General features: G+C 37.4%; 9 protein-coding genes and 2 pseudogenes across 20 annotated transcripts; 5 read left to right on the top strand and 6 right to left on the bottom strand.

Moving 5' to 3' along the window:
* Positions 1–146875: 146875 nt before the first annotated feature.
* On the bottom strand, positions 146876–151999 carry SPRY1 (sprouty RTK signaling antagonist 1). 2 transcript variants are annotated; one of them, XM_043568913.1, is made up of 2 exons: positions 151887–151999; positions 146876–149095 (listed from the first exon to the last, which is right to left on the bottom strand). In XM_043568913.1, exon 2 carries the CDS (start codon positions 149038–149040, stop codon positions 148081–148083), a length of 960 nt encoding a protein of 319 aa, XP_043424848.1. In that variant the 5' UTR covers positions 149041–149095; positions 151887–151999; the 3' UTR covers positions 146876–148080. The 2 variants fall into 2 exon arrangements, with proteins under 2 accessions (XP_043424848.1, XP_043424856.1); XM_043568921.1 differs by lacking the exon at positions 151887–151999 and adding an exon at positions 150866–151688.
* Positions 152000–220151: 68152 nt separating this feature from the next.
* On the bottom strand, positions 220152–598839 carry SPATA5 (spermatogenesis associated 5). The gene is made up of 16 exons (XM_043568934.1): positions 598599–598839; positions 593789–593910; positions 592347–592504; positions 588823–588881; positions 587594–588232; positions 586516–586645; positions 586190–586246; positions 583392–583515; positions 580389–580644; positions 549252–549406; positions 522397–522606; positions 503418–503471; positions 501249–501328; positions 460994–461120; positions 296940–297104; positions 220152–223408 (listed from the first exon to the last, which is right to left on the bottom strand). Exons 1-16 carry the CDS (start codon positions 598756–598758, stop codon positions 223232–223234), a joined length of 2673 nt encoding a protein of 890 aa, XP_043424869.1. The 5' UTR covers positions 598759–598839; the 3' UTR covers positions 220152–223231.
* Positions 598840–598941: 102 nt separating this feature from the next.
* NUDT6 (nudix hydrolase 6) lies at positions 598942–634942 on the top strand. 4 transcript variants are annotated; one of them, XM_043568986.1, is made up of 5 exons: positions 598942–599161; positions 602738–602941; positions 607550–607605; positions 630023–630077; positions 634294–634942. In XM_043568986.1, exons 4-5 carry the CDS (start codon positions 630032–630034, stop codon positions 634689–634691), a joined length of 444 nt encoding a protein of 147 aa, XP_043424921.1. In that variant the 5' UTR covers positions 598942–599161; positions 602738–602941; positions 607550–607605; positions 630023–630031; the 3' UTR covers positions 634692–634942. The 4 variants fall into 4 exon arrangements, with proteins under 4 accessions (XP_043424921.1, XP_043424912.1, XP_043424937.1 ...); XM_043568977.1 differs by lacking the exon at positions 598942–599161 and adding an exon at positions 599229–599544; XM_043569002.1 differs by lacking the exon at positions 598942–599161 and adding an exon at positions 599282–599534.
* On the bottom strand, positions 629503–695994 carry FGF2 (fibroblast growth factor 2). Its single transcript, XM_043556073.1, is given in 6 exon segments — positions 629503–635313; positions 643103–643206; positions 695163–695540; positions 695543–695606; positions 695609–695795; positions 695870–695994. Coding segments are annotated over 6 exon segments (1044 nt in total). The 3' UTR covers positions 629503–635127.
* A 22370-nt stretch (positions 695995–718364) lies between these two features.
* BBS12 (Bardet-Biedl syndrome 12) lies at positions 718365–775591 on the bottom strand. Of its 5 annotated transcripts, XR_006295467.1 has the most exons (6): positions 775424–775591; positions 767647–767712; positions 725141–725196; positions 722628–722807; positions 721074–721750; positions 718365–719210 (listed from the first exon to the last, which is right to left on the bottom strand). XR_006295467.1 is itself a non-coding variant. In XM_043568945.1 (3 exons), the coding sequence occupies exon 3, from the start codon at positions 765355–765357 to the stop codon at positions 763216–763218; it is 2142 nt and encodes a 713-aa protein (XP_043424880.1). In that variant the 5' UTR covers positions 765358–765367; positions 767647–767712; positions 775424–775573; the 3' UTR covers positions 759178–763215. The 5 variants fall into 5 exon arrangements, 2 of the variants coding, with proteins under 2 accessions (XP_043424880.1, XP_043424889.1); XR_006295466.1 differs by having other exon boundaries at positions 721074–722807; positions 775424–775576; XM_043568945.1 differs by lacking the exons at positions 718365–719210; positions 721074–721750; positions 722628–722807; positions 725141–725196 and adding an exon at positions 759178–765367 and having other exon boundaries at positions 775424–775573.
* A 67-nt stretch (positions 775592–775658) lies between these two features.
* Positions 775659–779606, top strand: LOC122476394 (centrin-4). The gene is made up of 5 exons (XM_043569014.1): positions 775659–775879; positions 777140–777277; positions 777652–777780; positions 778387–778515; positions 778737–779606. The coding sequence occupies exons 1-5, from the start codon at positions 775877–775879 to the stop codon at positions 778824–778826; spliced, it is 489 nt and encodes a 162-aa protein (XP_043424949.1). The 5' UTR covers positions 775659–775876; the 3' UTR covers positions 778827–779606.
* A 27593-nt stretch (positions 779607–807199) lies between these two features.
* On the top strand, positions 807200–807298 carry LOC122479263 (annotated as a pseudogene).
* Positions 807299–868358: 61060 nt separating this feature from the next.
* IL21 (interleukin 21) lies at positions 868359–875761 on the top strand. The gene is made up of 5 exons (XM_043569036.1): positions 868359–868681; positions 868790–868825; positions 873380–873535; positions 875319–875396; positions 875493–875761. Exons 1-5 carry the CDS (start codon positions 868514–868516, stop codon positions 875514–875516), a joined length of 462 nt encoding a protein of 153 aa, XP_043424971.1. The 5' UTR covers positions 868359–868513; the 3' UTR covers positions 875517–875761.
* A 39133-nt stretch (positions 875762–914894) lies between these two features.
* LOC122476401 lies at positions 914895–915624 on the bottom strand (annotated as a pseudogene).
* Positions 915625–968177: 52553 nt separating this feature from the next.
* On the bottom strand, positions 968178–1089036 carry ADAD1 (adenosine deaminase domain containing 1). 4 transcript variants are annotated; one of them, XM_043569050.1, is made up of 13 exons: positions 1088931–1089035; positions 1088194–1088373; positions 1087276–1087464; positions 1084057–1084224; positions 1077381–1077449; positions 1073042–1073167; positions 1065266–1065389; positions 1062736–1062906; positions 1060720–1060949; positions 1047625–1047862; positions 1042317–1042449; positions 1032964–1033069; positions 968178–968519 (listed from the first exon to the last, which is right to left on the bottom strand). In XM_043569050.1, exons 1-13 carry the CDS (start codon positions 1088980–1088982, stop codon positions 968419–968421), a joined length of 1887 nt encoding a protein of 628 aa, XP_043424985.1. In that variant the 5' UTR covers positions 1088983–1089035; the 3' UTR covers positions 968178–968418. The 4 variants fall into 4 exon arrangements, with proteins under 4 accessions (XP_043424985.1, XP_043424992.1, XP_043425001.1 ...); XM_043569057.1 differs by lacking the exon at positions 1088931–1089035 and adding an exon at positions 1088718–1088895; XM_043569066.1 differs by lacking the exon at positions 1032964–1033069 and having other exon boundaries at positions 1088931–1089036.
* IL2 (interleukin 2) lies at positions 993997–998987 on the top strand. The gene is made up of 4 exons (XM_043569079.1): positions 993997–994315; positions 994406–994465; positions 996608–996754; positions 998602–998987. Exons 1-4 carry the CDS (start codon positions 994169–994171, stop codon positions 998710–998712), a joined length of 465 nt encoding a protein of 154 aa, XP_043425014.1. The 5' UTR covers positions 993997–994168; the 3' UTR covers positions 998713–998987.
* Positions 1089037–1126762: the final 37726 nt, after the last annotated feature.

The following is a 1126762-nucleotide window of genomic DNA, read 5'->3' on the forward strand; positions in this document are numbered from 1 at the left end:
TCACAGTTTGAACCCAGGCCTCATGCCTCCTTCAGTGTACCTTGCTTCTTAAAAGCACAACTCGTACCCTCAAGGAATGTACCATCTGGTAAATCTGGAAGCTTTGACAATAATAACACGTAAGGTGTACTGTAATGAAATGGCTTGATGGCAAAGTGCCATAAACAGAGGAACAGTACCTTAAATATAAAAGAAGGAGAAGAAGATAAAAACAAGTAGTATTTCAATCACACTGTCCATTAAAGAGAGTGGCCCTCTAGGGGAGCCTCGGTGGCTCAGTCAGTTGAGTGTCCGACCTCGGCTCAGGTCATGATCTCGCCCAGAAAGTAGCAAAGCTGGAAGAATATATACTTTTAAAACAATCCGTTGAAACTTACTCAAACCATATTTACCATATTTGCGTTTTAAGTCACATCCTCAAAGGGGACCGCACTGGCCAGCTAATGCAAGCATCTAATCCATCGAAAAGTTAGATTTTTGTACAGTGAAGTCATAAATTGGCCTATTAAAAAGTAATGTCTAATCTCTTAAAGATTATAAAAATAAGACTCATAAGCTCCTGCCCCATCATCTCTGGATGAAACAATAAAATCAAATATCCCAATCTGTTCAATGGTGGCCCCCGACCAAGGCTCAGAACTGTAAGTGCCACCACCAAAGGGCCAGCCTTCACCTTCATGCCTCCCTCAGCATTTTCAAGGTACTCTGTGGAATCTAATTCTCCTCCTATAAAGGAACACACATTTATGCACAAAAGGACAAGATCACTTTCCAATTAATATCCTAAGAAATTTGAGGAATGGATATGCTTTGCACAACACTCTCAATGAAGGAATAAGCTCGAGATCTTAGGGTTGTGATTTTTTAAAGCTTATTTATTTATTTATTTTTTTTTTTAGTAATTTCTCCACCCAACATGGAGACCGAACTCACAATGCTGAGATCAAGAGTGCATGTCCTCCAACTGAGCAAGCCAGGCACCCTGGGTTGGGGTTTATATCCGTATATTCTAATTTTCTTTTCCAGTCCAGTACATTTCCTCATCTGCTTGTAACAGCTTTATGCAACTGCATTTCCTCTTAGTTTCACACCCATAAGAGCTTGGATCCATTAATGCTAAGGATGGTTGCTGAACATATCTTTAAATTACAGAGGTTGAACCATATGATATGGCCATTAGTGAGCCATTTTTTATGTATTAAAATAACAATTTCATATATAAAAACTAATAGAATGAAAAATCCCAAGTTTTTGGTGTGCTAAGATGTCTCTAAGCTGAATATCTGCTTCCTCTGGGGGCCTTCAGTGTTTCTCTACAAGATGCCTCTAGGTTCCTTTCCACCCCATGGACGGCAAACGTCAATCCCCCAACTGCCTTGGGAAGCTTTGTTTCGGAGAAACTGTAAGGCAGAAAAATCCAGGCTTCTTTCAGGGGATAATGCCAAAACCATAGGAAATAATAAGAAAAAAAAAATAGGACCTTTTAACTTGTGGAGGTACTAAAAGCGAGTTCCAAAGTGTAAACAGTTTAAGACACTCTAATACCTGCTCCTCTGCCTCAGCAAAGGAGTTTCTTCCATCTCTGCTGAAGAAAATCTCTGGGAAGACATTATAGGTGATTTAGCTTCCAAACTAGTTTGGTCCTGTACGATCTGCACCAAATTGTATTTATGGACTTCCATAAAGTGAAAGCTTCAAAGACGCTTCACCTAGGTCCCCAGGCTGGGCTGGCACTGGGGCCAATGAAAGCAATGCCTGATCCCTTAATTCGCAGGGCTGCGCAGCTCCCCGGTCCCCCCTTTCTGCCGCCTCTCCCTGCCTCGTTGGGAAGTGTAAATGGAAGGATTTGGTTTTATCCCCCAGGAGGCACAGTACAAAAACACAGTATGAAAATAAAGTATACAGGATAATATGCTTACTCTCTAGGGGTGTAAATGTTTACCATACACGCCTGCTGCAGATCCTGCTTTTCCTCTTCGGGCTAGCGTCCAATGGTGCTGATTAAGGTCACCTAGGCCTTCTTTCTCCATAGCACAGAAATAACTCATCTTGACAAGGATATGGATGTGGGGATGCATGTATATGTAGACAGACATGTTCATAGGAATGTGTGCACATAATCCTTTTTCTCTAGGCCACACCCATTCTGGCCAAGATTATGAAGGTTTAGTTACTGTTCATAGAAGAGATAACAGCAAAGGGGGTAAGAGGTCTGGCTTTCTGCAAATAAAGGAATGATCATCAACGGCCACTAACATCACAAAAAGAGAGACCATAGTTACTAGTCATATCTTTTGAATTATTCTTGCTAAAAAATCTGATAATCTAGACTGAATTAGACCAATCTCTAAATCTAACTACCAGTTCACAGAAAATGGAAAGGGACAAAGGAACAAAAAGTAGAGTGCACAGGTCCAGATGTAGGTAAGTGAGTAGATTTGATGGTGGCAGTATATGGAAGTTCCTTTTAGCCTCTGGACAAACTAAATACCCAGCGCTTGGACCCATCTACAATATCCCTGCCACGTGGGCATTCCTTTACTATCTCTAGAAGTATTTCACACTTGGGCAGATTTAAAATCATCCCTGTATTTCTTCTTTTTATTGAGCAAAAGCCTGCCTCTTTTTGTGCCGGGTGTGTCACAGAAAACATGGTTGGTCTGGCAAGTATGCTTCCCAGAATTCCATTCCCCCTAGGATTCGGGTTAGAGTTGCCAGAAGAGAACCTTGAGCAAGATTTCAGAGGCAGAGTGAAGTCTCCAGTCAGACGTGGTGGCAGAAAGACACACAGGAGCCTGGAAGGTCCTGGTTGTCCTCACTCTCCTCTACTCTACATTTAGCTCTTCTTCCCAGATGTGAGCTCCAATGACCAAAAGTGTCTCACTCCTCAGTCACAGACCCTCTGTAGCTATCCAGAGGCAACAGCTTCCCAAAGACAGTCCACTGGCTCCCCCTTCACAGTCCTGCTTTAGTAGCTCTATGGGCTTGCCTTCTCAGATCTCCCTGCAAGCTCTGACTTGCCCACCTAGGTCAGTGCTTCACTCATTTCTTAAAGGAATGACTCCTTCTCTGATCCTCCAACTCCCCTTTCTGGACCTTTCTTTCCCCTGATCCTCCCACAATTGTGTCAACTTTAATTTCTATAATAAATACCTCAGCCCACACTCAAACTGGCACTGCTTCCCTGTGGAACACTGTATGATACACCTTTCTCATCTACTGGACCAGGTTCTGCATCCCAGAGCCTTTCACAATTGATAGGTCTAATCCTGCTAAGGAAAGCCCGCCCAAGACTGGAGGGTTGCCATGATTTTTCACTGTCGACCTCATTCCTTCCTGCTACCACACCTGGCACTTCAGTGTTCCTGCTGGGATACAGTTTCAACCCCTCACATTGGGTCACTCTCCTAAGACTGTGTGAAGCATTTAATCAGTGTCTATTGTTTAACTGGAGCTCATTTATTCCAGCTTCTTGAGTCATTATACTTAGTGCTTTATTCGACACATGCAGTCCTATTTGTAGAATGTAGAAATAGTCACATTTGACCAATATACTGTCATATATTTATCTAACCCACTGATCCACAGGTAGGGGCCAAGGATAAATTTCTTCTGATACAGATTTCTCTTAAGGAGTCTCTTTTGGATATGACTGTCATGTCCAAGTTTTCATATGACCCCAGGTAAATCAATACCTAATCCAGGAGACTTGGTCAAAGTAGATAGTACAATGTTTAAATAAATAGAGGTATGCCACCAGTAGATTTAAATCTATGAGAATAGTGCATCACTGAAAATAGGGACAGACAGTAGGGCACATGTTCTCACATTGTACGCAAGATATCCAAGATGATACATTTTATTTTGGAAAGACAGCCAAGCAGAAAATAGATATTTGCAAAGAAGTGATATATGAATACACAAGGGTAAATTTACTCTTTAAAAGACAATAGACAAATAGGTAGAGATAAAACAAGGGGAAGCCAAGAATAGTACATTAGTAAAGTCAGTGTCATATGAGCATATGATCTCCTAAAAGTTAGTAGCTGCTTCTAGCACATTACCATTTATGTGTGAAAAGTTAAGATAGGAGAACTATCCCAATTTAGATCTCCATTACCAGGAACCACCTGGATAGTTAAACCACATGACTCTGATGATTCTCCTACTATTATTTCCCTAAGCCCACTACTGAACAGAAAGTTTCTCTTACCTTTTATAGTAAAACCTTGGTTTGTGAGCATAATTCATTTTGGAAACATGCTTATAATCCAAAGCACTTGTATATCAAAGCAAATTTCCCCCTTAAGAAATCATGGAAACTCAGATGATTCATTCCACAACCCAAAAATATTCATATAAAAGTGATTACAATACTGTAATATAATACAAAATAATAAAGAAAATATAAAGAAAAAAAAAACAAATTAACCTGCACTTACCTTTAGAAACCTTTGTAGCTGGTGTGAAGGAGACAAGAAAGAAGAGGGTTATTGTGTAGGACAACTTTCACTATCACTATCAGAATCATTGTTATCTGTAGACTCAACCTTTTTCTGCATGGGGACCATTATATATGCTCGCATGGATGTTGTCTACAGTAGAGTATTAATAAACTCTTGTCATATATTGTATTTAATGCAACTGGCAACAAGGCAGCAGAGGAAATGGTCTATATCTGCAGGCAGCCTGACCTAGAATGAAGCAAAGCATTCCTAAGCTTACTCTTGAATGGAAAAGCAAAGGACTGTCCATAGGTGCTTTGAAGTGACAAAAAATACACTAGTGCCAGTTGTGGGCACCTTCCAACTTGCTGAAAAACCACTGATTTCTGCCAAACACAGCAGCCTGAGACTGAGCATCTGAGCATGGAAGAAGATCACCCACAATCTTGCAGCAAGACAGAAAGAGAAGAACCATTGGCTCAGTTGTGATCATGTGACATTCAGCATTACATACTAGTCGTATTGCAAGACATCACTCGTTTATCAAGTTTAAACTTATTAGAAATGTTTGCTCATCTTGTGAAACATTCACAAACCAAGTTATTCGCAATCCAAGGTTTTACTGTATATACTATGATAAATAGGAGAGTAACCCAAATTATAGAATACATTTCATCTAATTTTTCCCCTCTGGTTGAATAAGACTTCCCCCCCTCCACCCCCGCCAACATAAATGTCTTTAGATTTTGACCAACATATGGACAGACCTTTAAGTGAGATAGGAAACAATTCAAATGTCCCTCACTTGGGAACTGGTTGAATAAACGATGCAGCTTTCAAGGGGATGAGAAATAACCACATATTCTGCTAAGGAGTAACTGCTGAGATAAGGGGTATAAAATTGTTTTTAAAAAAAAGTAGAGGAAAATGCATATATTAAACAAACATATATCTAAGAAAGTGGGGGTGGGGGAGATACCAAGACCTACATATACTTGCTTCTATAAAAAAAATAGAAAGATAATGGGGTGCGTGGGTGGCTCGGTTGGTTAAACATCTGACTCTTGGTTTCAGCTCAGGTCAGGATCCCAGGGTCATGGAATTGAGCCCTGCACTGGGCTCCACACTCAGTGTGGAGCCTGATTGAGGTTCTCTCTCTCTCACCCTCTGCCCCTCTCCCGTGCTCATGCTTTCTCCCTCTCTCTAAAAACAAAAAACAACAAAACAAAACAAAATAAATAACAACAACAAAAAATTCCTTTTTAAAAAGTAGAAAGATAAGCAATGAAGTTTTTTTAAAAATTACTTATGGAGGAGGGGAAGACAGCAATGGAGGCCAGACTTCTCTGAATACACATTGTTTTACATGACCTCCAAACAAAATTAAATACAATTTAAGATACCTACACTACAACTCTAAAGCAAAATGAAACAAGTACATTTAAATATGTAGGAAGTTGGTAGATTGTACAGAGAAGAATTTACTTCACGTGATTAACAGACAAGTTTGACTATACATCCTAGTATCATATACTCTAAAGATGAAAAGGTGAAAAATAAATTTAAACTGTGTTTGATAATCATATTTTAATAATACTTCATATTGTTATTCTGAAATACTACTATTATAAATTTATCTAGAAAGACAAAAACAAGTATCAGTAAAAATTCATTATTTAGTTTCTCTTTTAAAAGAAAGAAAATAAGAGGTGTCTGGGTGGCGTGGTTGGTTAAGCATCTGACTCTTGATTTTGGCTCAGGTCATGATCTCATGGCTCATGGGTTTGAGCCCCACATCAGGATCTGTGCTGACAGTGCAAAGAATATCTTGTTGTACCAGAAAATAAGAAAGCTATTTATAACAATTGAAGAACTCATCAGCCCAACGTGAAGAGGCTCCCGTTGGCCAAAATGGGATAATTTGAGCATTGATAAGAAAATGCATCAAATAAATAACAAATATGTTTAAGCATCCATAAGTTCATTATGATACTTTAAACAAATTAAGTGACCAAGTTTGGCTGATGTTAAGAAACCAAGTCATTGAAACTAGTAAAAAAAAAAAAAAAAAAAAAAAAAAAAAAAAGAAGAAGAAGAAGAAGGGCAGAGGTGGTTGTAAATATAGCATCTATCTGGCCTTCCTTATGCAAACTATACATCAGGATAATCAAATTGTTGGTATAGGGAAAGAATTCTGGCAAATAAATTAAGAAGAAATTATAGAATTAGAATATCACAGAATATCACAGATCTAGACAATGCTGTTCAAAGCTGTCAATGTCACCAAAAAAAAAAAAAAAAGAAAAAAGAAGACAACAGGTACTATGCCCATCGTAGGAAAAAGAGTGTGTTTTTTAGGCCTTTTTTTTTTTTTAGCAAAACTTAAGTATTTATGGGTGATATAATGGGACAGCTATGCTTTCTTGAAAATAATCTAGAAAGGGGGCTGGGAGACCACTAAGCAGAGATACAGATAGAACAATATTGGCCATAAATTAATGATTGTTGTAGCTGGTAGATAGTAAATCGAGGTTCCCTGCACTATTCTCTCTATTTTTATGAGTGTTTGATATTTTCAATAATAAAATTTTGTTAACTGATGAGATTTTGAAACCAAACTGCCTGTGTTTGAATCCCAATTCAACTACTTAATAGCAATGTAATCTTGGGCAAACTATAGCAAGTTGTGTAATCTCTCCACAACTTGGCTTCCCCATCTATAAAATAGGAGTGATACAAACAGTCACCATCTCAATGGCTTTTGGGAGAAATCAATGAGATAACATATGTAAAGTGCCTAGAATAATTCCTAATATATAGTAAATGCTTAAATGCTAGCTATTATAATTTTTAGGGTCCACAAGATTTGATGAAGACCTGGCTTAGATCTGAGTCTTTAAACCCTTAAGATTGGCTTATGGGAGCGCCTGGGTGGCTCAGTCGGTGAAGCATCTGACTTCGGCTCAGGTCATGATCTTGCGGTCCGTGAGTTCGAGCCCCGCGTTGGGCTCTGTGCTGACAGCTCAGAGCCTGGAGCCTGTTTCAGATTCTGTGTCTCCCTCTCTCTCTGACCCTCCCCCGTTCATGCTCTGTCTCTCTCTGTCTCAAAAATAAATAAACGTTAAAAAAAAATTGTTTAAAAAAAAAAAAAGATTGGCTTATGAGAAATTGTTTTTCTTTCTTCTTAATGAGGACCACAACATAAATCCAACAATCTCCTTACCCCCCCCCACCACCACCCACAACAGCTAAATCAATGACAAAAATTGACCAATCTTTCAGTTTTCACCATTATGATACTCAATCTGGTGCTCCCAAAGGAAAGGCTTCAATGCCACATCCTTATCTCAACTCCCCAAGGGACTCCTCTCTCTCTCTCTCTCTCTCTCTCTCTCCCAACACCACCTCCAGGGCCAGCCCAGAAGTCATCACTGAGACGGCTAGTGGTAGTGTAGTTCACCAGAAAACACAGTGGAGTAGAGTCAAAAGCCATGGATCTTCATCAGCCTCTGCCCCTGAATAGCTGTCCAACCTTGGAATCTGGGTAACAAAATGTTCCCAGCATCTTTGGAATTCTTGTCTTAAAATACCCTTTGAAGGCTCTTAGAGAGGTCTTTTGAGTATCTCTTGTTAATAGCAAGTCTTCAGCCTTTGGGGGTAAAATCATAATCATACACAGTGAAGTAGATAATAAAGCTGTCTTTGATGTAAAAACAGACATAACTATTAATAAAGGAGATTAAATTTCTTTTAGGAAGTATATACTGACTTTTAAAAACATTTCTTCCCCGAAGTGGCAGGGAGAGAATTTTCAGGTTAAATGTAAATAGCTTCTTCACAACATGTCTGCCTTAGAAAATCTTCCCTGAGGTATATTTGCTAATTTGTCTTTAAACCAACTTAGGGGGCGCCTGGGTGGCTCAGTCGGTTGAGCAGCCGACTTTGGCTCAGGTCATGATCTCGCAGTCTTGTGAGTTCAAGCTCTGCGTCTGGCTCTGTGCTGACAGCTCAGAGCCTGGAGCCTGTTTCAGATTCTGTGTCTCCCTCTCTCTGACCCTCCCCCATTCATGCTGTGTCTCTCTCTGTCTCAAAAATAAACGTTAAAAAAAATTTTTTTTTAAAAACCAACTTATTACTTTCAAATCTCATCTCAAAAGGAATCATAGGAATAATGTCTACAAAGTACTTGAGTGTGTGAATATTGTCTTTTGTGCAGATATAGCCATATGGGTAAATTTACAAGTCAAAAATCATTAAATTCATATTTCAATTAAACAGTTTAAAGAAATTCAATACGAATAGGAACCAGATCAGCTGTGTCTGAGCCTCTGTAAAATGGCACTAATGACAGTATTGTAAGGATTAAATGAGTAAATGTATGTTAAGTATTTGGACAAACTAGTTCATAATAAAAGCTATTAAAGTGTTAGCTACTAATGTCCTTATTAATGTTTCAGGTTCCAGTTTTCAAAAACTAAATGTCTCTCGTTTAGTTTCATTTTTCATTCATCCTGCTTATGGCAAACGCAGATTCCTGTCACTGATTGCACACACATTTCTGAGTATATGAAAGGCTCTTAAAGTTGTTTTCTATGTTTGGGTAGGAATTTTGATCTAGATAGGCAAGCTTATATGTAAATAAATTACACATATCAATCAGCAAAAATTGACTGCATGCCAATAATAGCCACGTCAATGAATTAGGAACTGTGGAAATACAAGAAAGGAAAAGGCACAAGCCTCATCCACAAGGAGTTTCCCATTTGAATAAAGGAGAAAAATTAAAATATGACGTTGGATGATTGTTTAAGGAAGTACGCTATGAGCACTACATGACCAGAGTGGTGAAAGTAATGACATGATATATTCTGTGGAAGAACAGGGCAGAGAAGTCCCTGAGAACCAAAATAATTCAAAATCCTTTCAGGGAAGATGGACTTGAGCCATGGTTTAAGGGCTGAGTAAGATTCAAAAAAGGGAAAAGTAGGGAGAAGCATGAACAAGAGAAGGACACGTTTTAAGTGGGCATTGGAAGTGATGAGAGCAGAGAGACAAATGTAAAGAAATAGTGGAAGAGAAAGTTAGCAAAGAGATCGAGACTTTGAAGATCAGACTTAAGAATTTCAACCATACCTTATAAGTAGTACAAAGGTAATAGGCTTTTGAAACAAAGCTTTCATATGACTAAGGCAGTATTTTAAGAAAATTTCTAGATTTAGGGTCCATAGAGCCTGCTATGGTTGAATTATTTGCAGATATGGGCATTTGTGATTCCCTTCTCTCCTGTTTTCAAGAATTTTGTGGTCCATTTGCCTGTGTTTATAACACCTTTGGTTCACATAATCCCTCAGATTTGAGTTCACCTTTCCAAAACAGCAGAAGATTGAGGTAGCAGGCATGTAATTTGCCAAAAACTAAATCCATCTTGTACTCAGACCACGTGGCCAAGTACTCTTTCCAAACAGGGTACCGACAACTCCCTGGGCTCTGAAACCTCCAGAAGAGAGACCCATCCAACCAAACACTGTCCCTCTTCCTTTTGTAGAGAGTTATAGAAATAAAGAAATATTGCTTTTTTCTTTTCCCCTTATAGTAAAAAAGTTTTTGCTGCTTATATAAATAATGCATGCTTATTATCAAAAATGCAAATATATCCAGGGCACCTGGGTGGCTCAGTTGGTTGGGCGTCCAACTTCAGCTCAGGTCATGATCTCAGGGTTCGTGAGTTCAAGCCCTGTGTCAGGCTCTGTGCTGACCACTCGGAGCCTGGAGCCTGCTTCGGATTCTATGTCTTCCTCTCTCTGCTCCTCCCCCACACACACACTCTCTCTCTCTCTCTCTCTCTCTCAAAAATAAATAAAGCTTAAAAAAAATTTTTAATAAAAAAAATGCAAATATATCCAAGTATAAAGGAAGGAATTACCTGGAGTCTTTGAGACAACCACCATTAATATTTAGAGACTCACTTTTTAAGCATCTCATCACATATACATTCATACATACATCTATTGCATATATTCTGTAATTTTAATCATGGTATTGACAATGCATTGGTAATATGAATATATTATTACTTAGACATTTTGTTTTCTTTCAACTTTCCCTTCTCCTCTTTTCCATCCCTTAATCCTGCTCTTTCCAAACCCAGCTTTATATACCTAGTATATACATATTCTGTGCTTTTACACTCTTACAAGCATATGAAACATACATATATACCTATATATATATATATATGATTTTATCATTATTGTTAGACTTACAAAAACAGTGTCCATTACATATACTTCTTTGCATCATATTTTGCCCACTACACAGTACATCATGGAACTTCCTCCAAGTTAAATGACATTTAATTCATTTTCTTTAATATGTCATGAAATAAGAGCAATTCATATTTATTGAGCTCTTACTATGTACCAGGCACTGTTGCCATATAAATTACCTGTATTACTTAATTCTCACAAAAACCTTATGAGATTGGTATTGCTGTTGTCTTCATTTTATGCATAAGAAAACTGAGTCATAGAAACGTAACACCCTTCCCAAGGCTGATCATCACACATTTCAGATGAACATAGGGATTAAAGCCCAGGCAGCCTGATGCTAAAGCCATGCCATTAACTTCTACATGATATGGCTTAGCCAGGCGTGTTGGGGCTCCCAACCAGTCCCTCACTAATGGGCATTCTCTTGATGTCAGTTTTTTGCCACTACAATAATACTTCAATAAATATCGTTCAATATACGTTGTGATCTATGGGTATTTTATTCCTTTAATTCAACAGATTTTAATGAGGGCCTACTCTATGCCAGGGAATATTCCATTTGCTAGAGTTCCAGGAGTGAGGGAAACAGACACAGTCTTTGTTTTCATATAGTTCATATTGCAACGGGAGAAGAGAATGAATGAATGAATGAATGAATGAATAACAACAAAAATAGGAAATAATGACATGAAGTCATAAACAAAGAATTAAAAGAGAGTGATACAATAGAGAGCCACTTGGTGATGATATTTTTTATATGATACAGATCTTCATGTGTGAGATTGCTGGGTCAAAGGATATGTTGTCATTTTTTTTAACTTTGATTATCTATTGCTCCTTTGCTTCCCAAAAAGTATATTAACAATAATTCTCATTTCCACCAATAACAGTATACGTTTAAAAAATAAACTTTTGGGGCGCCTGGGTGGCTTAGTCGGTTGAGCGGCCGACTTCGGCTCAGGTCATGATCTCGTGGTCCGTGAGTTCAAGCCCCGCATCGGGCTCTGTGCTGACAGCTCAGGGCCTGGAGCCTGTTTCAGACTCTGTGTCTCCCTCTCTCTGACCCTCCCCATTCATGCTCTGTCTCTCTCTGTCTCAAAAATAAATAAACGCTAAAAAAAAAAATGTAAAAATAAACTTTTCTTGTCTTCCTTTTTAACTAGAAGTACTTTAAAAGATTTTTCCTTCTCTGCTATTTCAAATTATATATATGTACATCAGCTATAAGGTAAACATCAAAGATGACTTCATATCACCTTGTGTATTTTTTAAAACATATATATGGCTATTCCTATGAAATCCAGAATGTGCATCTCACAGACTCTCTCAAAGGACACATGTGCATGTTGGTGAGGTGGGGGTAGATAGTATCTTGTCTCATGTTCTTAAGACAGACAGTAGAAGAATTAATGCTTTAGGAAATACTTGAACACAACTGAGTTTTTTAATTTTTTTTAATGTTTTTATTTATTTTTGAAAGAGAGAGAGACAGAGCGTGAGCAGAGAAGTGACAGAATCTGAAGCAGGCTCCAGGCTCTGAGCTGTCATCACAGAGCCCCACGCGGGGCTCGAACCCATGAACCGCAAGATCATGACCTGAACTGAAGTCTTATACTTAACTAACTGAGGCACCCAGGTGCCCTGAACACAGCTGAGTTTTTAAAGATAGCAAGAAGGCAAGTTTAATAGGTTGAAAAGAGATCTCTATAAAGAAAAATCTTGATAAACATTAAAAAGCCATCCACCCTTGAGGGGCTGAGGTATTTTTGGAGTAGCAATCAAAAGAATACCACTGAATCTACCATCCATAGCATATGGAGCTAGACTTTCTCCCCACATCCCAGTTCCTCATTTATAGGCCTGCCTGGTTATCACAAGTTCTCCGTGGACTGTCATTGTGTGGAGGACGCATCCATATGCAACAGGTATTTCATGGGAGAAAATGCAACCGAGTAACTTCCAACCACCCTAAGATACAGAAAGGAGGAGAACCTGTCTTACTGGCTCTCACCAGTCCCAGGACCCCTTCCACCATGCGGAGGGAAAGTGGGCGGGCACTCCAATACAGGCTCTCTGCAAAATGCTCCGCCAAATCAGAGCGATACCTAAATCTAACCTCTCACTTAAAAAGACTGCACGCTTTATGTGTGCAGGAAAGCAGGGTTTTATTTTAACCGTGTTTCACAAGCAAAAGCAATGGAAAGAATTCCATGTCTAATCTTTTTTTTTTCCTTCCCTTGAAATTTGATCATACTCCTAACTTTAGTCATACTGCCTGGTTTCCTTTCCTTAATGGAGTGAAATTTATGTCTGTGATTAGAGAATTGGCTTGGGAAAACCATTTGAGTTTTAAAAGTTGTATGTTTTAACAATAACAGATATGGGAACCCTGGAAGAAAACCAGTGTGTTTTGGATGTTAATTCAGACATCATAATGACTTGCTATTTCAATCCACAGTTAGTAGGTAATGGTGGTATGAGACATATCTGAGGGGGGAAAAAGTTGACTTGAAGGTTTTCACAAGGATAGCATAGTGATAAATTTAAAATTATCGCCTAGATGTATAGCTTTTTGGCTAAGATGTCTAGGATTGTTTTGAAAATAAAGAATAAGGTGACATGCATGAAAAGAGTAGCTTTTCTGGGAGTGCATTCACCACAGGCATGACCTTGTGCTCTAGCATTCACTGACACAGAAAAAAAGGAATCAGATGCTCCTTGCTTTATACAATAGATATGTTCTTTAATTGAACCATATTTTTCAGTGTATCAGGGAAATTCACTGAGACCTTGAGGAGAAGAGGAGGAAGCCTATGAAATCCCCTTCACCCAACCACAAACAGGCCAATTCCTCCTTGTGGGAGGCTGGGGATGGGGATCCCAGGAGCTCAGTCCTCACAGCTGCACAGATCTGGATGGAAGTCACTCTACCTTCTTGCTGTGACACTTAGAGGAAGTTAATCTTTCTGAGTGTCATCTGCAAATGGGGTGTGATCAGTACCACACTTCAGAGGGTGTTGTGTGAATTAAATGAGATAATGTACATAAAACAGTGAAGACTTTTATTACATTTTTAGTTCCTTCCTCCTCCGCACCCACTTGTTATGCTGGCTTTGGAATAATTGAATTGGAAGAAAGGAGTCCAAAAGAAAAGAGGAGGCGGGTATGGGGGTGGAAAGGAAGAAGATGCTTGGGAGTGGTCTGTACTTAACTGGCAGAACAACCTCAATTAAAGAACCAAAGAAACACCACCCATACCTGACGCATAACCTGTAGCCAACCCTCTCTTACAGAGAGGAATTCTTTTGCAATATGAATAATTGCCTCCGAATGCTTTTTAATTTCTACGTTTTTCTAATCAAGGCTTATCCATTTACCTATGTAGCTGCTCCATGGCTTAGCGATGCTATGAATCTATTGTTTGTGTCATTCATCTCAATACCGTTCATTTAAATGTTATGGGCCTATGTCAGCGCTTGTCCCCAAACAAGTAATAAAAAATAACTTTAACAGCGTGATAATCTAGAAAATATTTTCCAGGATATCTTAAGCATAGCAAAAATGAAAAACCAAATCCATGACCCCAAAAAGGTTTTAACATACAAATTCTCTCATTCTTTTTTTTTTTTAATTTTAGAGAAATAAAGAGCACACAAGAGCAGTGGAGAGAGGTTGAGGGAGAGAGAGAGAGAGAGAGAGAGAATAAACAAGCAGGCTGCATGCTCAGCACAGAGCTTGATGAAGGGCTCAATCCCACAACCCTTGGGATCATGAGTTGGACACTCAACCCACTGAGCAACTGAGACACCCCTCAAATTCTCAAATATCACTATAGCATTTAACATCCATCATGACATGTAGGAAAGCACATTTGAGAAGTCTAAGTAACTCTTTTGGCTTCTTAATAAGTTAATGAAGTTTAAAATATAGGACTACAAATTCTGTGAAAATACTTCCTGGCTAACAACTTTCATTTCCTGGGGTGCCTGGGTGGCTCAGTCGGCTAAGCGTCCAACTCTTGATTTCAGCTCAGGTCTTGATCTCATGGTTTGCGAGTTGAGCCCAGCATCAGGCTCTGCACTGACAGTGTGGAGCCTGTTTGGGATTCTTTCTCTCTCCCTCTCTCTGCCCCTCCCCCACTCTCTCTCTTTCTCTCTCTCTCAAATAAATAAACTCAAAAAAAAAAAAAGAACTTTCATTTCCTTAAAACTTTACTTATCATTTCCATCAAACTATGACTTCCTCTACAGATCCATTTTCTCACAAGGAACAAAATGTTGAGCAGTTGACAAGCGTCATGGACTGTATCAACTGAGATCTGTGAAGAACAACAGAATCACACTGAGGTAGGGGGGCAGTTCATTCACTGCATAAGGAGCTTGCTCCCACACACAAGACAAAATTTCAGAGCCCTGGGACTGATGGAGACACAAATTATACATATCATGGGCTTTTAAGGACACCTCATGAATAGATGAAACTGGCAACGTTATCTCCATACATGCCAAAGGCCTAACATTATAGATATAGGAGGGATCATGCAGCTTATCATATGCCCCAATCATTAGCACAAGCAGGAACTGAGAGGAAGCAATAATACAGCTTGAAATCACCTTTAAAGCTCGTGTCTTCTGCAGGTGTCTGTCTTCTTTTAAACAGAGATGTGTAATCGTCAGATACGTGTTAGGAAATCCATGACCTTCCTTAAGAGAGCTGTTGGATGATGACAAAGCTGTCTTTACTTCATTCAAGAATAAATTACTCAATCTCATGACACCATGGTGTGAGAAGTCGCTTGGCAACAAGGTTTAAGTTCATCTCTTTCTTTGCTCTCCATCTCCCTGAGACTTACCTTCAGAGCTAGCTGGTGCCTGGTTTTATACACAATTTGCCACAAGGTTCGGGGTTTTTTTTTAATGATAACTAAAGACTGCTGAAATATATTCAAATAAGATTTCATAGGAGCATGGCTTTCTGCTAGCTAGTTTCTTAAACGAATACAGAAAAAAATCCATTGTAGTAAATTCTCTGCTCCCCACTTCCACCAACATCCACTCCATCACCACTGCCAGCCCTAAATTGCTTTATTGCAGTGGAATTATGTTATAATGTTAAATTGCTATAATTCAAGTTTCCAGGCTAGAGGAAAAGCAGCACATGTAGTCAGTCTTTCTGAGGCGAATTAGCAAATGAAAAGAAGTGCATTGTAGGAGAACTAAGGAAGTAGGGGAAGGAACTTTGTGGGGGAAAGAAGGAAGTAACTCCCTTTTGTGTATTCTGGGTTCTTGTCCAGTTTTGTTTTGTGGCTTTCATGATGTCAGAGGCAGTGACAGGATGCTTCAAAGGTGATTGCCACTTGATGCTAGGGCTAAAAAATCTTGAAGAGCTTGACCCTGGCCCCCACTATGTCTCTCTCCTCTGTTCCATTGCCTTCCAGGCTCAGCTGAGTCCTGTCAAGCAAAGAGTGGCTGGTACAGGCAGGCACTAGAGCAAACATTTTTGGAAGACAATTCCTCTTGTAGAAAATAAGTTGTAATAAAATCAATCAAGCACCATTCCTAGGAGCTTCTACCTGACATAGAAGTTACATTGTTCTACCAGATACTTCTTTGAAAGGAGATTCCACTGCTACCCACACCTTCGCTGAATGAGGATTCATTCAGAATTAGGTGCCAAGTCTTCTGACCAACCCAGGGGGAAGACACAAAGATGAACCAACAAGAAGATGGGCTCTGCCCTCCCCGTTCTGGGAAAGGGGTGGTGGAACGAATGAGAGGATGTAAAACCTAACTTCTCTCTGTAGCCCTTTCTCCCCTTTAATCAAGGCCACATGTTTAACACCAGAGAACCAAGTGTGGTGAGGAGAGAAGGATTATAAAAATGTTCACTTTCATCTCACAGATATGAGAAAACAAGAACATATTGCCATTACTCGACAACTTTACGGCTCCAAATAATGCTGGCATGCAGTAAATCAACGGAGGGTTCACTGGCTGCACCTCACATTTGCTCTGGGGTCGGGGGAGCTTGTGCCATTACAGCCCGGTGCCAGGCTGCCCATGGCCATGGATGAGACAAGGACAAAGGGCAGGGGAAGACAGGAGGCAGGGAAGGCCCATCTGATCTCAGAGTGAACAAGAGCCCTCCACCCCCCCCCCCCAAGTCCCTCTGCAACCTTCCCTCCCTTCTTAAGAAATGACAGAAATCAGGAAATATTACTTCGGCTTGCAGGCTTCTGTCCTGGCCTATCAAACCCACAGAGAAGTCCCAGCAAATTACTGGAAACTGCACTTTGAACTTAGCCTCTGGCAAAGAGCCCAGTCAAACAGAAATGTAAAAGTTCCTTTCCTCAGAGGGGCCCCTGCACCAGGGTGTCCCTATAGACACTCTAGAGCTGATTGCAACAGGTTGGAATGAGGCCCTGAGCCAGGAAAACAAGCCCTGACCAGTATGATTTCCTACTGCCTGTGTTGTTTCTTAAAAAAGGTTTTTTTTGGCTTGTTCTCCCTCGTTTTGTTGGACTGGGTTACAGGCTCAGGTCCCATCGAGGAAAAGACTGGCACCATTTTCACAAAATGTTTAATCCTTGTTTAGTTCAAAAACTGCTCCATCAGCCCCACCAGTAAGTGCAGTAATGTTGGGGGGCGGCAGGGGAAGGGGACTGGTCAGGCCAGTTGCTAAGCAAATTCTCTGAACTCCCAGGGAATCAAGAAGTAATTAGCTTGTAAAGCCTGCAGATATTTCTACCTCCGACAAGGGAGACGATATTTCTCTGCCCACCAGATTTAACTACGCCGTCTTAAAATAAACCAACCACAGGGACTGTCATAGCATGAACAGCCTCTGCAGTGCCTGGTCCCAGGGTGTTTCTCCTTCGTAAGAGGAAACAATCAAAACATTGGCCTCTTTCTAGCTCTGTTCTATTTCTCTCTAAGAAAACTCAATTTGCACAAGCAAATAAACTGACTCATTATAAAACCGAGAGGTCAACAAGAGACAGATAAAACTGAAGGTTAGACAGCTGGAGAAACAAACCCTGATTCCGATTCCAGCTGTAGTGGGGAGCTCCATGGAGGAAGTGGCAACCCCCCTGGGATCTATCAGCAACCTGTGCGGCGGAGGGGGCACGCTCAAAGTCCACTTTCTGTGGGTCAAGCATTCCTTTCGCAAGCACTAAAATGGATTCGAATCACCGCCCGATCTGGCCAGCAGTGACCTAATTCTTCTAACGTGCAATTATTCTAACTGCCTTCCCATAATGGGATTTTTTTCCTATGACGTTTGTATTGTTTCATATGCAGAGTGTGAACAGTGCAGTGATCTGCTCTTCAGATAATTTTATACAGAAAATTCCCCAAATGAGATTTTGAAACCCTGTGTTCTTTCTAGAGATCTTGCGCGGGTTGGTGGAACTGCATGTTCCATCTCTAAGCCCACAGCTTCCCCCTTCCCTGCCTTCCTGACCTCTGACTGACCCAGTTCTGCAATAATCAACAGTCAATGAGCACCATAAAAAAAAAAAAAAAAATTCCACCCAAAAAAAAATGTTATTGGATAAAGTCTCATTTTAGGACACTCCTAGCTAGCCCTGTCATATTCTCGGGAGGTTCCCACAGCTTTTCCACTTTGATTGCTAATGCTGAATTCTTGCACATAACTTACCATTTATTTCCCCCTCTCCTACCTCCCAGTGGTCCTAGTAGAAGTAACGCAAGAAAGAACAACAAATCCAGACTTTATTGAAAGTCCACAAAGATAGTGTGTACAAGGTGAATCATTCTCTCATCCGTGATTTCAATATGCATTTATTATGATTCTAACAAAACAAGTCCTACCATATATATCCCTCCCAGGCTGTGTGGCCTCACCTAGAAAATAACCTAGGAGAAAAATACCTAACTCCTGGGGATGCTGTGCCAATAGATGGCAAGTGTGAATGGTCACACCCAGCACAGAGAAGAGTCCCTATGAATAGATGGAAATAGAAGATTCAAGGCTAAATAAATGGTCAGAGCTAGAGTGGAGCCTCCGGTGCTCTGCAGGAGAGCAAAGCCCACCAGTGTATGAACTCCCCAAGAGAAAGGGCCAAAGACATGAAGCAGAGTCAGGAACTGAGCATGGTGGATATTGGGAATTTGAGTATCTTGAACTCCAGTGTGCAAGAGAATCCCCAGGAGTGCCTGACCAACAAGCAGCCCCCTCAGCCACCCTCACCCTACCCTTGGAGGTTCTGATCCAGGAGATCTGGTCAGGCCCCAGGTTATTCTAAACCTGGATATCCACAAACCACGCTTTCAAAAACACCAACTTAGAGAATGAGAGGAAGAAGAATCAAAAAGAGTAAAACAGAGAGGTGTGCAAGGCATCAAGAGATGGCCTAAAAATGGAAGAACCAAGATGGTGTAGCAGTATTATAGAATGTAAACAGAAAAGAGTTTGCTACAGGGCTGGAGAGGGGGCGGGGCAGGACATTGACAACTCTGGCAAGGCCTCGACTTCCTCCTATAGGACAGGTAGGTTCAATAGAGGGCAGAAGTAAAAGATTAGTTTCATTTATTCTGCTAAAGTACTCAAATGCTATTCAAAAAATACAAAAAACAAGCAAGCATTCTTAAATTTATATTATGCCAATATGATCTTCAAGTGAAGATTCTAAAACTAAGGTTAATCCAATTTGTCAGAAAAGCAGCTTCACTCAAGCAATACAGGTAGTTGGCTGCCTGAAGTCATTCGCCTAAATGACTAAAACCACTCTACGTATATTGATGACAATAGGCTGTTCAATGTAATCATCCACTTCTTCAATTCCTTAGTTACATTACTAACCTGAAGCATGAACCTATGTGCTAAGAAAGCTGGAAGAATTGAGGTTGCAAAGAAGGTCTCTGCTTCCATCAAGAAATCCAAGGAACCAATGAACTTCAGTTGTGAGAGCCATGTGGGTGATGACTAGCAGCAAATGAGGGGAAACTTCAGAACACCTTCCCACCAAACAAAGTACCAGTGCCAAAAAGCCTTCCCCAGCCCATCTCCATTCTGGACCATGATCACTCTTTGGACTATAATAGAAAAAGAACACTGTGTTCAATGTGCTATAAAGAAGGCAATACTGAGACCCACAGAATATAAAACAAAGGGACGAAAAATAAGAGAGAAAAGACGTTCAGGAGCTCTGACATGTGACTAATAGGATTTCCACAAAGAAAAAATAGGATAATTTCATGGAAGAAGTGATCAAAGAAATAATATGAGAAAATTCCTCATACCTGAAGGACACAAGTGAGGGCTCATTAAGGGAACAGCACACTGACTAATAAAAGATTTACAGCAAAGCACGTCAATGTCAAATTGAAAAGATACTAAAAGCATCTGGAAAAAGAAAAAGGTCACAAATAAAGGACTGGTAGTCAGAATTGCTATCCTCAACAGCAATATCCTCAGCCAGAAGACAATAGAACAATGCCTTCAAAATTCTGAAGGAAAGGGATATCCAATCTAGGTTTATGTAACAGGCATACTGGTAACTAACACTGCACACTCCATGCATGCTGGGTGAAGACTACCCTCTCTTCTCTCACTGAGCGTGTCTTTTTTAAGGCCCCCACTTGGAACTATCTCACCCAGGTTGCCTTTCAAGGAGTTGTTTTTATCCAGGTAAGATGAACATAATGCCTTTTGCTCAGGGGATTTAAGTTCTGCTAACTGAGCTCACAACCCCTTGCCTTAACCTGTTATCTCTCGATCACCTTTTCTATTAAAGTTGGGTTTTTTATATTAAATATAATTTATTATCAAATTGGTTTCCATACAACACCCAGTGCTCATCCCAACAGGTGCCCTCTTCAATGCCCATCACCCACTTTCCCCTCTCCCCCACCCCCCATCAACCCTCAGTTCGTTCTCAGTATTTAAGAGTCTCTTAAGGTTTGCCTCCCTCCCTCTCTGTAGTTTTTCCCCCTTACCCCTCCCCCATGGTCTTCTGTTAAGTTTCTCAGGATCCACATATGAGTGAAAACTCTATTAAACTCGTTGACTATTCCCACTCCCCATCCAACTTGGGCCCTCACCTCCACATTTTCATTGTCAGTTTTTCTCCTGGACTCCAGAGGTGGGATATGGCTCCTTATGTATATCCCTCCTGAATACAGGGGCGGCACCACTTAGTCTGTGCCCCCCCCCAACAATGAGCCTAAGATGGGGAAGGTCAAGTGAGGCCAGGTGAAGCCAGGCGGAAGCTGAGAGCAAAATGGAAATAAGGAAATCTGCTACTAAGAAATGCCTCTGGACTAAAATGTAAGGATTTTGTGTTTTGTCCAAATCTGAGCTCACTAGGGTTGAAGAACACATAGGGATTCTGAGCAGAGCCTTTTTAAGAAATGTGCATTTCCCTGGAACAACATCCCTGTCATAATTCTCAGGATCCTTAAGCCCAACAGTGGGAGAGAATCTCTATGGATCTTCGGTTCAGCAGAGAAGTAACCCCATTGCCTTACTCCATCACGATTTACAGAATGTCCTTAAGTAACAACTTATGAAGTCCAAAAGTGCATCTGAAACATTAGGCCATCCTAGATATTAGGAATTTAAAAAGTAGGTAGGTGTAATATTTACTTGGAAACACACGGGGCCAACCCCCCCTACCCCACCCAAATTCCAGTCCTGGTGTACCACCACCAGCACAAACTCAACATGTCCAAAATCTAATTCATGACCTCCTTTCCTAAAATTCCTCCTCCTCCAACTTCCTTATTTTGGGCACTGGCATCCCCAGCATCCCTTTCACATGGTTCCAAACCTGGGCACCTCCTTTGCATCCTCCCACTGGCTCCCTCCCAGCTGACAAAATTGCTGTAGGTCTTCTGCATTAGCTCCCCCTGCTTTCCCTACCAGTCTTCCTAGTTCAGCCCTCATTCCCTCGACCTGGTCCCAATTCTCCCATCTACTGCTGCCACATAAATGAATCCAGGGCACAATTCGTATCATTTGCTATAGCAGAGACTACACACAAGCTGCCTCCCAATATCTATTTTCTCTTCTCTCTTAGTAACAGAAGCCTGACGTTTAGCTAGTCACACTGCCGCCCGGAATAAATGGTACATTTCTCAGCCTCCCTTGAAACGAGGCGTGGCAATGAGACCAAGTTCTGACCAATGAAATGTAAAAAAATGGGTTATGAGGGACTGCTGAGAAGGCTGATTATAGCAAGCGAGCTGACTCAGCAGGGATGCACACCCCATGCACCATTCCCTCTTCTTCCTTCTAGCCTGCAAGGCAAGCATGGTGGGTGGAGTCCAGCAGCCAGCTCAGACCCTGAATGGACGATGAGGATGAAAGCCTGCTTCGCTAGAACTGAAGGGCAGAAAACTAGCAAGGACCTGGATCCCTAAAGACTGCATGGAGCTCACACACCTGCCCTAGACTGCCAATCTCCAGAGGCTTTTATATAAGAAAGCACAGCGGCTCTCTCACATAGTGGCTTGAGCCACTCTTTTTTAAGTCTCTGTTACTCACAGCTGCATGCAAATCATAACTGACAAAATTTTGCTCTCAAAAACCACTGGTGGCTCCTGACTTTCAACTAAGCAGTGCCCAGCCTCCTTGGCCCAGCACCCATGGCAATCCCAAATCTGGACTGAAACTTCACTTCCAGCCTTGTCTTCCACTCCTTTCCTTTACGCAATTTATAATCCAGCCAAAGGACACAACTGTGATTCCCAAGGAGCACAGCCATCACCAAATGCCTTTAAGAGAATTGTAGAACATTACAGCTAACCACCTCAGTGGGCCTCTGGAACAGTGAGTTTATAACAATTGTTATCAGTGAATCTCTCTTTCCATTTCTTAAATAAATATCTTACACAAAACTCCAATGCAGAAAAGACAAAAGCAGAGATGCTCTGATTTGAAAAACACTGGCCTGGTCCAAATTTTTATTTTGTGTTCCTTAAAGTTGAGGAAACTGAGACCCTATGGGTGGGAATTAGTATGCATTGGCCCAAGGCTGGTTAGTAGCAGGTCCAGAATTAGAACCTAGGTTTCCCTACACCTACTCACTCTTTCCATTACTTTTACCAATAAATGATGCAAATAGAAGTGCTCAATAAAAGCAAAAGTAAGAAAAGCAAATTTTCAGATACCTCTATTTCTGATTTAGAGAAGAGAGAATTATGCTAAATAAGGATTTTTAAGCCTTCTCAATCCCCATCACCTAGGGATACAACATTAAAAACAAACAAACAAACAAACAAACAGTAGACCCAGGGTTAATTCCCATCAATCTGGAATTTTCCAAACACTGAAATGTTTCCCATTCAGACCTATGCCCAAGGGAGCTGCTGTAATTAGCCCAGCATCCAGATATGTGGGATTATATACCAGGTCAAAGGATGTATCTCCCGCCCCCCGCACTCTGATCCTCATAAAATCCTATTGGCTAGTGTTTCAAATTATTAAAAAATATGAAGATGCTGGCTTATGTGGGAAACCACCTTCTGTTTGGCCCTTTAGTCATCATGAGTGGTAAACTGAGTTGAAGATGCTATCCCATCAGACCCACCTTTGGAGTACTGGTGAAATCCTGACTCCACCTGACTATGTTTAACAAAGATCACTGCTCTATGTAAAGCAGAGAGGGAACAAATCATCAAATGTTCGAGGAAAGGACTTAGGAGACCATCCAGTCCACTTCACTGAGGGGAAGTTCTGCTTTGAATGTTTTGTACATTTCACTGCTTTGAAGGAGGATCCTTCTCTACTTGGGCAATAAAATCACAGAAGACAGGACAAGGCGTATGCACAAGGTTAATGCTGCCTAAGGAGAAATTAACTGGGTTGACTGCTGAGTACAGACAAAGAGGAAGAAGACTTATGTCCGGTCCCAAAGGGCAGCGGTAGCTAAAATTTCCTCAGGGGTGACCCAAGGCGGTTTCCCTGCTCATCAGAGAGGGTGAAAACGGTCCTGGGGCCAGAGTGGAGAGGCTGAGGCCAAAAGCAACTGACCACTCACCTTCACAGGATGCTAAACAGATTTGGGCCTGCTGATGCAGCTCATCCCCTGGTGACCACCACACATGCACACACAGGCTGCCTGCCACACACTGTGCGACCTGGGGCCAGCAATCTCCCTAAAATGTGTCCAAAACAGAGATGATAATATAGTGGCTACTGGATGGGGTGTTATGCGGAATAAAGGAAAGTGCCACAGAGAGCCTGGCACGTGGGAAGTACTCAATAATATCAGCTATGATCACGTTTTATGCTCTTGTATCTCAACTCCTCAGCTAAATCATAAAAACCTTAAAAGCTGAGACCATGCCCTTACTTCTCCACAAGGCATAGAATCTACAGTACATGCTTCCAGTGTTGGTTGATTGATTAATGGGCACTGGAAGAGGAGACCCAGCTCATTAGATTATTACATGCGACAGCATGTTGCTTCCAGTTCTCAAAGAAACTCCCTACAAGCCCTTTATTTGGGGAGGAACCAGCAAATCCCCGAGCTTTTAAAGAATATCAAAGTGTCCCCTATTTTCTCCCATTTTACAGATCAAAGAAGAGAGCTGTCAAGGGCAGGTGAGGGACGGCAGAGCCGCCAGAGCTGAGGAAACGACGGAGGGATGCACTTCGCAGCCAAGGCCTGCAGCTTGGGGCTCCTGCCTGGGCGGCTCTGCGCTCCCCACGTGAAGCCTCCGCGTTCAGACTTGTGCCGAAGCTCCCATAAAACCAGCTCCGCCTTTTCCTCCCCGAGATTGAGCTGCCTTTGTCTTGCAGATCAGTTCACGCCAGGAAAACCCCACCACCAGCCTTGGCTTTTCATTTGTAATGATCAAAGTGAAAGCTGTCTGATGCAGAAGCAAACACCCTTTTAGTAAATACGTGTTTTTAAAATCCAGATTCAAAACAGTCCTTTGGGCTCACCTGTCCCCTAGTTTTCGGAGTAAGGTATGCATTTCCCTTGGCGGGCAGAAAAGGTCACGTGGCCGCGCCTTCCCAGCATCAGGCCCCCGCCTCTCCCGTCTGGGGAATCAGGTTACCTGGAATGTCGGGCCACTTCTCCAGTCTGGGTGGAGGCCGGAAGAACAGGGTGCAGGGAGTGAAGGACTGTGGGGAGACAGGGTGGAGAAACCAGAAACCGGGGTGGAGGGAAACAGGGTTCCTTTTTTAGGGCCCCCGCGCTGCAGGCACATAGGTTTGGGGGAAGAAAACTGCCAGTTACTTTTGTGTGTCTTAAAACAAAGAGGCATGGGGGGACTGGGCGGGGCGGGGCGGGAGAGGAATGCCTTTTTTTCTTTTTTTCTTTTTCTTTTGCCTGAAAATATATGTGAAATGCATACCTGAAGTTGTACTGGGTGGGGACTGAAGTCCTTGGCAACCATGCAATAGGACAAATCAGAAGTGTCCTTGTATAAGCAATGGCTACTGTGAATGGCTATATAATAGGCGTATTATGGAATGCACACCTGGCTCCTGCAAAGCCGGGGAGTGAAAAAAATTTCTTTTATAGAGCCATGGAGTGAGCAACAGGATGAGGGTCTTCCGCTGTGTAAGAACAAGATTGTGTGCAATATGCAATTTCAAGTATTGTGTGAGGTCTTCAAGGAGCCCCACCAAGGCACAAGGGCACCTATGCCAACCACGTGGGCTCCCGAATAGCCACACCATTTTCCTTAAGATAAAGGAGGAACAATTTCATTCTGCTCTACAACATTTGGGGAACTCGGAGTCTAACAGGCAAGTTCCTTCCTAGTTCTCTTCTGAGTTTACAGTCGGCAATGTGGAAGAGGAGGGAAGAGTTTACCTTCAGAAAGGCAGACACCTCTAGGGGGGAAATGGGGCACCTTCAAAATTAAAACTTAACTGGAAAAGGAAGAGAAATCAGATAATATCCTTTCTGCCGTCCCCTAATACCTTGAGGAGTTCAAAGGTTTTCCAAGCCTGCGGCACTTGGCAATTATAATTACACAGTAAAATACCTAAGGTTAATGAATAACCTCTAAAGGAAGTTACTTCACATAATGACAGCAATTTCTCTGAACTAAATGTTAATAATAAGGCCTGTAATACTATGAGAAGGAAATGGTGGCAATTGGCAAATGGAACTCTGTTGCCTGGTAACAAGACCTGAGGTATGAACATTCTCTTTACCTCACGGGAAAGGGGTGGGTGGGAAGATTGCAGCTCCAGCCTGCGCCATTTGAAAGGCAGGCAGCTTTATGAAGCCACCGGCTGTCCCGCAGTACATGAAGTGGAAGCATGTGTGGCAGATCACTCTGTTAGCAGAGAGAAGTTTGAGGGAGAGTAATTCCCTAAGAATTACTTAGCAGCGCGGTAAAGGAAATGGGGTGTAATCTATGAAGAGACTGAGGGCAACCTAGTTCACATGACCTGGTACGAATCACTGCTGCACAAATAGAACATTACAGCAAAATCCACCCAAGGGCTAAATCTTCTCCCAGCCTCTCTTACATCTGTTTGTTCCAGCACAGACATACACTTTGATCCTCTTGTTTGTGTTTTTCTGTTTTAGAGCAACCGTGGCACTGGAGAGATGAATTAGGAAAAGAAATGCAATTAAGGCAGTCTAGGAGTGCAGTGTTTCTTGTGGAGAAAACTGGACGCATTTAAACTGCAGGCATCTCTTTAGTTGGGTAATTATTGGCAGTCTGAATTGAAAGATCCTAGAGACAACTTCTTCCAACTGGTCATTAATCAACAGGAAATAGCCTACCACAAGGTCATTATTACCTTAGACCATTATAGGAGCACATTCGATGAGACGCTGAGATAAGACTGAGAATGTAAATCCCTGTTTGTTTTATGGCCGTGGTTCTAAAACCTGCCTGAATATCTGCATCACACGGACAGCTTTTTAAAAATACAGATTCCTGGGGCCCCACTCCTGGATGTTGATACAGAAGCTCTAGAATAGATTCCTGGGAATCTGTAATAAATGCTGTGGTGTTCTGATCATCAGCCAAGTGTGGGAACCGCTGCTGTAAGTTATGTTAGGAGTAGTTTGTTGTTGTTGTTGTTGTTGTTAAACAAAAGGTAGAAAGTGAGAGTGAATACTGTTTTTGCACTTGGAGTCTAATACAGTTCAATCATTTCCCCATGAGAAATGGTAAACATTTTTAAATGTTTGAGGAAAACATTTTTAAAAAGAAAACTATACTCATTCTAAGGGCATTGTTTTATCATGCTTTATTTTTTTAATATTACAAGTTTTATGACTGAATGTAATGCCAAAACCAATTGACTGTCTGACTATACCATCATTTAATTTGAGGGTACTTACTATAAATTTTGCATCTTCCTAAGAAGGCAAAGAAAATCATCTGCCCTAGGAATCTTAAAAGGCTCAGTCAATGCAAAACCACAAAACAGACAGTCTGTCTCCTAGTCCTGGTTATTTTTCATAGAGTTCCTTGTCAAGAGTTGGCCAATGCTTTCTAGAAGCCCTCAGTACACTTCCTTTTCCCAATTTTCGCTTTACCACATGCTCTCTCTGACATCTCCTCTTTTTGGCTCTCTAATTTCTTTAAAAGTAATAATAATCTTGGGGCGCCTGGGTGACTCAGTTCGTTAAGTGTCCAACTCTTAATTTCAGTTCAGGTCATGATCTCACAATTTGTGAGTTCAAGCCCCCATTCAGGCTCAACACTGACATTGTGGAGCCTGCCTGGGATTCTCTGTCTCCCTCTCTCTCTGCCCCTCCCTCCCTGTCTCTCTCAAAATAAATAAACATTTTAAAAATATTTTAAAATAATAATAATAGTCCTATATTATTTAGTTATGGGTCTTCATGAGCTAATGTTGTAATAGCCAAATCACACAAATAGACCTTTACAAGAAATGGTGGCATGAGGGGAGAGACTTAATTCAATGGAATGACTCTTGAATAGTAAGAACATGGTTTGGGCAGATTCAGCATCTGGCCCTGAAAAACGACAGTATCTTACACATGGATTGAGTCCCAAATCATTAAGATCTCTGCATTTACTCTGCAAAATGCAAGGAATTACATACTAATAAGACCTTCTAACTATGTTCAAAGAAATGAAAAGCTATTCACTAAATAATCAAGAGAAACACCATCAAGATAATTAAAAATAAACACCATCAGAATGTATGAATAGCCTGAACCACAAAAAATGGTCCCCTACAAAGGGTAGAACTGACAACCTGACAAAAGCTATTCCTATTTCCCCCAAATTCATGAATGTGAATTTCACGAACGTGAGTCTTCAGAAGCTAGAAACAGGTTCACCTTAACCCTCAATCCTAATTTATTATAGAAGTTTCTCAAAAAGAGATCACTACTCTACCCCTGCATCTTTACACTGGGTCTGGAAGGAATCTCTGGAAACTTCTACTGTGGTGCTGATGACTCTCTTGACATTTAGAACACCACCTCTCATCCCCACTCCTGTGCCCAAGGACGCACCCTGAAACATCACATGGACATGCTGATTCAACAGCCTCTTGAAGTGAGGTTGCAGCACACAGCCGAAAGCTGTGAGAGGTATTTGACCTTCACATCTCACAGTGGGAATAATGTCAGCCTTACTAATGTGATGTCTACCAAAAGGAAGCTACTGCTTCCCAGTAATACTGCTGCACACACACCCCCACACATTCCCTATGTGCTCTGAGCACCTGTGCATGACTCCAGTGATGCCTCTGCCATGAGACTCTTGCCTTGCCTGTCTCCTGTTTTGAAATGCAGGCTGCTTGGGGGGAAGAAGTGGATTCTGTTTCACTTTGCAAGGTGGAACAGTACTGCAGGTACTGTAGCAGGGCAGAAACCTAACCTCTACCCTCATAGGGTCTCTGGCTGGGCCTGAGAATTAAACTCACATAAGACAGACTGACAGGAGAAAAGCAGATTTGTTTAATGTAAGTTTTATAAGACACAGGAGCCTTCATAAGGAAATGAAAATGCAAAGAAGTAGCAAAACCTAAGTGCATATATATTAGGTTGAACAAAGAGAGGCAATTGCAGAAAAGTAACTGAAACATACGGGAGACCAAAGGAAGATAAGAGTTATTTTAACTAGGTCTGCTTGTACAGATGTCTCTCAGCCTTCACTCCCCATCTCCGGTGATAAGAATGTTCCTTTCCTCCTGCTAGAGGGAGGGCATCTTTCCCAGGGGAGTTTTATCTCCTGCTTTCAGGAAGAAAAGGGGAGATCAGAGGGCCCGTGATGCACCTGCTATCTTTTAGTGCCTTTAGCTCAAAATATTATTTATTTATTTTTGAAAGACAGAGAGCAAGCAGGTGAGGGGCAGAGAGAGAAGGACACACAGAAGCCAAAGCAGCTTTCGGCTCTGAGCTGTTTTTTAGCCCAGAGACCGAAGTGGGGTTTGAACTCATGAACTGCAAGATTATGACCTGAGCCAAAGTCAGACACCTAACCAACTGAGCCACCCAGGCACTCCTTGTTTAGCTCAAAATAATCTGTATGCCCAAATAGCATATTTTGGGGAGGCATATTCTGCCATCCTTCAAGTATATTAAAAAGATAGATGTTTATGACTAATGAGTGCCCAAAGATCCGTGCTGCTAATAGTTGCTTTCTCTGTGTTAGCCGCTGTCTTCCTCTGTTTTTTTTTTCTCTTTGAAAAGAAGACAAAATGTTTAGTGATGCACTTAGTCACTAAAACCTCAGTATGAACTATTACTGTTGGTGATTCTTGTCGAGATTAGAAGCACTATTGGACTTGAAAATATGGGTAAAGGAGAGGGACTAAAAGAGTAAAGAATAATAACTATGAAGAGACACCTTTTACCGATACCTCGCTCTGTCCACAGGATGAACCCGAATAGTGTTTTTTTCCTTCTCACCCAAAGGATAGATGGTGATGTAGTGCTTGATGATTTAGTTGAAAGGAGTTTGTCCCATGAGCTATACTAGGACACTGAAGGTATAGTTATGCATCCTAATGGAGGGCCTAAACTGGATAGTGATTATTTCCTTAGTGAATTATTTGTCCTGTGCTAAAGTGCACTCTTCAAAATAAACCCATGACAGAACGGGCACTAACTTGTAATAGATTCACACAGACAGTGAGAGAAGCAAGGGCAAGGTCCAGGGGTTTGATCACAGAATCTGAAATCAGAAGGATCCTTGTTAAATTTCCGTTTCAGTTATTTACCACTTGGATGACCTCGAGTGGGTTACCTAAGACCCAGATTTCTCATTTGTAAAATGGTAATAGCAATACCCTTACCTTCTTGTAGGATTGTTGAGAATTAGAGAGTACATAAAGCATCAGGCATACTGGCACATAACAACAGTAGGTATGATATGATTATCATGTGCTTAACAAAAGTTCATGAAATGGAACAGACTGTTCTAACATACTTTGGAATCTCCCTGGCTCAGACTCCATAACCCATGGTTAATACTCCTGAAACACACAACCTACTTGAGACTCTCCATTCTTAACACTCTTAACAAAGGAGTATTAGGTTTTGCTAAAGGTTGAGTCTTTATAACACCAGATGAATAACAGATTCAAATATTTTCCAGTTAATTTGATCAATAAACATGGTTAGACCACATAATTCAAATTATTTCTTGGTCTGCCTGACTGAATATGGTCAAAACTATAAATCTCCTTCTGTGGTGAGCATCAGGGGCATAGTTCTAAGAAACGTTATTCTTTAAATCATGGACCTTGAGGAACTGGGATTTTGGAAACCCTATCAGGGATTATACAAACAAAATGAAACAGCTTTAAGCTGAGTAGGTTAAAGCAGCCCAGCTTTGGTACAAGAGCCAATTCATATCATTCCCCAATTCTGTTAGAGCTAATAAAACGTTTTCTCCCTTCCTTTAGAACAAACCCTCTGACTCAGAAAAGTATAAATCCCGATCAAGCAATCCTCAAGTAAACCATGTTCCAATATTCCATCTCCCTTGCTAAACAAGATAAATTCAGCATTTTTTAAAACCTCAGAATTGATAGTCTTGTTATCTGAACAATAGTCCTTAAAGCTTCTGTGAAGAAGCCCTGATCTGAATGTCCACTGTTAGTTAACTTAATGCCATTATTACTCAAGAATTGGGGGTTTCTTCTCCAGAGACCATGTTCCTGAAATATTCTTTTTTTTTAAAGTTTATTTATTTATGCTGAGAGAAAGGGAGAGAGAGAGAAAGCAGGGGAGGGGAGTGACAGAGGGAGACAGAGATTCCCAAGCAGGCTCCTTGCTCTAGAGCCCTACTCAGAGCTGGAACTCATGAGCTGCAAGATCATGACCTGAGCTGAAACCAAGAGTCAGATGCTTACCCAACTGAGTCACCCAGACACCCCTTTCTAAAATATTCTTATTCCTATAGAGTATTCCTCCTGTCCTGTGTGCTCTAAAATATACCCATATGGTCACTGCTTAGAATAAACTCGGAACAATGAGGTGATATCAAAGGATACAAATTGGGTAATATCCAGGGACCTGGGCTTACTGAACTTGACCTAGATGGACACAGGATTTTAATGATCCTGTTTAAGTCCCACTTCTGGTTCACCTTCACATCTACTTCCTAAGGAGTAATAGTTTTGTCCATTTTCATGGCCTCAGGGTGGGGGGTGGGTAGGGAAAGGGTGAAGGAAAACTGTTCCTCAATTCCAGGTCCACCTCTTGATTCTTGATTGAAACCATCTTCCTTCCAGCCACCCAAATCACAATTCTGTGGATTCCGTGGATTCCACTCAGTTCCACTCCTTTATCTATTATTCTCACGACAGAGCTCCACATCAGACTGCCCATTCTCCATGGCTTCCTCATGCCATCTTTAAGCCCACCATGTTCTGTCAGGCTCCAAGTCCCCACCTGACTCTGTTCCCCATCCACCTTCCCATCATAACTTCCCTCTAAAGCCTTACCTAAGGTTTTAATCTTACCTTCTTTCTAACTTTTGGGAATCACCTCTTTTAAGCCCTATACTTCTCCCAAGTACCAACATCAGTATAAACGTTTCTACAACCAATCACATTTCATTACTCATCAAGGATGGGGTAACGATTTCCTCATGCTTTTATGAATTGCCAATGGGTATCAGTAGTTTCAGGTAGTATCCCAGATACAGGAAAAAAATGTATATATGTGTGTATACATATACACATATATATCAAAACCTAATCCATTTGCAGTGTGTGAATTATCTAATTTGACCATTTGTTTGCTAAAATTAGTATAAAATTTCCAGATTCCTACTTAGAACAGGCAGACAGAACTGGTATCAAGATAGATTAAATAAAACAATTTTTATATCTTTAAAAATAATATATGGAGGGGCGCCTGGGTAGCTCAGTCGGTTAAGCGGCCGACTTCGGCTCAGGTCACGATCTCGCGGTCCGTGAGTTCGAGCCCCGCGTCGGGCTCTGTGCTGACAGCGCAGAGCCTGGAGCCTGTTTCAGATTCTATGTCTCCCTCTTCCTCTGACCCTCCCCTGTTTATTTTTGAGACAGGGAGAGACAGAGCATGAACGGGGGAGGGTCAGAGAGAGGGAGACACAAAATCTGAAACAGGCTCCAAGCTCTGAGCTGTCAGCACAGAGCCCGACGCGGAGCTCGAACTCACGGACCGCGAGATCGTGACCTGAGCCGAAGTCGGCCGCTTAACCGACTGAGCCACCCAGGCGCCCCCCAAAAAATTTAAAAAAATAATAATATATGGAGCACATGCTGTAGCACACTGTGTGCTATGTGTAGGGGAGGGGGGAAAAACCTTTCCTCTACTGTCTTAGGTTCAGTGACTGGAATTTGTGAATTTAACTGACAAAAGACAGAATAGAAAAAAGGGATTATTTCCTATACACATTGGGGGGGTGGGGGGCGGGCAGCTTCAGCTTCACAGAAAAGAGACCCAGGTTCCAAAGAGGCCCAGGTTCTTGGGGCGCCTGGGTGGCTCAGTCGGCTAGATGTCTGACTTCGGCTCAGGTCATGATCTCGGGGTCCGTGGGTTCGAGCCCCACGTCAGGCTCTGTGCTGACAGCTAGGAGCCTGGAGCCTGCTTTGAATTCTGTGTCTCCCTCTCTCTCTGCCCCTCCCCCGCCTGTGCTCTGTCTCTCTCTGTCTCTCAAAAATGAATAAATGTAAAAAAAAAAATTTTAAACAAAGAGACCCAGGTTCTTATATACCATTTTAACAAAGGGTGATGAAGAGACCAGACAAAAAGGTAAGGTTTGGCATGTCTCAAGTCACCTGAGGTGATAAGAATTATCCAAGAGATTCAGAAGAGAAAACTAACTTTACAAAGGGAAACTTCCTTTACAAAAGAGACATGTATACTTTCTGCTTTTAGGCAGAAAGGGGGAGGGCAGGAGCTCCTTCTGTGTTTGCTCTTTCTTAATTGCCTTTAGCTCAAAATAATCCTTATACCACATGGCATTTTTGGGGTGGCATGTTCTGATCCCCTTCATATGCAAAGGTGAATAGCCTGCTGACCTTACCCTCCAAGAATTTATGCAAAAAGGAGTCATTAAATTCTCCTAGATTTTATTCTAGGAGAAAGAATGAGGGGGAGGGGTTACCCATAATGCACTATATTTCAGTTATGAGGCATTCACTGTGGTTTAATCAGAATAATATCCAAATTTAGTTTATACAGGAATGCCTCATTATCCCATCCTGAAAAATATGTTGCATAGTAAGCTTAAATCCTTTTACAAAAATGGGTTAGCTAATTTTTGGATGACAGGAACTATAAATCCATTATTTTTAATGGGAAGAATAATAAGGTGCTCCCAGTGTGTCTGAAAATCCCAACCAATATCCCCAAATACCACTGAAACACTCTTCGGTGTCTATAAAACAATGCATCAAGGATTCCTGCATAGTAAAACACACTTAAAACACCAATTACTTAATTATTTAATGAACTCATTGGTGGGCATATTTGTATGCAGCACTTGATATTGTACAGAATCAGATAGGAATAATGTTTTTCCTTCTGCACTGCCCTAAACCCGCACTCTAGCCTAAATAAGCAATGAAGTGATATGTTAAAGATACATGAAAGTTCAAAAAAGACCCAGCAAAATAAAATAAACAAGACGATTATTTTTGAATGGCTACTGCTTGAAGAATTGCCTGAGGGAGGTTTGGTGGCTAGAGGCAGAAGTCAGTCTGTGGTCACTGTTGCTTTTTGGAGGTGAGAGCAGGTAAGAACTGCATGCTTAATCATGTGAAGATCTTCTTCTAAGGCACCCTTCTTTCTAGACTTCTCAGGACCCCCCCCTCCCAATTTCCTCCTAGGCCTTTCATTACCTAAAAGACACTGTACTTAACAATATGGGGAAGTTGGGAGCAATACTGTGTACTATATTTCATCAATGTACAAATCTGATTCACTGAGAGAACAGATGAAAGGAGTCTTTCTCAGACCCCAGGACAACTTCAAGTTTTGCTGGCTCATATGTGGAATGCTTACAGCAAGTTGTAATTTAGGTAATGAACTTCTTAATGCAGGAAGTTCTTAATTCAGGAAACAGGAGTTGGTGAAATTGAAACCAATTTATGAAATAACAGGAAAAGCCAAGTACTTAGAAGCTAGAACACTCAATTTTTAAGAAGGCTTGGAATAAAATAGCACAGGAGCTATAATTCTTCAGTTTTTACTATGTAGCATCACTCTAATACTTTGTTTTAATCCCCTGAAGTTGTTTAGAACAAACGCAACAGATTTCTGGAGCAACCAACTTAACCTCTATTTTTAAACTTTTGCTCAAGATTTAACTATAAACATAAACATTTAATTGCATAAAGTGGTAACAGTTTACATAATGGACAAGGCTTATATTTGCCTGCAAAGCACCATATTTTGCAGTCCTCTTGGACCAGCCTCCCCTCACTCCCTATGAAGAAAAACTGTTCTCCCTCCTAATTTAGATGGTTCTATAAATCTCACACCTCTGGCTATCGCGCTGACCACAGGGAGGTCCGTGACTAAAGCCCAGGCAATTGGAGTAATTGGCTGGTTCTATAGCAATTGGTCCAGAAGTGAGCAACTACCCAAAGGTGAGCCTTTCTAGGCCTTTCTTTTCCAAAGGTTCCACAAACTGAAGGTGGGCGAAAGAGCTCCCTCTTCTTTGCCATTGCTAAGCCTTCCCCGGGGACTGTCCTATAACTCCAGAGCTCCTGTGGCTATGTCCATTCAAGAAGCCATCTGATGTGACAGAGAGTAGGCAGCAACAAAAGAAGCCAAGACTTACAGCAGAGAAATGGGAAGACGGTCCTGATACTTCCAGTTCTGGATCCAGGTGACTCTGAAGCCAACCCTATGTCAAGAGCCACCAAGTTCCCCTTTTTGGATAAGTATTTTTTGAGTGACTTAAGTAACTCATCCCAGAGGCATGAGATTTTTAGATCCATCCAAATTGGGAGGAGGAACAGGTTTTCATCAGTTTCTGTCACTCCAGCCAAATATATCAATTAGACAAACTGTAGTATATTCATAACCTCAAAACTGTGTGGTCATTACCATGATCTTACCAAAGATCATTTGGTGGTTAGATGGCTTTCTTTTTTTTTAATTTTTTTAATTTTTTTTTAATGTTTATTTATTTTTGACAGAGACAGAGACAGAATGCGAGTGGGTTAGGGGCAGAGAGAGAGGGAGACACAGAAGCAGAAGCAGGCTCCAGGCTCTGAGCTGTCAGTACAGAGCCTGACGCGGGGGCTCGAACTCACGAGCTGTGAGATCATGACCTGAGCCGAAGTCGGACGCTCAACCGACTGAGCCACCCAGGCGACCCCAGATGGCTTTCAATAAAAATTAATGAATGGATAGCACACAAAGATAATCTGATATACTAAGTTAAAAAAAAAAAAAAAACTAGGGGCGCCTGGGTGGCGCAGTCGGTTAAGCGTCCGACTTCAGCCAGGTCACGATCTCACAGTCTGTGGGTTCGAGTCCCGCGTCGGGCTCTGGGCTGATGGCTCAGAGCCTGGAGCCTGTTTCCGATTCTGTGTCTCCCTCTCTCTCTGCCCCTCCCCCGTTCATGCTCTGTCTCTCTCTGTCCCAAAAATAAATAAACGTTGAAAAAAAAAATTTAAAAAAAACTAGCTATAATATAATATTCATAGTGTCAACTAATTTTGTTAAAAATAGATGGATAGAGAAAACATTTAATGATGGCCTTTTTTTCTGAGTGTTGGGATGTATGATTTTTTTTTATTTTCCATATTTTATAATTTTTACTTTTATCAGAAAATGATACCAAAAACCAATCTTTTGGTCCAGTCTTTTTACAAGTCTATGTACAAATTAAAACTTAATCACCCACCAATACACTTTGAATTTTACCATCCCCTTTTATTTCAAAACAGGTCTCCTTGACACATCACCCGTTTTCTTTTTCAAGCATTGGGACTTTAAGAGATGACATTTGTAAGGATAAATAATCAGCACCTTCTGCCCGCAGTTTATGGCTTTTTGGCTAGTGTAGCAATGCACAAAAGAAACATTTTGATCTAAATGAAGTCACTCAGTAACTTTCTAATTATTTTTCTCCATAGTAACACATATAAAATATGAAAAATATGTTTATTCAAGTTTTTTTCTTCTTTTTCATAACTACTTCAAAGAGCCTTAAGTGTGTTTTATACCTCCTTAAAAATTTCACCCTGTAGATGGGGTTCATTTTAACACTGAAGTCTGGGGCTTTGCACCAATAACCTGACTCTATTACTGCATTCCTGATGAAAAGCACTAATAGCTTAAAATATTTCTGTCTTGATTTTTTTTTCTCATGAAAATGACTCTGAAAGCTTTGGAAGGTATTTTAAAATAATGTCATATGAAAAGTCAGTCCTTTATTAGACTTCAGACCACAGAAGAATCCCATAGAGTTTTTTTTTCTAATATAATTTAGCCCCTACATTCAAGAACTTTAGAACTGGAGCACGGTTTAGTAGGTAGATTTAGAGGCTTCTGTGCTTCCATAATCCTCCTTTCATCAAAACAATGGTTATAATTAATATTTATGATTTTGCCTTTCATCTCGCAGGACTTCACAAATTATTACCACAGGACTCATGACACTCACTAAGTAATGGTGAGTGGACCACTACTTGGTCCAGCAAAGAAATTTATAGTCACCTTAACTTTACTCCCTAATAATGTGGCTACAAAAGGGGTTTGGGTGGTGACTTGACCAATTCAACTCCCCATCACCCAGAGAATGACTCAGGAATGTAAAATCAGTCAGCCCACACTGATTCCTGAGAGCCTATATAGCAAACTCATGTGTTTTCATTAGGTACCATTGGGAGGTCATACAAGGTAGGCAAGTTACAGCCCTAGAGCCTCTGGCCTCAATTTTATCTACTACCTCTCTCCTACCACCTCCCCACTCCCTATCCCTGAGTGAATGATTTTTACATTGTTAAAAGATTATTTTTTAAAAAAGAAAGAAAGATGGGGTGCCTGGGTGGCTCAGTTGGTTGAGCGTCTGACTTTGGCTCAGGTCATGATCTCATGGCTCATGGGTTCAGGCCCCATATTGGGCTCTGTGCTGACAGCTCAGAGCCTGGAGCCTGTTGTGGATTCTGTGTCTCCCTCTCTCTCTGCCTCTCCCCTGCTCACTCTCTGTCTCCCTCTCTCTCAAAAATAAATAAAGATTAAAAAAATAATAAAAAAGAAAGAAAGAAAGAAAGAAAGAAAGAAAGAAAGAAAGAAAAAGAACATGCAACAGAGATTGTATATAGCCTGCAAAACCCAAAGTATTTATTATACTCTGTGGAAGCACACTTCAGGTATCACTGAACTTTTTTTAGAGTCAGCACATTGCTCTGGACTGAGGAGAAATAAACCACCAAAGACCAAGTTCATATACCAATATGCATATATGAACACTAAATACACACAGGATATTCATCAACAACTGGGATCATCAAGCTCTCCTCTTGGACTAGAGCACCATTAAATAGCACTGAAACAGAAAAATAAAAAATGAACAGAAACCCACCTGTTGGTTCACATTGAGGGACACCCACAGGCAAGATTGAGTCTATTCAAGTCATCAGTGAACCAAGTAGAAAGCCAACAATGTATCAGCATGCCTATCCAGCTGTACACTTTTTGTCTGCCCTCTAGCTAGTTTTATCAGCTATTTATCTGATAGTTACTCATAAGCCCTGCCTATCCTTACAACAGTGAAGACAACATTAGTTTCCTAATATATCGGCAACAAGGGTTGTTTTTGTGTAAGGCATTGTGCTAAGTGTTCTATGTGTATGTCTTTTAAGCCTCCAACAAGACAGGCGCTGCTATCTTCATTTTACAAAGACTTTTAGTGGCACATCCCACATAATGGAAACCATCTGAAATAAGTTTAGTGAGTCTCATGGGAACAGTCTCTGATTCACGTCAGTCTTCCTGCCGAATTCATTGGACATAGATCCCTTGTGACAGATTTTTCCACCAAGAATCTGGAATCCTTAGAACACTGAATCTGATAAAATTTAGAAATTGTTCCTCATTATCCCTAACTTTGGAAGGGACAGTTTAAAAAACTACTTAACCACAAAAATGCACCTCATGTGGTGAAGATGCTGTTTGCATCATGATTTAAAGGCCATCCTCCTCTAACCCGTCAGTGGAGACCAGAGTGGCTGACTAAAGGTGAATAGAAGTCAGAAAAACTAAATTAAACACAGTACCACAACCAAACTATTGAGGCTGCTCATACACTTTGACAAGGGACCTAAGACCAGTAGTTTATGGATGAGAATGAATACCCACTGAGTCTCCCAGTTTCTGTTGTTTCTCCTATACAGAAACACGACAACATTCATATACGTTTGTAAGGCATTTGAATAGCACTCAGCATTTTGAAAGGGTGGTCTGTTTCTTACTCTGACACATTCAGTCAGTCTTTTTATTTCTCCTGGCATGCAGTTTGCTACCCAAATATGACATCCACTATGGTGTTTGGCTTGTTTTAGCTCCTACTGGATAGCTTTTCAGTTCTGATAGAGAATTCATACAGAGATAAGAACCTCCTCAGTGAAATGGGACCATATATATATATATATATATATATATATATATATATATGTGTGTGTGTATATATATATACACACACATATATATACATATATATGTGTATATATAACTTATTATTTTTTATTTATTTATCTATTAATATAATTTATTGTCAAATTGGCTAACATACAGTGTGTAAAGTGTGCTCTTGGTTTTTGCAGTAGATTCCCGTGGTTCACTGCTTACATACAACACCCAGTGCTCATCCCAACAAGTGCCCTCCTCAACGCCCATCACCCATTTTAGACTTGGGACATTATAGAGTTAGCTCCCAAATTCCTGCTTACTCCATAGTCTAGCTGCCCAAGGATACTAAGAGTAATAGCATGAATTCTTGTAGAATTAAAGCTACATGACTCAAGAAAAAACAAATTTTAAAAGGAGAAGAGATTCTCCCCCTCCCTTTTTTCTGGACATGAAGCTGGTTCAAAGAAAAATTCTAAAACAGGCAAAGCTTGCTTTGACAGCCACACATCATTCTTTCCACAACCCTGTCCCACTTCCTGTATACTAGAGTAAGCCTCCTCACCCCATCACTGCTGTGAAACTGCTCTCCTAGTGTTGCATTCTCTCTCCCTCTAGCCCAAAGCTCCTTAAAAAATAAGAACCAAGTCTTATCAGCCTCAGCATCTCTAAAAACCTACCACACTTATTAGCACCTAATAAAATGTATTTCCATTTCTGCTCTCCACAATCAAACCTGCCATTCCTTTAATGCCACTATTCACCTAGCTATCATGGAAGGTGAAGAGGTTAAATTTATTAAGTCCATTGTGTACTAGAAATGGAGTTAACACTATAAATTCACTATCTTATTTGATCCTCTTTTATCTTTACATTTGGCTTTACATATTTTTAACACACACAAAAGTAAAGATAATAGCATAACGAACCCACCATACCTAATCCTCAACCTCTTCCAACCACCAACTTCTATCCAGTACCGTTTATCTCTATCTCTTACTCTTCCCCACTCTCCTTCACAGCAGCTTTTTTAAGACAAAATCATAGTTATTACATCATCTCACCAATATTTCATTATCTCCCTCATTTTTTTTACATTAAGCATATAAGTTAAGTGTGGAACTGGTTCTTTCATTCCAACTGTTGAATTTCTAAATATAATAGTACCTTCAGTTTTACTTCATTCATGCAGGATTAAGATATAAAATAAATACAATCAATTTATATGTAATCATCTAACATATGAGGGGATAAAGATTTTGCTTGTATGTAACTACTTAAATCTGAGATATTTCACATTACTTTCCTATTCCCACCTACCTTTACACAAGTTTTAAGGCTCTTACAAATTTGTGTATTTTCAAGAGATGGAAAGAAACAAATATAATAAAATGGATTATACTGTTTTATATACAAAGTGGTGATTTTATATTTGATGCTGTTTTTAAAATTTTTTTTTAATGTTTATTTTTGAGACAGACAGAGACACAGCATGAACGGGGGAGGGTCAGAGAGAGAGGTAGACACAGAATCTGAAACAGGCTCCAGGCTCTGAGCTGTCAGCACAGAGCCCGACGCGGGGCTCCAGCTCATGGTCCATGAGATCATGACCGGAGCATAAGCCAGACGCTTAACCTACTGAGCCACCCAGGCGCCCCTATTTGATGCTGTTTTTTAATCTTTCATTCCGATCATTTTGTGAAGAATCTGTCCATTGACTTATTAAGTTACATGATAAATACTCTATTCAACCCAAAGAGACAAAAATAAAATGGCACAGAGCAATAGTTTTTCCCAACATGAGAGATTTGAAAATACTTTTACATGTTTAATCAGAAGAAATTTAAGCCTAAATTAAATGCTTTTTATCTACATTTTTATATTAATTTTTTAAATTTTTTAATGTTTATTTATTTTTGAGAGAGAGTGAGAGAGAGAGACAGAGAGACAGAGAGAGAGAGAGAGAGAGAGCATGAGTGGGGGAAGAATAGAGAGAGAGGGAGACAGAATTTGAAGCAGGCTCCAGGCTCCAAGCTGTCAGCACAGAGCCCAACACAGGGCTTGAACTCACAAACAGTGAGATTATGACCTTGAGCAGAAGTCAGACACTTAACCGACTGAGCTACTCAGATGCCCCATTTTTATATCATTTTTATATGTCATTTTTATATCTAAATTTTCTTAAACTTTAAAAGTTTTTTTTTTTGTTTTTGTTTTTTTTGTTTTTTTTTTTTTTTTTGCCCCTGAACTGACAGTTTCAAGAGTAGGGCCGGTTCATGAGATTTGCACGTTTTTATTTATTTTTGGGACAGAGAGAGACAGAGCATGAACGGGGGAGGGGCAGAGAGAGAGGGAGACACAGAATCGGAAGCAGGCTCCAGGCTCCGAGCCATCAGCCCAGAGCCTGACGCGGGCTCGAACTCACGGACCGCGAGATCGTGACCTGGCTGAAGTCGGACGCTTAACCGACTGCGCCACCCAGGCGCCCCTAAAAGTTATTTTTAAAAGCCAACAGCTGAATATTATCAACATGCTATATTTCAAATCATAAATACCTCCTAACCACTTGCATTCACTCCCTAATTTCTTAGGAAAGGTTTTATCGTCCTGGTTTTGCAAAAGATGAAAGATTCTCAGATGGGTAAATCACTTATCATCATATAACCGTTAGGTGGTGGAAACAGATTTGGACCCAATTTGAATCAGGTAAAAATTCCATTTTTCTAGATAGTGATGACTCCCCAACTTTCCACAAGATAACTGCTTTCTTAAAATATGATATTTTCTCATCTAGGTAAGTCTCTAACTTAGTGGATCTACTTTCTCTCTCAAGTCAGTTCCTTTAACCCCACCCCCTTCTGAACCCATCAATTTTCCAGAAACTCCAAGTTTTTCACTGAGAACAGCAACTGTGGCAGGAGGAAAGAGTCCAGGCAATTGCAGCAGTGGCCATCCATTATGAGTGTTTCCTGTACGTACACAATTCCATAGGTAGGAAGGAAAAAAACCTTCATTGAACAGGTATAACTAAAGAAGATTCAATATAATAGGATTCACAGTCAAACCTATAATTTAAGCAAATTATCAAAGTTGAAAGCACTGGAGGAGAAAAACTAATCACAAAAGAATGAAGTCTTTTTTTTTTTTTAAGTTTATTTTGAGAGACCGAGAGCAAACGGGGGAGGGGCAGAGAGAGAGAGGGAAAGAGAGAGAATCCCAAGCAGGCTCCAAACTGTCAGTGGGATTTCCTGAGCCAAAATCAAGAGTCAGATGCTTAACCTACTGAGCTACCCAGGTACCCCAAGAACTAAGTCTTTTAAAGATTAGATTTATTTATTCATCTAATCTGAAGTGTATTACTTCAAAGTATTTGCTTCATGATTATGTCATGGACTGGCTTGAAGGCCAAAAATTGGTAACAACCCAAATCTATCAACAGTAGAATGGATTAAAATTTATAGCATGTTTATAATGTGGAATATTACACAACTACCCACAATAAAATGGATGAATCTTATATAATGTTGAGCAAAAACAACAAGTCAGAAGAATGAGTCATTATGATTTTCTTGATATAAAACTAAAAGCAGACAAAACTAAACAATAGTAGAACAAGAGAGGAAAGAAAAGAAATGATCACTACAGAGTTATAATGGTTACTCTTCTGGATTAGAACTCCATAAAGATACATGGGAAGGGAGAGGGTGATTTTCAGGTATTGATAATGTTCTGTTTCTTCAGTTGGATGGTAGTTACACAGAAATTCAGTTTTTAACCATTTATTAACCCGTGCATATGTATTTTTCTCTTTTCTGAAGGTACTTTATATTTCATGATGTAAAATGCTTAATGTTCTAAATTTCAGGACAGTTTTCCTGTGATGTGATTATATAGAGGAAATGAAAGAAGGAAGTTACTAAAAACACTCCCAAGGCAAAGATTAAGAATACTGCCTCTGTTCTCTCCTTCAGATTCTAAGTTGCACAGGGACCTCTGGTTGCAATTCTTAACCTATGGTGGATGTTAAATAAATATTTGATGATGTTGAGGGCTTAAGTAATAACTTATGTAAACATCAGGAGCTGTTGCACAGAACATATTCTCATGGCACAATTTAAATTGACCAGAGGAATCTCACTGTGGTGTGTCTGAGGCTAACTATAGAATATAAGAAAGTCTCGTTAATTTGTCAGGTTGACAGAGTTTGGGAGCTTGTCTGGTTGTGGCAAAACCAGTGTTTGCAACATAAGCATTCTTACATGAGATCAGTAGATCTGTAAATTAGCACAACATATAAGAAGGGCACTTTGGCAATATTCAGCAAAAGCCTTCAAAATAATACCTTTCTACTCAGCAATTCCACTTCTAAGAATTAATCTTAAAGAAGTAGTCGTGGAGTTTGTATGCAAATATCAAGCTATAAGGGTATTTGGGATGGCTTTGCTTGGAAAAGCAACAAAATGAGAAGCAAATTAAATGTCTAATGATATGGGAGTTATTAAACAGATTGCAGTCCCTGCCTCCCTTCAGGAGAATTGTACACAGCCATTAAAACTGATATTGTAGAGCACTAGTTTAAAATATGAACATATATCTATAATATACTGCTAGATTTTAAATCCAGTTACAAAGCCCTTGTATAAAATAGATAAGTAGATAGAACCAAACCACGCCCAAATTTAGCAGCTTAAAACAACTAGCTCGTTCTCTCTCTCTTTTCCATGAGTTGCCTGAGATGACTGGCTAAAACAAGCACTTCTTGTGTTAATCTCAGTTTGGAGACTACTGTAAGGTAACCACCTCATCCCACTCTGCCCCGGACTTAGTCAGTTTTAGCACCAAAAGTCCTATATCTGGGAAACTCTCCTCAGTCCTAGGCAAACTGGGGCAGTTAGGCTCAGATTAGCTGCCATAAATGTACACCCAAAATGACAACAATGACTCTAGGCGGTGGGATTATGGGTGAAATGTATTGTCTTTTATTTCACTTTTCTACATTTTCTACATTATGTCGTATCTTTTTTAAAAATGTTTATGTATTTATTTTTGAGAGAGAGAGAGAAAGGGGCAGAGAGAGAGGGAGACAGAGAATCCTAAACAGGCTCCATGCTGTCAGCACAGAGCCCTGTGCGGGTCTCAAACCCACAAACGGTGAGATTGTGACCTGAGCTGAAATCAAATCAGATGCTTAACTGACTGAGCCACCCAGGCAGGCCAATATTATATCATACCTATGCATGCTTCCAAAACAGAAAAAAGTTGTAACTAAAACTTCACTATCTATAGTTTCAATCAAGTGTAACCATTTGGTTCAGCAGCAGGCTGACACTTACTTTTGCACCACGTATAAAGAAATTGAATAGTATATATAAAATTGTCTGGAAGATGTTTAAGGCCTTACAGTCTGGGTCAGTAGTTCCCAATCTTGTTTCCTGTTCCACCCAACTACAGGTGTGACACCCCCCATTAGTAACCACCGTCCACCAGGCAGTGATTCTAAACCAGGTGTGCAGGATGGAGGACTCTTGGGTTAAAAAAGTAAGTCTGGGGTGCCTGGGTGGCTCAGTCAGTTAAGCGTCCAACTTCGGCTCAGGTCATGATCTCACGGTTCGTGAGATCAAGCCCCGCATCAGGCTCTGTGCTGACAGCTCGGAGCCTGGAGTCTGCTTCCCTTTCTGTGTCTCCTCCTCTCTCTGCCCCTCCCCTGCTCACGCTCTGTCTCTCTCTGTCTCTCAATAATAAATCAACGTTAAAAAAAATTTTTTTTAAAAGAAAAAAAAGTAAGTCTGATGTGTTTTGGCTCATGTCTGTTAAGGATGATCAAAACAGGGGCCCCTGGGTGGCTCAGTTAGTTAAGCATCCGACTTCAGCTCAGGTCATGATCTCACAGTTCATGAGTTCAAGCCCCGCATCGGGCTCCGTGCTGACAGCTCAGAGACTGGAGCCTGCTTCAGATTCTGTGTCTCCCTCTCTCTCTGACCCTCCCCCACTCACACCCTGTCTCTCTGTCTCAAAAAAATACATAAACACTAAAAAAAAATGTTTAAAGAATGATTAAAACGTTTTTTTTTTACAGTCAGGTTTATCATTTAACATATATTTTTAAATATCTTTCTAAAAATGTTTTACTATTCCATATTAAAGTTATTCTTCTTAGTTTAAATTTATGAAATTTTACTCTATTTAATATACTAGCACATTCACTCTAAGACTTCACGTCCTACAAAACAAGTCAATTAAAGAATAATAGAATGTTTTAGGTACATGGGCTGACTGTGGTAGGGACTTCAGATCTTTTATACAGTCTAGCATACTTGTTATATACATTCTTCTTTCACTAGCTTGAAATTATCCCATTTTCCCTATTCATTAGTTGAGCAACCACAGGCTAGACTTATTTCCTTTCTATAATGAGTGTTCTTATAAGTTTAATCAGTCCAACTCGTTGGTGACACAGTCAGGTGCAGAAATTAAGACAATAAACCCAGCTAACATAATCCTTTCTCAGCAAACAAACTTCAGCCTTGTTTTTCTCCTACCCCCTGAATTGTATGCATACACATAGCCAGGCATGGTTTTGTTTTCTAGGAACTTGACTTTCTGCATAAAAAATTTCTGCCATAAGACATTCCCTAATGCTTTAAGAGAAATGGCATAAAAAGTGAACAATAAACTGTAATGGAGAGGAGGGGATAAGTGGGCATAATATTCTGGTTCTACCTGTGAACTAATCATTTTGCAGTATGTAAACGATTTGATGTTAAAGCTGTGGTCTGTTTAGAATTTGACATCTCTCTTTCTATGCCACCAACCCCACATAAGTTACTTTAGGCCACTCATTTAAAAACCTAACAGTAATATTGTTTCTTACTGACAAGTTTGTGTAACTTACCCAGGTGGCAAAGACACCATTATAAAATGGGATATTCTCTTCCCCAAGATTCATGAAAGAATTTCATTCTTGATGCACACTGTTAGCTTCACTGGGGTAGTATCCTTATTGCCTGGGCAAAAGAAGGTGAAATTAGAAAAAAAAAAATATATTGCTCTAAGGAGCAAATAGAGGAACTATATCTCCTTCCATGTGGGCTTTGGCAGGACAGTCCGGATTGGCTCAGGCTTGGGCCCTCAGCCTCCTAAGGTCTCTGGGATTCAAATACCCTGCAGTCTGCTTAGGCTGTAACTAGGTCCAAGCAAGGGGACACCAAAACTTTCAAAAGCAAGGAGCACTCTCTCTTTGTTTGGCAAAACCCTTCTGATTAGCTATCAGTGGATTAGCCTCATCCTTTTTCAGGTGGTGGGTTGACACAATGGAGGGCTGGGGGGGTTGAGCCCTCAAAGTCTGAGCCATTTTATAAAGTTTATCTCATAGGCCTTAAACTTTGTGTAATGCCTGGGAATCACACATAAGTCAGACAAAGTCAGACTGTGAAAAGTGACACAGTGGGGAGTGGGGAGACAACCAGGAACAAAGAAGAATGAATAAAATATTGGTTTCCTTTATAAGAGACATGCAAAATAAGTTGGGTTTTTTTTGATTAAGCTTTGAGATCTTAAGATCTTTCAAGACACAAATATGCTTGTTTTATAAGCTTATATTGGGGCACATGGGTGGCTCAGTGGGTGAAGTGTCCAACTTCAGCTCAGGTCATGATCTCACGGTTCTTGAGTTCAAGCCCTGCATCGGGCTCTCTGCTGTCAGCACAGAGCTGGCTTCCATCCTCTGTCTCCCTCTCTTTTTGCTCCTACCCCGCTCTCTCTCTTTCAAAAACAAATAAACATTATAAGCTGCTATAACCTTGGAGTTGAAAAATATTGTATAGGCTGACAGACAACATTCATCATTGGCTCTAGCAAACAACTCCAAATAATGTGCAATATTGAACAGTTGGTAAATAATGGAAGTGGAGAAAATACCCTAATTTATAGAAAATGCCTTTCTTGCTATGTATATACCAAATGTCTGCATATGCCCTTCTTGATGACTAAATAAATAGAAAATTGTTATATAAATAAATAGGAAATGTATGAAGTGTTTTCAGTTTTACATCTATTTTCAAAACAAATCTGTTGTTATGTAAGAACTTCTTCCTTGATTAGGTTTGCTAAGCATGCCATACTTGGATAAATAATAAGATTTATGAAAATCATTTAGACTTTTACTTACCACATGCTTTTAATCAATCTGAGTATTCTAAGTTATGTAAATTACCCTAACAGAAGCTTAAACTATTTGATAATTTTCAATTATTCTTCCCACCGTGGATAATGTTAGCATTTGATCTTTAATTCTGATATAGATTTGTTATTCAACTGAATATAGTCTTTGACTATGCTAAGCCTTGTATGAATTCTGAAAATTATGAAAATCAAATTTTTGTTAGGTAAATGAGCAATCATTTATTTCAACAAATGTGACTTTAAACACATGAAACAATTATAGATGTTTTGTAGTTAGTACCCATTGATCGGACAACAGTTATTAGTCATTTCAGCAGAGAGCCCATCTGAATCTATGGGCTGAAAGTTTTCATTGCCATTTATGCTGTGTGGCTATGATTCACTAATTCTAAAACACCAGCAACCCCCCATCCCCCACAGTGGTAATACTGCTTTGCCAATCAACGTTCAGAAGCCACATATATACATTGAGAAGAACAAGCTTCTACAGTGCTGACAATTGGCTAACTCTTCTTTTGACAATCTACAAAAGATTCTTATTAATTTTTATTGCTTTAATTTGGAATAAATACAGGAGAAACCCACATGAGACCCGTGCCCGGCCTTTCCAGGGACTCAGTTATATTGCAGATCAAACCACATCCCCCAAGTACACAGTGGTGTAAAGTGAGCTCTCTCATTGTGACACTAGAAGCCAATAATATGGGTGTTTTCTCATCTCTGAACAACGGGTTACAATAGAATTTCACTATCTCAGCACGAATTGCCTTAACACTACAAGTCCTGGTTAAGCACAGGCTTAGAGCTAAAACTGATTTTCCTGACCATTAGCTCTTTGGGCTTACCTTTTTAGCTGTGAACCAGGAGATCCTAGATGCCTGCAAAAGGACAACACACTTTTTTCTAATATCCATATAGGACACAAAGTCTATTAGCACCAGCCACCTCAGATTTCTGCCACAGCCAGATCTTGCCTCTGTCAATCCATCACCTGTCCTCCAATGTAACCTACACAATAACAGCCAGGTTTGATCAGCTTAATTCTGCTAATAGCCAAGGAAAAGCCCAAATGGAATTTGCTTTCCCATAGTGGTGACTTGGCTTTCTAAATGTGACCTTCTAGAAATGATGCTTCAGCTTCTGGTGTCTTATGTGGAATACTGACACAAAACGTGGGCTCATGAGCTAAAGAGTAGGGAGAGAAGCACAGGGACAGGTCAGTGAGGGTATAAGGAAGATATGAATCATGCGGAGGTTTATAATAATCCTCAGTTATAACTCCTACCCTGGTGTTATACTTCATATCACCATAGCCAAAGATAGATATCTTTGGGGGTGGGGGGGAAGGTAACAACTAAATAATAAATCATTTAAATAAACATACTAGCCCTTGTCAGTGAGGGTATAAGGAAGACATGAATTAATCAGAGTTTTATAATAATCCTCAGTTACAACTCCTACCCTGGTGTTATACGTCATATCACCATGGCCAGAGATAGATATCTTTGGGGGGGAAAGGTAACAACTAAATAATGAGTCATTTAAGTAAACATACTAGCCCTTGTTTATGGATTCAAATGCTATCCTCCTTGGAGGGGGTATCTGGAGAAGTTATTTCACCACTGCTACTCTTGGCAAAACATCGTGCATCTCCTCCTTTAGAATGGCCTTCAAAGTTTGGCCAAAATAGTATTATCCAACCAGACAACCCTTGCTCACTGAATACTCTTAGCTCTTTTTAAAAACAAAATCCATTAACATAAGACAGAAATGTATTCTCATTTAGGATATTCATTCCTTCACTCAATTATTCGTTCATTCATTTATTTAATCAGCAACTATTTACTCTGAGCACCTACCAGTCACCACACATTGTACTGAGCACACATACATGAGAAACTCCTCCCATAAGAGGCTCACAGTGCAGTAGGAAGACAGACGTGTATACATCTAATTAAAATACAAGAAGATACATGCCATATTCAAGATATAAAATGAATGTTATTTATAGCAACACAAAAAAGGGAGCAATAATTCAGCTTGGGTGGTTAGTGAATGTTCACTGAGACGATAAATCTGAATGTAATCTTGACAGCATTAATTTGTAAGAGTCAATAGGAAGAGAAGAATGATATAAAACAATTCTAGGTCAAAGTAATAATATAAGCAATTAAACTATAAAAATGCACCGAGGTAGAGGGCCAAGAAAATTTCATGGGGGAAGCTTAGCCTTTTCAACATATGGTTTAGAACAACTGAAAATTCACATGCAAAATAAGATTTGGACCCCTAACTTAACACCACACACAAAAAGTAACTCAAAGTGGATCATATACCTAAATGAAAGATGTAAAATCATAAAACTCCTAGAAGAAAACTCAGAAGTAAATCTTTGTGACCTTGGATTAAGCAATGATTTCTTACATATGACCCCAAAAGCATAAGCTATCAAAGAGAAGATTGGCAAGTCAGACTAAATCAAAATTAAAAACATTTGTGGGGTGCCTAGGTGTCTCAGTCTGTTAAGTGTCTGACTCTTGATTTCAGCTCAGGTCATTATCCCATGGTCGTGAGATCGGTCATGAGATTGAGCCCCATATTGGGCTCCACGCTGACAGATGGGAGCTGGCTTAAGATTTTCTCTCTCCCTCTCCCTTTGCTCCTCCTCTCAAAAGCAAAACAAAACAAAAAGAAAACTAAATGAAAAACATTTGTGCTTTTCTTGACACCATCAAGAAAGTGAACCCTCAGACAAGGGAGAAAATATTTGCAAATCATATATCTGATAAAGGACTTGTACCCAGAATTTATAAAAAAAACTTACAACTCAACAACTCAAAAATTTAAAAACAAACGACCCAATTTAAAAACAGGCAAAGGATTTGAATAGCATTTCTCTAAAGAAGATAAGTGAATGGCTAATTAGCATGCGAAAGGATACTTATCATTACTTATTAGGAAAATGCAAATCAAAACCACACTGAGATAAGACTTCACATTAAGATGGCTATTGTCAAAAAAAAAAAAAACCCACACACAAACAATAACAAGTATTGGTGAAGATGTGAAAAAAATTAGAACCCTCATATATTACTAGTGGGAATATAAAATGCAGCTGCTTTTGAAAACAGTTTGAGGGGTGCCTGGGTGGCTCAGTTGGTTGGGCGTCCGACTTCAGCTCAGGTCATGATCTCACAGTTAGTGAGTTGGAGCCCTGCATCAGATTCTGTGCTGACAGCTCAGAGCCTGCATCCTGGTTCAGATTCTGCTTCCCTCTCTCTCTGCCCCTCCTCTCTCTCTCTCTTCTCTCTCTCTTACAATAATGGATAAACATTAAAAAAATATTTTTTTCAAAAAATGAAAACAGTTTGGCAATTCCTCAAAATGTTACACATGGAGTTACCATATGACAGCGCAATTCCACTCGTAGGTATATAATCAAGAGAAATGAAAACATGTATCCACACAAGGATTTTTACACTAATGTTCATAGCAGCATTATATATAACAGCCAAAATGTGGAAATAATCTGAATGTTCTTCAAATGATGAATGGGTACATAAAATTGGCATCTCCATACAGTGGAACATTCTTTGGTTTTAGAAGGAATGAAGTACTGATGCATGATACATGCTACATCAAATACATTATTCAGAGTTAAGGAAGCCAGACACATACATACAAAACCACATATTGTATAATATCTTTTATTTTACACATTCATAATAGGCAAGTTTGTAGAGAGACAAAGTAGATTAGTGGCTGCCTGAGGCTAGGAGGTTGGGGGGTGGGGGGGTGGGTAGATGAGAAGTGACTGTTAATGGATACAAAGTTTCTTTTTGGGGTGATGGAAATGTGCTAAACTCGCATTATGGTGATGGTATCACAGCAACACATATACTATAAATCACTAAATTCTACATGTTCAACAGGTGAACTTAATGGTACCTAATTATAGATCAATAAAGCTTTTAAAAAATACAAAGGAATAACCATATAACTAATCATACAAACTAGGATACTTTTTTTTAATGTTTATTTTTTTTTAATTTTTTTTAACGTTTATTTATTTTTGAGACAGAGAGAGACAGAGCATGAACGGGGAAGGGTCAGAGAGAGGGAGACACAGAATCTGAAACAGGCTCCAGGCTCTGAGCTGTCAGCACAAAGCCCGATGCGGGGCTTGAACTCATGGACCGTGAGATCATAACCTGAGCCGAAGTGGGACGCTTAACCGACTGAGCCACCCAGGTGCCCCTTTAATGTTTATTTTTGAAAGGGAGAGAGAGAGAAGAGGAAGCATGAGTGGGGGAGGGACAGAGAGAGATCCAAAGAAGGCTCCAGGCTCTGAGCTGTCAGCACAGAGCCCAATGACACCAGGCTGGAATTCTGTGAAATCATGACCTGAGTCAAAGTCGGAGGCTTAACCAACTGAGCCACCCAGGCACATCCCACCCCCACCCCCCACCTTTTTTTTTTAATGTTTATCAACTAGGACACTTTTGAAAGTGCTAAATATGTTAAAACAGATAGGACCTGAGGATAGCAGGTGTTAACCTAGACTGTTCAGGCAAATGGGGATGTAGGCTCTGTCTAGCTTTTAATAACTGCCTGAAAATAGAATGTATGAAGGCGATAAAGAGAAGGAAAGGCTAGAAAAGTAATGCAAGACCAGATTGTGGAAAACTTTGAATGCATGTAAGGGATATCAACAGGGAAAAAAGGTAATTCTAACAGCAGAATGGACAATTCACTGAAGGATTATAAAAACTGGGCATATAACTAGTAAGATGTTTCCACAGCCAAGATTAAGAGATAGTAGGCAAGGGCATCTGGGAAGCTCAGTCAGTTGAGCTTCAGATTCTTGATTTCAGCCCAGGTCATGATCTCACAGGTTCGGTTTGACCCCCTGCTTGGGATTCTCCCTCTCTCTCTCTGCCCCACCCCCATTTGCACACAAAAGCACTCACGGCACATAACTTCGAGTGCTCTTTCCTCTCTGTCTCAAAGTAAATCTTTTAAAAAGAGAGAGATGGTAAACTGCTAAGTTAGGACACAGACTGTAGAGATAACAATAAATTGACAGATTTAGGAAATATTTTGGGTTGGAAAGTCTACAGGCCTTTCTTCTTAAAGGAGAGTTCCAAAAACAAAAAACAAAAAAGACTCTTTGGTAATAGCAGCATCCCTGAATTAAGTATAGCGCTTCCCAAAGTCATCACTGGGGAAGAACACACTGTGTTCTCTTCTGTCTCCAACAGACCCTGCATATATTGCTGGACCAGACCTACGCAGCCCAGGGCGTACCTCCTACACGTACTCACTGCTTTATAAAGTTATTTTGTGTTTAAAATCTGACCTGCACTATTCGTATTTCCGCATAGGATGCTATATTTGCCTGTCAGAGAAATGGGGGGAAAGCAGGTAAACAGTGGTCCAAGTGGGTAAGCTGGGGCTGCTTGTTTTGTTTTTGTTTTTGATTGACAGTGGCTTGTAACTCAGTTGTCTCAAGAAATTTAAAAAATTCACTGCATGGAAGTATATATGGAAGTAGAAGTAGCCTTCCATTGCTATGGTGCTAGATAATTTAAAAAAAAAAAAAAAAAATATATATATATATATATATATATATATATATATATATATATATATTTTTTTTTTTTTGGTAAAATTAACCAGGTTTAAAAATTAAATGATTTCATGATAATGTAAACTAAGTTTTGTCATCACTAGAGTATCAATAACTTTACCTTAAATAAACTGTAGCTAGGGTCTCATGCATGCAGCTTGTACAAACTCAAGGCATGCCTTAAATCAAATCACCAGAGCACTTATTAATTGAAAACCAGAGGATATGAGAAAAAAATTATTAACTACTCCCATGGTAGATAGAGATCAGGGGCTAGAGAACTGGAAAGAAATGGACTCAGAAGAAAAACCAATGAACCAAATCATCTCCCTGCTTCTAACCTCAGGGCTATGGAATGAAATCTTTGCCCCAGGGGCTCATAAACCCATTTGCCTAAATAAGAAAGTTTAGATTCTATTCCCAGAAAAAAAAAATAGACATAGGAAGTTAAAATAAGCAAGGTAAAAAATAAAACAACTGTGATTTTAATCCCAAAATACAAACAAGGGGATGGGATAGACATGATGCAGTGAACATGATGCCCAGACTCCTTTAAGGTCATGGCCCTCTCTTATAACTGGAATTTCAGATAGTATACAGCATCTTGCATTAGATAAACAATAGGACATTAATCATGTAAAATGCTCAAATGGTTTGTGTAAAATTTATGGATGTTTAGAAGGTCCTACAAAACAAATTTTCAGACAAACCGAGTTAAAGATGTATTTCACTCTTACCAGTGGAAAGTATAAGAAGAGTCTGTGGAGATGGGATGGTGGCCAGCTGTTTTTCATCTCCACCAAGAAAATAGGCTGAATTTGTTTTTAAATACTAGGATTTGACCAAAAAAAAGAAAAGAAAAAGAAAAGAAGGAACTTTCTATCCATAATATGCCATCTAACACTGAAATGGTATGTGAAAGACATTGCCTCTCCCCATTAGAAATTCTGAAAAGACAAATATGTTAGCTTGCTGGGTGGGTCATCTCAGGAGGGAAGTCCATATGAAACATGTCTGCGTTTCTCATAAGGAACTAGAGTGGTTCACTTAATGGCTATTACTTGATGCCAGTTTTTGATGTGGTTTTCTATTATCTGGTTATCCTTAAACTAGCAAACAACCAGCTTCATGTTGAGAAAACAACAATTAGAAACAGTTCTGCTTTTCCAAGTTAATTTTTCAGATAATTACTCCAATTAAAACCCTAACTGGATTTTTCTATTAAAATCAGTAAAACAGGGGGTGCCTGGGTGGCACAGTCGGTTAAGCATCTTACTCTTGATCTCAGCTCAGGTCATGATCTCATGGTTTGTGAGTTCGAGCCCCGCATCGGGCTCTGCACTGATAGTGCTGAGCCTGCTTGAGATTCTGTCTGTCTCTCTCTCTCTCTGCCCCTTCCCCTAGTTGTGTTCCCTTTCTCTCTCTCCCTCAAAAAAAAAATAAACTTTAAAAAAGTAAAAACAAAATCAAAAAAACATTTGCGACCAAAATATATTTAGGAAAATAAAATTAGGCACAGCCTAAAGAACACTTTAGGAAAAAAAAAGGGGGGCTATGGGCGACTAGACTGATATGTTATTGATACAGGAATAGATATAAATCAAGACGATAAAAGAAAAACTGGAACTATACCCAACATAAGAATGTACTGTATGGCAAAGTTATCTCCTCACACAAGGGAGAATGGAAGGATTTTTTAAAATAGTGTTGGAATAAATAGATAGCAAGTAGTAAGGAGAAAGTCATTTAGATCCATACCTTATCCCACATAAAATAATCTTTTGGTGAATTTATACATTCATTCAACAAACATGGAGAGCCAACTCTATACTGGATATCCAAAAATGAAAGACCCAGTTCCTATCTTTAAGGCCCTCACAGCATAATGGGGGGACAGGCAACCAAACAGAAAATTATAAAATAACATGATAGGTAGAGGGAGTTCAAATTGCCCATTCCATTGAAGCTGAATGGATAGAGATTAGCCAGGCAATAATAAAGCAGCGTTTAAGAAGATAGAGGAGTCCAAAATTCCAGAGTCCTCCGGTGAGTGGAGCACAAAGTGTGTGCCTTGAGTAGAGGAGGGAAGGGTAGATAACAGGAGCAGGAAGAAAGGAGTGAGCATAGCAGGAAACTGAAATCAAGGAGAGAGCAGACAGATCACCAATGGTCTTTAATCCTGTCTTCAAACCTATGGGGCTACATACAAGGGTTTTAAGATAAGAAAGTGGCATGATCAGATATTACAGTTTAGAGAGTTCACTTCACAGCAATGTGGCAGAAATTTTCAGCACAGCACAAGCTATTTGCCATGAGATGTGTTGGAAAGTGATGGTAGTTTTTCCAGGAGGAAAGAAGGAGAGCCTGAATTAAAGCAGGACAGTAGGGAAGGAGATGGAGAAGGCAGGAGTTATCTAGGGAGTAAACTTGATAAGCCTGAATTACCACATCTCTAGCATTTTGATCTGAGCTGGATGGAGTTACAGTTCATCAGACAAGAGAATTCAGGTGGGAGGTAGTTTGGGGAGTGAAAAAGTGATAAATGCAATTTGGGGCATGCTGAATTTGAAAAGCTTGTGGGATAGACAGCCAAGGGGAGAGGTCCACTTACAAAACATGTTTTTGTGCATTTGAGAGTCATCAATAATGCAAGTGGTAGTGATTTAGACACTATATTCATTTAAGTATAAATATATAATGGAAACCTACTATGTTCTGAGTTTTGTTCTAGGCTCTGGGGATATAGCAAAACCAAAACAGACAGGGCGTTTGTTCCCACAGGTCCCACATTCTACTGGTGTGAGTGGGACAAGGGTGGGAAGACATACAATAATCAATTATATGTTAGTTGTGATAATATCTGTGAAGAAAAATAAATTCAGAGACTAGAGAGTAACTGAGTACAGGTATAGGACTAGGACAGGTAGGACTGGGACAGGTAAGGCAAGTGAAGTACTTAGGGGACCAAATTTAAAGAGGCACATATTCTCAGGTATTGACCCTGAACTTGCCTTCTTAAATTTTGTGTCCTGCATGCTTTGCTTGCTTCACCCTAGTCCCAGCCATAACTGGATATCTGCTATTTTCTATGGAAAACTGTACAAAGCTTTATTTGAAAGGTGACATTTGACTATGGAACTGAAAAAAGAAACAAGCCAGGTATCCCCATATCCGGGGAAATAACATTCTAAGCAGCAAAAACAGTATGTGCAAAGGTCCTGAGGCAAAGGAATACAGTATGTTCAAGAAAGATCTCCCCAGCTATCTCACCATGGGAGAATGTACAGAAGAGATGAGGACCAAAGACAGAAGCTCTAAGAGAGCCCAATAAGGGATAAGGAAAGGGGCAAAGAGCCTGTAAAGAAGACTAGGAGGAGGCCAGTGAGATAAGAGAAAAAACAGAAATATTTTACTGTTGGCAGTTAGGAATTTGTCCTGCCTTTGAGAAAAACAATTTCTGACTTGGGGAATTCTCCTAAACTAAGTCCACACCTGAATAGAAATTATGGCACACACTTCTAAATAATCCCCTTTCTGGTATTGAAGGTCACCATAATTATTTTCATTTTAGACAAACCTAAACAATGCCAAACTAACAATAACAGTTCAATTTAAATAACTTCAACCCAGACATGATAACCTTATAGGAACAGATTCATAATGAAAGGATCTGAATTCATGTCCCAACTGGACAAAATCCTCTCCCATAAACAGGGTCAGTTGCTACAGTGGCCTTTCCCTATGGGAATACATAGTCTTATTCTCTGATCTTTAATGGAGGGTCAGGTTGGCCCCTTATAACACATGGGCTTCAGGAGCATCCTGAGAATGTTTTACCCAATAGAATCCAGGTGCCCCAATCTTAACCTCCTGGGCTAGATGAATGGCTATCATTTATTAACTATGAGTAAGCATGAAGCTGCAGGCTCAACTGAAACCAAAACTCTTTGCTAGATGGAGTAGTTTTCTCTTACTGCATTCCAGTGCTTTAGGGAATTTGTGGCTGCACAGTCACATCACCAAAATTCACTTATGAACCAAAAGCAAATGACAAATATGAGTGAGTGTGTGGGGTTTCATGGTTTAATCAGAATCAGAAAGGGAGACCATCACTGTAATAAGGTCCAACAAAAAGGCTCATTATATAAAATCAAAAGAAAGCCAAGAACTTTAATATACTCAAGCTCACACCTGTCCATGGGATATTAATAATAATAATAATAATATATTCCCTTTTCATTTGGAAGGAAAACTTGTAAAATTTTGGAACTCCAAGCATAGCTCTTTCCTTTAACTTGAATATCTGAACAAACTTGTTTACTCAACAATGCTTAAGTGTGTAAAAATACTGATCTTCCCACACCTGCATTTTTAATTAATTTCTAACAAGATAAATCTAAGGTGGTTTCAAAAGAATATGGCTCTTTCCTGCTCAAAAGTGGCTGACTAAGAGGGAAATGTAGCAGGAATTCATAGTTAAGCAACAGTTCATAGACTCGGGCTGTGATGGACAAATGTACTTGGATAAGAAACAAAATCCTTGCACTTGGCCACTTGGAAAGCCTCTCAGTGATGGCCTAGATAGTAATTAAATCACAGATCCAGGTGTTGTATGTATGTTGTGTATGTTCTTAGAGAGAGCATGTCGGGACAACTTGAGAGCAGGAGTCTACAGCCACATGGCAGGTAAGAGTGCCTTTTAAGAAAAACAGCAACAGGGGCTCCTGGGTGGCTCAGTCTGTTGAGCATCTGACTTCGGCTCAGGTCATGATCTCGCGGTCCGTGAGTTCGTCGGGCTCTGTGCTGACAGCTCAGAGCCCGGAGCCTGTTTCAGATTCTGTGTCTCCTTCTCTCTCTGACCCTCCCCCGTTCATTTTCTGTCTCTCTCTGTCTCAAAAATAAATAAACGTTAAAAAAAATTTTTAAAAAAAAGAAAAAGAAAAACAGAAATGGACTGTGAGCATTTCACGCAAATGTTTGCATTAGAATTAAAGACCAAACAGACCTCTGTCTCTTCACATAAATGTATTAACATGCCCAAGACTTAAACACCTCAAGACTAAAATACTTCAACAATCTATTTTCTTTTTTTTTTTAATTTTTTTTTAACGTTTTATTTTATTTTTGAGACAGAGAGAGACAGAGTATGAACAGGGGAGGGGCAGAGAGAGAGGGAGACACAGAATCTGAAATGGACTCCAGGCTCTGAGCTGTCAGCAGAGAGCCCGATGTGGGGCTCGAACTCACGGACCGTGAGATCATGACCTGAGGTGAAGTCGGACGCTTAACTGACTGAGCCACCCAGGTGCCCCTCAACAATCTATTTTCTAATGTGTCACCTTTATCCTACCTTCAAAACCGCAAGACAAAAATCTGCTTCCTGTGTAATCTTGTTAAATAATGGGAAATTACTGTTTTTTACCATGCAGTTTTCCTTTCAGATTTTTCCTTTAACTGATTTGTATTGCTATGGCTAGAGGAGTCCAGCAGGACTATGACTGCCATGTTTTATACGAAAGCTGGGACAATAAACATAGGTCATGTGTGTGGATGGTTGGTTGACCTCATTTCTGACTGAGGTGGGTGTGTTCAGAAGTTCCCAAGGGCACCCCTAGCCCCACTGACTATGGAGTCCCTGATACTGTCAGAATAATCAGAAAACTCCATCTTGTGAGATGTCAACACGCTCAAAGGCTCTATGGGCAGAGTCTTCCACTTTTCTAAAATATTGCAAATGTGTGCGTACATTTCCACAGCCTGATGTTGAACATACTCTAAATTACAGCTGTGGAAGGAGAAACACGTGTGCGGCCTCGTGGAGCTGCACTGGTATCCTTCCAGCTCTGCGAACCCAAGGGGGCCGTCCTTCACTGTGCTTGATGGCCCAAGAGGTCACCGCAAAGCATCAGGAGACCCTGAAGACAGTAAATTCTCCTTCTATCCTTAGGGAAATCACGTTGTATGTGAAGCATCCTGACCTCTCTGAATTTGATGTTTGATGTGAAAAAGGAAATGGAGGGGGCCCCTGAAAAAGAGATCTTCCAAAACTTTTGAAGAGATTTCCTTCGGATGCTCTCTAAGCTCAGAAGACGCCAGAGGGGTACAAGGGGTCCCTACTGTAACGATGGTTTACCATACATAGCAGCCTCACTTCCAGCACTTACATTAAAAAGGTAAATAAAATAAAATAATACAATACAATACAATACAATACAATACAATACAATACAATACAAAATAGGGAGGCGCTTAGGCAGGGTTGACCAGACCTATTAGCATCTCTGGGTCTCTCGCTGACAATGCAACAAGGGGGAATAGCAACAGTTAAAAGAGCGGACTACCTTAAGTAAATGAAAAAGCGCATTTCCATATTTTTAAACAAAGGGGTTCTGCACCATCTGTCCCTGTCTGGGTACCCCCTGCTCCACACTGAGCGGATTTGCGAGGGATTCAAGTGCACCTTATAGATTAAATAGTCACTCGGCTGCTTAAGCCCAGTTGCCCAGACAATGGCCGCGCAGAGCACCCCTTCCTCCTTCCTTCCTGTCGAGTGTTCTGCCTGACTACACAAACTAAATGCGCGCGGCTCCCCCGTTGCAAGAAGTGGACTTGACCGGAGCTAAAACCAACAAAGGCAGATTCTGGTGGGAGCTGCGGAAGCGCCGGGCACTGAGTCAACAAGCGGGTCTCATTGAAATGCAAATAGCGCGGCCGCGGCCCCGGCGCGCCACCTCCCGCCCCTTAACTTCTCAACCCCCGCGCCGCGCCGGCCTGAATGGGCCCATTGACGCGCGCCGGCGGTCCCCACCGCGCCCGCGTCCGCGCCCGGCTGCCGCGGGGACGCCTGCAGACGCGGAGCCAGCCCGGCCGCCCGGGCGCTCGGGCCTTGCGGGCTCCGGGTGGCGTTTGGATTTGTGTAAATCATCACTTCCTCGTCATCATCACCACTGCTCTCCCTCCGGCGCTAAGAAGGCGTACACCGCCTCAAACGCAGATCTCCCTGAATCCTGGCCCGGGAACAGGAAAATTCACTCCGCTGCTGAGTTTTTAAAAAAAACAAACAAAAAGAAGTTCCAAAGTTCCACGGTGGCGGTTAGCTTTTTTTCCCCCCCGAAGTATTTACTCACTTAGCCTTAAGTATTTACTCACTTAAATCCTGTTCTCTTTTCTCCAGAAAGAACTAGACTTAAATATTTTTTCAGATGCTGAATACTTTTAGCTTACAAGGAAGTTCTCGCTGATGCTCTGTACATGCTTAAGTAAAAACAAATCCCATTTGGCGTTTGGTTACTGCCCGCCTTCTTTCCCCACTCCCCTACCCTTTGTTTTACTTTGGCTAGATAATATTATCAGCGTATTTATTTTGCGCTTTCCCTAAGGTTTGAAGTTAATTTACAGAACTTAAAAGGGGGAGTAAAGGTAAGTTTTTCCTGTACAGAAATACAAGGGTAATTCAATTTTTTTTCTTTTTTTTACTAAACTATGAGTTACTAGCCGTAATTTAAAATAAAGCTAAGCGGTAAAGCTCACCTGAAAACATAAGTTGACTTTCTACAGGATACATATTTGCTGAATCACACTCTAAGGAAGTGAGGATTGATATACCTATAACAAATATAATGAAGTAAATATTTATTTTTAAATCTCTTAATTTTGTAAATTTGCCAGAGTATCATTATATTTGAACATGTAATAGATGTGTAGTTCACTTAAATACACAAATTATTTGGCTAAAAAGCAACTAAGGGAAGATTTACATTCTACCATTTTTTAAATTATTTGGTAAAGCAAAGTAGAATTTCATTTAAAAAGAAAAAGAAATTTTATAGTTGACATAGTTTAAAGTTAGAATGTTTTGGGGTGCCTGGGTGGCTCAGTCGGTTGAGCGTCTGGCTTCGGCTCAGGTCATGATCTCTCAGTCTGTGAGTTCCAGGCCCGCGTCGGGCTCTGTGCTGATAGCTCAGAGCCTGGAACCTGCTTCAGATTCTGTGTCCCCCTCTCTCTCTGACCCTCCCCCACTCATGATCTGTCTCTCTGTGTCTCAGAAATAAATAAACATTAAAAAAAAATTAAAAAAAAGAAGTTAGAATGTTTTATGATTTCTAAGGAACAGGTCTCTTCTGCCCTTTTTCGTGTCTTTTCTGTTTTTTGTCTGTTTGGGGTAGTGCCTCCTTACCGGTAACACTTACCCAACACACACCCAAACACACACCAAACAAACATACTTTTTGGCCTATGATGAGTCAATATTGTTGGATTGGATAAGTTGGCCGAAGTAAATTTAAATTGGGTTGAGATGGATCTACAAGACAAGACATTCAGAATTACACTAATCACTATCTAAGTTCACTTAGATAAAGTTATACCACAAACTAAGTGAATTTCTCATTTGATAACCAATGTGATGGTTTGTTTTTTGTTCCCAGAAATATTCATGTGGATGATAGAAGATGAATCATTTGTCAGAAATGTAATAGAAAGAATTCTGCCTTGCAGTAAGAAGTTAGACTGTTTTAAGGTTCCTTTTAATTTCCATATCCTTCCTTATTTTTAGGATTCGAATTATTTAGATGTAGCAGATATGAACTTGTCCCCAAATTAATTACTGTCTTATCTGTTTTGAATGTTATCATCTCCCCACATCACTTATCATTCATTCACGATCATCACATTACTTTGAATTGTGCTCATTTGAACCTGAAAAAATTAAATCTTGTTTTCAGAAAAGTATAACCACCTGAATTGTTTCCAGTCTTTGCCCAAAGCTAAGTTCCTGTTGCTGTTTTTTATTTAAAAATCTAAGAACAGAGGATTTAGACATGAATGAAAATTAAGAGAAACTGCAATTCATTTTTTCTAGTTCCTGTTCTTTGTTATTCTTGGCTCTACCATTGTCATACCTTAGAAGACTGAGGGGGGAAAATGCCATTAGTTCTTTGTTTTGTAAATATTGACTTCTTTTCCTTCCTTGCTGTAATGTTTAACACATCTGCTTTCTATTTTTATATTATAATTCTAGTACCTTGTGGATAGCTCCACTCTTCCTGTAAAATTCCTTATTTTTAAGAAGAAATGACCCACAGCTAATTCAGCCTCCTTGACTCCTACCTGACCTGCCTATGCTATCTGCTGAGTTTAATCAGATGGAGGGAAGGGTCAGAGGTTTGACAGCTCCTTTAACAAGTGTGAAAGATAACTAAGTTGAGTACCTCAGCATTTATATAAACTCCCTGTAGCTTGACTTCCTGTATAATAGAAGCCAAAAGCAGAACTACCCACTTCCCAGACTCCCTTGCAGCTAAGGGGTCCTAATAAGATCTAGCTTCTGCCAACCAACCATAATCACTCAAAAGTCAAAGATGGAAGTGAACAACGTGAGCAGTGGACACATAGAGGAAGATTAGATCTCCTGGGAAGCAGAAACATGCAATTCTGCCAGAGCAGCTGTGGTCAAATTTCTAGAGTCCAGTTCCTATCACTATAGGTTCTAAATGACAAAGTAATACCAGGAATGTTTTCTTCAAAACACTTCTATGTTGGACTTACATATTTCTCAAGCTGCTCTGTTCCTTGCTGTGTAGCAATCACTCAAGCCTGGTTCTCTGGCTCTCCTAAAGACTCTTTAAACTACATAGTATCTGCTTAAACTGATTAGAGTGAATGCTGATGGATAAATTAATTGATTACAGAGGTGGCTTTTCATTCAGGTAAGGAAAATAGGAATCTGAGATTGGTTGTCTATCTTGGTTGGATTTGAAGGCAGTGAGGATCTTATGGTGAGCAGGGGATGGGCACAGTGGTTAAAGTTGCCTAAACATTTTACATGCAGTCACCAGAAGCACTGGAATGCTCATTGAAGGCTAGGTCTTAGAAGCCCAAGTGTCTGCTATTAGATAACAGAATGGAGGAACATAAGAAGTATAAAGGCTGTGTATGGACTAACTAGTTCTAATCATATTGGAGTTCTTAACGAAAGAAAAGGATAACATTTAGATTTTAAGTTCTTGGTTGAAGCCATAATTGGAGACCGAGGAGTTAATGTAATTGCCCCTAACATTTTTATTTCTTGTCAGCTACATTTTTTTTTTTTTTGTCTGACAGAGCCAGAAATGAGATGTAGAGTGTGATCCTATAAGTCTCTGAATTATGACATAGGTCAATTTAAATTCACATTAGGTCTCATGTGAAAATTTGGACGGCTTGGTGCTCTGCCTATAGTTATCCACCCATAACTAATGGGGATATTTGGGAGGATTTAACTATAATGTGTGTCTGAACTGCCAAGCCCCACTGAGCTACCCCCAGAAAAATCAGTCCTTCCTCTCGTATATCTTGAGATTGTAACTATCTTTTTTGAGTCTGTCATAATCTCACTTCAGGTAAATAACTTGCAGTAGATGCCAGTTCTCCTTATCTTCCTCCCTTATCACCACTCATTGCTTCCAGACTATAACTACAGCCATATTTAGCATTTGCTAGTTTATGAAGTTAAACTAAAAAGGGAAAGACAAACACAATTGCAACATTTTTCTTAGATCATCAAGAACCTGCATGATGTGCATAGGAGCAGATTCTAAGGTTTCTAGACTAGAGAAGGAGGTAAATAATTCCAGATCAGGCCGAATTAATCAACATGGCTGCCCTTATTAATGACTTTAGCTTAAGCAACTGGCAGTCCTGTTTATTCACTTGCTTTTTCTAAGACATGGACTCAGAGACTCAGAGGTATTCTATGTGAAATGAGGTTGAGATGCCAGATATTTCTGGAAACAATGTACAGGAAAGAACCTAAAGACTAAAGAAAATGGGTAGATTGAGACAAATTTTCATGCTCAATATGCTTGCCCACTCTCTAACTACTAAAAGGGCACAGAGAACACTTCTTGAACCTTGACATTAAGCAATGCACTGGCAAGGGACAAGTGCCAACATTTTTTTAACTGTAGTTAGTGGTGGCTATCCTCTGTAGGTCATAAGTGAAGGTGAAAAAAAACCTTATTGAAAATGGCTTTCTTATTCACTTAATATTTATTTATTTATTTATTTATTTATTTATTTATTTTAGAGAGAGAGAGTGAGCAGGGGAGGAGCAGAGAGAGAGGGAGAGAGAGAATCCTAAGCAGACTCTGCACTGCCAGCATGGAGCTTGACACAGAGCTCAAACTCACGAACCATGAGATCATGACCTGAACCAAAACCAAGAGTCTGACACTTAACCAACTGAGCCACCCAGGCATCCCATTGGCTTTCTTATTTAAATGAGGATAACTAAATCCTGGAATGGCAGAAGCCAAGTAGCAACTGCCAGAGGTGAGGTAAATATTCTCAAAATAGACATCAGAATCAAATTAATCATCAGAATCGTTTGAACAGGAAGAATCTTTAAGGGTAGCTAGTTGATCACAGGGCTTTTAAGATCAAAATAGATTGTCCACTTGTTTCCACATAGTTGTAATAGCTATTCCAGGCAATCAGAAGAATCCCCTACACTGGATTCTGACCTATGTAGCTGGGGGCTATCATGGAAAGGAAGGGATAAATGAAAGCTCTGGAACCTTTCCCTTACCTTCCAAAATGTAAACCAAAATGAATACTGTCATCACATGGGGGATCATAGAGTAACATCATTAAAGAATGAAGTTTAAGGGATAGTTATTCCTGTGATAACCTCCTATAAGTCATTTGCTTGACCTGTGTGAAAAAAAAAAATAGGTTTTTGAGAATAATAGTAGACTCACTACTAAGCTTTCTCAGTTGGTGACTCCATAGCCGGTTTGCTTCAGTTGTGATCTCACTATTGGAACAAATCAACACAATACCTGGTACCTGGAATGTGCCTACTAATCTTGAAAATGCCTCCTATCCTGCCTTTATGTCTACAGAAAGTTTGCTTTCACCTGCACAGTTTAGCATTATACATTTACCAACTTCTTTAAGGCTATGTCAACCTCATGGTCCCATGACATAATTTAGTCTGCTGCAAATTTGATCATCAACATCCCAAAGGGCATCCCTCTGGCCCTCTATGTTGATGATAATGTGCTAATAGGATTAGCGAATTGGAAGGAACAGGTACTCTAGATGTCTTGGAAAGTTGTGGACCTGACATAGGATAGGAGCTAATACCCAGGTAAATTCAGAATCTATTCTCCACGCAGTTTGTGGGGTTTCAGTGGTCCAAAAATGTCAGTATCTTAATTCCAAAGTGAAAAACAATTTGCTAAATATTGTATCCTCTCCCACAGTGTTTGGTAGCTTCTCTAGATTCAAGTGTTTTATTTTAACCCATTGACAAAATAACACCTAAGGCTTTGAGTGAGAGTCCAGGAGAGAAAATTTGGCAGCTCTTCCAGGCTAAATGGCAATTAATTCTGCTATTATCTCTTATGACCCTGTGGATCAAAACATTATATGGAGCCTGCAGCAATAGGATAATTACAACAAAAACTCCAAGAATTTTGGAGCAAATTCTCTTCAGCAAATAGCGACTTTCCTTTTGAGTCCAGCAGATGTTTCCAACTTCCAAAGTATTACTCCTGCCTCTCATCTATCCTTCCACCATCATATACTTAAGACCTCATTGGCAATTCCCTGTAACTAGTTAACTGAGAGAGAAATATTCAAGCCTTTTTACAGAAAGTTCTCTTAAGATATGCTGGCTCCAGCTATAAGTGTTCATTGCAATCTCACCCAATACTGACTTAAAAGGACAAGGAATGGAAAATGCTTACAACTGGGTGCAACTTTGGGAATACATCTTAATATCTACTTTGACTCCTAGGAGAGATAACTGGAGGTAGAAATCTCTTTAAATGGTAGACATTCGGTAATAGTTCAGTTGGATGTCTAGGTCTTGGAAAAAAACTAGCTTGAAGGTTTGGCAGCATGGGGATTTGGGAAAGAGTCATATTGATGGGCCATTCAGAATATACACCAAGAGAATGGAGATAATTGTGTTCAATGTCAATATTCAGTAGTAGATTCCTCTGCAAAGAAAGTGTTCAATAATCAGTCAAGTTACCTATTTAGTATATATCGGTTTGGTCCCTTTCACTCAGGCATGATTAGTTGGCTAATGAAATAAGAGGTTGTAGATATGGGATTATGTGTGGATGAAACATAGATTTTCCTCTGCCAAGGTTAAACTATCCCCTACTGTTACTAAATTGCCAATCTCCAAGCAACAGAAACCAATTCTGAGCCCCCAATTGGGCAACCTTAACATGAAGGAACCAGGTAGCCACCTGGCTCCCTTTCACTATGTCACTATCCCCATAGATGTTTATTTTAGATATGGATTTAGCCAGTCTGCCTCTTTGTACATTAATTTACATGTGCTAAATGAATGCTTTATTTACCAACATGGTATCCCACATACATCATTGCTTCTGACTAAGGAGGTACATTTACTGGGAAAAAAAATAATAAATAAGGCAATGGTCACATGCCCATAGGATTCACTGGTTTCACCATCTACTCTATGCCCCAATAGTTGACCTGACAAAAATAATTGTGGAATAGCTTATTAAAGACTTAGCTACTGTACTGGCTGGGAGATACTTTGTGCACATGGGGAACTGCCCTACAGGAAATACTTATGGTACTATTTCTTCAGTAGCCAGGACACATGGTTCCAGGAAAAAAGGGATGGAAAATGAGGTTGTCTCTGTTTATTTACAGCTAATGTTTCATTTGCAAAGTGTTTTCATTTTCAGTCTCCTTGACTTTATCTTTGTTAGATTAAAAATTGTATTAGCCAAAGATAGAATGTTTTGTTTTCTAGGGCTATATAACAATATCTCATCAAACTGGAAGTTGAGACTCCCACCTGGTCATTTGGGGCTCCTAAACCTTTGAATTAACAGACAAAATTTGATTACCACATTGGCTAAAGTGATTTTCCCAGAATCCAAAGGAGGAAAAAAAAATAGACTACACAATGGGCATAGAGAGAGAGTACATCTGAACCCAGGATATCCTCTATGGTTCTTTTTAGTTATGCTGTAAAAGTTAATGGAAGATGTTCAACATCCTTAGTTATTAGGAAAATACAAATCAAAACTATAATGTGTCACTTAACACCTACTATGATGGCTGTAATAAAAAAGGGGGGGATAACAAGTATTGGCAAGGATGTAGAGAAACTGTAACATTCATGCATTGGTGGTAGGAATGTAAAATTGTGCAGCCAATTGTGGAAAATAGCTTGACAATTCCTTAAAAGGTTGAACACAGAAGTACCATATGATCCAGCAATTCCACTCTTAGGTAGATACCCAAGAGAACTGAAAGCAGGGACTCAGATACTTGTATGACAATATTCATAGCAGTATATCTCAATAGCCAAAAGGTGAAAACAAACTAAATGTCCATCAACATATGAATGAATAAATAAAATGAGTATATACATACAATGAAATATTATTCAGCCATAAAAAGGAATGAAAATCTGATACTTGCTACAATATAGATAAATTTTGAAAACATTATGCTAAGTGCAATAAGTTAGACATCCTAGCTTTTGTCCGCCATTTTGAGGAGAGGGTGAGAGTGCATTTGTAAGAAGAATCATGGCCAGGAGCATGTTGTTCTTGCTATTATTGTTTGGATGTTTATGTGTGTGAAGATAAAGGGATTTTGAAGAGCATACGGAGCGACTGTGGTTAGATATTATAAGTTGTCTCACCAATTTATGCCCATTCAAACCCCCCTGTAGCCTAATTTCCTACACGATAGAGGCTGGAAAGCTAAGTACTAAATTTCCAAAGAATCCCTTTAACTACCATTCCTCCATGCAGTTACACCAACCTGAGATTTGGATGCAGAAGTGAGCAGTATGTGGTAGCCATACACACAGAGATCTGATCTTCTTGCAAGAACAGTGGCAGATCTGGTTGTTCTGGGCAGCTGCTAACATCTATATCTGTTTCAGGTTTCTCCCAGGAAGCATACTCTGAAATGGAGGTTAGGATGCAGAGAGTTTATTAGGGAGTGCTCTCAGGATTGAAATGTGTGGAGGAAGGGAAGGAAGCAGGATCGGGCAGAGGGCAAAGTAGGGTTGGCACTCAATGTCATCTAAGGCCTCAGCTGACCCTATAGGGAGGTTTTCACTGGGACGGTCCTTCAGAATTGTCCTGAGTTGAGGCAAGAGGGGGCGGGGGGGAAGGGGAGGCATCTTCACTCAGGGCAAGGGCTCTCTTCAGTCAAGGGCAATTCCCAGTCTGGCTGGCTAGGGGAGAGCACATCTGGCAACACTTAAAGCAAGTGGAGGAATAAGTCCTTCAGTACTGAAGGGAGATCTGGGTGGAACATCATAACATCCAGTAGAGTGTACCCCTTACATTGCTTATATGCACAGACTTCAGATAAGTTCTGGGAACAACTCCTCCATGACTGTGATGGCCTCTTTCCCTGGTGCTTAGTTATAAGAGGAACATTAGAGGGACAAACTAAAGTGCCATCACGGCAACCGGTCTCACTGCATGGCTCTTCTTTCTACAACTTATTCCAGATCTCTCCAACCTTTAGCTCATTCTTCTGGTTTAAATAAACTATTTGGTTGGATGACTAAGACCCTCATCCCTGAGAGATATGATTCCCTAGTCACAATACCCTTTTCAGGGGTGATAGATATTGGGCAAATAGAAACTGGACAAAGAGTACCAAGAGATGCACAAGTGGATCACCTGGATGCCAAACACATTCTCCCCTGTCTCCACTGTATAACAGCAGCTGTATCTTTTCCTGAAGACCATGGTCATTTACCCCTGCCAGGTTGGTGACTCTTCTTTTAATCTCCAAAATACCTGGGTGGCAGCCACAACTTAATGTTCAACAGGACTTTTGCTGTTCCCCCAAAGAAGCATCTCCCCTTTAGAAACCAGGACCTCTAAACAGTGAGACTAGAGTTACGGGGATGAGGGGCATAAATTTCAAAAAGTGGGGGTCACTTACAGTGATGATAACACAGTAACTCTCACTTCCAACCCTTGTTTCCTGACCCATGCATTTTTTACCTACTGGGGACATAGCACCATATAATGGCTGTTGATTAGAGTCCATACTACACCCTAGAAAATGGTGCCCCATTCTCACAGATGTCATCTATGAGATGATGCCTCAGCTATGCCTTCAACAGATATTTCATAGCTCAATCAGGCCAGCAGCTTCAGGGCAGCATGTAGATAGGACTAGAAGATTTTGTGGTCACATGGTCACACAATGGAAGTAGCTAATTAGTCCCACTAAGTGGGACCCAAGCTTTTAGGCCCGCACATGTCTTCCATCCATTCCACTATGGCTACTACTTTTTTCATGGGCCTAATGTGCCAGCACTGAAGTAGCTCATGTCCAAGGCTGGCTAACGTCAACTGACTGAATCAATTCTGACTGCTTGGTTGTTGTCTCCCTCCATAGTGGATGCTCTCATGCATACAAAGATCTTCACACTCAATCCTTCTAAAACCTATTCATATGCCTTTACTGCAGACCTGTTAGTCCCCAGTCTTCCAATTTTTCTCCTTTCAAACTTCTGACCAAGCTGTTTTCCACTATCTTGGAGTCCATGTATATTCTTATTTGGGCCACTTCTATTTCCACATAGAATGGATGTCTAGGTACGTCACCCAAAGCTCTGCTCATTAGGAGAATTTCCTTTCACCACTTGTTTTAAGGCTACTCTGTCATCAGTGATGTGCTGGTAAATGTTTTACAACCAAATTTCCAGAGACAAAAAGAACCCTGACTTATAATATTTACTGCTTTCTGCAGGGGAAATACTCCCACCATGGCCATTCCAAGCTCCCAATGTGATGTCTCTGAATGCAGAGTTTGGAAGAGATATGTACATGTGGCATATCTAGTATGAGCCACCACTGGTGTAACACTGACTATATTATAACTACAGTCCATTTTCAGCTTGTACCAAGCTGATATTTCAGCTTGAAATACCAAGCCTACCCAGTGTAAACTGAGCTTGAGTTCTAGCCTTATTCAGCTGTCATATGGATCCCCCCGTGTTCATAGGCACTTAGGTGTGAGCTGAGAAAGGGATACTAGTGCAACAGTGGTAAATGCCACAGGCTAGCTACTCTTACAGCTTACTTGTGGCCATCAGCTCTGTGTGTGCCTGATCCTGGACATATCACTTCCATCCAACAATAAATTGCTGCTGGTCCTGCCTGAGTCATAAGTCTTTTTTTTTTTTAAGTTTATTTATTTATGTTGATAGAGAAAGAGCACGGGAGAGGCAGAGAGAGCGAGAGAGAGAGAGAGAGAGAGAATCTCAAGCAAGCTTCACACTATCAGCACAGAGCCCAACATGGGCTCAAACTCACAAACTGTGAGATCATGACCTGAGCCAAAACCAAGGGTCAGATGCTTAACCGACTGAGCCACCCAGGCACCCCCCTGACTCAGAAGTCTTACAGAACCTGGCTCTGTCTGTATGATTCTGGCCTTAATGACTACTTGATGACCCATGGTCAGGTGTTCCATATCTACCAGTGCATGGTAGCCTGTCAGCAGCTGTTTTTCTAAACCTACGTGACCCTCTGCTGCAGATAACATGACCTGGTAGTTTATACTGTGAACTGTGGGAATTTACATTGTGATTCTTCTGTTGGGATTGCTGTCAACTCCTCACAGCATATTTTCCCACCACAGATTCCTCCAATATTATAGTATTTGCTGGACCATATGGTCCAAATGCAGCCTGGACCTCCTACAAAAGTTTTTCTACTCTAGATCCCACTCAAAGCTGGAAGTATTTTGGATTAACTAATAGATAGACAGAAGCAGCACTGCCAGATGTGGAATATGATGCCCTCAAACCCAATCAGGTTCCTAGTATTGTGCTTTCTTCTTTGGGATGGGAGATGTGAGACGCAAGAGTTTGTCCTTTGCTTTGAAGTTGGCACAACTATGAAGCTGTTTCAGCCTGTCTCAGACCAGTGGACTCATAAAAGTTTCACTAAGGCCAGCCTCTGAATCATTGCAGTATTTGTTTTCCATCTCTTAGAGGGAACTTTTCTTAGCAAGGTTCTTATCAACATACTTGCCACTTATTGATCATAACTTCATCAACTCATTAATAGAGTGAAATAGTATGATGTTCTGGAGGATGTCTAGTTCACTCAAGCCTCTCTGAGTTGTATTACTAAAGAGGGTGAGAAGTTAACATAGCCTTGGGGCAACACTATACTACTATCCATTTGAAGTGTGAACTATTTCTGATTCTTCTTTTTGATAAGGAAGGAAGGGAACACATCTACCAAATCAATGGCCACATACCAAGTATTTGAGGCAGTGTTCATTTGCTTTAGCAACCATACCATATCAGACACAGCAGCTGTCATTTAAGCTACTATGTGGTTTTGTGATCATCCACGGTTAGCCTTCAGTATCCATCTAGTTATTGTGAAAAGCAGACTGGTGAAATGAATGGAGATATACTGAGGACCACTCCCTTGCATTCTTTAGGTTTTAAGGGTGGACCTAATTCCTTCCATTTTTCCTGGGATGGTAAATTGTGGCTAAGGGGGAGGAGGTGGTAGTTTCAGAGGCTTCCACTTGTCCTTCCCTACTATAATAGCTTTTACCCCATAGACCAAGGAATCAATAGGGAGATTTTACCCACTACCAAGTATGTCCATTCAAATTATACATTTGGGGACCAGTAAAATAACCATTAGTTGGTCCATGGACCCACTGAACCCACTGGGAGTCAGATTTTGAGCTACCATCCCATATATTACCTGACCTCTAAAACCTCCCACCCTCAGAGGGGAACCATAATGACACTTCAAATCCCTGAATATCAAGATCAACTTGGATCCTGTATAAACAGCCCTTGGAAGGCTTAGATGTTCTCTTTTCTCAATGTATGGATTTCCAAGTAAGTGACTGTGGGCTAATGGGGAAGAACTGGAAGGAATCATTATATGTAGTCTTGACATCTTGCTGCACAATCCTTCCTCCTGGGGACCTGTCTTTTCCTATAGTTGTTGGGTTAGGTCAAAAATAAACTCAGGTATGGAAATTGGCAAAAGGACTGTGATTTTTATTGAAATGTTTCCCCTTAGCCTCATGATGATTCATCTTTAACTTCTTTTGTGTAAATGAAGCATATACTTATAGGCTTATCTATATTAAGATATTACCTATATTACCCCTAGGAATGCCTTGTTGTATTAACCATCTTCATTGCTCTTTGTAGGTGAAGGCCCCTGGCTACCACCCTAACCTTGTCACTCTCTGCCATACTTTTGCAATCACCTTGCTTTTGATTTGTTCAGCATCACCATCTGGACTCTATTACTTTAGATCTTGTCATCCTCATTGATCTAAAAGTAATCTATTATTAAGCCTTCCCTCCGGAAGACAGACATCATTAAGTTTCTTAGTAATGTTAGTGACCCCTCAGTCCCCTCACCAGGGTAATACCTAATTGCTTTGGTAAATGTAACATCCTCCAGGCTCTCCTAGGAGACATATTTGAGATGATCAGTTTTACGCATCAACTTGACTAGGCTTCAGTCCCCATTTATTCAAACACTAATCTTAGGTGTTGCTGTGAATATTGGATAGAAGAAGGGAACCACAGGCCGGAACAAGGTCGGGAGGCTACTACTTTGGAATTAAATAGTATCATTATGTTTGGAGGTTTAGGAAGAAGAGTCAAGCTACACTGTGATTGACCAATTGTAGTACCGCAATGGGCCATCCGGACACATTACTGTCCTTGGGCAGGCAGTATGAATGAGACCCTCTGCCTCCAGGTAGAAGCAGAATAGAGTGTGGAGGTTCGGTTGTAGGAGAAAAAAAAAAGAATAATAAAATTAGCTGGAAAAGTCTGAGTGGGCTAAAGAATCCACAAACTGGCAGATACCTTTTTATCTCAATCTAGACTCAAGATCTATCCTGGATATCAGTAACCATTGGCTAGAAATTGGGGTTTCACACATAGCTAGAAATTAAGAATTATATAATACCAACATAGTCTCAGAACCCCAAACCATAAAGTTAACACACAAGTTGACCATATGTCTCTATATCCCTGGAAACAATGGCAGGCAAATATAAACTCTATGGAGAAATACACCCTCAACTCAAGATGCACAAAATTCACATAGATAAAGCCTTACTAAAAATGATCCTACATAATTAATAATTATAAGATATATGAGGAATCGACCACATTTGGGAGTCAATAAACACAACAAAAATTAAGCAGCAAAATTAAAATAGTCAGAAATTCTAAATAAGATACTATTAAATAAATATATTTAAATAAATATGAAATAAATATACTTAAATAAATATAAAATAAAATAAATAAATATTAAAAAAATAAACAAATAAAAATATTAAAAGACCAAGACTGTATGGAAAACTATTCAGAATTCAACACAGAGAGAGAAAGAGATTTAAAAATATGGAAGAGAGTTTAAAACACATAGAATATGCAATGAGAAAACCCATCACAGGATTTTCAGAAATATAGAAGAGAATGAGGGAGCAATAAAATTTGAAGACCTAGTAGCTAAAGTTTTTCCAGAACAGATGAATGATATGAATTCTTACATTCAGAAAGCATCATGAGTGCTGAAGAGTACATAAATGTAAATATACATCTAGATAAAGGGGAGATCATAAAAGCAAGCAAAGTTTAAAAATAGGAGAATAATAGATTTATACCAGACTTCTTAACAGAAGACATGAGCTGACAATTGAATATACTTTCAACATTGAGAGAAAATAGCAGATAATTCAAGATTCTACTTTCAAGTAAATTTTTATTCAATAGTAAGGATGAAACAGACCTTTCTACATAAAGAATCAAAGTCTTCACTATTATCAGACTCTCACTGAGAAACTTCTAAAATATGTACTTCAGGAAAAAGAGATTGAACTCAGAATGAAGAAACAAGATGTAAAAGACAGTTTTATGCTAAGAAATGGTAAACATGGGCAAATCTTAAAAATAGTTTGCAGTATAGGAGGGGTGCCTGGATGGTTCTGTAGGTTAAGTGGCCAACTTTGACTCCGGTCATCATCTAACGATTTGTGAGATCAAGTCCCATGTCGGGCTCTGTGCTGACAGCTCAGAGCCTGGGGCCTCCTTTGGATTCTGTGTCTCCCTCTCTCTCTCTGTCCCTCCCCCACTCATTCTCTGTCTCTGTCTCTGTCTCTCTCTCTCTCAAAAATAAATAAAACATTTAAAAATTAAAAAAATAAAAATACTTTGCAGTATAGGAGTAAAAATCAAGATGAGACTAGGGGCGCCTGGGTGGCGCAGTCAGTTAAGCGTCCGACTTCAGCCAGGTCACGATCTCGCGGTCCGTGAGTTCGAGCCCCGCGTCGGGCTCTGGGCTGATGGCTCAGAGCCTGGAGCCTGTTTCCGATTCTGTGTCTCCCTCTCTCTCTGCCCCTCCCCCGTTCATGCTCTGTCTCTCTCTGTCCCAAAAATAAATAAACGTTGAAAAAAAAAATTAAAAAAAAAAAAAATCAAGATGAGACTAAAATGCTACAAGACAATAACTTTAAAGGTAAATATAGATTTGTCAAGGATTTTATACACACATACACACACACACATATATATATGCATACACACATACACATACAGGTATAAATATATATATATATCTATAGATAGATATAAATATATAGATATAGATATAGATATAGATATAAAAGGTAACTTCCAAACCAGAATTGGTAGAGAATTGGGGGAAAAAATTAGTCAACTAAAACAGGCAGAAAAGGAAATGGGGAGAGGAAAGGAAGAAAGGGAATGAAATGCATAGTAAGTAAAAGCCACCAAATAATATGTAGAAATTAAAGCAAATTATGCCAACAATCACATTGAATGTAAGTAGATTAACTCACCTGTTAAAAGACTGAGATTTTCAGATTAGATAGAAAGACTAAATCCAATTATCTCCTGATTCCAACAAACATACATATAATTTAAAGATACGAACATTTAAATTAATGTGATGGAAAAGATATACTGAGTAAATATTTATCCAAAGAAGGTTGTTGTAGTTAGATTAATATCAAACAAAATCAACCTTAAGACAAAAGGAATTTTTAGAGATAGATACTACATAATAATCAAATGAACAATTTGCCTAGAAAATATGATAATTTTAAACTTGTATGTACTTAATAAAAGAGCTATAAAATATATAAAGCAAAAATTTACAGTATTACAAAGAAAATTTGACAAAACCATGCCATAATCATACTTCTGTGAAACTGGTAGATCAAACATATGCAAGCCAATGAGGATGGGAACAGGAATTAAGGGCTGGAGAGATCTTTTTAAGATCTTTTTAAGATCTTTAACACCACTGTAGTGATGTTTACATAATTTTGTAAATTTATTAAGAATCATTATATTGTGCAATTTTAAATGGGTGAATTTTATGGTATATAAATCACACCTCACTAAAGCTGTTATAAATAAATTTAGAGGGTTATAGAAAATGTTATGAACCTATCTAGTATACTGCATCTGCAAATTAAGATACAAAAATTCTACTCAAGAGGCACCTGGCTGACTCGGTTGAGAATCTAACTCTTGGTTTTAACTCAGGTCATGATCTCAGGGTCGAGGGATTGAGCCCCACTTCAGGCTCCAAGCTCAATGTGGAGCCTGCTGAAGATTCTCTGTCTCTCCCTCTGCCCCTCTCCCCTGCTTAAGCATGCTCTCTCAAAAAAAAAAAAAAAATTCTACTCAAGCACAAATGGAATATTTAGAAAATTTCTCTTCCATGCATACACAAAATAAATCTCAGCTGGTAAGAAAGAATTAACATCTGGTAGATCATATTTCTTGAACATAATTAATTAAAATTAGAAGATTAGGAGCACCTGGGTGGCTCAGTTGGTTAAGTTTCCAACTCTTGATTTTGGCTCAGGTCTCACAGTTTGCCAGTTGGAGCCCTGCATCAGGCTCCACGCTGGCAGCGCGGAGCCTGCTTTGGATTCTCTCTTTCTCTCTCTCTCTCTCTCTCTCTCTCTCTCTCTCTCCCCTTCCCTGCTCGCTCTCACTCTCTCTTTCAGAATAAATAAATAAGCATTGTTTTAAAAATTAGATGATTAAATAAGTGATTTTTATTTTTTTTTAATTTTTTTTTTAACGTTTATTTATTTTTGAGACAGAGAGAGACAGAGCATGAACGGGGGAAGGTCAGAGAGAGAGGGAGACACAGAATCTAAAACAGGCTCCAGGCTCTGAGCGGTCAGCACAGAGCCTGGCGCGGGGCTCGAACTCACAGACCGCGACATCATGACCTGAGCCGAAGTCGGACGCTCAACCGACTGAGCCACCCAGGCACCCCAATAAGTGATTTTTAAAATTCATGTCTGAAATACTTTTAAGTCATGAACTTAAGAAATCACAATACAAATTAGAAAATATTGGGGCACCTGGGTGGCTCAGTCAGTTAAGCATTGGGCTTTGGCTCAGGTCATGATGTCATAGCTCGTGAGGTCAAGCCTTGTGCCAGGCTCTGTGCTAACAGCTCAGATTCTGTGTGTCCCTCTCTCTCTGCCCCTCCCCCACTCATGCCCTGTCTCTCTGTCTCTCAAAAATAAATAAATGTTTAAAAAAATTAGAAAATACTTTGAACTGAAAAAAAAAGCACTTTCACTGATGTCAAAGCATGTAGAATAAGCTAAAGTAGGTATTTAATAGGACATATAAGTCTGAACTGTTGATACTAGGAATACATGAAAAGGGGACATTACACATATGATGGGTTTTTTAATCTTAAGAGAAAAATATGAATAACTAAAATATGAACTAACTAAATAACTTAGACACGAGTTACATGGTCTTAACTTCAAAGAGATAGAAATGTGGAGGAGAACACATGAATGAATATTCAGAGGGTCATAAATGTTTCTGCCACATCTAGAAAGCAAAAAATAAATTGTTGTGGTTTGCAGATGATATGGCCAAGTGTAGAAAACTTAAGTAAATTTATAAACTATTAAACTGATATAGAGGGGTGCCTGGGTGGTTTGTTCAGTTAAGCATCAGATTCTTGATTTCAGTTCAGATCATGATCTCAGGGTGGTGAAATCCAGCCCAGAGTTGGATTCCGAGTTGAATGTAGAACTTTCTTACGATTCTCTCTCTCCCTCTTTCTCTGCCCCTCCCCTGCTCTTTCTTTCTCTCTCAAATAAATAAATAAATAAATACAATGATATAGAATATACTACTAGAACTAATGTGTTTGCAAAGTTACCTGCAACAACACACAAAAACCAATTTCACTGACATACACCAATAACAGATTGAAATGTAATTTTTAACAAAATTAAAGACATTTTTTAAAGTTTTATTTTATTTATTTAGAGAGGGGGTGGGAGGGGTAGAGAGAGAGGGAAAAAAAGAGAATCCCAAGCAGACTCCATGCTGTCAGTGCAGAGCCCAATGTGGGCTTGAAGTCATGAACCATGAGATCATGATCTGAGCCAAAACAAGAGTCAGACACTTAACTGACTGAGCCACCCAGATGCTCCTAAAGATACTTTGTAACAAATGCCACAAAGGGTGACCAAGATCTACATAAGACAATTTTAAAACTTCATTGAAAGACATGAAATAAGACCTGATTTAAAAATGTATCTAGGGATTCTCTGTCTCCCTCTCTCTCTGCCCCTCCCCTGCTCACACACTCTCTCAAAAATAAAGTTAAATAAATATATACATAATAAATATAAAATTATACATATAAAATATTCATAGATGGGAGTACTCAACATCAGAAATGCATTCATTTTCTCCAGATTAATCTCCAAATTCCATGCAATTCAAATTTAAAATCTCAATAGATTTCTTTCTTTCTTTCTTTCTTTCTTTCTTCTTTCTTTTCTTCTTGATGTACATATGTTTAACTTTTTAAGCTGGTCCTAAAATTCATATAGAAGAGGAGGGTAGCCTGGGTGGCTCAGTCAGCTAAGCATCTGACTTCAGCACAGGTCATGATCTCAAGGTTTGTGGGTTCAAGCCCCGCGTCAGGCTTTGTACTGACAGCTCAGAGCCTAGAGCCTCCTTCAGATTGTATGTCTCCCTCTCTCTCTGCCTCTCCTCCACTTGTACTCTGTCTCTCTCTCAAAAATAAATGAACATCAAAAGAAAAAATTAAAAATAAAATAAATAAAATAAAATTCATATAAAAGAGAAAAAATCAAATAGAAACAATTTTTGAGTCAAAGAATGAGAAATATTAAGATTATATCTGGCTGCAAAGTTACCAAAAACATATATATCTACAATAACTTAAATTAATTATCATTTGTATCACATAACAAATGGTCACATACCTATAGAGAGAAAAAATGAAAATACACTAACCAAAGAATTTGAATCTGGATCTCTCCCGCCAGTTATTTCTTAATCTATTATTTATTAATTTAAATTAATAAAGTGACATTGTGATTATACATCCGTCTGCACGAGCTTGATATATGAATCAGCTCCTATAAAAGGACTCATTTTCCACACAGTGATAAAGTCAAGTTTCTGATCCTACAAGTTCAGATCATTATAAATTCATGTAAGTAAATGCCATGCTGTAAGGCCATTTGATAGACAATCATCTGACTTCTTCAGGTAGCAGCTCTTCTACATTGCGACCCTCAAAGTCTTCCATTAGACACTAACTCCTTTTGTACCAATTTCATGTTTATTCACTATCCTTCTGGTTTCAAATACAGCTTCTCATATCAATCTTTATAAAGTAAGATTATTTCTCCATCTTGCATGACACTCTCCAATCAAAATTGCCTACAATGGGCTAGAGACTGCTCTAAACTGGAAGGAGGGATAGGTCTTTACACACATTACGGGAAAAAAATCTGCTACATAACTAAGTGATCATTGCCATTCCAGGGCATAATGTAGATTTCACAATAGCGTATGGCATTGTGCTTTGCTTAGAGTGGCACCCAATAAATATTTTGACTAATTGGTTGTCACAGCAAATAAAACCAACATAACAATCCATAATTTTTGGATATTAAAATTCCCCAGAAATGTTTCCTTACCATATAACTCCCATCATATGCCTAGTAGAGACAAATTAAGTCGAGCCAAATGAATAGGTTAAATGGTTCAACATGGATAAATGGGATATGCAGCATGGATACAAAGGCCTACTCAGGTAACAAAGCTCTTGAATCTAAGCTGATCTTTTTAGAAGAATTATCAGCATATCTTAACATGACACTGAGAAGTAATTAAATGCACTTTGGTCTGAAGTGAGGAGAAGGATGTGGGAGGGGGAATAAATTCTTGTTTTCTTTCACAGTCAAAAAATCAAAGAAGACTATGGTTTAATGCTCCAGGACATTACCTTGGAAGGGGGGGGGGTGGGGGGGTGTTTTTGTGGCTCTCCCAGAATATCTTTCTCTGCGTGTTGCTGCCAGACTTTCTTAAAGACACTACATAAATCACTACTGGAGAAATAATTTACAGCCACAGAGGAGGAAAGGGGTGGGGTGCGGGGAAGAACACTCTTTTGTAGATTACAATGAGAAGTCCTGAATTTTCAGCAGACGCTATGAAGACGGAAGCAGGAGGCAGCTGGATAGGAATATGAAACATATTGTGCCCAAACACACTTCCCATCTTCATGCTGTGGGCCGGGATCCATCTGTTTATCATTGGATGTAACACAGGCTGGAGCGAAATGTGCCATTAATAGTTTTGGGAAGTTGGGAAGCAGAAGGGGAAATGGTAATCCACACAAAGGTCCTCAGAATTGGCTGCCGTCTAACTAGCCACATCTAACAACGTGTTTACAGACAGCAGCAAAATTTGCAACCTGGTCTTCCCAATCAATCCCAGGTACAACACTGTTTCTTACCAGGGAGAATCAAACACAGGCAGAAGAGATGATTTGGGACATGTTTCTAATGGAGAGATAGCCAAAAAAGATGAGGAACTTAACCAGCAGCAGATTCTTCTTCCAGCTATCTCAATTTTGATGAAATACAAAAGAAGAGATTTATAGTCTTGTTTACATTTGTGAACAACAGGTAAGAAGAAGACATTGGCCTAATTCATTATATGATCTGCTTTTCAGGAAGATGTGGGCTTTCAACATTATCCCCAAAAGGTTCTTGAGCAAACCTACATTTATGCTATTTATAAGTTCCACCGCATGGATCATTCTCCATGAGAATGTCTACCTCATGAGAGGTAACACATGGATGAAATGTTTAGTTACTCCACTAACATATCAATTACTGCGATATAGACGTTTAATCTGAACAATTCAAACTAAAACATTTATTCTCCTGAATTTGTGATGGGCTTTCATTTTTCACTTGCTTCATTTTTGAAAAATATCGTGGTGCTCAGGGAAAAATGCTCTGAGAAGGAAACTTTTAAGTGGGGATCAGAAGGATGCCCCATGCAATGAACTCTGGTCTAATATATTAATTGGCATGTTTTATCTTCTGATAGTTTCTGCTACCTTTGACCCTGCCTGTCTTACACAGTTAACCTGGAGGAATCCACTCCCTCAAAGGAGGATTGTTTTATCAAAACTCTGAGAACCAGAGTTGTCAAGGCTTAGATGCCAACTATTCAACAAAAGAATCAGAGGAATATAAGACCAATCCCTACCATGTAGGTTCGTCTACGTCAGTATGTGAATCACACGCAAAACTAAAACATTTCATCCATCTGATTCACCCGGAACCACCTGACTCTGTATGGAATTCTGAACTGTGGCCTACATTTGTCCAACTTTTACTGGGTGCCTATTCTACTGCACAAGAATTGTAAGGAATAAAATTATAAGTAGGCTACCTTACCTGTCCTCCAAGAGCTTAAAACCTCATAGCATAGGTAAGAAATACATCCAGATAAGTCTAATACAAGGCACCATGTGAAAGTGCCACCAGAGAGGCGCCACTCAGTTTAACATGCCACTCCCCAAAACGACCTGTGCCTTTCATATCATCAAAAGCTATCATTATTTTTGGGGATTTACTTGTATGTTAATGGTCTGCCTGACTAGAATAAGCAGGTATTAGTCTGTCTCTATACAACAGTTTTCCTAGCACACAGCAATAGCCTGGCTATTCAAAGCATATTTTGTTGAATGAATGAAGGAAGGAAAGAAGGAAGGAACTCATGCCAATGTCTATTTTTTGTTTGGTGATTATATCAAATTTTATTTTTCAAGAATTTAGAAAAGTAGGCCTTGTGTGCTAGATTGGCTACTGCCAAGGTGACACCACCATCAACCCCTTCTAAGCCTGAGAACCGCACTGGAATCCTCTTGCAGAGTTATAGGAGAGGACTTGGAATAGATGTGGGAAGTGAAGCTAATTCTCTGTTTCTCTGGGGGCATTTGCACACATATGCACAGACCGGTTTTTGAGATCCACCCAATAGGCTGATAAAGTTAGTGAGACTTTCTCAGAGCTTCTCAAGAAGAGTGGCAGCTTGCAGACAAGCTTTTGAAAACTACTCCACCTGTTATCAGTGTCACCTCCTCTGATCTTTGGGGCAGCCTCTCTGACCTTCAGGGGCAGCACTGGTGAACCTCTCCTCCCCCGCCTCACAGCTCTTCCAAAAGTTGTACAAGTTCATAATTATCAATTAAACTCTTTATATCTAAAACACAAAGAATGGCTTCTATTTGCTTGACCAAAACTTGACTTGTCCATTCAGGAGTTTACTCTGCCCTCTCACATATGTCCACACTCACATGAATAGTGTCTATCTCTGGATCATTCCATCTCAATAATTTCAGATTAACTTTCCTTTTGCACAAAAAGAACCAGTCCACATAGAGAAAAAGACTACTGTCACATAAGACAAATGATTTTCAGTCAATTATTCTTTAAGATATCAACCTAGTTCTCCTCGTAAATATTCAATACTTCTGAATAATCATTTTAATTTCATGATGAGAGTTTTGTTGAGTCTCTCCACTAACTTAGAATGAATCCATACCTCTCAGCAGGTATGTGTTCTTTCCATTTATGGGTGGAAAAGCTGACACATGTAAGAGCCAATAGTAGCTCTGATAAAATATCACGTTTCTTACTTTGGAATAACATTAAAAGCGCAGTATCATTTTAAATAGAAAGTTTCAAAAATAATAGTAATTTTTTATAGCCAGCATCATCAATGTCATAAGAGGCCACATCTTGAAACTTAACTTTAAACTTAAGAATACAAGCCACACATATTCGATTGATTAATTTTAACTCTCAGGAACATTTCATTGTATTTTCCTAAAGATTTGTATTCAAATCTTCCACTTCCAGCATTTCCCGGCACAGGTTGGTCCCAACACCTGCCAAATCTGCTAAGATTGCTCACAGATAATGTCAAGGGTGCAGCGATAGAAACAATTAAAAAAAAATTTTTTCCCCAATTGAGGGCTGAGTGGCCTTTCCCTCCATGGATTTATGGGACAGGCTTCTCCAGAAGGAGTGTGGAGAATACCAGGATGTTACAAACACAGAGCAGTGCATGCTGAGAGCCTGGAGTTCACACTGGCCTCTTCCATTTGGGAGCTGCTGTACTGAGCACAGACAGCTCATGTCTGCCTCTCTCCTTGTCTTGGCTGGACTGGTGTCTTACTGTTCTTGGCTTCCCAGCACATGGTTCAGAGCTCCCCACTGAGCATCCTTGTGACAGGCAAATCTCCAACACTACTATATCATACATGTGTGCATTTTTTTTCTTCTACCTTCATTATCCTAAAGCAAAGCCTGCCCCAGCACCAATAGGTACTATGGGAAAGGAAAAAGGATATAACATTTAATGAGAGACACAGATTGATGTTCCTGAGTGTACTATACTTTAAAGAGCATCAAAGAGGTGCACCAAGTGACCAGATTCTGAATGTGAAGACCCTGGGTGATATGAGTCTCAGAATCCTCTTTTGCAGTAATTAATGCCAATTCCTGTGGTAGCAGTCACTATTCACTGAAATAACATGCATGAAGCACTAAGTTCAGTGACTGGCACATGGTAACCATGACCACAATAGTAGAAACAAGCACTGATGGAGCAAAAATGCTTTTAGGATGAAGAGGCTTCCTATGTCACTTGCTAGCTGCCTTTCACCAAACCCTTCACCTCTTGAGCCTGATGGCCTCACCTGCCAGATGAATCTAATACACAGGTGCTCTTAACTCATGGGCTGCCTTGAAAGGCAAACAGGAATACCTACATGAAGGTGAACTGTACGTTGTAAAACTTTAAGCCAAAGAGAGCCTGTGTAAGTCTTTTCCTTACCCATCAAGCTTGCTTTGGTGAACTGGAAATCTTAAGAGGTCACAGAAGAAGTACTAGGAAGCACGGGGTAGAATACTGATGATCAGAGAAATTGTGCTCATTCATACCACCTTAAACCAACTCGTATTGAAAACCTCTAAATAAAAATACATCAAAGCATAACCGATCAGCATTTTTGTCAAAAAAAAAAATGGGCAGGAAACAAAAGCTATACCAAATATAAGAAGTTCCACATGCTTTATTGAACTCCTTTACTGGAGGCAGGAAGTGTGTGAATGCAAATTCTCCAGATTCCTGAGCAGCAGTGTCCCCAGCTAGGCACACATCACAATATGTCCCAAAACTCCATTAGCTAAACTCCTACCTTGCAATTCTAGAGCCACACACATTTTACACACACACATCCAATTTAAGAACACATTGTAGAAATTGTTCAATCATAAGCTATCACTTTTTTTTAAGAGTTAAATAGAATTCCAAGAGGAAGAAGGAATGTCATTATGAAATCTGTGTGTATGGGAGGGCCAGAGAAGGACAGAGGGCAAACAGTAAGCTATGCTATCAGGAGGAATTTAAACAGGTAGTCAGGTTTCTGAGTATGGAAAGGAAAGAAGTTTCAATTGGACTACATTCAACAGGACATGAGCCCGGAAGGACTGCTTTAGTCTTATGATATAAAAAGAAGTTATATAAGTTGAACAAATGCTCCTCTCTTTCAGGAATGTCTTACACAAGTCGCACAAACTGTCAGAAGCCTTGGGGAAATAGCTGGTGGCAAAAATGTTTGTCCAGTGCTCAGCTGATAGGCATGCATTGCAAAACTCTCCCTGGTATTTATTAGCCTTACCCTGCCCCCCGCACACACACAAAACCACACAGCAGCGACTCCACATGAAAGTGGAGTCCTCACTACCCTTTCGCCCTTCTGAATTTCTGCCAGCAGATCAGCTCTGGTTCAGGGAGGAGTGCCTCTGAGAGCGTCTTCCTCGTTCCTCCCTGCGCCATACCTGTTCTGGACATAAACGGAGGCCTCCATCTCCCCAACTGTTTATCTAATAAAAGACACATTGTTCACAGCCACACTAGAAAACGCATCATAGATTGTACCTCGGGCACGTCTCCTCATCAGCAGAAAGATGGCTTCAATGACCTAATTATTCCTACCCCTAATTCTATGATCTTTTAGAATGTTTCAAAGGAAAAAAAATTCCAGTTGGGTAGAAGGAATGAGAGAAAAAAAGAGTAAAAATCTTTTCAAGTAACTTGACCTTATATATTTGGTATCCCCACCCTGAGAACTGGATCTTCATTTACTGAAAATTGTTCATGCTTCCTTCAAGTGAAATTCCAAATTTCCCTTTCCAGCGTGTATTAGGGTGAAAAGGCAAACATATTTGAATTTTTCATGTTATAAAAGTCAAGAAAGTACAACTTTTCCCTCCCAAGCATTTTCCAGGATCTATTTGCACAAGTGCTACTTAAAGATTGGGTTAAGTAGATTAATGGAGCAGACATCTCCACAATGGGATAGTACCGGAGGGCTTATTAATCTAATTTTAACTCCTCCTTCAAAGAAGCTACTCTTTCTGTCTTGTGTGCCTTACAGAAATGGACCACCTAAAGAGAATAACAACAACGATAATAAACCACCCAAACTGAGTCTTCACTATGTGCCAGGTGCCACACAAAGCACCCCGCATATATGAAGTTGCTTAATGCTCACAGCAACCCACAGAAGCCAGTGCTGTAGCTTGTCCTGTGCTTCCTTCCTGTGCACGTCCCACAGCTGGTGGGTGACACACAGTTCTTCCCCCTGCACTGTTCTCTCCTCGGCTGGCATCTGTGGCCATTGTTCACAGGGTCTTCCGCCACCACTTCTTGGCGTCACAGGATGCGGTCCCTCTGCTCCTTAAGTAAGGGCTCCACAACCACAAGGTTTCTTTTTTTTTCTATTTTTATAAATCAACACAGATGTGCCTTTGGGAATTGTTTTTCGGGGAATTTGTACCTCCTTTCTTTTCCTGGGCTGTTCTCATATTTTTGAGACTTTTGAACTAGTGGCTAACTGTGCTCCAGGGCAATACTTCATAAAGGTAGGGAGTGTGTGTGTGTGTGTGTGTGTGTGTGTGTTCTCCAAATGAAGCTATAACAGAGGCTGCTATAATATAAAACCATGGGCTTTGGAATCAAGCAAACCTGGGTTACAGCCCCAGCTTTATCCCTGGTTCCTCTGTGCCCTTCGAAAGATTACTTAATTTCCATAAGATTCAGTTTTCTTTTGGTAAAATGGGAATAATTATAATATCTACCTCAAATAGATGTTGTAAAAATAAATATAATTTTGTATAATATAGTTATCATCACTTCAGAAATACTAGCTGCCGTTAGTGCTATTTTTTTTTTCAAACTTTCACTGTGTCATTGTTGTCATTCATTTAATAATATTGTGTTATATGACCTAGCCATTCCTACTTAAGTGTATTCCCCTGTAAAACTTGCATTTATTTGTACAAGGAGACCTTTAAAAGAATGTCTTTGAAGCATTACCTATACTAGTTGCTAGGGGATGAATTGTGTCCCCTCAAATTCATATATTGAAGTCCTAACCCCCAGTACCTCAGGAGGTGACTATATTTAGATATAGGGTCTTCCAAGAGGTAATTAAGTTAAAATGAATCATAATCCTGTATGACTAGTGTCCTTATAAGAAAAAGATATTAGGAAACAGACATGCAGGGAAGACACAGGAAGAAGACAGCCAATAAGCCAATGAGAAGCCTCAGAAGAAGCCAGCTTTACCAACACCTTCATCTTGGACTTCTAGCCTCTATAATTGTGAGAAAATAAATTTCTGTTGTCTAAGACACCCAGTCTGTAGTACTTTGGTTGACAGCCTTAACAAACTAATGCAATTGTCATTTTTATTAGTAATCTGGTGTGCATTAATTGGATTAATCATGATCCTGGGTTCATGACACATTGTCATCATTGGGCTGTGAATGTTCAGTTAATATTTATTTATTTATTTATTTATTTATTTATTTATTTATTTATTTACTTATTTTTAGTCATATAATAAACATTTGCTGAACCCATCTCCCAAAACAAAAATAAGACTAGAAATAACTCACCTTTAACATCTAAACACACATTCCACCAACCCTTTCCTTGTCTCCTAAATGTCCATTAATTTGAAAGTAAATAAATTACAATATGTTCATATAGTGGGATACTACACATCAGTAAAAGTAAATGAATTAAAGCTATAATTATTAACATGCATAAATCTCAAACACATATTAAAGCTGGGAAAGAAGGAAGGTGGGGATACGATTGGAGTGGATACAGAAAGAGTTTCAATTGTATTTGTAATGTTTTATTTTTTTTTCTTAATGTTTGTTTATTTATTTTGAGAGACAGACAGAGAGAGAAAGCACACAGGCATGCAGTTGTACGCAGTGGAGAAGGGTAGAGAGAGAGGGAGAGAGAGAATCCCAAGCAATTAATGGTGGGGCTCGATCTCACAAACCAAAAGATCATGCATGGCCTGAGCTGAAATCAAGAGTCAGCCACCTAACCAACTGAGCCACCCAGGCACCCCGGTAATGCTTTATTTCTTAAGCAGAATGCTAGATGCAAATAAATATTGTATTATCTATGTTTTCTTATATGCCTATTTCATAAAAACATGTTTTACAAAATAATTTTAAAGTGTCATCCTCAGTTATTAGAGATAGGAAAGCAAGAGGTGCTATGGCCTGGGAGGGATCCCATCCTTCACTGTCATCCCCACCACCATGCCCCCCTTCCGAAAAATTAGGAGGATTCTATAGCTCTGTGATACCCCTGACCTTGAACTTCACCAACACTTTCCACATGTATCCACAGCCAAGCCATGCTAGCAGTCATATTTCAAATCCTAGGTTTGTCAGTAGTTTACCATTTGCCATAGAGGGTGACTGTAGGTAACTATGTGAACCTCAGGATTCTGCATAACCACCATGACGGACATATGGTAAAGTAAATAAAGTGGAAACTCTCACTGCTATAAGAGTTTTAACTCATTGTAAACCAAGTCAACAAAAAATATATTCTGCCTAATTGAAAGCCTTTAATGATGATATACTAAAAACGCTAATTTCAGCATTTCAAATCAAGTCAAAAGAACTAACTGAGCTTTTATTCTTTCAAAAAACTGCATTGTGTAGCAGCAAGAGCTCAGACAGACCTGAGGTTGAATCCAGTTTGACATAGATACACTGTTTGACTTTGACAAATTATCTAACCTTTGTAACTCTTGATGTCCTTTTCTTAATATAGGAACAATGATCACTACTCAGCAGGGGTTTTGTAGAAATGTACAAGGTAATACATGTAAAGCACCTTGCACAGTGCTGCCACATGGCATGTTTCCAACATATATAAATCCATCCCTTCCGCCCTCTGACAGTTAAATCATACAAGATAAACAAGAATTTTTTAAAAAAACATTGTTGTTACTACAACTATTTCTGGGATCTTCTTAAGGTCTTCAATGTCACACCAAAGGCAGAAAATAAATGTGAAGGAATAAGAAGGGAAAGGAGTTCATGACAAATATAGGATTTTCGTTTTGCTGCACATTCCTAATTTTTCTTAAGGTTTAAGCTACCAGTGAATTTACAGGATTGAAGCAGATTCAAGGAAGAAAGGCACAGTTAAAAAATGGCATAATGCTAATGAGAAAAAGATTACAAATAAGATATTTAATCTGATAAAGGAGATGGCTAATGTGGTTTTATTAGTATCTTTACATTTTCCTTTAAGGAGGAGAATGTTGAAAATGTTTACAACTTTGAAAACCAGAACAAGACATAGATTTAAATTAAATCAGGGAGATTTCAGTTAAAATTTTTCAGATTTCCGGGGAGCCTTGTTGGCTCAGTCATGACCCGACTTCGGCTCAGGTCATTATCTCACGGTTCGTGGGTTTGAGCCCCATGTTAGGCTCTATGCTGACAGCTCAGAGCCTGGAGCCCATTTCAGATTCTGTGTCTCCCTCTCTCTCTGCCCCTCCCCTGCTCATGCTCTGTCTCTGCCTCTCTCAAAAATAAAAAATAAGCATTAAAAAAACATTAAAATAAACATTAAAAACAATGAGCTGAAGTCGGGCGCTCAACCGACCAAGTCACCCAGACACCCTTAAAAAAATTTTAAAAAATTTTTTTTTCAAATTTCCAGAGTTAAAAAAAACACTAGGAATAGTTGTGGAATTTCTATCCCTGGAGATCCTCAAACAGATTATTGGTTGGCCTAGGATATTTTGGAGTTCTCTTTCCTAAGCAAGCAAACAAACCCTTTTTTTAATTCTATGATAGGGGCGCCTGGGTGGCGCAGTCGGTTAAGCGTCCGACTTCAGCCAGGTCACGATCTCGCGGTCCGTGAGTTCGAGCCCCACGTCGGGCTCTGGGCTGATGGCTCAGAGCCTGGAGCCTGCTTCCGATTCTGTGTCTCCCTCTCTCTCTGCCCCTCCCCCATTCATGCTCTGTCTCTCTCTGTCTCAAAAATAAATAAAACGTTAAAAAAAAAAAATTAAAAAAAAAAAAATTCTATGATAAAAAAATAGATAAATAGATATGCATGGTACACTTTACGATGATCTGTATATGACATAATATTCTAAAATGCCACTTTGAATTTTTATCAAAATTCTAATTCTAAATATCTAATTTTTAGATTGTTCTTGTGTTTTTACTCAATATTGTATCAAAAGCATTTTCCCATATTATTTAATATTCTGTGATAATATAATATTCCTTAATTACTTGCTTGTTTCAGATTTTTCTTTACTGTTAACAAATATGTGATGAAAATCCTTGATCATAAACAATTTTGAAACCCTTTTTGTCTACTGCCTTCCAGAAAATATGTACCAAGTTACACTCCACCAGGGCTACCTTTTCACTTCACCCTTAGTTGCTCCCTGATTAGCATTTAAATTTTTTTTTTAATGTTTATTTGTCTTTGAGAGAGAAAGAGGCCAAGCATGAGCAGGGGAGGGGCAGAGAGAGAGGGAGACACAGAATCCGAAGCAGGCTCCAGGCTATCAGCACAGAGCGCAATGCAGGGCTTGAATTCACAAGCTGTGAAACCATGGCATGAGCAGAAGTAGGATGCTCAGCCTACTGAGCCACCCAGGTGACCCAACTCTGAGATTAGCATTTAAAACTTCCTTGCCCTGGGGCACTTGGGTGGCTCAGTCAGTTGAATGTCCAACTCTTGGTTGGATTTCTAACTCAAGTCATGATCTCATGGTTTGTGAATTCAAGACCCACATCAGACTCTGAGCTGACAGCACAGAGCGTACTTGCAATTCTCTCTCTCTCCCCCTCTCACTTGCTCTCTCTGTCTCTGTCTCTCTCTCTCTCAAAATAAACTTAAATAAATAAAAAATATATAAATAAATAGATAAACAAACAAACAAACAAAACCTCTTTGCTCTTATGTTTAGCAGGGAAATCGTATCCCATTGTTAATTTAATATGCATATCTTTGATTACCAGTGAAGCTAAAGATTTTTTAATAAGTCCATTTAGAACAGGTTTGTCTTAGAAAAGCTCATCAAAAAGGCAGCTTTCTAAAGAATCCCCTATTCTTCTGTCTCTACAGAGACTCTTAGGCAATAGTCCTAGTTGTCAGAAATCAAAGTTAGGCAGTAATTTCTTGATTCAAAGACTCTTCATACTAGTTTATACCAGTTACTACACCAGCTTTTTCAGTTCTCCTTAGAAATACAGAAATGAGGGGGCGGAGGGCTGGTTTCCTAAACAGACCCATTTTCAGAGTGAGGCTGCAAATTTTCCCTGAAACAATGGGAAAATAATTCCATGAGAGGTTCTTAGAATAATTTGGCATCAGAAATCCTTTATCTTACCCAATTACAAAATATTATGCAATATATATATTCTACATGTATATATTCAATTATAGCACTCCTTATTCAGAAAAGAATTAACTTAGCCTTTATAGAACCATTGATCAAATTTTAAGGAAAAGCATATGCAAATTGCAAGCCATTCTCCCTATCCTCTAACAATACTCTATGAAAGTTCGTAAAAGGGTGGTGTTTTTCTTTGGTTTCAGAAAATCGAAACAGTCTTTTAATCAAAAAATTTAATTACTTTTTCTTTATTAAATAATATTTCTAAGACAATTAATGAGGACACCAACAAAAATAACCTAGATAGAACATTAGTTGTATTAGAACAACATGCTAAAAAAATAATTTCAAAAAGTTCCAATCCTAAATGGAATACAAATGTTTAATAATAGAAAATTATTATTATTAGTAGTAGTAGTATTAAACTCTAGGAATCAAACATGAGCTTTAATAAACAAAATTCTGCCATTTTTTTGTTACTCATCTTTTTTTTGTTGTTTATTTATTTATTTATTTATTGATTTATTTATTTTGAGAGAGAAGAGGGGCAGAGAGGAGAGAGAGTCCCAAGCAGGTTCCACACTGTCAGCACAGAGCCTGACATAGGGCTCAATCCCATGAACCATGAGATCATGACCTAAGCTGAAACCAAGAGTCAGATGTTTAACCGCCTGAGCCACGCAGACACCCCTACTCCTCCTTTAAATAAGCATCAAAGTAGGGAGTTTCTCTTTCTACTCCTTAATATAAAAAATTATAAAAGCTTCCATCCATGGAGTAACTGAAACCAAAATAGCTCTCCCGCCCCAGCTATAAGATTAAATAAAAGAAATGTTTTCAGGAAATGGTTAACAGGCAGTGAAAAGCAATAATCTCTGAGGGAATAGAAACCCACAATGCAAGTCCTAGTATCACCCAGTTCTCTGCTTTGGGAAAATTTCCTGACCAGCATAAAGAGAAAGGCAGTCCAAGCAGAGTATGGTATTTTGGCTAAGCTGAGCAGGCAGAGATCAGAATTCAGGGCAGCTAGCATGGCTGGAATTTTCAGGGCAAAACAACTGAAGAGGAAGGAGTTATTCAGAAAGAGGGCCCTGGGAGTCTATGTAGGAGTCTTCAGTGATGGTGAAGGTTGTGTTGTACACACAAAGGATATGACCATTCAAGGCTTTTAGCAGCTACTATCTATATATCTATATCTATATCCAAATATCTATATCTATATCCACATCTATCTATCTATCTATCTAGATAGATAGATAGATCCATATATATATATATATATATACATATATATATATATATATATATATATGGATAGATAGCAGCTGTGAAAGAGTTGAGAACAGAACAGAGATACTAGAAGTTAAAAACTGATGGAGGATGTTAAAGTTCCAGCCCTGACAGAGTGGGGAGATCTAATTAACACCCTATTAACAACTTTGGAATTCATCTGAGACGTGGGAGTCCATGTCTTAGTAAGAACTACTGTATACCTGCTCTAACAAAACTAAAATCTAGCCCAGACAAGATCTGTAGGGAAGACAGAACCTAGAGATTTTTTTCACCGAATTAGAGGAACTTGAGACATAACTTAAGCCTTCTAAAAATATCAGTTCAAGGTGACTGGCCAACACTGAACTACCTACTAATACAAGAATTAATGTTCTCTACAGGACGATAACAGAACTCAGAGTCTTTACAATCATGGCAATAATTATATTAAATATGCTATGTACAAAGACACATATAAAGAAACAGATAACTTGGACATAAAAGGAGATTAAAAACATACTATGTAAATAGTGAATATAAGAAAGCTAGAGTGGCTATATTGATATCAAACACAATAGATTTCAAGAAAAAAAGTATTATAATAAATAAAGAAAAAATCATATAATAAAAAGGAAGTTTGCCAAAAATCCCTCATACCAATCTTCAATATGTATGTATCTAATAACATAACATGAAAATTCATAAAGCAAAAACTAACTCAAAGGGGAAAATAGACCAACCCACAAAATCAGAGATTTTAATACTCTTATTTTTTTAAGTAATCTCTACATTCAACATGGGGCTCAAACTCACAATCCCAAGATTAAGACTGACATGCTTTACTGACTGAACCAGCTAGGTGCCCCTTAATATTATTCTTTTCTTTATTTATTTTTTTAGGTTTTTATTTTATTTTATTTTTTTTTTAATTTTTTTTTCAACGTTTATTTATTTTTGGGACAGAGAGAGACAGAGCATGAACGGGGGAGGGGCAGAGAGAGAGGGAGTCACAGAATCGGAAACAGGCTCCAGGCTCTGAGCCATCAGCCCAGAGCCCGACGCGGGGCTCGAACTCATGGACCGCGAGATCGTGACCTGGCTGAAGTCGGACGCTTAACCGACTGCGCCACCCAGGCGCCCCTAGGTTTTTATTTTTAAGTAATCTCTACACCCAACATGGGACTCAAATTCACAATCCCAAGATTAAGAGTCACATGCTCTTCTAATTTCTAACCAGCCAGGTACCCCAATACTCTTCTTTTAATGTACTTGATGGAACAAGTTGTTTTAAAAAAAAAAAAAACCCTGATGGATATAGGTTATCTAAATAACATAATGGGTCAAATTAACTTAATTAACATTTGCTGAGCTCTACACCAACAACTGATGAATATACATGTGTTTTCCAGAGCACATGGAATAGTCACACATATAGACCATATGCTAACCCATAGTATACAACTGAGTGAATTTCAAAGGGTTTAAATCCTACAGCATGTTTTTGACCACAATGGAAAAGAACATTGAGTCATTATGTGGCCAGGTAATGAAAAAAATATTCAAGATAATTGTTTCTAGGAAAAACACATCAAGATTAGGATGAGCAATAAAAACAATTCATGAGACAAAATAAAAGAATTAAAAAGATTGAGGACTCTTAGAAATGAAAAAAATAATCAGAAAGAAAAAGAGATCTATGAAGGAGATACAGCAACTACTATTTTTATTCTTCTTAAAGTGGTCATAGTAGTGAGACAGCAAATAGCAATATAGGTCACTGGATCCTTTAGATTTTTCAGGAATATCTTTTTAAAAATGTCTTTGAAGCTTTATCAGTGTTTCTCAACCTTTATGTGCATAGAGAAGACCTGGGACTCTTGTTAAACTGCAGATTTCTATCAAATACAACTGGGCTGGGGTCTGAGATTGTTTCTGCGTTTCTATAAAGGTCCCAGGTGATGCTGACACTGCTAATCTGTAGCATTTTGTACAACAAGTTTTAGAAGAGACTATATCATATGGTCTACCCATCCAATCATGTAAAAAAAATTAAATCACATGGTCAAAGCCAACAACGTTTTTCTACTCCACAGCTCTTTCATTATTAATTACAAGATGATTTTATACAATGCATAAAATATATTTTTAATGTATTTGAATTTTTAAGCAATTTTACCACAAACAAGAAGAAAATAAGAAAAAATGGGGAGCAGATAGCTGAGCATGGAAAATTGGGGAAACAAAAATAAAGCAGGAAGCTGATTAAGGTGGTTCTTTACCCCTGTATTATAATGGGGACAATATTGCCCAGCATATTTTCTAGGAGAAGAGAGTTGTGTGAAGAACTTTTGGTTTCCTCAGGTGGCAAGTCCAATGTAATTAAAAATACTTAAGGGACACCTGGCTGGTTCAGTCAGAAGAGCATGTGACTCTTGATCTCAGGGTCATGAGTTCAAGCCCCATACTGGGTGTAGAGATTACTTAAATAAATTTTTAAAAATACTTAAATTTGCTTTCATGAAATGTTATATGCAACCACTTTTTAATAAAATTGTAAAGAAAATGTGACCATAAGAAAAAGAATCTATACATATCTTCTGGAGAGAAATTTGAGGGTTACTGGACTCCTTTAGGACCTGGTGAACAGTAGGGTAAAACTACAAAAGAAAGATCTTCAGAACTTATGCCACAACAAAATGAGGTATACAGTATAATCTTGATTACTAAAGATTGAGTCAATGTCTCTACTTATTTTTCCATGTCAGTCACCACAGAATTTGAAATGAAAAGCTAAAGCAATTCATCCATGCTAATTGTATTCTTTCCTTTAGTCATGGATTTATTCAACCAATGTTTGATAACACCAGGTGATTTCAGGCATAGTATTTCCATAACATCATTTATCTGAAAATGGTTCATATTCTCCAGAAATTATCTTTTTTCAAGTAAGGTGATTTTTAGATTTTAACTTTTTTTTTTAAACTATTCATTCTTTTTTTTTTTTAACATTTATTTATTTTTGAGACAGAGAGAGACAAAGCATGAACAGGGGAGGGTCAGAGAGAGAGGGAGACACAGAATCTGAAACAGGCTCCAGGCTCTGAGCTGTCAGCACAGAGCCCGACGCGGGGCTCGAACTCACAGACCGTGAGATCATGACCTGAGCTGAAGTCAGCCGCTTTACCGGCTGAGCCACTCAGGTGCCCCTAGATTTTAACTTTTAACTTTTATTTGGAGATAAATCCAGACATGCAGAGAAGTTGCAATCGTATAAAGAGCACTCATATATCCTTTACCCAGATTCTCCTATTGTTAACATTTTACCCCACTTTCTTTATCATTCTGAACCACTTGAGACTAAGTTGCATATACCATAGCCCTTTACCCTAGATGCTTCAGTGCGTATTTCCTAAGAATAAAGATATTCTCTTACATAACCACAGTACAGTTATCAACTTCAATACATTTAACATTAATGCAATACTTCTAGCTAACCTACCGTTTGTATTCCAAATTTGTCACTTGCTTATTAAATAATCTTTCATAACATTTTTCCTTCAGAATTGAATGCAGTCAAAGTCAGGTGTTGTATTTAGTTGTCATGTCCCTTAAGTGTCTTTTACTTTTGAAAATTCCCTTAGCCTTTTCTTTGTCTTTCATGGCATTGATATTTTTGAAGAATTCATTCTCTCATTCTGTTTCTCATTTTTTAAATCAAATTTTCTTTATTTAAAGTTGTCGTGTTTTTCCTCATTATAAACTCGGATTATGTGCTGTTTTCTTTTTAAGTTCATTTACTTATTTTGAGAGAGAGAGAGAGAGCGCGCAAGCACGTGGGCGGGGAAGGGACAGAGAGAGAGCGAGAGAGAGAATCCCAAGCAGGCTCCACACTGTGCATAGCCTAACATGGGGCTTGCGCTCACACCAACTAAGCCACCTAGGTGTCCCTTAGATTACGCACTCTTGGCATGAATTCTATATAAGTAATGTTATATCCTTCCCAAGGTATCACATCCAGAAAGGATGATACTTTTTAAGTAAAACAAAGACAACTTTTTTTTAATAGTGCCTTAATAGATCATTTCATTTAAAAATTAAGCTCCTACTAACTTACCATGCTTTTCTAAATTAAGTAAAATGTGTTTATTACATAAAGAAAATTTTTATGTTTAAGACAAGAAAGTCACCCAACATTTTATGTATATATTTTCTTGGCTTCTCTATTCATTACCTTTGCTGTGATCTTTTGTATGAACAAACACTCAATAGCTATAGGCTATTCAATAGTCTACAATAGCTGTAGAACTATCTCTGTAATATTTATTAAATCACTTCAAATGATTTTTAAAACATCTTTTGCAATTAAGACCTCCAAAATGAAAATATTTGCATTTACCCCATGTCACTTGCTTATTTAATTTAATTATATTAAATGAAGCATTGAGGTCTTGTTGCAACAGACCTTAATACTTACATCTCTGAATTGACACTAAAACTACCATTGAATATGGCACAATTTCATGAGACTTAGGCTCTGGTTTACTACATGTCTGTATTACAGATGAATTCTAAAGGAAAAGTGCATCCTGACAGCTGGTTTCAGTTCATTGTACTTTTTCTTAAAGAACATTTGTTTTCAATTTGTCTATAAATAATGGAAGAAAACAGAGCTGAGGGGCCCCGTGTGATTTTTATAGAAGGTTCATTTTTGGAAATCTGATAAGCTTATAACCACATATGTTTAAAATCATTCTAGTATAAAACTCAGAAACTTGGGGTGGGAGAAATTCTACTTGTCAGAGAACTCAATGTTTATTTTATCTATGTATTACTTAGCACTATTTGTCAAACATTTTTTGCTTTAGAAATTTTAGGGAAAAAAATTAGGTACATGTTAAATTTGACAATGCTCATTATAAAACTTTAACGTGTAAGTGTTACTTATTGATTATACTTAACGATTACAAGTACATGGGCAAATAGAAATAAAAAATATATGTGTTAATGACATAGAATGAAAGGCTTATACATGCACTGGACCTATTGGAAGTACAGCAACACATTTGCACATGTGGGCGTATTGGATATTGGTATGCGTGTGTCATTAAACGATCTGTCTTCTTCTAGAAGGGTATGAACCCAGCAATACAAAACAAACAAGAAATTTTATAAGGTCTTGAAGATAAGATGTTTTTCTGCTGGGCAATGATCTGACCAACAGAATTTAATTTTATGTGTACTGTAAATTCTTTAGTAGATAACAGTAGATTAAATCTTCGTTTATGTTAGACATAACACTCTGCTTTGGAAACAGAACCAGCAAATTCCAATTATAAATAAGTTTCTTATATGTATTAGTCATTCTATAAGGTAATGTGAACAATTAAAATCAGTTTGTTTAAATTAGAATGAACTAAATTTCAAACACTGGATGTGGTGTTTAAGAGCCTTTGATAAGAATTTAAACTATAGCAGGGGTGCCTAGGTGGCTCAGTAGGTTAAGCTTCTGACTCTTGATTTCGGCTTGGGTCATGATCTAATGGTTTGTGAATTTGAACCCCACATTGGGCTCCGTGCTGACTGGACAGAGCCTGCTTGAGATTCTCTCTCTGTCCTTTGCTCTCTGCCCCTTCCCCATGCGTGCTCTCGCTCTTTCTCTCTTTCAAAATAAAGAAATAAACTTTTAAAAAAGTATTTAACTATAGCTTTAAACAGTTCTAGATAATTATTCTTTAACATAAATTTTTATTAATATAATGCTTCCTACATTCCAATCCACAAAGATAGACTTTGACAGACCACAATAACAAAATACAAACTTCACATTAATGTTCAAAACTGAATCTAATTTTCTCTTAATCATATCTGATTAATACATTTAGGACTGAAAAAAGCCAACAAGAGTCATTGCTTGGTCTCTACCTATTGTAAGAAGATAAAGATAGAAGTCCTCCTTCAGAACTACTACAGTATGTCTTCTGTTCTTTGGGCATACAAATGTAAAGATAATCCAACTGCATGATCTTTCCAAATAAAGCCCTATATAATAAACACCTCAGGCTTCACTCTTCTTTTGATAAAGAATTACTTTTTGGTCAAAGGGTACAAACTTCCAATTATAAGAGGAATAAGTACTGGGGATCTAATATTCAGCATGATGACTATAGTTAACAGTACTGTATTATATACTTGGAAGTTGCTAACAGAGTAGATCTTAAATGTTCTCACCACACACACACACACACACAAAACATATTTATGTGAGGAGATATATGTAGCTAACCTTATTGTGGAGATCATTTTGTAATATATATGTGTCTCACATCATTACATTGTATACCTTAAATTTATGCAATGTTATATATCAATTATCTCTCAAGAAAGCCAGAAAAATAAATACAGAAGAAGGAAGGGAGGAAGGAAGGAAGGGAGGAAGGAAAGATGGAAGGAAGGAAAGAAGGGAGGGAGGAAAGGAGGGAGGATTAGTTTCCAATGGTCGTCAGATTAAATGCCTTTTTTAAAGATTTCTCAAATTCCATTTCTAAAACAAACTGAACACCAACTGGTCAAAACTGAGAGAAGAGAAATCTGACAACTCACAGACTCAGCTTTGCTATTACTTATGGAAAGACAGAAGACATCTTTTGTCATAGTTTTCTTTAGGTTTTGAATGTTTTTGTCAAAGAACCCCTGAGATACAAATGTCACACGAATGAAAAAGAGGATCTCCTTCTGAACACAACTGACCCAGAACAGGTGCTGGATAAAAGGGAGTTTATCCAGCCACTAAGGAAGAGCACACTTCAAATGTGTTAAAGGTTACTCATATTCCTCACTGAACATGAAGAAGCTGCTTGGCCCATAAAATAGAAATGTCAGAATTGGGAGAATGGCAAACATCGAATGTAAATTCTAAATTTGTCACTGATTTGCTCTATTCTTGGGCACCTAACTTTTTTTAGGTGCAGTTTCTGCATCTGTGCAATGGGAATCATAATACTTAGCACTAGTCTCTTTAAAAGTTTTAAATAAACTAGTGCATGTGAAGTACTAAGAACACTGCCTACAACAAGTAAGTACTCAAAAATATCTGTTATTATTATCTTCTTTCCTAGAGCAACACAATATAAAGGTACACATCATCTTGTTTCCAAAGTTCCAAAGTCTTGTTTCACCAAATATTGGCTATTTGATTCCTTGTATTTAGTCTGATGCAGGCATGTCTATTCAGCCAGCTTTATCTTCACAAAGAGCTTTATTATAATTATCATTATAATAACAATAATTATTATTAATAAAATCACTATTTGGTTTAATAGCATCTTAATAGGCAAAGCACACAAGTCCAAAATAATGTTGGATTTAATTAGCATATATCTCCATTTTTATCTCAGTTTCCACAGTGTTTTATGTTGATCAGTCCACAAGTAGTTGTTGAGTGTTGAATCAGCCCTTAACACTTTTCAAGGCACAAGGAGGAATCATTTCAGAGGTTTTCAATCTCATTAAAGAGACTAGATTTAGTGACCTAAAATGAGTAATGAAGAACTCCTTCAACCCAGTCCTTGGTCATATCCTCCTCGCTTAGACTCCCTCTGCCATACCAGGCACAAAGCCTAGTTTCCACAGCTTTTTGCTTCTATATTTTTCAGTCATGGAACTTCACTGTCTTACCTTGAAGCAAGCTCAAGTTCACTCACCCTTAGTAGACCCTTACTGCTGCTCAAGAATATTTTTCTTCGTTTCCCCAAATATAGGTTTTGCAATCAAGAGATTTGGATTTTAATAGAAGCTTATAAGTAAGTGTATTGTTATTTAAGCCTTAATTTCCTTATCAGCAAAATTGGAATAATAAGGACTTTATGGTGCTGTTATGGAGTTTAAAAGAAAGTGTATGTAAAGTGTGTTCATAGTACCTCACTCAAGAAGACACTCAATGGCTTTCTTCAGGCCCTGCCACCTCTCCCACTCAGAAAATACTGGTGGATATGACTTTACTGAGGAAATTGAAACCATCATGCATTTATGCTCTCTTCCTTTGACTTAAGGTTTTTGTTTTAATGTTTATTTATTTTTGAGAGAGAGAGAGACAGAGTGCGAGCAGGGGAGGGGCAGACAGAGAGGGAGACACAGAATCTGAAGCAGGCTCCGGGCTCTGAGCTTTCAGCACAGAGCCCGACGCGGGCTTGAGCCTATGAACCGTGAGATCATGATCTGAGCCAAAATTGGACGCTTAACTGACTGAGCCACCCAGACGCCCCGACTTAAGCTTTTTAAATTATGTCTCTACATTCATTTCTTCTCCTTTCCCTCCTGCCTTGGGAGAAGACATATCTCTCCTATCCTGAACCTACCTCTCCGCTCCCTCCCTGCTTCACAGAGCAAGCATTATTTGCTGCTTATTTTGTGCCAGGACAATTGAAAGTGCTAGTGATTTGAAGATAAAAGACCTAGGCACTGCCCTTGAGAAGCTCAGAGTTAGGTGAGGAAGATGGACAAGCAAACATGATCACAAGACATACGGAGGTTTGGGAGCATATAAACCACCCTCCCAAAAAAAGAAAAAAGAAAAAAACCAGCTAGCAATATGATATGATTTTCTGTCCTTCCACCTTTTCACACCAAAAGACAAAACCACCTAAACATGAAACTTTTGCCTTCTAGGGTCCTCTCACTTGGATTGCGTTTGCAAGCCAAGAACACCTCAGATTCACCAGTGTCACAAGGCACCAGTAACTGGCATCTGTAGGTACCAATGAACCTTAGTCCTTCCATGCTTAGACAACCTGTTCTACCTACCACTGAACATTCCATTCTGATTTATTCAGCAGTGGTACCCATCCCCACCTCCATCCATGTCTCCTATACCTACAAACACACACATAAACACACACACACACCCTTGCAGGGGCAAACTTCAACACTCACCTCCAATATCACATTCATAACAGCGTGCTCATCTACAGGAACAGTCATTCATTCATATCTGCTTTCTCAACACCATGTTGCTTTCTCTGACACCTCCAGTCCTTCACTTCTTCTGGCTTTTGATTCCCTGACTTCAAACAACAACAAGTCTGTCCCATCTAATGTCCTTCTCTTGAGCTGGATGTCCTGTCCACTTCCATTCTTCTCTTTAATTTACCACCAAGGTTCATGAGTTTTTATGACTGCTGCTTCTGCGTTCACATAATACATTCCCTCCTGAATCATGTGCAATGTGGCTTCTGGTCCTGGACTTTCAAAAGTCAACTATGGTCTTCCAGTTTACAAAACCAGTCAGTGGTCTATTCTCGGGCTTCATATTCTTGCGGTGAACCTCTCCTGCAGTGTTGTGGTTTGTGCCATGCTCCTTTCTACCTATAAGACAATGTTCACCTGGGTCCCACATAGTTCTGATCTCTTTCCTTGCTTTCTTCTTTTCTTTCCCATCTCAGAAACATGAGTACTTCCTAGAGTCCAGTCCTTGTTGAATGAGCTTACTTATTTCCAAAGCTTCAACTATCACTCAGTATATTCCCAAATCTACATTTCTAGCAAGGACTCTCTCTCAAACCCAGACATTGAATCCCAAACCATTTACATGACATTTTCAATGAAATGTATTTCAGTTATTTCAAACATCACACTTAAAAGCTAATTATATACACACAAAATTCCAGATTCTTCTCCTGGCTGCTCCAGCTCTCCTAGTCATCAAACTTGAAATCTTAGAGTCCTCTTTTAATGTGCTGCCTCATGCCTATTTATTTTCCAAATCTTACACATATTTCCTTTCTAGGGTTTCTTGTATCTGTCTCCACTTTTTTCATTGCCTTCACTTACTCAAGGCCTTTACACATACCTAGATTACAGCCTCTGAGTCAGTTTCTCTGCCTCTAACATTCCATCCTCACCCAATCTGTCCTGTATATTTTCTGTGAGTCTTTATAGATAATAATATCACTACCATGCCCAAATACTTCCATGGCTTTCCAAAACACAAAGTAAAGATATCTACAAGCTGATAATCAGGGTCTACCATACTCTTCAGATTTCTCTCCCCACAACCTTCCTTGCCAGTCAAACTGCTGTACCACCTGTGCTCCAAAACACTTTTGTATCTTCAGTCACTGTTCCCTGAAGGAAGACAAATGCTCCCTTGTCACTTCTCTTTTAGTCAAACACTCCCTATTTCTTCAAGGCTTCTTTCAAGCCCTACCTCCTCCCAATTCTAGCATGATTCATACTTCCAGTGATCTCTGAACCATTCCAAACCCTAACACTTCCCATTTTTCCCACTTACCTTCTAACTAGTTTGGTTACTCCTTGTGAAATTGATTAAATCATTTTATGTGACTCTAGGGTTTGGAGGTACTTGAGGAAGAGTGGTATGTTATCCTTTAGAAAGATGATTCTTTTCTTTTTTTTAAGTTTATGTATTTTTGACAGGGAAACAGAGAGAGTGAGAGGGGGAGGGGCAGAGAGAGACAGGGAGACAGAGAATCCCAAGCAGGCTCCACACTGTCAGCACGGAGGCTGATATGGGGCTTGAAATCACGAACTGCAAGATCATGACCTGAACCAAAACCAAGAGTCAGATGCTTAACCAACTGAGCCACAGAGGCGCCCCAGGAAGATAATTTTTGTATCAGTAGAGAGGATGGAGTAGGTGGAGGTGGGAGGCTGCAGGTGAAGAAACCAGTTAGTAAACTACCTCAGGGTCAAGATATAAGGTGATGAGGGAAGAGTAGTGATATATTTACTGAAGAGCTACTTCCTAAATTGAGTTTGGGATCACGGTGCAAAATGAAAGATAAAATGCATTTGTATTACAAGCTTTGAGAACACCATCTAAGCTTCATTTCACAAGAAAAAGTAGACATTAGCATGAATTTTGGAAAATTGGTGAGAATATTAATATGATTCACTTAGGGATTTTGTGGTAAAGTTTTCTTTTAGGAAAAACTACTGATATTGAACTTTATGGCTTTAGCAGAATTTCAGCATGCTTTCAGCTTTTCCCCTCACAGCTTTAAAAACAAATATAATATAAAGACAAATTACATATTTAAATTTGGTTAGGATCCAAGAAGAAATTCTATGCTAACTCCTTAGTAATTCCTGTGATGGGAAATAATGATCCAACCCAAGTACTGGCAAAGAGATGATTTTTGCAGAACATTATTTTTAAATAAGCCTGAAGATAGGATCCTTTTTACCATTCAAATTGTCTACATTCATTTACTGTTTAGTTCAGCTCCTCTAAGCATAATTATTCAAAATTCTACTTCGGGAAACAGGAAAACCAATCCAGTCGCTATGGTAATTGTGACTTCCTCAGATATATTTCCCACAGTTCTTTTGTTGCTAATAATTTTTTCCCTCACAGGTAAAATGTCAATTACACTGATTTTAGCAGCCTGTATTTACAAGAGCTGATCTTTTGCAAGAGCGTCTATCTTGTCAGTTGAAAAGTTCAAGGGTATGTTAGCCCTGATATTTGTAGCAATGAAATGTAATGTTTCTGAGCCTTTTTCTTTCCTTCTTTTCAGGTTTGCTATTTTTGTGTTTATTTTCTCATGGTTTCAAAACTTTACCAAATTCCCAAGTCTGGAATTATTTTCCATCACTGCAGTCATTGAAGCATAGTATTGTTTTGTTTGCCGTCCGGAACATCCTCCAGTTCCACGCAGAGGGGAAGAAGAGGAGAAGAAAGGGGGAGCAGGTGCAGAAGTTCTATTCACAAGGGCACTGACCCTCAGCAGGGGCGTGACAGGGCTTTAAAATAGGATTAGACACCCAAACAAGAAAAAGGTCACACTTGACATTTCCACTGGAAATACCAATGCAAATAGAGCTGATCCTAGGAACATTTTTCACACACACACACACACACACACACACACACATACACACACACACACTTTTGGCTCAACAGAAAAATGTAATTTTCAATGAATTAATTCCCTAAAAGCTCAAAAAAGCAACTACTGGAAATGGGACCCAACGATAACAGCAAACATGAGTCAAAAGGCTCACTTGAGAAATTTCTCTTTTACTTATTTGCTATTTTTAAGGGTTTGTTCTTTGTTTTGTCATGGGAAGAAAAGTAAGGATGGAGTTGATGAGAAAAATGACATCAAGATTTGGAAACTTTGATTACATTACATTAAAATTCATTTATTTTTAAAAATTTAGCCTCTAATCATATCAACCCCATTCTTACCTGTAAATTGTCCCATTTGTTTCCTGCATAATTGATGATAGATTAATTAATAACATTTTTTCTCTCAATTTTCCATTTGCATATTCAAAAGTAGCTGACCAAAGAACCAATACCAAAGTAAGCTTTGGAAGCACCTAGAAGAGGAAATCTGTCTCAAGCTGCTTCAAGATCCACCAATACCTACTGAAGATTTCTAAACTGTTCACAAAAAGGAAGTTGCCCATTGATCTTGTTGTGTGATTCTGAGAACGCATGAAACTTCCAGTTCCAAAAATGAATGCCTTCATTGATACAACTGAGGCATGTATAGCTATTAACAGTGTCCCCAAAGTAAGTCAGACCAACATAGATTTATTCCTGATACAAGGAATTCTTGGAGGAATAAGTAAATTCCAGGGGCCTATATGTATACAATCACCCAAAGGCAGTCCAAGAGAAATGTATCTGCTGTGTACAGCCATATTTTAACATATTAGATATATATAAAGGGAGGTTCATCTATACACAAATTGTTAAGGTTCTTGAAAGATAAGTCAATTCTATCATAGAGAAAGTAAAACCCTTGAAGTGAAGAGCTTTCCTGACCTGGTACGGTAAGACACGGGGGAAGGGTTGAATCAGTGTGTCCAAACTCCACTTTCATTTAATGATCACAGGTTTGAAATTGTCTATCAAATTGAAATGATAAAATTTGTAGCCTTTTATTACTCAAAGTTATATAGAGCTCTCAAATTATCTAACTGGTATAAGATTACCTGGGTTAAAAAATTTAGTTTCAGATGGGGGGTGGGAGGGAGGAGAGGGTGGGTGATGGGTATTGAGGAGGGAACCTTTTGGGATGAGCACTGGGTGTTGTATGGAAACCAATTTGTCAATAAATTTCAGAAAAAAAAAAAAAAGTAAAACATCTGTTAAGTTTATACTGCAAAAAAAAAAAAAAAATTTCGTTTCAACCAAAAGAAGAAAGAGACAAAGAAAGAAAACTACCTTCCCATGAGAAAGTGTATGATTTCATTAAATTATTTGAAATTATAAAATAAATTCAAGGACTCTCATAAATACCTAATTTTGCTCCTAGGTATCTAGGGACACCATATCCCAACCTGAGAGAGCTTCTGTAAACTGCTGCTGAAGCAGCACCCACAGTTTTGGCTGAATTTAGCCTGGAAAATGCCTTACCACATTCTCATCTCACAAGTTATATGTAATGATCTAAATTGCCCCTTTAACCTTAATGAAATCCAAGAACCTATTATACAGGAAAACATTTTTTACTAAAGATCACCTTTAAGGTCATAGTTACAATCAAGATTTTTTTAAACCACATATGATATTCAGAATCTAGAGTTATTAACTGTAATGGAGGCCATGAAGAAAGTGAGAAAGAGACTAGATTAAGCTGAATTTTGGAAAGCTTCTTTGCTGCAATTTTTGGGACTTACTAGTCAAGAGAAAGAATTCATGTAAATTACCTTTAAAAATATTCTAAGAACAATATCTAATTTTACCTTTGGCTGTTTGCCAAAATAATCTCATCTAAGAATTTATGTGGCTATTACCACTGGGATCAATTAAGTGTTTAGCTGAAGACGCAATATTAAACTGAAATGCGAATTGGGAATTCTTGATGATCATATTACATAAAACAGTTAAAGCAAAAATTCATAGTTACAAGAAGATCATTTATTTGTCTTTTACTAAGGAGCTATAGGATTTTATGAGAAAATGTAAAATATGTCTTGAGAGATAAGGTGAGAGGCCAGAAAAAAAACAGATCAGATCACTTATTCACCGCTCTTAGATTATATGGAAATGGAAAATAATATTTCTACTTTTATATTTTTTCTGAGTTTATTTATTCATTTTGAGAGAGACAGAGTGTGAGCTGGGGAGGGGCAGAGAGAGGAGAGAGAGAATCCCAAGCATGATCAGCACAGAGTTGGACATAGGGCTTGAACCCACAAATCACGAGATCATGACCTGAGGCTAAACCAAGAAACTGAAACTCAACCAACTAAGTCACCTGGGCACCCCATGAATATTCTTACTTTTAAAGGTAATGTTTGGGGCACCTGGGTGGCTTAGCCAGTTGAGCATCTGACTTCGGCTCAGGTCACGTCAAGTCCCACGTTGGGCTTTGCACTGACAGCAAGGAATTTGCTTTGGATCCTCTCTTTCTGTCCCTCCCGTGCTCATGCTCTCTCTCTGAAAAACAAATAAACATTTAAAAATTAAAAACATAAAAAAAGATAATGTTCAATTGCTTTTCTAATTACAAAAGCAATACATGGTGAATTTATAAAATTCGAAAAATGTAAAACTTAAAATCTTAAAATCCATAAATAATCACTTGTTTAGGGCTTTTATTATGCAAATGTATACATAAATGTAAGTATATTAAAAAGGGATTATCATTGTTTCTATAAATCCATGTACTACTTTTCCAGTCTATCTCTAGTTACTTCTTGGGATCCATTTTTAGAGGAAAAATTGCTGAGTTAAAATACATAAACATTTGTAATCTTGCTACCAAAAACACAATTACTTTAAAATGATTATGTATACTCCCAAAATGAATGTATTTATCTTGTTAACATCAAATATTAAATATTTTGTATATATTTAGATATATAAATGTATAGATATATACATATATATTTTTAAATGTATCATCATTGCTTTAATCTGTATTTCTTTGATTACCAATGAGGTTGAAAGTTTTTATTAGTGGAGTAGTCATGGTTCCCATATTGATTTATAAAAATAGTCTTTTTTAATGTTTTTAACTTACTTATGGCAGCAAGGCTTCTTGCAAATATTTTTTCCATTTCATCATTTTACTTATGTTTTTTAAACAAATTTTCTTTTATAATTTATTCTACTGCATTTACTACATTGTTTTATGCTTAGAAAATTCATCTTCATCTCAAAATTTGTTCAATATATATATATTTCTTCTAGAATTTTTATAGTTTTAATGCATCTAATATGTATTATAATATATAGTAAAAGAATGAAACTCTAATTATTTTTTTTCTCCAAGTTATTGGTCTGATCTCCCAATCAAATCATCCTTTACCCAAGACTTTATTTTTAAATCATGAATTGTCACTTAAAACATGAGGAAATTTTCTATTCTATTATTGGGTTGTCTATTCTTGTTTTAATTCCATGTTTAATTTCTGTCATTTCTCTTAAGAGATATAGTGTCATTAATCACTCTTTTCAAAAAAAAATAAATCTTGAACATGTTCACATGCTTAAACTTTAGAATAATTTGTTCAAGTTCCTAAAGGCAACCATGTTGGTCTTGTGATAAGGAATGCATTAGCTCTGTAAGTTAATTTGGAAATAATTGCCAACTCTTTCATATTAAATCTTTACATCCAGAAGCAAAGTAAACTTTCATGTTTCTCTAATGCTCTCATGAAGATGTTTATTACTGTTACTGATTAACTCTTTTACCCATTGTATTTTCTTTGTTTTTTGGATTTTTGTTTTTCATTTGGGGTGGGATTTGTTTTGTTTTATTTGTTTTGTTTTGTTGTTTTGTTGTTGTTGTTGTTTTCTATCAAATAGGAAAACTAATTTGGGGACATTTCTCTTGCAAATTATTCATTATGTATCCATTACCTGGTCACTTTATGGAAATTTCCTGTACTAAATGTTTTAAAGTTGATTTCTTTATATTTCTCCAGATATACATCATCATATATAACAATGAATCTCCTTTTTTGTAAGTTGTACTTCCCATTTCTACTTCAAACAGAATAATATTAAGTAATGACTTATAGAAGCATCCTTGTCTTATTCCTGATTTGGCATCTAGTGTTTCATTGTTAAATTTTACCTTGAATTTTGGTTTGGGATATTAATTCTTTATCATTTAGGATTTCTATAGAATTAGAATGGAAACCTATGTAAGACAGCATGTAGTGTTAAGTAATATTCACTCCATGATAGTGTCTAGCTATATCATCTGATTGTTACCAGTTGTCATTATTTAAAAATCCAAATTTTTTATGTAATTGAGGTAACCATATAAAATATGCCTGAAGGATAGATTGGAAGGAGGAAAAGTTAACAACAGAAATCCAATTTCAAGGAAAGACAATGGGGCTCCTAAGATTAAAGAAACTCACAAAGAAATCTGACTTGATGACTACATTTAATATCAGTCTCCGAGGAAAGGAAATGGTGGTTCTGCTGCAAAATGAAACTATTCTTGAATAAAGTATTAGTTCATTTATTTTCTTTCTTCTTTGTCACAAAAGCATTTGAAGATTATGAATATGCCTCATTGTATAGCTTTGGTCCTATACCATAGTCATGTCAGTATTTTTGTTTCTTTGGCAAATTTTTCATTTTCTCTTTGACTTACAAGATAAAGCATTTCATCAATTGCAAAACACTTTTTTGCACATTTCAGAACGCTCAGGTTGAGATGTGTCTGCTAATCAAAAGTATGTTAATTTCACAAAAATGTGGTATTTAATTTCCAGGACAGTTGATCATTTTGTTTAATCTTTCATTATCAGTTTTTAGTTTTATGTCATTAAGATCAGACAGTCTAACCTATTCACTTTCTACATGGAAAGAATTTATTGAGATGTTCTTTATAGAACAATGTAATCAATTTCTGAAAATATTTCACATATATTTTTTTAAAAGTATATTCTTCGTTTGAATTGTGCAAAGTTCAATAATTAGCTATAAATTCCACTTCTATATTCTAATTTTCTATGTCTATATATTACCTACTTGATTTGTCAAAAGCTGGGAAGAAAGTGTATTATTCCACAATAATTAAGTTTTTGTCCATTGCTCTATGTATTTCCGGTATTTTTTACTTTATATACTGATTTTTATTATAGTACCTATGTAACTCAGTTTTTGAAGATTTATGACTTATTTTTCCAAAGTGTGGGTTGTGCTTTTTATCAATGTAAAATGACCCAGAACACCCATTTTGATTCTTTATCCTGCTGTATAGTTTTTATACTCTCTATAGATTCTGCCCGGATTCTGACAATATGATGGGTATTAGTCTTATTCATCAGTGTTGTTAAAGAGGTTTCATTTTATTTTGGGTTTCTAAATAGATGTTTTTTTCTTGGGCATTTAGAAGAAGCTAAGTCAGGTTTAATTTAAAACAGAAGCTATCCCAGAACAAAAAGACTTACTGAATGCCCACATTCTACAAATCTGTGCTGAGCACTTTACATGTATCGCTCATTTAAACGTCACAGTAACTTTATTAGATGGACAGGCCCACTTCTAATATTTGTTGGTGGGGTCCAGAGTATAAACCAAGGGATCTTTCTTTACCACACCCAGCTCTGTCCTATGTCAGAAGCATCTCACATATGCATATGGACACTGAAGCCCCTCATGTCCCAGTTCCATCTATTTCCATCCCCCCTCTGCCAACTCTTTCCCTTGGTAGCAGCATTATAGCCCCATTGTCTATCCTGAGAAGACAGCCCTGAGAAGGAGTCCTGTAATTGCCTGAAGGTAAGCCTTGCTATTTGGGTCCAGAACCCTGAGGTCGAGGGTACCCAGAATATGGGGAGGTATAGGTTCTGGGAGAATGGCCATATCCTGTTGGACCCACAAACTCTCAGCCACATGGGAGATGAGGTCAGAGGATGGCAGAGCAAGGTCTTCTGAGTGGGGAGGGGCAATGTGCCAAGATAGGACCTGGGTACTTGGGTCTGAGGATCGTATTAAAGAAGATACTGACTGGCCCCGGCAAGTGGCAGAGACTGGTCTTGAACCTGTATTTGTCCAAATCTAAGCCCATCCTTTCCATCTTTATCACTTATCTCTAACTTATGTGCATTATAAGGATGCAAAGATTTCAAACAATGTGCTATCGTGTTCTGGAAAGGACTTTGAACTTCTTGAAGTAAAAAAAAAAAAAAAGTTAAAGCAGAGAAAACTCCTCAGAATGGTTTGTATTATTTTGCTGAGGAAGAAAACAGAGCTACAGAATCTGCTTTTAACAGTGTTAGACTTTTTTAACCCCATTCAGATGTCCCCCAAGAACATAGATTTTAGGTGGACTCAGAAGTGTCCCATCACCTTCTGTGTCAGAAAACATGGAAAAAACTAGAAATAACTGCATCAGGGTGCTGTAGTACCATTTACACCTCCTTGTAAATCTCCAGGGTCCTCAAGAGAAGCAGGAATTCCTTGTCCCACATGGCCAATTTCTTACAGCGGGGGGGGGGGGGGGGGGGGATGGGGGGATGGGGGGGAGGTTTTAAATAGGTTTGCCTACTGCCTCTCACAAGGGAGTTGGCACAGAGCTAAGGGGCTCCGCCAGGACCTTCAGAGCCTGAAAGATGTACCATAATTTTTCTTTTGTGACTAACAGCAGTTCCCTGGTGCGTCACATGGCATTTTACATGTACCATGAATGGTTCATTAACTCATTCCTCATCCTCAAAGCTGTACATAAACTAGATTCCTTCTTTAGCCTGTGTTCACTTAACTTTTCCCCCCCTTTGCTTCAATAAGTCCATTTTTTCTTTCATTTTCATTCAGATTCCTTTAATTTAAAAAAAAAAAGTCGTTCTACATTTTTGCCATTCTAAAATCACCACAATCTCTTCATTCCCATTATTTAACAAAACCATTTTCCTTTTTTGTAGATCTTCCTTCTCAATTTATTCATGATATTCCTCACTTCTACTAACCTGTACAAAGGCAATGTTCGTCACTAGCAATTGACCTGACCTTTTCATTGCCGTTATCTTTTCCACTCCACCTAACTTATGACAGAAAAACACTTTCTAACACATCAAGTATGTTATAAATTTTAGCTGGAGACAAGTGAAGCTTGTGATAGAGGCTGGAAGTAGATTAGCTTAGAGGGTCAGGAGGAATGGATGAGCTCAGGGTGCATGTGCATAAATCAAGCATTCAATGATGCTGGCAAAGACTAAAATACCAGCTCCAGCAGACCAGCACACCTTTAAGGAGATTCAAAGAGAGGTTAAGGGGATCAGAGAGCATGGAGGAGAGTAAAAATATCAATGAGAGAGCTGCTTTTGTTTATGTCTACTTACCAGATATACAAATTACTAATGATGAGCAACACTACAAGCAAATCTTTTAATGATGCCTTTTTCTAACTACCAGTGATGACAGCAGCATTGGCAACCCTCCCGGAATGGCACATGTGTGGGTTCCTCAGTCTGATAGTGAGCAGTGGATATCGCCTACTATCTGATGTAGCAAAACTTTTTTTCAATTTAGGAAATTATCATTTAATCACACACAGTTTGTTCCATTCTGAATGGTTTAATTTTGCCACTGGTTGATTTAATGGATTCAAGTAACCCCAGGACATCAAAAACCCATGAGAAGGGTTAAAATTGTTTGCTTTTAAAGATCTTCAAAAGCCTCACTTAGAATTTACCTACTTTGAAGATTTAAAACAAAAAAAAAAAAATGAAAGTTAAGCTTACAAAGTAAATGTATGGAAATCATTTTGATTTCTGCAATTACTTTCATGTGAATTTTTGCATTTAACTATGCATGGATTCCTTAATAAATACTTTTTAATTTAAGAGAATTTAGTAATCATAGATTTGAAGTTTTTCCCTTTTTAAAAATGTCATTATAACCCAAAATAATCTGGGGAAAAAAACAACAAATAAAATTGAATTATTTTCTGAAAGATCAATTTACTTCTCTAACATGTTTAACAATTAATGTGACATATTTATGTTCAAATTAATTTATATTGGGCTGAGGATTTTGAATCTTTAAAAATTATTGTTTGGTCACTCTTACTAGAAAGGAACTGTCATTTTCTTCCCCAAATATCATTAGAGTTTAAAGTTCTTGGATTCAGACAGGTTTTTCTCCATTTGAGAAGTGATATTATATTCTTTATCATTTATCTTTAGTGCTACCTGGTTTGTCGTGAATGGTTCATAAGTGTTTTTTAAGTCAATAAAATTTAAAAAGGACTTTAAGCTCCCAAACTTTGCGACTTAGAAATATCAGATAAAGAAGCAAAAATAAAACCCCATTTTCCCTATGACCATGTAAATCTAGCTACCCAGTATCACCAAAATATATTTAACATCTTAAATGCCTAACTTATTGCTAAGGCATAATTCAGATACCAAGGGAACATAATGTGTGGCAAAAATAAAGTGTCATTAATATGTACCAATTAAGTTCCTGACCAGCTTGACTTAGTAAAATGACTGATTCTTTTATGTGGGTGATAGAAAGTACAGAGCTGAAGAATGATATCGGGATCAGAGGGGTAATCACAGAGAGATCTTGAACTGGACCTGCTAAAGGATGTCCCAGAACTTCAGAGACCCAGTTCGGTGATGGCAATGAAACTCAAATTTAGAGTGGCATGTGTGAAATTAAATAGTAAGAAATATTGGCAATTATAATAATTTAATAAATGCCTTGCTTATTTCATGATAAAAATAATGTCCAGCTAGTTGGCTGAAGGCAGCCATTTCTATATGATATTTTACCATGCCTTTATTTCTAATTTATCCTTTTATTTTCAATTAATTTTTTCAAATGGATTGTAATTTTCTTCCTACTCAAAAGAATCTACCTTGGCTTTTTATGGTTACATATATAATAATCAGTAAATCTGCTCTGTCGCCTTTATTACCAAGCCTTTGGGCACCTCATAAGGTCAACCTTATCAACAATTTGCTAGTACATCACTTTTTTCAGTGGAAGTATAATTTTATCTTTGCATTTACATGGCATTTACTATTAAAGTCAAAAGTAGATATTGATATGTTAATATGCAGAAAAATCATCTTTCTGGGTATGGCAACAAGAGAATATAGTCTACAGCTTTAACACAGATTTAAACTTTTTATGGCATTGCTATACTAACATACTAATATTAATATAATAAATGTTTGTTGGCTTGGACTCTATGACTATCCTGTTTTTTTGTTCGCTTATTTGTTTTTGTCTTTTTGTTGCTTTAATGGTGGTTGTCAGGAACAGCATATATATCTTGCTCACTACTTTAATGATAGTATAAATTAGGGGAATTTTTTAGTTTTTTTTAAGTTTTATTTATTTATTTTTGAGAGAGAGACAGCATGAGCAGGGGAGGGGCAGAGAGACAGTGAAAGAGAGAGAATCCTAAGCAGACTTCACACTACCACCACAGAGCCCAATGCAGGGCTCCAACCCACAAAACCGTGACATCAAGACCTGAGCCAAAACCAAGAGTTGGATGCTCAACCAACTGAGCCACCCAGGTGCCCATTTAGTCTTTTTAAAAGATGATCAACAGAAGAATCTTGGTCTCCTGAATCCTAGAGTCTACTCTTTTTGAAGTTCATATACAAGCTAAATTCCTCTCATAAAGAATTTATTATTCTAGTTATGAAACGATTCCACAATATCCCCATAAAATAAAGAGAAGTATCCTTATTTTAGACAGGAAGAGTTTAAAAGAAAATAAAATGCAATAAGCACTATTACAACCCAGTCTGCTATTGTCTGTAAACCACAATGATAAACACATAGCATTTCCCTTGTTACCCACCCAAAGGCCCTTAAGGAACATTCCAATATTCTTCCCTTTCATCCGTTGCAGTCTGAACAAGTCCCAGAATAGTACCAGAGTTGAGGATCCTCTTATTTGGAAAAAAAAAAAAGTGAAAGAACTCAGAACCATTTTCTGATCCTTTTTAAAAACTCAAATGTTACCATTCAAATCTACCATTACCCCTCTAGAAAAACACAGAGGTCTGCCTTTGCTAGTAGGCAGATGATTGAAAACAAAAGAGATCTACAAACACATGAATGTAGAGTTTTCATTTAACTCAATGATGCCTCAAATATCTATCTTTCCTCAGTCATTTCCCACTTTCTCAGGCTCAACCAAGAAACCTCCCAAATGGCAAGTTATCTGGCAAACTGTTCATCTTTTCTGCAAAGAAAATTAACCACAGCCATTGCTCTTTTAAAAACATGGGAGATATAAGGGCGCCCGAGTGGCTCAGGCATTGAACGTTGGACTCTTGATTTCAGCTCAGGTCATGATCCCAAGCCCCACATCGGGCTCCATGCTGGGTGTGAAGCCTGCTTGTGATTCTTTCTCTCTCCCTCTGCCCCTCTCCCCTGCTCACTCTCTGTCTCTCTCTCAAATAAAAAAAATGGATACACACACACACACACACACACACACACACATATGATACATATACACACAGAGATATGTACCACATCCTCAAAATTATTCATTGGTAAATTTTGCATGTTTCATGTTGATTTTTTGAGAGAAATAACAGGAAAGCACAAATAACAAAAACTGAAAATTGTTTTTCTTTGTGACCTCCCTATACACAATATTTATGAAAACAGTCATTCTTACAGCATAGAAACAAGGCAATTAGGAGGAACCTTAAGGTTGTTCTGGGTCCCTCTAGACATTGGCATGACTATGAAGGTTCCTGCTGCTTTGTCTATAAAATGGAACTGGTAATACTTACTCACTCAGCACTTTACATCTTTAACCTCCTTTGCAGTGAAGGCTGATGTACATATTTCTATACTGTGTAACAAAGATAGTTCCTCTATGGAAAACAGTCACAATAACTTCTTAGGAATAGCCCACCATTACAAATCTTTGAAACAAGAAATGGAACATACCACCTGAAATAAAGCAGAAAGGTGGCATTCATTTTAAGCCACCACAACTGGCAGGCCAAGAGTGAAGAAAGAGTATGGTCATTAGCATTAAGAACAGGGGGCGCTTGGGTGGCTCAGTTGGTTAAGCTTCCAACTTCGGCTCAAGGCATGATCTTGTGGTTCATGAGTTCCAGCCCCGTGTCAGCCTCTGTGCTGATAGCTCAGAGCCTGAAGCTTGCTTCAGATTCTGTCCCACTCTTTCTCTGCCCCTCCCCTACTCTCTCTCTCTTTCTTTCTCCCTCATGCATGCACACTCTCTCTCAAAAAATAAATAAACATTAAAAATTTTTAAAAAAGAATTGCCTATAATAAAAATTTAGGGTTGCATGGGTTGGAAGGTAGGACTGGGGGAAGAGAAGATATTTTCTCCTCAGGTTGAGGGCTAAGAAATTTCAAAATTTTAGATGTTAATAGATGAATAAGCTTCAAAAAAAAAATCTTAATTTTTTTCTATACTTGTATAGCATAGTATTCACCTCTAGAATGAAATTGGAAGTTTCAAAACAAAAATTTCAAACTAAGCCACTCTACAGTTCTAGCAGATATTCCTGGGAATTTGAAATCAAAAGAATTTGAGAACTGTTATGAAGGATTCAAAATCATAAATTCCTTCACTTAATCCAGGAAGCATGTAAAGTCATGGATATTTTCCCCAGTTTTTAAAATTTTTAAAAATGAGTTAGCTTTTAATGATTAAACACATTCCCTATTATATGGTTTATTACACTTGTTACTTAGAATAATTGGGTGCTTCTGGGAAATGGCCCTCTAAGAAATTTAACAGTCCACTTGATTAATATTTAATATAAGACTATACACTCAAGTCAGTTTAATAGTATATTAATATACTTAAACACTATTTACTAAAATCCTGAAGTAATCCCCTATTCCTCTGAAATGCATGGTTATTAAACAGGAGTGAGTTAAATATGTACAAATGAATTTTAAAATATATCATTTGTTTTTAAGTTTACTAAAGAAAAGATATTTTTGCAACCAGGATCCACTGGTCTGCTTTATATAACCCCCAATCTCCCCACCCCCACCTATTCCACCCAAGGCCTGAGCTATACTAAAATTTTGCAAAGCCTTGCATTGTTCTCCCTGACACCAGATCAACCAACACAAAAAAGCAACTGCCAGCTCAAAAGCAATCCGGTGATAGAGCCTGGTGCTATCTAATCAAGGGCAAAAGGTCACTTCCGAACAACTGGGCAATAAAAGATTATTTCTAGGGACAAAACAGAGAGGCCCAGAGGTGGGGGGTAGAAAGTGGGGAGGAGCTGGGAAGGAAGAAGGGCAAAAGGGCTCCCGTCTGTGGGAGGAAGTGCATTGACTCTAGGCAGCAGACGGGAACCATCTGGCTCCTTCCGAGGTCTGTTCTTAAGACAAGAGAGAAAGCCCCTTTAAAGGGGCCAGTGACTCTGGGCTGTGCAATTCAAATTTTTTGATAATATAAAACCAGCTTTCCCAGGCATAGAAAAATCAGAGAGAGAGAGAGAGAGAGAGAGAGAGAGAGAGAGAGAGAGAAAATAAGTCTTTTCCCAAATAGGAGATAGATCCACAAATGTTAACTGGAGGATGCATTGCTTTTCAGTAAACAAACTCTCTTGATAAGTACTAAGTAGATGATCCAGCAAATAGAGTTTAAGTATTATTTAAAGTTAACCTTAAGGTAAAACACACACAGAGACACACATAATTTTTAAAAGAATATGAAATCCTCTTTTAATGATACAGTGGTACTAACTTCTTCTTCCCTCCTCCTTCTACTTTACCACTCTCCTCCCCACCCTCCCCAGTCTTCTTCCTACAGTAGTAGTCTTCTCACTTGTTCTTATTGAAGCACCTTGGAATGGGTACAAGGTAAGTCAAGGGCCCTATTGCAGTCAGCCTAGATGCCTTGGTCTAGAGAAAGCCAGAATTACAGACAGTGTACCCTATTCCTCCCCCCAGCCCCCCCAAAAGAGTCAGTACCAAGTCAACTATGTCCTCAATTTTCTCATCTGTGATTGATTTTTTTTTTTTTAACCACTGAGTAATTACCAACTGAAATAGAAAGTACCCTGGCTGAGAGACTACTGCTGGCTGTGTGGCTGCAAACATGAGATCCTAATTACAGTAATTCAAAATCCACAGGACAGGAAGCCCAATCATTTTCAGACTTTTTTTTTTCTTTTTTCTTTTTTTTTTTTCTGGAGGAGTACAGCATAGCTAACAGGCCAGCTGATTGGAGACAGTTCAGGGTGGGCCACAGCATGATATTCATGTTTCTAAATACGAACATCTCTTAAAAATGGCTCTGTTCAAGAACTGGGATTTGGAATAAATGTCTGCCAACCATTCCAGCAGTACTGCTAGGAAGGAAATAGAGCTTTAAATGACTTCTCCTAGGACAACTAAACCTTTGTCCCAATAGAACACACTGAGAAATTATTCTACAGAGAAAATTTCATATAAGTAGGAAAGAGAAAGGTAGATAAAACTGAAACTTGCTTTTTGACATCCTCGTAATCATAAGAAAAAAATTATGAGAAAATATTCAAATAATGTCATAAGAAATTATAGCACAAAAATATGTTAAGATTTCCTCTCAAGAAGAATATTGTCATAGGTAAATGCCATACTGTACATAAATAAGTAATATGATAATGGTGGTCATGGTCAACTTTTATCAAATGTCAGTACATATCAACCACTGAACAGGAGATACAATGGGATTGCCACAGAAAGGTACCCAGAATCCATTTCTCCAAGGAGTTTATCATCTAAAAGTGGTGGAATAAACCCACCTGGAAAACATGCAAAAGAATATACAGATAAGCCCAAAACTAATAGTTTCTTAATGCTTAAGGGATACAGGAATACGCTGTACTCTGGATTAGGGGGTTCTTTTGGGAAGGACTTTAGTGATGAAACGAATTCAAACAGAATTTTAAAGAAGGGTAAACACATGCTTTGGCAGAGTAGAGAAGACATTGGTCTTTTCTAGCCAAGGAAGTTTAAAGGTGGGATGAGAATATCTGGTTAACTGGACTTGATGCTCTAAACTGAGGAGATACAATAGATGAGGACAGTCTAGGGAGCAAGGTCTACTGGAGAGCAGGACACACAGAAGGTTATAGGTTAAAAATCATGAGCTTCAAGTGCAAATCAAAATCACAAGACACTCATTAAGATGGATATTATTTTTTAAAAGTAACAAAATAACAAGTGTTGGTGAGGATGTGGAGAAATTGGAACCCTTATGTATTGTTTGTTCGTAGGAATGTAAAATGGTGCAGCCACTAAAACAAAACAAAACAAAACACAAAAAACAAAACAAAACAAAAAAAGTACAGTGGCTCCTCAAAAAATTTAACATAGAATGATCTTATGATCCAGTTTCTGGGTATACATCCAAAGGAATTGAAAGCACAGACTCAAATGGAACGTTGTATATCCATGTTTGAAGCAGCAATATTCACAATAGTCAAAAGATGGAAAACTACTCAAATGCCCATCAACAGAAAAATGAACAAACAAAATGTGGTATATACATACAATAAAATAATTCAGTCTTAAAAGGAAAGGAAATTCTGACACGTGCTACAACACTCTTGAACTTCGAAGACATTATGCTAAGTGAAATAAGTTAGACACAAAAGGGGATACATTGTATATGACATGCCAAATTTATAGAGACAAAAAATAGGATAATGTTTGCGAGGGGCTGCATAAGACTGGGGAATTATGATTTAATTGGCATAGGGTTTCAGTTTGAAATGAGGAAAAATTTCTGGAAATGGATAGTGGTGATGATTGCACAACCAAGTAAATGTACTTAGTGCCACTGGATGATACAGTTATTAAAAAATGGTTAAAATGTTAAGTTGTAAGTTATGTATGTTTTATCACAATAAAAAGAATGCACTAAGACAAACTTTAGAAAGAAAACAGAGGGAGCTTCAAAATCAACAAAGCTAGCTTTAAAACCATGTCTGCCACTTAATAGCCATATAACCATGGGCAAGGTACTTACTGTTTGAGGTCCAAATTCCTCAGCTATGGAATACAGAAAATGACCCTCACAATACAGGTTTATAAATACAAGAAATAATGTAAAGTCACCACTTAGAATAAGAATTAACCAGGATTCTTGGTTTCAAGAAATGGAACCAGAAATGAAGTACCTCAGGGAAGTTACTGACTTATTGAAGCAAAGAACAAGAGGGTGGGCAAGGCCAGATGCTGGCAAAAGGAACAACAGGAACTAAGCTGTTGTCTAATAATATCAAGTTCTTTTCATCTGACCTGCCATTTCTGCAGAGTAGTTTCTCCGACTGCTAGAGAATATGACTAATGGGATTTTATACATACGTTCCTATGCTTTCACAACTGGGCCAAAAGAGAGCTCTTCCTTTGGTCCCATTTGAAAAACTCCTGGGGAAGACTATAGATGCTGGCGAGGATGTGGAGAAACAGGAACCCTCTTGCACTGTTGGTGGGAATGCAAATTGGTGCAGCCACTCTGGAAAACAGTGTGGAGGTTCCTCAGAAAATTAAAAATAGACCTACCCTATGACCCAGCAATAGCACTGCTAGGAATTTACCCAAGGAATACAGGAGTACTGATGCATAGGGGCATTTGTACCCCAATGTTTATAGCAGCACTCTCAACAATAGCCAAATTATGGAAAGAGCCTAAATGTCCATCAACTGATGAACGGATAAAGAAATTGTGGTTTAAATACACAATGGAGTACTACGTGGCAATGAGAAAGAATGAAATATGGCCCTTTATAGCAACATGGATGGAACTGGAGAGTGTTATGCTAAGTGAAATAAGCCATACAGAGAAAGACAGATACCATATGGTTTCACTCTTATGTGGATCCTGAGAAACTAACAGAAACCCATGGGGGAGGGGAAAGAAAAAAAAAAAAGAGGTTAGAGTAGAAGAGAGCCAAAGCATAAGAGACTCTTAAAAACTGAGAACAAACTGAGGGTTGATGGGGGGTGGGAGGGAGGGGAGGGTGGGTGATGGGTATTGAGGAGGGCACGTTTTGGGATGAGCACTAGGTGTTGTATGGAAACCAATTTGACAATAAACTTCATATATTGAAAAAAAAAAGAAAAACTCCTGGGGAAAGACTGATTGGACCTGGTCACATGCTGAACCCCTAGCCCAATTACTGTGGCTGGGCCAGGAGGTGAGAAAACCCCATTAAAAGCCCAAGTTAAGGAGGGAGGATGGAGATAGCCACTGGGAGAGTAGATGTGAACCCAGCAGCTACCTTATTGGATGACTACTACAACCAGTTTGGGAAATAATCATCTAGATTTTATATACAAGATAAATCGGAGCCATCTTAGATACCTGAACAGAGAAATTATCATTTTATCTAAGAATTATGCATTTTGGAGCACCTGGGTGGTTCAGTTGGTTAAACCTCCATCCAATTCTTGATCTTGGCTCAGGTAATGATCTCATGGTTCATGAGTTCAAGCCCTGCGTTGGACTCTGTGCTGACAGCATGGAGCCTGCTTGGGATTCTGTCTTTCCCTCTCTCTGCCCCTCCCCTGCTTGCACTCTCTGTCACTCTCTCCAAATAAATAGATAAACTTTTTAAAAAATATGCATTTTATGTTGTTTTGAACTAATTAATTCAATCACTCATTATTAACACTATTTGAGATAAGTTACTACATACAGGATAATTTTCTGAATAACTGAAATTTGCTTCCCTAAGTATTAACTACCATTTTTATTTTGAACTTTATCTAAAATATATCATTTTATGGGGCACCTGGGTGGCTCAGTTGGTTAAGTGTCTGACCTCGGCTCAGGTCATGATCTCACGGTCTGTGGGTTTGAGCCCCGCGTCGGGCTCTGTGCTGACAGCTCAGAGCCTGGAGCCTGTTTCAGATTCTGTGTCTCCCTCTCTCTCTGACCTTCCCCTGTTCATGCTCTCTCTCTGTCTCAAAAATAAATAAACGTTAAAAAAAATTAAAATATATCATTTTATGATAAAATATAAAGACAATTTTTATATATTCAAGATAATTTATCATGAAAATAAAATATCATACTGCATTGCACTAAACCAATACTCTCAGGAAAAATTTTTGTGCTCAGAACTGCTCAAATCCTTCACTCCAAGACTCAAAGGGCATCTTTAGGTCATTTGTTACTTCTTTTGTTACTATTCTCATTTTTCTGCTGCAAAAAGCAAACAAAAAAACACAAACAAAACAAAACAAACACAACCCTTTCTTCCTATCATCTTTCATCCTGCTTCTAACTTCTGAGTATTGAACATCAGATAATTAATGACTATAAGTAAAATAAGACTTTCAGGGTACGTTTCATACGAAAAAAAGTGGACTGGCTTTGATCCAAAGAATTATTATAGGTGTTCAAGGATCCGTTCTTCAGGTTCACAAAAGTGTTTGGAAAACTGGAAGCCAACCTCTGCCTGAAATCCAGGTACTTCAAAATACTGAGTCAAGACATTAAATAGTATGGGGGAATCAAAGATCACTGACACACTGAAAGTTTCTAACCTAGTCATTAAAACATCAAATTAACTATATAGAGAATATCATCTAGCTTAAACTGCTTAGTTTGGAAATACAATAGAAATTCAAAAGAAACATGTTAGAATATTTGCAAGGCAAATTTATTTCACCCAAGATATACTGGTTATTTGAGTTTGTCAACTAGATTTTCAGAAGAAGTATTAACCAGATTAAGACAATCTTGACTCTAAAACAGATCATTAAAGTGACTGACAAAGTAGCTACTGAAACAAAGAACTCTCTCACAGTTAATACAGTAATCCTTATTGGTACTTAGTGATTTTCACAATTTCTCTTCAAGGTGAATTTGATTCTGCTCTTGACCAAAGCATTGATGGTTGTGGCAACAACAACGTGTTTAAGGGAAGAATGACCCAGAAGGAACATGGAGAACATGTGTGCTTCATGAATATGTCTCTTCAGAAAGGCTTGTGATATTATCATCTCTCACCCAAAAACATAAAGTACATGGCCTAGTATTCTCAACAGCAAATGCTCAAATACCCAAAGAATTTAATCAAATCTGTGGTTGCACATTCTTAAAAGAGGAACTGAGTGTTGAAGGAAAGATTAGGGAGGACAGGAGAAATCCAGAAGAGCTCTCTTCCTTGTTTTCTCTTTCAGAATGCCTAGTAGGCATAGAAAATATTATTTTTCTCATGTGATTAAAAGAAGAAATAAGTGATAAAATGTCAAGAGTAACCACAAGCAAAAAGAATACAGTTCCTACATAGGCTAACTGGCTCCCGTTCTAGGAGGGTAAATTCGCAGATAAAACCTGTGCCCCTGCCAAGGCCTGCCAAGGCGTTAAGTCTCTCCAGCTATGTAAACTGCAGAGAGTTTGCAAAGGAACAAATCCAGGACATAACCCCCTTGAAAACAACAAAAGGGATACTTGTCCAGACATTCACATTGCATCATGCCACTTCACAACTTATAATGAGTCTAGAAAAAGAGGCATGGTTTTGGCATGGCTAGTCCTGTAATTCTCATTCTATAAGACAAAACAAGCACATTGTTATTTTCTAGACTACATTTTATCTGCTTGAATCTACCTAGTGAGACATTGACAAAGCTCTTCAATCAAACTAAGCCAAATCAATGTGGGATTTTTTGCTATAAACTGCAAAACTTATTAGCAATCGATCAAGGCCTGATACACTTATTTTAGGGGTTTATTCAAGAGCCTTTTCCTTTCCTTCCCCTGTCTATCTCACTAATAATTGGCTCCAGTACTGAAAGTTTGAGGGAACTTTGTTATGTTTTCTGTGTATATGGGGTTTTTTTTTGTATGTTTTCTCTATACAGTTCACATTATTCTAGATACTCAAGTTGTAAACTATACTACTGCACAAATACTTAAACTCAAACCTTTCACAGTGAGGAAGAAGAATTTTGTAGATAAAAACACATACAGGGACAGATGGAAAGATAGAGAAACAGACAGGTAGCTAATCAATGTGCCTTTTACCACCATGAGATTTAGGGAAGACTTATACCCTAAGTCTTCCATCTTTATCCAACAGACCAGATATTTATAACCTGCACATTGAAAATAGCTACTATGTGGAAAGGGCCATATCTGACATTCACAAAGTTAATAAAGTAATATCGAAAGTGTCAAAACATGTCCATTTTATTAAAATTTTTTCCCCTAGCATTTTTGAGCTTGTCAAAATTTTTCCAGATTTAACACAATTTTAGTTTCAGGTTTGTATAAATTCAGACTCAAATTCTTCTGTTTTCAGTAAACTTGGGAAAACTTACCTCACTGCCAATATTTGCAATATAAAATAGTAAAGGTCACAGCGATTTACAAGAGTTTTTAAAACCCAGTCTGAGAGATTTATGATACGTTGTGTATTCTTATTTCTTGCAATCTGTTATTCAAAAGATTAGAGGAGAATTAAGAAGGCTAAAGTCACAACTTCTTGCCATAGGCTTATTTTTCCTGCTTTCATCTCTTTGGTCTCTCTACTTATTCATTGATGAAAGTATGGAAGGAAAAATATATTATTCCCTATCTTAGTACATCACCAATACAGAAAACATGCAGTTCAACAATCCTTCTCCTGCTGAATAGTGAAGAAGAGTGTTTAGCATGGTGAAGATTAGTTATATATGGCCCAGAGCCATTCCTGAGAAGCTTATTAACTAGTTAAAGAGTTGGAACTAACGTATAGTAAACATTACATTGCCAACTGAAGGCAATCCATTTGCTCTGGAAATCAGGAGCATTGGTAGGGCTGATAACCTCTTGTGAAAGTGGATGAGCTGCCTAATGGAGATTTGATATAGGGAAGAGCCAAGATGGCAGAATAGCATGGAAGTTGTTTTTGCATCTCGCGTCCGTGAAATACAGCCAGATCAACACTAAACCATCCTGCACACCTAGAATACTGATTTGAGGATTAGCACAATGGAGGTCTGATATAAAGACACTGGCTACCTCTGCATGCAGGTAAGTGACTGAAGTGCCTACAGATTGGAATCCTTATCCTAATGTTTGAAGGATTATCTTCTATCTAGAAGCCATACTATATTAGTCTGCTAGGCTGTCATTGCAAAATACCACAGACTGGGTGCCTTAAGCAAAAGAAATTTAGGTTCTCACAGTTTTAGAGGCTGGAAGTCCAAGATCAAGGTGCTGGCAGGATTGGTTTCTGGTGAGGCCTCTCTTCCTGGTTGATGGATAGTCACCTTCTCACTATGTCCTCACATGGCCTTTCCTCTGTGCTAACAGAGAAACAGAAAGAACACTCTCTTATGTCTCTTCCTCTTCACATAAGAACACAGGTTCTATTGGATTATAAGGCTCCATCCTTATGACTTCATTGAACTTTTATTGCCTCCTTATTGCCCTGTCTCCAAACACAGTCATACTGTGAGATCGAGCTTCAACATATGAATTTGGGGGGAATATAATTCAGTCCCTAATACATACCTTAAGTCGAGAGAGTTATGGAGGACTAAGACTACCAGAAGACTATGATACTTAGGCCACAAAATGTAGGCCCTTGTAAGTTTCCTTGGGGGAAAAAAAAATCAGTCTCCATTGAAATATGCTTTAGGTTTATGTCTCTAGCTTTAATAAAAGTTTGTCTCATGAACTATTCTCCCTTTTTTAGGGATATTGTCTATTCCCAATATTCAATTCCTTCTACATAAGTTCTGTGCGAGATTTGTCTTTTAGAATTTAGTGCCAGGGGCAAAATCTGTCTTCCCTGAGAACTTCCTGTAATTCCTTAAAATGCCAAGAAACTCATACTATAATATTTTCACTTTTTCTTCTAGTCTGGCAGGAAATTTTGGGTCATATTGGAAGTTCAAACATAGCAAACCTATTAACTGCTTATATTTGCAACCATCCTCTTACATGTTTTGCTTTTCATCCTGATTCACTTAGTACTTTTCTTAGTAAAAATTCTCTTAATATACTTTTTAGCGGCCTCAATAAAACACATTTTCATGAAAAAGATAACGTTTAAACAAATCCCTGGCACTACAAGTATCTTTATAAAATTAAATCAGATTTTTATTTTGGGGGATGGGGGAGAGAGACAGAGCACAAGTGGGGGAGGGGCAGAGAAAGAGGGAGACAAAGAACCTGAAGCAGGCTCTTAGCTGTCAGCACAGAGCCCAATGTGGAGCTGGAACCCACGAACCATAAGATCATGACCTGAGCTGAAGTCGGACGCTTAACCAACTGAGTCACCCAGGCGCCCCTACGCCAGATTTTTAAAAATAAGATGTCAGATACCAGTTTCTATGAAAATAACACGTATAAAAAAAAAAAAAAAAAGAGTGGCCACCAAAGAAGAGAATTCTAATTTATCTTTAAGTTTTCACTCTTGATACCCAGGAAAATGAATATCTGGCAATGAATATGAAAATAAAATTTCAAGAGTAGCAAACCCCATTTAAAAGTAGAAGATAAAGCTTCCAACAGAATCAATATATAATTTTAAGCCATTATATACAAATTCACTTTTATACTGGTTAGTAGTGTATCATCTTAGCTAGCAATAGTCGCTAGGAAATAAGCTCCACCCTTTTGCTGATGTGGGCGCTCTGTTCTGCATTGTACGTCTCTGGTCGTGGCTGACCACTGGACTGTGCAGGTTAAAGAGTAAACAAAAGGGGCGCCCAGGTGGCTCAGTCGGTTAAGTGTCCGACTTCGGCTCAGGTCACATCTCGCGGTCTGTGAGTTCCAGCCCCACGTCAGGCTCTGTGCTGACCCTCAGAGCCTGGAGCCCGTTTGGGATTCTGTGTCTCCCTCTCTCTCTGCCCCTCCCCCATTCATGCTCTGTCTCTCTGTGTCTCAAAAATAAATAAATGTTAAAAAAAAAATTTTAAAGAGTAAACAAAAGAAGCACCAGCAGCATGGCAGCCAGGAGGAAAAGGACAGATGCCCTTTCTGAGTCTCGGCATGTGCTAGGATGTGACTTCAAGGCCTCTCACTGATAAGATTCATGCCTGTGGAAAAGCTGAGTTTTTTAAGTTTTAGAAAGAAACTGTAGTTTCTAGAAAGGAAAGGTAAAAGAAATCATAAACTACAATATTTAGCTCTTTTTTACCATGGTACAAAATTAGTGCATTGGAATAACATGTCTCACTATGTTGTGCAAATGTTGTACACATATTGTGTAAAAGTCCAGAGGATGTGTTTACAAAATATCAGCAACATGTGTTGATAATATTTAGAATCTATCAATCATGTATGGATGTCAGAAAACAGTATGTTGTTGGATCTGCTGAACAAAGAAAAACTAACACAAAAAACTAGGTAAGGTCTTCCTGAAATTCTTCACAAATATGACAGACCTCCATAAAAACTCTGCCTTGTACTGTGGTTTCAACTAAATGAGGAAAAAATTAAGTAAAGCAACTTACATTCCCATAGGGGAGTGATAGGAAGTCTCTGGGAAAATAAGTTTTCACAAAGTAGGTAAGAAAGACTAAGCTAAACCTTGTATGGAAAATTAGGTCAAGATGAAGACTGAACATAAGCAATTACCTTCCCTATCTAAAACCTTCTAAAACAAATAGGAAAGATGACATGGGAGAGAATAATTCCTGAAGCATATTAGAAAACACAAAAGGGTTCAGTTAGCAGAATACCAAATGCTGGCAGGGATATAGAACAATAGGAATTCTCATTTATTGCTGGTGGGAATGCAAAAATTATGTAGCACTTTGGAAAAGTTTGGTAGTTTCTTATAAAGTTAAATACACACTTACTGCTGTGGATTGTTTGTATGCCCCCCCAATTCATATATTGAAGCTTATCTCCAACATGATGATAATTGGAAGTAAAGCCTTTGGAAGGTGACTAGGTCATGAGGGTTTAGCCTTCATGAATGGGATGAGTACCTTTCTATAAAAGAGACTTCAGAGAGATCCCTTAAGCCTCCCACCATGTGAGGACACAGTAGGAAGATGGCCTTCTATGAACCAGGAAGAAGGTCCTCAACTAGACACTGAATCTGTCAGCACCTTGATCTTGGACTTTATAACCTCTATAACTGTAAAAAATAAATTTCTATTGTGTATAAACCACTCAGTCTATGGTATTTTGTTAAACCAGTCCAAATGGACTAAGGAAATATATAAAATATACAAATTTATTTTTTCATATGTCATGACAGGAAAGCCAAGATCCTGCAAAAAAACCTACTGCTCATTTGTCTACTGTGCTCATATCTCATGCTCTATTTTCACTGCACAATGATGCTTATTATAACATACAGTGTGTCTGTTTATTATCATCTATGTCTCTTATTGGAGCATCAACTCTGTGAGGGAAAGGATTGTAGCTATCCTGTTCAATGCTGTATCACCAGAACTCTAGCAAAAATTTTATAAGTTTGTTAAATTGAATGACTCAATTCCAACTTAGATGATGAGAGAAATATCTAAAAAGAATGGCTGCAGCATCAGTACATCCCATGTTCATTTTGCCTCCATTCACTGTAGTAACCTAAGTGAACATGTTATAAGTACAGCACCTAGCTTAACATTTTTCAGAGAAAGTCAGTGATCCTATTTAATATAATGATTCAATACTAGGAGTAACAGAAATGTGCTAAATTAATCTACATATGTAAATTAATTTTGTAATAGCTTCCAAAGAAGAAATGGAACCTAGAAGAAAAAATCAAATTATATATACTCCGTATTTTACCAGGATTCCTTGATCTGGTAATATGGTAAACCCAAACTCAGTTAAGCAATTTCTGAGTATCATGCTATATGAAGTATATATCTATTTATATATCTATAATTACATCAAAAAGAATAAAATACCTAGGAATAAATTTAACCAAGGAGGTGAAAGACTTGAAAATTACAAGACACCAAAAAAGAAATTGAAGATAGCACAAATAAATGGAAAGACATATGATGCTCATGAAGTTGAAGAATTAATACTGTTAAAATGTCTATTCTACTCAAAGCAATCTACAGACTCAATGCAGTCCCCATCAAAATACCAATGGCATTTTTCACAGACTAAAACAAAAAATCCTAAAATCTGTATGGAACCACAAAAGACCCCAAATAGCCAAAGCAATCCTGAGAAAGAAAAAAACTGGAGGTATCATGCTCCCTGATTTTAACCTTTACAACAAAGCTATAGTACTGAAAACAGTATGGTGCTGGCAGGAAAACTGACACACAGATCAATGGAATAGAATAGAGAGTCCAGGGGTGCCTGGGTGGCTCAGTTGGTTAAGTATCTGACTCTTGATTTTGGTTCAGGTCATGATCTCACAGTTTGTGAGTTCAAGCCCCACACCAGGCTCCATGCTGTCAGTGCGGATCCTGATTGGGATTCTCTCTCCCTCTCTCTGTGCACTCTCCTCTCTCAAAAAAAATAAACTGAAAGAAAGAGAGAAAGAGAGGAAGGAAGGAAGGAAGGAAGGGAGGAAGGAAGGAAGGAAGGAAGGAAACAAATTTTAAAGCTTATACAATCCCTCACACCCCTCATTTTCATCCACAAACCAAGGAAGTAAGGTAGTACAGGCCAAAGTACAAAGCATGTTTACATTGTTTTAAGGTTGAAAAAAAGAAAAACAGTTAACCTATTCTTAAATAATAAAAGATATAATTATTCTCTTTTGCCTTGAGCATTGATCTCGGTTTCTTGGTGTCTTAGTCTGTCTGGACTAGTACAACAAAATACCATAGACTGGGTGGCTTATAAGCAACAAAAATTTACTTCTTATAGTTCTGGAATCTGGGAAGTCTAAAATCAAGACACCAGCAGATTTCAGTGTCCGGTCATTCCCTGCTTCCTAGTTCATAGATGGCCTTCCTCTTGCTGTATCCTCACATGGTAGAAGGGGCAATGGAGTGCTCTGGGGTCTCTTTTATAATAGCATTAATCCCACTCATGAGGGCTTTATCCTCATGACCTAATCCCTAATCATCTTCCAAAAGCCCTACTCCTAAATACTACCATGTTGGGCATTAGGATTTAAACATATGAATTTGGAAGGAACATAAACAGTCTATAGCACTTAGTTTTGATTCCTAAGGAAAAGTAGCAATGGTCACTCCTAGAAAACTATGGGTAAAACAATCAAAGATAGATCTTAAAGTCATACATGATGCACTGTCTTTGGAGTCAGATAACCAGAGTTCAAATTCTGATTCCCCAAGTTTTAGCTCTGGGGAACCTGGGCTACTTACTTTACCTCTCTGCACCTGGGTTTTCTCATCTTATATAAAAGAGGATAATAATGGTACCTACTTCATATAGTTGTTGAGAAGATAAAATAAATCATAAAAGAACAGTACCCAGCTACCCCAGCACACAGTAAGCAGTCAGTAAATTTGAGCCATGAAAATAATGAAAGGGTATAAAAAGAGAGGATCCCTTGGAGGAACTTACAGTACAGTGAGAAAAACAAACCATAAATGAAACAAATTATATGGGAATGAATATTAACATGCATAAGAATAAATATATACCTTACAAACTAAAACTTTAGGAAAAGGAGATTACAGGAACAATGATAAGTAGCCTTTTGTTGAGGAAACAATCACAAAATAAATGAGTTCAAATGTCATATTTGGTAATAAGAACTCAAATGATGGAAACCCCAGCCGATATCTCCACTACTCTGTGACCTGGGTTCCTGTATGGAAAAGACGAAACGGCTAGTCTTTTTGAATTTCATAGAAAAAAGAAATCTCAGAAGACAAATAGCACTTTCATCTCTTAAGGGTGGTGATATCTGGAATACAGAGCTAGGAAGGTACTAGTACTGAATTTATAAAGGTTTTTACAGAAAAAAAAAAAAAGTCTTTTTGCTTCTGTAATTAAGAGAAGAGACCAGACTGGAAGCAATAGGTGTATCTTGTTCACCAGCACAGCCTCAGAAGCTGGCCCATGTCCGCTCCCTCAGCTCTATCCCAGGAAATAATCGCTTATTTCTCCAAAATCTCAGTATTTCAGTTTTCTTCTCTTAGACAATTTAGTGCATTTGAATTCCTTATTATGGGTGTGTAGAGGTTGGGCTCCATTTGCAAGTGTTGAATCACTACTTAGTTAACACACAGTATAATAGTAGTTTGAGGTCTACATGTATGTTATGTTATGTTAACTAACTGAAATTTAAATAAAACTTTAAAAACCATTTTTGCCAAATTCCTCAATTATTTAAAATGATCATATTCCCCCTTTAAAAATGATCATACTTTATAACTTTAATTTATCACACATTAGAACCTGTCTAGAAATCTTAAGAAACCAATCGTTTACCCAGGTTTCAGAAGTGCCTCATTTTCTATAGAGCAATTTAGTTTGCTGCCTTTTAAAAAAATAAAATAATAAGTAAGCAGGCACAAGAGTAATACATAATGCCAAATATGTTTTTTACTCCCTACGGATTGCAGAAAAGATTCAATATTTTTTCTTTATTTACCACACTATTAAACACCTCAGTCCCGAAACCGCCATCAACACTAAATTCTAACTGCAAGTGATTTATTGAACCTAAAAGCTTAACTCTACTTTCAATTTCCCTGTCTCAATTGAGAACACAAAACAATTTTGCCAACATACAGGGTGCTAGGCTAGTTGTTATTAGGAAAAAGGAAAATAATAAAAACTGTGAGCCCTTACAAGTGAAAAGCTTAAATAATCATTTCTATCATTCAATCTCATATTTTAGGTTTTACCCTTCTTTTGGGGGACATCAGGAAGGAGGTTGGATATTTTTTCGTTCATCAGTATTGCAGTCTTAATTCTTTTTTACAATTTAAAAGAGCTACTGTGCTTCTGAAGCTTCTCTGGTCAGGGGCTTTTTATGCCTAAAGTTTCAAAACCTAGGGCAAATGGTTTTCTCCAACCCTGCTTAACTCAAATATGAAACAGGAAACTGTGATGTCGTGTCTAGTAAACCATCAAAAGCACTCTGTTTAAAATAGAGAAATTAAGTGAGCTCACTGCTACTTTCAAATACCTTAAGTTTTGGTAGAAGACTTACCTATCTAGGAGTCATTGTAAAAGGTTAATTAAATAAAATAAAAATAGGGTCGTCACTTCTTCCTAAGTGCATCCTAAGTTGTCTTAGCAAATGAGTTCCTTCGTCGGAAAAGATGAAAGATGTCAGCATTCTCCTGTGAGAATGATGTACACTTAAGAAGTTACTTAGCTCACAACTCAGAAAGTTCCTCTTATTTGTGGAACAAGAGAATAATAGAACTTGAACATTCAATAGTATCATAATGGTACTATTTTAATATCGACAACTTTGTGGCTATACATAGCTAATCACAACTGTAGGCAACTGAGCAGTCATTTAGAGCACTTAAGGAAAACAAAATAGTCCTCTGAGGCTTTGACATGATAAACATACAAGTTCACTATCTAAACATTAAGTCATCTTTTAAATGGATACTTTAAGTAATCACTTCCTGTACAACCGGAATGAAATATACACTGATTTTAATGACAGTGATAATAAAGTTGGTTACGTAATTCCAAGCCAGTCACCTTCAGGAAAACGATGAGCATTAGTCTTCAGAGACAAAGTTTCTTAAGAGAAATTACTAGCACTATTAATGTGGTTAACATAAAAAGTGGGGGGTTGGGGAAGAGAAGGAACCTAGCTCTCATAGCTGAGCTGCAGTTGACATTATTTTTTAAAGTCCTTTCTTTACAGGATTATTTTGCTATAACTATTGACAATATCAAATAATTTTAGTTTATTTTAAATAAAAATCATAGATTGTTATTACTGAGCCCTCAGTGATCCTAATTTTTAAGCTCTTTTTCTTATCAAGTGTCTTAGTTTTCCTCCAGGAAATGTGTTCAGCTGGGTTTAAGTACTGGGTTTACTACTGGAAAGCTGAAAAGGACAAACTCAGTTGTTTTCCCTTCACAACTCTCTGAAAGAGCTCCACTTTATTAAAAAGATAGAAAAGAAGGAAGTAAATGAAATAAAATACAAATTTTGGTTCTTTTCAGAATGACTATTTTCAGAAAGATTATTCTGGTCTATATCATATTTTGGAACCAATTCCTCTAGTCTAAAAGATTCAATGAGTAATAGAAAATAATAAAGGGAGGATAAAAATACAAGAGTGTTTTTACTTATAATTTTATTTTAGCTGGCAAAGAAACTAAGAGATAGGTAAAGAGTATCCAAATAATTGTTAAAATCTGTCTGTAACTAAGAAATGGGTAGTGGGATTTATGTGACTTTTGTTTTCTTCCTCATACTTTTTCTAAATTTTCAAAAACAGTGTTACAATAAACACATGTTACTTTTATCAGTAGAAAAGAGGATTTAAGTGCTTTTTCTATTTCTGGTTGCCAGGTCAGCCTCCTGATCCAGCTCTTAGTGAAGATATGGAGCTTATACTTTTTCCTTAAACTCACACTCCTGGCACAGCACTGAACACGTTCTGGGTATTCACCAAGTCTGGACTGTCTAATTGATGTAGCGTTCCTTCACTTTTACACACCTCTGTACTTAAAACACTGTTCTCAAGAGTATCTAAATACACTTTTAAATGGTATAGAAATTCTCCACTAAAGTAACTTCTTTATATTCATCAACTCTTAGGAGCAGATGAGTAAGGTGACATTTTCATGTTGTTGGTTCAAAGTTGTTCAGAACAAAAAGCCACTATCTTTTGGTTTAGAGTTAAGATTCACTCTAAAAGTAAGATGGTTGGGAGTTCTCAGACATGACCCAGTCTTTAGATTTTTATCAAGGATGCTGCCTCTACATTACAATTATAGATGTACAGTTTAAGTATTAAAATTGAGATTACTTTTTTTTCCCAAAGAGTGGTCTCCACTTCTGGCAACAGTGCTGGGAAAGAGATTGCCATAATCTCCTTAAAGCCAGGTTCCGCACCCCCCCCCCAACCCAGTCTTTCCATCTTTAATGCTTTGGCCAGTATGTGAGGCAGAGTAGGTATTTTATAACTGTTACAAATTGAAAAAGTCAATTAGTCTGCCAACATAGCTACAAACCTAGTTTGTCATGAAATCAATATAGTATGTTCAGGGAGGAGGATAGTCTAAAAAAATTTATTTATTTAGAGTTTTAAAACAAAAACCCTACCAAATATACAATGAAAGGGCAAAATATACTGTTTTCTACAACATGTTAGGCATTTAAGACCATTTCATAAGAATACATGTGGCTAATAATTAAATGTGATATCAAATAAAAACTTCTTAAGCTGGTATCCTCTTAACTAACAAATGGATTCTAGAGTTGAATTCATAGAACATAAAAAATTGTTTTGAATAAGGATCAAGTTATGAAAATTGTTCACCTCATAAAACAGATATAGATATAATAAATGCACCCTGAACCAAAACACATGACTTAAAGCGATACAGTTTCCTTAGCCTCTCTAAGGAGTGCTTTCTTGAAGTTACCCATCAGTGTTTCAATAATATTCTTGTTTCTTTTAATTTTTACAAGTTATGTGTTCAATCATATATGTGACCCAGATATTTAATGCCACCTTGCTAATGCTGAGACAGCTATTGTATCCATAAAACCACCGCACAGTGTCTAAATCAGGAGCTGAATATGTTCATCTACCTTTTATCGGCTCTAAAAATGCAGAGCAAACATTATCTATTGTTAATTACCTGTAAAGTAGGGCTTTAGCCACTTCCCCTGTTTCTAAGAGCCCTGAAGTGAAACCTAAAAGAAGTCACCCATTGTTTTCAATTGTGCAAGGGCCAGGAGCAAACAGGGCTCAAATTGCAGCTCTGAAAGGCCACAGGAAATTGGCATACCACTAATCTGCACTCAACTATTCAAAGAAACAAAGCCCGCATTCCTGCTGAAAAACTCACCAGCAGAAACCCAAGGCAGATCTGTTCAGTAAGGACCACAGAATAAATGTGTAGAAATAAAAGTTTTAATTAGAGGACCAGGAGACCTGGCTCTAGTTTCCTAGCTCTGAGAGTAACACGCATCATTTAGATTTCCACCTTCCCAATTTTCCCCAAAATGAGACTATACAATTAGAAGAATTTCCACTTAATAATTTGAGCAGGGATGGAGTTAGAGGGGACAACATAATAAAAGGCCAACTGTTCACTGCAGATAGCTGAGTTATAATCAACTAGTATGCTAAAATAATCAAAATCTAAAACAATTTTAATTGCTTTTGTGTATTTGGGCTATATACATTTCTTTTAAATGCAATAACATTGTTTCTAAACCATAGCAATGGCATGCAATTAAGAAATTGGTCAGTATCTTTCAGTCGAAACAACACAATTTAAATTTCAAGTAAAATTCAAGTATGAATATAAGGATAGTTTTTTCAACTAGATGCTCCATCACAGCATAAGTCATGGACAGAACACTGCTACATCACCAGCGGGCATGGCATACCCATTTGTTCTTACATAGTGGGCATCGAAGAGAGAGCAGAATTAATGAACAGAGCCAGGGAATTTAGGTTTTAGTCCTAACTTTACTAATAAATGGGAAAATCTTATTTCTTCCCTGTGTCAAACTTATCTATAAAACTAAGCTAATTATTTGACTCCTCCTTAACTCACAAGTTTGTTGAAATACCAAAACTTTATAAACCCAAGTACTAACAAAAATATTGTATGTAATATACAATTCAAGATATTACGGTATTTACTAAGAATAGTGTTCTGATTTGAGTAATAACTTGAATTATAGAATATTATTATAGCTCTACCCAAAGAGGATTCAAAAGCACTTATAGCCATTGTGCATTTGAAAAAGGTGATGTTTTGACGAGTTTTGTGACTATGCCAAGTTCAGCGAGAAAAGTAAACAGTAGTTTAGTATCTAGGAGAAAGAGCATTAGTACCTAAGAAGCTGAGAAGGGCTCTGGCATTCTCCAAGACTCCCAAATCAACTCAGTATTAATTACTCTTAAGGATATTTCTGACTCTTAATGAAAATATTATGAATATCTAAGAATATCTAGATTAGTAAAGTGAAGGAGTAATTCCAAGCACTTCCATGTCCGGCCTATTTGGGATGTTATAGAGAGGATGCATTAGTACAGTGGGTAAAAGGTAAGATGATTCAACGGCCTCTAATGTCTGTCTTCTCCAGTGCCAAAATTGTATTGCCCCAATTCTTAAAAAACTATTCTCTTCTGGAAACTTTAACATAATCAGTGATATTACAAAAATATTCTATAGCAAATAATCACAATATTTTTAGAACTCTATTTACTAGTATATGCAAGACTAAAATGGTTTAAAGTAGGTTACATATTGGGGTGCCTGGGTGGCTCCAACTCTTAATATTAGCTCAGGTCATAATCCCAGGGTCATGGGATTGAGCCCTATATAGGGCTCTGCGCTAAGCGTGGACTCTGATTAAAATTCTCTCTCTTCTGCTGCCCCCTCTCCCCTCCCAGGCTCGCACTCTCTCTAAAAAAAAAAAAAAAGTCAGAATGTATCATATCAGAATGTATATTACCATAGTCCCCCCCTAGTCAGAAAAACAAGATCCAAATATGGGCTTTTATACTCAATTGTAAAACGCAGGAAAAATTGTATTTATTGAATGCCTAGTATGAGCAAAGCACCTTTGGAGTGCCAACAGGTCTACAACATAATCTCAATCTCAAAGAATCGCAATATAAAAGGAGCAACAAGATATAAATGTTAAGCGTCAGAAAATGCCACCCCCAAATATGCTGCTTTAGCTTAAGTATTACTTTGAGCTAAAAGCACTAAAAAACAGCACTTGCATAAAAGGTGCTCTGATCTCCCTTTTTCTTCCTGAAAGCAGGAGATGAAACTCCCTTGGGAAAGATGCCTTCCCTGGACTAGGAGGAAGCGAATATTCTTAACACCAGGGATGGGAGTGGAGACCAGAGAAATCTATACAAATGGACCTTGTTAAGATAATTCAACTTCTTTTAGTCTCCCCATATGTCTCAGTTACTTTTCCACAATTGTCTCTCTTTGTTCAACCTAGTATATAAATACTTAGGCCTAGCCACTTCCGTAGGTGTTCATTTTCCTAAGGGGGCTTCCATGTACATTTAAAAATCTGTATGCTTTTCTCCTGTTGATCCATCTTATGCCAATTTAATTCTCAGGCCCAGCCAGAGATCTTAAGAGGGTAGTGGTGAAGTTTTGCCTCCTCTCCAACATTAAAAAGTAAACATGAAAATTAATGAGCAGTTTACACAATGCTGTCACTAAAAAAATTCTGGGAGAGATTATTTTGTCATGATTCAGTTGAAGTAGAATTTAGACCTAGCTATAAAAGAATAGAATTTAAAAGGTAAAGACTGGGGTGCCTGGGTAGCTCTGTTGGTTAAGTGTCCGACTTTGACTCAAGTCATGATCTCATGGTTCATGAGTTCGAGCCCTGCATCTGGCTCTGTGCTAACAGCTCAGAGCCTGGAGCCTGCTTTAGATTGTCTTTCTCTCTCTGCCCCTCCCCTGCTCACACTCTGTCTCCCTTCTCGAAAAATGAATAAATATTAAAAAAAAAATTGTTTAAGGTAAAGGCAGTCTCTGAGGTCAGGTTTTGAAGGTGTGTTTTAGGGACAGAGAGTGAACCAATTCCACTAGATAGAAGACTTAAGTTGCAGAAAAGCAGGAGAGAAGAGTGAACAGGCTGGTTGGGGTCTGACAGCACATCTATGAAAGCCTAGTACAGGAGTTTTCACTTAATCCTGTAGTTAACGCATAGGGTGACTGCAAGAACAGAGGATAGGGCAAGAGGGAAAGAGAAAACTCGGGGCTTCAGAAAGACATACAGTCTGATGAACTGGAAAAGATTAATTTTTAATATGGTTATTTGTTATGCAGTCATGCTGTAGGCCAGTAACATCATATGATAAATGACACAAATGTTTCCAAGTGTAAATCATCATATTCCAACTAGGCAGCCACCAACAGACACACATTTTCCATTGGGTCAAAGGGACCCAAAATTTTATTTGCACACAAAAATACAGTTGTGTGTTTTGTTCCCCATAGGCAACATCTGAACAGCCCCCATCGTGAAATCACCGCTGTATGCTCGGGGCTGCCTGTGGTTGAGTTAGTCATTTGTTGTGCCATAGGAAGGAGGTGACAGTTACTGCTTGGATATGTTTGTAGGGCATAACCTCAAAGGGACTTCCTCACCACACTCTATAGTAGAAAGAAATAAATGTTTGTTTTGAAAGATAAGCATAGGTAAGTAGGAAAAAATGCTCAAGGGCAAATACTTTTGAAAAAAAAAATGCTTTATGAAAGAATGTTGGGTTTTGTTGTTTTTTTTTTTTTTTTCAAGAAAGGCAAGTTCAAGCAGACCACTTTTTTTTTTTTGAAGAGTACTGCCTGCTTTTCTTCTTTCCAAAATTTGCCAGATTTTACAATCCATATGAAGCATATTTCCCTAAGGATTAAGAGACTCCCCTCCAATTAAAATTTTTAGTTAAGAAATTAAGGGACCACATGGTACATATTTCATTGCCAAGGAGAAAAGAAATCCTATTATCTACATAGAATGCAAGGAAATGTGAGCTTTCACACTTGACTTTTTTTTTTTACTAAACTCTTGAAATCAAGCAATGCCAGTTTCCCTCAAATTCAAGTTATTCTGCTTTATAATGATCACCTCTCAAAAAAGCATTTCCAAGTCTCTACATGTGCCACATACCACCTATAAAATGTAGAAAATTTTTAACTCCAATACTCTCACTTAAAAGCATTTCAAACTATAAAGAAAAAAATGACCAATTATAATCCCGAAATTATTTTGTCCTTCATTTTATATAGCTTCTGCAAGAATTTGGATTTTACTGCCTCCCCGATTGTTACGGTGAACTCTATTTAGGAACTGCGTATTAAACTCCCAGTCTTCAAGTAGAGACAAGGTCTATAGTACAGGTGTCTTAAAAGTACTTTTCATATATTCTGGGGCGCCTGGGTGGCTCAGTCGGTTAAGCGTCTGACTTCAGCTCAGGTCACGATCTCACGGTCTGGGAGTTCGAGCCCCACGTCAGGCTCTGTGCTGACGGCTCAGAGCCTGGAGCCCGTTTGGGATTCTGTGTCTCCCTCTCTCTCTGCCCCTCCCCCGTTCATGCTCTGTCTCTCTCTGTCTTAAAAATAAATAAAAACGTTAAAAAATTTTAAAAAAAAGTACTTTTCATATATTCTTCTCATTCTTCTGGTTCTCTTTCCTATTAGATATTTATTCTTGAGTAAGTCATTTTATCTCTCTGAAGTCAACTTTCTTTACTTTGAAATGAAGGAAGGGAAAACCAAGTAGTCTTTAAGGTTCATTCCAGGTTTGCTTTTGAGTGACTTCAAATTGTTCTGTAATCTTAATTCCCGACCACCTAATACATCCCAACCACTCTCCTTCCTTTGTCTACCATTGTCACCACCATTTTTGACTTTGACAAACAGGCAGAGAAAAAACACAGGGGAGAAGGAAAAACAGGACACTGAAGTTGCAAACACTGTTTTGTTTTTTTTTTTTTTTTTAATTTTTTTTTCAACGTTTATTTATTTTTGGGACAGAGAGAGACAGAGCATGAACGGGGGAGGGGCAGAGAGAGAGGGAGACACAGAATCGGAAACAGGCTCCAGGCTCTGAGCCATCAGCCCAGAGCCCAACGCGGGGCTCGAACTCCCGGACTGCGAGATCGTGACCTGGCTGAAGTCGGACGCTTAACCGACTGCGCCACCCAGGCGCCCCACAAACACTGTTTTTAAAGTCAGTGATTCAAAATGTAAGGCCTAGGGAAGAAGGAGGCAGAGTGCTGAGGAAATAGGGCTTAATGTTTTCAGAAAATCAGGAGAACATGGTTGGCTTGCTGAATTTTCTAGTTCTGGAATTTGGTATTTCTGACAACAAGTTCAAATAATTCACTTTTCTGAGTGATAGACCATGAACTCTGTCTAGGGAGCTGAGGTAGAAGAAATAATAATTTAGTTGCTGTTTGATTTTCATAGCGTTTGATTCTATTTTCTGCTTTATTGTTTCCTGCATTCAGTCTACTTCATTACTCATTAACTGTTCTGGGAGAGATGTGGTCTAGGGGAAAAAAGATTCTTAAATCTACACAATTAGTAGAATGTTCAGTGGAGAAAATCTTGGGTTTTTTTATACATTTCATTATACAAATGTTCTCTTTGCCTTATGTTACCAGAAATAAGTGGATCCAGTGCTGAGTCATCTAGATTCCTCCTCCCTCATCTCAACCTTTATCTGAAACCCATCCCTTCCTTTCAATCTCCATTGTCCTTATGACATTAATCATACCAATCATTATGTTAACCATCTAGCTGGTCTCCCCTTTCCACTCTAATTTATCCTCCACAGTGCTGCCTGAAGAATTGTTCTGAAACTCTAATCTGGTCATGTCACTCTCCTGTTTATAATCTGTGCTGTCCATGACTCCCTATCACCCATGGGATAGAGCTCAAACTCTTTAACGTGACATTCACTTTCCATAACTGGCTCCTATCCTTCCCACAGGCACCTTACATTCCAAACATACGAAATTACTTGCAATTTTCCCAGCATGCCATTTCCATTCCCACTTACATGCCTTACACTTATCTGAAATCTTTTCTCTCTCCTGTCTACCTGATGAATTACTACTCATCTTTTATGTCTTTTCTATGAAAACTTCCCTGACTTGCAAAGACAGATGTGGCTGCTTCCTCCCAGTGTTTCCACAGCCCCAGTCATCAACGGACATAATAGCACCAATCACATTGCTAAAAACTTATGAATTACTAGGCAAAGACTGGGATCCTTAGCACCTAACGTATTAGTGTCGGATAAATGGTTAAAAGGTCGACAGAGCCAAGCAACTCTTCTTTTCTCTCAAAACTGCCTATATTATTGACAATAGAAACAATCAAAAACTCTGTGAAAACAAAAATTCAATTTGGTTATTAATCGCCACACGTTTCCTTAATTTGAAGCTTTTAAGAATAAATCTAGCAAGGCAACCAACAAATATTTATTAAGCTTCTACTCTACTGCAACAGGCACTGTTCTAGGTATTGGATAGCAAGGGGTTAAGCTGATACATTTTGGTTTTCATCATTATTCTACTTTATCTTCCCTAATCGAATTGTATTCCTGGTATTAAAGAGCAAAAGCCAAAGAACGGAAAAAGACAGGTACAAAGAAGAAATGATAAGTAATTCCAAGAGCAGGTCTATAAACCACAAACTAACCAGTTAGAACTCCACATACTCAGTAGATAACTCTGACACCAGCAGTCTTCTTCAAGGAGATAAAACCCCTCTACATTTGGAGTACAAGGCAGATTCTGGGTGGCCCAGAAGAATAAAATGTCCTTCCATTGAGGAATCAAATTTACTCACAGCTTCTACTGCAAATCTGCAACATGCAAATTCTGTGAAGTTGACAGCACTAAGATCTTGGACCCAATTCCTCTGCTTTCTGAAGTGCCTCTGAAGTGCACAAAAGCTTAAAGAAGGGAATGTGAAAAGCAAAAGGTCTTTTGGCTCTGGGTATTATTTTGACTGACTTGACTAGTCAATCAATTTTCATGAAGATACTTTCTTTATTCAATAACTGACTTTGTTAACAATTTGGCTTACAAATGGAGGACATCCAATTTGAAATAAATTCTAGTCCACTAGTCCATTCCTTATTAAGAAATCTTACATTTTTATCAGATCTTAATTACTTAATTTATAATCCATTAGCCCAAAAGCAAGTTAAACGGTCTAAAATCATCCTTTCCAAACACAAACACCAGCCTCTAAATTTTCCTCACTACCTCTACCTCTGGCCTTTTAATACCTAAATGAACAACTCTTTTAATGCATTGGCTGTTTTCTTCTCTTCATCTTCAGCTTCAAAAATCTCCTCTCTACCTCAGCTACTCATCAGCACAAAGAAACCCCAGATTTCTTCAGGAATTAAAAACGGCCTACCTTCTAACGTTTTGACTTGAAAAGTCACCTCTGTTCTTAGCTGTCTACCTTTCCTATTTAGGTGCTCTCTGTAAACCCATATTTCATCCTCATTGGAAATTTCATTCAATTATTCTGGTCAGTCATTTCAGCAACTACTGCCCTAAAATTCCTAACCTCTTTCAAATTCACCATTTCTTATTGGCCACTTATTCTCTGGCTTAAGTGCCCCCTTAACCAGCTGCAAGCAATATCTAGATGAAACATGAAAATGCTTAGAAGGCCACAAAAACAGTCTCTGTTCAATCTGAGCTGAGCTCTGAGCATGTTCTTCACCTCATCGGTTCTGTTGACTGTGCAACAGCATCCCCATATCTAACCATTCTAGACCTCTACCCTCAAGAATCAATTTCAGTCCCAGATGGTCTTCACTACTGATTTATCAAAATTCCTTCCTTGTTCTCCCTCTTAAAATTCCATTCTATCTTTTTCTTTCTTCTTTTATTCTTTACTCTAGAACAACCATTCTTGCAGTGTTAAAGCACCCCTTTGTGCTCACTCTTCCTCCAGCTATTTCCCTCCATCGCTCTCTCAAATACCCTTCCTCTCTTTCTACAAAGGCTTAGGTTTTTGTTATTCTAAAAATCCTCCTCAGCTGTTACCTGCCTCTAGTTACTTTCTTATCATCTCAAAATTTCTAGAATGAATAGACTTAAAGCCTTACCTACCGTATTTCCACCCATTTGTTTCCTAATCCCTTGCAATCCTTTGATTACAATTTCACCTAGATACCACCCACCAAATTCAGTTTGGATTCTCCACAGCTTTTGACATCTAATTAACTAATTTCCATCTTGAAAGTCTCCTTTAGATTCTAAAACACATCAATCTCTTGGTGCCTATCCTTCTTTGACAACCCCTCTTACTGTTGGCTTTATTTCCTCCATCCCCTAAATTTTTGTCTCTAGCCATTTTGTCTCTAGCCATTCTTTTGTCTCCAGGTTTTGTCTCTAGCCATTCTTTCCTTAGGGATTTATGCTACAGATTCCCCATCAACCCCATGTGGATGACAGTGGATGACAGGCCATCACCCACTTCTATTAAACTCTAGACATTTTTTTTAACGTAGGTTCCATGCCCAATGTGGGGCTTGAACTCACAACCCTGAGATCAAGAGTCGCATGCTTTACAGACTGAGTCAGCCAAGCACCCCAAACTCTAGACTTTTTATTCAACAACCTGCTGGCAACTCACTCACACTTCAAGTTTATCCCAACATAACTCATAACTTTTCCCTCCCCACATACCTCCGAAACGAATTCCACCCATTTCTTTCCCTTCCTTCCTTTCCTTCTTTTTCTTTTCTTTCTTCCCTTTCTTTTATTTTACTTTTTCTTTCCTTTCCTTTTTTCCTTTTCTTCTTTCTTTGCTTTCTTTCCTTTCCTTTTCTTTGTTTCCTACCCTTCTTTTTCTTTTTTTTTCTTTTTTTCCTTTCTTTCCTTTCCTTTTTTATTTCTTCTTTTTTCTTTCTTTCTTTCTTTCCTTTCTTTCTATCTTCCCTTCCTTTCTTTTTGAGAGAGAGAGAGAGAGAGGAAGGGGCAGGAGAGAGAGAAGATCCCAAGCAAGGTCCACACTCAGCACAGAGCCCTATGGGGACTCCATCCCACGACCCTGGGATTGTGACTTAAGCCAATATCAAGAGTCAAACATTCAACTGACAGAGCCACTCAGGTGCCCCACCAACCATTTCTTTTAACAGAAATACCATTTGCCTATTCACCTTGGTCCAAAGCTTCAGAATCATTTTCAATTCTTTCCTCTATCCCAAACCCATGTTATAAATAACTGCAAAGTCCTACTATGGATTTAACATTTGTACTATTTTTCACATTGACCCCTTTTTCCATGCCTACTAACCTCCAAGCCACTTATGACTCTTAATACCTCTGGCTTTCTTTTTTCTAAACTGGCCTGCTTATATTAATACCTCCCATTTTAATCTCCCACAATTCCCCACATACCTATAATCGAATTCAGAAGTTTTGGACTGTGGACGTGCCTTAGAATCATCTCAATGCTTTTAAAAAAAACAAATGCCAAAGCCCTACCCCCAGAGATTCTGATTGAGCTGGCCTGAGATGGGATCTAGACACAGGTTTTGTTTGTTGTTGTTTTTACTCAGATGATTTTAAAGCACAGCTAAATTTGAGAACCACTGCTAGCCAGTCAAACTGGATCTCAGTTTTCTAACACCCACTTTGTTTTCTTACATCAAATCTATTCAGCAAGTTTTGTCTGACTCCCTCCTTATGGCATGTATTTCTCTGCCTTGGACTGACATTCGTCCATTATGCTTTAACACATTTGTTCAATTTTATAACTTATAAATTAACCTGAAACTTTTGTTCAAATTCCCCTTCCAACCAACCTCTCCTTCCTTCCAACCATTTACACATGGTCATATACAGTAAGTAGTTTTCTACAAAGTTTTTGTTTTTGGCTACTAGATCACGACTTTAGGTAACTAACATCTGAACAAGGCTTCTCATCTCTAAAGATGGATTAGGTGCCTGGGTAGCTCTGTCAGTTAGGCATCTGACTTCGGCTCAAGTCATGATCTCATGGTTCATGAGTTCAAGCCCCACATCTGCACTGACAGTGCAGAGCCTGTCTAGGATTCTCTCTCTGTCCCTCTTCCACTTATACATGCATACCCTCTCTCTCAAAACAAAATAAATGAACTTAAAAAAAAATAAAGATGGATTAGATAACCTCTAAGTTTCTTCCTAGCACTAAAATTATGATTTAGTTTATCAAAACTAACTCTTGGCTTACTAGTGAATGATAGAATCTTGTATATTTTCTCAAATATATACAATTCAAAAAAGTCCTAGGTTTTCTGGTAGTTTTTGCAATTAGAATTATTAACATATCTACTATGATTTGACTAACAACATCAATCTTTTTAATAGTGCAACATAGAGGGGTACCTGGATGGCTCAGTTGGGTAAGCATCTGACTCTTGATTTTGGCTCAGGTCATGATCTCATGTTTTCTTGAGTTTGAGCTCCACAACCTGCTCTGCATGGACCTTGCAGAGCCTGCTTGGTATTCTCGTCCTCTGCCCGTCCCCAGCTCACACTCTGTCTCTCTCAAAATGAACTTAAACAAAATTTTTTTTTAATAGTGCAAAATTGGGGCTCCTGGAAGGCTCAGTCGGTTGAGCGCCCGACTTGCTCAGGTCATGATCTCGCTTGTGGGTTCTAGCCCTGTGTGAGGCTCTAGGCTGACAGCTCAGAGCCTGGAGCCTGCTTCAGATTCTGTGTCTCCCTCTCTCTTTGCTCCTCCCCTGCTCACGCTCTCTCTCTCAAAATAAATAAACATTAAAAAAAATTTTTTTTAAATAGTGCAAAATAGAACATTTAAATTGACTTTGATTACTATAATCCTAATGCAAACAGAACAATGGTACGAAGTAACATCACATAAATCCTTTAATCTAGATGCCAAGTTACTATTACCTTTTACAAATGGATTAAATCAATTTGTCATATTATTACCATATAAACCTGGCCAGAGGAAGCACACATGTTCAGTTTTCAAGTGAAGTTGTTAACTTTAATATTAACATATAAAAAATAATCATGGTAATGAAGTCATTTGCTACTTATTCCTGATAGCTAAGGGCAAAGAATATATGCTGAAAAACATTCCACTTCCTAAATTATAGTCAAATACATTAATAATGAAGTAAAAACTTCCTAGTAGAGAATGGAACGGTAAAAGCTAATGTGCAGCATAAAGGTACTGGCTTGCTGCTAAGAAATGAGGAAAATCCTGTATCAGATAAGATTCCTGGCTATACCCTAGATATCATGAACAGTTTATCTTCCAAGCTGGGCTTATGTTTCTACATCCTCAAAATGAAGACATCAAGCTAAAAAAGCAGTTCCAAAATTGTCTGATAAAATCACTCAAGAAGCTTTTTAAAAATACAGAATACAAAGCTACTCCCCTGGAGATTTTCCTTATATAGTAGGTCTGAACTATTAAGAGACCTACAAATTTTTAACTTTTAACTAGTGACCTATTCGGCTTTATACATGGTTGAGAAGTATTAAGCAAGATACACTCAAACCTACTTCTAGCTCTAGAATTATTCTGCATATAGAATAATGTACATGGTAAATGTTCAATAAATAGAGCAAAATGGCTTGGTAATAGTCTGAGAGAATATTCTAAGAATCAGTAAGTTGTTTATTAAATACTTGGCTATTTTTATTATATCAAATCAGTGAAATAATGGGGAAAAAAATCCTCCAATTGTCAAAACCTCCAATTGGCCAAAAGGAGGATTTAAAGATTTGTTTTCCAGATGTTTAAAGACATGAAACTCTTGGGATTAAAAAAAAAAAAAAAAAAAAATATATATATATATATATATATATATAGGAGGTAGGGTAGGGTTTAAGATGAGAACTGTCTAGACCCCTCTGTTCTTTGTTTCACTATTTCAATGTTTCAAAAAGGGATCGTACTTTTTCGCGAAACAGCTATACGTAAAACTGCCATGAAATACATCATTCTGAAGATGGGGGAGAGTAGATTTAGGAAAAGGAGGCAATTTCAAAACTTAAATCAATCTTCTGTAACTGAATCCTCTGAGTTGGTTCCGACATCAATTTTAAGGTAAAAACATGACTAGTTTTTAACTCACTTCCTTTCACTTTAAAGAACATTGTTTTTTACATTTCACTTTTCTTAGTAATAATTGGAATATTCTATGGTTTGGATTTTGAAAACCATATAATCATTATTGCAGACTATAATTTAAGGTTTCACCTTAGGCCTTCACAAAAAGAAATCATACCTGCTTTTCACATTTCATTTTCCTGCTGGGTTATAAACTGTTGACAGGAAACTACTCAATTACAGAAATCCCATTTTGGTTTTATTCACAATTAAATTATCTAAATAAAACTCTGAAATGAAAAAATTGGCAGTCAGAAAATATGCTGGAAAGGAACTATTTCTGTCAAGCTGTAGTAGCTGAGGAAAGGGACAAAATCATGGAATAAGGAAAGAAAGCTAGCCCATCTATTTGGTATGTTAGTTTCATTTAAAATATCAAATAGGGGCACCTGGGTGGCTCTGGCTCAGTCTGTGTGTCATGATCCCACTGCTCATGGGATAGAACCCCTGCTTGGGATTCCCTCTCTGCCCCTCCCCCCACCCACGCACTGTCTCTCTCAAAATAAATAAACAAACATTAAAAAAGAAAGAAGTATCAAATAAATGGTAGTGGGCACTGTAAAAAATTTCAGCTTTGCTGGTGCTTTCAAAGACTTAGCACTTTAAAATGATGATCAGTATTAGGTTGGAAAGCCTAGAATTCATAAGCACTTATAAGGACACACCCTAATATTTTTTTCTTCTAGGTGTAAACCTTCACAAAGGAGGAAGTTTTGAATCAAAGTGTTTATGCTTTGCCATCTAACAAGCCTGTCAGACGTCTGAAACTCTAACATACTGCTACTTCCAAATCATGCAAGAGTGCACATAAAGCCCTAGCAGCAGCAGACCACCATCTTAATATTATAATTTTAATGTATTCTGCATATAGTCAGAAGTTAAAAATCCAAAACATACCGCATTCTCATTAACACTATTAATCTCTTTCAATACAAGCTACAGCTTCTTAGTCTGGGTATTATAGCTACAGACAGCTTTTACACCAGATCCTAATTATACCAAGAGTCTGAATAATAACAGAAAAAAATTATGCAGTATTTTGAGGGAGTCTGTGTTTATATACTTCATTAAGGAGCCAATCTTAAACAAAAACCCAATACTAAGGGACCACTGATAACATTACATAACTTGAGTATGAAAGAAAATAACTTCACATTTTGAAATACTATAGATTACGAAGTAGCCTCCAAAACAAATACTCATTTATAAAAATGCTCCTGCTTTCAGAGCATAGAGAAAATTTTTGATTACATCAAACGTCACAATGCCAACTAATAGGTTTACTGGCTTGAGGGAAAGGATTAAAACAAGTTTCTATCCCTTATGCCTTGTCCAATTAAAACAAAATCAAGGCTCGTTTACAAAGAAGTACTAAAACAAGTAGCCAAATCATCTAAAAGATAATGACCAAAACAAAAAAGCTGGTAAAAAAGAGTTTTGGTAGCCTAAATCACAGGTTCAAATTTTGTCAGCATCTTATTCTGAAATGCAGAGAATTATTCAGGTTTGACATAGCACTTAGGCATGGGGAGTTGGGTAAAACTGAGTTTGAAGATTCGCATAAACGAAATTTTATCAGATCAAAGATTCTAGCTATGAGTGGTTTCAGCAGATCAAAAAATAAAAATATTTATTTTGTCTATATAAAGTTTCAGGCCCTGAGATATCTTATTCCACAGAACATGACAAAATGTCATTTGATCAGGCCATATTAAACACTTATTAAAATAAAAAGGTAGGGACAGGAATGTTTTTAAAGCCTCTCTTTGATAATGTGAACTATTTCCCTTGGTACACTCTAACATCTAGCATGTTTTACTAAAGTGACACAGCTAGAGACTCCTAGCATGCATATAGAACTAAGTTCTTTAAGTTTTACTGATAAAGATTAATTTTTGACTAACCCAAGAAAATAAAACATTTTCATAAATTACAGATATGTTCCATTTTCCAAGAAATTATGATATACACAAAACCTCTTGCTTACAAAATAGCCAAAGTAGAGAGTGATTGTTAATATTAACTGCAAAAAAAAGTTCACTTTATAAAGTGATTCATTAGGGCATCCGTTGAAAGAGAATTTGGATCACAAAATTTTGATTAATGCATTTCCCAGGAAACATCTAAATCTGAGCTCACCTAAGAGATAAAATGGGTGTGCATGAAGAAAGAGTCAAAGCAAATGACAAAAATTACCATAATAGTACAGGTTAATAAATGAAGAAATCAAGAGACGGTTTCATTAATTAATATATTTTCTGCATTATAGTTAACATAGGTACTTTCTTCGTGTCACCTTACTTTCCGTTACGTATTGATATTTTGTTATATTCAGACATGAGTACATTTCAACAGTCTTTTGCAATAAATATCATAAAATAATAGATTCGCATAATAAATATTCTTTACAATAAAAAAGTTTAACAGACTTTTGTCTTAAAAATAGTCAGAATTCAACTTTGTGATTTATACATAAAATATACAAAAAAGCACCACAATTTGTGGTTAAGGCAATGAAAACACAGAAAAAATTAGAATTACCCAGCTGTTAGCTAACCAAAGGGCCAAAAGGACCATTAAAGGGCCAAGATCACTTTAGGCAGCATAGTTCTGTGACACCTATAGACTGATCAGCTGTAAATATCAACTTCAGTTATCCAAGTGCCCTCAATGACGAGAAATTTGGTAAAAAGTGTGGGGTGTGGCAGGAAGGTAGTTGAGTCCTTCACAAACATGAAAGCTAGAATAAAGATGAGCAAGAAACAACCAATTTATCTCCAATGTGAAGATTTATATTGTAAAGCAAATCTAAAATTACATAGGAAAAGAAAAATACCTGGCATCTCCAGAAAAAAAAAAAAAAACTGAGGGGAAAGAACTTTGAGGGGCAAGGAGAGGGCAGTGGTTAAACGAAAATTTTTATGTTATAACAAAAATATATCCCCCCATGCTTCTTAAGGGGCCAATGCTATGAAGACAGCCCTACTGGAGACAAACTTAACACATAGCTTAATTAAGCAATAAAAATGTTGTTTCTTTAAAAACCAGTTTCCCTGCTCCCAGAGTACCCAATCAAAAACAGCTCTAAATCACTGCAGATTGACTGGGTATGTGTGTGGGTATGTTCATTTATACAACAACTTTTTGAAAAGTTGCTTGCAGAACAAAACGGCTCCCCAAAGCCCACTGGCTCTCAATACCCTCCTGCGTGGATGGCAGAGGCTCTTGTCATAAGTGGGAGCCAGGTGCAGTTTCATAGTCCACTCTTACTGAAGATCATCCATTAGAGAAGAGTAAGATCCATGAGTCAAACCTTAGGAACAGGGGAAGAAAGGTGGGAAAATTGTAGAGAAAATAAAACCAGTATGCCATAGAATCTTTTTAACAGCCACAGCTTGAAAGCCAGAAGTTCAGGAGGTCCAACGCACTTCCAGAAATCATGATGGTTTACCCTGACCCCTGGAGGGGCAGCTCTCCAGCTTACAATAGACAGTGTTGGAGTTCTTACATCTGCATCCTGGGCGATGGATCCAGTCATAACACCCCCTGCAAAGCTTCAGGCATCCCTTAGCAGGAGGATAACAGAGTAAGCAAGGTAAAAATAGAGACATGGCTCCCATACACAGGTACCTAGAGCAGCAGTGGGACTGTGAACAGGAGCAAGGATTATCCGAATAAGAATCCCCTTCATCGTCATTGGAGCAGTGGTAGAAGATGCCCTTGACTAAGCACATGCAGGTTCCATATTCCACCATACTCTCGGCAGAGCAAAGGCACTGACGATTGCAGGCCAAACAGGATGGCAGGGTCCTGGGAGCTGTGCATTCTCCACACTTGCACTTCCCACACTGTTCACAAATAAACTTGTGCTGTGTCAGGTCCTCTTTCAAGGAACCCTTCAAGTCATCAACAATCAGTTGCTTAGGCTGGGTCCGGATTGCCCTTTCAGACCTATGGCCAGGCACTGGTCTGGTTGGTGGTGACCTTCCTAACAGTCCCTGCTCTGAAGAGGCACTGCTGTTGCTCCCAGAACTGGCTGCACTTCCAGTGCTGGTCGATCTGCTCAAAATGGGGCCTCGGGCATTATTTAAGAGTCCTGCATGTCCCAGGTGGCTTGTAGGTCTGTGTTCATAGTTGTTATTCACATTAATTGGTATGATTTCGTGAGTCCTTTCATGCTTTTCTTGTCTTGGTGCTGTTCGAGGCGCAGGTCTTTTCACCACTGATGGCCCTTCTGTGTATTCATTGCTGCCTCTGATGGCCTTGATCTGGTCTAAAGACAAAATAGCAGCAGGCTGAATTTCTCTCTCATAGTCTAACCTCTGACGGCTATCCAATGTAGGCTGCTGGATCACAACTAATGAACTGCCACTGCCATGCTGATTTTGGGGATCCATGTGTAGTGATCGCGAATTCTGGCAATCAGTGGAAACCTGGCATGCATCTGAAATCCTAAAAGGAAATCAAAGATGAAAAAATAAAAAATAAAAAAAAAACCAGAGAGAGAGAGAAAATAAATGACAGGAAGCATTTTGGGGGGGGGGGGAATCCTGTCAAGTCACAAATTGCCTAAACCACCTGGTAATGATCTCCTTCATCAGCGGATTACAATGATGCTGGGGTCCTGGCCAGAGTCCAATTCTAAGAGGCTGAGGACCACATCACAGATGAAGAATGCAGGCAAGAGACCCCATGCCATAAAAGTGAAAAGTTGTTTTCAACTTCTAAAAAGCGGAATCAAGAAGTAATGCCCTCCTGTTTGTCAATCTAACAAATAATTAAAATGGAGTATGCCCTTATAGGGAATATTGAGGATAAGCCCTGGAACAGCTCTCATCTAAAGAAAGCTTGTATCAGTTCATCAGTGTTTTCCTTACAGGAAAACATCCACTTTCTAAAAATTACGTATGGCCTTTCTGCTGTTTACTGTTATAAGCACTAGATTAACAATGAGAAATTAGTCAAGGTATACTTCATGCATTACAAAAAATCCAAGAGACATCAAACTAAAATGGAATCTCAAAGTAAGAGGGCATTATACTTAGAAACCAAGATTATAAAGGTAACCCATTATTTATCTACAAGATGTAAAGATGAGTATAGAGGAATACAACAGCTCTTGGTATTTTACAGCCACTACAACACACACACAAAACTCAATGCTGTGATGTTAAAAAGCATTCACATTTGAAATCATGAAAGGATTTTTTTTAAGTTTAAATTAAGGGGTCACTCACATAACAAGATAACTTTCATGTACAAATAAGTATTAGGCCTGTAAGGCAGTATGGAGAAATCTGGGCCATTTTAATTACCACATTTCCTCTAATTTAAAAATCTGTATTGACATGACAGATCTTGATTCTCAAGAGCACTGCCAACTCTGAATCAATGTGCTTCTTGAAATAAGATAAGTACAGTAATATCCCGATAAAAGTAAGCATTTGTATTTCCAGACTAATAGTAAGTTATTTCTAATTTATAATGCATTCTTCACACACACCAAAAAACCACCAAACGTAAGAACATTTCCAATTTCAATCAATGGAATCACACAAATTCCTTCTAAAGTCTACAGATCCCTTCCGAGTCAAGAATGAAAAGAAAAAAATGCCCATTCTCAACTGCCACCTTGAGCCAAAACACCAGCTGAAGGAATAAGGCAGACAGAAGTCCATTTCATTCTGTTAACTAAACTGATTGTCTTCTATGTTAACTTCTTGGAGTTGCCCTCCCTCATTCTCCCAACGAAGATCTCCCAAGTTGCTCCTTAACTCTGCCCTTCTCTGTACAACAGAAGAAACACATTCATGATCTGCCTGGTTTAGTCCTGGAATCCTTAAGGACTGTTCAAATACCCCTTCGATACTCTGCACACACAAGATCATTCCTCCTTGCAAAGAACTCTTAACCCAGTGCTTTAAAAGCAGAGTATCTCCAAGTCCTAAGTCAGATCCCACAGTTAAGAAAAAGGCGTGCAGGATTTGAAGAGTGTAGTAAAAACACCAGGCACATGCTTCATCTGCGTTTTAAATGATGGTCGTAACGAAGTTCAGGCTGCCTGGTAAATCAGATTAGCAGATAAAAAGAAAATTAGCCACCTCTGATCTGAAGCAAAGCCCCTTTTCTAGCACTGACAGTTCTCGGATCCAGCCCCGAACACGCTCGCACGCTCTCGGCAACCTGTCTTCCCCACCGAAAACAGGACTCCAAGTCCAATACCTTTTCGTACAGTCCCATCACATCCTAAGGATCACCGTGGATTTCCGACCCATTTTTGCGTATCTCGCCAAGATTTCTTACAGATCGCGGAGCGCCTTGAGAGCTAATGCAGGCGCCAAAAGCAAGCCCAAGGCATGGAGAGTCAGAAAGAAAGATCTGTCTACACTTTAAAGGAAAAGCCGGATTCCTAAAGAGCCGGGAAGAAATGAGCCGGGGGCAGGGGCAGCAGAGAAGCGTCGCCACACTGCAAGTTACGACGGTGGAGCTGCGCCCTCTGCAATCCGAGCTGGGAGAAGCGGTGAATAAATAGTTGACGGAGAGGAAGGAAAAGGAAAAAGTTATGAATGAAAACAAGTTTTCTCTCTCTCCCTCTCTTTGGGCAGGAGGAGGGGGAGGAGGCTGAGGTTACCATTACCTCAGGAGGGCGGACTTCCCATTTTTAAAGTGGCAGCGCCCTCTCCCCTCCCCTCGCCGTTCCACCGCTCTCAAAACAAGAATAAAGTCGAAGCTCGCTTTGGCGCAGACTAATTCCGTCCAGGGGGTTACCCGCGAATTCCGAGGTTTGCCTCCCCAAACGCGCGCCCGCGCGCGCGCGCACACACGCCCTTTCCCGGCCCCCGGCCTGAGGAAACTCCTTCACAGAAAGCCCGCCGTTGGCACAAGTCACGAAGTTCCTCAGAGTCCTCCGGGGAACACCCCAAAAGCCTCCCAGAATCCATCTTTCGCGTGGAGGGCTCCTTCCAGAGGACAACCCCGGCCACCGCGCCAGCACTGCAGGAAACTGGGGATGGGAGACCCTGCCTCACCGTCCTCGGCCGCGGCCGCAGGTCGCCCACCCGATTGCCCAGCCCCGAGCGCCCCGGGAGAGAGGCGGCCGGAGGGGCGGCGCCGCGCGCTGGGGTCGCCCCTCCACTTCCCCTCCCCCTCTCCGAGCCCCGGAGCCCGCACCTGCCGCGCAGAGCCAGCCGGGTGCGCACGCCCCCCCGCCCCCGCCGGCCGGGAGCGGCCGCCGGACACTCACCTAGGTCGAAGCGGTAGCTGGGGACCAAGCCGTGCGACCCGGCCCAGGTCCCGGTGCGGGCGGCAGCGTGCTCACGCCGCATCAACCGTGGCGGGGAGGACGAGGAGGCATTGCCCCTGCTGCGGCGAGTCCGCCCGCGGCCTCCCCCGCCCCCACCGGGCAGGAGCGCTCCCCGCGGCCCCCTTCCGGCTGCGGAGGACAATTCTCCGGAGTCTCCGCGCGCGGCCCGGCGCAGCAGACCTCTCACAGCTCGCGTTCGCCGCGCAGCTCAGTAACATCCACCTCTGGGGCTTTTCTCTTGCAGCCCCCTTCCACGAACCAGAAAAAAAAAATCCCTTCGGGGGGGCCCTCGAGTCTCCCAGAAAAGCAAGCTGGGGAGCGGTAGTGAGAAGAGTTCGTGACGGGCCCACAGGCTGGCACGCCGTGCTCCGCGTGAGTTCTTCTCCGGTTCCGAACGCTCCTCGCGCGAAAGGAAGGAGTGGCGGCCCCCTGACGACTGAAAATCCACGTCACGGACGTTCGAGGCTTTGCGGCGCCCGGGACGAGTCTCGAACCTGCGTCTGCGGGCTGGTCACGGAACCGCGCAGGCCCCGGCGGAGCCCGGGAGCGCACGCCTGCGAGGTGGAGGCTGCCGCTTCCCCGGGCGGGGGTGGGTGGGATTTTTTTTTTTTTACCCGCTTTTTTAGGGGTAGCGGTGGAAGGACTGAGGCTGGGGGGGTGGGGGGGGGGGTTCTTCTCAAGGGAAGAGGCGGGGCGTCGTCTCTTGGCCCCCGCGCAGGTCGAGGCACTTAACCGATCCTGCACGCTGGGCAAGTGGGGGGCACAGCGTCCCCCGGAACTCCGGTCCTAGCAGGTCAGCCTCTCCGGGGCAGCGCTCACTCCCAGTCCTCCGACCCTCCTGTTCCACGGCCGAAATGCCTGCTACAGAGGATTATCGATGGGAAAATAAAACAAAACAAAACATTAATTTCCTTTTCTTTCTAGGCACTTGGACGCGTAGCGCGCTCAGCCGCCCGGGCGGAGAGTAGAGCGGGGTGGGCCGCTCGCCAGCTCGCCCGCCGCCCGCAGCCCGCTGCCATGTGCTGGCTGTTGCTGCTTCCAGTGATTGACAGGCCGGCGCACAGTCGGCGTGTCAGCAGCGAACCAAAGTAACATGCAGTCTTGCACGTTTTGCCGAAGTGCTTTTGCCCCTTGGAATGCCTAGGAGTTCAAACAACGTTCAAGCAACGCCTCTGCGCATTGGAAATCAATACACAGAGACGGGAAATTCAGGTTTTAAACAATTGCTTCGCTCGGGGTTCGGTCGCCAACAATGCCTAAACAAACATGTATTTGGTCCACACACCGAGTGCCAGACCCTCTTCGGCATTAACCACTCTGTTTTTCACACAACCGACCGTTTCAGACTTTAAACTTGTTACCCTTCGGATAAGGAAAAAAAAAAAAATGAAAGGGACCCTGTTTTTTCTCTTAACAGTAGCATTTAAGAGCATTAGTTTTAGCAGTGGGAATACTACTGGTAATTTGAAATGCAACCAGTAATCTTACATCCAAAGCGAGTTCAAAGAAATGTTCAAGTCCTTGTTAAAAGCCAACATTTCTCACCTAATCTTTCCTAAAATATCTACGGAATGAAAGGAAGGAAACAGTTCTTACCTAACGCAAAGATTGGAAATTGCTTTTCAGGCACATTTACAGCGACTGTAGCAGTTCCTTATCCAGGGTAAGGAGCTCGGTCTGCTGCTATCACTCTGCAAACCACTGCGTGCCTTACAGAGCAATCCCACTCCGGCTCCGCAGAATTTCAGCAGCTCGCCTCCACCTCCACCTCCACTCCAGGACACGCCTCCAGTGATATCATGTGTCAATCACGCGGGCTGCCTGAAAACCTGGAACAGGATTTCTCCAACAGTCGTTTTCTCCTTCGTTTATGTGTACCAACTTGGAAATGTTGCCCTGTACTCTCTGTGATAAACATCCTCTGAAACTTTGAGATTACCTCTAAAATTCCTACAAATGCAGTTTGTCACAGAAGAATCCTTTAAGTTGAGTTATCAATCTCTGTGAAAGTATTGGTGAACACAACTTTCAAGGTTGAGTTAAAAAATACTTTTGAATAAAAGAAGATTAAAAAGTTGTATGCCAAGCCATCACTTCTGATCAGCTAGAGAGAAAACGTATATTGATATGTAAAAGATAATATAACATTACAGTTCGTAGTTGAAGCAATATTCACAATACGTGCAATCTGAAGGTTCAGAAGGTAGCACTCCTTACTGCAAACGTATATAACATTACCTCATAAAGGTGAAATTTCCTGCTGTAGATTTTATAACAAGTGCTCTGTCTTGGTTTGGGATATGATTTCCTAAAACTCAAAAACCCCAACTTTCTTCAATTTTGTAATTAATTTGTATCATTTTGCAAAAAAACCCCATCCACAACCAACTAATTTATTTTTAAAAATCAGTTAATTGGAAATCAATTAAAATAGATTACCAGGAAGTTTTATAATTCTTAATGATACATGTTTTGTTACTGGGAAAAAAAGATATTTTAATCAGTAGGAAACTCGCTTTGTTTCTTACAACCTATGGGATTTTAGACCTTTATTATCAAAATTGTGTACTTTATGCTTCAGCGAGGATAACTATATGTGAAATTTAAAATTCCACAGAGACTCTTAAAAGATACCTAAAAACCAAAAACATATAGTAAGTGGAGAGGAAGTAATTTTTCCAGGTACTAGATTTCAGAAGTAGCTTAAAGTCTTTGACAAAATACAGCAAACAAAACAAACCTCAGAATCTAGAACATGTATAAATTTGGATATGGAAATTTTCAGTTCTTAAGCTCCTTTACAATAACAAGTGATTCTGTTGAAGCTGTTTTTTTCTAGACTTTCAAATGTTTGAGCACTTAAAAAAATTAGAAGTTGTATTTGGAATTAACCTCTTTGGAACCTAGGGCATTGCTAAGACCATCAACAAGAAGGAAGGAAGCATCACTAGAAAATAATATAGAACAAGAATGAAGCCAAAAAGCTACATATTCACTCAATATAAACGGTATTAAAATGGGCTTTTAAAAAAGATAAAATCAACATTATTGTACATACTTTCTATTTTTTTTTTCTTAGATTTCATACTTTGGGATGTAATGAACTTTAACCAATGATGGATAGGTTTCTTGACCATTATGAATGGACTTGGAATAGTCAAATCAGAAATAGAATATCATATCAGAGTATCCTGTTTGGATCTTCAAAATTGTCTTCTCAGCTATTACCACAATTTTAGGATGAGCGGTCAGTTCACCAATATGATAAAACCAGGAGAGGGAGCACTGAACATTCTACTTCCATAAATCCTATAAAAATATATTTGAAAGATTTCTGTTACAAATAAGCTTCAAACTCAACCGCAGATGTATAAAATTATAATTTGCATGAGATTTAAGTATTTTTGAATTACAATAATAAGTTAAATCCATGAAATTTTAACTGTAACAGCATCATTATGGGTCATGTTCTATTTAGAAATCAAATATTAGGCTGCACAGGTTGACCAATGACCCTTTACATCATTTAGCGATAAAATACATCAGTATGTTTTTCTCTAACTATTACATTACAAATAAATATAGGTGTAGTCTTGCCACCTGATCTAGAAGACATTTAATAAAACCTGCCTCTCTTTTTGATTACCTACAACTCAAGAATTTGTAAACATTGTAAACTTTTAGTTTAAAATAGACATTGCTCTTTATTTAGTAAGTTTAATTTCTGTTTACCATACCTAGGAATGGATAGCTGAAGTATGAAATTTTCCTGGAAAGGAAAAACAATGTAAATATCCATGGGAAAGTCTTACGATAATATTCAGTTCACTATTAAGATATGTGTAAAAGAATAAAGTGGAATGGAGAGTGAGCCCGAATGTCTTGTTCACTTTCGTGTGGAAACAAGAGAAGCCATCTCTTCTGCTGATATGATTTTTGAAAGAAAGAGTAAAATAAAATGAAAAAACAATCTGATAACTCCTCACAACCGCTAGTAATTAAAAAAACAAAAAACAACGGTGTGCTACTCAGAAGCTTAACTTACTCATTTATCTACTTTATTTGCCAAAGTAGCAGAATCATAACGTGTTCCAAGCTTTTGAAAAATACCTTATTAATTCTTCCAAGAATTAATCATATTAATAAATATAATTTTTTATCTTGTTGAGAAATAAAATAACCCCATAAATTGGTAAGTTAGCCTATAAGTATCTAATAAATTAATGAAGAACCAGGAATGGAAACTAAGTCTCTACTTTCCTTTTAGGGCAATAGTCACTGTATTACTATACTTCCCAAGAAAAACTGGCAAGGATAGCCATTTTATTTTCAGTTTCCTTTTGTAAACAGTCTTTGTAGTTGACAGAAATAGACCAACCTATTCTGTAAATTTTCCATAAACATTCTCTTTATTTTCATAAGCTCAATTCTCATCCTTCTGCCCTATTTGAAACACAAATGTTCTGTATTGACTTCAAATTCTGGAAGTGGACAAATCAAACAATACATTGAGTAAATTATACTGAATGATTTGTAAAGTTTCTGTCCACTCTATAATTCTACAACTAATCATTTGTATACTTTGTCACAAGTGATTCTATTTTTCACAAGTTGTAAGAAGGAAAAAGAAATGCACATGGAAGGGCTCTGAATTGCCCTCTACTCCTTAAGTGTCATATTCCTTTACAGAGAATCAAAGTGACAAGAGTTCAGACAAACGGCATCACTACTATATATTAAAGATTTTAGTAACTAAATCCACATGGTAAGGTTGTATAAGGAAACATCTTTGCCCCAGTACAAAACAGTCTTCATTTCTTATCTAGTCAATTGAAGAATAAATCCTCTCTTCTTTCCTCCTCCATAATATTAAATGTTCACTTCTGAACCTTCCCTTGTTCTTCTTTCTCACAAGAAAAGAAAATCTGCCTCTTCTCCTGATTTGACTTCTGAATGCCTCCTATAGTGATCATCTGGTATCATCTTTGATTCTGGTCAGCAAAAGCTATTAATCTTTCATTTCCATAACTATTTACTGCTATCTTCATCTTCAGAGACAAATGCATAAGAACATAGGTTGATTTAAAACCTATAACTGTCCCCAGAGATGAAACAGCGAAACAGCAAAACAACAAAATCATGTTTTCATTAAAATAAAAACGACTTAAAACATCTCCTGGGGCTTGCCTACTTTAATCCTTATTTCCTATACTGAAAAAAGAAAATGCAAAAAAACTTACAAGAAAAATTTTTTGAACACTTTGGTTTTCTTTAAATTGCAATTCTCTTGGAGAATTTAAAAAATTCCATGTACAAATACATTTCACGTGGTAACAATAATTGATAGGCTACATGTGTTGAAAATCTGAGTTTTGGCTATATCATTCTTCTATATCATGATCTATAACTTTAGCTGATATGCCGTATTTGCCCATAATGTCCCTATGTCCAATACTCCAAGTGTGAAAATGGCATGATATTGAGAAAAGAATAACTGATGTAGCGTCAGATGATACGAAGTTCAGGTCTCGGCTTTGCCACTTTCTAGCTTGGTGACCTTCACTTAATTTCTCTTAGCCTGCTTTCTCATCATGCTCATTAACCTGAAGTTAATAACAATCCTTCACCTTCCCAAATTGTAGCACTACTGTAGTCTTAATGTATGTATATGGAGTACTTTGTAAAATTTATAGCTCGGTATAAATTCTGTAAGTTAGCTGTAAGTTAGCAGTCTCAGACACACTGTATGATGAAGAAATGTTTCAGGTTTCCTCTTTCTAGGTGCTTCATCCCTAAATAATGAATTTATTTATCTTATAATTGTTTCAATTCAGTTTGCTTTTGTTTTTCTAAGGCTGAACTCAGTTTTAAGTAATTGTATTTCTGCGTGTGTGCATGTGTATATGTGTATGTGTGTGAGTTTGTGTGTGTGTTTTAACTGAGATTTTGGAACAGCTATATGCTAATAATTTCAGATTAAGAAACTTTATGACCCTGATAACTTTAACATTTATCTGGAATGTTTAATCATTTACATTTTACTTTCAGTTAAGATAAAGTTCATTGCAAATAATAAAAACATCTTCTATGAAATTTGTAAGCTCTTTGTGATCATTTGGATTTAACAAAACAAATATATGTTTTAAAAAAGTAATTGGATAGCATTTTAAAAGTTGAAAATAAATAGAAAAGTAGAAAGCAGATAACCTTCTACATACTTTCATACTCTTGCTTCTTTCTGATAATCTCTTAGAATGTTTAATTTGATAATAAGTATGCCAGATATGGAAGCAGATAGTTTCTGCCAATTACCAAAGTACTATATGAATCTAATGTTTGTATTAATTTTTAAAATTGATAGCAGAGAGGTAGGTCATGGAACCAATGAATTTCAACTAACAAAAAACCTGTGAAGCGCCACCTATTGTTGAAAATAAGTCATTTCAAATTTCAATCAAAACTTGAATATTGCGCTTTAGTCTAGCAATTAGACCCATCAGTTTATACTGATCAGTGTTTTATAGTCTTTTTTACCTTAAGTTACAATATTATGTTATGATTTAAGGTGTTACTTTTCAATAAAACTGCAAAAAATGTACTATATACATTGGATGCTTTTTGAAGAATCTGAAAGATAAAAAATAACCTACTGTACCTGTATGAAGTTATAATATCAGTGGAGAAGCATAAAATAATGATATTGACTTTTAACCAACATATATCCAAAATTTGGACATATATCCAAAAAGATGTTTTCCCACTCAAAGTAGTTACTTAAAAAAGGTGTATACTTCTTCCAGCAATGCCACAATTGGATAAATCTTTCTTTAAAATCCTTGATTACAAATACCATCTGGACCTACACATCACATTCTTTTGAAGAAGCTCAATCTTGTATATCAATGCTGTATATGGTATAGTGCATATAGTGCATATATTATAAATAATATCAGTATTAGAAAAATATTTCCCTTTTGAAGATGGATTTGGATTTTGTTAACCCATAAATCTATAGGAGCCAGTATATGGAGTAGGATGAGTGCTCAAGCTGAGTAGAAGTCTCAGAAGAAAAACAACATACCAAAATAAAAATTACAAAACTGTTCAAAAATGTTAAAGGATCACTGGCTACCGTGGGAAGAATCAACAGTGAAAGTACGTAATTATTCCTTTGACACGTAACATGAAGTATATATTGCTATAAAATATAAGATATTAGTTATTATAGGAAGAAGAACTTGAATCTCATTCTAGAATAAATAGGATTCATAAGAGAGGCAAAGAAAAAGACAAATCGATCTTTAGGTCATGGCAGAAGGAAACACCAGAAGGAGAAAATAGGCAACAGGCACATCATGATCACAATTGTTTTACAAGACCGGCGTGACTGGAAAGCAAAGCTTCTTTTGTAAAATCATAATTGTCAAAATTGGAAAACTAAGGCAAGGACAAATTTCAGAGGGATTTTAATGCCACAGTGAGGATTTGGACTTGATCTCAAGGAAATCAAGAGCAAAGGAGTTACCTGATGAAAGAGTCTCTTCCTAAAAGATTTGACTGTGAGGATTGCAGCAAGAAAAGGCTAATGTCACATAACTGCCTTAGAGATGAGTACAGTAACCTAATGAGTGGTAAACAGAACTTGGACCAGAGTACCAGTGAGAAAAGAGGAGAGAGGACAAGATCTAACTTAATATGAAGGTTTATTACATGCCTAGTTATTAAATGATATGATAACAATAGATAGAAGTTTTGCCCACAAGGTTTTAAGAAAACCTTAAAGAATGGTAAAATACACCTAATTTGGTCAGTTATACTAAGGACACTTACTGAAAATAAACCAGTAATGGAGTGGCTGGCTGGCTCAGCGGGTGTGACTCTTGATCTTGGAGTCATGAGTTCAAACTCCACATTGGGCATAGAGCTTACTTACTTAATTAATTAAACCAGTTATATAAGGATATTTGAGCTCATAAAGTTTACACAATTCCTCCAATGTTATGAACCTTCAAGAGTGAGAGAAAGAATTCATAATTCATCAGAGAAGTTAGAAAGGTATTGTGTACTCTTTTCCATTTTCTTCTGTTCAATTTTGGAAAAAAAGGGAAGAGAAAGAATTTCAGGGACAGATATGTTCATAAGAGATCACTAATATTTATAACTATATCTGGCCAACCCAAGGAATGACAATTTGATTATATTATGCTCCTATCTCAGAGACATCAAGCAGTATATATGCTCCAGAATTAACCAATTCAGGCATAGAAAAGATTACTTGAAAAATTCTCCCATGTCAGGAGATTGTGTAAATATTAGAAAACAAAGCCATAAAAGATCTCAAATTCTATATAAAAAAATGGGATCAAAGATTTATAACAGCAAGTTAGTGATACTCTTGTGATTTTTTGAAAAAACATTTAAAACTTTACAATTCACTGTCAAACTGTATGCAATAAATAAGTCATGGACTTCCCTTTCTTGCAAGACCATTTTAGTTTATGCATTCATTTACCAAGTGTACATTAGTAGTGTGCTTGGTACGGTGCTAAGTGCTGGTGATGCAAATTCCTGCAGAAGCCCTAGTAGTGACATTCTCTACCATGAAACTATGCCTCACAGCTGATTGGATTATAGGTGGGCTCAGGACCTAAATATAGCTAAAAAAAAAAAAAAAAGAGAAAAGAAGAAGAAGAAGAAGAGCTGGGCTATTATAAGCCTGGTAGTTATGGAGAGAAGACAGTTATTTTATGAAATAGAGCTACGATGTCATGAGGCAAAAGGCAATGAAGGACTGTAAGTGAATAAAATTTAGGAGAAATGAGTATCGTTAGGTAATAAACAAAATACCACATCTAATCAAATCTAAGATGTCATTATTTGTATGGTACACTTTTATTTTATGGACTACTATGAAAGAAAAAATACTGCTGATTAATATAAGACACAATGCTTTCTTATCACTTAGAGTTTTGTTTTCTATTTATTGATAGGGCTTTAAATGCGCTTTTGTACATAGATTTTTATCATATGTCAGTCTTATACACACAGGAAAAGAAAAGATATGCAGAATAAGTTGACTAGGGCTCCTAAAACTTCTTCATAGTCTAATTCTTCTGAATCACTATAGATTGAGTCATCAGTGCTAGTGTTTTTCTATACAACATGTTCTGGCCATCAAGAACACTGGGCAGAAGTTCTTAAAAGATGCAACAGTTCTTCAAAGAACACTGCATCATTATTTTCAGAATTTCTTCCAAGCCACTAACACTTACTCTGCAAGTTTTGATACTGGAGCATTTTTTTATCTTATCACAAGTGCCAATAGAAGGTTTTCAGACAATAGTCAGAACTCATAGCTCTACCTCATATGGTCCTTAAATAGTTTCCCAAGTCAAACATGAAGAGGTTGTAGTTGTCTACTCATGCAGCCAGGAATAACACACGTTTGCCCATGGTCAGGCAATAACCACCTCATCACTTGTCTCGTGCCTGGTAGACAGTAATTGTACAATGCAACCCAATTTCAGAAGTATTAAAATGCGGTTGAAAATGTGCCTCTTGGATAAAAGTGGCTAGCATTTTATCTTTACAGGAATCTTAATGCTTTCCTTATCTAACCTTTGTACCTATGATGCACAAAGAGGTTTAGTATTTTGCCCAAGATTATACAGTTGACAAGTGGTGGTGCAAGGATCTGAACCCAGGTATATGGAGGGTGAGGGAGTTGGTTGGTAGAAAGAAAAGAAGACCAGAAAGGATGGGATAGCTGAATTGCTGTACTAACAGGGCGTGTGTCACTGAAGATCTGCCACCAGCCTACTGTTGATCCCAAAGCTCCTTGGCTCTTAAGGCAGCTCAGCTATACAGTGGCTTCTTTCTTTCTTTCTTTCTTTCTTTCTTTCTTTCTTTTTCTCATATTCATATTTCTTTTTTTTAATTTTTTTTAATGTTTATTTTTGAGAGAGAGAAAGACAGAGCACGAGTGGGGGAGGGGCAGAGAGAGAGGGAAACACAGAATCTGAAGCAGGCTCCAGGCTCTGAGCTGTCAGCACAGAGCCCAACGCGGGGCTCGAATTCACAGACCGTGAGATCATGACCTGTGCCCAAGTCGGACGCTTAGCCGACTGAGTCACCCAGATGCCCTCGTATTTCTCTTTCTACCATATTTTATTGGGGTGGCCTGACTTAGTATCTGCTCTTTACAACTAATAATCCTAATAAATATAAGCATGGATATATGCCTGGGAGAACTGGGAATGCTGCACAAAGAAGGGCACACTAAGCTTAAATTTGTTGGATAGGAAACAAAATTGGGGTGGGGGAGGGGAGGAAACAGAGGGAGGCCTTCTAGAAGAGCTAAATATGTGTGCAAAGATACAAAGGGTGAAATAATCAGGGAATATGTTCAGGAATTCAAAGTTGTCAAAGCAGAAAGTAAGGAGGTGGAAAAGATGAAGAGAAGTCTGGGTAGGAAAGCAGAAGTCAGAGCACACAGGGACTCTGTTGCCTTGTAAAGAAACTGCCTGCTATGCTGTGAGTGACTCTGAAACTTGCTTTAGCAGTGATCTATTTTTGAAACTCCGAAATATGTGAGAGATAAGGTGGCATTGCACTGAAGAAGCAAGGATGGAGTGGGGGAAGAGGACTCCCCAAAGACAGCTCATACAACATTGCTTTAATTCCATTTCTAGAGTTGAAAGTGCATGACCAGAGGAGTAACATGAGAAAGATCATCTTGTCAGTAGTGAAGAGGATGGAGAGGCAGAGTCGATCATCGCTCTCAGTCACTAGGAAGCCTCTGCCATCATCCAGGGGAGAGACTGAGAAGTGAGGAATGGCACATCTTATTCTGGATTAGACTGTGAGAGAAGTTTAAGTGAAGAGGAATTTCTTAAACAAGCACAGCAGATAACCACACATACCTGAAGACAGAAAACAAAGTACGGTTAGCTATACACAAAATGGAAGTGGAAAAACACAGAATGATGGCAGATGTCTTTTTTTCTCTGTGCAGATTTTCTGATGTGTCTACATAATGAGATGAAAATGGATGTAAAAGTTTGTTTCCTGCTGTTTTGTTATAAAACTATGATAGTCCATAATATTTATAGATTACATATGTGAGCTTATTGTGTAACAATCCCTTTGCTAAGAATTTTAGATGCATCATCTCTTTTAATCCATACAAAAACCATATAAGTATTATGATTTACAGAGGAAGACACTGGTGCTGTAAAATATTAAATAATGTACCCAAAACAAATACCCACCTTGCAAGTGGCACAGCTAAGGTTTGAAAATAGATTTGTTTGACTGCAGAACACCAGCTCTTTATTCTACTAGTTAAAAACTGTCCAAAAACACTAAATAAATACTAATATACCACTGTAAGAATATAGTATAATTTACTTAAATATCCCACTTCCAAATTTTAAGAAGAAAAAGGACAGATTTTCATGGCACTGGATCTCAACTCTGGTATCAAGATTTCATGAGGCTGATTTTCACTATCTTGCCTGATGCCACCCTCCAACCCTGCTTGCTAAGCCACGTGTAGTGGAAACAATGATGTCAGTGGTAACAGCAAATTTCTCACATCAAAGAACATGTATCTGAGGATTTGGCTCCTCTGGTTTTCCCTATATACCTATATCTTTTGCCTGGCCCATCATAGGGAATTTGTGCTTGTATGGCAGATCACAAGCACGACCCACACTTCCAAAGATACCTTATTCCTATTTAGGGTCCATTGTGCACACGTGCATGGTAGTGGTTAAAGTAATTTTCTTAAGATCCCAAATCTACCTTTAAATTCAATACTATTTTTGTGAGACCTAATACAGGAAACAATCAGAAGGTTTCAATCAAGAGACATGTAGAAGTAAAAAGAAAGGGGTTCTTCTTATTAACCTGCACCCCCAACACACACACACACACACACACACACACACACACACAAAGGTTAAGTGTAAGAAACAGGACAGCATTAATAATCAGATACAGGAAATATGGTTCCTAGGTAGTTGATAATGAAATGTACCTGAGTATGGCCTACAATTCCTAGAGTGACTTCTTTCCTCGGTAATTAATGTGCTAGCCTTCTTACCATTTAACAGATATAACCAAAAGAGCCTTATATATATATACACACAAACATAATAATTATGAACCGCTTTAAATTTTTTTTCCACATGGCACTAAAATGCATGCAAAATCTGTGTTTTTTTCTGACTAAAAAGTACATTGTATAAGCCCTCTCTCTTATGCCATGCCACTAGTTGTATCTTTATGAAAATGTGATCAAAAAATGGAATATTCAGCAACCACATAATATATAGATCTTTCCTCTCCCATCTCTCATTGCCAATGAGAGATTGGCATTCTTACCAAAGCAAAATTATTCAGCATTCAGAAGAACCATTGCATTGGCCTTGAAATGTTTTATATTATATGATTTGTCACACAAGAAGTATTTCCTACCTCTGAGGGATTTATGTTGAATAAAAAGACTATACCAAGTAAAATGTTTATTAAAAATGAGGAAAAAACAAATGTCAGAAGATGTTTTTTTAAATGAGTGTGGGGTTTCCTTTTTAAAATAAAGAATTTACATCTTATTCAAGCTTTGCCTTTAATTTTATACAGAAAGTCTCATTAATACAGTGAGAACTAGCCTCCTTGCCACATTAATTTTCTTTCTTTCTGATACATGTCAGTCTGTGTGGTCATATGCGGCCTGGAGCTTTGGGTTTGTGAATGAGGAAAGTGAGGGAGGGAAAGGAGAGACAAAAAGAAATGCAGGAAAAGGGAGAGAGGGGTGTCTTAACTAGTGAAAAAGCTGAACAGTAAATTATAATTAAGAATAAATTTGGGCTTATGTCTTGCACATTCCATATTAAAAACTAAAGATCGAAAAAGAGTAACAAACTCACAGTTGTTTTTTGTCCCATAATTATTTAATACAGTCATTCTGAGTTCTGCCTTCTATTTTTAACTGTGACCTTTCTACTGAATAAGAATCACATATACCAGGTCTGAATTATTACAAAGTAGGTTCTGAATTAATGAGATTAATGAGATTTTTTTATACTATACAGGGAATTCGATCCTGGAGTAAGAGTGTTATTAATGAGTGGTCCTGCACTCCATGACAATGTGCCATTTGATGGGTGTATTTTTATAAGGCCCTGTGCAAACATCACCAATTGGGCTCCCACTCAGTTCATTGTGACAGTAAAGATCATGAACATACATCACTGTAGCAATCCTTATTCATTAAAGGAGACTATGGGTTGAAACTGTTCATTATGTAGCAGTGCCATAGAAAGTTTATGCAGTTATGGTGGTTTAAAAGATGTTAGTTTCGTCTACATTGGAGTCCTAAGAGATATCCAGCACAAAACTGGGATTTTTGTGGACATTTATGGATAGTCTGTAATTTAAGCAACTTGTACACAGTTCACAACTTATCATTTCCTGATGCAGATTTATAATACAGTCTGATGTTTCAGGAAAGCTTTATGATCACTTTATACACTCATTCCAGTGTTATGAAGTAAACTGATTATACCATCACATTTTAGTTAAAAACTCAGATATAAGAATCAAGGTGAATTCAGTGAGCTTTAACTAATACAAAAGTTTAGAAAAAAACCACAATGATTGAGTTTCCAGTCTGTTGCTTATCTGCCCTGGCATGTTAATGTTGCTTCAAAGTGGATAAATTATACTTTATCAATATAAAGCCTACACCGTATTCAAAATGATACCAGAGTCTCTTTATAAGAGAATAGCATTTCTTTTTTTCATAAGGTCAACCGAATGGAGTGGGACTCAGTTGCACTTTTTAAATTATTAAAAATGTCTCCAATTCTAATTGTATCAAGATAGATATAAATATGAAAGCTAGCCTTATAAAGCTTCTAGAGGAAAGCATAGAATATCCTCATGATCTTGTGAAAAGCGATACTTTCATAGAAAGGACACAAAAACCACTATGCAAAAAAAAAAGTAGATTGGGCTTCGTCAAAATTAAAAAATTTTTCTCATCAAAGGACATTATTAAGAAAATAAAAAGGCAAGACACAGACTAGGATAAAGTATTTGAAATGCATAAATCTGACTTGTATTCAGAATATATAAAGAATTATAAATCTATAACAAAAAGACAAATGACCACATTTTCAAACAGTCAAAAGACTAAAATACATAGCAAAAGAATATATATGAATGGCCAACAAGCTCACAAGAAGCTGTTCGACATCATTTACTCATCAGGAAAATGGAGATAAAACCACAAAGAAATACAATTTCTTATCTGCTCGAATGGCTGGTTATAAAAGACTGACAATACCAAATGGTGGTAAAGAAGTGGAGCAACTAGAATGCTCATGCATTGCTGATGGAAACATAAAAATGGTACAATCACTTTTGAAAGCAGTTTGGCAGCTTTTTATACAGTCACACACACACACACACACACACACACACACTCACCCTATGACCCTACAAGTCAACAAGTCTCCTCCTAGGTGTTTTCTTAAAAAAATGAAACATATGTTCCCAAAATGATTTCTACAGGATTATTCATAACAATATATTATGATTATTCATAACGACTTTATTCATAGTAGCCCCAAACTGGAAGCCACCCAAATGTCCACCAACAAGAGAATGTATAAATAAATTGTGGCATATTCACACAGTGAAATTCTACTCAACAATAAAATTGAATGGAATACTGATACACACATCGAAATGGATCAATTTCACAAATATAATGCTAAATGAAATAAGCCAGACACACAAAAGTATACCATATGATTCCATTTTTATGAAGTTCTGAAAACAGGTAAAAACTAATCTATAAACAAATCAGAACACTGATTGCCTATGATAAGGAGTAGGGATTGACGGGGAATGTAGCACAGGGAAACCTTCTGGGATGACAGAAGTGGTCTATTTATTAGGATAGCAGTTACACTGAGTTACTTTTATGTAATCATCACACTTAATAATCACACATTTATGTAATCACACACAATCACACATTTAAAATCCATGCATTTCATTATATGTAAACCTTACCTCAATAAAAAGAAAATGATTCTGAGTTCTCTCCTACATTTTTTTAATGCAACATTTATTGAGTTTCTACTACATAGAAACCCTGTTTAGAGATCAAGGATACAAAGATAAATAAGAATAAGACACTGTCTCTGACTTTAAGGAATTTAAAGTCTAAGAATGAGTATTTATAATCTGGTAAAGAAGAGAGACAGATTTCACAGCAAAATAGCAGGAGCCTTAACAGAGCTATGGGCACTAGACCAGAGAAGGGAACCCACTCTCAGAGAACCGCCTCGGTAAGGAAGATCTCTGGAGAAGGTGACACCAGAACATTATCCTGAGAGTAAAGAAGAAGATGGAGGGGAAGGGATTCACAGGCTGGGTAAAAATCATAACAAACTCATGTGGATAAGAAATGGCATGGCTTGAGTGAGGAACTAGAAGCAGTTAAGTATTATTCCAGTTAACTGCTTTTAACATTCCTAATAGTCTCCCCAATATATTTGCCAAGATGAGAAAATTAGTTTGTACTTTTAGTGTCTAAGCCCTACACATTTTTTTCCAGTACCAGTGGCACTTATCTTGCTCCAGAACTGATCACCCCTGCCCCCATCTCTGCCTGAATTCCTGAACAAATATTTGTTCCACTCTATTATCCTATCAGAGCTTTTGGTTGTCATACAATTCCCTCAATTCCATCATCATGGAATCCAAGAGAAAACCCTGTACAATTCTATACGCAATATTTTTTGAGACACTGTCTTCCCTTGGCTTCAGCATCAGCATCATTTTCTCCTTTTGGCTTTTTTTTTTTTTTTTTTTTTGCTTTGCTTCACTCAAGCTTTATGTTGGCATTCCTCTGGTTCTGCTTTAAATAGAGTGACTATATATTTATTACCCAAACTGGGTCAACTTTTGAGAATGAAAAGGCTGCAATTAATAATTACCTTGGGGCAATGCGTGTTCACCGGAACCATCCCAGGCAAGCTGGGATTTATGGTCATCCTATTCCTGGGCCGGTCTTTTCTCACTCCACACTCTCTCCCCAAGTAATCTCAACCACTCCAATGGCTTCTTTATCATATTTATCCAAATGATGCCAAGTATCTCCAGCCTGGACTTCACTTTTGAGCACCAGACCCATAAAGATAAAGGTTTATCCCACTTGGATGTCTTACAGGCACTTTTAACTCATTAACTCAGAAAGAGAACCTACAATTATCCCCTTTACATTCTCATTCACATTCATTCCTAGCATTTCCTATCTCTGTAAAAAGCCAGCTCTATCCTTCCACTCACTCCAATCGAAAGTTTTTTCTGCCCACTCACATCCAATTAATCACCAAGCTCTGTCAGTTTTTTTCCTCTACCCAACTTGAACCCTCCACTTCCCTCCAGCGATACCATTGGCACCCCAGCACAAGTCATATCAACTCTTACTGGAACTAGCCTCTATGCTACCCCCTGTGTGATCTTCTTAAAACACAAATCTGATTACTTTTTTTTTTTTTTAACATAAAAGTATTTCAATTGTTTCTCCTTATCCACAGCCTCCAATCTCAACTTGTAACATGGTCTCAGGTTACTCTGTGAACTGGCCCCTGCCTCTCTCTTCAGCCACACCTTGGCCCTCTATGCTGTGGCCACATTGGAATTCCTTCAGTTCCTCGAAGGTGCCAGGGTTTCTCTAACCTCAGAAGCCTCGCATAATTTTTCTCCTTCAGTTATATGATGCTCCAATAATACAGTTGTAATTGTTTTTTATTTTGAATAATTTGTTTAAAATCTGTCTTTCTTTCTAGACTGTTAGGCTGCAGGATGTGCCTATTGTGTTCACCATTATATCCCCAGCATCCATATAGTGCCTGAGGCTCAGTCCATGTATTTGTGCAATTAAACAAAAGATCTCCCTCTCACAGGAAAAATCTAATTCATTGACTAAGGGGGAAAATTCAAATTACTTCTGTTTTTTATGACAATGAAATCAACAAAGTATTAACAAGAATTGTTTGTATATTTCTCCATTCAAATACATTTTGCATCTTCTGGGGGTGGGGCTCATTGTCCCATCAACAAAATAAGGAGTATATATATCTACTATATCCCCTTCTTTCTCATATTATTTGCTCATTTGAATAAAGTTAAAAACATAAAGGTAGAAAATGAGACAAACCACAATCTAAATTCCAGATTTGGGGTTTTCCCAAGTAGGAAGGATAAAATGTAACATGGTGATTTAATAAATCTGCTGTTTCCTTTCAGATTAGAGACAAATCACAAGGGTAAATGCTTAAGACAATTTTCCAATCAAACATTGCTAATCCTGTTGATTTCTACCATTCAAGAAACCCAGGAGAAATCTAACAGTGGAGTGCTTTGTGTTTCTTATTTAATGAGTATTTGGCAAAAACAATGAGGTGGGGGAAAACGTTCTTGAGGCCCAGAGTCCAGTGTCACTTGCTTACAAAGCAACCATTGGGACATGAGGTGATTGACCATCTGTTTTCAATCTTGGGTCAACATTTCTTTTAATCCAGGATGTAATTAAATCCCTAGTATGTGCAGAGATATCTATTTCATATATATAATTCCCTAGATGTTTAATTATAAAGTAGTTGCAATCATTTGCCCAAATCAGTTCATATTATGTTATTTTGACATCAGGTTTACATGTTTTGGATGGAGCTGTAAAGGACTCTGATGGGGAGAAACTGGTATAATACATAGGAGTTCATCCTGTCTCCTTCATTTCCATCTACCAACAAGGCTGGCTTCCTGTCTTGCCTCTTCTTCCAATATTAAGATAAGAAGAGGTAATTTTGTCAAATCTATGCATGGTGCATTTGTAGTTATCCTACCTGGGTCTGAGTTATAAGGGAATTTCTTAAATTCATATTTTGTTAAAATATGAAAGTCACTTTTTTTTTAACTATTAATTGTGCAGAAAAATACTTCCTTTAAAAATAAAAATCCTTTAACTCTAACACAGGAGACAATAATAGATGGTATTCTTGTTATAACAACTACGCCATGTAATTTCATCTTGGGTTACGTATCTTAGGGTATTTTGGGATGAAAAAAAATCGGAGACTGCTCTTCCTGATTTCATTTTCTCTAAATCTAAAGTCACATAAAGAGGTATACATCCTCTTTTAGTACTCACGTATTCCATAGTTATATCTTTGTATTCTACACAAAGTTATAGAATCAAACAATGTAACCGTGATTATAGTAAAACTAATAAGCTGACATCTTTCTGTTTGTGTTCAAGTAATAGGAAGAAGAAACGGGAATTGCATCAATTAAATTTTTTTTTTTTTGCAAAGACAGTATCATCTGAAAGTCTTATTACATTATATACATTATTCTCATATCTTGGTAGGACATCTAGAATATCAAATTAGCAGTGTATTCAGCAACACACTTTTTTCCTAAGTTTATTTATCTGTTTTGGAAGAGAGAAAGCATGAGCAGCAGAGGAGCAGAGAGACAGGGAAAGAGAATCCCAAGCAGAATCTGCGCGGTCAGCGCAGAGCCCAGTGCGAGTGTCAAACTGATAAACCACGAGATCATGACCTGAGCTGAAATGCAGAGTCACACACCTAACTGAGGGAGACACCCAGGCACCCCCACGATACACATTTCTAACTCCTGTCTCCATTGTACACACTGGATACTATTTCAAGAATCAACTTTTCTATTTTAATATTTTACAGTGATGTTACGTCACGCTATTTAGATATAGTAACTTCGTAAAAAGACCAAAACAAGAGAGAGTGATTTGTTGGTCTAGAAATGAGGAAACAAATCTTTAGATTCTAAGCTAAATCCAAAAGCCACAATAAAAAACTAGTAATCAAAACATTCAGTTTCCAAGAACCATGGAAAAGAGACCAAAGTTTTATTATTTTTCCTCTTTGTTCTTAAAAAAGTCTTCATCCCTTTTTAGTTTATAAATGCTATTTTTATTTTTCTCTCCCCAACATCTCTGCAAAATTCATATTTTCTTAGTACTCTGGGAAATAGATTTCTAAGCTAAGCCACTTACCTTTTTTGTTTGTTTTATCCTTTTCCTTTTTTCTTCTCAATCAATAATTAGTTTTAAAAGAATTTATGGAGTTTCTACTATGTGTTAAGTAGTGAGCATTAGCTCTTCCATTCTTTTTTTTTTTTTTTAAATGAACCTCAATTATCATAGACACAGGTTATCACTTGTTGGGTGGTTTATTTTCATTTTAGTTGAGAGGAAGTTTATTTTATTTATTTTTTTTTTTTTTTAATTTTTTTTTTCAACTTTTATTTATTTTTGGGACAGAGAGAGACAGAGAATGAATGGGGGAGGGGCAGAGAGAGAGGGAGACACAGAATCGGAAACAGGCTCCAGGCTCTGAGCCATCAGCCCAGAGCCTGACGCGGGGCTCGAACTCCCGGACTGAGAGATCGTGACCTGGCTGAAGTCGGACGCTTAACCGACTGCGCCACCCAGGCGCCCCTCTTCCATTCTTTACAAAGAGGTTTTTTTTTTTTTAATTCCCATTTTATCTGGCTGCTTCTCATGAAGGCCCTGGAATATCCTATTAAGTAGTCTGCATTTTCAAAGTAAGGAAGCCAAAGAAGGATTCCAATTAGGGGTGTGTAATAAAGAATTTGGCCCATCTTTGTTATCAGTTCTGGGGAGGTAACCTCCACATCCTTGGATTTCCTGAGTGATAGGAGTATCTTTGTTATTCATGGTGGTCCCCTCCAACCGACTGCTGTCTGATAGTTTTCTAATGAGGTGCCTCAGAGTGGGCATTTGATGACTAGATGATTTTATGCTGACTAGATGACTCAGTGTAGGGCAAGCCACACCCGTAGTCTTAGGACAGAGGGTGGGCCATGCCAGAAAGACCAATCATGTGATGAGAAGGTTGGAGCTTTGAGCCATGTGGCATCAATCTAATCTCAGAGGAGGAGAGGAAAGCAGGAAAGTGAGCTCAACCACAGGGGCAATGATTCAATCACATCTACTTGCATCGATAAAAACTCAGGTGAGCTTTATAGGTTGGCAGTACTCAAAGAATATATCGCCATACATGGATGCCAGGGAGATAATGTGTCCCTGGGGACATGGAAGCTTCACATTTGGAATCTTCCCAGTCCCAGAGTCCACCCTATGCATCTCTTTCTTTGACTCATTCTGAGTTGTATTTTTGTACTATAAAAACTGTAATCATTAAGTGCATTAAGTACAGCACTTTCGTGAGTTCTGTGAGTCATTCTAGCAAATCACTGAACCTGTGGAGGACTCTGGAGACCCTTGAATTTGTAGTCAGCTGGTCTGAAGTGAGGCCAGCTTCAGCCCAGTGAGCTCTGGGCTGCTGAATTTTTGACTGGTATTAGAAGCCTTGAGAAGACTTGGCAGTCCAGTGCGAGTGAGAACACAGATCTGCATCTTAGACAGTAATGTAAAGGCTGGGGTGGAGGTGACTAATTGGAGGTTATTGTAGTTGGCACAGTAGACAGCAATGTGTCTCTGAATGATGTGGCTCCAGGTCAGGTTCCAGGAAGGTTTCAGGGAAGACGCAGCAGCATTTGGATAAACCTTTAGGTAGATAGATTGAACAAATTTAAAAAATGAGAAAGAAGCATATTAAGTAACCTGAACAATATCACAGAGTGAGACAAGCAGGTAAATAATTGTATTAGTTTCCTATTGCTGCTGTAACAATTTACCACAAATTCAGTGGCTTAAAATAATACAAATTTATTATCTTACAGTTTTGGAGATCAGATGTCTGAAATGGGTCAGCAGGGTGACCTTCCGGCCACTCCTCATTCCTCGCCTTTTCTAGTTTCTAGAAGTTGCCTGCATTCCTTGATTCATGTCCCCACATGACCCCAACTCTGCTTTCATCATAACATCTCTTTCTCTGACTAGGATTCTTTTGTTTCCATCTTTAAAAGAACCCTGGTGATTATATCGGACCTACTTGGAATCTTCAGGATCATCTCCCCCATCTCAAATTCCTTAACATAATCACACCTGCAATATTCCTTTTGCCATGTAAGTTAGCAAATTCATGTGTTCCAGGGATTAGCTCATGGACGTTTTGAGGGTAGGGAGTCATGATTCTGCCTACACAGTAATCCCGTTTAAGTGGAAGGCAGGGATGTGTAAATACAGTAGGAAAGTAAATGAGGGTTATATTTAATGGAGAACCTAGGTCTACAGGGCAGAAGACAATAGGGAGGCAATCATAAGTTTATCAGCAAGATAATGGTTTGATTGCTGGTATGATTTTGGAAGCAGGTCTTGTAGTGTAGGCTGGATTAAAGGGGGAACAACCAGAGATTTGTTAGGCTGCTATTGGAATAGCCATGTATGTATGAGGTGCTGAAGCCAGAACCTCCAGAAGAAACAAAACAGAGGGGATTTGGGAAAGGGGCAATTCACGACACTTGGCAACAGATTGGACATGTGATCTGAGAGAAAGGCAGCGTAAAAGTTTTGAGCTAACAAGAGGTAGAAATGGCATTACACTAAATTTTAAAAACAGTTTATTTGGCAGGAAAACAATAAATTACATTCTGAACACGGTCAGCTTGAAATTATATGGAGAATTCTATGAGGGTGGAGCTTCATCTAAGCAGACACCAAAAACTTAGGAGAGCAGTAAAGCATGAACTTGGATATTTGAGTCTCATGCACAGAGCAGATAGTTAACCATATGGAGAGAATCCCTAAAGGAGAGTACAAAGAAAAGAACAGAAAAAGATGAACACAGAACTTTAGGATTTAAAGGTTGTTCATACGTTTAGTAAGAAATTATTATTATAGTGCTCACTTTGTTCCAGGCATTGTGCCCGACACTGGTGAAATAGAAAAAATAAAAAATCAGTCCCTGCTTTCACACACCTTAGAGGTCTAGTGGAGATGTTGGACAATAAAACAAAGATTACAGCAAAGAGTGGAAATGTTAAGTTATCAGTGTTCAAAGGGTACTAAGAATGATACAGTCATCTGCAATCTGAATCATGAGATCAGGGGGTTGGAGGAAAAAGAGGGAAGGAGAGACAGGCTCTCCTGATTAAGCAGAAGAAGGGGCCAGGAAGTGACATTCTAAGACAACTGAATATATTCCAAGTCATGCAAGTTTGGAAAAACCTGATAGATTTGCAGAACTCTGATAGCCCAGTACTCCTGGTGAAAGGAGTATAAGATTTACTGTCAAAAATGAAAAAGCTCTTGGAATGGAGCCAAGAGAAAACTTATTTGCAGCAGAGAAAACCTAGCTGAGGTCAGCATCTTGTATAGTACCTGGCACATAGTTGATGCTCAATAAATATTAAATGAATATATTAAAATTTGGAAAACACTCTTACATACATTGTTTTGGTAGGCAGATTAATGTCCTCCCAACAATGACCATGCCTTAATCCCTGGAATCTGTGAATATATTGTCTTACATGACAACGAGGAATTAGGGTTGCAGTCAGAATTAAGATTGGTAATCAGTTGACCTTAGCATAGGAAATTATCCTGGATTATTGGGGTGAACCCATTGTAATCAAAGTGTCTTTAATGTGAAATGGAAAAATAGCAGAGGAAGTCAGAGGGATGCAGTGTGAGAAAGACTCAACCAGTCATTGCTGGCTTTAAAGATGGAAAGAGCCAGGAGGCAGGGAATGTGCGAAGTCTCCAGAAGCTAAAAAAGGTAAGAAAAGAGATTCTCCCCTGGAGCCTTCAGGAATGAACACAGTCCTGCTGGCACCTTGATTCTAATGCAGCGAGATCTATTTTGGACTTCTGACCTCCAGAACTGTAAATTAATAAATCTGTGTTATTTGAAGTCACTAAGTTTATGCTAATTTACTACAGCAAGTGGAAAGTAATACAGTCATATTGTTATACAAATGATGCCAATTAAAGTGAAAAGAGGTATTCAAAAACTGAGGAAAAAAGAAAAGACATAAATCACCAATATTAGAAATTAAATAGAAGATATCACTACAAATCTTCAACAATTAAAATAAAAATAAGGGATTACTATGAATAGCTTTTTGTTTATAAATTAGACAACTTGAAAGAAACGGATCTATTACTCAAAAAGTGAAACTAATGAAATTCAACCAAGATAAATAAATAATATAAATTCTTTTATACCATCAAAGAAATTGATATTATAATTGAAAAGCTCCAGGAAAATAATTCCCTATACTCAGATATCCTCACTGGAGAATTCTATAAAATCTTCAAAGAAAAATTGACACCAATTTTATGGCATTTCTTCCAAAAAACACATTTTATGAGGCTAGTATCACTCTCAACCAAAACCGAAAAATCGTACAAAAAAAGAAAACTAGAGAGCAATAGCTCTCATAAACTCAGATCCTTTAAAAGGATTAGCAAATTCAATGTAGCAATGTATGAAAAGAATAATACTCCATGACCAAATAGGATTTATTCCAAGTTTGCAAGACTGGTTTAACATTTGAAAATCAATCAATATAATACAAGTTAAAGAAGAAAAATCACATTATTATATCAACTGATGCAGAAAAAGCATTTGACAAAATCCAGCACTCATTTATGATTACAACAAAACCAAACAACCTCTCAGCAAGTTAGAAATGAGAAGAACTAACCCAAATTGGTACAAAGCATCTACAAAAAACCTACAGTTAACATCATACTTAGTGGTAAAAAACTGAATGTTTTTCCTCTAAGATTGGTAACAAAGCAAGGATGGTCACTCTCACTACTCTTATACAACACAGTGCTGAAATTTCCAGCCACTCCCAAAGGCAAGAAAAAGAAAAAAAAAAAGCCATACAAAATGGAAAAGGGTAAATAAAACTCTCCCTATTTGAGATGACATGATTATCTACATAGAAAATCCCAAGAGATCTACAAATAAACTTCTAGAACTAACATTAGTTAAGCAGAGTTGCAGGACAGGACATGAGGTCAACAGACAAAATCAATTGTACTTTTGTATATTAACAATAACATGTGCAAAGCAAAATTAAAAACACAATGATATTTATGATTATTCTAAAGAAAATGAAAGATTTAAGTAAAACCTTAAAATATGTATAGAATTCATATGTTTAAAATTACAAAATACTGATGAAAGATATCAAATAATATCTAATTAAATGAAGACACATGCCATTTCATGGATTCACACACAAAAAATCTGTACAAAAGTGTTCAGAGAAACTATACTCATAGTAACCCAAAACAGGAAACAATCCAGCTGTCCTTTAACAAGGGAATGGTTAAACAAACTGTGGTACATATTTAACATGGAATATCACTTGGCAATAAAAAGAAACATACTATCACTACCCACAAATGACCTGAGAAGGGAATTATACAGAGAAAAAGGGGAGGAGGGTCTGTATTCAGAATCAGGGTTGAAGAGAAGTAGGAGTTCATCAATCTCTTGGTGTTTACAGATAAGGACACGTAATACCTGACAGTCCAGGTGGGATACTTTTAGAATCAGATCAAAGCAGGATTTGAAACCAATTCTGGCATCCACTGAGTTACCTTGACAAGTGACATATATTTTTTAGCCTTTGTGGCTTTTTTACAGAATGGAAAGAGTAATTATATCACTGTGTTATTCTCAGAATTAAATGAGATATATGTATGAATTGTCTGAAATATTATAGATGTTCAATCGGTTCCCTTCCCTCCTCAGCAGAAACAAACAAATAAAACCTTTCCCAAAATTATTCAGCTTTCAATACCCAAGCTCCAATAAGACTCCAAGTTCCTGACTCCCAGTGCAATGTTCTTTCCAGTCTTCTGAACCAGAATTCCTAAATTTGAGGCAGAAAAACAAAAAGTTACATCAGAATCATCATATATAAAATATATTAATGTGTACTGCTTTGCTAATTCGTGGACATAATTACTTGGTGATTTTTCCATATTCACTAACTACCTTAACAATTTCAGTCATTATATATAGAAATTAGAAGACTAAATTGTTGACATAAATGCTACCTCTTTTCTTTAAACTTAAACAGAAGGCCCCCCTTCTACTTCTTAGATATAGGAGTTTTCATGACCAGTAAAGTGACAGATGAAATAAATCTTTGCCTATTAGAATGGAATAGTTCATTCTACCCAATAGGAGCAACAAAAAAAAATTAATAACTTCTAGTTCCTTTTGTTTATTTGATTCAAGGACAAAGGATACTTTCATATTCCATTTTCTAGCCTTAATTAACTATCTCTCACAAATCTTCACTTTGCAATGAGTTTATTTAATGCATTTTTAAAAATAATGTCACAATGGGGTGCCAGGTGGCTCAATTAGTTGAGCATCCAACTCTTGATTTCAGGTCAGGTCACGATCCCAGGGTCGTGGGTTCGAGCCCCATGTCAGGCTCCGCCCGAGTGTCGAGCCTGCTTCAGATTCTTTCTCTCTTCTTCTGTCCCTCTACCTCACTCATGCTCTCTCTCTCTAATATAAAAAAGTAAAAAAAAATAATGTCACATTTACAAACATTGTCATTTCTGGCATTGTACCTCACTTTTGCCAAAAATTAAGACATTTAAAACATATGCTTAACTAAACTTAGACTAAATTACCTAAGGCTGCATGTACATTTTTGTTTCCATTGCTCAAGAACATGGAAACACTTAAATTTAGTTGGCCATTGCCTCCTTTTAAATGTAAGTTTCAGTACTAAAGAAATGTAGTTATTTATCTAAAGCTCTTTCGGGAAAATGCCACACACTTTTGAAAATGCCTGGCATAAACTGAGCTCTTGGTAAATTTTCACTGGGAGCCACTATTATTCTTAAAAATGTTAATATTAAATTTATCATCTCCAGCTTTCATAGGGCAGAGGTGATCTTATTCACAGATCCCACTCTAAGAGAGTATGATGATGAGGTGAGACACAAAAGTTTGCATTCCAAAAGCAACTTCTAGAACTTGGGTGCAGGTAGCCTATAGTCTACTTCCTGAGACAGAAAGGCAAGCCCATCTTAGAGCTGGTCCTTTCCCACCTTCTTATGCTGTAGGGCCAGATAGTCAACTGGGCATCTTGGTTTTGGAAGGCTCCTGTTCTCCAGTTCCTAGCTGTATACAAAGCCTAAAAACACAATGCATTTAATAGTGTCCAAACTCTACTCACATTTAATTTGAGACTCATCCTATTGATTTAGTTGATCTACTGTAGACCTTGGTGCTGACCATCTGTTTTATATATTTTTTACATATTTATATTTATATACTTTGTATATTTATATTCATATATTTATAAACAAACCATGGGGGTGGATGTCAACTTATTAAATTGTAGATGAATATAGGTATGCATAATGGATTTCACATAATGTTTATTCATTTATTCAAAATTCTCTTAAGACAAGGTTTAATCTTCACATTCCATCAACAGGTCCATAGCTATATTTAAAACTTCTAGTTATTTAAATTATTACTAAGAAGGGGCACCTAGGTGGCTCAGTTGGTTAAGTGTCCAAGTTTGGCTCAGGTCATGATCTCACAGTTCCCGTGTCCAGGCCCATGTCCGGCTCTGTGCTGACAGCTCAGAGCCTGGAGCCTGCGTCGGATTATGTGTCTCCCTCTCTCTTTGCCCCTCCCCTGCTCACACTCTGTCTCTCTCTCCTTCAAAAATAAACATTAAAAAACTTTTTTAATAAATAGATAAGTTATTACTAAGAAATAGTATCTCTGAGTCATAGAGACTCATCATGGAAGAAATAAATTGCAAAATAATGTGCTATGCAGATTTCCTTTGCCACAAAAAATATTGTTAATTGTACTTCAACCTGGAAGCACATATCAAATTTTAAAATTTTACAGTTTTTGAGGCATTATCTTTTAGAATGTTTGACCTAGAAGTATAAAAATGTTTACATTCTCCACCTACCTAGCTCCTAACCTTTCTGAACAAGTAACCACAACTATTAGTCTCTTGGGTATCCTTTTTAGAGTTTTTTTAATGATCACACAAAGAATTATGAATATTCATATTTTCTCATTTAGTCCACCAGTTTTAGATGGTAGAACATTCTATATTCTATATACTGTTCTTTATCTTGCCCCTTTCACTTCGTATTCTATTTTGGAGATCTTTTCATATAAGTATATAAATAACTTTCTTCCTCTTGTTTGCTGCTGCATAGTATACTATTACATAGATGATTTTAGTTTATTAAACCATGAGCATTTGGATTTTTGCTAAGCTCTTGCTTTGGCAAGCTGTGCTTCAATGAATAAACTTGTTCATCCTTGTATGAACACATCTGCAGGATAAAACCCTGGAAGTGGATCGTTGAGGTTTATGGACTTGTTGTTTGGCTACATATATCCAAATTCCCATCCAAGGGGATGGTACAATTTTTCACACCCATTAGAACTGTTAAAGAGAGTTTATTTCCTCAAGGCCTCTCCAACACTCTGTGTCATCAAGTGTTTGAATGTTTGCCAATCAGATAAGTAAGAAATGGTACCTAGGTGTGGTTTCATTTTGTATTTCTCTTATAGTAACAGTAGGGTTGAACAACTTTTCAGAGTATATTAAAGACTATGAATATTTCCTGTGAACTAATTATTCAGGTATCAATTCATCTATTGTATTTTTCAAAGACTTATTTTTAATATATTTATAATCGCTACTGGTTTTTTGTTTTCTAATTTATTAATTTCTGCTTTTATTTTTGTATTCCTTCATTTTGCATTTCTCAGAATATTATGTTGTTCTTCAGATGCTTAATTTGTTTTCACCCTTGTTTGTTGATATAACTATGTAGGCTATGAAACATCACTCTAAAAATTGCTTTAGCTCTGTCCTGTATGTTCTGATATATATGTTCTCTATGTCTTGTATTTTCTATATATTTTCTCCGTAAATTTCAGTTTGTATTCCTTCTTTGAGCCAACAGTTGAAGATTTTATGGATTTGTTTGTTTTGTTTTTTCATCTCTAGGTAGCAGGAAGTTTTGTTGTTATTAGTTTCTGGGTGGTTTTCATTGCAATCAGAGATTTTTGTCTATACTATTTAACTTTAGGGAATTTGTTGAGGTTTCCTTTGTGGGCTAATATAAGGTATTATTTCAGGGATACTTAAGATGAAGATACATGCTCTATTATTAGGAAAGAATGCTTGATATATATTATAGAGCTATTTACTTATCAATGATATTACTTAAGTTTTCTGTGTCTTTTCATATTTTTTTGCATCCTCGATCTCTTCTGAACTGAAAGAAAACAAATCCACTACTAGTGTTTTTCTGTCAATTTCTCATTGCCTGTTCTATTTCTGCTTTATGAATGTTGCCACCATGTTATTTGGCATATAAAAGTTATTACTATTATGGCTTTACTTTGAATTGTACTCTTCAAATTTTTATTTGCCTTAAATAATGTTTTTGTTTTAAATTTTACCTGGCAGGTCTGATGAATGTTTTATGTTTGGAGAATCATGCTGGGTCTTTTTAAATGAGTAGGACTTGTCATTACTTTCTCTTCCCCCACCCTCCTTCTTTTGTACAGTTGGGATATTTGTGATGGAACACTACCACTATTGTTCTATGATAGCTCTATAGCGATTTTGCAAAATACCCAAGAAAAATGATTGCCAGCATAAAGCCAGTCATTTGTCCCACTTTCTCTCAGTTCTTTTCTGTCTTCCTAGCTCCCCTGACCCAGCTTTGCTTAGTAATTGATGCCACTGGGTTTACACAATTCACCTGGACCATCATAACACCTGCATGTTTTTCATAACATCATCCTCACCACTCAATCTTGACTCCCAATATGCTCCAGGCTCGAAATCAACCTTCTAGATATTACTCGGATGTTCACTCCTTCATTCAATTAACAAATATGTATCTTGGGCCTAATTTCCTCAGCAACTACCTTTCTTCCACTAAAACCACAAATAGAAATTCAAAGAAAAAAAAAAACCTCTAATGTTGAATGAATGAATGAATTTTTATCTCCAGCTCATTGTCAAAGATAAACTTAAACTTTGGGGGCGCTTGGGTGGCTCAGTCAGTTAAGCATGGGACTCTCAATATCAGCTCAGGTCATGATACCAAGGTTGGGGGATAAAGCCCTGAGTCAGGCTCTGCACTGACAGCACAGAGCCTGCTTGGGATTCTCTCTCTCCGTCTCTCTCTCTGTCACTTCATGCACATGTGTACTCTCTCTCTCAAAATAAATTAAAACAGAACAAAAGACAAACAAAAAATAAATTTTGTAGGCCAGGAAAACTATAGATGGATTCAGATTTCTTTCTTGGTTTTAATTGCTTTGCAACAATAAGCTACATAAAAAGATCCTCAGGACATGAACAAACACATGGAAAATGGTGACTAGCAAATTGCGGTGCAGAAGTGACAAACAAGATGATTTGAGGCATCGGTCCCTCTTTCCTGCTCCCATACCATGCAGTGGGGACTCTCCACCTTTGCTAACTCACTTTTCACTGAGCTACACTGAAGGTGTCAACCTTTGAAAATTCAAATATGCTTCCTACTCTCAGATTTCAGATTTACCAACAGGAGGAAAGAATCTGTCCTACTCTTCTGATATGTAGGAACCACAGAATGCGTTAATTGACAAGCAATGACAATGAAGCATGCTTCTCAGGTGGAGAGGACAAGCGTGAAGAACAAGAAACTAGAGATGGCTGGCACAAGAAGTAAACATTTTGAAGGGCAACAATGTCATGAGGACATCTCAGGCTATAGGCCCCTGGCAGGTGGTGTGCATGTGTGAAGGGGGCCTGGTGGAAGAACACATGACCCCTCAGTCTACTCTCACTTTCTCTCTTTTCATAGAGATACGGGTACCAAGAACTTTTTTTACTCTAAGAAAACAACACAAACATTTTTTTTTTAATTTTTTTTTTCAACATTTATTTATTTTTGGGACAGAGAGAGACAGAGCATGAACGGGGGAGGGGCAGAGAGAGAGGGAGACACAGAATCGGAAACAGGCTCCAGGCTCCGAGCCATCAGCCCAGAGCCTGACGCGGGGCTCGAACTCATGGACCGCGAGATCGTGACCTGGCTGAAGTCGGACGCTTAACCGACTGCACCACCCAGGCGCCCCCAACACAAACATTTTGATAGATAACAACCCCACTCTGCCTCATGGTCAGTTACCTAATCTGAAGTCATAGGGCCTGTGATAAGCACCTTCTAGATTAAGCAGCTACTATTCAACTCCAGCCAAAGGCCACGCTGTGGAAACATGGGCTCAGCTTGGGCAGCTTTCCAAATTTTGCAGAAAAAGTCTAAATCAAGGTTCTTAACTCAAAGTCCTCTGATTTTTATTTTTTAATTTTTTAAAAATGTTTATTTATTGATTTTGAGAGAAAGAGAGAGAGAGCAAGAGTGAGGGAGAGAGAAGGGGAGACAGAATCCCAAGTAGGCCTCACACTGTAAGCACAGAGCCCAATGCAGGACTTAATCTCACAAACCATTGAGATCATAACCTGAGCTGAAATCAAGAGTTGGACTTAATTGACTGAGCCACTCAGGTGTCCCAGTCCTCTGATTTTCAAATGTTCATTTCATTTTTCAAATTACTAGACATGCCAAACCACAGTTTGACCCATGGGCCACATGTGTGTGACCTAGATACATAGAGAAACAGATAGGGTTTATATCAGTATATCCAATCATGCTAGCAATTTCAGAGACTTTGATCCTACTACTAGGAATATTGCCTAATAATGCCTCTGTGGATCCAGGCCCCTTTATAAGGAAAGTGCAATTCATTGGCTCTGGCTCTTGGTGGACAAATTGTGTAACTAGCTCCCTGAAGATCGCACACGGTAGTCCCCCTTATCTGCAGGGGATACATTCCAAGACCACCAGTGGATACCTGAGACTGTGGATAGGACTGAACCCCGTATATACTATTTTTTTTCTATACATATATGACTATGACAGTTTAATAATAAATCATGCACAATAAAAGCTTAACAACAATAACAAATAATACAATAGAATTGTAACAATATACTGTAATAAAAATTATGTAAATGTGGTCTCTCTCTCAAACTATCTTATTGTACTGTACTTAACCTTCTTGCGATGATGTGAGGTGATGAAAAGCCTACGTGATGAGATGAAGTGAGGCAAATGATGTAGGCACCGTGACATATTGTTAGGCTGCTATTGACCTTCTCATGACCTGTCAGAAGGAGAATCATCTGCTTCCAACCACAGTTGAGTGCAGGTAACTGAAACTGTGGATAAGGGGGCACTACTTAAGTACCTAGCACTAATTCCCCACTTGCAAACATACAGTTTACAACGGGGCAAAGGGTGGCTTTATTAAAAGAGAAGAAAACTCACCACTTTTGATTTTGAGCATCAGGCAAATAACAGCAGGCAAAACTGCTTTGTGCTCTGAGTGCCACTCATGGGCAGGGGGACAATGTTTAGTTCAAACAGCTTTGTGAACTTTAGGCCCTGAATGGAGAGGCTTCTCCATCAAAATGTACTGGACCATCTCCCAGGGTTGAGATAGGCTCTGCCCCAGTCTTCTGCTGGGTTTCTCTGTGGCCTCAGCGTTCACACTCAGCTCTTAGGACCTTTTGATCCACTGTTGCTGCCTTCAGATACCTTTTTTGGCTTGGCATTTTATAGAAGGTTTTGAGAGTTCTTCTTAAGCTGTGCAGCTGAGTGGGGATTACAGCCATCAGCAGAGGCTCCCCCCAACCCCCGTCTCTTTCCCTCACATTTATCAAAGACTGTTTTCTTTATATGATGCTGATAAAACCAGGCCTCCTGTAAGTCTATCCTCTCTACTTTTTGCAACTCTCTTCTTCATGTCTTCTGGTTTCTACCACCCTGGGGAGTCACATCCTTTCGGGTTTCCATACAAAGAAGCTGTCCACTTGTCCAGTGTCTTCCTCTGTCACAAACCCACACTCAGAATTCATAAAGTCCAACCAAGTCCTGGTGTCCCTCCACAATGGCTTTCAGTGATCTATTTGCAAAAAACACCGCTTAATTTTCCAGAAACTGTCAGAGTACTGTAGTTCTCTCCGATGTGAATTTCATGTTGCCTTACAAGGGTTAGCAACACAAGTCATCAAAGACTTTGTGATCCTCAGCCCTATGGAAGCTGGATTCTAAATATCCTTTAGGTATCTATGTCCTTGAGGACTCCATCCAACTCTTCCAAGTGCAGAGAGAGGTCAGAATTCTGGTCACACGTACTCCAGCTAATTGCAGTTATAAAGTATACACTTTGAAGCCACATAAAATCTATTTCAGAATCTCTTATAATCAGGAATGTAAATGCATAAATCATTGTGTCTTGCTGAGGCTTCATTTACTTTTTGATAATTTCTGATTATCAGATGTTTGTTTAGCCTCACACGAGATACATTAAAAATGGTGTATAATACCACCACTCTGTCGATTTCCATTCACAATTTTTCATGGGACCTACGGCTGTGGGAGCTCAGCATTCATAAGGAGACTGCCTGTGGTCTAGCCCAGATCCTTCATTGGAGGAGTTTACTCATTTATCCATTTGATCTTTAAATATTTACTGAGTGTTTACTATGTTCTATACACTGTCAGGAATACAAGAATGAGTAAGACATACGCCTTGCTTTTAAGATTATGACAAAGACTTTTGTGATAGTTGGAAAGTTTCTATTTAAAAAATGTATAGTGAGCTTTAGCTATCATTGAAATATTTATATTAAATAAAAATGCATAATTTAAATTTGTAATGCTTATTCATTTTCTGAGACAGAGACAGAGTATGAGTAGGGGAGGGGAAGAGAGAGAGGGAGACACAGAATCCCAAGCAGGCTCCAGGCTCTGAGCTGTCAGCACAGAGCCCGACGCGGGGCTTGAACGCACGAACCACAAGATCGTGACCTGAGTGAAGTCAGATGCTTAACCAACTGAGCCACCCAGGTGCCCCTAAAAATGCATAATTTAAAATAAAATCAGATTGATAGTTTCTAACTAACTTTATAGAAGTTTAAAATGTAACTGATGGGTGAGTTTATTTACAGAATAAGGTAAAGACACACTTCTCTGTCAGTTAGTCAATACTGATCCAGCTCCCAGCTGTGAAGGGATAATGCAGAAGTGAGCTGGTACTCCTGGGTCTGTATGAAGAATGCCCTGACAGAAGGACTCTTGGAGCCACAACTTGGTGGGAAGTGGGAGAGGAGCTTTGGGAGTTTCTCATCTTCTTCCCTCCCAAGTTCTGGAATTCAACAGGTTTGAAGAAAAGAGCTTCGATCAGCCTTGGGCATATTCAAAACAGACATTCAAGTTTGTTAAATAATGTGAGTTAGGTCGAGGGTTGAGGAATCCCAGGAAATAAGGGTTGGGGGAATTGTGCTCAAGGAGAGTTTGGGGTCCTTCCCATCCCCTGGATTTTTGTCAGCTGTGTTCTAACACACCGGTAGCATCTGGGACACATCTTGTCCTCTTTTCCATGTAAGAGCATGCAGGTTATAGACAGAGGATATTACGAGGTGGAAGGCAAAGAAAACATCTTTGCAATCGTCCTAAGGACCATGTTGATTCTATTTTATGTTTAGCGGCCAGGACAAAGTACATTCAATCATATTTGCCTTAAAAATTCTTCCAAACTACAACCATATCAGTCAAATAATTAGCGAGTCAACATACATTTAGGGAGTACCTAATATACACCAGGTAGTGAACTAGGCAAAGATGCAATTGTGAATGGGTCACAATTTTATTTAGCCAAAGCTTAGGTGAGAAAAACAGTGCTCTGAGAGCAGATACATTCCATCCTCTAGAACAGTAATTTTTAAAACTTGCTAAAATACAGATTCTAATTCAATAGCTCTGGAGTGGGGCCTGAGACTCAGCATTTTCAACAGGTTCCCAGATAGTGCTGATGCTGCTACTCTGAGGACCGTGTTGACTAAACAAGGCTCTAGAGCATGTGTTTAAAAATTAGCCCCGGCTAAGCTAGTTGTGTAGAATGTTGGTATGTGTACCTTGAACACTTTCTTCCTCGCCTCTCCACCCTGCCCTCCTCCTCAACACCCACACACCCTGGAGAGCTAACTGCTTCTTGAATATTTTGTAGGACACCCTTGACATGTAGTCAGAGGGCGGTATAAGAAAACCGGCCTATAAAACTCACTTTTGCATCTACTAATAATGTCTTCTAGAAGGCATTGCTTATTACCTCACTTGCTGCCTTCTTTATCAGCAACCGTAGAAAAAATTCTTCCTTGCTCTTTATCTCAAGAACAGTTCCACTTCAAGAAAAAAAAAAAAAAAAGAAAGAAAGAAAAAAGAACAGTTTCACTTTTTCTAAGCACTTCATGGATTTGGCTCACACACATTGTAAATTGCATAATTGCCTGGATTTTGCTTTTGCATAATAACTGATAGAAAGCTTCAATTTAATTTATCACTCATTGATAGCATCATTAAATGGACATGTTTGCTTTCATTTAACTCCTGGTTCTAACTCTGGGCCTCTTGGTTTCCTTCCCTTCCCTCTAAATGTATGTGCTTTAGATATTTCCTGCCACATTATAAGCTACTTATACTGTTCTGGGGGTAAATATATATAGATACGTATTAATAAAAATCATAATCTTATAGGAGAGTTTTCTATAGCTTTGAGTAACTTTCTGCCATCCCCCCTTGCTGGCCATTTTGACTTATCTCTAGGAGGAGATACGTTAGATTACCTTGTAGAGAGGAATCCCATCCCTGTCCTAAGCTAGCTTTTTACTGCTTCATGAAGCATGGAATTTTTACATAATGTCCACTTATTTAACTACACTGAGAACTCCATTAAGACAAGGATAGCTTAAACATTCTGTATATTAGATCATGTAGCACAATGCCTGAATCACAGTATCATTGAGTAGCACTGAATAGATTTTAGGGATGTTGCTTATTGTAGGAGTAATGGGGTATGTATGATTCTGATCATTCAGAATAGGATAGGATTGCAAAAAGCTAATGGAGACTTTCATAAAGAGATACTTCATTAATTAAAACCTAGTTTGGTAACATAGGGATAGATCTTAAGGTACCTAACTGTTCTTTTATCTATATTCTTACTGACTCTGATCGATGTGGTTGTTTGGAATTATACAAATTGACAATTCAAAGAAATAAAACCTTCAAATTTGTTTTCTGGATACCCTTCTTTTTTCCTTTCTGGACAATTCCTTTTTAGTTTTACACAATTTCCTGACTTTGGTACAGGATGATTAAGATAACATGTGTTTGGTGTTTGTTTATCGTGAGTCATGTACCATTATCTTCCTGTCTAATTCATTTTATTTTTTTTTAAGTAGAAAATGTTCAGACAGTTGGAACTCATAACTCCTATTTTTTTTTTCTTTTAGTCCAAGGAAACTCACACATTGAGGCAGTTTTTAGAACTACCCAAATGATTCCAAGTTGAGGAAAAAGCTGGTAACTCGCATTACTTGGCCAGGTTTGAGAAATCATATGTGGAATTTTGGGAGATTAAATGTCTACATGAGAAATTGCCAACTTCATGTTAAAAACATCTTGTGGGTCACCTGGCTGGTAGGGTATGGTTGCTGCCATGTTCCTTCATCAGGTCCATGAGGTGGTCTTTAAACTCTAGGTGTTTTAACAGTCAGAGTCTAACTAGCTGCCTACTTTCACACTTTCCTGGAATTCATTCTTGAAAAGTGGCCAACTCTGACAGAGATTTCAATAGGAAAAAAGAAGTCAAAAAGCCCCCTAGGCCATTATAGAAATTAGAAAGTCATCAGTGCCTCACGAACTCACCCCAAGGAGCCAAATGTCTAAGAAAGTGAGACATTTTTTCCCCAGATAGGCACAAAATCTTAGACGCCATTGATGGTGTTTAGAAAGGGGGAGTTTTGTCAAGAGTGTTGTCAGCAATATACATATTACCCACATGGATGGCTCACCTAACACTGACTAGATAAAATAAGGAGAGTAATAAAGCACTCTTATTTATATGCTGAGGTCTCTTTATGTTATGAGATCAAGAGTATATCAATGATACAATCTCGCTGATCTTTGCAGTATTAAAGCTAAGGTCCACTGTAGTCAGCTTAAGCCATCTTGTATTATTTGTTCTTTCATTTTAATAATGTCGGGGCTACAGACATTCCAGGGTATGTCTGAGCTTCCTAAGTAAGGAAGAAAACTAACATTATGTAGCATCTTCCAGCACCAGCCATCATACTAGGCATAGTTACTATTCTGGGTCTAGCCTAGGAGGCTCCCCAGAGTTGCTAAACTATGGCTTTCTGTTCATAGCCCAGAGAACCTGGCACCAGCCACATTTTTTTTAAGTTTATTTATTTATTTTGAGAGAGAGGGAAAGGGAGAGGAGAGGAGAGAGAAAATGAGAACCAGCGGGGGAGGGGCAGAGAGAGGAGACAGAGGATCTGAAGCAGGCTCTGTGCTAACAGCAGTGAGTACGATGCGAGGCTTGAGCCCACTAACTGTAAGATCATGACATGAGCTGAAGTCAGGCGCTTAACCAACTGAGCTACCCAGGCGCCCCATCAGCCACAATAATATGGGTAGGTGGAAACATTTTGATCTTGGTAGAAGGAAAGCTTGTTGCCGCCTTTCTGGCAGGATCAGGTTGTCATGGCGCTCCACCTGCTTAACTGGGTGGGCCTCACACTGTATGAACCTTCCATTTCCCACTCTGGGACTCCTTATTGCCACTGAGATCTGAGTTTCTGTGAGACCTCTTGGTGCCATGCTTTTGCGATAGCTCACTTGGCTGCCCCATCAGTCTGCAGAGTGAGGATAGGCAAGTGGGAGTCCTGATGACGTTTTGTGGCTCACATTTTGGGGTCTCCTGTGTCAGTTGCTACAGAGGGTGGGTCATACACCCTAGAAATGCAGGGAGCAGACACTCTGTGGGCAAACTTTGACCAATGGGAGTGGGAACCAGTACATGATTTCTTCTCCCTTCCTCCACCCAGAGATATTGTACCAGGACTTGCAGATGATTTGGAAGCAGAATCATGAGGATTAGGAAAATCTGGCAGATTTGTTTCCTTCCTTCCTGGCCTCTCTGCACTTTAACCTTCACTCATGCTTCCCTGGGATTGCATCCCCCATAAAAGTGTTACCATGTAAGCTTTTGCCTCAAGTTCTGTTTCCTAGGGAAACCAGGCTAAATCAGTTACATACATTACCTCAAAAAAATCTTCAGAAAATCCTGAGAAATAAGTGGTTATCATCTTCATTTATACTAATGATAAAAATGAGAATATTGGTGGTAAATAACTTAGCCAGGCCATTAAAAACGGAGCCAGGGGGCGCCTGGATGGCGCAGTCGGTTAAGCGTCCGACTTCAGCCAGGTCACGATCTCGCGGTCCGTGAGTTCGAGCCCCGCGTCAGGCTCTGGGCTGATGGCTCGGAGCCTGGAGCCTGTTTCCGATTCTGTGTCTCCCTCTCTCTCTGCCCCTCCCCCGTTCATGCTCTGTCTCTCTCTGTCCCCCCCAAAAAATAAATAAACGTTGAAAAAAAAAATTAAAAAAAAAAAAAAAAAAAAAAAAAAAAAAACAACGGAGCCAGAATCCACCCAGGTCCATTACCACTAAGGAACTCAGAAAGCTGAAACAAGCACCCACAAAACCAGACCTTGTATTTGCTTTCTCTGAGTTCAAAATCTCCCATATGGAGAACAGAACCATAAGAAGTACAGTCTATGGCATGCTTAAAACTTTCCTTTTGTGGGCACCTGTTGGTTGAGTCGGTTGAGTGTCCAACTCTTGATTTTGGCTCAGGTCATGATCCCAGGGTCATGGGATCAAGTCCTGCATCAGGCTCTGCACTGAGCGTGGAGCCTGCTTAAGATTCTATCTCTCTCTCCCTTTCCTCCATCTCTCTCTCCCCTACTTGTGCTCTCTCTCTCTCTTTCAAAACAACCACAACAAACAAACAAAAGTTGCCTTTTGTATTTATTTATTTTCTCTCCATCATTATTGCCATTGCTGTTCTCTTGTGTTTCTCATATAGATTAAACTGGATCACATAATCAGGAATTAGTATACTTTTTCATTGTAGTAATTCACTACTTACATAACAAGTGGGAGGAATACATTGTACCAAACTACCTGTCATTTAGAATATAGAACTCTAGGGGCGCCTGAGTAGCTCAGTCGGTCAAGCATCTGACTTCAGCTCAAGTCATGATCTCACTGCTTGTGGGATCGAGCCCCGTGTTGGGCTCTTTGCTGACAGGTCGCAGCCTGGAGCCTGCTTTGGATTCTGTGTCTCCCTCTCTCTCTGCCCCTCCCCCACTTGCACTCTGTCTCTCTCTCCCTCTCTCTCTCTCTCTCTCTCTCTCTCAAATAAACATTAAAAAAATAGAATAGAGAAGTCTATATACAACCAAATGCATATATTGGGATGAGAGTTGAAAAATATAAGGAAAATATGACATGAATTTCAAGTTGCCTGAGACAGAAATCTAACTCAAACCAACTAAAGCAAAAAGGGAAATTTATTGGAAGGGTAGCTTGTAGAATTGAAGGAAAAGCTAAAGGAACCCCAATTATGATGTCATGGGTCTTTATGAAACCTATCCCTTGACCATTGTCTGTGGTCAGAGGAATTGACCCAGCATAGGGTCCACCTCTGTAGAGTTGGGTGAAAATGGGGTTACATGTATATTTCTAGAACAAGAGGGAAAGGAAGGAGGTTGGACATATACAAACAAACATATGCAAATAATTCAACAACTCAGAGAAACAAAATAGGGCTCATAAAATAATTAAAGCTTGACTGGGTGCTAGAGAGACTGAATGTTTAGGTGTTTGCAGAAAAAAAAAAAGCAGTATGAGAGAAAACTTCATAGAACTAGTAGAATTTCATTTATTTTTAAAGTTTATTTATTTATTTTGAGAGAGAAAGGGGGTGGGAGGGGCAGAGAGAGAGGGAAATAATCCCAAGCAAGCTCCTCACAGAGCCTCTTGTGGGGCTTGAACTCACAGACCACAAGATCATGACCTGAGCCAAAATCAAGAATCAGACACTTAGCCGGCTGAGCCACCCAGGCATCTCAGAACTTCATTTATTAATTCAAATACATATTTAGTGCTTACTCTCTGCTGGACATTATTGTAGACCCCAGTGAATAAAAGAGCAAAAATGTCCCTGTCATCATGGAGCTTACATTCTACAGGGGGAAGAAAGACAATAAACAGGATAAGTAAGTGAAGTATATTATATGTTAGGTAATGGTAAGTGCTGAGGGAAAAATATGAAGCTAAAGATATTCTTTGAAGTTGTTCTTTAAGGACTGGTAACAAGAAGAAAGAAAGGCATTGGGTAGAGGAGAAATCAAAGAAGGAAAAAAAAGCTCTTGTTTCAAAAAACACAGTCTTATATTTTGTTAGTCCCTTCCAATTTGCAAAATATTTTTATACACATTATCTCATATTAATTCTGACAACATCTTGTGAGTTTTATTTTGTATTATTTTTATGCTGATTTTATAGACAAAGAAATCAAGTCAAATGGTGGTTAATAACATACCTGAAGATATGCATCTAGCAAGTAGCCAAGACTGATGTTAAGATGTAGACAATGTCTGCAATGTCATACTTCTTCACTAAAAAAAACCAAAAAAACAAAAAAAACAAAAAAAAACACCAAAAAACCAAAAAACAAACAAACAAAAAAAACACAAGCGCACTCTTTTTTCCTTTCTTGGTATCATAGCAGATCTTTCAGAAAATAGAGAGTATAGGGGAAGACCTTGGGAGCAAGAAAGCCAACATACAAAGCTTTGCGTTAGTAATTTTATCAACATCAGTACCTTCCTTAAACCTGCAAAAGCCAGGCCCCTCTCCCAGGCTACAAGCCTCAGGGGCCTCCACACTATGAAGTGGTTTTTTTGTGTTTTTTTTTTTTTTAATTTCTAAGTCTCCTTATGGCGCCTGGGACCACCCAGGGCCTGCAGATCCATTCAGAAAGAGAACCAAGCTGAGGCCAGGACCCACATTTCCCCATCCTTCTCCTTAGGCATTCTCAGATCGTCTACCTTGCTCTTGGGATTGACCAGGGGCCCCAAGGAACTCTGTGATCACATCTATGGCACCATTATGAGGCCCTGCAGCTGACATGGTATTTGGTTACGGAATCGTGCAAGACTGGTCCAGAAGAGTGGTATTAACACACTGATTTTATTTTATTTATTTATTTTTTAAATGTTTATTTTTGAGAGAGAGTGGGGGAGGGACACAGAGAGAGGTGGGGGGATAGAAGCGGGCTCTGTGTTGACAGCAGAGTGCCCAATGTGGGGCTCAAACCCATGAACTGTGAGATCATGACCTGAGCCAAAGTTAGAGGCTTAACTGACTGAGCCACCCAGGAGCCCTGACACACTGATTTTAGACAACGCTCACTCAGGTCAGATATGAGAAAAGTTTAGGACTTCAGCCTACTGGGGGTCAGCAATGGGTTCTTGGGCTTGAGCTGCATATTTGAGCCCGTTCATTGGTTCTCGCCCATCCATGTTCCAACTGTGGTAGTGCCTCTGATTTACAGCACCTGAAGTCAATGGGGTAGTAGCAGGCATCCTTTACTTCATGTACTGCTGATATGTAGGTCAATCTATACACCCCCTTTACCTGTTTGACAGTCCTCCAGAGGTGGCAACACTTAAATCATCCAAGGGCTTTTAAGATCCTTGCAGAGCAAAGCTAACAGATCCTTCTGATGAAGGTCTTCTCTTGCCTCCTATCGATGGGGTGACATTAATACTCTTTGGATCTATCTTAAACTGTGAAAGATGAGGCACAGACATTACCTCGAGAATGGAACCATTATTCTCTCTCTGAGCATGGGCACTTCACCCATCCTCCCTGCTAGTGGGCATGTAAAGAAAGCAGAAGTACAGTCAATACTGAAAGAAGTCACATTCTATAAATATGATGAATATGGCCTTAAATAGCTCAAGAAAGCATGATTGGAAGATGCATTGTTCTATGTGAATGTTGTAAAATTCCTAATGGCAAATTTAACATGACCAAGAAAGAAACCATCATGCACATTTTCCTGCATATTTTGGGTAAGACTTGAATTCCTAGGCATCTCAAAAAAGTACAGAATGTGGAGAGCACCACTGGAAGCCAGTTTTCAAGGATGGTATGATAAATGAGTCATCATGTAGCCAGAATTAAATAAAGAGAATTAGGAACAGGCAAGAAGAGTTATATTGTTTCATGGTTCAGAAGAGCCATGGCAGTTTGTGAGTAACGTCAGCATTGCTATCTTTTCTTGTGGTAGGAGATGTAAAATTAGCCAGAAACAAGGCATTTGACAGTAAAGAACAGGAAAAAAATGTTTCTTGGACCTGAAAAGGAATAAATTGTGCCTGGAGAGTACTGGCTATCCAGCTGCATCGATTGGACAATAAACAAACACACAAGTATTTCTCGTCCAACCATGATTATAAATCTTTATGAGAAATCACTATCCCTCACGTGGCACTATGAATCTTGTAGTATACTTTTTACTTAAATTGTCTGTAGACAGGGGCCTTGCAAAAAATGGATGCTCAGTCTCCAACATGCCCTAGGAGTGGCCCTGACCTCTACTAGATTTCAACGTCTGACTCAGTGATGCCCCCAAACATGCCCCTCAACTTCTCAACCTCTAGTTTAAAAACATGAAAAAGTTAGAGTTCTCCTAGACAATTATGGGAAAAACAATGAGAACTTTGATTTAGAATCAGAGAAGTAAAATGAAAACTTCTCCATGGAAGTATCAGTGGTCACATTTGAGGAAGAGTGGCGGGGGGGAGTCCCTGGGGGGAGCACATGAGACCTTCTGTAATGTTCTTCTTTTTGCCCCCATGGGTCCATTCACTTTGTGATAATTTATCAAGCTGTGTGTCTATGATTTGCGCACTTTTCCATAAGCATGTTACACTTAAAAGTTTACCACACAAAAATGAAAAACCACCCATAGGCATAATTAGATTCTGAAGGAAAATGATTTGACAACATGGAGTCCAGTGGTCTGGAAGATAGTCTGTGCCCCAGCATTGCCTAAGGATTAATATGGTGGGTTTCAGGATAAGATAAGCTCTTCCTTCTACTTCTCCCATAACAAGTCAACCTCACAATTAAACTCAGCTCTGCTCACAGCATTTCCCCACCCTGCTTCACAAAATGGAAATTCTTGTAGAGGTTGTGTTCAGACATGCACAATGGAGACTGACACACAGGGCTTGGAGAACTTCCCAGAGGTGGTTTAAGAGTGATTATATAACATGTTAAGTCTGTGTTCCTTTTTCAAGCATAACTGAAACTTTGCCAAAATAACTAATTGCCAGCCTTTTCCCACTGACCCAAATAAAAAAACACACGGTAAATAAATTACAGTTCTGAAGCATACTCTAAAAAAGAAGAGAAAGCAAGGAAGGAAGGAAAGAAGGAAGGAAGGAAGGAAGGAAGGAAGGAAGGAAGGAAGACACAGCCTGGTGTCCAAATGACATCACAGCCCTATGTGTTCAGACAGCACACTCAACTGAAGAGCTTGATGCTAAATTATGTCTTTTTAAGTCATACCACCTGTGGAGAGTTAAAGGGAGAAAATAAATGAATTTAATGAATAAAATAAACCAAAACAATGACAAAAGAACTACCTCTCTCTTGCCCACTGGTTTTGGTCAGAAAAAGCAAACAAAGAATTTTTAACAAGTTGACATGTTTTAGGGGAGCCACAAAAATAAGCATGTGTCCATGTGTCCAAAGGCCTAATGAGACACAAGCAGTAGACCTAAAAGAGATTTAATACATTGCTTCTTTCCCTTCCGATTCCCTTTATGCCTGACTTTTATAGAACTCTGGTTTTATGGAGAAACTCGGAGTGTTTGCACTAGACTGATGTGTGAGTTCTCTTGAATGATGTTTCTCAATAACATGGGAGCCTGTGGTCTGTGTGGGAGTGGAGTTGTGAGGAAGGAGGGGCAGGAGCCGGAGGAAGGCAGAGGTGTACTGGGGCCAGCTTTATGACAGTTAGCTTTCCCCATATCCATGTCCAGTGACTTCAGTTCGTAGCTTGAAATCAGCACTGGTGGGAGTATCTACACCACTGAAATGGCAAGCACTATAGATCATGGCTTTAGCAGGTGGGGAGTGAAGACAGCTGGTTATTCAATACTAATACCAAGCAAGTGTTTAGGCAAAATCTGAAGTGACTGTATAGATATGGTAGTTTTTTAACTCATTCAACCACCTCCCTTAACAAAAGTTAATTCTTGGGCCCCAGCATGGATAGAAAAGGGAGGAGACAATCCCACTGTATTCCATTCAAATTCAATCACACCTGGAGAGTTGTACTTTAAGGATGACACAGAAAAATTGCTATGTGCCAGAAGTACCACGGCATCTGAAGAATACTTGAAAGAACCAAGCACATTTCATCTGGGAGAAGAATGGATCCACTAAGGGTAACTTAATCTCTAGCCTCTCTCTCCACTCCTAGAGATCAGGGGGTGGGGCTAAAGGTCCTAACTCTCTAATCATATGGTTGGTTCCTCTGGCAGCCAACTCCCATTCTGAAGCTATCTAGGGGCCCATCAAGAGTCAGCCTATTAGCATTCATTCATTCATTCATTCAACAAATGTTCATGGAATGCTTTCTATGAGTAAAGTGGGGATTCAATGGTGTACAAGAAGACAGTCTCTGTCTTCTTGAGTATTTTTTTTTCTAAATTTTTTAATGATTTTTAAAAAAATTTATTCTTGAGAGAGAGAGAGACAGAACATGAGCGGGGGAGGAGCAGAGCAAGAGAGGGACACAAAATCCGAAGCAGGCTCCAGGCTCTGAGCCATCAGCACAGAGCCTGATGCGGGGCTCGAACTCACAGACCATGAGATCATGACCTGAGCCGAAGTCAGACGCTCAACCGACTGAGCCACCCAGGCGCGCCTTGAGTATTTTTTAAAATAGGGTTCACACCCAATGTGGTGCTGAACATGGAGCTTGAAGTCAGATCAAGACCTGAGCTGCATCCAAAAGTCAGATGCTTACCTGACTGAGCCACCCAGGTGCTCCCCGACTGTCTTCTTGAGTTTATATTCAGGTGGAACAGAATGATAAAAACAAGAAAGCAGATTGATGATGATGATGATGATGATGAAGTGAGCTTTAAAATCCCGTGTAGGAAATAAACATGAGATACAAAAGCCATAGGAGATAGAAAATGCTATCTCCTAGATAAGACCCCTCAGAGGATGTGATATTAATCTAAGACCTAAAAACAGAAAGAATGAGCATGTAAAGAGAGAGGTAAAGAAGATGCTAAGGACAGGGCCCAAGAATGTGAAAGTGGAAGGAGCTTGGTGTGTTTGGGATCCTAGAAAGGAATAGTATGGCTTCAGGGAAGCAAGAGACAAAGAGAGTGGCTCAGGCCTGGAATAGACAGATAGGCAGGGGATTTCACGCAGGTCTTAGGAACAACCATGGGAGGAATTTGACTTTTAGTTCAAGACCAGTGGTGAACCACTGACGAATTTTAAGTGGGAAGTGGTTTGACCAACTTATGTTTTGAGGAGCTCAAGAATCAGTGAGTGGGGTATGTGTGTGGACAGGGGAGCTGGACATGAGAAAGGGAAGGGCTGATGGTACTCTGGAGGATCTCAGAGGGCAAAGTCAGGGCCATTGGGTAGAAGTTACAAGGAGGTGGATGTCAGGGAGTCAGATCACTTTAAGGAGGAATTTTGGGGTCGAACCCCCATCTTTGCCACTGATTACCATGTGCCTACCCCAGTGGATGGTGCCAATGATCCATTATGGGAGGCACTGTGCTGCACAGGCTCAGGGCCACTATTCATGTCACAGTCCCTGCAAATGCAGTGCACTCCCTGTAAAGAATTCCTGGCCCAGCCCAGCCACATAGTAGGTGCTCAATAAATGTCAGCTGCTATTAGTAACAGTGGGCATTCTACTTCCCATCATGGGGCAAACTTGTACCAAGAAAAGGTGGCCACTTATCAGGATGGTTGTAGAGGATAGCAAAAATAGAGGGCTGATTTTAATAGCAGTCCTCACAATGATAATTTTACAATTCTTTATTCTATCCCTTACACTACCCATTCTGCCATAGTCCCTATCTTTAATTCATTCTCCCTCCTCCCTTTCTTGTTAAAACCTTTCTGCCCTTGAGCAAAACAGAGGCAAGTTCTCACTTGTCCTCCCTCTCTGCTCCATGTAAATCAAGGCCCACCTGTTTCTGCCAGTCCCTCACTTCCATGGGCTGAGTTGGCTCCCTTGGCCTTGGGAGAACATGGACTTTGAGCGTGTCTCATTTGACAGATCAGATAGCAACCCTTGCTACCCCCTGCTAGAAATGTGGGATGTGTACTCACTGCCTTTGTAGATAATCAGGTTCTGACTGAAGCTTTCAGATGTGGGGGTTACAAGACAAGTCTCACTGACTCACTCACTCTTTCCTACCCTGTGTATTGATTGACCTCCTACTGTGTACTAAAGCTGCTCTTGGGACTAGAGACACAGGAATTCCACAATAAATAAGAGACAATGAATGACTTTGCTTTCATGGAGCTTTTTCTAGATGGGGCAGACAGAGACCACCAATTAACAAATGCGTAAAATACTTTTTTTTTTTAATTTTTTAAATTTATTTTTGAGACAGAGAGAGAGCATGAACGGGGGAGGGTCAGAGATAGGTGGAGACACAGAATCGGAAGCAGGCTCTAGGCTCTGAGTCATCAGCCCAGAGCCCGACGCGGGGCTCGAACCCACGGACCGCGAGATCGCGACCCGAGCTGAAGTCGGACACTTAACTGACTGAGCCACCCAGGTGCCCTGGTAAAATACTTTTTGATAATGAGTGCTTCAAAAAGCAAAATAAAGATGGCAAGTGGTGGACCACCACTTTAGACAGGGTGGTTATAGAAGGTAATGGTACAAGTTTGAAGCATCCAGGTCTGGCAATGGGAGAGAAACAAAGCAAGAGTGGAATAATTAAGGTGACAGAGAAATAGAATGATACAGATGGGAGGAACTATTTTCAACTGCTCAGTGCAAATAGAATTTGTGCACACTCGGAGATGCTTTGACAACTATTTGCTAAGGTCAGTATGTGAGCAGAATCCTGGAACATAGGACAGAATTCCTGACTTTCTGTTTCCAGCTCCTCAACAGTGCTATTTAGACAAAATAGAAGTTTTGTGTCTTAGTCAGTTAGGGCTGCTGTGACAGAATAGCATAGACTGGGCGACTTAAACAACAAAGATTTATTCCATACCATTCTGGAAGCTGAGAAATCCAAGACCAAGGCATCAGTAGATACAGCGTCTGGTGGGAATTTGCCTCTTGATTTGCAGAGGGACATCTTCTCCTTGTATCCTCACATGGTAGAGAGCAGAGAGAGGGTTAGCTTTCTTCTACCTCTTATAAGAACACTAATCCCATCATGGGGGGCTCTGCCCTTATGACCTAATTATTTTCCAAAGGACCTTCCTCCTAATAACATCCTTATTGGAGTTAGGGTTTCAACATAAGAATTTCCAGGGGACAAAAAACCTTCAGTCAATAACACTTGGTAAACAATATTTGTTATATTTGTTGACCTAAATCGCCTTGAATTAACTCAAGAAGCATAACAAACCGGGAGAAAAAATTATTTGTATTGAGAAGTTCCTGAATGACAAATCTATAATCTACATTCTCCTGTCTCTGCTCATGCCTCTACCAAAGATAGACCAGTCCAGACAACCAGGCCACACTATAGAGTAGTCAGGACACATGGGATGAAATTAGGTAGCCCAAATATAAAAACAATCTTTGAAATGAGAGTGGTTTTGGGGACCAGCCATCTGCAGAAGATAACCATTTGGGAACTATTTGGAAATGTCAAGTAGAGATGTTCTAGAGAAGAACCAAGTGCAATTAGGACAACTAGAGCATGGGTACAAGTCAGTCCTGGGATCTAATTTGGAAACTTTCTTTCTCTACTCCTAATAGCTGTGGTCTTTAGTGCAGTAAAAGGGGGGTCTCTCATAGGAAGGATGTTTGTTTCAGTGAGCTCCAGGGGAGAGGTAAGTCTGGATCTGCCAGTGTAATTATACTTCTATTTGGCAAGTCAACCCCTTCCTAGAACATTACTATCCAATGAAAGTCCCTGGTTCAGATCTCAATGCAACATTATGACTATAATTTCTAGCTCCTGTGCATCTTTCCCACAGAAAGAGAGTGTACTGACCAGCTAATGTGACCATGTAGCAACCCTTGGCATTTCTGTTCTTACTGAACAGAAATCATCAGTATTCTGGTTTATACATCAATCTTGTGTGAAATTTCTTTTTTTGCCCCTTAGTTTCTTTAAGACAATTTTTTAGAGCAGTTTTAAGTTCATAGTAAAACTGAGAGGAAGATACAGAGATTTCCTAAATATCCCCTGCCCCCACTCATGCATAGCCTCCCCCGTTATCAGTATCTCCCACCAGAGCGGTACATTATGAGGAACGCACTTTGACACATCATCACCCAAAGGCCAAAGTTTACCTGAGGGTTCATTTTTGGTTTGTAAACCGTATGAGGACACCTATCCAACATTACAGTATCATATGGAATAAACTGGCCTAAAGATCACTCGTGCTCTGCCTATTCATCTTTCCACCCTGAACTCTGTTAACCACTGATCTTTTTACTGTCTCCACAGTTTTGCCTTTCCCAGAATGTCATATAGTTGGAATCATACCCAATGTAAACTTTTCAAAATGGGCTTCTTTCACTTAGTAATAAGCATTTAAGTATCTTCCATGGCTTTTCATAGCTTGAGAACTCATTTCTTTCTAGCACTGAGTGATATTTCATTGTCTAGATGTACCACAATGTATCCATCCACTTACTAAAGGACACCTGGGTTGCTTCCGAGTTTTGGCAATTTTGAATAAAGCTGTTATAGACATCTGCATGCAGGTTTTTGTGTGGATATACCTGAGGACCAGATCCGGTTGTTGTTTCCTTCAGAGGCCATTCTTGGGTCAGCTGGCCTTCATCTACAACATTTCAAGTTTGTCTATTTCTTCTTTTTTTAAAAAATTTTTTAATGTTTATTATTTTTGAGAGAGAGAGAGCACCAGGTAGATAGGGAAAGAGAGAGAGGGAGACAGAGGATCCATAGCAGGCTCCAGTGCTGTCAGCAAAGAATCTGATGTGGGGCTTGAACTCACAAAACACGAGGTCATGACCCGAGCCGAATTCAGGCATAACCAACTGAGCCACCCAAGCGCCCCTCAAGTTTGTCTATTTCTAGTCTGGCTGCTTAGATTTGTTCCAGCGTAGCAACTGCCTTTTCTCACATGCACCGGGCAGGATGGTCTCCACATAATGGGTCTTGGAGATTAAGGACCCAACTTCATTTCTAAGTGTCATCTATTTTAGGACGATGATGTTAAAGTTTAAAAGTAATCGAGATCACATGCAGCATCCTGGAACCTGATTAAACAGTTCTGCTAAATTGCAATGCCTCGTTGGGCCGAGAAGGTGATCGGGATGCTCTAGGAGAGGAATTCCCAAAGCCTGTTCTAGAAGCCACTGGTATCATGAAACAAATCATCTGGGAAATTCTGGAATAAACAAAGTTAAACCTCATTTGTTTTTACTACTGTTGGTTGGTTGGTCCATTATTTTTTAAGCACAGAACTCCTCCTAGGCTTATTTTAACCTTGACTAACAAGGCTGACCATCCAAAAGTAAGATCCGCAGGAAGCTTTCCCCGAAATGACCAGAAATCCCTTTTACCGAGAAGCATTGTTCAGAACTGGTGTCCCAAGGTAGACACTCTGGAAAACACGACTCTTTAATCCCCCCCACCCCCAAGTCTGTCATGAGGTTTGAGTCTCAGGGAAAGCTGCGCGGGGTGGGAAAGCCGAAGAGAGGGGACAAAAGAACTTCCCAGAGCATGGCAGCTCCTGAGGGAAGGGCATCAGGAAGAAAAGAAACTGCACGGGGAGTGGGGAGAAAGGCAATTGCTCCCGGGGCGCCTGGGTGGCGCAGTCGGTTAAGCGTCCGACTTCAGCCAGGTCACGATCTCGCGGTCCGTGAGTTTGAGCCCCGCGTCGGGCTCTGGGCTGATGGCTCAGAGCCTGGAGCCTGTTTCTGATTCTGTGTCTCCCTCTCTCTCTGCCCCTCCCCTGTTCATGCTCTGTCTCTGTCTGTCCCAAAAGTAAATAAACGTTGAAAAAAAAATTTAAAAAAAAAAAAAAAAAAAAAAAGAAAGGCAATTGCTCCCTTATACCAGCAGTTATCCCCCCCCCCCCACACCCCCCCCAGGGTGGCTGAACAGAGGCAGGGACACCAGCCTGTGGACCCAGAGGGAGTGCAGCTCCTGGAGTTGGCAATACAGTCACTCTGCAGAATGGACAAGAAGAGGGCCAAGGTAAACATTTGAGAAGAAGCAATAATGTAACTTTTTAGCAAAAAAAAAAAAAAAAAAAAATTATAAAAGGACTCTTCCATTCATTACCAAAGCGAATAATCCCTAATTGACAGACGGGATGGGGAAGTGTTGAGGGGGGAGGAGGGATTGGAGATGGGGGTTGGGGGGGGAACACTCCCTCCTACTATGGGTCACTCCAATTGTGTGTGCGTGTGGGGGGGCTCGCCTCCACCCCACCGCCGCCCCTGCATTGGGTCACTCTCCTTGTGAGGACCGGCTGGGCTGCTTCTGCCCCTGACCTGAGCTCCGTGACTTAAGAAGCAGAACATGTATCTATCTCCCTTTTCTTGGAGAGTAGAGCTCATCAAGAAGTGTGTCTCAATTTCTATAAATACACAAAGAAAAGCAGCGCAGCATTTGGCCGTGTCAATCAAAAGAGAAACTGGAGCAGAAACCCCCTCCTCCAAAGACACCCCCTGAAACCCTAAGAGAAATGTCTACGTGTGCAATAGAGGTTGGCCAGCACTTGATCTTTTTCAGAATACGATTCGTGAAATTCTGTAGAAGTTTTGTGAACTGGCACATACACTGCAGAAGTTTGTCCCGCACAAATGTTACTTCTTTCTGCCACCTTTCTGATAAAAAGAAGGAGGTGATCCTGGAGGAAGGTACTATTCAGCAATATGCTCTTTCTCATTTTGAAACCTTTCAAGTGCAAGTAAACATGTTCTCAGGCCCCAAACACTACTTTTACTCATTTACAGATCAATAATTTAGAAACCTTCTTAATTCCAGGGGGAAAAAATTATCTCCAGTTTGAGATTTAGCAGATCGACTTTCAGGCTAGTTAATTTTTATGTACTTGCTTGCTTCCTAGTAGTAGTTCTACAAGTCTTGAAAAGGCAGGACAAGATAACTGCGGATGCAGCCCAAGGACACCAGCCCCGCGCTCTTGCTTCCGACAATCCCTGCCTGAGCTTGGTCCCTACCTGGTGCGGAAGGCTGCACTCTTAGCGAGGCCCGCTTCCTGAACGCATTACCCGTCTTACAAAGTCCCACTGGGACGTTTGCAGCAGCATGTCCTAATCGCTTGCAGGGTGTGGAAGCACGGGCATACACACGTGTCCTGAAACCTAGGAGAGCAGAATCCAGTCCTGCCTGTCTCCTCTTACTGGGCACTCTCGGAGCTGGAGCTCAGCACAGCGGCACCGAAAAATCAATGTTCCTTTTTGCCCTCTGGCTTCTCTGTCTCCTTCACGTTCATGTTATGCATTTCCTGGTAAAGCCCAGGGGTGGGAAAGGCTCTGTGGATACAGGGGCTGTTGCTGGCTGCTGTTTTCTCAAATCTCCCTGGGAAGTGCTCAGGGGCCCACTCTGCTGGAAGGCGAGAAGACTCTGGAGGAAACTACACCTTGCCCACCTCAGCCTGACTCCAGAGAAGCCATTTATAGAAAATATACCGAGTAATAACTTTGGGGGAAAAAAAGCTAAACCTCGTCAAATGCACGCATTGGTTATAAGCTAGAATCTGTCTGCAGAGATGTGAAGAAAAGAAGCAGCCTCAGAGCAAGAGCGATGCGGTGGGGGCAGGAATAGGAGGGATACTTGGATTCTCCACAGCTGTGGCTGCTGTGCACCTGCTTACTAGAGAAGGAGCTTCCTGCTGCCCCAAACGTGATCTCATTTCATTTGGATATCAATCCCTGCGAAGTTGATATTCTTATTCTCATTTTTGCAAATAAGGAAATTGAGAGGCAGATATTAGGCAACTTTTTCCCAAAGTCCGGCAAAGGAGGGAGCTGGCGTTAGAATCCAAGTGTGACAAGCAGTAGAGACTGATGGTTCCAAGATAGGCTCTGGGGTTAGAATCCTGCCTGTCCTACTTGTAAGTGCAGCTGTAGGCAAATTACTTAAGCTCTTTGTGCTTCAGTCTCCATATCTGTAAAATGGGAACTAATAATAGCAGTTACCTTATAGTGTTGTTTTTCCTCCACATTTGAGGTATAATTGACAAAATTGTAAGATATTTAAAGTATACAGTGTGATGATCTGAGATACATACACATTCTGAAAGGATCCTCCCATCAAGTTTATTAACACATTCATCATCTCGCATATTTGTTTCTTTTTTTTTTTTTTGGATGAGAACGTTTAAGTTTTACTTTTGTAGCAAATCAATGATACAACACAGTGTTATCAGCTTAATCACCATGTTATACATTTGATCCTCAGATCCACCACATTATTCATCATATACCTGAAACTTTTTACCCTTTTACAAACCTCTCCCTATTTCCCTTACCCCCCAGCCCCTGGCAACCACTTTTCTACTCTCTGTGTTTACGAATTCAATTTTCTTAAAAAGATTTCACATATAAGCAATACCATACAGTATTTGTCTTTCTCTGTCTGGCTTATTTTACTTTGCATAATGCCCTCAAGTTCCATCCATATTGTTGCAAATGGCAGGATTCTCTTCTTTTCTTTTAAGATTTTATTTTTAACTAATCTCTACACCCAGCGTGGGGCTCCAATCCACAACCCTGAGATCAAGAGTCACATGCTCCACTGACTGAGCCAGCCAGGCACCCCTAGGATTCTCTTCTTTGGAAAATCTGTATAATATTCCGTATACTTGTTATATAATATTCAATGTACTTGTTGGATTGCTGTTAAGCTTAGAAAGCATGATGTGCTTAAAGTGCTTAGCAAGTGCCTGGTACACACATTGAAAATGCACTATAAATGTAAGCTATTACTGTTATTATTCTGAAGGTGATGGGGGAAAACGCTTTATCAATACTAGATAATAAACAGGCAACTTAGGTGATGATGGGGACCAGTTTCAAAGGTTCAGATTTTTCTAGAAGTCTTGTTCTGCTAAAAGTAAACCATGTAAATAGGCTTTGCCAGTCTTCCTAATACTCTCATCACCAGAAAGAGGAAACAACAAGGGAACTGCTATTCTTGACTTAATTCTGACGAAAAAGAACTTGATGGCTCTTGTGTAACTTCCAGGAACCTAGAGAAAAAATGACTACGTCATTCCGGGTCAAAGAGAGGAAAAGGATCATCAGGCTGAACTGACGTGAGTCCTGGAGTTTGGAAAACAGGCTTTAGAAAGTTCAGAAAAACGATAGCTATGTCATTGGCCTGAAATACCATTCACAAGAAAGGGAAATTCTGAAGAGGCAATAACAACAAAGAAGAAAAACTGTGTCAGGTCGAACACTCATAAATAAATCCTATGAAAAAGAACAGGTGATAGCTGCCACAGAAAAACTTCTCTGAATTGTTCCAATTTCCACAGGATGTGTATAAAGGGCAGAAGGATGTACACTCAGGGAGGCCATGCCCTGTGCTCAGAGCCCGTGCTGGGAGAGGTGGGAGGGACAGGCTGTCATTAAACATGAGGCCTGAGTCGTACTTTATACACATTATTTAATTTTATTCTTCACAATCTCAAAAGGTTGTGAGTTTCGTGTTTCAGAGTGTGATATCGTGATACAATAAGAAACATATATTCGGTCTCCGTTCCTCATTCCTGGCACAGTGCTTCTAAAACGCTTGTCATTTCCTAAGGGGTAGGGGTGAGAGGAGCACCTTTTGTTATTCATAATAAGCCCCCTCACACACACCTGAGTTTATGCTAATCGGGTGACTCCTGCTGAACCCCTGGGTAGCTTTTGGGGGCTGGTTGTCTAACCACTTGATTAGACACTTAGAACTTTCAGCCCCACCCCCAGTATTTGGGGAGTGGGGAGGGCCTGGAGATTGCATTACTCAACAATGGCCAATGGCTCAATGGTTTAACCAATTGTCTTTAGATAACAGAACCTCCAATAAACAATCCCTCTTTGAAACAACATGGTTCAGAGCACTTCAGGGCTGGTGACCATACAAAGGTGCTGGAGGGGTGGTCAGCCTGGAAGCGCTGTGCCCTTCCCTCCACAACTTGCCCTGTGCATCTCTTCCCTTTGGCTCTCCCTGAGCTATGTCCTTTTATAATAGACTGGCGACATTAAGCAGCCGCCTTCCTGAGTTCTGTGAGCTGTTCTAGCAAATTACTGAACCTGAGGAGGGGGTCATGGGAGTCTCTGATTTAGAGCCAGTTGGACAGAAATTGGCATCTGAAGTGCAATGAGCCCTTAGGCTGTAGGATTTGTGCTAGGTCCAGGTAGGTAGTCAGTGTCAGGATCTAATTGACTTCTGGGACAGCCTGTTGGCACCCATGGAGAGCTGCTTGGTCGGGAAAGCCCACACACCTGGGGTCAGAAGTGTCCAGAGGGTAAAAACCGGTCTTCCAAAGACAAAATAAGAAATTTGTGTTGGAGAGGTTGAGAGATTTCCTGGGGATCACATAGGAAGTGGACAGTAGAGCTGGGTTTGAAATCCAGAACTGTCTGAATGTGAAGTCTAAGCTCTTTACCACAGCTCTGCCTGCCTCTTCTGCCGCAGAATGACCTTGGTTCTGAATGTTTGGAGTAAGGGGCCAGGAGTGCTTTGGGCACTACACACACATTTTGGTTCCCCCTACTTGGATGAGTGTTTTCTTCACATTCTATCAACTTTCGAGGATGGGTTGGACAGTGGAGAAGGCCAAGAGTCAAGGTCACCAAAGTAAAGGCTGCCCAGGTAGGGTGTACCACCATCCTGATGCTGTAGGCTTGAAGCCGGGGCCTGGCATCTGCTCCCTTCTCAGCATTGCTGTCCCCATCAGTATGTCCCCAGGACCTAACTCTGATTATCTGCTCCGTGATAAAGCTAGCCAGCCTCTCTTTATCAAGAAAAGATATTATATAATCCTGAGGCTATAGACAGCAACATTTTGAAAATTGAAGCTCCAATAATCTTCTGCCATGAATCTCATACTAGGTATTAATTGAAGAGATAAGTCTATATAAGGAAAGGGTGCATGCATGGAATTTAAATGCCATTAACTAACCTAGGTTCAAACCTAGTCTAAAATCCAAGGAAAGGTCTAGGTACAAGCTCTCATAGATGTCCATCCAAATGGTGACACAGGAAATCTGCAGCTGGTGTGGGGCCTCAGCCATGAGAAGGGTTCAGTTCAGGGTTGGGAAAGCCAATCACTGAAGGATCAGAGTAACAAGCAGGAACTATGTCCATTGGAAAAGAGGGAGAAAGAGACCCAGTCACAGGAGAGAGCTAGGATATCAAAGGCAACATGTCAAACTGATTAGAGGTACTAACCCATGATTCTATCTGTTCCCTTTACTCAAAGGTTGGGGTGGGAACCTCAGTTAGATGAGGCATAAGGTTTAGAGGATTACAGGAATAGAAGCAAAGCAGACCATTATGTCATAAACCTATGCCAGGTCAATTTACTCTGGGGCAAAATTTATGCTTTATATCTTACCTTATGTAAGCTATTTATTATTTTGTTTATGGACAGTATCCATGAGGTTGCTATTTTTAAGCATAGCAACCTTAATTCGTTGACATTATTAAATATATATTTCTCGGACACTGGGTAGAGATACAGCACAGTGTTGAGCGGAACAGAGTTTCAAAAAAGGAAAAGAGGTGGCCATCTGCCTTCAGGAGCTACTATCCAACAAGAAAGAAAGCACAAATGAAACAGTAAAATAATAACATGAAGACAGTTGCAAAGTGCCAGGATGAACCGTGGTTATGGCATATGGCACGGGAGCTCACGGGGAGGAGAGGGGGCTGAAGGCTGGTGGGGGAGGGACAGTTTGCAGAGCAGAGGTCTTGTGCTGTGTGCTGAAGGCTTTCGCTCAGCAGAGAAGGGAAAAAGGGCATGGTGGCTGAGGGTACAAACAATGGAAGGATGCCCAGGTGGCAGGCATGTGGATGGGGAGGAGCAGGAACAAGATGAGGCTTCTTGGAGCAGTGCTGGTCACTGCGAGCCCTCGAGGAAAACAAGTCTGGACTATTAGGGGGTGGTCAGGTTGTTCCAGTCTGAAGGGTTGGACTTCCTCAGAAGGCAGGCGGTGACTATCAGATCCCAGGCTCATGCAGGATGTTTAGAGGAAAGCAGGGGCCAGGAGACTGGGGTGTGCACTAAGGGTGGGATTATGAAACCTGGATTTAACCAGGAGCAGTGGGAACAGACAGGGAGGAAGGAATGGGTTTGAGAGACACAAATTTGGTTTTTGGAAAAAGAAAAGAAAAACTTGTCCATAACCCATACTGCTTTAGAGTGAAACTGCCGTTCACACGTTGGTACACATTTTCCAAAACTTTTTCCCCCTCATTTATGTACTTCCTCGGTTTGAGTCGTGTTCTGCTAGGTTACTAGCTGTGCGATCTTGGGCAAATTACTTGGCCTCTCAAGTCTCTTGGTTTCCACTTTCCTCAACTGTACATGGGGCAAATCAGCCACCTTGTTGGGAATAAATCAGATAAGCTATGTAAGTTCACTTAGCAGAGGGGCTTGCACATAGAGAAAGCTCAATCATTACTTGGGTATTATTATTAATTCTATGTTGTTCATTTTTATACTTGCACAGCATGGCTATACCATGATTTATTCAACCATTCCCTTACTGGTACACGTTTAGGATGTTTCTAGTATTGGGGTTTTTTTTGTAATTGTTGTTAGTACAAACAATGTTGCCATAAACAAGCTTGTACGTCTAACTTTTAAAAACCTGTGTTATAAATTGATTCCAGAAAGGGAGAAGCTGACACATTTTAAATGTTGATACATATTGGAAAGGATACCTAGGAGTTAGCAGCTGTTTAAGGAGAATGAATCCAATATGCTTTTTTCCATTAACAACGTTTGAGCCAGCAGTGCCAAAATGGAAAAACAAACAAACAGACAAAAACAAAAGACACCCAAAACACTTTGAAAACTGCCTTGTAGGGGCACCTGGGTGGCTCAGTCAGTTAAGCATCTGACTTTGGCTCAGGTCATGATCTCTTAGTCTGTGAGTTCGAGCCCCATGACAGACTCTGTGCTGACAGCCTGGAGCCTGGAGCCTGCTTCCGAGTCTGTGTTTCCATCTCTTTCTGCCCCTCCCCTGCTCGCTCTCTGTCGCTCTCTGTCTCTCAAAAACAAATAAACATTAAAAAAAAAAAAGAAAAGAAAGAAAACTGCCTTGTTCATGCACAATTAAAATAACTATATTCTTTCCTTCCCAGTGTCATGGATCTTAACAAGTCAAGTATTACACATTGTTGTCATAGGTTGAATATGTCTTCCCGAAAATGATGCTGAACCCCAACCCCAGTAACCTCAGAATGTGATTCATTTGGACAAAGCATCTGGAGAGCTGTAATCATGTTTAAATTAAGGCAGGAGAGGGATTCTTAATCCAATATGAGCAGTGTCTTAAAAGGGGGAAAGTTGGACACAGAGACTGGAGAGTGAAGACGATGTGAAGACAAAGGGAGAAGACAGAGTCTACAAGACACAGAGAGAGGCCTGAGGCACATCCTTCCTTTGAGTCCTGGGAAGGAACCAACCCTTCATGTTGGGCTGCCAGCCTCCAGAAACGGGAGACACTGAGTTTCTGTTGTTAAACCACTCAATTTGCTGTAGTGTGTTATGGCAGCCCTGAAAAACTAATGAAATTGTCATAAAAATGACAGGAAAAAAAATTTTTTTTTAATTTGGTGTATGTCAACTGGATGAATCAAGATCCTTGATTCATGATACATTGTGATCATTGGGCTGTGAATGGTCAGCCTAAATTTATTTACGTATTATTTTAGAGTTTTTATTAATTTATTTTGAGAAAGAGAGAAAGAGAGTGCAGAAGCAGGGGAGAGACAGAGAGAGAGACAGAGAGAGGGGGGGTGAGAGAGAGAATCCCGAGCAGGCTCCGCACTGCCAGCATGAAGCCCAGTGCGGGGCTCGGACTCACAAATCGTGAGATCATGACCTGAGCTGAAATCAGGAGTCAGATGCTTAACCAAATGAGCCACCCAGATGCCCCTATTTACTTATTTAAAAAAACTTTTTTTAAATGTTTTATTTACTTTTGAGAGACCCAGAGAGACAGAGTGTGAGCAGGGGAGGGGCAAAGAGAGAGGAAGACACAGAATCCGAAGTAGGTTCCAGGCTCTGAGCTGTCAGCACAGAGCTCAGTGAGGGGCTCGAACCCATAAACTGGGAGATCATGACCTAAGCTGAAGTCGGAAACTTAACCAACCAAGCCACCCAGATACCCCTATTTACTTATTTTTAAATAAGTGTAATGAACATGTAATAAACATCGATGAAACCATCTCCCAAAACAAAAATTATGACAGAAAATAACTCACACCTAATCACACATTCCCGCACAAACATGGCCCCTGACCTCCCCACCACTATCCTGAATTCTGAACTCATTTCCTTGCTTTTCTTTCTACACAGTTTTATTGTATTCCTAAACTGCATGTATTTTTACAAATGTTAGTTGCTTTACACTATATAGAGGGTATCATGTAGCATATAATCTTTGAGACTTTTTTATTTAATATCATATTGCTAAGATTCATCCATCTTGTCGCATGTTGCTGTACATCATTTGTTATCCTACTTCGGTGTTTTGACATAAAATGTCCTGATGTCATAACTGGTTCTTTAGGAACATGCGTACATTCCCATTCTTCCTGACCCCATTGTTCCTACTATTTTAGCTTACAGGCCTGATGGGGACCTTGTATTTCAGGAAAGAGGAGTCTCTGGCTCACGTGCCATGAGGACTTTTGGGGCTCACAGCTGCAGGGACCTTCCTGCCTCATTATTCGTCGTATCTTTGTTCATTGTGACTCTCAGAAATTTATCCCCAACAGCTATGAGGACTTACTTCTTAATATGAAGCATTTCCCTTTGGTCATCAACCAAGAGGACAGAACAGTTCGGTGACTCATGTTGCTCAGATTTCAAAGGGTGAGTAAAGGGAAATGTTAATATGAGTCAGAATTTACCCAATGGTTTTGAGTAAATACCCCCAAAATAGTCTTCTTCCCTTGGGTTCCTGAGTGAGAGCAGCATGGTGATCCTTCCCATAGGGAAGCAGTGCGGTGAGGTAACAGCATGGCCCTGGCTGGCAGAAGACCTGGTGGCCATAATCCACCACACTGCCCCTACCTCTTACTTTGTGACCTTGGTTGGGCAAGTCGCTGAATTGAGTGGTTGTTAGAAATACTTTGGGCAATGCTCAACATCACTCCTCACCAGGAAAACACAAATCAAAACCACACTGAGATACAACCTCATGCCAGTCAGCATGGCTAAAATGAACAAATCAGGAGACTATAGATGCTGGAGAGGATGGGGAGAAACGGGAACTCTCTTGCACCGTTGGTGGGAACACAAACTGGTGTAGCTGCTCTGGAAAACAGTGTGGAGCTTCCTCAAAAAATTAAAAATAGATCTACCCTATGACCCAGCAATAGCACTGCTAGGAATTTACCCAAGGGATACAGGAGGGCTGATGCATAGGGGCACTTGTACCCCAATGTTTATAGCAGCACTCTCAACAATAGCCAAATTATGGAAAGAGCCTAAGTGCCCATCAACTGATGAACGGATAAAGAAATTGTGGTTTATATACCCAATGGAATACTATGTGGCAATGAGAAAGAATGAAATATGGTCTTTTGTAGCAACGTGGATGGAACTGGAGAGTGTGATGCTAAGTGAAATAAGTCATACAGAGAAAGACAGATACCATATGTTTTCACTCTTAAGCGGATCCTGAGAAACTTAACAGAAGACCATGGGGGAGGGGAAGGAAAAAAAAAAAAGGATAGAGAGGGAGGGAGCCAAACCATAAGAGACTCTTAAAAACTGAGAATAAACTGAGGGTTGATGGGGGGTGGGAGGGAGGGGAAAGGGGGTGATGGGCACTGAGGAGGCCACCTGTTGGGATGAGCACTGGGTGTTGTATGGAAATCAATTTGACAATAAATTTCATATTAAAAAAAAAAGAAATACCTTGAGCAGCTCTTTCTGGGTCCTATCTTTGTGCTTTAATAAAAACACCTTTTTGCACCAAAAAAAGAAAAAAGAGATACCTTTTAGTCCTAAGATCAGAGGCCACTTTGCTTGTTCTCTTTTTTATAAAACTTAACCCATTTTTAGTTCTTGAAACGTCTAAGTAGGGTTTATGGAACCAGCCCAGTTTTTCTTCACCAGTATAGCAAAATTTTGAGGAAACAAAGACTAAGGGATATCCAGTCCTCATGTCTGGCCATGAAGTTCAGGCTTCACACTCAGAACTCTACAGCCAGAGCCAGACAGAAGCTGCCTCAAGAGCTTCTGGAGATGGATCTTCTGAGCCGGTGGAAGGCAGTCCATGGTCCATGTTCTTTCACTCGTCTGCTTTCTTTGAGAAGCACAGGTTATTGTGTGTGCTCTTTGATGCTTTTCTGAATGCTATATGCAGTGTAAATATGAAAATGAAATGACCTCTGTGCCATAAATTAGGGGATTGGCAGAAATGGCTTATTATGAAGCTGAGGTATATGAAATGTAGAATTTGCTGGGTTGGCAGATTAATCCTATTTATGCTGGGGAAAGTATTCCATGATATTAAAGGATTTATTTGTTTACTAATCTGCTTCAGACTTCGGAGGCCTTGTTACAAAATAAGCAGGTGGAGGAGAAGGAAAGGGTCAGAAAGAAGAGGTTAAGTGAAAAGGAAACCGTTTTCATTCCCTTTTCTGCTCTAAATTTTGTTAACCCAACGCCTAATGAGGACTTCTAAAACACTGTAGAATCCATCCATAAATACAGCATGGATTACTTACAGTATGGACTAGGTAGAGGGGTTTTGTTTGTTTGTTTTGTTTTACACAGTTAATGTGATCATTCTCTGTAAACACACAAGCAAGAATATATTACTTCTGCTATTTCAAACTCAGGTTTAAAAGAGCTGTTTAAGAAAGAAGCAATGAAAAATGTATTTAGGTTTCTAACAAGCTTTAATCTTTATCACTAGATTTATTGGGAGCAATCATCAATAATTATTTCAATTTGGAGCAGTCTCTTAATTTTTAAAACCCCCCTCCCCTCAAATGCAAACAAACGTTTGCTTTACTGTTGCCTTTTTCCTCCTGGATGGACTGCACAGTGCAATAGCCAAACATCCTCTTAATCTCTTTTTCAAAGACTATAACCCTCTTTTGGGTAAAGCAGTCATTTTGTTTTGTTCCACTGCACCTTGACAATGCCGAGAAAACATAATCCTTTGCTTAGAATAGAACCTCAGATTTGCTGTTCCATTACCCGGTAGCCTAAGCATTTGTATTAAAAGACAGTTAAGCTTTTTTCAGTGAGGCATTTCCTTCCTTACCTTCCTCACAGAAAGTTCTACTTTATTTTTAGTAATATCCTGGCTCCTGGTATTGTATTTGTGCACATAATCCCTTCACAATCATGCTTAGCCCTCTGGTGGCACCTTCCCTCGAAGGAACTCAAAGGCCTTTACAAACATTAATTAGTTCTCCCAGCATCCCCGTGAAATGGGTGAGTATTCTATTCCGATCGGTATATTATTATCCACATTTTGTGATCTGGCCAAAATTCTTTTACTTTCTTCCCCAGTGTGCTTCCTAATGGAATTCACCTTTAGTCCGCTGGAGCTGGCCAGTTAAGTGCATGGTAAAGGAACGAACTGAAACAAAAGGAAACACAAAAGAAAGATGTGAAGTGTGGTGTACAGAAAGTTTGGTGGACCAGAATGTGGTGGGGAGTGAGAAGACCCTCCCCATACTTCACCTCCACTGATACACTAGGGAAGGAGAGAGGGGATAAGGGCACGAGGACCTTCTCTTCCCCAAGACCAGAGGAGAAACCTGACACAGGGAGACAATGACAGACAACTTCCGCCCAGAGCGATGGACAAGTTCCTGTGATTCAGAGCTATTGGACCATTTCCAGGGCTGGTGGGCTCCATGATGATGAACTTTAACCCAACCTAATAGGTGAAAAAGACAAGTTGCTCTCAGAAGCCACTGGAAAAATCCTTACTGTTCTTCGGGATTAGTACGATCTCGCTCTGTGCTAAAACTTCACTGTAATACTTTTTCACCAACTTTTTGTAAGAAAACTTACCAAAAATCTCAACATTTTACAAAAGTTTGGGTCTCCATGACTTACAAAATATCTGAAAATGTATGTTAACATGTCTATATCTACTTGAATGATTCCAAGTCCTAGCTTTTACTAGACATTTTGTTACTAAAATGGGAGCTGTGTGGAGGAATAAAGTGGCAAACTGTGAAAGGTGAACCCAGGAGACATAGGACCAGGTTTCTCTTGACTGAACCTGCGAAAGCTTAGTAGAAGCAGAAGAAATGGCTCGCCATTATGCTTTAACGCTCAGCCAATAAGCTCTTTCGCACTCATTCGATCACCCCCATCAAGCTTTCTAAGGAATTCCTACTGAGAAGTTATATGGAGGAGGCAAAGCACAGAAGCGCAATTTTTTTTGTGTGTGGAAATATGCAAAAAAAAAAAAAAAGGATTTTTTAAAACATTTGGTACAGAAGCCAAGTGATTTTCCTTAACTTATAATGGAAATTGGGGATTACATTTGGACTGGTTTTAGGCTGTTATATGCTAAAATAACATGGAGGAAAAAAGAGATAGAAGGAAATTATAAAAATGATACGAATTTAAGGTAAAATATATGAATATGATCAATGACAGGAAATTCTTTGTGCTTTAATTTCATGACCACTGACCCTCGTGGGAACTTAGCTCTGCCCTGCCATCTTACTAGACATTTATGGGCCATTTACTCTTTCTTCTCAAATCTCCAATGCTTCCTCCTCCATCCCCATACTCAGCTGAGAACAGAGCTACCGATTTCATTAAGAAAAATAGTCTAAGTTTCCATCAAATCTCTCCATTTACTGCCCAGTGACATCTACCCTGCTTTTCTTTCTGTAGCCATAGAGAACTTTGTGTGCTCCTGTTAGAGGCCAAGCCTACCCTGGGGCCTGGAACCTATCATCTTTCCTGGATCTGACACTTATTAGGTCAGGATCTAGGGCTAGATTTCTTCATCTTTATTATGCCAGGAAAAGTCTGGCATCTCAATCTTACGAAAGGTAGGCCACCGTTGAGACCATTTCAGACAACCAACCAAGTAAACTTCACAGCACTTACGATATTTCATGCAAATACCAAACTGTTGATGGGTATCATACAGAGAGAGAGAGAGAGAGACAGAGAGAGAGAGAGAGAGAGAGAGAGAGAGAGAGAGAGGAAAGAGATATTTTGGCTAAAATGATTCCAAGAGATTAGAAATGAGAGAAGCTCTATGGACCATCAAACTCGAAATAGAACATGGGCTTTCCATTGCAAACTAAATAAGATCTAAACTCACAATGTTTAACAAATATAGAAAGCATTGTTTGGGAATGGTGGAAAACAAAGTTGTATAATTATGGTGGAATCAGGCTCTATAACTTACTCCCAAATCTAAATATTGTTGAGGTTTTTATTTGTTTGTTTATGTCATGAGAATATGCAGAAAAGATTTTGACCATATGCATTTTAAAGACAATATTTGAACAACTGATGAAATTCAGGAAACAGTACTTTCTTACACAAAAAGAGCAGATACGTGATTACCATATGAAAGTCAGCACCAGTAAGAATTATTGCTGCCATATAGTTAACATAACATATATTTATTTGACAATCCTTTTCAGAAGTCCATAAAAAACCAAAAATGATTCTGACACCAATTCTGAGTGGGGGGGGGGGGGTGGTTTTCTTCCAAACATCAAGCTATTAACTCAATTCAGTTCAATTCTGACATTGGTGATATTGTCAGATCCCACAGGTTAAAAGCTCAGTTCTCTAAGACTGCTCCCCCTCCTTCTTCCAATGCAGCCACCCCCCAACCCCGCCTTCAGATGCCAATCACCATTGCAGGCTGTCACCTGTGCCTATGACTGTCTATAAATCGGAGGTTCTCATGACCCACTCCTTTGGGTTGATTAATTTGCTAGAGCTACTCATGGAACTCAGAGAAACATTTTACTTACTAGATCACTGGCTTATCGAAGATAAAACTCAGGAACAGCCAGATGTAAAGATGCATAGAGCAAGGTATGGGGAAAGGGTACTAAGGTTCCATGCTCTCTGAGCCACTTTTTAAAGATATGTAGCTAGTGAAAGGGGGTTGGCACTATATTAGTCAGAGTAGGGACTGGGAAAACTTCCTCTTTCTTTATGCTCTGAAACAATTTAAATAGTGTAATGATGATTGGGATTGAAAATCTGAATGACTTTTAGCCTATAAAACCATCTGAGCTTACAAATTTCTGAGAGGTAGCTATATGAAAATCAACAATTTCACCAGGGTTTTCACATTTATTGGCACAAGTATACAAAATTCTTAATTTTTTATTTCATTCATAAATATGGTTTCTGTTCCCCTCAATTTTGTGTTTGTGGATTTCTTGTCTTTTAAAGATCAAAACAGACAGCATATTAGTTTACTATTGCTGCTATAATATATTATTGCAAACAGTGGCTTAAAACAACACACATTTTCTGTAACAGTTTTGGAGGTCAGAAGTCTGCAGTAAGTCTATGAAATGGGACTAAAATCAAGGCATTGGCAGGGCTGGAGGCATTAGGGGCTATCCTTTTCCTTGTCTTTTTCCAGCTTCCAGAGGCTGCCTGCATTCCTGGGCTCCTGGACCCTTCCTCCATCTTCAAAGCCAGCAAACAGTGTAGCATCTTCAAATTTCTCTCTCTAACCTCTCCTCCGATTCAGATTCTCCTGCCTCCTTTTCCTATAAGGGACTTTATGTTCCTTGTAGGGACTCCTATAAGGGACTTCCTATAAGGGACTTAAAGTTCCTATAAGGGACTTTAGGATTACATTGGGCCTATGTAGAAAATCCAGGGTTCTCTCATTTCAAGATGTTTAATTTAATCATGTCTATAAAGTCCCTTTTGCCATTTAAGGTAATGTATTATATTCAGTTTCTAGGGACCAGAATGTGTAAGTCTTTGTGGGTACACGTGTGTGTGGGGTATATTCTGTCCACCACAAAAAGATTAATTTGGTGTGGATTTTTTTCTCCAAACAATAGCATTGGATCAATCATTTTTTGTTTTTTGTTAATTTTAGCTTTTACTGTTTTATTTTCCTGAGGTTAATTTTGGAGTTATTTATAATAACTTTTTGAGGAGAATGCTTAATTTAGTTAATCTTATTTTGTTAATGAAAATGTTTAGAATCCCATATTCTGATATATAGTATTTTCATTATTTTGGTTTTGATTTTGTTTTTGATTTTGGTTTTGATTTTCTCTTTGATCAAAGAATCATTTCAAGATGAATTCTGAACGTCTAAACAGTTGGGGTTTTTTGTTTCTACATTTCTCAGTTTTAGTTTTATTACATGGTGGTTATAAAGCATATTCTGCACCATTTCTGTGTTTGCAAATATTTGTGTGTGTGTGTGTGTGTGTGTATGTATGCACCCTATTACATAATTTATATAGATATATGAGAGAATAAAATGATATACATTCTGTTTGCAGGGTGTAGGCATATATCTAAGTTATTTAGATCTCTGTATCTTGAAGATAATTACTAGATCAATTTACAGAGTTTATTTCTTTCCTTTTTTTTTTTTTTTTACAGCACTATAATGTTCCACTGTATGGATATACCATAATAAAGCAGACCCTACTGATAGATACTTGAATTATTCTAATGTTTTGTTATTGTGGTACAATAAGGCTATAATGAATACTTCACCAAAAGGGGGGTGGAGAGGGAGAAAAAAATGGTAAATAATATGCCTTTTTGTAGCTGTGGGGGTATATTTGTGGAATAAATTATAAATAAATCCATTAGCTCTGTTCCTTTTAAATCTTACTCAAATGTTTTATTATACCCTGAATCACAATGCCTATATTTTAACATTTTTAAGACTTCAAAGATGTTGTATTCTAAACTTTTTTTCTCTTTCCCCAGAAAATGTCCCTCCTAATGTGCTCCAGCTTTATCTTTTGGTAATTTGTTTGTCCAGACTCCCAACCTTTCCCCCCAGATTTCTGGCGTCATTCCCCTGTTGCTATTTCCCTGTGGGATATTTCAAACTGTGATTATTCCTGGCCCCAAATAACCTGGGTCCCGTATCCTTGACTCTCCTTTTACCTGTCAACATTTCTATTATTTTTTATGATTATGTTGCTGCAAATAGTATTTTAATTGCTGTGGGTTTATGACAAATATATGAACATATTATTATTACATGTCAGTTCCCATCTCACTTAACTGTATTTGACTGATTTTAATATTTTTCACATTTGACAGTTTCTGAAATCAGGTTGTAATAATATTAATAGTGAAATCACAGTAATTTATTTATTTTCCAAAAAAGAATGTTTTTAAATTAATAATCTGACAACTGATGGTGTCTTGAAACCAAATATTTCCTATCATATGTGTTCTCAAGCAAAGTATATACTGAACTTCCTGGATTCTTTTTAAGTTGGTCCAAAATGTGTTGTACTTTCCGGATAGCCTTTGAAATACTTAACCCAGAGTTTATCTGTTCCCTGATTTCAGCACAGATGAACTATTTATCTTTTTTTTAATTTCCTTAAGTTCTGTTGTGTGTGGTGTGTTAAGTGCACCATTTTAACCATCTTCCCAGAAATGTTTATCACTTAAGTCTTGAAAGAGGAGTCTACAAATTTCCCAATGATTTTGTAAACCATTTAAAACCTTGCAACGTCTCTTTCTGCCTAAGTTTTCTAGAATGAATTCTTTTCCCCAAAATAAAGTCCTAAAAGATATAGGCTATTGGAGTATATTTGACATAGATATTAGGTAAAAAGTCTAAAAGTCTACCCATGCATACAACTATTATAATGAAAACTGAAGGAAGGAAGGCAAATCAATTTGGGGTATTAGAGTTTCTGTGTGGACCTGAGATACCTGGGTGGCTCATTTGGTTAAGCGTCTGACTTTGGCCCAGGTCATGATCTCACGGTTTGTGAGTTTGAGCCCTGCGTCAGGCTCTGTGCTGACAGCTCAGAGCCTGCAGCCTGCTTTGGATTCTGTGTTTCTCTCTCTGCCCCTCCCCTGCTCACACTCTGTCTCTCTTTCTCAAAAGTAAATAAACATTTTTTTTTAAAAAAGAATTTCTGTGTGGGCCATATTTGAAAATTACTGTTGATTCAACCCATATATAATTTCAAAGGGTGCTTTGGTATGTGCTCATCTTTAACAGAAAAACTCAGGGAAACATGACAAAACAAACCAACTCTAACGACCTTAAGTTCAGAAATTTAAGTAACAATAGGCTAGTGAAATAACTTCATTCTACCTTAATAGCAGCTTTCTGCAGCCTTTTCCTGATCAAGATAAATTAAACATATACTCAAGTTTGGTTTTTCTACAACTTCAATAATTATTTTTCCAAAGTGGAAAACCTATACATTATTTAAAAAACCTGTTTAATACATTAGAAATAACACAGAACTGAACATTTTTCAAGCAAAGTTAGGGCAGTCAGTAATAAGCTTACACACTTTCCTGGTCATAGAGGAGTAAAAGCTAGAAGCCATTCTTCTAAGTATTGTTGTTAGATAGAAACACTAATTTAATTATTTGAAATAAAACCTAAACACTGAAAAAAAACATGTCAATGTGAGTATCCCGAAATCCTGAAGAGAATCTGGATCAACAACAAACTTTTGACCAGATGCCAATAAAGTCTTGTTTTCTTAAGACAGGAAACTGGACATTTTCTTTTCTTGTTGAACTTAAATTTTCCATGAACTATACTGTGTAGTTCGATCACAAACAAACCCCAATAATAGGATCACACATTATTTTAAATCCATACATATGACACTCTGGAATCAGAAGTAAAAGCCTCATGCAGATGACACCAGGGTAAATCGTAATTAGTGACCCCAGACCTGCTCTTTTCTAGGACTCTTATTTTCTCCTGGTACTGTTATTAAGAGGGCACAAAATTCAAATAAAAACTATTTGCCTTTTCAATCGCAGTAGTTAGCTAGCTAAAGATATAAAAAATAACTGGTGGGGCGCCTGGGTGGCGCAGTCGGTTAAGCGTCCGACTTCAGCCAGGTCACGATCTCGCGGTCCGTGAGTTCGAGCCCCGCGTCGGGCTCTGGGCTGATGGCTCAGAGCCTGGAGCCTCTTTCCGATTCTGTGTCTCCCTCTCTCTCTGCCCCTCCCCTGTTCATGCTCTGTCTCTCTCTGTCCCAAAAATAAATAAACGTTGAAAAAAAAATTAAAAAAAAAAAATAACTGGTTTGTAATAGATTAAAGATGTAATGCTCTAAAATCTTTTAAAATTCTTAACTTCCTACTCCTGTGTGATCAGTGTCATGGAAACAGATGTCTGACTCCAGATTTAATTTCTCCCATCCCTGCCATAAGGCATATATCACCTAAACACAAACTCTCACCAACAAATTTCTCTAGTGTTTCTTGGGTCCTGAAAGCCTGATTTTTTTTTTTAATTTGGCCTTCTTGCATTTTATTCCATCATACTGGTACTTCTGATTTTCCAGACACACGGAATGGTAGGCACTGTGGATTGCGTTGGATGTCCAAGGATTGGGTGGAATGACAGGACTGTGATGTTGGTTAGGATGCAGAATACGGCTAGAGATACATCTTGCCCTTACACCATAATGTACCAATTTAAGGCTCATCTCTTAAGCATTATTATGAAACACTTAGGGATAAAAAAAGCATAGACTGTATTGCAATCAACACGTGTATTCACATCATGCAGTTTAAGATATGACATTTTAGCCTTTTCTCCCTTGAGGAATTTCCTCCCCCGTATTTGATGCTTTTCACTTCCATTCCATAGTTGTTTATTACACATGTCCCCATAAACAACGTATATTATTTTGCATGCCTTAAACTTAAAAAAAATTGCAAGTATTCTTCCAAAATGTTCTTTTTGAAATTCTTGTTTTCCATGTAGCTCGAATTACTTTTACTGCCATAAGTACAGCAATGTGTAGGTATTGGGTAGAAATCCATTCTCTGACTGATGGGATAGATTGTTTCTAGTTTCGTACTCCTTAGAAATAATGGTGCTATGATTTTCTTATTCGTTACCTCATTGTAAAAAACTTGCTCTGAGATATACACCAAAGAGAACACTTAATTTATAGAATCTTCAACATTACTAGATATGCTAGCTGGCTTTCCAAAGTAGCTGTACCAATTTATGCTCTACTAGCAGAGTGTGAGGCTCTAGGGATCCACAACCTTGGGGATTATACACTCTGCAAGCAGGGTTTTAGCTGTTGGAATCCTCTGTGGCCTGGGTGAGGATATGTTCCTCTGACTACTGCAACTGTTAGTCACTCCAAGGATATCTCCAAGGATGTTTTCATGTTAATTTTTAGGTGTCAAGTTTCCGTATCACAAAGGTGGTACGAATTCAAGCCTGGAACCTGTGGTCAGGTAAGCTTGTAGTCAGAATTCTCAGAGGAGCCTTTTTGTTTAATCCAAAGCACAGACTTAAGTCAAGAGGGCTCCCTGTGACCTCTCTTGCCAGCAGAAGAATTTCTTTTCTAGTCTGCCCTTACACTGAAGGTGTTGGTCTTTAATGACCTGGGCATTCTATATGAGGCTCAGTTATAACTTTGTATGTCACATGGGTTGAAGGGTCTAAGTGGCCATTAACATGTGAACTCCTTGTTGAGATCACCACCTTCCTCCCCACCACCCCACCACCCAGCTTCCAGCTTGAAAGCCCGTGTCAGGTGAAGCTTGCTGTTCTGATTTTTATTTTATTGGCAACAAGAATTTAAAATTTTTTCTGTTTAGGCCTTCTTTTATTTATTTTGCGCCCTTGGCACTTAGAGGGAAGAAGTTATGGTCCTCTAATAACTGAAGGGAAAATGGGAACCATAAAAGTAATTTCGAGGTCCTATTTATTTCATTGAGTAAGCCTTCTATTCTAAATCAGCAGAAACCAACAGAATGTTCTGAGTGAAGGAAGTGGTCTACAATTTATTCTGTCCACATGGCAGACATTTACCACACATGACTACTGAACACCTGAAATATGGTTAACGTGTCTGGTGAACTAAATTTTTAATATTATTTAATTTTAATTCATTAAAATTTAAATTTAAATAGTCATATGTGACTAGTGTCTATTTGACAACAGAGCTCTAAATAGTAGTAATATTCTTTGTCCCCTGGTGATTTCGTGTGTATACTAATAAACCAATGTAGTCTGGGAAAAAAACGCCTTGCAAATCTATTTTTGATAGTCAAAGGATAAGACAGTTGAGACATGACTTCAGAATATCTACCACCACAAAACTGTATAGTCCCATTATTTTGATAATCAGGTATTTCTTGCCTGACTTGTCTTTCTGGAAATTTTCAAAGATCTAGGGCACATTCTTTCCATTGCCAGTTTCTGAACTGGAAGTCAGGGAATCGATTTCCGACAGTTTTTCAAAGATATTTATAGAATATTAAAGTGTCAAGAAATTCCAAAGATAAAGAATTAAGAGCAAAAATAGATATATTTAAAATGCAACAAAAGAAAATATGACTAATAGTACAATTAATTTGGTTTATCTTTGAAATGAAAAAGTTTATTGGTAACCTGAAAATGTGTGCAACTCAAAACATGAGCATACAATTTATTTATAGTATCTTATGAAACAAAACAAAACAAGTCTATTGCTCTAGGCCTGAACTGGGCTTATGTTTCCAATTAAAAAAATTTTTTTTTAATGTTTGTTTATTTTTGAGAGAGAGAGAGAGAGACAGAGACAGAGACAGAGCACAAGTGGGGGAGGGGTAGAGAGAAAGGTAGACACAGAATCTGAAGCAGGTTCCAGGTTCTGAGCTGTCAGCACACAGCCTGACATGGGGTTCAAAATCACGAACCGTGAGATCACGATCTGAGCCGAAGTCAGACACTTAACCGACTGAGACACCCAGGCGCCCCTATGTTTCCAATTTTTTAAACTTGGCAAGGGGGATTACATGAAATAACTCTCAATTCTCTCTCTCTCTCTTTTTTTATTGCCATAAGTAATGATTAAGAAGGCCAAAGCAAACATGTAGGTGTGAATTATAATGAAAACAAATACATATCTAGAAACAGGCCACAAACGTTTGGTTTGTGCATTTGTCTATTCCACTGGCTAGCCTTTAAAAATAATGGTCTGTAAATATTTCTCACTATGGATTAATCCACACGCATTTTCTTTTACTTATTTATTTAGAGAGAGGAGCAAGTGGTGGGGGGAGAGTGAGAGAAAGAGAGAGAGGGAGGGAGAGAGAGAGAGAGAGAGAGGGAGAATGAATCCCAAGCAGGCTCCACGCTGGCAGTGCAGAGCCCTATGTGGGACTTGAACTCACAAACTGTGGGCTAAAATCAAGAGATGGACACTTAAATGACTGAACCACTTAGGTGCCCAACCACATGCATTTTCTATGTTCTTGTATAAAACTGAGGCTCACAGGCTGGGCATTTAGTAATGCAGTGAAACAGATTCTGGAGTGAGGAAAGCATTTCATGAGATGAATAAACTAGGTCAAAAATGAAAAAGCTGAAGTTTGCTCTTTAAAACAGCACACATTTCCAGATAAAACTGACTTAAAGTTGTGTCCAAAGATTTTCATGGACATTCTCATTGTATCCATATGATTTAAAATGTCTTTAAACACTGAAGCCTCTCAGTTTCAGACATTTTGCTTATGAGAGGTTTTTTTGGGACACTCTCAAGACAAAATTTTAAAAAGAAACAAGTTTTCTCTAGAAAGCATTTTTAGCATACTGAACATGCATACTTTCTCAGAGTGTATGTAGCCCGCTCTTCTCCTGATACTCTTCATAGAAACGTCTCAATGATTTAGGAATTCTGGGTGTCACAGTGCTCAAGGCTTGAGTAAAATGTCTTCTCATAATGTGGTTGGCTTGAATGTCTTCTTCCAGAGCCAGAAGAGCCGCCTCTCTACAGACAGCTATAATCTGAAGCAAAACATACAAAAACAAACATACAAAACAAAAAAGGGGAGAGAAAAGACAATCAATATTTCAATGGATTCAACTGAATATATTTCAAATATTCATCCGTGGTAACTGCTTCAACTATAAGCACCCGTGCCAACATTTATCTTCATGGTTATTCCACTTCAGTTTTCAAAAGGACAAAAAGTAGTCATCTTCATTCCAAAACCATGTAGTAAGTACTCAGAATCAGGAGCAGCAAAAAGATATATAAGATATGGCATTCGTTCTTAAGAAGCCCACAACTGATAAAAGGTGGAACAGACACACAGGCACATACTTCTAATACAAGATGACAAAAGATGAGTGTGTATGTGTGGTGGGGGCAGGTAAGTACCAAGTGGTAAGGGGGTGAGGGCAGAGGAGGGAGCTACTCCGATATACAGTGAAGTCCTGCGCATCAGCGCACCTTGTCATGGCATAGAATTTCCACATTACTTTCAACCTTTGATGTATTACCGACATGTAAAAGCATTTCTTTATGTGCATCTCTTGAACAAGTTCTTAAATCTTGGGAATATCAGATAGAGTTTTCTAAGTTTACTTTGGAGAGCTGCTTTAGAACAGAGAAGTGAATTTTGTTTACTCAGTGAGGAAAGCTGCAAGAATTGAAAAGAATCTGGGGAGGGGGTGGAATGGATGCAGAAGGAGGGAGGACAGAGTGGGCGGTAGGAAAACGGAAGGGGAGGAAGGTTCAAGTCTTGAATCCTGAAATGTGTTTTTAAGCTCTCTGGACTTCAGACAGCGGAAGCAGGCTGATGCCAGTGTCATTCTAAAGACACATTACTGTGGTGAAAAGAGCTTGTGGGATGAAAAGAGATATTGTGATTTTCAGGGCAACAGGGAAAACAGTGATTGATACTGACTGCACCTTTATATCGGTAAATGAAAGGGCCAGCTGAAACACATTTGTCCAGCCATTCAGCATATTTTCTCTGTTTGTTCACTTACTGAAAAGAGTTCCTCTGCTTATGCTGGGCTAATGGCTGCCAAAGCAGTTTAGTAGCTTTTTAGGGGATTTAGCAGCATGTTTAGGGAGCTTTCAAAAAACTTGCATAGATTTAGATGGCTTTGTCAAATTACGACAATGTAACTATTAGTTCTGGGCTTCATTAATGAGCACTGAAGTTGACTATAGTGCTTATGCATGTTAATGCTTTTCCAAAAAGAGTGGCTCCCAACTTGTTGAAGGAAAAAAACAAAACTTCCAGGGCTTAGTAAAATAACTTCATCACATATACTGGCGCAGAGAGAGTTATTTTGAAAACAAGATATAATAATTAATAAGCACAGTAAAAGCACATGAAATGCCTAGCATGGTAAACTGGCTATCCAATGGTTCCACTCTGTTCCAAAGGGACCTTGAGGACCTCCACGAAGGGAGGAAAAAGGAACAAAGTGGAGAAAAGCCTCAACTCCTTCCTTCCCTCCATCTCAGCAGCACTTCTGTTACCTGCAAGAATTTGAAGCAATAGCTGCAAGGCTGAAAAGTTTGAAGAATCAGTGGGAGAGGCAGAAAGGCCTGAATTTCCTACTGGCTGGTGGACTTCTAGCTCTTCGTCTGAGACAGTACAGGGAATGTTTCCATCATGTGGGTCCTTTCCCATGCTAAGTGGAGTACAGAAGTCACCAGTGCCATGTCTTGCACACTTCATAACTGAGACTTACCTCAGAGAATACTGGATCCAGTACATAATGGCTACAGACATTTACTGAGTACCTACCCCATGTGCTAGACAATGCTAATGGCAGTACTAATTAATTGCTATGTGAACACTCCCCGCCCCGCCCCTCGATATTGTATAATTCAGGGATCCCACTAATAGTGTACAATATCTGATGGGAGCATGGCAAACAGAGTGGCCAGATAAACGCAGTAAGCTGGTGGGGGGGAGGGGGTAGGGAGGTTGGGTGGAGGAAAGGGAGAGGTGACCACAAGGCTGTCTGGAACCTCTCCAAGTTCCTGGAATTTGGTTCACATGGCCAGATAGTGAGTAGCTCACACTGCTGGTACATCTGAGAAAGAGAACTAACAGTCTAGTAGGCTTCCTCTCTCAATATACAGTAATCAAACTGGGAGAAGAAATGGTTATACTCCTCTAATCATCGGAATCTCAGATAGCCTAACAAGGCATGGTAGAGAAATGTAGGTAATGGGAAGTGACAGGTCACTGAGGCCTTGAAGGCTGTCCTTAGGGTCAGCAACCCTGAGCAATTCCTCTTGCAGATCAACTTTCTTTCCTTCACATCTCTGTCTATAGATTTTCCTAAGCTATAAATTGCTTTTTGCTTTTATGTGGCAGCTTCCAGGACAGTGATGGGGGGGCACTGGTGGCGAGATGTGGTCAGAGCAGTAACAGCCACTTGAAAGCTGGATGTTTGTAGCTTAGAGCCTCCAGCATATGTTAACACTCAAGAGTTACTATATTTAGGACTGGCCTGACCCTTAATTATATTTAGGACTGGCCTGACCCTTAATTAACAATTCCATCCAATTTGGAGAACTACAAAATTGTGAGGTATAGAAAAGTTGGACAGAGTTTTGACGAGAGCACTAACAATGTCTGAGTTAGAAAGAGATGCCCTGTAGAACCTTTGAGAGACAATGACAAGGGAATCAGAGCAGCTGAATCCTGGTATTCAGATGCCACATAGAAAGGTGTCTTCCTCTGTACAGAAGACAGATCACAGTTGTTAGCACTTCCAGAGTGGCAGAAGGACTATCTGAATTCAACACTTGCTTCGATAAATGTTTTCCTGTTTTATATTATTTATCAGGGATGCTCTGAAGAACCAGTCAATTAGGCAATACTTTCTACCATTTTTATTTTGCTATCATATTTGCTTAGCAATACACAACTAGTAATTGAGAGGAAGTAAGACACTATAAATCATTAACCAGTCACTCTTTCATCAATCAACATCCACTGAATAACTACTCTGTATAACAACTAGATGAGGCCCAGTAGAGGATTCAGAGATGTCCAAGATGTGGTATCTGTCTTCTGGTACTCTCAAACCAGTAGGGAATGAACATCAATTGTCCAATGTGGCATGGTATTAGAGGTACTGTTAAGTAAGGCAAAAGGAAAAGTGCTTTGGTATGGAAAGAAGAGAGAAATTACTGCTTCATAAACCGAACTGGGAAGGACGGAATTTAGATATACGTATAGGGGAGAAAAGGGCATTCTGAGCAGGAGGGATAAAGTGAGCAAAGAAACAGCAAGGTGGGAAGAAAGAGACCAGAGATTGTACTCTTCCAGCCTCAGTAGCCAAAATGAAGAATTTAAAGAGAGAGAGAGAGAGAGAGAGAAGTTCTGTCATCAAAATGTCACTAAAAATAACAATGATAGTTTTCAGAAGTCATGTGGGCCATAATGACAGTGAAGGCTAGTCAATGGCAGTCGTCTCTAAATCTCTAAACCCAATTCACAAGCAGCTGATGCACAAGCAGCTGATAGAGAATAACTCCTAAAGGTTCCTTTGTTTTTATTTCTTCCTCATGAAAGAGCTTCTTAGAAATTCCAAAATGAAAGCATTAATTGGATTATTGATTCTCTCTTAACCCAAATAGAAAGGTAGGTGTGAAAATGGAAGTATTCTTAGGAGGCTCATTTCATGATGGGTGGTTTCTATTTGCTCTGGGGTCACTTACTTTAGCATGAGTTCCAAAGATACCATACTTCCCAAGAAAAGTGCAGCTTGCTCTCAGGGCCCCTGCCAGCATTTGCCCTGCCATATTAATGTCTTTTCAGAGGAACAAGTATTTCGTGATCAAGTTTTAGGTAACAGTACATATATTCTGTTTCCCACAATACACAGAATTGCCCTGGTTTTGGCAGAACACCTATAAGTGGCTATCTCTTGAATTACTGGTGATCTTCAGCAAACGTTCTCGAAGGTGTTAACCAGTACAAAACAATTCAATAAGGACACAATATGGCTTTTGCCTATTTCATAGCCTTTTTTTTTTTCTTTTGCTCTCTCCTATTCCAGAATGGAGAAAAGAGGGCAAGGGAGAAAAAAGATACTGGAGAAGGACCAGTCTGTTTAATGGGGTCAAAATGCAGCAGCCACAGCACACATTTGGGTTCTGGAGATACAAATGGCCAATGCATATTTGTTGAATCGAACTGAATAGTTCCTTAACTATAAACAAAGTTTCCAAAAAGTACACATTATATGTATCTTTTTCATATTTGGTCTATATCCTATAATATTTTAATCTATGTTTCATATAACCTACACTTTTGTCAGTTGTACTTTGTCAGTTACATTAGTAACAAAAATTGTTTAACACTGTGATATATGTTGTCTTAAGCAATGTTTTAGTCTGGGGACCTACTTTAAATCTAGTTCCTTCCTTAGAAGTAATAGAAATTAGAAATTTTATCAAGAATACAAGTATGTCTGTGTTATTTTGAGGGAAGCTTCCTGAGGTATCAAAATTTGTTACATAGGGACGGGAACGTTTTTGCTGTGTTGTCATGGGAAAAACTGTGCTGTAATGAAGAAACATGCCTGAAAATTTACTAATAATGCAGTAATTTATATTAGGTTTGGGGACTGAAATGGAAGCTTTGGTGGTGGGGGGGGAGAACCCCAAAATTGTGCAAATGGTGATCTTTTGTCCCATTTGATGAAAATAACCTGGTATCAATCAACTGTTGATGGATTTTCTTTTCTGTATTAAACTCTGAAAGAGTGAGGTCTTTTTTAGATTAAATTTGCCAATACATCTCTCTTTATTTGGGATTGGATACTACAGAAACTGACAAGGGCTTTTAACTTCAAGTGGGAGTTTTCTCATTACTATCTCTAAAGTTTGTAAGAAAACCTAATGAGATAAGTATAAGTATGCATATATATATATATATACATATATATGTGTATATATATATATATATATATATATATATATATATGGATGCCAGGAGAATGATGAGTTGTGTGGTCCCTGTATACACTGTATACACTGTGTGTGTGTGTGTGTGTGTATATATATATATATATATATATATATATACACATACATATATATGTATACAGTGTGTATATATATACACACATATATATATGTATACAGTGTATATATATATATATACACATATATATGTATACAGTGTATGTGTGTGTGTGTATATATATATATATGTATATATATGTATACAGTTTATACAGTGTATACAGGGACCACACAACTCATCATTCTCCTGGCATCGCATTCAAAACCACATGGAATCTGGGACTGTTCAGTGATGGGGGAATTCAGCTGAATTTCTTCCATGAGGCTACAGAAGAACCTCATGAGAAGATGTGTAGATGAATAGATGAATTTGAATCACAGACTGTCTGGAATGTGAAACCAACCCGTTTAGAAAGAAAACTCTTGGCACTCGAATGCATTAATATCTTTGGCAAAAAGGATTTTGGAAGCTTTCCCCTAATCCCTTCACCATGTCCTTCTCTTCCCCCATAGGCTGCAGACTAGATCATTTAAATGAATTATTAGCCAACTACCAGTAAGGTTGCTTTCGCCATTAGGCTGGAAAAGCAACACTGTTTTGGCTGGCTCTGTAAAACTGAGTGTCTGAAGTCTGTGTTCTTTTTTCAGTTTTGACTAAAAAATTTATTCCCAAACTTTTAAGATGTATATGTGCCTTGCTGCAAAAGTGAAAGTATTATTTGTTTGGGAAAATGAGAAAATGAGACAAAAGACAAGCAGAGTGGGCCTAAGATTTCATTGTCAGAGCTAAACTAAGACACGTTGTTTCGGTGGCCATGACACCCATTTCTTTGGTGCCAACATGCCACAAATTCTCTTTTCATGTATTCTACAATAGTAATAGAGCCAACAGATACCTTAAAGACAACATAAAAAGCAGGAACTCTCTATTAAGGTGTATCTGAAATGAGCTCCCGACAGGTAGGAAAGGAAAGAATTTTTAGTGAAAATATTTAGAAATCCTCAAAACAAAGTCACTGAGGAAAATAGTAATCATTTTCAAATGCAGGGAAAAAGTAACTCAGCAATGAAAGAGGACACATGAGTATGAATTTTTATGCTATATTTGCCTTCTGAAAAAGCAGTGCCTTTAGAAGAACAAAACAGCAATAACTGGATTACGTGAGACAACTCCACTCGGGAGGGTGTGGGGAAGCAACTTCCCAGGAGGAGAAGGCTCTTGACCATTGAACCTTGGGAAATCTAATTACCTCACTTTTAAATGCAAAAGGGCAAAAGAGGCAATTGTGCAGAATTCTGAATGCCATGAAGAATAAGAACAATGTCTTACTTCACTGTGGAAAAAAAATGAAACCTCTTATACACAGCCTAGGGTTCTTTCCCCCAATGCACGAGACAAGAAGAGTTTAAACAGGTGGCTCAGCTTAGTAAAAGAGAAACAGGGGTACTGCGAAAATGAAAACCCACACGGTTTCTAAGCAGGCAGTAGTTAAAAAAAAATGATGTGACAAATAATCAAGGCAAAGACTTTACCAAAACCTAGTCATTGGGTAGAAAAACCTGAAAATGCTGGGCGGTACTTTGGGTATCCTGTGCTATAGCCCTGCCTGTGTTCTTTCCAGTTTAACAGGAGCACCACCTTCTTTCCTGGGCACTGACAGATTAGAACCCAACATTAATTTACGTACAATTGCTTCGACTTCCAAATAAGGCCTGGGTAGTATGTGCCCTTTTCTGTTGGCTGTAACCAGATTATGAGAAGGACATCAGGAACACATCCCCATGAGTGGCATGTAAGGTTGGGAAAAAGGGATGCTGCCCCAAGTAGGCCTAATGGGGGAGCTAAGAACTGCTTGCGCACTTCCAACCGGCAGGTTGAAATGCTAACTTGACCGTCACCAAGTTCCTAACGACCTCGCAGAGATTATGTGTCCTCCAAGAGAGGCGGGAGGGTAACACAGCTGACGTTCTGTTTGGCTCCCATCACCCCACTCTGCAGGCAAAGGAAGGCCTCAGATCTGTGGAGAAAAAGTCGGGAATTTTAAACGTGCCGGAAGAGGAGGCTTATTCATACGGTGTCCTCGGACGGTGAGAACCGCGGCTCTGGAGAGCTGACCTCGTGTACCTAGTTTAATCAGTCCCTGGCAGTGCTGCTTCAAAGTTCTTAGGGAACCGGCCGCGGCAGCCTAGGGACTGCAGGGTATGAGTACAGGGATACAGCCAGGGGGCAGTTTCTAGCACGAGCAGGTGAACGGCACGGTACGCGGCAGAGTATCCGCAGGGATGGAACCGGAGAAGAGAGCCGCCCCAGCCCGGGCCCGGGCAGCTGCACAGAATCCACGCAGAGGCAGAGCGGTGTTCCCCGGGCCCTGCGGCGGCCGCGCTGCTGCTCCTGCTGTTTGGCAAGAAGAAAGGGCGCCTTCCAGCGAGGCCTAAATGTGCTTTTCAGCTTCTTTGTATTTCAAGTGTACTAAATAGCTTTAAAGAATCCACCAAAAGAAATGGGCTGCAGTGCTTTAAAAAGTCTTAGGTATTTTCAAGAAAGTGGTTTTGTTAAAAGCATCTTCTGTCTGGAACACCTGTGACCTGTTGAGCTTAATTGGGCTGCAGCTGGCGCTGATTGTGGCGCAGCCGCTGGCGGCCGCGGGCTGACAATGTGTGCGCTCCCGCCCTCCCGCCCCCTCGCCTTTCTTTTCTCTTTCACAGCCCGGCGACCTCCTTCCCCTGTGTGTCGGAGGGATTAGGAGCCCAGTAGAGAGTGGTGTCCTGCTGTTTGCGAACAGCGTGCACTGGAGGTGCTTCAAGGAGGAGGCTACCTGGGAGATTATGTGCTCATGTGGATGCCGAGGGCCCATTCTCCCCGGCCCATTGAGACGTGCTGAAAGGTGGCTGAATGGCCGGGCATGAAAGATGTGACTGAAGGGAGCGCAGCAGGCTCCTGGCCGCAGAGCAGCAGATGGAAGTCAGGCTGTCACACGCACAAACGGCGAGGGGCGCCCCAAACTGCCAAGAAAGCAGCTCACGGCGTAAAACAGGGCCCGAGAAGGGAATTCAGACGGGAAGAGAGTCGCGCTTGCTTTAGGGAACTTCACAGTGCCACCTCACCCAAAACTTTTTATGTGATGAGGCTAGAAGTGAGGATCGTGGGGGGCAAACTTCGGATTTAAGGAATTGCCTATTGCCCTTGGGCTAAATTCCTTAGATTGTCTGCAAAATAAGCTTTATGATAATTAATCCATCTGGGATTATGTTAAAGTCACTATCTAGAATGCCATGCCTGGTACTGAGTCAAAAGAAAAGAATTTCTGTAAAAACACACTAAAGCTTAATGACATTAAAGAAGGTGGAGGAGTCCATTGGTTGCTTAATTTTGCTGATCTGTACATAACACTTAAGTTTATGTACATCAAATGTGCAACCTTTCATCATTACCACCTGCTCGGAGAAGCCCATCCTAGTTTTCTTTTTTTTTTTTTTTTTTTACAATTTACAAACAAATCTATCATTCCACAGAGGAAAGAGCTGGGGAAAGAAAGACTTGGGAGTTTTCATTCTTACTGTTTCTACAACCATATGTACCTATGGGAATTTTAAATGTTTCTAACATTAATTAAACCATATAAGAAAAAAAGTATTTTTAGTTTTGAAAAAAAAATACACCAACTCGTATGGTAATGCAAAAAGCAGGAACCATGTAGTAGGGGAAGGGGTGAGAGGGCAAACAGATATTGGGAGCCCCTAATTCATTCCTTTACTCAAAAAGTCTTTATTGACCACCTGCACGGTACCAGGTACAACGTACCCACAGGAATAGAGCAGTGAAGAAAACAAAATGTTTTCATGGAACAAGATGTGCACAGTACTGGCTAACCTATTTACCCTTCAAAGTTCAGTATAAACATTTCCATTGGGAGGCATTCCTGGAGGCAAACTCACTATCTTCCCAGGTCTGATTGCTTCAGGATCACTTGTTTAATGGTCTGGTAGCAACTTGAACTATTCTATCATATCACAGTTTCCAGGAAGCATATAGAGTTATCTGTGGTAAATGTCTATCTCCCTCACTAGACTTGAAGTCCCATAAAGGGTCTCCAGCCTTTGCTCTGCTCTACTCCCCAACTAACAGGTTAGCATGTCCCTTGACCTTTGGGAGTCTGCAAAAAGGTCTCCTGCTGAGGTCATCTCTGAACAGTGATATAAATTAGTTTTTGCCTTAACCACACACACACACACACACACACACACACACACACACACACATACACACACACACACCTCTTGCTGTGACAACTGCAGCCAAGATAATTGTCTACTATGCATTAAAAAGGTAAAAACGTCTTGGGAACAATGATTCATCCTAAGTGGAGGTGTGTACTTGTGAATCTTGTAAGACTGCCGACCAAGCTATGGCCAGAAAGCTGGAAAAGGTACCAGTTCTTGGGTAAAAGCATCCATAAATGGGAGACCTTGAGGTTGGCTCCAGGCAAAGAGGAGAGAAGAGCAGGACAAGGAATGTTTTTGGGAGAGGAGACCCAGGAAAGGTCAGCTTGCTATAAGCCTCTCCTCTAAGTCTGGAGGGTTTGATCCTCTCTGCCAGTGTTGTGGGAGATAGGGAGGTGGTGGCTTTGGGGATGGGTAGGGAGAAGGTGTAGGCAGTGGTGTTAAACCACACCACATGTTTTCTCTCCTGTCAGCCATCTTCACAGCCAGTCCCCACATCTTGCCCTACTAACACACACACAAAAATGTTTCCTCTGAAACTCTGTAGCGTCACAGATGCCCTGGGTAGCTTTTTTTGCATTTTGTTCAGCTCAGGATCTTTGAGCTCTCACAGAGTAGAGTATTTGGGAGTTAGATCGTTTTCCCCCTTTACAGCCATTTTTTTTTTTTTTGAGCAATGATGGAATAGGACATTATATTACTTTCAGATATACAACATGATTCAGTATATATATATATTATGAAATGATCACCACAGTGTAACATCTATCATCACCACATAGTTACACACTTTTTTGTGTGTGTGATGAGAACTTTTAAGATCTACTCTCTTAGTGATTTTCAAATACACAACACACGATTATTAACTATAGTCACTATGCTGTACATTACATCTCCAAGACTTATTTCATAACTGGAAGTTTGTACCTTTTGGCCACCTTCACCCATTTCACCCACCCTAATGCTCAGTTTTAATCTATAGTGAGCTCCTTTCTCTTTTTCCATTCTCTGGGCGGCTGCATGCTGGTCCAGCCGATCAGCAGCCTTGCATGGCATCTCTAAAATCATTTTATAGAGTATGGCATGCTGTTTAATGGCTATCTGTGTTAAACAGAAAAAAAATGACTTGACAATTTGTAGCTAGCTAGGGGGCTTCTGAAGATAGGTCCTGGTGAGCAAACACTAAGCATACCATCAGCACATGACAGGGAGTGAAAAGATTACTTACAATTACTTATCTTATACTTTATGCACATCATATTATATGTAAAAACTTTACCAGTTTTGTGTGCTTATTGGCCATATAATAAAGATTTTTAACCTAGGGTCTATGGATATCCAAATGGATCTAAGAATATATTGAAACCCTTAAAAACTTACATATACATATATATTTTTTCTTTTTTTTTCTAGAAAGATGGTTCAAAGTGTTCATCATATTCTAAAAAAGAAACCATTATCCAAAAAGGGTTAAGAACCACTGTGCTATAGTTACTATATTTCAAATCTTTTAAAATCCTATGAATGCTTCATAATAATAGCTATCTTATTATTGTAAGAATGTAATTTGGCTAGAATTATCACAGTTGAGGAGTACAGGAGTTACAATGTGGAGTTAATCCCTGTAACGGGAAAGTAGTTTTTGCTTTCTTAGACCTTCCTCTTGTACCTTATAAACATTCAACAGCTGCCACCAGGTATAACTTACTTAGGTCTTTATTGACATGAAGAGGAACCTAAAGACCAATATCGTATTTCATTTATTAAAAAAAAAAGCTAAGGTAATACACAAAGACTGAAAATTTAAGCACACTAGTTAAGGAATTAAAAACCTAAGTATCCAAGATAAGATTAGGATTTACAAGTGACATATATTAACTATGTGCAATTTTAGTTAGCCCATAAGTGAATTTTCAGACTTAAATACCTAATGTAGACTTTGATGTTTGGTAATAACAGTACACATTGGGTATTTAGAAACTGATGGGGTTGTTTTCTTACCTGCAAAATTATACGGCTTATTGTCTTATACTGCATTTCCATTAAAAAGGGAAAAAAGGAAAATCTTTGTGTTTATTGATTTGAAAGACACATGAGATACAGCTCTTACGTTTTGATACTAAAATCATTATGTATGTGATACAACTTAGAAGAAGTTACAAGTACCTGTAAAAGCCACACAGGACAATCATTTTCATTAGTTACTCATAGTCCAAGTCAAGGTGGGGAATAAAGATAATTTGGTTTATGAAGACTAACTAAAACACATGTTTCTCTTCTGACCTTAAGTCCATTCTTAATGGATTATGGAATCTAACCATTCCTTCTTAACTCCTTTGCAAAACTGCTTATGAGAGAACAAGGTTTATGTCAAGTTCAGCAATGAAAAAGCCAGAAAGTTTCCTAAATAAAGACTTAAAAATGTCCAGTTGTAAAGACTAAACTAAAAACTATGAGAAAGGCCATTAGAGCAATCAACAGATGTAGAAGGTGTTGTGGGAAAGCAAGGTAGATGAAACTACTTATTGATAATAAAAAAATCATTAAAAATTTAATTTAAAAGGTGCCTTAAATTATCACTTAGTGGGATTGGCTTGGTTATCAGAAATGTGGCAGTTAGTACATTGAAGAGCTAATGGTGAATTTTTAAAGCACAAATTATTCATTAAGTTCTTAAAATCTAAAGACATAAAATTGAGTGAATTTGAGTATGTATATTTAATATATTTCAAGACTGTATCCATACTTTTACCTAATTGTTTTATACTAGGCAAACTTTGCTCAGATTCCTAACCATCAAAAAAATATATCATTGGAAAGAGACTGACAGACATTTCTCATGAAAAGAATTTTTCTTTTTCACAGAGATGAGTCAACTGAACACAAGGGGATTATGATACAGTGGAAGCTATTTTGCAACCTTAATGTATTTTCTATTATAAATGGTAAAAAACATACACATAAAAGCACTCTATAATGTTATAAAATGGAGAAAATTGAAGCAAGTGTCAAGACTTTCCTCTTAAGGGTGTACTTTTTCATTTGTAGATCTAATCACTAGATTTTAGATAGGGTACACCCTGGGAACAAGCACCTCCATTTTAGCATGCTGGTATCTAACTGGAAATAAACCCATATCACCTTTGCAACAGTGTGTTCAAGATATCCTTTGTACTCATTCCATAGTTACACTAAAGAATGGGAAAGCCAAGGGAAATTCTGAATTATTTTACAGGTCCATCTTGCTCTCTCCCCCCAGCTCTGTTCTCTTTGAAATAAACATATACATACATACATATGAAGGTAGACAATTGTGTTTACACACACACGTGCATACACGTGCACACTCATTTGCAGATGCAATGTAAGTTCACAAGATGTGGCATGAGTTTAAGCAGTTTTTAAAGTGCACAGTACATTTTACCATGTAGTTCTGAAACCCAGCATTTGCAAATCTTTTAAAATTAACCGAACTGTTAAAATCCCATCACTCTGGCAGTAACCCAGCATAGCTGTCTGTGCCTTTAACAAAAGAATTCTGTAATAAAACGAGATTTTACATGCTGAAACAGAATATTTTAAAACATCTTTCTGCCGGCTGCTCATTTTAGTAATATTTGTGGAATTTAAAACCACACACACATACACAAATGTTCCCATGGAAGATTAGGCTAAGTTTTTAGGTTAACCTCAGAATTATTAAATTTTTATATCAATCTTTTAATGAACACTTTTGATTTATTTACTTTAAGAAGAAACCCAAGTACTGAAAAGACTTTTAAGGCTATGTATTCTTTAATTGCCGTAACAAATGCGACCAGGCTAACTTTAATCAAAGGAGACTCATAAGTAGTTTTCACACTACATTTGTGAATGCCTCTGAGCAAGGTGGACTGAATTCTGCCTCAGCTTCTCTTGTGTCTGGAAATAGGTGCAATCAGCTGTGACATCTGCTGTATATTAGGGCTCAACTGCTAGGGACAGAAACCTAATTAGAATCAAAAGGAGGAATTTATTATAAGGATATTATTGAATCTAACAGAACCTAAGGACAAGAGTGAGGCTGGGCACAGCAGACCATCTGGAACCAGGGACTTGAATGCTATCAGGATTCTCTGCTTCTCTCTGTACTTTATTTGGTTTTATTCCTCTTTAACTACAGAGTGGTTTTCCCCACATAGTAGAAAACATGGCAATACGGTTTTTATGTTTTATATCTTACAGCTTCAGCCACTACCAAGTCCTCATTTTCTCAGTTTCAGTGATGAAAACTCCTGTGGAAAGTGTCTGAGTACCGTGGTCCAATCACTGTGGCTGGGGAGAAGGGTATGATGATGGGGCCATATTGAGGTAGGTCATTCCCCTGTACCAAATCAACTGTATGTGTGTGTGTGTGTGTGTGTGTGTGTGTGTGTGTGTGTGTATCTGTGGTCACACTGTGATGACATGGCAATTCTGTAATGTTTTTGGAGGCAGGAGGTGAAGATCCATGGAAGGGCTGGAAGTACAGGTGATTTAAGGCAGGCGTATGTTGGCGGGTGGAAGGAATCAAAGGGAGGATGTAAAAAGTGGCTTTCCTCTTTCTCTATGTGCAGGTAAACTTGTGTTGCTTATACAATGCTCTCAAATGTTCTCTTGGCAACATATTACCTCTAAATGTTCTGTGAGAAGATGCCACTCTGGAACTTGTGCCCAGTGGTGCAATGGCCTCCCTTGCTTCTAGCTGGCCATGCTTCCAAAAAAACACTGCTCAGCATGCTGCAGGGGGCTCCAGTTGTTTCTAGCTGCTGTTTTCTTAGACCATGCTGCTCATTAGGGGTTCAGGTAACATTCTGAGCTGTACAACTGATTTCCAGGCCACAGATATCCAAAATATGATAAAGTTGAAAAGCCTTAGGGGCCACCAGTCAATTTCTTTGGAAATGATTATGGAAGCTATAGGAAAAAAGTAAAGCTATTCTTTTGAATGATGATTCCAGAATAGGTTATGGTTAAAGTTATCTTTGTGTTAAATCCATTCTCTTTCTTATCAGTTGGAGAAGTCACAACGAAAATCAGAAAAGAAAGCAAACAAAAACTCAACTTTTTACGGGGGAAGGGCCATAAATAGCTAATACATACAAGGTTCAAGTCTGGAGCTGTTTAGTTTGGAAGTTATGGAAATTTTATTTGGAGACAGTCCCTAAATTCAATTGTAACTGGAAATGCATGTAACTGGAAATGTGTGTTGACAAGGCTTAAGGAACAGGGGAATGAAATGGACAGCATTTGAAGCCTGCAGTGCTCTGACTTCATTATATCAGCTGAGTGGCTGAAAGATGACTGGAAGTGTCTTTCATGACAGCACCACCATACTTTGTAAACCTGCCCAATTCTTGCCCCTGAGAAGAGAGGAGAAGGGGGAGATAGAGGAGACTAAAATCCTTAGTAAACATTTAGGGAGATAATAGTATCTCCCTCCCTTTATTTTTTTTTTTTAAACTAGAGAAAATGCAAATATACACAATAGTAGAGACAATAACGAACAGTGACCTCTCATTAATCTGTTGCTTAGCTTTAACAACAAGCAACTCATGGCCAACCTTATTTTGCCTACACTTCACCACAGCACTAAAGTTTTTAAAGCAAATCCCAGAATCACAGCATATTTAATATATTTAGTATTTAATCCATAAATATTTCAGCATGTATCTAAAAGAATGATTTTTCCTTAAAAAACCCACATTATTATTCCACATTAAAGTAGCAATAATTCCTTAGTATTATCAATATTTAGTCAGTATTACAATACTGCCATTTATTCATAAACGCATTCTATAGCTCTCTTGTTTGAACTGGGATCAAAATAAGACCTACGTATTGTATTCAGTTGATGTATCTCATTTCTAAAAAATCCTCTCCGTCTTCTCCTTACAATTTATGTTGATGAAACAAGATTATATGTCCTACACAGTTCTTTATTTTCTTGACAGCATCTCTGTGGTGTGATTTAACATGTTCCTCTGTCTCCTGTATTTCCTGTAAACTCATAATAAGATCTAGAGGCTTGAGTGGCTTGATGTTTTGGGAACAAATCCTTCATACATGATGTTGGGGTACATAAGGTTTAGTAGTTTTCTATGGTTTCATAGTTACTTGTGATTGTCTAAGTCCTTTACTTCATTAAATATTGTGAAATGGTGCTCTTACGTGTTATTGCTTCTCCATTTATTGGCTGGGATATATTTAAAAACTGAAGCTTTCCTACCTCCTCTTGCCATCCTCTTCTTTAAATGTTAGCATACTATTCACACTTTTCTCTGCCTTGCCTTTTTTTACTTAACAATTTATCCTAGAAACCACTTCTTATTGTTTACAACTGCATAGTTTATTCAACCAGGTCCCAAGTAATGTACATTTGAGTTGTTTCCAGTCTTTTGTTCCTTTTTAAAACTTATTTATATGTTGGTCAAAGTCTAAAATGGTCAAGTAGGACAAAAGTGAAAAGCAAAGAACCAGGTTAAGATGCTCCTATTCACTGTAGCATGGATATGATTACAGAATCTTGCTTTTCAACCATCGCTCATTCAAAATTTTTAAAAAGGTCTTTTTTTTTTTTTTTAATTTACATCCAAGTGCAATAATGATTTCAGGAGTAGAATCCAGTGATTTATTCCCTATGTATAACACCCTGTGCTCATCCCAACAAGTGTCTTCCTTTAATGCCCCTTGCCCATTTAGCCATCTCCCCACCCACAACCCCTCCAGCAACCCTCAGTTTGTCCTCTGTATTTAAGAGTCTGTTATGTTTGTCCCCCTCCCTGTTTTTATATTATTTTTGCTTCCTTTCCCCTATGTTCATCTGTTTTGTATCTTACATTCCACATATGTGTGAAATCATATGATATTTGTCTTTCTCTGACTAATCTCACTTAGCATAAAACCTCTAGTTCCATCCACATTGATGAGAATGGCAAGATTTCATTCTTTTTGATTGCCAAGTAATACTCCATTGTGTATATGTACCACATCTTCTTTATCCATTCATCTGTTGATAGACACTTGGGCTCTTTTCGTACTTTGGCTATTGTCGATAGTGCTGCTATAAACATGGGGGTCCATATGTCCCTCTGAAACAGCACACCTGTATCCCTTGGATAAATGCCTAGTAGTGCAACTGCTAGGTTGTAGGGCAGTTCTGTTTTTAATTTTTTGAGGAACCTCTATACTGTTTTCCAGAGTGGCTGCACCAGTTTCCATTCCCACCAGCAGTGCAAAAGAGATCCTTTTTCTTTGAATCCTCACCAACATCTGTTGTTGCCTGCGTTGTTAATGTTAGCCATTCTGACAGGTGTAAGGTGGTATCTCATTGTGGTTTTGATCTGTAGTTCCCTAATGATGAGTGATGTTGAGCATTTAAAAAAGGTGAGTCTTAAAAATCATATTTTCTGGCTCCTTTATTTGCCTCAGTTCTTCCAATTTTCTGCTTTGCTCAGCTCCAACCAACCTTTGAAGACCTCTAGCCTCTACCAGCTCTAGTCACCGCTGAACCTCTCCACATCTCCAAGTGGCATCATGCTACAGAACCTGCCTGCCTTTTCTCCAAAGCTTGGCTATTGAAGCTCACACTCAGTCACTACCTCCTGGTTACCACTACTGGGACTAGTAGGCTGCTGTAATGGTAAAGGCAGCAGTAGTGCTAATGGGGATACTAATGGGATTAAGGTCAGCTCAGATACGGCAGCATCATGGACTTAGGGAAGTGATAACAGGAAAATCGGGACTCTTCTTTATCCTGGTGATTCAAACCAGTGTGGTTCTCCTACATCAGTTTTTCATGTACATGATAATGTTCTAGGACTAGCTTCCAATTCTCAGAAGATCACATGCTTACACGCCATAGACATTTCCAATACAGATACATTATTCTTGGCCTTTGGTTTCTAGTTTTTTACCTGTCACTTCTTGAAAAATGAATCTCCTCTCATGTCTTCAATTATCACTCCTATGCAAATATCTTTGAAATATTCATCTTCAGCTCAGGCCTCTCTCTAGGGACCTACAACCCAAGGTATTCAACACCAGATGTATCACCTTGATCTGAAAACTGCCTGCCTCACCAACTCATTTTCAGGGATAGATACATCATTCTCCAAATCATCCAGGCTTAAATCCATTGGTAATATATTCTTTTCTCTTTGCCCCGTACCATTTAATCTGACCAAATTCTTCTGATTTACGTGGAGTCATGTGAAAACTTAGAACTGACAATCCTATCACAAGGGCCTAACTAGTGGATAAAGGTTGGATTGGAGGTGATTCTTTAATAGCTACGCTTTGTCTGGGGGATAAACATATCAGATAAAAATCTTGCTGGCATGCTAGTTGGGTATAAATAGAAACACTGAATATGTAGGAAAAAAACAAGCATAGGAGAAAAAAGACCCTAAAGTCCAGGACAAATGAGTCCTGATTAACAAATGAAACTGATAAAATAAGCCTGACTCCTCTCAGGAGAGAGAATAGATGCGAGAGGGGTTTATATCACATGCCAAAAGAAACACCAAGGATTAGGTAGGTAGCCAGAATGAATGAGGTCAGCAGTGAGAAATCAGGGAAACCCTCTAGTACTCAAAAGACTCCTGGAGAAGGACTGAAGCTGTCACCCCTGTGAGACTCTAGAAAGCATTAGTAGGATCAGTGCTGTAGAAGACAAGTTTTTGCTCAGTAAAAGGGGGGGAAAATATATGAATAATTTATAAGCTAGCCAAATTTGGAGATAGCTCTAGAGATAGTGAATAAATGAACATATGACAGGGATATTGTAGATTTTATTCAAACACTGCAAATGAACTTTGTTTACATGTCAGAAACGAACTTTCAATATGTTACCACCACTCAACCCACCCTAGTCCATTTACTTGTGCTTGCACACTTACTTTTCCTTCCTGTTTCAGTGGATGAACTATCTTGATTGTCAAGAGCAGTCCTTCCATTTATGCACTAGATTCCATTCTCTCTTTCCTAAGTCAAGATTTGCTGCTGTAATTGCTCCCCATATATAATTGCACAAAAATATGTTGCAATTACTCGTCTTAAAAGCATAATCCCTCCCTTGTCTCCATACCTGCTTCAATCTGCCACCAGTAAAAGTCCTTGGAAGAGCTGGCTTTATATGTTGTTCTCCAGTTCCTCTCCTCCCAATTCTCACTTACACCCACTCAAATGAGACTTTTGACTCTCTACTGACTGAACTGCTCTGTCAAGATCATAATCCGATGATAAGTCCTCAATTCTCAATATGTTTGATCCATCAGCAGCATTTGATACTAATCATGCCCTCCTGCCTTCTTCAATTGGACACTGGAAGACCTCCACACTCTCTTTACCCAGCCAGTGACACTGGCTTCTTGGCTGTCCTTAGCCATGAAAAGCTTAGTCTTGTTCAAATCATTTGCACTTGTTCCCTCTTTTGAAATGCCCTTTCCTCAGATAACTAACTTGCCTTAGGTCTTTACTCAAATGTCACCTTTTCAGACAAGTGAGGTTTTCCCTGGCCACCTTATTTAAAACTGCTCTGCTGCCTCTTCCCCACTTTATTTTGCTCCCTTCTCTGTTACTGCCATCCCATATATTGCATTTTTTGATGGTTTGTTTCCCCTCACAAAGATGAAGCACACACAGAATACAGACTTTTGTTTATTTTGTTCACTAACATATGCTAGTGCTAGAACCTTACCTGGCACATAATAGGTGCTCAATAAATATGTGTTGAATGAATGAATGAAGACAATGACAGAAACAAGGAGAATGTATGATGTGAATAAGGTCTGATGTTTGACACTGTTCAATGATGTTAGGACTTCTAACAATTTGTTTTTTGACTAAATGTAGCATTTATGCCTTAGAGTAGGTGCTGTACTTTACTTCAAATATACTGCTTTGGCAGAATATTAAGGCTTACCAAAAGCCAAAAAAACAACTATCCCACAAACTTCAGAACCACTAAACTTGTATGCTCATGTTCTAATCTAGATTCAGTAGAGCCAGCTTTGACTACTATTGATTTGAAGTGTGCTCTTGGCCAGCCTTGCACAATATGGCACTGCATTAAATACCTAGTAACCAAATAAAAATAGTAGAGATTAAGAAGAGATTAGAGCTAAATGGAATGTCAAACAAAACTCTCAGCTGGGATACTATTTTATATTCCTGAGTGGTTGCAAGTAATTCCTGAAATTATTCTGAGGGTGAATTCAGTCTGCCCTTGGCCACTGCTTCCCTTTCCTTACCCCATTACTACGCTAAGCACACTTTCCTGGAGCTCACTGCAGACGTATCCTAAACTCCGGTGAAGCACAGCTTGTTCAGAGCTCTGAGTATACCATCTGATACTGAGCTTTGCAAAACTGCTCCAAAAAGGCTTTGTGACTGATGAATGCCTGACCAGGGGAGACCTCAGTGACTGTGGGTCGCCGGTACTTCTAAAAAGTACTCCAAGTGGATTTGTGCTGTTTTCCCAAGGCCTCTCAGTGCTTGTCTGGTCTGTCACATCCACAAATCGCAGCAGTGCCCTGTCACAGAAGTTCAGACCAGTAATGGCATGATGGCTCTTTCCCTACTTCCTCCTTAAAAAACCACCAGCAGAACTTTAATCTACATTCCTGGTCCTCTGAACAACCAACAAAGAGCCACTTCTGAGAAGCATCAAATCTGCTTTCCAGAAATATATTCAGAGATAGAAAATAAGGATTTTATAAGAAAAAAAAAACATTGTGTAAAAAGAAAAATGGCTAGTTACTTAAGCTAAAAAACTGTGCAGTTGGCTTTGAATTTATAAATCAGAAAGTATAAAATCAAAGACAGCCACATTTTAATATAAGGAATTTAAATATGTCTTAATTTTCTTATTTAAAGTATACTTTACTGCTGATAGCACTTACATATAAAATACAAAGTAGTATTTTCAAAAATAAGAATTATTTCAGGCTATCTAAGATAGCGCTAACATATAGGTTCTAAGTCTCCGAGGAATTAAAATGCAATCATTTCAAAAGCCAGTTTCAAGATTCAGTATGACAAATCTAACAACGACTTTTTAGTATGCTAATATTTGATTAAAATGTGATGACAGAGCTACAAACAAAACAGCTCTGAATCCTAAAAAAATTTTTGAAGCCAGTATTTCTTCTAAGGAAGGAGAAGGGCTATTCTGTTGAACTCAATTCACATAGGACAGCCTACGTACAGGTCATTGTTCTATGCTCTTGGGAGTAAGGAATATAAAGACAGCCTCTAGGAGCCTAGAATTCAGAAGGGAGAGACAATTCTATAAATGCCTACTTAGAAAGAGAAGTCCCTGACATGAGAGGCATGAAATGTTGGGATGGAAGAATAATATTGATGAGGATGACGTTAGTTACCAACACAACCACCAGCACCACCACAAATGGTCTAGACGTTCACAGATCTAAGCTACCCAGCAAGCCCCTGAGGTAGGTTGCATTCCCCTTCCCTTCACCATTTATAAATGAAGAAACTGACATTTATAGCATCTAGGTAAATTTGCCCAACATTACACAGACAGGCAAGTGGTGGGTCCAGATTTAAATCCATTATCTGCCTGACTCCAGAACCTTTGCTCTATCTACCATATCAGGCTGTCTCACCGTAGTTCAGATGAGGAAGAGAAAATATCTCCTGGGAGCTCAGTAACACTGAGGAATCCTTCAGGAATGAGCTTTAAAGGAATGTGAGGATGAAGGTGGTGGCACTGGAGGCAAGGTGCTCCATGTGGGGGAACACTCCTGCAAGGCCCAGCAGCGGCACAGGGTGGGCTGAACTAAGGGACTCAGATGTAGTTGCCTGGGGTGATTTTCAAACTATGCTTCCTGCAGCCCTCTAAGTTCTCTTCAAGTGTCTCAGACACTGAGAAAGGATGAGACGGAAAAAGCTTAGAGTATAGGGAGGGAAGAGGTCCAAGAAACACAACTCTGGGAATACTTTCGCTTAGCTTGATACTAACAGAGGAGTGTGCACAGAAGGTGAAGAAATGGAAGAAGCTAAATCACCCCATATGAAAACTGGAAGAGGGTCTCAGGAAGGGGGTATGAATTCTGGCAGATGGGCAGAAAGGCCAGAGAGCAAAGGACTCAGAAGTGGCTACTGGATTGAAGATGAGGAAACAGTCAGTGACATCAGCTCAGCAGTGGTGGAGGGATGGAGAAGCCATCTGCCAGGGTTTGAGACGTGAGTGAGGAGTGAGGAAGCGGAGGCACTAGGTGTGCCAGACTTTTAAGAACTTTGGTGGTAAAAAGGAGACAGGTTGTAACCTAAGAGCAACAAAAGATCTAAGGAAGATTTAAAAAGGAATACACTACCCCAAAGTGGATGTAGAACATGAAATGTATTTCCAGAGTTAATTTTTAATTTCCTGAGTTCACTGCTGTAAGAATTTCAAGCCATTTTGGCATATATATCCTGGCATGTGCATGAACCTAACTGTGGAGATAAACGCAGTAGCAGCTCAGACAGAAACCAAAAATCCCCTGTAAAATTACTGGAATGGTCATATTAAGTCCTCCTCGAACTTCTAATCACCCCATAATTTCAACTATAACATAATGGTTAGAGGTCTCTCCTCCAATGGGTGAAGGCAGCTGCCCCAAAATGTAGCTCAGTAAAGTTTGTTGAATGAACACTAGCACTAGCACAAAAATACCTAACAACACATACAATAATGATTATTCAAAACTTCAGATCTTCTCCACTGTTAAATACTTTTCCTTTGTATTCATGTTTTATTTGTTTTACCTTAAGTCACCCCCAATCATGCTGACATCTACTACCGATGATTATATTAGACCTAAAAGTGTTCTTAAACAAATGAAAAATACTGACTTCCATTCCTGAAAGCCCTGCTTCCAATTTTCAGGAGGAAATTAAATAATGTATAAATCAAATACTGGGCCTAAGCCCAGACAGCTGAACATCGTTTTGTCCTTTCAAGGCAAAGAGGAAGTGTCTGCTGTGGCAGAGACATGCCAAGAGAAATAAAGCTTAACCTCAGCCCCATGTGAAAGTGATTTTAGATAATCGGGGGTGTCTGCAAATAGGTTAAAAATGGGACCACATACTAACAGGGAACTTTCCATGGAAGTTAAAAAATGTATCAAGATCTAACCTCCACCTTAAAAACAAAATATGTTGGGAAAATGGCATGGCCTTAGGAATTCTATATAAAGGCTGCAGAGGAAAGGGAAAGCTGCTGGGGAGGAAAGACTTGACAAGGCAAAGGGAAATTAAAACGTGTTTTTGCTTATCAATTACTATAGGCTCACAATTTGGTTTCTTTGTAATTATAATTGCCAAATTAAAAAAAAAAAAAAAAACGATGTCTGTGTGTGAAGAGGAAAAGAGGAAGGGGTAGGGGAATAAGGGATGGGGAGAGAAAGTGCAAAAAAATATGTGGGTAGAGTGGTAGATGGTGAAATTATTTAGGTCAGGGGCTAGCTAATTTATTCTCTAAAGGGCCAGATAGCAAATATTCTAGGCTTTGTGGAGAACGCAGTCCCTCCTGTAACTACTCAAATCCGTTCTTGTAGCGTGAAAGCAGCCACAGGCAATATGTAAATGAATGTACATAGCTGTGTGCTAATAAAACTTTATGGACACTGAAATTAGAATTTCATGTATTTTTCTTCTTTTGATTTTTCTTCAAAGACTTAAAAATGTAAAACTATTCTTATCTTATAGGTCTTAGAAAAACATATTGTGGGGGCAGATTGGACCTGGAGACTGCAGGCCATAGTTTGCTGACCTCCGACTTAGTTAACTCCCCATTACACAGAACATTCCTATGAAATTGGGCTTGAGTCAAATTTTGGATTCTGGATAAGAAAAACTAGTGTTCTTCCTTTCTTTTTTTTCTTCCAGGAGATAACCAAAAAGATGGTAATAATGGTAGGAAGCATTTATTTGAAAGATACAGATCTTCTCAGCCTATAAAAAAGACAAGCATCTCTACTTTTTTTCCAGTAGGACACTTACACTAGGTAGCATATCAAAGTTTATGTAGTAAAAAATTTGAAGCCAAATGCTATATAACCATTAATACGTAGCATTATTCAGAGATCAAGAATGATTTTAAAATATTATCCCCTTCATCAGAACTTAACATTTTATAAACATCCTTTGCAGCATAATGCTAGTCTGGAATTATTTGTAAGTTTCCATCATCACCTCTATGGAAACCAGAGGGCTGGTGACTAGAAGGATTTTCTGGTGGAACATATGCTTTACAGATCACATGGTGATAAAAACTTTATGGAGCATCTGACCTAGACTTCCAGAAACAAAGGGAATATAAAAGTACAAGGCATCTATGTTCATGGTTTTTGTGAGGAATAAGTTTTATATATTAAATGTACTGTTATGGAACAAACACAGACTTTCCTTTTCTGTATTGAAAGAGAAAGTCTTGTAAAACATCCTGGGAGGTGTCTCAGAACCTTGATCTGGGAAATACAACATTCTTTTTTTTCCCATCCCTGTCTCTCTCTTCTTCCTTTTATTTATTTATTTATTTTTGGAGGGGGAGGGGAATAATCCCAGTTAGTCTCCTTAGTTATCTGAGCAAATGAAGCCACCTTCTTTAGGGAACTGCTCCTCAAGTACTCCAACACTTTGATAAGCCAGTCATAGTGCCCTGTCCCTCAGGCCACCAGGGTAGCTGCATGATAGAGCTGGTACAGACAGGTTGTATCCCAAGGGTAACAACGATCCAAGGAAGATTTAAAAGGAATACACTATCCAAAAATGGTTATAAATTATGATTATTTCCAGACTCGTATTTTTATGGACTAATCACCCATAGTATACAGGATCCCAATCAATGTGTATTGTATACTCAAGCTCATTATACAGAACTTGGAGCATACCTTTTTATTTGATGGCAAGTTCTGGGCAGGAATGCAATCCTCCATTGTAATATTGTTTGTATAAGGAAATATAATTCTTTCAACAATGATCTGTTCTGTGATGGTCTCCTTTATGGCACAGTTTCTAGGAACTGACTGCAGGAGAAAAAGTTGCTTTAAACATCCACATAAAAGTGACTGAGGCTAGAGGAGAGGGATGGCCACAAAGAGTGGAAAGGCCAAGTGTATACAACAGGCAGTGGCAATGAGGGCACTCAGTGAATACCTTTTTTTATTTCCTCTCATCCTGTTTTTTTTTCTTAATAGACTTTATTTTTTGGGGGGAGTTTTAGGTTTACAATAAAACTGAGTGGTAAGTGCAGATACCTCCTGTGTACCTACATAAACACAGCATCCCCCATTATCAACATCCTCCAGAACTTTGGTACATTAGTCACAATTGATGAATCTACATTGGCACAGCATTATTACCAAAGATTAATAGTTTACATTAGAGTTCACTTTTGGTGGTGTACATTCTATGGGTTTAGATTAATGTATAACAATATGTATCCATCATTATAGTATCATACAGAATAGTTTCACTGCCCTAAAAATCCCCTGTGTTTTGCCTGTTCATCTCTCCCTCTTTCATAACCCCTGGCAACCACCGATCTCTTTACTGTTTCTATAATTTTGCCTTTTCCAGAATGTCATATAGTTAGAATCATGCAGTATGCAGCCTTTTCAGAATTCACTGCTTTCACTTAGTTATATGCATTTAAGTTATATGCATTTAAAGTTCCTCTATGTCTTTTTTTTATGGCTAGATAGTTCATTTCTTTTTAGTTCTGAATAATATTCCATTGTCTAGATGTACCAGTTTATTTATCCATTCACCTACTGAAGGACATCCTGGTTACTTCCACACTTGTTATAGTTATTCTTTTAATTTTTCTTTTGCTTTAGAGTCAAAGTATCAGGTTTCCAGTTATGAAATGAATAAGTTATGGAAATAAATGGTACAGCACAGGGAATGTAGTTAATAATATTGTAATAGTGTTGTATGCTGACAGATGGTAGCTACACTTGTGGTGAGCATAGCATAACATACAGAGTTGTCAAATCACTATGCTATATACCTGAAATTAATGTAACATTGTGTGCCAAGTATACTAAAAAAAAAAAAAAAAAGTATGCAGAATTAATCATGTCAAAAAAAAAAAAGTCAAAGTATCAAAAGTAGACAGGGACTTAATTAGAAACCACTATAATCCTCAATACAGGTATGAGGAAACAGACCCAGAAGGGACATAACTGGTCCATGGAGTTTTTCCCTTCCTGCCGCATTTGTTCGGGCCAACTGGCAGCCTGTGGGTTGAAAGATGTTGGTCTCTGTAGTAGGGTGTTCACTCCATGCTTAACACCCCAAATGTCATTTTTTAAAATAGTTTATTTTGATACATCCAGTTTTACAAAATACTATGACTCACACATCTCTAAAAAAATTTATTGGCTGTGTGCTTACTCAAATTAGAGATAAAATATTCAGGTAATAATTTAATCCTCACTATGACTCTGGGAAGTAGGTGCTTTTACTGTAACTACTACACATATGATGGCCATAAGGCTAGAAAATGTCAGAGATGGGATTCAAATCCAGGTCTGCCTAATTCCTTGAGACTGAGCTCCTTTTATCTCTGCAATACTGCCTGCCTATCTATCTATCTGTCTATCTATCTATCTATCTATCTATCTACCTAATTATATATACATTTTTTTCCAGTTGAAACTTTAAAAGAAACTGTCTTTTTAATCAGAGACAATAAGAACTCACAGTAAGGAAATAATAAGTTTCAGATTTCTTTACCATGGTCCTAAATCTTGAGGTCTATTTCAGCATCCACAAGATGCAAGGTGCCATTTATATAAGAAACATAGAGATTAAGATTTAAAACTGCCCCTTAAAACTTCAGCATACAAGCTACCCTAATTTGGAAATATAACCAATTTCTTGAATGTACATACCCAAGAAAAGGCATCATATTGTAATTATGCATTTATCACATACTTTATATTTTTAGTTTCAGAGACAAAAATTAAGACATAAGCCAGTTAAGTCAGTTAGCTAAGAATATAGGTCAGATTGCTACTGGACTTTCTGTCCTCTCCAGGTCATTTTCCTGGCCCCAAATAAAATAATGAAAAAACAATTGTAGGTAAGAACCATTTAAAAGAACAAATATAACAGAAGAGGCTACTAGAACTTTATTCAAACACTGCTAGCAAACTTATCTGCACCACCCCTAGGGAGTCTCATCATTTGGTTTCTGCAGGCTCCCAAAGTCATTTAGGAAATGTGAATGCCTGGACTCCAGGGTAGAAATGGGATATTTTTACAATGTGTTACTGTGGTTGTTTACATTGAACTGGAACACCATGGGGTTAAAAAAAAAAAAAAGTACTATGGAGAAAACTAAGGTGGATATAATTCAATTAAAATATAAACTGTTTCCCACACTCTTGGATGTGAAGGCTAATGCATCTGTACAACTCAAGAAACAACAGTAAATGTGCTTGTGCTTAATCACACAGCATATGAGTTGTTTTTATTCCAACCCTGGAACTTTGGGAATCTTCTTCTTAGTGAAAATATGACTCTCAGTAAACTTGACTTTGACCAAAACATTTCAGATAACTTTTGTGAGATCAATTGATGGTTCTTCATTCCCAATTCTTGCCTCAAGTTCTTTCATATAAGAGTGACACCCTGTCATTACCAGATGGTCTTTCAAATACATGAACTATTCTAATGGAGAGTCCTATGATTATTTCCAGATTTAATCAGTGCCTAAAGCACTTGTGCTAGAGAAATGGGTAACAGGATATGATAGGGGTTTTTAAAAAATGTATTCTTTTATGTAATTAATCTGAACCTTGCCCCAAACCAGCACTGATCCAAACTTGTTATCATCAAAAATCAAAATTCATACCCAATGTAAAAGGAAGTAAGCAAGGTCTCTTTATCTCCAGTGAGTGTTTTGGTGAGTGCCTGGGACTTGAAAGTATTTGTTACTAGACTCAATGGTTTCAGACAGTCCAAAAAGAACACGTACTACTTCTTTCCTGAGACAGAGAGTTTTTAATGTAGTAAATTTTTACAAAAGTGAAAACTGCATGCATTCAACCTTTCATTAATTAAACCTGTGAGCCAGACACTGTTAAATCTTCTCTGGTCAATCAATTCATTCTAAGATTCTGAAGCTTTAACACTATTACAGAGGCATTCTTTCTAGAGAGTGGAAATGGTTCTCAGATCATTGCAAAAGGGCAAGTATTAAAATAATTAAGAAAACCCTTTAAAACTACACTGAGCTAAAACTAACATATAGACTCACTCTTTGTGATAGTGAATATGAGACTAGATTATCAAGTAGGTCAGAATGTAAAAAAAAAAAAAAAAAAGCTATAGTAGAAGTTTCATTTGAGCGAAAATGTTAAATAGACAAGATCACTAATATGATCAGGTCGTGACCTAAACAAAGTATGTAAAACCATGAGACTAAAGGATAATTTGTCACATCAGTGTATTCAATCTGACTTTCTTATCTAGAAAGTAGTATTAAAGTATACTAAAAAATCCCATTTCTATAAGCATATGATCATCCACACATATAGAGCTTCTTCTTTCTCTTTATGTAATACATCTTATATTAATTAAATTTTTACATAATGGATCATATTTTCATTTGAGGAGAAATTCCAACAAAATGAAAACTAGTCTAGATAATCAACTCCATTAAGAGGATCCACAGATGCCTCAAACTCAGTATGTTTACATTTTTAAAATGTGAATTTATGTATATTATTTTTCAAAAAGAGGGACTGGGCTTTTCTATGTATTACACTACACATAGTAAAGGGTAAAAAAATCAATCTTATAATAGTTCATTATATATGGATTCAGTAATTCTATGGGTCAAGTAAAAGACTCATGAAATAGACTCAAGTTGACACTTGCAGATCAATAAACTCAATCCCCTTTTCAACTTTCCAGGCCCCCTACCTACAAAATCATCTATATCCACCCTATTCTCAACAATGTAAGAGGACAGGGCTCCCTTCCTTCAGCTAAGAGCCAAACCTTTCTTTGTGCTCATGATCCCAGTCCTCTGTGACCTTCCTTCATTAGTTACTCCTTTCCCCATTTTCTCTCTTGGATATTTTCACTCTCCCTCTGACTCTTCCTCCTCAGCCTGTAAACATGCCCATCTTTCTCATCCTAGTCCCTACCCCACCAATATTTCTCTAGATACCAATCTAATCTCTTTTCTCCTTTTGTTCAAATACCTTAAAGGAAATACCTACATCAATACCTCACATTCCATTTTCATTTCAATTCTCCACAATCTAGATTTTGCCCTCACTACTCCACTGATACTGCTCTCAGTGAAGTCACTAATTGACTTGCATATTGCTAAACTCAATAGACCTGAATCTTTTGGTTGCATTTGGTAATGTTTTTTATCCCACCAGTTTCCAGAAGCCATCTCTCTCTAATAATTTCTGTTATGTTTCTTATGTCTACCTTTTAGATTTTGGTGTTCCAGGTTCATTCTTGAACCTTTTACTATTCTCATTTTATATATTCTACAGCATGATCTTTATTCTCTTGGTCTCATCTCTTAGTTTGTATATTCAGCTACCACCTGCTGACATCTCTTCTTAGATGATTCAAAAGCCCTTGATATTGAACATGTCCCAAATTGGGTTTATTACTTTTATCCCCAAACTGACCTATATTTTTTCCTCTCACTTGATGGTCCTATCATCACCCAGGGTAGCTACCTGAGTTGATTCTTTTATCTTCTTGACTAATTAATCCTTCGTCTTACTTCCTAACTGCTTTATGAATATCCTTCATTTCACTATCTTTAACTAATACAAGTTTAGGCCCTAATATTTCTTCATCTGGGCCATTATATTTTTTTTAAAATTTTTATTTATTTATTTTTTTATTATATATATATTTTAATGTTTATTTATTTTTTTAGAGGGAGAGAGAGCATGAGCAGGGGAGGGGCAGAGAGAGAGGGAGTGAGAGAATCTCAAGCAGGGTCCCGACTATCAGCACAGAGTCCGATGCAGGGCTTGCTTGATCTTACAAACCATGAGATCATGACCTGAGCCGAAATTAAAAGCTGGACGCTTAAGTGATTGAGCCATCCAGGTGCCCCAGTCATGTCTATCTTAACTCTACTTTTCATACCACAACTAAGGATATTTAGTTAAACCTTCCAGGGGCGCCTGGGTGGCGCAGTCGGTTAAGCGTCCGACTTCAGCCAGGTCACGATCTCGCGGTCCCTGAGTTCGAGCCCCGCATCAGGCTCTGGGCTGATGGCTCAGAGCCTGGAGCTTGTTTCCGATTCTGTGTCTCCCTCTCTCTCTGCCCCTCCCCTGTTCATGCTTTGTCTCTCTCTGTCCCCCCCCAAAATAAATAAATGTTGAAAAAAAAATTAAAAAAAAAAAAAAAACCTTCCAGTAGAGAAACCAAGTGCCGTTTTGAGGCTCATTCGCAGGTCCAATCTCAGGATGGATGGGGGTAGTACTAGATATTGTAGCCAAAGAGGACAGAGCTGAGTTAATAATGAGTTGGTGTTGGATCCTGGTAACCTCTGAGGCAGAACATCTTGTACTACCATGACCATTGGTTAGGAATAATGGATGGTTACCACAATATTACACAAACAATTCCACTGAGCTCAGACTTTTTAGAAATGTAGGGGATTTGAGTCATGTCAATAATGTAAGAACTCTACTTTGATTTGATAAAATACTACTCAAAGGCAAAGAGGAACAGGAAGTGTCAGTGGAGAAAGTAAGTTATAAATACTATGGTCCCATTGTCAAGTACAGAAATCATGAGTGTAGCCTTTACCACTTTGTCTTTGATTACAACTCTTAGCTATAGTATCTAAAGAAAAATCCTACTCCCTTCCTTTTTATTTTCCTATTTTTAAACGACATTTTGTCATTAGTTTTTCTTCTGCCATCTTCCTTTCTCCAATTAATTGTATATAGAGGATACTAGTGACAGTTAAATTTACAATTTAATCCCTAAGTTATAGCCTTTTTTTTTTTTTTTTTTTTTTTTTGGCTGTCAAACAATCGTTTACTGAAATATTTTCCTTTGTAGTTCTTAACTAGCTGGGTATTCTACTGCACCACTACTTAAAATTTTTTTTTTCTTCTTTTAATGTTTATTTTTGAGAGAGAGAGACAGCACAATTCGGGGAGGGGCAGAGAGAAAGGGAGACACAGAATCCGAAGAGGCTCCAGGCTGTCAGCAGAGAACCCAACACAGGGCTCAAACCCACAACTGTGAGATCATGACCTGAGCCAAAGTTGGATGCCCAACTGACTGAGGCACCCAGGCACCCCTCTACCGCACCGCTATTGATGTCATCCATGATGTCACGAGGGTAGCGGCCACCAACATTGTAGCTCACATACTGGGTAGTCCCCAGGATCTAATGTTTCCAGAGAGATTTCTGGCTAAAGATTAGTGCTGCATCTGTTGGGCAATGTTGACAACCTCATCAAAAGTGGTATTTCCACTGTGTTAATGTTTTTCTGTTTCTTCTTTTCTCCTGACAGCTCCTTGAGGGCTTTGACAATCAGGGCAGAGGCAGAAGGTACTACTTTAGTCTGGGCCTGTCTGCTTTGAATGGTTAGTTTCACTGTAATCTTTCCAATCAGAACCTTCCAATCACCGGTTGCCTTGGAGATGCCATCACCAACCTTTTTTGGATAGAGACCCAATCTTTGGGGTCAGGGAAGACGCAGAACCAACTTCTGGTGCATGTCAGGTATATGACTTCCAGGCGCCTGGGTGGTTCAGTCGGTTAAGCGTCCACCCCTCCCCTGCTCACACTCTGTCTCTCAAAAATAAACAAACACTAAAAAAAAAAAAGATATATGACTTTGATTTTGCTGGGATTTAACTTAGGTAGCATGGTAGAGGCAAATGGTGTCAGATGAATCTGGATTCAGGATGACCAAAGAGAGTTGCACCTGAACCTCCACCAAGTTGAAAGCCAAAAGACCTAAGTTATAGTATCTTGCAAGGCCACAGGCAAGATGGAAACATGATCAAACCACAGAAAGAATGGGAATCACCCAGAAGACTATGCACTTGGAAGAACAATGGTCACATGGTATCACTTCTTCTTCCTCTTCTTCTTCTTCTTTTTTTTAATGTTCATTTATTTATTTTTGAGAGAGAGAGAGAGACAGAACACAAGTGGGAAATGGGCAGAAAGAGAAGGAGACACAGAATCTGAAGCAGGCTCCAGCCTCTTAGCTGTCAGCACACAGCCTGATGCGGGGCTTGAACCCACAAACCATGAGATCATGATCTGAGCCAAAGTCAGATGCTTAATCTACTGAGCCACTCAGGCGCCCCCACACAGTATCACTTCTGAATGCTATCTTTAGTTGAGGAGGGCACAGTACATTTATAGTTGTTTACAGAGAACAACAGTTTCACATATGGCAGTATGGGATAGTAAGTGTACCTAATCTGCGTATTCAAGAATAGAACATACACACTGATCAATTACATATGGCCTACTTCATATTTTTGCCTTCTCTGGGAAATACCCATGATATTAGTCTTCCAGCAGTCATATCAGAACAATTAGTTCAGGGGCAGTCACATGACTCAGAATGAGCCAATCAGATTCTTTCTCCAGGGACTTTGGAACTGAGAAAAACAAAGAAAAGCTGAGGGTAGCTGATTCATATTCACAGCTACAGAGCAGTTACAATTTCTGTTGTTGAAGATTGTGGAGTCTTTCTAGACCCTAACCTTCCAAAGATCTATTCCTTAAAAACTGAGAGATCTTCTAGTTTGGAAACATTGTTTTGTTTTGTTTTTGCTCAAGTCAGTTCTAGCTGGTATCTTTTACTTGCAACAAATAGAAACTTAACTACCATATTATACTTGTTGATATAGAAAAACCATTTCAGGTTTCAGGCTGAAAATGTTAGAAGTCAGTTTTGATGCTTGACTTTTAGTCCTTGTTATTCACCAATTACCAACTTTTACAATTGTTAACATTAACTCTCATTGTCCTCATTTTTCATTTACACTGTCTTCGTTCTACTTTATACTACCCTTACCTTCTAGTAGCTTCCTGACTAGCCATCTTGCTTCCAGACTAAGTTTCCAAAATCACAGCTCTGATATCACTTCAAAAATCTTTGAAAGTTCTTTAGTGTTTACCTGGTAAATACTAAGATTTATTCTTATCATTCTTATTCTGCCTACAGAATGTGCATATTCTAGGCCCCTTACAAAATAATCCTTACTGACCTTTAGAGCCTTACCTCCCAACACCGGACAGCCCATTTTTCAGTATATGTCTAGGCCCTACTGAATCACATATCCTTCTTTGTCTCTGCCTCTGCCTAAAATGCATTCTCTCCTGTGATTTTCTTACAAAACTATGCTTATCTTTTAAAGGTTCATCAAAATGTTAACTCTTCTGTGAAGAGTTTCTGATCTTGCCCCACTGGATGTGTTCTTTATTTCCTTTGACGTTTCATTGCATTTATTTCCCTTTCTGGACTTCCTACATAGCTCTTATAATTCCCTTCACCATTTACGTTAGAACTTTTGGGATCTTTTCCTTCTGTGAGGGTTAGATTTCATCCTGGAAACCTCTAGAGGCAAGCTCAATTTTTCCAACAGCTACTCACGATAAATTAATGGCTTGCCAACTTGAGGTCTGATTTGCTTTGCTTTAGTCAAGGTACTTCAGGTCATCCTAGAAATACATAAAGATGGCATGGAGAAGGTCCATAATTTGATACCATTTTTTCCTTTACTTTCCTTAAAATCAAAATTTATTTTTCTAAATTCAATTAATAGATGCACATGGCTAAAACAAACGAGTAAGGAATAGTTTATAAAAAAAAGCAATAGCCCCTTGCTCTCCCTTCCTTGTCCCCATTCCATTACCCAGACTAACAACTTCTAATATTTATTTATTTAAATACTTTTGTTATGTTTAATTCTTCTGGTGGTTGCCTGTCTTCAAATCTTGATTCACCAACTTCAGACACGACCTACTAATGCCCTATTATAGCACACATATATTTAGCTTATTTATCCCACCACTTTCTTCTTTTACTTTGTAACATTAAACAATATGCTTTAACCTCTATTTTTTTTATTCCATTAACTATAGACAGTATTTATCTTTCATTCCTTACTTTGTGAGATTAGGATATTAATATCATTTTCTTCAATGTACTTCTCTGTCCCCTTCCTTCTCTTAACTTTGTTATTGTTAGTGTTTATAACCTCTAATTTTTGTTCTATAACCAAAATTAAGCTTTATCTACAGATTGAAAATCAATAAAGAATGTTTAAGTAAATTATCTAATCACCCTTCTTAACCCAATAAGCACATTTAATATTGTTTTCCTCCTTTAAGATTTGGGTTCTTCTGGCATCTCAATCATTATATCTAGTCTATGGAGCCTACTCTATTTACCCTGACACCAGCCTCCTGGAACTCTACTTCCTCCTTTCCATACGGACTGACTGCCCTCTAGCCCTGCAGCACAGTGCTCATCCTAAGACTTTCCATTATTACTTTTTCCATGTCTTCCCATTTCTTGAGTTATTTCTTTGTTTAGCTGGCATACAACCTTAACTAAATTTGTAAAAACAAGTACATGTTGAATCCCTTCTAGAATATTATAAAATGACTTTATTCAATCCTCATGTTTCTAAAGTTGGGTTTGGCATATAATGCTAAGTTAAAAATCCTATTCCTCACGGTTGTGAAGGAAATCTTCCACTGTCAGTACCTTTGTCTTCTCCCAACTATCCCCGCCCCCCTCCCATTTACTGAAAGCATTCAAAATAATTCTAAAGAACAATGGACATCCAAGGAAGTTAGGATTTAAGGGCATAGACTTTGGAGTCACACTTGGGTTTAAATATTGATTTCACTACTTGTTAGCTGTGAGACCTTGAAAAGGGTGACTTTATAGTTTTCTCTTCTACAAAATGAGTATACTAATTTTGTACCTCAGAGGGTTGCTGTATTAAATTAGATACATGTACTTTATGTAAAGTACTTTTATGTAGTACTTTACGTAAAGTACTTATTATTACATCTAGCCCATAGTAAGTGCTCAACAAAACTGTGACAAATATTCCTAATATTATTAATATATTATTATTTCATTATTGAACATATAGTGAAGGCCAATAAAGAATCTGGTGGCTATGTACTTATCTACCATATTTTCCCCAACAAAAATGATTTATAACCTAATTCAAGTGGAAGTCACTGTGAGTGGCCTAGGAGGCTTATATCTCATGTATCCTTATAAACTTCTACAGGTAGATATGCTCCCTTCTGGTTGTAACTTGTCTCCAATTCCTGAAGTTCCAGCTCTTCTGGAGCATTTTCTAGAGAATAACTGAAGCTGATAAGTGAGGGTATGATGTGAGATGACTATCAGCAAAGCAATCCCAAACTAATGTTTAGCATCCAGCCATTTGGCACCCAGTGAAGACTGAAGAAGAATGATTTATGTGTATGTGTGTGTGTGTGTGTGTGTGTGTGTATTTTTTTTTAGAGAGAGAGAGAGAGAAAGAGAGAGAAACCATGTGAGTGAGGAGGGGCAGAGAGAGAGAGAGAGAGCGAGGTAGAGAGGATCCAAAGCAGGCTCTGTGCTGACAGCAGAGAGCCCAATGCAGGGCTTGAACCCACGAACGGTGAGATCATGACCTCGGCCGAAGCTGGACACTTAACCGACTGAGCCACCCAGGTGCCCCAGGAATGATATCGTTAAACAGCAAACCAACATGAGGGAATGTGGAAGAGAAGTTCATATATTCAAGACATAGTTGTGCATAGCCAAGTTTTGCAAACGGTAAAATCCTAGAGATGGACTTTGTGTGTATTTAGTCAGAAGAGGTCTACCAAAGTCACAGTGGTATTTTCATTACATCCATAGACGCAGAGAATGGGTTATCTCTCAACAGCCATCTTTGAAAATGGAAAACAAAACATTTTCTAGCAGACAGAAGCCCAACAGTGTCACCTTGACTACTGGTATTATCTGAGCATCAAGATTAAGTGATGAAATTCTGCACTGCCTTTGCTGACTGGTAGAAGCATTTATAAGCTGATAGGAAAGAACACTGTTGCCAACACCTCAAAGAATTTCATTATGTACTGTAGTGCATTCTTGTTAATGTGATCATGATTCTTAGCATTTGAAATACTGATTATCTAACCCTTTCAAAACTGGGTTTGGTAAGTAAGTCTTACTTATATTTTGGAGAGAAAACCAAAATTATCAATTTCATTTTGGAGCATGAAAAAAAAAACCAGTAACATATTAAAAATAATGTGCAGGGTAGAATTTTAACTGTAGGGCCCAGATGACTTTCTAGTGTAAGTTACAAATGGCAAACAGAAAGTTTCAATTTATTAAAATATATGTATGTGCATCACAGTTCCATCAAATACACAGTAAGTCTCAAGTACTCAGAGAATTTTGTGCTCAGGAGTAAGCAGCTAGAAACAAAAAAAGAGTAAGAAGAAAGCTTCACTCAGAGAGATCAGGACATCCTTCAAGCTATATAAAAAAATTTTTTTTAAATGTTTTTATTTACTTTTGAAGGAGAGAGAGAGAGAGAGAGAGAGAGAGAGACAGAGACAGAGCATGAGCAGTGGAGGAGCAGAGAGAGAGGCAGGCTCCAGGCCTCTCTCAGCAGAGAGAGAGGCAGAATCAGAAGCAGGCTCCAGGCTCTAAGCTGTCAGCACAGAGTCTGATGTGGGGCTCGAACCCACAAACTGTGAGATCATGACCTGAGCCGAAGCCAGCAGCTCAACCGACTGAGCCACCCAGGGGCCCCTTCTTGAAGCTATATAAAATGAGGCTTGCAGGCAAGGCCACAGTGACTTAGCAGTACCTAAGTCAAGGGGCGAAATTCACAGGGACCCACCCTGGAGCTATGCATTGCTGTGTTCCATTGGCAAGAATTCATTAGTGTCATAAACTTTTGATAACAAAAGGATCCCCATCTAATTTTTTAAGTTAAAAAAATTTAAATGAAAAAAAACCCCACAAAAGATGGATATTTTAAACTATTCCCACAGGTGGAAAGCCAGGAGATGGTAAAGAGAGCTGAAGATTCGTATCTTCAAGCCATTCCGACTATTTTCTTGCCAAGTTGGGAAGGATAATTTTCCTTAAAGGTGTATCTAAGTAATGCTTTGACCATGAAATAGCTCCTAAGTGAAGGTTTTTTTTCTGGAGTGCTACAGTCACTCTCCAGCATTGTGCTGCAGTAGATGATAAGGATATCATCAATCAATCATGCTAAATTTGGGCATATTCTATAACTTATGCGGACATAACTCCGTGGCTCTGCTTCTTCACAGGTGTCACAAAAAGTCTCCTCAGAGAATGACTGAGTGATAAAAATGATGGACTGCTCTGTTAATTTTTCACATGTAACTTAATTTCATAGTCTTCAAGATAAAAACCTACCCTCTGAGTTGAAATGGTAATCTGTGCATCCACTTTTTAGGTTGAGCATAAGAAGGTAATAATATCTCTAGCTATGATAGAGTATTCTTCTAAATGCACCTTGATCAAGCTTCAGGTTAAAATAATTTGCCTGCCAAGATATGCCCTTGATTAGGGTTTTAATCCTCAAAATTACAGGTGGAGTTTTTAAAATGTTATGTTCCTCTTTTAATTTAATAAGCTATGTTTTCTGCATTATTTAGTTGAAGAATCTAAAAGGAATAGATGAATGGGAAAGCAATATGAACTTAAATTCTTTGATACGCATGGCACAAAAGATTTATAGTTATATCTTCATTATATTTCTAAGCCTTACAAATAAATATTAAACATCAGCCAGTTCTCAAAATGTTTGGTTAGGGACTACTGTTCCTTACAGAGAGGATGCAGGTAATAAAGGCAATAAAGTTGGTTATTTTTAATACTCACCAATGATAAATCATTTTTCAGATGGAAAAGCTATTGCCATGCTCTACTAATGTGAGTTTTATATTTTCATGGTATGGAGGCAGATTCAAACCCCATGTCATGGGTATCTCATAATGACAACACTATACAAACACTCAAATTCTCATAGCATTAAGTTATGTTTTTATTCTTTAATCTCATCTTTTAGTTTTATTTACCAGAGGAGATTGTATCTGGAAAGCTATTTAAAACTATAAATCTGTTGACAGTTGCTTTTACAGGAGTGACATGGGAAAAAGAAAGGATAGTATTAGGAGGGACAAAGGATGCATGACAAGGAACACTTGAAATGCAGGACTTCCCACTCCAAATACAGTGTTATTTGGATGCTCTATGCCTTAGCTTGTGCGTACAAGGGAAAGGAAATATAAATTACAATTTTCAAACTTAAAAATGTCAGGAATGTAAAAATTGGAGGTTCCAAATTTTATCTGAAACTGAGGCAAAGGCATTTTATTAAAAACAAGACTGACAGGTGCACACTTGTCAAGATGGAATTTTAGTGGAACTTCTCATATACACAGATACACAAACTCGCTGTGTAAGCAACACCACATCTATGTTCTGCTTCTTGAGTTCATGAAACTAATGGGTGCTCAGGTTATAATTCTGGAAAAGAATAATAAAATCAGCCATGTGTTCAGTAGTTTTAGCTACAGCAATAGTTTTTAAACTGCTCTGCAGAATCTCTAAGGTGCTCCAGAGGTCATAGCAGGAGGAGGAGGGAAAGGTATGTAGGGGGGCCAGGCCCCAGCCAAAACAGACTCATTCTTATCTTTTTATATAATAGTCTTTCCTCAGAACATTTTATTTGAAGGAGGGGGAAAGGTTCTGCTATTAAAATCTTTTGGAAACTACTCATCTTTAGTTTCAAAACTGATAGAAAAAACTAACACTGAATTCTAAAATAAAGCTTTCATGGAGAAACACAGCTCTGAACTGGAGTGAGGAGGTGGAAAGAACATATGATCAATTTTTGAAACAATATTTTTCTTTCATAGTTTCCAAGTGTAGCTGATGTAATCTTCACATACTAGTCTTTCTTACTATTTATTCTCAATTAGAAAGCAAATTCAGCCAAATAGTGACAACTTGATAAGAATGCCTTTTCCTTGCCAGCTTATATAGAGAAGCTTAAAAGTGTGTGTGTGTGTGTGTGTGTGTGTGTGTGTGTGTGTGTGTGTGTGTGTTTCTGGAACTTCTCTTCAACATCACCATGGGAATTCCCTTCACCATTCTCCTGTGTTGAACTGCTTATTTCCTGGATCCCATGTCTTTTCTTTGTTTTTGGTGGAACACATCCACCAGTAGCTTTCCTAAAAACAAATTACATGGAGATGAATTTGTTTTAGATCATGCATGTCTGAAATGTAGTTATTTCATTTTCACATTTGACTTCACAGTTTGGCTAGCTATAGAACTCTAGGTTGGAAATCATTTCCCCTCAGAAATTCAGACGCATAGCTTTTCTGTCTTTTGGCTTCTGCTGCTGCTATAGAGAATCCAGTGGCAATCCAAATTCTTGGTCTTTTGTATGTGATGGGTTGGGGCTGGACACTTGGTAGAATTGATACAGAAACTTGTGTTCCTCAATTCTTGGAAGGAAATTATCATAGTTTTCTCTCCTCTGATTTTTCTGTTTTCTCTCCTCTGATTTTTCTGTTTGCTCTTTCTCAGACCACTATTAGTCATCTGTATCCATTGCTCCAGTTTTCATTTGTCTTTTTGTTTTATTTTCTGGGAGACTTACTCAACTTTTTCTTAAAATTCTTCTACTGCATAAAAAAAATTACCTGAACATTTACAGATTTCAATTAAAGATAAACTGAATATTCTTTTGTAGAGTCTGTGGTGCTTGTTTCATGGCTGTACTTTTTCTCATCTTTTAATCTGCTCCCTCACTGTCTCTATTTTCCCTGTGTTTTAGAGTGCCTTTCATACTGGAAGCTTTCTTCAAATATTAGTGATCCCTAGTTTTCCATTCATATTTAAGAATGAGGCATTAAAATTGGAAACTATGTGCATGATGAGGCTGGTCAGTTGTTAGTCCGCACAACTGCAATTTAAGTATCTGCAGAGCTGTTCTTTTAGACTTCAGAGAGTAATCTTCCAATCATTTGCTTGTCTGACAGCATGATAGGAGCAAAGCAGGGGAGGGGGCTTGGAAATCTTCGCATGAAGTATATAGATTTTCATTTAATACTCTATTTTTGGTTTGGCATGCTACTTTCCCTCCATCAACAGATGGGATTGTTAGCTTCATGTCTAGAACCTGTGTACTTCAACTTTTCTAAAAATAATAAAGAAAGAAAGAAAGAAAGAAAGAAAGAAAGAAAGAAAGAAAGAAAGAACGCAAGCAAGCAAGCTCTAGCTTTCTGTTAGGGGTCGTCTCCTGTCTATGAGGATCAGGGGAAAGAATCTAGCTATCTATTTCCTCTGTGTAAAGACTCGCAACAAACCCTGTTTTTGACCCTTTCCCCCTTTCTTCAAAGGTGCCCTATATTCTGATTTATTGGGTTCTGTTGTGACAATCAGCCTATATATATTGCCTATATGTTTCAGCATTCTCTAACCTGCTCATTTACTGTTCAGATTGAAAAACTGAGTTTATATTTTTATCTGCTGTCATCTTCTCCCTCATTCTCTTTGTCATTACTGGCTTATGCATTTCTTATTCTTTACTTTCATTTTAGTACAGTTTTAGGAGGGAAGAGATCTAAATGAGTGTGTTCAGGTTACTATGTTTAGTGAGAAGTTTAATGATGTTCAGACAGTTTCGACAGGTCACCCTATACATTCAATGTATCTGTGTCTCATTAAGTCAGCATTCAAGATGCAGAGCCACCTGCCAGTAAAACCATGCCAGCATTCTGTGTCCTGTGTCCTGGACATCGATACCTCAAGTTCTTAATGTTTTTCTAAATTTTCTAAACTAAGACATGTTTTTCTAAATTTTTAACATTTAAAATTAATATTTGTCATAAAATAGATATGCACATTAAGGGGAAGTCTCTATGCCTCCAACACACATGGTCACTGTGAAACTATTACGAATTTGATGATATCTCTTACACCTGATGGCATTTTAGAATCAAGGATACAAGGTAGTACCTATCTGACAGGGTTGCTGGAAGACACAAATGAGATAATGCTTATAAAATCTTAAGTAAGAACAGTGGCAGAGCAATACTATGTGTTTATATTTTAGTTGTTCTTACTAGTTTTTCCAATATGCTTCTGCATGATGAAATGTTTTCTACTATTCTGTTAAGATAGGTTATTATGTTAACATAAAGTATATAAAATCACCAGACAGACATAATGAGCTGCTGGCTTATTATTTTTTAAAAATGTGTAGATGTATAAATAATTGCTATTTTTTGAAAAATGTGAAATGAGAAAGAGTCAGCATGAAGTTCACAGTACTTGTACCCACGAAGCACTCAATATTTCCTTTAGTCATTTATTCTTTTATGTAAAAAAAGTTATAAAGCATCTCTTAAGTGCTTAGGTTCTGGAGACTCAAAGATATGACATAGATCTTCTCTTAGGGAAGCTTACAATTCAGCAGTTGCAGGTTACTATGATGCAGTCTGTTGAGTGGCCCATGCAACAGAAGTCATGAAGTTCTTGATGGCTGATTTGGATATACTGATTTTGGGAACCTACTTAATAGTATCCTACTGAAAGTTACAGATTTGCATATTTTAATAAAATAGGAGGATTTGACTTTAGTTTAGAGCCTATGAAAGAAGGAATTCTTTGCCAAAAGGCGTATAATAAACACTTTTCCTTTTGCCATAGCATCCAGATGAATGCTGGCCTGAAGGCAGGATGTGGCTACCAAAGAGAACAAAGATACAGACACAAGGTTTCGGTTGGAAGAGACAGAGCTGCATAGCACCACTGGGCATAACCAGCATTTTGATGCACAAATTAGAAAAATAAAGCCCTTTTTTGAAACTGATTTTTAAGGGCTCTATTCTAAAGGCTACATTGAGGAAGTACACATTCTAGGACTTTGCAATAACAGCCCTGGAACAACAACAACAAAAAAGAACTTGTGGACACAGTATGAGATAATAGCACCAAGACATGTGGTTGAGATGCAAAAGTGAACCAGAATATTTCCCACAGCCATACTGCAGAAATGAGAAATTATCAGGAACTATTACAAGAGAGATATGTCAGTAAAATCTGCTAGAGTTTTATTACACTGCATATGTTAAGATATTTTCAATAACTTTTCTCCATTATCACCAGGTGCTAAGTTGAGGAATCCATTTTAGCTTAAAACTACCAACCCCCTCCCCCCCAAAAAAAACAAACAAAAAAAAACTGGCCCAGGTGTATGCTAACTCATTGGTCAAGATTCTCAAAACCAATTACAGTTGCTTTTACTTATTCTGTCTTAACAAAGGTTTAAAAAAACAAAAATCTAGATATGAAAGAGAAATGTACAAAATATTATGGGATACAGAGTATAGGTATCTAATCTGGGCTGGAGGTAGTCATAAATGGCTTCCTGAACCTAAGCTGAGTGAGAGCAGAAGACTCAATTGAAAAGTTATATGAAGCTGCAGCTATACAACAAAATGTTCTAAATATCCTTGTATTCCTCATCCAATAAGATAAATTTATCCCCATGGAGGTGGGAGATGATAGCAGCTCTATACGTGATAGGCAGATGGGAAAAGCAAAGCATAATACTATAAAGACAAGATGTTGGGGCCTCTGGGTGGCTAAGAGTGTTAAGTGTCTGACTGTTGATTTAGGCTCAGGTCATGATCTCATGGTTCATGGGATCGCATTAGTGCAGAGCTTCCTTGGGATTCTCTCTGACCCCCCAACTCTCTCTCCCCCCCGCCCCCCCCAACTCACCTTGTCTCTGTCTCTCTCAAAATAAATAAATAAACTTTAAAAAAAGACAAGGTGTTACACAGGAAATTAAACTGACAGCAGGTGAATCTTCAATCTTTAATATGCTAATATAAGTTAATGTTGTAATAAGGTCTGCAAATAAAGCCCATGGGTCTCTCCAGAGAAATAAGGGAAGAAATTGAATAATCCTAAGCAAAGCCCAACAGTCTCCCCCAGAACAAAGAAACATTTCTCAGAGTTTTGCTTATGATTACCAGTCCTCAAACAAAGCTTCCAAATTACTCATTAAAAAATGCAAAAAGATAAATCTAGATAATAACTTATATTCTGCTCTACTACTAACTCCCATTTGGCATCTTTTAGTTTCTTTAAAAAAATCTTTTTTGGGGGGGAGGAGCCAAGATGGCGGAATAGCATGGAAGTTTTCTGTGAGTCTCCCGTCCATGAAATACAACTAGACCAACACTAAACCATCCTACACACCTAGAAAACTGACTGGAGGATTAACACAACAATCAGCACAACCTGAACCACAGAATTCAGCAGGTACGTGGTGCGGAGAGGTGAACTTGGGGAGAGAGAAGCCAGGGGCGGGCAAGGAGAGAGGATGGAGATTGGGGCGGGGGAGAATACAAGAAAAGCACCCCTCCCTAAAAGCAGCTGGAGAGAAAGTGGAAAATTGGAAACAGCCGCAGGGACTAAACTAAAAAGGGAGAAAGGAGAAAGGAGAAAGGAGAAAGGAGAGGGCTTAAATTCCATTAAGACTGTAAACAAGGGGAGCGCAAAGGCTGCAACTCCACAGCTCGATACCTGGCGGTGCTCTGATGGGAAGGGCGAATCCCCAGGAATAGAGTGGAGTCCGGGAGGTTCTCGGACCACACAGGGAAAAGTGGTTCCACTGCTGGAAGGACATTTGGTAGAGACTGTTGAAGCCACCTGGTCCCAGCAGACCCCAGAAAACGGCCACATTCGCTGGTGCTGGAACAATGTCATTAACGGTGAAGACTGGTGCCAGATGTGTGTTGTGATTTTCCATAATCCCTGAAAAGCTGCTGCTATACTATCTTGCAAACTTTTTCTGGGGCAGGCTGGCACCTGGCCACAGTCTTGGGGCACCGACAGCAGCAGGGTCCAGCAGGTGTTCCTGGGTGTAACCGACATTCGGCCATTGCTCAGTGAGACCCTCCCACAGAGGGGAGGAACGGGTCAAAGCTGCAGTCCTTCAGAAGTAAGAGGCCAGGGAAAACAGCCGCATCTGAGACAAAACTGAAGAGAGAAGTACTGCTTGGGGCTTGGTCACGGACAGTGAAGAAGTGAGGAGTGGATGAAAGCTGAAGACAGAGGATGGGTGCGCAAGTGCTGATGTGGGAGAACAGACTGGGTAGCTGGGTGACGCCATTTTCACCGCTCCCGCCCATGCGCATACACACCTAGGAGTCCTGCAACAATCAACCCCAGTAGGCTAGCAGCGCCATCTAGTGGAGAACGAGCTGTTACACTGAGCCCCGCCCAACTGGCTCAACCTCAATCTTCAAGAACACAAGTCTCACTGCCGGCTTAATTTATGGACTATAAAGCACTACATAGTCTGACTTCTAGGGGAAAATGAAGTAATTTCAGTCCTATTTCAGTCTGTTAGCAGGTCCATCTATTCAATTTTCTTTCTCTCTTTTTTTCCCCTCTTTTATACTATTCTTTTCCTTGAATACAGAAAGAGAAAAAATTCATTTTTATGAAAAATATTTTTCTTTAAATTTTTTACTATATTTATTACTTTTGTGAAAATTTTTTCAAAATCTATCTTCTTTCCATCATTCTATTTTAGTCTACTTCAGTGTATTCACCTTTTCAAATTTTCAAACGATTTTCTTGTTTTCTTCTCTCTTTTTCTTTTTTCTCTTCTTCATTTCTTTTCTTTTTCTTGAATGCAGAAAGTGGAAAACTTCATTTTTACTTTCAATTTCTATTAAAAATATTTTTATTTAATTTTTTTACTATATATTTTTTTGCTTTTATGTAAATTTTTTCAAATTCTATTTTACTTCCCATCATTTTATTTTAGTCTACTACAGTGTATTCACTTTTTCAAATTTTCAAACAATTTCGCTTTTCTCTTTTTCATTCCTTTTCTTTTTCTTGAATACAGAAAAAGAAAAAAATTCATTTTTATTTTTAATTTATATTAAAAATATTTTTTTCCTACTATATTCTTTACTTTTGTGTAAATTTTTTCAAATTCTATTTTACTTCCAACATCTCATTTTAGTCTACTTCAGTGTATTCATTTTTTTCAAACTCTCAAATGATTTCCTTCCCCCCCACTGCCTTTTTTTCCTCTAATCTGTCAAACCACTTTCAACACCCAGACCAAAACAAACCTAGGATCTAGCATCATTTATTGGATATTTTGTGTGTGTGTGTTTAATTTTTTAATTTTAATATTTTTTAAAATTTTAACTTTAATTTTAATTTTTCTACCTCATTAATTCCTTTTCTCCCTTCAAAATGACAAAATGAAGGAATTTACCCGAAAAAGAAAGAGCACGAAGAAACAACAGCCAGGGATTTAACCAACACAGACACAAGCAAGATGTCTGAAACAGAATTTAGAATCACGATAGTAAGAATACTAGTTGGGAGTCAAAAATAGATTAGAATCCCTTTCTGCAGAGATAAAAGAAGTAAAAAAATACAATGAAATTAAAAATGCTATAACTGGGGGTGCCTGGGTGGCGCAGTCGGTTAAGCGTCCGACTTCAGCCAGGTCACGATCTCGCGGTCCGTGAGTTCGAGCCCCGCATCAGGCTCTGGGCTGATGGCTCGGAGCTTGGAGCCTGTTTCCGATTCTGTGTCTCCCTCTCTCTCTGCCCCTCCCCTGTTCATGCTCTGTCTCTCTCTGTCCCAAAAATAAATAAACGTTGAAAAAAAAAAATTTAAAAATGCTATAACTGAGCTGCAATCACGGATGGATGCTGCGGCAGCAAAGATGGATGAGGCAGAAAAGAGAATCAGCGATACAGAAGACAAACTTATAGAGAATAATGAAGCAGAAAAAAAGAGGGAGATGAAGGCAAAAGAACACGATTTAAGAATTAGAGAAATCAATGACTCATTAAAAAGGAACAACATTTGGGGTGCCTGGGTGGCTCAGTTGGTTAAGCTACTGACTTTGGCTCAGGTCATGATCTCGCAGTTTCTGAGTTCAAGCCCCGCGTCGGGCTCTGTGCTGACAGCTCAGAGCCTGGAGCCTTCTTCGGATTCTATGTCTCCCCTTTCTCTATGCCTCCCCTGCTCACACTCTGCGTCTCTCTGTCTCTCAATAATAAATAAACATTAAAAAAAAAAAAAAGGAACAACATCAGAATCATAAGGGTCCCAGAAGAGGAAGAGAGAAAAATAGGGGTAGAAGGGTTATGTGAGCAAATCATAGCAGAAAACTTTCTGCACCTGGGGAAAGACACAGACATCAAAACCCAGGAAGCACAGAGGACACCCATTAGATTCAACAAAAACTGACAATCAAACAAGGCATATCATAGTCAAATTCACAAAAAACTCAGGCAAGGAGAGAATCCTGAAAGCAGCAAGGGAAAAAAAGTCCCTAACCTACAAGGGAAGACAGATCAGGTTTGCAGCAGACCTATGCACAGAAACTTGTCAGGCCAGAAAGGAGTGGCAGGATATATTCAGTGTGCGGAATCAGAAAAATATGCAGCCAAGAATTCTTTATCCAGCAAGGCTGTCATTCAAAATAGAAGGAGAGATAAAAAGTTTCCCAGACAAACAAAAATTAAAGGAGTTTGTGGCCACTAAACCAGTCCTGCAAGAAACTTTAAGGGGGACCCTCTGAGGGGAGAAAAGATGAAAAAAATAAATACATACACACATACATACACACATACATACATATCAAAAGCAACAAAAATTAGAAAGGACCAGAGAACACCACCGAAACTCCAACTCTACAAGCATCATAATGGCAATAAATTTGTATCTTTCAGTACTCACTCTAAGAAAACCACTTTAGACCTAAGACACCTTCAGATTGAAAATAAGGGGATGGAAAACCATCTATCATGCTAATGGTTAAAAAAAGAAAGCTGAGTAGCCATACTTATATCAGACTTTAAAATAAAGACTGTATCAAGAGATGCAGAAGGGCATTATATCATAATCAAGGGGTCTATCCACCAAGAAGGCCTAACAATTGTAAACATTTATGTGCCAAATGTGAGAGCACCCAAATGTATAAATCAATTAATCACAAATATAAAGAAACTCATCGATAGTAATACCATAATAGTAGAAGACTTCAACACCCCACTCACAGCAATGGACAGATCATCTAATCAAAAAATCAACAAGGAAACAATGGCTTTGAATGACACACTGGACCAGATGGACTTAACAGATATATTCAGAACATTTCATCCTAAAGAAGCAGAATATACATTCTTCTCCAGTGCACATGCAACGTTCTCTAGAATAGAACATATACTGGGACACAAATCAGCCCTAAGTAAGTACAAAAAGATCAAGATCATACTGTGCATATTTTCAGACCACAACGCTATGAAATTCGAAATCAACCACACGAAAAAATTTGGAAAGGTAACAAATACTTGGAGACTAAAGAACATCCTACTAAAGAATGAATGGGCTAACCAAGAAGTTAAAGAGGAAATTAAAAAGTATATGGAAGTCAATGAAAATGATAACACCACACCCCAAACCTCTGGGACACAGCAAAGGCGGTCATAAGAGGAAAGTATATAGCAATGCAGGCCTTCCTAAAGAAGGAAGAAACATCTCAGATACACAACCTAACCTTATGCCTTAAAGAGCTGGAAAAAGAACAGCAAATAAAACGCAAAACCAGCAGAAGACAGGAAATAATAAAGATTAGAGCACAAATCAATTCTATCAAAACCAAAAAAACAGATGAATGAAACCAGAAGCTGGTTCTTTGAAAGAATTAAAATTGATAAACCAGTAGCCAGTTTGATCAAAAAGAAAAAGGAAAGGACCCAAATAAATAAAATCAAGAATGAAAGAGGAGAGATCACAACCAACACAGCAGAAATACAAACAATAATAAGAGAATATTATGAGCAATTATATGTCAATAAAATGGGCAATCTGGAAGAAATGGACAAATTCCTAGACATATACACTACCAAAACTGAAACAGGAAGAAACAGAAAATTTGAACAGACCCATAACCAGTAAGGAAATCGAATTAGTAATCAAAAATCTCCCAAAAAACAAGAGTCCAAGGCCAGATGGCTTTCCAGGGGAATTCTACCAAACATTTAAGGAAGAGTTAACACCTATTCTCTTGAAACTGTTCCAAAAAATAGAAATGGAAGGAAAACTTCCAAACTCTTTCTATGAAGCCAGCATTACCTTGATTCCAAAACCAGACAGAGACTCCACTAAAAAGGAGAACTATAGACCAATTTCCCTGATGAACATGAATGCAAAAATCCTCAACAAGATATTAGCCAACTGGATCCAACAATACGTTAAAAAAATTATTCACCATGGCCAAGTGGGATTTATACCTGGGATGCAGGGCTGGTTCAATATCCACAAAACAATTAATGTGATTCATCACATCAATAAAAGAAAGGACATGAATCATACGATCCTCTCAATAGATGCAGAGAAAGCATTTGACAAAATACAGCATCCTTTCTTGGTAAAAACCCTCAAGAAAGTAGGGATAGAAGGAGTATACCTTGAGATCATAAAAGCCATACATGAATGACCCAATGCTAATATCATCCTCAATGGGGAAAAACTGAGAGCTTTCCCCCTAAGGTCAGGAACAAGACAGGGATGTCTACTCTCGCCACTGTTATCCAACATAGTATTGGAAGTCTTAGCCTCTACAATCAGACAACACAAAGTAATAAAAGGCATCCAAATTCAGCAAAGTCACAGGATACAAAATCAATGCACAGAAACTGGTTACATTCCTATACACCAACAATGAAGTGACAGAAAGAGAAATCAAGGAATTGATCCCATTTACAGTTGCACCAAAAACCATAAAATACTTAGGAATAAATCTAACCAAAGAGGTGAAAAATCTATACACTGAAAACTATAGAAAGCTTATGAATGAAATTGGAGAAGGCACAAAAAAATGGAAAAAGATTCCATGCTCTTGAATAGGAAGGACAAATATTGTTAAAATGTCAATACTACCCAAAGTAATCTACATATTCAATGCAATCCCTATCAAAATAACACCAGCATTCTTCACAGAGCTAGAACAAATAATCCTAAAATTTGTATGGAACCAGAAAAGACCCCAAATAGCCAAAGTGATCTTGAAAAAGACAACCAAAGCAGGAGGCATCACAATCCCAGACTTCAAGCTATACTACAAAGCTGTAATCATCAAGACAGTATGGTACTGACACAAGAACAGACACTCAGATCAATGGAACAGAAAAGAGAACCCAGAAATGGACCCACAAACGTATGGGCAACTAATCTTTGACAAAGCAGGAAAGAATATCCAATGGAATAAGGACAGTCTCTTCATCAAGTGGTGCTGGGAAAACTGGACAGTGACATGCAGAAGAATGAACCTGGACCACTTTCTTACACCATAACAAAAATAAACTCAAAATGGATGAAAGACATAAATGTAAGACAGGAAGCCATTAAAATCCTCAAGGAGAAAGCAGGCAAAAACATCTTTGATCTTGGCCACAGCAAATTCTTACTCAACACATCTCCAGAGGCAAGGGAAACGAAAGCAAAAATCAACTACTGGGACCTCATCAAAATAAAAAGCTTCTGCACAGCAAAGGAAACAATCAGCAAAACTAAAACGGAACCTATGGAATGGGAGAAGATATTTGCAAATGACATATCAGATAAAGGGTTAGTATCCAAAATCTATAAAGAACTTATCAGACTCAACACCCAAAAAACAAATAATCCAGTGAAGAAATGGGAAAAAGACATGAATAGACACTTCTCCAAAGAAGACATCCAGATGGCTACACATGAAAAATACTCAACATCACTCATCATCGGGCAAATACAAATTAAAACCACAATGAGATACTACCTTACATCTGTCAGAATGGCTAACATTAACAACTCAGGCAACAACAGATATTGGTGAGGATGCAGAGAAAGAGGATCTCTTCTGCATTGTTGGTGGGAATGCAAGCTGGTGCAGCCACTCTGGAAAACAGTATGGAGGTTCCTCAAAAAACTAAAAATAGAACTACCCTATGACCCAGCAATTGCACTACTAGGCATTTATCCAAGGGATACAGGTGTGCTGTTTTGAAGAGACACATGCACCCCCATGTTTATAGGAGTACTATCAACAATAGCCAAAGTATGGAAAGATCCCAAATGTCCATCGATGGATGAATGGATAAAGAAGATGTGGTATATATACACAATGGAGTATTACTCGGCAATCAAAAAGAATGAGATCTTGCCATTTGCAACTACATGGATGGAACTGGAGGGTATTATGCTAAGTGAAATTAGTCAGAGAAAGACAAAAATCATATGACCTCACTCATATGAGGACTTTAAGAGACAAAACAGACGAACATAAGGGAAGGGAAACAAAACTGACATAAAAACAGGGAGGGGGACAAAACAGAAGAGACTCATAAATATGGAGAACAAACTGAGGGTTACAAGAGGGGTTGTGTGAGGGGGGATGGGCTAAATGGGTAAGGGGCACTAAGGAATCTACTCATGAAATCATTGTTACACTATATGCTAACTAACTTGGATGTAAATTTAAAAAAATAAAAAATAAAACAAGTTAAAAAATTAAATAAAAAAATTTCTTTAACGTTTATTTATTTTTGAGAGAGACAGAGAGAGAGACGGGGTGTGTGTGAGAAGGGGAGGGGCAGAGAGAGGGAGACACAGAATCCGAAAACAGGCTCCAGGCTCTGAGGTGTCAGCATAGAGCCTGACATGGGGCTTGACCTCACAAACTGCGAGATCATGACTTGAGCCAAAGTTAGACACTTAACTGACTGAGCCACACAGGTGCCCCTGGCAGCTGCTAGTTTCTTAATGCAGGCAACAAGACTTGGCAAAGAAATACATCCATTTCTGGTCTGGTCTTTGGTTATCCCTTGCATGCTTGATATCACTAAAAGAATTTTGATTTTATACTATAAAAAGAAAAGCAGTTAGGAAGTCAACCAAGATGGCAACATAGGAGGTTCCAGAACTTCTCTGTTCCCACAGATACATCAAATGTATATACATGGAACAATCATCTATGAGGGACTCCTATACATTGGGCAAATGAGAAAATACACTGAAGTGGGTAGGAAAGGCTAAGATGTACTCTTACTAAAAACTCTACGCCTGGCACAGCATCATACAATCTGGAGAAAACCCCCAACTCTCAACTTGTCCTTGAGGAGTTAAGGGTTTGGATCACACATCTAGGGCCCCACCTGAAGATTGGGTTCCCCAAACATCCAGCTCTGAAAGCCAACAGGGCTGGCATACATGAGACTAATAAGACTACGGCAAACAAAGAAGCAGTGCTTCACGGGCAGATGAGCATTCACTGCAGCTATCCCCTTAGGGCTCAGCACAGAGGGAACCAACAAAACTATACATCTTCTAGTCTTTCCTGGAAGGGGGTCTGAATGCATACTTTACAAGCTGCTGCCTGAGGGCCTAGCTTCTTAATTATAGTGTGCATTTAGGGTTGGCTGCAATCCTTGGGGGAAGCCAGCAGACATTTCCCTGCCTTCTCTTTCTGGCTTGCTCAAACAATAAAATCAAGTCGCCAGTATCTCCCTAGAAGGACCTAGTGAATGTCTGGTGACCTAGCTCTGAACTATCAGAAAGAGAAACTAAGAAAACAGTATCATTTACAATAGCTTCAAAAATTAAAATGGTTAGGACTATATTGAAGGAGATAAAAAAAACATCTGTACATTGAAAACTATGACAATGATGAAAGGAATTAAAGAAGACCAAGTAAATGGAAACATATCCCATGTTTGTGGATTAAAAGAATTAATATTATTGAAATGTCCATTTCAAAAGTGATCTATAGATACAATGAAATCCCAACCAAAAAGCCAATGGCATTTTTCACAGAATACAACAATAATCCTATGATTTGTATAGAACCACAAAAGACCCTGAATAGTTAAAGAAATCTTGAGAAAGAAGAACAAAGCTAGAGGCATCACACTTCCTGATTTCAAAGAATATTACAGAGCTATCGTAATGAAAACAGTACAGCATTGGCATAAAAAGAGACACATAGACCAATGGAACATAATGGAGAGCCCAGAAATAAACCCATGCAAATGTGGTCAATTAATTTCAGTAAAGGAGCCCGAAACAGAGGAAACAATGGGGAAGACAGTGTCTTCAATAGACAGTGTTGGGAAAACTGGGTATTCTCATGCAAAAGAATGAAACCGAACCCCTGTATTATACTACACACAAAAATCAACTTGAAATGGATTAAACACTTGAACATAAGACCTTAAAGTATAAACTCTCTAGAAGAAAACATAGGGAGTAAACTCCTTGACACTGGTCTTGGTGATGATATTTTAGATTTGACATCAAAGGCAAATAAAAGCAAAAATAAGAACTGGGACTATATCAAACTGCAAGGCAAAGAAAACCATCAAACAACGAAATAGCAATCCATGGAATGGGGGAAAACATTTGCAAACCATATTTCCAAAAAGGGGTTAATATCCAAAATATATATGGTATTCACATAACTCAACAGCAAAAAAACCTAAATAACTCAATTTAAAAAATGGGCAAAGGATCTGAATAGACACTTTTCCAAAGAATCCATGCAAACAGTCAACAGGTAAATTAAAAGGTACTCAAAGTCACTAATCAAGAAAATGTAAACTGAACCACAATGAGACATTATGTCATACCTGTTAGGACAGCTATTATAAAAAAGACAAGAAATAGCAAATACTGGTGGAGATGTGGAGAAAAGGGAACCCTTGTATATTACTGGTGGGAATGTCAACTGGTACAGCATTATGGAAAACAGCATGAAGGTTTCTCAAAAAATTAAAAACAGAACTACCTTATGATCCACGAATCCCACTTCTGGGTACATATCCAAAGAAAATGAAAGCATATCTTGAAGAGATATCTGTACTCCCCTGTTCACTGCAGCATTAATTATGATGGCCAAGGTATAAAAACAACCTAAGTGTCCATCAACATGAATAGATAAATACAATGTGGTGTGTCTGTGTAAATACAGAAACGTCCTTATGCACACAATGGAGTATAATATAGCTTTAGAAAAGGAAATCCTGCCATTTTCAACATCATGGGTGAACATAGAGGGCATTAATCTAAGTGAAATATGCCAAAGACAGATATGGCATGGTATCACTTATATGTGGAGCCTAATAAAAAAAATATAATAAATAAAACGTAAGTTGAATTCAGAAACAGAGAGTAGAAAAGTGGTTGCCTAGGAATGGAGAATTTGAGAAATCAAAAGAAGTTAGTAAAAGGGTACAAATTTTCAGAAGATTTATAAAAGTTCTGAGGATCTAATGTATATATAACATGATGACTAGAGTTGATGACACTACTGTATAACTGAAATTTGCTAAGAGAGTAGAAGCTAAATTTTTGCACATATACACAAAAAAAGTAAATATGGGGGGTAATGGATATGTTAATTAACTTGAAGAGGGAGCCTCACAATATATATCAAACCATCATCCTGTACACTTTAAATATCTTACAATGTTGTCAATTATACATCAATAAAGCTGAAAAAAAGGAAAGCAGGAGAGAGTAGAAAAAGCAAAGGTGAATGTTTATTGTCTATATTAAATTCCAAATGATAGCTTGTCTGTTATTGCCACTCAACATGTAACTGTATATTTAGTTCTCCTGCCAGGCTTTCATTCTCCGGAGTTGTTGTAACATGCAGGGCTTGACCTATTCTATGGGCATTTTTAGCAATGTAATAAAAGGCACTAGTTTACTCTATGACTCCTATAAGGTAGCTTTGTTAATTTTTGGGAAACTTGCAAGATATGAACGATAATTTGGTTTCAGCTAAATTTGAAGTTTTAATTTCTATCATCTGTTTATGACCTGGGTGGATCTAAACATGCATACATGTGCTGTGGTAACAGAACACTCCACAAAATACACGTAAAGGTAAGTCAATGTAACACAAAAAATTATCTTAGATTGCTCTGTAGTACTTTAGTATATAGTATTTTGTTAAGGTATTTTTTTTTATTGTGTCACCAAAAAGAGATTGCTGAATAAAGGGATCCACCGATACTCATTTAGAAACAGAAATCTTCAGATTAGCATTTGACTTTATCTGAGACAATTTAAAAAAAGCAATTTTCATTTTCATACTAATTCATTTTTTTTTAAATAAAATGACTATTTCAAATCTTTATCTTTACAAGTCCTTTCTTCCTTAAGAGTATGGTCTTAACTAATGTTCATTCATCTAATTTCATTCCTTTTTAATCTCATATTAATTATACAGTTCACCTACAGAAAAATTTTACCAACGAGGGTCATAAAAGATGTGTCAGTTACTGAAACAGGAAGAGAAAGTGAATCAACCACACACCCTGTCACTCCACATCTTTGGAGTTATTCTCAGCAGACTCTGCTCCTCTGCTGCTTTTTTCCTTCCTAGTCCCAGGTATTTTCACAAGAAAGATACTATCAGCCTGGGAAAAAACTTTTGGGGGAAAAATGGGTTTTGGTGGGCTCAGTATAAATTAATTAGTAATGGGGCAGAATTTCATATTGAGAGATGAGCAAGTCTAAAGATGGACACTGTCTTCAAAGTCTAAAGCGCGTGTCTGAAGTTCTAAACTTCCCTCACAAACTATAAAGTTTTATGTACAGATTTTTGAATTTTTTTGTCATTTTGATGACTTATGAATCTCTTCTAGAATTTTTTTAGTGATTTAGCTTACTTGGAAGATTCAGAATTTAAAACACACATTGTTTAAAGAGGAGCAATGTAAATTCTTATTAAGATACTGGAAAATATTTCAGATAGCCAGGTATAGGAGTACTGCTGATACAAATCTGCCCTTGGTTTACTGAGACAGTAACTTAGGGTTCCATAAGAGGTGGCAGTTGACCCACTGCATATAACTGCTAGGTGAACTTGAGTCCTAATAACAAAAATATTAAGAATATTATTCTAGTTAAAATCAGATAAAGAACAAAGTAGGACATAAAAACATTAAGCCAAAAGAATCCCAAAATTTTAGGGCACTATTTCTATGTAACTTGGATGCCATTTAGTAATGGTTCCTCAGTTTTTATTATCTGCCTTCCCTCTGCTTTCTTCATAGGGGCAAGCAGAAAGAATCGTAGTCTATAAATGTTATGCTTTAAGCTTTTCTAATATGAATAGAATTACCAAGGAATGACAGTGTTTTGCTGCTCTGTACCTACTGGGATATATTCCAAATAGATGCATGTCCAAAAGCCGTGTCAGCTTGTTATCATTTAAAAATCCTCAATTAATTTTGAATGAGATTAAAAAATTAGAAAATACCGTATGTGAAACAAAATTTCTTGCTTTAAATTTCTCTCTTACTATTTTATAATGTGGGCAATATTTGTATTTTTTATAGACAATTTCCCTTAACATTAGATCTAATACTCTTTGAAAATAACAGGTAGTATAGTGCAAAGTAAGAGTCATAAAGATATGTAAAGATAGGCTCTCAGGAATTATTTCCTTCAGCATAAAGATACAGAAATACAAAGAAAGTAAGACTTGTTTGAGGTCATAAAGTGACTTAGCAGAACTTAGAGAATGAGACTTTATTACATCACTACCAATATGTGATGTGACAAGGTTTTTGTATCACAGAAATCTTAAAAAATATAAAAACTTCTTTCTATAATGTACTTCCTCATTTAAAATGTCCCTCTCCTAGGGTCGCCTGGGTGGCGCAGTCGGTTAAGCGTCCGACTTCAGCCAGGTCACGATCTCGCGGTCCGTGAGTTCGAGCCCCGTGTCGGGCTCTGGGCTGATGGCTCAGAGCCTGGAGCCTGTTTCCGATTCTGTGTCTCCCTCTCTCTCTGCCCCTCCCCCGTTCATGCTCTGTCTCTCTCTGTCCCAAAAATAAATAAACGTTGAAAAAAAAAATTAAAATGTCCCTCTCCTCATCTATCATCTCCTAGTACACCTCTGTGTTTTGAAACACGACTGTATAGTACTGCCATTGTGTAGTGTGTGATCTACATATAAATACTGCATGTGCCCAAGTTAAAACTACTCCCATTGAGTAGGGAGTCCCAGTTTCTAAGGAGAATGTTTTTCTATTCATGCAGGCAGAATATCTGACTCAAATACAGTAGCATAATGTTCAAAAGAAAAGAGAATGGTTTTCTTCATGGTTAACAGTTCTTTGAGGGAATAATTCTCCCTTGCCATTAAAAGTTATAAATCACCACAGCTATAAAATGAGGACAAAAATAAACCAGTGAGCAAATTTGGTGATTTTTTTATCCATAAACATTTACAAAGCATAAACTGATTCCAAATAGATCTCTTTTTCTAGAAATAATACATTTAATCCCTTACTAAATATATTTTGAAAGAAAAAATTAGTAATTCATTGAAATTAAAAATTTCTGGGGTGCCTGGGTGGCTTAGTTGGTTAAGCATCTGACTTCAGCTCAGGTCATGATCTTATAGTTTGGGATTTTGAGACCTGTGTTGGGCTCTGTGCTGACAGCTCAGAGCCTGAGGCCTACTTCGGATTCTGTGTTTCCCTCTCTCTCTCTGCCCCTCCCCCATTCATGCTCTGTCTCTCTCTCAAAAATAAATAAACATTAAGAAATTTGTTTTTTAGGGGCGCCTGGGTGGCGCAGTCGGTTAAGCGTCCGACTTCAGCCAGGTCACGATCTCGCGGTCCGTGAGTTCGAGCCCCGCGTCAGGCTCTGGGCTGATGGCTCGGAGCCTGGAGCCTGTTTCCAATTCTGTGTCTCCCTCTCTCTCTGCCCCTCCCCCATTCATGCTCTGTCTCTCTCTGTCCCAAAAAATAAACGTTGGAAAAAAAAAAAAATTAAAAAAAAAAAAAAAAGAAATTTGTTTTTAAATTTCTGCTCTATGAAAGATATTGGAGTGAAAACATAAGCCACAGACTAGGAGAAAATTTTTAGAAAACAATGTAATAAACGAGTGACATCTAAAATATACAAAGAACTCTTAAAATTCAGATAAGAAAACAAATGACCTAATTAAAAAATGGGCAAAAGATCTGAATAGACAGTTTACCAAAGAAGATATACAGACAGCAAATAAGCGTATGAAAATATGCTAAACATCATGTCATTAAGGAACTGCAAATTAACAATGAGATACCATTATACACGTATTAGAATGCCTACGATCTAAGATACTGACAATATCAAATGCTGATGAGGATATGTAGCAATAAGAACTTTCACTCACTGTTGGTGAAAATGCAAATAGAACAGCCACATTGGAAGACAGTTTGTCAGTTTCTTATAAAAGTAAACATATTCTTACCATATGATCCAGCAATCACACTCCTAAGTATTTACCCCAAAGGGTTAAAATCTTAAGTCCAGGGGCACCTGGGTGGCTCACTCATCCGACTCTTGGTTTCAGCTCAGGTCATGAACTCTCAGTTTGTGACTTTGAGCCTCGCATTGGGTGCTGTGCTGACAGTGCATAGCCTGCCTGGAAGTCTTTCTCTCCCTCTCTTTCTGCCCCTCGCCCATTCACTCTCTCTCAAAATAAGAAATAAACTTAAAAACAATTAAAAAAATAAAATAAAATCTTAAATCCATAAAAAAACTTGCACATAATGGTTATAGAAGCTTTATCACCCAAATTTGTAAGCAACCAAGATGTTCTTCAGTAGGTGTATGGATAAACAAACTACAGTACACGCAGACAATGAAGTATTATTCAATAGTAAAAAGAAATAAGCTATCAAACCACAAAAAGACATGAAGGAAACATGTGAAAGATTCCAATAATATTTTACTCTGGAAAAGGCTAACCTATGTAGACAGTAAAAATATCAGGGGTTTGGGATGAGGGAGGTAGGGATGAATACAGAACCACAGGGGACTTTTAGGAAAGTGAAATTATTCTATATGATATAGTACTCTTGTATACAAATGTCATTACACATTTGTCAAAATCCATAGAAAGTACACCATCAAGAGTGAACCATAACGTAAACTGTGGACTTTAGTTAATAATATATTGGGGTGCCTGGGTGGCTCAGTCAGTTAAGCATCCAACTTCAGCTCAAGTCATGATCTCATGGTTCAGGAGTTCAAGCCCTGTGTCAGGCTCTGTGCTGACAGCTCAGAGACTGGAGCCTTCTTTGGATTCTGTATCTCCTTCTCTCTTTGCCCCTCCTCTATTCACTCTCTCTTTCTCTCTCTCAACAATAAGTAAAACATTAAAATATACATATATCAATATTGGCTCAACAATTTTAGCAAACATATCACAATAGTGCAAGAGATTAATAATAAGGGAAACTGGGAGGAGGAGATGAGAGGGTAAATAAGAACTCTGTATCTTCCACTTCTTTTTCTTTTTTCTTATTTTAGAGAAAGAGTGAGGGAGAGCACACACATGTGGGAGGGGGCAGAAAGAGAGCGAGGGAGAGAGAGAGAGAGAGAGAGAGAGAGAGAGAGAGAGAGAGAGAATCCCAAGGAGGATGTGAGATCATGACTGGAGCTGAAATCAAGAGTTGGATGCGTAACCGACTGGACCACCCAGGCTCCCCTTCTACTTATTTTTCTGTAAGCCCAAAATTGCTCAAAACTAAAATCTATTAATAAAACATATACATATTATTAAAAATGACATTTATGAGATAATTCTAGCTATTCAAAGCATATCTTTTAGTATGGTAGGAGAAACATTCCTAATTTTTCTAGTGAGATAAATGTTTGGAGAGGAGATTCCCATATATAACTTGCATCACTGAAAAAGAAAAAAAAATTGATCTTTTGACAATAGAAAATACTACTTTTCAGAATTTGTACACAAATACTACAGAAATATGGTGTGAAGCATATATAGTCTAGTTTTAGGGGTCATGCTGAAGGATTGGTGATGAAATATTTATAAATATATCTTCTTTAGAAGTTCTTTTTTTTTTTAAATTTTTAAAAATGCTTTATTTACGTGTGCCTGGATGGCTCAGTCAGTTAAACATCTGACTTCGGCTCAGGTCATGATCTCACAGTTCCTGAGTTCCAGCCCCACATCAGGCTCTGTGCTGACAGCTCAGAGCCTAGAGCCTGCTTTCAGAGTCTGTGTCTCACTCTCTCTCTGCCCCTCCCCTGCTCACACTCTGTCTCTGTCTCTCAAAAATAAAAATAAAACATTGAAAAAAAATTTAATGTTTTATTTTTGAGAGATAGAGAGAGAGGGAGAGAATGAGCAGGGGAGGGGCAGGGAGAGAAGGAAACAGAATCCAAAGTAGGCTCCAGGCTCTGAGTTGTCAGCACAGAGCCCAATGAGGGGCTCGAACTCATGAACTGCAAAATCATGACCTGAGCAGAACGAAGTTGGTCGCTTAACCGACTGAGCCACCCAGGTGCCTCTCTTTAGAAGTTCTTTAATTGATTACTTCTACATCTAATATATTTCCAAAAATTTTACATAAAAATGTTTAATAAAGAAAGCTTCTTACAAAGGGCAGGAATTGGTTATTAATTTTATTCTTTATCTCAGCTGTCTTTTTGGTCCTTGTGTGGAAAACTGAATTTTCTGCATTTTAAACTATGAATTTCATCTTAAACTGGGGCCTTCAAACCAAAATTCTTTTAGGAACAAATCCTTGTCACCAAACAAAATCTTACAGATTAAAATTGAGCTCCCCCAACTGAAGCCTGGGTGAGGGGCTCTAAGATCCTTTCCCTTCTGTGCTTCTATTCTAGTCCTGAAATAACTCCAAAGAACTCTAATGCTTTCAGAGACAATGTTTTAAACTATCCTCTAAAATATAAGGATTTCCCAAGTATAAAATCACTTACCACAGTATCTTCTATTACCACTATCTTCCTTTTAACTTCTTCCTGAAAGTCCCCTAATAAGGCTCAGTAAAATATAATAGCAGTGTTTAGGATGAGTTAGACTAATACCATAGAGTCAATAAAATGTATTATGCAATTTGATTATAACCATGTAAAAATGTAATTGCATACAATAGAAAGGATTGGGAAGTCCTTTCAACAAACTGTAAACACTTTTATTTATGTTCATTGAATGCTTTTTAATGTAAAAATTGTTAGTGTGGAATAAACCTTTTTTACAAGGAAACTTGAGCCCTTCAACTATCTTGAAAGTCAGCAGAAGGGGGAAAGCAAGAGTTAAGAACAAGAAAAGCTACAGAAAGCACAGTCGAATACTCTGGAATTCTTTTTTATTCACTTGTTTTTATACAACTGGAAAAGTAACCAGTTAGAGGTTTATTTGGGAGAGAAAAATTTTTAAAAATGCAGATGCCCTTGTAGTAATACTGACTGATGATTTGATTTGATTCAGTCAGATGTTGTTCTGAGACCATTGATTGGGACTGTCAAAAAAAAGCACTTAGAAAAGCAGGTCTAGAGGATATGGGCTGGGGCGGGGTGGGGGGGGTGCTACAGAAAACTTGGAAGGTGAAGGGTGAAAAGTGAAGACAAACTTTGTCTAATCTAATCTTCCACGGAACTCACTCTGTGCCTGAACAAGAAAATAAAATCTTTTTTCCTTTGGTTGGCTTTAATAATGCATGTTCTGCTCTGGGAGCTACAACTTGTTTGCAACTTTCAGATTAGTTATACTAGTGGTGAAATATATTTTGGGGGACTACCATGGGAAACTATCCATTCTAGAAGCACTGCTTCTAGAAATAAGTATATTCTGAATTCTCAAAAGGCAACTTACTGTAAATTTTTGGTAAACTAGGAACTGCCTATAATCATCTGATTCTCAAAGACAATTAAGGCTGAAATTAATGACTATAAATTAACAGAAATAATCTTCATTAGTTACAAAGAAAGAACCTCAAAATATAACATAACCAGTGCTATAAAGATGCAAACTATAATGGACTCAGCCTGCTCAGGCTGCAATAACAAAATACTGAAGACTGGGTGATGGAAGCATAGAAATTTATTTACTATCACATCTGGAGGCTAAACATCTGAGGTCAGGTGCCCCTATGGTCAATTCCTGGTGAGGGCTCTCTTCCTATCTTGCAGACAGCCACCTTCTCATTGTATTTTCACATGGCCTTTCTTTTGTGCATACAGGAGGTCTTATTAGGGTCCCACATATGAATTTATTATGAATTTATGAATTTATTTAATCGTAATTACCTCCTTATGAGCTCTACCTATAAATATAATCACATCAAGGGTACGGTTTCAACATAGGAATTTTGTGGAAACAAAATTCAGTCCATTGCAGACTACTTAAAAATTATAAGCAATTACCATTAGGAAAAAAGGAAAGAAAGCTTGAAACTTATTAGACACTGACATCTCCCTCCCCCGCCCTCCAAGGCTGTGGCTTTCCCTGTGAAGCACATAAAATGGTAGCAATATTCTCTTTTGCTTTATTCTACATTTTGTCTATTATATGACTATAAACATGAATTATACCTTGATCACCAAAAGTATTGGCTATCAAAGAAGAGAATATACTATCTTCATGAATGGTTAGCTTACAGAACATGCTCAATTTATACAGAGAGCTATATTTAAACAGCTTTACAGATGAAGGTGGTTCAGGCAGCAGGTCAACTGATTCTTTAAATACCTATGCAGTTATGTTTAGGCCCCTTGGAGGTTCTTAGGATGTATCACTACTTGAATATCAAAAATAATTCAAAATAATACAGAACATAGTTATATACTATTTTATGCTATATTATTATGGAAAAAATTATTATTATGAGGTCTCTTGGTACTAACTGCAAAAAACCACTTGGGGTAGGATCCAAGTTATGTCCACATTAAACCAAATTTTATACTAAGCTAGGTCATGTTAAAGTTGAACTTCAATGTGTTTTAATTTTTACATAATTTAAAATGTATAATAGCAACCAAGTCTTGTCCTTACTTGAGTTATTTTATTATGTCCCTAAAATTCAATTATTGCTTTTTAGTTGTATGTACAAGTACAAAATGAATGAAAATATTAATGTAACTTACTTTACATAATTCTCTAAAATTTTGTAAACAAATATTTTTTAAAAATGCATAATTTAGGGGTGTCTGGGTGACTCAGTCAGTTAAGTGTCCAACGCTCAGGTCATGATCTCACGGCCCATCAGTTCCAGCTATGTGTCGGGCTCTGTGCTGACAGCTCAGAGCCTGGTGCCTGCTTGGATTCTGTCTCCACTCTCTGCACCACTCCTGCTCGCACTCTTTCTGTCTCTCTCCCTCTCTCTCAAAAATAAATAAACATTAAAAATTTTTTTAATGGATTAATTAAAGCACTGAAGGTATTAATGTATCCATGAAAATATCCCATAGGGTTTAAAATTAAAGTGGACCAGCCATGGCAGGAGGTTTTTGATGTGTGGCACAAAGCAGATGTACAATACTAATTTCATAAATGAATGACAGATGAAGTCACAGCATAAGTGTCTTTCATTAAACTATAAGGAAGCCATTAATGAACCATCAGACCAGCTTTTGTGAACCTGTGCATGTGTGAATATTTCATGTCAATTATGACCAACTCAGTGGTATACCAAGAAATTTCATTTTGCATTGACAACTTTTAGAATTAAATGATTCCCCACCCCAATCTCCAGTTCTAGTATAGGCTTAGGGCACACAACAACGACAACAACAACAACAACAACAACAACAACAACAACAACAACAAAATACGAAATGCTGGGGGACTACTATTTTTATATCTGAGAGTATTTGTTTGACCTTTTATATTTTTAAGGATTCTGGCAAGAAGTTAATGCTAGGCAAACTAAATAAAATTCTTGGTTTTAAATATAAAACCACTCCTTAAGGATTCTTTTGAAGTGAATAAAAAAATATGCCAAGGGGCTACTTTTGCTACTACTGAAAGAATGTCTTGTTCTAATGCCAAAAACAGTTTAAGTGAATTTTTTTTTAATTCTGAAGAAAAAGAGAAAATAATTAGTTTATAATTTGAAACTTCCACAATGGTAAATACAGCATGTGCATTACACATAATGTCTTGAATAAGGAAACCTTCCTAAAATATAAAAGCAAAAAAAAAAATCAATTTTCCAGATTTTTTTTTTAATAAATTTTTTTTTTTCAACATTTATTTATTTTTGGGACAGAGAGAGACAGAGCATGAATGGGGGAGGGTCAGAGAGAGAGGGAGACACAGAATCGGAAACACGCTCCAGGCTCCGAGCCATCAGCCCAGAGCCTGACGCGGGGCTCGAACTCACGGACCGCGAGATCGTGACCTGGCTGAAGTCGGACGCTTAACCGACTGCGCCACCCAGGCGCCCCTCAATTTTCCAGATTTTAATAGCAAAAAGAGAGGTAATTATTGTTAAAGAACTCCAGCAATAATATTTGGAGGTTGAAAACATAGATTAAACAAAAAAAGAGAGCTCTGAAGATCTCAATAAGGCTACTTTTCTTTCTAGTTTAAGGAAAGGTTAGATTCTGTTTTTAAATTTCCAAAACATGGTGAAGGTTATATATATTTAAGAACAATATAATGACTGCACTGCAACTCTGAACAACCATTTTAGAGAGTTTAAGTAGCATTTTAATAGAATGACACCTTTGAGAGCTCAGAAATTGCCATTTGGGGATGAAGAATGAGAACATCCTTATGTCACCATCATACAGCAAATGACATGTAGTGCTTTTGTCATTAGTGTTAGCTTTCTGGGATTTACCTAAATACCTGGGTTTAAACCTAACCAAGGGCACAGTAATTAGGAATGCTTATTTCCTAAGTGATTATTCTAGTAGAAACAGAAACCCTCAACTTTCTGAAGTTGCTAGGTTCACTTTTTTCAACCAACAAAATTTATGTTAAAAAAAGTTAGAATTAAGTTGTATACTAGTAACTAGGATTACCTTGAAGAATATGCTGATACAGGGATATTATGTAAGCAGTTTGTAAGGAAACATTAGCTTTACACACTTGAGAGTAAAAAACAGTATACATGTTTAACAAGAAAAAATAAAAATAGGGATAACAATGTTTATAAATATAAACTAGCTTAAATAAATACTGCATGTAACAATGAAACATAATTTGAGTTTAAAGAACACACTATTAAGACTAAAAATATGACATACATATGAAACACTCATTATGAGTGCTCATAAAATCTAAGGCAATGAAATATAAAAAATAAGCAGATTGTGGATTTTTTTTATGTTAAACATCACTTAGATTGAGTTTGCTGATTTAAAAAAAATATAATGAAAATGACTTATTTGGCACTTGCTGTTACTGACAAGGATAAGTACCTTACAGGAATTTCATCTATTCTGGACAATAGATCTATGAAATAGAGATTTTTCTTAACCTTATTTACATATAGGGAAACTGATCACAAGGTAGGAAATATTAGGCATTTGGATTTAGATCTGTCTCATTCCATAAGCCATTTGCTTAACTAAAATGCAATTTTGCATAGTTTAAAATATTCTTTTTAAAAAAAAAATTTTTTTTTAACGTTTATTTATTTTTGAGACAGAGAGAGACAGAGCGTGAACAGGGGAGGGGCAGAGAGAGAGGGAGACACAGAATCTGAAACAGGCTCCAGGCTCTGAGCTGTCAGCACAGAGCCTGACGCGGGGCTCGAACTCACAGACCGTGAGATCATGACCTGAGCCAAAGTCGGATGCTTAACCAACTGAGCCACCCAGGCGCCCCTAGTTTAAAATATTCTTGAAAAACAGTTTTCACATATGTTTTTGGCATTCTTTTCATATATAGAATCAAATTATTAGAAATTAACCTTCTATCACCTCAAATAACCAAGCAAAAATATCCAACTCTATCAGAATCTATAAAATAGAATTAATAGCACGCTTTATACAACTTTTTAAAAATGTGTTCCTCTCAAGTTCGTAGAACCCTTAAATTTTATAACTCTTCTGAAAATGAAGAAGCATAGATTAAATGTGCAAAAATTCTAGGGAGCCAACATGTGTTAATAGAAACTAAGGATCTGGAAAAGGAAAAACAAAGCAGAACATTAAAATGCTTAAATCAGCACTACTGTTGGCTTGCGTAATTCTTCATAGCTACAGATTCAGCCTGGGCCGATGTTTGAGGACTAGATCATAAGGTCTTGACAAATTGGTTGCCTTGATATACTGCTTCCTTATAAAGAAGTTTCAGTATTTGGTTATAAAATGCTCTATTAAGTTTGTTGCTAGCCAGGCTCTCATTCTATGTCCATTTCCTTTCTGACTAATGCTTCTTGTAAGCTGACAGCAGCTTTAAACATCTGGCAAGGAGTCAGTAATACAGGTATTGCAGCACAAGGTGTTCTGGAAAATGATTTGCTTCGGTGTAAACATCTTATCTAAAATATAAAATAGCCTTCAGGTAAGCTGAATTAAGGTTCTTGTATTGCCAATTTGAGTAGAAGCTAAAGTTTACAGATACAGAGGATGTTTATATCTCCAAACACTGGACATTTTAAAAACTGTACATTAAAATGAACATTATAACTTTGTAACTTACACTTACTTTCATAACAAAGAGTTTAGGGGAAAAGTGAGCTGGTGTTTATTTCCATTTTACAACACATTTTATCATAATGCCTCCAGAAACACACACACACACACACACACACACACACACACACACACAATCACTGGGCATCTCTGAGCAGATAAAACTTTCATTTTCATTCAGTGGAAAATTGCTAAGGAGAATTTTATTAAATTCTGAATTCTATGCACTGTCACTCTTTCAATGTTCCTCTTCCTCTGGTGCTATGATTAGAATCTCTAGGCCACAGTAGCAAATGTTTAGAGACATTGACTAAGACCCTAAGATCCCAGGTTTCTAGAAGCATTGTAAAGGAAACAAAACCACGTTATATATCCCTAGAAATCCAATCCCTAAGTGATTCCTTATACAATTAATTTAATCTATGACAGGTATATAACCACATAGATTTTTAACACAAGAAAGAATCACAGAGACCATATTCCCACCTCCCCTGTTAAAATATGAAAACTGAGTTCTAGAGATGATAACTGATTTAGCCAAACCAATAGTGTAATACATGGCCAAAATAGGATTAAAGTCTAGATCTTGGCTTTTACCGAACTTCTTCTGTAAGTATGTAGATTGTAAAATTGTGGGGAACGGGGAAGAATAGGGGTGTAGTGGGCTGCCTTAAAAGTTACAGCCTGACTATCTGCTTTCAGTATATGCTGATTTTTGCTCTAGAGATTCTATCAATTCATTTGCAAGAGTAGGCACATTTTAGCAACCGAAAAGTGCTGTGGAGATAAGGTGCTGGCCCTAGGAGCTTATATTTAGTATTATATGTGATAAGACGGCTCAGAAGATATAACACACCTTACTTTCAACACTTTGGCCATTCATACCAGGTGCTGCACCTCATGGCTGGTTTAACGCTGCACAAAAGACATCTTTGTTGTTGTTCTAAAGCAAGGCAGACCTCATTTGGATGTGTGTCGAATCTTAAGACTACCCTATGTTCTCCTACAAATGGTACTTGAGAGCCTGTCTGGATGTTCTGGCAGGGCAGTGCAGCTACTTGTACACCCTCCATCAAAAAATGGTCCTCTTCAACTGTACACATAGCTTTGGGAGGTATGCACGTGGAGCCATGAGGGAGGAAGAGGACACCAGTCTAGCCAGCCAGATCAGCTGAATAAACCCTAACAATCAATGGGGTGACAGATGTTGCAGCCAGATCACTCTCGCATCCAAAAAAGACACTGCATAAAGACATCTTTAATATTCCCATCTCCCTCCATAATGGATAATAAATAACAAATTCTCATAATTTATCCCATTCACAAAATATGTTCGTCCAAGGGTTTATGAGGCAAATCTTAAAGTCACAGAAAATAGTTTATCTACTTGGGCTGTAAAAATCTAAATTTCTTTATTCAATGACTACATATGAACTTTATATGAATTACTGTGCTGGGCACTCTGAGGGATATTTAAAAGTGGATAAGCCAAAAATGAGACAGCTTTGTAAAGATGTGAACGTTGTGTCCATACAAGGATGCCCAGCTTGGGGAGAGGGGGTAAATAAGGACTGAAATATGGACTTTATGAAAGCTCATGTTCTGCTTGACAAGCCTTTTGATCTGGCAAGTAGCTGTCACCAGGTAGGACCAAGGAGCATATTTTTTTAATTCACTTAGCGCTTGGGTAGGCTACTTAATGGTGGCTTTGACACAAAATGCCACCAATCTTTTGATAGCACAAATTTGATGACAACATTTCTTACTAACTTTTTCAATGGTTCTCCAATGCTTAAAGGAGAAAAGCCAAGTTTGGATGATATTCAAGGTCCTTCACATTGTCTTACCTACTTTTCTTGCTTTATCACCTACTACTTCTATAGGCAGACTCTTTCTTCTGGTCATGTTTCAACCTTTAACCAAATCTAGAACAATCCATGTTCTTTTCTTTTTTAAATAGGCTTCACACCCAGCACAGAGCCCAATGTGGGGCTTGAACTCATGACCTTGAGATCAAGACCTGAGCTGAGATCAAGAGTCAGATACTCAGCCAATGGAGCCACTCAGGTGCCCACATTGTGTTCTTTTGTGCATCTCTGCCTTTCTATCAGGTAGGAATGCTCTCTTCCAAGCTTATGGAACTCTACTTATGGAACTCCTATTCACCCATTAACACTCAGATCGACTATCCCTTCGTTCAATCCCAGCTAGTGTGAGTCACACCCTGTTCTTTCTCCCAAAGTATTCTGCACATCATTAGATCGTGCCACATGAATACATTATATGGAACTTAGTTGTTTATATGTTTTTCCTTCAAAACTGCAGGCCTTATTCTCAATATCTGAAAAATATGGTAAATGAATAGATGAAAATATAACTTCAAGTAGCTTATACTTATTTGGGAGGATGACAACAAGGTAACTAAAAATAATCACATATAAGATAAGTACATATAAAAACATAAAGATGTTTCATATCTGCTGTTTAGTTCACTAACTCACTGTTCATAAAAGCAGGCAAGCCTTTACCAAAGATTCAGATATGTCAAAGGGAATAGTGAAACACTTTCAAAGACTCTTTAGATGACTCAGAGGAATGGAGAAATCATGAAGAGTCTTTTAGGAGGAACTGAAAGATTTGGTTTCTGGTCCTGGGTTTGTCACTTACTTGCTGTGGGACTTCAGACAAATCCACTGTTTTTGCTTGGGTCTAGTTCTCTTGTTATAGCACTATTCCCATAGGGTTAAGATTCTCAAATAGATAATGTGTACAAAAGTACATTTAAAACTAGAAAATTCCACTTTAAGTGAATGTTAAAACTGACATTTTTTTTGTTGGTGAAATGACAGATTAACACATAAATTTATGATTCATCCAACATTAACATCCACTGACTATGAGACACTGGAGATAGTCTAAGAAGTAAAAAAAAAAAACCCGGTTTCTGCTATAGAGAATCTTAGTTTATTTGGGGGAGATGATGGGGCTGCTCATATTAAAATAACTACGGGGGAAAATGTGCAAAGAGCTAAACAAGGGAAACCCAAATCAGTGTAAAAGAATTAAAAAAGACAAGTCACTTGTGCTGGGGTGTTTTCATAACAAAGCAGTGATTTCAGTAGGTTATGTAAAAAAGAGTATTTTGAAACTCTGGGGTACAGAATTTTAAGGTAAATGCACATGAAGGGGTAGAGAGATAACAAGGATCTTAAGAGCAGTAGACCAGTTGGTTGTAGCAGTATGTTTTCATAGGGCAGTTTCTGATTAGGTAGGACAAGTAGGTTACAGTGTACAGGAGGTTGCTAAGTACTGTGGTACTCTGCTTCACTCTAGGGACAGGAACAGTCCTGCCAAGGTGCTCTCTAACAATACTAACCAGAGAGCCTGAGACTGGCTAACAAGTGTTTGTTTATCACTATCTCAGAGGTATTGTTAGATAGAGTCAATCTATGCCACATTCGAACACATTGATCCTGATTTTTAGTTTGGGAAAAATTGTCACAAGAGACTTCATGTAGGAAGAGTACAGACATCCTAAATAGCTATAATTGTTTTTTCTGTTTTCACTGTGTTGGAGAAAAGAGAGACAATGTCAGAAGGAATGTTAATCAACAAGACAGTAAATTAATTTACGGTTCTCCCTTTATTAGCTATAATAGCTTCAGCATGGTGACTAGAGCCTTCTTGAATAAATGAGTTACACTGGGAGGTAATTTTTTAATGTCAAGTTGGCATGAAGACCTTGAGCTATTAGACCCAGAAGGGCAAAGACTACAAAACAAAATCCAGGGCAAGGTAATCATTTTAGTCAAACAAGGATAAAGAGACTAAATTTATATGGAGTTAAAGCTTTTTAAAAACTTAGTGTGGAATGTATTTAACTCTAACAAATTGCTTTAAGAAGACTTTCTAGTGGTAGGTTGATAAGATTACCCTAAAATTACCATACTAAGCATATGTTATATTTTGAAGAAAAGAACAAGAAGCAACTCATTTATTATTTAGCTTTCAGATATATTATATGGTTACTGAGGGAATGCAAAACATTACCATCTTATAGCAATATCATCTAAAACTTCAGTGGTAAATATAAATAGTGAACAGATAAGAGGAAGAAAGAATGAAGGGAAGTAACATTTATGAAGCACTCTTTATGTGTCACACATTGCTTTTTGGTGCTTTTATATTTGTTACCTCATTTAACCCTCAAAACAATTTCAGTCATTGGAGCGCCTGGGTGGCTCAGTCAGTTGAGTGTCTGACTTCAGCTCAGGTCATGATCTCACAGCTCATGAGTCCGAGCTCCACGTCAGGCTCTGTGCTGACAGCTCAGTCTGGAGACTGCTTCAGATTCTGTGTCTCCATTTCTCTCTGCCCCTCCCCTGCTCATACTCTGTTTCTCTCTCTCTCTCTCTCTCTCTCTCTCTCTCTCTCTCTCTCTCTCTCTCAAAAATAAATAAACATTAAAAAAAAAAAAAGAAAAGAAAACAGGGTGCCTGGGTGGCTCAGTCGGTTAGGTATTGGACTTCAGCTCAGGTCATGATCTCGCAGTTCATGGTTCGAGCCCCACGCTGGACTCTGTGCTGACAGCTCAGAGCGTGGAGCCTGCTTCAGATTTTGTGTCTCCTTCTCTCTGCCCCTCCCCTGCTTGTTCTCTGTCTGCCTCTCTCTCTCAAAAATAAATAAAAGTATTTAAAAAATTTTAAAAAACCCAACTTCAGTCACCTAGACATTTTAAAAATGAGAAAACTAAGGTTCTAAGAGGTTGACTAACTTGTCTGTAACTATCCTGAAATAAAAAGACTACTATTGTATTAAAAGTCTACTCCAATGCAACACTGAAATTCTTTTTTGTTTTCCCTTTACTGCCTCTCTTGGAAGTTGAATCCTCAAATCTTAATATATGAAATAAATGTTAGAATTGCCTATATTATTTATAAAATGTATAACTGATACCTGGCTCTTAGACATATTATCAATTTCACTTTATGAGATAATCACTAAAAGGAAATTAACATCCAAAAGCAAGTAAACATTCAACTCAAATTTTACAGATACTAGTTGTCGGCCTATGTCAGCAAATTCCTACACAGAGAGGAAATTACATATCTTACTCGTCACCTCCGTTCCCAGGCACATGGCACATGGGTAGTGGGCCCAGTTATGCCTTTCATGTGCATATATTTTTGAATGTTGATTTCCTGTTGGTTGGGTAAGATAAAAGTTTTCCTAAAGTAACTAATTGGATAAAAGACAAATGAAAAAATGAAGTGGAATCTGCTACAAATAACTTAAAAAACAAAAATCAAAGCAGAAGAAAACAATAGCTATAACCAAAAAAGACTTATTATTTCCTCCTGAACTGAATTCCCATCTGCTTTTAAATGGCAACATGTTTTTCCATTAACTGGAAGCTACAGCCAAGAAGCCAAAGACAATGAGGTTTTGGCCACCAGGGAGTAGAAGGCGCAGGATGGCTGAAGGATGCTACCTGCTTCAGCCTCTCTGTAAAGGCTGTTCCCTAGTGACCCTATTCCCCTTCCAGCTGGCAACAAACTTACTGTTGGGACTCTTCTGAGAATTAAAGAAATGTTTCAGTTCTCTGTATACCCTCTCCAGGGAGGGAAAATGGAGTAACTCAGAAAGGTATGAGAAGCCATTTGAAACACTGTGCCTGTGTAAGCTTTTAAGAAACAACACGACTGGGCAAAATAAACCACCAGGTGAAAAGAAAACATTTTAAAAAAGTAACTTCCTTCCATCCCAGTCGTTAAAAGTACCCATATCATCTACAATCACCCTCTATAGACTTTTATGGGTTGTCATTTATTTATTTCTTTAAAGTAAGCTCGATGCCCAAGGTGGGGCTTGAACTCACAAGACCGAGATCAAGAGTCACATGCTCTACTGACTGAGGCAGACAGGCACCCTTCTCAACAACAGCTTTTTAATTAAAACAACAACAACAACAACAACAACAACAACAACAACAACACACTCACCACAGTTAAACATCTTATGTTTCTAAAAGATAGACAATGGTGTGAGCAAATTCCTCATCTCTGGCTCACCTGGCCAAATTCTTGTATATATAGCTAATAATATACAGTTTAAAATTAATATATAATACACATAATATACCAACTATATAATATTGATGATACTATTCTCTTATGAAGACAATTTATCACCATTTTCATTTGATACCAAGAGTGGCCAATGAGACACACTCTAAATCTGAAAAAGTAGCTGTGCCTGTAGCAGTGTGTATTGCTACAAAGTTAGAGGGCTCTCCTTATGGTAAATAACAAAGGGAAGTTTATTTTTCCTAAATACAATCTTTAAAATCTCTTTTCTTCTTCTGTTCATTAAATGTTTGATAAATACGTACTATGTATTAGATTCTGTGCTGAAGGCTATGGCCCTGGCCTGAGGAAGAAATAAGTTAGTTATATCAGTGGTAAAGCACTGGGTCTGTAGGAGTCAGGTGACTGAGTTTCCAGCTTGAATTGGTCTTACTGCTAAAAAATCAAAAATCAAAATGAATTTTAGCTTTCAATATTGCAGCATCATTTTCATTCTGATGGAAAGAGGTGGGGGGAAAGATGGGAACTTATATTTTATTTGAAGCTAAATGTTATCAGTCTTAAATTTCCTATTTATTAATTTTAAGACTTTTAAGAACATAATTGTTCTCTTCAAACAATACCTTCACACAGCACCTGTGTGAACTGCCTAAAAAAATCAGACCAAAAAAAAAAAAAAAAAAACAAACCAAAACCAAAACCAAACCAAAAACCAAAAAACAAAGCCAAAACAAACAATATGAAATAAATCTGTCTTGCTCAAACTGAAAATTCCAGAACTACTAAGATACAGCTCTGAACAAAATTCCTATGAAGTTGTAATAATATATGGATTACAATTAGAACCATAGCGGGATATACATCTCCCACCTCAACATAATGGGACCAAAAATGTCATTCAACGAGGCACAGAATTTTCTGTGACTTTTCCTGTGACTATTATTAGAAGATCTGATATAAAAATTAATGAGAAAAAATTAATGAGAAATGAATGTGCTTATATTATAGATTCAATAAGGCATGCACTACATAAGAACTAGCAAGCTGGTACAGTAATTCCTGAGTTTTTTCCTTTTAGCCAGATGAACCTCATTGGCTTTGATTTTTGTTTTTCATCTCTATGTTACTACCATGAATTACTCCAAAGTGAGAAAGGCACATTTATACCTTGCTAACTGCTCTTCCACTTCCCTCAGCTCAAGTGAAAGATTTATGGTTTCTTCCCTTTGCTGTTTCCTGTAAAGTGACATATATATATATATATATATATATATATATATATATATATATGATGCTACCCTTGGTCTCACATCAAAAACTGAATTCTAGAAATACCTGAGCAGTCAGTTAACAGCAACTAGATGTTCATTTTAACTTAATGGACAGTCGTGCCCAAAAGATGCTCATAAGGATTATTTTTTCAGGTAGGAATGTACTTCAACTGCCTCTCGAAGTACTTTCTACATGGATTTTGTTTTTTTTAACCTCTAGTGAAAATTTCCCCTCTCTACAGGGGGAAAATTAAATATACATAGTTCATAGTTGAGACAAAACAGTGAGGAGATTTTGGATTTATTTTGGTTGTTGTAATTAGCTATGACTGCATGATAGACTCAGTCCAATTTTGCATGTAAATTTATCTACAATACTCTCTGAGTACCACTAATGATCTGTTATGTATGAATCTCTTTGGTATATACAGAAGAAAGATTACAAACAATAGTAAGCAGATAGAATGTAGAGTCTCAGTCTATTGAATAACTCAGAATAAAAAGAATCTACCATTTCTTACTAAAAAAACATTAATTTCCCAGTACAAATCCTTATCAGTGGTATTCAGAAGATATTTCTATTTTGAGGACTATAGTCTGTCCTTTTCTTAAGAAATGTATGCAGAAAAGATGCACAATTATCTTAGTAGAATTTTATTTTGTAAATAAAAATGGCCTAACTAAAAAGTTGCTAAGGAGAAAAAAAAAAGTGTTTATCTGCCATACTTAAAATTTTCATATTTTCACAGAGGTCTTGCTGTTCCTATTGAGAGTATACTTTCACAACTAAGGGTAGATTGTCCCTTTTACAGTTTTTATGAGAGAATCTTTGTTAATATACAAGTAGAATGACATAATTTTCCAAGATGTTAAAAGATGGTAATAATACAATTTCTGCCAAATCTTTTACTTCCTAAAACTTGCATGATATCCTAATTTCATTTTTATGCTCTCTATAAGAAAATATGTAAAGCTGTGTATCATTTCCATTTGATAGATTAAGAAATCAAAATCCAGAGAAGTGTGTGAATGATTGGAAGCTGATGTATCAAGAAACCAGAAAGAAGAAACTTCTCGCCCAGTGTTCTCTCCACTGTATCATGTTAATTCTCTGAAGACTACATTTTGAGAAGCAACAGAAGCCAGGTAAAAACAACTGAGATATAATACAGGCCAGGTAAAATGAAATTTAATTTAGTGATTACCTGTCATGTAGTGCATTTCCTGTTTTAAGATTTCTTAACATATGGCTATTTTTGGCATCAAGCAGTCTTTTTGCTAATGACCCCAACCCACTGTTTTCCTGCCACCAAGGTATTTTGAGAAGAACTGTCTTACCTCTGCTCCTGAATATGTATCAGTTTGGAGGATGAGTTCAGCCAGATCAACGTCATTACCGACTGGCATAGAATGAAACTGCAGGTTAAATATTTCCCTTCTTGTTGCTGCATCTGGTAACGGCACATAGATGATTCTATCAATTCTTCCAGGCCGCATCAAAGCCTGTAAAGAGGATGAGACAATGCAGAAAAACCAAGCTCAGAACTGACATTCCACATGAAAGGTGGATATCTAGAATCTCATGAATAACCCACTATTACTCATAATTAGTACATGAAACAAGTACTAGAGATGCTATAACCTATTTTAAAGATTCAAACAAATAAATCATGTTCAGAGTACTTTTGAAAGTAGCAGAGCAATACTTCTGAGAGGCTTTCTGCTCCTCAGCAACTGTCAGGTCAATAAAAGATGGCTATTCTCTTTTAGGGAAGTGTGTAATATGACTTGCATTCATTGTATCAAAAGACTTTTTTTTTTGGAATTTCCTGCAATATCTCTTAAAATATGGGTTGTTTTAGAGAGCCCTTAAAATAGCGCAGCTCTAATAAAAGAATACTTCTAGAGCTGAAAGTAGTCAAATGAACTTCCCTCATATTTTACTGGAGGCTAAGGCCTAAATTATCTTAGAGCTAATGAATTTATGTATTCAGAAAACCTTACCGAGCATGCACTATACACTAGACATTGTTCTTGGTACTAGAAAATAGCATGAATAAGATAGATATGTCTAAAATTGATTGTGGTGATGGCTGCATGTATTTGTGGATATACTAAGAGCCACTGAACTGTGTACTTTAAGTGGGTGAATTTTATATTTATTCTATCCCAATAAAGTTACTAAAACAGATACAGGTCTAAAATGTGTGTGGGTGTGTGTGTGTGTTAAGGAGTTGGGGCAGCTTTTAGTTGGGATAGTGAGAGAAAGCCTCTCTGAGGAGGTAACTTATGTTGATATCCAAAGGAGTCAGCCTTTGAAATATCTAGGGGAAGGGCATGCAAGGTAAATGGAACATCAAGTGCAAAAGCAAGAATGACTGGTATGTTCCAGGGAAAGAAAAAAAAATCAATGTGATAGAGTGAATAAGGAAAAAAGAGGTAGGAAATGAGGTCAGAAAGATAGTCATAGGCAGATCATAAGACCTTAAAAGACATAGTAAAGAGTATGGATTGTATTCTACTTTTCTTTTTAAAAAAATTTTTTTTTCAACGTTTATTTATTTTTGGGACAGAGAGAGACAGAGCACGAACAGGGGAGGGGCAGAGAGAGAGGGAGACACAGAATCGGAAACAGGCTCCAGGCTCTGAGCCATCAGCCCAGAGCCCGACGCGGGGCTCGAACTCACGGACCGCGAGACCGTGACCTGGCTGAAGTCGGACGCTTAACCGACTGCGCCACCCAGGCGCCCCTGTATTCTACTTTTCATGAGAAGTCATTGGAAAGTTTTAAGTAGAAGGTGAATTGGTAAGATTTACATTAAAAGACCACTCATGGGACAATATCAAAAGGTCTAATATGTGTTACTATAATACCAGAAGGAAAGGAAAGAGAAGATGGGGCAGAAAAAATATCTGAAGAAAAAAGAGCCAAATTTCCTCCAATTGGTAAACAAACAAATTTACACAATCAAGAAGCTCAGTGAATCTCAAATAAAATAAATACAAAGAAAGCCACACCTACACGTATCATAGCAAACTGCTGGAAACAAAAGACAAAATCTTGAAAGCTGCCAGACTGAATATGGAGAACAATAATTTGAATCACCAGTGACTCTCAATCAAAACAATGAAGGGCAGAAACCAGCAGAACAATATCTTTATAGTGCTGAATGAGGGGCACCTGGGTAGCTTAGTCAGTTAAATGTCAGACTTCGGCTCAGGTCATGATCTCACAGTTTGTGAGTTCAAGCCCTTGTGTCGGGCTCTGTGCTGATAGCTCGGAGCCTGAAGCCTGCTTCAGTTTCTGTGTCTCTCACTCTGCCCCTCTGCTCATGCTCTCTCTCTCTCAAAACTAAATAAACACTAAAAAAAATTAAAAAAAATAATAAAATGCTGAAATAATAAAAATGTCATCTTAGAATTCTAGTCCCAGTGAAAATCTTCTTTTTCTTTTTTTTTTCAGAGAGAGAGAATGCAAGTGGGGGATAGGGCCTTTATGAGAGAGAGAGGTAAACTTAAGCAGACTCCACACTCAGCCCAGAGACCAATTTGGGCCTTGATCCCACGACCCTGGGATCATGACCTGAACCAAATCAAGAGTCTGCCTGCCGCTCAAATGACTGAGTCACCCAGGTGCCTTGAAAATATTCTTTAAGAACGAAGGAAAAATTAAGTCATTTTCAAACAAAATAAATTTAAGAAAATTTGGTTCCATCAGAACTGCACTACAGAAAACACTAAACGATGTTCTTCAGGTTTAATGGAAATGACATAAGATGGAAAATTGAATCTTCAGGAAGAAATGAAGAGCATTGGAAATGAAACACCACAAAACTGTACATGCCTTCCACCTCTAAAAAAAATTCACTCTTTTGGCTGACATATCAGAAATGGGATTTCTTGAAGATTTAAGAGACACTCACTTATAAATAGTGAAACACAGCAATTTCTACATGTGTACTTTTGAATGAAATATCCAGAAAAAATGTGTGATAGAAGTAAATGTAGAAACTAAGGAAGACAGGAAGTCAAACATAAACATCTTTTAATTAAAATAATAATAATAAAATAAAATAAAACCCCTGACAATGTAGCTGTGATCATACATAAAACACTATGGAAAATACAAACATTAAAACCTTATGTGGTTGGCTCTGTGGAAATTAGTTCTTAGAGAACCAGCACATGCATACACACGCACACACCATGATATTCTGTGAGTAAGGAACTGACCTCTATCTCTAACCCAAGAATCCCATATCTTTTGCCAAGCTACCATGAAATTGTGGAAGGCTGATTTGTTAGCTTTTAAACAGGGTAAAGTCTCAGAACTTTTATAGTTCTGGACATGTATGTTCCTAATAATGGAGCCTCAAAATAATAAAAAGCAAAAATTGATAGGATTAAAGAGATAAAAAAGGTAACTCCACAATCACAATATGAGATTTTAACACTCTTCTATTAGCAATTATAGAACTAAAAAACAAATCAGTAAAGATACAGAGAATCTGAACAAGGCTATCAATCATTGCAACCTGATATTTATTTATGGGCTACTTTACCCAACAACAGCAGAATACATATTTTTTAAGTACACTTGATATATTCACCAAGATAGCTCATATGATGAGCCATAAAACAAAAATCAACAAATTCAAAATGAGTGAAATCATACAAAGTAGTTCTAAGAAGAGTAAATTAGAAAGGAATAACAAGAGAGGAAAACCTCAAACACATGAAAAATTAAACAACACCCTTCTAAGTAAACCATAGGTCAAAGAAGAAATTATGAAGAAATTAGAAATGTTTCAAGTCGAATGATAATGCAAATATAACATCAAGATAAAGTAGTGCTTAGAGACACATTTATAACTTTAAATGCTGATGGTAGGAAAGAAGTCTAAAATAAATGACCTAAAGGTTCAAGAGTAAGTACAAGGCTGGAAATAATAAAGATAAGAGTAGAAATCAATGAAATAGGAAACAAACAATAGAGGAAATTCAAAGTCAAGCATGGTTCTCTGTAAAGATTTTAAAAATCTTATTGAATTCTAACTAGATTGCACAAGGATAAAAGAGAGAACAAATCACCAACATCAGAAATGGAAGAGAGGTTATCACTACATATCCTACAGATAGAAAAAAGAATAATAAGAATATTATCAATAGCTTTAGGACAATAAATAAACAACTTTGATAAAAAATAAGTTCCTTAAAAAATCTAGTTATCAAAATGGACAAAAAATGAAATAAAAATCATAATGGCCCTATATTTATTTTTTTAATGGAACTGAATTAATTAAAAATTGAATTTATTATGACTAACTTTCACACCAAAAACATTCTGGTCTAGATGGTTTCACTTCTGAATTCTGCCAAAGAAGAAACAAGATTGCACAGCCACTTCAGAATAACGAACATTTCTCAAGTTGTTTTAGAAGGTCAACATAACACTAACTCCAAACCTAACAAAGATATCACAAAAAATGAAAATTACAGATTAATGAGCCTCATGAAGACAGACTCAAAAATCCTTAAAAAATATTATCAAATAGAATCTCACAATATGAAAAATGGATAAATCATCTTAACCAAGAGTTATTTCAGGAATGCAAGTTTAGTTTAACACTCAAAATCCAGTTGGTATAATTCACCACAAAAACAGAATACAGGAGAAAATTCACATGATCATTTTAATACGTACAAAAAAGTTTTGACAAAATTCAAGATCCGCTCATGTTGAAAAACCTTCAGCAAATTAGTAATAGAGGAGGACTTCAGTATGGTAGGTAGTATCTAGAAAAACCTGCAGCTAATACAATTAATGTTGAAATCTTGAGTGCTTTCTACCTAAGATCAAGAAAAGGCAAAAAGTCACCACTTGTACTGATAAATATAACAGAGGTACTAGTCTTTATTACAAAGACAAAAGGCAAAAGACAAAAACTGGAGGGGGAAAAAGGAAATATAGAACTTGGAATGGGCAAAGGCAAACTATCTTCATTTGCAGATGACATGATTGTTTATGTAGAAATACTAAGGAATAAAACTACTAGCAAGATTACAGAATACAAGTTTATTATAAAATTTGTATTTTTATATATTAAGCAATAAGCTAATAGAATATGAAGTTTTAAAAATCCACTTTATGAGAATACATAAAAAGCACAAAAAATAAAAGACAGAAATAAAATTAACAAAAAAACACTTCACTGAAAAACGATATCACTATAGTAAGAAAAATTAAAGGCCTATATAGATACACCATTTTCATGAATTAGAAGGCTCAATATTATTAAGATATTCATTCTTTTCCAATTTATCTATAGACTCAATGCAATTCCAATCAAAATTTCACAAGGGCTTAAAAAACAACCTGACAAATATTATAATATTTATATGGAAATGCAAATGACTGAGAATGATGAAAGCCAAGTTAAAAAAGAAAAAAGCTCAAGGACTTATACTACTTACAATGCTAAAAAAAAAAACAAGATAGTGTGACAAGGTCCAGAGGACAGAAATATAGATCAATGGAATAAAATAAGGGATTCCATAATGGTTTCTATCTTTAAGGCATTCAACTAGGAAAGGAAAGCATTAAAACTAATAATGCTCCAACAACTAGATACTCATATTTTAAAAATCAACATTGATCCTTACCTGGCACCATATTCAAAAATTAACTTGACATGGATCATAAACCTCAATGTATGAGCTAAAACTCCAAACTTAATGTTTATGCAGCCCTGAAGAATCTATAAAGCATTTTCACATACTGTATTTCACTTAGTATTTCTCCAAATCCTATGAAGTAGATTTTGTCATAGCCCTATTAAGAAAAAGAAAATGAGGCCCAAGATCATACAATAAATGGCAGAAAGTGAGCCAATGTTGAATCAATCCTTTTTCACTTTACTATCCTGCCAGTACAAAATGATACACAGTACTGATAGACAAATGAAAAATATTCTTATACTGAAATATGATATAGGTAACAAAAAAAATTAAATAATTCTTGCGTCAAAAAAACATTATACATCTACTGTGGGCCAGGCCCTGTTTTAGGTGCTGGGGAAACAGCTGTGAATAGCTTGGTTACTTTTTTTAAAGTTGAAGTTATCCTTTTCACCCTTATGGGAAAACTCATATTCCAGGCTATTTTAAAATTTCCTTTCTAATAGTTGAAAGAACAACACAGCAAAGGATATAGAGCATACACGTCACCTAAGTCACTGGAACAACACTCAGCATGCATCTGTTCCACCCCCCCCCCTCCTTTCTCCCTGCCAAGTTGTAGCTGTCCCTGGGCAGTGCAGGTTGAGTACACTTCAATGATTGTAACGTTGCCTGGGCCAACAGCCAGCTAGTCTTTTTCTGGTCTGATCTTGTCAGTGAAAGTTAGCTTAAAAAACGGTAGGAAAGAGCTTTCCTTCCTGTAGAACCCTGAATGAGTTAACACCCTTCCTAGAATTTCTTTAAAAATACTGTTCTGGGATATTAGGGTGGAAGAGTGTGTTCTGAATGATGGCATTTTCTGTTATTTTAAAACCACCATATAACAACTCTCAATGAAAAAACAAGCCAAGGCTTCCTAATACTACTCTGAGCCCTTCTAGCCTCAAGGTCATAGATACTGTGGCTGCTACATGAAACTCTATTTAAAAATGTCATAGGGCATACTGCCTTTTCAAGAGAACTTATTCAAGACCGTGGCAAGTTTCTACACCTCAGCCCCAGTTTCTTCATGTGTGAAAACGAAGGTGGTTCTTTCATCAGATAGGGCTATGTGTATCTGACAAGAATTCTCCTCAAAATACACAGATGAAAAAACACCCCCATACAATTTTGTAAATAATTCCATAATGTTCACCTGAAATCTGCTCGTGCACCCAAGATTATGAATTATTACATGAACTTTTATATGGGCCTTCCAGCCCCAATTCTACGACTCCATTATAGCATCTTTCCCAAGGAAATGCCCACAACTTACATTACATGGTCATTACTGAAAATGTGTTATTACTATTTTAGTGATTACACTAATTAATTAAACTAATACAATTATCTTTCCTTCTTCTGACCTTTACAAAAAGGACTTAAAGCATTTCTGGCATTTCATATTAAGGGTTCGTACTGACCCAACCCTATTACCAGTTACAAGGCTGTCTTTTCTTTTTTATAAATTCTGAAATTTGACATGTGTACTTTCATATTCTAGCACTGCTCAAATCTAATTTAGTTAGCATAGAAATACTTGTTCAGACCAAGATATTAAAACAGACACTGAAAAATCAGGTCCCGGGGCTCCTATTCATTTCAAATGATCAACAAGGGTGTGTATGTGACTATAGGGAGTGCCTCCTCTAGGAAAGAAAAGCAGTACTAAGCCTTTACATTTTACTCTAATAAAAATGTATCCATGTATCATGATTCATGGAGAAAATAGTTCCAGAAACTGGGGAGAGTGTGGATCCTTGGTAAGAGTTCAAATATATTTAAAAGACACCCTGAACCTATTTTAGGCATTTCTTGCCCTCCCTCTAAATTTGACAGAGTAATAGGCATGGCTAATGCTACTTCTTAATTCTCTCTTGAAATGATCATTTCTACTCCATCTTCTTTATTATATATTTATGTGTTTTCTTACTGTTTATCCTTCCCAACAGACTGTAGGCTGTATATAATGGCAGGTATCATATTCTTTTATTCAACACTGTAAACTCAGCAATGGCATATACAAGGCACTCAAAGTAGTCAAGGCAACACAATCTCTTGTCTAGAATATCATAACTGCTTTGCTAGTTGTCTTCATGCAGACTTATTCTTTCCTTTTTCTCCCTTTCTTGATCTACATCATTGCTATAGGGATCATTCTTATACTGAAAATACTGCAACTTATTTTCTAATCATTTAATGGCACCTTAAGGGAAAAAGTAAAATTAAAGCATAGGATCTCAGACCTCTATAATTTTGTTGTAACTGTCCTACCTTATCCGCAGCTACTTTATGCTCACCTAAGCACTCACAGTTAGCCAAAATCACCATGCTGCCTTCTGCCTCCCTTGTCCTCACAATATTTCTTTCTATACTCAGAATATTTTATCTCTTTGTCCATCAGACAAATTCCACTTCTTGTTCAAGTCTCAGCTTAAAAGTCATTCTTTTTTCTATAACCTTCTATGACTCTTCCAGGTATGTATGTATGTGTGTGTGTGTACACACACACACACACACACACACACACACACACACACACACACACATATATAACTTGTAATTTGACATACATGTAAAAAGTTAGGACAAAAGAATCTGGCCTAACCAGGTTAAAATTCTCACTCCGCATTTATTAGCTGTGTTTGGACAGATCAGTTAAACCTCTTGGTACTTTAAAATCCTTAACAGTTCTAGTCTCTATTTAGAGGATGGCTGTATGAATTGAAGAATATGACCTAAATAAAGTGCTCAGTACAGTCTGGCACATGGCATGGATACTTCCATTTAGATGCTATTGTTATCATTACTGTGTCTGTATAATTATCCCTAGTACTTGACCAAGATCCTTAAACACAGGAAATGTTAGTTATCTTTGGATCTTGGCACATGGTAGACATTAATGTTCTTTAAATGAATGAAAGAACAAATGTTATAAAACTACAAGATTAGAATAATATTAGAAAACTAGGCTTAAAACATAGATTCTTGATCTATATTTCTAAATCTCAATGTTTAAAAAGGATTGCTATTTAGTAATTCTACTTGTTTCTTCTTCTCCCTGCTTTTACCACAGCCTCTGAAATTCTCAATTCATTGCCCTTTCATAATAGACAAAGGAATCACTAAAAGAGAGGAGGCCCTAGAACATGCCTGTATTTATTAAATCTTTCCATGTTGTTGACCCACATTACTCAGCCTAGAGATGGACATATTTGACTTCTGGAAATGTTTTTATTTCATTAAAAAAAATTTTTTTTAATGTTTATTTATTTTTGAGACAGAGAGAGACAGAGCATGAATGGGGGAGGGTCAGAGAGAGGGAGACACAGAATCTGAAACAGGCTCCAGGCTCTGAGCTGTCAGCACAGAGCCCGACGTGGGGCTCGAACTCATGGACCATGAGATCATGACCTGAGCCGAAGTCAGCTGCTTAACCGACTGAGCCACCCAGGCGCCCCCTGGAAATATCTTCATTTTTGACTTTAGCTGCTATCTTAAAAACTTTATTTATTCCCAACTTTAGTGAGGAATAACTAACAAATATAATTGTATATATTTAAGTGTACACCAAGGTCTGATATACATATAATTATGAAACAATTAGCAAGCTCAAAGTAATTAACATATCCATCACTTCACATAATTAACTCATGTTTGTATGTAGTAAGAACACTTAAAGATCTACTTTCAGCAAATTTCAAGCACACGACCCCTTATTATTAACTATACTTACTAATGCTGAACATTTAATCCTCAGAACTTATTCATCTTATAACCAAAAGTGTACCTTTTGACCAAAGTGTCCCCATTTCCCCATAGCCTCTTGCAACAACCATTCTCTTCTTGGTTTCTGTGAAACTGTGTGTGTGTGTGTGTGTGTGTGTGTGTGTGTGTGTATACATGTGAGTATGTTTAAGATTTCACTGTACGTGACAACATACAGTATTTGTCTTTCTGTCTGGTTTATTTCACTTTAGCTGCTATCTTTTAAGGCTTCAAATCTCAGTGTTTCAGGAATACAGTTTCTTAATATCTTTTATGTAATTTAGTGATCTAAATGTTTAGACTGAAAAAATCTTTTTCTAAAGAATAGCTTTAGAAACCAATGAAATAAGCAATATTTTATAAAACTCATGCAAGCCCTTGTAAGAAATACTCTTCATTATATTATTTGGTAACTAAACTTTGAGACAATGAGAAAAAATATAAATTGTACTTAAGTTGGGGGAATGATCTGCTGAACAGATATCAGGAAAAAGAAATGAATTTTATATACAATTTGAATGAAAAAATATTAACTCTCCACATGATATTTTAAAAGTAACTAAAGGGGCGCCTGGGTGGCGCAGTCGGTTAAGCGTCCGACTTCAGCCAGGTCACGATCTCGCGGTCCGTGAGTTCGAGCCCCGCGTCAGGCTCTGGGCTGATGGCTCAGAGCCTGGAGCCTGTTTCCGATTCTGTGTCTCCCTCTCTCTCTGCCCCTCCCCCGTTCATGCTCTGTCTCTCTCTGTCCCAAAAAAAAAAAACAAAAAACAAAAAACAAAAAACGTTGAAAAAAAGTAACTAAAAAACATTGAGAAACTTTTTTGTACAAAGCACTATTTTTTTTTAAATTTTTTTAACGTTTATTTATCTTTGAGACAGAGAGAGACAGAGCATGAATGGGGGAGGGTCAGAGAGACGGAGACACAGAATCTGAAACAGGGTCCAGGCTCTGAGCTGTCAGCACAGAGCCCGACGCAGGGCTCGAACCCACGGAGCATGAGATCATGACCTGAGCCGAAGTCGGCCGCTCAACCAACTGAGCCACCCAGGCGCCCCTACAAAGCACTATTAACAATACAAAGAAGCATACAACTTGGTCCTTACTTTTTCATTTCTTAAGTTATGTATGTATGTATGTATGTATGTATTTTGAGAGGAAGGGAGAGAGGGAAAAGGAGAGGGGGAGGGAGAAGGAGAGGGAAAGAGAGAGAAAGAAAGAATCTTAAGCAGGCCCTGCACTGTGAGCATAGTGCCCTATACGGTGCTCGATCTCAGAAACAATGAGATCATACCCTGAGATGAAATCAAGAGTTGGACGTTCAACTGACTGAGCTACCCAGGTGCCCTTAGAATTCTTCTTTTACAGTTTTTAGTTTAGTAAATCTTTTTATAAGAAACAACTTGCCACCTTTTAATTCTATAGTTTAACTGAGAAGTAGTAATGATATTTTTTACACTATGCACATCATACTTGAAATAAGTAACCACTTTGAGATCAGTATATTTGATACCATGGGGGAATATAATCTATGGGGGAAAGAAATGGTTTACAAAAGCCAAAGAAGTGAGACTTTTTATTTATATTCTTAAAAACATACAATCATTATTGGTGCAGTAGGTAATTGTCTAAATGATTACATCTGGCTCAGAAAATGGAAAATGAGAATTTTCGAGAGTTAAAATTAGTTGATTTAAGATAAGACTTTGGAAAGGAAGCACTTCAAATTTCCTTTTAAAAAAATCTAAAAACATTTCCCTGATGTAAGTAAGCTGGGCCTGAAATGACAAGTAGGGGAAATTTACCAGGCTGAGAAGGTAGGAAAAGGCAGAGTGAATGCTATGCACAAATAACTAAAGGTGCAGCAATGGAAAAACCATTCCTGTGAGGGCAAAAGATTTACTAAGGTGACAAAATGAGACAGACCTTCCGAACTGCTGCACACAGAATAGATGATAGTTGTGTTTAGGATATTGCTTCCTTCAGCTCTCAGGTGGGCTAGGAGCCCAGAGAAGCCAGAGGCTCTAGGCAGGCAGACAGTGACTTTATCTGGTCATTATTCCAGGTGTGACATGTCATGAAAAAGTTTAAGAAGCACTAGCAGAGGAATATTGAGAACATGGGGAGATGAAGGTAGACGAAATAAAAACAAACAAAAAACAACTCCAGGTGTATGATTATATACATATAGTGGGTAATGTCAAGGACTTTGGTCTTGATCTTATAGCTCTTTGGAAACTGTGGAAGGTTTTTAATCAAGTGAAGGATAGGCTCAGTTTTCTGTTTAAGAAAGCAAACAATTCTGGCAGCAGTGGGAAGGTGGCATCAGAATGAAGTGTAACTTCCAGTTAGGAAGCTAATACAATCTTGAGGTCTTAAATTAGAACATGAATAATAACAGAGGCAGTGAACCTGTAAAGGACAATTTAAGAGATTATCTTTGAAGTAGAATGGCGCAAAGTTTTCAACTTATTATTAGACATTTCCCCCTTTTGACAATGCCTCTCCATTTTGCAAAGGAAGATAAAGACAAAGCAGAATTTATTTTAGATAGATTTGTATTTGCATTTGTATTCTGCAAAGAGAACGATACTTGCCAAATTAAATCTGGATCTTATAATAAGCCACGACTTCATTTTTCAACTGCTGGAAATGCTTTTTAAACAACATTTCAATTCATATCGCAGCTACTTAAGATATTCAGTTACTCCTACAGTTAAGGGAGTTTTTTTTCGGGTTCAGTTTGAGACTTCACAGAGTAGTTCAATTCCACAAACATATGCTGAGTGTCTAATATGTGCCAGGCACAAGATTAGGTACTAGGATTACAATGTTCTTTGTTCTTTGAAAAATAATTCTTTTAAAAAGGATTTGTGTATGACAACATCTGAGAGTGTGTTTGTATTAAAACAAATAAATCAATCAGTCTGTAGGCTCTGTCTAATGCTGGGCATGCTCAGTTTTGTAAAAACCCGTAGCGCTGTGCAAGAAAAGACTTGATGCATTTGACAGCAGGTGTGTAGGAAGAATGTACCACAGTAAATAGCAGTATTTGGTGGTGAATACAAAAAAGAAAACAGAACAACAAAAACAACAACAAACACACACACACTCTTAAGATCTTTTACTAGAATGATGTTTTTTATCCACTTCTATTTAAAAATGCCCTTTTACAAGGCAGGATAAACAGAATTTATCCAGAACTAATCCTAATTCTTCCTCTTATGAAAAGTCAATCTGCTTTTCGATAAGCCACAGAGGATAACTGAAAACAATGCAATTAATCTTTTGAATATCCAATCTTTTAAAAGTTCTCCATAGGGTATAAGTAGTGGGAGTTGGGGACTTACATGTATACATTGATTTTTAGGGTATTTAAATATCAAGAAACCCACAGGCTCTAAACAGGGGTGAAGGGTGAAGGGTGGTAGTGATGGGGAGAAATCATCTGTCCCCTGCTTATTTCTCCAGTATCATCTTCCATTATTTGGCCCTTCCTTGCCTTTTACTCTCTACCACTACTGAATTTCTTGTAGGTCTCTGAAAATAGCACATCTCCTCGCACCTCTGTACATGCTGATCTCTCTGAACAGCCCTACTCACCCCTATGTCACCCAGGAAAGTTCTAATTCTTCCTTCAAATCACTTCTGCATACACAAAGGAGTATTTTCTTCTCTATATTACTTCTAAACACTGTTCACATGTCTGTTGCACATATTACACTACAATATTTGTTTACATGTTCTAATGCCCCCATTGGACTATAAGATATTCAAGGGACATATATTTTTCCAAATTAAAAAAAAAATCAGTTCATCAAAACGTAAAGTGATCTATCTGCAGACACCTACCAGATGCAGAAGAACGCAGACAATATATAAGATACCAGGTGATACAAAAATACATTGCTGAGAGTATGAATTTTCTGGATAGTTGTTTTTTTTTTTTACTTGTTACATACAAATCACTTTTAAAAACTTAAAATAGAAATCTGACATACACTACATACAATGGATGATATGTTAAATGTAAGCAAAACTTTTCTTGTTGACTCACAGTTTTCCACCTCTCTCATAATTAAACATTACTTGGTGCCAAAGGAAGCATCAAGGATAGAGGATGTAATGTGACTTGAATGGGCACCATGGGACAGATGGGACCCACTGCGGAGCAGCACTGTGCATACTGCCTCCCTGCTCACACCTGTAGGGTTTGCATTTTTCTACAGTCACTAAACTGAACACCGGTGTTTCCCTGCCTCCCTCCCCAAACCGACTGATCATTTCTCTTTTTCCCTCAGGCCAACACCCCAATTTTTTAGGGCACAAAATACCAAAGTATAGGAAGGTATTTCTTATCAATCCAACCATCTGAGATGAGACCGCAGGGCTGTTCTATCCTTTTTTCTCCTCTCCTTTTTGAACAAAACAAAACCAAAAACCTCTCAGGCTGGGGCTGGCCCACTTCTGAGCTCCATCAGTACTGCATCTGGTTTGGCTATTCAGTGCACCTCTCTTCTTCCTTGCCTTGTATGCCTGTTTTTTTTTTTTTTTAACAATTTTTTTAATGTTTATTTTATCTCTGAAGAGAGAGAGAGAGAGAGAGAGAGAGAGAGAGAGAGAGAGAGAAAGGGAGAGAGCATGAGCAGTGGAGCAGTGGAGACAGAGGATCTGAAACAAGCTCTGCGCTGACAGCAGCGAGCTCGATGCAGGGCTGGAACTCATGAACTGCGAATCGTGACCTGAGCCGAAGTCTTATGCTCAAGTGACTGAGCCACCCAGGTGCCCCTGTTCTTTTCTGTCTTATCTTTGATAATACATACTACAGGCTTTTCTTTCTTTTTTTTTTCATTTTTCATTATTTCATAGTTCATAATTCTGGCTCTACTACTTACCAATTAAATTTTAATACAGTAGTTTTCAATCCTCACATAACCAGCAGCATCTGAGATTTAGAACATGGTCTAATACTGGCTCAGTGAGGCATGTGGGGCCGGACCACATAGTTTGGTAAAGTATAATCCATGAGCCAAATCTGTCCCATCTCCCACTTTTATAAATAAAATTGCATTGGAACACAGCCATGTTCAGCCATTTAATTATTATGTATGGATGGCTATACATACATCCATACATCACTGTAGGACAGCAAACCTGAGTAGTTGAAACTGATAACTGATATAGACTGATATCAGATAACTAATGTTGTCTGCAAAGCCTAACATATTTGCTATCTGCTCCTTTACAGAAAAAGTTTCCAACTCCCTTACAGTAGTGACTCCTTTTTTTTTTTTTAGTAGTTTCATTTTTAAAAAAAGTTTAAGAGAGAGAGTGCATGCATGTACATGTGAGTGGAGGAGGGGCAGACAGAGAAAATCCCAAGCAGGCTCCACACTGTCAGCATGGAGCCCGATGTGGGGCTTGAACTCACGTGCCATGAGATCATGACCTGAACCAAAATCAAGAGTCAGCCGCTTGACTGAGTCACCCAGGTGCCGCTATGGTAGTGATTCTTAATCCTCATTGTGCATCACGTTCACCTGGTGAACTTTTTATTTTATTTATCATTTTATTTATTTTATCTTATCATATTTTATTTTTTCAGTGGGCTTCATGCCCTATGCAGGGCCCAAATTCACAGCCTTGAGATCAAGATCTGAGCTGAGATCAAGAGTCGAACACTTTACCTGATGAGCCACCCAGGCTCTCCTCTGGTGAATTTCTGAAAAGTAGGTTTCCTTGAAGTCCTTTCTTCATAGATTTTTCCCAAGTCCAGGGAAATTATTTTTCCAAGGCTCCTCAGGTGACTCTACTGTGCATTTAAAGTCAAACTACTGCTCAGGATTTCTCAAACCTCAGTGTGCACAGGAATCATCTGACTTATTTATTAATCTAGGAGAGTCCCGTGATTTATTTACACTCCATTTGGATTTATGACTTGGAAGGAGAATCGAGAACTCTGTAAGTTTAGTAAGTATGTCAGCTGACTGATGCAGGGAGTCTTTAGATCAAACTTTGAGAGACTCAACTTGTAGAAGTTGCTTTGGAAAAGCTTCACAGGTAAATTTGAACAGTCCTCTCTCCCTCACCCCCACTAATGAATCAAATCACTCTAATTGCTCTTAAGCCTAAGGTTTTTCATCTGTAAAAAGGAGACTCTTTCTCTACCTGCCTTGTCTGCTTCAGAAGCTTGCTATGAGAAGTTCTTTGTCAATTAGATTGTCAATTTCTAATTCTCTCATCAAAATAAGATACTGTTTTTGAATATTCAGATTATATCTGACATGGCCTTCTAACAACTTAGATAATTGGGGCACTTAGGTGGCTCAGTCTAAGTGTCCAACCCTTGGTTTTAACTCAGGTCATGATCTCACTGTGAGTTCGAGCCCTGTATTGGGCTCTGCACTGCCAGCACAGTCAGCTTAGCAATCTCTCTCTCCTCCTCTTTCTCTGGCCCTCCCCCGCCTCTCTCAAAATACATAAATAAACATTAAAAAACTCACATATCGGGCACCTGGGTGGCTCAGTCGGTTAAGAGGCCGACTTCAGCTCAGGTCATGATCTCACGGTCTGTGAGTTCAAGCCCTGCATCGAGCTCTGTGCTGACAGCTCAGAGCCTGGAGCCTGTTTCGGATTCTGTGTCTCCCTCTCTCTCTGACCCTCCCCCGCTCGTGCTCTGTCTCTCTCTGTCTCAAAAATAAATAAATGTTTAAAAAAAATTAAAAAAAACCCTCACATATCATATAGTAAGCAGAAAATGCACATACCATATTTGAGCACTATTCCAAGCACAGACAAGACATAACTAAGAATTGTGTCAATGTCTTTCTGAAATCAAACCTGGATAATAAAGGGTTTCCATAAAGCCAGTCATATACCATAGTGATTACACAGTGACGCTTAGGTTGGAACACAAATGTAGCTAAATCCACTGTCCAGATGATTTCAACTACCTACAGAGATTCTTTGATAGGCTTAGGGAAGGGAGTACCTGTAAACCCTTGAAATTGTAGGCCAAATTTTACATGCATACTTTTTCAGGAGAGTGTATCTATTGGATTCCCAAAAGAATCTACTCTCCAAGAGAATAAGGTCAGTCACTTACCCTAGGTACCTATGGCCTAAGACCTAGGTCATATCAACCCATTATAAGATATTCTAACAGAAAAGAAGTCCTTTATGAGTTATTTCCAAATACTGGTGTCCTAGTTTAAAATAAACACATTTAAGAAAGAAATCTTTGGCTTTCCTGTATTTCTGGTGTTTGTTTACTTATTTATTTTAGAGACAGCAGGGGAGGGGGCAGAGGGAGAGAGAGAAAGAGAGAGAGAAGATAGAGAGAGAATCTCAAGCAGGCTCCACACTCAGCATGGAGCCTGATGCACGGCTTGATCTCATGGCCCTGGGATCATGACCTGAGCCAATATCAAGTCAGATGCTCAACTGACTGAGCTATCTAGGCATCCTATTTCTGGTGTTTTATAAACAAACTAGGTAAAAAATTAATAATAACTTCTCCATTTCTATAGAGATAACAATATTTATAATAAAAATTTTTAATGTGCCAGAAAAGTCTCGATTGTGTTGCTATTAAATATAAGCAAAAAAGGAATTTGGTTATCCTGTGGGAGTATGTTTTTGTGGTTTCTGGCCATTAAGAACAGCAGCATTTTCTTACATGGCCAAGTCCAAATATAAGTACTGACTGACCTGACATTGCTCAGACATCTCATTATTCAGTCACATCAAGTAGTTGACACACCCAGAATAATCTGGATTCCCAACTATGTTTACCCTATCTTTAGCAAAGAACTCAGTGGATATGGTCTTTCCAAAAACACTGGAGTTATGAAAAAAAAGTCTGACTTGCTTCTTTAGTATATGCTATCCAGTGTAGCAGACAATTGAGACTGGAAGTTATGTCAACTTAACACCACCTTTGGAAGACACTGTCTCTTTGGACTGTTGTCTCTAAACTTTTGTGATCATTCATTCATATTATTAAAATTAATTTGAGCACTTTTCCCCAATAGTTCTATACTTATTCAGAAAGTGTATATATATGCGTGTGTGTGTGTATACAGACACACACACACATGCATATATATATATATGTCCTTATATTAACGTATTGTGTATATTATATAACATACATAAGCACATTTTTTTTTTTTTTTGAGAGAGAGAGACAGAATCTTAAGCAGGGTCCATGCCCAGCACAGAGCCCCATGCAGGGATTGATCTCATGACTTGAGATCATAACCTGAGCCAAAATCAATAGTCGGACGTTTAGCTAAGAGCACCCCACACATACATTTTTAAAAAAGAATGCTACATAAAATAATCATGAATACAAATTTCTATTATTTTCTTCCCTTACCCTCTGATATGTGCATGCATTGTTTGAGCTCACTCCTAAGGAATAGGCAGCATATAAGAAAGCTTATGGGTCTATCTCTGTATTTCAGAGAACCAAATCCTTATTCACCTATTATAATATCCTCATGTTATGGTTAAGAAGCAATGGAGAGCCTGTTCCAGGATGATGACGGTGATGATGATGAAGAACAATACCTGCATGTGAAATTTACTATATGTATGATCTGTTCTAAGTCCTTTATATAATGTAACTCATTTAATCCTCCCAGTGTGAGTTAGGTATTATTATTAGCCGCACTTCGTAGATAACAAAACTGAGGTAGACAGAGGTTAAGTAACTAGCCCAAAGCCACACAGCTAGTATGTAATGGAGTCAGGAGTGGAACAATGGCAGTCCAACTCTAGTGTCCATACCCAACCACTATACCAAAATACACCTGATTTAAGATTCACAGTCAAAAGTAAAGCAAACAGAATTGTAAACAGAAGTCAGGTTCCTTGCTTTGTTAGTAATGAGGGCAAGAATAATTTTAATCAAAAGCAAACATTTTTTTCATTTGATATGAAGAAAATTAGAGAATCACAGGATATTAGTATCACAAAGACTCCTTCTATATTTAACGTCTTGCATTTGCTGAGAAGACTGAAGTCTAGAGAGGTTACATTAATGGTAAAAGTCATACATGATTAAGTGGTAGAGCTTAGAATAAGCAATCTAATAATATAAATGCTAATGTTATTGAGTGCCTAGTATACACTCAGAACTGTGTTAAGTGCTTTCCTATGGTAATTCATGCAATCTTCACAGTAACACCCAGAAGAAGATATTTTTTGTACCAAGTTTACAAGAAAGGAAATGAAGGCTTGAAGAGGTTAAATAATTGCCAAAAGTCAGGAGGACATTAAGAAGCAAAGCTGGAATTTAAACTAAGGTTTCATTCGATACCCTCAGACCGGGTAACTAAACTATATATTTCATTATTCCATACTGCCATCGTAAGACCAATTTCTAGGCAAATTAAAATATTATTAAAGTTTTAGAAAAAATTTTGGGAAAAAAGTGTCTATAAACCCAGATAAATGTGCCTTTGTTAGTGGATGGAAGTTTTCCTCTTTCTTTGGTAATAAGTGCTACACATCAGGAATGTAAGTTATGTGCATGTATTTAACCCTGTTTAAATGGAATCTCAATAAAAGGACACCTTAAGAAAAGATAACAATTACATGTAATGGAATATAGAACCAGATTCTCCTGGCAATTAATCACCTAATGCAAACCTATAGGCTGTTTCTGACAGATCCAAGAACTTTGCTTGAATTGTTGGATAAGATGTGTCTGGACTAGCTTATGAGAAGAGGTTCTGTTTAAAGTCTTTGAAGGTGTTTTAACATATATTTACACATATTGATGTGTGTGCATGCAAACATACTGCAAATGGATTTCAGCAACATACATATGTATGTATATATGTGTGTATATATGTGTGTAGTATGTATGAAATTGCAGAACTGTTTTATTGCTCAAAAATATACAAAGAAATGAAAGTAATCTTCCTTTACAGGAACAGAGAGCTATCTATCATTTAACACAGATACTTCCTGTTTTTAAGCAGTTGGGAAAGCATGATTTCCAACCCAAATACTTAGCTTGGCAAGTTAGTGCCATGTTGATAGATGCTTTTATAACCACTTTTATTGCACCTTAAATATCAATATGAAAAAGAGAGATGATTTATTTTTTCTCTCAACTTTTCCTTTTTTTAAGATGTGGGAGAATAGGAGAAAGAGATGAGAGGAAAGGGAAGGAAAATATTGTAATCAGAACAGGTGGGTGATCGAGTTTAGTATAGCTCTGACAGAGGTAGCTGTATCATCTCAAACTTACTCTGAGGGTGAGGGAAGCAGTGATTTATTTGTATGAAATAAAAAGAAAAACAATGGAACTCTAGCTAAATCTTACAAATCTTTAAAGAGGAGATTTTGAAAGTTACAACTACAAGTCCCCACATTCTCTAACAAAGCACTTAAAAAAATCTTTTATGTGGGCCATGGAATTAACACTGCCTTGGGCATTATAGTTAAGACTGTGGAGAGGAGTGGCTGGCTGGCTCAGTTGGTAGAGAATGCGACTCTTGATCTTGGGGTCATGAGTTTAAGCCCCACATTGGGTGTAGAGCTTACTTGAAAAAAAAAAAGGCTGTGGATAGAGATCTCAAATAGGCAATTCTGCTTAAATGGTTTAAAAAAGTAAACTTTGCTTTTCATTACTTGATACTGTACGTTGATGTCAATTTAATATCTTCATTTGTTTTTGTTTTGTTTTATCTTTGTTGTAATAAGGAAAATTTTCTTTAGGAAAAGTAAAGTACTTGCCTGGTGTTCATGATTTTAGTGTTATGGTAAGAACTGACATTTAGACGTGATAGTATGTTTTATGTATTTTACCTAACTTTATACCTGACCAGGTGTTCTCCTTATCCAGAAACCATTCCCTCATCTTGCCATAGTGGAACACAGCACTGTAATTATCCCCCGCTTTGGGGTAACTTCAAGCTCTACTCTATTTGCTCTTTTCCATCATCATTGAAACATATCAGATACCTTCTGCTACTGAACATCCTTGTTCAACACTCATGCTGTCTTAGCTCCTGCCCAACTTCCTTCTTCCCTATGCATGGCTAGAGAGTTGTTTAAGCTCTGTTTCCAGTTTCTCACCTATCACTCTTATCTCAGTTGACTCTAATCTGTCCCTATTACTGTACCAAAATGACTCCTGTTACGATCACTAATGACCTCCAGATTGTTAAATAATTAAAAAAAAAATTACTCTTTCTGCACATATCTTGCCTAAAATTTCAGCAGGATTTAAAAAGCTGAATTATTCTTCTGTTCTTAAAACACTTCATTCTGACACTCTGCGTTATTCCTCTTATTTCTCTGGATGTTCTTATTCAGCCAAGTTTGCTGGTGGATTCCTTTCCCTCTACTTTACCTTAACTTAGAGGGTGAAGTTCTGCAGAGCTTACACCTAAGCTTCTTTTCTTTCTCCTCACTTTCCTATCCATTCCTTTGACTTCAATTACCATCTACAAATACATATCAAATACAAATACAAATACAAATACATATTTGATTCCCCAAATTTACATATCAGGTCCACATTTGTCTTCTGAACATGACTCATATGTTAAACTTTGTATTTGACATCTGTACTTATATGTTAAATCGGCATATCCAAATAAGCATATCCAACATAATTCATAATTTTCTTACCTGAAGCTTCGATATTTCCAAGATTCCTGTTCTCAGAATATGGACTTTACACCAACCCAGAAACCTAGGAACTATACATCTTCTTTCTCACTTCTCACTTTGAAAACTGCTAGGTTCTGTGGATTCCAAATTAAATACTCTGTTCGCATTGTTCCATCCCACCGTTTGAATTACTTTCTTCTCATTCCTCCTTCTTATCCTTATGTCTGCTCTTGTCACATCACTCAGTGATTGTTCATATGATATGTTGGTATGATGAAACGATATATCTTTTAAGATTATTTATTTTGAGAGAGAGCGAGCACATGTGCATGAGTTGGGAGGGGGGAGAGAGACAGAGACAGAGAGAGAGAGAGAATCCCAAACGGGCTCAGTGTTGTCAGTGCAGAGCCCTACATGGGGCTCTAAAATCCTGAGATCATGACCTGAGGTGAAATCAAGGGTCAGATGTTTAACTGACTGAGCCACCCAGGTTCCCCCTGAAATGATTTTTTAATGCAAATGTGGTAATTCCAGCCACTCTGTACCCACATTCTTAATACTTTCCATTGCTTCCCACTGTCCTTAGTATAAAGGACATAATATGCTCTCTCCAACCTCATGTGTTTTCAAATGCTGAGTCCTCTGAATAGAATCATCTGTGCTCCACTTTCTGCTTTCTGGCTAACAGCCTATTCATTCTTTAGAGTTGGCTTAAAAATCAGTAATTCAGGGAAACCTTCTCTAATTTCCCAGCCTAAGTTAACTCTCCCTCCTACATGCTTCCATAGCACTTGATATTTATTTGCAGCTCTTTGAATACCTATAATTATTTTCATATAAATATAAAGTGATTTAATAAAAATGGTATATACCAGAAATTATATTCAGAAATTGTGCCAGTTCTGCTAATATACATTATTTCATTTAATCCCAGAAAAATCTTAAGAGGTAGCTAGAATTACCACATTTCTCATCTTTACACTATAAGCTCCATGAGAATGTGGAACCATATTTATATTCATTTTCATTTCTTTTCAAAAAAATTTTTTGATGTTTATTTATTTTTGAGAGAGAGACAGAGACAGAGTGCAAGCGGGGGAGGGGCAGAGAGCAAGGGAGACACAATCCAAAACAGGCTCCAGGCTCTGATCTGTCAGCACAGAGCCCAATGTGGGGCTCAAACTCACAAACCCTGAGATCATGACCTGAGCTGAATTTGGACGCTTAACCAACTGAGCTACCCAGGCACCCCGTTATCATTTTTATTTCTAAGATGTGGTTATTCTGCTACCTCTCAGGGTTGTTCTAAGGATTAAATGAGATCATGTATATTAAAAATATCAGCACAATTTCTGGTCCATAGTTTGTTCTAAAAAAATGGAAGCTATCATTATTCAGAATAATCTGGCCTTCTGTATTCATTGTTCAGTATTTTGTCATTCCACTTGTTCTGCTTTGCATGGTTTCTATAAATAATCAGAATTATGTACTTAATTTGTATGTACTATATCCTTTTTCTCCAGCTGCTATTAAGATTTTTCTCTTCATCATTAGTTTTACACAATTCGATCATGTGACCTTGTGTAATTTTCTTTATGTATATATTCTGCTTCGGGTTTTCTGCTCCAGTTTATTTCTTTTGAAATACTCCAATCACATGATATGGTCTCACAGATTGCTGAGGCTCTGTTCTCCCTCCCACTGTCCCTTGCAAAGTTTTTTTTTTTTCTTTCTTTCTGTGTTTCAGTTTGGATAGTTTTATTGCTATGTAGTATTTAATCTGTTGGTAAGTCCAACCAGTGAGTTTTTACTTCAGATACTTTATATTCCAGCTGTAGAATTTCTTTTTATCTCATAGCTTCCATTTATCTCCTATGTTTTTTTATATCTGTAAGTGCATTTACAATAGCTATTTTAAAGTCTACTATTTTATGTCATTCTTATTAGTTATGGTCTATTTATGTTGACTGATTTTCCTTCTAATTATTCAGTTTTCTTAATAAAAAACATCAGGTTAAACAAACAAAAAAAAGACATCAGGTGTGACTGAGGTCAGAGAAGATGGTACAAGAAGTTTGAAGAGAGAACACAGGAGATGACTGTCTAAGAAGGTGGGAATAAATGAAATGTTGCTCTAGAAGAAACAGATTAGGAAAAAAAAAACTGGGAAATCACAGTTTAATAACCTTCAAGGAGATTTGAGGAGGAGGTTCTGAAATAACAGATAAAGCATCTATTTTAAGCAGCTCTAAGAAATTTAAAGAAGCTCAAAAGTAAAAGATTAAAAGAAACAGTGTGATCATTGTACATAATAGGAATTGCCATTATACTGCTAAATATCTGTTCAAATGGAATACATGGGCCGCCCTTTCAGATTTTTCCTAAGATTCGGTTTATTAAACAATGTTGGCTCAGACACTCAAGACTAAGAACTGACGCTTCACAAAATGCTTTAGGGTCTCTTTAAGCATTTCCTGACGTTAATCGAAGCCAGGAAACTTCTGCCAGATCTCTGCTGAAAGAGTAGTACCTTTAAGTCATCCTTTCACCAATCTAGGAAGCAAATCACCATCAGTTTTGGATATCGATCAAGCCTGACTAGAGACAAGAACTTTAGAAAAATAATCTGGAGGAGTACAACATAAACAGTAACAAAAATATGGGTCCATTTGGCTTTTATCTTGAAGCAGAGTATTCTCTTGGCTCAAGTTTCTTCAGTTCACAGACCTATCTGTTATTGTCCTACTCTCTAAACCCCTTCCCTGCTCCTACTCCATGACCCTGTGGTAAAACAATTAACTGGAAGGACTTACTGAAAATTATCCTTTCTTATAAATCTATCTGCACAATAATATGCATATAAAAAGCAACCACAAATAATCTATGAGCTTAATAATAAGTAAGAAAGGCGGTAGGAAGTAGTTTAAACATCTCTAAAATGTTGGGGCCTTTCTTTGGTCAGTATGGACCCAAAAACTTAGTCACAGCAATAATGTTCCGTTGTGATTATGAGGGAAGTTCCTTAACAAAACTATAAGAATAATAATACTATGTCAAAGATTAAAACCATGCATGGCTGTTATTACAGTGACATTATAAAATACACAGCAAGTACATACCAGAATATTAGTGCTTAAGAATTTTTGATGCCTGAAAATGACACCTTTTAGAACAAGGGAAACATGTGCTAAACCCATCCCAGAGCTTTAAAGGAGAATTTGAAATTTAAAATAACAGACACACAAGAAAGTGTTATGTTGTAAAGAGCTATTCCTGACATAATATCCTAACTTATTTTACCAGATCTCTAGAAGTGAAGAAAAATTCTGTTATCCTATTAGCTCAGGCAAAACTGCATTTCCTACAAAAAGCAGGACATAATTGGTAAGTAAAATCTGGAACCCACCTCTGACCCGGGACCTTTCAGCTCTCAAATATTTCATACCACCAATCTGATTATACCTGCAGCAGCATCACAGGTCATCATCCATTTAAACGTAAAACTCTAGATCAGAGGTGTCTAATAAAAATACAGTGTGAGCCACATATATAAGTTTTAAATTTTCTAGTACCTATATTTTAAGTTCTTAAAAAAGATAAAATTACTTTTTTTTTTGAAAGAGAGAGTGCACAAAAGAAAGCAAAGGAACCTGTAAACTATGTAGACTTTTACTTGTTAAGAGAAATATGTAATGGGATTGTATTGTTTCTATGACACTGAGTCCCAAATTCTTGTCATAGACTTTATAGTATAATTATATAAATTAATCGTCCTATATTTTGTGCTGACCTGGTACACTAAGTGCCAATATGAGGAAATGGTGGCTAATTCATTTTGTCACAGATTTTGATATGTTTGGATGTAGCGACGGCCAAAGCACATAGATACTGAAATATAAAAACGATGCCCAATATTACCGTTCCCTCCAGTTTCTACTCAATTTTAGGGTGATTTTATCTTTTCATGCTAAAAATCTGTAAATTGCTATAGCAAAAAATATTCCCATTCCCAAGCTTCTGAAGTCAGAAGCAGCAGAAATTAGAAGGTAGGCCCATGTGGGTGAAACCATTCTTATGCAAAATCACTTGCATTAAAAGGCAAATTAATTAATTAATTAGCTAACTAAATAAATATTTATGGATCTGGTACTGGATGTATCAAAGGTAAACAATACCAGCCTTGGAGCTTATAGAATAATGGAGATGACAGGTAAACAAAGAATTTCAACTCAGGATGAGAGCTCTTAGAGAGATCTGAGAATTTTGTTCTTAAAGGCAATATCTGTTAGCTTGTTGAAACAAAATAATCATAACAAAAACCTCTCAAATGTCAAACTATCTAATGAGATGGGATTTAGTTCAGTTCAATAAAAAGCGGAATTATCTTTTTTTTTTTTTTTTGGTGTCAGTTGCCTACTTTTATTACACCTGCACACAATTCAGTACAAATAGCAAATGAATTTCTTCATTTCTCCAGTTTCCTATTTTCTGTAAGATTCATTATTGTACTTGACATCCAGGTCACTAAAGAGAGCTAAAATTCCTCAGGGGAAGAAATTATAAAGGAAATCTTAAACTAAAATCCCCAGTACACCATCCTGGTCCTGCACAACTGCTTCTCTAAATCCCTGCTTTTGGAAAAGGAAATACTTTAAACAAACTTCCTCAAGTACTTGCACATATGCAGTCGTCCTGACACACAGGACTTCAAATTTTATTATCTTGGACAGAGGGAGTCTGATAATATCAACTCAGATTTGATTCTAAGTCCCAGAGAGTTGTTGAGGACCTATGCAGCTACAGCTGTGAATGGTTATGCCACTTCCTCCTCAGTGAATAATATTGATATGGATTTCTTATTGCCTGGTATTAACTAAATAGGGAAGGAAAGAGAGAGAGAAAATACTACAAACACTAGAGTCACATGCTGCAATACAGGATACCTTGTCTGACTTGTTTTTAAACCCCTCAGAGCTGATGATACAGTACTTTTAAAATAACATGATTATTTCTAAAAATAGCCAGGGAAAGGCACTCATGTGTCATGTTAAAGGATCTGGTGTGAGTGGGAGCAGTATGACACAGTCACTCACTACATCCTCCACACATAAACTCAGACTGTCATTTACTTCAGCTAGTTGTCTCAAGTTTTTTCTTTAAAAAATGTTTTCTAACCAAGGAAATTTCTCCCCTATAATATATACCTAAAAATAAAATTGCTGAGTCCAGACGAATGGAAAGAGATGGTCTCCCTTTCGTGAAATTCACCAAGAGAATGTTTAAAACATGACTGAGTTCTAAACAATGAGTAAATCTAAAGACTGTTTTAAAACTGCCATGTAGTTCTGGACTCTGCCAATACTGCTCTGGATCGTCATGCTGACGTCTCCCCTGGGCTCTGTCAATATCTTAGTTTCCCTCTACCCCCTGCCACTTCTCTGACAGCAATACTTTTGCTAAGGAAGTTGCTGGTGAGAAATATGACCCCACACCCTTTGGGAAGGCATTCACTTCAGCTATTATGGAGCCAAGAATGGCTCAGGACTCCTAAATGGGGAGGAAGATGGGAGGAGGATTAGAACTGACATTTAGGCTTAAAGTTTATTATTACCCTCCTATTACATGCAAGGAAATTTAAAACAAATTAAGTCATACTGCTAATAAATAGCAAGGTTATGCACATTGAGTTTATTTTTATTTTATTTATTTATTTATTTTTTTTTTTCAACGTTTATTTATTTTTGGGACAGAGAGAGACAGACCATGAACGGGGGAGGGGCAGAGAGAGAGGGAGACACAGAATCGGAAACAGGCTCCAGGCTCTGAGCCATCAGCCCGGAGCCTGACGCGGGGCTCGAACTCACGGACCGCGAGATCGTGACCTGGCTGAAGTCGGACGCTTAACCGACTGCGCCACCCAGGCGCCCCATGAGTTTATTTTTAAAATAAAAATAACTTGACTACTTTCTCTGAATAGAAGAGTGATTCATATGATTGTAAACAATTTTGACACAATGCTGATTAACACTAATTACAAAGTAAAAATCATCAAAATGATGGCTTTGGTGATATTCTGAGGAACAATTTTCCAGACGACTGCAATGTAGACTGTTTTACATAAAAGGTGTATTTATTATTGTTTTGTAACCTACTTTTATTTCCCAGTAAATGTAACGCATAGACTTCTTTTAATATATCTATGTATATTTAATACTTATTACTGTTATGTACATATGTAATATTTAATCCTCAAAACAACTCTCTAAGGTAAGTAGGTACCGTTAGTCTTATTTTACGGATCCAAACCTATAATAAATCCTGCAGTGAACATTTTAAACTATTACCTTGGATTACTTGTCTTATTGTATCCCAGGATAAATTCCTAGAAGCATAATTAGTAGGACAAAAGGCGAATAACTTAAAAATTTTTGCTATATATTAACTACCCTCCAGAAAGGTTATGCTAATTTATACCTCATAATCACTTTTATCTATATATATTTAGTAAGTATAATATGGTGATGTCTAATGTTGGAAAAAAATGTGGAGTTCTTTTTGAAAATGTCCAAGAAAAACCTGCCATAGGTCAAATCGCATAACATTGTGCTGCATGTATTCTTTTGGTATCTTGGAACATAAAATTTAGGGTCCTAAATGTCTGTTATACACTTAATTACCACTTAATCTCTACATATATTAAAAAAAACAAAAACAAAAAACAAAAAACAAAAAGCCTTTCCCCTTTTTACTTGCCCTTACTAGGAGATCATATAGTAAAAACAAAAGGTAAATACCCAGAGTTTTTAAGAGACTCTGCAGTTCAGGAGTGAACTAAAGAACAAGAGAAAATGAGAAGTGAGACAGGAACGGACAGATTCACAGCACAGACAGACAGACGGAATAGCCTCCACATTAGCAGCTCAGGGGCCCCAAAGAGCTCCTCTGACATCGGAGTGCTCATTACACCTTGGTACACGATTTGAATATGCTACTTAGAGATTCATGCAGGCAATAAACATCCCTGGAGGCAGAGAGACAATGGGGATTACTAACTTTTCTTTGGTGGGTATTAAGGGAGGGTAGGAAAAACAGTAAGTTATCTGGAATGTGGAAGGAGCACCTTGGGAAGAACAGACAGGTGGGTAGTTAAAAGTGGGAGGTACTATAATATGGTATGGAAAACACAAGTTTTAGAAATAGACTGGGGGATCAATTTGCAATATGTACAAATATTGAATCATTAACATTGTAGACTTGAAACTAATATGTCAATTATATCTCAGTTAAAAAAAGAAAGACAGGCTTAGAAGCAGAATTATACTTGGCTAAAACTGCCAGTTGGTTGGCAAGACTATTTTCTTCTTCTTTCATATTCTTAGTTTCCTCATCTGTAACATAGTGATCATCATAAAACCCCTCTAATAAACTTGATATAAGAATGAAAAAAAAAAAAAGACTGGAGTTCATATCCACAGGTCTGTTCTCCTCCTCTGTGTGACCTTGGTGAAGCTCTTCATTTTTGGACTTTTAGTTTTCTCATCAAGGAGAGGGACTGGACCACTATATATAGCATCTCCTTTAGTTCACACATTCTGATAAGACTTTATTCTACAAATAAAGTCTAGTAATCATTAAAACACTCACAATTTATAAAATCATTTCTAACATTTAAAAAATAAAATTACTGATCCATATTACCCACATCATTACAATTAGCATTAGAAGATAATTTTAGTCTACAGCCATACCACCCTAAATGTGCCCGATCTCATCTGATCTCGGAAGCTAAGCAGGGTCAGGCCTGGTTAGTACCTGGATGGGAGAAGATAATTTTAGGGCCTGATCAAAACATAAAAGTAGTTCATGGAAAAGTGGGCAAATCTCATTTGTTAACTTTGTCTTAACTGGTTCAGTTTTAGACTGGGTTTAATGTGTGAAATCATTACATGTATATTCAATATTGAAAATAAACAGAGCAGAATGGGTATTATTTTTCAATTTTAATTTATTTCAATTAAAATAAAACATAGTTGTTGACCTATATTTCTATATCTACATAATATTATTTTAAGGTTTTAAAAATATCTCCAAAAAGCAGTCATCCAGCCAAAACAAATAATTTCAATAAGACTAATGTTAATGCCATATTTCTAAATTCTCTCTCACATATTATAACTATGAAACCTGTCATAATTTGTTTTCTTTGCTTACCAAATTTACTATTAATGGCAAAGTAATTGAGGACATTGAAACAAATACGTGTTACTAATTTCCCATGCTTTTCCTCAACCGCTTACTCTGCTGTTTTAAATCCGTGACCTTTGTTTATATTAATAATAAATATATTTGACAGTTTAAATCACTAATCTAGCATCAAAATATCCAAAGGTATTTGTTTATATATATGTAATTTGAGATAGGAAAATTAAGTAAGAGCAAATCCAGTGGGCTTTAAAGGACTTATTACATACAAGCTAATTTATATTAATTATTAAGTTATATAAAAAAATAAACATACAAATTACTCTACATAGCTTCTATAAATATTTGCTGAAATGACTGATGCACACGTTTACTCTCCCAAGCTAAATCAGACCAAACTGAGTTAACCGGGACACGGAGGATTTCTGTTTGCAAGTAAGGTTCTTTTTAAGAGAGAATGAGATACACTTATTTTAGATTAATGTCTATTAGGTACTATGCACATGTGCAAAAATAATCTATACATGAAAACTGCAGTGGTATTATATGGACTTTCTGGCAAGGAAGCCTCATTTCCTACCTAGAAGGCTGGTTGACAGGAGTTCCCTGCCAGCCATCAATAAAATGCTTTAGACGGTACTGAGCCTTCAAGACAGAACATGGAACATAAGCCTTCAAGACAGAAATACCCCAGAAAGCAAACTCCAGCTCCAGCAGCCTCCTGATCAGCTCTTCTTAGAATCAGGGTACTAAATGTTCTATTATTTGTCATTCCCACAAAGTCTTACAAATCCATGTTCAGTATTCACCAACTCCACCAATGGCTCATTTTTAGTAATAGCTAATTGTATCCACCTGAACTCAGACATGACTTGTGCTTTGCTCAGAAGTGCACTGAATAATAGTTTTTTTGGAGTGCCTTTTTTTCCCTAAATTAAAAATAAATTTGTAGATTTGGAACTAAACATCTGATTTTAATCAAATGGAGTCCAAATTTAAATAAGACTTTTTTCTGTTAGCATACAACAGAGGTATGCTTAGATGTCTTTGCATAAGCATGTATGAGTGAAATTCGCAAAAAGGAAAATGAAATTCAGAAAAGACTTTATTCATAAAAGAGTTTATTCTCTATAGGATATGTACCCATTAAATACTGTTAGCTCAGAGCTTAGCTTTTTCACCTTGTATGCAAGGATCAACCTACATATAAGAAATAGTACCAAAACTCCAAATACTGGAAACATACTTGATAAATACCATTACCATGACATTCTGCTTTAAAATAATTTTTTTAAATGTTTATTTATTTTTGAGAGAGAGAGAGTGTGTGTGCTCGTGCTGGGGAGGGGCAGAGAGAAAGGGAACAGAGGATCTGAAGTGGGCTGTGCACTGACAGCAGAGAGCCAGATGCGGGGGCTTGAGCACATGAGCAGTGAGACAATGACCTGAGCCAAAGTTAGATGTGTAACTGACTGGGCCACTCAGGTGTCTTGCCTTGTTTGTTTGTTTGTTTGTTTTAAATAAAATGAATAATTTTGTAGGTATATGAAGTACAAAAGACTGATGCTGGTGATATAGCCTCAAATGCCAAAACTATGAGTAAAACCTTTTTTTTGGTCTTTTTTTTCTAATTATAGTATTATTATGCTAATAATAGCTGAGCAGGCATTGGGCTAAGTATTTATTTTATTTTATTTTTTACTTTTTAAAATTTACATCCAAATTAGTTAGCATATAGTGCAACAATGATTTCAGGAGTAGATTCCTCAGTGCCCCTTACCCATTTAGCCCATCCCTCCTCCCACAACCACTCCAGTAACCCTCAGTTTGTTCTCCATATTTATGAGTCTCTTCTGTTTTGTCCCCCTCCCTTTTGTTATATTATTTTTGTGTCCCTTCCCTTATGTTCATCTGTTTTGTCTCAAAGTCCTTATAAGAGTGATGTCATATGATTTTTGTCTTTCTCTGACTAATTTCACTTAGCATAATATCCTCCAGTTCCATCCACATAGTTGCAAATGGCAAGATTTTATTCTTTTTGATTGCCGAGTAATACTCCATTGTGTGTGTGTGGGTACACACACACACACACACACACACACATACACACACACACACACACACACACACACCACATCTTCTTTATCCATTCATCCATCGATGGACATTTGGGCTCTTTCCACACTTTGGCTATTGTTGATAGTGCTGCTATAAACATGGGGGTGCATGTGTCCCTTCGAAACAGCACACCTGTATCCCTTGGATAAATGTGTAGTAGTGCAATTGCTGGGTCGTAGGGTAGTTCTATTTTTAGTTTTTTGAGGAACCTCCATACTGTTTTCCAGAGTGGCTGCACCAGCTTGCATTCCCAAGGGCTAAGTATTTTTTATTTAATCATCTAACAAAGCAGTGGTACTTTAGAAAAATTTTTTTCAAATATGATAAAATTAAGGCTCAAAGAGCCTAAGTAACTTGGCCAAGGTCAGACACTTTGAAAAGTGGAGTCAGATGCAGAGGCCAAGCTCAAACCATAGTGTATTTCCAGGCAAATGACTCACCAGGTGAAAGTTGCCACTCTGGTAATGCAGGTCTCTGAAGCTACATGTATCCATATATATCTCCCCCTTTACTTTGAGGCTAAAACTACTATCTGTGGCTCTGATTCCTTGTTGAAGGACTTCCAGTCATATTACAAAGTAGCAACGATTTCCAATTTTATCACTTCCAAGGTTGGAAGCCAACATTCCCTAGTTATGCTAAACTCCTTTCAGTGGATTTTTTGTATGGTATTTATTTTGCCCGTTATTATTTTCTGAGGGTACCTAAAAGCAAATAAACTAAGAACATTTCAGTTCTTTGTAAACAATACATTCTCAAAAGGCATAGAACTAAATGGATTCACTGGAATGGTTAAGAAAAAGACAGCTGATATACATGTGTGGAGGCAGTGAACAAAGAGAAAGCTTTATGTATGATCTGATGATATGGGTTGCAGGTAGGTGATGAAGAAATAAACTGACTCTACTACAAAGCTGTAATCATCAAGACAGCATGGTATTGGCACAAAAACAGACACATAGACCAATGGAATAGAACAGAAACCCCAGAACTAGACCCACAAACGTATGGCCAACTCATCTTTGACAAAGCAGGAAAGAACATCCAATGGAAAAAAGACAGTCTCTTTAACAAATGGTGCTGGGAGAACTGGACAGCAACATGCAGAAGGTTGAAACTAGACCACTTTCTGACACCATTCACAAAAATAAACTCAAAATGGATAAAGGACCTGAATGTGAGACAGGAAACCATCCAAACCCTAGAGGACAAAGCAGGAAATGACCTCTCTGACCTCAGCCGTAGCAATCTCTTACTCGACACATCCCCAAAGGCAAGGGAATTGAAAGCAAAAGTGAATTACTGGGACCTTATGAAGATAAAAAGCTTCTGCACAGCAAAGGAAACAACCAACAAAACTAAAAGGCAACCAACGGAATGGGAAAAGATATTTGCAAATGACATATCGGACAAAGGGCTAGAATCCAAAATCTATAAAGAGCTCACCAAACTCCACACCCGAAAAACAAATAACCCAGCGAAGAAATGGGCAGAAAACATGAATAGACACTTCTCTAAAGAAGACATCCGGATGGCCAACAGGCACATGAAAAGATGTTCAGCGTCGCTCCTTATCAGGGAAATACAAATCAAAACCACACTCAGGTATCACCTCACGCCAGTCAGAGTGGCCAAAATGAACAAATCAGGAGACTATAGATGCTGGAGAGGATGTGGAGAAATGGGAACCCTCTTGCACTGTTGGTGGGAATGCAAATTGGTGCAGCCGCTCTGGAAAGCAGTGTGGAGGTTCCTCAGAAAATTAAAAATAGACCTACCCTATGACCCAGCAATAGCACTGCTAGGAATTTATCCAAGGGATACAGGAGTACTGATGCATAGGGGCACTTGTACCCCAATGTTCATAGCAGCACTCTCAACAATAGCCAAATTATGGAAAGAGCCTAAATGTCCATCAACTGATGAATGGATAAAGAAATTGTGGTTTATATACACAATGGAGTACTACGTGGCAATGAGAAAAAATGAAATATGGCCTTTTGTAGCAACGTGGATGGAACTGGAGAGTGTGATGCTAAGTGAAATAAGCCATACAGAGAAACACAGATACCATATGGTTTCACTCTTATGTGGATCCTGAGAAACTTAACAGGAACCCATGGGGGAGGGGAAGGAAAAAAAAAAAAAAAGAGGTTAGAGTGGGAGACAGCCAAAGCATAAGAGACTCAAAAACTGAGAACAAACTGAGGGTTGATGGGGAGTGGGAGGGAGGAGAGGGTGGGTGATGGGTATTGAGGAGGGTACCTTTTGGGATGAGCACTGGGTGTTGTATGGAAACCAATTTGACAATGAATTTCATATATAAAATAAATAAATAAATAAATAAATAAATAAATAAATAAAGGTTAAAAAAAAAGCTTCTGTGCAAGAAAGGAAACAATCAAGACAGTAAAAAGTCAACCTATGGAATGGGAGAAAATATTTACAAACCATCTCTTATCTGATAAGGAGTTAATATCCAAAATATGTAAGAACTCCTACAACTTAATAACAAAAAAAGCAAATAACTCTATTTAAAAATGGACAAAGGACTTGAATAGACATTTCTCCAATGGCCAGTGGGTATATGAAAAGATGCTCGACGTCACCATTAAGGAAATGCAAATCAAAGCCATAATGAGATATAACCTCACATCTGTTAGGATGGTCATTACAAAAAAAATCAGAAAACAACAAATGCTAGTGAAGATGTGGAGAAAGTGGGACCCTTGTGCACTGGTGGGAATGTAACATGGTACAGCTATTATGGAAAACAGTATGGAGGTCCCTCAAAAAATTACAAGTAGAACTACCCTTTGATCCAGCAATTGCGCTTCTTTGTATTTATCCAAAATAACTGAATGAGATATTTGTACTAGCATGTCTATTACGGCATTATCCACAATAGCCAAGAGAGAGAAACAATTGAAGTGTCCACAGATGGATGAATGGATAAAGAACTTGTGGTATATACAATTGTAGTAATACATTGCAGTATTATGCAGCCCTAATAAAGAAGGAAATCCTGCCATAGTCTACAACATGCATGAAACTTAAAGACACTATGCTAAGTGAAACAGCCAGTCACAAAGGACAAATACTGCATGATTCCACTAAAGCAGTCAAACTGATATAAGCAGAAAGTAAAATGATGGTAGTCGGGGATGGGGGGAGGGGAAAATGAGGAGTTTTGTTCAATGGGCATAGAGTTTTAGTCATGCAAGATGAAAAAGTTCTACAGTTCTACTGTATGTATAACAATATACATGTAATTAACAATAGCATTGTATACTTAAAGGTTTATTAAGAGGGCAGATTACCTGTTCCGTGTTTTTTTTTTTTACAATTGAAATGATGTGTTTATACATATCTTTAAATATCTCTAAGTAAAAAGAAGTCAAGATGTAAAAAAAAAAAAAAAAGAAAGAAAGAAAGAAATAAACTGAGAGGCTGTTAATTAGAACTAGGGAAAAGAAAAAAAATTCAGGTAGCCCCTGTAGGCTGTTAAAAATAAGTAAATGGGGAATATAGGTCCAGGAAGAAAAGCTAGGAAACCAGTAAACCAAGGATGAGATAAGAACAGTCAACATAGCAAAAAAGGTGTCCTTCCTGTCCCCATCTATTTGTGTTAACTTATTGAGAACATAAGCTCATGGTAAAAGAATAACAAAACAAGCAGTATAGAAATGTGTAGTGTGAAAAGCAAAAATCTGTTTCTTCTTCCAATCTTCTAATTTCCCTTCATAGAAACCATTTTCTTCCAGACATTTTCTATTCTTAGATATATCCAATTGTCCATTAAAACAAACAAAAAAAACAGCAAAACGAGAGTATACTTTCTTGCTTGTTTTTAATCTGCTGGTCAAAATTTATCAGTCTTTGCCCACAGCTTCTTAAAAGAACCATGTCACAATCTGACAACTAAGGTTTACTCTACTGGGCCCAGGAAGCAGGAGGGCAAAGTGCTTTCAGTGATATAAAGCAGCAGGATTTTCAAGATTAATCTTCATTCCATTACTCATTTGAATCCTAGAAACAAGTTAATCTAGGTAAAATAAAATTAAGTGACTAAAGATTTCTCAGCATTTACTCTAAATTATAAATGGTAAACTAAATGTGAAAAAATATACCACTATCACTGACTCTTAACTACAGACAATCCGTATATAAAATGGTACTTTCCAGCTTGTATGTTGTGAGAATCTGTACAAAATGTAGGTCCTTCATGACTTCCTGGGCTAAATGGTATGGATCTAAAGGATTGAAAACTCTACTGATTTCTTCCTCCAGTTCGTAGTTCACTCTGTTTACAAGCAATTTCTAAGGACTATAACTAGCTTGCTGATAAAACTGACAATTGCCACAGAACATTTTTCTTCCCTAACCAAGCACGCCAGGAAAACTTAAAAATTGTTAAGGAAGGTATTGTTACTCTGTGGTTCCTGGTTGAATGTCAAAGGATTGGTGAACAGGTTAAAACACACATTTTTATGTTTATAGGTACTTTTATGGGAACATGGTCTTTAGCATGAACCAAAGAATGTTAAGAATTACTAGTTTATTAAGAGTATTCTAGAGACTAGAAAATGAAGGTAATAAAATATAAAAATTAAGCTCATTTGCTGGTAAAATGCTTATCTTCTAAGTGAATACTGAATTTAAACTTCAAATTTCTCTGTGATACTTTGAGTCTGAAAACAAAAGACAGTAACAATAAATAGAAGAGACTCTGTTAATCTACCTCTGTTTATCTGACATCCTAGATTTAATCTCTGTTCTACACTTCCTTTACAAAACATTATGGCTTCTACTGTAGTGATATCAATCACAGAATGTCTATGATTTGACAAGCCAAAATTGTATTAAATAATAGAAAAGTAAAATAAATAGAAAAGTAAAATAATAAGTTATCCAGGGTTCTGGCAGGGATTTTGAAAAGATGTATCAATTTAGGAAATATTTCCAGAAGAGTGGGAAAGTTAAAGAGTCTCTACAAGTGATTTGGAAGAACCCAAGGTGTAGCAACTACAGGAAGCTGATACTGCTTAGGAGGCTAGGGGTCGGGACCAGAGGCATGGGAGAGAGTTGTATCAAAACTTAAATAAAGGTGAACCTCCTGGCTGGGGGGACGAGGGGTGTGGCAGCTCAAAGTATAGTATTAGGAGATACAGTCTACAAGATGACATGGCCAATGTTGGAATTACGATACTATGGTAGAGAAGAAGTGGGAAGACATATTCTGACTTCTTTCTCCTCCCACCTTCTAATCTGTTGATGCTTCCCACTGGCTGAACCCAGTGGAATGCAAGTCAGGGCTATATAATCCACAGGCATCACCTCAATCTCCCTTCTTTATATAGACATGCACATGCAACCCTGACAAAGGCAAGAATATAAATGGGAAGTGAAACAAGAACAACTAGCACAATGAACTACAGAACACTTATTATTTCTTAATATTGTTTGATAAGAATCACTTTAGTATCCTTGAAAATATGCCTAACTCTCATCATCATCTAAATATGTTACTCCCAAAGACTTTGTTACATCCTATCCATAACACTACAGATGCTTAGCTTTATAAAAGTCTAACAAACCTTCCAGATAAAGTCTGGAGTTTAGTTACTGTATGCAGGTTAACTGCCAACAACAACAAAAACCAGTGGATAGTTAGATAATCTGCTTACTTGGATCTATTTTGTTTTTATAATAGTTTTGTCATTGTGGTCTGGGTTTATTGTTTAGCCAGGATGTTCCATTAAATCTGTTCTTTCTTTGTGCTTTTGGTGTCATACCTAAGAATCCACTGTCAAATCCAAAGTCATTAAGATATATTCCCATGTTTTTGGAAAGGAGCTTTGTGACATTTTCTGTTGTGTTTACGCTACTGACACATTTTGAGTTAATTTTTGTATATTGTTGAGATAGAAGTCCAACTTCAATTACTGCACATGGAAATCCACTGGTCCCAGCACTACTGATTAAAGAGTCTATTATTTCCCCATTGAATGATTTTAGTACCTTTGATGGCCGTATGTTCATGGGTTTATTTCTGGATTCTCACTGGTTTTATACAGTCTATCCTTATGTTAGTACCACACTGGTTTGATTGCTGTAGCACTGTAGTAAGTTTTGAAATCAGGAAGTAGAAGTCCTCTAACTTTCTTCTTCTTTTTTTTTTTATCAGTATTGTTTTGACTATTCAGTACCCCTTGTATTCCATATGGATTTGAGGACTGATCTTTCATTTCTGCAAAAAACACTGCTGTAATTTTAATAGGGATTATAGTAAACCCGTAGGTTGCTTTGGGTGATACCTACATCTTTACAATATTAGGTCTTTAATCCACAAACATGGGACATCTCTCTGTTTGTTTAGATCTCCTTTAATTTCTTTCAGGATGTTTTATAGTTTTTAGTATTCAAGTATTTCACCTCCTTCGGTAAGTTGTTTATTATTATTATTATTATTATTATAGTTTATTTTATTGTTTTGGATGCTATTGTAAATGAAACTGCTTCCTTAATTTCATTTTCTGATTGTTCACTATTGGTATATACAAACACAACCTAAAGTAATTTGAGTGCCACCTAGGAAACAGGATGGCCAGAATGTGATCTAACTTTTGAGTATCATATTGCTTTCATCTAGAACATTTCATGCAAAGGTGATCTAGTAGCTAATTTTCAATAGAATTCTCTAGAATGCATCAACATTTCATTCATGACTTTCTTCCTAATTCATTTCTTCCTAACATAAAAGTCATTGCTTCAATACCCTATTGCCATGAGGCTGGCAGTTAGGATACACACAGTTCAGCTGCCATATTAAAGTAGACTTTCTTGTGAATTGCAATATATGGCAAATGAAATATAATAAGAAAGTCTAATTTTTCACTTGATTCTATGAGATAAGCAAAAAGCTCTAGCAAACTTTTCAATATGTTTTGTTAATTGTTTTGTAGAAGATACTTTAAAAATATTTACTGAAGGATGAGTAAAAAATAAAATGAGAGGTAACTGACTGTACTAGCATAATGGAAAACCGCTACTGTCAGACCAGGAAGAAAAATTTGTAAATTTTATATCATATAATGACATTTGGAGACAAGGATTAAAACTTCCTGTAGGGACAGAGGGGATGGAAAGGACACTTAATCTAAAGCAACATGACACTCATCCACTCGAAACATATTTCAGTATGTCTTCCTTGCAGCTTCTCAAGTTTTCTAATAGTTGTTCCTGGGTATTGCCTGTAGAAGGAGATTTGAATTCCAGCTCTGAAACTGAGGAGGTGTATAGTTTTGTGAAATTCACTTAAGATCTCTGAATCTTCACTTTGTCATCAAAGGTTGTATGAGAATAAAATAAGAACATATTTAAAGTATGCAGCACTAACCAGGAATTGTTAGTTATACTGTACTTCATCCAATAAGTAAGCCAGAACACACACAAAAAAATAGGACTACCTGCAGAGTCTCTCCATAGTTAACATTTTCCTGGTAGAATGCCTCTCAGTTTTAAACATCCGCACCTCAGGGAATATATGTCTCTTAATTCATCATTTTCCAGCTGATGTTTATATAGGAAAAAAAATTATACTAATATTCCTCAAACTTAATATAACATTTTAAACAAAAGAATGTATGGGGAGGGGGAGTCATATGTTACATTCCAAATACAATAGGTGGAAAGAGGACATCATATGTATTATTGACATTTTGGAAAGCCCTCTGAGTGTCATCGAAGCAACTGTTCCTTAACAACTGATTTGATTGTTAGGTTAGTAGGAAGCGATGGCTTAAGCATTTTACACCCTAAGATTATAATTTGTTATTTTAAAGACATTTCACTGTATTCAACTAGGTTTTAGGAAATTGGTTGGGGATTTTGGGAAATGAGATCTTGGCTAGTGATTTCAAGCAGTACGTCTGATTTTCTAGGATGTCAAGTTTTCAGCAGGGGATACTCAAATGCTAAAAAGGCATTCTAATATTAACAAAGCATTTTTAGTTTAATCGCAAAAAAGCTCATTTCATATAATTTAAAAATAATCTTTATCTTTTTAATTTATATTTTCTCAGAAGAAGATTTCTTATTTATATCTCCCAGAGCTTTTTCTCTCAAGAGAACAGAGTACATACTCAACAGCATACAGCAGGTATTTAGTAAATAAGGAATGAATAAATTATATTCATCCTATTACACATATGTATATATACTGTTACATATTTTTATGTCCAGTGCCATACCTATAAGATGAACTTTTCCCACAAGTGTTCCATTGATTCAAAATTCACCTTTTCAATTGTACTAACTCGTGAGGTAGCTGTGTTCTTAGTACTGTTACGTACTTAGTTTATTGAATGTCATGTGGTAAAATTTGCTGTGACTACGAAAAACATTCAGCTTGCTGTGCAGAGATTATAGAGGTGATGATCATAATAGTACAACAGTTAATCTTTATTGAGTCATTACCTGCTAAATGCTTTGTAAAAATCATCTTATACAAGCTTTATAAACTATGAGACATACATTATTACTATCACAATTTTACATATGAGATAGTATTGTCCAGGGCTGATCAGCTACTAACTAGAGGTGGGATTTGAATGAAGACTATATGATTGCAAAATCCATAATCTAATCCATACCACTAAACTATATGACTTATTACTGTCTGATATTCTGGAAAATTATAATCCTGAATAAGACATAATTGATGAAAAATAAATAAAATGGCAAAAAATGTATAATCTGGTACAGAGAATGCCCCGACATATTTATTCATGACATATATCTCAGTGAGTATTTATTTACTTTTTAAGGGAAAAAACCCTGAAAACTCAATTTCTTGGCAATTCTTTGCCTAGTTCCACCAGCAGTGTGCTGATAAACATTGAACGATTCTTTCCCCAGAAAAAAACACAATAAAACACTGATCTGTAGGGACTGCCGATTTCCATAGTTTACATAGTCCCATCATGGCAACTGACCATTTAAAAACTGATTTGCAACATTCTTGATAATTTCAAAAGCCGTCCTTGTAAGGTGGCAAGAGCCAGTTTGAGCATATCACTGGGTCCAACTACTTCAAATCAAAACAAAGTGTTAACCTGAAACACAGTTTAAGTAATGGTTACTGTCTCCTGTAAATGCTTGCTTTAAAATCCCATGAGAGGGGTGCCTGGGTGGCTCAGTCAGTTAAGCATCTGACTTGATTTCTGCTCAGGTCATGATCTCATGGTTCATGAGATCAAGCCGTGCTTCGGCTTGAGGAGCCTGCTTGGGATTCTCTCTCCCCCTCTCTCTCTCCCCCTCCCCTACATGCTCACACGTGCGCTCTTGCTCTCAATAAATAAATAAACTTAAGAAAAAAAAAACCATGAGATATTCATGATTTAGTATATGGCATCACTCACATAGGTGTGAAATGAGATTTTATAAAGTTTCCCATAAGCAAAAGAACCTGTTAAGAAGATAAAATGATAAGCTACAGACTGAGAGAAAATATTTGCAAACCACATATCTGACATTAAATACATAAAGAACTCCCCAAATATAACAGTAAAATAACAAAGAATCCAATGAGAACATGGACAAAAGACATGAGAAGATATTTCACTAAAGAAATGATATGGATGACAAATAAACAGACCGAAAAAAGTTCAACATCATATAACCACCAGAGAAATGCAAATTAGAGCTATGATGAAATATCTCTGCACTCTTGGTACACTAAATGCTGGCAAGTATATGGAGAAACTGGATTTTTCATATATTGCTGGTAGAAATATAAAATGGTACAGCCACTGCGGAAGATAGTTTGGAAGTTTTTAAATAAAGCTAAACATAAATTTATCATGTGCAGTAGGCAGAATAGTGCACACCACACTCAGTTATTCTCCCCCCATCCCATCCCAAGATGTCCATAGGCTAATACTTGGGACCTGGGAATGTTACTTTATTTAGCAAAAGGAACTAAGGTTACACACGGAGTTAAGATTGCTAACCAATTGACTTTAAAATGGGGAGATTATTTTGGATTATCCAGGTAGACCTGTGTAATCACAAGAATTACATTATATAACATTACCTAAAGATTAAATGTAGAAGAGGGAGGTAGTACAGAATCAGTCAGAGGAAGATGTGACTATGGAAGAAAGGCACAGAGAAATGCAACTTTCCTGGCTTTGAAGATGGAGGAAGGGGACATGAGTTAAGGAATATTGAGAAGAACTAGGAATGACAAGGAAACAGATTCCCCCCCAAGGCCTCCAGGAAGGAATATAGCCTTATTATCACCTTTATTTTAGTACAGTGAGACCCATGTTGGACTTCTAGCATACAGAAATATAAAATAATAAATTTGAACTGTTTAAAAGCTGCTGGTCTTGTAGTGATTTTTTTAACATTCTTTTTAACATTTATTAATGTTTTTGAGAGACAGAGAGAAAGCATGAGTTGGGGAGGGGGAGACAGGGAGAAGGAGACACAGAATCTGAAGCAGGCTCCAGGCTCTGAGCTGTCAACACAGAGTCTGACATAGGGCTCCAACTCACAAACTGCAAGATCATGACTTCAGCATAAGTCGGATGCTTCACCAACTTGAGCCACCCAGGTGTCCCTTGTAGTAATTTCTTAAGGCAGCAAGAGGAAACAAATATACCATGTGACCCAGCAATCACATTTTTGGGCATTTATCCCAACGAAAGTAAAACTATTCACACAAAAAATATGTACATGGATCTTTATAGCAGCTTTATTCATAATAGCTCAAAACTGGAAAAAACCTAACTGTCCTTGGATAGGTGAATGGTTAAACAAACTCTAATACATCCATACCATGAAATACTACTTGGCAACAAAAAAGGTACAACAACTATTGATATATTATCCAACTTGGATGTATCTCAAGAACATACTGCTTAATGATAAAAGCCAATCTTAAAAGGTTACATGCTTACTGTATGACTGAATTTATATGACATTTAAAAAAGTTTTAATGTTTATCTTTGAGAGAGAAAGGGTGGGGGAGAGAAGAAGTGGGATAGGGGCAGAGAGAGAGGGAGACACAGAATCTGAAGCAGGCTCCAGGCTCGGAGCTGTCAGCACAGAGCCTGATGTGGGGCTCAAACTCATGAGCCGTGAGATCATAACCTGAGCCAAAGTCAGATGCTTAACCGACTGAGCCACCCAGGTACTCCTTATATGATATTTTTGAAATGAGAAAACTGTGGAGATAGACATAGACCAGTGATTGGGAGTGGACAGAGATGAGAGGAGTGTAGTACTCAACTGTAAAGGCATAAATAAGATAGTTTCTTTGTGGTGGTCTAAGATATAGTGCCATATCTTGACTGTAGCAGTGATTACATGAATCTATAAATAGGATCAAACTGCACTATACTAAATACACAGAAACACACATGCATATACACACACAAGTGAGTACATTCAAAAACTAGTGAAAACTGAGTAAGGTCTGTAGTTTAATTAACAGTATTATACCAATGGCAATTTCCTGGTTTTAATACTGTTCTATAATAAGATGTAACTACTGGGGAGAGATGGGTGAAAGTTTCATGGGATTCTATTTACTATTTTTTTCAACCTTCTGTGAGTTTATAATAATGTCAAAATAAAAAATTACAAAATAAGGGGAAAGAAAAAATAATCCACTGGATATAAAAGTAAGATATTAGAATAGATATTTAAGATATAAAATGTTATCCCTTAAAAATTTTAAGTTTTAGGGGCACTGGGTAGTTCAGTCGGTTGAGCATCCAACTTCGGCTCAGGTCATGATCTCACAGCTCATGAGCTCGAGTCCTGCGTCAGGCTCTGTGCTGACAGCTCCAAGCCTGGAGCCTGCTTCGGATTCTGTGTCTCCCTCTCTCTCTGCCCCTAACCCATTCACATTCTGTCTCTGTCTCTCTCAAAAAAAAATAAATAAACATTAAAAAAAATTTTTTTTTAAAATTTGTTTTATATGTTTATGTTTTTTAATGTGTTGTATAATGTACTTATATATAATTTATAAATAAAAAAATATGCACTATTGGTGGTTCATGCTATAATGTTCCCATAGATACATGGAATAAAAAAGTTTACAGGCCACTGCTTTGAAGTATTATCTTTATTAAACAGTGAAAAGCAAAATGCAATATGGTATTTCTATGCAATATTATCTCTAAAATATTCATCTAGCATTAAACAATAACAGCAAGTATACTAAAAATAAAATAGTTTACTAAGTAGCAATGGAATGAAGCACCAGCCCACTCTAGCAATTAGTAGTTTATATTGCTTCTTTCTAGAAAAGGCAATCCTGATACACTTGTCCATCATCTGTAAAAAGCCTTTTATCATCTAATTTATGTATATTGTTGTTGTTATTATTATTACTAATACCTTATGTATTCTTATTCATTTTTTTTTAGATAATTTGTGACTTCTAATTAACACTAGCAATAGTTTTGGAGGTTATGAGAACACATGAAAATAAAACTGAAACACCCAATTTTTGCTCAGCAAGGTATGTTTGCTCTACAATGCATATTTGAAGAGCACTGGAAATTACCAATAAAGATTAGAAAATTCAAGTTTCATTTACCTGCAGACCATTTTGTTCTCAACCAAGAGTCTCTTTATTCAACTAGTGATTGGTGTTTTTAATGCATTTCTGAAAAAGAACAATTTATGATTTTGGAGTGGAATCTGGCAAATGCAGAACTGTTGCTAGACATTAGCTATTCAAGAGTTAAGCCATAAAGACTCTTATCTCTGTATCTGTCAATTTTTGAGATACTGTTCTACAAAGTAAATTTAGAATTATTCATGGAAATTTGTTAAGTCTTAGGTGGACTTATAGCAAGTGATTAATTGGCTTAGAAAATATTTAAAACATTTAAAGTCACTCCCTCAAATATGAGGATGTTCACACTACAGCTATACTGGTCTTTCCTGGTTTGATAAGGAAAATAGGCAAGGAAAGATTAAATTTAAAATACACTTTTATTTTTTTGTTGTTTCGTTCATTTTATTAAAGTTAACTCATTGTTCTTCCATTGCGCATTCTTGAAAATCTTCCTCTTAGGGTAGCTGGCTCTCTAAACTGGGCTTCTAAGATTTTACTTTGAAGGTAGAGCATCATTCACTACAAAAAATATGATTTAAAATCATGGAATGAGAAACTCATGTGAGGACATTAGATCTTTACTATTATACTGAGACTCAGAGCCTGTGATTTATTTGCTTTTTGAAAGAAACTGACACCCAGCTCGGAGGCTGGAGCCTGATTCTGTGTCTCCTTTTCTCTCTGCTCCCCCAACTTGTGCTGTGTTTCTCTATGTCTCTAAAAAAATTAATAAATGTAAAAAAAAAAAAAAAAGGAACTGACACCTTGTCACAGCTACCTTGCTGTGGAGAGGTTAAAAAGTTGTCCAAGTTCTAGACAGCGAAAGAGCAGCCTCTAAACTGACAACATGCAACGTGCTTGGACAAGCACTTTCTTTTTACAATGAAGTAACAGGATTACTTTTTCGGTGCAACCAAATTCAAACAGTGAAAGAAGCCACTCCAAACCGTGAGCAATGACAAACTGAGGGCCAAGCTTATGGTATACACAGGAGCATTCCCAACTGGGCAGCATGGGCAAGCACAAGTTTTCTCTTCAAAGAAATATTTTAGCAGATTACATATGCTTCAGCTCCTCAGCTACCCTCAGTTATGTTAGCAGTATGTTATCAGTATGCATGGGTAAGCAGCACAAATTGCCGTTCTGAACACAACATTCCCTTGGAATTTCCAAGACAATGTAAAGTAAGAGTGGAGAAAATAAATGTAACTCCTCTGATAATCCTGAGAACTATATGAAATGGTTATGGAAGGAGACAGATTAACTTACATAATGTGCACTTTTGGAACAGAGTAATTGGTGCTAGTGTTTTATTTATCCATTTTATTCAGGGTTGGTGCGTACTAAAGTCATATGAAGGTAGGTCCATCTCTGAAATAATCAAAGTAAACTACCACATATCTTTTGCTTCAAAATTTGAAAAAGAAAAAATTAAGGTCTTGCTCCACATATCAATAAAGAGAGAGGGAGGGAGATAGATATATAAGGACACAGAATTAACAAAAGTGTTCTATGGTATACAAAGGAATCTTAAAGATATTTTTCATTCCCTTAGAACAATTAATTAGCTTCAATGAAAGATACCTATCTGAGAATAAACTCAAAAACAAAGTATAATTCTAGCAAAAGTCTGACAGGATCCCTTCAAACAAGGCAGTAGTCTCAGGCAGGGTTCAACTAGGGAGCCAGAGACCCAAGGGAGATAGGAACACTCTAGTCAGACAGATATATGCACACACATGCACGTGTACCCCTCCCCCAATGCCAAGCAAACTGGGCACGTGATGTAAGGAGGAGGCTCTGGGCAGTTATACGCTGAATGCCTCAACTTGGTTTCTCTTATCAGCTTAAGCATGGTTATGCTGGAGTCTTTAAGATCGCAGAGATCCTACCATTAATGTTATTTAAAATAATTTGTAAGCCAGCGTTCAAAAACTTAATTTATAGAGTTAATGCTTTGAATAACACCTGCTTCTTTCTTAAAGTATCCATGAAAGTTAAGTACATATGCTTATGAAAAAGGAACTGGAGTGAAACTAGTAAGTACGGTCAGGGAGCCAAGCAGAGAATTTAATATGTTTTGACTTTTGTAAAATCTTATTTGTCTTTACAACATCTGCTACATGCAAGCGTCTTGGTTCTCAGCCTAGGGACAGATTTAAGAAATACTAGGAATGAATACTAGGGATAAGTAGGGAAAAATATATAATTATGATAAACACTAGTGGTTATTCATATTATTTCAGCTAATATTGTCTAAAATACAAGAACCAATGCCTTCCCTAAATTGTTGTATTGACCGGATTGATGGGTTTCAATATGTTCTTTAAATGTACTTAACTACCTATAATAAACTTAGGTATGGTCAATGTAAAGTGTGTAAATCCATGATTTTAGAAAACTCTCAAATGATTGATTATTGCAATAAAGACTGTTAATATTCTTGCTTATAGTTCTAATGAAAAACAGGAGAAGGATACTTATTCTTTTAAAGCAAGTGTCACTGTTAATATGGATAACATTATCATCTTTGAGACAAAATGACAGCATTCTTGCCCAATATTATTAATGATCATTTCAATTCATTTTATTCAGTGTTCATTGTTTAAGAGACAGGTTTGGATTGACAGAAAAATGGCTGCTACAAATCTAGAAATAGTAAAGATACTAACATTACACATAGGGCTGGGAATGGAAATTATAATGACACTGTTTTTAATACTATTAAATAGTCACAAACTTGGAAAGTATCACAAATCGGCTTCTGTAATTTTCACTTTGCTCTCCCTCATTCAATCTCCCACCATACTTGACCAATAAAGAGCAAATAAACCAAGATCTTATTAAGCATGCACCATATGAAATTCTTTAAAGTTCAGAAGTAATGGTCTAATGTGAGGAAAAAAAAATTACATACTTTTTCTTTTTGTGTGAAATGTTCAGGGAAACTATGCTAAGTCACTTAGTATATAAAGACTCCAATCACCTCACATGTGAAAGAGGTATTAATAAACAAAACCTGCTGCTAGTGGTGTGGGTGGGGGTGGGTTTCAGAGAATGGGGGCTAGTGAAATAAATTACCAGTATTTCCAGGTTGGGCAGGAGTATTGGTTTCTTTTCAGGTCAGACTGGCTGTCGCCACCAATACTGACAGGAAGAGTTACTGGAGTGATGCTCTACCTATGATGACTGAGGGACACAGAGACAGCAGAACAGGAGGGAAATCGTATCCCTACTACCTTGTAGATCACCACCAAAAGAAACCTGTTATCTGGGCTTTGTTTTGCTTTTCTTTTCACAGAGGATTAAGATTCTTATCTTAATAAGGTATGTTGTTAAACTTGAATTTTGTATCAGTTTTGTAATCTAGACTTTAAAAACATAAATGTATACTGCACATATGTAAACTTACAATCCCTCTCTCTACGTGCGCTATGTTTTGAAGCATTTACAACTGAGATTCTTCCATTGAAATATTTCCATGCAAAAGTATTAACTATTAATTGAATCTGACATTTCTTAATGTAAGTTTTAAACAATTTATTCTACTATTAGAAAAAAAATTGAAATTCAAAAGACTAACCTCATGGAGCTATATATTTGTGATAAATTTTGGCAGGTATCTTATACATTAGCTTTAACATAATTCAGACTGAATTCTCAGGGTAGCATATAAATGTGAGGAAAGGGAATGTCTGGGATCAACCCTTCTCTACATAAAACAAATTGGTTTGATATATTTACTTGCTTATTTTTTACTTGACTAACCGGCATGATGCCTTAATGATGAGAGAAGGATGTAAAATATTCATGCTTTTGTTTTGCTTTTGTCAAATTGTTTAACTGCTTGAATCACCATACGATGTCTATCATTAGGCTTTTATTAATTTAATATTTAGGAGAGGAATGAATTAATGAGTGAATGAATGAAAGAATGATGAAGATTTATAGTTACTTGACTTGTCTTTGCCTTATTTTCCCTATATACTATTTAGGAATAATAATATCATGGGGGATATCCTAAAAGGAAATTGGAAAGTAGATGGTAATCAAGTAAGGAATATTATTCTAATTATAAGAGATCATTATTTTCGTTACTACTTCTACTATCATTAATAAGCACCAGTCTTGCCCAAGAGCCTAGGAACTACCAAGTTTTGTCATCACCATGAAACTAGGAAATCTCATGGTTAAGGTCATACACTGATCATCAAGTTTGAGTCAGCTACTCAAAAATTTAGACATTATTCTAAAATCCAAATAAATGAAATTTTTAATCAAAATGCAATTGAAATACTGATATTTCTTTCATATGTTTTTGAATTTTTGAAATCCTTTAGATTTTATATAACTCATTGAGACAAATTTGCTTTCCCTGTAAATATATTTTTAAAAATGATTCAGTCTTAATGTAATATTAAATATCTTTAAGAAAAGCGACCGTAAAAAGTAAAAAGAAATAATGAGGGTTCAGTGAGTTTTTCTCCGGTTCTTACATCAAATGTGCTTTCTCTGTGCTAATGCTACTGTTTCTTATGGCAGGAAAGCAGATGATTCCCTTTGGCAGTCTCCTGCTCTTAAATCCCTAAAGCCACCCAAGAACAAATAATGAATTGTACAAATTCTTTAAAATTTCCAAGAATCACTTATAAAATATGGTAAAACATAAAGCAGCCTATGAGTTACGTATTAACATAAAAACTGTACAACTCTGTAAGTTACCTTATAAAAAGAAATCTGATGATTAGTTTGTCCAAGACTACAGTCCATATATAATAAGACATTTTATAGAAGTCATTTCAAGTTGTTGCTTAATAAAGCCTTATGATTCAATAAAGTACAGAGATTAATTACTTTCTCACCCTAGGAAACACTGGAAAGTAAACTGAGAGGCTGATGGAAGAAAACTTGCCCTATTACACTACACCTTTCCGTTCAATACACTGGGGACGTTAGTTCTGATGCCATTAAGTCTCTCTTTCCCCCTTTACATTTTAAAGCCTTCTTGGCTTAAAAATGTTAAGTCTGTGTGTGGTCTGTTTTCAGGAATGATTCAGATGGGCTATACATGTGTTATTTTTTTTTCTTATTTGTATAAGTGATGACATTTCTATACTTCTAATTTTTGAGAAATATATTTAAAGATGTCAACTTTGGTTTAAGGTTTGATGAAAGTACAAGTCTGTATTTTATGTTCTTTTTCACATTTTGATGAGGAGACAAAGCTACACTTCATATCAGATGTTAAGATCAATCTTCCTTGCTTTTGCTCTGACCTAGTGAACTTCTCTGGTAATTGTACACCAGAGAACAGTTTTGCTGTGGGTTTCAGTCTTATTAAATGCTTTAAACTGTTAAATCATTTATTTATCCACTGGCTACTAAATGAATATTATGCTTTTCTCTTATCTGTAGTACTTCAAAGTGAAGCTTGTTATTATAGCATTCAGTGACTAAAAGTTTACTAGGAATAATAATAGTTATCTTCAATCATATTCTCTGCATATTGCATTGTAGGTCAACATTTCATATTGGTAAATATATAAAAATGTTGTAACATTAGGGAGTGTTTAAAGAACAAACTTTATTAGACAATTTGACAATAAATTATATTAAAAACACAAAAACACAAAAAAATTAAATGAAAGATAAACTGGAAAAAATAAAAATAAAAAACAAACTTTAAGAACAGTGTTTTTAATTTCCTAGATGCTTTCTGAGTGCACTGAAGTCTGGAGTATTTATTTTAAAGTTGGTAGCATTGCATTAATATCACCAAGGATGATAATGTGTACTTGCATTAACAATAGCCTTATTGAAAACAGTATCAGGCAGTTTAGCTTTTAATGCTGCGAGCTGGATTGTTCTCACTGTGTTAATCTGCAAAGTTTATAATTCTCCCCACAAAATCATGTTTCAGCAAAGTTTTACTAGAAGCTTCAGGTTTCCGAGACCACTTGTATTCACATGGAGTTTACTGGCATCCTCAGAGGAATTAAAGTTATTCAATGATTGAGCAAGCAAAACATAGAAAAAGAAATGAACAATGTACTTTTTCAGATAAAACCTAGACTTCTTTTTTTTTTAAATGCTTATTTATTTTTGACAGAGAACGAGTGAGCATGAGCAGGGGAGGGGCAGAGAGAGAGAGAGACAGAGAGAGAGAGAGAGAAGCAGACCTGAAGTGGGCTCTGCACGGACAGTAGCAAGCCCGATGTGGGGCTCAAACTCAGAGACTGTGAGATCATGACCTGAGCCAAAGTCAGACGCTCAACTGACTGAGCCACCCAGGTGTCCCATAGACTTATCTCTTAGTTATTCACATGAGTACCTTAGAAATGTTAAGCAAATATTCCATTATAATTTATGTTTATGTTTAAAATTAATGCTGAATTGGTATATTTCTTAATAGACCAATTTGTTTACTTGATAGATAGGCCTAATCAAGGTAGGATAAAAAACTAGATTTGGATTTAGAAATAAAAACAGACTGACTTAAAAATAAAATATATTTAATTTGAATAGAGTCAGCTCCAAATTAAGGATAAAAGAATCAAACTTTTATATAAATGAATAATATTTTAGTTAAGAAATGCAAGCTTGAATGCTGGGTAAATTGCATTTTTGATAATGGAGGTCTGGGTAATTTGAACAAACTGTCCTGCTCAGTCAGAATAACTATAAAAACTGGAGAAAAACATTTCATTGAAGGAATAAGAGAACTAACAAGTAGTAATGTGGACTATAGAGATGAGTCCTGTATTTAGGGCAGCTTTTCACTTGGGAGCAGCTCTAACTCATGGGAGAAGCTATTGAGAGATGAGAGCTAGCTGCCTTTTCAATACAGTTGAAAAGGGTCCAGGAGGAGAGAAACTGGAATCAAAGCCTACTAAAAAGAGGGTCCTGGTAAAGTTACTAGGAGAGAGCAAAAGACTCCTTAGTGCAGTGATGGAGATGTTCTGTATCTGTACTGTCCAACAGAATGGTCGTCAAACGCAAGTGGCTACGGAGCACTTGAAATGAGGCTAGTGTGAGACTAAAGAGCTGAATTTAAAATTTTCTTCAATTCTGATTTAAATTTCAATAGTTATATGTGGCTAGTAGCCCCTGTATTGGACAATGCATGTCTTTATGAGGGGATTAATGAGTATTTGTTGTAGCACTGAATATTATATCAAAACTCCAGAGTGATTAAAGACAGAAAGGTGTACAGAAGGATTTCTTTAAGAAGACATAAAGAACACAAAAAGAAAAAGACTGGTAAATATGATTACATAAAGTAGAAAACTCCCCTACAATTAAGATACATAAAATATAGGGTGCCTGGGTGGCTCAGTTGGTTGAGTATCTTACTTCAGCTCAGATCATGATCTTGTAGTTCGTGAGTTCAAGCCCCACGTGGGGCTCTGTGCTATCTCAGAGCCTGGAGTCTGCTTCGGATTCTGTGTCTCCCTCTCTCTACTTCTCCCCTGCTCGCTAGCTCATTCTCTCTCTCTTGCTCTATATCTCTCTTAAAAATTAAAAAAAAAACATTAACAAAATTTAAAAAAAGATACACAAAATATAAACAAAATATGAAGATAAGCACTGGGAGAGGACATCTGAGTTACATATAACTGACAAAGGATTCGTAATTAGAATATATGAAGACTCACAAAGTAACAGAAAAAAGACAACTACTCATAGAAAGCAATCCAAAAAAATGGCAATGATATTGTTAAAGTTTTGGGAGGGAGTGTGTGCCACAATATAATCCTACCTTCCCAATCTGAACACAGCAGGGGATGAGTTGAGGGTGGGGAGGCAGGGAGGGAGAAAGATATGAGACATGAGAATACAGAGGATCAAGAAACACAGAGATCAAAATATCAAAATACGTATTTTCATACTGGAGAATGCAGCTTAAATGTAAAGTCACATGGGCTTCTTACCATTTCACCTCTAAATTAGATGCATTTACCCATTCAGTCACCACAAGCTCTTCCTCAGGGGCAAACTTTCCCTATAAGCTAAGAGTAAGGGAGAGTACCATCATGGTACTTCTCTGCTTCCAGGTGGCTCCAAAAATACTAAAGAGCTCAGATGGGTTGATGTGGGCATGCTCAGTTCCTTTACCCAAACCAATCAATCAGTTAAGACATTTTTTATCATGGAAGTGAGGTAACACTGTACAGTTGTTAATACTTGACAAAAATATCTACAGGGAGGGTTTGTATTTCTCCTGTGGTAATATCACTTGAATGAATCAAATAGTAATTTCACTTTTAAAATGACTAAATGAATACAAACAACAGTGTCCCTTCCTTTACTTTTCTGAATTATTCTGCCAAACCGCCTGTAATTGATACCTATCTACCATAAGCTAGCAGTCCATGAAAAGTGTTTCCCAGATAGCATGAGGAAGGCATTTATTAGGGTAATGAGTCAAAGGTGACCTCTCTTTAAAGTATTGCACGGAAGCAGTTTTTGAAATCTCTGTACTCTTTCAGACAACTTTCAGGTTAACAACACATATATGGAACCTTTCTGCAGTATCACAGTGAAAGGGCTGAATACTGTAAACACAGATCTTAATGAAATCTGAGGCAATGTTCACCTACAAACTGGCCTGTGAACATTCTTCACAATATTCACACAACTGCAGAGTGGATTTTGTAACAAATATGGATAACAAAATTCCCCCAATATTACCAGACAATACAGAAATCATGATTCTATCTGATAAACCCACCCATAGTAGCACCTGATTTCCTTCAGGCATCATCAATTCTTCTTTTATTCCTGTGAATACTGGTATTATTAACTCCATCCGCTAATCTATGAGAGGAAGTCTTTTAATTGGAGGAGGAGAAGGAGGAGGAGGAGGAGGAGGAGGAGGAGGAGGAGGAGGAGGAGGAGGAGATGATGATAGAGGTACCCTTCAGACCCTTTCTCATTCTGCTAGCTCTATTAAACATGCACAGGAAAGATGGAAATCTAACTAGAAAAGTGATACCTCAAAGTCCTCTATTCATCTCTGTGAAATCTGGCCATGACCATGAAATCAGATGAGGTTAGATACAGAAAGCACACTGCTTTATTTTTGCCTCGATCATTAGTGTTGAGATGGAAAACTGATGAAACAAAATGTGACACGTATTTTTCCGGAATTAATTCAGATGCTGGTATGGTGCCAAAAGTGCTATTAGTGAAGCAGAAATATATCCACTACTTCAACTTCTGGTGAGTACAACATCATTAGGAGCTTCTCTTTACCATCTCTTAAACCTTTAAACTGATGTGCATTTTTTGAAAAGAATAATCACAGTATTGTTATAATATCCTGGGACTATTACCTAGAAAGAATGTATTTCTAATATTCAAGTGACTTTACTAAATGGGTAAGATTAAAATGAACTCAGACCCAACCAGTAGAAGCAATCTAGGCAACAGGTCAGTATAGACAAAGGGAAAGCAGTGATCAGGAAGGAAGCCTAAGGTGGTAGTCAAAGTGAGCAGACATGGTCAGGGAAGTGGAGAGAAACAGTGGCAGAAACCTTGTTCAGGGTATGGCCCTAGTGAATAGTCCATCTTAATTTTTGTGTGCAAAGTGAAAGCTTCTACCTTATCATTAGCAACTTCATCTGAATATGACTAGTGTAAGTTAAAAGTGATTTCTGGGGTTAGTACAGTCTGGAAAAGCCAAATTACAGAAAAGGAGGTTCCTGTAGGAAAATAACTGAGTTCTGGTATGGCTCTAGTCCCTGGGAGTATGTTCCAGGTCTCAGTTGTGGTGAACTTACAACTCTGAGCAGATGATAGAGAATGATAAAAGTAGAAACAGAAAATCACAGGTGAATAAATTTCCTATTAAAGACAGGGGGACTATAGAAGAATGAGAATACCATAGGGCACGGTTTCTTAGTATCAACAATAATAACACATGGGCCAGATAATTTTAGTGGTGAGGGGCTCTCCTGTGCATTGTAGGATGTTTAGCAGCATCCCTGGCATCTCTACCCAACAGATATTAGTATTACTTCTCTCCAGTTATCAACCAAAAATGTCAAATTTCTACGGGTCAAAACTGTCCCTGCTTTAGAGGAAAAAGCAGTCATTTTAGGTGCCATATTGTCTCACAGGAGCACCCCATACTAAATTTTATGTATGCAACATATAGTATCTCTGTTGCATAAAATGGAGAATAGTGATTTATTAGTCACACCCTAGACCACCAGGAGTCAAAACAGTGGCTCTACTTGTGGTAAAACCATCTGTACCTCTTCCTCTTTTCTTTTTTTTAAAGTTTGGGTTTTTTTTTTTTTAAATTTTTTGAGAGAGTGTGCACATGCACAGGCAGTTGTGGACAAGTGCACGCACAAGCAGGGGAGGGACAGACAAAGAGAGAGAAAGAATCTTAAGCAGGCTCCACGTTCAGCCCAGAGCTGAGGTGGGGCTCAGTCTCATGACTGTGAGATCATGACTTGAACCGAAATTAAGAGTCGGATGCTTAACTGAGCCACCCAGGTGGATCTCTCTCTCTCTCTCTCTTTTAAATGTTTATTTATTTATTTGGGGGGGCGGGGGAGACAGAGAGAGAGAGAATTCCAAGCAGGTACTGTGCTGTCACCACAGAGCCTAATGTGGAGCTCAATCCCACAAACCATGAGATCATACCTGAGCTGAAATCAAGAGTTGGACACTTAATCGACTGAGCCACCCAGGTGCCCCTCATTTGGCATCTCTTAAGACATCTTATACTTTAAATTAATGTTAAAAACTACAGAGACATTTAACCATTTTTCATATGCTTACTTCAGGCTACCTAAACCAGACTATAAAGTTCTTCCTTACAGAGTATCCACCACTAAGTGTGGCATAACGTCTCACTCACAGCAGAAATTATTGCATTTATTGATAGGATTTAATATAGCCAATAAAATATTTGTTTATGTGATTTAATGCTGTCAAATCCAATCTCAATTTAGCCTAGATACGGACCACCTTCATGCTTTTTCATAACTTTGTTCCAATTCTCCACAACTTTTTTTCAATAACTCTATTAGCCGAAGGGTGGGTATGATAATACTCAATATGCTTATTGATGGGTAATCACCTAAAATATACATGTGAAGATGGAACATGTGTTTCTGAGCCTGGGTTATGACTAGATTCACTGAGTCACCAATTCCTAAATGTGACTATTTGTTTATGTATTTAGCAATCATATACTAAGCACATACTACATATAAACCATTATATACAGGTTAAATAGATACAAAGATAAACCACTTGATTTCTGCCCTCAAAGAGCTTATACCCTAGAGACTGACACTGAATGCTACAATAGAGATATATACAAAGTGAAAGGAAAGTTGCAAATGAAAGTAACTATCAAGTCTATCTCTGAGGTATGAGCAAGGCAAAAAGTGGCACCAGGGCACATATGACATCTCTATACTGTCTTTTATAGAATGAGCCAGGGCTGGTTAGACTGAGGGGGGCAGGGCATTCCATGAAGGGGCAATAATGCACAAAGGCTAAAGCAGTGAAGATATGTACATAATAGCTTTTCTGAACAAGAGGGTCTGGAGCATAAGGTTTAACTCCAATCAATTGGCTCCTGAAGGTAAATTCGTAAAATGGAGGCAGACTGTTGCATAAAGATGTATTTGGAAGCTTAGAATTTTAATATCCAGAAACCAAATATGTAATGCTATTTTCTGAATCTCAAATTTTTAAAAATATTTAACTAAAGCACATGCTAATGCCTGGATTCTGAAATTTAGAAATTATACCAAGAAGCCAATAAACAAGCCTGACCAGGAATACCAGGGTATATTCATATACAAAATTATTTTTCTGCTATTTTAAATTAATACAGCTTTACATAGGGTGATGTTCAAAGAAAAGTTACCAAGTAATAAGCAATTTCCACGTTTGCCTTTTCCTGTTTTCTTTATTCCATCTAAATGATCCTGCTTTTTCATATATTACTTAGTGGGTTATAGGGAGACTACTAGAAAGACAAATAGAAGAAATTTTTTTTCATATAAGGAAGAGATTGGAAAAGCATTTGTGCATTAGTCCCATCATTTCTTAACCTTTTACAACCATTCACCATCCACCTGTCCTCGGCTGCTGAGTAGCCTGAATCAGCACAAAATAATGTTATTTTAAAATTATTGACGTACGATGTTATACTAGTTTTAGATGTACAATATATTGATTTGAGAAAGAATAATGTTTTCTGAGGCTGCACATAAAACCCCCAAGAAGTTCTTGGAAAGAAGTGTGACCCAGGAAGAAAGATGACATAAAGTAGTGATAGCTATAACCAACAAATATGTTTGGTTCTTTAGTGTTCTATAGAAATAATCTCATATACTTAAACCATTAAGAAGGATGTGCATTTAAAAATAATGAAGAGAAATTCACCTGATAAAGCTGCAAATTTAAGGAATTTATCAACTGCCTCAACATTGCTTTACAGAACAAAAACTAGCTGATTTACAGAACTCTGGGGCCCAGTATGACATCTAGTAGTCTACAACTACTAGGATTTCTAACTATAATCTGATATAATCTCATATATATGATACATAATCTGATGCGTTTATGATTTCATATATAGCAGATAAACCCTCAAAACAGAACTATTTTTTATGACCAGAATTTTAAAATAGAAATGATTCAAAGCAAGACTTTTGGAAAAGATCAGTAAGTTTTGAGGAAGAAAAAAGACTAAGAAAAAAATATTGTTAACTTGGAACTAAATATTTGAAGTGATAAAGCAGTTCTACCCTAGCATAAAAGTGTAGCCTAATCCCTAAAGCTCATGTGATCATCCATGATTAAAGAATGGTCTATGAAGAAAAATGAGAATGATAATCTTTCTGCCAAAGATTCTGGCTTTTATTTTGAGTGCACTGCAGAAATGTTATCAATATTTCAAGACTGTTAATATTTTACGGGAGAGCTATTGCTTTTCTTTCAAGGATACAGATTGTATAATTTATCAACTATACTTCAATAGGAAATGACTTTGACAGATGTCAGAAATAGAAAAATGGTTTACAATTTTAATGTTATAATGGAAATCATTGGGAAAATCACTTTAATAAATAGAAAGTTGTTGCGCAGCAAACTTTGTAGGAAACTATTCTATTAAGGAACAGATACTAGAATAAATACATCCTTAAAATATATAGAATATTAATTTACTTGGACTACATAATATTGTACTCTATGTATTTAACAGCACAGAATAACAGTGAAATATTAAGAATAAATGTAATTTCATTTCCTTTCTTTTCTTTTTCTTAAAATCCAGAAGCATAATATTTAAAGGCTAGAGTTCAACCTTTTTTCCCTAGGGCATAAAGAGTTGTGGAGGATCTTTAGCTTAGATATAATTAATAAAATGACTCAATTATTACATAGAGTCAGCAATAAATATTGTTTTGATTGCAGAATTTTCTAAGCTTCAAATAGAAATATTCAAAAGGATATATATTAACAAATAATTAAAGACTGTACTGTTTCCATAATATTCTAATTACAAAGAGAAAATGAAAATTTCAGTATATTCTTGGGCAAAAGCAGAATTCAACTATCATAAGTAACACAATGGTCACTCAATGTCATTAAAATTTTCTTCTTACATGTGGTTTCAGCCTTCCCAGAATGAGTTTAGGGAATGACTACAGATGTAAATTAGTGCTAATAACTTCATAAATGTGAGATGATGAGAAGTAAAGAGCTTACAGAAGAAGTGATTGTGGAAGATTTGTTTCAGAGGATACTGTAAACACAAATGTGTAAACAGTAAAAACCAATGTAGAATGGATGAGCCTTGAATTCTCGCTTTTGTGGTCATTTATATTTTTGAATGTCTGGATTTGCTATTTTATTTACAAAGGAATAATAACAAAATAGGCATTTACATATATGTGCTTTTTCTTCCCAGTCTTTCCTTTAGTATCTATGCATGCCCCCTTCTTTTTTTTTTCTTTCCTTAAAAAGCAGTGTTCAGGAGCCACTGCAATGACATAGTCTTTTATGCAGCTCAGCCTGCCATGTGCTCCTTTCACATGCCAGCAAGTGCCATTGATCAGAGTTTTGCAGGTACTTATTCAATGCAACACCCCCCCCCCCCCCCACCAACACCTCCCATACCTGTACTCCCAAGTTTTGAATGGTCAATAGCATCTGGTGTTCTTACAATGAAGGTATCATCTTAGGAACATCTCAAAAGGCTTTACACTCCTCATCCCCAAAGACATATATGTTCAGTTCTTTTAACACTGTGTACATGAATACAATTTACATTACTTTCCTTTCATGATCTTAAAGGTCAATATTTTTAAAAAATGAAACCTTAAGGAAAACTACAAACCATGATCGAAGGCATTCAATTAGACACTCCAACTAGAGTTCAAATTAAAAATGATTTACCTTTTACAAGGTTATTAGATTTTGGAAAACTAAAGCTTACAAATCAGAAGACTACATTACCTTTAGAGAAAAGAAAGCATCCAGCTTTGAAATGCCCACCAACTTCAATCGGAACATGTTATAATTGTTTACCAAGCTCTAAAAGTTGTTGTAGGCAGCATATAATAATGTCAAACTGCCTCATGTTCTGAAACGCCTTAATTTTGGAAAAGTAAAAGTAAAATTTCCATCCTTAGTAATTTTTATTCAGCTTCCCACTGCTTGTGTCAAAAATCATCCCTTATTTTAATTAGTCTGTAGTCATAATATCCATCTAAGATGAATCAATATATAATCAGTATCAATCGTACTATTAGTAGTTGTGAACTAAAATGTGTGTATGATCTGTCTCCAAAATAATTTTTACACAGGATTTCCTAAGCTACCATGTTATTAATTATTAAAAATCTATAAAAATGTTGATATTACATTCTTATCATGAATTTGTGACTTTAAATGTTTAATCAGACTAGCTACAGAAGATCCAAAGCTTAGCATTTTGAATCTTTGTTTTGACTTCACCTAACAAAACTCCTCTTGACACACACCTGGAGATTTCTGATTAGTTCATACAGAGCCCAATACAACAGATAGTTTCTTTCTTTCTTTCTATATTAGGGAGAGAGAATGCATTCATGTGAGCAGGGGAGAGAGAGAGAGAGAGAAAGAGAGAGAGACAGAGAGAGAAGAGAGAGAATCTCAGGCAAGCTCCACATTCAGTGCAGAGCCTGATGCAGGGTTTGGCAGGGCTTGGCAGGGCTTGATCCCATGACCCCGGGGGATCATGACCAGAGCCAAAATCAAGAGTTGGATGCTCAACCAACTAAGCCACCCTGGCACCCCACAACACTTAGCTTCTAAGTAATTTTTAAAGTACTTGCATATTATGGCACTAAACTGACTTTCTACAATTGGATAACAAGAAAACAGTAACATATTTTTAGAGCATATAAATTGGAAGAACTCCTACATGTTTAAGATGATGCCCTGTTCTGATGTTCCTACCCTATTTCCCAAGTAATGCCAATTTTACTCTAGTAAGCATCATGAGTATGGCTCTGAAGAAGTAAAAAACAAAACAAACAACAAAAAAAGGTAGGAAAGGAATGAAATTTGGAGTCAAACCAGAGTTCAAACATCAATTTGGCTGAATTTGACTAACTTACTGTAACCTGTTTAGTGACAGATGGTACATGTTTGAAATGTGAATATTCATTCATATTTATACTCTCACAAGGCTGTCCTGAATATTAAAATAAATAATATGTAAAACACAAAGTAAAGGGCAGCGTCAAAAACAAGGTCCTACAGTAGCTATTCTAATAATAGTTAATATTATGCTTGTTTCTGATGTTATCAAATTATTAATATTAGATAATAAACTCTAAAATGGGCATAATAATATCTATCTCATAAGGTGATACAATACAAATTAAATGAGAAATAGGTAAAGTACCAATTCAGTGCTGGAATAAAGGTGCACTATTTTTACTAACATTATTCCAATTCTTCAGATACCTGGTCTCAATACCCTCTAAGAATGCATCAACCAAATCCTTCTTTGGGAAGGGGTGAGCACCAAATCATCATAACCTAGGCCTCATCTTCTAAATAAAGGGATAGCTTCCCATCAGAAGACCAGAGTTTTAAGCTTGATGCTATTACAAACTAGAGCTTTGACTTGGCCAAATTCATCTGATCAACATGATGCAAAAACTTATATGGCTACTCCTAGGAATTTATTATTCTAAACAAAGAACCAGCATTGTTGGCTATTTTATAGTGGCTTTTTACTGCTTATTTTCATTTTAGAAATTATTATCCTAGCAATCCCTATCAAAGTAACACAAGCATTCTTCACAGAGCTAGAACAAACAATCCTGAAATCTGTATGGAACCAGAAAAGACCCCAAATAGCCAAAGTAACCTTGAAAAGAAAACCAAAGCTGAAGGCATCACAATCCCAGACTTCAAGCTGTATTACACAGCTGTAATCATCAAGACAGTATGGTACTGGCACAAAAACAGACACTCAGATCAATGGAACAGAAAAGAGAACTCAGAAATGGACCCACAAATGCATGGCCAACTAATCTTTGACAAAGCAGGAAAGAATATCCAATGGAATAAAGACAGTCTCTTCAGCAAGTGGTGCTGGGAAAACTGGACAGCAGCGTGCAGAAAAATGAACCTGGACCACTTTCTTACACCATAACAAAAATAAACTCAAAATGGATTAAAGACGTAAATGTAAGACAGGAAGCCATCGGGGCGCCTGGGTGGCGCAGTCGGTTAAGCGTCCGACTTCAGCCAGGTCACGATCTCGTGGTCCGGAAGTTCGAGCCCCGTGTCAGGCTCTGGGCTGATGGCTCAGCGCCTGGAGCCTGTTTCCGATTCTGTGTCTCCCTCTCTCTCTGCCCCTCCCCCGTTCATGCTCTGTCTCTCTCTGTCCGAAAAATAAATAAACTTTGAAAAAAAAATTAAAAAAAAAAAAGACAGGAAGCCATCAAAATCTTCTAGGAGATAGCAGGCAAAAACCTCTTTGATCTTGGCCGCAGCAACTTCCTACTCAACACATCTCCAGAGGCAAGGGAAACAAAAGCAAAAATGAATTACTGGGACCTCATCAAAATAAAAAGCTTCTGCACAGCAAAGGAAACAATCAGCAAAACTAAAAGGCACCTGACTGAATGGGAGAAGATATTTGCAAATGACGTATCAGATAAAGGGTTAGTATCCAAAATCTATAAAGAACTTATCAGACTCAACACCCAAAAAACAAATAATCCAGTGAAGAAATGGGAAAAAGACATGAATAGACACTTCTCCAAAGAAGACATCCAGATGGCCAACCGATACATGAAAAATGCTCCACATCACTCATCATCAGGCAAATACAAATCAAAACCACAATGAGATACCACCTTACACCTGTCAGAATGGCTAACATTAACAACTCAGGCAACAACAGATGGTGAGGATGTGGAGAAAAAGGATCTCTTTTGCATTGTTGGTGGGAATGCAAGCTGGTGCAGCCACTCTGGAAAACAGTATGGAGGTTTCTCAAAAAACTAAAAATAGAACTACCCTACGACCCAGCAATTGCACTACTAGGCATTTATCCAAGGGATACAGGTGTGCTGTTTCAAAGGGACACATGCACCCCCATGTCTATAGCAGCACTATCAACAATAGCTGAAGTATGGGAAGAGCCCAAATGTACATCGATGGATGAATGGATAAAGAAGATGTGATATATGGAGTATTACAATCAAAAAGAATGAAATCTTGCCATTTTCAACTATGTGGATGGAACTAGAGGGTATTATGCTAAGCAAAATTAGAGAAAGACAATATCATATGACTTCACTCATATGAGGGATTTAAGATACAAAACAGATGAACATAAGGAAAGGGAAGCAAAAATAATATAAAAACAGGGAGGGGGACAAAACATAAGAGACTCTTAAATATACAGAGCAAACAGAGGGATTTGCTGGAGGGATTGTGGGAGGGGGGATGGGCTAAATGGGTAAGGGGCATTAAGGAATCTACTTCTGAAATCACTGTTGCACTATATGCTAACTAACCTGCATGTAAATTAAAAATAAATTAAAGTTAAAAAAAAAAAGGTCATCCTAGACCTTACTGAACAGAATTCCCTTAGTATACAACTGTGGTAGTAAGTTCAGTATCTCATAGAGCGTATCCAAACTACTGGGAAAATGTTTTTTTTTTTTGTTTGTTTTTGTTTTTAGTAAGACAATACTTAGTATGGTACAGATGTGAAACATGAAATACTCTTATCTTTCATGAATGGATTTACTTCCTCAAAGTATGGACAAACATAAAAGGGTAAAAATATTTTTAAAGGCTCTCACAATATTTAGGATGCTAAAAACCATAGAAATCTGTAGAGATACTGATTTTAACACATTTAACAGACATACCATTTCTTTCTGCTATAGTATTTGAAATTAATTTTTTAAAGAAAAACTAAATGTTTACTAAAATTAGCATCTATCTCATATTCTCACATGCATTACCTTCCCGACTCAGTTGTGGCTTTAGTCTTGAAAAAAAAAAATCAGGGGCACCTGGGTCACTCAGTCAGTTAAGTCTCCAACTTCAGCTCAGGTCATGATCTCATGGTTCATGGGTTCAAGCCCTACATTGGGCTCTGTGCTGACAGTGCAGAGCCTGGAACCTGCTTCAGATTCTGTCTCCCTCTTTCTCTGCCCCTCCCCAGCTCACACTCTGTCTCTCTCTCTCCCTCTCTCAAAAATAAATAAACATTAAAAAAAATTAAAAAAAGTTAGGTTGGGCCTAATGGAAATTAAGCAGTGAACAACAACAAAAATCTATACTCTTTCTTTTCAAAAATTTTTTTTTTTTTTTACTGCATTAGATAGTTTTGCCAAATGGACAGGACTGTTATCTTTGGCCTATTGGCAACATGTACGTGCTACTACTATAAAAAGTGACAAGTTTTCATAAGGAAACTACAGAGTGAATATATAGCTTCATGTTTTTATTAAGATGATGCTGAAAATTCACATGTAGTATAACTAATTTAATATGGGGTTGTGATGAAATAAATTTCTATTCAAATTCTATTCAAAATTCAAATCCTGTTTAACTTTTTTCTAAGAAATATAGTATCTGTAATAAAAATAGTAATAGTCATGTACAATAATAAACAATAATTTACTGAGTGTTATGTGTCAAACACTTAAATGCTATATTATTTCATTTAATCTTTGAAAACTTATTATCTTTACTTTTTTGGAGAGAGATAAAATATTTGCTCAAATTTATATGAGTAGTAAATAACAGCCAGAATTCAAACTCACGTTGGTTTTACTCTAAAGACCATGCTAGTAACTACTCCACTATTTTTCAAACCTCGCTGAGTCCTTTAAAAAATATGGTTCCCTAGGCCTGACCCTAAGATTCTGATTCAGTATGTCTTCAGCAAGGCCAGAAAAACCTTGGTTTTACAAAGCTCATCTGGTGATTCTAATGTACATTCATATTTAGGGAGTACAGTACTAGGTTAGTCTGCTGTCTTTCCCTTTAAGTTATATATATCACAAAACCAAATAAATCTGAGAAATCCATCTCAGATTTCTACAGTTTCCTTCCCACCTGCCCCGACTCAAGATCAGCTTCCATTAACCAAGGCATAACTTTTATTACAAGAAAATTGGTTTAAGAGGCTTTTGATGGAAACAACTGATGGGAGGGGCATTAAGTAAAAAAAAAAGCAAACTGGGAATTAAGTATCCTGTAATTGGACAGAACTTATCTAGTCTTGGGGAGTATTTGTCTTTCCATTCTTCTGCCACTAAAGAAAGAAGAAAGGAGAACTATTGAGGGAATGGAGCAAACATCTGTGAAGAATTTAATAACAACTACGAAGGAAGGAAAGCCAACAAAGTTTTATACTCCAAGTATAAAAATGCAATTATTTACAGCTGAGAGGTTAAACAGGAACATCTGATGCCTGCAGACTAAAGGCCTAGAGAAAGTCAGCAAATATTTGAGAGGCTACTATGTGCAAGGCATTATATTAAGAACTAAGTTATCTATATTCTAGAGACATCTGATCCCATCAGAAAAGGAAGAGTGTAATAAAAAAATCTACATATTCTGGTTGGAACAAGCTATTGCTGCCTTGAAGAACCACCCATTGAGTGTCTATTCTTTTTCAAATCTTATACAAAGAATGATTGGCCTCACTGTCTAAGTTAGCAGTTAGCTAACTTAGCTAACTTTAAGTTAGCAGTTTTAAATTAAAAAAAATTTTTTTCCTACAATAAAATTCCAGGGAAATTTACAGCTCTAAAAAGCATGTAGCTTAAAAGAATGATTCATAATATTTTATGTTTTATAGTTTACAAAGCATTTTCAGTATCTACCTTTCAATTAGAAAATAATTAAGCATTTTTAAGAGGTAGGCAGAGTTGGTGTCATTTCCTCAATTTGATGAAGAAATTGAAAACTTCTTCAAAGACTGGTTTGATGGCTTGCTTGAGACCACAGAATCTAATAAGTGGCGAATCAAGGACTCAAATTCAGACTTTGTGACACTGTGTTCACATGTCAAATATCTTAGCCCTAGGTAATACTAACCTAGACATTAATAAAATGTTGCTGAAGCACAACCAATTTTTGTAACAGTTAAACTATCTACTTACAACGACAAAACAAAACCAAATATATAGGTATTTCATAGATCACGCAAGCTGGAAGAGACTATTAGGTTTTCTTTATAAAAGGGTCAGAGAAGTCAAAGCTGAACACAAGTGAGTTTGGGCAGAACTGGGTTTGGAAGTAGGGACTCAGTTAAAACAGTCAGGGGGTCAAAATCTGTTTTTTGTAGGCCGCTCACGCTTAGAACGGTTTCTACATTTTTAAAAGGTTGTAAAAAACAGAGGAGGGGGAGAAAGAGGGGGAAGAAAATGGTGGAGTGGGAGGACATGCAACAGAGACCATATGTGGCCTGCATAGCCTAAAATATTTACTACCTAGGCCTTTACAGAAAAAGTTTGCGAACCTCATTTCAAAGAATAAAGAGATACTGAGACCTAAGAACAAAAAGAAAACTACCCATACACCCTAGTATGTCAGGTAATAAAATACAATTTTATTATTATTTTTTTTAATTTTTAATTTTTAATTTTTTCAATGTTTATTTATTTTTGAGACAGAGAGACAGAGTGTGAGTTGGGGGAGGGGGCAGAGAAAGAGGGAGACACAGAATCTGAAACAGGCTCCAGGCTCTGAGCTGTCAGCACAGAGCCTGACGTGGGGCTTGAACTCATGAACTGTGAGATCATGACCTGAGCGAAGTCAGACGCCCAACCAACTGAGCCACCCAGGCACCCCAATAAAATACAATTTTAAAATGTAGTTAAAACTTCTCTATAAAGGATAAATTAAAGATAACATCCTCTTCTCCTTCAAAACACCAAAATGTTTTAAAAGAAACTATTTTCAGGTTTTAAACACTTGTGTTATCAGAGATTTCTCTTGTTGGAGAATCATGGGATTCATTACTTGTGTATAATGTACAAAAACTTAAAAACTGGAATAGAGAATTCCAGTATGAATGCCAAAAATACAAGTTACTTTGCCTAAATAGATATATAAACCCCCCTCAAAAAACAAATCAAACTCCAGCCCATGCCTACTAGTAACATTGGGTATTAGTTGTCAGTAGTGACCCTAGATGACTTCCTACTACAGTGCCAATCACAATTACTTGTAAAGCCAAATGTACCACATATGAACCTCTATAAATATTAAATCTGTCTCCTACCACCACAGGGGCTAAAGTAGCTATTTAAAAAAAAAATCACTTTAGTTCCAAATTGTACCTGTAAAATAGCTAAATCAATGGTTATACTACTAAGTTCTTTATTAGCTTTCCCTTTCCTTTGGAATCACGTGCTCAAACCACCTTATATTCTTTCTGATAAAATTCCCCTGGAAAGAACACTATTTCAAGTTAATGACTTTAACAGAATGTCCAATGCTATAAGCATTAATTCTTATAGCAGTTATAAGAGGGTGACATTTATTATGTGTGTGTTCACATGTATGGAAAATTGTGTCAAGTTCCATTCCTGATATGTAGATACTAAAGTCCTACTTAAAGTGTGGTGTGTGAGTTGATGATTTGAAGATTTAACCAAGAAAAAAAAAAAAACCCAACATTCAGATATTTGGGTGAGGAAGCAACCTGCCTGTTGCCATTCTACTCCTTCTTCCAGAATGTTAGCATCTGCAGGAAAAACTGTCTATAGCCCTTGTCCAGTCAGGTACACTAACTTGTGTACTGACTTTTTTTTTTTTTTTTTTTTTTTTTTTTGTGGCTTCTTACTGTGCTCTACAACGCTGGGCCCAAGGATGTAGGGGATATAAAAAACATAAATAGGTCTTGGAAGGCAAACTGGTTGAGAGAAGGGGGGGTATGAAAGTGTAATGCAGTCCATTAGCTCCCTCTGTTCCATAAGCTCAAAGGCAGTTCAAGCATTGTGACTCCTATTTGAGTGTAACTGAGTTTCAGTATCTGGACTGGACCATATACAGCTGTGGGAAGCGCATCTGCAGGGATTAATGGAAGCACAGGGGCACGTGGAATTAAAAAGTACTCTGTAAGTTTGCAGCAACATTTTATTTTTACTATTCTTTATTGCAAACGTAATATATCCGTCATGCTATGGGTTTTAAAGAGGTTGTGCACTATCATTCTTAATACTGTTTTATAGGGAAATGTGAATTTGAACAATTTATACACAACCCATTTTTGAAAACGCAGTTCCTTCTTAAATCCTGTCTACATAAAACAAATGTGGAATTTGTTAAATATTTTTAGATATGAAACATAGAAATTTCAGGAGATCAAACCCCGAAGTCTGAATGAATAAGTTCGAAAGGAAACAATGTGGTTTCTCCCAAGAAAACAGAGGTCTTATAAAATACAGAGAGAGGAAGGGCCAACATGGTGGAGAAGCAGGGGGAATCCATACTTCCCGCGTCTCTCAAACAACGAAGTGTAGAAGCCAAAGGACTTTGAACACCAGAACCTGGGAGGAAAAGAGACTGAATCTAGTAGGAAGAAAATGGGAAAGTTGGAAAAAAGATAGGTGGGTAACTGCGAAATGGGGGAGATTAAAAAAGGTTGTCTGGGCAGGGAGGGGAGGGGCCCCCTTCAGCTGAGAGACAAAGGAAGAGAAAGAGTAGCTAGGAAAGTGCAGGACCATATCTGGACAGACGAAAGACCTTGGACTGAGACTGAGAGGGACTGAGAGGGATCCAATCTCTAACTGCAGGGCTTTCTTCCGACTGGAGCACCCCCGCACCCCCTCTAACTGCAGGGCTTTCTTCCGCCACCCGCACCCCCCAACCCCGGGCACAGTGGCTGGGCCGGGCCAGGGGCTCAGTCTGCAGGAGGAAAAGGCCCTGGAGTGCTATGGGAAAAGACAAAGGCTGCCTGCATCTGCCACCCCGGGGGCTCATGGTGGAGAGGGCAGCGGCTCAGTCCACAGCAGGAGAAGGCAGTCCTCCCTGAAGTACAGCGGCACAAAGCCAGCTGGGACCACATACCACTGCACTGAGAGACGCTTCCCCAGCACCAGAGCCCACGGAGGGGGACTTTGAATCCTAGCCAAGTGCAGGGTCAGGGGAGTTGGCAGAGAGAGAAGGACTGCCCCGTCTGTGCACACAGCACAGTGAGCACGACTCAAACTGAGTCCACTGGGTCCGGTTCCGTGGAGAAGAGACTGGGAGATCAGCATTCCCCCTAGCCGCACCCCCCCCCCCCCAAGGCGGGGCCTCAGGGATCACTCCCAGGCCCATAGTGCAGGTGGATCCAAAAAACGCCAAACTACGTCCCTTTGCACTGGGTAGCTGCATATCCACCATAGCAGCACAGACCCTGCTGACAGCTACTCCCAACAAGCGATGTAGCATTGCCTGGATTAACTCTAGGTCAATTCTGGATATATAGATATATTCTCAGCCCCCCCCCCCCCCCCCCCCCCCGCCATTTCTCCTCCTTATCTCTTCCCTCCCCTAGGCTGGTTACTCTGGTTATTGGTCTGTCTAAACAGGCATATTTAATCCATTGTCTTGATACATGTTCTACACCTCCTTCTATACACCCCTTTCTCTCTCTCTGGAATAATCAAGCCATAGAGTTTCTCTGTCTGGGTAATTTTATCTTCATTTCATTTTCCCCGCCTCCTTCTTTATTTTCCTTTCTCTCTCTCTCTGGATTAAGCCTTTTAGTCTCTCTGCCTATTCAGTGTTTATTTTTTCTTCACCCCCGCCCCTGCTCCTGTCAATTCTCTCTTTGTATGTGCTCTTCCATCAGCACCACCTCCACCCTCTTCTTTACTTGTAGTTGGTGTTTTGGGGTTTTTGTTTTAGTCTTTAGGTTTTTGTTTTTGTTTATTTGTTTGTTTCTGTTATTTGTGTGTTTGCATGCTTTTGTCTCCTGTTTGTCTGTTTTCTTTTCCAGGGCTACTCCAAGGAACAAATCAAAGCACACCTTGTGGAGGGTCCAAAATATTAATACGAGTAGGGTAATAAAATAACCAGTCACAACAACAGAGAGCAAGTAACAATCCCTGAAAAAACATCTCCTGAAGGGCCAGGCCCTGGACAGTGTATGACCCTCTTTTAATATAGCAGCACTCACAGATGCAGAGCACACAAGCTTTCAAAACACATAAGGAATTCGAGAAAAAGAAGAGAGAGAGAAAGGGGCTTAAGGTGTACTTAAATCATAGCAGAGAACTTCCCTGATCTGGGGAAGGAAAACAGGCATTGAAATCCAAGAGGCACAGAGAACTCCCTTCAGATGTAACTTGAATTGATCTTCTGCATGACATATCACAGTGAAACTGGCAAAATACAAATAAAGAGAGAATTCTGAAAGCAGCTAGGGATAAACGGGCCCTAACATAAGGGTTAGACACATAAGGGTAGGAGCAGACCTATCTACTGAAACTTGGCAGGCCAGAAAGGAATGGCAGGGAATCTTCAATGTGATAAACAGAAAAAATATGCAGCCAAGAATCCTTTACCCAGCAAGTCTGTCATTCAGAATAGAAGGAGAGATAAAAGTTTTCCCAAACAAACAAAAACTGAAGGAATTCATGACCACTAAACCAGCCCTACAAGAGATCCTAAGGGGGACTCTGGGAGTGAAATGTGGCAAGGACCACAAAGTACTAGAGACACCACTACAAGCATGAAACCTACAGATATCACAATGATTCTAAATCCATTTCTTTCAATAATAACACTGAATGTAAATGGACTAAATGCTCCAATCAAAAGAATAGGGTATAAGAATGGATAAAAAAACAAGACCTATCTATTTGGTGTTTACAAGAGACTCATTTTAGACCTGAGGACACCTTCAGATTGAAAGTAAGGGGATGGAGAACTATCTATCGTGCTACTGGAAGTCAAAAGAAAGCTGGAGTAGCCATACTTATATCAGACAAACTAGACTTTAAATTAAAGGCTGTAACAAGAGATGAAGAAGGGCATTATATAATAATGACAGGGTCTATCCATCAGAAAGAGCTAACAGTTATAAACATCTATGCACCAAATATGGGAGCCCTCAAATATATAAAATGATTAATCAGAAACATAAGCAACCTTATTGATAAGAATGTGGTAACTGCAGGAGACTTTAATATAGCAATGGATAGAACATCTAGACAGAGAATAAATAAAGAAACAAGGGCCCTGAATGATATATTGGATCAGATGGACTAGAACTCTGCATCACAAAGCAACAGAATATACTTTCTTCTCAAGTGCACATGAAACATGCTCCAAGATAGATCACATACTGGGTCACAAAACAGCCCTAAATAAGTATAAAAGAATTGAGATCATACCATGCACACTTGCAGACCACAATGCTATGAAACTTGAAATCAACCACAGGATAAAGTCTGGAAAACCTCCAAAAGCATGGAGGTTAAAGAACACCCTACTAACGAATGAGTGGGTCAACCAGGCAATTAGAGAAGAAATTAAAAAATATATGGAAACAAACGAAAATGAAAATACAACAATCCAAACACTTTGGGAAGCAGTGTAGGCAGTCCTGAGAGGAAAATACATTGCAATCCAGGCCTATCTCAAGAAACAAGAAAAATCCCAAATACAAAATCTAACAGCACACCTAAAGGAAATAGAAGCAGAACAGCAAAGACACCCCAAACCCAGCAGAAGAAGAGAAATAATAAAGATCAGAGCAGAAATAAACAATAATCTAAAAAGAAAACAGTAGAGCAGATCAATGAAACCAAGAGGTGGTTTTTTGAAAAAATACACAAAATTGATAAAACTCTAGCCAGGCTTCTCAAAAAGAAAAGGGAGAGGACCCAAATAGATAAAATCATGAATGAAAATGGAATTATTACAACCAATCCCTCAGAAATACAAGCAATTATCAGGGAATACTATGAAAAATTATATGCCAACAAACTGGACAACCTGGAAGAAATGGACAAATTCCTAAGCATCCACACACTTCTAAAACTCAAACAGGAAGAAATAGAAAACTTGAACAGACCCATAACTAGTGAAGAAATTGAATCAGTTATCAAAAATCTCCCAACAAATAAGAGTCCAGGACCAGATGGCTTCCCTGGGGAATTCTACCAGACATTTAAAGCAGAGATAATACCTATCCTTCTCAAGCTGTTCCAAAAAATAGAAAGGGAAGAAAAACTCCCAGACTCATTCTATGAAAACAGCATTACTTTGATTGCCAAACCAGACAGAGACCCAGCAGAAAAAAGAGAACTACAGGCCAATATCCCTGATGAATATGGATGCAAAAATTCTCAACAAGATACTAGCAAATTGAATTAACAGCATATAAAAAGAATTATTCACCATGATCAAGTGGGGTTCATTCCTGGGATGCAGGGCTGGTTCAACATTCACAAATCAATGAACGTGATACATCACATTAATAAAAGAAAAGAACCATGTGATCCTGTGAATCGATGCAGAAAAACCATTTGACAAAATTCAGCATCCTTTGTTAATAAAAACCCTCAAGAAAGTCGGGATAGAAGGAACATACTTAAAGATCATAAAAGCCATTTATGAAAATCCCACAGCTAATATCATCCTCAATGGGGGAAAACCTGAGAGCTTTCCCCCTGAGATCAGGAACACGACAGGGATGTCCACTCTCACCGCTGCTGTTTAACATAGTGTTGGAAGTTCTAGCATCAGCAATCAGACGACAAAAGGAAATCAAAGGCATCAAAATTGGCAAAGATGAAGTCAAGTTTTCACTTTTTTGCAGATGAGATGATATTATACATGGAAAACCAGACAGACTCCACCAAAAGTCTGCTAGAACTGATACATGAATTCAGCAAAGTCGCAGGATACAAAATTAATGTACAGAAATCAGCTGCATTCTTATACACTAATAATGAAGCAACAGAAAGACAAATAAAGAAACTGATCCCATTCACAATTGCACTAAGACGCATAAAATACCTAGGAATAAACCTAACCAAAGATGTAAAAGATGTGTATGCTGAAAACTACAGAAAGCTTATGAAGATATAAAGAAATGGAAAAACATCCCGTGCTCATGGATTGGAGGAATTAATACTGTTAAAATGTCAATACTACCCAAAGCTATCTACACAGTCAATAAAATCCCAATAAAAATTGCACCAGCATTCTTCTCGAAGCTAGAACAAGCAATCCTAAAATTTGTATGGAACCACAAAACACCCCGAATAGCCAAAGTAATATTGAAGAAGAAGACCAAAGCAGGAGCCATCACAATCCCAGACTTTAGCCTTTACTACAAAGCTGTAATCATCAAGACAGCATGGTATTGGCACAAAAACAGACACACAGACCAATGGAATAGAATAGAGACTCCAGAATTGGACCCACAAATGTATGGCCAACTAATCTTTGACAAAGCAGGAAAGAATATCCAATGGAAAAAAGACAGTCTCTTTAACAAATGGTGCTGAGAGAACTGGACAGCAACATGCAGAAGAATGAAACTAGATCACTTTCTTACACTATTCACAAAAATAAACTCAAAATGGATGAAGGACCTGAATGTGAGACAGGAAACCATCAAAACCCTAGAGGAAAAAGCAGGAAAAGACCTCTCTGACCTCAGCCGTAGCAATCTCTTACTCGACACATCCCCAAAGGCAAGGGAATTAAAAGCAAAAATGAACTACTGGGACCTCATGAAGATAAAAAGCTTCTGCACTGCAAAGGAAATAATCAACAAAACTAAAAGGCAACTGATGGAATGGGAAAAGATATTTGCAAATGACATATTGGATAAAGGGCTAGTATCCAAAATCTATAAAGAACCCACCAAACTCCACACGTGAATAACAAATAATCCAGTGAAGAAATGGGCAGAAGACATGAATAGACACTTCTCTAAAGAAGACATCCAGATGGCCAACAGGCACATGGAAAGATGCTCAATGTCACTCCTCATCAAGGAAATACAAATCAAAACCACACTCAGATACCACCTCATGCCAGTCAGAGTAGCTAAAATGAAGAAATCAGGAGACTACAGATGCTGGCGAGGATGTGGAGAAATGGGAACCCTCTTGCACTGTTGATGGGAATGCAAATTGGTGCATCTGCTCTGGAAAACAGTGTGGAAGTTCCTCAAAAAAATTAAAAATAGATCTACCCTATGACCCAGCAATAGCACTGCTTGGAATTTACCCAGGGGATACAGGACTGCTGATACACAGGGGCACTTGTACCCCAATGTTTATAGCAGCACTTTCAACAATAGCCAAATTATGGAAAGAGCCTAAATGTCCATCAACTGACGGATAAAGAAGTTGTGGTTTATGTATACAATGGAATACTACATGGCAATGAGAAAGAATGAAATCTGGCCTTTTGTAGCAATGTGGTTGGAACTGGAGAGTGTTATGCCAAGTGAAATAAGTCAGGCAGAGAAAGACAGATACCATATGTTTTCACTCATATGTGGATTCTGAGAAATTCAACAGAAGACCAGGGGGGAGGAGAAGGGGGAAAAAAAGTCATAGAGAGGGAAGGAGGCAAACCATAAGAGACTCTTCCATACTGAAAATAAACTGAGGGTTGATGGGGGGGTGGGAGGGAGTGGAAAGTGGGTGATGGGCATTGAGGAGGGCACCTGTTGGGATGAGCACTGGGTGTTATATGCAAACCAATTTGACAATAAATTTCATATTAAAAAAAAGGGTAATTATTCTTCAAAATTAATTTTAGCGTTTTGAATGTTTATAGACTAAATTCTATATTTGTTCCTATAATGTTAATGAAGGTGCAAATAACTATAGAAATGATTAAACAAGATTTGATGACATAAGAACTATCATAATATGGGAAGAAGACATTTTTCCAAAGAAGACATACAGATGGCCAGCAGACACATGAAAAGATGGTCAATATCACTCATCGTCAGAGAAGTGTAAATCAAATCTACAATGAGATATCTATCACACCTGTAAGAATGGCTAAAATCAACAACACAAGAAACAACAAGTGTTGGCAAGGATGTGGAGAAAGGGGAACGCTCTTGCACTGTTGTGGGAATGCAAACTTGTGCAGCCACTGTAGAAGACAGTATGGAGGTTCCTCAAAACATTAAAAATACAACTACCCTATGATCCAGCAATCTCACTACTAGGTATTTACCCAAGGAGTACAAAAATACTAATTCAAAGGGATATATGCACACCAATATTTATACCAGCATTATCTCTAATAGCCAAATTATGGAAACAGCCCAAGTATCCACTGATACATGAATGGACAAAGAAGTGGTATGTACATGTGTGTGTATTTACACACACACACACACACACACACACACACGAATATTAGCCATAAAAAAGCATGAACTCTTGCCATTTTCAATGACGTGGATGGAACTACAGAGTACTCTGCTAAGTGAAATAATTCAGCAAGAGAAAGACAAATACCATATGATTTCTTGGCAAACCAAGAAACAGACTCAACTACAGAGAACAAACTGATGGTTATCAGTGGGGGAGGGGGGGTTGGTGGAGGGATGGGTTAAATAGGTGATGAGGGGCAAGATGGCGGCTTAGGAGGACGCTGGGCTCACCGCACGTCCTGCTGATCACTTAGATTCCATCTACACCTGCCTAAATAACCCAGAAAACCGCCAGAGGATTAGCAGAACAGAGTCGCCGGAGCCAAACGCAGACGAGAGGCCCACGGAAGAGGGTAGGAAGGGCGGCGAGGCGGTGCGCGCTCCACGGACTGGCGGGAGGGAGCCGGGGTGGAGGGGCGGCTCGCCGGCCAAGCAGAGCCCCCGAGTCGGGCTTGCAAAAGCGGAGGGGCCGGGCGGACTGTGTTCCGACAGCAAGCGCGACTTAGCGTCTGGGAGGTCAGAAATTAACAGCTCTGCTCGGAAAGCGGGAAGGCTGGAGGACAAAGGGAGGGAGAGCTGCTGAGCCCCCTGACAACAGAGCTCAGTTTGGTGGGGAACAAAGGCGCTCGCCAGCGCCATTTCCCCCGCCCATCCCCCAGCCGAAATCCCAAAGGGAACCGGTTCCTGCCAGGGAACTTGCTCGCTCCGCGCAAACACCCAACTCTGTGCTTCTGCAGAGCCAAACCTCCGGCAGCGGATCTGACTCCCTCCCGCTGCCACAGGGCCCCTCCTGAAGTGGATCACCTAAGGAGAAGCGATCTAAGCCTGCCCCTCCTGCCCCCGAGCACCTTGCCTACCCACCCCAGCTAATACGCCAGATCCCCAGCATCACAAGCCTGGCAGGGTGCAAGTAGCCCAGACGAGCCACCCCACCCCACAGTGAATCCCGCCCCTAGGAGAGGGGAAGAGAAGGCACACACCAGTCTGACTGTGGCCCCAGCGGTGGGCTGGGGGCAGACATCAGGTCTGACTGCGGCCCCGCCCACCAACTCCAGGTATACACCACAGCACAGGGGAAGTGCCCTGCAGGTCCTCACCACGCCAGGGACTATCCAAAATGACCAAGCGGAAGAACTCCCCTCAGAAGAATCTCCAGGAAATAACAACAGCTAATGAGCTGATCAAAAAGGATTTAAATAATATAACAGAAAGTGAATTTAGAATAATAGTCATAAAATTAATCGCTGGGCTTGAAAACAGTATACAGGACAGCAGAGAATCTCTTGCTACAGAGATCAAGGGACTAAGGAACAGTCACGAGGAGCTGAAAAACGCTTTAAACGAAATGCATAACAAAATGGAAACCACCACAGCTCGGCTTGAAGAGGCAGAGGAGAGAATAGGTGAACTAGAAGATAAAGTTATGGAAAAAGAGGAAGCTGAGAAAAAGAGAGATAAAAAAATCCAGGAGTATGAGGGGAAAATTAGAGAACTAAGTGATACACTAAAAAGAAATAATATACGCATAATTGGTATCCCAGAGGAGGAAGAGAGAGGGAAAGGTGCTGAAGGGGTACTTGAAGAAATCATAGCTGAGAACTTCCCTGAACTGGGGAAGGAAAAAGGCATTGAAATCCAAGAGGCACAGAGAACTCCCTTCAGACGTAACTTGAATCGATCTTCTGCACGACATATCATAGTGAAACTGGCAAAATACAAGGATAAAGAGAAAATTCTGAAAGCAGCAAGGGGTAAACGTGCCCTCACATATAAAGGGAGACCTATAAGACTCGTGACTGATCTCTCTTTTGAAACTTGGCAGGCCAGAAAGAACTGGCAAGAGATTTTCAGGGTGCTAGACAGAAAAAATATGCAGCCAAGAATCCTTTATCCAGCAAGTCTGTCATTTAGAATAGAAGGAGAGATAAAGGTCTTCCCAAACAAACAAAAACTGAAGGAATTTGTCACCACTAAACCAGCCCTACAAGAGATCCTAAGGGGGACCCTGTAGGACAAAGTCCCAGAGATATCACTATAAGCATAAAACATACAGACATCACAATGACTCTAAACCCGTATCTTTCTATAATAACACTGAATGTAAATGGATTAAATGCGCCAACCAAAAGACATAGGGTATCAGAATGGATAAAAAAACAAGACCCATCTATTTGCTGTCTACAAGAGACTCATTTTAGACCTGAGGACACCTTTAGATTGAGAGTGAGGGGATGGAGAACTATTTATCATGCGACTGGAAGCCAAAAGAAAGCTGGAGTAGCCATACTTATATCAGACAAACTAGACTTTAAATTAAAGGCTGTAACAAGAGATGAAGAAGGACATTATATAATAGTTACAGGGTCTATCCATCAGGAAGAGCTAACAATTATAAATGTCTATGCACCGAATACCGGAGCCTCCAAATATATAAAACAATTACTCATAAACATAAGCAACCTTATTGATAAGAATGTGGTCATTGCAGGGGACTTTAACACTCCACTTACAGAAATGGATAGATCATCTAGACACACGGTCAATAAAGAAACAAGGGCCCTGAATGAGACATTGGATGAGATGGACTTGACAGATATATTTAGAACTCTGCATCCCAAAGCAACAGAATATACTTTCTTCTCGAGTGCACATGGAACATTCTCCAAGATAGATCATATACTGGGTCACAAAACAGCCCTTCATAAGTTTACAAGAATTGAAATTATACCATGCTTACTTTCAGACCACAATGCCATGAAGCTTGAAATCAACCACAGGAAAAAGTCTGGAAAACCTCCAAAAGCATGGAGGTTAAAGAACACCCTACTAACGAATGAGTGGGTCAACCAGGCAATTAGAGAAGAAATTAAAAAATATATGGAAACAAACAAAAATGAAAATACAACAATCCAAACGCTTTGGGACGCAGCAAAGGCAGTCCTGAGAGGAAAATACATTGCAATCCAGGCCTATCTCAAGAAACAAGAAAAATCCCAAATACAAAATCTAACAGCACACCTAAAGGAACTAGAAGCAGAACAGCAAAGGCAGCCTAAGCCCAGCAGAAGAAGAGAAATAATAAAGATCAGAGCAGAAATAAACAATATAGAAACTAAAAAAACTGTAGAGCAGATCAACGAAACCAAGAGTTGGTTTTTTGAAAAAATAAACAAAATTGACAAACCTCTAGCCAGGCTTCTCAAAAAGAAAAGGGAGATGACCCAAATAGATAAAATCATGAATGAAAATGGAATTATTACAACCAATCCCTCAGAGATACAAACAATTATCAGGGAATACTATGAAAACTTATATGCCAACAAATTGGACAACCTGGAAGAAATGGACGAATTCCTGAACACCCACACGCTTCCAAAACTCAATCAGGAGGAAATAGAAAGCTTGAACAGACCCATAACCAGCGAAGAAATTGAATCGGTTATCAAAAATCTCCCAACAAATAAGAGTCCAGGACCAGATGGCTTCCCAGGGGAGTTCTACCAGACGTTTAAAGCAGAGATCATACCTATCCTTCTGAAGCTATTCCAAGAAATAGAAAGGGAAGGAAAACTTCCAGACTCATTCTATGAAGCCAGTATTACTTTGATTCCTAAACCAGACAGAGACCCAGTAAAAAAAGAGAACTACAGGCCAATATCCCTGATGAATATGGATGCAAAAATTCTCAATAAGATACTAGCAAATCGAATTCAACGGCATATAAAAAGAATTATTCACCATGATCAAGTGGGATTCATTCCTGGGATGCAGGGCTGGTTCAACATTCGCAAATCAATCAACGTGATACATCACATTAACAAAAAAAGAGAGAAGAACCATATGATCCTGTCAATCGATGCAGAAAAGGCCTTCGACAAAATCCAGCACCCTTTCTTAATAAAAACCCTTGAGAAAGTCGGGATAGAAGGAACATACTTAAAGATCATAAAAGCCATTTATGAAAAGCCCACAGCTAACATCATCCTCAACGGGGAAAAACTGAAAGCTTTTTCCCTGAGATCAGGAACACGACAAGGATGCCCACTCTCACCGCTGCTGTTTAACATAGTGCTGGAAGTTCTAGCATCAGCAATCAGACAACAAAAGGAAATCAAAGGCATCAAAATTGGCAAAGATGAAGTCAAGCTTTCGCTTTTTGCAGATGACATGATATTATACATGGAAAATCCGATAGACTCCACCAAAAGTCTGCTAGAACTGATACAGGAATTCAGCAAAGTTGCAGGATACAAAATCAATGTACAGAAATCAGTTGCATTCTTATACACTAACAATGAAGCAACAGAAAGACAAATAAAGAAACTGATCCCATTCACAATTGCACCAAGAAGCATAAAATACCTAGGAATAAATCTAACCAAAGATGTAAAGGATCTGTATGCTGAAAACTATAGAAAGCTTCTGAAGGAAATTGAAGAAGATTTAAAGAAATGGAAAGACATTCCCTGCTCATGGATTGGAAAAATAAATATTGTCAAAATGTCAATACTACCCAAAGCTATCTACACATTCAATGCAATCCCAATCAAAATTGCACCAGCATTCTTCTCGAAACTAGAACAAGCAATCCTAAAATTCATATGGAACCACAAAAGGCCCCGAATAGCCAAAGGAATTTTGAAGAAGAAGACCAAAGCAGGAGGCATCACAATCCCAGACTTTAGCCTCTACTACAAAGCTGTCATCATCAAGACAGCATGGTATTGGCACCAAAACAGACACATAGACCAATGGAATAGAATAGAAACCCCAGAACTAGACCCACAAACGTATGGCCAACTCATCTTTGACAAAGCAGGAAAGAACATCCAATGGAAAAAAGACAGCCTCTTTAACAAATGGTGCTGGGAGAACTGGACAGCAACATGCAGAAGGTTGAAACTAGACCACTTTCTCACACCATTCACAAAAATAAACTCAAAATGGATAAAGGACCTAAATGTGAGACAGGAAACCATCAAAACCTTAGAGGAGAAAGCAGGAAAAGACCTCTCTGACCTCAGCCGTAGCAATCTCTTACTCGACACATCCCCAAAGGCAAGGGAATTAAAAGCAAAAGTGAATTCCTGGGACCTTATGAAGATAAAAAGCTTCTGCACAGCAAAGGAAACAACCAACAAAACTAAAAGGCAACCAACGGAATGGGAAAAGATATTCGCAAATGACATATCGGACAAAGGGCTAGTATCCAAAATCTATAAAGAGCTCACCAAACTCCACACCCGAAAAACAAATAACCCAGTGAAGAAATGGGCAGAAAACATGAATAGACACTTCTCTAAAGAAGACATCCGGATGGCCAACAGGCACATGAAAAGATGTTCAGCGTCGCTCCTTATCAGGGAAATACAAATCAAAACCATACTCAGGTATCACCTCACGCCAGTCAGAGTGGCCAAAATGAACAAATCAGGAGACTATAGATGCTGGAGAGGATGTGGAGAAACGGGAACCCTCTTGCACTGTTGGTGGGAATGCAAATTGGTGCAGCTGCTCTGGAAAGCAGTGTGGAGGTTCCTCAGAAAATTAAAAATAGACCTACCCTATGACCCAGCAATAGCACTGCTAGGAATTTATCCAAGGGATACAGGAGCACTGATGCATAGGGCCACTTGTACCCCAATGTTCATAGCAGCACTCTCAACAATAGCCAAATTATGGAAAGAGCCTAAATGTCCATCAACTGATGAATGGATAAAGAAATTGTGGTTTATATACACAATGGAATATTACGTGGCAATGAGAAAAAATGAAATATGGCCTTTTGTAGCAACGTGGATGGAACTGGAGAGTGTGATGCTAAGTGAAATAAGCCATACAGAGAAAGACAGATACCATATGGTCTCACTCTTATGTGGATCCTGAGAAACTTAACAGGAACCCATGGGGGAGGGGAAGGAAAAAAAAAAAAAAGAGGTTAGAATGGGAGAGAGCCAAAGCATAAGAGACTGTTAAAAACTGAGAACAAACTGAGGGTTGATGGGGGGTGGGAGGGAGGAGAGGGTGGGTGATGGGTATTGAGGAGGGCACCTTTTGGGATGAGCACTGGGTGTTGTATGGAAACCAATTTGTCAATAAATTTCAGAAAAAAAAAAAAATAAAGTAGAAAACTCAAAAAAAAAAAAAAAAAAAAAAAAGAAAAATATATTGCTAAATCTGGAAGAAAAAAATGTATCACTCCACTGTAGAAATACCACATTTAGAATACTGAAATCTATTTTGTTTATACTGTTTATTTGTATTGTTTGTTCTAATAGTTTCATAAGTAGACTTCCAAAAAGGGGCCAATTCTTTATGCAATCAGTCTCAATTATCATGCCCAGTTTATTGGCCCTTGTACTGTTAGTATATACCTAAAATTTCTAAGTAAGTCTCTTGTATGTCTAATTATGTGATATAATAGTAAAATGATTCATAAAGTTGAATGTCTGATACCGAATGCGAGGATTTGCTATTACAACAGCATGAAAAGCAAAATAAAATCTCAAAATGTAAAAAAAAAAAAAAAATAAAAATAAAAATAAAAAATAAAAAAATAAATAAATAAATAAATAAATAAATAAATAGGTGATGAGGATTAAGGAGTGCACCTGTGGGGAGCACCAGGTGTTGTAAGGAGATGTTGAATCACTACATTGTACAACTGAAACTACTATTACCCTGTATGTTGACTAATTGGAATTTAAATAAAAAGTTAAGAAAAAAAGAACTATCATAGTATACTTCGCTCCCGCCTGACTACAAAATGATATACATTAAGAGAACGAATGTTTCAAAAATAACACCAAGACACATGTTCCAAAACATAGCCAATGAAGAATAAGAACTAACAGTAAGACACGACAGGGAGGAGCGTGCCCTTCATAGGTGCATTAGCTTATCTTGAGAACATGCTTATCTTGAGAACATGGGCCAACATGGTGGAAACACTGGAAAGGGCAAAGTAAAGTGTAACAAGAACCTCAGGAGACACACCTACATGTTCACTTTAGAATTGAGCAGAAATGGGCTAAAATGAAAGTTGAGTTTCCCTTCCTAAATGAAAGAATCTTTGTTCTTACTACTTATAATACTACTTTTAAATATTTATTACGGAAGTTGAAGGAAATTCACTCAGGATACAAGCAACACTTGCTTTTAAAGAATCCCCCACAAAAAGGCCAGGGGTGGGAATGGGAGATAGTAAGTCTCTTTGCTTCTTAAAATCACAAGCTCTTTTCTAGTTAAAAAGCAATCTTAAGATACTAACAGATACTAATTTCAAGGTTTCCGAAGAAATCTTTTACCTAAGACATAATAAACTAGCTTTGTCTGCAGCTAATATGAAGCGAGATTTTTGTTTTTGTTGTTGTTTTTAATTCCAAAGCTTTTGGGTATGTTTAAAGTTGAATCAGGTTCCCACATAAAATACTAATGCTTTCATTTGATGCTGGGGAGCATGTTTTATTTCAACTAGCATCAACATGCTATCATTACAGTAGCTCATTCCTGATGGGGGAAATGAAAGAGATTTTGGAAATGCTTAAAGAAGACAAAGCATTCCTCTTTCCCTACCTGCCACATGGCAATGGAAGTAAATTCAAATAAGAATTTGGGCCACAGGATCCCACTCTTTCCCTTACTACATTTCTGCTGATGGAGAGACTGGTGTTTGGATTTCACATGCTGAGACTGAATTATTATAATCTTCTTCTATTGATAACACACTATCATGAGGCTCCTCTCTTATTTAATATTTCCTTTTAGACCCACTATTTGGCTACTGGCCCCTTTCCTCCACGCTCACTAAAGATGAAAAGCTATGCATTTGGTATAGGGCCTTGTATGTATATTCATCCTTGAATAATACATAGCATTTTATTTGTATGTTTAATTTACATAAATAATTTTGTTGTCAGCCCTTTTTAATAATCTATCACTTTTTAAAAAAATAATAATCTACATGTTTTGAAGTTATCTTTGTGTTACTGTAGCACTGTGAAAGAGAAAAGCACATCAAGGAGTTGGCTTGGTATTATCAGCAAGACCTTCATTCTATTATAATCTGGTCTGACACTCCTTTGGTCATCCCATCAGGAATGAGCTGAACATAAGCCATTTGACAGAACATCAACATCAGAAAAGGCCACTCCGTGATCATAATGAATCAAGACAAACATAAGACCACTGCATAACCATGTATGAACACAGACAAAATATAACCATTATGCAAGCCACAGAAACAACAGAAAAAATTCCCTATCCTGGCTAGCTGCTTCTCTGCCAATTACAGCTTTGCCTCATTCTATTTTTCCTGCCTTATAGATAAGATTTAATTAAGATAAACCAATCAGAAGATTACTTCTGTTTTCTGACAGTATCCAAGACAAAGCCAAGTCCCACCTTTAACCTCTCACCAATCATCTAACGCAAGTTCAGATCTTGTAAATACTTCCCAACATCCTCTTGCTGAGATGTCCCACAGTTCCCCACAGAGTGCGTTACCAACTCCCTACAAGTAATAAACCCAATTTGTTCCACTACAGATGTATGTTCCCAAGGGTCTCTGGCGGAAGGGCATTGCCAACACAGTTATTTTATTGTTTCTGACTGCTACAGAGTATTCTATAGGATGCACCTATAACATACTTAATCATTCCCCTTGTGATACTTTGTCTTCAACTCTACCAGAAACTGAGGTAAACATTCTGGAATATACCCCACTGTAGACCTGAGCTGGTTTCACTGTAGTATGTCCACAGATATGAGACAACTGAGTGACAGGTCATACCCTTACTTTTTTTTTTTTAATGTTTATTTTATTTTTGAGAGAGAGAGAGAGAGAGAGAGAGAGAGAGAGAGCACGCGTGCAAGCGTGAATAGGGGAGGGGCAGAAAGAGAGGGGACAGAGGATCCAAAGTAGGTTCTGTGCTGACAGCAGTAAGCCTGATGTAGGGCTTGAACTCACGAGCCATGAGATGATGACCAGAGCCAAAGTCAACGCTCAACCGACTAAGTCACCTAGGTGCCCTGAGTCATACCCGTACTGTTACTAAGGATTTTGAGATTGCTCTTCAAACCATCTACATCAGTCTAGATTTCCACCAATAGTACTTAACTGTTCCAATTACCCCAAATCTTCACCTACATTTTGATTTATCTAGTTATTTTTCAAAAACTTCTTTCCAGTTAGATGGGTGTGATGTGTTATTTTTATTAGGACTTCTCTAATTACTTAAAAGGTTCTACATCTCTCTTTATACACCTGGCCATTCAGGAGCCTCCTTCCATGAAGTGTTAAGCAATAACCTTTGCTTTTTAAAATATATTGATTTCCCTTTCTTATTGTTGAATTTGTAAGCATTTCTCATATAGTCCACGTTTATCTCTTTTCAGTTTTGATGTTGCAGATATCTGCTTCTAATCTATCACTGTCATGTTGTTTGTTTTATCCTAGAATTCACTGGACAGAAATCCTTAGTTTTGACATTGTAAAGCTACCAATTTATCCCTGATAGTTTGTACTTTGGGAGTAAAGTTCTTCCACATACCAAGGTCACAAAGATCTTCTCTAATATTGTCTTTCATTGCCTCTACAGTTTTACCTGTCACTTTTAGGTCTTTGTTCTCTCTGGAGTTCATATAGTGTGTGATCTAAGGGAGGGGTCCACGTTCAGTTATTTCATCTAGTAAACAGGTCTTTCCAAGAACCTACAAAGCAACATACCTCTTCCCCACTTTGGGTCTGTTTCTGAGCACTCAACCTCTGTTTCATCAGTCTGACTGCTTCTGTGCCAGTTCTAAACTGCTTTTATTAATATGAATTAAAATCTGGTCAAAATATCATTCTTCTTCCAGATATATCTCAAAATAGACTTAGCTATTTGTGGGTTTTTATTCTTTTATCACAGTCAGTTTGGGTCTCCCCCCACCCCCAAAATACTATTAAAATTTTAACTGGAATTGCATATGGTGAGACTTGACATCTTTATGTTGTTGTATGCCTCATCAATGAACATTTTATAGCTCTTCATTTATGCAAGGCTTCATTTATGTTCTTTAGTACATTTTTACAGTCTGTTTTATAAAGCTGTTATGTATTTTTTAAGGTTAATACCTAAATGCATTATAATTTTTCTAACTATTGTGAATTTTGAACTGTAGTTACTGCTAACATGAAAAACAAAACTATTTTTGAAAGTATATAGTTTTGCTAGTTCTAATGGGTTGTCTATGTAGACATCGTATAATTTCCAAATAAAGACATATTTTTCTCTTTTCTCCCCTCTTTCCTCTCTGTCCATCTTTATTTCATTTTTTTTTTCTTGTTGGATTAGCCAGATCTATCTCAAGAATATCACCAGTCTTGGGTATAACTGTCTAAAACTTGTTCACAGTTTCAATTTGGATGTTTGCTATATAGGTTTTAGTATTTAACTTTTATCAATTTGTAGTTTCCTTCTATCCCCAGATTTCTGGACTTATGAATACTAATCACAAATTAGAGTTAAATTTTATCAAATATTTTTAAAACCTTTTTTTAGATAATTATATAATTTTTTGGTCTCTTATGTATTTTCACTAATACAAATTTCCTTTTCTTGTGTTAAACCATCGTTGCCATTCAGAGATAAATACTGTATTTTTAAAAAATTTGTTGGATTTAGTTAGCTAATGTTTCACTTAGAATTTTCACACTTGTCACTGTAAAAGACTGACCTATAATTCTCTTTTGTTGTACTATTCTTTTGGAATTAAGATTGTACAAGTCTTGAAAAATTAGCCAGAAAGGATTTCCTCAACCCAACTTTTTTTTCTTTCTGGCTCTCTCTCTCTCTCTCTCTCTTTGTTTTTGTTTTTGTTTTGTTTGTTTGTTTGTTTGTTTTTAATATCTGCATGAGACAGGAGCTGTATCTCCTGAAAGTTCAGTAGAAGTATCTTGCAAGCTTATTCAATTTGGGGAGGTATGTCTGTTTATACAAATGTTTATTTCAGTGTAATAATTTTGATTTCTATTTATTTGACAAATATTCTATTAAGTTTTCTACTTTTTAAGAAATATTTGCTTTTTGTTTTCAGCAGTTATTTATTAAAGGAAATTAATCACAAAGAAGCTTTCAACAACAAACATTCTGAGTACAAATGAGATTCTTAGGAACTGATACCTAGACTATATACCCTGGCCCTAATTTTAAGCTCAAAGTGCCTCTAAAAAATGAGCTGTCTAGCAAAAAGTTCTGTTCTTACTCTCTGTAAAAAAATCACCTGTCCGTATGTGGATAGCAGCTTGAATAATGCGGAATGACAGGATAACATCTAAAGGGAAAAATCTTCTGAGCTTTTATACTTCAAAAATAAGTAGTGCTATTAAGCAGTAAGGGACTTAAACAGTAAATTCAACCAAAGAAAATTTGCTGAAGATGCCATAAAGTGAAAATTTTTGCCTCTGAACCTGGCTTTTTAATCTGTTTCATTCTGATAGTTTAAAATCAATGCTCTTCTTTTTCAGTAGTAGATTACAGGAACATAAAGAAATAGGTTCAGGTATAGATTCAAGAGAGAACGTTTCACCAAAGACATGAAGAGTTATTAGGGATACACTTTGATGGCTAAGTTTTAGATTTCCAAATAATTAAGACTTAGGAAAGTCTGCACAGTTAGCAAATTTATTCAACAGAGACTATTAAATTGACATGATGGAAACTTTTCTCATGTGCTCAAATACTATACTATTGAATATAGCTGGTCTATGCTGTCCCAGAGGGCTGTAACAGGAGTTTTATACACTGTTAGGATGAATGCTGATGTGCATCTTACTTTGTTTATCACTCAACCCACGCCAAAAGGCACTAATTAGAGTAGTTCTGCCACATAATGTTTATACATTAATTATCCTACTTCCTAAACCAAATGTTCCAAGAACCACTAAGAATGCATATGGCAAAAAGCCACTGGTTGCAGCACCAGTATGCTGTTTTACAAACAAAAAGAACAGACTCCAAAAGAAAAGAAATAATAGAAAAGTTAACATATGATATAAAGTGTGGTATGCATGATTATGTCAATAGTATAGGTATTTAATTTTAGTAAGAATTGAGACTTCCAAATTAAAAAGAAAATAAAAATTTAGAAACAAAAATATTACATATAGTAAAGGTACATACACACATATACATATATTTTATATTCAAGGCATATTTATGGGAAATATTAGGAAAAAATTCAAAGAAAAATACAAATTGGTATTGCAAAGCCCTATTTTTGACCTTTAATATTTACTGAGTGCCTTCTATGGGCAAGATACTATGATTCCAAAGACATTCCAAAACATATGGTGTTTCCTGTCTTCAAAGAGTTTGCAGTCTAATGCGAAAGATAGGCAATTACCTAAGAAAATAGAATAAACACAGTGTAAAGGAAATTCTATTAAGTGTTGGGAGATAGCTTATAAGAGCATGTAATCCAGTCTAGAATTTTATTTTGTGTGTGAATGTTTGTATAAATGAATTTTAGCAGTAGGAAGAGCTTCCTGGAACTTTCCTATCTTATCCTTTCTCTCTTCTTGGGTGTTTTTGTTTTACACTGTCTGCTTCTGTAGTACTTATTCTCCTGGCCTTTCCTATCAGTCTGCCGCCTTATCTCGTCCCTTCTGTCTTGAGATTTTACCTTATCTTCTTTTATTTTCCTACTTGGCCATTATGCAGAACAATGTACATTTACTTTTTTGCACTGTTAAAAAATGTGCCCTAATAAAAACAGTGATAATGTTGAAAATAATTATAATAATGGACTTACTATGTATCAGGTTCTTCTAAGCACTTTAATATGCATTAACTCATTAAATTTTCACAAAAATCTAATATGGTAGACATCGAGATTACTTTGTAATGTTACAGATGTGGAAACTGAGGTAAAAAGAGGGTAAGTAAATTTCCTAAGGTCACATAGCTGGTTAAGGGCCAAACTGGAATATTATCCCTGCTACTGTGGTTGAAGCCAAACTCATTTAAATGAAAACAATAGTTAATATTCACTGAGTAACCACCAGGCACTATTCTGGTCATTCCAATCATTCTACAAGTATGGTCTCATTTAATCTTTACAATGGCCCTGTTAAATAGGCAGGTTAATAACCCCATTTTAAAGTTAAAGAAATTAAAGCAGAAAGGGTTGTCCAAGTCACATAACTAGTAATAATTTTTAAAAAGGAGAAAAAATTTTAAGAGAATTGAATTTTTAAAAAAGAAGAAAAATCACAAACTAAATTATCTTTATTTTCATCTGAGACCATATTCTCTTGGTCAAGACTTTGGAGAAAACAATAGTTCTGTGCTTCAAGCTAATAATTCTGACTCACTGAAATGTCATCTGTCAAAGTGTTGGCTGGTTCTTTAGCCAAAAAGGAATAAACAGACTCTGCTTGGTCATTTTTCAAATGTGCTCAGCAATTCAGGGAATCACCTTCTTTTCAGTTGACATACACCCAGTCAATTTTTTATTCTATCCTCTTAGTATTACCATAAGAAACTCAGGTAATAGCACCTCAAAAAGAGATAAAAGATCACATTATTGATTAGTTAGATGGAATGTGACAATCAGGAGACAAAATGAGTCCTCTTTATGTTATCAACACACACACACACACACACACACACACACACACACGCATGTCTTAAAGTCAACTTTTACAATTGTCTTCTCTATACATGCAGACAATGCTAGTTTGGATATATAACGTTTGTTTTGTTTTGTTTTGTTTACTTTTGAGAGAGAGAGAGAGAGAGAGAGAGAATGGGGGAGGGGCAGAGAGAGAGGGAGACACAGAATCCTAAGTAGGCTCTAGACTCTGAGCTGTCAGCACACAGCCTGATGCGGGGCTCAAACCCATGAACTGTGAAATTATGACCTGAGTTGAGGTCGGATGCTTAACCAACTGAACCACCCAGGCGGCCATAATTTGGATATATAAAAACAGATAAAGGCACACTGATTTGTCTGTGCTGCTATAAAATTATCACAAACTCCTCCAAAAAAATAATTCAAAATCTAGTTCTCTGAATTCAAGGGAAGTCAGTATCTCTCCAAATGATGAGGGAAGGCCTCTTAGAACACTAAATGACTTACTTGTTCAAAAGCACATCAAAATTCAGATTAGGAAAAGGAGGTAATTAGTGCCTGCAGCTTTGTTTAGGGTTATTAGTGCCAAGGACTATAGTCAAAGAGCACATGCAATCAGTCCTTGCACATTATAATTAGATGATGGAAGGACAGAACTCTACATCATAACTACTAGAAATACTACAATCATCAGAAGTGACAAAATGAACCCAATTTCCCCACCAAATTGTTTTTCCAGCTCTGCTACTTGAACTGTGTGATTGAAAGCTTTTCTAAGCATTCTTGAGAGAAACTGTTTAGGATGAGTATTTTTAATATGTGCCTACACACTGTTTCAACCCTGCACAAAGACCTAGGGATACGTTTGCAGCCAGATCCCATGACCTGAAATAGCTGGAACCTGATATGATTACATATGTTAGATTTGGAATGGTAAATATTAAGGCAGAACTATTTGCTCTGCAGTACACCTCTGATTTCTGAGAAGAAAACAGAAAAACCTTGTCGAATAAACATAATCCAAACTCAGTTCTTAAATTTCAACTTCATCTTTGCTGCTTGTTATTGGGCTATTCTTTTACGAACCCATTTGCCCTTGCCTCATTGGCTAATCCAAATCCTTTTTATTCCCCTTAAAGTTTCAAGAATGTCTCCTTCCTTCAAAGTTGACTGACGGTATCAGGTGTTAACTCTCACTGATGTTGCTGATGACCTCAAAATTCCTCCTTTTGCAGACCTATTATTCTAAATTGGAGGAAAAGCTGATCTGTCCTCACTGTCTTCTTCCTCACCATTCCCCCTTTACCCCCATATCAGGCTAACAAACTTGTAAACAAGCACTATTGATTCTGCTACCTATAATACTGCAAGACTATACATTCTCGACTTATGTTTCTCTTATCTCAAATATTTTCAATTCAACAAAACTTTTAAGCACCACTTAAATTTTGTTAAGTACCTACCTAGGTGTTAGGCACTGTGGTAGATACCAAGACACCAATAACTGAGATGGTACCCTTACATAACCCAGAGACCATCCTCCCTTTTATCTTCAAACACATACTTAAAATTATCTTCCAAAAATCTCTTAGTCTTCATTCCATGACATCATGATCCCCACCTCTAGTCATAATCCAGAGAGTTCACAGTCCAATTCAAGTTGTATCCTCACATAGCTCTCCCTTATTATTCCAGTCTAGAGCAGTTTCTCTTTTCTCTGTTCCAATCATTTGGCACTAACCAGAAACCACGCTATACTGGCAGTTACCTTTTCTATGCCTATTTTATATTATACTTCACAATCATACTTATCTAGCTAGAGGAATGGAGTTAGGCCTTACAGTCAGAAAGAACATGACACAAGGCCAGGCTCTACCTGTTCAAGGCTGAATGACCTTTGACAAGTCACTAATCTTCCCTCTGCTTGTATGGGGTTATTGTAGGGATTAATAACTTAAAATACAGGCACAGTATAAATTGGCATTAAATATAAATTTTATTCCTCATTGATTAAAATCTTATAGCATGTGAATATATAAATGAGAATTTCATGAACCCATACTTCTGGGTTTCTCCTTTTATTTTCATTGTAAAAGCAATTATTGAAAGCAAAAAATGGAAAATGTCACCTTTCAAGGGGTCATTCAAGGAATGTTCACTTATTGTACTTCTAACAAGAAGTTATTACTCTGTCTGTCCTCTTCCCTTCCCCACTGAAAGTGCAACCCTCTGATAATGTTATAAGCTGACAAGACAGTTTCTGTCTCATCATGGCAGATTTAATACTGCAGTTGCTATATCCATTAGATTGTTCAAGCATTCTCATTATCCAAGTAGACGTTTACCAACTGAGGGCAGGCACTGTTTAACCAGGCTTACTGCTTGCTAATGGATGTACTTAACTGCAAGCAGGATTACTCTAAAATAAATCATGCCACAAGATAAGACTCTAAAACATGATAACCAGAGACAAAAGGAAATCCAATCACCTACAATTAGCTTCAACTACTCATATGCAGAATAGAGCATGTATATAGAAAAACCAATTTTTCCTTTTCCATAGACATAAATTTAAAAATATATATATATTGTATATACAAAAGGAATTTTTGGCTTTCTCCCTTAAAATTAGAGAAAGCAACTTACAAAGGGATATAATGCATATTATATTTTAAATGACTTCTTTCTTTCCTTATTTTTTTTAAGTTTATTTATTTGTTTTGAGTGAGAGAGAGAGAGAGAGAGAGAGAGTGCACAAGCAGGGGAGGGGTGGAGAGAGAGTGACAAAGACAGAATCTCAAGCAGGCTCTGCAATGCCAGCACAGAGCCCGCTGCAGGGCTCAAACTCAGGAACCTGTGAGATCATGACCTGAACCAATATCCAGAGTCAGAAGCTTAATGATGAGCCACCCAGGCACCCCAAAATGACTTCTATCTTAATAAACATCCAAAATATTCTGTATATAATTATCCTCCATTTGAAGTAGTATTCAATTAATAATCCTTTATGATCATTGTCTTTTTATAAATAAGCTTCACTTAGGGGAAAATGGAACTACTCTGCCTTTTCTTCTAGTAGAACTGCCTGATATGCCATTAATGTGCCAGGTTTTAAAATTTAACTTAACTTTTATTTTGCAAAACTACCCTAGGTTTTGAAAGTTAATTTCTTATTACCTTAGTTGGACAAATTATTTTCAATACTAGCAATCCTATCTTGCACATGTTTTTAAAGGTAGCTGTACATTACATCATTTACTGTATCATCTGAAATAAAAACTAAAATGTAAATAATTAGTTGAAATTTGCTTTCTCATTTTCTGTTTAGCTGTGATCACAGTTAAGAAGACTCCACATGGACCTCTGAAACTGTTTCTTCGGTAATGAATTGTTTATAGGAGAACATGAGTTTAGATTTTTTTTAAAACATAAAGCTTAATAGCTTGTAATGCAATAGAAGCCGCATCTTATCTTCAATATCTTACCCTAAGATCTTCTAAGTTTAAAAGCAAAGGAAGAATCTTTAGAGATAACTTAACACATCAGTGAACATTACAAATGAAATTCCAATGTAAACAGCTATCTGGGAAAATACCTTCAAGAAAATATTAATAACCTAACTATATAAAGAATTTAAACAAATTATAAAGAAAGATATTAAGATTTCAACAGCTTAATGAGTAAGGTCATAAAAAAGCCAATTCATTTAAAAATTTTTCTCACAAAATTAAATGATCAATAAAAATATAGAAAAAAAACTTGTTATTTTTACCAAACCATTAACATTTAAGAGACAGCCCCAGAGTTAAATCTATTAAGAGAGAAAGGCTAAAAAGGACAGAGAAAAAAACTACTAATTTCTATCTGCTTTACCCCATACCGAGAGAAGAATAACTTGTCCAAGGTCACAGAGTAAATGAATGGCAGAGCATTCATTTCAAATCAAGTGAGTGTGAATCTAGAACTCTTACTATTACAGTATACTCCTTATAAAAAGTGCAAGGAGTCAGGTAAAGAGCATTATAATTTGAAATTAGTGTTAGTTGGACCATGAGCAAATGGAGCTAGGCAAGGTTGACTAAGAAGAGTAACATCCATAACCATGGTACCATTCATAAATTTATGAAATTCTGAAGTTCAAGGAACTGAAAAATCAGTCTCCTTTCCTTGACTACATGAGGAAATTCTACTAGCTTATTGTAAATATTCCTTGAAAATTAAGCTAACTATATATCCAAATAGGTTCCTTTAACCACTGAGAATCTCGTATCGAATGCATTATTTAGTAAGTTGGACTGGATGATATTTAAATTCTTTTGCAGTTTCGAATTCTCCTGTTCTGAAAGTACATATTTGTGAAGTAAAAAAAAAAAAAAAAAAAGAAAAAAATCAGCATTACTGCTCAATTGGACATAAGAACATAAGTGTAGAAACGGAAGTGAAATGTATGAAGCAAAAAGATATCAGACACAGGGGAAATACTTACTATGCCTGGGAGTAGAATAGTGTGCATAAATGACCAAATATTTAAGCCAGTATTCAATCTTCCCTTGTCAAAACTTTACAGCTTACTAAATTAGATTTTCCCCCAATGTAAACATCTTTCAAATCTAATCTTAGAAATATATTAAAAATTAAGATTTCCTTTGGAAAAAAATCACTTTATAATCAACTCTGTTAAAATACCTCAATTAGAAAAGGCAAGTGATAATTATTTTCAGAGTAGAAAATCATAGATAACAGCGAGAAATCATCTGAATTCCATGGACATAAAAAGGTCAGAAAAATTAAACAATAAAAAGATTCTTGTATTTTCACACATGAGTAGTTTTATTTTTGAAAATTCTAGTAAATAGTACAATATAAGTTTATTAATAAAAATAATATATGAGAAGTACATCTATTGATACACCAATTAAAGAGTAGCAATAATTAGTTTTCTAATGGAATAATTTGAATCAACGTCTTTGTCTTTCATAATGGAAATACTATCACTCTGGAAAATTTATTATAAAATAAAATTTAACCACGTAACCTCATAAGTTGTTTTTAACAACTTTATTGAGAAATAATTTATAGACCATAAAATTTACCAAATTTAAGTGTACAACCAAATGATTTCTATTAAATTTACATTGTGCATCCATTACCATAATCTAGTTTTAGAAGATTTTTGTTGACCGCGAAAGGTGCCTTATGCCTGTTTACAGTTAATTTCCTAAACATCCACAACTCCAGCTCCAAGCAATTACTTATCTACTATTTATCTCCGTAGATTTGCCTTATCTGGACATTTCATATAAACTGAATCAATAGAACTTGTTATTTTTACACTAAGAATGGTTTTTCTAAAGCCCAATGTACTTTTTTTAAATGTTTATTTATTTATTTTTTTTGAGAGAGTGAGCAGGGGAGGGGCAGAGAGAGAGGGAGACGCAGAATTCAAAGTAGGCTCCAGGCTCTGAGGGGTCAGCACAGAGCCCAAGGCGGGGCTTGAACTCACCAAGGCAAAATCATGACCTGAGCCAAAAGCAGACACTTAACCGACTGAGCCACCCAGGTGCTCCCCTATGTACTGTTTTAAAAAGGACTCTCAGAATAAAATTAACCTAAAGTCAACTAAAAATGAAAATCTCAGATGTTGATCAGAGGTTATAAGTGTCTATATATTGAATGAAAAGGAAACTTTCAAGACTTTTCAGAGATTGCAAGACTTTTAAGACTATAGAACCTTCTAACTTCACATTCTTATTGCCATTAAAAACATATGCAGAATTGCAGAATCATTAAGTAGAGGTGCCATTTGTTATTTGCTTCAGTATCATATCAAGGAGAAAGAAAACTGGACTAGGAATCAGAACACTTAGAAAATTTTTTTCAGGGGCATCTGGGTGGTGCCCGTGACTAGGATCATGACACCTCAAACTGTTGCCTATTGTGAAAATAAATCAGAAGTGCTCAGAAAATTCTCAAAAGCAAATAAACTAACCAAAGTAATGAAATGTTGGCTTAGAAATCTCAACAAATATCCAAAAACTTCAAACAACTCAATAAATCTTAATCAAATATTGACCACACAAAACTACATTTGTTTGTAGGCACAATAGGGGGCATACTGAAATATAATAAGACACTTTCCTACCCTTCAATGGTTTGAATTTCTATTGGGGAAAATAAATTACACTCATGAACTAATTAGCGAAGAACTCAAAGTAGAAAACAAGTGCCAAAATGTGAAGTCAGAGTTGGGACTGAGAGAGATCAAGGTGGGGAAAAATACTTTGAGCTAGAAGGATCACTAATGGTCATAGAGGAAGCAGAACATAGGGAGACTCTTAAAGTGTGGCTCAGAATTTTAAATATAAGGGCTCAAAGAGGATGGCTTTTTAAATAAGAAGTATATCATGGTCAATTTGCATAGAGAAAGAACAAAGTAAATTATTTCAATAATAAGGAAACAAGCCTGATCAGAACAAGTCAATATGAGTGGGTATCTGGCTGAAAATGAAAGGATAAAAAAAGTAGGTACACATGGCAGACCTCAAATCTCTCCTCTGATTGCTATACCCTTCTGGAAAAGGTAGAGCTTTAGAAGTATTGGATAAGGCTTAGAGAGGAGCAATTATAATAAGCGTGCTTGAACATTTAAAAAGTTAAACTTTTTACTTTTGTATAAAACAAGATATGAGTCTCTATCCTCTCTTCATCTATTAAGGATTGCATCTATCAAGGGTTGCATAATAGAGGGCAGTCCATTAGATGAATCAGTCCCAGGAGTTGGCACTGGCAAACAGGAACAGCTCTCCCTTCCCTCAGGGACTGTGGAGCCCAGCCAGGACTTCCAGTCCGTCTAAGTCTACAAAATACGTGTTAGCAGGTCATGAGTGGGGTACTACCTGTTCAAACATCTGAAGAAATGAAATAAAATGAACACGGAGGTTTTACTATATACCAGACTCTGCTAAACACAAAATAAACATGACCTAATTTGATATTCTGAACCTACGGAAGAGACAAGTATTGTTCTCACTTTACAGGTAAAGAATCTGAGTCATATGGATATACTTCTACCAAGTTGACTGTGCTAGACTTCAAAAGTCACATCAGTCTGACTCCAAAGCCTATGTTCTTCCCACTCTACAACTTTGTGTCTATGTAGCATGCTTATTTAAAACCTTTTCAGATAAGAATTTTTAATAGTTGCCAGTTTTTAATATCAAAATGTTCTAGGTTCTTTTCTATGTACCAAATAAGCATTATTATTAATGTATATAGAAACCCTGGAAGAGTGTAATTATATCCCTGTTGTACAGCTGATTAAATCATGACCCAGAGAGGCCAAGTAAGATGCTAATGTTAAAAAAGCTATGTGACAGAGCTGGCTTCAAATTCAACTGTGCTTGATGCCAACCCACCACTCTTTATACATACCTTCTTATTTGGTATGCATTTTAAGAAAGAGACATTGTCACTTATACATGGGTACTTAAATTTCCTTATATGTCTGTTTGTACTTTCTGTTTATCTGAGAACTATAAAATTCTGAAATATAAATATAAGTAAAGAGTATCGATGTAAGTTCTAAGACATCGATGGGCCCATTGATTCTTCTTTCTTTACCCTCTAATATTAGAGATATTGATAAAACAAATCCAAAGGACACTATTAATTTGTTCTTTTACAACTGTTTAGCACCATCAATATCTATTTTTAACATAGCCATACTTTTAATAATATTTCTGATGGATGTTCCTAAGAAAAACAGTAAAACTTACAAATGGTTCTAATGCATCGAGTTAAATGTATCTGTTTACAAGTTCCATTTCCATGTGGCAGACTTTTCGTGTATTTGAAGACAGGGTTCACGTTTCTTACAAATCTCCTTCAGCATAAATTAAACCTCTCAAAATACTTCAGTTACTCTTCCTGTGCGACAGGGTTTCCAAATCTTTCCATATCTAGGACACAGTCTTTTGGATGTAGTCCGGTATCTCTTCTTGACCCTCTGGAGTAACAGAGGAAGGATACTGTCTCTTCTAGAAGACAGCCCTCTGAAAAATTGAAGCTACCTATCACTCTCTCCTTCAGAATCTTCATTTACCTTCCTCATTAGCCAGGAACTCAGTTTGCAGACACTTGCCCCCCCCCCCCCCCCCCAAATCCTGAATTTTCTCCTTTGGATTTACTCTGGCTTTTCCGTGTTCCTCTTAAAATGTGGTGATTCAAACATAAGCTGACCAACATGCAATACAGTGAGCCATTTTTTTTTCTTTTTTACATTGACAATGTCACTCACATATATCCTTCTCTTGTTTTTAGTTTGGCTTCTTGTCTTAATTCCTTTTCTAAAGAAACAGTATAACCCTAGCCTGAAGTTTCTGCCTCTTTTAATTCAGCCTCACACTGCTTAATCTTCCTAAAACCTCATAGTATCTTTCTTCTACCCAGAAATTATATATCTCAACTGCCTACACTAAAGTCTGAACTCCTCCTAGATGTAATTTCAACTAAGTTGCCCAGCTTTATCAGCCAGTGATCTATTTATAATTCTGAACCATGTAATTCGAATATTCACCATTCTCCAAATACATTCCCTGCTTTCATTTTCATGTCTTTGTCCCTTGCCTAGCGTTAGTTCCATATGGAATGCCCACCAATCCTCTCCTTTGTGTTCTAAAATATCATCCTTATCATATTTGTATAATTATTATCTTCATATAATTTAGTTAACTTAGTATATAGTATAAATTAGTATAATTATTATCTTTTAGTCATACCTGCTGGAAGCAATCTGTCCTACCTAGACAGTGCTCTTTTTAGAGCACTAGTTCATGCTTCCTTGTCCTCAATTTAGTTGTGTACCTTAAGTCTTCTATCACATATTGAAGCTAGAGAATATATCTTACTAAGCTAATATCATGTGTGGTAAATACAAACTGTAGTTAGCATGTGATATAAATCTCCATGTGATCAATCAATTCAACAAATATTTAGTAACCATCTGTTATATACCAGGCACTTTGCTAAGTTTTGGGGATGTGAATCTGAAGAGATATGGTCCTTACCTTTAAGGGACATACAATATAATGACAGAACTGAAGTATTTATTTAAAACACAGACAAACATACAAACAAACTGCTATATGCACAGCAGCAGCCCAAATCTCTGCTTGCATGGTCAGGAGACCTGATCCTTAAAGAATGAGCAGGAATTTAGCAAGCAAACAATTTGGTCAGCAATTTATTGTTCAGAGTGATATGATGGAGGTGAAAAAATACATTATCAGGGATTAGAGAATCTCATAGGAAAAAGAAATGTCAAAGAAGATACTGCAGAATGAGAGGTTATCCCACAATACTAGCAAAGGAAGCCAAGGTGCTTGGAAAGGGCAGTGTTTACATTAGTAGTATTAGGTGATTAGCAGTCAGGGATGAGCTGATGTAAAGGTGATAATGCAAGAAGCTGGCCACAGTAATTTGTGTTGTCTGTGTTTTCAGGAAGAGGTGTGTCTTTATTTTGCCTGCAGTAAAACTGATGACTACGGGCAAGTCTGTACTCCACCCAAAGTGAATCATTTTTTTAAGGATGTAACTGAATGTTGTGTTTTAGAACTGAGTTTACTGGTGAGGGTGGATTAAAATCTCATGTAAATAACTACTAGCTTCTTTACTACCATGTGTAGAACTTGGATTTTTCTCAAAGGTAGCATAGCTTGGTAAAACAGAAAAAAAGTTAGTCATCATACTACTATTGTTTCTCCACAAAGAGTGCTTGCTCTGAGAAAAAAAAGACAAGATTTTTGGCAGATTATAGTTATTCACACTCTTGTTAGTTACAGTCATCTTAAAACACTGTTTAACTTCATTTTGCTCTTTTTCAGAGGCTCATTATTGACTAAAAAATGAGGGTCAAATGCTTTAGGCTGGCATTCAATCCTTTAACTTGTCTTCTAAATCCTAGGAGAGTCTCAAAGACTTTGAGAGTTGCTCTCTCATTTAAACTGTTAAGACTCGATGTCTGATAGATTTCCTTGTTCATGACTGAACAGAACCAGGAGACTGATGCTCAGAAACAAGGGCTCTGGTCTGGGCAAGGTCCTCACTTTCTTCACCCTCCTCCCCCCATGAGCCCTTCATTGTTCCCCAGAGGAGTGAGCTTCAGCCACGCACCTCTACTCTGCGGCCCAGGCTCTACTCTGCATCCCTGTCTCCATTCTGCTTTTTCCTAACCAACTACCTCCAATATTTCAATGATTCTAAGAAGCACATTTCTTCACCCTTTCATACCACAGAAATCAGTATGTGTTTTGCAATCAATCCACATCACAACTTAATTGGCTATATTTTCTTTCTTAGTAGTCTACTATAAAGTAATGGTGTACCATACAATCAGTGGCTTAACACTTCTATGACTTCCATCTAACTTGGCTCCTATGTATCCAAAATACTGCCCCCCCCCCAGAATTATACCTGTTTTATCAAAACTGTAACTGAGTAAAAATGAGGCTTTTAAAAAAAGTATAGTTGACACAGACTTCTAAAAGCAACATCTAGTAGCTCCCAAATGGATCAGAATATCAGATTAAAAACTTGTCCAAACCTTTACAAAAAAGATCTAAATAATATTATCTGTAAATCTTTCAGAATTCATTCCTCAGAACCATTTAATAGTTATAATCAAATAACAAAAGACACACACCTTTGGTGGGGCATTATTTACCTGGAATTTAAGAGTGATTTGGTTAGATTTATTCTTCACTGCAGAATATAATGGACACAACACTGGAGTGGGAGTAAAATGTTTTCTTTTCTTTTTTTTTAAATGTTTTCTGATCCATGTTACCTTATCTGAAAATAAGAGGGCTAGACATGATTTAGGTCCCTTTCAACATTTAATCTCTATGGTTTTCAGTATTGATATTTTGATATAGATCACCTTTATTAGAGAAAAAAAGGAGAACCTAGATTCTAAAATCGAGGACACTAGTGTTTGCTTCGGCCGCACATACACTAAAATTGAGGACACTAATGTAATTTTAGCAGCTGAATTTGAACATTGTTTTGAGTTAAAGGAATCTGCTCTCTCCCTTCAGTTGCAAGTGATGAGACATTTTGGCACATGCAACCTGGCATTCTTTCTCTTTCTTGCTAACTTCCTTCCTCTGATTGCTGCAGACAGGTTGTAGCAAGTAATGCTCTCTTTAGGACAGATTTATTGTGCTCAAATGTTCCTTCTGTATTTTCCTTCACTGACATGATGCAACAATAAGCATGTTTATATACTGCCTATGTACTCTGTATCTGTCGACTTGAACTTCTTTGGGGAGCCGCTACATAATAGGTATTACCACATCCGGAACTTGTCAAAAGAAAAGAGATGAAATACTGAAAAGATGTTTTTATTCATCTCTACTATTGTTATGCCTCAGTAAATTAATAGCTTAATAAACTCCAGTCTTTATACTGAGTTTATATAAAACTGCATTGATACAAAAACTGTAAGTATCCATTCCCAACGTACACATACATCAACACCTTTTTGGTCTGGAATTCCTGATATTCACATTTCATTGTAAATATGTTGTCACAGACTAATTCTAAGGGGATTACTAAACTTTTCAATGTCCAAAAGAAAGAACAACCTGATCTGAGATTCAGGTTTACTATTTTGTCTGCCAGAAGTGATTTGGGACTAGTCATTTTATCCTCTCAAAGCTTTAATGATCATTTGTGTAAAGTGAGGATTTGGACTGTCAGTGGTTTTCACCCTATTTTCTGCCTCAACATAACAGAGATGATCCTACTCAGTCTCATTATTCACAGGCTCACTACTCTCACCACAGTACGAGGTGAGGGGCGAGGGTGTGTGTGTGTGTGAGTGTGCCTGTGACAAGTGACAAGGCTCCCAGGTGTATCTGACAAATCTAGAGTGTATGTGTTTATGGGGCACTCACTCTAATCCCCCTCTTTATTCCCACTCTCATTGCTACAGACTAATTAGCTCAAAGGTCCTTTCCAGCATCAGTCTCTGTGACTGTAAGTGGAAAGACTCTATATCTACAAGAACACATTTCGTGAAGTTGAATAGGTTTTGCTTTCTATACTGACAGGTTTTTTTTTCTTTCAGCATTTTAAAGGTATCATTTTACTGTCTCGTGGCTTGCACTGTTTTGATAACTGTCTGTATGCCTGTATTTAACATGGCTTTTTATTTTTCCTGTTTGCTTTTAAGATTTTCTTTTTATTATGGATTTTCAGCAATTTTATTACAATACACCCTGGTGTGGTTTTCTTGCACTTATCTTGCTTGAATTTCCTTGTGCCTGCTCATTCTCCTTATCTTCAAAGCTACTTTTTTTCTGTTGGGTTGATATTTTTATCAAACCTGAATAAATCAGGGGCATTTTATTCTTCCAATATATTTTCTCTGATTCTTTTCCTACTCCACCCCCAGGAATTCAATTGCATCTGTTAGTTTATCTATGTCCCACAGGTCAGTGAGGCTCATATTTGTTTTTCCTATTTGTTTGCATGTGTGGTTTTGTTTTGTTTTTTGCTTTTTTTCCCTCTGTGTTTCAATTGGAATGAGTTCATTTGCCCATAGCTTACTATGTATACTAATCTTTTTGTAATGTCTCATTCGCTTTTAAACTTATTCAGTGAATGCTTCACTTCAGACTTTGTATTCCTCAGAGCTATGTTTCATTTTGTTCTTTTTTCAAGATATAAGAGCAGAAACATGGTATTTTAAAAGGTATATGGGGGAGGGAGGGACCTAACTGAGTAAGTAGAAAGTGGTTTATCTTGGGGAGTAGAAATTTGAGAATGGGGGGAAAGTGCAGAAGACTCCTGTTATCTTTTTTGGCCTTGTAGTCCATTTTCGTTTTGTGTTTAGCCTTGTAGTTCTTTTTGACTTTGAAAAATATTAGCAGGTATTACTATGATAAAACTAAATGAAAACAGATATACAAATGAAAAATATAGATATAGACACATATACACTAGATGATTTTATAAACAACACTTTCTTCTGTATCTTCTGTCTCCCCATAAAATAGAAACTTTTGCATTCTGAGAACTATTGGGATAAAGCATCTTAAATTCTTCCCTGCCTCATACTCCTTAGTGGTTTATTTGAATCCTGAGGCTGAGTAAAGACTTAGGCCTACAACGAACTCTGCACAAGCACCCTCAGTTCCCTCTTTTCTATCCTTCCAGGACTAAAATCTTATCCAACTATAAAACAGTCTTCAAGAAAATGGTCATGGGCAAGATATTTTTGAAATAACTTATGTTATTGCAAGTGAAACAGATGGCTGGTTCTCATAAACCAAGCTGAATAATAATAATAACACAGAAAGCTGTCATATTATCTATGGTGGGTTAAAGATAGCTGCAAAAATCTTCCCATTCCTCTCATCAAGAGGCTGAATCTGTTCTCCTCCCACTCAGTCTGGGCCAGCACTGGGAGATGCTCTGTCCAAAACAAGGGCAAAGGAACTGGGTAAAGTGACACAGTTTAACTTCAAGAGATCTGCAGCTTTTGCTTTTGCTTTTCTGGGCTGAAACTGCTCCATATTAGAAGCTAGCTGCCATGCCTTTAGAAGCCCATGCTTACAGAAAGGCTATGTGGAAGAGCTCCAAGGTACTCCAGGAGAATACCCCAGCTGAGTCAGACACATGGGGGGAGCCACTGTGGACAATTCTAAGCCAGTCAAGCCTCTGTTTAAAGAGGAAGTTAAGGGGCACGTGGGTGGTTCAGTCAGTTAAGTGTCTGCCTCTTGACTTTGGCTCAGGTCTTGATCTAATAGTTTGTGAGTTCGAGCTCTACGTGTGCTAATGGCTCAGTGCCTGGTTGGGATTCTCTCACTCCCTCTCTCTCTGCCCCTCCCCTGCTGGTGTTCTCTCTGTCTCAAAATAAATGAATAAACTTAAAAAGAATAAGTTAGAACTGGGCTCAACTGCCCATTCAGACAAGAGGAGAGCTAATAAATATCTGAACAAGAAAAGAATACGTAAGAGGAAAATATGAAGCATTTCTCTGATAGTATGGTACACATATGATTATTACTATGACAATTTTGTATATGTAAAATATTTAAGACTGTGCCTAACACATCGTAAGTGTTCAATAAATGTTAGCTATTATAACTACAGCCATAAATATATCCCAAGTTTCCCTGTTATCTATTATTTCATCTGTCAAGTCAGTGATTCCCTTGCCTAGGTGGGCAATTTGGCCAATCCTACCTTTCCTCTTTTCAGATGCTTGTACTCACCCATCACAGAATAGAGTATAAAGCATTCCAGTTACCAGTACCTCCTGACCCTTAAGATACATTGAGAATTATATATTTTAAATGATATATTTTAAATGTTTCTTTTTATTTTTATTTTACTTGCAATTCAGTTAAATGAGTAGTATCAAAATTATTTTGGCTAAAACCTTTCCTTCTATTAAAGCAATTTAAAAAACCATTTTCTAAAATCATGCTTAGGAAACTTAAAATTTCTACATGTTTGCTGTATGATAAAAATCATATTGTTTAGACTTCCACATCACTGACACGAAAACACATTTCCACCTGCAAAATCCAGTAGTTAATTTTGTGTGTGGTTGTATTCTATACTGAGTTCACTTCTATCACATCACAAATTTTGTCAAGATGTGTACCTTTTTTTTTTCTTTTAATATTTATTTATTTTCAAGAGACAGAGAGAAAGAGCATGAGTGGGGCAGAGGCACAGAGAGAAAGACACAGAATCTGAAGCAGGCTCCAGGCTCCGAGCTGTAAGCACAGAGCCCGATGTGTGGCTTGAAGTCAACAAACCATGAGATCATGACCTGAGCTGAAGTTGGACGTGTGGTCAACTGAGCTACTGAGGCTCCCCATGATGGGTACCTTTTTCCTGGTAATCAAAAGAACATCGCCATCCTCCTATCCCACTTTAAAAATACACTGTGTGTTAGAAAAGGCTGTGGTGCCCTCAGCGAGCCAGTTAACTCCACTCTAGTTACTACTGAAATAAGAGTCATTAATTTTGGCAGAAAGTTGAAGGAATCAACATATACAGCTTAATGGCACATATTAAAATATAATAAGGCAGTTGCTACAGGCTGGCTAGGGACTAATTCCTTTATCTTTTGCCATATCTTCATTCCTATCCTTTCAACTTTCTGGCTGATCTGCTTCCTTAATCATTTTGTGAACCACCTACTCCTCACCACTCCCTGGAAAAGTTTCACTGCTTAATTTTAAAAGCATTTCTCTTTCCCTATCTTCACACTGCCCTCTTTCTCCAAAAATGTAGACTTCTGGTCTCAATCAATGTGCACATGTAGCTCTTACTAGTGCTAAAAAGGAACTGTATGTACACGTAAAAAAGAAAATTGAGATAGTTGCCTTCTCACATGTATTCATGTTTAAATAGTTGTGAAGGATGTAATTTTCAGGGTACTATAAATAGTGAGATTTTAAAATAAGACCTTTACATCAACTCTTTCCAATGTACTCAATAGATTTTAAACCAGTGATTTAATACTACCATCCATTTAAAAACTAGCTTCTAGAAACTCTGCATTGCTTTTTTTCTCAATTTTTTTTCCCTAATGTTTATTTCTGAGAGACAGAGCATGAGTGGGGGAATGGCGGAGAGAAAGAGAGGGAGACACAGATCTGAAGCAGGCTCTAGGCTCTGAGCTGTCAGCACAGACCCTGACGTGAGGCTCAAACTCAGGAACTCTGAGATCATGACCTGAGCCGAAGTTGGATGTGTAACCAACTGAGACACTAAGGGGTCCCTACTGTTTTTTCTCCTTAAATTTATATTCCATTCCACTATCCCAAGAGAATTTCCTTCTTTCACTGCTCATCTTATAATAATTCTCAGAAATAAAATTATGTATATACATTAATTTTTTTCAAAAAATTTTCCACATAAACATAAGGTTCTAAATACTAAATTTCTTCTGGATTGAATTAGCCTTAAAATTATTTATGTAAAAATTATGTAAAATTGTGTGTATGTATGTATGTACATACATATACATACATATACATACATATATATACATATACATATATATACATATAGCCATATATACACACACACACACACACACACAGCCACACATATATTAAAGACTTGGAGGAAATATTAAGCATTAAAAGTTAAAGTTTATTGGAAATTCATTTCTTAGTGAGACACATGGAATTATCTCATTAGTCTCCTCCTTCCTGATAGGTTCTTGCAAACAAGGGGGACTATTACTTTTTTGCTAGGATTCAATTCATTTTCAACTTTATTTCAGTTTTTTACACAATGAAGTACAGAACACTTGTTCAGATAAATAAGTAGATGAGAAGAAAATCTGTTATAACATCCCTTAATTTTTTGAAATTTGACTTATATAAAAGAAAAGATGACAAATGACAACAGGAAGTCCTTTTTCACTGTAACTCCCAAGAAAATGACTGAAAAAAGCAAATAGTAATTATTATGATCTTCAGACCACATGTAGAAAACTGGTGCTTCATAATCATTCACTCTTTCAGACCTATAACCTATATTTCCCATTGTCCCCTTGTTTGATGCCTCAGAGGATTGTAAAAAGAAGTGTGGAAAGGGGAAATCTCCACTCTTGTCACAAGGGGATTCTCAGGTGGTTCAGTTTTAGGCATCGGAGATCTGGAAATGGATTTCCTTCAACTATCATTCCGATGTATACTATGCATTCCTACATACGTAGTCTTCCTAGTTTAAAGAAATTAATTAAAAAAAACTAACTTCTGCAAGATTGGTTATATAGCATTTAAGTGTTAGAGTTAAGATAACTGAAGAGCGAAACTGTAACACAAGCATGTAATATAAATATAACAAGATCAGGGTTTTCACAAAATATTATATATCCTGGAGGTTCCAGCTGGAAGGAAAAATGGTTCAAGACAGAAAAGGATCTAGAATAGCAGATCTGTACTTATGAGAGATTTACTCAAGGTTCTACAAACAATATGACATGACAGCATAACAAGACTGTCTTAGCAGCCCTGCAGTATATGTCTCTAGCAACTGCAACCACTTCAAACACTGTGCACATAACTTGGGGTGTAATGGTGAGGTAAAAATTGGAGATTTGGTGTCTACTCCTTGTGATCTCAAGGAATAAAAATATTAGAGCCCTGGTTTTAGTAACACAGTGGTTCTCAAACATGGCAGATAATGAATCATCTAGAAATCAATGTTCTTTATTTTATTTGGTACTGGAACTTTTCCCAACTTATCACGATCTGCTCATGTTATCTATGTCTATTACCAAGGAAAGAGATTAATTTTGAATTCTATAACTATGCTTATTTTTCACTGTAAATGTCTAAAGTTAATCAATATACTTTCCCTAAGGAAGACAAGTCAGTTTCACCTCCTATGGCATCCCCACCCCCACCCCCACCCACTGCCTCCTTACCCCTTGTCCCCAAAACTCACAAAAGATTAGTATTACCTGGAGTTTTAATTCTAGACTGTTGAGATACCTGGTTATTAGTATTTTTCTCTCCTCCTTCTGTTTTTTTGTTTGTTTTTTGTTTTTCCCTGTAGCAATTGCTTCTCTATAAAACTATACACATTCTAGTTCCGAGAGTTTCAGCAAAGGTCTTTGTATAGCAGGTTTTCTGAGATCTTGTATATCAGAAACTATCCTTCCTTGTCCTTCACATTTAAGTAACAGTTAAGTTGGATAAAATTTTATATTCAAAGTTGTTTTCCTTCAAGATTTCAAAGATGTCATTTCAGTTTCCCCTTGAATCTGTTATTGTTGAGAAATCTAATGCCCGTCTGATTCATGCTACTCTATAGATTATCTGTTTTTCCTTAAACTTAAAAGTTTTTAGAATTTTTTTCTTCAAGCTTTGATATTCTATATTTGAATACAATAGGCCTAGATGTAGGTTTCTTCCTATCTATACTCTCAGCTCTCTCTGAACTCTTCAAATCTTAATTGCTAGATCTTCCTTTAATTCCAGAAAATTCCCAGTTATTAACTGACTTAACATCTCTTCCCCTCAGTTCACTTGTCTCTTCTTGAGACTTCTAGTAGATGAATGATGACAAATCTATTTCTATCATTCTTATTTCTGGACTTTTCTTATATTCTTTTCATCTTACTATCTTTTCCTGATGTTTTTAGAAGAATTTCTGGATTTGATTTTCCACATTATGAACTCATTTTCTGGCTGCATCCATTCTGCTATTTAACCCATATAGTTTTTGTTTTGTTTTTTTAGTTTTAAAAGTGGTACTTTTTCAAACCCAATATATCCAATTGGTTATAACTATTTGCTCTTTCTTTATGAATCCAACCTCTTTCCTTGTTTTCTCTGAGGATATCTATTAGAATTATTTTTAATTCACATTAAGTCTGTACCATTGCTTTTGCTTACTTTATTCTGTTGTGACTTTTAGTTGACTTACCTAGTAATTTCTTCTTGGGTGGAGGAGACTTAGGCTGTGCTTTCCAAATGAGTATTAAGAGTTCCTCTGATATCCTACTATGGACTCAATCACTTCCTGTTTCCACTCTCCAATGCCACCTCGGCTTTCCCATGGCCTCTATCCACCTAGCAAATCTCTTAGGACCTCCGCTCTAAGCGTTGTTATTATTGGGGCTTTCCTGATTCTATAATAGTTGTCAAATCCACAGAGGGAGGAGAGTAGGGATGCCTGAACTTATTTCTAGTACAACTCTCTCACTGTCCTGATACCATTGTTCTGCCTCTAGCTGGCATTCGACTGCTACTTTCTTGCCTTATACTAAAGTTGGCGTGAGCAATTACTGAGGTATTATAAAGGAGAGAAAAGGGCTCAATTAGAAAACCCTTAGCTTATAATCCTTGGTTCATGGCTGGCAACTTTCACCTACATGAGAAAGCTGATTCCACTTCCCTACTTGGGAGGTGGTCTAAGATCAACTCTAAGGTCTCTTTAAGGTCTAACATCTCCTGGGTCTAAAATTGAGTAAATTTTCTACTTTTTCATTTTTCTTTTTGATATAGCACTGATGTGTTCTGAAATTATTTCTAGTAGACTCTGAAGTGCCTATACAATTAGCAATGACATTCTGAAAATTCATGCACTAACAGGAAGCAACCACAGTTTAAGCAAGTTCACACTCATGTTATGGGTCATATTTTAAATTTTATTTCAATGTTTATTATGTAAAGCCTTGTTCATTTGTTTCAAAGGCCTCAGGCTGTGACGGACCATGGGAATCTATAACAAGTCATACTCATAAACACTAGGGTTTCTGAATGCTGCTGAAACAATTAATGTATTATAAAACATATAAAGCTACAACTCATAGTAACTTACATGTGATTTTTTTTTTTAAACCAGAAATCCTGGTTATTTTCTAACATAACAGAAATGGCTTCTTTTATAAAATGTAAATAAAAAAGACAGCAAATATATGTTTTTCTACTGACATTTATCATATATGTTAGCAGGTTTCCAGATATTAAAATTACATTACTCCTATACAAACATTTCAGACATTTCCAGGCTGGGACCTTTTTAAACTGCTCCAAAGCACTGCTATAAATCATTAAGTGTAATTCATATGCAACCTCCAAAAAAAAGGCTAAAGATTAAGAAATATTGCATAAAATATATTTGAAATTAAATGATTGGTAATTAAATCTAAAAAGTTAGTTCTATCATCATTCATTAGACTGTCAGTCTTAAATGAGATACATTATTTTTAATTTTTATTATTTATTTATTTTTTATTTTAAAGAGAAAGAGAGAGCATGAGTGGAGGAAAGAGAGAGAGACAGAGAATCTTGAGCAGGCTCCACAGCTGGCATGGAGCTGGACATAGGGTTTGATTCCACAACCCTGGGATCATGACCTAAGCCATTATCAAGAGTCAGGATGCTCAACCAACTGAGCCATTCAAGCACCCCTGTGATAGGTTATTTTTTAAATTGGTATACCAAATGAATGTATCTCACTGGGGATCAATTTCCTCATATAGAAAAAGAAAATATTTGTGAGAGAATTGTTAGGAAGATTAAGATAATGCTGGTCTCAGTAAACTTGCAAGAAATGGTGGTGTTTCTCATTTTTGGTTATTATAATTGGATTATAATTGGGTGTTTAAAATCACTAGCTTTGAATTCACACAATATTAATCTATCTACTGCTAACAATTACTTTGTGGAAGTTTTAAACACTCTAAGCTTCAGACCACTCTCCTATAAATTTATATTATAATATAAAGTGCTTAGGATATTAACAAAGTAGGTGTGCACCATTTGCTATTATTAGATGTGCAGTATCACCAACTGTTCAATTTGTTACATTAATGAGTTTTATTTGAAAAACTCCTATGTCATTTACAATATTTTTTTTAATTTTTTTTTTTAATTTTTTTTTTAAACGTTTATTTATTTTTGAGACAGGGAGAGACAGAGCATGAACGGGGGAGGGTCAGAGAGAGAGGGAGACACAGAATCTGAAACGGGCTCCAGGCTCTGAGCTGTCAGCACAGAGCCTGATGTAGGGCTCGAACTCACGGACCACGAGATCATGACCTGAACCGGAGTCGGACGCTTAACCGACTGAGCCACCCAGGTGCCCCTGTCATTTACAATATTAAATTAAGAAACTGTAGCCACCTTTAAAGCTCTTCTTGTCTTTATTTCAGGCTGTATGATCCTCTTCCATGACTTAACCCCAGCTTCAGTTTCATTAAAGAACTGGGCAACTGAGTAAAAGAGTTAGTATACACATGCGAGCTCTGTCAGTGTAGCTAGATAAAATTATTCCTCAAATTGTTTAATAGTTAAGAGAAACTTTCATAATAATAATTTCTTAATGATTTGTTAAAAGCTAACTCTATGTAAGACACATGCCCTAGGAACATCACAAGTAAGGGACTGAATCTCTGACTTTTAGAAGCTTGTCATTAAGGGATAAACAAAAAGATAAATGGCAATTTAAAGCCATACACATTAAATATTCAGCAAACACTGTATAGTATGTTCTACAAGAGAATGGAAGGACAAAAAAAATAAATTATTCGAGGCTGGGAAAATACCTGCTTTCAATGCATTTTCTAAACAAGTCCCATTTATCCACAGGTCCATCCACTGACATGAAACACGGACAGAGTTTTTAATATTACATATAAAAAAGAATACAAGGACATTCAGGACTAAGTATACACTACTATGACCAATTTCATTGAATAACCAAGAAATAAGGTTCAAATCCCTATGAGTCTGGAAAATTTTAAACAACCAGCCCTACGTGGAAACACTGATCATAAAATAAGTAGTGCTCTGGGGCACCTGGGGGGCTCAGTTGATTAAGTGTCTGACTTTTGATCTCAGCTCAGGTCTTGATTTCAGGGCTGTGAGTTCAAGCTCTGCGTTGGGCTCCATGCTGGGCATGAAGCCTACTTAAAAAAAAAAAAAAAAGTAGTGTTTTGTTTTTGGGTTTTTTTTCCGTTATGGAGGAAAACACTTCTGCTTTGAATCACAACTAACACTTAAGACAGGTTAAAGAAAGGAGAGAAAATGCCCCTTAAAAATTATGGAGCTTTATAATTATTGTGTGGTTTACAACAATCTCAGAAGGCATTTTCTATTTTCAGCTAAAGCTGGGATCTCTGGATATTATTAACTTATTTACTGGCTTCCCTCGCATCTGGTACCCAATGCAGGACACCGTATTTAAAACTATAATCTGGCCTCAGATAATAACAGAACAAAAGCCAGAGAAAGCAAAATTCGCATTACTATATATATTACTTAAACCACGTAAATAAATTGAATTAGGTCATTTATACAGCTTACCCTTAAATTAACTGAACTTTGATGAGCAAGGAAGAAATGTATCTATTAGAAAGAATATCAAAAAAGTAAACAAAACATAGAGAGAGAGCTGAAAAGTTATGAGGATGTGTGCTCCTTCCAAAATTTGTCATGTCTGTAAGGCAGTATATTAATAACAAAATGATTTCAATGATTCCTAGAGCAACTAGAAAAATTGTGAATTCCAGAGTCTTTAAAAAATACTTGAGCTTTTCCACTGGTTTATTACTTGCCTACTCGCAAACCGTCTCACACATTCTGTCCCTAAGTCTTTCCATTTATAAAATGGCAATAACAGCCACTTAATAACTTTATAGTATGTCTTGGCAAATTAATTAAGACGATTATCCTGATGTTACTGGTAAGAAATAGTAAACTAGTCTCTTTCTGGGGATGCAAATAGGACACAGTTTAATTCCTGAGAAGATACATATTTATAAATGTACTTTCTTGAACAGATTAAAGTAACACTAAGGAATAATGGGAGTTTTAATTTTCAAAGTACTTTGATTAAACACATTTATTATTAAAATCAATAGGAACCACTATTTGTGGCTTGGTTTAGGTACAAACAGATAATAGATGATTCAGTAATAAATATTCGCAAAACCTGAATATTCACATAGTTTAATTTTTATGACTGTTAGATGAATATTTTTAATGTTCTAGCTAGCTCTAATTTTCAGTATAACACATATACATGAATCGTAGAATTATATATCTCAAAACCTTTAACCCTTGGTTTTCATTACAGAGATACAGGACCTAATAGCTTTCCCATAACTCTGAGAGATTTTAATCATTAGTGGGGACAATTATAATGAGCTGGAGTCACATAAGTACTCTCTGGAAAATAATATGCCTCTATAAAATAGGTCATCTACTGGAACTTAAGGGAAGGATCATTTGCTTCATCTGAATGAACTCTTCATTGTTTAATGATCAATGACTTTGTCTTAACTCATTGCAGAACTGAGATTGGGTATGTATGTTACGGTACCAGGGTACGGTAGAAAATTTAGCTCAGGAGACTTAATTTAAGACATTATCACAATTTTATGATAGTGAGTTCTTGTATCTGTATTATATTATTACTCTTTAAAAAATAATCCCAAGAGAAATATATTTCCACTGCAGAAAAGTTAGAAAACAGAGGGAAATATATATACATACATTTATTTCTACAAATGATCACTTTTTAACATTTGAACACATATATCCTCTTAGGTTTTTTTTTTTTCTATAAACAAAGGTTTACGTATACACAAATATCCACACACAGCAGGTTTATTTTTTGGAGTTTATATTGGAAATTTCTAGGGAAAATGAAAGACAGATTCTACCAACTATGCTGTTCTGCACATTCTACTCTTAAGGATCTCTTGAAGCCAAGCACTTCCTTTCATCCCATCTTTACCATTCCCTGGTTCAGGCCACTGACTCTCCTCTTAGATTACTGAAATGTTAGTCTTATTAACAGTCCCTCACTGTCCACCCTTTTAGTATTCTAAAACACAAATCTGATTATAGTACTCCCTGTGTAAAAGCCTTTATGGTTATCATTGCTCCCAGAACAAAATAAAAATTCCCTGGGGTGCCTGGGTGGCTCAATTGGGTGAGCATCTGACTCTTGATTTCAGCTAAGGTCATGATCCCTCAAGATTGAGCCCCACCTCAGGCTCTGAGCACTGAGCCTGCTTAAGACTCATTCTCTCTCTCTCTCTCTCTCTCTCTCTCTCTCTCTCTCTCTCTCTCTGCCCCTGTCCCAGGGACATGCTCTCTTTCTCAAAAATGAATGAATAGATAGATAGATAGATAGATAGATAGATAGACAGATAAATTTCCTTGCCATAGCATCCAAAGACTCTCATGACTGGGCCATGGATTGTCTTCTGCCTCACTTCTGCCATTTTCATCTTTCCCTCTATGGCCCAGCCATACTGAACTACAAATGTATCATGGGCTCCCTCCACTTTAGGCCTTTCCACCAAATGCTATTCTCTTATTGAAATATCCAATTCCTTCTACCCCATCACCTCTAGCTCACTTAGCAGTCTCCTTCTAAGGAACTTCTCCTTTTTTCCAAATCTAGTTTTAAAGTTCATATATTTATTTTGAGAGAGAGATAGAAAGCAGGGGAGGAGCAGAGAGAGGGAGAAAGAGAGAGAATCCCAAACAGGCTCTGCACTATCAGCACAGACAATGCAGGGCTCGAACTTACAAACCATGAGATCATGACCTAGGCTGAAATCAAGAGCCGGACACTTAACTGACTGAGCCACCTAGACACCCCCCAAATCTAGTATTAGTATTCTCTTTACCCCACCTCCCTTCCCCTTGGAGTACTCTGTACCTCTGCCATCTGAGAATTTATTTAGTAGCCTTTACTGTAGTTTCCTGTTTGCTTGTCTATAATCACCACTACCTAAACTGTATGCCCCATCAGAAGAGATTTTATGTACTTATTCACTCTTATATTCCCATAACCTGGCATTGTGCATACTAAAACCTCAAATATTTTTAGTAGGTAAAAACAAGCAAACCAATTTAAAAAAAAAAAACCAGCAAACAAAAATTCAAAATGTTGAAAATATTTATCAATGGCAAAGTATATTTTAGGAATTTCATAATAATTAAAACTCTGAAAAAAAATAAAACAAAAAATAAACTCTCTGGGACTAGAACCTTCCCATGTATATTATAAATCTGATGTTCAACTTTGTACACTTCTGTTTTCCTGTTGGGAATTCATTATACACAAATATCGGGAAAGATCTCAGATTTCTTAAACCACAAATAATTTTCAAAAAGAATACATTTGTATTAGCCTACCAAATTAAGATACCAATGATATAATAATGAGTATATATAGATGATCTAATACATGTAAATCAACCATATTCTAGATATAGTGTATTTCAACACCACAATGAACAAAATAGCCATAAGGAACTTTTCATGGCCTTCAACATTAATCAAATAAAACTGATGCAAAATATTAAAAAGTTGGGTAACATACACAATATTACGTACTGTTTTAAGTTATTTCAAGTTTATTATTTATTTAATCCTTAAGACAACTCTCTGTGGTAGGTACTATTGTTGTTTCCATTTTATAGGTGAAGAAATGGAGTAATATAGATTCAATGATTTGCCTAAGGTCATACATACGGTACAAGATGGAACTGGGATTCAAACCTATGTCTTGAGTCTTTGCTCTAATCACTGTATATCAAGCTGTAGCAGTTTAGATCCAACCAATCAATAAAAAATTTTTAAATTACTACCCCAAAATGGCTCTCTAGTGATATTTATTAGTATGTTAAAAACAGATGCTAATAATGTTATGGTTAATGGTGCCTATTATAAAATGATTTCTACTTCAACTCTAAATGTCATTGTTAATGATACTATGGAATGCTTAAGTAAAAGATATTACCAAACACCTCCATTCTTGAAAAACCTCTCAAGCTGCAAATATATATTTTTGTCTCTCAAGAAAATTAAAACCTTATAAACAAGAAGCAAGTACTTCTTTGATTTCACTGGTACCTCCCAAAGGTAAAACAACTTTAGATGATAAATATCACTTACCATAGGATTACACACTCAGAAAATTTTCAGGTCAGTGATGGAAAATATTACAATTGACTTTACTTTTAGCACACAGAATTAGGTTGATTGCTCAACTTCCCACTCAAGAGCCATCAACAGATTTTCTCAGTGCCTTTAAAACCACTGCCAACTCTCAAGGTCAGTAGCAACCCTGTTAACCAAATTCTTTAAAGGCCATCAAAAATCGCTGATTGCTAGAAGAATGTCCAAATGTACAAAAGTAACATTTCTTGTAGAATCAGTTACTACCTGTAAGTTATTTAACCTCTATAAGCCTGTTTCCTTATCTACAAAATAGTATGAAAAACACCTACCTTAACTGCTTTATTGTGCAGATTGAAATGAGATATGCACGCTACTTAGACTGGCACATAGAAATGATTTTTAAAAATTAGAAACATATATAAAGTAATGTGTGGTTATGTTTTAACTATTCTGACTTTCCATAATCTCTCTGTTGCCTGAACTGTAACATTTACTATAAAATACTACCCTGTACCAGTAAATGTTACAGTTCAGGCAACAGAGAGATTATGGAAAGTCAGAATAATTAGGAAAAGTACTAAGTATCAAAAGCTTCTAGACTGCTTTTTCCCCAGGCATATATTTTCACATAATTTCATTTATTAAACATCAGTGTGAGTGCTTTCTAGTGCAAAAAGAAAGTCTGAGCTAAGAAATAGAGGCTGATAAAACTATAGTCCCTACAAAGCATCAGGAATGTTTCTCGTGAGGCCTGACTTTATGAATATACTTTCAGGTTAAAGCCAGAAAAAGACAAATTTATGCCTATACCTGGATAAAACAAGGTTCAAAGACTTTTTTCTTTTCTCTTCCAGTTATGAAATTTAAAAATCTTATTGTTTTTTTCACTCTCTGAGACATGCAAATCACTGAATTTTAGTCTTCATGTTTCTACAGATTGGGAGACTGACAATAAATATACAGTGTAAATTCATTAACATAACACTTTCTCCTTATTTTCCCCTACTAATACTTTAAAAGCCATGCCTTCTTTAAACTCCTGTCCTTATTCCAAATAGTCATAAACTGAAAAAGGTTCTGATTTGAAGGGATGATACAATTTTTGTTCTATGATTTAGTAGTTGGAAAAGAATATTTTAAGTATTTTGGAAATGGGGAATGAATGTTCCTAGAATAAAGATGAAAAGCTTAAAACTTCATTATGTTTATTTTAAGTTCATAAACTCCATGCAATTCTACCAGTAGTACAATGCAGATGTTGACCAAGATTAGAACATATAGATACAGATGGTAGTTTATTCAGTATATATTATAGATTATATTGGCAAATGTGTGTGCATATGTATAAGGCAAATCATATGGTGGAGAGAAGAAGGGAAAAGAAAATTTGTTGGGTCAATATTGAACCATAAATAGTCTAAAAAGAACCTCACAGAAAATCATATAGTATGTGTACAATGAATGACAGGGTGCTTCAATCTTCAGTCTTCTTGCTTCTAGCTTAACACTTTCCAGCCTACTCTGCTCTAAATAGATTCATATACATCCAGGCCATTTAAAAAATACAAAAAAGGTTAGTCTTCAAGTTTAGGTAATCAGAACAACCTATTTAGGTACTTGCCAAAAAAACTGGAAAAGTCCCTAAGAAGCTGGTTTCCTGACAATGGATAAGAAACATATATATATATATGTATATGTGTGTGGTGTGTGTGTGTACGTCTGTGATAATATATTATATATTATTATTAATTATATTATTATTTTAATTAATAATATAATTATAATTAATAATATATTAATAATAATATACATTATCACAGACACACACACACACACACACACACAACCACTGCAGATTCCTTGAGAACTCAGAAACTTATGCGCAGAAGGGTTGAAGGAAGAGCCATAGGTAGGACATGCATTAGCCATCACAACATGAGAGAAAAAGGAATGTCCTCGGGTCTCCCAAAGGAATAGAGTTAATGTACGATTCACTTATAGTGATGACTAATGAGATATGTGACATATATATAGTGGTGACTGCTGATATATTCTATATAACAGGAGGACATTTTTCAACATTAGAATTCAAAGGGAAAAATAAAACAATTGAAGGTATAAATAACTTTAAAGTACTAAAGCCAAGTATTTATCCATGATATTTTAACCTTTTATTTACTTATTTTTCCTGGAGAAAACAGTAATAATAGCTACTGTGTCTCCAGGACTCACTTTGTAACAGGCTCTAAGCTAAATGCTTCACATAAGTTATCTCATATAATCCTCTAACATTTCTACAAAGAAGGTAGTATACCTATCTTATAGATGAGCAAACAGAGCTTCATATTACTTAGAAAAGGCCAAAAAAGAATTCAAATCCAGCTTCAAATGATTTAAGATCCCTTTATGCTGTAGGTTATTTTATGGGGAAAAACAAAAAAAGAGCAGCTATGCCATCCTGTATTATGTAAGAAGTACTTTTCATAACTGCTCTGGGTTCTTTAGCTTTTGGCAGGTTGATAACTGAGAGGTCATCTATTAAGAACTACTACGGGGTGCCTGGGTGGCGCAGTCGGTTAAGCGTCCGACTTCAGCCAGGTCACGATCTCGCGGTCCATGAGTTCGAGCCCCGCGTCAGGCTCTGGGCTGATGGCTCAGAGCCTGGAGCCTGTTTCCGATTCTGTGTCTCTCTCTCTCTCTCTGCCCCTCCCCCGTTCATGCTCTGTCTCTCTCTGTCCCAAAAATAAATAAACGTTGAAAAAAAAAATTTAAAAAAAAGAACTACCATTCTTGGGGCACCTGGGTGGCTCATTGAGTTGAGCATCCGACTTTGGCTCAGGTCATGATTTTGCAGTTCATGAGTTCAAGCCCCACATCGGGCTCACTGCTGTTAGCTTATCAGCACAGAGCCTGTTTCAGATCCTCCGTCCCCCTCTCTCTGCCCCTCCCCCACTTATGCTCTCCCAAAAATATTAAAAAAAAACAACCCTACCATTCTCCTGCATTAATGACCACAACAATGGAGTGATGTTTATGGCAGATTGCTAAAGTTAATTTATCTATATAAAAAATGGTTTTAGACTCAAATAAACACACACACACACACACACACACACATATATATATATTCCTTAGAAAAATCATAATCGAGAGATGAATAAAATTACTCACATATATAAGTAAAAACTTACAAGGTATTTGCTTTATTCAAATGCTAACATTTATCTGATGCCATCTAAATTAAACATATTTATTTACATGACATATGTTCACCAAGATTTAAGATTGCCAAGAACCACTCTAGACCAGCCATATAAAAATTACTACTGCTCTTAATGCACTACCAAAGATACATGCATACATACATAAATGAATGCATACATACATTCATTCTTTCACTCCTATGTTCCATAAATAAGTAACTCTAAGTATTTTCTGTATGCTACTCAGTGTTAGTTAGTATCTAAGAGCAATGAAAAATTTTAAAGTATTATAGATATTTAATGCTAAACAGCCAATCTCTTTTGCTGAGTGTTGCAAATATAACACCTGTATTCACTGTCTACTCTCTTAAATAAAGCCTATCTATTCAAAAATACCACTTAAAGTTCAAAAGACAATACTGCCAAGGAATGATCTTCAAAATACATTGCCCCCTTTTTAGGAGGGCCACGTTTGCTACAAATAAATTATGAAGTTCTTAGACTGCTATTAAATTCCTAATTTCCAACCTTCACACATGACAGAGTTAAGTGGGGTTCAAATGTGAAGCAGAGAACCTGTATTATTCATTCTTATTCCTACCGCTAACTTCAGACTGGATTTATAAGATCTGGGCTAAAATCTTAAGTTTTCCTTTTCTTTTTGATGAATACATTGAATTAGTTTTAAAAAGAGGAAAAAATACAGAAGAGCAAAAATACTTGGAAAGTTCATAGGGCCAGCCAAAGGTAATTTTCTTATTCTCAAAATTCAAATTCCAAATTTGCAAATACTCATATATATGCTATGTGATTGAATCATGAAATCATTTATGCTTGCCAAATCAAAATTAAAGAGATCATAAATTATATTTTCCAACTTCCTAACAATACAGTAGACATTTAGCAATTTTTTTTTTTTTTGAGAGAGAGAGAGAATGAGTGGTAGAGAGAGACACAGAATCTTAAGCAGTCTCCATGCCCAGCACAAAGCCCAAAGCGGGGCTGGAAATCATGACTCTGAGATTGTGACTTAAGCTTAATTCAAAAGTTGGACACTTAGCCAACTGACCCACCCAGATGCCCCATCATAACTCTTTTTTAAAACACTTGGAGTAGCAGGAAGATCAATGGCTCCTAGAACAAACAAGTCAGCTAAAAGAATAACCACAGTTCACTGAAAAATTATTGCATTAGTTTTGCCAGAATCTTTTTAACTATCTCTTCTACAGGATGTAATTTTAAATATATGAAGGAAATAGCTGCGGCTGCACCTATTTTTCTTTTCTCCAGGGTAAAAACATACTCTGGTCCACACCTACTGTATCTAAAATTATTTATAAACTATGAGATCCCAAAATTGTATATTATATTCTAGATGTGATCTGACCAGGACAGAGTACCACAAAACTATTAGTTTATGCAATCTGGATGCTATAATTAACACAGTCTAAAATAACATGAGCATTTGTTTTAGTAGGTTCATAATAATGTTAATTTATGTTAAATGTGAGCTCAAATTTCCACGTACCACCAAACAAATAAAATCTTTTTCATTCTATATGTATTTACTGTGGTGAACTTAATTATTAAATTTTAAATTTGTTTTCAGTAAACTTCCTTTTGGCGGAAGAATGTATATAATTTTAAGGTTATTCTGCATACTACCATGAATATCAAGATTAATATCTTATCAAGGTTTAGAAAAAGGAAATACAGGGGCGCCTGGGTGGCGCAGTCGGTTAAGCGTCCGACTTCAGCCAGGTCACGATCTCGCGGTCCGGGAGTTCGAGCCCCGCGGTCGGGCTCTGGGCTGATGGCTCAGAGACTGGAGCCTGTTTCCGATTCTGTGTCTCCCTCTCTCTCTGCCCCTCCCCCGTTCATGCTCTGTCTCTCTCTGTCCCCAAAAAAATAAATAAACGTTGAAAAAAAAAAAAATTAAAAAAAAAAAAAAAAGAAAAAGGAAATACATACAGAGAGCAAGCAATGTGACCACTTTAAAAACCAGGAAGTACCCAAAGAGTTAATTTTAAGTAGATTTAAATAAGAACCAAATTTAATGCAGCAGTTTTCAATTTAGAGATTTATAATGCCTCTGGCATTGCAAGAAAGAATGGTATATTTTTAAAATTCATCCTCTGAGGAAGTTGTTATGACACAGAACAGGTGTGGAGCTTTGACTCAATAACTAAGCCTAAACCATCATCCTATATCAATCATTTAGAAGACTATTTATGTTATTTTCTATTATGATGGTGGATTGTAAGTAAAAGAGAGAAACCAGAATTTTAAGTACAAAATCCATTAAAACATGTGCATCTAACACTTCCAACCACTGAAACTGAAAGCAGATTCTATTTTTATAATAATAATAATAATAATAATAATAATAATAATAATATAGAAGTAGTTGACAAAAGACGGATTTCCTCACTTAGTCACCCTCCTGTGTTAACAGCTTAATTTCCTACCGATCATTTACTCAACTAAATGCTGGATGTTCTGTAAACAAGTTCATTTGCTTTGTGTAACAGGGACTGAAGGGAAGAAAGAAAATATACTACAGTTTTTCTTTTCCTGAAACAGTTATCAAAATGTTAGCCTTCATGAGCTATGATATGCCAAGAAAAGGGTAAATTCCTTGATCCAGCAATAACCTGTCAGTTGATTATTTGCCTATTCCTGGGGGCTCTTTGAGCACCTGAACAATCCACCTGTGATTTACCACAGTATCCTGGAGAGTACCCAATACAGAGCTGACAGAGTGGGGCTATTATTTTGACATACAAATCCGACATGTCTATATGGCAAGGAATGGGGAAAATTATCTTGTTTTATGATTTCTATGAACTGAAAAGAAGGGAGAATGTGAGTTCTCCAACTTTAGCCCTATCTTAATGGGGCACAGTGTTTTAAATTGTTTGTTTTATTTAGAAACATCGTTTTGCTATGGCTGAAAAGAAATGGATCTCAATTTGAAAACAGGAAAAAATGCATTTAAATAATAAGGTTACAAAATTTAGTATAATATATATGATATGTGACAGAACAACTTTGCATCCATGTGCAAACTTGGACCTGTACTTTTAATTCATACTAGATACAAAACTTAAAACTGGATTACAGATCTAAATGTGAAATGTAAAACTTTTACCAAAAATATAGGAATCTCTTCAACAAATGGTGCTGGGAAAACTAGATATCACAGGCAAAAGAAAGAAGTTGGAACCTTAACTTACACCTTATGCAAAAATTGACTCAAAATGGATCAAAGATCTAAATAAACATGAGGCCCCAAACTATATAACTCTTAAAATAAAACAAAAGGGAAAGGCTTCAGTGACATTGGATTTGGCAAGTGCTTCCCAGAATGACTCCAAAAGAAGTCAATAAAGTAAAACTAGACAGATTGGACATCAAAATGAAACAGAGTAAAAAAGGCAACCTTCAGAATGGGAGAAAATATTTGCAAATCATATCTAATAAGGGGCTAATACCCAGAATATATGAAGAACTTCTACAAGCCAACAACAAAAATTTAAAAATTGGTGGACTCGAACAGATTTTTCTCCAGAGAGGATATACAAAAGGCCAAAATTGCTCAACATCATTAATTGTTAGGGAAATACAAATCAAAATCACAAGGAGATATCACCTCACACCAATAAGATGGGTACTGTTAAAAAAAAAAAAACAAAACCCAAGCAAACATAAAGTAACAAGTGTTGGCAAGGATGGGGGAAAAGTGGAAATTTTGTATTTCTGAGTATATATCTAAAATATCTGAAAACCAGATCTCAAAGGGATACTGGCACACTGACATACAGAGCAGCACTACTCACAACAACCAAGAGGTGGAAGAACCCAAGGTACCCACTGAAAGATGAACAGATGGGCAAGATGTATTATATACATACAACAGAATACTACTCAGTCTGAAAAAGGAAAGAAATTCTGATATATGCTACAATACAGATGACACTTGAGAACATGATGCTAAGTGAAATAAACAAGTCACAAAAAGACACATACTTCCACTCATATGAGGTATCTAGAGGAGGAAAACTCAAAGAAATATAAAATGGAATGGTGGTTGCCACAAGCTGAGTGGAGGAGGCAACAGAGAGTTGTTGTTTAATGGGTATACAGTTTCACTTTTGCAAGATGAAGAAGTTCTGGTAATTGTATAACAATGTGAATATATTTAACATTACTGAACTGTACATTTAGAGATGACTAAGAGTAAATTCTTGGGGCACCTGGGTGGCTCAGTCGGTTAAGCGTCCAACTCGATGTTTGGCTCAGGTCATGATCTTATGGTTCATGAGATCAAGCCCCATGTCAGGCTCTGTGCTAACAGTGTGGAGCCTGCTTGGAATTCTTTCTCTGCCCTCCTCTCTCTGCCCCTCCCCAACTCTTACATGCACACACTCTCTCTCTCAAAACAAATGTTTTAAAAAAGAAGAAATGATAAAGACAGTAAATTCTCTAATATATGCTTTTTACAACAATATAATTTTTTTTTTTTGAAAAATTTTTTTTTTCAACGTTTATTTATTTTTGGGACAGAGAGAGACAGAGCATGAACGGGGGAGGGGCAGAGAGAGAGGGAGACACAGAATCGGAAACTGGTTCCAGGCTCCGAGCCATCAGCCCAGAGCCTGACGTGGGGCTCGAACTCCCGGACCGCGAGATCGTGACCTGGCTGAAGTCGGACGCTTAACCGACTGCGCCACCCAGGCGCCCCAACAACAATATAATTTTTAAAAAATTATTCATTACCTTGGGTTAAGCAAAGAATTGATTAAAAAAAAAATCCAAAAGTCAAAAAAAGGAAATTGGGCTTCTTCAAGATTAAAAACTTTTGCTCTGGGAAATACACTGTTGAAAGAAAGACAAGCTACACACTTACTTGTAATAAAACTGACAAAGGATTTACAATCAGAATATAAAGAATAAAAGCAAGAAGACAATCTAATTAAAAAAGTAAAAACTGCTGAAAAGAATTTACAACACTTCTTTAAAGAAAATATTCTAATGAAAAATGAGCAAATGAAAAGATGCCCAATATCATGGATTAGTCATTAGAGAAATGCAAATTAAAATAACATAACACTACATACCTATGATAATGGTTAAGATTTTTTTTTTTAATTGCCCATACAGGAGGCGCCTGGCTGGCTCAGTCAGTACAGCATGCAACTTTTGATCTCAGAGTTATGAGTTCAAACCCCACACTGGGCACGGAGACTACTTAAAAAAAAATTACAAAAAATATTGCCAATGCAAAGTGCTGGCAAGAATGAAGAACCTGGAATTCATATATTGCTGGTGATGTGACAAAGTCCTGACAATCTGGAAATCAATGAAGTTAAACATACAGTTAGACACCCTATGATTCAACAGTTCCACTCTTAGTAATTATCCTAGAGATATGAAAACTTATGTTCACACAAAAACCTGTCTGCTTATGTTTACTGTAGCATTATTCACAGAAAAAAACTGGAAACAATCTAAAATGTCCTTCAGTAGGTGTATGGTTAAGCAAACTGTAGTATATCCATACAGTGGAATATGATCTAGCAATAGAAAAGGAACAAACTATTGATACACACAACACAGACAATTCTCAAAACCATGTTAAGTAAAAGAAACCATACTCGAAAGGTTACATCCTGCATGGTTCCACTTATATAACATTTGAGAAATGGCAGTTATACGGCTGTATCAGTAGTTGCCAGAGGTTAGTGGTAGAAAGAGGGTTAACTAAAAATGGGCAGCATGAAGGAATTTTTTTGGAGTGAATAGTGTTGTATTGTGATTCTGGTGGTACTTACACAATTCTGCACATTTGTCAAAACCTCACAGGCTACACACCAGTTAGAAGCTCTGTGACCTTGGTCAAGTTTTTTATATCTCAGTTTCTAATCTACAGGATCAGATATGGTAATTGTATTTACCTCATAAAGTTAAGATTTATTGATTAAAACACTTAGAGCAAGACTAAGATTTAGGATATGTTGAACTGAAATGCCTTCAAGATATCCAAGTAGGCAGTTCACTGGAGAGGTCAGGGAAAAAGTCAGCTAAATCAAGTGCAATCACATGATACCTGAAGTCACAGATGCAGATGGGATTGCACACAGACAAGGAAGAAACAAGAGGGGTCCTCACACTCGGCCTTGATGAACTGCAACATTTCATCATCTCCTCTGATTAAGCAGATGAGAATATGTAAAAGAGTCAAGAGGGGCAGGAACAGAAGAAAAACCAGGAGACTGTTGTGTTATGTAAAACAAAGTCAGAGAGTATTTAGAAAAAGGAGCAGACAATGGGAGTGAACAAAACTAACAGATAATGACGGCTAGGTTTTTCTTTCTTTTAGTAATAAAACCCTCAATTAGACCTGTGTGCTCAGCCACAGCACATTTATCTTGCAGCCTCTCTTGTACCTGAATATAGAACACATTTATCAAAATATAGAACACATTTATCTTGCAGCCTCTCTTTTACCTGAATATGGTCATGTAGCTAAGATTACCCAATGGGATGTAAATGATACATGCAATTTATGGGTTATGTCCTTAAAGCAAAGGAGTAAGTTCTCTGTTACCTCATCTCCTGATTTCTGTTCACCCGAATGAGAACTCAAGTGAGGGAATAATGAGTTTTTAAACATGTGGCTAAGGGATGGTACCACAGCAAGATAGAATGAATCTGAGTTTCTGCCACAATTAAAAGAACCACCATATCATTTAATGGATCTGTTGTCTTAATCTACTTTAAATGAAGATGAATAGCTTTAGTATTTCAGAATACAGCAAATTTATGAGAAGGGGCATATACAAAGAATAATGTCAATATATTTTTAAGCAAGTATTTAAATGAAAGGTACAACATATGACTTACACATTAATAACGTAAGAACTACTGATCATAAAAAGCATATGATATTTTTCTACATTTTGAAAGTGATTTACAAGTGTTCTAAACCTTGTATCCGGAAATTCTTACACGCGATTCTCCATTTTGCTGGGTTTTAGAGGGAGTCAGAGCTGAAGAACAGAATCATTGCAAGTAATCAGGTGACTTCCCATGTCAATGATGGAAGTAATGAGACGGAAGAAAAGGAACTACCAATCTAGAAGTTAGACACAAGTCTAGTTTATGATGTCTGCTTTGGCAATTATTTAGGGGTTTAAATCATAACTATTTTTTTTTTCAGTCATTGAAAAGAAACTTCAGTGCAATTTTAATTCTTAGCTATCATAACTAGGTATAAGAAAATCTATTCATTAGAATATTAAAGGATAAGTTACACAACTGATTTTTATTTATCTTAATGATTCACATTAAATAATAAAATAACATAAAACCTTCAAATTTAACTTTTAAAAAACATAATCTGTGTTCTAAAAACACTCTCCAAATAATTTCTTCACTGGAAATTTTGCAAGGGAGTAGGAAACTGCACCTTTTAAGCCAGAAGAGAATTCAAAAAAGCCTGATTCAAGTATCAAAGAATAGTTTTAAGCTAAAAGAACAATAACTAATAATGATTTACTAAATCGGTCTTTATGTTTACCCTCCAACATTTCTACCAACAAATTTCCAGCAAACTACCAAGAAGATGTTTCTTTCTTGAACATAATGGGTTTTTTTTTTTTTTTTGGACTAATTGCATTTCTGAACTAAATGCATGCAAAGTTAATAAACGGACGGAAAAGCAAATATAGAGTTGTCATTTTAAAATTATATTCTTAAAAGGTTTAGGGGTATCATTTGGGAACACAAAGAGATTTCCTTCTGTAACAGCATTCCAGGACATCACTCTTTCCTGCCTACCAGCAGACAAGATTATACTTGTCTGGAATGTCAGTGAAGTATTTATACAAAGGCAGTTTTTCAGAATCCTCTTATTGTGAACACAAAACAGGAAATACAGTAATACCATCAGTATATGTTAAACACTGTTTAGTATAAGCTGTGTTTCTCCCTTAATAAGTACTAGGTTAACCTTCAAGAGGAGGAGGTGAAAATGAGCACATGTATAAACACATACCACTAGTTGTTTGCAGCTGGCCAGAAGAAAGGCTCAGGAAGAAAAATTCAATCAAACTTTAAGAATTTGCCAAACGATGTTTCAGTCAGTGTTAAAACTACAGCCTCTAATAAAAGCTTATTTTTCTCAAGTTCACAGGGGAAAAAGAAAGTACTATTCCATAGAAGTTAGTATTTTATTGAATGAAAAATACCTTAATAATATGTTATTTAATTGAAATACTGTTTCTGAGGCAGGAAAAACAAATTTCTATGTAAACTGGGTATCCAACAAAAACATCAAATAAAGCAATTCATGGTCTTTTAAAACACATTTTTCAATTTTTTTCACTAAAAACACAGCTTAATTTACCTACCCTGGATTAAAAAAAAAATTCTACAAAATTACATACTTAAGAATTTTAAAATTTATTTACAAATAGGTTATAAACTACAGATGGTATCCCAAGTAGAATAAACTCTTACAGAGATAAATTTTAATCTTCCATAAAATAGCAGAATGAACTTTGGTTTGACTGCCCCCTGCTGATATTAAAGATTTAAGACTATAAAAGTTGGATTTCACAAAATTGTGATGTTATTGTTTTTTAAAAGATGATTCTGTTTCTACTCAGAAACTGTTTTCAATCTGTTAGTGAAAACTAAGGAGATTTAAAAGTTTATGTCTTATTCTCACTCAATGGTCAAATATTTGAAGAATATCTATTACCTGACACTTAAAGGGTTTCATCTCTCTGACATCAAAATACTTAGAAGCTATTAAATGGATAGGAAAAATCTGGAAAAGAATGAACTATTAGAGAAAAATCAAGAACTAAACTAAGTGGTACTGAAGAGAAGGTAGAGAAAAAGATACTGGTAAAGCCAAATTAGTTCTTTTTTTTTTTTAAGTCAAAGGTTGTTAAGACTGAAACAGCTGAGAAAAAGTAATGAGGATGGTGTTAAATGGAAAAGAGACAAAAGAAGCAAAAGCCTGGAGGAAATAATGAACATGGCATGTGCAGAACACATGACACTAGAAGACTTAATTGCCATGGGGCACCCAGGTGGCTTCAGTTGGTTATGCATCAGACTTTGACTCAGGTCATGATCTCACGATTCATGGGTTCGAGCCACACATGGGGCTCTGTGCTGACAGCTCAGAGCCTAGAGCCTGCTTTGGATTCTGTGTCTCCCTCTCTCTGTCCCTCTGCCCCCCGCCTCTACTGCACCCCCCTCTCTCTCAAAAATAAACATTAAAAAAAAATAGAAGACTTAATTGCTAGAATAAATGGATAAAATTATGTTTCATGAAAATAGAAAATAATGGTGAAAAACAGGCCCAACTTTTCCAAACTAAAAAAGTCAGAATGAAGAGCTGGACTTGAGGCAAACAAAAAGGAGCCACTGTAGTAGGTTCTTTAGCAGTATGGTAACCTGGTAAAGAAGCATAATAACCTGGTTAAAGACATTCCTTTAGGAAGAGGACTGTGAAATAGAACAAAGATGAAATGGAGGAAAGAAGAGACAGGAGGCAGAGAAACAAGTTAAGAGGCAGAGAAACTGGTTAAGAGACAACTCTAGTAACCCAGAGAAAGAAGTGAACCAGAATGGAAGCAATGGGAATGAAAAACAAGAATGACATTGAGATACATTTTGAGTTGAAAGCCAAACTGGAGGCTCTACATGACTTAGATTTTTGTCCAATCCTTACACTATATCATGATTGTTGAGTTCAAGTGAAATAATACATAAAAATTTTCAAATTGAGATGAGACAGAGGAAGTAAGTGGAGCAATTCACTTTAAAGAGAACATCTCTGAGAGTAAAGAGGAAGCATGGAAATAAAAGGACATATGCAATGTTTAGTTAAAGAAGGGATACATACGTAAGTTCATGGCAAATGGTCTCAATTATCTCTATAAATTGGTTTCCACGCTCATTTCTCAAGTAAGAATGATAGATTAATACTCGGCCAAAATTTGGAAAATATTTGATGTCATTTTTCTATCCAGGAGTTCACTTCCTACTAGAGATATCCAGTCCCAAGGGATGGCTTCATCTAGCCAAGACTTCTCATTTTTCTCTGTCTAGAAAAATCTGTGTGCTATTTCAAAAAAATGTTCAAAGCTGACCCAATGATGACACTGTTGCCTACACATATAAGTACAGTCTTTCTAAACACAGTTTATGTGAAAACATCTGGACTCAAGCAAGCACCTCAAGACCATCTTCATATGCCACAGGTAAAAGTGGTAATGCTAAGACCTCATGAGAAAGTAATACATCTCCTAAGACAAAAGAGTGGTCTTGTATTAGAATTAGCAAATAAAATCATGGAAAATAGTAATTTCTGATTGTCATATTTTCTTTGCAAAGAAATTATTGTTTAAAAAATTATAACACAAAGTTAGATTTCAATTAATTCATTTTCTTACAGAGCATCAGATCCATTTGTAATTCTTGTGGCCCAAGTTTACTATCTTCTTTCATTATAATGTCACTGTTACAAAATGAACATCATAATAATAGTTTCCACTCAAAATTCACCTTCATAAAGTAAAGAATTAACAATAGGATGTACATAAGTCCAATAAGAATGTATTATACTTATGGGAGAGTATACCAGGTGTTTTGAGGCAAGGCCTTGTGCTTCTTCATCATCACATATTCCAGTACAGTTGATATGAGATGTTAACACTAATTAATATTTTCTAGAAGAGACTCAAAATCATCAAGACCTCATAAGTTATTTGTGAAATAAATAAAAATGCTACACTGATTACAGGTCTCTATGACAGACCAAACTAAGTTCTTCTCTAAAGTGAAATAGGCGGGGATCTGATAACATCTTTTTTTCTTTTAAATTGAAAAAGAGTATACAAGTTATTAAGTAAAACTTTAGAGAATGAAAAAAGAATTAACTATTGTTATATTTCAGATATTTTAAACATCTTTTATAATTAAAAATGTCAGTTTTCCATTTTCAAGCTCAAGTAAAATGAATTTTTCCGAGGCAATTGTCTTTTGAAAAACAAATAAAAGTTCATCTGACAAGAGATTTCCCAGAAAATAAAATAAAATAAAATGAAAAAATAAAGAGGTCAATTTTCAGAAAGTACATGATTAAACAATAGGAATGACAATTTAAAACTGAGGAAAGCAAAGCAGATTGTAATCTACACTGCATGCAGGACACATCTGGATAAAGAATAGAGGTGAATTTCAAAACACTACCAACAACTGAGTATGTTGTCTAACAAATGTGCAATAAAAAAAAGAGGACATGGCCAAAATTATAGCTTTGTATTCTATCCATTAAAGATTACAAATGTAAAGAGATGGTCTTATGTATAGAAAGAACAGTTTATCAATACCTCAAAAATCTTTCTGATATTTTCCTTCATTAGTTACTACTGCATTAGACAACAAAAGTAGGCAGTATTATGTCAAAAGGTGCACAGTTAAAAAAAAAATGCATCTCAGGGCAAATCTAGTTCTGTCCAATCAGCATATCCTTGGGAAATGTTTGTCTGATTATCTAAATATTATCCTAGACCCTAAAACAGGTAATTTTGAATTTAGGGATTGGAAGTAGAGATGTGTGGATGTGTGGAAATGAGTAAGGCAACAAAACAACAAACAAAAAACAAACAGGCAATTGGGAAAGCAGAATGGGACCTGAGTCCAGAATGAAAGATACAGATATGATCTATACAGATCTGTACAGAATGAATGACATCCCTGAGTGACAAGACTAGTTCAAATTAAAAGTCAAGTTTGCCAGCTATGAAGTTTTTTAAACAATTATCCTTGAATATATTCATGTTTTAAGAACTTACAAGTAAAAAGGTCCTTATACTCTAAGGAGACACAAAAAGGCCTATGGAATTTGACTCAATTAAAATAGTCTGTTTGGACAAGGTTACAAAACAAAGTATCTTGAATTTGACAGCAGTAACCATCCTGACTCACCAAGACTCAGTCTTTCCTGAAGGCTATGTATGTAAGACCATGTTTAAGATGGCAGCACATACAATAATAAAAATAATTTATGTATACATAAACTGAAAGGATGGTTAATACTAATGAACGCTTTTATTGGTAAACAGTAACGGATAAAATGATGTCATCAGCACACGGAAATATTAGCCCTTAGTCATTAGGGCATTTTCTTAGAATTTCTCTGAGAAGTTATTTGCATAAACATTAGATAGAAGAGGTCAGAAAAGATTTAAAATTGTAAATTATGTTAATGACTCACTGGAGAAATTCAAATGTAATGGACTGTTTCCTCAAGGGGAGTGATTCATTCACAGGTATCCATTCACATTCTCTTGACTAGTACTTGCAACAACTAAGACAAAACCAAAATGGCTGGTCAGGATTGATGACAAATTCTATAAGTTTGAAAACAGATGAAAATCACTGGTCACTACAGGGAAATACCTCATAATTATGGCCTCATTAACACAATACTACATAACCCGAACCTTTATCTTTGTAATTTATTTTAAAGTTCTGGCAGCCCCAGCACATCTAACCTATCAATTCTGACAGGAAATGCTATATTTTCAAGAATAAACAAGTTGGAAAATTAGAGCAAAATGGGGAGTGAAGATGGACCCTGCATACTGCATTATTGCATCTAAGCTTCCTTTATGTATAAAAGTTTGGAAAATGGAGAACAAAGTATATAATTTCCTACACTCTTCAGAAAGATCAAGGATACTTGCAGTTTATCTGCAAGTGTTAAGACTGATTCACAGGGTCCTTATGAGGAGCCTTATGAGGACAAAAGCAAGACACAGAAGGACACAGACTGAAATGGTGGAACAAATACCATCTAAATGATGCAAGAAACTTGCTTACACTTACCTTTTCACTTTTAACACTAAGTTAATAAATTGTAACTCACCATAAATATTTCCTTCTTTCCAAGACATCCATTCTATTTTAGTTTTTGCTTTAATATTTGTATAAATAATTTGACAAAAATCCTTGAAGAAAGTCTCAAATATTTCTAACTTAAAAATTATACAGACTTGTTCTTTCCAAAAAAGGGAAAATCTTCGGATTATACACACCAACAACACAAAATTTAAAAACTGTCTTTTATTGTCTCTATTTTAATTTGTTATTATTTAAAAAATTAATTCCAGTATAGTTAACATGTAATGTTATATTAACTTCAGGTGTACAATATAGTGGTTCAACAATTCTATGTTACTCAGTACTCATCAAGATTATCCTCTTCATCTATTTCAACTATCCTCCTACCCACTTCCTTTCTGGTAACCATTTATTCCTTCTCTGTGGTTAAGAGTCTGTTTTTTGGTATTTCTATTTTTTCTTTGTTCATTTGTTTTATTCTTAAATTCCACACATGAGGGAAATCATAAAGTATGTGTCTTTCTCTGATTTATTTCACTTAGCATAATATACTCTACATCCAACCATGTTGTTGCAAATGGCAAAATTTCATTCTTTTTATGGCTGAGTAATATTCCATTGTATATACCACACCTCTTTATCTATTCATCACTCGATGGACGTTTGGGCTGCTTCCATTGTTTGGCTATTAAAAGTAACACTGCAGTAAAAATAGGGGTGCAAAAATCCTTTTGAATTAATATTTTTGTATTCTTTGGTTAAACACTCAGTAGTGGGATTACCGGATACTATTTTTAACTTTTTGAGAAACCTCTATACTGTTCTCCACAGTGGCTGCACCAGTTTGCATTCCCATCAAGAGTGCAAGAGGGTTCCTTTTTCTCAACATCTTGCCAACACTTGTTTTTGATTTTAGCCATTCTAACAGGTATGAGGTGATATCTCACTGTGGTTTTGATTTGTATTTCCCTGATGATTAATGATGTTGAGAATCTTTTCATGTGCCTATTAACCATCGGTATGTCTTTTTGGAGAAATGTCTATGCATGTCTTCTGCCCGTTTTAATTGGATTAGTTGTTTTCCGAGCGCTTAATTGTATAACTTCTTTATATATTTTAGATACAAAGCCTTTAATGAATATGTCACTTGCAAATACCTTCTCCCATTCAGGAGGATGTCTTTAATTTTATTGATTATTTTCTTTGCTGGGCAGAAGCTTTGTATTTTGATGTAGTCCCATAAGTTTATTTTTGCTTCTGTTTTCCTTGCCTCAAGAGACATTATCTAGAAAAATGCTACTACAACCAATGTGAGAAAAAATACTGTCTGTGCTCTCTTTTAGGAGTTTTATGGGTTCAGGTTTCACATTTAGTTCTTTCATCCCTTTTGAGTTTATTTTTGTGTATTGTGTAAGAAAACAGTTTCATTCTTTTGCATGTAGCTGTCCAATTTTCCCAACACCGTTTGTTGAACAGATTTTCTTTTTGCATATTCTTGCCTCCTTTGTTGAAGATTAACTGACCATATAACCATGTGTTTATTTCTGGACTCTCTATTCTATTCCATTGATCTATGTGTCTGTTTTTTGTGCCAACACCATAGTGTTTTGATTACTACAGCTTTGTAGTATATCCTGAAATCTAGAATTGTGACACATATAGTTTTTTTTTTTTTCTTTTTCAAGACTGCCTTGACTGGGGTCTTTATGATTCCATACGAATTATAGAATTGTTTGTTCTAGTTCTGTGAAAAATGCTGTTGGTATTTGATAGGGATTGCATTAAATATGTAGATTGCTTTGGGTAGCATGTCCCTTTAAACAGTATTTGTTCTCCTAAAGCATGAGCATGGAATATCTTTTCATTTGTTTCTGTCATCTTCAATTTCTTTCATCAATATTTTATAGCTTTCAGAATACAGATCTTTCACCTCCCTGGTTAAATTTATTCCTAGCTATTTTATTCTTTTTGGTACAATTGCAAATGAGACTGTTTTCTTATTTCCTCTGTTACTTCATTATTAGTGTACAGAAATGCAACATATTTTTATATACTGATTTTGTATTTGTGACCTTACTGAATTCACTTACCAATTCTGGTAGTTTTTTTGTGTGAAGTTATTTAGGGTCTTCTATATATAGTATCATGTTATGTGCAAATATTGGAAGTTTTACTTCTTCCTTATCAACCTAGGTGTCTTTTATTTCTTTTTGTTGTCTATCTAATTGGTGTGGCTAGGACATCTACTACTATGTTGAACAAAAGTGGTGAGATTGGACATCTTGTCTTGTTCTTGACAATAGGAGGGAAGCTCTCAGCTTTTCACCATTGAGTATGAGAAACTATGGGTTTCTCAAATATGGCTTTTGTTATGTTGAGGTATGTTCCCTCTAAACCTACTTTGTTGTGTTTTTTTTTAAATCATGAATGGATGTTGTACTTTGTCAAATGTTTTATTTTATCTGCATGTATTGAAATGATAATGTTTTTTATCCTTTCTCTTGTTGAAGAGGTATATCACATTGATTGAGTTGCAAATATTAAACCTGGAATCCTGGGAATAAATCCCACTTAATCGTAGTGATCAAGTCTCCTAATATTTTCTTGAGTATTTTTACACATATATTCATCATTGATATTGACCTGTACTTCTTTTTTTTTTTTTTTTTTTTTTTTTTTTTTGTCTTTATCTGGTTTTAGGATCAGGGTAATGATGGCTTCATAGAATGAATTTGGAAGCTTTCCTTCCTCTTCTGTGTTCTGGAATATTTTGAAAGAATAGGTCTTAACTCTTCTGTAAATATTTGTTCAAATTCACCTGTGAAGATGTCTGGTCCTGGATTTTTGTTGTTGGGAATTTTTTGATTACTGATCCAATCTCATTGCTAGTAACTGGTCTGTTTTCAAATTTTCTATTTCTTCCTAGTTCAGTTTTGGGAGGTTTCTAAAGGAATTTTTCCATTTCTTAGAGGTTGTCTAATTTGTCATTAAGTGGGATTTATTCCCAGGATTCCAGGGTGGTTCAATAGGGTGGTTGTTGATCACTTAAGTTTGAACCCATTCTTTACTCCTCTTCCCACCATGTTTTTGGGATTTGATGTCATAGTCTACACCCTTCTATTTTGAGTCCCTTGACTGATTTTTATAGCTATACTTATTTTTAGTGCTTTTGTGTTTCCTGCTTTTCTTACTCCTACTTACTGTCTTTCCTTTCCACTCAAAGAATTCTCTTTTAACATTTCTTGTAAGGCTGGTTTAATGGTCATGAATTCCTTTAACTTTTGTTTGGGAACCTCTTAATCTCTCCTATTCTAAATGATAGCCTTGCTGTATAGAATATTTTGGTTTTTTTTTTTTTCCTTTCAGCATTTAAAATATATCATGACACTCCCTTCCAGCCTGCAAAATTTCTGCTGAAAAATCAGCTGATAGCATTCAGGGTTTCCTTTGTATGTTATTATTTTCTCTTGTTGCTTTTAAAATTCTCTCTTTATTATTCCTTTTTGCCATTTTAATTGCTATATGTCTTGGTTTGGATCTCCTTGGGTTGACTTTGTTGGGGGCTCTCTGTGCCTCCTGGATATGGATTTGTCTCCTTTCCCAGATTCAGCAAGTTTTCAGCTATTATTTCTTCAAATTCTCTGCCCCCTTTTCTTTCTCTTCTTCTGAGATTCCCTATAATGTGAATCTTACTACACTTGATGGTGTTGCCGAGTTCCCTAAGTCTATCTTCATTTTGTATTTTTTTCCTCTCACCTGTTCAGATTGATTGCTTTCCATTACTCTGTCCTCCAGGTTGCTGATGCATTTTTCTACTCTCCCTTGTCTACAACTTATTCCATCTAGTGTATTTTTATTTTTATAATTTATTTTTAAGTATTTTTTAAATTAATTTTTTTAATGTTTATTTTTGAAGGAGAGAGAGACAGAGTGTGAGCAGGGGGAGGGGCAGAGAGAGAGGGAGACACAGAATCTGAAGAAGACTCCAGGCTCCAAGCTGTCAGCACAGAGCCCCACGTGGGGCTCGAACACACGAGCCATGAGATCATGACCTGAGCTGAAGTTGAGGACGCCCAACCAACTGACCTACCCAGGTGCCCCCATCTAATGTATTTTTAATTTCAACTACTGAGTGCTTTATTTCTGATTGGTTCTTTTTTATATTTTCTATCTCTTTGCTAAGGGTCTCACTGAGGTCTTCCACTCTTTTCTCAAGTACAATAAGTACTTACTTCAAGTAAGTATCTCTATGATCATTACTTTAAGTCATCTATCAGGCATATTACTTATCTCTGTGTCACTTACGTCTCTTGCTGTGATTTTGTCCTGTCCTTTCATTCAGGAAATTTTTCACTATGTCCTCATTTTGTCTAGCTCTGTCTCTCTCTCTATATATACATATACATATATGTTTGTATGTGTGTGTGTATGCATATTATATACATATACATATACATGTATGTGTATATATATATGTATATCTTTTAGAGAGAGCACACCAGCAGGGTAGAGGGGCAGAGAGAGAGAATCTTAAGAAGGCTCCATGCTAAGTATGAAGCCCAACATGGGGCTTGATCCCACAACCCTGGGATCATGACCTGACCCGAAATCAAGAGTTGGGATGCTCAACAGAGCCACTCAGGCACCCCTGTGTCTGTTTCTACATGTTAGAAAAGTCAGCTACATCTCTTGCTCTTGAAGGTAGTGGTCTTATGAAGAAGAGGTACTGTAGTGCCCTGCAGTACAGTGCCCCCTGCTCACCAGAACCTGAAGCTTCAGGGATGTCTCCTATGTGTGTTGTATGCACCCTGCTGTTATGGCTAAGCCATTTTTCCTTTGGTCCAGTCATCTCCAGTGGCTCTCTTTATCTGTCATGGGCAGTGTATCTTTTCTGCACTGCTGGTGGGCTGATCTGGGCACTTGAGTTGAGTCAGACCAAGCATTTTCCAGAAATGCAGTAGCACTAAACTGCAGAGCACTTTCATTTTCCCTATTTTGTCCCCTGAGAAGCTTTTGTTGTATGTGTGTGGGGAGGGGGGAGGGTGCTGCAATCAGACCAGCTGTCTGTTCCCAGCCTGTTGCCAGGGCTGTAGTCTGACTGGTGTGCGTGGTTAACCTTCTCTCTCCCTGGAGCAGGAATCACTTTGAAGTGGTGGTAGCCCATTGGGGCTGCATGCCCACTACCAGATTTGTGGCATGGCTTTGGATGGGCTCTGGCCAAAAGTATACTGGAGGTAGTGGACTTGCAGAAGCCAGCAGGACATGTGGCGTTAGCAAAGTTTCTGCTGATATGCTGTGGGAGGAGACCTTGAGCCTGGGCTTGGCTGAAGGAGGTGTGTCTGCAGGGGAACACATGGGCAGGGTGCAGTCTTAGCACTGTTAGGTAGCAAGTGTCAGTACAATGCCATGTTCTTAAGCTGGGGGCAGGGATGTGAGAGGGAAATGATCCCCACCAAATCCTTTATTCCTAGAGATGTCCTCTATAGAGGATCTCTGCACTTCTAGCACATGCTCTGAGATTAGTAAACAAATATCTCTCCCCTATACCCCATATGATTTTCAAACTGCTGCTTCTATGCTATAGCTCCACAAGGCTGTTTGTCCTGCTGTCTCTTTAAGGGCAGGGACTCTGTTTCCCCTAGCACTCCAGGCTCTCCCAGTGCTAAGCCTACTGATTTTTAAAGTTCTAGGTTTTAGGTTCCTGCTGATTGTAGGAAATTGTAAAATTCTACCCCTCTGGTTTTCAAAGCCAAATGTTATGGTGATTCATCTTTCCTATGTGCATTCCTTGGTGTGAATCTGTCTGTCTCCTCTTTCCACACCTGTGGTACCACCCTCTCCAGGAACCATCTCATGGGTCCATTTAGATCCTGACAGGGTCTCTGTCCTTCATACCCTCTTTAATGTCGCCTCTTCTCTACATAGCCATGGAGAGTTTGCTCTGCCAGTCTTCAGGTCGTTTTCTGGGTTATGTACACTGATTTGAGTGTTATCTAGTTGGATCTGTGGGACAAGGTGAGCTTAGATTCCTCCTACTCCATTTCCTCCGGACTCAAAAACTATCTATTTCAACACTGAAGGCAATAAGAGAATTCTCAAGAAACAATAAGAATACACAAAGTTAGAGGCAAGCCAATGAAAAATAGCTACCTCTAGAGCAGGCATTTGCCTTGAGTTCCTTATGAGCTTGCCTTGAGAATTCCTTATGGTCTAGAAATTTAGTTTTAATGAATCCCATTCACCTGTAAAAGTAAAAGCACAATCAAAGGCCTGGCCTTGGTGGATAGTTGAGAAAGAATCTAGGGCAGGGACTTCAAAGGAGGATACCTTTAGTCAGTCATCCCAGTCAAATCCAGCCTACAGACAAAACTGTAGGGATATTGCCACCATGGCTTTAGCTCATAGTGAAAGAGAAATAGATGAGGAAAAAAAATAACTCCCCATAGAAATAATTATGAACCTTAAATAAGATTACCCACATAGCCCAAAAAAACTCAGCTAAAAATTTAGTTTAAAGTTGTCCTGGGCACCCCAATAGCAATGAGCATAGTTAATGTGCAGAACTTGGCTTCTAAATACCATTCTCCAGCAAAAGGAATCAGAGCCCCTTGGAAAAGTGACTGATTTCAGAATTGCAGCAGAGAAAGTAAAATATTCATTCAGAACATCTATCTCATGTCAGAAAGAAAGTATAGAAGAATGTTGGAGATATAGGAAAAAGGTACAGGAGCTTGAAGGTGGTCCATTGGCCTAAATTGGGATAATTTGAGGATCAAGATAAATAATAACAGTTAAGTATTAAAAATCAATGAATAAGTTAAGAATCCATGTCTATAGTGATAAACATAAGGAAAAAGGGGGAATCTCTTCTTTAGAGTAGAAAGCCAATCAATACATGCAGGAAAAAAAAATGATGCAATGAGAAACATCACCATTTGGCAACCATTGTAAAAATAACTTGTTTAGGCAAGAAACATCAATGGATTCTTAAATTAGTGGTGAAAGTCTAAGTAGCACTAAGATACTTACACAGGATCAAAGTATATCTCAACAAGATAATTATAAACTATAGTGGAAAAGCAGTAGCTTTGTGGTAAAGAAACTGAAAGACATCCCCTTAACCCAGTGATCAAAAATAACATCACCAATAATGGTACAAATCAGTCATGTGACTCCTGATAAGAGAAGAATATTGCATCTGTGGCATTACTATCAAAATGCATAACCTGAATCTCCTCATGAATAAACATCAGAAAAACCTAAACTGAGGGACATTCTACAAAATAATGGTCATATACTCTTGAAGAACGTTATAATCATGAAGGACAGAGAGACTGAGGAATTATTTCATATTAAAGGAGAATAAAGACATAGGATAGCTAAATATTGCACATGATACTGCATTTTCTTTTTTACAGAGGACATTATTGGGTAATTAACAAAAGGTGGGTGTTATATATAGATTATATAACAGTACTGGGTCAGCATTAGTATCCTGATTTTGATCAATGAATTGTGATTTTTTTGTAAGAGAATGGCTTTGGTTTTGAGGGAACACACATTCAAGTATTTACGGCAAAGGCATCATATATATAATATCCTTTCAAATGGTTCAGAAAAAAATTTAGAAATACAAGTGGAGAGAAAGTAATAAACTGAATGTGAAAATGTTAACACCTGGGGAACTTGGGTTAAAGACATAAGGAAACCGATTATAAAATTACTGTTAACTGTAGTGTAAGTCTGAAATGATGTCATAAATGGAAACTTTTTCAAAAAAGATTGTTTTTCGGGTGATAGTGTCTCCAGGTCCCTTACAGAAAAAAAATACAAACTCTCTGTAATAGAAAAATATTGTAAGTTCAAACCTCAATAATAAACTTCAAGAAACATGCGCTAACAATAAAAAGTGACACACACACACACAAAAACAGAGGACATATACCATCAGAGAACCAGTTGTTACAAGACATAGAGAATCACATCTACAAAGACCGAATATATTGGAAATGTTTTGAAGCTGAGTCTAAATGACTATATTTAATTTGCTTAAAGAAACAATGTAACTGAAAGCCTAATAATAAAACAAAATAAGGTACAATGACTACTGAAAACTAAAAGGCAGAAGTCCCTAATTATGATTTAAAAAACAAAACAAAACACTATAAAAGTAAATATGGTCGAGAAGAAAGGTTAAGGTCCCGGACTTTCATAACTTACTTGTAATATAACCTTGATGTAATTATTTAACCCTCCTGTGCCTCACTTTTATTTATCTGTAGAACAGGATTAAGAGTACCTCATAACCTCATATGATTGGTATAAGAACTAAATGAGTGGGCTAATGTATATCAACAATTTTGAACAGCATCAGTACATTAAAAAATCCTCAATTAATGGTGGTGGTAGTATTTTTCAGAAATATATCCATATCCAAACTTCTTACAATCTCTTATTATCAGAGATCAATTATTATTATCATCAGTATTATTAAAACTTAATAATTTGTGTGTTAGGCAGAAGCTCTCTGAATTGTCTCAAAAACTTTCTTACCCAGTATTTGTCTTTCTCACAACTGTTAACAGTCTAGGGTATTCTTCCTAGCTACTTCTTCTCTTCAACCCATTCACGTTACCTTACCCAACAAGAGCCTTACCTCATTCTGAGCCTCCATAATGTTACTCATTGAAACACTGAATTGGGAGTGAAGGTAGCTTTAATTTGGATGCCTTAATACAATGTATACTGTGTCACTGAACATAAGAACGAGAAAGGACCTTAGAGATCATCTAGCATGCTAGTTCTGGAAGAGTGGAATGCCTACAAAAACCTGAAATGTTTTTAGATGATATGTGGGCCATCTAAATAAATAACATTAATTTTATTCCCTTTTTAATTTTCTAATTATCACAGGATCATTTTAAAATTTCTTTTTTTAGAGATTATTTCAAATTCACATTACAGTTGTAAGAATAAGAAGAATACACAGAACTCCCACATAACCTTTACTCAGTTCACCTATTATTAACATTTTACCCTTTCTGCCTTGTTCTTGTGCTCTGTGGTTCTGCTTCTGGGGAAGGGAGGCACCTAAAACTTGCTAATCTTGTTTTGCTTTGAGCCCTCTGCAAAGATCACACTTAATAGCACTGTTTTGTTTTCACTATATTTATTTTTACTGTTGTTTTTATTTATGACAAGTATCCCTTTTAGGGAGATATAAATTATCCTTATTCATTAAATTTATCTAAGTGTTTAAAATATCAACTGAAGGAAAATATAAACTGTAGTAAGCTGATACATGAATATGACAAATCCATGATGATGCACAGGGAAAAATAAAACTTAGAAAACAAGTATCTTTATAAAAAATAAGCTGGTGGCTGAACAAGAGTAAAATACACAGACGTCTAGCCCACCCTGGTACTTATGCTAAGTAAGTGAGTTAGAACCTAGAATTAAAGCCTCTTTTAGGTCAATGCTCTTTCAATTTCTTTATGGAGGAATTATCACAAAAGTCTTAATTTTCCAATGCATGATTGTACCTGCCATAGAAGGCTAAATATCACTGGTCTATAAGATTACATTTGCTATGCTCCCACATCCTCCCCCTAACCTAATCTTTACTCTCCTGTTCTGGGTGCATAGCAAAATCAGCTGAGTCTGTTCCTATGCTACCTCTTTCCTGTCTCTCTTCTATTCAGTAAGTATTTACTGAGCACTTAATATGGCCAGAAGATTAATAAACACAATGGTAAATCAGAGAACAAAAACAATTTAAAAATCCTGAATCAATAATTCTAGCTTAATAATTATTTAATATTAAAATAATGTGATATAAATAAATATTATTTAAACCAATAAAATATGACTGCCAAAGGAACATGACTATTTCTGTAAAAACCAAGGCAAATAAATGCTTAGGAAAATTCAAAAAAAAAGTGAATTAAACTAAAATAACTATTTTGGTATAAGCAGAACATCTGTAAAAGAACAGGGAAACCTAGGGTGCCCTAAGCTCTCATTACATAAAAGTCAAAACACATTGAAAGCAATACAATGAAGTTTAGATAAGAGATACCATATAACTCCCATCAGTATATTCTCAAAGAAACTCATTTGCCCTGAAACAAATGAATAGCAAATTAATAATGTTTAAATGTCTATGTTAAAGAAAAGTCATTAAACTTTATATAAAATATTTTAATAATTCCTCATTTGATTTTTTTCAATTAACTACTAATGGCTACCAAGCAGCAGTTACCTGAAAATCTTGACACATTAAAAATTACTGGTGAGACAGCCAAATGGTAGAACCACTGTAGAAGAAAATAAGGCAATATATACCAAAACTAAAAAAGCATTTACCCTTTAATACAGTATGCCCACTTTATGACAAACCCGCACAACTACAAAATAACAGCTGGATAAGGTTGTTAGTAATGGCAAAAGACTGATGACAGTCTAAGTGTCCATTGATAAGGGACTATTTGTATGTAGTTCTGTGCTTATGCAGCCTACAAAAGGATGAGGAAAATACCCATATACTGAGAAGGAATGATCTCCAAGATACGGTGCTAAATGAAAAAAGCACAGCACTTAACAGCATACATATAGATAGTTTCCTACATCTTGTATGGGACTATGGGTATTGGAAACAATAAATTGGGAACAATAAATAAATATACATATTTGCTTGTATTAAAAACAACATTGGAAGAAGAAAGAGACTAATAAAACTAAGGGGGAGTTAAGGAGGAGTAAAGTATCACCATGTGTATCTTTCTACAGATTTGATCTTTTAATCATTTAATATAGATTACCTATTCAAAATATCTAAACAAAATCTTCTGTAGCAATAAAAATAACTAAAAGAATATATTGAATAACATTGAAATTTATTACATTACTTTCTGTTAGCAGTGGAACAACTTATTTTATATATTACAGTCTCTAATTGATCATCAAACTTAACATGTTTCACCTCTAGCTAAGATTCAATTTCTTCTCTGAATTTTTTCCTATACTAACACAGCTGTGGCTGGTCTACTTATTTAAAAAACAAAAGAAAACAAAAACTTTAAGAGGACTTTTGGTGGTGATAGAATGCAGATTTTCTGTCTCGGCCAAACAGACAACTTCTTAAACACGTAAACAAAGGCTAAGTGATTTGCTAAGATACTTGACTTCAAACTGCATTTTTTTCACCCTCTCCTTTACAAAAAGCATGACTTTTCCACAGCATGCATTCAGCTCATTAATGGGGTGTGGGTGGTGTGGTAGACAATATGACTATTTAACATTTATTTATTTTTGGGACAGAGAGAGACAGAGCATGAACGGGGGAGGGGCAGAGAGAGAGGGAGACACAGAATCGGAAACAGGCTCCAGGCTCTGAGCCATCAGCCCAGAGCCTGACGTGGGGCTCGAACTCACGGACAGCGAGATTGTGACCTGGCTGAAGTCGGATGCTTAACCGACTGCGCCACCCAGGTGCCCCGACAATATGACTATTTAAAAAAATAAGATCAATTGCAATCTGCACATCCAATGCAATCTCTATCAAAATACCACCACCATTTTTCACAGAACTAGAACAATCCTAAAATTTGTATGCAACCACAAAATACCTCAAATAGCCAAATCAATTTTTAAAAAGAAAGCAAAGCTACAGGAATCACAATTCTGGACTTTAAGCAATATTACAAAGCTGTAGTCATCAAGACAGTATGATGTTGGCACAAAAACGAATGCATATATCAATGGAAAAGAAAACCCAGAAATGGACCCAGAAATATATGGCCAACTAATCTCAGACAAAGCAGGAAAGAATATCCAATGGGAAAAAGACAGTCTCTTCAACAAATGGTGTTGGGAAAACTGGACAGTGACATGCAGAAGAATGAAATGGAACCAGTTTCTTATGCCATAAACAAAACTAGGATGAAAGACCTAAATGTGAGACAGGAAACCATCAAAATCCTACAGGAGAACACAGGCAGCAACCTCTTTGACATCGGCCTGTAGCAACATGTCTCTGGAGGCAAAGGAAACAAAAGTAATAATGAACTACTGGGACTTCATCAAGATAAAAAGCTTCTGCACAGAGAAGGAAACAATCAACAAAACTAAAAGGAATGTTAGAAGATATTTGCAAATGGCATCCCAGAATAAGGGTTAGTATCCAAAATCTATAAAGAACTTCTCAAACTCAACACCCAAAAAACAAAAGAACCAGTGAGGAAATGGGCAAAAGACATCAACAGACATTTTTCCAAAGAAGACATACAAATGGCTAATAGACACATGGAAGATGCTCAACATCATTCATCATCAGAGAAATACAAATCAAAACTACTATGAGGTACCACCTCACACCTGTCAGAATGGCTACAAGTAGCAACACATGAAACAACAGATGTTGGCAAGGATGCGGAGAAAGGAGAACCTTCTTGCGTTGTTGGTGGAAATGCAAACTGGTGTAGCCACTCTGGAGAACAGTATGGAGGTTCCTCAAAAAGTTAAAAATAGAACTACCTTAGGACCTTAGCAATTACACTACTAGGTATTTACCGAAAGGATACAAAAAAAAAATGCTGATTCAAAGGGTCACATGCACCCTGATGTTTGCAGCAACATTATCAACAAGAGCCAAATTATGGAAATGTCCATTGACTGATGAATGCATAAAGAAGATGTGGTATATACATGCAATGGAATAGTACTCAGCCATAAAAAAGAATGAAATTCTTTGCCATTTGCAATGGCATGGATGGAGCTAGAATGCATTATGCTAAATGAAAGAAGTCAGTCAGATAAATACAAGTATCATATGATTTCACTCATATATGAAGTTTAAGAAACAAAACAGATGAGGAGTGCCTGAGTGGCCCAGGTGGTTAAACCTCCAACCCTTGATTTTGGTTCAGACCATGATCTCATAGTTCATGAGTTTAACACTGACATGCTGACAGTGTGGAGCCTGCTTGTGATTCTCTCTCTCCCTCTGCTCCTCCCCCACTTGGTCTCCCTCCCTCCCTCTTTCTCTGTCTCAAAAATAAATAAATAAACATTAAAAAAAAAGGAAACAAAACAGATGAACATAGGGGAAGGAAAAAAAAAAGAGAGGGAGGCAAACCACAAGAGATTCTTAACTATAGAGAACAAACTGAGGGTTGCTGGAGGGGAGGTGAGTGGGAGATGCGCTAAAATGGCTGAAGGGTATTAAGAAGGGTACTTGTGATGAGCACTGGGTGTTATATGGAAGTGATAAATCACTATATTCTACTCCTGAAACCAATACTACACTGTATGTTAACTAGAATTTAAATAAAAACTTGAAACAAAAAAATAAGATCAATTGTGATTATTTGTAATACAGTGAGTTTAAGAATATCACTTACATTTAGTCACCAATGTCTGTGTTTTAGCACAATGGATGGATTGTGCTATATTATTAAATCTCTTGAGGCTATATATTCTACCCCATGTACTACTTCCGGGAGCTTCAATGGTTGTTTTGGGCATGCCATAGATATCAGGCCAGATTCCTAAATCCTAAATCTCTGGAAAGCAAGGTAATATAAATACTTTTTGTCAGTCTCTAACTTCCCTACCACCACTAAGTTACTAGCGTGTTTGTGTTTATACATGTTATACATGTTTATACACTTCTTTGTACTGCAAATTACTGTGTTTGAGGAGACAGTGACAAAAATGAATGGAAGTACTGTTGTACTCCATATGAGAAATGAACAACAGCATGACTATTCCTTACACTGAGGACTGGCAATCAATTAAAGATTGGACAACTGTTTTAATTCATATAAAAAAATATTAGTGTCACTACAAATTACTAAATAGATACCAGCAAACACCCATCTGACAAGTTTAAAATAACCACCTGACTTTCCAGATGTGTTAACTGAGACTTAGACAAAAAGTAAATTGCCAACAGTCACATCTGAGAACTGAATCCGGAGCTTCAGGTTACTGAATATTTCACCAAAAATAATTAATTTTACATATAATGTTACTCTTTATTTATTAAATGATTCAATTCACCAATACAGAAATAATTCTATATAACCCTATCTCTTGCAAGGTAGAATTTCCCTTTAATATTTGTGAAGGTAAGAACTACTAAATTTCTCATGTCCTTCTATCATCAAATAAGACTATTTTCCATTTCTCTGTATTATGAGATCACCATATCATCTCTGTGAACATTTTTCAAAAATGTTTGTGTTTATCATGTTTATAAATTCTCAAGTCAACTCTTTTTAAAAAAGCCTCTTTTTTCTCTTATTAGTAATTCAAAGAAACAAAATAAACTCTCTCTATAACACTGTAAACATCAGTGGGGCTATTCATCTGGAAAAACTCCCATCAAGACAAAAATCCATGCTTTGGGAGCAGGGTTTCTCAACTTCAATGCTATTGACTTCAAGGCTACATAATACTTTGTTGTCGGAGCTCTCCTGTACACAACACAAAGTGCTGAGCAGCATCTGTGGCCTCTACCTACTGGAGGCCAATATCATCACTCCATTTGCAACAACCAAAAATGTCTTCAGATATTGCAAAACATCAGGGTGTTGAGTGGGGAGAAAAATCATCAGGTTGAGAACCACAGAAGGTTATTAAATCCTTATTAGCAGAAATCTTTAAGAAAATAATAGATAATCAGCTTCCTGGAGAGTTCAGGCATTTCACTGCTTGATGAGGAAACTGGTTCTTACTAGTTCTATCTAGTTGACAGAATCTTCTGAGGTTTTTCCTACTGTTCTTGTTCTTTGTTCTTGTAATTCTATCCTTCTAAACCTTCATGAAGAATTAAAATTCTTATAACCTTTTTTTGTTGTTTTGAGAACTGACCTCAAAAATGACTTGAATTACCAGTATATTCATCACTGTAAGTGCTCAAATCAGGCCCTAAGTTGGGGGCTGTGAGGGCCTATATATGGAAATTAAAACTGAAATCCAGGTGATTAGCAACTTAATTGCTGATATACCTGTTTGACTTATCAACATAATCACTCTCCTCAAAGGTTGAACTGGTAAGGATTTTGCAAGCTATTAAAAACTGTTTATAGCCATTTTTTTTTTTTAACTGGACATGAGGTTGCAGTGTACTAAAGGCTATCACTAATGCAGAGGGAAGTTTTAATCCCTGTGGAGATTGTCTGGGTAAGTGAGCAAAGACTCTAGCTGACAGCACAGATAATACAATTCAGTTCCAGGCCAAAGCACTGTATTTGTTTTTGTTGTTTTTCTCCTATCCTATCAGCAGCCTGTCTCCATGGATTTGTCTGGGAAAATGATAAATAGTAAAGCAAGCAACCCTCTCCATGTGTCTAAATTATCTTCCCAGCAAAGACCCCAAGCAAAGCTTTAGAAGGGCCATCTTTTAAAATGTACATTTATTATGTATAGTAAGTTACTTACAACCAATGAATATAAATGTAACAAAATGCACAAAGAGATAAGTACTTACACAGAGCCTTAATTCCTTGAAGTTCAGAACACATTAGAGAAAAATTAATAATCATCAAATTATTTATAAATATGTTGAACAGAAAATATAAATATGTGAATGACTCCCCATCAGTCCCTGGTAACTAAATTACAGTAAATTAATTACAAACCAGATTTGACCACCAAAGGCCATTTACACATAAACCTTTTGAAATCTAATATTCAAATTATACTCTAGATCCAAGAAATAAAAATCTAAAGATACTATATAAGTATTAACTTCATCAAAAGCAAATGGCAAATTCCTTCTGCAAAATAAAAACATCAAGAAAATAAAACACATAGGAAAAATCTAAACAGAGTTTCTGTGCCCTGTGGACACTTTCGGAAGGACCTCTGAAACACTAGAAACAAACAAAAAAATGTTAGTGCTTGGGAATCAAAGAATAATTTTAAAAATTCACTATTCCTGGGGTGCCTGAGTGGCCTACTTGGTTAAGTGGTCAACTCTGGATTTCAGCTCAGGTCATGATCTCACGGTTCGTGGGATGGAGCCCTGTATTGGGCTCTGCACCGATAGCACAGAATCTGCTTGGGATTCTCATTCTCTCGCTCTCTGCCCCTCCCCCACCCATCTTCACATGCTCTCTCTCTCTCCCTCTCTCTCTCTCAAATATATAAACTTTTAAAAGATAAACACATGAACTAAAAACTTTTTTAAAAATTCACTATTCCCTGTTTAAGCTTCTATCCTCCACATTTTGTACTTTCAGTCAACCATTCAAACAAAAGGATTCCATATCACTACCCTCTTTAATGGAAGAGAAGCTAAAATTTGAATAATAAAAGTAATTAAGTTTCAGATGACTTAAATGATACATAAATACAGACTACAAAAAGAAAAAATCACATCCTTAAGTCAAGAACTATATCGGGCAGTATTACTGTCTGATATGGAGAGCACCATTGTGAAAGACTCTAACATTAACTAAAAGAGGACGGCATCCCTGCCTGAATTTTCATCTCAGTGATCTGAGGAACACATAAAACAAACCAAAATTAACAATTTAGCTCATCATGTTTTTTCTTTTATCTCACTGATCTTTAGGAGGGCTGTATAATTTCTTTTTGGCAATTATAGAAAATAGCCAAATACCAACATTAAGATACCTTTTAGTATATTTTCAAAACCAAGGAGAAGGATCTTCCATTCAAAGGGAGGCTGTAAATAATTTTGAAGTCCAGGGCCCAAATTAAATGATTGACTGATTCATTCATTCGGTCAGTCAGTCATATATCATGCAACACATATAAACTATGGCAATCTTTGGTATTCATGAACAGTATTCATAAGGTCTTTGTATTATAATTATAATAATAACTAACATTTATATCATGTATAAATATGTGCAAAACATCTTCACTATATATTATAATCAACCTTTGATTCTTTCCTGGCTTTATAATCTAATATAAAAGGGAAAACATTAGATTTGTGTTAAGATGTAGGAATGGGAGGCAGCCCTAGAGAGTCACTTAAAAGTTACAGAATTAAATACAATACTAAAGTTAAATTTCCTAATTATTAAAGACTAGTGCTCTTTTTCATAAGCCACTACAAGATTTTAATATATAACCTTTATCAGCAATGCTTCTTCCTTCACTGGTCTGTGGTTTCTCAGTCTTTCATCAAACGAAAAGCTTAATGAGGCCTTTTATTATCTCATTAAAGGTAAAATCTGAAGGCTATCCACAAATTTAGGTGTCTATGCTAACCAGATAATATCAAATTCTATACTAAATCAGAATTCAAGGGTTCATAGGTCATGAACCTCAAATCATGGTGAGGACAATTTCTTAATACTTTAAAAAAAGAAAAGATTAAATGAAACAAATTTTCATTCTTAGAAATTTAACATCTGAATTTACAAGAACTAGAAGAGAATCTCATGTAAAGGGCTACAGGATGAAGTTATCTCAATTTCCTGGCTAACATAGCATGCTAATCCTGATTAATGATACGAACAAAATAGATTATAGTGATAAAAGTACCATATAATATACCAGTGTCTTCATCAATTTACATAATAATGATGTTTTGGGGTAATTCTTTTATGTACAAAACTCTTACTTAAAAAAGTGGAATCATTAAATATTTTAAACAAAAACAAACTTAAAGAATCATGTTGGTGATTATATGCATGTATATACATGGCTATCCAGGGCCTAATAATATTATGGGGATGAGAAAGGTAAAATGAAAGAATATATGTCAGCTTAAAACTGGACAGCAATGGTTTTAACTTTAAAATGACAAAGAGTTATTTATCCCTTTCATGTACTACTTCCTGGAATTAGGAAACTGTTTTATATAACACTCTCCTCAGGTTATTCAGAGGCACACTACATTATGAAACTTTAAATTTTATTTTGTTTTTTAATAGATTTTTTAAAGTTTATTTATTTTGAGAGAGAGAGAGAGAGCAAGTGGGGAAGGGACAGAGAGAGGGAGAGACAAAATCCCAGGCAGCTTCACGCTGTCAGCACAGAGCCAGACACTGGGCTCAATCCCACAAACTGTGAGATCATGACCTGAGCCAAGATCAAGAGTTAGACACTTAACTGACTAAGCCACCTAGGTGCCCCTGAAAATTTAAGTTTCAAAACTATGTAGTGTAGAATAAATACTGTTAAATTGTCCATACTACCCAAAGCAATCTACAGATTTAATGCAATTTCTATCAAGTACCAAAAGCATTTTCACAGAACCAGAACAAATAATCCTAAAATTTGTACAGAACCACAAAAGACCCCAAATAGCCAGAGCAAGAAAAATAAAACTGGAGGTATCACAACTCCAGACTTCAAAATATACTGCAAAGGTGGAGTAATTAAAACAGTATAATACTTGCACAAAAACAGACACATAAATCAATGGAACAGAATAGGGAGCCCAGACATAAACTCATATGGTTTGTAATTATGTGGTCAATTAATCTTCAACAAAGGAGGCAAGAATATGCAATGGGAAAAAGACAGTCTCTTCAACAAATGATGCTGGGAAAACTGGACAGATACATGCAAAAGAATGAAACTGGATTAGTTTCTTTCACCATACAGAAAAATAAACTCAAAATGGATTAAGGACTTAAATGTGAGATCTGAAACCATAAAACTCCTAGAAGAGAGCAAGGGCAGTAATTTTCAGTAATTTTTCTGACATTGGTCATAGCAACATTTTTCTAGATAGATCTCCTGAAGCAGGGGAGACAAAAGCAAAAATAAACAAAAAGCAAAAATAAAAAGCTTCTGCACAGCAAATAAAATAATCACCAAAACTAAAGACAACATATTGAATGGGAGAAGATATTTGCAAATGACACACCCAAAAAGGGTTAGTATCCAAAATACATAAAGGACTTATACAACTCAACACTCAAAAATCAAATAACCCAATTTAAAATGGGCAGAAGACATGAAGACATTTCTTTAAAGAAGACATACAGATGGCCAACAGACACACGAAAAAATGCTCAGCATCATTAATTATTAGGGAAACACAAATCAAAACCACAATGAGATATCACCTCACACCTATCAGAATGGCTAAAATCAAAAACACAAGACACAAGTGTTGGCGAGGATGCTGAGAAAAAGGAACCCTCTTGCATTGTTGATGGGAATGCAAACTGGTACAGCCACTGTGGAAAAACAGTATGGAGGCTGAGGTTCCTCAGAAATTAACAAAAGAATTACCTGGGGTGCCTGGGTGGCTCAGTCGGTTAAGTGTCCAACTTTGGCTCAGGTCATGATCTCATGGTTCGTGGGTTCAAGCTCCACACTGGGCTCTGTGCAGACAGCTCAGAGCCTGGAGCCTGCTTCAGATTCTGTGTCTCCCTCTCTCTCTCTGCCCCTCCCCTGCTCATTCTCTCTCTCTCTCAAAACTAAACATTAAAAAAATTTTAAAAAATAGAATTACCATATAATCCCGTAATCATACTACTGGGTATTTACTCAAAGAATACGAAAACACTAATTCAAAAGATATGTGCACCCTTATGTTTACTGCAGCATTATTTACAAGAGCCAAATTATGGAAGCAGCCCAAGTATCCATTGATAGATGAATGCATAAATAAGATGTAAAATAATATGTATATGTATATATATATATACACACACACATATATACATATGTAATCTATATCTATCTATATATATATATACACATATACATATGTGTATACACACACACACAATTCAGCCATAAAAAGGAATGAAATCTTGCCATTTATAACAACATAGATGGATCTAGAGGGTATAATGCTAAGTAAATAAGTTAGACAAAGACGAATACTGTATGATTTCACTCATATGTAGACTTTCAGAAACAAAACAAATGAATAACAACAAAGAAAAGAGACAAACCAAAAAACAGACTAACTATAGAGAACTGATGGTTACCAGAGAACTGATGGTGAAATAGGTGAAGGGAATTAAAAGTACACTTATCTTGATGAGCACTGAGTAATGTATAGAACTGTTGAAGCACTATAAATTGTACAAGTAACTGAAACTAATATAGCACTGTATGTTAACTCTACTGGAATTAAAATAAAATTAAAAAAATCAGTAAATGAATGATAAAATAAAACAATGGTAAAAAATAAAAAAGAACAACTATATAGTGTAGATGCTATAAAATGTAAAATTTTTAACAAATATAGATATAGAATATAGTCATTTGGTAGCACATCATAACAATACATGAGAAACAGACATGCCATAGGATAAAAAATTAGGTATTTGGAGGAATAGGAAACACTGACTTAAAATACTGCCTTTAAGACTTATTTAGTTCCTGAACCACGGCAAGCTATTGAATCTCTCTGGACATCAATTTTCTGATCTCCAAAACATAAGCAGAAATATTACTTTGCAGGGTCATTAGAATTACAGATTATGTGAATAATAAATTAGCTCAATTAAAAGTGGTAATAATTGGGGCGCCTTGGTGGCTCAGTCAGTTGAGTGTCCGACTTCGGCTCAGGTCATGATCTCGTGGTTTGTGAGTTCGAGCCCCGTGTCAGGCTCTGTGCTGACAGCTCAAAGCCTGGAGCCTGCTGTGGATTCTGTGTCTCCTTCTCTCTCTGCACATCACCCACTTGCACAAGCTCTCACTCTCTCTCTCTCTCAAAAATAAATAAATGTAAAAACATTTTTTAAAAAATAAAAAAGTGGTAATAATTATTATTAGCTATATTTCTGATTTTTTATTCCCTTCATGTATTCAATTTTGTTTTATGTTTCCTTCAATGTAATGCCTAAGAAAAAATCCTGCAATTAAATCCATAAAAGCACATAATATTATTCATATTTATATAGATAGATGTATTTGTAATATTCAACATACACTTTATAGCTTTGTCTGAACTACCATTTTACTTCTTTGTTTTCCATGAAGAAAATCCTTGCTGCTTATGAGAACACTTGGCTTTCCTCACTGTCTGAAGGGATACAGGTTTAGGTCACAAACATGGATGTGAAATATCAACATATGGAAACTTGGCTGCAGAACACTCTTCTCCTTCCCAATTTGGCAAACTATGTAGGCAGGGCAATCAATTATCACCAAAATATGCTCACAAATATAACTAAAAGAAGTTTTATGCGAAATTATTCTTAATTATCTTAATTGTGATTAAACATGCAACCACAGTACTTCCACAAGGCCATCAGAGGAGTTAGCTTAAGCTCTGAGCTTAGTATGCATTTTTCTATTCAATAAATATATTATTGAACTACCCAAAACATCTTCTGCTAAACGTTTAGCACTCCCAAGAAAAAGATACATAAATAGTATATTACTGGTCATAAAATAAGGTTAAAAAATAAGAAAAACTATGTTTCTCAATGAAGAACATATAAGTTAAAAAGATATACAAGTTAGCTCAGCAAATTATTTTAACTTCAAATCAGCAAAATTAGAGTTGATATGAAAAAAGCTGACGTTTTCAAAATGCATTAACATAGCTAATAAGAATATGTAAGGCAGGTCTCTTTCATACTAATTGCTTACTAGGAGTTCCAGGCACTTGGAAAAATCAGTAAACAACAAAAATCCTTGCCCTTATGGAGCTTACGTGGAAAAATAAACAACAACAAACACTGTAAATAAGTAAACTTATGGTAATAAATACTATAGAAAAAACAATTGAGTAACATAAAAAGGTGACCGGGAGAACCAGAGAGAGAAAAGGAGCTGGAATATCTACAGTGTCAGATAACTGATATGGTCATTGTCTAAGAGGTGCAGTATTAGTATTGGTTCAGAAAAGTGAAATAGTCATATGAGCATTTCCTAGTTCTTACAATCCCTAGCATTTTGTAACCTGTGTTATAATTGTCAATAAAAAAGAAAGTCAGACATTTTTGTAGGACACGTTTGTTTTTGCCTCTCCATCACCTAGCACATTCTGGCATATAGCAGGTGCTCAAAAAATATTTGGTGAATGACTCATTCTAAGCCAATAAACACACAGTTTATCTGAACAGTTCTGGTCCAAAATTTAGTTCAGGGGTCACCAATTTTTTTTAAAGGGCCAGATAGTAAATATTTTTATCTTGTTGGCCAAATGGTCAATGCAACAATAGGTGTGGCTATGTTCCAATAAAAGTTTATTTTCAAAAACAGGCAGAGAGCACAGAAGTTTTCTTGTCTCTGCTTAGTTTATTCTGTATCTATCTAATTACTTCAAGTCTTCTGTTAAATTTTCCTAAGAATATAAACAGTAAATTTATCATTTATTGGCTAATGCTTACTTTTTTCAATTCTAATCAACTAAATCAAATAAACAAAACATAACTACAGTAATAACAACATACAAACTCTAGTTCTCCTTCCTTCTCTCCTCTCCCTCTTTTCCCTTATCCCTTTCTGTTTTCTAAGTCAAAACTAATAACTTCACTTAAACTATGAATAAAACTACTACACTGGCTGATGGTATATCATAGTTTTAATGAGAAAGAATACATACACAGAGCACTACCAGCCATCTGGTAATACAAAGTAAATGTCAGAGACTGAATTAAAGTTTATAAATGCAAAGCAAAAGCTGATCATCAAAATATGGCTCAGTTAGTTAAGTGTCTGACTTTGACTCAGGTCATTATCTCATGGTTCATGAGTTGGAGCCCCACATCAGACTGTGCTGACAGCTTGGAGCTGGAGCCTGCTTTGGATTCTGTGACTCCCTCTCTCTGCTCCTTCCTCACTCATGCTATGTCTCTCCTCTCTCTCAAAAACAAACGTTAAAAAAAATGTTAAATGTACAACCAATTTAAAGACATTAAGTCTGACACAGAATTTAATAATTAATTTAGATTAGTGGTTTAAAGCATGAGTTCTGAAATTAAACTGCCTGGATTTGTTAAACTGCCAACTCCAGTGAATAAAGCCACTTACTAAATCTTTCTAAGTAACTGTTTCGTCAGCAGTAAAACAGGGACAATAATAGTGACTACCTCATAAGGTTAATACACTTAATAAAATATCAGCCATCTATTGGCCTTTGAAAAAACACACCTGTATTTTATCAACAGGAAGCGAGTACATCATTAAGCATAAAAATATGGAATTAATGAAGGACTCCCAAATATACAAAAGTATCTTAAATGTGCTTGAGAGGCGCCTGGGTGGCTCAGTCGGTTAAGCGTCTGACTTTGGCTCAGGTCATGCATGATCTCGCAGTTTGTGAGTTCGAGCCCCATGTTGGGCTCTATGCTGACAGCTCAGAGCCTGGAGCCTGCTTCGGATTCTGTGTTTCCTCCTCTCTCTGCTCCTCCCATGCTCATGCTCTTTCTCTGTCTCTTAATAATAAATGTGTTTTTTTTTAAATGTGTTTGAAAATATAATTGTGCTCCCCTTTCCTAAACATTAACATTCAATTTTCTTCACCTTTCTACTTAGATAAAATATAGTACCTCTTGTTTTATCTTATTACATCAAATACTCTTTTTGCACTTAAAAAAAAGAAACTTCAAAATCAAGATTTCCAAAAGGTAGTAGTATTATAATTGCTTATCACTTTTTTTCCATAACAAAACATACTTCTGAATAAGTCTGTCATCAAACAAGTAACCTTTAGCCCATAAATTTGACTGGCATAATAGATTGAAAACCTGCTAGAAGGTAAACAATATTACTTGATATGCAACATAATGATCCAAAGCACTTGTCTGGTTCACGCGCACTGTCTCTCCCAGGAGACAGAAGTATAATCTAGCATTCGAAGGGAAGGAAAGGAAAGGAGGGAGGGAGGGGGAAAAAAAGTACATTTTCATAATTTTAGATATACTTTATTACAATAACAACCAGTCTGGAAACTGTCCTTAATATATGCATAACAAACTGACTTTTGTTACTGGATAACTTCTCTAGAAGATTTATTTGTAAAACTCTAGTTTGCCAGTCAAATTCTCTAAGAATCTTTCCAGCACTAAAATTCTACCCCCTTTTGCCCTGAAAGCTGGGTAGCAATGTTTGCAAGCAAAATCTTTGCTAGGTTAGTTCTAAGCCCACTAAGGCAGTGACAAACAAAAGTCTGCATAAATGCTTATCAAAAGATAAGCAAAGAGCTGAGATGCAAAAGGCTTTACCTCCAAGTGAGGAGAAACTGTTGCTGAAGTAAAGCTGACATTTTCCTTGCATTTACGATCAAAAAGTTTTTTTTTTTTCAAGTGTGTTTAATGATCAGGTTTATTGAGGTATGCTTTACATACTGTAAAATTCACTATGTTTAGTTTTACAGTTAGAAGGGTTTTGACAAATATATATAGTCCCATAATCACCACCACAACCAAAATGTAGAATATTTCCATCATCCCCAAAAGTTTCCTCATGGCACTTTGTGGTTAATCCCTCCCCCCCCCCATACTTCCCAACTCCCAGATCTGATTTCTGTCCCTGTGGTCCTGCCTTTTCCAGATTGTCACATAACTAGAATCAGTCAGTATATTCTGTAACCTTTTGTGTTTGGCTTCTTTCACTGGCATAATACTCTTACAATTCTTCTACCTTACTGCATATATTAGAAATGTGTTTCTTTTTTTTATAGCTAAGTGGTACTTCATTGTATGAACATATCAGAATTTCTTTATTCATTCATCAGTTGATAGATCTTAGGGGCTGTTTAGGTGATTATGAATAAACTGGCTATAAACATTTACTTACAGGTCTTTGTGTAAACAAATGGTTTCATTTCTTTCGGATAAATACCTAGGAGTATAGTTGCTATATATTAAGGTAAGTGTATATTTAACTCTATAAGAAGCCTTTTATTAAAAAAGATTGAGGGGCACCTGGGTGCCTCAGTTGGTTAAGCATCCGACTTCGGCTTAGGTCATGCTCTCGCAGTTTGTGAGTTCGAGCCTCACATCAGGCTCTGTGCCGACAGCTCAGAGCCTGGAGCCTGCTTTGGATTCTGTGTCTCCCTCTCTCTCTCTCTCTGCCCCTCCCTTACTCATGCTCTGTCTCTCTCTCTCTCTCAAAAATAAACATAAAAAAAAAAAAGATTGATGAACTCTGGGGAAAAAAAGCTACTACACTGGCTGATGGTATACTCTAGTTCTTATGAGAGAGAACACACACAACACTACTAATATTGCACAATTTATGATGCTAAAGAATACACTGGTATGGCATAAAATACATATAATATTATATTTGACTAGAACCAATTAGATATCATAAGCAAATCACTCAGTACATGCTGGATGCCTAGTACTTACTTAATGACTGCTAGTTCTCTCTCTACTGTTCAGCTTTCCCTTTCTCAAGGTTCCAACCTCACCCCAACCCAAACTTACATAAATCTACACTTAATTTCAAATCATTATTTGTAAAATAAATTATACAGTAGGACACAAACAAAAATTTCAGCTATTACTTTTTTTTTTTTAGTTTAGTTTTTTTTGAGAGAGAGAGCAGGGGAGGGGGAGACAGAGAGGGAGAGAGAGAATCCCAAGCAGGCCTCGCACTGTCAGCACAGAGCCCAATGTGGGGCTCAGATTCATGAAGCATGAGATCATGACCTGAGCTGAAATCAAGAGTCAGACGCTTAACCGACAGAGCCACCCAGGCATCCCACAGCTACTACTTTTTAAAGCAAAGCCAGTTCCACTCATTTCCTTAAGTCACTCGTACTTTGGGATGGAGGAGGGGACTCCTTTAAAGGCAGTAGATGCCGCTCTCAGAAAACATTTTAGGTGAGCATCACCACCTTGTGTCGAAACAGAGTAACTGCAATACCAAATTCATTGTCAAATACAGACCAACACATTGCAGAGACCAGAAACTAGGTGATCAGAGATGCATTTCTCCAAATCCACGATGATATATATGCCAGTACAATAGTGCAAACAAAGTTTGGACTGTACATGTTTTACGATTATAATACTTTAAAATTTACCTGCATTTCAAATTAGATCATATGTATCATGAAGAACTGAGTTTTCTTTTATAACATGTCCTTTCTGATACTCTTGCACATCCTTCCCAAACACACACACACACACACACACACACACACACACACACACAAACTGAATAGAATGCCAGGCACAAAAATGGCACATTATTGAGAATACTCTCTATGCACTTGAAAAATAATCACCAATTTAGTCCTTCTACAAATGACTTTAAAATATTCAATATATGGCTTCAGATTTAGTTCTTGGCTACACTGAAAATCAAATATGGGATTCTAGGAGCATTATTAAGAATACAAGGGAAGAATCATTTACAAATTTAAAAGCGATTCAACTTTAAATAATCATATAGACATTTCTGTTGTAGCTCAAAATTATTTTTACAGTCATGTGAAGTTTTAAAAAATAGCGTATTAAATAGACCAAAACATTACAAATATTGTAACACTGATCAGACATCTGTGAAAGGAGAAAATATGCAGCTCAACAAGTTTTCCTTTTTCTAAGAGTAATAAATTTTGAGTGAAAAAGTTAAGGTGTTCTTCAACTGTCAACCAAAGTTTTTATTACACAATAGCAGCCTTAAGGCTGATTTATGGCTTTCCCCCCCTTTTCTGACAATCAAGTGTTTAAAAAGAAAAGTCATTTTTGCACACCTGGATAATATCTGCTTGCTTTATATAACATGTTTGAAGAATGGAACTTTTCAATAACATGAAAGTTGGGGGAGGTGATACCTGAAAAAGCTTTAAAAAAAAAAAAGCACTCAGAAATTTGTTTGGTAAATGGCATCCTCTTAGGTAGCATTTGGAAAATCTATTATTATCTGTCTCTGAGTCACAAAACAGAATTTTTGGATGTGAATGATATATTCTGGGATTATCTAGTACATTTTTGACAGGTACAGAATCAGAGGCCCAGAGAGGCTAAATAATTTCAAAGGATACTTAGTTTGTTAGCAACAGAGCTAGAATTAGAAACAAAGATCCCTAAATCTGTGTCTGTCTCGTTTCTCCCATTGCTTCTCTCTCACTGTCCATTTCAGGCCTTTCTATCACATTTTGCTTGTAACATTCTAGTCCCTATCATCTTTGCCATCTGTCTCCTTTACCTACAGACTCATTTCTCCAGTTAAATTGCTTACATTATGCAAAAGCCCCTCTCCAATACTATGCATATTCCAAAAACTCATCCAGAAGTGCAAAGGTTTAAGAAGGCCTGTGCCCAAAACACTATAAACATAATGTTCAAAGAAGAAAATTACACAACTCCTCATATAATACAATACCTCTAATATCACAAATTCATGAAAGTGCAGCTGCAAAAGTGGAGGTAAGTGATGAGGACATTAGCTACATATTTCAGCATTGTTTGAAAGCTAAAAAGAATTCATTTTAAATAATTTCTAAATTTCATGAATGTAACTTAAGTCTTGTCTATTTCCATCAGAGAAAACAGAAAGCATTTCAGAATATGTATTCTTAAGGTAAAACAAGGTGAGTTTTACTTTCAACTGTTCCTAAATTATATAAGTTAAACTATTTTTCAAAAAATCAGAAATTCTTCTTGGTAATTAAGATATATAATGCCTCTGCTAGTAACAATATAAGACACACATCGGGAATGGCAGAAACAGAATCCCACACTTGACAAATTAGAAAGATCTATCAGATCTAATGAGATGAATTTATAAGAATTAATGCCTCTATTTCTAAGGCCTAAAGCCCTAGCAGATGCTGGCAAAAACTATTAGGAAATCATTTGGACTTAAGGAAAACAAATCTCTGAGAAGCATATAAAACATAGGAAAAGCTTAAGAGGAGCTGAACCTGAAGGAAGACCTCTAGATCTGATTGCACTGTGGCTCAACTTCTAAGACTTAAATCAAATTAATCAAGCCCAAGGCAGGGAAATTATAACTTAGCAGAAGACTCTGAGGAAAGACTTAGGCTTCTTAGTTTTGTTTTTGTTTTGTTCTTGATGACTTTAAATTCCACAACAGTCCACAGTGTGATTCAGCTGGCAAATAAACTAACACAATTCTGGAATGCATTAGCAGAAGCATAGTATTCAGATTAAAGGCATTAAGTGTCTCACTAAACTCTGAACTGATCAGAACACAACCTATTACAGTGTATTATTCACTTGTGGATGCCATAATTTGAGAGAAAGGAAACAGTGCAGAGGGGGTAAAAAAAAAAAAGGATAAGAATGCCAAAGATGAAATAAAACAAGATGTCAAGCCTGGAGAAGAGAAGACTAGTTGGTGAGATACAATGTAAAGATAAGACAGGCTGTACGTAGAAGCTTTGGGGAGACACAAAGCAGCTCGTTCAGTAGAAACAACAAACTTCCTAATAGTCTGAGACAAAGACAGAGGGGTCTGTCTCATGAGTTGGTAAGTCCCCCCGCCTCCTCTGCCTCAATCAGTGTAGGTGAGTAGGCAAAGGATGGAGAAATGATGGGTAGGAATTTTTAAATGAGGGGTCAATGTATCAGAAGGATAACTAGACTATCAAAGTCATCCAAGTTGTCTCCAATCTTGAAAAAATTAATTTCTTTCTTTGAATGTTTACTTCTTTATTTTGAGAGAGAGAGAGCGAGCATGAGAGGGAGCTCAGAGGAGGGCAGACAGAGAGGAAGAGAGTGAATCCTAAGTGGGCTCTGTGCTATCAGTGTGGAGCTGGACATGGGGCTTGATCTCACAAACTTGAAATCATGATCTGAGCTGAAATCAAGAGTCAGAGGCTTGACCAACTGAGCCACCCTGGTGCCCCAAGACATTAATTTCCTTTACAACCTAGATGTTAAGGACAATACGTACTGTGTCGTTTACTTTTTCTCTAATTGAAGATTAGATGTACTCTATTTGCATGATGACATCAAATATTATTTACCAAACAAACATAGCTAAGCACAGAATCTTAATTTCTCAAAATTTAAATATCTAAGCCTGAAAATTCCAATGATAACAAATACTAAAAAGGGCATTCAACTAAAAGCTAAAAACCAATGAAACTTTAAGATTCACATGCTATGAAGAAATACTTATGTTATTCATATAATTTTAAAAACTGCATTTTTAGATGTATGGACTTTGATGAGTCATTCAATTGAAAAGAATAATTATTTAGTCCATAAAACATATTTTAAAAGATTAAATATTAAAAGAACTTTCAAGAAGAGATGGAATATACTTGAAAAAATAAGAAGTTAATACAACCTTTCTATTATTATTTATTTTAAGCCATTATATAGAATTTATTTTCAGAAAATGCAATATATTTAAACAATCTGTAGAAAAACTTTGTGGCTCATGTATGTACAACTCATATTAACAGACATTACTAAACTTCTAAAAGCTTATAAGGATAGATCAATAGTCAGTAAACTTTTTCTGTAAAGATCCAAATGGTAAATAATTTAGGCCTTATGGGCCATAAACACAATATTCTACTGTAACTACTCTATTACAGTAGTACAAATGAAGTCATAGACAATAGATGAACAAATCAGGGTGACTGTGTTCTAATACAGCTTTATTTATGGGGACCAAAATTTGAATTTCATCTCATTTTTATTTTTCATCTCATAAAATTATTTTTCTTTTGATATTTTTCAACCATTTAAATATGTAAAAACCATTCTTAGATCATGAGAGGTACAAAAACAAGTGGTTGGCCAATTTGCTGACACCTGAAATAAGCAGTCTTTATATTATCAGCATCTAAATGAGATATGACCCATATACACATACAACCTCTGACCGACTTCTCTTCTGTCATCTCTCCCAATTACCCATCCCCAAAGCTGAAACCTTTACAGCTGCTACCGTAATAGATACAGTGAAAACATTTCAATCTTTAAAAACACAAAACAGGGGCACCTGAGTGTCTCAGTTGGTTAAATATCTTACTCTTGATTTTGGCTCAGGTTAGATCCTAGAGCCTTAGGACTGAGCCCTGCATCCTCTGCTGACAGTGTGGGGATTCTCTCCCTTTCTCTGCTCCTCCCCTGCTTGCACTCTCTCTCTCTCTCTCTCAAAATAAATACTAAAAAATAAATAAATAAAAGTAAAAACACAAAACAAACACCTATCACTAATAATAAAACCACTCTGAGTCCCATAAAATGAAGGTAAAGCTGAAATTAGAAGATGAACTTGGAGGAAGCCTCACAGGTCTGACCACATTAGGCTCTCCTTATAACCCTCCAAAACTCTCAACATCATTTTGATAAACAATATTAAATAAATATAAAATTTCCTAAAATACAAGAAAGTAAAGAATTTTAAGGTATTTAAAATTTTAAAGTCTATTAGGTCAAGAAGCTTGCTTTTTAGTTCTGACTTAGCTGAGAACAGCATTTTTTTTTTTTTGAAAGAAAGAGAGAGAGAGAGAGAGAGAGAGAGAGAGAGAGAGAGAGACAAACCATGAGCAGGGGAGGGACAGAGAGAGAGAGAGGGAGACACAGAATCCGAAGCAGGTTCTAGGCTCCCAGCTGTCAGCACAGAGCCTAACGGGGGGCTCGAACTCATGAACCTTGAGATCATGACCTGAGCTGAAGTCAGATGCTTAACCAACTGAGCCATTCAGGCACTCCCTGAGAACAGCAATATTAAAAGAATGGCATAACTAGGAAGAGTAGGGAAAAAAGCTATCTACAAACATACTTGTACAATTTCTTCTAAAGGTATTTTTGGAACACAATTCACTTGAAAATTGGAAGCCACATATATTAGCTTCTCATTTGCTGACTTTTCTAAACATGTTAACTTTTTTCCATGTTACAAAAATATCCATAAAACCAACTTTTAGTGTGCAATATTCAAGAAATAAAAATATTATTTTTATAATAATAAAAATATTTATTTATAATATAATAATAATATAATAATAAAAATAATATTTAACCCATCAAGTACATTTCCTCTTCCAGAAAAACTGGAAGGAAAATTAATGCCAGTTTATTACATCCATGAGCTAAACATACTAAGTTAGAAAATAATTCTGAACCCTGGATTATTCAGTTATCTCTATATAACTTCCAAAATTTTCCTCAGCTGAACAATCTTTTCCATAGATGACTTAGAGCAGAATTTTCAAAGTTCTACAAATTTATTATTATAAGAAAAATAGGTTTGTAGATTAGGGATGATACTTTACAATAGTAATAATTATTGAAGGCTTATTATATACTAGGCATCAGTACTAACAGTAATCAAATGACTAAATTCAAAATTATTCATAAAACTAAACTATTCTAAGGTTTGTTTAACACCGGGGAAAGAAGACATGATCATTTCTTAATATTTAACACAAATGCATGAAATGTCATGGACTGGATGGACATTATATTCTTCTAAAGGGGGCACACAAATAACCACCTAACAAAGAACAATATTAAACTCCTACAGTTTGGGCTCTTTATTATTTGAGCATCAATAATAATTTAACTGTTTGTTATTCTAAAGTCTCTTGATGCTGAGGAAATCCAGATGGTCATCCATCTAAAGACAATGTGTCTACCTGACATTATGCAATCTCATTTATCTTCATCTATCCTTGACATACTGCCATTCTTATGCAAAATGGACACAAGGGGATAGAACTTCTCTTCACTCATTTATCAGCTGGAAGAGAGGGTAGGGCATAAAAGGTCTATGGAGACTTCAGGATACCACCAGAGACCACAAGTAATCACTTTACTTAGCACAGTGTGCTACATCACAGCTAATGTATTTGACATGTAAATAAGACAAAGCAAGAAAGAGAACAATGTGATTCTTGAGCTATGTGTCTTACTTCCTTTGCTGAATCACCAGAATCCCCAAAAAACTCCAGTTTTAGTTTACCAGACTATATGAAATTAAAATATTGTCCATAAAAGACACTAACCACACACAACATATGGGTTACACAATGATGTCAATTTCACTCCTCTGGCAGTCCAAGAATTCTACTCCTTTTAACATACCAACTTAAAGTCACCATGACATAGAAGTGGTGGGTTAATAGGCAACAGGATTGTGAAGTATGCTAGCTAATTTACAAGGCCAAACACCTTAATTAAAATTTGGCCAAAGTTATACCAAATATTATTTCTTTGTCACTAGGACAGTCCTTTATTTTTTATTCCAGTTTTAAGCTAATAAAACATCTACCTTTTAGCATCAGTACATGAAATTTACTTTAATTATTTTCTCATCTATACTCTTCTTATTACAGTTTCCTTCAGACAAGGCAGGTAGTGAAAACTGTCTATTTCATAACAAGAAGTTTCTTTTTATATTGTCTCTTATGACTGTTTCTGTTTCTGCTAGCATCTTCAGGGAACATTTTGAACAAACACCATGTTAAAATCACACATGCACCTAAAAGTTTTTTTTAAAGTACTACTATTAAATAAAGTACTATTAAATAACATACAAATAATGCTCTAAAATAGTTCTTCAGAGGAAAAAAATGTGGAAAGAAAAATTACTTTTGATATAGTACATATCATCTCAGTAGTAATAAAAGTATAATTACAAAAAGTACAATTATGAAAAAAACCATATTCCACACAAATATGGAATTCTACCTGAAATAGAAAAGAATTAAAATATTTTTTTACAAAAATCATTGATAATTTGAAGTATTTTTTCCTGCACAATTACAGAATATAATATACAGAACACTTAGATCCTGGTATAATGTACTAAATTCAAAATTGTACTTAAAAGTACAGCATATGATCTTGAAACTATTCTTATACCACTCAAAAATACTTTTTTCATTTACCAACTTCATGTTTTGCTGTCATGAATAATTTTATTATTTCATCCTTTACAAATTAAACAAATTTTTAAAAATTTAAATAGGAAATTAAAAACCTTTAGATTCCCCTGCCCTAATGAAAATAAGTTTGAATCTTACTAGCAAATACTTTCAGCATCTTAAAACAAATGTCCTCATCCAAAATTAGTTGCTTAAAAAAAAAGTTGGATTTCTGGGGTGCCTGGGTGGCTCAGTTGGTTAAGCATTCAACTTTGGCTCAGGTCACAATCTCACAGTTTGTGGGTTAGATCCCTGTATTGGGATCTGTGCTGATAGCTCAGAGCCTGGAGCTTGCTTCGGATTCTGTGTCTCCCTCTCTCTCTCTCTGCCCCTCCCCTACTAATGCTCTGTCTCTGTCTCTCACAAATAAATAAAACGTTAAAAAAAAAGTTGGATTTCTAATATTTAAAACCTAATCAAGGTATGTGTGGGATATACCTAATTTATGCATACATATGTATACATACATACATACAAACACACAAGCATACATATAAGTACACATACAAATATACATACGTTTGTATATGAATAAATAGGTGTTGTGTAAAGCTGCTAAATTTGAGGTAATCTGTAATACAGCAAGAGAAAACTAAACAAGCACCAATCAGGCTGAGTTATACAGCTTGATTTAGAAGAACCCAGAGATCTGATATTTTTTGTCTGTATTTGAGAGAGAAAGGGGCGGAGAGAGAGAGAATTCCATGAGAAGCAGAGAGAGAGAGAGAAGTGGGGCTCACCTGGGGCTTGTGTTTTACCCAAAGTGGGGCACATGTTCACTCAAAGCAAGGCATGAGCCCACCCGATTTGGGACTCGAACTCACAAACGGTGTGAGATCAAGACCTGAGCAAGTCAGATACTTAACAACCGAGCCACCCAGGTGCCCAAACCCGGAGATGTTTATTGTAAGCCCAAAGTCCTGCTTCGAGAAATGTATCTAACATTGATGACATACATTATTAAGAAACCAAAGAAGGGCACTATTAGATTAGGCATTGTAGAGAAGGAAACCTAAGAAATTTTAGAGCTCATTAGCCATGGAGTAACCAGGAGAAAATGCCATAAAAATATAATGTATTCTTACCAGAAGGAAGATGTTTTTTCTGGATTTAGCACCTTTATTTGTGAAACCGAAAGGTAGGATTAGGTAATCTCTAAGGGCTCTTTCAGCCCTTTTTTGTTCTTTAATTTGAGAGAGAGAGAGAGAGAGAGAAAATCTTCAGCAGGTTCCATGCTCAGCCCAACATGGGGCTCAACCCCACGATCATGACCTAAGCCTAAACGAGGAGTTGGGACATTCAACCAACTGAGCCATCTAGGTGCCCTCTTTCAGCACTTTCTATTATGCTTGCTAAAATACAGTCCTATCTCTTTTTTTTTATTTCATAGATATCAGAGATGTCTGAGCATGGAGACAGATCCTATAAATGCTCAGAAATCACTTATCTTCTTATAAAATACTGCATCAGAAAGGAAATAATTTATTAAGGTCCAAAGCTTTCTCACCGGTATTTGATCAACAGGTCTTTACTACATAGTAAAATACCTAACTGGATGAAAGCAAAACTTGCTTTCCATATAAAAGCTCCTTTTATATCTTCAAAAGTATCATTTTTTTCTAATTCCCATTTTTAAAACTGGAAGTCTGTGTATATGTGCACAGGGAGGGAAGGACGAGCTCATAAGGTGATATATATGAAGCAATAATGTGAACAACAAAAAAAAGAAAAATTGGTTCATGCTACAGGAGAAAATTTTTACACTCAATTTAAATCCTTACAAAAAATTTACACATTAAGTATAAATTAGGCATTTAAAATTTAGTGGATTCCCTTTATTAAACTAGACCTAGGGAGAATAAGTGGTAGCAATGGCTTGAAAGAGTCAGTTTTGCTGAGTTTAATGCCATAGCCTAATTTCTTAGAGAGATAAAATCCATGGTCATTTCTATTCTAATCACTCTGAAAGCAACTGCTAGGCCAAGAATTCTAGTAAGTTGTTGATAATAACTTGAGTCTAACTGATACTAAAAAGCCAGAAATTTACCTTAACATGAAGGAAAATGTTAAAAACTTCTCAAAAATAAATCAGATGACAAACAAAAAAAGAATTTCAGAACTTCAATTCTCTCTCTGTAAGTTTGATGCAACAATGATGGAGGGAAAATTCAAGGGGTTATAAAAGAGTTTCATTAATATCAAATCATAAGCAATGAAAACATAAAAGCTTTCCTCTGTTCCCTTTATTTCTTTTAGTTTAAGATTTTCAGTATCCTCAAATTAAAAACTGATTACAAAGTAATCTGACAGAAAAAATAAAACTCACATAATCAAATGATCCAGTTCTTGTTTTCACAGCACTCACACTGCTTTCTTTCTTACCTTGTCTATCCTATCTGGGCGGTTAGTAGCGGCCAAAATTGTCACATTCTTTAACTGTTCAATACCATCCATTTCCGTTAAGAGCTGAGCCAGAACACGGTCAGCTACATTCCCGGCACCTGAAGAACTGATTTTTAAAAATAAAGTTTTAAAACTCTTTACCTACCTCCAAGTACTTTATTACTTTTAAAAGACTGTATATTATACAATAAAAAGGTTAGGTCTGTTTCAAAATATAAAATGTTTGCTTCAGAATTCATTACTTGTTGAATTACCATATCAAAGAACTAACTATATTCAAATCATTTCTTTTCCTTCATCAACAACCACATTCATTTTTTTCTCCAATAACGAAATATAGAAGGTCTGGGAAGCAAGATATAAAATTTAAAACAGTTCTTCAAATACACAGAAAATCATGTAATTTAATCAATATTTACATTTTATATGGCAAATATACTGATAGGAATTGGTAATAAAAAAACTAAAATAAAAACCCATTCCTCACATGAAGTTTAAAGCCTATGTGAAACAAAAAACTCATACCCATAACAAATGGGGTATTTCTGATATACCCTGATATTTCAAAATATTAGTATTTTGGGGGAAGGATGTTAAGATGGCAGAGAAGTAGGGGAACGGGGATTTCCTCATCCCTAAAACACAGCAGTATCAAGGTCAGATCACTTGGAATACCAGGAAATCAATCTGCAGAGTGGCAGAAGGATCTCCACAGGTGGAGGGGGACAGCTTGGAAGGACGGAGGTGCGTGTATGTGAATTAGTGCAGATAAAATGGCCTAGGCAGGGAAGGAGGGAACCCCTTCTGTGGAGAGACAAAAGGGAGAAAAAGCCGAAGGGGCTGTGGAATTGCTGTATTGGGTTAGCACAAGGGGAAACCTCTCAGAGCATGACTAGGGAACGAGAAACAGAGAGAGTGCTAGTTTCTATTTTGCAAACAGCATTAGGAGCTGAAGCTCAGAGGTCTCAAAAGTCCATGACTTTCTTCTAACCTGAGCTGATCCCATGTGTGTGCCTGTGGGGGAGGGAGCTGCCCCGGGGCACTGTAGCAATCTCAGGGACACACTGGGAGAAAACAGTCCCCTTCCTTGAGCACTATGGGAAGAGGGTTTATTGCCTCTTCAAGGAGAAATGACCCTGCAGGCGCCAGCCAAAGGCTTTTTATCAGCAGGGCTGAGGGGCACTACACCAGAACAGGGTCCAAAGGGTGCAGGCCCCTTAAGACATTGGGTTTTGAATCCCAGCCAAGTGCCTAGAAAGTGCGGGAGACTGTGGAACAGGGTAGGCTGACCTGCACTACTCTGTGAGGGCTGCATGAACAGCATGCTTTAAGACACCCAGTTCAGTGAGAGGAAAATGGGATGTCACCATTTTTCTCCCCAACACCAGCATGTGGAGGTTCAGTGAGCAACACAGCAGCCCCCAATGGAGGCGAGACCTGCTTACACCAAACCCACCGCTCCGTGCCTGGCAACTGCTTATCTACAGGAGGAAAACTGACATTGAGACAACCAGACGGCCGCTCCTCCAGACCGGCACAGCCACCGGTGCCAGCCACCAAGAGACAACTATTTTTTGTTTTTGTCTCTCTGTCACTTTGTCTGTTTGTTGTTCTCTTTTTTCTTTCTATCCTTTTGTTTTCCTTTGGGATCAGGCTCATAGATTCTGATTTGTTTTTTGGTCAATTCTTTTTTTTTTTTTTTTTTTTGACTCACTTTTAATTAATTTATTTTTTTTTTTCTGAAATTTATTGACAAATTGGTTTCCATACAACACCCAGTGCTCATCCCAAAAGGTGCTCTCCTCAATACCCATCACCCACCCTCCCCTCCCTCCCACCCCCCATCAACCCTCAGTTTGTTCTCAGTTTTTAACAGTCTCTTATGCTTTGGCTCTCTCCCATTCTAACCTCTTTTTTTTTTTTTTCCTTCCCCTCCCCCATGGGTTCCTGTTAAGTTTCTCAGGATCCACATAAGAGTGAGACCATATGGTATCTGTCTTTCTCTGTATGGCTTATTTCACTTAGCATCACACTCTCCAGTTCCATCCACGTTGCTACAAAAGGCCATATTTCATTTTTTCTCATTGCCACGTAGTATTCCATTGTGTATATAAACCACAATTTCTTTATCCATTCATCAGTTGATGGACATTTAGGCTCTTTCCATAATTTGGCTATTGTTGAGAGTGCTGCTATGAACATTGGGGTACAAGTGGCCCTATGCATCAGTGCTCCTGTATCCCTTGGATAAATTCCTAGCAGTGCTATTGCTGGGTCATAGGGTAGGTCTATTTTTAATTTTCTGAGGAACCTCCACACTGCTTTCCAGAGCGGCTGCACCAATTTGCATTCCCACCAACAGTGCAAGAGGGTTCCCGTTTCTCCACATCCTCTCCAGCATCTATAGTCTCCTGATTTGCTCATTTTGGCCACTCTGACTGGCGTGAGGTGATACCTGAGTGTGGTTTTGATTTGTATTTCCCTGATAAGGAGCGACGCTGAACATCTTTTCATGTGCCTGTTGGCCATCCGGATGTCTTCTTTAGAGAAGTGTCTATTCATGTTTTCTGCCCATTTCTTCACTGGGTTATTTGTTTTTCGGGTGTGGAGTTTGGTGAGCTCTTTATAGATTTTGGATACTAGCCCTTTGTCTGATATGTCATTTGCGAATATCTTTTCCCATTCCGTTGGTTGCCTTTTAGTTTTGTTGGTTGTTTCCTTGGCTGTGCAGAAGCTTTTTATCTTCATAAGGTCCCAGTAATTCACTTTTGCTTTTAATTCCCTTGCCTTTGGGGACGTGTCGAGTAAGAGATTGCTACGGCTGAGGTCAGAGAGGTCTTTTCCTGCTTTCTCCTCTAAGGTTTTGATGGTTTCCTGTCTCACATTCAGGTCCTTTATCCATTTTGAGTTTATTTTTGTGAATGGTGTGAGAAAGTGGTCTAGTTTCAACCTTCTGCATGTTGCTGTCCAGTTCTCCCAGCACCATTTGTTAAAGAGGCTGTCTTTTTTCCATTGGATGTTCTTTCCTGCTTTGTCAAAGATGAGTTGGCCATACGTTTGTGGGTCTAGTTCTGGGGTTTCTATTCTATTCCATTGGTCTATGTGTCTGTTTTGGTGCCAATACCATGCTGTCTTGATGATGACAGCTTTGTAGTAGAGGCTAAAGTCTGGGATTGTGATGCCTCCTGCTTTGGTCTTCTTCTTCAAAATTCCTTTGGCTATTCGGGGCCTTTTGTGGTTCCATATGAATTTTAGGATTGCTTGTTCTAGTTTCGAGAAGAATGCTGGTGCAATTTTGATTGGGATTGCATTGAATGTGTAGATAGCTTTGGGTAGTATTGACATTTTGACAATATTTATTTTTCCAATCGATGAGCAGGGAATGTCTTTCCATTTCTTTAAATCTTCTTCAATTTCCTTCAGAAGCTTTCTATAGTTTTCAGCATACAGATCCTTTACATCTTTGGTTAGATTTATTCCTAGGTATTTTATGCTTCTTGGTGCAATTGTGAATGGGATCAGTTTCTTTATTTGTCTTTCTGTTGCTTCATTGTTAGTATATAAGAATGCAACTGATTTCTGTACATTGATTTTGTATCCTGCAACTTTGCTGAATTCCTGTATCAGTTCTAGCAGACTTTTGGTGGAGTCTATCGGATTTTCCATGTATAATATCATGTCATCTGCAAAAAGCGAAAGCTTGACTTCATCTTTGCCAATTTTGATGCCTTTGATTTCCTTTTGTTGTCTGATTGCTGATGCTAGAACTTCCAGCACTATGTTAAACAGCAGCGGTGAGAGTGGGCATCCCTGTCGTGTTCCTGATCTCAGGGAAAAAGCTTTCAGTTTTTCCCCTGTTGAGGATGATGTTAGCTGTGGGCTTTTCATAAATGGCTTTTATGATCTTTAAGTATGTTCCTTCTATCCCGACTTTCTCAAGGGTTTTTATTAAGAAAGGGTGCTGGATTTTGTCAAAGGCCTTTTCTGCATCGATTGACAGGATCATATGGTTCTTCTCTCTTTTTTTGTTAATGTGATGTATCACGTTGATTGATTTGCGAATGTTGAACCAGCCCTGCATCCCAGGAATGAATCCCACTTGATCATGGTGAATAATTCTTTTTATATGCCGTTGAATTCGATTTGCTAGTATCTTATTGAGAATTTTTGCATCCATATTCATCAGGGATATTGGCCTGTAGTTCTCTTTTTTTGACTGGGTCTCTGTCTGGTTTAGGAATCAAAGTAATACTGGCTTCATAGAATGAGTCTGGCAGTTTTCCTTCCCTTTCTATTTCTTGGAATAGCTTGAGAAGGATAGGTATTATCTCTGCTTTAAACGTCTGGTAGAACTCCCCTGGGAAGCCATCTGGTCCTGGACTCTTATTTGTTGGGAGATTTTTGATAACCGATTCAATTTCTTCGCTGGTTATGGGTCTGTTCAAGCTTTCTATTTCCTCCTGATTGAGTTTTGGAAGCGTGTGGGTGTTCAGGAATTCGTCCATTTCTTCCAGGTTGTCCAATTTGTTGGCATGTAAGTTTTCATAGTATTCCCTGATAATTGTTTGTATCTCTGAGGGATTGGTTGTAATAATTCCATTTTCATTCATGATTTTATCTATTTGGGTCATCTCCCTTTTCTTTTTGAGAAGCCTGGCTAGAGGTTTGTCAATTTTGTTTATTTTTTCAAAAAACCAACTCTTGGTTTCGTTGATCTGCTCTACAGTTTTTTTAGTTTCTATATTGTTTATTTCTGCTCTGATCTTTATTATTTCTCTTCTTCTGCTGGGCTTAGGCTGCCTTTGCTGTTCTGCTTCTAGTTCCTTTAGGTGTGCTGTTAGATTTTGTATTTGGGATTTTTCTTGTTTCTTGAGATAGGCCTGGATTGCAATGTATTTTCCTCTCAGGACTGCCTTTGCTGCGTCCCAAAGCGTTTGGATTGTTGTATTTTCATTTTTGTTTGTTTCCATATATTTTTTAATTTCTTCTCTAATTGCCTGGTTGACCCACTCATTCGTTAGTAGGGTGTTCTTTAACCTCCATGCTTTTGGAGGTTTTCCAGACTTTTTCCTGTGGTTGATTTCAAGCTTCATGGCATTGTGGTCTGAAAGTAAGCATGGTATAATTTCAATTCTTGTAAACTTATGAAGGGCTGTTTTGTGACCCAGTATATGATCTATCTTGGAGAATGTTCCATGTGCACTCGAGAAGAAAGTATATTCTGTTGCTTTGGGATGCAGAGTTCTAAATATATCTGTCAAGTCCATCTCATCCAATGTCTCATTCAGGGCCCTTGTTTCTTTATTGACCGTGTGTCTAGATGATCTATCCATTTCTGTAAGTGGTGTATTAAAGTCCCCTGCAATTACCACATTCTTCTCAATAAGGTTGCTTATGTTTAGGAGTAATTGTTTTATATATTTGGGGGCTCCGGTATTCGGTGCATAGACATTGATAATTGTTAGCTCTTCCTGATGGATAGACCCTGTAACTATTATATAATGTCCTTCTTCATCTCTTGTTACAGCCTTTAATTTAAAGTCTAGTTTGTCTGATATAAGTATGGCTACTCCAGCTTTCTTTTGGCTTCCAGTCGCATGATAAATAGTTCTCCATCCCCTCACTCTCAATCTAAAGGTGTCCTCAGGTCTAAAATGAGTCTCTTGTAGACAGCAAATCGATGGGTCTTGTTTTTTTATCCATTCTGATACCCTATGTCTTTTGGTTGGCGCATTTAATCCATTTACATTCAGTGTTATTATAGAAAGATACGGGTTTAGAGTCATTGTGATGTCTGTATGTTTCATGCTTATAGTGATGTCTCTGGGACTTTGTCTCACAGGGTCCCCCTTAGGATCTCTTGTAAGGCTGGTTTAGTGGTGACAAATTCCTTCAGTTTTTGTTTGTTTGGGAAGACCTTTCTCTCTCCTTCTATTCTAAATGACAGACTTGCTGGATAAAGGATTCTTGGCTGCATATTTTTTCTGTCTAGCACCCTGAAAATCTCTTGCCAATTCTTTCTGGCCTGCCAAGTTTCAAAAGAGAGATCAGTCACGAGTCTTATAGGTCTCCCTTTATATGTGAGGGCACGTTTACCCCTTGCTGCTTTCAGAATTTTCTCTTTATCCTTGTATTTTGCCAGTTTCACTATGATATGTCGTGCAGAAGATCGATTCAAGTTACGTCTGAAGGGAGTTCTCTGTGCCTCTTGGATTTCAATGCCTTTTTCCTTCCCCAGTTCAGGGAAGTTCTCAGCTATGATTTCTTCAAGTACCCCTTCAGCACCTTTCCCTCTCTCTTCCTCCTCTGGGATACCAATTATGCGTATATTATTTCTTTTTAGTGTATCACTTAATTCTCTAATTTTCCCCTCATACTCCTGGATTTTTCTATCTCTCTTTTTCTCAGCTTCCTCTTTTTCCATAACTTTATCTTCTAGTTCACCTATTCTCTCCTCTGCCTCTTCAAGCCGAGCTGTGGTGGTTTCCATTTTGTTATGCATTTCGTTTAAAGCGTTTTTCAGCTCCTCGTGACTGTTCCTTAGTCCCTTGATCTCTGTAGCAAGAGATTCTCTGCTGTCCTGTATACTGTTTTCAAGCCCAGCGATTAATTTTATGACTATTATTCTAAATTCACTTTTTGTTATATTATTTAAATCCTTTTTGATCAGCTCATTAGCTGTTGTTATTTCCTGGAGATTCTTCTGAGGGGAGTTCTTCCGCTTGGTCATTTTGGATAGTCCCTGGCGTGGTGAGGACCTGCAGGGCACTTCCCCTGTGCTGTGGTGTATACCTGGAGTTGGTGGGCGGGGCCGCAGTCAGACCTGATGTCTGCCCCCAGCCCACCGCTGGGGCCACAGTCAGACTGGTGTGTGCCTTCTCTTCCCCTCTCCTAGGGGCGGGATTCACTGTGGGGTGGTGTGGCTCGTCTGGGCTACTTGCACCCTGCCAGGCTTGTGATGCTGGGGATCTGGCGTATTAGCTGGGGTGGGTAGGCAAGGTGCTCGGGGGCAGGAGGGGCAGGCTTAGATCGCTTCTCCTTAGGTGATCCACTTCAGGAGGGGCCCTGTGGCAGTGGGAGGGAGTCAGATCCGCTGCCGGAGGTTTGGCTCCGCAGAAGCGCAGAGTTGGGTGTTTGCGCGGAGCGAGCAAGTTCCCTGGCAGGAACCGGTTCCCTTTGGGATTTCGGCTGGGGGATGGGCGGGGGAAATGGCGCTGGCGAGCGCCTTTGTTCCCCACCAAACTGAGCTCTGTTGTCAGGGGGCTCAGCAGCTCTCCCTCCCTTTGTCCTCCAGCCTTCCCGCTTTCCGAGCAGAGCTGTTAACTTATGACCTCCCAGACGCTAAGTCGCGCTTGCTGTCGGAACACAGTCCGCCCGGCCCCTCCGCTTTTGCAAGCCCGACTCGGGGGCTCTGCTTGGCCGGCGAGCCGCCCCTCCGCCCCGGCTCCCTCCCGCCAGTCCGTGGAGCGCGCACCGCCTCGCCGCCCTTCCTACCCTCTTCCGTGGGCCTCTCGTCTGCGTTTGGCTCCGGCGACTCTGTTCTGCTAATCCTCTGGTGGTTTTCTGGGTTATTTAGGCAGGTGTAGATGGAATCTAAGTGATCAGCAGGACGTGCGGTGAGCCCAGCGTCCTCCTAAGCCGCCATCTTGCCGCCTATATCCAATTCTTATTTTATATATAAATAATTTTTTTTTCTGTTTTGTTTGCTTAATCAGGCATTTTTACCTTAATCTTTTCACACCTTTTCTCTTCTTTTTCTTTATTTTCCTTTCTCTCTCTCTGGATTAAACGTTATAGTTCATTTGATTCTCTGCTTCATCTTCTTTTCTCCCTTTGATTTTTCTCTTTACTTTTAAAAAAAATCTTCTTTAATGTTTATTTATTTTTGAGACAGAGAGAGACAGAGCATGAACGGGGGAGGGTCAGAGAGAGACAGACACACAGAATCCAAAACAGGCTCCAGGCTCTGAGCTGTCAGCACAGAGCCTGACGTGGGGCTCGAACTCACGGACCTTGAGATCATGACCTGAGCTGAAGTTGGATGCTTAACCGACTGAGCCACCCAGGAGCCCCTGATTTTTCTCTTTATATAGGATCAGCTTCCCCCCACCTTCCTTTATCCCAGGGTTACTTCAAGAAACAAATCAAAGCACACCAGGTTGAAGTCATAACACTCTGCCATGACAAGCAAGGAGAAGCCTTGCAGAGGACTGACCAGTGGGATAGAGCAGCCAAAATGCAACAACAGCAGAGCGCATGCAACACATTCCAAAAACATTTCCTGAAGTGCCAATGTCTGGATATTGTAGGACCCTTTTTTTAATATAGTAGTACTCACAGGTACAGGACACATAACAAGCTTTTAAAACACATAAAAGACAGGAATATAGCCAAAATGATTAAACAGAAGAATTCTCCTCAAAAGAAATTCCAGGAAGGAATGACAGTCAGAGAACTGTTGGAAACAGATATAAACAATATATTATATGAAAAATATAGAATAACAGTCATAAGACTAATAGCTGAGCTTGAAAAAAGCATAGATGGCAGCAGAAAATCTATTGCTGTAGAGATCAAAGACATAAGAAACAGTCATGATGAATTAAGAAATACCATAAATGAGATGCAAAATAAACTAGATGCTGAGACATGTATTGTGATGGTAGTGGCGGTAGAAGAAGCAGAGGAGAGAACATGTGACATAGAAGATAAAATTATGGAAAATGAAGCTGAAAAATAGACGGAAAGGAAATAACTAGATCATGAGGGGAGAATTAGAGAGCTAAATGATTCCATAAAATGAAACAATATCCAAATCATATGAGGTCCAGAAGAAGAAGAGCTGGAAACCAGGGCAGAAGGTTTATTCGAACAAATTATAGCTGAGAGCTTCACTAATCTGGGGAAGGAAGAAACAGGCATCTAAGTCCAAGAGGCACAGAGAACTCCCTTCAAAATCAACAAAAGCAGGTGGATACCATTACATATCATAGTGAAACTGGCAAAATACAAAGATAAAAAGAATTTTCAAAGCAGCTAGGGACAAATGGGCCTTAATATACAAGGGTAGACATAAGGGTGGTAGACCTGTCCAATGAAACGTGGCAGGCCAGAAGGGAGAGGCAAGAAATATTCAATGTGCTATATAGGAAAAATATGCAGCCAAGAATCCATTATCTAGCAAGGCTGTTGTTCAGAATAGAAGGAAAGATAAAGACGTTCCCAGACAAACAAAAACTGAGAGTTCATGACCACTAAACCAGTCATGCAAGAGATCCTAAGAGGGACTCCTTGAGTGGAATGCTGCAAAGACTACATAGGACCATAGACATCATCACAAGCACCAGACCTACTGATAACACAATGACAATAAATCTGTATCTTTCAATAATCACTCTGAATGTAAATGGACTAAATGACCCAATCAAAAGACACAGGGTATCAGAATGGATTAAAAACCAAGATCCATCTATATGCTGTCTACAGGAGACCCATTTTAGAGCTGAGGACACCTGCGGATTGAAGTTAGGGAATGGAGAAACATCTATCATGCTACTGGACATCAAAAGAAAGCTAGAGTAACCATATCTATATCAGACGAACTATATTTTAAAACAAAGACTGTAACAAGAGATGAAGAGGGCATTATATCATAATTAAAGGGTCTATCCATCAAGAAGACCTAACAACTGTAAATGTTTAAGCCCCCAACATGAAGGCACTCAAATGTATAAATCAATTAATCACAAAAATAAATAAATGTGTGGATAATAATACCGTGATTGTAGGGGACTTTAATACTCCACTTACAACAATGGACAGATCATCTAGGCAGAAAATCAATAAGAAAACAATGGCTCTGAATGATACACAGGACCACATGTATTTAACTGATATATTCAGAACTTTTCATAGAAAAGCAGCAGATCACACATTCTTCTCAAGTGCACATGAAACAATCTCCAATACAGATCACATACTGGGTCACAAAAGAGCGCTCAAGAAGTATAAAAAGACTGAGATCATACCATGCATATTTTCAGGTCACAACGCTATGAAGCTTGAAATCAACCACAAGAAAAAAATTGGAAAGTACCCAAATACATGGAGTTTAAAGAACATCCTATTAAAGAATAAATGGGTCAAACAGGAAATTAAAGAAGAAATTAAAGAATTATATGGAAGCAAATGAACACATGACACCCTACACTCTTTGGGATGCAGAAAAGGCAGTCCAAAGAGGAAAATACATTTCAATCCAGGCCTATCTCACGAAACAAGAAAAATCCCAAATACACAACCTAACCGCACATCTAAAGGAGCTAGAAGCAGGGCAGCAAATAAACCCAAAGCCAGCAGAAGAAGAGAAATAATACAGATTAGAGCAGAAATAAACAATATAGAATATATATAGAATCCAACCACAAAATTCAGCAGGTACGCAGAGTGGAGAGGTGAACTTGGGGACAGAGAAGCCACGTAGGGCAGGGAGCTGCTTTTTCAGGCAGAAAGAGGACAGAGATGCAGGGGGAGAATATGGGAAAAGCACCCCTCCCCAAAAGCAGCTGGAGAGAAAGTGAAAAATTGGAAACAGCCACAGGGACTGAAGTAAAAAGGGAGAAAGGAGAGGATTTAAACTCCATTCAGACTATAAACAGGGGGGAATGCAGAGTCTGAAACACCACAGCTCGATACCTGGCGATGCTCTGGTAGGAAGGGCGAATCCCCAGGAACAGAGTAGGGTCTGGGAGGTTCTCGGGCCACATGGGGAGAAGCAGTTGAACTGTTAGGAGAACATTTGGTAGAGGCTGTGAGGCCACCTGGGCCAAGCAGACCTCAGAGAACAGCCACATTCGTTGGTGCTGGAACAAGGTCATTGGGGGTGAAGCCTGGTACCAGATGTGTGTTGTGATTTTCCATAATCCCTGAGGTGCTGCTGCTACACTGTTTCATGAACTTTTTCTGGGGCGGGCTGGCACCTGGCTGCAGTCTCTGGGTATCAACAACAGCAAGATCCCACAAGCATTCCTGGGTGCAGCTGGCACCTGGCTATTGCTCGGTGAGACCTTCCACAGAGGGGTGGAGCAGGTCAAAGCTGCAGTCCCTCAGAAGTGGGAGGCTGGGGAAGGCAGCCGCATCTGAGACAACTCATGGGAGGGAGGTGCTGCCTAGGGCTTGGCTATGGACAGTGTGGAAGTGGGGAGTGGATGAAAGCTGAAGACGAAGGATGGGTGCATGATTGCTGATTGGGGAGAACAGAGTTCCGACACTAGAGACTGGGTAGCTAGGTAACACCATTTTCACTGCTCTGGCGCATGCACGTATGCAACTACAATTGCCACCACAATCCACCCCAGTAGACTAGTAGCACCATCTAGTGGAGAACGGAGCCGTTACACGAAAACCCACCCAACTGAGCCAACCTTGCTCTTCAAGAACACAAGTCTCACTGCTTGCTTAGTTGATGGAATATAAAGCGCTTCATAGTTTGACTTCCAGGGAAAAATGAAGTAATATCAGCTATATTTCAGTCTGTTAGCTGGTCAATCTATTCAATTTTCTTTCTTTCCTTTTTTTCCTTTTTTTCTCTTTTGTTTCTTTTCTTTTTCTTGAATACAGAAAGAAAAAAAATCATTTTTATTTTCAATTCTTATTAAAAATGTTTTTCTTTAGTTTTTTTTCTAGTATATTTTTACTTTTGTGTAAGTTTTTTCAAATTCTATTTTATTTCCATCATTTAATTTTAGTCTACTTTAGTGTATTAATTTTTTCAAAATTTCAAAAGATTTCCTTTCTACCCCCCCTTTTTTTTCTAATCTATCAAGCCACTTTCAACACCCAGACCAAAATACACCTAGGATATAGCATCACTTATTCGATTTTGAGTGTGTGTGTGTGTGTGTGTGTGTGTGTTTAATTTTTTAATTTTAAATTTTTAAATTTTAATTTTTTCCACCTCATTAATTCCTTTTCTCCCTTCAAAATGACAAAACAAAGGAATTCACCCCAAAAGAAAGAGCAGGAAGAAATGACACCCAGGGACTTAACCAACACAGATACAAGCAAGATGTCTGAACCACAATTTAGAATCATGATAACAGGAATAATAGCTGGAGTTGAAAATAGATTAGAATCCCTTTCTGCGGAGAAAAAAGAAGTAAAAGCTAGTCAGGATGAAATAAAAACTGCTATAACTGAGCTGCAATCACGAATGGATGCCATGGCAGCAAGGATGGATGAGTCAGAACAGAGAATCAGCAAAATAAAGGACAAATTTATGGAGAATAACGAAGCAGAAAAAAAGAGGAAATGAAGGCAAAAGAGCATGATTTAAGAATTAGAGAAATCAGTGACTCATTAAAAAGGAACAACATCAGAATCATAGGGGTCCCAGAAGGGGAAGAGGGAGAAACAGGGGTAGAAGGGTTCCGTGAGCAAATCATAGTGGAAAACTTTCCTAACCTGGGGAAAGACACAGCCATCAAAATCCAGGAAGCACAGAGAACTCCCATTAGATTCAACAAAAACCAAACATCAACAAGGCATATCACAGTCAAATTCACAAAAAACTCAGGCAAGGAGAGAATCATGAGAGCAGCAAGGGAAAAAAAAAGTCCTTAACCTACAAGAGAAGACAGATCAGGTTTGCAGCAGACCTAACCAAAGAAACTTGACAGGGCAGAAAGGAGTGGCAAGATACATTCAATGTGCTGAATCAGAAAAATATGCAGCCAAGAATTCTTTATCCAGCAAGACTGTCATTCGAAATAGAAGGAGAGATAAAAAGTTACTCAAACAAAAATTAAAGGAATTTGTTACCACTAAACTAGCCCTGCAAGAAACTTTAAGGGGGACCCTCTTAGGGGAGAAAAGATGAAAAAATACATACATACATACATACATACATACATACATACATACAAAAAGCAACAAAGATTAGAAAGGACCAGAGAACACCACCAGAAACTCCAACTCTACAAGCAATATAATGGCAATAAATTCATATCATTCAGTACTCACTCTAAACATCAATGGACTCAATGCTCCAATCAAAAGACATAGGGTAACACAATGGATAAGAAAACAAGATCCATCTATATGCTGTTTACAAGAGACCCACTTTAGACCTAAAGACACCTTCAGATTGAAAGTAAGGGGACGGAGAACCATCTATCATGCTACTGGTCAACAAAAGAAAGCCAGAGTAACCTTACTTATATCAGACAATCTAGACTTCACAGACCGTATCAAGAGATGAAGGAGGACATTATATCACAATGAAGGAGTCTATCCACCAAGAAGACCTAACAATTGTAAACATTTATGTGCCAAAAATGGGAGCACCCAAATATATAAATCAATCATAAACATAAACTCATTGATAGTAATACCATAATAGTAGGAGACTTCAACACCCCACTCACAGCAATGGACAGATCATCTAATCAAAAAATCAACAAGGAAACAATGGCTTTGAATGACACACTGGGCCAGATGGACTTAACAGATATATTCAGAACATTTCATCTTAAAGCAGCAGAATATACATTCTTCTCTAGTGCACATGGAACGTTCTCCAGAATAGACCACATACTGGGACACAAATCAGCCCTAAGTAAGTACAAAAAGATCAAGATCATACCGTGCATATTTTCAGACCACAACGCTATGAAACTCGAAATCAACCATAAGAAAAAATTTGGAAAGGTAACAAATACTTGGAGACTGAAGAACATCCTACTAAAGAATGAATGAGCCAACCAAGAAGTTAAAGAGGAAATTAAAAAGTATATGGAAGCCAATGAAAATGATAACACCACAACCCAAAACCTCTGGGACACAGCAAAGGCGGTCATAAGAGGAAAGTATATAGCAATGCAGGCCTTCCTAAAGAAGGAAGAAACATCTCAGATACACAACCTAACCTTACACCTTAAAGAGCTGGAAAAGAACAGCAAATAAAACCCAAAACCAGCAGAAGACAGGAAATAATAAAGATCAGAGCAGAAATCAATACTATTGAAACCAAAAAAACAGTAGAACAGATGAATGAAACCAGAAGCTTGTTCTTTGAAAGAATTCAGAAAATTGATAAAGCACTAGCCAGTTTGATCAAAAAGAAAAAGTAAAGGACCCAAGTAAATAAAATCAAGAATGAGAGGAGAGATCACAACCAACACAGTAGAAATACAAAGAATAATAAGAAAATATTATGAGCAATTATATGCCAATAAAATGGGCAATCCGGAAGAAATGGACAAATGCCCAGAAACATATACACTACCAAAACTGAAACAGAAAGAAACAGAAAATTTGAACAGACCCATAACCAGTAAAGAAATCGAATTAGTAATCAAAAATCTCCCAAAAAACAAGAATCCAGGGCCAGATGGAAGATTTAAGGAAGAGTTAACACCTATTCTCTTGCAGCTGCTCCAAAAAATGCAAAACATGCACCCCCATGTTTATAGCAGCACTATCAACAATAGCCAAAGTATGGAAAGAGCCCAAACATCCATCGATGGATGACTGGATAAAGAAGAGGTGGCATATATACACAATTGAGTACTACTCAGCAATCAAAAAGAATGAAATCTTGCCATTTGCAGCTATGTGGATGAAACTGGAGGGTATTAAGCTAAGCGAAATTAGTCAGAGAAAGACAAAAATCATATGACTTCACTCATATGAGGACTTTAAGAGACAAAACAGATGAACATAAGGGAAGGGAAACAAAAATAATAAAAAAAAAAGGGAGGGGAACAAAACATAAGAGACTCTTAAATATGGAGAACAAACAGAGGGTTACTGGAGGAGTTGTGGTAGGGAGGATGGGCTAAATGGGTAAGAGGCATTAAGGAATCTACTCCTGAAATCATTGTTGCACTATATGCTACCTAATTTGGATGTAAATTTAAAAAGAAAAAAAAAAAAGAAATTAAATTAGAAACCAATAGACATTTGGAAAATGACATTTGGAAAATTACAAAATACATGGAAATAAAAAAGTCACACTTCTAAAAACTATGTGGATTGAAGAAGAAATCTGAACAGAAATAAATTTTAAATAAAAATGAAAATACAACTAATCAAAATTTGTGGGATGTAATAAAAGTAGTACTTAAAGAGAAACTTATAGTATTGAATGTATCTTTTAAAAAAGAAGAAAGCTCTGAAATCAATAATCTAAGCATCTATACTTTAGGACCTAAATAAGAAAAGCAAATTAAATCCAAAGTAAACACAAGAAAAAAAAATAGAAAAATTAGATCAAAAATAAAATTGATAACAGGAAGTCAATAAAGAATATCAACAAAAGCAAAAGCTCATTCTTTGAAAACATCAATAAAAATGATAAGCTTATAGCCAGGATTACTAAGAAAAAGAAGACAAGACTCAAATTACTAATATCAGAAATGAAAGAAAGGATATCACTACAGATCCTATAAAAAGTTATTAGGACCTTAATAGACCTTAAAAGTTATTTAATAGTAGATTTACAGTTGACCCTTAAACAGGGGTTTGAACTGCACAGGTCCACTTATATGCATATTTCTTTTTGATACATTAGTACCTCAAATGTACATTCTCTTATGATTTTTTTCTCTACCTTACATTATTGTAAGAATAGAGTATATAATACATATAATATACAAAATGTGTATTGATGAACTGTTTCTGTTCTCAGTAAGGCTTTTGGTTAACAGTAGGCTATTAGTATTTAAGTTTTTGGGGAGTCAAAGTTATATGTAGATTTTAAACTGCATGGGGGTCAAAACCCTTAACCCCCGTACTGTTAAAAAAAATCAACTAAATTATAAAATAGAATACAAGAAAAATATTATGATCACATATTTGATAATTAAATGAAATGACAATCTGCCAAACCCACACAAGGAAAAAAAAAAAAAAAAGACAACCTGAGTAGGACTATATCAATTAAAGAAACTGAATCAAGAATTAATAAGCTTCCAGGTGCCTGGGTGGCTCAGTCAGTTAAGTACCTGACTTTGGTGCAGGTCAGGATCTCCTGGTTCCTGAATATTAGTCCTGCTTTCGGATGTATGCTCTCAGCACAGAGCCTGCTTCAGATCCTGTCACCATCTCTGTCTCTCCTCCTGCTTGCATGCATGTGCACTAACTCTCTCCCCAAAATAAATAAACATTTAAAAAAAAAATGATCTTCCTAACAGAAAGCTTCAGGCCCTGGAGGGTTTACAGTAAACACTAGCAATCATTCAAGGAAGAAATTTTAACAATTCTCTACAATTTCTACTGGAAGATAGAAGTAAAGGGAGTACTTATTAAATCATCCTATGAGACCACCATTATCCTAATGCTAAAACCAGACCAAGACATTACAAGAAAATTACAGACCAATAACTCTATAAATATACAAAATACTAGCAAACTGAATTCAACAATGTATAATAATGTATGTATAATCCAATGATGTATAAAAGATTTGTACATTCTGATGAAGTGGGATTTATCCCAGGTATACAATGTTGGCTCAACATTCAAAAATCAGTGAATGTAATCTAACACATCAACAGGCTAAAAGAAAACAAAATCACATGATCATATCAATAGATGTAGAAAAAGCATTTGAGAAAATCCAGCACCCAATCTGTGCATGATAAAAACTCTCAACAAAGTAGGTTTAGAGGGAACATATCTCAACATAATAAAAACTATATATGAAAAACACACAGCTAACATCATACTCAATGGTGAAAAACTAAGAGGTTTTCCTCGAGATCAGGAACAAGACAACAAGGTCCACTGTTGCCACTTTTATTCAACATAGTACTGGAAGCCCTATCCACAGCAATCACACAAGAAAAAGAAATAAAAGGCATCCATATTGATAAGAATGAGGTTAAACTGTCACTATAATGATACTGTACAAAGAAAACCCTAGAGACTCCATCAAAAATTATTACAATAAATGAATTCAGTAAAATTGCAGGTTACAAAATTAATACACAGAAATGTGTTGGATTTCTATACACTAATGACAAAGTAACAGAAAGGGAAGGAAACAATGCCTTTTACAGTTGCATGAAAAAGAATAAAATACCTAGAAATAAACTTAACTAAGTGAAAGACCTGTACTCTGAAAACTACAAAACATTGATAAAAGAAATTGAAGATAACACAAATAGATATTTTATGCTCCAGGACTGGAAGAACACATAATGTTAAAATGTCCATACTACCCAAAGCAATCTACAGATTTAATGCAATTGCTATCAAAATACCAACAGCATTTTTCACAGAACTAGAAAATAATCCTAAAATTTGTGTGGAACTACACAAGATCCTAAATAGCCAAAAAACCTTAAGAACGAAGCTAGATGTATCACAATTCTAAGATTTCAAGATATACTACAAAGCTGTAGTAATCAAAACAACATGGTATTGGCAAAAAAACCAGATACATAGAACAAGAGAACAGAATAGAGAACCCTGAAATAAACTCTTTATATGGTCAAGTAATCTACGACAGAGGAAACAAGAATATACAACGGGCAAAGGACTGTCTCTTCAATAAATGTGCTGGGAAAACTGGATAGCAAAATGTGATAAGACGAAATGACCCCTTTCTTACACTATACACAAAAATAAACTCAAAATCGATTAATAATCTAAATGTGAGATCTAAAACCGTAAGAGTCCTAGGGAAAGAAAAACACAGACAATAATTTTTAAAAAAATTTTTAATGTTTATTTTTGAGAGAGAGAGAAAGCATGAGTGGAGGATGGGCAGAGAGAGAGGGAGACAGAGGATCTGAAGTAGGCTCTCTACTGACAGCAGAGAGCCCAATGTGTGGCTCAAACTCACGAACCATGAGATCATGATCTGAGACAAAGCCGGACGTTTAACTGACAAGCCACCCAGGCACCCCAAGACAGTAATTTCTTTGATATTGGCCATAGCAACATTTTTCTAGATATGTCTCCAAAGGCAAGTGAAATAAAAGCAAAAATAAACTACTGGCACTACATCAAAATAAAAAGATTTTGCACAGTGAAGGAAACTAACAACAAACCAAACGGCAATTGAATGGGAGTTGATATTTGCAAATGATACTGAATGAGAGAAGACATTTGTAAATGATAAGTAATGATATTTGTAAATGATAATATTTCTGATAAGTGTTAATATCCAAAATATATAAAGAACTCATAAAACTCAACACCAAAACCCCAAACTAATCTAGTTAAAATGGACATTTTTCCAAAGACATACAGATGGCCGGCAGATGTATGAAAAGATGCCCAACATCCCTAATCATCAGGGAAGTCCAAATCAAAACCACAATGAGATATCACCTTCCACCTGTGAGAATGGCTAAATCAAAAAAAGAAAGAAAACGTATTGGCAACAATGTCAATAAAACGGAACGCTTGCACGCACTGTGGATGAGAGTATAAATCGGTATAGCCACTGTGGAAAACAGTATAAAGCTCCTCAAAAAATTAAAAAAATAGAAATATCATATGCTCCAATAATTCCACTACTGGGCATTTATCCGAAGGAAATGAAAACACTAATTGAAAATATGTATGCACCTCTATGTTTATTGTAGCGTTATTTACAACAACCAAGATATGGAAGCAACATGAGTGTCCAACAACAGATAAATGGATAAAGATGTGGTATAAATATGTATACACATGCACACTCACACACGTGAATGTTATGCAGCCATGAAAAAGGTGATATCTTGCTATGTGTGACAATATGGATGGACCCAGAGGGTAGCGTATGAAATAAGTCATAGAAAGACAAATACTGCGGCACCTGGGTGGCTCAGTCACTTAAGCATCTGACTTCAGCTCAGGTCATGATCTGACAGTTTTTGGGTTTGAGCCCCACGTTGGGCTCTGTGTTGACAGCTCAGAGTCTGGAGCCTGCTTTTGATTCTGTGTCTTCCTCTCTCTCTCTCTCTCTCTGACAGCCCCCCTCATGTTCTCTCTCAAAAATGAATAAATTCTAAAAAAAAACTTTTTTTAAAAGAAAGACAAATACGATGTGATTTTACTTATATGTGGAACCTAAAAAACAAAAAAACAAAACAAAAACAACAATAAAAATGAATAAACAAATAAAAAGCATAAACAGACCCAAAATACACAGAATCAACTGGTGGTTGCCAGAGAGGAGGCGGGGGCCGGGGAGGGGGGGTGGTGGTCAGGCAAAATAGGTGAAGGAGAGTGGGTAAAAGAGAGTGGGCTTCTAGTTACGGAATGAATAAGTAATGGAAATAAAAGGCACAGCATAGGGAATACAATCTATGATTTTATAATAGCATTGTATAATGACAGATGGTAGCTACACTTGTGGTGAGTGCCATAACATACAAAACTTGTCAAATCATTATAGTGTACACCTGAAACTAATGTAACTCTATGGCAAGTTTACTTTAATAAAGATATATATGAAAATATCCAACACCCAGTCATGATACAAACACAGCTAATTAATAATAAAGAGAACTTCCTCAACATGATAAAAACAATATCTACAAAAAACCTATAACATCATACATAATGGTGAAAAACAAGAAACTTTTCCACTAATATCAGGAACAAGGCAAAGATGTCCCCTCTCACCAGTCTTTTTCAACGGTGTACTAGAAGTCCCAGCTAGTCCAACAGTACAAGAAAAGGTAAGAAATGGTATACAGATTGGGAAGGAATAAATAAAACTGTGTTTTCTTGCAGGTGAATAAAGCATCAACAAGAAAAATTTTCTCAACAAATACTGCTAGAACTGGACATCCACGTGCAAAAAAAGAAAAAAAGGATCTAAACAGAAACCTTACACCACTCAGAAAAATTAACTCAAACTGGATCACAGATCTAAACACAAAATGCAAAACTATAAACTCCTAGATAGTAACAGAGAAGAAAATCCAAATGATCTTGGCTATGTTGATGACTTTTTAGATACAATACTAAAGGAATGATCCATGACAGAAATAATAGCTGGACTTCACTAAAATTAAAAACACCTGCTCTTCAAAAGACACCAACAAAAGAATGAGGAAACAAGCCACAAGCTGAGAGAAAATATTTGCAGAAGACATGTCTCATAAAGGACTGATATCCAAAATATAAAAAGAACCCTTAAAACTCAAAAATAGGGGCGTGGGTGGCTCAGTTGGTGAAGCATCCGACTTCAGCTCAGGTCATCATCTCATGGTCTGTGGTTTTGAGCCCCACATCAGGCTCTGTGTGGACAGTGCAGAGTGGGCTTGGGATTCTCTCTCAAAATTATATCATATTCTACATATTCCATTTTCCTGCAAACAATATTCTGCATGTTTAAAATTCTAGCTACGGTGTCCAGCTGACCATAACACTTGGTAATTAAACATTTGAAGGGTCTATAAAAATCAGAGATTTCTTAGATTTCTTGCTTACCTTGTTGGGCTGCCTCAAAAATAATCACAACAAAATCTCTGATTCCCATAAATAAAAATTAAGCTCCCCTGATATGATAAAACCATTTGCTGGCAGAATTATGAAAACTCAGTTTATATTCCATTTGCACAACGCAGTTTATCTGTGCCTGACCTAATAGCCTCAGGAAAATGGAGAGCTCTGATTTCTCAGACAAGATGTGAGGGGAAAACCTCATAAATTATGATAAAAAATACCCACTGTTCGTTGAGTATCTACCTCCCAGATACTGTGTTAATAACAAATGACACAAAGAGGCATCAACATGGTGGAGAAGTAGGGGGGTCCGAAGATCCCTTGTCCCTCAAGCACAGCAGTATTGAGGCCAGAAGACTTGGAATTCCAGGAATCCACGCTACAGAGTGACAAACATCTCCAGAGGCCCAGAGGGACAGATTGGCAGGCGATAGGTCCATGACTGTGAATTGGGAGAGACAAAATGGGCAGCGTAGGCATGGAGGGGAGGGATACCCTTCTGTGGAGAGACAAAAGGAAGATAAAGAGAGGCTGTGGAAGTGTAAGATTGTATTTGGCCAGGACAAAAATCTCTCCAGACCACAGACCAGGGAACAAAAAAAAAAAAAAAAAAAAAAAAAAAGAAATGGAGAAGGAGCCAATTTCTAACTTGCAAACAGTCTTAGGAATAACGATCCAGGGTTGTGGGACTTCCTCCAGACCGAGGTCTGCTGTCCTATGCACATGCCTGGGGAGGAGGAAGGGCAGCCCCAAGCTCAGTAGTGAGCTCAGAGATACAGTGGGAGAGAGCAGTTCCCTCCCTTGAGTGCTGTGAAAAGAAGGTATATAGCTACTTCAAGGACAAAAGACCATGCAGGCTCCCCAGCCAGAGCCCTTTGTCAGCTGGATGCAATGCCACTATTCCATAACCAGGGTGTGCAGAGCAGGATCCTTTAAGACAATGGGGTTTGAATCTCAGCAAAGCTCCTGGACGGCCAGGAGACTGTGGAGCTGGACAAACCAGCCAGATTACAGCCTCACAGTGCTGTGAGGACAGCCTGAACAGTGTGATTTAGGTCATCCAGTCCAGGGAGGAGAGACTGGGGTGTGGCCATTTTTCTCTCCATCACCAACACAGTAGGGCTCCAGGGAACAGGACAGTGGGTACCCACTGGAGGCAGACTCACTTATACCAAACCCTGCCCCTCCATGCCTGGTAACTGTGTTATCTACCAGAGCTAGACTGACACTGACCAAACAGAGGGCCCCTCCTCCACACCAGCACAACCACCCATTCCGAGGCACCATCAGATATTGGTCTAGCAGTTTTGCATTTTCTGATTTGATTCTTGGTTAATTCTTATTTTACATATATATTTTTTTCTTTCTTTTTTGTTTTCTTCCTCTTATTTCTTCTCTTCTCTATTCTGGTTGTTGGTTTGGTTAAGCAGATATATATTTTTTAATCTATTCTTTTTACACCTCTTCTGTATCTCCTTCTTTATTATCTTCCCTTTCTCTGGATTAAACCATATGTATAGTTTCTCTGATTCTCTAGCTGGTCAATTTTTACTTCTTTTCTTCTTCCCCACCCCTGTCATTTCTTTCTTCATATGGGATAAGGCTTCTTCCACCACCACCCTCCTTTTAAATTTTTTCTATGGTTACTTCAATGAACAAGTCAAAGCACACCTGGTGGAAGGTCCAAACCACAACTGCGAGTAGGGAGATAAAGCAACCAGAGTCATAATAACAGACAGTACCCAATACACTCCAAAAACACATCCTGAAGGGCCAGGCCCTAGACAGTATATGACCCTTTCTTAATATAGTAGTGTTCGCAGGTGCAAAACACATAACAACCCATTAAAACATGTAAAGGACAGAAAACTAGCCAAAATGACAAAATGGAAGAATTCTCCTCAAAAGAAATTCCAGGAAGAAATGATAGGTAGAGAATTGCTCAAAACAGATATAAACAATATATTTGAGCAAGAATTTAGAATAGTTGTAAGATTAATAGCAGGGTTTGAAAAAAGCATGGAAGACAACAGAGAATCTATTGCTACAGAGATCAAGGAACTAAGAAATAGTCAAAGAATTAAGGAATGCTGTAAATGAGAGGCAAAATAAACTAAATGCACTAACAGCAAGGATGAGGAGGCAGAGGGGAGAATAAGTGAAATAAAAGATAAAATTACAGAAAATGTGAAACTGAGAAAAAGAGAGATAAGAAAATACTAGACCATGAGGGTATAATTAGAGAACAAAGTGATTCAATGAAATGTAATAATATCTGTATCATAGGAGTTCCAGAAGAAGAAGAGAGAGAGAAAGGGCCAGAAGGTTTATTTGAACAAATTATAGTTGAGAACTTCCCTAATCTGGGGAAGGAGGCAGACATCAAAATCCAGGAGGCACAGAAAACTCCCTTTAGAATCAACAAGAATAAGTCTTCACCACATCATATCATAGCAAAACTAGCAAAGTACAAAGATGAAGAGAGAATTCTGAAAGCAGCCAGGGACAAATGGGCCTTAACCTACAACGGTAGACACATAAGGGTAGTAGCAGACCTATCCACTGAAACTTGTCAGGCCAGAAGGGAATGGCAGGAAATATTCAATGGGCTGTATAGGAAAAATATGCAGCCAAATATCTAGCAAGGCTGTCATTCAGAATAGAAAGAGAGATAAAGGCTTTCCCAGACAAACAAAAGCTGAAGGAGTTCATGACCACTATACCATCCCTGCAAGAGATCCTAAGGGGGATGCTGTGAATGAAATGCTGCAAAGAACACAAAGGACCTGAGACATCATCACAAGCATAAAACCTACAGGTAACATGATGACAGTAAATCTGTAGCTATATCTGTATTTACATTACTCTGAATGTAAATGGACTAAATGCCCCAACCAAAAGACACAGAGTATCCGAATGGATAAAAAACCAAGATCAATCGATATACGGCCTATAAGAGACTCATTTTAGACCTGAGGACACCTTCAGATTGAAAGTAAGGGGATGAAAAACCATCTATAATGCTACTGGAAGTCAGAAGAAAGCTGGAGTAGCCATACTTATATCAGACAAACTAGATTTTAAACTAAAGACTGTAACAAGAGATGAAAAGGGCATTATATCACACCTAAGGGGTCTATCCATCAAGAAGAGCTAACAATTGTAAATTTTTATGCCCCAAACTTGGAACACCCAAATACATAAATCAATTAATCACAAACACAAGCAATCTTACTAATAACATGGTAATTGTAGGCTACTTTAATACTCCACTTATAACAATGGACAGATCATCTAGGCAGAAAATCAATAAACAAACAATAGTCTTGAATGATACACTGGACCTGTCAAGATGAACTTGACAGATATATTCAGAACTTTTCATCCAAAAGCAGCAGAATACACATTCTTCTCGAGTACACATGGAACATTCTCCAAGATGGACCATATACTGGGTCACAAAACAGCCCTCAATAAATATAAAAGAATCTATACCATGCATATTTTCAGATCACAATGCTACGAAACTTGAAATCAACCACAAGAAAAAATTTGGAAAGCCTCCAAATGCATGGAGGTTAAAGAACATCCTACTAAAGAATAAATGGGTCAACTAGGAAATTAAAGAGGAAATTAAAAAATATATGGAAGCAAATGAAAATGAAAATGCGACAGTTCAGGGGTGCCTGGGTGGCTTGGTCGGTTAAGCGTCCGACTTCGGCTCAGGTCATGATCTCATGGTCCATGAGTTCGAGCCCCGCATTGGGCTCTGTGCTGACAGCTCAGAGCCTGGAGCCTGTTTCAGATTCTGTGTCTCCCTCTCTCTCTGCCTCTCCCCTGTTCATGCTCTTTCTCTCTCTGTCTCAAAAATAAATAAAAGTTAAAAAAAAAATTAAAAAAAAAAAAAAAGAAAATGCGACAGTTCAAACCCTTTAGGATGCAGCAAAGGCAGTCCTAAGAGGAAAATACATTGCAATCCAGGCCTATCTCAAGAAACAAGAAAAATCCCAAATATGCAACCTAACCTCACACCTAAAGGAGCTAGAAGCAGGGCAGCAAAGAAACCCCAAAGCCAGCAGAAGAAGAGAAATAATAAAGATTAGAGCAGAAATAAACAATATAGAATCCAAAAAAACCCCAAAAAACAAAAAACAGAACAGATCAATAAATCTATGAACTGATTTTTTGAAATAAACAAAATTAATAACCCCCCAGCCAGATGGCTCGAAAAGAAGAGAGGACCCAAATAGATAAAATCATGAATGAAAGAGGACAGATCACAACCAATACCCTCCCTAGAGATACAAACAATTATTAGAAAATACTATGAAAAATTGTATGTCAACAAACTGGACAACCTTGAAGAAATGGACAAATTCTTAGACACCCACACACTACCAAAACTCAAATGGGAAGAAACAGAAAATTGAACAGACCCATAACCAGCAAGAAATTGAACTGGTTACCAAAAACCTCCCAACAAATAAGAGTCCTGGGCCAGATGGTTTCCCAGGGGAATTCTACCAGACATTTAAAGCAATGTTCGAAAAAACAGAAACAGAAGGAAAGCTTCTGGACTCATTCTATGAAGCCAGCATTACCTTGATTCCCACACCAGACAGACCCTTCTATAAAGGAGAATTACAGGCCAATATCCCTGATGAACATCAATGTGAAAATTCTCAAGGAGATACAAGTAAATCAAATTCAACAGTGTATTAAAAGAATTATTCACCATGATCAAGTGGGATTCATTCCTGGGCTGCAGGGCTGGCTCAATATTTGCAAATCAGTCAACATGATAAGGACCATATCATCCTGTCAATGGATGCAGAAAAAGCATTTGACAAAGGGGCACATGGGTAGTTCAGTCAGTTGAACGTACAATTTCAGTTCAGGTCATGATCTCAACGGTTTCTGAGTTTGAGCCCCACATTGGGCTTACTGCTGTCAGTTTGTCATTGCAGAGCCCACTTCAGATCCTCTGTCACCCTCTCTCTACCCCTCCCCCACTTGCACTCTCCCCAAAATAAATAAATATTAAAAAGAAAAAGAGGAAAAATCATTTGACAAAATACAGCATCCGTTCTTAATGAAAACCCACAAGTCAGGATATAAGGAACATACCTTAACATCATAAAAGCCATATATGAAAGGCCCCAGCTAATATCATCCTCAGTGAGGAAAAACTGAGAGCTTTCCCCTGAGATCAGGAACATAACAGGGAGGTCCACTCTCACCACTGTTGTTTAACATAGTATTGGAAGTCCTAGCCTCAGCAATCAGACAACAAAATGAAATAAAAGGCACCCAAACTGGCAAAATAGAAATCAAACTTTAACTTTTTGCCAATGACATGACACTTGACATGGAAAACCCGTAAGACTCCACCAAAAAGCTGCTAGAACTGATATAGGAATTCAGCCAAGTCGCAGGATATAAAATCAACGTACAGAAGTTAGCTGCATTTCTATTACCAATGATGAAGCAACAGAAAGAGAAATCGAGAAATCGAGCCCATTTACAATTGTACCAAGAAACATAAAATACCTAGGAATAAACCTAACCAATGATGTAAAAGATCTGTATGCTGAAAACCATAGAAAACTTACAAAAGAAACTGAAGAAGACACAATGAAATTGAAAAACATTCCATGCTCATGGATTGGAAGAACAAATGTCAATATGACCCAAAGCAATCTATTCATTCAATACAATCCCAATCAAAATAGCACCAGCATTCTTCACAGAGCTAGAACAAACAATCCTAAAATGTATATGGAACCACAAAAGACCCCAAATAGCCAAGGTAATGTTGAAAAAGAACACCAAGCTGGAGGCACCACAACCCCCAACATTAGCCTGTATTACAAACCTGTAATCATCAAGACAGTATGGTACTGACACAAAAACAGACACGCAGATCAATGGAATAGAATAGAAAATCCAGAACTGGGCCCACAAATATATGGCCAACTAATCTTTGACAAAGCAGGAAAGAATATCCAATGGAAAAAAGACATTCTTTCTAGTAAATGGTGCTGAGAGAACTGGACAGCAACATGCAGAAGAATGAAACTGTACTCTCTTACACCATACACAAAAATAAATTCAAAGTGGATCAAAGACCTAAACGTGAGATAGGACACCATCAAACCCTAAAGTAGAAAACAGGCAACAACCTCTTTGATCTCAGCTGCAGCAACTTCTTAATCAACACGTCACCAAAGAGAAGAGAAACAAAAGAAAAAATGAACTACTGGGCCCTCATCAAAATAAAAAGCTTCTGCATAGCAAAGAAAACAATCAACAAAACTAAAAGGCAACCTAAGGAATGGGAGAAGATATTTGCAAATGACATCTGATAAAGGGTTAGTATCCAAAATCTATAAAGAACTTACCAAACTCAACACCCAAAAAACAAATAATCCAGTGAAGAAATGGGCAGAAGACATCAATAGACACTTTTCCAAAAAAGACATCCAGATGGCAGACAGACACAGGAAAAGATGCTCAACATTGCTCATCATCAGGGAAACACAAATCAAAACCACATTGAGATACCACCTCATACTGGTCCGAGTGGCTAAAATTAATAACTCAGAAAACAACAGATGTTGGCAAGGATGTGGAGATAGGGGAACCCTCTTGCACTGTTGGTGGTAATGCAAACTGGTACAGCTGCTCTGGAAAACAGTGTGGAGGATCCTCAAAAAATTAAAAATAGAATTACCCTATGAGCCAGCAACTGCACTACTAGGAATTTAATCAAAGGATACAAAAGTGCTGATTCAAACAGGCACATGTACCTCAACGTTTATAGCAGTGCTATTAACAATAGCAAAATTATGGAAAGAGCCCAAACGTCCATCAACTGATGAATGTATAAAGATGTGGTTTATATATACAATGGAATACTATTTGGCAATGAGAAAGAATGAAATCTTGCCATTTGCAACAATGTAGATGGAACTGGAAGGTATTATGCTAAGTGAAATTAGTCAGAGAAAGATCATGTTTTCAATCATATGTGGAATTTGAGAAACTTAACAGAAGACCATGGGGGAAGGAAGGGGAAAAAAGTTTCTAACAGAGAGGGAGGCAAACCATGAGAGACTCTTAAATACAGAGAACAAACTGAGGGTTGATGGCAGGGGCCGGGCGGGGGGTGGGGGTGGGGGGACAATGGGTAATGGGCATTGAGGAGGGTACTTGTTGGGAGAAGCACTGGGTGTTGTATGTAAGTGATGAATCATGGGAATCAACTACCAAAGCCAAGAGCACACTGTATTCACTGTATGTCAGCTAACTTGACAATAAATTATATTTAAACTGACACATATTTAACTTGCTCTGTTAACTTGCCATGCATCCCATGTACTATTCATCCCAATAACAGCACAGAAAACCAAGGCACAGAAAGGTTGAGTAATTTGCCCAAGATTCCACAGCTAGCAAATGGCAGAGGCAGGATATGAATACTTATCTATTTGACTCCAGAGTCTACACTCTTTCCATAATACTATAAAGCATAAATAACTTGAAAGTTTTGTAAACCAAATACACCATCAAGCCAAAGTAAAGTTGCAATATCTATAAGGGCCATCTTTTAAACCAGCACACAGGGAGGGAGGTGGGAAAGACTAATTTTATTATAGTTGAATGAAAATGCTTAATGGTATTGAAAAAATAGATGCTAATTAAGGGGAAATAAGCATCAAAATTCAAAAACTAAGAGCAAATACTATATAATGAATGTCAAGAATCAACAATGCCTTGAATTTTCTATCTTAAAACTATGCTGTGAGATTAGGATCAATATTTCCATGAACCTAACAGTAAATAAACTATTTTAGATTAACAGGATATCCCACAAAGTAGAGGAATACATAGTGAGTTATATTCTCCAGCTGTCCTAGAGCTCTGTAAGCTGCATGTACTCTGCACAACTGTAGTTTTGTATAAACTGTTAGCATAGAGAATGACACAGAAGTATGTATTTTTCCATTCTGCCATAATTTCCCAGTAAAAATTCCAAGCTAACATAGTCAATACTTATTACATCTGTATAGTTTTGACTCAAACACGGTATTAGAGAAACAAATGATTTTTAAACTCACAGTTCAATATACGCTTTGCCAAAAGCAGTTTTTGGAAGAGAATTTTTTCACAGTCCTGGACATCCCCACACTATTGTCATGAACATAATCCAACAAAATAAATAATAAGGAACATATCAGTTCAAATTTATTTTCTGAAAAAAGCAGTCTCAAAATTAAAGCAGAGAAAATGCTTATAAACATGCATCATTTCCCAATGCCATAGATTCAGAAACAGTGACACAGAAGATTAAAATTCTCTAGTTATTATAATGAATTATTACTTGTAAAAGTTTTTATTAAAAAAATAAGGTTTTTATTTAACTTCAAGTTAGTTAACATATAGCATAATATTCATTTCAGGTGTACAACACAGTAATTCAACACTTCTACACAAAACCAGATGCTCATCAAAACAAGCACACTCCTTAATCCCCATCATGCACATAAACTCATCCCCCACCCAACTCACTTCTGGAAACCGTCAGTTTGTTCTCTACAGTCAAGAGTACATTTCTTGGTTTGCCTCTCTCTCTATTTCCCTTTGCTTGTTTGTTCTGCTTCTTAAAGAACACATGTGAGTGAAATCATAATATTTGTATTTCCCTGATTAACTTTGCTTAGTTATAATACTCTTTAACTCCATCCATGTCCTTGCAAATGGCAAGATTTCATTCTTTTTTATGGCTGAGTAATATTCCATCACGTATATATACCACCTCTTAATTTCTCTTAGTGTTTATTTATTTTTGAGAGAGAGAGAGAGAGAGAGACAGCGCAAGCAGGGGAGGGGCAGAGAGAGAAGGAGACACAGGATCTAAAGCAGGCTCCAGGCTCCAAGCTGTCAGCACAGGGCCCAATGTGGGGCTCAAACTCACAAACCATATATACCACCTCAGTCAATGGATACTTCCATAATTTGGCTATTGTAAATAATACTGCTATGAACATAAGAGTGCATGTATTCCTTGGAATTAGTATTTTTGTATCCTTTCGGTAAACAGTAGAGCAAGTGCTGGATCATAAGGTAATTCTATTTTTAACTTTTTGGGGAACCTCCATACTGTTTTCCACAGTGGTTGCACCAGTTTGCACTTCCACCAACAGCATAAGAGGGTTCCCCTTTTTTCACATTCTCACCAAAACCTGTTGTTTCTTGTGTCGTTGATTTTAGCCATTCTGACAGATGTGAGGTGATATCTCATTGTAGTTTTGATCTGGATTTCCCCGATAATGAGTGAGGTTGACGAATTTTCTTGTGTCTGCTGGCCATCTGTATGTCTTCTGACCCTTTTATAAGTTCTTTATATATTTTGGATACTAACCCTTTATCAGATATGTCATTTGCAAATACCTTCTTTTATTCCACAGGCTGCCTTTTAGTTTTGTTGACTGTTTCCTTTGTTGTGCAGAAGCTTTTTAGTTTGATGAAGTTCCAATAGTTTATTTTTGCTTTGGTTTCCCTTGCTTTAGGAGACTTATCTAGAAAGAAGTTGCTATGGCTGGTGTCAAAGAAATTACTGCCTGTTATTCTCTAGCATTTTAATGGTTTCCTGTCTCACATTTAGATCTTTAATCCATTTGGAATTTACTATTGTGTATGGTGTAAGAAAGTGGTCCAATTTCATTCTTCTGCATATCGCTATCCTGTTTTCTCAACACCATTTGTTGAAGAGACTTTTTCCCACTGGGTACTCTTTCCTGCTTTGTTGAAGATTAATTGACCATATAGTTGTGGGTTCATTTCTGGGTTCTCTATTCTGTTCTATTGATCTATGGTGTCTATTTTGTGTCAGTACCATCCTGTTTTGATTACTAAGCTTTGTAATATAACTTAAAGTCCAGAATTGTGATGCCTCCAGCTTTGCTTGGCTTTTTCAAGGTTGCTTTGGCTAGTCAGAGTGTTCTGTTGTTCCATACAAATTCTAATATTGTTTGTTCTTTCTAGTTCTGTGAAAAATGCTATTGGTATTTTGATAGGTATCGCATTAAATGTGCAGGTTGCTTTGAGTAGTATAGACATTTTCACATTATTTGTTCTTCCAATCCATGAGCATGAAATGTCTTTCCATTTCTTTGTGACACCTTTAATTTCTTTCACCAATGTTTTATAGTTTTCAGAGTATAAATCTTTTACCTCTTTGGCTAGGCTTATTCCTAGGTATCTTATTGTTTTGGGTGCAATTGTAAATGGGATTGATTCCTTAATTTCTCTCTCTCTGCTGCTTCATTATTGGTGTAAAGCATTACCCTGATATCAAAATCAGATAAAGACACCACTAAAAAAAGAGAACTACAGGCCAGTATTCCTTATGAACATAGATGCAAATGTTCTCAATAAAATGCCAGCAAATCAAATCCAACAATACATTAAAAAATCATTCATTACAATCTAGTGCAATTAATTCCTGGGTTGCAAGCGTGGTCCAATAATTGCTAATCAATCATGACACACCAAATTAATACAAGAAATAAGAACCATATGATCATTAAATAGATGCATAAAAATCATGTGACAAAGTATAACAACCATTCATGATGAAAACCCTCAACAAAGTAGGTTTAGAGGGAACATGCTGCAACGTAATAAAAATGTCCACTTTCACCACTGTTGTTTAACATAGTACTGGATGTTCTAGCCACAGCAATCAGACAACAAAAAGAAAGAAAGGCATCTAAATGGGCAAGGAAGAAGTCAAACTTTGACTATTTGCAGATGACATGTACTATATATAGAAAACCTGAAAGATTCCACCAAAAATTTGCTAGAACTGATAAAAGAATTCAGTTAAAGTTGTGGGCTATAATGAATTATTATACAATGTGAAGTTTTAAAAACCATTCCAGTAAAACTTTCACTGGTTAGTACTCATTGGGAAGGTTGCTTTGAATTTGGGAATGAGTTTTGATAAGCATGGGTTCAAATGCCAACTTTACCATTTACTTTTTTGTGTAATCTTGTGCAAAAAGTACTTAGCCTCTCTGAACTTCAATATTCTCAATTAATACATAGTGGGCTCATACCTTCCTCAAAATTAGACAAGATAGATAAAAGATCTAGCACAATGCTCAGCACAATGAAAATATTAATAGGTAGTAGTTATAAGCATTATCATTATTAGAATTATCACTGTTATAGGTGGCTTAACAAAGTTAAGTTATCTTAACATATAAGTTATCTTAACATATAAGCTAACAAGGGGGGGTCTGGCATATAAATGTTTGCTGACACAAAGCATGAACTTGATGTATGATAGATTTTCAGATCAGTACATACATCCAGATTCATATTGCCAGCTCACCTGACTTACAACACAGTAGAAAGGTATCAAAATTCCTTAAATTTTGCCATGAAAACCACTGACATAATACTAAGACAAGAACAATTCCTCCGAAGCCTTTCCTAACTGCTAGGCATGCCCAAACCAGTAAGCCTAATAAACTACTGAACAATACTTTGTTTCTGTAAGATGTATTAGTAGGAAATTGCTGTGTATTGGTAAAGTTCTTTACATTTTAATGTTAATTGTGTACTAGCTGTGATAATAGCAAATGTGATAATAGCTTGGCTCCTCAGAATCCTCAAGGAATGATTTATTTTGAATAGCTAAAATTTCCAGATAATATTTTTATACTTTTCATATATATTTTTTAATTTTAAAAATAATTTTTAAAAGAATAAAAAACCTTCTAAAACAAATATAATATACTCATAAGATTGTTTTCTCAAATGCAGAAATGCTTGGATCAAGAAACAGACTAATGACAAGAAAATCTCTACTTGTTTGATTTCTTGGATCTATACCAAAAGAAGTTTTCTTCATCTTTTTTCCTACTCTCTTTTGTTTGTCTTCGAAATGAATTTTGCTTTTTTTGGAGCGGGGGAGGAGGGGTGGATACCGATTCAGGATCTTCCTTTATATGCTCTAAATATAGCTACAGATATCCAAGATTTGGGACCCAGTGATTTGAGTGCGTGCTTACTTGAGAAAAGACTTGATTAAAATAAGCTGGATTACAATAAAATAAGTGTGATTACAATAAAATAAGTCTGACTGAATGGCCTTCTGGGCAGAGGGTAACCTTTCTACAAAATGAATTAGTAAACCAAGGATGTCAAGGATCTTTTTTAAAATGTCTTCTCAGTGACCTAAAAAGTATGATCTTCATTATTGTTGCTATCCTTTGTTACCATCTGATTACGCTGCTATCAGGTACATTATAAAGAATATCTTTGTGTATCCTTAGCACAACTGACAAATTTTGTGAGTCCAGACCCACTTTCAGAGTTAGTGTGTATAAAAACTATAGAAATATTTTGAAAAAAGTATCATTTAGCATGTCAGTTAATTCTTTTTTAGAGCTGACAGTTGAATGTATTCCAAAGCTTACAAATGGTTCTTTATAATGAAGATGATGGTGCTTCTATAAACATAAGGCAGGTAATAAATATCCAAAAGACAGTCTCAGTGTTTAATTTTAAAAGAAAATTGGTTTACAAAGGATGCTAAAACATAGTGAAGTCAGACTCTGCTAACAACAAGCTAAATGAACCTAATCTCTAGTTTCTCAAAGTCTTCATTCCCTTATTCAAAAAATAAACGTCTGAGTGCTTCTTTGCTAGGCATTGTGCTAGACACCCAAGATAAGAGGATGAAGACATTGTTGTTCCCTTGAAGATTTCATAATTACTGGCATGTATGAATGAGGGAAGTGAATTAGGAAATACATATGTAGATCCTTCTAGTTTTAAAATTCTATATCCTGTGTTGGTATTGTATAGCACTCAGGTAAAGTTATTTCAATATTTTTAATAAATAATCAAATTCAGAAACATTACTGACACCTCCAATTGGCAGTTCTAAACAGAAAGAAGTTAAACTCCTACTTGTCCAATTTGCTATTTGTTATAGGAGGAAATGGTGGCTATATTTAATGTTGATGATTAGGTGAAGGAAATTCTTTGGATTCCCATTACCCAAGCTGTCTTTGCCTTTTATTTCCACAGATCATTGAGAGCTAGCTACAGAATAGCATAGTGAAAATGTTTTATGGGCTGAGAAATATTCTTGGCTGACTTTCAAAGCTGCAGTAGGAAACAAAAACCATAAAACTGACATCCTAGGAAATCAAAACCAACTCCAAGGAAAAGTTTAAAAACAAATGTGTAATCAATAACATAATGAAATGATTTTATAAAATTTTATTATCTGCTAGAGATAGGCAACAACAATGGAAAAAAGATGTTCAGCTGTAGAAAATATTGAAGCTAGGCTTTCCTAAAACATTAATTCTCTTTTCCCTTCAGAAGTCAAGCCCCTTTTCTAAATTATTTCTATTCAAAAGTCATATAGTGCCATGGACTGAAGGGGCATTTATGGTATCTTAAAACGGGTCAATAAACTATAGCTATAGGCTAAATCTGCCCAGCCAACTGTTTTCTTATTTGATCACATATTCTCTATGGCTGCTTTTGCACAACAGCAGCAGAGATGAATAGTTGCGATAGAGACTATGGGACTAAAAAGAAAAGAAAAGAATTACTAACTAGGCTGGTGCAGAAAAAGTGTGCCAACCTCTACCTTAAAGCAATCTTCCTACCATGATGGTAATGACTAAACAGTTTGTTTTTCAAAACTAAAATTGTCACAAAAATAATACATACATTTCCTTTTCAACTCCTTCAATAAAATCATTAAAATGCCCCATCATTTGTCCCTTCATATGATTTCTAAACTATAGACCAGCCTCTTGTGTAGCGAATTTACATTTTTTTAAGTTTATTTATTTATTTTGAGAGAGGGAGGGAGGGAGGGAGAGAGGATGTGAGCAGGGGAAGGGCAGAGAGAGAGTGAAAGAGACAATCCCAAGCAGGCTCTGTGCTGTCAGCACAGAGTCCGACATGGGGCTCAATCCCATGAACCATGAGATCATGACCTGAGCCAAAACCAAGAGTTGGATGCTCAACTGACTATGCCACCCAGGTGCCCCTCTAATTTACATTTCTAAATTTTTTCTAGTGTACATTTTTAAATGTCACGTAGTTCCAAATGGTAGGCATCTGACTTTGTCTCTTAAAACTACCTCCCACACCCACATAGTCAGTATTCATGCTTGGAAGAGACTTAAAAAAGGTCTAAAAAAGGCTAGTCAAACACATACTATTCTGAACACAAGCATTACCTATGATAATTTTCATAGTGCTTGTAAAACACAAGCAAACTTTCACTTTAAAGACAACTACAATAAGAGACCTATGTATCCTACAACAACAAAAAATAAGACCCAATTTCTAATAAAATGCTGCAACAGACCATTTAAGTAGAGTCATACCTTTAATCTATGGTATAGTATTCAGCCACAGTGCATGTACAAAACACAAAACAAAAAGTAATTTATAAAACTATACATGTGTTTCATTGTGTATTTCTTCTTTTGTGCTCTTTTCCCTAGCATTTCTGTTTAATATTAAGAGTTTAAAAATGTCAAAACTATGTTGTATCTGAGGCAATTAAGTATAAATTAGGAAAATCTGCATACCAGGAAATAGGCACTTAATTTAGCAACTTGAAACACAGATTTACAAAACAGTGGTTAAAAATATTTAGGGGCGCCTGGGTGGCTTAGTCGGTTGGGTGTCCGACTTCAGCTCAGGTTATGATTTTGTGGTTTATGAGCTGAGCCCCACGTCGGGCTCTGGGCTGACAGCTCAGAGCATGGAGCCTGCTTCAGATCCTGTGTCTCCCTTTCTCTCTATGCCCCTTCCCCGCTCATGCTCTGTCTCTCAAAAATGAATAAATGTTAATAAAATTAAATTTATAATTCATAATAAATCTTCAATAAAATTAAAAAATAAATAAACTAATAAGCAGTTATTGTTAGTTTCTCAAACACAAAGAAATATTCTTTAAATATTTAGATACATGAGAATCTTTATTCTCATGTGTATATGATATGATACAAACACACTTTTTGTCTCAAATCCTGACAGTATAAGAGGCAGCAGCAGTATAGTTCAAAGAGCACTGAATCAGAAGACATGAGTTCTAGTCTTGTTTAGACCACAAAGGAGTTATGTGCCTCTTCTCTTAACATCTAAGGGCTTCTGTTCTTCTGAAGAATAAAAGTTGCACTAGATGACTTCTAAGAACTTTTTCAGCTACAAAATTTTATGATTTTATGAAAATTTTAAAACTACCATAAATATCACATTAGAAAAATGCATAACCCTCATTGAGAATGTCATTTAGAGAAATGAAGTATGCAAAAATTTCCTCTACAGTGCTTAGTGTCATGTATTCACTGAATTCACCTGAAATCTGGATATGCTGTAAAGGAGGCTCTTCAATTTTCTGACCGTTATTTTAAAATTTAGAATGCTGCTAAGCCTGGAACCTTCACTTTCAATGAAAGCTGGCTCAGAACTTCTTACTTTTTTCCCAAACCACTCCAAGTACCAATTCTGGACTATTAATCGCAATAACAGGTATACAAGAAAGGAGTTATTAATATCACAGATTCTCCAATACCTCACAGAAGATATTATTCCATCAGTCAGCTTTTAACTTGCACTTCATCTTTTTCATTTTTCTATGTATTTAACAAACTTTTTTATATTCTATTCATAAAACAATATCCAGAACATTTTTTATTTAACAGCACCGCTTTTATAAACCAGAACAGATCATCTTTCTCCCAAATAACAATACTATCTTTTTTCTATCTCTAAGATACAAACTTTTTTCATATTTAAAATGTCTGAGGTCAGAATGTCTCTTGGAGTTGTTGACTTCTCAGCACCATATCACAGTTTAAAGCTACATTTTCCTTGAGTACCTATGATAATGATTTGTCTTACAACTGAAGGCGTCTTAGATTGACAAAATGCCATAGTGTCTGTCATCCACAGAACACATTTTCTAATTTCCCAAGTGTTTCAGTGTCACCCACTAGAATGTAATTTCTGTTGGGACAGGATCCATTTCTATGTCTATTACTATATTTCTATCTATATGGAAATAATAATAATAGGTATTATTATTATATCTATGAAGAAATTATAAGAAACACTAAAGTTTTTTAAGCACTTACTAAAATGCTAGGCACTATGTCAAGCCCTTTACGTGTATTTCATTCTAACAACCTAAAATTTGTTACTACTACCATCTCCATTTTACAGATGAAGAAACAAAGGCATAGAGAGGTTAAGGAAATTGTCCTAGGCCCTGTTCACTGTTTTATCCCCAACATAAAGCCTGCTGCAGAATGAGCATTCAATCAATATTTACAGAACAAGTGAATGAATGAATGCCTGCAAAGGAATCTAACAATAGCTCAGTTAGACAAACAGGGTCATTACTAAAGTAAGTCACAGAGAAAATGCACAATAAATACAAGTTTGAAAGGTTAGTTAACTACTTACACCTGGAATCCTGGAATCTATGGTATGGTAGTCGAGTCGAAAAGTGGCTCAGAGTGTATCTGCTCTGCCCAGGCAATCAATGTCATCTAATGAGGAAGATTCAGGATCCCCTAACTAGACGGAATGTCTCAGACAGAGGAATTTCTTCTAGGCATCTCCCAGTTAGTCAGTGGCCATTGCCTCCATCAGAGGAGACTGGGCTAAGAGAATATAGTATATGGGGACTCACTTCTGAGGACCAGACTGCTGCCTCAGATAAGGCTGACTGATGATTTACTGCCCAGCTTGTTCTCTCCTCTCCACTACAACCTTGAAAAGGGTAAATTTTTAAGCTAGTTGGGAGGTGAGGCAGAGTAGTGGGGCCAATTGCCAAATGTAAAGTATCCTACCTTGCATAAATGCAGGGGCATTTCTGTGAGTTTTTTCTTTACCTATAAAACACTTAGAACAGTTTCTAGTACATAATATGCACTAAATGAATACTAGCTAATATCATTATTAGCCCTTCCCTACCTCAGTGCTTTACTGCCAGACATAATACCTATTTTCCAAAGTACTCTGCTACCTTAACAGCATTTTCAATTTTCCCAAATCTTATACAGATCACTAAAACACTTTGTAAAAGGAATCTTATAACATTTCCTCCAACTCACAGTATGAATTCAGAACATCCATAATTTAAATGGGCATACAGAAAAAGACATCAGGCTTATTTATTTTTCCAGTCTCAAAGAAACTTAAATGGGACAGGGAGGAAGAGAAACTAGTGGTTGTCATTAGATATCTACATAAGCATGAAAAGTCTCTCATTCTACAAGCACAAATATTTCTAAAGCTAAGCAAACAATATACCTATGCTCTGTTTACAATGTGCTTGCTGGCGGCAAATCTCAGTTTCATAGCTAACTTGAGTAACTTCAAATAGTCAAAATAATTGTTTTACCAAACAGGGTAATAAGGACTAGCATATATCATCAATTCTCTGCTCAATTTGTTAAACATCTTAAGTTTAGAAATTAAAATCTTGATAAGAAGAAATTTTTCATGCACTATCATTTCTGAACTAGTCATATGGGTTTGATCTGAATGTTATCACAGGAAACATAAAACTGTTGAACAAATGAAAGCAATAACTATTCTATATCACAATATTATGTAGAAATGCCTCCTAGTTTATGGAATTTTTAATTTTTCTATGTTTTCTATTTCTCTAACAATGCATAAAATTGGTTTAGTACCTTCAGAATTTTATACCATTATCTATCAATAGCTGTTTATTTTAAAGTTCTAGAAACTGTACAATTCAAATAGCTGAAGAACAAAAACATACATGTGTAGGCTTTGTATGTTTTAGTTTTTAGGTGCCAGCATTCTACTTAGATAAAACAATCACTTTCTAGGTAATGCTAGCCCATCACAAAATTTAGAAACAAAGAAAAGAAAACAGGATAGCATTCTCTTTGAGATTCTTATGGCTATAAAACACAATCTATAGAAGACTTAGTGCACTAAAGGTATAACCAAAAATCTCTACAGTGGACCATTAGCATTATGTTTACTTATCAGCCTCATTGCTGCTTTCTAAAATGTCAACAAATGTGACCAAAAATTTTTCTATACAAAGGAAACAGCATTGAATTTATTTGAATTTAGCTTGAACAAGCCACTGAGGGAGGGAGGTATAAATATACAACATGATGAAGACTAGTAGGGGAAATTATATCTGGAGGCTGTAAATCATTAGCATCTCTTAATATATTTGCACCCAATTCTTACTGGGCCAAACTGCCTGCAAAAACAGGATTTTTCTATCAAATGCCTTGTCTGGTTTCTCACACCACTATATTTCAAAAGCATTTTATGAGAACTCTGCTACATACTCTACCTCCCATCTGGTTCATATTTAAACAATGTATCCTACCCTATTCCTTTTTTAGGCTCCAAAAAGGTCTGTGATGTCACAAATATGTGGCAGGTCATGCTACTTCAGCAAACTTCTCAGGCTTCTTTTTCTTCTCTTGTAGTTAAAGGTGAACTTGAGCTATTTGTAACCTTTTGTCGTATCTCATCTCAGAAGTTATAAAAGAATTCAAGTACTTCAACTCATAAAATAAAAAGACTGGTCAGTATTGCAGGATATTGAATGGGTAGAGTGAAGAGTAGGACAGACTACCTCTTATAATAGTCTCCTAATGACAGTTTATACTCATCTCATGAGGCAGCTCTCCTCAGGAAGGAAGAGAGCACCAATGCCTCTTATAGACTTTAATATTGGGGACCTACAAGGTGCCTTCTACCATCACTGTAATTATCATCAGCAGAACTTTTCTAATAAATATATACATCAGGAAGCTATGCACAAAGCACACACATTAACATTCTCTACATGAAGTACTTACAGCACATAATCCTTAAAAGGACCTGTAAACATTTGTAGAGCAAAAAAATCATACTTGCAAATAGTGCACGTGCATGCATGCACCTATACATACACACACATACACGTACATACAACTGTATACATATATACACGTTATTTGAAATGATATAAGTAATCTTTATTGCTTGAGATTCAGGAATAAAACTATTAACACTAATTTTTATTCTATTGTAACTATATTTTAGGAAACATGATCTAGAGAGTATTAAAATCTTTTATTATAATTGGTTTTACTGTATTGTATAATTATTTTTAATGGAGTGTTGCTTATAGTTTTTATCATACGTTTATAACAACCAAAATTCTGATAGGCAGTGCTGGGGGGGGGGGTCTCTGTAAACAGGGGTATCTGTAAATAATAAACTATGAAAATTAACTCAAATGCCCCAAATGGATATGAATGCTTAAAAAAAAAAAGGTATATGGGGGCACCTGGCTGGTCAGTTGGTTAAGCGCCAGACTTCAGCTCAGGTCACGATCTTGTGGTCCGTGAGTTCAAGTCCCATGTCCAGCTCTGGGCTGACAGCTTGGAGCCTGGAGCCTGCTTTGGATTCTGTGTCTCCCTCACTCTCTGCCCCTCACCCACTCATTGTCTCTCTCTCTCAAAATAAATAAACATTAAAAAACACTTCTAAAAAACGTATATGAAAGTATTATAAAATGAGAACATAAAATAGTTGGATGTAAGAAAAAACTTACATGAATTAAAAATTATTTTATGGAGGCCAAATACATTGATAAATAAAATTTGTATAAGAAATACTATATCCTCTACAATGTAATCACTGATATTTAATTGCAGTCCTATTAAATATTTCTTACCTGCCCCTTTCAACTGCTAAGGCATCAAGTTCATCAAAGAAAATAATGGAAGGAGCCACTGCTCTCGCTTTTCGGAAGATCTGGTGAAAAAAGTACCACATTAACTAAAGATTAGCAAACTTCAGAAACTCTGCAGTTGGGTTTTAGTTTGAAAACTGTTAGGAACTAAATCTATTATGTACAAGTCAACCAGCCCAATCATGACCTTCAGCGGGTAACTTTACTTCTCTAAACTTCAATTTCCACATCTATAAAGTGGAGATAATGGTAAATGCTTGCCTCAGAAAATTATTTTAAGAATTGAATTAAAAAAAAAAAAGAATGCAAAGCATTTAGCACAGTGCCTGGAACATAGTAAGAGCTCAGTAAATGACAGCTATTATTAACTATCATAAACACATGTTTAAAAGAAAAGCCATAAACATGTAAAATCAGTTATAGCTTAGCATATAAAATACCCATAAACCCCAAAGCCACATTCCTTGCTCATTTCTCTGAAGACAGTATGGGAAAGTAATGATTGATGTAAAGCCAGGACAAGAAAAATGATCAAAATTTGGAAGAGCCAGAGCTGTGGGAGGGGGGATGGGCTAAATGGGTAAGGGACATTAAGGAATCTACTCCCTGAAATCAATTGTTTCACTATATGCTAACTAATGTGGATGTACATTTTAAAAATTAAAAAATTAAAAAAAAAACACAACTTGAAAGAGCATAGACTGATTAGATCAGAAGTCAATCAGACTATCAATGTTAGAGACTGGCCAGACAGCCATGGGGGGGGGGGGGGGGCAACATATGGAAATGGCCTAGAAAAAATCAGCACAGGCAGAAAGAAATCCAAAGGTGTGTTTCCTGTAACTTAGACCCCCATTTTCTGGTCACAAGGATCATGATCATAAAAATTCAAAACCGTTATCTTAACATTATTAATAACATTTCCTTTTTTCCTACAACTGCCATTGTCTACATTTTAAAGAAATAAAAAAATAGGACAAAAGTAACTTAAAATTTTTTTCTCAGATGAAAAATGAAGTATTCTAATTTCTAATACTCTTGGGTTGGCACCCAGGTATTCACAAATGGAGACCATCCATTCCATTCCTGGAGACCATCCATTCCATTGCTGTTTGTGTGTTCTTGTCCTTGCTTAGCTTCTGAAAGAATACAGGCTGTCTGTGTGAGGCAGACTAACCTCTGCTTAGCAAGCCAAAACCTGTGGTCAAATTACTATAGTTACCCAAGTCCAAGTGCCCTGATTTTGCATGAATTTACCAGTTGTGTAGCTTCCGCGATATGAATGAGTAGCCTATCAATCAGGACCTGGCTTGAGGCACCTGGGTGGCTCAGTTGTTTAAGATGACTCTTGATTTTGGCTCAGGTCATGATCTCACAGTTTGTGACATCAAGCCCCATGTCAGGCTCTGCATTAACAGTGTGGAGCCTACTTGGGATTCTCTCTGCCCCTCCCCTACTCTCTCTCAAGAAAAATAAATTAAAACAATCAAGCACTAAATGTAAATCTTAGAAGAGGGGGAATGCACTGTCTAAATCACTAGGCAAAGGTAAAACAATTAAAATGAGAGTAAAGTGAAATTTTTTTATACTAAGCTCATTTTATTTAAAGGACTACGTAATTTAAAGGATTTAAATCTCATTCTGAGATCAAGCATTCCTTATAAGTACAGATGTACTTTTTTTTTTCGTTTTTAGTGAAATTCTGGCAGTTGTTACAATCTTTATTTGGTAAAACTAACGGCTGGTAATATGATGATGTTTAAAGACAAAAACAAAGTATTGTAGATTATCAAAACTGTAATTTTTAAAACATTATTATTTATTTTTTAGAGAGAGAGAGAGAGACAGAGCACAAGTGGGGGAGGGGCAGAGAGAGAGGGAGACACAGAACCTGAAGCAGGCTCCAGGCTCTGAGTTGACAGCACACAGCCCAAAGCATGGCTCGAACTCATGAACCATGAGATCATAACCTGAGCTGAAGTTGGACACTTAACCACTGAGCCATTCAGGTGCCCCTCAAAATTGTATCTTTAAATAATAAAATAATATTTGCCTGAAGAAAAAATACACCACTAGAATTTTGATTTGGAAATTTCAGAATCAGTAACCCAAAACAAAATGAAACCATACACAAAGACATAATCATCTTACCTCTCTAACAGCCCTTTCAGATTCACCAACGTATTTATTCATTAATTCAGGCCCCTGCATGAAAAGAGAACAACTGTTCAGTGTCCTTATAAAAATGCAACCATATATATGTCTTTCAATGAAAGAGAAAATGAATACGTAAAAGAGGAAAAAGGGAAAAAATAAAAATCTGCTCTTAATTAAGCTCGTTCCTTTATAGCATACTTATTTACATTGGGTGTTATTTATGCCTCAAATATTAAAGCCATTCTGTCCCAGAAGCTAGACATCAGTACAAAGGAAAAGCTGTGGCTAAATAGTTTAACCTCTTTTTCATCTTTCATTCATTCATCAATGAATACTTTTTTTACTCTGTATCAGGCGCAGTGCTAGGCACTGAAGATAGAACAGTCTAATTTGGGAGACCAACAAAGAGATACCAAGTATTCCCAGGTCTAACCAGAGACTGGTTCCGAGTAGGTCTACATGTCATTTTGGAACCCAGTCCACTAGATCAATGGCACTCTGTGACAAGAAACAAAACCTCAGGGCTACTCTTCTTATGACTCCATGATAATTCCTAAGAATTGAATGGAAGTCATGTAATCCATGATATTATCTTACAGTCCCTGTGTGTTGCCTATACAAATGCCACTCTCAAGCTCTCTGCTCTCATTTGACTTGGCCATCTAGACACTGAAAATGCAGGGCCAAACATGCTCTTACCAGTTGATTCAAATGAGCACATTGAGAGAAAGTTTCCATAGCTGAGAAGGACATTTGGCATTATAGAACAAACTTCATACTAGTATCTGAAGGGAACAGTTGTGGTTCTCAGGACAACAGGGTTTTGTTTTTTTGTTTTTAATACCCCATGACTTCTTGTGATGTGAGGACTATGTACCATGAGAAAGTAGATAGTATGCAATAAAAAAAGGCCCACTGTTTTTCATACAATATATGATATTTTACATATTTAAGAAAGAAAAAATGTTAACATTCAAAAATGTTAAATGTCATTGGGGAGTCAGTGGGTGAGGGACATGATTGTTCTGAAAGAAAAGCAGCAGAGGTAATACAGGGGAATTTTATTTGGAATGACTGATTAAATAAATAATTAAGGATGATAGTAGCCAGGCTTCTCACTATTAATAGAGGAGTTATAAACATATAAATAAAGAAAATAAGAATAAATTCTGCTATATTGAACTGACATTGGAATTATCAGTATAATTTCAAGATTTTCAATATACTTAGCTAAATAAATATAGATAAAAATGTGTGTGGTGTGGGGGGGGTGTGGGGTGTGTGGGGTGTGTGTGTGTGTGTGTGTGTGTGTGTGTGTGTGTGTATTCCTGAGCTCTGTTCTGTGAGATAACCTGAGAACAGCCATACCCCAATAGCAATAAGCACAGCTGGCACCCAGAGCCCGGCTTTTAAATTTTAAAAACTTGGTTTCCAAATTCTCCACCAAAAGGCATCAGGGCGTCTTAAAGAAATGGCAGATTTCAAGGCTGGGAAAGGCAAAGTACAAAATGAGTCTGGAAATCTTACTGCAAGGAAGTGCTCAGAGAGACGTAAAACTGCCAAAAGCACACAAATACCAGGCTAAAAGAGCCTACTGGCCAAAGTGATACAATGGACACATCAACACAAATGTTGGTAAATGAATGCTGATCCACTGAATAGCACGGAAATTCATGAGCCGATGAAGATATAAATTAATATACATAAATGAAATATTTGTTAAGGAACAAGATATACAGTCTCAATGTAACTATCCACAAAGTAACATGAACTTCATGGGGATAACAGTAATTTTACAGTGGAGAAGCTTGGCAGACACCATCATAATCAAAGTTAACGTTAGTAGTAATGGGACAATTTGAAATCAAGTATCATTTGATAGGATGCAATGAGAAGAACATAGCATTATTTCTATGAAAAATCTGAATCGAAACATAAGTAAATATCAGAAAAATCCAAACTGAGAGATATTTTACATAATAACTGACCTGTAATGTTCAAAAATGTCAATGTCATGAAAGTAAAGGAAGGACTGAGAAACTGTTTTCAATTGAAGAAGACTTAAGAGACATGACAAATAAATATAACACATGATTATGGACCAGATCATTCTGTCATAAAAGACAGTTCAGGGACAAGTGATAAAACTTACATGGTAATAATAATGTTCTTTTTTAATTTGATGGTTTGCACTATGGCTATGTGATCAGAATGTATTTTTTGGTAGAAATACACATTAAAGCATTCAGGATAATGGAGCATACAGCAGCAAATTAATCTCAAATGCTTTAAAGAAAAATAAAATTATTTGTGACTACTCCTGCAAACTTTCTATAAAGTTTAGAGAGTTCCAAAAAAAAAAAAGAAGAAAAAAACCCCAACTTGATCCACAGACAGAAATATTTAAGTTTAAAAAGATTCAATATTCTTAGGCCCAGAAATAATAGAAATGATAAAATTAGCAGACCAGGTATTATAAATATAATAACTGCAGCAGTGAAAAATCAGTAAACTTGAAGACAGAGCAACTATTCAAACTGAAGCACAGAAACAAAAAAGACTGAATAAAAATGACTAAGGGAATCTGTATAACCATATAAAAAGATTTAAAATAAGTCTAATTGGAGATCAAGAAAAAAGCTTAAGGAGACAGACAAAAATATACACAAATTTGATAAAATCAGTGAAACCACAGACCTAAAGGTTCAACAAATCTCAAATATAATGGGGAAAAAAATTATACCAAGTACATCAAGTTATTGGAAACCAGCAACAAAGATAAAATCTTAAAGAGAAGTCAGAGAATATAAAGACACATTACAAATAAACAAAAGAATCACTACTGGCTTCTCATTCAAAACAATATAAGCCAGGTGATATCAGAGCAAAAGTACTGCAAAAAAACAATTGTGAAGCTAGAATAGCATAGCCTTAAAAACTGCAGGCAATGGGTGGCTTGGTCGGTTAAGCGTCCGACTTCGGCTCAGGTCATGATCTCACGGCCCGTGAGTTCGAGCCCCACGTCGGGCTCTGTGCTGACAGCTCAGAGCCTGGAGCCTGTTTCAGATTCTGTGTCTCCCTCTCTCTCTGCCCCTCCCCTGTTCATGCTCTGTCTCTCTCTGTCTCAAAAATAAATAAATGTTAACAAAAAAAAATTAAAAAAAAAAAACCGCAGGCAAATAAAGGACTGTATCAGATAAACAAAAGCTGAAGGAAATTATCATCAGTAAATCTCCACTACAAGAAATGTCAAAGGAAGTTCTTAAACCAGAGGGGAATATGTATCAAATACAAAGAAATGAAGAATGTTGGAAATGTGGCTATGTGGCTAAATATAACATCCTCCTTTTCTCATTAATTTCTTGAAAAGACGATTGACCATTGTGAGGCACCTGGGTGGCTCAGTGGGTTAAATGTCTGACTCTTGATTTAGGCTCAGGTAACCATCTCAAAGTTCATGAGATCGAGCCCGCCGTCAGGCTCTGTGCTGGCAGCATGGAGCCTGCTTGGGATTCTCTCTCCCTCTGACCCTCCCCTGTTTGTGCTGTGTCTCAAAATAAATAAATAAACATCTAAAAATAAAAGATAATTGACCATCTAAAGTAAAAGTAATAATATATTGTGGGGTTTATACACATGCAGAGATAAACTATAGAACAAATGTAACACAAAGGAAAGTAAATTTTAAGAATCTTACTATATATATAAAGTAGCATAGTATAATTCCAAGGTAGACTATAAACTAAGTCTATATATAGACTATAAGACTATAAACCTGGAGCAAGTATTTTTCTTAAAGTAAAACAAAGAAGTTTAGCTATTAAGAAAATAGGGGAGATAAGAGAGGATAACAGAATACATTTGACTAATCCAAAAGAAGACAGAAGGGACAATTGAACAAAAAATTATGGGTGTAAATATGCCTGATGAAAAAGGAGACAATCTTTAATACTGTTTTTGTATACTTACCTCCACAATGGGTGCTTCAAAAATACTGAAATATGGTGACAAACGAGTACATTAAAACATATGGGGATCAGGGTGGAATACTCAAGGATAAGAATAAGAAAAGAATAGGAAGAGTATCTCAATGTTCAGGTGACTAAAACCAGCTGCCCCAAAGATACTGCCATTAGTCAGGTTCAGTTGAGTTATTTGATAGCATCAACACTGAAATCCTTAAGTAACGAGAGAGACAGTCCTATCTTTCTACCTGATTTTTTTTATTAATCGAGGATTATGCATGAGTAAATTTTATATAACATTAACAAAGTTAATTGGTTCCCTAAAAACAAAACAAAAAAACCTCTCCTCTACTTATGTCTATTTTCCTCTTTAAAAATAATCTTTTCAAAATTATTTCAGAGTAATAGATCTAAAAAAATTAGCGTTTGAGGCTAATTAGGGGCAGATGTATTAAAAGCTTAAGTATGACATATTATAAAATGTCATCTAACATATAAGGTATTTTTACTTCTATATCGCAGACTGAAATCCACCATAAACCAGGGAACACATAAACCATCTGTAAGCAAACACATTATTAAGAAAACTTGCTTGGGACAGTGCTTTTGATGACTAAATTTTATAATTGGTATACCGATTGTTTATACATTGGTACTTAAACTGTCTCTAAGCAATCACGTTTACACAATGAAGTTGTTTCTAAGCTTATTTCCCCAAAAATAGAACACGATTCACGATTCTAATCTTAACACTGATGACTTAATTATCTTAATTTCTTAAATAATGCAGTCCCAAATAGATTTAACTTCAATGAAGATGATGAAATATTGGTTATGCTGAAGCAGAATGTTTTCACATTTTGAAGGACTTTGAAGAAACAGCAACAACTTAACACCAAATCATTTTATAAGCTTGTTTTTATACACAGGTTAGACTATGTGATAGGAACACAAAATTTACACTTACAGCCAGCAGGGAGGTAAATAAACTTGAAGGCATTTCTCAAGTATTGCGGAATTAAGAAAGACAACATATAAAGAGCCAGACAATAAATATTTTAGGCTCTGTGGGCTACATATGGCCTGTGTCACATTTTTCTTTTTCTTTTAACCTTTCATTAAAAATATAAAATTTATACTTAACTAAAGGGCTAGATTAAAACAAGCTGCTAGAGGGAGGGAGCCAAAACATAAGAGAGTCCTAAGAACTGAGAACAAACTGAGGGTTTATGGGGGGTGGGAGGGAGGGGTGGATGGGTGATGGGTATTGAGGGAGGCACCTGTTGGGATGATCACTGGGTGTTGTATGGAAACCAATTTGACAATAAATTTCATAATAAAAAATAAAAAATAAAAATAAAAAAAATAAAAATAAAACAAGCTGCAGGCTGGATTTGCCCAAAGGCTGTGTAATTTGCTGACCTCTTACCTAGATTAATCTCACACAATTTGAAATAGTTCATTTCTGTCAACAAGATTCAAAGTCATCAAAAATATCAATGACATGATTGGTGAGTAAAAAACTTAAGACTCCAAAATTTTAGGAAAACTGATCAAAACATTAAGGGAAGGGTGGCTCAATTGGTTGAGCAACTGACTTTGGTTCAGGTCATGATTTTGTGGTCTGTGAGTTTGGGCCCCACGTTGGGCTCTGTGCTGACAGCTCAGAGCCCCGGGCCTGTTTTGGATTCTGTGTCTCCCTCCCTCCCTCTCTCTCTCTCTCTCTCTCTCTCTCTCTGTCCCTCACCCACTTGCACTCTGTATCTCTCTCTCTCTCTCTCTCTCAAAAATGAATAAACATTAAAAAAATTTTTTCAAAAAAATTAAGGGAAAAAATTGATACTTAAAAGAAGGCAATTTCAAAATACCTAGTAACGTTTAAGATGTTCATGCTCAATAACAATAACCTCTATGTATATATACACCAGAGAAACCCTTGTACATATACCCAAGGAGACATATACAAGAATATTACAGAAGCACTTTTTGCAGCCAAAAAAAACCTCTAAACCTGAAATTCATTAATATAAGAATGGGTGAAACAGATAAAGAAGTATAAACTGCCAGTTATAAAATAAATAAGTCATGGAGATAAAAAGCACAGCATAGGGAATAGTCGATATTATAATAATGTATGACAGATGGTAACTACACTTACGATGAGCAATGAGTAATGTATAGAATTGTTGAAACAATATGCTGTATACTTACTTGAAATTAGTATAACATTGCATGCCAATTTTTCTTATTATTATCCTCACATTAGCTAACATATAGTCTTAGCTTCAGTAGTAGATTCCAGTGATTCATCACTTACATACAACATGCAGTGCTCATCCCAACAGGTGCTCTCCTCAATTCCCATCACCTATTTTCCCCACCCCCATCAACCCTGTTTGTTCTCTGTATTTAAGAGTCTCTTATTGCCACGTAGTACTCCATTGTGTATATAAACCACAATTTCTTTATCCATTCATCAGTTGATGGACATTTAGGCTCTTTCCATAATTTGGCTATTGTTGAGAGTGCTGCTACAAACATTGGGGTACAAGTGCCCCTATGCATCAGTACTCCTGTATCCCTTGGGTAAATTCCTAGCAGTGCTACTGCTGGGTCATAGGATAGGTCTATTTTTAAAATTTTTTGAGGAACCTCCATACTGTTTTCCAGAGTGGCTGCACCAATTTGCATTCCCAACAACAGTGCAAGAGGGTTCCCATTTCTCCACATCCTCTCCAGCATCTATAGTCTCCTGATTTGTTCATTTTGGCCACTCTGACCAGTGTGAGATGGTATCTTGTTTTTGATTTGTATTTCCCTGATGATGAGCGATGTTGAGCATCTTTTCCTGTGTCTGTTTGCCATCTGGATGTCTTCTTTGGAAAAGTGTCTATTTATGTCTTCTGCCCATTTCTTCACTGGATTATTTGTTTTTTGGGTGTTGTGTTTGGTAAATTCTTTATAGATTTTGGATACTACCTCTTTATCGCATGCCATTTGCAAATATCTTCACCCATTCCATAGGTTCCCTTTTAGTTTTGTTGATTGTTTCCTTTGCTGTGCAGAAGCTTTTACCTTGATGAAGTTGCAATAGTTTTTATTTCCCTTGCGTTCAAAGACATGTCAAGTAAGAAGTTGCTACAGCTGAGGTCAAAGAGGTTGCTGTTTTCTCCTGTAGGATTCTGATGGTTTCCTGTCTCACAATTAGGTCTTTCATCCCTTTTGAATTTATTTTTGTGTATTGTGTAAGAAAGAGGTCCAGTTTCACTCTTCTGCATGTTGCTGTCCAATTCTCTCAGCACCATTTGCTAAAGAGACCATCTTTCTTCTGTTAGATACTCTTTCCTGCTTTGTCGAAGATTAGTTGGCTCCATTGCATGCCAACTATACTTCAATTTAAAAAATGGGTAAATGAACTACAGTGTCCTCATAAAGTGGGACTATAAAAGTATAAATGAATGAAAAAAAAATTTTTGTAAAAAGGTGGGGGACGCCTGGGTGGCTCAGTCAGTTAGGCATCCGACTTCGGCTCAGGTCATGATCTCACAGCTTGTGAGTTCGAGACCCGCATCAGGCTTTGTGCTTACAACTCAGAGCCTGGAGCCTGCTTCAGATTCTGTGTCTCCCTCGCTCTCTGACCCTCCCGCACTCATACTCTGTCTCTGTCTGTCTCTCTCTCAAAAATAAACATTTTAAAAAAAGGTTTTTTTTAAGTATAAATGAATGGCTAGACTAAGACACTTTGGAAGAAGGGAGACCAGCAAGGAAGCTGTTGTTATACAGCCAAAATGCACTACCTTATACATTTACAACCAAGAGTAAGAAAGTTCTTAATGTTTTGCCAAATTTTTAAAGGTCTTTTAACAGTTGTAATGTTCTCCATTGATCATTTTTGCCTGGTTTCACCTCACACGATCATTTTTAGTCCTGCACTTCAGTGCAAAACAATGTCTGCCCTTTCATAATATACAAAATCAAACAAATAAAGCAAGTGCTATTCATTTGCAATATGATAAATTATACTTTTACCCAAAGGAGACTGTAGACAAGGAGTTGAGAAGGTGAACAATAAAACAAGAACCAGGGCCCACTCAATAAAACAAACTTTATTTATTTTGGGGGGCAGATTTTTATTTTTTTATTTTTATAATTTATTGTCAAATTAGCAAACATACAGTGTATATACAGTGTAGTTTTGGCTTTGGAAGTAGATTCCCATGATTCATCACTTACATACAACAACTGGTGCTCATCCCAACAAGTCTCCTCCTCAATGCCCATCTCCCATCTTCCCCATCCCCCCCAATCCCTGACTGCCATCAACCCTCAGTTTGTTCTCTGTATTTAAGAGTCTCTTAGGCTTTGTCTCCCTTTCTGTTTTTATCTTATTATTCCTTCCCTTCCCCAATGGTCTTCTGTTAGATTTCTCAAATTCTACATATGAATGAAAACATATGATTTGAGACCTGTCTTTCTCTGACTGACTTATTTCACTTAGCATAATACCCTCCAGTTCTATCCACATTGCTGCAAATGGCAAAGATTTCATTCTTCTTCATTGCCAAGTAGTATTCCATTGTATATAAATACCACACCTTCTTAATCCATTTATCAGGTGTTGGACACTTGGGCTCTTTCCATTATTTGCCTATTGTTGACAGTGCTGCTATAAACACTGGGGTACATACGTGCCTATGAATCAGCACTCCTGTATCCTTCAGATAATTAGGAAAATGGGTCTTTTTTGGAGAGGGGATTTAGAGGGGATAGAGTGAGGAAAGGGTGAGAAATTTTTATGCAGAATGTTACTTCATTTAGGGTAACTAATTAGGCAAGTGTGGCATGATAAGAATCAGAAAGGAAATTGCTGGTGTCACTGTTGTTTTTAATGTAATGATTATCATGTCTGCATTATTGTTATTGTTCTTACAGCAACTCTCCATAAAAGTCAAGGGCATGAAATAAGATAGTCATCCAGTGAAGACGTATCTTTAAATTCAGGCAATATATACACTGCATATATGCTGCTTTCTAATTATCTGGTTCAACTGAAGGAAAGCAGCTAGAGAATCTGAAAAAATGATTAATGTTTTCCACAGATTATGGTTCTAAAAAGGATGACCTGAACTTCAGGTTTGAAAAGTATAAGATTATGATCTCTAAGAATACAATATCAATATCCAGCTACTGATAATGGAAAGATTAATGTTTTAAATATCTGATGTACAGGCAAACAAACTTGATATTATGTTGAAAATGTGAACATACGGCATTTGACCTCAATCAGTAAAGGGACATTACCCTACTACATAGAGGTAAGCTACAGGAAACCTATGAATAAGAAACAATGTGTGTTTTTTTCTACAAAACAAAAAAGGAAAAAACAACAACCAGATTTGAAAGTATAACCTAAGAATTTGTACTGTAAAGAAAATGAGTTGGAATAATTCAAGCATTATAAAGTCATAGCAGTAGTAAAAATGACTTCTGAGGGCCCCTACAGAACATATGATTTTGCACAGAATAACACACTGATGAATCATACCTAGATAACTGGCCTGTAAAATGCAACCCAGTAGCTGCACTGATATATCACATAGGTCTAGAATTCTATAAAGTTTGAGCTTAAAGCTCAAACTGCCAAAAATTACTATATTCTGGTACAAAGAGTTGCAAAAGATTAAATTCCATTTCAAAGACATATACATTTTGTTCTTACCAAAAACTTAAGGAATCATAAGCTATGACGCTATACATTTTTTTCCATTTGAAGCCAAATATATATCCATATCTTAAAATCAGAAGAAAGTAGCAACTACTGTTAACTAATTTCATGAAATCTTGCTAAATGCTTGATATGTATTATCCCCCAATGCTTACAGGAGTCCTCTGAGGTAAATACTCTTTATTAGTAGAACTCTACAGAAAAAAATATATAAAGTTTAAGTAATCTGCACAGTTACACAGCTTAATAAACAGCAGAACTGGTGTACAAGTCTCTTAACAATTACACCTGACAATTAGAGAAAATGCCCTAAAAGTTTAGCAACCAACTAGAACAAAGGATAAGCCACAGATTGGAATATAAGCATTGTGAGAACTACTCAGAATGTTGTTAGTGAAAGGGCTTTAAGAGTTATTTAGTCTAACTTACTTCACTGAAAACCAGAGGAAAACAAAGCACAAAGAAGGATATGTCAAAAGCCCTAGAAAAAGTTAAATGGCAGAAATGATAATAAAAATGCAGGATTTTGGTTCCCAGACCATTCTTTCTAAAAACTATAATGTCCTCTATTTTCTCCAAGCCCTTTTATTTATTTTTTTAAATGTTTATTTATTTATTTTTGAGAGAGAGAGAGAGAGAGAGACACCACAAGTGGGGGACAGACAAAGAGAGAGAGAGGGAGACACAGAATCTGAAGCAGGCTCCAGGTTCCAAACTATCAGCTCAAGAGCCCGAGAAGAGGAAGGAAGAGAAGAAAACACTCCCTCCAGTTCCAAAGAAGCCAGCTAAATCCAAGCCAGCAGTGAGCCACGACAAGACCTCTGATGTCGGGACAAGCAGCATCAGGAGGCCCGCAAGAGACTCCTGGCAAGCCACGCGGGCAGCTTCCGTGTGGCAGAACTCAGCCACAGAGAGTGCGGACAGCATCAAGATTTACATCCCTGAGGCCCAGACCTGACTCTGAGACCAGGAACCGGGAAGCAAATAATTTTAAGTCATTAAAAACAACAACAACAACAACAACAACAACAACACACACACACATACACACACACACTAACCAGGAACCGTGAAATCATGACCTGAGCTGAAGTCAGATGCTCAACCGACTGAGCCACCCAGGTGCCCCTCCAAGCCCTTTTAAACATAAAACATTTTTTAGGGGCGCCTGGGTGGCGCAGTCGGCTAAGCGTCCGACTTCAGCCAGGTCACGATCTCGCGGTCCGTGAGTTCGAGCCCCGCGTCGGGCTCTGGGCTAATGGCTCAGAGCCTGGAGCCTGTTTCCAATTCTGTGTCTCCCTCTCTCTCTGCCCCTCCCCCGTTCATGCTCTGTCTCTCTCTGTCCCAAAAATAAATAAACGTTGAAAAAAAAAATTTTTTTTAAATAAAAATAAAACATTTTTTAAAAAGGAAACATGCCCTTAAGATTTTACGTGGTACCAGCAATTCAGATTCAAAGGTATCTGTGAGAGCAGAACAAGCAGCAAGTGCAAAGTGTTAATTCTCAATAAATAGCTGCTAACATGGGTTATTTGAAAATAAGAATTTTATTGATATCCATTATAAACAAGAGAACATTTACATCAACATATAAGGGTTAGAGATGTATAGCATGGTCTATGAGTCCCACTTTTGCTCATAAGTTTTTTTGTAACTCTTTAAAATACATAATACATAAATGCATAGAATAGATGGGGTTGACAGGACTAGATACGGTAATTTCTTTTTCAATTTTACTTACCAAATAACTGTGCTTTGTTAGTGCTGCCACATTTCACCTGCCTAGACAATTTGCTTCACTCACAAGGGTGATCAAGAAAAACTACCAAAAATAAAAAAGTACCATAAATAGTCTTATTTTGGAGTAGTGTTATTTTTCATGTTTCCATGATTAAGATTTCAAGTGCTCAAGTTTACTAAAAAATATAACATAAATACATATAAAGATATTTGTCCAGCTATGCTATTAATCCAGTGAAAACTAAATCTGACTTATCTTTTACTGTTTCACGATTTTATACCATATCAAGTCACAAACTCGAATATAATATTTATACTTCATGCTCTTGCAATTTTGCCCCTTTAATCAGTACTGGGTTTTTTACAGTCTTCCCAAGGGCTTTTTAAATGTGTCTGACACTTGCCTGTTGCTTTTGGCTATTACAATTCAAACCAAGCTTTTATAAGTTCTAAAATGTCTAGGGAAGGCAAGTTAACCTAAGTGTTAACTATGGTTAAATGTTATGGAATATGCTCATAAAAACCCAAACTCACATGAGATAGAATTACATATATGTAATAAGAGTAAAGGATCTTGAAAATTAATAAAAAGTACAGCATCAGCACATACAGAAGGCCATTTCGGGAAAGCACTTCAAAGGGTTTGAAAACAGGCACCAAGTACTAGGCAAGAAATGCCTTGGGCAAGTAAAAACCCTAAAAAGGGAGAGGGGCTAGCAGACAAGGGAACAGAATTCAAGCTGTTCCTCTCAAAAAAATATAACACAAACCTTCCCCACAATTTATTCATTCAGGAAACAAAAATGACACATTTCAGAATTTACACAGCGGCACCATGCTGACTACAATTCAGCTGGCTATAACGTGTGAATGTATATACATGCCCACAAAAACCCTTTATATGACTGCTGACCACTCTAGTCATTCTCCATCTCCTTTACTAAACACGGAATTGCAAACACTGGCTCTCACCTTGCATGCTTTCATCTCTGGAAATGACCTTTCTCTTGAGTTACAAACCCATATTTACAAAGGCCTTTTGGACATATGTGCCATATTGTTCTAACGGCATTTCAAAGTCCACATGGCTAAATCCCAGTCTGGTATCTGCTCTCCCACCTCTAATCTGCTTCTCTTCCTCATTGCTAACTTTTTGAAGCTAGGATATTTCCATCTGTTAGTTACTTAAAGTAAAAATTTTAATCACCTTTGACTTCTCTCTTTCTTTCTCATTTCTCACATATGATTAATCATCAAGATTCTAAATATTACCCATTTCATTATATCACATGTTTAGTCAAATGTCTCTTTCACTAAATTATGAGTTGACAGACAGCAGAGCCCATCTACTGCATCTTTGTTTACATCTGTACATGTACAGAAACACAGAACACAGAACACACAGAATTATAATCATCTGAATTATACCGCTTAATAATCTGAATTACACAACTATGTGTGTAAAACATTTACAAATAATTTTTAAAATATTATAGACACAAAATTGTAATATTTCAACTTCAATTAAATTTCATTCAAAAGAGAATTAAAAGGAGGAAAACATGACTAATTTCTCTCAGCCGGAATCCATGAATAAAAAATTAAACCAACCCAATAATAAAATTTTCTATTATGAAGTAAACTTCTTAGAAGTCTGAGAGTATTCTTCTCTTTTTTAAATCTAAGTCTTCTTAGATTCAAAATGCTAAAAGTTTTTTTTTTTTTTAATTTTTTTTTTTCAACGTTTATTTATTTTTGGGACAGAGAGAGACAGAGCATGAACGGGGGAAGGGCAGAGAGAGAGGGAGACACAGAATCGGAAACAGGCTCTGAGCCATCAGCCCAGAGCCAGACGCGGGGCTTGAACTCACGGACCGCAAGATCGTGACCTGGCTGAAGTCGGACACCCAACCGACTGCGCCACCCAGGTGCCCCCAAAATGCTAAAAGTTTTGTTATTATAGTTCATATTATTGTAATTTTTTGCTTTTAGCCAAATGTTATACAATATTTTAGCATCAAGACATCTTCTTTTACATAGCGGTTTTATTGACTGATATAAGCCCAAAATTTATTAAGATTCAGTTTAACATATGATGCTTCAACTTTAACATGTCAGCTTAGTGTACAAATAATGCCATATTTAAGTAAATCCAATCTAACTTCTACATAATTTTGCGATACTGACAATAGCACATTATTCTATTTGTCCTAACACTTGATTACTATTAGTCACTCCCTAATAGCCATTCAAACAGTGATAAAATTAAGTATATATCTTTATTTAATAATGATGCAAATAACTGCCAATTTAAGCATATGGGGCATATAAGAACACTACTTGGAGAAAAGCTGAGGGAATTATTAAAGTTAAAAAAAAAAAAAACCTAAAGGAAATTAAATAGAATCTCAAAAGGTATCAGAATCTAGATGAGCCCAAATAAACCTACAGAAGGAGAATAAAGAGTCAGGGTCCAAAAAGGCATGAATCTGGACATGGCTCCTGGTGAGACTCTAAATTAGAAGCTATATCTAAGGTGAAAGAAAAAATAACCCAAACACTCAAAGAAAGTATTCTTTATAATGTTGGGGTGTGGGTCTGGGGCCAGAACCAACATACTCCTTTATAGGCTTCAACTGAGAAATGCAGTGAAATAGGCAAGCTCAGGGAAGTCCCAAACCCAGATTCCCCAGCCAATTTCCTCTCAGGGCTTTATTTTCCCAGGAACTTTCCATTATCACTATGAACAGGGGGATGACGAATAGGAAAGAAGGTCTCCCCCAAAGCCCTTACCCTAGGACCTGGCAACCTCCCCCATGATTTTTCTCCTTCCATATATTCCACTCTTTCTGTATAATGCAGTACACAGAACTATAAGCCAGTCTTTTTAACTTCAGTTATATTCATTAAATGTCTGTAATGTGTCTGTGATTCTGACCATAAAACTCTTCATTTAATTAATAGACCTTTTCTGGTAAAGTTTAGGATTTACAGAACAATTAAGATAGTACTGAGTTCCTACATACACCACCCCATAATCCCCCACTGCACACTTAGTTTCCCTTATTAATATCATATAATAGTACAGTACATTTGTTATAACCAGTTAATAATAATATATCAATAGTAGTTCACTAAAGTCCATAGTTTATTCAGATTTCCTTAGTTTTTATCTAATGTCCTGTTTCTGCTCTAGGATCTCATCCAGAAAACCACAATAACATTATATTTAACTATCATGTCTCCTTGGGCTCCTCTTTGCTGTGAGTTTCCCAGACTTTCCTTACTTTTGATGGCCTTGACAGTTTCAGGAGTACTGATCAGATATTTTATAGAACATCTTTCAATTTGGTTTTGCCTGTTTTTCTCAGACACAGATTATGAGTGTTTGGGAGAAAGACCACAGAAATAAAGTGCCATTCTTGTCACACTACCAACATGACTAATCACCTGGCTGAGGTAGCATTTGTCAGGGGTCTCCACTATCAAGTAGCTCTTCCCTACCCCCTTTTCTATATTGAACCCTTTAATATAGAAGTCATAAGTATCTATAGTCCACACATAAGGAATTAGTTGTTATGCCCTCCAAAGTTTCTTCACTTACTTCTTAATATCCTAATCCTCTCAAAGAGCCTATACAGATAAAACAAAACTGAGACCAAGAGAACTTATTTAAGGCTACAGAACTAAAAAGTGCAAGGGTTAGGAATCAAACAAAACTGAGTCCTAGCTTAGTGCTCTTTTCATTGTAATACAATTTCAAGAGCACAAATTATATAGTAATATGTAAATTTCAAACTCCACATTATTCAACCACTAGTCTCCTTCCATATACTTCTTTTATTTTTTCTTTTTCTAAGTATGCTCCATGCCTAATGTGGGGCTCAAACTCACGATCCTAAAATTAAGAGTCACATGCTCTATCAACTTCTATTTTATTCATCAGGTTCCTGTTTCTCTGGCAGTGATTACTCTTTCTTATTAATTTAACTAACTTCTACTCTAAAGCCATGTTATTTTTCTCAGTTTTCTTTGTCCTGCAGAAACAAATTTTTTTGAACTATGTCCCAGAAACATCTTTACACTTCTATGAACCTACCCTATAGAAACTGCCTGAACTACCTTTGCCAGTAACATGATGTAATTAATGAAAAAAGCACTAGACACTAAATTAAAAAAAAAAAAAAAGTAAAACGGAAGGTTGTATAATATAGTGGGTCAGAGCTTAGACTCTGCAGTCAGAAAGTCCTCTGATCAAATTTCAGTACCATCACTACAACTCTGACCTTGGAAAAGGCATTTCACTTTCTTAAACATTATTATACTTATTTGTAATCCTGGAAACTAATCTTAAAGCATTCAGTATATAAAAGAGGTGTATCTATGCAGTCTTCCACACAGTATCTGCAAAAGAGAAATTCTATGATTTCTAAACCAGCCCACATAATTTAAAAGTAAAAGCTGAAAGATAAACTTGGAACTTACCAAACTGATTATTTTGTACCTTTGATAATAGAATAGTAGGGGATAAAGTTACATAAAAAATAGTTAAGTACTTTGAATTGTGCATGCTTTAAATAAAATACAGAGTGTCCTGAAAATGAGATGTATTTTGTACAATTCCTCCCTGAGACAAGTATCAGAAGAAAATTTCCCCAAAAAAGTCAAGCCTACACTAAGCTCATTATATTCTTATACTCACCAATAACAGCTAATAAAGGACTTGCTGAAAATCCCTGTCAGAGGCCTAACCACCTTTCTTCCAGGATCAGTAACAGTTCTTCATAAACTAAAGCAGCCCAACTTCACAAGGGCAATTAATCTATTACAGCACTCCAGACAAAACCAAAAGAGAAGCAGAGAGGAAATTTCAACTGGAAAATATTTTGATATAATTGACCCAGATGACAAACTAAACTTAAGCACATGTCAAGTGCTACAGTCTACACAAGAACACATACAGATGCCAAAGGATATTAAGAGTTCACACCAGCCAAGGTGAAGTCTCAACTATGAGTAGAGTTTACATCTTCAATCACTGTTTAGAAAAGATACACAGGGGAAGCTAAAGGGTTCTTTCATAAACTCAGAGAAAGAAATGTTTAAAGTCTTTAAAATCTTTATTTTGGGAATTAAAGGTAATTACAATTACAAAAAAAATGTTAGGGAGTTTCTCCCTCAATATATGTAAGATACCCGTATTTTCCAATTGGCTAGAAAATTTCATTGTCTATCTACATTTTTCTGATCACTTTCAAAATGTGTAAGACTTGTTATTCCAAAAGCTCAAATTTAATTTGACACTTAGATCCCTTGGAAAAAAAATATACATGTTGTGACCAAAAGCCAACTTTCTTCATAGAAAAGTGAAACTAGAAAGAATAGAATATAAATTCCCAACTTCTTTGACTTCATTTCTGCATACATAAGCTATATGATATAGGTACTTTAAACTCTTCTCATAAGCAATAATCAGACCAAGATGAAAAGACCAATGAAAATGCCAAGAAAAACAAATAATTTTTTCATGTGCCCAATTTTTTCTTTTGGAAATTTTTAATAAACATGTAGGAAAACTTAAAAAATAGTAAAATGAACATTCATTGTTCATTAAATATATTCTCCACCCAGATTCAAAAACTGAATAATACTGCCAAATTATACTAAATTGTATATTGAATAAAAATCCATGGTAGGGGCGCTTAGGTGGCTCAGTTGAGTGTCTGACTCTTGATTTTGGCTCAGGTCATGATCTCTGTGCTGGGCATAGAGCCTCCTTAAAATTTTCTCTCTCCCTCTCCCTCTGCCCCTCCCCCACTCATGCACACACTTTCTCACACACACAAAAAAAGTTAAATAAAAATTAGTAAGTAGGATATATAATTATATCTAAGCAAGTATGAACTCAGTTGAATAAGAAAATTTCTTAACATCACTTATCATTTGTGTGTGTGACCTGAAAGAAAAATGAACATGAGTTTAATGAAAAAACTCAAATAAGTTAACATATTCCTGGTTATTTTACATGAACAGTGTCCAAGACAAACCTTTCAAAGAATCTTTTTATCATTTTCTCACAATGAAAAAAAGGTAAAAGTAAAACTGTCTAAAGTCATGAAAGTTTTCATACTTAAAAACAGTAATAAATGTATTTCGAAGTAATTCTACGATAGGCCAGATGGTAACATCTGGAAAAGTTATGTTAGATCACATGAGATATTAGTTTGTAGGAAAATACATGTGCTCCTTTTTGAGATTCAAGTGTAAATAACTGTGAGTGAAGGCCTCATCAAATAAGTTTCAGATATCTAGTAGACATAAAAAATTCAAAGATTACGAATATACAGTTGTGAAATACACAACAAGGTAGGCACAGAAAAATGGAGATGACAGTAAAACAAGTAGGAAATGCCAGTAAAATGGCCATGTTCATTACCATGAGATAAGAGGACCGGGACCAAAGAGAAATCAAGAGGTCTCTGAAATTTCAAAATCACTCATTATTCCAACATTTAAACCTGCAAACTTTAAAACTGTAGTTTTGATTCAGTATCAGTGATGAGAGTGAAAATTGTTCCCTCCCCGTATCTTCAGTATCCAATATCTTCTACAAAAAGACAATCAAAACTATGCAAATAGTAGTGATTGTACACACACTGATTCTTAAAAAGCAAAGAACCTAAATATATCTAAACATTTCCAAAAAAATTTTAAGTAAAAAACTGACTCTATTCTGAAATAAATTTTATGCTCTGAAACTGCCAAGGAGTTTAATGTTCTAAGATAGGAAACATATTTTGTTATGAAAAAAAATCCCTGGTACTATCAAAATGTAGCCTTTTATCAGGTGCTTCTTACGAAATGAATTTGATATTTAACAGACTGAAGTACATACTTTTGTGATAAAGTCCATTCTACTAAAGAATTTTAGGTTTTATGTATGTATATTTCCTAACTGGATATATGATATTATATAAAAGTTAATAACAAAATTATATCCAGCCCTAAAGTAAATGTAAAACTACATGTCAAGTAAGATTATCTATCCCAAGTAATAGGGTAGAGCAATGAACAGATAATGTATGTGTGTATTTCAGAAAATAAACATTGTACAATTATTCCCAGACTGGAAAAGCATTTTTAAGGAGTTTAGTTTTACCATTTAAAGTATCTGAATTCTTTGAAAATTCTACATATACAAATACTATATTTATAATTAAGTCCTGGTTAAGCAAAAGAGATTAATGCAATTAAAAAATGTAGAACTTAAGACTGGTTTCTATTACACATAGATATAAGAGATACTGATAATAACAAAACTAAAGTTGTCTTCTATTGTCCACCATGTTTTGCTGATTACATGCACTAATTTAGTTAGAGCTCATCTCCTTGTATTATATTACCATCAACTTCAAAAACAAAACAAAACAAAACAATCAACTCCTTAAGATGTCTTTTCATATTTTTCTAAGGACAAGAATCAGAGGATTGGTGTTAGTGGGGCTGGAAAAGAAAGTAGCAATCTAAAAATTTAACACGTTACCTTTATAGCTAGGAAATTCAGGCCACTCTCATTGGCTAAAGCCTTTGCAATCATTGTTTTAGAGCATCCAGGTGGCCCATACAGAAGAACTCCTTTAGGTGGTTGAATACCCATTCGAATGAAAGACTCTGGATGTTTCAAAGGCCATTCCACAGCCTGTTTCAATTTTAGTTTGATATTTTCCAGTCCTCCTATATCTGACCAGGATACCTGCAAAACAGAGCATTTTCTAAATGTAAGTTCTGTGAAGACAAAGGACCAAATAAATAAATAAATAAATAAGTAAAGCAATAAAAAGTGCAAGAAGAGGAATATAATCATTTAAGAATCTAGAAAGAAGATCCTTTAAAAATTCTATCAAGGGGCGCCTGGGTGGCGCAGTCGGTTAAGTGTCCGACTTCAGCCAGGTCACGATCTCGCGGTCCGTGAGTTCGAGCCCCGCGTCAGGCTCTGGGCTGATGGCTCAGAGCCTGGAGCCTGTTTCCGATTCTGTGTCTCCCTCTCTCTCTGCCCCTCCCCCGTTCATGCTCTGTCTCTCTCTGTCCCAAAAATAAAATAAAAACGCTGAAAAAAAAAAAATTCTATCAAGAAGTAAATCAGAGTACATAAAATGAGCTGCATATTATAAAAGTACTAAAGAAAAAATGTTTCTGCTTGTATACATAATTATTTAAATGACTGAACATACTGTTAAATCTATCTTCTATTTAAATGACTTTAAAAATTAGGTTTGGGGCACCTGGGTGGCTCAGTCTATTAAGCGTCTGACTCTTAGTTTCAGCTCAGGTCATGATCAGGTCACTCAGGTTTGTGAGTTCAAGCCCTGCATCAGGCTCTCTGCTGTCAACACAGAGCCCGCTTTGGATCCTCTGTCCCCCTCTCTCTTTGCCCCTCCCCTGCTTACACTCTCTGTTTCTCTCTGAATAAACTTAAAAAAAAAAAAAGCAAAAACAAACAAATAAACAAACAAAACCAAAAACTCTGCTAGCTTCTGGAAACTCCTATTAAAAAAAAAAAATTAGGTTTCATCTGACTGAAAATGGTTTGAATTAGTGACCCAAGGTCTCATCTATATATCTTTTTAGCAAATTTATTTGCTTTATTTATTACTTCCAAAAATATTTCTGAAGGTCCTTTAGGAGCATAAGGTTTTTTTTCTGTCTTTGATTCATGAATGAAGTATCTTCAAAGTTTTGTTCCTTTTTCTCAACAAAGAAACACCCTTCCCAAAATAAGACAATTCTTTACATATTATTTACTTAATAAATACCCATTAAGAACCACATATCAGATAATATACACAGGAAATAGAAGAATAAGACATGAATACAAACTTTAAAGAACTTAAAAACTACTAGTAATGTGTACATAAATAATCATGGTACAATGGAAGGGATGCTAAGCACAGTAACAAAGAGAAAAAGCTTTTGGGAGTTCCCAGGAAAAAAAAGATTACTTCCAGCTGGAAGGCACATCTGAAAGCCAACGTCTAAAGCACAGATGAAATCTGGAAATATGAAAACAGGGAAATGGTCAGGTAGAAGCCAAAAATTATGAAAGGCTCAGATGACAATAAGAAGGAATAAGAGAAAAATGACTTGAGAGAGAAAAATAAAAAATGGAAAGTTAGTTGAAACTATATAGGGGGGACACTGAAGACTAGATGATGGAGTTCAAGAACCTCTTTCCTCATAACAAGAAGTCTTCGAAGATTTTAACCTGAAAAGTGCTATGGTCTAATCTGTGCTTCAGGAAGACTTCTCTGACAAGATTCATGTAGAGAGAAGAGAGAATGCAGGGAGATCAATTAAGGACCTATCCTAAACATTCTTAACAACAACAAAAAAACAATTTTAAACTAGGATAGCCACATGCAGAGGATAAAGACACACCAGAGTGATACTGAAGTTCCACAGCTGATGATGTTGAAGGTAGAGTAAAAAAGAGGGATAATTTAATGCTAAAGATTTCAAGGTGAGTTAACAGAATACAAATGAAAAATAATTTTTAGGAGGGAAAATATATGATAGATTTTTATTTCTAGATATTATAAAGAGTTGAGACACAGGACAGGCCATTCAAGAGCCAAAAAGGGAGCAGATGGAATGAAAGCATCTCAAATGGAGCTCTGGAAAGAGGTTAGGACTGGAATTTTAGATTTCAGAGAGATGTACATAAAAACAATAGAAACCATGAGATCAATTAAAATTGCCAATCATGAGGAGATGTGCGTGAAAGGCAGATTGCTCGGCATCACCTACATTTATGAGGCAAGAGGAAAAGAAACAAGAAAAAGTCAGAAAAAGAATCCAAAAAAGAAAAGGTTTTGTTTGTTAATATCAGAAAAGGTTACTTTTTCTTAATGAACTTGCATGGATCTGGGAGAAAGGGGACTTTGTTTTTGTTAATGATTTTTGCCCACAGAACTAGGAGAATGCTATATTATCCACCACAATCCTGAGGTCAGATTTAATTATTCTTTTCTAAATTTCTTTCTTGGGATTTATCTTACAAAGTAAGATTACTGGATTAAAAGGCATGAACATTTTTAGGTCTCTTGATGCATAACATCAGTTTGCTATCTCAACCACTTTATCCATTTTAGTGGCATAAGGGATACATGTATAAGTTTCTCTGAAGCATTATCAACCTTTGGTTTTATTTTGTATTTTTTTTTCTGATTTCACCAATTAATAAAATTAAAATTAAACTTGAGATCAATGCACATAAGCTTACAGCCCTAAAAACATCCAGCTATCATCAGGGGTCAAAGAGACTGTTTACAACAGAAAGTGACTGTTATTGTTAAAACCAGGCCTGTCTAGGAAAAAGTGCAGCAGAGTTATCACACCCTGAGGGGTAGAAATAAACATGGGAAGAGAGTTTTAAGGAAGGTAGTCAACAACTATCAAAAACTAAATAGGTCAAAAAGTAGAAAGTATTAAAGAAGCAGTGGTCAGTAGATTTAGCAACAAGTTTACTAAATTGAGTGGTTTATTTAGATCAGTAGTTTTTGTTTTTATGCCCTTTAGCAGTGGAATATACATAACATACAACACAAATACACATATGCATGCACATGCATGCATACATAGACAGTATATATATGTTATATATGATGCACAAAAGCTATATTTATAATAACTACCAGAAATGTAAAAGTCAGAGAAGCAACTCCTTAATCTAGTCAAAATTAAAATGACAGTGTATTATTATTATGATCCTATGTGATGCCCATTCAAATTGTTACTATGCATTTATTATAACTATACAATGAGAAGAGCTCACTGTGAACATGTTCCATGAGGAGCAGATGTTTACTTGTCTTAGGGCATGTTTGAGTTTATACTTAGAAAAATGTAGCATTATAACAGAATAACTTAAGCTAATTTAAGTAAGTACAAATATACAGATTAAAAATTTTCTTAAAGGTTAATGCAGAACTTTATCTTTCCTAACCAACGACATTAAAAAAAATGCCTGTAAATGTCTAGGGAGGACATTTTTCTCAAATTTGTATTAAACTAAATAACCTGGCAATGCAACCTGATAACCTTCAGCATGATAAAATTTGGTTTTCAGTACATTTGCGTGTTTAGTTTTTAATCAGTCTTTTAAAGAGTCTTGAAAAGAGTTTTTTAAAAACTTAATATCAGATATTAAGTACTTCCATGAACCACGCATGGAAATAACCAATATAAACACAAAGAAATCCATGCGGTAAAAGATGATCTCTTTAGTTAAGGAACAAGGATACTAGCAAACAGTGCCAGCTGGACCAGGAGTTGGAGAGGGCTTTTCCTCAAGAGAAATTTAGGTGCTTTTACTGGAAAACTGAGTGTTCCTTGGCATGGAAGAGTCCAAAACAGGTCCATTGCCCTGAGGCTGTAAGAAGCAGAAGAAAAGTTAAACAATCCTGTCCCTTACCTCCCTCCTGAGATAGAGCTCTGGCATCATCAGCTGTCCTTTCTCTAATCCTGCCTTGACTGTATTCTTCACTATATTCTTTCTTCAGCCTCCAAATATTTCGTTTCTTCCTATCCTTCAAAACAACTTGGATATTGTTTCTACCTAATGTTCTATCACCTTCTTTTTCACCAGTAAACTTTCTGAAAGATAATATGCCTCTACCCCTACTGCATTTATATTTCTTACTTTGTATTTTAGTTAAGCATTTATCTTGCCAAGCAGTGGTAGGAAAAGAGGGTAAAAGGATAAAGATAAAAAGTTAAGACTGGTGGGAAAACAGGAAGTTGAGGGAGTTACATCAGAAGGTCTGTAGCCTCTCAGGAAAACATGAGGCAAGGTCATCTACAGAAATATCAATTAATCTAACAAATACTGACCAAATGCCTATGTCACAATATGCTCGTTGCTGGGGACAAAATAGTTCCTGTCCATACAGAGTCTTTGACCTGATGGAATACTTTTCAAGGGGCATATTTCCATAATTAGGCAATTACTATACAGCATGTTACATGCTATAGTCACAGACCTTAAATGAATGCCCCCACCCAAAAAAAAAAAAAAAAAACTTTTAGAAGTGCTATATGAGGTGGGATCTGATGAACACACTGGAGGTAGGCAGCTGAACCAGCTGAAAATAGTAGTAGATGCCATGGGAGGAGAGAGACCAAAAAAAAGCACCATACATCGCAGGAACTAAAAGTAATTCAGTATGGCCAGAATTTAGAGATCCAGGAAAGGAGTAGAAACAAAGGTCAGCAACATAGGAAACTATCAGACCTTGAAGACTTACAAGGCATCAAGAAGTTTAAACTTTATCCTGAGAGATATGGAGAACAAGTTAATCAGGAAAATGACATGATCAGATTTCTGGAGGACAACTGCGGTTACAAGTGCATGTGTGCACTTGGAGGTGGGAGGGTAGAGGAGAGGCTTCTACAGTAATTCAGATAAAAGATGGTGATTATCTGCACTAAGGTAGTAGCAGTGGGGCTACACAGAGAGGAAAAAAAGATTAAAGCTTTATTAAACCATAATAACTATATTAAGGCAAATCAAAGCATCTTGAAAAATAATTAGATTTGGAGAGGGGTGGTAAAAAAGAAAATGGAATCAAGGGTAACATCCATGATTGAAACTTGAGCAAATGAGTTAACTGAAAGTTCTACTGAAAGAGAAAAAGGAACATGTTTGGAAATTAAGGAATTAGTTTCCAATTATTACACTGTGGTTGGAATTTATAAGTGAAATAAATTCAATAAACTAAGAAATGTCCTCTATGTGCTGAACTTGTTTTAGGAACTGTAAGAACACAAAGATGAGTCAGAAAATGTCCCCAAAATATTGTACTCTAGAAAGGAAAATAAGTATCTTAAAAGACACAGTCTTTGTCTAAACATATAAAAGAGCTGAGGGGCGCCTTGGTGGCTCAGTCAGTTAAGCATCTGACTCCTGATTTTGGTTCAGGTCATGATGTATTTGCGAGATTGAGCTCCACATTGAACTCTGTACTGAAAGAACGGAGACTGCTTGGGATTCTCTCCCTTTCTCTGCTCGTCCTCTGCTTGTGCTCGCTCGTTCTCTCTCTGTCTCTCAAAATAAATAAATAACTTAAAAAATAAAAAGACATAAAATAGCTGCCTTCACAGCAAGTAATACAAAAACTACTGAAAAAAATACAAAATAGTTTTTATAGTTCTCAAATATATGAGATGGTGAGGACAGACATTTGGAAATTGTGCATATACGTAAGATTTATGTCAAGGTGTTAGAATGTGAAAATAATAGCAGATGGGTGAAAAAGAAAAGCAAAATAAATGGATTTTAAAGAGCACTATTATGGTCAATCACACATAGAAAATTAGCTACAGCTAAGTCTAAAGCAGTTTCCTACTTTCCCTTACCAACTAGATGCAAGGTGAGCTGGGAACAATGAAGCTGGATACCTTTCCATATCACTGTCATCCATTCAAAAAATGACTAAGTGCCTACTCCATACTCAGTCCTATACCAGGTGCTGGTTTACAAAATCCCTGCTCTCAGGGTTAAACCATGTAAGTAAGAGATTAAAAACAAAATTACTCCAGGGGTGCCTGGATGGCCCAGTCAGTTAAGCACTGGCTCAGGTTACAATCTCAGGGTTTGTGAGTTTGAGCTCCATGCAGGGTTCCACACTGACAGTTTGGGATTGCTCTCTCTGCCATTCCCCCACTCGCACGTGTGCACAAGTGCATTCTCTCTCAAAATAAATAACTTTAAAAAATTAATTAATTTTAAAAATTAAAATAAAATCACTTCAATTACTGCGTGGGAAATGAACTTGGGGGGAAATAATAAAAAAATAAAAATAACAATGTAAAAATTATGTTTTCCCAACACCTAAAAGTAACCATTGTTAATGGTACCTTCAAGGTTTTCAAGTGTGTGTGTGTGTGTGTGTGTGTGTGTGTGTGTGTGTGTCTTCACTGAGATCATAATGTATTCACAATTTTATATTCTACTTTTTTTTTAAACTTCATACATTTTTTGATGTTATAATCTTCCAGTTACTGTATGACTTTGGGCAACTTACTTGATCTCTCTAAACTTTCTCATCTAGAATACAGGGGATAATAAAACCTATGCTCTCAGTTTTATTGTGAGAATTAAACAGTATATTTATATTAATTGCACTTTGCCTGGCACACTGTAACTAATAAATACTAGGTATTAGTTTATTTAAATGTCTAAAAGATGATTACAATGAACAGTTATATTTTGAAGGACTAGTGACAAAAGATAAAAGCCAATTAGGCAATTACATTTGTAGTTTCATGAGCAATATTTAATTACCATAACTTTTCTATTCTTTTCCTTTGTGTGTGATAATTACATTTCTTAAACTAAAGGTAAACAAGTTTTGCATTTCAATTTAGCACCTAAATGATGAGTCTTTCTATAGCTAAGATACCAGTTAAAAAATGAATACAAATCAGCTTGAAGAGTTACTATTGCACAGAAGAATCTTAAAGCACAGAAAGTCATGGGAAAAGTCAGTCTGTCAAAAAAGAATAAATACCAGCATGAAATCATAAAATCCTAAAACTAGAGCAGGAATTCAAAAACTAGCTGGTTCACTATCCCACCTTCAGACAGTATTTCATCTTTCAAGTCCTCTCATCTTTCAACAAATACTATTTTACGCTCTTTAAAAAAAATAAAAAAATTCTATAACTCCCTTTTTAATAAGTTACACTATATCATAACTGCCAGAAAATTATTCCTACAATCTAACCTAAATCACTCCTGATAATAGCTGGGTCCTTTCTTTCTTACTCGGTCCTAAAGAAAATAGTGAACAGCTGCTCATATACGGCTTTATAACTTTTTAACTTATTTTTATAATAATAAAGTTAGAAGTAAAGGAACAGCTGTCAAACAAGTACAGACAGGGCAGTGAGATAAATTTCCCAAGGGTGATGCCCTCCACAAACTATCTTACAATACTTTCTGGACAAACATCCACCCAACAATATGCAAACCAAAACCAAAATCAAAACACCCCTCAACCTGCATACCAACAGAAGCCAAAAGACCTGATGATTGCATGTAAGAAAAACCAAACACAAAGACAAACAAACAAACAAAAAACAACTTACGGACAAGTTCCAAGAGCACAAAGTAAAAATTAATGAACTGAACTGCAGATATCGGGAAAAATACTATGAAAGAGGAATTCAATAACCCCAGAGGGACAGTGTCTTTACACATCTGTGAGGCAAGGTGCTTGTGTTTGTTACATACCAAGTTTTACACTGCCAGGTACAAAATGTTCTTTTGAAAGTGTTATTTTTACAGAAAATATTGTGACAAAGAGTACTTTTCATTTGTTCTTTCCTGCTAACATGTCCCAATAGAGGGACAACAAGCCAGGAGTAGCAAGTGGGTTGGCACCTGTTCAAAATTCTCTGTGGGGTAAAACAGTAGCTTTTGAACAATTCAAATATGTGAAATACATTTATTTTGTTTAGAAATCATACACATACCAAATTACTAAAAGTAACTAATAATGCAGAAGGAAAGAAGTTAAGAAAACCCAATCTCCAAGATTCAAAAGAACTATCCATACAATTCCAGATGCTTCTTTAATGGAGGCAAAGCAAAATTAGGAAGCAGTAAATATTCAAAATGAATTCTTAGGTGTAAGTGAAAAAAAAGGGAAAGCCATTAGCTTTATATAGTAAAAGAGAAAAAATATTTTCCCCTATGCTTTAAAAACACACTCTGACATTTTTTTAAAAAACAAGTCAAAGTTTCAGTTGTACAATAGTGCCATAAACTATCTACAGTCTGTCTCTCTCTCTTTCTCTCTCCCCCAAATACATTAAAATAAAAACTTCAGGTAAAATACAACAACAAAAAAGACAACTAAATGAGGACTCTGAAAAGTAAAGAAAAGTAGATGAACTGTGAGGCAAGCAAAAATACAGAGAAGTATTCTGTACAGGGTGCTAAGAGGGCCAAGTATTCTAAATATTTTTTCCTTCTCTTTTTCTCTCCTCCACTCCCGTTTTTTTTCCCCCTCTTCCTGTCACTTTCATGTTGCATAAGCAACCTTAGTTGAAAACATCTAACAATTTCACAAGTAAGAGTACAGGGAACTTTAAAAAGTAGGTGAGAAAGAATATAAGAAACTGCACGCCAAAACTGGCCACTAATTGCAAACTGCCACTAATCTAAGTGATTTTGTTGTTCTTCAGTAAATCACATTAAGGATCTTACTGAAACATACAAAGGCTATGGGAGTCAGATGCTCCTATAACTCCTAATTAAAAAGGAAAAAAAAATAAGATAAGAAATAAACAATTCAAGTAAAAAAAATCAAAAATATCCTGCAAATTTACAGATATCATGAAAAATATGACCAACTTAAAGTCAAATGTTTTAACCAGATTTCAAACTGTATAAATTTCATAATCAGCTGAATGGCTTCATTAAAATTTGAGTTCAATTTCTAAAATATCACTACCTTACAATCACACTTTAATAAGTTTACTCTGAGCTGTCTTCAGAGAACTGGTTATGTATGAACCTTAATAAATATAATAACATATTATATTTACATAAGCCTCAGACCGCAAAACTTTCTAACTTAATTCAACTTAAAAACAGTTAATCATTTCTTGGGGCACCTGGGTGGCTCAGTCAGTTAAGCCTCCGACTTCAGTTCAGGTCATGATCTCACGGTTTGTGGGTTCAAGCCCTGTGTCAGTCTCTGTGCTGAAAGCTCAGAGCCTGGAGCCTGTTTCAGATTCTGTGCCTCCCTCTCTCTCTCTCCTCCTCCCCTGCTGGTGCTCGCTCGTTCTCTCTCTCTCTCTCTCTCTCTCTCTCTCAAAAACAAATATTTTTTAAAAATTAAAAAAAAATAAACATTTCCAAAATGAGCATTTATTTATTTTTTAATATATGAAATTTATTGTCAAATTGGTTTCCATACAACACCCAGTGGTCATCCCAAAAGGTGCCCTCCTCAATACCCATCACCCACCCTCCCCTCCCTCCCACCCCCCATCAACCCTCAGTTTGTTCTCAGTTTTTAACAGTCTCTTATGCTTTGGCTCTCTCCCACTCTAACCTCTTTTTTTTTTTTTTCCTTCCCTTCCCCCATGGGTTTCTGTTAAGTTTCTTAGGATCCACATAAGAGTGAAACCATATGGTATCTGTCTTTCTCTGTATGGCTTATTTCACTTAGCATCACACTCTCCAGTTCCATCCACGTTGCTACAAAAGGCCATATTTCATTCTTTCTCATTGCCACGTAGTATTCCATTGTGTATATAAACCACAATTTCTTTATCCATTCATCAGTTGATGGACATTTAGGCTCTTTCCATAATTTGGCTATTGTTGAGAGTGCTGCTATAAACATTGGGGTACAAGTGCCCCTATGCATCAGTGCTCCTGTATCCCTTGGATAAATTCCTAGCAGTGCTATTGCTGGGTCATAGGGTAGATCTATTTTTAATTTTCTGAGGAACCTCCACACTGCTTTCCAGAGCGGCTGCACCAATTTGCATTCCCACCAACAGTGCAAGAGGGTTCCCGTTTCTCCACATCCTCGCCAGCATCTATAGTCTCCTGATTTGTTCATTTTGGCCACTCTGACTGGCGTGAGGTGATATCTGAGTGTGGTTTTGATTTGTATTTCCCTGATAAGGAGCGACGCTGAACATCTTTTCATGTGCCTGTTGGCCATCCGGATGTCTTCTTTAGAGAAGTGTCTTTTCATGTTTTCTGCCCATTTCTTCACTGGGTTATTTGTTTCTCGGGTGTGGAGTTTGGTGAGCTCTTTATAGATTTTGGATACTAGCCCTTTGTCCGATATGTCATTTGCAAATATTTTTTCCCATTCTGTTGGTTGCCTTTTAGTTTTGTTGGTTGTTTCCTTTGCTGTGCAGAAGCTTTTTATCTTCATGAGGTCCCAGTAATTCACTTTTGCTTTTAATTCCCTTGCCTTTGGGGATGTGTCGAGTAAGACATTGCTACGGCTGAGGTCAGAGAGGTCTTTTCCTGCTTTCTCCTCTAAGGTTTTGATGGTTTCCTGTCTCACATTCAGGTCCTTTATCCATTTTGAGTTTATTTTTGTGAATGGTGTGAGAAAGTGGTCTAGTTTCAACCTTCTGCATGTTGCTGTCCAGTTCTGCCAGCACCATTTGTTAAAGAGACTGTCTTTTTTCCATTGGATGTTCTTTCCTGCTTTGTCAAAGATGAGTTGGCCATACGTTTGTGGGTCTAGTTCTGGGGTTTTTTTTCTATTCCATTGGTCTATGTGTCTGTTTTTGTGCCAATACCATGCTGTCTTGATGATGACAGCTTTGTAGTAGAGGCTAAAGTCTGGGATTGTGATGCCTCCTGCTTTGGTCTTCTTCTTCAAAATTACTTTGGCTATTCGGGGCCTTTTGTGGTTCCATATGAATTTTAGGATTGCTTGTTCTAGTTTCAAGAAGAATGCTGGTGCAATTTTGATTGGGATTGCATTGAATGTGTAGATAGCTTTGGGTAGTATTCACACAAAATGAGCTTTTAAAACACTACCTACTTTTGCCAGATAAGCAAGTCCAGGAAAAATCTCATTAAAAATGGAAAACTTTAAATAAGAAAAAAAAAAAAAAAACAAAAAAACAAAGAAACAAAAAAAACAAACACAGCAGCACCAGTAATTGAAAAAAGAAATAACAACACATGAAAATGATACAAAGTTTCACCTAGAAAATTCTTTGTTTCTCATTAAAATATTTTATATTTTTTCTAATTTACCAAATTCCTTAATTAATTTAACTGCAAACAGAAAAAAATGCTTTGACTATATAAGGAAATTGCTTAGAAAAATCCCTGTCATTCTTACTCTGGCACAGCAGAACTGGAAAATGATAAAGGAAAATGGATAAAGGAAAGAAAAGTATAAGAACCGAAGAAAGAGAAAGGGACTTTTACAGCCTGGCCCCTAAGCCCAGGTGCTAAAGAAGCATATGTTCACAAGTTTCCCAAGTGAACTTTAAAAATCAACCATAAAAGAAATATAAAAGGTCCAGAAAAAAATGTTTTAAATAGTAAAAATTTTTAAGTAAGTTTTGTTCTAATTGTTCTTCTTTGGGATTTTGTGATACAAGTGAAAAGTCAAACAGAAGGACTCTTTGTTATATACGCATGTATCACCAGGACCTTCTTAACATGGTGTCTTGTATATTATACATGCTCAATGTCTAGTAAAGGAATAAATTAATAGGCAGACACATATTTCTCTTGTTTCATTTTAAACATAAAGTAGCTTGGGGCGCCCGGGTGGCTCAGTCGATTGAGCGTCTGACTTCGTCACAGGTCATGATCTCATGGTTCGTGGGTTCAAGCCCTGTATCGGGTTCTGTGCTAACAACTCAGAGCCTGGAGCCTGCTTTGAATTCTGTGTCTCCCTCTCTCTCTCCCCCTCCCCTGCTCATGCTCTGTCTCTGTCTCTCTCTGTCTTAAAATAAATAAACATTAAAAAAAAATTTCCTTTAATAAAAAACAAATAAAATAAAAATAAAGTAGCTTAAGAGAGAGAAATAGGGGGATGGGCTGGTAGGAGGTAAAATGGGGAAAAAAGGAGAGAGTTAATAAACCAGCATGTGTGGTCAGACCTAATGTTGCTAACACATAAAAGTGTACAAAGGCTATACATATGCCTTGCATGACATTTTCTAGCCCAGATATGTCCAAATAGTTGGATTATAATTTCAAACCATTTCCTATGATCTTCTTTGATGGTTGGTTGACAATAAAAATTTTTGCATATATGGAAAGAAAAAAAAACTCTCCCCTACCAAGACTGGCGAAAGAGATGCTCCAAATCTCTGAAATAGAAGCAAAGAGAGGAGGCCCCTTTCTGTCAGAAAGCTGAGCAAACTTACATAAGCAACTTTCCTAAGCACCTTCAATTCTGTGTCCTAAGATACAGACTAGAAAAGGAAGTTCCCACATGGTGAAGAATAACCAATGCTAGCCAGAGTGCCAAGATATTGGGGAAAGAAAATTACTATTGATATTCTGGCTTGAGGCAACAGGTATGAGAAGAAAGCCCTGACAAAGAGTAAAAGGGACATTAGAAAATAATTCTCACAGCACAGTCTTAATGGTCAATATTTAGCAAAAGAACAAAGGATGTTACCTTATAATCAAAGCTTCTAATGGATGCTGAATGTGCTACATGTAACAACTGACGATATGAATGTTAGTGGGATAGAACCAACTTGGGAACCAGGCCTGAAAGATACCATAAGAGAATTCTGGGGAGGGGTGCCTAGGTGGCTCAGTCGGTTGAGCATCCGACTTAGGCTCAGGTCATGATCTCACGGTTTGCGAGTTCGAGCCCCGCATCTGTGCTCTGTGCTGTCAGCTCGGAGCCTGAAGCCTGCTTCGGATTCTGTGTCTCCTTCTCTCTCTGCCCCTCCCCTGCTTGTGCTCTGTCTCTCAAAAATAAATAAATGTAAAAAAAAAAAAAAAAAAATTAAGACAATTCTGGGGAATAAGTTTTCCAGAGAAATGAAACATGTATCTTAGGCATATGATGAGTTCTGTGAGACAGGTAAAACAAGTCTCAGGAACTAATAAGAAGGAAACCTATGTGGTAGACCGTTGAGCAAAAATTATCCTAGGGTAAAATTTGTCTATTTTTTTTTTTATAACTTCTGACAAGTATGGGGGTTCATGTGTTATAGGTATCAACAAGAGAGTCAGGCTCCTATAGGAAGAGGTTTTAATATCAAATATACATTCACTTATTTATTTATTCACTCATTCACTCTGATATATTCATTCCACTTACAAGCTTGTTATGTTTGGAGTGTCTGCCCAGGCTCTAGGAATATAGGTAGGTACATAGAATGAGGTATGAAGAATAAACAAGATTGACATGGTCTCTACATAGTTGAGCTCACTGTCTGGATGAAGAGGCAGACATTAAACAAATACATTAATAATTATTTAAAGACTAAACAAACAAAACAAACAAACAAAATATATAGGATGCTACAATACACGTAACAGGCCTGGAAGGTCCTACATAGTCAAATATAGCTTTCTAGAAGACCTGGTTATTTAAGCAAGAACATGAAAAACAAGTAAGAGAATGAATAACTGAAGTTGTGTACATTAGACATCTTGACACTACTGAAAAAGCAAAGAAGTATAATAATTAAATATGGATGAGAAAAGCCACTGAGAACAAATTCTGCATGTTAGCAGCACATCCACCTAAAATCTAGCTAAGTACTCATGAGGGGCTGAGGGATATTTAAATCAGATAATTAAAAGTTCAAAGTTAATAGTTTATCCTTGTTAAGCTGGGATGAGAATGGCATTTCACCTCAGTGGTGTTCCTCCCCAAAACCCATATCCTAGCCTAACCATAGTAAAAACATCAGTCAAACTCAAATTGAGGGACATTTTTCAAAAGACCTGACAATATACTCAAAACTGTCAAGGCCATCAAAAACAAGCTAAGAATAAACACTGCTACAGCCCAGGGAAGCCCAGGAGACATGATAACCTGGATGGAATCCTGAAATAGACAAAAGCCATTAGGAAAAAAAACTAATGAAATCCAAATAAAGCATGGAAGAAGTTATAAGTGTTCAAAAAGGTTCAATTCAGAAGGCCTGGGTTGCTCAAACTCCACCCATTCTAAAGAAACTCCAGCCAATGACAGCCTTCTGGGAGATAATCTCTGGGCCTTCTAAATATCGTCCCTGATAAGAATGTTTTTGTATGTGAGGCCTTAGGCTATGCTGTACCTATTTGACCAGATAAGTTCACCCTGACAATGTGATTTAAGAACATCTTAAATTTTTGGCCTGAAAAAAGCTGGAATTTAAGTAGCTAAGGTCAGATGTGGAGTTGCTATATATACAGTACATGGCTGACCTCCAGTAAAAAACCCTAGACACCAAAATCCATATGATTCTCCTTGGTCAATAACACTTTACATATATTGTCACATTGTTTCAGGTAGAACTAAGTATGTTCCCATGTGATTCCATTGTGAGAGAACACCTAGAAGCTGGTGCCTAATTTCTCTGAATTCACCCTGTGGGCCTTTTTTTCCCTTTGCTGATATTGATCTGTATTCTTTCACTGTAATAAATCATAAGCATGAGTATAATGGCTTTTGACTCCAGTTAGTCCTTCTAGTAAATCAAGCCAAAGAGTGATCTTGGGGCTCCCCAACAAAGACAGACAGATGATTAAATTATAAGCAGCTTAGACTTCTCTAGAACTCATTCTCACATATTCCCCTCCTATCTCCTAGTACTCATCTATAGCTCTAGACAGCAGAAAAAAAAAACCTTTTATCTCAGGCCTTTAAATTTTTTCTTTTTTAATTTATCTCTGGCTTATAGTGGAATTCTCAGATATCTGCTAATTTTCAGATTAAGTTTAATCAATCTACCATATTTTTCCCACTTCAGCATCATACCCCATTCCATCTTAGAGCACTGGTCTTTCTATTGGGCCAAAACCAGAAGGTTCATTCTTAATACACTTAAAAAAAAAAAAAAAAAAAAAAAAAAAAAAAAAACACCTACATAAAAACTACAAAGCATTTCTCTGAAAAGTACATGAAATTCTGAGAGCAATTTTAACATGGGACATTGGAAAACATCCCACCCTGTTGCTTGGATATAAATTTTTATAAATAAGGGACACTTAAAAAATGCCAAAAAGACACTTTTGTTTCTGGCCAATGAGTAAAAGGGATAAGATTTACGTTTCCGTCTGAAAAAGAAAAAACTAAAGAAAGTGGCAAAATATATGAAGCATCAACTCTCAGAACACTGGCCATCAGGCAACAAAGGACAATGCATCTTGAGAGAAAGGAAACCAACTATCTGATTACACACAACCAGTTGCCTGGAAAAGGTCACAGATTACAGCAATGAAGGGAAAAAACAGGCAGAACCTGCTGTCTCCAGAGATGAAAAGATAAAGCTAGAAGTATGGGAAAGCCAAAGAGGCTAGGTATCACAGAGCAGAGGATGACAGACAAAAGAAGTCCACAGGGAGAGAACACCTGAAATCTGATGAGGGTCTCCTTTATATGTACTGTTATCTGTGTATATGTGAGAAAAACAAAATAAGGCTGGAGGAGGGATGGTGGTGGAAAGAGGTCAGAGACCCAAATGAATTAGAGGGAATAGTGCCTGCCCTCAACAGGGATGTTGTAATTCACAGGGCTTTAGGTAGAGTATTGATAAATGATCCTACCTCAGTAGTGGGGAAAAATTATCCCTAGACACAATACTGCCCTGGTCTCACCTAAGGAAATTTAAAGGCAAGAACCCCCACCTCAATAATCAAACTATTTCCAAGTAATTTAACCACACCCAGAACAAACTTTAGGAGTATTTTTATAAATATAAAAATAATCCAGCTGCCAACAAAGTAAAATTCAAAATTTCTGGAATCTAATCAAAAAGTACAAGCATGCAAAGAAAATACAGCCCATAAGAAGAAGAAAGATCGATAAGTTGAAGCTGATTGAGAAATTATAGTTGATAGAATAAAGACATTAAAATAGTTGTTCTAAATGTATTCCATATGTTCAAAGAAAGGAAACACTAAAAACACTAAGTAGAGAAGAAGAAAATATAAAAAGGATAAAAATCAAATTTCTAGAGAAGAAAGCTAATTTAATGTCTATAATTTTAAAAATGCAATGGATAGCGCTTATAGCAGATTAGAAATTCCAGGGGGGTCAAATAAGTTAGTAGAATGGTAAGCAAAACAACAGAAAGTAACTAAAATAAAGCAAAGAGAAAAAGAAAAGAAAAAATGGACTTAGCATTACTGAGCTTTGGGACAATCTCAAGCAGACAAATGTACATGTATATTTTGAGTCCCCAGTGAGATAGTCAGGCAAGAAACAAACTAAATATTTAAAGAAATAATGGCCAATTTTTTTTTTCAAATTTGATTAAAACTATAAACCCATACATACAAGACCATCAATGAACCAGCACATGAAACATGAAGAAAGCTACAAAGGCACATCATAATTAAATTGCTTAAAACCAATGCTAAAGAGAAAATATTAAAAGCAAACAGAGAATAAAATATATATTACATATGGAAAACAAAGAAAATGGAGACAGCAAATTTCTTTTCAAAAATATTGCAAGAAAGAAGAGTGGAGGAAAAACAGTAAAGAATTTCGGGGGAGGGAGGATACTATCAACCCAAATTCTTTATCCAGTGAAAATGTGAAAATATCTTTGTAAAACAAACAAAAAAAAACCCTTTTTTCAGACATAAGAAAACTGGAATAATTCATGACCAACACACCTGCATTACAGGAAATGATAAATAAGCCTTTTAGGAAGAAGGAAAATGATACCAGATGGAAATCTGAATCTATACAAAAGACAAAAGAAGATGAAATAATAACTACATTGAATAAATATAAAGATTTTTTTCTTTTAAATCTCTTCAAAAGAAAATACCATTTAGAGCAAAATGATGACAATATACTGTGGGGTTTACAAAATATGTGAAAGTAAAATGTATGACAATGGCACAAAGGCCAGAAGGGGAGCGATGGAAGTAAACTGTTTTAAGGTTCTTATTATACTATACATATGATATATCATCACTTGAAGGTAGACTGTGATAAGTTAAAGATGTCTCAAGGGAAATTTAAAAATATTATGAACTAAATGGAAATAAAATACAGCATATCAAATATGTGGGATGCATTTAAAGCAACTGAAAGCTTATATTAGAAAAGAAAACCTAAAATTATTAACCACAATTCCCATCTTAAGAAAAAAAGAAGAGCAAATTAAGCCTCATGCTAACAAAAGGAAGGAAATAAAGATGAGAGTAGAAATAAGTGAAATCAAAACCAGAAAAACAATAAAACACAACACTGACAATTTGAAAAGATCAGTAAAATTGATAGACCTGCAGTCAGACTAACCATGGGGCGGTGGGGGAGACACAAATTACCAGTATGAGATATAAAAGACAGGACATCACTACTCATTTGGTAGACAGTAAAATGATAACAAGAGAAAACTATGAATGACTAACTCCATCAATCCAACAAAGCGAAATGGACCAATTCCTTAAAAGATACAAACTACCAAAACTCACTCAAGAAAAAAACAAAAAACTTGAATAGTCTGTGTTTATTGAAAACTTAAATTGTACTTAAGTCTTCCACATAATTAAAATTCTAGACCCAGATGGTTTCAGTGCAATACATTTAAGGAATTAATACTAATTTTACACAATTTCTTCCAACACATAAATGATGAGAGACCACGTTCCAATTCATTCCATAATACCAGCATTTCCCTAATACCAAAACCAGACAAAAAACTTCATTAAAAAAAAAAAAAACTACAGACAAATCTCTCTCATGAACATATATAAAAAGGGTGCTATGCCACAATTCCACTTGAGTGGAATTCATCCAGAAATACAAGATGGATTCAACACTGAAAATCAATGTAATTCACTGTATTGACAAACAAAAAAACAAATTATGATCATTTCTACACTGCTGAAAATGCATTCAACAGAACTCAACAACCATTTTAGATTTAAAAAGAAAAAAATTCTCTCTTCAAACTAGGAATAGGAGTAGAAAGGAACTTCACCTAATAAAGAACTTCCAAAAAAAAAAACTACCATCATACTTGATGGTGAGGGAGGGAATAAAGAGTTGTTTAATATAGCTATGGAGTTTCAGTTTGGGAAAAAGAAAAATTTCTGGAGATCTGGAGTTGGATGGTGGTAATAACTGCACAGCAATGTAAGCATACTTAATGAGGCCAAATTATACATTTAAAAATAGTTAAAATGGCAAATTTTATGCTATGTATATTTTACCATAGGTTAAAAAAAAACACTTTTCTCATATATGGTCCTCCTGACTGCAAGCTATAATTGTAGTTTCTGTAATGCTACCATCACACACAAAAGAGCAGGGTTAACCCTACCTGGGGGGGGCGGGGGGGGGAGTTAGTCAAAGACCTAAATGTAAGAGCTAAAACTATAAACTCTTAAAATATAAGGTAAATCTTCACAACCTTGGATTTGGCAATGGTTTCTCAAATGTGGTACCAGAAGTACACACAAGAAAAGAAAAAACAGATGCACTGGACTTCACCAAAATTAAAAACTTGTGCTTCCAAGGTCACTATTAAGAAAATGAAAGAGGCAGCCCACTGAATAAGATAAACTATTACAAATCATACATATCTGATATCAGATAATCATATATCTAATAAAGGACTTGTATCCAGAATACATAAGAATTCTTACTACTCAATAATAAAAAGACAAATAAATAACCCAATTAAAAGGGGGCAAAGGATCTGAATAGATATTTCTCCAAAGAAGATACACACAATGGCCAATAAGCAAATGAAAAGATGCTCGTATCATTAGTCACTAAAGAAATGCAAATAAAAAATCACAATGAGATATCATTTCACACCCACTAGGATAGCTATAACCAAAAAGATAGTAAGTTTTAATGAGGTTATGTAGAAACAGGAACTCTCCATACACTGCCGGTGGGGATGTAAAATGGTAGTCACTTTGGAAAACTGTTAGTTCCTCAAAAGGTTAAACACAGAATTACCAACGACCTAGCAATTCTACTACTAGATATAGACCCAAAAGAATTAAAACAGATGCTCAAACAAAAACTTATATATAAATGTTCAAATTCAACTGTATTTATGACAGTCAAAAGATAGAAGCAATCCCAATGTCTATCAACTAATGAAAAGATAAATCATAACGTGCAGTATCCATACAATAGAATATTACTTAGCAATAAAAAGGAATGAAGTACTGATACATGATGCATGGAAAAACCTTGAAAATTTTATGCTTAGTGAAAGAAGCCAGTCACAAAGAATCAAGTATCTTATAATTCCATTTATATGAAATGTCTAGACTAGGCAAATCTATAGGGATATAAAATAGATAAATGTTTGCCTCAGGCTGGTGAGGATGGGCAGGTTGGGAGATGATGGGTAAAGGATACAGCGTTTCTTTTGGGGGATGATAAAAGGATGTTCTAAAGTTGATACAGTAATGGCTGTACAACTCTTTAAATATACTTGACCACCAAAATATGCCCTTTAAATGACTGAATTGACATGTGAATTGTACCTCAATGAAGCTGTTACCAAAATATGAATATATACTTATATAGAAGGGCAAAAGAACTATTTCTGAGAAATAAGAACATTTGTGAACCAAAATTCTTCACAAAATATTCAGTCATTTAACAAACTCTTATTATTTGGTTGTTACCATTTGCCAAGCAATGGAGATACAAAGATGAACAAGACAAAAGGTCCACAGGGATATATGCATATTTTGTGTATTAGGTGCATTATATCCACAAGCCATATATGTGTATTTTGTGGGTATGTGTTAGGGATCACACTGCAAGATCTTTGGTAATTGAGAGGTCAGAAGACAATTTTCCAGGCAGAGAAGACCACACATGCAAAAACAGGAGTGGTTCAACAAGAGGAGAGCATAATGTTAGAAAAAAGTTAAGGAGGCACAAGCCAGGTTACAAATACCAAACTAAAGAGCTTAGACTTCATTCTAAAGATGATCAACTGGTAGTCATGCTGATGGCTTTTAAGCCAGATCAGTAATTTCTTTTGGATAAATTACTCAATGAAGAGATGGGAAGGACTAAAGGGCATGATCAGATGGTATATAATTACTCCATATCTGTACAAGGTGAAATAAAGAAGTATAGTACCACAGAAGAACCACACTAACTACCAATGAGTTCCTTTACACTAAATGAAAATCTGTGTTTTTAGCAAACACTCATCAAGTATTTCTTATTGACCAACTATAACATATAAGTATAGCATATATCTCTATGATAACCTCAACATTATTTATAAATTCAAAAGAAGACATGCATCAGAAAGCAGCAAATTAAGAGCTTTCCTTCTATAATCTGACAGGAAAAGTCTTTCATTTCACCAAAGTTAACCAGAATCAGAGCTGAGAGCAGAAACTGCTCTCTCATGTCTCCTACAGACTAACTTTTCTCTCTCATGTCTCCTACAGACTATAAGCCTGAGAAAAGTAAGGTATAAAAAGAAAAGTGGAATGAAAGAGTTAAACTTCTAAAGTATTTAATACACTTAAAACTACAATCTTGATTTTGGCACAGAGTATTTCCTGGTTAAAAGTAATCTACTTTCCCAAATGTGCTTTCCTTTTCAATTGTTATTACTTAAAACTATAAAAATGCACAAGAGAAGTTGGCAGGGAAGACTGGGATCTTGGGAGTGATAGAAGACACTCTTCTGTCTAGACAACAAGAGGCAAAATCAAAAGAAACCGAATTCAAAAGACTTGCCAAGAACCAATATGGAATTAATAGAATTTCCACAGGTTGTATATCTATTCCAAAAAAAGCAATCTGTTATTTAGTAAAGCATCCCAGAAACCCTCAATCCTTTGAATCTGTTAAAAATAAAGAACATATAGAATACAGTACTGTTTTTAAAGAACAGAAACTCAAATTCTTTCTAATTATCCTGAGGGTACATGAAGAATGAAATGTAATTATGGTCAATTAAACTATTTAACTCTCTGCACAGGAAAAGTAATGCTAATGAGCTCATCTTGTGAAATTCAACTGCCTTGTCACATTCTGATGTTCTATTCTCATCTGAAAAGATGCCAAATGAAAATACACCAGTCAATTTTGAATATGTAATTAGTGAAACAGTCTTTTGATTATTCATATAATTAAGTTTGCTACTATTTAAAATGGGAGTAAATGAGGTATGTTTATTTAACTAATGACATTTGGTATACACTCAATTTGACTGCTGACTACCTATAAATTTAATCTGGATCCAAGCTTACAAAGAGGTTTGAGGCAATACACTTAGTCTTAAGGCTCTAGTTACAATTCGCTTTTAAAAAGTGGGTTCAAATGAAAGTAGAGGCCTCTCTTTTTATTGACTTTTAACTTATTCTGAACCAAATGTCCAAATTCTGAAAACTGCAATCCAAAAGCAGTACCAAAAGCATAAAGATGGATTATTTCCAAATAATGAAACAACCTAAAACTACCTAAAATGAAATAGGGAAACCCTGGGGGTGGGGATGATTTAAGATATATAAATGAATTAAACTTGATGGTAATCAATTTGTATATATTTGGTTAAGAATGCCATTTACCAGTGATCCAGTGATAATTGCTATGATATATATAAAATGGCTTATTGTAAATACAATATGTAAATACAACTATTGAAAGCATTTTTTTTTTTTGCTTATCTTAATAAAATAAGAATTTCTAATACATCAAGAAAGCAACATGTTTTGGTAGAAAATATAAAGGACTATTCTGTATCCTTCCAGAACAGACAACTTAGCACTATTACAGGCATATTTACTCCAAAATTGTTAAATTCACTGAATAAACAGTAAGGGTTAAAATTCGCTAAAGAAACCACTTGTTTTATAAAATACGAAGAATCTGAAGAATGTTACATGAAGGTAAACAAAAACATTAAGCTTTAGTACAGAAGAAGGATGCAATACTCTTTAAATATATGTGAAATTGACCATCTGTTTTGTTTTGTTTTTCCAAGAGAATTATATTTGTTCACTTATCCATTCAGCAAATATTGATTGGACATCTATTATGTGGTAGGACAAATATAAAGGATAAAAATAAGAACTGCTCTCACAGAATTTAAAATCCCTTAAAAAGCCATCCAGTTTAGACCAATTATCTAAAAATTTAAAATTTTTATAGAAAGAAGAAGATATATAATTGACAGTTTTCATTTTCTTATTTTAAGTCCCTACCCAAAGATTATCCAGTATTATTCCTCAAAATGAAAAATAAATTCTAGTGGCCGGCAAATATAAAAGGACTAAAGTAAAAATAAAATAAGACTTTATTTAAGCTCTTTATAATTTAAAATTTTTATCACATAATTATAAATTAACACAATCTTTCTGAGGGGAGAAAAAAACAGAGCTTAATGACATTTTCCTTAAACTTTAAAACCACATATTTCCGTCTGATAATTCCACTTCTGGGAAACATAAACGCAAAGGTTTGGACATAAATGTGTATATAACCATATTAGAAAAAAACAGGAAAAATAAACAGATTTTCTTTAGAATGGAAGAAGGATAAAACAATTACAGTTTACCACATAACAATCTATTAAACAGTCATTTAAAAGATGTTTGCTGAAAAATTTTAAAGTAAAATGTTTACCATATAATTTTAAGTGAAAAAAGAAAAATATAAAACTATATATTCTAAGATTAGTTATATTAAAATATCTATATGCATAGAAAAACAATCTTTAAAAAAATTTTAAACTATTAGAATTATAACAAAATATTAACAGTTGTTATTTCTGGGTGAAAAACCAAAATTTCAAAATGCACACTGACATAGTCAAAGATTCTAAGGATTCCTGTGGTAAAGAAATACATTTGATTTTAATTACCAATTAATTGTAAAATACATTTGACTTTTAATACACCAGTTGGTTTAATCACCAATTCAGAAAGTCCACAAAAAGGAAACATTACATTTCAGTAAGTAGCTAACACTTGTGGTCTCCTGATTAATAATGCATGAATTACATTGTAATTGGCAATATTCCCACCTTAGGACATTTCTTTTCAACTTAAATATAACTAGGCAAGTGTGATTTAGAAGTCTTAATCTCACACGCTGAAATCTTTTCTCAAAAGATGCTGAATGCTCAATTTACTATTTAAAAAATGTTCACAATTAACTACCTGCTTGAAACAGGTTTTCTATAGCAAAGTAAGTAGTAAACCTGCAGATATAATTTGGAGATATTTTTGTATATGCGATAGTCTGAAAGCAGAAGAGAAAAATTTTAGCAATCCAATTATAGAAATGTTGACTTCTCAGGAAAATTTTTACAATCTGAAGTGAGCATAAAAAGCAATGTAAAAAAGTACTTTGACCAGGGCTAATCACCCTGGAGCTCATGAGTAACATCACAGTACACCATTGCCTTAGGCCAAGTAATAAAGTGCCAAATGGAAAATGGCACAAGTCCATGGATTGTAAATACTGTATCAGAAGAAAATAAAGGGGAAAAAAAATCTCTCATTACAGCAATTAAAAATGCAGTTGTAGTATCAGTTCCTCTGATGAATAAATCAGTTCAGCAGTTCCAAAAGTGGACAGCCACTGTTCAAACACATTCTCTATTGGCAGTAATTTTAAATTTAAAAAACTCACTGTATGTTTCTCTAGTTCCTAAACTTTTTTAAACACTGAAGTGTTTTTGGATGGTGTAGCTGGTTTATAACCCTATCACCTGAAATTTTCACATGTGGCATTTGATGAATATGCATTTACTTGACCCCATTACATTATGTAACAGTAGCCAACAAAACACAGATAAATACAAGTAAAGATATTCATACCAATGTGTGCAAACTTTAGACCATAAATTCCAAAGAAATGAAAAGCTTCTACTAATCCAACGTCAATCATTAATTATTCCATAATTCCATTTGTCAAATTATTCATATTAAATTAGCATGTTCTACTACAGAACTATAGTAGAACCCAAAGTTAAGCTGTAAGTTCATTAGTGAATTTGAAAATGTTTTCGAAAAAACATTTAAAATCACATTAAGTTGCCTAAACTAGAAGCTAGTCCTTAGAGATATTCCTAACTGAGGGCACTGTTTTCCACCTTAATTGACAAAACAATTGTGTTCTATAAGAAGTAAACAAGCATCTTCATCACCTAAGCTTTTGCTAACTACCATAAAGTTTAGTGGCTCAAAAAAACCAGACATTTGATATTTCTGACAATTCTAAGAGTTAACTGGGTGGTTTTTCTGGTTTAGGTAAACTTCAGTAGGGGTGGGATAGTCTAGCATTGTGTCTGTCACATGTCTGACAATTGGCAGGATGGCTGAAAGGAGGGAATCTCAGCTAAGAGGGCTCACTTATGCTCCACATGGTATCTCACCCTCCAGGAAACAAGTACAGATATCATAGCATAACTAATGCAGGGATTCCAAGAGTCGCAAGAAAAGGCAAGCCCTAGGTGCTTTCAAGTCTGCTTGCATCATGATTGCTAATATCCTATTAGCCAAAGCAAGTTACATGGCCAAGTACAAATTCAAAGGGTGGAAAACCTGACTCTATCTCTTTTATGGTAAGAGCTACAAAGTTGCAGTGCAAAAAGGGCAAACAGAATGGTGGGAAAAATCTGTAGTCAGTTTATGCAATCTACCACATTGCAAAATGCAGAAAGTATCTGCTCCACATGGTCCATGGCCAAATAAGTTTCCATAATAGCTCTCTTTCACACTTCTTCATATTTAAAAACCCTGAAAAGTCCTGCAGCAAAGAAATACAACTGATTTCATTTAAACCAGTACTTCCCAAACATATTTGGCCACAAAATACATTTTCCAAGGAACAGTCCCCTTTAAAAGTGAAAACCAAAAGAACAAAACAACAAAAAAAGTGAAAACAAACCCATTGATCTCTCCCCACTATATGGTTCCACACAGTCTATTCCATTGACTTAGTATCTTTTTAGTCTCTCTCAGTTTTTTTGTTTGTTTTAGCTTACAGCAATTATAAACCATTAGTTAATGACCAAGAGAACTGTTAATATACACACAATGGGCAAAAGAGTACAAAACTATGTCTGACTCTCTAATACGGCTCTAAGTTTTAAATAATTGTAACGTGTGAGCTTTTACAAGGGAGTATCTCAGAAGCAATAAGACAAACTCAAAAAGAAAAACTAAAGAGGTGATATTATAGAAGCAAAGGGAAAGAGTAGTTCCATTCTTCCATCAGTGCTCTCCTAAAGTGTCAGAGAGCAATCTATAAACTTTCCTCAACCTATACCAAGATATAAACACTCCTTATGATCAAACCAACTTTAACAGCCCATCCCTTACCCCAATACAATGCAGGACACACCATCAATGCTTTGTTTCAATGCTCATTTTCTGCAAATATTAATATATTCAAAGAAACATTTCTTTCCTGAATGTTAGGCCTACTTGGGTGATAAGAGAACGTAACAGATGATCCCCGCCCCCCCCCCCCTAAAAGTAGCTTCTGGGGCGCTTGGGTGGCGCAGTCGGTTAAGCGTCCGACTTTAGCCAGGTCACGATCTCACGGTCCGTGAGTTCGAGCCCCGCGTCAGGCTCTGGGCTGATGGCTCAGAGCCTGGAGCCTGTTTCCGATTCTGTGTCTCCCTCTCTCTCTGCCCCACTCCCGTTCATGCTCTGTCTCTCTCTGTCCCAAAAATAAACGTTGAAAAAAAAAAATTAAAAAAAAAAAAAGTAGCTTCTGATGTCCTTATGGTGATTTGATTGTGAACTGTGCAAAGCATGTCAATAATTGAGAAAATGTAAAAGAACCTGAGGAAACACCAGGCATCATAACTTGAAGATTTTTTTTATTCTAAAATTAGCCTAGTTGACATTTTCTTATAAGACTAAATATGCAATTAGCATACAACCCAGCAGTTGCACTCGTGGGCATTGATTTTGGAGAAATAAAAACTTACATTTACACAATACCTGCAGACGAATGTTCATAGCAACTTTATTCATAATTGCCCTAAACTGGAAACGGCTCAGATGTCCTTCAACAGGTGAATGACTAAGCAAATTATGGTACAGCCACACCATGGAATACGACTCAGCAACAGAAAGAACAAACTATTGTTGCACATAACAACTTGGATGAATCTCCTTGGAATTATGCTAAATGGGAAAAAACTAGTAACAAATGGCTGTATAGTGTATAGTTAGATTTATATAACATTTCTAAAATGGCAGAATTTTACAAACAGGTACAGAACAAGGTTAGTATGGTTATGAAAGAGCAAAGCAAGAGATCACTGTGGTGATGGAACTATTCAGTATCTCAATTCCAGTGACAGATACACAAAACTTTGCAAGTAATAAAACTGCACAGAACTAAACACACACACACACACACACACACACACACAAGTACAAGTAACACTAAAAATCTGAATAAGATCAGTGATTATATCAGCATGAATATCCTACTTGTGACAGTGTACTAATTGTTTGCAAGACGTTACCACGCAGGGGGAAAGTGAGTGAAGAATACACAAGATCTCCCTACAGTATTTCTTACAACTGCACTAAATCTCCAATTACATCCATAAAAATTTCAATTAAAAAAACATTTTTTTTAAGTTTAGCCTGGGTATATTGTCTCTATGCAGTCTCTGTTTCTTTCAGAGTTAAACAGTGTGGCTAGCATGGGAGTACAAATGACTTACATTTGGTACATCGATTGCTACTTCCCTCATAGCACTGGGCCTGACGTCATTCATCCCTTGTAAGAAATCATTCAGAGTAATCTTCACCAGCCCAGCCATCTTGCTATCAGAGAGATTAGGCTGTTTCTTCAAGACTCTCCGTAAGGCATAGAGACCTGCAAAGAGAAAAGTAATACAAGATTTATCTTCTACCCCATAAATACAGACTGAACCATTACCAATAAAAATAATAATAAACCCAAACTTCACACTTCTAGCATTTCAAATCGTTTGTTTGTGTGTGTATATGAAGGTAGAAGGATAAGGAAGAGGACTGAAAAATGTGGGCGATGAAGGCAAAAATCCAAATGCTTAGTTTGGGCAGTAAAAACATGACAAACTGGTATGAAATATGAAAGACAGATATTTTATAAACATGAAATAAAATTTACAAAACAACATCTACAAAAAAAGACCATAAAGATTTATCAGAATAACCTGGGGAATAACACACCTCTTGCCTCTGCCCTTTTTATTAATACATTCAATCCAGAGTTATAGGTTTTGTAAGGTATTGGCAGAACATCTTAAAGGAAATATTCAGTTGGCAGTCGGAAATGTGGTTTTGGAACTCAAGAAAGAATGAGACTTTAGAGCTGTGTGTGTAGACACAAGATCTCAAATTATATAGGAGAGACCTACAAAGACAGGCTAGAAAGGAACAAGGGATGGAAGAATGAGGGCTGAAGGCTCAATCTTAAGGAAGCCCATCATTTGAAAAGCATAAGAAATAACTGGACCCACAAAAGTATAGCCAACTAATCTTTGACAAAGCAGAAAAGAATATCCAATGGAAAAAAGACAGTCTCTTTGACAAATGGTGCTGGGAGAACTGGACAGCAACGTGCAGAGGGATGAAACTAGACCACTGTCTTACACCATTCACAAAAATAAACTCAAAATGGATAAAGGACCTGAATGTGAGACAGGAAACCATCAAAACCCTAGAGGAGAAAGCAGGAAAAAACCTCTCTGACCTCAGACGCAGCAATTTCTTACTTGACACATCTCCAACAGCAAGGGAATTAAAAGCAAAAGTGAACTACTAGGACCTCATGAAGATAAAAAGCTTCTGCACTGCAAAGGAAACAACCAACAAAACTAAAAGGCAACCAACGGAATGGGAAAAAATATTTGCAAATGACATATCGGACAAAGGGCTAGAATCCAAAATCTATAAAGAGCTCACCAAACTCCACACCCGAGAAACAAATAACCCAGTGAAGAAATGGGCAGAAAACATGAAAAGACACTTCTCTAAAAAAGACATCCGGATGGCCAACAGGCACATGAAAAGATGCTCAACATCGCTCCTTATCAGGGAAATACAAATCAAAACCACACTCAGATATCACCTCACGCCAGTCAGAGTGGCCAAAATGAACAAATCAGGAGACTATAGATGCTGGAGAGGATGCAGAGAAACGGGAACCCTCTTTGCACTGTTTGTGGGAATGCAAATTGGTGCAGCCACTCTGGAAAACAGTGTGGAGCTTCCTCAAAAAATTAAAAATAGATCTACCCTATGACCCAGCAATAGCACTGCTAGGAATTTATCCAAGGGATACAGGAGTGCTGATGCATAGGGGCACTTGTACCCCAATGTTTATAGCAGCACTCTCAACAATAGCCAAATTATGGAAAGAGCCTAAATGTCCATCAACTGATGAATAAAGAAATTGTGGTTTATATACACAATGGAATACTACGTGGCAATGAGAAAGATGAAATATGGCCTTTTGTAGCAACGTGGATGGAACTAGAGAGTGTTATGCTAAGTGAAATAAGCCATACAGAGAAAGACAGATACCATATGTTTTCACTCTTATGTGGATCCTGAGAAACTTAACAGAAGACCATGGGGGAGGGGAAGGAAAAAAAAAAAAAGAGGTTAGAGAGGGAGAGAGCCTAAACATAAGAGACTCTTAAAAACTGAGAATAAACTGAGGGTTGATGGGGGTGGGAGGGAGGGGAGGTTGGGTGAGGAGGGCACCTGTTGGGATGAGCACTGGGTGTTGTATGGAAACCAATTTGACAATAAATTTCATATTAAAAAAAAAAGAAATGATGATTTTAAAAAAGAATTAATAGAAGAGATAGAGGAGTGGAATCAGAATAGTAAAATACTGCAGTAGCCAGGGGCGCCTGGGTGGCTCAGTCGGTTAAGCGGCTGACTTTGGCTCAGGTCATGATCTCACAGCCCGTGAGTTTGAGCCCCGCGTCGGGCTCTGTGCTGACAGCTCAGAGCCTGGAGCCTGTTTCGGATTCTGTGTCTCCTTCTCTCTGACCCTCCCCTGTTCATGCTCTGTCTCTCTCTGTCTCAAAAATAAACGTTAAAAAAAAAAAAAAATACTGCAGTAGCCAAAAAGATGTTTAACCAAGTCAAATTTAGAAAGATCAAGAATAACTTAAAAGAGATCATGCTGACCTGTAAAGTTACCGATGCAAACTCTTTGTTTTTGCTATTTGCTTGCAGTTTCAACACTAACAGGACTAAATGTTCTAATTCCCCTTCCTTCACAACTAGTTGCCAGATTTAGAGCCCTCTGATCTGTGGCAAAGACCTTTAGGCAGCAAAGTCCCTATCTACCTGCTCTCTGCTATAGAGTCTTTAATAAAATGCTACTTTTATGTTCCAGTGAACAATGAAATTCCAAGTAGAAGAATTTTAGTCTCAGAGACCTCTTAGAAATCCTGTCTGAATAACCAAACTTGTCCTGGGACACTAGCTAGTTCCATCATGTTTAATGGTCTTTCGTCTGAAATGCTATGCCTCTGTGAATTTTTTACATAGTTAAAATGATACCATAAATATCATTTTACTTGCTTTCATTTATTTGAACTTTTACAGAGAAACAGAAGCAATGATGCAAGGAAGGCAGACAGAAACTTCCCAAAACAGAGAGCTGGGTATCTTTTGATTAGTAGGAAAAAAGTAAATACCTCAGTGACATTCAAAAAATAGATCTACAGTAATCTTTCCCAGGAAATTATCAGTGTAAGTCTAATATTCATGGAAGACTCTGAGATAGTAAGCTAAATGGGAAAAATAGCTACACAAGAGGAAACTGAAAATATATGTAAAAAAAAAATCATTATTTTCTAGAGCAAATGTCTTAGGCCATCTTAGGTCTGTCTATCTTACAAACACCCACTTGGTTTTTCTGCCTTCCAAAATCCCGAATACAAATCTTCACATCTCTCGCATTTCTGCTTATCTTTTGAGCAAAAGCACTAACTGCCTCTGTCCCAGATATATCTTTTCAAGGATGTCTGTACACACTAAGATAGATTATCTCCCTCCAAAGCAAAAGGGAGACATGGTTACGGTCTATTACAAAAGATTTGGGTTCCCTAAATTCAGGGTTCTCTTCCTATAATGTCTTGTCTGGAAACAGAAGTCACCCAGCCCTCTTCTTTGTGTCACTCGGTAAAAACTGAGGCTCAAGGAACCTGTGCAAATGCTGCTGTTGTGGCTACTTCTGTTGCTATAATATTCTGTCCTCCATGACCCATAAATACCATATCTTCTGCAAGTACTTGGGAAAGCTTGCAAGTAGGGTAAAATCTCAGACCCTTCACAACTCTTGACACAAAAATAAAAGTTTGTGTTAAATTAGGTTGTTTCACTGCCCAACATATATTTTAATTAAATGGTACAATAGCATTAAAAAACTGAACTAAATAAACAATACTGCAGTAATAACGTGCTGTGTTATATTAAACACCACGTGAGGTGCCCAAAAGAACTTAAGCAATTCCTACAGAATCTTACATAGATGTAAATAATCAAAAGTCCAGAAAAATCTGACTCTTCTTCGTGTGGCTATTTAGCAATTTTTGTCAATATTTTTAATTAAACCAGATACCTCAATCTTACTCTTATCTAAAGAGATACTCTTGGGGCGCCTGGGTGGCGCAGTCGGTTAAGCGTCCGACTTCGGCCAGGTCACGATCTCGCGGTCCATGAGTTCGAGCCCCGCGTCGGGCTCTGGGCTGATGGCTCAGAGCCTGGAGCCTGCTTCCGATTCTGTGTCTCCCTCTCTCTCTGCCCCTCCCCAGTTCATGCTCTGTCTCTCTCTGTCCCAAAAATAAATAAACGTTAAAAAAAAAAAAAAATTAAAGAGATACTCTTTAGTATCTCTTACTGAGATACTAAGAACTTAAACAAAAGAAGTAGTCAAATAATTTTCCTGTCAAATTTATGTCATGTAAACATAAAGTTTGATAATAAAGAAAACCAATTATTTTCATCCGACAGAGTCAGAAAACACAGACAACATACAGTTTTAAAAAGTATGTACAGGTGTGCGTGGGTGGCTCAGTCGGTTGAGCATCTGACTCTTGATTTTCCCTCAGGTCACGATCTTTGAGCCCCGTGTAGGGCTCCAGCAGGAGTAGAGAGCCTACTTAGGAGTCTCCCTCTTCCCTTCCCTCTCCTTCTGCCCCTCCCCTGCTTTTGTTCACTTGCACACACACACAATCTCTCTCTCTCTCTCTCTCTCTCTCTCTCTCTCTCTCTCTCTCAAAAAATTAAGTTAAAAAACTTAACTCAGTTGCTCAGTCGGTTAAGCGACCGACTTTGGCTCAGGTTATGATCTCAGGGGTCGTGGATTCGAGCCCCCTATCAGGCTCTATGATGACAGCTCAGAGCCTGGAGCCTGCTTTGGCTTCTGCATCTCCCTCTCTCTCTGCACATCCCCCACTTGTGCTTTCTTTCTGTGTCTCAGAAAAAAACATTAAATTTGTTTTTTAAAAAAAGCATATACAATATTTATAATTGTATACTTATAACATGGCAAAATGTCTGCAATTTCAAATGCAAACTACAGAATTTAGAATTTGGCAAAAATTCCACATCTATGAAGATAGCAAGAAAAAAGAAGTAATTCCCAACGACAGAAAAGGCCAAAGAACAAAGACTGGAGTTTTCAAAAGTTAAAAAACAGTAAAACAGGGATACCTGGATGGCTCAGTCAGTTAAGAAGCCAACTCTTGATTGAGGCTCAGGTCGTGATCTCACAGTTTGTGAGTTTGAGCCCTGTGCTGGGCTCTGTGCTTACAGCACAGAGCTTGCTTTGGATTCTCTCTCTCCCTCTCTCTCTGCCCCTTCCCTTGCTCTCTCTCACTCTCTCTCTCTCTTTCTCTCTCTCAAAATAAATAAACTTGAGTAAAATATAAAGACTGATTCTGTGAATAACACGGCACAACTTAACATATCCAAATGATTGGTAATACATATTTACCAATGATTTGACCATTTCTAAAAATATTTTCAGAACTTCTCTTTTTAATTGCTTTTTAAGATTATAAATCATGCGCAGAAAATGAATTGTTCAGGCTTTGATTTATCATTTACTTTAGTCTCTAGACAGAAATACTGAAGTCTACCTACTAATTCTCCAATAAATTTAAAATTAAAAGATGAAAGTGAGCCACTACTGAGTGCATATCAATCAAGAGTTGAAATAAAGGTTTGAGGTAAAGTCATTTAAGTTAGTAAAGACAGTACATTAAATACAAGCACTTACTTTTGCTTCCTCCTAAATAAAACCCCACTACGATGAGTGTAAAGAGATTTTTATGAAGAAACATAAACCTGGAAGGGCAAATAGGAGAGGAAACAATGTAACAGCAACCAAAATTTCAGAAGCTGGATAGCAAATGAATAAGCAGTAACTGAATATAACTGACCCAGGAAAGCTGACACACAAGCATACAATGAAAAAAAATCTGAGAGCAACCAGATTTATGCCACAGATGCCCTTCCTATTGACCCCACCCAAATTTAATCAAAAAAGCTCAAAACTTAGGACAGCACAAATCACTTCTAAAAAAAAAAAAGAAAAAGAAAAATCAGGGTTAGAAACAGAAAAATGGAAGATTAGAAAAGAAGTCTATTAGGAAGTAGTTAGATCATAAAGATCCCCTCCCCAATTTCACGGAGTCAGATGACTTTTCCTGTACCCTGTACCCTACATTTGAAGATATATTCTCTAAGCAACACAAAATATTTCTGAATTGAGGGGACACAAAGGACAGTTAAAGACAAGGGAATCATACTGCATAGAGAAACCCATTCTGCTGTTCCCCACTGTTCCTAGGGTTTACAGTCAGGATATACCTGCCCACATGTGAAGCCAAAAAATCCTTCTCCTGGAAAGGTACCAGGCTAAGAGTGACAAAGGCGCATTCAAGGAAAAGGCCCATGCAGAACTCACTACACAGAAGACCACAAGCTCACAAGCTCCAAGAGTTCACAGTACCTAATCAATTTTTAGTAGCAACACTTTCAAATATGAGAAAACACCCAAAGATCACTAGATATCTAAGGACATCTTCTAACAAGCACTATAAAGAACAAAATACATAGAAAAAAAAAAAAAAGCAACCTAGAAGAACCAGAGATAATGTAAGAAGAAACAAATGTAAGAGGAGTGATGCCCTGCAAGATGATTTGGGTAATTTAAGAAATGCAAGTAGTTGGGATCTAGAGCAAAATTGCAGCAAGTTTTTTGCCTCCCCTCTGCAATAAAGCCAAGAACTATTTTTTTAAACAGAAGTAAACAATCTGCTCAAGATGAGCTTCCAATGAAGTACTAGGATCAAGAAGAGATGCTGAGCAGAGACTGAGATAACCTCAGAGCCCACCATGACCATGCAGAGGTAGCAAGCAAGGAAGGGAGCATGCTGTTAGTATGGAACAGTACACAAAACTCGCTACTTCTCTCTTATAATTGCCTTCCTTTTCTATACATTTCTACCCTATCTGTATTAAATATTTGTTTCCTAAAGCTTAATATTTTCTAATAACAATACTCAGCTTATTAGTTTTCAACCTTTCTTTATTTCCTATATAAGAATTTCAGGTTGTAAATTTCCCTGTAAGCACTGCTTTAGCTATATACCACACAATTTGACATAGTTGCATTGTCCAATTCTAAACGTCTTTTTATCTGCATACTATAATTCCACTAATGAATTATTTAGAATTTTCTAATTTCCAAAGTATAAAATTGTTTAATTTATTGATTTTAACTTAAATGAATTTTGGCCAGAGAATAAGGTCTGTATTAAATGAATTTTTTTAATTGTAAATTCATAAATGTTCTATGTGTGTCTCAATAGGTATGTTTGTTGTTGGTTTCAGTGTTCCAAATATATATCCATTATGTCAAGTCTGTTGATTGTGTTATTCAAATCTTCTCTATCCTCAACCATTGACAGAGATGCATTAAAACTCTCACACTAAAACAGATATTCTGTTCATTTCTCCTTGTAGTTACAGAAAGTTTTGCTTTATCCATTTCAAAGCTACCCTATCAATTGCATCAGGTTTAAAACAGTTATGCCTTCCTCATAAATTGAATGGTTTTATCAGTATGTAGTACTCATCTTTATCTGCAGGAGTGTTTTTTGTCTTAAAATTACTTGGTCTAATGTTAACATGGCTATCGTCTAATCCCTACCAACTCTTTTTCTTGCATTCATTCAGACTGATTGATTTTTGTTTTGTTCTTTTCACATTTCATTTTGCCTTCTACTAGTTCTGAAGTTATACAGTCTTTTTCTATTATTTTAGTAGTTATACTAGAAATGTTAATGTATGTATTTACATTAATGGAGCACAATTAATCAAAGTAAAGTCAATCATGAGGCTGCCAGGAAATAAATATAGGTAAGTCAGTGAGATAGATATCCCACATTATTCTTCTGTAGAAAGGGTTTTTAACATCCAGGAGAAACATTTGTTTTCTCTATTTGGTTTGTATTATTAGTTCTCTCTATATTTCATTTGTACCTTCTTTTCTCTTTTACCAAAACCACCAATATGTGGTCCTATCTCTTGACTGGTGCTTGGTCTGACTTTATAATCTTAAAACTCTTTTCAAAGAATGAATTTTTTGTTCTTTCATTCCACTGAATCTAACTTTATATTTTTAATTTTCCTCCCCTTTGGATTTACTCTGTTGTTCTTATCCAACTAGTTGAGCTAAATGCAGTTCTTTTTAACCCTTCTTATTTCCTAATAAAAGTGTTACGATTACATCTTAGAGAAAACTTAAAACAGAATTTTTACCAACATTCTGTTTGTTTTTTTTTTTTTTTTATGTTATTTTTGAGGGAGAGACAGAGTGTGAGCGGGGGGGGGGGGGGGGGGCGGTGCACAGAGAGAGAAGGAAACACAGAATCTGAAGCAGGCTCCAGTCTCTGAACTGTCACCACAGAGCCCAATGCAGGGCTCGAACTCATGAACCATGATATCTATGACCTGAGCCAAAGTCAGACACTTAACCAACTGAGCGACCCAGGCGCCCCTATTCTTCTTTTTTTTTTTTAAGTTTACTTATTTATTTTGAGAAAGAGCACACGAGCAGTGGAGGGGCAGAGAGAGGGGGGGAGAGAGAGAATCCCATGCAGACTCTGCGTTGTCAGTGCAGAGCCCAATGCAGGCCTTGATCCTATGAACTGGAAGATCATGACCTGAGCTGATTTCAAGAGTTGGGACAGTCAACTGACTGAGCCACCCAGGAGCCCCACTAACATTCTATTCTTAATATTTAATTTGCTATATGACTTCTTTTGAAGCTCACAGAGAGATTATTTGAGTGTTGTCTAATTTAGCTTTCAGGTGTACCACTTACTAAATTACTGACTCTCAGCTTGAAAACATGCTTCTATACCCAGCTTTGTAACACTACAAGGAGTTGAGACTGCAAATTACATTTCAGCTCCATGGTAGGCTTTGCCAATGTTAGAGCAAAGCTCTAGAGGGAGACAGCAAAGCTGAAGGGGGAAGAAAGGACTCACTCCCTCTTATTCACATCCCATACATTTCCTATATGTTTACTATTCCTGTGACTGTCATTCTACCAACTCTTAAGGGACAACAGCACCAACCTAGCAATGCCACTTTCTAAGAGGTCTGAGTCAGCCTTCAAAGTACCAGGCTACTCTTCAGGGGTCTGAGTTACAGCTCAGCTTCTAGGTTTTAATAATCTCAACCTATGCCCTTTCCCCCCCACCAGACTTAGGAGTGAGAACTGTTTCCTATAGTTGCTACCCTCCTTTCAATTACCTAGTTAAAATTTTATAATTTGTTATTCTTTCTATTAAATTTTCTCTGTAAAAAAAAAAAAAAACTGGTATAGGGGTGCCTGGGTGGTTCAGTCGATTAAGCATCCGACTTCGACTCAGGTCATGATCTCAACAGCTTGTGAGTTCAATCCCCTAGTCGGTCTCTGTGCTGACAGCTCAGAGCCTGGAGCCTGCTTTGAATTCTGTGTCTCCCTCTCTCTCCCCTTCCCTGCTGATGCCCTGCTGATTCTCTCTCTCAAAAATAAATAAACATTAAAAAAATTTTTTAAAAAACTGGTATAGGTTCTATCTCCTAACTGGATCATGACAGAAATAACAATCCCATGACATGTTTTTAGAATTTCCCTTTTTCTCTGTCCTCATTATATAGACTGAGGCTTTTATAAGTAAGAGAAAAACCAAATGTTTGGGAGGCTAATGTAATCTTGACTTCAAATTAAATAAGAAAAAAACATTTTTCAGCTAATGGACATGGGGCAAAAGTTCTAAATAAGATATTAGCTATCTAAATCTAACAATATATTTAAAAATCTATATATTCACAAAGAGTTTTTCTCAGAAATAAAAGGCCAGTTGATCAGAAAATCTATTAAATCCCTACACTGTCTAATTTGAGAATAATTATAATTATTTTTACTGATACAGAAAAACATATTTGATAAGATTCAATATCTATTTATGATAAAAATAATTTAAAACACTCTTAGGAAAGTGTATTTGATTAAGATTATATTCCAGCAATCTTTAGCACCAAACATTACACTTAATGAAAAGACTTTATATGAATTCTCTAAAACTGGTAACAAGACAAGGATGCCAGTATCACTATCACTAGATAATTCAATCGTGGAGGCCCTGGCTATTAAGAATAGAAAAAATAAGGCCACAGCAACTTCTTACTCAACACGTCTCTGGAGGCAAGGGAAACAAAAGCAAAAATGAACTATTGGGACCTCATCAAAATAAAAACCTTCTGCACAGCAAAGCAAACAATCAGAAAAACTAAAAGGCAACCGACAAAACGGGAGAAGATATTTGCCCATGACACATCGGATAAAGGGTTAGTACCCAAAATCTATAAAGAACTTATCAAACTCAACACCCCCCCCCCAAAAAAAATAACCCAATGAAGAAATGGGCAAAAGACATGAATAGACACTTCTCCAAAGAAGATATCCAGATGGCCAACCGACACATGAAAAGATACTCAACATCACTCATCATCAGGGAAATACAAATCAAAACCACAATGAGATATCACCTTACACCTGTCAGAATGGCTAACATTAGCAACTCAGGGAACAACAGATGTTGGCAAGGATGTGGACAAAGAGGAACTCTTTTGCATTGTTGGTGGGAATGCAAGCTGGTGCAGCCACTCTAAAAAACAGTATAGAGGTTCCTCAAAAAATTAAAAATAGAACTACCCTATGACCCAGCAATTGCACTACTAGGTATTTATCCAAGGGATACAGGTGTGCTATTTCGAAGGGACACATGCACCTCAATGTTTATAGCAGCACTATCAACAATAGCCAAAGTATGGAAAGAGCCCCAATGTCCATCAATGGATGATTGGATAAAGAAGTTGTGGTGTATATGTGTGTGTGTGTGTATACACATACATACAATGGAGTATTAGTTGGCAATCAAAAAGAATGAAATCTTGTCATTTGCAACTATGTGGATGGAACTAGAGGCTATTAAGCTAAGTGGAATTAGTCAGAGAAAGACAAATATCATATGACTTTACTCATATGAGGACTTTAAGACACAGAACAGATGAACCCAAGGGAATGGAAGCAAAAATAATATAAAAACACGGAGGGAGACAAAACATAAGAGATTCTTAAATATGAAGAACAAACAGAGGGTTACTAGAGAGGTTGTGGGAGGGTGGATGGGCTAAACGGGTAAGGGGCATTAAAGAATCTACTCCTGAAATCACTGTTGCACTATATGCTAACTTATTTGGATGAAAATTTAAAAAATAAAAAAAATAAACATAAATAAATAAAAGAATAGAAAAAAGAAAAGTGAAATAATGGTAAAAGGATGGAAAGAGATAAAATTTCCATTACTCACACATGACAATCATCTACCCAGAAAAGCCAAAACAATTAAAAGAAAGCTATTAGAATTAATAAGAGTTAAACAAGGCTGAAGACCAAAAAAAAAAAATCAATATAAAATTTCTCTACACCAAGAAGAACAAATTTAAAATACCATTAAAAAAAAAAAAACAGCATTCGCAATAATCACAAAACTGATAAATTAACTGGGTATCAACCTACAAGACATACAAGACTTCTATGGATAAATTTTAACAAAGAGAAAAATATGAATAAAAGACATTCTAGGTCCTTGAATGGGATGACAATACCATAAAAATGTCCATTATATTCAAAACAATCTACTTATTTTAAATGCAATCCCAATCAAAATGTTGATTGTATATCAGCAGGTTAATTAGAATAAATCTTCCCTAAAAACAATATTAAGGAATTAAGGTCTATATATAACTAAGTCAACAATAATGCAAATAAATAAGCAGAATTTATCTTACCAGACATTAAGATATACTACAATTAACAGTATTAAAAATAGCGTGTGGGGCATCTGGGTAGCTCAGTCAGTTAAACGTCTGACTTTGGCTCTGGTCATAATCTCACACATCGTGAATTTGAGCCCCACATAGGACTCTCTGTTGTCAGCACAGAACCCACTTCATCCTCTGTCCCCCGCTCTCTCTGCCTCTCTCCCACTCACATGGACACTCTCTCTCAAAAGTAAATAAAAATTTTAAAAATAAATTAAAAAAAAATAAAAATAGTGTGTAAAAGTTATAAAACTGGGGCACCTGGGTGGCTTAGTCGGTTAAGCATCCAACTCTTGATTTGGCTCAGATCATGATCTCATGGTGGTGACATGGAGCCCTACATTGGGCTTGTGCTTAAGATTTTCTCTCTCTCTCTCTCCCCCCCCCACCCCTCCCCTGCTCATGTATACACTCTCTCTCTCTCTCTCTCTCTCTCAAAAAAAAAAAAAAAAAAAAAAAAAGTTATAAGACTAAAAAGACCGCAACAGGGCACAGTTCAGAGACAGATTCATATACATATAATTTAATATATGATAAACTTGTGATAACATATCACAAATCAATGAGGGAAGAAAGCACAGGCTGTTTAGTAACTGACAAATGAATAATGGGAAAATTGGCTCATTGTGTGGATCCACAGGCATTGGGACTCTAATGAGTTTTCTTGGTAGACAACATTTCATACATGCTGTCTCAACTCATTGCTAGAGGAATTACACATGTCTTGTGCTACTTCACTGGGAGAGGACTCTTGGAAGTTTGTACCAGGCTTCCTCCACAACTTGCCCCATGAACCTTTTCCCTTTGCTAAAATCTACCTTGTATCCTTTGCATTGTAATAAATCAGAGCTGTCAGTATAACTATATGCTAAGTCCTGTGACTCCTGCTGGTGAAGCATCAAACTTGGGCATGGTCATAGGGATCCTGAATATGTAGATAAATATAAATGAATAACTGTATAAAACAATGTTTTGAGGGGCGCCTGGGTGGCTTGGTCAGTTAAGCGTCCAACTTCGGCTCAGGTCATAATCTCACAGTCCGTGAGTTCGAGCCCTGCGTCAGGCTCTGTGCTGACAGCTCAGAGCCTGGAGCCTGTTTCAGATTCTGTGTCTCCCTCTCTCTCTGACCCTCCCCCGTTCATGCTCTGTCTCTCTCTGTCTCAAAAATAAATAAACGTTAAAAAAAAATTTTTTTAAACAATGTTTTGAGGGTAAAGAGAATCAAAGTGTTCCCAAAGTGTTTGAACAATTCTATATTAATCTTTGATGAGCCAAGGAAATATAATATGTAAGATAAACACTAAAAAACAAGTTAAAATGTATAGCTAAAAAGATAACAGGAGGAAAATAAAATAATAAAAATACTTGCCTATTTCAAGAGAAAGCAAGACAAGGGTGGGGGACATAAAACAGATGGGACAAATAGAAGACAGGTTAAATCTAACTATTTAAGATAGTACCCAAATTTAAACGTAATATGTACTTGAATTGAGACAGCATTAGATGGATTAAAAAAATAAAACCCAAATTTGTGCTATTTACAAAAGATATGTTCTGAATATATAAAGATAGAAAAGATTGAAAGTAAAAGAATAAAGAAATACCATGCAAACATAAAAATAAAATAATGCTGCTTTATCTACTACCAGACTTTAAGCAAGAGGTATTGCTAGATATTTCAGGATAATAAAAGGGTCAGTCCACCAAGAATGTATAAAATTCTAAATTAATACCTACTTAGTAACAAAAGTCTCACAATATAAAAAGCAAAATTAAGCACAGTGAAAGGAGAAATGGACAAATATGCAACCAAGTTACTTACAGACTTTAACACATTTCCCTCAGCAGCCCAAAATTACGTATTTATAGATAGACATATTTACAAGATATAAAAACAAAGTTAACCCACTTATCCTAATTGGCATATATAGAAAAAAATTTCCAAAATAATAAAATAGATTTCAAGTATAATTGGAAGATGTACCAAAAATGACACAGGCTGAGACACAAAGCAACTCTGTATATTTCAAGTAATAAAATCAGAAAGCATATGTTCTCTGACCACAGAATAGCAAAATCAGTAACAAAAAGACACCAAAAAATACATAAATATTTAGAAATTAATCAATATATTTCCAAATAACTTATGGATCAAAAGAAAAAATCCAATAAAAATTGTAATTTTTAAAAACTAAATAATAATGAAAATATAACATGAAAATTTGTGGGATGCTGCTAAAGCTGTACTTAAAAAAATAGTAACAGGCATAATGCACATATTAGAAAAGAAAAAGGACTGAAGTCAATAAGGTCCTCATCTTCTAAAATGAACAATAAAATAAACCAAAAAAGAAAAACAGTAGGAGGGAAATAATAAAGAAGTTAATACAATAGAAAACAAACATACAAATAAAAAATATTAAAGCCAAGGGGCACCCTCGTGGCTCAGTTGGTTGGGCATCCGACTTCGGCTCAGGTCATGATCTCACAGCTTGAAAGTTCAAGCCCCGCGTTGGGTTCTGTGCTGACAGAACCTGGAGCCTGCTTAGGATTCTGTGTTTCCCTCTCTCTCTGCTCCTCCCCTGTTTGTGCCTGTGCATGCTCTCTGTCTTTCTCTCTCTCAAAAATAAATAAACATTAAAAGCCAAAGTTTATTCTCTGAAAAGGCTAATAAAACTGAGAAAACTCTGGCATATGAATCAAGGCAATGTGAAAAAAGGCACACACTACCAATATCAATATTGAAATAGGAGACATCACTACAGAACCTACAGATATTGAAAAGCTAACAAGATACCAGGAATAATCTTATAGCAAATAATAAGAAATTTCATATGAACAAATTTCTAGCAGAAATCTTACCAAAACTAACATGCAAACAAAAAAAGTACATAACTGAATATTCCAATAGTTATTAAATAAATTAATTCTGTAATTAAAACTTTTACAGACAAAATTCCAAACACAAATGGCTCCACTGGAAAACGCTACTATTTAAGGATGAATATAATACTAAGCTTACAAAAACTCTTCCAGAGAAAAAAATAAACAATTCCTAAATTGACTCATAAGGCCAGCAAAACCTTGTTCCTCAAATCTGAGGAGTGTATTATGTGAAAAAAAAAATAAATAAACGAATCTCTCTCATGGACATAGGTACAAATACCCTAAACAAAACATCAGCAAAAATGTAAATATATAAATAAAGGATTATACATCATGACAAGATGGTTATGTTCCAAGAATGTGAGGTTGGTTTCATATTTGAAAATCAATCAACACCTTCTCCACATTAATAGAAGAGAAACAATAGGATTATCTCAATAGACACAGATAATATGATAAAAAATCAATATTAATTATAAAACAAACTAGGAATAGAAAGAAATTCTTTACCAGATTAGCTGCAAAAAACATAGAGTGAGTATAATTCCTAACTGGAAAATATTAGAAACTTTCTCCCTAGGATAAAGAATGAGATAAGAATAACTGTTGTTACTGCTTATGTTAAATACTATGTTAGAAACCATAACCAGTGCAATAAAGCAAGAACAAGAAATAATAAGTGTAGAGATTAAAAAGAATGAAATAAAACTGTCATTATCAGCAGACTGTATACATGTAAAGTTATGTAACATCATATACATAGAAAACTCAAAGAATCTACATACACACTATTAAAATAAGTGAATTTAGCAAGGCAGGTAGACACAAAGTCAATACAGAAAAATTTATTTTTCCTAGGTAACAGCGAAAAAAACAATTATAAGGTGAAATTTTGATGCCATTTTTAACTGCATTTAAAAAAACCTAAATACCTAAGAATAAATATAACGTACATTTATGCAAGACTTCACAAAAAAACTATGAGAGAAATTAAAGATTTAAAACAAGTGAAGAGATCTACCATGTTCATGGATTGCAAAGTTAGCCTTTGAACTCTCCTCAGATTGATCTAGAGATTTAAAATTTTCAGTCAAAGTTCAGTTTAGGGTGAAGGGAGCCTACCAAACTGATTTTTCAAGTTATAAGCAAATGTAAAGGGTCAAGAATAGTCAAGACAAAATTGATGAAGAAAAAAGGAGCACTTACCCTCCAGATATTAAGGCTTTTAATAAAGCTGATGTGATTAAAATCATTTCAGTATTTTACACAAGGATAAAGAGAGATCAAGGAAGCAGAATAGAGAATTCAGAACAAACTCAAACTCTTGATTTATGACAAAGGTACCACGGCAGAGTAGGAAGGACAGATTGTCATTTCATTAACTGGTCTGGTACAACTTATTATCTACATAGAAAAAGTGAGTCAATTATAGATGGTAATGTGAAAGGTAAGACAATAAAACATCTTTACAATGAAAGAAGATAATATAAAATATTCATGACAGTGGAACTGACATAGATTTCTCAAAGAGGATTCAAAAATCACTAGCCACAAAGGAAAGTACTGATAAACAGGATTGGTTATATTTATATATATATATATATATATATATATATACACACACATATATATATATCATAACAAATATGTAATAGTTACAAACTTCTGTTCCTCCAAAAACTATATGAAGAAAACAAAAATTAGGGTGGAAGGTAGGAAGGCATTTTAAATATATATATACACACACATACACATACACACACACACACACACATACATCTCTGAAGGTCTCATAACCAAATTATCCTAAGAATTCCTACAAATCAATTAATCAATTATTTTTTTTTAAAGAGCAACACAAGAGAAAAATTGAATAGATATTTGAATAGGCATGTCACAGAGGATATCTAAATAGACAACACATACATAAAAAGGTAATCAACATAAGTCATCAGAATAATAAAACCAAAATGCAGCAATTAAAAACACACCAAATGTCAGAAAGGATGAGATGATACTTGAATTTTCACACACTAATGTGAAAGAGTAATTTGATATAATCACCACAGAAAACTTTTCACAATACTTATTAATGAGAACAAATACATATCCTGTAACTCAACAATTCCACTACTAGGTATATTGCAAGGAGAAATATGTACCTTTGTGAATCTAAAGATACATGCAAGAATATTCACAGCATTATCACTCGTAACATTTATACAGTAGAATACAGAAATAAAAATGAGCTATTGCTAGCAGAATAAAATGACAAAACTCTTATACCATATTATGAGTGAAGGAAGACAACACAAAAAGGCGAAACTAATCTATGGTATTAGAAGCCAGAAGAGTCGTTGCTTTTTGGGTTGAGGTAAGGAGTAGTGTATGGGAGAAGATCTGATGGTGGTTCCAGGGCACCAGTAAGGCTTTCTATCCTGGCTTGAGTAGTGGTTACATGAGTGTATTCACCTTGGAAAATTCATGGATCTTATAATTTATACATTTTTCTGTACATATGTCATATTTGAGAAAGGAGTTTTCTTTTTTAAATTAGATTATGTAAAAAGTGAAGCAAAAGGAAAATAAAACTACAAATAAAGCTACAACATAGAAGCTGGTTGAAATAACACTAAAAGCTGGTAGTTTCAGAAATTACAAATTTAAGTCTAAAGTGACTGACTTTAGGGGTGCCTGGGTGGTTCAGCTGGTTAATTGTCCAACTCTTGATTTCAGCTCAGATCATGATCTTCCTGTCATGAGATCAAGCCCCATGGGAGATCAAGTGGGGCTCGGTGCTGGACATGCAGCCTGCTTAAGCTTCTCTCTCTCCCTCTCCCTCTGCTCTCCCCAACTTGTATAGGCACTCTCTCAAAAAAATAAAGTGATTAACTTCAAATCTAAGCAACCATATATATCTATTCATACACAAAACACACACACACACAAAATGAACTTTACCCCTTAGTATTTCACTGCTAAAGCATGAATGTAATAATTTTTATTTAGAGCACTTTATCAGAATAATTAAAACCATGATGACAAAGTAAATCAGTAAAAAAGATTCTGTGAATTGTTTATACAGAAGCCTTAATCAGTCTTAGTATCAGTGAGGACTTACTAAAAGTTGATTTGTGTGCAAAATATACTACTTTGCAAACTATGGATTGTATATATGATTTATAATCCTCACAATGAGTTTTTATTTGTCAGAATATGTTTATACAAATGGGTGTTTGATATGGGAGCAGGGGTGAGAAAGAAGAAAAGAACAGGACTTGAGGAGAGATAAAAGCATTCCTTATGTTTAAACTGAAAGTATTTTTATTTTTTTTTAATTTTTATTTATTTCTGAGTGAGAGACACAGCATGATCAGGGGAGGGGCAGAGAGAGAGGGAGACACAGAATCTGAAGCAGGCTCCAGGCTCTGACCAGTCAGAACAGAGCTTGATGTGGGGCTCGAACTCACAAAGTGTGAGAACATGACCTCAGTTGTACGTTTAACCAACTGAGCCACCCAGGCACCCCCCCCCTTTTTTTTTATAAATATTTAAATTTTGTTTAATATTTATTTTTGAGAGAGACTGAGAGAGAGACAGACTACAAGCAGGGTAGTAGTGGCAGAGAGACACAGAATCTGAAGCAGGCTCCAGGCTCTGAGCTGTCAGCCCAGAGCCCGAAGCAAGGCTCAAATCCACGAGCTATGAGACCATCACCTGAGCTGAAGTCAGTTAGTTAACCAACTGAGTCACCTAAGCGCCTCCAAACTAAAAGTATTAAAAAAAAAAAAACCACAAAAAACAATTCTCAATAAGACAAGCACTATGCTGTACCTGCATTACCTATTTGCCAACTCAGTTACAGTTCATACTAAAGCAAAGCAACTATCAAAATATTCTATCATAAAGCCACTTAGAAAATATATATGCATTGACCACAAGTTATTCTTTCATAGGCACTCTTCTTCAAAATCAATTCATCTATTCACTCACTCAAAATATTCACTGAGTACCTCCTAAACATAAAGTATTCAACAAATATATTGAGCTCTTACATGTGAGAGTACACAAGAACAAGAAGCAGATATGCCTCTCATAGTGCTAACAATCTAATAGAGAAGAGACATAATTACTACAAACTGTGTCAAGTACTTAGACATGGAAAGAACAAAATGGTACAAAAATACATGTCTGAGACATCTAACCCAGTTTTGTGGGATTAGTAACAGTTAAGAGTTAGACAACCCTCACAGAAATCATTTAGCATATTCTTTACTTCACAAATGAAGACAGAGTAAAATGTGTGCCCAACTTCAAGTCATTAGACCTGAAAAATGACTTGATATTAAACTGGTAACATGAGAACTGGGGCCACAGAGGCAGAAAGGTACTAAAGGCAGAGGGAATAGCATATACAAAGGCCTTTGGGGGCGCTGGGGTAGCTTAGTTGGTTAAGCATCCAACTTTGGCTCAGGTGATGATCTCAGGGTTCATGAGTTCAAGCCCTGCATCAGGCTCTGTGCTGACAGCTCAGAGCATAGAGCCTGCTTCAGATTCTGTGTCTCCCTCTCTTTCTGCCCCTTCTCATTCACACTCTGTGTCTCTCACTCTCAAAAATAAATAAACATTTTAAAAAAACAACAAAAAACAAAGGCCTTTGGACAAGAATGAGTATAATCTGAGAGATTATAAGACGCTGTTGAACAATAAAAGACAAAATCCCTGTCCTTAAGAGAGTTCACACTTAAAAATATAAAAGAACATGTTTTAAATAAACCTAAATCCAGCTCTAATAATTTATTTGTAGATAGTGAGAAGATAAAAAATAGCACTGTCAGAAATGGAAAAAGAATAATGGAAAATTACAGATTTGCGAAAGCTAAAAAAAGCTTAAGGGATCCAAGAAATTCCTGCCATAGGCCTTCAGATTCTTTCCCAATCTAAGGTTGCATGATTCTAGACTCTATATAGAGCTACTCTACTTTATACAAATGCTATTTGATAATAATGTCCAAGTTGAAACAGAATTTATATGAATTAAATGTTAAATGTATATCAGAGCTTACAAAAATTAAAGATCCCTGGAGCTATCATATTAATGCAACCAATTCTCTGTGGTCCTAGATCTGCCTCTAGCTCAGGTGTCACTTTACATAAAACTTCACCTCTTTGGTCATCTGTTATCTCACTTAGTATTAAATGGAAAAAATAAAATGTATTTTATATAAATTATTTTTTCAGCTTTTAAAATGTTTATTGGACATCAACCATTCTTAATGAGGCCATATTAGAATCTATGCCAAGAAATTAAGTTTTTAAAAACACGTGTATTTTTATAAACCAGAAGTAAACAATTAACTAGAGGAGCAAATGGACACATGTACACCATCAGTGACTATAGCTTAGGGCAAGCAATCTATGACATTTCCTTTCCTTACTAAGTTTAAAGTTAATTTTTAAAATGTAAACAAAAACAGAAGCAATACGTCTATGTTCTTAAAAAACACAACTTTGAGACAAAAACAGGTGTAGGTAATTAAAAAATAAATTTGTCATTTTGTTTTAATTATTTTATTTTCCAACGCTCTCAAAACTTTTGAGAATGGAAAACAAGACACAATGAAGAAAAGTCAAAATGCTTCAGGCAATCCTAATACCAACACATTCTTTCCAGTCTAAAACATGTTCTTCCCTTAAGCCCCACATCACTGTCCAGATATAATCATTTATGGACAAGAACAATTATTCTACATTCATGTTCTTCAAAACCATCTGCTCCAGATTCAATCAACAAACATCATCTCGCCCCACACATATGGAATCTAACAATTTTATACTCTATGCTGACTAAATTATATTATTTTTGAGACTCTGCATTTAAGTTGCTTCACTGGAAGCTAACAATGAACTTAAACTGATCACAGGGCTAATGCTTTTCAGAATTACCACCTACCCTACAGACATTTAATTATGTGAAAAAGTAACATGAAACATGGCATCTGGATCTCAGATTTGAATTGTAAAAGTTGAACATAAAATTTTCTCAGGCACATGAAGACTAAAAGCAACTATAACAAAATCTATGTCTCCTTTTGTAACACATATTTTCTTCAAAATATCCAAACTACAGACAATTTCTGTTTTATCTGGAGTCTTTATTCTCCCTCAACTTAATATTAAGTATAGACAAGGTGATAAGTATCACTTGATATATCACTGGGAGAGTTCCATTTCTCACTGCTTGTTAATAGAAAAGAAATCAAACAAAACCCTCAAAGAAGGTATTGTGGTTCTTGCTTTATTTATATTTCAAGTGTTTGGTGTAATGTAAGCTGCCTGCAGAAGCCAGGTCTATTCTGAGGCCACTATCACTTTCAAAAGTTGTTTTTAAATGTAATGGCACTACAGAAGGCACACTGGTCTCAAGACCCGAATCCTGGGCCAAGATTTCACTCACTGCTTGAGCCTTGATAGATCACATAGTCTATCCTCATCCGTGAAATAAGGAAATGTACTAAATGATTTCTGAGAAGGTCTAGTTCTAAAATGTCAGGATTAATTCACTTCACTAGTCCCAGGTTTAACAAACTTTCCTGAAAATATAGCTTTTAGTTCCAAATTTTTAATGTCAAATTATTCACTTACTTGGCTTACCAAGCTTATTAAAATGCTGACTTAAAAAAAAAGGGGGGGGGGGAGTGCCTGGGTGGCTCAGTCAATTGGGCATCTAACTTCAGCTCAGGTCATGATCTCATGGCTTGTGAGTTTGAGCCCCACATTGGGCTCTGTGCTGACAGCTTGGAACCTGAAGCCTGCTTTGGATTCTATGTGTCCCTCTCTCTCTGCCCCTCCCCATTCACACTCTGTCTCTCTCTCTCCTTCAAATATAAATAAACATTATAAAAAAAAAAAAAAAAGATAGTTGACTACATACAGTACAATTCTTCTGCCAAGACAAGTTGAAGATCTATGGCTTGGTAGACTAGAGCAAGGCCCAGATCAGAAACAAGGAACCAGGAAGACAATGATGGAATATAACCTGATCTGGTTTTGACTTGAGGAGGAAAAGAGGGCACAGATGTGGCAAAGGCAGAGGGCAGGCCTACTATATCATCCCTTTTTTATGGAAGGTACAAAACTCTAAATAACAACATTAAAATTGAAAAAGTAATTCACAAGGACTATCTCTGTTCCCTCAACTTTCAATCACCCCTCAATTTATTGCAGTCTAGGAGCTAGCAATAGGATCCTACTAGAACTACTCTCTTCTAAGGCCATGAAGACTTCCCAGGTAAGAAACTAAGCAACTGATGTCACTGTGGTCAGTCTCCAATACTGTTGTGTTCCTAGCTCCACTACTTATCTCCTGTGTGATCTTGTGAGCGTTCCTTAAGCTCTCAGACCTAAGTCTCCTCACCTATAAAACGAAGATAACTTTGTAAGGGATGCAGTGACTAAAACATGCGTTAATACATGTAAGGCACTTCAAACAAATGGCTGACACAATGGATTATTGGTAACTAATACAACACTATTTCTAATTACTTCCTCTCTGAAATCTTCCCTTATTTGAGTCAACACTTTTTCAGTTCTCTTTCCAATTCTCTAGCCACTTGCCAGTCCCTGCTCTCTCTTCATTATCATTCTAAAACCTCCCTGATGAATCACAAACACCCAACACACAGTACTGTAATTACCTGTTACTCTGCAGTACTTCCTTAGGCATCTTGAGCCCTAAGAAGAGAGGGCCCAGGGCTGCTTGTTCACTGGGGCAGCCCCAGCACCCAGTGCAGTGTATGGCTCAGTAAATAAATAAATGAATGAACTCCAGTCACTCTAAGCGATTTCATTCATTTCAATGGCTTCAGTCACCATCTAATTGCTGACAACTCCCAAATCTAACCAAGGCTCTCTTCATCTCCAAAACCTACAATTCAAATCCTGCACCTCAGACAATGTAAATATAACAAAGGATTGAGGACCCAGTGAGCAGGAGATGATATCACAATAGTCCAGATAAGAGCAATGGAAACAGCTGTTTTTTTTTTTTTAAAGCTCAAATTCTGAATAAATTTTGAAAATCAAGCTTACAGGATCTGACAAAGAAAGAGTAAAATAAATAAATAATAACTCTTAGAAATATCTTATTTAGATAGACTTATTTTACTTTTGTGATTGCTTTAATTAGGAAGAAAAACTTTCCTCAAGTTTCCTACTTTTATACTCTTGGCAAGACAATTAAGAAAACTTTCCACTAGTGAAGTATTTGGTATACATCACTGAGAATTTAAATAGAATAAAAACTACCACCTGTTTTTCTGAAACAAACCATTCAGCTCCAGTCCTTTCAAATAAAAAGCAAAAGTAATATTAAGATATTCAATTCACTGATCAACAACAAAAAAATCCATCTTTTATATAAAATCTAAAGTATTTATACAGTAGTTTTTCCCAGCATCACAAGTAAAACTATCATTACATATCAGAATTACAAAACATGAGAAAATTCATTGTTTCATGAGATTTTGTACTGCATAATTACTGCTTATTTATCCAGCTACAATAATAAAGACATGATCCATTACAAACTGCATTAATGATAACGATAATTGTAATATACAGTACATCGACTTAATTTTGTTGCTCTACTACTGGCCTGCAGCAGACTCACACACTGGGCAGGGAGAGGAGGGAAGAGATTGTGACTCTGCCTATGTATAATATGAAAGCTCCCAAATTCAGCAAGGAAATCTGGCAGGGAGGGGACCCAAAACAAGCTCTAACACACTATCTCTAGTTTACATTTTTTTTTTTTTAATGTTTATTTATTTTGAGAGAGAGAAACAGAGCATGAGCAGGGAGGGGCAGAGAGAGAGGGAGACACAGAATCTGAAACAGGCTCCAGGCTCTGAGCCGTCAGCACAGAGCTGCTCGAACCCACGAACCATGAGATCATGACCTGAGCTGAAGTAGGATGCTTAACTGAGCCTCCCAGGGGCCCCTCTAGTTTACATTTCTTATTGATGGGCAAGACATTTACTGATCCACATTCAGGAAAAACTACTTCTCTTTCAAGGTAAAGGATTCTGCCAGATTTCCCTAACATCTCTTGTATTAGGATAACCAAGAATATTTCATACAACACCAGTATTGCTAAAACCCAAATAATCTTCTCTCAGAGAAATGCACACACACAAAATATGAGTTTTTTTTTTTTTTTTTTTTAAAGAGAAAGCAACACTTAACCAAGGGTCTGTAAAATCATAACTACGGCAGCCAGACCACATTTTTAAACCTCATAAGAACACTTAAAAAAATATATCCTGGTTAGCAGGTGAGAAAACAATTCAAGAAATTAAGTGGGTAGTGTAGCATCTGAATCTACAACTCACCACAAGCTTTCCACAAAACCCTATTAGCTCCCTGGACTTTATTTAAAACTACTAAATTTTTGCACAATCAATATTTTTATTCTAACTTAGACAACAACATTGGCAGAACTCAAAAAATGGTGGAAAAATTGAGAAAAATCCTTTTATAAGAGCTGGACTGTTACATACTTGGTGCGTAGCAGATCCTCCATAAATTGCTGTTGAAATAAGCTAGTGAAGGGTAGGAGAGGAGAGTAATAGATATAAGTATCTCAGAACTCTGGTACAAGACAGATAAAATTTTCCATCTCAAAAAAAGTTATGTTATAGTAATTAGACTCCGTGTTATTACTAGACCTACTTAAGTGTAATAATGACAAAATCATTGTTTAAATGAGAGTTTTAATTCTTCCTGTGATATTATCTTATCAAGGCCCAAATATTTGGTATGAGCATGTTGAAATGATATGTAATCAACATGGATGCTAAAGATAAATTCTTAGAATGTGAAGCAAGTACTTCCTTTCACTGTAAACAGAACGACTGAGTTCACTTCTTGAAGAAATCAAGCTCTATTTATATTCACTCTCCTGAAATGGCACAGGCAGCCATAGAAGGACAAGTTTATAATAAATCCCTATATTTGGAAAACATTGTTGCTAAGCATCTTCTAACATTCAGCAGAGTTTATATAATTCATGTCTCTGCTACACAATTAACATTTCATGTTTTCCAAAAAAGTGTGGTATGCTGATCTATGTTGTTAATTTAAAACATTATAAATTTTGAGGGAATTAATAAAAGGCTAATGCAACTAATTAATTAGAAAGGCAGCCTAATCCTAGGAAGAATACAAACACAGACATTAAATGTCAGGATGTGTCAGAGTGGAGCTTGTAAACAACTTGTCCACTTGAGATAAAACATTTCAAAATGCAGCTGCTCTTTGCTTAAAAAGGTGAGCTACAAAACATTAGGCTTTTGGACAAGTCACAACATATCAAACCACACTCTAGCTCAAAAATTAATTATAAAAAATATATATAACATTTGAAAATAAGTTTCACACCCAGTCCTCAACATTAAACATTATATCTGCTCAGATAAAAGATCGAAGTGTTGAAAGCAACACTACTGTAGTATTTCCAACTTTCATATTCATTATGAAGACAAAGTTAAAAGATATAGAAAATATTTAATAACACTGGAATAATAGAACAATTGAGATAAACATATTTTAGAAGATGTAGTATCACTCTTACAAACTATGGAATAGCTTATAAACCTATCCTCTGGAAAAGTATGCACATCTCTATATTCTATAGGGACTTAGATCTTTTGTATTAACATCCCACAAACAATAACCTTTAGATTACAAAAACAATGGGAAACATAATCCACTTAGGTTATATGAAATTCTGAATCGTTTCAATGTATGCTATTATTAGACATCTGTGCACCACTCTTTGTTCAAATTGGCAAGGATTCCCTGGCTAGAAGGCAGTCCAGGAAGAAGGAAAACCATCAGACAGCCAATGCACAAAAAACGCAAATACACAGGTCCACAAATCTTAAGCAAGCAAACATTCTAGGAAAAACATATGTATTTTTATTTGTATTCTTAACTGTTAATTCTTAACTGTTTCCTTATTTGTCACTTTTCTATCCTTCATAATTACCATTTTTAAGTTTTATTCAGAACCATTATACATACCTACAAGACAAATTTGGACACTTATTTTCTCCTAGAGTGAGAGTTATTGATACAGTTTGGAACAGTACGTTACTATCATATAAAAACTGTGGGAAAAATCCAACACCATCAGAGGTAGTCAGAGATTTACAGTCTCTAAATTTATCCAGTTATTTAACCAGTTACAGAGAATCTCAAAAAGTCAGAGAGTTGGTGGATTAAGATCAGTGCTTCTCAAATGGCAGCACTTGGACTCACAGCAATGATATCACCTACAACTTGATAGAAATGCAAATTCCTGGGTCCCACCTGGACCTAATGAACTAGTAGGATAGGGCCCAGAAGTATGTTTTAACAAGCTCTACATATGGTTCTTACACAGGTTTAAACTGGAGAACCACTGGCCTAAATGATTCAGAATACTCGCTCACAGGCAACTACAAAACTGGCTGCTTCAAAATCAGTTGGGAAACATAAATACTGGCTCCAGTTCTCTACTTCCCTTAATTAAATATGGAGAGGGAATGTGTGTGTGTGTAGCTCCCCAGGTGAACCTGATGCATAATGAGGCTTAAGAACCAATGTCCTGGGGCGCCTGGGTGGCGCAGTCGGTTGGGCATCCGACTTCAGCTCAGGTCACCATCTCGCAGTCTGTGAGTTCGAGCCCCGCGTCGGGCTCTGGGCTGATGGCTCAGAGCCTGGAGCCTGCTTCCAATTCTGTGTCTCCTTCTCTCTCTGCCCCTCCCCCCTTCATGCTCTGTCTCTCTCTGTCTCAAAAATAAATAAACGTTAAAAAAAAATTAATACAAAAAAAGAACCAATGTCCTAAGTCAGCGGCTTTTAAAATGTAGTCCCCAGACCAACAGCATCAGCTGGGAACTTGTGAGAATTCACAGGCACTGGTCAGGACTGAATCAGAAACTCTGGGAGTGGGGCACACCCACCAAGGTTTTACTAAGTTCTCCAAGTGATTTTGATATATAATAAAATCTGAGAACCTCTGCTCCAAGTGATCCATCCTGAAGTGGGGACATATGAAATGTATATGGATTTCATGGAAAAGAATACATAATAGAAAGAGACAAAATTAACTATGTACTCATGAATACATCTCCTGGAGCTAGACTCTCTCACTGTTCTCACAAATCTGGAAGTTAAAGTGCCTTACTTCCCAGCTATGCCAGTGGACATTCTCAAGCTGTCCACTTAAGCGCAGTACAACTGGTGAATAATGAAAATGCCTCCTGAAAAGCACAGGTTTTAAATAAAATATAAAGTCCATAGCCAGAGCCACAGCTAAGAAAGCTTATCAGTGGGAAGTCAAAAATGGACTGGAATTTTCAAGAAAATAGCAGCAGTTATTTAAGGATTCACAGAACACTTTGTTTACTGCTACTTATAAAGGTAGCAATAACCACATGGAGTTGTTTCCTCAGCACAGACAGGGATTTCTGAAGACAATAGAGGAGATGGGGAGATGAATCTCACAGGTGTTTAAAAACAAAACTGATTCAACTCTCAGGTTAATAAACATTTTTATTACTCAAGGGGAGTGGGGTGGTAATTAACTCTCATTAAGTCTCCCAGCTTTCACATACTCTTATCAGATCAAATACTTACTGAGCACTTACTATGTACCAGCAATTATTAACACTACCTCCAAATATTAAGGTATTATCTTGATTCTTTTTTAAAAAAACAGTGATTCTAGGGGGTACCTGGATAGCTCAGTCAGTTGGGCATCTGACTTCAGCTCAGGTCAAAATCTCACAGTTCATGGGTTTGAGCCCCGGGTGAGGCTCTGTGCTGACAGCTCAGAGCCTGGAGCCTGCTTCGAATTCTGTGTCTCGCTCTCTCTCTGCCCCTCTCCCACTCATGCTCTGTCCCTCTCTCTCTCTCTCTCTCTCTCTCTCTCTCTCTCAAAAATAAACATTAAATAATTTTTTTTAAATAAAAACAGTGATTCTAACTTTGTGTATAATTCTTTTTAAAAAAATTTTTAACCTGTATTTATTTTTGAGAGAGAGAGAGAGAGAGAGAGAGAGCGAGCGAGCATGAAAAGGAGAGGGAGGCACAGAATCCAAAGCAGGCTCCAGGCTCTGAGGTGCCAGCACAGAGCCTGACGCGGGGCTTGAACTCACAAATTGTGAGATCATGACCTGAGCCAAAGTCGGTCACTTAACTGACTGAGCCACCTGGTTGCCCCACTTTGTGTATAATTCTAAGGTCAATGTAATGATTGCAACTGCTTCTATTTGCCCAAGGAAACTACATGTTTGAAAAAAAAAAAAAAAAACAGTTCAAACTTCCCTAGGTAGTAGTCATTTTAAAAGACTGAAACCCATTCAAATTATTTTCTAATAACCTCTAAATTTAGGTAGGAGACAACATTAAGTGTTCAATTCTTTTTATTTATAACTAAGTAGTTCAAATTTACCATACAGCTGGGTTTATTCTTCCTATGCTCAATATACACATTGTAATATATGGGAATACCCCTGGGTGTTCAATATGTGGGATACATTTATGCCTATTCTATAGCACTTGGAGTATAATTCTACTATTTTTAACGCTGAGTTTTAGAGCTGTTTTATCTTTCCTTCTGAGTTGTACTATTAGCCAAATTTATAATTTACTCATGCCAAATCCATAGTCAGAAATTATAAAATTGTTTCAATGAGAAAATACAGTTAACTTCACAACTGACCTTAGTCTGCTTTGTGTCATTATTTCTAAGAACACCATAGGAGAAAGCCCCAACTAATCACTTAAGTTTCAGTTATTCAGACAAACAGGTACAAAAGAGAAGACAATAAAGGGCAGAAAGGCCAGACAGATGTATGAAGAAAGTAGTTAATGAGGCCAGGCCATATTTAGTGAGTAACTTGGTTATTTCTTTATTATTTTCCCCCTTCCTTTTTCTAATCCTTCCTATCCTTTCGTTGGTCCACCCCACCCCCCCACCCCATTTCTTTCTTGTTTTCCCTTTTACCTAGGGGATGTCATATTTACAAGGGCACTTAGATACCATCTACCACAACCCCCTCAATCTACAAATGGGGAAAACTAAGACTCAGATAAGGCAAAGAACTTGACCAAAGTCTGTCCAAACCTCAAAATCCATTTTCTACTATATCCCCTGTCTCTTTAGAAAAACGCGTTGCAAAAACATTCTAGTACACTGTTCTTAAACCTTATTCTGCTAGGTAAGGAATGATGCTACATAACACAACATACACTAGTATTTAAGGCAGTATACACAAAACCACATATTTTCCCTACACTCTAATTATAATGCTAATCTTTTAAAAATTACTTTCTCATAAACTGATTCATTGCTAGATTGGAGGGAAAAAGATCAATTCAATACTTAAATTTGAAATTACTATTAAGTCACATTAACAGAAGTTAATATTTATTTACTGTTTGTATGTACCACATATGTCCCACATACATACATACATACATATGTACATAACTTCAGGTTGGAGGCCCCTCTCCATCCCACCTTCTGACCCTTTCACAACTTTTTCATTTAAATGTATGAAAACTACATTTCATTTAAATGTAACATCAGAACTCTCAAATCTTCTTGTCATTTTCCTGAAGTTCTTGGGGGTACCACATAGCCTACAAAAGCAGATGGTCCTATTTACATCTGTATGTATGTAAATTACATTATCACAATTCCCTTTAATGTCTCAGGACACAACTTACTTTCTGGACTATTCTAACTTGTGAAATTAAAACTTAAATCATATAACCACAGCATTCCTTTCCCCACAGGAAAAGTTACTACATTCTCCAAAGTTTTAGGAGTACATATACCACTGTGTTAAGTAGTTGTTCACAAATCCCTTTCCTTTATCATATTGTGTGTTTCTGGACAGCAAGAATCCCAGAACCTTCTAGAATGCATGAATGTATTAGAAAGTCAAAAAAAATGCTTGATAAAAGATACTGAAGAATGAATCCTCGTCGAGATGGGAAAGTCCAAAGCAATGCCTACATAGCAATTCAGACTCTTCATTATAACCTAATAGAATAAAGGAAGCAAAGTTATCCACACTGACACTTCTGCTTCTTGATCACTAGGGAATTCACTTCCATGACTACACCCACCATTTCTTGTGAAGCACAAGAAACTAGATAGAAAGGGATCTGTCCTAGACCATAATGTACCAAAAGAATGTTTAGCTTCCCCCAGTTGTGCATCCTCTATCATGGAAATTGTGACAATGATCAAATAGAATAAAAGCTGATTTTCTCCACCAAAAGTAAGATATTCAAGGACCCCTAAAAATCTCTTCCAAGTTTTCTTTTCCAACCTGTTTTGTTCTATATTCCCTTCCCTGCAATATTGAGCAAGATTAGAAAGATAAAAGGACTAATGGAAGGGTCTTAAAAGCCTAATACCTTAGATGTAAGTGTGAATCAATAATGTGAAAGTAAAAGTTACCATATTTCTATACTAAAACTCTAAAGTTCCAACTAAAAATTTAATTTCTTTCGTTAGTATGTAAACGGGCTAAACTTTCTTTAAAACACCTTTTGAAAACGTTGGATCAGTCACAAACTGGAATGAGACAGTACAACAAATGAAAAAATTCCTTCTAAAGTATAAAAGGACCTAGAAAACATATGCCCGCACAAGAAATGGGAATAAATTTAAGGAACCTAAGATTACTGGCACACCAGAGATGCCTTGAGGTATATGCCCAGCTTTTCAAGGTCACCAGAAAATAAACACAACCTCTTGAGACCAAAAAATAAACAAACAAAAGCAATAAAAAACTATTACATATTTTCTCAATATATTCTTATTTCAATACCTTATAAAAACTGCCCTGATTTGAATATTTTTCATAGTTAAAATTACTCTGAAAAATTACACAAATGTCAAAAGGTATTAAGGGCTTTCCAAGTAAATACAGTTATGCTATGGTGAAGTTCTTAGAGTCAAAGACTCAACTGATTAATAACAGCCCTTATACATTTTCAGACTTAAATATCACCATCACATACTCTGAGGCACAGAATTCCAGGTTTTGCTAAGTACTTTTTTGGCAATTCAAGAAATACAAAGCTTCACCATAAGGAAAATTTTGATCCTCCTGTAGGCACTTCTCCCTAACTTTCACAGCACAATATCAATAAATATTGTCATCATCAAAACTGCCATTAATGCATCTGATACTGTGTGTGTGTGTACATGTGTACTTAGGAAAAGTATAAAAGGATGTATGCTGTAATAGTGGTTACCTTTAGAAGATTAAGCATGATTTTTATTTGTTTTCAACAGTTTTCTGACGTATCTAGTTTTCAATATATATATAATTAGAAATGATTACCTATTTCCATTAAGATATATGACATAAATTATCAGCATGTAAATAAACCAGCTTTATGAAGCCCATCAATACAGACTCACAGTAGCAAAGCACACTCACCTGCTTCATTACACAAAGCTTTCAAGTCTGCTCCAACGTACCCATGAGCACTATTTGCCAGCTGTAGCAGCTCAGCTTCAGTGAGCAAATGGGGTACAGTTCGAAGAAGTTTCTGGAGGATATCTAGCCGATCCTCAGCATTAGGAACTCCAATCTCAATCTCTTTATCAAATCGTCCAGGTCTTCGAAGTGCAGCATCTAAGGCATGAGGGCGATTTGTGGCCCCAAGGACCAACACTTGTCCTTCACTTCCTTCCTAACAAAATGAGAATAAATATCATTACTTTTAAAAGTAATAAACATATTGGCACTGGCTCTGTAGATCAGATGAATCTAACTGTCCAGGCTGCTAAGTCCTACCCGTTACACTTTTATTACTCATCCCATATCTTCCTAAGTTCAGCCTAAATACTCCCTCACCTAGAAAGTTTTCTAATAATTACCTTTCCAACTATAGTAAGTGATGTCTCTCCCATTTTTAGCATCTAAACTTCACCATCTTCATGAATGGAGGGGCAGGGAGAGAGGGAAACAGAATCCAAAGCAGGCTTCAGACTGAGCTGCCAGCACAGAGCCCAACACAGGGCTCAAACCTATGAACCATGAGATCATAACTGACCCGATGTCAGATGTTTAACCAACTGAGCCACCCAGGTGCCCCAGGAATGAAATTTAAAACAACAAATTATAAAAAACTAACATAATGATCAGCCACCTGTGAGGTTATCCAACACTCTATTCTGATGATACAGTGTAATACAAGTTTAACTGAAATGTGATTGAAAGTAAGAAAACTCAACCTGTTCAATTGTACTGGATGTGCCAACAGAAAATGCATGGATTACAATAAAATCTACGAATTATGAATCTAGAAGATAAATACAGTCCTTTAAGCATTTTCACACTAAAACATCAGTGTCAGATGCTTCCAGTCCTGCCCATAGACAAGAACACCAGTCCAGAGTAGACTTACCCTAGCAGCAGAGAAAGGAGAATGACATAGTAATTAAGATCCTCCAACACAAAGCCTTCCATCCGATTTTATACTTCCCAAAAACTCTTCTAATTATAATACAGCTCTCCATACATATTTGTCTTCAAGATGAAAAGATTCAACCATAAACAAAGATATCTGGTTGGCTTAATGATGATATTCTTATTATAAATAGACAAACTGGCATCCCAGTTTATGTATGTCTCTCGTGAGTGTTGCTATTGTGAGTCAGTCCTCAGCCCTGCCACCTCCAACATACTAACATCACTGAACTCTCCAATTTTAAAGACGGAGAACCAAACCTGGAATGATCACACCTAGTTATTGCACCTAGACTGAGAACGAGGTGGTCATCCAGCTTCCTCCAGGTTCAACTCTTCTCTAATGTTACTCTTAAAATTGTAACGCATGTTAGCAAATAACAGACACTTAAAACCCAACCTTCACATTATTTTCACATGTTTAGTTTTTACCAACAAGTAGTAAAAACCAAAAAGTTCTAACAGTCCAGTTTTACAATGTACAAAAGGAGGACTTGGGACTACATGATTTCTAAAATTTCTTTTGGTTCTAATATGACTCTACAAAATGAGTTATTTATGTAAAAATCCTGCATAAGAAATGTATTCTGGTAAATGGCTGTCAGGAGTCTGAAAGAATTTTTCTTCATTCCTGCTTCTACATCTATGGATCTTCCTTTCACAAGCAGCACAGTCTTTATTAATTTGCAAGTGTATGCCCTATCAGAGAATCTATAGAGAGAATCTATAGATTCTATAGAATCTATCATGGGTAGCTTCTTTTTAAACCCTGCACAAACAGGGGCACCTGGGTGGCTCAGTTGGTTAAGCGTCTGACTCTTGGTTTCGGTTCAGAGCATGATCTCACAATCCGTGAGTTCAAGCCCCATGTCCAGCTCCACACTGAAAGCACAGAGCCCGCTTGGGGTTTTTCTCTCCCTCTCTCTGACCTCCCCAGCTTGCACTCTCTCCCTCTCGCTCTCTCCCCCTCTCTCTCTCTTGCGCTCTCTCTCTCTCTCTTCAAAAATAAATAAACATAAAAAAATTTTTTTAATTAAAAAAAATTTAAATGTTGCACAAACATATTTTTCCATTATTCTTTATTTCCTTTCTACTGTCAAACTTAAAGCCCCAAAAGAATCAATTTGTACATGAGTATTCAAGACTTAATCATGAGATTTCTTAGTAAAATCCTCTAAAATATATCTAAATCTTCTTTACTGATTTTTGTTTCTGGTTTTTTATTTTATTAAAATAATTTTTTTCAATGTTTATTTATTTATTTTTTTAAATTTTTTTTAACGTTTATTTATTTTTGAGACAGAGAGAGACAGAGCATGAATGGGGGAGGGTCAGACAGAGAGGGAGACACAGAATCTGAAACAGGCTCCAGGCTCTGAGCCATCAGCACAGAGCCCGACGCGGGGCTCGAACTCATGGACCGTGAGATCATGACCTGAGCCGAAGTCGGACACTCAACCGACTGAGCCACCCAGGCGCCCCTATGTTTATTTATTTTTGAAAAAGAAAGACAGAGCACGAGTGGGGGCAGGGCAGAGACGGAGAGGGAGACAGAATCCAAAACAGGCTCCAGGCTCTGAGCTGTCAGCACAAAGCCCAACGTAGGGCTTGAACACGTGACCAGTGAGATCATGACCTGAGCCAAAGTCACAGGCTTAACCGACTGAGCCACCCAGGCACCCCGCTTCCGGTTTTTAAGTTAATATCATTTATTATAAAAGAAATCCATCATTGTATATTATTTTATATGGTAAAAAAGACAGTGCAGGTATACTATCCTAGAAGTTACTAAGATTTCTGCTGAAGAAAATTATTTTAGGGGTCTTTCCTCTAGTTTTTATGGCTAATATTTTTCCCTATCCTAGAATACCCCAAAACTCAGACATATTTGTTAGTTTTTGCTACTACATACATATTATTAAGAGGCAACCCTTTCCTACACAGAATCAATACTGGTGCTATACTTACTGAACCAATACCATCCATCAGTGTTAACAGTGATGCTACCACTCTTTTTTCCACTTCATTCTGAGCCCCTTCTCTTTTAGGACAAAGTGCATCCAGCTCATCAATAAAAATAATTGATGGGTGCCTGAAAAAAACAAGTAAAATGAATTCTTTAATATACATATGATTTTTAAATTTGATACAATCCATTCCAATTACAAAACTAAAAGGGAGTACTCTTAAATTCTTAACTGAAATGCACATGCAAAAGAATGAAACTTACACCATACACAAAAATAAATTCAAAGATGAATTAAAAACCTAAATGTGAGATGTGAAACCATAAAACCCCTAGGAGAGAGCACAGGCAGTAATTTCTCTGACATTGGCCAGAGAAGCATTTTTCTAGATATGTCTCCTAAGGCAAGGGGGAAAAAAAAAAAAAACCTATTGGGAATACATCAAAATAAAAAGCTTTTGCATAGCAAACTAAATAATTAACAAAACTAAAAGGCAATCCTACTAAATGGGAGAAGATACTTTCAATGACATATCCTATAAAGGGTTACTATCCAAAACATAAGAAGAACTGATATACCTCAACATCCAAAACACAAATAATCCAACTAAAAATGGGCAAAAGACATGAACATACATTTCTCCAAAGAAGGTATACAGATTGCCAACAGACACATAAAAGATGCTCAACATTACTTATCATGAGGAAAATGCAAATCAAAACTACAATGAGATATCACCTCCCACTGGTCAGACTGGCTAAAATAAAAAACACAAGAAACAACAAGCGTTGGTGTGGATGTGGAGAAAAAGGAACCCTCATGCCTTATGCTGGTGGGAATGCAAACTGGTGCAGTCACTGTGGAGGTTCCTCAAAAAGTTAAAAACAGAACTACCCTACAATCCAGCAATCACACTACTGGGTATTTACCAAAAAAATACAAAAATACTCATTCAAAGGTATGTATGCACCCCTATGTTTATAGTAGCATTATTTACAATAGCCAAATTATGGAAGTAGCCCAAGTGTCCATCAATAAATGAGTGATTAAGAAGATGTGGTATTAATACACAATGGAATATTCAGCCATAAAAAGAATGAGATCTTGCCATTTGCAATGACATGGATGGAGCTACAAAATATAATACTAAGTAAAATAAGTCAGTAAGAGAAAGACAAATACCATATTATTTCACTTACCCTTGAATTTAAGAAACAAAACAAATGAGCAAAGGAAAAAAAAATAGAGTGAGAGAGGGTGAGAAAGAGGGAGACAAGCTAAAAAAGAGTTTTAAATATAGAGAACAACTGATGATTACCAGAGGGATGGGTGAAATAGGTGATGGGGATTAAGGAGGACATTCGTCCTGATGAGCAATGGGTGATATATGGAATTGCTGAATCACTATATTGTACATCTGAAACTGATATAATACTGCAAACTATACTGGAATTAAAATAAAAAATTAAAAAAAGGAAATTTAATGCATCAAATTTAGGGCTTTAATTAATAATATTAAGACAAAGGCAATAGAATGAAAAACCTTAGATTAATTGTTCTAACAGATCTGAACTCAATAAAAAGAAGACTATTGAGAATAGTCTACTACTCATGAGTCTATGCCCAAACAGAAGTTGACTGCTAATGCCCAATAAATTGTTATGATTGCAACAATTCAGAAGATGAGGCCAGAGATGTCCCTTGAAGCAGGTGTAAATTCCAAGGAATAGAAATTCCAATAAACACTAAAAAAAGTCGGGGGGGGGGGGTGGTGCCTGGGGGCTCAGTCAGTTGAGCATCCAACTTTGGCTCAGGTCATGATCTCAAGGTTTGTGGGTTCAACCCCTGCATCAGGCTCTGTGCTGACAGCTCAGAGCCTGGAGCCTGCTTGGATTCTGTGTCTCCCTCTCTCTCTGCCTCTCCCTGACTCGCAGTGTCTCTCTCAAAAATAAATAAACATTAAAAAAAGAAAGAAATTCCAAATGCTCACCCTCTCTTTTTTTTTTTTTTTAGCCTATTAAAAAAAGAACTCTCAAGACGATGAGTTCTCCCATAAAACGATGTGAATTCTCTCACAATAGAAAGCTTCAACTTCCAGGAACATAACAACAAAAACATACTACATAATAAGGTACACCACCGGTTCTCAAATTTTTAGTATTGGGACAACCAACTACTTTTTTCATCTGCTGTCTCTGGGAAAAAAAAACTTTAAATATGAAAGTTCCTTTGACAAGAGTAGAATTATGGTAAGTCAAAAACCAAAACAGTGGTAGAGACAGCCTTATTACAAATAACATTACATTAGACCATGTTATAGACCACACTCTTACACTCATTGCAATGCAATAGGTAGCCTGAACTGAGGAATAATCAAAGCAAACTGTTTGTAAAGAGCAACATATTTGTCTCTTTGAAGCAAACTATAATAACAAAAAATTAAGTTTAAAGGGCTACTATGATACAATCTACTAAGGCAACTAGATAAACTGGATATGCCTAAGTACTCTAGGTATTCTAAAGAAAGAAAATCATACATTTATATGCTCAAGCAAAATCACCTGACTTACCATGTTTTAATTCTCCTACTTTATGTAATTCAGTAACTCACTTATCAAACTTTCAAGACAATATTAGATAAAAATACATTAAATAAAACTTCATTAGATTTATAATCATTGCTAGTGCTATCGGTATTATTTTTGTACTGTTCTTTCATGCTTCATATAGTGTTAGTAAGTGTACTTTGATTACAATATCCTTGACTACTAATTACAAACATCTAAATGTAACGAATACCGTAGAGTGGCTTCAGCAAATATCTGACGTAGCCTTGCTTCTGTCTCCCCATAGAATCTGTAACAAATAAAATACATTTAAGGGCCAACTTTTAGTGTTTTTAAAGTTTTGTTTTAAAAGTTCATCTGACTTTTCAAACATTTCCAGAATACTTAAAACTACTTTCAAAAATTATTTTCAAAACTTAATTTTTATACACAATTAAAAGCAAATTTAAAGTATTTCAACATATGAATATCCAGAGGGAATGCTATGCAGTCATTTTTTTGAAACACATTTAAGAAGTATTTAATAAAACTGTTTATTCTATTGAATTATGCACCTACTTGCTTATAATTTCAGGACCATTAATTACAGAAACATAGGCTCCGACTTCATTAGCAACAGCCCTAGCAATCATGGTCTTCCCAGTACCTGGAGGGCCATAGAGTAACACTCCTCTAGGTGGAGGAATTCCTAGAAGAAAAAGAAGACTGTATTCAACATTACTAGGTTTCTTGTGTTATCATATGATTGCAAACATGAGTTGTAAATTTACCTTGTATCACAAAACTAAAGTAAGAGTCAGACCTTCTGACCCTGCCCCTTCCCCTCAAAATGTACTAACTGGCCCAAACACTGATCTCCAGAAATGATTCTTTCTCTCTCAGTAGACCCAACCAGACCAGGCACACTGGTGAAAAACTGGCTGGACATCCACAAAATTGCTATGTCCCACCCCACACAGCACAGTTCAATAATCAGAACACAAAGCTCAGACAAGAACAAGGACATCCAAAACAAGCCATCAATCTTAATTTTCATCCAACTAGCCAACTTAGACTATATAAAGATTACTAGCAAAATGTCGATCCAAGGGTTCATTCCATGTTTATATAGACTCATGAAAAAGGAAAAGGCAGAGAAAGAGATGGTAGGCATCAAATACATGCAGAGGATCTGGGCAATTACCGTACAGAGGAATCCCTGAGTTTCCTAGGAGCCAATCACTCCCTTAACCACTTGCTTAAATGCAAATAGATCTGCACACAGCTACATTTCCTAACAAAGAAATTTTACCCAACATATTTGAATGTTTGGTTTACTTCTTTGGTCATTACAGCTCATCTAGAATGACAAGATACCAATTCTAGATCCAATACAAACAACTGTGGAAGTATGCAATTAGAAGATACAAGGATGCAGCTAACTCACATTACAATCTAAAGAGATAAAGCATGAAAAAAAGCTCACAGTTTAACCGGCATCTCCTAAAGCAACTCACACCTCCTACCATACCTACTACTCAGGAAAAAAAAAAAAACAAGAAAAGAAAGTGAACAATTATTATTTAAATGGAATGAGCCAACTGCTTTTTAGTTCAAATTTAATACTTCTGGGTGCAATACACTGAAGGAATCATACCGTAACTCTTGAAAAGTTCAGGCTGCTTGAGAGGCAATTCAATTATTTCTCTAATTGTTTTCAGCTGACTATTTAAGCCTCCTATCATGTCGTAAGTTACTTTGAATTGGTTGTCTTGCTCTTCTGAATTTGTACAAATCTTTGTAAAATTCACTCTCGTTGTTGAAGAAATAAAATAAAAAGTATCAGTGTTGTGCTTTGTTCCCACATAGGCTGACTTTAGCAATCCCTCTTCATTAACAAGTTGCTCATTTCCTCCTTTGGCCAATTCAAAACTACATTTAAGTCCTGTGATCTCTGCTAGTTCAAGTCCACTGTTGTCCCTAGGACTCTGTGTAACATCTGAAAAAATGTCACTAGCTTTATTTATCATTCTGTCATCTACTGGTTTGCAAGGAGTACTGCTTGATGTTGGATCCCGAGGCTCTTCCAGATCTAACTGGCTCAGCTGTAAGGCTACATCCAGGGTACTGGTGTCTATGTTGGACTGTTCACAGTCCATTCCTTGAGCATCAGTGTCATTCTGAGGCCTTCTCAATATCATGCCATCTGTCCCTTTCACTCTCAACACTTGCAACTTGCATGGTCGTCCATAGAATGTACAATACAAAAAGTTGCCTGGTAAAACAATCTTGCCATCTAGAAAATAATTTTTTAAAAATATATGTTAGCATAACTTTTACCCATTTAATGTTTAAATAGCAATTTATTCCATCTATTAATAAAACTACCTGAAAGACTAATCATATTAATAATTGCCATAAAAAAGAGACAACTTAATATTCCCATTTGATAGAGCACTATCTAAAGACAGAAGGACAAGGTAACTCTTTACAATCTTCCACACTCAATACATCTAGAATCCTATCAACTCATCAACACATAGCCAGGCATTCCATATCTAATAATAAACTCACCTAAAATGGCACACCTGCCTGATACTCCAAGGTAACATTTCTCATAGGAAAGACCAAGAGCTCAAGGGTTAAAAGTCTCAGTTCTAACACTGACTTTGTCCGTAGACAAATCATGTATTCTCTCCACTGCTCAACTACCAATCAATTGAGAAAAAAATCCCTATCTCTAAAGGACATTAATTCATTGAGAAGAACATTCTCCACACTGTTGAAGATAACTATGATCTATATAAGACTTCAAAGACACATTACTTTATTTACTGCTACCTTGCTTCTTACAATTTAAAAAACTATTTAAAATACGTCTCTCACCTAGTTTTCTCAGAAGACAACCAGTCAGTTGTTCTTCATTAATATCCACATTTTTGTCACTATAAAGGGCAGGGGAAATAGAAATCAGCATCGAGTACACCAGAAACTAAAACGTAATATAAAATTACATATACATAGTTGTAATGCAGACCTAGTCACCTGGAAATGGTTTATACAATACTGGAATGATTTATGCTTTTCAGATATTTCTTATAGCCATGAAAAGATGATTTGCAACTTGGTGTCCTAATGACCTAAATCAATGTTCTTCAAAATATAGAGTACTATCCATTAGTGGATCATGAAATCATTTCAGTCAATCTCATCCAGCATTTTTTTAATAGAATACAAAATGTCAAAAGTACATCACACATAGAAAGGGTAAATACTGCTTAGAAAAGCATTACTTTCTTATACATACATTCATACACATCTAAATACTCATGTATACAGCTACACATGTGAGTACATGCGTGCACCATATTTGGGGATATATACATATACTAGATCACAATGAAATGTATTTTTCATTGTGTGTCATAGCCAACATTTGAAAAACACTGATCTAAATTAACCATCCCTTTTCTGAAATTGCCTAGCTTGGAGAAAGGCTTTTACTCATAGATTACTTCACTTCCGTTCTATAATTTAGAATTTATCTTTCTGGAAAATTAAGTCCTTATAGGACATTACCTGAAGAGGTACAAATAAGAAAAAGGGAGAGTAATGGTGTAATGGAATTTTATTCTGGAGAAAGGGCATGCCTACAGAAAAATGAGAACCCTTTCTTCCAGCTAATGATTGTTTTTCAGAAAGATTGCTTGAGTATAGGAAGTAGGTACATCTAAAAATCTTGTGAAGAAACATGTTCTTGGACAGTTCTCAGAATAGGTGCATTTTTCCTTATTCCCCACATGTAAGTAGCCCATACCAGCAGAGGAGGCTACGGTTGTGAGGTTGTCCAGAGATCGGTGGAAAAGTGATAGTTTAGCTCAAGAAGAGGTATATTAGCAGACCCATCTGGTCCAAATCTAAGCCTTGTTCTCCAATCACTTTATCAGCAACAAACGAAACCAATAGTGTCAACTTCATTATTTGCAGATTCACCCACCTGCTACAATTTATTTGTAACCCCAAAATCAATACTAAAAGAGCTTGCCTATTCATTCACGGACATGTGTAGAGCAGGCAAAACGATGGAGTCACTAAACACTTTCCTAGCTGAGGTTGAAAAAGAACTCTTGTTTTCATTCTTCCAGAGACAACAAGAAGATGGCAGAGATGGTAGGAGGCAGTGCAGTGTACAGCAGAAAGTGCAGCTCGTGGGTGAGCTGGAGATTTGAATCCTAACTGGTATCTGTCAGTGAGGTGGCCTCCGGCAAGTCACTCAACATTTCTGAACTACCATTTCTCTTTTATAAAATAAACAAGTGAAAATCTATCAGAATGAGTTGTCTTGAGATTATAATGTATGGTAAGATATGTATATGTATATATTTATACTAAATATGCACTAAATATAGTAACGTTATTAGCATATGCTATTATATATAACACGTTAAATATTTAAACATAAATATGTAACATTAAATATAAATATATACATACATTGCTAATGCAGTACTCACAGCAACTTTATAGAACATACTTAGCACTAAGAATGAGAATCGACTGTGTATTCTTACAGAGAGAAAAAAAAAGAACAAGGGGGAAATTTCAAATCAAATGTATATATAAACTACACGGGAAATTGTATCTCCTTAAATGCTTAAATTCACTTCTGTTTATAGTACTCTGAAACCAGTTACATTTAAATCATTTCTATTTATTAAACTCTGAATAGAAGATATTCACAAACGAGTATAAGAATGGTGAAAATACTAGTTTTGCTTTTAAAAAATGAATAGGTGCAGATAAAATTACTTCCACTAGAAGGAGCTCTAACCTTACTAATAAAATTTTTCAGAAGCAAACGAAGGGTATGATCCACAGATAAAAAATTACTGATTTACTTTAAATTAAGTTTCTTGTCTAAGCTCTGCTGCCACATTTAAAACACAAGATTTTTTAATAAAATTGTAAAAACCAAGCTGCCATTTAAACACATACAGTCCCTGTATAGTAGGTTATCGTCATCACCTAAGACTGCTGCGCCCTCAAGAGGTCACACTGGCTAGATCATCAAAAATCCAATCAACTGATGCCTGCAACCTGCAGCACTGTCTCAAAACACTCTAAAGATAAATACCATTTAATCTGTGTAGAACTACTACCTAACCCATAAAATAATGGGTAAGTTACTTCTCACGCAGGCCATTTCCTCATCTTTAAAAAAAAAAATTTTTTTTAATGTTTCTTTATTTCTGAGACAGAGACAAAGCGTGAGAGGGGGAGGGACAGAGAGAGAGGGAGACAGAATCAGAAGCAGGCTCCAGGCTCTGAGCTGTCAGCACAGAGCCCGATGCAGGGCTCGAACTCACACTCGCAGTGTAATCAGAGATGTTGTAAAGGAGGGAGTAGATTACCGTGAATAGGCAAGAAATAAGTTTTAATCAAGACTGTTCAAGCAAAGTACCTGATTATATATTTTAACTCATTGATTATTCAATCTAATAAAACAGTTATATTTATTAGATTTTGAAAGTCCCTCATCAAAGACTAATTGTTTGAATCACCTTATCAATGCAGTTAAAGTATATCACCAGTTGTCTTGGATATTCTGTTTGCAAGAATCACAAAACATTTTCCAGTCATTAGTTTGATTTTAAAATGTTTTCTTCTCTTTTGATAGTTTTGTAGATTTCAAGCTTGAGCATTAGCATATTTTTTTTTTCTTATAAACCAGGAAACATTTTTCAGAGAACTTAATAACATTTTAGCAAATAGTAAAATAAAAGGAAGAGGGGAAAGGAAAGCTCAGCATGTGTTGTGCACCAGCTGTGTACTAGCACACACACATGCATACACACCTTTTCTTCTCTCATTTAATACTCCGAACATCCTACAAGGTGCCCATATTTATCCCTTTCTTAAAGATGAGGAGGGGAGCCTGGGTGGCTCAGTCAGTTGAGCGACAGACTTTGGCTCAGGTCATGATCTCACGGTTTGTGAGCACTCATCTAGCTTGTACTGTCTAATACAGTAGAACACTAGCCACTTGCCACGTGTGGCTATCGAGCACTTAAATGTGGCTAGTCCAAATTGAGGTGTGCTGGCAAGTTTAACATACACAGTGGATTTTTTAAGACTTAGTTTGAAAAACAGAATGGAAAATAACTTATTAACAGTTTTTTATAGTTATTACAAGTTAAAATAAAATTTTACAATTGGTGTAATACTAAATATTAATATTGAAATAATGACTAACTTACATATTAAATGAAATATTTCACCAACTTGATTTTCCTTCTTAAAAGTGGCTACCAGAAAATGCAAAATTATATATGTGGTTCACATTTGTGATTCTTGTTCTATTTCTGCTGGGCAGCACTCATTTAGATTGTCACCAAAGAAAAGCACCAAACCTGAGTGTCACATCCATTTCCTCAGCCTGAAGCACAGCACCCAATAGAGGCTGGACTTGAATGGCATCACCAACGCTCACACCCACATTCTTTTGCGCCATTTCACTCAGGCCAACCTTGCCTCCAGGAAATCCTGCCACAGGCCAGGCCGTATAGACCTGCCCAGAACACAGGAAATAAAAATATGAGAAAATAAATATTCATAGAAAATCATTAATTTATAAGGCAGAAAACTAAGCACAACTAAGTATATGGATCTGCAAAACACAGTCCTCACCCCCAAAGGACTTACAATCTGACACAAGTTACAAAAAACTTTATTTATTTATTTACTTACTTACTTATTTACTTATTTTTGAGAGAGAGAGAGAGCACAAGTAGGGAAGGGGCAGGGAGAGAGGGGAGCAGAAGATCAGAAGTGGGTTCTGTGCTGACAGCAGCGAGCTCAATGCAGGGCTCAAACTCACGAGCTGTGAGATCATGACCTGAGCCAAAGTCAGATGCTCAACCAACTGAGCCACCCACGTGCCCCCAAAAAACTTTTTAAATAAGTACTTAATTATGTCTTTTTGTGAAGATTAGGAATGATACCACGGTGAAATCAGTAGAAGATTTGAAAGGTAATTTACAAAAAAGAGACAAAGGCATTAACATGCAATAAGAAAATGGGAAAAAATACTAAAGACAAGCTAACTGTAAGCCTGGCACATAAACTTCATCCAGGAAGTAGTGAAGGAGCTGGTACAAGAGCTTCATGGGAACCTCGATCTCATTAGACTTAAATGTTAATGAAGAGAAGTGAAGATTTCCAGCTCCAGATAGTGGTCTGAGCTCACATATTTATAGTCTCCACAAAACACAGTGAAGAACTTTTTTTCGTTTTCTTTTTTAAGAATAATGAAAAGAATGAGAACTGTGCCATCAGCACCTAATGGATTTCAAATCATTTTCAGAGGACGCCACTGGATGAGAGAACACTGACTAATCAAGCAGCAGAAGACATAGCAGAGGCCGGCAGCAGGAAAGACCAACCTGGCAAAAATGATCCAGGAAAGGTTCTGGGTTTCGAGCCTCAAATATAATGAATAACAATAAGAACAAACAGCTGAAAACAGGAAAAGTAATCACATATTTGTGATGACACTCATATTTGAGAGGACACTCATACTACCAAACAACATTTCTATGAAGAAATACAATTAACAAACTGGAGGAGACAGGGCTGCTAGTGTGTGTCACCACCTTGGGAGAAAAGGCCTCTGTGTATATTATGACATTTAGAGGCTACTATTGCCAGGGTAGTCATAGATATCAAAGGAAGGAAAAGTTTATACAGATGTGAGGGTCATTTAAAATACAGTTTTTCATTTATTACTTTGTTGAAAACTAAAATAAAAAAGTCACAAATCTTTCTAAACTAAGGAAATGAAAAACACTCTTACCTCTTGTTTTCCATCCAAACTGGTAAGCAACACTGGTCGACCTATACATATATTTGCAGATTTCATAGTGTTGAGTCCAAGTTGAACAAGGGAATTTTGGAATGTTTTAGGAACTCTGTCATCTACCAAAAAGGGAAAGAAAATTATTTTCATACTATTTTATAACTACTGAAATTAAAGCCTGCTTTCTGTTGGGAGTAAATTAAAATCTTCTAGCCACATAACCAAATGAACGCACTTACCATACTCTGGAGAAACCACAGTTCCAATCCTCTTTATTTTAATGAAAAGACTTAAAACCAAACCTTTCTAAGGGTCCACTGACTGACAGTTTGAGTGCTAACTAAAAGAGGATGTCTTATGGGGTAGGTATTAGTTTCCATCTTTTAAGAAATATGATCTCTAACTTTTTTAAGAACTGCACATACCTGCAACAAGGCTTTTCATACTTGCATAGCGACCTTTGTACTACAGATTCTAAGTCGAGTTGGCTACTAATATTCAAAGGCTTGAGCTGGGGAACTGGCATTTGGTTCTGGAGGGTTAAGTTACATTTCCACTTCTGATCCACATGATAGCAATTCAAGAGTTTTCTTTTCTAATCCCAGGAACATATGGATAAAATAGGAACACAGGTCTTATTCCTTAGGCAAGTACACACTGACCAAAATGACCAATCTGTGTTTTCAACTTTGGCCAAGGACAGGGACCAGAATTCAGCCCAGCTGACGACACTTCTGAAAATGATGTGCTGATATGTCCACCCCCACCCAACCACCTCCTCAAGTACACATTTGGTCCTTCTTTTGATTCTTTCAGCACCCTATGCTGTCAGATATTAGCATTTATCATCATAATATACATTTGTTTTTCAGTCTGACTTTCTCCTAAACCCTGTGCTGCTTTGGCAGGAATTGGGTCAAATTCATCTTTGTATCTCCAATGCCTAGGAGTGCCAAATATAGCAGTCGCATAATAAACATCCATGAAATCAGTGAACATACTAGATGGCTACACAGCATTTTACTTTTCAGCACAAAATCAATGAAACACTTACGAAATTTTAGCTTGTCACAAACTTTGTTGCAAACTTTATTATTAGACACATAGACCATAATCATAGTTCTCTAATACTGGTGTTCCTTAATAATCAAAAAAAGGATACTTTGAGTTTAAAAGGAACTAAGTCAATAAAAATAAAATCATGAGGTGTATCTAATCTAATTATTTTTTGCCACTACAAAATAACTACACAACACACTTATTTTCTGTCATCAGCTGAGAAAAACAAAGCATCTCACAGAGCTAAGATTAACAGTACTGAACACTTTATAAAATAAGCATATTTCACAATATGAGGCTGAAAAGAAATTCAACTTTCCTACGAGCATCAGGTCTCTTAACATAGTTTACTCATCAATAACACCAAAGAATCCTTTTGATGACTTAATAATGTTCACTTTTCTGCCACTTCTTTCTAAACCTCAATAAATTACCCTTTCCTCTTGAAAATTACCTCCCAGGTATATCCAGTCCTTGGCAAGACTATAGGTTTTCTTCTTCCTTCCATCCTATCCTGCACATTCACCATGCACCAGAATTTGACAAATCACAGGCTTCTCTAAATACTCCACTTCCTCCTTATCACCAATGAAGATCATGTTCAAACTCTCATTCACTGGCCTTATTTCCTAATACATCTCCACACATTCTCTTACAGTCCTCATTCCTCCAATACCATACTTTAAAAATATACCTCAACATCCACTTTCCCTATTAACTATACGTTATTGAGCACTTTATGTGCCAAATTAACTAATGAGACAGTAAAGGTCATTTCAAACAACCATCCACTCTTCATTTGTTCTTTCAGCAAACATTTGCTATGTGCCTACAACATGGCAGATAATACGTTAGGCACTAGGAATACAAAGTGAACAAAAGCAGACAGTCCTTGGACTCTCAGAGCTTATGATCTAATAGGATGAGGGAGTTATTAAACAATCACTGAATAATTCTGTAGTTGCAAACTAAGATTAATACAATGAAAGAATGACCAAGAGGGCCAGGAGAGCCTATAAAGTGGAATCTAAGTGGGAAGAACCAGAGAATGCTTCTCCAAGGAAATAATGTTGAAATTCAGATCTGAAGGAAGAAGAGGAATTAACTAAATGAAGAGGGAATAAAGAGAATTCCTGACAAAGAGAACAGCTTGTACAGAAAAGTACTGGACAGAAGGAAGAATTATATACCTGAGTACACGCAGAATGGCAGGAGACAAGAAGGGGCCATGTAAGGAAGGTCTAGACCTCCCAGGGAAGTAGGCTGATAGGAAGCTGCTGGGCTCCTGACAGCAACTGAAGATCACTTAGGGGTGAAAAGCAAACTCATGACAAGATGTTCGTTTTTAAAGATCATTCTGGCTGCACAGTGGGGGAAAAAAATGGGGAGTGGCTAGTGCAGTAGTCCAAGTGACAGATGATGGTGTTTGAGATCAAGGTAGGAACAGTGGTAATAAAGAAGAGGAATGTAGGTGATAAACAGAACTTGGTAGTGGACTGGATATGTGAGATCTGTGAAAGAGATGCCATGGATGACCCCTAGGATTCTGAATTTTACAATGGAAAATTGAACAGGTCCTGAGTTTGTTTGGTTGTGAAAATATGCGTTTATGAGGTCAGTCTTTAAGTACCTTTGAAAAATCCAAGAGAAGAGGTATAGCGCAATGCTATACAAAGTGTGATCGGCAAACTATTTGTTACCAGTTCATGAAAGGATAAATACAGAAAACAAGGGTTTACTTAGAAGCTTTTATTACAATTGGACAGACTAATCACATATCTGTTGAATCTAATAAAAATTTCTATTTTTAAATTTATTTTCCTAGTAATTTCTTTTTATTATATTTACAACAGCACTAAGCTTTACATATGATATTTTAAAAACTTCCTTACAAAGTTTTAGTATTGGTCTAGAAGACAACTGAACAAAGACTCAGAAATAGTATATTTTACAAATATAATTACAAAAATGATGAGGGTATAGATGGAAAACTATGGACATTGGATGAGCTTGCCCAAGAAAAATTTGTACAGAGAAAAAAAAGGGTTTCAGGACTAAAAAATTGAAGAACTGAAACATCTGGCAGCCAAGTAGAAGATTAGCCTGCAAAGGAAAGTGAAAAACTACGTACCAACAAAAGGACAGAGAAAAACTAGGAACATTTAATGACACATAAGTCAAAAATTAAACTATTTTTAGAAAAAGGAAATGGTAGACAACACCAAAAGTTGCTGAGAGGTCAAGTAAGGGAAGTAATGAAAAGCTGTCCATTGTATTTACCAACAGGGATATGATCAGTGACCATGGCAGGGACAGTTTCCATGGAATGATGGAATGGATACCAAAAGAGAAATAGGCTAATTAGGAGGTGAGAAATGAGGAGATAGAGACTACTCCATTAAAGAAATTTGGCATGAGGGGCGCTTGGCTGGCTCAGTCAGTAAAGCATGCAATTCTTAATCTCCATGTTGTAAGATACAGTTCCATGTTGGGTGAAGGGATTATTTAAAAACCAAATCTTAAGGGGCACCTGGGTGGGTCAGTCAGTTAAGTATCTGACACTTGATTTCAGCTCAGGTCATGATCTCACAGTTGGTGGGTTCAAGCCCCACCTCGGGCTCTGTGCACGCAGTACAGACCTGCTTGGGATTCTCTCTGTCCCTCTCTCTCTGTCCGTTCCCCCCCACACACACTCTCTATCTCAAAAATAAGTAAATAAACTTTTTTTTAAAGCAAATCTTAAAAAAAAAAATGGCAATGAAAGGATGGACAGAGAGAGAGGGTGGTGATAAGAAGAAAATGTAGAACTTTTGTTTTGATTTAAAATGTAAGAGAAATCAGGTTTAAATTTCAATAAAAAGGGTCCAGTTAAAAAAGAGGTTGAATATGCAGGACAGAACAAGTTGTCCTCTGACCCCCTAAAGGAAACTGAAAACACCGTATTAACTCTAAAATTGTGATTAGGATCAACATTAGGCAGAAGTAAAAATCTTGCCACTAGGTTGTCTGGTGATCTGTTTTTTCGAAGCTGTAACACACAGCTTCAACCCAGAAGCTTTACCAACTAAATAACTTTTCAGGGGGCTGGTATCTGGGATAATGGCTTCAGAGTCAAATACCGCCTACCACTTAGTAAACCTGTGGAACCTGGAGCCAATCACGTTAACTATTCTTCCTTTGTAAAATAGGCATAATGATACTGTACCTATCTTCCAGGGTTTCTGTGAAGATTAAATGAGATATATGTGTGACATAAGGAACCTACTGATAACAATAGTATGTAATTGATAGCTGTTATTAAATACCAGAACCTGTCTAACAGAAGAAAAAAAAACCTTAAAGGCTTTCATTCTCACAGACACAACGCTCTTAGGAAGATGCATCCGCATCTTCACTGAACTGGGTGTCTAGTTTTCTGCTGTATGTATACCCTATACTCGCTAGCTTTAAGCAACTTCGCAGTTAAATATGTCGTTCATCTTAAACGAAGTAAAGTTTTTCAAGTATAACTTACAAATTCAAAACAATTCACAGAAGAGATGGCTTGACTTAGCCACGGATAAGCCGTTTCTGCCTGACTTCTTCAGTGTAGGCGTGGCTTCGGGCATCTTACAAAATTCTGTGCTACTCTCACACCTATGTCTCGACCAGTTTTCAGAAGCCTCTGCATCTTAAGGGCGGCATCGCTAGCTCTACGCTTTCTCAGGTTGCGCCCCCGGCCTCAGGTCTCCCACCCAAAACTCTTTACCCTTTTCTAAAAAGTTGGTCACCACCAGAGTCCCAGCCGCCGCCGCGGTGCCTGGCCCAGGAGGAGCCGAGGGTCCCGAAGAAGAGGAAGCAGAAGAGGGTGAGGTTGAACCATTCTCTGCGCTTCGATTCAGTCGTTTTCTGTTCTTCTTGGAAGACATGATCAGAAGGTAGCCTGAAAGAAGCAACTGCAAAGGCGGCTCAACGTGCACGTTCCTCTGGAAGAAAAACTTCCGGGGCAGAAGTCAACGAGGCTCCGCCCTTCACCGTAATCCCCAGAGTGGAGCGCAATTAGAGGGAGAACGGAGCGTTTTCAGAACTCGCCGTCTTTGAAGAAGCTGAAGAGGTTATGACTTTTACAAAGAAAGGTGGATTACGTAAACACAACCGTCATTTAGATTGTAAATTCCTGAGAGGATTTTTTTTTTAATCTCTGCCTGCCTTCCCTATTCCTGGACAAACGTCTGTTGACTTAAAAACAGGTGGAAAAGTTTCTCCTCAGCTTTCCTGGAACCAGCCAAATTCCTGAGAGGACCTGGTGGACAGGACTTCGTGATCTCTTCGGTAAAGCGCTACGAAAGTGGCGTTAACTCAACTCTGAGATAGATGGGTGGCCCTCTTCTAAAATTTATGGTAATGACCTCCGCTCCTGACCTAGGCGGAAGGTTGATTTTAGGGGCCTAACGAGTGGTCGAATGGGGACTTGAAGATGCCGCTATTTCAGAGCGGGCGTTTCTGGCGCGCGGTGTTCACGCGGACCCGCGGCGAAAGGCTCCGGGCAGGGCACCGCCGGGCCTCGGGCGGTCCGGGTTGCAGGTGGGACGCTCTCGCCGGAGCGGACGTGCTGCGAGCCGAGCCGGACAGATTCGGGGGCATCTCGGTGCCTCTGGAGCGGTTTCGCGCACTGGACCGCCTGGACGCCGCCTCTTTCCAGAAGGTCTTGCAGGGCAAGTGTGCCTTGGCCAAGGGGTTCCCTGGCTTCCTGAGCGTTTCTAATGAAGTAACAGGGTGTCCTGCGTCCACCAGTCATGCTCTCGGCGAGTCAAGTACCGAGAGGGCAAATGTGACCTGTATCAGTTTCCCCTGTTTTGTTCTTGTTCCCTTTGCTGGGAGATTTCTGGGGCAGCTGGGTGAAATGGTGACTGTTGTAGACTTTGAGATCGGCAGCACTAGTTTCTGGTAACCTTTCTAGCGTGTGACCTTCGGCAAGTTCTGTAAACTACCATTTCCCCTTCCATAAAACTGGTTAGCAACGCATAGGATTGCTGAGGGTGAAGTTGGGTAATGCACGTAAAGTGCTGAGCACGGTATCTGTCACATACTTAACGCTCAGTAGGTGTTAATATTATTTCATTATTATTGACTGTCATTTACTGATCCTTAGTTATGCGGAGCACTTTGCCCTAGACAAAACTATACAGGTGGTGCACAGTGAGTGGACCAGAGAGGTTCGAAGTGGTCAGTTTTGTACACAAATTGGATCAGGCTGACTCATCAAAAACTAGAGCTTGCTTCTAAAACAGAGCGACAAGTCTTTCATGATTAACCAATGAGCATGGTGGGCTGTTTCGGTATTCAATAAGAAAACTCTTCACTCTTCTTGAACCTCAAGTCCAAAGATAAGATAGCAAGCTTGGGTGGAGGAGCCTTCATTATGAGAGAAGCCTGTGATTTGGCCGGAGTTTTTCAAACTGCCCATGAGGGTCCGTATGTTCGAATTGAAGGCATAGCGTAGAAATTCAGCCATTGAAAGATCTTCTCTTAAAGGAAACTTCAGATAATCTTTATCCTATTGCACAACATGGGAAGTGAGCATCTGTATTAATATAATTGAGCTAGTTATTTCATTCTTTAATTATTCTCACTCCCAAACTACATACCTGTTCACCTCATTTCTCTGTTCGTGAATAATTGCTGATTTCAACAATATCAGCAGTAGGAGAATCAAATCAGTGTTCATCCTCTAATATGTCTGCACATGTGTGGGTAGAGACTGGTATTTATTGCACACACTTGTCACTGGCCAGGTGATTAAAGCACTACCTTAGCCAACAAAGCAAAACAGGAGGGTTGGGGTTGGAGTCACACATCCAGGTTTCAAGTCCCAGGTTCTGCCAGGTGCTTACCCAGGCATTAGACAAATCACCACTGAAAAATTTGCCTCTTAGGTTGCTTATGCAGATAATGCCAGCCCTTTTTACTTTACTGGATAGATGTGGTGATCTAAGATAAATTATATGAAACTAGTTTATAATCTGTGTAGTACCATGTACCTATAGTCTTTAATAAAACATTCTATTACATTTATGAATTGTATTGCTAGACACTGGTTTAAGAACTTCACAGATATTCATTTAATCCTCATAACGATTCTGTGAGGTAGATACTTTTACCTCTATTTTAAAGGTGATGGTACTGAGGCACAGAGAGATTAACTAACTTCCCTAGGCTCTAGCTCTAGAATCTGTTCTTAATGCATTATGTTGTCTCCAAGAGTTAGTGCAAATTTTGTTGTTAACTATGTCACACTTGAGCTTTTTCACTCAATTGGAATGATTGGGGAAGATATGGGAAATTTCTGAGATGAGAGAAACATCCTATAATCTTTATTGGAGTGGGTTACACAGGTGTATGCATATATCAGAACTCATTAAATGTACACTCAAGATTTGTGCACTTCACTTTTTGTAATTGTAATTGTGTGTCAATTTTTAAAAGATTTAATCGGAAAAAGAGGGAGGTGAGAAGGATGTGACTCCATAGCCCCAAATCAAGAAGTCTTTATGAAAGGCTCCTATGTATTTTCACCTTGTTAGGTACATTGACTTTTAAAGAGGTAGAGAACATGGTCCTTAACAGCCACTTACTGCACATCTGGAGAAGAGAAGAGGGAAAGGAATTTAACCATTAAATAAATAATCAAGCCTTCCTACTACCACACATACACACACTTTGCAAGATTATTGTAAAGATTAAGTGAGATGATGGATAGAAAAAGTGATTTGAGAAGTTTTTCTAAAACTGCAGTATTCTTAAAAAATAAAAAAGGGTGGGGGGGTTGCTGGGTGGCTCAGTAGGTTAAGCATCTGACCCTTGGTTTCAGCTGGTCATGATCTCACAGTTGGTGAAATCAAACCTGGGGTTGGGCTCTGTTCTGACAGCATGGAGTCTGCTTGGGACTCTCTCTCTCTCTCTCTCTCTCTCTCTCTCTCTCTCTCTCTGCCCCTCCCCTGCTTATGCATGCTCTCTGTCTCTCAAACATTGAAAAAAACAGAACTGCAGTATTCTTCACTTGTAAATTAAGGTCAATAATACTTGCCTTTTAGGGTTGTGAGAACTTAATGAGGTATTATATGTAGAGTGTCTAGAACTTAGTAAGGACTAAATATTAGCATCTTTTTCCCCTGGCTCAATCTTAAGTAATAAAGCAAGAGAATTTACAGAAGTCAAAAACAGAAAAATCTATGTTCATCTTGGTATTATTTATAATAAGAATTAGAAATAATCCAAATATCCAAGAGTAGGAGGTTGGTTAAGTAGCTTTTGGTACACCTATCTGAGGAAAATTATGTAGTCATTAAAAATTTATGTTCATTAAAAATTTTAATGACATAGCAAAATGTTTACATTTAATGTCGTAAAGACATGCTGTAAATTATATGTGGTATGATGTCAATTCCAATGTTATGGGAAAATGTCAACATTTAAATGTTTATCTCTGCATTCTATTAAGATAATGAAGTTTTAATTTCATTATACTTTATTTTCAAAATTTCCCAGAACTAGTATATATTATTTAAAAACAAAGTTAGGGTTTTAACCACCTTGAAATTTATAAGCCAAAAATATTATCACAGAACTCTTAAAGAAAGAATAAATAGAAGCCCATAATGGTCATTTATAAAGATTAAAACTAAGGATGTTAAAAGGAACGGCATCAAAACGGAACCAATTATGTGCCAAGCATTGTGTCAGTTGTTACATTTTGGGATCCCCTGCCCCATTCTCCCAGCTAACTACAAGGTGAGGTGGATGTTTTAAGATGGCTTTTTGGAAGAGGTGACAACTTGAGATGAGTTTTTATTTCTCCCTCTTCTTTCACTGGAAAATACTTACAGATTTTTCTCATCTGCATTTTAGTTGCAGTACAGCAATGGAGGTCAGAAGGTAGGATAGCGGTATGGCTGCACATTCCCATTCTCCAAAGCCAATTTATTGCCCCTGCTGCTTCCCTGGGTTTCTGCTTTCACCATGCAGAGTCGGATTCATCCACACTGACACTGTGGCTGGGAGAAGGACCCAGCAGATTACCAGGATATGCGACACATCAAGTAGGAGTTGCAGGTCAGTTTCAAACTAACATTTTAGAGGTTCACTCCATTTTTTTCTTACAGCTAAGCGATAGTTTATTCATGTCTAATGAATAATTTGATGAAATGATTATCCTCCTTGGGACTATTGAGTAGTACTTTAAATAAATGAACTTGGCCTTCTGAATTGGCAGAGGGCAGCACAAGAGAACAAGTTTGGTGTTTAGTTTTCCAGAGGATACATTTGAACAGTCTTACACAGGTATTTGAACTTCACTACTGAAGTAGTAACACTGAATTGGGATCAGGGAATAAATTCATTACAGTAAAGCATATTAGGGTAAAATAAAAGGTAACTTTTAGGTTAAATTTAAGGTAAAGCAAAGATGTTTGATGATTTGAACATTACTTCTTAAAGATATTTACATTGTTACAGTGCCAAACAGTTGTTTAAAATAGCATAATTTAAGTATATTATGGAATTTTCAAGTCACTGATTCACTTCAGAGACATAATTTTGAGAGAAGATTTTCTTTCGATTAATTGTAGGTGCATCAGAATCAACTGGAGAGCTTGCTGAAAACACACTGCTGGGCCCCACACCAAGAGTTTTTTATATCGTTGTGGGGTGTTGCCAGAGAATTTGCATTTCTAAGAAATTATCTGCAGCTGCTATTGATATCAGTGCTGGTCCCTAAACCATCCTTTGGGAACCAGGGTTAAAAAAATTTCTAGATTTCTAGGGGCGCCTGTGTAGCTCAGTCAATTGGGTGTTCAACTTTGGCTCAGGTCATGATCTCACAGCTCATGCGTTCAAGCCCCACGTTATGCTCTGTACTGACAGCTCAGAGCCTGGAGCCCGCTTCCAATTCTGTGTCTCCCTCTTTCTCTGCCCCTCACCTGTTGATTCTCTCTCTCTTACTCTCTCTCTCTCTCTCTCAAAAATAAACATTAAATTTTTTTTTAATTCCTAGAATTCTGGAAAACTGAAATAGTAAAAGACGCCTCATGACTTAAATGAAAACAGTATTATATGTAAATTAGTAATTTGACCAATAATTGTATTTATTTTACCCTTCATATAATTTATAAGAGTTTTTTGAGGTAGTTTGCACCTTTGAAATTAAAAAGAAGTTGTTCAAGGATGTCTAATGTTTTCTCTGTCCATGATCTCGCTTCCCTGTAGCAAGTAGAGGTATTTAGAAATTTCCATTCAACTCTACTTCAAAAGACTACTTGATAATTTGATAGCACCTTCACACTACATTAGAAAGTCATACTGACAATTATCAATTCATTGGTAACAGATTTTTAAATTAGACTTTTAAATCCAGTTATTACTGCAGAATTGGTAATATATGTATACAGAGTATCCTATGAAGCCCTTGTTTATAACTAAATACTATAGTTAAGATATACTATAGGAGTTCCGGAAGTGAGAGATCAAGAACTTGAGCAATCTTCAAGTGTAACTATGATCTACATGAAGTGGCTATTGGGGGTGGCGATGAAATCATGTAAGGAATTGTTCTGGAAAGCTACAATGTTTTTTAGATGAAGGGAAAAGAGCTGACATTTATTGATATAAGCAACACAAAGAAGGTGTGGCTGGTGAACATAACACCCCAAAATATGCCACTTTGATTATTTTGAGCTTGAGAAACACTAGATATAGCAAGGGTCTTCTGCCTGCCCCTTTTTACATAAAAGTAGGGCATAAATTTCTTGTACCAGGAAATTTCTTGTATCAAGGAAGATGGGGAGTTGACACCAAGATGAGTCTGTACAAATAAACCTTACTAAAATAACCTTTGTATTCCCATTAGTTTCCCCCATGTATGTCTTCGTCGTTTCCCCACAATTTACCTCCCTTAGCCCAAACCCTTTTTTCTGTGGTCTTGTCATGTCCCCATAATTTATTGCTGTTTGTTAAAATGGTATATATGCCTGTGGGTCTGACCACTTTTTTGGGATTTTCACTTCTTTTTATCAAGTCCTCCATCATCACCCCAGGCCAAGTAAACCTCACATAAAATGTTTATATTTTTTTTTCTCCATTAATCTATCTCCTGTGAGTTCAATTCTCAGCCCTAGACACAAAACCTAAGTGGGTAGGGGGAAAATCTTTCCTTCCCTACACTGGAATGGAGTGACCTGTGGCTTTGTTACTGTTCTTAAATCACAGCAAGCTGTCTCAGCCTCAGAACTTTCACACTTACTGGCTCCTCTTCCTGCAGTGCTTTTCCCCAGGGTTTTGTTTATCTAGCTCTTTGGAGCTGAAGTTTCTGCTCCAGCAACTTCTCAAAAAACTTCTGACCTTCCTGTCTAAAATAGAGTCCTCCTGCATGCCATCATCCTTGGTCCCTTTATCCAGGTCTGTTTTTCTCTATAGCACTTACCACAATTTGAAATTCTGTCATGTACTTCATTTCCCCCACAATAATATAAACTCCATGAAGGCAGATATTTTGTCTTTTCCACCACTGTATTGTCAGGTTCAGAACAGTGTCTGGCATAAAGTACATGATCAATAAATATTTCTTGAATGAATAATTGGATAGCTCTTCAAGTGGAAACATGAGACCCCAGAGAACACAATTGTATGGGGAAGGGACATCGTTGCACAGTGAGAAGAATACCAACTCAGAATCCAGACAGTTTTAGCGCCGTGTGAACTTGGGCACTCAAAATAATACCACTCACACAATTATTATGAGTAATACCTGAGATAATGCACATAAAGCACTAATCATAATATGATAATCTATTTAATCCCTGATCTTTGTGTTGATTTAACTTTTAAGGTGTGACCAGCAGGGGTCGCTCACATTGTGCTTTAGTAGTGTTAGGTTTGTCTTTGAAATACTTTGCTCATGTTTAAAATTCATTAGGGAAAAGTACACTTTGAGTAATCACAAATTATTAAAATTTAAGAGTAGGTTTCCTTGCCATTTCTTTGGTAATTGTAATTGTAAAGTCCAATTCAATTAAATTATAATTTATATTTTCTAATAGAAACCAACATTAACATTAATTATATCTTACTGGTTTTCCTTCTTTTAAACATTAAATATGGTGTTTTCATTTCAGAGAAATTTGTCATTCCTTATACATAGCTATCCTCTTCTATATTTTATTGCAACATAAAATGTTTGCAATCACCTCATGTTGTATATAATTTGTTTTTTATTTATTTATTACCTCCTCATACACACACCAGAATGTGGCCCCATCAAGGATCAGGAATTTTGTTTTGTTTACCACTATAGCACCTAGAAAAATGCCTGACACATAACAGGGCTCAATATATAGAGAACCCATATGTATTAGGTATAGGAACTCAATTGATATTGAAAGAATGGAAGAGTATATAGAAAGTATCTTTTACAATATTTCCTCACATTACGTAAATACAGATTATTTATTTATGTGAACATTTATTCATTTTTGAGAGACAGAGACTGAGAGCGAGTGGGGAAGGGGCAGAGTAAGAGGGAGACACAGAATCCAAACTAGGCTCCAGGCTCTGAGCTGTCAGCACAGAGCCCAACACAGAGCTCAAACCCACAAACAGTGAGATCATGACCTGAGCCAAAGTCAGATACTTAACCAACTAAACCACCCAGGTGCCCCCAAATATATTTAAATTATAACATTTAAAAGAACCTAATATAAACCATTATGGTGTAATTTGTATTTTTGACCCAGGATTGCCCAAAGAGAAATAAAAAACAAACCTTATTTTTGAGTACCTAATGCCCAGTGTGCATGGCAATGTGTATGATGAATGAATAAGTAAAAGAAAAGGACTAGAACTTAAAACATATATAAAGAAATACCCCAAAGCAATATATTGAGATGTTATAAAGTCATATACACATCTCATAAAGAAATATAAGTGGCTAGGGCGCCTGGGTGGCTCAGTCAGTTAAGCATCCGACTTTGGCTCAGGTCACAATCTCGTGGTTCATGAGTTTGACCCCCAAGCCGGGCTCTGTGCTGAACAGCTCAGAGCCTGGAGCCTGCCTTGGATTCTTTGTCTCTCCTTCTTTCTGCCTCTCCCCTGCTTGCACTTCACCTCTCTCTCTTTCTCTCTCTCTCTCTCTCAAGAATAAATAAACATTAAAAAACTCAAAAAAAGAAATATAAGTGGCTTCAGGTAGGTCTTGCACTGAATATTAAGATATTTGAGATTTAGATCATCAGGGGCACAATACACGTTCTATACATAGCAATTCAAAGAATAAAAATGAGAATGGAAAAGTCACTACATTCAATAAATATTTTTTAAGCACTTAAGATTAGACACTAAAATAAGTGCTACAGAAGAATAAAATAATTCTGTAACCGTGTACCGTCAGGAATAGATATTGAAAAGAGAAGAAGCTTATGCAGATAATTATCCTACCACTCAGCATATGCTAGATCCATCATTGGTATTCCAAGTTGTTAAAAGAACCCGAATAACTGAGCAATCAGTTTATTACTAGAGAAATTTTACAAGTGTTCATTGATGAGGTGGTAATTGAACTAGGCCTTCCAGGATGGGTATAATTTTGATGACCACAGGTAAGAGTATGGGAAGAGTCTAAGGTGAATGAAATTAATGTTTCTCAATTATCTTTCATTGTTCCCCCAACAGGAGCTGTATTTGATGAAAAAACTAGAAAAATATTAGTTGTACAAGATCGAAATAAAGTAAGTTGCTTCTGTTTTTCTTTTAAATATGATTATTTTTTAATTCCAGTATAATTAACATATAGTGTAATACTAGTTTCAAGTGTACAAAATAGTGAATCAGCAATTCTATACTTACTCAGTGCTCATCACCAAAAGTGTACTCTTAACCCCCTTCACCTATTTCACCCATCCCCCTACCTGTCTCCCTCTGGTAACCACCAGTTTGTTCTCTATGTTTAAAAGTCTGTTGTTCTGTTTGCCTCTTTTTCTCTTTGATCATTTGCTTTAAGTTGTTTCTGCTCTGTAAATTGCTTTCTAAATGTTCAGCTGTCTCTAGAGAAAATGTAGAAATTTTGACATGCTCAAAGAATTACAGAAAGATATTTTAAAAGTTCTTTCTAGGAGAACATGGATGGCTCAGTCAGTTGAATGTCTGACTTCAGCTCAGGTCATGATCTCACAGGTTGGGAATTCGAGCCCCACACTGGGCCCTGTGCTGACAGCTCAGAGCCTGGATCCTGCTTCGGATTCTGTGTCTCCTCCTCTCTCTCTGCCCTTCCCCACGCTGGGTCCTGTGCTGACAGCTCAGAGCCTGGATCCTGCTTCAGATTCTGTGTCTCCTTCTCTCTCTCTGCCCTTCCCCACTTGTGCTCTGTCTCTCTCAAAAATAAACAGACATTAAAAAAAATTTACTTTAAGTTCTTTCTAAGCAGTTATGGATCATTTGGATATTTATTTAATTCAAAAAATACTTAGGCAGGCCTTGAAAATGTCAGGATAACCTCAGTGTTGCTCACTGTCATATTATGGCTACAGAAAAATTAAAAATGACTATATTTAGTTGGGAAGACAACTGTGTTTCTCACAGACTGTCGAGATATTCGTCATTCATTCGGTATTCATTAAGCTTTCTCTATGAGCCAGTTGCTGAGGATAGGAAGATTATTTAAGACGGTATCTCTGATGTCCTGCAGCTTGCTACCTATTTGGGAAGGCCATGGTCATACAAAGGATGGTAACAATTACTTTGCTTATAAAACAAAACCCTGAAGACTTCTCAGAGGAGATGAATATCAAACTGGGTGTTGAAGAATGAGTAGGAGCTTACCAGGCCAAAAAGAAAGTTAGGATAGGAAAACAGAGTAGAAAATTAGAATGGCATGTAAAAAAGTACAGAGAGTTCAGAAAGGGGCTAACATGGTATCTTAGTTTGTTCAGGCTACTATAACAAAAATAACAGACTGGCTTAAACAACAAACATTTATTTCTCACATTTCTAGAGGCTGGACCAGGATTGAGTGTCTGGTTAGTCCCTCTTCCCAGTTCATAGATGTTCATCTTTTCACTGTGTCCTCACATGGCAGAAGGGAGAAGGGTTCTTTATGAAGTCTCTTATAAGAACACTACTGCCTTTCGTGGTTACTCCCATTCCACTGTTGTGACATAATCACCTCCCATAGGCCTCACCTCTTAATATCATCACATTGCGCCCATGTTTAAATCAACACGTAAATTTGGGGGGACATAAACATTTAGGCCATTCCACATAGTGTGGAAGTAATGGTTTAAAAGTTCATCATGGAGGCACCTGGGTGGCTCAGTCAGTTAAACATTCAACTTCGCCTCAGGTCACGATCTCATGGTTCAGGAGTTCGAGCCCGACATGATGCTCTGTGCTGACAGCTCGGAACCTGGAGCCTGCTTTGGATCCTGTGTCTCCCTCTCTCTGCCCCTCCCCAATCACACTCTATCTCTTTCTCTCTCAAAAATAAATAAACATTTAAAAACAAAACAAAAAAAAAGTTCATTGTGGCCAGGAGTACAGGAAGTGGTAAATTATTTGACCAAGTGCCAGATTAAGAACAGAATATAAAGAGCCTTGTACAACAAAATAAGTCTAAGCAACTAGAAGCAACAAAGACTTTTAAGAGAAGTACCATAATTAGCGTGAGATGTTTTCATGATTAGGACTATAAGGCAAAGAGAATAATTATCTTGCTACTTTCTGAAACTTCAGTAAATACTGATGGACAGACATTTTCCCCCATCATACATATTTTTAAATTTTAAACAAAATATTGGTAATGATAGCTGAAAGCAGTGTCATACATTTTGCAGAAATGCGGTCTCAAAACATTCTCATAGTTGTAACTTCCAAAATTTTAGTTCAGGCAGGATCTCTGACTCAAACTAAGCTTTATCATTAGCAGAAATACTTTGAGGGAGGCTTGGGTGGCTCAGTCGGTTAAGCGCCCAATGTCAGGTCAGGTTATGATCTCGTAGTTTATGGGTGCAAGCTCCGCGTCAGCCTCTGTGCTGAGATCTCAGAGCCTGGAGCCTGCTTTGGATTCTGTGTCTTTTCTCTCTCTCTCTCTCTCTCTCTGTCTCTCTCTCTCTCTCTCAAAAATAAACATTAAAAAAAAAACTTAAAAAAATAATTTTGAGTACCTAAAGTAGTATTGTGCCTACCCTTCAATAAGTTTTATATTTGAATTGGATCATGTGATGGGAATGACTAGAGACTAGGAAGCGTGATTGAGTAATACAAGTGGGGCCTAGTATAAGAGGGTCTGAGAGCCTGGCAGAGGAGTTTAGATTTGACAGGGAAATAGTAACTCTTGAAAGATTCTGATTGAGATGATGAAGTAATGAAGTGCTATATGGGCAACATTAAATTAATAACAAAATGCAAATAAATTGATAATTGTGCTAAATGAGAGAAAGTTGGTATAAACAAAATGGACTTCGGAGTCAGGCTGACCTGCATTCCAATCCCTGTGCCATTTCTACATCGGCCAAGTCTCTGAGCCTCAGTTTCCTCATCTTTAAAATCTATACAATAATACCTTTCTCATAGAAAGGATCCATTAGCTGTCTTTTCTCAGTGGATTCATACATAGTACTTAAAATACACAAAAGTGTAATGTAAGAAACGTACAGCAGTGTAAAACAATGCTGTGTACAATTACCTTAAGTATAATATTAATGCACTGTTCTCTCATATCAATTTATATTTATACCCATACACAACAGAATGATGTGCACTGTATTTGTTTTCTTTCTTTTTTAAAATTTGTATAACAAAAAGCCAAGAAAGTTCTTTATTTTCTTGGCCAAAATAATGTGATTAATAAGTAAAGATGTCTATTTACAGAAATCTCTAATTACTGGAAGAGATGCAGAGTCCTATTTAATTGCTTAACCTCAGCCTTAGATCTATAATACCTTAACATTTCCAATGCTCACCTAAATTGTACAAGGACATTTCTGTTTTTCCGGACATTTTACTGTGGGTAACTTATAAAAGCTTTACTATGACTTATAAATTTTTTTGTGAGTATTTTAATCACCTGGTGCTCATCATGACAAGTGCACTCCTTAATCCCCATCGCCTATTTCACCATCCCCCCACCTGCCTCTCCTTTGATAACCATCAATTTGTTCTCTATAGTTAAGAATGTTTCTTGGTTTGTCATTTTCTCTTTTTTCCCTTCGTTGATTTGTTTTGTTTCTTAAATTCCGCAGAAAAGTGAAATCATATGGTGTTTGTCTTTCTCTGTCTCACTTAACATTATAATCTGTAGCCCCATTTATGTTGTTGCAGATGGCAAGATTTCATTCTTTTTTATGGCTGAATAATATTACATTGTATGTATATGTGTGTGTATATACATATATATACATGCACACACATACACCACATCTTCCTTTTCCATTCACCATTCAAAGGAGACTTCAGCTACTTCCATTTCTTGGCTGTTGTAAACAATGCTGGGTACATCTGCCCCTTTGAATTAGTGGTTTTGTATTCCTTGGATACCTAGTAGTGTAACTGGGGGATTGTAGCGTAGTTCTATTAACTTTTTGAGGAATCTCTGTAAGTTTTCCACAATGGATACACCAGTTTGCAAGAAAATTCCTTTTTCTCCACATCCCTTCCAACACCTGTTGTTTCTTCTGTTTTTTAAATTTAGCCATTCTGACAGGTGTGAGGTGATATCTCATCATAGTTTTGATTTGCATGTCCCTGATGATGTGATGATGAACATCTTTCATGTGTCTATTAGCCATCTGCTATGTCTTCTTTTGAGAAATGTATATTCTGTCTTCTGCCCATTTTTAAATTGAATTATTTATTTTTTGGGTGTTGAGTTTTGTAAGCTTTTTATGTATTTTGGATACTAACCCTTTATTGGTAGGTCATTTGCAAATACCTTCTTCCATTCCCTAAGTTGCCTTTTAGTGTTATTGATTGTTTCCTTCACTGTGCAAAACATTTTATTTTTATATAGTCCCAGTAGTTCATTTTTGCTTTTGTTTCCCTTGCCTCAGAGGATCTACCTAGGAAAAAAACTGATATGGCCAGTGCCAGAGAAATTACTGCATATGTTCTTTTCTAGCATTTTTATGGTTTCACATTTAGATCTTTAATCCATTTTGAATTTATTTTTGTGTATGGTGTAAGAAAGTGGTCCGGTTTCATTCTTTTGCATGTAGCTGTCCAGTTTTCCTAGTACCATTTTGTTGAGAAGTCTGTCTTTTTCCCATTGGATATTCTTTCCTGCTTTGTTGAAGATTAATTGACCATATACTTATATGTTTATTTCTGGGTTTTCGATTTTGTTCCATTAATATATGTGTCTATTTTTGTGCCAGTACATACTGTTTTGATCACTACTGCTTTGTAATATAACTTGAAGTCTGGAATTGTGATGCCTCCAGCTTTGCTTTTCTTTTTCAAGATCGTTTGGCTATTTGGGGTCTTTTGTGGTTCTGTACAAATTTTAGGATTGTTTGTTCTAGTTCTGTGAAAAATGCTGTTGGTATTTTGATATGGATTACCTTAAATGTGTAGATTACTTTGGGTAGTATGAACATCTTAACAATAGTCTTCTATAAGCATGGAATGTCTTTCTGTTTCTTTGTGTCCTGTTCAATTTCTTTCATCAGTGTTTTTTAATTTTCAGAATATAGGTCTTTCACCTCTTTGGTTAGGTTTATTCCTAAGTATCTTACTATTTTGGTTGCAATTGTAAATGGGATTGTTTTCTTAATTTCTCTTTCTGCTGCTTTATTACTGGCTTATAGAAATGCAACAGATTTCTGTACATGATTTCATATCCTGTGACTTTACTGAATTCATTTATCAGTTCTAGTAAATTTTTGGTGGAGTCTTTAGGATTTTCTATATATAGTATCATTAACATCTACAAATAGTGGAAGTTTTACTACTTCTTTACAGATTTGGATGCCTTTTATTTCTTTTTTGTTGTTTAACTGCTTTGGCTAGGACTTTCACTACTATGTTAAAGAAATGTGATGAGAGTCATCCTTGTCTTGGTCCTGACCTTAGGGGAAAGTCTCTCACTTTTTCCCTTTTAAGGATGATGTTAGCTGTGGGATTTTTATTTATGGCCTTTATCACGTTGAGGTATGTTTCCTCTAAACCTACTTTGTTGAGGGTTTTTAATTATAAATGGATGTTAAGTCTACTGAAACAATAAAATTATTATAAGGTTCTTATCCTTTTTTTTTATTTTTTAATTTTTTTTTTAATTTTTTTTTATGCTTATTTATTTTTGAGACAGAAAGAGACACAGAGCATGAACGGGGGAGGGTCAGAGAGAGGGAGACACAGAATCTGAAACAGGCTCCAGGCTCTGAGCGGTCAGCACAGAGCCCGACGCGGGTCTCAAACTCACAGACCGGGAGATCATGACCTGAGCCGAAGTCGGACACTCAACCGACAGAGCCACCCAGGCGCCCCTCCTTTTTTTTTATTAATGTGATGTATCACGTTGATTGATTTGCAAATATTGAACCACCTTGCAATCCAGGAATAAATCCCACTTGATTTGGGTAAATGATTTTTTTCATGTATTCTTGGATTCAGTTAGCTAGTATTTTGTTGAGGATTTTTGCATCTGTGTTCATCAGCGTTATTGTCCCATGGTTCTCTTTTTTAGTGGAGTCTTTATCTGGTTTTGGTATTAGGGTAATGTTAGCCTCACAGAATGACTTTGGAAGTTTTACTTCATTTTCTGTATTTTAGAATAGTTTAAGAAGAATGAGAATTAACTCTTTAAATTTTGGTAGAATTTGCCTATGAAGCCGTCTGGTCCTGGACTGTTGGTTTTTGGGAGTTTTTGGATTACTGATTCAATTTCTTTGCTCATAATTGTTCTCAAATTTTCTATTTCTTCCTGTTTCAGTTTTGGTAGTTTATATATTTATGGAATTTATCCATTTCTTCCAGATTTCCCAGTTTGTTGGCATATAGTTTTTCATAATATTCTCTTATGGTTGCATTTCTGTGGTGTTGGTTATTTCTGCTTTATCATTTGTGACTTTATTTGGGCCCTTTCTCTTCTTGATAAGTCTAGCTAGAGATTATCCATTTGTTAATTTTTTTCCCCCCCAAAAAAATTCCCTGGTTTCATTGATCTGTTTGTAGCAGGATTCTCACACAGAGAATCGTGACACCGAGGCTTTTCTTTCCAGGAAGCAACTTTATTCCTACCGACAACACTTAGTTGAGTACGTACCCGAAGAACTAAACCCCGAACACCACGTGGCGTAGTTTTTATATTTTTTTTTTACTTCCTTGTCTCCCATATATAGTAACACACAAACATGTAATCTGATTAAGTGGTCTCATGTTACAAGGTCATGAGGGATGTTGTCAAGTACACGAATAGCAAGGTTGCCTTGAGATTTTGTTTGTTTCTTTTTCCTTAGGAAGGGGACCCTACCACATGTTTTTTTTTAGTTTTAATATCATTTATTTCTGCTCTAATCTTTATTATTTCCTTCCTTCTGATTTTAGATTTTGTTTCTTATTCTTTTTCTAGAGCCTTTATATATAAAGTTAGATTGTGTATTTGAGACTTTTCTTACTTCTTGAGGTAGACCTATATTGCTATAAACTTCCCTCTTAGAACGCTTTTCCTGCATCCCAAAAGTTTTGAGCCATTGTGTTATCATTTTAATTTGTTTCCATGTACTTTTTTGTTTCTTCTTTTATTTCCTGGTTGAGCCATTCATTGTTTGGTAGCATGTTATTTAACCTCCAGGTATATGTGGTCTTACCAGATTTTTCTTGTGGTTGACTTTTAGCTTCATGGTCACAAAAGACACATGGTATGACTTTAATCTTTTAATTTGTTGAGGCTTGTTTTGTGGCCTAATATATGATCTGTTCTGGAGAATGTTCCATGTGTACTTGAAAAGAATGTGTATTCTGTTTTATGATGGAATGCTCTGAATATATTTGTTAAATCCATCTGGACTAGGGCATCATTCAAAGCCATTGTTTCCTTTTGATTTTCTGTTTAGGTGATCTGTGTATTAATGTAACTGGAGTGTTAAAGTCCCCTACTATTAATTGTATTATCATTGATTAGTTCCTTTGTATCTGTTTTTAACTGTTTTATGTATTTGGGTGTTTCTCTGTTGGGTGCACAGATATTTATAATTGTTGTATCTTCTTGTTGCATTGTCCCCTTCATTATTATTCAGTGTCCTTTTTCTTTTATTACAGTGTCTGTTTTGAAATCTAATTGTCTGATATAAGTATTGCTTTCTATTGACCTTCCCAAACTTAGGAATCTTTAAGCCTTTAAAAATAATCTTTGTCTTAACATGCAATAAGAAAAGAAATAAGAAGTAGGGTAATTTCTCCTCCCCTCATCCATCTCTTCTCCTTATGCATTGCTTGCACAAATCTGGTCCACTACTAAATGTTAGGTTTGGTGATAGTAAATTTGTCAGTTAAGAAAAAGAATGAGTTTTAAATCATTTGGTATTTTGAGTTGAAGGTAGAACTGGAATAATATTATCTCTAGCAGATACAGAGACATTGGTAAAGAGGAAATGATGAATTCTTTACAGAGATATGAGGTGAACTTAAAAGAGACATTTAAGTGGGAGTTCCCAGACATTTCTTCTCATTCCTCCTGATGAATTATTGAGCACCAGAAAGAGGTGTATGAGTTGAAGCATATTAATTAATGAATTTCTTTTTACAGTTTCCACCATCATGACCTACAGTACTTAAGAGCTCCAGGCAGTAGCCTTCATCCACAGGAGGGGATACAAGGAAAATATTGATATTCTCAGTCTAGAATTTCACTGCCTAGCCCTACTAGTCTAAGAGTTTTAGTGGGGGACTTTCCCATAGCTTCCATACAGGTGCAGTTCTAGTTATTCTATAGAATTGTGCTTTGTGGAATCATGCTATATAGCACAGTGCCACTCTAGGAAAAATAGGTACATAACAAACATCATATGAAAGAGAGAAATGAGTACCATATTCTAAAAACAGATAAAAAGTACACTGAATTTTAGGTATCATCAGTTACAAATAGTTGACAGGAATAAAGTAGTTGAAGAATAGGAAGAGTAACACACCCCAATTGTCTTTCATAGGCCAAAGAAGTTGGAGGAGCTGAGACATGATGATAATAGTTGAATCATAGTAATCTATGTTTTTCACATGTCTAGATCTGAGTCAGTTCACCATTCTTTGAAATCAACTATTTGGAAATGAGGACTCCTGATATCACATTAGGAATGGAAGATACACCCAGAGAGCTTTTTGTCTGGTGCAGTTCATGAGTGCTTATATGTGTATGTCTTTTTAGAAGGAAAGTTTGAACTTAGTTGTTTTAGAACATGTTAAACTTCAGTTCAATTAAACGTCAGTGCCCCCAAATGCTAAACTTAGTAACTAAAGTTAATGTTTTATAGAACTTGAGGAACATGAGTTCTCTTATTGTGTGTGCCTAAGTTATCTCTTGGAAGGAAATTAAATTATTAAGTATGTAAACATACTCCAGTTTGGTACACAAATGTATCATTTATAGAAGAATCATTAGAGAAGTTCTATACATGCAGACATAAACTTCAGATTCTTTACTGTTCTAATTTTTTTACTTTTTGTGTGTATATATGTGTGTGTGACATTTGAAAGCCAAATTATTATCAGCATCTGCCAACTTGACCAGCCAAGGGATATGCAGTTGCTAGATAGCTATTCTAAGCTTGATTTCCTGATAAATTCTCACCTTCTCTCTTCAACAATTTTGATCTCTTGTTCTTATTTAACAGCCAGAGTAATATGATTGCTCCGCTCTAAGCAGTTTTTCAGGATTGATCTATCAAATAAGAACCTGTGTAGTTACTCATTCATTAAAACATGGAAATTCAAGCCTAGGTCTGGTAATGGTAAAAATTGGGTTGCAGTCTGAAAACAGAAGGAGCTTCCCTGGCAGCTGTGGCTGAACTGTCTTACCCCAAAACCATACAGTGTGATTTTTTTGTGTGTAGGGGTTATTTTTTTCCTTATAAAACCTCCCAAGACAAATGATTTAACAGGCCCAGTTTGTAGAAATCAGATTTCTAGAGTGGTATGTATTATAGCAATTTAAAAGGAAAAAATTGAGTTGAGCTATACTTTTAAAATAGAATAATTGTCAAAACTATATACAGGTATATATACCTCTTTTTATTGCACTTTGCTTTACTGTACTCCCAGATACTGTTTTTTATGAATTGAAGGTTTGTGGCAACCCTGCATCAAACATCTGTCAGTGTCATTTTTCCAACAGCATTTGCTTTTTATGTCTCTGTCTCACATTTTGGCGGTTCTCACAATATTTCAGACTTTTTCATTATTATTATATTTGTTTTGATGATCCTTGATCAGTGATCTTTGGTGGTGTTATTGTAATTGTTTTGGAGTGCCGCAAACTGTGCCCATGTTAGATGACAAACTTAGTCAATAAATGTTGTTTATGTTCTGACTGCTCCACCTGCCAGCCTTTCCCCTGTCTCACTCTCCACCTCTCCCTCCCTTTGGGCTTCCCTATTCCCTGAATCACAGTAATCTTGAAATTAGGCTAATTAATAACCCTGCAGTTTCCTCTAAGTGTTCAGGTGAATGGAAGTTTTGCACATCTCTTCCTTTATTTATTTATTTATTTAGTGTCACATTAGGTCTTTATAGTGAACTATATAAAAGATTTCAAATATGGTACAGGTATGAGATTTATAAGGAAAATTATTTAAAAGACAATAAGCAATATAGTGTCACGTCATAGTTGAATCATTAAACTCTTACTGAGACTCCTTCTGAATAGAGGTATATTAAATAATTATAAAATTGATTGATAATGGATAATGGATAATGGATATTGATATTGATAATGGAATTATCAGTTTTAAATTTTATTATCAGTTTTAAGAACTCGCCATCTTTGAATCTTTCTCTTCCATCAATGAGGCCTACCCTGAGTACTCGAAATAAAAGCGAGCATCTCTTTCCTGCTGCACACTCGGTTTCCTCTCACCCAGCTCCACTTTTATTCTGATGGCATTTGTCATTATATGATATGCTAAAAAGCTTACATATTATTTTTTTTTCTTGTCTAGAATACAAGCACTGCAAAGGCTTGGACATTTGTTTGTTTTGTTCACTGTTGTGTCTCAATTACCTCGAAAACTGCCTGACTCACATTGTAAGTGTGAAGAAATGCTTCATGCTTGAATGACTGAATGAACAGAGGATATTATATAAATCACTGTTTAATATTGCTTGTCCTCACAATTTCTAGAATAATCATCTGACACAAAAATCACCTTGTGCTTAAATCAGATTATGCTGGCAGAATAATGTGAGAGGCCCATGGACAGCTCCCCTTGGAATATCTTCTTCAGCACTGCCTAAAATTAAACCATTAGTATATGTCCTCATCTTCTTTTCCTCCTCCTCCTCTTTTTTTTTTCCCCAAAGGTAGGTGAGGTACTTTAAAATTCAGATGCCATTGGGAAGGGTAACATATTCCATGCCTAACTAATCTTAATGAGAGCACTACCTATCGTTTCTGCTGTTACTCCTTTGATCCAAGCCAGAGGTATCTCCTCCCTAAATTACTGGAATCATTCTAATTGGGCCCTGTTCTTCCACTGTGATTCCTATAAAGTCTCTTGTTAGCACAAAACCACACTAATTCTTTCAAAATTACAACAGATTATGAGTCTCTTACGCTCCAAACCTCCAATGTCTCCTCATTTCTCTCATTTTAAAGTCCTGAGTCTGTGCCATGGCCTGCAACACCCCATATAACCTGTGACTGTGTCTCCTACACTGCATCTCTATACTTCCCTCTGACTTTATCTCCTGTACTTCTTTTTGCTCCCTCTGGCCTCCTTACTATGTTTCAAACACACCTGAGGTTACCAGGATCATCTGTTCCTCCTCTTCTCTTTATCCAGATAGCCTCATGGCCAAGTCCTTGCCTCTCTAAAGATTTTAGGTTTAGTTAAAGATTTAGATAAAGATTTTCTCACTGAGAAAGGGTACCCACACTACCCTTTTTTTTTTAATTGAAGCTTGTTAATATACAGTGTAATAATGGTTTCAGGAGTAGTGATATGACACCCAGTGCTCATCCCAACAAATGCCCTCCTTAATGCCCATCACCCATTTAGCCCATCCCCCCATCTAATACTCCTCCAGCCACCCTCAGTTTGTTCTCTATATTTAAAAGTCTCTTAGAGTTTGCCTTCCTCTGTTGTATTATGTTTCCTTCCCTTTCCCTGTGTTCACTGTTTTGTATTAAATTCCACGGGAGTGAAACCATATGATATTTGTCTTCCTCTGAATTATTTCACTTAGCATAATACATTCTACTTCCATCCACATTGTGGCAAATGGCAAGATATCATTCTTTTTTTTTTTTTAATGTTTATTTATATATTTTTAGAGAGAGGCAGAGAAAGGGACAGAGAGAATCCCAAGCAGGCTCCACTCTCAGCATGGAGCCTGACCCAAGGCACAATTCCACGAACTGTGAGACCATGACCTGAAATCAAGAGTCATACACTTACGTGACTTACACTTACATACAAAATCAAGAGTCATACACTTACGTGACTGAGCCAGCACCCCAGATTTCATTCTTTTTGATCACTGAGGGATATTTCATTGTGGGTGTATATATATGTATGTATATGTATGTATATATACATATATATACATATTACATATGTATATGTGGTGTGTGTGTGTATGTGTATGTTATGTATATGTATTATATATGTAACATATATATTATATATATATTATATATACACACACACACACACACCACACCTTCTTTATCCGTTCATCAGTTGATGGACAGATGGGTTCTTTCCATAATTTGGCTATTGTTGATAGTGATGCTGTAAACATTGGGGTACATGTGCCCCTTCAAATCAGCTTTTTTGTGTCCTTTGGATAAATACCTAGTAGAACAATTGCTGGGTCATAATGTAGCTCTATTTTTAATTTTTTGAGGAATCTCCATACTGTTTTCCAGAGCGGCTGCACCAGTTGCATTTCCACCAACAGTGCAAAATTGTTCACCTTTCTCCGCATCCTCACCAACATCTGTTGTTTCCTGAGTTGTTAATTTTAGCCATTCTGACAATTGTGAGGTGGTATCTCATTGTGGTTTTGATTTATATTTGTCTGATGATGAGTGATGTTGAGCATCTTTTCATGTGTCTGTTAGCCATCTGGATGTCTTCTTTGGAAAACTGAAGCAGCAGAAAGAGAAATCAAGGAATCAGTCCCATTTACATTTATACCAAAAACCATAAAATACCTAGGAATAAACCTAACCAAAGAGGTAAAAGATTTGTATGCTGAAAACTATAGAAAGCTTATGAAATAAAAAAGTTAAAGAAGATCGTAGGGTAGTTGTAGTTTTAATTTTTTGAGGAACCTCCATACTGTTTTCCAGAGTGGCTACACCAGCTTGCATTCCCACCAACAATGCAAAAGAGATCCTCTTTCTGTGCATCCTCGCCAACATCTGTTGTTGCCTGCGTTGTTAATGTTAGCCATTCTGACAGGTGTGAGGTGGTATCTCATTGTGGTTTTGATTTGTAATTCCCTGATGATGAGTGATGTTGAGCATTTTTTCATATATCAGTTGGCCATCTGGATATCTTCTTTGGAGAAGTGTCTATTCATGTCTTTTGCCCATTTCTTCACTGGATTATTTGTTTTTTGGGTGTTGAGTTTGTTAAGTTCTTTATAGATTTTGGATACTAACCCTTTATCTGCTATGTCGTTTCCAAATATCTTCTCCCATTCCGTCGGTTGCCTTTTAGTTTTTCTGATTGTTTCCTTCACTGTGCAGAAGGTTTTTATTTTGATGAGGTCCCAATCATTCATTTTTGCTTTTGTTTCCCTTGCCTGCGGAGACGTGTTGAGTAAGAAATTGCTGTGGCCAAGATCAAAGAGGTTTTTGCCTGCTTTCTCCTTGAGGATTTTGATGACTTCCTGTCTTATGTTTAGGTCTTTCACCCATTTTGAGTTTATTTTTGTGTATGGTGTAAGAAAGTGGTTTCTGCATGTCGCTGTCCAGTTTTCCCAGCACCACTTGAAGAGACTGTCTTTATTCCATTGGATATTCTTTCCTGCTTTGTCAAAGATTAGTTGGCCATACATTTGTGGGTCCATGTCTGGGTTCTCTAATCTGTTCCATTGATCTATGTGTCTGTTTTTGTGCCAGTACCATGCTGTCTTGATGATTACAGCTTTGTAATACAACTTGAAGTTGTATTTGGTTTTCTTTTTCAAGCCAATTGCTTTGGCTATTCGGGGTCTTTTCTGGTTCCATACAAGTTTTAGGATTGTTTGTTCTAGCTCTGTGAAGGATGCTGGTGTTATTTTGATAGGTGTTGTATTGAATATGTAGATTGCTTTGGGTAGTATTGACATTTTAACAATATTTGTTCTTCCTATCCATGGAATATTTTTCCATTTTTTGGTGTCTTCAATTTCTTTCATAAGCTTTCTATAGGTTTCAGTGTATAGATTTTTCACCTCTTTGGTTAGATTTATTCCTAGGTATTTTACGGGTTTTGGTGCAATTGTAAATGGGATCGATTCCTTGATTTCTCTTTCTGTTGCTTTTTTATTGGTGTATAGGAATGCAACCGATTTCTGTGCATTGATGTTACATCCTGCAACTTTGCTGAATTCATGGATCAGTTCTAGCAGTTTTTTGGTGGAATCTTTTGGGTTTCCCATATAGAATATCATGTCATCTGCAAAGAGTGAAAGTTTGACCTCCTCCTAGCCAATTTGGGTGCCTTTTATTTCTTTGTGTTGTCTGATTGCAGAGGCAAAGACTTCCAATACTATGTTGAATAAGAGTGGCGAGAGTGGACATCCCTTTCTTGTTCCTGACCTTAGGGGGAAAGCTCTCAGTTTTTCCCCATTAAAGATGATATTAGCAGGTCTTTCATGGATGGCTTTTATGATCTCGAGGTATAGTCCTTCTATCCCTACTTTCTTGAGGGTTTTTATCAAGAAAGGATGCTGTATTTGGTCAAATGCTTTCTCTGCATCTATTTAGAGGATCGTATGGTTCTTGTCCTTTCTTTTATTGATTTGATGAATCACATTGATTGTTTTGTGGATATTGAACCAGCCCTGCATCCTAGGATAAATCCCACTTGGCTGTGGTGAATAATTTTTTTAATGTATTGTTGGGTCCGGTTGGCTAATATCTTGTTGAGGATTTTTGCATCCATGTTCATCAGGGAAATCGGTCTATAGTTCTTCTTTTTAGTGGGGTCTTTGTCTGGTTTTGGAATCAACGTAATGATCTCTTCATAGAAAGAGTTTGGAACTTTTCCTTCCATTTCTATTTTTTTTGTATAGCCTCAAGAGAATAGGTGTTAACCCTTCCTTAAATGTTTGGTGGAATTCCCCTGGAAAGCTTTCTGGCCCTGGACTCTTGTTTTTTGGGAGATTTTTGATTACTAATTCTGTTTCTTTATTGGTTATGGGTCTGTACAAATTTTCTATTTCTTCCTTTTTCAGTTTTGGTAGTTTATATGTTTCTAGGAATTTGTCCATTTCTTACCGATTGCCCATTTTGTTGGTGTATAATTGCTCATAAGATTCTCTTATTGTTTGTATTTCTGCTGTGTTGGTTGTGATCTCTCCTCTTTCAGTCTTGATTTTATTTATTTGGGTCCAATCCTTTTTCTTTCTGATCAAACGGGCTAGTGGTTTATCAGTTTTGCTAATTCTTTCAAAGAACCAGCTTCTGGTTTCATTGATCTGTTCTGTTTTTTTTGTGGTTTTTTTTTGTTTGTTTGTTTGTTTTGGTTTCAATGGCACTGATTTCTGCTCTAATCTTTATTATTTCCTGTCTTCTGCTGCTTTTGGGGTTTTATTTGCTGTTCTTTTTCCACCTTTTTAAGGTATAAGGCTAGGTTGTGTATCTGAGACCTTTCTTCCTCCTTTAGGAAGGCCTTGATTGCTATATACTTCCTTCTTATGACCGCCTTTGCTGCATCCCAGAGGTTTTGGACTGTGGTTTATCATTTTCAGTGGCTTCCATGTACTTTTTAATTTCCTCTTTAACTTCTTGGTTATTAGCCCATTCAGTCTTTAGTAGAATGTTCTTTAGTCTCCAAGTATTTGTTATCTTTCCAAATTGTTTCTTGTGGTTGATTTCAAGTTTCACAGCGTTGTGGTCTAAAAATACACATGGTATGATCGTGATCTTTTTTGTACTTGTTGAGGGCTGATTTGTGTCCTAGTATGTGATCTATTCGGGAGAACGTTCCATGTGCACTAGCAAAGAATGTATATTCTGCTGCTTTAGGATGAAATGTTCTGAATATATCCATTAAGTCCATCTGATGCAGTGTGTGTCGTTCAAAGCCATTGTTTCCTTGTTGATTTTCTACTTAGATAATCTGTCCATTGTTGTAAGTGGGGTGTTGAAGTCCCCTACTATTATGGTATTATTATGGATGAATGGATAAAGAAGATGCGATACACACACACACACACACACACACGCAATGGTGTATTCCTCAACAATCAAAAAGAATGAAATCTTGCCATTTGGAACTACACGGATGGAACTAAAGGGTATTATGCTAAGCAAAATTAGCCAGAGAAAGACAAATATATGATTTCACTCATATGAGGACTTTAAGATACAAAACAGATGAACATAAGGGAAGGGAAGCAAAAATAGTATAAAAAACAGAGAGGGGGATAAAACGTAAGAGGCTCTTAAATATGAAGAACAAACAGGGTTACTGGAGGGGTTGTGGGAGGGGGGATGGGCTAAATGGGTAAGGAGCATTAAGGAATCTACTCCTGAAATCATTGTTGTACTATATGATAACTAACTTGAATGTAAATTTAAAAAAATAAATTAAATTTAAAAAAAGTTAAGGAAGATACAAACAAATGGAAAAACATTCCTTGCTCATGGATAGAAGAACAAATATTGTTAAAATGTCTATACTACTCAAAGCAATCTATACATTCAGTTCAATTTCTATCAAAATAACACCAGCATTCTTCACAGAGCTAGAACAAGCAATTCTAAAATTTGTATGGAACCAGAAAAGTCCCTGTATAGCCAAGTAGTGTTGGGGGAAAAGAAAAAAAGCTGGAGGCATCACAATCCTGGAGTTCAAGCTGTCAAATGCTTTTTTCTGCATCTATTAAAATGATCATACGATTTTTCCCTTCTCTTGTTCATGTGATGTATCATATCAATTAATTTGTGAATATTGAACCACCCTTGCATCCCAGGAATAAATCCCTTAATTGTGGCAAGTGATTTTTTTAATGTATTGTTGGATTTGATTTGCTAGTATTTTTTTGAGGACTTTTGCATCTATATTCATCAGAATATATTGGCCTATAGTTCTCTTTTTCTGTAGTGTCTTTATGTGGTTTTGGTACCAGAGTAATGCTTGCCTCATAAAATGAATTTGGAAGCTTTCCTTTCTCTTCCATTTTTTGGAATAGTTTGAGAAGAACAGGTATTAACTCTGTAAATGTTTGGTAAAATTCACCTGTGATGCTGTCTGGTCCTAGAATATTGTTGGGAGTGTTTTTTATTAATGATTTCATTGCTGGTAATTAGTCTGTTCAAATTACTTAATTCTTCCTGATTCATTTTTGGAGGTTTTATGTTTCTAGGAATTTATCCAATTCTTCTAGGTTGTCCAATGTGTTGGCATGTAATTTTTTTTTGTAATACTCTCTTATTATCTTTGGTATTACTCTGGTATCAATTGTTATTTTTCCTCTTTCATATCTGATTTTGTTAATTTGAGTCCTTTCTCCTGTTTTGTTGTTGTTGTTTGTTTTATGAGTCTGGCTAAAGGTCTATCAATTTTGTTGATCTTTTCAAAGAACCAGCTCCTGTTTTCATTCATCTATTCTAGTCTTTTAGTTTTTATTTTGTTAACTTCTCCAACTTTTATTATTTCCTTCCTTCTATGTATTTGGAGTTTTGTTTTTTCTTCTTTTCCTACCTCCATTAAGTGTAAGGTTAGGTAGTTTATTTGAGATTTTTCTTGCTTCATGAGATAAACCTGTATTGCTGTAAACCTCCCTCTTAGAACAGCTTTTGCTAAAGATTTGGGACTGCTGGGTTTTCATTTTCACTTGTTTCCATGTATTTTTTTATTTCCTCTTTTAATTTCTTGGTTGACCCATTCATTGTTTAGTGAACATTATATAATAGACCTGTATTTGTGTTCTTTTCCATATTTTTTCTTGTTGATTTCTAGTGTCATAGTGTTGTAGTCAGAAAAGATACATGGTGTGACTTTCTGAATTTGTTCAGACTTTTTTGTAGCTTAATACATGATCTGTTCTAGAGACTGCCCCATATGCACATGAATGTGTATTCTGCTATTTTAGGGTGGAATGTTCTGAATGTATCTGCTAGATCTGTCTGTTCCAATGTGTCATTCAAAGCCAATGATCAGTCCATTGATGTAGGTGGGATATTAAAGTCTCTTACTATTATGTTACTATTGATTACTTCCTTACGTTTATTAACTGCTTTATGTATTTGGGTGCTTCCATGTTTGGTGCATAAATATCTATAATTGCTATATCTTCTTGGATTGTTTCCTTTATAGTTACATAGTGTCCTTGTCTATTTTTACAGTCTTTGTTTTAAAGTCTATTTTGTCCAATATAAATAATGCTACCTCAGCTTTCTTTTGACATCCATGTGCATGATAAATGCTTTTTCATCTTTTCACTTTTAATCCACAGATGTCTTTAGGTCAAAAATGAGTTTCTTGTAGGCAGCATATAGATGAGTCTTTTTAATCCATTCCAACACCTGTATCTTTTGATTAAAGTATTTAATCCATTTATATTCAAAGTAATTGTTGAGAGGTATGTACTTATTGCCATTTTGTTACTTGTTTTATGGTCGTTTTTGTAGTTCTATGTTCCTTCTCAGCTCAGTTTGCTGACTTTCTTTAGTGATATTTTGGATTCCTTTCTCTTTATTTTTTTGCATACCTTACTGTTTTTTTGATTTGTGGTTACCCTTAGGTTTGTGTATAACATCTAATGCATATAACAATCTATATTATAAAGTTGATGGCTGCTTAAGTTTGAACCTACTCTACTCCTCTCTGCCCTCCCATGTTTTAGGTATATGGTGTCATACTTTACATCCTTTTATTTTGTGAGTCCCTTGACTAATTTTTACAGATATATTTAATTTTACTGCTTTTGTACTTCCTACTTTTCTTACTCTTGTTTATGGTCTTTCCTTTCCACTCAGAAGAGCCCCCTTTAACTTTTCTATTAAGGATGAGTTAGTGGTTATGAATTCCTTTAACTTTTGTTTGGGTTACTCTTAATCTCTCCTATTGTAAGTGATAGCCTTGCTGCAGGTTTTTTTCCTTCAGGACCTTGAGTATATCATGACACCCCCTTCTCAGCAAAGTTTCTGTGAAAAATAAGCTGATAGCCTTATGGGATATTCCTGTTTTCTTTTCTCTTGCTGCTTGTAAAATGCTTACTACTTTTTGCCATTTTAACTACTATGTATCTTTGTGTTACCTCCTTAGTATGATTTTTGTTGGAGGCTCTACGTGCCTCCTGGATCTGGATGTTTCCCTTCCCAAATTTGGGAGGTTTTCAGTTGTTATGTCCTCAAATAAATTATTTGCCCCCTTTTCTCTCTCTTCTGGAACTCCTATAAGATGAATGCTTGATGGTATTGCTAAGTTCCCTAAGTCTGTCTTCATTTTCTATTCTTTTTTTCTCTCTCCTGTTCAGTTTGATTGCTTTCTATTACTCTGTCCTCCAGGTTGCCTGTCCGTTTTTCTGTGCCCTCTACTATTTATTCCCTCTAGTGTATTTTTAATTCTTATTGAGCTCTTCATTTCTGAATGGTTCTTTTTTATGTTTTCTGTCTCATTTTTGAGTGTCTCATTGAGATCCCTCCCCTCTTTTCTCAAGTCCACTATATTCATATTTCTTAGCTCTGTTCATTTAGTTTCTTACTGTGATTTTGTCCTGTTCTTTGATTTTGGACAGAATCCTCTGTTGCATTTTGTCTCTCTGTGTCTGTTTCTGTGTTAGGAAAGTCAGCTCCATCTCCTGCTCTTGAGATTGATGGCCTTATGAAGAAGAGGTCCTGGGATGCCCTATAATGCAGTCTCCCCTACTCACCAGAATTTTGCACTTCAAGGGTGTCTCAATGTGTTGCACGTGCCCTGCTGTTGTAATTGAGCTGCTTTTGCAGTAGTCCAGCCATGGCTGTCTTTGCCTGTTGTGGCCAGGATTTGGTCCCAGTGTTGTTGCATCAGTCTGGAGCAGCCTTGGGTTTGAGTCAGACCAGGCAATGCCAGAGGGTAGCACCAAACTGCTGGGTGCTTTCCCTATGTTTCCCCCCGAGAGGCTTTCATTGGTGGGCAAGGCCTGCAGTGAGACCAGTTGTCTGCCCCCAGCCTACTGCTGGGGCCACAGTTGTGTGTGGTTATCTTTCCCTTTTCCTGGGACAGGAGTCACTTTGGAGTGGTACTGCTTCCTGTCAGGTCTGCTTGCATGATGCCACCCTTGTGGCACCACTTTGGATGGGCTCTGGCCAACAGTGTATTGGAGGGGGCAGGTCTGCAGGAGAATGTGACGGCAGTTCATGCTGTTAGCAAATTAGGTGGTGAGTGTTGGACCTGCATTGGTTCCTGCTGGTATCCACGTATATAATAGGCTGGGAGGCAGGGGAGGAAAGTGGCACCTGCCAGCTCTTAGAGAAGTCTCCCAAGGATCCCTGCCCCTCCAGCACACACTCTGAGATTAGTAAAAAACCAAACAAAACCTCCTTCCCCATACACCCCAGGCGTTAAACTGTTCTTCTATGCTGTATCTCCACAGGGCTGTTTGTTGTGCTCCATGTGCAGAGACTCCGTTCCTTGCCCTCTAGCCTCTCCATAGACCAGCCTGATTTTTATAGCATCCCATTTGTTAAGCCCTGCTGATTGTAGGAACTTGCAAAATTATGCCCCTCTGGTTTTCAAAGCCAAATGCTTCAGACCATGTCTCTGCCCTCCCCACCCTCTTCCATGTTACCTGTACTCTACATGTAGCTGTGAAGAGTCACTTCTGCCAGTCTTTGGGTTGTTTCTGGGTTATATACACTGATACAGGTGTTATCTAGGTGTGTCCATGGGACAAGGTGAGCTCAGGGTCCTCCTACTCCAGTCTTCTCTGGAAGTTGCCGTTATTATTTATATTGCTAAGCTCATTAATGGGAATATGTTTTTTAATTAACCTGAAATTATATGGCCAATTAATTTATGACAAAGGAGGCAAGAATATACAATGGGGAAAGATAGTCTCTTCAAGAAGTAGTGCTGGAAAAATGACAGCTACATGTAAAAGAATAATAGTGAACATGAATAATAGTGAAAAAGAATAATAGTGAAAAAGAATAGTGAACATGCACATGGAAAAAGCAATCATGGAGAAATAATACTGGTATCAAATGAGTCTCATCCATTGATTTATTATGATAGAGACTGCGTTTGACTCAGTGGTTAAGGAATATGTAGGAAAACTCCATATTTACTCTTTCTACTCTTTACTGTAAAATCAGTAACATGGAAAGTTCTTAGCTTATTTCACATTGCCTGGTTTTAAATACTGAGCTCTGTAAGTTGTGTTGCAGGGGACAAGAAAGCTTTTTTCAGATAATCTCTTTAAACCTAAGTGGTGCCAAAAAAGATCACATACTACCACAAAAATATATTCTTTTTGTACCTAAGTTCTATGAAATAATCAAAATCAGATTTGTGTAAGCTGTCTTCAATCTTATATGTAACATTTTTCTCCTAATAAGTTTATAATTTAATTTATAATCTCCAATTATTTATAGTCAAATCTAGGTAAAATTTTAAAAGTTCTTTTATTATTTTGGGGAGTATTTTCTGCCCTACCACTATAACATTTCTTTTGTTAGAAATAGCATTTATGGTGTTAGATATAAAATCTAACATCCTATCAGGAAAAAAACTGCATGGTTTCTATAGCTTCTGGAACCATTTCAGAACAAAATCTGAAAGACTGTCTTAATATAGATCTATACCAGAGATATATTTCTACATTAATAAAATATGCTTTATAAATTAATCTCAAGTCTGAGCCAGACATGGAAGGGTGGAAAGCCTAAATTCTGTACCCACATAATCAACAGTCTGTGGAAACTCTGGGAACCATGCCACTGGTCTCCAATGTAGCACAGTTGGGAAATGACACATTCTTTATGAAGCACTCATCCAGGAAATGAGTGGGTCAAAAAGCACACCAGTAAAAGGTCCATAAACTTATTTTATGAATGAAGATCATAAAGTGTACTGGCTCCAAGCTCAGGACCTTTTATCATGCTGTTGGATGTATAGAACAAAAAATAATTGTGTCAGCCATAAGAATATGGTCCCATGCCATTTCATAATTATTTGTAATCAATTTTTTCCATATGTATCCTCATTCTCAGATCTTCCCACTTGCCCTTCCTTCCCCCCCAAGAATGAAATGGTATACACACAAACAGCACAAACTTAAACTAATCAGATTTATTCATGCTACCCATGAAAAGCAATTACATTTGTACATACAATCATTAACACAGAGACAAGAGAAATCTGATTAGACACACAACACAGAAAATAAATGTGAAAATTAAAAATAGTATATTTTAGTTATTAAACTTGTACTTTCTATTTATAGCAGCATCTGTAAGATTCCTCTATTTGTTAATAGTTAACTAGCAGCAAAATTTTAAAAATTACACAAATTCAGTAGATGTTTCCCTCCACTGTTTCATTCATACAGAATTTATCACATTAACCAAACAAAACCACTTTTATTTCCTAGAGAAAAAGGTAGGAAAAGATTTCAAAAGTCACCAGTTTCCCCCCAAGAAAAAGAAAGGGAGGAGTGAAGAAGGAAGATGAAAGAAATTTGCATGTTATTACCAAAAAATAAATTCTCAATCCCTTGACCAATTTTTGTCGAGTCTCCATGTGCGGGTTAGTGACTGAAGCTATGTTAACTTTATTTTCTGATTTTATATTGCAGTTGAAAAATATGTGGAAGTTCCCAGGAGGTCTGTCAGAGCCTGGAGAAGATATCGGTGTGTACCTTACATATTTTTAATTGCTTGAAAAAATTTAGGAAATTTCCATGTTTACTTTTTAGCTCTATAGCTGAAAATAAGATTTTAAATTTTCTGAGAAATTTCAGAGGTTACATCAGGGCTAATATAAAATTAGCAGCAAAACTTGTAATATTACAACTTATTCCATTAGTATAAAAAATATTATTAGGAGCATACCACCTGTTCTGTTTAGGATTGCTTCTAGATTAATTTGTTTGAAAATAAAAAGCTTTTCATATACATTGGTAAAGTTTAGCATTTAGGGTTATTTTGGATAGGACTAATACTTTTCCTGGAATTAAACTGTAAGAAAACACAAATTCTTGACCATTTCACCACACAACCATGCATACTAACTTTATAAGTAATACTTATTTTGAGGTCCATTTAAAAGTCACTTATAGAGCACTACTGACTTAATTCTCCTCTTTATAATAATTTTGACTGCTATTTATTTTAAATAGTAAGGAAGCCAAAACTCTCCTATGAGAAAGTCTCAAAAGAGAGATAGCTCTCTAAAACAACTAACCAACTAAAACAACTTACAGAGCTCAGTATTTAAAACCAGGCAATGTGAAATAAGCTAAGAACTTTCCATGTTACTGATTTTACAGTAAAGAGTAGAAAGAGTAAATATGGAGTTTTCCTACATATTCCTTAACCACTGAGTCAAACGCAGTCTCTATCATAATAAATCAATGGATGAGACTCATTTGATACCAGTATTATTTCTCCATGATTGCTTTTTCCATGTGCATGTTCACTATTTAACCAACATTTATATATAAAGGCAACTTCCTAAATTATCTTTCAATATTTGTATATACTTGATGTGTATATACTTGAAACTTGATTTTTTTTTTTAATGTTACAGATTAAAATGCCCCATACACAGTACATAGACAATTCCTAACAAACCAGAAATAAATTTACCACACTGAGATCTATCCATTGCAGATTTTGGTTTTTAGGTACTTCAGAGCCCTTCTGCGTAAATTCTGTTGTTTAGGTCTTCTTTTGAAATAAAAGATTGTGGAGTGGTGCAAATGCTGAAAGAAAGGACCATTTACTTTGGAACACCTACTTATTTCATACTATCCTTACATGATCTGTGACATTGTGTGTGAGCTAGTTAAATTTGTTTTACAACTTTACCCAGTCCATACTGGGAAAAAAATCAGGCCATAGGAAGTTTGTTAGTTTCATCTTTTGAGTCTTACCTTCCCAAATGAATGGACTTTTGAGTTTTTATGGATCCTGAATTTTTACTTCTATTTAAATGCAAATGAATAAACATTTCCAAGCATGCATAATTTTAGGTTTAAGTATACTCCAGAACTCTTTAAGTCCAGGTTTAAAAAAACGAAAGGAAAAAAGTAGTGAATTCTGAATTTAAATATTTGTGGTTGTCACAACAACCCACCTATTTAGACAACATATATATGCCTCAACCATGTGGAATTAGAAGCAGCAACTGGCATTCATATTGTCTAGGCGTATTATAAATTAAAGCTTTGCCTTAGAAATAATAAAATCCTGAAAGCAGCTAGAAATAATAACTGACAACAGAGTTCTGAAAGACCATGACTTATATCAGAGCATTTCTGTCTTTTAACACAATATTCTAAAGGATGAAGCCAAATCACCCAATAATTATTAAAATTATTTTCTTTAAATTCTGTATTTAGGAAAGTATGTAATATAGTAGAATACAGCCATCACAAATATAGCTTTTAAGTAGTAAACACTAGTTAACTGGGAAACACATGGGAAACATATTTGTTTTGGAATCCTTAATTCTATAATACTACTAAGTAAATGAAGCTCTCTTGTCCACAGTGCTTAAAAAAATTAAGGGGGGGGGCATATACAAAATAGAATGCAATCCTCAGGCTTCAATATGATACCCTAATAGTACAAAAGGATCTACAAGGTTAAAAATGGAGAAGTTGCCTTTCTAAAAAAAATACCATTTACCAGTGACAGGAAGAGAATCCCCTGCATGGGGAAAGGACTATTAAGTAGCAGGTTCTGATCAGAGCTCATCAGTGCACCAGAATCAGAGGGAAACAGTAGGAAAACCCACATTCTGCCCAATTTTTCCTATTATTTTTTTCCAACCTAATCCTATTGTTAAATATTACAAAATAGAAATAACAAAATAAACTCCTTTTCACTGTCTTGTAACTAAACAAAACACTAGGACATATTTAAACACTTCAGTCAGCAAACATAAAAACAAAACCCCCTTGGTTTTTCCTATGTTTGTTAAACATATAGAACAGTAAATGTTATATCAGTTCAGCTTACAGTACATTAAAATAAAGGTAAAATAAAGGTAAAAAAGAATAAAGCAGTTAAATAAATTTACAAGTTTTTAAATTCATGGTGAAAGCCTTGGGGTAAAGATTTCCACGTTGAGGTGGAAGAAGTTACTCATACCTCATAAGTGCAAAGGCACTTATCTACCCATTCATTTTTTAGTCTAGTCAATGATATCTTGATTGAAGTTAAACTGATCAAACTACCCAGGGCAGTGCTTATTTTCAGTCAGCTGCTAAGGTGACTGCTGAGTAGGGTATATTCATTCACTCACAAGTCTGTCCTGTGCTTCCATGACACATAAAAAGGCTAGACTCCAAACGAAATGCCAAACTCTTAATTGGTGGTACTAAGAGTTTAACAGGACTCCGATAGTTATTTTTCAAAGTGTTTAAGGAATAAAAATAAACATTTAAACAATAGTTAAGTGAAATCAGCAAATGACATGTAAAGTTTTAGACTAGTGCAGCAGTTTAACAAATTTAATAGCAAACATGTATTACATGCCAGGCTGAAAATTCTTTTTCTCATTAGGTTTTCCTTTTATTAACACAAATTCTTCTTTTATGTTTTAGTTTTAAATAGTAATTTCTAACCATGTTTAAACTATGGCAAATCTCAAGGGAAGGGGAAGTCAGCATGTAATTCAAAATCACAGACCAATGTCTTATATTTTCGGACCCTTTGCTCTTCCCATGAATATTTCCAGAGCGGTTTCTTAGGATTAAAAAAAAAAAAAAAAAAAGCATATGTAGGAAATTCTTAAGCCAGTCTTTAATCAGAGTTATGTGGAAATTGAGACATTTTTCCTTGACTTCCTCTTCCTTACCTATTCTTCACCAATAAGACTGAGAAGGTAAATAAAATTTTCTTTACAGCAAACAAGGAAATAGAAGGGTCTTTGAGGAAAAATCTGTGGCTCTGGCAGTTGTGAAATTAGGAAGCTTCCCAGCAAACTGGGCAAAGAAGGCAGCTTTTTAAAGGGTTTTTCAGAAAACACTTTGGGAGTCCGTGACAGGTCATCACAAAATTACAGGAAGCCCATTTAGGGGGTTCATCTGGAGATTTAGAAAAAGCAACCACAAAAATGTTGACAATAAACATTTTGCCCTAAAAATTTGCATAATATTGAAAAAATCAGCCTTATAAATGTGAAATCCTTGTTGTACTATTACAAAATTCTGTAAATTGCAAGTTTCTCGAACACTTCTGATAAAATGACTGCAGCTTGTTGGTGTCGGAGGAATGAATCCAAGTTCTTTGGAATCTCAAGAAACAAAGGAAATGCCCCAAATGACCATAATGGGATTCCACTGACAAGCATAACAAAAAGGTAATAAATGAATCTGTTCTATGACTTCAGAGGCTTGACAGTCCCACCCAAGATCACCAGGAAAGCTTTGAAAATTTCTCCATTCAATACATTCTGCAGCTCTACAGACTTTTGTAAGGAAGAATGGATCACATTTTCTCAATCCTAATATGTATAAATTTAGGCAGTTTTGATGGATGAGCAGGAACAGGATAATAATGAAGAAACATATAGGAATATTAACTGCAGGAAACTAGGTTTTCAACTTCTGGGAAAGAGCAGGAAGAGATTAAAAATGTGACTCCAAAAATATACAGGTGGGTAAGCCTATAAATAGCCAAAGAAATACTCAATATTTCAAAAGCTTCTTAGATATACAGTGGTAAGAAAATACTTTGGTATTTCAGGATGTCCAGAAGGCAAGTTTATGTTGAATCCTTTCTTAGGATGAAGTTTTGCTTTTCAACCTTTAGATAACGTTACTTTATCTGAAAACTGTGATGATTAAAATTCTAAAAATGTGATCCTTACTGATTTGTACATCTTTCTTTTATATAGGAGACACAGCAGTTCGAGAAGTTTTTGAAGAGACTGGTATAAAATCAGAATTCAGGTCCCTTCTGAGCATTCGGCAACAGCACACCAATCCCGGAGCTTTTGGGAAGTCAGATATGTATATCATCTGTCGCTTAAAGCCATATTCATTCACCATAAATTTTTGCCAGCGTGAATGCTTAAGGTGTGAGTGGATGGATCTCCATGACCTGGTCAAGACTGAAAACACAACTCCCATCACCAGCAGAGTTGCTAGGCTGCTTCTCTACGGGTACAGAGAAGGGTTTGACAAGATTGATTTCACCGTGGAAGAACTTCCAGCAGTTTACACAGGCTTGTTCTATAAACTGTATCATAAGGAACTGCCAGAGAATTATAGAACTATGATAAGAATGGATTAAATCCATATTTGTGTTTTTAAAAATGTTAAGTAAATTGTACGTGTAGGATAATGTGTACCATATTATATGAAGTGGTGGACATTTGGGGTTAACTAATATCTGACTTTAATTTCCCAATTTTGTATAATTTCCATGAAGAAAATTTGTTTTTAAAAGCCTCTTTCCAAATGAAGCAAATGTATGACTAAGAGTGTAGCTCTAAATAAGCTTCACTGGATAAAGGGAAATGCTATATAAAAGGTGGAAGTCTATACTTTTTCTAGGAACTTTTATTGCTTTTCTTTACTAAGGCAATGGTTAAATATTTAGTATTAGATAAAAGGTTATCTGACCATTTATCCAAACTGAGCAGCTAGCTGTACATTTTTTTCTTTCACTAACAAATTTCTAAAACATCTTCTTTCATATGAAATGAGATCAGATGCTGCTATTAAGATCAGCTCTTAGCAGACATTGGAAGAAAAAGTATAGCTTTCTGCCCAGGTCCTGTTTTGGGTCCAAGTTTATACTGCCCAGTTCGTTTCAGTGCCACATACCAGCTGGAGTATTTCCTTGACCGATAAGTATTGTAGTTATTAGATTCCAATCGTTCAAAAAAGAAACACTCGTCCGTAACACATTTCTGAAAAACAAAGGAAGAATGAGTAGTTGTTATTATGCTTTCACATGAAACACTTATGAGAGTGCACTGCCCCTTCTGCTCAACCAGCAGCAGTGCTCTTGGCTTCAGAACAAACTAGTTTGCAAGACTCAACGGGCCAAAGTCTGACAGAATCTAGCTCTGCAGAGGGATGCAGGACAAGAACTCAGCACGTCAGCAGGAGAGCTTTCAGGCACATCTCTTCAGAGGAGGAGTTCAAGGACCATTCTCCAGCCCTACAATGGACAGGTTGGGTATCAGGCAGCGAGAGCACACAGATGCTGTCAGAACCACACTGCCTCAGACTTAAGCCATCCCATGAACATAGCTTTCATGAAGGGGGATGTACCCAGTAACAAAGAACACACTTCACTTAGTGAAACCCAAAGCTGTGGCTTCCAGTTAGGTATGTATGGCACATCCATACTCCTCCCAGTCCAGAGGCTGGTGACTAATCAGGGGTTGTTTTTACTTATACCAGGGTTCCCCTGAAACTGCTGGAAGGGTAACCCAGAGATACCTTCGTAAAGAAGAAGGCTTTGTTAATTAATACTTTACTCACAGAAACAGTACCAATTCTTAAATTACAGCAATTTTTTTCTAGTGGCTAACATTTCTAAGGCATAAAAAGAATAGTTTATTATATAGAATATAGCTAATGTATATATAATGCCAAAAAATTGTATTAGAACATTAATATATGATTAATATTCCCAAAACACTAACAGAGAATGAAGAATAAGTAACATAGACCATATTTATTTCTGGCAGTGTCTTTCTTGTGGGAGGGGAAACTACTCTCCGTTTTTATTTCGATTGAACTCTTTAGGGGGGGAGGGGGAAAAGCTAGCTTTACAAATAGACCTGGAAATACTTTCCAAGTAATGAAGTCTAATAGGCTGCTACATTATTTCAAGTAAATGTTTAAAAATCAATTTCACAGGGTAAACTGATGATAGTTCTTGACCTCTGGAGTGTGTGTTTGAGGGAGTGTCAACAAATGATTTACTTTAAAGAAAAATCATTTACTACTTACATTACAATTGGGAAGAAAGAATTATACCCATATGGAAAACCATAAAAACTTATACATATTTGTATTTCCACATACAAATACAACATGTACATGTATGACATAAACCTAAAGCTTCGTATTAATGAGTGTACCAGATCCCAGCTTATTTCTGTATACTCAAATCTAGGACTTCAGGTTTACAAAAACTACACAGTCAAAAGACTTGAATCCTTTCCCAGATTCTTTAGTTCTAAGATAAACAGTCGCACAAACTGTGAGAAAAACATAAATCAATAAGCAGAACAATGAAAAGAGCTGGCATAATAACCAAAATGAAAATGATCTACATGTAACTGGCGTTTCCGTCATCTAAAGTAAGGGTGTGGTACTAGATCTTGAAATCTGCTTCTAGAGATAAGAATTTTACTGGATATTTACTTGGCCTTAATGTTTTGGCCATTGTTAACTTTTCAAAATGGAAATACAAACTTATCTGATTTGCCCATTTTTTGTAACAAATTACTACGAAAGCAACTGAAGTCTTTCTTATGCAAATAAGTGACAGGTAGCATTACAGAGAAGCATTCATTGCACAAGGACCCAGCTCTGTGATACACAGGACTGTCCTATGCATAAAGATTATACCTAGGATAATATTGATATTCTATATAGCTAGTACTTTAACTCTTCCTTTGAAGTTGATTATGCTTTTTGTGTTAACTGAAGTCAACCTGTGTTACTTTGTCATTTTCCAGTGCCACTGATAAAAATCTTCCTCTTTCCCTATTCCAGGTTTAGGATCAGGAGTAGAAGCAAATAGGGGATCCTGGGCATTTCAGTCAGTTAAGCATCTGACTCTTGATTTCAGCTCAGGTCATGATCTCACTCACAGTTTGTGAGATCAAGCCCTGCATTGGGTTCTGCACTTGTTGAGCAGAGCCTGCTTGGGATTCTCTCTCCCTCTCTCTCTACCCCTCCCCCACTCACACACATTTTCTCTCTCTCAAAATAAACATTTTTTAGAAAAAGAAGCAAGCAGAGAAAAGAATGAGAGGATAAGTCACAGTAATCATAGAGATAATGTGAAAGGTCATCATTGAGCTTCACAGGCTAACTCTCCAGAGACCTGAACCACCTCATTCAGTCATCATTCTGGACATTGATTTTTTGGGTGTTCTGTCAGCTTCCAGGATGTCCCACCTTGCTAAGTTGGCACTGCCTACAGTGCTTGGCCTATTGGGATACATACCATGCAATAATATCTGTCTTCTCAATCAGTTCCTAGTATTTCAGAGAAAAGACATAGTACCAGGGATTAAGTGGATAATACATCATGAATCCACGTTTTTGTTTTTATTTTGTGTTTTCTTGTACAGAACTTACTTGTACCCTTACAAAAACAAATGGGAGGGAAGGAAAACTAGCTTCTGTGCTGAATGTTCAGATATGTAAATTTACTAAACTATTACATAATTGAAAACAAACTACATTTTTCAAAATGGGTAGTAGGGGCAAAATTCAAGTCTCAAGCAGGCATTTAACAGCCTAATGTAAATACAATTTTCAATCCTCTCCATTCTAAGTTTACAAATCATCATCGGTGACTGTGATTTCAATATTCCCTGTTAAAAATGAATGCAAAGTAATTTTTGCCAAAATTTATAAACATTTACAGAGCTTTTTCCCTATTCTCAATGTTTAACGCTAACCTTTTCAAACTTAGAAGAAAAGGGAATCTTCAAAGAAATGATGTCACAGAAGAAGTGGATAAAGTAGCTTCTAAGGGTTTATAACAACTTGTACCCTGTCTTTGAGGCCCTTATTTTATATAGGCCAATGATCTGGGAATTCCCTTAATTCATGGCTTTTGACTGTTTCCATGTGTATCATTTAAAGATCACAACAATCTTGTGACATAATTATCTTATACCCATTATTTAAAACTCAATGCTCTTCATAACTTATTTCAGATTGTGGACACTCACTCTGCCTATGTATCTGATCCCTTTTCATAAAGCTAAGTTTTTCTTTTTTTTTTTTAATTCAAGAATAATTGGGGGATATAGAAGACACAGTTCAAATGGTGCATTTACTCATTTAATGCATAGTTTTTCTTCCAGCCACTGGGATACATCAATGAACAAAACTGAACAAGGATCCCTGCCTTTGTGCCATTCAAATTCCAACTGGAGAGACACGCAATAAGTATAACTAAATAAATTATATGTTAAAATATGATAAATCCTATGGAAAAACGTAAAGCTGAGTAGGTTAAGAGGGATTGGGAGTAGAGGAATAGAGATTAGGTTGCAATATTAGCATAGTCACAGTATGCGCAATTAAGAAACTGACATTTGAGCAAATACTTGAAAGTGAAGGAGTTAACCATCCAGCTCTCAGAGAAGAAAGAGCATTCCAAACAGAAGGAATAGCTAGTGCAAAAGCCCTACAGTAGGACCATGCCTAGAATGTGTGAGAGGCAGCAAAGAGGCCAGTGTGGATGAAGCAAGGGCTTGAAGGGAAGATACAAAACAGATGAACATAAGGAAGGGGAAGCAAAAATAACATAAAAACGGAGGGGGACAAAACACAAGAGACTCTTAAATATAGCGAACAGAGGGTTGGTTGCTGGAGGGGTTGTGGGAGGGGAGATGGGCTAAATGGGTAAGGGGCATTAAGGAAGACACTTGTTGGGATGAGCACTGGGTGTTATATATAGGGGATGAATCACTAGAATCTACTGAAATCATTGTTGCACTATATGCTAACTAACTTGGATGTATATTTAATTAAATGTTTATTTCTTTTCTTAATGAGTAAATCAAATTGTGTTAGCCTCCAGTAAAAATACAATGATACTGCAGAATCTAAAACTAGAGAGCTAAGACCAAAGAAATTCAGACTAAGAATTGAAATATATCAAGATCATCTAACTTTATAGACTATTTAGGCCCTGGGAAAACTAAATCAGATGGCTCTAATAATTTGACTATCCCAACAACATCTGTGAGGGTCTTTGGTGGGCCAGGCAACCTGGATTCCAGACTTGCCTTAATTCTTAACTAACTCACATTTATGAGGAAGTCACTTAACTTTTCCAAGCCTTACTTTCCTCATCTGTAAAATAAGATTATATTAGATGATCTTTAGGATCCTTCCCAATCTTAGAGACGCCTGGGTGACTCAGTTGGCTAAGCATCTGACTCTTGATTTCAGCTCAGGTCATGATCTCATGGTTTGTGAGATCAAGCCCCAAGTCAGGCTCTGTGCTGACAGTGTGGAGCCTGCTTGGGATTTTCTCTCCTTTTCTCTCCACCCCACCCCTACTCAGTCTCTGTCTCTGTCTCTCTCTCTCTCTCTCTCTTCCTCTCAAAATAAATAAATAAATAAACACTGAAAAAAAAAAAAAAGATCCTTCCCAATCTTTAACAATCGTTAAGGCTTTAAAGTCTTTTAAACAATCTTTAAGTCTTGATATACAATGAGAAAAGAAGTATCTCCCATTATATATTGATCAATCACACAAATCTGGTCCACTGCTACATGTTAGATTTGAACTTTATGGTCATTTCCCCATGCTCTGTTTTTTGGATTGTTTATTCTTTTACAGTACTTTGATTTTTCAGTTTTGGCTTATGAGGGAGTTTGCTCAACATGAATCCAAAAATGCTTTGCTTACACCACTTCTGAGAATTAAAAACAGACATGATGTAAGTATCAATGTTGATTATTTCAGAACAAAATAAAACATACAAATTGTGAAAAGTTAAAAGCAAATTGGACCTTAATTTTTTTATATACGTAGAAGTTGTGTAAAATTTTATGAGATTGGTTTGTAAAAGCAGTAATTCTCATTAGGTAGTAACCTTTGCATTTAATATTTTCTCTCTTAAAAATCACATACATTCCTCTTCAATTACTGTATTTTTCTAACAAATTTGATCAGTATGTATTGTCAGTCTAGATAATTGGATAATTGAGCCCTCCAAAATCTATTTTCCCTACTTTGCTATGCACAGGGGTCTCATTTCATTGTTAAGGCCCCTCAACTAAGAAAGTTATTGCAAATGTATAAAAAAAAAAGTAGTTACTTTTGCAGTTGTTAAATGTATATCCTCAGAGAATACAATTTTTTTCATATTTCACTATTATGGATCAACACAAGTTATACACATTTCTCATATTGGGATATCTTGTTAAGGATTTCATAATCTATAGCATTATCTAGAAATCAATATGCAATTTTTTATACCAATGCTAACACTGATGTTTGGGGACTTAAATTTAAAACTACAGTTAACTTCACTATATGCAGTTGCAGTTTTTTTAAACCTACAATTTGTGAACACATAACAAATCATAAATCCTAATATTTGTTCTGGGCTTCTGTTGTTCATGGCAACAAAATTTATCCTGCTATGGAATGAATAAGAATCTGTTGTGTATTAAAGAATTACTCAATTTCAGCCTCTAAATATAGGCTTTGCCAGTTAAATATAGTTAGTTTAAACTTTTGCTTTTTCTAACTCCAAAGGGGGGGGGGGGAGGGCAGGCAGACCCTTAAGAAATGTTTTCAAACAGTGAGAAATCCTTACCCTGAAAGTATTCATGCCATTAATATGTGACGGTATTAGGGGAAAAAATAGTACATAACTTAAGTCTTTTTTCATACTCCCAATGGTAGCAATCAATGTAACACAACTCTTAAGAACCAAAATATTTTGTGTGTCCAGAGTACTCTTCTATCCATGACAAAATGAGAATGTTTTGCAAATCACTCAAGAATCACACACAGGGGAGAATGGAGAAGAATCCAGGGATGTGCCGTAACACAATAGTCTGAAATGGAGCCAGGGAGAAGAGTGGAAAGAATTATGCCTATGGCAAGTGCAAGTTCATAAAGTGGCTTTCCACTACATGCAACATATGGTGTATAAGGCACTTCAGCAGTCTATCCACCTCTCCAGCCTTATCTCTTCTTCCCTTCCACTTTACATTTCCTTTGCACTTTACACTCCAGCAGTAGTGAATTACTTATAATGCTAGAGAAACACCTCCTAAGCTTTCTGACTTTGCATGTGCCGTGCCCTGGAAGTACCTATACTCTCATCTCCACTCCTCTGCCCCATGACTTCATGATGAATTCCTTCTTCCATGTCATCTAAAATCCCATTTATATGTCATCCTCCTCAATCTAGACAAATTTAGGCCCGTCCTTTCCTATATTACTTCCTATGTCATAGTATTTCTTACTTCCTTTCCAATATTATTATGCATCTATACAAGATACAGAAACAACACATCAAAACCCTTACACATTATTACAAATACTTATTTACACTTCTGCCTCCCCAAGATTATGAATCATTACGGGCACAGACCATTTTGTATTCAACTTTATAACCCAGTTGCCTAGCATAACATCTGGCACACTGTTGGCTCAATAAATATTGGCTATTCTTGAAGAGAATTCTGAAGTTTATTCAACTACCAAAGAGAGTGCATGCCATTATACCCAGACTTGTTATTTATCCTGCAAAAATCACATAAATTGATAACATATCAACATAAATATATCTTTGTCAGATGATCAATCAGATGATTGAAATATTTTCTCCCTAAGTCTGTTTTGGTCCTTGAGAAATCCAAAGGTCTTCACTCAGAAAAATTTTCAAAAACTATTTGTATGCCGTAAAACACCACAAGTGTTCAGTAATATTAGATCCATTCTGTGGGGAAAGTTTAGGCGATTGTAACTGGCTACCGGTACTGGTATGATGACTATTGTGTATACACACACATGCATGTGCACACACACACACACATACACAGACACTTGCAGGTATGTGTCCCATCTATTCCCCCAATGAGACAGGAGTTGGATCTATATCTTTTATACTGCTTTATTTCTGTGCACTATTCCCCACACACTGTCTGCTCAACAAACATGTAATCCCGGTTCTAATGACAATGGTGGAGGTGGCAGGGAGCCTGCATTAGTGAAAAGAATATTACCCAGGAGCTAGGACTCATAACTAACTTTGAGAAAAAGTAAAAGAGTGAAGTCATTGTCCTGACTGAGTTTATATATAACTGAGAAGATGAAGAGGAAGTAAATATTGTGAGGATCTATTATGCATGACCCGGATTGGGCACTGGATGTAAATTATCTAATTTAGTCCTCACAAAAACTCTGTAAGATAAGATCATTGTTGTCTCTATGTTACAGGTAAGGAAACTCAGAATAATTTGCTCAAGAACACACAGCTAATACATGGCAGAGCCACTATCAGCATCTAGGTTAAGGGCCCACATTATCAACAAGTATTCTATATGGCAAGCATTTTGTATGTGAAATCTGAAAAAAGAAACTTAAAGACTGATACTCAAAATTGTATATATCCATCCCACTGATCTTCAAACAACTACACAATATGAGTTTATTTTCATAACTGTGGCTTAATAGCTTTGCAGAGAAGGCAGTAAAATACAGTGAATTGGAGCTCATGCTCTGGAGTCAAGACTGCCTCAAATGCCATCCAGGCTCTACTTCCTAGCAGCTGTGTTTCCATGGTTACTTTATTACTTCCTCAGAACTTTAGTTTTTTATCTGTGAAATACAGTAATACTGTATTTTAGAGGGTGAATATAAATTATTTAATACTTGCAAAATCCTTAATGAAGAATAAATACTACTAGTAATTAAAGCAACAAAAGCCAATGAACAAAAAAACTACAAAAAACAGCATTACTTACAGAAGCCAGTAATCTTCCATCTTCCTTCATGGCAAGATAGCGGTTTGCACAGACTCCTTTGATGGACACAACCCCTCTCTCTTCTGCCTGAAGTTGCAGTTTGACTGTAAATAATGGGGGAAAAATTACCTTTGTAGCATCACAGAAAAAACAACCATCTACACACTTATGCAATATAAAGACAAGAGCAACCAGCTAATCCACTCTGGAGGACTGGCAAGGTGGAGGGAAAGGGGACCGGTGTCAATTAGATCATACTCAGATGAGACCCAGATGCTCTAGAGCATGAGTGCTTCCAGATTCCCTTCTCACTCTAGTGTCAGTGAGCAGAGAAGAGTGGCAGAATGGGGAAATGTTTTCCTTTGATGTGTAATTAGTCTCCACTTGGCCTGTTAACTGCTTACATATTTTTAAAAAGTGAACATATTTTTGGGGCGCCTGGGTGGCGCAGTCGGTTAAGCGTCCGACTTCAGCCAGGTCACGATCTCGCGGTCCGTGAGTTCGAGCCCCGCGTCAGGCTCTGGGCTGATGGCTTAGAGCCTGGAGCCTGTTTCCAATTCTGTGTCTTCCTCTCTCTCTGCCCCTCCCCCGTTCATGCTCTGTCTCTCTCTGTCCCCAAAATAAATAAACGTTGAAAAAAAAAAAAAAAAAAAAAAAAAAAGTGAACATATTTTTAAAGTACATAAAAATGTAAACCACTTGTAAAAATTTCCACACTACTGCCTAAGTTTAAGCTTTTTATTTTTTTTTTTAATGTTTGAGAGAGACAGAGAGCAAGAGAGAGAGAGAGAGCACATGTGCACATAAGGGGCGGGGGGCGGGGGTGGTGGTGGCAGAGGATCCCAAGTGGGCTCTGTGCTGACAGCAAGAGAGCGGATGAGGGGCTCAAACTCACAAAACGGCAAGATCATGACCTGAGCCCAAGTCAGGCGCTTAACCATTTGAGCCACCCAGGTACCCCTTGAGTTTAAACTTTTTAAGTTATTTTTAACCAATTCTTCACAAATAAAATATAATTGCTCACTATTATCTTTTGGTTTGTTTTTCCTTGAGTTTCTTTTTTGTTTCAAACTTTTCTGTAAATTCTAGTTAAATAGTGTAATATTGGTTTCAGGAGTAGACTTTAGTGATTCATCACTTCCATGTAACACCCAGTGCTCATCACAACAAATGTCCTCCTTAATGCCCATCGCCAATCCAGACCATCCCCCCATCCACCACCCCTCCATGAACCCTGTTTGTTAAGACTATGTTTATCTTCCCTTTTTCCTTCCCCTGTGTTCATCTGTTTTTTCCTACACATGTTATTTCTAGCTTCCCTCTTTTAAAATTGTTTATTTATTTTTGAAAGAGAGAGAGAGACAATGTGAGTGGGGAAGGGGCAGAGAGAGAGGGAGAGAGAGAATCCCAAGCAGGTCCACGCTGTTAGCACAGAGCCCAACGTAGGGCTGAAACCCCACAAAACTGTGAGATCATGACCTGAGCCGAAACCAAAAGTAGGACACTTAACCGACGGAGCCACCCAGGCGCCCCTAGCTTCCCCCTTAATACAATACCAATGCATTTATCTTTCTTGAAAGAGGGATTGTGATGTATAGCTATTTTAGTTTGCAAATATCTATGTAGTGGAAAACTAAAATGCTCATACTTAATTTGCTTTTACAACGTGTTGAAAGATTTTCAGAATGTAAGATCTTGAAGAGGGTGACCTGTTATACTGCATTATCAGTATTAAGCAGACCGTAGTAGGAAAAAAAAATAGATATTACATGATTATAATTATGCCATAAGAATAATTATCTAATTGATTCAAATAAAAATGAAGTTAACATCTTCTGTTTTGCTATTCAGAAGCAGCATTCTCCTGCCCAGAACAGTATTCTCCAAAATGTATTTTGGCAAACAGAGGTTACATATAAAAAACAGGTTCTGGGGCCAAATAAGTTTAGGAAAGTCTTGGTTAAGCCAAGTTAACTCTTTATTACCTTCTCACACCTTTGCTTCTTATAACTTGCCTTATAAGTCACCGTAAGAGGGTATACACCATAAGAGGGTAAGTATACATTGTTTATATAAAATTTACCTGGTGTCAGAATGAATTTTTGCATTCAACATATCTAGGACATTCTCGAGAACAACAGAAAAAAAGCAGTAAATATTCAAACATTTAGAAATCAGCATAATATTATTTAGATAACATTACAAAGTAAGTTAATTCTCACAGGCATTTCCAGGTAGCTAGGGAAACATGGCATAAAAAAGCAATGTTTGAAAGATTCTGGAATTATTATTCACTTTGTTAGATATTATTATGTCATATGTTTTAAAATTTTCTCTATCAAGCAGAGCAACATACAGGTAAAACAAGACATAACATCTGGGATTAGCTTAAAAACATTTTAGCAACCAAAAATAACATATTCTAGCAGCCAATCATTTTTTTTATAAAGTGGGCAGGATATTTTTGTTATTATTTTTAAATAAACATCTATTTTTTAGAGAGTGTGTGTGAGTGGGGGAGAGAGGCAGAGAAAGAGAGAGAGAGAGAGAGAGAGAGAGAGAGAGAGAGAGAGAGAGAATCTCAAGCAGGTTCCATGCTTAGCGTGGAGCCTACTGCAGGGCTCAATCCCATGACCCTAGGATCACTACCAGAACCAAAGTTGAGTCAGATGCGTGACTAAGCCACCCAGACAACCCTAAAGTGGGCAGGATAAATAAAACAAGATTGACTAACCTATGTCAATAGTTATTAGAAGCATGGGAGTTTATTATTCTATTTGCACTAGTTTATGTCTTTTTAGTCTGTTGAACATTTAATGTGTGATTCTCTTCTGTGTATCAGTCATTATTAGATTCCAGACAGCACAGCATTAGGTAAGCCTGCAGTTACCAGGCAAAATTGTTCTGCAGAATCTTACAAGATAATACAAGGCAAAATGAATATAATCAAAACATGAAAACTAAACAAGTTCATAAAGCCTTTTTCACGATACAGGGAAATGTAGAAAATAAGATTTATTTTTAACAAATATAACCAAAATTATCTTAATGATTATGAGCAAAATCCTTATATACAACTCTAAAGTGATCTAGATAACCCATATTAATTATGAATGCAGTTATATTTCTTTTTAGCTCAGAAGGTTGCATAAAGGCTCATGAGGCAAGATTGCATAATCACTATACTTTCTTCTGGTGCTTCATCAATAAAGCATAGCCTAGCTCTAGCCCACCATCATTAAGTGTGTATTAATGGTCATAAGGGAGATTATGGATAGTAATCTCAATAACCAGTGGCCAATGCCAGTGACTCAATACCCAGAGTAACATCATTGATTGATTCATCAACCTTTTAGAGATTCCTTGGGTATTATTCCACACTAGGCAATTACCACTCAGTAAGTCACTAAAAATTAAGTATCAATTGTAGATGCTTAAAAAAATGTTTCCACTGCCAAATAATTATATGCACTTTAAAAATAACTACAGCCTAAAACGACAAGCTGTAAAGCCATAAAAGTCATAAATTTTCTTTAAAAACCCATTAAAACTGAAATGCAAAGTAACTCAAATGAACTAAATTCTATATACATATGATCCCTTCTCAAAAACAGAAATGACTAACTGCTTTTATCTCTGACAGAGGAAAGAATAAACCTGCCAAAAAGGGAAGTATGGAGATACCAGCTGAAATTTTACTAACTCTTAATAGCTGTTGATGTGAAGAATTAGAATTCTGAGGAGCTCTAATCAAAGAACAACTCCATATCCACCTGCTGGTTCTCTCTCACAGAGCTTGCACCTAGTGGACAACCACCACATATCAAAGGTTGGGACAGAACAGAAAGACTGAGAAACCTTCCTAAAGTACCTTAGGCCTTTGCTGAGTGCAAAGCAGCAGACCACTGAAAGAGGGGAGCAGGACAAAGCTAAAGAAGATTCCTCTGACAGGCACTGAGCCGTCACCAAATGCAAAGCAGGATCAAAAGAGCTCTTCCAAGATAAAGAAAGCCAAGGGTTGAGTTCAAGAGTAAGGCTAACCCCTGACCTACCCAAACAGTTGGCAGCTGGCTATAAGGCAAACTAGAATACAAAAAATCTACTCAATTAACCCAAAAGAAGAAAGGAAATGAGAACCATAAGAACAAAGAACAGATGGGGGAAATTAGAAAACAAATTCCAAGATGGCAGATTAAACCCAAACATACCAATAATTACCTAAAAGCAAATGAATACATTTAAAAGAAAAAATTCTCAAGATAAAAAAGATTTAACTGTGCTGTTTACAAGAAAAGCACATTAAATACAAAGACACAGGAGTTGAAAGTAAAAATGTGGGAAAAAAATATAAAATGTACACCCTAAGTGTAAGAATGCTGGTATGACTATATTAATATGACAATGTGGACTTCAAAGCAATAGTATAAATAGAGATGAACAAGGTTATTGCATGATGCTAAGAGGGTAAGATACATCAATACATAATAATCTTAAATATGTAGATAGAACAATAATAGACTCTGAAAATATCTGAAGCAAAAATTGACAAAAGAAATGAACAAATCAATAAGTATATGGAATATATAAGTAACATCTACCAACTTGACCTGATTTTTTTTTTTTTTGAGATCAGGTAGCTTTCATTCACCTGAGACTTTATTCTCCTATTAACATCATAGTCTTTTGAAAACTGCTAAAAAAATAAATAAATAAACTGCCAGCATGGTAAGCTAGCTTATGCTTATTTGCCTAGTAGACTTGAATTGTTCAAATCAATTACCTCCAGCTAACAAGTTCTTTTTCCAAAGTCACCATGATATTAATATCAAGGGCTTTTGTCCTAAACTATTGGGTGCTTCTGGTTCCTTTGTTTTCTTTAACAACTTGTAATATGTAGTAATTCACAGATGATACAATTCATTTAAAGTGCACATAAAATTCAATGGTTTTATTATAGTCACAGAATTGTGGAACCATCATTACAATCAATTTTAGAATGTCTTCACCATCCCATATGCTTTAGTACTCACCAACCATGTCCCCAGTACCACCATCCCCAGCCCTAGGCTACCATTAATCTACTTCCTGTTTCTATAGATTTGCCTATTCTGGATATTTCATATCAATGGAATCATGCAATATGTGGTATTTTATGACTGGCTTCTTTCACTTAGTATAAGGTTTTCAAGGTTCATGCACATCGTAGCCATTATCAGTACTTCATTTGTTTTTATTGCCAAATAACATTCCATTGAATAGATGAACCACATTTGATTTACCCATCCATCAGCTGATGAACTGGTCTGTTTCCAATTTTTGGCTACTCTGAACTATGCTATGAACATGTTATGAACATGCAACACAAACAAGATTTTGTAGACACATTTTCATTTCTTCTGGATATACACTAAGAAGTCAAGTTACTGGATCATATGGTGACTATGTTTAATCATTTAGGAACATTCAGACTATTTTCAAAGCAACCATTTTACATTCCCACTAGAAATTGAGGGTTCCAATTTCTCTACATCCAGACTACATTTGTTAAATTCTGTGGGGTTTTGTTTTGTTTTTTCTATTTCTGTTCTTGTTTTTATTATAGCCATCCTAGCTGGGTATGAAGTGTTATCTCATATTTCTGATATGCATTTTTCTGATGGGCAGTAATATCAGGCATCTTTTCAAGTATTCATTGACTATTTGTATACCTCCTTTAGAGAAATGTCTATTCAGATCCTAGGCTCACTTTAATTAGGTTATCTTTGTATCAATGAGTTGTAAGAACTCTTTATATATTCTACACAAAAATCCCTAACCAGATATCTGACTTACAAATATTTTCTCCCATCATGTGGGCTGAATTTCCACTTTCTTGATGTTGTCCTTTGAAGCATAAACATTTTTAGTCTTCATGAAATCAAATTTATCAATTTTGTTCTTTCACTTTTTGTGCTTTTATTGTCATATCTAAAAAAACACTGCTTAATCCAAGGTCATGAGGGTTTACACCTTAGCTTTTGTCTTGAGAAATTTAGTTTTATCTCATCCATTTAGGTTTTGAGTCATTTTGAGTTAATTTTTAGTATGCAGTATGAAGATCCAACTTTACTCTTTTCCATGCAAATACACCACCAAATTGACACTTAAAGGTCAGTTCACCCAAGCAGAATATGCATTCTTTTTAAGGAATATGCCCAAGAATAAATTACATATTGGCCATAAAACAAGTCTCAGTCCATTTAAAAGGATTGAAATCAAACAAAGTATTATATTAGAAATTAGTAACAATAAGTTATCTAGAAATCCCCCAAATATTTGGAGATTAAGCAATATATTTCTTAAAAAACACACACAGATAAATCACAAGGGAAATTAGAAAGTATTTCTAATTGTATGACAATGGAAACTCAACATGCTTAAAGGGAAAGCTATAGCTTTAAGTGTTGATACTAGAAAAGCAAAAAATTATGAAAATCTAAGCTTCTACCCCAAGAACTAGAAAAAGATTTTGCCAATATTATTTTATTTTATGTATATTTTTATTCCTATTCCAGTTAGTTAATGCAGTGTTATATTAGTTTCAGGTGTACAATATAGTGATTCAACACTTCCATACACCACCCTGTGCTCATCATGACTAGTACACACCTTAATCCCCATCACCTATTTCACCCATTACCCCAAGCCCCTCCCCTCTGGTAACCATCAAATTGTTCTCTATTATTAAGAACTACAAAAAGATTTCTAAATAAGACTTCTAATCTCAGGCCCAAAGTAATAGCAGAGGGAATACTTACTATGTAAAAAGTATACACTTGAATATACATGGAGTAGAAAATTAACCCAGAGTTAGCTAAAATACTTTATTTTCATATACCTTTTGACATTTTGAATTTTTTCTTGGTTGAGCATATGTTACTTTTATAAGAACATAACAATGCTAGCATTGTCAGTTTTAAAATAATCTAGAATAAAACATAAAGTGTATACCATGTTAAACATGAATATGAAAATAATCACATTTATGAGTTACAAGAGGGAGTGGACATTTCTCAATTAAAAGAAACATAAGAGACATATGAATAAACGCAATGTGTAAACCTTGTTTGAATCCTGATTAAAGCAAGTATTTTTTTTTAATTTTTGTAAAAAAATAAAAGACCATAGGGGAAATTTTAAAACTAGCTGGATATTTTGTGCTTCTAAGGGAATTTTTAAATTTTTAGGCATGAGAATGGAACTGTTACTATTTTCTTAAGGTCTCATAGCAATACATATGAATCATTTATGTATCTGATATGTACTAATACATACATATCACTTATTTATTTATATGATCATTCTTTAAAATTTTTTTAAGTTTATTTATTTTGAGAGACAGAGAGAAAGAATGACCAAGGAAGGAACAGAGAGAGAGGAAGAGAGAATCCCAAGCAAGCTCCAAGCTGTCAATGCAGAGCCGGATGCAGGGTTCGAATTCACGAACCATGAGATCATGACCTGAACTGAAATCAAGAGTCAGACACTTAACCTAGGCTGAGCCACCCAGGAACCCCTACATAATCATTTTCTAAATTACTTGATGAAATGATATGTCATCTAGTATATACTTCAAAACAATGCAGTACCAGGGAGGGGAAAAAGAGCTAGTGAAGGTACAGATAAAACAATTGGTCATGTGATGATAACTGCTGAAGCTGGGTGATGGATACATAGGGTTCATTATACTGGTCCTTCTATTTTTGCATATAACTTAAATTTTCTCTAATAAAAGGTTTTGTAGGTTAAAAAAAGAACAAAGCAAGTAACCAAAGGCAGCTCATTGGGCAATTAGTGTTAATTTGGTTGGAAATGTATTGAAGGGTATTTTCTTAGATAATTAGGCCTGCTAAAATACAGATACCATAGACTTGATGACTTAAGTAAACACTTATTTCTCACAGTTCTGGAGGCTGAGGAATCCAAGATCAAGATGCTATTAGCTTTGTTGTCTGGTGATTTAAACAGCTCTCATCTCTCTGTGTCTTCACTAGGGGAAAGGGGCTAAGGAACTCTGCGGGGTCTCTTTTTTAAGGACACTGATCCCACTCATAAGAGCTCTGTCCTCATGACTTCATCAAATCCCAAAGGCCCCACCTTCTTTTTTTTTTTCCTTTTAATTAGAATATAGTTAACTTACAGTGTTAGACTAGTTTCAGGTGTACAATTTAGTGATTCAACAATCCTATACATTACTCAATGCTCAACAACATAAGTATATATTTCTTTTAAATTTTTAGAATATTTATTTTTGAGAGAGAGACAGAGCACAAGCAGGGGAAGGGCAGAGAGAGAGGGAGACCAAAGCAGGTTCCAGGCTTGAGCTGTTAGCACAAACCCCAACACAGGGCTCCAACTCATGAACTGATCATGATCAACTCATGATCATGACCTGAGCCGAAGTTGGACACTCAACTGACTGAGCCACCCAGGTGCTCCTAGATAAGTGTAGTCAATCCTCTTGACCTATTTCACCCATCCTCCCACGCACCTCCCCTCTGGTAACCATGTTTGTTCTCTATAGTTAAGAGTCCATCTTTTGGTTTGTCTCTTTTTTTTCTTTATTTCTTAAATTCCACATGAATGAAATCATATAGTACTTGTTGTCTTTCTCTGATTTTGCTTAGGATTATACTCTCTAGCTCCAACCATGTTGTTGCAAATGGCAAGATTTCATTCTTTTTTAATGGCTGAATAATATTCCATTGTGTGTGTATACACAAACCACATCTTTATTCATTCATCTATCGATGGACACGGGTTGCTTCCATAATTTGGCTACTGTAAATAATGCTGCAATATACACAGAGGTGCATGTATCCCTTTGAATTTGTGTTTTTGTATTTGGGGATAAATACCCAGGTGTGTGATTATTGGGTCATAGGGTGGGTGGTTCTATTTTTAACTTTTTCAGGAACATCCATCCTGTTTTCCACAGTGGCTATACCAATTTGCATTGGTTGATGTGACTATTTTTGTGCCATACCATACTGTTTTCATGACTACAGCTTTGTAGTATAACTTGAAATTGGAGATTGTGACACCTCCAGCTTTCCTTTTTCAAGATTGCTTTGGTTATTTGAGGTCTTTTGTGGTTCCATACAAATTTTAGGATTCTTTGTTCTAGTTATGTGACAAATGCCGTTGGTACTTTGATAGGGATTGCATTGAATCTGTAGATTGCTTTGGGCAGTATGGACATTTTAAAAATATTTGTTCATCAAATCCATGGGCATAGAATATCTTTCCATTTGTTTGTGTCATCTTCAATTTCTTCATCAGTGTCTTTTAGTTTTCATAGTCTTTCACCTCTTCAGTTAGGTTTATTCTTAGGTAACTTACTATTTGTGGTGCAATTGTAAATGGGAATGTTTTCTTAATTTCTCTTTCTACTGCTTTATTATCAGTATATAGAAATGCAACAGATTTCAGTTCTGAATTCATTTAGCAGTTCTAGAAGTTTTTTGGTGAAGTCTTTAGGGTTTTCTATATATGGTATCATGTCATCTGCAAATAGTGAAAGTTTTCCTTCTTCCTGACCAATGGATGCTGTTTATTCCCTTTTCTTATTCGATTGCTGTGGCTAGGATTTCCAGTACTGTGAGAGTGGACATCCCAAAGGCCCCACCTTCTAATACCATTACATTGGGGTTAGGACTTCAATGTATGAATTGGGTGAGAGGAGAAACACAAACATTCAGTCCACAATAGGTATAAAAACTATGTTCATGTTCCAGATAGAGTCCCTCAGATACTCTACAGATTCCATACAACGTGAAATTCCAGCTAGTACTCAAAAATACTGAACAGTACGGTCCAGTGAAACTAAATTTGGTTGCATTCAAGTTAGATTTTTAGTTGTCACTGTTCCATGTTACACTGGCTTCATGGGGAGGAAAGATACAATAATCATATGTCAGATTTAGAAGACTCTTAATAAGTAAAGCCATTGGATCTTATGACTTAGAATAGGCATTAGCCAAAGACACATTTCATTTGCTGGAAGGAGAGTGGGGAGAAGGGTTTCTTAAAGAAATAGTTTTAAATATTAAGTATGTTAAGATAGGAAATGAAAGGAATTGCATTATATTCCATATAAAGAGTACACTGTAAAATTTTCCACACTTCTCAGGAAAGAAAATATAACAAGCAGACAAGCCTGCGAAAATCTGTTCTGAAAAATGGAAGATGACTTAATCATCAACTCTTCTGAACCATAAAAATGATTGATTCTGTCTATGTCTAACCAGGGAAGCGATCATCCTCAGCCTAGTTTCTGGAAATGTAAAATTTATATTTTTATACTTACATAAATGTTAAAACCTTGATTTTCACCTTACATAAAAACAATACACTATTTTAGTGCTTCAATCCAGGTTTTCAGTTCTATACTTATAAAGTATCTACCATAGCTCTTAAAAAAAAAGATATTTTCTCCATGAGAATACTATGAAGCTTGCACTTAAAAAGTACTTAATAAGTGATTATAAAGTAGAACATTTGTTTTTGTTATATAATAAGTACTATTCTGTGGCACACACTATATAATAGACTCTGGAATTATAATCTACTCTGGAAAACCTTCTGTGGTCATTCCCTCCTCCCTGCTCTCCTCAGTTTATGATAGGAACCTTCTCCTCTATACTCTCATATTATCCTGTTTTCTCCACTGGGAACAATTTTATATCACATGTGTCTTTCTTTCCCTGATTGTAAATTTCTTGAGGGCAGGGAGATGTACCTTGCCCATCTCTACATCCCATGCTGTAGCACAATGCCAGGCATGTAGGATTGCTTAGTGAATGTTTGGTGGATGAAAGCATCTCATGCAAGACAAAAATGGATGAAGAAACAATTGCAGCAATGCTCTTGGTTTCATACTTGAGTTTTATACAGGCTCTATGAGAAGTACAGAAAAGGACATGTTATTAGATGTCAGGAATCTTTCTAGGAGGGATGAGATTTTAGCTAAGTTTTAAAGGGTTAGTAGGAAATAATTTCATGAAGAAGGTACAGGGTAGGGAGATAAGGAGGAATGATATTCCAGGTAGAATGTCATTCCAGAACTGAGGTATGAAATAAGCCACATTTGTCCAAAATAGCCAAGTCCTAGACAGCTAAAGCAATCAGCAAAATGCAGACTGAGAGATTAAAACACATATTTAAAAAGCAAAACTAAAGTAGAATACTTAAGGATTCCTATCGATACGATGAAACAATAATACAAAGAAGTTATTAAAATACAAATCTATAGGAGCACCTGGGTGGCTCAGTCAGTTGAGTGACTCTTGATTTTGGCTCAGGTCATGATCCCAGGGACATGGGATCCAGCCCCACATCAGGCTCCATGCTGCACATGGAGGCTGCTTAAGATTCTCTCTCTCTCTCTCTCTCTCTCTCCTCTGCCCCTCTCCCCCTCTTGTGTGTGCACTCTTTCTCTCCAAAATAAATAAAAAAAAATCAGTTCACTTTTATTGAGAAGAAAAGGGACTGTGATTGAGACAGAGGACATGGGCTTCTAGGGTGGCTGACAAAATTCTGTTTTTCGATCTGAGTGACAGTTACAAGAATGTTCACCTAGTAATAATTCATTAAAGTACAAGATGTTTTATGTGGTTTTCTGTATCAATGGTATATCTATGTTGTAAAAGCAAAATTACTACACTAAAAGACCTTTTAAATTGGGCCTTGAACACTGATTTAACCCAGGTCATTACAGCCAGTTGGAGACCACTCACTATACTGAGTTTTTGAATGCACAGAAATCCACAATTTTGATAAACACAGACTAAGCTTATGATTCAACTTTCTTTTCTGTTATAGCAAAAAAAACAAAAAACAAAAAACAAAAAAACTACAAACCACAAAATTGATGGATCTCATCATTAGGCAAGACCTTAGTAGTAAATTAGTCTCATCATTGTACAATTACATTTTAAATCCTATCTACAATATCCATGAGAAACAGCTGTCTAACTTTTACTTGAAAATCTTCAGCAAAGGAGAATTTATACAGTCTTTCTAAAATATTTGGTTATGCAATCAAAGGAACAGAAATTCTGATCATCATAAGTAAACAGCGCAAATGCTTAAGTGCTCAGATTATTAGCACTTGACACATTTAATTCTGCAGTAAAACTAAAATGTCAAACTATTATTTCAGGGTTATTTCTACTGCTCAAAACATTTTGGAACTCTTTTTTTTTTTTTTTTTTGGAATTTCCCCCAGAATTTTCATTGTTTTCTTTTGAATATGCTCAAGTATGATAAATCTTAAACTCATAAACACCAATTTGTTAGAGCTGTGAAGGAGGACTTCAAGATCATCTAGTGTACTTTTCTCATTTATAAATAAGGAAGCTGACATTTAGACAGTTTTGTCCCTGGTGAAAGAATATCATTTTTGGAAACCGTCAAGTCAGCATTTCCAAGAATGGTGAATATATTTATGCACTCATTCAATAAAGATTTCTTAGTTACAGCTATGTGCCAGGTACTGTGTGCTAAGCAATAGGAAGCACAAAGCAAAAGACAACATTGGTCTTTGACCTTGAAGAACATGCCATATTGTCAAGGAGAAGAGCAATTGTATACACATAACTAAACAAGCTCAATACTTTAAGTGCCATGAGAGAAATACACACAAACTACCTTGAGAGTTCTCAGTAAGTGCATTTAACCCAGCCTGGGAAATTAATGGTTTCCTGGGAGCAGTGACAACTGAATGGAGACCAAAGGAATTAGCAGGAGTTAGCCAGGAAAATAGAGTACAAACCAAACAAAAGCATCCTTATACAACTTCCAAAGGAGAAAGGGAAGAACATTGCATATCTAAGGAACACCAGGTACTTAGCTATGGCTAGCACAAAGGGTGAGAGTGTTGTGTGTGCTGTGGAGAAAGGCATCATGGGACAAGATGAGGTGATGAGGCCAGAGGCTCTGAATAAAGTGTTAAGGAGTTTGATAGTGTGAAATAATGAGAGGTTTAAATGAAATAGCTAGTAAACATGTCAGAAATGAAGGAAATAGAATTAACAGGAGTGGATAGGAAGGGAATGAACGGAATGGAAGTAAGAGAAGGCAGGGAAGCAAGGAAGGAAGAGAAAAAAGAGGAAGAAAAGGAGGGAGTTCAGAATGAGTCCCAGGTTTCTCTACCTTGGATAACTGAGAGATTATTGAGATGGGAAATACGAGAGAAGGGACAAGAGAAGACAATGAGATGTGCTCCCTTAAGACATATTGAAAATCTGTGAAAAATCAAGACAGAGATATCCAGAAGACAGCTATATGAATCTGGAGCTCAAAAAATAAATCTAAGCTAGAAATAAAGATTTGGTAATTGTAGCAAACAAACGCCTGCCTTGGGCACAGAGGCTGTACCCAATCCACATAGGGAGCTATAAAATGGATGAGATCCTCCAGAACAATATGTAGCAGGTGTGAACTAAGGACAAAGGAAGAATCTTGGTAAGTATCAACATTTATGGGAGGAGTGAAGGACGTAGAGCAAGTAAGGCCTGGGTAAGAGTGGTCAGCACAAGCAAGTACAGAAAGCTATGTATATACACATCTGGTAACTATAGCACGCACGCACGCGCACGCGCACACACACACACACACACACACACATAGAAACTAAGGGACAAAACTGCTCTCCTTTGCAGATGGTACAATTTTCTACATTAAAAATCAAAGACTGGGGTGCCTGGGTGGCTCAGTCGGTTGGGTGTCCGACTTCAGCTCAGGTCACGATCTCGCGGTCCATGAGTTCGAGCCCCACGTCGGGCTCTGTCTGGGCTGATGGCTCGGAGCCTGGAGCCTGCTTCCCATTCTGTGTCTCCCTCTCTCTCTGCCCCTCCCCCGTTCATACTCTGTCTCTGTCCCAAAAATAAATAAACGTTAAAAAATATTTTAAAAAAATCAAAGACTAAAAAACTCAATGTGATATTCTGGACTGGATCCTGGAAGAAAAAAAGGACATTAGTGGAAAAAGTGCTGGAATCCACACAAAATCTGTAGTTTAGTTAAAAGTAATGTGCCAGTATCAGTTCTTTTAGTTTTGACAACAGTGCCACAGTTATATAAGAAATTAACCTTAGGAAAAGCTGGGTGAAGGGTATAGGAGAACTCTAAAATCTTTGCAACTCTTCTGTAAATCTAAAATTATTCTTATAGGGTCACCTGGATGGCTCAGCCAGTTAGGTGTCTGACTTCAGCTCAGGTCATGATCTCGTGGTTCGTGGGTTCAAGCCCCATGTCAGGCTCTGCGCTATCAGCTCAGAGCCTGGAGCCTGCTTCAGATTCTGTCTCCCTCTCTTTCTGCCCCTCCCCCACTCACGCTCTGTCTCTCTCGCTCTCTCAAAATAAACAATAAAAAAAGTTTTTTTAAATCATTTCTAAAGTATTTTAAATGTCAAAATAAAATACAAATGAACTATTAGAAATAATTGAGCCAGATTGCTTGATATAAGAATATATAAAAATCAATTGAGTTTCTGTAACTCACAACAAACTGATAGAACACGTGATTATTTAAAAAAAAAAAAAGATAACATTTGTGATAATAACTAAAGGTACCTAGGACTTTTATGGAGAAAATTATAAAACTTTATCAAAAGTCATTTTAAAAGACTTGGGAGGTATGAATGCTTACAAATGAAAAGACTCAATATAATTAAGGTATCACTTATCCCCCCAAATAATCCATAAATTTGATGAAATCCCATAAATTTGATGAAGGGAGTAGTCAAAAGTAGAGAACCAGGAAGAGTAAAAACCAAGTGAAGACATAATCTCAAGTGGGACCTTCAAAAAGCCCTTCAGGAGCAAATGGTACAAAAGAAGACCAGTAATTTGACCAAATAGTATTTAGTGGATTTAACCACACTAAGAATTTGGGAACAGTGAATGCAAACAACTTCTTCAAGAAGTATGACTGAAATAAACCACAGAAATTAGAATGTAGTACTCGGAAAAAAACATGGTGTCAAATTGCATGCATTTTGGAGTGAAATGGAACAGGACTCTGAATCAGGCTTCACCAATTGCTGGCTGAGCTTCCCTTCTCACCTGCACAATGGAAAATAGTTGCTATTACACAAGGCTACAGTGCAGATTAGATATTAGATCTCTCTCCATGTAAAATAGTTTCAGTACACAGTAATCATCAACTATTTTGGCCTCCTACTGTACTTATTTCTTTTCTATTGCTTTGAGATTCAAGGAATTATATTTGTTAGGAAACCTTGTATTTGAACATGAGAATATCTAGGAGAGGGCAAATATGACCTACAAAATGTGCCCGGACATCTTATAAAAATATGTCATTTATCCTATATATAATGTCTTATCATAGTGAGGCTGATTCTTTACTTACAGCAAATAAGTTAATAGTTTCACTATTCTCAAAGTAAATGATACTGCAAAGAAGACAAAGACATAGGATTTCTCAACCTGTCATCCCATGTTTATTATTCATTCATTCATTCATTCAAGTGGTATTGGTTGCCTGTTATATGTCAGGAATATACTAGGAGCTAGAAATACAACTGTAACCAGGATATACAAAGTCTCTGCCCTCACAGAGCTTACGTTCTAGTAGCAACTGCACAGCACTCCTTTCATTGTGCCAGCATTAATGTTATTTGTCATTTAAGTAATTTCAAACTGAAGCAAACAGAAATTATCAATTTGGTACATGAAGACAATCAGTAACGCAGCTAATACTATATTTCAAAGTTCATTATATTGGTCTGCAGGTGACAAGTACTCATATTTCCTGGCATCCTCCTCCCAGAACACTGAACATATTTTAATTTCTTACTCAATCAAAAAAAAACTTTTAACTTTAAAACTAGGTGATAGAGTGTGCTAGCTTTCCAACAAAATTATGTTTTTGAGTTAAAAAAAAAATACATTGGGGGCGCCTGGGTGGCGCAGTCTGTTAAGCGTCCGACTTCAGCCAGGTCACAATCTCGTGGTCCGTGAGTTCGAGCCCCGCGTCAGGCTCTGGGCTGATGGCTCAGAGCCTGGAGCCTGTTTCCGATTCTGTGTCTCCCTCTCTCTCTGCCCCTCCCCCGTTCATGCTCTGTCTCTCTCTGTCCCAAAAATAAATAAACGTTGAAAAAATATATATATTGGATTAATCCAATTTAATCCTGAAGACCAGGCACTGAAAAAGCCTAGGTAACAAAAGAAACTCATTTGCTGAAAATGAAAACCTCTCTCTATATATATATGTGTATATATATATGTATATACACATATATATATACATACTACTTGAGATAATAATCAGATAAACAAAGATCAGCAACCTAAATTTCTTCCTTCCTTTTTTGTGAACAAAACACAAAATGACTAACAAGTTTCACATAGTCCCTCTCATTAAGCTTTCATTTTTTACTTTCCTATAGTATAGCATCCCAGAACCCCAAACCCACATCCCATTTTCTTCACAACTGACTAGTTAAAATTTATAGATGAGAACACTGGACACACAGATGGTTCTTTAAAGTTGTTAGCAACTCCTCAGTTTGCAAAGAAGATTAAATTGAATATAATATGAAAGAAAATGGGAAGGAAAAAAAGAAGAGTGGGAAGAACCTTAGAAATCCATGAATTCCAGGGCACCTGGGGGGCTAGGTCGGTTTGGCAACCCACTCTTGATTTCAGCCCAGGTCATGATCTCAGTTTGTGGAATCCAGCTCCATATCATATGCTTGGGATTTTCTCTCTCTCTGCCCCTCCTGCTCGGGCTTTCAATCCCAAAATAAATAAATAAACTTTAAAAAAGGCAGGGGGCGGGGAGGGAGCACCTGGGTGGCTCAGTAAGTTAAGCATATGACTTTGGTTCAGGTCATGATCTCATAGTTTGGGAGATCAAACCCGGCATCAGGCTCTCTACTGTCAGCACTGAGCCCACTTTGGATCCTCTGTCCCCTTCTCTCTCTGCCTCTCCTCTGTTTGTTCTCTCTCGCATGCTCTCTCTCTCTCAAAATAAATAAATAAACTTAAAGAAAAATCCAGAGATCCAGGAATTCATTCATTACTACTCAGCCGAGACATGGCTTTATGAACCCAAAAAATCTTTCTGTATATCAATTCCTATTTAATCAATTATATTTTAGTAGAAATTGTTTTTATTGTGGGACTTAAATCTGTATGACAAAATCTCTAAAACAGTTTAAATAAAAATAAGTGTAATATATTAAATCTGAAATAGCAAATTTCTTAGCATAATTATTTTTCTTTAAGCGATAACGTTTAATTTCCACAATCATAAAAAAAAAATGAAAATCTACAGCTGATTCATGCCAAAGACAGGACAGTTGCATGCAATTCTAATGCACAAAAACCTACAAAAGTCAATTTCCTCCAGTATCTCCTCTAGTGGCTCTCCTACTTCATGACCTAAAATGGAAGCATTTGGGCTAGCTAAGCCACAGATAAGAGCAAGTGTAACACAAGGCCCAAATGGCTGTAAATATCAGATGATTCTCAGCTCTTCTAATAACACAGCTGCTTAAGAACGGCAATTGGTTTTACTTCTAGAGTGGCATCAGATACTTAAGTCAGACGGATAGCAAGAAAGAGGGAAAGACTATTTGGTATCTTTAGGCATTCCAAAAGGTCCAAGTATAATATGGGGGTCAAAGCAGGGCTGCACGTAACTTCAAAGACGGAGAGAAAAGGAGACTTCACAGTCCCAACATCCATCAGTTAATAGTCACAACAGGTTGATAGGTAAAGAAAACACCTCCCCAGACCCTTTCACAGCTTCCAGTGGATCCAGACATAATCTGACTGTCCTAATGTCAGGGAGAAGCCTGAACCACTCTGCCACCAATGGCACTTCTTGGCCGGCATTGTGGAGGTGGCATAATCAGGCAGGAAAATTCCGTCAACCACTGGCAGGGGCATTTTCTGGCAAGAATAACTGCAGTACCGATGTGTTAGTAATCTGGATTTCAGGACCCCACACAGTCTCTTGGCACAGCAACACAAAGCATCAGCGACAGCATGCATCTATAAATATAAGCGTCTACCAACAAAAGTCATCAACCCTATAAAAGTGTTAAGTGGTCTTTTCTCCCCAGAGGCTGTTAGAGAGATGTTTCTAAAAATAACTTGGCCACAAAATTATAGAAATGGAGAATAGATTGGTGGTTGCCAAAGGTGGGGCTAGGGAATTGAGTGTGACTATAAAAGGGCAACTTGAAGACTCCTTGTGAATGCAGAAATGTTCTGTATCTTGACTGTGTCAATGTCAATATCCTAGTTGTGATATTGTACTAGGATATTGCAAGATGTTATAATTGGGGATAACTATACACAGAACCTCTCTGTAGTATTCCTTACAGTTGAATGTGAATTATAACTACCTCAAAATAAATAAAATTAATTTTAAAAAGTCAGCTTAGTTAAAATCTCAGTTAGTTTATGGGGCACCTGTGTGGCTCAATCGGTTAAGCATCTGACTGGCTCAGATCATGATCTCGCAGTTTGTGAGTTTGAGCCCCGCATTGGGCTCTGTGCTGACAGCTCAGAGCCTGGAGCCTGCTTCAGATTCTGTCTTCCCCCTCTCTCTCTGCCCCTCCCCCACTCATGCTGTCTCTCTCTGTGTCTCAAAAATAAATAAAAACATTTTAAAAAGTTAAAATTTTTTTTTAATTTTTAAAAAAATCTTTAATAATTAACATTTGAAATAGGTATTTTCAGATAACATAGATTTAAGAGAAAAAATAAAAGCTAAGTAATGTAAAGAAGATGTAAAGCTTCCCATAGATATTATTTTTACTCTAACTTCAGTTTCCATGGTAAAATAGAAATCGAAGAAATTGAGAACCCACAGGTAGAACAGCCCCTAGACCAAACAAGCGGCCTCCACTGTATGTTGATATTTTCATTCCACAACTCATTGTTGACTCACTATGAGCTCAGTCCTATCTGGGCACATGAAATAAAACACAATGCAGCTAACCCCTGAATAACACAGGTTTGAATTGTGTGGTTCCACTTGCATGTAGAGTTTTTACAGTACAGTACTGTAAATGTATTTTCTCTTCCTTAGGATTTTCTTAATAACATTTGCTTTTCTTTAGCTTACTTTAAGAGTACATTATATGATACATACAACATACAAAATGGGCATTGACTATTCATGCTATTGGTAAGACTTCTGATCAACCCTAAGCTTAGTAGTTCAGTTTTTGGGGAGTCCAAAGTTATATGCAGATTTTCAGGGGGGAAGTGGAATCAGCACCTTTACCTTCCACAGTGTTGAAGGGTCAATTGTACAATACAAGAATCTGATGTAGAGTTTCATTTAATACTAAATTTTAATTTTATTCTAATAATCATAGGGCAAATACATGAAATGACTCAAAAAGGAATCATTTGATTATTTGAAAATTCTTTTTTTGTTGGTTTATTCTACTTCTCAAATTCTCAATTATTCAGAGGCTGATTATTGGTCTGTGGGCTCTCCTATCACCACGGGTTCTCAATTTCTTCCATTGTCTATTCTTTATAGCCTCTGAATATTTCCACTAGAAAGCGAAGACAGGGGGCAAAAGGAAGAAATATGCTCAAACACCCCTTGTGCTACCTGTTTGTTGTCATTTTTATTAAGTTTATTTATTTATTTTGAGAGAGAGAGAGAGAGAGAGAGAGAGAACATGCACACGAGCAGGGGAGGGGCATAGAGGGAGAGAGAGAATCCCAAGCGGGAGTCATGCTGTCAGCACAGAGACAGATGCAGGGCTTGAACTCACAAACCATGAGATCATGACCTGACCTGAAACCAAGAGTTGGATGCTCAACCGACTGAGGCCCCCAGGCAGCCTCCTCTTTTGTGGTCATACTAAAACATTATGTGGTGGAAGAGGATTATATAAAGACAAGACAAAAAGGGGCGCCTGGGTGGCGCAGTCGGTTGAGCGTCCGACTTCAGCCAGGTTACGATCTCGCGGTCCGTGAGTTCGAGCCCCGCGTCAGGCTCTGGGCTGATGGCTCGGAGCCTGGAGTCTGTTTCCGATTCTGTGTCTCCCTCTCTCTCTGCCCCTCCCCCGTTCATGCTCTGTCTCTCTCTGTCCCAAAGATAAATGAACGTTGAAAAAAAAAAATTTTAAAGACAAGACAAAAAGATTTTTTTGTGCCTCATATAGCTGGATGTTTACAGATTTTTTTAGTTTTCGTTAGTAAAAAGAACTCCAAGAACTGTGTCTGTGAATACAGAACATGCGATCGTATCACATTTCTCTGTTATCTCCTACAATGTTTACTGAGTTAACAGGAAGCTCATTGGCCCCTGGGGCAGGCATCTGGACAACTTGTGAGGAGATTTCTTCCAGCAGAGGCATTCTGAGGCTGGAGGTGGAAGCATCAGGCTTTAGAAGAGCGGCTCTGTTGTTACAGACCAGCAGCAGACAGGCCTTTGAGGAAGTCAGTATCCTAACATGGAACAAACTGTTGAAAGTCAGACTTTCAGTCAGGGTTGGCCACTGCTATAGCTGAGAAATATTTTCTCTGAAAAATAACTGCTGATATTTCTAAGTTTTAGTTCTATAATACAAATCAATTCTTAAAAAAATCCTTAACCCCTTCAGTTTGTCTGAGTCAATGGAGTCCAGGATTCAAGGAACACTATGAAAAGACTTGTACTAAAAGCAGTGTGGCAAACTCAAAGGCCTACAGGGACTATGCAAGTGAGAGAAGAGTGAAGCAGCTTGATAATAAGACTAAGGGGAATAGGGGGGATTGAGGATTGCCCTGGACCATGGGCTATAGGACACATACACCCAGCTAGTTGGGGGCTACTCAGCACCACCCAAGTGCAGAGTTTGAATCTCCCCCTTCTCCCCGGCCCATCTTCTCTCCCTCCCTGGCCCCAACAGTCTGTGATGGGAATTTGGCTTGTAGGTCACCAACCTGACATCCATGTTCCAAAACCTATTAACCTGGCTGGAGTACCCTGAATTCACAAACAGCTCAGAGAAGATTAACAATAAAAATATAAGCTGCCACAAGCAAGTATTTTTGCAATCAGCCCAACATACCCAAGAGATGGAGCACCTCCTGATTACAGCCTTTTCCTGGCAGTTCTTTCTTTTTGAAATGCTTTTGTGAAATGCTTCGTGGATGATTTGAGAGAGCCTGAGGTTTCTCTGAGTTAAGTGCCCCATAGAGATAATGCAGTGAGCTTGTTTGGTCATGCTCCTCCCCTAGGGTTGAACGCCAATTAGCCGGACTGTTTGTGTTCCTGGCACTTCTTTCTGGATTGAAGAGTTTGCATTCATCTACAAAAATCACACAATTCAGGCAGCTCCAGAACAGAAAACAGAGCAGTAAGTGTGTGCCTGGGAGAGGAGGAGCTTCGGCGGGGAAAGGCAAGTAGGGGCACAGGGTGGGGAAGAGAGGCTGCCCAGAGTGTTCCAGTTATTTAACTACACTCTCCCACACAGTCATTCTATTTGACTGGTAAAATCATTAGGAAAACACCTTTCAAAGCAGGCTTAAGACAAGAGAGTTTTATTTGACTCTCATGAAAATAGCCCAGGCAGCACGTCTCCCAATCAGTGACGAGCATTGCTACAGCCTCCACTTTGGAAAACCCTGATTTCAGCCAAGAGCTCAAGGCCCATCTCCAAAACTTCTGAGGAGGCCCTCCCAAGGAAAATTCTTCCCTGCATCCCCTGCATGACATAGCTGGGTGGATTTAGTAGGAAGTTGGAAACAGCTCCTTTGCCTGTAAGTCTGTAGTAAGAAACAGGGCCCCTTCTTCAGCTGTGCTGAGAATTTTAAAGGAAACAGGATCACGGTTAAAGAAGATCATGGTTCCACCCTGCAAGAACGCTGCTGCTTTGAGGTCCAAGTTAGAAAAGTTAAGTGGACTACTCTGAAGTTGAGTTCTCTAAAACAGGATATTTGAAATTATAGCTAAAAACTGGAGAAGTGGAAAAGATTTTCAAAAATGTTTGCCATATCCTTATACAGTATCTTGATTACTGAGGTTAAATATGATCATTGGTTTCACAAAAATACTATGCCCTGGGGGAGTGCTTGGGTGGCTCACTTGGTTACGTGTCCGACTTTGACTCAGGTCATGATCTCATGGTTCATAAGTTCGAATCCTACATCAGGCTCTCTGCTGTCAGCACAGAGCCTGCTTCGGATCCTCTGGTCTCCCATTCTCTCTTGTTCTTGGTCTCCCTCACTTGCTCATGTTCTATCTCTTTCTTTCTTTTAAAATAAACAAACATTAAAAAAAAATACTACATACTGGAATGGAAATGAACAGTATCAAAATAATTCAGCAAATAACTGATTATGCTTGTTAAACCTTTTTAGGTTACTGCCTTTCTATGTTTATTACTTTATTTTCCTTCTTATTCTTTTTTTTTAAGTCTATTTTATTTATTTTGAAAGAGACAGATAGACAGACAGCAGGAGTGGGGGAGGGGCAGAGAGGGGAAGAGAGGATCCCAAGCAGGCTCCACACTGTCAGCACAGAGCCCAATGCAGGCCTCAAACTCACAACCGAAACTGAAATCAAGAGCCCAGTGCTTAACTGACTGAGCCACCTAGGCTCCTCCTACGTTTATCACTTCAAAATGTTTCTTCAAAAGAACAGGAAGCTAGTCTATCAATGCCCTATTTTAAAATTTTTATCGGATCCAAAGGCTCATAGATCTAAAAAAGAAAAAATAAAATGGCTTTCTCTTCACACATTCCTCACATGATTTATATGCTCTACCCATAGAAGAAACAGGTACTTTTACTGTGCAATGTAACTAGCTAAGCCTTCATTCATCCCAGCCAGAGTCTCAATGTTTAGAGTACATGTATTGAGTGCTTAACAAATGTCTATTTTTTTTTTTTTAATTTTTTTTTTTCAACGTTTATTTATTTTTGGGACAGAGAGAGACAGAGCATGAACGGGGGAGGGGCAGAGAGAGAGGGAGACACAGAATCAGAAACAGGCTCCAGGCTCTGAGCCATCAGCCCAGAGCCCGACGCGGGGCTCGAACTCCCGGACCGTGAGATCGTGACCTGGCTGAAGTCGGACGCCCAACCGACTGCGCCACCCAGGCGCCCCAACAAATGTCTATTTTTAATGGTGATTTCAAAAAACTGTTATCTCTCTTCATTTAATATGTAAAAATACATCCTTTTATTTGACTTTGCTGAAGTTGTCTATTTAAGTTCATACATGCATGGATTTAACTAAGTTTTTATTTACACTCTTCATCCAACACACATTTATGAAGCACTCATTGTGTACAAAGCACAGCAATTAGAACATACACTAGAACATACACCTTGGCAACAATAAAAAAGACTGTGGGAGAAAAATATATGGACATATGACCCAACTGAGTCAGGAGTAGTGCAATTATCAAAAGACAGTTCAAGATTTGAAAAAAAAATTTTTTTAATGTTTATTTTTGAGAGAGAGAGAGAGACAAAGCAAGAGCAAGGGAGGGACGGTGGGGGGGGGGGGGGGGAAACAGAATCAGGAGCAGACTCCAGAGCCCAATGCAGGGCTTGAACCCATGAACTGAGAGATCATGACCTGAGCCAAAGTCACATGCTCAACCGACAGAGCCACCTAGGTGCCCCGAAGATTTTTTTTTAATTAAGGAATTCCACCAAAGGGGACTTAATTTCTAATCTCCTGAAATATCTGATCCCCCTTTTCCTCCTGATTTTCAAAAATACAAATAGCAATAATAAAATCTCTTCCACTTCATCTGGTTTTCAGGATTTTTGCTCTGCCTCCATATTGGCTGCCTCCACTCCTCTCTGTGTTCTAAGATATTTATAATGCAAACAAACTTTTTTTATTAAGCACCTTCTCTCCTCACTCTGATTCTGAAAGGCAAATGACATACAATAGTTAAAAAAAAAATGAGTTGTATAAATGGAGTAGGGTCTGATAAATAAGGGCCTCAGAAAAACAAGCAGGAACGTTAGGTTAGTACAAGAACTGTAAATATACTGCAGGTTCTTCAAAAAATGCATCAGATTAAAAGTGGTATTTAAAAAAAAAAAAACCTAACGGGAAGTCTATTGTGGCTGCTCTTGTGTAAGATAATAAGCATGTGGACTTTGATGGTGGCAATGAGGGTGGAGAACAAAGGAATAAATGCGAGGGTTTCATGAAGTCTAAATTTTGGTTAAAAAAAAAAGAAGGGGGATAAGTTGTATTTATGTTTCAGCTTAGAAATATGAAAACTGAAATGGAATAATTTGGGGAGAAAGTTAATAAAATAAGGATATCCAGTTTATGATCCAGCACCAATTCCATGTGCAGCAAAACAAAACAAAAACAACAACAAAAGAAAAAAAAACAATGAATTGCTCATTTGATTGGAAGTGAAGTTATTTAGGTTCAAGCTAACAGAGTGACGTCCAAATGAAGATGTTTTCCAGACAGCAGAAATTTTGAAACTGGATGTGGTAGACTTATTTTGGTGGCACAAATGAACCACACCTTTTGATAGTCATACCTTGTGTAGCCTCTCCCATACTGACTCTACTCTTGGGTCACATTGACTGAAGTTGGTCAATGGGACATTAGCAAACATGATGGAAACAGTGCTTACATATTGGAGCTTGCTCTCTTGGAAACTTTGCTCAGGAGATCCAGCCACTCTGTCAAGAAGCCCAAACTAGCCTCATGGAAAGACCACATGAAGAAATAAAGAGGTCTATAGGCTTCCAATTACCCCTGCCAAGGTGACAGACATGTAAGTAAAGCCATTTTAGATATTCCTTACCCAGCCACCATTTGACTGCAGATGCATGAGAAATCCCAAACTATAATAACAGAAAAACCATCCATCTGAACCACAGTCAATCCATATAATCATTAGAAATACTAAGATGGTTATTTTAGGCCATTAGATTTCGAGATGTTCGTTAGACAGCAGTAAATAACTGAAGCACTGGAGAGCAGATGAGATGCAAGGGTACAAAAGGGAGATTCAGGAATAATAAACAGTCACAGCTAACAGCCATTAGGCCTTCCTATCTGACAGCACTATACTAAATGTTTCATCATTCTGTGTTAATACTCACAATAGTATTAACACAGTAGCTATTAGTTGCTAGCATCACCACTTGGTATATGGGGAAAATGGTATTTAAGGAAATTAAGCAACATACCGAAGACCATACAAATAGAAAGGCCCAGCTGAGACACAGACCCAGATCTACCAGTTACCTACACAAACATGAAAGATGAAGCCATGAGAATGACCTTAACAAAGTAAGAATAAAGAAAGGGGATGAGGGTAAGGGTCAGGCTAGGGAAAATAATCGTTTAATCACAGTTTTAGATTTTTCTCTAATTTCAAGAATAGCTATTCAATACGTTCTTGCTAATGAATCACGTCTAAGTCCCTATTTAGAAGGCAGTTCCTGTTTGTTGTTCTACCTCTGTACTTCCATTCTGATAACAACACATTTACAACCATCTATTGGCTAAGGGAGTCTGGCCTCACATGTCTATCACTTTAGGATCACTCTGGCAATCTCCAGGGACAGGCCCGACATGAAGCACCCTCTTTCCTGGGATCCTACGCTTGTCCTTTGGCCATGCCTATTTCTTGTGACATTTAAATCCTTCCCAGAAATGGATTCTTTGAGCCTCCAGCAGAATTTGAGCCAAAAATCCTCAGAGCTCGACACATAGAAATCATCTAGTCAAAAATTTTCAGTTAAAGATAAGGAAGCAGAGTCCCAGTTTGGTAGTGACCTGGGGCCAAAGATCAGCAGACCCAATCCTCGTCTAATACTGGACGCTGAACCACACTGTTCCTGTGAAGTGTCACTAGCATTTCCTCGTATGCCATTCTTCAAGGAATAGCTGGTTGAAATAATGCTAAAATTGTGCCTTGTTCCTTGTAATTAGTTGTGGGGTAGAGGGAGTGGTAGAAAAGCAGGGGAATGGATGAAGTACCAAGAAATAAGAGGTCTTATCTTCCCAAAGAAAATCTTCTACAATCTCTTATTCTTTATAATAAAAAGACTAAGAGTTAATTACTATACTTTCTGGAGTTAAAAAAAAAAAGTCAGAAAAGTACACAAGTAGTAAAGCAAATAGAGTTCAGTCTCTATTTCATACTTCCATCCCCCAAAAGGAGCCTAAAATCACAATTATTGAATGTACTTCCTTCCCCTGTGTCACAAAAACTCTCACTTTGTTTTCTTCTATTCCTTTCTCCTTGTCAGACTTAGAACCACTCCTTACTAAAGAGAGCGCCAGGAGCGCCCCACCCCCACCCCCGCCATACAACTAATTACTCAGGAGTTTTGAATATGAAATCTTTCAGCCTAAATCTTCTCTTGCACATCTTGGATGCATATTTGTTTTTTCTTTCTTTTTTCCCTCTCCCGCTTTCCACCTCCCTTACTCCGTCTGCTCCCCTTACTCTTTATGCTTCTTCCAAAAGATATATGAGGCTGTGTAAGAGAGGAAAAACAAAAGACAAAAAAAACAGACATCATCTCTAAAGGCATTCACTATTATTTATCTCAGCATTATTTTTGGAGGAATAAAGAAAGGTTTTAGGCACAGCAAGTGATTCTGTTTGAGATGCTCTGAATTGAAATCTCTTATCTCAGGCATGGGAGTCTGGCCCTGCCAACTAACTGTTCCAAGACAGGTCTAACTGTGCAACTTAGACCTTTTACTATAACTACCCATTTTTCCCAACAATTTCTTTTTTTTTTCCAAATGTTTACTTATTTTTGAGGGGGAGGAAGGACAGAGAGAGAGGGAGACAGAGGATCCAAAGCGGGCTCTGCGCTGACAGCAGAGAGCCCGATGTGAGGCTCAAACCCATGAACGATGAGATCGTGACCTGAGCCAAAGCCAGAAACTTAACCAACTGAGCCACCCAGGCATTTGATATCCTCTGATATCCCCATTTCCCAAGAATTTCTAAAGTATACTACTTTCTATCTCTAAGGGAATAGTGATTTTCACACGAAGAAAGTATTATTCAGAATCTAGGCATATTCTTTCAGCTGGGCAATACAAGGGATCAAACTCCTGATTTGCATTTTTTCAGATTCATGGAAAGAACTTTTAAACCAGGAAGATGCCTTGGAAATCACCTATTCCAATGCTGATGTTTTTAAAAACAGAAAACAGGCTCCTTACCCAAAGATGTTTCTTTACCCCAACCAGACCTCTTTCCCTTGCAACACTTAAATCCTAAGGGCTGGTCACTACAACACCACTTGCAACAATGGGTCACCCATTGCAACACCACTGGGAGCTAAGCATCCTGGGGTACAGCCAATTCTTCTGAACAGCCATTTTCACCTGGGATCAGGCCTCTCCCCTCCTAGTATATGAAGCCTTCTTCTGACTTCCTGTACCAGCATCTACAACTATTACTTTCCTGACACCATACTGAACTCTTTCCTCCTTCAAGGTTCATACTCTCACTTCCTCTTGTTGGTCCATTGAGCGGTCACTGCCACTCACTGAAAACTTTGGGATTTGGCACCCCACATCTTTTCGCATCATCTTGAAAAACTTCACGGTTCATATAGAAGCCCTAACAACAACCTAGCGTCAAAGATTCTCAGCTTATGAAATCCAGTAACCTATACTTCCCGCTCTCATGGCCAAGCCATCATTCGTGGGCTACTGCTTCATCTTAATCTCCAATATAGTATCACCTCATTTCCCTCTGCTGGTTTTCTGACTCTTCGGACTTTACTGACCCGGACTCTGCCATTTACCCAACAGTCCTTAGCCTCTTGGGTTTCACTTCCTTATCAGTCTAAACTCTGTGGGGTATCATTCAATTCTCCTGCTTTTTCTTGCTAGCACTTCTAAAGCCAAGCCCCAATTTTGGATCAATATAGCCATCTAGCTTCTCCAATCCTGCACTCAAAACCACTGAACATATGCAACAAAAATTTTCTAGAAATGACACAAGCATTAGTGCCATTGGGTGTTATTAGGAATGAGGGGTCGTCAGCCTCAGGTGGGCCCTCAGCAACTGTTCAGCAGCCATGGGCATAACCCAGGTCTCTTTCCTCTCCCATTCTCTGCAGCAGCCATATAAGCTTACATCATGCTCTAAGCCTACCCACCCACAGTCACACCTCTCTCTTGGACATAATGTTGCCCCCTACTGCAAAGAAAAACATGATTTATCACAGACATAACATCCCAAAATGTACCCACACCTAAAAGCTCACTTGCCCACATTGTGCTAGTCAAGCTAAGCTCATCACTTAGTGAATCACATTTGCCTATTTTGTTTTTACAGCAACTAAGCCACCAAAGAGAGTTTGTCATTTTGTGCCATTTTGCTTCAAAATCAGCACTCTAAATTCTGTGTATTTGGTGGTATTCTGGTATGGTTTTTGAGCTTCCTGTGGACAGTCACCTTGTCCCTGAGGTCATAAGATAAACAAAGAGAGTCAGTCAAGGAGACTGTACAGAGTGCAGATAAGGAAGATGTGAAGACCATGGCAGAACTCCCCTACTGCTGGCCCAGCACCGACTCCCACTCCTTCAATCCCCAGCTCTGTCCCAGCAGTGCCAGTGATATGGATGGATGGATGGATGGATGGATGGATAGATAAATAAGTAGATAGATGGATGTCATTTTGGACTTCCCGTGAGGCTTAAAAACCTATAGCAGAAATGCCTCTAGTTATGCTGATACCCCTGCTTCTAATCAATGGTGATTTTCCTCTGCAAGAAAGAGGTTGATGCTATGACAGAGGCAACAGACATTCCCAATAACAGTCCAGAATAGGACTTAAAAAACAAAAAACTAGCACCTGTACCTATCAGACTACAGCCTCCACTCCCCTCTGCTGACCAGTCCTCAGGAACAGACATCTGAGGGCCAGTTCAGTTCTGTGAAAAGAGAAGATCAAGGGAGCCTCTGGAGCAGATGGCAGTAGACAGAGGCCAGGGATAGCGTAGTCCTTCCACAGTCACAGGCAAGAGCAGCCTGAAACATCTCCACACGGAAGTAGTACTGAGATCTTGTTGGGAATCCTCTGTTTGTTTGCTCTAATAATTCTTTCTTCTAGAATAGGATCATTATTCTGGTTTTCAGAAATCCTAAAGAAGTAAAATTAACCCACACATGTCAGGGAGAGGAAAAGAGAACCAGAAAAAAACTAATGAAAAACACTATGGAGGTTGCTCAAAAAATTAAAATTAAAACCTACCATATGATCCAGAAATTCCACTTCTGGGTATCTATCCAAAGAAAACATAACCACTACCTATAAAAGGTATCCACATCCCCATGTTCATTGCAGCATTATTTACAATAGCCAAGACATGGTAACAACCTAAGTACCTATTGATGGAATAAATGGATTAAGAAAATGTGATACACACACACACACACACACACACACACACACACACACACACACACTGAATTATTATTCAGCCATAAAAAAAAAGAAAGAAAATCCTACCATTTGTGACAATATGAATGAAACTTGAGCACATTATACTACGTGAAAAAAGTCAAAGACATATACTGTAGGATATCACTTATATGTGGTATTAAAAAAAAATGGGCTCACAGATACAGAAAACAGATTAGTGATTGCCAGAGACAGGGAGTGGGAAGGTGAGCAAAATGGGTAAAGGTGCAAAAAGGGTAAAACTTCCAATTATAAGATAAGTAAGTCCTGGGGTTATAATGTACAGCATGGTAACTATAATTAATGATACTGTGTTTTATTGTTGAAAGTGGCTATAAGAGTAGATCCTTAAAGTTCTCACCACGAGAAAAAGTATGTGACTATATGAGGTTATGGATGTTAACTAAACTTACTGTGGTAATCATTTTGCAATGTGAACGTATATCAAATCATTATGTTGTATACCTAAAACTAATATAATACTATATGTCAATTGTATTGAAGAAGGGGGGAGGGGAAGGAGGAAGGGAGAAAGGAGGAAAAGAGAAGGGAGAAGAAGGAAAAAGAGGAGATAAGAGAGGGGAGGAGGGAATGAAGAAAAAAGCTAGACTCCATGTTCCATGGCAAGTGCCAGTCATGTAAGGGGGAGCCTTCTCAGGGCCTCAGTGGTGAGCTGGGGACCAAAGCAAAACTAAACCTCTTAATTCAAGAGACAGCCAGTCTAGTCCCTCTATCAGGAATTCTGCAACCCACATCCTTGGGGCATCACAGTGAATAAGTTTGTCTTAACCAAACCAGGGCTGGACACACGCCAGTCTAGAACTTATGCCAATAAGGGTCCTGTGATTGTTATTTTTATGTGTCGATTTAGCTGGGCCATGGTACCCAGATATTTGGTCAAACATTACTCTGGATGTTTCTGTGAAGGTGTTTTTGGCTGAGACTTACATTTTAATTACTAGACTTTGAGTAAAGCAGATAACCCTCCATAATGTAGATGGCCCTCATCCAATCAGTTGAGGGCCTGAAAACAAAAGACTGACCCTCCCCTGAGTAAGGAATTCTGCTAGAAAAGAATTAGGGTCTTCTCCAGGTGTCCAGCCTCACAGGCTGCCAACTTCCAAACTCATGTGAACAATTCCTTAAAATAAATCTCTCCCTCCCTTCCTCCCCTCTCTGCTTCTATTGCTTCTGTTTGTCTTGAAAACCATCACTAATACAGGCCTCCTAAAAATCAAATTGTGAGGTCATCAGGTGATGAGCATCTGTTCAATTGTAGCCTAGGCAGCAGCATCTCCACACAGCAGGGCTAGCCTCTGATGGGACTCCAAAGCCAGGCTGGCTTTCACTGAGCACTGCTGCTGGTATACCAAGCCCAGTGCGCAGGGACACTCCTCCCTCTTTGGGTTCTGATCTAGTCCCTTCACATCCTTCCCAAATCATTGCTCTGTTAGTATGAGAGTTTCCCAAAAAAACACAGTTATGATTTTCACACTTTAGAAAAGTAAGCTACATTACACAGAATGTGTTCAGATTTAGATTTTTGGTGTGCTTTGACTTAGACTCTAGAGTGAATTAGAAATAATGCTCTGCCCCCAAGTGCTAACTAAACATCATTCCCCTTAGCAAAGTAAAGCAGATCCACTGATAATAACCCAGGCCACACATCCCTTGAGTGGGAGTGAAGAGGTGAGAAACCAAGAGGTAGATGAATGAGAAGTGATCTCCTTCTAATAGGAAGGCATAGGCCTGAGCACTGCTCACAAGCAGCTAATGCTCCAAGTCAACTGGTGCGCTGTGTCCACCCACCTGTGTGACCAATGGCCAAACACCCAGCCACAGCTCTGCCCTTCCAAGTCAGGAGCCTGTAGGCACTATCTCACCTGTCTCCATCCCTTCACATTCATACCCCCTTGACAGCAGTATCCAACATCAGCCTCCACTCCCTCACTCCTCTTTCATTCTTCTCAAGAGATGTTTATATAAATAACATATGGGTATATTAGTTTTAAATTTTTCTCAATAAATAGGTAAAGAAATAAAGATTCTCCTTCATCTCTTCTCTCCCAATTCCGTTCCCATCTCCAAAGTTACAAGCACTTGTGAGCAGTTTGGTGTGTATCCTTTTCAGACATTAGTCTACATATTTAGTCCAAAAGTATCTAATCCTTTTGAGTGTATGCATTTTCATAAATGGGACATTTTCAGTATTACTCCAATAATTTCCTTTTGTCTCCTGATAAAATGGAGACCCTTCCACTCTAGTGCACATCCATCATTTACAACATGCCAGGCAATGTGTGTGAGATTACGTTTCTCAATTTGGACTACTGTAATAATTTCTTAACTCCTCCCTACTCCCAGGCTTACACCCTCCCATCCATCCCACACACCTGAGTGATTTTATTAAAGCCCAAATCTGATATTCTTACTCTCCTGATTAAAATATTTCATTGACTCCCCACTGCCCTGAGGATAAAGATCAAATTGTTCAGCATGGTTTATAAGGCCCGTCGGAATCCAGGCCCTTCCTATGTGGCTGGCCTTGCTACTTACCATAACCCTACATTCCAGCCATGCCAAACTATTTGCAGTTTCCAAAACATACCAAACCTGGCAGTACTTCCTTGGCCTTCATGACTTTATTTGCCTTCCAAGAAAACTCAGTTGAGTTGCAGAATGTGTATGTAAATAACTAAATGACTTCTGCTGCTGAATGGGCACAATAGCCACATTGCTGTTAAAAGATGGTTGGAAGGTCCACCAAAATGCTCTAACTCTGATTTAGAATAAAAAGCTAAAGCACCACTTTTTGGTGGTAACACCTACTTGCCTCCAAGGATCCAGTTCAGCAGTCCTGAACTCCTACTCAAAGAAGCCTTTTCTGACTTTGTTAGAATCGCCTATCCTCCTTGGTATGACCTCACTCTATCACAACACAAGCACACAACACAAGCAAAGAAGGCATACCTCTGGACATCTCTACTTGTCCTGCCAGACAATACATGTTTTATGGGGTATGGGCCTAACTTATTTGACTTTGTAATCCCCAGTACCTAATGCTATATACTATATACAACAATATAGTAGACACCTAATGGTTAAAAATAACAAGTCAATAAGTACATTATTTTTACTGAGGTAAAACTTGTCAGGTCCCAATAATATTTAAGATGAATTACAAAGATATTGGCAATATACCAAAACAAACAAAAAATGTTAAAAATGGCTTTTAAATGAGGCAAACGTAAATTCAAGTGCTGAAAACTGGCAAAGCCAGGATTCAGATCATTATACATAAGAAGCAGATGACATATTTGGCTTTCTAGAAGCTAACAGCAGTAACAAGTCCCTCAGAGATAGTAAGGTTAAAACAAACTGGATACTAAGGAGAAGCATAAGTACTGACAGAGTTACCAAAGATAAGTTTTTCCCAAGGGACCTCAGAGTAGACACTATGAAATGAGATAAACAGCAGGCTTAAACATTTCTTAGAATTAACTGAGACAAGTTTCATACAGAGATTATGCTCAAAAATCACACATAGTAAGCTATAGGCTTACACCAACACATTCAAATTGGTTCTCTCACCGTCAGGCTAATTAGAAGATATTCTTTAGTGCATCTAGTGATACTGTCCTTAATATATTTTGGGCCATGGACAACTGATAAAATGATATGAGAATCTGATAAAATGCTATGTATACCCTCAGAAAAACATCCTGGCATGATATTTTGCATTTACTTTTAAAGGATCATGGAAACCTAGGGCTTGTCCATGGAACGAACCCTCAGGTTAAACTCTCCAACCTGGAGTAAACATATACTATATATCCTGAGTCAGGCTTCCATAAACATTATTCCCCACAGCAGAACTTTTAAAAGGTTCATCTCTCTGGCCTACCTAGAGAGCAGAACCAGGTGCTTTAACTGTCAGCCATGGTGGGTATCAGGTTCCTTCTAGAAAAATAGAGGTGCTTAACAAACATCCACCCACTTCTGGAGTTGATACCCTTGGGTAAGGCCAAGATTCTCCAGAACTCTACAACACAACAGCTCTACAGTTCTAAATCATTAAACAAGGACGAAAATAAATTTAAGTCTGGAAAATATGCAACGTAGGTATAACCAAACAGATATCTCAATGATTTTTTTTCTTCTAATCTCATTAAAATAAACAATATCTGACTCTTGAGTAATGTAACTTCCTGAAGTGACTTCCAAGAAAAATTACTTGTAAAACGAATATGTAAACAACTAAATGAATTCTCCTGTTGTATGGGGAGATTAGCCACACTGCTGTTACAAGGTGGGTGGAGGTCTCATCAAAATTATAACTTTGATTTAGGGTAAGAATCGAAAGCATCACTTTGGTGGTAATTAACAAGGTCAACTATTAAGAATACTTTTAAATTATGAGAATAAATCCATATCACTAATTTTCTTTATCTTTAATTTTTTACTTTCCTGTTCATTAAAAGGGATGGAGTCTATGGGCCCTGGCCTAGGCCCAAACATTAAAAACTCTAGACTTTGTCACACATACACACACACACACACAAAACTTCTTTTGTGAAATGTTGGTATGAAAACTGGCAGTGGAGGAGGACCCTAGGCTCCCCTCATTCCATGAATACAACTAGATTATTAAATCATCCTAAATACCCCAGATATTGGCCTGAAGCCTGGCAGAACAAACTGCACAACTAAAGGTAGAGAAAAGGCCACATCAAAGAAGGTAGGAAGTGCAGAGACATGGTTTGGGAGTGGCCAAAGGGGTGGGGAGGGAGTCACAGTCCCTGAGAAGAAGGGTGAGAGACTAACACACAGAGGAACCCATGGGAAAAACAAATCACCATAGCAATTGGCTTGGAAAGCAAATTTCCTGAGTTCTTGCAACTAGTGGGGCTTAAAGCCTGCAGTTTTAAAGGTCAGTGTGCCTGGCTCTGAGAGAGGACAGAGGGCATTGTGCTGCTCTTGGAGAAAAGGCAGAGCAAATAGCCTATGGAAATATAGTATTAAAAGAGCGATCTGAAGAGCACCCGGGGCACACATGAGGAGGTTAGTTGCTCATCTCAAAGCATGTTCCAGAGAAGCAGTATTCACGGAAACACCTTTCTGGGAACAAAGGAACTGGCAGGCACCATTTCCCTTCCAGGCCCCTCAGCATAAGCACAGGGCCACCTGCAGGTAGTCTGGGATGCTCACTACCTAACTTGTTTACACCAAGCCCCGCCCACTCACCCCAGTGGAATCCCCCCTCCCAGTCACACTTGCCTCACTCCCAGCATAGCAGACCCTTCCCCTAGAAGAAGGTCCAAACTCCTGCCACACCCTATCTCCTGATGGGGGAGTTTTGCAGGGCCTCGGTTCCAGCAGCAGTGGTGACAAGTCTCATTTCACAAACGGACCAGGCACACCTAGTTAAAATGCACCACCTTCAAGCGAGAGGCCAACACTGCCCACAACAGGCAAAGAGAGCCTCTGCAAACAACTGGCCTGAGGATGAAGCAGCTAGGACAAAACAGCAGAGCACATACAGCACCTACTGGACACTCCCAGAAGAACCAGTCCCTGGGGAGCAAGGGACACTACACAGAAGGGCACTACAGGACCTTTTATCATGAAGTTCATTACCCTCAAGAATAGGAGATGCAGCTGACTTTCCCAACACACAGAAACATGCCAAAAGACTTAGACAAAATGAGAAGACAGAGAAATTTATCCCAAATGAAAGAGCAAGACAAGGCCACAGCTGGAGATCTAAGTGAAACAGATATAAGTCACATGCCGGATAGAGAATTTAAATTAATCATCATAAGGACACTCACTGGACTTAGCAAAATAGTGGAAGACAAGAGTGAGACCTTTAACACAGAGATAAGGAATAACACAGCACAGATAAAGGGCACAAAAATGAAATGAGACATATACCTGATGGAATGAACAGCAGGCTGTAAGAAGCTGAGAAACAAATTAATAATCTACATGACAGACTAATGGAACGTAATCAAGCTGAACAAGAGAGAAAAGACAATTATGCAAAATGAGAATAGACCTAGAGAACTCAGTGACTCCATCAAATGTAGTAACATTCACATTATAGGAGTCCCAGAAGAAGAGAGAGGAAAAGGGGAGAGATAGTTTATCTGAAGAAATAATAGCTGAAAAATTCCCTAATCTGGAAAAGAAAACAGGTGACTAGATCCAGGAGGCACAGAGAACTCTCATCAAAATCAACAAAAGCAGACACACACTAAGACATATCGTAATTAAATAGACAACATATGATAAAGAAAAAATTTTTAAAGCAGCAAGACAAAAGAAGACAGTAACTTACAAAAGAAAACCACTAAGGCTTACAGGTGGTTTTTCAACAGAAACTTGGCAAGCTGAAGGGAGCAGCATGATATATTCAACATCCTGAATGGGAAAAATCTGCAGCCAAGAATACTCTATGCAGCAAAGCTATCATTCAGAATAGAAGGAGAGATAAAGAGTTTCCCAGACAAAAAAAATATTTAAGGAGTTCATGACCACTAAACAAATCCTGTAATAAATATTAAGGGAAATCCTTGAGTGGAAAGGAAAGACCAAAAGTGACAGTATAAGGTAGGAAACTCAAAAGCTATAAAAATGTATGCTTCTGTAAAAAAAAAAAATGAGTCAAAAAAATGATATAAACAACTAAAAGGATATAAACAAAATAAAAGGATTTAAACAGCATATTACCTAAAACATGGAGAGAAGAAGAGTAAAGAACAGGTTTAAACTTAAACAACCATCAACTTAATGTAGACTGCTATATGTGAAGATGTTATACACAGACCTGATGGTAACCATATATCAAAAACCACTAAAATGTAAAGAATAAAGGGAAAGAAATCAATATATATGTATGTGTCTCCAAATACATATATCACTAAAGAAAATCAGTAAACCATGAGAGAAAAACAAGAAAGGATCAGAAAAAATCTTCAGAAACAACCACAAAACAAATAATATGACAATAAATACATACCAATAATTACTTTGAACATAAATGGACCAAATGCTCCAATCAAAAAACATAAGGTGAGGGGCGCTTGGGTGACTCAGTCAGTTGGGCAGTCAACTTCAGCCCAGGTCATGAACTTGCAGTTTGTGAGCTCTGTGCCAACAGCTTAGAGCCTGAAGCCTTCTTGCAATCCTGCATCTCCCTTTCTCTCTGTGCCCCACCCCCCCCACTCATGCTCTGTCTCTGTCTCTCAAAATTGAACAAATGTCAAAAAAAATCTTTTTAAAGACATAAGGTAACAGAATGGATTAAAAAAAAAAAACAAGACTTCCCTATCAAAATAACACCAGCATTCTTCACAGAGCTAGAACAAATAATCCTAAAATTGGTACGGAACCAGAAAAACCCTGGATAGCCAAAGTGATCTTGAAAAAGAAAACCAAAGCAGGAGGCATCACAATCCCAGACTTCAAGCTATACTACAAAGCTGTAATCATCAAGAGAATATGGTACTGGTACAAGAACAGACATTCAGATCAATGGAACAGAAGAGAGAATCCAGAAATGGACCCACAAACATATGTCCAACTAATCTTTGACAATGCAGGAAAGAATATCCAATGGAATAAAGACAGTCTCTTCAGCAAATGGTGTTCAGAAAATTGGACAGTGACATGCAGAAAAATGAACCTGGACCACTTTCTTACACCATACACAAAAATAAAGTCAAAATGGATGAAAGACATAAATGTAAGACAGGAAGCCATCAAAATACTAGAGGAGAAAGCAGGCAAAAACCTCTCTAACCTTGACTGCAGCAACTTCTTAACATGTCTCTGGAGCCAAGGGAAACAAAAGCAAAAATGAACTCCTGGGACCTCATCAAAATAAAAAGCTTCTGCATGGCAAAGGAAACAATCAGCAAAACTAAAAGGCAATGACAGAATGGGAGAAGATATTTGGAAACGACATATCAGATAAAGGGTTAATACCCAAAATCTATAAAGAACTTATCAAACTCAACACCCAAAAAACAAATAATCCAGTGAAGAAATGGGAAAAAGACATGAATAGACACTTCTCCAAAGAAGACATCCAGATGGCCAACCGATACATGAAAAATGCTCCACATCACTCATCATCAGGGAAATACAAATCAAAACCACAATGAGATACCATCTCGCACCTGTCAGAATGGCTAACATTAACAACTCAGGCAACAACAGATGTTGGCGAGGATGCAGAGAAAAAGGATCTCTTTTGCATTGCTGCTGGGAATGCAAGCTGGTGCAGCCACTCTGGAAAACAGTATGGAGGTTCCTCAAAAAATTAAAAATAGAATTATCCTACAACCCAGCAATTGCACTACTAGGCACTTATCCAAGGGATACAGGCATGTTGTTTCAAAGGGACACATGCACCCCGTTGTTTCGAAGGGACACATGCACCCCCATGTTTATAGCAGCACTATCAACAATAGCCCAAGTATGGAAAGAGCCCAAATGTCCATTGACAGATGAATGGAATAAGATGTGGTGTGTGTGTGTGTGTGTGTGTGTGTGTGTATACACACACACACACACACACACACACACACACACACACACACAATGGAGTATTACTCGGCAATCAAAAAGAATGAAATCTTGCCATTTGCAACTACGTGGATGGAACTGGAGGGTATTATGCTAAGTGAAATTAGTCAGAGAAAGACAAAAATCATATGACTTCACTCATATAAGGACTTTAAGAGAAAAAACAGATGAACATAAAGGAAGGGAAACAAAAATAATACAAAAACAGGGAGGGGGACAAAACAGAAGAGACTCATAAATATGGAGAACTAAGGGTTACTGGAGGGGTGGGGGGGGGGGATGGGCTAAATGGGCAGTAAGGAATCTACTCCTGAAATCAATGTTGCACTATATGCTAACTAATTTGGATGTAAATTTAAAAAATTAAAATTAAAATTAAAAAAAAAAAGACTCATCCATACACTGCCTACAAAAGACTTTTTAGATCTAAAGTCACCTGCAATTAGAAAGGAAAGGGGTGGACAAACATCTATCATGCAAATGGAGGTCAAAGAAAGCTGGAGTGGCAATATTTATATCAGACCAAATAGACTTAAAACAAAGACTACAACAACAGACAAAGAAGGACACTATATAATAATGAGAATAATCCAACAAGGTGTAACAATTGTAAATATTTATGCACCCAATATAGAGGCACCCAAATACCTCAAAGTTAAAAACAAACAGACAGGATCTAATCAATAATCAGATAATTGTATAATACAATAATAGTAGAGGACTTTAACATCTCACTTACATCAATACACAAGTCAACTAAACAGAAAATCAACAAGAAAACAATGGCTTTGAATGGCACCGTGAACCAGAAGGATTTAACAGATATATTCAGAACATTCCATTCCAAAACAGAATACACATTATTTTCAAGTGCACATGGAACATTCTCTAGAATGGATCACATATTAGCCCACAAAACAAGCCTCAACAAATTCAAGAAGATTGAAATCATTCCATGCATATTTTCTAACCACAACACTATGAAACTAGAAGTCAGCCACAAGAAAAAATCTGGAAAGACCACATATACATGAAGATTAAATAATATGCTATTAAACAATGAATGGGTCAACCAGGAAATTAAAAGGAAATTAAAAAGTACATGGAATGGGGCGCCTGGGTGGCGCAGTCGGTTGAGCGTCCAACTTCAGCCAGGTCGCGATCTCGTGGTCCATGAGTTCGAGCCCCGCGTCGGGCTCTGGGCTGATGGCTCAGAGCCTGGAGCCTGTTTCTGATTCTGTGTCTCCCTCTCTCTCTGCCCCTCCCCCGTTCATGCTCTGTCTCTCTCTGTCCCCAAAATAAATAAACGTTGAAAAAAAAATTAAAAAAAAAAAAAGTACATGGAAACAAATGAAAATGAAAACACAATGGTCCAAAACTTCTGGGATGCAGCAAAAGTGATTCTAAGAGGGAAGTTTATAGCAATACAGGCATACAGGCCTACTCTAAAAGCAAGAAAAATCTCAAATAACCTAACCTTGCACCTAAAGGAGCTAGAAAAAGAACAACAAAACCTAAAACCAGAAGGAAACAATAAAGATTAGAGCAGAAATAAAAAATATGGAAACTAAAACAAAAAAAAAAACAACCCAAAACCAGTAGAACAGATCAATGAACCAGGAGCTGGTTTTGGGGCGGGGGGGGGGGGGGGGATCAGTAAAATTGATAAACCTGTAGCCAGACAGCAAGAAAAAAAAAGAGGAAGGACTTAAATAAATAAAATCACAAATGAGAGAAGAAAAATAACAACCAACCCCACAGAAAAACAAATAATCATAAAAGAATATTATGAAAAACCACATGCCAACAAACTGTACAAATGAGAAGAGATGGATAAAGTCCTAGAAACATATAAACTACCAAAATTCAAACAGAAAGAAATAGAAAATTTGAACACATTGATAACCAGCAAAGAAATAGAGTCAGTAATCAAAAAACTTCCAACAAACAAAAGTCCAGGACCAGATGGCTTTACAGGTGAATTCTACCAAACATTTAAAGAAGAATTAATACCTATTTGCCTTAAACTATTCCAAAAAATAGAAAAGGAAAACTTCCATGTTAATTCTATGAGGCCAGCATTACCCTAATACCAAAACTAGATAAAGACATTGGTAAAAAAGAGAACTACAAGCCAGTATCTTGGAACACAGATGTAAAAATTCTCAACAAAATAATAGCAAACAGAATCCAACAATACATTAAAAAAAAAAAATTCACTATGATCAAGTGGGATTTATTCCTGGGTTGCAAGGGTGATTCAATATTGCAAATCAATCAATGTGATACATCACATCAATAAAAGAAGGGATAAGAACCATATAATCATTTCAATGGATTCAGAAAAAGCATTTGACAAAGTATGACATTGAATCATGAGGAAAGCCCTCAACAAAGTAGGTTTAGTGGGAACATACCTCAACATAATAAAAACCCATATATGAAAAACCCACACCTAAATCATCCTTAATGGGAAAAAACTGAGAGCTTTTCCCCTAAGATCAGGAACCAGACAAGGATGTCCACCCTCACCAGTTTTATTCAACATAATATAGGAAATCCTTGCCACAGCAGTGAGACAACAAAAAGAAATAAAAGACATCCAAATCCGTAAGGAAGAAGTCAAAGTTCCACTATTTGTAGATGACATAATACTATAAATAAAAAACCGGAAAGACCACCAAAAAACTGCTAGAACTGATGAACAAATTCAGTAAGTCACAGGATACAAAAATCAATGTACATCTGTTGCATTTCTTTTTTGTGTGTGTGTTTATTTATCTTGAGAGAGAGAAAGAGAGAGGGTGTGAGCATGGGAGGGACAGAGAGAGAGAGGGAGAGAATCCAAAGCAGGCTCCATGATGTCAGCACACAACCTGACTGAAACACCAAGGTGCCCCTAGAAATAGTGATTTAAAAAAATAATTTAAGGGTGCCTGGGTGGCTCAGTCAGTTAAGCATCTGACTCTTGATTTTGGCTTAGGTCGTGATCTCATGGTTCCTGAGCTCGAGCCCCAAATCCAGCTCTATGCTGACAGAGCAGAGGCTGCTTGTGATTCTCTCTCCTTTCTCTCTCTCTCTCTGACCCTGCCCAGCTCACTAGCTCTCTCTCAAAATAAATAAACATTGAAAAAAATTTTTGAGGGGAACCTGGTGGTTTAGTTAGTTAAATGTCCAACTTCGGCTCAGGTTATAATCTTGCAGTTTGTGAGTTCAAGCCCTGCATGGGACCCTGTGCTGACAGCTCAGAGCCTAGAGCCTGCTTCAGATTCTGTATATCTGTCTCTCTCTGCCTCTCTCTCTCAAAAATAAACATTAAAAAAATTAAAATAAAAAAATTTTTAATAAATCATATTTGTTTAAATTTCTGCTACATGTCTATCTGGAATTCTGACCATGTTTGAATCTGTATTCTAAACACTAAGAAGTCTACAAGGCATAATTCACCACTTGTCACAAAGAGATGTTTTGAAAAGCTAATAGCAAAGACTGTATTATCTATAAATGAGGCATATAATGACACTTGTGCTTCATAAGTTTATAATCAAGATTAAACATATTATTTGTAAGAACTGACACAGAGCATATCTTCAAGAATTTCATTCATTCACTTACTCATTCAAAAAATATTCAGTAAATATCAAGGTCCTGGGAATACTGAGATGAAAACCAACCATCTGGCCCTTCCTGTCCCGCAAGGTACAGTGACTTTGCCTATCACTATGGCAATCTCCCTAGGCATCTGGCCAAAGTTGGACAGATCCTATAAATACTTCATGGCTTTAGTAACCTCCCTACAAAATAATCTGTGCTCCATTTCTCCAACCCTACAGTAGCTGAAAGAGTTGTGCAATTCATTATTTTTTAATCCAACACCTGCTATAAATGTCCTCTTTTTATATGGTATCTCTATTGAACCAGTTAGCAAGATTGTCTTCCCAATTTTACTTGCATTATATTCCCATTACTAAATTATTGAGTTTAGAGTAATGTAAAAATATAAATATGTAAGAAGAACTTCTAAAACTTAGAAACATAAAATAGACTATTTCTTTTTTCACATAATGTTTTGGATAAATGCCTTGCCCTCAAAGAAAATAAGGAAATAAGGTTAATTAATCTTACATTTAAAGATTAAGATGAAATTTGCCTCCGAGAAAGGCTCTCCAAACCTCCAAATAAGAAAACTAACAAAAGAGGACCAACCATGCAAAATGCAAGATTATGCCTACACCAAATCAAGATTTCCAAGATTAAAGGGTCCTTCTTCTCTTGAATCCCTATCCAATTCAAGTGTCATCGAGCCCGTAAGTAAATGACACCTCTCCCCAACATATACACACTATCTTCAAACAAGTCAAAGCTAGAAATAGCTATGAGGAGAAAGATCAAATTACACAGGAGAAAGAAAAAAAAAATCTAGGCAAGAAAATTAATATAATTAATAGAAGAGGCAGAGACAGAGACCAAGACCACAGGTGTTAGATTAAAAGATACATGTTATTAAAGCAGTAAATAAATTTTGTTTCTAATTCAAGACAAAGACTGTTCATCAAGTGATACAATTCAGAAAGTAATTTTTTAAATGGAGGTATTATTTGATTCTGTTACTCTTTTCCATTTTCTATTTATGTAATGACCACTGAATAACCTATGAATTGTTTTCTATTTGCAAAATGATTCAGCTTAGAAAGGAGTAGAATAAGACTGGTCATTCAGCAATTTCTCCCACCCATCCTTACAGACATCACATCACAAAGACTATGACTCACTTTGTCATACAATTTCTATCCTTTTAAGAGTTTTAAGATTGTAATGAATTCTGGCTCATAAATCTGATTATTAGGATTAAACTATTTGTGCCATTTCTTCACCCAAAAAAGTATACTAACAATGGTACCAGATAGTTTTTAATCCTAATTTATAAAATGATTCACTGGTTTTAAATTTAAGAGATAGAGGTTTAAGGATTAAAGTGTCTGATTGAAGTATGAATTCTCAGATCTTAGAGGATTAGAACTAGTTCTGGAATTGGCTAGAAATACTGATGTGTTATTCAAGAGCTGACAAGAAAAAATTCCACAATAAAAAATAATGCTAGAGGCACCTGGTGACTCAGTTGGTTAAGCGTCTGACTTCAGCTCAGGTCATAATCTTACAGTTTGTGGGTTCAAGCCCCACATCAGGCTCTGTGCTGACAGCTCAGAGCCTGGATCCTCCTTTGGATTCTGTGTCCCTCTCTCTCTTGGCCCTCCCTCAGTCACACTCTGTCTCTCTCAAAATAAACATTTAAAAAAAAATTTTAAGTACTGTTAACAAACAATTATGTTTTACCTTTATTGCCCCCTTTAAATAACATGAAAGGTGTCTACAGAAAGAACTACAGTGATGCTACATTCAATCTATCCACTTTACATGCCCCATTCTTAAGTATTTATGCTTATTTATTTAAAGTTCTAGCTCATTCCACAAATGTTAGATTGAATCTCTTCATAGGCCTCAGCCTGGTCATTCATTCAGCAAATGGAGCCAAGAGAAATTGGGATGAGTCCATTCAGTCTTGGACCCTCAGAGAAGAAAAGAAAGTAAGAGATTGTTAGGTAATGTTTGTTTGTTTAAATCCTTACCAACTAGGAATTTCCAATAACATTAGGGGACATGAAATTAAAACACATCAAGCTATTAGAAGCATGAAGGAAAGATGGTATAGGACAGTGGGAAAGAAATGCGGCCTGAAGCATGATTAGGACTAGGATAAGGTAAGAGGATTGAGAAGACTTTCCAGCTCAAGCAAACAGCCTGAGGAAAGGTGAAGAGAAGGAAGATGTGAGAAAGTCAGAAAGGAAGTGAAAAGAGTTGGCTAATTTTTCGGGTACGTGTAGAACTTAACAAACATTCTTTGAGTGGCCACTGTGCATGAGGTCAGATACATAAAATCTGTCCCAGTCCTTAACCGCAAGGAGTTCACAGTCCCGCTCCAGGAGAGAAAGAATTCAACAATGTATTACAACAGAAATCATTAGACTTTGTAGTAGCATATGTACCAAGTATTATGGGGAAAAAAGAGATAAAAACGACTTCTCCCTGGGAAGTTAGGGAACATTTCACAAAAAAAGAAAACTGCTGAGATTAGCTGTTAAGAGATTTTTTTTTTAAGAGAAAGGTGGAAACAGAGTGTGTGAGAGGAATTGATAAGAGCGTCTTCCAAAACAAGGATCACATGAGGAAAGGCCAATCACTGTAGCAGTGATGGTCTATAATTTCAACATTTATTTATTTTTGGGACAGAGAGAGACAGAGCATGAACGAGGGAGGGGCAGAGAGAGAGGGAGACACAGAATCGGAAACAGGCTCCAGGCTCTGAGCCATCAGCCCAGAGCCTGACACGGGGCTCAAACCCACGGACCGCGAGATCGTGACCTGGCTGAAGTCGGACGCTTAACCGACTGCGCCACCCAGGCGCCCCGATGGTCTATAATTAAGCAAGAGCACTGGCAGCATCAGGGGAGTAGGGATGGTAAATAGTGGGCAATAAAATTGAGCAGGTAGATCACATTTGAAAAGGGTGGTCAGGTAGGGTCTGGTTGTAGGTAAGTGAAGGCAGGGGAAATCAAAAGACACGGCAAAGAAAAATCACTCAGGTGGGGAAGACTCTGAGGTGTCTAGCTTTGAAGACAAGAACAATTTCACTACAGGAGTGCCTGGGTGGCTCAGTCAGCTAAGCATCCGACTCCTGACCTGGGCTCAGGTCATGATCTCATTGTTTGTGAGTTCGAGCCCTGGATCCAGCTCTGCCCTTAAAGTGCTAAGCCTTTGAGACAGCTTGAGAGTCTCTCTCTCCCCCTTTCTCTCTACCCCTCCCCTGCCTCAAAATAAATAAACTTTAAAAAAATAATTTCACTCCAAATAGAAATTGGGTAGAAAGAGATAATAGGTTGAGAAAACACATTAAGTTCTTTTTTACCCATTTTGAATTGAGACAGTGGCAGTTTATCTGTCCTTCAAGCAGAAGAAAACGCAGTATCAACACAGAGATGGGAAATCAGAGACTGAGACGAAGACCATAAATGATCTGCTGAAGGAATATGAGTACACAGAAAGAAAGGTAGAAGCCTAAAACAGAGCCTTAGGGAATATGAAAGCAAAAGACCAAAAGAAAGAGAAATCAGAAGAAAGGATAGTTGGAGGGTGAGAAAACTAGGTTGATGTGGTATAACAGAAACCAAAGAATTCTCAAGAAGACAGGAGCAGAACATAGTATCGTGTCAAAAGTAGGGTGACAAATTGGATAAGGCCACATGATTGAAGTGGAAGACTGGGGCCCAGCATGATTTACGTAGAATTCTGGGGTGGACAGGATCCAGAGTTAAAAAGAGAAAAGGAGGTGAAGTAGAAAAAGAACACACAGGACTCCCGGATATTGGCCACAAAAGAATGAACACACAATGCACAGCATACCTAAGGAACTTCATACCACATAGTACATGATAAAAACCCAAAATGCTTTTTAAAGAAAGCAGAATTCCTAACAAGTTTACTATTTATCCTGATAAATGATTCCACTCTCTATATGGAATACTCTAAGAAATGCTAACACCCAATCTCTAAGATTCCCAGATATTTTTCAAATATAACTTTGTTACATATAATCATCTTCATTAAAAGATTGGCCAAGTGTCTAAATGCAAGCATTACTACACCAAGAGAACAGCAAACCTCAACTAAGCTTTCTACAGCAATACGGGCCATGAGTAGTTATTACACAGGCCAGTCCACACAAAATGGTTTCATCAGCAGCTGACATTTAGTGAGCACACCCTGAGGGAAAAGTCCTAAGCTGTTCATGATGCTTATTTATATGGAGAATTCATGGATCCTACCTTAAGATGTCAGCATCTTCACCAAGCACCTAAATCATGAACAGAGAACAATGCACTCACAGAATCTAGCCAGATCATGACTACTCTGTACAAATTTTCTTAAGACAAAAAAAAAAAAAAAAAAAAAAAAAAAAAAAAAAAAACCTTTTCTTGGCTAATTTTATTGTTTAATTATAAATTACAGTTACAAATTAATGTATATCTTAATTAAAATTAAATAAATTATGCTGGGGTGCCTGGGTGGCTCAGTCAGTTAAGCATCGAACTTCAGTTCAGGTCATGATCTCACAGCTTGTGGGTTCGAGTCCCACATCTGGCTCTGTGCTGCCAGCTCAGAGCCTGGAGCCCGCTTCGGATTCTGTCTCTCTCTCTCTCAAAATAAACATTAAAAAAAGTTTTTTAATTAAAAACATTATAAATTAAATAGGAAAATTCCTTTCAATCGTTCAATTATACATGCAAGAACTTCCTCAATTTTTAATCTCCAGAATACCTTAAAAACCTGGAAACCTTTCACTTCAGAATTCTGTAAGATAATTCAATTTAGAGTATAAGTTAATATGGGGAAAGTAAGTAACCCTTTGAAAATACAAACACACACACACACACACACTCTACAGATTTCTGTAAATGAACAGGCAAGCATTAAGGATACACTGGTCAATTTAAAAGTCACCTTGTGCAGGAAGAGTGACAGAGGACAGCTGGCTTGAGACATAAATTAAACACTGAATATTGGCTGTCTGTTGACTCCAGGTCCTCCAAATTTCTTCAAACTAAAAATATCCTACAGGAATTTAGAATGGAACTAGTCTGGCTTCTAAGAAACATAGTCTATGGCTCAAGGGGTGAGGTTCCCTGGGAGTTACCACTTTTAGTCCTCTCCTAAATTCCTGGGGCTATGAATAACCTAGATTAGAGGAAGGATTTGATAGCAAAGGAGAATACAATAGCTAATATAACAATGAATACAACAAGGAAACATTGAGCCACAACTGCATTTCCTAAAGATACAATATTCTAAATTATTTTGCAAACAATCAAGCATTGGATATTTATTGAGCACTGACAGCATACAAGTACAAGGCCAGATCTCCGGTTTCAGAGTGCAGCAAATGAGAAACTCAAAAGCAAAACACAACACAATACATTTGCTTGGATAGAATACCGTAATGAGGTTAAGGTTTTTGCCCCAATGTGTGGATTTGCCTTGCTCCAGTTCACGTCTTAGACTCTCACCCCAGGCAGCCTTCTAACAGATGTGTGCCACAGGACAAAGGGGCCCAAGTAGGGTTTTTGGAAAATCAACACTGGAATTTGGAAAAACAAGAAAAGGCTATGGCACATGTGTAGTCATTATCCTGTTGTACAGACATCTTGTGGCTTAAAAATAACAGTTCTAATGATGTGAGACCTAAAAAATCACCTTTTTTAATATCACAGATGGGGATTTCTGAGAATCAATGCGTAGATGAATAAAGTCAATTTTATAATTATAATGTATAAAAGAATGGTCCGTGTTTTATTACATCTGTAATATTTTCAGATTAACTTAAAAATCATACCCATCCATTTAAAATGCTATCAAAAATCTAAATGAGAATACTTAGAACTCCGTTGTCATACCATTGTCAAAGCCTAATTACATAATGGACATTTTATAAACACAAGGAGTGCCCTCAGGGCGTGTCACAGGGGATATTGCCTCTTCTAGGCTGAAGTCACTTGGCATCTAACCCTTCTTAAAAGGCTAAGGTGTGGTAATATCTATGACTCATGAATTGTCCTTTCATTGCTGGACCAATGACATGATTTCCATGATTAAATGAGCTATTAGATTCTTACTTCATTTGTTTACTGCACATAAATAGCATTACAGTAAACATTGTGTTTATTGAGGCAAATTAGTGGGATCCACTTGCCAGATATTACCCAAAAAAAGATGGTGGAGAGAATCTAGAATCACTGAATCAATGGTTCCATTTACATGAAGTAGAGAAGAAAGGTGGCTTTATCCAATGCCCTGGGAACATAACTAGAGGTAACCTGTGAACCAGTAAGACCTCCTCCGAGGGGCTGGCTTCCCCAGTGCTCTGAAATGGAGAAAGCCCACAAAGTGGGGCCCCTGGAGGGCGTTCTCTCTGACTGAACGGAAGAGTGCAATGAGGCTGGAGGAGGGCAGGAATAGAAGGCAAGGGACCTGGTGGGCAAGAAGCTCATTCAGGATGATCACAGGGGAAATCGGCATATGAAGGCAGGTGATCAGTTACTGTTCTGACCCTCAATACTGTCTTCAATAAAACAAGATCAGTGAACTAAAAGGTCTGACACCTCCCTCTGAATTTCACAAGTCCATGTTTTTATGAGTCGAGTCGCATGGAATATGTGCCGTGGCAAAGGGCACGGGTGTCACGCGGGCCAGGATGCCATCCCTGCTCCACACAGGAGTGGGCAGGTCCCTCTGCGTCTCCAAGTCTCCGTATCCTCTAGAACCTGGAAGCAGACAAGTATGGCAAACAGGCAGTCAGCTCCCAAGAGAAGCCCAAGGGTAGAAACAGCACTGCTAACCGCCTCCAGTTTTTCCTAAATAAGAGCATCTGGACCAAATTTAATGCTAAAATGTACATAGGCAGCATACATTTCTCTTGCTACACTCCACCACACGGCGTACGTGCTACTCAGGCTAAAGTGTTCTTTCTTCAGAAGTTTTCACATAGTTCACTACTTAAAAGTAAATACTTAATGTTACACAATCCCACGGACATTTGGAAGGGGCCAATTAAAACATCCAGGACACAAGGAAGCTGGGTGAGGAGCACACATGCTGGAGAAACAGACTCTTGTCACTATATTGTGCTTCTATCAAAATCTCATGTCAAACAAAAGCTACTCCATGACTAGAAGGAAAGTGCACGAAAATTGGCCCTTTCAAGTGAAAATAAAGCAGAATACCCAGGTATGAAGCAAAAGGGGCCTTCCACAATACTGAGAAGTTGGAAAATTGATATTCAGTCTTCTCCCTCCCCTTTCCATTTCTGCCTCTGCCCTCCCCACCTCACACCTCCTTGCCCTGTCTCCCCCTTCAGCACCTAAGACACATCCCCCATACCTAACCAGCACCCCCCACATTTACACCATCCCTCCAAATACCCAAAGGATATTTGCATTTTAAAAGACATCAGGGCAGAAAATGGTCATGCCAAAGGAATAAATCTCGGAGAGCTTTTCAGGTCAACTGGACAGTTTGAGGAATGAGACTAGGGGGTTTTTAACTTTTCAAATAGGTCTAGATATCTGAGCCATAATTCAGTGGGAAATTGTCACAACCATCAACTCTGCTCTTTTTTCCCCATGTTTTCTGGTCAGACTCATTTGCTTGGGGTAATGGAGGAAATGTGGTTGGGAAGATACTGTTATATCATGTCCACAATCATTTTTCCTTGTATCTTTCCCATTGGTCTTATCTTGGTTCGGTCAACTATCAGCACAGCTTTGACATGTCAGAAAAATAGACTGTACTTAAACTTATGTCCACGTTGAGCTACACAGAAGTGGTTTAAATTCATCACATCTTTAGGTTTGTATTGTTAGTCTATTGCCTGCTAAAAGGTGAAAAAAAATCAGTACCCTCCACTAATCTGGAGTATTCTAATCTTCACTTTTAAGATGTAGTCTTTAGCTAGTTATCAAGTTGGAAGGATTCTCAACCTTAGCACTATTAACGTCTGGGATTTGGGGCACCTGGGTGGCTCAGTCAGTTAAGCGTCCAACTCGATTTCGGCTCAGGTCATCATCTCATAGTTTGTGAGATCGAGCCTAGTGAAGAGCCTGCTTAGGCTTCTCTCTCTTAAAAAAAAAAAAAAAAAAAAAGAAAGAAAGAAAGAAAGAAAGAAAAGAAAAGAAAAGAAAAGAAAAAGAAGAAAGAAAAGAAAAATTGTGGCTAGGATAAAGTAGGATGCACTGTAGGATGGTTAACAGCATCCCTGGCTTGGATCTCCTAGATACCAGTAGCACCCTTCCAAATGAGCCAAAAATGTCTCCAGGCATTGCCAGACGTTGGGGGGTGGGGGGGATGGGGCAAAATCACCCACCTATGAGAACCAGTGAGGTAAAATAAGATAGCAAAAAAACTCAGAGTTGGAAAGAAACAGTTAACAACTATTATTACAAGGGTGGTAGTGTGGTATGCAATTCAGAATTATCCTCAGTCACTAGCCCCCATACAGTTATATTCTAAAGGAAATAGGGTATCAAAAGCTTCAAAGGAAAAAAAAAAATCCAGCAACTAATAAAGGGTCTTAAAAAAAAAGAGAGAGAGAGAGAGAGTACTAGGGGAAGGTCCAACATGAACCTAATATGGAGGAGAGCTCTTTTATCTTGTAGTCCTAGAACATGCTCCTTTTTTATTATTATAGACAGTTTATGCTGCTAGAAAAGAACAAAACTCATTGGGATATATATGCACCTGGCCCTAATCAGCTGTGTTCACCTAGCAGACTACTGCAAAACAAACTTCAAACACAAAGCTTAAAATTTAATTTGGAAAACCTATTCAAATTACTAAAATAGAGAAATAGCACTAACCCATACATATTGGATTACGAGCATCTTTTCAGTTTTACTGAATAGAAGTGGTTGATAACATTTAAAAATTATGGCAGGCCTGGAAAAAAAATGAAAGACCTGCATCTTTTGCTTGTTGCTGCTTTGGAATCAATAAAAACCCAAGCAATATAAAAGCACATTTCTCATTTGTCAACTCAGATCTCAGTGCAAAGCTTTCGCCTCTTCCAATCACTTCACAGGTGGGAAGGACATTCCATCAGCATCTTAGGATAAAGAGGTGACTCCTGGGGCGTGGAACTCGGAACTCCTGCAGGTCTTTCCTCAGGCAAATAGAAGATCAGATTCTTCACCAGAAACCAATAAAGGTGGAACTCACAGCTTTTAAAACAGACTTTTTACCTACACTTACAGGAGAACAGTTACAATACGCTCTGATCCTCCTTCTCTCACTTCAAATTCCAACGGTGTCAGCCAGTTTTATGCCCTTTTCCCTCTCTTTTCTCTAGACCAGTGGGTCTCAAAGTGTGGTCCCAGGTCAGCATCACCTGAGAACGTGTTACAAATGCAAATTATCAGGCATAAGGAATTCTAGGCCTAAGGAAGCAGAAACTCTGGGAGACAACGTTCAGCAGTGTGTTATAACCCCCCCCCCCAGGTGATTCTAATGCACTCCTGGAGTTTGAGAACCAATGATTTAGGCTAGTGTTATTTCTATAACCACAGATTATTCTTCACAGAACACAAAAGTGTACGATGGTAAAATGAGTTCTCTTCGCACTTTGTATGAATTCTCATTTGATCCTCAAACCTGATGCAAGGTAGACATTACCCCCATTTTTAGCTATCAGAAAACAAGCTCAAGGTCCCAAAGCTAATAACGGCAGGCGAAAGATAAAAGTTTTTGCAGTTCTTGTCACTACTGAAACAAAAGTGTGTCGCACTTTAACAAAAGGTCCACATCTTCTGCGGCTTCAGCTTTCGGCAATTTGGAAAAAAATAGAAATGGATGTGTAAGAGCAGTGTGCCAGATGGCCTGGATCCTACCAAATCAGGGTTTAAGGGCACACTCTGGAAAGGTATTTTTCCAGTAAAGAGCACTTAATTCAGCCTTGCCCCCCCCCCTCCTCCCCCGCCTTTGTCCGCGGGACTTCGCGCATCCAACACAGAAGGGGTTGGAACTTCAGGATGGGGACCCAGACTGTTTCTCCGCAAGCCGCTCGCCTCTCCGCCGTTGGGCATCCCCTAAGTTACAGGTTGTCTGCGCGAAGGGAGCCCGCCTCCCAGGCCTTGGAGGCTCAGGGCCCAGGGGACTGGTTTACCAGGGGAAACTGGCACACTCCAAAGCCTGGGGAAGGATCTAACCCGACACCGCAGCTGGGGAGGAAGGGGCGAGTGGTGAACCCGAAACCACCGAGGGCCGCTAGGAAAGAAACCACAAGTCCCACTAAGGTCGGGGTGAAGAGAAGGAAGAAGCGCGGAGGAGGGAATGGAGCGGGAGGGGAGAGAACCACAAGAGTGGAGATGGGATCGGGGAAGAAGAGCCGGCCAGCACTCACTGTGAGGGTCGCTCTTCTCCCGGACCCCATCCACTCGGCCGTCGGGGTGGATGCGCAGGAAGAAGCCCCCGTTTTTGCAGTACAGACGCTTGGGGTCCTTGAAGTGGCCGGGCGGGAAGGCGCCGCTGCCGCCGTCCTCCGGCAGGGCGGGCAGCGTGGTGATGCTCCCGGCTGCCATGGCCCCCCCGGGGCCCTGCCGGGGTGCCCGCGCCCCAGGAGCCGCGCGGGGAGCCGCCGTCCCCCGGCCCCGGCCCCCGACCCGGTCCGGGGCACGGCCCCGGCCCCGGCCCCCCAGCCTCCCGCCCGGCGGCGCGCGACCGCGCCCGCGGGCCCCCAGCGTCGCGCCTCTCGGCCGCTCCCCTCCGCGTCTGCCCTGGAGCGCGGTGCGCCGCGCGGCGCTCGGGAGCCGGGGCTTAGGGCTGGGTGTCTCCGCGGCCGCCGCTCTCCGGAGGGCCCCTTCTCCAAGCTACAGCGCCCGGGTTCCGGCTGCAACCGCGGGCACCGCGTCCGCCGCTCTGGCCCCGGCCCGGCCGCGGCGTCACATCTTGTACATCTCCACCCCCGAACACCCACCAACCCCGCACGCCCCCGGCCCTCCTCCCTTCCTGCGCGCCGCCCCCTACTCGCTCGGGACTTTACGAGGCCGGCCTCTGGATCGGGAGCTTTGGCCGCAGCACGCAAGCGCCCGACATCAGTCCCAGGGGGGCCGCGGGGAGCGGGGGAGGTAAGGAGGGCGCGCCGGGAGGCGACCGCCCGGGGCCTCCGCAACTCTAGGGGCTCGACCCCGGCTAGTTCCCCAGAAGTCGCCCCAGGCCCACCCTGCCGAGCACATTTAGTCTTTCCTCACACTGTGTGGAGCTTTTGCTGTGCAACCAGCCGTGACTCAACTTTTAAACGTTTAAATGCAACTTTCTCCCCCATTCTTTTTCCTTGCCAGCGTTCCAGAGAAGAAGCTATTTCCACCCCCAAGAAGTGAAGGATTCCGAAATGAGGGCGGATACTGTGTCAGAATAAGTTTTGAACACCTCTAATCACCAAAATAGGGGAGGGGGGGTACGTGTGGGGCACAAACTTTATAATTGAAGGCAGAGGCTGAAATCATTTACTAATAAAAGGAAAGAAAAGAGGACAGAGGAAGAGAGCAGACTGGATTGCTAAGAGAAAAACATTTTCTTTTACCACCCTAACTGGAAGTAGCCAACGTGGAAAGATGAAGATAGGCCTCAAATCCTTAGGTGATTACAAGTGTGTTTGATGAGGGAGCCTGGGGCAAGCTGAGGGCAAAGTACAGGCTCACAGCAACACTTTCCCCCACCTCCCCCCAAGGTGGGATATGTGTGATATTCCTCGGATAGTCCTGGCTACCCAAGAACAAAGGAAAGGAGTTAAGGTGGTTGCTGTGGTGACATGGGAAACTAAGGCAAATGAAAAATTAAATTCCCTTATTGCCTGCAGCCCATTGACAGGTCCTTGAAACCAGCAGAGTGACCTCCCTCTAGGAGCTCAGCTGCCTCAAGGTGACACTTTGCTGGGGGCAAAAGAGAATCTTAAGCTTAACATTATCCTGACACTGCGCCCCCCCTCCCCCCCCGATCCTGTAAGTCTACTTTAACTTATAAAAATCCTTTGGAAACTTACTTTATCTCATCTGCCAAAGGATATATGCGGGCAATCATGCTCCAAGCTTATGCCCCCTGATATACAACTGAAGGGTCTCCTGACAGGTTTTACTAAGTGGTAATAAATGGTGTTTTCTTAACAGAAGCTAGCCCCTCAAGGTCCTGGAAACCTTGCTTCCAAAATTCCTTAAGACTTACATTGTCCCTGACCCTTTCCCAACCTTAGGGTATATAATCAGTTACCTGTCACAACCCCAGCGCAGCTCTTTCTGCCCTCGGGTCACATTCCCGTGCTCTAATAAAATCACCTTTTTGCACCAAAGACATCTTCAAGAATGCTGTCTTGGCTGTCAGCTCCCACCCACCCCCCTCCAACTTTCACCCCAATACCTCATCAGTGTTCATATCTTATTCCTAAACTGGCATAGCCCTGGTTAAATTGTTAGGTATTTCTTGGCAAGAGGGTAGTTTTCTAAAAATCCCAAACTACAAAATTGAAGTTGATTGGACTTTGGTAATTTTCAGTAGAATATAACGGGTACTACAGATTAGCAAAATATCCGTCCAGAAAATGTCTTAATCTTGAGCATCTACCATATGCCAAGCATTCAGGTAAGTGCAGTGGGAGGCGCCCAATCAAGCAGGATCTTCTCCGCACAGTGCAGGAGATACTATGGGCAGCGTGAACAACGCAGATACCATACCGGCAGAAAGTGCCAAGGCCATAGAAGAGTAAGATGAGGTGTAAGATTTCAGACAAGGGGTAATTCAGCTTGGGGGTAGACTGGGGTTAGGGAAAACTTCTAGGAAGATGTGAGAAAATGGTAGTTTCTCTATTTAGGAACATGTTTGGTTTCAAGAGATCAGTGCATCAAAAGAGGAATGCATTTGTTCATGAGTTTCCATGAGGGTTTTAATTCTAGATGCATTCCCAGGATGTTAAATAGAAAGAAGTACGAATTGATTCTTTGGAGCTTTAACACCAGGCATAGTCTTCTCTTGGCTGCTGTATGTTCTCTGACTGCTCTTCCCAAATGGACAGGTTTTAACTTCATTGAAAAATCAGTTAGGACTAATGACCCCCTTCCAGATGATCTCTGTAGGTATCCTAGGGAATGGTTAATCCTTCTATAGCACTCATGAGGTTGCCAATTACTTTGAAATAAATAGATTTGAATAAGCCTTGAACTCTGTCAGAGAAAGCTGAGTATCCCAAGAGCAAAGTGATAAATCTAAGTCAAAACTTTTTTTAACAGTGGTATCCTGAAATCTGGGCAACAGCCACATGCAGTTAAGTAATCTGTTTGCTAATGGACCACGGAGCTCATGGAACTTCATTACCTGTACAGTTAACCCCTTGTTTCCTAATTCCTTCCAAAACCAGGACAATATCACAGGAAATGGTTAATCCAGCTATGGGAATCTAGGTATCCAAACTAGTGTTAATTCCAAGAAGACATCCTTAAGATAGTTGTACTCAACTTCCTACCCAGCCCTCTCACAACACACACTTGTACACATGCAGAGACAGACACGCTATTCTTAGAAGCAATCAATTTGCTCTTACTGGAACCATGAGTACTCAAATTACTTAGATTCTCAATTTACCCAGCTGTAAGGATGAATATAAAAAAAATTTTTAATGTAAGATGATGGGTACAAAACTCATTCTTTTTAAAAACCACTAGGTTCCAGTGATAACTATTTAAAAACTACAAAAGAAAGAGGAATTTCCCTCATAATACCAAGGTAAATTACTTTGCAGTTAAGAATTATTCAGGAACATCTGGGTGGCTCAGTAGGTTGAGCGTGTCCCACTTTGGCTCAGGTCAAGATCTCACGTTTGTGAGTTTGAGCCCCACATTGGGCTGTCTGCTCTCAGCGCAGATCCTGTTTCGCATCTTCTGTCCCTGCCCCCCCCCCACCCCTCCCTTGTACTCTCTGTCTCTCTCTCTCAAAAATAAACATGAAAACATTAAAAAAAAAAAAAAGAAGAATGGTGCAGAATCCAAATGATGAAAAGTACAAAGATTTAATGAAAGCTTATATGTTCCTGGATGGAAACATATAGTAAAATATCAATGTAAAATTCTGCCCACATGTTTAAAAATTGTAAACCACAATAGTTTAAATTCTAGCCCAATTAAAAAAAAAAATTAATGTTTATTTATTTTTGAAGGAAAGAGAAACAGAAAGTGAGCAGGGGAGGAGCAGAGAGAGAGGGAGACACAGAATCCAAAGCAGGCTCCAGGCTCTGAGGTGTCAGCACAGAGCCTGATGCGGGACTCAAATTCACAAACCATGAGATCATGACCTGAGCTGAGCCAACTGAGACACCCAAGTGTCCTGATTTGAGCATAATTTTGAAAACTATACAACAGTATTGTAAAACTCATTTGGATACATAAACATAAGAATAGCAAATACTTTTAATTATAGAGAAAAAAACGTAAATGACTTTTGAATGGATTAAAAAGATTACTAAATACCTTCAGTGGAAAGTTAGGCATCGTGTAGGTATCTGATTTTATGAGGTCTCTATACTTTTTATTGTCTTTGAGTAACTTTACAACTCTTGTAAACTATAGATAACTGTCATGGACTGAAATGTGCCCCTCTCTCTCCCCACATTCCTATGTTGAAGCTTTAACCTCCAGTGTGGAGGTTGGGCCTTTTAAGGAGATAGGGCCTTTTAAGGAGATAATTAAGATTAAATGAAGTTTTAAACGTGGGGTCCTAACCCAATAGGATTGGTGTCCTTATACAGAGGAGAGACACCAGGAGTGTGCACAGAGAGACAAGACATGTGAGGACACAGCAAAAAGGCTTCTTTCTGTCTGCAAGTCAAGGAAAGAGGCCTCACCAGAGACCAAACCTGCAGGACCTTAATCTTGAACTTCCAGCCTCCAGAACTGTGAGAATATAAAATTTCTGTTGTTTAAACCCCCCAGTCTGGGGTCTTTTTTTATGGTAGCCCTGGCAGACTAATAATAACCAAAAATATGCAAATGGAGTATATCTAGTGGATGAACATTGATTTCCCTTCTGTGATGGTTAATTTCAGGTGTCAGCTTGGCTAGGCTAAGGTATGCCTGCATAGCTAGTAAAACATTGTTTTGGGGCATGTCTTTTGAGGGTGTTTCCAAAAGAGATTCACATATGAATCAGTAGGCCGACTAGAGAAGATTCACTCTCAATAATGCTGTGGGCATCATCCAATCCACTGATGGCCATATAGAACAAAAAGGTGAAGGAATGGTGAATTCTCTCTCTCTCTCTCTCTCTCTCTCTCTCTCTTTGAGCTGGGACGTCCATCTCCTGCTCTCAAACATTGAAATTCCTTGTTCTCAGGCCTTCAGTCTCAGACTAGGAGTCACATTATGGTCCTCCCTAGTTCTCAGGCCTTCAGACTCAGAAGAAGCTAAACCACCAGATTTTCTAGTCCTCAACTTGCAGATGACAGACTATGAAACTTCTCAGGTTTTGTGACTATGTAAGCCAAGTCCTATAAAAATCTCTGATACATCTATATCTATATATCTTATTGGTTCTTATCTCTGGAGAACTTTGATTAATATACCTCTTCTACCTATGGAATGTATTTGTAAATTCATTGCAGCATTCCTTCTGCCTTGATATGTGTGACTCATTGAATTTTCTTTCAAACCTGTTTTTACATCCTATTGGTTTCCACATTAATTAATGAGATAATATAAACTCTATATCTTATGAGATAGAAATGTTAATATTCACATTTTGTCCACATGGGAGTCCTGATTTTACATTTTCAAAAAATTATCCTTTAAAATAATAAGAGTAATGAGGAGAAACTTGCCCTGTATAGATATTGAAATGTACTACAGGTTTCCACCACTATCCAAAAGTAATCCATTCCTGTGAAACTTTTCATTAGGTCAAAATGATGTAAAGTGAAGGAGCAATTACTATTAATGTATTGTGGAAAATTTTTGGAGTATTCCCAGACCTAAAAAATAAACATTTAAAGCCTTTTCTTATACCCTAGGACACATTTTGCTAGTACATGCACAAAATAAACAGACATAAAGCACAGATGCTCACAGAGTTCAAAGCTATGGCAGCTCGTTGCTGAAACTATATTGACTATAGTTTCCAAGAAAGGAGCTTGATGGTACCACTCTGGCTGCTGGGGGTTTGCACGGCTTCTATAATGGCCTGCTACAAAACGGATGCTGAGTGCAATCTTCTCTTTTCACCTTTTTTTTCGTGAAAGTGTAAATCATCTTCAGATTCTGTTTAGCTACTAAAAACAAGTACTAATGTAGGTCTTTCACAAAAGCAAAGGAGCATAAGAACTTTCAAAAAGTGGGGGATATCTGTATAAAACTATGTTATATAAGACATTGTGAACTGATGCATGCAGTGATCAAAAGATCAATACAAGGATTAAAATTTCAGAGGTATCTAAAATGATTATAAATGAGCTGCCATGAAAACAATATTTTTAAAATGTTCATGTCAAGGGACACCTGGGTAGCTCAGTCAGTTAAGTGTCCAAATCTTTTATTTATTTATTTATTTATTTATTTATTTATATTATTTTTTTTTTAATGTTTATTTTTGAAAGAGAGAGACAGAGCATGAGCAGGGGAGGGGCAGAGAGAGACAGAGACACAGAATCCAAAACAAGCTCCAGGCTCAGAGCTGTCAGAGCCTGATGCGGGGCTCAAACCAGACCCATGAGATTGTGACCTGAGCTAAAGTCGAACACCCAACTGAATGAGCCATCAGGCACTCAAGCATCCAACTCTTGGTTTCCACTCAGGTTATGATCTCACAGTCCTGGGACCAAGCCCCGCATTGGCACTGTCAGTGCAGAGCCTGCTTGGGATTTTCTCTCTCCCTCTCTCTCTGTTCCTCCCCTGCTCATGCACATGTGCTCTCTCTGTTTCCCAAAATAAATAAAACATTGAAAATAAAATGTTAGTTTCAGGGTGCCTGGGTGGGTCAGTCAGTTCAGTCAGGTCTGATCTCATGGCTTGTGGGTTTAAGCCCCACATCAATCTGTGTGCTGACAGCTTGGAGCCTGGAGCCTGCTGTGGAGTCTGTGTTTCCTCTCTCACCCTATCCCACTCACGCTCTGTGTCTCTCTCTCTCTCTCAAAAATAAATAAAAATTAAAAAAAATTTTTTTAAATAAAATGTTAGTGTCAATATGTGATGGGGATTAAGGAGTGCACTTATGATGAGCACTGAGTGATGTATGGAATTGTTGAATCCCTATTACCTGAAACAAATATAACACTGTATGTTAACTGTACTGGAATTAAAATTAAAAACAAAAACAAAATGTAGAAACAACAAAAATAAAAATAAAATAAAATTTTTGTGTCACTAGCAATAAAAAATGCATGTCAAGTAATAAAACTCCCCACAAAGAAAAACCCAGGACCAAATTCAGAAATTCTTCCAGGGGCACCTGGGTGACTCAGTTAAGCATCCAACTTTGGCTCAGGTCATGATCTTGCAGTCTGTGAGCTCAAGCCCTGCACTGGGCTCTGTGCTGATAGCTCAGAGCCTAGAGCCTATTTTGGATTCTGTGTCTCCTCTCTTGGTCCCTCCCCAGCTCATGCTCTGCCTCTCTTGCTCTCACAAATAAATATAACATTAAAAAAAAAATTCTTCCAAGAACAAAAAAGAAAAGAAGGTAATACTTTTTAACTCATTCAAGAGGCTAGCATTATAGTAAAACCAAAACCAAAGACATCACGAGAATACAAAACTACAGACCAACATTTCTTGTCAATATAGATCAAAAATTCTCAACAAATTACTATCAAACAGAATCTAGCAACATAAAAAAAAAAAAGAGTCATACATCATGTCAAAGTGGGATTTATTCCAGAAATGCAAGGTTGGTTAAACACAGGAAAATCAGTCAAAGTAAAACACCATATTAACAGAACAGTATATAGGTTAAAAAACCACAATCATCCCAATGGACATTTAAAAAGTATTTAACATAATCCAACACCCTTTCATGACAAAAACAAAAAACAACAAACTAGGAATAGAAGGGAACTTCCTCAACTTGATAAGGACATTTATGAGAAACTCAAAGCTAACATAATACCTACAATGGTAAAAAAAAAAAAAAAAAAAAAGAAAGAAAACTTGCCTCCTAAGATCAGGAATAAAACATGGATGTTCACTCTTGCCACTTCTACTTAACATTATAGTTGAAGTTCTAGGGGCGCCTGGGTGGCTCAGTCAGTTAAGCATCCAAATTTGACTCAGGTCATGATCTCATAGCTCATGAGTTCAAGCCCCACGTTGAGCTCTGTGCTGACAGCTCAGAGCCTGGAGCCTGCTTCGGATTCTGTGTCTCCCTTTCTCTCTCTGTTCTTCCCCTGCTCATGCTTTGTGTGTGTGTCTCTCTCTCAAAAATAAATAAACATTAAAAAAAAAACAAAACATAAGATTCTTAGCAACCTTGGATTAGACAATGATTTCTTAGATGTGACGCTAAAGACACAAGCAACAAAAAAAAAACAGATAAATTGTATTCCATCCAAATTGAAAACTTCTGCACATTACATTATTGAGACAATGAAAAGAGCCCAGAGAATAGGAAAAAGTATTAGTAAGTCATGTGTATGGTGAGAATCTACTCTCCAAAATATATAAAAAACTCTTACAACTCAACCCAACTTAAAAGTAGGCAAAGTATTTCAATAGACATTTAAAAAAAAAAAACATATAGAATAGCGAATAAGTACATGAAAAGATGGTCAACACAGTCATTAGAAAATTGCAAATCAAAACACAATGAAATATCACTTCACACCCATTCAGATAGGTATAATTAAATTTTTTTTAATGTTTATTTATTTTTGAGGAGAGAGAGAGAGAGACAGAATGTGAGCGGGGTAGGGGCAGAAATAGAGGGAGACACAGAATCTGAAACAGGCTCCAGGCTCTGAGCTGTTAGCACAGAGCCCGATGTGGGGCTCAAAGTCATGGACCGTGGGATCATGACCTGCCCTGAAGTCAGATGCTCAACCCACTGAGCCACTCAGGTGCCCCCAGATAGCTATAAATTTAAAAAACAGAAAATAACAAGTGTTGTCAGGCTGTGGAACAGTTGGAACCTCTGTACATTGCTGATGGGAACATAAAACTGATATAGAAAACAGCCTGGTAGTTCCTCAAAAAAGCAAACATAGTCACTATATAACCTAGCAATTCCATTTGTACATACATATACAAAAGAAATGAAAACATATGGTCACATAAAACATATATCACATAAAAATAAATCAATGAATGTTTATAGCAGCATCATTTATAATAGTCAAAAAGTAGAAACAACCCAAATATCTATCAACTAGTGAATGGAAAAACAAAATGTGGTATGTTCCTACAATGGAATATTACTTGGCAATAAAAATAAGTGAAGTACTGATACATGCTAAAACATGGATGGACCCTAAAACATTATGCTACATCCAAGAAGCCAATAGAAAAGCCCACATATTGGGGTACCTGGGTGGCTCAGTCAGTTGAACATCCAACTTCAGCTCAGGTCATGATCTTGCAGTTTGTGGGTTTGAGCCCCATGTCAGGTCTGTGCTGACAGCTCAGCTCGGAGCCTGGAGACTGCTTCAGATTCTGTGTCTCGCTCTCTCTCTGCCCTTCCTTCACTTGCGCTCTATATCTCTCTCTTTCTCAAAAATAAATAAACATTAAAAAATTTAAAAAGAAAAGAAACAACCACATATTGTATGATATCATGTATACAAAATGTCCAGATATTATGGATATGTGTATCCACAGATACACAGAGCAAATTAGCAGTTGCCAGAGACTAGAAGAAGAGAGAAATGGGGAGTGACTGCTGATGGGTATGGGTTTGTTGTTATTGTTTGGAGTGATGAAAACCCTCTGGAATTATAGTGGTGATATTTGCACAACTTTATGAATATCCTAAAAACACATTGAATTGTAAACTTTAAAATGGTGAATGTCGTGGTATATAAATTATATCTTAGAACAAAGAAAGAAATGCATGCTAGGATAAAAATGAAAATTTTCTCCCCTAAAATTGAAAGAAAAAAAGAATTGATATTAGCCAGTGTTGTCAAGGATGAGGCGAACTGGAGACTTCATGAACTGATAGAGGATAAATTACTGTAGCATTTTGGAAGTGCTGTTTAAAAGTATGTGCATTGAGTCCTTCAATTTTTGAAATTAAATTTCATTTCATCCAACAAGTTTTGGTGCAAGAAATTTAAAGAAAAATATCATCTATGTATATGGTTGGCAGCCTTGGTGTTCATTATAACACCATTCATTAATAATGGAGAAAAAAATGAGAGATCATCTAAATAAAAGTGAACAAATTAATTTGAATAAATCATATTCATACAAACTAATGTGTTCCATGTAACTATATGGATACTCCCAAATACATATTAGAATGAGATATATTAAAATGTTAGTACTGGGGGGCCTGGGTGGCTCAGTCGTTTGGCCGACTTCGGCTCAGGTGTCATGATCTCACGGTTCGTGGGTTCCAGCCGCGCGTCTGGCTCTGTGCTGACAGCCTGCTGGAGCCTGCTTTGGATTCCTCTCTCCCTGACCCTCCCCTGCTCACGCTCTGTCTCTCTTTGTGAAAAATAAACAAACACAAAAAATTTTAAAAGTAAATAAGTAAATAATAAAATGTTAGTACTGATTATTTTGGGTGGTAAAATTATTTTCATTTTATATAAATAACCTCTGGCTACTATCACATAAAACTTATAATCTAAAATTGCATCTTGTTTATTTACTTGTTTTCTTATTTATTATCAGTCCCTTCACTCCAATAGAATGCAAGATTCTTTACAGGAGGGATCTTTTTACCCTAAATATTACTGTATCTTTGGGCCTTGTGCACTAAGCAGGACCTGAACAAATATTTACAAATAAATGCATGCATTAACATCATTTTAAAAAGTTGTTTTTGAAAACTACTCCTCATCTACATTATATATGGATGTGGTCAATGACTATGGAACTCTATATGCTGTTTTTTAATGCAATCACACTATACTTATTTCCTTAGAAAATCTCACTAACATGCAGAAGTGAATGCATTCTAAAACCTAGTACATCAAAAACAATTTTATCACTTCTCAAGTCATCATTATGACTATCAGCTGTGATATAGTAGAGTGAGCCACTCTATTTTATTTCCAAAGAGGTAATAAAAAGGTTATTGTTTACCTTCTATGCTCAGGTAGCAGATTCTGATCTCACCAGAATAATGTTCTGTGCTTTATGTTGACTTTGTGTCCTTGATTTTGAAAAACAAATAATAAAACAATAAACACCCCAAAATTCCTGAAATAGCCAAGGCTTAATTGTGTTACATTTGGCAATTTTTATTCTTTTTTTTTTTTTTTTTTTTTTAAGAGAAAGCACAAGCAGGGAAGAGGGGCAGAGTGAGAGAGAGAGAATCCCAAGCAGGCTCCACACTCAGTGCAGGGCCCAACATGGAACTTGATCCCACAACCCTGGGATCGTGACCTGAGCCAAAATCAAGAATTGGACACTCAACCGACTGAGCCACCCAGGCACCCCTGGCGATTTTTTTTCTTAAATATTGTATTGTCACTCTAACTAAATAGCCAATCTATAGTCATTCACTGTTTTCAGGCATCTATATGACTCTGTTAATCAAGTGACTAGTCTCTTCTCATCAACTCTTTGATTTTGCTTTCCCAAATTCAACCCCTAAGTTCAGAAAAATTAAAACTTCATAATGGGCAAAGGAATATGAAGTAGTTCATAGAAAAAGAAATATAAATAAAATATATAAATACATACTAACTACATAATCTTTTAAAATATATAAATGAAATATGAAACATTCGAGTAAAAGAATTGCTCATTAAGAATGAGATATATTGCTCTACTTCTCAAATGGGCATAGTCAGAATGTTTAATATATAGCATTAGAGAGTAGGAGGAAACAGGCACTCTCTTGTCACAGCTGGTGGGAGATCAAATTGGCAATAGCATTCAATATTTGAAACACATATGCCTTTTAACCCAGCAGTTTCTTTTCTAGGAATTTATCCTATACACATAGTCATATATGTGTCCAAAGATATATGAACATATGTACTTTAGCTTTGCCCTTGGTTGCAAAAGATTGGAATTAAGCAATAAAAAGGGTTATCAATAGGGGCCTATAAAAGAAATTATAGTGCAGTCACTAATAATTTTTTTTTTTTGAGAGTCTATCACTACCAGATGCAATTCTGGAATGAACTACTTAAGTTTGTTTTTTGTTGTTTATTTTTTGTTTTTAAATGAAGTCAGTCTAGGGGCTCCTGGGTGGCTCATTCGTTTTTGCATACAACTTTGGCTCAGGTCATGATCTCAAGGTTTGTGAGTTCCAGTCCCACATCAGGCTCTCCGCTGTCAGCACAGAACCCTCTTTGGATTCTCTCTCTGCCCCTCCCCTGTGTGTGTGTGTGTGTGTGTGTGTGTGTGTTCTCTCTCTCTCTCAAAAATAAATAAACATTTTTAAAAAATGAAGTCAATCTATATGTATGGCTATGGAATGATCTCCAAGGTATATTGAAAATGTGAAAAACATAAGATATGCTGCCATGTGTATAGCGTGCTTTCATTTTCACGATAGGAAAGACAGGAAAACATGCATGCACCCACAACATACATGCTTTTATAGGCATAGAGTATTTCAGGAATGTCTGTCTCTGGGGAGAACTGGGGACTAGAAATTGCAAAAGAAGACTTCTTAATTGTCCTGTTTTTGTACTACTTGATTTTTAATCATATGCATGTAACTACCTTTTCCCATTTAAATAACATATTTTAGAATATATATAGTAAGAAAAATATGATAGCTTGATATGAAATTCCTTTAAAAAAAAAGTAAATGCACAGGGTGCAGAATGTAAGGATGCTGTGTGTCAGTCATCTCTACCTATATCCTGTGGGACTCCAGGGCACAGCTCCCTGGTGACTTCTGCACTCCCTAGCTCCCTATAAGAACACGTGGTTAAGAGAAATCAGTAGGGCGAATAATCTCCAAAGACACTAAAATAACTGGGCTTTACGAGTAGATATTTAATGACCAGATGATTGGAGGTTACAATTCCTCTGAACTCTAACAGATCACATCTGGAAATTTACATCTTAAAGGGACACTGACAAGATAGATGGTTTGCAAGACTGGGCAACTCTGATTACCATAATCATGTATTGTGGTAATCATGCAAATTCCCATGTAGCATCAGGTTCTTTTATTCAAAGACAAAATTAGAGTACATTACAACAGGAAGTTACAGGAACACTTTTTCCTTCTGTTCTCCAAATAGAGTATCCACTCAGGACTCTTCCTTTGTTAGTCTTTCTGGATACAAAAGAAAAGATCACTGTAGGGGTCTTCCATCTTTACAATTCAAAGATTCTTTCTCCTTCCTTGGAAATACTTTTTATTTTCCCAGAAATCTTCCCAAACATTTAACTGTAACCTGACCACATATGGTCAAAAAGCAATGCATACCAGATTTAGAAATATTATAAACTCCAACCCACCCAAACTGGCCAATTATAGAAGTTCTTATTTGTGTTCGGAGGACAGGATTGAATATTTTTTTCTTTCATCAGTGAGGAAGCATCAGCTTTGTCTATAGTCCAAGTGTACTATAACCTCAGCCAAAACTATGACTTTGTAACTCTCCAGCCAATGACCTCAAGTCTGACCTACAGGCAATCATCTCCTGGGATGAAAAAGGTCATTTAAACATCTCAGCCCCTAGTCACTGGGAGAGTACAAAATTTTATCTCAAATTAGTATTCTTAAGGTTAACGTCTTCTCACAAAATTAATACAGAAAGAATGAGTAATGATTAAAAAAAAGAGACAGAAAGAAAGAAAGAAAGGAAAAGAAAAAGAAAAACTGGGACAGGAGTTCACTAGACTTGAAAATTTCAAATGTTTTGTCAATATTTCTTCTATGATAAAAATATATTTCATTATAGGTGAAGGGGATTAAGAGTATACTTAATCATGATGAGCACTGAATAATGTATAGAATTGTTGAATCACTATATTGTATACCTGAAACTATTATAACACTGTGTGTTAATTATACTGGAATTAAAATAAAATAAAAATTTAAAAATGTATTTCATTAGGGGTGCCTAGATGGCTCAGTGGGTTATGCGTCGGAGTTTTGATTTCGGCTCAGATCATGATTTCATGCATTACGTGATCAAGCGCCCATGTAGGGCTCTGTGCTGACAGTACAGGGCCTGTTTGGGATTCTCTCTCTCCCTCTCTCTCTCTGCCCTTCCCCCACTTTCTCTCTCTCAGAATAACTCAAGAAACTTTTAAAAAATGTATTTCATTAATTTTAAACTTTTGAGAACATCATGCTTTCTGAAAAGCTAATGTTTTGGCCAATAGTTTACTAATCGAGAAATGAAATTATAGTGAAGATTCAATTTAGAACCACTGCAACTCAAAAAGACTGAGCTAAAGTTAATGCACTTACTACTCATGCAAAAGGCTAAACAAACTTGGAAAAACATTTTGACTATTACAAAGACAACTATTTTACAACCTTCGCATTACACATATACACAAATAGCAAAAGAATACTAATTTCCAGTACTGCATCTCTCTACTTAGCGTGTCTATTTCGAAAAACAGTTTAAGGTAACTTGTCTATTGAAGACAAAGAGTTCAAAATTATAAAAATAAGCAGGCAGAACTAATTGTACCAGAAGCTAGATCTTTACATTAATCAGTCACTGAATTATCTCTAATCTTCCTGCAGACAAGGTAATGAGAAAAAACGAGACGTGTTCTAAACTTTGTGCTGTTTGATAACAGCTCACTGAAAAGTTCCTGACTGGCATGAATTCTTTACAAACCTGTTAAGCAGCATCTTATAAAATGAGCAGTGAGTAATATAAGGGCCAATGTAAGTGAACTGTAATTTTACCAAAGATTAAGAAAATGTTCTTCAGATTGCCTTAATAAAGCAGAATTCGACATTCAGTCATAACTCTGTAAAAGCATTTCTGTAGGGGATTAAAAAATGTATTTCAGGAACATTGTATTCTGTTGATCTAAGTTAAACTAGGACAGATTTTAGATAATTTGGAAAGGTGGTTGATTAATATGTTCCTTAAGTCTTCTCTCTTAAATATCAGTTATCTTGAGTTCAATTATATACTTATTATCATTTTTACAACAGTAAGAATGTTCATGACAATAAACACAAAGAAGGAAATACTGTTGCGGCAATTATCATTTAGTAACATTTTGCTGGGACATCCTTCTTAGATAAATGGATAAGGATAGAGATATGTTTTGGGTTTTTTTGGCTTTGTTTTTCAAAACTGGGCCATACTGAACCCACTTCTATACCATTATTATTCATTTGCCAGTGTATTATGAACATTTTTATATGTCACTAAGTATTTTCCTGTAAGTTTGTTCTTAGTGCCACCACATTATTCCACTGCATGGGTATACCAAAATTTATTTAATCCACTGTGGACATTTAGGTAGTTCCCACTGTTTAAATTATATTTTATTGCATAATTCTGGTTACTTCTTAGGATCAATTCCTTGCATTTATTTCCTTTCACAAGACTCCTTGAACTTGTAATTATTTATGTAATGTCTATTCACTGATAGAATGTGATTTCTAGCCCTTGATATAGGAAACATTCAATAATACCTTTGAATAAATGAATATTTTCAGAGTTTGGGTACATTGTATCAAGCTGGTTTGGAAAAGTTGTGTCAATTTGTACCTTTCCCAAAAGCATGGTGAGGATCCCCTTTTTCTACATTCTCTTTATCTCGGGTATTATCTTAAATACAATCACTGAACTATTTGACATGGAAAAAATAGCAGTTCACTGTTGGTTTAATTTGAGTTTTTTTTTTTTATTTAAAATTTTTTTTTTCAAAGTTTATTTATTTTTTTTGGGACAGAGAGAGACAGAGCATGAACGGGGGAGGGGCAGAGAGAGAGGGAGACACAGAATCGGAAACAGGCTCCAGGCTCTGAGCCATCAGCCCAGAGCCCGACGCGGGGCTCGAACTCACGGACCGCGAGATCGTGACCTGGCTGAAGTCGGACGCTCAACCGACTGCGCCACCCAGGCGCCCCTAATTTGAGTTTTTAAAGTTATTATAGAAAATGAACACTTTTTTCATGAGTTTATTGAACATTTATATTTTTTGTTTTTTGATTCATTAGTCTTAAGTGTGGTAAGTACTGAGGCACAATCATTTCAATGTTATCTGAGAAGTGCCCAAAACAGCAAATTCAAAGCACTGTTTGGTCTGTTACCAGATAGGCTATAGAGAGCTTGTGCTCTCTCACTCTCTCTTTTTCAAAATAAGTTAAATATATATATATATACATATATATACACACACACATATATATACATACATACATACATACATACATTGACCAATTTTTTTGGTCAATTATTTTGCCTTAATTTTAATTTATTTTTTTCTTCTAAAGTGTTTGTTTCCCCTCAGAGTTCCCTGTTCATTTCTCTTCCCCATTTCCTGATCCACGTAGAATAAATTCCAGTGTGCAATCATAGCCACATCACTGGTATTAAGTACTCTTAATGACATCAGTGTGTAGGCTGCAAAAAGTATCTAACTTTTGAGAGGGGTTAGTCATGCAATTTGTGTGGCCCTGTCTTCACTTAAAGCCATCAGATTAAAACAAAACAAAACAAAACTACATCACTCGTATAAAGCAATATGATACAGATTTCTTTGTTTTTTGCAGTTGCTGAAGGGTATCAAGTCTCTGGAGAATCTACGATCTAATTCACACCCATAAATCACAGGTCATGGCTTCTGATGGGTGGTGGAGTCAGTGCCTAGGGTTAGCTCATTCTGATGTTTCTAGAGCTCTTCTTATATTAACACATTCAAAGATAAATGTAAGCTAACAATGCAAGACTACTGTCCACAGGGTATTTTCAACGTCACTGTTCACACATAAAATGAAAAGGGAGTATAATAGCAATTGATGATACTGAAACTGAACTTTTTAAGAATCATAGAAAAAAAGAAAGACTATGTGTTTGAGGTATTATATAGTTGAGACAGGTCGTCTTGCATGGGGTAGATCAATAAGATCTGTTATTGCACAAACCTCAAGTAGACCCTCAGGATTTCCTGTTGTCAGGAAATCCAACCATATTGTATAGGTCCATCAACTCTTTTAATCTCTAAGACCATTTCAACATTTCTTTTTTCTTGAACTTCCAACAACCCCCACTTTTAGTTGACACCTTGTTTGCTTCTTATTTTACCAAAGATGATGAAATCAATCAGAATATAATTCCTTACCTTCCCACCACGAAATAACCAACCTACCTATATCTGCTCTCATACACTCTATCTGGCCCCGGACCTGTCCTCTGCCCCCTCCCACCTAAGCCTTGGGTCACATTTCCTCTTACTTGAAGGAATTTTCACCAGCATCACTTATTCTCCTTTTCACTAGATTATTCCCATCAGCATAAAAATATATAGATCTTTTTCCTGTCTTCAAAAAAAGACCCTCTCTTCCCTTGACTCCACACCACTTTTCAGATACTACCCATTTTCTGCTTCCTTCTACAGCAAAATTCCTAAAGGGCTGTCTAATGTTTGTCTCTTCTACTTCCACCCATTTGTTTCTCTGTTTTAGACCTTTGATTTCATCTATTGCTTAAGCAACTGTATGACAACAAAAGTAATGAATACAAAAAAAGACTTCACCCAAATTCCCCTAGCCTCAGACATCAGTTATCCTCGTTTGTGTTCCCTTCTTATTTTGTTCATTGGAATGTCTATTTATGCTTTGCACTCTTGCAATCATAGTCTAGGAATATTTTTATATTCTATTCTCCTTACTTACCATCATAATTTCCTATCTTTCTACATTATTTACAGAATTCATATTTTACGAATTAAATGTCATCAAGTTGGTATGTGTATACCTCATTTCGCTACCCACTATTCCGGGCCATTTAGATGGTGTTTTCCCACTGTTACAAATATGCTGTGGTAAAGTACCTCATGTACATAATTTACTGATAACTTTTGTGTGAATTGTTTCTTCATGTATATGGTAGAAGAGTCATTTAAAATGTGGTGTAAGTATCATGCGAAATACTGGCTGATATTCTATCTACTATGGAAAAAGTATAAGACCCTATATAGTATCACATCGTGTTGGAGCTGGGATGGGAGGATGGTTGCCTCATCTTTCTAGTTATACCTCATCACTGTTACTCATGGTTTTTTGATGTATTCCTATCAATCTTTGAACTCTTTTTTATTTTCTGTTACATACATGAAATGTTACAGACTTACCTTGCACCTTTCTTGTCCCAGTCTTGGAATCAAATATATCTTCAAAGACCTCTGCTTTTTTTTTTTTTTTTGGTTGGTTTTGTTTTATTATTGTTATTATTATTATTTATAGATAATATTATTTAGAAACTGAGATCTAAACACTAGGTATTCTCAGTGTTGCAATGACACTGTTCTCAGGCCTTCTCAACTGAGAGAGCTAGGAAATATATGTCTACATATATGTGTGTGCACACACGTATACACACATGCTATGGAAAGCACGAAACCACTGGTATATTTATTCTAATTTTATAACTACAGGGTTTATTTCAGTTTTATCCCTTTCCATATTTGTATCTTCTTATTCTAAGAGTAGGAAACCTGGCTCCCATTAACTCAATATATTTGTTTGTTGGATCAACCCTCCATGTAATCAATCTCTTCTCATCACCACTGTCCCCTGAGGGGGCACTCTCCTCACCTCATTCTGCCTGCAATATCCCACGTTGGGTGATTTCTCCCTTGTACAGATGCTGTCCTTATCTTGCTTGGACTCCACTTACCATATCACTGCTACCACCCCTACTCCATGCAGATGTTTTTCTCATCCCTCTTGAGCTCCACCTCCTTGTGCTGGGCCACTAACATCCACTCTCCAGTGTGAATGCTTACTTTTGCTCAACTCTACCTATTGGCTTTGAGACCAAATTATTTAGACAAGAAAAAAAGCAGGCAGGCAGGCAATTAGAAAATAAAGTATATACACACACACATATATGTATGTATATATATATACATGTATAATACATATATATGTATATATATGTGTGTGTATATGTATATATTCTAATACTCCCACTTCCACATTTAATGCCTTTTCTCTTATTACTTCTTCTATTATTTTTTTTCTTATTACCAAAACAAGATGTACAAGTAACACAATACTGACAAGTGCAGGGGAGAAAAAAACTTTTACTCTACCCTCTAAGGTTCACTGGAGACCTGCAAACTAAACTGACAGAAGACAGATTAACAGGAGATAAATCATATGTTTCTTCACTTATGTTAATATTTTTAGGTGCAAAGTGGTTCCATAGAAAGGAGAGGAAAATCCAAAGAGGCAGTTAGACCTGGGGGTTTATGTATCATTTTAACAAAGGGCAATAAATTGTGAAGAAGTGAACAGACAAAGGAAAAGAGGGTTTGGGCTCCTAACAGTGGTAAACTGTGGGAAGATGCTTAGGAAATTTATAGGTGATAAGAGTTGTCTAGTAAGGGTTGTTATTATTATTTCTAGCTTTTCAACACTATATGAGCCAGGAATTTGGTTTAACAGGTAGACTTGATTAAAATCCTTCTTCCTTCACTTACTAACTGTATCACCTCAAAACAAATTCACCTGAGTCTCCATTTCCTTTTCTATAAAATGGGGAATATAATAGTATCTCGTAGCTATTTTTAAAGGAGAAAATGAAATATTATATACAAAGAATGTAGTACCTGTACATAGTATTTGTTTTGTTAATTTTTCCTCACTTTCCTCAGCTGTGAAACAGGCATACTATAGTATCCATCTCAGTAGTTTCTTGTGAGGATCGAGTTATTCCATGTGAAGTGCATATAATAAGCACTCAGCAAATATTAACAATATGATTATCAACTCTAAACCAACACAGAGCTGTCTGATTGATAATGAATTATCAATTAAAGCCCAAAAAAGTAAAAGACAAACTTAGTATTTATTTATAAACAGGGAAAAATGCTTTAAAAAACTTGCAAATGTTTCTATAGGAGCCAAGGACAGGCTGCCTTAAAATGTGCCGCTTTGGCATATTGATTATTTTGAAGTAAAAGTTAGTTAAGAAACAGCCAGTACACAGGGGAACATTCTGATCCCCTTTTGTCTCCAAAAAGCAGAAAATATCCCATATGAAAGGTACTCTCCCTATACCAGGAGGTAAAGAGACATCCTTTTCACCAGAGATAGGGAATTTGGAGCTAAAAAGGCTGTATAAACAAACCTTGTTACTTTTACTCATTTGCTACCTCAGCCCAAATTCTGTTTAGAATTCTTTATTAAGTGGAGCTCTCAAACATGTTTCCTTTGTCCTCGTAATTCCTCACTTACTGTTTCTTTGTCCAGAAAGTATAAAAACTGCCTGCCTTTGGTCATTTCTTTAGATCTCAATTTCATTATTAGGCCTCCACGAGCACATAATTAAACTTCGGTCTTTTCCTCCTGTTAATCTGTCACAAGTCAGTTTAATTCTTAGACCAGCTAGAAGAATCTTGAAGGGTAGAGAAAATTTTTACTCTGACAAATTTCTTTGACCCAAATATTTGAAGCTAAGAAGGATTATGTGTCTAAGCTTCAGTTTACACTGGTGAGTTTCTGGAGTTGTACTTTTTATTTAAAGTACAAAGCCCATTTTCAACCATGTCATTAATTCTAGTTCTTAAACCAAAATAACAAAGCTTTTTCATCTATATTTCTTAGAATGAAGAAAAGTAATATTTTTCCCTTTACCCGTTCCATATTACTTTTTATTTAACTGTCACATATATTTTGAACTAAATTCTCATATCTTTTAAATTCTAGTAGTAGGCATTTGGGACCTAGGCCAAATATTCATTGCTACTTAGTTTAAATATCTTGAACAACTTTAAAGTGGATTCTCTTCCTATTCTTTTCCATCTTATTCTCTTCTCCAGGATCCAGATTCTGCAAGTCTGGACATGCCCTCCTAAGCGCAGCCTTAGGCGAAGTGAAGTGATCTAGGGATTTCCCCTGCTGAGCACAAAACTGAAACTTCTAAAAACTCTCATCTTGATTTCTTTCCACATTCATTTTCCATTTGCCTTTCTGGCACACTGCCCCCTCTTTAGCAAACTTGCTATCCTTCAAGTATCTCCAAGATGGGACCTACAGTTTTCTGTGCCTCTTATGGCCATGGCAGCGTTACACCCTCTCTTCTGAAAACCTCTTTGTTTCAGAGGGTCTATTCTTTGGTTGGAGGCATCCACTGCCTCAAGGAGGATTAGAATTATTAAAGCAGGAATGCAAAAACAAAGAAACAATTATTGTTCAGCTTTTATGTTTCAAGAATACATTGTGAAACCCAGAGCTGGAACAATAGTTAAGAAAGAAAAGACAAAATCAGGGCTTTTTAAAAGAGAAAACATTTTTTTAGTTCCAAAAAAGCTAGTTTTAAGTATCAGTAAGAAGAATCTCCTAAATGAAGTTTAACAGAAACAATATCTTATAGAAAAAGTAGATGAAGAACCACCCAGGCCACAGACTAGAAAAGCATTGCTCCAGCAGAGGAGATGAAAGCGACTCAGAGGAAATGGCTGGCATAAGGGTCAGAAAAGGGGCTTGTTATACTTCCTTATGGGATTGAAACCCCTGGGGACAATTGGAAAGAATCTACCAAAAATTTTTCAAAATACCAAGACTGGGGTATGGCCCAAGATGTATCTCTGGGATGGCAGTAAGCCTCAGAAGAGCCATACACACCTTATTCCCTAGCAAGGTACAATGCATAGTCAGTGCTTTCCAGGCCCTGGGAGGAAAGAAAGGGTTGAGAGAGAAAGAAAGAGAAAGAGAGAGAGAGAGAGAGAGAGAGAGAGAGAGAGAGAGAACGGGCTGCATGGCTTTCAGGGTAGGATGCAAACATGCTACCCTGGCTGCATCTGGGGATTAGATGAGGTCTCAGTTGATCAGTTATGCCTCAGTTGATGATGGCCACCTGAAAACCAAATGGAATAGCACATCTGTGTGGCACAAGTGTCAGTAACTGCTGATAAATGGAGACTGCTAGATGATTGAGCGGTAGACCCACTATCTAGAACACTGGCCTAATGCCTGGATACCTTAGAAGCTTCTGCTAGTAGACACTGTTGGTCTTATCCAATCCTCTTTATTTGACCAGTACACCATCCTCAGTTGTTGTGAGGGTTGGCTGATAATAGCTCACCCTTTGGAGCCACCCCTCTCCAGAGAATTGTCCTCATTAAGGAACTACCAAAACTATCTGGGAGGTCACCTCCACCCCATCCCAACCAGCAAATCAATGGCTGACTGACATGGGTACAAAAAACTGTCTCTCTTGCCTCAGGGGTGTCAACTTTACGGTGTCATTCACAGTCCAGGGCTCACTGGCAAGCCAAGGCTAGATTTCAGCAGAAATCTCATTGTACTTAGCTTCTTCCTGAGGTATCCTGCTTAAACTCACCTCCTTACAACTTTCTTCTTCTTATTATTTTTTGTTTTTAAAGTAGGCTCCTTGCCCAATGCAGGACTTACACTCACAACCCTGAGATCAAGAGTCACATGCTCTGACTGAGCCTGCCAGATGCCCTTTACAACTATCTTCTATGAGCACTCCCTCAGTCACTTCCAGAAGAATCTCTGCTTCACGCTCTGCTTCTAGGGAATCTAACTAAGACACTCCCCCAAACAGATGTCACTTTGGAAGAATTGAGGGGTTGGGGAAAATTTTTGAATGACTGACCAAGTGTAAATTTGAAATAACTAAGAAACTTACTGAAATTATTGAACTTACTGGAGTCAACTAGATTATGTCTTGAGATATCAGGTGACACATGTACGGGAGGAAAAACTTTTCTTATACCCTTTTAGGTTTCATAGCTGGGGGTTCTATGAATTAAACTGACAACAAACAGATTTAACAAAAGAAAAAAATATAAATTTATTAATTTTAAGTGCAGGGGACTTCCTTTGGGAGTGAATATCCAAAGGACTGGTAAGATTTGAGCTTATATACCATGTTACTATGAGGAGGGGCAGGGGGCACTTCTGGGAGAACAAATGACTTCCTAGAAGGAAAGGCAGAAGGCATTTACAGAAACACAGATCTCTTTTTTGGAAGATAAAAGGACCCTTAGGAGAACAGATGGGAGATATGACAGTTTGTGACAATATTTGGGTGTGGTGTCAACTTTTCAGCTTCTCTCTGGGAAGAGATTAGAATTGCCTCTGGGGACATTTATGATAGTTAAGCTCAAAATAATTCTTTCTGTTTAATTTTTAAAATTTTATTTTAGAGAGAGAGAGAGAATGAGCAGGGGAGAGGGGCAGAGGGAGAGAGAGAGAGAGAGAGAGAGAGAGAGAGAGAGAGTCTCAAGCAGGCTCCATACTCAGTGCAGAGCCCAATGCTGGGCTGGATCCCAGGACCCTGGGATCATGACCTGAGCTGAAATCAAGAGTCAGACACTCAACCGACTGAGCCATCCAGGCTCCTCTAGCTCAAAGTAATTCATATGTCAAAAGGTAAAGACTAAGTTTAGTTATAAGAAATTTAAAATGTTACATTTCCTTCATACCAGAGGTTATGCTATGAAGCATTGGCCCTGTTATACCTAGAAGACCCTTACTTCTCTTCTTTCCCTGTTGAAGCTCTTCTCATCCTTCACTGTCCAGATCAGCTGCTGCTTCTCTACAGCACCCACTTTCTTTATTGGCATGTTTCTAGTGTCACATCAAAATACAAAGACCAGGAGAAGTGGACAAAACACAATACAAGACAAAACTGAGTGCATTCCTTTGCCAGGAGAGAAAGAGCCATGCCACTCAAGAAGTAACTTGAACAGGAATTTAGGACAAAAGGTAGGAGGAGGCACAGAGGAGGAAAAGTAACATTTTAAATTTCTTATAAATAAACTTAGTCTTTACCTTTTGACATAAGACAGAGGAGGAAATTCACCAATGAAGCCTGAGTTCACACTCTGGTTGGCTCACAAGGTAGATTGTGAGTTCTTCTTTCCAGCTGATATGACATTGGCCCTGTCATGGCAGGGAGCACCAGTTCTCAGAGCTCCTACAGCTCTTGCAGTTCTCAGAGAGGTCCAGGTCAGAGTACACTGGGCTTTCTAGCATGTTCAGGTTTGCATGGTGGAGCCTTGGCTAAGTTTTTTCTTTAGTTGTAGTTAGTAGTGCCCATGTTTGCCTTCTTCACCAGACTGGAAGCTTGTCAAATGAGCCCCAAGTTCTCATGCAATTTTGCCTCTTCCTACAAAGATTAGCACAGCAATTTGTTCACAGAAGCTGCATAATAACTGGTTAGCTGTTTCTTGCACAACATAGCCTCAACAGTGGCTGCCATATAGCTCCAGAAGGTTGATGTGAAGCGGGATCTCTGTTCTCTCAGATCAGAGGAAGGCTCACTTGTCTTTTATTAACCCTGAAGAAATTATCAGCATCACACTACCTAAAACACGGAGTCTGGCCCAGGCAATACATTTCAACGGGATGAAAAAGGGAATGGTAGTAATAAGATCTGGGAGGTGCAGAGTGAGCAAGGTATCCAAGTACTGTGGGGGGAAGAACAGACAGGTCATTGCCTCCCTGGCACTAGTTTGGCATCACGGTCTATTGATCCCTAGGAGGCCTGGAGTCATCAGCTGTCATTGTCTATTGTGATGACAGGAATTTTAGGAGTTTTGGCAATGGCAACTGTGGGGAATAAATGGGTAATTGACCTTTCATGAACTCTCTCTAGATAATGATGAACTGACAAGGAGTACAAACCAGCCAGCAAAGTATAAAATAGCTTTTCAGATCACCTGAACAGCTTAGGTCTTCGGAATAGAAATCTTTATCAAGTGTATGATATGCTTTTTGTCTTTTTCTTTTTTTAAAAAAATTTTATGTTTATTTATGTATTTTGAGGGAAAGAGAGAGTAGAAGTGGGAGAAGGCCAGAGAAAGAGGGAGAGAGAGAGAATCCCAAGCAGGCTCCTCACTGACAGCACAGAGCCCTCATGAACCGTGAGATCATGACCTGAGCCGAAACCAAGGGTTGGACACTTCACTGACTGAGCCACCCAGGCGCCCCTACTTTTTGTCTTTTTCAAAGAAAGTATGCCAAACATATTTAGCCTTTTCTATGTTTGCTCAAAAGCATCATTGACCAGGTAGATTAAACTCTAGATTGGCCTGCACTCTACTACTGTCTGCATGTGTGGTTTTGTTTGTTTGCATGTTTGTTTGTCTACTTTAGAGTTTTCCTCTCAGTCTCCTTCTTCTGCTAGTCTGTCAACCATCCCTTTATCCTGTTCTCAGTGTACCTACTTGTAACAAATCTCTCTTTGTTTGCTTATTTATTTATTTATTTATTTATTTTTTAATTTTTTTTTTCAACGTTTATTTATTTTTGGGACAGAGAGAGACAGAGCATGAACGGGGGAGGGGCAGAGAGAGAGGGAGACACAGAATCGGAAACAGGCTCCAGGCTCTGAGCCATCAGCCCAGAGCCTGACGCGGGGCTCGAACTCACGGACCACGAGATCATGACCTGGCTGAAGTCGGACGCTTAACCGACTGCGCCACCCAGGCGCCCCTTTGTTTGCTTTTAAATCTGCTGAGAGTTTGGATATGAGGTGATTATAACTATGAAAATCCAGAACAAGGACTGCCAATACGTAGCATGAGAGCTATTCTTCCCCATCACTAACCATGAATCATTAAAACCCTGGATGTGGCCTCAGAATCTTTCACAAAAGATGCTCCATCCAAGTAGCTCCTATCAATTGATAAGAATTGATACCAATTGATAGTATTAGGCATGGGAGCTGAATACTATCCCCATGGGGATGGTGTTAGTACTCAAGTCCTGCAAGAAATAAATAGCACCTCAAACTTGGGTGATTTGAAGAGAGTTTAATACTCTATTTTCATAAGTCTGAGCAGGGCTTAAGAAGCCACACCCTACCATACCCTGGAGTTAGTACCTGTGGGTCTGAAGGAGAGGGAGAAGTTACTGGAACCTAGACCTAAGTGCTGCCAGGAGCTATGGTCTGGGTGGGAGGCTGCAGCTAACTTACAAAGACCCTGCTGGGAGGGAGATGTGAGAATAAATCCTTGACCTCATTTACCTTGTATACTCCAGGGTCTTTCCAGTTCTTCCAAATGGCCAAACCCAACTGGAATCCAGAAGGCAAGATAGATCCCTTTGATGCAGTTCATGCTGGTTTGCCTCCCAGGGCACAGAGCAGGATGGAGGAAGGACACAGGGGCATCTGAGAACCTCTGGCACAGAGGGGAAATGTACTTTCTGGGATACTAGAGGACTGGAAGCAGAGAGATCCTCTGGGGTCACCTGGGCATGACTGAACACTGATGTGTCCTACTGGTGCTGCATTTGGTTCAGGAGCCAGGAAATTCTGGTTATTTATAAGCCTTTCAATAAATGTAATGACAAATGGGGTTAGTGTATGTTCCAGAATGGTAATTCAACACCTATTATAAAAGGACAGGATTGTAGTCAGAATTACGTTTCTGGGTGGAAAAACCCTACCTTGTATGGACAGTGTCAAGTTTTTTCTTCTTGTTCCTTTCCCACCTCTTCTATCCCAGGGATTCTGGGTCAAGGAGAGCCATGTTGAAATATGCTACATCTGTTTCCACTTTGTAGCCTCCTAATGTCCTATAAGATTTTATATCCTTAGATCATTGAATGGGAAGTTAGTTGAACATTTTATTATGTGTAAATGTGGGTATAGTTTACCGTTGTGAGACCAGAGCCAGGGAGAAACATTTCTTCATCTCTGATCTAGAGAAGAGTAAGATTAATTCAATTTTGCAAATGAATCAATTTTCTTTTATGTACAACCCATAGACTCAATTGAACAAGTATAATGACACTGATGTAAGTTGTTCAAACTATTTTTGCTTCTTGGTTCTTCACTGTATTCCAGATAGTGGAGGTTGCTGGAAAGCCATGTTCCAAATAGGTAAGGAGCTACCAGGCTCTCTCCTCTGGGCCTATAGCAGACTTTAGGCACCTTTATTATAAAATGCTTTTTTCCATCCCATTTCACTCCTTACCTTCACCACTGAACCTTTTCAAAGACTCATCTACACCTGCAAGCTACATCCAGACCCACAGCTCTCCCTATTCCCTACACCATTATTAGTCTGGATATTCCTTCTCACACTGTGCTGAACAGTAGATGTCAGTGGTTACATTTTTTGGCCCTCCTCTGGTATAGGATGATGTTGTCATCACTTCATCTTGCAGTGTTCTTGTCTTTGGATCTCCTTTTTCCTCCCTTTCCAGGAAAAGTTCCTGGTGGCTGCTTCTCTGCTTCTGTTATTACTGTCTATTCCTTTTTCTGCTCTCCAAATACAGCAGTATTTCCCAGTTCCTTTCCCCAGCTCCTCTACTAAGCATTCCCATTCTTACTTGCATTTTTTAGAGCACTTTCCATACTTTCTTCTTCAACAAACATCCACTCTCTTTGCTTCAATTACCACTGCTCTGATGTGACTCCTAGATTTACAAACTTTGCCTCTATCTGGGTGCATAGCCCTCTCATCCCCACTTCTCTGGTGGATATGTCCACCTACATAAGTGGCCAGCACAAACTAAACTAGTCCAAGTTGAACCCACTATGTTCCCTTGCAAATGATTACTTCTGATGATTTACCTTTGAGCACCCTGGCTCAATACATTGGATTTTTTTTGTTGTTTAGTGGCTTTCTAGAAACTTTTTCTGCTGCCCCTTCTTCCTCAAGTGCTGTCCCATCCCAGCTACATGGCCATGGTCTTCCAGGATTCTGCCTTCTCCGGCCTCAGTTGATTGGCTCCAGGGTAGATCTTCAGTGTTCTTGGGAAGAGCAATAGTGCGCAGTGGTGAGTCAAATTGGGCTACTGTCTGCTAGCTAAGTTGCACAGGTTTTTCTAATTATAAAATCAGTATAGTAATAGCACCTACTTCAAAGTACTTATATGAATATTAAATGAGATAATACATGTAAATTGCTTAGCAATTCCACCTAAGCTAGTTCAATTTAATCTGCTGTTACCTGACTGTAACAAGAGTAACTAACACTTTTAGCTCCAAAAGAGGCTTCTGATTACCAAGTCCTAACAATTCTGCTTCTGAAATATCACTGGCTTTGTGTCATCTTGTTCATTTCTATTGCCTCCTTTGTTTTTCTGGGCAATGCAAGTACCTAATCAATCTCTGTAGCTATAGTCTAACCCACAGTCTCATTTAAAAAATGTTTTTTAAATTTATTTATTTTGAGAGAGAGAGAATGAGCAGGGGAAGGGTAGAGAGAGAGAGAGAGAGAGAAAGAGAGAGAGAGAAACCCAAGCAGGCTCCACACTCAGCACTGAGCCCCACACCCATAAAAATGATTTTTTTTGTGGGGTTGCCTGGATGACTGAATGTTGGATTCTTGATTTTGACTAAGGTCAGGATCCCAGGGTCGTGGGATCGAGACCTGTGTTGGATTCAGCATGGAGACTGCTTGAGATTCTTTCTCTCTCTTTCTCCCTCTCTATCTCTCTCTTTCTCTCTCTCTCTCTCCCTCTGGCCTTCTCCCCAATCATGCTCTCTCTCTCTCTCTCTAAAAAAAAGAAAAAATACACCTAAAAATGGTTTTTTGAACTGCTACTTGAGCATGCCATGTTCTTCCTCCAGAACCTCCAAGGAATCTGCACTGTGTTCTGAATAAAAGACACTTTTCTTTTTTTTTTAAGTTTATTTATTTATTTTGGCAGAGAGAGAGAGAGAGAGAGAGAGGAGATACAGAGAATTCCAAGTAGGCTCTGCACTATCAGTGCAGAGCCTGACATAGGGCTAGAACTCAAAAACCTCAAGATCATTACTTCAGCCGAAATCAAAAGTCACGATCTTAACCAACTGAGCCTCCCAGGCACCCCTAAATGACACTTTTCTACTAGTGGTTTCACTTATTTTCTCAAGCTTCTCCCCACCTTGAGAGAGGACCTGCTGCTTGCCACTTCTTACGTTGCAGCTCAACGGAACGACTCAATCATAACTCCTCTACATGTGGCTGTCTCTGTGCCATTGTTCATGCTGCTAGTTTTACCTCAGTCCTCTCAGCTTTCTGCTATACTTTCTTTCTTTCTTTTTTTTCTGTTATACTTTCTTTCTTTTTTTTCTGCTATACTTTCTGTAAAAATCTCACCATTTTGCAAAGCCCAAACTTAATGAAACCTTTTCCATGAGACTTTTCTGGTTTCCTCAAGCAAAATGAACTCCTTGAATTCCTGTACCATTGAATTCTCATTTGTGATGTTTATTTGGCTCCATCTGCTATTACAATTGTTACTGTGCATCATTTATTTCTTCCACTAGATCGCAGGTTCCTGGAGGACAAGTGTCTTACTTAAGTCAATAGCCTCCAAAGTGACTAGTACTACATAGAGGGCATTCAAAACACATTTGTGGAATATAATTGAATCAAGAAAACATTCTCATGCTCCCTTCTGCAGCACATACACTAAAATTGGAACATTAGGCAGTAGCTACACTTGTGGTGAGCACAGTATAACATAAAAACTTGAATCACTGTGTTGAACACCTGAACATAATGCAACATTGTATGTAGACTACACTCAAATAAAAAAAAAAAAAAAAAAGAAAGAAAAAATGTTCTCTGGTAGATTGGGCACAAAGTTGAATATAGTGCGTACAAGCACGTGTGTGATGTGTGTGTGTGCGTGTGTAAAGAAAGAAAGAGAGGAAGAGAGAAATATTTGAAGAACTGAATTAATCTCTACACCACAAATGAATTCAAGATGGATACAGTTTGGCCAGTGGTGGCAATTTTGCTTTATATTGCTAGTTTTGTTTGTCACTATAACAAACTGATTTAATACTTTATTACCTTGGTTCATATTTTATTTAATTTTCTTTCAGGTTTCTATGTGTTTTATTTTTACGAAGTGTTATAATTTTATAATGAAATCTCCAACTTTGAAAAATAATCTAAAACATACTTTTCATCTTATTACATATGGTTCTTAACAATGTAAGTAAATAAAGGCAAATTGTGCTTTAGTCAAAATCAATAAAAAGCTTCCAGCCAAATGTTTTCTATTAGCTTAAATGATTGCATACTTAATTTAATGCAACAAGTGATAATAGGAAGTGCAGGGGTTTTACGAAATACATGCAATACTTACTTTTTCAAAAAATCCTTCCATTTCTCCTCTGTAACGTATTTCAGGATAAATTGATCCTTTAAATGAGAATGTAAAAATGTAAGAAAGCACTGTTTATTCTGGAAAAGTTTTAATATTATTAAAAATAATTGTCCTCAAAAATAAAACCTTTGGCTTAAAATATATAGATAGTATGAACTTTTCATTTTGATTCAAATATTAATAGTGATTTTTCAAGAGGAAAAACTTCTGCATAATACAAATATTAAGCAGGTCAGCATGGGTTACTAACAGAAAATTTGACTATCAAAATACACAACATTCCTCTGTGAAAATTTGTGCATATTTAATTTTATTGAAGTGTATCATTTGAAAGTTTTTACCTAGACATTTCTAGATATGTCTCCCAAGGCAAGGGACACAAAAGTAAAAATAAACTATTAGGATCATATCAAAATAAAAACCTTCCACACAGTGAAGGAAACAAAAAAACTAAAAGACAACCTACTTAATGGGAGAAGATATGTGCAAATGACATATATGATAAAGGGTTAGTATCCAAAATATATAAAGAACTTACACAACTCACCACCAAAAAAACCTCAAATAGTCCAATTAAAAATGGGCAGAAGACATGAACAGACATTTCTCCAAAGAAGACATCCAGATGGCCAACAGACACATGAAAATATCCTCAATATTACTCATCATCAGGAAAGTGCATATCAGAACCATGATAAGATATCACCTCATACCTGTCAAAATGGCTAACATCAAAAATACAAGAAACAACAAGTATTGTCAAAGATGTGGAGACAGAGGAACTCTCTTGCACTCTTGGTGGGAATGCAAAGTGGTGTAGCCACTGTGGAAGACAGTATGGAGTCTCCTCAAAAAATTAAAAACAGAAGTGACCTATGATCCAGTAATTGCACTACCACGTATTTACCCAAAGAATACAAAAACACTAACTTGAAGAAATATATGCACTCCTATGTTTACTGCAGCATTATTTTACAACAGCCAAACAATGGAAGCAGCCCAGGTGTCTATCAATAGATGAATGGATAAAGAAGATGTATATATGTACAAAGGAATATTATTTAGCCATAAAAAAGAATGAATTCTTGTCATTTGCAACAACATGAATGCATCTAGAGAGTATAATGCTAAGCAAAATAAGCCAGTCAGAGAAAGAATAATGCCATATTATTTCACTTATCTGTGGAATTTAAGAAACAAAACAAACAAAGGATAAAGGAGACAAACCAAGAAAGAGCCTTCTAACTATAGGGAACAAACTGATGGTTACCAGAGGAGAGGTGGGTGAGGGGATGGGTTAAATAGGTGAAGGGGATTAAGAACACACTTTTTTTAAATGTTTATTTATCTATTTTTGAGAGAGAGAGAGAGAGAGAGGCAGAGAGAGAGGGAGACAGAGAATTCCAAGCAGGCTTTGTGCTGTCAGCACAGAGCCTGATGTGGGGCTTGAACCCAAGAACCATGAGATCATGACCTGAGTTGAAATAAAGAGTCTGGATGCTTAATTGACTGAGTCACCCAGGAGCCCCAAGAGTACACTTATTTTGCTGAGCACTGAATAATATATGGAATTGTTGAATCACTATATTGTACACTTGAGACTAATATAACATTGTATGTTAACTATGCTAGAATTAAATTTAAAAATTAATTAAATTTAAAAAAATAAAAATGAGATCTTTATCATGTTTTCTAATCTTTTTAAACATACCAACCTCAATTGAAAGTAAAAATGTGCAAGGTAGACAATTTTTGTTAGTTTTATTGAAAGGCAAAACCAAAAATGGCTAACATTTTCAACCTAACTGAATAATGTTATAATTCTAGTATAATAGTTTTGATTATTCAGAAAATAATGATGGAACAAGAGAGAAAAACAAAAACTAAAGGAGAAAATGTACATATCACAAATAGATTTGGTAATAATGTTGACTTATATTTGTATGATTTTATATATATATATTTTTTGTTTATTTATTTTACATTTTATCTTGGAATAAAGGCCGAGAAGCAATAAGTTTATTTATTTTGAGACAGAGAGCTAGCTCACCGACATGAGTGGGGGGTGGGGAGGGGGGTTGGGCAGACAGAGAAGGAGAGAGAGAGAGAATACCAAGCTGGGGCTCAAACACACTGACAGTGAGATCATGACCTTTCTCCAAGGTCATGGAGATTCAAACCAAAGATTCAAAGGCTTAACCAAACTGAGCCACCCAGGAACCCTGATTCTTTTTGTATTTAAAAGTACTTTCATATATAGTGTCTTTCTGATCTTTACAACAATCCTATCACTAGAAAGAGTTTCAGACATGAAACCCAGAAGAAATAACTTGTTTATCCTTGTACTTGAGCAACAAGGAAAAAAATTAACTGGAAAATAGTATATTTAATAAAATGTTCGTTTTTGTGGTTGTTGTCGTTTTGTTTTGTTTTTTACTTGGGAAAACATACATTATGAAACAGGCTGGAATAGAACAGGTTGGCTAAGGGACTGGTAACGGAAGACTTCATTTGCTCTAAAAGCAGGAATTGGCATTGGTATATGTTCCAATATTAGCCTCATAAAAATACTGCTTGTTTTCCAACATATAAAACTGCTTTCAAATCCCAGATTCCCTCAAGCTGTTTATATTATAACTTCATCAAAGTCTCAAAGTCAAGAATCTTCTGAACTGCTTGAACAGCATCTATTTCTTCTCCCTTTCTTTTTCTTTCTTTCTTTCTTTCTTTCTTTCTTGCTTTCTTGCTTTCTTGCTTTCTTGCTTTCTTGCTTTCTCGCTTTCTTTCCTTTCATTTCCTTTGGTTTTTCTCCTCTAAACACTTTGAGGAACTCCTTGTGATACTTGCCATAGAGGTGGAGAAAATCTTTTTTAATCGATAATGACTACTGACTACTAATTTTCTTTGAATTCTCTGTGCATAGATAAAAGTCTTAATGAGATTGGAAACTATCATAATTCTTGGAGAGAGTACATAAGAATAATGTGCCCTTTAGAGAAAAAAAAAATCAAGACACTGAAATTCCAAGTATTGCTCCTGCTATTAAGAAATCAGAAAATCCTGGGATGCCTGGGTGGCTCAGTCAGTTGAGCGTCTGACTTTGGCTCAGGTCATGATCTCATGGTTCATGGGTTTGAGCCCCTGCATGGGGCTCTGTGTTGACAGCTCAGAGCCTGGAGCTTGCATTGGATTCTATGTCTCCCTCTCTTTCTCTGCCCCTCCCCTGCTTGTGCTCTGTCTCTCTCTGTCTCTCAAAAATAAATAAATGTAAAAAAAATTTTTAAAAATTTAAGAAATCAGAAAATCCCTCCACTTCACAATCAGAAATAGTGTAGAAAGAGGGAACAGTCAACACTTGCTTGAGGTTAGAAAGATAAAAATGACAGTTCATTGTTGGTGAGTTTCTTGTGTATTCATTTTCAAAAACTGTGGCAGAGAAAAACAGAGAATTGAAGTTGAAAGTTATAAGGAAAGAGAAACTGAATAATGTCGCTAGACAATTTGACAATTTGACACAATTTGTCACTTAAGAAATTCAGCATCCCAGTATTATATTTTGGGTGAAATCTTTTTAATGAAGTATTAGACATTGCCATTTCTTTCCCAGTTGATTCCAACATTTAGATCCATCTATCATGAGGTCGCATTTCTTTTCTTGTGTACATGAATGCACCAGAGTGTTTCCTCTGAGTCAGGCATTAGAGCAAGCTATCCAGTGCATTTGGTAGGAAATTGTGGTGAGTACACTGTTTAGATGTATTCTGTTCTCCCTCATTAATTATTTAATTAGGGTCTTAAAGTATTTCGCAAACCTATAAACAGGAAATCCTATGTGTAATGCCTTCTTTTAGTCTGAGTCTTCTTGTAATATTATATTTCCAAAGTAATTCCTAGTAATCAGATGTCTAAATTAGGACCAGATTCCAGAATTAAAAGAATGAAAACAGATTAACTCAGTAGGCTGAAATATTAAGGAAACTAGGCCAACTAGAGGTTAATTTTCTGTCCCAGGGTCTTTTGTAATTTCTGATCTTTAGGCAACACACAGAGATGAACATGCATATAAAGGACCTTACTGGAATAAGTAAAAGAAAAACCTTTCTCTTTTATACCTATATGATGTGGAAAACCATAACATTAACTGCACTAAATTATAAGCAGTGGAATCTTACATTGTTTCAACATGTCTGGGCATGTTTGGTGATTGGATTTGTTCCAAACCAAGCTCTCCATGGATTCCTGATAACCCAATGGTGGGAGAAGGTGGGTGGAGATTGCCAATAAAACCATAGATCTACTTTAAGTTCAAGCCAGGATCCCCACTCCATGTAGATACATAAAAGCTCTTACTATACCTACATTTATTAAAGTTACATCTTGTCATATCTATATGCTCAGTGTATGCCCACATATACTAGCTACTGTATCTAAATAAATCCAACTGAGACCATGAACAAGTTGAATTTGTTAATTCTACCATTATCTTAACTGTGAAGGTGACCTAGGCTCTTGACAGAGATCTAGTTTCTTGAGAGGGAAAGATGCTCTTAAGATTTTTATAATTGCTTATTCTTAATAATTTTAAATTTGCCTCGGTGTCCTACTAAATGATAACCCATTGTAATGAAAAGAGTAAATGCCACTAGAACTAGAAGTCTTAAGATACAAGGAATATAGCTATTCAAACAATGTTCTGGTGAAAAGTTTAAATTTTGAACAGACCTCAATTATCTGCGTCCCTCATCAATGTGGTAAATACCTAGCGTGTGTGTGTGTGTGTGTGTGTGTGTGTGTGTGTAATAGTATACACTATTATAAATGTACTGATAAATAATAGAATGGTATAGCATTGTGACAATGGTGTTAAAATATTATAAGAATTGCATGCAGGGAAAGGTTATTTATAGCACTGCTTTAGGTCTGGAACATCTCTGAAAATTGGGGGTTTGGAAGTGTTGAAATTGTTATAAGGTTCTGCTTTATAAATTTGCTATGTAGCTTGCTATAGACTGAATGTTTGTGTTTCCCCAATATTCATATGCTGAAATCCTAATCCCCAATGAAATGGTAATAGTGATTGAGGCCTTTAGGTGGTGAGGATGAGGTCCTCAAGAATGGCATTAATGCCGTTAGAAGAGAGACCCCAGAGACATACCTTACCACTTTCATCTTGTGGAGACACAGCGAGAAGATGGCAGTCTATGACGCAGGAAACAAGCTTTCACCAGACACTGAATCTGACCTTGGCCTTCCCAGCCTCCAGAACTGTGAGAAGTAAATTTCTGTTGTTTCTATGCCACCCAGTTTATGACATTCTTGTATACCCTGAACTAGGGCATGCTGGTATTGTTCAACTGAAATGAGGAAGATCTAAAACAGTAATCCTTGCGGACAGGACCATAATGTCCAGGCTAGAGTTTTCATGCTAACATGGTCATTAGAAGAGCAGCAGCAAGGTTCATTTACATACATAAATGTAGGAGCCAGAGTCCAGTGGCTTAGGTATCTGACTGCAAGTTGCAGGGACAAGGAATTCTGATCATACTCTGTTTTAAGAGAGTGCCACGGTGAACAAAATTGGTATTAGTTACCTGCAATCAGAGCTTGGTTAACTAGCTAACCAATGAGCATGAGTGACACCTAGACATTGGACCTGGAGGAAGTGACATTATAAGCCCTATAGTTTGCTTACGAAAACATGGTTTCTTACCAAACTTCAGCTAATAAGAGTGAGTTAGGGTGAATGGTCTCAGATATTTGCTTAATGTTTTACACCCCCTCTCTAATTTATAGGTAGTTTTTGATAAATTATAAAATCAGTACTTTATTATAAAAATCCAAATGTTATAAACATGTTAATGTAGAAAATAAAAATTCCCAACAGTTTCATTCTCCAGATATTAACCAACTGCTGCTTATCTTCCCCCCCCACCATCCATTTTTCTTCTTATGACAGGGAGGCATCATGACCTAGTAGTTGAGAAGGCAGATTTGGGAGCCAAGCTACTTGGGTGCAAATTTCAGCTCTGTCACTTACTAGCTGTGTGACTGTGGGGCAAGGACCTCTCAGTGTCTTGGAATCCCATCTCTGCACAGGGGCATAACTACCTCTCTCACTGAGTTGTGAGGATTAACAATGGCATATTAAAATAGTGCGTGGTACATGGCAAGTGTGGTTTTTATTAATGATGATGATTATACAGTTACATATCAGTAGATATTTACACATACAAATATAAGGTACTTTATTATTAAATTTTTTTAAATGTTTATTTATTTATTTAAAGAAAACTTTAGTGTTTATTTTGTTTTTGAGAGAGACAGTGCAAGCAGGGGAGGGGCAGTGATAGAGGGAGACCCAGAATCTGAAGCAGGCTCCAGGCTCTGAGCTGTCAGCACAGATCCCGACACAGGATTTGAACTCATGACCCAAGTTGAAGTCAGACACTTAACTGACTGAGCCACCCAGGCGCTCCTGTATTTTCTTGATTTACAGATATTCATTTGCTATCATAAACATATATGAACTCTATCTGTTGTGGTTTTCCATTGCAGAACAGGGGAAGAAAGTGGTATTTTAATGGCCCAGCTTAGGCCAAAAACTAGCTGTTGTAAAGAAGAGAATTCCCTATTGGACTTCATACCCTCCCCAATCCCCATCTCATCAAACCATTAGACAGAGTTTCAAGATTTTGTCCATCCTTTAATAATATTTATTCTTACTGAAGCTTTCACTTATATCATTCTAAGTATTCTTGGCAAGAAGTGGAAATATATTTGGTCTAAATGAGACAAACTTAAACTTAATCAGTAAAACATTAGTTAAATGGAAGGAGAATAAAATTTCCCCATCCAATACTTGGCCTGTTTATTTATTAGGTAATTTGATTACAAAAGTTTGGAAAAGCAACAGATGAATACAGCTCTTTTTATTCCAGAATGAAACAAGGGGTCAGATATCAGGATCACATTCTCTTATTTATTTATATCCAATGTATCCCATTATTACCTATAATAATAATAAAATAATAAAAATCGTTTTCCCTTGTAGGTAACTTTTTGTTTCTCTCTTGCTGCTTTTAAAATTCTCTCTTTATCTTTAAACCTTGACATTTTAATTATTACGTGCCATGGTGTGGACCTCTTCGGGTTCATCTTGTTTGGAACTCTCTGTGCTTTCTGGTAACAAGAAAGTTGGTAACAAAGTTACCTACAAGGAAAAACCTATTAGGCTATCAGGTGATTTTTCACCAGAAACTTCACAAGTCAGAAAGGAATGGCATGAAATATTCAAAGTACTAAAAGGAAAAAACCTATAACCTACTTTACCTGGCAAGGTTAACATTCAGATTTTAAGGAGAGATAGAGTTCCCCAGACAAACAAGATAAAGGAGTTTATCACCACTAAACTAGCCTTACAAGAATGTTAAAGGGACTTCTTTAAGTGGAAAAGGAATGGCCATAATTAGACATAAGACAAATATGAATAATAAGATGTAAAATATGACAACATAAAATGTGATGGGAGTAAAAAGGGAGGAATAAGGGAGGAAAAAGAAAAAGAAGGAGAAAGATCTTTTCTTTATTTTCTTCTTCTTCTTCTTCTTCTTCTTCTTTTTTGAGAATCTGCTTCACTTAAATGACCATCAAATTAATATGGCTGGTATTTACTCAGGATGTTATATATGAACCTCTGGGCAACCACAAACACAAACCAATGATACATAAAAAAATAAAGACAAAGAAAGCCAAACAAAACACTATCAGTACTTATCATGCACAAAGAAAGAGAGCAAGAGAATAAGAAAACAAAGAACTATAAAAACAACCAGAAAACAAATTTTAAAAATGGCAATAAGTACATATCTATCAATAATCACCTTAATGTAAATGGCCCAAATGCTCCAATCAAAAAACAGAGTGGCAGAATGGATAAAAAAACAAAAAACAAAAAACAAAAACAAGACTGAGAGGCACCTGGGGTGGCTCAGTGGGTTGAGTGTCCAACTCTTGGTTTCAGCTCAGGTCATGATCTCACGGTTCATGGGACCAAGCCCTACGTTGGGCTCTGTGCCGACAATACAGAACCTACTTGGGATTCTCTCTCTCCCTCTGTCTCTTCCCCTCCCCTGCATGTACTCTCTTGTTCTGTCTCTTACAAAATAAATAATTAAATTTGAAAAACAAAAAAACCACAGGACCAACCTGTATGCTTCATATAAGAGACTCACCTCAGACCTAAAGATACATACAAATGGAAATACAAATGGAAACAAAAACCTGAGGTAGCAATATTTATACCAAACAAAATATACTTTTTTCAGTTATTTTAATTTTTATATTTATTTACATTTATTTATTTATTTATTTATTTATTTATAAAGTTTATTTATTTTGAAAGAGACAGAGACAGCACAAGTTGGGGAGGGGCAGAGAGAGACAGAGAGTGAGAGAGAGAGAATCCCAAGCAGGCTCCATGCTGTCAGTGCAAAGTCCAATGTGGGCTCAAACCCATGAACTGTGAGATCATGACCTGAACTGAAACCAAGAGTCAGACGCTTAACTGAGTCACCCAGGCACCCCCAAAATAGACTTAAAAAAAAGACTATAATAAGAGACAAGAAGAGTATTACATAATGATAAAGGGATCAATCCAACAAGAGGATGTAACAATTGTATATATATATATATATATATATATATATATATATATGCACCCCACATGAAAGCACCTAAATACATAAAGCAAATATTAATGGACATACAGATTGAAACTGAGGTAATACAATAATAGTAGGGGACTTTAACACTCTAGTTACATCAGTGGATAGATCATCCAGACAGAAAATCAATAAGGAAACAATGTCTTCGAATGACACACTGGACCAGATGGATATAATAGACATATACAGAACATTTCATCCAAAAACAATGAAATGCACATTCTTTTCAAGTGGACATGGATCATTCTCCAGAACAGATCACATATTAGGCCAAAAAACAAGCCTCAATAAATTTAAGAAGATTGAAATCATACCATGCATCTTTTCTGACCACAATAGTGTGAAACTAGAAATAAGTAACAAGAAAAAAACTAGAAAAACCCAAACATGTGGAGACTAAACAACATGATACAAAACAACCAATGGATCAATGAAGCAATCAAAGAAGAAATTTTAAAAAAATATATGGAGACAAATGAAAATGAAAACGCAATGGCCCAAAACCTCCAGGACACAGTGAAAGCAGTTCTAAGAGGGAAGTAGATAGAAATACAGGCCTACATCAAGAAACAAGAAAAAACTCAAATAGACGATCCAATATTATGCCTACAGAAATTAGAAAAAGAAGACAAAGCAAAGCCCAAGATGAGTAGAAAAGAAGAAAAATAAAGATAGAGCAGAAATAAACGATTTAGAGACTAAAAAACAAAACAAAACAAACAAAAAAAAAACAGTAGAAAAATTCACTAAACAAAGTGCTGGTTCTTTGAAGACAAACAAAACTGACAAACTGACAAACAAAACAAAACTGACAAACCTTTAACCAGACTCATCAAGAAAAAAAGAAAAAGGAACCAAAATAAATCAGAAGCTAGAGAAAAGAAGTAATAACTGACATCATAGAAACACAAAGGATTATAAAAGAATAATATGAAAGGTTATATGCTAAAAAGCTGCAGAACCCAGAAGGAAAGTATAAATTTCTAGAAACATATAATCTTGCAAAATATTTGAACCAGGCAGAAATGGAAAATATGAATAGATTGATTATAAATAATGAAATTGAATTGGTAATCAAGAATCTATCTATCTATCTATCTATCTATCTATCTATCTATCTATCTATATACCAGATAGATTCACATGTGAATCCTACCAGACATTTAAAGAGCCAATACTTATTCTCATCAAACTATTCCAAAAAAAAAAACAAAAAAAAAAAAAAACAAGAGGAAGCAAAGCATCCAAATATATCCTATCAGGCCAGCATTACCCTGAGACCAAAACCAGACAAAGACACTACAGAAAAGGGAAACTATAGGCCAATATCCCTGATGAACATAAATGCAAAAATCTTCAACACAATACTAGCAAACTACATACAACAATACATTAAAAGGACGATTCACCATGATCCAGTGGGAATTATTCCCAGGATGCAAGGATGGTTCAATATTCCCCAAACAATCAACATCATATACCACATCAACAAAATGAAGGATAAAAATCATATGCTCTCAATAGATGCAGAAAAAGAATTTGACAAGATTCCACATCCATTCATGAGAAAACCCCTCAACCAGATGGGGTTAGAGGGAATATCCTCCAACATAATAAAGGCCATATATGAAAACCTACAGCTAACATCATCCTCAATGGTGAAAACCTGAAAACTTTCCTTCTGAGGTCAGGAACAAGACAAAGATGTCCACTCTTGCCATTTTTATTCAACATAGTACTGGAAGTCCTAGACACAGCAATCAGACAAACAAAAGAAATAAGAGGCATCCATACTGGTAAAGAAATTAAATTGTCACTATTCGCAGGTGGCATGATATATACATAAAAAGTCCTAAAAGAGTTCACCAAAAAACTACTAAAAGTAATAAATGTATTCAGTAAAGTGACAGGATACAAAATTAATGCCCAGAACTCAGTAGCATTTTTATACACTAACAATGAAGTTACAGAAAGAGAAATTAAAAAAAAAATACCATTTACAATTGCACCAAAAATAATAAAGTACCCAGAATAAACTTAATCAAGGAGGTGAAAGGCTTGTACTCTGAAAACTATAAAACACTGTTGAGAGAAATTGAAGATTACACAAATAAAAAGAGATTCTATGCTTGTGGATTGTAAGAATTAATATTGTCAAAATGTCCATATTACACAAAGCAATCTAGAGATTAAAAGCAATCCTTATGAAAATGCCAAGAGCATCTTTCACAAAACCAGAATAAATAATACTGGAATTTGTATGGAACCATAAAAGACCCCAAATAGCAAAAGCAATCTTGAAAAAGAAGAACAAAGCTAGAGGTATCACAATCCCAGATTTCAAGATGTACTACAAATCTGTAGTAATTTAAACAGTATGGTCCTGGCACAAAAATAGATATGTAAGTCAACGGAACAGAGTAAAGACCCCAGAAATAAACCCACAATTACATGGCCAATGAATCTATGACAAAAAAGGCAAGAATATATAATGGGGAAAAGACAGCCTTTTCAATAAATGGTGCTGGGAAAACTGGACAGCTACATAGAAAAGAATGAAACTGGACTACTTTCTAACATCATATACAAAAATAAACTTAAAATGGATTAAATGGAGACCGGAAAACATAAACATCCTGGAAGAGAACAAAAGAAACAAAAGCAAAAATAAACTATTAGGACTACATCAAAATAAAAAGCTTTTGCACTGCAAAGGAGCCCATCAAGAAAACTAAAAGGCAACTTACTGAATCAAGAAGTTATTTGCTGGGGTGCCTGGGTGGCTCAGTTGGTTAAGCATCCAACTTCAACTTAGGTCATGATCTCACAGCTCGTGTGTGAGTTTGAGCCCTGCGTGGGGCTCTGTGCTGACAGCTCAGAGCCGGGAACCTGCTTAAGATTCTGTCTTTTGGGTCTGTCTGTCTGTCTGTCTCCTCTCATGTCTCCTCCCCTGCTCATGTTCTGTCACACATCAATAACTGGTTATTGCAATTGTCAGAGGTCAGTTTCCAACATATGAACAACTAGAAAATGGAGGTTCTACATTTTTACCCCACAGAATATGGCAATGATAGTTTTAGCTTGAAAAGTTTTTAAAGCAAGTTTATTAAGCATCCACTTTGACTATAAAATATATTAACAATGTACCTAATAAAATATCTATCATTAAACAATGTAAATTCTTGAAGCCTCAAATAAAATAATAGTAACAAATATATTTTTTTAGAGACAAAGGTAAGCCAGGTATTGCAGTAGGCACATTACATTAATTATCTCATTCCCCTTTCATCAGTTATGCAAGGTAGATGGTAAAAATGCAAACTTCTGTCAGTGAGTGTTAGCCAACCAATCATTACTTAAGAGAGTTAATTTTCAAATTCCCTGTAAGTAACAGAATCTCTGGCTGGTGTTCTCCATTCTATTATTAACTAAAGAGGTTTGGAATAACTCTCCGAGGTTTGGAAACCACACTTCGGTCACTTTGCCTACAGAAATAAGACTTAGTACCTCCACTTCCTCTTGCAAATATTTTTTGGGCCTATGACAATTTCCTTAATTTTCTATCCTGTGATCTGCTAGCATTACAGTGATTTTATTGCTGTGATCAGAATTGAAGATATTTAGTCAAGTGTCATTCTTACTTACATGAATAAAAAGTCAAGTCAGATTCTGTTTGGGCTTCAGTGAACCTATTTACCTGAAGACACTTACTCAAGTCTGTTTACATTGCGGACTGAAAAACACAGGCACACTCTTTTTGCAACTCATCTTTTAAAGAGGAGTCTATTCCCTACCCTTTAAATCTAGACTGTTCTTGTCACTTGCTTTGACCAAAAGAATATGGTAGAAGTGAAGTTATGACTTCCAAACTAGACCTGAAGCTTCTGCCTTGGTTCTTGGAGAATGCAGCCCTGAGACTGACATGTAAGACAGTCAGTCTAGCTTACTGAGGACGAGAGGCCAGAGAAGAAGCATCAGCTGCCAGACATGTGCCTGAGGCCACCTTGAATCTTCAACTATGAGCCCAGGCAAAACCAGTCTCACCCAGCTGACACACAGAATTGGAGAAATAGCAAAGTATTGTTGGTTTAAAACACTAAGTTTTGGTGTGGTTAATTACACAGAAATATATAGTTCATATTTTTTTCTTCTTATTCCTGCCAGCCTCATAGGAAATACTAGATAATTTAGGAAAAGGTAGTGAATTAAGGAAAACAGACAGTGAGTAAGTTCTATGAAGATAGACCATACAGCTTTATTTCACCAACAGGAAAGGGGAGAAATGAAGAAAATATCATTGAAGAGCAGAAGAGATAGGTGACTCTGCAGGTAGGGGAGGTAACCTGTAAATTATGGGGGAACAGCTCTGTCATGGCACCTTGGTGGCTGGGTTTGGTTGTCAGCTTGCCCTGGGTCTGGTGGATTCTCCTTAGGGTCTTTTTGAAACACGAGAACCTGAAGGCTTGTGAGGAGGGGTTACCAGGAAATTTCTCACTTGCTTTTCTATCTGTCAGGGAAACTGACATGAGGCAGTTTTTCATTGCCTCCCAGGTTCTGATGAGGTGTGAGGCTTTCTGCCTCACTCCCCTTTAGACAGAAATGTAGGCTATAAAACTGTATAGTTGCAATCTAGAATTCCCTGCTTGGCAAGAGAGTATTTCAACTCGTTTTGTAATCATCTGGCCCTTTAGTTTCCGTGCCATCCCTCTTGGGCTGTGAAACAAGCACCTTTGGCTACTCTTTTCTGTCTATGTAAGTAATAAATCCTCTAAAGCTAAAAAGGGCTCAGTGTCTTTACTGGCCAATTCTGGCAGGCCTTGGCTGTGGCCTTGCCTGCTGTCTGTTTGACACAGGTAGGTAATGGAAAAAAAAAAAAACTTGTCATAAAGTATTAAAAACAAACCATAATTCTGTAGTTAAAGTGGGATGAAAATTTGACACATTTTCTGTTCCCCACCCTATCCCAAGTCTCATCTTCAGTAATAAATACATGGATTATCAATGCTTCAGTTATGTTAGCCATGCCTCTAACTTCTGCAAGTTCATCTGTACCATCAATAAATGCATCTCAGCAAATACAAAACCTATATATACTTTGAAAAGATAGTCTGAGTTGGCTTAGAAACTAAGGTAGAGCAAATATTTGAAATTTTAACTCATATGTCAATGAAAGTATAGATACTTCGGCATAAATTGTTTGAAGTTATTGAAATATTTAAGACAAAACTCATGAATTCTCTTTTTTCTTGTTATTTTAACTGTCCATAAAGAAAAAAAGTCAGAAAAATAAGTCAGTAATACTGGGAGTTTAATTTTATTGCTATGTAAATAGTTTTCCCAATAAACCGAATTTGGGCGGGATGGATATTTTCTCTACAAAAGAACCAGATTCCCGAAGTACATAAATATACCTCTGATATTAAAGTCTTTAGAGAAACACATAGAATTTAGGGAAACTTTTAGTGAAAATTCTTACTCCAAAAATATTTACAAAAATTGACTTATTTTCTTCTTTCATTCTCCCCACTATCTGTGAATGGGAAGAGTCCTTAAACGTGAATGTAAAACATTAGACATCAGAAGGAATAAGAAGAAAAGCAAAGGACTTGGTTTATAAATAGAGTAACAGAGGCTTTGAGTAATCAAAAACTACTTGTGAACACATCCTGTGTTCAAAAACTAAGCAAGGATTCTGCCCACTCAGGTCAGATAGAGAACTACTTTTGCTCTAAGTAAATAGCAAGCTAAATGAGCCTGTTTTTATTGAGAGGATATTTGAGCATGTGAAGTGTAAACAAGGAAAGTGGTCTAGCCAAACTAGTTTCCACCTTTTGCAGACACCGTTTATTCTTCCACACTTAAAATTTTTAAATTTGTGCAGGCCAATATGAGGATGGGGTACTCATCCATGAACAAAAATGTAATTCAAGGCACCTGGGTGGCTCAGTCAGTTAAGTGTCTGACTTTGGCTCAGGTCATGATCTCACGGTTCATGAATTTGGGCCATGCATCGGGCTCTCTGCTGTCAGTGCAGAGCCCGCTTCAGATCCTCTCCTTCTCTCTGCCCCTCCCCATCCCGTTTCTCTCTCTCTCTCAAAAATAAATAAACATTTTTCTTCTAAATGTAATAATTCAACTGACATTCACTGAGTGCTAACCATAAGCCATGCATTATAATTACCCCATGTGTCTCCTTGGCTCCAGCTTTCCCTACTTTAATCCACTTCTCTGCCTAAAATTATTCCAAGGCTGCCCAGTGCTTCCACAATGAAACACAAACACCTGAACCTGGGGCAAACAGCCCAGCCCTTGCCAGCCTCTCTGGGACCCTCTCTGCCAGTCTTCCTTCCTATCTTAGATCCCCAGCCCCAGACAGACTTGCAGTTTCTGGGAGGTGCCCTGATTTCCATAACTTTGCACACGCTGTTGCCTCTTTCTAACCTTACCCCTTCTGTCTCCAAAGGAGTAACTGTTCCTTCTTACTCCATAGCATAATCTGCATATGACTATGCTGGCACTGATTTCACAGTGAAGTTGCTCCCTCCCTCATCCTTGTGATTCTAATGCTTAACCAGGGATAACAGTAAAAAAAAAAATGATTATTGGATGAATAGGAACATTAAAGAAACATGTGTATTAGTGCAAGCTGAGTGTGTCACAGTTTGAGCTGAGACAGCGAAAATATTTGTTATAGTGAAGATCAGAATAATTCTTCAGAGGAAGAGTATGCTTTTAAAAATGGCATGGAGGGGGGCACCTGGGTGGCTCAGTAGGTTGAGCGTCCGACTTTGGCTCAGGTCATGATCTCATAGTTTGTGAGTTCAAGCCCTGAGTTAGGCTCTGTGCTGACAGCTCAGAGCCTGGAGCCTGCTCTGGATTCTGTGTCTCCCTCTCTCTCTCCCCCTCCCTCACTCATGCTCTGTCTCTCTCTCTCTCTCTTTCTCTCTCTCTCTCTCAAAAATAAATAATAAAACATTTTTTAAAAATTTTAAAAAATAGCATGGAGGTATAATTTTTCAAAAGCTCATTATACTGATGGCTATGGATGCTAGCTCTCTCATGCATGGTTCATAGGAGTCCAGAGACTAGTTCTTATTTGTGAGTAAGAAAGGCTCTGTATCAGGCTACAAGAGGTAAAAAAAGGACTAAAGTAAACCTTAGTTTTCATGATTCATCTAAAACCTTTGCATCTACTTTTTTTCCCCTGATATTGGACTTGGAAAAAAAGCTGTTAAGTTCAGTACTTAACATGGGTTTCAAAAAATTATATTGGCAGGGCACCTGGGTGGCTTAGTTGGTTAAGCGACTGACTCTTCATTGCAACTCAGGTCAGGATCTCACAGTTTGTAAGATTGACCCCCATGTTGGGCTCTGTGCTGACAGTGTGGAGCCTGCTTGGGATTCTTTCTCTCCCTCTCTCTACCCCTCCCCTGCTTACCCTCTCTCTCTTTTTCTAAAAATAAATAAACTTAAAAAAATTATACTGGCAAAAATGGAGCTAGAGCTTCTGGGATGATAATGAATGCATAGGACTTTCTTTGGAAGGGTAAAATTTGACTAGTGTTCTATGAGTCAATAGGAATCTAGGAACAACTTTAAGGGATCTGTAAGGAGGATGGACAAAAGAATCCCAATATTAGGGAAATAATACGGGAGTTGGAATGATAAGATCTGAAATAAAGTCTGCTTATTCTTTTTCAATACTGGCATGGGCTAGTCGTAACTTCTCTATGCTTGCCTCCACATCTGTAGAGAAGTTAATAAAGCATCTCTGAAATTTCCAGTTAATATGGTAGACTAAACCAACATTGGAGATCTACTCCTTCCATAAAGTTTTAACTGTTTTAACATAGGTTTCAACATAAGAAAGGGAGATCTCCAAATAATGTAATATAGAGGAAATAATCCAGGATGGGGAGGAAGAGCGAGAGCTAAAAGCAGTCACAGGGGCATTAGAACAAGATATATAGCTACAGAGCTGGAGATCATAATCACGGGAGGAAAGAAGTCAAGGTATATATGGCCCTTTGCATGTAGGGTAATAGAGCAGAGGTCCTTTCATAAAGCTGTGGGTCTGAGAGACCCAGAAATGGCCTTTCAGCCATATAATGGGGCTCAGAAAATCCCAACATCTGATCCAGGGATAGGCATGGAAAAAAGTCAATTGCACATTAAAGATCATTGTTTGGTAGGAGGATTATATATCAATTAAACTTCATTAAATTAAATATGCATATTAAAATTTAAGAGTAACCACTTAAAGAACAGAAATAGTATGCTAACCTTCCTCTTGTCTGGTAGATCAATAACAGTAAAGAAAATGCATGGTGATTTAAATGAAATAAATGCTATGTAAATGCTTCTTGTTAGGTACAATCATCAATCCAAGTTCAGGTTTTACCAGTGACCTTAAAGACAAACTAACTGGACGACTGTTCTGAAAGTGAAAGTTCAGTACTTAACTTGTATAACTGGTTCTCATCTAATGATTTCCCCTTCTCCCAGCAGACTCAAGAATGGCAGTCTCCTGACAAGATGAAGAACCCATGTCATTTAAAATTCTGGGTGTTAATTTCTCACCATCTGTTTAGTGTTGTTGGACTTAAGTTGGAAAAAAAAAAAAGAAAAAGGAAAATGATGGATTTGGGTTCCAATTTACTTTGTCCTTTGTTCTATTTCTTCAGGAATTCAATTTGAATCTGTTTTACAATGCAAACATCGTGTTAAAAGTACAACGAAAAATTGAATCAAATGAAAAATTTTTTGTCATTAAATAATATTTGGGGTAAAAATACTGTTTAAAAAAAGATCTCGGTACTGCTTCTAGAACATAGTATTTTAAAGCCTGACAGGACCATGGGAAATGTCTAGCTCAGAGAGTTTCTGGTGCTGCTCTAAAGAGTCATAGGGATTTGCAGAACCTTTGAGGCCATGACGGGAGGGAGAAGGGAGGAGCAGGAGATCCTCCCTGTGCCCTAGCATAGCTTTTTCAATTTGCTTGGGCTTCAACTGGGCTTCAACTGGGCTTCTGTATGAAATTTCCTTTGAAAATAGTGCCATACCTATAGATTGATAGATAGGGAACACTGATTCTATATTCTTTGTTTTACAGATGATGAAACAGGTACAGAGAAGGTAAGTGACTTGCTCACTGTTGAAAGCAAATAAAAAACCAGGGACTAGAGATCAGCCTTTTTCTCTAATACTACATCTGTGTTAGAGACAATGGTTTTGTTTTTTCTCTTGACAAGAGAAACTGAGGCATTGTGTTAAGTGTTAGGACTGAAAATATAAATAAATTGTGGTCTCAGCCCTTAGAAGCCTTTGATTCTATGAGATCAGCTAGGAGAAGGTTTTAAGAGGGATGGAGCCATCAACAATTCTTAATGCAGTCAATGGAACCAAGAGGAACAAAATAACCCAAAAAGATTTTAAAAACGGAAAAGGACTCACACTTTTAGGTGAAATTTGACCTTGGTTGTTTTTTTTTTTTTGAAGTTTATTTATTTATTTATTGTGTGAGAGAGAATGTTAGCATACTCATGCACCAGTGCATGAGCAGGGGAGGGGCAGAGAGAGAGGGAGAGAATCCCAAGCAGGTTCCATGCTTTCAGTGCAGAGCCTGATGCAGGGCTTGATCTCATGACAGTGAGATCATAACCTGAGCCAAAATCAAGTCAGAAGCTTAACTGACTGAGTAACCAAGGTGTCCCTGTAAACTGTTACTATTATCCAATGTATCTAAAAAAGGAAATAGAGTATGAGAGTGTGAAGGGATGGGTCTTTTCTGGGGGTGGCTAGATTTGGAGCATTCAGTAAGTATGGAGAAAAATATAATACATTAAAAAGCAACAGCAACAAAGAAAAGTGCTTTGTTGTAAGGAAGTTCTTTTTTTTTAATGTTTCTGTATTTTTGAGAGAGAGAGACACACACACACAGAGCACCAGCAGGGGAGGGGCAGAGAGATGGAGACAGAATCTGAAGCAGGCTCCAGGCTCTGAGCTGTCAGTATAGAACCTGATGTGGGGCTCGAACTTGTGAACCATGAGATCATGCCCTGAGCTGCAAAAAGGACAGTTAACTGACTGAGCCACCCAGGTGCCCCTGAGGAAGTTCTTAAAGTTGTGCTAATATAACAATGTATTAAATGGTGCTAAAATAGGGGCACCTGGGTGGCTCAGTCAGTTAAGCGACTGACTCTTGGTTTCAGCTCAGGTCATGATCTCACCAGTTGTGAGTTCAAGCCCCACATCAGGCTTCATGCTGACAGAGTGGAGCCTGCTTGGGATTTTCTCTTTCTCTTTCTCTCTCTCTGTCCCTCCCCCCTCTCACTCTCTGTCTGTCTCTCAAAAATAAATAAATAAACAAAAAATTTTAAAAAAATAATAAATCGTGCTGAAATAGTTAGCTTGAATGGTACTAAAAAGGAACTAAATAATTTACCAAAAAGTTTTAAAGAAATTAAGAGAAAAAAATGCCAAAATGACTTAGCGTGCCTATGTTAAAAATGTTGCATAGAAAAAAAGAGGTAAATAAAACAATGAAGAAGGTGGAAGAAAAATGGCTTTATCAGTAATTAACTATATAGATTTCTCTGGGTCACAATTTCCTCATCTATAGACAAGGAGATTGGAAAAAAAGAATCTATAAAATTCTTCCTAGCCACAAAATTATCTATGGCTACAAGGGTTTGACTCCAAATAAGGGAGAATATATATAAAATATATATTTACTTAGTAGCTAAGAAACAAGATGTACCCTTCTTTTTATAATTTAATTTTCCTTAAGTGAACACAAATAACATCATTAATAAAATAATTGACATAAGATTTATCAACCAATGAAGAAACAATTGGAAAAATTAAGAACTAGAAAAAAATTACTCATTATTTCTGAATCTGGCTAATATCTTGGGTATTTATAGTATAGTGATGTCCTCAGAAAAATCAGAACAATTAAGAACAAAGCAAATTTAAGATGATGTTTGTTTTCTTTGTTAAAAACAAAAACAAAAAAAGCAAAAACAAACATTAGATATAAGAATATAAAAGCATAGTCTACAAGTGGCTAATGGAATAAGAAAGAGTTCTGGAGATTCATGAAAAGATTTCAAAGGGAATAGATGGCATGCAAAACAGAGCTTATGAAATCAGGGGCAAGGTTGAATTGACTCAATTCTAAAGACATAATCCTGGAACCAAAGGAGTCGATGTTGAACCATAGTGTTGTAGCCTACAAGCATTGTTGCAAAAGGAAGTAGACATTTTCCAGAACCTCATGATATTATAGTCATTACTGGAAACCAAAAGTCTTAGAAATATGAGCAGAGCTAAAGAAATATAAGAGGTAATAAAGTGATGAAACCCTGGAACATATGAAGAAAGAAAGTGGGAACAACTAAGTTCATAGAGCCTGGAAAAGCAGCAATAAGCAGAGAAGGTAAGGAGAGTCTAGGATTGTCAGCATATTAATGGCAATTAAGAAAAAAATTATCGGTGATAATATAAAAGAAAGGACATTAAACTGATCTTAGAAAAATTCAGTTGGATGACTGGTGGAACGATTTACAATAAGTTTTGTTGAAACTAAAAAATAAATGAATTAGCTAATTCTCTTTGGCAAGTATTCTATTATGGGAATTCAAAGTTTTTCTTTTATTTTGTCTGCTTATTTCCCAGAATAAAAAGTAAATATAAATTAAAGGTAGACTCAAACACCTAGATCAAGTCTCAAAATATCATCTGGCCAATTACTACAAGGTACTATCTCAAAACAGAACTGATTTTACTGTAAGGTTATTTTCCCTGAGTTCTAAGGACAGAGATTATATAGCTGTCTTTGGAAAACAATTCCAATATCAAACAACCTGTACCGTCAAACATTATCTTCGTCTCATCAGACGTGATTTTGATGTAGATTAAGGCAGATTACTTAGCCATTCTTTCCTGTATTCTTAAGTGGAGGAGTCTAAATATCTTGTAAACTTTACTTGACAACCCCGTTTTCTGGGAGCACAAATCATGAATATACAATTCAAAAATGGTCAAAAAATGAATTCACCCCTGTAACCATGATTCAGGTCATGAAATAACTCTGCCAGCACTTCCAGAGCCCTCCTTGTTTGCCTTACCAGCCACTACCCTTCCCACCTCCCCAAAGATAACCACAAACTTGATTTCAAACACTTTGGTTTAGATATGTCTGTTTTTGAAATTTACAAGCATGGTTAAACATATGTTCTCTCTTTTTTTAGTAGCTTTTTAAATTGAGATATACCTCACACAACATAAAGTTCACCTCTTTAATGTGTACACTTTACTGTAATCTTTGTTGTGCAACCATTACCACTATCTATATCCAGAATATTTCCATCTCCTACTTTACTCCACAAAATCCTGTACCTAATAGCAGTTGGTCCCAATTAGTATGTTCTCTTTTGCTTTTGGCTTCTTTTTCTTGACATTATGTTTGTGAGATTCATGTGCTATAATCAGTAGCCAATATATATATGTATACATATTTTGAATAGAGCCTAAGGCATAAAGTACAGGTTTTTCTAATTAATTATGATTCCATACACAAAACTAATGGTTTAGACCCTGGTTGCACAGTAGTACCAACCAGGGAGAGTTAAAAAACACTGATGTGTAGGCCCCATTCCAGATAAATAAATTATAATCTGGGGTATGGGAAGGGTAAACCAGGGCTTTAGTAGTTTTAAAAATTCTCCAGATAATTCTATTGTGCAGCCAGAACTAAGAACTACCATAAACAACTAATCAGTAAAAGACTTAGCCTGACCAGAAGAAGGCTCTAATTAAAAAGACAGAGTCTCTTAGACCCTCAGGCATACTGAATTAGATTTTTGAGACCGTGAGAGTCTGCATTTTGACAAGTGACACATGTGCTTCTTATGAAGCAGTTTCAGAAATACGGCAGGAAACCAATAATTATTTCTAAAAAAATAAATGACTTCATCAACAGAGGTTTCTATTGCTTTTAAATAAGAAAACACAAATGCTAGTTTAAAACATTTTCAATACATTAAAAAGAAACTATTTTAATGTATGATTTAATTAGAGTGATGAGAGGAAAAATATATTACATCTGCCTCATTTCTTTTAATTTGGTATCAATCCAAAGTGAAAACCTATTGGGAAGTAGCCTTTTCTACCTCCTGCTCTGAGGTTAACACAGGAAACAGGTCTACTTTTTTTAGACATCAATCCAGTTTCAATGTTGTCAACAGACTCTGAAATTCGCAATTTACTTTTTCATTCCTAGTAGACAATATACAAAGAATCTTCTTCACAACACCAGATAAACACATTGGAAAAATTTTTAAATGCAATTGCCAAGAAAAATGGCAAACAAAATAGAAAAGGAAAAAAATTTCAGAAAAGGAAAACATACTCCAAACAGTTTGAAAAATACTTAATTACATAATGTAGTCTAGTAGTAACAACTTTACATGTTGATAAGTAAGAACATTTTATTTGACGCTAGAGTTGGCATTAGGCCCTTGTAATGTATTTCTATTATCTGGTCCTGCTGGAGACAGTTTAATATATACTCAAGGCAAGCATAGTGCTTTATATAGGGCTCTGTACAGCTTCAGCTCTTAATAATGTGTCATTCTCATTATTGAAGGATATCTTCCTTTATTGAAGTATTCTCTTGATATATTACATAATTTTAAATATGACCTGATAATTTTTCACCTTACCAATTGGTCACTAACAGTAAACTAGGTTCTGTTATTTAGTACATTAATTCAATATATTGGATGGTGGTTAGCTGTTTAAACATACTAACATTTCTAAAATAAGTTTTTAATTTTAGGATAATTTAGATGCACACAAAAACTGTAAAAATAGTCCAGAGAATACCTATATCCTCCACATCTAGTTTCAACATTTATTACAGCTAATGAGCCAGTTTTGATACATAATTATTAACTAGAATCCAGAATCCATACTTTGTTCTGATTTCCTTTGTCTTTACCAAATGTCCTTTTCCTGTTCCAAGATGCCATCCAGGATACCATGTTATCATGTGGTTGTCATATCACCTTACACTCCTCTAGACTGTGACTATTCTTCAGACTATACTTCAGCTAAGTAAGTTTTAGAATGTTGCATACTATTAAGCTTTTAAAGATACTTAATTTATTCTTAGATTCAATTAATACATCAGAAAAATTTGACTTAAAGCAATCCTAAAGGAAAAAAGAAATATCTTTTGGAGATGGTTCGAACTATTAGAATCAATTCAAATAGACTTAAATGATTGGTCCTAGTGTATATAGAGGTATAATACAAGATAGACTAATTATAACTAATAGAATTATTGTCATTTCTAAAACTTGGAACTTAAGTTTACAAATGAATAGGAAATGAAATCATTTACATTCCTCTGGGTTCCAATCTTTGCTATTGTTTTTACATAGCCATAAATTTCATTTTATCTTGAGTTTTGTTTTTTAGTTTTTCACTATTTACTTGTTTATGTGTTGAAGTAAAATGTATACTTGACATTTTTAAAAGCAGTATAGGGCTCATTCTTTCATATTAAGATATCATACTTGTCTAAATACCCCTTGTTGTTGGATATTTGGTGTGTTTCCATTTTTTATAATACTACTATCATCTTTGTGCAAGAACAATTTAAAGTTGAACCAATTTGCATTTTCTCCAGGATTGTATATAAATGCAAACTTTTCTGCACAATACCAACACTGAGTTCTATGTTTCATATATTCTCAAACTAGTATGAAATGCTGCTATAAAGTTGCTTCTCTATATACTGTATTATCGGAGCAAAGTTGTGCATTTTTCCATGTCTTCTTGTGAAAACCGTTCCTTCTTTTTCAAATGGGAATTTAAATGCCAACCTTACAGGTAAAATTAGATGGGGAAAATTTGATTTACTAATATCCTCTTATGGAGAGCTGTCCTTTTTGGAAAATGGGAGTTTGTAGTCAAGGGCAAATATAAGAAGAGCTCTTTTTGAGACTAGGGATAATTTTATTAATTAAGAAGGAGGAGGGATGGTGGGGGTGCCAGGATGGCTCGGTTGGTTAAGCGTTTGACTTCAGCTCAGATCACGATCTCATGGTTCCTGAGTTCCAGTGCCGCATCAAGCTCTCTGCTGTCAGCACAGAGCTCCTTTGGATTTTTGGTCTCTCTCTCTCTCTGTCCCTACCTCACTCTTCCATGCTCTCTTTCTCTCTCAAAAATAAACATTAAAAAAAAAAAAAAAGGATGGGGGACAGTAAAGGAAAAGCAAGAAAGAAGGGTGTAATCAGAAAATAATGAAAGGTCAGCACTCCACATTTTGACATCTGCTCTCTCTGTAACTTACTCAGATCTTAAATACTTTTAAAAACTCATGAAGTGCACAATATGAATAGGTAGATCAGTTGTAGACATTAAGATTGAAGAAGTAAAAGATGAGAAGAAGAAAGAAAAAATAGCTTACCAATAAAATACAGAAGACAGAGAGAAGCAAAACTGTGTGTGTGGGGTGCACAATAAAATTCCCAGAAGTTGTTTTTATTTTTTAAGTAATATCCACTTTCCCAACGTGGGGCTTGAACTCACAACCCTGAGATTAAGAATTGCACATTCCACTGACTGAGCCAGTCAGGTGCTCCACTCAGAGTGTTTGTTTGTTTGACATTTATTTATTTATTTTGAGGGAGAGAGAAAGAGAGAGAGAGAGAGAGAGAGAGGCTGAGAGAGAGAGAGAGAGAGAGAGAGAGAGAGAGAATCCCAAGTAGGCTCTGCATTGACAGCACAGAGCTTGACGCAGGGCTCAAACTCATGAAAGGTGAGATCATGAGATCATCACCTGAGCCAAAACCAAGAGTTAGATGCTTATCCAACTGAGCCATCCAGGCACCCTGAAAGTCTTTTGATATCAGAGCAACTGGGTTTAAGATTTGGGTCAGATTTAGCCTGAGTTTAGGTACCCTGACAGCTGCCTGGATTATACATATTTATACTATTTAAAATAGTAAGCCTTTGGGGCACCTGGGTGGCTCAGTTAGTTAAGCATCCAACTTCCACTCAGGTCATGATCTCACAGTTTGTGAGTTTGAGCCCTACATCAGGCTTGCTGCTGTCAGCGCAAAGCCCACTTTGGATCCTCTGTCCCCCTCTCTCTGCCCCTTCCCTGCTGGTTCTCTCTCTCTATCTCAAAATAAATAAATAAACTTAAAAAATTAAAATAATAAGCCTTTAATAGTGTGTCACATTTAGTTCTTCCTGTCATTTCAAAATGTTTTTATTCTTGTAGTATGAAAAAAAAATCTTGTGTTTAATGGCTTCCTCTCTTTTATTTATTTATTTATTTATTTATTTATTTATTTATTTATTTATTTAGAGTGCAGGGGAAGGACAGAGGGAGAGAGAAAATCTTAAGCAGGCTCCGTGCTCAGCAAGAGCCTGATGTAGGACTCAATCCCATGACTGTGGGATCATGCTCTGAGCTGAAATCAAGAGTCGGACACTTAACTGACTGAGCCACCCAGGTGCCCCCTTCCTCTTTTTTTAAATATCTGCTAATTTATCTTCCACCCACAAAAGGGATACATATGTTATTCTGTTTCCTTTGGGTTTTATATTTTATATTCTGGTTTCTTGCAGATTTATAACTTACATGCTTCTTTCGAACTCATTGTAATTTATGGATATGGCTATGGTGACAACAATCTAAGTTAATTCTTTTTCAGATCATTGAAACAAGTAATTTAAGTCTCTATTGTATTACTTCTGGTTTGTAATAAAATAAGTGATTATAAAGGTTTGAATCCATAATTGGCCAGTGTTTGAAATCCCCATGTTATAAACATCATGCACTAGAGCTTTTGTAATCAACTTTAAGCCTGATCTAATCATTATAATCTTTTAAGAATTTTTTCAGAGACTTTTGAAAGAACAATTTGACATTTTTGCCCCCTTTCCAATGAGTTTTACTATCACTCAGAATATGTCAGGGATTTAAGTTGGTAACAAGAATCACAAAATTTAGAGTTGGGAAGTATAATAGGGATGACCTCATGCAACTTTGTGATTTAAAGGTGAGAAAACAGAGGCCAAGAGAACTTCAATTACCTTCCCAAAGTCACAGCTAATTAAAAGCTGACCTGGGACTTGGACTCATGTCTCTGACCATCTCAAAATATACAATAATAAAAAAAGGAACTGCTTTTAACTTTCACTATCCTTTTACTTTAAATCTCCTTACCTTTATATTTATGCTAATTCACACAAAAATAATCTCACCTTCCCTTTTGAGGACTTTAAACCAGTAGGTCAAAACTTCAAAAGAGGAAAAGAGTGGAAGTTTGCCCCCTGCAGGTCAAAAGAAGAAGTCTTTTAGGTTTTTTTCCAGGGTAAAGCTCTGATGACTCTTACAAAGCAAAAAGTGTGTTTTAAAGCACTTCCTTGGGAGAGTACCTGTCAAGATAGCATAGGAAAACTTTTATCATGGGGATGCTGCCTTCGTTCTCATCACTGTTACTGTGACAAGTTTCTACAGTATTCCTCTTCCAATAGTATGTGGTGCTATCATAGAACACTGAACAGTATGAACCCATAATTAGAAGGCCATGAAAATGCTTCTTAGCAACTGAAAACAAATCTCTTTTTCTGTTGGAATTTCCTACTCACTGCTAAGAAATATCTGAGTGGGCAACAATATCCTATAATGATTTTGGGACAACTGGATAACCATCTAGAAAAAGTTCTTTTAGAGTCTTGTATCTTCTACTAAAATAAGTCCCTGATGGATTAATATTTAAATGTGAAAGATGAACAAAACCATAACATTACTAGAAGTCTGTACAGGTGATTGTAACATAACTTTGGAGTAGGGAAGAGCTTTGTAAACATAACATCAAAGGAAGAAGATTAAAGGAAAATACAGTCATTTTACAAACATTAAAAATATTTTTAAAAACGAGGCACCTGGGTGGCTCAGTTGGTTGAGCGTCCAACTCTTGATTTCGGCTCAGGTCATAATCTCATGGCTTGTGGGATCATGCCCCGGGTCAGACTCTGCACTGACAGTGCAGAGCCTGCTTGGGATTCTCTCTCCCCCTCTCTCTGTCCCTTCCCATGTTTACGCATGCTCTCTCTCAAAATAAATAAACATTTAAACATATGTAAAGAAAATCACTGTTCTTAAAGATTATTTAAGATTGAGATTACATTGTCCCACAAATTAGTCAAACAAAATTTTAATAATAATATCCACTGTCAATATGGCTGTGGAAATGACACTTTAATTTGCAGAGCCTTTTGAAAGAACAATTTGGCAAAATTATGTAACAAATGCTAAAATGTCCACCTGTTGACCCAATATCTATCTCTAAGAATTGATCCAAAGGATATAATCATGAATAAGAGGTAAGATTCAGTACAAACACATTTTTTATAGCCTTGCTTATCATAATACCCAAACTGAATTGACTGATAGGATATGGGTTAAAGAAATTATAGTAGGTTATCGTGCTGGGATAACATGATGCCGTTGCAGTTCTTTTACTGAACTCTATTTAATGGTATTGGGGGAAATTCTTTTTTTTTAAATAATTTTTCTAATGTTTATTTATTTTTGAGGGAGAGACAGAGACAGAGCATGAGCAGGGGAGAGGCAGAGGGAGAGGGAGACACAGAATCTGAAACAGGCTCCAGGCTCTGAACTGTCAGCACACAGCCCGACGTGGGACTTGAACTCATGAACTGTGAGATCATGACCTGAACCCAAGTCAGGAGCTTAGCCAACTGAGCCACCCAGGTGCCCCTTGGGGTGGGGGGGATTCTTAATATATTACTTTACTTGACAGAAGTATTTAGTGTATTTACTAAATACACAGCAGTGTATTTAGTCTGAGCCCACTATTGATTAGAAAAAACATACATATACATCCATGTACACATAAGGGGCCTTAGAAAACTGTACACCAAATATTAATAATGGTTACTTTTGTGTGTGGGGGGAAAAAAGATTAAGAGTTTACTCTAAAGATGTTCTTGAAGAATAATGGAAATAATTAAAAGGTAAATGTGTTTAAAAAACAAAACAAAAGAACCTTCCAGGATGGAAATGTGAATGCAGAAAAGGAGATCCATAGTTACAGACAAAAAGAATGGGGTCTGGCTATGAGAAGAGAAATAAAAGTACTTAGGAAGAACAGAGGTGCCAGAACATGCAGTAAAATTTGTCAGGGACACACTCAGGTGTGAAGTGATTGCTGGTACAACATGATCTAAGAGCCTGGAAGTGAGGCCACAAAACAGCCCAGGCAAATCAGCATGCTTGCTGCTTGCACGACATGGTCTCTGTTATCCCAGGAGTCAATCTAAAATACTTTAAAAGTTCTCTAGTTTCAGTTTTTTAAAAAATATTCTCTAGTTTAAATACAGTCTAAGCTGTCTAAAAAGCTCCATAAAAATATATTGCTGAAAGGTCACAGGGTGAAAACTCATTTAAAAGTAACAAAGAAACTAGGGTTTTTAGAATGGCTCATTAAAACAGTATTTCAAAATGTTTGAAGGTATATCACAATGTTTTACATATAGAAGATAGAGCTAACCAAAATCTATTTATTTTCACCTCTTATTTTTTAATTATTTGTTAAAAACATGTGTTTAGTTGGGGCACCAGGGTGGCTCAGTTGGCTAAGCATCTGACTTCGGCTCAGGTCATGATCTCACAGTTTGTGGGTTTGAGCCCCCTATCCAGTTCTGTACTGACAGCTCGGAGCCTGAAGCCTGCTTTGGATTCTGTGTCTCCCTCTCTCTCTGCCCCTCCCCTGCTCATGCTCTGTCTCTCTCTCTCTCTCTCTCTCTCTCAAAAATAAATATTAAAAGAGAAAAACCGAAGAACTTATTTATTCTCTCTCTCTCTCCCTCCCCAAGGCCGGGCTCAAACTCACAACCATGGACCATGTGCTCGAGTCCCATGCTCCAATGACTGAGACAGCTAGGCACCTCTGATTTTGACCCTATAATGAATAATTTGCTCCCATTTTACCTTTACTCTATCAAAATAGACTGATATTCAGCTATATGTAGAATTTGTATATTTGTGTTTGTTATTTGTATACCCATTAGCTTCTGGAGAAGCAATATTCAAACTTTGATCAGATGCCCCAGTATATGCATATTTATTTCTCTCTCTATATATGTCCTCCCAAACTAATATACACAAATTATATAACAGAAAGAAAAAAGTTAAAATTACAAAAATAAAATAAGCAGGAGAAATTCTAATATATTCCTCTTGCAGCAATTGTACCTTCCTGTCTGTGCAGTTTTGCTTCTTCAGAGACCACTGACTGCCATTAGGGTCTCTCAAGACCTGATACCAGGATATACCTCTAAATAGTTTGTACCTTGGGCAAAACACTTAGCCTCTGTGTCTCAGTTTATTTGTATTGTTATTTATCATTTCTATCATTATCTTCATTTTAGTTTATTTGTAAAGTGAAGATAATAATAGAGCCTGCCTCACAGAAGTGCCATGAAGATCAAGTGAGCCAGTGCCTACAAAGTGCTTCCCATCATGCCTATGCTTGGCATGAAGAAGTGGTCTTTAATGGTAGATAAGATCTGTGATCAATATTCTGCAAGGCACGATCCTTCTTTAGATGATTGCTGAATTAAAGTTGATTACTGGTATTTTAGGAATTCAAGTTGTTTCATATAAAATAATACATGGCAATTTGTTCTTTTTTAATTCTTCCTTATCTCTCTGCTCTTTTCTGACATTATCTCCTCAGCCTGAAGCTAAGTGCATGAGTTTTCATATTTTTGCAAAGTTGCAAACTGTGCATTTCCCCTGAACATGTGGATTCAGTAGCCCCAAGGAAGGATAGCAATTACTTTGTATTAAAAATACCATCTCTTCATAGTCTATTTACATTATAGTAGCAATGATCAATTCTGGCTGCACATTATAATCATATGGGAAGGTTTAAAAACCCACATATCTAGGCCCCAATTCCAGAGCTTCTGATTCAATTTGTCTAAAGGCTCCCCAGGTGATACTACAGTGTAGTCAGGGATTGAGGAACACTGAGCAAGGAAAAAAAATCATCATTTTATGTCAATGATTCTCAGTCTTGCTATATACTCCAGTCACCTGGGGAGCTCTTAAAAATACCAATGCCCGGAGCCCTGACCTCTGACTAATTAAATAAATATCTATGGATGTGGTCAGGACATTAACAGTCATAAAAGGTCCCCAGTTGATTCTTATTTGAAGCCAACGCTGAGAACTATTGCTCTATGTAAACAAAATACTAAAGTAAAGTAGGTGGCAATCACAATAAGAACTTGACATCATGACTTGTAACAGATGACACATGCATACTCCAAGGTAGGCTGATCCAAGGGTGTTGTGGTCTACAATCACCTGTTGCTCACTCCTGAGTCATCCTAGCTTGCACTTGACTTTGCTTCCTGAGGCCAGCAAAGCCATGTGGGAGAGAGTAGTCCTGCTCTCTTAGAAGTGGCCTACCAGGGTCAGTAACTATTTAAAAGGGTAAAGCACTACACCAAACCTACTATTATTAATTTTTATCATTATTATCCTTAACTGCCTGGGTTCTTCTCTCCTCCAGTCACCTTGAGAAGTGAAATACTTCTTGCCTAGTACTCTCCTTTCCTATTGCTCTTATCTCCAAAGTAGGCACGCTGACCCTTTGTGGTCTGGACGTTATATCTAATCACCATAAGGAGAGTCAGGGAGGAAGGGGCACAAAGGAGAATCATTAAAATTTTAAGGCCAGGAAAGAAACAGAAATCTCACAAAATTGCTTTATAACAATGATCCAAATGCTTATTTCCCTAGATATTTGCATGCAGTTGAGTTACATTATCATAATACATATTTAATTTAAACCTTAAAGTCACTTTAAGAATACATTTTACAGATAAACAGATTTAAAAGAGGTTAAGTGACCTGCCCAAGGTCACATAGGGGGCAAAGTCAGATTATGAAAAAGATCTTCTAGTTTTAAGTCTAACGCTTATTTCACCACACTACAAGTGCATCCTGGAAGCTGATAGGTACTTCCCCTTTAGCATTCTTTTATCATGAAAGGGAGAGCCTTTAGCTGGTCCCTGGGGACTGATCTGTTGCTTCCAGAACAGATATGGTTAAGTTCTGGGGGGTTAACAAATATCACAAAGTGGGTGATTGTGGTTATTAGATGTCACTGTTGGAGAGATATCTCCCAAATCAGCAAGTTAACATTCAAAGGTGCCATAGGATGCTGCCACCAGAAAGCTGGTCTGAAATGGAATTGAGTAAAAAGAAAGTAGTGTTTACTTAATTAACCTAACACCTGAATAGAGTATGACAACAGAAGTGAGCAACCTTCTTGGATCATGGTGGGTGTCCAGCATTGTCCTGAAGAGAGGGTGTCTGGCTAGTGCTGCATCAGAGGAGTCCCTTGGTTTCAATTCCAGCCTCAACAAACAATGTTCCTAGCTTCCCAGAGACTTTTAGACACAGGAGGAAACAATTCTTGGTTCAGTTTATATGAGTATTCTGTTTTTTCTAATAGTCATGTTACAAATATAAATGCAAAATCAGCATCTTGGTTTCCACAATTCTCTGAATTTGGTTAGCACAAGAGTTAATTCCTCTGATGATGATCTCCTCTTGTTATCCTGAGGAAAGTTTGTGGGCCTGGAAGGCTATGCTCATGGAAACCCTGTTATTTGGTGACTGTAAGGCATTGCCTCTCTGAGAGACCGTGAACTGCTTTCCCCCTCACTAAATAAAGCCATTTATTGTCGAACAATGGCATGAACTAGTGAGCCAGAGGACTACCCCAAAACTTACATGACTCATTAATGGTTTTGAAAAGTTCCAGAGAATGACTCTAATGTTATACTGGTCTGTGCTTTACATAGGAAAGTCATCCTTTGTAAAGTTTGGCCATTTAGGTCAGCATCTTTAAAAAAAAAAAGACACAATGCAGATTTCTGTTATGAAAATTTAGAAGGGTTTGTGAAAGAGATTCCTCTCCTGGGTTACTTCCTTTACCATGCTTTCTGTGGACTCTATGTGCTGTTGTGTTACGTGTAGTTTCATCCAATTCTTCTCTGAATTGTTTCAGCTGTCATTCTATAATCGGTTCTGACATCTTCATTTCTAATGTGTGTTTTTTTTCAAAAGCTCCAATCTAAATGATTTAACTTGTTTAAAAACATTAATTTTCATCTGCTTTATAGCTAGAGTATTTTTCTGGTAAGTTCTCATGGTCTGTTAAAATTATTTAATCTATTTAAATCTTTTTTCTTATACTAAGGTCATTTGAGGTTAAATAGCTAAGGTCATTTGAGGCTAAATGTCTTTTTTCCCTCATGTCCAAATTACATGGACTTTTGTGGATCCAAACATAGGAGAGATTTCTTATGGAGATGGGGATGGACCAGGGTCAGTTTCTCAGCTTCATGGCCCATGGTCTCTCTCCTGTTATAATGAAGGACCAAAAATATAGCCTTTTTGTGTAACCCTTCTCTATTTGTCAAAGCGAAGTCTAGTTGGCAAGATTTTCCACCTTTAGCTCTGTGTTTCCTAGAAGTCTACAGACCTTCCACAGAGGAAGATCTTTTCCTCTTGAGTCTGCTGGCCACCCAGCCTAACACAAAATGACACTGCTTTACCATTCCGAATGTAAGTTTTCCCTCTCCTTTATTCCAAATGTTTTTGTCCTGCTCTATACTTCTTTCCAACATTTTCCCCTCTTAGACCATGGCTCAGTCCTCCTGGAAAGAAGCATGTGCTGAATAGTTCTGATACCCTTCAGAGCTTAGAGCACTACAGCACTAATCAATTCTCTTGCATCCACAGAAACACATAGAAGTGGGGTTGTTTTTGGTTTTTGTTGTTGCTTTGCACTCATCCAGAATGCGATGCCCATTCTCAAATCTGTTCATCCATACATACTTCCTTTCCGGTAGAGTCCTTTCAACAGTTTTAGGGAATATAGCTCACAATGACTTGTCAGTAACCCCTTCATTCTTGCTGCTTCCCACTTCCGTTCTGCTGATCCTGCATCCATTCAGCGTTGAGGTAGGCAGGTACACCTGCCCATATTCTGGTATTTGTAGGGCTTCCTTTGCTAGAATTTCTTGAAGATTATTTTTTGAAGAGCTAGTGAACCCCTGGTCCAGAAAGAGTTATTTATCATTAGGAAGACTGGCTATAATGTGATGTAAGATAACTGCAAACCTCTTTGTAGTCTATAATTTTAAAGAAGCAGATTGGTCTCAAAGATGTCAACACTTCTTTGGTCTCTTGAAAAATGTCTACCTGCTTATGCACAGGGTTTCTTAGAAAACTCACTTATTTAAATGAATCAAGTTTATGTGTGGGATGGGACTCAGTCTGCAAGGACAGAACAGTTCCTTGAGTAATTACAACTTAAAAGCACTCCTTAAAAAAAATGGAAAAATAGCAGATAAACCACACAACAGTAAAAAGTTTTTTATAATCTGGAAACAAAATGAACTTACAAAATCTATATTAAAATGAGACTTCTAGGGGCGCCTGGGGGGGCTCAGTCGGCTGAACGTCCGACTTTGGCTCAGGTCATGATCTCACGGTTTGTGAGTTCCAGCTCCGCAATGGGTTATGTGCTGACAGCTCAGAGCCTGGAGCCTGCTTCAGATTCTGTGTCTCCCTCTCTCTCTGCCCCTCCGCTTCTCATGGTCTGTCTCTCCCTTTCTCTCTGCCCCTCCGCTTCTCATGGTCTGTCTCTCCCTTTCTCTCAAAAATAAACATAAAAAAAATAAATAAATAAAATGAGACTTCTACTTTCAAACGAAAGTATTTATAACAAAATTTTACTAAATATTTAATCATACTAATACATACAAATACCAACTTCACAAATCTATTATATAAAGTGAGCTAAGAATCTGCATTAATATTAGTGGTGCTCATAATTTTCATAATACTTTAACAAAAACTAAGTGTTGGGCGCCTGGGTGGCTCAGTGGTTGGGTGTCCGACTTCGGCTCAGGTCACGATCTCACAGTCTGTGAGCTTGGGCCCCACATCGGGCTCTGTGTTAACAGCTCAGAGCCTGGAGCCTGCTTTGGATTGTGTCTCCCTCTCTCTCTGCCCCTCTCCTGCTCATGCTTTGTCTCTATCTCAAAAATAAATTAAAAAAAAATTAAAAAAATTAAAAAAAAAACAAAAAACAAAACCCCACTAAGTGTTAATGGTATACAGGAGAGTAAAAGTATTGATACCTACACAAGTAAAATAACACACTTTATTTTAAAAAACAGTTCAACACTTAATGTTATTTTAACTTTGAAGACAGTATATATAACTAGAATGATGATCTGTGCAAAGTTTTCATGTGATCACATTTAAGACAACCATTAAACCAAAAATTATATTCTTTTACCTAAGTAGAGGATAACCAAATTATACTTTCTAATATATTTAAATTATCCCTATAAACTAGACATTCTCTTTTCTTGTTTTGTTATTGTTACTTTACAGAAAAAGCTTCCTATCACAGTTAATACTTAGAAATACATTTTGGAGCAGATAAAATCTTAGTGTAAATTCCTGCTCTACTACCTACTAGCTGTAAGATTTTGGGCAAGTTTCTTAACATTATTAAGCTCATTTCCTCCTTTATACAATGGAGAAAATGTTTCAAAGATTGAGGTAATATGTGTTATGGGCTGAATTGTGTCCCCCTCAATTCATTTGTTGAAGTCCTAGTCCCCAGTACTTCAGAATGTGACTGTATTGGAGGCAGGCTTTTTAAAGAGGTAATTAAATTAAGATGAGGTCATTAGGGAGGTCATTAGTGTCCTTACAAGAAGAGGAAATTAGGACACAGATACAGAGGGAAGACATGAAGACACAGGGAGAAGACATCCATCTACAAGTGAAGGAGAGAGGCCTCGGAGGAAACCAACTCTGCCCACACCTTGATCTCAGACTTCTAGTCCCCCGATTTGGGAGATAATAAATTTCTGTTGTTTAAGCCTCCTAATGTGTGCTATTTTGTTATGCCAACCCTACCAAATTAATACAATATGTAAAGAATTTAGAATAGTGCCTGGAACATGGTAGGTAATTAATAATTTAATTACTATATTATTTCCCCAGAGCTCTTCTAATGTTCAACTCCACGCATAATTTGGTTCTTACAATGTTCGATTTATGGCTAAGTAGCAATAGAGCTCTGCGATGGGCTCTCAGCATCCCTGCACTTTCTTGCTGAGTTTGAGCTCTCTTGGTTTTGTTTTTTGTTTTGTTTGTTGAGCTCTCTTTTTCCAGGTCATTTCTCAGGGATGTGTTTCCAGTGAGTCACCTTCAATGATGAATATCTCACTCCAGACAAAGAACAGGCTTATTTCTGCTTACTGTAAAAGTTGTGAATTGCCTAAGTTAGGTGTTCCTCTCCTATAACACAACACATTGTATATGCAGGCATTCATCATGGGCTTTTATGGTACCCCTGTGGGACTTGGAAAGACAGAGGATCAACATGAAGCTCTGCCTACTATACAACCATTTGTTTCCAACCCAGAAGTCTCATGTCTCCTGCCAGTATCCCATGGAATTTTAGTTGTTAGCTTGTAAACAGGGCAAAATCTCAGACCCTGCCAGTTCTTGACAGTTTTGGCTGAGAAAGCCATGGTTTCCTGGAAAAGATGAGGGACCCAATGGGCTGGGTTGAGAGAGATAAGTCTTCCTGAGATCCAAGAGTAAATGTTTTCACCTAAGTAGTTGGAAAGGGGAAGGGGAATATAAGTTCCCACTGTCACACTGTACCCCCACTCTTAAATTATGTTTGGAGGATAAGCAGTGTGAAGTAAGATTAAAACAAACCAGTCAAATCATGTATTGGTTGTTGTTCCCTCGCCTCAGGGTGGGAAAAGAAACAATATTAATATAACAAGGCAGCATCCCCCACGGCTCTAGCCAAGAAGAAATTTGGCTGTGGCTGCTAAGTCAAGGGGTCCTCAAAGCGGAAACAAATGCTGCCAGCAATGAGTAACTAAAACTTTGAGCAGATCAAAATTGTAGGTTTGTTGAGCACAAGTTGGGCAGCTGATCAAAACCAAAATTAAATGCAAAGCATTGCTTACTGGCACAGAACCATTCTCTCCCTCTGCACTTCTTGGTAACTCCTTCACCCTGACCTTAGCTGCTTTAAGGAAAAAGCCAAGTGTGGTGGGGAAACTTGGGGGAAGAAAGTGGCTCTGTTAGATACAGGTGCCCAAGTTCCCATTCTAGGGGAAATTGGTATTAGGCATAGGGTGGTCAAAGGTACCAAGGGCTGTAGGACACTGAGGAGGTACAGTGCTATATGGAGGGCAAAAAGAAAGATCCCCAGTTTGGGTGTTCCCCAGATACTGGGAAGTGCCCAGGAAAGAAGTTGACATCAACACTGAAGACAAGGGCCAAGAAAGAAAAAAAGAGCCTCCTTGGATGCAGGGGGATAACAATCTCTTGGCAACTGTTAAAGACCCTAATGTGCCAGTGTTAAACTTCTTTGTCCATGTTCCCATAGGGGGAAAAAGTGACTAAAGTCCAAACTAAGATTAGAATAAATTTGTATGAAAATATATAACATGCTTATATTACAAATGGTCATAAAGTGCCAGAGGACATTTTCCCATTCAGGGTATTACTGCATGTAGAGAAATGAGACAAACGTCCTGCCATCTACTACCACGCCCTAACCTACCCTAATCCTTTGGCAGGTTGGGATTTAGTGTGAGTGCCTCAATGTTCTGATGTCCCAAATGTTCACTAGATAGATGATGGTTCTTGTGGTTAAGTTAGAAGCCTGTGTCAATGATCAGTAGCTCTGACTGTGGCTATTATCTTCTTCTACCAGTAAAAGTGGCTGATAAACCTGAACAAAATTCAGAACTTTGTTTGCCAAGTAGTTTCTCAAGATTATTTAGACAGAGTAATAGCACTTAATTCCTCTGAGAGCCAAACAAACAAAAGTTGTCTCCTTAATAAGACTCTTATTCAGTATTGGAGGCAGTTCATAATGCTATCAATGGCAGCTTCTAGATGTGAAAATGTACAAACACAGGAACCAGGACAACCTAGTTTCAATCTGACTGATTTTATACTTCTATTAATGTTTGAGTAGCCTTGGATTTCACCGTGTATAGCAATAAGGCTGCAACCACTGAGTGACACTACCTATGTGACTTAATCAAATCACATAATGGTTATTCAAATTAGGTTTCACAACAAATCTTTAAGTACAGTGACCTCGCCCTGTTGGGATGTGCTTGTATGTGGGGAAAATGGGCCACAGTAGGTCTCTCCATTAGGGATTGGGGATGTGTTTTGGCCATCTATTACCTCCTGTAATTTTGTCAGTGACATTGAAGATTAACAACTCAGTCAAAGCTTCCTGGCATGGGTCATAATGTATGACACATTGGTCTTACAGTACATTCATGCTAATAAAAAGACATCCCTCCCTTGGAATTTAAAATTGACTAAATTCAAGACCCTAGGGGGCATCACTGAGATCAATACTACAGACCAGTTTCATCCTGCTGCTCAGAGTCTGACAGTAGCCTTAATTAACTGCTATATGAAACTAATTAAATAGATTTGGTATTGACTAAACAACCTGTCAGATTAATTGGACTAGCCAAGAGAGTGGCATTCTTACATGAAAATTCAAGTTTGGCCAAGAGCACGTCAGGTTAAGGAGTGAGTATTTGGAAGAGGCCATCCATTATGGGCTCTGAGTGACACTGCATATTTCTGGGTATGCCATGAATACAAGGACCTGACCTATCTTTACCCAGTCCATGTCTCTGGCTTGTATTTACACTGAACAACCTTGAGGCATGAGGTAACAACTCCCCCTGGACACAGAACAGGATTGTTTCTGTTGACTATAAAAGCAGTGGAAGTCCCATATTCAGTGTTCCTTTTCTGTAACACAACCCACTGTGTGTGGGTTCCATCACTGTGTGTGTGCTGGCTTCCATCACTGATACAAACCAACAGGAAGCCCTGGATACCACTTTTGCTTGTGAATAATAAAAGTGCTTTGTCTCTGGCCCAGGTGTCTCATGTATCCTGTAGCATCCCATGAAATAGTAACAGGCTCACCTGTTAGCCTGTAAGTCTGGTGAAATCTCAGACCCTGAAGTTGTTGACAGACATCAGTAATTTTCTTCTTGGTAATAGCTGGCATTTTAGGCACTATGACTTGGCTACTAGGAAATTTATTATTAGCAAGATACATTATAAAAGATTATTTTCCAAAGACTTAGCCAATAACACTACAAAAATAAAAAGCCCTCTGTTTCCTGTGAATTTGTCTGTGTGTGTCCAAGTCCAGTAATAATTTCACTGTCTGTCTGAAGTACCAAAAGCACTAAATCCAAAGCTCGGCGCCACGCCTCAGTCTTTGGTGTAACAATGTCATAAATGCTTGGAATCTGTTCCAGTTTATTTGAAATGCCTGAATTAAAAATTCCACTATTTAGTTTACTGTATTCATTCAAGATGTAAGATGAAGGAGAGCCAGAGTCTGTGGCACTTTGTAGATGTTGTTGAATGACTGTGCTGGCTCCCAATTCTGATGAGCAATTGGCAGTGTTATACATGAGAGCTGAAAGGTATTTGTGCCATCCATTTGCCAGGCATTTCAGCACAGTTGATCTGTATAGTGCCAGAGAGGAGGCCAGCCAAGAGGAAGTATTATGAAGCCATCCTGAACAGACGTGGTTTCTTTTACTCAGTGATTGCTCTGCAAGAATTTGAAGATGGCTAAGACACAAAAATTCAACTGCGCCACCTCCAAGAAAGACCTTTTGCTCTCTTAGAGCATAATACAGACGATAGGCACAAGTCCAGAACCTGTCTTCTCTGGCTTGCATCTGTGCAGGGAGTGGGCTAGTGAGCACTACTGTAACCAAATTAATTCCTTCTGTTTTTATCAAGATTGTCAGTATGTTGATCCTATCTATGACATCTGAGGGAATACTTCTCCAGAAGGTCACACAGACCCCACTGCCCACACAGTTTTCATTCACTTGTGTAATGTAGGCCACCTGTACTGCTCCTGAAGCTTCCGCGAAAGCCTGCATCACACTGCTGTTCACTGAGCCAATTACCAACCGCTTACTGTGCATGCACTTTTCAATTAAATCTTCAGACACATTTCCTTGTACCAGGACAAGGTTCACATTGAACTTGATTAATACCTGTAATACATAATCTGTCCATTGTTCTTCTGAGCTGTCTTGTTGAACCTTCATGCTTTCTAATAGCGTGTTAATATTTGCAGCCTTATTAAATCCCAGGTGGCGATAATTCTCTGTGAGGTCACCCTCAATGAGAATAATCTGGACAGGCTGATTCTGCAATTCCTTGATCAGAGAAGTATTAGATATTGATACAACAGTGATATATCCTGGGCAGACACAAGAAAAAGTTTCAGGTACACCGGGTAAACAGCAAGTGAAGATTCTTGAAATGTCGAACATAAATGGTATTGTACAGTTGCCTTGTCGCACACTTGCATTCTGAAATTGTAGTCGAACTGCTGCATCTACTAATTTCATGCTGTTGTGATCTCCATGACTCAAACCCATCTCCAACTCTACCAAATCATTACATCTGTAAGTACGGGGAGTAGCTGCACCATGTTGTTCTAGAAATCCCTCTGGTTTGTTTATCCACCGATTACTATCTGTCCTATTAAAATGCCTACTGTGGATTAGTATTGACTTTCTACAGCGGCTGTCGGCGAGCAGACTCTTTTTCAGAGTTTGAGGATTCTGTAATGTGTTTTTATTTGCTTCATCTTCAGCCTGAGGTCTAAAGAGTTTAGGTGATCTAACAGGTATCCCAGAAAGGTTGTAAATGGTCAATGATGGAGAGGCAACATCCTTGAGATCATGCGCCTTCTGTAAACCAGTATCTGAAGGGATCTGTAGAAAAGGACACAAACTGACACCACATGTTTCAAGTCCAGAAAATGTCTTTGTGCTGTCTATATGGTCAAATATATTGTGGATATGTACTTGAAGGGAAACTACCTCTTCAATGCAAGAGTTCAAGCCTTCTGACATTACAGACACTATTAATGAAATGGGGACACCCAAATGAAGACATTCTTCAGCGGCACTGCTCCATGCACCGACAAGAAACAAAAGGGTACTGGTTCCAGTTTTATAGGTGTTATTTTGTGTTTGAACTGCTTCATTGAGAAGCTGTCCCACTGCACTGGTTAAATCCAAACTTTCAAGAAGTCTTACTACTGAACTGATTAATATACTTTCATGACGCTCTTCATCAACAATAAATTTAGATGATTTTACTGGGCCTAGGAAGGTTCTTCCTGTTCCTGAAAATGATGAAAGTTGCTGAAGTCCCACATGCCTTCTTTTATTTATGACCCTGCAAGCCATCACCATGAATCATCATCTGCAAATAAAATAAAAACTTGGAACTTTATTCAGTGTACTTCATGGTTATAATTGCTCATAAAAGAAAAATCCGATATAGTCCCTGCCTTTGAGGAGTTTCTATATATAGTTTCCATTAAATATGGTCAGTGCAATGTTACTGTATTATAATGATATTGCGATAAAGGTATGGGCATGTGGGTAAGAAACACTTCATTCAATCATGCAGGTAATAATCCTGGTAGTGTTTCCAGAAGAAGCAATGCCTGAAATGAGTCCTGAAGAACAATCCAAAAGAGCAAATTGAAGGAGGTGGTAGTAAATGCACATGTATGTGAAAAAACAGTGTATTTGGGCGATACAAGTTTAGTTTCACAGGAATATAAAGAAAGTAGTGAGAAATGGAAGATGAAGCTCTAGAAGAGAAACAGGTTGGAGCATGAAGGGCATCATGTGCCATGTCAAACCCGACCCAATAATGGGAATCAATCACTGAAGTGTTTTAAGTAAGGAAGATTAATAAACAGTTTGATGTCGAGTTTGCAAGCTTGCGCTCTCAATCTAGAAGTCTGGGCTTGAACTTGGCTCTAATGCTTACCAGCTGTGTAGACTTCATCAAATGATTTAACTACTCTATCCTGCTTTTGCATCTGGAGACTGAGGAAAATAGCACAATCTACTTCTTAGGGTTATTATAAGGAGTAAACGAGTACAGTGCTTACAACAGTGCCTGGCACATAATCCCTTCTGAGTACCACCGCTACTACTACTAGTGTTTTGGAAATAGCACCACTCTGATAACAGCAGAGAATGAACTGGATGGGTGCCTGACTGGAGGCAGAGAGGCCAGCTAAGAATCATCTACAGTTATCTAGATAAGGAATGTGGAAGAGGGATGCAGGTGAGAAGATGGACTTGGTTATTGGTTAGAATGTAATGGGGAAAAATACTACTTAAAGAGAAGTTCAAGAGCTATTAGGCTTTTTCCACATAATATTTCAAAATCTACATCTAAGACTAGTAAGAACTTACAAGAGAAAAACTTTCTCCCAGTAAAAAGAATTTTTTAACAAATACCCCCAATTGAAAAGCTGTCTATAATAAAATGACCTGTCTTATGAAATATGAGCTGTCAGTTAAAGCACTAGAACTGAAATTGTAAATAATATAAACTTCTCTTCTAATTCTAAGACTTTGTAATTCTTTGAGTGATATTTTTTATCTCAATCCTTTAAATCCAAAATATCTAAAAGAAAACAATTCAGAGTTTTCCTTTTCATCTGATAAATTTGTTTCTTTCTTTTCTCTTTTCTTCAGAAGGTTTTTAAAATGATGTATGGCAATTAGGGTGATTTATTTATTTAATTATTCTTTTTTTTAACGCTTATTCATTTTTGAAAGAGAGAGAGCGCAAGCAGGGGTAGGGCAGGAAGAGAGGAAGACACAGAATCTGAAGCAGGCTCCACGCTCTGAGCTGTCAGCACAGAGCCTGATGCAGGGCTCGAAGCCAAAACTGCGAGATCATGATCTGAGCCAAAGTCAGACACTTAACCAGTTGAGCCACCCAGGTGCCTTGGCAATTAGGATGACTTAAATTTTGTTTTTTCATGTTTATTTATTTTTGAGAGAGAGAGAGAGAGAGAGAGACAGAGTGCAAGCAGGGGAGGGGAGACACAGAATTCGAAGCAGGCTCCAGGCTCTGAGCTGCAGCAAGAGCCCTACATGGGGCTTGAATTCACAAGCCATGAGATCATGACTTGAGCTGAAGTCGGACGCTTAACTGACTGGGCCACCCAGGTGCCCCAGATAAATTTGTTTCTAGAATACCTAGATTCATCCTTGAAGCTGAGGAACACTACCATTTGAGATACCTTAAGATCAGGAGGAAGCCATAACACAACTATTCCTCAAGACTAGCTTCCTATAAGCTTTCAAGGACTAGAGAAAAGTGAGCACAGCCTAGGAAAATGTTCAATGAGTTGTCTGAAATCAGGTACAAATGCTCTTTTGTGAAAATTTCAATTCTGTAAAATAAAAATAAAACTCTTGATACACTCAGACATATCCCTAGACAGCATAAAAATATATTCTAGGACTCCAATACTCTAATCCTGAGACCCATGATATCTTACAATGATCTGATCTTAGCATGTTTTTGCTGTCTTTCACCCCTCACCCCCATATTATCAATTCTCGACTTACTCAGTTTAAATTCTAAATTCCTATTTGTCAATTACAATCACTCCCTTGCACATATACCCTCAAAATCCTTATCCCTCTTTAGGTTCATCTACTCACCTTGCAAAGTCACAAAGCCTGATGAAATCCAACTCTCTTGTCTACTCCATGCTTACCCTGGTACAGCTGAAATAAACAGAAAAACACACACAACCATACTGGTGTCATTTCAAACCTCAAGTGGCCCTTAGTATTGCCTGAAAATCTACTTTCCTAGTTCACTTATCTTTTTATAAAAGATTATCATTTACTGGGTTCTATTTTTAAAAGTTTTGCCTACCCTTGACTACAAAAGATATTCTTCTATACTTCTTCTAAAAATGTTATGGTTTTAATCTTTTTTTTTTAAATGAGGTGAACACATAACATAAACCATTTTAAAATGTACAATTCAGTGGCACTTAGTACACTCACAGTGTTGTACAATCACTACCTTTATCTAGTTCTAAAACATTTCCCTCACCCCAAAAGAAAACCCTTAAAGCCATTAAACATTCTCTTCCTGTTCTCTCCTCCAGCCTCTAGCAACCAATCTGCTTTATGTCTCTATGGATTTACCTATTCTGGATATTTCATGTAAATAGAATCACACAATGCTCTTTCACTGAGCATAACGTTTTTGAGGTTTATCCACACTGTATTATGTATCAGTACTTCATTCCCTTTAGGGCGGAGTAATATTCTATTGCATGTATATATCATCTTGTTTATTTATCTGCTGATAAATATTTGAATTGTTTCTACCTTTTGACTATTGTGAATTTGTGCTGTTATCAACATTTGTGTACAAGTATTTGAATATCTGTTTTCAATTACTTTGGGTATACACCTAGGAGTGGTCACATGGTAATTTTATGTTTAACCTTCTGAGGAACCACCAAACTGTCTTCTATAGCAGCTAAACCATTTTACTTTCTCACCAGCAAGAAATTTCTCCACATCCCTGCTGTATTGATTTCCTAGGGCACCTACACTAAATTACCAAAAACAGGGTGGCTTAAAACAATACATTTTTATTCTCTCATGGTTCTGGAGTCCAGAAGAAATCAAGGTGTCTGCAGGGCCATGATCCTTCTGAAGGCTCTCGAAAAATCTCTTCCAGCTTCGAGTTGCCTCCTGGAGGTCCGTGGCTTTTGGTAACAAAACTTGAATATCTGCTTCTCTTTCACATGGCTTTCTTAAAAAGACACAAGTCATTGTATTTAGGGTCCACCCTAATCTACTATGACCTCATCTTAACTAACAAGTTCTATAAAGACCCCATTTCTAAATAAAATCACATTCTGAGATTCTGGGTAGACATAAATTTTGAAGGAACACCATTCAACCCAGTAGGCTTACCAATACAAATCTTCCTTTTTTTTTTGTTTTGTTATTGTTTTTAAATAGACATCTTAGTGGATATGAAGCGATATTTCATTGTGATATTGACTTGCATTTCTCTAATGATGTTGAGCATCTTTTCATTTACCAGTTGGCCATTTACATTTTTTCTTCGGAGAAATATTTATTCAAATCTTTTGCCCGTTTTAAAATTGGGCTCTCTTTTTGTTGTTGAATTGTAAAAGTTCTTTATATATTCTGGAAATTAGAACCTTATCAGAATACAACTTACAGACATTTTCTCTCTGTATGTTGTATTTTCTACTTTTTTGATAAGGTACTTTGATGCATAAAAGTTTTCCATTTTAATGAAGCCTAATTTGTCTATTTTTTCTTTGTTGCTCATGCTCTTGGTGTCATATTTAAGAATCTACTGCCAAATCCAAAGTCACAAAGATCTGACCCAGTGTTTTCCTCAAAGAATTTTATAGTTTTATGTCTTATATTATGTTAATTGATACATCTGATTTTTCTATATGGGGTGAAGTAGGGGACCAACTTCATTCTTTTGCACTGGATGTCAAATTGTCCCAGCACCATTTATTGAAAGACTATTCTTTCACCATTGAGTGGTTTTGGCATCTTTGTCAAAAATCAATTGGCAATAGACTTTTGGGTTTATTTGTGGACTTTCAATCTTATCTCATTGGTCTATATGTCCATCCTTATGCCAGGACCACACTTTTTTGATTATTATAGCTTTGTGGCAAGTTTTGAAGCAAGGGAGTGTGAAACTCCAACTCTGCTCTTTTTGTTTTAGCTTTTACATTTATGTTTGCAATTCATCTTAAACTGATTTTTTGTAAATGGTGTGAGGTAGGGGTCATTTTGTTCCTTCCTGGATATCCAGTTGCTCTAGAATAATTTGTTGAAAAGACAAGCTTAAAATGACTGGCTTTTTTGCTTGTTTCTAATTTCTAACATGTTTTGAGAGCTTATTAAGTATGAGGTACTTTACATGCACTATGTAATATAGTTCTCACAATATAATGAGGTGCAAAAAGCCTATGAAAATGAAAAATTGTTAAGTAACTTACAAAATCTCACAGCTAGTAAGTAATAGATTATGAACTAAAACCCAGATTTGTCTAAAACCAAAGTCCCATGTTATTAACTACCATACAATACTACCTTCTGGCTGCCCCTCTACCCAACATGATAGCAATTCACCCTCTCTTCTGTAGAATCTTCTATTGCATTTCCCACTTCCAAACCTTATTGCCTTCTTCTAAATTTTTTTTTAACGTTTATTTATTTTTGAGAGAGAGAGAGACAGAGACAGAGCATGAGCAGGGGAGGGGCAGAGAGAGAGGGAGACACAGAATCTGAAGCAGGCTCCAGGCTTTGAGCTGTCAGCACAGAGCCCGATGCGGGGCTTGAACTCACAAACCGTGAGATCATGACCTGAGCCGAAGTCGGACGCTCAACTGACTAAGCCACCCAGGCGCCCCTTATTGCCTTCTTCTAAACCTGTTCATACCCTTAATATGGCTATGCCCTTTCTTCTCTAAGCATCAGAGTCTCTGTTATGGTTTCCTCTCTATAAATTTTTTTAACAATCCGCCTTTTTTTTTTTTCTTAAATATTTATTTATTTTTGAGAGTGAGAGAGAAAGCATGAGCAGGGGAGGGGCAGAGAGAGAGTGGGGCAGAGGATCCGAAGCAGGCTCTGCACTGACAGCAGAGGGCCTGATATGGGGCTTGAACTCCCGACCCTTGAGATCATGACCTGAGCTGCTTAACCAACTGAGCCACTCAGGTGCCCCCTCTATACTATGTTTAAATCACAAGATATTACTATATGAATGGAAAAGCTACAGAGAATTTAGAACAAAAGGAAAAAAGCCATGGGCTATCTCAAAGTTACTCAAGCTTTCAAAGTCTGTATTTAATTTATGTGAAAAAGGTTTTCCCAGAGAAGACACGAAATTACTAAAACTAATCTACAGACAAAAAGTTACATAAAACTGATCTAAAAAATATTCAATTATTTCAACTGATCTAAAAAATATTCAATTATTTCACTTATATGTAAAATAAAAAAAAAAAAAAAAACCCACAAAGCAGAAACTGATCCATAAATACAGAGAACAAACTGGTGGTTGCTGGAGGGAAGGGAATGGTTAAAAAGGGGTGAAGAGGAGTGGGAGGTACAGGTTCCCAATTATAGAAGGAATAAGTCACAGGGATGAAAGTATAACATAAAGAATATAGTCAATGGTATTGTAATAGTGTTGTATGGCAACAGATGGTAGCTCCACTTGTGATAAGCATAGCATAACATACAGAGCTGTGGAATCACTATGTTGTACACCTGAAACTAATGTAACACTGTGTGTCAATTCTACTCAATAAAATATGAATAAACAAATAAATAAATATTCAAGAGAAATGCTGTTTCAGCATTTGAAGACTATTCTGTTTCAGCAGCAATTAAAAAAAAAAAAAAAAGCCAGTCTTATCATTCCTAAGGTTAGAAAAGCTCCTAAGTAATTATTTTAGAGAGATTAGTTAATCAGCATAAAATAAAAATCCTTCATCTTCTAAAAAGTGGAGTATAAAAAGGCAAAGACAGTGAAGTGGATGGTGAAATACATAATTCCAAAGATAAAAACACCTCTGGTAACTATTCTTGGCATTGAATTGACACACTCTGATTCTTGTTCTGAGATACATCAGCACCAGTGTTTTCCACAAACAGCTGTTTTATTATTGAGATCCTTAACAACTTTACTTGTCAGCTTAATGTTTCTTGAACATTTTAAAGCTGTCATAGAAGCATTCATACTACTTCACTGGGTTTTGACATCAAAAGCAGCTTTCTTTTCCTCTTATCATGTCTAGTCCTGTATACCAATTTGTTTTAGAATACTAAGACATGCAATGCTTTTTAGGAGTTGAATTTTTAAAAATACTATTATTTTCTGACAGGTATGATTAGCTTTTGTCATCATCAAAATCAATAGTTTGCGTATCTCATCTATTCCTAATATAGCAGTCTAATCATATGATTCCATTACTTAAAAAACCTTCAACTTCGAACATAAAGGCCTTTGCTCCTTTGTCTCACACAGGACTCCTTTTAAACAATTAACTCAGATCCTTTCACTTCTCTGCTCAAAATCCTGCAATGCCTTCCCATTTCACCAGGAATGAAAATTAAGGTCTTTAAGCCCTAATAATCTGCACCCCTCCTTCTTACCCCTCTGTTTCCTACTACACTATCCCTTGAGCACTTGGCTCTGGCCTCCTTTCTGTTCCTGGAACATGCAAGGCATGCTCCTTAACTTATAATTTCTGTTCTAGTTGCTCCCACTTTCTGGGATGCTCTTCCCTGGGAAATCTATTGCCTTGCCACCTCTAAGTATTTACTCAAATTTCCCCTTTTCAACGAGGCCCACGCTTGGGCACCCTATTTAACACCACAAGCTCTTCCTTTCTAAGTGTAGAATTCCCTTTAACTGTTTGGATGAACTTTAACTACTTGGATTCCTGTTAACTGCTCTACTTCCTTTTTTTCCATAACATTTATCACCTTATAAAATAGTACACAGTTTACATATCTATTATTATTTCTCAGCTATCTCCCTCTGTTGAAATCTAATTCCCAGGAGGATAATTTTAGTCACTGAGGTATCCCACATAACAAAAATATTGTCTGACATACTGCAGACACTCAAGAAGTATCTGGTGAGCAAATGAAGAAATGGCTTTCACCATATTTGCTAAATCTTAACTTTTAAGTACAAAACTGAAAAGATTAAACAGATGGCGCTGTCAGTATTCCCCCACCACAAATTTAAGTTTCAATCACCTTTAGAGTTGATGTGATTCCTATATGGCACTATCTTAGTTGAGATCCCATAATTCCAAAACGGTACCTCCTTCACATGGTTGTCAGAATTATCTTTGAAAAGCACAAACCTAATCAAAGCACTCCATTGCCTAAAAACATCTGTTTATCTTATAAAATAAAATCTTTACTCCCTAGCTTGACATAGGTGTCCCATAATTGGACCTCAATGTAATTTATGACTCATTTTCCCCCCTTCCATATAAACCCTATGATCTTGCCACACGAGAAGACACATTTATTTTCATTTTTACACATGCTATATTCAGATTTGAATATCCTACCCTTTCTTCACTTTGGCAAATGCTGTGTATCTTTCATGACCCAAGGCAAATGCCACATTTTGAATATAACCTTCTCCAATGCACCAGGAAGGAACAGTGCCTCTTTCCTGTGCTCAAGCACTTTCTACACACACCTACTGAAGCACTTAGCACCCTGAATTTCAAATTCTGTATTTGTGTCTGTGCCTTTCTCCCCGACTAATCTGTGGGTTGCTTTTATTCTTCTTTATACTCTACATTCAGTTCCTTTCAAACTCACCCAATAGTTGGCACAGTACATGTGGAAAGTATTAAATAATTATAGATTTACTTAAGAGTGCCAATGGATTTAATATTTTCTTAGATTAATTATTATTACCATTATTGTTTTATAATACAATTACATTAATAACAGCTATTTTTCAAGACTAAGTACTTCCTACCCAAAACCTAGAAATTGTAATCTGAGCCTATAATTAAAAAATCATTTTCACTAGAAGTTAATTTCCCAAATATAAGAACCTAAATCATAAAGTGATATAAAAGCAGGTTAATATATTACTTCAGCCTTTTAATTGCCATGAGATCAAACTTTATCTAGGTTAGAATCTGGTTCTATATGTTTGGTCACTATTTATTTCTGGGTCTCAGAAATCCTGAAAATATTAGTAGAAAAGATGCAGTAAATGTCCTTGAAAGTGATCAAAAGTAACTTTCCCAGTGAGACCAATGGCCTGAAAAATCAATACACAGTTAACCCTTAAACACTGAGAGTTAGGGGCCCCAACCAATCAGTGCACAACTGAAAATCCGAATATAACTCTTAACTCACCTGAAACTTAACTACCAATAGCCTACTGTTGTTTGGAAGCCTTACCAATAACATAAGCAGTCAATTAACACATATTTTATGTCATATGTATTATATACTGTGTTTTTATAATAATACCTTTTTCTTAAAATTTTTCAACATCTCTAGGCTATGAGGTTCAACCGGGAGTCTTTTCAAATCGTGGCAAATCTCCAAAAAAATATCTATGTGTAAGTGGGCCCACACAGTTCAAATCCATGTTGTTCAAGAGTCAGCTGTATTATAATAAGTGAATGAATATTTTTACTTAGTTCACAAAATATCTTGAACTTGCATCATTTTAATTTCCACTGGGACAACTTAACACAGAAAAAAAAAAAAAAAAACTTCTCATATTAGAATAACATTACCTATTTTCCAGAATCCTAATGAGCTGTTTATCTATGATTACAAAGCTTGGATGTCTGACTAGGATACAATGTGAACCAGATAGGATGATGGTTTTAGAAAATGTGCCAGGTTTCTATTTACTACAGTATGAACAGTGATTTGGGAGACTGCTTCAAGAATGTACTTTGCACATTTTTCTTGCCCTAACTTCAAGGAGTAAGTGGGATAAAGGGAAAAAAATCTAGGCAAAAGTTAATGTTCCTTCTGAATCCACTCACTGCTGGAGAAGCCTGTATGATTTTTTGTTAAATAAAGTACTTACTCTGCAGAAGGCACTGCAGAAGGCATAAAAAGAATCCTGATGTGTAAGCTAATAGGGTTAGAAGTTTTAAAGGGCTATCATCACTTCATTCCTACCAGAAGTCAGAGGTCCACCTCATTCTTTCCCACCCTTAAGCTGGTCCCTAACCAGATTCATGATTGGGCAAACCAGCAAGTCTGGCTCTCTGGGCAAAAATTTGCTTTGATTTACAGCAGTTATGGGCTTCTAAATCCTGAGTCTATTGGATTATCAGACTACTTGTGTCTGACTGACTCGTGAGTATGGATCTATGCTGGATATGGCTGGAAAGCCGGTCAAATCTTGGGATTCAAACCATTGGAATGGCTGAGGATGAGGTGGGGGATGGGGTGCGGTGTCTGTCTGACAGTAATATGGGTGGGGCCAAAGTCCTGCTCAGCGAATAAATACTACAACACAGGTAAAAACCCTTTCCTATGCAGTGAGGCTTGGTATATCACGACACCTTATCCGGCTTCCTTCCAGTGGCCATCCCCACTTCTTTCCAGTCATACCCCTACCGCGCCAGAATCTCTCCGAACCAGAGGGAAATGTTAAAGGCCAATCCCCGGGCACTGTGGAAGTTGAGAAATATCTAGGGGCGCATGGAAAGGGCAGTCGCCTCCACTTCTGGTAATCCCAGTCGGATGGTAAACCAAAACTGGACCAAATTTACCCGGCCCACCCGGCCCGCCAGGCCCTAGATTCTCAATCATAACCCCGGGCACGAAGAGGTCAAAAAAGCAAATAAGGCTGCACTGAAGACTTAGCAGTCAGTGGAAGCACCTCGTTACTAACCTCGCTCTTTTCTCCATCTTCACCCGAGGCTCCAGTTCCCAGGTTCCCACCGCCAGTCGCGGTCCTGGCCGGCCCTTGGACGCCAAAGCGCCGGGATGAAGACGCCCCCTTCCCCGCCGGCATTTTGCGCATGCGCGAAGCGGGGCGAGAGGGCCGGCTGGGCGGGGCTGGTCGCTAAGAAACCAGAGGAAAAGTTCTGCTTAAGGGTTGGCTGGGAAAGACAGAGCGTTACTCTATTGGTAGAGAGTAGGGAGAGGGGGCTGGCCTCAAGGGCCTTCTTTTCTGACTATTGGGTGGAACTACTGTCAATCAGTAGGCCTCGGTGGGCGGGGCTGCTTGTGAGGCAGGCGAGAGCGGCCTTAGCAACGGTTTCTGAACTGTGAAGACAGCCGTTGGGCTGCGCTGCCGGCGGCTGAGATAGGGAGGTCCCGGCTGAGGGCACCGGTTGGTGACATGGTGAGTGTGAAGCTGTAACCGCTTGTTGGGCCAGGGCTGGTGCTGAAATCTCTCCCCGGAGCAGAGAAGGAATTGTTTTTGGTATGTGAAATATATTACTCGCCTCCTGATCCTCGAGTGTCGTTTAGTAACTCCTCTTCTCGTGGTCAAATAGAAGCACACTGCCCGTGGCTCTTAAGGACGCAAATTAGCAGTTTATTTTATATTTATTTATTTATTTATTTATCTATCTATCTATTTATCTATTTATTTATTTATATTTATATATAAAATTAGCGGTTTATCCCCGCCAACTGCTAATACCAGCACTCCGCTGTAGGTTCTATGATGGAAATGAAACCACTGTTCGGCCAGAGAGGGATTGAATACAGAGAATAAGAAACTTAAAATCTGTTGGAGGGTCTAGGTCTCTAGGAAAGAGGTCCTGACCTCCGAAAAAGTGACTGGCCGGGATAGCTACGAATTCTGCTACTGTTGGGAAGGTGAAGGTTGTGAAGGCTAAACTGTGGAGTTGAAGACCACACCAGTGGATTTGCGGTCCAGGGATCAAGAATCTGCTGCTGCCACAACGAAACCACGCGAAACTGGAGACTAGGTGCGCAGGAACGTGGAGTCCAGTTGCCGTCTCTGCCGCCACGGCTTCCTACCCCAAAGATGGGGAGACAAGATATTGAAATAAGGCTGCAGAACAACCCAGGAGTAACTCTGTGACCTTGCTTGCCAGCAGAAAATGGCACACAGCAGGCAGATGACCTCCACTTTACCTGGATATTGATAATTGGCCTAACATTTATTCTTATCCAGATCGCTGGAGTAGTTTTTCACCTGGAAGATGTAGTTTTTTCATTTCTTAGCCTCTGCAATATAGGAAAGTACGCTAAAAGGTGGGAAAGGATATTATGTTTCAGTCAAGCATATCCCACAAAATAAATCTTATTATGAGATATATAGGCCTAGGTAAAAGGTATGCCTTAAACACTTTTTTTCAAATATACCAAGTAAGGACAGTCCATTCTGACATAACATCTAATGTTCTACTAGGTTGAAGGAAAAACAAGTGGTAAAAAGAACCAAGCTTTCCACCAAGATATTAATAACTAATAGCATAAATGTTAGCAAAAGGAAAAGGTGGAAATTGTTGATGGTCATTATGTACTAGGGAATAGGGTTCTTGAACATGCTTATGTATTTATCAATTTTTCTGGTTCTGGTAACTTTTCCTGTTACGTAGTTTTTCACGCATGTGTGTGTTTATTACAGGCATCCACAAGTTCAGACCAATGGAAGAAAAGAGCAGCAAAACTTGAATTGAATGAAACCCAAAAGCAAGAAATTAAAGAGGCCTTTGATTTATTTGATGTTGATGGGTCTGGAACCATAGATGTGAAAGAATTGAAGGTTTTGAAATTACTTCTAATTCTAAAACATTTTAAAAACAAATCTTTCAGTCTTTAACAGTAGCCTTCTAAAAGCTTGATATAAAGTCTCTTCATTGTGGACACCTACACCTTCAGTGTATGCACCTGTCCCATACTAACAAAATTATATCTTCTTAGGCATTTATTCTTGTTTTATGAATGAATACAACAAAAACTCTGGGTGTAACAGTAACATATCCTATGGCATAGTGGAATTGGAACCTAGGCCTGCTGACCTGACTTTCTAGGTTTATGCCTAGTCCATAGTAAAAAAGAGAAAATCTAGTAATTATTAGGTAATTTAAAAGCTAGGAATGAGACCGTGGCATATTATTTATTTGCTTTCTATTTCAGATTGCAATGCAAGCCTTAGGATTTGAACCAAAGAAAGAAGAAATTAAAAAAATGATAGCTGAAATCGACAAAGAAGGAAATGGCACCATTAGTTTCGAAGATTTTTTTGCCATAATGAGTGTAAAAATGGTATAGTAGTGATTTTGTTTTTCAAAGAAATACAAGCAATAGCCTTCTACTTTTTTTTTTTTTTTTTTTTGGCTGGAGCAATCAATGAATTGGAACTAGGTCTTTAAAAATGGGTGGGATTTAGATAGACAGGAATAGCAAGATTAAAGATGTTTTCAGGGTAGTAATAAAGACTGTCCAGTGTGGAGAAGGTTGTTAGGAAATAATAAAGATAAATGGCTGGATAAAGAAAATGGGGTCAGCAGGTTGAAGCCTTGAGTTCAGCAAACACCTCTTGAGTGCCTATTTTTGCTAGGCACTGTTCTAGAGAGCATTGGATGAGACAACCTCCCTGTTAGAGCTTACATTTTTTGGTAGTTGGTATCAATTACTGGAGTTAATAGAGATCCATTATCTTTATCACCCTTGCCTCTTCCACTTTAACAAATTCTGAATTTAAATACCCTGAGAGCAGATGTGAGTGCCTTGGAATAATTGTTAAAAGTTAGAACAGTAAATGAACGCAGCTACTTGGCAGATTGCTGCTCTAGACCTCAAACACCCATAAGTCCAATTTGATAGAAAAAATAAATGAAAGATTAATGACAGTTGTTTCTGTTTTTAAAGAGTGAGAAAGAAGAAATATTGAAGGCTTTCAAATTATTTGATGATGATGATACTGGAAGCATAACACTAAACAATATCAAGAGGGTTGCTAAGGAACTAGGGGAAAATTTAACAGATGATGAACTTCAGGTAAATTTTACTTATTTTTATAATTTTTATAACTTACATGTATATATACAATTGTAATTTATATATATTATATACAATTGTAATTTATATATATTATAATTTACAATTATATTCCTTAGATGGACTCAAATACATTCAAAATAAAATTTGTATATGTATTTGAATATTTTATCATTCATTTTTAATGATTTCACATACCGTATTTACATTTTGTTTTATAGGAAATGCTTGATGAAGCTGATCGTGATAGGGATGGAGAAATAAGTGAGGAAGAATTTTTGAGGATGATGAAAAAGACCACTCTTTATTAATACTTTTTTTAATCCCTCTGGAAAGTTAATAACTTTGTATTTGTTATACAGTTCCATAATATCTGAATGTATTTGTTGTCAGTTTCTAATTTATTTGCGCAAATTGGTGTTTTGGTGTGTAATCCATGCAAGAAGTTAGGCTTCTATCAACATGTTGTTAAACATCTACAACATCAAGAAAGAAAATATAATGATTTCTGTGAATCGTGAATCTAAAACCAGTATTAATTCCAACTGCTACTTTTTGGAGTCTCAACATCTAAAGACTTAGAATTTTTTTTAGGTTTAATGAAACTGAGCCCACATCCAATTGAATTTGGCAAACAGGCTATTACTTTCCCCATCATTTTCCTTTTGTGCCACTCTTTAAAAACTGATAAACATTTGATTTTTAATCAGTTATTCAGATATGTAAAGTATTAAATAAAATTGCCTAGTAATACTTTATTTGCTAGTTTTCTTATTATAAAGAAAGGCACTTATACTACCCAGATTTTCTTGTAAGTTTGACCCTGCAGGTGAGCATTTAATGACTGTCTTGGGAGGTGGTAGGGATTTTACATATGTTATCTCAGTTAATATGTTACAACTTGGAAGCTGGTGGTATTAGCTCCATTTTACTACATACAAGAAAAGTAAAGTTCAGAGAAATTTAAAAATTGCTCAATTGCTCATAGATAATAAAACATGGATTATAAATCTTGTATCCTTATGCTTCATTATGCAGCTTTGCTATGGATAAAAACTCTCAGGGTAATTAAATATATATTTTCTAACTCATTTAATATTGTGACTCTCGTAATTTTACTTTGTTTCCTATGAAAAAGCCAATCAATTGAGAAAGGCAGTCTGAAGATACAGTCTTTTGATTCCCCACTGGGTCACACAAGACTGGGTCTTGGGCCCAGAACACTTCTTACCAAGAGACATAGTCTCTATAGCTTGTGCTGGAATTGTCTGAATATCTTTCCACTTCAAACTCAATGTGTACTTTTTTCTGCTTAAGCATTGTGTGTGTTACGATACCTGTGTATGTAATATGACACCTGGCCAACTCCACTTTGGAAAGAGGATATACCCTTTGGCGAGGCGTTGCTAAACAACAAGATGGGTCCGTACAGGCCAATTGCCCTAGATCGGCTTCTGGGAGGGACCTCTTGCATGGAAAACTGACATTCACTACTAAAACTGATACTACTTGGTCTTCATATGAGTGAAGAATTGTTCCATCAAGTAGTTGACTGCATTGTGTTTTCCTTGGCAACTAAACTGATACCAAGATGCAATGGCAGAAGCTCTCAGATTTCTGCTCCTGATAATAGGCAACAGATGCCACTTGCTGGACACCCACACTTCCTAAACCTAAGTAATGGTCTTTGGAGCAAGACAGGCTTACAGAAAATGTAACTTTAATTGTCTCACTTAGTTCATTTTTAGCTCACTGAAATGAAGACTCGATTTTCTTTTGTCAACACAAGTTTTTTTTTTAATTGGTGCTGGAATGGCATATCTATGCTTATGCTCATTAAGTGTTCCACAGGATCTTTAATTCCTAATTATGCAGCATTTCCTTCTATACTAAAGAAAAATATAACTACTAAACATGCTTCATAAGTGAAAATTATGGCCTTTAAGTTGTTAAATGATTTATATTTTTAAGTGGGTAATACACTTAAAAATACACATGAATAAGTTCAGAGTTCTAAATAGAAGTCTCCTCATCGGAGGGCACCTTTTGGGATGAGCACTGGGTGTTGTATGGAAACCAATTTGACAATAAATTTCATATATTGAAAAAAAAAAGTCTCATCAATCCCAGTTCTCTCAAATACAGAATGTCCGTTATCACTATTTCTATTCAACATTGTATAGAAGTGCTAGTCAGTACATTAAGGCAAGCAGAAAACAGAGACCAGAAAGGAGGAAATAAAATTCTTTCCATTTGCAGATGACACATCTATCCATAGTGTATTCAAAAGAATTTAGAGATTGCTGGATGCAAGTTGTTATGCAAATACAAATAGAAGCACAATGATATTTTTACAAACCAGGTATGAATAATTACAAAGTGAATTTAAGAGACTATTAATAGTATTACAAATATAAAAATCTTATGACTGAATCTAATGAAGACCCACAGGTCTTCAATATCAAAAACTATGAAAGAGTACTGAGAGAGATTAAAGAAGACCTAAATAAATGGAGGAATGTTATGTTCATGGATTGGAAGACTCAATATTATATAGATGTCAGTTCTCTTTTTATTGATCTATAGCTATAGTGCAATCAAAATCTTAACCTATGTGAAACTCGACAAGCTAATTCTAAAATTTCTATGGAAATCCAAGGATCTGATACACACTCAAAGAACAAGGTGAGAGGCTAGCTTACCGGACTATCAAGATTTATTAGAGTCATAGTAATTAAAATAGTGTAGTGTTGGGGCACCTGGGTCGCTCAGTCAGTTGAGCGAATGGCTCTTGGTTTAGGCTCAGGTCGTGATCTCAGAGTTTGTGAGTTTGAGCCCCACATCGGGCTCTGTGCTGGCAGTGTAGAATCAGCTTGGGATTCTCCTCTCCCTCTCCCTCTTTGCCCCTCTCCTGCTCATGCCGTCTCTGTCTCTCTCAAAATAAACTTAAAAAAAATAGCATAGTGTTCACTAGTATAGACTAATTGACAAATGGAATAGAACAGAAAGTCCTGAAACACACTCATTGTATATGCCATTGATTTAAGACACAGGTAACTCTACAGTGGGACATCTTCATTATAATAAATTGTTCCTAGTCAATAGGATATCAAAAAAAATAATAATAAAAGAAAACTTGATCCCAACCTCACACTATACATAAAAATTAATTCTAAATTATTGTTGATCAAGACATGAAAAGTAAGAATATATCATCATGACCTTGGGGTCAGGTTCCTAATTAGGACACACAAAAACCATTAAGTTTAAGGGAAAACATGATAAAGTGTACTATATTATAAGTAAGAACTACTCTTCATGAAAGGAGAGAATGAGACATAAGCTACTAATTGGAAAAAGATATTTTCAATAAATATACCTGACTAAACACTTGTATGTAGAATATACAACTTGAAAGTTGTTGAAACTTACACTTGTGCTTTTAAAACTTACTCTTTGATATTCCTCCCAACAACAGGAAGAGTTCGACTTTCCCTCCCTCTGAATGTGGGTTGTCCATAGTGACTTGCTTCTAAACCAATAGAATGTAGTGGAAGTGACACTGCATGACTTCTGATGATAGGTTAGGAAAGGTGATATAGCTTCTGCTTGGCTCTATTCTCTAAGCACCCAACCTTGGAATCCAGCCACCATGCTATGTTAGGCAGCCATATGGAATGACTACACGGAGATAATTCTGGGCATAGCCCCAAGGAGATTCCAGCCAATGGCTAGTGCCAACTACCAGACAGATAAGTTAGTAAGTCTTCAGATGGTTCCAGTATTCAGCCTTTGAGCCACCATAGCTGATTCTGAGTAGAGACAAGATGACCTCACTGAGCCCTGCCTAAATTATAGATTTACAAGGAAAATAAATGATGTTATTACTTTAAACCAATAGATTTTGGGGTAGTTTTTTGAGCAACAATAGAATACAACATTCATCCTAGACTTATCATAGTTTACCTTTAAGTGGCACGTTTACAATTTCCCCCAATTAGAGGATTTTACAACAGTTTAACTTTATCTATTTCTCTGATCTATTGTGCTATTGTCATATATTTTACTTCTATTTATAATCAAATCCATATAAGATATTATTATTGTTATTATTTTATATTTGTCTTTTATAAACCAGTCTATTTTACTTAGATTAATTACATACCCTTTCTGGTTCTCTTCATTCCTTTATGCAAGCTTGTGGTTCCATGTGGAATCATTTTCTTCAGGCTGAATAAGTCTTTAGTATTTGTTATGGTGAAGATCTATTGGTAATAAATTCTCTCAGCTTTTGTTTGTCTGAAAAGGCCTTAATTTTTGCCTTCTTTTTTTGAATAATATTTCTATTGTGTATAGAGTCCCAGGTGAGATAGTAGGATGGCATTTTTAAAAAACTTTTAGCATTTTAATGTCATTCCATTATGTCCTGATTTTTGTAATTTCTTTTGAAAAGTAAGCTTATAGCTTTATTGTTGCTTCTTTGAAGGTAATGTGTGGGATTTTTTCCCTCTGAGTGCTTTTAAGATTTTTCTCTTTGTCTTGGTTATTAGCAATATAATTGTGATCTACCCAGGTGTGGTTTTCCCTATATTTGTAATCTATGTGAGATTCATAGTGTCTTGATTCTGTGGTTTAATGGATTTTTATTAACTTTGAAACAATTTTAGCCAGTGTTTCTTCAAATATTGTTTCTGAACCATCATCTCCTCTTTCTAGAACTCCAATTAAATCCATGCATGTTAGACTTATCACTATTCTTTATATATCTCTCACACTCTTTTTGGTGTTTTCTATCCCTTTTTCTCTCTGTGCTTCAAATTTATATATAGTTTACCGACTTGTGTTCCAGTTTACCAGAAGTTCTCTAACAGATTCCAGATCTCTGTTGAAATTCTTCATATTCTCCTCAGTTTTATTGAACACATGAATTATCTTTATATTAAAGTCACTGATTACTTTAACATCTTATCTCTAGGTCTATTTTTGTTGCTCTTTTAAATTCTGGCTTTTAGTTATCTGGTTCTTTTTTTTTTTTTAGCCAGATATTGTGGATGAAAAATTAGAGAGACTGTAAATGCTGTCATCTTCTTTCACAGAAGTCTAAGTTTTCTTCTAGCAGGTATATAAATATAGGAGGATAATTTTGATTCTTTTGAGAAACAGCTTTAGTCATAATTAAGGATTTTCTATTTGATGTTTGCCCTTATTCCCAGATGTAATACTTTTGTGTTGACTGAAATCACGGGGTATCTACTGATATCTCTGTCTCCCTTCATCTTACCTGGCTTAAAATCAAATTTTAATATTTGCAGTATCACATAGCTATTTAATTACACTTTCACTTAGTTCTTTGTTCTCTTAGATGCTGTTTTCTGTTGGGTTTTTAGGGTCTCACCCAGGGCATGTGTAACTAAGGAGTTAGCCAGTGAGGTAGGGTATTTGGACAGTTTTTCAGTTAAATCTACTTTAAATCCCGGATCTCTATAATGTTTCCTCCCAAATGCTAGCTACTTTGGCATCCCCAAATTCCAACCTGTTTCTCCTCAGCTCAGTAAGATTCCTGCCTTTCTGCTTGGGGCTTATTCATTTATTTTTTTAATTTAAATTCCAGTTACTTAACATACAGTGTAATATTAGTTTCAGGTGTACAATTTAGTGATTCAACACTTCCATACAATAGCCAGTGCTCATCACAAGTGCCCTCCTTAATCCTCATCCCTTATTTAACTCATCCCCCCACTTCCCTCCCCTTCTGGTAACCATCAGTTTGTTCTCTTTAGTTAAGAGTTTGTTTCTTGGTTTGGCTCTCTTTTCTTTTTTCCCTTTGCTTGTTTGTTTTGTTTCTTAAATTACACATATGAGTGAAATCATATGGTGTTTGTCCTTCTCTGACTGACTTATTTCGCTTATCCTCTAGCTCCATCAACATTGTTGCAAATGGCAAGACTTCATTCTTTGTTATGGCTGAGTAATAGTCCATTGTATACATATGTATACCACATCTTCTTTATCCATTCTTCCGTTGATGGATATTTGGTCTCTTTCCATCATTTGGCTATTGTTGATAATGCTGATGTAAACATCCCTTTGAATTAGAATTTTTGTATTCTTTGAGTAAATAACTAGTAGCACAATTGCTGCATCATAGGGTAGTTCTATTTTTAACTTTTTGAGGAACTCCATACTGTTTTCCAGAGTGGCTGCACCAGTTTGCATTCCCACCAACAGTGCTGTTTCTCCACATCCTTGCCAACAGCTCTTATTTCTTGTGTTGTTAGTTTTAGCCATCTGACTGGTGTGAGGTGATATCTAAAGAACTTATAAAATTCAACACTCAAAAATAATCCAATTAAGGGGCGCCTGGGTGGCTCAGTCGGTTGGGTGGCCGACTTCGGCAAAGGTCATGATCTCCCGGTCCGTGAGTTTGAGCCCCGCGTCGGGCTCTGTGCTGACAGCTCAGAGCCTGGAGCCTGTTTCAGATTCTGTGTCTCCCTCTCTCTGACCCTCCCCCATTCATGCTCTGTCTCTCTCTGTCTCAAAAATAAATAAACGTTAAAAAAAAATTAAAAAAAAATAATCCAATTAAAAAATGGGCAGAAGACACGAACAGACATTTTTCCAAAAAGACATAGAGATTGGCTAACAGACACATGAAAAGATGCTCAACATCATTCATCATCAGGGATATTTCCCCTATTTTTTGAATTGGAAAATCCCCTCAGGGAAAAAGTCATGATGAGTGTGGCACTCCCCTCCAGTGCTTTTCTTCTCTCAAGGATTATAACTTTTCCTTTCCAATCTTGTCTGAACTGAACTGGGTACTTGCCTGTTCCTTCACACAGTGTTTTCATATACCAGCTTTTATAGTTGTTTTCAGCAGGAAGATAAGTTCATCATATCCTGAGCTAAAAATGCCAATATTATTTTCAGGAAAATAAATCTGACTGATGACCCTGAACTGGAATTGGGAGAGACTGCTGGATGAAAGGCCAGTTAAGAGGCTACTGCAGTCATTTAAACAAGGGATGGTGAGGACCTAATAGATAGCTGCATTTGGTTTGGAAAAAAAGAGGTACAATTCAAATCTTTCATTCATGCTTTCTTATTTTCACTCACAGGACTCTGATGAAAGAGTGATATTAAGGAACAGTTACTGAATTAGGCACTGTTCTACCACATTTACACGGAGTTTCTTAAATCCTATGCCTATTGGACACTATTATTATCATTGTGATTTTACAGACGAGAAAACTAAGATACAGAGAGTTTAAGTGACTATCTCAACATCACATGGACATTAAATGGACTTTGAGTCAGGCCTGCTGACTCCACCACTGTGCTCTCATCATTCCTTGCAACAGGTGTGATCTTTTAAATGGGGGACATTGATAGCACATATTCCAAAGGGAGAAAAGGAGAAAAAATGGATGCAGTGGTTCCTGAGCACTTTTTGTTATTGTTTGGAAAAGTAAGTGAAATTAATGCTTTAGGAAAGTGATAAATCCAGAGAAGTGAAACCAAAGAAAAAGAGGAACCTGTTTTTCTTTTTTAAATGAAAGTAGAGAGTCGTAAGGTGGCCAAGAGTAGGCAGTCAAGGCAAGTGGATAACTTGGAAGATCAGAGACTGATTATAGTGATGAAAGTTATTGCTTAATATTTTATATATGGACAGTTCCTCTACAAATAATTTTCCCTTGTTTTTCTGGTGATGGCTCATTTTAACCAGAAAATTTAAAGTACACATTTAAGTATTTTTTGGATGAGTGAAAGAGGAAAGTACAACTTTAACATTAAGAGTTAATGGTACCTCATCTTACTCAGGGGGTTGGTCACACAGGATGGAGGATAGAGGTCACCCCACTAGGGGGCGTTGAGGTCTTGTCTCAGTTTGGTGAATAAAGGTGTGGTATGATTTACGCTTGTTTTGATAGTCTGACATAAATTAGAGAAGAATTTAAAGAAAGATCGAAATTAAAGATGTAATTTATCTAGCACAATTAGGGGAAAGATTTACAGAAATTTTATTATTCTTTATCCCACCTTCATGGTAACTAATTACTCACATTAATGAAAAGTCAAGAATTGCACTTAAAACCAAATCTAACACTATTCAAAATGTAAGCCATGGAATTTTGGAGGGAGTTATAATATTTGAAGATTTTTAAAAAATATTTTTCCCTCCAATTCAATTTTGAAGATGTTTGACATTTTTCTCTATGAAGTAGGAATTCATTTGTTTCATGTAAAAATGACTAAAAAGACTTACCAAACTGTTGATAGTGGTTACTTCTGACGGAAGAGAAGTAAAGGTATTTGTTTTTTATTCACCATATCTATATATGGTTTGAATTCTTATAAACATAAATTTTATAATTTAAATTTAGAAAAGTAAAAAAATTGAGTTGCATTTAAAAACTGGGTTAGGATGCCAATATAAAAATTAATTAGAAATGTAAGTCCAAGTTTATATAATCTGCCTAAATATGAATAAATATAACATCTAAGTGATATTAATAGGCATTCTACAATTAGAATCAGAAAGGAAGAGTGTTATACTGTATATTTTCACATCTCTTGTTTTGCATAATGGATAGTCACATATAGGCTCTGAGGCCTTCAAAAATGAAACTTATTTAATTTGTTCTAACCCTAAATATACCAGTTTACTTGAGAATTTGATATTTTATTTTCTTCACACTTAAGAGTTTATAACACAGTTCTATAGAATTCAGTTTGAGAAAAACTGACATGTACAAAAGCACTAACTCTATATAAACAAAGAAACACCCATAGTCAAAATAAATGATGTTCTTAAATAAGGTCCTTTAAATTAATCTTAAATTAATGTTAAGGGAATGAAAAATAAATCAGTATACTGTATTACATTATTTCTGTCTTTTTATTAGAAATATGTAAGTACCTTTTACTTCTTTTGGAAATGCTGTAGATAAGTCACATATCAAACCGTATAAAAATAATGAATTAAACACCTATAAATGTGAGTAGCAACCCCATGCTATCACTTACTAAACACCCTTGGGAGTGTTTAAGGGTTGGACACAAGAAATGTCGTGGCTTCATGTTTTTACTACTAATTCAATCAAAAATGTTTCTGCCCAAAGGACTAGAGTTAAAATATTCCTTCTATCAACATAATAGGGGAACATCACCAAGGCATTTGGCCAGAGGATGAAGGGCACACAAACTTTTTGCCAAGCATGTTGAAAAGTAAGAATATTTTAGGAATACTACTTATCAAGATAGGATTTAAAATTAATTTTGAGCAGTCAGATAAGCAAATAGCGATAAGGGCTCTGATGATGGAAACAACAGATGAGAATACTTTGGTACACACTAGGGAGTCAGCAAAACACAAATAATGGGGAGAAAGCAGCTATCTAATTTGAGCAAGTGTAGAGACCATTTTCTTACCTATGCCTGGTTGAGCAGGTAGTGTGTGTGTGTGTGTGTGTGTGTGTGTGTGTGTGCAGCAGCTACCGTGTATGAATAATATCCCCATTCCCCAACTGTGTATTTTTGATAAATTTTAGTATGAAATTATGCATAATTGTATATCTAGTCATTATTTCTCAAAATAAGTTCAGTCCTCCTTCAAGTCCTTTTTATTTATTTATTTTTATAAAATGTAGGTTAAAGAATCCTATCAGTTATGTAACATGAGTCGACACTACCTAATTAACAAAGCCAAAATTTCTTGCCCCAACTATGTAAAACGTAATAAAGAAAGTGGGTTAAACAATGCTTATTTTTGTCTGAATATGTTAGATGTTGGCAGAAAAAACACTTATTCTTAATGTCCCTGTGTATTTCCTACCCATTGTTTCAATACTATATCATGAAATCCTTCCTGTCATTTATTTTTTGAAAACTCAATTACTTGAATTAATTGGGAAACTCAATATAAGTGGCTACTAGTTCTCATGCTGTAAAAATATGTTGAACAGTATTAAAAAATCTATCTTGCAAAGAGTATTTCCTAATTAAAATCTAACCAAAATTAATTATAATCAGTAAAACCACCATTTTTAAAGCTTCTGCCAAGGGTGCCTGGGTGGTTCAGTTGGTTGAGCATCTGACTCTTGATTTCATCTCAGGTCATGATCCCAGAATCGTGGGATCAAGCCCCTCATCAGGCTCTGTACTGAATGTGGAGCCTGCTTGAGATTTTTCTCTCTCTTTCCCTCTGCCCCTCTCCCCTGCTCATGTGCTCTCTGTCTAAATAAAAAAATAAATAGACAGACAGACAAACAAAGCTTCTGCCAACTTCTCAATTGTTGCAGAAAATTTGCGGATCACTAGTCCTGTCTCCTTAGATCCTTTTTTTTTTTTCAAAAGTAGAAAAACTGAACTCTCCCAAGTAGTGTTGATGCTCAGTGAGTAAGTAAAATATGTAACACATCAACTGTGGAGTATGACTTGGGGGACAGAAAAGGTCTAATGGCCTCAAATGTGCTCTTCCACAGTTGGGCAGGATTTGTGCTTTTTTCTGGCTTAGAAAACAAAGTTGGCGTCATTGTCTCTATAGCAGAAAATTAACAGACATATGGAGTGTGCTATGGACAGACAACTCCTTTCTAGTCCTTGAGTCACTGTTTAACTAGATTGGACACTTTGTCCATGCCACCTAACTCTCTGGGCTTCTTATTGCAGCATATATAAAAGGTGGATAAGAAAACTGTCTGTCTAAAAAGTACCACTGAACTGCTGAAAACCCAGATGACAGGGGAAAACATCTTTTGCTTATTAAATATAATCCAGAAAATAATATAACAAGCACTATGCATTTACCACCTAGATTTAAAAGATGCAGACAGTTTGCTGAAATTTGCACAAATCTCATTTCTTTTTAAGATTTATTTATTTTTGAGACAGAGAGAGACAGAGCATGAACAGGGGAGGGGCAGAGAGAGAGGGAGACACAGAATCGGAAGTAGGCTCCAGGCTCTGAGCCATCAGCCCAGAGCCCAACGCGGGGCTTGAACTCACGGACCGCGAGGTCATGACCTGAGCCGAAGTCGGATGCTCAACCAACTGAGCCACCCAGGCGCCCCACAAATCTCATTTCTTATTAAGAAATAAAGCAAAAGGCAGATAGAGCAAAAGGCATTCCCTTGCCTTCACTATCATTTTTCCTTTTCTTCTCAGAAGTAGTTGGTGTGTATCACTTCCAGCCATATGTTCTTTCTTTTACTATACAAGTATGTATCCCTAAAATTATAAACTATTGTTGCAAATTTTTGATAGCATATATACATATCCTTTACAGCTTGATTTTTTTGTTTGACATTATATTTTTGAGATTCATTTACATTGATATATGCTACTATTGTTCAATTATTTCAACTGCTCTATACAATTCTGTTATGTGAACAGTTTATATATTTTTCTACAAGAAGTTAGATTGTTTCCATATGTGTACTATTCAGAGAAATACTATCATGAACATCCTTACATTTTCTGGGATAGCCACTGTCTTAGTCAGTTTGGGTTACCGTAACAAAGTAACATTCACCGGGTGGTTTAAACAACCAAAATTTATTTTCTCACAGTCCCAGAAGCCAAAGTCCAAGATCAGGGTGCCAATGTGATTGGATTTGGTGAGAGCTCTCCCCTGGCTTGTAGACAGTCACCTTCTAGCTATGGCATCACATGGTAGAATGAGGGGGGATGTGAGAGAGAGGGAGGGGGAGATCTACCTCTTATGCTATCAGTTTAGGACCCCACCCTTATGAAATCATTTAATCTTAATTACTTACTAAAGACCCAATCACCAGATATAGTCACATTGGGCATTAGGTCTTCAACATAGGAATTTTGGGAGGACACAGTATAGTCCACAGCATCCACCTAGAGTAAAATTGCTAGCTTGTATGAAATCTACATCTTCAACTTTTCTAGGTTTTTCCAAATTGCTCTCCAAAATGGTTGCAATATTTTAGACAACAACCAGCAAGTAAATAGATGACAGGACATTATTATTATTATTTTTTAATGTTTACTTATTTTTGAGAGAGAGAGAGAGCAAGTGGAGGATGGGCAGAGAGAGAAGGACAGACGATCCAAAGCAGGCTCTCCACTGATAGCAGCGACCTCCATGCGGGGCTCAAACTCACAAACCATGAGATCATGACCTGAGCTGAAACCAGCTGAGCTACCCAGGCGCCCCAAGATAGAAGGTACAATCTTTTCAAGTTGCAACTTCGTTTTCCTATTCCACCATTATCTGGAAAGTCTTCTTCCAAGTAGCTATCCAAACGGCTTCTGCCAACCAGTTCTTTCATTTGTGGCCATGGTACCACGTGGACTGGTGTGTTCTCTTCTCTAATCCCAATATGAAAAACACTGACCTTACTCCATCAATAGAGTCTTATTAGGTCAATGATGTGGAGTAGAAACACTCAGTGGATTCAAAGTGACAGCTAGAGTTCCTTCCCAGAAAATCCAGGTCTCATTTGCTGGGAACAAAAGATAACCAATAAAATTTCAAGTCTACTACAGTAGAGCCCCTTATGATCCAATCATCTCTGGTTCCAGGTGTGAAAAGCCAGCGTTCTTTGACATCCACAGTGATTTCTTTCTTTATTTTTTTTCAAATCAGATATTTAATGTTCCTTAAAATGGTTTAAACGCCATTTGATTTTCCCTTTCTCATTCACTGTGTCCTCCCCCCATTTTTAGCATTTTGCTTTCTTATTTCTTCAGCAGTCAGGAACTCTGGGTTCCTTTTGTTAACGTGTTACCTTTTGTTAATGTGATACCTCCTCTTGTAAAGGTGGGGGCATTTTACTTGCCCCCTGAGGTACTCGTCTGTGAATTGAGAAGAGTCTGATTAGAGAAAGAGATGGTTTCAATCATGAGACAGTCTATGAATCAAAGGGATTTTTCAGAGTGAGTTAAACAATCTATTTTCCTTCCTGTATGTGTCACCATTTTTCTGGAAACTCTTACTTATCAGGTAAAACTGTACTTAGGGAGGTTCTCTGACAGCTTAATCATGGTCTCTGCTGGATCCCACAGCGAAGCCAGAAAGCTGAAAGTGTTTGCAGCTCTCATTTCCGTGGCAACTGTCTGAAGGGCCAAATATAAGAGCACTATTTCTCTGTAGGACCCAGTAGAAGAAGGAACTGACTGGTGAGGAAAACCCCTTTTAGTCAGAAATTTTTCTTTAGGAGGTCAAGACCTTTGAAAAATTAATGGAAAAGTACCAAGCCATACCTTTATATGTATTTTTTAAATGCTTCATTGGTGTTAGCTAGGGAACTTGACATTTGCATGTCGTATCGAATCCATTTTCCCTTCACTGTCCCTTCTTCCCTCTTTCCATGCCCATCAATCTATCCATTTCTTGTTCTTATCACTATAACATTGTGCTTGTTTAAGCCAGCAGGATGTGGAAAAATATTTAAAAATTAATACATGCGACCACTTATGAATAATCCTGTACATTTGTGTGGCTCTCTGAGTGATGAGACAATAAATACCTGTCTACTTTGTGCTATGTAGAATTTCCTGCATTATTTGGGGGGGGGGGGTAGGTTCACTGAGCAGGAGTCAACACGGGGCAGTTGAATAGCTTTACAGTTCCTCTTGTGTTAGATCTTTATTATTTAATCTTAAGGACTCTGAATTTTTAGAATATTTCTCTCAGACTCAAGACCATTTTTTGGATAACCTACCATTATCTTTGGCATGAAATACCAAGAAATCACTATAATGCTTCCCTCTATGAAGGGAGGAAGGACTGTGTCTATGCCACACTGCTGAGCAATATACATAATACACATGAAAAGACTTTGAAGGTGGTTGCAACCTTCAAAGGAAAACCTGAACATTTCTCTATGTCAGGTTGTTGGGCTTTTGATGGCCACAACCTTAATTTCAACTCCTTTGGAGCTGTTCTATATAAAAGGGATCTCACAGTTTTGAATATATACATAGATAGTAGGGCAAATAAGCATCATTTTTATAGCTAGAAATTAATTTGAGACATCAGTATGATCATTATTGGGACACCTCTTTTGACGTTACTAAGTAACCTGTTAAAATTCATGTCATTCATCAACTCCTTTAACAGGGTCAAAGTGAGACAGAGAATTAAGGAAGTTATCCAACCAGGGTAAAACCTTTCTTATTACTATAACACACCCATCTCTTCGATCTGTTTTTAACTCCCATTCATCATTTTTTAGTGTTCATTTACCAACTTTCTTTATTTCATTTCTCACAATTCACAATAGTTTTTTTTTTTTTTAGAAACACTGAGTAAATTCTGCCGTTATTTGTTATGAAACAAGTCCTGAAAGGAAGGAAGGAGCTACATAAACGGAGCAAAAATATAAAACCTGTTAACAGGTAAAATTTCTCCCCAAGTTGTCCTCAATCAAGCTATTAACATGAAGAGCCACCTTCTTAAGTCCTTAAATACTAAAAATAAATCATATGCTTGTAATTCCTATGTCACACACATTCCTGTGTATACAATTGTTACATTACATTTTTGATTAGTGTATGTATGTTATTATATGCGTATACATAATGCATATACACACACTCATGAAACAAAATCGTTCATATCTACAGTTTCTTGATATTGTTTTGCTTCTTTGGATGCATGCTTTTTGTCCTTGAAACCCCAAGGAGCAAAATGTTTTACTTTTGTTTATTAATATGGTTGATAGTAATAATTATAAGGTCTGGGGCACCTGGGTGGCTCAGCCGGTTAGGCGTCCAACTTCGGCTCAGGTCTGACCTCAAAGTTCCTGATTTTGAGACCCATGTCGGACTCTGTGCTGACAGCTCGGAGCCTGGAGTCTGCTTCGGAATCTGCGACCCCCCCTCTCTCTGTCCCCTTCCCAGCTCATGCTCTGTCTCTGTCTCTCAAAAAATAAACAAGCGTTAAAAAAATTAATTATAAGGTCTTAGTTTAACATTGAAGTATAGGTTAGTTGATAGTTTCTTTATATTTATGATGCTGCATCCCAAATTCTGTAATTAGTGAAAGAGACTTTGTAAACTAAAGTCTCTTGTAAAAGAGATATGTGAACTGCTACCAGTAGTAGTTTCGCTATGATTTCTAAAAGAAACACTCCATGCAGTTTAGGAGAAAGTTGTTGGGTACTAGGACCAGGGTGGCATTCCCCACTTCCTCCAAAGCTTACAAAGAGGGACATTTCAAAAGGGTGTGACTCTTGCCCCTGTTCTCTATGGGAAGCTAACCCTGGGACTTTGGCCTCCTGACAGCTGGTAGCTCTCTCACTGGAGGGCTCATGGAGTGGCCAAAAGTAGTGCCAGGCTCTAAACCTGTCTCTATGCTTGCAATTCAAAGAGAGGAGTATTTTGATCTGTTTTAAAGAGAATTGAGTCATTCATGTAATCATGGGAGGCATAGGATGCATCTGGCCCTTGGGCACAGGAAGCCAAGGTCAAATCCTGCCAGAGCTCTCTCTTTTCCCCTTGCTTGTCCCTGCTTCCCACAGAATGTTGGTGCTCTTCCACAGAAGAACTTCTTCTGCACAGGAGGAGTCAGCTGCCCACTACACCAATGCCTCCCATCTTTATCTACCACAGTGATGAGCCAGGATCTATGCAACTGACCTGGGTAGGGGTGGCAGCTCCCCCCGGTCCAGCTTGGGTGGGTCACTCAACAGGAAGAATATGGCACTCCAGAGAGAGTTTTTAAAGTGCTTTGGCTGGGTACTCAGAATTAATTCACAAGGTAACCTTGCTTAGTCTTTAAGCCCTGGGCTCAAGTCACCTGTTATCTAGAAGCGAAGTCTCACAATGACCTTTATAAGTATTGAACTGTATATAAGACACAACGCATAGATTCAAACTCATTTTTACATACCAGCTATATTAAATGAAGGCTAGAAAAATCTGAAAGTTTTAATAATGTTATTAAATTTTTATAGTTAAAATATATGATTATCTATAACGTTTTACTGGCTATAAAATTTGTAGGGAAAACAGTTCAAAGGCAATTCAATTATTTTTTTTCAGTACATGAGGCTCTTATGAAACAGATTATGGACAGAAATGGCTTTCAGAATAAATTTAAGGAGAAAGTTCTGGTTATAAACAGAAAGGTCACATGTCTATAATAAATCATTTGATTTTGTACAAAATGTGAGACAAAATTAATAATAAAGTTCTAATTGAATAAAAAAAATGTTAGTTGAAATAGTGATGTTATTGAAGAATGCCAGAGTTCTCTGAAAAAATGACATTGAGAGTTTGTATTAGAATAAGTTTGCATCAGTTGAAACTAAGGTTAGCAAACAGCCAAATCTCTGCATTCTGAACATAGAAGGATGAGCTAATGCATTTTTATGCAATTTTTAAAGAAATGGAACACACATATACTTTCTACTACCTCTCTTAGTTTCTCTAAAATCAACTTTATGTCCCTCTTGTAACAAAACATGACCAGTACTCTTCCACAACAGATCTGGAGATTCGTCCAAAAGATGAGTCACTGTGAAATGGGGTGGTCCTCCACTCAGGACTTGAAAGGAGGTTGCATTTGAGATGTGTCCCAGCTTCCTCAGTTGGAACCTGGGAAGAATTTTCCCACAGGAATAAGGAGCATTAAGAGTTGGGTCTTAGGACTTCTAAATGCCAGCTATCCCTGGCCCTTCAGCTTTCTGACTGATGATGTGTTTAGTAGGGACAACCAGCCAAATAAGAGAAATTAAACACTGATTTATTAATCTGCACAGGCATTTTTTAAACTCCCCGATTAATGAATTTGGACTACTCTGATGGAAAACCCATCTTCGGCCCGAGACTAAACTGGGATTTCCTGCTGCCTTTGCAAATATGAAATGTGGGAACTGTAGGCTCAGGTGTGTCTGGGAAGGGAGAGAAGGAGGAGAGAGAGAGAATGAGAGAAAGAGGGAAAGTGAGAGTGAGAGAGAAAGAGAGACTGTAGAGAGGACTCCATCCAAGTCCATGAAGCCAAACAATTGTGGGAGGATGACAGAGCTGGGATAGTGAGGGTTCTCATCACCATTCAAAACAGTGTGATCCTGCTCACTTAGGACAGGTGGCCCAACAAACCATAGGCTTTAACCAATCAGCTGCTCCTCTTCCTTTGGAAAGAGCAAATAAAGAAGGGGGGGTGGGCAAAGCAGAGAGGGAAACCTGAGCAGTGGGAGAAAAAGTGTTCTTCTTTGTGCGCTGTGGCATTACTGATATTTAGTTTTATTATGGGGCTAAGTGGCCTTTTGTACATTTGCCCTAGGATATTACAATACTGTGTTTCTATGGGAAAATATTGTGTCTATGAATTCTAAATAAGTGACTCATAATTAAGTTCTGGACTGCAACACATCAAGCAAATTTAGCTGCTTTTCAGATGAACTGTGCATGCCCCCTGTGCTGTGATGGTTTATGCAGGAGTATGCCTTGTCAGCAATGACTGGACAGTCCTCCCAGAGTTCTATAGAATGAAGATGTAGATACATTTTCTTCTTAGACTATGCCAGGAAATACATATTTTTCAGCAAATAATACAAACACAAATTAATGTAATCACTTATTAAGCTAGTAAATGCAATCAAAGTGGAAATTATTCTGGAAATAATAGCAATTTTTTCTATTTATATATTCACTGTACTAGAAAAATTATTGTATCAATTATCATTTAGTGCATTATAAACCATCCCAAAATGTAGTGGTTGAAACAAAAGCTATGACCTGCATGTCCATAAGAGGCAATATGCAAGGCCTCTTGAGGCCCAGGCTTAAAATGGTACATTGTCATTTCCATTTCATTCTGTTGCCTAAGACAAGTCACATGGCTAAAGCTGAAGTCAACGTGTGGAGAAATATATTCTGCTCCTTTAGTGGGTAGGATTGCAAGATCGATGGGAAAAGGCAAGGACACTGGAAGGGGCAGAGAATTAGAACGAAGGATGCAATCTACCACAGTGATCATTGGCCCCATAAACTTAAATTAGATACTACTCCTTGAAGATTCAGTTGTCTCTGTGAGTACATAGGAATTAAGGATCAGGGAAAGGAGGGCATGGTAAGGTTGTGAATGGCATGTTCTGTAAAGGCACAATGCTTAAACCTGCCATTTAAAGACTTAAGACTCCTTGAATCTGGGAATATTTTAAAGCATTTGCTCCACTGGTCCTGCAGAGAAAGCTGAAGTCATCCTTCATCTTGGAGCTGAGACAAATAGAATCAGTCAAGAACTTTCCAATCAGGTAGGAGTCCCAGTTAATTGGGGAAGTCTTTTTTTGTTGTTGTTATATTTATTTATTTATTACAAAAGAGAGAGAAAACATGAGTGAGGGAGGGGCAGAGAGAGGAGAGAATGAGAATCCTAAGCAGGCTTCGCACCATCAACTCTGGAGCCTGAGTCTGACACAGGATTGAAACTCAAGAACCCGTGAGATCATGACCTGAGCGGAAAATGGATGCTTAACTGACTGAGCCACGCAGGCATCTCTGGGGAAGTCTTAAAAAGGGCTCTAAGTGCTAGAGATATGCCTCTGGCTCCTTACTCTTATCGGGATTACATAGAGAAAAGAATAATAGAATAATTGGTTTGGTGACTATGCTTAACTTTTTGGGGGGCAGTGTATAAATAAAAAGGTTCTATATTTTCCATAATTCTCCTGACATTTGTGCTAAATGACCATCTCCCCCAAACCTTTTCCTCTAGTATATACTTTCTTAACAACATGTTGGCCAGTTTAATAATTTTTTAGCTCATTTTGGTTATTTGAACGTCTAATTCTGGCATTTAAGATTCACTCCTTTTCTCAAAAATGATTCAAAGTAATCTTCTCTTTCCTCCACTCTTCTCTTTCCTCCACTCAGACTAGATCTGAGTGGAGGGACCATGGTTGCATCTGTGTCCATCTTCTTATCCTTCTTCCAGATGTTTTTCAAGTGGGGGTTGGGGTTGGGGAGGAGGGGCTGAGTTGCAGACCTCTTCTTGTTTAACCATGACTGCACTTCTGTTCAAGGTCTACACAGGCTGACAAGAAGGCTCCAACAATCTTCACAAGTAACAGGGGAGGGGCCCTCTTTGCCTCCATCCTGCTTCCCAACACACACACACACACACACACACACACACACACACACACACACAGAGAGAGAGAGAGAGAGAGAGAGAGAGAGAGAGAGAGAGAGCTTACATTGCCCAAAGGTATAGCCCTGGTTCTCATCTTTTAGCAAATTGTGAGGTCAGCAGGGACACACGGGATCCATCTTTTAATGGAAACCAACAGATCACAGGCAGAGTGGTCTTTGGATCTCACCTTGCCCTCTCTCTCCCCAAATTTCTGCCCCTATTCAGATCACATGGGGGCCAAGCAACATGTCCACTCTTGAACCAAAGCCTGTGTGAGGATAAAAATGTTGGCCTCCTCTTCTAGGTACTGCAATCTTTAGAAAAAATTCTCTCTCTTTTCCTTTTTCCTTCCCATTAGCTTTGGGGAAGGGAAAGCTACACCTCTTTCACTCTCAGTCCTTTCAGGGAGGGAATCAGAGGTGAGAGGTGCATAGAATTGGTTGTGGGAACAATTGGTTGTAGGAACAATAAGAGAATATGGGTGGCTCCAGATGCTGGTAACTCTCTGATTTTAAATTGTGGACATACTCAGTGATTTTTGACTTTAGTTTGGCGCCCTAGCTGCAGTTTAGGGACAACAGGAAAAGTCTTACTGTACGTCCTATTTGTTTTAGAATCAGGCAGAACTTGTTTCAAATCTGGGCTCTGCTACTTACTACTGAGTCTCATTTTCTTCATCTGTAAAATGGTGTTACTAGAAATGATTTCTCAGGGCTATTATGATGCTAAAATTAATGCATGAATGTCATTTGGCTCCCTTATAAAATGTGTTAATTACTATTTGTTATTTTTTTAATCATCCCATCCTCCACATCCACCTCCTGCACCTTACTTGAAACCACTTTTGTGCATATTTATGTAGACAGATATAAATGTATACGTGTGTATAGAAGATCTAGGATTTGATATTTTTGCCCCTTGAATCCATGTTATGTTATTGGTGTAGAAAAATATGCTTGGGACATAAATCTTCAACATTCAGTAGTAATAGTCCTATGTTCTTATATGATTCATATGAGTCATAAGTTACTGAGGGCATCAAGTATGGACTTTCTACTTCCTGCAGCACACTGTGTAGGTGTATTATTACCAGAAATCCTCCATAATCCTACCCAGTCATTTTGGTCTCTGTTTTTACAGAAATGACTAGGATGAAAGAAAAGAAAGATTGAAACAAAGAAATGTGATTGTTTTTATGTTTTACCATCAAGAATATTGTTTTAGTTAAAGTGAGACCATTCAAATGAGAATAAACAAATTTAAATAAAAAAGAATTTTGATGATGATTTCTAAACTGAATGGGGTTTTACCTGATAAAATCTACAAAGTAGAATATTTATCCTCCAAAAATATCAGCTGAATGTAATCATTAATGCATGTTTTCACGCCTTCAAATACAATAGAATTTTTAAAAACTCAATAGTTTGAGAGCTTTTTAGGAGACCTGGGCTCTCTGTTTCCAGAAAAGAAAGGTAGTTCGGATATTCTTTCAACAAACATTTGTTAAATTACAAAGCTGAAGAGGCTCTGTCCTTCTCCACTGCTGTAAAGTTTAGTTTAAAGCTCCTCTAATAGAGGAGAAATGAAGTGATCAAACAAACAAAAATCATACTTCAGTATCTTCTTATTCTCTACTGCCTAACACTGGCCTCCACCAGCTCCACCAAGTTTTGACACCCCTAACACTGCTATGACCACCTCTGCCATCACAAAACAATCTTTAAAAAAGTTCTGCTGTATTTGCCCTACAGGAAAGTCTGCAACATTAGAGAAATCTTGATTCCTTCCTTCTCAAAGATTCACCATCTATAAAATGTACACAATATTGTCCTGACTTGTCACAATTACCCAGTTACCAGTGTCTTCCGTAGGTAGCATTTGGAAAAGACAGTGAACAAATATGCCGAAAATACCTATACTTAGGTCCTGCTTTCATTTACACCCACCCACCCCCCCCCCACACACACATACACATAGCCTAAAAGAAACTGGGAGAAAGGCAGAATTTATGTTTGATTTTATTGTATTTTATTGTATTTTATTTATTTATTTATGCGAGAGAGAGAGAGAGAGAGAGAGGTGAGGCGGGGGTGGGGGGAGTGCATGCGAGCAGGGGAGGGACAGAAGGAGAGAGAGAGAATCTTAAGCAGATTTCATGCTGTCAGTGCAGAGCCTGATTCAGGGCTCAATCCCATGATCCTGGGATCATGACCTGAACCAAAATCGAAAGTCTGTTGCTTTACAGAATGAGCCACCCAGGCACCCTGATTTTATTTTTAGACAGAGACTGCAAGAGGATGCACTCATAGCTATGGCTGATTTGACTAATAAAAATGACTATAATAGTTCTTACAAAAATATTCCATGAGTTGTATGCACGTACATAGATAACGGCCAAGAAATTAGAATAACAGGATGTTGGAATTGAAGGGTCTCAGAAGCCACTAGTCCAAATCTCTCATTTTACTGATAAGGAAATTTAGGTTTCTGGCTGTGTCAGGAAAAATTTGTAAGACAAATGGGAAAAAAAAAAATCACTTGCACACCCTTCCAGGTCAACTAGTTCTAAAGGGGGCTGAGACCAGTCTTTGAGCTATTTTATACCTCTGTAAGTCTTAGAAAATCTACAGTAATGCAAATTAGTTTTGCCCATATTAATGCAAATGAATTATTTTCATGTGGAAAATAATTGATTATAGCTCTGTGGATATTGACCAGTTTTCCATCTGCTTACAAATTTCTTTCAGCATTCCTAAAGATATATAAGATTTTGAACCAGTTTTTTATTTTACTGGTTCCCTCATTAATTAATGTATTAAGTAAAATCACAGCCACCATCTTAATTCCCATTTAGCATATCAAGGAACAGACTTGGCCAAATATACTCTAGAGTTTTTATGGAGGGCCAGATATTAAAAGGTAGAGGGCAAGCTTGCTTCATTTGTCTCTAGATGGTTGTGAGAAAAGAAAGGAGATAGAGCAGTGACAGGGAATGGCCAGATGCAGGCCCCAATATCAGTTATAGAAAAGAAAAGAAAGAAATATCTGGGTTTTGTTGTAAAAGTGATTTCCTGAACCCAGTCCATTCCTACTGAATTGGTCTGTGAATTTGAGCCTCACACACACTCAGGTTTAAAAATCATTGTTCCAGAGTCACAAAAATACTTTCAGGCTATTAAAAAGGGAGGGAAAACATGGATTAAATGAGACAAGAAAAGAAAGCCTTACAACTATGATCTAGTTCAAATTTTAATAGGGAACTATACTGTATATCTTTGGTGCAATGGCTTCAAATGCTGGTATAGTTTTGGCAGTATTATCTTGTATTTCATTTAAAGCAACTACCAGAGAGTGCTTTCATATGGTTCTTCAAGCACAGCGAGGCTTTTCCTGTGATGCTATTTTGAGTGATAGCTGCAGAATCCCTCCCAAGAAGCTCCTCCTTCAGAGGGAAGAATTAAAGTCAGAATCCTTCTCTGATGGGGATTTATTAATTTTACAATTAACAAAGAAAACATGATATTTTGTTTGTTTGATGTTTCAGAATTTAAAACACTAGTTCTAATAGAGAAGATGCCCACGCTCTACCCATTCTGCAGAAGCCAAACAAATTTTTTCAAGACAGAAAATAGCGTTATCCTTACAGAAAAATACAAGGTGGCAAACTGTGCAAGGCACAGGGCCACTCACGAGCTTTTGGGGCCAGATACACTTGAGCTCTGGAGCATGTTTGATGTGGCTCTGGTCTTAAAGGTTCTAAAAATATCAGCGTAACCAAATTAATTAGGTTACAGAAGACTTGGACTTCAGCAAAACTTAAAACTTTCTTTTTTTTTTAATTTTGTTTTTTTTTTCAACGTTTTTTATTTATTTTTGGGACAGAGAGAGACAGAGCATGAACGGGGGAGGGGCAGAGAGAGAGGGAGACACAGAATCGGAAGCAGGCTCCAGGCTCTGAGCCATCAGCCCAGAGCCTGACGCGGGGCTCGAACTCACGGACCGCGAGATCCTGACCTGGCTGAAGTAGGTCGCTTAACCGACTGCGCCACCCAGGCGCCCCAAAACTTTTTTACCTCTCATGTCTGAGTGTGTACATCCAGACTAGTTCAAATATTGGGAAACTAAAATAGATTCTATTAAGTTGTTAAAAAAAAAAAACAAACCAACAACCCCCTGTTTCATGAGCAGCAAAGAAAAAGAGGCATTGTTAGAGCAAATTACTGAAATATAACGTCTGCAAAACTGCGTTTGTGCTGTTAAGGTAACCCCGATGATTTCCCTATATCCCACCTATCAATAACCTCAATTCCTACATGTGCCCTGTGCTTGTCACCAAAGGGGCTGTAAGAAAAGTAAGTGTTGGCCCTCTAGGAGCCTTCGTATTGTTTAATAGTAATATTGATATGCTGTGGAACTATTAAAGCCACTCTTCTCAGTTAACACCAGATATTAAAATTACACAAATAAAATACATTGTTGGCCAGGCTTAAGCTACGTTTAAAGCTATATTTGTTGAAGAACTAAGGTTAAGTCTCCACCCTGTAATATAGGTGTCTTAGATGACATGTGAAAAGATTGACTTATAGCTGTAGCTCATGATAAAGTCCTCCAATGACTCCTCTTGAGTGAACTAAGTCTGACTGAAGAATAGATCCTAGACAGTGAGACTGCTTGTTATAGAAATGAATGCATACTTTCCATTATAAACTCCTGACATGAGTGCTAACAGAATTCAGTAAGTATGGGCCATGCCCTGAAATGTCTATAGATGACTTAATCACTTAAGCAACAACTTAATTCAGGCTCTGGAAGTATTGCCTACCCACCCACCTTTGCTCATAATATTCAAGTGATATAACGTAGATTTGAAAAACCACTCTGAACAAAGCATGGAGTTAAATAGTCATCAGAATACAGTTCAGGGATATGGAGATCCTAGTTGTTCAAATGGCAACAAGACTGGCAAAGTTGTATTGTTATAGAAAATCTACTCTATTTGTAGCAGGGCCCTCTATTATGTTCTAATAACATGGGAATTAACTCTCCTTGTAGTGTTTTAATAGAAAAAGAAAACACTGGGAGTAGAGGACTAAACAAAATTCAAAATATTTTGCTGCAGGTCTTTTTGGGATCTTTTCTTATGCCAATATCCCCTAGTAGAGCAGGAGATAAGATATGTACAATTTCCCAGATATATCTGACTATTGTATTAAGATTAAGTTCAACTAGTAGTGACAGAAAAAATGAAAATATAAGTGTCTTAATGTCTTAAACTAGATAAAAGTTTGTTACTTTCTTAAGTAAAATTCTGGAGACGTATAGTCCAGAGCTACTTTGGCCCTTTAAGGTATCATGGCTCAGTCTCCCACTGTTAAGACCACCTCATGGTATCATATGGCTGCTACAGCTCCAATCAGTACATCTGCAATCCATGCAGCATGAAGGAGGACATGAAAAGAAGAGAATCCCCTAACCTATCAAGGATGCTTCCTAGAAGTTGGAAAGCAACTTTTGACTATATCTTATTGATTGGAACTTAGTTCTATGGCCACATCTACATGAAAAACTGGTAAAATGTAATCTTTATTCTGTGTAGCCACATGCCTTGTTAAACATTCTGTTTTTGAGGAAGAGGAGCAGAGGACCATGAACAATCTCTGACACAACCATGAAACTCTACTTCATGGAGCATGTCACAAAATAAAGTTGTGAAAGTGTTGATGTAAATTAATTACTTTTGCCACTATTTTCTCAACTGCTAAGCATCAATGTCCAAGGTAATCCATTGGAAGAGTCTGAAAACTAGGACTGGCAAACTGACTTACTAAACCATTCTTTTACAGGTACCAGAAGCACAAAAAGGAGAATTAATGGTATTTCATTTGAACCTAGCCACTGCAATAATTTACTTGAAAGTATGATGTTTCCTAAAAACCAAGAAGCCATCTCTTTGAGATGTAATTGTCAAAAAAAAAAAAACAAAAACAAAAGACAGAAACCTCATTTTCCAGTTTCTGTGGGAAAGTAGGATGTTAACTTGAGCGGGCACCTTGCTCCAAATCACAAAATGACCTCCTATCATAAAGATATGACAAGTTTGTTTTCCTTTGGGTAAAGCCAATTAGCTAACATAGATGGTCACCCCAATGATCAGATTTAAATTTAGGGGGAGCTGTGTGTGACAAATGGTGCTGTCAAGTCCTCTTATTTGAGGAATAGTTACTGTTTATTTTGACAACTTGTAGGGAGTGTGTTGTATCTGCCTGGCTTTATAAAAGGGTGAGATTTCTTTCTGGTTTTGCAGTCTTCTAGTGGATTGCCTGAGATGCACATCACATTCTGGTTTGATGCTTATTCAGTATAGAACTGTTTTTCCCCTTTTCCTTTTGTGGAGAATTTTTCTTGGTTGGTGGGAGATTTTTTAAATGTATAGTTCCCCAACACTGTCCTCAAACTCTTTTACACCATATTAACTTAGTATATTCTCCACTGCAAGTAACAGATTACTGTAATTTGATGTTGAACTGGAGCTTAATGAATCTTTTCTTAGTTGGTGTGGCTAGCAAACATTCAATTAAAGGAAAAAGATTTTCTGTTAAAGCTGTTGGTCGACATTCCATGCTTCCAAATTCTTGGGTGTTGAGTTCTGTGTCCACCACAGAGTCAGTGAGATTCTTCGTATATTGTGACTTTTTTGTGACCATAAAGCCATCTGCATTGCTCAATACAGGCTACCACCACGAAGATAAGAAGGCCCCATTAGCCTTTAAAGTATTAGTTGCTTAGGGGGCCATAACACAATATCATGAACTGGATGGCTTAAAGCAACAAAAGTTATTGCCTCACAGTTGTGGAGGTTAGAAGCTTGAAATCAAAGTGTCAGCAGACCTGCATTCACTTTGAAACCTGTCAGGCAATACTTCCTTGCCTCTTCCTAGCTTCTGGTGGTTTGTAGGCAATCTTTTGTGTTGCAGCTACACAACTCCAATCTCTGCCTTTGTGGTTACATGGCATTCTCTCTCTGTCTTCATGGCTATATTCTAAGGACATCAGCGCTGTTGGAGTAGGGCTCCACTCTTCTTAACTAATTACATCTACAACTATCCTATTTCCAAATAAGGTCACATTCTGAGGTACTGAGAATGAAGACTTTAACATACCTTATTTGGGGGGACACAATTCAACCTGTAACACTTCATAAGAACCACCAAAACTTAAAGTTACACTTGCCAGCCCTGCCAGATGTCTCAGCCTCCACGTGTTAAGGATGCAAGTGCTAAAGTGCTCTCCAATATTTTCTCCTAGTTTCCTTTTCAAATAATAGAGAGAAAAATTCACCCTGTCCAAGTTTTGAAGTAATCAAAAAGTGATTAGCATTTGGAGGTAAAACCTAAACAATTTTTTAACTGGTAAGGGCTCTGCTAGAGAACATGGTTTATATCTGTGTGTAGGTGGGTTTCCTGATACTGAAGCCCAGGATTCAATGTACCCATCCAGTGCCAGGGCAGCCAAGTCACACATACATCACTGATATATAAGGATACACCTAAGTTCAACCTTAACCCTGGTATTTTGCCAGAAGGTCCAAATGACAGATGCCTACTTTCACAGCATTTCTCACATCTTAAACTTGTGGGTGATCAGAGATCATGTGATATTATAGGTGACCATCACAGCTAATCAGTGTAGCAGTGGCAGTAACACAAACAAGAGATGTGAACAAGAGATGTCATTTTTTTAAATTTTTTTTTCAACGTTTATTTTTATTTATTTTTGGGACAGAGAGAGACAGAGCATGAACGGGGGAGGGGCAGAGACAGAGGGAGACACAGAATCGGAAACAGGCTCCAGGCTCTGAGCCATCAGCCCAGAGCCCGACGCGGGGCTCGAACCCACGGACCGCGAGATGGTGACCTGGCTGAAGTCGGACGCTCAACCGACTGCGCCACCCAGGCGCCCCAAGAGATGTCATTTTGATCTATCATTAATCTAAATAAATATCTGGGTATTCACTTTCAAATTATGGCCAAGCGCTCAAGATTGAACTTGTGTTAAAACTCTTCTTATCAAATTCTGTGAAGATGACAGTGGTGGAAGAGGCATAGCTTTTAGATCTTCCCAAATTCCAACGTAAAAGAGACAGTGGACAGCATTTACAACAAAGCTAGGTGACAAGGTACTCCAGGAACCCCAAAAATGCAAACCAGCAAGAGCCACAAGACCAGCGCATCATCAGCACCTGTTTCAGAGAAAACAGAAAAGCTACGGGATGATTCACAATCTGACAATAAGAGACCCTAAAATGGCCACCAGATACTCATGGGGAGGCACAGTGGCCAGTAAGAGCAACCACAGAAATGAGAGGGAGTCATCCCTAGATTAGCAGATGAGGCAAGGGTCCTGCAGTAAGTCAGGCTGATCGCTTAGCAGCACCACCTTCCCACCTTCTACAGGGGCTCACACTCAGATGGAATAGGAGGGGCTAAATCAAAATTGATCAGGAAGAAACAACATAGATGGAGGAAAGAAAGGGTCCAGACAAAAGTCGGCCAGACCAATAGAGCAAAAAACCAAAAACAACTCAGAAAAATCACCTTAAAAAATTAAAAAAAAAAAATTTTAACACTGCACAGAAACACTGTTGTTAAAACAGATATCCTTCTGATAATCAGGAGAACTAAATTCATATAAAAATGAATAACAGAAATGTTTCAAGGCCAAAACCCAAAGATATTACATGTTTTCAATAAAAAGTCCTATTTGAGAATTTTTCACATCCTGTGAGGATGAAGTAAATTATAGTTTTTGTCACCTTCAATTTCATGAGGAGGAAAAAAATTAAAAATCATAATAAATTACTTTTAATTTTGACATAACAGAATTTAAAGAGAAAGGAAAATGGGAAATATTTAAAACATTTTCATTTCACTAATCATCTTTCAATTTGTGACTACTAAACTTACTATATCTGGGGCGCCTGGGTGGCGCAGTCGGTTAAGCGTCCGACTTCAGCCAGGTCACGATCTCGCAGTCCGTGAGTTCGAGCCCCGCGTCAGCCTCTGGGCTGATGGCTCAGAGCCTGGAGCCTGCTTCCGATTCTGTGTCTCCCTCTCTCTCTGCCCCTCCCCCGTTCATGTTCTGTCTCTCTCTGTCCCAAAAATAAATAAACGTTGAAAAAAAAAAATAAACTTACTATATCAATTTTCAAAATTATTTTCAGATGTATTCTTGATTCCTACTTCTTCCTCTTATATTTGATATTGGTCTTGATTTCAGTCACATATTGACTTTAATTCCTGGCTCTTTAGCATTGGAAAAAATATGTATCAGTGCATCTCAATCCTATAAGATTTATGGTCTGGATGACAAAAAAAGGACATGAATTCTCAGTGGGTTACTTACTCCCAAAAGAAGAATAAGAGAAAGAGGCTGGGATGTGCCCCCTCAACCTCTCTAGACCCATCAATCAGATTAAGTCTTTATCAATTATTTACTGCTGTTTAAGAGTCACCTGAAAGCTTAGTGGCTTAAAAGGACAAAAATTTTACCTTTTCCAGTACCATGGGTTGTGCTTAATTCAGCAGGCACTAGAATTGGAACAATAAAGAGAAAGTTAGCATAGCCCCTGTGCAAAATAACGTGCAAATTCATGAAGCGTTCCATGTTGTTAAGGGGTCAAATCATCAAGAAGATATAATAATTGTAAATATAGGCACTGAACATCAGAGCACCAAAATATATTAAGCAAATAGTAACAATTCTGTAGGGAGAAGTTGACAACAATATAATAATAGTAGGAGACTTCAATACCTCACTTTCAGCAGTGGATAGTTCAGCCAGAGAGAATATCAACAAGAAAATGTTGAACTTGAACCGTACATTGGACCAAATGGACCTAACAGACATATACAGAATGTTCTGTCCATGAGCAGCAGAATATGCATTCTTCTCAAGTGCACACAGAACCTTCTCCAAGATAGATCAGATGATAGGCCACAAAGCAAGTCTTAGAAAATTAAGAAGACTGAAATCATACCAAGTGTTTTCCAACCACAATAGTATAACTAGAAATCAACAAGAGGAAAGTTGGAAAATTTATAATCATGTGGAAACTAAACAACATACTCCTGAACAGTCCATGGGTCAAAGAAGAAATAAAAAGTAAATTAAAAAAAAAAGTCAAAACAAATGAGAATGGAAACATATGGGATGCTACACGAGCAATTCTGAGAGGAAAGTTTATAGTGATAAATGCACACATACATGCTAAGAAAATAGAAAGATCACAAATAAACAACCTAACTTTATACCTCCAGGAACTAGAAAAAGAAGAACAAACTAAGCCCACAGTGAAGGAAAGTAAACATTAGAGCAGAAATAAATAAAATACAGACCAGAAAAACACTAGAAAAGACCACTGAAACTAAGCTGGTTTTTTAAAAAAGGTAAACAAAATTGACAAAACTTTAGCCACACCAACTAAGAGAAAAAAAAGGGAGAAACTCAAGTGAATAAAATCATAAATGAAAGAGGAGACATTACCCCTGGGATTACAGAAATACATGGTATCATAAGAGATTACTATGAGCAATTGTAGACCAAAAAAAAGATAAGCCAGAAGAAATGGATAAGTTCCTAGAAACATACAACCTACCAAGCCTGAATCAGGAAAACTAGAAAATCTTAACAGACCAGGATGCCTGGGTGGCTCAGTCAGTTAAGCATCTGTATCTTGGTTTCAGCTCAGGTCATGATCTTATGGTTCGTGGAATCGAACCCCTTGTTGGGTTCCTTGATGACAGCACAGAGCCTGCATGGGATTCTCTCTCTCTCTCTCTCTGCCCTTCCCCTGCTGGCTCATACACACATTCACTCTCTCAAAATAAATAAAGAAACTTAAAAAAAAAAAAGAAAACCTTAACAGACCAATAATAAGTAAGAAGATTGAATTAGTAATCAACAACCTCCCAACACTGGAAAGCCCAGGAGCAGACAGCTTCTCTGGTAAATTATATCACATATTAAAAGAATAATTAACAACAACTCTTTTCAGATTCTTCCAAAAAAATTGAACAGGCATGAGCATTTTCATTCTTCTTTATTTTATGAGGCCAGCATTACCTTTATACCAAAAACCAGATAAGTATACTACAAACAACAACAACAACAACAACAACAACAACAACAACAACAACAAATTAACACAACAGCAAAACCCTATAGAACAATATCCCTGATGAATATAAATACAAAAACTCTTAACAAAATATTAGTGAACTAAATTCAACAGCACATTAAGTGCTTTATCCCTGGGATGCAAGGATGGGTCAATATACACAAATCAATAAATGGGATAAACTGCATTAATAGAATAAAAGATAAAAGCCACGTGTTTAATTCAATATATGTGGAAAAAGCATTGACAACACACAAAATCTTTCATGACAAAAACTTTCAACAAATTGGGTATACAAAAAACACACCTTAAAAGCCATATATGACAGACCCACAGCTAACATCATACTCAATGGTGGAAGATTGAAAGCTTTTTCTCCAAAATCAAGAACAAGATCAGGGTGCCCACTCTCATTTGATAGTACTGGAAGTCCACCAAATAAAACTCATCCAAGTAGGAAAGGAAGAAGTAAAACTGTCATTATTTGCAGATGATAAACTTTACGTGTATGAAATCCTGAAAACGCAACCAAAAACTGCTAGAACTAATCAATGAAATCAGTAAAGTTTCAGGATATAAATGGACATACAGAAATCAATTGTGCTTCCACCTACTAATAACAAAATGTCTGAAAAAGAAATAAAGAAAACCATCCCATTCACAATAGCATCAAAAATCATTACTTAGAAATAAATTTAACCAAGGAAGTGAAAAATCTGTCAATGAAAACTATAAAACTTTGATGAAAGAAATGAAGAAGACACACCTAGAAAGGTCTTGTGTTTATGGATAAGAAGAATTAAAATTGTTAAAATGTCCATACTACCCAAAGCCATCTAGAGATTCAATGCAATCCCTATCAAAATTCCAATGACATTTTTCACAGAAATAGTAAAAACAATCCTAAAATTTGTATGAAATCAGAATAGACCCCAAAGAGCCAAAAGAACAAATCTGCAGTCATTGTACTTCCTGAATTCAAACTATACTACAAAGCTGTGGTAATTGAAACAGAACGATATTGGCATAAAAATAGAAACATGGACCAATGGAACAAAATACCCCAGAAATGAATCCCCACATATACTGTCAACTAATATTTGATATGGAAGCCAGGAGCACTCAATGGGGAAAGGATAGTCCCTTCAACATGGTGCTAAGAAAATTCGATAATTACATGCAGAAAAATGAAATTGGATCCCTATCATTCACCACTCACAACAATTAACTTGAAATCGTTTAAAGACTTAAATGTAAGACCTTTTAGAAGAACACTCCTAGAAGAAAACATTGGGAAGAATCTCCTTGACATTGGTCTTGACAATAATTTTTTGGATGTGACACCCAAATTTCAAGCAACAAAAGCAAAAGTCACTAAGTAGGACTATATCAAACTAACGAAGAAACAACAAAAAGCAAAAATCAACAAGATGAAAAGTCAGCCTTTGAAACAGGAAAAAATATTTGCAAATGACATGTAGATAAGGTCTTAATATCCAAAATATATAAAGAACTCATACAACTTAACAATAAAACCAAACAAACCAATTAAAAATGGGCACAGAAATGAGTAGCCATTTTTCCAAAAAAGATATCCAAATGGCCAATATATACATGAAAAGATGCTCAACATCAGGGAAATGCAAATACAAACCACAATTTAAGGTATCACTTCACATCTGTTAAAGTGGCTATCATCTAGAAGGCAAGGGATAACAAGGGTTAATGAAGATGGAGAAAAGGAAATCAGTGCACCATTGGTGGGACTATAAATTGGAGTAACAACTATGTAAAACAGTGTGGAAGTTCTTAAAAAAATTAAAAATACAACTATCATATGATACAGCAATCCCACTTCTGGATATGCATCCAAGGGAAATGAACACAGGATTCTGAAAAGATCTCTGCACTCCCATGTTTTTTGCAGCATTATTCACAATAGCCAAAATATGGAAACAATCTAAGTGTCTGTCAGTAGATGAATGATAGGGAAGTTGTAGAATACATATACAATTGGAATATTATTCAGCCATGGGAAAGAAAGAAATCCTGCCATTTGCAGTCTGACATGGATGGACTTTGTGCTTAATGAAGTAAGCCAGACAGAGAAAGACAAATATTGTATGATATCACTTATCTGTGGAATCAAAAAAGCCAAGCTTGTAGAAATAGAGTAGAATGGTGGTTACTGGGGGCTGGTGTGTAGGGGGAATTGGGGAGATGTCATTAAAGGACATAGACTTGCACTTAGAAAATGAATAGGTTCTGGACATCTAATGCACAGCATAGTGATTATAGTCAACAATATCACATTATACACTTCAAAATTGCTAAGAAACTCTATCTTAAATGTTCTCACCACAAAAAAGAAATGACAATTTTGTGACATGATAGAGGTATAAGCTTAAGCTGTGGTGGTAATCATAATGTAATATATAAATGTATCAATTCAACACAGTGTACACCTTAAATTTACACAATGCTATATGTAACTTACATCTCAGTTTAAAAAATACCATGGGACATCCACTTGCACTGGACCCAGTGGGGCATCTTCCTGCTGGTCTTGTCTGGGTCACACATGTAGCTGCAGTCATCTGCAGCTTGACTGGGGCTAGATGATCTAAACTGAGCACTGTTACACATTTGGTGGTTGGCTTTGGCTATTGATTGGGCCTTTCTCTCATGTGTTCTCTCTTGTTAAGAAGTGTAGCCTTAACAAATACTGGGCTTCATTATGTAGTGGCAACATACAAGGGGCTAGAGCAGAAGCTACAAGGCCACTCAAGGCTGAGAGGTTCAGAAGCCACAACCCATCACTTGCACGGCGCCCTATCGGCAAAAGCAAATTATAAGGCCAACTAAGATTGAAGGGGTGGAGAAATTAATTGCACCTCTGGGTGGGAGAAGTGGCTAAGTCACATTATAAAGGGTCTGGGGAGAGAGAAATTATTGAGAACACTTTTTTAAAGTTGAGAGAGAGAGAGAGAGAGAGAGAGAGAGAGAGAGAGAGAGAGATAGCGAGAGCAGGGGAGGGGCACAAGGAGAGGGAGAGGGAGAGAATCCCAAGAATCTGTGCTGTCAGTGCAGAGCTCCACATGGGGCTGTCTCATAAACCATGAGATCACAACCTGAGCCAAAGCCAAGAGTTAGACACCCAGAGACCACTTTTAAAACAATCTTCCCCAGGAGCCACATATGAGTGAAAACATACTGGGTGTTGTATGGAAACCAATTTGACAATAAATTATATTTAATATAAAAAAGCAAAAACAACAAAAAAGATATAATAGACAAATAAATATTGTGTGTATTAAAAAAAAAACCCACAGTCTTCCCCGATGTCTACCTCCTTTCTTGACACACATGAGGAAAAGGGCAGAGAGAGGCCAGCAGTGAGATGGGAATTGATAAAGTGCAGGAGTGAGGGAGAAGTGTCTATTCTTCCCACTCATCCCACAAACTGGTGATACTTTAACATGCAAGATTCCTATCAACCTAGGGGTAGCAATTTCAGACATTTGCAGAAAGTAACATTTAACTCTAATAAATAACATTCTCTGCTTATAACTGAATCTTTTAACCTTTAAAAACATAATCAGTAAATATATTGAATAGTGATTCTCGATTATAAATATAAAAGTCTTGGCATATTTTTATTTATGTATTTATTTTAAGAGAGAGAACACACACAAGTAGGGGAGATGGGGCAGAGAGAGAGAGAGAGACAGACAGACAGACAGACATAGAGCCTGATGCGGGGCTCGATCCCATGAGACCCTGGGATCATAATCTGAGCCCAAATCAAGAGTGGATGCTCAACTGACTGAGCCACCCAGGCACCCCAAAGACTTGCATTATTTTTTAAAAATCTTTAATGTTTATTTATTTTTGAGAGAGAGAGAGAGATGGAGTGCAAGCAGGGGAGGGGCAGAGAGACAGAGAGACACAGAATCCAAAGCAGGCTCCAGGCTCTGAGGGGTCAGCACAGAGCCCAAGGCGGACTGACATGGGGCTCGAACTCATGGACCACGAGATCATGACCTAAGCTGAAGTTGGACACTTAACCGACTGAGCCACCCAGGTGCCCCAAAGCCTTGGCATTATTAAAGAAAGTTTAATTAAATAAAGTTTAAATAGTTTTCTTCTGATGTCAACAGAAAGTCCATGAATGTACTGGGTAGTGAGCTGAGGTTCCCACACTACAAAGTTTATTGTTAAACAAACACTGGCATAATTAAGGATAATTTCAAACTCAGTTTGTCTTTTTAGGGCTTTACAAACTGGAGAGATTTTTTCCATATTTATGGTTTAATTAATGGCATCATATCAAGAGAGGGGGGAGATGGATATTTCTAATCATGATTCATTTTGCTTCTGTGACCACAGGACCTAACAGTTTCTTATTAATAAGAAAGGCTGTTAACCCTTCACAACCCCATGGATTTGGGTGCTGATGAGTGAAAGGAAAACAACACCTGCATCATTGGCAGTGTCTAGTGATACAGGGGAGTCAGGACAGGTGGAGGTAGTGTCAGTGAGGGCAGGCTGTAAGTGCACATTACAGAATCCAATGCCTCTGTGGTTGCCAGGAAGTTTGTTCAACAACTGCTTCAAATGCTTCCCTTTGGGTAAGTCCAAAATTCATGGGGCAAAACTGGACCAGGGTTTGAAACAAGCCTGTCTTGAATGGCCAGGCCTTGCTTTCATGGACTCTTTGATATCAAGCCTTGGTTGTTATGTGGTTTGGTCACAGAGGGAAAGTGGCTGATGCCATCTCCCTCTGTATGTTTTCACCTTCTCGTTCTGAATCAGGGCAAACTGTAAGATGGAAAAACAGCCCAAGAGGGGAAATGGAAAAGTTGGCTGCCTTACACCCTTTCTGCCCTCCCTCTGCCGGGGCTTTCCTGGAGCTGAGTTCCAGCTCAGCTAGTAGGGAACAAGAGAAAAAGAGACATGTCCAAAAGGAGATGATGGTATTTGGGGAATTGTTTATATGCAGGAATGTCCCAGAAAGATTATCTCCACTTATAGTTTCTCTTCCTTTTCACTTATGGCAACAATGGGCAATGAATCTCCTTCTCTCTCTTTCCCTTTCTTCCTGCCGTCATCTCTACTTTCCTTTCCTCTCTTTTTCTTCCTTTCTTTAAAATTTTTCATTACTATTTATGTGAAACTTGGTGAGAATGACCATGATTGAATGTAACAGGCATCTATATAGCTCAGGGACATTCATAAAAGCTGTTACAACAATGAAAGTGGTCAGAAGTGTGACTCAGAATACCTTCTTAAGGAAAAAGAATATTTTCTTAAGGATGCGAGGGAGTCTGAATTTTGCATATCTTTTATTCTGGGTTTGTATATGCATACATACACATAATCTTTTTTAAGAAATTTTTCAGTCTCAGAGCATCATAGCAAGACTGGGTCCTCAGAAAAATTAGCATTTTGATATGTTGCGTTTTATATCTTTATTAGAGTTATATCTGATATTCAGTCTGCCTTGTAGAAAGCTTGTAGTACAGTGGAAAAATTTTGCTTCTTACTTATAACATGATCTTCAGCCAATGGGAGATTATAATAACTGCCTTTGACTTAGGAAACACTTTCCTTCTGGGCTGAAGTTGATATAACACATCTGTATCCAAATAGGTGTAGAGAGAAAACTGGCCCCAGTATATAAAGCTGAGGGAAGGCTTCATTTGTCATACAGAAGACTCCCAATTGGCTAGATTATCCTTACACATGAACTCAGAATTGCTGACAATTGGCCATGCTGGCATATAATTCAGCAGCAAGATAATGAAGTAGTAGTTTTATGGATTTTGTGTTCACCTTGTAGAGTTATTTTCTAGTAATATTTTAGAAAGGTACAGTGCACCTCACACCTGTCAGAGTGTCTAAAGTTAACAATACAAGAAACAACAGGTGTTGGTGAGGATGCAGAGAAAGGGGAACCCTCTTGCACTGTTGGTGTGAATGCAAATGGATGCAGCCACTCTGGAGAACAGTATGGAGATTCCTCAAGAAACTAAAAATAGAACTACCCTACAATCTAGCAATTGCACTATTAGGTATTTACCCAAAGGATAAAAAAATACAGATTTGAAGAGGTACATGGACCCCGATATTTATAGCAGCATTATCAACAATAGCCAAACTACGTAGAGAACCCAAATGTCTATCAACTGATGAATGGATAAAGAAAATGTGGTATATATATACACAATGGAATATTACTGAGCTATCAAAAAGAATGAAATCTTGCCATTTGCAATGACATGGGTGGAGCTAGAATCTATTATGCTAAGAAAATAAGTCAGTCAGAGAAAGACAAATACCATATGATTTCACTTACATGTGGAATTTAAGAAACAAAACAGACGAACATATGGGAAGGGGTGGGGGAAAGAAGAGAGGGAAACAAACCACAATAGACTCTCTTCAAAATGTTTATTTTTGAGAGAGCACAAATGGGGAGGGGCAGAGAGAAGAGTACAGAGGATCTGTAGTGGGCTTTGTGCTGACAGTTGTGAGCCTGATGTGGGGCTCAATCTCAGGAACCGTGAGATCATGACCTGAGCTGAAGTCAGGCTCAACTGACTGAGCCACCTTGGTGCCCCAATGGATTCTTAATGATAGAGAACAAACTATGTGTTGACAGAGGGAGGTAGGGGGAGATGGGCTATATGGGTGATAGGTACTAAGGAGGACACTTGTGATGAGCACTGGGTGTTGTATGTAAGTCATGATCACTGAATTCTGCTCCTGAAACCAGTATTGCACTGTATGTTAACTAAAATTTAAATTTAAAAATTATGGAAAAAAAGAAAAAAAAAGAAAGGTACAGTACAAATTCACCAAAATCCTTATCTTCCTATATCAGGCAAAGTATCCTATACTCTTGAGTCTCTGGAATGAGTATTTCTCTAATCTCAGCCCAGAGAGGTTCCATTCTTATCCTCCTTTATGGATGAAGAACCTAAGGCAAGGAAAGGACAACCACCTTGTTCAAACTCATGCACTGCTAAGTGGTAAAACCAGGACTTGAACCCATTAGTCTTCCTTTAGTCCCAAGACATTGTCCTGCATTTGTACATTGATATCAAGTTCAGTTATGGAGGAAATTCTATTTAACCCATACAGCAAGCTGCTAAATTTTTAATGCAAGTGTATTAAAATACTTCATGTTGAGAGGTAGGTGAAAATGTTTATTAAATAGAACAAATCCCACTATAATTGTGTTGAATATGCCAATTCCTTATGTCAAAATCTCCAGTGATTCCTTATTGACCCATAGCTAAGTGATTAATTGAAGAAGTCAGTTAAAATGAGGAATCACAGAAAACACTGTTAACACACCTTAATAGCTTATACTTGCTGTGAAGCATGGGCAGCCACATGCAATATAGGGCCAGGGCCTAGTCCTCTGGTGGAGATCAGAAGTGCCTCCTTACTTACACTACATGCAGGCTGCACCACCTTATGATCTGAACTTTCAGTTTCTTTAAAGTGGAATAAGACCTGGGGTGCCTGGGGCTCAGTCAGTTGAGCGACCCACTTTAGCTCAGGTCATGATCTCATGGTTCGTGGGTTCAAGCCTCGCGTTGGGCTCTGTGCTGACAGCTCAGAGCCCGGAGCCTGCTTCAGATTCTGTATCTCCCTCTCTCTCTGCCCCTCCCCTGCTCACACTCTGTCTCTCTCCCTCTCACAAATAAATAAACATTAAAAAAAAATTAAAGTGGACTAAGACCTGAATGATATCTGAAGCATCCTGAGCCTAGAATGCTTCTGGAGTTTTATATATTTTCTCCATTTTTAAAAAATAACTTTCCCATCCAAAAATAATTTAATATAAATTTATATAATTATATATATATACACAAATTCACTTTAAGTACTCACTTTTATCAATTCTTCTTTTTTAAATGTTTATTTATTTCCTTTGAAAGAGAGAGTGAGCAAGGGAGGGACAGAGAGAGAGAGGGAGAGAGAAAATCCCAAGCAGTCTCTGCACTGTCAGTGCAAAGCTGGACTCAGGACTGAATTCACAAACCGTGAGATCATGACCTGAGCTGAAATCAAGAGTCAGGTGCCCAACCAAGCCACTCAGGAGCCCCAACAACTTCTTAACTTACACATTTTATTCTGTGTTTCTACAACATCCTCAAACTGTACTATTTCTTGCGTTCTGAAATGAGCTTGCTTCCCTCTGCTTATTTACCTCTGCTATTTTTCATCTGGAATGTCCTTTTCACCAACATGTCTTCCTGCTGAAAACCTACCTATCCTTCAGAGAGAAGGAATGCCAACCAACAAAGCAGTATATACAGCATAAATCCACATATACACCACTTACTTTCCCAAAGGATATCCAAATGACTTGAAAGAATTCGAAATAAATATAAAACAACAACTGAAAGAATAAGGCCACTAGGGAATAGATATATTCAAGTAATTGGGTTGATCTCTTATCTCAGCAGAGTTCTTAATTTGGTTCTCAGCTTTTCTTAATTTAAAATGCAAAAGAACTATATAATTTTTATCTAATAAAAGAAAGGAAGCTTGTTTACCTTCAAAGATTCATTCGTGATACAAAATTCAAACCATGTGTAACTAACTACATATTACCGTTTTTAGTAAATGGGTACAGAAGAGAAGGCTCCAGAGACAGGGCACTTGTTTGCTTTGCTGAGGTAAACTCATGGGTCCTTGTCAGAAGTCCCTGGAAGATTTTCATAATATACCCAGGCTCTTTCTCTGAGAACTTTCTGATGGATTATATCATGCCAGCACTGTTGGGAACTTCAGAGACTGTAGGGTATCATTGAAAGTGAATTCACTTCAAGGGACATTGATCCTGCTCCACCACTCAACAGCTGACTGATCTTGTCAAGTTACTTAACCTTTCTGATTTTTCACTTCTTCATCTGTAAAATGAGTATAATAACTGGAAAAATATAACTGAAAAGCACCTACCATAGTGCTTGACACATATTAGGTGTCAATAAAAGGTATCATTATTATTACTAGTATTCTGAAAAAACTAAAAACAGAAAAAAAAAAACAACAACAAACAACAACAAAAAAATTAAAAAAAACCCAAACCGACAAAACAACAACAAAATCTCTTCCTCTTCTCTGGTATTCTTTCCTCTGATTTAAAAATGCACAGGTCTGCTCAGTCCTGGGGAAACCTTTGTTCAACTACAATGTGCCTTTAATCTACCATTTTATCTCCTCCCTGACTTTTAACACCATTTCCTTACCATTTGCCATTTCATTAACACTTCAAAATTTAGCTCTTCTGAAACTTCATCTTCACTCTGTTGAAACTTCAAGATCCTCAGTGACTCAGTGTCACACTGTGTAGCATTGGGCAATTTTAAGATTTCCCCTCCCTTGACACACACTACTTGTCCTTTTACTCTTCTGTTTCTTCTTCCTTCTTCAGTTGATTTGTCCTACCTCAACTCTGTCCCAATGGTGGCAACTGCCCAAGTTGTCCCAGACCTTTGCTTTACATAATCTCTACTCTCACTGAGGAATCTTATCAACAAATATCTTTATGTAGATGCCTTCTAAATCTTTCTCTCTACAGCAGGTCATTTTCCCATATTACAGTTGCAAAACTGCTCACCCACCATTTGAATGTCTAATGTCTAATAGGCATCTCAGACTCAATGTACTAAGGTCCATCATCTTGCCCAAATATAATCTCCCTGTGCAAGTTTTAAACCTTTAAATCATCTTTGATTCCTCCTTATCTCCCCACATCACATCAGACATGGAAACCTGTCAATTCTTCCTTTCTCATGTAACTCAATGTGTCAATTCTTTATCATCCCTCCGCGACCGCCACTACTATCAATTATCACTCCGTTTTTGGATTGTAATTTTCTCAACTAGTTTTTTTTCAATCTTCATCTATCCTGCATACCATTATCAAGTTAATATTCTTTAAAAAAAAAACTGCTCTCATTAAACACATCAAATAACTTCCCACCTCAAAAAATACATGATTCCCTAAATTTTAAGGAGTAGGTGACCTATCTTGTATTCCAGGTTGGAATTTCTAAAATTGCATTTAATTTGCCTTTTTAGACTTACCTACAACTAATTCTTAACATTAATGATTATTAAAATAAAAATAGCCTAATTACAATTCCTAAAAGCCCATGACGTTTTTGGACTCCAGCATCTATTCCCTGTCTTTCCTTGCCATCTTCACTTAAAAAAACAAAACAAAACAAAACAAAACACCAAAAAAACAAAACTAATTCCGTGATTTTTTCTGGCACATCAACTCTTACCTCAATATCAATCCATTTGTTTGCCAAGGTTCTATGTCCAACCTGTGGAGAACAGCATATGACCCAAGCTTGTTCAATGTGCCAAATCTTCCTTGACCATAATAATTGTTTCAGGAATGGTTATATGACCTGTGTATGTACAATTAGAATGAATCCTAGGGCCTGTGAGGGCGTTCCTGAGAAAAGAGTCAGGATAGGATTGACTCGGCTGCAGTAACAAACATCAAATCTCAATGGTTTATTTCTAGCTGATGTCAGTTTAATGTGTGTGGGGGGGAGGCTCCCCTTCAGGGCACCCCTCCAAGTGGTAGCTAAGTGATCTAGCATCCTGTATACTGCCATTTTAAGCAAATGATGGCAAACAAAAGGGGAGGAGAACATGGTTAGTTGTGGATTTTGTATGGCTAGGTTTGCTTTATATCCAGTGGCCTAAACTCAGTAAAATAGCTTCAACCGAGCTCCAAAATAGGTGGAAAATATTGTCCTTCTATGTGTCAGGGAAGAAGAAAGTGAAATAAGATTTGATAAACACACAGGACTCTTTCTGCCATGTGAGGAAGGGTATGAGTGAAAGTTAAATTATAGAGTCACTTAAAGATGCATAAAATGTCAGGATTAATCTTTTTTCCATAAAAAAAGTTAATATAAAATTTTCCAAAGTGTATAATACGCCTAGAAATAGTTGCAGATGTGCCTGTGCAATTCTGGTAGAATTCTGGTCCTATTTCCTTATTTTTTCTTTCATTCAGCAATCTGCCTCACTGTGGATTGCCTATAGAAGGGAGGCGCCCAAGAGAGAAGTACAGATGAGAAAGGGGAGAATGAAAAAGAGCAGAGAGAGAGAAGAAAGGGGCACATCTAAAGAGAAAGAAGAGGAGAGGAGTAGGGAGAAAAAGAAGTAGTGGTAAGACCCATGGTATTTGTGCTTTGAGTTTTTAGTACATTATCTAAAAACTCAAAGAGCATTAATTCTGCATTTCTTGCAAAGAGATTGTGGCCTCACACATATGGAGAAGTGTGACTGATTCTGCTTATGTATAAAATAATAGAAAAAATATATATTGGCCACTGTCTCCAGTTCCTGGCACAGATCTCCTAAATCCCTTGGAATTGCCTGGATGATAGGAAGGTGTAATTTTTTTTTCAATATATGAAATTTATTGTCAAATTGGTTTCCATACAACACCCAGTGCTCATCCCAAAAGGTGCCCTCCTCAATACCCATCACCCACCCTCCACTCCCTCCCACCCCCCATCAACCCTCAGTTTGTTCTCAGTTTTTAACAGTCTCTTATGCTTTGGCTCTCTCCCACTCTAAACTCTTGTTTTTTTTTTTTCCTTCCCCTCATCCATGGGTTTCTGTTAAGTTTCTCAGGATCCACATAAGAGTGAAAACATATGGTATCTGTCTTTCTCTGTATGGCTTATTTCAATCCCAATCAAAATTGCACCAGCATTCTTCTCGAAACTAGAACAAGCAATTCTAAAATTCATATGAAACCACAAAAGGCCCCGAATAGCCAAAGTAATTTTGAAGAAGAAGACCAAAGCAAGAGGCATCACAATCCCAGACTTTAGCCTCTACTACAAAGCTGTAATCATCAAGACAGCATGGTATTGGCACAAAAACAGACACATAGACCAATGGAATAGAATAGAAACCCCAGAACTAGACCCACAAACGTATGGCCAACTAATCTTTGACAAAGCAGGAAAGAACATCCAATGGAAAAAAGGTCTCTTTAACAAATGGTGCTGGGAGAACTGGACAGCAACATGCAGAAGGTTGAAACTAGACCACTTTCTCACACCATTCACAAAAATAAACTCAAAATGGATAAAGGACCTGAATGTGAGACAGGAAACCATCAAAACCCTAGAGGAGAAAGCAGGAAAAGACCTCTCTGACCTCAGCCGTAGCAATCTCTTACTCGACACATCCCCAAAGGCAAGGGAATTAAAAGCAAAAAAGGTGTAATTTTTTTAAAAAAATATTTATTGATTTATTTTGAGAGAGAGAGGGAGTGAGAGAGAGACAAAGAATGTTCACTGCAGAACCTGACACAGAGCTCGATCTGACAAATAATGAGATTATGACCTGAGCCAAAATCAAGAATCAGTTGCTCAACCGAGCCACCCAGGAGCCCCAGGAATATCTTATGTTTTAATGAGGTGACTCCTGATGGGATCTTGGATGGGGGCTGGTTACCAGAAAGACCAAACCAGGATCAGAAGCTTAGAGCTTTTAGCCCCATTCCCCATTATCCGGAGATGGGAGAGGGGTTGGAAATGGAGTTAATGATAGATCAGGCTTCCATGAAGGAAGTACGAGGTGTAGGGATGTGTCACCGGGTTTGGTAACCAAACCTGGTAACACATCTGCATACCAGGTGGGTGTTATACCCTAACTCCATGGGGACAGAAGCTCCTGTATTCAGGACCCTTCCAGATCGTATGTACCCTATCTAACTCTCATCTGGTTGTTCATCTGTATCCTTTATGACATTCTTTATTATATAATAATTATATAATTATTATTACATAATAACCTGGAAAGTGTGTTTCATTAAATTCTGTGGGCTGTTCTAGGAAATGACTGAATTCAAGGAGAAAGGTCATCAGAACCTGTGATTTGTAGCCAAGCTGGTAGGTAACCAGGGGCCTACAATTTGTGGTTGGTGTCTGAAGTGGGGTGGGGCAGTCTTGTGGGATGGAACCCTTCACCTGTGGGTCCTGGGCTAACTTAAGTTAGTGTCAGAACTGAATTGAAATGTAGGACACCAGGCATTATCTCATAAGATTGCTTGGGGGGAAAAAATCTTTACACATTTGGTGACCAGAAGTGTCAGATGTGAAGTGTTCGGTGTGAGTAGTATAGAAGAGACACGAGACACACAGGAAGACTATAGTGTTCCCCTTTACATTATAGAAATAGACCTCCACCTTTGTGAAATGATTGGAATGACTCCAAGGCACGTCCCTGATAGAAACATAATCTCCCTCCTTGGCTCCTTTCATGACATCCTGGCTTTGTCAGTGTCTACAATTGCCTGCCATGGTGTCTTCCCTTTGGTTTAGGCTTTTGAGAAAATGAATGTGTATCTGAGATAATATTTTTTGAACTATTTTGCCTTTTGCATCCCTTTGTACAGACCACTCCACCAAGTCTTTTTCCAGATGCATCTATTTGGCTAACAAGTTTAGGACTGTTCTAGCAGGAATGCAAAGAGAACAGAAACACTAATATTCAGTTTATAATATCTAATAGAGGATTAAGGTAGAAGACAGTAGTTGCTGAAGCCAGCCTTTATTAAAAGAGATAGAGTTTTCTATATTCATTTAGCTTTCAAATGATAGAATTTCTTTTGTAGGCAGAAATAATACCTCTACTGTGCTATCTAGGTCATGAACCTACTGCTCTATGGGCAGAGAAGGATATTTATTCATTTGTTAAACAACTTAGTGTCCTCTATGTGCTGGGCATCATTCTAAATGTTAGGAATACAGCAAATGAACAAAAAAGGCAGTGTTTGTTTAAGAACGTATATACAGTAGTGTTCTGGTAAATGTTTAATAACTGGTTCTCTGAAGAAAAAGGCTCTGCTTTCTAGTACTTGCAAATTTCATGTTGTAAAGTCTCCCACCTTGGCTGATTTCAAGTTACGCACATAATATCACTAAACGCAGAGCTGGGAAGATATGTGCATAGTTGTTTACTCTCTCAAGCTGGTACAATCTGGCTATAGTACACTGATGGCCATATGTGAGATAAAACTCTGTGTGTATGTGCTGTGTGTGTGTGTGTGTGTGTGTGTGTGTGTGAGAGAGAGAGAGAGAGAGAGAGAGAGAGAGAGAGAGAGAGAAAGGAAATCAGATCCTGAGCACTTTAAAGAGATGGAGAGTAACCTAAAGGGATTGTTGAATTCCTTAGCAGGTGTAGCTTTTTGAATGTGTGGCCAGAAGCATCCCTGGTTTGCTTTAGCACTCTACTGTACCCATCTGGAAGTTCTTAATTTTTTAATAAGGACGACTACATTTCCACTTTGGCTGAGTCCTGAAAATTATATAGCTGTTTCTTCTTATTACAATGTACTAAGTTTACTTACAAACTAAACTAATACTTAGGGTTTTCCCCCTATTATCTAGAGGATGCAGTCATGAAGAAATTGAGATGCCTTATGAAGATATAAAGAAGTACTCTCTCAACCCAGTTTGAGGAACGATTTCACCTTGTGACAAGTGCACAAAAGTTATTGTCCATTAACAACTCACTCTACTCTTGGATCTCAAGGATCTACATCTAGTCTGGTTCTTGACCTCCATCTCAATTACAGAGCAGCAGCACAACTCCATATTCACTCCCTGGATCTCATTGTGAGATCTCAGAATTTATACTGAATCTTAAGCTACAACCACCTTACACATGAGCCTCTCCTAACTCCCTGCATGTATGGAACTTGCTTTTCACCTGGGACCTTTAATCATCCAGCTTTAGTCATCAGCTCATTCTGACATGATCTGTCAACACCAAACTGGCCTCCATGGTAAGATGCCCCCACCCCACTCTAGAGTGCTAAGTCTCAATGCTCACAGTCAAGTAGGAAATCAAGTCTGGCTTGTGCTGCTAGCTCATTAAAATTTTTTTTTTATTATTGATGCTGAAAGACTGGGAGAGTCTAGATGAGACAGGATATATTTTATTCATTCTTTTATTTCTTTTTTTTCATGTTTGTTTATTTTTGAGAGCGAGTGAAAGACAGCATGAGTAGGGGAGGGTCAGAGAGTGAAGGAGACACAGAATTTGAAGCAGGCTCCAGGCCCTGAGCTATCAGACGTGGGACTTGAACCCACGAACCACAAGATCATGACCTGAGCCAAAGTCAGACACTCAACCAACTGAGCTACCCAGGCGCCCCTCATTTTTGTATTTCTAACACCTAGCATTCTAGCCAGTCCAGAGCAGAAGCTCAAAAACAGCTTATGCAATTGCACTGAACAATGTCCTCTCAAGCCCTCAATCCTAACCTCTTGCCTTTACCATCATTGGGTGACCTCCCTTGAACTCCAGGGAGGAAATCAGTCATGAGACAAGATACACACATGTCCACTCACCCTCTAGGAGTGGGGCTTTCCCAAAGCTCCCTCTGAGGCCCTCTGTTCATTCCTCTTCATCCTGCTCCTCCCTCCCATCATGTCTCTTCTCAGTTCATCACAACACAATTGTGACAAGTTTCATCTCAGTAGGATTTCCAACACCCTCCAAAATGTGGCTTTATGCTCCTTATTCAACCTCATTTCTTACTGCTGTCCATCCTGGTCAGGCCACTTTCTCACAAACACTGCTGCTTGCACATGCTCCCTGGTCTGGGGTGCTTTTCTCCTTTCCCAATTCCCTCTTTTACACCCCTTTCTTCACAGCACCTGAACGAGGCCAATCTTGATGGAGAAAGATTTAGAGGGACTTTTTACAACACAATGAGCATCTCTTTTCTAAATTTTACTACACCTTCTCAGTCCTAATTTTTTAAGCACTTAGGGACAATAAACTGAAAACACAAAAATTCCAATTCCCTCTTTATTCTTTGTCTTCTGCATCTTTCTTTCAATTCTGATCTCCATCCCTCAAAGATACACGCGCGCACACACACCCACACCCACACACACACACACAGCGGGGGGTTGGGGTAGGGAATAACAGTTTCCTCAAGTACAAGCCCTGGGGAGGATAGGATTACTTAGGACTATGGGGAGTCAGGAACCACATGTTCCCCTGCTTTCCCCAGGTCTGACTCAATTGCCATTGGGCGATTCTTACATTTACACGTGATAGGGAATAGAGTAAGGGATGAGTTAATATTAGAAACTTAAAGGAATGGAGAACTGGAATTATGACATTCTGGGAAAGTGATTCTAATAATCCCATAGATTTATGCCACTGTTCACAGTAACTAGTAGCGAAGAAATGGTTAAATCTTTGGAGCATGGAGGAAAGAATTTTACCAATTTTGCCAGCTATGAAAATTACTATTGATTTGTCACACTCCAGTTGGAGTTGAGGTAACAGTTTCCCTTCTGAATTTTTATACATGTAAGGAACCAGGTTTTAGTTTGTAAAAACATAAACATTTCTGGTGAATCCAGAGAAAGAAGAGCTGTATCTGATGCAGTTTATCGAGAGACCACTCTACTTATTCTGATAATGTTGAAAATGGGACATGGGACAATGATCTATCTCTCTACAGGGAGTATCTGGCAATGTATGGTGGTTAATTTTATGTGTCAACTTTGGTAGGCCACGCCACCCAGAAATTTTGGTCAAACATTATTCTAGATGTTTCTGTGAAAGTATTTTTTTAGATGACATTAACATTTAAATCAGCAGACTGAGTAAAGCCTATTACCAGTACTCTGGAACGTGGGTGAATCTCTTCCAAGCAGTTGAAAGCTTTAATGGAAAAAGACTGACTCCTGAATAAGAAGGAATTCTGCTAACATACTGCCTTCAGACTTGAACTGCAGCATCGACTCTTCCCTTTGTTTCTAGCTTGTCAGCCTATCTGGCAGCTTTTGGACTTGCCATCCTCCACAATTATGGGAGCCAATTCCTTAAAATAAATTTTTCTCTTTCTATAAATATGTATACATCCTGTTGGTTCTTACTCTCTGGAGAATCCTGACTAATACCCTGTCCTACAGAACTTCCCTGAAGAGTGAGTTCATAATATCTCAACACTGACTCTTCTCCATCCTACTTTTAGAAACAGACCATTTTAATACCTTTGTCTCCCTTGGAAAAAAATAATAGACATTATCTACAGACAAGGAGAAACAATAAATGAAGCCAAACATAAAATTCATGTTGATAGTGCCAATTTTGTAGTACAATATGTGATTTCTTTGTATGAACTAATTTTAATGCTCCAAAAAATGGGAAAAAAAGGAAAAGGAGGAGGTAGAAGATAAGAGAAGGAGGAGAGAAGGAGATCAAGAATGAGAAGAAGGAGAAGAAAAAGAAATGAAATTATTGAAATGAACAATAGGTCTAAAAAAAAATCTAAAACAAAAAACAGCATCCGTCCAGGATGAATCAATATGTTGACCAAGCCCTTTTCTAGTAAAATGATATTTAGTTGTAAGAAAAGCAACCACAAAGGTTTTTTTTCTTTTCTCCCTCTCTTTTAAAAATTTTTTTAATTTATGATTCGAACATTGTCTACTTCAAAGTCTCATTTAAACTTTCTATAGTGAATCATCTTCATTGCATATTTTCTGAGTAATGGCAGTGAATCACTCTTTTAAAATGTTTTAAGAACTTAATGTTCTTTAGCACTCAACATTTAACATATTTTCTAAATGCTACTTTATATGAATATTGCTAAATAGCATTATAAGATCATCATTTTTCATAGAATTAGGTATCAAAATGATATATGAAGAGATACTGTCTTGTTTCTGACATTCCAGAAAATATATTAATTGTTGACAAGATCAGGAAGCAGAATAGCATAGTATAACAACGCCTGAACTTGAAGTCAAAAGATCTAGATCCTAGTGCTAGCTGCCCCTACCACGGTCATCTTAGGCAAAACTATTTGATATCTTTACACTTCAGTCATGTCTGTATCTATAATATCTGAATATTATTATGAGTATTATGAGAGGTTATTTAATGTGAGAGTGCTTGGTACAGAGAGGGAATTGTCTATACTGCTGCAGTTTAGGGAGGTATGGAATCAATAATGTTACATACAGTGAAAACGCATGGTGGAAGGAGGAGAGAGAATCAAGAGGACGGTCAAGGATCTTGCTCTGGAGCTCTGGGCTAAGAACAAGGTGACACAAAGGCCTAAAGGATCCTCTGCAGAACCAGAATGTACAGAAACGTTGCTTCTATGGGAGTCCAAAATATTTCAGGGATGTTTCCTTGGAATGAATTGCTATCAGGAAACCCATATGTGGATTATTATGAATTACTGAAGTTGTTATAAACACAAAGGACTTAGCAAAGTTCTTGGTAACTAGCAGGGCTTCATTAAATGATAGCTGTCATTGTGTTTACTGTTACCATTATTATCAACATTAAATGAGAGAAGGAGGTGAGGGAAATTAAAGGCAAAGGAGGGCCCTCTGTGGATTATTTCTAAATTATTCTAGAAAGGATGAAAAAACATTTGATTTTCTCTGGATGAGCCGAACATAATCATAAAACTGATATAGCTTAGCAGATTCATCTGAATTGTCTGAATTACAACTGGAGGTGGGGCAGGGAAGCCTCTAGATATGAGACTTCTAGAGCTGGGGTAGGGACTAATGAGTCCTCACATCAGTGCATGTTCACCCAGGGTGAGAGCCCAAGGGTGGCATGTGTGCACGTGTGAACAGGGAGGTGATGATGTTAGAGCATTTAATCGTCATATACTTATGCATTAATGTAAGTAGGAATACTAAGAGGGGGGCCTGATACATTCCTCTAAAGTCCGGGCACTTTATCTGTTTAACTTATTTGACACTGACTGCAGTCTTCTAAAGCTTGTATCCTTCCTCCCAATTGCTATGTGAGAAGATAGGGGTGCAGGGAGCTTGAGTGACTTTTCCCAGCGGGTATTGAAACTGGGATTGAAACCAAGGCAATCAGTCCTCCAAACCCTTGCATTTATGTAGTCTTCTTCCTGTGCCCTCTTCCCTTTATGGTGTTATTCCCTAAGCTCTCCTCTGTGTAGAAGCAATATTCATTTTACATGGCACTGTAATTGGCACATTTTACATTTGCAGGAAAACTGTCCCCTTGTGAACACTGACCTGAGCTTTTGAAGTGGTTTCCTCGTGAGTGTTGTTTACCATCACTGAGCGGCTTGTTTCTCAGAGTGCTGGTGAGTATGGGTGATGGCACGTAATTTAAGCAGTCTGAACTTTGGCCACAAACCATTTGTGTCGCTGAACAGAAGAAGAAACAAAAGGAAATCAAGCATACAATAATGGTACAAGTGCTAAATGGCAAAAATCATAATTTCTCAGTTTACCCTCTTGGTGAATACTCTCCCAAGACATATTCATTCCTTTCATTGTTTTCTTTACAAACAGCATACCTTATACATCTACTAACGTTAAGCATATTGCCTCTGCTTTAAATTGGATATTTATTTTTCATTTAAAATAATGTGTCTAAAACTAATGATGCTAAAACATTTACTGTCGTGCTGATAATTTCTCCAACTCTGTGTGCTACAAAAATGCAACCAAGCAGAAAAAAAAATAGATTCTAGTTAAATTGACAAGATTTATATACTTTTTAAAAATGAAGAAAGTTAAATCTGGATCTTCATATTACTGGTTTTCATTAATTCTTGCTTCAACATTACAGAATTAGTGGGGAAGAAAGTGTCCTTTCAGCATTCTGTCATTTCACATATATTCATTTTTAATTAGAAATATTTCCGGTTAACTAAAATTAGGTCATAGTAAAACTTCTAAAATATGACACTTAAAGTTTTGGCTGACTTTTGCCATCTCCATAACATGTATATACAAAATGAAGAATAATTCTTATCATAGATTTCAATAGTTTTATTCAGAAAAAAAACTCCCACATTTACTGTAGTTCCCAGGGCGTCTTCTAATTCATAAAAGAATTACTCTGTGAGAGAAATGTTCAAGGAATGTATGAGTCGTTTTCCAGGCAGTCACCCACTCCATTGTCTGATGGTTAGGATTTAGCATTTCACAAGTAAAAACATCAATTTTTCTTATGGTTAACAAAATCTGGATTTTGAACACGAAGAAGGCTCAGAGCAGCGGAGTATTGTTGGTAAAAGGTGAGATGCTAGAAACCATTCTGCCGCCTTTCATTTCAGTGACTTCCCACCACTTCTGTTCACTGTTGGTGTGTATGCTATAGGTGTGTCCGCCTTCACAACTTTCCACTTGCGTGGAATTCCATCTGTTTAATCAAACCGAAACAAACTGTAGTGTCAAGGTCCTTGTACCTTAAAAGATTTCCTTCCTATTATCTTGTTAACCCATTGCATCATTCAGAAGAATAAATACCCCAGCTCAGCACACAGGAAATGTAACAAAAAAAAAAGGAAATAGACAATATTAAGATATACACATGTATGTGTCACACACACATGCGCACATACAAAATATATGGTCTGTGTAACGGAAGAGTCGATGATTTGTTAAACACATATAATGCTGTCTGCCTAGTGCATTTAAAATTATAAACCCTGCTAACTGGAATTTGAATTTTTTCTCATTTTTTTAAAGAAGGTAATAATGATATAATGCTGAATTTGCGATAGAACTGTGTGGCAGGAAAAAGATGTAGCGGGATTCCAAATTCACTCCCAGCACACTTACATGTGCAAAGGAAATGCAGCGCCTTCATTTCTCTATGGCTGATTTCATTCTCCTTACGAGCCTCCATCCTGCTGGATAGAATGGACATTTCAACGCACCAACATTTGAAGAGTATCCTTTTGATCTAAATTTCAATCTATTTATGTATGATGTGAGACCATCAATCACAGCTGGTTAATGTTTTGTTTTGGGCAATTCCATCCTTCAGTGAATGCTCAGACTTTCAGAATGCTTCTTCCCCTTTGGGGTAGCAAGTGGGTACATGAGGGGCTTCACTGTGCTCTCTGTGGCCTGCCTGGCCATGCACTGGCTGGTGTCCTCTGAATTCTGGCTCCCCTGCTTCTACCCCTGGGCATCTTGCTGGTGGCTGCTCCTGAAGTCTGAGGCTGCTCTTTCAGGTTGGTCTGAGGCCAAGGTTTCTCTCTGGTGACTTGGTTCCTGAAGGCTGGCTGCAACCTGGCTTCAAAGCTATTTTGCTTTGCCTCGAGATTTCTGCCAAGTTGGACAGCCAACACCATCTGCTTCCTTCTGCAGCCCTCCTCCTACCAGCAGAAACTTCAGAACTCACTGCATTGTCTGAGTGCCAAGGGTAGCTCAAGAGGGCTAGCTCATACTCTGCCTAAATGTGTAGTAGCCCAGCATGCACTGCAAGTCAGTGCTCTCCCATACAGGAGTAGAGCTGTTCAGCTTATCTAACAGATCTGTCCCTGCTGGGGCTTCAGCCAAGAGGAGGAAGCCAGCATTCCGTCTTTCCTCACCTGCCTCTTTCCTCACCTGTACCTGTTCACAGCTTCCTTCCATATTTCTCTTCCAGATTTCTAATCCTCCTTCCTTACTCCAAACCTCACGATCAAGTCACTGGATCAGCTTCTCCCCATGTTAATAGGACAATAAGGAATTTAGAAACAGTGTTTTATTTTCCAATAAATTCAGAAAAAAATTCCTATTTTGGTTTTCATCGGGGGGGGGGGCGGAAGATAAATAGTGAATCTTTTTCTTTGCACTCCTGCCACAAAAATTTCAAACACACAGCCTTCCTTCCATCTCCACCTCCTCCCCTTTCCCCTGGGCTTTTCTTCAGGTTCCAAATAGGAAAGTCCAGTAATACATTTCCAAAAGATATTATCCTTGTTCGATGTGCAAAAGGAGCTGCAGTTTCAAGGGTCTCTTAGGTTAATAAATCGATAAAGGAGTCATATTGTATTCTGAATGTTAGCAAACCTTAATAATCGAGAGATCTTCATTTATAGCTAGACTCATTGTAGCATTTATGTGGCAGCAGAAAAAGAAGGCTTTTAGAAATTTGATATCTGATGGAATTGTTGTTTTTCATCTTATTTTATAGAATTATTTCTTATTTCATGTTTGGGCATCCTAAAATAACTTAATGACCCTCTCTGTATTAATAAAATGTGAGTTATAGTTCATTTAATCAAGAAAACTTCAAAATAATTCAACATTCTATTTGGATGTCTATTCATATTTCAGAATAACTCAACATGTATTTGGAAGGTGACCTCAAATTTTATCACTGAAATAAGATTCTGAATTCATTATTAAATCCAAAATGAGGTTTTAGGTAAGTACCTAAGATTCTGTATATAATTTCCTTGTTTAAAAAACCTGTCAAAACAAAACTGCCATTTAATTGTCTACCTTGAACTTAGGAATTTTTGAGGTCCATGAAATTATATGCAATATTTAGTATCTACATTTTTATGGGAGGAAAATCATAGCTTGTATCAAGTCACTAAACCAGGGATTCTGATTCACAAACAGGTTAAATTTTCTTCTGTGCTTTAAGCCCAATAATATTGAGTGTACAATCAAGTCTTTGAGAGAAGTAGAGTATAAATGACAAATTGCACTTTGCAATGAAATAAGTAGGTTGAAGATTCTTATTATGAATAAAGTACTACTTTGTTAAAGGTAAATAACTATATAGTTGCGTAAGTTTTCCTTCACAAAAGATATAAAATCAAATGAACTCAAGCTGACTGGACAGAGTGCAAACTCCTTAGCGCTATACAAAATGCCGTCTACAGCTGACCTAGCTTAGTCTTCCCAGATTTACCTGTCACTTTGCCCTCACTCTATATCACAGCCAAATCCAATTCCTCTTTCCTCTGAATCTCTCATGCATTTTCAAGCCTGTTCAAAATCTGTCTGTCTGGCAAACTTCTTCCTATCCCTCAGTGTCTCTTCCTCCTCCACATGCATAGTAACCATCATAGTGTTCTGAACATCTCGTTGCTGTAACAGCACGCTGGATTGCAACTGTTATTTCCGTATCCTTACCCACTATTAACAGTGACTATCTTGATGGCCAGGACAATATTATATTCATTCCACATCCTTAGGACTGAGCACAGTGCCTGGCATAGAGGAGAAACTCAATACATGTTGGTTGAACTAATAATTAAAGACGAGGATTTAAGAGAGTTAATAAAGGACTCTGGCACAGGACAGTGGGAAGAGGCTTAGCCTTTGGACAAAGAAACGTGAATTCACCATATTCTCATGACACTATCAAGAATGATACATCATTGTCCCAACGAAGATATTCATGTATCAGCTGGGAATAGTGGCAAATTAGGGCTGCTCAGGCCTTATGACAGAGTACAACACCCTTCTGCAAGGACACCTGGATTACATCAGGACTCCTGAAGGCCTCCCATCTACCCTCTCCTATCTTAGCCTCTGTTACTCCTCCTTCTCATTTCTTTTCTTCCTGCTCCCCTCCCTTCCCTGTCATTACATCATAAACCATCCCTGCCTGCCACACACACATACCAGGACCCAGATAATGTCAGTCAAGGTGGGTTGTTCTGGGCACTCTTCCACAAGCCAGTGTTACGGACGTGCCTGTTGAAGCTTACGGTTTGCAAAGCACTGTCACAATGTCACATATATCATGTCATATAATCTTAATTTGGGCCTAGTTATGTCAGGTCAGCACATGTGGGAAAAACCATAGCAACTTAAGTCATCCAAGGCAGAGTACCTGGAGGAGCCCAGCCTGGGACAAGGTCTTTTAAGTCTATTTGCACTTTGGAGTTCATGTTGGAAAACAGAGTGAAGATAGATGATGGTGTCCTTAGTATAACCAAATATTAATAAAAATGTTTTTGTTTTTCTAAAAGTAATTAATATACAGAAAAAAATTAAAATACATAAAGGCTATATAATGAAATACAACGCATGCTTCCTTACTGCAGCCCAAGATCTTTATCCCTGCTTTCCCAAGGTTACCATCATGAAAAATTTCTTGTGTATTCTTCCAGAAACATCTTTAGTGTATGTGTGTGAGATACATAATTGTGCTTTATAAAAATATTATATGTATTTATAAGTGTACACAACCAGAAATAATGCATGCTATAAATATACCTCTATATACAAATATAAGAACATTCAAATGTAAAAAATATAACATATAATCACACACATATAGCTATATGTATACATACATACATGAAATAATTCTACATAAACTTCTATCTATCCTATCTATATGTGTTGTTTGTATACATATGTATGTATGTATATACACACACACGTATATTCATATACATTCATATATCTATCTATATCTATATCTATATCTATATCTATATCTATATCTATATCATCTATATCTATAGTTAACTATGGATCTGAATGTTAAGGGGCATGGCTGGTGTAGAGGCTAGTGACATTATTATTTCTGATCATTTGCCAAATTTAATGAAGTGAATCAGGGAGCAGTTTTTTTGTTGTTAGAGAAGATAGCTGTTTATACAGTAGTGTCAGATCTTCTTTTGGACCCAGACTGGTTTGGGCAGAGTCTTCTTTCCTAGGAAGCTTGGTCTGTGGGTCCCACTATTTACTGACTCTCAGAAGTTTTTCTGCTGTGATAGCAACTGCTGTGACCATTTGGGCTTCAAGACTGATCTGCTGGTTTCTTTGAAACACACCTATGGACGTGCTCGATGGAGCTGCCTAGAGTGGTAATTGACTATTTATTGACTCCACCCAGCCTCCCTGCCAGTGAGTGGAGGGCAGTGTTTCAATTATTTTTGGTGCCCTAGCACAGACCCCACACCTCCTTGAGTGCTTGTTGAAAAGATCTGAAGCTGTAACTGGCATTTACAATAGCTCACTGGCAAAGTCTACACAGAGCCCTTGGAGAGGTAGATGTCTTTTCTTACTGAATAGTCATCAAGGGCATTCTCTCTTCTAGACACCATTTGGAAGTAGGTCATTTATCTTTAGTGCTTCTAGCTTCCTCTTCTATCCTCATACTGTTTGAAACTAGCAAATGAAAGCAAGCCATTTGGTGTGATTTCTGTGCTTGACAGCTGAGGTTATTTTGGGGGGCGGCCACTGATTTATGTTCTGAAATATTCACACAGAGTTCATGTACTCTTTGTTCTATTGGGGAAGAAATAACCTCGAATCTCTTAGGAAGCATGCAGTGAAAAAAGAAAATAAAAAAATGGAACAACGACAACAAAATGGAAAGAAAGATAAAAGACCAAGAACTTCAACTCCATAAACTCACATACTCATAAACTCATAGATTCTTTAATGACATAGTTGCTAGACTTGGAAGCAGTAAGATTGGACTGGAACACACCAACTGGAAACCTGCATTCAGTCCTAGCTTCACCATGGATCATGAGGCAGGACTGCTCCAAGCTTCAGCTGCCTCACCTGTGGCATAGTTTAACTGGGAAAGAGAAGTCTAAGTAGATACAATAGACGTACCTATGCTCCCATAAAGTTCCAGGTGGAAGAATCATTCATTTATCCTGTGTTTGGGAGAGAGCAGAAGTTAAAGGGATATGGATTTTGACCCAGTTTAAGGAAGAACTGTCTACTATAAAGTTTTCAAAAAATGAAGTAGACTGCTTTGTAAGGTGATAAATTCTCTGGTACTGGAAAGATCTGAACCATCCTGGATAGAAGAATGTCTTAGGTGGTTTCCAAGTTCCCTGACATCCCTTAAGAATATGATTCTGTGGCTAGTCTAAGGCAGCACTATCCAATTAAACATTTTCTGCAGTGATGAAAAAGTGATATATCTGTACTGTCCAAAATGGTAGTCACTAGCCACATGTGCCTGTTGAGCACTTTAAATGGGGCTAGTATGGCAGAGGAAATTAATTTTTAATTCTAGCTAATTTTAATTTAAAAAGCCACACATGGCTAATGGCTACCATAGAAGTCTGGCTCTGAAATCCTGCATTTTTCTGGCTCTCATCATCATGACCTGTCACATTATCATCTCATATTCTGTCCTGGACACTGTATATAAAATTGCTTTATTTAGGATATGATCTTTCTTTAGAGGGAATTATCTCTTGAGAAAGAAGTTGAACCCAAAAACATGGAAGTGGAATAAAGAATAAGAATAGATAGCAAATAAACTATTGCCAAACTGGAAAGTGCAGCCAGAGAATCTATTGAACAGCCACAATAAAAACACTGGTGTTTCTAAGAAGTCTAAAGATGTGAACTCCCCCTGGTCGTGGGGGTGGGAGAGAATAGCTCTGAGCTCAGTGCTCCCAACCAACATACTGTTGCGCTGAATACAGGATTCTTCCCGCAGTACACACTCAGTGGGCTGTTCGTCTTTTTCCTACACGTTTTAAGAGCACTAGAGATTTAGAACAATGTGATAAAGTAACCTCAGGCTTCATGTTACTTCACCAGAAAGAGGAAGTTGTTTGAATTAGAACTTATCATTTCAGATCAGGAAGAGGCCTCAGAGATTATATAATCTAGTCTCTATATTTTATACAGAAGAAAACCAAAGCCTGAAGCCCAGAGAAGACTTGTGTCTTGCCACAGTCATGTGGTTATTAATAGTAGAATATTTCATTTGTGAAAAAAATGTTACTCATCGAAAAGGTAACCTTTTTCTTAAAAATAAAAACAAAAATAGTGCTTCCCAAGAGCTTATTAGAGCTGAAGAAGAGTCAAGGATGTTGTTAACAGCTTTCCTGGGGAACGTTTCAATCCTCTCATGTTTTCTGAGAGTGTGACAGAGGCCTTTACTGGAAACCTGTGTGGAGGACTGGATTGAACTCCTGCTCACGCTTGCCTTGGCCAAGACTGTGTCTCCTCAGACTTGATCCAGAGGGGAACTGCAGTGTACTCAGGGGCTGTTGTAGGGCTGTATTCTCTCCAAACAAAGCTCTCTGGGGCAGTTCCCAGGAAGAAATTCTTCCCCCTCATAGTTCATTGAACATTCTTGTGTGTCCCCTAGAAAATGACAAAATCTAAACAAACAGGTTCTATTTTCAGTTTGTCTTTCTGAAAACCAAACTTCACCCACATGAAACTAGCCAGCAGGCTTCAAATGCTGAAGGCTTCTAGGTACTTTCTGAGTTTGCTCTGACTCATGTCTTACCTACATTTTTATCCTTGATTTAAACAAAAATAAAACAAAATAAAGCAGAGAAATGAGGGCTGTCTTTCAATGTAAACTATTTGACTTTTCCCCACATCCTCATCTTTTCTCCATTACCACGTAAAACACTTTTTTCCTTGAAATGGGTATAGAATTCAGATAACCAACATATTCGGAAGAATATTTATGGAGCATTTAGCCTTTAGACATTCCGCAGCTTAATAGAAGGTACTGTCATGTCAAATGCTATGATCTAATCACATTTCTTTTCATAATGACTAACAAATTATCATTATGTCACTTGCCCATATAAAAACCATAATTGGCTTTCTTCTGGGATCTTTTTAGATTAAATATGACCTCCTAAGCCTAGAAGCTTATTATTAATGTTTTCTTTCCTTCTATATATCAAACTACTTCTTATTTTTTTTAAATGCTTATTTATTTATTCCAAAAGAGAGTGTGACAAGCAGGGGGTGGTCAGAAAGGATCCCAAGCAGATTTTGCGCTGTCAGTGCAGAGACGGGCATGGAGCTCAATCTCATGAACCATAAGATCATTATCTGAGCCAAAACTAAGAGTTGGATGCTTAACCGACTGAGCCACCCGAGCACCCTTCAAACTACTTCTTAAATTTGCCCCCAACCCCACTGTTACTCATTCCTTTTCAGCCTGGCTATTCTCCTTGCCATGCCCCCCTCCCCTAAATTCTTGTTTATGATCTTCTTTATGCACTCCTTGCATGGCATTCCATACCTCATTCCCTCTATTCAGGACTATCCCCTCTTCCAAGAATGGTCTTAAAGCTGATTCTCTTCTAGAAACCTTCCCATCTAAGCCCATCCAAGTCTTGTATTCTATCACTTATCTACTCTGAGAGTCCCAGCGTGTTTTGTTTTGCTTTGTACTATTTCCATGCAAAAAGCTGTAAACCTTTAGAGCTAGGGATATAGGGTGGGAACAGACTACACAGATACACAGTTGGCTCTACCACTGTCAGTCTCCAAATAAAGACTGGAGTTCAGATTGGCTGAGTGACATGTCCAAGATCACACAGATTTAGAAGCCACATCTCCAAGACCACTGCTCATTTCATCACACTACATTGCCTTTTAGTTTTGTACCTGTGTTATACTAATAACTGAGAAAAATATGAATAGTATTACATAATACATAAAGAAAAATTCACAACTGCATTAGAGTGAGGCTTATGTTTTCATTACTTAAAATTGCGACTGTGACAGAGACTGCTGGGCGATGTTTCTCAGTCTTCCCAGCAGTGAGATGCAATTGTGAGACAGTTCTGATGAACGGGGGGTGGGTGGGGGGCGGGGGGGCGGGTAATGAAGTAATGTATGTAGCTCCAGGTCTGGCCCATAAAAACCTCCTCACATACCTCCATGCCCTCTCCTCTTACTCTGATGGTGGATGTTGGGCTCCAGGATGACCTTGAAGGCCAGAGTTGAAGATGGTGGAGTCATAAGATGAAAGACGCTTGGTCCTGTAATTCAGGAGAGCTGCCCGATGATTCAGAGCACCCATTTTGAACTGTGTTATGAGCAAGACGCTATGAAGTTAACAACAGACTGTGTTCAGCCACTGAAATTTTGACTAGCATCTACCCAAACTAATATTCATTCATTACATAATTCTTATAACATTCCTATAAACTAGGTATTATCCCCATCTAACAAATGGAAAACCCAAAATGACAGTGGTCACACTTCTCACATGAGGCACAGCAACGATATGAACCCAAGTCTATCTGATTCCACATGCTGGGTTTTTTTTTTTTTTTTTTTCATGAATACAGAGGTTCCTGTGATGACAAGATTCAACTTACAGACTTAGATAAGAACCATTTTATGCACCTATGTTGAAATGCATCAGTTCTGGCCACTACCAACAGATGGCAGTAGTGGCTGCCTATAGATAGTCACTGAATTTATGAACAAAAGGATTTAGGAATATCATAAAATGAAACATAGCCTGTATGTGCATGGAGGAGTTTCTGAATGCTTTGCTGCCTTTTCTCTGTGAGGAATGATTTTACCTTCTTGAGAACTATCACTGAAATTTATTCAAACTTGTGGGCCTTTAATTCTCTCCTCTGACAGCTGAGGAAATCAGCCTAAAATCATTTGCAATCAGTACATTCTTTCAGACTCTGACATTCCATTGTGTGTGTGTGTGTGAGAAGATAGCAAGAACTGACCCTGTAAAGAAATTCACACTGAGCTGTCCCTCTCTCCCTAGGGGAGACACGCTGGGTAGTAAATTATGTTCTGTGATTACTCTTAGCAATGGGTCAACAGGGCTACAACTAATACCTGTTTATTTATTTATCTATTTATTTATTTATTTAGCTTCTTTATATTAAATTTTTTTAACGTTTATTTATTTTTAAGAGACAGAGAGAGACAGAGCACGAGCAGAGGAGGGGCAGAGAGACAAGGAGACACAGAATCTGAAGCAGGCTCCAGGCTCTGAGATGTCTGCACAGAGCCTGATGAGGGGCTTGAACCCACGAACCATGAGATCGTGACCTGAACCAAAATCAGACGCTCAATGAACTCAGTCACCCAGGCGACCCTAGCTTCTCTAAATTTTAAAAATTTCCTCCAATAAACACATGTAATTGTACAATTAAAATAAGATTACAGATGGACACTCAAAACCAAGCAAGCAGTGTGAGGAACACACTATAAAAAGAATGAGGCAGTATGACAGAATGGTTGACAAAAAGGTTTTGGATCATGATAATCCTGGTTTCAAGTGTTCCTATAGAACTAGGTAGACTAGAGAACTAGAGAAATACAGATTATTGAACTGTCCTGCATACTGTGGTTGCTGCTTATCCACATGTGGCTATTTAAATTTAAATACAACTGAAAACACACTTCCTCACATTAGCCACATGTCAAGTGCTCAACAGACACCCCACTGAACAGTGCAGATACAGACTAGTTCCACCACTGCAGAGAGTTCTACCGCAGGCTGGTAGTCCAGAACTCCACAGAAAGGCCCTGAAAGTGGAAGAAGGAGAATTGCCAGAGCCAGAGACTTCTGTCCAAATACTTCCTTCCCCAATATTAATTTATTAAAAAACCATTAAATGGCAACTACGTGACATATTAATGGCTACAATTTATTAAGCATTTAGTATGTGCAAGACATAATGCTAAGCCCTTTGCACACATCATTTATCTAATCCTCACGATCTGAAAGGCAGGTATTATTAGCTATTATAATAGTTATTATATTATACTATTAATAATTAATACATGTATCAATTATTATAATTATTAATTAATAATTATGATTAACTTGCTTTTTAGAAGTGAGAAAACAGAGGCTCAGAGAGGTTGAATAACGTGCCTGAGATCACATAGCTTGGAAGTGGCAGAGCTGGGATTTAACTTCAGCATCTGTCTGACTCTGTGCTTAACCAGTAGGCTCCACTGCTTTCCCCCTTATCTTACCTCTCTGAGGCACAGTTTAAGAGCTGTGGAGATATGCCAATGTATGCAACAGTAACTACTTTCAAAGCCTGTTGGTATACACCTAGTTGGGAAATAAATGGATAAACATGTATAAAACTACCTATAATTACAGAACAAGCTCTGTTAAAGAAAAATGATAGATATGTTAAAAAAGAAATATGGAGTGGACTGGAGGTAAGAAAACCAATTAGGAGGCCATCACATTAGTCAGGGCATAATCAAGATAAGGTGTAGGAGTTGAAGAGTGGAGATAGTGGAAATGGGAAAAGGCAGGGAGGAAGAACAGTTAGTATTCAGGGACTATTTGAATTTAGCGAGAAAGAAAAAAAGGGAGGTATGGTTACCAGTCTTCAACATGAGCTCCCTCCCCCGTGTTCCTTGCCTCCTGGTACTCATGCTTTGGTGAGTCCCTCTCATATTAAAGCTGACCTGTGTGACCAGTAGGACATGGTACAAGTGATGGCATGTGACTTCCAAGCCTAGGTCATAAAAGACAATGCAGCTTCCACCTGCTTTTTTGGTTTGCCCACTCTATGGGAGGCCAGCCACCATGTTGTGAGGTCACTCAAAAGTCCTACAGGGAGATCCACATGGGGATGAACCTGTGAGACATAGTAAGTGCTTATTATTGTTTTTACCTGCTAAATTTTGGGATGATTTACTGTGTAACAACAGATAGCTAAAGGAGGCATCAGAGTATTTTATGATTTCAAACTTCAGTGATGATAGAGCTAATTATCCATTTTCTTTCTTTTCAAAACATAATCCATACAAACAAGCTAATTTGTGATCCAATCCCACGTAGACTTTTATTCAAAGAAACAGCTGTCTGGCAACTGAAAAGTAGATACACACTATTTAATCCTTTACAACAGTCTCTCCTGAATGTGCTGGAGGGGGGGACTACTTTCAGAATACTTAGCTAAATTTCTTTAAAATCTCATCTCCCCATCTTATCCTCTATATTGCCTTGATACCAAATTAGTTCCAAAATTTGTCTTCAAGATCTTTTCAAAACGGTGTACCATAAACTCAAGCTGAGTAGTCTTTTGTCACTCTCTTCATTGATCAGAATTTTATTATGGGGAATCTCTATTAACCTTTGTCTTTTCAGCTTTCCTATCCTCTCAGTATTTGTATTCCTACAACAAAGCAGAGCTCAGGAACCATTCCTGAAAGCAAAGAATCCTCTTTTAGAGGGAAAGAGTGGGGGAGACAGAGTGAGAGTGTCCATGTCGCAACTGCAAATAAGAAAACAAAAATTCCTGGGGCTCCTGGGTGGCTCAGTCGGTTAAGTGACCAACTTTGGCTCAGGTCATGATCTCACAGTTCATGAGTTTGAGCCCCGTGTTGGGCTCTGTGCTGACAGCTTGGAGCCTGGAGCCTGCTTTGGATTCTGTGTCTCCCTCCTTCTCTCTGCCCCCGCCCCCACTCTCAAAAATAAATAAACATTAAAATTTTTTTGAAAAAAGAAAACAAAAATTCCTTGCAATTTTTTGTTCATATGTATGCTCGCCACAGAAACCAGTCTCAGAAGGTAGCCTGGTACAGATGATTTCATTTACTATCTGTATGACGCTTGAGGATGTCACATAGCATTTCTGTATCTCAGTTTCCTCATTTGCAAAATGATAATATCTACCTGATGGCTTGTGGAAGGATAATAGGAGTTAAGGCACAGAAAGCATGCAATAGATATTAAAGTCTAAAATATCTCAATTATTGGAAATTCCATGTCCTTAAATGTTACACAAGGGGTAAGTGATTTCACATGTGAGTATTTGAGTATTCCTTATAAAACATGCTTTGTTTGCCTCTTCTCATATTTTGAGATAGCTGTTTCTATGATTGTTAGGACAACAGGTGGCTGTGATGTTGGTGTGGAATTGAATAACATGCATTACATCTGGACCCAAAAGCTGTAAGCACATTAACTCTGATTTATATCATGTCATATGTGACCAACACCTTCTACAACCAAGTTTTTTCATATTTTTCTGCATATTTGTTTCTGATTATGAATATATATAATAGTATCTATCTAGTGTAAGCATTCAATTCAACTCTCCAACTATTTTTTTGGGCCCCTACTATGTGCCACAGTTCTTGGTATTTTGTTTGCATCAAGGCACAAAAAGCCAAAGACCTGCCCATTGGATGGAGCTTACATTCTAGTGGGAGAATACAGAGAATAAATAATAAACATATAATATTAGTAAATTATATAGGATATTAGAAAGTGATAATTACAACAGAAAAATAAGGAGGGTCAGAAGTGAGGTGGCAGGTGGCAGTTTGCTATGTAATAAAGCTGTCAGGGTAGCTTCATGGAGAAGGTAAGATTTGTACAAAATCTTGAAGAAGTGAGGAAGTTGGCCAAATGTTCCAAACAAAGGGAACAACTAATGCAAAGGCCCTTGGGAGGCTGTACTCCTGCATACTGAAGAGATAGCCAGGAGGCCAGTGTATTTGGAGCAGAGTGAGAGTCAGAGATCTAAGGGGCAGCAGATCATGTGGGGTCTTTTGGGCCATTGCAAAGATGTACCATTTATCCTAAGGGAAAACCCAACCACTGGGGAGTTTGAACATGGGAATGACATCATCTGACATATTTAAAAGAATCCCCCTGGCTGCTGAGTGTTGTGAGGGGAGGGTAGAAGCAGGTATAGCACATAGGAGTCTCTTGTAATGCTCCAGACCGAGACGATGTAGGCTTGGGCAAGACTGTAGTAGTGGAGGTGAACTACTACTCCAACTACTTTATAGCTTTCCCCTAGATATAAAAAAACAATTTTGATTCTCAGATAACAACCAGCTGATTAAACAACTTTCTAATATTCTAGGAACAAAGTTACGTTATCTTGCATATTTAGAAAATGCTCATAAACTATAAGGTCATTCACATCCAGTCAGAAAAAAATACCTTTAAACACACAGTGATTGTGAGTTATGCCTCAAATCCAGTTCTAAATTAGAGATTAGACCAAGTGCAGAGTTGCTCTTTCTTTCACGTATCTCAAACCTCCCTCTCTTTCCCACCATAGAAGAGTATAAATGTGGTAGACAGCATAATTAATGACCAGTAGGAGAAAATTACAAAGACCATCATGATATGCCTTGAAAATGGATCCTGAAAATAAACTGTATATTTCTTCTTCATAATTTTCTCTACTTTCAAGAAGAGCAATATCAGGATGGTGAGAATTTCCTTCCAATGCAGCCTCTCCTCCCAAAATGCATAATCAAATTTATTCTCCTTAAGGTCACAAAGTCATCCTGATATGCAAATCTTCTCAATATATCAGAATTGTTAGGGCTGTGTATGCTTGGTATATAGAAAGAAAAATAAAAATACCAAGCCAATAAAAGTGGATTATAAAGAAATTATATTGATAGATCTATGATGAATAGTATGGCCATTACTTCTCTAAGGATAGCATCTGATATGCCCAAAGACAGATTCATCTCTAGAATATGCACAACCAGGGGTGCCTGGGTGGCTCAGTTGGTTGGGCATCTGACTATGGCTCAGGTCATGATCTCTCAGTTTGTGAGTTCGAGCCCTGCATTGGGCTCTGTGCTGACAGCTCAAAGCCTGGAGCCTGCTTTGGATTCTGTGTCTCATTCTCTCTCTGCCCTCCTAGCCCCTAACTTGTGTCCTCTCTCTCTCCCTCTCTCTCTCTGTGTGTGTCTCTCAAAAATAAATAAATGTAGGGGCGCCTGGGTGGCGCAGTCGGTTGAGTGTCCGTCTTCAGCCAGGTCACGATCTCGCGGTCCGGGAGTTCGAGCCCCACATCGGGCTCTGGGCTGATGGCTCAGAGCCTGGAGCCTGTTTCCGATTCTGTGTCTCCCTTTCTCTCTGCCCCTCCCCCATTCATGCTCTGTCTCTCTCTGTCCCAAAAATAAATAAACGTTGAAAAAAAAATTAAAAAAAATAAATAAATGTAAAAAAAGAAAATTTAGAGTATGCACAGCCAGAGTAGTGAAGTGGATAAATCTGATTTAGAAATGGAAGCCTTGATGCAAGTGAGTCCTGAATTGGGAATGAGAGCTTCCCTAGAGACCTGGGTTCTCTAGATTAATCTAATGCTTCTTCCATTCTTTCGAGAGCCATTAGGGGAGTCTTTCCAAGAGCTTTAGATGTATGTCATTAGCTGTCTTTTGGACATTCTTCACATACATTCATCTAGTTTATCTTCCAAGCTAGTGACCTGGAAATCTTCCATCATTTTCTTCCCTTATTCCCCATTTTGGTCAAGGTTCCATTGAAGAGATAGAACCACTGTGGAAATTAAGGACTAAGGAATTCATGGTAGGAATTATATATCATGCAATTATAGGAAATAAAGACAAGAAAGGCTCAGAGAAATATCACTAATGAGCTGCTGGAATGCAACTATGAAGGCTGATGTTGAAGTCCATGGAAGGTTGTTGGCTCTTTGTGGCAATTGCCTCTGTGAATCCCAGTGAACCATCTGATGGTGGGCCTGGGGTCACTCTTGGTCAGGAGGGCTGGCAGTCAGGAAGGAGAGCTGGACATACGTGGAAAAGAGTGAGGAAAAACTAGAATCCAAGAATAAACTAGAATTCACAAGGAAACATTGGAACTCATGTCTCTCTCACTGCATCTAATCCTGAAGACCAGCAGGAAAAGCTGTTACCATAAGTCTGACAGCTGTTTGTGTGCCCAGCCCAGTACTTGGAGAGGTGGTAGGAAGATATGGACAATAGCTAGACAAGGTATGGGCCAGGTGCTGCTCAGGTGAGTCAGCAGATCAGTGACAATGTGATTGCTGCTGTTTCACTTCCACCTTCCAAACCATGGCCAAATGCCTTGTGTGACCACCCTTGACCCAGAACTGTACAGAGAAGGAATTCTGGGAAATGTAATTACAACTAGTAAAGTTGACAGAGTACAAAATCAATGTAATCCTTACATACCAATCAATTTTAATTCTTACAGTTTTCTTAAATATGTCCCTTTCTTTCCTTCTCTTCTATCATTGTTGTAGTTCAGATCCCTGGCCTCTCTCTCCTGATAGCAGAGATACAAAACATTTGATGAATTTTAGGGTCCTGCTTGTAGGTACTATGATAAGAGCTTCTGCCCATCTAACTCTCTGTGGGCATCCCAGAAATCTCAGGAATACTCTTGTTTGGCTTCATCATCACTGGCCAATATTGTTGGCATCACCCTTTCTCCCCTGCTGACATGTTCATAAGTACTGTTCATGTGTACTCATTAGTACTCAAGAATGTGTATGGGCCAGAATGGAGAGGGTAAGTAGATACTAATAGCAGCTAGCATTTAATGTGTTAGGTATTTTATCACATAAATTATTTCACAGTAATGTTTCAACCAACACCTCAATTTGATAAAAAAGAAAACTTAAGTTTGTAGCAGCTAAGTGAATCATCCAAAGTTAAACTATTAGTAAGTAGTTGAGCTTGGACTTAGACCTGGGAGTGTTTGTTTCTAAAGCAGATGCTCTTTTGTTCCCAAAGCAGATGCCCAAAGAGCCAGGGGTAGGTCTTCTTTTTCAGTTTTCACAGCCACCAGGGTGGTTTATCTTTTTGGGTTTGGGATCTTGTTTTCCTGGATTGGATTCCATTTGTGGTATTTGTAGAGAAGATGCCCAGCACAAATGCCTCCATGAGCTGGACAAGTACCATAAATGAGTGAAGAGGCAGGAGGTTGGGATGGATGAGGGGTGGTGGGGGGAAACTGGAAAACTTAAACCCTGTCTAAGGGGCATGGAGTGAATCAACTGTAACCAATGATTGCCTGGCTGGAATGTAGACTCTGTTACATAAAAGTTATAATATCTTCTAACTTAAAATGTTCACTCAATATTTTTGCTAAAGATAACATGGCCCTAACAATATTTTTAAGATCCTTTGTAGACTAAAGAGAACACTGAACAGAGTCCTCTAAGGGCTGCTAATTTGCAGCCTTTAGTCTAGAGACATTGTGCTTTTTTCTCTAGATTTATGCGTGTTATCACTGACTCCTCCAAAAGTTGATCTAAATACTGGAGGAGTGGGGAGAATCACAGGTCAACCTGTGGCTGGTTTAGCTGCTTTGGACTCCAAAGTCCTACAGACCTGTAGGATTCTCCTGATGAGAATCAGGCAAAAGCTAAAAAACCAAGGCATCTGGACAGAAACGGGCATGAAAGGAGCACACAGTGAGCAACTGTGTGGGTGACTATGAGAGCATGAGTCAGTGGATGACATGTGGGGGTAGGAGTCAATTGTGCATGTGAGGTTGGTATAGAGGACTATAAGCAGAAAGAGAAAAGGGCCAATCGTAGGAAGAAAGGGAGAGAAAAGAGGGAAGAAGGAGAAGCCACTTGCACTTTTACCCACTGCATCCATGGACATGTTCTATCTGCCAATCTTTCCCCCCCAATATGTGTGGGGACAAGCAGGCGTTAATGCTCACTAGGCTAGAGATGGGCAATTTCATGGCCAGGGAACATATATTTAGGAATTTCTTCTGGCCACTACTTTCACCAGCATCTTTCTTTTCTAACAAGTTATAAATAGTTCCCTATCATCCTTTTGATAACTGCTTAGAAATGTCATAGCTTGGTTTGGGCATCTCAGAATCCCAAATGAATAGATAAATGATGGCTAAGAAAAGATTATGATTATAATTAAAGTACAGGATTCCAAGACATTCCTGTCTTCCTTGTCAAAGATTTAAGGCCTGTGGTGAAGGAACCAGAACCATCAAGTTAATATTGGCAAGCATATTAATATGTGAGTAAATTCACAAAATTGAGTGCACTGATGGCTGGCCCTGCTGCAGCAGTGAAGGGACAATAAGAGTGTGGACACAGCAAGCAAAGTACATCACAGCCTCAGAGAGGGTTTCTGCCTCCAGAGCTCCCCAACATTGTGACCTCATTCTTGACCCATCTTGTTCCTTTAGCAGGCCAGAAGAAGTTGAATGCATATTCTGAAACTTCTTTTTTCCACTTTGTGAGAAAAAATTATACAATTTGAGGTGATGCTCATATGATGGATGTGCAGTTTTCACATCATAAAACGCAGGTGCTAAGTGAGCCTGGCGTGTGCAACACTCCTACGCAGAAACCATCTGTGAGAGAGCCCCAGTGTCAGTTACCTAGGTACATTTCGCATTTTTAGAGGGCAGGAAGGAAGGGCAGAGATGATCTTGGATGTACAGTGTAGTGGGCTAGCCTCATGGATTCCACTTCATGGATGTTCCAAATTCCTGCTGATGTTTTGGAACAGACACCATCATTTTACATAGATTGGTATGTTTCTTCCCAGATTTCTCTTTTCTCAAGCCCCATCTCTATCTTTAATGTAAAAGATTTTTTAAAAATCAATGAAGTTTACGTTTTCTCATTAGAAAAATAAGGGGCTTGGTGTTAATCTTCTTGAGTCAGGAATATTTTCAAGGATATGATGAAAACCACGGACCATTCTCTATAAAAATGTATATGCCTACAAACACTCAAACCTTTTCACATTTTTCCCTAGGGCAGTGGTTCTTAACTTGTCTGTCCATTAGAATCACGTAGAGAACTTTAAACACTATAGATGCCTGGGCCCCACCCCAGAAAAATTAAATCAGTATAGCTCAAATGGACTGTGTGTACACATTGGAATATTCAAAAATCTCATCAGGTGATTCTAATGTTCAGTCAGTGCCAAGCATTAGATCCCTAGGGCATTAAATGACCACAATAAGAAAAAACATTTGAGTAAAGAAAGTCAAGAAGCAATATGCCTCTAAAATACCTAACTGGAAGGATATATTATAGGAGATGCAAGAGATGAAGAGGAAAGAAAACAAGATGGCAAATGACTTGCTCCTTATTGCTCATTCCAGATCACTCTTGCTTCCTCCACCCTAAAAACAAAACACCTGCATTGAATTGCATGCCATAAGGCGCATACCACTAGTTTCCTTGTTTCTGTGTGTTATCCGCCCCTGCTCCCCTCAAAAACATATCCCAGGTCCCTTTCCCTCATTCCTTGAAATTTTAATCCTTAGCTAACTGTCACCTCCTTCAACATTGCTCCTGACAATTCTTGGTGATTTAAATGTTGACATAGATAATGCTTCTGATATTCTGGCCTGTCAGTTCCTTGACCTCATGTCTTTCAAAGATGTTGCCTAAGATCGTCAAAGATAATTTCTCTGCCACACACTTCCATGGTCATATCCTACTAGACCTTGTCATTATCGATCATGTTAATCCCTTTATAACCTCAATTCCAAGCATCCCACTTCTGACCACCACCTCCTGTCTTTCCAGCTGATTCTCTTTAGTGCCCCGACCCCAACTATCCTCCATGTCACCACCTGCAACTTATTGACCCTACTAACTTTGGATTGTCCCCTACTCCATCTTCATGTCATCACTTGCCTCCTATCCATCATCATTATTATCCCCTTTCTCACTCCCTGTCTTCATGTAGCAAAAGTACAACCATGGTTAAATCCACCTCTACACCTATTATGTGCTCACATGCACACAGCTGAGCTTGGCTGGAGAGAAACATGCCTCTATGCGAACTGGTCTCACTAAAAATGCAAAACCATCAACCGCAAATGGGCCACAGAGCTACCCGATAATCTCACAAAATTCCCCCAGTCATTCACTCTCTCTCACTCTCATATGATTATTTCATATCTTATCCTCTCTTCCATTTCCTCCTTCCCCATCTGCATTCTCAGCTAATGACCTTGCTGCCATTTTTTTTTTCTGAGGAAATAGAGACAAGCAGAAGAGAACTTCTTCAGGGTGCCTGAGTGGCACAGTCGGTTAAGTGTCCAACTCTTGATCTTGGCTCAGGTCATGATCTTGTAGTTTGTGAGTTTGAGTCCCACATCAGGCTCTGCACTGATGCTGCGGAGCCTGCTTGGGATTCTGTCTCTCCTTCTCTCTGCCCCTCCCCTGCTTGTGCTCTCCCTCTCTCTCTCAAAATAAATTTTTAAAAACTCAAAAATTAAGAAAAAAAGAAGAAGAGGTCTTATTCATACTCTCACCACTCTATCTACCTACCTAGCTATACCTGTGTCCATATACTCAGCTTTCTCTCCTGTTACACTGGACAAACAGTTTGTGTTCCTAAGGGTAAGCCCTCCACTTGGGCACTAGATCCCACCTTCATTCAATCACTCAAGGACATCACTGCAGCAAGTTTTCCCCCACCTCCATTATCATCAATTTTCTCATTTCTAGTAGATCATTTCCATTAGCATAAAAACAGACTACTATTATTACCATCGTAAAAATAGTTTTGACCGTTCACCCCTCTCTTCCTACAATTTCATTTCCCTGCTCCCCTTTACAGCAAAACTCTTTGAAATAATGATCTCTTCCCACTGACTCTATTTTCTTGCCTCCCATTCTCTTTTTTTCAAAAGAAATTTTATTTTTTTAAGTTTATTTTTTTATGTTGACAGAGTGTGTGTGCACAGAGGAGGGGCAGAGAGAAAGGGAGAGAGAGAATCCCAAGCATGTTCTGTGCTGTCAGTGTGGAGCCCAACGTGGGGCTCGATCTAAAGGCAGTGAGATCATGACCTGAGCCAATATCAAGAGTCGGATGCTTAACTGACTAAGTCATCCAGATTCCCCACTTCCCATTCTCTCTTAAACCCAGTTTTTGTCCGTACCAACTCACTGAAATAGTCCTTTTTAAGTTCACCAATGACTTCTCCCACAGCTATATCCAGGTCAGTTTGCAGCCTACAGCTTACTTCATCTATCAGCATTTTGTTGGGTAGATCACTTCCTCTTTCTTCATTTGGCTTCCACTCTGAGTTTTTCTCCTTCATCAGTGGGCATTCTTCTTCAGTTTCCTTTGCTGATTGGTCCTCATCATTCCAAAGTTTAAACTTTGAGGCTTAATTCTCACACCTCCTCTTTTCTTCATCTACACTAACTCCTTTGGTGATCTCAACCAGCTCCTCAGCTTAAACACCACATGCATGCTAATCACTCCAAATTTATATTTCCAAGCCTGAACTCTCTCTCAAACTCCAAAATTTGTACATCTGCTTACTTTACATCTCCACTGGCTATTCCTTCTGCCTGGGATGTTCTTCTGGCAGATATTCACATGGCTTACTTCCTCACTTTATCATTCCTAAGACTTTCTTTGTGTACACTATGAAAAACAGTACCTCTTACTGCCCCCCACATTCCCTATCTTCCTCTACTGTTTCTCTCTTAAGCAATTATCTGTGCCTGATATACCTTACATTTTGTGCTATTATCTCTGTTCATTATCTGTTTCCACCCATCTGAATATAATCTCCATGAGGGCTGGCATTCTTGGTCTATTTGCCTGGTACCAAATATGTATTCAAATCTTTGTTGACTGAATGAATGATCCTAAACTCTAGATTCGGAAAATCAGTGGGAGAAATGCCTACTTGTGTGCTAGATTACTAACAAAGAGAACTTTAAGGGTATTTTATGTTATCTCCCCATTTGCCTCTGAGTGGTGGCCACTGAAGTTAGCCTGCTGGGACTCAATGACTAGGTGGAAAACCTGAATGAGAGAGGCTTGTTCTATTCAGCTGCTTCCCTTGGAAGAGATGCTCGAGGTCTGTGCTGGGGATATGCCTTTACAAGTTAGGCCACAGTTCCCAGAATGGATCCTGTAGGACTTGTCTCACATAATGCTCCACAAGGAAGAGGCAAGTATGTAAAGCAGGTCCTGTAGAGATAACTCTCTTCTTTATGCACTCAGCCAATCCATTTCTCCTACTTTTGTGAGAAAATGGTAGGATTTGAGTAGTTAAGGAAAAAAACAAGGAAAGGCACAAGGGGGAAAAGACCAGGGATTGTAGTAGTTCAAAATGAATATAGTGAGCATAAGAGGACTGATCAGAAGAGAAACACTTATCAGGCTGCATGGTTAGAAGAATGACTTATAAAAGCTAGAGTTTGGGGTGGTGTTTTTTTTGTTTACCATTTTTAGAGTTATAGATTTTGGGTACCTGGGGTCACTTATCAGTGATAACCCACAATGGTGGTTACTAACAATGGTTGGTGCAGACAGGTGAGGGTAAATCACATCATTTGGGGCTGGTTTTTAGTTTAGATGACCTTTTATTACAGTAAATATTAAAGATAAACTCGGGGGGGGCCTGGGTGGCTCAATTGGTTAAGCATCCAACTTCGGCTCAGGTCATGATGTCACGGTTGGGGAGTTTGAGCTCCCCTTTCGGGCTCTGTGCTGATAGCTCAGAGCCTGGAGCCTGCTTGGGATTCTGTGTCTCCCTCTCTCTCTCTTCCTCCCCCACTCACACTCTGTCTGTCTCTGTCTCTCTCAAAAATAAAGATTAAAAAAAATAAAGATGAACTTGGAAGGAGATAGGAATCTTAATTAGTTACCTGCATCCTAAAGAGTCCGTGGTAAAAAGGAAGGACTCTGCTACTATCTGCTGTGATGAGGAAGGATGAGTTTATTGATGGAGTACACTTATATATGAAACCTTCAAGTGTTTTTCTACACTTGTGCTGGAAATCTCCTCTTGTTCCTCCACACTCCACCTCCTGAGTCATTTCCTAGCCACCTGTCATTATAATGTGCATGCGGTGCAGTTGGGGTGGGGTGGGGACACACAAGGTGTAGGGCCTGGGAACTGTCCCCATTTATCATACCCTGGGCAGCCCAGTCACCACATTTAAGAGAAGATGTGGCAAAGAGCTGCAAGGTCTAGAGAAAAACAGGGAACAAAATGATGATATTGTTGGAAACTAGGTCCTATGAGGGAATATTAAACTGGTTTGGTTAATAAGTTAGAGGACAGCAGACCACATGGTGTCTTTAAATATGTGGAGGTTTATTTAAGGGTCTGAGCCATTGTGTTGCTATGACAGAATTTGGAGGTATAAACTAAATTAGGAGGTATATGTGCCAATTTTGAGAGTATTTTTGCACTTCCTAAAGCAAAGATCCAAATGAGAATTCTAACAGGCAGCTTCTATACTTTGGAGGACATGCAGGTTATAGTAACTAGGATTTTGCAAGCCAGTTGGAACCAGCTATTTGATGGGTGCTTGTCTGCTCTTTCTGAGTGGCTTCTATGGAGCTAAAACACCTAATTGTTATGAAAAAGAGAAGCTAGATTAGGCTTCCTCTTTCCACAGGCTAGTCGAGCTAGGCTCCCCTTTTCAAGGCTAGTCTAGCCTACGACAGTCTTCTATACTGCATAATCCAATGTTTCAGTTTTACCTTAACAGGGATAAATTCACCCTACCTTTTTATTTTTTATACAGTCTTCTATACTGCATAATCCAATGTTTCAGTTTTACCCTAGCAGGGATAAATTCACCCTACCTTTTTATTTTTTATTTGCCTTAGAAGGATTTTGCTGGTTTCTAAAAGAACAAATTAGAGGAAGTTCATGAAGAGAATTTAAGATTTTGCTCAATCTTTAACATTCAAATGTTAAAGCTTTCTGTTCTTTGTCTGGATTTTCTTTTTCTGGATTTTGTACTGCTTTTCAAGACATTTCTTGTGAATAAAGCAAGAAAAAGTATATGAATATGTGTGTGTGTGTGTGTGACTGAATATTAAAATGAAGCTGACTACTAGATAAATGTATAAGCTAGAAATCTTTAAAACTAGTATTTACTGTGTGTGGTAGATTGTACTTGTGGCCCCAGTTTTCATGCCCCCCTCTATCCATATGCTTTGGTGGTATCCTTCCATGCTGATTCTGAACTTGGCCATGTGACTTGCTTTGGCTAATGAGATAGTAGTAAACTTGACAGAAGCAGAGACTTAAAAAAAAAAGACTTATTTCCTTTCTCTTTTGGACCCCTGCCACCATCATCAAAATATGCCTAGGCTGGAGGGATACGGGAGCCATGTAAGAACTTAGGGTCCAGGCCAAGCTCAATATGCTATTGACTACAGACACTTGAGTGAGCCCAGCCAAGATGAGCTAAGTCTATCCCAGATCAGCAGATCTATTAAGTCATCCCACAGACTCATGAGAAATAATAAATGGTGGTTGCTTTTAGCCACTATGTTTTAGGGCTGTTGGTTATACAGTAATGGCTGATACACTGTCCTTCTTTGGTGTTTCAGGAATTCCTCTGCTTGATGGATTATCCTTAAGAATCTCTAGAGGCTGCTTTTGGGAATCAAACACAAATTATTTGATTCAGGCAAAACTGCCTGCTACTTGACTCTCTCCTAGAAAGATAGCAAGTGTCTATAGGGATATTACAGTAGTATTAGATGATAGAGGGCAGTAGCCTTATCAAGGCTTACAAAATGAAAGTCCTTATTTACCTTAGTGACCCAGAAAGTGTTATAATTGGCTGAGTGGAAAATGTGGATAAACAAGTGTTAGTGAGATTACTGATGCTAGAACTCTGTTAGGCAAAAAATGGGATTGGCTGCCCTTCATTTTCTTGAGATGTGGAATCACACTGTCATCGTCGACATCATCATCACCATCATCATCATCATCATCATCATCATCGTAATGGCTAATGATTATTGAATACTTACTCCAGATTTTGTACCAAGTGTTCGCATGCTATATCACATTTAATTTTCATAATAACTCTATGAACTAGGTACTAGGCACTATACCTCCATTTTACAAATGAAACTGAGGGTCAAAGAGATTCTCCAAGATCAAATTGCTCTTAAATCATAGAGCCAGAATTCAAACTCAAGTAGTCTGACTCTGAAGCCCATTCTCTTGTCCCCCCAACTATATAACCAAAATGCATATTTTTTAGGGGAAGAAAAAGGAATCTAGTCTAACTTCCTCATTTGGCGGATGAACAAGTGAGACCAGAGTCTTTGGTATAGAGATTCTTTCTCTAACATAGATTGAAGGAACTCTCCTTACACTTGGTCCAAATCATCAAAAATTGGACAAAACCCAGTAAGGCTTTACCTAAGACTAGCTTCTACATATAGGTATGACTTTTGTGTACTGCAAAATCGTGCCCAGCTAGGGGCTGAAATCCAGAATGCACTCCTCTCAGCTAGGGCATAGGGCTTCCTCCACTCAGAGGAACAGGGACTTTTGAAAATAATTCTTTTGCACAGAGAGGGAGCTGTTTTTGTTTTTGTTTTTCCTTTTCACAAAAGTACTATATATGCTAGGAAATCCCTGCTAAAACATTTGCAAGTTGTGTGCAATGAAAAACAGTTGGATTCTATTTTTTCACACACAGAAAAGAGAGAGGACAAAGTATGACTAGTTGATGTTCAATAAGTACTTGTTGAATGAATGAATTTTTTATGAATGAATTTTGAATGAACAAAGATGCCTTCATTATGCAGACACACAGAGACCAAGGCACATGAGACATGCAAATTTGTCACTGGAGACCTAATCCATGGCACCAAATCATTCTTGAGAAAAGATTGCTACAATCTAATTTTCCAGTCTCAAACAAACAAAAAAAGTACACATACTACTTTCCTGAGCCATCACCTTACTTCTATAAGTGAGGCTTTCATGAAATACAAACTCAAAGAAAGTTTAGAGCCGTATTTATTCCTCATCTGAATTTATTCCCCAGCAACCTTTCTCTTCTAGAACAAAAGAAACCAATTGCGTTTGCAAGCTCTGTGGCTTGCATTACAAATTTTAATGCTTCACCAGAAACTGAGGCAAGCCAATTCTCTCCTCCGTTCTCACATCCTCCCCCACTATGGCCCACACCTCTGCTGACTGTAGCGATTTGAACTGAGTACTCCTGAAGGCCACTCTTCTCTCTTTGCCTCTAATAACCCAATCTAACAATTGTGGTGAGTAATTTCCTTACCACTTCTGTTGTTAACAAATGCTAATAATGCTGCACGATACAGATCGAGCACGGCTACTGAAAAAGAAACTACATAAATTATTTTTTAAAGTTATCATCAAAAGAAATGCTTTTCTGAAGGAAATTTTTTTTTTAACGGCTCAAGGCATTTGCCTAACTTTCTGTTCAAGTGACCGCTTCTGTGTTAATTAACAAATGCTTCTGTTTCACAAATGGAAACTGTCTTATCTAGGCTACACCTTCATGCTTTTTTGGGTGGCTATCACTGCAGATATCACCATCTGTTTTCTAGAACCTGAGTTATCTGCTTTTTGCGATGCTTAGGTTAAGCATAGGTGGCCTCTCATTTTGGTGCCTGCTAAGTCTCATTCTACTTGCAAGAATCAAGGTTGAGTAGATGATTGGTTTCCTACTACATCCAATTACATGTCTTGTATATGCCAATAATCAGTTAATGAATTAAGTCTTTCAATCAGCCAATCAATCAATCATTAATGTAGACAAGTCACAAATACTTATTAAGTGCCTTTCTGTGCAAGGCATTGTGCCAGACCCTGAAGAGAAAGCAGTGAGCAAGGCAGTCATACAGTCTTTATTCTGTGGCAGGAGGCAGTTATCTGAGGTTTTTCTGCCTAAAAAGGGGGAAAAAATGACCAAGGAATTTAACCCAATATTATCAAGATGAATTCTAATGCTGAGCCTAATGAAGGAACCTCACCGACTTGTTAAATTGGTAAAATTTTTATTTCATAATAATTCACCCAACTAATTTTATCAGATTAATTCAGATATAACTAATATTGTCACGACTTCCATATCCTACCAGTGTCTTACACTAACATGTGTTTTACTAGCCTAGCCCCAAATTCATGGAAGTCCAGATTATTTTTACTGAAGCTTCATAGTATGGTGCTAGGCACTTGCTCATGATTTTAATTCCTATGAAAATCTCGAAGACAAAAAACCTTTTGTGAACAAAGACGATACTTCTAACTCTGGCTAATCATCTTAAAATCATAACACGGGTCAGCAGCACTAAATGTGAATAGAAATCATGGAAAAAAACCTCAGTGCGACTGAAAAACAAACCTCGAATGCACATTTGTCTGATCGTATTTAGTGTCATTTTCACACATAAAGGCCAGCGTGCTTTCATTTTCTCAAGCACGTGTGTCATTAAGTGTTGCCGTGTGTCTTCACAGAGCAGTGACCTGATAGCATCTAAAGAAATACCAAATACACACAGGCTCAAGAAATGTTTTCTGATGATGTAATGCTTCCTATTTATTGTTTTAAGTAGCAACTTATTTTATCTTTCAGATTGGTACATTTTTATGGTAAATGCTGAATAATGAATTCAAGACTCCTCAACTTAGAGGTTGAAAACAAATTCCTTGAAAGCAGTTTTGTCACTTTGCCTCCTTATTTTCAGAATGCTATTTAATCTGCCAGTGACTAAGCTGTAGGAAAACCCTTTTTCTGTTGTTATGTAAAGGAAAATGTGGGTGGAAGGAACAGGGTCTGCTATGTATCCACCTCACGATTTGGACTGTCAGAGAGATAGAGGAAAAAGGAAATCTCTGCTCTCCCCAGGTAGGGATATGAGGTTGCTTAGAATTCCACTTTTGGGGAAGTCCACCATCAAGGTGATGTAAATTCTCAAGTAGCAAATTGACTCAGCATGTTCCTAAGCCACAGACCTCTTAGGTGACGTATGCTACCTTCACGTCATTTGCCCATTTGCTCTCACTAGGTGACAGGGAAACCGTGTATTTTCCCCACCTCGTGCACACAAAGCGGAAGTATACTGAGCTCCCCTGTGGGTCTTGTTCTTATTCATCATTCTAACAATCAGGACATTCTGCACCTGATCAGAGCTATTCATTTTTAATTCTCTTCACCTTTACTCCATGGTATTTCAGTGAGTGTACAGGACACAGTTATAGATGACCCTCCTTTACTTGAAGGCCTTTCCTATTTCCTGAGTAGTCAGGAAAATTGTTTTACATATGACAAATCTGTTCAGAAATCAACTGAAATTGTCAAAGCTCCAACCACAGTATTCTCCAATGCCTATTTAGCAAATAAATTAGCATCAGATGTGGCAGCCACCGGTATGACATTTTAAAAGTATGATCCACGAGAAAGTGGGGTCTTTTTGACCCCTGAAAAAAGTTATGGAACTAACATTTAACAGGTCCCTGCTATGTGCAAGGATCAGTTTTAATGGACTTAACATATATCCTTTAAAGGCAGAACATTTCTTGACATCTGTCTTATTAAAAAGCTGGTGATTTTTATTCTGAATAAGATTAGTGAGAGAAGGCAGAATTGATAGAAACACACAGAAATATAAGTCTTAGGCTTCCTTTTCCTAGCAGGTTGCATATAATTTCATATTATGCCAGTGATTTATTGTCACTGGTTCCCATATTCAATTGTCTATACCTAGTACTAACAGGAATCATCTTAGGCCTCTTTCCACCTTGCCAATAGCAATCTTGGTGTTTTAGCAGATCACATTAGCACTTACAAGTGTGACCTTGGGCAAGTTTCCTAAACTCTTTGTGCCTCAGTTTTCTCATCTCTAAAATGAGTGAAAATAATAGTTACCTCATAAAGGTGAGGGTTAGGTGGCGTGTTGTACTTCATTGACTCTAAGTTGTCATCCACTGTAAGAGGCAGCCTGGTTTGTTATATATTAATATATGGAATATGTTGTCTAAGGAGACTGAAATGTAGAATACGTACAAAACTGAAATAACGCCTGGTACAGAGTATGTATCCAGTAAATGTTAACTGTAATTATCTATTAGCAACCTGTGGGCCACAGTGCAACAGTAGGCCTTCCAAACCCTCTGTGGGCCATGCCGTGGTTTCCTCACCCAAGGCAGAACACCTGGATATGGGCAGGTGACTCCACTACCCTGGGCTCTGCAACTAGGGGGCTCAATCAGTCACTTTAAAACTTTTTTTTTTCCTAAAGGGTAAACCTTGTTTCTAAACTAACTCTTAACAGGACCCAATGTGTAAAACAGATAAAAGAGGATTTTTTCTCATTAAAATAGGGGTGGAGGGGTACAAAATGCTGCCCACCTTCCTTCCCCTTCACCTTCAGGGCAACCTCTCCAAGGATCCCTGCCAGGGCAGCAATATTGCTTTGTTAACACAGTAAGATAATGCATCTCCTAAAACTTCTACAGGTGTTTAGTGATCAATTACTCCAAGCTTTATCAAATTTTACCTTATTGAAAGTCACCTTATTTGTGGCACATATTAACGTTTAATATGTTCACTAAATATGTAGACAAAACATACATTCAATCTATTTTCTCCTTTTCCTCTAGTTTGGTCTCCAAACTCCCTTAATCTCCCTTAAACTCTCATGTGAGTGAGACTGTCCTTCCATCTCAACCAAGTCACCTTACAATCCCCACCAGATGTAGTTTAATGCTCTCAGAATGCACAACATGTCGAATGTTTATTCTACACATAGCTTTCAGCTGTCAAGGACTTTTTATTCTAATACCTTTTTCATAAAACCCTCCTTGAGCCCTGTCGCAGGAAACTTCCACCCAGTAATAAATGTAATTTAATTAACTATTATTGTACAGCAATTATGATATGCAAGTATTATATGGGAAACATATAAACAAATAGCTTTCTCTTCCTGGAATATCCACATAAAACTTAGTAGGTGAAGGAAATAAAACAGAAATACTCACGTAAAATTGTTTTCTCCCTGGTGGTACCTGCTGGATGATGATGATGATGATGATGATGATGATGTGTGTGTGTGCGCACGTGTGTGTGTGTGTGTGTGTGTGTGTTTATGTGTGTTTCTCAGGTTTGGGGTGTATTACGTGCAAAGTAGGAACTAACAGTGTAGAGGTTTCCACAGAGGTCCGTGACTGCAGCAGCTCAGAGAGCTTCGGACAGGGAAAAATTAACACAGGTGAGAGCTCTTTCTAAAATAGCTCCTTAGAGGGGGCGCCTGGGTGGCGCAGTTGGTTAAGCGTCCGACTTCAGCCGGGTCACGATCTCGCGGTCCGTGAGTTCGAGCCCCGCGTCAGGCTCTGGGCTGATGGCTCAGAGCCTGGAGCCTGTTTCCGATTCTGTGTCTCCCTCTCTCTCTGCCCCTCCCGCATTCATGCTCTGTCTCTCTCTGTCCCAAAAATAAATAAACGTTGAAAAAAAAAATTTTTTTAAAATAGCTCCTTAGAGATTCAGAAAGTAAACAAGGATACTCCCAAATTATCTTTTCCCCGATGCTAAGCAGATAGTGCCTTTTTACAGCTTTCCGTGACTTATATTTTTATAAATCAGGAAAAGGCAAAGTGTTGTTTTTCTGTAAAAGTGTCATTGACTCATGAGAGAGAAGGGGGAAAAACGACAAAGATCAAATACCAAAGGTCATAAAAAAGACCTTTCCTTGCTCCTAAAAGAGAATATAGCACTCTAGTCATTTAAATTTAATACTTAGAAACTAGAAAGCTTTGTTTAATAAAACAGTTATAATTAAAATACATTTTGGTTTCAGGGTATGAGGATTGAACAAGAAACAAATTAGGATGGACGCAAACCAATCTGGGGAAGGAGAAGAAACAAGAAATCTGGAGTGAGTGAGAAACAGAAGAGAAAGAAAGAATAGAGAGATCCAGAGAGAAAGTGAGTCAGAGTCAAAGAAGAAGGAGGTGAACACTCAGCTTTCCTGGGCTGGTAGGATCATTTGGGTTGTGGTCATCTGGGGGTCATCATTCTCAATGGTTACTGTTGACCTTCTTCAAGTGCCTTAATCCTTATATTTCTAAGGTCTCCATTCTATAATTTTTATGTTTTTATTAATTTTGAGAGAGAGAGAGAGAGACAGAGCATGAATGGGGGAGGGGCAGAGAGAGAGGGAGACACAGAATCCAAAGCAGGCTCCAGGCTCTGAGCAGTCAGCACAGAACCCAATGCAGGGCTTGAACCCACGAACCACAAGATCATGACCTGAGCTTAACCAACTGAGCCACCTGGGCACCCCGTTTTTATAATTTTTTAAATGTTTTTATTTTCTAAGGTCTCCATTCTAAATGTTGATCTGAACACCAACTCCATGAAAAGTTATTCTCTAAACACAGCAGCAATGATCAGAGAAGTGTTTCTGAAAGCTGGGTAAAAATCAAGTCAAGGACCAGAGTCCTACATCACTGTCATGCCATTTAAGCCTCCAGTTGATGATACACATACAGATGGCAGAAGTAACAGGACTTTTGTTAAATACACTGACATGACCTGTGATGACTCAACTGTGGATATCCACAACCATTGAACTATCCCTTTTTATCTAACTCTCTCTATAAGCACGTTTCTTTTGTCTCCCTCTGTACTGATTTCCCCCTTGGTGTCTATTTTAAAATTCTGGGAGATAACTGGAGTAGATGAGTGTTCTAATGCTCTCATTACCATGAGAAGGCTTGAATAACGTGGAAAATTAAATAGACGTAAATCATTTAGCTACATTTTTGGCTATGAAACTGTCAAGATAGCTGATTTTCTGATTGATTTTTCTATGCTATTCAAGACCCAAATGATTGTAGGAGTTTATTCACTTTTTTCTTTCTTCTTTTGTGAATACAAAACATCAGAAAATTATTGTCAAGTCTTTCATTGGACTAAATAATTAATAAATCAAAGAGAGGCAACTGGTTATTCCAACCCAGATTGCAAGCTGATTATTTAATTAACCCAGACAAGATACACATTTACATCCTGGATGCCACCAGGAATAATTTTGCAACAGGACTCCTTACCCCACCTTATCCCAAATCCATGTGTTTGAAGCATCATCACTGGGGCCCAGTCCTTTCATGGAGTATCATGAACTGCACAGACTGTTCTGCTATAACCCAGTGTTATTGGCAATGAAGGAAGTTTCCTGTTGTGGAGAGAAGTGGTCAGGCTCTATAGGCAGTTCACCCAATTGTTCAATGTTTCACTAGAGTCTTTGTGCCTTGATTTCCTTATCTGTAAGGAGGGATAATCAGAGCACCTACTACTCACAGTGTTGCTCTAAATGAGGTCATGTCTGTAAAGCACTTAGCTATATAAGTGTTTGTTCTAATAATTATTAATATTACTATTTTTTTGATTGGTCCAAGGTCTCTTCCTAACAGGAGCTACCCTTTCCCCCTTTATTAGAGGCAGAAGAATCTCTCAGGTGTGACTATTTCTCCATTTAAAGGGTGATTCCTTTGAGACTTTGAGCCCTGAGCCTTTTCTGTGACAAAATCTCAGAGTCTGTTTTCCTTCCTCAGTTACTCTTGTTTATTAGAGCTGTACACCCTGTACATGGAAAATTGATATTTAAAGAACTAAAGTAAGGAAACTGTCCCAAACATTCAGCACTAAAATGGCACTGAAAAATACTGGTTTTGATGCCCCAGATGCCATTTCAGGATTCTTGAGAACCTTGTCCCCCTGAGTGTGCTTTAAGATTGGATTTAAATGTACAAAATAATTATAGATTATGTCTAATACTTGTTCTAAAAATGAATCCATGAATCCATCTATACAGGGGGCATTGTCTATAGATTGGCTAAATCATCTTCAACCATACGGGTATTATTTTTCAAAAAAGTATATAGCTTGTCTAATGATTAATTATGTGCAAATTCATTTAAAAGCACTCCTGAGTTCATAGGGACCTCCTTGGCATTGGAATTACACCAACAAGATGAACACTAAAGCAATTACTACCATTTAGTATTATGGAAAGTAAGACATTTTTGATATTAAATAGGAGTTCATGTCGTAAAACATGAGATGCTCAGATGTAATAACATAAAAATTTTAAATTTCTATATGGTAAAAGGTACCATAAAGGAAATAATATCAACATGTTTAACATATTTTTAATAGAAAAAGAGCCTTACAAGCAAGAAACAACCCAATATATGGCAAAGAATAGGAACAAGGATGTTCACAAAAAGGAAATAAGGTGATAATAAAGATATGAAAATAAGCCAAACTTAACTATTGATCAAGGAAAGACAAACCAATGACAAGATACTATGTTTCTGCCCAAGCATATTGGGAAGTATTAAAATATTCATAACATAAAGTATTTGAGAGTGGAGGAGCAAAGGAAACTGTTGTTGGTGGGAGTGTAAATTGATATGGCATGTTGGAGAGCAATTTGGCAGTTTCTATCAAATTATTAAAAGGATATAATCTTACCAACTGGAAAATGAAATGTGGGATATGTATCCTAAAGGGATATATTTCACATATGCTTAAGGATATAGATGTTCATCAGGGAAATACAAATCAAAACCATGATGAGATACCACCTTACACCTGTCAGAATGGCTAAAATTAACAACACAAGAAACAACAGATGTTGGCGAGGATGCAGAGAAAAGGAGAAAAGGGAGCCCTTTTACGCTGTTGGTAGGAATGCAAACTGGTGCAGCCACTCTGGAAAACAGTATGGAGGGCCCTCAAGAAGTCAAAAGTAGAACCACTCTATGATCCAGCAATTGCACTACTAGGTACTTTTTTACCCAAAGGATACAAAAATACTGATTTGAGAGGCACATGCACCCTGATGTTTATAGCAGCATTATCAACAATAGTCAAATTATGGAAAGAGCCCAAATGCCCGACTGATGAACGGATAAAGAAGATGTGGGGTGTAAATATCTATCTATCTATCTATCTATCTATCTATCTATCTACACATACCATACACACACACAATCGAATATTACTCAGCCAGCAAAAGAATGAAATCTTGTCATTGGCAGCAACGTGGATGGAGCTAGAGTATATTATGCTAAATGAAATAAGTCCGTCAGAGAAAGACAAATACCATATGATTTCATTCATATGGAGAATTTAAGAAACAAAGTTGATGAATATAAGGGAAGAGAGGGAACAGAGGGAGGCAAATGATAAGAGACTCTCAACTACAGAGAACAAACTGAGGGTTGCTGGAGCGTAGGTAGGAGGGAGATGGGCTAAATGGGTGATGGGCATTAAGGAGGGCACTTGTGATGAGCACTGGGTATATGTAAGTAATGAATCACTAAACTCTACACCTGAAACTAACATTACACTATATGTTACTAACTAGCATTTAAACAAAAACTTTAAAAACAAAACAAAACAAAAAATAAAAAGTAAATTTGCTTCAGTATTGCTTAAAAAAAAAGATATAGGGGCACCCGGGTGGCGCAGTCGGTTAAGCGTCCGACTTCAACCAGGTCACGATCTCGCGGTCCGGGAGTTCGAGCCCCGCGTCGGGCTCTGGGCTGACGGCTCAGAGCCTGGAGCCTGTTTCCGATTCTGTGTCTCCCTCTCTCTCTGCCCCTCCCCTGTTCATGCTCTGTCTCTCTCTGTCCCAAAAATAAATAAACGTTGAAAAAAAAATTAAAAAAAAAAAAGATATAGATGTTTAAGAATGTTCATTGCAGCATTATTTGTAGGAGATAAAAATTGAAAACAACAAAAAAATCTATCAGTAGGGCTATGAATGAATCAATTATGGTACACAGCCATACAATGAAATATTAATCCAGCTATTTAAATAAGATAGCCCCATATATGAATACTGTATGGGCTGCTGTCCCTGACATATTGTTAAGTAAAAAAAAGAAAAAGTTGTAGGATATGTATAGTATGATTAAATTTTTATTAAAAAACATTTTTTATGTCTGCATCTCTATTTCCATATACTTCTATCTCCATATATAATTCTAATTTATTCAATACTATATATCTATATCCTTTGATATTCTATGTACATAGGAAATAATTCTATAATGATACATAGTAAACTCTCAAGAGTGTCCCAGGAATGAAAATTGGGGAAGGAAAGGGAATAATTTCATATTTTGCTTTTTACTTCATACATATGTACTTTGAATTCTTTGTTTTATGACACAGATGTATTACTTTTGTAACCAGAAGATGAAAAGTAGTAATTTTCCAAAAATGATCCTTATACCCAGAAACAGAAGTAACTGTCCAAAATGAGGCCTGTCTTCAGTCTGCAGACTTCTCTCTATGAGATCCTGCTGTTGCCCCTTGAGAGAAAGTTGGGGGGGGGGGTGGTTCTTATTCAGGTGATTAACATGGGCTCAGTAGACACCCTAAGAAGAGGACACATGAAGACCAATATTGCATTTAAAAAAATTTTATGATCATGTGTTAGGGGCTGCAGGGCCAAGAAAGAAGATGTTTATAGCCACCCATAACTCTAGAGAGGAAGAGAATAGTGTTTCCTTGATCATAGACATTGGACAGGATGCTACATGAGGCTGGTGGAGCTTATCACATCTCCTGATGTGAGGCTGGTGGAGCTTGGTTGATGGAGTGAAGGACATCTGATCTCTAGCCTCACTGAGCCTATGGGTGTCATAGTTATCTAGAGACCAGCCTAGGGATGAGCCATTTGTCTAAATACCTTTAGTTTGAAGGAGTGCTACATATTAGAATACCTTAATATTATTCGGAACAATGGAGGCCTCCCTTCCCAGAGCTTGCTGTAGAAAACATCTAATTCTACCATGAGGGGACAAAGCAAGTGAAAACAGGGAGTATTTGACACATGATGATCACAAGGAAAGGCTGCAAGACGGGACAAGGGAGTTGGGCCAAATAATATCCAGCACAGCTTTGCCCTCGCAAAACCATGAACTAGCAGCATTCATTTTCAGACTTCAAGTCCTCCTTTCTTTTATTCCTCTTACCCTCAGCCTGTTCTTCCTGACTGGAAGCCTTCCTTCAGTTCCCAGGCTTCATTCCTACCCAGACCAGGAAGTCTCTAAGCACAGACCATTAGATAAAATGCTTAAAATATGTCCATAAATCCCCTTGGGGGGTGACTAGAGCTTCATGCTTTCGTGGTGATGACCTGGGCTATATTCCTGGAAAGAATGCATGTAGTAGAGCCCACCGCCTCATTGCAAGGCGCCACATTAACACAGAAGCTAAGTAAAAGCAGTGTGCTTGCTATACAAGTATGCCGTCCAGCCAGACTGCTGCGCCTCAGCTTTTCCCATAGAAAGTCTGGAGCCGCCCCACACTCACACAGTGGTGTATGTACACAAAAGAAGCATGGATCACTCTGCCCTTCACAGAAGTCTCTGGAGCCTGAAAAACAAAAACAGCAGCTGTCTGGTATTTCCTTTGAGAAGTGGGTGAAATTTAAGGTTTTCCTCTTCCCACAAACATAAATGCTAAAGTTTTCAAATAATTTCAGGAGGTTTATGGTCCTCTGAAACACACTGATAGTGGTCCCTGGACGGTGGGGCGGGGGGATGTCCATAGATGCCAAGAAAAACTCTCTTGTGCTAATGGGGAAGGACCACGGGAGGAATGGCACCAGGGTTTTAAAATACCTGAGCTCAGTTGGGCCAAGTATAAAACAAGAAATAGTTGGTTTTTCATTCTCTCCTTTCTTCCATCATCTCCCTTTTTTCTTCCCCCTCAAGAATAAATCCTATATCCTAGACTCGCTCTAGGATATAACTCGTTGCTGTTGAGGCTTAAATGTGACCTCTTCCAGACAAAATACAGTCAGTTCTGGTATAATGTGACACATACTTTCCTAAAAATCATTGCGCTGTACAACATTGCACAATAACAACCACAGAGCTTACGGGGAAAATGAAATTAGGGGCACAATACTCAAAAAATGTTGTCAGTGACACTTAAAAAAGACAATAGGAACCTAATAAAAAGGGTAGCAGTTTTACACATGTTAAATAGTTAAGAAATACATAAACACTACAATAAATATGGCACCTTACCTAGAAAAAGACCTGAAGTTTGCCCATGGAGTTGAGTGTGAGAGCTATCAAGAAATGGCAACAGAGGGTTTTTGAGCACAGAAAATTATAACACCCGAAGTGGATGAGTATGGCTCATGATATACCTGGTGAATCAAGGCAGCTGGAGGATGTTTGCAGCATTTGTGTGCATTCCTATACAGTTCAAGTCAGCTGGAGGCAGTTTCTGCATTCAAAGATGAAATCACACATAGGCAAACACAAAATTCTTGTTATACTCAAATTGTTCCCTGGTATATTTAATCAGTGGAATAAATTCCCATTTTTGATATGTGCATTAAAGCAGGACTGACTAAAATCTAGGTTATAAAAATGATTATAATTTAAAGAATAAAAAGCCATTAAGACCCCAGTGGAATGATGCCATAAAGGTAGCAGTAGGGTTATCTTGAAGCAGAGGATATGTAACTCAACTAAATGTGAGTCCCCTTACTCCCACCCTAAATTCCATCTAAACATAGTGATACATTCAAGTGAAATGCAACTTGGGTTCCATAACTTGGAAACATACTGTCATTCCTAAGCAAATCCTACTTGGTGCTAGGAAGAACTTGTAACAATACACACCAGACTTCCTGAAAGTCCTCATTATACATTTTTGTCCTTATCATCCCACACCACGTGGTGGCCAACACCAATCTTCCTTCCCTCTTCTCCAGCATTTCTTGTCCCCTCTATGTGCACTCCTCAAAAGCCCAGAAAACAAAATCCCAACCTTTACGGGTTCTCTCATTACCCCTTCCTCTCTTTCCCACCTTTTTCCCAAGAGTAAAAACTCTATACATAGGTGTATTACTTTTCTATTGCTGTTGTAACAAATTACCCCTTAACCAGTGGCTTAAAACAGCACAAAAGTTATTCTTTCACAGTTCTAGAGGTCAGAGGTCTCAAATGAGCTTTATGGGGTTAAAATCAGGGTGTTGGCAGGCTGCAGTCCCATAGGCTCCAGGGGAGAACATGTTCTTTGCCTTTCCCAGCTTCTAGAGGCTGCCTGTATTTACTGGCTTCTGGCCCCATATCACTCTGACCTCTGCTTCTGTTATCACATCTTCTCTGACTCCTGACATGCCTGCCTTCCTTTTATAAGTACCCCTGTGATTATATCACGTATATCCATACGTGGATAATGTGGGCTAAACTCACATCTCAAGATCATTAATTTAATCACATTTGCAAAGTCCCTTTTGTTATTTAGGGATATATAAAGGTAGCATATTCACGGGTTCTAGGGATTAGCCTACCACACCAGCGATAATGTTCAAAACGCTTCACAACTGATATGCCACTTAAGGCAGGGTGTCTAAAATGAGCTTTATGGAACTAAAATCAGGGTGTTGGCAGGCTTCACTCCCGTAGGCTCCAGGAGAGAACATGTTCCTTGCCTTTCCCAGCTTCTAGAGGCTGCCTGTATTTACTGGCTTCTGGCCCCATATCACTATGACTTCTGCTTCTGTTATCACATCTTCTCTAAGACCTCAGAAAGATCTTAGGTCATAATGCTGCAGCAGGACCCTGGAGATCCTGGCATGCTGGTTGATGAATAGTAGAGAGGGCTGGGAGGTCTCAGAGAGGGACTGGGATTTGTAGGGTGTTGGTGAGGCACTCTGGGGCTGTAAGGAATGGTTCTCTCTAAGCAATATGAAAGACTTTCCACTTTGTTACAATCAGCACAGTCACACCAGTGCATTTTGGCTGACCACTGACCTGCCATGCTCTTCCTTATCCACAATCAGTACACAAACTTTCTGGGATTTTATCATGTGCTGTATTCACCCCCTTTACCTGGAATGTCTATTTAAGCCTCATCACAACCCAATGATTAGTTCTACACTTATCTTCCTTTTGCAATAACATACCTGGGGTCATATGTGCTATTAATTGCTAGGGCCTGAATCTGAAATTAAGCACTTAACTTTAGAAATTGAGCTCTTAACCATTGTGGTTAGTGTTTACAAGGAGACTCTTTAGGCAGATCAAGAAAGCATGTACAAAGACTGTGCAGGCAATGTTGAGTTACCAAGTGACAACATATAGTCCACATGCATTTCATAGGCTTACATAGAACCCTCTCCTACAGAATTTAATGCTTATTGGGAGGGCCTCTTGATCATACAGTAAGAATTCTTATCTACTTTGTAAGCACTCAACATGTATAGTCTTAAATTGATACCCTGATAAAAAAAAAAAAAAACAATTATAGTGAAGCAAATCAAGTACAAACTCTAATTTACCTTGTCTACATACAGCCTAGAATAAAGCATGGTTTAAGCATGCAATGAAATAGATGAAGAAACAAATGAATAAGTAAAATCCATAGTCAAGAGTTTTATTTGTAAGACCTAACTGACTGTGGTACAAAACTACTTCTGGTTAGAATATTATATTTAACTTTCTCAAATAAGTAGAGCAGTAGGAACAGAAGCAGCAGCAGAGAGAAAGATGATAAAGCCACTAATGGACTTTGAGTCTTTTGTAACCTCTACCTGGTCATAGTTAGAAATGTGTTGCTCATCCCTTGTCTCATATCTAAAAGAAATAAGTAACACTACCCCCCCCCCCATAATAATTTATGGGTATTTTTGATTTTGCTGTTGAAAAAGTTTTTGGTTTGGACAAGAATGAGAATTAGTACCTTTCATTCATTTAATTGATGCATTGTATAGAAGAGATGGACATCAGAGAGTTTTTTTGTTGTTTTTTAAATGAAGGTAGAGTGAGATCCTGATTGGGAGATGGCATGAATTTCTTTACAGTCTCTTAGAATCATTTATGACACACATAAAAACCAGATTGCTAAGTAAAATGTTAGGAGCCAAGATTAATGTTATTTAAAGATGCTCTCAGGGAGAATTGTAAGCAAATTCTACTTTCAACTCTTTAACCTGATTAAAAGCCTAAAATATTCTTGCTAGTTTGGAAAATACCCCTGATATTTAAAATTTCCTAAAATGTAGCTCCCCTCCTACCTTTACGATGGAATACTGGATGATTTCAGTCAAAAGACATAGTTATTACTATAAGAAAAAGTCCTGCAAGAAAGCACATGTTGCCACTTTACTCATTATTGAAGTGCCCTTATGACTGTTAGAGGGAACAGGTAAGATGCTAGGGGAGGCAGAGAAAGAGAGATCAAAGTGTTTTTGTTTACTTCTTTGAAGTTTTGTAGTACCTACTGTTTACCATGCACACTTCTTGATTCATGCTGAAAATTGGAATTCACCCATTTCTCTTTTTCCTGTCTAAGATGCAGATGGGGCACATTTCGTTGACTCCATCAATCCCTGCCCCCCACGCATTAGCACATGCACACGTATACCTAGCCAGTGGAAAAGAAAAAAGAGTTACTCACATTCATCCATTTTACAAAGATTTCCAGGCTGCAATGGGAGGGCTTTACCTCTCCCTGAAGGATGAATAAATAGGTAGCTTTACTGACAACCTGTTCACAGTCAAACTGCAGTGAAAACTGAGACCAAGGTCTTACTCTACTGGCACTTATGAGATCCAGTGCTGGCAACATGGAGAAGATAGTCATCTGCCTGATGGTCATCTTCTTGGGGACAATAGCCCATAAGTCAAGCTTCCAAGAGAAGGATCTCCTCTTGATTAGAATGCGTCAACTTATAGATATTGTTGATCAGCTGCAAAATTATGTGAATTATTTGGTAAGGCCATACTTATCACAACAAAATTTAAATATTATTCTTCAATTAATATAAAAGGTGCTTTTTGACTTATAAAAATAACCCAGAACTAATTTTCTTTTGCCCTAGGAACCTGAACCTCTGCCAGCTCCAGAAGACGTAAAGGTAAGACCAGTTGAATTTATTTGTGATAATATTTGTGACACAAGTTTTTAAATCCAATTAAGAAAGCCATTAACATAATTATCTAGGAATATACTTAATTTCCATGAATTGGGGGGTTTAATAGTTGGTAAAATAGTTATTCCTATTTTGGTCAAATATTCATTGATTTACCGGCAAGCCAATCATAAAAACACCACATAACTTATAAAATATATTTTTATCTCCAAATACCTCTAAGAGTCCTTCCAAGTAGCACTATTGAGACAGAATAACAAAACTAGAAAATAAATCTATTCTATGATCAGTTCCTGAATAATGACCAACTAATTAGATTTTAAGAGCCCTTGTAGAATGACAGTTCTTGAGCCCTCCTTTGCAAACCTACCTAAGAAATATAGACACACACCGGAAGAAGCAGAACGCACCTTTTAATAACAAGAAAGAAAGAAAAGAAAGGAAGGAAGGAAGAGAGAAAGAAGAAAGAACAAATTACAGGAACAGCATGGAAGAATGGTAGTATGGAAGTCAAGGCTGTCCTTTAGAATATAATTCCCATATACCTTGGCCTCAGTGAGTCTTGTCTTTGGCCTTTGGAGAGGTCTTTCAAAAGGACTTTTTTCAAAAACTCATCTCATTCTCTTAAGCCATTTAAATCCCTTAGGTCCGAGGAAGAAAAGACCTAGCACATAGTTCAAGAGGGCTGCGTGCTGGTCTTTTCCTTAGTAACTTCGTTCTAGTCTTCACATCTGGTACCCTGAGGATAAAAATGTAACTGGGGAAATGTTTTCATTGTCTCAGACCTTTAACTGCATAAATTAGAATAACTATAAAAGTGCTACCAGTAATTAGGACACTACAGAGGAGGAGACATTGAAGATACATTGCAAAGAAAACAATTATCGTAAATGACTATGTGTAAAAGTTTAGAAAGTGAATGAGTCACAACCATTGCTTTTCTCTAAAATTCACTCTCTAGCTCTGAACCTAACCACTCTCATTTACTAGGTCTTTTTCTAATAAGCAGCATCTAAAATGAAAGCAGCACATTCAGCTTATTGGAAAGCCTTTTCTAATAAGTGAGAATATTTCTTAATTGATGACCTAATTATCAAAACATACATTTTCAGCATCTCACGCATTTTGTTTAAACTGCTGTGGTTAGAGTCCTTTTGGACTAACCCTGTCTATAACTTGCAGAATAAGAAATAAGAAAGATTTCCCATTTTCTAACTTGAGTTGATCCAATGGGTACTTCCTTCATTAAATATCTATGCTTTGTTAAAGATAGAGGCTTTTTACCTTACATCATAATGAGAAGATTTCATCTCAGTGACAGTGTATCTATCTGACAATCTTATCAAACAATGCTTGCTATGATACAAGTGAGTAATGGTATAGCTAAGATCTTTAAGCTATGCTGGCAGGCAAACTTAGGAAGAAAATAATTCAAGGCCACAGTAGCATTATGTCAAGTTTTTCAGGGCTAGCATCAAAGCAGAGCCCATAAGAGATTTAAAAATAAGGAAAATAAATTTATTTACATGTTCCATGTAAATGTTGATACATTGTGATTATCTCAGATCCCTTATTGGCCTTGCCAGGCATTGTTCTCTTTCTTATAATTATATAACCAGTGATCATCAACTGGTAATGACTTTGCCTTCCTGACAACATCTGACATCGTCTGGAGAAATTTTGGGTTGTCACAGTTGTGTGTAGGGGAGTGCTTTCTACTCGTCAGAGATGCTAGTAAACATTCTAGAATGCACAGGACAGTCCTAACAACAAAGAATTATCTAGCCCAAAATGTCAATTGTATTGCTATTGAGAAACCCTGATATAAACCTAGTTTGCCTTTGGGACAAAGGTATCTTGCCCAAGACTTCCTATTGTGAGTGGTCAGGCCTTTCTGTGAGGGGGAAAAGTAGGTTAAAAATAAGCTATAAGGAGGCAAATATTTTCAAATATTCAGCTGCAAAACAACAAAGCCAAGCGTGCTTCCTTGCAAAAGCAGCAGTTGACTGTTCTCTGTTTGTTACTCTTGCTTTTTTGACTTCCGTACTGCTCCCTCTATTTTGCAATAATATAGGACACACAACTCCTCATTTTATCATGTGTTGAAGGATGAAGGAATCAAAGCCTTGCCCTCATAGTTTGCTGCCACCAAGGCATAGCAAAGGAAAATAATTGTTATGCTCCCAGATGGTGGTTCTACACATGAGTTTGGGTTCATTCTGTAAAGACCAGGAGTGACAGGCCATCCATGGCTGCCTGAAGCAAGGTTAATATCTCCACTCCCCTTCCCAGTGCATCTGTAAGGCAGTTGTCAGGATAGCTTCTCCACTTCTTTTCCTCTCTGAGGCTGCCTTTGGTGTGTGTCTGAAGCCCAATGCAGCAGTTACTTTTCCTGGACTGTACATGGCTGGGGACAGCTCTGCTGCTTGCAGAAAGCACTGAGCAACATACCACCGCCTACTGACACAGGTAAACAAGGAAGGGCATGAGACAGTGCAGCCTGTCAGTGTCCAGACGCCATCCAGAGGCTTTCAGAAAAGTTTTTTCAGGCATAAGCTCTTTCATTACTGATCTTGACCATTCCTGGCAATACCAAGGGAGTTCATTCGGTAGGGCCCCTATACTTCTTTGGAACGTAACTTTCTTTCAACATACCCATGTAAATGTTAACTCAGCAAAATGGGCTTCTGTGAGAAATGCTGGTTTCTCAGATCATCACGGATGAAGCAGTTAGTGTTTTCAGTTTCAGCTGGAAAATTTACCTCTTTAAATATGAATATTATTTTTTTCCAGTAAGTTAAGCCGGTTGTGGTCAAAAAGAAGAGAAAAGAAAAAACTTCAACAAACACGAGCATGTGGTTTTCAAGGAAAAAAAAGTGCTATAATTAACATTTATAAATAGTTTCTATTAAATAAGCATTTTGGCAAACATATGGAAAGGATATTACCTTGCCCTTATGAGAGAGGCAAACTGTTCTGATAGAAGGAAACCAGATAAGCTGGTTCTCAGCTTGTGGCTATGTATGCAAAGTAAGCCTGACAGGCTTGTGTCTTAATGATGCATGTTATTAATCAACATGCATATTGGGTAAGCATATGGGTTGGAAAATGCAAAGCAGGCCAGATGCTATTTTCAGCTGATTGTCCATGAGAAGACTCAGATAATTTTGTTATATGTGGAATTGCCCTTGTAGGAACTGAGAGAGATTAATGTTTCTGGTTTCATATGGCTGTGTCTTCCATACACATTAGTGAGATAGGGATGCGACTACTGGGGTGGGGTGGGGTGTGGATAGAATAGCATGATATACACACATTGGCTGAAAGAAAAAAGAAACTTGGATACAAGTTTTTAGATCAGCATTAAAATGTTTTTAATAAGTCAATTTAAGTTTTGTTCTTTCGATATATTCCATTTTATTTTCAGTTCGATTTCTACGGTTTTTGAGTTACTACTCTCTAGTTATTTGACTAAACCAAGAGACAAGGTTTTGGTCCTTGTTCCGCCCTCTTCTTCATTCTTTGAGACACCATCCTTAGTTTCTAAGGAACAGTCCTCCGTCCCATTGGTTGCACAAGTCTCAAATTCTGTTCCTTGACTAGGTAGTTCAGGCAGAATCCTACCCTAAGTGACCTAAGAGTGTGAATAGCATTTTAGAAGAGTCATGTGTAGTCTGTCACAGGTGTATGGACTCTTAGATGTAGAATATGCCATCAGAGGTAGATAGCCACTTCCTTCACCCAAAGTAGGGGCATTAACTCATTTACTTCGTTTGTTGACTCCACACGTAGTTATTGAGCACTGACTAGCAATAAGACAGGATGCCAGGTGTTGTGCAAGGTAAGACGTTGCTTGAGACATGTCACTGTTAGATGCTTCCATGAACATTGTAGAGAAACAAACAAACAAAAAACAAATAAAAAAGATTGCTAATCAGATTACAGCATATCTCACCCAAAGCTGCAACCATAGTGTAACTTTCAGAAAATTTAGAAAATTTAGAAGATCCTGTCTACTACCCAGACCTCAAAATGGCATTAGAAATGGAAAAGCGGGGCGCCTGGGTGGCGCAGTCGGTTAAGCGTCCGACTTCAGCCAGGTCACGATCTCGCGGTCCGGGAGTTCGAGCCCCGCGTCAGGCTCTGGGCTGATGGCTCAGAGCCTGGAGCCTGTTTCCGATTCTGTGTGTCCCTCTCTCTCTGCCCCTCCCCCGTTCATGCTCTGTCTCTCTCTGTCCCAAAAAAATAAATAAAACGTTGAAAAAAAAAAAAAAAGAAATGGAAAAGCTAGGATCCCTTCTTTTGCCTGTAGGGAGGGAAATGTTGTCTCTTCCCTAATACGGGATGAAATTTTACATTGCAGGTGCCTCCTTCTAATGAGCCCAAATGCATAGGGCATGAACTCCTTCCTCACAATCTGCTGAAATAAATGTGATCTAATATGCTGTAGTAGAAGTAGAAAAAGAGGACTGGGAAGGTCATTTACTTTCTGAATAACTTTTGTTTTGTTTACATATATATAAATTATTTCTTTTTCAGAGACACTGCGAACGGTCAGCTTTTTCATGTTTTCAGAAGGTCCAACTAAAGGCAGCAAATACAGGAGGCAATGAACAGATAATCAGCGTATTAACTAAACAGCTGAAGAGGAAACTACCTCCCACAAACGCAGGCAGAAGACAGAAACACAGACCAGTAAGACTGTCATTTGTCATCTCTCTTATTTGTACTTAGTAACTACATCTCTTACGGTACATAACACACTTATACACACATTTGTAGCCAGAGATTCCAGTGCCTTCCTTCCAGTTACACGCTGTCTTTTATGGCGTATTTTGAGAAGTGAAGTCACCTCTTCCAAATCCATAGACTCAAAAGTGCCCAGAAATCCTGTTAAGAATTTGCTAACAGTCTCTGGTAGCTGGAAGAAGTTAAAATAGCCTCCCAAGGTGAGGAAGTCACTTGGCAGGAAATCTAATTGTGACTTAGGAGTTAAGTATTTTTCTTTCATCATATGGTCACATATAACTTGTATTCTTATTAACAGGAGCTAGGGCCTAGTTTTCCTATAAGAAAAGAGACAGCCTACAGGAGACCAAGAAAAATCTCATATTTTGCCTTCTTCTCTTAAAGAATATTATTGTCCTATATAATCACAGAGTCAGCACTATATTTAAATAGACAGATCTCATTATTTGGCTGGAGAATTTTAATAGTCCCTAGGAGGCCCTGAGACCCTCTTGTATATTTCTTCCTATGCCAACTCATAAGCAATGCTGATACTGTCATCACTAATTCAAGAATTAATCAAAACCAGTGGAATAACACATAAGATAAATTTCTCCAAAATATTTTTTTGAATCAGTTCTCTCTCTTCTAAGGAATTTCACATATGATTCAAATGAAACCTTAATGACATTATCAAAATTATTTTTATTTCCTTTGATTTCTTAGCCAGGTTTCATTGTAAAAAGTATCCCTCTAAAACTTTCCTCAGAAAGAAAGGAGCATTTGAAACCCAATAGCAAAGACTTATGAAATGGCAGTGCGGGCACTGAGCTTTTACCTAATTAAGCACCTTTTTTGGTAGATGGGAAAATGAGACCTCATTAAGTGACTTGTCCAAGCCCTGCAAATACTAAGTTTCAGTGAAAACTAGAACTTACATCTCCTACCTTTCAGTCAAAGGCTCCCACTACAACATCAAATGGGCTTAGAGACGTTGAATACCAAGCAATGGCCTGGTGTTTTTGTTCTCAAAAGGAATAAGGATAAAGAAGAAAATCCAAGAATTAAAAAAAAAAAAGAAATACAAGCAGGCAAGACACATAAGAAAAATTGCTCAATCTTCCTATAATCAAATAAATGCAAGCTAAGGAAATCCTACTTTTTTCCAAAAAAAAATTTTAACAGTACTCAATAATAGTACGAATGCTCTGCATGAATACAGGTGGAACTTTTTTACAATATACAGCAAGACAAAAATTTTTATTCCTTTAATTTAGTAATTGTACTTCTAGAAATTTTAAATAAAATGTATATAAAAATTATTCAGAAATGTTCTTGCATTGTATGCAATAGTGAAAAGTTAGAACACTCTATGTGCCCAAAAATAACAGTTTGATGGTACGTTGGAATACAGAGCAACAATTACATATATTTTTGAAGAATATTTAACAGGTAGGAAATGCTTGTATATGTTGAGTGTAAATAAAGCTAATTACCAACCAGTGTAAATAACATAAATGCAAAGAAAAAAAACATTGCTGGGAGGATATGCATCAAAAGATTGCAATGGTTATCTCTGAGGATGGGGATTACAAGTGATTTTTTCCCATTGTTATTTCTTGAACAATTTTATGCACATCTCAAAATTTTTTTCAGTGAACACGGTTTATATCTCTAATTGGAAAAAATATATTTTAACTGAACATTTTATTAAATGGGAAAAATGTTGAACTTTTTTGTTGATTTCTAGACATGCCCCTCATGTGATTCTTATGAGAAAACATCACCGAAAGAATTCCTAGAAAGATTGAAATCACTCATCCAAAAGGTATGCAACTGAAATTGTATTTAATTTTCTACTTCATATTTATCTATCCAGATTTATTCTTACATTTATGTTACTCATGGTATACTATTTCCACAGATGATTCATCAGCATCTCTCCTAGAACAAATGAGATATGAAGGTTCCTGAGGATCTAACTTGAAGCTGGACACTATATTACATACTCTAACACAGTAGTGAAACTCACTTCTTGGTATTCTAAATGGAGGAGTACCACATATTGGTGATGGGGAAAAGGACTCAGATCAGTATTTCAAGTCAGGATTATTTCCCCCCAGTTACTATACAGTTCTTCAGTTTGATCCACATGCTCTGTATCTGGTCAACTTGAAAAAGCTGTCTACTCAATTAAGTCTGATTTCCTATGTTATGGATTTATATGGTTTCTAAAATTTTTACTTTATATTAGTGCCCAAATATGGCATTCCTTGATGGAGAGAGAAGCTTAAATTTTTTTTAAGCTTAAAATTTTTAACCAAAAACATGGTTTTGGAATTTAGTGGTCTTATATTAACCTTGACCTTGATTAGCACAGGAATGAGGTGTCTGATGATCATTAATTTAAAAGTTATATACCTTCATTCAAGATGAGAAATATAGAAGCATAGGGTCAAGATGAAATGTTGATCTTTATTCTCTTAAGGAAATGGAAACTGAGTGTTTAAAAATATATATCTGAAGAGTTTATTTTTATCTCAGAATAAATCTAACATATAAATATATAGTTTATTTATGTGCCAGGAGATAGCTTTACTAGATGGCTACAGAAAAAGGTCTTATTTCTTTATTGGGATTTATCAAAAATATTTAAATACTATAGATATGAATGTATTTATAGAATACACTCTTGTAGTCTTTTTTCTTTAAGTCATTTTAACATACCTTCCCCAGTTCAAGTCCCCTTATAAGCTAACATTTTAAGCTTGTGGAAATGGCAATTAAAACGTATAGAGGGACATATTCAGGTGGTATTCTGGAACAAAATGCATTTTAAGCAAAGTCTTGTAGCTCTCTTCTCAAATTGTTATAATGATTACATGGGAGCGAGCTAGTAACTCCAAATGTCTGTCACCTTTCTTCCTTTCTTTTCTTTCTTCTTTTGAAAGTGACAGACACTTTGTGCTTGCATGCTTTGCATAAGGCAAATTCAATCACTTGTATCAAATCAAAATAAGGAGACAAATCAAGAGACCAAGACTTCTGTCCTAATAGAAAACAGACTTTTGCATAAACATTCCAATCTTTCAACCATGGATAGTAAAAGTAAGCAACCTGTTCTAACTGCCATTTCTTATCAACTCCAGCAGAGTTTATTTAAATATGAAATTAAAAACTCTAGGAAAATAAAATTTTTGCTAGAATGTCATAAGCTATTTGAGAATCTCTTGTTGTTAAAATGGCTGTGAACGTGCAAGAGGATGTGGGATGGGAAATACTGTATGTTCTGAGAAGAAATATTATCTACTTAGAAGTATTTTTTTAAAGTACAGATAAATTTATAGTTCTAAAAGATATATTAGCTGTCAATTATTTCATCAAATCTCAATGAAATGTGTCATCAAAAACACGGTATTCTACCTTAAAATTTTAAAATGTTATCACAAAGGGATCATGTAAACAATAATGATGATAACATGCATGTAGAGCCTACCTATGTGTCAAATGGTGCCAGCCCACATTATTGGGATAAAAGCAGAAAGCAGCCACAAAGTTGCCTAGGGAAGGATGAAGTCTGTATTTCTTGTTTTTGGCTTTATAGTTGGTGACTTCTTTGACACTGTGATTTTATATTTAAAATAATATATTTATTTTGGTGTGTTTACTGTTAAAATCTCTGTTCTAATCCTTTGACCAGAGATTCTACCTTAAGAGTAAAAATAATTTAACGGGGTGTTGGTTAAGAGCCTTCACTAAACTGAGTTTAAAGACTCAGGTAAAGATCCTAGCAACACTCCAAGAAAAGCACTGCATTGAAATAAACAAGATGAAGAAGTAAGACATGAACAGCTCCATCTTCACTGCTCTGTGTTCAAGACTTAAGCAGCCCTCAAAAGAGATAGAGGCTTACCTACGAACATTACTGTTCACCTACAGATGGTGATACAGGAGGCCTAAAATCTTGCTGGCTGTGAAATCATGGTCACTTGCTTAAATTTGGGGGGTTTCCATTTCCTTATCTGTAGAATGAGGATGTTGGACTGAATCTCTAAAGTCAATTCTACCTTTTTTAGAGCTTTTTGTGTCTATGAATGTCTAAAGTTCTGGATGTTCTGGATACTCTTACAGGAACATCTAACCATACTCTGAGTAAAACTTTCACTAAATCTGATGTTCAGTTGAACAACCTTATTCAATAGCATTTGTAGCAACACTCACTGCAGGAACAAAGAAAATGTTCCCCTCTCCCCCCCAAAAAAGGAAGGAAGAAAGAAAAAAAAAGGAGAAAAACATTGCAGTAGGTCATGGAAGTTCAGGGAAAATTAATCATGATTTTTACTACTGTAGCTGAAAGTGTCTTCTTTGGACACTTGTATAAAATTGTAGCATTATTATTCTATATTATTGCTCTGTTGTATTTACACTTGCATCTGAGAATTTAGTTTTAATACAAACTATGTACTTTATAACTTAATAATTATTTATTATATATTTGGTTTTAAATGTTTATGTTCATGGCTTCTTATTTAAGACTTGATCATATTAAATACTTCCCAGTCAGTACAACTGTTTTTGTGATTCCCTGGAAACCCTTAATTCAATAGTCTTAGCAGAAAATAAAAGATGATCCTCAGTTTCTGGGAGCATATTGTTTTTATATGTATATTGCTAAGACAGTCTTTTCTCCTTACATACTTTCACTGAAATAGAACCTTCTGCTTCCTGTCTCCACCTCAAGGATATCACATCCTTTTGCAGCTCTCCCAAGTGTATGGCAGGTTCTGAAGGAGTTGAAGATATCCTTGCCAATGCCCATTACATGTACCCTCTTGTGTAAAACTGTTTCCTGCTTTGACATTTATCCCATTTAGCTTTTCTGTACCTTTATTTGTTATTGGTGATTGTCATCTCCTGTTCTCTCCTCCATCTTTACAGAGGAGTTAGGCATACTCTTTCCCTTGAATTCAACTTCTGCCATCATCTTGGGTAACTTCAGTGCCCACAAGGAGGATTCTGCCAACACTGCCACTTGCCAGAACATTGACTACCTCAGTTTCAAACACCTGCAGGTGGCCCATTCCCATGGCCATGTGTCAGACTTTATTGCCTTGGAACTATTTTCGGTATGAAATCCTTATATATATAAAGCCATCATCCGCTAGTCTCTTAATTCTTAAACTGCCTTACTTCTACCACATCTGTTCACACACACTCTCTCTCTCTCTCTCAAAATAAAGAAAGAAAAGAAAAGAAAAGAAAAGAAAAGAAAAGAAAAGAAAAGAAAAGAAAACAAAGAATAGTCTCTACATGTATCTCTACTCCCTCAACTTCTATCCATACATCAAACCACTATAATCTGATTTCTACCCATCCTACACCCTATCTGTGTATTAAAATGCCCTTTCTTTGATCAAAATGACCTTCAAATTACCCAACTCACAAATATGTTTAAGTCCTTATCTTACTTGATCTTATCATGGCTTTTGCTACCTTTAATAACTCTCTTTTCTTCTTTGACTTTGGAGGGTCCTCCTTCTCCAGGTTCTTGTCTTACCTCTCTTACCACACATTCCCCATCTCAGTTGTTGGTTTGCTTTCCTGTGTCCTCCCTTTAGAAGTTGATATCCCTGAGGATTCTGTCCTGGCCACCTCTTCACTTTAAACTTTTCCTTCAATAGTCCAATAGATTCTTGGTGTTTTAATCATGCCCTTTTATGTTGTTTACCCACAAATCTACAGATAAAGGCCAGACCTCTCTGTTAATTCCCAGACCCCTAAATCCAATTTCTCCCTGAAGATTTCCATCTTTATCTTCCAGGCCCTTCATCTCAACATGCCAAAACTGATCTTGTCACTGTTTCCCACTTCCATGACCTCCTCTACTTTCCAGTATTCCCTAATCTTAATTAATGGGAATGCATCTCCAGCCTCCCTGACTCTGCCTTCTCTCTCATTCACTATAACCAATTGGCCACAGGCCTTGCTATTTGTATCTCTTAAGTACATCCTTTCTTTTCCATTCACTCTGTCATCATTTTAATGCAGGCTCTCAGCAATGGTTACAATAACTTTTGATTGGGTTTCTGGTCTCTTGCCTTCTCTTCTCTCCAATCTATCTCTGCATGGTCACCAGAATTATATCTGATCAAATGTAAATTTGATAATGATTTTCCCTTATTTAAAGCCTTTCACTGGTTCTTCTTTAGAATAAAGCTGAGGCCTGAAGCTGGGCATGTAAGACCCTTTATCATCTGCTCCACTCAGCTCTCAGCCTCTTCTCACCTTGAACTTCACATTCCAGCGATTCACGTCTCCTTCTAGTTCCGACACACCATGCTGTTTCATGCCTCTGTGTCTTTGTACTTGCAGTGGAATATTACTCCTCCACCCTCTCCTCAACATCCAGAAAAACCCTCAGGCATCTGTCAGTACTCAACTTAGTTATCACTTCCTCCAGAAGTATTTCCATCACCATCTCATTCCATCTCTGTGACAGTATTAATCTCTTCTCACTTTTAGAACTTGAGCATACTCTGGTTATTAGTTTTAATGTGGTATATACACATTTATTGACCGATACATCTGTTTCCCTTTCCAGAACATAAGCCTCTTTGGTAGAAGGAAGTGCATCTTGCCTGCGTAGTTCCTTATATATAGCACATAACATATAGTAGAAAACAATGTTCAAAAATTGAGTCAGACCAAATACAAAATACATAATTATGCACTAAAACTTTCCTTGATATGCATTAAAGTTTTCCTTGACATCTCTTTCTCATACCCATTGAATCCAATTATCAGCAAAGCCTGTCAACTCTGTTTTCAAAATAACTCTAGAAGACAATCACCTGTCGCCATCTCCAGCTTCCACTTTATTTGACTCCACCACCATTTTTCACTTAGATAATTGTAATATTTTCCTAAATTGTTTTCCTGATTTTGTTCTTGCCCCTCACCAAACTTTATTTGCAACAAGCAACCTTAATAATCTTTTAAAACACCAGAGTATGTCACCCCTTAGCTTAAAACCTTCCAATGGCTCTCACCTCATTCAGAAAGCCTGAGTCCTACAACAAGGGCTACATGGTCATTATGTTCCTTCTACTTCTCTAACCTCACTTTCATTCTTCTTACTCAACTCAAGCCACACTGACACTCTTCCCTGTCTCCAGCACTCTAGGAACACTCCCACCCATGGCAGTTGCACTTTCTGTTTCTTTTGTTTGGAATGCTCTCCTGCCAGTGTCCACATAGTCCATTCTTTCCCCTCCTTCATGTCCCTGCTTAACCAGGTCTTCTCTGACTATCAGGTCTTCTCTATCATCTCTTTTAAAAGAGGACTACCAGGGGCACCTGGGTGGCTTAGTCGGTTAAGTGGCCAACTCTGGATTTCAGCTCAGGTCATGGGTCGTGAGTTTGAGTTGGAGCCCTGGATTTGGCTCTGTGCTCACCATGCAGAGCCTACTTCACCTTCAGATTCTGTCTCCCTGCCTCTGCCCCGCCCCTGCTCATGCTTGCTCACCCTTTCTTTCAAAAATAAAGAAACGTTAAAAAAAAAAAAAGAGGACTACCATCCTTTTTTTAAATTGCAACTTCCCCAAACACTGCTGCTTTATTTTTCTCCATAGCACTTACCATCCTCAACATATATATTTTAATAATTTATGTGTTTATTGTCTCTGTCCCCCACCAAAATATATATTAAAATATATATTTTAATAATTTATGTGTTATTGTCTCTGTGGGCAGAGATTTTTGTTGGTTTTGTTCACTGTTATATAACTGGCACCCAAAACAATGCCTTGATCATAGAAATCACGAAAAATTTGTAGAAAGAATTGATGGATTCTAGGATAGCTGGCATTGGAGTTATGCCACAGGGTTTTCCCAACATATAGTTCGCCTTTTCTTTATTATGCAAGTTGTGTACTATTGAATTTTTTCCCTTATAGCTTCTCCCTGATCTCCAGGTATTTTGTATCTTCTGCAAATTTACTCCCATCCTCTTATCAGATGTAATTACACCTCTTCTATATTTTTCAAGTGATAGCACTTCTCCTTTTATAAAAATAGAAAATTAAAATATCCATACAACGACTTTGGAGTCTCTAAAAATGTCTTTTTCTACCTTCATTCATAATAAAATATTATTTTCAAGAAAGTTTCCATGTGTTTTACACATTATCTTATTTTTCTCACTTTTTAAAATTTTTCCTTTATTCATTCATCCTGAATGAGATGATAAAGTGCTCTGGAGGGGCGCCTGGGTGGCACAGTAGGTTAAGCATCCGACTTCAGCCAGGTCACCATCTCACGGTCCGTGAGTTCGAGCCCCGCGTCAGGCTCTGGGCTGATGGCTCAGAGCCTGGAGCCTGTTTCCGATTCTGTGTCTCCCTCTCTCTCTGCCCCTCCCCTGTTCATGCTCTGTCTCTCTCTGTCCCAAAAATAAATAAACGTTGAAAAAAAAATTAAAAAAAAAGTGCTCTGGAGAAAGACAAGCAGAGAAAGGGGGATGGTTGGGGGGCATGTGTGGGGCAGATGAGGAGAATAGTTTTAGCTAGAATGAAAACCTACATCCAATGGAATTTTTTGTTACTTCCAGTGAGCTTAAATGAGGAATAATATAAAGGTGAGAAGAAATCACATGATGATAAAAATTTTGAGAGAGAACTCTTTGAGGTACAGTGTTGAAATGGACTTCAGTTCAAATGAATCATCTAACAAGTGTCTATAAGATGGCAAGTGGTTCTCAGCTCTGGCATGCATATAGTCATCTGGAGAGCTTATAAAAAATACTACTGGGGGGGGTTGTCTGGGTGGCTCAGTCGGTTGAGCGTCCACCTTCAACTCAGGTCATGATCTCACAGCTTGTGAGTTTGAGCCCTGTGTCGGGCTCTGTCCTGACAGCTCAGAGCCTGGAGGCTGCTTCAGATTCTGTGTCTCCCTCTCTCTCTGCCCTCCCCAACTCATGCTCTGTCTCCCTCTGTCTCTTAAAAATGAATAAATGTTAAAAAAATAAAAAAATACTACTTCGTATTTAATTAAAATAAAATCAAAATGTCTGAGGGCATGGTAATTAATATTTTTAAAACTCTCCAGGTGATTCTAGTATATAGTCAGGGCTGAGAACCACTGAATGATTCAAAGCAATGTTGACATATTATGGCCAGGAGATAGAGATGATATATACTACAGAATTATGAGTACATTTATGTACTTTTTCTAGATCATTACCCTTTGCAACAATTTAATTCTCTCTGAGGCCCTAACAGCAAAGATAGCACCCAAAAGATGTGCTTTCTCTTTATAGCAGAAAGATAATTTTGGAGATATTAAAATTTTTTTATAATTTTTTAAATGTTTTAATTTATTTTTGAGAGAGAGAGAGAGAGAGACAGAGGCAGAGTGCAAGTAAGGAAGGGGCAGAGAGAGAAAGAGAGAGGGAGACACAGAATGTGAAGCAGGCTCCAGGCTTTGAGCTATCAGCACAGAGCCTGACACGGGGCTCGAACTCACAAATGGTGAGATCATAACCTGAGCCAAAGTCAGATGCTTAACCAACTGAGCCATGCAGGCACCCCAAACTTGGCACCCCAATTTTTTTTAATGTTTACTTATTTTTTTAGAGAGAGAGAGAGACAGAGCTTGAGTCAGGGAGGGGAGAGAAGGAGGCACAGAATCTGAAGCAGGCTCCAGGTTCTGAGTTGTCAGCACAGAGCCCAAGGCGGGGCTCGAACTGCAAGATCATGACCTGAAAAGAAGTTGGACATTTAACCGATTGAGTCACCTAGGCTCCCCTTGGAGATATTTTAAATAGGATTAATTATTTGTTTAAAAGAGGAATAATAGATTATGTAATAATCCTATAAAAAGATTCAACACAGCAGTAAGAAAATGGTAGTAGTTACATGCCTGAATCTCAGAAACACAATTTTAACAAAAGATGCTAAACACAAAATACAGATTTTATTATTCCATTTATATAAAGCTCCAAAACAAGCAAAACTAATAGTATTAGAAAGTCAATGGTGGTAATCCTTGGAGAGGAGAATGAAATAGTACCTGAGAGAGAACATAAAGGGGGACTTCTGGGGTACTAATAATGTTATATTTCTTGTCCCAGGGGGAGGTATTTATTGAGTTGTACACTTATGATTTATACCATTTTCTCTACGTATGTCATAATTCAATAAAATTAAAATTCAATTATTAAAAATAATTGATAGAAAAGACCTTTTAGAAAAATTCTGTAACATTAACAATACATGGCACTTATAGAAATAAAAAAACTTGCAGAAGGCTATGGAGAGAGAAACAGTTGGCTAAGTGATAACAGGGAGGGAGGGAAAGAGGGAGGAAGGAAGGAAGGCAGTTGGGGAGGAAGGAGAAACAGCACTTGCCACAAAAGAAGACTCTAGGTTGTGGTACCTCAGTCAAAAATCACATTTTAAAATTATGTTTTTAGATTGGCTCTGATTATGTTACAATCTTCCTATTAGGTTGAAAGATTTCAATTTGGAGAAGAAAAGTCTGTATTGCTGTGTTTTTCCTCTATAATCTTAATTCAAGCAATATCCCAAATATAACTTACAAAAGAAGAGAGAGAAGAGAAGAGAAAAGAGAAGACAAAACAGTAAATATCCTTGGTCAGTGGTCAGGTTTTCCCAGAAGTAGAGCCTAAATCAAGGATTGTGGTACAAGTGGCTTACTAAGGAAATGCCTCCAGAGAAACTAGGAAATGAGTGTGGAAGGCAGGGTTGGGAAGGGGGAAATCCAGGCCTGGGGGTAAATTCAAGTGAAGTCTCAGATCCTACCTGATCCTGCAAGGTGCCCTGCAGCCTAAATTACACCAGAGTTGTTAGTTCTGCCTAGAGACACAGGAACTGGGCTCTTGTATTCCACAATTACTCTTTTTGTCTGTGGAACGTCAGGACAGAGGTGAGGCCGCTCCAGTGCCCAACGGCCATCCTCTGAGTGTCCCAAGTTGGAGCTACCATCAAAGCACACAGATAGGATGCATACATAGAGCTGATGGAAAGGATCCAAGGGTATCTGGGCAGGCACCAACTCTGTCTACTACAGTAAGAGTAATTTTTTTTTTCTTTTAGAAGTTTATTTTCTAAGGTAAGAAAAAGGGTTAGGGCAAGGATTAATTTTACTATTAAAACAGAGGCAGTTTTGAGAATGTTGGGATGTATTTGTTCATATATAATTATATAGAATTATGTTATATTTATTAGGTATATATTTTATATAGGTTGTTCCCTTTTAGGGGCCACAATTTAATTTTAAGGGCCCACTTAACCTAAAGGAGCCCAGTTTTGGAGAGAAATGTATTTGCAGCACAAAGAGTGAGTTGTCTAGGGCAAGAATATGATACCAATGGTGTGCACCCCAAGTCCTGAACACCATGAGGAACCACTGCCTTTCATTTTCACCCCCTACCCAAGAGCAGCCATCATTCCCATGCTGCAAACAGAAGATATTTTCCCTGAGAAAATAAGATATTCATATTCTTAGAATATAGGGCAGCTGATGAATTCCAAGCTTCTAGTAAGCCTCCCTTTAGTTGTTTGTTGTTTGTTTGGTTTTTTGTTTGTTTGTTTAGACTTGGAACCAACCATTTCTTGGAGGGTCTTTTAGGAGAAATGCCGTTGTGAATGAAATTAAAACATTTATATATATTGATAGATAAATTGATCTTACAAAGAGAAAATTGTTTGGAGCTGGTCATTCTGAAGAGAGTGGAGAAGGGAACAGTGTGGCCAGGATGGAAACAAAATCATCCACAAAATGGTGGGTGGGGAAGTGTTGTCTGGCAGAGTTTCTCCAGTATGCTAAGTCACTGATGAGGGGAGAACCAAATAGCATTAGAATTCAAAGTAGCAATGTCATGCTTCAATGTGTGTTCTAAAGACATTACGGTGGGATCAAAACCTGTTAAATGACTTGAGTTGTGACCATGAGCAGTATATTCTTGGTGGGTCAAAGAGAAAATTTATTATTTGCCTATATTATTAGTGCCTCTTCCTTTTCCAACAGAAGATTTTTGCTGAGGTTGCCCTTTAAAAAGTATACCTTTTAAAGGAGAGGACATGCTGCCACCTATTGAAACAATGCACATATATACCAGACACCCAAATTCTAAAATGTCAGTCAGGACCTTGTCACCCCACACCTAGAGAAAAGCAAATGGTATAAATTCTAAAAGATTTTCTCAGCTCTTTCAGTCCTGGACTTACAAAAATCTTCACTACTGAGATCATTTTTAAAAGGAGCTTCAGGACCAGGAAACCCATTTCTCTTTGGAGCTACAGAACTCAGTGTGAACAAAAATGGGAGTGTTTGAAACCTGCTCTGGGACCATTAGCTGCTGTCCTGCTTACACACGAACATCTGAGAGACCTTTCAGCATCCTTAAATAGGCAGAATCCATGGCCACTAGATCCTGGTAAAGTAACATTAATCTAGCTGGGGTCCTTTTTAGGAGTCCTTAACCAGGACAATGTTAACCTTTATCCTTCGCTGAGGATGAAGCCAGAAACACTGCAGATTTCTTCACCTGTGAAATAGTTGTAAAATTCAATCATCTCTAACACCATAGAATTCTCACAAAGATAAAAGGAAATGAGGCATGGAAAAGTGTCTTGTAAAGTGTTTACACATTTGACAATGTAGGAGCTTGTCTCAGACTTATTTTGGCATAATTATAGCAGCAATTAGCTTGTGCTGAATTCCCATTTACCATATCCTGCTTAAGGAATTTCTCTCATGACAAAGAGAGCAAATGGGGAACTCTCTTCCACAACCTTGGACTCACTAACTGTATTTTAATACACAGTTTCCTAATAAATAAAAAAAAATACTCCTAGTGGTTGCAGCACTTTAATTAAACACATCAATTAAATCATCCATTTTTTTAGCTGCTTCTGATCATGTCTCCTCCCTCCAAAAGTTTACCATCATTTTCTGCAAAATGCAACTCTCTTCAATATAGTCCCAATGTTTTAGCCAATTCTGTATTATTTACCTTCTTTAATTTCCCATTTCTGCTCTCCTCATCAGGTCTAGACTAATAATGGCTCAGATATTCTGGCCTCTGTTGCTTCTACGTGTAATGCTAAAATGTCTTTCTCCTTGTTGAGGAGAAACAACCAAACCAATGAAAAATGAAAACCCTTTGTTTTTGTCTGTCTGGCATCTATTTTGCCTCCTCTGGTTAGAGACCCTCTTTTTCTTTGAGAATCCCTCCTTGACCAACTCTTAGTCGTTGGGGTCAATTGGGGCTGGTCTCACCTCCCCCTGAGCTCTAGGGGTGGGAACATAACATAGCCAGAGCATGGAGAAACCTTTCTGTGACTTTTGTTGTAATTATGCAGAAGGAAATGTTCTTCTCCTACAGGGGTTTAAACTGATGGAATTGAGACTGGGGCTGCCAGTGGCCATCTTTGCTACTCTTTGGGGAGTGCTTTCTGAGCACAGAGAAGCAGAGTGAGAGATAGGGAAATAGATTGTGCCCGAAGGTTCACCACTAAACTTAATTATGTGAGCCAATAAATCTACTTTATATTTAATCTAGTTTCAGTTGTATATCTGTCACTATGACTGGAAGAGCTTTAAATTAACAGACTCCTCAATCCCAGAACTGTACATTACTTTAAAAATAACTTTGATAAAAGAAAGATAGTATCCTGTTCTTTGCCAAACCCCTAGTTAAATGAAACTGAGGTGTGAAACTCTCTGTAGCAGTACTCTCTCTGGCTAACCATCCGTGGAAAACAAGATTGTAGAATCCCCTCTCTCACCTTCCAAAAAGAAGCCTGGTTGGGTTATGAAGGCTACCAGTCAGGTTAGAATATTAGCTCTTGACAGCAGGATGGCCACTTGCTGCTTACAGAGCCAGATGTGGAGTCAATCCCCACTCCCAAACTCATACATACCTTGTAGTAAAGGCTACATCACCATGGAAACAGCAGAAAGGGCCATGACCGTGTAGAATAGATACACCAAACAAAAGGTTCTAAAATCCCACAACTATTTCCACTGTTTACATTTCTTTTGACAGTCCAGAAACACCACCTTGCCAAGCACTGATCAACACCAAATTAGAACAAATAGCATCTGGGGTCATACTCTTCATTTTTTTTTTCTCATCTGGAATCCACTGTGGTTCCATAGAGCTAGGAAATCTATTTGGGCTAAACTGAATATTATTTTTCTCTATTCACTTCTGCAAGAGTGAGAAAGGCCATGGCCACTACATCTGCTGTTTCATTCAGAGGTTTATTCTAAGCATTTTAAAAATAAAATAATGAAATAAAATAAGCAATAATGTATCACTATTTCCTATTTACCTTGCTAATCCATAATCTGGCACTAATTGTCAAAGGACTAGTTTTTATTATTGATACCACAATAAACAAGTGGCAAAAGGCTAGCGAAAAGAGAAGAATTTGCTCCTGTAATCCTCAGAACCTCTCTAAGTGACTCACCTGAGAAAACCAAAGCTCCACATGAAAACTGCTAAAGATGTAGGCCCTTCCAGACTCTGGTTATCAAAATTATAGTTTTATTAGGTTTATTTATTCAATGAACATTTATTGAGCACAATGTGCCAGACATTGTAATAGACATTAAGGACATACCCTAAAGAATTTAAGTCTGGTGGGAGAGACATATAATTAAATTCACACTTTCAGTACAATATGGCACACTCTGTGATAGGTGAATGTATAAAATACAGTGGGAAAGCTCTGGTTCTGGTAATGGCAGAGTGGTTTTTATTTAGCCAATTCTCCCCTGGACCACAGTGATAAACTTTGCATAAAATATGAAAAACCACTATTTATAGTTTATTGAAAATGAAGAGGCAAAAAATGAAGAGGTTTGACTCTTGAAAAAAGGAAACTACACTAAATTAGAGCTATATGTATATGACTTTTTACCTTGAGAGCTCGTCCAATGCATGAGGTGTGGCACAACCAGAACTCAATCAGAAGGCTTTATCCTATTGATCTGAAGTGTCAGATGAGAGTGGAGTAGCTGAAAATTGAGGGAAGGAAGACTGAGAAGGAAGGAGCCACAAGTAAAAAGCCTCTAAATCTGCCCATAAACTGCCTCAAATCCTTGGATGGTCTCAGAACTGTGGAGGCATAGAGAAGACTTCAAGGAGCCCAGTGACAGCAATATGTGGAAGGCTGAGCAGAGATTTCAGCCTTCAATGGAGGTAAAGTTGGTGTATGATTCCCACCAAGTTAGAGAGACTTGGTAAACACTTTGGCCTTTCTATTAAAAGGCTATGCCTTAGCAGTAAAGACTATATTAAAAGACAACAGATTCACCCCACACTAAACTAAAAGACACTCAATGAAATGTAAAAATCAAGCCTCCGTAAATGCAGGTGATGAGCCAGTAATTTAAATGCCTGTTATAATAAATATCAACATTCTCTACAGAAAGACAGCAGACTGCAGAATCTCTACAATGTATCATACATAATATCAACATTAAAATGTTAGTAGACACGCAAAAACAGGAAAATGTGACCCATAGTCAAGAGAAAAAGTACTGAAGAGAAATAGATCCCAGGATAATCCAAATGTTGGCATTAGAAGACAAAAACCTAAAGCAACTATTATAAATGTGTTTAAAGACTGAGAGGAAAAATGGGCAAAATGAATGAATAGGTTAGAATTTAAGTAGAAACATAGAAGCTATACAAGCAATGGAAACTGTAAAACCAAAAAAGTATAATATAAGAAGTAAAAAAATTTACTGGATGGGATTAACAGGTTAAAGAGCAAAACTTGTTGACAAATATTTGAACTTATCTCACTTGAAGAACATGGAGAAAGAAAATTGAAGGATGAACAGAACCTTGGGGACATATGAAACAATATCGATTGGTGTAATATGTGAAATTGGAAGTCCCAGAAGGAGAGAAGAAAGATAATTAAGCAGAAAAAAAAACCTATAGAAATAATTGCCAAAATTTATCTAAATTGGGTAAAAAACATTAATTTACAAACCTAAGAAGCTTGGAGGACCTCAAGCAGTATAAACATAAAGAAAACCACATCTACACACCACAGTCAAACTGCTAAAATCAAAGATAGAGTGAAATTTTTGAAAGCATTGGTGGGCATGGCAGGGGAGTGTATGGGTATTATATACAGGGAATGACAATAAGAATAAAGTCTGATTCTCATCAGGAACAATGAAAGAAGACTATGAAGAAAACATTCTTAACACGCTTCAAAAAATAGCAACCCAAAATTCTATATTCAGTAAAAATATCCTTCAAAAATGAAGGCAAAATAAAGGCATTTCTAAAAGTCTATAAAAGTCCTACAAGAACTATTAAAAGTTCTTCAAACTAAAGGAAATGCCAGCAGATGGTAAGTCAAATACAGAGGAAGGAATAAAGACCTTTGGAAATGGCAGATGTGTGGGTAAATATAAAATAGTATTTTTTCCTTCTTGTTATTTCTTTCAAAGACAAATATCTGTTCAATGTCAAAAATTATAACATTTTATTGTAGAAATTATAAAAAATACATGGCAACAGCATGCAATATGGTGTATAGTAAATTTAGTTACATGGTTTCAGAATCCTTAAATTTAACACAAAATGGTACAATATTAACTCTACAAAGACTATGATAAGTTAAGGATATATGCTGTAATCTTAGTGACAGCTAAAAAGGATTAAAAAGGAATAGTTAAAACTTAAGGAAATTATAATGGGATAGTAAAAATATTTAATTAACCTTAAAAAAGCAAGGAAGAAGGAACACAAGAAAAAAACAGATGGTACAAAGAGAAACACGTAGGAAAATGATAGACTTAAATACATATGTAACTAATTACACCAAATAAAAATGGACCAAATTCTCTATTTATTTATTTTTTCTATTTATTTATGTTTTTCTAATATGAAATTTATTGTCAAATGGATTCCATACAACACCCAGTGCTCATCCCAACAGGTGCCCTCCTCAATAAATTCTCTATTTAAAAGCAGAGACTGAGGGGCACCTGGGTGGCTCAGTTGGCTAAGCATCCGACTCCAACTCAGGTCATGATCTCATGGTTTGTGGGTTCAAGCTCTGCGTTGAGATCTGTGCTGACAGCTCAGAGCCTGGAGCCCACTTCAGATTCTGTGTCTCCCTCTCTCTCTGCCCTTCCCCTGCTTGCACTCTGTCTCTCTCTCAAAGATAAATAAACGTTAAAAAAATTTTTTTAAAGCAGAGATTGCATAAAACAATAAGACAAAACTATATGCTTCTTTACAAGAGAAATACAGTAAATAAAAGCAGATAGGCTCAAAATAAAGGAATGGAAAAGATTTTGTGACAAAACAATAACAAACTGTTGGGCCTATGTTAATATCAGACAAAATTCATTTAAAAACAAGTATTACCGGGGAGCCTGGTTGGCTCAGTCGGTTGAGCGTCCGACTTCAGCTCAGGTCATAGTCTCACAGTTCATGAGTTTGAGCCCCACGTCAGGCTCTGTGCGGACAACTCGGATCCTGGAGCCTGCTGCAGATTCTGTGTCTCCCTCTCTCTCTCTCTCTCTCTCTCTGCCCCTCCCCAGCTTGCACTCTGTCTCTCCTTCTCTCAAAAATAAATAAACATTAAAAAAATAATAATAAAGAAAGACAAGTATTACCAGTGAATGACAAAAAGATCACTTAATCAAGAAGAAATAAAAATTATAAATATGTAAGCATCTAAATATAGAACTTCAAAATAAATGAAGCAAATACTGAAAAAAACTAAAGAAACAAACAGACATATCCACAGTTATCATGGGAGATTTTAAGACACCTCTTTTAATTGATAGAACACTGATTATATATAGAATATTTGAACAACCTATCAACCAACGTAATCTGATTACTATTATGGAACACCAACAAGTTCAAGTAAAAAGTACACATTGTTTCTAAGTGTGCATGGAACAGTTAGCAAGATAGGTCCTATGCTTAGCCAAATAAATCTCAATAAATTTCAAAATCTTTATTTATATGTTTATGCTTATGCATTTACATTTATATATTTATATTTATATATATATTTTTAACCACAATGAAATTAAATTAGAAGGCATTACTACTTAGATATCCAAATAAGCCCTAAATATTTGGAAATTAAGAAACAGACTTCTGAATAACTCATGAATCAGAAAAGACATCGTAACAAGTATCAGAAAATATTTTTAATTAATAATAACACAACAAATAAAAATTGTGGGATGTAGTTAAAGCGGTGTGTGGAAGGAAATTTTTAGTATTATATACTTATATTAGAAAATAAAAAGTCTAAAATAAATTAATATTCCATTTTAAGAACTAGAAAAAGAGGAGAAAAATAAACCTAAAGTAAGTAGAAGGAAAAAATAATTTAAAGAAGAGTAGAAATCAATGAAATAGGAAACAAATAAAGAAAATTAAGAAAAGCCAAAATTTCTTCCTTGAAAAGATTAATAAAATTGACAAATCCCTAGCAAGGCTGATGAACAAAAAAGAAAATGTAGATAGCCAATATGAATAAAAGAAGAGACATTACTACAGCTTCTACAGACATTATGATAGCAAATGAATATTATTTTTAAAACTTTGTATAAATAAATTTTAAAAATGAGATGAAATGGAAAAATTCCTTAAGATATAAATTTACCAAAATGGACACAAGGAGCAATAGAATATCTGAAGAGCTCTATATCTATTAAAGAAATAGAATTCATAATGAAAACATAACTCACAAAGAACATTCCAGACCCAGCTGGCTTCTCTAGTGAATTCTATTATTTATGCAAGAAATTATGTCACGTTTATACAAACTCTTTCAGAAAACAGAGAATGAGGAAATACTTCCAAACTCATTTTACGAGGCCAGCTTAATTTTGATACCAAAACCTGAGAGAAATCTTTTGAGAAAAATCACAGACCAATCTCCTTCATAAGCACAGATACAAAAATGCTTAAAAATTGACATTTTTATCCAGAAACACAAAAAAGTTTATTACATCTTGACCACCTATAATTCATGCAAAGAATGAGCAGACTACTTAATGAACAAAAATCAATGTGATCCACCATATTCATAGAATAAAAGAGAAAAAGTAAATTATTACTTCAATGGATGCAGAAAAAGCATTTAATAAAATTTAGTAACTATTTAAGATTTAACAGCAACAAAAATCTCTGGAAACTAAAATAGAAAAAATTGAGAGGCCCTCTGTTGGCTGCCTGGGTGGAGTGGCAGTACTCCAGAAATGGGGCATGGGGAGCAGGATCCTTTAAGAAATCGGGGTTTGAATCCCAGCAGAGTGCCTGGAGGCACAGGAGACTGATGGGCAGAACAAACTGGCCCACTCACACCAGCGCTGTGAAGACAGCTAAACAGAGTGGTTTAGGACACCTGGGAGGAGAGACTGGGGTTTCACCATTTTTCTTCCCATCACTAACAAGGTGGGGCTTCAGGGAACGGACAAGGGGTTCATAGTGGAGGTGGGACCTGCCTACAACAAACCATGTGCTTCTGTGCCTGGTAATTGAGGATCTAACAGAGCAATATTGACACTAACCGGACCAGACAGCCCCTCCTCCAGAGCAGGGCAGCCACTGGTTCCAAGGCACTATCAGATATCTATATATTCATCCAGCATATATATATTTTTTCTTTTTTTTCTTCCTCTTATTTCTTCCCTTCTTTAGTCTAGTTATTGTTTGTTTGTTTGTTTAAGCAGACATTTTAAATCTATTCTTTTTACACCTCTTCTATATCACCTTCTTTATTTTCCTCTGCTTCTCTCTATCTCTCTCTCTCTGGATTAAGTTGTATAGTTTCTCTGCCTGGTCTTTTTTTTTTTTTTTCCTTTTCTTTTTCCCCACTGCTGTCATTTCTCTCCTTGTATGGGATAAGGCTTCTTCCACCACCAACCCCCCTCTTTAAAAACTTTTTCAAGGATTACTTATTTCAGTGAACAAATCAAAGCACACCTGGTGGAAGATCCAAACCACCACTACAAATAGGGAAATAAAGCAAGCGGAGTCACAACAATGGAGAGCACACAACACACTCCAAAAACACTTCTTGAAGGGCCAGGCCCCGGACAGTGTATGACAGCTTTTTAATATAGTAGTGCTCACAGGTGCAGGACACATAACAAGCTATTAAAACACATAGGGACAGGGGCACTTGGGTGGCTCAGTCAGTTAAGTGTCCGACTTCAGCTCAGGTCATGATCTCATGATTTGTGGCTTTGAGCCCCACATCGGGCTCTGTGCTGACAGCTCAGAGCCTGGAGCCTGCTTTGGATTCTGTGTCTCCCCCTCTCTGCCCCTCCCCCACTCGTGCTCTGTCTCTGTCTCTCTCAGAAGTAAATAAATGTTAAAAAAATTTTTTTTAAATACATAGGGACAGAAAACTAGCTAAAGTGACAAAATGGAAGAATTCTCCTCAAAAGAAATTCCAGGAAAAAAATGAAAGCTAGAGAATTGCTCAAAACAGATATAATCAATATATCTGATCAAGAATTTAGAATAATAGTCATAAGATTAATAGCTGGGCTTGAAAAAAGCATAGAAGACAGCAGAGAATCTGTTGCTGCAGAGATCAAGGAACTAAAAACCAGTCATGTTAAATTAAGAAATGTTGTAAATGCATGCAAAATAAACTAGTAGAGTGACAGCAGGGATGGAGGAAGCAGAAGGGACAATAAATGAAAGAAAAGATAAAATTATGAGAAATGATGAAGATGAGAAAAAGATAAGAAAATACTATGGGCGCCTGGGTGGCTCAGCTGGTTAAGCATCTGACTTCAGCTCAGGTCATGATCTCACACTTTGTAAGTTTGAGCCCTGGGTCAGGCTCTGTGTTAACAGCTCAGAGCCTGGAGCCTGCTTCGGATTCTGTGTCTCCCTCTCTCTATCCCTCTCCTGTTCTTACTTTGTCTCTCTCTCTCTCTCAAAAATAAATAATAAACACTAAAAAAAAAAAAAAATACTAGACCAGGAGGGAAGAAGTAGAGAACTAAGTGATTCAATGAAAAGTAATAATATCTGTATCATAGGAGTCCCAGAAGAAGAAGACAAAGAGAAAGGGGCAGAAGGTTTACTTGAACAAATTATAGCTGAGAACTTCCCTAATCTGGGGAAGGAAGCAGACATAAAAATCCAGAAGACACAGAGAACCCCCTTCATGTTTAATAGGAATAGGTCCTCTCCATGGCATATCATAGTGAATCTGGCAAAATACAAAGATAAAGAGAATTCTGAAAGCAGCTGGGACAAATGGGCCTTAAGCTACAAGGGTAGACACATAAGGGTAGTAGCAAACCTGTACACTGAAACTTGGCAGGCCAGAAGGGAGTGGCAGGAAATATTCAATGTGATGAATAGGAAAAATATGCAGCCAAGAATCCTTTATCCAGCAAGTCTGTCATTCAGAATAGAAGGAGAGGTAAAGGCTTTCTCAGACAAACAAAAACTAAAGGAATTCATGACCACTAAACCAGCCGTGCAAGAGATCTTAAGGGGAACTCTGAGTGGAATGTTGTAAAGACTATAAAGGACCAGAGACATCACCACAAGCATGAAACCTACAGATAACACAATGACATTAAATCCATATCTTTCAATAATAACTCTGAATGTAAATGGACTAAATGCTCCAATCAAAAGACATAGGGTATCAGAATAGATAAAACAAACAAACAAACAAAAACAATATCCATCTATATGCTGTCTACAAGAGACCCATTTTAGACCTGAGGGCACCTTCATATTAAAAGTGAGGGGATAGAGAACCATCTATTATGCTACTGGAAGTCAAAAGAGAGCTGGAGGAGCTATACTTCTATCAGACAAACTAGATTTTAAACTACAGGCTGTAACAAGAGATGAAGAAGTGCATTATATTATAATTACAGGGTCTATTCATCAAGAAGAGCTAACAATTATAAATATTTATGCTCCCAACTTGGACACCCAAATATATAAATAAATTAATCACACAAAACATAAGCAATCTTATTGATAAGAATATGGTAAGTGCAGGAAACTTTAATAATCCACTTACAACAAAGGACAGATCATCTAGGCAGAAAAATCAATAAAGAGACAATGGCCTTGAGTGATACACTAGACCAGATGGACTTGACAGATATATTCAGAACTTTTCATCCAAAAGAAGCAAAATACACATTCTTCTCGAATGCACATGGAACATTGTCCAAAATAGACCATATACTGGGTCACAAAACAGGCTTCAATAAATATAAAAGAATTGAAATCATACCATGTATATTTTCAGATCACAACACTATGAAACTTGAAATCAACCATAAGAAAAAATTTGGAAAGCCTTCAAATGCATGGAGGTTAAAGAACATCTTACTAAAGAATGAATGGATCAATCAGGAAATTAAAGAAGAAATTTTAAAAATATATGGAAGTAAATGAAAATGAAAACACGACAATCCAAACCCTTTGGGATGCAGCAAAGGCATTCCTAGGAAGAAAATACATTACATTCCATGCCTATCTCAAGAAACAAGAAAAATCCCAAATACAAAACCTAACAGTGCACCTAAAGGAAGTAGAAGCAGAACAGCAAAGAAACCTCAAAGTCAGCAGAAAAAGAGAAATAACAAAGTTTAGAGCAGAAATAAACAATATAGAATCCAAAAAACAAAAACAAAAACAGTATAACAGATCAATGAATCTAAGAGCTGGTTTTTTGAATGAATAAACAAAATTATAAATATCTAGCCAGAATTTTTCAAAAAGAAAAGAGAGGGGACCCAAATAGATAAAATCATGAATGAAAGAGGACAATTCACAAGGAACACCACAGAAATACAAACAATTATTAGAGACTACTATGAAAAATTATATGCCAACAACCTAGACAACCTGGAAGAAATGGACAAATTCCTAGATACCCACACACTTTCCAAAACTCAAATGTGAAGAAACAGAAAATTTGAACAGACCCATAACCAGTGAAGAAATGGAATCAGTTATCAAAACTCCCAATAAACAAGAATCCTGGGCCAAATGGCTTCCCAAATGTCTACCAAACATTTAAAGCAGAGGTTAATACCTATCCTTCTCAAGCTGTTCCAAAAAAAAAAAAAAAAAAAGAAAAAAAAAAGAAACGGAAGGAAATCTTCTGGACTCATTTTATGAAGCCATTCTTCTGTGCAGAAGAATGAAGCCAGATGGCGACCCATTAAAAAGGAGAATTACAGGCTAACATCCCTGATGAATATGGGTACAAAAATTCTCAAAAAGATACTAGCAAATCTAATTTAACAGTATATTAAAAGAATTATTCACTATGATTAAGTGGGATTCATTCCTGGGCTTCAGGGCTGGTTCAATATTTGCAAATCAATCAATGTGATACATTATATTAATAGAAGAAAAGATAAGAACCATATGATCCTGCTGAAAAAGCATTTGACAAAATACATCATCCTTTATTAATAAAAACCCTCAAGAAAGTAGGGATTGAAGGAACATACCTTAACCTCATAAAAGCCATGTGTAAAAAGCCCACGGCTAATATCATCCTCAATGGGGAAAAGCTGAGAACCTTTCCCCCTAATATCAGGAACACGATAGGGATGTCCACTCTCACCACTGTCGTTTAACGTTGGAAGTCCCAGTCTCAGCAATTGACAACCAAATGAAATAAAAGGCATCCAAATTGGCAAAGAAGTCAAACTTTCACCTTTTGCAGATAACATGATACTCTAAATGGAAAACCTGAAAGACTCCACCAAAAAGCTGCTAGAACTGATACATGAATTCAGCAAAGTTTTAGGATATAAAATCAATATACAGAAATCGATTGCATTTCTATACACTAATAATGAAGCAACAGAAAGAAATCAAGGAATCGATCCCATTTACAATTGCACTGAGAACAATAAAATACCGACGAATAAACCTAAATATGTAAAAGATTTATATGCTGAAAACTACAAAAAACTTAAGAAATTGAAGAAGACACAAAGAAATGGAAAAACATTCCACGCTCATGGATTGGAAGAACAAATACTGTTAAAATGTCAATATTACCCAAAGCAATCTACACATTCAACACAATCACAATAAAAATTGCACTGGCATTCTTCTCAAAGCTAGAACAAACAATCCTAAAATTTGTATGGAACCAGAAAAGACCCCGAATAGCCAAAGTAATGTTGAAAAAGAAACCAAAGCAGGAGGCATTACATCCTGGACTTTAGCCTCTACTACAAAGCACTAATCATGAAGACAGTATAGTATTGGCACAAAAACAGACACATAGACCTATGGAATAGAATAAAGAACCCAGAATTGGACCCACAAATGTATGGCCAACTAATCTTTGACAAAGCAGGAAAGAGTATCCAATGGAAAAAAGACAGTCTCTTTAGAAAATGGTGCTAGGAGAACTGGTAGCAACATGCAGAAGAATGAAACTGGATAACTTTCTTACACCATACACAAAAATAAACTCAAAATGGATGAAAGACCTAAATGTGAGACAGGAAACCATCAAAACCCTAGAGAAGAAAACAGGCAACAATCTCTTGGACCTCAGCTGCAGCAATTTCTTGCTCGACATGTCTCCAAAGGCAAAAGAAATAAAAGGAAAAATGAACTATTGGGACCTCATCAAGATAAAAATCTTCTGCACTGTAAAGGAAACAATCAACAAAACCAAAAGGCAACCGACGGAATGGGAGAAGATATTTGCAAATGACATATTGGATAAAGGTTTAGTACCAAAACTCTATAAAGAACTAACACCCAAAAAACAAATAATCCAGTGAAGAAATGGGCAGAAGACATGAATACTTTTCCAAAGAAGATATCCAGTTGGCCAACAGACACATGAAAAGATACTCAACATCACTCATCACCAGGCAAATACAATTCAAAACCACATTGAGATACTACCTCACACTGGTCAGAGTGGCTAAAATTAACAACTCAGGAAACAACAGATGTTGGTAAGGATGTGGAGAAACGGGAAACCTCATGCACTTTTGGTGGGAATGCAAACTGGTGCAACCACTCTGGAAAACAGTGCAGAGGTTCCTCGAAAAACATAGAATTTCCCTATGACCCAGCAATAGCACTAGTAGGAGTTTATCCAAAGGATACAGGAGTGCTGATACATAGAGGCACATGTACCCCAATGTTTATAGCAGCACTTTCAACAATAGCCAAATTATGAAAACAGTCCAAATGTCCAGAAAATGATGAATGGATAAAGAAGACATGGTTTATATAAACAATGGAATACTACTTGGCAATGAGAAAGAATGAAATCCTGCCATTTGCAACAATGTGGGTATAACTGGAAGGTATTATGCTAAGTGAAATAAGTCAGTCAGAGAAAGACAGATATCATATGTTTTCACTCATATGTGGAACTTCAGAAACTTAACAGAAGACCATGTGGGAAGGGAAGGGGAAAAAATAGTTTCAAACAGAGAGGGAGGCAAACCATAAGAGACTCTTAAATACAAAGAACAAACTGAAGGTTGATGGGGGTGGGGGTGGGGGAGAGGGGAAAATGGGTGATGGGAATTGAGGAGGGCACTTGTTGGGATGAGCACTTGGTGTTGTATGTAAGTGATGAATCATGGGAATCTACCCCCAAAACCAAGAGCACACTGTATACACTGTATGTTAGCTAACTTGACAATAAATTATATTAAAAAATATATATATAAAAAAATCTTCCTTAGTCTGATAAAAGGCAGTTTTTAAAAACCTACTGAAATTAGAGTTTCATTTAAATTCTAAATGAAAGGATTTAAGATCAGGAGCAAGAAAAGGATGTCTACACTCACTTTTATTCAAAACCATTTTAGAAGTCCAAAAAAGTGTAATAAGGTGACAAAAGACACAGGAAGTATAACCATTGAAAAGAAAAAACAAAACGATTTCTCTTTACAGATGACATGATATATAGAAAAACTTATGGAATCTAAAAAACTACTAGAGCTCATAAAGTAAATTTATGAAGGTCTCAATATACAAGGTCAATGAACAAAATCAATTCTATACATATCAACAGTAAAAACTGAGAAATGAAAAATTTTTAATCTCATTCATAATAGTATCAAAATTATAAAATGCTTAGCAACATATATCATAAAAGACAGTCAAAACTTCTAAAAGCTACAAAAACATTGATGAGAGAAATTTAAAATACCTCAAAAAATGGAGAAGTATATTATGTTCAGGGACTGGAAGACTGAATACTGCTGTGTCAGTTTTCCCTGAAATTAAATTCAAAATTCTATAAATTCAGTGCAATTACAGTCACATTCACAATTCCAACAGGCATTTTATTTTTTTGGAAGAAATTGGCAAGTTGATTCTAAAATTTATATGGAGATGCAAAATACTTTGATTAGCCAAAATTTTCTTGAGGAACAAAGTTGAAGGTCTGAATAATCTGAATTCAAGAATTACAAGACTTACTTACCAAGACAGTATGGTATTGGTGTAAAGATAGACAAATCGATGAAAGGAATAGACTAGACAGTCCAAAAATAGACCCACACACATATGGACAAAACAGTATATACCATATGATTCTGTTCATATAAATTTTAAGGACAGGTAAAAATTAATCTGTGGTGATAGAAATTAGAATGTTGCTTATGCAGGGTGGGGGTGGGTGGAGATAGACTGGGAGGGAGCACAAGGGAATTTTCTATATCTTAATTTAGGTAGAGATTAAATGAATGTGTATAAATTTATTAAAACTCCTTGAATTAGACATTTAAAATCTCTGCATTTCACTGTATTCAAATTTCCCTGAATAAATAAAAGCTATAACTGGAGCTTAGGGAGTAAAAAGGCTTCCTGGAAGAGGTAGATGTTTGAAGAACAAGTAAGAGTTGGCTAGGTGAAGGATGGAAGAAGATTGGAAGTAGACTGTGTGACATGTGGAAAGGCACAGAAGTGTGACACAGCACAATGCCTTTAGGAGGAGGGGCTGGGAGAGAGAGAAGGTTGGAGAAGGAATTAGGGGACAAATTAGAAAAGGCTTTGGGATTAAGAAGTTTGAAGTTTATTCTGAAAGCTAAGGGAAGCCACTGAGGCATTTTATGTTGGCAAGATCAAACTAAGAGCAGAGTAGGGGGTGGGTGTGAAGGGACTCATCCAAGGTCAGGGAAGCCAAGCTCTAAAGTAGCACCAGACAAGCAAGAGTGAGGGTCCCAGCCAAGGTGGAGAGAGAGGCCTGTAGGAAAAGAGAAATCTTTAAGAGGTAGTAAAGAAGTAGAATCCACAAGTTTAATGAAGGAGTGGATGCTAGGATGGGTGAGGGGGATGACAAGGTTGACAGAAGAAATCCAAGTCCAATGGACTCCATTCCTTCCATTTTCCCATTAGCCTGTCATTAGCTTTGGAGAGTTGGTGGCACACAGGGTACTAGGGTAGGAGTTGTGAGTAAAAACTAGATGACATTTGGGTTTCTCAAGTTATCTATAATATCAACTAAAAAAAAAGACTTACAAAGCAAAATGTTTTGCCTTGCAAAGATCAAAGTTTTCTAAGGTGAAAAAAAAAACTACTGTGATATAAAAAGATGTCTAATTTACTGCCCTCCCCCTGAAAGCAATGGCAAATAAAGCTAACCTTTATTGAATATTTACTATGTGCCAAGCACTGTGTTTATGCATAGTTTATGCATAGTTTCTGCATAGGCATAGTTTATGCATTGTCTTGATGAATCCTGGCACCAACCCTCAGAGGTTGGACAATAAACATTATCCTACTTTTTAGAGTGGGAACTGAGATTGCCCAAGATCATTGAACTTGTTCCTGCTGGAGGTAGGACCTAACCATGCACTGGTATCTGACTTTGGTCACCTGTGTAAGGGTGTTAGCTCCAAGATGACACCCGGTGATTTTCATTTTCTGATCTCACAACTCTCAATGATTCGGAGGCAGAAGGTGGGGAGATTGTTGAAGAGAAGCCAGAATTGGGAAGAGATCAGGAGAATTGTTCTTCCTCAACTGAAACCTTCCTATGGAGTTGAATCTCAGAATGTAAGAGATAATAAAAATCTGTTATGGTCTGAATTGTGTCCGTCCCAAAATTCATATGTTGAAGTCCTAACTACCTCAGTCCTAGAACCTCAGAATGTGATTGTATTTGGAAACAGGGCCTTGAAAGAGGTGATTACATTAAAAAGAGGTGATAAATTAAAGGTTAGGAAGGGCCCCAATCCAGTCCGATTGGTGTTCTTATAACAGGCAATTTTGATGTGTGTACACAGAGAAAAGGCCATGTGCAGACACAACAAGAAGACAGCCATCTGCAAGCTGAAGAGACAGGTCTCGGAAGAAATCAAAACTGCTGACACCTTGATGGACCTCCAGCCTCCAGAACTGTGAAAAACTAAATTTCTGTTGTTTAAGCCAAGTACCAGTTTGTGGTACTTGGTTATGTCAGCCCTAGCTAACTAATTATCCATTCATTCATCTATCCATTCCTTTGTTCAACTACATTATGTGCTAAACTCAAGAGAGACATAAAACATTAAGGAAGAAATATTACCTTATCTCCAAAAGAGAACAATTATAGCATATGGGATAAGTGTTCTGACAGTTTTATGTTCAATTTAGGGCATTAGCTAAGGTGCCCTGTGGGAAGTGACACTTAACTTGAAGGCTACAGGACTTGTAGAGGTCTAGAAGAGGGTTTCTAAACCTGGCACTATGGACATTTTGGGCTAGATAATCATTTGTTGTGAGGGCTTGTCTTGTGCATTATGGGACTTTTAGTAGTATCACTGCCTCTGTTCTTTAGATGCCATTCACACCCCTACACCAAGTTGTGACAACCCAAAATGTCTGCATACATTGCCAAACGTCTCTTGAGAGGCAAAATTGGTCTAGAGGGTGGGTACAAACTTTTAAGTGGAGGACACAGCATGGAATCAGGCCAAAGATAGCATGGCCATTCAGGAGCCTGCAACCCTCTCATGTTATAAATGAGAAACTAAGGTTCAGAAAGGCTCAGTTTTTTATGCAAGACTGTGAACTGGTCACTATAACCAGAAGCAACAGTAGATGTAGTGGGAGGAAGTGCAAATCCAGAAGATAGCTTCAATTTGAGGCTGGTCTCTTCATCTTAAAGAAAAATATCAGACTCTTACCTATTGCAACATTTGAGTCTATGGGTCTACAACATGTTAAAGGCTTATTTTCTAGTGCCTGGAATAATGACTGGATGAGTAACTAGTAAACTAGGACCAATTACTGGACCAAACCTGAAACAAATAGCAAATGAAATGCCACTCACATGTTTCAAAGAAATAGTCTAAAATTTATGTATTGGTGACTAATAAGTAGCCAGTAACTGTGGGTGAGGGTTTTTGGCAAGGGCAGATGCTAAACACAAGAAATTTTAGCTGGCATTGTCATGTCTTACAGTAACAGGAAACAGTCTACAGACCTGGACCTGGCTGGTGGGACAGTCCACCATGGCAAGAGGTGCTGTTAAGAAAGCATCTGGACATGTGGGAACTGAATAATGGTCAGTGCAAACACTACAGCTCACTGACAAAATTGTTTGCTTAGAATTATAGCTAAATATAAGCAACAAGAAATGGTCTGACAAAGGTGACCTGTTCTTTTAGGCTCACAATTTATGACAAATTTTGCCTGGTGCTAGGGGTTACTTGGCATTTCTTCCTGAAGCACAGAGCTTCACAGGGCATTTACAACAGCAACATGAAAAGACTACTCTCTCATTGGTATGCAGGGTAAAGGCAGGACATACACCAGTCTCAGAATCAGTTCCTTTTTGGGACCTAACTGAAAAATATCTCCTCTGTGAAGCCTTGTGTGGTCACGTTGGACCTTGTACTTCCTCCACCTCCTTCTCAGTCCTTATGTAGACCACCTGGCCTAACTTAGAAGGCACTCAACAAATGTTGCCAAGAATGAGGCTTTCTTGTGTGTTTCTCAGTCCCAGAAGAGGACTCTACTTTCTTTTGTATTCTGTCCCCACCCTGCCACCCCAGTTCTCCTGACAGTGTCCCATCCACCATCAGAGATCCTATACTGCCCATTAGGACTTTGTCATTTGCTGTGCATGGGTGTATGGTTCACAGGTGTGGTCAGAGTAGGGAGGGACTGTCCCCCAGCATTGAAGGGTGATCCTCACTCCTTCCAGCAGTCCCTGAATTCTCTTCAGAGAATCTCTGAAGGTTCCACAAAGCACAAAGTCTGAAGGTTTCACAAAGTCTGAAAATTCCTGCTCCAGTCCAATGGCCAGGCTACATACAAGAAAACAGAATCCCAAAGGCCCTAAGAGTTCTACCCAGGCCACAGATCTCTAGTTTGGCATTACCTGAACCAGAATCTGCATTCCTTCCTCACCTTCACCAGGGTTCTTTGAACCACCCCTCTCAGAGATTGAAGTATTTCCTGCTGTAGGCCCCTAGGGATGGTGGCTGTCTGGACACAGAGGGCAAGGGTAAAATATTCCCACCATCCCATAGGAATAGTAAAAGATGTTGGTTGACTGACTAGAGACTTAAACAGTATTAATAAAAAAAGTCAGTTCAACAGGGTCATGACTACTTTCGGTCCTTACGGCACAAAACACTATCTATGAGAGCAGCTCTCATTCAACTTTTCACATTAAAATCCTAAGGGCCAGTTACTGAGCATGTACTGTACTTTGCTCATCCAGTGGCCTTAGTGGTGCAGATCAAACCTGCCCAAAGACTGCTTTTCCCACTCTCCACACTGGCGTACTGTTAATAGGGACAATAAGAGCTACCACCTCTATGTAAACACTTTTCGTTTGCTTTGAAGGAGATCAGACTATGCCATTCCAAAATATGCCATCATAGGAATAGGGAAAAAAAAGCTTTCCTTATGTTCACTGGCTAGGATCCTGTGAATTAGACTGCCACCAGACAGATCAACAGAAAAAGCACATAAATTATGTAATATAAGTTTTATGTGACATGGGAACCTTCATAAAGAAACAAGATCAAAAGAAGTGATTAAGCCTGAGTGTTTTTGTATTAGGTTTGATGTGGAGAATCATGGGAAAATGTAATAGGGCAAAATGGTATGAATTAAGGTGGTAAATTGGGGGAAACTCAGCAAGGCCTATGGGTTCAGACTTCCCTCAGTGTCTCTGTATCTTTGGAGATAAGGACACTCCTTCCCTTCAGTTATAAGGAGGACACCTCTCACATAAAGGTCTTAAGACCTAATTCAGCAGAGATGAAGGAATTCAGACAGTCCTTCCTTCACCTGCCATTTCTCAAACTCCTCCAGTTTAAGATATTCAATATGCTAAGGTGTCATATTTTGGGTTAGTGTGTTCTGAACCCTGCTACTCCTTAGGCATAAAGATTATTTTGAGCTGAAGATACTTGAGAATCAACAGATACATAAAGAAGTCTTCCCAGAGATTTCCTTACCTGACTAAAGGGAGAAAGTCCTGAGAAATAAGGGCTACCATAAATCCCCTATCCCCAAGATGGACTTGTACAAACAAACCTGCTGAGATAGCCCTTATGACTCATTAGTTTCCTCCATATATCTATTTTTGCACAGTTTGGCAGGCACCCTTGGAAGCTCCAAACCTTTTCCTTTGTCTTGTCATATCTCCGTAATTTCTCATTCTTTGTTAAAAACGGGTGACTCAGTTGGTTAAGCACCCGACATGGGCTCAGATCATGATCTCATGGTTCATGAGTTCAAACCCTGCATGGGGTTCCGCATTAACAGTGTGGAGCCTGCTTGGGATTCTCTCTCCACCCCCCCCACCAACACTCTCCCTCTGCCCCCCCACTTGTGCTTTCTCTCTCTCTCTCAAAATAAATAAATAGACTTTTTAAAAAATGGTATATAAGCTCTCAGCCCTATCCACTTCTTTGAGTCTTCACTTTTCTAGAAAAACCCATGCCTGATAAAAATTAACATCAAATAAAATGTGCATGCCTTTATTTCTGTTAATCTGTCTTTTGTCAATATAAGATGCAAGGCCCCAGGTAGTGAACCTAAAAGGGCTGAGGAAATTTTCCTCCCCCACAATTTATGGGTTACCTCACTATTTTTTTTGTTCACTATGTTCACTATTCTTCCATGTTCACTGCTTGTTAACATTTTGCCATGTTTGCTCTATTAATCTATCCATCTATTTACCCATCCATCCATTCATTTATGCATTCATGATCCATCCATCTAGCTATTTATTTATTTATTTTATTAAATCTTTTGAGAGTTACTTACAGATATCATGATACTACATCTCTAAATACTTCAGCAAGAATCTCCAAAAACAAAGGCTTTTTACCTTTACAAATATAATTATCACACTTAGAAATTTAACATTGAGCTAATACTATTATTTAATTATTTGCTACTCACAGTGTGGTCCCAGGGCCAATAGCATCTGATCTCACCTCTAGGAACTCTTGGATGGTGTATGCAGGAATGGGGTTGGTGGGGAATCTGTTTTTTTTTCCCCCCTATGATTTTTTATTTTTATTGTTAACATAATCAAAGAATTTCATAAATGTGCTTTGTTTTGATATTCTATTTTTTCTTTAAACCAGACACACAGAGCTATGATATAGACTAGCTATTCCCAACATTTTCCCACCCCATACCCTGTGCATTGGAAGGCAGCAATCTTGTCTTTATTTTTTGTCTTGGAATCCAGTGCCTATTGCAGATGCTCAATACATAGTCTCTGAAATGCACTTGGGAAGAGGCCTATTTTTTTAAGTGTGAAGTGATAAGACAAAGGCACCACAAAAAACACTAAATTTTATAGAATTTGTTTTGATCTACCTGGAATCCTGTAAAGATATCTAAGCTTGTTTTTTATTTCTTTTATTTTTTATTTGAGTATAGTTGACACATAATGTTACATTCGTTTCAGAAATACAACATAGTTATTTGACAAGTATATACATTATGCTATGTTCACGACAAGTGTAGCTATGATCTGTCACCATATAATGTTGTTACAAGATCACTGACTATATTCCCTATATTGTGCCTTTTATTCCCATCTTATTCATTCTATGAATGGAAGCCTGTATCTTCCACTCCCCATCACCCATTTTGCCCTTCTTCCTATCCTCTCCCCTCTGGCAACCATCAGTTTGTTCTCTGTATTTATGGGTCTGATTCTGGTTTTTGTTTATTAATTTGCTTTTACTTTTTTAGTTTCTAAATATGAGTGGAACCATACAGTATTTGTCTTTCCCAGTCTGACTTATTTCACTTAGCATAATACCCTCTACGTCTTTCCATGTCTCAAATGGCATGATCTCATATATTTATGGTTGTGTAATATTCCATTGCATATATATACCAAATATTCTTTATCCATTCAGTTATCAATGGACATTTAATTTGCTTCCATATGTTGGCTATTGTAAATAATGCTGCAATAGACATAGGGGTGCATATATTTTTTTCAAATTAGTGTTTTTGTGTTCTTTGGGTAAATATCCAACAGTGGAATTATTGGATCACATGGTATTTCTATTTTTTAAAGTTTATTTACTGAGAGACAGAGAGAGTGGGGAAGGGGGAGAGAGAGAGAGAAAATCCCAAGCAGGCTATGTGCTGTCAACACAGAGCCCAATGTGGGGCTTGATCCATGAACCGTGAGATCATGACCTGAGCTGAAATCAAGAGTCAGACACTTAACCAACTGAGCCACTGAGGTGCCCTGGTATTTCTATTTTTAAGTTTTGGAGAAACCTCCATACTGTTTTCCACAGTGACTATACCAATTTACATTCTTGCCAACAGTGTGGGTATTCCTTTTCTTCCACATCCTTGTTAACATGTATTATTTCTTGTCTTTTTGATTTTAATCATTCTAACAGGTGTAAGGTGTCATCTCCTTGTAGTTTGGATTAGCATTTCCCTGATGATTAGTGATGTTAAGCATCTTTTCACATGCGTGTTGGCCATCTGTATATCTTCTTTGGAAAAATATCTTTTCAGGTCCTCTGCCATCTTTTAATGAGATTTTTTTTTTTTTGGTGTTGAGTTGTGTAAGTTCTTTATATATTTTGGATATTAACCTGTTACTGGATATACCATTTGCAAATATCTTCTCCCATTGTTTTGTTGATGGTTTCCTTTGCTGTGCAAAAGCTTTTTATTTTGGAGTAGTCCCAACAGTTTACTTTTGCTTTTTTTCCCTTCACCTTAGGAGATAGCAAACTGTTTTTTTAACAAACCCTCCAAGTGATTCTGATGCATGCTAAAGTTTGAGTGCCACAGTTCTAGATTAAAAGATAAAGAGATCTAAGAACTAAATGCACTGTGTGATACTTGATTAGGTTCAAATATGGAGTTGGGTGGATTGGGAAATAGCCAAAAGGGATATTACTGGGTCATCTGGGGAAATTTGAGTATGAATTGTACATTAGGTCAGAGCTTCTTAGAATTGAATGTGCTCACAAATCACCTGGGCGTGATTTGTGAATCCAAATTCTGATTCTGAGTCTGGTAGGGAGGCTGTGCTGAGATTCCGCATTTCCAATAAATTCTTAGGTGATGCTGATGCTGCTGGCACATTTTGAGAACTAATCTAGGATAATTCCCCAATCATTTGTTTTTCATTACACTGACATTTTTTGAAAATCCTAAGCTAGCTGTTTTGCAAAATATCTCACAATTTGGATGTGCCTGATTATTTCCATCATCATTAGACTACATCCTTTTGGCAGGAATACAATATAGGAGATCCTATGTCCTCAGTATAGTACATCGGGACACACATAATTTTATTACTCTTTAATGCACTTGCAAGTTCCACTTTCTTCCTTCACACATTCTGTGGCCTCCTGAGCAGGGGTGGTATTAAAATCAGGTCCAGGAGACTTTCACCTGCACTCACACTCTTCCGGGTACTGTTGACAGGAGCAACAGTGAAGACATAACTGGAAAGTTGAATGCCCGTGAGATAATTCTCCTTGATCTGTTTCTCTAAGTCAAACCTTAATGATACAAAACAGTATAGCAGTGTTTGTGAAATCCTGTAACAAAGATGAATCACTGGTTTGCCTCAGAAATGAAAGGGAGACTGATTCAGACAAGCCCTGTTGCCAAAAATACCCTACGGAGGATGTTACACCAAAAAACAGAAAGCAAGCAGAAGCCGACAGAGAAACACTGAAGATGTTATGACAGACCTACAGAAATGCTCATGAAGATACAGGTAACGAGGTTTGAACCTTCTCTGGAAACTGGTAACCAGTCCAGTGAGCATTTTTTTTCTTTTTTTTTGAGAGAGAGAGAGAGAGAGAGAGAGAGAGAGAGAGAGCAAGCAGGGGAGGGGCAGAGGGAGAGGGAGAGAGAGAATCTTAACCAGGCTCCATGCTCAGCACAGAGCCCAACACTGGCTTGACCTCACAACCATAAAATCATGACCTGAGATGAAATGAAGGGTTGGACATTTAACCAAACGAGCCACTCAGGTGCCCTGCAAGCATCTTTATGTTACTTTTTTTTTTTTAATTTTTTAAATGTTTATTTTTGAGAGACAGCAACACAGAGTGTGAGCAGGGGAGGGGCAGAGAGAGAGGGAGACACAGAATCTGAAGCAGGTTCCAGGCTCTGAGCCCTCAGCACAGAGCCTGAAGTGGGGCTCCAACTCAAGGACTGTGAGATCATGACCTGAGCTGAAGTTGGTTGCTTAATCAACTGAGCCACCCATGCATTCCTTTACATTACTTTCAAAGAGAATCTCAAAATTGAAAGAGAGACACATATTTCACTGAGAAAATGCACTGATTAAAGACAAAAATTAAGAATACATAATTTTTGTGAATAGGCATTAGTTAAAACAGACTAATAATGAGGTGCTTGGGTGGCTCAGTCAATTAAGTGTACAACTTCAGCTCAGGTGATGATCTCTGTCTGTGAGTTCAAGCCCTGTGTTAGGCTCTGTGCTGACAGCTCAGAGCCTGGAGCCTGCTTTGCATTCGGTCTTCTTCTCTCTGCCCCTCCCCTGCTCATGCTTTGTCGCTTTCTCTCTCTCTCTAAAATAAAAATAAACATTAAATTTTTTAAAAAAATTTTATTTAATATTTTATTTAATTAATTATTTTTGAGAGAGAGAGAGACAGAGCACACAAATGGGGGAAGGGCAGAGAGTGAGGAAGACACAGAATCCGAAGCAGGCTCCAGGCTCTGAGCTGGTAGCGCAGAGCCCAACATGGGGCTCCAACTCACAAACCACGAGATCATGACCTGAACCAAAGTCGGACACTTAACTGACTGAGCCGCTGAGGCACCCCAATATTTAAAAAATTTAAATACAAAAATGATTAATAAAAAACACTTTAATACTTGATACTTTAAGGCAAACAAAGAAATAGAGGGAGAATAGTATACTTGAGAATAGTCAAGACAGTTATAAAATCCTGGTTAGTGGGAATTTCAGCATTCAAGTTCTTTTCTTGGTAGATAATTATTGTTGAGAAAGACAATATAAGAACTGTAAAATAAAACTGGCCAGTCTGCCAGGCACGCTATGATTTCCACTGAAGGCAGGAGTGTGGGCCCAGTATATGTCCTTGTCCTCTGTACTGGGAGACAGCTGGTCCCAAAAAGTCTGTCAAATGATGGTTGGGGGAGTCACTTTTCCTCAAAGCTGTTAATCCCACTTCCACAGTCTGAGCCTATAAATGTGATAAAGTTTCCAGACACTGGCATAGCTGAAACACTCAGTCATTTCACCCCAGAAACTGAAAGCATGATGAAAGAAGAGCTTTTACCCATGACCTCCAACCTGATCTTCAGGTCTGATGTGTTGTTATTAATTAAGGGCAATAACAGGCAAAAAGGTTTAAATGCAAGTCAAGGGGAAGGACTGTAGTCAGCTCCACAAAATTTAAAGAACTTCTATAAAAGTTGACAGAGAGCAAGAGCCAGCTAACCTCCCCTCTCCTGCTCCATCTCTCCCACACCCCTCTGGCATTCTGCCCCTCAGTTGTTCTGAACCACTTGGGTACCTCAAGCTTGCCACACACTCTTGCCTTTCCCTGCCTTTAACTGGTTGACTTCAGATTAGACAATCTCTTCCTTGGCAAGCCTCCTTGATGCCAACCCTCTCCAGTGCTGCCCCCAAAGAACTCTGTGTTTATGGCCATAGGTGTGCCTGTCTCTGCCCCTAGACTATAAGCTAGTCTTCAAGGCAGAAAACCTATTTTGTTCCATTTTGAAATTTACTATCAAGTCCAGTGCCTGGCACATGATATTAATCATTATGGAAATGCATTTATTATATTCCAGGCATGGCTCTAAGTACTTTAGATTGATTAATTTAATGTGCACAATATTGTGAGGTAAGTACTGTTATTATCCCCAGTTTACAGAAAAAGGAGGCACAAGTATTTAAGTGATTTGTCCATGGTCTCATAGTTGGTAAATGGTAGAGTTATGATTTCAACCCAGCCAATTTGGTTCTATGGAACATGCTTTTAAACTGTAAGCTATTTGCTCTTAACAAATACTAGATGGAAGGATGGATAAATGGAGATGATGGATGGATGGATGGATAGATGGATGGATGGATGGATGGATGGGTAGGTGGTTGGAGTGTGCAGGTCTCTAGCCAGTTAAAAAGGCTAGGGCATGAGAGAATAGTTCCCACTATAGGCCTCTTCTAAGGAAGACCCAATTAAGTGCAGGTATATAGGCACAAACTATTTCACACTAAAGCAAGAATCTATATGTTGATGAACACACAAATACACAAAAGTAGACACAGAGGAACCCATGGAAATAGCATGGCTTTTGGAATCATAGGACTAGATTTGAATCATGGCCCTGTTAATTTGAGGCCAGTTACTTTATTAACACCTTACCAGTAGAGAATATGTAAGTGTCCAACAGAGTGCTTGGAACTTAGGAACCTCCTAATTAATTTTAGTTCTGCTCCTGCTCAAGAAAATGACATCACCTGGATCTGATTTACTATAAGCAGGAAAATGCTGAGAAAAGGACTGGAGAGGCTGGCTCACTGAAGGACAAGAAAGTAAGACTTGTCTGGATCCCCTTCCTGGAACTGGGCTTTGAAAAGAGAGGTGAACTTACAACTTAGCTCTGCCAATTCTGCCAATTCTAGAATTATTAAACTACTTTTACTGCAGCTTGAAAAATTTTGCCTGTGTATACAAATGTGATATCTTTGAGGAAAGAGTGTTTGATATTTATATTTCAATACTTTTTTTGCATATAATAAAAGTAACTAAATCTCAATGCAAAAAAATTAGAGAACTACAGAGAAGCCTAAAAAATATATGAAAGATCAGTCCATGTTAATCATCTTGGAGGATCTTTCTTAATTTCTTAGTATGTGTATAAGTATGTATACTTTTTAAAAACAGAAATAGGATGAGCTTGTTTCTAGTATTCTGTTATTTTCACTTGATGATATATTATGGATACCTAACAACATAGGAATACATAATCAACTGCACTGCAATCCACCCAAAGGATATACTGTAAATTACTTAATACTACTGTAAATAAGACTTATATGAAACCACTATTATAAAAAATACTCCAATGAAAATCTGAATACACATCTTTGAGCTTTTGTATTACTGCCTTTATTTACATTTCCAAAATGGGAATTATCAGGTTAAGATAAACATTTTTATTTTGATACATACTGACAAACTCCTCTAGAAAAGTGGTATTTCATCAACAGTATAGGAAAGTTATCCACACTCTAACACTGGATATAACCATTATTTTTAGCCTTTGTCAAACAGATAAAAAAAAAAATAAAAAATGACTTCTCATTAGTTAGCATATAGTGCAACAATGATTTCAGGAGTCGATTCTTTAGTGTCGCTTACCCATTTAGTCCATCCCTCCTCCCACAACCCCTCCAGTAACCCTCAGTTTATTCTCCATATTTATGAGTCTCTTTTGTTTTGTGCCCCTCCTTGTTTTTATATTATTTTTGTTTCCCTTCCCTTATGTTCATCTGTTTTGTCTCTTAAAGTCCTCATGTGAGTGAAGTGACTTCTCATTTTAACTTATTTTTTTCCTGAGGTAATTTTCAAATTCTATTTAATGTAAATATAATGCACTTTAAAAAATCAACAGATATAAATTGTTTTATATATTTGAGTTGTTTCAAGTTGGGGGCATAAATATTTACAGTTGTTATGTCTCCTTGGATAGTCCCCTTTATTATGATATAATGCCTTTCTTCATCTCTTGTTGCAGTCTTTGGTTTAATATCTTGTTTGTCTGATATTGCTACTTTGGCTTTCTTTTGACATTCATTTGCATGATAGATGGTTCTCCATTCTCTCACTTTCAATCTGCAGGTTTCTTTAGGTCTAAAATGAGTCTCTTGCAGGTAGCATATAGATGGGTCTTGTGGGTTTTTTTTGTTTTTTAATCCACCTGATACCCTATGTCTTTTGATTGGAGCATTTAGTCCATTTACATTCAGTAATTATTGATAGATATGTATTTAGTGCCATCTTATTACTTGTTTTGTCATTATTTCTGGAGATTTTCTCTGTTCCTTTCTAGTCTTTGTTGCTTTTGGTCTTTCCTTTCCACTCAAAGAGTGCCCTTTAATATTTCTTGCAGGGCTGGCTAAGTGGTCACAAACTCCTTTAGTTTTTATTTGGGAAATTCTTTCTCTCTCCTATTCTGAATGATAGCCTTCCTGGACAGAGTATTCTTGGCTGCAGATTTTTTCCATTCAGCACATTGAATTCAAGCCCTTCTGGCTTGCCATTTTTCTATGGAAAGATTGCTGCTAGCCCTATTGGTCTTCCCTTGTAAGTTAGGGACTTCTTTTATCTAGCTGCTTTTAGGATCTTTTCTTTATCACTATATTTTGAAAATTTACCTACAACATGTCTTGGGTAGCCTGCTTTTGTTGATTTTGATGAGAGTTCTCTGTGCCTCCTGGATTTGGGTGTCTGTTTCCTTCTCTAGATTAGGGAACTTTTCAGCTATAATTTCCTCAAATAAACCTTCCACCCCCTTTTCTCTCTTCTTCTTTTGGGACATGAAAAGATGCTCAACATCACTCATCATGAGGGAAATACAAATCAAAACTACAATGAGATATCACATTACACCTGTCAGAATGGCTAAAATTAACAACACAAAAAAACAACAGGTGTTGGTGAGGATATGGAGAAAGGGGAGCCTTCTTATACTGTTGGTGGGGATGCAAACTGGTGCAGCCACTCTCTCTGGAAAACAGTATGGAGTTTCCTCCAAAAGTTAAAAACAGAACTATCCTATGATCCAGCAATTGCACTAGTAAGTGTTTACCCAAAGGATACAAAAATACTGATTCAAAGGGATACATGCACCCCAATATTTATAGCAGCATTATCAACAATAGTCAAATTATGCAAAAAGCCCAAATGTCCACTGACTGATGAATGGATAAAGAAGATGTGACACACACACACACACACACACACACACACACACACTGGAATATTATTCAGCCATCAAAAAGAATGAAATCTTGCCATTTTTAATGATGTGGATGGAGCTAGTGAGTATTATGCTAAATGAAATAAATTAGTCAGGGAAAGATAAATACCATATGACTTCACTCGTATGTGGAATTTGAGAAACAAAGCAGATGAACATAGGGGAAAAGAGAGAGGCAAATCAGAAAACAGACTCTTAACTATAGACAACAAACCAAGGGTTGCTAGAGGGGAGGTGGGCAGGGGGGATGGGTTAAATAGGTGATGGGGATTAAGGAGTGCACTTGTGATGAGCACTGTGTATTGTATGAAAGTGGCGAATCACTAAATTCTATCCCTGGAACTAATATTACACTGCATGTTAATGAACTGGAACTTAAATAAAAACTTGTGGGGCACCTGGGTGGCGCAGTCAGTTAAGCGTCCGACTTCAGCCAGGTCACAATCTCGCGGTCCGTGAGTTCGAGCCCCGCGTCGGGCTCTGGGCTGATGGCTCCCAGCCTGGAGCCTGTTTCAGATTCTGTGTCTCCCTCTCTCTCTGCCCCTCCCCCATTCATGCTCTGTCTCTCTCTGTCCCAAAAATAAATAAACGTTGAAAAAAAAATAAATAAAAACTTGAAAAAGATATAAAAAAATCCACATATGTTGTACAAATTTTCAGAAATCATTTACTCATATATTGCACCTTGGTTAGACATTAGAGCTACCCAAAGACTTTAAGGGTAGGCTGAGGGTATTAAAGATGTAGATTCTTTCTCTCTCAGTAGCCTTCGTACATTTATTTCTCACATTCTCACTACACATGTTCAGGCATATAGGACTTGCCCCAGAACTGTGCCTTCTGGGTCAAGTTATAGGGGCTCAGGACTTCCCATATCCCCAGTACATTGGCAGTGGCTATACGCTCAAAGGTCCAGGGGTTTTAGTTGTTCTGTTCTCATTCCTCTTGATCTTTCCACATCTTCTCTAGAGTCACACAATCATGGCCTTTGCTCAGAAGGGCAACTTGTGGGCACCTGGTCAAGTAAGCCTTGTACCTCTTTGAATTCACAATGCCCACCCATCTCTATTATGGGCCAGTCATGTAATGATCAATGGCACCTTTGGCTCCCATGTGTGTCATACCCTTGCAGGTGATGGGCTGAAAAGGGGCTAGTACTCTTCATAAGGCAAATATGTTCTTGGGGTCCACAGAGCAGTACATTGTCAGGTGCATCATTTCAAAATGGCTCCAATGGAGGTGACCACCACCCAGTGCCAAGATTGCACAACTGCCTTCTGTGAACTCAGTAGCTTCAGTAGAAGGTCCTCATATGTCGCTTTTAAGTTCTCCTCTCACTTTTGGCACACACAGATGTTGCCCTTTCAACAAATTTAATCTTGGGCTTTTCAAGAATGGAAACATCCTCAAGAGTTGGCACCAGGAGCAGCATCCATAGTCCAGCACTGGCAGGTGGGGCTGCCCAAGAATCTGACAGCGGCACTCACAGGAGTGGCCCACTGGCTCGAGCCAGCAGCTGCCACATGGTCACCTGCATCTAGCAGCACCGGGCTCCCCATAGTGACTCTAAACTTACATATTTTTAATTGTTAGTGAATCGCACACATTTAAGGTGTTTATTGACCATTTGGAATTACCTTCTGTGAATTTCTAGATCATGTCCTTATCATATTTTCCTATTAGTTTGTAAGAGCATGCATTCATCTTTGCATATCTCATGCCTAGTATAGAACTTGGCACATAGTAGTTATTCAACAAATATTTGTTGAATGTCTAATTCAATATCTAATATTTAATATCCCTACTTGGCTGCAAAAATATGTTTATCCCCAGAGGACACAGGCTAGTGGTTCTAAGTTTGAATCCTGATTGCCAAGATTTTACACCTAACTTTGAGAAAGTCAGATTCTTGGAATCTGAAAATACTGACCATAGTCAGAACCCCAGGGGCCCTGACACCATGTATCCTGAAGTCTAATACTTGAGAGAAAATACCTCCTATATAAAAACTTTCTAAAGAATAGACCAGGAAGAAGAGCTGGAGCCATTCACCTGGTATCATGGAGAGGTACCACATGGTTGGTTTGTACCCAAATCTTCCTCTTTCTTCATCTGCCAGGAGCCCAAAAGCCTTCATAACTAAAGCAGTCACCATACCTTAACAAGTCTTGGAGTAACTAAGAACTCCATAGGGTACCTGAATAGCTCAGTTGGTTAAATGTCCTACTCTTGGTTTTGGCTCAGGTCATGATCACATGGTTTGTGGGATCGAGCCCCATGTCAGGCTCTAAGATGACAGGGCAGAGCCTGCTCGGGAGTCTCTCTCTCCTTCTCTCTCTGCCTCTCCCCTGCTTGCTTTCTCTCTGACCTGAGGCAAAATCAAGTCAGACGCTTAACTGACTAAGCCATCCAGGCACCCCGATGGTCAGGACATTTTTATGATATAAGAGTTTTCCACTAATAGAACCCAACCTTATAAATTGTGCCTTTAGGAAAGAGTGTCATGTGTCTGTTACACAGGATGTCATTGGGAATCATTTGAACCATCATTCAAGAGATAGCAGGCCCTCTAAGAAAAAATCCCATAGCATTTTTTTTTTTGTCTACCTTGATATACTGTTAAGTTTTCTTAAGAATTATCACATTAATTTCCTCACATTAACTTGTGAGAAAGAGAAAAGAAAAGAAAAAAACCCCTATATATAGCTTTTAGTTCTATGGGGCCATTAATTAGAAGATACACCAAGTATTTAGTAACAGCTTTTTGGGATATATATATATATATATATATATATATATAAACACTACCATATTAAATGTACACATTTAAAAATGTTTCCAGAGTTCAGAAACTCAAAGAAATACATTTTTTGTTTGTTATTTTAGCATCAGGGAACCATGATGGCACTAGCCCCCTTTTACAAGAGAAAACAGAAGTCGAATTCCTTACCTGAAGAGTCAAGATTGTGAGTGAACATTTCCTTGGTTCAGTGCTTATTATATGGCAGGTTTGCTGGAGCAAAGGAAGTAAGAAAAGGGTCTGAAGTTTGAGGTTAAGTCAGCCAGAGGGGAGAAGGTCTTGGCAGGAAAGGAGGGGGAGCTGAGAATTTGGGCCTCAAGCTAGAATTTGGAGCTCTGTCCAGGTGTGATTTTGCTTTTAGCCACCTGGTTTCTAACCATGGATTACAGATTCTATTCCAAACATTGCAAGCTGTAAGCACAATCTGTCTTGACTCTTTATTCTCTTTTATCATTCTGTTCCCCTTCCCAGCACTCTGCCCCACCTTCCGATACCAGTCATTTCCTCTGATCCTACCAGATATACCCACCAGAATGTTTGTATTCTAAGAGATCGAAAACACTCTTGACTCAAAGAAATAAATTTTCAGTGTTACAACTGAGGAGATAAGATAAATAGTGGGAAAGACATTTTTGGCTAGGTACTCAAATTTATATGTCTATATATGCCCTTAGAGTTGTAACTAAAAATGTACAGTTTGTGACCTTGGTGTTTTCCTTAACAAATGTGGCAGTTTGTCCTTGGGTGGTGATTGGATGGCTTGTTTAATGGCACTGTGGCAGAAGGCAAGGCTGAAATACTGTGTAACTTTGCTTCTCTCACAAGGGTTTGCAATGCCCATTTTAGCTTTGAAATCTTGCAGCCATTGGCCTCTGCCCTTAAATAGCCAAGCCAAGCCAGGCAATCCGGAACACAGTGGCTTAAGACATCAGGTTAGCTTCAGAGTGCTCTGCATTTTCCTCTTGGGGGGGGCCTCATGTTGCAGTCTGAGCATCAGTCAGCATGCAAGCATGCATGACATATCCAGGGGTGTGGAGTTGCCCCTGTGATAAGGAAGAACTCAACAGAAACGTGATTTTCCCTGTTGAAAATTCTGCCCTGATCTATTGCCCAACTTCCTCTCCTCTCACCCTAGTGTTTCAAGAGAACAGAGACTCTGTCTGATAAAGTTCTTTCTTTGCCCACATGAAAGGGGTATGGAGCAATTGCAAGCTTGCTAAAGAGTTGTTGTCTGTGGAGACAACCACAGCTTCGGTTTTTGGGCCGCCAGCCCCTATGGCTGCCTCTCTTCCTACCATCCATTTGAGCAGGAGCAGTAGTTTGTGCCAACTCCAGAAACTTCAAGCATGTCATTTCTGAAACCACAACAAGTCTCTTAAGCTTCCTGAACAAAGTGCTCGGAGTGGAAAGCCCTGAAGTTCTTTTGGGCCTCCTAAAACCACAAAGCTGATTACTGAACAAAGCCCAGAGCATCTGAGCACATGGGTGCCTTTCTTGGAGCTCATCTCAGAACATGAAAAACAGTTATTGAGTAGTGTCTGGGGAAGAAGTGGGGGTGGGGGTGGGGAGTCTGCCCTCTCTGCTCAGAGCAGTAACACCATCTAGACGGTCTGTACCAGTGATGGTTTACAACTTTGTCAAGCATAAGGACCTACTTGTAATACCAAGTTTTAACATTTGTATTGTTAGCAGAATCTGATTAAGAAAATACATAATAACCAAAAGCTAGTGTGAATTCAGTAGTTATTTTACATAACTTTGTATTTTACCAGTTATAGTCATCATATTTTTTGAAAAATATTGGTACACTTGCACAAAAGATTATTTTTTCACTCCTGAAATTACGCATCTAGTCTAGATTCATGAACACTTTGCAATAACTCCATGGCCCACTAGGGGTCCCACCAGAGGTTAGGAATCACTGACAAATGGGAACTATTCATCACCTCTAGTACTAAACGAGATATAGTGACAGGTCTACAAGCTGCCATGGAAGAGAATCAACTATGCATTTGGATCTTTCAATTTGGTGTTTATTTATGAGTCTAGAATTTCTAGGATAAACTCCTCTTTCAATTTTATGCCAGGAACTATGTATGTGAAAACATTTCAAATTTTGCCTCAGCTTTATTAAGATGTAATTGACATATAACATTGTGTGAGTTTATGGTATACAACATGTTGATTTGATATATTTATATGTTGAAAAATGATTAACACCACAGTATTAGCCAATACCTACATCCAGTTACAGAAATTATGTATCTCTGAAGGACAGTTGTATTGTCTCCTTTCATGCAATGCAAACTATATTAGTTCCTGTATTTCTAGTTTTTCCTTAGCTAGGAGGAAATTCAGAACTGAATGGAATGCTCAGTTGTGACAATTGCCTTGTGCCACAGTCCCTGCACTTTCTGTGTTCCTCAGCATTGTTTCTAGTTTTCTTTCTTTATTTCTCAAACATCTTCTAAATGTGATATTCATTATAGGCCTCCTCACCTCACTGAAATTAGATAGACATAAATTATAAACAAGCACCAAGGCCCTTCTTTGGCTTAGCCTCCAAAGTAGTAAAAAGAGTCAAATGCTCTGCACAGGGGCTTCTTCTGGGCTACTGAGCTATTCTGCCATCTCCTCTGCCAAGTGTATTTTTGAGGAGTAGTGTCATCCAATTTCCTAGGCCACATTTCTCCAAGATGATAGGGAGCACAGGGTAGTGGTGGCTAAGCGTGACTTGGTATCATAACACCTACCCTGCACGGGGCTTCAAGGCAAAGCAAAACAAAACAAGCATAATCTTGTTTGTCCTAGGGAATTCAAGAGAGCTGACCAACACAGATGGTCAAAAGCAGCTCCTACAATGGGCCAGGGGATCTCTCCCCAACATCCCCACTGGCAGGATCTTCTGACCACTCTTCCAAGAAACTTCTATTTTATTTCTTATCTGACCTTTTGCCTCTGCCTGTTACAGCCTTTCATCTATTTCCTTCACTCCCAACCTGCCTCTTTATTTTTTCTTTATTTTTCTTTATTTTTGATGTTTATTCATTTTGAGAAGGAGCTAGTGGGAGAGAGGGGCAGAGAGAGAGGAGAGAGAATACCAAGCAGGCTCCGTGTTCAACCTGGAGCCTGACACAGGATTCAATCCCCTGACCGTGAGATTGTGACCTGAGCTGAAATCAAGAGCTGAAATCAAGAGTTTAAGCTTAACCGACAGCCAGCCACCCAGGCACCCTGATCTGCCTCGTTCTGCCAATGGACTAAGTCATGTTACCACCAGGGGGCAGTGCAGTTAAAGAAACTGGCTCAATGGGTTTGCTGGTTTTAGACTAGAAAGTATTAGTGGTTAAAAGCATTCCATAAATTGTGCTTCAGAAATTTGTCTTTCCCCATGATTTTTTCCCCTTTCCACTTTTAAACTTAAATTCTGGTGATATTCACACTTGTAAATCTATATTCACATCAGTGTTTATATAAATAGGACTGTCTTGGATTCTGTCAAAATCCTCTTTACTATGAGATACCACTTAACACATGGTGCTGTGATGTGTATATCCAAATAGAGACTCAGAGGTCGTACATTCCACTTCAGCCTCCTTTGGGTGTGAAGCACAAAGTTATAATGATGAGGTATTTCTTAGAACTAAACCCCTTCAGATAGTGTTGTCACTACTGCAAAGTAAGGGGGTCTCTGAGCTTGAAAGGACGCTACTGCCCTGTGGGTAAGAAGTGCTTCCACTCTGCTTGGTAATTTCCCTATTTATTATAAATAAATGCCCTTGAGATTTTGATCTCTGTGTTGTGATTCTTCTTAGTGTGAGTCAGACCCCTTAAACTGGCTTTGACAGGCTCCAGCTGCTGCCCTCAGAGGCAGTGGCCTTATTCCATTATCTCTAAGCATCTGCTATTATAATGTGGATATAAGGTTTGCTTTGCTATGCTTTTAGGAGTTTGTCACTGTAAATACAGGTACTGGCAAAGGAGGGTAAGCATTATACACACGGCCACAGCTCAGTCATTAATTCAAACTGTGACTACCATTTCATCCTTAATGAGCACCAAAGGATTACTAGGCATTTTCCAGAAGAGAGAGATAAAAAATAGGTCTGCAATTTCTTCTTTAGATCAGAAGAAAGCACCAGTCACTAACAAGGAATGTGGCCTTTGTTCCTTAGAAAGAAACCTGAACTGACCAAGAGACTTAGGATTTCACTAAGATAAGTGGTTCCAGAAAAGTGTTGAGAAATATTTGAAAATGGAAACAAGAATGAGGTGATATTCAGGTATGGTGAGATTTTCCAGGTATCTTACATTGGTATATAAAGATTCACTAAGATGGAAAGAACTAGCCTTGTGGTTATTATTTCACAATGTATACAAATATCATTATGCTGCACACCTAAATCTAATATAATGGTATTGGTCAATTATACCCCAATTTTCATTTTATTTTTTTAAATGTGTATTTATTTATTTTGAGAGAGAAAGAGAGCAAGAGAACACACACACGGCGGGGGGGGAGGTGCACAGAGAGGGAGAGAAAGAATGCCATGCGGGCTCCATACTGTCAGCACAGAGCCCGATGCAATGAGGGGCTCAACCTCACAAACTGTGAGATCATTACCTAAGCCAAAATCAAGAGTCAGATGCTCAAATGACTGAGCCACCCAGGCAACCCTGTATCTCAATTTTTTTTTTTAAGTTGAAATTCCTTAAAAAATACTGAAAAGAAAAGATCAAACTGCTGGGTAATTTAAGGCAGATAGGAGGAAGCAAGCATCTGTCTCCCAGTTTCTGTAGGAGGAGAGGAACCTAGCTTAGATGGGTGCCTTATTCCAAGATACAGCACTACCTGCTGTCATAAAGATGAGAAGTTATCTTTTTCTTCAGATAAAGTCAGTTAACTAACACAGGTGGTCACTCTAATTACCAGGTAAAGTTAGGATAAACTATGTGTGACAAATGGTACTATAAAACTGTCTTGAGGACTACTTATTGTTCATGTTGAAGACATGCATGTAACTGGGGGTGAGATTTCTTTCTGTCTATGCAATCTTTTGCATACTGCCTGTGATGTGCATTTAGGTTTAATGCTTCTTCAATAATAAAATGGTTTTCTTTCCCTAAAAGAAAAGAAAAAATATAAAAGGAAGGGAAATTTATAAAGGGAGTATACTGAATATGGGCACTGCATTTGTATAGCCACCCTATGAGGCGGGTATCATCATCATCATCATCATCATCATCATCATTATTACTCTTGCATAAAGGAGAAAAATGAGTGAGGGAAGGTAAATAATTTTCTCAGAGTTTCCCTGTGAAAGACATTGGATTCTAATCAACCCATGTTCTGAATTGCTACCATGATTTATGAATCGAGTTTGCATTCTTAACCATGTCCTCTCTCCAGAAGAGTACGTAAATCTAGAACAAATTAAGGAAATACAGGACAGAGGCTCAAGGGAGGTGGTCCTGGATCTAGCTTCTCAGCATTCCTGACACACTGATAAATGAGTGTAATTTATTTTAGTTTCTCTGGTAATAAATATCTGTTACTTTATTCCAGTACTACGTGCTTGAGGGTCTTTTAGCGCAGACATGGCATTACTTCTCAAGTGAATCAGACTTCAGCACTGAGAAAGCATTCAGTAGATTATTCAGTTTTATGAACAAAACTTTAGAGTAATGGTATCTATAAACTGTATGATAGCAAGTTCTCCTCTGGGAACTAAGATAAATAACATACACCTACATCACTTCAGTCAAAATTATGTAAATAAAACTGCATACATTATGGAAGAAAGCAAGCAAACTATTTAGTGAGAAGGGAAATCAAGCATCTCTATTTAGTGAGGGGGAAATATTTATTAAAGGAATTCATGTCATAAACAACTGTAGTCGTTCAGAATTGGTATCACATATAACTGTAGGGGCATCTGGGTGGCTCAGTTGGTTAAGCCTCCAACTTTGGCTCAGGTCATGATCTTGGCAGTTTATGAGTTCGAGCCCCATGTTGGGCTCTGTGCTGACAGCTCAGAGCCTGCAACCTGCTTCAGATTCTCTCTCTCTCTCTCTCTCTCTCTCTCTCTCTCTCACTGCCCCTCCCCGGCTCATACTGTCTCTTTAAAAACTAAATTAACGTTGAAACAATTATAAAAAAGAATAACTGTAGATACACACAATGAAGGGAATCTTAATTAATCTTGATAATGTATAGAGGTTAAGGAAACCACAAAAGACAGAATAGGGTAGTTGTAGGTTATATTAACTGGATGATAATGGCCACACATTATTCCACAAGGGTAAAATTTCAATTTAACTAGAATAGAGTGAACCTAGTGTCACATTAATGACTCAGAATTATCAACATGAATATGGACATGTGGAACTGTCTTGATGCATTTCGATACTCTTAAATTTTTGTATCTGATTCGTAAATTCTTTTACTTTCTCTTGTTGCTGCCAGGTTGTAGTGATGTGCCCATCTCGAGTAGTTACTACCTGTGGTAGATGCATTGTGTGAAGGCTGCCTACCTGCCTGTGGTCACCTTAACTCCTCTCTGATATACAGGAGCAGGTTCCTAGAAGAAGCAAAGTTTGCTTATAATACCTGGTGCCTGTTAACAGTTGACTACATGAAGGGCAGACTTCCAAGTAGGCTAATCAGTGGTCTCTCCCAGGTAATGTGGAGTCTGGAACCCTAGTGAGTGTTAAATTCTCTGTGAGTCTGTAATTCTAATACATGAACTTGGGAGCTATGAGAAGCTGTTATCTAAGCACATTATATGGCCTGTCCTCTAAGTCCTATGTAAAGTATATGCTTAATGAGAAGGAGAAACAAGAGGCAATGAAAAGTATGCAAGGATTCACAATGATCTTCTTGTTACCAATTCCATTCCTTCTTGAGGTCCAGAACATTTCTGTCCTTAGGTTCTATAAGATATTACCATATTTTGAGAACACATGGTGCTTCTCATCATCCAATCTTTATTTCCTCCTTCCTAACAACTTCCCAAATTTCCAGTCATATGTTTTGGGTAGAATTGATCCTAAACTTTGGTTTCAGAGTAGACCCAGACTGAAATTAATTAGAACACCCCATTTTCCCGTATAGAGTTATTGATGAAGAAGTGTAGAACATGACCTCATCAGTTCTGATTGAGCTATTAAGAGAATTTTCTGGGAGCTTTTAAGAAAAAAGTTTCCTCTCTCATTCTTAGGAGTTAGCAAAAAAGATGCCCAGTGGACATAAATGAGGAGATATTTAAGTGTCAGGTGCTTTTGATAAGACTCCTTACAACAGTAAGGAAAGTCATATTTAAGATAAAGTCAAAACCATGCAAGGAAAAAGAAAAGAAACTAGGTCCTTTGTGAGAACCTGGGCCAAACTTTGCCTGAAGCCTCTAGACATGTCACTTACATGGACAGTACATTTTCTTTATTTTAAAAATCTATTCGAGTTAGATTTTTGGTTGCTTGTAACTAATAGCATCCCAATTGATAAGCACTTTAAGTTATTTGCGACAAAAGAACAATAACTTTAATGACTTAATCTGAGTAGTATATGACAGAGCCAGAGTAATTAGGCACTGAGGAATGACCCAAGGGAATCTCCTACTAAATAAAGTACTCACACTGTATGTGTGTTTTTAAATACAATTTTTACTTGTTCTGAAACCTTTTAAGGGTTATTTCTTGATTTTTAACAACTTTCTCAAGAAGCTAGGCCCCCAAATAAAGGAATTCAGGTAAGTCCCAGCATATTTTAATGACAGAAGAGACTTTAGAAAGATGAACTAATTCAACCTCTTCCTTTTATATGTAACCTATAAAAATTACTGCACACGTTCAAACACAAGAATAGAATGTTTTCTGTTGCCTTGAAATTTCAGCTAAAATACAAAGCTGAAGATAATGGGTAATTCCTCTACATTCTATAATCACTGGATATATCCCAGCATGACTTGCTGAGAACTATCCGACCTAGTCCTGTGACCTTCACCCCCAACACACTGTGTAAAATCAAACTAACAATTCCTGGGAAAAGAAATATTTGCATAGAATTCATAGTAGAGAAGGCATTTCCCCTACCCTCCATGTGAGGAAAGATACAAGTTACATGTCCCCTAAGTTCATTTGGGAGTCTCAAGAGAAGTACTCTTGGAGACTAGGGTTATCTGCCAGAACAGGGGCTGACCTCGCATCTCTTGGTTCATCATTTGCCACATGCTTCCACGAGCAGAATGTTCACAAATAAGCTTTGGGGTCAAACTCATGTGTGCTCCCATGGGCTTCGGGGCACATGTGAATAAGAAACCAGAGTAGCCCAAGAAGGCAAGGTAAGGGGAGAGGACAGCAGTAGGACTGGGCAGAACAAAGACACCAAATGTTCCCCGGGCCAGTTCTGGGAGAACGGGTGGTAGAGTGGCCACATGGGAGCCACTCCTAAAGGGCTTCAACCCCAAAGGCTTTCCACTGGGGTAAGGGAATCCTGGCAGAACAAGGCCATGGTAGGTTATCACTAGGGATAAAAGCTGATGGGGTATCACAAGAGATCATTTGGAGAAGAAATTACCTAGGTCAAGAACCAGGGCAAGTGGAGATCTCTGGGAATTCACCAACGTGTGCCATGAAAGTCAGCATTTGAATCCCCAGTGTGAGACAGTAAGGTCAACAGCACCAACTAGTTAAAGCATCACACTTTACTTCTTGTGTCTATTCTGCCCCTGGTTCTAAAGGAGCCAAGGATAGAAGAATTGTGTGCTTGCGGGGGGAGAGAAAAGACAGTGAAAGAGCAGAGTATCCCACTCCCTCTTTTTCCCAATGGCTGGTTTAAAGCCATGAGCCAATTCTAAGCTGGAGGGTAGGAGAAGCTTTAATTGGATGAAAGATTTACATTTTGTTGCTAGATTAAGCTGTCCTTATTAGCTGAAAATAGGAATTGTTCTAATACCCCAGAATGACTGGAAAAGATTAGAATCTGTCTTACATATTATCTAGATTTTGGAGATACAGAGTTGATACAGTATTTGGGAGAAGGGATAGGAGAAGAATAATGCTGTTCTGCTGCTAAATAAATCTGTAATGGTAGTATTATTAATACAAACCAATATACAGCAACATTATATATTTTGAGACAAATAAGAGCAGATCAATAATGAGGAACATTGTCATTAAGATGGATATAAATTTCCTGTCTCAGAATAAAGACACCGAAAATGAAATTTTAAAAATCCAGTACTATTGTATAATTCAGAATCCATTAGAAATCACTACCATTAACTTCTTTAGAGAGTTTTATTTTTTATTAAAATTTTTCTTAAGTGTTTTTTTTTTTATTTTAGAGAGAGAGTGCAAGTGGGGGAGATGGGCAGAGGGAGAAAAAGAGAGAGAGAGAGAGAGAGAGAGAGAGAGAGAGAGAGAGAGAGAGAGAATCCCAAGCAGGCTCCATGCTCAGCGAGGAGCTTGATGTGTGGCTTGATCCCATGACCCTGGATCATGACCTGAGCCAAAATAAAGTCAGACACTCAACCAACTAAGTCACCCATGCATCCCAACTTCTTTAGAGACTTTTAAATTTCATTTTGCACACAGAGTTTTTTTGCTGTCTCTTTGCTACTATACATTTTATAATATCATTATTGTCAAACTTAAACATGTAATACAATTAATGAAGTTTTGTGGCTCAGATTAGCCTCAGTTGAAAGAGAATTAAGAGATGTATCATAAAGTCTTTTAAAATAGAAAATTATAAGCTCTGGGTTTTTTGAAATCCTAAATAAATGATGTATACTCCATTATCATTAATAAATAGATTTGCTTTCCTCATAAGTTTAAGGTACTTACAAAGAAATATAATCATTTATTCTTCAGCATTTAATACTTGATCCCCTTCCATCTTCCTTCCTCCTTGGTTTCATGATACACCCGGTGCTAATCTTCCTCTTACTTTTCTGATTTGTCCTTCTTTGTCTTTTTCTTTAGCACTTCTTTTATTTTTTACATAAGTTAGATTTTGTTCTATGTTTGCATTAGTTAGTTAGATTAGTTACATTTACATTAGTTAGATCATGTTTGCATTAGTTACATTATGTTCAGTTGAAAGTAACAAAGACCCACCTATAGTGGTTTAAACAAACAAGGATTTATTTTCTCCAATAAGAGAAAACCTAGTTACAGAATATCCAGATCTGGTATGTAACAGCCTCAGGAAGTCAACAGGAATTCCGATGTTTCTACTGTTTGGTCCACAACAACGAACTTTCCCAAGGCCATCTCATGACCAACATGATTTCTAGTGTCAGCCATGACCTTTGCATTCTGAGCAACAGGAAGGACAAATGGGGAAAGAGGATGTGCTCTGTTCTTAAAGTCCCATACAACACTTATGACTAACAAATAATTGGCTGGAACTTAACCATGTGACCAACAGCTCAATGGTTAGCTGAGAAATGTGGTCTTTTATTTCAGGAGCTGATGCGCTCAGCTAAAAGTTTGCCTTCTCTTACCAAGGAAGAGAGAGGAGTGGATGTTAGGTACAAAGCTAGCAGTCTCATCAAACCTTCTTTTATCTCACTTGTATATTCTACACTGGTAATCTTACCCAGTCTCACCGTTGCATGGATGGTCTCTCAAATCTCCTCCAGTCTCAATTGCTCTTCAGCTTTCCATTTCCCATTTACATATTCCTAGTTGATTTTTCCATTCAGAGCTTTCTCTAGATTCTATTCAGACTTATCTCAAATTCAATATGAGTAGAACCAAATATGTAATCATCTTACCAAATCCCCAAATCAGCTTCCACATGGTGCTCTACACTCACATAACCAGTTCACAGTACATAAGACAGCTTCCCAAGCCCTGTCAGCATTTACTGCCTTAGGGCTAAACAGCTTGCTGCAACCTGTATCATGTTACACATCACAATTTACTTCTGATCTTAGGTGATTCCAATAACCATTTTGAAAACTACATTTCAGGGTTGTTTTTTTTAAAAAATTTTTCTGCATTTAGCAATGCCTCCCAAAGATGCAGGACTAGTCTCTTTACGTGACTCGACGTTATAAAGTAAAGTAAGCATCAATGCCAGAAAAGATGCAAAACAGGAGACTGGAAATATGGTTTTGCAGCCAGTTTTGGATTTCTACCAATTTGTCTTTTCAGCCAAATTGTTTTTAACCCAATCATCTGGCACGTGCCACATGGCTTTGTTGGTGGAATGATGGTCCGGTGGGGGTGTTTTTCTCTTGCCAAGTTAAGACAAATTAGAAGCTACCAGCTCAGAGAGTTTCTGTCCATATAATATTTCTTTCTACCAGAACTTGGTGTGCAAATAAGCCAAGAAACAACAGCAGCTTCTATATGGCAAACAGAAACGTGGGGGAGGAGAGAATGATACTTCACATAGGAGGAAGATAAATCTCAATATGTTTGGGGAAGAGAAGGGAGAAGAAAAAAGGAAAGTGCACAAATCTGCTTCTGGTTGTCAGAAGAATCTGGGATTAGAAGTAGGGGCTTTAGAAGGCAATGTTAATGCCCTACTTTTATGACTACTAAGGAGACACAGGCTGCATGAGTAAAATAATGTACCAGATATCCTTTGTCCATCCTTCTACTGAAATTGACATCCGAGGTCACTGATGTTGAAGGCCCTTGTCTTTATCCACCCTACCTAAGCTCTCCACAGCACAGCATCAAGCGCTATAAATTGCACTGCTCTTCCCTCGGTTTCAAGAATTGAGAAACACTTCCATCTGATTATTCTCCTACCTATGTAGCCAATCCTTCTCAATCTCATTGCTGGTTCCTATTTCTTAATCCTTTTATTAGTCCTGCTGCTTCTTGGGATTAATCTTCCACTGTCTTTTCTTTTTCCTGTTGATCTGATTTATTTCCATAGCATTAGCTTTATACATCGATGATTTGCAAATCTGCAGTCCAATCCAGATGTCTTTCCTTATCTCTAGACCTATATTTCTGTCTAGGTATATCCACCTGAATAATTTGCAGATATTTAAAATTCAACCTGTCATCTCTCTTTTAAATCTGTTACTGTCCTTGAATTTTCTGTCTTGGCTAATTATGTTCCATCTACCCAGTCACCCAGGTTAGAAAGCTTGGAATCATCCAAGATCCCTGTATCTTTTTTGTTCCCTTCCTCCATTATATCAGTCACCAAGATTTGTGGATCCTTATAAAGCACATACCACAAGTATTGTTTACCTGACCTTTCCCACACTCCACCTCCACCTCATGAGTGATTTGAGAGCAGAAATTATGTCTGCTTGATTGTGGATACTTGGTTCATACTGCTGCACTTGATACCTGGCACAGTGACTACTTTGTAAATGCTTCTGTATTGTTGCTGATCCTCTTAGACACATATACCATTTACAATAATCAGTTAATACCTTGGCCTAATAAGGGATTCTGAGAGAAGAATACTCTCTGATACATTTGTTTCTCCCAACAGAAAAACATGTGTGTTTACATTTGTATAATGAATTATTGTTCGCATACCTAGAGTTTTAGTTTCTGTAAAGAAATCCAGCCTAGCTTCTCCTCAAAACGGAGGATGCAAAAAGAAGGATAGTGTGGAAATTACAAGAAACAAAAATTATCAAGGAATTCCAATGAGGAGGTTTAGTTTGGGTTCCCCCCAAAGCAGGGCCTAAAACAAGGATGTAGGTGCAGGCCTCATCACATATCCATGTGCTGATCCCAAGAAGCAGGAGTGATGGAAAAGGGAGAGTTAAGCAGAAGAAGAAAACATCAGGTAAGAGAGCTTTGTTGGGCTAGTTTCCATTGTGTTCAACTAGCTGGGACTCTCAAAGAAACATGTAGAATGCCCCTCAAGATTGTTCAAGTGCTGAAGATTGGGATATTTGCCTACTGATTCCTGTCTACCCCTAGAGGAGGGTTATCTCCAGGAAAATACACTTTCCTTCACTTCTTGGCGCTCACGTGTATGGGCCAATGAATTCTTTAAGGTTTGCTGAGAGCCCTGGGGCAGGAAAATGGAGAGGTTACAGTGTATGTCTGAAGTGGAAGATTTTCAGTCACGTGCATAGAAATGTCCACCATGGCTGCAGTTGAAATCAGAGGTGGGGTGAGAAGAAACACATCTACGATAAGAATGAAAAACTATCAAACAACCGAAACAGGTTTCCTGGGTATCTGAGCAGACTGGGTGAACGCTAGTTGAAGACTTAAATGAGTTTGATGGCTATTTCCACTGGAAACATACTTGAGCATTCTCTACTTTTTAAAAAACATTGCCATAAGGGATGGAGTAGAAGGGAGAAAGTGGTATGGAATGTTTCAGAACCAGTAAAAGACACTGTATGTTGGTTTCCCTACACCTGAATCCAGCTCTCTACTGACTCTATTTGAGAGAATGCAGAAGCTAAATAGTTTATTTCCTGTCTTCCTTGCTAGAATCCCCAGGCATTACCAAGTGATACCGCTCTGGCAAAAAGACATTAGAGAAAATCTGTTGACACTAACCCCTTTCTCCTTGCCCCTCCTCTGCTGTCTTGAGTGAACTGTGATGTGATATCCCAAATGCCAGTGTCTATCTTATAACCATGAAATGACACAAGAGAAAGAAAGCAGTCCTAATTGATATAGAGGCAATACACATCCCAGTAGGGCTGGCTCCCTTTAAGGCTTGGCCAGGCCAGGCCATGTATGAGGCCCCCAGCCACTGCTTCACCTAAACATTTTCTTTATGAAAGAGTGACCAGCTCAAGGAAAACACTTAAGCCTAGTTCCATTCCAAATGCTATAGGATATTTTACTGGCAACACCTTTTTAACCTAGCCTTGATTTTGAACCACTCATTGCTCCATCTCTACCTATGCATGTTTTCCCCAGCACTGTCTCACTGTTTCTAGAATCTACCATGTTTTGAGCTTTTAACCCTTCAGTGGCATTCCCATTCAGTAGCTGCCAGTCTACCTTACCAACCTGTTTTAGTCTGGCCATATTGCCCTCTCTTGCTTCCCACCTACCTTACAGGGTAGACAAGGCAGAGATACGATCATGAGGGAAAGAAAGGACTGTAGAGCATGAGAGCACCCAGTTCCCTTTTCCTCCACCTCAAGTTCTGCCAGAATGAAGTCTTTCATTGGCTTCCTGAAGTCAGCATTTATGTTTATGAACTACTACATCCAAAGAGGATCAGGAAGGACCCTGGGCCAAAGGTTCTTCTCAGCTACAGTACTATGCAGAAGAAACAAAAATCTGTACAGAGTGAAGGATAAAAATTTACTAGGCTCTTTCTTCTGAAATCACCCCAACCTTTCTATGTTCCATTCATACAAATCAAATTAAGAATTAAGTAATTGTTAATTCTAGGACAGCCTTACAAATGAAAAATCAACACAGAGTTATTATTTTCCTCCAGAAGAAGCCCCCTTCCCCCCACCAAACAAGCCAAGAGTCGATAATATGTACCCATTGTCCCCTGAGACACTCTTGAATCAATCCTCCCTTCTCTAGTGTGGACTTATCTTCTTAACATGGTAGAAAGTTCTTTGAGGGCAGGGGCTGGAGGCTTCTGTTTCTCTTGTAATCTACAGGGAGCCTAGCACATTGTAGTCCATGTTGTAGACCCAAGAAAGCTTTAATGAATATTTGGTACATTGCTTTCTTTATTCCAATCAGAACACCTTCTAAAGTGATTTAGGCCATTTGTTAAATCGCATTCTTCTTAGATGGGAATGGAAAATTCCTGCTCTTTGGTGGTTCACCGGCCAACATAAAATTTGATGGTAGGTGGTTTCTGTTTAGTTACTGTAGGTAGACAACTTTTCTTTCTGAAGACATTGCCTTTTACAGTAATTAGTACTCCTGGTGTTTTTAGTTGGGAGGCCAAATGAGTCATGGAGGTCTCAGGTCATAATTGAGGCAGGTTTTAAAACCGCATGGGAAAAACATTCTACCTAAGGAAATCAAAATATATAATTCTCTATCATGATATCATGGCCATCCATTCTTGTATTCGTTCAACACATAATTGAGCACATACTGGGTGCTAAGTCACATGGACATTGGGGTAGAAAGACAAATGCGTGAGATCAGCTGCTTTTCTAGCTTATAGTTTAATAGTGGGTACAGACAAGTAAACAGGAAATGTCAACAGAGTACAATCACCATACAATCAATGGATAATTATGTATAGTATAGTCAAAGCAAGTCCCAAGAATCCCCATATTTAAAAAATGTGGGTGATAACATACAAGCAGACCACCACACAGTAATCAGGAGAGCTTGGGCAAGAGGTTCTGTATTTTTCCTGATACTCCAGTTCAAAACACCAACAATTATGGCAAGGATTCTTCATACTTGCAAAGGGAAGGGGGAGTCCTAAAGAGTTGTAATATGTTATCTCATTTAATCCATGTAACTTTTTGACAAATATTTTATTATAACACTTCACAGAAGAGGGTATTGTAGTTTAGGAAAGTTAAAGTTACTCCAAGGGACTACTTTCACATTTAAGTGACAACAGGACATGACACTGTTTACCATGGGCATAGTCTGTATTAAACGTTATTTGATAATTGTTGTCAGTTCTCCAGATTAAGCCCTTGTACTCCTAAATACTGTAAATAAGATTTTTTCTCTTATATAAGCAGGGGCATATTTACCAAAGATAAAAGCACCTTATGAGAAATGACTTGGGGACTGTGACTAAAAGACCCAGAACTACTTAGAAATTTCAAGTCTCACTTTCTTTTATCTTGGAATTCTTTTTAAGTTTCTCAATTTTAAAATGTTCCACTCTCTCCTACATGGGAAAAAAGTAAAACCTGTCTTTCTATTTTAAGTTAGTAAAAACATGTTGAATGATCCTTTATAACACAGTCAATATTCTCAGGACCCACAGTTAGCAAACAGCCACATCAAGCAGCATTTCATAACTCAATGGAGATTAAATAACTAACTATATGAAATCCTATTGATACATTCTATAATAATCATAATATCAATATGTACATCCTTCAATTCACTTTTCCTTCAAAGCATGAAGAAATGTGAAAATCAGTAAACTCTATTTGTGTACCACAGTACCAAATGCTCAATATTTACACATAGTGGTTATAGTTTGAATACTTTATTACTTGTCAAAACTCAAACATTTTTAAAATAAATTTAAGTTGGTTTTTCAGAACCAAGAGTAACATATTGATAGCTATATAAATATTTCAGTTCTTTTAAATGTTTTCAGTTATCACTATAAAATCAGTGAACACTTTACAAGAAAACTTTATCTAAAAAAAATGCATGGCCATATTATGAAATCAATTGTTACTATGCCTGAGAAGTTACTCGATTTTGAAATAATAGGAGGGATTAGTTTATCTGTAGATTTATCACAATCTTTTCTGGGGTTTTATTCGTCTGTTTCTTTGCCTTTTTAGACCTGGAATGAGTATATTATCTTGTTTCTAAGGGATAAGAAGGACATTAGGACGTTTGATGAAGGGAGAAGATGTTCTCATTTTCCCCTGTGACTTTCTTATTAGCCATACCACAAAAGTCACACCATGTTGGAAGAGGTGTATTTAATGTGAAGGAAAGGCAGGGTAAATCTTCACTCCTTACTTAAACGGATCCCTTCCACAGCACTAGGGGTGTTCCAATCAATGTGTTTATATGGTCATATATTTCTCTCCTTTCGAATTTACCCTCTTTCACATTTCTCCTTGGTTTGAGTGGCCATTACAATGGCACAAACATTTTGGGGGGATTTGGCTAAGTCGTGCTTTCTCAATGGGGGTGACATTGCTCTGAACAGAGGCAAAACATCTTACTTTTTATGTATATAGTGTATTTATATACATTAATAGATATATGTATAACATATCTTTGGTATTAAAATTTCATGTGGGGAGCAATTAGGAAAAAATGTATATGACTGTTCCGTGGATAAAGACAATAAAAATGAAAAAAAAAAAGTTGAGAAGCACTGGGCTAAGGGGAATTACACTGTAAATACTTTAAGTTTAGGTTCAGTGGCATATACTTTTCCTACGAAATCAAAATTATATTGGATGTGTTTGGATTTAGGTTACAAAAATGGATATATTTAAGGTGTATTGTTTGCTGTGCATAATTGAGAGGAAAAAAATTGTGCTCCTCAGCAGATGTAAGCCATAAAGATGTTTTAGTTGTAATGCTTCCCTGAGTAAGACAAGTAGTTATTAAATGTGGGCTCCTGCTTCTAATTAATGGATTTGGTAGTAAAATGATTAAAAGGAAAAAAAAATACCCTAACATTTACTGAGTAATCACTGTGTCAGATAATATTCAAAGCACTTTAGGTACAGTAACATTAAATACACACACACACACACACACACACACACACACACACACACAGGAACTGAAGGAAGATACTATTATTTCTCAATCTTATGGTTACTTAAGCACTGAGAGTTAACTAAGTTACCCAGGATCACAAAGCTGGTAAGTGGTGGAGTTGGACTTGAAACCTGGCAGGCTGATTTCAAAGACTGTGCTTTTAGCCATGACATTTCCTGCCTCCAAATAAACAATATAGGAATTTGTGAAAATTGGATGATTAACCAATGATTAGTCCTTCAATAATTGATGGACTAAGGCTTGCATGAAACAAAGGGAAAGAGTATCAAGAGCACTTTAGTGGCTACATCTCAAGTAAAGATTAACTTCTGCTTCCTCTGAGGCATCTTGGGAGAGATGGGTCAGCAGGATGCAGGCTCAGAAATAAGAGCTAGACCTTGGAAAAAGACCAAGTTCTATGCCAGTGTGTCTCAACCATGCCTGTGCATTAGAATCACCTGGGTAGCTGTTCAAAAAATACTGGTGCCCAGACCCTACTTCCAGGATATTAACTCAATTAGTGTAGGGCAGGCCCCACCATTCGAATTTTCTGACCACCTGAGTTGATTCAAAAGTGCAGATAGGTTTGACACACTGCTCTAGGCACACCACAGATTCCTGCCATTGCTAGTTTATACATTCATTTCCTGTCTTAAAGCTTACCTGAAACCCAACTCTAAACCCTCGGTGCCTACCCAGCCTCAACTCCAGCACATCCACGGTCAGAGCCTGGGAGAAGCCCAGCCACTTTGTGGAGGAGCTTCATGACAATACCAATCCTGTCCCCCTGGGAAGGAACCTCACAGTGAGGTGACTCCTGCTCTAAGACCAAAAGAGGAAAGCAAGGTGGAGGGGACAAAGTCCTTCTTTACTTCTCTCCCCTTGGAGTGATTTCACTCTACAAAGCTGACACAACCCTTGTTCTCCTTCCAAAGGTGACACTAGGAAGAAAAAGGAATGAACTACTGATAGGATTGGGACTTCCCGGAAGCCTGGCTCTTAGCCTACGTTAACAGAGACAGTGAGGAAACCAGGGTCCAAGATTACGGCTGTCTGCTAGTTCCTAGGGAAAACTCACTATTTCAGTTGTGATCCTTATCCTTTTTAGTGACTATTTTAAGTGAATTTGTTTTAAAGTCTCTTTTCCTTTAAACGTTGCCCACATAATCAATCAATCTGAGAACTGGGGGTATGACAGAGGAGGCCCAGTATGGCAGAGCAGTTAAGCAGGAGATGGGCAATGGGTGCACACCACTGTGAAATCAGCTAGAAGGAGCTAGGGCCAAGGACAACACTCCAGAAGTTCTGTCCTTGGGGGCCCCAGAAGCTCTGATTCCTAAACGACTTATGGCTGTGGAACTGATTCATCCACTACAAATGACCTGGAACTTACGCTATGCCTTAAAAGCTTGGTGGATTCTCCTGTTAAATGGCACGTTTTGGTGAGTCTAACTTTACCACCAAAATTCCATATTAGAATTCATCCGTCAGTGTGGAGCTGTAGCTGTCCCAAAGGAGATAACCCATACAGGATGTTGACTGAGAGGTGGGAACAGAAGTATATGTCCTCTCCAAGAAGAAAAGAGTAACTAGAAAATCTTAACTGGAAAGAAAGCCAGGGTTTTACTTAGTGACTTCACTGTGCTCTTTCAGAAGTGGCAATGGAGAAAAACAGTTTCTTCCTCATTTTAGAATACAAAAAAAGAAAACCAATCAAGAGTTTAAAAAAATCCCCATTTCAGGGAAGTTAAAGCCTACAGCAAAATAAAAGTCCAAAGATATACTGACTCCTGGCATATGCTTTTCAATTCTGGCATGGTTTTCAATTCTAAGTATAAAGAATCAAGGTGAAGAGAAATCTATACAAGTGCAGACAAACAGGGTAAGATTAAATAATAATTGATGACAGCTAAGAACTTGTAAAGTGCCTAACTGTTCTTAAGTGTTTCTATTTATTTAATAATCTTTTCTGTATTTTTTAGTAATATGACTTATATAGATGTATGTTTTTGTTTTACCTTGTTTACATTTTAATAATTTAAATGGAAAAGAATTTTTTTTTCCCATGAATTGTAAGAAGTCTAGCTGCATTCAAAGTCAGCCACTGCATTATTAATATTCTGCCCTTTGGAGCCTTATCACCACACTCACCCACCTACTCTCCTACCAGGCCAGAGTAGAGATCTCTAGGTAGGGATTAGATGAGTGTGTCAGGGAGAGGTACCTGTACTGGGCCCTTTCAGATCCTCCAATCCCTCTAGCTCCACATTGCCTTCCCCTTCTCTAACCAAACCCCTGGAACCTGATGTTCCTATTGACATTCTCGATTCTTTTCTTTCTTTCCTTCACCTGTGCCTTCTTTGCCAAACCTTATTAGGTTAAAGTCTCCATTCATTCTTTCTGTGCTTGCTTTCAACCTTAGAATAAAATCACAAACCTGGGCTGCATGGATCCACAATGAAACCACACAACGTGATCCTACTTGGGCCCTCACTGTTAATTGACAAGGCTCTTTCTTTAAAAAAAAAATTTCTTTTATTCTTTATTTATTTTTGACAGAGAGAGACAATGAGACAGAGTATGAGTGGGAGAGGAACAGAGAGAAGGGGAGGGAGATACAGAATCCAAAGCAGGATCCAGGCTCTGAGCTGTCAGCACAGAGCCCGGTGTGGGGCTTGAACTCATGAATTGCAAGATCATGACCTGAGCCGAAGTCAGACACTTAAGCAACTGAGCTACCCAGGCACCCCAAGGCTCTCTCTTTTATGGATGTATCGATACAGGTCTCTAGACACTTACTCTAAACATTTCTGTCAAGTCCTGTTGTCATATTCACTCTCAAGCAACAGCTTTCTGTCCTAATGTAGACCAAGCCTACTCAATATAAATCTCCTACGCATTCTCTCTCTCTCTCTCTCTCTCTCTCTCTCTCTCTCTCTCTCTCTCTCACACACACACACACACACACACACACACACACACACACAGAGTCTTTCTTCCTTTATATTTCTTTTCCAACTACTCTGCCAAGTTGATCCCAGAAGCATCATTATCTCAAAAGATCTTTCTTTGGGCACCTGGTTGGCTCAGTCAGTTGAGCAACCAATTCTTGATTTTGGCTCATATCATGATCCCAGGGTCGTGGGATCTGGCTCTGAGCTGAGCATGGGGCCTGCTTAGGATATTCTCTCTCTCTCTCTCTCTCTCTCTCTCTCTCTCTCTCTCTCTCTGTCTCTCTCTCTCTCTCTCTCTTGCCCCTCTCCTCTACTTGCATACTCTCTCTAAAATAAAATAAAATAAAATAAAATAAGACTTTAATCTTATTTGAAAATCCCTTTCAATTGACTCTAATCATCCCCTTTCTACTGACATTCTTCCTTCTAAATAATATTCTCTAGCACCTTCCAGTTTCTTTAAAAATAATCTCTCTCACAACACCACGTTTTACTTTTTGTTAAAATTATTTCTGTATATGTTTTATGTCCTTTACTAGAATGAAGATTCCTTAAGACCAGGAATAAAATTTAAGCATCTTTAATTTCCTCCAACGTCTAAGATTGAATCTTATACACAGTGTGGGTTTATGAATGTGTACTGAATGAATGAATGAATGAACGAATATCTCAGTATAGTTAAGTCATTTTTGGGCTCATTCCTCGTGTCTGAAAGAAAATCCATGGGAGTGCTCTGAACTTGCTTCAGTAAGACTCATTTAGGGTTTGGAATGCCTAAGACTGCCATGGACTTCTCAGATAGTTATCTTCTCAGTGTAATGTAATGCCATAGTCCCTTAGTCAATGCTTCTCCATCTTATTTAATGATACTAGAAACTACACAATTAGGTATTAATTCCCTTGAATTAAATCTTCAGTTCCTCTTTAAAGTTGCAACTATTAAAAAAATAAATAAGTAAATAAGTAAGTAACAGTTGTAACTGTTTCTGGGAAAGGTATTGCATTTAGATTGCAGTAAACTAATTTTTGTGTTATTTTCCTTTGCACTGAACGTGACAGGAAGAATAGAAATATATATATATATATATATGTATGTGTGTATATATATATATATATATATATATATATATATATATATTTTGTCCATGAGAAATAGGGGCAGAAATAGATGCTTTGGGGTTCCTTAACAGGACCTCTTTGATTCTTTCCTTTCTCGCCTCCACTTGTGTTTCCTTTGCCAAACCCCATTAAGTTAAAGTCCCCATCCAGGCCCAAATCACAGAGGGGACCCTGTGAGCCTACAATGGCTCTCCAATAGCCTCCTGTGTTGTTCTCCCTATTACATGGTATGAAATCCCCAAGGGTTGGTGCTCTCTAGGGCATTGTCTCCAGAAGGCCACTATTAAAATGTAGTTAAAAGCAGACTGGAATCCTGCTTCATTTTTTTTTCTGCTATAAATAAGCTGAGGGGCAACTTTGATCCTCATCTACGAATGGATTGGAATCCATTTCTCTGATCCTGCAAGTACAAGTTGTGATTTCCAAAACAGGCATACGGCAGTATATGATTTGTGATATTTTCCCTTCTTTCTAAATTTCCATAACTGCAAATGTCCTATACTTCATATACTTTCATTTTACCAGAAAAAAAAGTAAACTAAAGAAAAATGAGAGTACGTTAATTACAAGCTTTAGGGGAAAAAACATGGAAATATCTTTGGGTCTAGAATATTTTTCCCTAGATTAATTTTGGTGAGAAAATGTTCTTTATAGTAAACAATGGCATAGTTCTAGTCTCCACCAGTTTTTTTTAATTTATTTTTTAAATTAAAGTTAGTTAACATATAGTATAATATTGGTGTCAGGAGTAGAACCCAGTGATTCATCACTTACATATAACACCCAGTGCTCATCCCAGCAAGTGCCCTCCTTAATGCCCTTCACCCATTTAGCCCATCCCTCACCCACTTCTCCTCTAGCAACCCTCAGTTTGTTCTCTGTATTTAAGAATCTCTTATGGGTTACCTCCCTCTCTGTTTTTATCTTATTTTTCCTTCTCTTCCCCTATGGTCATCTGCTTTGCTTCTTAAATTCCATATATGAGTGAAAGCATATGATATTAGTCTCCATCAGTTTTTAATCATCAGATTAAGAAAAATATTTTAAGAATTGTTATAGAATAATTATAGGAAAGAAAAGTCCAGGAAAAAGATCTACTGATATAATAAAGATGCCCCTCACTGTATATAATTGTACTAGATACAAAATCTTGACTACCTTCAACATTCACACACACAGATACACACATGCGTACACACATATGCCCCCCTCCCCCGCCAGAGTCACGTAGAGGGCATTTCTGATTTCATCAGAAATTTCTGAATTACTATGTCCCTATGCTTGCTTGCAGGATTTCAGTTTCCCCTCAACATCTCCCACAATTAATTGAGAGCACCAATACCAAGGGTAGAGACTTCATATGTGTTTGTCTTCGATCTGCCACACGTTTCCACAGTGTCTACAGTTCAGAGGGCCACTGGAAGGAGTGCCATTGTAGCCCCTCATGAGAGAAAGAAACATCAAGGCCCATGCCAAGGGTGCTTCTCTAGTGCTCCCAAAACTGACAATTCTGAAGGCAAAACAGCAATGGCAGCTCCACAAAGGAAGCAGTCTCTCTATAATTTGGTGTGCTTTGTCACTCAGTTTATCCAAAACATACCTCCTTTGCCCATTGGCTTTTTCTTCCTCGGTCCAAAGGTGTCAGAGGATAAGCATCACATCCGCTCTATTACATATGCTCAAGTCTAGTTCTAGAAGCTAGACAGAGAACAGAAGCTATACCACCATTCCATCTTCCTCAATTTTATTCTGCTTTGGCTCGAATCCCAGAAAACTTCTCTTGCCTTCCCCTCCACCTCCCAAATTCTCCTGCTCTTCTGTGGATGCAAAAACTACTTCTGGGGGTAGAGAGGCAGGTGGGTTAAAATGAGAGGATGTTCTTTATGTTAGCAGTATACAAGTCCTGGGTCAATCAGTCAAATGTCCTATTGTAATTCATACACCCAAAGACACCCAACTTGTCCTTTAGTCAGTAAAATCATGTCACGGGCCATCTTAGGGTACAGGTTTTGAAACTAAGAATTGTGTACCATTTGCTAGCAACCCCCACTGAAATCCTCGTGCATGCTAGGAAAATCTAACAGATTGTTTCCAACTGATTCTTCTTTCATTTGTATGAAGAAGACTGGGTTTTCACAAGTTGATGAAAAATCACTCTGGGGACTGCTGCCTACCCAACTCTTAACTACTCAGCCTGTCAGGCCTCCTATTTAGACCCAATTAGTGGCATCTCAAGTTAATGCCAGACGACCTTCAAGTGCTACCCTAAACCGACCTCAAACTAAAGACAGACTTTGGAAGACAGCATCAACAAACTTGGAACAACTTCTGTGTAGCACAGCTGATCTGACTAGGTTTCTGTAGCCACAATCCCCTAAAATATTTAGAGATTTTGAACTTACAGAACAAACAAACAGAAATCCCTGACTCTTTTCCCATTTGGCATTTAAGTCAGATGAGTATGTTTTTTTTCCTACTGTCCCCATTGACACCCCATCTGAGAAGTTCTTAAAGATGAGGGAGAAGAGAAAAAGGAATGGGAAAAGAAGCAGATAAGGGGAATGGAGTGAAACAAAGGAATGTAGTGTAAGTGTGAAAAAGAAAGAGAAAGTGAGGAAAGCCTATAAGATAGATTCTCTTAATTTCATCACAGACAGGAAATACTGCTAGAATTGCTGATTCAAGTACTTTGGGACTATTTTAAAAACCAGTGCTTTGTTCCGAACACAGAACTCCAAGGAAGAATGTTTTCCTCTCTGTTTTTGCCACAGACATGACACTCAGGGAAAGCACACAGCTTTGTTTTCCCCCAATCACTCCACGACTAGACTTAAATTCTTCCATTAAGTGGGTCTTTTAAAATACAGCCTTGAATCTAGGAGTTAAGTGGAAAATATTCATTAGCAATCAAGAATCCTTTCCAGTTAGTGGTTAGCTCCTGGGGAGGAATTTCTCTTTTCATGGTCCTTCATCTTTGAAGGCAATCAAATGCATCGATGCAAAATAGGGTTATGAGACCATTTTACCTGGCTGTGATCCAAGAAGAGGTTTACTGGGCATTACTATATGAAAGAAAGTTGCTAAACTATAGTAAACACCCACAGATCTCTGAGACCAGGAATGAATCAGAAAGTTAAAAATAGTCCCCAAACCTGATCATTTCCTTTTCTGTGTCATCTACACAGGGGTGAATAGGTTAATATATTTCAGACAGTTAAAAACAGGACAGGATATGGAGTCCTTGAGAACGCCTTCCTACAGAGAAGCCAATTAGCCTCCAAACCTCAACTTTATCAACCCTGATACAGGTCATCATGATGTGGATTAGCAAGTAACAGGATAGAGTTATCTATCTATGAGATGGTGTACAGTTGTAAAGCCAGAAAACACTTGAGAGTTATAATAAGAATTAGACAATTAAGAATAAGATTCCTTTCCACCTTGTGACTGATCGGCTTTTCTGATTAGGGTTGTAGAGATAGTCCTACATGGATACTTGCCCTTTTCAAAGTATGTTACCACCCCAGTAGCTAGAATCCTAGAATCATATAAATTAATGAGAATTAAAAACATTACACACTTGGTTGAAGGCATGGTATGGCTCTACTGTTTTGCTAATAAGACTTGAGGTCTTTTGGGAACCTTCTAACTCTCAAGGTTAGAGCATGGCGTGACCAACACTACCTAAGGTTCAAAGGAATTGATTCCATGTTGTCAATGCTATAGGCAAGTATTTCTGAGGGATGGCATTAGCAACTTCTTATATCTTAGTTCTATCTATATCAACTCAGGAGTAAAAGGCAACCCTCTCATTTCCTTCCCACAGTGAGGAGACCACTGAGAATGTTACCTGCTTTCCAGAACCTGACATCCATGATAAACTACTAGTTTTTTTTTTCTGAAAGCCAGATACACACAGTGCCAGAAATATAAAAGTTTGTTCTTAGTCTATAGAAGAATGATTTATCCTGGGGGTCATGATCTGCTGCATTAGTCTGTGACACACTGCAAAATTTATATGAGATTTCTTCCTTTGATTGAATCAAACACATTTGTGAACTCTAATTTAGCAACATTTCCTTTGACCATATGGGCCTCAGACAGCAATCATGCTCCACAATTCTATGAAAAATATCACTCTGGTACTCCTACAAAGGCTTATTCTTTCTTTATTGAGTCAGCCTCAAGACTTCAGTTGTTCAGTTATGAGGTAAAACAAAATATCTCTATGTTTGTTATTACCTTCAACTTAATTCTTCATTGCTCCCTTGACTGTGGCTTACTTGAGTATTCCCTGGGTTTTTTCCTTTTTTTGTCAGGGATTTTTATGGCACAGATACCCATCATGTTAAAATCCAGCTTGCTTTGTTCACTTTATTTGTCAGACTATTAGGGCTGGAAAGCTTAAGGTCTTAATCAGGCAATTTTTCATTTTTCTATGTTGTAACAAATCTCCTTTAATTTATCAGACAATACTCATTATGTGATACATCCCTGTACCATAATTTTAAGACAGGAAGCCACAAATTATCTCATTTTACATAACTCTGAGCTCTGAGTCACTCAGAAGGGCTGATTAGAATCACAGAATCTAAATCTTAAAGGGAATAGGGAGGTCATCTCACTGACTTATCATAGGAATCACCTAGGTTGCTCTTTGTTTTTTTGTTTGTTTGTTTTTCTGAAATACAAGATTCCTTCTTTCTTCTCCCCACCCAGAAATGCTGATTTTCTAGGTCTGACTTGGAGTTCAGGAATGTATTTTTAGAAGTTTCCCTGGTTGATTCAGAGGATTAGGTGTCAGGGATCCACTAATGCAGTTCCCTCTTCCTTCAAATGGAGAAATATCTACTTTAACATTTTTGATATATGAACATCCAGCTTTTGTAGGAATGCTGTAAGAAATGAGACCTTTTCTGTAGAGCTGTATTTATCACTTCACAGACTGTATAGTGCATTCATCAATGTCAATGTCTTTCTGCAAACATGTGTTAATGCTTAAGCTGAGTCCTGGTACTATTAACAGGAACTATCTGTGAAGGGCCCATGATAGGCAGGCATTGTACAAAACATTTTACAAATAATATAATTAATCTCCAAAATAGTCCTGCAGGGTGGATTTGTGTAATTGTCCCTATTTTAAGAAGAAGTTTAGGAGAGCTGGAATTTAAGCCCATGCCTACTAGGAGCTCTGTAGCTCATGTTTTCAAGTGTTTCATGTGTGCCATCCAGTTCCAAAATAATTATGTACATAAGTATATACTTTGCTTTTTTTAATTAAGAGAAGCTTTATTTTTTTTTCTCAGGAATATGCTTAATGTTTTCTGGCCATCTTAATTATGCAAAATTAATTACAACCAATAGTTATTGACCACTTATGTCCCAGGTACTTCATGTGTTAGATTGATTATAATACTGACAATCCCTTTGGGGATAGACTAGTAATGTCTAGAAGAGCCTTTACAATTTTAAATTTCCATTTCTTTACAGACCTTTTAAAAATAGGGTAGATTCTTACCTGTTGGGGAAGGTTTAAACATTGCACTACTAGAGAACAGACAGATTTCCCAAAGTCTGTAACAGTCCTCCAATTCTATATGCAGATTATATTTAGCTTTCTATTTCCTGTCAAATTAAAAGCTGTTTCCAGTGCATGCATGGATTGAACAGGCTCTACCAGATCACAATGTTTCACTTTTCCTATGAGATCAATAAGTTATATTTTTAAAATTTTTCTGAAGCCAGAAAAAAATCACCCCAAAATCTGAACAAACCCCAAGGTGCTATTTTCAGAAGGGAGTTGTTTTGTTTGTTTGTTTGTTTGTTGCCACAAGCAGTGGGCTACCTTTCAAGTGATTGGAATAAAACTTAGCTCAAGTTAAATTTGAGGTAGTCTCTTTTTTTCTTCCATTCAGACTAAGAACAATGTCTAGATAAACACGAAATAATTCTTAACAATGAGAATAACTGTTTTAAACTTGAATCTTTAAATGTAATTGTAATTTTTTAAAAAAGGTAGAGTCATGTGTATAAAGTCAGAGTAAAATCTAAGATAATGAAAACTAAACTTTCACTCTAAACTTTTCACTTCTTGAGTGTTCTTTAATATAAAAATGGTTAAATCAGTAAACATTTCCTTACAGTCTGTGATGTGCCAAAAATCATGCTAGCCACTAGATAAATGGAGATGAATGAGACAAGGGCTCTAATCCTTCTTTTACATTACTAAATTAAAATGGATCACAGTTTGCCAATTTACTATCTTTTACCTACAAAATAGCAATTTCATATGGTTCAACCTAATAGTTACTATATTGTATTGCACTGATTTATATTCAGAAGGATAAGCAGGCATTCCCATGAGGAGATAGAGTGGAAGATGATAGGAAGATTTCCTCATGCCCGTACTATTGAGATAATATTGAAATCTGCAGCCCAGGAGAACCACTGAAGGTTGCTACAGTATTCTGCAAAGGGAGAGGGGTGGATAAAACAGTCTCCAATTGTGTTGTTAAAAAAGTAATATAATGTTAGTAGTAGTTTAAGGGATGAATGCAAGGATGAGAAGCTGAATATCATGAGATTAGTTGTAAGTTTGTTCCATTAGTTCAGGTGAGAAATGTTAAGGACTTAAATCTGTTCTACAAAAATTATAGACAATATTTATGAAAATAACAAAATGGCTATGATGGTTAATTTTATGTGTCAACTTTACTGGGTCAGAAAGTGCCCAGATACATGGCCAAACATTCTGTGTGTGTCCAGTAGGGTGTTTCTTTATGAGATTAGCATTTCAATCAGTAGACTGAGGGAAAACAGATTGCCCTCCCTAGTATGGGTGAGCCTCATCCAATCCATTGAAGACTTAAATAAAACAAAAAGGCTAAGTAAGAGGGAATTGGTGACTGACTGAGCTGGGACATTGGTCTTTTCTGGCCTTTAGACTGGAACTTACACATTGGCTCTCCTGGGCCTCCGGCTTGTCAAATGTAGATGTTGGTACTTCTCAGCTTTCATAATTATATGACCCAATTCCTTATGATCAACCAGCCTGCCTATCTATCTATCTATCTATCTATCTATCTATCTATCTATCTCCTATTGGTTATGTTTCTCTGGAGAGCTAATATTTTTTGCACCGGTTCTAGAAACACAGAATGTTAAGGATGTGTTTTCTGAATTATTTCTGGGGTTTCTGGGATTGTTTATCCATTCTGATTAGATTTAAAGATGCTACTGGCTCTATTTCCAGTAATAAAGAAAACACTGATATTCCATGGTGTGGTCTGGAATAGAGATTTATAAGAAGACTCTGATGAAGCTGGGGACATTAAGTATCTAAATTCTGATGAGTTTTGTCAGTGGAAGAGGCCTCCCCACTCCCAGTGGAAGTAGTCTCTATCCCTGTCTGAGAGGGTAGACTTGAATGAAGGGGAGGCTGGGTCCCCTAAAGAAGGACATTGGTACTCTACCAAAAATATTATACTGCATTGCCTGTGGAAACTCTAATGGCCTCTCTTGAGGCAACTGCTGTATGAGACAATGCTGATCCTCCCCAGGACTACCTGTACCACCCATCCTTGCTTCCAGACCTATACCAGCAAGTCCCTAAAGGTAAGGTACAAAGTGTGATCCATGAGGAAATATGCTACACTTTAAAACAACTACTTGAGTTTTCTAATTTATACAGACAGATATTCAGAACACATGTATTAGAATGAATATTAAGAGTGTGGGATAATGGTGGAAGGAACATAAAGTTTAATCAGGCCAAATTTATTCATATGGGTTCACTAAACAGGGATTCTACATTTAACACTGCACTTTAGGGAGCTAGAAAGGGTTCTAACAGGTTGGTTGGTTGGTTGGCTAAAACATGGATCAAAAAGTGGCCTACAGCAAACAAGTTGGAAATATCAGAACTCCCTTGGTTTAACATAGAGGAAGGGATTCAAAGGCTTAAAGAGATTGAAATGTTAGAGTGGATTTGTCATTTAGATGACACACTGGGAAGATACAGAAGACATACTTTTCATGATGATTGTGCGAAATAAATGACTAACTATGAGGGGAGTTCCAGCATCCTTAAGAGCTATGTGATCACTTTTCTCTCTAGGCCAGACCTTACAGTGGGACTATAGTTACTGAATCAAGAAACCTAAATGCAATGAGACTAACTAGATCCTGGGGTGGCAGGAACCAAGTAGCAGCACTCAATCACCAAAGGTAAGGTGGGTGTGGTTGCCATAATAGACAGCAGAGTCAGAACAGCAATCAAACAGTCTCATTAGCATAGACTTATGAAGGTGGCTAGTTAGTTGACCTTGGTATTCCAGAAGTAAAATACACAGAAAGCCTATTAAATTCTTCCGTGATCTGTATAAGCAGAGAAGTTCTAGGTCAAGTGAACAAAGTCTAGCTTGAATTATAAAAACAGAGTCATAGCCCCTCAATTAGTTTCTAGACTTGAGGCAGTTTACTTACCAAAACTCCTTACATGAAGGGCAGGCTGGGTCCCCTAAGGAAGAACCCTGGTGCACTACCAAAAACTTATACTGTCAGTCTTCCTCCCCACCCTCCCCAAAGGGATTTATGGCCTTTTACCAGAGTAACTGTGCATGGGGGAACAGGAAATAATTAGACCTTTCAGGAATTACATATATTGGCTCTGAACTGATAACAATTCTAAATAAGACCCCAAACATCATTTTTGTTCAGTCAGAGTAGGAGCTTATAGAGGCTAGGTGATTGATCAAGTTTTAGCTCAGGTCTGTCTCACAGTGGGACCATTGGGTCCCCAAATGCATCCTGTGGTTATTTCCCCAGTTCCAGAATTCATATTTCAGGTTGATATTCTCAGCAGTTGCCAGAATCCCCATACTGGTTTTTGACCTATGGAGTGAGGGCTAGTATTGTGGGAAAGGACCAGTGGAAACCACGAGAACTGTCTTTACCTAGAAAAATATAAACTTAAAGCAATACTATATTGAGTACTAACTTGCAGAGACTAGTGCCATCAAGGACTGGAGAGATGGTGATGATTCCCAATACATCACCATTCAACTAGCCTATCTAGCTCTTTAGAAGGAGATAGATCTTGGAAAATGACATAGGATTATCCTAAATTTAACCAGGTGGTGACTCTAGCTGTTCTGTACCAGATTTGGTTTCATTGCTTGAACAAATTAACACATCCTCTGGTACTCAGTATGCAGCTATTGATCTAGCAAATGCCTTTTTCTCTAGTCCTGTCAATAAGGACCACCTTGCTTTCAGCTGGCAAGGCCAGCAATATACCTTCACTGTCTTACCTAAAGGGTATATTAACTCTCCAACCCTATGTCATAATTCAGTTTTCAGGGATCTTGATCACGTTTCACTTATACAAGTTATCACACAGGTCCAATACATTGATGGCATTATGCTGATTGGACCTAGTGAGTAAGAAGTAGCAATTACTCTAGATTTAGTAAAATATTTGCATGCTAGAGTGTGAGAAATAAATATGACAAAAATTTAGAGGCCTCAGTGAAATTTCTAGGGGTCCAGTGGTGTGGGGCATGTTGAGATATCACTTCTAAGTGAAGGATGGATCTAGGTTCTCCTACAACCAAAAAAGAGGCACAATGCCTAATGGACCTCTTTGGATTTTGGAGGAAACATATCACTCATTTGGATTTGTTCCTCTGGCCCATTTATCAGGTTATCACAAAAGCCACTAGTTTTGTGTGGGACTCAAAACAGAAGGCTCTGAAATAGGTCTAGGCTGCTATGCAAGCCTGCTCTGCCACTTGGATCATAAGGTTCAGTAGATCTAATGGTGCCTGAAGTGTCAGTGGTAGACAGGGATGCTGTTTGGAGCCTTTGGAAGATCCCTATAGGTGACTTACAGTGATTTTGGAGCAGAATCCTGCAGTCCTCTGCAGATAGCGACTTCTCTTCTGAGAAACAGCTCTTGGACTGCCTGCTACTGAGGCTTCATAGAAACTGGATGCTTAACCATGGACCACTGACCCATGTAACATGAGCTGCCTCTCATGAACTGGTATTATCTGACCCACCAAACCAGAGAGTTCGACATGAACAGCAGAATTCCTTCATCAGATGGAAGTGGTATATATGTGATCAAGTCTGATCTGGCCCTGAAGGCACAAGTTATATGAAGAAGTGCCCAAATGCCCATAGTTTCCATTCCTGCTACACTGCTGTTTCTCTCCCAGCTTGCACCTATGGCCTCATGAGGAATTCTCCATGATCACTTTATTAAGCACTTTATATTCATGAACTCACAATGACCTTGAGGTGGGGATCATTATTTCCATTTTCATTTTCATTTCCATTTCGAGGAAGCTGAAGCACAGAATGGGAAATACCTTGCCCAGGATCATTTGGCTGGAGTTAGGCTATGATGCCAAACAGTCTAACACCAACATCTCCCTTTGACAAACATGCCATACAATATTTTCTAAAATCCCACGGGGCAAATGTTGCAGATCTCTCTTTTTAGCCTTGCCATTATTTTTAGCAAATTTCTGTTCCACCTTAGTAGAAAGGGATGATTGTATGACAAAGAGTGAGGAGAGGGAGCAAGCTATATATCCAAAAGATATTTCAGTTAAATGGTATTTAGTCAAGTTAAATTATTCTAAAAATTATCAATAACAGAGAAAGTAACTTAGGTCTTTTCCTGTTGTAGACACAGGATTTTTAGAAGGAGTACAATTTATTTTTCACCCCAAAACCCAAAGGACTTAAAAAAAGTGCTGGAAAGTATCTTACTGCTTAAGTCTCCTTCCCTCTCACACTAATTTTCCTTATTTACTCTAATTCCAACCTCTAAAATATTGAGTTTAATGCACAGCATAGTAACTATAGTGAACACTGTATTGCATACTTGAAAGTTGCTAAGACAGTAGATCTTCAGTGTTCTCACCACTTACATACATACACATACACAGTAACTATCTGAGGTGATGGATGTGTTAACTAATCTTACTGTGGTTAATAATTTTGCAATATATATGTATGTCAAATCATCATGTTGTACACTTTATATTTATATAATGTTATATCAATCATATTCCAATAAAGCTGGAAAAAATTTAAAACTGACATAAGAAAACAGCATTTATACTGTCCTTAAAGTGATCAGAACAATAGTTCCTCAAGTAATTAGACAGAAATTTCTCAGTTTATTTTCAAAAGACTGTACCATCTGTTATCATAAAAGCCCAAGTAATATTAGAGATAGTTTGGTGGACTTTCCTCAGAGATACAAACAGTATCTAGTTTCTCTTCTGAAAACTGTTTCCTTACTGGCTACTCAGTACAAGAAAAGAAGTAATAAATATCAGAGCAGAAATTAGTCAAATATGAAAGAGACAAACTATATAGATAAAATCAATGAAACCAAGAGCTGAATCTGTAAAAAAAAAATCAATAAAATTTATAAACCTCTAACTATAATGATTAAGACAAGAAAGGGTATTCAAGCTACCAAAATCAGGAATGAAAAGGGAGATACCAATACAGATCCTACAGATATTAAAAGGATAATTAGAAAATGTTACAAATAACTTTATGCCAAAAAGTGACAACCAGATGAAATGGATAAACTATTTTAAAGACAAAAATTATTAAAATTACCTTGTAAGAAGAAATAGGAAACTTAACAGTCTTATATCTACTAAAGAGATTGAATTCATAATTATAAACCTTCCAATAAAAAATATTTAGGTCCAATTTTTCCTTTTTTAAAAAGAATTTGTTAAATGTTTATTTATTTTTGAGATATATAGACAGACAGAGTGTGAGAGAATAAGGGACAGAGAGGGAGACACAGAATCTGAAGTAGGCTCCAGGCTCCTAGCTGTCAGCACAGAGCCTGATGTGGGGCTCGAACCCACAAACCACGAGATCATGACCTGAGCTGAAGTCAGACACTTAACTGACAGAGCCACCCAGGTGCCTCAGGTCCAATTTTTTCACTGGAGAATTCTATAAAACATTTAATAGAATCTCTTTCAGAAAATTAAGGATAAGGGAACACTTCCAAACTCATTTTACAAGGCCAGTATTACTGATACCAATACCAGTCAGACATCACAAGAAAAGAAAAATTATAGATCAATATCTATCATGAACATAAATGCAAAAACCCTGAACCAAATAATAGCAAATCAAATTTAGTAATAATATAAAAACAAAAATACATTATGAATAAGTGAGTTTTATCCTATGAATGCAAGGTTGGCTTAACATTCAAAAATTAATAAATGACTAAAGTAATAAATCATATAATCATTCCAACAGATACAGGAAAAGCACGACAAAATTCAATACCCATTCATGAAAACAACCCAGATAACTCAGGAATAGATGAGAACATCCTCATGTTGATAAAAGGCATGTATGAAAAACTTACATCTAATATCATACTTGATGATAAAAGACTGAATACCTTCTCCCTAAGATCTGAAACAAGGCAAGGATGTCCACCTTTACCACTTCTTTTCATATTTTAATAGGTTCTTAAAGACCTAAGTGTTTCCCAAACTTCATTCATTTCCCAGCTATCTTAAAAATTTGTGTCATTGCTTCATAACTCCTGTACAACCACATTTTGGGAAAGGCTGAAATAGAAAAATAAAACAGAATTTCAGGAGCAAGGAGTTTCTTGAGGAAAGGGGTTATCTAAACACACATGTGTGCATAAGATCAATAGCCATTTATATACTGGATAATTAGTTTGATCTAGCCTACATTTCCTAGAAAATGGAGGGTGAGGAAAAGTTTCTATGTAAAGACTATTTGGAGGTACAATATTAGGGCAGAACGAGTTAGGGGAAAAGATAATATGAGGCATGGAAAGAGAGAAAGCAAATACAAGCTATTGTATTAACAAGCTGACCAGTTTCACAAGAAAACACAGATGACTGCTCAGTCACATAGGACATATTTCAAACAGGCTCTTTGGAATCATAGTGCTTTCAAACAATCCATTGAGGAGAGGAATTATCAGCCAACCACTTTCCATCTTCTATGCCTCAACAGTCAAAGTTTGGCACATACATAATACATTAACTCCTTCTGAACTTCTTGTCCTGTCCCGCTTGTTCAGGCAGCTGCTGCTGGAAAAGTCAGATACTATGTCTTACACTAAGATGCTTCATTTGAGACCAGAGTAAGAGGAGGAGCCAGATTCTCAGTAGGTTTGGTCAGATCACATCTGTGTTCTCAAAAGGCACAACAGAGACCATATTGGAGCCCAGCAATCACCCTGAGGTAGTGGTGACAGCAGGTGGTGTTAGGCAATGACTTCCCAAGTGACTGTAATGGTGGCCAGAGCACTCTAGTGACCAACCAGCAAAAACCCAGAGGGCAGGTGGGCCTGAGTAAACCTGGAGAGGTGCATAAATCAGGTCTGATGCAGTTTCCAAAGAAGTAATTGCTGTGGGTAATCTGCCGACAGTTTGAAATACCCATCTAACATTTGGCCCATGTTTTTAAAAATCCTTTGGGATAATTTTCTCAAAAATGTTTCATATGATATTCATTGGCAATACACAAAAAGGTGCTGAGTTTTCTCAAATATTGCATGGAGTAGACTTTAACTGAACATCAATTCATTATCTATGGCAGAAGTCTGAAATGTTTTTTTCTACTAAGATGCATACCCAGATGATATACCAGGGCATCATATATTCCCATTGACTTCCCTGAGATGGGGTTCAACCCCTGGTGTACTCGAAATAACCTGTTCCTTCTTTCCCTCTCCCTCTTTCTCTTACTCAAGAGAATGTCTACTAGAGAGCCACATAGGGATAACTGCATACACACACACACACACACACACACACACACACACACACACACACATATGAAATGAGTTCTATTATTGTTAAGAGAGTGAAGTACAGTGCTTAAGCATTTGAGCTCTGGAGTTCTTAAACAACCCAACTTCTACTTTCTAATGATTTTAACTTGGACAAATATCTTCAACCCTTCTGCTTCATTTTACCTTATCCATAAAACACAGATAGTAATGACACCTACCAAATTTGGTTGTGTGAGAAATATACTAAACATTCAATAATTGTTAGTTACTAGCAGTAGCTAATTACTTGTGATGATTATTTTAAAACTATTATTCGTAACAAATGAGTTCATTTACCTGTGTGCCACTGGTATTCAATTCAATTCAATGAATATAAACTATGTTCTATGAGACAGGTAGAAACTGTGTGTTTTGAATTGGCTACAAGTTTTTTCTTTAATAAAACTAAAAATCTAAGTCATGTGGACAGTTCAAGTACCAACCTCAATAAGGTATATTATTCTATTTCTATAAGTTAGATCTATATAGTAATTGTTACTAACAGCTGGAAGATTCTGGGTTCTTTACTGAAAAGTTTATTCTGGAGTTTTCAATTCGTTTTATTCTCAGTAGGAGGGTAGGTTAAAAATTGGAAAATATCAGAACTTGTGTCTTAGAACCATTGATGGAAATGAACTCATGTACACAGGTAGGTGGGAGAGCTGTACAACGAGGTAAGACAGTGTGGGCTCAAACAACAAGTTCTTTCAGTGGGTGTTTGTCTTTTTCATGTGCAATTTTCTTCCCAGGCATGAGTTCTCTGTTGTAGTTGAACAGATATCATTTAGTAACCGTTACCACTTTGGGTACCTAATCACATGTCTGTTAGAAACAGCTTCATCCTTTGAGCATCCCAGGACAGAAATCTTGGTCTGGTCTTTGTTTCATCCGCCTTTAGCTTCTGCATTGTTTGCCATTATATTCTCCACTTGTTTCCTCTAATTTACCCAGGGCCTCATTCTGTGCATAACCAGTTTTTGTTTCCAAAATATATTTAAGTTACCATCTTATGTATCTATCTCCTCCTCCAGGAGATGAACATCTACTCCAGGGCAGCATTATCTTTACCTCCCTTCCCGCAGAATTTAGCACCTAAGTGTCTGGAGCAGCATGTTCTCAGTGTTTATTAATTGGGCATTGTCTTCTGTTCCTTTGACTTCTCTCACAAGCTGCTCAGACTTCCCCATCTGAGGACCACCTGCCATGGAGCTCCCAGGACCCTTGAGCAGAACCCATGGCCATTCTGCAACAAGAATGCCATTTCTTGGAAATCAGGTTTTATCATATTTGTTTGATATAAAATAATGTTTTCAATTACTTAAAGGCTAAATTATCTTTACCACAAAATCTTCAAGTAAAATTAATGCTCATGAACAGTTTGGTGTGTGAATGTGAGGGGGTAGTATATACCCCAGTTTGAAAAGCACACTTTTATTTTGTCCAGCATGCATCTATCAGGTGAGTGTTTCTCAGACACATTCTAATCATGTCTCATCTCTTTTTCTGGCTTCTATGCGCCCACTGTCTCATTTTTCCTCCCCAGGTGAACACATCACTCTAACCAGCTTATTTGCTCACTATCTGTCCCTTAGGTCATGCTCAATTTTATTTCTAGACCTTTGAACTAATTCTCTAAAATGCTATATCTTCTTTATTCTGTTTTTCTTAGCCCTTCAAGAACCAACTCATATACCTTCTCTAAGAAAACTACAGCAGCTCAGGTGGTTTTACCTTCTCTAACATCCTTGGTAAAAACACTTTATTACAATTATTGTTTATTACAACCATTGTTTCAAGCATTTCGTTTATTGTTTCAGCAACTTTTAAGGGAAGGAATCAGGGTTGACTTGTCTTTGTATCTCCCACATGGTGCAGAGTAGATACTAGAAAAATCAAGGAATATCAGCACTGTTCTAGACTTCTGCGGCCATTGAGTCTAATTTTGTATAGTAGTAATACACTCATTTATTTACCAAACATAAATTTTTCCTAGCTTTATTGAAGATATAATTGGCAAATAAAAATTGTGTATATTCAAGGTTCATAATGTGATGTTTTGACATATGAATAAATTGTGAAATGATTACCACAATCAAGCTAATTAACATATCTCACTTCACATAGTTGCAATCATTTACCGATATGAATTGAGGGTTTATTTTGTATAAGGCAATATGAGTAAAATTTTTCACATTAATATATTTGAAGAGGTTGAAAAAGTTCTTCAACCTGAATATCTGTCATAAAAGCTTAGTTCTTCACAAGAAGGTTTATATTAGTTTTGGACAGCTGTGAAAGTTCTTTTCTATGATGATATAAAGTATGTTTTTCTGATCTTAATTCTGTTTCTGGAACAATTTAGAATAAATCTAATATTTCTTCCATATAACAATCCTTTGGTGTTCATCTCATTTAAATTTTTAAAAATTCTATCCCCAATTCTATCCCCAGCTGATATTAAAATCTTCATCTTCTGTTCCTCCTTCACTGTTCATCTTCTACTTTAACTCCAAGGTTTATAGATCCTTCTTCCTCTAGGCTGTCTTCTTCCAAAGACACCTGAGTTTGCCACAGTCCTTTATGGATATGGAAGTATCACTGGAATATTACGAATACAAGTAGCTGTTGATTAATCAGGGTACTTTAACATTTTAGCCTAGAGACCAGTATCTCAAATGACACACAGGTATGTCTTTTTTGGGGGGGGAGGGTCTACATCACCAGTCCAGTCTTAGCTGTCTTCTCAAAGTCAAGCTTGTTGACAACAATCAAATCACAAACTATTCTTTTATTTTAAAAAAAATGACTAGCAAAAATGCATTGCAATTCCTCTTTGGAACACAAGGAAATCAAAATGTAGTAAAACCCACTGTATTCCTTGCATAGTACCAAGTGCTAGGTGTATGGTATTGAAAAGAGATGGCTAGGGGCGCCTGGGTGGCGCAGTCGGTTAAGCGTCCGACTTCAGCCAGGTCACGATCTCGCGGTCCGTGAGTTAGAGCCCCGCGTCGGGCTCTGGGCTGATGGCTCAGAGCCTGGAGCCTGTTTCCGATTCTGTGTCTCCCTCTCTCTCTGCCCCTCCCCCGTTCATGTTCTGTCTCTCTCTGTCCCAAAAATAAATAAACGTATAAACGTTGAAAAAAAAAATTAAAAAAAAAAAAAAAAAGAAAAGAGATGGCTCCTGCTATCAAAGAGCTTTCAAATTAATACAATTGTTGTAAAACAAACAAGATAAGGAAATGGAGTAAAAATGGTGGATCTTACTCAGATAGGGTAGTAAGGTAAGGTTTCTCTCTGGTACTGACATCAAGCTGAGATCTAAAGAAAAAAAAGAGGTTGCCATACCAAACAAGGAAGACAGTCTTCCAGGAAGAGGAAACCAGTTCTGCAACAACATTAGGGAGAATAACCTAGGTTGTTTTAAAACCAGAGGCCAGAGGGCCAGGGCAAGAGTAGAAAATATTTTAAAAATATTCTGGCTGCTAGAAACCAAGCCAGGAGGAAATTGTAGTGGTTCAGGAAAAAGATGATAATGAGTAACTTGGACCTGGGTGGCTGTAGTAGAGCTGAAGATAAGTTGATAAATTTGAGATATATTATGGAGATGCTAACAAAAGTTTGCTGATATACCATCTATCAAAAAATATGCATCTATTCATGAATTCTCACAAACCAAAGAGAGGTATTTTCATGCAAACCATAGGCACATCAAATAAATAAGATTTTTTGTTGTCTTTTAAAATTCAAAAGAAACCCAACATGTAGCAGAGTTTCTGTTTGCACTGATAGGAGGTAGCTGTTCATATTTCAGATTTGAAACATCTGGCACTGTGTGTTCTGAAAACATGAATTAAAAAGAAGGGTAATCTAAAACAGTCACTGGGGCTATGCTCTCTGTACCCTGGAATAGAACAGTGGATCCCAGGCTCATTCTGGGTTCACATGATAAAACATTAGTTTGATTCAGCCTTAGATTTGTGAGTTGATATTCCAGGAAAACAAATTTCTGCTCATTATATGAAAGAACTTTCCCATAATTGCCCTTTGAATATATAAGCTTCAGGACTAATTATCTGTCAGACTTCCTGTCTTCTCCACTTTTTACTGAGTGGTCATTTAACTCACCTAGGGATATCAAGAGAATGACTTGCTTTGCTTTTAGGGGCTTGAAAAATTAAAGCTGAACTTACTGGATGTCAGGAATGAAATTAGCACAACATCCTAGAAGCTGATAACTTAAAAAATGTTTGGATAATAAAGACCCTAAGGGGAATGTTAAGACAACTGAGTTCTATTGCTAACAGAGATTAACTTTGTTTTTTTGGACAAGATTCTTGATTATTCTGAGACTTGGTTTACCTAAATGTTAAATAGTTATAAAAGTCAATGGTTTTCTCTTCCCCCGCTTCTTAGTAGCAAATTACAATCTGAAAAATCCCCAAAACTGAAAAGGAAAAGTGAGAGAAAGTACCTAATAGTCAAAAGAGGAAAGAGGGAATTATTGAAGCAACTGGCAACATTAAGCAATCATGACTCAATGAGCAGAGAAAATCAATGAGTCAAAAATGAACATTTTTTTTTTTACCTGAATAGACCTTCTCTGGTCTGGAAGCCTTACTTTTTCACTAATTTCTAATCTGAAAGGCTGTTGGATACATCACACTCCGAGGGTGCAGATGTCACCAAGACACCGTGACCCCATCTTCATCTTGCCTATTGATCTATGTCCTGAGGTGCATTCAGAAGAGGGTGAGAGCTTGGTGTTTATCCTTGAAAGGTGGCCTTTGGATTGATTTCATGAGTAGTTTTTCTAAAGATCCCAAAGTGGCAGACCTGTCAGTGTTATTGAAGATATCTCTCTTTCTAAGTATCTTAACCTCTCTATACCTCAGTGTTTTCATCTGTAAAACAAGAATAAGGATGACACCTACCTCATTACAGTTGTTGTAATGTTAAGTGATAAGGAAGCTTAAATGACAAGATTTAAAAAACCTCTTGAAATATGTTTTATATTAGTGACATATGTGACAATAAATATTAGGCATTAATAATTTTACATTCTTATCCATAGTCACAGCAACTTCCATGTGAATGTTCCGAGTTCCCAGTTACTGCTCAGCCATTTTTACCAAACTTCGTACTGTCATAGACTCCTGCGGTCTGTCTCCAAAGTACTTAGCCCACAGCCGTAACCCTAGTTTACTGAGTTCAACAGGTCTAATACAGCCTATTGCCAACAATTCTGCCCAAGCTATGTCCCCTCCTCTCTGTCCTCATTCACACCCCTCCTCTGCAGAGATGCACAACTGACACACAAGAATCCTATATCTATGGCTTTGTTCATGTTGTTTCCCAAACCTGGAATGCCCTTTTCTTTGCACGGACAAATCCTATGCATTCTTCAAGGCCTTCAATTCCATCCCTCTTACAACTTTATCTTCATGACCTAAAACATATCTCTATATCAGTTTAGTACTTAATTATAGCATCCTTATTTGTGTTTTCATAATAACTACTTAATGACTTATCCCATGTGCTAGACCCCATACAAGGTCAAAGTACAATTAATGCCTTCTGAAAACTATTATCTCCATTTTGCAGATGAGTTAAGTAAGAGAGAGTTTAAGTAATTTTCCTCAGGAGATGGAGCTTGAAGGTCATTACTTTCAAACTGGCAGTTACACAGTTTTTCCTGCATTTAATTACAGACTGTATGCACTCCTTTAATCTGTCAGCAATGTAACAAAAACAGTCTGGTCTTGTTTAATTTATTATGTGGAATTTTTATAATGAAAAGTCACAAACTGTCATTCTATGGCCAAATCTGGCCACCAAGGTTGTTTTATTTGACTCATACAGTAACACATATATTTTTAAAGCAGACATTTTAAAACAGATGATTTTACATGAAAACCTAGATTCCTAGCTAAATTTGAATGAAATCAACTTAGATCAAATATTTTATTTTGAAAAAAAAATTAAAGTACTAGAAGAAAACATGAATTGGTATTTGTATACTCTTGGGACTATCAAAGGCCTTTCTAATAAATACATGAAGTCCAAAGGTCATAAACTTTTGACACAAGAATTATAAACATCTATATGGCAGAGAGAGTGAGAGAAAGAGAGAAGAGGATGAAAAGGAGGAGACAGAAAAGGAGAAAAAAGAGCAGAAGGAGGAAAAGAAGAAAAATTTGTCAAAAGATAAATTAGGAAACCAAATTTACAATATGTATAGCAGACAAATGCTAAAGTATCTCTAATATCTAAGAACTTCATCAAAATTAATAAGAAAATTATTAAATTACCAATAGAAAAAGAAGATAGATTTAGGAATTCACAGGAAAAAAAAATATAAGTGGCCAAATAAACAAATGAAAAGATGTTTACTAACTTAACAGTTAAATAAAAAATAAGATACAATTCACTCATCACACTGGCAACTGTTAAAAAGATTAATAATACCCAGTATTGGCAAAAATATGAAGGGAATAGGCACTTTTGTACAGTGATGGGTTAGAAATAGAAAACACAGGGTATTTGACAATAGTTCTTAAAAATTTAAATATGCCTTTCCTTTGACTTGCACAGTTGCATTTCTAGATTTATTTTATACACATTGAAAAATGTTTCCATAAAAATATTTATTGTAGAATATTTGCTAGAATGAAAAATTTAAAACTAATTTAAATGTCCAAATCAATAGAAATATTAGATAAATAAATTATTGTAGATCCATACAATGTAATACCAAGAACTCCCAGGAAAAAATAAAAATATTTAAAAAATGATGTAACATATTATTAAATGAAAAGTATGTGTGTACATAATCATCTTATTTAAAAATTTTTAAAAATGTTTATTTTTGAGAGAGAGACAGAGTGTGAGCTGGGGAGGGGCAGAGAGAGAGGACGACACAGAATCTGAAGCAGGCTCCAGGCTCTGAGCTGTTAGCACAGAGCCCGATGTGGGGCTGGAACTCATGAACTAGGAGATCATGGCCTGAGCCAAAGTCGGATGCTTAACTGACTGAGCCACCCAGGCACCCCTATAATGATCTTATTTTAAAATAATTATATATTTATATGTAGGAGAAATCCAGGAAAGTATACACAAACCATTCACAGCAATTTTCTCTGGTGGGATTATTTTATACATTTCTCTGTTCAATTTTTAACTAGAGTATATTTCTTCTGTAAACTTTGGTCATCTGGGGGATAAAAAGCAATATACATATTTTATGGTTCCTTTAGTTTCTGCTTCCTCCTTATTTCTCTCTAGAAAGTCATTCTAGGAAGCTAGTATCTTGGGCTATCTGAAGAAGAGGTTTTTTGAATTTTCTCTAATTCCCCCTCCATCCAAGGACCCCATGCACTTAACACATTTACAATCAAGCAAATAAGTGGGATGAGGCTGTCTCCAGTCCTATATGCTTAATCTTTACTTAGGCTTAAGAAGAATACAATTTAGTAGTGTGTTCTTCAGAGACCAGGACAGTGCATGTGTGCAGCCTCAGGCAAATTGCTTAATGGTTCTTAACTTCAGTTTCCCTCTCCATAAACCAGTCACAGTAATATCTAATTATTAGAATGGCTATAGGGATTGAATGAGAATATAAATGCCTGGCATATGGTAATTACTTGTTAAGTAGTTGTTGTCATCACTATTGTTATCAACCATGCCTGTTAGGTTAGGACTGTACATTTTACTTAGTTCAGTTTTAGATATAAATGGGTCCCTAATAAATATCTCTGGACAGTTATGGCCACATGGTTCCAAATTATTTCTGTTCATGTCAGTTTGAATGAATAGTGAGTCTTGTTATGTTTTTCAATTTGGACTCTGCTTTTAGAAGTTGACCCTAAGAAATATTGACCTTGTTCATTCAATCTAAGACTTACATAAAATTTTAGAATTGTCCAGGACTGACTAGCAGTACCCTGGGAATGAAGGGATAAAATATAGAAATGCACAGGTGAATTTCTCTGCAGGCAGGGCAGGGAAGGGGGTAGAGAGGAAGAGACTGTTTGCAAAAACCCCAACCCAATCTTCCTTTCAGTTTGCTCATCTTGATTTCGCTAAAGATAAAAACTAGACCTGTCTTTCCTTACTACCCCTCCCCACCCCAAATTAAAACACAATCTTTTTAGGTTTGAAATCTTAGAAAGTGTTTGTAATTTGATCATTTTTGCCAAAGAACCTCAAAGAAAGATACAAGCAGTCCTAACTTAACAAAAAAAAAAATCTGTTCATGATTGTGTGCATGAGACACACCATCATGCGTGACTAAAAAGGATATGTTACAGGGAAAAAAGATTGTTTTTGAGTATGGGCAGGGGATTCCTGATACGATCAAATGTTGGGTTTGTGATTTAAGAAGGAATTTCATTTCCTCCACAGTGAATTTTCTTACCTTTGTTGATTGCTTTTCATCTTAATGGCATTGAAAATTGTGCTTTTAACAAAAAATAAAATTCTGAATGTGGAAAAACAAATTGCTTGCTCATTCTCATTTTCAGTGATGGAAGGTATGACTGCAGTCATTGTGGTGCACACACCTCTCTTACTTTCAGTTTTTCCCTTGTTAAGATATGGAAAGTAATAAAGATGGTAATTTGAATAAAGGTGGGAAGACCAAGTCTTGGGCAAATTTCTCCATTGCTTTGCTTATATTACCAAGTTGATGTGAATAAAAACTCCAGATTTTTAAGGTAAAATTAATGCCAGGATTTCAGCATTTCTTTCCATTGTATCAACTCTAATCAACCTCCATCTTTCCCTCCTCAGAAGGGGAAATACATACCAATGTTTGATACAATGCTTTGTTACTTGTTAAAAATTTCCATTTTTTTCAAGGCTTTAACTTTTATAAAACTTTGCATCATCATGATCCTGTCAAAAACTGAGAGCTATGAACGCACTGTGAGTAGTACTTCAAGGCCAAAATTCACATTTGATTTGAAGGAAACATTTTTTACATGCATCTCAAAGTTATTACACAAAAAATAATGTTTGTTCCTTAATTTATAATGCACAGTGGGACCCTCTAGTTTAGTCCTTGCCATTCATAAATGAAGCATCAGTGTGTGACATAGCTTGAAAAGACTAGGCTGCAGCACAGACACACACAGTGTTGGGGTGAACTGTGGCTTCTGTTTCCCAGTGCTCCTACTTCTCCACTAACAAGGAGGCAGCTTGGGAGTGGAAGCTGAGGACAGGAGAAAGGTGGGTATTTGCTAAAGTCCTGGCTGGAAAGACAGTATATCTCTGTCAGCCTAAAAAACCTGACCTGGAACAGGGAATCGGTCTGGGAGGGCTGGGCACACAGGGAGGGCTAAGTTTGGAGATGGATTCAAATCAAAGAGCCAGGAATCACAGGGCAAGAACTGGCAAGTAGAACCAGCCAAAGAGGAGGCAATCCAGATTAATTCCAAAAACCTGTGTGGGATGGGTCCAGCTTATTAAAGAGACCAGGGTAGGTCAAACAACCATATTAACTTATAATTTTAAAACCCAGAATTATTTAATATTTTAGAAATAAAGTTAAAGGTATACATCTGCAATCTCACTGACTTACAGTGGACAATAATTTTAAAACTAACAAAAAAATTGTTTTTTAATATTGATTTATTTTTTGAGAGAGACAGAGCAGAGGGGCAGGGGCAGAGAGAGAAGGAGACACAGAAACCGAAGCAAGGCTCCAGGCTCTGAGTTGTTAGCACAGAACCCAATGAGGGGCTTGAACTCACAAACTGCAAGATCATGACCTGAGCGGAAGTCAGATGCTTAACTGACTGAGCTACCAAGATGCCCCAAAACCAACAAAAATTGAAATGAGTGAGCCCTCTCTCTGTTAGTAAAACTAACAACAAGTAGGTAAGCCCTTTCTTAAAGCTCTCATAAAGCTCTAATTTTAGCCACTAATTACTTTAGCTTCACCTGCAATTCATCAATAAGTCCAATATCTGAGTCTTGAGCCCTTCCTAGTTCCTCAACCCCCAACCCACATGAATCACCATGAAAGCTAGGTGCATACTCAGTTAAGAAAGGTCCATCTTGACTCTTAAGCACCAGGTAGAAGAAACTCTTGCTTTAGTTGCTGCTGTGGGTTCCACAGAGGCCAATGGACACTGCCTCCTGGTGAAATGATGTTCTTGCTGTCCTAGAGCATGCCCAGGCTGAAGTGCTGCCACACTGGGCTCTAAGGAGAGAGCCAGCCAGTCCACACGTCCACAGTCTTTGTTCTAAAGGCTGAGTTCTAGGCCAGAGGAGTTCCCTGGGGAGGCCTTCCAGCCTCAGCTATGTGGTATAGATCTCCCTGCCCCATGAACCCTTCAGACCAGGTTCCACAACCCATATGGTATGCTTTCCACTGGAACCTGTCATCCTTTCAAACTGCAGGAGAATCTCAATTAGAACCATCCTGATTCATCAGGATGGTTCTAATTAACTGAGGGTTTTTTAAAATCTTTTTTATTGTTTATTTATTTTTGAGAGAGAGACAGACAGAGCATGAGCAGGGGAGAGGCAAGAGAGAGACGGAGACACAGGATGTGACGCAGGCTCCAGGCTGTCAGCTCAGAGCCTGACAAGAGGCTTGAACTCATGAACTGTGAGATCATGACTTGAGCTGAAGTTGGATGCTTAACTGACCAAGCCACAGAGGTGCCTCTAATTAATTGAGCTTTATTTAAAAGGCTTTCCATCCCCTTTTTCTCCCAGGAGGTTGCTTGGCATCTATGCAAATCTGTCTGCCTCTTTTCCAGCAACCAGCCATGCACATCAAAAGGTTTTAAGAGAGGTCTTATGATCAGGCCATATTGAGATTCTGTTTCACCCTTCTCCTGGGGCAATGGGTATCTGTGTGCCTTTTGCCTACATAACTATGTGGCATCACTCACATGACTATCTTGAAAAAGAAGACCTGGAGTGCTTGCTTATAAGTCCTGGCAACTTCAAGTACTGGCTGGAATTCTTAACATTTCTATCCCATAGCACTTTGTTATATTTGGAACCACAAATCTAAATTCATGGAAAATAGAGTGGGTTGGATAGCTTATGCCACATTCATCTTAGAATGCAGGGATATCTGGGCAAATCTAGAAGGCCAGCAAGGGTGGCCCACAATGGGCTTATTTGACCAAAGGACTGAAGAACCTTTCAGGAAAGAAAAAAAATTTATTCAAACAATCACAAGTGTCCACATCTCAAGTTTAGTTCAAGAACAAAGGATCAAGGTGGGCAGTGGGGAAAGAAGAAAGTCAAGGGAGGAAGTAGACCAAGGTGTTTACTACTCAGATTGTCTAGGGGTTACAGCAGGGGCTACAATAAAGTATGAAAAACTAAAGAGTTGTTTCACTAACCTTTATAGACCTTAAGAAACCCAAGGCTGTGCTTTTCAGAGGAAAATCAGGAGAAGGGAGTTTTGTCAGAAGCAATACATTATTGGCAGCTTCAGGATATCATCACAGTGAGATGAAGAAGAGAGCAGGTATGGTAAGTGCTAGGTGGGAGCAGAGTGAGTTAGCAAACACTAGTGACCTCCCACCAGCCTTTTCAGAATTAGCTGGGAGGGATATCTGCAAAGCAGGTAGAAGCAAAGCAAGAAAAATACTGTTTGGGGACTGTTACTGTGCCTCTGCTTGTACCACAGAGTTGGGGCTGGTGACACAAAGCCTAAAATATAATTGAAGCTTCAATGTTTGTTCCATGGAACCTCACCAGTTCTTCTGCATTCCAGTGGTTTTCTACAGACAAAAATGTTTCAAAAACTATTTGACAAGAACCCTTCTTAATGGTAGCAGCTCCTGGGGGCTGCAGGTAGAAGAAATCAATTTGAACAATGGGCTTATATTGTTGGGTAAGAATCAACTGTTAGGAACTGAATGATGAAGATTGCTTTGTGTTGTCAGTGGTAATACGTATTTGTGCCTGAGGCTCAAAGTTCTAACAGGTGCTCTCTGTCCTGAAATTTTTTACTATTTAGAAATGTCAAACTTTAGGAATATCTGCTTGCAAATTTCTTTTGAATAGAACTTGTACATCAAATTCTGACCTTACATGATTTCATTGCTTATAATTTAAACCAAAGGTAACTGTCTCTCTGTGTTAAGACCAATATTTCATTTTCCTTTCTCACGAGCTTTTTTGATTTTTTTTTGCCTTTTAATTGAATAAACTTTCAGAAGATTCTTTTTCTTTATCTTATTTCTCTTTTATCTTTCTTTCATAAGAGGAGAAGAGAAACAGGAGAGTATCAGTTATGAGGATAATCCATGCTTGATAAAGGGAAAGCTGAGACTTTTTCTCCCACGGACAGAATAGTGTTTATTGTTATTTTAAAGGTGATGCTGCTTTTGTCAAAAATTCAAAAAATATAGAAAGACATAAAGAAAAAGTAAAAATTATTTTGAAATCACACTATTCAGAAGAGAACCAGTATTAATGTTCTAGTATAGAATTTACATGTTGTCTCTCCATGTATATACAGACAGAAAAAAAGACAGGGAGAGAGAAAATGTATGCAAGAGCCTTTCTAGGTCCTTTGAGAAAAGCCTGGTACTACCCTTTGAACCAGTGCCTTAATGTTGTCACCTAGGGAAGAAAGACAGATAAGCAAACCCCGTGTTTCAAAATTACCCATAACATAGCAGCTCCACAGATCAAATTAACCACACAGGACAGCCCTAAAGATCACTCAGGAAAATTGCTAGAACCACACTGTTATCTTGTTTCCAGAGCGTTACAGAACGTCTATGAGGAAACTCATAAACTATAAAGCATTGTCTTTGACGTACATAATCATCTGATAGAGGCCACAACTCTTGAGTGGCTCAAAATAACACAAAAGTGGGTGGGGAGTACTTCTACTCAGGGAGAGTCCTTTAACCTCATTTCCCTGTATCTGATACTGCAGAAAGTCCAAGTAGTTTTAGTTCACCTTTATAATTGGAGAAGGCATTCCAGAAGGACTCTAACAAAATGTTTGGAATCCATTAGTTGCTGCTTCGCACCCAGGATAAACTGACTTTCTTTCTTTTTTCTCTTTTCTTTTTTCTTTTTGTTCTTTTCTTTTCTTTCCTTTTTTCTTTTCCTTCTTTTCTTTTTTCTTTCCTCTTTCTTTTCTTCTTTCTTTCTTTCTTTCTTTCTTTCTTTCTTTCTTTCTTTCTCTTTCTTTTCTTTCTTTCTTTCTTTCTTTCTTTCTTTCTTTCTTTCTTTCTTTCTTTCTTTCTTCTTTCTTTCTTTCTTTCTTTCCCAAGTTTTTATTTAAATTCTAGTTAGTTAACATATATGGTAAAATTGGTTTCTGGTGTAGAATCACTATTCAGCACATACATATTAAAAAATCCAGAGCTCATCATAAGTGCCCTGCTTAATACCCATTGCACATTTAGCCCATCCTCTGCACACCTTCTCTCCATCAACCCTCGGTTTGTTCTTTATAGTCCCTTATGGTTTGCTTCTTTGTCTCTTTTTGTCCTTCCCATATGTTCATCTGTTTTGTTTCTTAAATTCCACATATGAGTGAAATCATACGCTATTAGTCTTTCTTTGATTTATTTCATATAGCATAATACACTCTAGCTCCATCCACATCGTTGCAAATGGCAAGATTTCATTCTTTTTCTCATTTTTTAAGATTTCATTCTTTTTGATAGCTCAGTCAGTAATAGTCCATGTATATATATGCCACATCTTCTTTATCCATTCATCAGTCAATGGACTTTTGGGCTCTTTCCATAGTTTGGCTATTGTTGATAATGCTGCTATAAACATCAGGGTGCATGTGCCCCTTCACACTGTATTTTTGTATCCTTGGGGTAAATGCCAGAAGTGCAATTGCTGGATCATAGGGTAGTTCTATTTTTAATTTTGGGGGGACCAAAAATTATTCTTCTCCAGAGTAGCTGCACTAGTTTGCATTCCCACCAACAGTGTAAAAGTGTTCCCCTTACTCTGTATCTTCACCAGGCTCTTGTTTTCCTGTGTTGTTAATTTTTGCTATTCTGACAGGTGTAAACTGGGTTACTTTCATCAAAGCAAGAATTTAAAAACAACATAACCTGATATAAAGCAAAAATTTTTATTAACAGGGAAAGAGGACTGATGCTGGTATAATCCCTCACATGGTTTTCATTATAGGAGTGAGAGAGTAGAAAGAGTTGGACTTTGGAGTCACATAGTTCTGAGTCAAATGCCACTCACTTAAGGGTGTATATTATATATCGCATGCAATATTTGGGACATATTTACACTAAAGAATAATTTATTGTTTATCTGAAATGCAATTTTGACTGTGCATCCTGTATTTTTACTTGCTAAATCTGGCAACCCTACACTCACTCCATGTATGACCACATACAAGTTACTTTATTTCTCAGAATCTCCAGCTCTACATATGTAAGGTGTGAGATAACAATAACTAATTCTTAGGTGACTGAAAAGCACCTAGAATTCACTCATTAGATATTACTGAGTGTCTACTATGACAAGGGCTCTGGCATAGGCCAGGGAAATAGAGGCTGTCCTGCTGAAGATTATACTAAACGGTTAACTGCACAATTGGTTACTTCCTTAAACTGAGATGAGCACAACAGAAAAGCACAGGATGTTATGAGATAGAGACCCACACCCTGTAACTGGTCACAGGAGCTTTTCTTAAAGAAATGACACTTGGGGGCGCCTGGGTGGCTCAGTCAGTTGAGCGTCCGACTTCGGCTCAGGTCATGATCTCACAGCTCGTGAGTTCAAGCCCTGCGTCGGGCTCTGTGCTGACAGCTCAGAGCCTGGAGCCTGCTTCTGCTTCTTGTCTCCCTCTCTCTCTGCCCCTAACCCACTCACATTCTGTCTCTGTCTCTCTCAAAAATAAATAAACATTAAAAAAAATTAAAAAAAATAAGAAATGACACTTGAACGTGGATGCATATATTCATAGATGTGTACCTGCAGTACTTGAAACTCAAAACACCTCTTTCTCTCAAACCTGTCTTTTGACCTAAGTCCTTAAACTTCAGTTAAAAGGACAGAATTCATAGGTTTCCCATTACACAAACCTGAGAGTCATTCTGAACTCATTCCTGACACTCATTTTCTGTATCAATTCAATTATCAGTTTTTCTTCCAAACATTCCTCAAACCTGTACCCTGTTCTCCATCTGTACACCCCACTTCCCTTACTGTCTCTTGCATGGCTATTTTGATAGCTTCCTAACCAGTTAATATACTGCTAGTTCTGCTACCTTAAAACTTGTATTTTACACATGAAGTCGAAAATTCTACTATATTTCTCTACTTAAAACATTTTAGTGACTTCCTTTTACCAAAAGCCCACGATTTCCTTCACTTTTCCCTTTATAGCGTCTTTAAGAGTCATTCTTGAGTAGCCAATAACCTAATCAGGGAACCAGGGATGTGTTTTAGAGCCAAAGATACTATATACTTCTCCCAAAATAGATAGCACTGAGAGCCTACTAGGACACAACAGCAAGTGAAGGATCTAGGAAAACACATGGCTGCTTTTGAGTATTGCTAACAATAATATGCTTGGAAAAAACCCAAAAACAAACAAACCAAAACAAATTAAAAAAACCACAAACAAACAAACAAAAAACCCTATAAAAATTCTGCCCTTCCAAACAATCAGTGCCTATTTTACCTTAAGCCTTTTGCCAAAACCTGAAGTGTCTGGAAAAGAGGAGCACAGGGAGTCCTGGATACATATAAAATGCTGTCACCACTTAGCTTCTTTGTACCTGAACACTTCCTACTACCTAATCTTCATTGCCTGGGAAGCCACATCTGTTCATGAGTTGTATTTGGGTCTCTGGTGTTGACTTTCTACATGTATATCACTTCTATATATATGAATGCCCAGTATCCATCAAAAAGTGAAAATATGTATCATATTCCTTCAAGCGCCAGTTGTGAAAAACCATTAGCCAGTTCCCTAGACTCAGAAATCTAGAGTAATTTTTTTTTTTATTTTGGTTTGCCTTAGAACAGAACCACCAGTGTGGGAGGGGAGAGTTCCGTGACAGGATTTAGGAAGCAGGCTCAGAAGGGAAGTTCATATGGAGGAGAGTGATGCTCTGTTCTAACAGTGAAGAGAGTAGGAACTGGAGGCAACAGAAGACAATTACCTCCTACTTGCTGCCTTGGTTCCAAGTAGGTCTGAGATTCCAAGGCGTCATCAGGAGGGCTTCAGTCTTTTCTTTGTTCAGAGTAGGACGAGTCTGAGAATGGTGGAGGTGGGGGAAGTAGATCCTCTAGTCTTGCCCTATTCTGCATCCAGCTCCTAGATGCTGTGGGAACAAAGCAGGACTTAATGAAGGCCAAAATGAAGTCCCTTTTGCTATAATCCTTTCTACCTCTACCATAGCCTCTTCACACCCTCTGTCCAGTGAGTTATAAGAGATGAAGAGGGAAGATAAGAAAGTTGAAGCAAAGAACAGGACAACTCTTGAGGCTTAGGCAAGGAGACAAAGTCATCTCCACAGTCTGCCAGAGCTTGCCAATCCAAAATGGCAAAGGCCACTTTGGGAGACAGAAGAAGAAAGATAGATTCAAGGAATCCCTTATTCCTCACATGGACACTGTGAAGAAATTATGAGAATAGATCATACAGGCTATTTGTGGGTAACAAAAAAACAGGTCAACCACAACTTCCTGCAGCCTCAATTGTGATTCAATTCACCAAACCAACTGGGGTCTTTTGGATAGAAACCCAGGAAGTTGGGCTGAAAACCTGAAACAAGGGGCTATGGATAGCACTGGGTCTCCCATGTCTAGGAGAGTTGCTACAAGTAGACAGCCTGAAGCATTCCTACAGAACAGGGTAGCTGATTGGACATATTTAGATCCTTATGCCTATCATCACCTATTAACTCATTTCCATATGCTGGAAGAAAGTAAATTACTCTGCACTAAAGTCTAAATGCTTACATACATTATCCAGTTTGCAGTGTGCAGAAGATAAAATGTTTGCTTTATGCAGACCCATTCTCTTTGGACACCCACCAGTCAGGCGTTGCCATGGGTCATGAATTCTGGCTAATTATATGGGTCACCATTCCCCCTTCTGGATTAAAATATAAACTTGATAACTGAAATTGCAGCAGCCATTTTGTCACCCTGAGGTGAGAGACATATATAAAAAGACAGATAATCATAGATTATAATCTTGATATTGTCATATTACTGAGCCAATACAAGTAAATACATATGTCAAGATTTCTTATGTGACACAAATACAAGTCTATTTGCTTAAGCCACTACTTTGGGGTTATGTTACTTTCAACCTTAAAGACTTCCTAAATGATACAGGGAGTCCAGAATTATTCAAGTGTTGGCTGATGACAAGAGAAAGTATAAAAACCATATGATCATTTCCGTAGATGAGAAAAAAAAATCCAAAGTACAACATCCATTCTTGATAAAAACAAAAAACAGAAAACAAAAAACCCTCAAGAAAGTAGGTTTGGAGGGAGCATACCTCAACATAATAAAGGCCATATATGAAAAACCCACAGCTAATATCCTAAATGGGGAACAACCAAGAGCTTTTTCTCTACTGTCAGGAACAAGACAGAGATGTCTGCCTTCACCACTGTTCTTTAACTTAGTACTAAAGTCCTAGCCACAGCAATCAGATAGAGAAAAGAAATAAAAGGTATCCAAATTGGCAAGGAAGAAGTAAAGCTTTCACTATTTGCAAATGGCATGATACTATATATCGAAAACCCTAAAGACTCCACCAGAAAACATTAGAATTGATAAATGAATTCAGTAAGGTCGCAGGACACAAAATCAATATACAGAAATCCTTTGCATTTCTATGTACTAGTAGTGAGGTAGCAGAAAGACAAATTAAGAAAATAATCCTATGTACAAATGCATCAAAAATAAGCAAATACCTCAGAATAAATTTAACCAAGGACGTAAAAGACCTATACACTGAAAACTATAAAACAATGATGAAAGAAATTTAAGAACTCACAAGCAAATGGAAAGATATTCCATGTTCATGGATTAGAAGAATAAATATTGTTAAAATGTCCATACTACCCAAAGCGATCTACAGATTCAATGCAATTCCTATAAAAATACCAACATCATTTTTAACAGAACTGGAAACTCTCCAGTTTCCAAAGGAATAAAAGCTGAACCACTTTCTTACACCATACACAAAAACAAACTCAAAATGGATTAAAGATCTAAATGTGAGACCTGAAACCATAAAAATCCTAGAAAAGAGCACAGGCAGTTTTTCACACATGGCCTTTATTTTCTCTGACATCAGCTATGACATCTTTCTAGATATGTCTCCTGAGGCAAGGGAAACAAAAGCAAACATAAACTATTGGTATTACATTAAAATAAAAGTCTTTTGCATGGCAAAGGAAACAACCAACAAAACTAAAACATAACCTACTGAATAGGAGAAGATAATTTGCAAATGTCCATTAAGAGGTTAGTATCAAAAATATATAAAGAACTTATGTAACTGAACACCAAAAAACCCCAAAGAATCCAAATAAAAATGCGCAGAAGACATGAATAGACATTTCTCCAAAGATATACAGATGGCCAAGAGACATATGAAAAGATGCTCAACATCATTCATCATTAAGGAAATGCAAATCAAAACTACAATGAGATATCACCTCATACCTGTCAGAATGGCTAAAATCAAAACACAAGAAACAACAAGTTGGTGAGGATATGGAGAAAAAGTAACCCTCTTGCAGTGTTGGTGGGAATGCAAACTGCAGCCACTGTGGAAAAAGTGTTCCTCAAAAAGTTAAAAATAGAATCACGATATAATTCAGTAATCCCACTACTGGCATTTACAAAAGAATATGATAACACTAATTTGAAAAGATATATGCATCCTTATGTTTATTGCAGCATTATTTACATAGCCAAATCACGGAAGCATCTGAAGTGTCCACAGATGATTGAATGGATAAAGAAGATGTGGTATATATGCATAATGAAAAAGAATGAAATCTTGCCATGTGCAGCAACATGGACACATTTTGAGAATATAATGCTAAGTGAAATAAGTTAGTCAGAGAAAGACAAATACCATATGATTTTACTTGTATGTGGAATTTAAGAAACAAAATAAACGAACAAAGGGATAAAGAGACAAACCAAAAAAAAAAAAAAAAAGACTCAACTATAGAGAACAAACTGATAGTTACCACAGGGGAAGTAGATAGGGTGGATGGGTGAAACAGTGAAAGGGTTTAAGAGTACACTTATCATGATGAGCATTGAGTAATGTATAGAACTGTACATTAACTAAACTGGAATTAAAATAAATATTAAAAATAAATAAAGTGTTGGTTGCTGACAATGACTTAAGCCAAAAGCAAAATGACAAATGCATAGCTTTGTCAAATAATTTTCTGTCAGTCCCTACTCAGACTTTTGAAGTAGCAGAGCACAGGGAGCAAGTTGGCTAGAACTCATAAATGGAAATTTAAAAAAAAGGATAAACAAAAAGCAGATCAGAACTATAAATACAGAGACAAACTGATGGTTGCCAGATTGGAGGAGGGTGGGGGGTGGGGGTAGGGCAAAATGAGTGAAGGGGAGAGAGAAATACAGGCCTTCCATTATGGAATGATAAAGTCACAGCAATAAAAAAGCAGAACATAAAGAACAGTCAATGATATTGTCATAGCTATGTAATGGGACGGATAGTAGTTATACTTGTGGTGAACACAGTGTAATGCATAAACTTGTCAAACCACTCAGTTTTACACCTGAAATGAATGTAACATTGTGTATCAACTGTACTTAAATAAAAAGAAAAAAAGAAAAAGAAAAAAAGAAAGTTGGCTAGAGAAAAGGTATTAGGAAGTTAGAACTTTCATTTGCATATCAGTGAACCCTGGCAAAGGCTTGTCTATAGAGGATCTTGGAGATAATGTTCCAACATTCAAGCCAATTATGATAAGACTATGCCCCCTTTTAACTGGCTAATTGAGGGATGAGTAAACCAAAGCCAATATGGATCAAGGACCTACTGGAGTTCCCGGGAAAAAGGGCTAGTTTCAGTCTCCTGCTAGAAATAATCAAAGAAGAATATTATTCTAGTATATTATGCTAGCAGCCATATTATGACCATGAGAGTAACCAGTTTTAGCAGGAAGCCAACTCTGTGGCAGCAGAGAATTGGGGTCCCTAATGACATCTCTAAGCTGCTAAATCAATTGGCCCTGGAGTCTACCCGACTTTTAGAATTCCTAATGTATGAAATAAATGTCTTTGGTGTTCAGACCAATCTAAAGCAGCCCTTCTGTTACTTATGACTGGGGGTATTCTATCTGACATGGAATTTGGTCCCTGAAACTGATGTGCTACAAATCTCAGACCCTAAAATGTGATGTGGAATTTGCTGAATGGAGAAAAGTGGGACCAGTAACAATGGGCACTATGTTATTATTCCTAGTTGAAAGGTTCTAGAAACTTGCTTGAGAAAGTTAGTAAAACTATTTCACCTGGGGGACAGATATATGCCACTAAAGCTGTAGTATTTGAGGAAATGATGGGAAAAATCAAGAATATCAGCTGCTTCTTGCTGCCTATGGAACTAAAGGTGGTTCATCTGATAGCAGAAAAGAAGAGAATACACATCTTTTCCAAGAGAGACCTTTTATGTCTATAACCCATATTCCAAGTTTTTTGAGAGTCCAATAATTTTGACCCTTGCATGCTGAAAACAGACAAACCAAAAAACAAACAAACAAACAAACAAAACCACCCAAGTGTTTTCTCCCAAAAGGGAGGAAGAGGAGTGGAGTGTAAATATCCATAGACAAGGTTTGAGAGGCTCCCAGAAACTCTAACCAGGATGATTGGTGAAGATCAGCTTCCTTGCTGAAGCCAATCCATAAAGACTGGGAGAGGTGGTTGTTTCTTCAAATGTGCAGACACCAATGCAAAGCTACAAGGAACATAAAGATTCAGGGAAATATGACACAATCAAAAGAACAAAATAAACCAACCCTAAAGAAATGGGTATCTATGTATTTACTGATAAAGAATTCAAAACAATCATCTTAAATAAGTTCAGTGAGCCACAAAAGAACACAGATAACTAAATGAAATTAGAAAACCAATATATGAAAAAAAAAGAAACTAATAAAGAAATGGAAATTATAAAAAAGAACCAAACAAATTCTGGAGCTCAAGAATTTAATAACTGAACTGAAAAATTCAATAGAGAACTTAAACATTTAACTTGACCAGGCAAAAGAAAGAACCAGCGAACTTGAGGACAAGTCACTTGAGATTATTTAGTCAGAGGCACAAAAAATAAAAATAATGAGAAAGCGTGTAAGAAACCCTCAGGGAATTATGGGACATCATCAAATGTACCAATATGCACATTAAAGAAGGAGAGAAAAATAGGGACAGAAAGCTTATTTAAAGAAATAATAAAGGAATTTATTTCAACACAATAAAGACCATCTATGATAAGCGATAGCTAACATCATACTAGTGAACAATTAAAAGCTTTTCCTCTAAGATCAGTAACAAGAAAAGGATGCCCATTCTTGCCACATCTATTCAGCACAGTACTAAAAGTCCTAGTTAGGGAAATTAGGCAAGAAAAAGAAGTAAAAGGCATTTGAGTAAGAAAAAAAGATTTAAAACTGTCTCTCTTTGCAGATGACATGATCTTATAGGCAGAAAACCCTAAAGTGTATACACACACACATACACACACACACACGTTAAACTAATAAGCAAAATCAGTAAAGTTGTGGGATACAAAATTAACATACAAAAATCAGATGTGTTTCTATAACTATCAATGAGCTATTTGAAAAAGAAATTAAGAAAACAATTCTATTTACAATTGTATCAAAAAGAATTACTTAGGAATAAACTTAACCAAAGAGGTGAAAGACTTACACACTGAAAACTACAAAACACTGGTAAAAGAAATTAAAGAAGACAAAAATAAATGGAAACATGCCAATCACAGATGGGAAGATAATATTATTTAATATCCATACCACCCAAAGAAATCTATAGATTCCATGTTATCCTCCTCAAAATTCCAAAGACATTTTTTTTCAACGTTTTTTTTTTAAATTTATTTATGGGACAGAGAGAGACAGAGCATGAACGGGGGAGGGGCAGAGAGAGAGGGAGACACAGAATCGGAAACAGGCTCCAGGCTCCAAGCCATCAGCCCAGAGCCTGACGCGGGGCTCGAACTCACGGACCGCGAGATCGTGACCTGGCTGAAGTCGGACGCTCAACCGACTGCGCCACCCAGGCGCCCCCCAAAGACATTTTTTATATTAAAAACATTTTTTTAAATGTTTCCTTATTATTTTTTTAGAGAAAGAGACAGAGCATGACCAGGGGAGGGGCAGAGAGAGAGGGAGGCACAGAATCTGAAGCAGGCTCCAGGCTCCGAGCAGTCAGCATAGAGCCCAATGCAGGGCTTGAACCCATGAACCATGAGATCATGATCTGAGCTGAAGCTGGACACTTAACTGACTGAGCCACCTAGGTGCACTGACATTTTTTACATTTTTACAGAAATAGAAAAAAATATCCTAAAACTCATTTGGAACGATGGAGGTTCCCAAATAGCCAAGACAATCTTGAGAAAGAAAAACAAAGCTGAAGCCATTATACTTCTTGATTTCAAAATATATTACAAATCTACAGCAATTAAAACAGTATGATGCTGGTATAAAGACAGACATATAGACCAATGGAACAGAATAGAGGGCCTGGAAATAAACAAATGCATATATAGTCAGTTAATTTTCAGCAAAAATGCCAATAATACACAATGGGGAAAGTATAATCTTTTTTAACAAACTGTGTAGGGAAAACTGGATATCCACATGGAAAAGAATGAAATTAGACCCTTATCTTATGCCATACACAAAAATCAATTCTAAATGGCTTAAAGACTTAAATGTAAGACATGAAACTGCAGGGGTACCTGGGTGGCTGAGTCAGTTAGGCTTCCAACTCTTGATTTTGGCTCAGGTCATAATCTCACAGTTCGTGAGTTCAAGCCCTGTGTCGGGCTCTGTGCTGACAGCTCAGAGCCTGCTTGGGATTCTCTCTTTCCCTCTCTCTCTGCCCCTCCCCGACTTGTGCACATGTTCTCTCTCTCAAAATAAATACAAAAAGTTTAAGGAAAAGACATGAAACTGTAAAGTTCCTAGCAGAAAACATAAGGGAAAATCTTGACATTGGTCTTAGCAATGATTTCTTGGATATGATACCAATAGCACAGTCAACAAAAGCAAAAATCCACAAGTAGGACTACATCAAAACTAAACAACATTTGCACAACAAAGAACAGTAAACAGAATAAAAGGCAATCCACAGAATGGGAGAAAATATTTGCAAACCATATATCTGATAAGGGATTAGTATCTGAAATACATTAAAGAACTGCTATAACTCAATTGCTGAAATCAACATTAAATTACCTAATTAAGAAATGAGCAAGGGCTTGAATAGACATTTTTCCAGAGAAGACATACAAATGACAACATATATGTGAAAAGAAGCTCAACATCACTTATTATTAGGGAAATGCAAATCAAAACTACAATGAGATATCACCTCACACTTGCTAAAATGGCTTTTTTTTAATCTAAAAGATAACAAGTATTGGTAAGAATGTGAAAAAATTGGAACACTCGTACACTGTTGGTGGAAATGTAAAATGGTGCAGCAGCTATGGAAAAGAATATGGTGGTTCATTAGAAAATTAAAAATTGAACTATAATATGAACTAGCAATTCCACTTCTGGGTATAGTCAAAAGAATTGAAATCAGGATCTCAAAGAGATATATGTATTCTTATGTTCACTGCAGCATTATTCACAATAGCCAAGATATGGAAACAACCTAAATATCCATCAATGAGTGAATGGATATAGAAAATATGATATATATATTTTCAGAGTATTATTCAGCCTTAAAAAAGATATGGAAACAACCTAAATATCCATCAATGAATGAATGGGTAAAGAAAATATGATATATATATTTTCAGAGTATTATTCAGCCTTAAAAAAGAAGGATATCCGCCATATGCAATAACATGGACAAACTTGGAGGACATTTTGCTAATTGAAATAAGTCCGTCACAGAGAGGTAAATACTGCATTATTCCACTTATGTGAGGTATCTAAAATAGTTCAACTTACAGAAACCAAGAGTAGAATGGTGGTTGCCTGGGTCTAGGGGAGCAGGGGAAATGGAAAGCTGTTGTTGAATTAGTATAGCATTTCATACGTGCAAGATGAATAGGTTCTAGGGATCTGCTGTAAGATATAGTGCCCACTGTTAACAATATGATTAATATGATTAATATGATTAATAATATGATTAATATATGATATTGTATGCTCAAATTGTTAACAGGGCATATCTCATATTAAGTGTTATTACTACAAAAAGCAGGGAGAGTACAAAGATAGATACGTTTATTACCTTAATTGTGGTAATAGTTTCATGGGTATGCCTATGTCCAAACTCATCAAATTTTGTACATTAAATATATGCATTTTTTGGTGTACTAATTATACCTCAATAAAGTTGTGGGGGAAAACAGTTTATAAAGTCTAAAAGCATTTGCATTCTTAGAAATTAAGTTAGAAATTAGATATGGTTGAGCTATCTCTTTAGTGTGGTTAATCATAAAATGTGGGAAAATTTTCCAACTTAATGAAGTGCCTATCCATGAAATAATATTTTATTCACACACATATTACTGACAGAATTAAGATATAATGGTTGTTTCTATGACTGCTCATTCATAGAATATCTAAATCTCTCTTGTATACCATGGATTTGTGGTTTTATCTTTGTTTTCCCATTGTAGATCTCATACTGACTTAAAACAGGAAAGAGTTACTTTTTCTCAGAAAGTGATTCTCTCAGAGGATGAACATTTGAATAGAAGCAATTGGGAACAATTGAGTAGGGGGAATCCAAGCACACTGATGCCAATTCTCCCTGCAAGCTTTCTTATTGTCTATCTGGAGACACAAAAGAAATATCTTGTTTGATAATTTTGATTGAATAGTAAATTTGCAGACAGTGGGAGGTCAACCATTTCCCACTAACTTAATTTAATAAATTTCATATAATGCCTACTTATTATTACTTGGATAGAAATTTTAAGCCTGCTATATATTGTCAAGCAAACACTGAAAGCCAGTAAAATGGTTATGGGGTGGATATTTGAAAGAATGTTAAAGATTTTAGTATGCTATTTTCTTCCAAAATTCTACAAAAACTGCAGATACTCACAGGTAAAAGTAGATAATAAAAAGATTGGTTTGCCTCTATTTGATGAAATGGAGATAACGCTTCAACCCAGAAATACACTATTCCACAGAAAAGGGAAGGTAGAAAATGAGATTTCTCTCTGCAGTTATCATTCTTTTGTGTGATTGAAAGCGCAAACTTCAATCCACATAACTCAGGCAATATGAAAATAGGTGTCTCTCAGTCATGTTAACACAACCTTCAATTAATAAACATTATTTCCTTTCATCCATGAATCTACTCATACCATCCTGGCATTCATGTTTTACAAAATTAAAGATGTTTGTAATGTTATTTAAATTGTAAACTACATGAATCCAAGAAGGAACATGTATGAAAAAATAAGCCCAAGAAGAAATATGACAAATGGGGTGACTAAGTTTTTCTTTGATTGTTATCTGCTCAGTGGGGCAGAAGCAATAGTCTTTCACTCAGCTATCTAAGACAACTCTTCAGTTCTTTTTGGCCAGAAAATTAGCAATATGTAGATTAATAGAAAGTTCAGTGTTAGGGAATGAACTACATATCACACTAAATGGCTATGGTAACTGTGAAATACAAACTTTATCTATCCCAGTTTAAATACACATCATAATTCTCTCAAAATATATAGCATAATCACAAAGAGAACATCATAAAAGCATGTCATTTAACTATGAATAGTAGTATTAAGACGGAAAAGTTTCATGGAAAGGTCAACTTTTCATTTCAGATTATATATAAATATAAAAAAAAATCAGGGAAAGGAGTTAATATGGTGGAGCAGCATGGAGACCCTGAGCTTGTCTTGTCCCTGAAAAGCAGCTAGATCAGCACCAAACCATTTTGAACACCTAAGAAATTGATCTGAGAATTAACACAACAATCTGAATAACTTGGGCCCCAGAACTTTCCAGGTACATGGTGCAGAGCGGTGAACTGGATGAGAAAAAAGCCACAGAGGGTACAGTGCTGTTTTTTGGAGAGAGACAGAGAGAGAAAGGGGGAGAGTGCAGCACAATGGGATCGTGCAAGAAAAGCACTCCCTCAAAAGTAGCTGGAGAGAAAGAGTGAAAACACTCACAAGGGACTGAACAAGAAATTTCTTCCCCCAAACCATTGACAGGCAGAAAGGAGAGGGTTTTAATACCATCAGGATTCTATAAACAGTGGAGTGCAGAGTCTGAAGTTTTGGAGCTCGGTGTCTGGCAGTGTTCTGGTGAGGAAGCAGGGTAAATTCCCCAGAGCTGGCAGCAGTGTCTGAGGGATCTGTGTGCCACACAGGGAAAAGTGGTTCCCCTGCTTGGAGTGCATTTTGTACAGGCCATAAAGCCTCCCCACAGGCAAGGGTCCCAGGTGGACCCCAGAGAGCAGCCACATTTGCTGGTATTGGGACAAAGACACGAGAGAGTGGTGAAACCTGGAGCTGGCTATGTTGTGATTTGCCATAATCTCTGAACATCTGACATTGCACGATCACACAAACATTTTCTGGGGCAAGCCAGCACCTGGCTATTGCTCAGCAAGACCCTCCCCCAGAGAGTTGGTGCAGGTCCAAGTCTCAGGGATCTCTGAAGCATGGGGTTTTGAACACAAACCCATCTGAGATAAAACTCTGGAGGGAGGTGCTGCCTGGTAGGTGGACAGCTTGGACACGGACAGGGTAGAGGCGAGGAGTGGATGAAGGCTTGAGACAAAGGAGTGGGGCTTGATCGCAGGTTGTTGAGTGCACCAAATTCCTGTAACAGAGACTAGGGAGCTGGGTGAAGCCATTTCCACCTCTCCCACATATGAGCATGTTCGTGCACAGACATGCGCAACACAATAATCCACCCCAGTAAGCTAAGCTAAGCAGCACCACCTAGGGGAGAATGGAGCCATTACACCAAGCCCCACCCAACTGCACCCTAAAAGGACATCCCCTAGAAGACCAGCACAAGTCACTCCACCTGCTTAGTGTAAGGCTTCATAGTTTCACTTCTAGAGGAAACTGGATGTAACTTCATTCAGGTTTCACTCTGTTTGCTGGGTTATTTATTTGTTTTCTTTGCTTCTATTTTTAAATTGTTTTCTTTTTCTTTCTTCTCTTCCTCTTTCTCAGATACAGAAAGAGAAAAATTTATTTTAGTTTTTTTTACTTTTACTTTATTTTTAAATTTTTATTCTATTTCATTTTTTTATTATGTAATATTTTTTAGTTTTTAAATTTTTTCTTACCTTCCCCCCCTTTCTGCTCTATTCTATCAAGCTTCTTTCGACATGCTGACCAAGACACACCTAGGATCTAGCGTCCTTTATTTGATTTTTTGATTTGTTTTTAAGTCCTTATTTTTTATTTTATTTTTTTCTTCCTCCAAAATGACAAAATGAAGGAATTCACCCCAAAAAGAACAGGAAGAAATGACAGCCAGGGGCTTAATAAACACAGATATAAGCAAGATACCTGAACTAGAATTTAGAACCATATTACCAGGAATACTAGCTGGGGTTGAAAAAACCATAGAATCCCTTTCAGTGGAGATAAAAAAATAAAATCTAGTCAGGATGAAATTAAAAATGCTATAAACTACACACAATCTCAAATAGGTTTCACGAAGGCAAGGATGGATGAAGCAGAGCAGTGAATCAGTGATATAGATGGTAAAATTATGGAGAATAATAAGCAGAAAAAAGGAGGGAAACAAAGGAAAAAGATCACGATACAAGACTCAGAGAACTCAGTGATTTATTAAAAAGGAATAACAACTGAATCATAGAGGAGTCGCAGAAGATGAAGAGAGAGAAAGAAGGGCAGAAGGTTGATGTGAGCAAACTATGTTGGAAAACCTTCCTAATCTGGGGAAGGACACAGACATCAAAATCCAGGAAGTACAGAGAACTCCCACTAGATTCAACAAAAACTGACCATCACCAAGGCATATCATAGTCAAATTCATAAAATACACAGACAAGGAAAGAATTATAAAAGCAGCAAGGAAAAAAAGTCGTTAACCAATAAGGGAAGAGAGATCAGGTTCGCGGCAGACCTATCCACAGAAACATGGAAGGCCAGAAAGGAGTGGCAAGATATAGCCAACATGCTGAATTGGAAAAATATGCAGTCAAGAATTCTTTATCCAGCAAGACTATCATTTAAAACAGAAGGAGAGATAAAGAGTTTCCCAGATAAACAAAAACCAAAGGAGTTTTGGCCACTAAACCAGCTCTGCAAAAAATTTTAAGGGAGACTATCTGGCGAAAAGACAGAACAAAACAAAACAAAAAAAGACCAAAAGCAAAAAGACTAGAGAGGACCAGAGAACATCACCAGAAACACAAAGTCTATGGGCAACATAATGGCACTAAATTCATACTTTCAGTACTCACTCTAAATGTCAATGGACTAGGGGTGTGTGGGTGGCTCAGTCAGTTAAGCATCTGACTCTTGATCTTGGCTCAGGTCATGATCTCACAGTTTTGTGAGTTCGAGCCCCACATCGGGCTCTGTGCTGACAGTGTGGAGTCTGCTTGAGATTCTCTTTCTCTTCTTACTTCTCTGCCACTTCCTCACTCATGCTGTCTCTCTCTCAAAATAAACAAACATTAAAAATTAAAAAAAAAATGTCAATGGACTAAATGCTCCGATCAAAAGACACAGGGTATCCCAATGGATAAGAAAATAAGACACATCTATATGCTGCTTACAAGAGACTCATTTTACACCTAAAGACACCTTCAGTTTGAAAGTAAGGGGATGGAGAGCCAACTATTATGCTATGGTCATCAAAAGGAAGCTGGAGTAGCCATACCAATATTAAACTAGATTAAAAAAATTTTTTAATGCTTATTTATTTTTGAGAGAGAGACAGACAGCGAGTGGGGAAGGGGCAGAGAGAGGGAGACACAGAATCGGAAGCAGGTTCCAGGCTCCAAGCTGTCAGTACGGAGACTGACGTGGGGCTCAAACTCATGAACGATGAAATCATGACCTGAGTCATGCCTCTTAACCTACTGAGCCACCCAGGTGCTCCTAAACTAGATTTTGGAATAAATACTGTAACAAGAGATGAAAAGGGGCATTGTATCATAATTAAGGGGCCTATCCATCAAGAAGATCTAACAATTGTAAGTATTTATGCCCCCAATGTGAAACACCCAAATATATAAATCATTTAATCACAAGCATAAAGAAACTTATTGATAATAATACCATAATAGTAGGGGACTTCAACACCCCACTTAAAGCAATGGACAGATCATCTAAGCAGAAAATCAACAAGGAGACAAGGGCTTTGAATGACACACTGGACTGAATGGACTTAACAGATATATTCAGAATATTTCATCCAAAAGCAGAATACACATTCTTCTGCAGTGGACATGGAACATTTTCCAGAATAGATCACGTACTGGGTCACAAATCAGTCCTTAACAAGTACAAAAAGATCAAGATCATACCTAGCATATTTTCAGACCACAACACTATGAAACATGAAATCAACCACAAGAAAAAATTTGGAAATACCATGAATACTTGGAGATTAAATAACATTCTACTAAATAACGGAAGGGGTAATCAAGAAATTAAAGAGGAAATTAAAAAGTACATGGAAGCCAATGAAAATGAAAGCACAACAATGCAAAACCTCTGAGACGCGGCAAAGGTGGTCATAACAGGGAAATATATAGCAACACAGGCCTTCCTAAAGAAGGAAGAAAAGTCTCAGATATACAATCTAAACTTAAACCTAAAAAATCTGGAAAAAGAACAGGAAATAAATCCCAAAACTAGCAAAAGAAGGGAAATAATAAAGATTAGACCAGAAATCAATGATATCGAAATAAAACAAAATAGTAGAACAGATCAATGAAACCAGGAGCTGATTCTTTGCAAGAATTAAAAAAATTGATAAACCTCTAGCCAGTTTGATCAAAAATTAAAAAAAAAAACAAATAAATACAATCACAAATGAAAGAGGAGAGTTCATAATCAACACCACAGAAATACCAACAATAGGAGAATATTATTAGCAATTATATCCCAACAAATAGGGCAATCTGGAAGAAATGGAAAAATTACTAGAAATATATAAACTAGAAAAACTGAAACAGAAAGAAATAGATAATTTGAACAGACCCATAACCAGTAAGAATTGGATCAGTAATCAAAAATCTCCCAACAAACAAGAGTTCAGGGCTGGAAGGCTTTCCAGGGGAATTCTACCAAACATTTAAGGAAGAACTAACACCTATTCTTTGGAAGCTGTTCCAAAAAATAGAAATGGAAGGAAAACTTCCAAACTCATTCTATGAGGCCAGCATTACCATGATTGCAAAACCAGATGAAGACTCCACTAAAAAGGAGAACTATAGACCAATTTCCCTGACGAACATGGATGCAAAAATTCTCAACAAGATTCTAGCAAACTGGATCCAATAATACATTAAAAGAATTATTCACCACGATCAAGTAGGATTTATACCTGGGATGCAGGGCTGGTTCAATATCTGCAAATCAATGTGATAAATCACATTAATGAAAGAAAGGATAAGAACTACATGAGCCTTTCAATAGATGCAGAAGAAGCATTTGACAAAATACAGCATCGTTTCTTGATAAAATCCCTCAAGAAAGTAGGGGTAGAAGGATCATTCCTAAAGATTATAAAGGTGATATATGAAAGACCGACAGCTAATATCATCTTCAATGGAGAAAAACTGAAAGCTCTCCCCCTATGGTCAAAAACACAAAAGAGATGTCCATTCTCACCAATGTTATCCAATACAGTGTTGGAAGTCCTAGCCTCAGCAATCAGACAACACAAAGAAATAAAAGGCATCCAAATCAGCAAGAAGAAGGTCAAACTCACTCTTCACAGATGACATGATACTCTATGTGGAAAACCCAAAAAAATCCACCAAAAAATTGCTAGAACTGATACATGAATTCAGCAGAGTCACAGGATACAAAATCAATGTACAGAAATCGGTTGCATTCTGATACACCAATAATGAAGCAGAAAGAGAAATCAAGGAATCAATCCCATTGACAATTACACAAAAAACCATAAAATACCTAGGTATAAACCTAACCCAAGAGGTGAAAAAATCTATACACTGAAAACTATAAAGAACTTATGAAAGAAATTGAAGAAGACACACACACACAAATGGAAAAACATTCCATGCTCATGGATTAGAAGAACAAATATTGTTAAAATGTCAATACTACCCAAAGCAATCTACATATTCAATGCAATCCCTATCAAAATAACACCAGCATTCTTCACAGAGCTAGAGCAACAGTCCTAAAATTTGTATGGAATGAGAAAAGACCCCAAATAGCCAAAGTAATCCTAAAAAAGAAAACCAAATTTTGAGGCATCACAATTCCACACTTCAAGCTGTATTACAAGCTGTAATCACCAAAACAGTATGGTATTGGCACAAAAACAGACACATAGATCAATGGAACAGAATAGAGGACCCGGAAGTGGACATACAAACATATGGCCAACTAATCTTTGATAAAGCAGGAAAAGAGTATCCAATGGAAAAAAGACAGTCTCTTCAGCAAATGGTGCTGGGAAAACTGGACAGCGACATGCAGAAGAATGAGCCTGGACCACTTTCTTACACCAAACACAAAAATAAACTCAAAATGGATGAAAGACCTAAACGTAAGACAGGAAGCCATCAAAATCCTATAGAAATATACAGGTAACAACCTCTTTGACCTCAGCTGCAGCAACTTCTTATTTGACAAGTCTCCAGAGGCAAGGAAAACAAAAACAAAAATCAACTATTGGGACTTTATCAAGATAAAAAAACTTCTGCACAGTGAAGGAAACAGTCTGCAAAACTAAAAGGCAACCTATAGAATGGGAGAAGATATTTCAAGTGACATATCAGATAAAGGGTTAGTATCCAAAATCTACAAAGAATTTATCAAACACCCAAAAAACAAATAATCCAGTGAAGAAATAAGCAAAAGACATGAGTAGACACCTTCCAAATAAGACACCCAGATGGCTAACAGACAAATGAAAAATTGCTCAACATCACTCATCATCAGGAAAATACAAATCAAAATCACAATGAGATACCAACTCACACCAGTCAGAATGGCTAAAATTAACAATTCAGGCAACAACAGATGTTGGTGAGGATGTGGAGAAAGAGGAACCCTTTTGCACGGCTGGTAGGAATGCAATGGGCAAAACACATAAAATCCCTGCCTTCACAGAGTATATATTAATGTGGGAGGACTCAGACAATTAAAGAATAAATAAGAAATTATGCAGTGTAATTAGAAGGTGACAATAAGCTATAGAGGGGGAAAAAGCAGGGAAGGAAGGTAGCTAGTTCTTCAGAGGTCAATACTAATAAGGTGATCAGAAAAAGTCTTTCAAAGAAAAACATTTGAGCAAAGAATTGAAGAAGGTGAAGGAATAAGTCAAGTGGATATTGGAGTAGACATCATTGCACGCAGAATACCCAATGCAATGGCCCTGAGGCTGTCACATGGTGGTTTTGTTCAAGGAGCAGTAAGGAAGCCAGTGTGAATTGGAGGTAAGAGAGAAGAGTAGTGAGAAATCACATTATTGAGGTCAGATGAGAAGGGTCTTGTAAGCCAATAAATGACTTTGGCTTTTACTTTTGGGGAGATAGGAAGCCACTTGAAGATTCTGATAAGCATGACATAAATTGATTTATATTTTAGAATGATCATTCCATCTCCTGTGTGAAAAGAGGCTTTTAGTGGAACAAGAACTGAGGGAAGGAGCACCATTTAAGAAAATTATTGAAATATTAAAACAAATGTTGAACATGCCTTAGATTAGAATGGTAGAGATAGCTATGGTTAGAAGTGCTTGATTAAAGATCAATTCTGAAGCTAGAACCAGTAAGATTTTTTGACAGATTGAATATGGTGTACAAAAGAAAGAAAGAAAACAAAGATGATTGCATAGATTTTTGTTTTGAGCAGTTAGTAGACTATGGAATTCCTAATAATGAGTGACAGGGAAGACCTGTGGAACCACCTTTTCTGGAACCATTGCCACATTTCTATAGTATTTGTTGGTACAGTTATTTATCTTAAATATATTTTTTAAACATTCAAATATACCGAAGGGTTGAAGAATATCATTTTAATTTGCTACTGAAAGAAAAAGCATTACTGCTTCTTCAGTGTTTGGACCTTAATTTGGTGATGATAATTGGCAGCAAGAGTAGTGATTGAATGCCATGCGGTATCTTTTACTATTTAAATGAAAATTTAAAATTTTAATCTATTGATTTCATTCTTAATTGTAACAATACAGTTGTTTTATATATGCTGGTTATATATGCAATTCTTAGAGACAGATATAGCTTCATATAGGGACATTACTTCAGTACAGCCACAAACCAAAAGCATACTGCATGTGTTTCAACCACAATTATGAAACCTGCAAAACAAAGTAACAACTTTGAGATATAATCTACACACCATAAATGCACAATTCAGTGGTTTTTAGTATATTCATGAATTTAGGAAACTCACTATTATCTAATTTGAGAACATTTTCATCACCCCAAAAAGAAACCCCATACCCACTAGCACTCACTTCCTATTCTCTCTTATCCCAAACTCTGGAAATGAATAAATTACTTTCTGCCACGATGGGTTTGCTTTTTCTGGACATTTTATATAAACAGAATCATACAATCAGCTTCTTGAAATTTGCATTATGATTTCAAGGTTCACCCGTGGCAGAATATATCAGTACTTCAGTATTTTTATTGCCAAATAATATTCCATTGTATGGATATGCTACATTTTATCTATCCACTTTCTGGCTATTTTAATTAATGTTGGTGCTAACATTTTTTTATAAGCTTTTCGATGTGTTTTCATTTTCTTGGGCATATATCTAAGAGTGGAACTGCTGGGTCATACAGTACTCCAAGTTTTTTATTTATATATATGTATATATATACACACACACACACACATATATATATACACATATATATATACATATACATATGTATATATACATATATATGTGTGTGTGTGTGTATATATATATATATATATATATATATATATATATATATAAACCCAACTACCAAATTCCTTTCCAAAGAAGCTGCACCATTATTTTACATTCTCCCCAGCAATACATTATGGTCTTATTTCTTCACATCCTTGTCAACATTTGCTATTGTCTTTTTTATTTTACTTACCTTAATGGGTATGAAGTGGCACCTCATTATGATTTTGGTTTGTTTTTACCTATTAATGATATTGAAAATCTTTTCATGTGCTTTTTGGCCATGTGTACATCTTTTTTGGAGAAATGTCTATTCAAATAATTTTTCCATTTTTAAATGAGTTGCCTTTTTATTGTTGAGTTACAAGAATTCTTTATACATTATGAATACAAATCACTTATAAGAATCATGATTTGCAAATATTTTATTCCATTCTGTGGGTTATCTTTTCACTTTCTTTATGGTGTCCTTTGAAGGACAAAAGTTGTAGATTTTAATGAAGTCTCATTTTTTTGTTGATTTTGCTTTTTTTAGTGACATATTAAAGAAACCTTGACTAATTCAAAGCCAAGAATATTTACTTCTATGTTTTATTCTACAAGTTTTGTTATTTTAGGTCTAAAATTCAGTTCTATGATTTATTTTTGGTTAATGTTGGTATATCACATGAAGTAGGGGTCCAACTTCATTCTTTTGCAAATAGATATGCAGTTGTCCCAGCACCAGCTGTTAAAAAGACTATTCTTTGTCCATTGAACTGTCTTGGCACCCTTGCCATAACCAACTGATCATAAATTACAGGGTTTATTTCTAGAGTCTCAATTCTATTCCATTAGTCTATAAGTCTATTCTTATGACAGTAGAGGTTAGCAAATTGTACACTTACCAATTAACTTACCCACCCACCCTTTGCATTCACAGTTTTATATTGTCTTTCCTACTAAAATGTAAAATTTTGTAGGCTAGGGATAGCTATTTATTTTTGTACTCCCATAGCCCATGATGTTGTTCAACAATGTACCTTAAATATTTTGTAGTAAAAAAAAAAAAAACAAATACCAAATAGGATTGTCTAAAAAGAACATGGCCTAATGTACTTATATAGTGTTGTTAACTGCATATACAGTTGACCCTTAAACAATACTGGTTTGAACTGCACAGGTCCACTTATATAAAGATTTTAAAAATAAATACAGTATTATACTGTAAAGGTATTTAATCTTCCTTATGATTTTCTTAACAACACTGTCTTTTCTTTAGCTTATTTTATTGCAAGAATAAGGCATACAACACATATAGAGTATACGTGTTAATGGGCTATTTATCAGTAAGGTTTCCAGTCAATAGCAGGCTATTAGTTAAATGTGGGGGCAATCAAAAGTTATACATGGATTTTCAACTGTGCAGGGGTCAGTGCCTCTAACCCCCACATTGTTCAAGGGTCAACTGTAATGAGAAACCCAAAATAACAGTGGCTTAAACAAGATATACTTGCTTCTCTTTTACATAAAAGAAGTCAGGAACTAGGAAATCAGAGTTGATTTGGCAGCTACATAAAATATTCACTATCACAGCTCTCAGCTTTAACATCCCGAGAGTATGGTCCCCTGTCCTTAAGGTCCAGAAGAGTTACTAGAGCTCCAGCCATTATAGCTACATGGCCACACTTCATTGCAAAGGGAAAGTAGGAAACGTGATCTTTATGAGGAGCAGCAATATATCTAGCTAAAAATCAGGATTCTTTTTCTAAGCAGGAGGGAAGAATAGATATTAGGATGAAATTAGAATTTTCTACAACAAAAGTAGAAGAATAGCTTTTCACAACCCCTTTGGGTCTGAGGAAAGTGAGGGATTTAGGAAGCTCTGAGGTGATTCAGTGTCTTGTAGCTGCCCCTACAGGACTGACTGGATGGATATGGAGCTTGTTCTTCCTTTAGTTAGGCTCTGATGCCCCAGCCAATGGGGGCCCTGGTGTGGTTCTATTCTCACCAGTGGGGTGTGGCACTTGAATTCCTTAGGAAACAGTACCACACAATCTAAATCTAAATCAGGCTATAATCTTTAAAAAATTATCATTTAGTTTTAAAAACAAAACAGCAGGCCCAAAATAAAGTCATTAAACCAAGACTTAATTCTAGCTTCATTTCTCCCAGGAATGGAATCTTAAACCAGTCAATCAGGAACTGTCTGATCAGCACCAGATAATCTACCTGATAGACCAGTGCCATCCCTAAAAGAAAGTAGCTTTGTAATAACCAACACATTTTTTTGTTTTGTTTTGTTTTGTTTTGTTTTGTTTTGTTTTGTTTTGCATAGTATACCTTCCTTGTTCTTGCTTTCTCTGGATATCAAAGTTTTTCATTTTGTACAATTCCCCAGAGCTCCCTTCTATTTGCTAGATGGGATGTCGTCCAATTCAAATAGATTTTTGCTCAAATAAACTCTTAAATTTTAAAATATGCCTCAGTTTATCTTTTGACATTATGAGTGAGGGGACAATGGACTGTAAATGAATGATACACTCAAAGCTACTATAGAAGAAGAAAGAACAAATGATTAACAGAGAGCTTAGAAACAAAGTTAGGCAGGAAAGATGAAGATAAATGTAAATAATATATTTTTACAAGATTTTAATTAAAGCACTTATATTGGAGAGAAGAAAGCTAATATTTATGTGTAAGTTGCAAAGCTTAATTTTTAATGTACAAAGAAAATAAAGTCCTTAGTGAAATACATATAACCAGAAAAAAATTTCCTTACCTGTTTTGCCATAAGAGTAGATAAATGGATGTGAAAGTGCTTTATAAATATGAAATGCCTTGCAAATCTATTGCTATTACTGTCAGACTGTCCCATTCTACTTCTGGTAACTGCTGTGTGACTTGACATGGGTCTTATATTTACACAAAAAGTAAAGTTCCAAGGGTTTGGAAGATACTCCCATTATTGTTACATTTAGGCAGTGAGGTGCCTCTTGGTTGCCAAATGCAGACAAATGCCTAGTGTGATACTCCCATGTCAGCCTTAAAACACTGTACTCTGAACGTCCAATTCAACTTAAATTCACAGTGGATGCAATCACTTTCTTTCTTCAGACATGAAAGAATTGTTAGGAGACATCAAATGCTCTGGTGCTTTTAAAAGGCCCAGAAAGAAATGAAAAACATGAGTAAAACCTAGCTTCTGTAGCTGTGTGAATTCAGCTGCTCTAACTTCTTAGAAATCCTGAAATTTCTCAGACAAGGTGTTGGGTAGGCGAAGGTGGATGATGCCTTGCCTGACTCATCAGCTATCACTGATAGAGTGAAGTGAGATGGAATAGTAGGCACAATCTAATTCAACCTTCTCTGTGTAGTCTAATGTACCTAGAATTTGGCATCTCACTATTTTACACCGGAAATATGTAAGATCATTAGGGGTCAGGAAGTCTTGGGGTTTTGCTCTAACTTCACCACTAACTTAAGAATGTGATCTTGGGAAAGTCACTTAACCTGCACAAACATCAAATTTCTTATCAGTAAAATATGACTCAATGAGATAATGAATTTGAAAATACTTTGCAAAATTAAAAGTACCATGGAAATAATTCTTCCATCCCAAAATATTATGAACATCATTAAAATTTACCACATGGAAGAGCACAAGAGTGAGACTTAACTGTGATCCACAGATAGATTTACAGAGGTAAATCTATCATGGAGGACTATAGGTCTGATAAAGACAAAGACTGGGCACCAACCTATGCCTGAGGAAATTCAGTTTCTCATGGAAAACACAGAGATCATAGCTGAATACTCCCTAGGTGGTATGGAGAGAATTCAATAATATGTCCCTAAATACAGGGAGATAACTGTATCTTGAAAAGCCAAGAGGCCTGTAGAGAAACTAACAAGAGACACATTAATATGGGCATCAAGCTCCAGTCCAAATTAAAGTTTTACAAAGTGGGGGCACCTAGGTGGCTTAGTTGGGCGTTGGACTTTGGCTCAGGTCATGATCTCGCCATTTGTGAGTTTGAGCCCCACGTCGGGCTCTGCGCTGGGAGCTCAGAGCCTGGAGCCTGCTTCAGATTCTGTGTCTCCCCCTCTCTCAGCCTCTCTCTCATTTGCGCTTTCTCTCAAAATTAAATAAACACTAAAAAAACATTTTTAAGTTTTACAAAGTGATGGGAAAGGGTGAGAAAGAGAAAATTCTCACAGGACTTGGAGTCTTTGAAAGTCAGCTTTGCTGAATGGACAATGTGTGCAACTGACTGACCAGTCTCTTCGGTAGACAGCTTCAGGGATTGAACTTCCCTTTTTTTAAGTTTATTTATTTATTTTGAGAGACAGGGAGAGAGAGAGAGCAGGGGAGAGGCAGAGAGAGAGGATAGAGAAAGAATCCCAAGCAGGTTCCAAGCTGTTAGCACAGAGCCCGATGTGGGGCTTGAACTCATGAACTGTGAGATCATAACCTGAGCCAAAATCAAGAGTCAGATGCTTAACCAACTTAAGCACTGCTGAGGCTTCCCTTTTTAAAGAACTTGGGCTACTCGAGTCTAAGAGGCTGAGTCACAAACAATGCTAAGCAATGAAAACAGCTTATTGAATAGTAGAATTTTATTTTCAAAGGGGAAGTAGGGGGTGTGACACATGCAGTAGCTAGCAGTCTACTACTGACTTTACCACCACTATAGCGAAAAAAGCCAGCTGATGTGTCAGACATGTTAAAAAGTGAAAGTATGCCACAGCGTATGGTAGCTTTATCCTCAGGCATTTCAAGAAAGAAATTATAAGACCAACTTCCATAATGGTGTCTGTTATGTGTTAATAGGGATAAGCCAGGAGCTTAGGAACGAATTTTCTACAGGGTCCCATAAATGTAGCATATATTGACCCATTCTCTAATGGAAATAGCTGGAGAAATAGAAATACCAAGACTATGAGAACATCAAAAGCCTCATTGGAAAAGCCCCCACACAGAAAAATGTGTGGGCCTGAATTCTTCCATTCTGGAAGGGTAAAGGCCTGAGCTGATGATGCTGGGATGAAACACCGAAGTCTTTAGAGAGCAAAACAAGTATTATAAAGTTGACACACAGATCATTAAATAGCCTTTCCCTTAGAACTAATGCTCACTTTGTGGTTTTGATTTGAGAGGTAGAGAGAGGCACTTTGCATTTTTTAGTAATAAAAAGAAAAGATCATGATCATTTGTCTCTAACTTGTCTCTAATGTTTCCTAAAAGATCACTGATCGCTAATCTGGCTTTTCCTTCCTTTTTTTCCACCCGAGGAACTATAATGCTTACTTTTAAATGTTAAGAAGATGTTTTACATTCTTCAGAATGTTGTCTACCACATAAATAGTCCTAAACCATTTTTCTCTGCTTTTTGTAGGTATAAATGTTCCTAAGAATGGTTAACCGTTCCTGCCCACCACCTTCTTCCTAATCCTAAATTTACATATCTATAGTTTAAACATGTCAAAATCCAGTTTCAAGTCATGTTCCTTCTTCAAAATTCTTTATATCTACCTCTCTTGAGGTGGCAATTTTTACCTTTTACCCAGGATTACACTGGTCTGTGTACATTCTTCCCTATGGCACATCAGGTTCCTTAAGAAAGAATACAAGTGAGAAGAGTGGGCTATAGAGTCAGAATATTCTGGTTTCAAATCCTTGTTCTGCCCCTGACTGGCAGTCAGGGCTTCATGACATATAACAAATTAGTTAACATATCTGAGATTCAGTTTTCTAATCTGCAAAATGGGAACTATCCCGTCACAGGTTTTCACAATGTTCTTTTTTCTCCCTTTCTATATACCTGAGGTGCTAGATAAATGTCTTTTTAAAGACTAGACACAAAATGAATTAGTAAAATTGGAGGAGTCACCAGCAACGCTTTGAGGAAGAATTTTCTCAATTATCTCCAACTTAAGTCAGAACTTTATGCCTCTACCATCATACTGGGGCAGTTAGTGCATTATACTGAGGACACAGTAGCACATATCCTAAGTATCCTACCCATTCTACCAACTTTAAACATATCGATCTGATCTTATTTTAGAGCTACTATTGTTACACTCATAGTGCCCTAGATGCTGTAGTGGAGAAACCCAAATCTATTAGAGAGGTGAAAACATAACAAGTACAAACTTAAGGATTGGTTTACATACAGCGCATATAAAGTCTATTATAAAACTAGCATCAGTACTCTTGGATGCAAACCTTTTTCTGAATATTTGTTTGTCATGAGTTGTTTGTAATACTTTATTTTTTTTCGTAAAAGGCACTCCGAAATTGTAATGGATACCCCTTCTTAGTAACTTCTGTTGATTCAATTCTGACCTCTGTATAATAAGAATCATCTTGGAATAAATGAGTCCTGATATCCCTGCTCTGAGGACAGCTCTTATTCCACAAGGAGCATGCACACACAAACACCCCTACCCTATGACCCACCACAGCCTCCTGGGCTATTTTACTACCATCCCTTTCTCAGCCCCAGCCCCACTACTTAGGCCAGGATTGGTACACCTCATGCTTGCCAAATCATATTATCTTTCTCCTAAATAATGTCCAGAAATTTTAGTTAGTGGCTTTCTACAAATAAACTTGGGGATCCCTATTATTCTCATTTTCTGCCTTATAGTTAAAGAAATATAAGCAATCTGTTTAATAAAGAGAGAGAGAAATGAAATGGACATAAACTGAAGGAAAAGATCTAATAGCTCAGGTGGTCCTTGAGAACAAGAGGAAGAAAAAGCAACCTTGGTTCTGGTGACATTCCAACTCACCTTACATCCCCTTGATGGCCAGGAAAAATCATAAATCAGCAAAAATATATGTGTCCAAAGCCCCCTCCCCAAAAGCAGCATTAGTACTCTTGCATGCAAATCCTTTCCTGGGTATTTATTTGCTGAACATCATATCCATTAAAAATGTGCAACAGATATTAAGAGATTAAAACAGATACAAGAAACATTAAAACTAAGACAGCACCTTAAGCTCAATGAGCATTTTATGTATTCTAGTCTTAATATTTCTCTAGCTGATTGTTTAAGAAGTAATCTATCACATATGCATTAGCTCAGTCATTGTGTAGATCAAAAGGTAAAACCATCCTGAACAGGAAACCAATATTCTTCCTGTGTAATCAACAAATCTAAAAATTTATTCTTTGCAACTATTTACTCTTGTCCACCATACCACAGTGCTCCACATGTTCAACACAGTTTTATGACAAAGAGAAAATTTTCATGAGCCACTTTTGTATCCCCACCCCCTTAAAGAAAGAGGGAGGAAAAATTGTTTCATACAGAAGGCGTTAGTTGTCTGAATTACAACTGCCACCTAAGTGTGGGCTAATGTAACCAACAGGGATTTTACCTACATCCATTCAGTCAGTTTATGGGGGTTTAAAGAAATTCCAAAGAGTCATCAGAAGAGGAAAAATAAAGGTAATGCTTTTTGCCACACAGGTAGAATCTTTGAAAATATGTGTAATATGTAAAACATTTTGACACCCCCATAAGATTTTTCCAGAATTAACAGTATAAATTGCTTCTCTGGTTCAAGAGCTTTCTATCAGCCTCTCTAACCACTACTCACAGTAACCTCAACCTCTGCCACCACAATGTACAAAATTCAACTCTTGTCTTGCATTGCACTGACTCTTATACTCGTCACAAACAGTGCACCTGCTTCAAGCTCTACAAAGGAAACACAGCAACAGCTGGAGCAATTACTGCTGGATTTACGGTTGCTTTTGAATGGAGTTAATGTAAGTATACTTTCTTTCTTACCAAAATTATTACATATAAGTTTTGAACTGGAGATCATTTTTTAATGAAAATATGTTATGCTTTCTCAGAATCCTGAGAACCCCAAACTCTCCAGGATGCTCACATTTAAATTTTACGTGCCCAAGAAGGTAAGTACAACTTTCTATGTTCAATTTATGTCTTAATAAAATTCAAAACGATATGAAAATCTGCATGCTGATTAGATTAGTAGCACCTCATCTGAGGAAAAGAAATTAATAACTTCAATACTTTTTTAAATAATTTTGTAATGAAGTTTCTGGAAAATAGCTCTGCCTATATATTTTTTATGTGTATTTGTGTTTTGGGACAGAGGCAGTGGGAAGAAGACAGTTTATTGCTGGGACAGTTTTAAAAGATTATGTTGACTTTTATTGAAAAATGTAAAACTTGAGAGATATTTGATTATATCATTTTACCATACAAATTATCAAAATTGATTTCAGAGAAGTCTATTTTAAAAAACACTTTATTGTTTTAGGAAAGATTCCTAAGGGTCTACCTTTGAGCTGCAGCATAGCAGTGACCAATAGCACAGTCTCTAGAGCCAGAATTTCCAAACTAAAATCCCAGCTCTGCCATGTCTTAGCTTTTGTGACCCTGGGCAAATTGCCTACTCTGTGGCTCAGTTTCTTATCTACTTATGTGAATGATAATTATATATATACTTCATATAGTTTTGTGAGGATTAATCAGTAGATGTAAAGTACTCATAACAGTGTCTAACATAGAATAAATAACATATAAGAATTAGCTATTAGTTATAGTAAAAACAAAATTCTCCCTGGGGAGTATAAAGTAAAAATTTGGACTTACACATCTTTTATGCCAATAGACCTAGAGACTTACGATGCTATATGACTTGGTTTCCAAGATTCAAAACTTTTTAAAGGCCATGGTATGCTTCAAACTACTCTTCTGAAAAATGAAAATAACTTAGAGATGCTTCTCCAATTTAATTAGAGCCATGTAACTAGAGCAACATAACGACACTAGACTGGTTTTTGAAGGAAATAGCTCCAAGTTGCTCATGCCAAAAACGTTAAGCCCTGCATTTGTAGTAGCAAGTTGAAAGGGCAATGGATGGAAATGTCATAAAATGTGTGTGGTGTAGTCCTCTCTCTTTTTAGAGATTGTTAGAAAGGTAAGATAAGATTATGTGCATAAGTTAGAAGGTGGTGAAATTCTTTGAAATCTAACAGTTTCTAAATGACAGCTCAAAATCTATTTGAAACCCAAAGTAATGTGATAAATTCCATTCATTTGTCCATTTTACCACCATTCTATGTTTGCAAAAAAATTTTTTTAGGAAGGGATAAAAACATTTAATTCGAAGGATGCTATGTTAATGCCATAAAAAAAATAAATAAAATTTAATCTTGGCTCCACCTAGTCATGTGATCTTGGGAAAAACACTTAAATTCTGAGATTTAGTTTCCTTATTTGTAAAATGGAAACAACAATGCTGAATTGGTATCTCACAAAGTGGCTGTGAGACTTAAATGGGTTTATTTGGGAGACGACACTTTAAAATTATAATGTACCACAGAAGTGTGAAATACTATCAATATAGTAGACCACGTAAGTAGATGGGTGGGTGTATATGTCTAAATGTGGAGGGCCACCCAAAAGTCCTTCAAAAATTCTAACCTTTTATTTGGTTGGGACACATAATTTTTTAAAAAGTGCTTCTTAATGTACTTGCTATAGAAAAATAAAAAGTTGACGCAGTTATATGACTTGCTGTATTGAGAATCTTAACTATATAGTTACAACGGCCTAATCTATAAAATGTTGGGACTATCACAGCATATCCAAGAGCTCCTCTGTCCTTAACTTTCTATGATTCTCAACTCTTAGATTATCAAATACTAGAATCATATAATGTGATCCTATACTTCCATGTTGTGACTACTCTGGTTCTAATAATTTCTACACAGACTGGAAAAGAATTCTGCCTATATCTGTGATTTGCATTCGGGTGCAGAAATGCTAACTTTTGGCAAGGCCAAATTAAACTGAAGTTAATGACTCATTATTTGCTCACAGTTCAGGCTAAACATGGGTAGTTGAACTAAAGTTCTTCCAATTTTATAATGTAAGTTATATTGGTCCATCTTTACAGTAATGCTGAGAACAGGGATAATACTAAGAACTATACTGCTACTCCTAATAAAATAAACTTGAGATTAATTTCTGATTCTGACCTTTAGGGAAAACTGATCCAATAATTATTTTTATTATTATTCAAGGCCACAGAATTGACACATCTTCAGTGTCTAGTAGAAGAACTCAAACCTCTGGAGGAAGTGCTATATTTAGCTCAAAGCAAAAACTTTCACTTGAATCACATCAAGGAATTAATGAGCAATATCAATGTAACAGTTCTGAAACTAAAGGTAAGGCATTATTGTATTTGCTCTCCTGAAAATAAAACAAATGGAATCACATTTTAAAGTGATATAATGGTTTTGTTATTTGTGAAGTACTCATGCATTTTAAGACCACTATGAACATGAATCATTTTTATGGTAGACGATACATTGTGGAGCTAAGAAGTAAAAGCTAAAGGGTTTCTGTCCACCATCCAGCCACTAACAAGCCCCTACCCTGGCACTCTGTCATCTCTCTCTCACTTTTTTTTTAAGCTCTCTCTCACATTAACACAAAACTGGGAGTGGGAGAAGACAATTAAATTTCACAGAAAGAAGACAGGTTTTGTTACATATTTTAAAATTCTTTTAGATTGTTTTTCAGAACAACCAATACTGATTACCTGAAAGGCTTTTAAAATGGGGTTTCCCTATTATTTGGTTGAAGGACTAAGAGATTTATCTAAATAATGGTAATTGTTAAAATTTAGGCCAATGGGCTAGATAGGTAACTTTATTTAGAAGTAATACTTTCAGGGATTTAAGTATTTTTAAATGCACAGGAAATATTAAATATACAAGGGACTTAGGATGTGTAGAGATTCATGGCTCTCTTTTTTCATCTGCCAAAAGTACAAACTTCATGAGTTAACAGGAATCTTAAAGAAATAGCATAATTTTAGTTACAGTAGAACCAAGTTTATAAAATTATGTAACTCTAGTTGTTTCCAAATAAGAAACAGTAGACTGTTTCTTTCCAACTAATTAAAAAAAATACATTGAGATCAATGTCATCTAGACATTGATGGACTGACATCTATGTCAAGAGGTTTGGTCTGAAATTTCTGACCATCAGAAAACTCATTCTCAGTTCTTGATGCAAAATTAATATAAAATTATGTGAAATTCAGGAAATGTATTTCAAAAGCAATCTATTGTTAAAAATTTAAACCTTCCCAAGAGGGGAGGTTTATTTAATATTTAATATTTAAATAATTAAAATGTTAAAATTTAAATAATTATATGTAAGAAGATATATAACACTGCAACAATTTATTTAAAGGAAATATTTATCTTAACTTTAAAGGAAATATGTTTCCAGGATAGGAATTACCTCAATTTAAAAAAGCCCTCTCTTCTATCTTGCTATATTTTAAAGTATTTTCTTTCTCAGCTAGAGGCAGAGTTGAAACAGCTCCTATGAGCAGAGGAGGTTAATTTCTAAAAACTCAGTCCATAGAACAAAATTTCTAATGTTTAGACTTTTAAAATTGGGAAACTCACCTGCGTTGATACTAAGGTGGAGTGGGTATGAGTATTTATGAGAATGTTCTTCACACAAATTTTCTCCAAACAAAAGCTTATCCTAACTTATTCTGGGCTGGCTCTATCTTTCTTTGGGGAACAATAAAGAGATTCACTAAAGTTAAGAGAAGACTTATGGTTTGAAAAAATTTAATGTGCATATGACTGCATACCTGTAACCTACACTTAGATAAGGATACAGACATATGCCCACAGAAAAAGAGGTTTAATAACTTTCTTTTGCATGCAGCATTTAATAAAATATTTGTCTGGAACTGTTTTTACTTAAAATGTTTATTTTTATACAATTCAGGAAAAAAATTCTAGTATTCACTGAGATTGACAGAATTGACAAATGAAGAAAATCCTAGTTTTCATTTTACTATCACTTGGTATCATAACATACAATTTTTTGGTAGGCCATTTTGACCATCTCAAGAAAATGTGAATGATTAATATGTTTAGCATACTTGAAAATAAAGGCCATAAGCCTGTAAGATTTCAATGGAGAATAACTATATATAAGGGAAACTACCTTGAACTAAAAAAATTAAATTTTTCTCTTACAGGGATCTGAAACAAGATTCACATGTAAATATGATGATGAGACAGCAACCATTGTAGAATTTCTGAACAAATGGATTACCTTTTGTCAAAGCATCTTCTCAACGCTGACTTGATAATTGAGTGTCTCCTATTTAAAATGTATCAGGTTATTTATTTAAATATTTAAAATTTATATTTATTTTTTGATGTATGGTTTGCTACCTTTTGTAATTATTATTCTTATTCTTATGATAAACATGGATCTTTTAAGATTCTTTTTGTAAGCCCTAGGGGCTCTAAAAATTCACTTAAATTATTTATCCCAAAGTATTTATTTTTTTATATTGAATTGTTACATATAATGTCTCTGTAGATCAATTAATAAAATTATTTAATAAAAATAATACAAGCCTAGCCATTTATTATCCTGGGAATAGCACAAAGTAAAAGATTTCTGAATTACTCATGTGAACTGATAAAATGTTTAAGATGCTTCTAAGAGTCATTCTTCCCTTGAAGATGTATGTGGAATAGGGAAATGGGCTTCTCAAAGTTCTTGCTTTCTCCTTTCCCCAGGTAGTCAGATCCTTGGTTCTAGTCTGTGAAAACCTTATCAAATTACCTACATGCCTCAGAGAAGATGTCAAACACACTGAAACTCTTCATACAATTGGTACGCCTCCCTATCTATTCTCCAACATCTTACCACTTGCACTCTGCACTCAGGAGGCTCACTTGTATGGCATATATATCAAAGTTCTCCCCTGTCCTCTGGCTTTTCATTAGGTCCTGCTACTGGGGAGCTCTGGTAGGATGTCTGAGGGACATAAGAGATTCCCTGACTCTCCAAGTGAAGTAACCTCTCAATCAAAGAACCCAGTTTCTCTCAAGACTTTTTCCTTCTGGGTTCTGCTAATTCTTCCATCCATTCCTCCCTTCAATGCTAGGGATAGTAACACTTCTACTGTCACTAGATCCAGGCTACTGCATTATCTCTCACAGCTTCCCTGTACCATGACCACAGCTTGGTAAGTGTCTCTAGTAGATCCTCCTTGACTTGTTTTGATATGCTATCTCTTTCCTGGCTCAAAGACAGTAATTATACCAGAAATAGCTCCAACAAACAGACCATCAAAATGAGATCTGGGACTGGATTCATTAGGAACACAATAATCTCTGAGATGTGCTAACATCCTGATTACTCAATTATCAATGGCAGCACAGGATGAAATGCAGATGAAGGGCAAGGTGTGAGATCAAATGGCCATGACATTTAATTGTGAGAGTAGCAAGAGTTATACAGATTGTGATTATTACCTAGATTCTTCTGATGGTCTCAAAGAGGAGTTAAAAATAACATCATAAATATACAATTTAAAACATGCATTAACAACCAGAAGTTTTTGTTGGCAGTTTTGAAGAAGTCCCTCATCCCCTGTACTCACAGAACATCTATGACGTAAGACACAGCCAAGAGTCTGATGTAAGGTCTGCAAAGATATAGTGCCAATTAAAATTTAAGTCTTCCAGGGGCTCCTGGGTGGTTCAGTTGGTTAAGCATCTGACTCTTAATCTTGGCAAAGGGACTGATCTCACAGTTTGTGAGTTCCAGCCCTGTGTTGGGCTCTGCACTGACAGTGCGGAGCCTGCTTGGAGTTCTCTCTCCCTCTCTCTCTGCCCCCTACCATACTCGTGCTCTCTCTCTCTCTCAAAATAAATAAACTTAAAAATTAAAAAAAAAAAAAAAAGCTTAAGCCTTCCAGGTTTCTTACACTATGAATGGAGAAGTGAGACCCTGAGATATGGGATGTGGACATTTTGCCAGACATAGAAGCTGAGAATTTTAAGCATCCTATTGGCAGAGACAATTCCTTTTCTTTATAGTATACTTTCTGAGGAAAAATCATTCCTCTGCATAAAAACCTTCCAATGACTCACGAATTAAGGGAAATTTTCCTTAGAACTCACTTCTACCACCTTTAATTGCCTCTAGGCCTGAAATGAAAGTTAAGATCTCAACATTGCTGGGGCAGTGAGATAAAAAGTGTTTAAACCAACAGGGGTAAAATTAAGTCATGTTTGGTCTGATACAATTTAGAGAAGTTCAAATTCCCTGGGATTCAGAATTTAATGAGAACTTGCAAATGGCATTAATAGTTGGTTGAGTAAATTCTTGGACTCCACGGTGGCCTTTTAAAGTGGCATTTAAATGCCAGGATTCTCTGAAGAAAGAGTCCAAAGAATCAGGGAATTAGAAATATTGGAATGGACCTATTATGTGCAATCTTCTCCTCTTGCCTAGCAAGACATTAAGAAATTCATTGGTAAGGGGTACACTAGCACCCACCACAGTTCTGTAGTGGTTTTTCTTTCTTAAGCCAGAAGTGACAGATGGTGCTGCAATAGAATTGGTTTCCCTGATCTGAGAATAATGGAATCCTGGACTGTTACAGGCCAGGTGACAGCATTTAGCCCTCAGAGACAAGGTGGAAGCAATCACTAAATAAACAATAGGGCAAAGTGCCAATCAAAGCATTTTGATTCAAAATGATCCTTAATGGTGACTGATTACAAGATCCCCCCAAATTAGAAGATTCTAATTCTTCTGGGCAAAAAGTGAATGAAAATCATAATTGGGATTCATGACCTGTTTCCAGTTCCCAGACTTGAGCCATTTCATAGACCTGGTCTCCAAGAAGGCTGGATCTCTTTAAGGAAGTACCCCATAATATGGCCACAGATATATACTGTGAAATTTTCCCCTAAACCATGCTGGAAGAGATATTTTCCAGGAAGATCATTCACTGAGAAATGGGTAATGTCTAGATGTTCTGGTGATTATTAGTTAATGGCTCTGAATGTACCCAGTAATTCTGAAACTCTACTGAGAGCCTCCAGTCAGAGAGCTTATGGAGGATCAAGTGAACAATGCAACATTACCCTGAATCCATCTCAAGAGGGTCCAAAGGGATCACAGATATTATCTATGCCATACCTCTGTAGTGGCTAGGGAGGCACACTGTTCAGAACTACCTCCAAGATGGCATAGTTGACTGGTAGTCTTTAGCTATTGCCATTTGCATTTACATGAATGAGCAACAGAATACCTTAACTGTCTAGTCCCAAGGATATAATCAGTTCTTGCTCCTTTATAATTAGTCTGGAGAGTACTTGATCATTTTATTATTTCACAGAATATCATGCTGGCCCATTACATGGGTAATGTTATGCCAACTGGATCTAATGAGAACTAATAGTGGTAGTGCCTGAGCAAGGAACATGTTTGGTAGAAGAAGGGAGAGAAGGCCTGTGGAAGTTCAAGGGTGTAACAGGAAAATGAAGTTTCTAGGGGTTGAGTAGTTTCATACAAATTAAGAAATTCTTCTAAAGTGGAGGATGAGATGTTGTGCCTGAACAGCCCACTACAAAGAGGTACAAATCTTGGTGGGCCTCTACAATTTGGAAATACCCTACATATGGTAGTCTGACCCACTTGGTCAGGGGAGGTAACCCATTAGTCTGTCAGTTTTCAACCTGACCTACAGTAAGAAAGGGCTCTATAACAGGTATAGGCCTCAATTCAAATTCTCCAGCCAAATGGGCTTTATGACCAGGAGATCCAGGGATATTCAAAGTATTGTGACACAGATACTGTTAAAAGTCTCTAGAAAGTCCCTGGATAGTTTTCAAAAAAGACCATGCCCTACTGTGCAGGTAATACTTCATTTAAAAACATCACCTGGCTTGTGACAAAACCCTGGTAGAGAAAAATGCCTGACCACAGGACACCAAATTATTATGCAACCTGAACTTCACATCATGAACTAGTTACTAACTGATGTTCTGAAACATAATAGTGGGCAAACAAAGCAGCATTTCATCGTATAATGGAAGGGAGTAGGTTTGAACAGGTCCAGGAGGGATAACTAAACTTCCTAATCAGGCAGCTTAGAATCTCATGGTACCTGATTTAACCCGTCTTCCTCAGTCCTCTCCTTTGGTTTACTGGCGAACTTCCTTAATACAAATTAAAAGAAAGGAGTAAGATCCTAGTTTAAAAATGGATTTGCAATCGATGTTATGATCAGCCAGAAGATGGATGATCCCAAAACTATAACCCTATTCAAAATTGTGTATTTGTCTATACCATGTGGAAGGATAAATGGACAGAGATATGAATCTAGAATAGACTGACTTATGAGAAGTGACAAAATGAGTTTGGTAAATGATCAGAGATTTGTAAAAGAAAATGGGAAAATGATGAAAAAGAGGTCTGGGGAAGAGGTATGAGAATGGACCTCTTAAATGGGCAGAGAATATAAAAATATTAACATACACTCTAAAAAAGGCTATCATTATTCAAGTGGAGAAGATGACTCTTTCCCAGTCTCTTTCCCAGGATAATCCAGTGCTTACTCAATAGACCCATGTACAAAGTGGCTATGGCCACAAGGATGGAGAGTGTGTATGAGCCCAATATGGTCTTTCACTCACAAATGCTGATCTGACTACTGCTACTGTTGAGTACCCAGCCTCCCAAAAGCATAAGCCAATGCTCAGCTTTCAATATGGCACAATTCCCCAGAAGAAACACTTGGCTATCTGATAGTAGATTGATTATATGGATCCCTATCCCTATGGAGTGAACACTGTTTTGTCCTCTAAAAGATAGACCTGTGTTCTAATTCATATGTTCTTTCTCTGCCTCATGTAGTGCAGCATGACTTTTAGATTTATGGAATGCCTTATCTATCACAACACTGCCTCCAAACAAAGAATATAGTTATGACAAAAGACGTGTGGCAATGGCAACACGGTCATGGATTTCACTGACCTCACTATATACTCCATCATTCAGGAGGGGCTTGAAAAGAGAGTGAAATGGCCTGATAAATGTTCAGCTACCATATCTATTTGAAAACAATTATTGTGAAGAGGACATGTGGTCCTACAGGATGCACTATTTGTGTTAAACCACAGCCAAAATATGATAATCTCCCTCCACAGATTGCACAGGTCTGGCAATCAAGAGGCAGAAGTAAACATAGTCCCTCTCATTATTACACTTAACGACCCACTTGAAAATTTTTACCTCCAGTCAACAAGACCTTAGCTTTGTTATTTTTAAGGTCCTAGTGCTCAAGTAGGCATGTTTCTACCATGAATCTTGACTACTACCAGAAAATTGATTAAATGGAAACCAAGACTATGCTTTGGCCATGTGGGGACTTTCCATGCAGCTGAACTAACAGGTACATGACAGACTACTGTACTGTCCAGAGTGACTGATTTTGATGACAAGGGGAAATTGAGTTCCTGCTATAGAATAGAGGCAACAGCTACACAATAAGTAGCACTATATTTGGAACCCAGGAAATCCAGCAGGGCATTTTTTTGGACTCTTTTTCCAATAGTACTGGTCAATGGAAAACTGTACCAATCCCCCAAATTCAAGAATACCAAAGACTCAGATTCCCCAGAATTGAGATTTATAGTCCATCACTAGGTAAAGAATTTCAGCCAAAGTAATGGCAGAGGGTAAAGAAGAATATGCAAAGAATATTGGAAGAAGGTAACTATGATTATCAACTCTCATGACTAGCTATTGAGCAGAGACTCAAGTACATTTATTTTACCTGTTTTTCTCTCTTCTTGTCCCACATCATGTGAAATAAGACTTCACATAGTCTCACTTTCTTCATGTGAAAAATACTGGTGGTGTCCACCATTGTAATTTCAGGAAAAGTATTCCTGAATTGATATTCACAATGATATCAGAATTGGTAGAACTTCATGTGTCCCCTTTGCTTGGGACACTTTTCTCCCAAATGAAGAGAGTACATGTTGAAGAATAAAGAGGTAAACTGTGCCAGATATCTTTCATTTTCCTCTTGACAACTCTACATCTCTTCCCACTCTCCTAAGCTGGCTTGTGTAGGATACATTTTCCTTGCTTTATGGTTTCTAGTTGAGTTTGGCCAAAGGGGATCCCTGGTAAGAGCTGGATGAAGGATCACCTCAGGATGGCTACATCACTAGACCAAAGGTCATTCTCCTCTCAAAGTGGTCCTTTATGATCCTGTCCTTAAGTTTTGGTAATCTATTCACTCCTCCTCCCTCAGGCCTAAGCGTGATAGCAGTTTCTCTATGTGAGGACAGCAACCAATACAGGCAGGTCTTACAGATTACATTCCTTAAGAGAAAGAATGTACACAGGAGACATCCTGGATTTTTATCTGAGGGTATGTTTCAAATTATGGCACAGAGAAATGGAATTCAAATGGTAGTTCCACAAGGAAATAAAAGTAGGAATTCAGGGTTGTCAAAGTAGATGGGATTTGAGAGCAAAGGCAACTGTGGAAAAGGAGCCACTACATCCAAATACAAATTCTTTCCAATGGCTGATCCATCAGCTGCACATGCACAACCAACCACTTGACCACTAAAAAATGGCAGAAAAGAACATGCAGGAGGCAAATGAGCTGTGTAGAGAGCTGTGTTGTGCTGAGGAGACACAGGTTGGAGTTTAAGCTCTGCCACAGGGAAAAGGTCTAGTAAGCATGTAAGTAAGGATTTGTAAGTAAGGATTTTTTTTTTCACGTTTATTTATTTATTTTTTTGGGACAAAGAGAGACAGAGCATGAACGGGGGAGGGGCAGAGAGAGAGGGAGACACAGAATCCGAAACAGGCTCCAGGGTCTGAGCCATCAGCCCAGAGCCTGACGCGGGGCTCGAACTCACGGACCGCGAGATCGTGACCTGGCTGAAGTCGGACGCTTAACTGACTGCGCCACCCAGGCGCCCCATGTAAGTAAGGATTTAAGATGAGAAAAAAGAAGGTACAATGTTCTAAGTAAACAAGCCTTGAAATGAGGATGAATCTAAAATATAACAGCTCTAATAAAGCCTAAAACCAAACTTCAAAAGGATCAAAAGCATCTGCCAGATCCTACTTGCCTCCCTGAAGAAAATTTTAAAGATATTATCATCCAGACTCTCTATAATATTTCACTTACATGTGGCATTACTTAAAAAATTATGAGGCATACCTGCTAACACACACACATACTCAAAATTAAGAGGCAAAACCAGTAAAAAAAAAAAAAATCTCCAACACAGAATTCAGATAGTTAGAAGTTATTTAAAGTAACTAATATGTTTAAGAAAAGAATTTGGCACATATAGATGAAAATATAGATTTCTGCAAAGAACTGAAATCTGTTTGAAAAAATCGAGTGAAACATTCTACAACTGAGAAATATAGTATCTGAAGTTAAGAAATTACTAGATGTGTATATCAGCATACTAGACATAGCATAAGACTGGATTAGTGATCCAAAGACAGGCCAATAAAAAAATACCCAAAGTGATTTATAACAATACACCCCTAAGCCTCATTCCATGTTTTGGTTTGTTTTGGTTGAGTGTTTCCAGTTTGCAAACTGTCTTTCTGATGTGTGCAAAATATATTTATTACTACTTTGGTGATTTATAGTTTTATTTCTGTTATTTCTCAGCTTTTGACATGTGTCAAATTTTCATATTATAAGTAACCTCTAAAAGAACAGTATAACTAAAAAGTAATATAGCAGGAAACAAAATGTTAGAAACATTTAACCTAAAAAAAAAAAGGTAAGAAATGAAGGACAAAGGGAAACTAAAGGAAGAAAGAACAAATGAGACAAAATAAATAGCAAGAGGAGAGACTTAAACCAAACGCCATCACAATAATCTCATTAAATAAAAATAAAAACTCGAATATTTTAAAATAAATATTACATTGTTTATATAAAATATACTTTAAATAGACAAGAAAGGATTAAAAGTAAAGAATGAAGGGGTGCCTGGGTGGCTCAGTTGGTTAAGCATCAGACTGTTGATTTTGGCTCAGCATGATCTCACAATTTGGGAGACAGAACCCTGTGTCAGGATCTTGTGCTGGCAGCATTGAGCCTACTCTGTCTCTCTCTGCCCCCCCCCCGCCAAAATAAACATTTTTATTCTTTATTATTATTATTTTTTAATGTTTATATTCGAGAGAGAAAGAGAGCATGAGCGGGGCAGGGGCAGAGGGAGAGGGAGACACAGAAACCTAAGGAGGCTCCAGGCTCTGAGCTTTCAGCACAGAGCCCGATGAGGGGCTCCAACTCGCAAACTGAATAATAAGCTGTGGTTATTTAGGGGTGCGATTCTGCGAGGCTGGACAAAGAACAACTAAGAGGGAAAGTATGTATCCTTAAAAATTGTAGTCTAAGGATTCTAGTCAAGATGGCGGCGTAGGAGGACGCTGGGCTCACCGTGCGTCCTGCTGATCACTTAGATTCCACCTACACCTGCCTAAATAACCCAGAAAACCGCCAGAGGATTAGCAGAACGGAGTCGCCAGAGCCAAGCGCAGACGAGAGGCCCACGGAAGAGGGTAGGAAGGGTGGCGAGGCGGTGCACGCTCCACGGACTGGCGGGAGGGAGCTGGGGCGGCTCTCCGGCCAAGCAGAACCCCGAGTCTGGCTTGCAAAAGCGGAGGGGCCTGACGGACTGTGTTCCGGCAGCAAGCGCGACTTAGCGTCTGGGAGGACATAAGTTAGCAGCTCTGCTCGGAAAGCGGGAAGGCTGGAGGACAAAGGGAGGGAGAGCTGCTGAGCCCCCCGGACGACAGAGCTCAGTTTGGCAGGGAATAAAGGCGTTCACCAGCGCCACCTCCCCTGCCCATCCCCCAGCCAAAATCCCAAAGGGAACCAGTTCCTGCCAGGGAACTTGCTTGCTCCATGCAAACACCCAACTTGCGCTTCTGCGGAGCCAAAACTCCGGCGGGTCTGACTCCCTCCCGCTGCCACAGGGCACCTCCTGAAGTGGATCACCTAAGGAGAAGCGAGCTAAGCCTGCCCCTCCTGCCACCGTGCACCTTGCCTACCCACCCCACTAATACGCCAGATCCCCAGCATCACAAGCCTGGCAGTGTGCAAGTAGCCCAGATGGGCCACGCCACCCCACAGTGAATCCCGCCCCTAGGAGAGGGGAAGAGAAGGCACACACCAGTCTGACTGTGGCCCCAGTGGTGGGCTGCGGGCAGACATCAGGTCTGACTGCGGCCCCGCCCACCAACTCCAGTTATACACCACAGCACAGGGGAAGTGCCCTGCAGGTCCTCACCACGCCAGGGACTATCCAAAATGACCAAACGGAAGAATTCCCCTCAGAAGAATCTCCAGGAAATAACAACAGCTAATGAGCTGATCAAAAAGGATTTAAATAATATAACAGAAAGTGAATTTAGAATAATAGTCATAAAATTAATCGCTGGGCTTGAAAACAGTATACAGGACAGCAGAGAATCTCTTGATACAGAGATCAAGGGACTAAGGAACAGTCACGAGGAGCTAAAACACGCTTTAAATGAAATGCAAAACAAAATGGAAACCACCACGGCTCAGATTGAAGAGGCAGAGGAGAGAATAGGTGAACTAGAAGATAAAGTTATAGAAAAAGAGGAAGCTGAGAAAAAGAGAGATAAAAAAATCCAGGAGTATGAGGGGAAAATTAGTGAACTAAGGGATACACTAAAAAGAAATAATATACGCATAATTGGTATCCCAGAGGAGGAAGAGAGAGGGAAAGGTGCTGAAGGGGTACTTGAAGAAATTATAGCTGAGAACTTCCCTGAACTGGGGAAGGAAAAAGGCATTGAAATCCAAGAGGCACGGAGAACTCCCTTCAGACGTAACTTGAATCGATCTTCTGCACGACATATCATAGTGAAACTGGCAAAATACAAGGATAAAGAGAAAATTCTGAAAGCAGCAAGGGGTAAACGTGCCCTCACATATAAAGGGAGACCTATAAGACTCATGACTGATCTCTCTTTTGAAACTTGGCAGGCCAGAAAGAATTGGCACGAGATTTTCAGGGTGCTAGACAGAAAAAATATGCAGCCGAGAATCCTTTATCCAGCAAGTCTGTCATTTAGAATAGAAGGAGAGAGAAAGGTCTTCCCAAACAAACAAAAACTGAAGGAATTTGTCACCACTAAACCAGCCCTACAAGAGATCCTAAGGGGGACCCTGTGAGACAAAGTACCAGAGGCATCACTACAAGCATAAAACATACACACATCACAATGACTCTAAACCCATATCTTTCTATAACAACACTGAATGTAAAGGGATTAAATGCGCCAACCAAAAGACATAGGGTATCAGAATGGATAAAAAAACAAGACCCATCTATTTGCTGTCTACAAGAGACTCATTTTAGACCTGAGGACACCTTTAGATTGAGAGGGAGGGGATGGAGAACTATTTATCATGCGACTGGAACCCAAAAGAAAGCTGGAGTAGCCATACTTATATCAGACAAACTAGACTTTAAATTAAAGGCTGTAACAAGAGATGAAGAAGGACATTATATAATAGTTACAGGGTCTAACCATCAGGAAGAGCTAACAATTATAAAAGTCTATGCGCCGAATACCGAAGCCCCCAAATATATAAAACAATTACTCATAAACATAAGCAACCTTATTGATAAGAATGTGGTAATTGCAGGGACTTTAACACCCGCTTACAGAAATGGATAGATCATCTAGACACATGGTCAATAAAGAAACAAGGGCCCTGAATGAGACATTGGATCAGATGGACTTGACAGACATATTTAGAACTCTGCATCCCAAAGCAACAGAATATACTTTCTTCTCGAGTGCACATGGAACATTCTCCAGGATAGATCATATACTGGGTTACAAAACAGCCCTTCATAAGTTTACAAGAATTGAAATTATACCATGCATACTTTCAGACCACAATGCTATGAAGCTTGAAATCAACCACAGAAAAAAGTCTGGAAACCTCCAAAAGCATGGAGGTTAAAGAACACCCTACTAACGAATGAGTGGGTCAACCAGGCAATTAGAGAAGAAATAAAAAAATATATGGAAACAAACGAAAATGAAAATACAACAATCCAAACGCTTTGGGACGCAGCAAAGGCTGTCCTGAGAGGAAAATACATTGCAATCCAGGCCTATCTCAAGAAACAAGAAAAATCCCAAATACAAAATCTAACAGCACACCTAAAGGAACTAGAAGCAGAACAGCAAAGGCAGCCTAAACCCAGCAGAAGAGAAATAATAAAGATCAGAGCAGAAATAAACAATATAGAATCTAAAAACACTGTAGAGCAGATCAACGAAACCAAGAGTTGGTTTTTTGAAAAAATAAACAAAATTGACAAACCTCTCGCCAGGCTTCTCAAAGAGAAAAGGGAGATGACCCAAATAGATAAAATCATGAATGAAAATGGAATTATTACAACCAATCCCTCAGAGATACAAACAATTATCAGGGAATACTATGAAAAATTATATGCCAACAAATTGGACAACCTGGAAGAAATGGACAAATTCCTGAACACCCACACGCTTCCAAAACTCAATCAGGAGGAAATAGAAAGCTTGAACAGACCCATAACCAGTGAAGAAATTGAATCGGTTATCAAAAATCTCCCAACAAATAAGAGTCCAGGACCAGATGGCTTCCCAGGGGAGTTCTACCAGACATTTAAAGCAGAGATAATACCTATCCTTCTCAAGCTATTCCAAGAAATAGAAAGAGAAGGAAAACTTCCAGACTCATTCTATGAAGCCAGTATTACTTTGATTCCTAAACCAGACAGAGACCCAGTAAAAAAAGAGAACTACAGGCCAATATCCCTGATGAATATGGATGCAAAAATTCTCAATAAGATACTAGCAAATCGAATTCAATGGCATATAAAAAGAATTATTCACCATGATCAAGTGGGATTCATTCCTGGGATGCAGGGCTGGTTCAACATTCGCAAATCAATCAACGTGATACATCACATTAACAACAAAAAAGATAAGAACCATATGATCCTGTCAATCGATGCAGAAAAGGCCTTTGACAATATCCAGCACCCTTTCTTAATAAAAACCCTTGAGAAAGTCGGGATAGAAGGAACATACTTAAAGATCATAAAAGCCATTTATGAAAAGCCCACAGCTAACATCATCCTCAACAGGGAAAAACTGAGAGCTTTTTCCCTGAGATCAGGAACACGACAGGGATGCCCACTCTCACCGCTGTTGTTTAACATACTGCTGGAAGTTCTAGCATCAGCAATCAGACAACAAATGGAAATCAAAGGCATCAAAATTGGCAAAGATGAAGTCAAGCTTTCGCTTTTTGCAGATGACATGATATTATATATGGAAAATCCGATAGACTCCACCAAAAGTCTGCTAGAACTGATACATGAATTCATCAAAGTTGCAGGATACAAAATCAATGTACAGAAATCAGTTGCATTCTTATACACTAACAATGAAGCAACAGAAAGACAAATCAAGAAACTGATCCCATTCACAATTGCACCAAGAAGCATAAAATACCTAGGAATAAATCTAACCAAAGATGTAAAGGATCTGTATGCTGAAAACTATAGAAAGCTTATGAAGGAAATTGAAGAAGATTTAAAGAAATGGAAAGACATTCCCTGCTCATGGATTGGAAAAATAAATATTGTCAAAATGTCAATACTACCCAAAGCTATCTACACATTCAATGCAATCCCAATCAAAATTGCACCAGCATTCTTCTCAAAACTAGAACAAGCAATCCTAAAATTCATATGGAACCACAAAAGGCCCCGAATAGCCAAAGGAATTTTGAAGAAGACCAAAGCAGGAGGCATCACAATCCCAGACTTTAGCCTCTACTACAAAGCTGTCATCATCAAGACAGCATGGTATTGGCACCAAAACAGACACACAGACCAATGGAATAGAATAGAAACCCCAGAACTAGACCCACAAACGTATGGCCAACTCATCTTTGACAAAGCAGGAAAGAACATCCAATGGAAAAAAGACAGCCTCTTTAACAAATGGTGCTGGGAGAACTGGACAGCAACATGCAGAAGGTTGAAACTAGACCACTTTCTCACACCATTCACAAAAATAAACTCAAAATGGATAAAGGACCTAAATGTGAGACAGGAAACCATCAAAACCTTAGAGGAGAAAGCAGGAAAAGACCTCTCTGACCTCAGCCATAGCAAATTCTTACTCGACACATCCCCAAAGGCAAGGGAATTAAAAGCAAAAGTGAATTACTGGGACCTTATGAAGATAAAAAGCTTCTGCACAGCAAAGGAAACAACCAACAAAACTAAAAGGCAACCAACGGAATGGGAAAAAATATTTGCAAATGACATATCGGACAAAGGGCTAGTATCCAAAATCTATAAAGAGCTCACCAAACTCCACACCCGAAAAACAAATAACCCAGTGAAGAAATGGGCAGAAAACATGAATAGACACTTCTCTAAAGAAGACATCTGGATGGCCAACAGGCACATGAAAAGATGTTCAGCGTCGCTCCTCATCAGGAAAATACAAATCAAAACCACACTCAGGTATCACCTCACGCCATTCAGAGTGGCCAAAATGAACAAATCAGGAGACTATAGATGCTGGAGAGGATGTGGAGAAACGGGAACCCTCTTGCACTGTTGGTGGGAATGCAAATTGGTGCAGCCGCTCTGGAAAGCAGTGTGGAGGTTCCTCAGAAAATTAAAAATAGACCTACCCTATGACCCAGCAATAGCACTGCTAGGAATTTATCCAAGGGATACAGGAGTACTGATGCATAGGGCCACTTGTACCCCAATGTTCATAGCAGCACTCTCAACAATAGCCAAATTATGGAAAGAGCCTAAATGTCCATCAACTGATGAATGGATAAAGAAATTGTGGTTTATATACACAATGGAATATTACGTGGCAATGAGAAAAAATGAAATATGGCCTTTTGTAGCAACGTGGATGGAACTGGAGAGTGTGATGCTAAGTGAAATAAGCCATACAGAGAAAGACAGATACCATATGGTTTCACTCTTATGTGGACCCTGAGAAACTTAACAGGAACCCATGGGGGAGGGGAAGGAAAAAAAAAAGAGGTTAGAGTGCGAGAGAGGCAAAGCATAAGAGACTGTTAAAAACTGAGAACAAACTGAGGGTTGATGGGGGCTGGGAGGGAGGAGAGAGTGGGTGATGGGTATTGAGGAGGGCACCTTTTGGGATGAGCACTGGGTGTTGTATGGAAACCAATTTGTCAATAAATTTCATATAAAAAAATTGTAGTCTAAATAGCCACTGAAGTTTGTATAAGATTAGAAGATGCTCAAATTCTAAGAAGCTGAATCTCTGGAAATTTCATAGAAACACTAAAAAGACTGTATTAGAGGTTGGACCAATTCAGGCTTACTGTAAAGACCACTCAAGACATGCCCTAACGAAGCTTAAAAGCAAGTCTTGAAAGGGGCACCTGGGTGACTCAGTTGGTTAATCATCTGACTTCAGCTGAGGTCATGGTTTGATCTTATGGTTTCTTGAGTTCAAACCCCACGTCCGGCTCTATGCTGACAGCTCAGAGCCTGGAGACTGCTTCAGATTCCCTCTCTTTCTACCCCTCCCCTGCTCACACACTGTCTCTCTCAAAAATAAACATTAAAAAAAAATTTAAAAAAGCAAGTCTTGAAAGACTCAAATAATCCACAAGTTACTTCCATTCCAGAATCAAATTCAACATTGTCTGAAATAAGAGAATGACATGGATGGAGCTAGAGTGTATTATGCTAAGGAAAATAAGTCAGTCAGAGAAAGACAAATACCATATGATTGCACTCATATATGGAATTTAAGAAACAAGAAAAGATGAACATGGGGGGGAAAAAGAGAAGCAAAACCATAAGTAAGTTCTCTTACTTATAGAGAACAAACTGAGGGTTTCTGGAGGGGAGGTGGGAAGAGGAGGTGGGAAGGGGGATGGGTTAAATGGGTTATGGATATTTAAGGAGGGTACTAGTTGTGAAGAGCAATGCGTGTTACATGTAAGTGATGAATCACTAAGTTCTACTCCTGAAACTCATATTACACTATATGTTAACTAAGTGGAATTTAAATAAAACTTAGATAGACTACATGTGTCAGTTAAATTGATGTATAAATATCATTTAAGAAAACTGAAATAAAAATTAACGGTGGTCAGAAAACTAAGACTAGAAGGGGATTTTCTTAATCTGAGTATCTTTGTCACAAAAACCATAGCTAATGTTAATGATGAAATATGGAAAACTCTCCTTCTAAGTTTGAGACTAAGACAAGGATGGGTTTCACCATTTCTATTCAGTAGTGTAGTAGAGGTTCTAACAAATTTAATAAGACAAGAAAAAGAAGTATTAGAAAGGAAGAACTAAAATTATCATTTCTCATAGATGTGATTGTATAAATAGAATATCCAAGAGAATCTGCAACTACAAATTATTAGAGTTAATGGATGAATGTAGTAAAATTACTAATAATAAGGTTAACATGCAAAAATTCAATTATGTTTTTATATGCCAGCATCAAACAGATAATCCCCTGATTTTATAATTAAAATTTATAAAAATACACAATAAAAAATAAAATAACCAAGACAGTATTGAAGAAAAACAAAGCTGGAAGGTTCACATTACCAAATATCAAAACATTAAAAAGCTACTTAGTAAATAAGAGAGTGTAGCACTGATTTAAGGACAGAGCAGTGGAGAAGAAAAAGACCAACATATATAACATTACATGAGATGTGCAACCATAATTCAGTGAGGAAAGAATAGTCTTTTCAATAAATACTGCCAGGTCAACTGAATAGACAAATTTTTAAGAAAGTCTTTGAACACTATGTCAAAAAGAAAAAAAAAATAATAAAAATTGCAAGTGTTGACAAGAATGTGGAAAAACTGACACCCCAGTTCACTGCTTGTGAGAAAGCAAAATGGTGTAGCCACTGTGGAAAACAGTAGTAGTTCCTAAAAAGTTAAACACAGAATTACCATTTGATCAAGCAAGCCCACTTTTAGGTATATGCACAAAAGAACTGAAGGCAGAGACTCAAACACACTTACACACTAATGTTTATAGCAGCATGATCTACAATAGCCCAAATATGGAAGCAAGCCACAGACAGATAAACAAAAACAAAAAATGCAGTATATCCAGTGAAATATTATTCAGGCTGAAACAGGAAATGCTGATACTTGCAACAGCATAAACAAACCCTGAACACATTATGTGAAATAAGCCGAACACAGAAGGACAAATATTGTATGATTCCACTTATATGAGGTACCTAGAACTGGCAAACTCATAAAGACAGAAAATAGATTAGTGCTCACCTGGGGGTTGGGGGAAGGAGGGAGTAGGGAATTATTGTTTAATGGGTACAAAACTTCTGTTTGGGATGATTTCAAAAGTTCCAGATATGAATAATGGTGATGGTTGCATAGCACTGTTAATGTACTTAGTACCATTAAATTGTACACCTAAAAAAGATTAAAGCGGTAAAATTGATCTCAAGGTCATCATCATGAGTGAAAAAAGCCAATTTCCTAACATTATACTATAGGATTCCATTCTTATAATATTCTCAAAATGAAAACATTATATATATAGAGAAACAAATATATATATTGAAGAAACAAAGGTTGTCAGAGTTTGGGGGAGAAGGCTTGCTATAAAGTCTGAGGGAGTTCTTCTGTGGGATGTAAAATTGGTCTTTTGTGGTCATATTTATTCCTATATACATATGAAAATATTTCATAAAACTATACACATGAAAAAGGAGTATATATAAAAACCGATGATATCTGAGTAAACTCTGTGGTCTAGTTAATTGTATTGTGCCTATGTCAATTTCCTGGTTTTGATAATGCTCTATAATTATTTAAATACACCATTAAAGGAAAGTGGGTAATGGGTACACAGATCCTTCTGTATTAATTTTGCAACTAACTTATGAGGAGCCTATAATTATTTCAAAAAAGAAGTTTTAAAATTATGAGAGGAAAAATAATTCCTTTATTTAAAAGCAAATACATTAGGGGCACCTGGGTGGCTCAGTCGGTTAAGCGTCCGACTTCAGCTCAGGTCATGATCTCACTGCTCCTGAGTTTGAGCCCCGAACCAGGCTCTGTGCTGATAGCTCGGAGTCTGGAGCCTGCTTCGGATTCTGTGTCTCCACCTCTCTCTCTCTCTCTTATGCTCTCTCTCTCAAAAAAAAAAAAAAATTAAAAAAATTAAAAAAACAAACATTAAAGCTGGTGTCATATACCCGAATTAAAAAAATTCTTGGTTTTTAAAAATAAAAGTTGAAAGAAAGGCAAGATGGCGGCTTAGGAGGACGCTGGGCTCACCGCGCGTCCTGCTGATCACTTAGATTCCACCTACACCTGCCTAAATAACCCAGAAAACCGCCAGAGGATTAGCAGAACAGAGTCGCCGGAGCCAAACGCAGACGAGAGGCCCACGGAAGAGGGTAGGAAGGGCGGCGAGGCGGTGCGCGCTCCACGGACTGGCGGGAGGGAGCCGGGGCGGAGGGGCGGCTCGCCGGCCAAGCAGAGCCCTCGAGTCAGGCTTGCAAAAGCGGAGGGGCCTGACGGACTGTGTTTACACAACAAGCGCGACTTAGCGTCTGGGAGGTCATAAGTTAACAGCTCTGCTCGAAAAGCGGGAAGGCTGGAGGACAAAGGGAGGGAGAGCTGCTGAGCCCCCTGACAACAGAGCTCAGTTTGGTGGGGAACAAAGGCACTCGCCAGCGCCATTTCCCCCGCCCATCCCCCAGCCAAAATCCCAAAGAGAACCAGTTCCTGCCAGGGAACTTCCTCTCTCCGCGCAAACACCCAACTCTGCGCTTCTGTGGAGCCAAACCTCCGGCAGCGGATCTGACTCCCTCCCGCTGCCACAGGGCCCCTCCTGAAGGGGATCACCTAAGGAGAAGTGATCTAAGCCTGCCCCTCCTGCCCCCGTGCACCTTGCCTACCCACCCCAGCTAATACGCCAGATCCCCAGCATCACAAGCCTGGCAGGGTGCAAGGAGCCCAGACGAGCCACAGCACCCCACAGTGAATCCCGCCCCTAGGAGAGGGGAAGAGAAGGCACACACCAGTCTGACTGTGGCCCCAGCGGTGGGCTGGGGGCAGACATCAGGTCTGACTGCGGCCCCGCCCACCAACTCCAGTTATACACCACAGCACAGGGGAAGTGCCCTGCAGGTCCTCACCACGCCAGGGACTATCCAAAATGACCAAACGGAAGAATTCCCCTCAGAAGAATCTCCAGGAAATAACAACAGCTAATGAGCTGATCAAAAAGGATTTAAATAATATAACAGAAAGTGAATTTAGAATAATAGTCATAAAATTAATCGCTGGGCTTGAAAACAGTATACAGGACAGCAGAGAATCTCTTGCTACAGAGATCAAGGGACTAAGGAACAGTCACGAGGAGCTGAAAAGCGCTTTAAATGAAATGCATAACAAAATGAAACCACCACAGCTCGGCTTAAAGAGGCAGAGGAGAGAATAGGTGAACTAGAAGATAAAGTTATGGAAAAAGAGGAAGCTGAGAAAAAGAGAGATAAAAAAATCCAGGAGTATGAGGGGAAAATTAGAGAACTAAGTGATACCCTAAAAAGAAATAATATACGCATAATTGGTATCCCAGAGGAGGAAGAGAGAGGGAAAGGTGCTGAAGGGGTACTTGAAGAAATTATAGCTGAGAACTTCCCTGAACTGGGGAAGGAAAAAGGCATTGAAATCCAAGAGGCACAGAGAACTCCCTTCAGATGTAACTTGAATCGATCTTCTGCACGACATATCATAGTGAAACTGGCAAAATACAAGGATAAAGAGAAAATTCTGAAAGCAGCAAGGGGTAAACGTGCCCTCACATATAAAGGGAGACCTATAAGACTCATGACTGATCTCTCTTTTGAAACTTGGCAGGCCAGAAAGAATTGGCACGAGATTTTCAGGGTGCTAGACAGAAAAAATATGCAGCCGAGAATCCTTTATCCAGCAAGTCTGTCATTTAGAATAGAAGGAGAGATAAAGGTCTTCCCAAACAAACAAAAACTGAAGGAATTTGTCACCACTAAACCAGCCCTACAAGAGATCCTAAGGGGGACCCTGTGAGACAAAGTCCCAGAGACATCACTACAAGCATAAAACATAAAGACATCACAATGACTCTAAACCCATATCTTTCTATAACAACACTGAATGTAAAGGGATTAAATGCGCCAACCAAAAGACATAGGGTATCAGAATGGATAAAAAAAACAAGACCCATCTATTTGCTGTCTACAAGAGACTCATTTTAGACCGGAGGACACCTTTAGATTGAGAGTGAGGGGATGGAGAACTATTTATCATGCGACTGGAACCCAAAAGAAAGCTGGAGTAGCCATACTTATATCAGACAAACTAGACTTTAAATTAAAGGCTGTAACAAGAGATGAAGAAGGACATTATATAATAGTTACAGGGTCTATCCATCAGGAAGAGCTAACAATTATAAATGTCTATGCGCCGAATACCGGAGCCCCCAAATATATAAAACAATTACTCATAAACACAAGCAACCTTATTGATAAGAATGTGGTCATTGCAGGGGACTTTAACACCCCACTTACAGAAATGGATAGATCATCTAGACACACGGTCAATAAAGAAACAAGGGCCCTGAATGAGACATTGGATCAGATGGACTTGACAGATATATTTAGAACTCTGCATCCCAAAGCAACAGAATATACTTTCTTCTCGAGTGCACATGGAACATTCTCCAAGATAGATCATATACTGGGTCACAAAACAGCCCTTCATAAGTTTACAAGAATTGAAATTATACCATGCTTACTTTCAGACCACAATGCTATGAAGCTTGAAATCAACCACAGAAAAAAGTCTGGAAAACCTCCAAAAGCATGGAGGTTAAAGAACACCCTACTAACGAATGAGTGGGTCAACCAGGCAATTAGAGAAGAAATAAAAAAATATATGGAAACAAACGAAAATGAAAATACAACAATCCAAACGCTTTGGGACGCAGCAAAGGCAGTCCTGAGAGGAAAATACATTGCAATCCAGGCCTATCTCAAGAAACAAGAAAAATCCCAAATACAAAATCTAACAGCACACCTAAAGGAAATAGAAGCAGAACAGCAAAGGCAGCCTAAGCCCACCAGAAGAAGAGAAATAATAAAGATCAGAGCAGAAATAAACAATATAGAATCTAAAAACACTGTAGAGCAGATCAACGAAACCAAGAGTTGGTTTTTTGAAAAAATAAACAAAATTGACAAACCTCTCGCCAGGCTTCTCAAAAAGAAAAGGGAGATGACCCAAATAGATAAAATCATGAATGAAAATGGAATTATTACAACCAATCCCTCAGAGATACAAACAATTATCAGGGAATACTATGAAAAATTATATGCCAACAAATTGGACAACCTGGAAGAAATGGACAAATTCCTGAACACCCACACGCTTCCAAAACTCAATCAGGAGGAAATAGAAAGCTTGAACAGACCCATAACCAGTGAAGAAATTGAATCGGTTATCAAAAATCTCCCAACAAATAAGAGTCCAGGACCAGATGGCTTCCCAGGGGAGTTCTACCAGACATTTAAAGCAGAGATAATACCTATCCTTCTCAAGTTATTCCAAGAAATAGAAAGGGAAGGAAAACTTCCAGACTCATTCTATGAAGCCAGTATTACTTTGATTCCTAAACCAGACAGAGACCCAGTAAAAAAAGAGAACTACAGGCCAATATCCCTGATGAATATGGATGCAAAAATTCTCAATAAGATACTAGCAAATCGAATTCAATGGCATATAAAAAGAATTATTCACCATGATCAAGTGGGATTCATTCCTGGGATGCAGGGCTGGTTCAACATTCGCAAATCAATCAATGTGATACATCACATTAACAAAAAAAAAGAGAAGAACCATATGATCCTGTCAAACGATGCATAAAAGGCCTTTGACAAAATCCAGCACCCTTTCTTAATAAAAACCCTTGAGAAAGTCGGGATAGAAGGAACATACTTAAAGATCATAAAAGCCATTTATGAAAAGCCCACAGCTAACATCATCCTCAACGGGGGAAAAACTGAGAGCTTTTCCCCTGAGATCAGGAACACGACAAGGATGCCCACTCTCACCGCTGCTGTGTAACATAGTGCTGGAAGTTCTAGCATCAGCAATGAGACAACAAAAGGAAATCAAAGGCATCAAAATTGGCAAAGATGAAGTCAAGCTTTCGCTTTTTGCAGATGACATGATATTATACATGGAAAATCCGATAGACTCCACCAAAAGTCTGCTAGAACTGATATATGAATTCATCAAAGTTGCAGGATACAAAATCAATGTACAGAAATCAGTTGCATTCTTATACACTAACAATGAAGCAACAGAAAGACAAATCAAGAAACTGATCCCATCCACAATTGCACCAAGAAGCATAAAATACCTAGGAATAAATCTAACCAAAGATGTAAAGGATCTGTATGCTGAAAACTATAGAAAGCTTATGAAGGAAATTGAAGAAGATTTAAAGAAATGGAAAGACATTCCCTGCTCATGGATTGGAAAAATAAATATTGTCAAAATGTCAATACTACCCAAAGCTATCTACACATTCAATGCAATCCCAATCAAAATGGCACCAGCATTCTTCTCAAAACTAGAACAAGCAATCCTAAAATTCATATGGAACCACAAAAGGCCCCGAATAGCCAAAGGAATTTTGAAGAAGACGACCAAAGCAGGAGGCATCACAATCCCAGACTTTAGCCTCTACTACAAAGCTGTCATCATCAAGACAGCATGGTATTGGCACCAAAACAGACACATAGACCAATGGAATAGAATAGAAACTCCAGAACTAGACCCACAAACGTATGGCCAACTCATCTTTGACAAAGCAGGAAAGAACATCCAATGGAAAAAAGACAGCCTCTTTAACAAATGGTGCTGGGAGAACTGGACAGCAACATGCAGAAGGTTGAAACTAGACCACTTTCTCACACCTTTCACAAAAATAAACTCAAAATGGATAAAGGACCTGAATGTGAGACAGGAAACCATCCAAACCCTAGAGGACAAAGCAGGAAAAGACCTCTCTGACCTCAGCCGTAGCAATCTCTTACTTGACACATCCCCAAAGGCAAGGGAATTAAAAGCAAAAGTGAATTACTGGGACCTTATGAAGATAAAAAGCTTCTGCACAGCAAAGGAAACAACCAACAAAACTAAAAGGCAACCAACGGAATGGGAAAAGATATTTGCAAATGACATATCGGACAAAGGGCTAGTATCCAAAATCTATAAAGAGCTCACCAAACTCCACACCCGAAAAACAAATAACCCAGTGAAGAAATGGGCAGAAAACATGAATAGACACTTCTCTAAAGAAGACATCTGGATGGCCAACAGGCACATGAAAAGATGTTCAGCGTCGCTCCTCATCAGGGAAATACAAATCAAAACCACACTCAGGTATCACCTCACGCTAGTCAGAGTGGCCAAAATGAACAAATCAGGAGACTATAGAAAGATGCTGGTGAGGATGTGGAGTAAAGGGAACCTCTTGCACTGTTGGTGGGAATGCAAACTGGTGCAGCCGCTCTGGAAAGCAGTGTGGAGGTTCCTCAGAAAATTAAAAATAGACCTACCCTATGACCCAGCAATAGCACTGCTAGGAATTTATCCAAGGGATACAGGAGTACTGATGCATAGGGCCACTTGTACCCCAATGTTCATAGCAGCACTCTCAACAATAACCAAATGATGGAAAGAGCCTAAATGTCCATCAACTGATGAATGGATAAAGAAATTGTGGTTTATATACACAATGGAATATTACGTGGCAATGAGAAAAAATGAAATATGGCCTTTTGTAGCAACGTGGATGGAACTGGAGAGTGTGATGCTAAGTGAAATAAGCCATACAGAGAAAGACAGATACCATATGGTTTCACTCTTATGTGGATCCTGAGAAACTTAACAGGAACCCATGGGGGAGGGGAAGGAAAAAAAAAAAAAGAGGTTAGAATGGGAGAGAGCCAAAGCATAAGAGACTGTTAAAAACTGAGAACAAACTGAGGGTTGATGGGGGGTGGGAGGGAGGAGAGGGTGGGTGATGGGTATTGAGGAGGGCACCTTTTGGGATGAGCACTGGGTGTTGTATGGAAACCAATTTGTCAATAAATTTCATAAATAAAAATAAAAATAAAAATAAAAATAAATAAAAATAAATAAAATAAAATAAAATAAAATAAAATAAATAAAATTTAAATAAAAATTAAAAAAAAAATAAAAGTTATGTTGGTAAATGCAGTTATACAGGAGGTGCAGTCATTAAATTCTAGCAGTAAATGATCAAACAAGACAATTCATCTATAAGAATATATATATAAGGGGGCCAGAAATGCTCCAAATTTCTGTAGTAGTAAATTTCATTGCTGCTAGACATGAGGATAGCTATACCTTTCATTCTTGGGAAAAATTTTTTAAAAATTGATTATAGTTTTCAAGAAATAAATATTTATAAACAAATTACTACATAAAAGTCATTGTCCAGGAGGCAATGAGTAAAAATTGAATATATTTACTATTTAACAGTAAATATGTATAAATAAATGTAATAAGATAGGGATAGGATATATAAGAGTTAGAGACAGAGATATTTAAAACTAAAAGGTTTCAGAAAAATTTCATGGGCAGTTCTATTTATATAACTGTTATAAGCTGTAGCTAAAATGGGAAGAATTTGGATAAAAAGATTGGAGAGTCTCCAGTTCAATACGGCAACACAGATCCTTAATTCACTTCTTCCTACAGATACACTGAACTTACAAATATATGTATAGAATAATTTTCTCTGGAAAAAACTAAAGATTGGCAAGTGGGAGGGAAACCATATCAAAGTAGGGAAAAGCTGACACCATCTCACCATTACCCCATTCCCAGCACAGTGACTCACAACTGGAAGGGAACTCAAAACCTAGAGCTTCTCCCCAAGGAGCAGAGAGTCTATACGCCATTATCAGGCACCCCAACTTTTAAGATCAGCATCTGAGAGACAAGCCCCCAAAATGTCTGGCTTTAAAGACCAATAGGACTCTTGCCCGTGAGACCTGTGGGGCCAGTGGCCAAATGAGGAACAGTTTTAAAGGGCTCATGCACACCTTCAGCTGCTCCCAGGCCCAGCACAGAAGCAACCTTTTGAAAAGTTCCCAGACTTTATGTGAAAGAAGACTTATTTCTTAATTTTAACGCATTGGTCAAAGGGCCAGGGGCCTGCTGCAATACTCTTAAAGACAGAGGCTAGTGGGTGTCATCTTCCTGCCCTCCCACTGCCTTGCTAAAGGCAATGAGTATCATCTTTTTTCCTTCTTCTTCTTCTTTTTCTTGTTTTCTCTGCAGTGACCATCATCTTTGTACTCCCTTTCTGCCTCACTCCAGCCAGAGGGTGCCATCTTTGTGTTCTCCCTCTACGACACTCCAGGTTGCCAGGGTCTGCTGGAGGGGAGCTTCTATACATCTGGTATCCTGATATTTATATCTGGTAGCAGTTTTTGTGGCTTCTACCCAGGAGATGCCGCTCCTTGCTCACCTGACTCTGGTGGCCAGTGGGGGTTAGGGAGAATTTGCATTCCTGGGTCCTCTGGGACTGTAACAATCAGGGAAAGAGTTCTTGGGAGGCTACCACTCCCAGGGGACTACACAGATAGTAGACTAAATTCTACCTCCAAGCTTTCTGTGAAAGAGGACTACTTGCTAGTCTTGGAGTTTCAGCCTTAGTAGCAGCTTCAGGTTTGGTATATATCTAGAAACTACAGAGGTCACTCAGGGAGCACAGGTTGGGGGACACCATCTTTGCAGTCTCCCATTCCCTTACTTCAGGTCACGAGTATCTCCCTGAAAGGAGCTTATACACTTGTCTGGAGCCCCAATTTTTATGATGGCTGCTCATAAGCATGCATACTTTAATTTTTTAATGTTTGTTTATTTTTGAGAGAGACACACAGAGCACGAACAGGGAAGGGGTAGAGAGACAGGGAGACACAGAATCCAAAGCAGGCTCCAGGCTCTGAGCTGTCAGACAGAGTCCAAAGGGAGCTTGAACCCACGAACCACGAGATCATGACCTGAGCTGAAGTTGGACGCTTTACCAACTGAGCCACCCAGGTGCCCCAAGCATGCAAACTTTAAAAGCTGCTGCCTGAGGGACTGGCTTCCAGTCAGATCTGACTGACATCCTCCCCTCTGGGACACTGAGAGGTCTTAGCACATCCTCAGTTACTGGGAGCTAATAAAAATAAAATAGACTTTCAGTACTATACTATAATACAGTATACTGTGTGTGTGTGTGTGTGTGTGTGTGTGTGTGTATAATAACTGGGTTCTAAATAAAAACTTAAAAAAAAATCAAATAGACTGCTTGAACAATAACCAAAACTTAAGAGATAACAAGAACTAAGGCAAGGCTAAACAGTTAGGTTCATCTTCCACTTGAGGCCATTCCTACCACACTGGTAGCTGTTTTAAAACTAACACATAGAAATCAACCACAGAGTCAAGGAAAATGAAGAAACAAAGGAATATGTTTTAAATGAAAGCACAAAATAAAACCCAAAAAGTCCTTAATGAAATGGGGATAAGTTATTTACCTGATAAAGTACAAAGCAATGGGCATGAAGAAGCTTACTGATCTCAGGAGAAGAATGCATAAACAAAGTGGGAGTTTTAAGAAAGAGGCAGAAAAATGTAAGAAAATACCAAAAAGAAGTCAGAGAACTGAAGACTACAATAAGTGAATTAAAAATTACAACAGAGGGGCTCAATACAGACTAGATGAAGCAGAAGAAACCATCAGTGAACTTGAACACAGGGCAGTGGAACTCACCCAATGAGAGCAAGAAAAAGAAAAAGTGAAAAAGACAAAGACAGCTTGAGACTTATGGAACAGTATTAAGCAGACCAATATTTGTATTGAAGGAGCTCCAGAAGGAGAAGAAAACTTATTTGAAGAATAATGGTTGCAAACTTCCCTAACCTGGGAAAGAAACAGACATCCAGATCCAAGAAGCCCAAGGAGTTCCAGCTAAGATGAACCAAAAGAGACCCACATGAAGACATGTTATAATTAAAATGTCAAAACTTAAAGGCAGTGGGGGAATCTTAAAAGCAGCAGGAGAAAAACAACTTGTTATGTACAAGGAAACACCCGTAAGATTATCAGCAGATTTTTCAGCAGAAATTCTAGAGGCCAGAAAAGAGTAGCATGATACAGTCCAGGTGCTCAAAGAAAAAAAACAAAAAACAAAAAAACCCAACCTGTCTACCAAAAATACCCTGCCTGGCAAATTGTTCTTCAGAATTGAAGGAGAGATCAAGAGTTTTCCAGATAAGCAAAAGCTAAAGGAATTCATCACCACTAAACACCTTATAAGAGAGGTTAAAGGGATTTGTTAAAGCTGAAATGAAAGGACACTAATTAGTAACAGGATATGAAAGTATAAATCTCACTGGTAAAGGTAAATGTATAATAAAGGTAGTGGATCAGTTTTAAAGATAATATGAAGACAAAAGTAGTAAAAATAATTGCTAACTCCAATAATTAAGGGCTAAACAAGAAGAAAAGATGTAAGTTGTGACATCAAAGACATAAAATATGGGGTGGGGAGTAAAAATGTAGAGCCTCAGAATGCATTCAAACTTATATTGTTATCAATTTAAAAGAGACTGCTATAAAAAGTTGTTACATGTAAGATGAACTGGAAATATTGGTCTCATAGAGTTGCGAGAAGAGAGTATGACAATACAGCAGGAAAGACAGATTATACTTAAAAAAAAACAACACAGAATTATCCTAATTGGCTAAAAACCAGGATATTATTAAAGAAGTAGGGAGCAGTGAATAAACTGAAAGAATGATTATGGATTTTCCTATGAACTCTGCAGACAATGTCACCATCATATTTGTCAATTCTCAAATATAGTAAAGTTTGACAGTCTCAGAGCTTAGATATTCAAAATTTAATTTGAAAATGATATAAAACTGTACTTTAAATATTTTTCTATCAATGGAACAACTCAAAAAGAGTGGATAGAAAAAACTTTAAAATCACTAAAATTTTGGAAAAGCACCCACAGATGTAGCTTAATTATCTTACCACGTCATCTATCCAAACAAATAACATTTTAGAAAGCTTCTACAATAGTGAATTTCCTCTATATTATAGTCAAAGTTCAAAGCAAAACTTTGACAAATACATTAATATATGTAGATAAAACTATAATTCCCAGGAAATACTTCATTTTAAACTTTTAAATGATAACACCAGCCTACTAGGATTAGCATACCTTTTTACCTCTACGATCATGTAACAAATAAAAATTATAGCTTCTATGAAAACAGAAAACAATCCATACTTAAAATACCGATAAAGAAAGGCAATTCAGGCTCAGCAGAATTTTAAAGAGAAACATGTTATTTCCAAAAACAAATCCTGTTTTGGTAGTAATGATGTTCCTTTAGTAGTACTAAAACTATTAAACTAAAGAAAATCAGATATTGTTGACATTTATTGTAACACAAGAAGTGACAGAATAAGTTGTATTTCAAGTCAATTTATAGGATGGTGTCAGGATCAAAAGATTTCTAAAGAGGAAATTCTCATGCTTCCTGTTTACTTAACAATATTCTTTTTCCCTTCTCACATCAAAGAACAATTCTCTTTATCTAGGAACCATCAATTAGAGCTCATTTTCAAAAAAATAAAAACTTGCATTTCAAAGTAACAGTGATTCTTCATTAACTGTTGTTACTGAAGCTTGACAACATTCATATCCAGTCCCCATCAATATTTTCAAAGTATTTGTACATATTTAATATACATATTGTACTCAAATTATTTTTCACAAGTTTCATCTAAGGCTTCCTTAAAATAGTGCTCAGTCATCTCACTTCACCTTATGTGCAAAATGAAATATATTTATCTAAAAGTACCAACCAACCAAGAAACTTTAACACAGATATAATTAAATGTCCTTTCCAACTCTATAGGTACTGCCTGAATACATGATCATCACCACTACATTTTTTTTTTATTAAAAAGTTTGGAATATTGTTTTCTAACCTTTGTCACATCGTGGCACAGATAAGAAAACAGCATTCCTGAACATGCGGGTAAATAATAGGCTGCCAAAGGTCAGAATTGACTGTCCTGGGCTCCAGCTGTCCCTGGCACCATGCAGATAGATCCCTCAAAGACTGAATATAATGAACACTAAATTTCCATTCATAAGACATCTTTTCAACTAGATTTCAACTATTGTATTATTTCTCCTAATAACTGGGTTAGACTGAAGGTGAATGGAACCTGACAAAATACAGGCCAGAGTTAAATATCTAAGAATTTCAACTTTGAAAATACCCTGAACACAATCCCCTGTCATCTCATATTTTCCCTCTCAGTGAAACTGCTTCACTTCCACTTAATCCTATTTACTCACAGTTTATTTTCCCCATTTTGGCTTGAGCCATTTCATTCATAGCACCCAAAATTCCCTAGGGAGAGTTGATCTGACTCCAACTAGGCCAATTATCTGACCTGACTGCCAACTATTCCCTAAAACAAGTCATAAACATCACATTAGCTGGCTCCACTAAAAATTCATGCACATTGATGAAGTCTCCCTCATCTTATAAGCAAACAAACAAACAAACAAACAAACAAAAAAACCAACCACAGCTATATTAGGCCCTCCATTAAGCTTCTAGAAAGAATGGAATTCAGTCACTGACTCCAAATCCGCATCTCTCATTTACTTGTGGTCAATCCTTCCGCTACCAGCAAATTTTTATTACTTTACAGGGTGGTGTTTTGTGTAGTCAAAGTACTACCCACATCAAATCATCTGCAATAACTTGTTAAAATACAGATTTGGGGGCTTTTCCCAGATCTGCTCAATCAGAGTACCCTTCAGTGATGCCCCTTCTGAGCAATCAGTTTGGGGAAATGCTATTTTAGTCATCTGTAGACTCCTGGTTGCCAATTCAGCAGTATTTTTGTAGTTCTTATTCTCCTTGACCTGCAGAACACTTGAGAATGCTTATTCTATTCTTTGAAATTCCTCTTTCTGCCAACCTTACTCTTCACCCACCTGTCAAACAACTCCAAATATTGCTTCCTCTTATTTTTCCCAATGCAAAATATAAGTGTTCCTTGGGGATCTAGTCCTAATATATTTTTTATACTCCTCAAAAAGAGGCAAACACCTTTTCTCACAATTTGAAAACTGCCTCTTTGAAAGTGATTCCTAGTTTTTTACCTTTACTCCAAAACTTTCTCCAAGTCTCTTACTGTATTTCTAATTGTTGAGTATCTCCACTTTATAATCTTATTACCACCTTAAAAATATGTCAAAGCTTCAAATATTTTCAGCCAAATCAGATTCCATTCTCGACTCTACTTACATTTATAGTACTTCCAGTTTCTAGCTCAAACCCATGGTATCATTTTCAACTTGTCTATCTCCTTTGTCATATATATTCTATTTTTTGGTCCTATTTCCCCACCATTGCTTGAATTTGTCTTCCCCTTAATAACCAGTCACAACCCTGACTAGAATCATTATTACTTATTAGGCTACTGTCATGGCCTCCTGACCTTTTAGGCTCTTCTATTCTGAACAACCTAAAAAACCTGCCACTACAATACACGTTATAATAGCAAAAGAATAGAAAACAACCCAAATGTCTATTCATATGTTTATGCAGGTATGTGATTGCATTGAAAATAAAGGATAAATGAAAAACCTAATAATTATATATATATGTGTATATATATATATATGTACATGTATATATGTGTACACATCTATTATACTTATGTGTATTTATATAAAGACAGAGGGCATACACATGCACACACACTCTCAGGAAGGAACAGGGATAAATGCTAGACGTTTCTGCATATAGCATGTATTACAGATTTGTTATATTTTTATATAATAATTTTTTAAATCTCAATTTTAAGTATCAAGAGCTAAATTAAATGAATAATTTGAAGTGTGTCATAGGCTGGAGGCACAACTCACATAAAGAAGTTCAAACTGGTTGTACATATCTGGTAGAATACGTCCGGAGGACAAAAACAATTTTAAATTGTTTTCAGCAATCAGGGGCACCTGGGTGGCTCAGTTGGTTAAGCGTCCATCTTTGGCTCAGGTCATGATCTTGCAGTTCGTGGGTTCAAGCCCTGCATGGAGCTCTGTGCTGACAGCTCAGAGCCTGGAGCCTGCTTCATATTCTGTGTCTCCCTCTTTCTCCGACCCTCCCCTGCTTGTGCTCTCTCAAAAATAAATAACATCAAAAAAATTTGTTTTCAGCAATCATTCTATTGATGGTAGTGCTGGTATTGTTATTCTGAGACTACTATGTATGAGTTGTAGAAAAAAGTGAATAAGAAGTTATATTGCTATCAGTAGGAATCAGGATTTTGGTGTGAGAGGAAGGAGATACAAATGTAAGATTTAAGAGGTTGATTAAAAAAACTCTGTGGACCTGAATTTGAACTAAAATAATCAATAGGAACGAATAAACATATTATTTACCTTAATGTACATATTTCTAAGGTATTTTTCTCTGAAAAGACCTTGAGGGGAAAAAAACCTCAGTATTAATAGGTACCCTTAGCATCCAGATTATAATTTCTAACCACTTTCTTTTTTTTTTTTTTAATTTATTTTTTTTAAATTTTTTTTTCAACGTTTTTTATTTTTATTTTTGGGACAGAGAGAGACAGAGCATGAACGGGGGAGGGGCAGAGAGAGAGGGAGACACAGAATCGGAAACAGGCTCCAGGCTCCGAGCCATCAGCCCAGAGCCTGATGCGGGGCTCGAACTCACGGACCGCGAGATTGTGACCTGGCTGAAGTCCGACGCTTAGCCACCCAGGCGCCCCTCTAACCACTTTCTACAAAAAGGAAATAGAGCTCTTTAAGAGAGTAATGGCCATTTCCAAGTATGGGGCAACAAATGCACAAGATGAGGCAAGAACATTCTGTTCTAAGAGAAGGTCACAAAGACTATTGGGATCATGATCAGAAGACAAAGGCACACACATGACAAGGTTCTCACATGAGACAAGGACACCGCTCATTACTTCTGTTCACATTGTACTAGGAAATTACAGCCAGTACAAAAAACCAAGAAAAAGACATTTGAAGTTAAAGACTGGGACAGAAGAAATACATCTGTCATTATTCACATATGACACAACTGTGTATGAAGAAAATCCAAAAGCTCTAAACAACTAGAATTAATTTAGCAAGGGTACTGGATAGAAGGCCAACATAAAAACAAACAAACAAACAAACAAAAAACTAGTTTTATGTCTATATATCAGCAACAAATAGGAAATAAAATATACAAAATGATATTACTTAAAAGAGCATTAGAAATATCAATTAGAATAAAACCACTGAGAGGTTTAGAATAGGCTTCTTTTTAAGAAATTTTTTTAAAACACTTTTATTTATTTTTGAGAGACAGATTGAGAGAGAGAGAGAGAGAGAGAGACAAAGCGTGAACGGGGGAGGGGCAGAGAGAGAGGGAGGCACAGCATCCGAAGCAGGCTCCAGGCTCTGAGCAGTCAGTACAGAGCCCAATGCGGGGCTCAAACCCATAAACCATGAGATCATGACCTGAGCTGAAGTCGGACACTCAACTGACTGAGCCTCCCAGGCACCCCTAGAATAGGCTTCTACTAACACAAGAGAATAATATCAATATGAATTTTAAGGACTGAAACCCAAATATGTAAATTCATAATGATAATGAAAAAAATTCTCATTGGTGAACTTTAAAAAATGACAGGGAACCTGCTATTTGAAAAACATAAAGACAGAGAAATAATCCAGGCTTTTTTATCAAGTACACCACAGGTAATCAGACCATTTATAAGCAAACATTTAATAACATTCCAGCTAATGAGAGAATGTGATTATCAAACTCTGCAACCCCTAACAAAATAAGGCAATGATCACTGACCGCTAATATCACAAAAATAAAAGAACCCAGACATTGTGTCTTGTGATGAAGTACTACTTCGTAAGTACTACTTATGAAGTATTGTTGCTAAAACAAAAAACAAACAAAACAAAACAAACAAACAAACAAAAAAACGAACCTCTATTTGAAAGCCTCTAGATTTAACCATTGATTTCAGGAAATAAATAAGACAGAGGAACACATTAAATAACATCATGGAGATGTAAGTAGCAAAAATGAGATTATGGCAAACTCCACTAAAAACAGTTTCTTCAAGGACTAAATTAAAAGAAAAAAAAGTGAGAGAAAATCTATAGATTGATATTTAACACACAAATTCCAATATAATGTAATTTTGATCTTGATTCCAACAATTTATATAACACTTATGAGATATTTAGAGAACTACTACTAATTTTTAAGGTGCTGCTGAATGGATTGTGGTTATACACATATGTGTGTATTAAAGAGTTCTCATATTTCACAGATGTGCATGAAAGTATTTTCAGATGAGAGAGAGAAACCAAGAAACAGCCTCTTACTAGAGAACAAACTGATGGTTATGGGTGGGGGGAGAAGGGAGTGGTTAAATAGATGATAAGGATTAAGGAATGCACTTGCTGTGATGAGCGCCAGATGATATATGGAAGTGATGAATTCACTATGTTGTACACCTGAAACTAATATTACACTGTATGTTAACTGTAATTTAAAACTTAAAAAAAAAGAAATAATATGTCTGGTATTTGTTCTAACATAATCCAGCTTGGGGAAGTATATATGAAAGAAGATTGCTATGTTTTAATAATTATTGAAGCTGGGTGATGGGTACATGGGAGTCACTTACTATTCTATTTTCGTATGTTTAGAAATTTCCATAGTAAGTGAACATAAAAATGTTGTGGATGGTGTCTTAATGTATGTCACTTCCCTACACAAAACCCTTCAAGGGTTCCCTTCTGTCTACCCAAATCAGAACATCTGCTAGACTCAGCCCTCAACTTTCCATCGAGTGTTCTATTCTCTAGGCGCAAACACTGTAACATTTCCCATCTAATCTTTGTTTTATTATTTCCAACTGGAATATATTCTCTCTTCCATTTCAGCCTTCTCACTTTTATCTATCCTTTAATGTTTATCTCAGATAACAGAACCTTAGAGCTATAAGAGGACTTAGATGCAACTAGTTTAGTAGTTTTTGAAGAAATTTTTTAAATTGAAGTTTATAAGTTTGGATTTAGAAGTCTGATTTTCTTCAAGCAAAGTATCTTATATAATCATAACACAGAGTACATAAAAGAGGCAATAAGCATTGCTGCTTTTGATGTAGGGCAGTTTAGAGTCTTTTCCATCAAGCTTCTATCTCTGAACAAAGAATGACAATTACTGGTATCAACTGCAATCTTGAAAAGATATTTTTAGAATAGATAAAACAAATTAAAAAAAACCATTATCAACCTCATCAGAGATTATAAAGATCCAAGCTAGGAGGAACAGAGTGTGAGAACCAATAATGTTTAATTCATCTGTGACTGAAACTAAGAAATAGGTTGAACTATAGAACAAACTCACAATTTCACTAACGACAGATATCCTAACTCAGGTGGTAACTAAACTTTTCCTTTTGATCCAATCATATTATAAACAAATATAAATGTAAAGCTAAATAATCTTTGGTTGATTATCAGAAATTCCTACTTATCTAAATTACAAAGTATTAAATCACATTTGGATGGAATTACAGAACGCTGGAAAATGGGCACTCTTTATTTAAAGTATTTATGATGATACTATTAATCAGAATAACTTATGAAACTATTCTCTAACATGCTTAATATTTTTCTGCATGTATATGTGCAGTTTACATTCATAAACTTCTTTGATGTGAGGAATGATAGTTACTGATTTTTACTATTACACAAGCATGGTGATTAGCAAATATTAGGCACTCAAATGTTTGTTGAATTAATCAACAAATGAGCAAGGACTATTATTTGTATTCCTGTATTCTAATTTTTAATTGAAAAAGAAACAACAGGAGTGAAATACCAGGTCACAATGTTGAATATATTTGCTACATGGATAACTTTAAAACAAAAACTTAAAAGAAATAGAATTTTCTTTTAAACTATGAAAAGGGTAATGGCCTTATAATGCCTGTGAAAATAAATACAAAATGGCTGCATAATTAATCAGGTAGTAATTTTTCCAAAATTAAAAAAAAAGTTAAGAACCCCAATGCTTTCATGTAAATTATTATTTTCAAGCAATCTCTGGACATTGCTTTTGCAAAGACTCTGGTTTTGAAAGCTGAAATCCACCAAAAATTTTTAAATATTTTTACTAGTCAAAGACACCAAAAAATAAAAGATTTTTAATATGACAATGGATTGCCTAAATCACATACTAAATTGCTCTATACAGGGAGATTTCACAATCCAGGAGCCATAGCCATGTTGCTGCAAGTAGGATTTCAACAGAGTTTTAGCTTCTTGATAGGATCCAGACATACACTATAGAAAGAAAAAAAATTGAATTATGGGATATAGGCAGAATTTGGCTTATGAAAAGTAAGTAGCCCTAATCTTGTTTCTTTGACATTTTAAAAACTACTGAAAATGTTTTTGCATTCCTATTTTTCTCGTTATTTTTGAAACTAAACATTTTCCTTTCCAACACTCCTTAAAGACATCTTTTAAACATTTTTTATTAAAATAATCGTACTCATTACAGAAAACTTGAAAAGTAGAGAAAATATTAAAAAGAAAATAAAAACCACCTGTATTCCCCAAACTATAGATAACCACCATTATTATTTTGGTTTATTTCCTTTAATTTTTTATAAATGAACATATTGATGAACTTTTAAAAAAGCTTTACTGAAGTATAATTTACATACCATAAATGGAGTCACTGCAAGTATACAGTTATGATGATTTTTTGTAAATTTATACAGGCATGCAACCATCTTATAGTCCAGTGGTAAAACAATCCCATCATCTGCGAAAAGTTCCACTGTGCTCATTTGCAGTCAATCTGTATTCCCAGCGCCAGCCAACCATGAATCTATCTAGTTTGTATTTAAAGTTTTGGTTTTTCTAGAAATTTCATAAAATGTAATTAACACAATATGAACTCTTTTGTGTCACGCTTCTTTCAGTTACCATGTTTTCAGATTAATTCATGTTGTTTCATGTATTTACAGTTGGTTCTGTTTTATTGCTGATTAGGATTCCATAATATGGGTTTATCAAATTGTATATGCATTCACAAGCTGATAAACATTTGAATGTTTCCAGTTTTTGCCTATCATGAATAATGCTGCTGTAAACATTTATGTACAAGTCTTATGTGGGTGTAAGTTTTTGTTTCTCCTGGACAGATAACTAGTGGAAGTGCTGGATCACATGGTTAACTCTAAGTTTACCTTTGCAAGAAACAGTCAAAATGTTTTCCAGTGTGACTGTACTATTTTACATTCTCATTGGCAGTGTAAGAGGTCTCCAGTTTCTCTGCAACAATACCTAGTATTTATTTTGTATTTTAGTGGATGTGCTACAGTATCAAACTGTGGTCTGATTTTGCATCTCCCTAATGACCAGTGAAGCTGAGCATCTTTTATCTGTGTACTAGGCTATATTCTTTGCTATATATGCACTGGGTTGGAATGCCAGGGTGGCTCAGTCAGTTGGGCATCTGATTCTTGATTTCAGCTAGGTCATGATCCCAGGGTCGTGGGATCAAGCCCCATGTTGGGCTCTGCACTGGGCATGGAGCCTGCCTAAGAGTCTCCTTCCTAGGGCTCTTGGGTGGCTCAGGTGGTTGAGCATCCACTTTCGGCTCAGGTTGCCATCTCACAGTTTAGGTTTGTGAGCTTGAGCCCAGCATTATGCTGCTGTCAGCATGAAGCCCCCTTCAGATCCTCTGTACCCCTTTCTTTCTGCCCCTCCCCTGCCTGCATGCAGTCTCTTTCAATAATAAACATTAAAAAAAAAAAAAAGGATCTCCCTTTCTCTCCCCCGTTCTGCCACTCTCCTCTGCTTGGTCTCTAAAAAATACCCCCCAAAATTAAAAAAAAAAAAACTGGGTTGTTTGCCCTGTTAATACTAAGTTGTAAAGAGTTCACTGTGTATCACAGATCCAAGACCTTTCATCAGATGTATGATTTGCCAGTATTTTCTTTCACTATATGGCTTGTATTTTCATTTTCTTAATGATGACTTTCGAAAAGCAAGTTTTTAATTCTGGAGCCCCAGAATTATGTCTTCTTTAATTACTCTCAGCAACATCATCATTCTCAGTGTACAGATCTTGCACTTACTTTGTTAAATTCACTGCTAAGTATATTTTGTATTATTTTAGATGAAACAGTTTTCCTAATTTTTTTCTAATTTTTTTAAACATTTATTTATTTTTGAGAGACCAAGAGAGACAGAGTGTGAGCAGGGGAGGGAGACACAGAATCCAAAGCAGGCGTTAGATGCTGAGCTGTCAGCACAGAGCCCAATGTGGGGCGCAAACTCATGAACCGTGAGATCATGACCTGAGCCAAAGTTGGACGGATGCTTAACCACGCAGGCGCCCCAACAGTTCTCCCAATTTTAATTTTAGAGTGTTCATTCCTAGTACAAAAACACACAGCTTATTTTTCTACACTGTCCTTATACTGTGTACTAAATTTACACATCATATAATTGTTTGTTTTGGTAGATTCCACAGGATATTTTACATACAAGATTATATCATTTACAAATAAGAACAGTTTTTCTTCTCCCTTCCAGTCTCGATGGGTTTTACTTCTTTTTCTTGACTTGCTGCACTTGCTAGGACCTACAGAATAATGTGGAACAGAAATGATGACAGCAGACGTTCTTGTTTTCTTCCATAATCTTGGGAAGGTAGGGAGAAAAGTATTCTTTTTCACCACTAAGCATGATGTCAATGGTAGGTTTTTAATTTGAGGAAGTTTACTTCTATTTCTTAGTGTTTCTATCATGAACATCAGCTGTTCATTTTGTCAAATACATATTGTACATCTTTTGAGGTAATTATGTGTTTTTTTTTTTTAATTTTTTTTTCAACGTTTATTTATTTTTGGGACAGAGAGACAGAGCATGAACGGGGGAGGGGCAGAGAGAGAGGGAGACACAGAATCGGAAACAGGCTCCAGGCTCTGAGCCCAGAGCCCGACGCGGGGCTCGAACTCGCGGACCGCGAGATTGTGACCTGGCTGAAGTCGGACGCTTAACCGACTGCGCCACCCAGGCGCCCCAAATTATGTGTGTTTTAAACATGAATCTATTACATCAAATAATTTTCTGATACTAAATCAACCTTGCATTCCTGGAATAAACCTCCTTTGTGATGGTGTATAATCCTTTTTATGGGTTGCTGGACTTAGTCTGCCAATATCTTAATTCTGCATTTATGTTCCTAAGAGATACTGGTTTGTAGTCTTCATTTTTTGTGATGTTTTTATCCAGTTTCAGTATCAGGGTTATAGTGACCTCATAAAAGGAGTTGGCGAGTGTTCTCTCCTCCATTTCATGAAAGAGTTTTTGTAGGATTTGTATTTTTCTTTCTTTTTTCTTTTTTTGCATATATGTTTGATAGAATTCACTCTGCTATTCTTTAGGGAAAGATTTTTTTTTTAGTTTTTATCTTAATTCCAATTAATATACAGTGTTATATTAGTTTCAGGTATATGATATAGCAATTCAACAATTCCATACATCACCAAGTGCTCATGGAGACAGGTGCACTCCCTAATCCCCACCACCTATTTAACCCATCCCTCACTCCAACCCCTTTGGTGATAATCAGTTTGTTCTCTATAAGAGTCTATTTCTTGGTTTGTCTCTCTTCTTAGGAAAACAATTTTAATAACTCAACTTCTTTAGTTCAATTTGGATATTCTCTTTAGTCAAGTTTTATAGTTTTTGTCTTTCTAGGAATGTGTTCATCTAATTTGTCTAATTTTTTGACAAAAGTTTGTTCATGATATTCCCTTACAATTATTTTAGCTCTTTGTGGTCTATAGTGATGACCTTTCTTTCATTACAAATTTTGATCACTTGTGTTCTCTCTTATTGGTTACTGTAAAGGATTATCAATGTCAATTTTTTTCAATGTACCAACATTTGATTTCAGAGTTTTTCTGTTTTTTTGTTTTCTATTTCTCTGATTTCCATACTATATTATTTCCTCCCTCCTACTTTTAATTTGCTCTTCTTCTAATTTCTCAAGGTGGAAGCTCAAATAACATTTTTTTTTTTACAATTCTCTTCCTTTCTAATGTAAGGGTTTAAACTATAAATTTCTAACCACTTCTTTGATTTATATTCCATACATTTTATTATGTTGTATTTTCATCCAGTTCAAGATATTTAACTTGCCTTATAATTTCTTTGACTCCTGGATTATTCAGAAGTTGTTATAATTCTCAAATGTATAACTTCTAAGATTTCATTCCATTGTTGATCTCTAATTTAATTCCAAAGTGGTAAGAACATACTTTGCATGATTTTAATCCTTTTAAACTTATTGAGACTTGCTTTGTTGCCTATACTAGATAATGTCCCATGTGTACTTAAAAAGAACATATATTCTACCATTGTGTAGAGTGTTTTGTATAGGCCAGTTTGGTTGGCACTCTTATTTAAGCCTTCTACATAGTCTTATTTTTGTCTAGTTGTTCTATCAACTGCTAAAGTAGTAATATTAAAATCTCCTACTATAATTGTAGAATTATCTATTTCACCTTTCAATACTGTCAGTTTTTGCTTATATATTTTGGAGTTCTGTTGTTACTAACACATACAATTGTTATATAATTATAAATGCCATAGCTTTTATTTTTGAAGAATTATTTTGCTGTAATTCTATAGAATTCTTGGTTGCTACGTTTTTCTTTCAGCACTTTTCACTGCATTTCACTGCATTCTGGTCTCCATTATTTCTTTTCTAACAGCTTTAAGATGTAATTCATGTATCATAAAACTCACTCTTTTAAAGCGTATGTTTCAATGACTTTCAGTACATTCACGAAGTTGTACAACCATTACCACGGATTCCAGAAATTTTTCATCACTCTAAAAAGGAATCCTATACCCATTAATAGTCAATCCTTATTCTCTCCTCCCCACCCACTAATCCACTGTCTCTATGAATTTGACTATTTTCATATAAATGGAATCATATTATCTGTGGCCTTTGTGTCTGGCTTCTTTCATTTAATATCATGTTTTCAAGATTGATCCATGTTGCTTATGGATGATTAAAGAGATATGCCACATTTTGTTTATCCATTCATCAGCTGATGAACATTTGGGTTGTTTCCACCTTTTGTACATTATGAGCACTGCTGCTATGAACATTCATATACACGTTTTTCTGTGAATATATGTTTTCAATTCTCTTACACATATATCTAGGTGGGGAATTCCTGGGCTACATGCTAACTCTGTATTTAACTTTTTGAGGAACTGTTAAATTATTTCCCAAAGGAGCTGCATTTTACATTCCTACCAGCAATGTGTGATGATTCCAATTTCTTCACATCCTTGCCAACACTTGCTAATTAGTGTCTTTTTTACTATAGATATATCCTAGTATATGTAAAGCAGCAAACCACCGTGGTTTTCATTTACATTTCCCTAATGATTAATGATGCTGAACATCTTTTCATATTCTTATTGGCCATTCATTTATCTTCTTTATAGAAATGTCTATTTAAACTTTTTATAGAGGAGTCATCTATTATTGAGTTGCAAGGCTTCTTTGTATATTGTAGACACAAGTCCCTTATCAGGTATATAATTCACAAATATTTTCTGCTAGTATGTAGCTTGCCCTTTCATTTTCTTAATAATTCTTGAAATGCAAAAGTTGTTATTATAATAAAGTCTAAAATACAAATTTTTTCTCTTATGGATATTTTTGGTAGATCTAAGAAACCTTTCTCTAACTTAAGAATACACATATTTTCTTCTATGTTTTCTCCTAAGAGTTTTGTAGTTTTAACTCTTACATAGATCATCCATTTTGAGTTAATTTTTGTATATAGTGTGAGGTAGAGGTCCAAGTTCATTCTTTTCCATGTAGATTTCAAGTTGTCCCAAGACTATTTGCCAAAAAGACAATTTTTTTCCCACTGAATTATCTTGGTGCTCTTGTTAAAAATCAACTGACCATAAATGCCAGGATTTATTTCTCAACTATCAATTATATCCTATTGATCTATATGTTTATCCTTATGCCAGTATTACACTGTCTTGATTACTGTGACTTTCTGGTAAGCTTTGAAATCAGGAAGTGTGAACTGTCAAACTCTATTCTTATTCAAGACTGTTCTGGTTATTTTAGGTTGCCCTCCATTGTTGCTAATGAGGAATCAGCCTTTAGATGTACTGCTCTTTGGTTGGCAACTTTTTTCTTTTGCGGTTTTCAAGATTTTCTCTTTGTCTTCGTCTTAAGCAGTCTGAATATGACATATCTAGATATGAATCTTTTTTAAAATTTTATTTTTAAAATTCCAATTACAGTGTTATATTAGTTTCAGGTGTGCAATATAGTGATTCAACAATTCTATACATTACTCAGTGTTCATCATTAGATAAATCTTAATCCCCTTACTTTTTCGACCCATCCCCACCCACCTTTTCTCTGGCAACCATTGGTTTGTTCTCTATATTTAAGAGTCTGTCTTTTTATTTTGTTCATTTGTCTTGCTTCATAAATTCCACATATGAGTGAAATCATATGATATTTGTCTTTCTCTGACTTATGGTTGGATTTAGAGGGCATGGATCTTTTAAAATAGTTTTTCCTTTCTTGGGAGTCTGCTGAGTTTCCTGGATCTGTTAATGTTTTTCATCCAGTTTGGGGATTTTTTCAGTAATTATTTCTTCAAATATTTTTCCCAGCCCTTTTTATTTCTTTCCCTCTGAGATTCCTAATACACATATGTTGGTGAGCTTAATATTTTTCCACAGATCTCTGATGCTGTTTTTCATTCTTCCATTTGTTTTCATTCTTTCAAAAAAACTTTCTATTATCTTCAAAGTTTATTGATTTTTATCTGTCATCTCAAATGTACTGTTGAGCCCATCTAAATAATTTTTCATTTATTACATATTATTTCAATTCTGGAATTTTTATTTGTTGTTTTATCATTTCTATTTCTCCACTGAGATTGCCTATTTATTAATACACTTATATTTTCCATTAATTCCCCAAACATATTTATAATAGCTACTTTGAAGTTTGCTATACTCAACATTTGCTAAACTCAACAAAATCAGTTTCTATGGACTGTTATTTTTTCCTGAGTATAGGTTTCACTTTTGTGTTTTTTTTACATATCCCAGAACTTTTGGCTTAAACTTAAACTTTTTAAATAATATATTGTAGCAAATCTGGATATAGTTTTAGTTTTTCTAAAGTTTTTTTTTTTAAATTTACCTTGCTTAAATTGTGACATCTGTTTGCTACATGGTGTGCAACTGCTGCTATCTCTCCCAAGTTTTTTTATTCTTATATTTGTGTTTTAGCCTGGCTTCTGAATGCTTACCCTCTATCTACATAACTTAATGATAAACAAATGATTTCAGTTGATACTGCTCAAACACCTTAAACCTACAAGGCATCTACATTCTTCTGATCAATTTGTGTGTGTGTGTGTGTGTGAGAGAGAGAGAGAGATTATGTCCACAGTTCCCCCCACCTTATCCATGGTTTTGCTTTCCCTGGTTTCAGTTACCAGCAGTTAACCGTGTTCCGGAAGCAGATGATCCTCCTTCTGAGGTATCAGGAGGTCAGTAGTAGCCTTCATGCTATGTCACAATGCCTACATCATTCACCTTACTTCATTTCATCACATAAGCATTTTATCATTTCACAAGAAAAAGAAAGGTGAGTACAGCACAAAAAATATTTTGAGAAAGAGACCACACAACTTTTATTACAGTATATTATAATTGTTCTATTTAATATTATTGTTGTTAATCTCTTATTGTGCCTAATTTATAAAACACTTTATCACAGGTATGTATGTATAAGAAAACAACAGTATATATAGGGTTCAGTACTATCTGCCATTTTAGGCATCCACTGGGGTTACTGGAAGTATCCCCCATGCATAAGGAGGGACTACTGAATTTAATACCATAGCCAGTTCTCTTTTACACTTTCACTCTTTACTGGGTTCTCTGGGATCTTCCCTGCACAAGTGCAGTTTCTCATTCAGCCAAGGATATATGGAGAATTTATCTCAGCTCTTCTATGACTCTTTCATTTCCAAAGCCTACCTATTAAGTTATTAGTTGGTGCATCACTTGCCCCAACCAGGACTGCAATCTTGGGCCAGAAAAATTGTTGATTTTCCTCATCTGTTTGTTACTAGGTTTGTCACTTTTAGCTGAAAAAGCCTCAAATTTTCACCCCCTGCACCAAATCAAGTCCACTCTTAAGTAGCAGATCTACTACTTCCAGTGGCATCCTCCCTCTAGTAAAAACTACGGGTTTTGCCATTCAAACTAGCAGAGGGGAGGGAGAAAGAAGAGGAACAGCTCTGGGTGAAGGCACCACAAACTCCTGTTATTCTTATCCAAAGTTCTAGCAGTTTTTCAAGAATATACACTTTCTGCTGTTTTTCTGTCTTCAATTCCCAGAGTTGTGAAAGGTGGTTTTTTGAGAATTTTGTCCAGTTTCATACTTTCTTTTATAAAAATGATCTGCAATTTCTTCTTGCCACCAAACCCAAAAATTGTGTAGATAAGACTTTATACTTAAAAATGTGTATACATACCCACAAATCTGTAGTTATTATAATTTGTTTCACAGGTGGGGATTTATAGTGTGAGCATTAAGATATTGGTGAAATTAAGGGACTTTCATACAATACTAGATTATTAACTGAATTAGGCCATCAGAAACAATCTGTATTTAATAACTTGATGTTATTAAACTTAATGTGATGGGTATGTCATATTATGATAACATGGTTCATGTCAGACTATTCCGAATGAAAAAAGCAGATTCAAAAACATCCAGTATGAACTTAATATTTTAAAATTTATGTAAATACACACACACACACACACACACACACATATATATGCATGACACAGGTGACAAAAACTGAAATAATGTGCTTATAACATGCAATAGCTCTTAATCTTATAAAAGATTAAGAACATTATAATTTGAAGAGTAGGAATGATTACAAGTAGTATTTTTCCTTTGTATTTAAAAAAATTGGCAAATTCTCTATACGTTACATTTGTAATACTAAAAACAGAATATTTTTAAAGAGAGAAAAAGGCTCTGTGAATCACCAACCTAATCGGGTCCAAGTCACATGCTGAAATTAAAGCTATTTCACAACTTTGAAATAGGAAAATTAATTTATATGGGTATTTTAATGTATTATTTTAAAATATGTAACCTTTAAAGTTAACACAGTTAATACCTACAGAAAAAAAATTCATTACCATTTTGTTTCTCTGGATATGAAAGCAGGTTTTGACTGATATCATCAAAGTATGTACCTATCAACTAAGGTCACTACTTTAACTGGCAACACTCATTTACACATCCAATTTCTGGCATAGTCATTTAAAAATGAATTTTACCAGTACATGGCAATACCTTATAGTCAGGTACTATTCAACCAACTTCTGCTGTGTATCATCATCAAATTACATTTTTGTTGTCTTAAATTTGATTTCTATAATCATTTTCATTCCTTGAAGGACTTACCTTTGCTGCATGGTATGTACTAGCTTCAAGTAAATCTTCTTTTTTAGCTTCTTTGGCAAGCAGGTTAAATCGACTTAACATTGCAGCTTTACAAAGCCGACTTGCCATTGACACACCACTTTTAAATGGGGAACTAAAGTAGGAAGGAATGAAACATTCATCATTATTCAAGGATATATGTTGACACTGTAGAGAGTAAAATCAACACAGAATCTACAAATATTTTTCTCAGTTATGTACAATGCAATTTACATGAAAATTGTTCCGAATATTTAATTATTTTCTGAAGCTTATTTCTTTTTATTAAATTGCAGTTTTAGTTACTATAGTGTTGCATTAAAAATTAAAGAAGATGGACATTGGAGCATTTTATTGTTTGAAGCAAAATTAATCTATTTTGATCCAAATTAAAACAACGGTTTTACCAAAATTGACTGGAAAAAAGCAGAGAAATATTTTCTGGAACTGATGAAAATGTCCTGCACTTTGGAGTGATGGTTACACAGGTATATACAAATATCAAAAATCATGAAACTGTGCAGTGCATTTCACTGTATGTAAATTTAACTCACTAAAAAGTAAAATATCTACACCCCTTCTCATGACCTCCCATATTTGCATACGTGCATGTAGATATATTTTTTGTTTCTAATAAAAGTGGGTCCACAGACTATGAAAGTTTTTGCTATTGTAACTCTCTCTTCGTTGTATCTTCTCACATTAGCTGTTCTTGTGATTACAAAAATTGCCCAAATCCTTTCTTCCTCCCTGTGTTCATGCTCTTTATAATGTGACTTTTCAAATTCTCCTCTCAATAACTGTGGTTAATTTCTCCTCCCCTTGAATTTGGTCTAGCTTTGTGACTTATTTTGAACAGAATAGATTGTGTGTCAGTTCTGAGCCTGGGCCTCATAGGTTTGTGTTCTCATTCTCTAGGGAATCCTCTGCCAAATGAGCCAGCTGGGACTAATCTACAAGAGATTGAGATAACATATGGACCAGAGTCCCGTCATCCCTCTAAGATCAGCCAAATTGACTTTCAATTGACCTAGAGCTAACTCCAGATGAATGAGGGAGTCTAACCAAATCCAGCTCAGGTGACCTAAAAACTTGTGAGCAGTAATAACTGGTTATTTTAAGTTTTGAGGTAGTTTATATACAGCAGTAGTTAACATACCCTCTGGTGTATGAAATCTGTTGTGTGAATCTTTATTAATATTTTCACCAAGATAACCTTTTGTTGTAGTTTTTTCCAATGATTCTTCAGCTTTTCAGGTATAAATGATACCATATGCAAATAAAGGTAATTTTACCTCCTTCTTTTCAATATTTTATAGCCTCTCACTTCTTTCTCTTGTCCAAATGCTTTCAGTAAAAGATTAAATAGCAGTAACAGTAAACAATAATGTCTTGTTCTGGATGTTAGTGGAAATGCTTCTGAGATTTCCTCATCAATCATGATGATACTTCTAATAAAGACACATTTTACCTTTAACAAAAGTATCAAAATATTCCTTTTTTATTATCTTTATCTAGATAGTTGAATATCTGTATTATGTGCCTCCTTAGAATTTATAGAGAGGAATATTTGGGGTATTTCCCTAGATCAATTATTATGACAAATTATTTTAATAAGAATTTCTAATGTGGTATTATTTCTATTATGTTAGTACTATCCTCAAATTCCTAGAAAAAATACCAATTGGTATTGCTGTATAAAATATATATATATTTTTAATATACTACTACATTCTGCTTCCTAATATTTTATACATAAATTTTGCTCAGATAAAAAAGAAAGTTTAGTCTGTAACTTTTGTGAGGGGAGGGCATCAATCTTCTATCCTATTTAAGTACAGTGGTATACCTGCTTCATAAAAGGATTTTGAAGTTTTCTATCTTTAGACAGCACTGGAAATGTCTACTATTTAAGATTTAAAAAATTCCTCTGAACCACCGCAGAATGGTGCCTTCTTTGAGAACAGTTAGGGCATCTTCTTGATAACTTTTATTATGAAAACAGTGTTTAGATTTTTCCCTCTTCTGTACAAGTTATAGAAATAATTTTTTCCTAGAAATGTATGCATTTCACGAGATTTTCAAATATATTTACATGGTTGACCAAAGAAGTTTTTAGGATTCTTTCAATCTTCTATTTTTGTTAATTACTCCCTTTTTGTTAAATGAGATTGATAAATGACATTTACCAGAATCAGCTTTTTATGATTACTTACAACTTGTTTGTGCTCTAGCTCTTTAATTTACATTTCTTTTATTTATTTTTTTCATTCTGCTTGATTTCCATTATTTGTTGATATAAGCATTTAAAGTACTGATTTTCTTAATTTTTTTTTTCAACGTTTATTTATTTTTGGGACAGAGAGAGACAGAGCATGAACAGGGGAGGGGCAGAGAGAGAGGGAGACACAGAATCGGAAACTGGCTCCAGGCTCTGAGCCATCAGCCCAGAGCCTGACGCGGGGCTCGAACTCCCGGACCGCGAGACCGTGACCTGGCTGAAGTCGGACGCTTAACCGACTGCGCCACCCAGGCGCCCCTAAAGTACTGATTTTCTATTCAGCTTTGCTTTAGCTATATCCTACAAGTTCTTACATGAAATGCTTTCAATATCCTTGTATTCTAAATTGTCTGAAGTTTCATTTTACATTTCCTCTTTGAGCCAAAAGTTAAGAGTATTTTTCCCAATAAATTTCTAGTATCCTGATTTTAGTATTTATAGATTTACTATATTACAAATACTATCTACACATTGCTTCTTTTAGAATTTGAAATTTTCTTTGTGGCCTAACACAGGATGAATTTTTTTCAATATTCTACAGGTTCTTGAAAAGTAGGTATATTTTACATTTTTATGGTGCAAAGTTTTTTCATAAGTTAAGCAAATCTATCTTTTTGTTATTAAAAACCACTATATCCTTGCTTATTGTCTATTTGCTAATGAAAGAGGTCAATTATGGTCTCAACTAGTGGTGGATCTTAATTTTTCCTCCTTTTTCTGTAACTTCTGCTATATGAACCTTGATACTATGTTATTTGTTGTATAGATATCCATTAACTGTTTTTGTCTTCCTTGTAAATTATACCTTTCAATGATAAAGTATCCTTTGCCTTACGTAATGCTTTGAGGTTGAACTATACTTTGTCTAATATTTAGATTACATCTGCTCTCTCCATTTGTAATCACTGGCAAGGATTTAGCTACAATAAAAGAATTAGGCTCATTTTATATTTATTGATTTTAGTCTTGTTGCATTATTTTCTGTTTTCAGTAAAAGATTTTTAAATGTCTTTTATCGAAGATTTGTTTTGTTTTTATGTGTATAATTTGTTCATAATTAACAGTGATATTACTTTTTGATGATGCAAAGCAATAGTTTAATTCACATTAGTTGAAGTAATCAACAGAATGCTTGACTGAGTTCATACCAAGAAATATTTGTATGTGGTCTTGATTTAAATCCATCTTTCACAAAGAAAGCAAGATTAAGCATTTAAACTTTTTTTTTTAATTTTTTTTCAACGTTTATTTATTTTTGGGACAGAGAGAGACAGAGCATGAACGGGGAAGGGGCAGAGAGAGAGGGAGACACAGAATTGGAAACAGGCTCCAGGCTCTGAGCCATCAGCCCAGAGCCTGACGCGGGGCTCGAACTCACGGACCGCGAGATCGTGACCTGGCTGAAGTCGGAGGCTTAACCAACTGCGCCACCCAGGCGCCCCAGCATTTAAACTTTTAACATTATTCATTACTTCAGTATAAACCTATGGTCACATGTAAAGAAGGGTTTTAGCTTTGCTTGACAATCAGTGGCAGGGATGTTACAAAGAAATGTCTAAAGGCATAGTGTCTAAAGACAAGGGCTTTGGAAATACAATGTCCAGATCAGAATCCCAGCTGTGTCACTGACTATTTGGATGACTTTAAACAAGGTATTTAACCTACTTGACAGTTTACCTGTAAAAGAGCAACAATACAACCTAATCTACAGGGTTATTACAAGAAGGTAGTATAACATAGTATGTTAGTTCTCACATTTAAGTGTAAGTAAGTAATAGGGGCGCCTGAGTGGCTCAGTCGGTTCAGCATCCGACTTCAGTTCAGGTCATGATCTTGTGGTTCCTGAATTCAAGCCCCGTGTAGGGGTCTATGTGGACAAGCTCAGAGCCTGGAGCCTAGTTTGGATTCTGTGTCTCCCTCTCGCTCTCTGCTCTCCCTGGCTCATGCTCTGTCTCTCTCGCTCTCAAAAATAAAAAGTAAAAAAATAAAAAATTAAGTGTAAGTAGGTAATACTTGAAAACACATATCAAATATACAGATTCTTGAGCCTTAGATCCAGAAATTCAGCTTCAGTAAGAGAAAATGAATTTTTAATACAAACACATTATATGATTCCAGTGCTAATTAAAATCATGAAATGAGGTGTGCCTGGGTGGCTCAGTTGGTTAAGCATCTGACTTCAGCTTAGATCATGATCTCACAATTCATGAGTTTGAGCCTTGGGTTGGGCTCTATGCTAACAGCTCAGAGCCTGGAGCCTGCTTCGGATTCTGTGTCTCCTTCTCTCTCTGCCGCTCTCCCGCTCATGCTGTCTCTCAAAAATGAATAAATGTTTAAAAAAAAATTAAGTATTTAAAATCATGAAATGATACTTAGAAAAATATAGGTTCTGGAGACTGATTTTGAATGCTGGCTCCATTCAACTTACTATGTAACTTCAGTAAGTTATAGAACTTCTCCAGGTCTGTTTTCTCATCAGAAAAAAAAAAAAGTTTTTTTTTCTCCTTAAATTAGTATAGTCACACTCAATGATAACACACTCATCATTGTTCATAATTTAAAATTTTTTACCTAAAAAAGTTACAATAATTTTAAAAACTGTATTAAAATGTATTATTTTGCTTATATGTGCTTTTGGGAGGGACTTTGTTTTTATTATAGCATAGACAGAGGGAGATTTACTGTGAAGCTTAACTTCTGGGCCCCTTACACTTGCACTTCTAAATACAGCTGATCCTTGAACAACACAGGTTTAAACTGTATGTACAGTTTTTCTTTTTATGTACAGATTTATGTACAGATGTTCTTTTCTAATAAATACAGTATTTTCTATTACAATTTACTTTTTATTTTTTTTCATTTTTATTTAAATTCCAGTTAGTTGACACAGTGTAATATTAGTTTTAGGTATACAATTTAGTGATTCATCACTTACATATAATACCCGGTACTCATCACAAGTGCCCTGCTTATTAATATGAGGTTTTAAAAGAAATTAGAAATGCTAACCTTTCAGTGATCTTTCCACTTAGGCCATCCACAATCTCCAAAGAAATGTCCCCCTGTGCCCAATTCAGACTCAGGGATTTATATTCCAAGTTTGTTTGAAGTGGATATGCAGAAGGTACTAAACTAACATGAGGTCTGTTGACCAAGTAAAACATTGGAAGTTTTGAAGTCAATGCATCATCAACACGTTGCTTTATAGCAATTTCTAAACCTCTAGTATCGCTGCAATTCCCATTACCTAAAAAGTAAAAACAAAACACTCAGAAGAAGTTCAATATTAAAAGACTATACACCAAAAAAAAAAAATGGAAAAAGTCTAAAGTCTATCTTTAATCTTGCTACTTTTCCTTTCCTACTTCTGTCTTAGCACCTGTTTCCATATTCTTTACCAGAATTAGGACAAGGTATCAAGGTCATGATTTCTATTCAAAAAAGAATCTATAGAAAATACAGAAAGTAAAAAAAATTGAAATTCCAGTGAAGAGCCAGAACTGACCCAGAAAAAAAAGAAAACAGAAAACAAGCAAGCAACCAAAGAAAAAAATCCCAGTACTTTATACAGGTTTCTGCCAAAGACAATTGACTCGTCTTGATTTCTCAGATGACAGCATGAAACCAACACCTAATACATGAGATAAATGTGGCTGAGAAATAGTTGGTGAGAGTAAGTTACTTTTCTATATCTAAGGACCACAAATTACAATTATTCTAGTACTGTAATAGTTCAGTTTCACAACACAAAGTAATTTAAAGAATGGCCATTTCTGGTTAAGATTTTGACCAATATCAAAACTTTGGAGTTCTTGGTTAAAATAACTGTTGAAAGAGAGCTCAAAGAGATGCAATGTCATTAGTAAGGTATAAAATAATGGGCTGAAAACTTAAAACAGAAGTTAAACAAGTCATTCCTATTTAAAAATTAAGAATTCTAAAGTAGATCTCTTTTCTCCTTAGAGGGTCAGAGGTTCTCACAAGAGAAATTTTATAAACTACTAGATAATACTTCAGAAAAAAGTTGTTTCCGTATCACTGAAATTGTTGAGATGGATGGCTACTGGTCTTGCACTCATTATGACTACTTGGAATCTAGAAAATGATGTAAAGAGAGCATGAGTTGCTTTTGTTACCCTTTTTCTAAGCACTCCTTTGTGTGTGTGTGTGTGTGTGTGTGTGTTTCATTTTAATTCTGGTATAGTTAACATACAGTGTTAAATTAGTTACAGGTATTTAACATAGTGATTCAACAATTCTGTGTATTACTTGGCACTCATCAAGATGTGTACTCTTAAAATCCCCATCACCTATTTCACTCACACTCCCTCCAATGTACCTTCTCTATAGTTAGGAGTCTGTTTTCTGGTTTGTCTTTTTTTTTTTTCCTGCTTGTTTCTTAAATTCCACAAGAGTAAACTCATGATATTTGTCTTTCTAGGACTTATTTTGCTTAGCCTATACCCTCTAGATCTAACCCATGTTGCTGCAAATGGCAAGATTTCATTCTTTTTAATGACTGAATAATATTCCAAATGTATGTATACACCACATCTTCTTTATTCATCTACTGATAGACACTGAGCACTCCTTTGAATATTCCAAATTAAGAAATACTGACAAATGAAGTCTAGGATAAATATATGCTGGGCACACAAAAAAAGATGCTTGGACATAAAATACTGGTAAGAAGGAAGGTCTGTGGTCTGTGGAATAGTCACTGTATCTATAATGGACAGAAGACATGGATTCAAAAGAAAATGTTATATAGTACATACTGTGCTACAAACTAAATGTATCCCCACAAAATTAATATGTTGAACCTAATTCCCAATGTGATGGTAGTTGGAGGTGGGCCTTTGTGAGGTGCCCTCATAAAAGAGGCTTTCACCCCTGGTACAGTATTAGGACACAGTAAGAAAACAGTCAACCATGAATCAGGAGACAGGCCCTCAACAGACAGTGAATCTGTCAGCACCATGATCCTAGAATGTCTAGCTTCCAGAAGTGTGAGAAATATATGTTTAGGTGCTTAAGACACCCAATCTGTGGTGGGTAGCCACAAACAGAGTAGTAGCCCAAACAGAATAAGACATACTGTAATAAGATAAGGATACTATTTGTGCCCAAGGTACCAAGACATATTTAGGAAAAAACAAAAAAAAACAAAGAACCCAACAACACTGCAAGTCAAATTCCATGTAAGATTCCTTAAATACCAAATTGTTTCAACTAGATGTTTTAATAGGGTGGTATAAAAGCAATAATTTAATAGAAAAAATCAAAGATATTGATACTAGAAATTTTACTTTTCCCCCTTATATATGTATGCTTTAACTATTAACTAAATCTGAGGTGTGGTTTTGGTTCTATCTTGAAACTAAATCTTGTTCCTGGAAAAATACGGCTCTAAAATTATGTCATATAATAGGAAAAGTTTGATTTATTGAAAATCATCTAAAATAACAACATAAAACTCGAAAGGTAAGTCAAAAAATAAATCTAATCAAAGACTGAAGCAGACCTGAATTGACAGCTTTTTTTTTTTTAATTTTTATTTATTTTTTGAGGAGAGAGGGAAGATGGCGGCATAGGAGGACGCTGGGCTCACCACGCGTCCTGCTGATCACTTAGATTCCACCTACACCTGCCTAAATAACCCAGAAAACCGCCAGAAGACTAGCAGAATGGAGTCTCCGGAGCCAAGTGCAGACGAGAGGCCCAAGGAAGAGGGTAGGAAGGAGGGCGAGGCGGTGCACGCTCCACGGACTGGCGGGAGGGAGCCGGGGCGGAGGGGTGGCTCGCCGGCCAAACAGAGCCCCCGACTCTGGCTGGCAAAAGCGAAGGCCTGACGGACTGTGTTCCGACAGCAAGCGCGACTTAGCGTCTGGGAGGTCAGAAATTAACAGCTCTGCTCGAAAAGCGGGAAGGCTGGAGGACAAAGGGAGGGAGAGCTGCTGAGCCCCCCGGACGACAGAGCTCAGTTTGGTGGGGAACAAAGGCGCTTGCCAGCGCCATCTCCCCCGCCCATCCCCCAGCCAAAATCCCAAAGGGAACCAGTTCCTGCCAGGGAACTTCCTCTCTCCGCGCAAACACCCAACTCTGCGCTTCTGCGGAGCCAAACCTCCGGCAGCTGATCTGACTCCCTCCCGCTGCCACAGGGCCCCTCCTGAAGGGGATCACCTAAGGAGAAGCGATCTAAGCCTGCCCCTCCTGCCCCCGTGCACCTTGCCTACCCACCCCAGCTAATACGCCAGATCACCAGCATCACAAGCCTGGCAGTGTGCAAGTAGCCCAGACGGGCCACGTCACCCCACAGTGAATCCCGCCCCTAGGAGAGGGGAAGAGAAGGCACACACCAGTCTGACTGTGGCTCCAGCGGTGGGCTGTGGGCAGACATCAGGTCTGACTGCGGCCCCGCCCACCAACTCCAGTTATACACCACAGCACAGGGGAAGTGCCCTGCAGGTCCTCACCACGCCAGGGACTATCCAAAATGACCAAGCGGAAGAATTCCCCTCAGAAGAATCTCCAGGAAATAACAACAGCTAATGAACTGATCAAAAAGGATTTAAATAATATAACAGAAAGTGAATTTAGAATAATAGTCATAAAATTAATCGCTGGGCTTGAAAACAGTATAGAGGACAGCAGAGAATCTCTTGCTACAGAGATCAAGGGACTAAGGAACACTCACGAGGAGCTGAAAAGCGCTTTAAATGAAATGCAAAACAAAATGGAAACCACAACGGCTCGGATTGAAGAGGCAGAGTCTGAGAGAATAGGTGAACTAGAAGATAAAGTTATGGAAAAAGAGGAAGCTGAGAGAAAGAGAGATAAAAAAATCCAGGAGTATGAGGGGAAAATTAGAGAACTAAGTGATACACTAAAAAGAAATAATATACGCATAATTGGTATCCCAGAGGAGGAAGAGAGAGGGAAAGGTGCTGAAGGGGTACTTGAAGAAATTATAGCTGAGAACTTCCCTGAACTGGGGAAGGAAAAAGGCATTGAAATCCAAGAGGCACAGAGAACTCCCTTCAGACATAACTTGAATCGATCTTCTGCACGACATATCATAGTGAAACTGGCAAAATACAAGGATAAAGAGAAAATTCTGAAAGCAGCAAGGGGTAAACGTGCCCTCACATATAAAGGGAGACCTATAAGACTCGTGACTGATCTCTCTTTTGAAACTTGGCAGGCCAGAAAGAATTGGCACGAGGTTTTCAGGGTGCTAGACAGAAAAAATATGCAGCTGAGAATCCTTTATCCAGCAAGTCTGTCATTTAGAATAGAAGGAGAGATAAAGGTCTTCCCAAACAAACAAAAACTGAAGGAATTTGTCACCACTAAACCAGCCCTACAAGAAATCCTAAGGGGGACCCTGTGAGACAAAGTACCAGAGGCATCACTACAAGCATAAAACATACAGACATCACAATGACTCTAAACCCGTATCTTTCTATAATAACACTGAATGTAAATGGATTAAATGCGCCAACCAAAAGACATAGGGTATCAGAATGGATAAAAAACAAGACCCATCTATTTGCTGTCTACAAGAGACTCATTTTAGACCTGAGGACACCTTTAGATTGAGAGTGAGGGGATGGAGAACTATTTATCATGCGACTGGAAGCCAAAAGAAAGCTGGAGTAGCCATACTTATATCAGACAAACTAGACTTTAAATTAAAGGCTGTAACAAGAGATGAAGAAGGGCATTATATAATAATTACAGGGTCTATCCATCAGGAAGAGCTAACAATTATAAATGTCTATGTGCCAAATGCCGGAGCCCCCAAATATATAAAACAATTACTCATAAACATAAGCAACCTTATTGATAAGAATGTGGTCATTGCAGGGGACTTTAACACCCCACTTACAGAAATGGATAGATCATCTAGACACACGGTCAATAAAGAAACAAGGGCCCTGAATGAGATAGTGGATCAGATGGACTTGACAGACATATTTAGAACTCTGCATCCCAAAGCAACAGAATATACTTTCTTCTCGAGTGCACATGGAACATTCTCCAAGATAGATCATATACTGGGTCACAAAACAGCCCTTCATAAGTTTACAAGAATTGAAATTATACCATGCATACTTTCAGACCACAATGCTATGAAGCTTGAAATCAACCACAGGAAAAAGTCTGGAAAACCTCCAAAAGCATGGAGGTTAAAGAACACCCTACTAACGAATGAGTGGGTCAACCAGGCAATTAGAGAAGAAATTAAAAAATATATGGAAACAAACGAAAATGAAAATACAACAAACCAAATGCTTTGGGATGCAGCGAACGCAGTCCTGAGAGGAAAATACATTGCAATCCAGGCCTATCTCAAGAAACAAGAAAAATCCCAAATACAAAATCTAACAGCACACCTAAAGGAACTAGAAGCAGAACAGCAAAGGCAGCCTAAACCCAGCAGAAGAAGAGAAATAAAAAGATCAGAGCAGAAATAAACAATATAGAATCTAAAAAAACTGTAGAGCAGATCAACGAAACCAAGAGTTGGTTTTTTGAAAAAATAAACAAAATTGACAAACCTCTAGCCAGGCTTCTCAAAAAGAAAAGGGAGATGACCCAAATAGATAAAATCATGAATGAAAATGGAATTATTACAACCAATCCCTCAGAGATACAAACAATTATCAGGGAATACTATGAAAAATTATATGCCAACAAATTGGACAACCTGGAAGAAATGGACAAATTCCTAAACACCCACACTCTTCCAAAACTCAATCAGGAGGAAATAGAAAGCTTGAACAGACCCATAACCAGAAAAGAAATTGAATCGGTTATCAAAAATCTCCCAACAAATAAGAGTCCAGGACCAGATGGCTTCCCAGGGGAGTTCTACCAGACGTTTAAAGCAGAGATAATACCTATCCTTCTCAAGCTATTCCAAGAAATAGAAAGGGAAGGAAAACTTCCAGACTCATTCTATGAAGCCAGTATTACTTTGATTCCTAAACCAGACAGAGACCCAGTAAAAAAAGAGAACTACAGGCCAATATCCCTGATGAATACGGATGCAAAAATTCTCAATAAGATACTAGCAAATCGAATTCAACAGCATATAAAAAGAATTATTCACCATGATCAAGTGGGATTCATTCCTGGGATGCAGGGGTGGTTCAACATTCGCAAATCAATCAACGTGATACATCACATTAACAAAAAAAGAGAAGAACTATATGATCCTGTCAATCGATGCAGAAAAGGCCTTTGACAAAATCCAGCACCCTTTCTTAATAAAAACCCTTGAGAAAGTCGGGATAGAAGGAACATACTTAAAGATCATTAAAAGCCATTTATGAAAAGCCCACAGCTAACATCATCCTCAATGGGGAAAAACTGAGAGCTTTTTCCCTGAGGTCAGGAACACGACAGGGATGCCCACTCTCACCGCTGTTGTTTAACATAGTGCTGGAAGTTCTAGCATCAGCAATCAGACAACAAAAGGAAATCAAAAGCATCAAAATTGGCAAAGATGAAGTCAAGCTTTCACTTTTTGCAGATGACATGATATATACATGGAAAATCCGATAGACTCCACCAAAAGTCTGCTAGAACTGATACATGAATTCAGCAAAGTTGCAGGATACAAAATCAATGTACAGAAATCAGTTGCATTCTTATATACTAACAATGAAGCAACAGAAAGACAAATAAAGAAACTGATCCCATTCACAATTGCACCAAGAAGCATAAAATACCTAGGAATAAATCTAACCAAAGATGTAAAAGATCTGTATGCTGAAAACTATAGAAAGCTTATGAAGGTTATTGAAGAAGATATGAAGAAATGGAAAGACATTCCCTGCTCATGAATTGGAAGAATAAATATTGTCAAAATATCAATACTACCCAAAGCTATCCTACACATTCAATGCAATCCCAATCAAAATTGCACCAGCATTCTTCTCAAAACTAGAACAAGCAGTTCTAAAATTCATATGGAACCACAAAAGGCCCCAAATAGCCAAAGTAATTTTGAAGAAGACCAAAGCAGGAGGCATCACAATCCCAGACTTTAGCCTCTACTACAAAGCTGTCATCATCAAGACAGCATGGTATTGGCACCAAAACAGACACATAGACCAATGGAATAGAATAGAAACCCCAGAACTAGACCCACAAACGTATGGCCAACTCATCTTTGACAAAGCAGGAAAGAACATCCAATGGAAAAAAGACAGTCTCTTTAACAAATGGTGCTGGGAGAACTGGACAGCAACATGCAGAAGGTTGAAACTAGACCACTTTCTCACACCTTTCCCAAAAATAAACTCAAAATGGATAAAGGACCTGAATGTGAGACAGGAAACCATCCAAACCCTAGAGGACAAAGCAGGAAAAGACCTCTCTGACCTCAGCCGTAGCAATCTCTTACTTGACACATCCCCAAAGGCAAGGGAATTAAAAGCAAAAATGAATTACTGGGACCTTATGAAGATAAAAAGCTTCTGCACAGCAAAGGAAACAACCAACAAAACTAAAAGGCAACCAACGGAATGGGAAAAGATATTCGCAAATGACATATCGGACAAAGGGCTAGTATCCAAAATCTATAAAGAGCTCATCAAACTCCACACCCGAAAAACAAATAACCCAGTGAAGAAATGGGCAGAAAACATGAATAGACACTTCTATAGAAGACATCCGGATGGCCAACAGGCACATGAAAAGATGTTCAGCGTCGCTCCTTATCAGGGAAATACAAATCAAAACCACACTCAGATATCACCTCACGCCAGTCAGAGTGGCCAAAATGAACAAATCAGGAGACTATAGATGCTGGAGAGGATGTGGAGAAACGGGAACCCTCTTGCACTGTTGGTGGGAATGCAAACTGGTGCAGCCGCTCTGGAAAGCAGTGTGGAGGTTCCTCAGAAAATTAAAAATAGACCTACCCTATGACCCAGCAATAGCACTGCTAGGAATTTATCCAAGGGATACAGGAGTACTGATGCACAGGGGCACTTGTACCCCAATGTTTATAGCAGCACTCTCAACAATAGCCAAATTATGGAAAGAGCCTAAATGTCCATCAACTGATGAATGGATAAAGAAATTGTGGTTTATATACACAATGGAATACTACGTGGCAATGAGAAAAAATGAAATATGGCCTTTTGTAGCAACGTGGATGGAACTGGAGAGTGTGATGCTAAGTGAAATAAGCCATACAGAGAAAGACAGATACCATATTTGTCCACTCTTATGTGGATCCTGAGAAACTTAATAGAAACCCATGGGGGAGGGGAAGAAAAAAAAATAGAGGCTAGAGTGGGAGAGAGCCAAAGCACAAGAGACTCTTAAAAACTGAGAACAAGGGGCGCCTGGGTGGCTCAGTTGGTTAAGCGTCCGACTTCGGCTCAGGTCATGATCTCGCGGTATGTGAGTTCGAACCCCGCGTCGGGCTCTGTGCTGAGTGCTCAGAGCCTGGAGCCTGTTTCAGATTCTGTGTCTCCCTCTCTCTCTGACCCTCTTCCGTTCATGCTCTGTCTCTCTCTGTCTCAAAAATAAATAAATTAAAAAAAAAAAAAAAAACCTGAGAACAAACTGAGGGTTGATGGGGGGGTGGGAGAGAGGGAAGGGTAGGTGATGGGCATTGAAGAGGGCATCTTTTGGGATGAGCACTGGGTGTTGTATGGAAACCAATTTGACAATAAATTACATATATTAAAAAAAAAAAAAAGAAATGGTTCCTGAAGTAGCTAATAAAAACTGAAGCTGCATGAATAAGAATGAAGTATCTAAATCAAACATTAGAGAACTGTGCACTGCTCCTACCATATCTGGAACATTGTAATTAGTCTGAAGCATTACATTGTTACCACCACCACCCATATATCACAGAACATCTGGAGAAAACAAATCACGTTCCTGTGAAACACAAATGTGTGGCTAGAAGAAGACATAAGGCAAGAAGCATCCTGTGTGTGTATTCATAACAGTCACTCTGTATTTTACACAAAGGGCACCCCTGAGGGTAACACAATAGTACACAGCACCTAGCATTTAGTAGGTGGCTCAATAAATACCTGATGAAAAAGGAATATAAAAGATTAGATTACCAGAAAGCAATAATTATCAATTCTAGATGCACATTAGAATCACTAGGGATTGGAATATTAATACCAATGCTTAATACCCATATTATTTTAAAAGCTTCCCAGATGATCATCAAATGTAACAAGAGCAAAGAATTAAAAAAAAAATTATTTTTTAACTGTTCCAGGCAGAATACGTTTTAAGTAGAAAAATAAAAGCACTTTCAACAATAAAACATGCTGACTCAAACCATTTATTCATGAAACATTTACATTTGTGCTAGGGAACATAATCCAGACCAAGATGAGTGTGGCATACCATCTGCCTTCAAGACCATCAAGTTTAAGAGACATAGCAGTGAAATTCTAGTCACTGGCTATGCTCAGACAAAGCTGTCAGAGCTCAATTTAATAAAAAAAAGCACCAGCATGAGAAGTTATGACTAGGTTTGAGTCTTGGCTCTGCCAATAGGCAAACTGAATGATTTTGGGCAAGTCTTTTATTAACATTGTGAACCTCCAATCACTGATCTTTAAAAAAAAAAAAAAAAAAAAAAAGGAGTAACATAATCTCTAAGGTTATGAAATGTTTAAATCTATGTTTAAAACAGTTTCAGTAGGAGGGAATCAGCAATTAGTATTCTTTATAATCCAAATGTACAATTCAAATCAGCATATGAAAAGCACTCCTGGATGGGAATACCTCTGGACAAACACTCTTGAAATGTTTAGACAGATGACCTCACCTTAACAGAATACCAAATTTGCAAAATATATCTTAAAAACCTTGAAAATATAAATCCAGCTGTTTTTAAGTACCTAAGCAAAGTGAAATTTCTTCCATATTAGTCTGGATTGCTTTCTATTCAAATAATAGTAAATGTCTTTTTAAATGCAAGTCTAAGATTTTTTCCTAAAAAAGAAAAAGAATACTACCATAAAATGATAAATATCTGACAATATCTAGAACATAAAATTTGTTTCTGTAAACTTTTTAAAATGTTAAATAAGTCTTAAAATATAATACTCTCCATTGGTAACTGATCTAGTAAATTAGGTTTTTAAGAATCAAAATAAAGAACTGTAAAAACTTTCATGAGACTTATTAAAAGAGCATGGGATGAGGTCACTATTCTCAAAGAACTAGATTTAATTAAAGGGAAGTAAATTTCAATTCTAAATACGGAGAAATTTGTTTTTAAAACAATTGGAGCTATTCAATTAATAGAAGAGATTGGCTTTAAATACTATGCTCCACATTACTAGATGCTTTTAAACTAAGGTCAGATGATCCTCTATCAGGAATGACATAAAAAGAGTTTATTATTAAGTGAGCAGCTATACTAGACTACTAATACAGTTCAGTGAACTCAGGATTCTTTTAGCTCTCCAAATCACATTCTTTTAGTGTACGGACACTTTAAATGAGTATTTCTCAAAGAGCCATTCACATCATCTGTATAAGAATCACCCAATGGTGCTCTTTTAAAATGTATATTCCTCTGCCTCAAAACTTCCTACCTCCTCCACCAGACACAAAATAGAGATCATAAGAAGTCCAAAAATGTGCCTTTGTTACAAACTTATACACATTAAAATCATTTAGACTATACCAGACAGAACATCAGTTAGCTTTAGATGTGTCCCACAAAGATGCCAAGAAAAGAGAGCAGAAACAATTTTACAAAGTCTTATATAGTGTTTTATCGTTACCTGGTGTTCCCCATTGCTAGGTGCAAGATGAACTCAAAATGACAAGATTTAATTTTTAAGTTCCTATCCTAAACCACTAGCTAAATTCTTTTTTTTTTAAATTAAAAAATGTTTTTTATTGTTTATTTATTTTTGAGACAGAGAGAGAGCATGAGCGGGGGAGGGGTAGACAGAGAGAGGGAAACACAGAATCCAAAGCAGGTTCCAGGCTCTGAGCTGTCAGCACAGAGACCGACGTGGGGCTCAAACTCACAAGCTGTGAGATCATGACCTGAACCAAAGTCAGACGCCCAACAGACTGAGTCACCCAGGCGCCCCAACCACTAGCTAAATTCCAAGTAATTTTACAAGAACCTATATCCATCCTTTTGAGAAACTAAATATAGTATGGAGTTATGTCATATAAATGACATATTTTAAAATACCTTCTTCATCAGAGTCAAAGAAAGCTGTGATTCTAGAGAAAGCATAGATAATTCTTAGATACTTAATAGACATTCAAAAAGAAAAAGAGCCTTTCTTAAAGGAGATTGAGGAAAGTTTAAGTGTCTGAGAGAGTATCTGACCTGACTAAAAAGAAAATATTGCAAAGAACCTTGGTAACTAAAGTAAATCTAAGAAATGTATCATCTATATGAATATGTATTTGGAAAAAGTAGATTTAGAAGTAAGCACTTTTGAGGGTAAGAATAACAGGCACTGCCATATTTACCATGGGCAATATGATTTGGAGGGTAACTTAGTAATATTTTTCAAAACTGCTAATGCATACTTCTTTGCCTGCAATTCTACTTCCAGGAATTCATCTTAGTAATATACTTTTACATGCATAAATGATAAATATAAAAAGGTCATTCACTGTAGCATTTTGGCAGTGGCAAAAAAACCAAAAAAACAACAAAAAAAAAACACCCTACAAACAACCTAAAATTACCACAACCTAAAAATGGTTAAATAAATTACAATACATTTATACAAGGAAATATTACACAGTGAGCCACGAATAATGAGGAAATTCTTTACATACTCAACATGGAAAAACTTCCAAGATACATTATTAAATGAAAAAAGATGCAAACAATATGAGCTGTTATCATCTATTCACATAAAATACAAAACAGAAAAGAAAAGAAAAGAGAAGAAAAGGGAAAGAATGTATTCATCTATTTCTATAAGCATAAACTATCTTTGGAAAGAAAAACAAAAAATTAGTAACAATGAATGCCACAGAAGTAAATTGGGTGCCTGGGGCACTAGGATGGGAGGGAAGCTTTACTGAAAACCCTCCTGAATCTTTTGAATTATGAATCAAATAATGTATTTCCTATACAAAGAAAATAAGGTTAATATTAGAAAATTAAAAAGAAAGAAAATAAATAACCATTTTCCTTTTTACAATTTATTAAAGCCAAACAAAAATAGGAAGAAAATACAGAATCTTATATACACATGGAACTGAAAAAGTTTTACCTGTAAGAGAAATTTCTAAGAAATGGTATATTTAAACAAACAAAAAAAAAAAAAAACAAGAAAAAAATATAAGAAATAGTACCACTAAAAACAAAAATTTTACCCATGTGAGGATCTAAAGCTTGTACATGCAACTGTTATTAAAAATGGTAAGCAAAGAAGAACCAAGTAACAGTATAATTTAAAGTGTTTCACAAGGGAATTAAAGTTTTGCAATACCTAGGGCTTTATGAAAACTATAAAACTGAGCCCCAAAACTGTTTATTGAAATAATGCCTGAAACAACCATTCAAATATAAATACAGCATTCTGTAATACCTCCCACCACAGAAAGAAGTAAATTGCTAATTCATGTTATTTATCTTGTGCTCTAGCTACTTCCTACTCATTTGACCAATTTAAAGGATCCAGATCATAACCACATGCATGAAAAAGGTAGGAAAAAACCCAAAATGGGCACTTAATATTTTTTCTTATTTCGAGGATAACTAAAGACAAACTTTTAGATTTGAGAAGTTCAAGGAAACACCTTTTTCTAAAAGAAAAGGAAAAATAATTAAATATTGTGCAAACAAAAGTATAAGTTCAAGGTATAATGTATCTAAGGTATAATATATCTAAGTGGCTAATTTAAAATATTAATTTTTCTCCTCCTGATAAGAAAGCAGAAGTCATATTATACTAAGTATGATTACAAGCTACCATGAAATGAAAATCTCAACAAAACAGTGAATGTGTTTTTTACCTTAAATAAAGGCTCAAGAGTGCAAAAATCTGGTTTTACACTGATTAATATATTTACTTAGTAAAAGAGGTCAGGAGGTACTGAAATCCCACTCACCAACAAGTATACTGCTGATATAAACTGGCTGTATAAAGTGACTCAGCAATGCTCCCTGTACACCAAGCACTTCCCATCTTGTCAATTTGTCACTTGAAGACATACTGCTTACTCTATTAACAACATCTGCAGGACAGTAGATAGTCAGATAAATTTTGCCTTCAACAGCCACATGGAGACTCAGCTCTTCATTGGCTTCAAATGCAGATATAGAATGTGGATTAAGACGCCTAGAAAAAGAAAAGTTTTATCCCTTTAAAAAAAACAGTGGAATATTAGCCATAAAGAAGAACAAAATCTTGCCATTTGCAGCAACACAGATGGAGCTAGAGAGTATTATGCTAAGTGAAAGTCAGTCAGAAAAAGAAAAATACCAGGTGATCTCACTCAGACATGGAATTTAAGCTCAATTAGTGTTTTAACAAAACAAATGAGCAAAGGTGAGAAAAGGTGGGGGGGGCAAACAAAGAAACAGAATGTTAACTGTAGAGAATGATGGTTACCAGAGTGTAGGTGGATGGGGGGATGGAATAAATAGGTGATAGGGATTAAGAAGTGCACTTGTGATGAACACTGCATGCTGAATGGAAATTGTGAATCACTATACTGCACCCCAGAAACTAATATTACACTGGAATTTAAATTAAAACTTAAAAAAAATCTTTATGTACTTAAGAACTGGGGGTGGGGTGCCTGGGTGGCTCAGTCGGTTGAGCATCTGACTTTGGCTTGGGTCATAATCTTGTAGTCCATGAGTTCAAACCCCACATAGGGCTCTGTGCTGACACTTCAGAGCCTGGAGCCTGCTTCGGATTCTGTGTCTCCCTCTCTCTGCCCCTCCCCCACTAGTGCTCTATGTCTCTCTCTCTCTCTCTCTCTCTCTCAAAAATAAACATTAAAAAAATAAAAAAAATAATAAAAAAAGAACGGGGGGGCATCTGGGTGGCTCAGTCAGTTAAGCATCTGACTCTTGATTTTGGCTCAGGTCATGATCTCACAGTTTGTGAGTTCAAGCCCACATCGGGCTCTGTGCTGACATTGTGGAGCCTACTTGGGATTCTGTCTCTCTCTCTCTGCCCCTCCCCTGCTCGCACATGCATGCTCTCTCTCAAAATAATAAATTTTATTATTTAAAATAATAGAATTTTTTTCAGACATGTTTAACTTGCCAGTGTTCATTTAATTTCACGAACAGAAATAGATGCAAAACCAAAGCAAGGTAGGAATGGAGTAACATAGTTCTACAAGATTAATACCAAACATAAATTAACCATATTTAGATCTTCTGGCAAAGATAAATTCTTTTTACTATCTTTGTGTCCCTTAAAATCAAATGAATACCTAATTTTTGTTCCTACCACAGTTCCTAAGTTATTTTCTTTCTCTGTATGAATATTTTTTTAAACTACAAAGAGAATGAAAAAAAAAAATCCTGACAATTTGTATTCAAGATCTTTTCCAATAAAATGTGTTAAAAAAATGTAAAATAGTTTTTCTTGAATTTTCTCTCCAGGAATACTCCTTGCCCTTGTTTTCAAAGGTATAACTGTAAGAATTTTTAACAAAATATTAACCATTATTATCTCTATATGGTGAGACTTGAAGTGAATTTTGCTTTCTCCTTTGTGCGTGTCTGTACTGTTTAAATTTCTGATGCTACCCATTCATCAAGATAATGAAGTTTTGGCCACAGATCGACCAGAAAAGCAAACTGCATTTCTTGATTCTGTAATAACATGTGAAGAGTGCATAAATCCATGCTTCCCTACTGTTTATGAAGTCTTCAAACTTGAAAGGAAATTTTCAACAGCATAGGAAGAAAGTGGTAAGGTAGAGGAGATTAAGTGGAGGGGAGGGAGAAAGAATCTGTGGCCTCTAGCTAGCCACAAATAACACCTCAAGGCAGAGGGAGAACAAGGATAGATACGAAGTTACTTGTTCTATTGCTGTTATGTATTCAGAATGTATGACATAGACATCCTCACTGCTTTGAAAAATAACTTCCATAATACTTACAATTGTGACTTAATCTGGGCTGACCCTTTAGGCAACTGGTTCATATAGAGATAAATGTTGACATTCTGTTTGAGAGTGAGTAGATTAGAAGCTGCCTCTGTACAAAATACTGATTTTTCCATCATAGCAGGATTTTTGCTGTAGAAGAGCAGAAGTTGTCTATAAAAGTACCTAAAATAAAGGGGTTATAACTTTACCAAGTAATAGAATTTTTAAATTATATATCTTAAGTATCATATCTATATATGTGTTGTGAGCAGTGTCTCTCCCTATGTGTTGAAAGTTTTGATACCTGATAAGAGCTCCTAAAATAACTTTAGTCTTATTTAATGAAGAGTTAAACTGTATGAGAACTCCTCAGCTGGAGCCCAGTCTGCCATGTGATTTGCCTTAAAGCACCATTCCTTGACTACCACTCCACTCATTTCACATTTGAGTCTGCAACTGTCATGTCCTGCAAAATACACATTTCTCCACTGATTCCTCCTTTTCTCACAAGTTCTGTTCTCAGCCTCCTGCATGAGGTGTCAATATTCTGTCTTATTTCTATTTCCTCTTCCTGCCAAAACAGACAAACAACTGTGGTTCCTGTTTCTTAGCGGTTGTGAAGACAAAAACACAAGAGTACAGAACAGTACAATGAAAACCGTAAGTTATAGAAGTGAAACGATCTCCTGAAAAACTAATACTAATCAAATCAGGAGACAAATATTATTTTGCTTATTAAATAAAAAACATGATTTTAGTACTTCCTTCAGAAATAATGAAAAATTAAGCACCAGTATATAACAAGGCCAAGCATGGGAAGAAATACACATATCAGATAATTTTAAAGAGGTCAAATAACTCAATAAGCACCAATGGGGATTAGAGAACAATGAGTTACATTACCTTCACGGACTTCCCTAAAACTTATCTTTTAAGATTATAGGATTCTTTCCTTATAATTAGAGATACGTGCTTAAGTTTTTTAGACAAACTAATGTCTAAATATGTTTTCAAGTACTCTAGCAGAGAAAATACCACCAACAAAAAATGAGGATGCAGAGATTAAATGCATAATGGTGATAACTGGGGGCCCCTGGGTGGCTCAGTTGGTTAAGCGTCCTTCAGCTTAGGTCATGACCTCATGGCTTGTGGGTTTGAGCCCTGTGTGGGGCTCTGTGCTGACAGCTCAGAGCCCGGAGCCCGCTTCAGATCCTGTGTCTCCCTCTCTCTGCCCCTCTCCCACCCATGTTCTGTTTCTCTCTCTCTCCCAAAAATAAATAAACATTTTAAAAAGTTTTCTTTTTAATTAACAAAAAGGAAGCTTATAACTGGATATGCTGATCATTGGATATTGGTATGAGAATGCTGATAACTGAATGATGGAACTCATTATCCTATTCTCCCTAGTGTTTGAATATTTCCACAAAAAAGTTTTATAAAAAGTAAGCTTAATGTCTTAATGGAACAAAAATCTGGCAGACACTGGAGAAAGTAACACATTTCTTACTTTTCATGTTTTCATATGAAGGGACTTCCAATGAGTAACCTTCCTGACTTCTCCCTCCTACCTGCTATTAACTCCTTTCACAAGGAGCAGAGTGACTGATGAGTTTGGAAGAAGAAAGTAGGCCTCCTCACCTCAGCCCTTTTCCTTCTCTATTTAAAAAAAAAAAAATGTTTATTTATTTTGAGACACAGAGAGACAGCGTGAGTTGGGGAGGGGCAGGGAGAGAGAATCGCAAGCAGGCTCTGTGCTGTTAGCACAAAGCTTGATGTGGGGTTCAATCTCATGAACCTTGAGATCATGACCTGAGCCAAAATCAAGAGTTGGACGATAAACTGACTGAGCCATCCAAGTTCCCCTTATTTCTCTTTAAGATCTGCCAGCCTATACAAACTTATAGTTATAAAATAAATAGGTCAGGGGATGAAAATATAGCATAGGGAACAGAGTCAATAATATTGTAATAATTTTGTATGGTGACAGATGGTAACCATATTTGCTATGGTGGTGGTGGGTGCAGTGAGTGTTGCAAACTAACATGCAAATAGTATAATACTGTACATGTCAACTATATTAAGCACCTTACAACTTAAAAAAAGAATACCTTATCTATATTCTGCTATATAGTAAACTTTGCATAGACTTCATGAATGGAAACTTATTGTTTTCTGGCAATACTTTGGGTAAATATGGCTAATTTAGGGGTGAAATATTACCAAGCCAACTTGGTCCATATCTAAAGCTATATACTCTTAATTACTTTGATCAGTGATAAACATGTCATATTAAAAAAGTTGCAGGACTCTTAAAATGGACTCATAAGGTCTTGATAATAGAAGCCACTAAAATCCACAGATTATAGACACTGCAGTTACAGTAAGGTTTTCAAAAATGACATGGAAATAATCAGATGACCTGAATAAGGAAAAGAATGTCATATCCATGGCTCAGTGATTTGTAAATAAAGACACTGATATGTGGTTACTTTGGGCTGAAAGCATTAATGTTTGATAGCATTAAATATATTTGTCACCTTACCTAAGGAGAGACCTTCTTGCTGTAACAACAGCGTGAGTATCGTGCAACACTCTTCCATTTGGCTTAATGCACTGGCTATAATTGTATTCACCTGTGCCTATAGCTACAACTTCATGCTGTCCAGCTGAAAGGAAAAGGTTAAGAATAGTAGGTTATTTTCACCTCCATCTTACCTATGTTCAACCTCTACCTTACCATTTTAAAGTTACTAAAATATATTGACCAAAGAGATGCAAAAATTACACAATTTCAAGTAAGAGTTTGAGAGTCTTCTAAGAACTAATTTTTTAATAGTTCAATAATTTCAATTAAAAATTCAGGTATTTTATGATAGTTCATCTAAACTTTTACTACAATCAACAGAATCATTAGATATCCTTAGTTTGAAAACTTCCGTCTATTTCTTCTACATCTAGATTTGTTTGGCTTATTAGAGATTTCACTGGCCATTCTATTTCTGCCTTAAACAAGTTATCTACACATAGTGGCTTCTTTTTCTTAATATACTCAAACTCTCTACAAATAAAATTATAGTTTCTGTTCTACTAAAACTGCTTTTTTAGAGAAACAAGCACCTTATGCTTTTTCTAACAGTTTTTCTCCATTTACTTTTTGCTGTACCTCATTTGAGATTTCCTTGAAACTCTATGCTCAAATTACACAATTTTTTTTTCCTTTCACATCCTATGAGGCCTTTCTATAGCCTAGTCACAAAACTCATTGCTCTCTTTTCTCTCGATACTCTCTTCTGAACATTGTGCTTTTAAAATCTTTTACCTCTGTTGATGATTTCAAAAAATCTCTAGTCTTAGTCTTTCAGACAAAGTTCAATTTCACATTTGCAAATACCTAAAGGACTTTCATTAATTCAACAAAAGCAGCTGAGATCCTACCAAGTTCCAGGTGCTGAGGTTGATGGTAAGAATAAAATATTGAGCAAGATATGCCCTCATGAAGCTTCTAATAGGAGAGACAGAAAAAAAGACCAACCATAAACTGTGATACATGCTTTGAGGAGAAAAAATATGGGGCAAATGTAAAGAATGATTACATTCTTATTGTAAGAAAGAGTGCGTTTCGGGAGGGGGGGGGAGAGGTTACCCTATGCAAACTAGTTGCAGAATCCCTCCCTATGAAACTGAAATTTAGGGGCGCCTGGGTGGCGCAGTCGGTTAAGCGTCCGACTTCAGCCAGGTCATGATCTCGCAGTCCGTGAGTTCGAGCCCCGCGTCAGGCTCTGGGCTGATGGCTCGGAGCCTGGAGCCTGTTTCCGATTCTGTGTCTCCCTCTCTCTCTGCCCCTCCCCCGTTCATGCTCTGTCTCTCTCTGTCCCAAAAATAAATAAACGTTGAAAAAAAAAATTAAAAAAAAAAAAAAAAAAAAGAAACTGAAATTTAAGTTTCAGTATGAGGAGTGAGCAACATGAGGAAGTAAAAGGTACTGGAGTTAAAAGACAGACCAGTACAGCTGCTCCAGTAAAGAGTGAAGGGAATGGCATAAGATGAGGTTAGAGAAAGAGGCATCATAAAACATGCTAAGGATTTGTGGATTTTACCCAGGAGCTGTGGTGAAGCTACTGAGGTAAGGAAGTGAAAACCGTATTGGGTTACATTTTAAGATCACTCCTTTATGTGGAAAATGCTATATGTAGGGTCCAAGAAACTAGAAATCATGACTTAAGACTCAAATAATGAAGGGTAGTTGGAAAAAGAATAATCAGATCTGAGATAAAGTTTGGGGATACAATAGAACTTAAAGAAAAAATTTGGGTCTTAGGGAAAGAACTTAGATTTTCAGTCTGTCTTATGTAATTTACTGAGATGGAGAAAGCTGGAGAAAAGAAAATAAGACAAGAAAAATAAATTATCATAAATGTAGCTGTTCCAGGAAGGAGTGGATGGTGGTGGGAAAAGTGAATTATATAGAGTCAGTGTAAGTTCTGGGATGGTGATGTAAAGTTTTGAGTTATAAAGGGCAATAGGGTAGCCAAGAAGTCAGTTTCTATTGCAACTCTAACTTGACCTGCCATATTTCAGGGAGATGCTAGTTTGATAATGCAGGAAAAAGAAGGGAATAACCCAAAGAAGGTATTCATTAAGATGTGCGAGGGAATGAAACCAAAATTTAAGCAAAGGAATTGGCTTCATGAGAGAGCCTGCCTCCACTCTCACAGTAGAGAATATGAGCACAATTGCAAGGAAGTACACAGAGTTGGTGGAAGAGGATGGAAGGAAGTTTGGATTTGAAAGCTTCTTACAAACAAAATTAAAAATTATGAGGCAAGGCCAAAAGCTGAAAGCAAGGATGGAAAAGAGGATGTAGGGTACTTGAGGACAAAGAAAAGTATGAAACAGCCATTCCAAGGAGTGTGTGACACAGCCTACTGGAGACACAGGCTGGCTGGGCAGTGAGGAACACCAATTTGATTTTCTAATACCTTTTAAGTAGGTATTGACTGTACGAGTTACTCCAGCAACAGGTACTTAACTTTACTTAGGCTTTCCCCACCCCATATTTGCAATCATATTTCTAAAACCAGACTTATTATTCTCATTCATGCTATTCGCTCAACTTCACATCAGCTTCCAGATTCCCGTGTATGTGGAAACACCGTTCCCCTATGTAAACTTGAAATGTTGTTTTACTCATCTCACTTCATTTATCATGTCACTCCATCTTATCGCATCAATATCTAAAAAAATATTATTTTCTTTCCCTGTTCATACTTATCTCAACTCTAAGCACCTCCATCATAACCATCTAATTTATGATTCCCTAATTCAGGTACAACCGTGTAGTATTTTTAAAAAGTTGTTGGCAACTATTGCTTAGACATCAACTTATTTTAATTATCACAAATATAAATCAATGTTTTCTTAAATACCAAGTACTTTGCCAAATAGTTTACTTACAGTATTATACCTAATCCTAATAACTCTATGAAGTACAGATTGTTATAACTTCTACTTTTAATTAAAAGAAAACTGAAGCAGAGAGATGTTAAGTACAAAATGTGCCCAAAGTCATTTAAGTCTCAGAGCTAAGTCTGATGCTGTTTCCAACAATTATAGTACAGTATCAATCCCTGACCAAAAATCTTTCACCACTTACTATCTATATCTCATTAAATCCAACTTCTGATTGGATTTTATTTTTTTTCAATATATGAAATTTATTGTCAAATGGTTTCCATACACACCCAGTGCTCATCCCTAAAGGTGCCCTCCTCAGTACCCACCACCCACCCTCCCCTCACTCCCACCCCCCATCAACCCTCAGTTTGTTCTGTTTTTAAGAGGCTTATGCTTTGGCTCTCTCCCACTCTAATCTCTTTTTTTTTTTTTCCTTCCCCTCCCCCATGGGTTTCTGTTAAGTTTCTCAGGATCCACATAAGAGTGAAAACATATGGTATCTGTCTTTCTCTGTATGGCTTATTTCACTTAGCATCACACTCTCCAGTTCCATCCACATTGCTACAAAGGGCCATATTTCATTTTTTCTCATTGCCCTGTAGTACTCCATTGTGTATATAAACCACAATTTCTTTATCCATTCATCAGTTGATGGACATTTAGGCTCTTTCCATAATTTGGCTATTGTTGAGAGTGCTGCTATGAACATTGGGGTACAAGTGCCCCTATGCATCAGTACTCCTGTATCCCTTGGGTAAATTCCTAGCAGTGCTATTGCTGGGTCATAGGGTAGGTCTATTTTTAATTTTCTGAGGAACCTCCACACTGCTTTCCAGAGCGGCTGCACCAGTTTGCATTCCCACCAACAGTGCAAGAGGGTTCCCGTTTCTCCACATCCTCTCCAGCATCTATAGTCTCCTGATTTGTTCATTTTGGCCACTCTGACTGGCGTGAGGTGATATCTGAGTGTGGTTTTGATTTGTATTTCCCTGATAAGGAGCGACGTTGAACATCTTTTCATGTGCCTGTTGGCCATCCAGATGTCTTCTTTAGAGAAGTGTCTATTCATGTTGTCTGCCCATTTCTTCACTGGGTTATTTGTTTTTCGGGTGTGGAGTTTGGTGAGCTCTTTATAGATTTTGGATACTAGCCCTTTGTCCGATATGTCATTTGCGAATATCTTTTCCCATTCCGTTGGTTGCCTTTTAGTTTTGTTGGTTGTTTCCTTTGCTGTGCAGAAGCTTTTTATCTTCATAAGGTCCCAGTAATTCATTTTTGCTTTTAATTCCCTTGCCTTTGGGGATGTGTCAAGTAAGAGATTGCTACGGCTGAGGTCAGAGAGGTCTTTTCCTGCTTTGTCCTCTAGGGTTTGGATGGTTTCCTGTCTCACATTCAGGTCCTTTATCCATTTTGAGTTTATTTTTGTGAATGGTGTGAGAAAGTGGTCTAGTTTCAACCTTCTGCATGTTGCTGTCCAGTTCTCCCAGCACCATTTGTTAAAGAGACTGTCTTTTTTCCATTGGATGTTCTTTCCTGCTTTGTCAAAGATGAGTTGGCCATACGTTTGTGGGTCTAGTTCTGGGGTTTCTATTCTATTCCATTGGTCTATGTGTCTGTTTTGGTGCCAATACCATGCTGTCTTGATGATGACAGCTTTGTAGTAGAGGCTAAAGTCTGGGATTGTGATGCCTCCTGCTTTGGTCTTCTTCTTCAAAATTCCTTTGGCTATTCGGGGCCTTTTGTGGTTCCATATGAATTTTAGAACTGCTTGTTCTAGTTTCGAGAAGAATGCTGGTGCAATTTTGATTGGGATTGCTTGAATGTGTAGATAGCTTTGGGTAGTATTGACATTTTGACAATATTTATTCTTCCAATCCATGAGCAGGGAATGTCTTTCCATTTCTTTATATCTTCTTCAATTACCTTCATAAGCTTTCTATAGTTTTCAGCATACAGATCTTTTACATGTTTGGTTAGATTTATTCCTAGGTATTTTATGCTTCTTGGTGCAACTGTGAATGGGATCAGTTTCTTTATTTGTCTTTCTGTTGCTTCATTGTTAGTGTATAAGAATGCAACTGATTTCTGTACATTGATTTTGTATCCTGCACCTTTGACGAATTCCCTGTCGTGTTCCTGATCTCAGGGAAAAAGCTCTCAGTTTTTCCCCGTTGAGGATGATGTTAGCTGTGGGCTTTTCATAAATGGCTTTTATGATCTTTAAGTATGTTCCTTCTATCCCGACTTTCTCAAGGGTTTTTATTAAGAAAGGGTGCTGGATTTTGTCAAAGGCCTTTTCTGCATCGATTGACAGGACCATATGGTCCTTATCTTTTCTTTTATTAATGTGATGTATCACGTTGATTTGTGAATGTTGAACCAGCCCTGCATCACAGGAATGAATCCCACTTGATCATGGTGAGTAATTCTTTTTATATGCTGTTGAATTCGATTTGCTAGTATCTTATTGAGAATTTTTGCATCCGTATTCATCAGGGATATTGGCCTGTAGTTCTCTTTTTTTACTGGGTCTCTGGTTTAGGAATCAAAGTAATACTGGCTTCACAGAATGAGTCTGGAAGTTTTCCTTCCCCTTCTTGGAATTTCCTTCCCCTTCTTGGAAGCTATTTCTTGGAATAGCTTGAGAAGGATAGGTATTATTTCTGCTTTAAACGTCTGGTAGAACTCCCCTGGGAAGCCATCTGGTCCTGGACTCTTATTTGTTGCGAGATTTTTGATAACCGATTCAATTTCTTCGCTGGTTATGGGGTCTGTTCAAGCTTTCTATTTCCTCCTGATTGAGTTTTGGAAGCGTGTGGGTGTTCAGGAATTTGTCCATTTCTTCCAGGTTGTCCAATTTGTTGGCATATAATTTTTCATAGTATTCCCTGATAATTGTTTGTATCTCTGAGGGATTGGTTGTAATAATTCCATTTTCATTCATGATTTTATCTATTTGGGTCATTTCCCTTTTCTTTTTGAGAAGCCTGGCTAGAGGTTTGTCAATTTTGTTTATTTTTTCAAAAAACCAACTCTTGGTTTCGTTGATCTGCTCTACAGTTTTTTTAGATTCTATATTGTTTATTTCTGCTCTGATCTTTATTATTTCTCTTCTTCTGCTGGGTTTAGGCTGTCTTTGCTGTTCTGCTTCTAGTTCCTTTAGGTGTGCTGTTAGATTTTGTATTGGGGATTTTTCTTGTTTCTTGAGATAGGCCTGGATTGCAATGTATTTTCCTCTTAGGACTGCCTTCGCTGCATCCCAAAGCATTTGGATTGTTGTATTTTCCTTTTCGTTTGTTTCCTGATTGGATTTTAAATGACTCCAGAGGCACCTGTGTGGCTCAGTCGGTTAAGTGTCTAACTTTGGCTCAGGTCATGATCTCACAGTTCATGGGTTCGAGCCCCACATGGGGCTCTGTGCTGACAGCATGAAGCCTGGAGCCTGCTTCAGATTCTGTCTCCCTCTCTCTCTGCCCCTTCCCCACTCATACTCTGTCTCTCTTTCTCCTTCAAAATAAATATCAAAAAAATTTTTTTAAATAAATAAATAAATGACTCCATAATCTGGTAACATCTTATCAACCTAACAACATTTTGTATTAGTCCTGTGTGTGTGCGCGCATGCACGTGTGTGCATATATACGTTATGTATATGTATATATGTATATCTTTTCCACACTAGTAATAAATTTCTTTCATTGTTCCATAAAAAGTTTTCTCACTGCTGCTTTCTTCCCTCATATCTTTCTCCAAAAGTGTCTTCTTTTCCTCTATTTAAATAAGCCTTATTAATCCTTAAAGTTTCAGCTTAAGTCCCACTTGTTCCCAAAGATTTTAACTCTATCAGGTTTCTATTGTCTATGAATTTTTCATACATCTTTTGATCATAGAAAATAATTAACTTTTATCATCTTAGACTTTCACAACAGTATATATATCTTCTCTCCCCATTTAAATTATAAAAACTCCCTAAGACCAGGAACCAAACCTCCAATTTGTTTTATATCATCTATAATCTCTTAACTGAAATAAATATAAAATTTAAATACTTTTAATGATCAACATAGAACATTAAAGGGTAAATAAAAGATAAAATGTAGTTGGAATCATCATAATATCCACAAGAAAAACCAGAAGTTCATGATTTTCCATAGTAATCTTTTCTTACTTTAAAATGAAAATTTGGTCATTCATTATATCGAATCTTTCTCTTTGTCATAATGGAAATTAGAATTCAGTCTGGTAGTGGTTCTAACAGAGTTATTGTTTAAAATGTTAGGCATTTTACCATTCTGCAGTTCTCTATTAGTTTCTGGTCAGTATATTTTATTTTTTTTTCAACGTTTTTTTTTTTTTTTTTTTTTTTGGGACAGAGAGAGACAGAGCATGAACGGGGGAGGGGCAGAGAGAGAGGGAGACACAGAATCGGAAACAGGCTCCAGGCTCCGAGCCATCAGCCCAGAGCCTGACGCAGGGCTCGAACTCACGGACCGTGAGATCGTGACCTGGCTGAAGTCGGACGCTTAACCAACTGCGCCAGCCAGGCGCCCCTGGTCAATATATTTTAACTTTGAGAGCCTTTGTGTTTAATGATATACACCCACTATGTATGTAAGCGATGAACCATGGGAAGCTACCCCAAAACTCAAGAGCACACTTTACACCCTATATGTTAGCCAATTTGGCAATAAATTATATTTAAAAAAATGATACACACCCACTAGAAAAAGCCACTTCAAATCAATGCAATACCACTGTAAAAAGGGTCAAAGTTATTTAATTAAAATACTACTATATACATCTTAAAATTAGGATATTTAATAGCTTTTCTACAAACCAACACATCCCATGTATTTGGACTTACCTCTTTCAATTATAAAAGCAGCCAATGAATTGCTACATTTCAGATATTCTGAATGATTATATATTAGTTGATTAAATGTTTCTTTAACAATTTGTGATATCTTTCCATGCTGAATATGTCTCCCTTCTGGAAAAAAAAAATCAAATGGAGTATGAATTTGAAGAACACTGTGCTTTCTTGCAGAGGCCTCTATTATTCCAATTACAACCTTAACAATTGAGTTTGTAACTTATAGATGTGTAAGCAAATTATAACTTACATCATGACTGATATTTTAAAGCATTCCATTCCAAATAAAACACGTTATTAAGCTTTATAGAAAATTTCTCTTAATGTCTTCATATTACACACTAGAGAGTTACTGATCTATATTTGTTGAAATATTCAAAAGTCCTATAAGACACACTTCTTTGTTGTATAGGATTATTCTACATTGCCAGACAACCAACATCTCACTGAAAGCCAGTAGTCTTCCCTCATCATTGTGATAACTGAAATACATTCCTTAGTATTTGCCCCACTGAGAACCACTGAAAAACACAGAGCACTTAGACCCTTGATATAGTTCCATGTTCCTACTAAAAAGTCCTAAACTTTGAAAGGGGATAAAGACAGTGTTAAGTAACCAGGATTACCACAGAACAGTTTATAATCAAGAATATACATCAGAAGTTACCCATGGATTTTTTTTAAAACATGACAGAGGGATACCTGGGTGGCTCAGCTGCTTAAGCGTCCAACTTTAGTTCAGGCCATGATCTCATGGTTCATAAGCTCGAGCCCCACATATGGTTCTCTACTCTTAGTGTGGAGACCACTTCATATTCTCTCTCTGCCTCTCCCCTGCTCCCTCTCTCTCTCAAATAAAAATATTTAAAAAAAATTTTAAAAACATGAGAGAACTTAAGATTCTGGGGTAGGGCCCTGGCCATTTGTTGCTTTGTGTATCCCTACTGAAGGACCCTTGTTTTAGAGAATGAGAGGTTGCAGAATCACCTGATACCATACAGTGTTTCTCAAAGTTTAGTTGTAAGACACTGACAGTTCCTCATGTTTCATGATGGCTGCTAAGCAGTCTACCAAGTAGTCTGTAGCCCATTTCATATTTTCAGAGGAAAAGAAGCAATGAAAGAACTTTTCTATCATGCATTATGTATATATGAAATGAATAATTGATTATAATTTTCATAGAAATTCTTTTGACCTGCTCAATAATAAATTCATTAAAAGCACACAAGTAATAAAAATTTGATGTTGGTCTCAGCTAACATTCTGCTAACTGGATACAACACATTGTAGTTAGGTCATTTGCATGCTTTTGTTTATATTTGTTAATATTTAATTTTTCTGTTAATACTGTTAATGCTATTTTATTGGCCAAAATAAACTCCAAATTCACATTATCAAGAAGAATGAGAACAATCATAAAATTAATCACAAAATGAAGCTCTGAGGGAAAAAAGAATAAAGTAATGGCTATATTCTTTTATCTCATCGCAAAGCATACAATGTGGAGGTAAAAATTATTATAATTGCATGCTAGCAGACATTTACCTAAAATTGGTCAAAACCATCAATGTGTGGTGTATAAATTAGTTTTTGGTCCTTATGCAGTAAAAATATAAATGAGAAATTCTCAGCATCTTGGCTCTGCTTATCACCAAAAACTCATCATACAGAAGCAGTATTCATTTAAGGATATTTTAAAATTTTACTTTTTTTTTTTAACTGAAACAGCAATATAAAGATTTACATTCAGAGGTTCCCTCACCAAATGTGGGCACTATTTTAGTTCTTAACAGAAATTTTTAGAATCTATAAACATATATCACTTCAAAACATAAAAACTGGGACATGCTGAAATGCACCCTTTGCATTTACTTGGTCTTGGTCATCACTCAAGGATAGACATACTAACTAACACATCCTTCCTAATGGATCTATAGAATGTACTATAATTTGTTTAATTACACCACATGTAGTTAGCAATTATTTTGTATTACGATATGGAGTAGAAAACCACACTGCAATTAGTACTGCTAGAGTAAGAATCGTGTATGGGGCAAGAGAATGTTTTGCTACGCATTAAAAGATTGCACCTAAATATCATAAAGAACACTTGTGTCTTAACAATGTATCAGTAATCCTCTTGATCTTAATTCAGTGTTGAAGGAAATAATATTGTGAATATAATCAAATCTTAGGTACTAAATTTTATCTCTTAGTACCATGCATGTAAAAAAATAAGTAGTATCATTTTCCTTATACATGTGTTCCAGCTATTGAGGAAATAAAATGATTTCACAAATTACTGAAAATGAAGAATGAGGTAACAACATGACATACATAATCCCAAGTAACACCATTTCTTTGATTTCAAGTTGCCAATTTCAAGTGTCATGTGTTTTTAGTATCATGTGTAATCTGAACTTATCTTCAAAGCCAAAATATCATTTTTTTAACATTTATTCATTTTTGAGAGACAGAGACAGAGAGTGAGCAGGGGAGGAGCAGAGAGAGAGGGAGACACAAAATCTGAAGCAGGCTCCAGGCTCTGAGCTGTCAGCAGAGTTTGATGTAGGGCTTGAACTCACAAACCGTGAGATCATGACCTAAGCTGAAGTCGGATGCTCAACAGACTGAGTCACCCAGGTGCCTCCCAAAATATCACTGATTTTAATGAAGATATGGTCCAGTCAGAGATATGGCAGAGCGAACAGGCTGTGAAATAGTGGTATCTTTTATAATTGGCATAGCAGAATCTGTTTCAGAAATTATTGTGAGTCTCAAATCTTTTTTCTTCAAAGGCAATAACATCCAACTCCTGTATTTGAAGGATGATGTTTGCTCTCCTTTTTCTGACACTTGACTCCTGTCTGCGCCTACCAAAGCTGACCCTAATCTTGTATTTCTTTAAACATACTGTTAACATATGTTCTTTCTTCCCCACAGACTGATCTGTTTTCTCAGGGTAATCATAATCTGTGTTATTTGTCAATCATTGACCGGAGATTCTACCCCACTATTCATTAAAATTGCCCACAGAGGCTGAAAAGACAGACCAGAGCCCTTTCCCATATTAAGAGATGACTATTGCTGGATTGATCCCTCACTTCCCTTCTCTTCATCAATTCTTATGAATGTTAGATCAAGTGACTATATTAAACTGTTGGTAGACTTTGCCATTTGAATGTGCCTACTTTCCCTCGTCTGGTCCTTTTACTGCAAACAAACTCATAAATGTGCAGGGTCTTTCTGTGTTTTAGAGAAAGATATAACAATAACAATGAGAAAAAAAAGACAACAGAAAACAAGTTTGACTAAGCATAAAACCCATTTTTCAAATCCTAATCTGCAGACATAGAAAAGAGAAAGGTAGGCTCTTTTTCATTTTAATTCTATAAATACTCTAAACTTTGAAGACTGAAATGTTACCACTATGTAGGCAATGAAAAAGTAAAGAGTAATTTCCTGACTTTCAGAGGATTCATAAACCAATGAATGGGAAAAGTATACAATAACTACCATACAGTATTGAATATGACAAAGTATTATAATAAAACGTTACTATTTAGGAAGCATCTACTGGCACTGCTTTAAGTATTTTACATATATGATTACACGGAATCCTCGCAATTACCCTACAAGGTAATTATTATTATGGACATTTTACAAATGGAAAAATTAAGGTACATGGAGAAGTAGTTGATCTTTGGTCATGTAATTAGTAACTGCAATTGCAGTCATAGTTTTCCTGAGCTTGTGTGACAAATAACTGCGATTAAGAAACTGATTATTTAAAATGGATGCCCAACCATTAAGCACTACCAGAAAGCTGTTGGTTTTCATTAATGACAAGCCTACAAAAGAAAAGCATTCTCAAAAGAGAAGATATATGAAATTGATGAACCATCTCCTCATATGAAAAAAGCCGTTTCTTCAATTTTTCCTCTCCATTCCTCATTTCTCATTTTTAGCACAATATAGAAGGAAATTCTTCTCCTTGTAGAAGTCTGATAGGTTTGAATGATAAAATACTAATGTATTTTCATACCTAAATTATCTTAAAGTTTATTTTGAGATAGAGCTCATGTGTGGGAGAGGCAGAGAGAGAAGGGAGAGAGAATCCCAAGCAGGCTACGTGCTGTCAGCGTGGAGCCCGATGTCAGGCTTGAACTCATGAACCGTCAGATTATGACCTGAGCTGAAATCAAGAGCCGGACACTTAACTGACTGAGCCACCCAGGCACCCCACCTGAGCATATTTTAATTATATGCTGTTATAACTTTTTATTGGGCTCCGCTTCTCAAAAAATATCATTATGAAGGACTTTCTTACCATAATGCATTTTTGAGACATAGACTGGTTCAGGTGAAACAACAGGTTCTGCAGGGATAGGAGGAGGACCTGTAAATAAAATAAAAATGTAAAGAAACGTTAAGCTTCCATGTTCCAAAAAGCAGGTACCTTACTATTATGTAACACACATATTAGATTATTATCTAAAAATGATTATTTTTTCTGTATAGTTCTGCCAACTCTAGGCCATCAAATCTATATTAGCTCAGACTTAGTAAATGTCCTGCCTTACTGAAATTATACAAACACATTTCTGGATTTCCTAATTTATCAGCACAAGCATAATTGCTACCATATAGTTGGTGTTGTAATAGATGCAACGTTCTGAAAAACATTTAAAATTAAACCTTGTTTTAGATGCCCATGAACAATTCTCTATTTACAGTAATACTATGCAAAATACTTAAAATTATTATCCTATCAAAAATTTAATATGTGAGAATTATGATTTTTCCTAGGGGGATACTTCATTCAAAGTTTTCAAAGCTGTTAGTCTCATTCTTTGCAATGGCTTTCCAATTTGTTTCCCAAGTTAGGGAATCTAGGAAAAACAAACCAAAAAAGAACACTAAACCAAAGAAACAAAAAAAGATCATAAAAGTTTAAATGAAGAGGCTCCAGGAGCAAAGGTTCAAGATATTAGATCTCTCAAGAATCATTCATAAAGACAAAGGAAGCAAAAAAGCTGCTCCTCTGGACTTCATTTTGACTAAGATGAAATACTGGCCAAATACATAAAAGTTAGCAAGGAAAGATTAGCAATGTCATCTTGTTAGTTAAGCAAAGGCTAACTATAGATATATACACTCTGGACTTTAGAAAAGCAGAACCTTAAAAACTCAAAGAAAGATGATTTTTTTCCATTTACTAGTGCACTAGGCACAAGTGGAGTGAAAAACACAGATATTAAATCCTATTTATCAAGCACAAATAATTTCAATAAAGAAAATGTGACTGTACCAGTTGCACTGGATCTTAAGAGGCACTGTATAAATAAGCAAAATAGTCTTGAAAAAGAACAAAGGTGGAAGACTCACACTTCACTATATCAAAACTTAATACAAAGTGACAGTAAATAAAAGCAGTATGGTAATGGCATAAAGACATACAGACCAATGGAACAGGGAATGCAGAAATAAATTCTCACTTATTTTGTCAAATGATTCTTGACAAGGGTGCCAGTATCATTCAAAAACAGAAAAGGCAATCTTTTCAATGATGCTAGAAAAACTGGATATTCACATGCAAAAGATTAAAGATGGACACCTACCTAACACTACATACAGAAATTAAGTCAGTATGGATCAAAGACCCAAACATAAGGGCAAAAGCCATGAAGCTCTTAGAAGAAAACAAAGAGAAAAGCTTGATGATGACACTGGATTTGGCAATAATTCCCTGGATATGACCCTAAAAATACAGGCAATAAAAACCTGGGATTTTATCAAAATTAAATACTTTTATGAATCAAAAACCACTAATAACAGAGTAAAATGTAAATCACAAAAAGGGAGAAAACATAGGTACCTCACATATCTGATAAGCCACTGACATCCAGAATATACAGCAGTCCTCCCCTTATTTGCAGTTCCACTGCAAATAATACTGAACCCTATACATATATATATACACACACACACACACACACACACACACACACACAATGTTTTTAATATGTATGTTATACGCACATCCTTGTGATAAAGTTTAATTTATAAACTAGAAAAAATTAGTAATAGTAAGAAATTAATAGAATATACATACTGTAATAAGAATTATGTGAATATAGTCCTCTCTCTCAAAATATCTTATTGTACTGTACTCACCTTTCTTGCAACGGGAGATGATAAAATGTGATGAGATGAAGTAAAGTGAATGACACAGGCATTGTGATGGAGTGTTAGGCTACTATTGACCTTCTGATGACATGTCAGAAGAAGAATCATCTGCTTCCAAACCACAGTTGACCACAGGTAAGTAAAGCCACAGAAAGTGAAACTGTGAATAAGAAGGGAACTACTGGATAGAGGACTCCTAAAACTCAACAAAAAGACCAATGACCCAATTCAAAAATGGGCAAAAGAATGGAGTATGACATATCTCTGAAGAAGATATACAAGTGGCACATGAAAAATGCTCACCATCACTAGTCAGTAAGAAAATGCAAATCAAAGTCACAATGAGATGCCACATCACACCCAAAAGGATGGCTACTATTTAAAAAACCCAGAACATAACAAGCATTGGTGAGGATGTGGAAAAACTGGAACCTTTCCACACTGTAGGCAGGAATGTCAAATAGCGCAGCCATTATAAAGAATAGTACAGCAGCTCTCAAAAATTTAAATATAAAATTATCATATGACCTAGCAGTTCCACTTCTGGGTATAAATCCCAAAGAAATGGAACCAGAATGTCAACGAGATATTCGTACACCTATGTTCATAGCAGCATTCATTAGTCACAATAGCCAAATTTGAGGCAACCCAAGTATATATCAACTGATAAATGGATAAACAAAATGTGGTATATAGATACAAGAGAATATTATTCAGCCTTAAAAAGGAAGGAAATTTTGATACATGCTACAATAAAAACTTTGAGGACATAATGATAAGTGAAAGAAGTCAGCAATGAAAGACAAATACTGTATGATTCCATTTGAGGTACCTAGAAAAATTCTCATAGAAAATAGAATGGTAATTGCCATGAGCTTGGTGTGGAGTGGGGGTGGAGAAGGAATGAGTAATTTTTTAATGGGTATAGAATTTCAGTTTTTCAAGATGAAAAGAGCTCTGGATATTGGATACACAACAAAGTAAATATATTTAACACGAAAGTGTACACTTAAGACAATTACGATACTAAAATTTATATTTTATATATATGCAGTACAAAATTTTATTTTACACTAAAAACCTCAATTTTTTTTTTAATTTTTTTTTTTCAACGTTTATTTATTTTTGGGACAGAGAGAGACAGAGCATGAACGGGGGAGGGGCAGAGAGAGAGGGAGACACAGAACCGGAAACAGGCTCCAGGCTCCGAGCCATCAGCCCAGAGCCCAACGCGGGGCTCGAACTCAGGGACTGCGAGATCATGACCTGGCTGAAGTCGGACGCTTAACCGACTGCGCCACCCAGGCGCCCCTAAAAACCTCAATTTTTTAAAAAAGCAGTATTGAAATAAGCTAAACTTAGAACCAGATTCTTAAATCATTGTATAAAAAGTGTTAAGATTTTCAAAACCTAACAGAGTATTATTAATAACACTGTCCTTGAAAAAACTTAGACCAACATTATACAGTTAATTAACAATTATGATTATACTTAAAAAACACCATGTACAAAATATGAAAGAAGCAATATGTGGAAAATAATTTTTTTGAGCTCAGAATTTTGAAAAAAATTAAAAATATGGTTTTTAAGTGTTTAGGGCATTTTAAAGAAAATGTAACTCACTGTAAAGAAAAAGGTGACTTAATTAAATTTTTACCAGGCTCTGTGACCACAGAAAATACATTATTAAAAACTTTTAGTCATAATTAAGGCACTATTGGCACTTTTTGAGAAAACAATGGTATTGAAAATAACAGTGGTACCAGTGGAGATGGGAAAATGTTTTAATTTTCACAAAAAAGGGAAAAGATAGATATTTAAAAACTAAAAATCATATCCCACCAGGCAAAACATTTGCTAGCCCTAAATAAGCATTTTGAAGTATTTATCATTAGAAGCCAACCATAACCATTTTCTGATGATTAAGTTAGATGCTTGGGAAATTGTGTAGATAGATTTTAACTTAATTTTAACAACACATTTTACATCTTAGCTCCCTGAGAGTAGAGGACAGGTCTTATGTAATTCTAGATCCTCAGCACCTACCACAGGCCCTGGAACATAGTACATCCTGAAAACATTTATTGATTTATTCATTCTGCTGCATGCTACTATTGGAAGGAAACTGGGAAAATATTGCTGGGGACGTACCTAGATGGGCTGATAGCTGATAAAATAATCACATATAAAGGATTTCAATAAATAAACTGAAAGAATGTCTTAAGAATATTATTTGTCACAGGTTCTACATTTTACATTAATTTGTTAAAGACTCTGGAAAGGCAAAGGCATATCTATAAAAAAATAAATCTAAATAAATCACTTGTCACACTAAGCTTTAGGTGAGTAAAATTTGTTCACTCAGGGCATAAAGCAGTGTGAGAATGGATAAATGAATGATGGACAAAAACGAATACTAGTAAAGATGACAAAATTATCAAATGATAAAATCAGAACTCAAAATTATCAAAAGTGATTTCATATTAGGAAGGAATTTCTAGGTTAAAATCAGTACCTTCTAAATATTTAAAAGAAAAAAAGTCAAAACATTATCCACAGGACAAAAGGAAAAAAAAATGCATAACATGACATCAGACATTCATAATAAGTGCAAATGTTAAAGCTTTTTATTGAAATATTTATTGACTAGGTCAAAAAAATCTAATTTTATGCACAAAAGAAAATCATTAAAAACAAAACAACAGGATAAAGACACTGGACCAATACAAAGTTTAACAAAGTATCAATCTGAGAATTTCAAAAAATTCAAGACCAAAACATATATAACATAAAATATACAAGATAAAAAAGTTATTTTATATTGAATTAAAAAAATATACACTGTAACAACATGAAATCACTGCATCACTGCTCTATAGGTCAAATAACATGTAAAAATGAAAGCATTTCAATAAAATAAGGATAATGACATTTATAGTGCCAGCATATATAAGACATATACCAGAATCATCATACCTAGCCCTTTAATTAATAAACCTGAAAAATAGTGAAGAGAAAATAATGTGAAAATTAACAAAGTACGTTCTTAAGTACTTAATAAATCCAACGTATGACAAACTATTTGAAAACAATGAAAAAACCACACATCAAAATTCACAAGATGTGGCAAAATAAATCATTTTTAATTATTAGTTTTAAACAACAAAAATAAAGATACATGAAAGAAGAGTTGAACATAGAACAAAAAGTTTAACTATTAAGAAAGACAAAATAAATAGACTAAAAACAAACCAAAAAAAAGCCCAGTAGTAAAATAAATAAAGTGATGATTTGTATTTAAAAAGAATGAGTTTATGATCACTGTTTAAATCTGATTTTTCTCAGGGCGCCTGGGTGGCGCAGTCGGTTAAGCGTCCGACTTCAGCCAGGTCACGATCTCGCGGTCTGTGAGTTCGAGCCCCGCGTCAGGCTCTGGGCTGATGGCTCGGAGCCTGGAGCCTGTTTCCGATTCTCTGCCCCTCCCCCGTTCATGCTCTGTCTCTCTCTGTCCCAAAAATAAATAAACGTTGAAAAAAAAATTAAAAAAAAAAATAAATAAATCTGATTTTTCTTTTTTTTTTTTTTTAATTTTTTTTTTCAACGTTTATTTATTTTTGGGGGGACAGAGAGAGGCAGAGCATGAACGGGGAAGGGGCAGAGAGAGAGGGAGACACAGAATCGGAAACAGGCTCCAGTCTCTGAGCCATCAGCCCAGAGCCTGACGCGGGGCTCAAACTCACGGAGTGCGAGATCGTGACCTGGCTGAAGTCGGACGCCCAACCGACTGCGCCACCCAGGCGCCCCTGATTTTTCTTTTTTTAAAGTTATCATTTACAGATGAACCAAAATGTAATCTACCGTTAAATGAGCAAAAATTGCTATGACAAAATTTGCTTACTATGCTAGCATATATAACATGGTAACATATTCCTCAAATTGATTATTAGTAATAAAAGCTACCATCATTTTATTACAAATTATTCACTAAACACTAGGTAAGGGCTTTGCATACATTACTTAGTTAATTCTAATAACAGCATAGGAGGTAGTTACTATTGGTGTCCCCACTTTTTATGTTTTTTTATTTTTTATTTATTCTTTTTTTTAATGTCCTCCCTTTTTAAATGATGAAGCTTGCATTTAGAGGGCAAATAACTTGTCTGTTCAGAGTCAATATTCCACCTTCAGCAATTAATTCTGGAATTTACACTTAACCTATTTGCTGTGTTACTTTAGGCCATTATTTTCTCCAATAACTCTACCATCGCTGAATTTAATATAAGCCAACTTCACAAAAATTGCATTTAAAAACTCTAAGCATTAAATGCGCAGTATTAAAGCGCATAATAAGAATCCAATGAACTACAGAGAAAATCAAGTTTCTGGATATGAAGCTCTTGAGAATCTGACAAATTATCAGATAATTCAGCCAACATGTTCATATAATTTGGTGCTGAAATATACAAGAGTATTTTTTTCTTTTATATAAAATCTTTGTATTCTTTCCTTTGCTATTATTTTTGTTTTTAATTCAAGTATAATTAATATACAGCATTATATTAATTTCAGGTGTATGATATAGTGATTCAACAATTCTATACGTTTGTTACACAGTACTCATCACAATGGGTGTACTCAATCCCCCATACAGGAGCATTTTAACTAATATTAAATATGTCAGCAATCAGCAATGGAAGAAAATAAATTCTGCCATTTCTCTCCTGTAGTTGCCAAATAATTCTTCATTAACAAATCCTTCAGTGATTCCTTCTGGAAAAAGATTAATTTTACAAACATTTGTAATCAAGAGTATTTACCTGATGTTTCTAAAATTCTTGGCTCAGGTTCATCCAATTGTAGAAGCTCATCAAGAGCTAATTTTGCTGCATTGGATCTAGACTCCTTTTTATTTTGTCCCAGTCCAGTCTTATATTGAACACCATCCACCACAGCACAAAAAGCAAAATATGGTCCCATAATGTTACCTTGAAAAAGAAGTCAGAATGAATGCTGCAACAATTCATAATATGTTCTTGCAAATGACATTTTATAAAGAAAAATATCCTAGTACAAACACTGTGGAAAACTATCTTGGCCTATTAGTTTTGTGTTTTATTTTATTTTATTTATTACAGCCAATGCAGGTTAAATATTTTTTTATGTTCTTTATTTTTGAGAGAGAGAGAGAGAGAGAGAGAGAGAGAGAGTGCAAAGGAGAGAGCATGCAAAGCAGAGGGACAGGCAGAGAGAGAGGGAGACACAGAATCCGAAGCAGGCTCCAGGCTCTGAGCTGTCAGCACAGAGCCTGATGTGGGGCTCAAACCCATGGACAGTGAGATTGTGGCCTGAGCTGAAGTTGGACGCTTAACTGACTGAGATGCCCAGGTGCCCCACAGCCAATGCAGGTTAAAAGCAAAGCTGGATGAACCCCTGAACCAGTTCTGAGGAATTCATCAGGCAGCCAGGTTAGCTCCAAATTCAGCATGAACAGTAGGGCCAGCTTTAGAGTATAGATCATACATGGAGGGACAGGGTCTTGTATAAAGAAATACCTGGCAATAGAAAGCACCCAAATATCTACTGAATGACCAACAAGAGGTAAAATGTGGAGCCTCTGGCAACATCTCTCTTCTCCCACCTTCTGAGTACTCTGATACTCTTGTAAGCCCCAGAACAAAAATATCCCTTTGAAGAAATCCTGTGAACCAATCAGGGTGTCATGGTAAGCAATTCAAACCACCATAACTTTCAAGGCAAGTGGAGGGGAGAGAATTCACGAGGAAAACCAAAACAAACAACAGTTTTATACTGAATGTCCAGTCATCCAAAATTCCTAGAAGGATTAGTTTTACACAATTACTTTTACCTAGTTTTCATATTTGCCTAATGAAAACTGAAGTGGAATCATCTAAATTTATAGGCCAAAGATTTTTCCAGTTCAAGTTTTACTTGTTGGTATTCAGACTTCAGAAGTTCTCTAGTTAATGCAAGTCTCTACTCGTTATGGATGGCTAGGTACAGTGTCACTCCACATAAGCCTCATCATCACTGTTATTATTACTTCCTTACATATTACACTAACTTCTGGGTTTCCATATATATCAAAGTTTTACAAGTAACTCCTGACTACATTTGAGTAAATTGCTTTCCTCCTACCATCTATGACTTCAGTTTCCCAAATTCCTTCATTATGATCACCTAGGTTCCCGTCCCAACTTACTAAACCTTGTAATATTTTGTATATTTATTTAACAAGGGTGAGATTATTATGTGTGAGATATGACCCATCAAATTTGTGAATAAGACCTCTGTGTCAGAGTACTGAGCCTTTAAGCTTAATCCCATCATGCTTCAGGTTCTCAAACTTTAGTATGTATCTAAATCACCTGTAGAGTTGTTAAAATATACTCTGGTGTCATTACTAAACCTACTCATTCAGATTATTCAACTAGTAGTATACACATAAAGTAAATATCATTACTTATCAATGGGTTGTAGTTGTGAGCAGCTTTTACTAAGTTCAATGAAGATTTGCCCTCACATTTTTTTTTCTTACTATGACCAACAGCTTACATTTTCCAAGAGCATTCTGAGAAGAATGGAGGGAAATACAACTAGTGACACAAAAATAAAGTCCACAGTACCAATCATGAAGTAATCCCACCTACAGTGACTAGACCTTGGAAAACTCCCACTCGCGATATTAAGACTCTATTTTTGTCACATGTTTACCAGTTATTTCATTCAAAACAACAGACTGGAAACTTGACTTCACTATGACAATCTTTGCTAAAATCTCAAAAACTTTAAATCCTTTTGCAAAGATACCTTGAGACCCATGTTGGCAAAAGTTAGTATCAGTAAGAGAAAATTTAAAAACCAAGCTACTTAATAATGTGTTTTTATACACAAATACCCATAGGAACCCACACATATGTGTACACATATATATATATTTTTAAGGATTGTGTTTCTTTGACTCATACTTTTAGCCTGTCAATACCTGTTAAGAGCATTTATTTTCTTAAAAAAATTTTTTTTACATTTATTCATTTTTGAGAGACAGAGAGAGACAGAGCATGAGTGGGGAAGGGGCAGAGAGAGAGGGAGACACAGAATCTGAAGCAGGCTCCAGGCTCTGACCTGCCAGCACAGAGCCTGACGTGGGGCTTGAACTCATGAACTGCGAGATCATGACCTGAGCCGAAGTCAGACACTCAACCAACTGAGCCACCCAGGCACCCCAAGAGCATTTATTTTCTTATCCCTCTACTTTCCGAAAGTTCTATCTAATCATTGGTCATAAGGTAAAGAGATCAGAGGCTGCTGTTTGCATTTTATTTGATCTTTACTCCTGCAGCCTTCCACAGGCACAATGTGGTAAAAGACCCTTCTGGTTGGGAGGTGGTTTAAGCAAGAACGGAGAAAATAGTCACACACATCTGCAGAAAGGGTATTCATCATATACTATTTTCGATATACTATCCAAGTCCTAGTTTCACTTTTAGAAGTGAAATTCAGAATTTCATTTGAATTTCAGTTCATTTCACTTGAATTTCACTAACAGGATTTCAGTTCAACTAGCCACACACAAAAAATTAAAATTCAGTGATTAGAAAAATTTTGTACATGTATGTTATTTGCAGAAAAGTATGAACATAAAAATTTCTGAAGTATATTTGTCAAAACATAATAGTTACCTAACCCCAACATTACATGAATATAGAAAATAACCAAATATAGTACCACTTGTACTCTCTGCTTTAAAAAAAATGTTTTTTTAACATTTTTGAGAGACAGAGCACGAACAGGGGAGGTGTGGAGAAAGAGGGAGATATAGAATCTGAAGCAGGCTCTAGGCTCTGAGCTGTCAGCACAGAGCCCAACATGGGGCTCAAACCCATGAACTATGAGATCATGACCTGAGCTGAAGTTGGACACTTAAACCACTGAGCCATCTAGGCACCCGTTTGCTATGCTTTTCATAGGAAAGTATTTTCCAGTACTGCAATAACCAGATACAACTTTCCACTTGCCTGTTGTTACTGTTTCCTTAAGGTCAAGGTGAACTCGTTGCATTTGTGCAAATTGGTGCAAAGCTGACACAGGATTTATCTCTCCACGTTTGTATTTCATTATAAATTCCTTGGGTATTTTTTTTGGAGGAAGGACAGGATTTGAAGTAGATGAAAGACCTTTGGAAAGCAATGGTTCTGGAAAATTACCTAAAAATAAATGTTTACAGTGGTCAGTTCTGTAAAATAATAATAATAAAAAAAGTAAAAGCACTAAATCCTCTCCTAAAATGGAAGATTGTCCCTGATAGATCTAATTGTTTTTCATTACAGGTAAGTTTCTACTAAAAAATTTTGGCACACATGACAAGTGCAACCTGTTGAAGCAAATACCTTTTGGAGTACTCAAACTATTTGCAAAGAAGTACTATAATTGTCATAACATTAAGTGAGGTCAAGGTTTTCAGAGGCTCTCAAAAGTCATTTTTTTACACATTATGTCACTAAGACCTAGACTGAGGACATAGTCCTGGGACTAACACAAGTTTGTTTCCCATTCACTGTTTTATATTACTTTTCACTTCGAATTCAATTGACTTTAGGTGTTTGTCCCTGCTTTGTACTTAATCTCAGTGATATATTGAATAGAAACCAGTGTAAGTTCAGTCTCTTCCCTGAGGGGGCTAACACAACTGCACCTCAAAAAAGCAAGACACCCTATAAGTGGTTAAATAGTAAAATAATTAATTGCATAGCAAGGGGAAAGATTTCTACAGGCCTCCTTCAGTGTTCAGAGTCAAATCTGAGTTCCAGATGGGACACAGCCGCTGGTAAATGGATATATAGTCAGGGAACATTTAAACTGGAGGCTCAACAATACTTACTGGCCATCCCAGATTCTTAACACAGACATTATTGCAAATGAAAAAGAAGTCATACCCGTCACTTGCGTAACCTTGGATGCCATATTCGACAGGCTGTAACTTTCTGAAGAATATCCTGTGGGTGTAGCTACCGTCTGGGCTGATGGCTGAACTGGCAAGTTCTTTTTCAGCATCTGAGCAAAGCTAGGGACCTGGGAACTCTGAAACCAGTCATTGTTGCCAGACATTTTCTCGCCTATAAATCATACGAAAATTGGCAGAAAACAAAAAAACAAAGTACTAGATAAAAATAATCTGAAATTAAAAATAATATATATTCCCATAAATGGCTTGAACACACACGACATAGAACTAAATCTCGTTAACTTATGTCATGACTGCTTTGTAACTAGAGTTTTAACAGGCACGGGATTCATCCCGCCTATAGCCCTTCCGTAAGTGCTGCTACAAAAGGGTAACGAAGAGTCAAAACAGTTGGCCGGAAAAGCCCCTACATCTACCCGGGGGTCAGAGAAAAACAGAAAAGAAAACAAAAGCATAAGACTCTCAAAGGCCGATTCCAGCCCAACTCCCACCCACCAAAATTGTCCTTCCTGCCCTGTAGGTCGGAGACCTAGCGGCAGGCCGGGGGGCTCGCCAGCCGCAGCTGCCGCCGCCGTTGCTTCCTCCTCCCGGTTCGACCTCGGGCTTCAAGGCTCACGAGGCCAGAACTGCATCTTTCAAAAGCAGCCTGGTGGCGTCCCAGCAGTACGCGGACTAACACCCCACAACCCTCCTCATCCAATCACCAACCGTCTGCGGGGCTGTGCTCCCGCCCCCACGCTTGCGCCTGCGCCAGTGCCATGGCAGTGCACTCTGGGCTGTGCGGCCTGCGTCAACAAACGGAGAGACGTAGGGCGTCACGCGTTCGGCGTCCTGTGATGCCGACCTTGTTCTCTCTGAGCGTGGGTACCCAGACCCCCCTAAGGGGCCCTCACTACCACGGAAGTCAGGTAAAGCTGCGCAGCCAGGCCTTTCTACTGTCGTACCCAATGCCCTCCACACACCTGGCGCTACCATTTTCATGAAGCACTGTGTTAGAGCCGGGGTGTGTCCCTGGGGTACCAATGTGTGGATGGTTTCAAAGAAACTTTTCGTTTTATCTCTGGTTATGCTGAGAAGGCCCCTGTGGACAAGGATTGGCCTCAACAGTGCCTTTACTGTTTACAGGGAAAAAAAACTTTGGACTTTGCATTAGTTTCACTGCTGGTACCAAACAATGAACAATCATGAAAACAGGTGGGGACATTGAAAGCTAATGGCTGTAATATCTGAGTGATAAACCCATTGTGGGTGTTTTCTTCAATTCTTTGCACTCGTGAAGGTTGAAGGAGACCCTAATGGAGGTGTTAGCTGACAGATGGTAAATTAAATAAATTTATCCATGAAGGCAATTTGTTTTTTAATCTATATACATTATGGTGTTGTAGATAGGATTTTGATGTATGCTAAGTCCATTTTGGCCCAAATCCAAGGGAGCTGTTTTTTTGTTTTTTTTGTTTTTTTTTTTTTTTTTTTTTAGTGTAATAACCTTAAAAGAATCACCTTGTAAAGACTCAAGCCCTCCCTTCTTTCCTAAGGAGAATATTAAGACCACACTATACCTGTGACTACTTACTTAATTTACCTTCTGGCTAATGCCTGCCTCTATTTTTCTTTAGTAAATTACCAATCGAGTTTGGCATGTAACGCAGAAGGAATTGAAGAATTGAGTGATAGCATTATTACAATATATAAATGCTCCCCTACTTTTTTTTATATAGGCAAGATTTCTCAAGGGTTAAATCATTTTAAAAGAAAAAGAATAGAATTGATGGTATTCTACCTCATTATAGCAAGGAGTAATATCTGTCCACAAATACGTGGACTAATTGGAAGAAAAAAAAAAACCTTAATTCCTCTTATAAGTAATGCATTTTCAGTAAAGGTATATTTTTCTTTAGTGATTACCAAAATGTATTGATATGTCACTTTGATCAAATGCCCATTAATAATTGTAATGATAATTCAAAGCAGAATTCTTTTTCCTTAACATTTAGAGACTTACTTACGGGAAATTAAAAAATTCAAATGGTGTTGCCAAGAAGTATGATAGGGATGAATAAAACTTCTGAGTACAAAAACATGTAATTACATTAGGATCAAATTTGAGGAGGGACATGGAATGGAAATAGAAGGCCAAGAAGTTAAAGGAATGCATAAAAATTACTCTTAAAGTGTATATAAATAATGTTTTATTTTGAAATAATTTTAGATTTACAGAAGAATTGTAAAGATAACACAGAGTTTCCTTATACTCTTCCATTCAGTTTTCCTTATTGTCAACATTATTATTTTTTTAATGTTTACTTACTTTTGAGAGAGAGGGCAAGCAGGAGAGGGGGCAGAGATAGAGAGGGAAACAAGGAATCCGAAGCAGGCTCCAGGCTCCAAGCTGTCAGCACAGAGCTCAACACAGGCTTGAACTCACAGACCGTGAGATCATGACCTGAGCCCGAAGTCAGTCGCTTAACCTGAGCCACCAGGTGCCCCTCCTTATTGTTAACATTATATGTAACAATAGCACAATTTTCAAACCTAAGAAATTGGTATTGGTACAACACTACTAACTATACTATACACTTCATTAGGATTTCACTAGTTTTTCAATTAATGTCCATTCAATCCAGGATATTACATTGCACTTGGTGGTCCCGTCTTAGTCTTCTGTGGCCTGTGATAGTTTTCAGTTTTTGCTTTTTTTCATGACCTTGACACTTTTGAAGAGTAGTGATTGAATACTTTGTAGAATGGCCCTAAATTTGGGTTTGCCTAATGTTTTCTCATGGTTATGCAAGAGTTAAGAGTATTTGGGGAGACGACTACATAGGTGAAGTTCACTTCTCATAGCATATTTGGGAGTACATGATATTAGCAGCTATTGCTGATATTAACTTTGATGACTTGGTTAAGGTTGTGTCTCCAGTTTCTCTTCTGTCAAGTTACCATTTTTCTTTTCTGTACTCTTTGTTAGAAGGATTCCATCCCAGAGAGAGGAGTATCACAGAATTTGTGGACATATATTAAAACCACCATATTAATAAACATTTTGAAGGAGATATTTTGAGGTTACGCAAATATCTTGTTTCACCCTGGAGTTTCACTAATTTTCATTCATCTTTGGATCTTGCCTCAAGCAGTTATCACTGTGGTGTTTTTTTTTTTTAATATGCTTTCTCAGTTAAATTTCCTTTTTATTGAGATACTATTGACATAAATTAGTTTCAGGTGTACAGTGTAATGATTTGTTATCTGTATATACTATGAATTGATCACCACAATAAGACGATTTAAAATCCATCCCCCAAATCTTTTTTCTTTTTTTGTGGTAAAAACTTTTGAGATATACTTTGATATACTTTCTTAGCAACTTTTAGTGTATTTCAGAGATGTAGCAGGTTTAGTTCTAGACCACTGTGATAATGCAAATGTCACAATACAGAAAGTCAAATGAGTTTTTTGGTTTCCAGTGCATATAAAAGTAATGTTAATACTATCTGTAGTCTATTAAATGTGCAATAGCAATATGTCTAAAAACACAATGTACAAACTTAACTTAAAAATACTTTGTTGCTAAAAAAAAAATGCTACCATCATCTGAGTAGTAATCTTTTTGCTGGTGGAGAGTTTTGCATTGATATTGATAGCTGCTGACTGATCAGGATGGCCTTGCTGAAGGTTGAGTGGATGTGGCAATTTCTTTAAGATAACAATGAATTTGGTGCATCAATACTTTTCTTTTCACTGATGATTTTTCTGTAGCACACAATGCTATTTGGTAGCATTTTACTCACATGCCTTTCAGATTTAGAATCAATCCTTCTCAAACCCTACTGCTGCTTTATCAACTTAGTTTATGTAATATTTTAAACCTTTTGTTGTCATTTCAACACTCTTTACAATATCTTCACCAGGTGTAGATTCCTTCTCAAGAAGCTACTTTCTTTGTTGATCCATTAGAAGCAGCTCCTCATCCATTCAAATTTTATCGTTAGATTGCAGCAATTCAATCACACCTTTAGTTTCTACCTCTAATTGTAGTTTTCTTGCTATTTTTACCATGTCTGCAATCACTTCCTCCTCTGAAGTCTTGAACCCATCAAAGTCATCCATGAAAGTTGGAAGCAACTTCTTCTAAACTCCTGTTTATGTTGATGTTTTGACCTCTTATGAATCATGGATGTTCTTAATGGCATCTAGAACGGTGAATCCTTTCTAAAATGTTTTCCTTTTATTTTGCCCATATCCATCAGAAGAATCATATCTATGGCAGCTATAGCCTTAAAAATTAAGTCTTCTTAATAAGACTTGAAAGTGAAAATTAATCTTTGATCCATGGGGTGCAAAATAGATGTTGTGTTAGCAAGAATGAAGGTAACATTAATTTTATTATATATCTCCATAAGAGCTCTTGGGTGATCACGTGCATTGTCAATTGAGCTTAAAATATTCAGTAAACCATGTTATAAACAGACGTGCTGTCATCCAGGCTTTGTTGTTCCTTTGATAGAACATGAGCAGAGTAGAGTTAGCACAGTTCTTAAGGACCCTTTTCAAAATAGCAAATGAGCATGGGCTTCAATTTATAATCACCAGCTGCATTAGCTGTTAAGAATATCAGCTTCTCCTTTGAAGCCAGGCATTGAGTTCTCTCTAGCTCTGAAAGTCCTAGATAACATCTTCTTCCAACAGCAGGCTGTTTTGTCTACATTGAAGATCTGTTGTTTAGTGTAGCCATCTTCATTAATTATCTTAGCTAGGTTTTCTGGATAACTTGCTGCTGTTTCAACTTGTACATTTATGTTATGAAAATGGCTTCTTTCCTTAATGAAACAACCTCTGCTAGCTTCAGACTTTTCTTCTGCATCTTACTCACATCTCTCAGCCTTCATAGAATTGAAGAGAGTGAGGACTTGCTCTGGATTAGGCTTTGGCTTAAGGGAGTGCCGTGGCTGCTTTGATCTTCTATCCAGACCACTGAAACTTTCTCCATATCAGCAATAAGGCTGCTTCACTTTGTTATCATTTGTGTGTTCCCTAGAATAGCACTTTTAATTTCCTTCAAGAACTTCTCCTTTGCATTCACAAATTGAATGTTTGGTGCCAGAGACCTAGCTTTCAGCCGGTCTCCAGTTCCAACACTTCCTCACCAAACGTAATCATTTCTAGCTTTTGATTTAAAGTGAGAGACAGAAACTCTGCCTCTCACTTGAACACTTAGAGGCGATTTTAGTGTTATTAATTGTCCTAGTTTTTTTTTAATTAAAAAAAATGTTTTTTTAACGTTAATTTATTTTTGAGACAGAGACAGAGCATGAACAGGGGAGGGGCAGAGAGAGAGGGAGACACAGAATCTGAAACAGGCTCCAGGCTCTGAGCAGTCAGCACAGAGCCCGACGTGGGGCTCAAACTCACGGACCTCGAGATCATGACCTGAGCTGAAGTTTGACGCTTAACCGACTGAGCCACCTAGGCGCTCCTAATTGTCCTAGTTTAAAGATTGTTTTGTCTCAGGGAATTAGGGGGCCCAAGGAGAGAGAATGGAATTGCTGGTTGGTGGAACAGTCAGAACGTACACAACATTTATCAATTAAGTCTGTGTTATATGGGTGCAGTTTTTGGCACCCCAAAACAATTACAACAGTAATATCAAAGATCACTGATAACAGATCACCATAACAAATGTAGTAATAATTGAAAAGTTTGAAATATTGTGAAAATTACCAAAATGTGACACAGAGGAAGTGAGCAAATGCTTTTGGAAAAATGGCACCAATAGATTTGCTTGACTTAGGGTTGCCACAAACCTTTAATTTATAAAAAAAAAAAAAAAAATGCAATATCTGCAAAGTGAGATAAAGCAAAAACACAGTAGAATGAGTTATGTTTTTATACAATACAGTGTTGCTAACTATGGTCACTATGGTCTCTACATTACATCCTCAGGACTTATAACTGAAAGATTGTACCTTTTGATCCCCACACCCCTGGCCACGGGCAATGACCAATCTCTTCTATCTATGAGTCTGTTTTTTTTTTTTTTAATTCCAAACTTATGTGAGATCATACAGTATTTGTGTTTCCCTATCTGACTTTATCTCACTTAGCATAATGCCCTTAAGATCTATGCATCTTGTCCCAAATGGCAAAATTTTATTTTTTCTTTTTTTTAATTTAATTTTTAGTTAATATACAGTGCAATATTGGTTTCAGAACTATAATTCATTGATTCATCACTTACATACAACAAGTGCTTATCACAACAAGTGCCTTCCTTAATTCCCATCATCCATTTAGCCCAGCTCCCACCCTCCTCCCTTCATCAACCCTCAGTTTGTTCTCTATCATTAAGAGTCTTGTGTGGTTTGTTTCCCTTTCTTCTCTCCACCCCCCCCCCCAACTTCCCCTATGTTCATTTGTCTTCTCTAATTCCATATATGAGTGAAATCATATGATACTTGTCTTTCTCTGATTCAAATATTTTGTTTAGTGTAATACATTCTAGCTATTTCCACATCATTGCAAATGGCAAGACTTCAATTTTTTTGATGGCTGAGTAGTATTCCATAATATATACACACCACATCTTCTTTTTCCATTCATCATTGGATGGACATTTAGGCTCTCACCATAGTTTGTTTGACTGTTGTTGATAACGCTGCTATAAACATTGAGGTGCATGTACCCCTTTGAATCTATACTTTTGTGTCCTTTGGGTAAATACCTAAGTATTTAATTGCTGGATCATAGGGTGAAATTGCTGGATTCAAGGGTAGTTCTATTTTTAGTTTTTTTGAGGAACCTCCATGCTGTTCTCCATAATGGCTGCACCAATTTGCATTCCCATTCAGCACATTGAATGTTTCCTGCCACTCCCTTCTGGCCTGTGAAGTTTCAGTGGACAGGTTTGCTCCTAACCATATGTGTCTACCCTTGTAGGTTAAGGACCTTTTGTCTTTAGCTGCTTTCAGAATTCTCTCTTTATCTTTGTATTTTGGAAGTTTCACTATGATATGTCTTGGTGTTGACCTGTTTTTGTTGATTTTGAGGGTGGGGTTCTCTGTGCCTGTTGGACTTGAATGCCTGTTTCCTTTCCCAGATTAGGGAAGTTCTGTGCTAAAGTTTGTTCAAATAAACCATTTGCCCCTTTTTCCTGCTCTTCTTCTGGGACTTCAATGATATGGATATCATTTTGCCTTATGGAACCACTGAGTTCCATAAGTCTCCTTTTGTGATGTAACCGTTTCCTTTCCCTTTTCATTTCAGCTTCATTATTTTCCATCATTTTATCTTCTGTATCGCCTTTTCTCTCCTCTGCTTTTTTAACTCTCATTGTGACTGTATCCAGTCAGTTTGGGTTCTCAGTTATAACATTTTGTAAATTCAGCCTTACTAGTTTTTAGGTCTTTGATCTCTGTAGCAAGGGTTTCTTTGGTGTCTTCTATGCTTTTTCAAGCCCAGCTAGTAGTCTTATGACTGTTGTTCTAAATTCTTGTTCACATTTATTGCTTATATCTGTTTTGAGCAAGTCCCTGGCTGAGATTTCTTTTTGACGGTCCTTTTGGGGAGAATTCCTCCATCTTGTCATTTTGGCTAAGTTTCTGTGTTTTGCAAGTTTTAAAAGGTTGTTATGTTTCCTGCACCTGAGAGTAATGCTATATTAAAAAGGAGTCATACAGGGCGCCTGGGTGGCTCAGTTGGTTAAACATCTGACTTCGGCTCAGGTCATGATCTCGTGGTTCATGAGTTTGAGCCCTGCATTGGGCTGTCAATGCAGAGTCTGCTTTGGATCCTCTGTCCCCTTCTCTCTGCCCCTACCCTGCTTGTTCTCCCTGTGTCTCTCCCTCCCTCTCCCCCTCTCCCTTTCTTCCTCCTTCTCTCTCTCCCAAAAATAAATAAACATTTTTGAAAAATTTTTTAAAAAGGGGGTCATACACTGTCTAGGGCCTGGCACTCCAGGAAGTGTTTCTGGTGTATACTGTGTGCATGCCCTCTTGCTGTTGTGTTTTGGCTGCTCTTTCTCACTGGTTAGTCCTCTGCAGAGCTTCTCCTTGCTTGCAGTGGTGGAGTGCTTGAAACTTTAACTAGGTGTGCTTTGATATTTTTGTTAAAATAAGCCTTGAACCTGCCAAGCTGTCTCCCTCTAACTGTGGAGATCCTTTTTCCAGTCTTTAGATTGATTTCCTGGGTGTTCCAAGGGATCTGACCTCAATACATCTGTGTTTTAGGGACAAGGAAAGCTCAGGGTCCTCCTTCTATGTCATCTTAGCTTCTCCTCCTCAAGATTTTATTTTTTATAGATGAATAGTTTTCTGTTGTGTGTGTGCATGTGTGTGTCACATCATCTTTAACCATCTAATTAAAAAATTTTTTAAATGTTTGTTTACTTTTGAGAGAGAGAGAGAGAGAGACAGAGTGCAAGCAGAGGAGGGGCAGAGACAAAGGGAAACACAGAATCTGAAGCAAGCTCCAGGCTCTGAGCCATCAGCACAGAGCCCCACACGGGGCTTGAAAGCATGACCTGCAAGATCATGACCTGAGCCAAAGTCAGAAGCTTAACAACTGAGCCACCCAGGTGCCCTTCATCTTTATTCATTTATATATTGATGGAACTTTAGGTTGCTTCCTATCATGGCTATTGTAAATAATGCAGTGAACATGGGGGTGCAGATATCTCTTTGAGTTAGTCTTCATTTCCTCAAGCTTAATATCCATGTTGGTTCACAAGCTCCGATGTGTTGGTGTGGGAGCTTTCCGGGTGTAATCTGAAACTGATTCTCATACACAGAGGACAGGGACAGACTAAAGACAGAGGTAGGTCATTCCAGGTTGGTAGATGGCAAGTTTTAATAAGCAAAAGGAACTAATATATAAGGCTTATCTTGGGTGACAACAAGATGAGTAGATTTCTGCACTCACCTGTCAAATTTAAAAGTTTATATAGAGGCATTAACTGGGCTTAATTGCATATATCATCCAGATGATCTCAGCACCCTACTCAGAATTACTGTCTCAAGGCTGTGTCATTGGGTCAGCTTCTGGGAGTTGAGAAGGCAAGTGGAACCTATATTCCATGAACAGGGAAGGAGGTAAGAATCTTTAATGGCCTAGGTCTAGCTCACAGGTCAACCAGTGATCATGTCTTGATGACCTCCAACATTCCACCCCCTATGATCAACTCTGACTGTCTCATATACCTCCCTCTTTCACAATTTGCCTTGTTGGGCCAGCAAGGGGTTTCACTAGTGTGGAGGTGGCTCCTTTGGTGGCTATCTGACTGCATTGGAGGCAAATGCCACAGCAACAGTATGGATAAATTTAAGGGAAAACACAGATTAAGACAATGATTCTTAAAATCGGTGACAACTTTTCTACTAAGAGCCCGTGATCCAAACCACTGACTTATGTCCCCTAGTCTGGAGATCAGATCACTCAGAGAATTCATTTGTGTCCTCATATGATTAAATATAGATTATATGTTAGCATGTTCATCAGGTGTGAAAACATAACATTTTGCTTGCATAGCGGTACAGGTGCCTCCTTGCAAGGCAGTAGTAATGTCCAAGGCCATTCTATTTTGGAGGATGGCTTTTCTCATTAGAGACATTTTAGTATTCAGTCAGGACAGGCTTTGTTGGCTATCATTCAGGGTTTGCTTTGTGAATTTTGTAAGGGTTTCTGTGTATGCTATAATGTCCTCTAAGCCAATAGAAGGAACAAAGACAGTGGCCAAATGACCATACTAGTGGAAAAACATAACGTGCTCACCTGGCTTTGAGGAGAGGGATGTTGGAAGCTTCAGAAACTTGACTGGATTGTACATACTATACATGTTGGCTGGGTATCAGGCAAGAGGAGATGGTCTGGGGATAGGATATACAAGACCAGGACTCCCATATTCCCTCTTCCAATCATGCATGTTCCAGGCCAGGTTGAGTGCATTTTAACTGGTCCAGCTTATAGTAAGACAAAGTTTCCTCTCACTCAGGGGTGTGAAGTAACTAACCCCAACCAGAAGGACATTCCAATGTAAATTTCAATAGATAACTCCTTTTTTAGGCTTGATAGAGTTTGTTGTTCTCAGCAGCACAGCATATTGATCCATAGTGAGAGGTGAGGGCAATGGCTGTTTCCTGAGACTTCCATACCTTTATGATATTGGGTGCCTTGGCAGAGGTACCTAGTCCTGCACATGGAACAATAGGCCCTACTAGTTAATCATTCAAAGGTAATAAAGTCTGGAGGCAGTACTTTCATCTACTTGGCCAAGGTGGGTTTACCTGGTAGGAATTTTATCTGCTGTTTTAATATTACATTTTTTTCTTTCTACCAATCCTGCTGCATGTGGATTATAGGGGAGATGGAACCTGTGTTCAATGTCATGTTCTGTTGCCCAGTCTTGCAAATCATGACTTTTGACATATGACCCCCAGATGAATATCTAGTTGATGAGGGTATCTATACATGGTATTTAACTTTCTTAATCCCCTAATGGTGGTAAACTGGTTTGCATAGTGATAGGGGAAAGCTTGTGTTAGGTCAAATGCAGTGTCCACATAAACCGAGGCATGTTTAGAACCCTCACTCAGAGTGAGGGAGCCAATATAATGAGTCTGCCAGTCCCTTGTTGGTGGGGAACTCTGGTGGATGGCTCCAGACTCCTTTGGCAGTTGCCTTAGGCATTGTTTACAACACACAGGACATGCTGTTACTGTGTTAACCAATTTACTGTACTTCAAGGCAGTATCCTTGGAATCAGGGATCCTTGGAATATGTCCTCCCACCTGGGCACTGTGATAGTCACACTTTCTGTGTACCCAATCCGCTGTGTCTACTGAACGATCAGTTGCTAGGGCTCATATCTGAACCAGGGCATAAGCTTCTTGATTGTCAGGGGGTTGTCAGTACCTTATGAGCTGGGACATGGAAAGCAGTGAGGACTGCCTCACGCTGTTGCAAATGAACCCAGGTGTCTCCCCTCCCCACCACCCCCCCACACACATCCTGAATCCAAAAGGGCCCACTCATGATTTATCCACCTCTCGGTGTTCCATTGTCCAAGCCATAGGGTTAATCTCTTTAAAGTGGCCCAACTGTATCCAGAGGGTTAATGGCAAGGGCTCATGAATAATCACCAGTCAAACCACTCTGAGTTTAGCCCATTGGTTGATGCATTGGCTGCAGTGGGAGAGACTGTCCTTGGAGGAGTGCTATGAACACTGCTAGGAACAGTTGCTCTATGGGGGTGTATGGGGGTTTTGCCCCCTTTTAGAGCTGGGACTAAAATCCTAAGGGTACTCTCTTCTTTGTCTCTGCTACAGTGCCTGACCCATAACTTGAGAAGTCTCAGACACATCTAACTCGGATGGTAGCCCTGCTGAGGAGATGCCCAGAGTTCAAAGGGAACTTTGATCTCTACTCCCATACATGCCCCACACACAACTTTTTTAACCAGCTGTTATAAAGGATGGGGACACTGTGCTAGGTAAGGATTAAAAGTCCTCCAAAATCCCTATAAAGGCTGTATCTCTTTCATATTCTTTGGGGTTGGATACGCTGGCACCTTATGAATCGTAGCTTTTGGGACAGTGCATCTTACCTGACCAAATGATTTCCTAAAACTTACAGCAGTGTCTGGGCCTTGAATTTTTGTGGGTCCACTGCCCATTCTGTCCTCTGCAGATGTTTCAGCAAAGCCTGCAGAGTATCCTGCAGCAGAGGCAAACATTCATGTTAACATTATATCATCAATGTGACGGGCTTATTTTACTGATATGGGGGAGGCGAACAGGGATGGGTCTGGGGCTACCATTGAATGACATATTGTTGGGTTATGTGGGTAACATTGGGGAAGCACTCAAAGGGCTCCTTATTGTCCTTCTCAGATAAAGGGAAATTGATCTTAGTTATCAGAAACTTGTCAAAGTCTCCCATGAATCTCCTTGAAGATGGAGCACTTTTGCAAGAACATTTTTAACAAAGCAACTAAGTAAAGCAGTAACTATCTGTAAATGACAGAAGACTTAAAAATGGCCATGGTTAAAGATCAGGCGAAAGCTCAGTATAATGCTGTTGACAAGGGAATTTTCTGTGACATACATTTTAAAATTATGAGTAGTAACATTGTACCAGGACATACCAGATTTTTAGGAATTTCATGCAAATACACAATAAGTTTAGCATCACTTATTTGGTAATGATTCTTATGAGATTTGATGTATACAATGTTAAATAGTTGTAAAAAACTTAGCTCTTTTAATAGAGAAGACTCAGCTTTCTTAAGCAATTAAACACCTGATAAAGACAAAACAATCTTTGCTTTCTAGGCAGATTACATTAAAGGTAAAGAAAAACTTTTGTTTACAATTTCTTATTAAGAGCAGGCAATAACCTAAGAAAATTTTGTTCTTTTAACAGAGAGAAAACCAAAATCTAACTTTGCACCAGTGCACTTTTGATATTAAAATTTTCATTTTATCCTACTACAGCTTAAAGTCCAGAATTGTGATGCCTCCAGCTTTGCTTTTCTTTTTCAACATTACTTTGGCTATTTAGGGTCTTTGTGGTTCCATACAAATTTTAGGATTGTTTGTTCTAGCTCTGTGAAGAATGCTGATGTTATTTTCTTTAAACAAATTTTTTATTTTTTATTTTTTTTTTCAACGTTTTTTATTTATTTTGGGACAGAGAGAGACAGAGCATGAATGGGGGAGGGGCAGAGAGAGAGGGAGACACAGAATCGGAAACAGGCTCCAGGCTCTGAGCCATCAGCCCAGAGCCTGACGTGGGGCTCGAACTCACGGACCGCGAGATCGTGACCTGGCTGAAGTCGGACGCTTAACCGACTGCGCCACCCAGGCGCCCCTAAACAAATTTTTTAAATGTTTGTTTATTTTTCAGAGAGAGAGAGTGTGTAAGCAGAGGAGGGGCAGAGAGAGAGGGAGACACAGAATCCGAAGCAGGCTGTCAGCACAGAGCGTGATGTGGGGCTTGAACTCACGAACCATGAGATCATGACCTGAGCCAAAGTCAGTCTCCTAACCAACTGAGCCACCCAGGCGCCCCAAATACTGATTTTATTTGGATAGGGATTGCATTGAATGCATAGATTTTTTAATGTACACAAATTCATATATATATATATATATATATATATGAGTTTGTATTCATATAGATGATATAGATATAGATAGATATAGATATAGATATAGATATAGATATAGATATAGATATAGATATAGATACAGACACAAGCAGAAACCCCATAGCTTTCATCTGTAACTCTAGTCATGAATCAGGTACCCTCTCACATGGCTAAAGTTTTTTTTTTTTTTTTTTTTTTTTGGTATTTGTGATCTTATGGAGGCTGTGGACTAGATTTTTGGGCAAGGGAACTTCTACAGCAGTCTGTTTTAAAAAGCAGCCCCTCCCATACCCTACTTTTTTTCCTTCAGTTTCTGTGGGCAATGTTTCAGTTAATCTGCGGTGTTTACATTTCAACAATTTGATAAAATTTATGAAGGACGGGAAATAATGCAAGTTTTCTAGAAATTTTGGGGTAATAAGTATTTAAAAAAATTTTTATAATGTTTATTTTTAAGAGAGAGAGAGAGACAGAACATGAGCAGGGGAGGGGCAGAGAGAGAGGGAGACACAGAATCCAAAGCAGACTCCAGGCTCTGAGGCTCTGAGGCTCTGAGGCTCTGAGCTATCAGCACAGAGCCTGACACGGGGCTTGAACTTACAAACCGTGAGATCATGACCTGAGCCAAAGTTGGACCCTTAACCAACAGAACCACCCAGGCACCCCTTGGGGTAATTAACTGTTTAAAATTTTACTCTGGGGGCGCCTGGGTGGCGCCGTCGGTTAAGCGTCCGACTTCAGCCAGGTCACGATCTCGCGGTCTGTGAGTTCGAGCCCCGCGTCAGGCTCTGGGCTGATGGCTCAGAGCCTGGAGCCTGTTTCCGATTCTGTGTCTCCCTCTCTCTCTGCCCCTCCCCCGTTCATGCTCTGTCTCTCTCTCTCCAAAAAAAATAAATAAATGTTGAAAAAAAAATTAAAAAAAAAAAAAAAAAAAATTTTACTCTGTATTATGGGTTGGACAACATAGTGTATTTTGTCTGTTTCACTGTCAGTCACCACAAATTCCTCTTCATGCTGATCACTTTCCCAGAGATTCCAGCTCCTAGTGTGCTAATCAGGCTTTGTCACAAGTACCTGGATCTTAAGCTGAGGCCTCTTGTGCTCTTCTAGCTTTGCAAACAAGACCCTAAGGTCTCTCATTTATTATCATGTTCTCCTACCTTGTCTGCCAGCCCCAAAACTGGCAGAGTAGTGGGTACTCACATGTTCTTCAATAAGCTCAGCTCTTGTAACTTTCAAACTCAAGATTCAGCCTCTAGTTGGGCATCAATAACTACCCACAGTAGAGACCAGTGCATTGTGGTAGCCATTTATTTCCTTTTTTTTTTTTGCCAGAGTGCAATATGTGCAGTTCCTCACACAAGCCCATTAAAACAGCCAACATTTTTGGGCTATTCCTATATTCACATGACAGTCCACAGATATCTGACATATGGTCCATCCCTCCCCTCATAGAAGAGGATAGCCAACTCAGGATTTCCTCCATGGATGCCTCATTCTAAAAACCCATTTCAGTCTTCTGGCTGGCTAACCAGTCAAACTGGTCCCCATACACGAAGGGCAGGGAGAGAGCAAAGAGTCAAGTCATTCTAGGTTGGTAGATGGCAATTTTAATAAGCAAAGGGAACTTACATATAAGGCTTATCTTAGGTGATGACAAGATGAGTGGATCTCTTCACCTACAAGTTTTATAGAGACACTAATTGGGTTTAGTCACATACACTATCCAGATGATCTCAACCCCACCTCACTATCTCAAGGCTGTATCTTTGGGGCAGGTTCTGGGAGTGGGGAAGGCAAGTGGAATTCATACTCCAGGACAAGAGAGGGAGTGAGGAACCTCTGATTGCCCAGGTCTAGCTCATGGGTCAAGAAGCCATCATGTCTTCTTGATGACTTCCCCAACAACCCAGAAGTGAAATGCTGGATCATATGTTGATTCTATTTTTAATTTTTTGAGGAACCTCCATATTGTTTAATAGTGGCTGCACAAATTTACATTCCCATCAGTAGTGCACAGGTGTTCCCTTTCCTCCATATTCTTGCTAATACTTGCTATTTGTCTTTTTGCTAATAGCCATTCTGTCACCTATAAAGTGATATCTCACTGTGCTTTTGATTTGCATTTCCCTGATGATTAGTAATGTTGAGCACCTTTTCACATATCTCTTGTCCAACCATTCATCTTCTATGGAAAAACTTCTATTCAGATCCTCTGCCCATTTTTTAATCAGATTGATGTTTTGTTTTGTTATTGAGTTGTATTCTATATATATTTTTGTATATTAGCTAACCCTTGGCTGATATATGATTTGCAAGTATTTCCTCCATTCTATAGGTTGCCTTTTCATTTTGTTCATAGTTTCCTTGGCTTTGTAGAACCTTTTTAGTTTGATGTTGTCCCACTTGCTTATTTTTTTATTTTCAATTTTAATTAAAATTTTTTAAAAATTGTATTTAAATCAACATTAGTTAACATATAGTATAATAATGGTTTCGGGAGTAGAATTTAATGATTCATCACTTACATATATCACCCAGTGCTCATCCAACAAGTGCCCTCCTTAATGTCCATCACCCATTTATCCCATCCCCCCACCTACCTCCCTTACAGCAACTCTCAGTTTGTTCTCTATATTTAAGAGTCTCTTATGGTTTGCCTCCCTCTCTGTTTTTATCTTATTTTTCCTTCTCTTCCCCTACATTCATCTGTTTTGTTTCTTAAATTCCACATATCAGTGAAGTCATACAATATTTATCTTTCTCTGACTGACTTATTTTGCTTAGCATAATACACTCTAGTTGTATGCAGGTTGTTTTTGCTTTTGTTACCTCTGCTTCTGGTATCAAATCCAAAAAAAAATCATTGTCTGGATATTTTACTCTGTCAAGTCCATTCATGATAAAAACCTTCAACAAAGTTGGTTGTGGGAATACCTCAACATGATAAAGGCCATCTATGAAAAACCGACAGCTAATAATCATCCTAAATAGGGAACTGAGCTTTTCCTCTGTGGTCAGGAACAAGACAGGGATGTCTGTTCTCACCACTGTTATTAACATAATACTAGAAATCCTAGCCACAGCACTCATACAACAGAAAGAAATAAAAAACATCCAAATCAGCAAGGAAGAAGTCAAACTTTCACTATTTGCAGATGACATGATACTGTATATAGAAACCTGAAAGTCTCCACCCCAAAACTGCTAGAACTTATACACAAATTCAGTACAGTTGCAGGATACAAAATCAATGTACAGAAATCTGTTGCATTTCTCTACACCAATAATGAAACAGTAGAAAGAGAATTTAAGGAATCAGTCACATTTACAATTGCACCAAAAACAATGATACCTAGGAATAAATCTAACCAAAGAGTTGAAAGACCTGTACTCTGAAAACTATAAAATGCTAATTAAAGAAATTAAAGATGACACAAAAAAATGGAAAAGCATTCCATGCTCATGGATTGAAAGTACAAAAATTGTTAAAATGTCTATACTACCCAAAGCAGTCTACACATTTAATGCAATCCCTATCAAACTACTACCAGCATATTTCACAGAGCTAGAAAAAAACTAAAATTTATATGGAACCACAAAAGACCCCAAATGGTCAAAGCAACCTTGAGAAAGAAAAGCTGGAGGCATCATAATTCTGGCTGTCAAGTTATATTACACAGCTGTAATGATCAAAACAGTACGGTACTGGCACAAAAATAAACACACAGATCAATAGAACAGAATAGAAAACCCAGAAATGAACCCACAACTATATGGTCAATTAAACTTCAACAAAACAAAGAAGAATATACAATGGAAAAAAGTTGGTCTCTTCAACAAACAGTGTTGGGAAAACTGGAAGGCAATAGGCAAAAGAATGAAACGGGACTACTTTCTTACACCATACAGAAAAATAAGTTCAAAATGTATTAAAGACCTGAATGTGAGACCTGACTACAAAAAATTCTAGAGAAGAACACAGGCAGTAAACAGACATCGGCTGTAGCAACTTCTCACTAGACACATCACTGGAGGCAAGGGAAACAAAAGCAAAAATGAACTGTTGGGACCTCATCAAGATAAAAATCTTGTGCACAGTAAAGGAAACCATCAACAAAACTAAAAGGCAACCTACAGAATGGGAGAAGATATTTGCAAATAACATGTCTCACAAAGGGTTAGTATCCAAAATCTATAAAGAACTTCTACAACTTGACACCCAAGACACAATGGTCCAATTAAAATATGGGCAGAAGACATGAATAGACATTTTCTAAAGAAGACATATAGAAGACCAACAGACATATGAAGAGATGCTCGACATCACTAATCCTCAGGGAAATACAAATCAAAACTACAGTGAGCTATCACCTCATACCTATCATAATGGCTAAAATCAACAACCCAAGAAACAACTAGTGTTGGCGAGGAAGTGGAGAGAGGAGAACACTCTTGCACTGCTGGTAGGAATGCAAACTGGTGCAGCTACTCTAGAAGGCAGTATGGAGTTTCCTCAAAAAGTTAAAAATAAAACTACCCTATGACCCAGCAATTGCCCTATTAGGTATTTATGTAGAGAATACAAAAATATTACTTCAAAGGGATGCATGCATCCTGATTTTTACACCAGCATTATCAACAATAGCCAAATTATGGAAACAGCTCAAGTATCCATTGACTAATGGAGAGTAGTAGTATGCTAAGCGAAATAAGCCACTCAGAGAAAGACAAATACCATATGATTTCATCCATATGTGTAATTTAAGAAACAAACGAATAAGGGGGGAAAAAAGGCAAACCAAGAAACATACTCGTAACTATAGAGAAGAAACTGAAGGCTACCAGAGGTGAGGTTGGTGAGGTTATGGTTTAAATAGGTGATGGGGATTAAGGAGTGCACTTGTAATGAGGATTGGATGACATATGGGAGTGTTGAATCACTACACCTGAAACTAATATTACACTCTATATTAACTATAGTTTAAAAAGTTAAAAGAAAAAATAGGATGATAAAACAGAGAAGGAAGATGTATCATATTTATAGAGAAAAGGATTAAAATTTCAGATAGGGTATTTAAAGAATACCTCACTGAGAACACTACTGCTAAAGCCTTGAAGAAAATTAAAATTAACCTTGGTCAAATTACCTGGACCCTGAGTCTCAATTTCTTCATTTGCAAAATAGGCATATTATCATCTACTTCATTGGGAGGAATCTTTTAAGTGATAAATAGCATAGTACCTCCTCCCCAGTAAATGCTTGGTATTATTATTTTACTTCACATATGAATTAAGTACTAAAGTTTTAAAGATAACTTTTAAATGTTTGCTACAGAACTTAACACATACAATTTCCATGACAGAAAAATATATGGAAGAACCCTCATTTCTGCAACTGGTCATAAGGTTGTTAGACTTTGTCATTTATCTCTTGTACCACCATTCCATGTCTATTGCCTTCATTCAGTCTCTCAGATGATTAAGGCTCCTTTTTCAGTGGAATAATATGTCAAGAACTGTGAAGGGTTTGAGATTTTACTCTACTTAAAAGTTTTAAAGTTAGCCCGCCCCAGTTTCATGGATGCTGACAGAAGACATGAGACTCCTGGGTCAGATACTAAGAATTTTATTATTCACAGTGTAGACATTTGCATGTCTATATAGTTCTACTTGTCCCCAGATCACATAGAGGTAGCATGTATGGGTCTAGATTAATGCTGCACACACAGCAGGGGTGTGTTAGAGTAGAACTTGGAGCTAAGGAAAATCTAACTTTTTATAATGGGCAGAGGAGTCACTATATCTTCAAGGGCTATAAGCAAATCTACCCTTGCACTGGGAGTAAATACTATCTCTGTTTTCCAAGGTTCTTTGTTATACAAATATCCTTGAAAATATAGTCCTTAAAGAGGAGTTAGATGTGTTTGCAAGGCACACAGAAATGTGGGAGACCCATTGTGAATACCTTCCAACATAATCTGATTTTTGTTTCTGAGAGATCTGAGCACTAATGGAAATATGTAAAGTTGCTTTACTCTGCAACTAATTTAGGGGAACTAAGAGACTTTTCACCTGGGAGCCATTTCCATTCCTCTTTGCCTCCATTGTGTAGCAGCAACTCTATTTTCCCCAGTGATTAGAATTAGTTACTATAGCCACACCTTTGTATTAGTTCAACCAGTTCATACCTGTAAGCCCAAGTGACTAGGTGGCAGCCTCAGATTCTAATTTAACAAAAATACTGTGTTTCTAGTGGAAACAGTCCTCCCTTGGATATTAAGAGCTCTTGACAGCAGAATTGGACAGAAAGCATATATTTTGAAGGAGCTTGTTAGATATAATAATGAGAGGTGATAGTTCCTCTTTCAACCTTCAGTGACTGCACCCATGTATTCTGTTTATGGGAAATATAGTATGAGATACGGATCACTAGTTTAGAACATCTGCTACTTCCTACAGGGCAGCACCCCAGTTATATCTTTCTCAAACCAAGGAATCACTGAATCTTTAGTAAGCTATTCCACTGTTATAAGTATAGCTGCATCTGGGTAGTGATAAAACTAGTGAAACCCATGGGCATCAACTTTTTTTCACTTAAAGGTAGGTTTAATTTTCATTTTGGTAATAGAAAACCATGATAGTAAAGAATAATTATTTAGACAGAACACTATTACTATTCGTGTTTGATGCGTAAGATCATTAAACATCTCCTTCCTCCTTTCCAAAGGCTGGAATTCATTGAGAGACACAGATATCAGAGATATGGAGGCCAAAAAAACCTTTATTGCTTAAAGAATCTATATTGGAAAATGTGGCTCAGTTGTGTGGCCAAATGGGGTGCTAATGCTTTCTAAATACACAAACTTATTCTCTCAATGCAAGCTGGAGAAATTCAGCTTGCCCCTTACAGCATGCACAAGAGAGGAAATCAGAATTGCATCCTCCTTGCAGGCAGGCTGGCTTTAAAAGATGAAAAGAGAAGAAAGGGCTAAGCTTATTTTCTTGTCTCCAGAGCAAACACAGATTAAGTAACTTCTGGGAAGGAGTAAACCATGTGATGGGAGAAAAAGTAGGTTATTATTCTGGTGGAAGTTCCTCATAATGGACATTGAAGCCAAGGGAAAGGAACTTATCAAAGAGAATTCTAAAATTTGTATGGGACCAGAAAATACCCTGAATAGGCAAAGTAATTTTGAAAAAGAAAACCAAAGCTGGAGGCATCACAATGCCAGACTTCAAACTGAATTACAAAGCTATAATCATCAAGACAGTATGGTACTGGCACAAAAACAGACACATAGATCAATGGAACAGAATAGACAACCCAGAAATGGACTCACAAATGTAGGGTCAGTTAATGTTCGACAAAACAGGAAAGAATATCCAGTAGAAAAAAACACTTATTTCAGCAAATGTAGTTGGGAAAACTGGATGGCGACATGCACAAGAATGAACCTGGACCACCTTCTTACACCATACACAAAAATAAACTCAAACTGGATGAAAGACATAAATGTAAGACAGGAAACCAGTAAAACCCTAGAGCAGAAAACAGGCAACAATCTCTTTGACCTTGGCTGCAGCAACTTCTTACTTGACATGTCTCTGGAGACAAGGGAAACAAAAGCAAATATCAACTATTGGGACCTCATAAGATAAAAAGCTTCTGCACAGCAAAGGAAACCATCAACAAAACTAAAAGGCAACCTATGGAATGGGAGAAGATATTGCAAATGACATTGGATAAAGGGTTAGTGTCCAAAATCTATAAAGAACTGATCAAACTCCACACCCAAAAAACAAATAATCCAGTGAAGAAATGGGCAGAAAACATGAACAGACATTATTCCAAAGAAGACATCCAAATGGCTAACAGATACATGAAAAGATGCTCAACATCACACTGATCATCAGGAAAATACAAATCAAAACCACAATGAGATCCCACCTCACACCTATCAGAATGGCTAAAATTAGCAAGTCAGGAAACAGATGTTGGCAAGGATGGAGAGAAGGGGGAACCCTTTTGCACTGTTGGTGGGAACGCAAATTGGCGAGTCTTTCTGAAAAACTGTGGCAGTTCCTCAAAAAATTAAAAATAAAGCTACCCTATGACCTAGCAATTTCACTCTAGTTATCTATCCAAAGGATACAAAACTCATGATTGAAAGGGCCACATGCACTCCAATGTTTGTAGCAGTACTGTCATCAATAGCCAAATTATGGAAAGAGCCCAAGTGTCCATTGACTGATGAATGCATAAAGATGATGTGGTATATATATATATACACAATGGAATATTACTTGGTGATCAAAAAGAATGAAATCTTGCCATTTGCAACAACATAGATGGAACTGGAGGGCATTATGCTAAGTGAAATAGTCAGAGAAAGACAAATACCATGCTATTTCACTCATATATGGAATTTAAGAAACAAAACAGATGAACATAGAAGGGAAGGAAAAATAAGATAAAACCAAATGAGGCAGCAAACCATAAGAGACTCTTAAATACATAGAACAAACTGAGGGTTGCTGGAGGGTGGTGGGTAGGGGCATGGCTAAATGGGTGATGGGCATTAAAGAGGGCACTTGTTGGGATGAGCACTGGGTGTTATATGTAAGTGATTAATCACTAAATTCTCCTGACACCATTATTATACTTACTATATGTTAACTAACTTGGATTTAATTAAAAAATAAATAATAAAAAAGAAATCAATGCTCATTTGCTTTCCTAAAAATCATAGCACCCTTAAGAACCATGCTAACTATACTCTGCCTGTGCTCTATTAATGGTACAACAAAGACTGAATGACAGCACATCTGTTTACAACATGTTTTAAGTTCACTGTTGAGACCTGCTCAGAGAAGAAGAGTCTTTCAAAATAATAGTGCTCATTGACAATGCATCTGGTCACGCAAGAGCTCTGATGGAGATGTACAATAAATTTAATGTATTTATACCTGCTACCACAACATCTGTCCTGCAGCCCATGGATTAAAGAATAATTTTGACTTTCAAGTCGTATTAAGAAATCCATTTGTAAGACCATAACTGCCATAGATAAGATTCAACTAATGGTCTGGGCAAAATAAATGGAAAACCCTCTAGAAAGGATTCACCGTTCTAGATGCCATTAAGAACATATGTGATTCATGGGAAGAGATCAAAATATCAACGTTAACAGGAGTTTGGAAGAAGTTGCTTTCAGTTCTCATGGATGACTTTGAGGGTTTCAAGACTTCAGTGAAGAAAGTAACTGCAGATGTGCTGAAAATAGCAAAAGAACTAGGATTAGAAGTAGAGCCTGAATATGTGACTGAATTGCTGCAATCTCATGATAAAACTTGAATGGATGAGGAATTTCTTACAGATGAGCAAAGAAAGTAGTTTCTTGAGAAGGAATATACTCTTGGTGAAGATGCCATGAAGATTGCTGAAATAGCAACAATGAAATTAGATTATTACATAAACTTAGTTGATAAAGCAGTGCCAGTATTTGAGAGGATTGATCAGTTTTAAATTAAGTTCTTACAGTGGGCAGAATGCTACCAAACATTATCGCATGCTACAGAGAAATCATTCATGAAGAGTCAATCGATGTGACAAACTTCATTGTTGTCTTATTAAAGAAATTGCCACAATTAAAAAAAATTGCCATAGGCACCCCAAACTTCAGCCACCACTGCCCTGATTAGTCAGCAACCATCAACATCAAGGCAAGACCCTCCACGAACCAAAAAGCTTAAACTTGCTGAGATTTGCTCATATTTTAGAAAATGCTATTACACACTTGCTATACTACAGAATAGTGCAAACATATTTTTTTAATTTATTTTTTAATTTACATCCAAGTTAGCATATAGTGCAACAGTGATTTCAGTAGATTCCTTAATGTCCCTTACCCAATTAGCCCATCCACCCTCCTACAACCCCTCCAGCAACCCCTGTTTGTTCTCCATATTTAAGAGTCTCTTATGTTTTTGTCCACCTCCCTGTTTTTTATTATTTTTGCTTCCCTTCCCTTATGTTCATCTGTTTTATATCTTAAAGGCCTTCTATGAGTGAATCATATGAATTTGTCTTTCTCTGACTAATTTTGCTTAGCATAATACCCTCTGGTTCCATCCATGTAGTTGCGAATGGCAAGGTTTCATTCTTTTTGATTGCCGGGTAATACTCCGTTGTGTGTGTGTGTGTGTGTGTGTGTGTGTGTGTGTGTGTGTGTGTGTATGCATATATATATATACCACATCTTCTTTATCCATTAATCCACCAGTGGACATTTGGGCTCTTTCCATACTTTGACTATTGTTGATAGTGCTATGAACATAGGGGTGCATGTGTCCCTTCAAAACAGTATACCTGTATCCCTTGGATAAATACCTAGTAGTGCAATTGTTGGGTTTTAGGGTAGTTCTATTTTTAATTTTTTGAGGAACCTCCATACAGTTTTCCAGAGTGGCTGCACCAGCTTGCATTCCCACCAGTAATGCAAAAGAGATCCTCTTTTTCCGCATCCTCGCCAACATCTGTTTTTGCCTAAGTTGTTAATTTTAGCCATTCTGACAGGCAAGAGGTGGTATCTCATCGTGCTTTTTTTTTTTTTTTTAATTTTTTTTTTCAACGTTTATTTATTTTTGGGACAGAGAGAGACAGAGCATGAACGGGGGAGGGGCAGAGAGAGAGGGAGACACAGAATCGGAAACAGGCTCCAGGCTCTGAGCCATCAGCCCAGAGCCCGATGCGGGGCTCGAACTCACGGACCGCGAGATCGTGACCTGGCTGAAGTCGGACGCTTAACCGACTGCGCCATCCAGGCGCCCCCTCATCGTGCTTTTGATTTGTATTTCCCTGATGATGAGTGATGTGGAGCATTTTTTTATGTGTCAGTTGGCCATCTGGATGTCTTCTTTGGAGAAGTGTCTATTCATGTCTTTTCCCATTTATTCACTGGATTAATTTTTTTTGGGGGGGTGTTGAGTTTGGTAAGTTCTTTATAGATTTTGGATACTAACCCTTTATCTGATATGTCATTTGCAAGTATCTTCTCCCATTCCATTGGTTGCCTTTTAATTTTGCTGATTGTTTGCTTTGCTGTGCAGAAGCTTTTTATTTTGATGAGGTCCCAGTAGTTCATTTTGCTTTTATTTCCCTTGCCTCCAGAGACGTGTTGAGTGAGAAGTTGCTTTGGCCAAGGTCAAAGAGGTTTTTGCCTGCTTTCTCCTCTAGGATTTTTATGGATTCCTGTCTTACATTTAGGTCTTTCATCCAGTTTGAGTTTATTTTTGTGTATCTTGTAAGAAAGTGGTCCAGGTTCATTTTTCTGCATGTTGCTGCCCAGTTTTCCCAGCACCACTTGCTGAAGAGACTGTCTTTAGTCCATTGGATATTCTTTCCTGCTTTGTCAGAGATTAGCTGGCCATGCATTTGTGGGTTCATTTCTGGGTTCTCTGTTCTGTTCCATTGATCTATGTGTCTGTTTTTGTGCCAGTACCATACTGTCTTGATGATTACAGCTTTGTAATTCAGCTTGAAGTCCAGAATTGTGATGCCTCCAGCTTTGGTTTTCTTTTTCAAGATTGCTTTGGCTATCCGGGGTTTCTTATGGTTCCATACAAATTTTAGGTTTGTTTCTTCTAGCTCTGTGAAGAATGCTGGTGTTATTTTGATAGGTATTGCATTGAATATGTAGATTGCTTTGGGTAGTATTGACATTTTAACAATATTTGCTCTTCCTATCCAGGAGCATGGAATATTTTTTCCATTTTTTTGGTGTCTTCTTCAATTTCTTTCATAAGCTTTCTATAGTTTTTAGTGTATAGATTTTTCACCTCTTTGGTTAGATTTATTCCTAGGTATTTTATGGTTTTTTGTGCAATTGTAAATGGGATTGATTCCTTGATTTCTCTTTCTGTGGCTTCATTATTGATGTATAAGAATGCAACCGATTTCTGTGTGTTTTGTATCCTGCGACTTTGCTGAATTCATGGGTCAGTTATAGCAGTTTTTTGGTGGAATCTTTTGGTTTTTCCATATAGAGTATCATGTCATTTGTGAAGAGTGAAAGTTTGACCTCCTCCTGGCCTATTCGGCAATCCGTCTGATTGCTGAAGCTAAGACTTCCAATACTATGTTGAATAACAGTGGTGAGAGTGGACATCCCTGTCTTGTTCCTGACATTAGAGGGAAAGCTCTCAGTTTTTCCCCATTGAGGATGATATCAGCATTGGGTATTTCATATATGGCTTTTATGATGTAGAGATATGATCCTCCATCCTTACTTTCTTGCGTTTTTTAAATCAAGAAAGTATGCTATATTTTGACAAATGCTTTCTCTGCATCTATTGAGAGGATCATGTGGTCCTCGTCCTTGCTTTTATTGATGTGATGTATCACATTGTTTTATGGATATTGAACCAACCCTGAATCCTAGGTATAAATCCCACTTGGTAGTGGTGAATAATTTTTTTAACGTATTGTTGGTTCCAGATGGCTAATATCTTATTGAGGATTTTCGCATCTATGTACATAAGAGAAATTGGTCTATAGTTCTCTTTTTAGTTCTTTGTCTGATTTTGGAATCAAGGTAATGCTGACTTCATAGAAAGAGTTTGGAAGTTTTCCTCCCATTTCTATTTTTTGGAACAGCTTCAAGAGAATAGGTGTTAACTCGTCTTTATTTTTTTTTTTAATTTTTTTTTTTTATGAAATTTATTGACAGATTGGTTTCCATACAACACCCAGTGCTCATCCCAAAAGGTGTCCTCCTCAATACCCATCACCCACCCTCTCCTCCCTCCCACCCCCCATCAACCCTCAGTTTGTTCTCAGTTTTTAACAGTCTCTTATGCTTTGGCTCTCTCCCATTCTAACCTCTTCTTTTTTTTTTTTTTTTTTCCTTCCCCTCCCCCATGGGTTCCTGTTAAGTTTCTCAGGATCCACATAAGAGTGAAACCATATGGTATCTGTCTTTCTCTGTATGGCTTATTTCACTTAGCATCACACTCTCCAGTTCCATCCACGTTGCTACAAAAGGCCATATTTCATTTTTTCTCATTGCCACGTAATATTCCATTGTGTATATAAACCGCAATTTCTTTATCCATTCATCAGTTGATGGACATTTAGGCTCTTTCCATAATTTGACTATTGTTGAGAGTGCTGCTATGAACATTGGGGTACAAGTGGCCCTATGCATCAGTGCTCCTGTATCCCTTGGATAAATTCCTAGCAGTGCTATTGCTGGGTCATAGGGTAGGTCTATTTTTAATTTTCTGAGGAACCTCCACACTGCTTTCCAGAGCGGCTGCACCAATTTGCATTCCCACCAACAGTGCAAGAGGGTTCCCGTTTCTCCACATCCTCTCCAGCATCTATAGTCTCCTGATTTGTTCATTTTGGCCACTCTGACTGGCGTGAGGTGATACCTGAGTGTGGTTTTGATTTGTATTTCCCTGATAAGGAGCGACGCTGAACATCTTTTCATGTGCCTGTTGGCCATCCGGATGTCTTCTTTAGAGAAGTGTCTATTCATGTTTTCTGCCCATTTCTTCACTGGGTTATTTGTTTTTCGGGTGTGGAGTTTGGTGAGCTCTTTATAGATTTTGGATACTAGCCCTTTGTCCGATATGTCATTTGCGAATATCTTTTCCCATTCCGTTGGTTGCCTTTTAGTTTTGTTGGTTGTTTCCTTGGCTGTGCAGAAGCTTTTTATCTTCATAAGGTCCCAGTAATTCACTTTTGCTTTTAATTCCCTTGCCTTTGGGGATGTGTCTAGTAAGAGATTGCTACGGCTGAGGTCAGAGAGGTCTTTTCCTGCTTTCTCCTCTAAGGTTTTGATGGTTTCCTGTCTCACATTTAGGTCCTTTATCCATTTTGAGTTTATTTTTGTGAATGGTGTGAGAAAGTGGTCTAGTTTCAACTTTCTGCATGTTGCTGTCCAGTTCTCCCAGCACCATTTGTTAAAGAGGCTGTCTTTTTTCCATTGGATGTTCTTTCCTGCTTTGTCAAAGATGAGTTGGCCATACGTTTGTGGGTCTAGTTCTGGGGTTTCTATTCTATTCCATTGGTCTATGTGTCTGTTTTGGTGCCAATACCATGCTGTCTTGATGATGACAGCTTTGTAGTAGAGGCTAAAGTCTGGGATTGTGATGCCTCCTGCTTTGGTCTTCTTCTTCAAAATTCCTTTGGCTATTCGGGGCCTTTTGTGGTTCCATATGAATTTTAGGATTGCTTGTTCTAGTTTCGAGAAGAATGCTGGTGCAATTTTGATTGGGATTGCATTGAATGTGTAGATAGTTTGGGTAGTATTGACATTTTGACAATATTTATTTTTCCAATCCATGAGCAGGGAATGTCTTTCCATTTCTTTAAATCTTCTTCAATTTCCTTCATAAGCTTTCTATAGTTTTCAGCATACAGATCCTTTACATCTTTGGTTAGATTTATTCCTAGGTATTTCATGCTTCTTGGTGCAATTGTGAATGGGATCAGTTTCTTTATTTGTCTTTCTGTTGCTTCATTGTTAGTGTATAAGAATGCATCTGATTTCTGTACATTGATTTTGTATCCTGCAACTTTGCTGAATTCCTGTATCAGTTCTAGCAGACTTTTGGTGGAGTCTATCGGATTTTCCATGTATAATATCATGTCATCTGCAAAAAGCGAAAGCTTGACTTCATCTTTGCCAATTTTGATGCCTTTGATTTCCTTTTGTTGTCTGATTGCTGATGCTAGAACTTCCAGCACTATGTTAAACAGCAGCGGTGAGAGTGGGCATCCTTGTCGTGTTCCTGATCTCAGGGAAAAAGCTCTCAGTTTTTCCCCGTTGAGGATGATGTTAGCTGTGGGCTTTTCATAAATGGCTTTTATGATCTTTAAGTATGTTCCTTCTATCCCAACTTTCTCAAGCGTTTTTATTAAGAAAGGGTGCTGGATTTTGTCGAAGGCCTTTTCTGCATCGATTGACAGGATCATATGGTTCTTCTCTTTTTTTTTGTTAATGTGATGTATCACGTTGATTGATTTGCGAATGTTGAACCAGCCCTGCATCCCAGGAATGAATCCCACTTGATCATGGTGAATAATTCTTTTTATATGCTGTTGAATTCGATTTGCTAGTATCTTATTGAGAATTTTTGCATCCATATTCATCAGGGATATTGGCCTGTAGTTCTCTTTTTTTACTGGGTCTCTGTCTGGTTTAGGAATCAAAGTAATACTGGCTTCATAGAATGAGTCTGGCAGTTTTCCTTCCCTTTCTATTTCTTGGAATAGCTTGAGAAGGATAGGTATTATCTCTGCTTTAAACGTCTGGTAGAACTCCCCTGGGAAGCCATCTGGTCCTGGACTCTTATTTGTTGGGAGATTTTTGATAACCGATTCAATTTCTTCACTGGTTATGGGTCTGTTCAAGCTTTCTATTTCCTCCTGATTGAGTTTTGGAAGAGTGTGGGTGTTTAGGAATTTGTCCATTTCTTCGAGGTTGTCCAATTTGTTGGCATATAATTTTTCATAGTATTCCCTGATAATTGTTTGTATCTCTGAGGGATTGGTTGTAATAATTCCATTTTCATTCATGATTTTATCTATTTGGGTCATCTCCCTTTTCTTTTTGAGAAGCCTGGCTAGAGGTTTGTCAATTTTGTTTATTTTTTCAAAAAACCAACTCTTGGTTTCGTTGATCTGCTCTACAGTTTTTTTAGTTTCTATATTGTTTATTTCTGCTCTGATCTTTATTATTTCTCTTCTTCTGGTGGGCTTAGCCTGCCTTTGCTGTTCTGCTTCTATTTCCTTTAGGTGTGCTGTTAGATTTTGTATTTGGGATTTTTCTTGTTTCTTGAGATAGGCCTGGATTGCAATGTATTTTCCTCTCAGGACTGCCTTTGCTGCGTCCCAAAGCGTTTGGATTGTTGTATTTTCATTTTCGTTTGTTTCCATATATTTTTTTAATTTCTTCTCTAATTGCCTGGTTGACCCACTCATTCGTTAGTAGGGTGTTCTTTAACCTCCATGCTTTTGGAGGTTTTCCAGACTTTTTTCTGTGGTTGATTTCAAGCTTCATAGCATTGTGGTCTGAAAGTAAGCATGGTATAATTTCAATTCTTGTAAACTTATGCAGGGCTGTTTTGTGACCCAGTATATGATCTATCTTGGAGAATGTTCCATGTGCACTCGAGAAGAAAGTATATTCTGTTGCTTTGGGATGCAGAGTTCTAAATATATCTGTCAAGTCCATCTGATCCAATGTCTCATTCAGGGCCCTTGTTTCTTTATTGACCGTGTGTCTAGATGATCTATCCATTTCTGTAAGTGGGGTGTTAAAGTCCCCTGCAATGACCACATTCTTATCAATGAGGTTGCTTATGTTTATGAGTAATTGTTTTATATATTTGGGGGCTCCGGTATTCGGCGCATAGACATTGATAATTGTTAGCTCTTCCTGATGGATAGACCCTGTAACTATTATATAATGTCCTTCTTCATCTCTTGTTACAGCCTTTAATTTAAAGTCTAGTTTGTCTGATATAAGTATGGCTACTCCAGCTTTCTTTTGGCTTCCAGTCGCATGATAAATAGTTCTCCATCCCCTCACTCTCAATCTAAAGGTGTCCTCAGGTCTAAAATGAGTCTCTTGTAGACAGCAAATAGATGGGTCTTGTTTTTTTTATCCATTCTGATACCCTATGTCTTTTGGTTGGCGCATTTAATCCATTTACATTCAGTGTTATTATAGAAAGATACGGGTTTAGAGTCATTGTGATGTCTGTATGTTTTATGCTTGTAGTGATGTCTCTGGGACTTTGTCTCACAGGGTCCCCCTTAGGATCTCTTGTAGGGCTGGTTTAGTGGTGGCAAATTCCTTCAGTTTTTGTTTGGGAAGACCTTTATCTCTCCTTCTATTCTAAATGACAGACTTGCTGGATAGAGGATTCTTGGCTGCATATTTTTTCTGTCTAGCACCCTGAAAATCTCGTGCCAATTCTTTCTGGCCTGCCAAGTTTCAAAAGAGAGATCAGTCACGAGTCTTATAGGTCTCCCTTTATATGTGAGGGCACGTTTACCCCTCGCTGCTTTCAGAATTTTCTCTTTATCCTTGTATTTTGCCAGTTTCACTCTGATATGTCGTGCAGAAGATCGATTCAAGTTACGTCTGAAGGGAGTTCTCTGTGCCTCTTGGATTTCAATGCCTTTTTCCTTCCCCAGTTCAGGGAAGTTCTCAGCTATAATTTCTTCAAGTACCCCTTCAGCCCCTTTCCCTCTCTCTTCCTCCTCTGGGATATCAATTGTGCGTATATTATTTCTTTTTAGTTTATCCCTTAGTTCTCTAATTTTCCCCTCATACTCCTGGATTTTTTTATCTCTCTTTTTCTCAGCTTCCTCTTTTTCCATAACTTTATCTTCTAGTTCACCTATTCTCTCCTCTGCCTCTTCAAGCCGAGCTGTGGTGGTTTCCATTTTGTTATGCATTTTGTTTAAAGCGTTTTTCAGCTCCTCGTGACTGTTCCTTAGTCCCTTGATCTCTGTAGCAAGAGATTCTCTGCTGTCCTGTATACTGTTTTCAAGCCCAGCGATTAATTTTATGACTACTATTCTAAATTCACTTTCTGTTATGTTATTTAAGTCCTTTTTGATCAGCTCATTAGCTGTTGTTATTTCCTGGAGATTCTTCTGAGGGGAATTCTTCCGCTTGGTCATTTTGGATAGTCCCTGGCGTGGTGAGGACCTGCAGGGCACTTCCCCTGTGCTGTGGTGTATAACTGGAGTTGGTGGGCGGGGCCACAATCGGACCTGATGTCTGCCCCCAGCCCACCGCTGGGGCCACAGTCAGACTGGTGTGTGCCTTCTCTTCCCCTCTCCTAGGGGTGGGATTCACTGTGGGGTGGTGTGGCTCGTCTGGGCTACTTGCACCCTGCCAGGCTTGTGATGCTGGGGATCTGGCGTATTAGCTGGGGTGGGTAGGCAAGGTGCTCGGGGGCAGGAGGGGCAGGCTTAGATCGCTTCTCCTTAGGTGATCCCCTTCAGGAGGGGCCCTGTGGCAGCGGGAGGGAGTCAGATCCGCTGCCGGAGGTTTGGCTCCGCAGAAGCGCAGAGTTGGGTGTTTGCGCGGAGGGAGCAAGTTCCCTGGCAGGAACCGGTTCCCTTTGGGATTTCGGCTGGGGGATAGGCGGGGGAGATGGCGCTGGCGAGCGCCTTTGTTCCCCACCAAACTGAGCTCTGTTGTCAGGGGGCTCAGCAGCTCTCCCTCCCTTTGTCCTCCAGCCTTCCCGCTTTCCGAGCAGAGCTGTTACCTTATGACCTCCCAGACGCTAAGTCGTGCTTGTTGTGGGAACACAGTCCGTCAGGCCCCTCCGCTTTTGCAAGTCAGACTCGGGGGCTCTGCTTGGCCGGCGAGCCACCCCTCCGCCCCAGCTCCCTCCCGCCAGTCCGTGGAGCGCGCACCGCCTCGCCGCCCTTCCTACCCTCTTCCGTGGGCCTCTCGTCTGCGTTTGGCTCCGGCGACTCCGTTCTGCTAATCCTCTGGCGGTTTTCTGGGTTATTTAGGCAGGTGTAGATGGAATCTAAGTGATCAGCAGGACGTGCGGTGAGCCCAGCGTCCTCCTAAGCCGCCATCTTGCCGCAACCTAACTCGTCTTTAAATGTTTGGTAGAATTCCCTTGGAAAGCCATCTGGCCCTGGACTCTTGTTTTTTTGGGAGTTTTTTGATTACTAATTCAATTTCTTCAGTTTCTTTATGGGTCTGTTCAAATTTTCTAATTCTTCCTGTCTCAGTTTTGTTAGTTTGTGTTTCTAGGAATTTGTCCATTTCTTTCAGATTGCCCATTTTTATGGCATATAATTGCTCATAATATTCTCTTATTATTGTTTGTATCTCTGCAGTATTGTTTGTGATCTCTCCTCTTTCATTCTTGATTTTATCTGGGTCCTTTCCTTTTTCTTTTCAATCAAACTGGCTAGTCGTTTATCAATGTTGTTAAATCTTTCAAAGAGCCAGCATCTGGTTTCATTGATCAGTTCTGTTTTCTTGCTTTTGATAGCATTGATTTCTACTCCAATCTTTATTATTTCCTGTCTTCTGCTGTTTTGGGTTTTATTTGCTGTTCTTTTTCCAGTTCTTTAAGGTGTAAGGTTAGGTTGTGTATCTGAGACCTTTCTTTCTTTAGAAAGGCCTGGATTGCTATATACTTCCCTCTTATGACCGCCTTTGCTGCATCCCAGGGTTTTTGAACTGTGGTGTTATCATTTTCATTGGCTTCCATGTACTTTTAAATTTCCTTTTTAACTTCTTGCTTAGCTCATTCATTCTTTAGTAGGATGTTCTTTAGTCTCCAAGTGTTTGTTACCTTTCCAAATATTTTTCTTCTGGTTGATTTCAAGTTTCATAACACTGTGGTCTGAAAACATGCACAATATGATCTTGATCATTTTGTACTAGGTCAGGGCTGATTTGTGTCCCAGTATGTGATCTATTCTGGAGAACATTCCATATGGAGAATATATATTCTGCTGCTTTGGTATGAAATTTTCTGAATATATCTATTAAGTCCATCTGGTCCAGTGTGCCATTCAAAGCCATTGTTTCCTTGTTGAGTTTTTGATTAGATGATCTGTACATTGCTGTGCGTGGGTGTTGAAGTCTCCTACTATTATGGTATTACTATCGATGGGTTTCTTTTTGTTTGTGATTGATTTATGTATTTGAGTGCTCCACATTTGGAGCAAAAATGTTTACAGTTGTTAGGTATTCTTGGTGGATAGACCCCTTAATTATGATGTAATACCATTCTTCATCTCTTGTTACAGTCTTTATTTTGAACTCTAGATTGTCTGATATAAGTATGGTTACTGTGGCTTTCTTTTATCGACCATTAGCATGATAGATGGTTCTCCATCTCCTTACTTTGAATCTGAAGGTGTCTTTAGGTCTAAAGTGGGTCTCTTGTAAACAGCATATAGATGGATCTTGTTTTCTTTGTCCATTCTGTTACCTATGTCTTTTGATTGGAGCATTTAGTCCATTGACGTTTAGAGTGAGTACTGAAAGATATGAACTTATTGCCATTGTGTTACCTGGAGAGTTGGAGTTTCTGTTGGTGTTCTCTGGTCCTTTCTCGTCTTCGTTGTTTGGTCTTTTTTTCTTTTTTTCATCTTTTTTCCCCTCAGAGAGTCCCCCTTAAAATTTCTAGCAGGGCTGGTTTAGTGATCACTAACTCCTTTGGTTTTTGTTTGTCTGGGAAACTTTTAATATCTCTTTCCATTTTGAATGACAGCCTTGATGGATAAAGAGTTCTTGGCTGCATATTTTCCTGATTCAGCACATTGAATATATCTTGCCACTCCATTCTGACCTGCCACATTTCTGTGGTTGGTCTGGTGCAAACCGTATCTTTCCTTATAGGTTAAGGACTTGGTGCTTTCATGATTCTTTCCTTGCCTGAGTATTTTGTGAATTTGACTGTGATATGCCTGTTGACGGTCGGTTTTTATTGAATCTAATGGGAGTTCTCTGTGCTTCCTGGACTTTGATGTCTGTGTCTTTTCCCAGGTTAGGAAAGTTTTTGGCTATGATTTTCTCATATAACCCTTCTATCCCTTTTTCTCTCTGTTCATCTTATTCCCATAAGATGAATCCCCTATGATTCTGATGCTGTTCCTTTTTAATAAGTCACTGATTTCTCTAATTCTTAAATCATGCTCTTTGGCTTTAGCCTCCCTCTTTTTTTCTGCTTTGTTATTCTCCTAAAGTTTGTCCTCTATATGGCTGATTCGCTGCTCTTGCCGCTGTGGCATCTATTCAAGATGCAACTCAGTTATAGCATTTTTTATTTCATCTTGACTAGCTTTTACTTCTTTTATCTCTGCAGAAAGGGACTCTAATCTCTTTTTGACCCCAGCTAGTATTCTTATTATCATGATTCTAAATTCTGGTTCAGACATCTTGCTTATATTTGTGTTAAGTCCCTGGCTGTCATTTCTTCCTGCTCTTTCTTTTGGGGTGAATTCTTTCGTGTTGTAATTTTGCAGTAAGAAAAGGAATTAATGAGGCAAAAAAAATTAAAATTAAAAAATTAAAACAATACACACATGCAAAAAGAAACAAATGATGCTATATCCTCAGTGTGTTTTGGTCTGGTTGTTGAAAGGAGCTTTATAGATTAGAGATAAAAGGGAAAGTTAAGAAAAGAATAAGAAGAAAAAGCAAAGAAAAAAAAGTAAATGTTTGAAAATTTAGAAAAATGAATACCCTGAAATAGAATAAAGTGAATGATTGAAGTAAAATGGAAATTGAAAAATTTACAAAAAAGTAAGAAATATAGTAGAAAATTAAAGAGAAATATTAATAAAAATTGAAAATAAAAATAAATTTCTTCTCTTTCTGTATTCAAGAATAAGAAAAGAAAAAAAATTGAACAGATGGACCAGCAAACAGCCTGAAATATTGAAATTACATCGGTGTCCCCTAGAAGTCAAACTATGAAGCACTTAACAGTTTGTAAACTAAGCAGGCAGGGAGACTTGTGGTATTCCTGAAGAGCAGGGTTGGTGCAGTTGGGCAGGACTTAGTGTAACGGCTCTGTTCTCCACTAGATGGCACTGCTTAGCTTAGTGGGTTGGATTGTAGTGGCGTTGTGTTACCTGTAGTTGTGTATGTGCATGCATGGGAGGGGTGAAAATGGCGTCACCCAGCTACCCAGTGTCTAGTATCAGAACTCTGTTCTCTTCAACCAGCTTTTGCACACCCCTCCTTTGTCCCCGGCTTCCATCCACTTCCTGCTTTTACACTGTCCAAAACCAAGCCATCACGTTGCTAGGTGGCACCGCTCTCCTGAGTTTTATCTCAGATGCAGCTGTACTTTCCAACCCCTCACTTCTGTGGGACTGCAGCTTTGACTCACTCAGACCTCCTGGGGAGGGTCTCAGCAAGCAATGGCTGGGTGCCCGCACACCCCCAGGAACGTTCACAGGACCGTGCTACTGCTGATGCCCAGAGACTGCAGCTGGGTGCCAGCCCACCCCAGAAGAAGTTCACGTGGTTATGTAGCAGCAGCGTTTCAGGGATTAGAGAAAATCACAACACACATCTGGTGCCAGGCTTCCCCCTTAAATTTTTTGTTCCAGCACCAGCAAATGTGGTTGTTCTCTAGGGTTCACTGGGACCTTTGCCTGTGGAGTGGCCACATAGCCTCGACCAAGTGTCTCCCCAGCAGGGGAACCGCCCCTCCCCATTTGGCCTGAAGACCCCTTGGATCTCTCTGCTCCTGAGCTTTGCCCTTCCCACCGGAGCACCACCAGGTATCAAGCTGCAGAGTTTCAGAGCTCCCCGTTTATCTTAATGGAATTTAAACCCTCTCCTTTCTCCATGCTCCCTTTTTTTGTTCAGTCCCTGCAGCTGTTTCCACTTTTCCACTTTCTCTTCAGCTACTTTGGGGCACAGGGTGCTTTCCCCCTACTCTCCCCCTGTCTCTGCCCTCTCTTCGTAAAGAAAAAAACAGCTCCCTGCCCTCTGCAGCTTCTCTCTCCCAGTTTACCTCTCTGTGCCATGTACCTGCTGAGTTCTGTGGTTCAGGTTGTTCAGATTGTTGTGTTAATCCTCAAATCAGTTTTCTAGGTGTGCAGGATGGTTTAGTGTTGATCTGGCTGCATTTCAGTGATGAGAGATGCAAAAAAGGCCTTTCCTGGTCTTGAGTTGCTTGACTCTGGTCTGCAGGTAAAGCAGACAAAATTCACAAAACTTGAATTTATTAGTTTTTTGAATTGAGGACTATCTAGCCATCTAACACTTTTGGGTAAGAATACTATGTTCTTGAGGTCTGAATTGAAAAACAAAAGAGATTCTCAACAGACTTTAGAACATGTTCAAGTGACATGAGATGAATATCTAGCTCTCACTGTGCAGAGGACACAAGCATTCTGGCAGTATCATTTGTCATAGAAAATGACCAGAATACTCAGGTAACCAGGTTTACTCCAGTTAACTTCAGAAGACACCATTCCATAATAAAGATGGAGAAATTTGTAAGGCAGTTCTATTTAGTGTGGCCCGGGGACTGAGGCCACTCCATGAATTGTCAATGTTCTGTTACTGTTATTTTGAAATTCTTTAGGGATGAGTAGAACTCAACACTTCAGTGTAATAATAAAATTGATTCTAATTAAAAATTTGAGCTTGTATTTTATATGTCCTTGAGCATTTTTAAAAAATTTTTTATTTTAAATAATTGATTCATACTGTATTTTATAAGTATTATGTTGGTAGTTTAGATTGGTACTTCATAGATTTGGTGTTTCACATGGTAATTTAAAAAAATTATTTTTTACTATAGCTTGTAATCATAGCTGTGAAGGTTTTGTTAAATGTTATTGGAATTTTACAGAAAACCTGGATGTATCATGTGATTTCCTGGAATAGAAGAAGATAATAATTTTGATAGACTGGAAACTTTGTAATCTACATAGCTGGATGCATCTTGCTTCATTTAAGAATATTAGACAAACATCATCCTTACTATTTTTTTTTTACAGTTGCATATTATTCCACCAAAAGGGCCTGCCATATTTTATTTAACCTGTCTTTTGTTGAATGGATATTTGAATTGTTTTCAATGACTTATTACAAATAATGCAAAAAATATTCTTAAATAGTTCACACACATGAAGGTACATCCTGCAGTGAGAAGGCAAAGATTATATGCCTTTGTAATTTTCATAGCTCTTGCCTAATTTTTCTCCATGGGGGTTGTTCCAGTTTACATTCCTACCAGTAATACACAAATAGAGTTTTTTTTTTTTTTATAGCTTTGTCCAGTGGAGCCACAGAAATTTTGAAGTTACAGATTTAAATTGCCCTCTTCTTTTAAAAAAATTTTTTTTTAAATATTTGATTTAAATTCCAGTTATCATACAGTGTAATATTAGTTTCAGGTGTGCAATGTAGTGATTCAACACATGCATACAACACCCGGTGCTCATCACAAGTGCACTCCTTAATCCCCATCACCTATTTCACCCACCCCCCACCCACCTCCCCTCTGGTCACCATGTTTGTTCTCTTTAGTTAAGAGTCATTCTCTTGGGGTGCCTAAGTAGCTCATTCAGTTAAGGCTCAGGTCATAGCTCACAATTCATGAGATCTAGCCCCACATCTGTTTCTATAATTTGACTAATAATTTGTGGTTGTTTCCATAATTTGGCTCTTGTAGATAATATAAATATCAGGGTGCATGTATCCCTTTGAATTAGTATTTTAATATTCTTTGGATTAATACCTAGTAGTGAGATTGCTGGATCATAGGGTAGTTCTTTTTTTAACTTTTTGAGGAAACTCCATGCTGTTTTCTAGAGTGGCTGCACCAGTATGCATTCCACCAACAGCGCAAGAGGGTTCCCCTTTTTCCACATTCTCACCAACACCTGTTTTTTCTTGTGTTGATTTTAGCTGACAGGTGTGAGGTGATGTCTCATTGTAGTTTTATATTTCCCTGATGATGAGTGATGCTGAACATCTTTTCATGTGTGTGTTGGCCATCTGTGTATCTTCTCTGGAAAAATGTTGATGTCTGTCTACCTATTTTTTAATTGGGTTGTTTTTTGGGTGTTGAGTTGTAGAAATTCCTTTATAGATTTTGGGTACTAACCCTTTATCAGATATGTCATTTGCAAATATCTTCTCCCATGTCCTAGGTTACCTTTTAATTTTGTTTCGCTGTGAAGAAACTTTTTATTGTAATGAAGTTTCAGTAGTTGTTTCCCTGGCCTTAAGAGGCATATCTAGAAAGAAGTTGCTACAGCCAATGTCAAATAGGTTACTGCCTGTGTTCTCCTCAAGAATTCTTATGGTTTCATGTTTTTATCACAGTAAAACATTATCACAGTGCTAGAAATCAAGTAAGTTTATACTTAGATCATTTTTTTTTGTTAGCTCATACGTCAATAATATATAAAGCCATGGGAAATTTTTAACATTTATAACTAGCATACTGTTTCTTTAAAGCAGAGAATACATACCTGGAGTAGGACTCAAGGAACTAATTTCTTTAATTTTTAGTTGGTTTGTTTTATGAAGTAACTTTCTGGTAGTTTATCTTAGACACTAGATCCATAGTAGACATAGAATTTGCTTCTCTGGTAAACCTGACGAGTAGAAATTATGTACATGTAGCCCCCAACTGTAATGGTGATGCAGAGAACTGGCAGATGATAGAAAAGATGGTCTAGCAGAAAGAATATAAAATTATGACTCTAGATACTAGGCCTTTAGGTGTTACTAAATTGCTGTGTGATAGTAGTTAATTCCCCTACCAACACTTATGTGTGTGTGTGTGCGCGCGCGCGCATATGCAAGAGGCTCTTCTGTAATTATTATTATTTTTAATCTGTCAGACACTTTGTTGT

Source organism: Prionailurus bengalensis, chromosome B1, assembly GCF_016509475.1.
Source record: "Prionailurus bengalensis isolate Pbe53 chromosome B1, Fcat_Pben_1.1_paternal_pri, whole genome shotgun sequence".
In the NCBI taxonomy this organism is placed as follows: Eukaryota; Metazoa; Chordata; class Mammalia; order Carnivora; family Felidae; genus Prionailurus; species Prionailurus bengalensis.

Bases quoted from the DNA above. Each gene is read 5' to 3' on its own strand.
- BBS12 (XM_043568954.1), bottom strand. From the start codon at position 765,357: ATGGTGATGGCTTGCAGGGTCATAAATAAAAGAAGGCATGTGGGACTT.
- SPATA5 (XM_043568934.1), bottom strand. From the start codon at position 598,758: ATGTCTTCCAAGAAGAACAGAAAACGACTGAATCGAAGCGCAGAGAAT. The intron at 586,247-586,515 runs GTAGGTGCATAA...TATTTGTTACAG, and splicing joins GGTCCTGAAATTATAAGCAA to ATTCTATGGGGAGACAGAAG. The intron at 501,329-503,417 runs GTAAGATGATTA...TTTTTTCACCAG, and splicing joins CTGAAAGGGCTGTTAGAGAG to ATCTTCCGAAAAGCGAGAGC.
- NUDT6 (XM_043568977.1), top strand. From the start codon at position 599,307: ATGCCGCTATTTCAGAGCGGGCGTTTCTGGCGCGCGGTGTTCACGCGG. The intron at 602,942-607,549 runs GTCAGTTTCAAA...TTCCCCCAACAG, and splicing joins ACATCAAGTAGGAGTTGCAG to GAGCTGTATTTGATGAAAAA. The intron at 630,078-634,293 runs GTGTGTACCTTA...TCTTTTATATAG, and splicing joins AGAGCCTGGAGAAGATATCG to GAGACACAGCAGTTCGAGAA.
- ADAD1 (XM_043569050.1), bottom strand. From the start codon at position 1,088,982: ATGGCACTGGCGCAGGCGCAAGCGTGGGGGCGGGAGCACAGCCCCGCA. The intron at 1,042,450-1,047,624 runs GTTAGCATTTCT...TTCCTACTTTAG, and splicing joins AGTGGAAAGATCACTGAAAG to TTCCCCATTTAAAAGTGGTG. The intron at 1,033,070-1,042,316 runs GTAAGTCCTTCA...TTCTTTCTATAG, and splicing joins GTACATACCATGCAGCAAAG to TGTATGTCTGGATCCTATCA.
- IL21 (XM_043569036.1), top strand. From the start codon at position 868,514: ATGAGATCCAGTGCTGGCAACATGGAGAAGATAGTCATCTGCCTGATG. The intron at 868,826-873,379 runs GTAAGACCAGTT...TTTCTTTTTCAG, and splicing joins CAGCTCCAGAAGACGTAAAG to AGACACTGCGAACGGTCAGC. The intron at 873,536-875,318 runs GTAAGACTGTCA...GTTGATTTCTAG, and splicing joins GAAGACAGAAACACAGACCA to ACATGCCCCTCATGTGATTC.
- SPRY1 (XM_043568913.1), bottom strand. From the start codon at position 149,040: ATGGATCCCCAAAATCAGCATGGCAGTGGCAGTTCATTAGTTGTGATC.
- LOC122476394 (XM_043569014.1), top strand. The intron at 777,781-778,386 runs GTATAGTAGTGA...CTGTTTTTAAAG, and splicing joins CCATAATGAGTGTAAAAATG to AGTGAGAAAGAAGAAATATT. The intron at 778,516-778,736 runs GTAAATTTTACT...TTTGTTTTATAG, and splicing joins TAACAGATGATGAACTTCAG to GAAATGCTTGATGAAGCTGA.
- IL2 (XM_043569079.1), top strand. From the start codon at position 994,169: ATGTACAAAATTCAACTCTTGTCTTGCATTGCACTGACTCTTATACTC. The intron at 994,316-994,405 runs GTAAGTATACTT...ATGCTTTCTCAG, and splicing joins TGCTTTTGAATGGAGTTAAT to AATCCTGAGAACCCCAAACT. The intron at 994,466-996,607 runs GTAAGTACAACT...TTATTATTCAAG, and splicing joins AATTTTACGTGCCCAAGAAG to GCCACAGAATTGACACATCT.